Source organism: Lissotriton vulgaris, chromosome 7, assembly GCF_964263255.1.
Source record: "Lissotriton vulgaris chromosome 7, aLisVul1.2, whole genome shotgun sequence".
Lineage (NCBI taxonomy): Eukaryota > Metazoa > Chordata > Amphibia > Caudata > Salamandridae > Lissotriton > Lissotriton vulgaris.
Genome location: NC_141695.1, coordinates 473,216,125 through 474,369,557, shown reverse-complemented (window position 1 = coordinate 474,369,557; position 1,153,433 = coordinate 473,216,125). Strand labels below are relative to the sequence as shown.

The following is a 1,153,433-nucleotide window of genomic DNA, read 5'->3' as shown; positions in this document are numbered from 1 at the left end:
CAACTGTGGCGATGTCCTGAATGCCATGAGAGAACTCACGCTGGGTTTCTATGGTACGCCTGGACAGTGCATTGGTAGATGAGGCCAGGCAGTTTATTGCCCGCGTGTAGCGGTCCATGCGGGCCAGCTCTTTGCGCCTGGCAGAGCGTTCTGCATGCAACTCGGCAGTTAGCTCTTGCACAGCACCCCTAATTTCTTCACGCATACCCCTGAACCCTGCCCTCATCTCACACTGTATTGCCTTCATGTGCTTTGCCTGTAGGCGGTGTACTTGGAGCATGTGCAATTCCAGCCCAGCAAAAAACGATTCGTCATGATGATCAATGGAGCTGTGGCCCGTGCGGGGTCTAAGCCTGCCTGTGACCTGTGGGCCCTGGCTGTGTTGTGGCCTTGACTCCTGCTGCTGTGAACCTGGAGCATCAGACAGCACAATGCTATTGTTGTCCTCATCATCGTCCTCCATGACTGTTATTGGCCTCACGACTCTCCTCCTGTGTCCCTTTGGTGGAATGACAGGACTGTCCTCCACATCTGTGTCCTGTACCTGGCTAGCATCTCCAGAGGCTTGGGGTCATGTGTCTCTTCCACTGCCTGTGGGCTTACTAGTTGCAGGTGCTGTGGATAGAACAGCACACATTAATATTTTTTTGCTAAAGTATGAAGTGAAAATAAATTATTTCACAGTTTTCCCTTACTTTACTTTTGTCATTCCCCTTTCCTGACCTGCACACGTGAAAATTGCATGAGATGGATGCTACTTCTAACGTTACTGTCTATTATGACTACATCTCCCACAATGCCTTGCTGTGACTGTCTGTGTACTTGCTCTAGTGTGACATGTGGCTCTCCTAATCCCTAGGTTGCTGCAGGGGGGTGGGGGGGGGGGGGGTTTAGGGTGGAAAGGCATGCTTTTTACCTGGTCTTGCAGCTGGTTGGTCGGAGCTGTCTAGCACGGACACGCCCGCAACACTCTCTGGAGCCAGTGTGCCCTCTACCAGTTCCTCAAGCGGTGTTGAATCAGGCACATTGGAGGTTTCCCCCATCGGTGAGCTGAGACTGCTCCAGCCTTGCTGTCAGTTTTTCTTTGGAGCGCTGGCGCAGGTCGTACCAGTGCTTGCGCAACACTTCAACACTCCTGTGTGTTACTCCAAGGGCATTGACTTTTGCCTGTATGCCTTCCCAGATGCGTCTTTTTCTTGCTTCAGGCACCTTGTGTGAGCTCCTCCCAAATAACAAGTCATGGTTTGGCACCATCTCAGTGATTAATGTTTCAAGTTCAGCTTCTGAGAACTTTAGCTTTCTCTTCCTAGATGTTTCCCCTTCTTGCTGCTCCTGCTGGGTTGCAGGCAAATCCTTGTTCCCACTGTCAGCCATGGCTCCTCTGTAGCAATCCACACTCTCACACTCTCTCACAATCAATGCTGTTGCACCATGGGTAATCAGTCACTTCCTGGATGGTGATGTCATCAAACTGCATCAGGATTGCGATTGGATGATTCTCGAAAATCGCAAAATTGGGATTTTTTTCCGGCGGGAAATCCCAAAATTGTGATTTTGTCAGGCGGGAAATTGCAAATTTGTGTTTTTTTCCGGTGGGAAATCGCTATTTTGCGAAATTTTACCATTAAGGAATCGCTATTGATTTTCTCGCAATTATTTAGCGATTTTGGTAAAAATCGCAGATTCCGAATTGCAAATCGACTTCTTCATACATATGGCCCTTAGAGGCCAAACGTGACTACACCAACACCCTTAATAAAGGTAATCATCCAAGAAAAAAGTGGACAGACAAAGCATATGTAAACACAGAGCCGTAAATTAAAGCAACGGCCATCATAGTGGACTGGTTTAGCAAATTGCTGTCCAGCAACTTCAAAAGAAGTAAAGGAAACTAGGTAGTGTCAGTGCAAACAATGTCCTATGCACCACAAGTGAGAACAGTGATTGCCAAAACGATTGCAGCCACTGCATCTCCACCATATACTTATGTGGCACTCACACTTTAGCTGTGAAACATCATAAACTAAAGCGCAAGTGCTGCGATTGCTTTAAGAGTCAAGAAAATAGAAAAAACAATTTTTTCAATGTCTTTACTTTTATAGCAATCGAAGCACTCACGCTTTAGCTTAAGCTGTTTACAGCTAAAGTGCGGGAGATGGCATTGTAAAAAAAAAGTAAATTGTTCAGCGATCCCAAGGATCAATCAATCAATCAATCAATCAAAGACATTTATAGAGCGCACTACTTACCCGTAGGGTCTCAAGGCACTTGGGGGGGGGGGGGGGTGCCGTTACTGCTCGAATAGCCAGGTCTTCAGCTTCTTCCTGAAGGAGAGGTGGTCTTGGGTCAGGCGCAGGTCGGTCGGGAGGGAGTTCCAGGTCTTGGCGGCGAGGTAGGAGAAGGACCTTCCTCCTGTTGTCGCTCTTCGGATGCGGGGGACGGCGGCGAGGGCGTGGCTGGCTGATCGGAGGTGGCGTTTCGGAGTGTAGAAGTTGATTCGGTTGTTGAGGTAGCTCGGGCCTTGATCGTGTAAGGCTTTGTGTGCGTGGGTGAGGAGACGGAAGGTGATTCTTTTGTTGACGGGGAGCCAGTGCAGGTCTCTCAGATGTCCGGAGATGTGGTTGTTGCGTGGGATGTCGAGGATGAGTCTGGCTGAGGCGTTCTGGATCCGCTGGAGTCTCTTCTGGAGCTTGGCGGTGGTACCGGCGTAGAGGGCGTTGCCGTAGTCCAGTCGGCTGGTGACGAGGGCCTGGGTGACGGTCTTCCTGGTCTCGGTGGGGATCCACCAGAAGATCTTCCGTAGCATGCGCAGGATGTTGAAGCACGACGAGGAGACGGCGTTGACTTGTCTGGACATGGAGAGCGAGGAGTCCAGGATGAAGCCCAGGTTGCGTGCTTGGTCTGTCGGTTTGGGTGCGGTGCCCAGGGCGGGGGGCCACCAGGAGTCGTCCCATGCGGAGGGCGAGGAGCCCAGGATGAGGACCTCCGTCTTGTCTGAGTTCAGTTTCAGGCGGCTGGTCGTCATCCACTCGGCTACATCTTTCATCCCTTCGTGCATGTTGGCTCTGGCGGCGGCGGGGTCGTTGGTCAGGGACAGGATCAGCTGGGTGTCATCGGCGTAGGAGATTATGTTGAGGTTGTGTTGGCGTGCGATGGCCGCGAGGGGGCTCATGTAGACGTTGAAGAGGGTGGGGCTCAGAGATGATCCTTGGGGGACGCCGCAGATGACTTCGGTGGCCTCTGACTTGTACGGTGGTAGGCGGACTCTCTGCGTTCTTCCGTCGAGGAAGGAGATGATCCAGTCCAGTGCCTTCTCCTGGATTCCGACGTTGCTGAGGCGATGCACTAGGGTGCGGTGGCAGACCGTGTCGAATGCCGCGGAGAGGTCTAGGAGGATGAGGGCCGCTGTGTCTCCGTTGTCCATCAGGGCTCGGATGTCGTCGGTGGCAGCGATGAGGGCGGTCTCAGTGCTGTGGTTGGCTCGGAAGCCAGACTGTGAGGGGTCGAGGGATCCATTCGTCTCGAGGAAGGCGGCCAGCTGTTTGTTGACGGTCTTCTCGATGACTTTTGCTGGAAACGGGAGGAGCGAGATGGGGGGGTAGTTCTTGAGTTCGGTGGGGTCCGCTGTGGGTTTCTTGAGTAGAGCGTTGAGTTTGGCGTGCTTCCAGCTCTCAGGGAAGGTGGCGGAGTCGAAGGAGGTGTTGATAATGTCCCGTAGGTGGGGTGCGATGATAGCGTCGGCTTTGTTGAAGACGTGGCGAGGGCAGGGGTCGGTCGGAGATCCGGAGTGGACTGAGTTCATCATGCGGACCGTGTCTTCAGTGCTGATCGTGGTCCAGGCGCGGAGGGTGGTGGTGGGTGGCGTTGCTGCGGTCGTGGCGTGCGTCGGTTGACTGCTGAAGCTGTTGTGTATGTCCGCGATCTTGTTGTGGAAGTAGGAGGCGAGGGAGTTGCAGAGGTCTTGCGATGGGGTGATGTTGTTGTTTCCTGCGCTGGGGTTGGAGAGCTCTTTCACGATGTTAAAGAGTTCCTTGCAGTTGTGTGCATGTTGTCCAGCCGGTCCTTGAATGTAGTTTTCTTGGCGGTGCGGATCAGTTGGTGGTGCTTCCGGGTGGCGAGCTTGAGGGTGGTCATGTTGTTCGGTGTAGGTTCCCTTCTCCAGACTTTCTCGAGGGCTCAGCAGTTCTTCTTGGAGCTCTTGAGTTCGTTGGTGAACCATGGTGCTTTCTTGCTGCCGGGTCTGCTGGGCGGGGTCCTCAGAGGGGCGAGTTCGTCCGCGCAGTTGCTGATCCACTTCGTGAGGTTGTCGGCGGCCTGGCTGGGGTTCGCTGAGCTGGCAGGTGGGTGCTGGCTCAGGGAGGCGGCGAGTTGGTCGGCTGTGATCTTGTTCCAGCTTCTTCGAGCAACCTGTTGCTGGTGGTGGTGGATCGTCGTTCTTTTGAAGGTGAAGTGGACGCAGCTGTGGTCCGTCCAGTGGAGTCCTGTGGCGTGGCTGAAGGCGATGTCTGTGCTGGATGAGAAGACGGCATCGAGTGTGTGTCCAGCGAGGTGGGTGGGAGTGGACACCAGCTGCTTGAGTCCAAGGTTGGCGAGGTTGTCGAGCAGGGTGCTGGTGTTGCGGTCGTTGTTGTTCTCCAGGTGGAAGTTGAGGTCCCCCAGGAGGATGTAGTCGGCGGAGCGGAGAGCAAAAGGAAAGCGCTGCCGCATTATTAAGGCTGGCAGTGCTAGTTGAATAATAAAAATAAAAACATTGCAGGAGAGTGGGTCCTGACTGCAAAAGCATCCAGGAGAAAGACCAGTAACGAAAGAGTGCTCGGAGGCTGTAATTCAGAGCTGCTGAGTAACAACACATGTAACAGGGGTGGTAACAACAGAAGAGAGGGAGGTACTAAGGAGGGACTAATAAGCCTATGAACAAATCAAAGGCCAACATTTACAAAGGACAGTGACAGGATTCAATTAAAACGATGGGCGGAGAGGAGGCAGAGCTTACAGTACATACCTGAATGCTGCATGTCTTGAAGAGACAGCTCCAGCACTGCCTAGGCGAGATCTAAAAATCATAGCAATATGTTCAGCGAGGGGCGAGGCGAAGATCAAGGAAGAAACTGTTCATGCCCTTGACTGTAAAAGAAATGAGCATGGCACTCCATGTGTTAAATTTCGCTGTTAGGTGGGTGATGGTGCTGATAGGCTGCATCCTGCTAGGCCTAAGTAAAAACAAGCATTATCTCTACGTCTTCATCCCGGTCATCACTCGGGTTTGAACTCACCTCAGGGCTGGAAACAAAATAGAAATGCTAATGACCAGCCCTAGCCACAGCTGGGTACTAGAATAGGTTTGCTTTGCCCCACGTCTGCAGCAGCCCCCGCAATTCTGGGCCAGTAGAGAGGCCCCGTGGGGAGCGGCCCTCGGGGCACACACACCCCTCCTCAAAACAAAGCAGCGGGGCTGTGAAAACACCAGATGCAGGCAGCAGCCCCGCAGCCACATTCAAATGAAAGAAACTACGCCACGGACTCTCCCGGACTTCTTTACTTTTTCTTTTGTCCTGGGCGCCATTTTGCTGCTGCTCTCGGCCGCTTTTCTCTGGACCCTGACCCGCCATCTTGCCCATTCCCTTGTCCTTTAACCCTTTTCCCTTGTTTCCCCCTTGACAAGCCTCAAATGTTTCTTCACTTTTCTGATTTGCCATTTCTCCATACCTGTGTATTCCTCCCACCCTTCCTTGGTGCTGTGACTGCATGCCCCCTCCGACCCCACTTATTGAAACTCTGCTTTTCTGTATGTATCTCTTCCTTGTGTGACTTTACATCTTGTACATTTGCAATTTTTTCTGTTTGTATCTTTTATGTAACGCATGTAATCCTTAGTCCTTATGTTTTGCAACTGGTTCTTATGTAAAGCGCTCTGACACCTTTGGGTAAAGTGTGCGCTATATAAAATTGCATTAAATAAATAAATTAAATAAATAAAACTGTTCAGGACGAGGATGACTGAGTGCTGTCGTGCTAGCTTGGCTTGCATCTTCACCAAAGAAGCAAAGATTTTCCCCTGCCGAGCTTGAAGCAGAACCTTGCTTCCAACTCAGATGAGCAATTGGAATAAAGGGGAAAAATTCCCCAACTCAGAAGATGCATTATTGAATTCAAATCTATATCCCCCTCCCTGGAACAGGCTTTTGATTTTGTCTTAGCAGTAAAGGAAGTGCTTGGGGATTGGTAGCCTATTATCGCACCCAGTTGAGGCTGGGTGGGGATAGTTGTTAGCATTCCTATTTTTTTGCTTGTCCTAAAGTGGGTTCAAACCTCATAAGTGATGACTAGGACAAGCATGAGTAGAACTAAAAGGAATGCCAGGTTACTTACTGGTACTATTCATTAGTCTGAGTCCATGTCTTCCTCATCACAGTCCTTAGTCCCTCCCTCCTCTCCCGGTGTGCCACTGATTTCTGCCTATGCTTGTTTATTTCAGGAAGACCTTCCCAAGAAGTGAAGTACTTGTACTTGGGGTGTAGGGCCATCTTGGAGTGGGGAGGAAAAGTCAAGGTTGGTGCTTAGGTTCTGCATGAAGGAGGATAACTATGACTATGAAAGGAAGACGGACGAGGAGGTAATGAAGATTACAAATCTATACTACTATTATAAAGAGAGAACTGTGTCCTTTGAGCCAGGTAAACTCAAAAAGTACAACACCCAATACAGCGTTGGAAAGGGGAGGTCCAGGAGATGGACATAGGCTATATAAAAAAGAAAAAAAAACATAATAAAAAAATTTACCATAAAAAAAGTAGTCCCTTGAAAGTAGCACCGGCCGCGAGGTGCGTCATGACATCAGGAGCGAGGGAAGGAGCGGCGTACGCTGACGTCCGAGCATTGATTGCAAACAGCAGAGACTGGAGGACTGGTGAGACGTGATTGGAGCAACTGATGCTGACGTCCGAGCATTGATTGCAAAGAGCGGAGACTGGAGGACTGGTGAGACGTGATTGGAGCCACCGAGAGGCGAAGAAAGGGGGACCCGATAAACGAGAGACATGTGGCGAGTAGCAGAGAGGGTCAGGAAAGGGGATCACTCACTTGTGTGATAGTCACAAGGCAACAGCACTAGGAAGGGGGCGGAGTGACGTGATGCTGAGGCAGCCAGGGAGCAGGTATTGAGGTACAAATACCGAGCGCACGGGAAGGGGTGCTGTGACAAGGTGTAGTAGATGCCGCGTGGGAAGGGAACAGGTGACAAGGTGTAGTAGATGCCGCGTGGGAAGGGGTGCTGTGACAAGGTGTAGTAGATGCCGCGTGGGAAGGGAACAGGTATGATGTATACAGCCAGCTGGAGCGCAAGAGATATGGCAGAAGGCTTGAGAGGGCTGGTATGCGTAGAGAGAACCAAATAGCGGCTTTTGCAGTACGATCATCCTTCAGCACAGTCAGAAAGTCAGTGAGCAAACTAACAAGAGTGGATATGATGCAGATGTGTCTACAGAAGTCGAAAGAATGCTGCCCTAGCATCTAAAAAGGTGACAAGGAGGTGGAAAAGTGGGCTCTTATGCAAACCCAAAACATGGCCTGAAAGAAAAGGTTTAAATACACCCAGAGCCTAACCGATCCCTTTTTCTACGTGCAGGCGGGGGTTCTGAAGCCTAATGCTCCCGGACAACGTCGAGACGGGCTGCTAGTAAGTAATAAGGCCATTCCATGGCTGATGTTTGGTTGAACAGTTTGCATTTCTGTTTGGACTGGTGCTGCTGCTTATAGCAATATTTACAAGCCATTCAAGTGGGAAATCCTACTTTCACTTATGCTGTACATAACGTTAAATATTTGTCTAAATACCTCTCAGGTATCTGTCAAGTAGCCTGGATACATTCTTTCGGACCATTTTGAACCATATCTAAAGAATGGTATTAACCCACTCATGGCCTTCTCTCAGTCATTTAGTCAATTACTAATATAATAGTTTAAGGTCTAAATTGCCATGATATACAAGAGAACTGAAAGCAAACTAGAGAGCCATACAAGCAAGACATTCAGATTAAATTGGTTTACAAGTATAGATGTAATAATAGATTAAAGTACATAACAGAATGACAAACAGGAGTCCAGTTATAAATGCACCCCAATTCGGGCATACTAAAATAGGATAACTTTATAAAGATCAGTTTCAAATAGACATAATCTGGTATGCTGGGAAATAGCAACAGTCAAAAAAACAAAGGCCACAACAAAATGAATTTACAGCAGCATTAGCATGAGACATTAACTGATAAAATTTTAATGTGCCCTATGCTCACATTAAAAGCAACATGAAGAGCAGGTGGAAAGCGTCCCAATATCACTTCAGTCTTTAAACCCAAATGCAACAGTAAAATGACAATAAAGTAAAAACAAAATCACTGGTACTGTAGGGAACTATCTTGTGTACAGATGTGCTCCTTGTGAAAGAGCTAAATGCAGTCACTCACAGTGAAGTTAGTCAGTGGCTGAAGTAAACTGATCAAAATATCTATGCTTATCAATATATGCTGTAGTGCGTGGAAGAAAAATGTGAATGACAGACTAATGTCTGAAGAGAGCTGGCTGAATGCACCCTTAATTAAGTACGTTGTACATATTTTACTAGAATCAAAATGTCTATGACAGTGCAAGACTGAAAGACTTACTCACAAAGAAGTTTGTGGAGTGGGTGTCTCAAGGTGGTAATGCCCAGGAAATGTGTGAACATCTTTAAACTTACACCTAAGTGGGTATTTACAATCTCTTTTCCGGGGTCTTGTGCCCTTACAATGATCTGATATTTACTCCTAACAGTGACTAGAGCAAATCCTTTCCACAGTGTGAATGGAAAGTAGATTGGCGGGGAATTATTGGTGGTGTCGCACTGTGATAAACCATGTTTACTTCTCGGAGATAAAAGATTGGAAGTGCAATTGCTCTATTTTGTTGAATCTCACACCAAAAAATAATTCTTAAAAATAAAGTCGTGAGAATTCCAAAATATCAGATCTACTCCCAGGACACTCATAAGACATACTTAATGAAACCTGCAATTCTACATTTACATCTTTTTCTGACAATTAGACTTTTTGAGCTTCACTGACAAGGGAGTCCTTTGATCTTTATTAAACTCTGCTGCCACTCACCGGAGGCCGAATTTGGGTGCTCCACATCTACCTGTAAAGCGGAGAAGCTGTCTTCACGCCGCCCACCGCCAGGTGAGCCATTTGGGCCATCGCTCTGTGGTGCTCGAGACCACAACACCCAGAGTCCCTAGCGGCACCACCGGGGAAATGCCCCCAATGCCATGCCAGCGCGCCGGGAAGCGCTCTTAAGCGGAACAGGGCACCCGCAGCGAAGGTAGCTGGCCGGATTATTTTGGAACGCCTCCTGGATTGGGCTGAAGAAAATTCCATTTTATCTGACCTGCAATATGGATTTCGGGCCTGCCTAGGGACAGTAGAACAAGGCTTAAACCTTTCACTGTTGGTGGGGAAATACACGAGGGCTAAGAAAGGAAGTTTGTTTTTAGCTTTTGTGGACCTCTCTGCTGCTTTTGACTGCGTGGTCCACTCCAAATTATGGAGATTGCTGGGAGATCTGGGGGTTGATATAAATATTATTTATTTTCTTAAGTGTTTTTATTGTGAGGCCTCGGCTTGGCCTGAAGGGTGAACGCACGGCCGCAATCCTGATTAGGAGTGGAGTCAGGCAGGGTTGTGTCCTGGCTCCATTCCTTTTTAGCTTGTGTATAAATGGGGTGGAGGAAGCCTTGTGCAGAGATAACTTAGATTCCCCTTATGTAACTGGCCGTCCAATTCCTGCTCTTTATACGCAGACAATGCCATGTTGATGTCACGCACTCAGGTGGGCCTACGGCGCGTTGTGAATAGTTTTACCCTTTTCATGAAAGATCTTGGATTAAGGGTAAATTCCTCTGAAAACTTTTATTATGCGCTGTGGCAGGGGGTTTAGGGTAAATAGAGCACTTTATATTGCAGGACAGAAGCTTGAGGCTACTAAAAAATTTCTTATTTGGGCATACTGTTTGCACAAAACGACTCTTGGGTACAAGCTGTAGCAGCAAAGAAACTGGCGCTCTTACGCACTACATCTGCCCTCACTATTTTTGCCAAACAATTGGGTAAAAGACCTCTCATGGAATTAATTAAAATTTATAAGGCAAAATGTGCATCCGCAGCCCTTTATGGGAGTGGGGTTTGGGGGTTTGCTGACCCTACACCTATCCAGACAGTTGAACATTCATTTTTAAAATACATCTTATCTGTCCCAAGCAGTACCTCAGGATATATCTGCCATGCAGAATTAGGCCTTCCGTGTATATCTGATTTAATTAGACTTGAGCCTGTGCTACTATGGCACAGGCTATGGACAAAAGAGGAAACAAAATTGAATAGAGATATCCTCTCAGATATTTTGAAACTGGAAGGAGCAATGAGGATCCCCTGGTTGAGTTATGTTTATAAATTCTTTAAAGATCTTGGAAAACCAGAGTCTTTTTTAAATCCTCTTACTATCGTGGCAGTGACTAGAAAGGATCTGAAGAAAGAGGTCTTGATATTGTTGGACACTCTGAGAATGACAACTGAGATTACAAAGCCTACCGTCCAGCATAACCAAATGTTATTAACCACTTGTAGCATTCAGCTCACCCTAATTTTTGTTCCTGGCAATTATGACAGATTTTTTATTAACTCATTTTAGGCTGGGGATCTTTCATAGTCTAGTCAGTTTTCCTGTTATTAATGATTGGTCGCGAGACCACCAGCCTTGTTCCTGCGATAATATTTCTCCCCAAACCACGATTCATGGTATTTTATTTTGTAACTTTTATGCTACTGTTAGGCGGCTGTTGCTGATGCCTTTTTTAAAACAGTTCGGACTTCGTCAATGTCGCCCAGCTCTATTGTTATTACAATCTTTAGATAGTGAAAGTGGTGTTCTAATAACCACAGCCTTCCTGAAAAAAGTTGTTCATTGGAGGAAATGTATGTTTACTTAAATGATCTTTTTGCACATTAATGATGGTTTTATTTTCATCTCAAATTAGGTAATAATGTAATATTCAATAAGTTTTATATTGTGCTTTTTCTGTGATTTTATAATATGAAATTGACTTTGTATTTTATAACTGTGTGCTTTTATGATTGCTATTCAACAATCGAATAAAGCTATTTTTGAATTTTGACAAGGCCACTGGCACACATACATTTTAATCACATATTTAAACAGCTTACTTTACAAGTTCAAACTACGGGGCCCGTTAGGATGGTGGGCGGATCACCCCCGCCGGGCCGGCAGTAGTCACCGCTGGCCCGGCGGGGGCAATCCGCCTGCCATCCACACTTCAAAGACCTCCGCCATATTAGGATGGCTGGAGGGTCCGCGGTGGACGGAAAGACCGTCTGCTGCTTTTCCGCCGGTCAATTCGTCAACCGGGCGGAAAACATGGTTAATATGGTGGCGGTGTCTGCAAGACATGGTCCTCCATATTAGGATTACAGCGGTGATCCCCCCAGGAAGTTAGGGGGGTGGGGGGTGCACATGGGGGATACCTTTAGTATCCCCCTGCATTAGCATGGACAAAGTGGCAGGCACCGCGCGGTGCCTGTCACCTTTTGCATACTAATGCACAACATGCATTCCTAGCTTTGTGGCAGGTGGTGCTGTGAACACCGCCCACCACAATGCTGGGAATAGGGGATGCCACCGCCACCGTGGCGGTGGCATCCTAATTGCAGGTGCGGGACCGCAGCACCTCTGTTACGGTGGCGGGCGGACAAAATGATGCACTATATTTTTAATTCACTATGTGGGTTTTGCACTGATAAATCACTCACACAATGCTTACTATGTGAGTAAATGTGCGAGCAGGGGTACGTGTGGGTATTCCAGTGTGTTGATACCATAGAATGTTGGTCAACACCACAAACAAATGTGTTTTGGGGCATTTACATGTTATTTTTCAATCCTATCCCACCATATAAATGTTTGGATGTGTACTCTTGTGAAAGGCATCAAATTCCTTCCTAGATGGAAGGTGAAGGAAACCCCACCAAAAATGGTGGGGTGGAAGAGAAGGGGTTTCTTCATAGGCTAAATGTTTATTCGTAGAGAGAGAAAGAAGAAAAACATTTGCACATTTTTGGGCCTGTGTGTAGGCAAAACAGAAATTACCAAAACATGTCCAGAAGTACACACACATCTGTGACTTTTATGTTTCTATGTGGAATTCTAAAAGGTGTTGTGAATGCCTGATAGTCGTAAGTATGGTCCAGATGCATCAAAGGGTTTTGCCCATTCTGTGTCTATGGGAAAATGCGTTCATGCACATGGCCCTATTATGTACCTAAGCAAGTGCTGATTTTCAACATTTTGCTGTAAGAATACGTTTTTTTTTTCTTAACCTGGAGTTATTCCAGGGAAAAAGAGCAGAGGGAATGGGAAAATAAACTCAGCAGTGGATTTAGGATGACCGTAATGGAGATTATGAAAGCACAGATCTGAAAAGGAAAAGCAGAGTTCCACACACTAGCAATTTGAAGGTTTAGGAGACCTAGCCACATTTTGACAATGAAAGCCATGAGGCAGTGGCAAAAATAACAAGCAATGGCAAAGTCAACATGTCTTGACTTTGGGACCTATTGGCTTTGCAAACAGTTTTTTTAGCGATGCTGTACAGAATCCTTTAGAATGGCTTAAGAGGAAACCAAAAAAAAAGAGAAGACCTAGGCCAGCACTGTGGGCATGTCATTTTGTAGGAAAGTGCACCGCACATCCACCCTGCTACAATACAACATTGGTGCTTCTTTTCTTTTGATTTACCAATAAGATTTGAATCTGTAAATAAAAAGATAGTGCAAAAGAGAGTTTTTTCCCCCCAGAAGCAGGTGGCGAAGAAGTACATGCCAAAGGCGAGAAAATGCAATGTGGACTGCGGAGGGAAGAAACAGATTGGTGAGAAATACTAGTGATTTAATAGATTTTCATATGATCTGTGCAGTTAGTAAGGCTATCAAATTAAAACAAATGTTAAGCAATTTGAGTTTAGTTGACAAAATAGTGTAACAGCACAATAGCAGCAAAATGTTTTCCTTTATATAACTGTACTATCAACAGTTAATAGATGTGTTATCTGCTTAAGCCAGCCTGTTCTAAACTCAATAATCGTGAATACCTGGGATTGTATACAAATATGTTTTTGCTTACATGTACTCTTCAGCAGTTAAGTAATTCTACTTTGTTATTATATTACATGACTCTATTTGGACGTCTGTTTGTTTCATTGGTTGTATCCGCAAGATCTATAACTTGCGGGGTGAGCAATAACTGAGATTTCATGACTGATTTAAACACTAAATAAGGAAGATGCAACAAAACCAAGGTCTCCTATCGAGGACAAATAATTATTCCAAGGGTTCGCTTTTAATCTATTTTCCAATGTTAGATGTGTCTAGGAACATCAAGCACTTAAGGGTGCTCCCCTCAGGTGCCTTTCTCCTGGTGGCAGTACTTTAGAATTGCAGCTTTTGCTTTTGTAGTTCCTTTTAGCACTTGAGCCATTGGAGGCGGCAATCCGTCAGTCTCTATTTATTCAGGGAGTAGAACTCCTGTTGTTGCTTGCAAGATCTTATTATGCGCGGAAGTTATCTTATTGACTTTGAGTAAGACAGCCTCCTCTGTCCCTCAACTCAAGACTCTAATCGAGGCTTTTTCTCTCTTCTTTGGGTATATGATAAATTGGTCAAAGTGTGAGGCGATGTCACTCACATGTAGGAATCAGAGAACCTTACAAGACGATTTATGTCTCAGGTGGAAGGCCTCAGGTTTAAAGTTTCTAGGTCTGCTGAGACCAAAAAAACGATGGATTTAGGCCCAGATCTCTGTACTGGGAGGAATGTATGACATTGTTCTGCATTCTCTCCATCACCTGTTGTTTTCGCATTTGTCACCCCGACTGTGACGGGTATGGTCAGACGTGAGTCCCGTGCTCTCCATGCCTCTGGAATCAAGCTATCCAGGCTGAAGAGGGCTGAAAGCCTGAAACCGGTCCTTGGATGCTTGTTTCCAGTCCAGGGAGGACCTGGCTTGGCAGTTAAGGCTGGAGTGTTGCCATGGAGTACAGGGTCAAGACTGATTTGCATATGGCTGGGTTCAAACTGGAATGGCATGGTGAGCAAAAAAACGATGGATTTAGGCCCATATCTCTGTACTGGGGTGAATGTATGACATTGTTCTGCATTCTCCCCATCACCTGTTGTTTTTACATTTGTCACCCCGACTGGGACAGGTATGCTCAGATGCGAGTCCCGTGCTCTCCATGCCACTGGAATCAAGCTATTCAGGCTGAAGAGGGCTGAAAGCCTGAAACCGGTCCTTGGATGCTTGTTTCCAGTCCAGGGAGGACCTGGCTTGGCAGTTCAGGCTGGACTGTTCCCATAGGGTACAGGGTCAAGACTGATTTGTATATGGCCGGGTTCAAACTGGAATGGCATGGTGAGCAAAAAAACAATGGATTTAGGCCCAGATCTCTGTACTGGGGTGAATGTATGACATTGTTCTGCATTCTCTCCATCACCTGTTGTTTTTGCTGCTGAGAAATAATGTCTAGAAAATTTGGTGGCTGATAATATCCAGCCATTGATGAATAAGATGGAACAGGACTTTCTGAGATGTACCGCCTCACAGGTCTTGTTTTGGGGTAGGGTGAAGACGATTAAGTTGGTGATGGCTCCCAGATAGAACTATGTTTTTGGTAAGTCGCCCTTGATTATTCCTGCACGTACCCTTCACGCTATAATTCAGAGCATAAAGAGGTTTATCCGGGCAGGAGGGAAACCATGACTTAAATAGTCAAGGTTAAATGCAGATTCCAGATAAGGCTTGCTTCGGCTTCCTAACATACAGCTTTACTCTTTGGCTCAAAATGTATTGCAACTGGCTTATCTGTTGGTTCCTGTTACTGATCAGCCACATTGGATGGCATGGGAGACTCTGTGGGTTTAGGTATCTTGTACAATTCTCATGTTTTAGCAGAACTGCTTTGACCTTCGACCATAAGGGTTGCGTGGGCCACTTGGAGTGATTTGCGTCGACTTTTGAGAGTGGATAGTTCAGTTTATAAAAACTCAGCACTTTGGTGCAATGAGGAAATGACTGAAGATGGAAAGTCGATTAGGTGGGCTCTATGGGAGGAACTGGGAACTAAAACAATTGGATACCTCCTTGAAGGGAACTTGCTTTGTTCCTTGGAGTTGTTAAAATCAAACGTTCTCTTCCCCAGTCAAAGCTCTGCAAGTACTAGCAAGTGTGGCATTGCTGGAGAGGTAAACTAGGGTGAGAATCGATTCAACTATCAGCTTCGCCGATTTTGGGCTACCTTAGCCTACGGGGTTTTTCCAAGAGTGGTGTGGCTAAGTACCAAATACTAATTGACAATTTATACTAGTACTTGCTTTGCAACAACATTCTACTGACAGGAGCTGTTAGGAGTGGAATACTCAGAGGTTGACTGGAAGAAAATCTTAAAGTATCATGACCGCTCGCTCAGAGAAGCTCGCTTAAAGTTTGCTTATTTTAAAATTCTAAATAATTGGTATTGGTCTCCTGGTAGACCTGGAATCATTGGCGTGAGTCTTCCTTCCATTTTGTCGGATTGCCTCCTCTGTTTTTGATATGTTTTTGCTGGTTATATGCTTTGGGCACTATGCCACTGATATTCAGTGCCACAGTGCAAGTGCTCCCTATGTTAAATTGATGTACTAATTAGTGTATCCATGATTGGGCTATTTGATTTACTTGTCAGACCCTAGTACAGTGCACCATGTGTGCCCAGGGCTTGTAAATCAAATGCTGCTGGTAGGCTTGCAGCGCTGGTTGTGCCATCCACAGAAGCAGCTTGTAAAGTGTGTCTCAGGCTTGCCATTGCAAGGCCTGTGTGCAGTCTGTGACAGCAAAGTCGACTTGGCAAGTGCACCCACTTGCCAGTCCCTAAACCTTCCCTTTTCCTCATATCAGACACCCCTAAGGTAGGCCCACAGGCAGGGTGCATTGTAAGTATAAGGTAGGACATGCCCTGGTGTGTGGCATGTCCTAATAGTGAATTACATCCATTTTCGTTTTTCAATATTGCAAGGTTAACTGTTCTCCATAGGCCAGAATGGGCAGTTAGATTATTACATTTTATAATCCTAACTGACTCAGGGAACATGGTAGAAATTCGAATTTTTACAGTTTAAGGGTGTGTAGTGGTTAAGGTACGTTAGGACTAAATTAAAAGAAAATTAAATTAAAATGTGGTAAAGGCAACTGCGTGGTATTGTCATAGAACCGCCAAAATGCAGCTATGCTTCAGGCCTTTATTGATGTGACCTCATCTTGAGACTCTGGTACCATTACCAGCCTTTACCCTTACCTAAATATCTAAGTGAAGGGAGGCGATACCTCTTAAAGTATATGAAATACCCCATGCAGCAAGTTTTCCCTACAAACGAAAATGGTATACACGGTTGTAGGCAGCCGTACAATTTTATATGTACCAGGTGAACAAGTTCACCGTCCCCATCCCCCTCCTCCCAACGTCAGGATACTAGAAAGACAATAAACGCCATGTTTACAACACTCTCCGCTGTGCTAAACGTAGGCCTAAACCCTGTTTTGATAGAAACTTTATTGATTGCTTAGATGCAAAAGCTTTCTAATTCTTTGTCTCAATCTTTAGCAGGGCAATTAACAGATAATTATTAGGGTCACCCTTTTATGAAGGAAGCGAAGCAGAGAGCCTCTGGAGGAATTAGGAACCTGCTGAATATGCAATGTAGGGAAAAAAGCAGGAGTATACCCGTAGACCAGATCGAGATCTGAGTGTATATAAGTATAGGGCAACAATATCTCAATCAGATTCAATTGGACAGCAGATATATTTGCATGTGTAACACATTACAAAGGATCTGGACAAGAAAAGAGAGACTCACAATTATTTTAAAAAAACATTTTAAGTGCATATAGCATCATATATTTGAAAAGGCAATATTGTCAAAACAATCAAAGACAATAAATTAGTGAACAGCACTTATGGCAGGTAATACGGTGGCAACCAAAGGGGGCTTTGTGCACTATATGATAGTGAGACAAACAGTGACGGCGCGAGTGACACAAGGGTGAAAAAACAGCGAACGGCGCAGACAAGAAAATTAGAACACAATATATACAAAATGTAGGTTCCTCCTTGATGAATGGGTAATAGTGGTCAGTTTAGGAACCATGGGGCCGATTAGGATTGCAGTGAATCCGCATCCTCCGGGCCGGCGGAAACCACCGCCGGCCCGGGGGATGCGGACTCACTGCTGCGGTGATTTCAAAGACCCCTCGCCAGATTAGGATGGCAGCGGGGTCATCTGTGGACGGGAAGACCGTCCACCGCCAGCCATATTAGGATGCCTACAGAAACATGCTTTTCCATGGCGGGTTTTCCGCCGTGGAAAAGCATGTGGTCCTTGGTGTTTGGGGGCCCGTTGTGGGCCCCCTGGGTGTCGGGGGTGGGGGGTGCATATGGGGGGTACCTATGGTACCCCCCAGAATTTACATGCACAAAGTGGCAGGCACCGCGCGGTGCCTGCCGCTTTGTGCATGTAAATGTTAAACATGCATTTTTAACCTTGCGTCGGGTGCTGCTTCAAGCAGCACCCGCCGCAAAGTTAAAGATGCAGGATGTGACCGCCAGGGTGGCGGTCACATCCTAATTGCACCGTAGGGACCGCCGCTGCCCCTGCGTACGGTCCCTCCACCTCAGGGTGGCGGACGGACGCAGGTCCGTCCGCCATCCTAATAGGCCCCCAAATTAGGTAATGCGCCATGAGTTGCGCTAAAGTGCGAGTTGACGGCGTTTCGATCCTATTGATTCGGGATCTTAATAGGAAGCGGGGAGTAAAGAATCTGTAGTGGAACAGGGTACGTGTGGTGGGTTGTACGGGGTCAAGGGGGGCGGGAGGGCAATGTGTCATTAAATAACAAATTAAGGGCCATTTGTACAAAAGCATTTTTGCGGTCAAAAACGGCCCTATTCTCAAAATTTGGCTTTTTCCAATGCAAAAATGCCTTTTCATATATACAGAATGGTTCAGTGACTAAATATCAAGGGACAGAATATCCACTGCCCAAAATATCGATTCCAAAATATCGAGGGACAGAATATCGAATGCTTATCTACAAACAGGTAAGTACTAAAATATCGATTCCAAAATATAGAAAGTTAAAATGTAGTAAACTTAAATATCGAATTTTTTAAATGTATTAAAAATAATATAAAAGTAATTAACTAATAAACACAATTAAATAAAACAGTTAAAATAATGTAAAAAAGCATAACATGTAAAAATAATAAATGTAATGTAAAATAAAAAAATGTTTAACATATATATTTACTTAATATTATAAAATGATTATTAATCTTAATTATAAAATATTTAGAACATTATTTAGAATATATTTACATATATAAATAAACATATTATCTAAATGTAAAAATAAATAATATTTAATAATTAAAATAATTAAAGTAATCATTTTTATGTTAATTAATAATTTACACTACATTAAATATAACAATATTAAAAAAATTACATAGCTAAGGGAAACAATTGGAATTCACACTCGAACAAGTACAAACTTTGAGAATTTGTTGGATAGCGGGTGGAAAAAAATTACTATTCCAAGTCCAGTGAGTGCAACAGTAGTGAAAGCGTTGGATAGCGGGAGGGTAAAAATTACTATTCCCACTCCAGTGAGTGTAACAGTAGGGAAAGCGTTGGATAGTGGGTGGGTAAAAATTACTATTCCCACTCCAGTGAGTGCAACAGTAAGTAAAGCATTGGATAGCATTGGGGTAAAAATTACTATTCCCACTCCAGAGAGTGCAACAGTAGGGAACGCGTTGGATAGCGGTAGGGTAAAAATTACTATTCCCACTCCAGAGAGTGCAACAGTAGGGAAAGCGTTGGATAGCGGGAGGGTAAAAATTACTATTCCCACTCCAGTGAGTGTAACAGTAGGGAAAGCGTTGGATAGTGGGTGGGTAAAAATTACTATTCCCACTCCAGTGAGTGCAACAGTAAGTAAAGCATTGGATAGCATTGGGGTAAAAATTACTATTCCCACTCCAGAGAGTGCAACAGTAGGGAACGCGTTGGATAGCGGTAGGGTAAAAATGACTATTCCCACTCCAGAGAGTGCAACAGTAGGGAAAGCGTTGGATAGCGGGAGGGTAAAAATTACTATTACCACTCCAGAGAGTGCAAAAGTATGGAAAGCGTTGGATACCAAAAGCACCGGGGGCATCACTAGAGGACCTTGCCTGCAAGCCCTGTAGCCCGAACATCGCGCTCACCTGCCTGCTCTCCCCCGCCGCCGCACCAGCAACCGCGGCCGCCGAGTGGGGGGAGCACCAGACAAACAGGGACTACATCTCCCAGGATCCCTTGCTGGGACTCGGGGGACGATGCCTACAGCGTTACTTTGCCGCGCCCGGAGGCGCATAAAGCTGCGACGCTCCTGCTGAGGAGCGGGATACCAAAAGCAACGGGGGCATCACTAGAGGACCTTGCCTGCAAGCCCTGTAGCCCGGACATCGCGCTCACCTGCCTGCTCTCCCCCGCCGCCGAACCAGCGACCGCGGCCGCCGAGAGGGGGGAGCACCAGACAAACAGGGACTACATCTCCCAGGATCCCTTGCTGGGACTCTGGGGACGACGCCTGCAGCGTTACTTTGCCGCGCCCGGTGGCGCATAAAGCCGCGACGCTCCTGCTGAGGAGCGGGATACCAAAAGTAACGGGGGCATCACTAGAGGACCTTGCCTGCAAGCCCTGTAGCCCGGACATCGCGCTCACCTGCCTGCTCTCCCCCGCTGCCGCACCAGCAACCGCGGCCGCCGAGAGGGGGGAGCACCAGACAAACAGGGACTACATCTCCCAGGATCCCTTGCTGGGACTCGGGGGACGACGCCTGCAGCGTTACTTTGCCGCGCCCGGAGGCGCATAAAGCCGCGACGCTCCTCCCGCGTCGCGGGAAGCGCGCAGGCGACGCCGGGCGGAGCCCGGGCAGAGGGCGGGCCGTCTGTGGCCGTCCGGGGACGACAGGGAACGGGACGGGCATCCCCCCTAAGACGCTGATATGGGTAAGTGCAAAAATTTGTGTCATGGGTCCCTACAGTCACAGAAGGCTAAAATCCCACGCAAGGCTGACACTATCATTTCCTATTTGACTTCAGCTGTTGGGGTTATTACTAAAGAGATCGCCCAAGCGGAAAAAGAACTAGGATTTACACCAACTCCCCCACAGCAGCAAGTTCCTGTTGTAATAGAAGATACACAAGACAATGTGCTTATAACATTAGATACACAGCCTGACATCCCCCCCGTTTCTGTGCCAGAAGATGACATAGGAGATATCTCGAATGCCGGGATGCCTAGTAGGGGGCAGGGCATTCCATCGGCACAGACTACAATAGAGGCCCCACCTACCAAACAAGCCAATGGGCCCAAATCCTCTAAAAAGTGTCCCAAAAAAACTAAACACTCAACTAATATTACAGAGACAATTGAGGAGGACCTGGTAGACAGACTAAGCAAAAGAATTGAAGGACTTATAAACCTCCATATGGAACCAATACTCACTAACATAGCCAAGGATATCGTTGATGTCCTTAATACATGTGTGGCTGGCTTGTTAAAGAAATGTAATCTTATTGATTCTTTTATGCAGGAACAGCGGGACCTTCTAAAACATAACTTAGCGGTATCACTTCTCCCTGAGGGGGGCCCAATTGTATCTACTGCCAACGATGTTATGAGTGAAAACCATTGTTTATCATCAGGCACAAGGGAGCTAGATGGGACATTATGTGAAAGGCCCATAGGGGCATACCCACTTGACAAGACTGCCACTAAAGTTGGAACCACACTTAGTGTGGATAGAAAGATGAATACAGGGATTACACAGTGTAGCACTAAATTACACCTCCCACCTCAAGCTGCCCCACTGGTAGCAGTGTTGGTGGGTGTCCCGCCTTTACAAATCAACATGAGAGAGAGACCAAGGGATTTGTTGGAAAGAACTAAAAAATGGTGCCAACAATATTGCAGCGGGGAAGAGGATATTGCTTCTGATATAATCACTGCAAGAAGAGTGGGCTGGGTTGGTCCCAGGGAGAAAACTACAAAGGGAGATTGTGTAGTGATTAATTTTAAAACATGCTCTGTAGCGGATCGGCTCTTCTGGGATGGGTCTGATTTATTGCATCCGGGTATCCGACCTCTCCCCCTTGGATACTTTTATCCACCCCCTTATCATAGATTTAGAAGGCCTCAACCAATCATGGTCCACCCAGAGAGAGGGACAAAAACATCAAACACACATATCCCATTGGATATCCATCACGTCCCAAATGAGAGAACATTATTGAGGGAGGGTACTTCCAGTATGGAGACATCTAACCCCTTGGGTTGCACCCTGACTAATCGTTTTGCCCCACTATCGAATCTCTCTGAAATCGATTGACTGAATAAGTTGGGCACACTGTTGATTGACCCCGTGACACGGCATTCCACATGCAAGATGATAAGCTGGAATATTGCTGGCTTAAAGGCCAAAATGGGGTATCAGATATGGAGGGAATACATTTCAGGTTTTGACATCATATCCCTACAAGAAACCTGGGACCCTGATAATTCCTTCTCAATGGATGGTTTCTGCCATTTTCTCGCACCTGCGAGGAAAAGTAATGCAGGCAGAGCCAAGGGCGGACTACTGCTATTTTTCTTATTGGACCTCAAAGGCTCTTTTAAACAGTTGGACACGGGTAGCCAGAACTGCTTACTGTGTCTGATGCATTTAAGTTACTATTTATAAATTTTTATAATGCTGCTGAAACAGATAATAACTTTGACCTGTTAGATCAATTTATTAACAGCTATAGTCGGAAGTCATATTCTTTTGAGATTTTGTTTATGGGGGACCTAAACATCCACCCTTGCATGAACCAATGTGGGAGCAAGGATTATGAGGGTCCACAGGTCTCTGTGCCATCGCACTTCGAACACACTAAAGAGGGGGAGAATTTGGAACGTTTCCTAGCTGCTTTTAGGAAAGCTCTTCCTGAGCTTGTAAGTTCTCTCTCTCTGCTCACCTCCAATCTCACCATTATCGGCGATCTAAACATCCATTTTGACGCCTTGGAAGTACCAGTGGTTAGTGGTCTACTCGACGATCTTGAAGCTGTACAATTGACCCAATTGGTCCGTCATCCGACTCATGAGGGTGGTCATATCTTAGATCCGGTCTTCACTAACCTTCAATTGACTGAGGTCTCCTCCCCTAAACCTATGGGATGGAGTGATCATCACCTCATTGAGCTTTTTATTACTACGGCAGTTCGCCCTACCGGGAAGCCTGATAAAACAACTTTCAGGCGCCCCTGGAAAAAGCTCAAACTGGAGGATTTCCATAGTGCTCTGACCATTACACCCTTAGTTTATTCGGATGACGTTGAAACTGGGTATCACACCTTTTGCGCCTGGATTGTTCGAGTGCTTGACCTACTGATACCAGCTACCTGGAGCAGGAACCGTTCCTCCCAGTCTAACCCTTGGTACTCGGAGGACCTCAGGAGATTAAAAGCTACCTGTCGCCAAGCCGAAAGAGCTTGGAGGAAGAGATATGAGAAAGACCTAAAAGTTTTCTACCTGGCGAAGGTCAAGGTGTACCATAGAGCCGTCTGCCGGGCCCGAGCTGATTATTATGCACGGGAATTTCAGGCAAGCTCCAACCCTTCCAAGCTGGTTTTTAAAGTCCTGAAGGAGTTCACAGTGAACAGACTCCCTAATAACGAGATCTGTTCCCTTGCTCACTGTGAGGGTCTGGCCAGTTTCTTTGTGGAAAAAGTCAGCGCTATCTATCGCTCTTTTCCCAAAGTTGACCTGGATAGTACAATCATAACACCTCGTACTTGTCTAGGCTTGGCAACTCTTCCCATTCCATCAGAATCAGAGTTTAACCTCTTGGTGACCAAGGTTAAATCTGGCTCGCCAGATGACCCTTTAAGACCAGCCCAGTTTGTGGACTCAGCGCCCCTCTGCCTTCCTCCCATTCGTCATCTTGTGGAGCAATCCCTAACTATCGGTTCAGTTCCGCCTGCCTGGAAAGCCGCCTGTGCTATGCCTATTATAAAAAAACCAGGACTGGATCCATTGAAGCCGGAGAGTTATCGACCAATCTCTCTCCTTCCATGGGTGGCAAAGATCACGGAGGCCCATGTGAATAATCTTTTATCGAATCATCTGACTTCAGCTCTACTATTGGATCCCACACAGAATGGCTTTAGACCTGGACACAGTACAGAGACGGCACTCCTATATATGGTTGAACATCTCCGCTCTGTACTAGATGCCGGTCAAACGGCGGCACTGGTCCTTTTGGACCTTAGTGCCGCCTTTGACACTGTATCCCATCCCATTCTTGTCCAAAGGCTTAGGGAGGCTGGCATTTCAGGCAGCGCGTTAGACTGGTTTCAGTCGTTCCTATCGGAACGCTCCTTTCAGGTGGTTGTACCACCATTCAGATCTCAATCCCGTGCCATCACCCAAGGAGTCCCGCAGGGGTCGGCGTTGAGCCCCACTCTCTTCAACCTTTATGTTCAACCATTAGCGGAGGTTGCGAAGAGATGGGGTCTCACAATGGTATCTTACGCCGATGATACCCAGTTGGCGGTGGCCCTTAATGGAGACTCCGACCAACTGGCATCCAACTTTGCGGATGGTTTGAGGGCAGTTGCCAGTTGGCTAACGGCCAACTGCTTACAGCTCAACGCCCTCAAAACCGAGGTGATGGTACTGGGTAAACAGCCAGATCTGTGGGGTGCAAATTGGTGGCCTGGGGAGTTGGGATGCCCCCCAAAACCGGTGTTGGAATTAAAGAACCTTGGCGTTTGGCTGGACTCCAAACTTACCTTCTCATGTCACACCAAGAAGGTGGCATCTATGTGCTTCGGCATATTACGTGGGTTGAGGCCTATCCTCAAATTTTTCGATGCCCCCACTCGCCAGATGGTGGTTCAAGCGAGTGTACTATCTAGACTCGACTACGCAAGCGCACTGCTTCTGGGCGCTAACCAGGCAGAAGTCCTGCGATTTCAACGGGTCCAGAATGCGGCAGCTAGGGCCCTGGTAGGCCTCCCACGGTTCTGTTCAGCCCGCAGCACAATTGCTAAATTACATTGGTTGCCAGTCATCAGACGCATCGAATTTAAAGCATTATGCTTTGCTTTTAAAATTTTGAAATCTGATACTCCTGCCATCCTTCAGCATCTTCTGACTCTTTACACTCCTTCGCGTAGCCTGCGCTCTGCTGGCCAAAGTCTGGCATCTGTTCCCCGATTTCGTAAATGCAGATTGGGTGGTCGATCGTTTATGGTGCTAGCCGCCAAACTGTGGAATGCACTTCCAGTCCACATTCGCTCTCTAGAAAACCTTTTTGCTTTTAGGAAAGCTATGAAAACTTATCTTTTCCCACTGCCCTATTAGCTTCCTACTTTGCTTGCTTGTTATGTTCTTTTTCTGATATAGCGCCAGGACGCCCCTTCGCTGGGGCAGCTGTGCGCTTAAAAAATACATTTAACATAACATAACATAACATAACAACTGGAACCTCTACGAATCAAGTTGTGGGCTGGGAGAAACTAGGAACCCCACGTTTAAGGGGAAGGACAAGGGTACAACCATTGATTATGTTTTTGTTACATCTTATCTGTTACGCTTTGTTTTAAAATACAATGTGGAGGTTTCAACCTTCAGTGACCACAACCCTGTGCTAATGGAGCTGGCAACAGGGGAATCCCTGTCTTTTAGGGACTCACAACACAGGGTACAAAGCGATATTGTCCTTAAAGATCAAGGGAGAAGATTAAAATGGACGAAAGTGGTACCCGATACCTTTATAGCGGACCTATTGGAATCGACCAGGGCAGAGATAACAACATGTTTAGATAATGAGGCAAATGGTTCTGATATTGTTAATGCCTATAATGTTATCTGCTTGTATGTAAAAGATAATCTAACTGCCAAGAGAAACCCAAAAATTGGGTATAGTGAGAGATGGTTTGATAAAAAATGTTCAAATGCACATGCTGCACTTCTTAAAGCACTTAAAGCTACCCCTAGGGACAAGGGTTTAGTAACTAAATGCAGGCTGGCATATAAGTCGGCGACGAATGACAGAAAGCGGGAATTAAGGGATGAAGCTTGGCATAAATTGTTGTCACCTGAAGTTCTGAGAGATAGCTGCAAATTTTGGGCTACAGTCAACCAACCTCTCTTTGCAAACTCAGATAATGCTTCCATGGATTGTAATATCACAGATGAGGCCTGGATTGCACATTTTGAGGAGATTTATAGCCTGCCCCCCAACTGTCAAAATATTGAGGCCCAATTCCCTGAAAACACCTCCTCACCATTGAAATTTGAAACCGCCGAGGTTGCGAAAGCCATTGAGGAAATGTCCAAAAATAAGGCGCCAGGACCGGATGGGGTCCCTGTCGATCTATTCAAAGCTGCCCCTAGTCTGTGGTCCAAAATTTTGGTAAACCTTTTTAATTCTATTAGCAATGATAGTATCCCCCCATCATGGTTAACGTCAACTATCATCCCGGTCTATAAAAAAGGATCTAGGCAGGATCCCTCCTGTTATAGACCAATCTCCTTGATTGATTCTTCTGTAAAGGTTCTGGGAAGGGTGGTCCTGTATAGACTAAGTGAATGGTTGAAGGAGAAAGGGGTCCTGTCTAATATGCAATACGGTTTTAGGTCAAATAGAGGCACCATGGACCAATGTTTAAATTTGCATTTATTGGTCAGCAAGTATACTGTGGCCAAGGAGGGTAACCTATATATGGGTTTTATGGACCTATCCTCAGCGTTCGACCTAGTTAATAGGTCGAAGCTTTGGATAGGACTCCTTGAGCTAGGTCTTGACCCTCCCTTGGTACACTTTCTTGCGAACCTCCATACAAATCTTTCCGCAAAAATTAGAGTGAACATGGATGGGCGATGTACTAGGCCATTTAGATCTGAAAGAGGGGTAAGACAGGGGTGCATTTTGGCGCCCCTGTTGTTTACCCTTTACATTAATGCCCTTGAGGCTGAGCTAGGGGAGGTCTCTCAGGACATTCCGCGAGTAGGGGAACAGGTAATACCTGTTCTCCTATACGCGGACAACGCCGTACTCATGGCCCGCACCGGGGTGAGTCTCCAAAAACTGTTGAACGCCTTTGGCACTTTCATGAGTAACCTTGATCTTAAAGTTAATGGCAAAAAATCCCAGGTCTTAATAGCAGGGAAGGGTAAAAATAAGGGGAAACTAAAAAGCTTTTATTGTAATAACGAAGTGGTATGTAGGGTCTCCTCTTTTCCCTATCTAGGGGTAGTGTTTGATGAAAAGGGTACCTGGGGTCCACAAAACACAAGCCGTAGCCTGGCTTTTAGCAGAAGTGTTTCGGGCCTCATGGGTTTTGCCCAAAAACTGGGAGGTAGACCAGTTGAAGCTATCATTAAGGTCTACAAAGCAAAATGTTTGGCGGTGGCCTCTTATGGATGCCAAATATGGGGTCATACCACACCCAAAAAAATCCAATTGGCGGAAAACAAATTCCTGAGAGGTCTCCTCTCAGTTCCCCAGTCTACCCCCACTTTTACAACACACACTGAAGTGGGGATTGGCTATATCTCAGACCAAATCCAAATAGCACCCCTTTTGTATTGGTTAAAAATCTGGCTCAACAAAGAAATTACTCTAAACCACTCTATTATTAAAGACTGCTTGCATTTAGAGAGGGCGGATAAAATTGTATGGTTGAATTATATTAAAAAGGGTCTTCAAAAGATAGGTTGCTCAGCCATGTTTTACTCCCCCGAAATAATAACCAAAAAAGATATTCTTCTAACAAAAAAGGCCCTAATGGACCTTTTTACATTAGATCGGGAGGAGACGGAGCTGAGAAAACCCCTGGTAAGAGCAAATTATGGGCTGATCAGTTGCCCAGGCCCTGAACCATACCTATCTGTGGTGAATAACCGGCACCACAGATTCCTCCTGACAAGATTCCGCCTAAATCTTATCCACTACTCTTTGGGAGTCTTCCGCACTTGGTGTACACCGGATAAGGCGGATCCCTGTTCTTGTAACTGCTTTTCATTGCAAGATACGCTTCATTTTGTTATGTTTTGCACTCATTATGAACCATGTAGACGGAAATATCTGTTACCACTCCCGAAGAAGGCGGGCTTTATCCAGGTTAGGCCCGCTCTAATATATTTAATGCAACTGGGTAGCCCTTATATTATGTTTTGTATGGCTAGTTTTCTGACGGCAGCCATTCGTATAAGAAAAAATATTAACAGCTTACCGCAGATCCAAAGTTGTTTTTAGTAATACCCCTTTGTTAAAACATGTATTTACTTGCGTAGCAAGGATGCAGTATTAACATTTTTTAAAAGGCATACATTTTTAAATGCTATAAACTCTTTTAATATGTATTGTATTTTTAATAATGATAATGAATGTATTGCATTGAATCTTTTTAATCAAATTGAAATGTTTTATTTAAATATGATTGTACCATGTCTTTTATGATATAAATTTTATCGAATAAAGAATTTTTGACTGACTGACTGGCGTTGGATAGCGTAGGGGTAAAAATTACTATTCCCACTCCAGTGACTGCAACAGTAGGGAAAGCGTTGGATAGCGTAGGGGTAAAAATTACTATTCCCACTCCAGTGAGTGCAACAGTAGGGAAACCGTTGGATAGCGTAGGGGTAAAAATTACTATTCCCACTCCAGAGAGTGCAACAGTAGGGAAAGTAATGATTTAATATTTAAATATGAATAAATTAACTATCAAAAACTATTTAAAATTATTAAAATTAATTACCAACTACACAATATTTAATAATTAATTAATTTAAAATACCAATAAATGTTATTTATCAAAAAGTAATTACCTATGTATAATTTATTAACAACCAATTAATTTTTGATACAAAAAGTAAATAAGCAATACAAAAATCACCAATTAAAAATTAATTACCAATAAATTGTTTATCATTACACAAAAATAATTTAAATAATGATTTAATTACAATTACATTACTTACCACCCTATTCCCCTGCAACCCACAACCCACTCCAAATAATGAATTAAAAGAATTAACATAATTGTCAATTAAACTATTAAAATGAATTACCAATTAATACAAATGAATTACCAATTAATAATTAACAATGAATTAATTATCAATACATATCAATAAAAATACATATTTACTTAATTACAATTAAATTACTTCCCACCCTATTCTCCTATAACCCACAACCCACTCAAATAATAAATTAAAACACTTAACATAAATATCAATTAATCACCTAATTTAAATTGATTACCAATTAATAAAAAATTATTACCAATTAATAATTGATTAACAATCAATTAATTATCAATACATATAATTAAAAATACATATTTACTTAATTACAATTACATTACTTCCCATCCTATTCCCCTATAAACCTACAACTAGCTACAGAACTAAAACACAAAATTAAATTAAAAATAATTCATAATTCATAAAACCTAATATTTAATTCACTATAATGAAAGTACTTCCCACCCTATTCCCCTATAAACCCACAACCCGCTACGGAATTAAATTACGCAAAAATTTAATAACATAACATTCATTACTTTAAAAAAATTAAACATACATTACAAAAAGATTAAATATTTATAACACATATACTAGCATACATAACAGTAAAAAAAAATGATATTATGGAAAACGATATTTTAAATTTGATATTATGGAAATCGATATCTCTTACCTCAATTTCGATATTCTATCCAACTATATTTTGGTAATTCGATATTCTGGGCTCTCTTATTTTTAATTCGATATTCTCGGCAGTCGATATTTTGGATTCGATATTTAGGGTGTTCACCATACAGAACACAAATTGTGATTCAGTAACATGTTACCAAATCACAATTTGTAATTAGCAATTCGGTATTTGGGTGGGTTGTGATGCATTTCTATGAATTCTTTGCAACTGAAATACATTCACAAAACATTCATATTTTACCAAAATCTCCAGGTTGGTGGTAACTATTCACAAATAGGAAGGGATGCCCGGGAGATCCCTCCTTTTCCTGAATGCTGAAACAAATTTTTTTTTTTAAGAGCAGGCAGTGGTCCTTTGCAGGTAGTAGTCCATGGGGCAACTGCCTACTCTTAAAAAAATGAAATTTGAACATTTCATTTTATTTTTTTTAACGCATCTCGTCTCCCTTTAAAGAAAATGGGTTGAATGTAAAAAAATGATAATTTTATTAAAAAGCAATCACAGTCATGGTGGTCAGCTGAACCTAGCAGGCCACTATCCTTGTGTTGGCTGCAAATTGAAATGGTTCACAAATTTCAACCTACCTCATTAATAAACATGGAGGTAGGTCTATTTGAGACCCGAGTAGGAATTGCTATCTGAAGTTTGTACCTTTTCTTACATTAGGAATTGCAAATTCTAATAAGGTTCCTAATGGCGATCAAGTAAAAATCGTAATTAGGAAATCACAATTCCTATGGGCCTTATTTATGAAGGCCTTGCGCCACCGGTGCGTGTCTTTTTCCCATTTTAAAAGTCACGTAAAAGTGGCGCAAGACCTTCATAAATAAGGCCCTATGTTTTGTACATTTGGCCCTAAGCCTGCAAACCCAGTAGTCCAAGTTCGATTTGAACAACATGTCTGGTAGCCTGTTAGGGCCCCGTACTACAATTCATCAATGCCAATTGAGTGCTAAAAAATGTATTATGTCTTCATTACCTCTTGGGGACAGATATAGTTTACATTTTTCGCATCCTGAATGAAATAGAGTTTATTTAATGTACACCTTCCATTCAAGAACACCTATACAATTCCCACAATTTGGCCCATTAATTTCAAACAAGCTGCTGGGAACTGGCAGATCTTGCTCTAGTCTCCTAAACAGGATAGCTTATAACCAAGTTCCTATGGCACATCATTAATTTATATTGTCTCCTTCCAAAAATGCTCATTTCAAACAGCTATTTTATCAGGTTTGTGGCTTTCAGGAGGGATAAGGTACTCAGCAACAACATTAACTCACTGAGCGATGCCACATACAAAAACAAAGCTGCGACCTACATATTAGATGCTGTGCTTTCCAGTATGATAAACCGTACACAAGTGTATATTGGGATTCATTTATAGGCAGACATACAAGGATTGTGCCTGCATAAGCCACACTTCGATGCATACCCAAACTATTAGTAGCATTGATAAAGTGTAGATGCCCCAGTACTCTTACTGGGAAAAATACTAACATATTGCCTTGAAATCAAAATTACTTTAAAGCTGTATAGCCAGTTAATCACCATGGCAATCATGCAGGTTTGGTATGATCCCCGTGTGCTATCTAATCACGATACAAGTGGGGGCGGGGTGGAAATTAATTCGAGTTACATACAAACTAGGCCTGAGCGGTGAATTCTACTCTGCTCACTGAGTTTGCAGAGTTTTCTGCACTCCGCAAAGCACACGGAGTTCCAAAAAACGTGCACAGTTTTTTCCTCCGTCATGCTAGCCAACGTCAAGTTGACAAGCGTGAGCAATATAAATCCTCCTTTTCCAGCAAGATTTCTTAACGCAGGCGGTCAGATTTCTCAACGTGGGCGTTCATGGATGGTCCCCACAGCTCGCATTGAGAAACCTTCCGTTCACGTTGAGAAAGTTGCCACTCGGGTAGAAAATCTACTGGAGTGGCAAGAAAAGAAGCAGGGCCCTCTTGCGCTGAACATCGTGCAGTTTGCACAGATTTTACAGTTTGGGACTGATGAAGCGGGTTTTTGAAATTATTTCGGAAATAAAGCTCCCATAATCGTTAATCAACTAATGAGTGTTGCATGTTTTTGTATTAAACCAACCTAGAATAATGTGCACCGACATAAACATTTGGGTTCAACTATATGTGCTCTTGTCATGTTGGTTGTATCGTTTTAAATAATATATTTACCTTGCCTTTTGTTTTGTCGAACATTAATTGCGGCTGTTTCAAATAATTGCATGTGCTTTCTTTAAATGTGCTTTTTTTTTGTCGTGTCTTTTTATGTGACTGTGTCATGTTCGTCTTTTGTATGCAAAAAAGGTAACATAGACTAATGGGTTAACATAAGCAAAGGGGGTGGGTAACAGAATAATTATCATTTCTTGAATTAATTATTGTCTTGTGTTTCCTTGCATACTAGACTCATGCTAAAAGAGGCCTGTGGCCTATTTCTAAAATGGATGTCCGGAGTCCTGTCAAAGTTGGGCCTTGCACAGCAGTGTTTGAAAATATTTATTTTCAATAATTCTTTGAAAGACGCTTGTAAAGCAGAGCTGTGTGGAGCATTTGAAACTCTGACCTGATTTTCATGGTCAAGGACGGAACAGGATGTTTAGCGGCGGAAAGGCTCGGATGCAGAAAGTAAAAGGACATTCTTTGCTTAAAGTTGCAATTTTCGGAGGAGCCTGTGACACTCTTAGTCAAAGGACAATACTGCTCTTGAGGATGTGTAGTTTTCCTATGCGTGAAGCCACATGACTTCATCTGACGATTTTCTTGGCCAATCATGCTTCATGTTACGTGGATATTTGTATTCTTTTGGTTAGTTTTAGATAGGAAAAAGGTATAAAAACTTCCCCTAAAAAAGAGCACTGTTCGACTCGTTCCCGTGCTCGGGAGATGCTGCCGGATTTTTGATCCACGTAAGACCATTATTAACTTGTGTTTTTCCCTTCAGGTTTCTTTAGCAAGTTAGGGAAATAGGGTCTAGGGAATGAGTTTCTTAAATGATTTAAGCATTTCTCATGCTGATTTTGAATAAACTGACAGTCTAATGTGCCTTTCTAATTAAATAATGCCGCTGAATTAAATGCTAATAAAGATTTAAATACTTTAAATGCTTTTTGCTCTTTGCTCATAAAATAAAGTTAATAAAATAGATTTTGAAATGACAAGCTGGTCTTGTTTGGTTCTTTAAGTTACCATTAGTTGATCCATTGCCAATGTTTCTGATCTATTAAATGTTTATTTGAGTTGTTAAATTAAATAGGTCATATGATTCAGTTGGGCAGTAAAACGTGTCTCAGTCATTTATGGGCCTAGTGAAGATTTTATTAATAATGATGAGTATGGTGATGTAGAATTGTACATATGAGACAGAATTTCCTTTGCCCCGCTGGATCAAATCTTTGGTAGCAGAGTTCGGTTACTATGGTTACTGACATGTCACATTGTAATTACATAGGATACATGTTTAACACATGTTAAGTTTTGTTTAGTTGTTATATGTTGTCGAAAGGTTTTTTCCAGAAGTGAGAAAAATCCTATATGTGCCGGCAGAGTAGTGTGACAGGTGAAGTTACACAGTTCATTTGTTTCGTTTCAAATTAGTGGTACTGAATTATCACTAAGTGTTGTGGACGTACAACACAAGTTTAGGGATTATTTAGGTATGTTAGGTTGTATGTATAGTGAGGTTTGCCTATAAAATTCTAGCTCTGAGTATAGGGACTAGGAGAGCCTGTTTTAAAACTCGTTGCGAAAAGAGTAATAGGATTTTTCCGAGCTTGTGTGAAGGGTGAGGTAGCGTCGTCTATTCTTACTGGCAATTGTGGATTTCTATTGATTGGTTAGAGTCCTGCCGAAGATTTCATGTATGCATGAATAGGTTTTCCGTATGAAAGTCGTAAAACTAGTTTGTGAAAATAGCGTTGTCTATTTCACAAGAGTGTAATCTTGAATGTTTGGTAAAACTATCACTTTATTTAGCGAAACGGACAAATGGTTTGTTTTTCTGTAGTTATTAACTGAAATCCATTGAAAAGAATTGTTTTAAAATGGCGCTGTGAAAATATTTTGCAAAGGAGGGGTGAGTTTACGGAGTGACACTGATACGCGTGCAGCTTCTCTGCAGCGGCAGTATACGTCACAGGGTTCGCGCTGCGATTGTTCGACATACGTCACAGCGAGCGCACTGATTGCTTCATGTGACCAAAACGAGCTGTAAGCTGATTCATCCTTTCTGAAAACAGTATTTTTATTGGTTGAGCAAGGTGGTGACGTAGCTTAACCTGATTGGCTTGTTGGTGAGTTTCGTGTACGGATTGGCTAAGGTAGCGGAACAACAGGAAATACTTACGATCTTTTCTGAATTTAACGGAATAGCTTTAAAAACATGAGTTATTGGTATAAAGAAGAAAAGAAACCTTCATGGTTTCAGAAAATTAAAAATGTATTCAATCCTGACAAGAAAATTGAAGCGCGTGGTGGTAAATTACTTCATAATTACAAGACACCCGCAGCATATATGGAAGGAGAATATGGTTATCATACGGTTCTCTGGTTTGAAAATTGGATGCAATATATCAAAAATGATGGTGTTTTAGCCTGGCCAGAAGATGGATCATTTAATGTTAAAGTTTTAAGAAACTTAAGAGAAAAAATTATGGCTCTTTCAACAAGACCCAGACCCACTCAATTTGAAGCTTTAGTTAATGGGAAGTTGAAATGATGGAACTTGAGCGAGAAAATTGGGGAAATCCAAGGGGTATAGATAGGGAAACCCACCAAGATAAAATACGTCGCTGGAGAAAAGGGGACATGCATGATGGTTTGTATCCGATTTTAGAAATGGTTGTTGAAAAAGCAGGTCAAAAGAATTCCCAGAAAAATGATCATTTTGATCAAGAATTAGATGATGCGGTTTTAGAAGATATTTTAAAAAATCCTCCACCTTATCAGCCAGATTGTTCGCATTCTACCCCAACGAGTTTTCAGGAGTTTCACCTAGTGCACCTAGGGAAGTTAAAGATTCACCCAGATTTATGAGACTTCCCGAAACAGCGAGATCAAGAAGCAGAACAAGTACCCCAAGAGAAAGTTCAAATTCGAGAAATAACTTCCCGAAAATTGATAAAAAGAAAGAATTACCTGGTGATATACCAAATATTACAGAATATTTAAAAGTGAAGGGAGAATTAATTCAGCAATTAACCAAAGGTATGGAAACAGTGACAGTTCCGGTTACAATTGGTCATGTTGTACCAGTTTTTGACCAAAATGAAAATAGACATTCTGTTATAGCTAATCCTTTAAATGTAGAAATTCAGAAAGTGGCTGAAAATTTGTATTCCGAGTTAACAGAAATTCATAAAGATAAAACAAATCCAAATTTAACTTTAAATCAAAGTTTGTCAAATGTCACACCATCAGCTGCAGAATCAGATTCTGGTTCCATAAATAAAACAGATTTAATATTGAGTCCTCAACAAGTTCCTGAGTCTAAACAACTTGATGTTGCAAAATTAAAAGCAGATTTAGAAGAACTAATAATTGGCACAATTGGAACTGACTGTTTGAAGCAATATCAGGATGATGAATTGTTATTCATTTGTAAAAGTATTCAGTGGAAAACTAAAAATAAATATGATCAATTTGAAGAGGTGGCTGCTGAATTGGAAATAGATTTGACTCACCAGAAACAATTGCAAAAGCATTACAGGGTGGATTTTTCTGAGAGGGATATAGAGAATCTAAATACTACAGGCAGAATAACCCATATACAATAATTAATTGTGTTTCTAAAAAGATTAGGTGATTTAAGTAAATAGAGAGTTAAATGGACAAAGAAAAAGGAAGAAGAAAAGAGAGAAAGAGGAGAAGTTTTTGCTGAATTTCCTATGAGGGAAATAGCTGGTGGGGGTTATGTTCATGTTCCATGGACGCGACAGGATATTCTTCTTTTCACAAATGATTTCCCTCGGCTGAGAGAAAAGCCAGTGGAATGGTATCGTCAGGTTGACAGATTTATTAAAGTCTCAAAAGTTCTGCGGATTGATCTTGATGGTTTCTTTGACATTGTTGTCCCGTCAGATCTTTGGACAGAATGTAAAATTTCTGTTATTTGGCCCAAAGAGGAACCGCCTCGACATAAAGTAACAGGCGCTCCTTCAAACATTGTCATGGATTTCTTTGACAAAGTAATTGTTTGGTTAAAGAACAAGATTGCTCCTAAAGAAGTAGATTGGGTTAAAATAGACAGAACAAATCAAGAACCGAAAGAATCAGTTCATTCCTTTTATGAAAGGTTACTCCTGGTTTTCAAACAATACAGTGGCTTTGAAAAATTAAGTGAAAGCGACATGAGCCACTTCATTTACAGGTTCGTTTATGGCCTGAGACCTGAAATTGGTGATATGATTAGAAACGGAATTGTCGGTTGGCAATCACTTTCAGTTGATGACATCCTGAGAAAAGCAAAATACTGCAGCGATGAATTAGATGCAAAACAGAAGAAACTAAAAGAGAAGGCAATGTGGGCACAAGTGAAGGTAGCTGAACAACAGATAGCAACATTAGAAAATAAAAAATTTCAGCAGAATCCAGGGAAGTTCAAAGGGAATTTTACAAATAAGCCGAGATTTAATATAAATATTGAAGAGCTTAAACAAAAGCTACCTTGTTTTAATTGTGGCAAAATTGGACACTGGAAGCGAGAGTGTAAAAATCCACCCAGAAATGGTAAAAATTCATCATTAAATCCACAGATGCAGAGTGAGATAAATCAGCTGCAACAGCTACAGCGACAGTTAAATGAGATAAGTCAGCAGCAACAGCTACAGCGACAGTTAGCGAATCAGCAAAATCAATTGAACCAGCAGAACCAAATTCCACAGCCACCCTTGCCAAATTGCATGAATACACAAAGATTCAGTCCAGAGACGGGTTTCTGCGGAGCTGAACAGGTAAAAAGATCACAAAAAGTAAATGTGTCAAATGTCTCTCAACAATTTTGGCTAAAAGAAAATGAGAGCAGTGACTCAGAGGATTTTTCATGACGGTGCCTGAGAGAGGAGGAAGAGTGTGTGCTTGGAGCCACTCTTGAGGTAGATCAGTCAGGTCCATTTGTAAATGGTAAGGTGAATGACAAAGATATCACTTTTCTTGTGGTGCTACCCGTTCTACTGTTAGGTCAGTGGAAATTAGAAACCTTCCTCTCTCGGGTGATTCTATCCAGGTAGTTGGTGTAGCTAATCAGCAGATTAAAACAAATTTGACAAAGCCAGTTGATGTAGAAATTGGAAATTACAAAGACAAATATAGATTTATTGTCTGTAACAGCAGTCCTGTTAATCTTTTAGGTCGAGACCTGCTATGTAAGATGAATTGTAAGATTTATTGCTCACCAGAGGGTATTGAGCTTCAAACTTTAGAAGAAGATGGTTTGTACAAATTGACACTACTAATGGTTGACGAAGAAAATAAAATGTTTCCTGCTTTTGATAAAAACAATTTACCTGAACAGCTGAAAGAGACAGTTAATCCGAAAATTTGGGATTTAACTGGTGATGAAATGAGTTTAATGAAACATGTGGACCCAGTAAAAATCACTGTGAAACAGGGAATAGATTTTCCAAACATTCCCCAGTATAAAATAAAACCAGAAACCATTGAGGGTGTTATTCCTGTGATTGAAAAATTCATTAAGCAAGGTGTTCTAAGGGAAATTGAAAGCAGCCCATGTAATTCACCATTTATGGGAATTAAAAAGCCAAATGGAACGTACAGAATAGTTCAGGACCTGAGAAAAGTTAATAAGATAGTTGTTCCTTGCTGTCCAGTTGTACCAAACCCAGCAGTAATTCTATATCAGATTCCACATGATGCAGAATGGTACACGGTCATCGACCTGTGTAATGCCTTCTTTACGGTTCCACTGCATCCAGACAGCCAGCAACTTTTTGCGTTCAGGTTCCAGGATCGCATATTAGCATGGTGTCGTATCCCTCAAGGGTATACTGAGAGTCCATCTATCTTTAATCAGTTGTTAAAGAAATCCCTTGAAGATTTAAAGTTGCCTGGAGAGTCAACATTGGTCCACTACATAGACGATTTCCTTGTTGCAGGAAAAACAAAAGAAAATTGTGTAAAAGACACCATTACACTTTTGAATCGATTGGCAGATGAAGAACATAAAGTGTCACCTGCAAAACTACAGTTTTGCAAACAAGAGGTTAAATACCTTGGTCACAGAATTGCAAAAGGAATTAGGCAAGTGACAATTGAAAGGATAAAAATGATTCGAGCAATACAACCACCGACAACACAAAGACAGATCAGAATGTTTCTAGGAATGGTTGGCTATTGTCGACAATGGATTTGTGGGTTTTCAGTAATTGCAAAACCACTGCAGAGACTGACAAAGGCAGACATAAAAGATCTGATTGTTTTAACAAAAACAGAATTAGAGGTTTTTGAAAAGCTAAAAAGAAGTCTCTGTGAAGCACCAGCAATGGGAATGCCTGATTATGACAAAGAATTTGAGCTGTACTGCAGTGAAAGGGAAAGTTGTGCATTATCAGTTCTCATTCAGAAACATGGAAAAATGAGAAAACCTATAGCATACTTTTCAGCTGTCCTTGATCCTGTTGCAAAAGCATTGCTAGGTTGCTTAAAAGCAGTGGCTGCAACAAGTGTAAGTCTTGAGCAAATTGAAGGAATCATAATGGGATTTCCAGTAAAAGTGTATGTACCTCATTCTGTTGAAACACTTCTTACCAGAAGTAAAACACAGCACCTGTCAAGTAACAGATTGACCAAATATGAAAAGGTTATTCTGGGATCAGATAATGTATCAATTGCAAAATGTGTTAATCTCAATCCAGCTACACTTTTACCGGATAGTGTGCTTTCTGAAAATGACAATGAAGCTGATAATGTTGATCATGAGTGTTTGGATGTTTTAGAATACTGTACTAAACCCAGAAAAGACATTAAGGATGTGCCTTTACCAGAGTCTGACATTGTTTACTTTGTCGATGGCTCCTGTTTAAGAACAGATGAAGGCATTTTGAGAGCAGCATATTCAGTTTGTACAGTTTCTGAAATAGTTGAGGGTTCAACTCTTGAAGGAATTCGTTCAGCACAAGTGGCAGAATTAGTTGCTTTAATTCGTGCCTGTGAAAAGGCAGCAGGGAAAAAGGTTACCATAGTGACTGATAGTCAGTATGGATATGGCGTAGTCCATGACTATGGCCAGCTTTGGTCTCAAAGAGGTTATTTGACCTCTGCGGGAACTCTAATCAGAAATGCAAAATTGATCAAGAGGCTGATTGATGGCATTCAGTTACCAGAACAAATAGCTATAGTTAAATGTGGAGCACACAAAAAGGGACAAGATTACATAACTAAAGGAAATGCCTTTGCGGATGAAACTGCACGATATTGTGCGAAAAACAATCTTTCATTTAATCGGGAAAAAGACAATGATCATATAATGTACTCTCTCATGCTAATATCTGTGGTAGAAACGTGGCAGGAGTGAAAGAATTACAAGATGAGGCAGATGATGAGGAGAAAAACACATGGCTCAAGGAAGGTTGCAGACAGCAGGAGGAAGATGGAATTTGGGTTTACAAAGATGACAGACCTGTTATGCCCAATTGCATGATTTCTGACATGGCACGGATGTACCATGAACCAGGTCACTTAGGAAGAGACACTATGATCAGACAGTTCAGGGAGACTTGGTATAATCCAAGATTTAGGGTTATTGCAGAGTCACTTTGCCAGCGTTGTTTGATCTGTCAGCAAATCAATCCAAACAGAAGAACAGTTGTAAGTATGGGAACCATAGGACGGGAGGGTGGTCCTTTTACCAGGTTGCAGATGGATTTCATTGACATGCCACCACATAACAGATTAAGATACGTACTAGTTATTGTCCGTCTGTTTTCAAGATGGGTAGAAGCGTTTCCTACACGTCACAATGATTCAATTACTGTGGCAAAATTACTTTTAAGGGAGATCATACCTAGATATGGGTTCCCAGTAACTATTGAAAGTGATCGTGGCACACATTTTGAAAACAGACTGATTGAATTAATTTGTGAAGCCTTTGGCATTAAACAAAAACTGCATTGTGCTTACAGGCCAGAAGCATCAGGTGTTGTTGAACAGATCAATGGTACAATCAAAAACAGAATTTCAAAAATGTGTCTAGCTACAGGAATTAAATGGACTGATGCACTTCCACTTGTTTTGATGTTTTTGAGAAGCACACCAGATAAAAGAACAGGTCTTTGCCCCCATGATATTCTCATGGGAAGGGTAATGAGACAGGCTTTTGTTCCAGTTGGAAAGTTGTTAGCAATAAATGATAGTGCAATTTTAGATTATTGTAAACAGCTCTCTGACGTGGTAACTTCTGTATTCCATCAGGTGGGAACATATGTGATTTCAAATGAAAAGGAGCAAGCTCATGATCTATTACCAGGAGACTGGGTCAGAACAAAAGCTCATCTGAGGAGAAACTGTTTAGTACCCAGGTGGCAGAAAGCAAGACAGGTGATATTAGTTACAACAAATGCGGTAAAGTGTAGAGGCTTGAAAAGGTGGGTGCATGCAAGTCATACTATTCGTGTACCAGCACCTGATAACCCTGATGAAGATAGTGACGACACTACAGCTGATTCAGAATCGGAAGAAGAACCTGAAGGTCCAGATTCTGAAGATCGACAGGGAAGTCGACATCTGGAAAGCTCAAAGGAAGATCAAAAATCAAAGAGAAAAGGTCTAGAAGTTGTCGTTGATGAATCAGAAAACAATGAAGATGTTCTAGAAAAAAGAACTAAAGAAGCTGTGTCAGAAGAGATTCAAGATCAGGAGAGTATTGAAAAGCAGACTGGAAACTCTGAAAGCAGGAACGGAAAGTCTGAAACTGGGAAGCTAGAAGTATTTCCGGAAGAAGAGGATGAATTACCAAGTACCAGCTACAGAGACGTTGTTCCTAACGGAGTGAAGCTGCCGAGTAAAGAAGTTCCTAGATACAGTATTGAAATCTCTGAAACTGACTCAGATGAAAGTGATGAAAATCTGAAATAAGAAAATTCAGAAAAAGAGCTTGGAAAGCTGAAAACAATGAAATCGAGCCTAAGAAGAAACTCTTAAGAAAAGGTGATATCTTGCCGAAAGAAGACTTGAAATTCAAATTGGTGAACAGATCAAAAGATCAAGTAAATGAGATAACGAGTCAGAAAAGTGATTCAGACAAAAAAGAGCAAGCTGGAAAGAAAATTGAAGTAATCACTAGAAAAAGCAAGAGACCATTGAAGCCAAATCAGAAGAACAAGTCTCCAGACTGGGCCTATATTATTATTCCACCAGTAATTGAGGTCAGCAGTAGCAGCCAGGAAGATCTGGAAGAAAATAGTGACAACGATTAGGTTTAATTTTCTTTAAATTGAGGTTTATTTTTGGCATAAGGCTGAAGAAATTGTGTTAGGTGACACAAGGTCGAAGAAATTGTGTTAGCTGAAAACACTTTTTATGGGCGTAAGGTCGAAGAAAAGCTGTTAGAAGGTTACTAAAAAAAAAAAATTAAAAGAGGAGGGTATTATTTTAAAGAAATATTAATTTAAAATTTTTGTTTTAAGGAAAAACAGTAAAAAAAAAATGCCTAATTCTAACAATTCAAGGTGTGCTATTCTCAGGAGATGTTGTAAAATGTCTTCTATCTGTGTGATTCTAATTATTTTAGTTTGGTTAATCTTAGCAGTTATTTTTCCTCTTGGCATTGATAAAGAGGATTATAAGATAAATATGACAAGCAAAGCTGAATCTAAACAAGCTGCTCATGATGTTGTAGGCAAAACTAACAGGGTTATTGAGCATAAACCTGAGATCCATCAGGATAGATCTGTTGGAGATTTTTCTACTAATTCTTTTTCAAGACTTTTATCAGAGTATGTTAGAGTCATGGATGTTAAAGACTGTTATGTGTGTGTTAAGCTTCCTACATCAGTTTCTGAAGGGGTCAAGTATAATATGCTCCCCCTTACTTATGGAATAACATGTAGTGTTATATCAAGCTTGTTCTATCAAACAGGTCGTCTGGAATACTATTATTCAGACTATGATGAAATATTTGCTAACCTGAAAATTGTACATAGTCCTAACAAAGTTAGGCCTGCCAAGCAGATGAGGGAATTTTTCCTGGTAACTAATGCACTCACCTACGAGTATGCTTACAAAAATAACTTAACCTGTAAAATGAGAGATGAAGAAAGACCTTTTCTCAATTTAGTTGAGGAAAGGAGAGCGATTTACAAAAGAAATGAAATGCTGAAACAGACTAAATCTAAGTTTTGGCAGCTTGAGGATGAGAAGCTTAATGGCGAAAATAGATTTGCTGCAATTCACATTGATGATCCAGTTAGTGGAAAATTCTGCATTAGAAGAGATAATACACTTTATGACAATTATTTTGTTGGAGCAAGCCAGTGTGAGGACACATATCAGATTGTAGGGGGTTGGGGATTTAAAGGTGGAAAAGACCCAATTTTCCCAGGAATTTATTTTGTTTGTGGGAACAAAGCATATTTCAGTCTCCCAGACAATTGGTATGGCACATGTTACCTTGGTCTCGTCTTTCCTAAAATTTTCCATGTTGACAGAAATGGGGAAGGTTCATTTGAAATTGGCAAACACCTGAATAGATACAAAAGAGAAAGCTTTTCTGAAATTATGGGAGATATCTTTGGTGCAATAATTCCAATGGTTGGAATTACCTTGAATGCAATCAAGATCAGAAAGGTTTCCACAATTTTTGATAGGCTGTCCACTGATACAGCAAGTGGTTTCCAAATGGTTAGTACTGAGCTTGTTGCTACCAGAAGCATGGTTATGCAAAACAGGCTTGCTTTAGACATTCTTCTAGCAAAAGAGGGAGGAGTCTGTGGGATTTTGCATGTTCAGCACTGCTGCACATATATCCCAGATAAAAGTCAGAACATAGAGTTACTGATAAAGAATATCACTGAATTTCACTCCGAAATAGAACCTATGGAAAGTGACAATTTTTCAGAACGTCTAGCTAAAAGGTTTGGGTCAATCAAGGAATGGTTTGCTGACATTGGCAGTTCAATCATTGGCAAAGTGCTTTATCCTGTAATAATCATTGTTATAGTGACAATTTTGTTAAAAATCAGTTGCATGATTCACAAGAGAAAGAAGCATGAGAGGGAAAAAAGACGAATTTACAAACTCAGAAAGGCTCAGGAGAAGGAGATAGAAATGGATGAATTTCGCAGATCTCAGAATGAGAGTTCCAGGCAGACTCATGAAACAGGAGTTTAGTTTTACTAATACGGAGAGAGATCATTATATTACTAAAAAATAAAATTTAGTATACATTTTAGATTTGTTTGGTGATTTAAAAATCACCAGAGGAGTGAGTTGACGAAGCGGGTTTCTAAAATTATTTCGGAAATAAAGCTCCCATAATCTTTAATCAACTAATGAGTGTTGCATGTTTTTGTATTAAACCAACCTAGAATAATGTGCACCAACATAAACATTTGGGTTTAACAATATGTGCTCTTGTCATGTTGGTTGTATCGTTTTAAATAATATATTTACCTTGTCTTTTGTTTTGTCGAACATTAATTGCGGCTGTTTCAAATAATTGCATGTGCTTTCTTTAAATGTGCTTTTGTTTTTGTCGTGTCTTTTTATGTGACTGTGTCATGTTCGTCTTTTGTATGCAAAATAGGTAACATAGACTAATGGGTTAACATTAGCAAAGGGGGTGGGTAACAGAATAATTATAATTTCTTGAATTAATTATTGTCTTGTGTTTCCTTGCATACTAGACTCATGCTAAAAGAGGCCTCTGGCCTATTTCTAAAATGGATGTCCGAAGTCCTGTCAAAGTTGGGCCTTGCACAGCAGCGTTTGAAAATATTTCTTTTCAATAATTCTTTGAAACACGCTTGTAAAGCAGAGCTGTGTGGAGCATTTGAAACTCTGACCTGATTTTCATGGTCAAGGACGGAACAGGATGTTTAGCGGCGGAAAGGCTCGGATGCAGAAAGTAAAAGGACATTCTTTGCTTAAAGTTGCAATTTTCGGAGGAGCCTGTGACACTCTTAGTCAAAGGACAATACTGCTCTTGGGGATGTGTAGTTTTCCTATGCGTGAAGCCACATGACTTCATCGGACGATTTTCTTAGCCAATCATGCTTCATGTTGCGTGGATATTTGTATTCTTTTAGTTAGTTTTAGATAGGAAAAGGGTATAAAAACTGCCCCTAAAAAAAGAGCACTGTTCGACTCGTTCCTGTGTTCGGGAGATGCTGCCGGATTTTTGATCCACGTAAGACCATTATTAACTTGTGTTTTTCCCTTCAGGTTTCTTTAGCAAGTTAGGGAATGAGTTTCTTAAATGATTTAAGCATTTCTCATGCTGATTTTGAATAAACTGACAGTCTAATGTGCCTTTCTAATTAAATAATGCCGCTGAATTAAATGCTAAAAAAGATTTATATACTTTAAATGCTTTTTGCTCTTTGCTCATAAAATAAAGTTAATAATATAGATTTTGAAACAACAAGCTGGTCTTGTTTGTTTCTTTAAGTTACCATTAGTTAATCCATTGCCAATGTTTCTGATCTATTAAATGTTTATTTGAGTTGTTAAATTAAATAGGTCATATGATTCAGTTGGGCAGTAAAACGTGTCTCAGTCATTTATGGGCCTAGTGAAGATTTTATTAATAATGATGAGTATGGTGATGTAGAGTTGTACATATGAGACAGAATTTCCTTTGCCCCGCTGGATCAGGACAAACACCCAGCACTGAAAATCAAAGTGAACGACATGACCAAATGAACTTCACCGCTTGCGGAACTCCGCATAGCGTGGTGGATGTTTTTGGGGCACTTTGCGGAGTTCCACATGGCAGAATTCCGCAAACTCTGCTGAGGCCTAATAAAAACTCTGTGAGATTCCACGGACTACCACCAACGGGTGGAAATATACATGTTGCGCTGCAATTTAGCACCAGTAGTGTGAGCAGTGCAAAACTGATCTGCGTAAATGAAGCCATGAGATGCGCAAGAGCACGTTTCCATTTGAGGTGATTTTGCTGCCGCTCAAGTAGAAAATTCACTGGAGCTGCAGCAAATCTTCTTGAGAAGCAGCCCTCTGACCGCAATCGCCCACTTTAGAAATTGGTGTTAGGGGATGCCAAATCTTGCTTGCGCTCACATTTCTGGAGCCTTGCATGAAAATATTCTGACACGCAGCGATGGAAGGAATTTGGCTTCAGCTCCACGCTCTAAGAGTAATGCTGAGTCGCCAAATTCCACTGGCCCACCCTAGACACAATAAAAGATAAAGCGTCAACATTTCGTCCTAGACACATTTGCATGTGTTTCATCAGGAGTAAGCCATCTATCTGTCTTTGTGTTGTTCTATGTTATTTCAAGCTACTCAAAAGGCTTCTTGTATCTTTCTGAAGTGAAAAGTGCCAATCAATGTAGTATCCCAGCTTTGTAAGCTCAACATAATGTTCAATCAACTCAGGGCAAAGAGTCTTGTGTGCTTTAAAAAGCTGCTTTTATATTCGCAGTAGCTCAAATCCAAACACTTCTTTTAAAGGATGGACTCATGATCAGCGTTCCGTTCAGCTGGGAATGCTGATGTATCATCGCTAACCAATCAATTCCACCACATGTTTGAAACAGCATTTCTTAATGTTTTGTGAAAGAACAGGTTGTGCCTGTACTGCCAACTCTGTCCTTTCTGACTTGCATAATTACAGTGGTGCTGGAACAAATTTCAGATTGGGGGTGCTGCAATGTTACATCACTGAAGTCATCAGGATTGTGATACTTTAAGCATCACACTAAGAACAAGTGCAGCGAATGAGCAACGTCCATGCCACAAAAGAGTGGTAAAGGTGTGGTGTGTAGTCTGTGGTGTATTTTAAAGCACAGTCGCACATATGTTACTAAACGACTGTGTGGTAGGATATTGTCATTTACAGACTGCACAGAATTGTCCACTAAATTTGCACAGACGTACAGTTTTACAGACAACTATTTAGCACCAGTGGTAGAAGTGGGCAGGATCGGAAGGGCACAGAGTTCTCCTACTTTTTAAAATTATTTCAGTCCGATCCCCTACTTCTTTCTGTCAAAAAAGCATCCCGGGATGGTAAGAAAAGTCCAATTTAAAAACAATAACTTTTTCTTTCATCTTAAAGCTAGCAGCTTGCACTTCTCTGTTGAACTCCAGAGGCTGCAGTAGCCCTTCCCTGAGCTCTCACAGACTGAGGGCAAGCCCATTGTCATTCCGATTGAAGCCGATTATCCCCTTTTGAATGACAATGCGCCGCCTTCTGCCTTTAGCATATCAAGCTGAGTTAGTGATTACAGAGGAGCTTTCCCCAGACAGAGTACTGTGGGGAACTTGCCACCATGTGAAATTTGTCGATGTTATACACAGAGTCAACTGGGCAGGAGCAGTGGCGGGACAGAAGAGGCAGCAGGAAAGGAGAGGTGAGGGGGCGGAGAGGTTACCGGGCAGGAGAAGTGACAGGGCAGGAGAGGGCAGGAGAAGTGACGGGGCAGGTAGAAGTGACAGGGCAGAAGAGGCAACAGGAATGGAGAGGTGACGGGGCAGGAGAGGTGACGGGGCAGGAGAAGTGATGGGGCAGGAGCAGTGACGAGACAGGAGAGGCGACAGGAAAGTAGAGGTGACGGGGCAGGAGAAGTGATGGGGCAGGAGAAGTGATGGAGCAGGATCGGTCATTAGGCATGTGCAGGAGAGGTAACCGGGCAGGAGCGGTGAACGGACAGGAGCAGTGAACGGATAGGGGCAGTGAACGGATAGGAGCAGTGAACGGGGCAGGAGAAGTGATGGGGCAGGAGAAGTGATGGGGCAGGAGTGGTGATTGGGCTGGAGTGCTGACTGGACAGGAGCAGTGAACAGCAGGAGCAGTGAACAGGCAGGAGTGCTGACCGGGCAGGAGTGCGGACCGGACAGGAGCAGTGAACGTCAGGAGCAGTAAATGGGCAGGAGTGGTGACCGGGCAGGAGTGGTGATGGGGCAGGAGAGGTGATGGGGCAGGAGAAGTGATTAGACATGAGTAGGAGGAGTAACCGGGCTGGAGCAATGAAAGGACAGGAGCAGTGAACGGGGCAGGAGCAGTGAACGAGGCAGGAGCAGTGAACGGGTCAGGAGTGGTGAGCAGGCAGGAGTGCTGACTGGACAGGAGCAGTAAATGGCAGGAGCAGTGAACGGGCAGGAGCGGTGACGGGGCAGGGAAAGTGAAGGGACAGGAGCAGTGACGGGGCAGGAGCAGTGACGGGGCAGGAGCAGTGACGGGGCAGGAGAAGTGAAGGGGCAGGTAGAAGTGACAGGGGAGGAGAGGCAACAGGGATGGAGAGGTGATGGGGCAGGAGAGGTGACGGGGCAGGAGAGGTGACACGACAGGAGAGGTGATGAGGCAGGAGGGGTGACCGGGCAGGAAAAGTAACGGGCAGGAGAAGTGACGGGGCAGGAAAAGTGATGGGACAGGAGAGGTGACGGGTCAGGAGAAGTGACGGGACAGGAGAGGCGACAGGAAAGGAGAGGTGACGGGGCAGTAGAAGTGATGGGGCAGGAGAAGTGATGGGGCAGGAGCGGTGATTAGGCATGTGCAGGAGAGGTAACTGGGCAGGAGCGGTGAACGGACAGAAGCAGTGAACGGATAGGGGCAGTGAATGGATAGGGTCAGTGAACGGATAGGAGCAGTGATCGGGGCAAGAGAAGTGATGGGACAGGAAAAGTGATGGAACAGGAAAAGTGATGGGACAGGGTAAGTGATGGGGCAGGAGAAGTGATGGGGCAGGAGTGCTGACCGGACAAGAGCAGTGAACGGCAGGAGCAGTGAACGGGCAGGAGTAGTGACCGGGCAGGAGTGCTGACTGGGCAGGAGGGCTGACTGGGCAGGAGGGCTGACAGGACAGGAGCAGTGAACGGCAGGAGCAGTGAATGGCAGGAGCAGTGAACGGGCAGGAGTGGTGAATGGGCAGGAGCGGTGAACACACAAGAGTGGTGACGGGGCAGGGGAAATGACAGGAAAGGAGCGGTGACGGGGTAGGAGAAGTGACTTGTACTTATGTTCCAGGCCTATTTATTTATATACTATTGTATGACATCCACTGATGTGTCTGTAAAGCATACCTGTTGCCCCGAATTTTTGTCCTGAATTTTGACCTCCTGTCCTGAATTTTGACCCCTTGTCCTGAATTTTTACACTCACCATCCTGAATTTGTGCCCATGCCATTGTTCCTGCTTATATTTCGCATGCTTTACATAAACCTGTATTCCCTAAGAGTATTTGCTTTTTCCTGAATTAAATCTCAAATAAACATGTTTATCCATTGTTTGAATTAACCTCATGGCTGCTAAGGAGATTTTCCTGGTGTGCTGGATCCTTAGAAATGGGTGTGGTCATGACGGAACGGTTCCGTCATGAGCACAGCTCAACCGATGCTCATGACGGAACTGTTCCGTCATGAGCATCGAAGGGGTTAAATAACGTTATAAGCTGTAACTGGTCAGTGAAATGCTAAACATTCAAAAAATGTGTATGTTTTGTGATTTCTAGCCACACCCCTGACTCCACCCACTGATCCAATCTTCGGTTAATACCGCCCCCTGATTCTCCACCCACAGTTCCCCTACTTTTTATTCCCCACTTCGACCACTGTATAATAGCACACAAATGATGTGTGGAAATCAGATTTCCCAAATATTTATCATTTGTGCTTCACCCAGTAAAGTGTCTCAATTTGTTTTGATCATATTAGAATCTCCATTCCCATCCTACTTTATAATTGCCAAAAACTGTGCTTTTCTAACTGTTGATATATTTTAAATAATTTGTACAACTCCTATACAGGTGTTAACATTGTGTTGTGTTGGCATTCTACAACTTTTCCTCCTACACTCCTTGTACCCCAGCGTGATAGTCCCATAGTTTACTTTACAAATCCTCTTGTTATGTACGTGTTAAAAGAAAAATACAGGCCTAAGCTGTCTTCCGTTGTAGAATAGAAAGCACAAATGGAGTCAGGATCCGGGGGGAGGGAAGTAGACACAAGCTTTAGTAGAATAAAGAACATACAGGTAGATTCATCAATGTCCCGATTTGCGAGTCCTTAATAGCGATTATTAAGGAATCGCTATTAAGGACTTGCAAATCGGGATTCATGTAGAAATCGCTAAATAAATTGCGATTCCTACAGCCTCCTTATTTGCAATAAGCAAATTGCTAATCGCATTGAGGAATAACTCCCCATTCCTTCCTAAAGGCCCATAGGAATGAATGGGGAGTCATTCCTTATTTGCGATTAGCAATTTGCTAATCACAAATAAGGATGCGATGTCAAGGGTGCCAAGGGTGTCCAAAGGACACCCTGTAGCACCCCTGAAATGTTATCTACATTGGTGTTGCGCACACACATGTCCAAAGGACATGTGTGTGTGTAACATGCAACTTAGAAAAATGCATTTAAAAGCATTTTTCTAAGTTTTCGCTATTTACCACGAGGTTTGACCTTGCGGTAAATAGCGGCCCAAAATTGTGATTTCGCAATTTTTAAATGGTTCATGAATTGCATTTAATGAATCTCAAATAGAGGTTCCTTAAATGCAATTCCTCGCAAATGTGCGAATTCTTTAATAGTGAATTTTGCATTTAGGATGATGAATCCCAAATGCAAAAATTGCACTCGCAAAGGGCCAGATTCTCAGAATCTGACCCTTTGTGAGCGCAATTAAGCTTGATGAATCTGGCCGTATATGTACACACAGCAGAAATGGATAGTCACAGGACCACATTGCAAGGATAAATCTCTGGGAAAAAATGTAGATAAGCAGCATAGAGGCACCAGATGTGGGAGCTTAGGCCTTGCAGAGAAGTTGGCGTGTAGGGAGTAGAGCATATCCAGGGTTCAAAGAACAAGATATGCCAAGGACACAGGTAGAGGAGCGGTGGTGTGGAAATGTAAATGTAAATGTCAAGGTATTTGTAGAGTGCACTGTCACCAAACGGTTTCCTGGCCCTATTACTCATACCACTGTGGAACCCTTCCTGGCTTTCCCTGCAAAGTGTCCACTCTTGGGCACCCCCAGGGTGAAGCCAGGCATCCTAGCGCTGTTGGGGCCGGTGTGGAGGTTAAGCAAGCTATTGCCCAGAGTTGCAGCGTGGGGCCCATGATTAGAATAGGCACTGAGGCAAGAATTGTCAGGTCCGAGGAAATTGAGCCCAAGACCTGCCGAGGCGGGAATTGAACCATGGTCCCGGGCCAGAACTCTGCATTAGGGTCTGCCGCAGAGTTCTGCCGCTCTAACCATTGAGCCACACTCCTCCACATAGCAATAACACGTGCACATGAGTCACATTTCATGAACAAGTGATTAGCTGTTTTTGCAGAAAGTATTACCTTTTGATATAATGTGCTTGAGCCAAGTTTTAATATGTAATTGTGTGACAAAATTCCGTTTCCGAAGGTATAAAAGAAACTGTTCTAGTAAGTTGTAGTTCGGATTCCAGTTCCACAGAGTGGACGACCCTCTGTGCGCTCTTTTTATAAACTTTAGACTATACTGCCAACAGAAGTTTCGTGGGACAACATTTTCACTTTGTAGAGAAAGAAAAATAAACACAAATTTCTGTTTTTACATAATAAACAGCAATTTGACAGAACATATAGCCTGAAATTTGACCTCTGTCCATGAATGCACAACAAATGTGACACGATTGAAATCAAAAGGTATGGGCATCTCTATGGCCCATTCACCTTCTATTTTGGGGGTGCTTACAGCACTGCCATACCCCTACTTTGCATATTTATAATCACACGACGTAAACAGGTGTAGGCCCAACCATATGTGTTGTAGACTTTATCATCAGCATTTATTCTCTCCAAAAAAGGCGCCGTAAACTCGTTTTACCTGAATTTTAAATTACAGGGAAAGGGCCAGCCCAGGCCCAGAAGAAGGTTCTTTCCCACACAATCAGAATGTTTGTTTGTCAGACCTGAATACCAGTTCCACTTTATTTCGACACAGCTCTTCACGCATTCGTTTGTAACTGCGTTGTCTTAAAATAATTTACATTAATTTACGAATTACACAGCTCCAGGCACGCAACACCCATTGAACTCACCGGGCTTCAGCCCCCTCCCCCCCCCTCGTGTGTGTCATTCGGGATGAGACAGATCCCGGGCACACACAGAGCCGCACCCGAACGTTTAACAGGTCTTTAAAAGACCATTTGAATGTTAATTAGGCCTTGCAGTTGTTTCACCCCTTCTAAGAGCCCCTGCAGCCCCACTCTGCCTACTGATTAAAGGTTCAGCCCCCCCCCCCCCCCCGAAATTTGGCTCTAGTTGCGCCTCTGCACAGCTCCCACAATGCCACGCTGAATTGGTGGAAAAATAGCATACTCTTCCAGGTGTAATGCTTGATTCTTATTTATTTCTTTTAATTTATTTATACAGATGCAGCGCTAAGTTATCAGAGCTCTTTACATGCGCACCTGCTACGTTACACAGGGTTACCTTTTTTGGTTGGCGCGGGGAGATTAATAATAATAGCCCAGAATCACAGGATGTTGTGCCGAGATTAGAACCTACGACCCCGGGTCCAAAATCGGCACTTCTGGCCGCTACGCCTCATCCTCTCCCCTAATGATAATAGTTTTCGATATTGGTCTTTTCCGGTATTTTGATGTGGACTCACAAATGACCCTCATTTAAAAAGATGAGGCCTCACATTACATTACACCCAAAATGTAGAAAACATCGCTACCCACATCCTTTTATAAGCCCCCAAAATATTCATCGAGTCTTTCAGCATAAAATGAATCGGTTTTGGTCAAAATTACTCTTGGGATGTATATTTTCACCGACATTGAGGCGACATATTAAATAGAGATAACGCACATAACAGTTTGTGAACTATTTCGTCTCAATGCACTACGACCAGGTGTAACTAAGACCTACATAAATTGTGTTTATTTTCTCACCCTCAGAAGGATGGAAGGCTGCGTGGACCGACTAAGGCTGCGAGTTGAGGTATTGTCTGTTTACACCTAGATTTTGCTGAGCAAGCCTGCTCACCTTTCCTCTACGGAAAACCCAACCCTGGACCCCGCCCTCTCCCTCCAATCATACATTTAGAAAATTTGAGAATGAGCGTACACGAACATGAAAGCATCCACAATCCCCGATAAAACAGTCTTCGTTTGAACGGTGAATGAAAACAAATCGTGCATATTCTGAAGCTGCTGCGGTTCTCACAGCCTCGCAAACAACCAAAATACTTTGTAAATGTCCGTACCTTGCTGTCGGGCTGTAATTGCACACCTAAATTCGCGCGTCACACTTGAGCGAAGAAGTCAGCTTTGGCCTTTTTCCTTTTCCCTTTTCTTGATCGATGTGAGCTGTTCTAAGAGGTTTACAGTAGACACTTCCACAGCCTCACCTAGTCATTCACGGGGCGGGGCGGGTGTCAGATGCCGCCTCCCTCTGGGACGAACTTCAGTGAGCACAAAGGAAACAGCTGCTATAAAAAAACATTGGCAAAGCTAATAGGTATCGCCTATGCCAGATCCAATTACTTTGTCATTTGTTTTTTACATGTTGCACAGCAAATAATTAAAATGTGTTATGACGCGGTCAGCGTTGGGCGCATCTTAACGCTTTTCTATTTTTACTTTAAGCCATACTGGCTGTGCAACATGCAGAGACTGGCACTAGGGTGACCAACTGGCATGGGTGCAAATTCAGGACAGTAAGTGTAAAAATTCAGGACAAAAATTCAGGTAAAAATGTCAAAATTTAGGACAAAACTTCGGGACAAAAAGCAAGCTTTACAGACAGAGGAAGTTGCGCGATAATATAAAAGTGTGTAAATAGACAACCACTTAAGTACAAGTCAAACAAGCATTTGCAATGCAATAGGTCTCGCATTAGGAACGTTTGAGCTATTGGTATTGTAAATGACAATTTTTTTATTTATGTGTTGGTTTTGAAAATAGCGAAATTAATAGTTTTGTCATTTACAATGGCAATACTTTTAACTTTCGCAAATGTGACACCTATAGCATTTGTAATGCAATATGTGTTGTATTTACTTGACTTAGATGTATTGATATTACAAATAACAATTGCTTTTATTTCTTTTTAATAATTAATAGTTAAATAAAAGTTATTGTAATTTATAATGGCAATAGCTTAAACTTTTGTAAATAACTTTTGTGAAGATTATGTTCAGTGTATTTTATTGTGACGAAAATCCAAGAACAGAAGTATAATAATAACCTCTTTTTGTGACATTTGTAATAAAGCTTGAAACATTGAGAGAACATATTTGAACCAGTTGTTGTTGAATGGTTGCACAGATTGGTGCTGTGGTGGCGCTGTGTGATGTTGTGGTTGCGATGAGTTTTGCTGTGGCATTCAGTGATGCTGTGGTAGCGCATATTGATTTTGTGGTGCCCCTGAGTGATGCTGTGGTGGTGCTGAGTGATGCTGTGGTGATGAGATAGATAGATAGAGTGTAATTATGTGGCATGTAACTATGTGGCACTGAGTGGTATTTGGAGTGTATGTTGCATTGAGTGCAGTGTAATTATGTGGCGTGTAACTATGTGGCACTGAGTGGTATTTGGAGTGTATGTTGCATTGAGTGCAGTGTAATTATGTGGTGGGTATCTATGTGGCACTGAGTGGTATTTGGAGTGTATGTTGCGTTGAGCGCTGTGTAAATATTTAGCATATAATTATGTGGAACGGAGTGGTATTGTCTGGAGTGTATGTTGCATTGAGTGCAGTGTAATTATGTGGAGTGTAATTATGTGGCACTGAGTGGTATTGTTTGGAGTGTATGTTGCAGTGTAATTATGTAGCATATAATTATGTGGCACTGAGTGGTATTGTTTGGAGTGTATGTTGCATTGTAATTAAGTAGCATATAATTATGTGGTACTGAGTGGTATTGTTTGGAGTGTATGTTGCATTGAGTTCAGTGTAATTATGTAGCATATAATTATGTGGCACTGAGTGGTATTGTTTGGAGTGTATGTTGCATTGTAATTATGTAGCATATAATTATGTGGCACTGAGTGGTATTGTTTGGAGTGTATGTTGCATTGAGTGCAGTGTAATTATGTGGAGTGTAATTATGTGGCACTGAGTGGTATTGTTTGGAGTGTATGTTGCATTGAGTGCAGTGCAATTATGTGGCGTGTAATTATGTGGCACTGAGTGGTTTTGTTTGGAGTGTATGTTACAGTGTAATTATGTAGCATATAATCATGTGGCACTGAGTGGTATTGTTTGGAGTGTCTGTTGCATTGTAATTATGTAGCATACAATTATGTGGAACTGAGTGGTATTGCTTGGAGTGTCTGTTGCATTGTAATTATGTAGCATATAATTATGTGGCACTGAGTGGTATTGTTTGGAGTGTATGTTGCATTGTAATTATGTAGCATATCATTATGTGGCACTGAGTGGTATTGTTTGGAGTGTATGTTGTATTGAGTGCAGTGTAATTATGTGGCGTGTAATTATGTGGCACTAAGTGGTATTGTTTGAAGTGTATGTTGCACTGAGTGCAGTGTAATTATGTGGCGTGTAATTATGTGGCACTGAGTGGTATTGTTTGGAGTGTATGTTGCATAGAGTGCAGTGTAATTATGTGGCGTGTAATGATGTGGCACTGAGTGGTATTGTTTGGAGTGTATGTTGCATTGAGTGCAGTGTAATTATGTGGCGTGTAATTATGTGGCACTGAGTGGTATTGTTTGGAGTGTATGTTGCATTGAGTGCAGTGTAATTATGTGCGAGGGTGCAGAGTGTGCGAGGGTGCAGAGTGTGCGAGGGTGCGGAGTGTGCGAGGGTGCGGAATGTGCGAGGGTGCGGAGTGTGTGAGGGTGCGGAGTGTGTGAAGAGGGAGCTGTTTTGAGGGTACTGTAGAGGAAGAGCAGCAGAGGGAGCTGTTTTGAGGGCACTGGAGAGGAAAAGCAGCAGAGGGAGCTGTTTTGAGGGCACTGGAGAGGAAGTGCAGCAGAGGGAGCTGTTTTGAGGGCACTGGAGAGGAAGAGCATCAGAGGGAGCTGTTTTGAGGGCACTGGAGAGGAAGAGCAGCAGTAGAAGCTGTAGTGAGGGCACTGGAGAGGAAGAGCAGCAGTAGGAGCAGTAGTGAGGGCACTGGAGAGGAAGAGCAGCAGTAGGAGCTGTAGTGAGGGCACTGGAGAGGAAGAGCAATAGTAGGTGTTTCTAGTGGAGATAGTACAGAGGAAAAGGAGAACAGGAGTTTGTACTAAGAGTACATTGTTTAGGGAGTGTATCAAGGAGGGTTGGAGTTTGTAATGAGGGTGCTGAGAAGGGGTAGAATATGTGGCGAGTACTGTAGACAAAGATAGGTAGCAGTTTTCTAGTGATGGTAATGAGGAGGGGTGGACTTTTGTAATGATGGTACTGGAGAGAAAACAGAAGACTTGGAGTTTTTAGGGAGGGTACTTAGGAGGCGTAGGAGTCTGTAAAATTAAAAGGAGGGATAGGAGTGTGTAGTGAGAGTACTCGAAGGTTATGAGTTTGTAATCAGACTACTACAGAGAAAGTAGGGTGTGGGTTGAGGGTTCTAGGGAGAAAACAAAGGCATGGGACACCAGTGAGCGTACTGGAGAGAAAGTGGAGGGGTAGGAGTTTGTAGTGAGGATACCAGAGAGAAAGAGATAGTAGTAAGAATTTGGCAGGAGACATAGCGAATGGGTGTTCACATGAGCTACTTAGGTCCCCTAAACGGTTTATTGTTTTGTAGGCATGGGGAGGTTTCCATAGTATGCCCAATGTGAAGTGAGTGCTTGTATGTGCACAGTCTGTTGTCACCGCACTTAAAGACGGGAGGGGTCACTGTTCACACTAAGCCCGAGAAACACAAGGACCGTCCCGAGTATGTTTGCTTATAGTGCATAGAAGCGCTAGAGATGTAAAGCCATTGTTTTGACACGCTTTCTTTATAGTTTGTTTTCTCTGGAAGCCCCAAAATGCATAGTTTGTATTTCGTACGTTTTAATTGTGTATAATGCAGAGACTCATTTTATAACTCCCTGAGCCTTAGTTCAGTTTTTTCACACAAAAACCCTGCACAGGAATACACAAATACTGATAAGAAACCGTGAACACTTCATTTTAAAGTGTAAAGTGATTCTGACAAAACATTTAGAAATGGTGGCTCTTTCTTGGAAAAGCACCGCAAGAGCTTATTTATTTAAACTTATATTGCGCACAGCTACCCTCAATGGGTTTCCCGGTGCCAGGGATAGATAAAAGAAAGAAAAACAAGCAAAAGGCCCAAAACAAAACAAACAGTGCAGAGGGATTATTTGAACAGAAGGGTCTTCAATTTTTTACGAAAAGGGAGGAGATCAGTCTCAGCTTTCAAGGCCGGCGGAAGAGCATTCCACATCTTTGGGCCAAGATAAGAAAACGAGCGGCCACCCATTTTGGCCAGTTTGATTCTGGGAACAGAAAAATCGCCACTAGTGGAAGATCTTAAAGTGCGACCAGGCTTATAGACTTGAACCAGGTTCTGTAGGTATTTTGGGGGCAGTACCCTGCCTGATTTTAAAGAGAAGGCATAAGGTTTTAAAATGTACACGGTTCGGGACCTTAAGCCAATGAAGGTCACGCAGAGCCTGAGCTGCGGAAGATCTCCGGGGTACATTACATAATAAACTAGCTGACGAGTTTTGCACCACCTGAAGCTTATTTATAGTGGCCTTATCGGCCCCAAGATAACGCACATTCCCATAGTCGATGCGGGAGATCACAAGAGCCTGGACGACAGCTCTCTGAGTAGAGCGAGGCAGCATCCATAGGATATTCTGCAACCATCTTAAGGTGGAAAAACAGATTGCAGCGACCCTTGTTACCTGCTGTCTCTTAGAGATCCTGTCGTCAATGAGGAAGCCGAGGTTGCGGGCTACGGGTGCACTCACTTAGAAAGGAGGCAATCCAGGCCAGCGCAGATCCAGCAACACCAAGGGAGCAGAGAGAGTCAAGAAGAATGGAGTGAGACACGGTATCGAACGCCGCACTCAAATCCAAAAGGATGAGTGCAAAGGTCCCCCCGCGATCGATACCGTGCCGAAGCCTCTCCGTCACCCCGAGGAGTGCGGATTCAGTGGAGTAATGTGCGCGAAACCCAGATTGGGACGGATGTAGATATCCCACGTTCTCGACAAACAAATTAAGCTGAGTGTTCACATGTCGTTCCAAGATTTTAGAACATGCAGGCAGCAGGGATATGGGCCTGAAATTGGCTAAGTTGGTGATGTCCGCGCCGGTCTTCTTCAGCAAGGGAACGACCATGGCATGCTTCCACTCTTGTGCCACCATAGACTTTGTAAGAAATGTATTCAGAAGTCTCATTAGGACTCTCCGTGGTTCGAGGTCCAACAGTTTTAGGATTTTCATAGGAACAGGGTCCCGAGGGGAGCCTGACCTGATACTGTTCAAACACAATGAGAAAGTGATGTCATCAAACAATAGCCAGTCGTAGATGTGCATTGAAGGAGAGGGAAGAGGAGTGCTAAAAGTATCCACCGGTAGAGAATCAGCAGATGGCAGAGGAGTAGTCAAGGATTCATGAATACGCTCCACCTTAGAGATGAAAAAATCTGCGATGGCATCACACTGTGATTTATCCAAAGCCGGAGGAGAAGGTACTGTGTCTGCTCCCGTTAGCTTCTTCACCACTGCAAAAACAGTCCGCGGACAGTTCTGTGCTTGAGTAATCGTGGATGCCGTAAGGGTGGCCTTGGCCAATTTACAGTTAGCATGATAGCTCTTTAATGCTTCTTTATAAGCCACCTTACTAGGGGTTGAATAGGAAAGCCTCCATTTTCTTTCCAGAGCCTTGCACTTGTCTCGTTGTAATTTTAAATCTTCAGAGAACCAAGGTGCAGGAGGATGAAGGGATCTGTGGTTATTAAGTATAGGAGGAAGGAATGCAGTTACAGCATCCGTTAACCACTGGGAAACTACAGCATTAGATTCTGATCCAGAGCTTTCCAGAATCGGAATAGATTCAGTAAGATGTTGATTGAATGCCACCATATTAAGCTTGTCCCACCGATAGAAAGGCTTACTCTTACCGGCACAGGGCTTAGAATTGGGTAAAGGGAGAGGTAACATGAAGTGTACCGCAAAATGGTCTGACCATTCTAATGGGCGGGCCCTTTGGGAGCAGTCGTAGGGTAGATTAGAGATAATTGGGTCTAGCAAATGACCGGCCGAGTGAGTAGCCCCCGAGTTGCGAAGTAGAAGATTAAAAACTTCGATGTCAGATAATAACGACTGACTGAGAGTACCTTCAACATCTTCAAGATGGATGTTAAGGTCACCAAGAATGGTGAAATGGTGAAGCTTATTACTTAGATTTATAGAGTGCAACTTGAGGTCCTCTTCAAGGCGCCATTCTTAGACCCTTGTAACTTAGTTCTTGCAAAACTGTTAATTGCTTAATTGGCTGATACAAGGATTTGCCACTGAGGTCTCATTTATTTTGCCATTCACAGTGTAGCTGTGTTTTTAAGGGAGGTGTGAGGGGCTCTCAGTGGACTGCTGGGGGAAGGGAGGATCCGCTCTCACATAAAAGGGCAGTCCCTTGCTAATTCCTTTTAATGAATCGCCATTTGCAGGAGGTGACAACATGCGCTGGGACAGACATGGGTCATAGTAAGCAAACAATTGTGGTAGCCAACAATCCCCTCTGTGCCCCCGTATCCTAAAAAGACAAGGCTATGATTTAATATGATACATCTCCTGGAGACAGAACAATTGGTCCAGAATGTTAGCTTATTGCCCATGTATTAGAATTTCTAAACAAAACACAATGCATTCTTTCCTTTTTAGCAAATTTTATGATGGGATAAAAAGAGCAATTTATTTATTTATTTATTTATTTGAAAGTTTTATATAGCGCGAACAAGATCTTTGCAGATATCAGAGCGCTTTACAAAGAGAGGGTACATGATCCTAGTCAAACAGGTAAGTCAGTAAAGCTAACAGTACAAATAGATGTAAAGCAATAATACAAATAATACAAATAAACAAAGAGGTCGAACAATTAGTACAGATCTGTGCAGATTCTTTAAAAATCCGAAGTAGTAGTTCAGATGTATTTAGCCATAAGGATAGCCTTTACTTTTTTCTTAAATCGTATAGTGGAGGAGAGGAGCCTGATTTCAGGAGTGAGTTCCAGATTCTGGGTGCCATTCCTGAAAAGGAGCGTTTATAAGTTTTTTCCTTCTGAAATCTTCTAGGCTTCAGCAGAAGATTGTTTGTGCCTCTGGTGTTTCTAGAGCCGCCAGAGATTGTCAACTTCTGAGTGAGGTAGCCGGGTGAGTTAAGGTGTACCGCCTTGTGTGTCATGCAAGCAATTTTCAGGTGTATTCTGTCTTCAAAAGGCAGCCAGTTCAGGGATTTCAGGTCAGGGGAAATATGAGAGTGCTTTTTTGACCCCGTGATGAGTCTCGCTGCAGCGTTTAGGGAAGCTCTTAGGGGTGCCGTAGTGGTAAGGGGGAGACCGCAGAGGGCGATACTGCGATATTCTATTCGAGGGATGACTAGTGCTTGTACTGCAGTTTGGAAGTCTTTGGCTGGGAGGAAGGGTTTGAGTTTCCTGAAGGTATTAATTTGGAAGTTCGCTCCCTTAGTTGCCTTGCTGATATGTTGCTGCATGTTGAGATTGGTGTCAAGTGTTATGCCTAGAGATTTAGCTGAGTCCACGATGGTGGGTTGGACATTGAGCGCGGTTAGGTGTTTAAGCCAGGTTTGAGTGGTAGAGATCTTTGCTGGAGGTGAGATCAACAGGAACTCTGTTTTCAGAGCATTGAGTTTGAGGTGATTATCGGCAAGCCAGGATTGGGTGCTTCTGATCGTTGAGTTCAGGAGCAAAATGTCTTTGGGTGATTGTAGTTTGAGATAAAGTTGGGTGTCGTCGGCGTACATGTGAAAGAGAACATTGGATGCTTGTAGCAACGTGGTGAGAGGTTCCATAACTAGGTTGAACAGAGTCGGGGATAGGGAGGATCCTTGGGGGACTCCTAGCGATACAGGTATTGGCGAGGACATCATGTTGTTGCTCTTGAATTTCTGTGATCTGTTGTGTAGAAAGGAAGTGAACCATTTGAGAACAGTTCCAGATATACCCATTCTTGTGCTTAGTAGTTCGAGTAGCTTCTCATGTTTAACGGTGTCAAATGCTAAAGAGAGATCAAGCAGGATGATGAGGCAGGTGTCGTTTTGGTCTAGGATTTGAAGTGCGTCGTCAATTATGTGAGTCATAGCAGTTTCTGTACTGTGCCCAGCTCGGAAGCCTGATTGATGAGGGTTGAGTAGCTCAAACTGATCAATGTGTTTGGTAAATTGTAGTTGTGCGCATTTTTCCAGCAGTTTAGCGAGAGTGGGAATATTGGTAATGGGACGGTAATTGTTCAAGTCAGAGGGGTCGGCTGTAGGTTTTTTAAGTAAGGGTGTGACTTGTCCAACTTTGAGGGAGTCAGGTATGATTCCTTGTTGAAGTGAGCTGTTGATAATTTTAGTCCAGAGTGGGAGAAGCAAAGGGGTAAAGTCTTTTACAGCACCAGCTGGAAGGGGGTCTGTGAGGTGATTGGATGGTTTCAAGGTGCTGAGTAGTTTGCCAATTTCTTCTTCAGTGTAGGTGTCGAAGGATGACCTTGTAGCATTGTTTTTTGGTTCAGTGGGTGCTATCCATTGGGGTCTGTAGTAGAGGCTTGCGTCAATGAGGAGATCACTCTTTATGCTATCAGTTTTTTGGATAAAGAAGGCGGAGAAGTCTTCACAGGAGGGTGCTTCGCGCACCGTGCTAAGTGGTTGGGGTTGCTCCTTGGCTTGTGTTCTAATTAGCTCAAACAGTTTCCTCGGACGTTTTTTTGCTTGGTCGAGCTGGAGGCTAAAGAGATCTGATTTTGAGCGTTTAATTTTTCTGAAATAGGCGTTTCGCTTTTTCTTCAGAGTTTTTAGGTGTAGTGCAGAGGGAGCTGATCTCCAAGTGCGCTCTGCCATTCGCATGTCTCGTCTATCCTCATTGAGACTCCCGTTGTACCATGGATTGGAGATTTTGGTGGAGACTCTTTTTAGCTGCATCGGTGCAGCCTCATTAATTATTGAGGTCATAGCGTTGAGATAGTGGTCAGTCAAGGATTGGACGTCCGTCGTGCCGTTAGGTGGGAGTAGGCGTTTGCAGCTGTTAGGAGGCAGAGAGCTTGGGTTGAGTTTTTTCAGGTCTCTTTTCCAGACTTTGGGCTTGGAGGATTGAACCGGGTTAAATTTAACTTTTTCATTGATGAAGAATGTGACAATATGATGATCTGACCAGTCACAGGGTAGGATGGACTCGAGTTGGATATAGTCCTCTTTGGAAATGATAAGGTCGAGGATAGAACCTTTCTCGTGGGTCGGGCTGTTGCATATTTGGGTGAGGTCATGGGCATTGAGAAAGTTTTTAAGGCTATTTACTACCGCGTCATTACGGTCGTTCCAATGGAGGTTGAAGTCACCAAGGTATATTTGGGTGAGCTGCCGTCCAGAATTGGTTGAGATCATATCCATGATTTGTTGGGAAAAGGTAAGGTTGTCCCTGGGTGGGTGGTAAATGGCGTGCAGAGAGCATATCGGTTTGCCCTCATTGATAATGTCGAGGCATATGTATTGACAGGATGTAGGGGATGGTAGGGAGGTGGCGTTGACTTTCCGAACAGCGAGGTTGTTCCTGTAGATGCATGCAATTCCACCGCCTAATTTGCCGGACCTGTAAAGTCTAATGATGTGGTAGTTGGGAGGAACCAGAATATCCATTATAGGTGATGAAGATTCAGTTAGCCAGGTTTCAGTCAGAATGATTAGGTCAAGGTCCAGAGATAAGATGAGATCAGCGATGGCGGCGGAGTGTTTCGAGGCCGATCTGCAGTTAAGGAGAGTGCATTTGAGGCAGGGTGTGTTGAGGGTGGTAGAGGGTTCTAGAGATAGAGGGACTTTTCTAAGGTTATTAGGGATGGAGATTCTGCTGTTTAGAGTAGGGGGTCTAAGGGGATTTGAGTGTATGGTGGGTATGGTGAGGTGTGCAGTGGATGTGTGGGGAGCTGTGTCGTCGGAGCGGAGGAGAGTGAGTGTGTCGAGGTCTGACAGTGGATTGCAGGGGCGATGAGGACGGTTGTTGCGATTGCGAACAGGGATTGCAGTCCAGTGTGTGGAGTGTTGGGTGGGAGAGTCCACCGGAAGGGAGGGGGACCTGTTGGGAGGGGAGGTGGAGGTTGGTGAGGGGTTGCAGGGGCGACGAGTGCGGTTGTTGCGATTGCGAACAGTGGTTGAATTCCGGTGTGGGGAGTGTTGAGTGAGAGAGTCAACCGGAAGGGTGGGGGGCATGTTTGGAGGAGAGGTGGAGGTGGGTGAGAGTTGTATGGGGGGTGTGGAGAGTAGTTCTTTGATGATGTGCAAGTCTTCTTTGACCTGGATGAGGGTGGCCATAATCTTGTCCAGCGTGGGGTATGCGATGGAGGTGGGAGCGGAGATCAGAGGTGCATGACTGACCAGTGAATTATCGAGCAGGTGGGGGAGTAGGCTGGTGTTCGTGCAGGGCTCCGTTGTGTCAGTGTCAGTGTACGGGATGGAGTTAGGGAGGAGAGAGGGTTTGGGCGGGAGGGGCGTGGATGGAGTAGAGAGGGGGTTGGTGGTATGGGAGAGGGCATTGGTGGACGGCGGAGAGAGCAGGGTGGAGGATGGGTGTATGTTAGTGGTGGTGGGGGTGCAGTAAGGGTAGTGGGGGCTGAGAATGGGGGGGGGGGTGGTATTGATGGTGGTCCTGTTGTGAGGGGGGGAGTTAAGTTGAGAGAGGAGGTGTGTTCTGCGTATCTAGTCAGAGGGTAGTGGGGACTGAGGATGGGAGGGGATAAAGGGTGGGAGTTGTCGATGTGCGTGTCGTTCCGGAGCTGAACTAGGTTGTGGGTGGGAGCTGAGATGTCAGGGGAGAGAGGAGTGTTAATGGTATGTGTGGAGGTCCGAGAGTTGGTAGGCGGGGAGGGGGTGGGGTTGTGGGTGAGAGCAGTGGAGTCAGGGGTGAAAGGAATGGGGGTGGATTGAGTGGGGGTCTGAGTGTTGATAGGGGGGGTGGGGCTGAAGTAAGCGGGGGAAAGATCTGTGATTGTAATTGAGGAGTGTGGGGTAGCTACAGCAGGTGGGTGAATGACTAAGGTGCTGAGGGTAGGGTTGAAGTGCCTGTCGCTCTGGGCTGGGCTACGTTAGAAGGGTTGAGAGTGGGGGCTGTGGAGTCAAGGGTGTTAGGATTGAGGGTGATATGCGTGGGAGTCCTAGGATTGGAGAGGTGCTCTTTGAAGATGGGGAACAGGTTGTCTAATAGTTCCAGGTTCCTGTCTGTGGATTGGATTAGGACAATCCTGTTATTGTAGATAGTGATGGTGGATCTGCCTGGGAAGAGTTGGGATGGTGTGATGGAGAGTGTTAGACCATGAACGGATTTCCTGGTGGTGGAGACGGTTAGTAGGGTGAGGAACGCTTTTCTCCAGCGAGCTCTGCGTGCGGTGTGGAAGATGATATCAGTGTTCAGGGATCCATTGACCGGTGAGAAGTAGGTGTCTGCAAAGGGGGTTTCAGAGTGGGACCGCAGGAAGTTGTGTTTAAAGCGTTTAGCTGCTTTTTTGGTGATTGCGGGTGGGTAGTTGATTTTATATGTGTGCTTGCGGATGAGATCCATGTTGGAATGGCGGTATAGGTAGGTGCGGTTAGGGGACAGGGTACAGGCGCAGGCAATAAGTTACAAAGAATCCATGTGACTTTAGTGAGAAGCCAAAATACATAGGGTAGTCATTGGTGCATTACAGGAGTAAAAAGTTAAATGGGTGCAGTTTGCCGAAATGTAAAGAATACAAGTAGAAGTATAATGCTGACGGTATACTGGAGCAAAATACAAAAGCAACAGTAAGTTACATGAATCAAAAGTGACATTAGTGAGCAGCCAAAAAATATATGTGGTAGCAAACGTTACATCAAGTGACACTAGTGAGCACCAAAAAATATATGAGGTAGCAGTCGGTGCATTACAGGTTATAAAACCAATACATAAAAAACAAATAGTTGTAGACTGTGAGCACCCAAGAATATATGAGGTAGCAGTCGGTGCATTACAGGTAAAAAACAATTACATAAAAAAACAGGTTATAAAACCAGTACATAAAAAACAGATAGTTGTAAACTGTGAGCACCCAAGAATATATGAGGTAGCAGTCGGTGCATTACAGGTAGCAAACAATTTCATAAAAAAAAAAAATTGATGTAAAAATACTGCAATAGAAGGCAGAAACTATCACAAGAAAGTGTTGATACAGGCTAAGTAAAGTGAAGTGCGCGGTAGTTGAAATTAGTCTATGTGGCCGGTTCTTAGGTCACGCTCCAATAGTGAGATTGACTAGTCCATGATGGCCGCCACTGAGAGAGACCAGTCTAAAATGGCCGCCAAGTAGGGGAGTTAGAGACAGTAGTCCTCTGTTTGTTGTTCTTGCTTTGAGAGCAGGGAAGGGCAGTTTCACATTCAATTAGAGTAAGCCCAGATTCAGTAAGCAATGAAGCTCTTACAGCAGAAATGTACTTTTTAAGCAGTGCAGACAAGCTATGATCTTTCTACAGCAATTATATAAAGTTGAGGTTTTTGCTGTAGTCTTGGTTTTTATTTGGCAGATGAAGCCTATCCGAAAGTGAATAGGAGATTTATGAATAGATATCTCATTTTTTTAATTAGACTGTGGGCATTATTTTAGAGACTTAAAAAAAACGTTAAAGTGAGGAAATAAATTAATTTATTACCACAATGTGCTTTAATGACCGGTTCAAATATGTCGTAGCAACTTGCAACTTTCTAATTATGTTTTTTTAAACCGAATCTAGCAGTCACTGAGTCACTGCTAGAAACACTTTGAAATGACAAAGTGTGGATTTTGAGGTTTATTTATAATTCTATGACTTTTGTAGTTTTCTTTTGTTAATGTACTTGACACTATAGTAATAATTCAACGTCTGCCAAACAGGCACCACCTTACTTTCCACTCAGCCAAGACTCTGATTAGCAATGTTGCTGTTGATGACTTTTGCAAGTCCCATTGAAGGCCTCAACTATTACTGATTCAATCTTCATCAACAATCTGCTCAAACGTTGCTGCTGTGCACATTTAACTCTTACTACTTCCAAATCCCCTTCAAATTCCTGGCAAACTGCTTCATAGTGTCAAAATAGGTAACAATAGGCATTTTTATGTTAATATTCAAATTTCAAATCCATCTTTTTGCCTTGTTTGTCTACCTTGCACAGATTGTATGCCTTCACAATGTAAAACACTCCCTCTGCTTGCAATCCAGCGTTGTCTTCCTGGGGCACCTCACAAATAAGGTGATTTATCCATAAATCACCCCTCCTTTTCAATTTACCATAGTCCTCGAAGAAATGGAGGCCACCACCCTACTGCCTTAACAATTGCTGTTAAAATCCACTCCTCCTAGTCAGCAGTGACATCACAAGCAAAAGGAAGGAAACATGGTTCACATTTATAAAATGCAACAAATTCAAGGCGTGCCAGCATGGAGTCACTGTGCCCTGTGACTGTACAATCTGCTCCAATTTGTCCCATGGAGTCGTTAATTCTGTTTTCACGAAATTAAGGAAAAGCTGTTGGCACCTCACCTTGATTGTTAGCTTTCCTTTCTCTGTGTTTTTTTTATTAACATTCCAAGGTTCGTTTTTTTATCTAAACAGCTTTCACGCTGCAAGCAAACGTTTGGCAAGAGTTTGTGCGGGAGCATCATTAAAGCCTTAATTATCAAAGCGGCAATGTCTGAGCCACCGCGGCAGCAAACCTGTATAGACGGTCTGTCCTTCATATATGTAATAGTAAACACAGAAAAAGTTGCCGGTTTCTGTCATCACTCTACTATAAGCAAAGGGGGAGCATGGAGTTTTGTTTCTGCAGTAAGAAGGGCAGGGAGCATCAGAAAGCCAAGATACCCCAGAGGTGTCAACCCCGCATGCGAAAATTCCAACGGGTGGCGTAGAGTCTCAACAGCATATAAAAGTTTAAAATAAACAAGACGGAGGGCATTGCTGTGGGGAGGAGAAATGCGACACGGCCGCAGCAGGGGGCGGAACGGGGAGAGCGGCGATGAGGGAGAGACATGGCCTGGCGGCCGTGAATAGTGTGAAGCAGCAGGGGCCTTTGAAGTGAAGCCAAGCTTCACTTCAAAGGTGTGGGAGGAAAGCGGCTGAGGCAGAGCGCACGCTGGGGGAAGCTTGTGGGGCGGAGCGGGGAGAGCTGCTGGGGAACAGATGGCTGGCGATTTGATGCTGTGCACGCACATTTTAGGTCAATGCGCTTGCGCATTGACCTAAAAGCGCATGGGCACAGCATCAAATCGGCAGTCTAGTTAAACCTCTGTTTAAGCCCCTATAGTCTCGCTCCACTCAATGCGCATGCGCATTGAGAGGCGAGACCTAAAAAAAATTATATTAAGTTGAGACAATTGTGCACTTCCTGGTTTTTCGGTATGTGTGCAGCTTTGAGCAACTGTGCAGATCTTTTTGTGGCATTTATAATTATCTATTTATATGGTTACTGCACTGGGTTGTCCAGTCTGATATTTTGTTCACAACTCCTGGTCCTACGCAGGCATGTTTGGTGAGAGAAGCGGTCAGGAAGATCTGCTCGGATAGACTTTGTTACTAGTATCTCATATCTGCCTGTCATTGTGAGATGTAAAGCGGCACGCATACGTGAACGAAAGGGAGGATTGCTGTGATGAACCCACTATATGGAATACTTTATGGGTGTTTCAGCATGAGGAACTTAAAATATGGAATCTGACTTTGCTTATGGGGGTTTTGCAAAGAGTTGCACGAGCTTACCGAAGTTACAAAGGCGCTTTTTCCTGCAGCTTTCTTAAAGAAGTCACTGTCGATACACTGTCACATAGTTTATTTTTGTCACCTTTCCCATTGCTAAAAACACATTATACATCTCAAGCACAGCTCATGGCACTATGAGGCTCTCCCTAAAACCTTACACCTAAAAAAAAAACATGCAAACATTTACAATTACGAGTGTAACATTCAAGTAGCAGTTGGGTGTCACTCAAAATGTCATATGGATGATGTATAGATCCCACACGTAAGCACACAGCAAATACAGAATAGTCACACATAGGAAAGGGAGTAGCCAGAAAATGTAAATACCTCCCACTTTGAATTAAAGCTCTTATGGCACCAAGAAAGCAAAGTAAGTCCCCACAACCCTCCCCAGAAGAGCTCTCTTGTCCAAGGATCTAACCATTCATCCTTCCATCAAACCCCTGTTATCCACCATTTCAAATGTACATTCTGTCATCTATTAATTCTTTCATCCATCATTCAGTCTTTATTCTGTCCTTCTGTCTGTGTGCCCATCCATATCAAACCTTTTAAACCATTTGCAAACCTATCCATCATCTATCCTTCCATCCATCATTTCACTCATCTGTACCTCCCTCCACCCTTTTACTCATCCATCCATCATCCATCCACCCTTTCACCCAAGCCATCCTTTCACTCATCCATCCACTCTTCTACCCATCCATCCATTCACTCATCCGTCCAACCCTTTACCCTTTCACCCATCCAGTCATCCTTTCACTTACCCATCCATCCACCCATTCAACCTTTCACTCATCCATCCTTTCTTCAAGCTCTTCACCCTATCTTTCAATCATGTGTGCATTCTTTCACTCATCCATCTTTACTTTCTTCTTTTCACTCATCCATGCACCCATTCGCCCATCCATTCTGCCAATCATTCACAAATGCTTTTACTCATCCATCCATTCTCCCATTCTCTCTCCATTCCCCTTTCACTAAGCCACCCATCCTTCACCCATCCACACACTCATCCGTTTATTCATCCACTCATGAATCCATCCATTTACCCTATCACTCATCCATCCTTTCATTCATCCATCCATCCTTTCTCTCATCCATCCATCCATTCACTCATCCATGCACCCTTTCAATGATCTATCCATCCTTTCGTCCATCTATCCTCCTTTTCAATCACTCATTTATCCTTATATCCACCCCTTACTCATCCATCCATCCATTCACCCTTTCACTTATCAATTCATCAATCCATCCATCATTTCTCTCAACCATCCACCCATTCACTCACCCATCATCCATCCTTTCACTCATCCAAGTTCAAGTTCAAGTTTAAGTTCAAAATATCTTTATTCGGATTCCAAGAATCCATAAAAGCACAATCAAACAGTTTTTACAATAAAATAATAAAATCCATATTAATAAAAAATATTAGACAATTCGTTTGGGACGCCATTAACAAGTAATCAGTTGGTTTAGCAAGGTTTTCATACAGAGTTAAAATTCAGGGGTTGGTCATCATCTTTTGGGCTCTGGTGGTGATTTTCAAGAAAGTGTAAGTGTGAAAAACCAATTCTTCATTTTCTAAAGAGAGCAGCATTTGATGGGCTTTGTCCAAAAGAAAAGGTCTCTGATTTAAAAAAAAAGGAGTAAACGCCACTTCATATATTTTAGATAGTACTTACACAAAAAGAAGAAATGCAGATCAGTTTGTACGCTCACCCCATCACAAGGGCATAGTTTGTATTCAAGATTGAGCTGATAACCAAGAGGGAAACATAACAAAAATTCAACAGTTCCTGCTCTCAAACGAAACAAAAGGCTCCTTTCCCAATAAGTCATAGGCAATGTAAGATATATTGGTACGGGATGCCTATACAGTTCTTTGCTCATATACCTTAACACGGAGGATTTCTTGTATTCCATACTGATCCTTTCTGAGTTCTAAAGTGTATAAAATGCATTTTTCAACTCATTCTTATGAAGTTGGTCAGCTCTACTCGGGTCTAGAAAGAGGCTACCTTTATCGATGCTACATAGACTCCTGTAGACGCCCAAGAGCCAGGGAATATCCATTCCTCTCTCACATTGGAGACAATCACGTATAATTTCTTTCAATAAGGCTACAGATTGATTCCTCCAAACTGAGAACCAAAATAGAGCAGGACGAGCACTAATAAAATCGCTAATGAAATTTAAGTTAAGTTCCCTATGGCAGATATATTGGGAGGTAGAAATTGGGACACCCAGCAGCTTTCTACAAAACCTATTTTCTTCCTGCTGGTTGCAATGACTGTTCGCAAACCCCCATATGTCAGCCCCATACGTAGCTACTGGGACGCATTGTAATTTAAAACATTTTAAGGTGGCTGAAATAGCACCTGTTTTCTTTGGGCGGGGAAGACTTAGGATGGAATTTATGGCCTTTGAGAACTTGCTCGTGGAGTTGGCCAAATGCCCAGTCCAAAAGCCGTTCGCAGCAAAGACAATCCCTAGATAGGGGAAGGTGCCAGTAGACATTAGTTTATCATTCCCTACTGCTATAGAATTAATCTGATTTAGAAAAGGGGGTGGTGATGAACAGAGTGTCTGAGTTAAGCAGACCACTCTTACCCAGTCCAAAGATCAGGGCTTGATCCATCACCGTTATTTATCTCACTGCCCCATCCCAGCTCAGAACCTGGCTATATGCAAATCAGTCTGTCCCTGGCCCAGTGCATCATGGGAACAGGGCAGACTAAACTACCAAGCCAATTCTTCACCAGAAAGGAGACAAATTACCGGGGACCGGTTTCTGGCATTTCAGCCTTCTTCGGCCCGGCTTGCTTGAATCCTGATGGAGCAGTGAGAAAGGGACTCATGTCTGAGTATACCCTGCCACACCTATAGTGGCCAAAAACGATTTAGAAAAGGGGGTGGTGATGAACAGAGTGTCTGAGTTAAGCAGACCACTCTTACCCAGTCCAAAGATCAGGGCTTGATCCATCACCGTTATTTATCTCACTGCCCCATCCCAGCTCAGAACCTGGCTATATGCAAATCAGTCTGTCCCTGGCCCAGTGCATCATGGGAACAGGGCAGACTAAACTACCAAGCCAATTCTTCACCAGAAAGGAGACAAGCTACCGGGGACCGGTTTCTGGCATTTCAGCCTTCTTCGGCCCGGCTTGCTTGAATCCTGATGGAGCAGTGAGAAAGGGACTCATGTCTGAGTATACCCTGCCACACCTATAGTGGCCAAAAACGATTTAGAAAAGGGGGTGGTGATGAACAGAGTGTCTGAGTTAAGCAGACCACTCTTACCCAGTCCAAAGATCAGGGCTTGATCCATCACCGTTATTTATCTCACTGCCCCATCCCAGCTCAGAACCTGGCTATATGCAAATCAGTCTGTCCCTGGCCCAGTGCATCATGGGAACAGGGCAGACTAAACTACCAAGCCAATTCTTCACCAGAAAGGAGACAAGCTACCGGGGACCGGTTTCTGGCATTTCAGCCTTCTTCGGCCCGGCTTGCTTGAATCCTGATGGAGCAGTGAGAAAGGGACTCATGTCTGAGTATACCCTGCCACACCTATAGTGGCCAAAAACGATTTAGAAAAGGGGGTGGTGATGAACAGAGTGTCTGAGTTAAGCAGACCACTCTTACCCAGTCCAAAGATCAGAGCTTGATCCATCACCGTTATTTATCTCACTGCCCCATCCCAGCTCAGAACCTGGCTATATGCAAATCAGTCTGTCCCTGGCCCAGTGCATCATGGGAACAGGGCAGACTAAACTACCAAGCCAATTCTTCACCAGAAAGGAGACAAGCTACCGGGGACCGGTTTCTGGCATTTCAGCCTTCTTCGGCCCGGCTTGCTTGAATCCTGATGGAGCAGTGAGAAAGGGACTCATGTCTGAGTATACCCTGCCACACCTATAGTGGCCAAAAACGATTTAGAAAAGGGGGTGGTGATGAACAGAGTGTCTGAGTTAAGCAGACCACTCTTACCCAGTCCAAAGATCAGGGCTTGATCCATCACCGTTATTTATCTCACTGCCCCATCCCAGCTCAGAACCTGGCTATATGCAAATCAGTCTGTCCCTGGCCCAGTGCATCATGGGAACAGGGCAGACTAAACTACCAAGCCAATTCTTCACCAGAAAGGAGACAAGCTACCGGGGACCGGTTTCTGGCATTTCAGCCTTCTTCGGCCCGGCTTGCTTGAATCCTGATGGAGCAGTGAGAAAGGGACTCATGTCTGAGTATACCCTGCCACACCTATAGTGGCTAAAAACGATTTAGAAAAAGGGGTGATGATGAACAGAGTGTCTGAGTTAAGCAGACCACTCTTACCCAGTCCAAAGATCAGGGCTTGATCCATCACCGTTATTTATCTCACTGCCCCATCCCAGCTCAGAACCTGGCTATATGCAAATCAGTCTGTCCCTGGCCCAGTGCATCATGGGAACAGGGCAGACTAAACTACCAAGCCAATTCTTCACCAGAAAGGAGACAAGCTACCGGGGACCGGTTTCTGGCATTTCAGCCTTCTTCGGTGTTGGATCTAGCCCTGATCTCTTGACTGGGTGAGAGCTTTCTGCTTAATTCAGAGACTCTGTCCCTCACCACCCCTTGTTGTAAATATAGATTTAAGCTGGCCTTTCCCTGGTCCACATGACATAATAAAAGATTTTTTTAAATTAACACAAAAGTCCAGACCGTCCATATACTCGACGAAGGTCGTAACCAAAATACGCAGAGAGTTTGGCGTGCGGCCTATAAGGACCACATCATCTGCGTATAAAAGGACCGGTAGCAGTTTGCCATTGATTATAGGGACGCCTGGAGTTGACAGTTTCAGGGAATTAATCAGTACATTAATGTTAATAATAAAAAGCAGGGGTGCTAAGACGCACCCCTGTTTGACTCCCCTGCCCACTCTGATAGCTCCTGAAACCTCGCAACCCCTGCGAATCCTAACTTGCGCCTTAATATCTGTGTGGAGATATGCCCAAAAATGTACCAGAAGCTCATCCAAGCCATAATTCAATAAAATAGACCAGAGCTTGGACCTATTAACTAAATCGAAAGCAGATGATAGATCCATAAAAGCCAAATAAACTGGAGAAGATCGGGCAATAGTATATTTACTGATGACCAGATTAAGATTTAAACACTGTTCAGTCGTCCCAACCTTGCTACGAAAACCCAGTTGACATGGCTCTAATATACAACTTTCTTCTGTCCATTTTAAGATCCTATTATATATGACTCGACCCAATATCTTTAAAGTGTTGTCAAGCAGAGAAATAGGTCTGTAGTTAATAGGTTCCGATCTGCCCCCTTTTTAAAAATTGGGACGATAATGCGCGTAGGCCAGGTACTTGGCATAGGAGCACAGGGTAAATTATTAAAAACATTCAAGAGGAGTGGGGCCCAGAACTCTGGTTTCCATTTAATTAAATCTATAGGAAGCCCGTCTGGGCCTGGAGCCTTGTTACCAAGGCTCTGTGCAATTGCCTCTTCTACCTCTAACAAGGTAATTTGCAAACAGGATAGGTGCCCAGGCTCATATTGATCTGAACCATATAGCGGGGTGGCGTAAATTTTGGAAAAATGACTCTCCCATAACTCGCTAGAGATGGTACAACTGAACGGTGTTAGTTGCTGACCCATATTGCGCAAATCCCTAACAGCGGACCAAAATATATTGCCCTTCTTTTCACCAGCTGACTCCGCTAATGCTTCCCAGGGATTATTAAGGAGAACGCCCTTCCGCTCACTTATTGCAGTATTATACCTCTTCCTAGCTATTCTTACATCTGCGAAGCACCTTGATTTAGAGGCTAGAGCCTTGTGTAAATTCCTATTGGCCTCCGAACACTCATGGTCAAACTACCTCGGTTCTTTTTTTGACCTGGGAAATTGGTACTGACAAGAGGGATTTTATTATTAAACAAAGTTTAGTAAAATCCTCAATCACCCTTGAATGTAGTCCCTCGGTTGATAAGCAAGAGGCGATTAAAAGCATGTGCCCTCTACCAGTGTCTGATGTAATTTACCACTATCAACCCCCCTCCATTTCAATCTTAGTTTATCGGTTGAAGGTGTTAAGTCCCTTGCCCCGCAGTGGGTAATGTACACAGGGCGGGATGCTAATCTCAGAGCTCCTTTGAGGGGTTGTGGTCCCCGTAATCTGTGGCACAATCCGTCGCAGCCAATAAACGATCTGCAAGGCACGGGGAAACAAAGATAAAATCAATGGAAGAGGAACAATCCCTTCCTCTAAATGTGGGTACCTGCTGATTTGTAGCAGAAGGGATAAAATCAATGCCCACAATATCCATTACATTAGTAAGGATGTGTTGTCTCAAAAAAGTGTCTAGTTTTAATCCTATGCGTACTGCGGGATCCATATGTGGTGTATCCATAGCATACGGTTTATGTGCAAATTTAGCATTAAAATCCCCATCTAGGAGGATCCCAGTAACCCCATCTAGACCTTACTGTCTAAATTAGAGATATTAGTAAAAAGCTTGATAAAATTCCTGTTTGGAATAGAGTGAAAGTCATTATTATAAAAGTTAATCAGATAAAAAGGGACTCTCCTTTTGTAGCTCAATATTTGAATGTTGGGGCTGTTAGTCGGTATAACCTTAATACTCCCTCCAGATGCTATACTAATCCCAATGAACAAACCCCCGGATGCACGGCCGAATTTGAGCTTAGGTGCAATTAAGCTGAAACAATGAAAACCTTCTGTATGTAAATCATGTGTGGCCCATGTTTCTTGAAACATTATAACATCTTGGTCAGATACCATACGCAGCCAATTCGCGTCACCTAGCCTTGATTCAAGACCTGCTACATTCCAACTCAAGACATTAAAGTCAATGTCAGTTTTGCTCTTTTTAGGGATTTGGATGGTATTGTATTTATCGGTACGGGCAGTTGGTACAGGTCCTATATCATTCTCTACCTGTAGTCGGGGATGGATTGATGCTGGTAACTGCATATTCTTTGTTTCCCGGACATCTAACTGCTCCGTCGGGGTGGTTAAAATAATGCCTGATATATCCTCTAATGTATTTCCCACACATTTATTGACGTCAACCAACCTAGATAGTTGTTAATCTTGTGCATCTAGGTTGGAAAGGGCCTGGAACCTGTTACTGCCTAAGAGGGGAGCATGTGCATTGGTAACATGAGAGTTTTGGGGTTTATAAAAATAACCCAACGGGAATGCGCTAATGCTGGTGTTTAGCAGTATAAATTGCTCCTGAGTACCTAATAATCGTTGAACCATTTGAGGTTTGCGAAAGTTGATAACAATGCAATCACCGGTAATGTTCTTGGATAAATGGCCAACCCACCCTAATCATCTCACCATAAGGATTTTGTTCATGTCTGAGGCATGAAATCTTTTATGTTTAACCAACCAGTCCCTGGATTTATTACGTAACTCTGCCCAAGACTCCCTCTGATCCCCAGTAAGATGTGGGACTCCAGCTAACACCAGCACATATGGGCAGGAATTTGGGGGTAGGTTCAAAACATCTTTGTTTGGTTTTGTATGATTGCTTCCCATATAGCTAGTAACAATTGCACCTCTGCTTAAATTAGGTGACTTAGGGTCAGGAATTTTGCCGGGTGACAGGAGCCTGGCGTGGCTATCATTACCTAGATTTACATAATTGACATCAGTGATTCTGGGTATATTTTGTGCCATACTTAAGTCAGAGTAAGCCTGTGGGACATAGGGATTAATACGATCCCCACATGTACGACATAAATTAATCACTGTAGAATTCTTATGTGCCACAAGTCTCGGGGGTAACATGTCAGGCTTGCAATTTATAGGGTTTAATACTGTCGAGCTACCCCTACCCCCATTATCAGAGGGACAATGCACTCTGGAGCCTTTAAGGTTATCCATATTAGAGTCAATCCTTTGAAGTCTTCCCCAGAGAAGGTCGAAGTTCTTATTAATCTTCTCTTTCAGTTGGAGTAAGGCAGAGTCTAAGATTTTCTCTACAGCGTTTGCTAGCATTGTTTCCGCGGTAGAGCTAATATCACTTATAGCCACATGTTGGTTTGGAGATATATCAGTCTGTGTACACCTAGAGTCCAAATTAACATCATCATTAGGGGTAGTAACTGCAGAGTTGGCTGGAATGTTACTAGGAGCAGGACGCTTAGCTTTTGAGGTTTCCTGAATGTGCCCTGTTCTCTTCCTTTTATTGACTGATGCCTTCATCTTAACACTCCCGCTGGATTTGGCCACCTGCGGCCTAGTATTAATACGGGGCACTCCTGTTGCAGAAGTTATAACAGATATATCCTTTGCGGGAGAGACAACCTCTGAGGCTTCTATGGAACTTACAGCGGCATCTTCTCACTGATCCATCCACCCTTTTACCCATCCATCTACCCGTCCACCCATACATCCATCTATTTACCCCATCCATCCTTCCACTTACTCATCCATCCATCCCCTCTCATATCCATCCATTCTTCCATTCACTCATTCATTCATCCTTTCACTAATCCATCCAGCCATTTACTAATTCCTTCACTTACTCACCCACCTTTTCACATTAATTATGAGCTGAGCCTTTGTCTGCAGAATTTCAGACAGAAGAGGCCCATCAAGAACTTCACCCCTGCTGTAGTTACTAAAGCAAGAGGTGCAGTGGAATGGGGGAGGGTTCGCTATGCCCCTGCACATAGACAATCTGAAAACTCGGAAGTCATGAGGCACAGTGCCAGGACGTGAGGCGACTGTGACATGGGGTTGTTTCCAGAGCTTTAAGTGGGATGAAAAAGCTGGGGGTCTCTCCAAGGGGCGTTACTGATGTAATTAAAGGGGTGGCTTAAAACACCCAAGCTAAAAATATGTGCTGAGCATAAGGTGCCGCCCGACTGGTATTTTGCTGTTTCTATCATTGCATCCAGTAACATTAGACCTACAACAGGCCATGACTATTGGCTTTGTCAATGGGTGTTAGTTGTATAAAAGAAATAAAAAAGCAGCAACTATGGCTTTGTTATGTATAATATTAAAAATGCTTCAGCTCTGAAATGAGACTGTGTAAGAACTATAACCTCTTTTTTAACTTCTTTCTCCAGCTTCTTTTCAGTGAAGTGGCACATAGCAGCATGGGCGTTTTTGTGCATTTCTTTTGTACATTTCTTCCATCTGACAGAATGTTCTGCCCTAGACCGAGGCAGGAGGAAGCCCACCACATGCTGTAAGAGCCCAGACTGGCCCATTGTCGGGCTGTATGGGGCAATCAGCCGCAGACAGAAGGCCCCATCAGGGAGCTGAGTCCTCTGGCAGGGGAACAGCTGTGCTCCCTGCAAGGCCCAAAATTACGGACAAAAGGCGTCAGTAAGAGGGATATTCACGGACAACGGGTGTGAGGTCCAAATTACAGACGGTCCGTGAAATTTACGGACGGTTGGTCACCCTATTCTGAATGCCCTTTGACCTCACTGGGCGGAAAGCTCATCACCCATTTGCTTCTAGTCTCCAGACTGATTATAACTTACCATCCCCAATCACACCTTCAATACAAAATGGTGTTCTAGGGTCTGATCGATACATGCAATGAAAAAAGCTTACAGCATTTGTCAGAGATAAGGTCCGGAATTTTGAAACAACATTGCCCCCTTTTCACACCTACATCAAATAACAAGATTTACAGATGTTATCGAAAATTAGGATACATAAATGGTCATGGGAAGTGAAGTTATTTGGATGCATCCATTCTCACCAGTTGGTAAAGACTAGAAAACAATCATTAAAACTATGTCAATATGAAACCTCCATGAAAACACATCAATGCAAAATGATCGGATCGAAGAACGAAAAGAGGCTCAGAAGACGTGTTCCCTGTGTCCAGTTGCGATAAACTTCTTCTAGCCCCTTTAGGGTCTCCGGTGAACTGCTGAAGCTTTATTATAAGACATAACTTGTGATTGGGCAATGTCAATCCCTCCCTCCAATCCACCACGATAACTCTCTGAGTGATTTATAATCAGGTCGAATGTGCTCAATGCACTTCCCCCCTGAAAAACGGAGGGGTATAGTCACAAGAACCTGTGATAACTACCGCAAGAGTAGCGTAACGCAACTTTCAACATGGCAGCCTATCGTGGGAAAAAAAACGGTGACAACGTGGAATTCACAACATAGTGGTAGCATGCAATAGTTTGCTGAAACCACGGAAAATGTCTGCAACACTACCACCGCGACGGAGATAAAAAGACAAACCCCAAAGCGAAAAAACTTGCGATGGGCAAAAGCGCGAGAACAAAAAAGTGACAACTAGTGCAAGGGCAGCAAAACTCACGCGCAATGCGTGGAGAAGCACAAGAACAGCATCAATCAATCAATCAAAGGCATTTGTAGAGCGCACTACTTACCCGTAGGGTCTCAAGGCGCTGGGGGGGAGGGGGGTGCCGCTACTGCTCGAACAGCCAGGTCTTCAGCTTCTTCCTGAAGGAGAGGTGGTCTTGGGTCAGGCGCAGGTCGGTCGGGATGGAGTTCCAGGTCTTGGCGGCCAGGTAGGAGAAGGACCTTCCTCCTGTAGTCGCTCTTCGGATGCGGGGGATGGCGGCGAGGGCGTGGTTGGCTGATCGGAGGTGGCATTTGGGAGCGTAGAAGTTGATTCGTTTGTTGAGGTAGCTCGGGCCTTGGTCGTGTAGAGCTTTGTGTGCGTGGGCGAGGAGCCGGAAGGTGATTCTTTTGTTGACGGGGAGCCAGTGCAGGTCTCTCAGGTGTCCGGAGATGTGGCTGGTTCGTGGGATGTCGAGGATGAGTCTGGCTGAGGCATGCACCATGCAGAAAATGGCACAGAACAAACTCCATCATAGTGGAGTACCACAGATGCAACCTGGACAACTGCAGAGGACAACATGTACACCACAACATCCAAGCTTCGTGGGAGAACAGAACCGACAGGCACACCGTATGAAAGAATCCAGTGGCAGACAAATCAGAGCCGCAGGAGCGACACACCCAACGTGCAGCATACACACAAAAGCAGGAGTGCACCTCGACATCGACAACATCCCGGTACAAACACCATCCCCACCACATTGGAACACAGGACACAACTGGTTCAGCAAATGTGCATAACCTGGCAAATCACATCTGAAATTGCAGGGAAATATAACATGACAATGTACAAGTACAACCTGTAACCTGTAAATATGTTTTATTCACAGATGCATTGCATTTGGACATCTTCTACTGTTGCATGATTGCCATGGACGGTCATAATGTGACTTGCTCATGAGAAGTAAGTGTCAATGATGCTATTCCTATGGGCCATTCCTGCAGCTGCTGCAGTGGGATGTGGGCCACCTGCCCCATCACCACCATCATCGGCCGGTACCGCTGGAACTGGGATCCCTGGGGCCCTGGTGCATGCACAGATGTTATGCAACACACAACATGCAATGATCAGCTTGCACACGATGTCCGGACTGTACAGGAGCTTCCCACCTGTACCATCCAGACACCTGAAACGTGACTTTCACACGCCAAATGTGCGTTCCACGATGCCCCTGGTGCGTATGTGGGCCGCATTGTACTGTCACTGGGCGGGTGTGTTCGGGTCTCGGAGGGGTGTCATCATCCAAGGGCAGAGTGCATATCCTTGATCACCTGTGACAGAGCAGGGAGAAAAGGGTCAATATGTGGTTCAGCAGGATGTGATGGCAGGTCCACCAATCCAATGATGCATGTGCTGGCTGTGTTTGGGGTGAGTATAAGCCAGCACGCAGGGAGTAGCTGATGCTGGCAACAACCCCAACAGTCATCAGGCACTCAGGAATGCAATGTAAGAACTACAAAGAGGGATGACACGAGTCGCACAGGGTGTTAAATACCTGCGGCTAACGCAGCTTATCGCCTCTTTTTGGTTTTCTTCGTGGATCTGTCAGTTCGTTGTGAAAGTGGTGGTGTGTTTTTTTTCTGTGTTTCTGCACGGGAACGTCTACTCTGCATATTATTAGGGTTAGTTGGTGGTGTCCGCCGTGGTGTTAAGTATTGTGAGTGTTATTGCCGGAATTCTGACATTGTCTGATGTTTGCACCAGCTTGTGAATGGGGTGTTAGTTCTATCTCCACTTTTGCTGCATTACGGTGGAGATAAATTGAAGTTAACTCCCTTTCAATATGCCCCGAAGAGTTGTAAAGGGGTGTAGGTCTTCTTGTTTGGATTGGGGTGTCACAGCGAATCTTGAGAGAACTACCTTAACCCTGTAATCCAGTGCTACTTTAGACCAAGTATCTTCAACAGGACCACAATTATTAATTATTAAAGAAACTGTCAGTGTACTTGAGGCAGTGCTTAATATGATCCAGTGGTTTCCATTCAGTGCTGGGCTCCACACTTGTCAACACCAACGATTTGTGACAGTCTGCCACAACGTGGTGCTGTCTGGTTAACCTGGAGATTATCTCAAAAGTAAATTTATATACAATAAAAACAGCTATTACCTGCAGCTCAAGCCCTTCTTATAACTTTGGCGGCCTAAAATATCAAACTTTTCACAGTTGTAGGAGCCTGATGGGTCGTAGATGTGTTGTTATTATCACCGGCAGCATGGCAGGGGCAATGTGGGGTGTAAACTGCAGACGCCTCCTGACGAGCGCCCTGGCACAATTTTTTCTTTTTTTTACAAATTGAGCACTTATGGGTTTCATTTACTTCACTGTTTAAATGCGCTTTTGAAGGCCTTTGATTTCTCATTTTAATAAGCAGGCCGAGTTCCGACAGTGGGAGGGGCAGGAGAGCCCCCAAGCCCACTCACGTTCCTTTCAAGTGGAAATGCCTCTGTTTGTTTGTTTCTCAATGCTTCAAATGGGCCTGAAGTCCCACTCTCTGCTTAAGTTTCATGATAATAAGAAGACTTTGGTGGATTTTGAGATCCTGCAGACAGCTTTGAACTCAGCAGGAATGGAAGGTGATGTTAGCAGCCCAGACTGGCCCATTGTCATTCTGTTTGTGGCAATCAGCCACAGACAGAATGACAATGGGTGGGGTGGGGTGGGGCTGCTCTTGTGCTCAGAGGATGAGTGCAAGGCAGCCCCATCAGGGAGCTGAGGTCTCTCGCAGGGGAACAGCTCCGCTTCCTGCAAGGCCAAAATTACAGACAAAAGGCGTCGGTAAAAGGGATCCTCACGGATAACGGACGCGAGGTCAAAATTACGGATGGTCCGTGAAATTTACAGGTGGTTGGTCACCCTAGCTGGCACAGGTAAACACAGTGGGGTGATGAGGCATGGCGGGCAGGAGGGGGGAAGTCGATAGAGGATGGAATAGGTATAATTAGATAAATAAATAATACCTATTTGTCATCTGTCGGCTTCCCACCATGCTGCACCTTGCCAAAAGATGTTGTATAGGTAAAACCTATTGTCTGTGCCAATGCTTGTGTGCAATGGGCATTCACTGTGGGTCAGGCTATGTCTGAGTAGTACAACCTACATGTGTGCAATAAAGCACATATAGCACCAATAGAATTGGCAGAGAGTAATGTCAGAGCCACGGTATGCCTGTTTTATATATCCAGTGGAGGCCAGCACTGATCAGTGGTGGTGAGGCAGGGGGCAGAGGAGGAGGTAGGGGAATGTAAAAAAAAAACATACTTACCTTGTCGCTGCATCCCTTGTTTCTGCTCTGTCTCTCCTCCGTCGGACTCAAGCTGAACAGCAGCCAGAAAGCACACCCAGGCTTCCCAGACCAATCATAATGCTGCAATGCAGCATTGTGTTTGGTCTGAGCGCCATGGTACCGCGCTCAGACAGAGACTGGGGGCCTGGACATGTTCTCCACGCAGGCTGTAATCCAGCCTGTATGGAGAACATGCAAAGTGCGCATGACTGTATGCCCCGCCATGCATTCATGCGCACTTGGAATGGGCAAAACACTCCTCCCCTGCCCTACTCTGAGAGCAGAGCAGCCCCATCCGCCCTCCAGCAAAGCAGCTGGAAATAAGAAAATGATAATAGCAACAAGTTATCATGTTATTTTTCCTTTCTTCACACTGCTTAAAAGTAGTGGGGTGACGCTTCTCGGAATTAGCGAAGTAGCCGCCACTGTATATACCATGTAACCCGGTGTACCTAGGCACTAGAATCAAGACTGTGATAATACATGTAGATGTAGCACACACTTCTACTTTACATGACACAGTGACAACAGGAATTTATTCAATAATTGACTTTTCACCAAAGTCAGAAAGCTGAAACATAGATCAGACAGGAATTAAACCTACCAACTTCGATCAGATCTTTGCATAGGGCTCATTAAACTTCCTGAGCTATGTAACTGTCTGCTGGGATGCCACACATCAGAGGAGCATGAGGACAGCAGTGCTACTCAAAGCTTTAACATATTGTGGAAGTAGTAGCTTGAATGAGAGGGGGCAGGAAGCATCTTGAGGTGACAGCATTTCATGTTTTGACTTCTTTTCTCACTCTAATGAGACAGATTGCTCATACACAGGGGTGGTACCTCTGGCATAGCGAAGGAACATCGCCCCACTGAAATGCCTCCAGAGATGGTAAACTAAAATGTTAAGGAAGTTAATTATTTACCATTCTCTTTTTTGTCACCCACTCCCAAAAAGAGTATCAGGACGGGATGCGTGGCCGATTTTGAATGGCAGCATCATCAGAGAGTAGGGTGGGCTGCCTTTACACTTGTTTAAAGTGTGCATTTCTTTTTGGCCAGCCTTCTTGCGACAGCCAGCCACACATGTGCACTTTAAACCTCTCTAACCCAGCTGTTTAAAGACAGCTGGGATAAAGAAAGCAAAAGCCTCCAGTGCTCTTGGGAGTGCAGATAAAGCCACTACCCACCAATCCTGGCGCTGCTCTGATGCTGTGAGCAGTGCCAGGATTGGTTAAAATAGTTAGCTGTGGCCCTGGCAGAAGACCAGAGCAAGGACGATGCAGCAACAACCACGGTAAGCAGAAATTAGTTTTATTTACTTAATTGTTTTGATTTTTTGAACCCACTCACCTACCCACCACACATTTGCCCACCACTACACTCACCGAAGTTTTCTGCCACCACTACGTACGAGGGGTGGCAGGGTTGCAATATTGCTGATTTGACGCAGGATTTATTCCTGGGTTCTCTTTGGTGGACAGGTTTTTATTCTATATACAATATGCAAATTACACCATAATAGGTGATTTAATTTTTCATTTGGAAGATCTCCATTACAAAGAAGCAGCAATAATGAACACAAGTCCTGTGCACACGTTTCTATCTAGTGGGTTTTGTTGTCAAAACCAATTTCAAATACATGAGCTCGTGCAAATAATGAAGGTTGAGATCTTGGAAATTTCAGCAAAAGGGATTTATAAGTCAATCCAGATCAGTACAAAGTACATTCTCCCAGCCGACATGTGTTTCGTCACAACGTGTAAAGATTGTGACTCTTCAGGGCTGTATGTAGTAAGGGGGCAAATATATCGGTTCGAGCCGTGATAGACGCATGAAAAGTAGCGGTCTAATAATATATTTGGTGATGTGTGATAAACATCACAAATGTTATGGTAGAGTCGAAGGAGAAATAATGAAGGACGGGTATGTCCCTCACGTGGCAGGAGCTGTGCTGGCTGCAGCACGTCTCGAGGTTCATTCAGTTATGTCCAGCATTACGTTTAGATAACATTGCTGGTTAAACTGAAATCAACTTGTTAACACAGCAACTCACACAGCAGGACATACCTTGGACAGTATTTTTCAAATTATCCTGATCTACAGTTGTTCTTCCAATTACCTGGTCAAACCATATGGCGATCAGTTTCAGTATAAACATACCAGCCATTAAACCACCAGCCAACAAAGTAGGACAGGATAAAAAGGTTCGGGCCTCCAATAAAATGAATTGGATGCAACTAATTGACATGCTCCAGGCTACCCAACCATCCCTCACAGGTGATCCCAATGTAGCATAGACCAAACGCATTGAGAGAAGGGTCCAAGGGCAGGTTTAACGACTAACGCTAGGTACATGCCCCAAAACCGTATATCACAACACACAAAAGGTACCTAGAAGTCAAAACAAATGGGTCATTCACTGTGGGCACCAACCTCGACACCATACAGATAACAAAAAGTGGGAACAAACAGTACGGACTTAGTGTGATAATAGCCGAGTTAAGACTCAAGGGCATAGGGAAAGATTCCCATCAGAAGCCACACTGTACCGCCCTCTTTAGCATCATTTGGGTTTTCCTTGCCCAGGAGACAAAACAGAACGGCCGGTCAGTTGTTACCGTGACAGTTTGTAAATGAGAGAGAGAGACGTGTCATTGGAGGGAGGTATGATTTGAATTATCAGTGTTAATGTGGCGACTGAAAAAAGCAGTGTAAAGTGAGAAAAAGTGAGTTGTGAAGAGTATTAAAATTGAATGAGCTGGATAGATGTAAGTAATTTATTATTATCTCCCAGTCCTCCAAATCTAAAAGACAAGTGCAAACACAGATTTGAAAAAATATCCGTGATCAGTAGTGGTCAACATGTTTCTGCATATCTAAGAAAAGAGTTTCATGCATTCATCAGGACCCGTTGTTAATAAACTACTGCTTTTTTGTGAAAATAGTAAAAAGATATCACCTGAAATGTCCAGGTTGTGTGCTCAACCACATACCATTTGTAGTGGTTGTTGCGCTTCACCCCGATTCACCCCACCTGGCTGCAGCTCAGGTAAAAGTCGTCGCCCCCCCAGACAGTTTGGACGACTGCCGGGAGACACCGACGGAGAGAGCGGTGCTCCTTTTTATATTAAAAATTATAAAAAGAAACAATATTCAAAAAATGAAAAACAAAAACTTACAAATATTATATAAACTAAAATAATACATAAATAAATCTTTTAAACAAGAAAATATTTACAAAAAATAAATTAATCACTACATAAATGTGTTTATTTTACTTCCTATCCTATAGCACCACACCAAAAACAAAACACTTCAACATTTTAAATTAAATTAACTTCCATAATTAACATACCTAATAATCAATTAAAAACTATTGTTAATAAAAAAAATAAACATTAACTGACCACACACACCTAAATTAAACTATAACATAATACAACACAATTAAAAGTTATATTTAAATTAAATACTATTAATATTAACAACTAATGATAAACTAATTAAAATGTATTTCATACCAACCCTTCACACCTTAAAAAAAAACAACAAACAAAAAATAAACAATTGCCCAAAATAAACATCAAATAATTAACATTAATAAACTATATATTCATGAATTAAATAAAAATTACTTCCCATCCTTTACTCCTATAAACTCCACAACACACACCTAACATTAATTACACAACAATAACATTTTAGTAATTTAATTATTATCAATTAACAAAAAAATATATAAGGAAAAATAAATAAATTACTTAAGAACCTTTACCAATAAAAACCCTAAAACACACACCTAAAATTAATTACACAATTACCATAATTAATTACAAATTACCATAATTAATTACGATTAATTAATTAAAATTAATTAACAACCAATTATTAATCCATAAATTAAAAGTAAATTACTTCCCACACTTAACACCTATAAATACCACAATACACACCTAAAATTAATTACAAAATTATCATAAATAATTAAAATTAATTAACAATTATTTATTAATTCATAAATTAAAAATAAATGACTTTCTACCCTTTACACCTATAAACACCACAATGCACACCTAAAATTAATTACACAATTACCATAACTAATTAATTAAAATTAATTAACAACCAATTATTAATACATCACTTAAAAAGAAATTACTTTCCACCCTCTCCACCTATACACACTACAACAAATGCCTAAAATTAACTAACAACCAATTATTACTAAATTACTTTACACAGTTAAAACTATAAAATCTCAGTTAAACAAATATTAATAAATACAAATTAATCAATTAATGTAAATTAATTAAATTACTTCTCACCATATTCCCCTATAAACCAACAACCCGCTACGGAACTAAAAACGCAACATTTAAATACAAAAAAATAATAACTACAAAACACATATAATAAAAATAGAAACAATTCCTATACAAAAAACATACATCACATACATATAAAATATATACTAAAATACATACATTAATTTTAAAAAAACGATGTTTTAAACAACTATATTTTTCAAACGATATTAAACACTTTGATATTTTTAAAGTCGATATTACTTACCTTAAGTCGATATTCTTGACTACGATATTCTTGCTGTCTATCTGTCTGAACCATGATATTTTTTATGCGATATTTGTGCACCTCAATAGTTTTTATTCGATATTCTCTCTGTACGCCATGTGGCTCCCCTAGCAAAGCTGATTAGGTGTACTATTTTTTATGCTGACAAAACATTAATTTGTAGTGTCAATCGCTAGTAATGTTGAGGAGGTTGCACACTCCTTTAACAACTGTATAAGATCAGTTGTTAGCTGAATGAGCAGTCATTGCCCTAAGAAGGTGCTTCTTTTCGGTAAGGACACCTGGCTTTGGAAACGTTCCTGGTGGCCACACACTTTGGGCTCTCTTCCCATGCCAGTATCCAAAGTTAGGAGCTTGGGAGTAACCTATGATTCAATACATAGGTGTATTCATCAGATCAATAAACCCATCTCATCCTGTTTCTTCCTACTAAAAGGCCTGAGAAAATCTTGCCTTTCATTCCATTTGACCTACAGAAGACAGTCATCATCTCCCTAGTTTTGTCAAGGCCAGATTACTGCAATGCTCTCTACTTTGGCATTCAACAAAGACCCTTAAATAAATTACAGAAGATGCAAAATGCAGTGGGTCGGCTCCTGATGAAAATCCGGAAGTTCAAATCAGCTTCAAATGCACTAGAGGAGCTTCACATGCTCCCAATGAAAAAGAAGATGTCTGCGCATTGCAACTTCCAAAAAAGTGCAGAGGGGGTGTACAAGCTCTGTGCACTCCAGTTGCCAACTTTGGAATTGGCTGCCCAGGCATCTTAGATGTTAGTCAAATTTGAGTTTTTTTAATGAAAGATCTCAAATCCTGCCTCTTTTTCTTTCCTCTATAGTTTTCATTAGTATTGCTACAACAATTCAGCTTCTTACACACAACAGCACCAAGAGGCTCTTGGACATTTGTTGCAGTATATAATATATATCAATACAATACAATTCTAGAAAGAATAGTAATTGAGGCAGCTCATAGTTTATGTGAAACCATATTGTATAAAGCACGCTAATCAGTGGTGGTTTGGAGTAATTTATTCTTGAAAACCTGGAGGTACATCAATTCCTCTCCACTTCATACTCCGCCCGTTATACTTTTCCCCAAGTTCCACACCCTAACCTAGAAACTCCTGGATGTCCTCAGGTTCCACAATCTGGAACCTGATGACATCAAGCTACCATCATAACACATCCCCTTATTATACACACAAAATAAAAGCACATATATTTTGGCCAACTAGCTAGGAAAGTTGCAACAGGACACATTGACAAAATATGCATATAGGAAGTAATATTGAATAGAATCTTAGTATGGATATAATCCTTCAACCATGTGGGTGGTTTCCTGGTTCTTTTTTCTTCAGCACTGTCCTCCATCTGAACCGGACAGCATTCACACTCCTTAGCATTGTTAACTACTCATTCCACTCCCCCAGAACTTGTCTCACTACACTCCACTTCCTCCACGACAGAATCAGGAATACTGTCATTATTAAACACAGGTTCTTTGATGACATCATGTCCACATGAACCCTCATAAACCTTGCCATCTCCTTTATGTAGTTTGACTTCAATACACACATCATCTCAGAAACCTGATTTAACATGTGACCTGTGTCCAGATTCCAATCTCTGTGGCTCCTCACCACGCTCCTTCCAAACATCACTGAAACTAATGGCCACTCTTCTCATATTTCGAACCCTACCATCATTCAATCTCACTGAATTACACAAAATTTCAATAACTTTTTTAGGACTTGCCTTTCGGCACATACCCAGCCATCTTAATGCAGACCGAATTGCCCACTTTAATCTTTACAGGTCTGAAACCCTTTTTTGTATCATAACATTCCTAACATCTCATGGTTAACCATCAAATTTATCTGCACATCATCAACCAACCTCTATTGCATACCCCTTGTAATTAACCACCCAGTAGTAAATGTTGTTCTAGGGTTCCTACCCCCTCATCATAATGAATGGTGACTCACTTACAGTTTCATTCACAGTCATCTTGCTTAATTGAACAGTTCAATCCTGCATGCCTTTAATGGCTACTTGTATCACACCCTTGATAACGCGGTTAAACCTTTCCACCATTCCATTTCCAGAAGGATTATAAAGTGAGGTGTTTTTTTGTTTTACTTCAAAGCATTCAAAATACTCCTTGGCCCTATTGGAACAGAATTGGAAGAATGTATCTATCAATATATTGGCTGGTATACCTTCAGAAATAAACACATGGTCCAAAAACTCAAAAACAACATCAGTGTCAGCCTTATCCACCAACTTATTAACGGACCAGTGAGAAAACTAATCAATTAGAACCAAAATACGTTTTGTGAATGATCTACAGGTCCAACGATATACATGGCTACTGACTCTGAGGGATGCTGTTGAATAAAACCTCCACTCATTCGGGTCTTAGTCTGCAGAGATGTATCAGCTGACTGACAATTGGAACATCTTCTAACAGACCTTTCCACCGCAATATCAATGCCCGGCCACCCAAAAAATGTTTTGACTAATTCTTTTGTCCCACTGATACCAAAATGTCCTCCATAAGCGAGATCAATTACCATATCACGTAATGTTTCAGACGGAATTACTCATTGACCCCTCAACAACATGTTACACTCAATGGATAATTCGGATCAAACTTCCAAAAAAGGCCTGATAGACTGTAGTAAAATACATTTATTCAGCCAACCTTCTCTCACGTAAGACTTGATGGATTGTGCTACAGTGTCTTTTTCATATTCACAAAACCATTCTTCACTTTTAACTGCTGGATTACCACTGTCATGCACCAAAACACCTGGAATTCATTCCACTTCTCATCCTCACATTCCTCCATATAGGTAAGCATTCTGGAAAGGAAATCTGCCACCAAATTATCTTTCCCTGAAACATACAACAATTTGTATTGGGAATCTACCATACGCATGGATAAATGGGCTAGACTAGCAGAAGCATTTACCATTCCTTCAGTTGTTAAATTCTTGACCAACGATTTGTGATCACAGTGTAGTGTACAAGGTTTTCCCCAAACAAAAGTTCTGAAATGGTTCAAAGCCCATATGCAAGCTAGAGCCTCCCTTTCAATAATAGGGTACTTTTCCTCAGTGGGAGAAAGTGATCTGGACACATAGGCAATTGCAAATTTTTTGTTGTATTTGTCAAATTGTGTCAAAACAACTTCAAGACCTTTGCCACTTGCATCCGTTGTGATAACATAATCAGAGTTTGGATCAAAACATTTTAAAGCTGTGGTGTTGGCAGTGTTCATCTTAATGTTCTTAAAATCCCCTTCACATTGTGTGGACCAGACAAATTTGTTTTTGTTCTTAAAAAATTGTCTTATATCAAATGTTTCCTCCGCAAACATAGGAACATCCTTTGCACAATATTTGGCCATGCTAAGGAACGATCTCACGTCCTCTTTACATGTGGGTGCAGGCGCATCTACAATAGCACAAATTAGCTAAGCTTTCGGACGAAACCCTTCCACACTAATCATGTATCCCAGAAAGGAAACACTGTTTTTATCGACCTTATATTTAGATGATTCCACAGATACACTCTTGGAATCAAGGATGCTCATAATCTTTATCAACCTTTCATCATGTTCCACTTTGGTGCACTCAAAAACCAAAATGTCATCCTGAAAGAATTTCACACTACACTCCTTCCCAACAACTGAAACATCAATACCTGGAAAACTGCAGCTGCTGACGCAATACCAAACGGCATGCGTTTAAATTGAAAACACCCAAATGGTGTGCTGAATGATGTAAAATTTCTTGAAATCCTTGGCAATAGATAACTGATGGTACACGGATGATGAATCAATGGTTGAAAACCACCTTGCACCGCTGAGATGTGTCACCTTTTCATTTATTTTAGGCTGGGGAAATTGGTCTACAAGTATGTTGTTGTTGAGTTGGCATAAATCAACACACACCCACTTTTTTCCATTGCTACATCTTGCTACGATCAAAGGAGAAATCTAATCGGATGCCTCAATAGGTTCTATGAACCCATTGGCAACCAATTTTTCTAGTTATTTGAAACCTCAGCTCTCACAGAAAAAGGAATGTTTCATATCTTGTGGATTTTTGGAATTGCGCAGTTCTTTAGCACAGTTTTATGCTCAAATCCTTTCAGTTTCTCCAATTTACTTTTCCAAACTCTGGGAAATTGTTTAATAAAGGTTTTTCCATCTGGGAACTTTCATCAATAACTAAAACTTTCTGCAGACTGTTTGGGTCTAAAACAATGTGCTAATTACCCTAAACAAACCATCCTAAAACTGGAAGTCCATTTTTTGCATGACATAATTTGCCTCTTGCATTCCGGTTCCTAAATTTAAAATGTAACTAACAGAATCTGATAATATACATACGTTTTCCACTATACCCTTTAAGGTTGATATCAGCTTTCAGGAGTTTTGTCCCTTCCTTACCCATGAACTTATCATTCCAGAGATCCTCATTTATAATAGTGTAAGGGGACCCAGAATCAGCATGGAATTTTTAGGGAAACACCCCCAATGGACATCCAGCACTCAGGTTTAAATTGAATAGATTTGTCATTTATGGTAAATAAAAAGGGGATCATTATAATGGTGGACAGACTTAAGTCCGTCGCCATCGTTACGGGCCCGACCGCCTATATGGCGGTGGTCCTGCAAGTACAATTACAATGCGACCGCCACTGTAGCGGTTGCGTTGTGCATGTTTACCATTGTAGTGAGTGCTGCTACCTGCAGCACCCGCCACAATGGTAAAAATGCAAGTTTTGCATGTCCCTGCACTATGTGGCAGGCACCACGTGGTGCCTGGCACCTGGTCCAGGGAAATATTGCAAGTGCACAATTGCATTGCCCCTGCACAAGGGGGGCCCGCAACAGGCCCCCAAAGTCAATCTCTGCCAACCTTTCATTGGCAGAGGAACCAGTATTCAAAGGCTGGCGGAATGCAGCACCCTAAAATCGCCGGTGGTGCCTGCTAGGCACCACCACCATTCTAGGTGTTCTGCCTGGGTCGGACAGGCAATCGTAACAATTGCCTGTGTCGGACCTGTGGTGGATGGGCTTTCCGTCCGCCAGCACTCCGCCCACCATCCTTACCTGGCGGGCGGAGAATAGACGGACGATGGCAGTGAATCCGCCCTTGGCTGTCTGCTGTTGGTGGATTCACCGCTATCGTAATGACCCCCAAAGTTACTGCTAACATTAGCAACTTTGTTTGACACATTTTCACCTTCCTCAGAACTTTCATCCTCATCTTTACAATCTGAATCTTGCACACACTTAAGTTGTTTCTTTTTACTTCTGCAAATCTTAGAAAACTGTCCTAATATGCCACAATTACTGCAGCGCTGTTTCATGGCTGTATAATTCTTGCTGTAAGCTAAGTGATCTTTGCTGCTGCATCTACAACACCTAATGGGTTCTTTAGGTTTTATGTCCTTGGTCATACATTTTGTTGTTTTGTACTTGTCCCGAATTTTATCACAATTTCGTGCTCCCCCACATCATGTGTTAATGCACCAGCACACCTACTGGATAAGCTTTGCGAACTATAGCCAATACATCATTCAAATCAGAGTCCCCATTAACCCATAAACTCTCTTGTATACCTGCATTATTGGCATGCATGACAACTTGGTCCCTTATGAAATCACTGTGATGGACTCCAAATTAACAATCTAATGCTAATATCTTCAATTAAGCAACATAGTCATTCACAGTTTCTTTCTTAACCTGCTTCCTTTAAAAAATATGTACCTGGTAATGCCGATACACACTTTTGGCGTATAGTAATCGTCTAAATCAGAAATAGTTGCATCAAAATCATTTACATCTCCCATAACCACATTTTAAATAACTTGGGAATACACTTTCAATCATAAAGGGAGCAAAGAGTGCAGTAAAATTCTCTTTTTTTGCTCAGCTGACATGATATTCCTCTCATCAATCACTGTAACATAGTCTAAAAATAATTTTTCTACTCCAGCCTTTTTAAGAGTGGTTCATTGCTGGATATGCAGAAGGGTGCTGGTGGGCTGATAGTAAAGTTTGATTAGCAACTGTAATGTTAGAGACATTAGATTCCATTGTACTTATGTTTACCAATGAAAATGTGCCAATATAAAATATGTTAAAATTCAGTGTTTTTTTTAATATGCACATCAATGTGAAACTTCCCTCAACTGATGCTACAATGGAAGTGGACCATTATCCATAATTTAGCTCTACAAGCTCTGCACCAGCATAGATGGTGTGCCTCTTCTTCCCAAAGCAAAAGGCACTTGTGCGTGTGCTCCTGTTTCCGTATATGCCCCGCTTGGAAGAGGTAAAAATAACGATGTGGCCCCAATCTAAGGTGGCCCCCAGTACATCTGCCATGGAGTGTAGCCCCAGAAGTTCCATGCAGAAGGTTCTGTGATATGTGCGAGTAGGTTAAGCTCCAGGAACAATGCGGCTGGATGTGCAAGCCTCACCTTGAGACATGGCTTCAAAAGATGCCACCGGACGAACAACGTTCGAGTTAACAGTAACGGATCCCAGTAACGGATCCCACCCTCTCCACCTATACACACTACAACAAACGCCTAAAATTAACTAACAACCAATTATTACTAAATTACTTTACACAGTTAAAACTATAAAATCTCAGTTTAACAAATATTAATAAATACAAATTAATCAATTAATGTAAATTAATTAAATTACTACCCACCATATTCCCCTATAAACCGACAACCCGCTACGGAACTAAAAACGCAACATTTAAATACAAAAAAATAATAACTACAAAACACATGTAATAAAAATAGAAACAATTCCTATACAAAAAACATACATCACATACATATAAAATATATACTAAAATACATACCATTAATTTAAAAAACGATGTTTTAAACAACTATATTTTTGCAAACGATATTAAAAACGTCGATATTTTTAAAGTCAATATTACTTACCTTAAGTCGATATTCTTGACTACGATATTCTTGCTGTCTATCTGTCTGAACCATGAATTTGTTTACGCGATATTAGTGCACCTCAATAGTTTTTATTCGATATTCTCTCTGTACGCCATGTGTCTCCCCTAGCTAAGCTGATTCGGTGAACTATTTCTTATGCTGACAAAAAATTTATTTGTAGTGTCAATCGCTAGTAATGTGAGGAGGTTGCACACTCCTTTAACAACTGTATAAGATCAGTTGTTAGCTGAATGAGCAGTCATTGCCCTAAGAAGGTGCTTCTTTTCGGTAAGGACACCTGGCTTTGGAAACGTTCCTGGTGGCCACACACTTTGGGCTCTCTTCCCATGCCAGTATCCAAAGTTAGGAGTTTGGGAGTAACCTACGATTCAATACATAGGTGTATTCATCAGATCACTAAACTCATCTCATCCTGTTTCTTCTTACTGAAAGGCCTGAGAAAATCTTGCTTTTCATTCCATTTGACCTACAGAAGACAGTCATCATCTCCCTAGTTTTGTCAAGGCCAAATTACTGCAATGCTCTCTACTTTGGCATTCAACAAAGCCCCTTAAATAAATTACAGAAGCTGCAAAATGCAGTGGGTCGGCTCCTGATAAAAATTCGGAAGTTCAAATCAGCTTCAAATGCACTAGAGGAGATTCACATGCTCCCAATAAAAAAGGAGATGTCTGCGCTTTGCAACTTCCAAAAAAGTGCGTAGGGAGTGTACAAGCTCTGTGCACTCCAGTTGCCAACTTTGGAATTGGCTGCCCTGGTTTCTTAGATGTTATTCAAATTTGAGTTTTTTTCATGAAACATCTCAAATCCTGCCTCTTTTTCTTTCCTCTATAGTTTTCATTAGTATTGCTACAACAATTCAGCTTCTTACACACAACAGGACCAAGAGGCTCTTGGACATTCGTTGCGGCATATAATATATATCAATACAATACAATTCTAGAAAGAATAGTAATTGAGGCAGCTCATAGTTTATGTGAAACCATATTGTACAAAGCACGCTAATCAGTGGTGGTTTGGAGTAATTTATTTTTGAAAACCTGGAGGTACATCAATTCCTCTCCACTTCATACTCCGCCCACTATACTTTTCCCCAAGTTCCACATCCTAACCTAGAAACTCCTGGATGTTCTCAGGTTCCACAATCTGGAAACTGATGACATCAAGCTACCATCATAACACATCCCCTTATTATACACACAAAATAAAAGCACATATATTTTTGCCAACTAGCTAGGTAAGTTGCAACAGGACAAATTTACAAAATATGCATATAGGAAGTAATATTGAATACAATCTTAGTATGGATATAATCCTTCAACCACTTGGGTGGTTTCCTGGTTCTTTTTCCTTCAGCACTGTCCTCCATCTGAACCGGACAGCATTCACACTCCTTAGCATTGTTAACTACTCGTTCCACTCTCCCAGAACTTGTCTCACTACACTCCACTTCCTCCACGACAGAATCAGGAATCATGTCATTATTTAACACAGGTTCTTTGATGACATCATGTCCACATGAACCCTCATAAACCTTGCCATCTCCTTTATGTAGGTTGACTTCAATACACAGATCATCTCAGAAACCTGATTTAACATGTGACCTGTGTCCAGATTCCAATCTCTGTGGCTCCTCACCACGCTCCTTCCAAACATCACTGAAACTAATGGCCACTCTTCTCATATTCCGAACCCTACCATCATTCAATCCCACTGAATTACACAAAATTTCAATAACTTCTTTAGGATCATAGAATTGTGACTTGCCTTTTGGCACATACCCAGCCATCTTAATGCAGACCCAATTGCCCACTTTAATCTTTACAGGTCTGAAACCCTTTTTTGTATCATAATATTCCGAACGTCTCATGGTTAACCAACAAATTTATCTGCACATCATCAACCAACTACTCTTGCATACCCCTTGTAATTAACCACTCAGGAGTACATTTTGTTCTAGGGTTCCTACTCCCTCATCATAATGAATGGCGACTCACTTACAGTTTCATTCACAGTCATCTTGCTTAATTGAAGAGTCCAATCTTGCATGCCTTTAATGGCTACTTGTATCACACCCTTGATAACGCGGTTGAACTTTTCCACCATTCCATTTCCAGAAGGATTATAAAGTGAGTTGGTTTTGTGTTTTACTTCAATACGTTCAAAATACTCCTTGGCTCTATTGGAACAGAATTGGAAGAATTTATCTATCAATATATTAGCTGGTATACCTTCAGAAATAAACACATGGTCCAAAAACTCAAAAACAACATCCGTGTCAGCCTTATCCACCAAATTATTAATGGACCAGTGAGAAAACTAATCCATTAGAACCAAAATACGTTTTGTGAATGATCTACAGGTCCAACGATATACATGGCTACTGACTCTGAGGGATGCTGTTGAATAAAACCTCCACTCATTAGGGGTCTTAAAGTCTGCAGAGATGTATCAGCTGACTGACAATTGGAACATCTTCTAACAAACCTTTCCACCGCAATATCAATGCCCGGCCACCAAAAAAATGTTTTGACTAATTCTTTTGTCCCAGTGATACCAAAATGTCCTCCATAAGCGAGATCAATTACCATATCAGGTAATGTTTCAGGCGGAATTACTCATTGACCCCTCAACAACATGTTACACTCAATGGATAATTCGGATCAAACTTCCCAAAAAGGCCTGATAGACTGTAGTAAAATACATTTGCGGACTCCAAGGAACCCTTTGAGGGTCCTCCACGTGAAATGCCTCAAACCCCACTTCGAGAGGTCCGAAGTGAGCCCACTCTTGGCAACAGATGCTGGGGTGGAAGAAGAGAGTGAACCTCTCCCTGACCTTCTGTCTATCAAGGAGCATGGTGGGTCAGTGGAAGGTATGATTCTCTCCTCTACACTGACCCCAGAGTAGCAGAGCAATTGTCACCACTTGTTGGGATGGTTTGCCCCACTGTTCTCTCTGACCCAAAGGGTTACTCACTGGTGTACCCATCACGTAGACACCGGTGATAGCCCTCCCGTGAAACACAAGATTTACAGGTTGACTGACCTGGCAAAGGCCAGCATCAAAGAGGAGGTCTTAAGGCCAGCATCAAAGAAGAGGTCTCTAAGATGTTGGCGCTGAGGGCACCGCACAGCTACACTTCGCACCACAGCACTCGATGCCTGCCGACACCAGCGCTCTTGACTTCAACAGAGAAGAGTTCGATCTGCAACGCATGTGACTTCGAGGACCCTGACGACTCCTGTACCTACCTCTGGAACCGACGCCTGAGGACGCCGTGCTTTTAGAAGCTCAACAAGAGGTCGCCAATGCCCTGCATTTCTAAAAGGTACTGTTTGCAGGCATTCCCGACACCGTAGCAGGCCCGCGACACCACGGTCAGCCAGAACTGTTTGGATTTGTTTGCTCACGATGCCGTGATAGCCCTGGATGGAGCTATCAACATCAAAAAACTGTTTTTCAACCATGTTATGATATCTGAAGATTTTTAAGTACTGTATTGTGGATTTTTATCGTTTTTTGTCTTGTCTTAAGTATATAAAAATATTGGATATTTTTCTAAGCTGGTGTGGTGTCCTTTTGTACTGCTTACACTGTATTACTGTTGGTTATGTGCAAATGCTTTACACACTGCCTCCAGCAGCGGCCCATGAAGGGAGTTGCGGTGGGGTAGGCAGGCGGGGCGGGGGAGGGGCAGGGTGGGGGGTGATTAACACCGGAATATGGATGATTGCAGGTAAGTAAACAATTCAATTAATAAAATGAATTTCGTTCCCTGCCCTGCATTGCATTTTGCGATGCAGGGCAGGGAACGAAATTCATTTTATTAATTGAATTGTTTACTTACCTGCAATCATCCATATTCCGGTGTTTATCACCTCCCACCCTGCCCCACCCCCGCCAGCCTGCCCCACTGCAACTCCCTCCACGGGCCGCGGCTGACTACCTCTAAGATGAGCCTGACTGCTCATGCCAAGCTACCAAGGGGATGAGCAGGGGATATTTAGGAGGTGTAACTACCTTATCCTGACTAGGAAGAAGGTTCTCTATTTGTACAATGGTACCTACCTCTGCCAACTAGAGACCCCCATTTCTAACAACCGCTCAATCCCCTTTGTTGGGAGCCAAAGCACATATGGTGATGGCTGGCTTTCAAGATTGGACGTGGCATTGGGGACTATCAGATCATTGGCTCACTCAGCATGGTCACGAGCGCAATTACTCCTACGTTTCACCTATATTCAAACTACACACCAGCCTTGACATGTTCCTTTGCTCAGAGAGGCTAACTGGCTATGTTACCTTTACTGAATATCTCGGATATACCCTTTCAGACCGCTGCCCCGTCCAACTGGAATTTAAGCCCCTATATAATAGACCTCCCATCCCGACCTGGCAACTCCAGCCGCGACACTGGACGACACCTGTTACAGAGAATCACTCCGAACACAAATCAAAGACTACTTGGCACACAATCAGGACACAACATCATCATCCTTTATCGATTGGGAGGCGCTTAAGGTGGTGGTTTGCAGACATTTCATGAGCCACTCGGTGTAGGTCACTCAGGAACTACATGCGGAGCTGAACACCTTGGATACCACCTTCCATATCGTGGAGGGCACCCTTGGAACTGACCTGGAGGCCAAGAAAAAACGGATTGACACAAAAAAGTGACCCCATACTACCCTAGAGCATCGGTGCTGCCACAACTGCAAACATTACATTCCAAGAATGCACTCGGAGGTGGATGAATCCGGGAATCTGTTGGCATGGCTGATCCACCCAAACAATAGGGGTGCACTGTGCACTCACCTCACTACTCTTACCAGGACACACATATGCACCCCATGGAATATTAATGACAAGTTCCGCAGACACTATGAATCGTTATATGGTAGACCGATGAAACTACCTTACGGTGCACATACCAGATTCTTGGACCGTGTCACCCTTCCAGTACTGCTTCCTGTTACTAGAGAGGAACTGGGGGACTCTGCGACTATTCAGAACGTGTGTGCGGCAATAAAGGACGTGGGCACTGGTAAGACTTCGGTCCTGATGGGATCCCAGTGTTTTACTCTGCCTTTATGCATGTACTGGGCCCTAAATTGGTTGCACTCTACTCTGACTCCTTTTGAAAGGAATGGCTTCACGAGTCCGTGCGGACCGCCATCATGGTCCCCTTGCCAAAGACGGGTACAGTGGGGGCCCCCAACAGAATTTCACCATCTGTCCTTGCTGAACATGGATTTTAAAATCCTCAGCAAAATATTAGTAACCAGATTGCTCCCTTAGATGAAGACCCTTTTAAACAGAGAGCAGAATGGTTTCATCACCAACCACAGTACATCACTCAACCTCCAAAGACTCTTTCACATACTTTACCATCCTTAGGTACAAACCAATCGGGAAGCCTTTCTCATGTCAATAGACCTGGAGAAGGCACTTGACTCTATTAGATGGGACTTCCTCATGGCAACCATGCAAAGGATGGGATTGAAGAGAAGTGGGCCATATAGGTTTCCCTCCTTTATACAGACCCTTTGGCTCAGTTGACGATCGGGTACACCCTTTCCGCCCCATACGGTGTGCTCCGGGGTACTAGACAGGGCTGCCCTTGTCTCCTCTCCATTTTTCCCTGGCCATAAAGCCATTGACAGAACTATTCCAGACAGAAAGCAGGGGTTTTGTGTTAGTGATAGATGGATGGGAACACATTATCTCCCTGTACACTGCTGATTTCCTTTTGTACCTCCGTGGTGGTCCGGCTGGAGTACATAGGGCTTCACACTTCCTGGAAGACTTTGGACACCCATCAGGATTGACGGTTAACTGTACCAAGACCTGTGTATTCCCCTGTTTGGGGGGAACCCCTCCACTGCTGGACTTGCCACTGGGTTTCATCTGGTCCCCCACATCCTTTAAATATTTAGGAGTGAGGGTGTATCATGATCTGGAGGACGTGAGAGAAGGGAATATGGGGCAGGCACTCCGGGCTCTTCGGACCTGTGTGGTCTTTTGTAGGCCACTGCACCTCCCACTCATGGCACGGGTGTTGCTTGCAAAGATGGTGATGCTCACCGCCTATTGTATTTCTTTACAAACCTACCGGTTAAGATACCTGCGACATCATTTAGACTGCTGGATGCCCTTCTCCATGACCAAGTATGGGATGGAAGCCCCCACAGGATATTCCTGGTGATTATGAAGCACTCGTCAGATGTTGGGGGCCTGTGAGTGCCTTATTTTGAACTATACTATCTGGCTGCAAAACTTCTATGGGTGGCTACATGGCTGGATGCAGATTGTACACATTCCGTGGACCTCGTGGGGCTGACCCCTTATCGGGGACTGCTGTTGACATGCTTGTTGAACAGAGGGGTAGCCATCCCACTGCTAGGAGGGTTGCTCTGTGTGGCTTTACACTGCTAGGAGGGTTGCTCTGTGTGGCTTTACAGTGCTGGCGTAGTTGTCTTGTACGAACCCATAGGGCTCCAGTGTATGCATCCGCACTTTCGCTGGTGGGTCTCCCCCACGGAGACCCAGTCCGGTGTTTTACAACCACCAAACTTGCAGACTGGATGGAGGGGGGAATTGTGACAGCAGGAGACTGCTTCCTGCAGGGGGCCCTTGTAAACACCGAAGACTTGGCCGAAACCCATGCTCTACCCAGGGGTCAATTACTAGCATTTGGAGCTTTAGTGTGGTCGTTCCGAGCCCTGTAAGCCAGGTGACGGGAGGAACCACCAACACAGATGGTCTTTCAGCTTCTTCTTTCGATGGGCTCAGCTCATCACTTGGTGACCTGGGTATACACGGTATTGAAAGAGGTGAGGAGGGATACACTGGCATTATTGAAGGCCAAATAGGAAACTATTCTGGGGCATGACATACCAGACAAAGAATGGGGAAGGGTACTGACATATTTCAAAAGGTCTTCCGTAACACTAGGCTGAAATACATACAATCACATTTTTTACATATGCTGTACCTCACCCTTGCATAGATTACAGATCAGATATGCGGGCGAACCTCAGAGCTGTCCACGTTGTTGGGTGCTCAATGCGCACTTCTGTCATATGACTTGGGGATGCCCGGTGCTCTAGGTTTTCTGGACTGCTGTGTTGCTGTGACTCCAAGCCACACTGGGTCGTGCTCTTCCCTGTACGATACAGACTTGCCTCAGGGGGAGTTTTCCAAGGCCTAAAGCGAGGAAGGTGGATGCACGGTTTCTGGACTTGACCTAGGCCTAGCACGACGCAGGATAGCAATGGGGTGGAAGACTGACAGAGGGCTGAATACTGAAACCTAGGAGACAGATGTAATGATCTGGGCAGATGTGAAAGTGCACTAGACATGTGTCTAAGTGACCTAATGCACAGCGCAATTAACTCCTGGGAGTGTAAATCAGAATTCTTTAGTAGTGGATACATTTTTTGCAATTTTGAAAAAGAGTACACTCAGTATTCAAACGTAGATAGAATAAAATAAAACATGTAGTTCGTTTTCTTTTGATTGTGTTTCTTTTATATTGAAACAGACGGTTTATCCGTGGAAAATGTTCAAATTCACAAAATCCAGGTTTTAGGTATACAATTCTTCAAGTACAGTTCAATAATAAATCCCAATGCATTTCGAGCTGTAACAGTGGCCCTTCATCAGGGGAATCTAAGGAAGCAATGTCACATTTTAGTAATGGGGGTTAAGCTGCAGGCTTTATTACAGCACAAACGCGGAGGCGAGGAAGAGAAGTAAGAGATAGGGTAAGTAATGGAGATCAGAGGACCGGAATAGAAATGAATCCGGATTTATTATTGAACTGTACTTGAAGAATTGTATACCTAAAACCTGGATTTTGTGAATTTGAACATTTTCCATGGATAAACCGTCTGTTTCAATATAAAAGAAACACAATCAAAAGAAAACGAACTACATGTTTTATTTTATTCTATCTACGTTTGAATACTGAGTGTACTCTTTTTCAAAATTGCTAAAAATGTATCCACTACTAAAGAATTCTGATTTACACTCCCAGGAGTGAATTGCGCTGTGCATTAGGTCACTTAGACACATGTCTAGTGCACTTTCACATTTAATGACAAAAGGTTTGCAGGACCTTTTTCCTTTTGCACGCAATTGAGCATCAAGTTAAGAATTTGATTCTATGTCACAAGCAGTACAGACTACTTGTTTAAACTGAGTGTATCCAGGTTGCCTCTATCTCCTATGATCTGGGCAGAGGCAGAAAGACAGGTCCTTAGGTGGGAAGATGCCCAGGGACTATGTAGACTCCCACTGGCGGCATTATGGCAAGAGATCTTGAATAACTGGATACACCCGTGGACAGACTCCGACACAGAACCAGAGGGCACGGATAATGGGGAGAGAGGGACCCCGAGAGACATGACACAAACAGACACGAAGAGGTAGATGGTGGTTCCAGTATGATGACACCTGGGAGACGGGTATTGGTTAACCTGCAATCTTTAAGAGGGAGTCCTCATTGATAACACTCATGGCATGAGCTCTGATTATTGAGTCCCCCACGCTGGACCTAGACAGACCGGACACCATTAACGAAAGACCTGAGTCACCTGCCTGATGCCAGATGGCATAGGCGAATGAGCACACACTCCTATAGATAATAAAGACAGGGCCTCCCTCTACTCCAAGCAGCATAGTAGCAGAGACACTCCCTCAGTTTTTCCTATTTTACTCCAGTTTTACAGTTTAAATGGTTATGATTTCCTCCCAGTTCTGCCCCTCCACTAATGGCCTCCAACTGAATGGCTTGTAACATGTACTATTTGGTGACGTTGATTCCCCTTTGAATGACACACCAACGCCCTCTGCCAAAAGACTTGGGGTATGCACTACTAGGTTACACACAATAGAATTAATGACCTGCTAGGAATGATGACTCTGTACCTCAGTGATCTATAAATATGTTTTTTTGTTTAATCTGTTTATAAAATGTTCATATATTTGAAATATATTACAGACATACACAATATTTTTCAGAACCAGTTGGTGCCAAAATACAGGTTATACTTTGCATTGTAATGATGTATAAATGAACAATAATTATCTAAACCATATCCATACAACATGGTAATATACGTTGGGTATGATAATTATATAACAACATTCAGGGGTTGCTACTGATTCGATATCTAAACACAACAAAAGTGCCCATTTCACACCCAGAGGTGTTCCACCTGTATACTTCTAGTGACTCCTACCGGCTATGCCGTGGCGTCATGGCTGATGATCAAGCTATCAGATCCAAAATAATAAAACTACAGACATCCAATCAAGAGGGACAACAGAAAGGAATATTGGAGGCCAGGGAGAGCGGGGAACAAGCCGTATCTACAACCATAGTGCCAGTCACACGGTCCCAATTGTATCAATCTCTCTGTCATATTTCTGCACACTGAACCATTGTATGTTATGTACTATATGTATTTCAGAACACATTAATATAGCCTTATAGCCCGCCGTAGAGGGCTATACCAGCTATTAAAGGCCCTCTCCAGCGTTAAAGGCCCCGAGCCGAAGGCGAGGGCCTTTAACAAGGGAGAGGGACTTTAATAGCGGTATAGCCCATCTACGAAGGGCTATAAGGCTATTAGAACATTCTGTCACTAGAGGACAGAATGTTCTAACAAAAAAAAACAAAGCCTTTTGGGAGCGTGAGGGGATTGGAATCCCCTCAGGTTCCCTGAAGCCTTTGTTCGCAGCCAGAGCTGTGAACAAAGAAACATTGGAATGTTGGAGCTCCAGGCTTATACCAGCCATTATAAGCCCAGAGCACTCCATTGTTTTCAATGGAGCTCCCAACATTCCAATGTTCTAATAACAGTTCACCCTTCGTCTTGTGTGTGGACTGCATTAGTTGATGCCTGGAACCACTGAAGGGTCCTCCAGAGTCAATGCGACCTGAAACTCCTCAGAATCACATTCCAGGCTGCTGAAATGGGATACCTATGAAGCCCCAGAGTGTCTTCTCTCAGCAGTGAGAGCGCCTCAGCTTTGGCCTACTTTTGTATTGAATGAGCCCAGGCTGTGAGTGAAGGGGGTCAATTGCTTTCCATCGGCGTGTGACAAGCCATTTGGCCACCATTAGCCCCAAGTCTAATTATTGGCAGGAGGCCTTTTATTTCTTATTTCTGGGAAATATTCCTGTTATGCAAGCCGCCCATGTATTCGGTAATGTCCTATCTGTACTTGTGCTTAATAATTAAATTACACCAAACCATTAGCTTTTTAGTCTGGGGCATGACCACAACATATGTAAAAGGTCAGCATCTTGCCATCCCTTATGTGCCCAACAGAGCACTTCGCTCTACGGGCATGGGTCTTCTTAAAGTTCCTCGTATAAAGAAGGCCAGAATGGGAGGTCGCTCCTTTTGCGTGTTGGCTGCCAACCACTGGAACTCCCTCCCAACGAACATTAGATTAGCGGAGTCTGAAACAACTTTTAGGAAACTTTTAAAAACCCATCTGTTTACCCTTTAGCTCTTCACTCCATCTTTGCTGCTCTCTCCACAGCGCGGGGACACGCCGGGATGGCGTCACCAGGCGCTCTACAAGCTCCTTTATTATTATTAGCATCTACCATTTTGCAATGCGGACAACAAGAAACATCCACCCTGTTAAAGAACCAATGGATTTTATCTGGGGGTAGATAGGCCCTACGGACTATATAGAATTGAATCAGCCTAAATCTTGCATTTCTGGGAATTTGTCTGGGGCTTTCCAGCAACATACCCCACTCTTTGGGTGTGCAGGGTCGTGCCAGGCCTACCTTCCATTTGTTACGCAATGGTGTTAAATCAATGATAGTGTGCTCCCGAATAGATTCTGCAAACAATTTTATGAGGTGTAGTCCCGTACCCAACACGTGGACATGCTGCATCAGGAGGTGTGTTGGAGGTTCCTGGCGATGTCACCCCAGAGGCGTTGTAGTGTAGCTATCCAGGAAGCGTGATTTAGGAACTGCCCTGGCGGGACGCCCTCCTCTTCCGTCAAAGAGAGGAACAGCTGCATCGTGCCTTCCACATACAGGTCACCAAGTGTGTGTGTATCAGCCTCCTGCTGATCTGTAAGATCTGTCATACTAACTCTGCCCCTTCCTTTCGGCATTCCTAGAATCAGTATCGTGGGCGCATATGGTGTAACATGTCTGGTGAGATATAAAGCTCTACTGAAGCATTTCTGGGCTATCAGTACCAGGAGAGCAAAATACTTATGTAATCTGATACACGGATGAAAGATAAAAAGGAGCCTGTCCAGCATGTACAGAAGTCCACATTCCACCATATCAGTAAGGTGGAGCTCCCCCATCCACTTCGACACCCACTGTATTTGGGACGCCAAGTAACAATGTTCAATGTTGGGCAGAGCCAACCCACCCTGTGTCTGGGGAAAGTACAGTTTAGTAAGCGCTACCCTACAGCACGTGTTGTTCCATTTGAAGTCCCTCATCATCCCTTCCAGTCGGGGCAGCATCACCATTTTAATAAGCGCCACCTTACCTGCAACAGAGAGGTTCAGTGTTTTTTTTTCAGAATTCTATCTGGGGTCTTAAAGCGGCGATTGCCCTGGATACACTGCCATCCAAGAGATCTCAATCCGCGTGGTAGATACGAACACCTAGATATTGAAATACAGCCTGATGCCAAGCCACTAATGCACCATCCACCAGAAGTTGAGGGGCATCTGTGCCAGGAGTGAAGGGAAATAAACATGATTTCCCTCAATTCGCACTGACTCTTTAGCAAATAATTGGAGTGTGTTAGGTATTATCGGGGGTATCGCCCGTAAGTCCCTAATATAAAGATATCATCTCCATATAGGCAAATGGCGTGCGTCTCTTTCTCTAACTGGATGCCCCATTATTCTGCCAGTTGACGCAGAGCTATGGCCAGTGGTTCTATGGCCAAAGAGAATATTAGTGGGGAAAGGGGGCACCCGTGCCTAGTTCCTCTCCCAATCGGTATGGGCTTTGAGAATAAAGTTCGTAACCGTACCCGTACGGTAGGTGTTTCGTACAGCAGTTTAAATAAATTCAAGAAATGAGGCCGGAACCCAAAACGTCACAGCACCACCAACAAATATGGCCCTACCACTGTATCTAAGGCTTTCTCCAGATCCAGAACTAAACAACCCGCTGCTGGCCAAGTCTCTGCAGAGTTGCGCATCACCCAGAAAAGCCTACATAAATTGATTGAGGTGCTGCGGGCCGGGACAAAGCCATTCTGATCCTGATGAACCAGGTATGGAGTGACCAGAGCCAATCAACCCGCCAGGGCACCTGCCAGTATCTTGTAATCTCCATTTAGCAGCGCCAAGGGTCGGTAGGTGCTTGGGCTCATGGGATCCCTGTCTGGTTTCGGAAGGGTAATCAGAGTGGCCTCTGTCAGAGAGGTTGGAAGGGCGGCCCCCTATAGTGCCTCCGTGTATACTCCCAATAGCTGCGGACCTAAAATATCAGCATAAGTCTTATAAAATTCATGGGGGAGGCTTTCTGGGCCTGGAACCTTGCCAAAAGGAAGCGCATGCATTGTGCCCTTTACTTCCTCCAATGTTAGAGGTGTAGTTCCCTGCGCTGCTCCTGTCTGAGTGTAGGAAAGGTGAGACCATCCAGGAAGGAGTGTATGTTCGTGTTGGAGACGCTCAAGGCAGATCTATATCAGTGAGTGAAGTGCGCGAAGTGCAGTAATATGGCTCATTGCCTGGTCCCGCTTGATCTACCAAGCCAATAAGGCCCCAGATCGATCAGTTTAGCGTGTGCTGTCCCATGAGGCACAGGGTCAGACTGATTTGCATATGGCCATGTCTGAACTGGGGTGGCTGAGTGAGCTAAAGAATGGTGATGGATTAAACCCAGATCAGTTGACTGGGGGTGAGTGTTTGATTTGCTCAAACGCTACGTCCATCATCCCCTTTTGTATCGCTTTGTTCGCCCTAAGTTGACAGGGTATGCTCAGAGGTGAGTCCCTTGCTCACTTGGTCACTGGATTCAAGATAGCCTGGCTGCTGAGGATTATGAATCCGAAACCGGTCCCAGGATGCTTGTTTCCTGTCCAGGGAAGACATGGCTTGGCAGTTCGGGCTGGACTGTTCCCATGAGGCACAGGGTCAGACTGATTTGCATTTGGCCATGTCTGAACTGGGATGGCTGAGTGAGCTAAAGAATGGTGATGGATTAAACCCAGATCAGTTGACTGGGGGTGAGTGTTTGATTTGCTCAAACGCTCTGTCCATCATCCCCTTTTGTATTGCTTTGTTCGCCCTAAGTTGGCAGGGTATGCTCAGACGTGAGTCCCTTGCTCACTTGGCCACTGGATTCAAGATAGCCTGGCTGATGAGGATTATGAATCCGAAACCGGTCCCAGGATGCTTGTTTCCGGTCCAGGGAAGACATGGCTTGGCAGTTCGGGCTGGACAGTTTCCATGAGGCACAGGGTCAGACTGATTTGCATATGGCCATGTCTGAACTGTAGTGGCTGAGTGAGCTAACGAATGGTGATGGATTAAACCCAGATCAGTTGACTGGGGGTGAGTGTTTGATTTGCTCAAACGCTCTGTCCATCATCCCCTTTTGTACTGCGTTGCTGAATGCGCATCATAATTGAAACACCTCTAGCATTCTAGGAGTTCTGTGTGTTTTTTACGCGCCTCTAACAGTGGTGCCGAATCGGGGGCGACTTCTATTACTCGAGATTCTAAAATGAGTAAATCCTTTTCCACTGCAAGGAGCTCCAATTCTACTTGTTCGCTTAAAACCACAACCCAGCCCCAAACATTTCTCACGTATTGTAACCTTTATGGCAGCTCATTCCTCTATGCTGGATGAAGCCATCCCGTATTGTGTGTAAAGTACTCACTGAGGGCTTCCCTAATGTGTCTTTAAATAGCGGGTCCTCAAGTGCTGATGGTTGTAACTGCCACGCAGGGATGTTAGGAGGCCCCTTTTCCCATGCCAGTGTAACATAATGTGGGTTGTGGTCAGAAGCAAGAAGCAAGATGTCCGCCATGCTGGTGCTCGCCATAGAAGCGGGGCTAGAGATCACGCTTTCGTGAATATCCCTGTTTATGCCCCCATCCACCCTTTTATTCGACATTCCAGCATTACGAAAAACGTACGTAAGGTAACTACCTGTAGGACACCGCGCAAAGAAGTGAATCTGTCTAAGAAACCTCCCTGAAGACCTGCTGCTTTGACGATGGTCCCCGTGGACCACCTCTGACTTAAGTGGGGATTGGGGCCGAGGCTAGTTTGGAGCGGATGCCGAGTCCTGTCATAGCAGACGCAGGTTCAGTCTCTCTCCTGTTGGGCTCCGCGCCCGAGCTCCCAGTGCTACGGCGGTGATCTATGGACACAACAAGGAAAACACCCCACATCCCCCCACCGACGCCGAGATCCTAGTTGCGTTGTTGGCTTGTGGGTTGAGGGTCCAGGTCCAGGTCCGGTGGAGCGGACTTGAGGGGGCCAAATCGCCACTGTGGGTCCAGGTCCGATGGAGCGGACTTGATGGGGCCAAACCGCCGCTGCCGTGATCCTTGCAGTGGTTTTGGCGTGAAGGTAAAGGGTCCAATCAGACGAGCATAGCTGAGTCTCCCACTACATTGGGGAGCCGAGTGCCCGGGCACTGGAGGTGCTGCCTTAGGAGCTCTACTGCCGGCCCTAGAGATGCTGCCTGAGGAGCTCTGCTGATGACTGAGTTTCCCAAACGTAGTACAGGATGTGGGGAGCTGCCTCAAGGGGGCCAAACTGCCCCGGTGGCATGACACCACCCGGATGCTAAATGCCCATGCCTCCTGAGGTGGAAGAGCCCACTGCCGGCGAAGAGAGCACCGAATGTCGCTTGGGTCTCGGTCAGTGAAGCTGATCACATTGAGGCCCGGTGCTCCCCTTAAGGCCAGCGGTGGCTGGGGTCCCGGATGATCCCTCCTGCTGCCGCTCCTTTTTGCCAGTAGTAAGTGTGAAGAGTGATGGCGTGGGGGGCTACCGACTTAGCGCTGCACTACAGCAAGAGTCACTAAGGCTCTGGCCTGCTTGCAGGCACAGATAGCTCTCCCTGCTGTTGCCGGTATCAGGTTGTGCTGCCATGCAAACCAGGTCTGTTGAGGATTCCGGATGGGCTGTTTTGGTTAAGTGGGCTCATTGTGATGTCCCTGAGAAAAGATGTGTACTTTTGATGGGCGCCCATTTTTCTTCTATCTTTGATGCTGTCTTCTGTCATTCATTTTGTCCCCCTGCTTCGGAACCTGAAGAGTGGCGCCTCCTTCCCTGCTACCTATGCTCTGCAGGCCGCTGAAAGAGAAATGAGCTTGCTCTACCCCCAAAATATTGTGGCCATCTTGGAGTGGTCACCTTACTTATACCCACACATGGGCCTGGTTTAGTCTGCCCCAACAACGCCCTTTGAGGTGGTTACTTCCTTTAAGGGCACGCTTGAAATGCTGGCTTGCACTGCCTACCATAGAAATATGTAAATCCATCCCAGGAACTGCCTTCAAGTCATCTCGGCCCAGCGTCCTATCTTTTAGCCCTTGATAATCTGGCTTTCAGGATACTGGTCTACTCAAAATAACCCAATAGTGCATGGCTAGCTTTGGCAATCCAACTGCCCACACCACCTTCACCCCTTCAAACCTTCCGTCTGCTATCACATTGACCTAGGTCTACACGTCCCCGACCTCTGACTAGTCTCTTGGCCTAACCACGCCTTCTATGGTCGGAGCAAACCTCTGCCAGTCTCTGAACTTACTTATACCTTGCGCGGAGACAAGACGTGTGCTGATATGGATCCTAAACCTTCGAACCTCATCTCTCCCAACCTGGAGCAGGCCGGCCATAACGCTTTCCGAATCATATATACCCCGAACATATCAAAAAAGGCTCCAAAACATTTCAACCACAGACTACTTACAACCCATCTGGAAACCCTTATCTCTGACCCCTTCTTCTCCATCAGAAAGGGTGCTACCATAAATGATCTCATCTTCTACACTAAACGTCATGCTCAAAGGTGGAAGGCCATTTACTCTCTCTGCTCAAGATCTCCAACTCCCTAAAAACTCCACATAGCCTAAGACTGATGATTGTGTCCTCTCCGGCTTACAGAGCTGAAGCCACCATCTCCCTCTACAAAAACGGAACTATCCTTATACAAGCTTCAGATCACAATCTAGTGTTATTTGACAAATTTTTGCCCACCCTCATGAATACAGTAGCTAACTGCAATTCCGCCCACCTCGAAGGTGCTTGCCCCCTAGTGGTCCCCCAGGCTTCGCAGAATTTTTTTCCTACCTCGCCACCAACATCCTCTGACCCCACATCTGCTCCAAGGGCCCTCCTCTAGCTACCCTTATACACAATAACAACTCCCCCTCTATGCCCGGTGTGAATGAGCTGCAACAGCACAAGCATCACGCTAATCCAAAAGCTCCCTCCACCACCACTGTTAGCCAGCTTTAACTCCTCTAGCCCCACGGTCCTCAGCCCTCCCATGTTTCTCTCCATTATCCCTTCCCCCAGCCTAACCTGCATTTCTGTCTTGCTCCCACAGTCCTCCAGGGATCTTTATCCATCTATCCCCTCCTCCCCTATTCTACCCATCCCTATGAGCACTCAGCCCCAGCCCCATTTCCGAGAATCCCTTCCCACAAAGTACCTCCACTTGCCACCTGCCCTACTTTCCCACGCCCCCACTAGCTCTCTACCACGGCTTGATCCCCTGGACCAAGGTTCCCTATCCCATTCAGACACCTCATTGGATGGCCGACTTAACGAGATAGCACTCTGCCTACAACAACTCAAGGCAGAGGTACGTAGCCTTTTACTTATCACTGAAGAACTGTCAGCCAGCTTCAGACTGAGTTGCTCCACTTTGAACAACCACCATCTACGCTCGCTCCCAAATAGCGGGTGTGCCTGGCTCCCCTCCCCCCCTTATACTCAGTGGTCACCATCCCTAATCACCACACACCCCGTAGGTGGGGCTCTGCTCTGCACTCTAATGACCCTTCTCGCCACTCCAGATGTAGAGCCTCCCTGTCGGATCGGGATATTCACTCCCTTCTTCTTTCATATGATCAGGCAGATCCCTCAACCATTCCAAACCTGCAACTGAGTGAATCTATCCCCACTGATCCCTTCAGGGAACCTGGACCCAACAACAGATATTTAAATGAGAACAACCTCACAAGAGTCACCACCACTCTAACTGCACCAACGAACACCAACACAAGTCTCAAATGCGGGCTCCTAAAATGTAGGTCAGCTATTAAATACGCTGCTGACATTGCCGACCTTATCCGTGCCCAGGAGCTCGATCTTGTAATGCTGACAGAAACCTGGCTAAATCACTCAGCTGCTCCCAGCCTCAACCTTTTAATCCCACCCAATTATGATATCATTAGGCTGGACAGTACTATGAGTCAAGGTGGAGGCATTGCTTGTTTACATAGTAGCAGTCTAACAGTGAAAGTACTACATGTCATTCTCCTGCTGTCCTGTGAAAACCTATGCATTGAAGTGACTGGTTACAACAATCATTCATGCAAACTACACACGTTTTCCAACCCCCTCATGCCAACCTTCCTTTCACATAATAGATCATGGATATTATCTCGGCTAATGTTGATTTCCACAGCAGTCAGATCTTCCTGGGAGATTTCAACCTCCACTGGAACAATATAAATGACGTGGTGGTTAATAGCCTTAAATCCTTCCTACTTGACCTCAATCTTATCCAAGTCTTCGACAGCCCTATTCATGTCAAAGGAGCTACCTTAGATCTTGTCATTGGTAAGCCTAACTCCATCCTCCTGGACACGATGTGAGATGTGAGAGGGTGCTCATGCATGAGCAGAGCCCCTCTGCAGCCTGCAGAACCTATTTTCGGGGGTTGTTTGTGATGCCGCCAACCATATATATTTAAGTGCATTATAACCTTGTGGTAAATGCTAACTTTAAAACATCTGCGTAGAAACATGTTGTGTTTGGTGTCAAACACCTTGGAATCATACCTCCACTACAGTAACTGGTGTGGGAGGTATGATTCCTTCCTTGTAGATCCACTACTGTGGATAACCAGGCTACCCGGTACCAGCTTTCTCGACCTGGGCATCGCAAAATGGATGCCGCCAGCCACAGACATGCGTCTGTTCTCCTGCTGCTGAGCTGAGCTCGAGCAGGGGAAGGCTTAACAATAGGTTTCCTGTCACAGGGAGGTGTGACCACCTCCCAGACAGGATTCAGGGCCATATGGAGAAGTGTGTCTCAATGATTAGAGCGGCCGACCCTGAGGCAGAGGTCTAGCCCGGGACCAGGGTTCAATTCCCCGCCTCGGCGGGTCTTGGACTCAAAATTCCACGGACCTGATAATTCTCGCCTCGGTGCCTATTCCAATCATGGAGTCCCACTCTGCAACTCTGGGCAATAGCTTGCTTAATCTCCACAACGGCCCCCACAACGCTAAGGATCCCTGGCCTCCACCTTGGGGGTGCCCAGGAGTGGACGCCTCACAGGGAAAGCCAGGATGGGTTCCACAGCGGTATTCGTACAAGCGCCTTGAGACCCTTGCGGGTGAGTAGTGCGCTATACAAGTATCAATTTCCAATTTATGTAGGTAGCTAAATACCGGTCGGTAACGGAAAAAATTCTGTAAAATAGCCGTTACCGACCAGTATTTAGGCCTTCAAGATGTAGGAGGCCAAAATTAAGAATTCTGTAAATATGAATCGGTAAATACCGATTCATATTTATGGAACCAGAAATACCGAATTGGTAATTACCGAATTCTTATTTACCGAATCGGTAAATGAGAAACGGTAAAGGTGAGATTTGAGATGTAGGTAACTTCTAAAATACCGAATTGCATGAAATTCGGAATTTAAGAGTCAGTAATTACCATGGATTGAAAGCAGGTGGTAACCAGGTGCAGGCCATAAAATAGGCCCCCAAATGCAACAGTGTGACCAGAATGGCGGCATTCTATGTGATAGCAAGGCGGCTACGGCTACAGGCAGCAGGAGAGAGGATCTGGAGACGGGAGGAGCAAGTCTACAGACAGCGGATCACACTATTTCAACTTACTGAGGCAGAGATCCATGAAAGGTACAGGCTACACCCCCAAACCATCCTGGACTTGATAAGGGACCTGCACCCACTCCTGGAGCACCCAGCACCAAGGGCGCACGCCATACCACCACATGTGCAGGTGCTCTGTATCCTATACCTGCTTGCATCTGGCAGTTACCGGGGGTTGTTGGTTGCAGAGGATGGAGTGTCCCAGAGCTGCCTGTTTCTTCCGGAAGTTGCTGGAGGCCATGATGCAGAGAATGCATCATTACATCAGCTTCCCTGACACACATGCGGAACTGTTAAAGACCAAGACTGACTTCTACCAAATGCAAACTACCCACATGTGATCGGCTGCATTGATGGCACACACATCCCAATCTGCCCACCTGCAGCCACAGAATACATTTACAGGAACAGAAAGTCCACCCACTCAATAAATGTGCAGGTAATCTGTGATGCCAACAACATATTCACAGACATCGTGGCCAAATTCCCAGGAAGCACCCACGACTCCTACATCTTTCAGAACAGTGGGATCTACACACCCCTGACAGCGGGGGAATTCAGAGAAGGATACCTGCTAGGCAAAACACTGTGACACACCCAGATAGATATTGCAGATGTAGGTTTTCTTGCACATGTGATTAATGGCTCTCTCATTTCCCCATATGTGATAGTGCATATGCCATCCGCTCGTGCATCCTGACACCCTACCTGAACCCATCAACCCCGAGTGAGAGACGATACAACGTGGCACACAAATCTACTCGCAACGTTGTGGAGCGCACCTTTGGGCTGTTAAAGAGCAGGTTCCGCTGCCTCCAAAATAGTGGAGGTGCACGTCAGTACTCACCCCTCATCTGCTGTAAGATCATCGCAACTTGCACAATGTTGCACAGCCTTGCTACAAAGAAAGGAACCGAAGTGGAATTAAGTGATTATGAGGACCACGATGATAAATGTCCACAGCCTGAGCCCAACACAGCAGGAGTGGTGCCAGCATCAGATGGGAGACAGAGACGGGCAGAGATCACACGCAACTATTTCTAAGTAAGTAAGGAGACACAGCCAGGTGCAGTATGTACACAACGTAGTTTAATTTTTTGGCACTACGCCAGTACACAAAGGAACGTATGTGCAGACCAATTGTATGGCATCCATTCTGGAAGTCCTGGGTTACTTCACCCATTACATGTCAGGGAGTGTGGGCAGCATCAGTTTTTGCGGCCACGCCTACCGGTGCCGGATGACATTGACTGGCTGTCCTCACTGGGTGCGTGGACAGTGGCAGCCCCATCGAGCCTGCTGCTCCTCCCCGTGTGTCAGGAATAGGGGGTTGTCATGCTGCTTCTTCTGGTGCTCTGCTCGCTCTCACCCACATCCAGAGCAACAGTATGTGCTGACTGCGCAGTCAGCAGCACCTCAACAGCACTTGTCACCCTCACAAGCCCCCTGTAGACTTCACTGCTGCTGTGTGCCAGTCCCTCCTGCATGTTTACACATCGCCTACAAAGCAGGGAAGAGGGGGTGGCCAGGCGGTTGACTGCCCCTGTATGTCGTTCTGCCCGCTGCCTCTCCTTCCGCCTTGCTGCCCTGTCCTGGTCAATCTTGCTGCACAAGAGCAGTACAGACTGGGACATGTCCCATATGCCCACAGCCATCTCTTGCATGCCCGCAGCCATATCTCTACTCTCCTCCGCCATTGAGCTGATGCCCTTTACTATGTTTGTCATGTTCTCATTCAGGTGCCTCATCTGGCGTTGCACCGACTGGAGGGCCTTCCCCTGCATGCGCTGTACTTTCGCCATGCTACTCTCCAAGCCACAGAAGACACTGGGACCCTCACCATGTGGCAATTCACTGCTGTCTCTGGCCCTGCGGCGTCTAACACCTGTGCGTGCCCTCTTGGCGCTGGACTGCTGATTGACAGTGCTGTCCTCACTGGCCACGGTTGATGTTTCACCCCCCACCGTGTCTCTAGCTGACGACTCCATTTCTATTAGTGTGGCAACTACATGCCTCTTGCTTTTTTGGACTACAAGTATTGTGACAGCCGGCGACGCAAGCAGTTCAGGTGAGGACAGGAGTAGAGGGGAGCCAAAATGCTCTGGGGAGGCCTGCAGCTGCGGTGATGCTGGAAGGTCTTGGGAGGCTGGCTGTGCTGGTGGTGCAGCAGTTTCCTGGGTGGTATTCCCTGCACTTGTACTCGCCTCCTGTATGTCTTCCCTCTGTGGTGCACTGCCTTCCTTCTCCTTGGTACGCCTGCGAGATGTCTCACCTGTGGACAGAAATCTGTACATTAGCTCTGTGGTCCTGCAGCCCTGCTTATACAATTAAATTCAGATCTCTGAAACACTTTTGCTATTGCCTCAGCTTGCTTATCACTGAGGTGTGTTGCATGCCTTGTTGTTTGGTGGGCTGTCTGACATGGTAGATGTTTCATTGACTACATCTCCCATAATGCATTGCTGGTGTTTGTTTCTACTTGTACTGGAGTCGGGTTAACACTACACATAGGGGAAGGGGAGAGGGAAAGTGATGGGGTAGGGGTGATTGCTGTGCATGCTTCTTACCTTTTCTGGTGGCAGCTCGGGCTGAGCTGTCTGCATCTCCCAGTCCACAGACTCTGTCTGGTTCAATGGTGGACTCCACCAACTCCTCCAGCTCAGTCAGGGCAGGTGCCCTGTTCTTCCCTCCTCCAGTCAGGTTTGCCTGTTTGTGGAGCTCAGCCATCATGCGCTTCCAAAATAGTGGAGTCAAGCTCCGGAGGTCGTACCACCTCTTCTTCAGGTCGTCAGTCTTCCGTGTGGTTACTCCAATGGCATTATCTTTGGGCTGTATTGCCAGCCAAATCTTCCTTTTGGCAGATTCTGCCACCAGCAGGGACTGCTTCCAAAACAATTTATTGTGCTCCTTCACAACCTCCTCCACCAGGACCTGCAGCTTCCTGGTGCTGAATTTGATCTTCCTCTTCCTTTCTGCAACTACTCTCTCTGTGTCTCTGCTTGCCATTTTTTCACTTTCCCAGGAGTAAAATTTTCAAGTGGCTCACAGGCTCTGCTCTGCTCTCACAGCCTCTCCAGCAGCTTCAGATTGCTTGCACCTGCCTGGGTGTGGCCACTTCCTGGTTGGGAGGAGGGGTGGTTGCACCTGATTAGCTGAATCCTGGGTTTTTTCTCATTTGAAATAGCTGATTCAGTATTTACCGATTCGAAATTTACTGATTTGGTATTTACTGATTCGTATTTTCCGATTCGGTATTTACCGATCGGTGTTGGGGATTCGATATTTATTTACCGAATTGTACCGATTCAGTAAATTTTACCGAATTATTACCTGCATCCCAAATACCGATTTCTTAATACTGATTCGGTAAAATTTGTTAAAATTCGGTATTTAAAAAACAGTATTTGGGATTTACCTACATATGGCCCTTAGTGTATTGGGGCTGGGTGGGTGCACTCTGAGAGTGCCTGACAGCCTGCACTGAGGGCACATTTGGTGTCCCTGTGCATAGTGCAGTTCAAACTGGTTGCAGGGGCCATTTGCTCCTGCTCTGGTGAGAAACTGGACAAAGGACATGGGTGTAACCAACCCCCTGTCCTGCCCTCCCATAGGTGGGTCCTCAGAGTTTGTCCAACCCCTTCCTTGGGTAAAAAGTAGGAACCATGACTACAGGACTTTAGATTTTACCTGGACTAAATTCTGCAAGCAGAAACCAAGTACTCCACAACCTACACTACGCTGGATGACTGAAGAATCTCCCTTGGAGTAGAGGAGTTACTCCCCTGCAAGGCCAGCACCTTTAACGCATATGACTGATTTGCATTTCCCGAGCTCCTGAGGACTCCACAGATTTCAGTAACATAGGAGGTGGGTTCCTGAATGTCCCGGAGGTCAATCTGCCCTCTCAGCAATTCTGAGACCAGTATCCCTTGTGGGGACTGAGCAACCCGAACCCCTGTGCACCATGTATTTTTGCAGCAGCATATGCTTTTTGGCAATCCCTGAGGCTGTGCTTTGGTCTATGTGTAGTCCTGGCCCGAACAGTAATTGCACTGAAGGTGCCCGGCCTACGCTCAATAAGTGTTCCGTGGGCTAGTATTTGGTACTCACAAGGGTGCTGGCCTTAGAACCTTCTATGTTCCAAAGAGTTTGCTTGAAGTCCTCTCCGAAGTATCCTTAAACTGTAATTTTCCAACCGTGACTTTCCCATAGAGTTGTGCAGAGCTCGTGTCTGTGTTATCACACTCCACCCGTCTTCCGTGGGTCCCCTGTGTCAATATTTTGGGTGGTTCCTTGGGGTCCCAGCGATTCTACGTGCTCTAGGCACTGTGTCCAGTCAAGTCGTTGTTATTAGACCACTTTCTTAGTATATGGTTCCGTCTCCCCCTGGAGCCCGCTGTGTATTGTGCTATTTACTGTTGTTCTATTGATTAATAAATGTGTGCTTTGTGCTCTAATCTCGCATAGAGGTTAGTAGAGAGTGTTTAGTAATAAATACATATATTTTATATATCTATTGTGTGGTTCTCCTTTCATTTGGTTATTCAGGAGGTTCTAATCTGGTAAAACAAGCTGCTTAACATTCCTTCGAGTCTTAGCCTGAAGGCTGCTCTCCACAGCTACCACTAGGAAAGCTTTCTTTAGAGGTTGTCTTAGACCTAATCATCAATAAGGGTTGTTTGGACTGGTGCAAGGTGCCCACTTTAATTAGTGAACAGCATATACCAGACCAACTTCTCACACCTTGGATAAAGGCATTATATGCAAAATGTTGTTGACTTTGAAACTTTCCAATCACTACAAAGACCCTCTGCCTTCGAACCTTTTCCCAGAAGTTGGATCCTCCTTACTAACATTATGGACTACAATCGTTAATGCATCACTTCAGCAAGCTGCTATTCGGTCCTGCCTAAAATCGGGTCAAGTCACCCCGATTCTAAAGAAACCAACTGCCGATCCCACAGACCTTCACAGCTTTCGCCCAATTTCCAACATCCCCACCTTGGCAAAGCTCCTGGAGAAATGTGTGCTTGCCCAACTCTGCAACCACATCGACCATTTGCAACTCCTTGACCAATCCCAATCTGGTTTCCGCCCAGGCCATAGCACAGAGTCCGCACATTGTTGATGATGTGTTAAGAATGCTGGACCATAATGAGGCGTGCCTTTTGATCCTTCTTGACCTTTCGTCAGCTTTCGATACTGTCAAACTTGATAACCTGATTGACCTCCTGGACCACAGCCTGGGGCTGTCTGGGCTTGTGTTAAATTGGTTCTCTTCGTTCTGTCAGAACAGAACCCAAAGCTTCAAGGTGAACCAATCCCTGTCCCATCCCGCACCGGTCACTCTAGGGTTCCCCAAGGTTTAGCACTTTCTCCCTAGCTCTCTAACCTGTCCATGGAGCCTCTGACAGAAATTCTTAAAGCATCGAGCATTCACTTTCCCATGTATCTGGATGATACCCAACTTTACTTGAAGCTCGCCTCCATGAGGTCATTCAATCCCTCAATGCAGTCCTGATGCAAGCACCAAGTTGGCTGACATGTAATCACCTGAAGGTAAATGCCCTAAAAACTGAATTCCTCCTAATCTCACCTCACAAACAATCTATGGTCATGGAACAATGGCTTAATCAGCTTACTGCTGTTAACTGTAGGCCTCACCTAGTTGATTCGGCATCCTCACTGGGTAATATACTAGACAAAAGCCTGAACATGCAGCAGCACGTCAGTTCCATCACCAAAGGAGCGAAATTCCAGCTCAGCATCCTAAAGAGGCTATAACCCTTTATCTCTGCTCATGACCTGAAGGTAACAGTGCAAGCAATAGTGATCTATAAGCTGGATTATGGTAACACAACACTTTGCGGCCTGCATAGAGTGTAGATGGCTCCTCTTGGAGTGGCCCTGAATTCTGGTGCTAGGCTCATTACTGGCACTAAAAAATACCCTGGACTTGCTGGCCCTGAATTTGCTGCCAAATGAAGCTCGGATTCAGCAAAAAATTGCATACATGGCACATAAAGTCATCCACTTCAAGACACCGGTGTACCTGGCTCAACAACTGGAGCTCTCATGTGGTTAGAGAGCCTCCAGAAGGGCCAGCAACCTATTGCCCAAACCTCAAAAACAGAAAAAAAGACCTATAATCGAGCCTTCTCAAGTATGGCCCGAGGATTTGGAACTCCCTTCCCCTCGAAGTCAGGGTAAACCCTTCCACTGTCCTCTTCAAAAAAGAAGTCAAAGGGCTTCTCATGAAGAAATTTCTGCCTCAATTGGGCCTCACCATTTGATTCTTGGACCATAGACGGTGATCTGTGGCCCAGCTGCCTGGTGCACAAGATTGTTGAACACTAGAAGATTGTGAACTTTTTGCTTTATTGATTCTGTTCTGTTTTGATTGTACCCTCCTTGCTGCATATACTGTAAAGCGCTCTGATAACCTCGGTGGTCATGTTCGCGCTAAATAAAATTTTCTAAATAAATAACTAAGAATGTGTACGACCACGGTAATCTGAGCCCGTTACATATGGGAGTAGTTAAGGTGAGCTGAGGAATCTGTCTAAACAAACGTGTAAGTCATGAGGAACGGAGTAGAAGGAATATATCCTCACATCAGGGTTCCGATGTCTCCAAACATCAATCAGATCTCACCCATTCACCCATCCACCTAATACCACAGAGTTAGCTGTGGTATTAGGATCTATCTAATCCAGTATCCATGACGCTATTGAAATCCCCTCCAATCAGCCACGGTATGTCGCACCATTTAGGTAATATTTGGGAAACTGATCTAAGAAATTGACCTTGGCCTGTATTAGGGGCGTACACATTACCGAGCAGTATATAACCCCTGTCAAGCCTACCCATCAAAAAACATATCTAACGTAATATCGACAAGTACCACCTCCACTGAAAATAGTGTGCCTGGGCGGTCCCAGATTAAGGACCCTTCTACAAATAACGAGTAATCAGTAGCATACACCTTACCCCTCCATTTATCTGTAACCTGACAGTTTCAGCGCTATTTAAATGCATCTCCTGCAAAAGGGCAATGCGCATGTTGTGTCTCTTAAGATATGAATAGACTGCATATCTGCGAGAAGGTGTGCGGACACCCCTCACATTCCAGGTAAGTATTGTGTGATCAGTCATGTCACTGCATTATATGAAAATATGGTGTAGCACAATCTGCGCCTGCAGTTGAGTGTGTGAATCAGCAGAGCGCCGCAGATTCGCCCACTTCCCCCACAGAAACCTCTGTGACTAGAAGGGAAGGTGAATACGTCTACATGGCAATTGGGGCTAAGGTGACTAGGGTGGCCCCCATGAATAAGAGGTGCTGCCCAAACCCTGACGGAAGGAAAAACTTTCTGCAGAGCCAACTGATTCCATATATAATGAAGAACGTAAGGGGGTGTTTGGCCATGCCAGGCATGCCACTGTATGATCCCCAAATATCACACACTTATACGTATAGAATTGCAGACAGCTGTAATAACCTGCAAGCGCCATGTGTTAACCTGAAAGCGAGTTCAGTTACGTAGAACCCCTGCATCATTAAGAATACAAGAGTATCAACACCAAATGTCTCTGGGATGCAGTTCTATAAATAAGATGTGATCACCGAGACCCCAGCCATTATACAATACCACCAGAAGTCTGCGGCGTGACATTGGACATACGCAGCAATACCATATCTGATAATCCAGCTGCCAACAAACCCTCGTCCTCTGAAGATTGAGGCGGAGTCTCTCCAGCCTCCACTATCCACTCCACCTCGCGAACCTCTGCCTGTCTTTCCTGTCTAATTTGATCCTGGCCAGGTGCCGCTGTGAGGCGGGGGCTCCGCCTCTTGGACCTTCAACGATGGTTCCTTATTCCACTCACCTCGTCTCTCCTGGTGGCAGTCATGCTCGTTGACCTGGGGCCCAAGAATTGGCCCATGGTTTCTAGCCAGTCCCAAGTGTCTTATGGGGTGTCAAAGAATGGTGTTCTTCCATCATGGAACACATAAAGCTTTGCTGGATAAAGCAATGAATATACAATGTTCAGTTGGCAAAGCTTCTGTTTAACTTGAAGAAAAGACCCCCATTGGGGCTCGACCCTGAGCATGTAATTCGGGAAGAAGATGACCATAATATTATCGAACATGACTTCCGCTAGCTTCCTGGTCTCACGCAGGATCATGTCTCTATCCTTGAAGTGCAGCAATTTAAAGATAAGTGGGCGCGCCCCAGAGCCAGGTGCTGGCTTTCTGCCTGGAATGCGATGTGCCCGCTGTATGGTGAAAAAGCATTTTGAAGAATGCCCCTAAACATTAAGGAACGTCAATGATCTCATGCAGTAAAGTAGATTAATTGCCCCAGGGCTTAAAAGGCATCAGGGGTGTGATTTTCTCAGAAGGTACATTGATTAGTTGTCTCAGACAGTGAGAGCAGGGGTGGCTCATCCATACTAACGTGGGGGCGTTGACCCCCACTGTGCGCTATTATATCACATACAGTCAGTGCTTAATTTGTAAAATATGAAGTGCAGGTGCTCACAGTTTTTAAAGAGGCCACACCCCCTTCCCCAGCCTCACCCACTTCCTCCAGTGGCTCCACCCATTTCATTTATTGACTCCAACCACACCCACAAGCCTCAACACATCAGAGCTACCTCCTCACTTCTTGAGTTACGCAAGAAGCTGAAGGCCTGGCTCTTCACAAAAGCACCTCAGGCCCCTCACACTTACACACCTGCCCAAGCCCCTGGATACCTTCCAGGGTGATTAGTGCTATATACAAATCAATATAACATAACATAATAGACCATATAGGAAGCCTATGACAAACACTTAAAAGTGAACTCAAATTAGAGAATGTGTGTAAATCTTAAAATGCAGCTTTAGAAAAGGTCATTTGAGGACTTGAGGCAGCTTTACAAAAGGAAGAAAATGTGCTTGTACTGTGCTGTTTGAAAGAAAGGAAAGGATGACGGAAGGAATACATTAAAGAAGGCAGCAACAAATGCAGGCAGGAAGAGGAGCACTATAGTAAGGAAATAAATAAGTAATGGATGAAAGAAGGAGGACATAAGAATTTAATGTGAAAGGAAGGAATGAAGGGAAAGAGGGAGAAAAATACCATTTCTGTTTGTAAAGCCTATATTCACCAAGATGGGCCTTAACACCAAATTAAAAATGTTGTTATCCAGCTCAATTGCATTCATTTTATCTAAAGATGAAAGACTGAGTGGCAATACCAAGATTTCAGTGTATGACCCTGAGATAGACACAGATTCCTGGAGTGGATACAAAAATATGTGCAAGAAGGAAAAAATTAAAAGGGAGAGTGAGGGAGGAAGAGAAACCCGAAGGCAAAGATCGATACAGTAGACAAAGATTGTGAAGAGAAATATGGAAAGCAGAGATTCGGATTGCAAGATTGGAGTGGAACGTGATGAGAAGGAAAAGTGAAAAGAGGAGAAGGTAAAGGGAAGAGCAGACAGCGGGGAGCGTGTGTGAGTAGAGTGGAAGGGAAAGATGGAAATGTGAACAATGTAAAGCATTTAATGAGTCGAGGCGGCGATGTAGGGCAGAAAGTGATAGAAGATTGGAGCGAAGGGAAGGAGTGAGGTGTGAAGGGTAGGAAGAAAAGCAGATACTGAGGGGGAACAAGAGAAGAGTACACCACTGCTTTATTGAATATACAATAATTAATTTTGAAAAGTTGAGTGGTGACAGGAGTGTATCATTCTTGTCTTGTATCATCAATGCATTGCAGTGTTGTCCAAGTCCCACAATCACGATTCTTTCTCTTTTATTAAATCAAAAGATGTTTTGTGCCATCATAGGTATTCTGATAAAACATAATAGTGTCAGTTATACCATTGGGATTATACTTTGATGGAGAACCATGCTCTCATGCTTTAAACAAATAGTTCTATTACATGATCAGGCTATAATTCATGAAATTCCACTGTCAACTATTTTCAAATGAAGTCAGACATTTAACTCCATTCAGAGAGGCTTCCACATACACTTTTTAACTAATAAAGCACACAATTCAACTGAGTCTGCCACCAGTGCTATATTAGGATTGTAATTTATGATCAGAAAGTAACAAAAGGATGTCTGTGACAAAAAAACAGAAACCCACTGATCTCCCTCCAACAGGCACATATGGCTGTACATATGCAGCTGGGGTCTACGGGAAATGGGTCTTTGGCGGTGTAGAGACTGTGTGGGGGATAGATATCAGCTGGCTTGTGGGGGTGGGGAAGGTACAGAGCGCTCAACACAGCCTAGCTCGTCTGATAGCACATTTTGAATCAATGCTATTTTTCTCCAGGTCAAAGCGGAAAAGTTCTCCTTGTATCCTCTCTCTGATTAGGGGTAATTGGGAAAGCCTCCTGGTTTGAGTGTCCAAGACTGAGAAGGGATTTGTGGTTGCACGTGTATACTCTTAAAAATATGGATACTCAGGGCCCAGCACAGGCTTCAATACACAGTGATAATGGGGAGGGGTGCTGTGAGAGAGAGGGCGGGAGCCTAGGAGCACTTTAACAGGAGTGAGCGAGTGCTGTGGCAAGGAGGGTCATTGTAATACGGAGGGGTAGAGGACAGTAAGCAGAGGGGCACTGAGATACAGGTGAGAAAGGCACTGTGGAGGAGCACTGTGATAGTGGGAGAAGGCCACTGTGGAGAGAGGGGTACTGTCAGAGGTAGCGGTGGGGCACAGTCACAGTGGCAAGGAGGAGAGGTGTTCATTAAGGCGCTTGTGGCGGCAACAGTGCCCATTGCAGAAGGGAGAGGACCGGTGTGATAGAGACGAGATGGTACTGGGACAGGTAGGAGCGAGTATGAGTATACAAACGCTTTCCCCACAAGCCTATGCTTTCTGTGTCTTTAAAACTCCGGAAGCCGCATGCGCCCTGCCAGCATCAGCAAATCCTTTGCCTGCGCACACATCATTTCACTGCCCCTTTCGAAAGATTGCTTTATAAATCACTCAGTACCATGCAGTGTACTGTTCACAAACTTCTCGCCTATCATGATTTATTTAAAACAAAACTTTCTCGGTATCAGACAATTCTCAGTGAAACCAGATTTCTCTCTAGTGCTTATTGAAAGCCATCAATACCGTATAATCTAGGTATTAATACACTGACTGGCAGGAAGCAATGTTTTCACTTTCGGACCACCCTCAGCTCCTTCCCGTATTTTGTTATTACGCTGCAAGGCCTTATCTGTGCTTCTGGGGCAGGCAGGTACTGGGCAGTTTGCTGCAGGTGCCACTGTGCTGGAATCTATTGATGGTGTCCCACAGCCAAGCACTGTTCTGTCAGTCTGTTACCTGTAGGATGTCAGTTGTGTGTAAAATAATGCATGTACAACTAACCTAGCCTTGCAGCTTCAGCTACACTTGAAATTGCAGACCGCGGGCTGGAGCAGCTGAAATTATGCTCCCAGTTCATCGTGAGTACAGTTTATACTGCACATGACACAACACACCTGCCCTTCCACCACCCTGAAGACCAGGCACTGGCACACGCCAAAGCAAGCACACTAGCAGCATGCAATAAATCTGAACGTGTGGCTGCACAAACCTCGCTTCGAGACTGGGGAGTTTTAATATCCTGTGCACATTGCTGGCAGTCCATTGGAGAAAAATTCAATAGTCCTGGCCCTGTGAAATAGGTGCAGATGCTCAGTAACGGACAGCACCTGCTCAAATTAAGTACTGCATACAGTCACATTACTCACATGTTATTGTTTAGAATAACTTTCCTCAGTAGTGCCATTAATTTTGCTACCTTTAGATGCGGGGCCATGGAGCTCTCTCTCCAGCCAAAACAAAAGGCAGGTGTCTGCAATTGCTGTGACATGAGGTAGTTGATGTGAGGACCAGCTGAGACTTTGTTAAACGAATTGCGCATGTCAAATTGGCTGGTGTTTTTGCTCTGTCCAGTCTGACATGCACAGCTCTGGTTTTCACAATCAATGGTGCCACGGAGTAAGGGGAGAAGAAACTGAGCCCTAAAGGTCCCAGAGGGAGCGCTGTGGTTGCTTGTAACAGCCAATCATGGCACAGCTCTTATGCTATTTAGTATTTTCAGTGCTTGGAATGGCTGGGATGCTATTGCCCACAATGAATATCTTTTATAGTTAGCCAGAACACGAGGTGGGAGGATTTAATCTCAGGTGAGTTTATTCTGCTAAGATTTGCAGCTGAGTATGTGCTGCTGAAGAGGATTCGAAAGGTAAGATTACGCTTGTTTACTTCCAATAGGCTGCAGTAGTAGACTAATTTTGCAGAGATGATCGGGCACATTCTAATTATATTTAAATTAAGCAAAATACTTTACAGCTATGAGCATATCTAACTTTTATGCGCCTCACCACTTTTTTTATTTTCAGAATGAAGTTACAAGCCTCCAATGGCCTCATTGGGTTAGACAGCAATTGGTGTCCGTGATCTCAGGCAATGATAAGAATCAATGTTGTCCTCGAGCTTAAATGACCATTAATACTGTCCCCAGGCAGTGATGAACATTTTAGTGGGTGCATTAGCAATCGCACATCAGCTCGGGTTCTTGTCTTCAAAAGCTGTTTTGCATCTTAGAGCAAATCTTTTACTTTGTCAGAGACTGCTGGTTAGTGCACTGTATCGGAGAGAATCCTCTTGGAGTAGTGTACATGGAACACTTTCAAATTATCTTTCATGATTTTTGCTTTAGGCATGCTGATGTGCATCACTCAACCAATCTCCCTCGCACCCCTTATGTCAATTTGGACTTAGTCGGAATGAACATCAATAATGCCCCAGCAGTACTGTACGCAAAGTTTTGCTGGCAAGCAGTAATAAATATTAGAACATTGGAATGTTGGGAGCTCCATTGAAGACAATGGAGTGCTCCCACCTTCTACGGGCCGGTAAAGGCCCACAGAGCAACATTCCAATGTTTTACAAAGGCCTCTCGGAGCTCCAGGAGATTTAAATCCCACCAAGCTTCGAGATGTCTTTGTTTTATTTGTGAAAACATTCTGCCCTCTAGTGGCAGAATGTTCTAATAGCCCTACACCCCTACACCCCTTCGTAGCAGGGCTATACCGGCTATTAAAGTCCCGTACCTTGTTAAAGTCCCTCGCCTTCGGCTCGGGCCTTTGACGCGGGAACAGGCCTTTAATATAGCCTTATAGCCTGCCGTAGCGGGCTATACCGGCTATTAAAGGCCCGCTGAATCGTTAAAGGCCCGAGCCGAATAGCCTTATAGCCCTGCTACGAAGGGCTATAAGGCTATTAGAACATTCTGCCACTAGAGGGCAGAATGTTCTAGCAAATTAAACAAAGGGTTCTCGAAGCTCGAGGGGATATAAATCCCCTCAAACTTCAAGAAGCCTTTGTAGAACATTGGAATGTTGCTCTGCGGGCCTTTACCGGCCCATAGAAGCAGGGAGCACTCCATTGTCTGCAATGGAGCTCCCAACATTCCAATGTTCTAATAGCCGGTATAGCCCGTTACGGTGGGCTATAAGGTAGTTTTAGAACATTGTTATGTGGGGAACTCCATTGAAAACAATGGAGTAGCTCTGGGCTTATAATGGCTGGTATAAGCTGGAGCTTCAACATTCCAATGATTGTCTTTGTTCACAGCTGTGACTGTGAACAAAGGCTTCAGGGAGCATGAGGGGATTTCAATCCCCTCGAGTTCCCTGAAGCCTTTGCTTTATTTGTTAGAACATTCTGCCTCTAGTGGCAGAATGTTCTAATAGCCTTATAGCCCTTCATAGTTGGGCTATACCCACTATTAAAGTCCCGCTCCCTTTAACGCTGGAGCGGGCCTTTAATAGCCAGTATAGCCCGCTACGGCAGGCTATAAGGCAATATTAAAGGCTACAAGCAAGAAAGAGTGTCACTAGATCCTGGTGTTAATGAACATCTATAGCCCAGGCAGTAAGGAACATCAATGACTTCAGGCAGCATTTAACATCAGTGGCTTCAGACCATAACTTAATAAACATAATTGGTCAATGCAAGTATTGGACATCATTGACCCCCTGCTGCAATGAAAATCAATGATACAAGCAGTCCAAGGTCATCAGTGGTTACATCAATGCTCCCTAATTAATATCAATGGCTCCAGGCAGTATAAGTCAGCAATGGCTAGTCAACAAAGTATATCTATGGCCCCAGGCAGTAGTGAATGGGCTATGAATGCTGTCTTTGCCACCTTCATGTTAGTCTCAGTCACCTGCACAGTCCAGGTCCCCTAAAAGCAAGATCACCCTCTTACTGACATGGAAGGTGTTGGGAGCCAGTGCCTCTGCAGAGTGAGCACATCTTTATATGCCACCAGTGTCTTAGACTGAATGGCGGGGCCCTGCTAAGGGGAAAAGCAACAACATGTGTTTCACTACTGTGTGCATCAAAAAAGCCAGATTGGTTGTCTCATACATGTTTGTAAAGAGGTAGGCAGCAGTATATGGAAAGGGGATATGGAGCCTGCATTCCTTGAGTAACACTGACAAGAGTGGATGAAAACATGTTCGTGCCTTCCAATGCCGCTGCCATGTTGACCTATTGGCAGCTGGTCTATTTATTGCTCCTTTCAAATTGAGCATATTTGCAAAAACTATTTGTCAATGCTTTGGGCAAAAGATGTTCAATCTCCATGTTTCTTATACATGAACAAAATTGCATAAAGCTCTTTTTAATAGAAGGATAAAGACAGCGGCGTACTGTTTAGGCTGCACCTCACTCACCAGTCAAGACAAGTATTATGTCCTGTGCACAATTCTTCAGCGCCTGCCGCTGTTTGGTGCCACTCTCCAGCAGATCTAAGATTACAGCGTATGGGAAGGTGCACCAGAAAGAATTCAGGTTTCAATATCAATTCCAAAGTATTTCCTTTATTATTTTTCTTCGATGTAAAAAGGTTAAACTCCAGCCAATGCGTTTCGTTCCATATACTCCTGGAGCTTCATCAGGGTTGAAATCAATCACACAAAAACAATAACATAAAAGACCATAATTAAAAACAATATTTAGACATACAAAATACATGCATTATACAAATGACTAATACACATATAGATACATAATTAATACATAACACTAAAAGCATAGGTTCCAGTAACAGAAATCTTATCATGGATCTACCCCCTATTACAATGAGGCCCATTTTCCTTTATGGAAAACGGGCTGAATTAAAAAAACAAACATTGCTTTATTAACAAGCATTGGCCAAACAGTCTCGCCTTTGGGATCTTATAAGTGTTTAGCCATGCAACAGTTGATGTTGTTGCACCAAGGATATTGTGCTGGATAACTAAACTTTTATAAGGTCCCAAAGGCAAGACCTATTGGCTATGCCAATGTTTGTTATAGAAGCTAGCCGCCACTGAGTGTAGTGGCCTCTCACACCCCTAGTCCCTGGTGCCTCTCCACCTGCTGCACTGTTGATGGCAATCCCTGTGGCACTTCGCCCCCCTTGCATAAGTCCTCTGACGCATTCCAGCTGCGTTGGAACCCTGCCCCGTCATCGAGGCACTGCAAATAACAGCCCTAGTACCTTCTGATGAGCAGCTCTCTTTCTCCACCTCTTTGACTTGGACACCTCTAAAGACAGCTCATTTCTGAGCCTGCCATCTTCCTTTAGCTCAGATCATACTCTTATTAGCTGACTGCCCTAAGTGCAAGTCCGCAGATCTCTCTCTGAAGACGACGCTTTGTTTGCTGACCGGTAAAGCAGGGCATGAATGGAGATTAATTACATGCCGCACAGTACAGTTTTCAAACTTGCCATGTTTCTGCCTATCTGCATAATGTGACCTTTCCGTCAGGGAAGGGGGCTTACTAACACTTGGAGTCTGTCTGTGTTTTGAGAGCGCCTATCGTAAAATTGGCGGTGAGATACATTTAGGCAAATGGTATTTTCATTTTGTGACAACCTTTTGTGTAGAGTTTCAAACCAACCTAGGCGCTATGGCAAGCAACGCCAATAGACAGTGAAGGCAGAGCTACAGATATCACGTTTCGTAAGTTAATGCGTAAGTAACCTTTCCAGTTTATTTCTATGGCTTTGCATTCTGGGGCTTGCAGTCCTGATTAGCACTTTAAAAAAATCAAGATTACAAGCTCCAGAGTGCAAAGCTGAAACTTGGACTGAAAGGGCTGCTCGCGCATGAACCTGGGAATCATGAGCGCTCTCTGTACAATTGAGTCGAAAGGTTTCAACATGTAATCACCAGAGATCAACCATCCACCCACACCTCGGATGATTCCAAGAAAAACTTCTGATAATGATGTGACGTAAACACAGTTTATATGTTACCTTGACATTGTTGGTGGGAATCGGACATGTCTCACTGATGCTTAGCAGTCACATTAGTGGTGTGAGAGCAATAGAGACTAGAGTGAGTAGGTCAATAAGAGCGGTGTGGGAGAGATAGAGAGAAGTTAAGAGACAGTGTGGGTGACAACGGAAGAGAGAAAGAGTGAGATACAGGGAAGGCACAGACAGAAAGGGCACAAGAGACTAAACAAGGGTGATAGGAAAAAGAGCGGAAGTATGGTGTGTGTGCGAGAGAGTTGAGAGCGAAAGGCAAAAGATGCGGGAAGAGAGAGAGGAACACACAGACATTGAGCGATTGAGGGGTGGCAACGAAAGAGAGCGTGAGAGACATAGTGCCAATATCGGCCCACTCACCAGCCCGCTCCCAGCAACATGCATTTCGCAGACATAAGCAGACAAGACAACTTTTTGTTGGAGAAAAGTAACTGCAGATTTATTAGCATATACACATGCCAACAGGGTGGGTTATCTTACAGACGATCCAAAGGCAAGCCGTCCCTCGCGGTCACCACCTGATGGGCCAATTTGCAACGTGGCCTTAGCCAATCGTTGCTTAGCAGTTGTGGTGAGGAGATAGCACCTCCCATTTCCGGTGAACCATTGGTTCACCCTCTTGCTCACGCCCCCCCTTACGAGGGCAGAGCGTTCAAGCGACCCTCGGTTGTACAGGTTTCTAACCGCCCGTAGGATAGCGGGGCGCCGTCGCACCCCCAGGGTCCACCGCACAGACTTCCTGGGGATATTAGGCCTCAGCATCCTTTGTGCTCCTGAAGAGGGTACTCCCGGGTACCTTTCCGCCCCTGGATCGCCCTGTAACTCCGCCTGCAACACAAATGAGAAAAAATTAGAAGACATTTCCCCCCACACTGAAGACGCCGGCTATGCGGTAGTGAGGGAAACAGCGTCAGGGTGAGGGGACGGAGGACAAAGAGGCCGCTAGGTGGGCGGGGGAGGAATATATACTTTCCCCCGCCCACAGCAGGCCGGAAGTGACGCGCTGGACCCTCTGGGATCTCGAAGGGCTGGGCTGCCCCGTGTGCCATCTTGTGGCACTAAGGGGGCCGTCCTCTTACTTGTGTCCCCTGCGGGGACGTGTCGGTCGGCCGCATAGTGCCAATATCGGCCCACTCACCAGCCCGCTCCCAGCAACATGCATGTCGCAGAAATAAGCAGAGAAGACAACTTTTTGTTGGAGAAAAGTAGCTGCAGGTTTATTAGCATATACACATGCCAACAAGGTGGGTTATCTTACAGACGATCCAAAGGCAAGCCGGCCCTCGCGGTCACCACCTGATGGGCCAATTTGCAACGTGGCCTTAGCCAATCGTTGCTTAGCGGTTGTGGTGAGGAGATAGCCCCTCCCATTTCCGGTGAACCATTGATCCACCCTCTTGCTCACGCCCCCCCCCCTACGAGGGGCGGAGCGTTCAACGACCCCCGGTTGTACAGGTTTACAACCGCCCGTAGGATAGTGGGGCGCCGTCGCACCCCCAGGGTCCACCGCACAGACTTCCTGGGGATATTAGGCCTCAGCATCCTTTGTGCTCCTAAAGAGGGTACTCCCGGGTACCTTTCCGCATCTGGATCGCCCTGTAACTCCGCCAAAGCCCTGGGTGTGGCAACCGTCGCAGCCAGGGCCCCCCACCAAGGCCGGCATTCCTGCTACTAGTTCTAGCACGTTATTTCTAGGGCCTCTCCCCTAACCAGCCCGAACCAGTCCAAGTTGAAATCGGGCAGGAGTGCCAAAATATCCTCCCCAATCCCCTTGCGCTTGGCGTAAGGTCTCCCAGGTCTAAAGACGTCCTGTCTCCTCTATCCTTTGAAGTATACGCCGCGCAGGACTTCCTGCGCGATGGCTCCAGCGCCTCCCCTGATGAGCGCTTGGACTACAGGGCTGGAGACATGTCTGACCACTGAAAAATATCTGTCCCCCACTGGTGGCAAAACCCACCGCGGGTTCGCTGTGGTCTCAGGTACCATAACCTGCCGGGATGGCCGGCGCACAAATCATAAAAAGATCCTTGGTGTGCACACCCGCTGTCCCGTTCAGGATTGGGGAAAAGAGTATCGGGTCCTGTTCATAAAACACTGCAAAAAAATTTGCAAAGTGTCAACCTACCCTGCTTGCTGAACCAGGGACGGTCGCATATGCCTGTACCCTGCTAACCGCTTGAGACCCTGATACAACACCGGATGGTGTCGACTAGAAAGAAAGTGTGACAACAAGGTTCCCTAAATGTGTGACAGGGAGCATACGCTGGGACCCGTCTGTGAACGTGTAAATACAGTAACACGCACCTCAGTCTAGAATACCCTTGCCTGAAATTCAAAAGGCACCTATAGCCCGCTGCCCCCGCAGCACAATGCAAGGGAAAACTGGCCCAGGATCCCCAGCTGGGTATTAACCACCACTGTCACCACAGGCTCTATTAAAAGATTGGCTACCTCTGACCAGTCGGAGGCCAGCCCCCCCTTCCCCCTTAGTTGACTACCTAGCCCTGTGGAAGAGAACTTGCAGTAATCCGCCGGGGGGTCAAAGACCGAAACAGGCCAGGAAGAGAGCTGAGAGATGCCCCACCAGCGTACTTCCAGTAAGGTGTGCCAAAATACGCTCTCCCCCCATGCTCCCTTCAGCATAATGCACCCCAACTAAGCAAGGCAGTTGGTCGCGTGAGCCGAAACCTGTTTACAAGGCAGGACTTGTAAACTGTCTAGGAAGATCTAGTTGAACCTCTCGTGGTGCATGCCTGCCCTTCCATCAGCCCATCTGTTGACGTAGTCAAAGCTGCTTAGTTGTACAAACTAAAGAAGCCACACTTGAAACTTTCATGCATAGCCAACCCCGAACTGGCCACCCTTAAACCGGGCTACACGGGTAAAAATGCTATGTGTGACAATTCCCTAGTTCAGTGCAGAAAGAGTGGCATCGGTAAATTCCCTGCAGTTTGTATAAGTACTGATATTACCTATCCCTTCTGGGCCCTACAAGTGCGTCAAAATACAAAATACATCAAAAACGAAGTGCCTCATATGGTGCCTGGTGCCCAATAACATTAGTTGGATAACTCACTTCATGGCCGCAAGTTTCTTCATCATGCGTAAAAGGTTGTGAAGAGTTTTGCCTAGGCAACATCGCTTTAACACTGTGTAAAGTATCTCCTAATATTTGTCAATAGTACAACGTCCCCCTTTGCCTGTCCTACGTTGGATCCTTTGAAGCTTTAAACAAGCAGCCTATCCAACTGTGTATACATGTAGTGCAGCTAGGGGAACAACTACTTACTCACTAATACTTCCTGGCCTGCGAAACTGCAAAAGTAAACCCTACTTCGGTACCTGAACCAACTACTAAATGAAATACTGTCATGTAACTGCCTACCCGTGGACATCGCCACGGGCCCTCCCAGTGTCCCTACACATAAAAACAGCTAAAGCAAGCATCTACATGGCCGCAAAGTGCCAACATGTGACCCATGATATAAAACAAGTAGAGGCTATAAAGATCAGCCAGGACCACAGAGGATCCAGAGCAGGGAGGTCTAGGTGGGATCAGTCAGGGGGGAATGTGTGCAAAAGCAGTCCCAAAATTCTATGCACCTTGGCAGTGCATTACCATAGTGCCAATATCCCGGATATAGAAAACTGGCGAAGCTGGGTGCAATTATGCGAGTGTCTCGGTGTGGGACAGAAATTATGAGTAAAACGTGTGGCGATGCCGGCACGACTAATCTGCAGGGCTACACAGCTTTCTCAGGCGAAAGTGCTGAGAGATGCTAGGTAAATGGCCGCCATGCTCATGCCTCCCTAACTTTACTTACAAAAGGAGCGCTCCCATACAACAAGCCCATCTGTTGGTTTAGTCAATGCTTCAAAGTGCATAAGATACAAGCCACAAATGATAGCTTTCGTGCATGGCCAACCGAGAAATAGCCGCCCCCAACTAAAGCTACCAAGGTGTCAACTGCTAAGTGTGACATGTCCACCATTTCAGTGCACTAAAACGACATGAAAGACCTGAATAACACTTTCTTGCCAGCAATCGAACAAAGAAGCAGAGAGAAGCCCACATCAGTGAAGAAACCCAATTGACCAACAAGAGACTGATAAAGTCCAACGAGTGAGGCTGCCTTTGTCAGATAAACCCGAGCTAGAAGCGTGCCTGTGTGAAAAATAACATAATATACGCTAAGTAGGGAGACAAAGTGCCAGGTGTGGTAAGAGACTGCGTGGCTCAGAAGGAGCAGGGTAACACAAACTTACATAGTCAGACTGAACTGCCTGGCACCGTAATACCGGAGAAGGGCAAATGCAAACTATGCCTTGCGTGAAGACACACCTTGCGCTGAAGGGGGGGGAAATGGCGTGCGCCGGCTTCGCCACATCCTGGGCACACCAACCCAGTCTAATCAGAATGACGCAGACCAATTCCAGTCTCTTCATCTTCTTCTCACCTGTGAGAGCGGAACCAACACCAAAGGCGCACTACCGTCCCACCGCGTATGGAAAACAGTGCCTAGTGTGCCTCCCTGCAAAGCTGCCTGCTGCGCCACCAGGGCAAAGTGTTCTACTTCTAAAAACAACACTAAAGGTTTGTTTTTGATCAAATCTGAACCTCCAAAAGCAATTGGAAAGAGTCACCCAATGTTCCCATTACTATAATGGGATGCTGCGTAACGTATTGCAAACACTTAACCATCCCCGAATACTATCTGGAAACACATTCTGAAATAGAAAGAGAATGCCCGGGCACTGCCAGTAACTCTTCCCAACTAAGGCATGAAAGAGCTGGACTGTATCCAAACGGGCAAAATACATAACGGGCCGTAACGCCTCCTGGCGAGAACCTGGGTGTCCCTTACCCTAGCTCACTGGCCACAGTGTGCTAAGACCCTTCTACCTGTTATAGTTCGGGCGGCCCCCGAAAGTGAGGGCGGTTCTCCAGCGCGGTTCCTGTAAATGAGACAAAAACAACCATTATAAGCCCCGCCCCCCTTCAAGTAACATTATGAATTCTTTACCAAGAGACTAGGGCAACTGCCCCCTTGCTATCAAGCCAAGCCTGTCAGTCAGATACAAAGACTGATTAATCCATAACAGTGTCGTAGGAGATGGGCGGGGCAAACCATTGTGAATCTACAGCGACTGAGGCAGTAGTAGGGAGTGTCTTGCTACTATGTCAACGGTTCACATGCTAAGTTGAGAACGGCCCTAGCACATGGCCGAGAGAGTAAGAAATATCTCATGCCTCTTCTCTTCCCCTTCTACACAGGATACCTCCTCATCCTATCATACAAACTGTCCTCACTGTGCTCCTCCTAAAGAGGCACTACCAAATTCCATGAAGCCCTCTTTCTTATCTGAAGGAATACTTGTAGTTATGGCCGGTTCTCATCACCTAGACCGAGGAAGGGTCATCCTATTGTGTACTTGTGTTAGAGTGTGTGCCAAAATTGCAGCATACCTTCTGCCTGTGTGGGTACTCTTATGGAACATGCGCACAACACATAACTCTATAACCCACTGTCTTCTACCTCTACATGAGTTCTGCAAAATTGTCAGTTACGAGAACTGGTTACCTCCAAAATACACACTGGTGGGAGAAGGAAGGGGCAAACGCTTGCGTCGCGCAGGGCGGTGGTGTGGTGCCGTGTCTAGAACCAAGTCAATAAACAGGTGCAAAGTCAGAAGATGACTAGTGCACTAGGAGTGAAGATGAGAGCACATCTAACTCGTACCATGCCATGCTACCTAGGAACACCTCCTCATCCCAGGCCACAAGCCTGAACTAAAAGTTCTCAACCTGAAGAAACACTTCCCACATCCAAACCTAGCCCCACTAGAATCACAGGGGAGCCTAGTAAAGCGCGGTCTATTCTTAATGACAAAGGAAGTGTCCTCCCAGAGGTACCTGAGGTTGAGAGGGGCAAGTAATGCCGTATTATCCTTCTTCCTGATAAATGGTAGTTACGTAACTTGCACACTTCGCTTAAATCCGTAACACACTGTTAGCTATCTCATACATCGCATTTGCGTCCGGTACTCGCACAAGTGCCAAAATTGCCTACTTTACGTGTGTTCTTGTGTATAACTGTCTGCCAAGTCTAGAGGGCCATACCTCTACCTGTGAACTGCGACTACAGTGTGATGCGGAGCGCCAAAACAATGCTCGACCCCGCTTGCCCCACAACAAGGCCTACGTTTATGCGGTACGCCCCCTCATCTGATAACAAAGAGTACCTAAAACGATGCCCTGCCTAGTCCAATTTGCCTCCCGGACATTAGCTTACTGTCTGGAAAACAAAAGGCATGCAGCCAGGCGCCGCTGACACCGCTGATACCTGCCCGGACCAACTCTCGCCGCAGAAAGCAAACCGGGGCCTCCGTGACTGCCTTATCCCAACCTGGCCGCAAACCGCTGCCTTACCAAGAGAAAACACCCCCGTTGTGCTACATCGTGTGCAGATCAAAGCTCGACGGAGCCCCCAGTGCACCCAGGATCATGGTACCTGCGTTTTTCGCCAAGCCTTAGACAACAACGGCACAACCCAAGTGCTCCGAAAATGAGCGAAGCAACTGCACTAATAGTCAGACCTGACGAGGGAAATGGGTGATCGTTGCGCCAATAAGATACATAGCGAGCTCGCCTGCCAGACGACCGCCCTCATTCCCGGCACGCACATGCCTCACCTTATCCTGCTCATGACAATGCCGAAAGTGCATTGACACTAATGGCTACCCGCCATTAAGAACACGTGCGTGTAGCGGGGCACAGCGTGCCACCTTCCTCCCGGACACTGCCATTCCGTGGCACCAATGGGGAGTTGGGCACCTCAGTAATGTGGACTTCCCAACCATGACTCATTGACACGTCCACGGTAGAAGAGTTGGGTCGCAAACACCATAGAGGGCCACTGAGCTAAACATGACTAGATTACCGAGCCAAGAGCCTCGTACGACTTAGCTGGCTAGGCGACACAAGCCAGGCAAATCAATGAAATGGCGGGCGCCGAGCCCAGGAGCAAAACGATCTCGCTAGGGGTTGCACAGGATAGAAACTCGGACATAATGGAAATACGGCTGCCATTCTACATACTAAAAACCACGACCCGTTGACCCCGTGCACAGGGTAGATAGGGGTCACGAACCCCAGTCAGGGAATACCAAGGCAATCGGGACTAGTGTACCGCACCAAGCACGACATGGCTGAAAAAAGGCGAATAACCCGAAATGGCCGGAACTGAAAATCGGAAGCAAAACCAACTCGCTCCGCTCCCGGAGACATGACATAAATAGACTGTTGTCGTGCGACCGGTCCGGTCCCCGCACCAACGTGAAAATTGTCCTAAAGTGAGCACACAAAGAAAAAGGAGGGACACCTAGTGACATCCAGCAACACGGGAGGAAGACGCGAGAGATTGAAACATCCTGATGAAGAAAACCCCCTGAAGAGACTAGGTATGCCCCGATACCCTTCGGTAAATGAGGAGGCAAGATGGCCGGGCCATGGCGCCCTTGGACCAATAGGCAGGAGGATGCTCGGGTCACCAAGATGGCCGCAACCTGCCGCCCCTGCCCACGAGAGCAGTGGACAATAGCTGCCCTGTTCCCTAAAATGGCCGCAACCTTGCGCCCCTGCTTACGTAAGCAGTGCCCCAAGGCTACCCTGAACGCCAAAATGGCCTCTACCTAGCGCCAAAACAGCATGGTATTATTGCAGATACCCCAGGTGTCCAGGCCGCAAAAGACACAGTAATCGCTAAACAAGACTTCCCTCGGACGGTCCCGCAGTGCGACACGGGCAGGGCTGGGGGACCGGCAAAGTACCCCGGGGAAACAGCACGACCTGCCCACAAAGGCTGCTAATGAATAAAACGGACAATCTGTCCCCTGTACCACTGCGTGTCCCGCCAGATGCGACGCCCGGACCCTGGGCAACCATACCCCCCACGAACAACAAGCAACAGCGCCCCCCGCAACACAAGGCCAACCATTGCTCAAAAGCACCCGAACTGGGAGGTACTGCAAGATTGCGAAGAATAACCCACAGGCGTAAAGGGGGTGCCATTTAAAGTTAGCATCGGTCTAAGTAGCCGTAATTCGAGTACATATCAAAAGACGAAAGAAGCGTGCGACCATGGAGAAAAGCTATTCAAATTGCAGTCTACACATGCATCCAGTCACCAGCTTTCAATGTCGAACCACCTCATTGCGCCACAAAGAGAGCTCTCCAGGTCCGAGAATCGAAGCTAGATACCCCTTAACTCCGGCCTGTGGCAGAGTGGCTCTGCCCTAAATACATGCAAAACACTGCAGACACTAGAGGAATTCAACACTGCAGGCAATCATTCAACACTGCAGACCACGGAGCGGAAATTAAAAGCGCGAAATGCCAAAGCTGAGAAATCACAAGGTTACTGTGTAACAGCTCGCTCGATCTCAAGCCCGTTGGACTGAAGGAATATTGGCAAACATACTAGGGGCCTCCTACTCCACTAACTGCGCCCTATACCCCCATCCAATCACACGTTAACCGCATGGTGATAAACACAACATCCATGGAGTAAAAAGCCAGGCAGCAGTCCCACGACCGCCCAGTCCACGAACAATGAAGCAGAGAATGCATAAAAAACCCTCCGGCTGTCCCACATCCTCACTGCGAGAAAAACAAGCTAATGAGAAGGGATCAACCCGAGTGATCCCGAAACCTAAAATGCCGTGGCCGGGCATAGCGCATACTGCTATGCCTAGTCACTCCATAGTCCCCTCACCCAAAAAGAAAAAACACATAACCATCCCGAGGGGGATGACTCACCCCAAGTAAACGAGACAGCGTCGCCAGACAAGGCCTCAGGCAGAAGCACTCGAGTGCACCCAAACAGCGTCAGGGTGAGGAGACGGAGGACAAAGGGCCGCTAGGTGGGCGGGGGAGGAATATATACTCTCCCCCGCCCACAGCAGGCGGGAAGTGACGCGCTGGACCCTTCGGGATCTCAAAGCGCTGGGCAGCCCCGTGTGCCATCTTGTGGCACTAAGGGGGTTGCCCTCTTACTTGTGTCCCCTGCGGGGACATGTTGGTCGGCCGCACAAAGAGGAACAAGGAAGAGCTAATTAGTTCATTCAGGCTGGTTTTCACAGACACTTGTGGTACCACTATTTGCTCACTTATCACACTAATATGCGTGGGACAAAAGTAAGTTAAGAGTTCTCATGTTGCCAATAAGGCAGAGATACAGTTTAGTGAAATTGTCCTAGGGCTTGTGTGAGGAAACCCATTTATTTGACAAAGAAAAGCGACTTAATTACTTCCATGGTGAAGAATACAGGCCTCAGCAAGGCCTGCGAGTGCGAAAAGGGTTCGCCCTACTGTAGGCAAAGTCCTCAGACCACATAAGAAATTGGCACGGAAACTGGAAATACAAAAACAGAGTTTAATAAACCTTTAAAGGTGGTACTACAGCCCACACAACACTCTACAGTATTGTACAAGGTAGCACAAAGAACTCGAACATGCGGTCCCCTTTTATACACAAAGATGGGGCTCATAAGTGGGCGGTTACAGCTCAAAAGCATGATTTACAACCATATATGGACATTTCTCAAACATGATCGATACCTGGGTGGAGTTAACGGTTCATGAAACCCAACAAATGCACATTCCAATTCCCTCTAAGCAGAAACAGATGTTACACGTACTGAGCATGCGCTAGACAAGCTGGAACTATTTGTAGCCTGTTGCTGGGCAAACTCCAGGGGTGACAGTCAGTGAAGTAGGACTTGCCTCGTGGCGAGCACATGGCGAAGTGTAGCATACAAGATGGACGACAGAAAACAAAATAGAGTCCGGACGTATTTTCGAATATGAGCGGGAAAACTAAAATGAAGACAGGATAGCATGTCTTCAGCGAATGCTTAACATTATCGCTGTTTTATTTACAACAATGGGTAGATATCTACTGTATTGCACATTCAATTTTAAATAAAAATCGTACCTAACCTAATGGTGTATTTCCATTACTCCAGTTGAAAAAGCGGTAACTTATCAGCTGTCCCTGCTGGGAGTATGGGGCGGTTTGTGAAGCGGCCCTTTTACAGTAAAAACATTTAATTTTATTTTAAACTTGTATATGCAGTTGAGACTCTTCACTACCTGTTGGAATTTTCACATGCGGGGTTAACACCTCTGCGGGTATCTTGGCTTTGTGATGCTCCCTGCACTTCTGACTGCAGAAACGAGACTCCATGCTCCCCCTTTGCGTGTAGTAGAGTGCCGACAGAAACCGGCGACTTTTTCTGTGTTTACTATTACGTATATGAAGGACAGATAGTCTATACAGCTTTGCTGTCGCGGTGGCTCAGACATTGCTGCTTTGATGATTAAGGTTTTAATGATGCTCCCGCACAAACTCTTCTGAAACGTTTGCTTGCAGCGTGAAAGCTGTTTAGATAAAAAACTAACCTTGGAATGATAATAAAAAAACACAGAGAAAGGAAAGCTAACAATCAAGGTGAGGTGCCAACAGCTTTTCCTTATTTTTGTGAAAACTGAATTAACGACGCCATGGGACAAATTGGTGCTGATTGTACAGCCACAGGGCACAGTGTGCAGCCTGTCTATGCAAAACCATTACTCTCAGAATGTGTCTAAACACCATCCCGAAGACGGGCTTTACTGCAATTTCCCCACCTCCGTGGCAAGCAAGAGCCAGCGGAGTGCTGTCATTTAAAACCAGTGGGTGCATTGGGAGGGAGGAAAGAGGGTCAAGCAACACCGACACCCATTTGTGAGTGTAAACGGCCGCTTTATTGAAACAGGTGCACAACACACTTTATTAACTGGCAATTCGCTTTACAAAACTAAAACCTCTCTAAACATCAAATTACCTAACCACCTTTTACATTTCCTCCCCCACCCCTACGATCCCAACATGATTAAAACCTGCCACCCTGCATCATACAATACATAAATTGAAATACATTAAATAATACACTATCTTCCCACCTACCAATAACTCTTACCCTCCTGAGACCTACAAGCCTATTTGCCTTCCTGCAACTGTAACTAACGACTATCTAATGTAAACTTGCCAACCGCTTAACGTTTCCCCGCTCCCGTTTACCAACTAAAAATGTCAAACTCCAGCCAACCATGGCCAACTTCAACAACAACTCCGCCAGCACCTGTTCCAAGCGACAAACCATACAAAGATTCCCCCCTATGCACCAGTCTCAAGCCAGCCCTAAAAAACTGCTAAACAGAAAAAATTCTCCCCAACAAAACTTTAGCCCAGGGAGGGTGGGCGGGACAAAAACCACAACCCTACTACTGCTCTCCCAGCCACCAGGTCACCAGAACCTAAAATGGTGGCTGGGCAAGCCGAGACCTCCAGATATAAGGCATTGGGCTACTTTTACAAAATTGGGCTGCCTTTGGGCTATCTCCAAAGTAGCCCAAAGCAGCAAAATGGCTGCCATTGTTCCCCCCCTCCCCTCCCAAATCTGCCCGGGGGCAGACCCCGCGTTGCTTGGCTGCCCCCTAAATCCCCCCATGGGAGGGAGGAAAGGGGGGCATGCAACACCGATACCCATTTGTGTGTGTAAACGGCTGCTTTATTGAAACAGGGGCACATCACACTTTATTAAACTGGCATTCGCCTTACAAAACTAAAACCTCTCTAAACATCAAATTACCTAACCACCTTTTACATTTCCTCCCCCCACCCCTACGATCCCCACATGATAAAAACCCACCATGCATCATTCAATACATAAATTGCAATACATTAAATAATACACAATCTTCCCACCTAGCAATACCCTCCTAAGACTTACAATCCTATCTGCCTTCCTGCAACTGTAACTAACGACCCTCTAATGTAAACTTCCAAACCGCTTATCGTTTCCCCGCTCCCGCTCACCAACTCAAACTGCCAAACTCCAGCCAACCTTGGCCAACTTCAACAACAACTCCGCCACCCAGGAAAAGGCGAATGGGTAGGTGATTACACCGCCTTCACCTTTTCCTGCCCCCCAAATCCCCTCCGCAAACAGTGCCCCCAGGGCCACCACCCCGCATTCCTCAATCCCGATGCACCCCCAACAACCCGGATAACACTTCTCGCAATTCTAAGAGATACAAATTCATCCCCAAGCGCGAAAGGTGGACCCCGTCCCCTCTAAACAATTCCGGACGTCGTACCGCAAGTCTCGATTCCATACCCTCGCAAACCCAAGTGCCTACAAAACCGCACCATCTCCACATTGATTTTGCGTCGGGCCTTATCCACTGCCGGAGGTTTGACTGCCCCTCTCCAAACCCGCCGCAGAACAAACTCGGTCCAAACAACCGTACAACCTGCCCAGCTCCTCCGAATCTCCTCCAAATCATTCTTCATGGCTCTCATGAGAACCAAACCCGTTTCCTGCACCATATCATTTTCTCCCAAATGGAGAACCAGCACATCAGGGCACCTGCCCCCCACCATCATCCTGTTCAAAGTCCCCACCAGCTCCTTCCAACGCATCCCCCCCTCCCAAACAAGTGCACCTTCAAAACCTCAGGATTGAAACCCAAATTCTCCCCGAAATAGCTATCCTGAGCCTGTAGCTGGGCTCTTTTGACAAAGGAGTGACCCACTATCAAAATAGACATGTCGCGTGCGAGGGGACCAGCCACCGAACCTAGAACGAGAAAGAAAAGTCACACATGGGCCACCACCATACACCGCTTTAACATTGCTGCCCTTCGCTGCGCACATAGCATTTATTGCAATCGGACGCCCAGCACCCCAGGTGCATGATGTCCTCCCGCCCCCATCTCCGCCTATGCGCTTCAGACACTGCGCCAATGCGAAAAGAGTGCGTCCCGAAATTCCTGCCATCCACCCCCAGTCGCTCCAACGCCTTCCGCAGCACTGCCAACAATTGCGAACCCTTCGCCCCTCTCCCACCTGCCTGGCAAAAAACCAAGCCTTCTAGCGAACCCACCGCCCGCCATCGCAACCCCCAGCAAATCGGGCAAGCCACCTCCCCCTCACTGCTGCCCAACTGCACCCATCTCCCCATTTTCCTCTGGTCCGTCTTGGACTTCCGAAGCCACAAGCGGACTTCCCCTGCCCCAAAATATACCTCTGATCACACCAAACCATCACCCGACCGCCCCCCCCCCCCAGCAATTCTGATACCCGAAAAGCACCTGTAATCATCCATGTTTTCAGCGTGGCGTACAAACAAGCCTCCCTCTCATCCCGGCAGACGCCCGGCAAAACCTTCACGACCTTCACCAACAACGCCCCGATAATGAAAGCCGGGCCCGCCCGCACACCCACACTCGTGGGCCCAACCCTTTAGCATCCTTGACCCAAGCTCCCCTGCCGACGGCGCGTATCCCCACAACAGTTTGCCCATGAAAGCAATGCCGGCCAACTTGCCCGATATAGTGACCTGCGTGAGGCCCTTGGCGATCAGTGACAGTATAAACTGTACCACATCCTCTGTCCTCTCCCGCCCCGGGGTCCGCCAACACGCCCGGACGCTACACACTCCCCCCATGCAGACACATACGTGGTCCGTGTCGATTCCGCCAAGACCCTAGAACCAGCTGCAACATCCTGTGTTGCCGACTTCCTACAGCTGCAGGGGCATGGCCGTTGGTTCCGGGTCCGCCTCCTTGGCTAACCCACGGAATCTCTCCCACTGCGAACAAGATAAAGCATCCGCAATGTCATTATTGAGACCCGGGATGTGCACCGCGTGGAATGCAATGTCATGGTGCAGGCAACCCAACACAAACACCCGCAACAGCTTCAGCACCTGCTCATCTCTGGTGGATTGGCGGTTTACCACCTGTACCACAGCCATGTTGTCCACATTGAAAGTCACTCGCCTGTGGGCCAACACCTCTCCCCACAGCTCAATCGCCAGCACCAGCGGAAAGAGTTACAAGAACGCAATGCTCCTGCCACTCCCCGCAAACTCCGGGGGCCTCTTCTCCGCGCACCAATGCCCCTGTCATTACAGTCCGAAGCCGTCGCTCCCCACCGCATCCGAAAAGATCTGCACCTCCCAGACCATGTCCTTCCCCTCTGCATCTGAACTCCATTAAAGTGCTCCAGAAAAAAATGCCACATCCTCAGATCCTCGCGAACACCCGCGGGCAGTCTCACATGGTGATGCGGCGGCCTCTTCCCGCCAACGCTCTACCCAACCTCCTGCAAAACGTCCGCCCTACTCGCACCACTCTGCAAGCAAAATGCAGGTGCCCCAACTGCACCTGCATCTCCAAAACCGACACCTTTTGCTTTGACAACATGGCCACCAGCAGACCCAACATCTGCTGCTTTTTGTCAACTGGTAATCGTGCCTCCATGGCCCCCGAATCCAGATCAATGCCTAAGAATGACAGCACCGTGCCTGGTTCCACTGTCTTCTCCGGTGCCAATGGGACACCCAAGTAATCCATGAGCTCCTAAAGCCTGACTAGCGCAACTTGGCAGTTCGTGGAGCCTGGTGTCCCCACCAGAAAAAAGTAGGCATCCAGGTAGTGCGTAACTCCCTGGTGACCCGTCCGTTCCGTAAAAAACCACTGCAGCAACGTACTAAAACACTCAAAAAGTGCGCATGACATCGAGCAGCCCATCGGCAATGCCTTGTTCACATACCAGCGGCTGCGAAACTGGACTCCCAGCAGGCCCTAATCGTCTGGGTGAACCGGAAGCAGTCGGAAAGTCGATTTGATGTCGTACTTTGCCATTTGCGCCGTTCCGCCCGCCGCCACCACCAGGGCCAAGTCCGCGTCAATGGACGAGTTTGACACCGCCGCTCCTGCTCATCAATGAAGTCGTTGACCGACCCACCTGCCGGCCATGACAAGTGCTGAATGAGGCAAAACTGCCCCACCTCCTTCTTAGGCACCACCCCGATAGGAGATACAATCCAATCCTCCAACAGCCAGTCGTCAAAGGGCCCTGCCATGCGACCCGCGCTAACTTCTTTTTCCAACTTCTCCTGCACAACCTCCGGGTGCTCCCAGGTGGACCCCAAATTGTCTGCCCATCGCCGCCTCCGTGGCCCCTCATAACCTAACCGAAAACCGTCTCGAAACCCGCCCCATAAACGCTCCGTGGCCCCCTCGTCCGGGTAACCCTGCAGGGCTGCTACCAACCGTTCCACCTTAACTGGAGTACGAGCCCTTGGGCCCAGCCCCCCTACCTCCTCTACTACCTTCAGTTTTCTGAGCGGTCCCCGACCGCACTTCCCCGGTCTGCCCTTGCTGAGATCCCTGCGACTGTCCCGACACTCCCCAGCAACAAAGCACGGGGTGACCGAACTTCCCGCAACCCGATCACTCGTGTTTAAACCAACAGTGTTCCCTAGCGCACGCCCCCTTATTGTAGTCCCAGCACGGCCCCACCGCTCCTGACTGAGATTTCGCCCCTACTCCCACCCCTCCACGGAAAGGGCTGATAAATGATGGGCAGCCTGCTGGCTGTAAATATGGTTTTCCCCGATCCGGCAAAGCCCATCGTATGCTGCCAAAAGTCAAAATCCAACTCGCCCCACTTCGCCTACGGGTCTCACGCCATCCGAGCCTGGAACTCCTCATCATACTGAGCTCAAGCATATCCGCCTCCCGTGATCTGGGCCTTCCGAATTACGTCCATGTACTTAAACAAGGACACTGATCGCTCCGGAAATTTCTCACAATATACACTAGTGAAGATTAAAAATGCCGCCGTCCAGTTTTTAATCGCATGGGGCACTTTAGGCCTCTTCTGGAGCTCGTACTCCTCCTCCTTGTACCCTTCCTTCGCCCGTACCTCGCGATGCAACAGTTTGAGTAATTCAACGTACTCCTCTTTCCAAATTCGCTGCTTAGTCGTTAACATCAAATGCATGCCTAACGGATCCGTAACTCCCATGTAAGGTAGTTGTTTATTCTTCAGCTCCTTACTCTCCAGCTTCGCCGCTGCCCCTTCCGTGGCTGCCCCCTCGCTTACCACTCCCGAACCGCTCACTGCCCCACCTTCCGCTGCGCCAGCCACGCTACTCCCATTCCCAGGCACCACCTTCTTGCCTTCTTCTGATAAACCCCCAACCTCCGGGCCCACACCTTTATCCACCACATACTTCCCCGGCCTCAGCAAACCCCTCATCCCCTGCCTCCCCACCAACGCCTACAGACACCAGGCGTGCCCCACGGTTACCTGGTGCCAAGGACGACGCCCGTCGCTCCTCCATTCTCCGATCCACCAATGTCGCATAAGATGTCCGGGCCGTCCATTCACGTGGGCCCCGTGACACCTGGAAGACACCAACATCATTAGCGGAACCCCCTCCACCCTCGCCATCTCTCAACTCCCCTTCCTCCAAACTCTCATCATCTCTGATCACCTGCACCCTGCCCTGCACATAACCTCTCCCGGCCGGCGGAGCCGACTGCACCCTACTATGCCCGCTCCACCTATCCCTTGCCCTATCCACATCAATAACAAATTGTGAGGTGTTGCTCCTCTTCCTGCTTTGGCCCCCAAGCCGTGGCGGCCCTGTGGGTGGTGGGGTCAGCAAGCCCGTATTGGGCCTTCGTGTGCCAACCGTGCCTGGATCCCTCGTCTACACCGGGCCTGCCGCGGGAGGCCCAACCCTCCCTTCGCCTGGGCGCTGAGGGGCCGTCCCCGGCCCTGCCAAGTCTGGAGCCACTCGCCGAACCTCCTCCTGAAAAAGAAAAGGTAGGTCCGGTGTGCTGGATCCCTCAAACTGTGCCGCGCCAGTCTACACGCTACCCCCACTCAGCCCCCTACTCCCCGTAACCCCCGCTCCACGCCCCACCCTCCATCCTCACTCCCACTCTCCCCCACCTCCCTCCACACCAACCCACCTGCCCCCGCCCCCCCATCATCCGATGAAAAATCCCCCGGAACCTCCCCCCACGCAACAGATCTGCCACCTCTGCCCGAGGACCCCCCAGATCAACAACCTCTGACCCAGAAAGTGCCCCCCGCCCGAGTGTCCACCCCATCCCCACCTCCAACTCTGCCTCACTCCCCCCCGATTCCACCAACAAAGGTGACATGTCCCCACCCCCCACCTCGGTCTCTCCTACCTTGTGCAAACCCTCCCCTTCTTGCTCCCCTTCTGGTACCCCCGCAAAATCCCCCTCGCGTTCTACCATACCCCATCCATCTATGCCCACCCCAGGACTCCACCTGAGCACCCTTCCCCACCCCCCGTCTGGACCCCAGCCTTCCTCGAGCCCCCGCCAACACTTCCCCCTCCCGGGAGGGGAGGGGCTCTCCCTCCTCCGCCTCCTACCAACAGTGCTGCCTTCTCCCTGCTTTCCCCCCTGATCCCCTTTCCCTCACGTTTTTCCCCTGCCCTCCCGCCCTCTCCATGAACCTCCGCCAGTTATAGCCACTGTCCCCGCCGTACCGGGGTGGCCGTCCTGCACTGCCACAGATGCGGGGGGGGCATTCCCCGCGCCCTCACCCGCAGTATTATGCCCACCGCTCGGGCCTTCCAGCACTTCAATAGAGGCCCGAGCAGCGCGCTTCCCACTGCTGCGGCCCGCCGGGCCACCTTGCACAGCCCCGCCCTGATCTACGGGCCGAGCCTCCATCATTACTGAGAGCAGCTGGGAGCCGAGAACAGTGCTCCCAGACCACTCCCCCTCCACCTGCGCCAACCGGCCCCAGGAACCCCCCGCCCGACCCCCGCAAACCTCCGCTCCCGCTAACACCCGCAGGGCCACACCCCCCTCCACAGCGAGGCCCTGCGCCCTTACCTGACTGCGCACCACCTTACGAGGTGGCGAGCAAGCCAAAACGGCAGCCCCACCAACAAGTCTATCCGCCATGCTTCACTAAGCATGCGGATGGCCTCCAAAACACGGACATCTTCTTGCGCCAAAATCCTACGTTAGAAACGACCGCACAAAATGCCAAAACTACTTCACACAAAAACCAGAACCCTACTACTGCGCTCCCAGGCACCAGGTCACCAGAACCTAAAATGGTGACTGGGCAAGCGCGGGACCCCCAGATATAAGGCATTGGGCTACTTTTACCAAATTGGGCTGCCTTTGGGCTATCCCCAAGGCAGCCAAAAGCAGCAAAATGGCTGCCATTGCTCGCCCCCCTCCCCCTCCCAAATCTGCCTCGCGTTGCTCGGCTGCCCCACCAACCCCCCTTGCTGAGATAAAGCACTTAACAGTAAAAATGTAAAAAAAGTTCCTGTAAAATTTAAATCCAGTCATATTTTTAAAAATAAGTAACTTATCACATGGATCCTGTTTAACTCGTCAGACCGTTTTTTGTTTGCTTTCCATAGATGTGTGGCATGGCGGTGTGAGCCCAACAGCTCTAGGCATACCTGACACAGACGAAGAACAGCCGGGCAGAGGTTGGGTGACTGCAACTCTACGAATTCCTGGATGTGCTAGTACTGTAAGTTCTGTTTTGAATGCTTCACCTGAGAGAGACTTTACGATTGCAAAAAATGGTAAACCTGTAAATTAAAGGTGTAATTGTTCCTCATCGTTTTAAAACAAATGCTACTAAAAAACAAGTGCGGGAGGCCGCCGGTAGCAGGGGGAGGAGCGCGCCTCGTGCGCCAGCAGGGGGTAGGAGAGGAGGCTGTGCCATTCCCTTGCGAGAGCGATAATTGCTACCATATGGTGACGCCCGCTCCCGCAAGGAAATCGCCACATGTGCACGCGTTGCCATTGAAGGCAATGGAACGCGTGCACGTTTTTAGCCTGAAAAAGGCAATCGATGGCTACAGGTCTCTTTCCTATGCGACGCATGCGCACTGCGTAGGCGAGAACTAAAAAGCAATCACAGACATGGTGGTCTGCTGACCCCAGCAAACCACCATCCCTGTGATTTTAGTGATTTCCAGTTAGTGGCAAACTGCGACCTACCTCATGAATATTAATAAGGTAGGTCTATTTACAACCCACTGGGTATTGCTAAATGATGTACACATTTGTACATCGCTATTTGCGAATCGCCAACAGCGAATCGCATAAATTCACCATTAGGTATTTGCAAACACAAAGCTATGTACATCTGGCCTCTAGGGGTTTAGGGGTGTCTAACTTATTGCCCCTCTCTCCGTGTGTATTGATAGCAGTGGCATAAAGGAAAAAAAGGTGGGCGCCCCCCGGAAGAATGTGGTAAGGGGTCCCTGAGTCTTCCATGGCACACAGATACGCATTGACCCTGAGCTGAATGGGCCCCTTGAAGGGTTGGAGGGCCCTGCGAGGCAGGAGCTGCAGGGGCCTGCCTTACACTCCTGATTGATGGTGAGAGCTCTAACACACAGCTAAAGCAGTCTCTCGCCACACCTAAAACGCCCAAGTTTTGAATTTTTTTATACCTAGGGGGAAAAAGTTGCTATGCTTCATTTTTTGCAATCTCTTGCACAAAATTGTCTTTCAGTAATCGTGTCATTGAAAGCATAACGCACGTCCTTGGAATGCGGTTAATCTGACCTGACGGGTATAGAAGGGGTCACTGACAGTTTCTTGAAAGGCCTAGATTGTGTTTACTGTAATCAACGAATGGTCGGCTTTTTGTGTGTGTGTGTGTGTGTGTGTTTTCGACACATCGCGAATTTCAAGTTCTTCAGCAACAAATCCTTTAGGAGTTGAATACCTATAAAACAAAAGAGAGGCTGGGCTCGATGTTCTGCCTACCTTTAGGGTGCCAATTCTGCCCCTGCAGGACCACTTTCGGGTTTTGTTCAGGGCGCTGTGAAAGACCGCCCTCTTGCCTGGTAAAAGCTTCCCTCAGACGAGGACAAGCTGACGTTACAGTCAGACGTCGTCGTGTGAGAGGCTCGCTAATGCAGTCAGTCCCGTCTTGCCGGGCTTGGTCTCCGCCATCTGGAAAACAGATTGCCCCTTTAGGTTCGTCACAGTGCCTCCCTCCTTCTGTTCCTGCATGCCATCAATCTACATTCAGAGATGGTGGCGCCCCCTCACGGGGGCCCAAATGTTTACAGTCCTGATTCTTCAGTTCCATTAGTAAATAATACAATATGGTAGAGTCTACACTTGCTCAATTCAGTGAACCAATAGAGCACGTTCCAGGATGCATATGCTCTGTACGTCATAAACGAAGCCTAGGACTGGAACCTTCGTTTTTCGGTGGCAGGGAGCCAGTTAGGAACTCTATCAGAAAGATGTTGTGTAACCATGTTTATTTATTTATAAACTTGTAATGCGTATCTTTTACTACACTGAAAATTATTAAATTCGTTTGTAAAATACGAAATTATTTAAAAGAAAGCACTCTGACTTACAAACATAAAATACATTAAGAGTAAAGCAAGAAACGTTGGCAAGTCGAATAGATTTGACTTGCTTTATGAGTCCTGACTAGAATATTTAACAAGCATTTCCAATGCAATAGGTCTCACATTTGTCAGAGTTAGAGCTATTGGTGTTTATATTGCAATGCCTTTTATCTATGTGTTTTGGTTTGGAGTGTAGTTGATGTATAAACAGAGACACAGCTGCAGGACTGTCTAGAGGACTCAGAATGAGAGGCAGCCCCCACGTCTAGGGGAGGGGTGCCTTTAGCGGCATGTTCGTGCTAGAGGCAAGCTGGATCAGCTTACAGCTGGCCAAGGGGAGTGGGGGGGGTCGCAAGGAAATGTGAGGCTTCAGGCAGGCACTTAGCGCGTCACTAAGGGGCGCAGGCGACCCCTCCTCCAGAAAGAGAGATTAAAAACGCCAGACACGAGGGAGAAGCCCTCTTTGTCCTCTCGCCTCGGGTGCCCAGCGGGTGCAGTTGTAAACGAGTTGCCCACCCACCCAACCCTAATTTTAAAGGTAGAATCGGCGGGGTCCCGGGCAAAGAAATGGCGGGGACTCCTTTTTGGCGGGGACTGTCTGATCCTGGAACAGGGAGGCAGTCAATGGGGCTCCGGGCTGGCGGGAGAGGGGGCCGTCCTGCTGGTGGTCCTGGATTCTCCTGCCCTACCCGAGATGCCGGGGCTTGGTAAGAAGCAACATTGTGAGAACTGGTGCACAAGAAAGCGCACAAAGCAGCGCCAAGGTGGCCGCGTCTAGAGGTAGATGCCTGGCAGAAACTTCAAATTGGAGGCAATGGAGATGGGGTGTGGCCTGCTGGTACAACCCGCAACAAGTGTGGCGTTGTGGCCTGCTGGTACAACCCGCATCAAGTGTGGCTCTGGAGATCGAGATTTGTAAATACAATTGTAACTGTGAACCGTGACTGAAATGGATACTGTAAAACCCTATGCTGATCCTTATCAATGTGTGTCGGTTTGAATAAAAGTTGGTCTAATGATGACAGTTCATCAGCAAATAAAGATGGCATTATCTGAGAATTAATAAAGACTACGCAGTGAAGACCAACTACTTGTATGGTGCTTTTGTGGTGGGAAGAAGGGGGGCAAAGATTTAGGGGCGAATAGCACGTGATATGCCTACTATAAGGAATTACCACTGGGATCACAGCTGCAGCACTACCACAAGGACCACAAGGACCACAGATGCAGCTGCAGCACAGTCTAGAGGACTAAGAATGAGGAATTACCATTGGGCTCACAGAAGGAGCTGTAGCACTGTCTAGAGGACTTGGAATAGGAATTACCAATGAGACCAGTGAAGCAGGTAGCAGCACTGTGTAGAGGACTTAGAATGAGGAATTACCAATGAGACCAGAGAAGCAGCTAGCAGCACTGTCTGGGGGACGTAGAATGATGAATTACTGATGAGACCTGAAAAGCAGCCGCAACACTGTCTAGAGAACTAAGAATGAGGAATTACCACTGTGACCAGAGACACAGCTGTAGCACTGCCTGGGGGGTTTAAAATGGGAGAGTTAGCCACAGGACCAGAGAAGCAGCCAACAGCACTGGCTAGAGGACTAAGAATGAAGAATTACCACTGGGAACAAAGACGCAGCTGCAGCAATACCTTGGGGACTAAGAATGGGGAATCAATCAATTAATAAATTATATTTTAAAGAGCAATTACTCACCCGTAAGGGTCTCAAAGAGCTGGGCGGGGCACTGTTGATCCATCAAGGGCACTGTGGCTCAGTCGAAAAACAAGGTCTTGAGCTCCTTTCTGAATTGAAGCAGTTGCAGTGATTGCCTGAGGTGGAGATCGAAGGGGCCTCATTTATGAAAATTCTCGGAGCAGCTACATACTGGCTCTCGCTAGTTATAAGCAAGCGATTATAGCTAGGAAGGCCGAGTTCTACGAGGAGAGGATTTCTACTGCTACGAACCCACAGAAAGAAGTCTTCCGAGTCCTTACGGAGCTCAGGAAGAATAAGGAACAGTCTCCGGACTTTAGTCAGGAGTATTGTCAGAAATTCCAAGACTTCTTTACCAACAAAATCATCGATTTGGTCACTGAAATTATGGCAACCTCGCAAATTGACTGCCCACCGGTGGCTATTCCAGCTAGAATGCCAGTCACAACTTTGCTCTCTGATCTACCCTTGATTACAAAGGATAGTTTAGTTTCTCTCATGGGACGGGTAAAGTCTGGCTCAAGGTTGGATCCATGTCCGCCTGAAGTGTTTAAACTCGCACTCCCGGGCATAGAGGAAGATGTGCTGAGTCTCTTGAACCTCTCTCTACAGACTGGTCAAGTGCCCTCCTCTTTTAAGGAAGCCCGTCTGATTCCTTTGCTAAAAAAACCGGGGGCAGACTCAAAATGTCTGAAAAACTTCAGACCAATTTCCCAGTTACCATTCCTGGCGAAGGTTCTGGAGCAGCATGTCCTTACCACTCTCTCAGAACACCTGGAAAGCAACATGCTGTTGGAGCCGAATCAAGCAGGCTTCCGTGCGAATCACAGCACGGAGCTGGTTATGCTGTCAATCGTAGATGAGCTTAGGAACAGAGCAGACAAGAAAATCCCGGGGGCCCTGGTGCTGCTGGACCTCTCCGCGGCATTTGATACCGTGTGTCATGAACAACTACTGTCGCGGATGAGGGATTTCGGCATTCAGGGCACAGCAGTGGCATGGTTCACATCCTTCCTTCAACGGAGGATGCTGAGAGTGCAATTAGGTGACATGCTTTCTACCGCAACTTCGATCACTTGCGGAGTCCCACAAGGGTCTGCTCTGTCACCCCTATTGTTCAACATATATCTACAGCCTTTGATTCGAATGCTTAATCAAATGGACTGCCAGGTATATAACTACGCAGATGACACTCAGATCATCATCCAGTTGGAGGATAGCCAGAATGCTTTTGCTAGATTGCAAAACATTCTGAGAAGTACAGCTAACTAGATGTCCGGCAACTCCCTAAAAATCAACCCGGACAAAACCGAGGTGTTGCCAATTACCATCGCTGGCAACCCTTTGTGTGATCGGTTCTGGCCCATGGTGTTGGGCATGCCTCCGGAACCGGCGCAGGTGGTTAAGAGCCTGGGCATCCAGGTGGACAGTAAGCTGTCCATGAAAAAGCAAGTCACCGCTGTGGTGGGCAGCTGTGTCGGCCTCCTTCGACAACTCAGGAAAGTTTCCTCGCTGCTCTCTTTTTCCACTCTAAGGAGTGCGGTCTCTGCAATGATTTTAGCCAGGTTGGACTATGGCAATTCACTGTACATAGGACTTCCACAGGGTCTTCTAAACAGAATGCAGACGGTCATGAATGATGCTGCTAGGCTCATTTTTAAGAAACCGAGGAATACCCAGGCATCCCCCCTCCTGCGGGAACTCCACTGGTTGCCAGTTAGGCAGAGGCTAATGTTCAAAGGGCTCTGCATTGTCCACAAAGCTCTTCATGGCAGGGCACCCACCTATTTGAAATCTCGCCTGACCCTCTATAAACCAGGGAGGGTGCTTAGATCTGCTGATTCCATCTATCTTGTTCAGCCACGCTGTAGACTGACCACTGTGGGTAGGCGTGCTTTTTCACATACTCTGCCAACTATGTGGAATAAATTACCGCTGGAACTTCGCAATGAAAAGAAACTAATGCCCTTCCGCAAGAAACTAAAAACTGTGCTTTTCCAGCAAGCGTGGGGTGGCCGCCAATTGTAATCTGATGCATCCTTTCTATTGTCTAGCTGATCCTAACAAAGCGCTTAGAGACCCCTGGGTTATAGTGCGCTATATAAATCACAATAAATAAATAAATAAATAAATAAAAGTGACGCATTGCTGTGAGAAAACAGCAAAGCGTCACTTTTCATTGCGCCCTCCTTGCGACACCAATGATGCATCATATTTACAGTATGACGCATCACGTAGCAAGGAGTTACAGATACGTCAGTATTTCTGACGTATCTGTAGGCGCAAAAATGACACATTGCTGGAGGGTGTCACAAAAGTAACGCAACACCAGGAATGGGTCATTTCACATGGACAGGTCCCATTTGAAATGTGCCTGCGTCAGTCTTACACCTGCCATGAGGCAGGCATAAGATATTGACGCATTTGCATCCTAGAAGTGGCGCAGTGAAATCTTATAGATTTCACTGCGTCACTTCGACAAGGCTAACTTGCGTCAAAACGCCCACCCTGCATACATTATAACTGGTGCAGGTATAATGTGGCGCAAGGGTTTGTCCCGGGCAACAGGAAAAGGCCGGGGGACCTCTGTATGCGGAAACTGCCCGACCCTGCAACAGGGAGGCAGTCATTGGGGCTCTGGGCAGGCGGGAGAGGGGGCCGTCCTGCCGGTGGTCCTGGACTCTCCGGCTCTACCCCAGTAGCCGGTGCTTGGATGAAGCAACATGTTATCTCCTATGGATGAAGTGGTAAGGGGTTGGGTTGTGTCCTGCTGGTACAACACGCCTCGAGGGTATCTACAGATGAAGAATTGTAAATACATGATAACCTGTGGCACAGATGTATACTGCGCCTCCCTATGTTCGGTAATGGGATTTTGATGGCTAATAAAATTGGTCAAAAGTTGGAGGTTTTTAGCAGGACACAACCCAACCCCTTACCACTTCATATATATGAGATAACATGTTGCTTCATCCAAGCACCGGCTACTGGGGTAGAGCCGGAGAGTCCAGGACCACCGGCAGGACGGCCCCCTCTCCCGCCTGCCCAGAGCCCCAATGACTGCCTCCCTGTTGCAGGGTCGGGCAGTTTCCGCATACAGAGGTCCCCCGGCCTTTTCCTGTTGTCCGGGACCCCGCCAAACCTCCTTTAAAACTTAGTGATGGGTGGGTGGGCAACTGTTCCCGCTGCGCCTTTCCGGCCACTCCGAGCGGTGAGAGGACAAAGAGGGCTACTCCCTAGAGTCCGTCTATTTTATCAGCTACAGGGGAGGGGCCGCCAATGCACCTCCTTCTTACACGCATTTCAGGCGTCCCTCCCCCTGCCCACTTTCAGGGAAACGAAACTGTTCCCTCAGCACTAAATCCCACTAAAGGCACCCCTCCCCTAGACGCGGGGGTTGCCTCTCATAGTGGGGATATCAGTGCCATTCGTCCACCACACTCCCCCCACCACCGGCGGTGCAAACGTGACGCAAGGGCTCATCAATAAGCCCCTGGGTGTTTCAGGTCTTCGCTGTGATGTAGGAGAAGGATCTTTCTTCAGCTGTGGTCTTGAGGTTACGTGGAACATTGTCTAGGGCCAGTTGGGCGGAGCGGAGGTTTCTGGCGTGTGCATTCAATAAGAGATGGTGGTTGAGGTACGCTGGTCCGGTGTCGTGTAGGGCTTTGTAGGCGTGTGTGAGGAGCTTGAAGTGGATTCTTTTGCTGACTGGGAGCTAGCAGAGGCCTCTCAGGTGACCAGTGATATGACTGTGGCATTGGATGTTCAGGATGAGTCTGGCGAAGGCGTTCTGGATGTTCTGCAGTTTCTTGAGGAGTTTCTGGGTGATGCTGGTGTAGAATGGTTTGCCATAGTTGAGTCTGCTGCTGACAAGTGTGTGGGAGACCATCTTTCTGGACTCAGTGCGGATCCACTTGAAGACCCTTCAAACCAGATGTAGTGTGAAGAAGCAGTATGATGAGACAGTGTTGATGTGGCAATTCATGGTGAGCGAGGATTCCAGGGTGAGGCTGAGGTTTCATGTATGGTCTGTGGGTGTGGAGGGGTTCCAAGTGTTGTGGGCCACAAGGAGTCATCCCAGGTGGCGGGCGTGGAGCCCATAATGAGAACTTTGGTCTTCCCTCAGTTGAGGCAGCTGTCCTTCATCCAGGTGGCAACAGCCTTCATCCTACTGTGGAAGTTGCTCTTGGCGACTGTGTGTTCGTTGGTGGAGAGAATCTGCTGGGTGTTGGCGGCATAGGAGATGATGTTGAGTTTGTGGTTCATGATGATGGCTGCAAGCGGGGCCAGTAGATGTGGAAGAGAGTGGGCCTCAGGGAGGAGCTCTATGTCTAGGGCACGCTGTTGGACAGGGCCTCGTGGCGTGGCCCCACTCCTCCCGCATGGCGAGTCCCGGACTACCTCGACCCCTGTTCTACGACCACGAGCGGCACCTTCCACCTTCCACGAGTGTCGCCCCTCCGGGCCGCCCCAGCTCTCCCCCGACGGAACTCGACCTCGTCTCCTCAACTCTCCCGGCTGGCCCGGACCATTTCCCGGACCATCGTCTCCGGCCCAGCCGCCATCTTGGACCCTCCACGACCAGGCCTCGTGGCCTCGGCCCGACCCCAGCCGCAGGCCCAGCAAAGCCCGACATCGAGGCACCACGATCTGACCAGGGGGTAAAGAGACCACTTGGCGAGTCAATAGGGGAAGGAGTTTCGATGGTCCCCCATCCGCCTAGTTTCGATCGCCCACAGCCTGCCTGGGTGCTGGCTCCACCCCCCTGCTGGGTGTCTGGACTCGCACATCCCGGACCCCCCGACCTCCAAGTGCGAGGGTCCGGACATCAAAGACCTATAACTGGGGCAGCTCCAGAGCAGGAAGGCAGTTGTGTCCTGGTGTCGAGAGACACCGAGACAAACTCATCCTTGGAGACCTGCTGGCGCTGCCGCAGCTCATCTTCGTGAACCATCCTTGGAGTCCTGGTGACGCTGCCGCGGCTCATCTTCGTGAACCATCCTTAGAGTCCTGCTGGCGCTGCCGCGGCTCATCTTCGTGAACCATCCTTGGAGTCCTGCTGGCGCTGCCGCGGCTCATCTTCGTGAACCATCCTTGGAGTCCTGCTGGCGCTGCTGCGGCTCATCTTCGTGAACCATCTTGGGGACCTGCTGGCGGATCTATGACAGAATTTCGACAGACAGAATTTCGACCTACACATATATCGACGCAATTATATCGATGGCAAGAATATCGACGCCCTATCTACGACATAGTAAGTACCAAAATATTGATAAAATAATATCGATGTTAAAAATATCGTTGTTAAATATATCGTTTTTTTTTCGGTTTAAAAAAACATGTGAAATAATGTAAATAATACTTATACATTAATTAAACATATTTAAACATATTTAATAATGTTAAAAATAAATAAATAATACATATTTAATAAAAAAAATAAGTACAAATTAACAAAACATATATAATATATACTTAGTTAACAATATTTTTTGTTAATTATTTCCAATATTTATAATTTTAAAAAAAATAATATAAATTACTAATGGATTTACATACATAAATTAATATAATATATACAAAAATATATATTTAAAACATAATAATGAAATAATTCTATATTTTTAAAGTTAATTAAATACAACATTATCTAAATTACTACAAAATATATAAAATACATAAATAAATAAAACTACTATTTAAAGTATAAAAATAACTACAGTAATAAAAACATTGGATGGCGTAGATTGTAACATTTCTATTCCCAATTAAGACAATTAAATAGTAGTGAAAACGTTAAATAGTGTAAGGGTCAAAATTACTATTCCCACTCCAGTGAGTGCAACAGTAGGGAAAGCGTTGGATAGGGGGTGGGTAAAAATTACTATTCCCACTCCAGAGGGTGCAACAGTAGGGAAAGCGTTGGATAGCAAGTGGTTAAAAATTACTATTCTCACTCCAGAGGGTGCAACAGTTGGGAAAGTGTTGGATAGCATAGGGGTCAAAATTACTATTCCAACTCCAGAGGGTGCAACAGTAGTGAAAGTGTTGGATAGCGTAGGGGTAAAAATTACTATTCCCACTTCAGAGGATGCAACAGTAGGGAAAGCGTTGGATAGCGGGTGGGTAAAAATTACTATTCTCACTCCAGAGGGTGCAAGAGTAGGGAAAGTGTTGGATAGCGTAGGGGTATAAATTACTATTCCCACTCCAGAGGGTGCAACAGTAGGGAAAGCGTAGGATAGCGGGTGGGTAAAAATTACTATTCTCACTCCAGAGGGTGCAACAGTAGGGAAAGTGTTGGATAGCGTAGGGGTAAAAATTACTATTCCCACTCCAGAGGGTGCAACAGTAGGGAAAGCGTTGGATAGCAAGTGGGTAAAAAATTACTATTCTCACTCCAGAGGGTGCAACAGTAGGGAAAGTGTTGGATAGCATAGGGGTAAAAATTACTATTCCTACTCCAGAGGGTGCAACAGTAGTGAAAGTGTTGGATAGCGTAGGGGTAAAAATTACTATTCCCACTCCAGAGGGTGCAACAGTAGGGAAAGCGTTGGATAGCGGGTGGGTAAAAATTACTATTCTCACTCCAGAGTGTGCAAGAGTAGGGAAAGTGTTGGATAGCGTAGGGGTATACATTACTATTCCCACTCCAGAGGGTGCAACAGTAGGGAAAGTGTAGGATAGTGGGTGGGTAAAAATTACTATTCTCACTCCAGAGGGTGCAACAGTAGGGAAAGTGTTGGATAGCGTAGGGGTAAAAATTACTATTCCCACTCCAGAGGGTTCAACAGTAGGGAAAGCGTTGGATAGCAAGTGGGTAAAAATTACTATTCTCACTCCAGAGGGTGCAACAGTAGGGAAAGTGTTGGATAGCATAGGGGTAAAAATTACTATCCCAACTCCAGAGGATGCAACAGTAGGGAAAGTGTAGGATAGCGTAGGGGTAAAAATTACTATTCCCACTCCAGAGGGTGCAACAGTAGGGAAAGCGTTGGATAGCGGGTGGGTAAAAATTACTATTCTCACTCCAGAGGGTGCAACAGTAGGGAAAGTGTTGGATAGCATAGGGGTAAAAATTACTATTCCAACTCCAGAGGGTGCAACAGTAGGGAAAGTGTAGGATAGCGTAGGGGTAAAAATTACTATTCCCACTCCAGAGGGTGCAACAGTAGGGAAAGCGTTGGATAGCGGGTGGGTAAAAATTACTATTCTCACTCCAGAGGGTGCAACAGTAGGGAAAGTGTTGGATAGCGTAGGGGTAAAAATTACTATTCCCAATCCAGAGGGTGCAACTGTAGGGAAAGTGTTGGATAGCGTAAGGGTAAAAATTACTATTCCCACCCCACCTATTCCCCTATGAACACACAACCCGCTCCAGTACTAACACATAACATTTAATTGAAAATTAATTATCAATTAAATAATTACTTTATCAATTAAAATAATTAATTGCCAATAATTTTTTTATTAAAAATTAATATATACATAAAAATATAATAAATTATTTGTAATTAAATCAGTTCCCACCCTATTCCCCTATAAACCCACAACCCGCTCCAGTAGTAACACATAACATTTAATTAAAAATTACATTAATTACCAATTAAATAATTAATTTATCAATTAAAATATTAATTACCAATTAATATTTAATTACAAAATTAAATATGCTTAAAAATTATTTAATTAATTACAATTAAATTACTTCCCACCCTATTCCCCTATAAACCCACAACCCGCTCCAGTAGTAAAACATATAATTTACTTATAAATATACATTAATTATCAATTAAATAATTAAATATTCAATTAAAATAATTCATTGCCAATTAATATTTAATTACAAAATAAATTATACATTAAAAAAGATTTAATTAATTACAATTAAATTACTTCCCACCCTATTCCCCTAAAAACCCACAACCCGCTCTGGTAGTAAAACATATAATTTACTTATAAATATACATTAATTATCAATTAAATACTTAATTATTCAATTAAAATAATTCATTGCCAATTAATATTTAATTACAAAATAAATTATACATTAAAAAATATTTAATTAATTACAATTAAATTACTTCCCACCCTATTCCCCTAAAAACCCAAAACCCGCTCTGGTAGTAAAACACATAATTTGCTTTTATATGTATTTATTTATATAAAAAAATTAAACACATATTATAACAATTAATTTAAATACTTAACTAAAATTTATAACACATATTAGTAAATCGAAATTACTTACATCGATATATATGCTATCGATATAAGTAATTTCGATACTACTTACCTTAGGGTCGATATTCTGTCCAACGATATTCTGGACATCGATATTCTGTCCCTTCGATATTAGCAACTCGATATAAGTGTAGGTCGAAATTAAAGATTCGATATTTTGACTGTGTACCCCTGCTGGCGCTGCCGCGGCCCATCCTCTTGAACCATCTTGGGAGTCCTGCTGGCGCTGCCGCGGCCCCTACCGAAGAATCCTCCAGCTCGAGGATTGAGAGCTGTCCGCCAGATATCCCCGTACCAAACCGGTACCAAGACTGTCCCACTACCACCTTCCCACAGAGACCAAATTCAAGGGGATCCTCGAGTCCCGTTTCTACTGTATCATACGATAACCTGCCAAAGAATACTGATAAAAGAGTTAAGAGCCTATCTTTGTGTGGTGTCCATCTGTAGGGGGTGATTGCTCGTCCGTACGATCTAAGGAGCGGACCCTCGCCCGGAGGCCTCTCCCTCTTACTCGGCCGACCCTCAGGGTCCCCGTCTAACATTGGTGGCCAGCGCTATTCGAGCCGACGCAAATCGTACGGAGAGTAACTCGCCCCACTACCAACGAAAAACACACAGCGACCATGACGACGAAAGAAACCGGAACAACCACAAAATTCCAGATGGAATGACTGGAATATTACAGTCACAAAGAATTGAAGCAATTCTGCATAGACTTGGGTATCGCTACCACGGGGCTAAGCACCAAAGACGATCTCAAGCATGCCCTGCAGACTTGGGTGGAGACGGGAGCGTTGCCACCCCAAAACGAAAGCATCGCAACCACGGAAACCATTGCAACCTCCGAGGAGGAGAGAAGCACGGGCCTCTCTCATGAGGAGGCCCGAGAACGAGAGAGGAGCCGGCTCCACGAGTTGGAACTGGCTAGACTCCGCTTAGATGGAGAACTGAAACTAGCGGAAAAGAAGATAGCCCTTGAACACCTACGATTACAGGGAGAACGGGAAGAGATAAAAAGCCAGAGGGAGCTGGAGGAGAAGAAGCTCGCGTACGAACACGAGCGCGGTTTGAAGGAAGTAGAAATTAGGAAACAAAACAGGGACCTCGGCATCTCCGAGAACCAGAGCTCCACTCCCCCTGCGCGCCAAGGTCCACATCCCCAAAGATGTCGTCCAAGAGTACTACAAGAACGACGACATCCAGCAATGGTTTAAGGCCTACGAGGTAGCCATGACCTCTCACCGGGTTCCGCGAAAAGACTGGGGGGCCGGGTTGTGGGGGAGATTCGTCAACGAAGGGAGAGATGCCCTGCTACAGCTCCCCAACGCTGAGATGACCTCCTATGAGCATATGAAAGCCGCCCTCCTCACTCGCTATGGGCTCACCCCCGAGATGTACCGGCAGCGATTCCGAGACTGTAAAAGGATCCCCGGTACCACCTGGGTAGAATATGTGAACTTTTTTAGCCGAGCCTTAGAAGGATGGATCAAGGGCAGCCAGGTCACCACCTACGAGCAATTGCTCGATCTTATCGTATGGGAACACCTCTCCAATAACTGTTTCGTTGAACTAAGGCATCATATCCTCAACAGTAAACTGACCGAGCCCCGGAAACTCGCCATTGAAGCAGATCGATGGGAGAGCACCCGGGCCCCCCGGAACTGGGCGGGAGACCAAGGCCGAACCTCCCAGGGGTCCCACCGTCCGCGAGGAGGAGGTGGATGCCAGGGCCGGGGCCGGGACACCGCCTCTCACCAGCACTCCCCCGTCCCTGGCCGGGAGAGGAAGCCCTCCAGTACGGCCGGGACCCCGCCCCAACATTATCTGCCACAAATGCCAGCGACCCGGTCATTACGCCAACGACCCCAACTGCCCGAGAAACCAACCATCCACCCCCACCGGACCGCTAAACCGCCAGATCACCGCCGTCTCCCTAGGGGAGGAACAAGGCGAAGAAGAGGTCGAATACGATGAACAGTACCAGCCCGAGTGGGAACCCGCAGCCATGTCCCTGGTATGTCTGGGCGAAAGAGACATGGTCCCACGGGCCCCTATCCCAGTCAATACGCAGAAGTACAGCCAGTGGGCCACCAATAATGAACACCGGGCCGAAGCCCTCCACGACACGGGAGCCAGCGTCACAGCCGTCCGTTGCCATCTGGTGACCCGGATTAAATCCTGCCCAATGTGCTATGCCCAGTACGGTCAGCGGATAACTCCGAAAGCCTGTGCCAGATGGCCCGCGTCCCCTTTGAATGGGGGGGGGGTGTCGGGCATGCTGAAAGTGACCGTCCGAGACGACGCCCCCGTAGACTGCCTCCTGGGGAACGACCTCGAGAACTCCCCCTGGACTGCCGTTGAGCAGAGGGAGCACCTGGGGATGCTTGGCATCCCTGAATGGGTCTGTGCAACGACCCGATCCATGGCCGCCCGCACCATCCCCTCCACGGAAGAACCCAAATGGCCCGAACCTCCACCGCCCGTAGTCACTGAAGACACCGACCCTGAACCCGGTCCACCGGGGCCCAACGACGAAGAACCTGACCCACTCCGCGACCTCCCGGAGCTGGCCCAGTGGCAACAAGAAGGTGGCCCCACTCAAGAACAGTTCCGCCAAGAACAAAAAACGTGTCCTTCCCTCGAGGGGATCCGACAGCAAGCCGCAGCCCTGAGCGCAGGGGATGCCTCGGGGGCTCACTGGGTCTATTGGGACAATGAGCTCCTCTACAGTGAGCAGAAGATTGCCGAGCTCAGGGCCAGCCAGGTGCTGGTAGTCCCCCTCCGATTCAGAGACTTCCTCCTGAACCTGGCTCATGATGTACCTCTCTCCGGGCACCTGGGGCAGGACAAAACTTACAGCTGCCTGGTGACCCACTTCTACTGGCCAAAGATGAGGAACGACAAGATCAATCACTGCCGAGCCTGCCCCACCTGCCAGGCCAGCGGGAAGAGCGGCAGAAAAATAAAAGTCCCTCTGCAGCCCTTCCCGGTCGTCAACACTCCCTTTGAGCGGGTAGGGATGGACATTGTGGGGCCCCTGGAGCCCCGGACATCACAAGGTCACCTGTTCATACTCGTCCTGGTGGACCATGCCACCCGCTATCCCGAGGCCATACCTCTCGGGACCGCGACAGCGCCCGTAGTGGGCCGAGCCCTGATGGGGATCTTCTCACGGGTGGGCTTCCCCTGAGAAGTTGTCAGTGATCGGGGCACGAACTTCATCTCCCGATACATGAAGTCCCTCTGGCAACAGCGCGGGGTCACCTACAAATTCACGACCCCCTACCACCCGCAAGGGAACGGACTGGTAGAACGTTTCAATAGCACCCTCAAGGGTATGATCATGGGCTTGGCGGAGCCCTTACGTCGCCAATGGGATGTGTTGCTGCCCTGCCTCCTATTTGCCTACCGGGAGGTCCCACAGAAGTCCCTGGGATTCAGCCCCTTCGAACTATTGTATGGGCACCCCGTCCGGGGTCCCCTGAGTCTGATCAAAGAAGGATGGGAGGTGACCACCCAGAATGCTCCTCCTGATGTGTACCGGTACCTCCTGACCCTCCGGAACCAGACTCGACGGTTCAGAGAGCTTGCCAAGGCCAACCTCGAAGCCAGCCAAGAAGACATGAAGAGGTGGTATGATCAAAACGCCTCGTCCATCGAGTTCGAGCCGGGACAACAGGTCTGGGTCATGTCCCCAGTCGAACCATGCGCCCTCCAGGACAAATGGACGGGGCCCTTCAAAGTGGTGGAGCGCAAGGGGCCTGTCACCTACCTGGTAGACATGGAGTCCCCCAGGAACACCCTCCGGGTCCTCCATGCCAACCGACTCAAGCCTCACTTTGTTCGCTCAGAACTTAGCCTCCTGATGGCTACTGACAGCGGGGCTGAAGAGGACTCTGAGCCACTGCCCGACCTCCTGAAGACCCTCGAGAAAGACGGCTCTGTGGAAGGCGTCAACCTCTCTTCCACCCTGACCCCCGCACAACGCCAAAGCTGCCAAGACCTATTACGACCATTTGCCTATCTATTCTCTCTCACCCCCGGGGTCACCCCATGGGGCCTCCACGATGTCGGCACCGGGGATAGCCCACCTATACGGCACCGGGCCTACCGCGTTCCCGATCGGGTACGCGCCTGCATCCAGTCGGAAGAATCCAAGATGCTGGCTCTTGGAGTGATCGAGCCCTCCGACAGCCCATGGGCCAGCCCGGTCGTGCTTGTCCCCAAGGCCGCCGCCCCTGGTGTCGCCCCCGAACTCAGATTTTGTGTGGACTACCGGGGTTTGAACGCCATCACCCGAACCGACGCTCACCCCATCCCTCGGGCTGATGAACTGATCGACCGCCTGGGGGCCGCCCGCTACCTGAGCACCTTCGACCTAACTGCGGGCTACTGGCAGATCGGCCTCACCCCGGGCGCCCAGGAGCGATCCGCCTTCTCCACCCCGGACGGCCACTATCACTTCAAGGTGATGCCCTTCGGGATGAAAAACGCCCCCGCCACGTTCCAGAGACTAGTGAATAAGGTGCTGGCGGGGCTTGAGGAATTCAGCGCTGCCTACCTAGATGATATTGCGGTGTTCAGTCTCCACTGGGCCGACCACCTCCAACACCTCCATGAGGTCTTGGCCGCCTTCCGACGGGCAGGACTGCTGTTGTTTCCTCTGAGGCGAAAGCCGGAGGTTTGCTCTATGCTTGTTTGCACATCTAGAATCATAAAAGGTGATTGAATTTCGAATCGCTTTTTGTTGTAATCCCCTCTGAGGCGGAAGCCGGAGGATATCTGTGTTTATCGAGTGTTATGTGATTTTGTGACATATCGCTTTTAAACACTGTATATATTTTAATACTTGCTTTTTTAATAACATCTGCCCCTACCTCAAGGCGAGATTAATTCGCCGAGGATCTTGTATTCTGCCTCCCATAGCGCTGCTGTTACCAGCGCTGGGAAGCCTTGAGCACCACTTTGGGCACCATCTTGGAGAGGGAAGGCTGGCCGGCGAGCTCGGCGCCCCTCCCGCCCTCCCATGATATTTAAGGGCGGTACCTTGACTTCCCCGAGGTTCTGCTGTTGTTTCCTCTGAGGCGGAAGCCGAAGGTTTGCTCTATGCTTGTTTGCACATCTAGAATCATAAAAGGTGATTGAATTTCGAATCGCTTTTGGTTGTAATCCCCTCTGAGGCGGAAGCCGGAGGATATCTATGTTTATCGAGTGTTATGTGATTTTGTGACATATCGCTTTTAAACACTGTATATATTTTAATACTTGCTTTTTTAATAACATCTGCCCCCACCACAAGGCGAGATTAATTCGCCGAGGATCTTGTATTCTGCCTCCCATAGCGCTGCTGTTACCAGCGCTGGGATGCCTTGAGCACCACTTTGGGCGCCATCTTGGAGAGGGAAGGCTGGCCGGCGAGCTCGGCGCCCCTCCCACCCTCCTCCCGCCCCCGCTATGATGCATATAAACAATGGATCCGCCCGACCGCGCAGCGGGCGGGCGCAGCGGGCGCGCCGGCGGCGCGCCAAAGGCGCGCCAAAGGCAAGCCCGTCTGCGCCCGTCTGCGCCTGGCCCGGGCCTAGGGCCACCCCCCCTGGCTCCCCACCACTAGCTCAATGCTTCCGTTACTCCACCACCCAACTTCAGCACTTACGTCCCCCGACTCAAGAGGCTTGTCTTATATGCAACCCCCACTCCATGCTCATAAACCCTATCACGCACTGCCCAGGGTGTAATGCCTCGATACCCTTCGTTCATAAACCGCGGCCCGGTAGAAAATACCATCAAAACAAAACCTATTCCATCGCTCTTACGAATGTCCGTTCATTGGGCAAACACAACCAAGACATTTACGAGCTGATTTAGGACCACAAAATAGATCTTCTGTTTATGACTGAAACGTGGTTGGATCAGGCATCTGATCCAGACCTAGCCATCGCTGTTCCCACTGGGTTCACCATACACAGACTTGATAGGCAAATAAAGAAAAAAGGCGGCGGTATTGGCATTATTGCCCGTGACACCTTTGCGGTAAGAACCAAAACCATCACTCTAACTTCTTGTGAAGCTCTAGAATTCGCGATCAAACTGTCCCCATCCCACACTTTTAAAGGGATTCTTCTCTACCGACCTCCTGGTTTCAGGAACGAATTTATTGTTGACCTTAGGTCCACGCTGGAAGCATCTGCTCTTGACAACTCCCTCACCATATTAGGTGATTTTAATTTTCACTTTGATATCCCAGACAATCCTGATACCGTTACTCTTCTAGCTGATATGTCCACATTTGGACTCGTCCCCCTGGTGCACGCTCCCACGCACGACGGGGGCCATACACTGGATGGCATCTTCACTAATGCCCCGGGTCTTCAAGTCACCCAAATACTCCCTCTCACTTGGTCCGATCACCATCTTATCCTAGCCACCCTGTCAGCGCAGGATCCACTGGCTAACAAAACTAGCACTACATCTCGTCAACCTTACCTGGCTTGGGACGATATAGATGCTACAAGGTTACAAACCCTGCTGGATGATACCTCTCCTACCTTATCTGCCGACCCCAACACTGCCACCTCTCAATTTCATAAATGGGTTAGCTCGGCAGCCACAGATCTGGTTCAAACTAAACTACGATCCCGCAACCGGCAAACCCCGTCGGCCCCATGGTACTCAGAGGCACTACGCACTCAAAAGCAACTATGTAGGAATAAAGAGAGACTATGGCGGAAAAATTATATAGATGAAGCCAAACTTAGATACAAGGAATCAGTGGCCATATATAAAACCATGATCTCCGAGGCAAAGAAAAAATACTATTGTGATAGGATAGAAACAGCAAAAAACTCTAACAAATCACTTTATGAAACCACTAAACAACTAGCTGGTCTATCCGTCGACCTCACTCCCCCACCCTCCCAGGCTCTCTGCGACGCATTGTCCAACTTTTTCTTTAGCAAAGTTGATGACATTTATAGGGTCTTCACTAATAATCCCACTACCCCGTTGACACCTTCAACTCACCACCAGGGTCACATTTTCTCTCAGTTCAATGAGGTTACCTGTTTACAGGTACAGAACACAGTGTCATTCATCAAATCTGGTTCAGCTCTAGACCCATGCCCCTTGAAGGTGTTACGACCAATTATGGAAACAGTCATTCCTGCCATGACTGCAATCTGCAACTCTATGTTCAGCACTGGCATTTTCCCAGACACACTGAAAAAGACCTTAATAAAACCTCTCCTTAAGAAACCCAACCTTGACAAGGAAGAACTGAAAAATTATCGTCCTATTTCTAGTCTCCCACTGATGGCAAAAATAGTGGAGAAAATTATGAACCTCCAACTCTCTTCCTTTATTGAGGAGCACAAACTTTTGGACGAATCACAGTTTGGGTTCCGCCAATTTCACGGAACTGAGACTGCATTGATCAAAGCCGCGGACGACATAAGATCCATCCGGGACGCCGGAGGTACAGCTGTTCTCATCCTGTTGGACCTATCGGCAGCCTTCGACACGGTCGACCATATCACTCTGGTCGACCGTGTCGAGAGCATAGGAATTCGAGGCAATGCCAAGAGTCTTCTTGCCTCCTTCCTGGCAAATAGATCCCAGGTCGTTACTGTCGGACCTTTTGAATCCTCCCCTCTGTCACTGCCATGTGGAGTTCCTCAAGGCTCATCCCTAAGTCCGACACTATTTAACATTTATGTGTCGGACCTTGCCAAAGTCATCAGGGCATACGGGCTGAGCCTTACCTCCTATGCAGACGACACTCAACTGGTCCTTGCCGTTAAGAACGACGGTCCCAAAATAGCCAACAACTTTAACCAAGGCATGCTGGCTATTGGAAGTTGGATGGCTCAGAATTGCCTGAAACTGAACTCTGATAAGTCAGAGGTTGTAATTTTTGGCAACTTATCCCCACAGTGGTCCCCCGTCTGGTCGCCATCATCCATGGGCCAACCTCCGGACCCAACCAACAAGGTGAGGAATTTCGGAGTCATTTTTGACAACCACCTAAACTTTCTCCCACATGCCAACCAAATCTCTTCCTCAGCCTTCCATAAATTGCGGCTCATTAGGAAAATCCTGCCTTTCTTACCGGAGAGTGCCGGAAAAACGCTGGTGAGCTCCCTCGTCTTGTCAACCCTAGACTATTGCAATGCTCTGTTTCTAGGTGCCCAGGAGAGAGTGCTATGGAAAATGCAGGCCATTCAGAATGCTGCCGCTAGACTCTTAGGGCGCATTCCCAAACATCAATCGGCCGCACTCACCATAAGACAGCTGCACTGGCTACCAGTGAGAAAGAGAATTATGTTTCAGTCTCGTTGCCTGGTATACAAGGCTCTGCACAGTGTTGGACCTGCATTCTTTGTCCAAAACCTTATCCCTTACTGTCCTTCAAGAATGCTACGATCATCCAATCTGCACGAGTTGGTGGTACCTCGAACCAAATCTGTCACATGGGGGGACAGAAGATTCATGGTAGCCGCACCGAAACTGTGGAACACATTACCACAATCGATCAGAATCAGTACCTCCGTCTGGATGTTCCGCAAGCAACTTAAAACTTGGCTTTTCAACCAATGAACTCCTGCCCGCGTGAGGGTTAAACACTGCAGCAACTCTAGCGCCGAGATGCCCAAGGGCCTTCGTTCGCGCTTTACAAATGCTTTTATAAATAAATAAATAAATAAAAGCCAGCAAGTGCCAAATCGGCCAAGGGTCCGTGACCTACCTGGGGCACCAAGTGGGAAGTGGCCAGGTGGCCCCCCTCCAACCAAAGGTCGCCGCCATCCGGGCCTGGGAACCCCCGGTCACCCAAACAGAGGTCCGAGCCTTCTGGGGGCTCACAGGATATTACCTGCGCTTCGTGAAGGACTACGGCAGCATTGTGGGCCCCCTTACAGAACTCACGTCAAAAACCACCCACCGAAGGTACACTGGACACCGGAGTGTCAGGCCGCCTGTGAGACCCTCAAGACAGCAATGTGCACCGCCCCCGTGCTCCAAGTCCCCGACTACAGCCGGGAATTCATAGTACAGACCGATGCCTCCGATCACGGAGTCGGAGCAGTCCTCTCCCAAATCAACGCAGAGGGCATTGACCAGCCAGTAGCCTTCATTAGCCAACGTCTGCTGGCCCGAGAACAGCGCTGGAGCACCATTGAGCGGGAGGCCTTCGCCGTGGTGTGGGCCCTCAAGAAGCTCCGACCCTATCTCTTCGGCACCCACTTCCGGGTCCAAACCGACCACCGACCTCTGCAATGGCTGATTCAGATGCGAGGAGAGAATCCGAAACTGTTGCGTTGGTCCATCTCCCTGCAAGGGATGGACTTCACTGTGGAGCATCGCCCAGGCAACGACCACGCCAATGCAGACGTCCTGTCCCGCTTCTTCCGCCTCGGCGAGGAGAATAACCAAGAAGATGGGTGACTCTCCCTGCCTTCAGCTGGGGGGGACGCGTGTTGGACAGGGCCTCGTGGCGTGGCCCCACTCCTCCTGCATGGCGAGTCCCGGACTACCTCGACCCCTGTTCTACGACCACGAGCGGCACCTTCCACCTTCCACGAGTGTCGCCCCTCTGGGCTGCCCCCAGCTCTCCCCCGACGGAACTCGACCTCGTCTCCTCAACTCTCCCGGCTGGCCCAGACCATTTCCCGGACCATCGTCTCCGGACCAGCCGCCATCTTGGACCCTCCACGAACAGGCCTCGTGGCCTCGGCCCGACCTCAGCCGCAGGCCTAGCAAAGCCCAACATCAAGGCACCACGATCTGACCAGGGGGTAAAGAGACCTCTTGGCGAGTCAATGGGGGAAGGAGTTTCGATGGTCCCCCATCCGCCTAGTTTCGATCGCCCACAGCCTCCCTGGGCGCTGGCTCCACCCCCCTGCTGGGTGTCTGGACTCGCACATCCCGGACCCCCCGACCTCCAAGTGCGAGGGTCCGGACATCAAAGGGCACCAGACCTATAACTGGGGCAGCTCCAGAGCAGGAAGGCAGTTATATCCTGGAGTCGGGAGACACCGAGACAAACTATTCCTTGGCCGCAGCTCATCTTCGTGAACCATCCTTGGAGACCTGCTGGCGCTGCCGCGGCTCATCTTCGTGAACCATCCTTGGAGTCCTGCTGGCGCTGCCACGGCTCATCTTCGTGAACCATCCTTAGAGTCCTGCTGGCGCTGCCGCGGCTCATCTTCATGAACCATCCTTGGAGTCCTGCTGGCGCTGCCGCGGCTCATCTTCGTGAACCATCCTTGAAGTTCTGCTGGCGCTGCCGCGGCTCATCTTCGTGAACCATCTTGGGGTCCTGCTGGCGCTGCCGTGCCCCCTCCTCTTGAACCATCTTGGGAGTCCTGCTGGCGCTGCCGCGGCCCCTACCGAAGAACCCTCCAGCTCGAGGATTGAGAGCCGTCCGCCAGATATCCCCGTACCAAACCGGTACCAAGACTGTCCCGCTACCCCCTTCCCACAGAGACTAAATTCAAGGGGATCCTCGAGTCCCGTTTCTACTGTATCATACGATAACCTGCCAAAGAATACTGATAAAATAGTTAAGAACCTATCTTTGTGTGGTGTCCATCTGTAGGGGGGTGGTTGCTCGTCCGTACGATCTAAGGAGAGGACCCTCGCCCGGAGGCCTCTCCCTCTTACTCGGCCAACCCTCAGGGTCCCCGTCTAACACACGCCACATCAGATCTCTGTGGGTTCATAGTGGAATAGTGGTAGTCGGACTCTGCGTTTGGCACGTGGGAAAGTAGCGGATCTATTATGGGGCTTTGTCGCTGATACCAGCTTTTTGGAGTCTTTTGCATAGGGTGCAGTGGGAGACAGTTTTGAAGATATCTGAGATGCCCATGAGGTTGAGGGATGCAGTTTCACCTTGATTGAGGAGGATGCGGACGTCCTCTGTGGCAGCGGGGAGTGCGGTCTTTGTGCTGTGTTTGAAACCAGATTGGATGAGGTCCAAGATTTGGTTCACTTTGCCGAACTCGCAAAGTTTGGTTTGGATGGCCTTCTCGATGACCTTGGCAGAGAAGGGGAGCAGAGAGATTGACATGAAGTTCTTGAGGTCCGCCGGGTTGGCAGAGGTTTTCTTCAGCAGGAGGTTGATCTTTGCCTTTTTCCAGTCTTCTGGAAAGGTGGTGAAGTTAAAGGAGGACTTTATGGTGGGCAGAGTTCGGGATCGATGGAGGTGCTGGCTTTGTTGAAGATGTGGTGTGGCAGAGGTCCGAGGGCGCTCCGGAGTGGATGTCCTTCATAATCTTGAGGGTGTTGTCAGCAGTGAGGGGAGTCCAGCTGAGCAGGGTCTGCTGGGTCCGGCGTTGCTGGGAGTGGTGGTTGCAGGTGGGGTGAGAAGGTCTTGGGTATCGAATCTGTCATTGATATCCTTACTCTTGCGGGCTGAAGACGGTGCAGAGGTTGTTGCACAGGTCTTGGGAGGGTGGGATATCTGCTGTCTCTGTACTGGGTTTGGTTGATTCTTTAACCACAGAGAAATGTTCTTTGCTATTTAGTGTGTTGGCATTGATTCCAGCTAGGAACCTTAGATTTAAGTTCGACACACGCCTTTCTTGCAAGGACGAGATCTGCCAAGTCTTGTCTTCCTGCTTCTGGAAACTAAAAGCCTTACGGAGATTTCTTTATCTTATGTCCATGGACTGCAGGAAGACTGTGGTCCATGCTTTGGTCACATCGTAGCTAGATTATGCTAACAGCCTCTATATAGGTCTCACTGCTGGTCTGATTCGTAGACTGCAAATCATCCAAAACACTGCGGCTAGACTCATTAGGTATGTGCCACTTCACCACCACATCTCTCCCCACTTACAGAGCCTCCATTGGTTGCCAGGCCAAAGAAGAATTGAGTTCAAAGCGATGTCCTTGGCATTTAAAGCCACCAGGGACAGAGGACCGGTTGACCTTAGACCTTAGACAGAGACTCCAGAAGTATCGTCAGACTAGGGCCTTGAGATCTAATCATCAATAACTACTTAGGACTGCCCGTTTCTCTAAAGCCAGGATTGGCGGGCAAGCTTTTTCAGTGAGAATGGCATCTATGCCTTAACACCTTCGTAAGGCTGAGACAGAACTAGGATTCAGGAAGGTTGTGAAGACCTTGCTTTTTAGCTGACTTTAAGGTCCCCCTCTCTTACTGTTGAGTCCGCTGCTAGCACCAGGAAACCCCTGTTGGAGGTAGCTGTGCGCTGAATAAATGCCCATTGATTGATCGATTGATTGATTTGTGACTAGACAAAGAACAAGATTTACAGTTCTGTTTACAGAAATAGAACAACAGAGCTCTGAGCGAGTGAAACATAATTAATGCTAAAATGAAAGATTGGGTGAAAGGGAGCTGGCGCGTAAAATCAAATGTCTAACATTCTAACTTTGTGACTGCTCAGCTCGATATACATTGACCTGGACTCTGTAGATCATAAGTGAAAGCTAAGGTGCGAAGGGGGGAACACACGGAAAAACGATGGGTAGGAGGAGAAAGCAGTAACACTGGTCAGCTGTTCGGCTTTGCAACATTTCCAGAACATGAGGCAGGCAATCAGCAAAAATACTGCACAAAATGAACTGAAAAGGACAGAAGTGAAATGAGCCCTGTAACAGGGCCAGTCACTATGGAATGGAATAACAGATCTAAAGGAGAAACAAATGGACACGATTTACCATTTAAAAGAAAGGAATTTAGAAAGGCACCCTGAACAACCAAGGACAAACGATGGGCCAGCTTGAAGCCCATGTTCTGAATACACCATGCTTCGCAGAACAATGCATGCATGCTGTTAGGATCCACCTAAAAAGCATGACACAGGGAAAAAACACAAAACATGCATCTACGAGATAACAAATTTAGGGGCATATTTACAAGGAGCTAGCGCTGTCGCAGCTTTATGTTTTCTTGATGCAGCGGCAGCGCAATCAGTGCTTCACACTGCTCTATATATTCAAACTGACGTATTGGGCCCAATGCATCAGTTTGTAGAGGCCTGCATCACATTATTCCTGCACAAGATATAACATATGCAGGGTAGGTGTTCCCACGTTAAAATGCACTTAGAACTGACACAGTAAAATGTACAAGTTTTCACTACGTCACTCCATGACTTGACTACGACAAAATCCCTACGCCTTCTCAAACAAGCCATAAGGATTGATGCAGGGCTTTTAACATGGGACTTGCCTCTGTGTTTTGACCAATTGCTGGATCTGTATCAGTCGTATGACCAACTCCAGCAATGTGACACTTTAGCACCAAAAGCTGCATCAAAACTTCTCACACATCAATGAATCCTTGCACCATGGAGAACAGTCTTGTAAATACAGCTCATCCTTGGCATCGTTAGGGCATCTGCGGCATGGGAAAGAAATCTGACGTATCGAATAATATAGAAATGAATTATATGTCAAATTAGGAAATGTATAGCACAATATCATAGGTTACAAACATTGAAGTGTACTGAATATTTGTATTACAAAATTATGTTTAAATAAGAAGTGAAGAAAAGGAGAAACATGGGCGGCTCCTCCATGTTGGCAGAGGTGTGTCGCCCCACTGCTTTCTCGCAGTGCGAGAAGCAGAAACATAAAATGGTATTATAAATACCATTTTATGTTTCTGCTTCTCGCACTGTGAGAAAGTAGAAGGGTTTGATTGGTGGAGGGCGTTTAGACAGTCCTGCTCTATGGCAGTTGAGGAGTGGTTTGTCCACTCTGAGAGCGCTGACTGTTTGATAGGCCCCAGCGCCGACCAAAACAGTCACACATCCTCTCCCTTTTCTCCATGTAGGCTGCATGCAGCCTACATAGAGAAAGTGGCCTCCCCCTAGATGCCTGTGTGGTCAGCATCCCAGCCAATCATAATGCTGCCATTGCAGTGTTATGATTGGCTTAAGGGAGGGGAGGAAGGCTGCCTGAGGCTGCTTCCTGTTGCAGAGAGGAGCAGACACGACGCGGGACCGGGCCGGCGAAGGTAAGTAACATTTTAATTTTTTTATTTTAAATCAAGCCACCACCGTGCATGATCCCCCTCTCCACGTGACCCATGCCCCACACCCGCGAGTCATATATGGCTGCGACTGAGGAGAAAGAGACAAAGAAAATAAGATGAACGAGAAAAGTGAAATACTGAAATATTTTTTTCATAATGAATAAATCCACATACATACATACATACATGAGTATATTCCGAAGAGCTGCAAAGCTGCCATGCAGAGTCTGACATTGTAGTCAAGGCTGATATCATCGAGGGCTGTGAGGGCCTGCACAGAAGATGCTCTGCACAATGGCGGTTCAGATGCGGCAAGTGATAACAATGTGAGAGTAATGGAGACGCATCTATTTTGGTGGATACACACAGGCTGGCAGAGCACCTTAGGCTTGCTTTCAAGGGACCAGGACTGGGGTGGCACAACTTGGCAGTGTAGACTTACAGATGGTAGATTCCAGGTGCTGACTTTGAGGTTGTTGCAGCCTTCTGTCCCTAAGGCTCATGTCAGGGGGCCAGGCAGCTAGCCCTTGAAGTCACTCTGGTGGTCCTGGGATCAACATATGTATGTCCAGTCACTCTCACCCAGGCAAGAGGGCAGCAGGTAATAGGTCAGCAAAGCAGGGCTGCAGTCCAGGAGAGTGGCAGTCCTTTCAGCAGCACAGCAGTCTTTCTTCCTGGCAGAGTATCCACAGGTCCAGACGTGTTCTGAAGAGTTGGTGTCTGAGGTCCAATATTTTTATCCAGCTGTGCCTTTGAAGTGGGGAGAAGCTTTCATAAGGCATTCCTTCAAAGTGCATGGGTGCCCTGCCTTCCCTGCCCTGGCTACAGACTAACCACATGGGGTATGCAGTCCTTTGTCCTTTGTGTGGAGGCTGGACAAAGCCATGCAAGTGTGAGTAGGGCTGTATGCCAGCTCCACCCTGCCATCCTCCCAGCGATGGCCTTTCCAGGCACACCTAAGCCCCCTATTGTGTGTGACTGTCTAGGAAGAATTCACAAAACCCAATGTCAACCACACCAAGTCATGTAATCCAGGGACAGGTTGCAGGTGTCAATTGGCTAAGGCAGGAACTATTATATGTAATAAGGTAACACCTGTGCTATTGTATGGGAAAGGTATGCATTGCAGTGGTGAAAACATGAATTTTAAGAGTTTTTCACTGCCAGGACTTCTAAAGACTAAAAGTACATGCCCAACTTAAAAAAAAACATTGCACCCTGCCCTCTGGACTGTCCAAGTCCTACCTTAGGGGTGGTTCATAAGTATCAAAAAGGAAGGTTTGGGCCTGACATTAGGTTTATTTTGTTAGGTTTAAATGGCAGTTTGAAAGTGCACACACAGGCTGCAAAGGCAGGCCTTAGATGTGTTTAATGTGCTACTGAAGTGGGTGGCACAATCAGTGCTGCAGGCCCACGGGTAGTATTTTACCGGCTCTGGGAACAGGTAGTGCCACCTTACTGGGGACTTACAAGTAAATTAAAAATGCTAATTGGTATATTTTTGGTACATGCTAATCCTACCATGTAGTTGTATGGGGTTTTAGGATCCGAGTGAATTTTCCTGATTCTAGCCCTTATATAGGTACAATTCACATTGCCCTAATATAGGCATAGAAATCATTCCCTTATTTAGGCATAGCCCCTGCAGTCTAAATACAGGCATGGCTACATTCACCCGTACCAAAACGTCACAATGATTTCTCGGAAAATCGACTTAAGCAGTCAGGGACCTCCCCTTGCTTGAATATTGACTTGTCCAAGAACTCATGTACCTTACAAAGAACTACTATTCCCTTGGGGTTCTTTACTGACGTTATTATGCCTGACTTTACATCAAACTAGGGACCTTCAAGGCATAAATATGCCCTCACTTGCTCTAGCAAGCCACGGTGGTTTGGAGCAGTCTGACTATCTACTTGCCCGACGCGGCTCGCTACAGCAAGTGCCGAAGTGAGCCAACCCTCCAGCTGACGCACTGATCGAGAGGCTGCATTTCTCCTGGTGAGAGTCCAGCTCCAGTGTTTCCAAGCTCCCCTTGCGGGATGTTGGGAAATCGAGTCCCGTGACAGAGATACCAGACCTCCTTCATTCTAAACTAAAGGTATGGAGCTGATTAGAACCTAAGAGAAGTCTTGGATAGATTCTTGGCAAAGAAAACTAAACCTATACTACACCACGCTTACTTCCTCTCTCGTACTAGACTTAGGTTAGGTACCTTGGGGTAAGCGTATTTTAGAAGCACCGGTTGAGTATTTTTAGTCATTATTTATGTATGTATTTTTATATGATTTAGAAACCATACAATGCTCTTACAGTATTATTTTATAATATTGTTCTCACTGTACGCATTATACTTTGCAGTCTGCATTACGATTGTAGCAGTTCACTTTACATGCATGAGAAAGAAGACTGTTCAATAAACCTTTTTATTGAAAACGCCTGTCTCTCTAATTCTCTGCAGCTCTGTAGAAACGAAGCATGCACAATTGACTTAGTGAAATACTTATCTATTGTTTCCGCTACTATAGAGATACATTTCTTATTCTTGGGAAACAAAGTTGTTATGTTTATGTTTGTCATGTTTATGCAGTTGTCAGAAACTAATCCCTTCTTGTGTATTCAAGAAAGTTTCTAGTGACCTCTGATCTAGCTGACACTCACTATTAAGTGTAATATATTCGATAGAGACCTAGTCGACCTCAGTCCTACGTCTAATCTATAGGATAAATTATTCCAATGCAGAACCTATTGGGATTTTAGTAACTACTCTACAATGTTTTATGTAAAAAGCACATAAATGTTATCACTAGTTAGCAGTGGCAAAGTGTGCAAAGTCCTAAGGCCAGCAAAAGCGAAGTCAGCAAAACAGGAGGTACCAACGCAAATAAGTTGGGTGTAGAATAGGCTAAGGATGCCAGGTCTAACACGAGTCTCCCCCAGCTGGAAGTGGGGAGAACTACCCAAGTCCCTAGGAGTTCTCTTCACTGAAGTGGTAAAACCTGGAGAGACCATCAGTATTGCTATGGTCTGTTCCAAGACAGTGTTCATTCCCTGTAGGTAGATTGACCACCTCAACATTTTCGGATTTTCAAACCTCACCTGCAGACCACTGCAAAAGCTTCCCTCTCTATTTCATTTCACCTCTGTTCCCGGGAAGTAACCTCCTACCAATGAAGACTAAAGGCCCTCTGTGTTTAGCTGTGAGAGTACAGCCTCTTTGCCAAGCTCTGAGACGTCCATCTGAACAATTCATTATTTGTAAAAGTCCGGGCCTTCAGTATGGGCACTATGACTGTGACCTCCTTCAGGAGATCAAAAGAGAGCTCTGGCAAGCTTCTGTCCAGATCACCTGTCTGGGTTGCTTCTTACAAGTCAGCTCTGTCAAGCTGATGAATCTCCTGTCATAGCCAGTGAGGCCTAACAAGGCTCTTACCTATGTCTGGGGGATTCCCGAACCAGGGTAGTTAAAATTTTACCTGGAGAGGCTGCTCCTTGCCTCCTCCCACATGCTGACCCAAGTAGACTACTGAACCCTGTGCTATCTGGCACTTTCTGGCTTGAAAGTCAGACCTGCCCTCTGCAGAGCCTGAAGTTCTTCCCTGAGGTGGCACAGGTAATCCTTCAAGTTAGAGCTGAAGACCAGCATATCATCTAGATAGGCAGCACTGGTCCAACCTCTGGAAGGTGGCACAGTCCGTTCTTCAATCCAAAGTGCATTCTCCGGTAGTGGAAGTGCCCTTTTGTCGTAGAGAATGTAGACATCTCTTTGAACTCCCGGCGAAGGTAATCTGCCACTAATCTGCCAGCACCCAGATGTTAAGTCAAACGCAGCTCCCAACCAGTCTATGAGCTCATCAGTTCTGGGTGTGTAGTGTGCGACAGTATTGGTGTCTGCATCGAGTCTCTGGAAATTCACATAGAACCTAAATTCTCGGGTGGCACCTGGAGGAGCAGTCTTGGTGATGAACATCACTGGGCTGGACCAAGGGCTGTTTAAGGGCTCAGAACCTCTCACTCCAGCATTTTGGAGACTTCCTCCTTAATGCTGGCTCTCACCTTGTCAGACAACCTGTAGCTCTTACATTTCACAGGCATGCTGTCCCCCATATCAATACAATGGGTGCATCATGTAGTGAGTCCTGGGGTAAAGGAGAAGAGTGAGGTAAACTGCCCCAACAACTGGAGGTAGTCTCTCTGTTGTTCTAAGGTCAGGCTAGGGGAGAAGCTGCCACCCTCCACTGACCGATCCTGCTCCTTGGAAGAAAGGAGGTCGGGGAGAGATTCACTCTCCTCCTCCACCTCATCATCCGTGACCAGAAGTACAGCTACTTCTGAATTTTTGAAGATGGGTTTGAGGCAGTTGATGTGCAAATCCATTAAAGGGTTCCTGGGAGTCTTGAGGTAAACCAGGTGCTCTGGTCACTCTTGCGGTCTTTCATCTCATAGGGCTCAGACCTTTGTTTCTTGCATGGCCGTGGGCTCCACAGGCTTCATAACCCAAGCATTATGCCTGGCTAAAACTCGTCCATATTGGTCTTCTGGGCACAGCACTGTTTCTTGACCTACTGGCTGGCTTCTAGATTTTCTCATGTTTTCATTCAAGAGCACTTCATCTGGTTATGGAGTGCCAGCATGTAGCTTACCACATCCTGGATCGTATCTGAGGCCATCCTCATACAGGGACAATAAAAGTGGGCAACAAGCTATTCAAAGGTCTTTCCCTGCCCTAGAAGACCTGCCAGTGGACCATAATTAGCCAGCTCCACTAGGAAAGCCCTGCAGCACTGGAAGACCACCAACACAAGGGTTGCGTCAGTCTCAGGAACATTAGGCTCGCTATACGGGAGACCATTCTCCAAGTAAATCAGGTGATCACCAGAGGTGTCGCCAGCTGCCTAGGTATTGGCCTGCCACTGTAGGCCCTCAAGAATAGTGCACTCCAGCTGCACCTTTGAGAACTCCTCAGTGGTGAGACCCCATCCTGCTGCCAGTTGATCAGCTCTGGTAGGTTCCCAGGTGCGGCAAGGTTTTACCCTGCGGGTTCCGAGGCATCACTCTCCGGCTCAAACTTCTCCCAAACCATTGGAGTGTCATGAGTGGGCTTTGTCTTCTTGTAGGCACCAGGAATATATTATTCCAGGCTCCAGGTCTTCCTGACTACCATTTCTGGCAGCTTTGGAGTTTATGGTCAGGCACACCCACTCAGGCAACCCTAACATCTCCAAGTGCAACCTGAGCTCCACCTTCATCCCAATGGTGTGCTCTAGTTCATTGCCATGCAGACAATACATAGGCATGGATAGACTCACAGCTACCCTCAAGGAACCTGAGACCCCCCACTCGAAGGGAACCAGAGCCACTGTGTAGTGACTGTCATGGTTGCCTGCTGCAATATCCTTGTGGAATGCATTAGGGACAGCTGCTCTGAGGTCACCGGATGACATCTGACAGTTGTCATGCTAGCTCTAGTGCCTCTCAGAGCCTCCCCCCACTGCCCATTGATAGTGAACCCTTGCCTGTATTTCCTAATTGTTGGAATGGCCCTTTCTGCAGGTTCACCCCTCAAATCTTTTACCTTTCCCCTCCCCTTTTTTCTGAATTTGTTTTTATTGACTTTAGGACTCTGAGCACTTTACCACCGCTAACCAGTGCTAAAGTGCATGTGCTCTCTGCTTAAAACATGGTAACGTTGCCTTATCTACAATTGGCATGTTTCATTTACTTAGTCCCTAGTAATGTGTACTACATGTGCTCAGGCCCTGTAAAATAACACTATGGCTGCTAAGGCAATTCCCCTCCTGTGCTGGGAATTGCCATTTTGCTGGTGTCATGACGAGCTCAGCTCGTCATGAGCACAGCTCCAGGCTACCTCATGACGAGCTGAGCTCGTCATGAGCATGGAAGGGGATAAATGACACTAGGGAGCCTGCAGCACTGAATGTGCCTCCAACTTTAGTAGCCCTTTAAACATGTCTCAGGCCTGCCATTGCATAGCCTGTGTGTGCAGTTTACAATGCTATGTCAACTTGTGATGTAATGCTGCTTGCCAAGCTTTAAACGTCCCTTTTTATTATATATTAGACAACCCTAAGGTAGACCCTAGGTAGCCCATAGGGTAGTGTGCTATGTAATTAAAAGGTAGGACATGTTTAAGTTTTACATGTCCTGTTAGTAAAAAACGCCCACATTCGTTTTTCACTACTGTGAGGCCTACCCATCCCATAGGGTAAGTTTGGGGATCCATTATCACATTTAATCATTTGCTATTCTGAATTGGAAGGTTTTGTTGATCTGTCATAATAATACATATTAAATTGTAATGATAAATCTTCTTTAATGCTAAAGTCAAATTTATCATAACAATTTTGAAAACTCTACTTTTAGAAAGTTGGCACTTTCCTGCTCTTAGTCCTGTGTGCCTGCAGCCTGTCTCTGATTGCATGTCTGGATTAGGTGACACCTGGGCTTTGTGAATTCCTCCTACACAGCCAAGCACAAAGGAAACTTTGTAGGTGTGACTTGATGGGCCTTGTTTGGGCATCCTGCTAGGATGTTAGGGAGGTGCTAACACCTGTATAGTCTGTGTCCTGTCCACGCACAAAGGACCTCTGGTCACTTCAAAGTCCTTCTTTGAAGTCTCCTCCACTTTAGAGGCACCACTAGGTATATGAACTAGACATCATACCCTACTAACAAAGTATACTTCTGGACCTGAGAATACCCTGCCTGGGTGAGAAGGACTGGACCTACCTCTTTTGTCCCCTGAAACCATAATGACTCCAAGGGCCTGCTGGATAGCCTCCTGATAGGAAATATCAGGGACATAAAAGACTTCCAACCTCTTGCTCCTACACCTGTACCATTGTAAGTGTGCCTAAGGTGTTTCGCTTCAGCACAGATGCATCCTCGCAGTCCTTTCAGCAGCACAGCAGCCCCTCTTCCTGGCAGTGTATCCACACATCCAGAAGTGCACTGAAGAGTTGGTGTCTGAGGTCAAATATTTAAACCCAGTTGTGCCTTTGAAGTGGGGAGGAGCTTCTAGAGAGGTTTTCCTTTGAAGTGCAAAGGTGCCCTGCCTTCCCTCCCCTGAATCCAGGTTAACTGCAGGGGGCATGCAGCCCTTTGTGTGGAAGAAAGACACAGCCTATTCAAGTGTAAGTGGAGCTTTGCCAGCTCCTCCCTCCCATCCTGCTACTGATGACCAATCTAGGGAAACCTAAGCTCCCTGTTGTATGTGGTTGTCTAGGAGGAATACACAAAGCCCACTGTCAACTACACCCAGGCATGTGACGGAGACAGACTACCGGCACAAAATGGTTAAGGCAGGAAAATGCCATCATTCTAAAGGTTGCATTTAAAAAAATTGTAATTTAAATCCGAATTCACTATAAGTTAGGATTTTTCATTACATTTCCAAAGACACCATACATGAACTGTTCACCTGCTCCCATTTGGACATTACAGCTTATTACATTTAATAAAGTAACTCTAATGCTATTATACAGGAGAGGTATTCCTTGCAGTAGAGAAAAACAAATTGAAGAGCTTTTTACTACTAGTGTTGCAGGGATTCTGCTCAGAAATAGAACTATGACTGGGACCATAGAACATCAATATATCGGGACTGAGTCACCATAACACATTGAAGGAAGAGACCGGCTTGGGGCCACCCGGTCACTAATGACCACCTCTCGGCCTTCCATACCAAACAAAGAGTCGGTCAGTCAGTAGAGAATAAATCCCAATAATTGTTTATTTATATGCACTCAGAGTGGAGCCCCATCGTTACAGTCGCTAGGAGTGCTACAGAGAGGACAACGGTCAACAACCATAAAGATACCTTATGTACGTTTCCTAGCCAGGCAAAAACACGCCCACAGTGGGATTTTCCAGGCAGCTGCAGCAAAACAGTAAAATACAAAAAAAGGGTTCCAACTCTCGTGTCTTACACAAACTATCACAGTCTAAGGTCGTTCCATCCTGGGCCCTCCACCAGACAAGTGGGAGATGGCCTCTATCTAGTGAGAAAGGTATGCGCTAATAAGAACAGTGTATTCATTATTGAAATGAAAACTATTGTTGCAGAAAAGAAACTCAGGGGAGAGCATTTCTCGGAATCAAACATGATCAGTTTCGTAAAGCATAAAATGGTGCCTAAAAAGAAAATGGTGCAGAGAATGCTAGCTTACAAAGGGCACTGCGTAAGCATAAGCGTTTTCCATTCTAACAGATCATCCTTTTAGCATGAGCTAAACATTTATAACCGTAGTTAATAAAGATATATTGCAAGTAGGATATTTATCACATTAGTGTTCAGTTATGAGCACCCCATACCATCAGCATCAAATAGTGAAACAGCAAAGATGGAGGAATTCTCAAATATCCCCTCATCGATATTCATCAGATCCTCATCATCCTTTTGAATCATTATAGCAGCATTTGTGTCATGAATGGATGTCTTCTTTTTAGGAGTAAGAATAGTGGTACAACAGGAATAGCAAAAAGGAAAACACTGGACAAGAACACAGCAGAGCACCACTATCACAATGAGATGAATTGCTTTTTCAAGAATGAGCCCCAGCTTCCGAAAAGAGACCAACTCCAATTCCCACTTTCCATTCCTTTGATGTTTTCAAGGATATCTAGACTGTGTTGGTAATATTCTTTTTCATATTCTTGATCCTGACTTCACACACATATTGCCCTCTCCCGCGCATACACAACCACTCTTAGCTAAAATAAACTCAATTGCATATCTGGTCTGTTTCGAATATATTCGCATACTCTCCAACTGAGAGTGATGTTTTGTAACATGTGCAAAGCAAAGCAGTCTCCAATGTGTATAGTTATGCTTCCATAGGTGAAACTGCAATGGTCTCCATAGCGAACACATAACACTTAAAATAAATGTCCAGCTTTTTGAATACACTAAACCCTACCCTCTGAGCTGTCAAGGGCCTGCCCTAGGGGTGACTGATATGCTATTAAAAAAGAAGGCTTGCCCCTCCAAAATGTTTATTTTGTCTGATTGAAATGACTGTTTAAAAAAGCCCACACAGGCTGCAATGGCGGGTCGTAGACATGTTTGAAGTGCTACTTAGGTGGGTGGCACATTCAGTGCTGCAGGCCTACTCATAGAATGTAATTTACAGGCTCAGGGCACAGGTAGTGCCACCTTACTGGGAATCACTAAGCATGGCAGCAGTGGGTGAGAGGGAAAGTGGCAACTGTACAAGTGAGAGAGCCCACTGTACACTGTTAGACCCACTACTACAATAAGGAACGCCTTACCCAAATTGGTTTAGCTTGGAGTGGAAATAGTAAATGTCATTCCTTTAGGGCCCAACACCTTTCTGAAATATATTTTGTTTGAAGTGGGAATAGTAAATGTCACCCCTTCATAATCCAACAAATTACCCAAATTGGTTTAGATTGGAGTGGGAATAGTAAATACCACCCCTTTAGTGTCCAACGACTTCCTTAAAATGTTTAGATTGGAGTGGGAATGGTAAATGTCATCCCTTTAGTGTCCAACATCTTCTCCAGATGATACAGAAGATCTGACAAAGCCGTTGGGGTGGAGAAGTCTGGATGGAAAAGGGCAGACAGAACGAGGCATCTAACCAGTGTCAGTAGGGGAAGGTCAATTCAATTAGTCACTGCTACTCAGACAACTAGTCTATCCAAATTCCATTGAGAATATGAGTCTCTTCAATGATATACAGAAATTGCTGTATTTACTTTCATGTCTCAGATGGGTAGAGAGACCCATAGGGAGGGGGCTCGCACTGCAGAGAAAGATCTCCAAATTTTATGTATCTGGAACAGTGGGAATCCGCAGACTACGTTTGGCAGTAAGGAGGTTTCAGGGCAGAGGGTAGGGCACAAATAAGTTAGAGATTTTTTTTTGGTCTTATCCGTTACAATGGAAAATGTACCTTTCAACTTAGGGCCTGATTACGATATTGGTGGTTCAACCGCTGGTCCACCGTTTTGACAGTCAGGAGAATGTCGATAAGCCGGCGGCATATCGACCGCCATATTATGAGTACACCACTGGGCTGGTGGTGCTGTGTCAGTGGTGCTACAGCAGTGGCATGCTTCAGCTCATAGAAAGAGCCTCAATCATATGCCACAGACGTGGCAGCACTGCTTGCACTTGGGTGCATGGCCCACAGTGCACACACAACAGTGCAAGCAGAGGGGGGCAAAACATGTGCCTTCGTGCACAACCTCGTATGGGCAAATTCACCCTGGGGCCTTATTTGAGCCCCTTCCTTGCCTTTCTGCCAAACTTTTCGTAGTGAAGTCTTCGCCATAAAAAGGTCGGCAGAAAGGTAGGTCGTGATCAGCATGGTGGTGCCGGCTTCTGCACTTTTACATTTCTACTCATTTGAGTCCTTCAACCATGCTTCTAGCTATTCCCAAACTGAAGTTATGCATTATAAGGTGTTATAATGTAACCCAGTGCTGTTCTATGGGAAATCCAGCCTTGTCATAGGCGTGACCACACGGTCATTCTTAAATTGTTCTCATGCCATAACATCATTAAAGTACTGTGTTCTAACAATACTGTCCGCTAACAATTCCGTGCAGGTGAAGAAAACACAATAACATGTAATGTGGAGGGAAAATAACTTGTAATACGTGTTTTATTCATATGCACATAGACTGCCTTTTGCATGTAACAACCTTTTCAAATATGCACACAGGAATCTTCGAGAATGTGCACAATGTATTGCCTTGAACACATGCATACACGCACACACACACACTTAAGCCTTGCCCTCAGGCACACGTGTCTTCAATGTGCCTCAGTCCCAACCGCCTCCACCGCTTCCAATTTAAAGCCTGTGGTGGCATTGTTTAATGCTTTCCCTCGTCGCTTCTTCTCCCACTTACGTGGTTCATTCAATCTTCTTTTTTGAGGGAGGGCAACTCCACGTCTTCCCCCCCCGAGAGTTGAACAGCTCTTCATGGTATTTCAGCAACCGCTTCTCCTTCAAGCTGACAAAACAAGGAGAAGTATGGGAAGCCGTTCACGTCAAAATTACAGATCCCCATATTCAACACCTTCTGAAATACATATCGTGATGGAAAATGATTATGACACCCACCAGAAGGAATATAATATCTGTCAAGGTAAATATGATACCTGGCAGAGTGAATCTGACTTGAACCAAAACAAATATGAAGCCTGGCAGAGTGAATATACTACTTAGTGATTAATATGAATAACACACACTCTGAATTTAATAAGAGATATATTGAAATATGCATCAATAATACTTTAATGAATATGGCCATCACTATAAACAAGATAGCAATCAGTGAAACAAATACAATATGCATAAAAAAGAATGAGACATTCCTTGACATGACTGACACATGCCAAGAGGAATATGACATACATTAAAAAGAATATGATAGATTGAAATGAATATAAGTTACTGAAATGAATATATTATATTCTGAAAATAATATAATGCAAATTGAAATTGTAATAGCATATACTGAAATGAAGATAACACATGTTGCAATAAATATAAATAGAGTTGAAATGAATATTACCAAGATTGCAATGAATATGAGATATATAGAAAGGTAGAGGAGATGATTTCAAATGAATATGGCTTGTGTTGAAATAAATATAAGCCCCATTGAACTGAATTTGACATGCCTTGAAATGAGTATGAACAAAACTGAAATTCTCATGTCATTTGTCAAAATTAATATGGCATGCATTGAATTTTATAATACATATTATAATGAATATGGTATATGTTAAAATTGATAAGTTGCATCTTAAAATGATTATGACAAATGTTAATATGAATATGACATTGATTGAAATAAATATAACATTGATTGACAAATATCTCACATGTTAAAATAAATATGAAATTAGTTGAAATTAATATGAGGTCCATTGAAATGAATTTGACATGTTTTAAAATGAATACGAATATCATCAAAATGAACATGAAATTTATGAAAATTAATACAACTTGTTTTGAAAGTAATTTGATACCCATTGACATGAATATGATACATGTTGAAATGGATATGATTCAGGTTAAAATTAATATAAGATTTGTTATTTTGAATGAGACATCCATTGAAAGGAATATGTTATATACTAAGATGAATAGGACATACATTGATGCGAATATGAGCCCCATTGAAATTTATTCAAAATGGCCTAAAAAGGCTGAAAATAAAATGAAACTTGTCAAAATGAATATGTTATGCTTTGAAATCAATATGAGATACATCAAAATTAATATTCCATGTATTGGAATGAATATGACCTATGTTGAAATGGATGTGACCCATGTTAAAATTGATATGACAGTCGTTAAGCTAATTATGACTTCCATTGAAATGAATATTACATTTTTTAAAAGGAATATGGCACATATTAAGATGAATATGAACCACTTTGAAATGAATATGACTTCTGTTGAAATTAATATGGCCACATCAAAATGAATATGACATTTATTAAAATAAATATGGCATTTTTAAAAAATGAATATTCAACTATTTGAGATAAATGTAGCATGCTTTGAAATTAATAAGCACATATTGAAGTGAACTAAACCATGTTTAAATGAATATGACCCCTGTTCAAACGAATATGGCTTGCAATGAACTTATGTTGATTTGCTTTAAAATTATTATTACATATTGAAATGAATATTACATATTCTGAAAGGATATGATAAGGACTGCATCTGTTCGATAGCTTTATTCGATTTTTAGGTATAAAATCATAAAAGCACATTGCAAAATATATACACCATTACATTTCAATTCATATCACAGCAAATAACATTATAGCATAAAAACTTTAAGAGAGGTCAGGTACCAAATCGATAGTATATCAAGTCAGAGTCTGGATATTAATGCCCCTCACCCCGGAGCCGTTTCAGCCCAACCAAAACTTACTTCTTTCATTAATCTTGTATGGGGGTGGAGTGATTCTCTGGGATAAAAGTCAAATAGTCCCCAGGTGTGTATAGGTCCATCTCCTATCTGTGGTTTCCAAGTCTGGAGGTATGGGACAGCATTGCTGTTTATAAACTTTATCAGCACCAGATCGCCAGATCTCTCTTTTCGAAGCGGACCTAACCATCCCACCCTTCTAACACATTGTATTCTACCATCGATGTCAGGGGGCAGGGGTCTATTCTTTGTTAACCAAAACAGTGCCTTGTTTCTTAGCTCCTGTTGACTTTCAGTTTTTCCATTTGTGAGCTCAGGCACACCAGAAAGGACACCCACGAACGGGGCAGCCTCCGGTGGTAAATGGATGTGATTTGTTTTTCGTGGCATGTTCCCTATATTGGGAAGTGGCCCTTTGGGTGGTATGGTTACTTTGTTCAGCCCCGTTTCAAGGGAACAACTATGTGTTGTTTTTATTTTAGCGGGAACTTTCTCGATGGGTTGAGTTTGCATACCTGGGACTGCCCGTCGAATTTGATTAATATTACTTTGGGGAGTTGTTAAAGGCATTACAGTGTCGCATAAGGGCTGTAAATGATTGGGGTCTGCCATACTTTTTAGGAGTAGCGAGTTTGTCTTGGTCATTTCCTCTATTGCCACGATCCTATCCCCAAGATTGTTCATTCTTTCTATTAAAGGGTGTATCGCAGCGTTAATCATAGTTTGTAGCTAGGCCAACAGGGTTAGTGAAGTTGGGGGTGCAGGCAATTTTTTCACCTTTGCTTGGGTGCCTGTATGTTTATCCACTGGTCGTTTTCTTTTACCAGAAAGGTCCTGGAGAGACATTATGTGGTTCGTGTTACCTGTTTTAGGTGGACAGAGGGAAGTACCCAGGAGGTTTCCATAGGGTGGGGATAATGTACTGGGCGGGGGGCTTGTGATGACTGTAGGACAAAAGGATGCATTAATGTGCTCTGATGTCGACTTAACAGCAGCATACTTGGATTTGCATAAACTATTAAGTTCCTCCAGAAATGATAGATTTGGTGATGCCGCGTCTGACTGTGGGGGAGTGAAATCACTATAGGAACAGTCAATAGACAATCGTTCTCGTTCTATTCTTACAGGTTGTTGGACAGTAGGTGGTGTTGTCTTGATTAAGTAGTGAACCATCGTCCCCTTAGCCATGTCCCTTGTCACAGTAGGAATTTTCCGGGCCCCCTTAGAAGACATGGCATAAGTAGCAGCAGGCACCTACAGGGACTGGGAATGTCTTAGCACAAGCTATTTTACCTCTTTTAGTTGCACAGCAAGGGTTCGGTGGCCCTTCCCGGCCTCTTCTGGCCTATGATGGCCTTAGATGGTCCCGCCCTTGTCCCGGCCTTAGCCCGGACGCTCCTGCGCGCGACTCGCGGTGCGAGAGGTTCTCCTGCCTTTTACACGCGCCTCCGGGCGCTCCGCTGACGTCACCCGACCGCCGGGGCACCTGGGGGATGTAGTCCCTTGCCCTCGCGGCGGTCAGGATGCTGCCGCTATTGTGTCAACAGCCGTTCCCCTCACGGCAACAGGATTATGTAGCAGGTCCTCCCCAGGGCGTTCACCTCACTGGTGACAGCTTCCCCAACAGCGCTCGCCAACAGCGCTCGGCTCCCCTGCCTTTTACCCGCGCCTCCGGGCGCTCCGCTGAAGTCACCCGCACGCCGGGGCACCTGGGGGATGTAGTCCCTTGCCCTCACGGCGGTCAGGATGCTGGCGCTATTGTGTCAACAGCCGTTCCCCTCACGGCAACAGGATTATGTAGCAGGTCCTCCCCAGGGCGTTCACCTCACTGGTGACAGCTACCCCAACAGCGCTCGCTTGCATTGAATTGCAACTAAAATTAATATAACACACATTTAACAGTATATAAAACAAGGAACCAACCTTTATCATGCATTCAATACATGCATACATTAGCTACGCAGTTAAATATTTCTACATTTGTGACACCGTACTGATCACATGGGTAAGTATTTTTGTAAATAACATAATTTTTTTATGTGCGCGTAGAGATAAAGGGAGGTAAGGATGATTTTAGGGTTTAGAGGTGGTTAGAGGTAAAGGGAGGTAACAATAATTGTTGATTTGTTTACCTCAAAAGTACATTATTCTAGCAAAGTTTTTATACATAGGATTTGTACAGTACCATCCACTCCAAGTTAGAAAGTGACTAAGGTCCTGATTACGAGATTGGCGGTCTTGGAGTGGGCTACCATGCCAGCGCCATGCTCCAAGACCGCCAAACCAGTAGTCTGGCTGCCTGCCGTATTCTGATTGGAATACATGTAAGGCAATAATGTGACGGCTAGCCATCCATGGCGGTGACTATCAATGCCGTGCTGGAACAGGGGGTGCATTCAGACAGGGGTACAAACCATGCGCCACCCTGCATGCATCCCGGGCCTAGAGGCAACAACAGGACCCGCTTAGTTTCCTCACCACCACTCTTTTCATGTTGGGCTTACTGACATGAAAACTGTAGCAGTGAGGAAACTCGTCATTTGCTTGCCAGTGCCGCAGAGGCACCACCGGCATATTGGGGGCCTCAGACTGCTGCAGGACTAACAGGCATCGTGGATCACCATCAAACTTGTAATACCGCAGTCGAACTGCCAATAGACGCACCACCATTGTGGGTTTGGTGGTCCTTTGGACTGCTAAATTCGTCTTTTGTCCTTTTTACAGCAAAGTCTTTAAACATAGGATTAGCTAGTGCCAGCCATGCCAAAATATAAAATAACCAAAGAATTCTACCACTCCAGGCACTATATCACAGCTTTGAATTGAATAAAAGCAACCCTTGACACTTGAGTCTATCAGACAATCATGTGAGGTGTAAAGTTCGACTACTCACCAATAAGGGTCTCAAGGCACTGGTGGGGGGGACCGCTAATCCATCAAAGGCACTGTGGTTCAGTGGAAGAGCCAGGTCTTGAAGTCCTTTCTTAATTCCAGGTATTTGCGGCGAGGTAGGAGAAGGATCTTCCGGCCGTATTCTTGCGGGTAATTGGCCAGGGCAAGTTGGGCAGAGCGGAGGACTCTGATGGGTGAGTGGAGTGCGAGGCGGTAATTGAGGTATGCAGGTTACACGTCATTGTAGGCTCATGTGAGGAGCTTGAAGGTGAATCTTTTGTTGACTGCAAGCCATTAGAGCTCTCTCAGGTGACCGGTGATGTGGCTGCGGCAGGGGTTATTGAAGATTAGTCTGGCGGAGGCGTTCTGAATGTTCTGCAGTTTCTTGAGGAGTTTCTTATAGATGCCGGCATAGAGTGTGCTGCCATAGTCGAGTCTGCTGTGATGAGCGTGGTTGACCATCTTTTATGGACTCAGTGGGGATCCACTTGAAGATCTTTCGGAGCAGATGTGCTTGTGGAAGAAGGATGATGAGACTGCGTTGATCTGGTGGTTCATGGTAAGCGAGGATCCCAGAATGGTGCTGAGGTTTCGTGCATGATCTGTGAGTGTGGGGGGATCAAAGATTTGTGGGTCGGCAGGAGTCGTCCCAGGTGGAGTGGGTGAAGCTCAGGATGAGGATTTCAGTCTTCTCTTCTTCGGAAGCCGTATTGGGAGAGGTCTTGGATGTGGTTAACTTCAATGAACTCAGAAAGTTGGGGGTTAATTACCTTCTCAATGACCTTGGCTGGGTAAGGGAGCAGAGAGATGGGTCTGAAGTTCTTGAGGTCCTTCGGGTTGGCAGAGGGTTTCTTCAGCAAGGGGTTGATCTCTGGGTGTTTCCAGTCTTTCAGAAAGGTGGCAAAGTTGATGGAGCAGCTGATGGTGCAGCAGAGTTCGGGGCAATGTGGGTGGCAGCTCTGTTGAAGATGTGGTTCAAGCAGGGGCTCGAGGGGCTCCAGAAAGAATGCTCTTCATGATCTTGAGAGTGTTGTCAGCGGTGAGGGGAGTCCAACTGAGCAGGGTCTGCTGGAGTTCGCTGTCATTCGGTGCGGTAGTAACAGATAGGGTGAGATCGTCTTGGGTATTGAGGCTGTTGAATGTGTCGTAGATCTCCTTAATCCTGTAGTGGAAGAAGGTGCTGAGGTTGTTGCAGAGGTCTTGGGAGGGTAGGATGTCTGCTGTGTCTGTGCTGGGCTTGGTGAATTATTTGACCATGGCAAAATGTTCTTTGCTATTGAGTGGGTTGCTGTTGATCCTTTCTTGTAGGGCTGCTTTCTTTGTTCTAATGAGGTGGTGGTGTGCAGTGACAGAGGTTTTGAAGGCAAAGTGGTCCTCCGGGATCTTGCTGCTCCTCCATCTCTTCTCAAGCCCTCTACAGTTGAGTCTGGACTCCGGAAGGGCGGGAGAGAACCAGCTGGCTTTTTTGGAATTACTTCTTGCCTGAGTTTTCTTTCAGGGGAGCCAGTGTGTCGGTTCAGTTGGAGAGCCTCATGTGGTGGTTGTGTGCTGAGGTATTAGTGTCCGCAGATGTCGGAGGTAGAGTTTCGCTGAGGGAGGTGGTGAGTGGTTCTTCTGTGACTTTGTTCCAACTTCTGTAAGGGTAGCGATGGGCGCAGTGGTGTACGGTGGGTTTGGATGCAGCGATGGTCGGTCCATAGGAGCTCGGAGGTGTAGCTGAAGGTGATGTTGCTACTGGCATCTGGAATTGAGGGCATGGAGGGTGTTGGTGTCATAGAGGTGGAGGACCAGGGTCCGTTGAGCATGCGTGGTCCAGGTGCATTCAGCATGCAACAGTGTGGCCACGCAGTGGGCGCCATTAATTAGCCTGAGGGGGAGGGCTAGGCATCTGGGAGGTGGGAGAAGCAGGAAAGCAGTCCTGGAGGGGTGTGGGGCCACAGGGGACAAATAGTGGCAGGGACATAGTGAGGAAAAGGCACAAGAGGAAAAAGTGGAAAAGCCAGAAAATGCAGAAAGTGAGAGAAAGTGACAGAAAAGCAGAAAATATGAAAAGAGTAAAAAAGAAATGGTGGCACTCCCAATCAGCGCATCCCAGCAGCGTGTGTCAGCAGTCACTCACAGGAAGTCTCTGGGTGGATTTTCAGGCCCTGCAGGGGGCAGCAAGAGGGGGCCACAACAGCATACCGGGGCCTAAAGATGTCAGCCAGGTTGGGCGTGAATACATTCCAGGTCCACCACAGGCCCCCTCAGAGTGAGAAGTGCTGCCCAACCGCGGTGACCCCGTACCCAAGAAGGCGGCTGCGCCCTAGGCCAGCAACAGGCTCAGAATCCCGACCCGCAGAGCAACACGGGCGAGGCATGGATGGCACACCACACCCCAGGACACCCACAGCAGGTTGCCTCTCAGCCACGCTGCTCAGGCTCCCCACCAGCCCAATCAAGGCAGTGTGTGGCCACAGCAAATCCGGGAGAGAGGTAGGAAAAATGGGGGGAAGGATGCCCCAGGGAAGGCCGGATTAGCAAAGGAAAAGCTCCTCCGGCCGGCTCAACAAATGTTTAGCTTTTATTTGAGCTCTCCAGACAGATATAGCTTTGTCCAGACACAAGACAGCACCCAGTATAGGTGTCTCACACACACTCCCGAAACACATCTACTAGTGTACTTATATAAATATATACACACAGTACATATAGGAGTGTATGCACACACACATTTGGTGGAGGCTCGTCTGTTGTAGTGGGGCGCCCCTTTAGGGTTTCACTTGCCATTCAGCGGTTTTCCGCCTGCTTTTGCTGCACTGTGCCTCGTCAGTAGCGGTCTGTTGTGCGAATAGTCCCAAGGCAGCAGAACGCGCTGAGATCTGGACGGCACCCAGGTGATGTCCAGTAAGTTGCCGCACTGGTTTTGGTATCCTACAATGCTGCTCCGAAAAACGGAGTGGGGCGCCCCGGGGGGGGGGCCGGGGGGGGGGAGGCGGCGTGAACGGGCCTCCCCAGGTGGAGGATCGTCTGCTGTAGTGGGGCGCCCCTTTACCGTTTCAGTTGCCATTCCGCCCGCTTTTGCTACACTGTGCCTCATCCGCCATTCAGCCGTTTACCGCCCGCTCTTGCGGCTACAGCGTCTCGCTCACCATGTAGTTGAGTTGCGCCCACTCTTGCGGTGCAGCGATAGGCTGCTGCCACAGGACTCTTAAAATGGCGGCCGGCTCTTCGGATTTGGGCCTGGTCCACTAAAATGGCCCTGGGACACCTTGGAACTCGGACGCTTGTCTGCTAGGGCTTGGGCTCCATTCTCGAAAGCGTCCCCTCAGCCTTGAAGATTCTACAAAAGTCTTGGGGGCCCCCGACTCCCGCAGGCTTCCGGTGGGGAGCGGCTGCCATGATTGCTTGCGGAATGGCCACGACGGAGCTACGAGATGGTGGTGCTCTCATGCTGACGCCAGGTTCAGTCTGAAACATCCAGAAACACTGTAGACTATCAATTCGATGAGTTCTGGTGGAGCCCCAACGTGACCCGGTAGGGAAGAACTTGCCCTCCCCTTTTTTGAGTGATGGTTCTTGTTGCCTGTCCCCTCTGTTGTCATCTAACGGAACCTTTTTTGATTGCCGAGTGAGAAAAAAAAAGGTGGGTCTTTCATCGTTTAGGAAAAAAAAATGTTTTAATCCAATGAAAAGTGTTATTTTTAGGTCATATGATCAAGCCTTCCATCATTAGGAAACCAAAAGTAAAATGAACCAATGAAAAGTTTTATAAACAAGTCACATGACCTGTTATGCGGCTTTGGGCTATAAAAAGCGTACAAAACCCGTTGGCCCATGAGGCGGCGTCAGTAGCGGACCGATGTGCGAATAGGCCGAAGGCAGCACAACGCACCGAGATCCGGATGGCACCGAGGTGGTGTCCAGCAAGTTGCACTGGTGTGGCCATCCTATAATGCTGCGCCGAAAGACGGCGTGGGGTGCCAGGGGGAGGCGGCGCGAACGGCCCTCTTCCGCCTCCTCAGGTGAAGGCACCTCATCTGCAGTGCGGTGCCCCTTAGCATTTCACACGCCGTCCAGCCGAGTTGCGCCCGCACTTGCTGCTACAGTAGGCCGAAGGCAGCACAACGCGCCGAGATCCGGATGGCACCGAGGTGGTGTCCAGCAAGTTGCACTGGTGTGGCCATCCTAGAATGCTGCGCCGAAAGACGGAGTGGGGTGCCAGGGGGAGGCGGCGCGAACGGCCCTCTTCCGCCTCCCCAGGTGAAGGCACCTCATCTGCAGTGCGGCGCCCCTTAGCATTTCACACGCCGTCCAGCCGAGTTGCGCCCGCACTTGCTGCTACAGTAGGCTGAAGGCAGCACAACGCGCCGAGATCCGGATGGCACCGAGGTGGTATCCAGCAAGTTGCCGCACTGGTGTGGCCATCCTACAATGCTGCGCCGAAAGACGGCATGTCCAGCTGAGTTTCTCCCGCTCTTGCGGTACAGTGACTCGAACGCGCCGAGATCCGGATGGCACCGAGGTGGTGTCCAGCAAGTTGCCGCACTGGTGTGGCCATCCTACAATGCTGCGCCGAAAGACGGCGTGTCCAGCTGAGTTGCGGTCACTCTTGCTGCTACAGTACGCCGAAGGCAGCACAACGCGACGAGATCCGGATCGCACCGAGGTGGTGTCCAGCAAGTTGCCGCACTGGTGTGGCCATCCTACAATGCTGCGCCGAAAGACGGCGTGTCCAGCTGAGTTGCGGTCACTCTTGCTGCTACAGTACGACGAAGGCAGCACAACGCGACGAGATCCGGATGGCACCGAGGTGGTGTCCAGCAAGTTGCCGCACTGGTGTGGCCATCCTACAATGCTGCGCCGAAAGACGGCGTGTCCAGCTGAGTTTCTCCCACTCTTGTGGTACAGTGACTCGAACGCGCCGAGATCCGGATGGCACCGAGGTGGTGTCCAGCAAGTTTCACTGGTGTGGCCATCCTACAATGCTGCGCCGAAAGACGGCGTGGGGTGCCCGGGGGGGGGGGGGGAAGGGCAGCGCAAACGGGCCTCTCCCTCCTCCCCAGGTGGAGGCACCTCATCTGCAGTGGGGTGCCTCTTAGCGTTTCACTCGCCTTTCAGCTGAGTTGCGCCCGCTTTTGCGGTACCGTGACTCACCCGCCGTCTAGCTGAATTGCGGCTATTCTTGTGGTGCAGCGATAGCCGGCTGCAACAAGACTCTCAAAATGGCGGCCAGCTCTTTGGATTTGGGCCTGGTCCACTAAAATGGCTCTGGGACACCTTGGAACTCGAACGCTTGCCTGCTAGGGCATGGGCCCCATTCACGAAAGCGTCCCCTCTTTTGACTGATTGTTCTTGTTGCCTATTTCTTCTGTTGTCATTTAACGGAACATTTTTGGACTGCCGAAAATGGTTCTGGTCCGACCGCTGGTTGGTAGAGACATTTTGACTATATCCTGGACCTGCACGGCCTCGCCCAAAATGGCGCCGGTATAAATGGGACTCGTAACTCCTTGTTGTGTACTGGTTGCCCAACCTTGATATCACGAGATACGTATGCCATTTTGAAGCACATGGCGGGCGGGGACGAGAATTGATTGAACATTTTGACATCCCTATTGATTTTAAATTCTGATGTGTTATTGATTACTGTACTATTGAAAGTTCGAATTAACGTCACCCATGGTACTTGCCCGCAAATGTATATCTAGATAATTTTATTGTAACTGGCCCTGTCGTACTTTAATTATAAAATGTACGTCCACCGATTCCGCAAATGTTAGACACCTTAGTTCTTGCAATCTAATGGGTCGCCCACTACGTTCTTCTACAGTGTAAATGTGCCCTCATCATATACGATTCCAGTTTACTCCGTGGCCGGCCCACGTGGTTATAGGCCCGTATTTGTATACTGACATTTTCACAATAAAGGTTTTTTTAAAAAACATGGTAGTAGTACCTACATTGGTAAAGTTTTGAATAATAGCCACTGTTTTCGAATCAGTAAAAGGCAAGTGAAATAAAGCAGTCCAATTACATGACTGTTTAAAGGTATAATACGCAGGAACGCAGTAAAGAAAAATGGTCAAGGGCTGTTGTGTTTTCTACTCCTGCAACATAAAGTGATCGATAAGAATCTGATATTCATGCCTATCAGCGACTAAGACAGCAGGCCGAGCCTCTTTTGCTCAACGGCTCCCTCATGGGACGAAGAAACGCCCTTTTTCTCGAAAAAGGAATATTTTACTTGCAGGACAGTTGTAAATTTCCCTTGAAAATACATTAGCCTGGAACATTGTTAGTGATAAACTGTAAATGCAACTGGGTCCTTTGCTTTACAAGTCAGAGTGAGAAGAAAAAGGTGGGGCTTTCATCATTTGGGGAAAAAAAATGTTCGAAAGCAATGAAAAGCGTTATTTTTAGGTCATATGACCAAGCCTTTCATCATTAGAATAACAAAAGTAAAATGAACCAATGAAAAGTTTTATTAAAAAGTCACATGACCTGTTATGCTTATGTTGCGCGCTGCGCGCAGCGCTCTGGATCGTTTCCGGGAAGCTGCGCCTTGCGCACCGGAGCACTTCCGGGTGCGCTAACGCGGCGCGTCATATGACGCATTACGCGACAACGCAGGTCCAGAATATAGTCAAAATGTCTCCACCAACCAGCGGTCGGAATACAACCCCTTTCAGCAGTCCAAAAAGTTAAATGACAAGAGAAGGGACAGGCAACAAGAACAATCAGTCAAAGAGGGGAGGGCAAGTTCTTCTCTACCGGGTCACGTTGGGGCTCCACCGGAACTGATCGAATTGGTAGTCTACAGTGTTTCTGGATGTTTCAGATTGAAGTTGGCGTCAGCATGAGAACACCCAATTCTAAAACAGTAAATGCTTGTATAACAATCAATCATATGTAGAGGGAGGCAGGCACGACGGGTTACAACGGGGGCAAAGGCTTACGTTACCTACCCTTCACTATCTGCAAAGAGAGAATACTCCTAAAAGAAAAGAGGAGGGGGGGGGGCAGCGTTCAAAGCACATCAGCGTGCATAAATACGAAAATGTTTTTACTTACCACGTACTTGACATTTTACAGCTTTTGATATTTGCTATTAAAAAACCATTGAAATTCACTGAAAAAAACATAGGTTATAGACCATATATAGTTAGGGATTCGCATTTACAAAACCTTAATTTACTCGCACAAAACCATAGAAATTCGCATATATAGTTAGTTGCAATAACTATATATCGCGCACCCGCAATCCACTGCTAATGATGTCACATATTACATCATTCATGACATGGTCAGTGACATCACTGATGACATCACTGATGACATCTCAAATGACATCACTGATGGCATCTCAAATGACATCACTGATGACATCACTGATGACATCTCAAATGACATCACCGATGACATCACTGATGACATCTCATTTGACATTACTGATCACATCACTGATAATATCATTCATGTGATAATACGATGAACCTCTTCAGACTCTAATATAACCTTAGATACAATCAGTGTAAACAGACACTCACAGATTGTCACTCATCCATGGAGTTACTCATACATCTAGTCAGTCATGAAAAGAATCAATCACTCCTCCATTTCCTCAACTATACAGTTATACACACCTTACTAATTCAAACAAATTCTAACACATATTTACTCTCTTATACAATCCCTGATACAAGTTCACAATGATTCATACAGCCACTCTCACATTCACTGGCTCTTATGCACAGTTATTTATATATGTCAACTCTCACATGTACTGTGTTTTACATATGGACTTACTTTGACATGTAGCACTGAGATATCCATTCACTCACCAATACACTCATGCACACAGTCAACTGCCCATACAGCTGTTTCCACATGCACGTTTGAACCCATACATCTAGTGAATCAACTGCTCACATCTATGCACAGAGTCATACACCTCCCAGCCACCCACACACATACTCAGTCTCCCATACAAATACTTGGGCAACCAATCAATAACCCATATAGTTACTCATATAGCTACTGATTAACACATGCAGCAGTTTACAGAACAACAGGCATAATGATGCACAAATTAAGACAGTTAGTCACTAACCCATGCACTCAGTGAGACACATTTAATCACTCTCTCATACAGTCAGTCATGCACCTACTAAATCCTTAATCCAGACACTTATACATCCACTCATTCTTCAATATGTAAAACATATTTAAACTTTACAGAAACACACAGTCACTGGATGATGTCATCAGTGATGTCATCAGTGATGTCATTTGAGATGTCATCAGTGATGTCATCAGTGATGTCACTGACCATGTCATGAATGATGTAATATGTGACATCATCAGCAGTGGATTGCGGGTGCGCGATATATAGTTATTGCAACTAACTATATATGCGAACTTCTATGGTTTTGTGCGAGTAAATTAAGGTTTTGTAAATGCGAATCCCTAACTATATATGGTCTATAACCTATGGTTTTTTCAGTGAATATATATATATATATATGTATATATGAAGCAGAAAACTCTGGGTAGTTCTCCAGTTTAGGTGGAAAGCAGCTCCTGTATAGCACACTCGCAACACTCTAAACTTGCTCACCTCAAATGTCTGCTTTTCTATCAAAGTCTTTAATCATAGGATTAGCATAGTGCCATAAACGCCGAGATAGAAAGGTGCAAAGTCTTTTGCCATTGCTACAGCAACATTTTTAAGCATAGAGACAATGTCCTCTCAGTGAGGGCTATTTCTGTGGAAATGATCCCCATATCCCTCTGCAACATTTTATCGATGCTGATATTCTTAGAGGGAGAAGGTGCTTTCGCCTCAACCTCCTGGGGTTTGCGTTTGCCCATTGTAATTTGGCATTATCAAAACCTCAAGGTCACCGGAGGCAGCATCCACAGAATAGCAACCAGGGAAGAGCTACACCCAAACACGTTAACAGATCCACACTATGCAGCACTCCAGTACAATAATAGAGAGCACCCACCTCAGGATCATGATGTCAGATGGTGGTCACATCCTCCACCGGGCTCTGACAGGTGTAGGCCATGCCCGTCTGCGGCTCACGCTGCGGGAGTTTGGGGATTGCTTTAAGTGCTAGATAGGCTCCTACCCCTGGCCGCAGATGCAGGTGCACGTCTCCTGGAGCGATGGCAGCTAGGATGGGAAGTCCTGAAAAAGTAAAATGGGGGAGGGATGGAGGCATTATGGGGATGTGTATACACACTGATTCCAGGATAAAAGCTTCAAATGTAATGGTGTCTGAAGTGGCATCTCGGCTCCATTTCAGCTTTGATGAATGCCACTATGCTTTGGAGGTGCCGTCCTGATGTGTGAAAAAAATTTTTCTGAGAAAAGAGGGATAGGGCTGGACTGTTAATCTATTAAAATATATCATGCCCCATGTGTTAAGGTGCTGTCATGTACTGTTGGCAAGTGTACTATTTTTTATAGAGCTGATATAACACAAAGGGTAGTTTAAAAAGAAATACAAAAAATTAATATTACAGAATGGTTTAAATATAGGAACTCTTGGAATGGATTTAAATAACAGTGAGGCAAATAACACTGTTCTTGAAATGAATATGGGCATCACTGAAATTGGATATGAATCACATTGTGTAGCATAGAATACTGAATGAACTGGATAACAATGTGAATGAATTGGATATGGCGAATTGTGTGTATAACACATAGTGAAAAGCACGTGACACTGACAGCCAATCACAGTGGTTTCCTCTGGCGCAGGGAATGTACTTCCGGTGCACGGTTGGGTTTGGGTGAGGCGGATCCTGTTGAAGGCCTTGGACGCTGTGGACCCTGCGCTCACACCATATTACGAGCTCCTCTCTCATTTATGAACGGCAAGGAGAGCCTGGAGTGTCCGTGCCCATTATCGCCACTCAGTGCGGAGCCTTGATGAGCATTGCCTTTAGCGGCGGGAGGAGTGAGGCGTGCCTGGCCAGGCTTGCTCTGTGCCTGACCGAGGCCACCCGATGGCCATCAGGAGGGCGGGCCTTTAGTCGCGGAGGGCTGCCCCGTCCCTTATTGTGGTCAGCCACTCCTCCCCAGGGTAGGCGTTGCCCGGATGGAGGTGGGCAGGTCAGGTGACGCGCGTCCGGGGTGGCAGGCAGGGAGAGGGGGTATATCTCTCCCCCTCACCATTGCTCAGGCCTCTTTGCTGTTCCGGACGTCGCGGTTTGGTACGTGGCGGGGCATTCCCAGCCTCCTCCAGTTGTCCCCTTACCTTGGGTGACATGGGCTTAGTGGCCCGGTTTGCATGGCCTGGCTGGATTGCACGTGGTCCAGGTTTGTCTGCCTTTGCAATGGGGGCAGTGGTTTTCCGGCCGGGTCTACCGTGCTGTGTGCAATAAGAGTATTGTGGAGGGATCTGAGTGGTGAGGATAGTTCTGAGAAACGATTTGTATCCTCATATAGCGTTGCTGGTGCTATGTGAAGCGCGCTGTTGCACTATTTGTGTTGGATTTAGCTGCGTTAGGGTAATCTAAAAGGCGGCAGAAGTTCTTCTTTGAGTGTGTCGGGCATGAGAGTGCTTGTTGGTTGCAGCCAGGCGGGGATACAAATTTTTTCTCTATGGAACTTTTGAAAATTCTATGTCTAATAACTTTGGCGTTTGTGGACGGAATCGGCTGATATTTTCAGGAAAATGGCAGCAGACCCTGAAAATTTGGGGGGGTTTCGTCAAGGGGGGCCAAGAAAAAAGGGGGGTCCCAAAACGCGTTTTTAACATGGAGTTTTCCATAGGGCGTTTGGCCTCACTTTCAGCTCGAACGGCTGAATGGATTTGCACGAAACTTGGCAAAATTGTAGGGACTGTTAGCCCGATGTGCCTTTGCTGGGTCTCAATATATGTGCTCCAGTGGATTTTGAGAAACTAACGTTTAAAAAAACAGATATATCTGTGACAGCGTCCCAGATAGCGCACCAGTTCGCGTACTTTTCGCGTAACGGAGCTTTGCGAAGCGAAGCTGATTGGCTCTCCGGTGTCTGTCAACATTCTAAACAGTCCGGAGCGGCCGCCATCTTGTCTCTCGGTAGGATCGAAAGACAAGAGGAGGAGAAAAACGAAGGGGGAATTTAATGAAAGGGGGCAAGGTAGACCCTTCTTGACCCCCTAGGAATGATGTTGGGGTTATTAAAGGGTCCCGTGGGGCAAATAAAAAAATATTGATTTTTTGCGGTAGAAGCGCTTTCCGGTTCGCGAACCGGGTAGTGAACCGGGACGCGAAACGGGAATTCGCCATTTTGTGTTTCGATTTAATTAAATTACAAGATGGAGGAAAAACAATGTGAGAAATGGGTGTAAGGGGGTACGGGAGACGTATCCTGACCCCCTATGTTTTCTGAGGGTGGCTGAGGAGGCTCATATATGTTGATACTTGTCTTCCAGCGGCTGCGCGTGAGCGTTTTTTTTTTTTTTTTGCTGCGTGACGTCTGTTAACGTTCGATTCGAAGGAAATCAGGAAGTGTTGACCGCCATTTTGACACTGCGAGTAAATATATTGTTAAAAATAATTGTTATAAATTAATCCGTATTGATAAACATTGTCTGCGCCATCTTGCTTTTTTTCCAATGCCACACTTTTGTCGTGCACGGCAGCCATTTTAGATGCCTTGACCACACCCACTCTCTGCACGCCGCCGATCGTGACGTCTGTTAACGTTCGATTCGAAGGAAATCAGGAAGTGTTGACCGCCATTTTGACACTGCGAGTAAATATATTGTTAAAAATAATTGTTATAAATTAATCCGTATTGATAAACATTGTCTGCGCCATCTTGCTTTTTTTCCAATGCCACACTTTTGTCGTGCACGGCAGCCATTTTAGATGCCTTGACCACACCCACTCTCTGCACGCCGCCGATCGTGACGTCTGTTAACGTTCGATTCGAAGGAAATCAGGAAGTGTTGACCGCCATTTTGACACTCCGAGTAAATATATTGTTAAAAATAATTGTTATAAATTAATTCGTATTGATAAACATTGTCTGCGCCATCTTGCTTTTTTCCAATGCCACACTTTTGTCGTGCACAGCAGCCATTTTAGATGCCTTGACCAGACCCATTCTCTGCACGCCGCCGATCCTCAGCATGGCTCCCCACCCTCGCAAGCATCTCCCCCACGCACTGGTCACCCCCGCTCTCTGTCTTATGCATGGGCCACAAACCTCCCCCCATCTGCGCTGCTCTTCCCTGAGAATCACACCCTGTGCCCGCCCGACACCACCCTTTCACCCTATTCACTACCGCACCCTCTGACATTCCTCTTCCTCTGTGTCCGATTGTTCAGGCCGGTCCCAGGCTATCAAGTAGCCCTTCGGATGTAGTTTATGGCCTGAACTGTAAAGAATCACCCCTCTTCAAAGGAGTTACAGTAGATCAAGGCCCCCACCCGATGAGATCCGTCACACCACATGCGTTCCTACTATCTGATAACCATCCTGTATTGTGATTGGGGAGGGGATTCTCACTGTGAGGGTGTGTGGGACCGAGCCTGAAGCGGAAGATTCCAGGGATGCCTTTTTGTACATCAAAGTCTTCACAATTATGTGTCACATAAAAAATATATAGCACTCCAACAAAGTAGTAGGATTATAACACTTTAATAACTTATAAATATATACAACGCAACAAAAACAGTAAACACGTTAAAAAAATGTTTTAAAACAGAAGCAACAATGGTCAGTAGCGGTCTGTTGTGCGAATAGTCCCAAGGCAGCACAACGTGCTGAGTTCTGGACGGCACCCAGGTGATGTCACCTGGGTGCCGCACTGGTTTTGGTATCCTACAATGCTGCTCCGAAAAACGGCGTGGGGCGCCCCAGGGGGGAGGGGGGAGGCGGCGTGAACGGGCCTCCCCAGGTGGAGGCTCGTCTGTTGTAGTGGGGCGCCCCTTTAGCGTTTCACTTGCCATTCAGCGGTTTTCCGCCTGCTTTTGCTGCACTGTGCCTCGTTAGTAGCGGTCTGTTCTGCGAATAGTCCCAAGGCAGCAGAACGCGCTGAGATCTGGACGGCACCCAGGTGATGTCCAGTAGTAGTGGGGCGCCCCTTTACTGTTTCAGTTGCCATTCCGCCCGCTTTTGCTACACTGTGCCTCATCCGCCATTCAGCTGTTTACCGCCCGCTCTTGCGGCTACAGCGTCTCGCTCACCATGTAGTTGAGTTGCGCCCACTCTTGCGGTGCAGCGATAGGCGGCTGCCACAGGACTCTTAAAATGGCGGCCGGCTCTTCGGATTTGGGCCTGGTCCACTAAAATGGCCCTGGGACACCTTGGAACTCGGACGCTTGTCTGCTAGGGCTTGGGCTCCATTCTCGAAAGCGTCTCCTCAGCCTTGAAGATTCTACAAAAGTCTTGGGGGCCCCCGACTCCCGCAGGCTTCCGGTGGGGAGCGGCTGCCATGATTGCTTGCGGAATGGCCACGACGGAGCTACGAGATGGTGGTGCTCTCATGCTGACGCCAGGTTCAGTCTGAAACATCCAGAAACACTGTAGACTATCAATTCGATGAGTTCCGGTGGAGCCCCAACGTGACCCGGTAGGGAAGAACTTGCCCTCCCCTTTTTTGAGTGATGGTTCTTGTTGCCTGTCCCCTCTGTTGTCATCTAACGGAACCTTTTTTGATTGCCGAGTGAGAAAAAAAAGGTGGGTCTTTCATCGTTTGGGAAAAAAAATGTTTTAATCCAATGAAAAGTGTTATTTTTAGGTCATATGATCAAGCCTTCCATCATTAGGAAACCAAAAGTAAAATGAACCAATGAAAAGTTTTATAAACAAGTCACATGACCTGTTATGCGGCTTTGGGCTATAAAAAGCGTACAAAACCCGTTGGCCCATGAGGCGGCGTCAGTAGCGGACCGATGTGCGAATAGGCCGAAGGCAGCACAACTCGCCGAGATCCGGATGGCAACGAGGTGGTGTCCAGCAAGTTGCACTGGTGTGGCCATCCTACAATGCTGCGCCGAAAGACGGCGTGGGGTGCCCGGGGGGAGGCGGCGCGAACGGCCGTCTTCCGCCTCCCCAGGTGGAGGCACCTCATCTGCAGTGCGGCGCCCCTTAGCATTTCACACGCCGTCCAGCCGAGTTGCACCCGCACTTGCTGCTACAGTAGGCCGAAGGCAGCACAACGCGCCGAGATCCGGATGGCACCGAGGTGGTGTCCAGCAAGTTGCCGCACTGGTGTGGCCATCCTACAATGCTGCGCCGAAAGACGGCGTGTCCAGCTGAGGTTCTCCCGCTCTTGCGGTACAGTGACTCGAACGCGCCGAGATCCGGATGGCACCGAGGTGGTGTCCAGCAAGTTGCCGCACTGGTGTTGCCATCCTACAATGCTGCGCCGAAAGACGGCGTGTCCAGCTGAGTTGCGGTCACTCTTGCTGCTACAGTACGCCGAAGGCAGCACAACGCGACGAGATCCGGATGGCACCGAGGTGGTGTCCAGCAAGTTGCCACACTGGTGTGGCCATCCTACAATGCTGCGCCGAAAGACGGCGTGTCCAGCTGAGTTGCGGTCACTCTTGCTGCTACAGTACGACGAAGGCAGCACAACGCGACGAGATCCGGATGGCACCGAGGTGGTGTCCAGCAAGTTGCCGCACTGGTGTGGCCATCCTACAATGCTGCTCCGAAAGACGGCGTGTCCAGCTGAGTTTCTCCCGCTCTTGCGGTACAGTGACTCGAACGCGCCGAGATCCGGATGGCACCGAGGTGGTGTCCAGCAAGTTTCACTGGTGTGGCCATCCTACAATGCTGCGCTGAAAGACGGCGTGGGGTGCCCCGGGAGGGGGGGGGGGAGGCAGCGCAAACGGGCCTCTCCCTCCTCCCCAGGTGGAGGCACCTCATCTGCAGTGGGGTGCCTCTTAGCGTTTCACTCGCCTTTCAGCAGAGTTCCGCCCGCTTTTGCGGTACAGTGACTCACCCGCCATCTAGCTGAATTGCGGCTATTCTTGTGGTGCAGCGATAGCCGGCTGCAACAAGACTCTCAAAATGGCGGCCAGCTCTTTGGATTTGGGCCTGGTCCACTAAAATGGCTCTGGGACACCTTGGAACTCGAACGCTTGCCTGCTAGGGCATGGGCCCCATTCACGAAAGCGTCCCCTCTTTTGACTGATTGTTCTTGTTGCCTATTTCTTCTGTTGTCATTTAACGGAACATTTTTGGACTGCCGAAAATGGTTCTGGTCCGACCGCTGGTTGGTGGAGACATTTTGACTATATCCTGGACCTGCACGGCCTCGCCCAAAATGGCGCCGGTATAAATGAGACTCGTAACTCCTTGTTGTGTACTGGTTGCCCAACCTTGATATCACAAGATACGTATGCCATTTTGAAGCACATGGCGGGCGGGGACGAGAATTGATTGAACATTTTGACATCCCTATTGATTTTAAATTCTGATGTGTTATTGATTACTGTACTATTGAAAGTTCGAATTAACGTCACCCATGGTACTTGCCCGCAAATGTATATCTAGATAATTTTATTGTAACTGGCCCTGTCGTACTTTAATTATAAAATGTACGTCCACCGATTCCGCAAATGTTAGACACCTTAGTTCTTGCAATCTAATGGGTCGCCCACTACGTTCTTCTACAGTGTAAATGTGCCCTCATCATATACGATTCCAGTTTGCTCCGTGGCCGGCCCACGTGGGTATAGGCCCGTATTTGTATACTGACATTTTCACAATAAAGGTTTTTTTAAAAAACATGGTAGTAGTACCTACATTGGTAAAGTTTTGAATAATAGCCACTGTTTTCGAATCAGTAAAAGGCAAGTGAAATAAAGCAGTCCAATTACATGACTGTTTAAAGGTATAATACGCAGGAACGCAGTAAAGAAAAATGGTCAAGGGCTGTTGTGTTTTCTACTCCTGCAACATAAAGTGATCGATAAGAATCTGATATTCATGCCTATCAGCGACTAAGACAGCAGGCCGAGCCTCTTTTGCTCAACGGCTCCCTCATGGGACGAAGAAACGCCCTTTTTCTCGAAAAAGGAATATTTTACTTGCAGGACAGTTGTAAATTTCCCTTGAAAATACATTAGCCTGGAACATTGTTAGTGATAAACTGTAAATGCAACTGGGTCCTTTGCTTTACAAGTCAGAGTGAGAAAAAAAAGGTGGGGCTTTCATCATTTGGGGAAAAAAAAATGTTCGAAAGCAATGAAAAGCGTTATTTTTAGGTCATATGACCAAGCCTTTCATCATTAGAATAACAAAAGTAAAATGAACCAATGAAAAGTTTTATTAAAAAGTCACATGACCTGTTATGCTTATGTTGCGCGCTGCGCGCAGCGCTCTGGATCGTTTCCGGGAAGCTGCGCCTTGCGCACCGGAGCACTTCCGGGTGCGCTAACGCGGCGCGTCATATGACGCATTACGCGACAACGCAGGTCCAGAATATAGTCAAAATGTCTCCACCAACCAGCGGTCGGAATACAACCCCTTTCAGCAGTCCAAAAAGTTAAATGACAAGAGAAGGGACAGGCAACAAGAACAATCAGTCAAAGAGGGGAGGGCAAGTTCTTCTCTACCGGGTCACGTTGGGGCTCCACCGGAACTGATCGAATTGGTAGTCTACAGTGTTTCTGGATGTTTCAGATTGAAGTTGGCGTCAGCATGAGAACACCCAATTCTAAAACAGTAAATGCTTGTATAACAATCAATCATATGTAGAGGGAGGCAGGCACGACGGGTTACAACGGGGGCAAAGGCTTACGTTACCTACCCTTCACTATCTGCAAAGAGAGAATACTCCTAAAAGAAAAGAGGAGGGGGGGGGGCAGCGTTCAAAGCACATCAGCGTGCATAAATACGAAAATGTTTTTACCTACCACGTACTTGACATTTTACAGCTTTTGATATTTGCTATTAAAAAACCATTGAAATTCACTGAAAAAAACATAGGTTATAGACCATATATAGTTAGGGATTCGCATTTACAAAACCTTAATTTACTCGCACAAAACCATAGAAATTCGCATATATAGTTAGTTGCAATAACTATATATCGCGCACCCGCAATCCACTGCTAATGATGTCACATATTACATCATTCATGACATGGTCAGTGACATCACTGATGACATCACTGATGACATCTCAAATGACATCACTGATGGCATCTCAAATGACATCACTGATGACATCACTGATGACATCTCAAATGACATCACTGATGGCATCACTGATGACATCTCATTTGACATTACTGATCACATCACTGATAATATCATTCATGTGATAATACGATGAACCTCTTCAGACTCTAATATAACCTTAGATACAATCAGTGTAAACAGACACTCACAGATTGTCACTCATCCATGGAGTTACTCATACATCTAGTCAGTCATGAAAAGAATCAATCACTCCTCCATTTCCTCAACTATACAGTTATACACACCTTACTAATTCAAACAAATTCTAACACATATTTACTCTCTTATACAATCCCTGATACAAGTTCACAATGATTCATACAGCCACTCTCACATTCACTGGCTCTTATGCACAGTTATTTATATATGTCAACTCTCACATGTACTGTGTTTTACATATGTACTTACTTTGACATGTAGCACTGAGATATCCATTCACTCACCAATACACTCATGCACACAGTCAACTGCCCATACAGCTGTTTCCACATGCACGTTTGAACCCATACATCTAGTGAATCAACTGCTCACATCTATGCACAGAGTCATACACCTCCCAGCCACCCACACACATACTCAGTCTCCCATACAAATACTTGGGCAACCAATCAATAACCCATATAGTTACTCATATAGCTACTGATTAACACATGCAGCAGTTTACAGAACAACAGGCATAATGATGCACAAATTAAGACAGTTAGTCACTAACCCATGCACTCAGTGAGACACATTTAATCACTCTCTCATACAGTCAGTCATGCACCTACTAAATCCTTAATCCAGACACTTATACATCCACTCATTCTTCAATATGTAAAACATATTTAAACTTTACAGAAACACACAGTCACTGGATGATGTCATCAGTGATGTCATCAGTGATGTCATTTGAGATGTAATCAGTGATGTCATCAGTGATGTCACTGACCATGTCATGAATGATGTAATATGTGACATCATCAGCAGTGGATTGCGGGTGCGCGATATATAGTTATTGCAACTAACTATATATGCGAACTTCTATGGTTTTGTGCGAGTAAATTAAGGTTTTGTAAATGCGAATCCCTAACTATATATCGTCTATAACCTATGGTTTTTTCAGTGAATATATATATATATATATGTATATATGAAGCAGAAAACTCTGGGTAGTTCTCCAGTTTAGGTGGAAAGCAGCTCCTGTATAGCACACTCGCAACACTCTAAACTTGCTCACCTCAAATGTCTGCTTTTCTATCAAAGTCTTTAATCATAGGATTAGCATAGTGCCATAAACGCCGAGATAGAAAGGTGCAAAGTCTTTTGCCATTGCTACAGCAACATTTTTAAGCATAGAGACAATGTCCTCTCAGTGAGGGCTATTTCTGTGGAAATGATCCCCATATTCATCTGCAACATTTTATCGATGCTGATATTCTTAGAGAGAGAAGGTGCTTTCGCCTCAACCTCCTGGGGTTTGCGTTTGCCCATTGTAATTTGGCATTATCAAACCCTCAAGGTCACCGGAGGCAGCATCCACAGAATAGCAACCAGGGAAGAGCTATACCCAAACACGTTAACAGATCCACACTATGCAGCACTCCAGTACAATAATAGAGAGCACCCACCCCAGGATCATGATGTCAGATGCTGGTCACAGCCTCCACCGGGCTCTGACAGGTGTAGGCCATGCCCGTCTGCGGCTCACGCTGCGGGAGTTTGGGGATTGCTTTAAGTGCTAGATAGGCTCCTACCCCTGGCCGCAGATGCAGGTGCACGTCTCCTGGAGCGATGGCAGCTAGGATGAGAAGTCCTGAAAAAGTAAAATGGGGGAGGGATGGAGGCATTATGGGGATGTGTATACACACTGATTCCAGGATAAAAGCTTCAAATGTAATGGTGTCTGAAGTGGCATCTCGGCTCCATTTCAGCTTTGATGAATGCCACTATGCTTTGGAGGTGCCGTCCTGATGTGTGAAAAAAAATGTTCTGAGAAAAGAGGGATAGTGCTGGACTGTTAATCTATTAAAATATATCATGCCCCATGTGTTAAGGTGCTGTCATGTACTGTAGGCAAGTGTACTATTTTTTATAGAGCTGATATAACACAAAGGGTAGTTTAAAAAGAAATAAAAAAAATTAATATTACAGAATGGTTTAAATATAGGAACTCTTGGAATGGATTTAAATAACAGTGAGGCAAATAACACTGTTCTTGAAATGAATATGGGCATCACTGAAATTGGATATGAATCACATTGTGTAGCATAGAATACTGAATGAACTGGATAACAATGTGAATGAATTGGATATGGCGAATTGTGTGTATAACACATAGTGAAAAGCACGTGACACTGACAGCCAATCACAGTGGTTTCCTCTGGTGCAGGGAATGTACTTCCGGTGCACGGTTGGGTTTGGGTGAGGCGGATCCTGTTGAAGGCCTTGGACGCTGTGGACCCTGCGCTCACACCATATTACGAGCTCCTCTCTCATTTATGAACGGCAAGGAGAGCCTGGAGTGTCCGTGCCCATTATCGCCACTCAGTGCGGAGCCTTGATGAGCATTGCCTTTAGCGGCGGGAGGAGTGAGGCGTGCCTGGCCAGGCTTGCTCTGTGCCTGACCGAGGCCACCCGATGGCCATCAGGAGGGCGGGCCTTTAGTCGCGGAGTGCTGCCCCGTCCCTTATTGTGGTCAGCCACTCCTCCCCAGGGTAGGCGTTGCCCGGATGGAGGTGGGCAGGTCAGGTGACGCGCGTCCGGGGTGGCAGGCAGGGAGAGGGGGTATATCTCTCCCCCTCACCATTGCTCAGGCCTCTTTGCTGTTCCGGACGTCGCGGTTTGGTACGTGGCGGGGCATTCCCAGCCTCCTCCAGTTGTCCCCTTACCTTGGGTGACATGGGCTTAGTGGCCCGGTTTGCATGGCCTGGCTGGATTGCACGTGGTCCAGGTTTGTCTGCCTTTGCAATGGGGGCAGTGGTTTTCCGGCCGGGTCTACCGTGCTGTGTGCAATAAGAGTATTGTGGAGGGATCTGAGTGGTGAGGATAGTTCTGAGAAACGATTTGTATCCTCATATAGCGTTGCTGGTGCTATGTGAAGCGCGCTGTTGCACTATTTGTGTTGGATTTAGCCGCGTTAGGGTAATCTAAAAGGCGGCAGAAGTTCTTCTTTGAGTGTGTCGGGCATGAGAGTGCTTGTTGGTTGCAGCCAGGCGGGGATACAAATTTTTTCTCTATGGAACTTTTGAAAATTCTATGTCTAATAACTTTGGCGTTTGTGGACGGAATCGGCTGAAATTTTCAGGAAAATGGCAGCAGACCCTGAAAATTTGGGGGGGTTTCGTCAAGGGGGGCCAAGAAAAAAGGGGGGTCCCAAAACGCGTTTTTAACATTGAGTTTTCCATAGGGCGTTTGGCCTCACTTTCAGCTCGAACGGCTGAATGGATTTGCACGAAACTTGGCAAAATTGTAGGGACTGTTAGCCCGATGTGCCTTTGCTGGGTCTCAATATATGTGCTCCAGTGGATTTTGAGAAACTAACGTTTAAAAAAACAGATATATCTGTGACAGCGTCCCAGATAGCACACCAGTTCGCGTACTTTTCGCGTAACGGAGCTTTGCGAAGCGAAGCTGATTGGCTCTCCGGTGTCTGTCAACATTCTAAACAGTCCGGAGCGGCCGCCATCTTGTCTCTCGGTAGGATCGAAAGACAAGAGGAGGAGAAAAACGAAGGGGGAATTTAATGAAAGGGGGCAAGGTAGACCCTTCTTGACCCCCTAGGAATGATGTTGGGGTTATTAAAGGGTCCCGTGGGGCAAATAAAAAAATATTGATTTTTAGCGGTAGAAGCGCTTTCTGGTTTGCGAACCGGGTAGTGAACCGGGACGCGAAACGGGAATTCGCCATTTTGTGTTTCGATTTAATTAAATTACAAGATGGAGGAAAAACAATGTGAGAAATGGGTGTAAGGGGGTACGGGAGACGTATCCTCACCCCCTATGTTTTCTGAGGGTGGCTGAGGAGGCTCATATATGTTGATACTTGTCTTCCAGCGGCTGCGCGTGAGCGTTTTTTTTTTTTTTTTGCTGCGTGACGTCTGTTAACGTTCGATTCGAAGGAAATCAGGAAGTGTTGACCGCCATTTTGACACTGCGAGTAAATATATTGTTAAAAATAATTGTTATAAATTAATCCGTATTGATAAACATTGTCTGCGCCATCTTGCTTTTTTTCCAATGCCACACTTTTGTCGTGCACGGCAGCCATTTTAGATGCCTTGACCACACCCACTCTCTGCACGCCGCCGATCGTGACGTCTGTTAACGTTCGATTCGAAGGAAATCAGGAAGTGTTGACCGCCATTTTGACACTCCGAGTAAATATATTGTTAAAAATAATTGTTATAAATTAATTCGTATTGATAAACATTGTCTGCGCCATCTTGCTTTTTTCCAATGCCACACTTTTGTCGTGCACAGCAGCCATTTTAGATGCCTTGACCAGACCCATTCTCTGCACGCCGCCGATCCTCAGCATGGCTCCCCACCCTCCAAGCATCTCCCCCACGCACTGGTCACCCCCGCTCTCTGTCTTATGCATGGGCCACAAACCTCCCCCCATCTGCGCTGCTCTTCCCTGAGAATCACACCCTGTGCCCGCCCGACACCACCCTTTCACCCTATTCACTACCGCACCCTCTGACATTCCTCTTCCTCTGTGTCCGATTGTTCAGGCCGGTCCCAGGCTATCACGTAGCCCTGCGGATGTAGTTTATGGCCTGAACTGTAAAGAATCACCCCTCTTCAAAGGAGTTACAGTAGATCAAGGCCCCCACCCGATGAGATCCGTCACACCACACGCGTTCCTACTATCTGATAACCATCCTGTATTGTGATTGGGGAGGGGATTCTCACTGTGAGGGTGTGTGGGACCGAGCCTGAAGTGGAAGATTCCAGGGATGCCTTTTTGTACATCAAAGTCTTCACAATTATGTGCCACATTAAAAATATATAGCACTCCAACAAAGTAGTAGGATTATAACACTTTAATAACTTATAAATATATACAACGCAACAAAAACAGTAAACACGTTAAAAAAATGTTTTAAAACAGAAGCAACAATGGTCAGTAGCGGTCTGTTGTGCGAATAGTCCCAAGGCAGCACAACGTGCTGAGTTCTGGACGGCACCCAGGTGATGTCAACTGGGTGCCGCACTGGTTTTGGTATCCTACAATGCTGCTCCGAAAAACGGCGTGGGGCGTCCCAGGGGGGGGGGGGGGCGGCGTGAACGGGCCTCCCCAGGTGGAGGCTCGTCTGTTGTAGTGGGGCGCCCCTTTAGCGTTTCACTTGCCATTCAGCGGTTTTCCGCCTGCTTTTGCTGCACTGTGCCTCGTTAGTAGCGGTCTGTTCTGCGAATAGTCCCAAGGCAGCAGAACGCGCTGAGATCTGGATGGCACCCAGGTGATGTCCAGTAGTAGTGGGGCGCCCCTTTACCATTTCAGTTGCCATTCCGCCCGCTTTTGCTACACTGTGCCTCATCCGCCATTCAGCTGTTTACCGCCCGCTCTTGCGGCTACAGCGTCTCGCTCACCATGTAGTTGAGTTGCGCCCACTCTTGCGGTGCAGCGATAGGCGGCTGCCACAGGACTCTTAAAATGGCGGCCGGCTCTTCGGATTTGGGCCTGGTCCACTAAAATGGCCCTGGGACACCTTGGAACTCGGACGCTTGTCTGCTAGGGCTTGGGCTCCATTCTCGAAAGCGTCTCCTCAGCCTTGAAGATTCTACAAAAGTCTTGGGGGCCCCCGACTCCCGCAGGCTTCCGGTGGGGAGCGGCTGCCATGATTGCTTGCGGAATGGCCACGACGGAGCTACGAGATGGTGGTGCTCTCATGCTGACGCCAGGTTCAGTCTGAAACATCCAGAAACACTGTAGACTATCAATTCGATGAGTTCCGGTGGAGCCCCAACGTGACCCGGTAGGGAAGAACTTGCCCTCCCCTTTTTTGAGTGATGGTTCTTGTTGCCTGTCCCCTCTGTTGTCATCTAACGGAACCTTTTTTGATTGCCGAGTGAGAAAAAAAAAGGTGGGTCTTTCATCGTTTGGGAAAAAAAATGTTTTAATCCAATGAAAAGTGTTATTTTTAGGTCATATGATCAAGCCTTCCATCATTAGGAAACCAAAAGTAAAATGAACCAATGAAAAGTTTTATAAACAAGTCACATGACCTGTTATGCGGCTTTGGGCTATAAAAAGCGTACAAAACCCGTTGGCCCATGATGCGGCGTCAGTAGTGGACCGATGTGCGAATAGGCCGAAGGCAGCACAACTCGCCGAGATCCGGATGGCAACGAGGTGGTGTCCAGCAAGTTGCACTGGTGTGGCCATCCTACAATGCTGCGCCGAAAGACGGCGTGGGGTGCCCGGGGGGAGGCGGCGCGAACGGCCGTCTTCCGCCTCCCCAGGTGGAGGCACCTCATCTGCAGTGCGGCGCCCCTTAGCATTTCACACGCCGTCCAGCCGAGTTGCACCCGCACTTGCTGCTACAGTAGGCCGAAGGCAGCACAACGCGCCGAGATCCGGATGGCACCGAGGTGGTGTCCAGCAAGTTGCCGCACTGGTGTGGCCATCCTACAATGCTGCGCCGAAAGACGGCGTGTCCAGCTGAGGTTCTCCCGCTCTTGCGGTACAGTGACTCGAACGCGCCGAGATCCGGATGGCACCGAGGTGGTGTCCAGCAAGTTGCCGCACTGGTGTTGCCATCCTACAATGCTGCGCCGAAAGACGGCGTGTCCAGCTGAGTTGCGGTCACTCTTGCTGCTACAGTACGCCGAAGGCAGCACAACGCGACGAGATCCGGATGGCACCGAGGTGGTGTCCAGCAAGTTGCCACACTGGTGTGGCCATCCTACAATGCTGCGCCGAAAGACGGCGTGTCCAGCTGAGTTGCGGTCACTCTTGCTGCTACAGTACGACGAAGGCAGCACAACGCGACGAGATCCGGATGGCACCGAGGTGGTGTCCAGCAAGTTGCCGCACTGGTGTGGCCATCCTACAATGCTGCTCGGAAAGACGGCGTGTCCAGCTGAGTTTCTCCCGCTCTTGCGGTACAGTGACTCGAACGCGCCGAGATCCGGATGGCACCGAGGTGGTGTCCAGCAAGTTTCACTGGTGTGGCCATCCTACAATGCTGCGCTGAAAGACGGCGTGGGGTGCCCGTGGGGGGGGGGGGAGGCAGCGCAAACGGGCCTCTCCCTCCTCCCCAGGTGGAGGCACCTCATCTGCAGTGGGGTGCCTCTTAGCGTTTCACTCGCCTTTCAGCAGAGTTCCGCCCGCTTTTGCGGTACAGTGACTCACCCGCCATCTAGCTGAATTGCGGCTATTCTTGTGGTGCAGCGATAGCCGGCTGCAACAAGACTCTCAAAATGGCGGCCAGCTCTTTGGATTTGGGCCTGGTCCACTAAAATGGCTCTGGGACACCTTGGAACTCGAACGCTTGCCTGCTAGGGCATGGGCCCCATTCACGAAAGCGTCCCCTCTTTTGACTGATTGTTCTTGTTGCCTATTTCTTCTGTTGTCATTTAACGGAACATTTTTGGACTGCCGAAAATGGTTCTGGTCCGACCGCTGGTTGGTGGAGACATTTTGACTATATCCTGGACCTGCACGGCCTCGCCCAAAATGGCGCCGGTATAAATGGGACTCGTAACTCCTTGTTGTGTACTGGTTGCCCAACCTTGATATCACGAGATACGTATGCCATTTTGAAGCACATGGCGGGCGGGACGAGAATTGATTGAACATTTTGACATCCCTATTGATATTAAGTTCTGATATGTTATTGATTACTGTACTATTGAAAGTTCGAATTAACGTCACCCATGGTACTTGCCCGCAAATGTATATCTAGATAATTTTATTGTAACTGGCCCTGTCGTACTTTAATTATAAAATGTACGTCCACCGATTCCGCAAATGTTAGACACCTTAGTTCTTGCAATCTAATGGGTCGCCCACTACGTTCTTCTACAGTGTAAATGTGCCCTCATCATATACGATTCCAGTTTGCTCCGTGGCCGGCCCACGTGGGTATAGGCCCGTATTTGTATACTGACATTTTCACAATAAAGGTTTTTTTTAAAAACATGGTAGTAGTACCTACATTGGTAAAGTTTTGAATAATAGCCACTGTTTTCGAATCAGTAAAAGGCAAGTGAAATAAAGCAGTCCAATTACATGACTGTTAAAAGGTATAATACGCAGGAACGCAGTAAAGAAAAATGGTCAAGGGCTGTTGTGTTTTCTACTCCTGCAACATAAAGTGATCGATAAGAATCTGATATTCATGCCTATCAGCGACTAAGACAGCAGGCCGAGCCTCTTTTGCTCAACGGCTCCCTCATGGGACGAAGAAACGCCCTTTTTCTCGAAAAAGGAATATTTTACTTGCAGGACAGTTGTAAATTTCCCTTGAAAATACATTAGCCTGGAACATTGTTAGTGATAAACTGTAAATGCATCTGGGTCCTTTGCTTTACAAGTCAGAGTGAGAAAAAAAAGGTGGGGCTTTCATCATTTGGGGAAAAAAAAATGTTCGAAAGCAATGAAAAGTGTTATTTTTAGGTCATATGACCAAGCCTTTCATCATTAGAATAACAAAAGTAAAATGAACCAATGAAAAGTTTTATTAACAAGTCACATGACCTGTTATGCTTATGTTACGCGCTGCGCGCAGCGCTCTGGATCGTTTCCGGGAAGCTGCGCCTTGCGCACCGGAGCACTTCCGGGTGCGCTAACGCGGCGCGTCATATGACGCATTATGCAACAACGCAGGTCCAGAATATAGTCAAAATGCCTCCACCAACCAGCGGTCGGAATACAACCCCTTTCAGCAGTCCAAAAAGTTCTGTTAAATGACAAGAGAAGGGACAGGCAACAAGAACAATCAGTCAAAGAGGGGAGGGCAAGTTCTTCTCTACCGGGTCACGTTGGGGCTCCACCGGAACTGATCGAATTGGTAGTCTACAGTGTTTCTGGATGTTTCAGATTGAAGTTGGCGTCAGCATGAGAGCACCCAATTCTAAAACAGTAAATGCTTGGATAACAATCAATCATATGTAGAGGGAAGCAGGCACGACGGGTTACAACGGGGGCAAAGGCTTACGTTACCTACCCTTCACTATCTGCAAAGAGAGAATACACCTAAAAGAAAAGAGGAGGGGGGGGCAGCGTTCAAAGCACATCAGCGTGCATAAATACGAAAATGTTTTTACCTACCACGTACTTGACATTTTACAGCTTTTGATATTTGCTATTAAAAAACCATTGAAATTCACTGAAAAAACCATAGATTATAGACCATATATAGTTAGGGATTTGCATTTACAAAACCTTAATTTACTCGCACAAAACCATAGAAATTCGCATATATAGTTAGTTGCAATAACTATATATCGCGCACCCGCAATCCACTGCTGATGATGTCACATATTACATCATTCATGACATGGTCAGTGACATCACTGATGACATTACTGATGACTTCTCAAATGACATCACTGATGACATCTCAAATGACATCACTGATGACATCACTGATGACATCTCAAATGACATCACTGATGACATCTCTTTGACATTACTGATCACATCACTGATAATATCATTCATGTGATAATACGATGAACCTCTTCAGACTCTAATATAACCTTAGATACAATCAGTGTAAACAGACACTCACAGATTGTCACTCATCCATGGAGTTACTCATACATCTAGTCAGTCATGAAAAGAATCAATCACTCCTCCATTTCCTCAACTATACAGTTATACACACCAAAACCAATGAAATTCACAGAAAAAACCATAGGTTATAGTGGATATATAGTTAGGAATTTGCATTTACAAAACCTTGAAAATTCAATGAAAAAACCATTGGTTTTAGGCCATATATAGTTAGGGATTTGCATTTACAAAACCTTATTTTACTCGCATAAAACCATTGAAATTCCATATATAGTTATAAGCGCTAACTATATATCGCGCACCCGCAATCCACTGCTGATGATGTCACATATTACATCATTCATGACATGGTTAGTGACATCACTGATGACATCACTGATGACATCTCAAATGACATCACTGATGACATCACTGAAAACATCTCATTTGACATGACTGATAACATCACTGATGATATCATTCATGTGATAATACGATGAACCTCTTCAGACTCTAATATAACCTTAGATACAATCAGTGTAAACAGACACTCACAGACTGTCACTCATCCATGGAGTTACTCACACACCTAGTCAGTCATGCAAAGAATCAATCACACCTCCATTTCCTCAACTATACAGTTATACAAAATTTACTAATTCAAACATATTCTAACACATATTTTCTCTCTTATACAATCCCTGATACAAGTTCACAATGATTCATACAGCCACTCTCACATTCACTGGCTCTTATGCACAGTTATTTATATATGTCAACTCTCACATGTACTGTGTTTTACATATGTACTTACTTTGACATGTAGCACTGAGATATCCATTCACTCACCAATACACTCATGCACACAGTCAACTGCCCATACAGCTGTTTCCACATGCACGTTTGAACCCATACATCTAGTGAATCAACTGCTCACACATCTATGCACAGAGTCATACACCTCCCAGCCACCCACACACATACTCAGTCTCCCATACAAATACTTGGGCAACCAATCAATAACCCATATAGTTATTATTTATTTATTTATTTATTATGCAACTTATAACGCGCAGACTAAACCCGAAGGTATTAAGGCGCCTATCAAAATCAATAAACAGAATATACAAAGCACCACTACGGGTATGCACGTGTGAAGAGGTGAGTCTTTAGCGCGGACCTAAAAGTTTGCAGAGAGGGACTGGATCTTACTTACTCTTATTCATATAGCTACTGATTAACACATGCAGCAGTTTACAGAACAATAGACATAATGATGCACAAATTAAGACAGTTAGTCACTAACCCATGCACTCAGTGAGACACATTTAATCACTCTCTCATACAGTCAGTCATGCACCTACTTAATCCTTCATCCAGGCACTTATACATCCACTCATTCTTCAATATGTAAAACATATTTAAACTTTACAGAAACACACAGTCACTGGATGATGTCATCAGTGATGTCATTTGAGATGTCATCAGTGATGTCATCAGTGATGTCACTGACCATGTCATGAATGATGTAATATGTGACATCATCAGCAGTGGATTGCGGGTGCGCGATATATAGTTATTGCAACTAACTATATATGCGAATTTCTATGGTTTTGTGCGAGTAAATTAAGGTTTTGTAAATGCGAATCCCTAACTATATATGGTCCATAACCTATGGTTTTTTCAGTGAATATATATATATATATATATATATATATATATATATATATATATATATATATATATATATATATATATATATATATATATATATATATATATATATATATATCTCCAAATGTAATTACAGGCTCTGAACCCCTGCCTCTTGCAGCGGAGGGCCTGGACGGGGCAGCCACTCCCCAAATCTCCAAAATCAATTCCACACGATACAAAACAGGAATGTCCAGGCCAGCTTTGCAGTTATCCAAGAGCTTTTATTTCAGCTCCTACTCAACGCGTTTCGAGGTACAACCTCTTGATCACGAGCCTCGTGATCAAGAGGTTGTACCTCGAAACGCGTTGAGTAGGAGCTGAAATAAAAGCTCTTGGATAACTGCAAAGCTGGCCTGGACATTCCTGTTTTGTATCGTGTGGAATTGATTTTGGATATATATATATATATATATATATATATATATATATGAAGCAGAAAACTCTGGGTAGTTCTCCAGTTTAGGTGGAAAGCAGCTCCTGTATAGCACACTCGCAACACTCTAAACTTGCTCACCTCAAATGTCTGCTTTTCTATCAAAGTCTTTAAGCATAGGATTAGCATAGTGCCATAAACGCCGAGATAGAAAGGTGCAACGTCTTTTGCCATTGCTACAGCAACATTTTTAAGCATAGAGACAATGTCCTCTCAGTGAGGGCTATTTCTGTGGAAATGATCCCCATATCCCTCTGAAACATTTTATCGATGCTGATATTCTAGGAGGGAGAAGGTGCTTTCGCCTCAACCTCCTGGGGTTTGCGTTTGCCCATTGTAATTTGGCATTATCAAAACCTCAAGGTCACCGGAGGCAGCATCCACAGAATAGCAACCAGGGAAGAGCTATACCCAAACACGTTAACAGATCCACACTATGCAGCACTCCAGTACAATAATAGAGAGCACCCACCTCAGGATCATGATGTCAGATGGTGGTCACATCCTCCACCGGGCTCTGACAGGTGTAGGCCATGCCCGTCTGCGGCTCACGCTGCGGGAGTTTGGGGATTGCTTTAAGTGCTAGATAGGCTCCTACCCCTGGCCGCAGATGCAGGTGCACGTCTCCTGGAGCGATGGCAGCTAGGATGGGAAGTCCTGAAAAAGTAAAATGGGGGAGGGATGGAGGCATTATGGGGATGTGTATACACACTGATTCCAGGATAAAAGCTTCAAATGTAATGGTGTCTGAAGTGGCATCTCGGCTCCATTTCAGCTTTGATGAATGCCACTATGCTTTGGAGGTGCCGTCCTGATGTGTGAAAAAAAATTTTCTGAGAAAAGAGGGATAGTGCTGGACTGCTAATCTATTAAAATATATCCTGCCCCATGTATTAAGGTGCTGTCATGTACTGTAGGCAAGTGTACTATTTTTTATAGAGCTGATATAACACAAAGGGTAGTTTAAAAAGAAATAAAAAAAATGTATATTACAGAATGGTTTAAATATAGGAACTCTTGGAATGGATTTAAATAACAGTGAGGCAAATAACACTGTTCTTGAAATGAATATGGGCATCACTGAAATTGGATATGAATCACATTGTGTAGCATAGAATACTGAATGAACTGGATAACAATGTGAATGAATTGGATATGGTGAATTGTGTGTATAACACATAGTGAAAAGCACGTGACACTGACAGCCAATCACAGTGGTTTCCTCTGGCGCAGGGAATGTACTTCCGGTGCACGGTTGGGTTTGGGTGAGGCGGATCCTGTTGAAGGCCTTGGACGCTGTGGACCCTGCGCTCACACCATATTACGAGCTCCTCTCTCATTTATGAACGGCAAGGAGAGCCTGGAGTGTCCGTGCCCATTATCGCCACTCGGTGCGGAGCCTTGATGAGCATTGCCTTTAGCGGCGGGAGGAGTGAGGCGTGCCTGGCCAGGCTTGGTCTGTGCCTGACCGAGGCCACCCGGTGGCCATCAGGAGGGCATGCCTTTAGTCGCGGAGGGCTGCCCCGTCCCTTATTGTGGTCAGCCACTCTTCCCCAGGGTAGGCGTTGCCCGGATGGAGGTGGGCGGGTCAGGTGACGCGCGTCCGGGGCGGCAGGCAGGGAGAGGGGGTGTATCTCTCCCCCTCACCATTGCTCAGGCCTCTTTGCTGTTCCGGACGTCGCGCGCACTACGTCGGGGACACTCTTTTTCCTCGTCTTTTCCGGCCTAGGTGGTCGTGCTGAGGAGCTGCTGCGTTTGTCAGGCGTCGTGTTCCCGGTCCTTCTCTTTTACGTGGTGAGTGGTTTAGGGACACTCTTGTCGTCCTCGTTTAGCTGGCTTAGTGGGATCGTGTCGAGGAGCGGCTGCGGTTGTCTTTCTAGACGTCGTGTCCCTGATCTGCCCTGCTTTTGGTACGTGGCGGGGCATTCCCAGCATCCTCCAGTTGTCCCCTTACCTTGGGTGACATGGGCTTAGTGGCCCCGTTTGCATGGCCTGGCTGGATTACACGTGGGCCAGGTTTGTCTGCCTTGGCGATGGGGGCAGTGGTTTTCCGGCCGGGTCTACCATGCTGTGTGCAATAAGAGTATTGTGGAGGGATCTGAGTGGTGAGGATAGTTCCGAGAAACGATTTGTATCCTCATATAGCGTTGCTGGTGCTATGTGAAGCGCGCTGTTGCACTATTTGTGTTGGATTTAGCCGCGTTAGGGTAATCTAAAGGGCGGCAGAAGTTCTTCTTTGAGTGTGTCGGGGCATGAGAGTGCTTGTTGGTTGCAGCCAGGCGGGGATACTAATTTGTTTGTATTATCCTATCAGTCGGTAGTTGCGGAGTGTGCAGTTCCGGTTTGAACGTGTTTAAAAAAAATTACAGGTGTGCTTAGGCGCCAGCTCTTCATTCCGTGTTCGGAGCAGATCGCGTGCTTTAGTAGCTATATTAAGACTGTTCATTATGCGGATGCGGAGCGCCCGTGCAGCCTAGTGCCTGGCCGGTGAGCTTGAACAGATGATCGTTCTGATGTACCCGGCTATTATTTGATTCATCGTAGGGTTGTGCAGTGAAGCAGTGTACAGAGGATCAGTGGGCACTGCTTTTGCTTTGAGTTTTGACCGCTTTTCTTTAAGCTCAAAAAGCGGACCTCCGAGGCTTACTTCCCCACGTGTCCAGTTCGTAGGTGTAAGGTTCTTGGGGCGATCACGTTAGCTATGCCCCGGTATGAAGCTGTTGTGCACCAAGTGTACGCCTTTTTTAATGTGTCATTGTTCAAGTTGGAATTAAAATGTTTTATAGGGACGACTGGCCGAGTGGGGGGTAGAGCACCGGTAGCGACCTTTTCACGTCGTAGAGCGATGAACTTCCGGGCGCTTTCAGCCAGTGCCGCGAAACAGATCCCCACAGTTATAATTTTAGGTGGGAAGCATTGGTAATTTTCCACATTGCCACGAGTGTTTTGTTTTATGCTTGTGTCCAAATATCGAGCACGGTGGTGGACCCAGCATGTGTGAGCCTCTTGCCGACAGGCCTTTATGTGATAACTGTGTATGGGATGAGAAGTGTATTTTAGCAAATGCTCTTTGGCCACGAAATGGGTGTCTTTTCAATTTCAACACGTGGCATGGAATTTCAGCAGGGTGGATAAGCCTATTCTGTGCGCTAAGTTGTGGAGGGTGTCTGTATTTACTAATGGTGTATAGTATCTTCGGGCCATAGTACATCGGCCCATTTGTGTCACTTATTCATTTAAACACGTGGCATTGCAGTTGTGCGCAATGTGGTGGATGGTGTTCGTATTTACAAAGGGGTATAGTATCTTTGGGCATTAGCATCTCTAGACCCATTCGAGTGACTTGTTCATTTTACCCGTGGCATCGCTTATGTCAGCGCGATGGGTAATCTTTTCGTGCGCAAATGTTCTAAGGTGTCCGTACTTGCAAAAGGTGGATAGTTTCAGTGGGCCTTAGTACCTCGAGGCACTATCGGGTGACGTAATCAGGTTTACACGTGGCATTGCCATTTCGGCGCGAGGGGTAAGCCTATTCCGTGTGCAATCTGGTTGATGGTGTCCATGTTTACAAATGGGGTATAGTATCTTTGGGCCATAGTATCTCGAGGCCCAATCGATTGACTTATGTCTGTTAACACGTGACACCGCATATTAGCGCAATGGTTATGCTTCTACGTGCGCAATATTTGTTCATGGTGTCGTATTTTCATATGGGGTATGGTATCATGGGGCCATGGTATATCGAGGCCCAATCGAGTGATCTATTCAGGTTGCACATGGCTCTGCAGAATTCAGCGCGAGAGGTAAGCCATTCACACGCGTAATTCGTTACCAGTGTCCTTAATTAAAGATAGTGAGGAGTAACATTATGCCATAGTATCTGAGGCCGGTGGAGCGGTTTGTTTGGGCAACTACGCAATCACGTTCAGGTCTTCGGGCTGCTCTTTTGGGGTGCGTTCTGCGTAAAAGATTTATCCTGGCTATTTCAGCAGGCCTGTTGTAGACAATGTGCTAGGCAGCGGGACATGAGCAATCCTTTTAACAACAACTATAATGAGATACGTTTGCGTGTAGGGAGGGGTGTATTATTAAGGAAGGATTGCTTACGGCTCAGACCGGTAAAGACTAACAGATGTTGACATTTGCGAAAAGGTTTCACTTGTCCGGTTTTACGAGGGCCAAGTTACGTGTTATGAGTCATAGCTCTTTCATTCCAGGTTGCCTTGGGTGCCGTAATGCAGGGTTCATCTGCGCAGTTACATGTAGCATGGACAGGAGTCCGTAATGCGAGGTTCATCTGCGCATTTTCAGGTCCTTTGGACACGAGTACTTCCCAGTTATGGCGTTCCATATCCTCGGCCAACTTTCTCTGTGGCACTTCGTGGGTGATGTGTCTCCTTGGCGTCTGCCCCTCCTTACAGGCGGGATACAAGGCCTTCTTGTACAGGTGTTGCCTGACGTTGGCTCAGTCTAATTGCAGTTGTTGGGGTGGGGGCGGGAAGTGAGACATTCCCCGTGGACCCCCCCCTTTTTTGAGTCGGTCTTAGGCCACACGGTTACCGTGTTAGCCCAACGAGAGGCCCCCGCCCACGCTGATCAATAGGCTGTCCTACCTTTGGAGTTCTTTGCACGGCCAGTTTCTTTTATTTCTATTCTAATTTATGCGCCGACTGGCCCAGGGTATCAGAGCGCTTCTCTACGGGTACAGTATTGACACTCGTGGCGGGGAAATAAGTGAAGTGAGCAAGTTACAGAGCAAGCTCAAAGGACACGCTGCAAAGTGTCAGTAGGTAGAGTCCGAGTGACATAGTTAGCAAACGTACTTTACAGAGGGTATCTGTGAGATGTGTCCAGGCTTCAAAAGTGTAGTGTTAGCATTCCCATTTGCCCTTCTGTTTCCCGGTAGCTTCGGTCAGTACAACAGGGCGTCCCCCGATAGTTAGTGCGGGTCAGTATTTTATACTACTACGGGCGCATTACAAGTCGAGGCATGTGCGAGGTCATCGGGGTGCTTCCTACACCCTGCTGTTGGCTGCCGTTGGTCACAGAGGCCGTTTTTTGGCGTCTTTTCATTTTGTCTCCAATATTATCCAGCCTCTCTTCTTTGCTAATGAACGGGTAACGTTCCCGGGAGCTTTTTGCCCTGCCGCATCATCTGGGGTATAGGGCCATGCCTCTCAGCAGGCATGATGCGTTGTGTTACAGTAATGCAAAGGTGATCATTCCAGTGCTGTAGGAGGCGATGGAGACAGGGTGGTAGGATTGGTAGTAACTCCAGTGCGCCTTCTGCCCCCGCACTGCGCTCCTGAAGGCGGCAGAGCGCTTTACCTAGGAACAGTAATGTCACAGGAGGAGATATTTACAAATGTACAGATTACAAAGCTGTGTTGCAGGAGATGAGAGGCGTGTGTAGGTTACACAATCAAACCTAGATCTGGCGCAAACTTTTTCTAGGTCTGAGTGCCGCATATAAGAACCGATCGATTTTCATTATACTAGCCATGGCTATGCTTCCATCAGGTGGCGGGGCAGGAGCTGTAGTCGTTTAGTTAAGGGTGTTGTTTATAGCGCGATCTTTGCACATAGGTGTCAGAGCGCATGTCTGAGAGTCAGTTGCATCACATTTACACTGGGCGAATAATCTTATATTAGACAGAATCATTCACAGATGCCTAGGAAAGGTGGTGAGCGGTAGCTTTTCAATGTTACACAAGCTATGAGGTGCCATTGGGGATTGTGTAGACCTGTATGAAGTGCTTGTGTGAGTGTGAGGCAACGAGGCTAGCAGCAAGCCGACTCTGCATGTATACTCAGTAAGTACATACCCTTGAGTGCCTGCATTAGTTTAGAAGATATACTGAGTATGTATACGGTTTTTGTACCTGCAGTTGGGGTGCGGTACCATCAACGAGTGTACTCCGCGTAAGGCCGCTAGAGGTACGTGTGACTGGGTGCCCCTGTGCAAGAGGTGTGATACATCAGGCAAGCAGCAAGCTAGAACTGTATGATGGGATTAATGTGTATGTGTAACTGAGGACCCATGTTAAGAATTTGGGTTCTTCCAGACAAACAGTTAGCCTACTATGCAGGAGGTCATCAGTATGTGCAGGTGCCCGGTATCCAGTTCTAGGACATATGCGAGACAACAGCCAAGCAAATGCTACTGCATAGTGTGGACAATATTTACACACAACTGTTTGCTGTGGTATAGGAGTTGTGCAGTACTTAGGCCACCAGTGTACAGACACGGGAAGATGTGGCTATACTATATCTGGGTTTGTTTACCCATCTTTAGGGGATGTTGACTGAGCAAGCCGTCCACTGTGTGATAAATGTATACATGTGACTGTGTGCAGGTTTGTAGGAGAGGTGGTCGCACCAAACCCTGCATGCTGTGGTCTGAGGGCACATAAATGTGTGGCCATGCAGAGGAGTTGCATGGAACAAGACACTGTGTGAGGTGTGCTCAGCGTATATGCGAATGTGCGCCTATCACCCACAGGAGAGGTGCCGAGCAACGGGTCATGTGTGCACTGCAGACTTTTGTATGACTGCTCGGTCCGGGAGAGATGCGTAATTGTGCGCTCAGGGTACATATATGTGTTGGACTCCTGCTCTTGGGCTTTGGTAGGGCCATTGGGAGCGTTATGACTGGAATACTTCGAACATTACCTTCAAAACAGGATAGTGCTGCGACTGTCGGTTCAGTATGTACGTAGGCCACAACAGTGTGGCATCTGTGTACCATAGGTTTCAGTCATGTGTTCAGTACTTGGCATCCTTGGGGTCTGTTCAAATACAGTGTAGAGCAGGCCCTTCCTAGAATTATACATCTAAGCGGGGCGTTGTCTCCAGGGCCATTTCCTGCTCGTGCTTGGCGCGCGCCTCCCCCCCCGCCCGCAGTCCGGGGAAGGTGGTAGGCCACTCGATCACCGAGCAAGTGGCATTGCCAGCATTTCAGCTTCCCTCATACCAGCGGCCAGATGTCTCTGCTCTACACCCCTTCACGCTGTCTCCCCCCGGTAGCATGCTATGGCACCTTGTATCAAACATATTTCAGTTTTGCTGCCGGGTCTACCGTGGGGCATTTGGGAGGGGCCCTCATTCCTTTCCCCGCTTAGAGTGCGGGGGCTCACATGATCTATCTGGTATTCCACCCCCCATTGGCTCGTTTCACTATATGGGTGGTGACTTGGTCGTTGGGTCCCTATCAGGATTTGGTCACGCAGCTTCTTTATCACGTTTAGTGTGGTGGGACCCCCCTGGCTGGCGTGTACAGCCTCGTGTATAACCCTGAGTAACCATTAGATCCCATTGGAGCCCCTCCCACGGTACAGAAGTTGGCCGAGGTACTGATGTCCCCATTTCTGGGGGCACCCTGGTTCAGTCGCATATACCCCTTTTGGGGGGGGGTTGTAAGGCAACATTATAGACAAGCTTCTTTGAGGTAGCATGGACTAAGCAGCCGCCAGGCCGAACTAGGGGGCATTTCATGTCAGCTGTTTCTCCTTTGCTTCCTGTGTATCTTATGTAAGGCCACCACGCAAGTGACAGACTATAAATCAATGTATTTCACTTTTGAAGATCTCTCTGTACTCTTCTGGAGCATAGTGGCACAAGCGTTTAAACAAAGCTCAGTTTACAGTTGACTTTTGGAGTACCCCGTTCGGCAGAAGTTGTACATTCTGGGTGTTGCCTGCAGATGCTTGATGTGTAGGTGTGTGGAGGATCTCAGTGGCATGCTCTGGTTCTGCTACTGATAGATATAGGAAGCGTTACCAGCAGGGGAGGCCCCCGCTTCACCTGGTCTTTTACCTAGGGGTATGACCTCACGATACTGGGATAGTTTTCACCATTGCGGTAGAGGTATTAGTACCCTGGGGTACTATACTGATTGTGTCAGAGGCGCATGGGTTTCAGCAGGTATGTCATTGCAGGTCTGTATCTTAAGGGGTACTTGATCCAGGCACAGCAATCCCTTGGTGGTGGTTGTAAGCCTCCCTTACAGACAAGCTCTCCGAGGTAGCATGGCCTAGCTGCTTTCAGATTATAACCCAAGAGGCCAGGTGTAGCCAGTGGTTTTCTCATGGCATTCATGCATCAGCATATGTAGGGACAACGCCCAAGTATTATAGTATTATATGTACGGATCCCTTCGAGGCCCCTGTGATCTTGTGAGTTAGCGGCACAAGCGTTTATGTAACACACTTCCTCTATGATATGCAGAGGACCGCGTTACAGCAGTGTGTAACTCACCGGGGTGGGTCTGCTGACGCTTTGTGTAAGGTGTGTGGTGGAGTTTCAGTGGCATGTGCTGAAGCACCGTCGCACGATACGAATCGCCTTCAGCAGTGGGGGCCCTCCTCTCATTTGTCATTTGCTGTTTGTATGACGTTACGTATCGGGGTTGATTACTCTAATGTGGTAAAGGAATAAGGACTCGGGGTATCTGCTGATTAGTGGCAGAGGGGCCTGGGTTTCTTCAGACAGGCAATGTTCATGTTTGGATCTAAGGTCGCTTTGAGGTGGAAAGGGTCCACCGCTCCCCTGTCATTTTGGCCTTGTTCCGTGGGACTGGCGAGAAGCTCTATATAACTAGGGTTGCAGTTTCCCTAAGAAGCGAAGCGGTGGGGGGCCCGGACGGCGACGGTGGCCGCCGGCCGGGCTGTGGCGGAGTTACAGGGCGATCCGGAAGCAGAGAGGTGCAACGCTGTACTTCAGGGGGCACAAAGGGGTGCCAGAGCCTAACCTAGAACCTCATGGGAGGTCCAGGAATCCGTGTCGGCGCCCCAGTAGTCCTTCGGGCGGTTGTGGGCCTGTGCAACCGGGGTTTTGCCTAGATACGCCCCGCAAGGGGCGTGAGTAGTTTTATTACCATAATGGTGCAGCAGTTGGGTGGTTCGCCACTGTGCTGATTGGTTCAACAGGCGGGCAGGTGGCGAGAATGCGGCCTGCCCTTCGATCGCCAGTAAGATAACCCACCGTGATTACATAATGTTGTATGTAATAATAAACCTGCAGCAACTTTTCCCAATCTTAACACTTGTGTCTGTGTGTTATTTGCGGGATGTTGTATATGTTGGGGGGGGGGGGGTCCTGTGGCCCTGAAGTGACTATGTGCCTGCCCGAGGCCACCCGGGGGCCATCAGGAGGGCGGGCCTTTAGTAGCGGAGGGCTGCCCCCGTCCCTTATTGTGGTCAGCCACTCCTCCCCAGGGTAGGCGTTGCCCGGATGGAGGTGGGCGGGTCAGGTGACGCGCGTCCGGGGCGGCAGGCAGGGAGAGGGGGTATATCTCTCCCCCTCGCCATTGCTCAGGCCTCTTTGCTGCTCCGGACGTCGCGCGCACTAAGTCGGGGACACTCATTTCCCTCCCTACCTCTAACCCAGAGTGTCAGCTGGGGGGGGGCTCCTAAGGGAGTTTTTAATGTGTTCCTTTTTTTGTTGCAGGCGGAGTTACAGGGCGATCCGGAAGCAGAGAGGTGCAACACTGTACTTCAGCGGGCACATAGGGGTGCCAGAGCCTAACCTAGAACCTCATGGGAGGCCCAGGAATCCGTGTTGGCGTCCCAGTAGTCCTTCGGGCGGTTGTGGGCCTGTGCAACTGGGGGTTTGCCTAGATACGCCCCGCAAGGGGCGTGAGTAGTTTTATTACCATAATGGTGCAGCAGTTGGGTGGTTCGCCACTGTGCTGATTGGCTCAACAGGCGGGCAAGTGGCGAGAATGCGGCCTGCCCTTGGATCGCCCGTAAGATAACCCACCGTGATTACATAATGTTGTATGTAATAACAAACCTGCAGCAACTTTTCCCAATCTTAACACTTGTGTCTGTGTGTTATTTGCGGGATGTTGTATATGTTGGGGCGGGAGGGTCCTGTGGCCCTAAAGTGACTATGTGTTTGATGCCTCTTTGTGCCCATTATCCTGATGGTGTGCCTTTTACTGCCCCTTTGAAAGGGCACACATGTCCTATAAAATATACTGAGACCTACACTGCAGCAGCGCTCTCAGATGTCCATCAGCACCACCCACCAGAGAGCTAACTGAGTGTCCCTGCTGCGTCATAGTGAGGAGCCACTGCTGCCTCCCAGAGATAGACGCCTCGGCATCAGATCAGCGCTCTACAACATTTTGGTGCAATTTACATTGGGCCTTCATCCTGTCTAAACACGGGCTGCGCCCTGAATCAGCATCCTGTCAAGTGCTAATCCTCCCGATTCAGGCGGGAGACCACCGATTTCAAGGCTGGTCTCCCGTCTGCAGAGAAAACCCCGATTCCTCTGTGGGCTTCTCGGACAGGCACAATCTATGTGTAACTCAAAGTAACCACTCCCAGCGCCACTAACCTCTTTCTGCAGGCCAGCGCACATTGTTGTCACGCTCTCTGCTTACCATGCAACTTTCTCCGTGCAATGGGCAAACCAAATAGGTCTTGCCTACTGTGTACAAGTGAGTGGATTTTGCAAAGGGGAGCTAAGCAGTGTAGTCAGTCAGGGAGCGGAGATTCTTGAAGAAACACTAATAAGGGTGAAAGTTGGAGAAGCAAATTATTAGCTCTTTGGTGCTCAATGGCAACGAGGGCAAGCAGTTCTTTCAAAAATGCTCACTAGCCCAGTTAAACAAATAAGATGCGCCTTCGCAACCACTTAGTATGAACAATTACTTTCAATAGAAATAAACGCAAATTAATCCGTTATTCCTAGCCTCAAAGTTAGGCTGCTTTAGTATTTAATCATTTCAACATTTTTGAAAAGAAAAAGGACATGTAATCAACTCAACAGAGAATACATTTTGATGATGACATGCTAACAAAACACAAAGTAACTGAACAGATACAAAATCAATTTGGACATTTGGAGAAAAAATATACACAAAAATCACAATATTTATCAAAAACAGCAACTGTAGCGAGTAGTGATCTAATCAACTACCTAACAAAAACAGTTGAAACCTGATGAAACCATTCTTGCATGTTTACACAATTCATGACACAAAAACTTGCAACTGTTATGATTACAATTACAAAATTGATGCAAAAGGTTTTTTCTTATCACTCGGGATTCATAATAAGATAAGAAAAAACCTTTTGCATCAATTTTGTAATTGTAATCATAACAGTTGCAAGTTTTTGTGTCATGAATTGTGTAAACATGCAAGAATGGTTTCATCAGGTTCTGAAGAAAATAAAAGTAGATGCTTCGGCATCAAACCTAATAAAACCTTTATTGACATGATGCCCGAGAACTATATTTGCGGTCTGGTAGTGGAATCTTTTATAATGGTCTGTGGACTGAAAAACGTTCAATGAGCACCTAATCAACTGTTGTCCTTATTTTAGTATGTGAAATGTGTACCGCGGCTCTGTGTTCAGAAAAGTGGTCTTTTTAAACATTACTGCTTACGTTTTTAATGATATAAACAATGGACATTGAAACAGGTCCCTTCCTGGCAAAAACACTTATTAATTTCTGAATAATGAGTGTAAAAGCGTAAAGGTTACCATGTTGTTCCTTCTTACATTTCACATGCTTTACTTAATCTTCCATTCCCTGTGTGTGCTTTTTTTCAGGGTGTTGGTACTTCTTTTTTCTTCAGGCAGCATATTACTCTTGTCTAGTGCATAATTTAAATTGAGTCACATCTAGGTGTTTATAGCAGGTCACAATCGGGTTGTAGTTGAAGGTAGTGCAAGATTTTCTGTGGGGCAGTATGATGCTCAGTGGGGGAGAGGAAGTGGCACTATTGCCAGAGCTGCTGAATTCGGAACTGGGGAACCAGGTTCAGCCTTTATGACCAGTCCACCCGACCACTCTCCTAAGGGAGCACATTCCTGTGCTAGACCTTAGAAGCCCTGGTGTCTTAGCACCAGCAGGGTTAACTTAGTGGTGGCAAGTGTGGGTTAACCTTGAAGGATCGTCCACCACTATCCATACTGTTGTTCACCTCCAGTCTTACGGGCAGGCCGAAGCAGCACACACTAGAGCAACAGTGGCTCTGTCACTGAGGTCACAGGACCCTTGAGGCCAGTCCTCCTCACCCATTGGTACTTCCATTGGCCTTGTTTTATCGGTATTAGTGCAACTCACCAGGGATCAGCAATGCAGGATTTGCACGCACACCAAACTATGGGGCATATTTACAAGCACCTATCGCCACCACAGCGTCACTTTCAGTGATGTTGTGATGGCGATAGTGGCCGCGCCTTATTTACAAGGCAGCGTTATCCCACTTAATCTGGTTTAACGCTGCCTTGTAAATAATGCACCCTTTCACGCTGTATTTAGCGTGAAAGGGGAGGGCAGTGGGTGTTGCGGTGGATGTTCCACCGCAACACCCATTGATTTTGATAATTCCCCCTGTTTACAAGGGTGGCATAAATAGGATGCAGTGCCAAAATTAAGACCAGGGAATACCTTGTCTTAAATAGGCAAAACGAGGCAACTGCTTTATTTCTTCTTGTTTTTGCTGTTTCATTGTGTGCTGCCTTGTGCAGCAAACATAGGAACAGCAAATTGCCTATGATTGTTTATGTGCAGGAAGGTACCCCTTCCTGCACATAAACAATCATAAAAAAAAAAAGACATTTTATAACTTCTATGTGTGCAGCATTAAGTCCACACATAGAAGTTACAACATGGCATTCAAAGACTGTTTATGTGCAGGTCCCCCTTCCTGCACATAAACAATCTTCCCCTCAACACAGGCACCCTTTCATTATGGTGTAAGGGTGCCTGCGTTGGCGCTAGGCAGCTAAAGTTGGCACCAGCGCAAGGAGAAATGCAAGGCTGCACCATGTGCCACCTCTCCTCCCTCCCCTTCCTTCTGTGTGACCTGCAAGCAGGAAGCACCCAGGCTCCCCTAAGCCAATCACAATGCTACTGTCACAATGACAGTAGCATCAAGATTGGTCTGAGTAGCATGACTTGGTGCTCAGACAGGGACCAAGTCTCCACCCAGGCTGTACAATACAGCCAGTCGAGAACATGTAAAGTGGGCATAACTGTTTGGCTGTCCCAAGACGGCCTCCCAAACCATCATGCTCACTTGGAGAGGGCCAACACTCCCCCTGCCTTGCCCCCCTCAAAACTGCCACAGCACGGAAAAATAAAATGATATTAACATTGCGCTGTTATCATTTTATTTTTCCTTTTTTGCAGTGCTGAAATGCAGTGGGGCGACGCTCCTCCGCTTGAGCGGAGGAGTCGCCCCTGTCGGAACTTCCACAGGCCTGGGATTTTAAAAGAAATGGCCAAAAGTGGTGGTGCTTTTCTTGTCAGTTGGAAAGACATTTGCAGTGCTAAGTAAGGGCATTTGAGTCTGTTCATAATGCAATCTCGATTACACAGTCAGGTGATCAGCGCACACCTACCCTGAAAAAGAACTGGATGTAGACAGATCACAGCAATCCTCCTTCTGCATCTGCAAACACAAATTGTGATGCTGATTTGTCCAGTGTATTAGTACACGAAGCAGAAGTTGCAGGATCGCCCTGTTCTGTTCCTGCCTCAGTAAATTAACTGCTTCCGGGTACTAAAGATTCTTCAGCTTCTTTTTCGGAGAAGGAAAAAAATGAAGAAACACAACAAAGCTCTTGTGATGAACACTCAGTGGCAACAACTCCATGGGAAGCACAACAGTCACATTTAGGATGTTTCACTTTCACCATTAGATAAAGATGAATCCTCTGCCCTGAAAGCTCAGCCAACAGCTGATAATGAACATATTCCTGCTGATGCTAACGCTGTGCAGCTAGATGCTCTGCGGGCGTCTACTGTATTAAACAAGTTAACAATCTATAGTCCAATGAGAGCAAGTAGGCAGGAGCCCACAGGCAATCCCATGTCATGAGGGGAGAAAATTATACGAGAGAATACAGACCTAAGCATTAAAGCTGTGAGAAATATACAATGACTCAGAAATGTAACACGCAAACATGCAGGAGCTCCCTATATTATGCACTATAACAAAAGCATGTAGCAAGTGAAACACCCGTAAATATACAAAACGGGATGCTAACACCTCGAATGAGCAAAGAGTATGGAGATCTTTCAAATCCCATGCGCTTATTAAGGAAATGCACAGTAATTATGATTGCAGTCCATTATTCAAAGCTGATTCTGGGCCAGGATCACATATAAAGGAAATATACCAACAGTGATACATCATTCCTAGGCTACGTGCCTGGCCTTGGACATACTTCCCCTCTCTCGACAGATCCCAGGATTGGAGGAGGTGCAAGGGAACAAGTAGTGGCAGGAGGGAGGTGCTGGAAATGGCAAGGGCAACAAAGGGAAAAGCAGTGATGGGGTTGGGTGAGGGGCTGATCAGTGACGAGGGCATGAGGGCGGGTGGGAGGAGATGGAGCATGTAAAAGTATGAGCTCTATGTAGAGTGCTGTAAAAGAATTATAAAAATTATGTCCAAAAGTGCTCTTAACCCCTTCGCTGCGGCGGCTATTCCGCCGCAGCGCTAAGGGGGTGGGGGGGGGGCCGAGCAGCGCTCACGCGCTGGTGACGGAACCGCTCTGTCACCAGCCTCGAGTGAGCTGTGCTGATGAAGGAGCGGTTCCGTCATGGCCCCGTCCGCTCAATAGAACGCCCAGCGCAGGCGCGGAAACCGCGCAGGTGTGTCGGGCGGGCCATGACGGAACCGCTCCGTCATCAGCACAGCGCCATCGCGGCTGATGACGAAGCGGTTCCATCATCAGCATCGATGCAGTTAAAAGCAGGAGCAGTGGGTGTTTTTAAGTACTTGATCCATGCACTGGGGGTAGGGCTAAACACTAAAAGAGGCATTACCATGCATGCCAGGGATACATGGTGACAAATAATATGAGACAGGCAATAGAGTGAGCAAATGGGAAGCATATGGGTGGGCTGAGGCCCACATATTCAATACAGCAATCTCTTCGAGACAGTACATGCACTGCCTAACCAAGACCTCAAAAAACCTGCCGTGTGAGCCTCAGTCGCACCAGCGATCCCTTGCCTATCCAGAGCGGAAATGAATATACTTTACCTATTGCAGTTCCTGCACCGGGTGAGTGCCGCTCACATCAGAGGAAGGACCTGTCTGTGCTGGCTCCCAAGACTGATGAGATGCACATAAGAAATACCCTCCAAATAATAGAAGAGATGAGGGTTTACTACTCTAGAGTAGTCCTCAAATACTTGATGAGTGTTTGCCAACCTCGCAGTACTTTTGACAAATGGGGAGAGTAAAAGTACGGGCATGTTACATACATGCAAACATTTTAGAACAGCAAAGAGGGAGATTTTGAAAACAAAAATCGAGCAAGAGTTTTTTCCCCATTGACTTATAATGAAGCAGGGGCAATTTAAAAATGGAGACACCTAAAATAAAGCCATTTGTGTCTTCAGAATTGGGAGTCTCCAAGTCTATCGGCATGAATGTGTCAGTGCAGATTAGGAGCTTGAATGTGTCCCTATCTGTAACCATTTCCGTCTTGGGCACAGAGGAAATGTCAACTGTACTCGAGCGAGCGATATAGTACCATGATGCCCCACTGCCTGGTATCTAAATTTTGAAAAAATCTGCCATGTGGTCCCATCTCATGTGCAACTCCTACAGCCAGCCCTGACTGTTTATCACACTATACATTGTGAGTATTGTAGTTTCATTTTTAGAATTAAAGTATGCCCTTAGATATCACAGCATGCTCAGCGCCGATGCCCAAAAAGCCAGGACTTGGGGATTCTGCCGACAGGGACTGCTCTTGCTCATGTTTGCCACGTTTTCTCTGCCTTTCATAGTGATTTCTCTGTGCGCCTGACAGGTACAAAAAAAAGTATATTTACATTTCTGATATCTGATCCTGCGGCAGCACACTTACAAGTCCCACACATGACAATAGATCCGATTCAGGCCTCATTAGAAGTCAATTGGAGAAAAACATTCTTCCGATTTTTTTATTTAAAACCTCCCACTTTCCTCTTCTAAAATATTGGCATTTATGTGAGTGCTTTGATGGTATGCACTCCTCGTCATTTGTTCACCTTATCTACTGGACTATTAGCGCTGGATTGTCTGTGCAGCCACCATGACTCCTACCTCTGGATAGGGGTTAATTGCTTTTCACTGCTGACCGAAGGGCTGAGACATACCTGCTGCCTACACTCTCCCTGCAAAACTGTTTACTCTCCCTCTCTAACCTTGCTATAATTTCCTGAACCTCCAAAGGATCAGTAGTTTATTCTTAGGAGGCACACTGGGCGTATGAGTACCTCTTAGACTACTGTCTGGCACCGCTGGGGTGTCACTGGCCTTCCATCCCCTTATAATCGCCAGTGGAGGCCTTGTTTCTACTAAGTTGCTTCTGAAGAAAGATATCACTAGAGGACCCTTGATGAGTGTACACTACTTTCCACAGTGCTCTCTATTAATTATATGCATCCAGCAGGGGGTCCCTTTAAGGCTCCAGGGCTATGGCCCCCCTTGTTATAACAAGAGTGAATAATAACCTTTTATTCACTTTTGTATAAAAATAAAATGCTGTCTAGCAGCAGCTTAAGGCAGAGCTGTAAGAGACTGTTGGAAAATGAGACAGTATTTGTGAGGCCTGCACAAAAAACATGTCGACATTTGTCCTTCACAGGGAACCAAACACCCCATTGTAGTGCTTGAATCTCAGAGGGTAGCGTTGCAGAGCAGTCTTAGGCTTACTCATGGGAGGTGGTGTGGGCTAATAATCACCATTTACTAGTACGCAGAACTGACACTTAATAATTCATTGTCCAGTCTGTACTATGCTTTATAAAAGAAAGAGTACATTTATTAAACACACACACTACTCAATACCATGCAACAATTTACAAATATACATACGCTGTTGGAATTACTTTGGGACATTGCAGGGTGGGTTCTAATAATACCACTTCCATGTATACACATCACCTTGCCCCCAAATGCAGTAGGTTGACCATAACCTAGAGTAAGGGCCCTGCCCACTGGCACTATCCAAGTGGCGTCCCACCCCATTATCTCAACAAGCAATAGTAATGGGAACACATGCCATAGTGACACATAACCCTGAACATCTCATACTGACCATACAGTATACACCCCTGAATCATACTTATTAACAATCTGGGTTGTTCATCATTTAATGCAGTAGCAAAAATATATGTGTAGGCATCCCTTATAAGGACAGTAGTTATCATATCTGGTCACATTGAAAATGCAATGAAATTAAAGCCCCTAAAATGCTTCACAGTTATAATCCTAGGATTAAGCATGTACAACCAGACACCCTAGCAGGAATGCCTAGCAACCTAACCAACTTTGCTTATGTCTTCACATTACACATGTGACTTCCAGTCCCCAAAAGAATTGCTATTCGTGAATGCACTACCTGTGCAAGTACACCTTCCCATATCTAGGGGGATCACCTCAGTGGCAATCCATATTTGACTTTGCACACTTCAGTGCAACCCTAAGCATCAGCTCCTAACTGCAAAACAAAGATCCAGCACGAGGTAGGTTTTAAAATACAGATGAACCCTTGAGAGGTAGTCTAATTTGTGTGCCCCAGAGTCTGAGGGTGGGGACGTTCCATTTATGTGCTGGGGGAATCTGCATTGCTCCTGCAGCTCCCCCTGCACCTTTGCATGCATTTTGCGGTTAGCCCATCTTCCTGGGGTCACCCCATGCCACCAAGCAGCCGGTTTTCTCTGCAGGCCTTCCTGGGCCCTGCAGGGCATTATGAGGCATTTTCTTCATGCACAGTGAATAACAGAGCAGCGGCACCCCGCTGCCATCGTTGGTGGCCTCACACTGCTTCTGCACCTCGTTGTCGGCCTGGTCCCATCTGTGCCCCTTTCTTCACATGTGAGGTGATTACAGCTCGGGGAGCCAACCCCCTGCTGCTCCTACCAGCTCCCTTCTGGCCCGCACCCTTGTGTGCAGCCTTGGGAGCCAGTGTCGGCCTGCACCCTTGTGTGTAGCCGTGGGAGCCAGTGTGTCCTTTCTGGCCTGCCTGCTGCTGCGGGCAGACACAGAGGCTGCTGCTGGTCTGGTGGGACCTTGGGTGAGTGCGACGGCACTTACCCCCCTTCCTCCTACCACAGTGGGGGAGTGCTGCAGCACTCTCCCCTCCTTTCGGCATCACGGAGGCCTGAAGTTGGGGGTCCCGGGCCCCTAGGAGGTCTTCACGAGGACTTTACTTATGGCAGGGCCCAGAGTTGGGGGTCCCGGGCTCCTGCGGATCACTTCATGCAGAGCAAGACGGTGCTCCCCAACTTCTGCTTCTTCGGGGCCAGGGTAGGCTCCTGGCATCCCCTGGGCACCTTCACGGGGAGCGTGTCGGTGCTCCCCATCTTCTTTGTCGGTGGCAGGGTAGTCTCCTGGGCACCTTCACGGGGAGCGTGATGGCACTTCCAGACTTTCTCTTCTTCTGGGGGCAGCCCCCGGGCCCTGACCAACCCCGGGGGCACATCTAAACCGTTGGCGGAGCCTAATGCGCTTCGTCACAGGTAAGCTCGGAGGCCAAAGGTAGCCTACTTTCTGGGGGGCATATCTCAGCCCCCAGGGGACCGTTATCCACCATTCTGGCCTCTTTGTGCACCGGATCGCCAGCCCTAGCCACTTGGAGCACTCTTCACCCCTCCTGGCCACCCAGGATGGTGGAATTGGCAGGGGGCTGTCTTCACTGGCTCTCTGTGCCAGCTTTTCTGGACCTCTCTTCTCCTTGCACAGAGGCCCAGTATTCTCCTCACTGGGCTTGTACCACCTCAACGGTGCAGTCCAGGGTCCTGGGACAGTCAGGATGTTCTTCCTTCCAACTGCCCATGGCGCCAAGCTGCAGCACCAGTCTTCCTCAGCAAGACCACACCTCAAGAGAGAGCTCCTCTTCCTATGCAAGACCTTTCAAAATAATTTTGAGGGAGCTGGCAGGAAGGCCCTTCTGCACTATCCTGCAGCAACACATCACCTTTCTGCCCCTTCTCCCTCCTTCCTGCACAGGCCTCTGAGGTACTTAGAAATGGCATCGTCCAGGGGTCTCATGCCACATGGTCTCTGAAAAGCCCCCTTCCCCCCTTGCTGCTTTCATGGCCCGGAGCAGGCCTGGTGACAGCTGCTGATAGATAACCTGCAGCTCCACCCCCATCTCTCCTTTCTGGCCTTTTCCCTTAGGAATGTTTCCGGTGAAGGGATAGGTCTCTGATGCTACAGCTTTGGGAGGAAGGTCATTAATCCACCCTGGCAGGGTCACACCCAGCCAGGCTCTGGTTATGAGGTGAGTCAGAAGAATATGACATTTCTGGATAACCCATAAGCAGTACAGATATGGCATTGGACTCAGCAGAATAGTTTTTTTCACATATCTTACAGTGTACTTTGGGGCGTGACTGGAGTTTGCAGGCCCTAGGGAAGTGAAACTAACACATGTGGTCCACATTTTCCTAGGAGAGTAATGGAGTGTTCCGACAGTGAAAACAGTACAGCACACTGATTTTCCCTTCCATGTGTCTTCCCAAATGATAAAGCCCATTCCATGTCACCTCCCAACTCTGCATGATTCCTGCCACACAATTTAATCTGTACCTGCTCCTGGGCTGCCTATGACAGCAATCTCCCCCCGTTGAGCCCTTACATGTGTGCACACGTATGTACGCACGTGTCTCTGTGTAACCAGTCCAGTGCCCCTTACTCCGGCTGCAGCTCAGCATCCTTCTCTCATTAGGGGACACCGGTAAAATCCACATGCAGTCTCTTTCATCATGAGTTCACTGTGGGTGACTCCCAGCTTATGAGGATCTCCCACAGTAAAAGCTCAAAAATTAGCAAAAAATCTGGGTGGCTCAGATGGGCAGAACCACCTTCTAACAGAGACAATGTCTGATGTCTTGTTCAGACGCATAAGGAGCCTGCACCACCCATCAGAGATTATCTGCGGCTGTTGAAACCCCCAGCTCTGGCCTCTAGCTCCTGGCATTCCTCAGTGCCTCCCAATCTGTGATGTGGTAAAGCTTCTCAGATAAAGTCAGACACGGGCATTGCAGGCTAAAACCCTGCAGTGCCCGAGACCACACATCAATCCGCAAGTCATCCCACCCTTTCCGAGCTTGTCATAGAGTTGGGAAAGGGTGGGGTGAATGAGCAGATACTGAAAACTCGAATCTGTGACTGCGTAGATTTTCTGAAGCTGAAAGGTTTAGCAGCATACGGGACCAGCATAGACAGCAAGGTAAGTAAAACATGGTTTTAAATAATGTGTATGTATATGTGAGAGTGTGTCCGTGAGAGTGTGTATATGTGAGCATGTATGTGTGAGTAAAAGAGAGTGTCAATATAGGAGTGAGTCAAAGTGAGGACTGTGAGTGATAAGAAGAATGAGAATGAATGAGTGAGGGAGACAGACAGGGAGTGTAACTGAATGTTACTGATTGTTAGACTGAGTGTGTCAAGTTTGAGTCAAGTCTGAGTCAGTCTTAGTGAGTCAGAAGGAGTAGGACAGTGAGTCAGCGTGAAAGAGCGTGATACCGAATGAGTCCGAGTGAGCAAGAATGATTGTGTCTGAGTGAGGTTGAGTCCGAATGGCTAAAAGACCTTGGGGGTTTGTAGAGGTTTCTCAGCAGTAGGATGAGACAGTCTTTACTGATTGTCAAGTTTGGCAGTGGCGGTTAAGGTTTTGCGTCCAAACATCCACAGCAGATTCTCTGTTCTTGGGGTTAACAGCTCTTCTTTGTCTTTCTCCTCTTAGGTCCATCAAATCTGAAGTCCAGGACTTTGGGATGCTGCTTAAATGCTAAATTTAGGGGCATTAAATATAGTGCCAGGTTATGGCCATTGGGCCATCTACCTTAGATTGACTACACCCTCTGCATGACCCCTCCCACTGGGGAATGGGCAAACCCCTAACATGACGATTTCCCTCCAAATCAAGACGGAGGGGACTGAAAAATATGTTTCACCTCGCCTGCTACACCTTAGGGGAGGTGCAAGCGGAAGTTGGGCACACCTCCTATTCTTTCTAGTTTTCCCACCTGTCCTCCTCCCAAGAGGAATGTCATGACAGGAGGGTTAGCATCCTCCACTAGTTGGAGCTACCTGGGTTACATTTCCAAGATTGCAAAGCCTTTGAAGCTTCCCACCCAGAAGGCTGTTCCTGCCCTGGGGGAGATGTGAAACACCACGACCCGGGAGAGACTTTTTTCCCAGCCTCTGAGAGCGCAGGCTCTCACACCATGAGGTCAGGTACACATCTAGTGGTGGCAGCTGGCTGGGAATGGCGAGTTACCACACAAGTAGTCTGTAGGTTTTCAGGGGGCACTTGATGTTTGGTACCAAACATCCGTGGGTACTGTGAAACCATCATGGAGCTAGGAAACTCGTAATGATGAGTGTCCTGCCCATGTACTCGTTATGGCTTTCCTGTGCACTTACAGTTTCCAAGAATGGACTTAGATACTGTAGTAGCATATCTGCTCCTGCAGCTATGTTCACACCTGAGGTATAGTGTACCCTGCCTAAGGGCTGGTACAGTCTGCTGTAGAGATGACTTACTTGTATCACAGGCAGTGTCTGTAGGTATGGCACACAGAGGTGTGTGCCATGTTGATTTGTCTAGTTTTGCTTGCATCAAGGCATGCATTCTGCAGTGGTAGTTTGCATAGCCTTGGTGAGTGGACCCTAGGGTGGCACAATTGGTGCTGCTGCCCCAGTGGTCCCTCTTCAGTTTCTATACCCTTGGTACCAGACATATCCTTTAGTAGGGACTTATAAAGTGGTCTGAAGCTGTGCCATTTGTGGTACAGTTTAAGGAAATAGAGATGTGGCACTGGGGACATGGTTGGCAGACACCCAGTACATTTACAGTCGAAACCATAATCCCCTTAGGTTTGACCCACCCTACACAAATCAAAATAAAGAAAAAAACTGGAAGAATTAAAAAGAAAAAAACAGAAACCCCTCAACCACCACCTCCACCCCCCCTCTTTTCCAACTTTCCCAACTTCCCCAACTGGAAAATGCAATGAAAAATATGCACCAACTATCTTTACATATTCAAGGCCTAGCAGTCCAAACGGAGTTCTAAAAGTATAAAACAGAATTTACTACTTAAAAAAAAAAAAAACTTACCACCCCTGTTTATGGTCAGCTAGCTGACAAGTGTGTTTCCTGAATGCCTCATTTGCTATGGTGGTGTGTAGGATGGCTGAGGTTTTGGCCCCTTAAAGGCAGCCAAGATGAATGTGTCGACAGAGGTGCTTCAGTCGTGAGTCACCCTATCTGAACCCTTCTTTACTGAAGCCCTGACTGATGTCCTACTCATGCCTGGTCCGAGCCCTGCACAGGGCCTGCTGTGCATAATGTCATTGTCTTCCACCATTGTTCTGCGCCTGAGGACCCCAGTTTCCTTACCCAGCACTCCACCCTGGAGAACTTTGCCGCCAGGCCTCCAACTCTGGAGTAAATCCTGAAGTGTTCCATACCACTTCACCGGATTGGGGATACAAGTGTTTCAATACCTTTGGGATGACTGGTTGTGTGAAGGAACCCCACACGCATTTACCACACATGCCTTTATGAAGCAGTCACTACCCAACTGCGATGTTACAACACGTTACTTTACCACGCAATTCATAACTACGACTTGATTTAGGTGGCGCTGGACTTTGTAATGGTATAAATCACTATTCCAACTCCAGTTAATGCATCAGTAGGGAAGAGCAGGAACCTCTATCCAAATATCCTCTCAAGCGAAAACTGCAGCACCAGTGGTTGGCTCAGAGGAGTCATGCGATCGTGTGGCTGATTTTTTCACAGAGAAGGTAGCGAAAATCTACTCCACCTTCCCTGTCTCTGTTTGAGTAGGCTACGGGACTTCGGTGGAATCGGTTTACATTCTAGAGACAGAATGTATTAATAAGTTCACCGTTCCCCCCCCCCCCCCTCCCACCCCAGAGACTCTAACCAAAATAATCATCAGTGTTAAGTCAGGCTCACCCAGAGATCCTGCCTCCCCTGAGATGCTTAGAGGGTATATTGAGACTCTTGCATTAGACATCTCTTGGAGCTGTCCTTTATGTCGGGAACGGTGCCAAAAAGATGGTAGGAAGCAGTTGTTCTTCCATTACCTAAGAAACCTCACATTAGTCTAGACCAACTAGATAATCTGCGTCCAATTTCCTTGCTTCCTTACTTCGCAAAAGTTGCAGAGAAGGTAGTAAATATTCACCTTACAGCGCATATCTGTAAACACAATCTCCTTCACCCCACCCAGTCCGGTTTACAGGCCCTCTATTCTACCTAATCAGCTTTGCTATTTTCAGTAGAGACCATTAGAAAATATGTGGATGCGGGACAGACAGCGACCTTTATTCTTTTAGATTTAAGTGCCGCTTTCGATAATGTTGTCCATCAAACCCTGCTGCATTGTTTGAGGAAAGGAGGTGTATCAGGTAGTGCCCTGAGTTGGATGGAATCCTTCTTGTCTGAGCACCGCTTACAGGTGACGCAGGGATCGCACTACTCCAAAGTTATCAAACTGAAACAGGGGTGCCTCAGGGGTCTATCCTGAGCCCCACCCTGTTCAATCTCTACGTCATGCCTATAGCTGAGATCGCAGAAAATTTTGATTTCACGGTTGTGTCCTATGCCGATGACACTAAACTAGTGGTTTCCCTTATACAGGCACGGGATATGGCAGCCTTCAATTTCATGTGGTGCCTGCAAGAACTGGCATCTTGGATGGCAAATAACTGCCTGAAATTGAACTGTAACAAGACCGAGGTGCTTGTGATAGGGAAAGCTCCATCAGTGTGGTCATCAGCATGGTGGCCCTAGACTCTGGGACCCACCCCCACGCCCGGTGTACAGGCTAAGAACCTTGGGGAATGGCTGGATACCAAGCTCTCTTTTGAGCACCATACCATGCCGGTGGCAGGTGCCTGTTTTGGAGTCCTGCGGAGCCTACGAAAAACCCTGGATGTGCTGCCTACTGCAGCCAGGAAAACCATGGTGCATGCCCTGGTGACATCGCGCCTGGATTATGGGAACATACTGTACCTGGGTGCTACCGCTATATGCGTGCAGAGACTTCAAGGTATCCAGAATGCTTGTTTCATTCTTATGCTTCTGAGGAGAGCCTCTTTCAAGAGGGCGATTGCCTCCCTCCATTGGTTACCAGTTGGGGGAGAGTTCTGTTCAAGGCCCTGTGCGTTTGCCACCGGATCATACAGAGGACAGGCCCCTCCTACTTGTTTGATTTACTTACTCTCTACTCACCGACCCGGCAACTCAGATCTAGCGTGACGGGTCAGTTGTGTTCCCACCATCAAGAGAGCAAGGATGGGTCGCCCCTCCTTTCGCTATGTGGCAGCACAGCAGTGGAACAAATTCCCCCATAGCCTCCGGCTGGAGGGCTCTAAGGTCGCTTTCCGGAAAAAACTGAAAACTTATTTTTTCCCCTCCGCATAGTCTCCACACTTAGGATAGGGTTTTAGCTGCTGAGTGCAGTTTGTACCGCAGCACGGGGACACACTAGCCTAGTGTAACCAGGCGCTTTATAAATGTGATTTTTATTATTAATATTTCAATAAGCTTTATATTCACTTTAGTGCTTGTTGTATTCTTTTCATCAACAGTCACATTCCTTTCAGCATAGTTGCTATATGTCTCGGTTTATCTTATATTCAATTCAATGTGTATTATTCATATTGTCCAATAGATAGTATGTTTATTCAGCCATGTTTCATTAATTCTAATGCATGTTGTATTCAGTTTATAGTTTCTCATATTTATTTCAGTGTGGGCCATATTCATTTAAATTGTAAACCAAATGTATTTCAACTGGAATCATACTTATATGAACATGTCATATTCAGTTCAGTGTTAGTCATATTCATTCTGACACTAGTCATAATTATTTTGCATTATCTTGTATTCATTTGAGCGTGTCATATTAATTTGAACATGGCTTGTATTCATTGCTGATTGTCTTACATTCATTTCATGTGTGTCACAGTCATTTGAAAAAGTGTGATATTCAATGTAATATGTGCCATATCGATTCTAAAAGATGTTGTATTCAGTTCAAAGCTTCTCATATTCATATCAGTCTTGGCCATATTCATTTTAATGCACATCAAATTCATTTCAACTGCAATCATATTTATATTAACATGTGTCATATTCAGTTCAGTGATATTCATTTTCACACTAGTCATATTTATTTCAAATAATCTTTTATTCATTTGAACATGTGTCATATTCATTTGAACATGGCGTGTATTCATTGCTGTATGTCTGACATTCACTTCATGTGTTACACAGTCATTTTAAAGAGTATCAAATTCAATTTAATATGTGCCATATTTGTTCCAGTGTGTATCAAATTCATTTCAGCACCGGTGTATATCATTTCAATAAGATTTATATTCACTTTAATTCTTGTAGTCTTTTCACCAATAGTCAAATTCCTTTCAGTGCAGTTGCTATACATCTCAGTTTATCTTATATCCAATTCAAAGTATATTATTCATATTGTGCAATGGATAGTATGTTTATTATTCCATGTTTCATTAATTCGAATGCATGTTGTATTCAGTGTAAAGCTTCTCATATTCATTTCAGTGGGGGCCATATTCATGTAAATGGTACACCAAATGTATTTCAGCTGGAATCATATTTATATTAACGTGTCATATTTAGTTCAGTGTTAGTCATATTCATTCTGACTTTAGTCATAATTATTTCACCTTATCTTGTATTCATTTGAACATGTGTCTTATTCATTTGAACATGGCTTGTATTCATTGCTGTGTGTCTGACATTCATTTCATGTGTGCCACAGTCATTTTAAAGAGTGTCAAATTCAATTTATTATGTGCCATGTTCATTCTGATGTGGGTCATATTTATTTCATCACCAGTCTATATCATTTCATTAAGGTTTATATTCACTTGAGATCTTGTTGTCATCTTTTCAGCAACAGTCATATTAATTTCAGTGTAGTTGCTATACATCTTAGTATACCTTTTATCCAATTCAGAGTGTGTATTATTCCAATTGTCTACTAAGTAGTATATTAACTCTACCATGTTTCATATTTGTTTAGAAACATGTTACATTCATTCTGGTGTGTGTCATATTTATTTTGGAGCACTCCATGCATTTCAGGAGGTGCCTTATATAGGGATCTGTAATTTTGACATGAATGGCTTCCCATAGTGAAGAGCATCAGGAAGAATAATTCTTTTTCATTTCCTGGCTGGTGCATTGCAGGTACAATGTAACTTTAATGTTGTGTTATATTTAAAAGAACTAAGCAAGAATACGTTGAGAACTGATTTTGAAAGAAGAAAGACACGGAGTTAACACACATTGTTTACTTTATTTAATCCCCTGATTTCAAGTCTGAAACACAAAAAGACACGGAGATAAGAAGCAGTGTTTATTTGTTTATAAACCCCTGAATTCAAGTCGTCAAGAACATGTTCTTTTCTATTTTTTTTTAATTATAAATGTCTAAAAACGGAGAGGCATTATTGTTCCTTTGAGACATTATTTTTCTTTTCTTTGTCCATTTAAAACGAACCAAGAGGCATTCCCTGAAACCAAGCGACTTAGTGTGACAATTTAAACCTCCCAAGAAAAAGAAGAGATTTCATTTGGAGCTAATTCCTGTTTGTTCCTAATTATATAGCTAATTCCTGTTTGTTCCTAATTATATGCATGTGACTCAGCTGAGTAATATTCCTTTCCAAAGGATGTTCAAAATCCAGTAAGTGCTGTGCACAGGTTGTAAGAAGCCTATCTACTACGAACATGCCTGAGACATAATTACTTAAATATTGATGTGATTCTGCACCCCTGAGAAATTCTTTGTTGAGGTGCATTACAAAAAGTGTACATCGTGGCACATTGCATATTGAATCCTATATTATTCTAGTTGTACGTTTCTAGTATTGGCCGTTTTCTATTTTATTTTGTCACTGCGCATTGATATAGGCCATTTCAATCTAATAAGGGTGTTCTCTTTCAACACAGTACTAAAGCTGATTATACCTAGAATTAGAAGCAACCACGAACAAGAGCTGTGAAAATAGTGCACTAATGGTCCAACGCCAAGTAGTTCCTTCAACAATCAGTTTCTTTCTTTTGTTTATTTTTTGTTGTTCGTTGTCCCATCCCCTTATCCCCCCGGGTAATCTTCGGTTGGCAGTTTTCCATTCATTACACCCTGGTGAGTCTTTGTAGGGAATTAGGGATTCTCATTCAGGAGCACCTCATCCAACAGGAACTTTTGGACCGCGGGTGAGTGGTCTGATAAGCCTTGCCACAGTAAGTAAGGACTTTGGATATTTGTTACTGCCAGGACATGTAAAACCTAAAAACACTTGTCCTTTTTTTTGTGCATGCACCCTGCTCAATGGACATTTAAGGCCTAGCTTAGGGGTGACTTCCCGGTATTAAAAAGGAAGGTTTAGGCCTGGAAAAAGTTTTTCATTTTAAATTGCACACTCAGGCTGCAGGAGTATGCCTAAAGAAGTGATTTTACTTTGTCCCTTTAGGGGTTGCATATTAGGTGCTGTAGTCCACTAGTGACATTTACATTTCAGGCCCTGAGTACACAACGTACACTCAAACCTGTGTGGGGCTCAGTAATCTTTTTCAATCCACTGCTAATCTTAGACTTTGCTTGAGAATGTCTGACCCACAGAATTGGGTGGAATGAAGTTATTTCTCAACACTGGGATACTTTGACCTACCTGACACATTTAAACAATAGTACATCCTTTTGGAGAGCAGTCTTGCGTATTCGTTCCCTGAATCAAACATCGACATCTATTAGCTGTAAATAGTTCAGCTTGGGAGGCTCATTCTCTTTGATTTATCAAGCTTCAGATTCTTCTCCCATGATCATGGTACCATTGGATTCTTCCCCATCACTATGAGTTTCATTGCACAAAATGATTATTGCCATACAGCATAGCAAGGGAGGATCTCCGAGGTCTGCAGCTGTTTTTTATTTTTAAAAAATATATATATTTTTTTAAAGGATAAAAGGTATTTAAATATTTTTTATGACTTTTAAGTTTATATTATACTTTTATATCTCATTTTATGGTTTAAACATAATGAATGGCAGCAAATATTGTTTATATAATAATTATTAATTCTAACAATTTTTTATATTTTAATATTTAAATGTGTATATATAGGATTGTAGTTTTGGTTAGTTTGTTTTTAAATACAATTTTATTTAATTTTATGGTAAAAAAGTGTGTGATTATGGAGTATTGATTGTGTATTTTACTTTCTATTATCTTGTCAGATTTTTATGCTGCTGTTGTACGTTGCAACCCTTTATTTTCCAAAACCTTTCCCCAATATGATTTAGATTGCAGTGGGAACAGTAAATCTCAGGCCTTTAGTGTCCAACCTCTTCCCCGAATTGTTTTACACTGGAGTGGTAGTAGTAAATGTAAGCCCTTTAGGGTTCAAAACCTTCCCCAAATTGGCTTAGATTGGAGTGGGAAGAGTAAATGTTAACGCTTTGGTGTCCAACGCCTTCACCAAATTGGTTTAGAATGGAGAGGGACAAGTAAATATCACCCCTTTACGGTCCAACACCTTCCTGAAATAGGTGTTGTTTTAAGTGGGAATAATACATGTTACCCCTTCAGTATCCTACATATTCCCCAAAGTGGTTTAGATTGTAGTGGAAACAGAAAATGCTGCCCATTAGGGTCCAACACCTTCCCCAAATTAGTTTAGATTGGAGTGGGAATAGTAAATGTCACCCCTTTAGTGTGCAACACCTTTCTCAAATTGGTTTACATTTAAGTAGGAATAGCAAATGTCACCTTTAGTGTCTAACATTTAAAAAAAAACTTTTATGTTGGATTGTGTTTATTTAAGTTTAGATTTTAATTCTAAAATACTTTATTTTACTTTTATTTGTATGTTGTAGAAATAGTTTGTGTTATTTCAGTAGCATTGTTGGGGATTAGAAATGTAATAGAAAACTAGTTTGTTGCACATTTGTGGCCAATAATATTATTATTCACAATTCTTTGTATAATTAAGACATTTGACACATTTCTCTAATTATATTTATGTTTTCAAAATTTATTTGATGTATATTTTGAATTTTGTACTTCAAATTAAAAAGAAACATTTATTATAAAGTCAAGTAAATGCACTTTTTTAGATTTGTTATTAATAAACAAACATGTAGGGGGGCGTGGCTTGACCGCTGAAGAGACATGGCGGACCCGAGTGAGCTTCGTTTTCACACGGAATTCGTTGCTGTTTTCGGAACCTCTTTCGATGGCACATTGTCTCTCAACCGGTACCTGCAGGCATGCGAAGGCGGGGTGAGTTTACCGGAGTGCTTTGAAGGGCACCTCTTCGGTGTCACGCTGAGTTCTTCATCGCGGCATTGTTCCCTCAGCGCAATGCGAGCGGCCGCCATTTCGTACCGCAGCGCTCGCGCTCACATTTGTTTATTCTTGTCGCTTTTCTGTGCCGTTTATGCACTGCTGATCCTTCTGGTGCATTTTTGCCCTGCTAGATGTCTCGGAATTCTTTTTCTTTTTTAATGAACTTTGCCTGCACATTATTGTTGGTATTATTATGGCATTTTTACCGAGGACAACGTACTGACACCCCCTCCAGTTGTTTTCATAAATGACAAAAGGAAGTTCTGAAGTCATACTCGTGGGAAACTTTAATAGCACAGAGAGAAGATACTGAGAATTCAAGCTGCACTGTATTATTTGGGACAGTGAGTACGCAGACCAATTATTTACATGTTTCCACTGGTGCATGGGCTGAAAAGAATAGCAGAAGAGTGGAAGCTAGTACCTGTATCCCATGTGGTTGGGTGTTGTATGCTTTCTTCATGTTTTATGAGGAGGCAGTGCCCTCTGACTTAAGGTCTTTTCACTTTCGAATGGCTTCTTTTGTTCCACCGGTTGTGAGGTGTTGATGTCAGTGCTCAATGCGGTCTTTGTGAGGGGGAATCCGGTAATACCGGTCCTCAAGCTATCCAGTCAATATTTCTGTGGGCTCTTTTTCTCACTTATGAGACGATGTGAGCTTCTAATCCTTATGCATGCTACTTTTGCTTTAACATCGTCTGTACCAGCATTTGCAAGGTAATTTCCTGCTACCTTCTATCAATTGCCTTTTCAGTTCCCTTGTTTCTCTCTAGCGTTCATTATGGCTAATGAACTTCACTCTGCAAGATCCTTCTCCACTGGTACTAATCCGAAAAGACATAAGAATGACCTACCCTCTTCATCCTCTCCTCACAAAATCCTGTTTTGGACTCTATATTGGATGAGGTACATGGTCTGCAGCCATTTATGACTACTACTAATGAAAAACTAAAACAAATTGAGGAAATATGGATTGTCATGGAGGGTAAGGTACTGAATTTGGAGCAAAAAGTTAGTGATATCCAAGATGTTTCTGTGAAAATTCCACTACTTGAACTAGAAATTCACTAATTAAAACTTCACACTGAGGATCTTGAAAATCGTAATAGAAGAAACAACCTGCGCCTTTTTGGTCTTCCAGAAAAATATGGAAAGGGACTGACTTGGTTGCATATCTACAGAAGTTTCTTCCAGAATTATTGGATCTTCAAGCCACGTCATCTCCTCTCAACATTCAAAGGGCACATCGCCTGGGCCATCTCAATCCCACGTCACATAAGCCGAGTGGCATCATAATGCTTTTTTTGGAATTTACAGAACTTATGCATGTCTTGAAGGCAGTGAGACTTAAATGTCATCTATCTTGGAAAGGCCACAACATCTTTATTTCCCAGGACGTTACTAACGCTACCAATGCATGTCGCAAAGAATTTCTTGCCCTACGCCCACAAATGAGGTAACTCAACATTACATATGGAATTCTTCACCCCTGCCTGTGTAAAATCACACATGATGATCGGTCTTGTTCCTTTGATGATCCTACAAAGCTGAAGCTCTTCCTCGATACAATCTCATCGCATGGCATGGAGACTAATAACTAATGCTTTCTTTTCTTTCAGGATCATTTCGTTGTCCTCTGATTGTATAATCTACGGTTCCTTTCCAGGATTGTTACCTTATCTTCAATATCATTGACTTGCATAATATTTTTCTAGTTGCTGCTTATCTTTGTTTTTCTTGAGGTTATTTTTTCTGTAACTATTCTCTTATAAGTGTCCGTGTTCTTCGCTGTCACCATGCTTCTCTCACCTTCTTTTTCTCTCTTTACTCAGATCTGGATTTTCCTCATTGATCTGTCAACCTGCTTACTCCATTTATCTTCCTGAGAACTGAACCCAATCTCCTCCAGTTCAGGAAATCACTAAAGACCCTTCTCTTTCCTCACCCATAATTCCCTCCATTGCTGAACCCCCCTTGAGATTCAGGTCTAGCGCTGGGATGCTCTAGGGTTACTACGCGCTCTACAAAACCTTTAAATAATAATAAATAATATCCTCGTTCCTCTTTCTATTTTCCCTTTTTTTCTATTTTTCTTTTATTGGCGGTTTTGATGTTCATTACATGTTTTATCCTTTACAATATTCCCTTTTCATCATTGTATAATTGGTGTTTTTCTTGTCTTTGTGATTGGTCCCACAGTCTTCTCTTTATTGAATATGCAGTTTTGTGTTCCTGTTTCCTTCCATATTCTCTAATCCAACTCCATGCTTAATGTTGTCTCGTGGAATGTACGTGGTCTAGGTCATCCTGTCAAACGTCAAAAGGTATTGTCTCACTTAGCTAAACGTAATGCTCAAGTTGCTTTTTTGCAGGAAACCCTCTGTAATGATTTTGAATCTTTAAAACTTAAGTGCAATTGGTTTAGTCAAGTTGTTCTCTCGCCAGCTATTGATCGTCAGGGTAGTGTTGCTATATTATTTCACAAATCCATTCAGGCTCAAATTGTATCATCTGACAGTAATTCTAATGGTCGTTGGGTGATAGTTGACGCTACCATCAACAAAACATTTATTACTTTTTTCAATATCTATGGTCCTGTGAAACCAGACCCTGAATTTTGACATACTATAAAAATGAAATTGATGTCTATCTCTAACCCTAATGCGATGATTGGTGGCGATTTTAATAATTGGTTAGATCCCTTCTCAGGTAGAGTATCAAATTATAATTTAAACCTGGCAAGACCCATAAATCATTCCAATCAGCCATTTCCTCCCGTTCCATGTTTGACTCTTGGAAAACATGAAACCCTGATGCCTCTGAATTTACCTTTTTCTCTCCTGTTCACCACATGAGATCTCGTATTGATTATATTTTAATTTCCAAATCAGTGTTGCCTTGTCTCCAATCATCTGAAATTGGCTCTATTTTAATTTCTGACCATGCTCATGTTTCTACCCTTATTGATAAATCTCTATCTCCTCTCAAACAAGGTTGTTGGCATATTGAATATTATCTTTTATCTTACCGTACCTTTATCTCAGAAGCGACCTCTTTTATTAAAGAATTTTTTTAACTCAACAACTCTCTTGATACCTCAATACACAACAACTGGGATGCTTTTAAAGCTTCATTCAGAGCCTTTGCTATTGCTTATTCAGCTAAAAAGAAAAAGTTATTGAGTAAAGAATGTACAGATACACTTATTTTAATCAAAACTTTGGAACATACCTACTTCTCATCTAATTCTCCCTCTTCGTTACAAGAACTAATTAAAGCTAAATCTATGTTAAATTAAATTGTCACTGTTGATGCATTCAAAGCCCTTCTTAAAATCAAATCAAAATATCATGGGGGTCAAAATAAAGCTGGGAGAATGTTGTCAAACTATTTAGAAATTAAATCTGAACGCAAAAATATTGGCCCTATTCATTCAGAATTAAACAATCAACTTCTCTCTTCTGACTCTGACATTATTAGTATTTTTCAATCATATTATAATAATTTATATACAGAAACAACTAACCCAACTGAAGGGGATTTCACATCTTTTTCCAATGCATTTCCAAACCTGCTACCCCTCCTGACGTCTTTACTTCCCTTGAGGAAGTTATCTCTCTTCAGGAAATCAATGATGCCCTTAAGTCCTTGAAATGGTCCAAAGCCCCTGGCCCGATGGTTTTTCAGTAGAATTATTTTCTACTTTTTCTTCCATTTTTGCTCCTAAATTATTGGAACTTTTTAATTCCTTTTTATCCAATTGGAAAGCTTCTGGGTATTTTTTAGAAGCACTTATTATAGTTATTTCCAAACCCATTAAAGATCCCTCAATATGTAAGAATTTTCGCCCTATATCTTTAATCAATTGTGATTGTAAAATTTTTGCTAAAATTTTAGCCATCAGATTGGAGAATGTTATCCCTACTTTTACTAGTCCAGATCAGTTTGGTTTTGTCAAAGGTCGTTTAGCCTCTGATAATGCTAGAATGTTTTCTAATATTTTCACTCTCAGCAAAAAATACCCTTCCCGGTTAGCAGCTCTATCATTAGATGCTGAAAAAGCTTTTGACCGGATTAATTGGGATTTTATGATACATACTTTGCAATGGTTTGGTTTTGTTCCCAAGTTTATTTCATATGTTAGATTGTTATATACAAATCCAAAATCAAGTGTATTTGTCAATAGTCTGTTTTTCCCATATTTTTGCCTGCAAAGAGGTACACGCCAAGGTTGTCCCCTTTCCCCTTTACTCTTTTTGTTATGTGTGGAACCTTTTCTTCAACGAATCAGGAATAATTCACAGATTTCTGGTTTTAAGCTAAAATCCCATCATATTAAATTATCTGCATATGTAGATGATATTCCTATGTATATGTCTGACCTTGCAACCTCTCTCTCACATTTCTTACAAGAAATTTCCTCATTTTCTCAAGTCTCTGGATACAAATTAAACTTCTCCAAAACAGAGATTTTTGCCATTAAATGACTCCTGTTATCAACATATGTTTGATTCTTCTAATTTTACATGGTGTCCCCCCAAAAAAATATTTAGGAATTTGGTTTTCCTCTAAAATCCGTAACACTCTATCCCATAAATTTACAGCCCTGAAACTTAAAGTTACCAATTTTCTATCCTCTGGGTCTCCCTTATTTTTGTCCTGGTGGGGTAGACTTGATACAATTAAAATGATGATTGTACCTCAGATATTTTTTATTTTGTCAATGTTACCTTTTAAAATTCCTAATTATTATTTTTGACAGATTAATTCTATTCTATTCTAATTCTACTAAGTTCCTTTGGAACAATAAGCGTGCCCGTATTGCACTATCCAAATTGTCCCATCCAAAATCTGAAGGAGGTGTCCGACTTCCTGATTTTAGATTGTATCACAATGCATTTTTAATTCGCCAATGTTATGCTTTATCTAAAGATTATCAAGACGTCTCTGAACCTTCGTGAGTTTCCGTTGAAAAGTCACTGTCAAATGTTTTTTCCTTTCAGAATGTGATATTTATGTCCAATTGTACTGTTATTTCTCAATATCCAATTTTGAAATACTCTCGTCACATATTACGAACACTTTTCTTTACACCTTTTGACGATTATCAATCTTTCCTGGCTTCCTCATTATGGTTTAACAGACTCATTAGATTTCGTTACAAATCCTTCTATTACAAACATTGGGAAAAAATGGTATTTTTTATGTTCATCAACTGTTTGCCAATTATGTGATTTTGCCTATCCATAAACTGCGAGAGAATTATAACCTACCTGATTCGTGTATTCAACAATATAATGTTCTAATTACATCTCTCCAAAATTCTCTACAGAAGTTCAATTCTCAACCTTTCCCACTCGCACTTTCACCCAATACTCCTCTGTATGATTTTTCTTCTACCATTATTCCCAATGCCTCATTTATATATGAAGTCGATCTACTGTATCCTGTCCTCGTAGTAAGTCTAAGGTTGAACTTGAATAGGAACACGACTTATCCCTAACTTTGTCTATTCCTCAATGGGACACACTATGGCAGAAACGATTTAAAATCTACAAGGCTGCCAACATAACACAATCCCTATATTTTATCTATAATAGAGTTGTTATTACTCCTTCTCTCCTTCATAAATTCAATCACTCAATTTCTGCATCTTGGTCATGCTTTACTGTTGAAGGTTCTTTAATACATCTACTCTCCCACTGTCCTAAGGTTAATTCTTTTTGAAAAAATATCGGGTCAAAATGTTTATTGATTTTTTCATATAATATTCCTTTTAATATCCATAGTGTATTTTTAGGCACTATGTCTCCAGATTTTTATCAGGTTTTTCCCAAATCTATTGCTTTTGATTTGTTTCTTGCTCTTGCTTTTAATTTTATATTAACTTATTGGAAGGACAATTCTAAACTGTATTTTTTACATTGGTGGAATCCCATTTGTAGTGAACACAGAATTGCTTCAATTTCTTATGCCTCAATACACTTAAAGATCAAATCTGATTTAATATGGTTACCGTTTACTAATTATTTATCTTCGAATTTGCCTTTTCCATAATTACCTTCTTACCTGTCATCTCTCTTTTCCTCGCCTACTTTTCTTCTCTTTTTCTATCTATTCTCCTCATTTTCTTCTTCTTACCCATCTTTCTTTTTCTCCACACCCCTTTTTTATAACAAAATGTATTACGATAGTTATTTTACCAACTAATTGTGCCACAGATATGCTCTTTTTAATTTACTCACTGTTCATTTTCCCTTACCATTAGGTGTTTTATTATGACTATTTTTGCACAAGTTCATGTAATCGTTTATTATTATTATATCCTTACTTTCACTATTTTTCCATATATAGTTATGATATTGTTATCTATTTACTGCATTACTTGAACATACTAGCTGTTTTGATGTATTTTCCGTCGATCTTTCCTTAATAAAAATCAGTTAACAAAAAAAAACATGCAAATTATATTTCAATATTAATATATGTTGTATATTTTTTACTTTTATTTTTGATTGTTAACAGATTTGTAACACTTCTTAACTTTTGTATATACATTTAAAAAAACTTATTTTAACATATGTTTTTTCAGTATATATTAAATATTTGTATGTATTTTACACTGGTATTAAATTTACACTTTATAATTATTTAACATTTTATCACATGTTTTTACATGTTTTACATGTTTAATAATTATTTAACTTTGTTTTACATGTATTTAACATTTGTACAATATTTCTCATTCATTGCTGTGGGGAAGTAGCCTTTTATTGGATGACTGTACTCAACCTGTTATCTTTTTACTGCTACTTTCTATTTTGTGACATATTGTGTTATTTTTAATCTATTTTCCAGGGAGAGGTCGTCCTTTTTTAAGGATTTTCAAAGGATGTTGTGGGGGGGGGGGGGTGGTTAGGGGAGAGGTCTACAAAATATGTATTGTGTTTGTGTTTTTTTTATATTTAGATGTATTAGTGTTACTGTTTTTCACTAGTTTATCATATACTATTTTAGAATTGTATAGCTATATTATGTTAATTATGTTATGTTAGTTATATTTTGATGATTAACTTTCGATTAAGTATTTTTGGAAATGTAATGTGTTTTTGCATTGGGTTTTTTATTTACTTTACAGGTTTTGTCTGAAAGCATTTCCTTTAGGTATTGGGAGTTTACTTTGTTTTTAAGAAAATCATTTTTGGTTCATAATAGAGCGTTTCTTTTTTTAAAACACTATTTAAAGTTTTTATTATGGTTTCTAGGTACATCGAATTGCTTTGACGGATTTAAATTGGATTGGATTGATTTTTGGGGGGGCTTTTTGCATTTTCCTTCACATTTCTGTGAGGAAAACTTTTTGAATAATGGGGGAGCCACAAATGTTCTACTACCCATAATTCCCCAAGTATCCCAATAAAAATTATTCTTCACTTGTGTGGGTAGGCCTAGTGCCCGCAAAAGGAAGCGGGCCAAAACGCAAAGTGGACACATCACTTTTTCCACAGAAAACAAAAACTTTTTTTGCAATGTGTGTAGTTGTTGATTTTGGGCTCTAACTCAGCCTGCATTTAGATAAAACTTGCAAACCTGTATATTTTTTGAAAACTAAACAGTTGGGGTAATCAAAGGTGGGGTGACGTTTGTGGCTCTCAACAGCTTTACTTACCCAGTAGCCCTTGTAACCTCAAAAGATGGCTAAAAGACACATTTCCCTCACATTTCTGTGAGGTAATCTTCTGAAACTATAAGGAGCCACAAATGTCCTACCACTTAGAATTCCCTAAATCTTCTTATAAAAATGGTTCCTCACGTGTGTGGTTAGGCTTAGGGGAGTGCCTGTGACAGGGAATGGCCCAAATAACAACATGGATACATCAAATTGTTCCACTGAAAACTGACCCTTTTTTGCAACGTGTGTAGCTGTGGAATGTGGCCTTAGCTTAGCAGGCACCCAAGGAAACCTTGCAAATCTGCATGTTTAAAAAGTACACACCTAAGTGGTTCCAGGGTGTGGTTACGTCTGTGACTCTCACAAGGTTACCTCAAACTTTGTCCAACAACACATTTTCATCATATTCCTGTGAACTAAACTTCTGACATTAAAGGGAAACCACAAAATTCCTACCACATAGCATTTCTCCAAGTCTCCGAATAAAAATGTCTCCCCACTTGTGTGGGTAGGCCTAGTGCTTGCGACAGGATGCAACCCAAAACGCAACATGACCATATCACATTTTTCCAAAGAAAATCAACTCTTTTTTTGCAATGTGGAAAGCTGGGGATTTTTGGCCCTAACTCAGCAAGCACCTAGATAAAATTTGAAACCTCTGTATTTTGGAACACTAGGCACCTACGTTAATACAAGATTGAGTGAGCTGTGTGGCTCACAACAGCTTTTTTTACGCAGAAGACCTTGCAAACATCAAAAAGTGGCTAAAATGTAAAAAAATCACATTTCTGTGAAAAATGTCTGGAATTTAAAGTGAAATACAAATGTCCTACCACCTAGCCTTTTTCATGTCTCCTGATAAAAATGGTACACCACTTGTATGGGTAGGCCTAGAGCTCATGACAGTAAACAGCTCAAATGTCAACATGGACCCATCAAGTTTTTCAACTCAGACCTGACCCTTTTTTGCAAAGTGGGTTGCTGCGGATTTCGGATGCTAGTTCGGCCAGTGCCTAGAGAAACTGTGCAAATCTGTACATGTTTGAAAACTAGACACCTAGGGGAATCCAGAGTGGGTGACGTGAGTTACTCACAAGCTTTTCTTGCCCAGAAGCCATTTCAAACCTCAAAGGTTGACTTAAAAACATTTCTGTGAAGAAAACCTCTAGAGTGCTTGTGGAGCCACAAATTTCCTATCACCTAGCATTCCCCCAAGTCTCCTAATAAAAATGATACTTCACTTGTGTGGGTAGTTCTACTACCCATGACAGAAAGCGTTTCAAAAGGCAAAACGGACACATCACATTTTTCCACAGAAAACCCACCCTTTTTTGCAGTGCAGGTAGCTGTGGAATGTGGGCCCTAACTCAGCGGGCTCCTTGAGAAAACTTGAAAACCTGTACATTTTTCAAAACTATACACCCAGGGTAGTTCAAGGTAGGGTGACGTGTGGCTCTCAACATTTTCCCAGAAGCCCTAGAAAATATCAAAATGTGAATAAAATACATATTTTCCTCATATATCTCTGAAGAAAACTTTTGGAATATATGGGAACCACATAAGTCTTACCCCTCAGCATTCTCCCAACTCTCCTGTTAAAAATTATACCTCACTTGTGTTAGTGCCCTGACAGTAAACATCCCAAAAAGCAACATGGATACATCACATTTTTCCACTGAAAACTGACACTTTTATTTGCAATGTGAGTAGCTGAAGATTTTTGGCCCTAGCTCAGCTGGCAGTAAGAGAAATATAACAAACCTGTAAATTTGTAAAATTTAGACACCAAAGGGATTCTAGGGCGTGGCCACATATGTGGCTTTCACCAGGTTTCCTTACTCATAAGCCGTTGCACACCTAAAACGTTGGCTAAAAATACAAATTGTACTCATATTTTTGTGAGGTAAACCTCAGGAATTTATGGGGAACCAAAAACTTCCTGCCACCTAGCCTACCCCAAGTCTCCTGATAAAAACAGTCCCTAACTAGTGTGGGTACACTTAATTCCCGCAGCTGGAAGCAACAAAAATGCAATACGAACACATCAAATATTTCCACAGAAAACCAACCCTTTTTTGCAAAGTGGGTAGCTTTGGATTTTTTACCCCAACTTAGCCGGCACCTAGATAAAACTAGCAAACCTGTATATTTTTTAAAACTAGATGCCTAGGGTAGTCTAAGGTTGGTGACCTGTGGGGCTCCCAAGAGCTTTTCCTAGTCAGCAGCCCGTGCAAACCTCAAAAATTGGCTAAAATGCACATTTTCCCCACCTTTCTGTAAGGAAAACATCTGGAATCTATAGGGAGTCTAACTGGCCTACCACCCAGCATTCCCACAAATCTCTTGATAAAAATGTGACTTTATTCTGTGGGTAGGCATAGTGTCCGTAACAGGAAACAACCCAAAACTTAAAATGGACACATCATATTTTTCCACTGAAAATTGACTCTTTTTTGCAATGTGAGAAACTGTAGATTTTGGGCCCTAGCTCAGCCAGCACCTAGCGAAACCAAAGAAACCTGTAGATGTTTTAAAACTATAAACTTAAGGGATTTCAAGATGGAGTGACATGCATAGCTCTCAAGAGGTTTCCTCACTCATAAGCCTTTGCAAACCTCAAATGTAGGCTAGCAACACATATATTCCTCACACTTTTGTGAGGAAAGCTTCTGGCATCTACTGGCCTCCAGAGACTTTTTACCAACTAGCATTCCCCCAAGTCTCACAATAAAACTGTCACCTCACGTGTGGATAGGCCTAGTGCCTTGACAGGAAACTGCCCAAAATGCAACATGGATGTATCACATTTTGCCACTGAAAACTGACCTTTTTTCCCAATGTGGGTGGGTGTGGATTTTGAGCCATAGCTCAACGGGCACCTATGGAAACCTAGCAAGTCTGCACATTTTTGATAACTAAACACCCAGAGGAATTATGGAAGCTGACTCCCCTCAGGACTCCCATTGACCTTTGTTTGATTAATTCCTGTTGTGGACACTAGGCCCAGCTAAGCTAATGGGGCAACGTTTTATCAACACAAGTGGGTTGATGCTGGTGGTAGGAATATTTTGGATTCCTACTGATTCCAGAAGTTTTAATCACAGAAATGTAAGGAAAATGTGTAATTTAAGGCAAAGTTAGAGATTTGCAGGGCATCCTGGGTAAGAAAACATCATGGGATCCACATAAGGCACACCACTCCCTGGTTGGCAAGTTTTCAAAAATGTCTGGGGTTGATAAGTTTGAATGTGTGATGCCACCACACGACCTCAAATACCTATTACTTATCTCTCAATGCATCGCTTTAGGGCCTTTTGTTTTGTGGTCTCTTGGCCTACCCCCACAAATGGGGTAAAATTCTTATCGGGAGGAGTGTGGAAACTCAGGGTATTAGGAAATGTGTGGTTCTGAAACAGATATTAGAACTTTCGGTTACATAAATGTGAGGAAAATGTATGTTTATAACAAAGTATGACATTTGCAAAGGCCTCTCTGTAAATCTACCTAAGTGAAAGCAACACAACTCATGCCGCTTGGACTCCCATGATTACTTAGTTTTCAGAAATGTGCCGGCTTGGTAGGTTTCTCTGGGTGGCGGTACAGACAAGCCCCAAACTCCACAGCTACTCACTTTGCGATTTCAATGGAAAAATGTAATTTGCCAATTATACATTTTTTCCATTTTCCAACCATGGGTGCTAGGGCCACTCACAAAAATTGAGTTCTATTTTTATGTGGACACTTATGGGAACACTGAGTGGTTGTGCGATGTGTTGATCGCAAAAGATTTGAGAAATATTTATCAAAAAAGTAAATAGAAGAGTGATGTTAGCCATTTATGCAAACTTTCAAGTTTTGCAGGGCATTGTGGGAAGCTGAGTGGCACCAATGCAAGGTATACCAATCAATCAATCAAGAAATTTGTATAGCGCGCTACTCACCCGGAGGGTCTCAAGGCGCTTGAGGGGTGGGGGTCCGCTACTGCTCGAACAGCCAGATCTTCAGTTGCTTCCTGAAGGAGAGGTGGTCTTGGGTAAGACGGAGGTGGATGGGGAGGGAGTTCCAAGTCTTGGCCGCTAGGTAGGGGAAGGATCTTCCTCCCATGGTGGCTCTTTGGATGTGCGGAATGATGGCGAGGGCGTGGTTGGTCGATCGTAGCTGGCGGGTGGAAGTGTAGAAGGTCAGGCAGTTGTTGAGGTACCTGGGGCCCAGGTCGTGGAGGGCCTTGTGTGCGTGGGTGAGTAGTCGGAAGATGATTCTCTTGCTGATGGGGAGCCAGTGCAGGTCTCTCAGGTGTCCGGAGATGTGGCTGTGACGGGGGATGTCCAGGATGAGTCGTGCGGAGGCGTTCTGGATGCGTTGGAGTCTTTTCTGTAGTTTGGCTGTGGTTCCGGTGTAGAGGGTGTTTCCTTAGTCCAGTCAGCTGGTGACGAGTGCCTGGGTGACAGTCTTCCTGGTTTCGGTGGGGATCCAGTGGAAGATCTTTCGGAGCATGCGTAGGATGTTGAAAAACGATGATGAGACGGCGTTGACTTGTCTGGTCATCGAGAGGGAGGAGTCCAGGATGAAGCCCAGGTTGCGTGCGTGGTCCATTGGTTTGGGTGCGCTGCCCAGGGCAGGGGGCCACCAGGAGTCATCCCAGGCAGAGAGTGATGATCCAAGGAGGAGAACTTCCGTCTTGTCTGAGTTCAGTTTCAGGTGGCTGTTCATCATCCACTCGGCTACGTCTTTCATCCCTTCGTGTAGGTTTGTTCTGGCGGTGGCTGGGTCATTGGTGAGGGAGAGGATCAGCTGAGTGTCGTCGGCATAGGAGATGATGTTGAGGTTGTGTTGGCGTGCGATGGTTGCGAGGGGGCTCATGTAGACGTTGAAGAGGGTGGGGCTGTGTGATGATCCTTGTGGTACGCCGCAGATGACTCCGGTGGCCTCGGATCTGAATGGGGGAGGTGGACTCTCTGGGTTCCTCTGGTGAGGAACGAGATGTTCCACTCCAGTGCCTTCTCTTGGATTCCGGTGTTGCTGAGGCGTTGTACTAGGGTGCGGTGGCAGACAGTGTCGAACGCTGCAGAGAGATCCAGGAGGATGAGGGCCGCTGTTTCCCCGTTGTCGAGCAGGGCTCTGATGTCGTCAGTGGCTGCGATGAGGACGGTCACGGTGCTGTGGTTGGCTCGGAAGCCGGACTGCAAGTGGTCGAGGGATCCGTTCGTCTCAAGGAAGGCGGCAAGCTGTCTGTTGACGGTCTTCTCGATGACTTGGCAGGAAACGGGAGGAGCGAGATGGGGGCGGTAGTTCTTGAGGTCGGTGGGGTCTGCTGATGGTTTCTTCAGGAGGGCGCTGAGTTTGGCATGCTTCCAGCTCTCCGGGAAGGTAGCGGTGTTGAAGGAGCAGTTGATGATTTCTCGGAGTTGGGGTGCGATGACGGAGTCGGCCTTGTTGAAGACGTGATGGGGGCATGGGTCGGATGGTGATCCGGAGTGGATGGTGTTCATCGTGTGGATGGTGTCTTCGGTGCTGACCGGGGTCCAGGCGCGGAGGGTGGTGGTGGGGGGCGTAGGTTCTGTGGTTGGGTGCGTGGTTTGTGTGCCAAAGCTGTTGTGTAAGTCTGCGATCTTGCTGTGGAAGAACAAGGCGAGTGCGTCGCAGAGGTCTTGTGAGGGAGTGATATCGTTGCTTCCGGCGCTGGGGTTGGAGAGCTCTTTGACGATGCTGAAGAGTTCCTTGTTGTTGTGTGCGTTCTTGTCTAGTCGACCCTTGAATGCTGTCTTCTTGGTGGAGTAGATCAGCTGGTGGTGTTTGCGGGTGGCGTGCTTGAGGGCGGTCATAGTGTCTTTAATCGGGTTATTTCGCCAGGTTTTCTCGAGGGTGCGGCAGTCCTTCTTGGAGTTCTTGAGGTCGTCGTTGAGTCAGGGGGCTTTCTTGCTTCCGGGCCTGCTGGGATGTTTTTCAGGGGTGCGAGGTCGTCAGCGCAGTTGGTGATCCACTGTGTGAGGTCGTTGGCTGCTTGGTTGGGGTCCGTTGATCTGGCAGGGGGGTTCTGGTTGAGTGATGTGGTGAGCTGGTCGGTGGTGATCTTGTTCCAGCTCCTACGGGGAGCCTGTTGCGGGTGGTGGTGAGTGGTGGTCCTTCTGAAGCTGAAGTGGACGCAGCTGTGGTCTGTCCAGTGGAGTCCGGTGGAGTGGCTGAAGGAGATGTACTTGCTGGAGGAGAAGACTGGGTCAAGCGTGTGGTCGGCGTAGTGGGTGGGGGTGTTCACCAGTTGCTTGAGTCCGAGGTTGGCGAGGTTGTCCAGCAGGGTGGTGGTGTTGTTGTCGTTGTTGTTCTCCAGGTGGAAGTTGAGGTCACCTAGAAGGATATAGTCGGAGGGCGTTTGGGCTGAAGAAATCTGCGATGTCTTCGCTGAATTGTGTGCGGGGTCCTGGGCGTCTGTAGATGAGGGTGCCTCTGAGAGAAGTCTTGGGATCGGTGTGTATCTGGAAGTGAAGATGTTCGGCGGCTGTGAGGGTGTCGTCCGAGTTGGTCGTGATGTGGATGGTGTTCTTGTGGATGATGGTGATGCCTCCTCCTGTCTGGTTGATGCAGTCCCTCCGGGTGATCTTGTATCCGTCTGGGATGGTGATGTCGGGCGCTAAGGAGGCGTTCATCCAGGTTTCCGTGAGGAAGGCGACATCTGGAGATGTGGTGTCGAGTAGGTTCCATAGTTCCACAGCGTGTCTGTGGACGGAGCGGGTGTTGAGCAGGATGCACTTCAGGTGGTTGCTGCTGGTGCTCGGCTTGGCGGGTGCGGTGCAGGTCCGGATGCAGGAGAACTTGCAGGATTGGCACGTGAAGGGTCTGTGGGTGCGTCCTTGGGTGGCTCGGTGGCAGCCAGGGATGCGGCCGGTGTTGAGTGCGTTCAGGATGGCGGCGTCGTACTTCCGGCGGGTAGGTTGGCCTCTGCGGGGGCCAGGGGGTCTGGCACTGGGCGCGGTCTAGGCGCGGACGGGCGCAGATGGGCTTGCCTTTGGTGCGCCTTTGGCGCACATGCGGCGCACCCACTGCGTGTGAACGCTGCGCATACGCGCGGACTCTGCCATAAATGGGGGGTGGAGCAAGGGAGGAGCAGCTGGGAGGCGGGAGCGGGGTGACGAGTGAGGAGGGGAGCGATGCGATGTGTGACCCAGAAACTAGCTGGCATTCCGATTTCCAATAAATAAGGGGTTGTTGCTGAACTTTCAAAGTAAAACCACCAGTCATACAGGTTGGTGTTGGCACCTCCAGCAGTGCTAGCTTCAAAGAACAAATACTAATCCTGATGTCAACATATTGAAACCAAGCCTACTAAAGGTGAGCTATCAAGCCTCAACAAGGCACCAACCACTTTATAGGCCTTTGATGAACCACACACACAACTTTCATACTGCCATCACCATGTCCAATCCAATCCATCTGAGTACTTGCATTATTACTGCCGCCATTCAAGGGCCCATCATATTCAGACGCCACATGACAGAATCCTCAATCAAACCAACTCTTACCCAGTCATCAACCAACGAACATGCAAACATACCACAAGGAAACCTCTATGAAAACATATGGCCAGAAATGTTGATGGTTGGTGCCTAAGCAACCTTCACAAATGAAATAAAAAATTACTACGTTTTTACTAGCTGTCAAGTAGCCTCCTCCGTCCACATTCTGAGCATTACCAAATTCATGCCTAGTGAACCTTTACTAACATCTCCCATGATAGCGGCATGAAGCTCAGGAAGAAGTGTCTTTCATGTGTCTTTTGAGTACTCATTGGTAGCTGCTGGGTCAATCTCTTTCCTGCCTCTCATTGCACCCGAGCTCCCACTCCTGCGGCGATGATCTTCGGGCAAAGTAAGGAGCACGCACCACCTCCCCCTCCCCTCTGCCGAGATACTGGAGGTGCTGCTGACACGAAGGTCCGTTCTGGCCTGGGGCATTACTTTGTCACACAGCTCTGTTGGAGCCGAGTGCCTGGGTCCCTGTGGTGCTGTTTTAGGAGCCCTAAAGGAACCGGTATCATTGAGATGCCAGAAGCCCACGGAGGGGTTAAACCTGCACTATAATGCAGTTCTGCATCACGAGTCAGCCTGAGCAGTGGAAAACTGCAAGTCATTGGGTGAGCTGATAATGTTTGGGCTCTCCCTCCCCCTCCCAGGAGGAATGACGAGAGTGCAGCCTTCATAGGAGAGGTGAGGAGTGTTGGGCTGCGGACCCAGATAGCTCAAGATAAAAAATTGGCCCAATAGATTACCGAATGGCTGGCTGCAGCACCACATGAATCGTGGAGATCTCAACTGGTACGGTGAAAAGCTATGGGGACGCATGTGGGGCCGATGCTTGATTTCAACATGGCAGCCGTTTGAACCATGAACGATCCACTGTAGAGCAGGTCGCTGTGGGGCTGGTGGTATCTGCAATGACACCAAAGGGGCTCACAGAGGGTTTATATGCAGTTCTGTCTTTTCAATGGAGGCATCTGGGGACATCGCAGGAGGGAAACCTTTGCATCTGTGCGCCTGACTTCAACATGGCGGCCGCACCGGTGAATAAAATAACCACAGGCACACTGAAACCTACCTTCAGTCGCCAACCTCCACTTAACCATCTGAGAGCGCCCGCCTTTGAGGCACCTAGGGGCGCCCCCTCCCTTAGTCGTTATGTACTGCCGGCCATAGAAAGGGAAATGGGCCTGCTTCACTCCCAGCATTTGGTGACCTTTTTGGAGTGGGCATTTTTACATTTCTATCCCACACTTGGGCCTTGCTTAGCTTGCCCCAATAGTAATACCACACAGTTGAAGATGGCTACTTCCTCATGGTGCGAGCTGGCGGATGGCATTTCCCAGTGTCACCGGGACCGTTGCCTTCTATGGAACTATGACTATGCCCCATGGGCGAAAACCGAAGCGGCTTGTACTGAAGTTCGAATACCCTTGGCTGTGGCCCGGTGGAGCTGTCCCATGCAGCTATGGAGGAGTCTGGCTCTGGTTCACCCTCTCGGCTTTCTCCTTCCCAGCCAGACATCGGACATTGTTTATCACGGTTCTGCATGGTTTGATCTGTATTTCTCTTTGACTGCTTTGTTCTCCCTGAAGTACTTTCCCCCTTCCTGTCTACCTGACTCTATCGTCATTCCTCTCCCCTGTTAACTTCCCCCCCTACCTTCCATTCCCCATAAGACGTGTGTCTTGGCTATGCTACGCACTAATAAACTAAATTATTGTGTAATCTCATGTTTTTCTCCTAAGCGTATACTCGTAACTGCAACTATAACTGATGTAATTTTCGTATCCTGTAACCCGTTGATCCTCATGTAAAGCACCCTGATACCTCCGGTTCTAGCCAGTGCTATAAAAAACTCTGCATATAAAAATAAAAATAAAATAAAAACTGTGCTAAGTCTAACTCCCTCCATTTTGTGGATGCACGTTGGGGTGTTTCGAGACCCACATTCCTCGAACTGAGGATGCACATCTACAATGGAAACTAGGAAAACATTCTGGGGATACCTGTCCTAAGTTCACTAAAGAGCAAATCCTAAAGTACAAAGAACATTAACTTTTTACATAGCGGGTAGCCAGGGAGAACATAGCATATGTCAAGTCAACCATTATGTGCAGTGCTGTGACAGTAATGCACTTGTCATATGGCAAACTGAACATCTACTGTGTTCTGACAGAGTAAAACAAAATATATTCAATACGTGTAGCATTGGGTGCAGAGATCTCTGTAATGTTATGATTTTTTGTAGAGCGCACTATCACCTGGCAGGATATCTTGCCACTGTACCAGGAGCAGTCACGGATGATACATGGACTCACCGAGTTGAAGAGCCAAGTCTTCAGCTTTGTGCATAATGCCATGATTTTTGAGGCATATGAAATAGAAATGTTTGCCTATGCCTCCGGATTAGTTAAAGTACACCTGATTCATGTACAAGTAAACCACAATTTGTTAATTTACCCAAAACAGTTTATGTTTGAAAACATAAACTGTTTTGGGTAAACTAACAAATTGTGGTTTACTTGTACATGAATCAGGTGTACTTTAACTAATCCGGAGGCATAGGCAAACATTTCTATTTCATATTAGTGTGGCCCTGCCTACCCTCCTTCCCATTGGGCCCAGCCACCCCTGTTTCTTCTGATGATTTTAGAGGCAGCGCAGATGTGCAGGAGCAGGTCAGTCCAGCCTTTTGGAGGAGGCTAGGAGAAGAACTTCTGCCTGTTCTGGGGCTGTGTATGCATGGAATGTGTACGAGTCCACCTGAGCAAAGGTGTCTGCAAGATTTTGAAGTCTGAGGTGGTTTTGGAGCTATGCTGGGCCAGCATTGTGTAAGGCTTTGAATGTGTTTGTCAGGAGTTTCAAGAGAGCTGTGGATGGGGAGCCAGTGAAGTTCTTTAAGGCGGAGGGTGTGTGCATGGTGGGAGGTTGGGGAGGAGGGTGGCTGCTGTGTTCTCTATGGTTTGGAGTAATCTGCTTAGTTGAGAGGGGGACTAATTGAGTACTATTATTATTTGGATTTGTAAAGCGCATGGCTACTCCAAGGGGGTTTCCCAATGCTAAGGGGTAGTAATTTCAGCGCCTATGGGGCTGAGTCCTTTGGTGAAGATGGAGTGACTACCTGGATATCTCTAGTATCTGCCTTCTACCTATGTGATATTTCTGTGAAAGCACACCTCGCCTAAGCTTTTCCTACAGGTTCCTGTCACTGTCTACTTAAAGTTCTTGCTAATCCTTTATACTTGCCAAGTACATCTTTACTGAAGCCTTCTGGTGCTAGCTCACTGAAGCTCAACAAAACATTTCTTTAATGAGCCTTTAGCACACTCACTGTGCTAAATCCAACTCCTTCCAGTTTGTGGATGCAAAATGGGGGTGTCCAGAGTTGCCTTTCAAGGCCCATATTCCTCAAACTGAGTGAGCTTATCTACCTTTGAAACTAAGGCAAACTTGTTGGGGAAGACTGCCTAAGTTCCCTAAAGAGAACTTTAAAAACTACTAAAGACTGCAGGTTTTTGTCACACAGGGTACTCCGTGACAAAGTGGCTCATGTTCTGCCCACTGTCATGTGCAGTGTGGTGACTGAAATGCATTTGTCATATGGCGAACACCTACCACATTCTGGTGGTGGATGAAGGTGTTGAGCAGGTCATAAGCAAGTCCATGGTTTCCTCAAGTAGAGGAAGTCAATTTGTACAGCTGGCTACCTAGTGAAGTAGTGCCCCACACAGCCATTGAAAGGTAAAGGTTACAGCAGTTCCATCTCAGTCAGATTCCCAATACTTCACTTTTGTATGGTACAAGATAAGGCAAGTAGGAAAACATGGGACTGGCTGGATGGGCACTGGGGAACAACGAGTCTCCTGCTTTTTTGCCTTGCTTACTGTAAAAACAACAAGGTGACGGATGGAATGCATTAATTAATCTCTGCCACTGGCAATTGTTTGGGCTGCATGTCAAATACATCATTTTTGCCCACCATGTCAGTGTTGACCCTGCTCCTGAACTGCCAGGCCAGGCCCTCCCTGAACCGGAAAACAGAACGGGGAGGAGGAGGGTCATAGGGGATGTTTACTGACCATGCGTTGCTATAGCCCCAAACAACTATAAGTACCAAAAAAAAAATAGCAATGTATATATGCCATTTTACTTTATCTTCGTGATACCTGGCCGGTGAGGTGGGGCAGACATTCCCTACAAATTCGGTGAGTGAATACCTTTATCACGAAGATAAAGTAAAATGGCATATACTGAGTTACTTCAACAGAACTTATGAGTTTTGCCTGTAATCACCAGCATGATGAGTTGGCATTCTAATGACAACATAATACATAAATAACTGGTATATGTTTGTACTTTTCTCTTTCTGTGTGTCTGTCTATGTTTTTGTCTGCCGCAATTGGGTGCCATTCGGACCACAACAACAGGCGAATTCAGGTGATATAGGATATCTTCTTTATACTTTTCACCATTTCTCTTATATTAAGCAGTAGCATAAGTCAAGGTCCTGAGGAAGCAGTAGGAGACCAATAGGCTCCGTCTTTACTACGGAAACATGTTGACCATACATCTATCTTAGTAGTCATTTGCTTATACTACTATGCACTGGTTTTAATTTTGGGAGTGGATAGGTACTTATTAAAATTATTCAATTTTCCACTTTCACTACCCAATTTTTGAGGATTTTCACATTATGGATTTAATTTTTGTCACATTTAGCACTGCTAGTCAGATTACCATTTGATGCCACATTACACCATACTCACTCTTGGGACATACTCATTAGAATAGGCTACAATCTGCCAAATCTACTGTGGGACAAAGAATATAGTGTCTATTCAGCCTATATTTATTTGATTGTCAATTTGTGACTTGTCTAGGGACCACTGTTCTGGTTATAGAGTTAGGGCCCCGGCAGCTGTCATCCAACTAGACACCATCTCTGCTGACTGTCTAAAACCTTCCTTCAAAAACACTTTATCCTACGTAGAAGGCAGAATTATGGTTCTTAACATGTGGGTGGATGTGTGCGTCTGTGAGATGTGTGAGAAAGTGTAAAGCCAAAAAGCAAAAGTAGGTTCGCTTTTGGATGCTGCTGCAGCTTCACCAAGAATACTAAATTAAAACCAGAAAAAAACTAAAATATTACTTCATCATGTCACATACACAGTACTACACCATACTTAATAGGACAATCGGTGCAAAGGAACGAGCAAGGTTGTTGCACTGCGTCACCTTGGGAGAGCTGCTTCGCACAATATCTTCTAAGACCACAAGATCACAAGCTAGGAACCACTTCCCTAGGGGATAATTGTTAGTAGTCTACTCATCTAGTTGATTGATGATGCATCTATGCAGAGACTTGGAGAGGGTGACTGGGACTTTTGTGGACCTGCACTTGTCCAGCACTTCCTTGTCATAATTAGGGGCCAGATTTACTATTTACTGGTTGCAATTTCCAACAGTATTTTTTCAATCACTAAGAATTTTAAGAACCGGAATCAACCTACGTAATATTAGATTGGTTCTTAAATTCTGAAACTTAGTGGGTAGGAGTCTTACATACCGCAAGAATATTAATCTCTTAGGTTGCAAATAGGCACTTCGATTGGAGTCCCTCACAGGCATGGTGACTGCTTTTTAATAAAGTAAACTTTTTTTGTTAAATGCAGCCCATTTTCCTCTGCCTACTCTAAAGGTGTTAACATTCACAAAGGGCAAAGGGTCCCAAAGGTGCCCATTTCCTTTTGATAATGCAGTAAAACCTCCTTTGAGGTGTTAATGAAATATGAAGGTTTTGCGACCGAAAGTGACTATTTACCTTCCCACTAGCCAAATAGTACATAATATCTGCTATTTATCCGGCAGCCAGCAAACGAGTTAATAATCTCTCCTTTTTTTCCGGCTACATGCTTCATTTTAGACAGATAATGTACAATGAGACTATCAGCCTGGTAGTGTGAAATAGAACTTTAATTAGCTGGTCATGAATAAAAAAGGGACTCCATGCAATGATAGGGTGATGGTCATCTTGCAATGGGGATGCAACATGTTTGAAGAATGTGAAAGTGACTACATATATAAATGTAAAATATTTTGCACAAATGTAAGTACATGGATTAAGCAAAGCTCCTTATAGATGAAAAACGGGAATACCAATTTTGAATAAAAGCACATAATTTTCATATTCAAATAAGAAATTCAGGAATCAAACTCCTATTTAAGAAGTTTCAGGATATGGCACACAGATATTTTGTGGTACAGTCTAGGAGTATTTGGCTCTCAGAATTCAGACTACTGCTGCTGCCCTTCTGCACTTTTCCCTGCTCCCTGACCCCTGGTGGATAGAGGCAGGGTCACGATGGACTATGAGCACATGAGAGATATAAAGCCGTCGGAGGCTTTCCGCAGTACGGGCCCGTCAGAACTCACTGCTGCTGCACTTCTGCACTTTTCCCTGCTCTCTGACCCCGACTGTTTAGGAGATTTAAGAGATCAAAGAAAAACTATTGACTTAGTGTGTTCGGCTCCTGAATTTGTCTGTCCCTGTCTGTCCAGTAAAGCCTCTGTGGTGATATTGAGATCTGTCTATCTCAATCACGATGGGAAAAGAAAGGCAACAACTAAGCAAACATCATTAACTACAAAGACTGCAGGGGTATTTCGCTTGACACTAATGAACTACCTCACAGGAGCCATGGGGGCGATTGAAAAACAGATTACTTCTGTAGAGGAGACGTTGAACTCACAAAAATCAGGCAGGACAATTTTGGTTGATAAAGATGGAGTTGTCGATCAGGCAGGCTATCTCAACCCCTAAATGGTAAAGAATCTCAGAACGGTTGTATTCAAAATGTGTCAGATCATATTTCAGTTAGTGATCAGGAGACTGACACACAACCACCATCAAAATGCCCAAGGAATACGGGCGTGATTAGAAACCCAGAGGACGCCCCTAGAGACATGGAAAACACTCCCAGAGAATCCAGGCCTCTACCTACACCTAGACTAGTAAATGCATTAAAGTACAAGCCTCCTCTGAGTTAGTTTCAAAGGGCAGGTCTCATCTCAAAACTAAACCAGCTCATCCGTCAAGTGATCTTGGGAACTTAACTAAGCCCGGGCGGATAACTACGCTCTGCCAGTGGAGTTTACGTAGTTTTGCCTACTCTGCATTTCGTTGCGAACGCCGAGTTCAGGCAACACGAGGACTCCATGGCAGAGTGTAATTAGCCGGGCCCTCCACCCTCCCAAAGTGATTAAAAGTAATTAAAAAGGCACTTGCCTGCCTTGTGGCTGCCTCCTCCTCACCGTCCTTCTTCACTGATAAGTCGATAACCCCTATGTTGTACATCTTGCAAGTGCGCTTGCTCGCACGCAAGACGTACATCGTAGGGGTTATTAGTGAAGAAGGATGGTGAGGAGGAGGCAGGAGAATGGCCATATCGAGGAGTAGGCAGCAACGGGGCAGGTAAGTACCTGTTTAATTAGTTTTCATTACTTTGGGAGGGGGGAGGGTGCAGAGCGAAGTTCCACAGAGTTGCTTTCAAACTCCGTAGAACTTCGCGTAGAGGCACTATGGCTGCTCCACCCAGGGTTAAACTTAACCAGCTTGGTGGTGGAACTGGTTACTGTTAGAACTGGGGGTCTCTAGTTGGCAGAGGCAAGTACCTTTGACCAAATAAAGACCCTTGCTTCAGTCATGGTAAGGGGGTACACTTCCAAAATAACCCCTGCTCACCCCTTGGTAGCCTTGCACAAACAGACAGGCTTATCTCAGAGGGAGTGTGTAAAGAATTTGTGAACACATACAGTAATGCAGTGAAAATACTACATATGGACACCACACCAGTTTAGAAAAATAAGTAATCTTTGCTAGACTTATACAAGACCAAACGACAAAAATCCACAATACTGTAATCCAAAAAAGGACTTTAAAATGGTAGAAATAGCTTAGTTCAATGTAGACGGTAAATGCAACACTTTACTTTCAAAGTAACTTGGATGCGTCACGCAATACAAACAAAATGGTCGCAGGGAAGGTGATGCGTTGGTTCCTTGCTTCAGGGTAGGTGATGCGTTGGTTCCTTACTGCAGCGCAGGGAAGATGATGCGTCGGTTCCTCACCGGAGAGGAGGTGATGCGTCAGTTTCTTACTGTGATTCGGTGCAATGCGACAAGATGGCACCTCGATGCAATGCACCGATCCAGTGCGATGTGAGAAAATGGCGTCTTGATGCGATGCGACAACGTTGGATGCGATGCATGCGTGCCCGACGGCCGTGAGGCGAACTCTGTTACTTCTGAGCCTTGACAGGCCCTGCTGCACGCTTCTCCGGTGATGCAACGGTGACCTCTGTGGTGGCAACACGCTTCTCCGGTGATGTGACACGCTTCACCGATGATGCGAAAGCGAACAGCTGCAGCGGCGACACGCTTCTTCAGCGATGTGACAGCAACTGCTGCAGCGTTACGCTTCTCCTTGTTGCGTTGTGCTTTCAGCTCCCAGCGACTCGCAGTCTTCTAAGAGGGCCCAAACAACAGTAGGCACCGCTCTGCAGACAGAATTCCACAGCAAGGGAATTCAGGGGAGCTGGTGGTGAAGTCTTGTATCCCTGGGACTTCAGGCAGTAGGCAAGCCCAGTTCAAGCCCTTGGAGATTCTTCTTCAAGATTGCAAAAGTACACACAAAGTTCCTTTTCTCCTTTCCTTGGCAAATAAAGTAACCATTGCAGGCCAACCCCAACAGCCCACCACAGGGGCAGTCTCCTCCCTCAGCTTCCTTGGTTCCTCTCCGTGGCAAAGGGTCGTCTTGATTCCCAGAAGTGATCTAAAGTTCTGGGGTCTTGGTCCCCCCTTTTATACACCAAAATACTTTGTCTCTAAAAGCAGAGTGTCTGTACCTAGTCCAAACCAATTCTGTGCAGTCTTGAAGCACAGTGTTTACAGGATTCCCTCTTTCCTTTGACAGTTTGGGTCAGGGTCATCAGCCACACCACAGGGGGTGGAGCCAGCATTGAGGAAGGCAGGCACAGCCCTATTATACTGTACTAGGGTCTGACAAGTAAATCAAATGAACAAATCATGGAGTCAATAATCCAATACAATACTTTACAATAGGGAGCACTAGCACTTTGGCACTGAATAGCAGTGGCAAAGTGCCCAAAGCTTCTAGACCGGCAAAACACATAACAAAAACACAGGAGGCAACATCAAAAAATGGAAGGAGACCCACGCCAATGGTGCCAGGTCTAACAGTTACTTTTCTCAGAGACACCCTTGCCAGACTAACTGACAGATCTTGGTCCCCCCTTTTATACACCAAAATACTTTGTCTCTAAAAGCAGAGTGTCTGTACCTAGTCCAAACCAATTCTGTGCAGTCTTGAAGCACAGTGTTTACAGGATTCCCTCTTTCCTTTGACAGTTTGGGTCAGGGTCATCAGCCACACCACAGGGGGTGGAGCCAGCATTGAGGAAGGCAGGCACAGCCCTATTATACTGTACTAGGGTCTGACAAGTAAATCAAATGAACAAATCATGGAGTCAATAATCCAATACAATACTTTACAATAGGGAGCACTAGCACTTTGGCACTGAATAGCAGTGGCAAAGTGCCCAAAGCTTCTAGACCGGCAAAACACATAACAAAAACACAGGAGGCAACATCAAAAAATGGAAGGAGACCCACGCCAATGGTGCCAGGTCTAACAGTTACTTTTCTCAGAGACACCCTTGCCAGACTAACTGACAGATCTTGGTCCCCCCTTTTATACACCAAAATACTTTGTCTCTAAAAGCGGAGTGTCTGTACCTAGTCCAAACCAATTCTGTGCAGTCTTGAAGCACAGTGTTTACAGGATTCCCTCTTTCCTTTGACAGTTTGGGTCAGGGTCATCAGCCACACCGCAGGGGGTGGAGCCAGCATTGAGGAAGGCAGGCACAGCCCTATTATACTGTACTAGGGTCTGACAAGTAAATCAAATGAACAAATCATGGAGTCAATAATCCAATACAATACTTTACAATAGGGAGCACTAGCACTTTGGCACTGAATAGCAGTGGCAAAGTGCCCAAAGCTTCTAGACCGGCAAAACACATAACAAAAACACAGGAGGCAACATCAAAAAATGGAAGGAGACCCACGCCAATGGTGCCAGGTCTAACAGTTACTTTTCTCAGAGACACCCTTGCCAGACTAACTGACAGATCTTGGTCCCCCCTTTTATACACCAAAATACTTTGTCTCTAAAAGCAGAGTGTCTGTACCTAGTCCAAACCAATTCTGTGCAGTCTTGAAGCACAGTGTTTACAGGATTCCCTCTTTCCTTTGACAGTTTGGGTCAGGGTCATCAGCCACACCACAGGGGGTGGAGCCAGCATTGAGGAAGGCAGGCACAGCCCTATTATACTGTACTAGGGTCTGACAAGTAAATCAAATGAACAAATCATGGAGTCAATAATCCAATACAATACTTTACAATAGGGAGCACTAGCACTTTGGCACTGAATAGCAGTGGCAAAGTGCCCAAAGCTTCTAGACCGGCAAAACACATAACAAAAACACAGGAGGCAACATCAAAAAATGGAAGGAGACCCACGCCAATGGTGCCAGGTCTAACAGTTACTTTTCTCAGAGACACCCTTGCCAGACTAACTGACAGATTGGCTCTGATTGAAGAGAGGTTGAACAATCACCAGGGAGGCGAGAGGATGGACAAACAGAATGCCATATCCGGTAATCAAGAGAATATTGGAGCGGGAGGAGTTGACCACCCTGATACAATAAATAATTAAACTAGACAGCTGATTCCCGCTTCAGTTAGTAATTACTCAAGGATGCAATGTAAAATGTGGTATACAAAGAAAAGACCAGAGTAGAACCAGATACGACATGTCAGCCCTCTAACCCACCAGATCCTAGAAGAGATACAGCCACAAAAGGCATTAATCCACATGCCCCTAGTAACACCCAGTCAAATAGTAAACATTTTAATATGTATCCGCCCAATTGCTCTATTCTGTCAGACCTGATTCGTTTGGATTTCCTGCCAGCAGCAACCCCATATATGATAGTTTTAGCTAACGTCCCAAGATTAAGGGTCGATGAACCAGAACCTTGGGATGCATTGAGAAATAAGGCTCTGCATTGGCTTGGCACTAAAACAGGTCTGACAGACCAGCTCTTCATGGAGTTGAAAATGGCAAGAAGAGTAACCTACCTTGGCAAAAAACCTTACAAGGTGATTGTGTGATATTAACGTGTAAAACCCCATATTTAGTGGAAAGTATCTTTAGGAGAGCAGGAAATCATCCTTTAACTACTAATGGCATTATTGTTACACCATTGGTTTATTTTTACCAGCCACAATTCAGTGTGGGTTTAAGACCTAATAGGAGTGATATACAAGTAAAGGTCACTATAGGTATAATGTGCTGGTTGATAACCCGTTTGACTTACTTCCAACACTGGACTAGGTAGAATGACTAAATAGGACAGTTATTATGGACACAACCCTAATTAGGGATAGTATTCATTCCTTCGCAGCTCGACATGGGTTTAGTTCTAACTGCAGATTATAACCAGAAAAATATTTAAATGCAAACTGTTCTGGTAGCCTATTACGGAGTACTTGCCCGAAGGATGACATCCCACATTTCGTCCGGGGCACCAGTGTGAGTAAAGATAGGATCGGTAGGAGTAGTGAGCAAAAGATAAGGTCACTACTTTCTGTGCATTATTCTGGAATATCTAAAAATACCAAAGGTGGGGGAGTGTAGACGTTGATAGATAGAATCTTCCTCCTTAGTATGTATGTATAAACAAAAGGATTCTATCTCGTTTATAGGTTTTTTGGTTTTTATTTGCCTCAACGGAGCAACACGGAGGCACCAGATGGGTGAGGAACTACCGACAATGATTGAACATGATTAAGGAGTCCTCCCGCCGTTGTTAAGCTCATGAGGCTTGATCATCAAGCATGAAATATACCGATTTGTTTAAGGTTCTATTGAGGGGCCTTTCACCCCAGATTAATAGAATTGCCTATTTTTGCAGTCTGTACTGAGAAGAATAGGCATATCACATATTAAAAGAATTATTTTGAGTGTAGTAGGGATCATATTAGGTCCTGATGAGTAAAGCAGTGGGGACTGCTTATGAAACATGTCGACCAAGTAGGGTGGAATCTCTAACCCCCTAAATACAATTCCCCATTTTAACATTTCCAGCTAGGGAAGCGCATACATTTTTTTTTTCATTAGCCAGGAAATTTTTAAATAACCCACACCTTTACCTAGTTTTACATACTCCCTACCACTCCCACTACCCACATCACACATAGCTTATTCACACAAAATCAAGTGCTCCCGCGTATTTGTTGGTCGAAGCATGCTCCGCCCCGTAGAGGGACGGGAAGACTCCTATGATGAAGCATGATATGGGATTATTAGTGTGCGAGGGGTATTTGAAAAACACATAATGCTTCTCCCTGACATTTCAAGGGACTAGCATCACGCACTCACTTATTCTGGAATATGGCAGGTTTACCGACAAAGCTTGGAAACCCTCTATGGCAGGAGTTTGTAGAAATGTTTTAATATACTCTATCTCCAAGAATTTGGGTGGTAAATGGAACCCATATTAAAGGGTTTAAAACCTTCCACACTGCCGCAGTACCATCCGTACATGGGAGATCGAAGGGAGGCCTTTGTACAGAAATATCAAACAAGCTGAATGTTACCAAAATAATGCTGACAATCTCTGAAACACATTATCAATTGATCAGTATATACATTTTTCACTGTATTATATTGGTAAACTTTTACAACAATGCTTCACTTGATCAACATGTGGGGATATTGAAAAAATTAAACCATGACCGTAACAATCTGCAAAAGGATAACGCAAAAGATGTGTTTTTCATTTGGGGCGGGGATTTTAACACTGCTTTGTTTCTGCTCGTTGGTGGCGTTAACTGTGGTCTATTATCCACTGATGATAATATATATTCACATTTCGCACATTTACTCTACGGGGATCATTTTAAATGAGATCTTCTTTTCATTTGACTTAGGTTTTGCAAATGATTTATGTATCCAATCAGTACCTTTTAGTCCGACGTTCAATGGGAGAGGTATGGAATCAATCATTGACTTTGTATCTAGCAGATATGCAAGCACTCAAAAGTTTTGGAACACATAAGAATGCCTACTAAAGGTTCATGATAATTCAGACCATCTGGTTCGGGATATAGTCTTGAACAAAACAAATGAATATTCCTTACAGTGGTCTAAGATAGAACCTTTGGAATGTACAAATAGAATACTAGCAAATTGTCAAACACACTTTTTAACCTTTCTCGAGGAAACAATCTCTCACGCTGATATTCTAGATTCTTATTCACAGTTCTCCCATAAAATAAAAAACAACCTACTGGTGGAGAATAAACAAGTAAATAAGAATACGCAAGGGTGATTCGATTCTAGATGCACAAAAGCCTATACCAAACAAACTAGCCCTACACAAAACGCCCAGTAGTAGTCAAGAAATAAAAGTGAGTAGAGAAGATTATAAAAAGGCCCCTAATGTTTGCAAAAGAGAACTAAAAGACAAGTCCTGGGCTGCTACCCATGAAGCCACATTAACAAGCGATAATACAGAATTTTGGCGAGCTGTCAACGCACCATTCCTCATAGCTCAAGACAGGCCGACTATAGAGATCGTCATCGACGAAGGCCAATGGGTGGGACATTTTTCAAACACATATACACAGACACTAGATGAGAGCAACATGAATGCATCTAGGATGTTGCAATGAACAAATATTCCAGGGAACTACCTTATAGACCTCTTCTTTACTTTAGAGGATGTCAATTGTGCAATTAAGGCAAGCAAGGGAGGGAAGGCACCTGGTCGTGGTGGGGTTCCTGTAGACCTCTTCAAATAAAATGTATCTCTATAGGGACCCCTTTTAACATGGGTACTAGCTGCATGCTGTTCCACAGGTTTCATAGAGTCCTGGTCAGAATCAATATTGGTTCCTATTTTTAAGAAAGACGACCGCCAAGATCCTGCATGCTACTGCCCAATATCATTGCTAGATTCCTTAGTTAAGATCGTAGGGCACATAGTTCTTAATCGGCTACAAGATTGGGCGGAAGATAACAACATCCTATCTGAGCAACAATTTGGTTTTAGATAAGGTCTAGGTACTGTGGAACAAGTACTCAACCTGAATATATTATTGGGGAGGAATATTCGGGCTTAACAGGGGAGACTATATCTGGCCTTTGTCGACCTAACAGCAGCCTTTCACTGCGTGGTTCAAGTCAAACTCTGGAAGATATTGACAGATATAGGTGTGGAAGCTCCATTAGTACAGTGTTTGAGGCAGCTCTATAGTCAGACGAAAGCAAGGGTTTAATATGGGGCCACGGGTGAATGCACTAAGTCGTTCAAAGTGGAGCAGGGGGTTAGACAGGCCTGTGTTCTAGCACCATTTTAATTCACATTTTACACCAATGGACTGGGCAAAGTCCTCGTGGATCAGAGCCAGGACCTGCCCCAGATAAACAATTGTCCTATTCTCTACACAGATGATGCAGTGCTGATGGTCCGAATCTAATTGGGGCTCCAATGGGCATTACCAAACTACACCTTGTATATGGATCACCTGGGTCTTAGGGTGAATTTATCGAAACGTTTTATAATGAAATGTGGGAGTAGCAGTAGAAAATGTAGGGACATATACATTGATAAGAAAAAGGTGGAATTTATCAAGGCATTTCAGTACTTAAGTATCCTTTTTTTTAAAATGTTTTTTTATTTTATTCAACTGAACAATCAGCACAAAAGATTACTTGCATGGCACATTAATGAAATTGGATCTTAAGCCATTCCAGATATGATCACTAGCAGCAAGGCCACCTCCCCTTCCCATTCCCTTGAGCAATACAATATAAAACCGGGTGTGCCAGAGGTAATTCTCGTCGTGATTTTGTGATTGCATCTTAAGCCAGGGAACGGTTTCTGATATGTGTTATTTCTTGATGTGGTATGAGCTCGGGCCCCTATGTCTGGGTCTACTGTGTGGTGTGTCTGATGGACTATTGCCTGTCATCACCCACATCCAACCCAAAGTGTTTTCTCCAGGGGGGCCAGATTTAGTGGAATTTTTTGGGGCACCCTCTGCTACAATACGTGACCTGTTCAGCCGTCATGTACATGTCCATTCCTCTTGTCCACTCCACCCCCCCTCTCCTAGCAATATCCCTCTTAGCCAACAAAAACCCCAAAGAGGCAAAAGTCAACTGCGTTCTGGTTATGTCTACCTCACTAGGGATCTCCAGTATTAGGAATTCAGGCTCCATCAGCAACATTACCCGTAGGACCGTACCCATTAGTCCAGTCACTTGCGTCCAGTATGATAGGAGTGTGGGACTCTGCCAAATCATATGGTAGAAGTCACTTTTAGTGGCGGTTCACATCAGGCAAAGTGGCGACTCTGCCCTTCCCCTCCTATGCAGTCTATCCCTATTGTAGTACGTTCGGTGCAGTATTTTAAGTTGGATGAGTCAAAGTCTTACCTTTATGGCCACCTCTCTTGGGTGCATTATTGCCGCCTCCCAGTCAATATCCTCAATGGACCCCACATCCTTCTCCCACCTTGCTCGGAAGCCTAGCAGCACATCAGGGATATTCTTTTTAATGGTGTTATATGTGAGGGAAACCGCTTTGCCAATCAGCTCCTCCTGCAGAAGCCTGCATTCCAGGGGAGTGTATTCCGGAAGTTCCTCACTGGAGATGTTTTCCTCCTGCCACACATGTCACAATTGTGCATATTTAAGGAATTGGGAGTTGTTCATATTGTAATCTTGCTTAAATTTCATCCATGTTTTAACCTCCCTCTTTTTTATAATGTCCCCTATCATGGAAATCCTGAGAAGGTCCCAGGTATCGAATCCTGTGAGCTTTCGTAGTTCTCTAAGCCAATTCCCCTCCCAGATCGGTGTGGTCTGCGTAATCCGTTTCATCCAGCCCAAGGTCTTGCTAGCTCTCTTCCATGCCAACAAGGTCTCTTGAGTCGGGGGAAGCAGATGCGAGCTACCCGTCCCCCATAAAGGAAATGTAGTTGTGTATGGGGTTCCATAGCCTCTCTCTCAAGACGGTATGTGGGGTGGTCTCTGTGTTTATGTGTCCATTCATCTGTGACCATTTTTTAATTCATTTTAAAATTTGTAGAGACGTCGGAAGGCACCAAGTACCAGACACAATCAAGGTTAGTCACTGTTTGAGGCTTTTTCACCTGATGACACCTGAGGCCATCCAATGTGCGCTGCGACAGCAGCTAATTCCCTTAAGTGGTGTACTGGAACAAGATGTGATGACCTTAGAGGGATGGTTACAGCAACAAGCCAATGAGTTGGCTCCTCCTTCGAAAAAAACGGATACTACAACATCTCGAAAGAGAGTGGCGGAGGAGCTATCATCCTTCAGATAAACTGACTTTCAAATTGGCCTTGAAAACTCACTATAAAAAAGTCTGTGAGGAAAAGAAATTCTTCCTATCCACAAAAATGGACTTGGCGGCTAATGAAAGTAAAACTTTGTTTGACGTCGTAAAAAGCTTTACCTCCCCAGCGGCTTTAAGTCAACCATTTAGATCTACAAGTGATTGGACTGAACGAATGGCCCACTTTTTAGATGAAAAAATTAAATTGATTCAGGGTTCTTTTGAAGTTCTTTCTACAGGTTGGGAGGGCTTTCACCTAGCGGTGGGCCCCAGCTCTAGTGTACTTCACAAAGATATGGCTTGGCAGTTCGGGCTGGACTGTTCCCATGAGGCACAGGGTCAAGGCTGATTTGCATATGGTCATGTCTGAACTGGGGTGGTGTGGAGTGCAAAAAAATGGATTTAGGCCCAGATCTCTGTACTGGGGTGAATGTATGACATTGTTCTGCATTCTGTCCATCAGCTGTTGGTTTTGCATTTGTCACCCCGAGTGGGAAGGGTATGCTCAGACGTGAGTCCCGTGCTCTCCACACCACTTGAGTCAAGCTATCCTGGCTGAAAACGGCTGATAGCCAGAAACCGGTCCTAGGATGCTTGATTCAGGTCCAGGAAATACATGGCTTGGCAGTTCGGGCTGGACTGTTCCCATGAGGCACAGGGTCAAGGCTGATTTGCATATGGTCATGTCTGAACTGGGGTGGTGTGGAGTGCAAAAAAAAATAGATTTAGGCCCAGATCTCTGTACTGGGGTGAATGTATGACATTGTTCTGCATTCTGTCCATCAACTGTTGGTTTTGGCGTTCAACTTGCAGCACACAGTTTATTCGAGTTACCGTCCTAGGATGGAACATCATTTCTTGGTTCATCATCTCCCCCGCTCTGTTCAAGCACCAGAATTGCCTTCTCTAGTGGGTGCCTCGAAACTGGCTGAGAGGACCTGTTGGTATCTTCTGAGTCCAAGTGATTGACAGGGGAACTGGTCCTCTATACCGTGTCAGTTTCAGATTGAATTTAGTCTCCTTTGTGACCACACTGGCTCCTCTAGGTCGTATTCAAGAGTAAAGCGTGCCTTTGCAGATTCTCCACAGCCGCCCCGTATTCATGGAAGTCCGTGTCCGGGAAAACCCGCTTCTCACAACTCCAATTCCCTGCCCTTGGGCTTCTGGAGATGCCCCTCTGCGATTGGGGCATGGACCTCTCCTACACCCAGGCCCATGACTCCTCCGGGGTCTGAAAGAAGGCCTTTCACCGGAACAGTACCTTTAACTTTGCCCGGAACAAAAGCATATACTGGACCTGGAGGGCACATAGCTTGACCTTGACTGGGTCAAAGGTGTGGCGTTGTTTCTGCACCTCACAACTGTAGTCCGGAAAAGTCATGATTTTGGAATTGTCGAAGCGAACTTCTCCCTTGCGGCACATCTCTCTAAGTATCATGTCTCTTTCAAGAAAGTTCAACAGTTTCGCAAATATGGGCCTCAGCGGGGCAGCAGGAGGGGGTTTAGCGCTCAGAGTGCGATGTGCACGTTCTATGATGAAACATTGAGAAAACTGATCCACTGGGATGCGATCCATTAACCATTTTGTCAAAAATACTGCTACAGTGGTGACCTCCACTCCTTCCGGAAAGCTCATGAAGCAGAAGTTGTGTCTCCGGGCCCAGTTTTCTGCATCATCAATCCTCCATAGCATGTCTGTGGTGGAGCTACGCATTTCTCTCATTCCCTTCTGGAGATGTTTGACTGCATCTTCCACTCCCGATACTTGGGTCTTGGCCTCCGTCATCCGTTCCGACACCTTGCGAAGATCTTGGCAAAGCAAGGAGACCCTTGAGCAAACCTCGCCAATTTTCCCCTCCAATGCATCTCTGGAGCTCTGGATGGCCTGAAGGAGCAGGGCTGTGTTCGAGGGAGGCTGGGCTGCCCCCGCCACCTCAGACTACTTGGGGAGCACTTTAGTGTATTTGTCCATCTTGCCCTGTCTCAGGGCCTTCGGGTCTTTGTCTTTGGCCATGACCTCAGTCCACCTCAACCCCGAAAATGTGTCAGGAACCCTGCTACCGGAGTTGCGGGCCACCCGGGTGCTCCACAATGCTCCTAGATTACATGACCCAATCGCTGACACAGTGGTAGGGTATCTATGCCTCTCTCCAAGAGCAGGCAGAGGGGGTGACCCCTCTGTTACTGGTGCCCGGTATGGGATATCCAATACGGTTTCTACTCAAGAAGAAGTTGTGGTTCTCTGTTGGATTTCACAGTATCAAGACTGGGCCGGCCTCCTGTTTAGTAGTTTCAGGCCATCACGACTTAGGATGTGTCAGTACATACCAACCCCTCTACACATAGATAACTGATTGTCTGGCTCCCTCCTACTCTACGCCAGCAGCAGATATACAGGGTCCATGATGACTTTAGGACTCACCCAGAGCCTCATGTAGGCCGTCGGATCAACACTCAAGGGGAGGGGGCGGAAAGGTACGTATTCGGGACCCCAGTGGTACCACCTCCACAGGTACTCACTGTGCACACTGGGTCACGCTGCAGCTGCCCCTTGGATGACCTCGATGCCCCTCCCGGGGGATCTAGAGTTGGGGGGTCATCAAGGACCCCACTCTGTGGTCACTCAGCAACAGCAGCCAGGCCAGGTCTTGAGCCTAGGGCCTAGAGACCGGATCTCTCGCCATCTTAAGAATTTGCATTGGCTACCGGTACGCAGTAGAATCCGCTTTAAAGCTTTGGTCCTCGCTTTTAAGGCCCTGCATGGTATAGGTGCACATTATATCTCTAGGAGAGTCTCTTTTTATGTACCTGGCAGATCTCTCAGATATGCCCATCAACATCTTATGGTCACTCCTAAACATCTTAGAGCCCGCAAAGTTGGTTGTTCCTTTCAAGTGCTAGTGGCTGGACTGTGGAATAAGCTGCCTCTCTCACTTAGACAGGTCACTAATCTGCTTGCTTTCTGTAAACAACTGAAAACATGGCTGTTTCAACAAATAAACTAATATTTATGTTGTCTATCTGGTCTTCTTTTTTTCTCTCTTCCTTGTCTCCACCTGCTCTGAGTCTTCCTCTGTCTTAAGCGCCGGGACAATCTTTTGAGTAGCTGCACACTTTAGAAATCCTTTTTAACATAGCATAACTCCCAGTCCACGGTAGAGCCGGGGCCTCGTTTTTCGCTGCCTCAGATCTCGCAGCACTTCGCCGCTACTCCAGGGCCAGTCGGGCATGGCGGCAGGTATCTCGCCTGGTGAAGTTGGTCGCGTCTCAGCAGCGCCACAAAGTTCAGGACGGAGCCCTCTAACTCGATCTCCCCTCCGACGTCTGGGTCTCTCCTCGGGCCGCTTGGAGGGATAGGGGAAGATCTCCATTCAATTCTCACTTCACCGCAGCACACCCGTCGCTTCTCAGAGCAAAGGGGCGGAAGGGATCGGTCTCCAGCGGCCAGTCACTGCGTATTCCAATGGTGTTTTAATCACAGAGAAAGTCCCTCAAGGCCCCTTCAGCTCAGCGAGCCACCATCTTGCCGGAGCCTCTCTTGGTCGGCCGCAGTCCCGATGTAGGCACGAGACCGTTTCAGGCACTAAAGGGGCCCCCACCAGGCTACAACTTGGGGGGGTGCTGCTTGGGGTGTCTTTTAGAAGCAAAAGTAGTGTTGGATGCGGGAGGATTGGGTCAGGATTAAGAATTCTGGCAGGAGCTCGCGTCTCAGCACGTCTCACCCTGCCATGAGCTTGGCCTCACCCCTTAGGTATCCTTTATGACCAGAAGGGGACATGGACTCAGGCAGTCAATGCCAGAAAGTCATTATTCATGAAAGCCACAGCAGCCTTGGCATATTTCGTGCGGAAGTTGGGAAGAAGACCACCAGTGAAGATGTTGCACATTTATAAGGCAAAGTGTGTTACAACAGCCATTTATGGTGTGGATGTGTGGAGTTACTGTGATTCTAAACCCATACAACTAGTTAGAAATGCCTTTTTAAACATTTTATTGGCCGTCCCGGGTAGTGCTTCTTATTATTTATGTCATGCAGAATTGGGGTTACCATACATTTCGGACTTAATAAAAGTCCAACTGGGCCTTCTTTGGCCCAGCATTTGGACCTCACCAAAAACTATTTTTAAATGTGAGAATCTAAAAGAAAGTCTTAAGTTACACGGGCACTTGAGCTTCCCTGGTTATAATATGTAAAAGACTTTATGAAGGATCTGGGACACTTGGAATAATTTGATGATCCGGGGTACATAATTTCAGTCTCCAGAAGAGACCTTAAGGAAATATGCATGACACATTTGGGAACAATCAGGTTCTCAGTAGAGGCTATAAAGCCAATGTTACAGTCTAATCAAATGATATTGACCACCTATGGGATTGAAACGTACCTAAAAATAATACTAAGTGGTTATGACAGATTTGTACTGACCCTCTTAAGATTTGGGATTTTTTTCATTGCTTAACAAGCTTCCCTATAAGAATTGATTGGTCCAAGATACTGATTAACTGCCCGTGTGACCATACCTCCCAGCAATCGACAATACATGTATTTTTATTTTGTAGATTTTATGAAACTCAGAGAAGGAGATGGATACTACCGATCCAAAAACTGTTAGGTCTGAGATAATCTGATCGTCCAGATTTTTTAATGCTACAATTTTTAGACAATGAATATTTTACCAGATTTCTTTCTTGAAAAATGTATTTAATTGGACAAAATCTATGAAGTTGAAGAAGTAACGATTGGAAATTCGGCACAGTTTCCTTTTTAATTTAAACTGGTAAATTCATCGGACCATGTAACTAAATTTTGCCCTTTTACCATGTATACTTTTATGATTTTCGTGAAGAAAATGTAATAAAGCTTTTATTGAATTGAGTATTTGGCTATCTGTAAAGAGTAATGAGTATGGTTTTCAAGCATGTTACATAATTACTTTTACTCACTCATTCAAATACAGTGTTTCCTTTGTTTGTTATCCTTGATGATTTTATTTGGGCTTCTTATGGATGCACCTGGCAACACAGCAGCAGTCCTTAAGTAGCAGTAAAAAGGGAATGCAGACAGATAGGTTGCATCTAGGCCACACAGAGAGGGATACATACAATAAACAATTAGTGCATGGGAGCACAGCACTTTAGGACACTTGCAGGAGGTCTAAGTAAGACACAATAATGAGACTTCTGTGGAATGGGGAAGTGAAAGCAAGAGGCGGGTATCTGGACATTTCACTCAGCTTCCTGGTAAATAACCACACTTTTTCATTCTATTCACCCAGCAGAGTGGGTTTCAGGCGTAGATACTTATTGGTCCCATGTCATTCGGCCACACTGACATTTTAGTCACCTGCTCAATGTATCTTGGGAATAGCAATTTTGATTTTTAACATGCTAAGCAGTGTTTTACATAGGCAAAGTTAGGTCCTGCTTGAGGCCTCACATCTGTCCTTAACAGTGCCTTCTAAATGAAACCCCCCCAAAAATCTGAGTTTAAGCTTGGAGCCTGTACCTGTGTAAAGACTTTGTGGAGGTGTCTGTGAGAAGCAGGCAGTAGGACCAGTAGGATGAAGATGATGACCAGTAGGAGAATAAGTGCCAGAGGTTGAAACACCATGAGGGCTAGGATGTCGAGAGGACCAGGACAAGAACAACCAGGTCCAGTGAGACCTAATCCATAAAGACCAGTGTTACAAATCCCAGAGGGGACCAGAAACAAATAGAGGAGGAACAAGACAAGGAAAAACAGAAATAAGGGTACAGTAACCAGGGTGTGAAGGATCAGGAGAAGCACAAGGAATGTGAACAGGGGAATCTGGAACCAGTGGACAAAGGTCAGAATGAAAAGAAGAACCAGGGGTAGGAAGAAAAGAAGGCCCTGGACCATAACAACCAGGAGAGTTCGAGTGCACTGACCAGGACCAGCAGGACAAGGAAGACCAGTACCAGGAGACCAATGGAAAGAAGAATCAGACACAGAAAGGTCAAAACCATAGAGATCAGATCAGGGAGGATGAAGAGGCCAGCAGCGGATGGAGCAGGATCTAGAAGACCACAGCTGGAAAGAACTATGGGCCATATGTAGGGAAAAGTGAAATTCCACCACTGCCAGCATCACCACCACTGCCAGCATCACCAGCAGCATCACCACCGGCAGTAACAAGACCCAGGAGGCTTGAAATTGCCAGACTCCAAGAGATGGAGTTGTCCTTGGAAGACAGCAGGGGTGGAGAAAAGTCAACAGTGCCAGTGGATGGCAATAATGCAGGATCGCAGTCCCCCACAGTGCGATCACACACAGGTGCCAGACGCCGCAGGGCTAAGGAACCCAGTCCACCTTTTGCAAGGTGAGGAGCATGGTATGTTTGCGGGGCTGGAGGCAAACATGGTAAAGTTTCAGCGCCTGCAAGGGAAAGCAATACAATCAGTACAGCGGCAGATGAGACACGTGACTGCACACATGCAGAACATAGAGAAGGGCATCAGCTCAATAAACTCAACACTGGCTGAGGGCATGAAGGAAATGGCTGAGGGCATGAGGGACATGTCCCAGTCAGAGATGCTGCTGTGCAGCAATCTTGATGAGGACAGGATGGCACGGCGCAGGGAGAGGCAGAAGATGGAGAATCATACAAAGGCGGTGAACCGCCTCTCCACTGCCACTTCTCTGCTTTGCAGGTGCTCCGTGGCCATGCAGGAAGGGATGGCAAACTGCAGCTGTGATGTTTCAAGGGGGCTTGTTAAAGTTGCAACTGCACTTGAAGTGCTCCTAACTACTCAGGCTGCCAATACTGGTGCAAGTGATGTGGGGGACAGTGAGAAGACGACAAGTCACATCAGTATAACACCCCCTGCAACTGAGACAAGGAGGAGCAGCAGACGTTATGGGGCTGGCACTGGATCGATTGCCAGTGACGACAGTCTGCAAAGGGAATCCAGCAGTGCTGTGCGTGACCGAAGGCGTTAAAGCACGCCACACTTTGTCTACTGAACTGGGTGACTTAACCCATGACATCCTCGTAGGGTGGTTACAAATAGGACTGGCAAGTTGAGCCCTTCATGTAGTGGCATAAATGCAACAACTGGCTCTGTCTCCTTACTCAAAAATAGTTGTGTGATCTCTGCCCGTCTTTGTCTCCCATCTGGTGATGGAGCCACTCCTGCTGCGTTGGGCTCTGGCTGTGCAAATTCATCATCATCGTCCTCAGAGTCAGTTAATTCAACTTCTGTACCTTTCTTAGTGGCAAGGTTATGCAGCATAGCACAAGTTGCGCTGATCTTGCAGCAGATGATGGGTGTGTACTGACGTGCACCTCCGCTTTTGTGGAGGCAGCGGAACCTACTTTTCAATAGTCCAAACGTGCGCTCCACAACGTTGCGTGTGGATTTGTGCTCCACATTGTATCATCTCTCACTTGGGGTCGATGGGTTTAGGTAAGGAGTGAGGATGAATGACCGCACAGCATAAGCGCTATCACATAGGTGGGGAAGAGAGTGCCATATATGACAGTCACTAACACATTAATCTGCAGTATACATCAGGGAGCGTCACAGTGATTTACCTAGCAGGTATCCTTCCCCAAATTCTCCCGCAGCCAGGCATTTGTAGATCCCGCTGTTCTGGAAAATGTATGAGTCGGCGGTGCTCCCAGGAAATTTGGCCACAATTTCGGTGATTCAGTTGACTGCATCGCAGATTACCTGCACATTAATGGAGTGGGTGGATTTTCTGTTTTGGTAGATGTACTCAGTGGCTGCAGGTGGTAAAAGTCTGTCTTGGTTTTCAGCAGTTCCGCCTGTGTGGTTGGGTAGCTTATGTAGTGCATTCTCTGAATCATGGCAACCAGGAACTTGTTAAAGAAACGGGACAGGCAACTCTGTGACACCCCACCTACCGCAGCTATATCCCCCTGATAACTGCAAGATACAAGTAGGTGTAGGCTACAGAGCACCTGCACATGTGGTGGTATAGCGTGCGCCCTTGGTGTTGGATGCTCCAGGAGTGGGTGCAGGTCCCTTATCAGGTCCAGTATGGTTTGGAGGTGTAGCCTGTACCTTTCATGGATCTCAGCCTCAGTCAGTTGGAAGAGAGTGATGCGCTGTCTGTAAACGAGCTCCTCCCGTCTCCAGATCCTCACTCCTGCTGCCTGTAGCCGTAGCCGCCTTGCAATCACCTGATCACACTATTGCATTTTGGGACTGTTTAAATACACTGCACCTGATTACCACCTGCTTTCAGTCAGTGGTAATTACCAACTCTTATTACCGAATTTTTCGACATCTCTTTTCTCGTTTTTACCATTTCTTATTTAGCGATTCGGTATTTGGGTGTTCGGTAAATCTGAATCGGTAAATAAGAAATCAGTAATAAGGAATCGGTATTTACCAATTCATTATTACCGATTCCCTTCCTACATTGGAGATTGCTATATACCAGTCGGTAATGCAGAAATCTACTGATTTTCGGAATTACCGACCGGTATTTGGGCCACCTACATCGGGCCCTAAGGCTAGCAGGACCAGGAGACCCTAGATCAGAATGCCCCAGTAGATCCATTACTAAGAGGCCCGTGATAGAGGGGACCATATTCAGACGGCAAAGGACAAGGAAGAACAGGCAAACCAGGAGAATGCAAAAAGTTCCACCAAGCACTCAAATTATACTATCAAAGTCCACAATTTTAAGTTCAATTTCTTCAAATATTCTTCTCTTTATTCCATCATCCAATGTAACTGTAATTCTCAAAACACAGCCAACACGTGTTTCGTCTTGTCAGTCTCTGACAATTAGACTTCTTCAGGGCTGTAAACAATTACAATAACCTTTGTTTAGACCTCAACTCAAAATGATCGTATACATCAACAACAAAATCCACAAATACAGTATCCACTATTGTAAAAAATTAAACAATATTGAGAGTCACTGAATTTTAAATGAGAAAAGAAAAGTAAAGCGAGAGACAGTACCTATCACCAAGAGAAAACCTAAATCACCCAAGTGTGACAGAATAAAGTTGCCTAGTAGGCAGTACCACAGTCTGAATCCCATAGTCGAACAAAATAGTCAGTTTAAGGCGGAGTAAAAAACATACCCCTAGAACTTCAGTTCTTCTTAAAAACCACAGTATATATGTCTTCGAATCTCTCTAAAATAAAAATTAGAACACCCCGATCACAAGCCATTCTTTCGGGTCGAGTACATAACAAAAACCAAGCAAAATTAGAACTCACCAACAAGAGAAACTATAAGTCACGTAGCACGAATCTAAAGGTTTCTTCCTCATTAACTCAACGTATAACTTGGTAAGCTCAAAATCACGTACTACTCAGCGAGTAACTGCAAAGATAAAGTAATTCAACAATAAGTACAAATAGTTCACTAAAGTAGCCAAAATATCTCGACACTCCACAATACTCCAACCGCGACCACTGTCTTACCTGTCAGTTTCTCTTACGTGTATTTTCCCGTATTCAGGATATCTATTATTAATCTCGGTCCATTAACTGAAAAATAATAAAATAACTACATCTCAGTATACGTCCACGTACTGAAAAGAATAACTAAAAACAAGTATTACGTGTTAATTCTATAACTAACTCCGCTTGAATCCAGGGCGAAGCTTACCGCGTGTCAGCAAGGACCTGCCATCAGTTGTTCCGCGTGCTAAGCGGGCGCCATCTTGTAGTGGCTTTATATAGTATTGTTTGAACGCGCCATCTTGGAGTGGTTAAATTCGTCCCAAAATATCTAAATCCTAAAGTCAGTATTGGCCACTAAAGCAATACTAATAATACAACAGGAATAGGATAATATAAAAGAATAAGTAATTATGAAGTGACAGCCATACATCGGCGAATACGCCACCTGCGTTTGAGTAATATCAGAATCATTTCTCTGTTAATTGCTAACGTAAGCAAACAGCTTATGTTATTATAAATCGTCTCATGTGTATCGTATCAGTACCAAATACGCCTCTTATACTAATATTTACAGTACGTATTCAAAGCTAAACATTACATCAGATTCTCAATGTAATATCCGATGTGCCCAAAAATACGGGCTAGTTTCGGGGTGAAAGTCATCGCTAGTATTAACGATCTGTATAACTTACTAATAACAAAAACCTTTGATAGGGGAAAAGATAGGCAAAAGGACATAGGGTAAGGGAGAAAATAAAGTAATCAGACGAGGGTTACATCTATCATTATAAAACAGTGTACATCTTACAGATTACTATATCTAAATAACATTCTGTTAAAGCAGATAACCAGAGAACAGATACAATAACAGTAAATATTATTAATCATGTCCTAAATAATATTCAAATTCATGGTCAATGTTTAAACCTAGTTCCACAGCTTTCAATTTCATTAACCACATTACCTCTCTGCGTCGCAGTTGTAACTGTCTATTTCCACCTCTGGGATCACGTTTAACATGATCAATCCCGTGGTAACTAAACACATGTTTATTTTTTTCTTTGTAATTCCTGACCGTGTGAGAAGCGATGGGATAGCGGGTATCTCCTGTTTTTAAAGCTCTAAAGTGCTCCATCATCCTTTCTTTCAGTTTCCTGATAGTGCTCCCAACATATATCTGTTTACAAGAACACACTATAACATACACTACAAAAGTAGTATCACAGTTAATAAACATGTCAATGCAGTAATCTCCAGTATCATTGTAGTTAAAAGTCTTTACTCTTGTTTTAGCCCATCTGCATGAACTGCATTTACCACATTTATAATAAGCCTTTTGATCTTTCAGTTAGCCAATTGGGCTCTGTTTTTTTCACAGGGTAACTAGGACTAATACAATTAGGACAAAGTACGGCCTTTTCTAAAGGTCAGTCCTGGTCTTTTTCCAATAAAAGATAGTAAATCTTTATCCATACTCAATAAGTGCCAATGTCTATTCATTATACTGTACAGTTTGGCACTATCAGTACTGAAGTTAGTAATCAAACGAATCTTCATATCCCTAGTAGTATTCTCACATGGTCTTTTGTCTAAAGTTTTAGATCTCTTTAGTTTCTTTGCCCTTACTATGGCATTCTCAACCACTTTACTCTGGTAACCACGCTTTATAAACCTCCGTGATAAATCTGTAAGGTTAAATTCAAAGTCTCTGTCATTTGAACAATTACGTCTCGCCCTCACCATTTCGCCATATGGTATGGCATTTATTTGACTCGTAGGATGACAGCTTTGGGCATGTAGAACAGCATTACAACTGGTAGGCTTATGGTACATGCGACTACACAGTTTACCATATTCTATAAACAGCTCAATGTCTAAAAAAGTAATGCTGTGGGTATCATAGTGAGTTGTAAATTCCAAATTCAGCCTGTTATCATTCAAATAGTCAAAAAAAACATTGAGTTCATCAACTGAACCAGTCCATATTAACAGGCAATCATCTATGTAACGCCCCCAGTAATGAATATGTTGCATCCATTTTTTACCTGACGGGCCCCAGATTCTCTCCGCCTTGAACCACCCCATAAAGAGGTTCGCAAAGGACGGAGCGAATCTGGAACCCATCGCAGTCCCGAGGCGTTGCCTGAACCATTTGCCATCAAAAAGAAACACATTATTTTGGAGAACCATTTTTGTCATCATTAGAATCATCTGATTGTGATCATAAAATTCTGCTGATCTATTACTCAGAAAAAAGTCTAATGCACGGATTCCTAACTCATGGTCAATATTGGTATACAATGATACAACGTCTAACGTTACTAGTATCATCCTATCATCCCATGCAAGGTCACACATCAAGTTAAGCACATGTTTCGTATCCTCTATGAACGATGGTAAATTTTTGACATACATCTGCAAAAAAGTATCAACATACTGGGAGAGACGTTCAGTGGGCCCTTCAATGCCTGAAATTATGGGTCTACCAGATGGGTTGACCCTAGACTTGTGAATTTTTGGCAGTGTATACATGCACGGTGCCTTGGGTGTCACAACCTGTAAGTACAAATACTCATCATGATCTAAAAGCGTAAGGTCATACCAAACCTTAAGTTGATCATTAATAGTCTTAGTCAAAGCCTGCATGGGATTACAATGTAGTTTTTCATAATACGTAACATTATTCAGTTGTGAATAAACCTCTTCATTTTAGTCAGCAGTGTTAAGAATCACCACATTTCCACCTTTGTCTGCTTTACGTATGGTTAGCTCTGAATGACTCATAAGTTCCTTAAGTGCCAACCTTTCACCAGATGTTAGATTATCCTTATATCTCTTGAGCCTATCAGAGCATTTTGCATCAATAATTCTATCTATATCTAGATTATATGAAAAACTACATTGTAATCCCATGCAGGCTTTGACTAAGACTATTAATGATCAACTTAAGGTTTGGTATGACCTTACGCTTTTAGATCATGATGAGTATACACTGCCAAAAATTCACAAGTCTAGGGTCAACCCACCTGGTAGACCCATAATTTCAGGCATGGGAGGGCCCACTGAACGTCTCTCCCAGTATGTTGATACTTTTTTACAGATGTATGTCAAAAATTTACCATCGTTCATAGAGGATACGAAACATGTGCTTAACTTGATGTGTGACCTTGCATGGGATGATAGGATGGTACTAGTAACGTTAGACATTGTATCATTGTATACCAATATTGACCATGAGTTAGGAATCCGTGCATTAGACTTTTTTCTGAGTAATAGATCAGCAGAATTTTATGATCACAATCAGATGATTCTAATGCTGACAAAAATGGTTCTCCAAAATAATGTGTTTCTTTCTGATGGCAAATGGTTCAGGCAACGCCTCGGGACTGTGATGGGTTCCAGATTCGCTCCGTCCTTTGCGAACCTCTTTATGGGGTGGTTCGAGGTGGAGAGAATCTGGGGGCCGTCAGGTAAAAAATGGATGCAACATATTCATTACTGGGGGTGTTACATAGATGATTGCCTGTTAATATGGACTGGTTCAGTTGATGAACTCAAGGTTTTTTTTGACTATTTGAATGATAACAGGCTGAATCTGGAATTTACAACTCACTATGATACCCACAGCATTACTTTTTTAGACATTGATCTGTTTATAGAAGATGGTAAACTGTGTAGTTTTTTTTTTTTTTAATCTCTTTATTTGCATCAGATTGGTTCACATAAGCATACAGTCACATGGCGTGTGAATAAAATCAAAAATGTCATTAGCAATGATACAAAACAAACATCTGCTAGGCGTGACCAATAATATGACGAACGGTGTTACACATTCTAGAAACTCCGTTTTCCGTTTTCTAGTTCTATCAGTGATACGCACACATACGAGGATGATGCAAAGAGATTAAACATAATGCAAAACACATCAAAAAGAAAAATGCCAACAAGAGAGAGAGAGCGACAAGCAACACATCAATCATGACAAGGTGGTAATAGTGGTTGCATGGGTGACCTCGGGACACCGGTGTAACATGTAAGTGAATGCTAGTAGAACAGTCTCGGCACTCGGGGACCAGCGAGCAAAGAGACAGGGGACCACACGGCCCGTCGCTAGGCATCTTCAACAGTGGTAACTGCAGCACCTCTCCACATTCCTGCCGCAGCGCGGAAGAACAACTAGACAATCCCGACTCAGTAGACAATGCACCCTTGCCGGGTGAGCAGCATCTATCCCACCCCCTCTGGAACAATAGAGCTCGCAGCCTGAGACTGCGCAGCCTGTGTTAACTTGCTGATGTACTGTCTGTATGGGCCCCAGATATCGACAGGGCGCGAGGCCGTTGGGATCTGCGCGGAGTATTCCACATTGTTAATATTACACTGGGCCAGGCTGCGGAGCCATGCTTTTGAGGTGGGAAGTCGTCTAGAATCCCAGAGTATAGCAATTTCCCGTTTTGCGAGCAGAAAACCAATGACAGCAAGTTTCCTCGTGGTGCGGGGAAATTCAACAACATATCCCAACAGCGCAATCTCAGGTATGGGAGGTAGGACGCAGTCTAGAATGTCACCCAATATGCGGTGTACCTGCAGCCAGTAGTCCTGTAGTTTGGGACACGTCCAGGTAAGGTGTGCAAAGTCGGCATGTGGGGCTCTGCATTTGGGACAGCAATGTGGTCTCGACGGGTCAAGCCTGTGAGCCAAGGCCGGTGTGAAGTACAGCCGCCGCAAGAACTTGAAGTGTATTAATTTGTGTCTGCTGTTGACAGAGACGTTCTTGGTGGCCTGGCAGCAAGCGGACCATTGTTCATCAGTGATAGCGCCGCCCAGATCAGCCTCCCATGCTGCTCGAACTCGCGCGTCCGAAGCAGGAAGTGCCGCCACACATAATCTGTACAACCTAGAAACAGCATGCGCACCATTTGGGGACTGTATCAAGAAAGTCAGGGCCTCCACCTCGTCAGGAGGAAGCGGGAGAGAGGGGAACTGTGCTCTGAGCATGGACCGCAACCGGGTCAGAACGAAGGAGTCCATGAACGTCCGATCGGTAAATCGGTGGTCTTCCGATACCGAAAAGACGTGCCCTTCCGGGAACAAATCCCCTATTGTGTTAAGCTGGTATTTGGATAGGGTGTTACAGACCACCTTTTCAGCAGTGATAGGGAGCCAGTGGGGGTTTGGCAGTGGGAGAGCCGGTGAATATAACACGTCCCTCCGGAGCAATCTACGCAGCTGCATCCAAGCCCAGGACGTAGTGGAGGCGGTCTGAATATCCTGAGGGTCGCGTGGCAGGTCTCTAGGTAGCAACATCCTGAGGGCAACAGGCCACGCTAAGTCTGCCTCTGGTCTCAGATGAGGTATCCGAGCGTCAGGGTGGAACCAGGGGTGCCCGTAAGCGCACTGAGCGACGAGGTAGTAAAGATAAAAATCTGGCACACCAAAACCGCCCCGTTCATAGGGCAGAGTCAGGGTTCGCCAGGAAACTCGCGGGTTCTTGTCCCCCCACACCAACCGCAGCAACAACGAGCGCAGCTGGGTGAAGAAAACCTTAGTGAGTGGAATCGGCATATTGTTAAACAAGTACAGGAAACGGGGAAGCACTATCATTTTTATGATAGCGATGTGTCCGGCCATTGAAAGAGGAAGACGAAGCCAGTGGGTGAGGTTATCTTCCAGAAAGTCCAATGCCCGGCCGTAGTTCAGACGGACCATGGAGACTGTATCCAAGTGTATGTGTATACCTAGATATTTCACCGAGTCTGTGTTCCATTCGAGTGGAAATGGACAGTCCCAGTGTACGGTGGCGGGCGTGAGAGGGAAAATATCAGACTTGCGCCAGTTAATTCGAAGGCCCGAGTATTCCCCAAACCGGGCTATCTCGAGAAGGAGGGGTTCCAGATTGGTCTCAGGGGACCGGACATAGAGAATGGTATCGTCCGCATATAGAGAGATTAGGAGCGGGCCAGTGCGAAACTGGAGGCCCCGATGCATATGACGCTCTTGAAAGTGACGAACCAATGGGTCCATGGCTAGGATATACAACAGAGGGGAAAGAGGGCATCCCTGTCGGGTGCCCCTCGAGAGTGGGAAGCTATCAGAGATGGTGCCATTAAGGCGCAGCCGCGCCCTAGGGGCGGAGTAGAGAAGTTCTACAGTGGCGACGAACATTGCGGGCATGCCCATCCGTCGCATGACGGACAGAAAGAAAGGCCACTCTAGAGAGTCAAACGCCTTTTCGGCGTCCAAAAACACCGCTGCCGCCGGGGTGTCCAGGTCTATTCTGTGTATGACAGAAAAAAGAGTCCTGAGATTAAAGGAGGTGGAGCGGTGGGGGACAAATCCGGACTGGGCAAGAGAAATAATCTGTTCCACTAGAAGTGATAAACGGATTGCGAGGACCTTGGCCAAGATCTTGTAGTCGAGGTTGAGTAGCGATAGGGGCCTGTAAGAGCCACAGAGGGATGGGTCACAACCAGGCTTGGGAAGCAGCACAATCACCGCCTCTCGGAGTGTGGGAGGCAAAACTCCATTCTCTAGTGCCTCTGCGTACACCTCCATCAGGCGGGGCACCAGCTGGTCTTTATACTCCTTATAGAAGTCGGCCGAGAAGCCGTCAAGCCCCGGAGCCGAGGAGCCCCTCAATGCGTCAATTGCCTCAATAACATACTCGGTGTGATAGGATCGGCAAGGAAATCCTGCATACCTTTCTCCAGAAATACCATAGCTACCTCATTGATGTAGGGGCCAGGGTCACGACGATCTTCGGGCAGGGAGGAGGTGTATAGTGTCTTATAATAAGATAGAAAGGCAGCGCATATGGCAGGGGTGGTCTGGTGGCGAACGCCAGAATCGTCAACTAAGTCAGTAATATATGAGGCCTGACGGGGCGGGCGCAGTAGCTGTGCTAGGAGCCTACAAGGTCTGTCACCCTGTCCGTGCTGTCTAGCTGCATGTTGCGTGTGAAAATAGTTCAATTCCCTGTCTGCGGCGTCCCTGAATTCCTGTAACAATCCCAGACGTTTCGCCTCTAAAGCGCCATCGGGGTCAGGGAGCCTGGCATTATCCAACACGACAATGTCATTCTCAATACGTGTCATTGTGGCTCGGATCTCGCGTAAGGCCCCAATATATTTCGTGATGCACACCCCTCGGATGGTGGCCTTGAAACCCTCCCACAATGTGGCCCAAGTGTCAACAGTGCCCGTGTTAAGTTCAAAATAGTCTTCTATTGCCATGCGAATGTCCTCCTTAAAAACTGGATCAGCTAACGCCTTGCCAGGGAAACGCCACTGCCTCTCGTACCCTCCCAGCCTAGGGACCAGTAGAGTCAGAAGTATAGGAGAGTGGTCTGAAAATATACGTGGGAGTGTAGAATGTGCATCCACCCAACCAACCACTCCCGGGGAAAGAAGCCAATAGTCGATCCTGGTGCTTGTATTATGATACCCAGAGTGATGTGTGTAAGCCGGCGAGTGGGGGTGAAGCCGAGGTTCGATATCAATAAGGGGGTAGTGTGCGCACATGGCTGCAAGCACAGCACGAGAGCGAGGTTTGCAATCTGGGGACGTAGAGGTGCTGTCCCGTGCAGGGTCCATCAACAGATTAAAATCCCCACCCATCACCAACATGTCAGTGTCAATGCGTAGTAAAACGTCATGGAGACCTTGGAACAAGGCGGGGGAATCGGTATTGGGCCCATACACCCCAACAAATGTAATCTTAAAGCCAAGAAGCGCCCCAGTGATCACCACATATCTACCCTCCTCATCAAGTACGCTATCCGAAAACACAAAAGGGACCTGCCGGTGCACCAAAATAGCCACCCCTCGCGCATACCTACTGTAGTTAGAGAAGTACCTATGCGCGCCCCAGCCCTTGGCAACCGAGGTGGAATCAGCCCGCCCCAGGTGTGTCTCCTGGAGGAACAACACATCAACCCCGTGTCGAGCTGCATAATTCAGGACCTGTCTCCTCTTTCTAGTGTCGTTTAGCCCCGAACATTCCACGACATCAGAGTCAGTCTGGAAGGACCGGGTTGCTGACCTACCCTAGCCATTCAAAACCGCATAAAACATAGGTGAACAATCGTGTGTGTATCCGCCGCCGCCCTCCCGCAAAATAGGCATCTCTCAAAATGAAAAACAATGCATTTACAGGAACATTCGAACTAATGTATAAAACAATCCCCCCCACCCACCCACCACCCAGCCTCAGGTTAGCTGCCCGGAGGCACCACCCAACCCAAAGAACAATACCAACATTAGCAAAGAGGAGCAAGTGTCCAATGCAAGTCCTGTAAAAGAAAAATACTCTCAGGAAAAGGCACCAAGCGGCTCGTGCCATGGGGAGAGGCAGCGCTCCGCCGTGCAGACGTCACATTCAGGTCGACATTCAAATCGTATCAACTTATAAGAGCACTGCAAGGAGATCCAAGTAGTTAGCTGCGTAATGTGAAAGTGAGTGGCCTAAAGAAAAGGAGACACGAGTCAGCCTTGTCCGCTCTCGGCAAAAAGGTCAGCGCTAGCCTCTGAGTCCATGTTCGATGGGGACTGTTGTGCTTTGTCCGAGGCCCGTGGCGACCCTCTGTTTTTATAGGCTTGGCAGAATTCTTGTGCTTCAGAGGGGGAGTCAAAAATGCGAAACCTGCCATCGACGTCTACTCTCAGTCTGGCAGGGTACAGCATTCCATAGCGCAATCCCAGTTTACGCAGCAAGGCCTTGACGCCTGCGTATTTACGGTGGGCGTCCTGCACCATCATCGTGAAGTCTGGAAAGAAAGATAACACCCCGCCCTGCCATTTCACTTCGCCCGCCTCACGAGCGGCCTTCAGGGCAGCGTCCCTGTCCCTAAAGTTCATGAGTCTGGCAATGATGGGTCGGGCGGCAACCCCGGGGCGGGTCGAGGTCCCAAGGATCTATGCGCTCGTTCCACCACGAAGCCAGCTGTGAAAGTGTCCCTGCCGAATAAGTCAATCAGGAGCTGTTCCACAAACGTGTCATACCATCCGAGAGCACTCAGAGATAATCTCCCTGTGGGGCAATTTTTAAGATACAGGCGAAATTGTTCCTCTACGGAATTATATAAAGAACAAGCGGAGGTGTTGAGTGAGAAATTGGAAGCCAGAGATTACCCACGCAGAGTCATCAAACAGGCGCAAAAGAGAGCCTTGAACACACCTAGATCGGTTCTGTTAGAAACACAAATAAAAGAAAGAACAGATTGTCTACCTGTGGTCATGACTTTTGACCCTATGGCCACCAAGATCCGCCAATCTATCAGAAAGCACTGGTCTTTATTATCTACAGCGGACTTCAAGATGCCTCCACCTCACTTTGCTTTCCGAAGAGCTAATAATTTGAAAGACAAATTAGTCCATACCAGGACTAATGTAAGAGTAGAGACAGAGACTACAACCATCCCCAGAGGACATTTTCCGTGTGGAAACTGCTCAGTGTGCCCCTTGACGAAAAAAGCTACAACAGTGACTTTACAATCTGGCAAGACCTGGTCATTGAATCACTTTAGTAACTGCAACACTTCCAATGTTGTGTACAGACTAAGGTGTGAATGCGGGTTGGAGTACATTGGGCTCACCACACGGAAGATCAAACTCCGCATTCAGGAGCATGTCAGTACAATCAGGATCGGGAAACTAACTACTAAGCTAGTGCAGCACTGCCACCGCAATAAACATACCTTCACGTGGGTAGTGTTGGAAAGAGTGATGGGCGATATCCAGACTACAGAGAGACGCTTGATTACCAAGGAGGCACGATGGATATACCAAGAACAAAGTGAACAGAAGGGATTAAATGAGCTTTTGGAGTGGAACAAGCTACGTTAAGATATACATGTGGATGCTCTTTGGCTCAGTATGCTGCTGTCCCTCCTTCCAGGCATAGCTCTACCTTAAATACAATGAGGTCTTTATACCTAGTTATTTCGTCTAACAAACAATTATAGGTTATATCGCATCTCGTGTTGAATGTATTGAGGGAATTTTAGGTGATGATATATCCTCGTCCTGATAAGGTTTCCAACCCCACAAACCCCCGCATGGGCAAATTTCTGAAGATGTGTAGGTGCATATCCCTGCATTTCATGTAGTTGGAGATATATAATTAATGGATAATTATAGCTCAAACTATACCCCCTTGGATTTAAGGGCATGATATATATCTTCCCTCACAAGTTAAACAGCCCTTCCTTCCTTTTTTAGAGGTCGATGTTTAAACATCAGTAACTGTTTTGGCCTCCACATACTACACATACCGAGATAAATTAAAAATCAATTGCACTTATGGATACTGCCCATCTGTTTGAGCGCTTTTGGTAGTTATACATCCCATACTATGTGCACTGCCTACACACCTTTCTAAGAGGGCCCCCACTCATAATGTATAGACATCTGTCTAAGATAGCAACTTCTTTGCTATCGTTGTACCTGAACAAAAAACAAGTGGATGGGGGTACCCTATCGAGGGTGTGTCTCTCTCACGTTTTTGCGCCTATTAGATTGGCAAATTGGGAAACGTGACGGGGTTTCTCCGAAAAAAAATTTATATAAAAAAAGATTGCCTGAAAATATAACGTTTTATTCACTTATTGGGGAATTGGTAATGGTGACAATATGCGAATACGAATGTAACAAACGCTTTGAATGTGTGTATTTGACCGCGCGAGCCATCAGAAATGTGACCAATCAGAGCCCTCGAAAATCGGCACAGGGATACATGAAATAAGCACTGTGCTATTGTAATCTGACCGTTCACAAATGGCCACGCTAGTCACCTGATCACGTGAACCAATCAGCATTATTGCTTACCGGCCAATGAGATTGCCCGAAAACCGGCACTGCTGTATACAAATGGAACAGTGTAAACACTCGTTCGGCGTTCGAGTGATGAGAAGAAGCCGAACGAGTATTCTCCACGGGTAATGTTTTAGGGACCTAGTCGGTTGGGGAGAGGCTCTACAAGCGGGGCTGGCGCTTTAAAGGGGGCTAATCTCTTTTGTCTGATATTTCCTTATAGTAATCCAACTGAAGGGAGATAGGACTACGCTCACCTTTGGAGGCTGATTTCCTACTTTTAGTTCCTCTCGGCTGGTATGAGAGGTTAAGCCACGTGAAGGGTAATTACCACAACCTTTACTTGATACAGCATGAATGTTAGACTGCGCAAGTTTAATGTATATTATATAGGTGGACAACAGGTAACCCCATATATGTTTGTCTGTTTTTATTACAGCACTTGAAGCACAGTGTCTCTTGCAGTGGCATTCAAATTGAGTTGCCCTGAGGAAATTGCCTGATTTAAACCATGGCAATGAAACATGTCGGCTGTAAGTAGGGTGTGAAGTGATAGGTAGTCTTCACACTCTCTTTTTTATGTTTAAGTATTTACTGTTTGCAACAAAGAAGGGAACATAGGTAAAGTTTAACGTCCCGGTTGCACAGTAGCTTGTATGTTTAAATGTTTAATGTCGTGAGTTTTTGTTACATATAAGTTGTGTTCACTGCACCATTCACTGTCTTTTTACTTTGGGTCTGAGACACGTTTCCGTTAAAGCTTGATGGCACCAATGATGATAACAGGGCCATCCTGGTGAGTACCAGCCAGGGGTTCCATTGGTGGTGCGCCCGTGAGGTGCCATCTCGCTCTTCACACATTTTTTTGTCCTTTCAAAGTGTATGTGAGTCTTGTGTTGTTTTCAATGACTAGATCAGAGCTAGGTTGCATCTCATTTAAGCAATAGATTGAGACATCTTGAGTATCCCGAGACTAAGGAACTCCCTGGGGTGATTTATTAGTAACCAATGATGTCTATATATCAACAGATAAATATTGCCTTGAGAACTAGGACTTGTGTTGTTTGATGGCCTAAAGTTCATGAGTCTGGCAATGATGGGTCGGGGCGGCAACCCCCGACCCATCATTGCCAGACTCATGAACGAGGTCAGGGTCCCAAGGATCTATGCACTCGTTCCACCACGAAGCCAGCTGTGAAAGTGTCCCTGCCGAATAAGTCAATCAGGAGCTGTTCCACAAATGTGTCAAAGCGGCCAGTGGCCGTCGTCTCCACCACACCAATTATACGAATGTTATTGCGCCTACTGCGCGCTTCCAAATCCTCGTTTTTAATAGCCACATCCTTAACCCCTTAAGTGCTGCGTCGGTGCGTTGGCCGACGGCAGCACTACCTCCCCAGTGCTGCGCACGTCCATTGAACGTTCATTCAGCACTAGTTCCAATGGACAGCGCAGCACTGGGGAGGTTTGTTTACGAGCATCTATGAGGTTAAGGATCTTCTCCACCCGCTCCAGTCTTTTCAGCATGGATGCAGCGCCATCCTCCAGATCAGAGACTCGGGATTCAGCCACATCCAGACGCCTATCATGAGTCTGGATTTTCGCGCCCATCTCGGCCATTTTCTGATCAAGGGCGCCTAAGCGGGAGTCGATGGCCTTGAACCCCGCTCGCATCTCGCCCAGCATTTCAGCCACCATACCAGCCATATCTGCCGATGGCGCAGGGCTAACTGATGTAGCAGGCTGGGCAGGCAGGCCGTCGGTCGAGCGGAGGGGAGGTTTGTCAAAGCTGAGCTTCTTCTGATAGTGAAGGCGAGGGATCGATATTGGCACCCTTGTTGCAGACAATTCTGGGGACAGGCGTGCGCCGAAATTGTAATGCAGTGGTGGGGGCGAAGATGTAGTGCCCCCACCCGACGCAGATACGCGGGGCCACCTAAAAGACTCCAGAGAGTCCCCCCCGGCGCACCCCCGCCTCCCCCCGAGCGCACCCAGGGCCAGCCGTCCGCCGTCCCCGCCCGCCACCACCCAGCCCAGGCAGGCCCAAAAAATTGAGGCCCCGGCTCCCGAGGCCGGACCAGGCCCGGAGGTCCGGATTAGCACCGGGGGCCAAAACCCCCACCAAAGGAGCCCACCCGGGACAAGCAACGGACCGGGGAGGGCACAACAGCGACCCCAAACCCAAGGGGGGGGACGCGGGGGCCCCGAGGGAGACTCACCAGGCGCTCAGGCGCCACAGGGCTCACGTCCGGCGAGTCCCGATAGGCCTCACCGCCCCTCCGCGATCTCCAACGTCCACGCCGTCCCCTGGTCTCAGACTGCAGCCATCAGCACACCGTGGCCTCCGGGGACGGAGGCAGGCATTTTCGGACTCCAGGCAGCGTCGGATCACATGGGAATGTCTTCCGTTTTAGCCCGTCCGGCGGAGCTCTACAATCAGGCGGCCATTGCGTTCGCCTGCGTAGCCACACCCCCCTGGTAAACTGTGTAGTTGCATGTACCGTAAGCCTACCAGTTGTAATGCTGTTCTACATGCCCAAAGCTGTCATCCTACGAGTCAAATAAATGCCATACCATATGGCGAAATGGTGAGGGCGAGACGTAATTGTTCAAATGACAGAGACTTTGAATTTAACCTTACAGATTTATCACGGAGGTTTATAAAGCGTGGTTACCAGAGTAAAGTGGGTGAGAATGCCATAGTAAGGGTAAATAAACTAAAGAGATCTAAAACTTTAGACAAAAGACCATGTGAGAATACTACTAGGGATATGAAGATTCGTTTGATTACTAACTTCAGTACTGATAGTGCCAAACTGTACAGTATAATGAATAGACATTGGCACTTATTGAGTATGGATAAAGATTTACTACCTTTTATTGGAAACAGACCAGGACTGACCTTTAGAAAGGGCCGTACTTTGTCTAATTGTATTAGTCGTAGTTACCCTCTGAAAAAAACAGAGCCCAATTGGCTAGCTGAAAGATCAAAAGGTTGGGGGCGTGGCTACGCAGGCGATCGTAATGGCCGCCTGATTGTAGAGCTCCGCCGGACGGGCTGGAAGAAGGCGACATTCCCATGTGATCCGGCGCTGCCAGGGGTCTGCAAATGCCCGCCTCTGTCCCCGGGGGCCGTGGGATGCTGATGGTCGCTGCCTGAGACTGGGGGACGGCGTGGACGTTGAGGATTGCGGAGGGGTGGTGGGGCCTGTCGGGTCCCGCCGGACGTGCACCCTAACGCGCCGGAGCGCCTGGTGAGTCTCCCTCGGGCATCCGGGTCGCTGTTGTGCCCCCCCCGGTCCGTTGCTGGTCCCGGGCGGGCTCCTTTGGTGGGGGGTTTTGGCCCCCGGTGCTGCTTCAGACCTTCAGGCCTGGTCCGGCCTCGGGAGCCGGGGCCTCGATTTCTGGGCCTGCCTGGGCTGGGTGGTGACGGGCGGGGGGCGGCGGGCGGCTGGTCCGGGGTGCGTTCGGGGGGAGGCGGGGGGCGCGCGGGGGGGGGTCTCTCGGGGGTCTGTCGGGCGGCCCCCCATATCTCCGTCTGGTGGGGGCTCTACATTCTCGTCCCCACCGTTGTCTTTTGCCATCGACACACGCCTGTTCCCAGCGCTGCCCATACCTTTGCTCCTGTTGCTGCTCCCTCATCCTCACGAACGGCTAGAGGCGTGATGGGCCCACCAGCTACAACGCGACGGAAGGACCCCACTCAGAAGAAGCTCAGCTTCGATAAACCACCCATCTGCTCGGCCGACAATCAGACTGCCAGACCTGCTGCTTCGGCTAGCCCTGCGCCACCGGACATGGCGGGGATGGTGGCTGAAATGCTTGGTGAGATGCGAGCGGGGTTCAAGGCCATTGACTCCCGCTTTGACGCACTCGATCAGAAGATGGCCGAGATGGGCGCGAAAATTCAGTCTCACGACAGGCGTCTGGATGTGGCTGAGTCCCGAGTCTCTGATCTTGAAGATGGCGCTACTTCCACGCTGAAACGACTGGAGCGAGTAGAGAAGATCCTCAAGGAGGTGGCCATTAAGAACGAGGATTTGGAGGCGCGCAGTAGGCGCAATAACATTCAAATTCTTGGTGTGGCGGAGACGACGGCCACTGGCCGCTTTGACACTTTTGTGGAACAGCTCCTGATCGAATTGTTTGGCAGGGACACCTTTACAGCTGGCTTCGTGGTGGAGCGGGCGCATAGGTCATTGGGCCCTCGTCCTGCCCCGGGCCTGCCACCTCGCCCCATCATTGCCAGACTCATGAATTTTAGAGATAGGGATGCTGCCCTGAGGGCCGCTCGTGAGGCGGGCGAGGTGAAATGGCAGGGTGGGGTACTTTCTTTCTTTCCTGACTTCACGATGATGGTACAGGACGCCCGTCGCAAATACACTGGTGTTAAGGCCTCGCTGCGCAAGCTGGGACTGCGCTATGGCATGCTGTACCCTGCCAGACTGAGGGTAGACGTCGATGGCAAGTTTCGCATCTTTGACTCCCCCACCGAAGCACAGGAGTTCTGCCTAGCCTATAAAAATAGAGGGTCTCCGCGGTCCTCGGACAGGGCGCAGCAATCCCCTACGAACATGGACTCGAAGGCTAGCGCTGACCTTTTTGCTGAGAGCGGGCAGGGCTGACTTTTGTCTATTCTTCGCTAGGCCTCTCATTAATACACTGCACTGCTAACTGCTCGACTGCCCTGGCAGGGCTCTTACACGTTGATACGATTTGAATGTCGACCTGATTGTTGTGTCTGCCCGGCGGGGCGTTGCCTCCGCCCATGGCGCGAGCCGTATGGTGCTCATTTCTGAGAATGTTTTTCTTTTGCAGGATTTGCATTGGACTCTTGCTTCTTTCTGCTACTCTTGGTATTGTTTTTTGGGCCGGGTGGTGCCTCCGTGGGGTTTACGTGAGGCTGAGTGGGTAGGGGGGGGGGGGGTGTTTCACGCATTAGTTGGAATGTTTCTGTGCATGCTTTGTTTTTTGTTTCGAGAGATGTCTGTTTTGCGGGAGGGTGGCGGCGGGTACGCACAAGATTGTTCACTGATATCCTGTACGGTTTTGCATGGCTAGGGTAGGTCAGCAACCTGGTCCTTCCAAACTGGTTCTGATGTTGTGGAATGTTCGGGGACTCAGCGACACTAGAAAACGGAAGCAAATCCTGAACTATGCAGCTCGACATGGGGTGGATGTGTTGTTCCTCCAGGAAACACACCTGGGACAGGCTGATTCCGCTATGGTTGCCAGGGGTTGGGGCGCGCACAGGTTCTTCGCCAACTACAGCAGGTATGCGAGAGGGGTGGCCATTTTAGTACACCGGCGGGTCCCTTACGTGCACTCTGATAGCATTCTTGATAAAGAAGGTAGATATGTGGTGGCCACTGGGACTCTTCTCGGCTTTAAGATTACTTTTGTTGGAGTGTATGGGCCCAATACTGACTCCCCTGCCACGCTCCAGTGTCTTCATGACGATTTGCTACGCATCGACACTGACATGTTGGTGGTGGGTGGAGATTTTAATTTGTTGACGGACCCTGCACGGGATAGCACCTCTACATCACCGGACTGCAAACCTCACTCCCGTGCTGTACTCTCAACCATGTGTGCACACTATCCCCTAATTGATATCGAGGCCCGGCTTCATCCCCACTCGCCCGCTTACACACATCATTCTGGGTATCATAATACTAGCACCAGGATCGACTATTGGCTCCTCTCCCCGGGTGTGGTTGGTTGGGTGGACACACACTCTACGCTCCCACGTACCTTTTCAGACCACTCTCCTCTACTTTTGACTTTACTGGTTCCTAGACTGGGAGGGTACGAGAGACAGTGGCGCTTCCCTGGCAAGGCATTGGCTGACCCGGTTTTTAAAGAGGACATTCGCAAGGCGATTGAGGACTATTTTGAGCTTAACTCAGGCACTGTCGACACATGGGCCACACCGTGGGAGGGTTTCAAGGTCACCATCCGGGGGGTATGCATCACGAAATACGTTGGGTCATTGCGCGAGATCCGCGCCACGATGTCTCGTATCGAAGATGACATTGCGGCGTTGGATAGTTCTGGCCTTCCGGACCCTGATGGCGCCTTGGAGACCAAACGTCTGGGATTGCTGCAGGATTTCAGGGACGCCGCAGACAGGGAATTGCACTACTTGCATACTCAACACGCAGCTAGACAACACGGAGAGGGTGACAGACCTGGTAGACTCCTAGCACAGCTACTACGCCCCCCCCGGCAGGCCTCCTATATTACCGACTTGCTCGATGACTCTGGCGTTCGCCACCAGACCACTCCTTCCATATGTGCTACTTTCCTGTCCTACTATAAAACGTTATACACCTCCTCCTTGCCTGATGACCGTCGTGATCCTGGCCCGTACATTGATGAGATCGCCATGGTGTTTTTGGAGAAGGGCATGCAGGATTTTCTTGCCGATCCCATCACGCCCGAGTACATTGTTGAGGCTATCGACGCCTTGAAGGGCTCCTCGGCTCCTGGGCTGGACGGCTTTTCGGCCGACTTCTATAAGGAGTTCAAAGACGAACTGGTGCCCCACCTTGTGGAAATGTACTCAGAGGCATTAGAGACCGGCGTCTTGCCTCCCACACTTCGAGAGGCGGTGATCGTGCTGCTGCCCAAGCCTGGTCGTGACCCGTCCCTCTGTGGCTCTTACAGGCCCCTATCGCTGCTCAACCTTGACTACAAGATCTTGGCCAAGGTTCTCGCAATTCGCTTGTCGCTCCTGATGGAACAGATTATTTCCCCTGCCCAGTCCGGGTTCGTCCCCCACCGCTCCACCTCCCTTAACCTTAGAACTCTCTTTTCTGTCCTGCACAGAATAGACCCTGACACCCCGGCGGTGGCTGTGTTTTTGGACGCCGAGAAGGCCTTTGACTCCCTGGAGTGGCCTTTCTTTCTGTCCGTCATGCGGTGGATGGGCATGCCCGCAATGTTCATTGCCACTGTAGAACTGCTCTACACCGCCCCTCGGGCGAGACTACGCCTTAATGGCACCATCTCCGATAGCTTCCCCCTCTCGAGGGGCACCCGACAGGGCTGCCCTCTCTCCCCGCTGTTGTATATCCTAGCCATGGACCCCTTGGTTAGGCACCTTCAGGAGCGGCATTTACATCGTGGCCTCCAGTTTCGTACTGGTCCGCTCCTCGTCTCTTTATATGCGGACGATACCATACTTTATGTCCGGTTCCCTGAGACGAACCTGGAACCCCTTCTCCTCGAGATAACCCGGTTTGGGGAGTACTCTGGCCTTCGTATCAACTGGCGCAAGTCTGATATCTTCCCCCTTACGCCCGCCACAGTTCGTTGGGACAGTCCATTCCCACTCAACTGGAACACGGACTCGGTGAAGTATCTCGGTATCCACATACACCTGGATACAGTCTCCATGGTCCGCCTGAACTACGGTCGGGCTTTGGACTTTCTGGAAGATAGCCTCGCCCACTGGCTTCGCCTTCCTCTTTCCATGGCAGGACGCGTAGCTATCATTAAGATGGTGGTGCTTCCCCGTTTCCTATACCTGTTCCACAATTTGCCGATCCCACTGACCAAGATTTTCTTCACCCAGCTGCGCTCATTGTTGCTGCGGCTAGTTTGGGGGGACAAGAACCCGAGAGTCTCCTGGCGAACCCTGACTCTGCCCTATGAACGGGGCGGTTTTGGAGTCCCGGACTTTCACCTTTACTATCTTATTGCCCAGTGCGCTTACGCACACCCTTGGTTTCACCCGGATGCCCGGATACCCCATTTGCGTCCGGAGGCGGACATGGCGTGGCCTGTTGCCCTCGGGATGCTATTGCCTAAGGGTCTGCCCCATGACCCTCAGGATATTCAGACTGCCTCCACTACTTCCTGGGCTTGGATGCAGCTGCGTCTACTGCTCCGGAAGGATGTGTTATACTCGCCGGCCCTCCCACTCCCGAACCCCCACTATCTCCCTATCACTTCTGAAGCGGTGGTCTGTCGTACTCTTTCCAAGTACCAGCTTAACACCGTAGGAGATTTGTTCCCAGGTGGACACGTCTTTTCGGTCTCAGAGGACCACCGTTTTACCGATCGAACGTTCATGGATTCATTCGTTCTTACCCGGTTGAGGTCCATGCTCAGAACACAGTTTCCTTCTTTCCCGCTCCCTCCCGACGACTTGGAGGCCCTGACCTTCTTGATACAGTCCCCCAGTAGTGCGCACGTTGTGTCAAAATTGTACAAAATATGTGTGGCCGCACTTCCTGCCCCAGACACACGGGTACGTGCAGCGTGGGAGGCGGATCTGGGCGGACCCATTACTGACGACCAATGGTCCGCTTGCTGCCGGGCCACCAAAGACGTCTCCATCAACACCAGACACAAACTAATTCACTTCAAGTTTTTACGGAGGCTGTACTTCACACCTGCCTTGTCTCACAGACTCGACCCGTCAAGGCCGCATCACTGTCCCAAATGCAATGCCCCACACGCCAACTTTGCCCACCTTGCATGGACGTGTCCCAAACTGCAGGACTACTGGTTGCAGGTACACCACATACTGGGTAACATTTTAGAGTGTGTCCTGAGTCCCCTGCCCGAGATTGCATTGATGGGGTATGTTGTTGAGTTTCCCCGCTCCACGAGGAAACTGGCTGCCATTGGTTTTCTGCTCGCAAAGAGGGAAATTGCTATGCTCTGGGGTTCTAAGCGCATTCCCACCTCGAAGACATGGCTCCGCAGTCTGGCCCAGTGTAACATAAATAATGCAGAATACTCCGCACAGCTTCCAACCGCTTCGCGCCCAGTCGACATATGGGGCCCCTACAGACAGTACATTAGCAAGCTAACACAGGTGGCACAGTGCCAGGCGGCGAGCTCTCTGGTTCCGGAGGGGGTGGGTTAGCTGTTCTTCCCCCGGCTAGTCTGCATTGTCTACTGTGCTGCAATTGGCTACTGTTTGCCGTGCCTGTTCTGCTTGCACTCAATTCTTGGTTACCCCGACATCCTATGGTCACCCATGCAACCGATATTACCATCTTGTCATGATCGATGTGTTGTTGTCTGCTTTCTCTCCCTTGTAGGCATCTCTCTAGTTGTTGTTTTTTTTTTTTTTTGCATCTTATTTATCTCTTTGCATCGCATGTGTACATGTACGTATTATTGGCAAACTAGAAAACGGAAAAATTGAGTTTCTAGAATGTGTTGCTCCGCTCATCATATTGTTGGTCACATCTAAACATGTTTCATTTTGCATTCCTGTTAAGTGTCGCTGATTTTCTCTACACGCTAAGTGACTGTTTGCTCCTATGTACCAACCTGATGCGAATAAAGAGATTTAAAAAAAAAAAAAAAGATCAAAAGGTTTTTATAAATGTGGTAAATGCAGTTCGTGCAGATGGGCTAAAACAAGAGTAAAGACTTTTAACTACAATGATACTGGAGATTACTGCATTGACATGTTTAATAACTGTGATACTACTTTTGTAGTGTATGTTATAGTGTGTTCTTGTAAACAGATATATGTTGGGAACACTATCAGGAAACTGAAAGAAAGGATGGCGGAGCACTTTAGAGCTTTAAAAACAGGAGATACCCGCTATCCCATCGCTTCTCACATGGTCAGGAATTGCGAAGAAAAAGATAAACATGTGTTTAGTTACCACAGGATTGATCATGTTAAACGTGATCCCAGAGGTGGAAATAGACAGTTACAACTGCGACGCTGAGAGGTAATGTGGTTAATGAAATTGAAAGCTGTGGAACTAGGTTTAAACATTGACCATGAATTTGAATATTATTTAGGACATGATTAATAATATTTACTGTTATTGTATCTGTTCTCTGGTTATCTGCTTTAACAGAATGTTATTTAGATATAGTAATCTGTAAGATGTACACTGTTTTATAATGATAGATGTAACCCTCGTCTGATTACTTTATTTTCTCCCTTACCCTATGTCCTTTTGCCTATCTTTTCCCCTATCAAAGGTTTTTGTTATTAGTAAGTTATACAGATCGTTAATACTAGCTATGACTTTCACCCCAAAACTAGCCCGTATTTTTGGGCACATCGGATATTACATGGAGAATCTGATGTAATGTTTAGCTTTGAATACGTACTGTAAATATTAGTATAAGAGGCGTATTTGGTACTGATACGATACACATGAGACAATTTATAATAATATAAGCTGTTTGCTTACGTTAGCAATTAACAGAGAAATGATTCTGATATTACTCAAACGCAGGTGGCGTATTCGCCGATGTATGGCTGTCACTTCATAATTACTTATTCTTTTATATTATCCTATTCCTGTTGTATTATTAGTATTGCTTTAGTGGCCAATACTGACTTTAGGATTTAGATATTTTGGGACGAATTTAACCACTCCAAGATGGCGCGTTCAAACAATACTATATAAAGCCACTACAAGATGGCGCCCGCTTAGCACGCGGAACAACTGATGGCAGGTCCTTGCTGACACGCGGTAAGCTTCGCCCTGGATTCAAGCGGAGTTAGTTATAGAATTAACACGTAATACTTGTTTTTAGTTATTCTTTTCAGTACGTGGACGTATACTGAGATGTAGTTATTTTATTATTTTTCAGTTAATGGACCGAGATTCATAATAGATATCCTGAATACGGGAAAATACACGTAATCATACTGACAGGTAAGACAGTGGTCGCGGTTGGAGTATTGTGGAGTGTCGAGATATTTTGGCTACTTTAGTGAACTACTGTACTTATGGTTGAATTACTTTATATTTGCAGTTACTCGCTGAGTAGTACGTGATTTTGAGCTCATACGTTGAGTTAATGAGGAAGAAACCTTTAGATTCGTGCTACGTGACTTATAGTTTCTCTTGTTGGTGAGTTCTAATTTTGCTTGGTTTTTGTTATTTACTCGACCCGAAAGAATGGCTTGTGATCGGGGTGTTCTAATTTTTATTTTAGACAGATTCGAAGACATATATACTGTGGTTTTTAAGAAGAACTGAAGTTCTAGGGGTATGTTTTTTACTCCGCCTTAAACGGACTATTTTGTTCGACTATGGGATTCAGACTGTGGTACTGCCTACTAGACAACTTTATTCTGTCACACTTGGGTGATTTAGGTTTTCTCTTGGTGATAGGTACTGTCTCTCGCTTTACTTTTCTTTTCTCATTTAAAATTCGGTGACTCTCAATATTGTTTAATTTTTTAGAATAGGGGATACTGTATTTGTGGATTTTGTTGTTGATGTATACGATCATTTTGAGTTGAGGTCTAAACAAAGGTTATTGTAATTGTTTACAACCCTGAAGAAGTCTAATTGTCAGAGACTGACAAGACGAAACACTTGTTGGCTGTGTTTTGAGAATTACAGTTACATTGGATGATGGAATAAAGAGAAGAATATTTGAAGAAATTGACCATAAAATTGTGGACTTTGATTGCATAATTTGAGTGCTTGGTGGAACTTTTTGCATTGTTCTTAGCCACTTGTTGGCTTCTTATGAGAGTCGTGGTAACAGACTCTTGCCCACCTTGAGCACCAACTGGACTTGCATATGAGACTTACTTATACACGCTGTGCGCTCCTGTGAAACTGTTACCTTTGTTTGTTAGGCAAACCAGGAGACCAGGAGGTCTAGTAGGACTAGGATGGGGCAGGAGGACTGGGGATCTAGGAGGTATGGGAAACCGGAGCCAGTGGTACCAACACCAGAAGACCCAAAACATGAGGACCAGACAAAGACGTTCCAGTACTATCAGGACTACAGGAGCCAGGGGGGCCAGGATCAAAAGGATTAGGGACAAGCAAACTATGGAATTAGATAAATCAGAGGAGCAGGACCAGGAGGTGGATGAAAACATCCAGGACTGTGAGCATGTGAAATAGGAGACCTAGATTTCTAAGGACTAATGGCATGAGTACATGGGAATGCCACCCAGACAGACCAGGACAAAGCAGTACAGGAAGTTCTTAGCCCAGCCTGAAGGTCAAGAAACATCAGCACTAGAAAAGGCTAGGATGCTCTATCAAAGAGCAAGTTATTTCAGAACCATGCAGGCAAGAAGCAGGGGGATGAGGGCCAGGAGGATCAGGACCAGATTAAAGAGGACTACGAAGATCAGGTCTTAGAGTGCAATGGCCAGCAGGACTGGGACGGGGGAGGACCGTGTGGCAGTATCAAGGTAACCCAGAAGATCAGAGCAAAATGTCTAGCTAAACTAAATGGATCATGACCAAGAAGACCGGAAATAGGTCTAAGGGAGTCATGATGATCACGACCTTTTGGAGCAAGGCTCAGATTACCAAGTGGGGCAGAGCAATTATTACAAGTAGTAGGACCAGGATGAGGAGGATCCGATGTAAGAAGGCCAACCAGATTTTTGGAAGACTAAGTGAACTGGCCAGCAGAGACCAAGAGAACCTCGATCAATGGCTGTAATGCCAGTAGGACTATATGGACAAGGAAAAGATCCAGGAGAACTAGGATAACCCAAACCAGGAGACAAAGACTAAGGGGCATATTTATGAGCCCCTTTATGTCGCTCTTGTACCATTCAACATGGTGCAAGAGCGACACAAATCAAAAATTAGATTTATAAGGCATTGCAAGGCTCACTGTGTTGCATTACTCTGCGTCAGGAAGGCGTTTCCATGGTCGTTGCATGCATATTCCCATGCAACATCCATGGACTTTGACGCATTCCCAGATTTAACCCCTTCGCTGCTGATGACGAGCTCAGCTCGTCATCAGCCACGGTGGTCGTGTGGGAATGATGAGCTGAGCTCGTCATCTAACTCGGCTTTTGGAAAAAAGCCGCACAGCGCAAAAATAACCGCCGCAGCGATGCGGTTAAAAGAAGAGGTGAACCTGGGAATGCACCAAAAAGAAACGCCACCCAGAGAGGAGTAACAGGGAGAAATCTCTTAATTTCTCCTTGGTTTTTCCTCTGCCTATGTGTGCTACGTTCTGCAGCACATATAGAAAGAGGAAAAAGCCTCTCAGGATTGTTTTTATGCAGAAAGGTACCCCTTCCTGCAAAAAAACAATTGTGCATTCATCTCAAGCATAGAATCTCGAGATGGTCAATGAGTATGAAAACCAAGAATGGCATGATCCTCGCCAGGAGTGGCAGGTAGCTGAGACCAGGTACAGAGACTACCATCGCCAGAAGGACAAGTTTCAAGAGGACTAGAAGGACCAAGAAGATCAGGGCAAAGGGGATCAGGACTTTGAGTAACAGGACAAGGATAAGGAGGATCAAGACCAGGACCATTAGGACCAGGATGATCACAGCATAAAGAGCCAGGCCACAGAGCTATGAATAGGATGGCCAGGAAGATGTCCTCCCAGTGTAGTTCAAATTCATCCAGAAAATGTCATCATGAGAGTAGATGAGCTGATCAGAGCTATTATCAGGAAAACCACCAATAAAACTTGTTTGTTGCCAAGTGGGTGGCTTACAATTTTCTGTCTCAATAGTGTCATGTTCGTAATTGCCACAGTGAGGTACTGGTGTGACAATGTGTTTTTTGTAATCATTTTGAATTTAAGGCTTTCCTTGAGGATACAGTTCACCATGGTTCTTACCAGTAAAGTTTGCTCTGTTGAAATGGAGGATGTTTTATCCTAGTGACTGGCTAGATGGGACAGCTCAAATGTAAATTCTAATGTAAGGTTTGAACTTATATCAGACAACCTAGATGTTGTTTGTACCCACCCAGTTGCTGGCAAATTGGATGTACACTGATGTTCAAATACATAGTAGAACACTATCTGGTACTGTCAATGGTGGAAACATCCAACCTGAATATATTAGATAATAATAAAATTAATAATAGATTTGCTCCGAATCTTGAGGCGCTTCCTGGAAACATGAAAATGATTTCTTGGAAAGTAGCCGGTCTTAAGCACAAAGGTTTTGAGCCAGGCTGGCCGGACTACATTTGGAATCATGATCTTTGTCTATTCCAGGAAACCTGTATAGTAGTTTCTACTCTGGTCTATTAAGAATGCTTGCTCGGCTTGGAATCTCACTGTGTGAGAATTCTGGAGAGAGCATTGAAGGTTGCGACAGTTAGTTTTTAGACGTTGTTGAAGCTCTGCCTGAGATGGTTCCGCTGTAACAATAAACCTTGTGTTGGAGCTTGCCTGGCTTCTGTGCTCATCTCACAACATATTTTTGTGGCGACGAGTGCTGAGCCATCTACTTGGACCCATGTGCCAAGCCTGGGGGAAACTCTGTTTTGGATTATCCATCCATATTCCTGCTGAGCCGTTTCCACAACAGCTGGCATTGACGGAGGTTGTTCTGGTTGCTGGTGAGTCATGCAGAGTTTTGCAGGCATGCTGAGAGGAGCTGGTGAACTGTAGGTGGAGCATTTATTTTGAGGAGTTGACCCGTAATTGGTGAAATGCAAGGAGGGTGCTGCGTTTGATCTCAACCCAAGACGACGTGACGACGGCATGACAGAGTGTGTTCTATCTTCTATAACTCAGCTTACACTGGAACACAGATCATGTGGTGCATTCCAGGCCTCTGAGGAGCGTAGTGGTGACTGAGTCATCATCACAAAGGTAAAGCACATAGTAGCATCTTGTAGGACATTGTGGATCAGCTGCTTTCACTCACACTCAGAACACCACGAAGTCCATGTGTGAAAGCACTGTTCTTTGAGCGGTATTCAGATGTTTTAGAGTGAACAGAGTCACAATGTCAGAATGGCTCTGATGATATGGTAAGTGCACTCTTTATTTGCGCTACGCTCATTTCTGCTTTGTGATTTCTGCTGGATGTTTTCAATTTTTTTCTTATCCTCATTGCGACTTTTGGATTGCATATTTTCAAAAGACTTCTTGAAGAAATCCACATTTTGGGATGTTGTGCTAAAGACAAAATTACTTTTCAAATTTTGCTTTGCGAGCAGGGCGATTGCTATACCTTGTATATTTTCACACTAATTTTTTCTGGCACCTGACCGTTCCCTGTCTGGGCATTTTTATACTACTCTACGTAAGTGTGTACGTAAGTGTGTGATAGTCAGTTTCTGCAATTGCTTGTACATTACTTTCCTTTTGTGCATCTTGCGCAGCTCACTTCTTGGGGACATATTGTGTATAAACATGCAAGCAGTTGCACCTCCACCTCCATTTTTAGAAACACCGGGTGAGCCTCCCATCAAGAGGAAACAATGGTTTGATAGGTTTGAGATGTATTTAGGTGCAATTGGGGCTATTTGCTTCAGGGCAGAGAGGAACAAATATCTTCTGCTCCATTTGTTAGGATGTGAAGGCAGGGTGAATTTGAAGCATTGGCCCCCACCGGTTGCTGAAGGGGAAGATATTCTTGATGACCATCAAGACACTTTGAAAAGACTCCAAGCTAGGTTTGATGTTCTACCAAGTTTGATGTTCTACCAAGTTTGGTTGTGCTACGGCATAAGTTGATTTTGCGGGTTCAGAATGCTTACATAACTGCTTTGGGAAGGTTAATTTCTGATTGTCAATTTGAAAATTCTGCAGACCAATTAGTTAGAGATCAATGTATCTGTCATTGCACAGATAAGATTATCAAGCAGAAGCTGCTGTCCAAGGGCAATCCTACATTGGAGGTCACTATTAAGATGACCAAGGGAATTGAAATGTCACAGCTGTCGGCCAAGGAACTAGAAACCAAGAACAGTGAGCCTTTTTTGATCGTCAAAGTCAAAGATCCAAAGGAGACTAGAGGGAGAAAATCATTTGACAAGTAACGCTCTGGCAATGTTGACAGACACAATTCATTCTTTTCTCAACAAAACATTTGTTTCAGGTGTTGGATACAAGACAATTGTGAAGGGTGATAAGTGCCCAGGTAAGTTTGTGACCTGTAGAATTTGTAATAGACCAGGTCATTTTTCTAATGTTTGTCAAGCTGGAAAAAGCAAACCGTCCTCCTCTGTGCAATGTGTCATGGATGATAATTTTTCTGGTGAAGGTGATGACTCTATTAACAATGATCTCAGGGACATGATCATGGTGGTGCAGAATGAGAAGTTCAAAGTGGGTAATCCTTAGCTATGTGTGGATTTGTATGTTGAGGTTTTGGTTGGAGATAACATTATGAAATTATTGGTGGATTCCGGTGCACACATCTCAATGATCACACAAGAACTTTATGATAAAACTTGGCCGACCAGACCACGTTTACCCCCTGATCACAAGCCAGTCTCCTATGAAGGACGTGAGATAAACTTGTCTGGGTATATAGAAGACATTATGAAGTTTAGGGGTAGAAAGATTGCTGGAAAGGTGTATGTTGCTCTTAAAGGCTTGAACATACTAGGCTGGTTTTACCAAGTGTTGTTTGGCATGGTACTCAGACCTGGGACCAGGGAACAAGTACTGGTGGTGAGTGATAATTTGGATCTGGAGTGCATGATCAACACATTTCCTCATGTGTTTTCAGGTGAGTTAGAGAGATTCAAAGATTTCCAGGACACATTCATTATGAAGGATGGTGCGAAGCCTTTCAAGCACAAGATTAGGAATGTTCGTTTTAGTATAAGGCAGGATTTGGAAAAAGAACGTAATGCTTTGTGCATGAAGTGAATATTTGAACCTGTGGACTTGTCTTTGTGGCTCTCTCCTTTGGTGGTTGCCCGCTAATAGAATGGAGAATTCAGGGTTTGTGTTGACCTCCGCTGCCTGAATAAAGAGATATGGGTAGATTTCCATCCACTCCCTAATACCAATGAACTAGTAGCTGGGTTGAAGGATGACAAGTTTTTCTAAAAATTTGATTTAGCCTCCCCTTACCACCAAGTAGAGTTAGCTCCTGAGTCTAAGCCTCTCACTGCTTTTGTCTCTACCTTTGGTACTTACCAATATGTTCATATGCCACTTAGCCTTGTGTCTGCGGCATCGGTCTTCCAGAGCTTAATAAATAACATGCTCAAGGGCATCAAAGGGTTGTCTATCTTCCAGGTTGACATTTTGGTCTTTGTTCCAGATATGGCTTCCCAAAATGCCACTCTTAAAGAGGTGTTGTCCAGTTTCCAATCCAATGAAGTAGTATTTTGAAGAGACAAGTATGTTTTTCTTACCAAAGAAGTTGAGTATTTGGGGCATTTGGTTACCAGCCAGGGTATTTTCCAAAGTCCAGTTTGGTGGATTCGATTTCCAACACAAAAGCTCCTTCAGACAAGGGCAGCCTCAAATCTTTCTAGGGTCTTTGTGAGTTTTATTTGCGCTTTGCACAAGACTTTTCTACCATGTTAAGGCCTCTGTCGCGGATGCTTATGAAGGTGGTTGCGTTTGAATGTAGTGCTGCATGCCAAGAGGTGTTTGATTGGGTAAAGTAACAACTTATCTCACCCTGAGTGCTAAAACACTATGATCCGGAATTTCAATGCATCTTGACTGTTGATGCTAGCAATGTTGAGGTGGGTGCTGTGTTCACTCAAACTAAAGGTGGGGAGGTTAGAACCATTAGTTTTGCTTTCAGAGTTCTGTCAGTGACAGAAAAAAATATTCTGTCATTGAAAAGGAGCTATTAGCCTGTTGGTGGGTTGTGATGAAGTTTCACAATTATACATGGGGCAGGAAATTTCTACTCCAAATGGATCACAAGCCTTTGATTTTCATTTTGAGTGGGAAGAATGTTAGAGGTTTTACAACACGCATTGCTCAATTATCCTAAAAATTGTTGCAGTTTGGTTTTGTACCTGAATCCATTCCTGGTAGTAAGAATGGATGTGCAGACTACCTTTGATGGTCTGCTGTGGCTGTTGAGCATGACACTAATGTGGGAGAGAAAGACAAGGAAGAATTCATTGTAGCGGCTGTTGATCTTCCACAGTTGTGTGCAATTTCTGAGATTGAGTGGCACCAGGCTCTTAACAATGATGTTTCCTTACTGACTGTCATGAAGTATGTGGAGATGAGTTGGCCAAGGGAGAGAAGCCTTAGTTTTGAATTCAAAACATATGTTAAAATGGTGGATGATTTATCCTTTGAGGATGGTTTATTAATGAGAGCTGTCAAGTTGGTACCTCTTGTGAGTTTGAGATCTGGGATTAATGTACGTGCCCATGAGGGGCACTTGGGAGTGTCTCCGACTAAAAAAAGGGTCAGACTGTCTTTTTGGTGGCCTTCAATGGATAGGGAGGTGGATGAGATGGTTAAAGTGTGTGTCATATGCTCTAGCTGTGGTAATTCTATCAAATTGCTCACTCAACCACTTTCTCCCATTGAGCTGCCATCTGCACCATGTGTGTAGTTAGGTCTCGATATAGTTGGACCTTTCTATGCACTTGATGAGTCTTCAAGGTTTGGGTTGGTCATGATGGAGTACTATACTAAATGGCCAGAAGTAAAGTTTGTGAGAGAGGTAACCTCCAAGACTGTTGTTGAATTTATGAAGGATGTCTTCATGAAGCAGGCTTTCCCGGAAACTCTTGTGACCGACAATGGCACATAATTTGTCGCCAGTGAGGTTGAACTGTTTTTACAAACAGTGGTATTAAACACCTTAAGTATTCACTGTATCACCCTCAAACCAATGGATTGGTTGAATGCATAAACAGGGTAGTGGGGGAATGTATACAGTGGGCTCTTGCAAATAACTGTTTGGTTGCCAATGCTGTCAAGACCATGCTGTGGTTCTATTGTACTACTCATCACACAACCACTGGTGTTGTCTCCGTTTGAGTGTTACGTGGTAATAAAGCTGCAGTCAGTTTCCGTACCAGTTGGATGAATAAATGGGTCAAAGGTGGACAGTGGTCTGATGTTAGTATAAGAAGCTGTATGAGTTTGACTCAGAAGAACAGAAGAAATACTTTGATTTGAGGAAGAATGTCAAGGAAATTAAGGTGTTCATGGGAGATTCGGTCTGTGTTAAAATACCTGTTCATGTGAGGAAGGGGTGTTCTAAATTTGGACCACCTACCAAGGTTTTGGAAGTAAATTGTGGTTCTGTGAAGCTTGAGAATGATCAGTGGTGGAACAAGTGTTGGTTGGTTAAGTCTGGTAATGTTGATGAAGGTTTTGGTAGACAAAGCGTGGATGGTGAAAGGATATCAATCAATGGGGCATGATACATAGTTCTAGGGAAAGGAAGGTGCCCTTCTGTTACAGGGACTGAAGTGTTTTTTTAGAATATTGTCTTTGATTATGAGATGTTTAAGGTAATGTTTTATTTGTTTGTTGTTTTATCTTCCTGCTTTGCTTCCTGTTTGTTTTCTTTCCTGTTAACCTGTTTTTCTCATGGTTTGTTTTTTATTTAAGGAAAGGCCCATTTAACAGTTCCTACTGTGTTCTAGTAAGAATGCTTGCTTGGTTCGGAATCTCACTGCGTGAGAGTTCAGGAGCGAGCATTGAAGGTTGCGACAGTAGGTTTTTGAGATGTTGTTTTAAGCTCTGCCTGAGATGGTTCAGCTGTAACAATAAACCTTGTGTTAGAGCTTCCCTGGCTTCTGTGTTCATCTCACGACAATCTGGCTAGCAGAAGCCCCCAACATAATTAGGGTATAGCCCATTTAGTGTTGAGGCAATTCCTCCAAAGAAAGGGAGACCATCTGGTGGGCTTGTAATATGGGTTAAAATGAACATAAACATAACCATAGAAACTATTAGAACCACGTCTCCAGACATACTAGGGCTGAAGCTGACACTACCAAATAGGACACACATATATGTTTTTAATATTTATATAAGACCAAGATCGCCTTCGACAGAATCGCTAGTAATATGCCTGTTAAAAGAGCCTTTTGAATCTATAAAGCGAGATAAAGCCTTCTTCGTTGGGGGTGATTTTAATTGCTGTTACGAACTATAGTGGGACTAGAAACTATTTTTGAGGATGAAGACATGGCTTGGTTTTTGTTATTTACTCGACCCGAAAGAATGGCTTGTGATCGGGGTGTTCTAATTTTTATTTTAGACAGATTCGAAGACATATATACTGTGGTTTTTAAGAAGAACTGAAGTTCTAGGGGTATGTTTTTTACTCCGCCTTAAACGGACTATTTTGTTCGACTATGGGATTCAGACTGTGGTACTGCCTACTAGACAACTTTATTCTGTCACACTTGGGTGATTTAGGTTTTCTCTTGGTGATAGGTACTGTCTCTCGCTTTACTTTTCTTTTCTCATTTAAAATTCGGTGACTCTCAATATTGTTTAATTTTTTAGAATAGTGGATACTGTATTTGTGGATTTTGTTGTTGATGTATACGATCATTTTGAGTTGAGGTCTAAACAAAGGTTATTGTAATTGTTTACAACCCTGAAGAAGTCTAATTGTCAGAGACTGACAAGACGAAACACGTGTTGGCTGTGTTTTGAGAATTACAGTTACATTGGATGATGGAATAAAGAGAAGAATATTTGAAGAAATTGACCATAAAATTGTGGACTTTGATTGCATAATTTGAGTGCTTGGTGGAACTTTTTGCATTGTTCTTAGCCACTTGTTGGCTTCTTATGAGAGTCGTGGTAACAGACTCTTGCCCACCTTGAGCACCAACTGGACTTGCATATGAGACTTACTTATACACGCTGTGCGCTCCTGTGAAACTGTTACCTTTGTTTGTTAGGCAAACCAGGAGACCAGGAGGTCTAGTAGGACTAGGATGGGGCAGGAGGACTGGGGATCTAGGAGGTATGGGAAACCGGAGCCAGTGGTACCAACACCAGAAGACCCAAAACATGAGGACCAGACAAAGACGTTCCAGTACTATCAGGACTACAGGAGCCAGGGGGGCCAGGATCAAAAGGATTAGGGACAAGCAAACTATGGAATTAGATAAATCAGAGGAGCAGGACCAGGAGGTGGATGAAAACATCCAGGACTGTGAGCATGTGAAATAGGAGACCTAGAATTCTAAGGACTAATGGCATGAGTACATGGGAATGCCACCCAGACAGACCAGGACAAAGCAGTACAGGAAGTTCTTAGCCCAGCCTGAAGGTCAAGAAACATCAGCACTAGAAAAGGCTAGGATGCTCTATCAAAGAGCAAGTTATTTCAGAACCATGCAGGCAAGAAGCAGGGGGATGAGGGCCAGGAGGATCAGGACCAGATTAAAGAGGACTACGAAGATCAGGTCTTAGAGTGCAATGGCCAGCAGGACTGGGACGGGGGAGGACCGTGTGGCAGTATCAAGGTAACCCAGAAGATCAGAGCAAAATGTCTAGCTAAACTAAATGGATCATGACCAAGAAGACCGGAAATAGGTCTAAGGGAGTCATGATGATCACGACCTTTTGGAGCAAGGCTCAGATTACCAAGTGGGGCAGAGCAATTATTACAAGTAGTAGGACCAGGATGAGGAGGATCCGATGTAAGAAGGCCAACCAGATTTTTGGAAGACTAAGTGAACTGGCCAGCAGAGACCAAGAGAACCTCGATCAATGGCTGTAATGCCAGTAGGACTATATGGACAAGGAAAAGATCCAGGAGAACTAGGATAACCCAAACCAGGAGACAAAGACTAAGGGGCATATTTATGAGCCCCTTTATGTCGCTCTTGTACCATTCAACATGGTGCAAGAGCGACACAAATCAAAAATTAGATTTATAAGGCATTGCAAGGCTCACTGTGTTGCATTACTCTGCGTCAGGAAGGCGTTTCCATGGTCGTTGCATGCATATTCCCATGCAACATCCATGGACTTTGACGCATTCCCAGATTTAACCCCTTCGCTGCTGATGACGAGCTCAGCTCGTCATCAGCCACGGTGGTCGTGTGGGAATGATGAGCTGAGCTCGTCATCTAACTCGGCTTTTGGAAAAAAGCCGCACAGCGCAAAAATAACCGCCGCAGCGATGCGGTTAAAAGAAGAGGTGAACCTGGGAATGCACCAAAAAGAAACGCCACCCAGAGAGGAGTAACAGGGAGAAATCTCTTAATTTCTCCTTGGTTTTTCCTCTGCCTATGTGTGCTACGTTCTGCAGCACATATAGAAAGAGGAAAAAGCCTCTCAGGATTGTTTTTATGCAGAAAGGTACCCCTTCCTGCAAAAAAACAATTGTGCATTCATCTCAAGCATAGAATCTCGAGATGGTCAATGAGTATGAAAACCAAGAATGGCATGATCCTCGCCAGGAGTGGCAGGTAGCTGAGACCAGGTACAGAGACTACCATCGCCAGAAGGACAAGTTTCAAGAGGACTAGAAGGACCAAGAAGATCAGGGCAAAGGGGATCAGGACTTTGAGTAACAGGACAAGGATAAGGAGGATCAAGACCAGGACCATTAGGACCAGGATGATCACAGCATAAAGAGCCAGGCCACAGAGCTATGAATAGGATGGCCAGGAAGATGTCCTCCCAGTGTAGTTCAAATTCATCCAGAAAATGTCATCATGAGAGTAGATGAGCTGATCAGAGCTATTATCAGGAAAACCACCAATAAAACTTGTTTGTTGCCAAGTGGGTGGCTTACAATTTTCTGTCTCAATAGTGTCATGTTCGTAATTGCCACAGTGAGGTACTGGTGTGACAATGTGTTTTTTGTAATCATTTTGAATTTAAGGCTTTCCTTGAGGATACAGTTCACCATGTTTCTTACCAGTAAAGTTTGCTCTGTTGAAATGGAGGATGTTTTATCCTAGTGACTGGCTAGATGGGACAGCTCAAATGTAAATTCTAATGTAAGGTTTGAACTTATATCAGACAACCTAGATGTTGTTTGTACCCACCCAGTTGCTGGCAAATTGGATGTACACTGATGTTCAAATACATAGTAGAACACTATCTGGTACTGTCAATGGTGGAAACATCCAACCTGAATATATTAGATAATAATAAAATTAATAATAGATTTGCTCCGAATCTTGAGGCGCTTCCTGGAAACATGAAAATGATTTCTTGGAAAGTAGCCGGTCTTAAGCACAAAGGTTTTGAGCCAGGCTGGCCGGACTACATTTGGAATCATGATCTTTGTCTATTCCAGGAAACCTGTATAGTAGTTTCTACTCTGGTCTATTAAGAATGCTTGCTCGGCTTGGAATCTCACTGTGTGAGAATTCTGGAGAGAGCATTGAAGGTTGCGACAGTTAGTTTTTAGACGTTGTTGAAGCTCTGCCTGAGATGGTTCCGCTGTAACAATAAACCTTGTGTTGGAGCTTGCCTGGCTTCTGTGCTCATCTCACAACATATTTTTGTGGCGACGAGTGCTGAGCCATCTACTTGGACCCATGTGCCAAGCCTGGGGGAAACTCTGTTTTGGATTATCCATCCATATTCCTGCTGAGCCGTTTCCACAACAGCTGGCATTGACGGAGGTTGTTCTGGTTGCTGGTGAGTCATGCAGAGTTTTGCAGGCATGCTGAGAGGAGCTGGTGAACTGTAGGTGGAGCATTTATTTTGAGGAGTTGACCCGTAATTGGTGAAATGCAAGGAGGGTGCTGCGTTTGATCTCAACCCAAGACGACGTGACGACGGCATGACAGAGTGTGTTCTATCTTCTATAACTCAGCTTACACTGGAACACAGATCATGTGGTGCATTCCAGGCCTCTGAGGAGCGTAGTGGTGACTGAGTCATCATCACAAAGGTAAAGCACATAGTAGCATCTTGTAGGACATTGTGGATCAGCTGCTTTCACTCACACTCAGAACACCACGAAGTCCATGTGTGAAAGCACTGTTCTTTGAGCGGTATTCAGATGTTTTAGAGTGAACAGAGTCACAATGTCAGAATGGCTCTGATGATATGGTAAGTGCACTCTTTATTTGCGCTACGCTCATTTCTGCTTTGTGATTTCTGCTGGATGTTTTCAATTTTTTTCTTATCCTCATTGCGACTTTTGGATTGCATATTTTCAAAAGACTTCTTGAAGAAATCCACATTTTGGGATGTTGTGCTAAAGACAAAATTACTTTTCAAATTTTGCTTTGCGAGCAGGGCGATTGCTATACCTTGTATATTTTCACACTAATTTTTTCTGGCACCTGACCGTTCCCTGTCTGGGCATTTTTATACTACTCTACGTAAGTGTGTACGTAAGTGTGTGATAGTCAGTTTCTGCAATTGCTTGTACATTACTTTCCTTTTGTGCATCTTGCGCAGCTCACTTCTTGGGGACATATTGTGTATAAACATGCAAGCAGTTGCACCTCCACCTCCATTTTTAGAAACACCGGGTGAGCCTCCCATCAAGAGGAAACAATGGTTTGATAGGTTTGAGATGTATTTAGGTGCAATTGGGGCTATTTGCTTCAGGGCAGAGAGGAACAAATATCTTCTGCTCCATTTGTTAGGATGTGAAGGCAGGGTGAATTTGAAGCATTGGCCCCCACCGGTTGCTGAAGGGGAAGATATTCTTGATGACCATCAAGACACTTTGAAAAGACTCCAAGCTAGGTTTGATGTTCTACCAAGTTTGATGTTCTACCAAGTTTGGTTGTGCTACGGCATAAGTTGATTTTGCGGGTTCAGAATGCTTACATAACTGCTTTGGGAAGGTTCATTTCTGATTGTCAATTTGAAAATTCTGCAGACCAATTAGTTAGAGATCAATGTATCTGTCATTGCACAGATAAGATTATCAAGCAGAAGCTGCTGTCCAAGGGCAATCCTACATTGGAGGTCACTATTAAGATGACCAAGGGAATTGAAATGTCACAGCTGTCGGCCAAGGAACTAGAAACCAAGAACAGTGAGCCTTTTTTGATCGTCAAAGTCAAAGATCCAAAGGAGACTAGAGGGAGAAAATCATTTGACAAGTAACGCTCTGGCAATGTTGACAGACACAATTCATTCTTTTCTCAACAAAACATTTGTTTCAGGTGTTGGATACAAGACAATTGTGAAGGGTGATAAGTGCCCAGGTAAGTTTGTGACCTGTAGAATTTGTAATAGACCAGGTCATTTTTCTAATGTTTGTCAAGCTGGAAAAAGCAAACCGTCCTCCTCTGTGCAATGTGTCATGGATGATAATTTTTCTGGTGAAGGTGATGACTCTATTAACAATGATCTCAGGGACATGATCATGGTGGTGCAGAATGAGAAGTTCAAAGTGGGTAATCCTTAGCTATGTGTGGATTTGTATGTTGAGGTTTTGGTTGGAGATAACATTATGAAATTATTGGTGCATTCCGGTGCACACATCTCAATGATCACACAAGAACTTTATGATAAAACTTGGCCGACCAGACCACGTTTACCCCCTGATCACAAGCCAGTCTCCTATGAAGGACGTGAGATAAACTTGTCTGGGTATATAGAAGACATTATGAAGTTTAGGGGTAGAAAGATTGCTGGAAAGGTGTATGTTGCTCTTAAAGGCTTGAACATACTAGGCTGGTTTTACCAAGTGTTGTTTGGCATGGTACTCAGACCTGGGACCAGGGAACAAGTACTGGTGGTGAGTGATAATTTGGATCTGGAGTGCATGATCAACACATTTCCTCATGTGTTTTCAGGTGAGTTAGAGAGATTCAAAGATTTCCAGGATACATTCATTATGAAGGATGGTGCGAAGCCTTTCAAGCACAAGATTAGGAATGTTCGTTTTAGTATAAGGCAGGATTTGGAAAAAGAACGTAATGCTTTGTGCATGAAGTGAATATTTGAACCTGTGGACTTGTCTTTGTGGCTCTCTCCTTTGGTGGTTGCCCGCTAATAGAATGGAGAATTCAGGGTTTGTGTTGACCTCCGCTGCCTGAATAAAGAGATATGGGTAGATTTCCATCCACTCCCTAATACCAATGAACTAGTAGCTGGGTTGAAGGATGACAAGTTTTTCTAAAAATTTGATTTAGCCTCCCCTTACCACCAAGTAGAGTTAGCTCCTGAGTCTAAGCCTCTCACTGCTTTTGTCTCTACCTTTGGTACTTACCAATATGTTCATATGCCACTTAGCCTTGTGTCTGCGGCATCGGTCTTCCAGAGCTTAATAAATAACATGCTCAAGGGCATCAAAGGGTTGTCTATCTTCCAGGTTGACATTTTGGTCTTTGTTCCAGATATGGCTTCCCAAAATGCCACTCTTAAAGAGGTGTTGTCCAGTTTCCAATCCAATGAAGTAGTATTTTGAAGAGACAAGTATGTTTTTCTTACCAAAGAAGTTGAGTATTTGGGGCATTTGGTTACCAGCCAGGGTATTTTCCAAAGTCCAGTTTGGTGGATTCGATTTCCAACACAAAAGCTCCTTCAGACAAGGGCAGCCTCAAATCTTTCTAGGGTCTTTGTGAGTTTTATTTGCGCTTTGCACAAGACTTTTCTACCATGTTAAGGCCTCTGTCGCGGATGCTTATGAAGGTGGTTGCGTTTGAATGTAGTGCTGCATGCCAAGAGGTGTTTGATTGGGTAAAGTAACAACTTATCTCACCCTGAGTGCTAAAACACTATGATCCGGAATTTCAATGCATCTTGACTGTTGATGCTAGCAATGTTGAGGTGGGTGCTGTGTTCACTCAAACTAAAGGTGGGGAGGTTAGAACCATTAGTTTTGCTTTCAGAGTTCTGTCAGTGACAGAAAAAAATATTCTGTCATTGAAAAGGAGCTATTAGCCTGTTGGTGGGTTGTGATGAAGTTTCACAATTATACATGGGGCAGGAAATTTCTACTCCAAATGGATCACAAGCCTTTGATTTTCATTTTGAGTGGGAAGAATGTTAGAGGTTTTACAACACGCATTGCTCAATTATCCTAAAAATTGTTGCAGTTTGGTTTTGTACCTGAATCCATTCCTGGTAGTAAGAATGGATGTGCAGACTACCTTTGATGGTCTGCTGTGGCTGTTGAGCATGACACTAATGTGGGAGAGAAAGACAAGGAAGAATTCATTGTAGCGGCTGTTGATCTTCCACAGTTGTGTGCAATTTCTGAGATTGAGTGGCACCAGGCTCTTAACAATGATGTTTCCTTACTGACTGTCATGAAGTATGTGGAGATGAGTTGGCCAAGGGAGATAAGCCTTAGTTTTGAATTCAAAACATATGTTAAAATGGTGGATGATTTATCCTTTGAGGATGGTTTATTAATGAGAGCTGTCAAGTTGTTACCTCTTGTGAGTTTGAGATCTGGGATTAATGTACGTGCCCATGAGGGGCACTTGGGAGTGTCTCCGACTAAAAAAAGGGTCAGACTGTCTTTTTGGTGGCCTTCAATGGATAGGGAGGTGGATGAGATGGTTAAAGTGTGTGTCATATGCTCTAGCTGTGGTAATTCTATCAAATTGCTCACTCAACCACTTTCTCCCATTGAGCTGCCATCTGCACCATGTGTGTAGTTAGGTCTCGATATAGTTGGACCTTTCTATGCACTTGATGAGTCTTCAAGGTTTGGGTTGGTCATGATGGAGTACTATACTAAATGGCCAGAAGTAAAGTTTGTGAGAGAGGTAACCTCCAAGACTGTTGTTGAATTTATGAAGGATGTCTTCATGAAGCAGGCTTTCCCGGAAACTCTTGTGACCGACAATGGCACATAATTTGTCGCCAGTGAGGTTGAACTGTTTTTACAAACAGTGGTATTAAACACCTTAAGTATTCACTGTATCACCCTCAAACCAATGGATTGGTTGAATGCATAAACAGGGTAGTGGGGGAATGTATACAGTGGGCTCTTGCAAATAACTGTTTGGTTGCCAATGCTGTCAAGACCATGCTGTGGTTCTATTGTACTACTCATCACACAACCACTGGTGTTGTCTCCGTTTGAGTGTTACGTGGTAATAAAGCTGCAGTCAGTTTCCGTACCAGTTGGATGAATAAATGGGTCAAAGGTGGACAGTGGTCTGATGTTAGTATAAGAAGCTGTGTGAGTTTGACTCAGAAGAACAGAAGAAATACTTTGATTTGAGGAAGAATGTCAAGGAAATTAAGGTGTTCATGGGAGATTCGGTCTGTGTTAAAATACCTGTTCATGTGAGGAAGGGGTGTTCTAAATTTGGACCACCTACCAAGGTTTTGGAAGTAAATTGTGGTTCTGTGAAGCTTGAGAATGATCAGTGGTGGAACAAGTGTTGGTTGGTTAAGTCTGGTAATGTTGATGAAGGTTTTGGTAGACAAAGCGTGGATGGTGAAAGGATATCAATCAATGGGGCATGATACATAGTTCTAGGGAAAGGAAGGTGCCCTTCTGTTACAGGGACTGAAGTGTTTTTTTAGAATATTGTCTTTGATTATGAGATGTTTAAGGTAATGTTTTATTTGTTTGTTGTTTTATCTTCCTGCTTTGCTTCCTGTTTGTTTTCTTTCCTGTTAACCTGTTTTTCTCATGGTTTGTTTTTTATTTAAGGAAAGGCCCATTTAACAGTTCCTACTGTGTTCTAGTAAGAATGCTTGCTTGGTTCGGAATCTCACTGCGTGAGAGTTCAGGAGCGAGCATTGAAGGTTGCGACAGTAGGTTTTTGAGATGTTGTTTTAAGCTCTGCCTGAGATGGTTCAGCTGTAACAATAAACCTTGTGTTAGAGCTTCCCTGGCTTCTGTGTTCATCTCACGACAATCTGGCTAGCAGAAGCCCCCAACATAATTAGGGTATAGCCCATTTAGTGTTGAGGCAATTCCTCCAAAGAAAGGGAGACCATCTGGTGGGCTTGTAATATGGGTTAAAATGAACATAAACATAACCATAGAAACTATTAGAACCACGTCTCCAGACATACTAGGGCTGAAGCTGACACTACCAAATAGGACACACATATATGTCTTTAATATTTATATAAGACCAAGATTGCCTTCGACAGAATCGCTAGTAATATGCCTGTTAAAAGAGCCTTTTGAATCTATAAAGCGAGATAAAGCCTTCTTCGTTGGGGGTGATTTTAATTGCTGTTACGAACTATAGTGGGACTAGAAACTATTTTTGAGGATGAAGACATGGCCAGAGGAGTTCCCCTTCTATCTACAAATTCTTAATGGCTGTGTTCTATAGCAGCCATGCAAGTAGTTCATTTTACTATTGAAAGAGGGCTGAGGGCTTGCAATGGTCGGCTTCCTTCAGATAGCCGATGTTCAAACAATTGTAATAGGAGTATATCCAAAAACATAATAGATTACATTATGGTAACCATATCCCACTGGGGGTATATACAATATTTTAATATGGACAACAGAGAAGGTAGCAACCATCTTCCATTATGTCTAACCTTGTCAGGTAGACTGATTGGTACTCATACCACCCATTCCATAAATATGGGGTACATGCCACCGCAATTGATGGTTAGTAATACTCGCAGATCAGCTAAATGGTCATCTATCATTGACCAAACTGAGCCTCTTACGTGCATTCATAATGCCTTGTCTGATGCACTCTCTCCGTACACTGACACACATCCAGATTCTATGCCTATAACACAAATTTATTCTCATTTAACTGAGAGTATAAAAACCCTTTTAACAAAGCCACAAAATACAGGTTCAAAATTAAGAAGAGTTAAGAAGTGACCCACAATGCTTCGGTACAATAAAGAGTGCACCTTAGCTAAACAAAGATTATTAGTGGCCCTTAAACCCAATAATATCACATAAATTAGACAACTAAGGTTGGAATTTAAAAGAGTACAGAAAGTAGCACTAAGGAGTTGGGAAGACGCCATCTGGAATGATTTAATCATTGCAGCTAGAACAAACAACCAAACGAACAAACAACCAAACGAACAAACGACCAGTCCTCCTGAGACAGATCACTTTTTGGACCCAAGTACCTGGCATAGACACTTTTTAACTTGTATACAAGTTCCATTGAAACTGGCCCAAACTTTACTGTTTCTCTAGTGGGTCCCTCTCAAAAATCATCTAAATTGACTGTCCAATTTACCAAGGAAGAGACTAGACTAACCTTAGAAGCCATTAAACTAAGCAACTGCTCCTGAACCGGATAAAATACTGGGGGACTCTTGAAACATGCCCCAAATATATGGGTATCTTATGTAAAACTGCTTTGCAATGCAGTGGCTTTCGGGGGGCCATTCCAGAATCATGGAAAGGTGCAGAAATTGTCCCATCCATAAGAAGGGCATTAAAGATGGCCGGAGAACTATAGGCCTATAATTCAGATAGATATCCTCCAAAATGTCTCTGCGAAGCAAGTCCTGGATAAACTAAATAATTGGATACTAGACAACGACATCCTTTCACCATAACAGGCAGGATTCAGATCAAAGACAAGTATGATCGAACAAGTCTTTAGACTCTCATGCATAGCCTGGAAGTATACTAAATTGAAGTCAGGCCATTTGTATGTTGCACTTATTGATTTGAAAGCAGCATTTGATTCCATACTAAGAGTTCTTCTGTGGGAAACCCTACACCACTAGAAAGTGCCTGAGGAGATCTTAGTACAAATAGTCAGGCTTCAGCAAGATAATTTTGCCAAAGTGCGCTGAGGCAGAGGGGGGGCACTCACAGAGGCCATTCCCATCAGAAGCGGCGTCAGTGTTGGCCCCCACCTTATTTTGTTATATGTGAATGATCTAGTTCAACATCTATAAAAGTTCACCCACAATTCACCAAAGATAGGGGGGCGCACACATGTGCTCTGATGTTTACAGACTATACAATTGTATTGTCTCAGACCCCTAGAGGCTTACAAAGATTACTCGATAGCTTTATCTCCTACTGCAAGCAAAAGGTTCTAGAAATAAACCCCTCCAAGATTAAACGCATGGCCATCAAACTCCATAAATCCTTTAAAAACAAGGTAGTCCTAGATCATACTTCATTAGAGTGTGTAACTCATTTTATTTATCTTGGTGAGATGATTGACTCAAAATTGTCCTGGAAACCACATATAAATAAAGCCAGGACAATCCTATTGCAAAATTCTATCCCAATTGTGAGGAAACAAAAGGCCACTGAATCTAAGGCAACTTTCCCAGCACTGGAGATCTACAGGTATAGTGCCCAATCAGCTGCTCTTTATGGATCTGAATTATGGGGTGTAGAAAATGTTAACTCATTAATATTAGTGGAAAATAAAGTTTTGTAATTGCTTACGTCTCTTCCCCAAAACACTCCACTGATCCCCTTGTCCTGTGACATCGGCATCAAGAAACTTTAGCACTTAGCTACACTGAGACCTCTACTCTATTGGACCAGAATTTGGACCGCAGAAGAATTAAAATCATTTAGACTGAGTCTGAAAGAATTACTGGAACTAGATGATCCTCTCTCAATTCCCTTGTTCAATCATGTGCGAAATTGTATTTATAACTTGGGTCTCTATATGTTTTGGGTAGATCCTAGTTTGCTATTATATATTCCAAGAAGGAAATTAAGCATACTTACTGGAACTATATCTTGATTAAGGTTCCATTAAACTTGTCAAAAGGAAGACTCACCACACCATTTTTATCTTTTAAACTGACTTCAAGTTTTAAACCATTCTTGGATGAATTTAAACCACAGTTGGGCAAGTCCATCTTCTTGAAATTCAGATATGGAACACTCCAAATTAGTTCTTTCCCAGCTAAGTGGTCATCTCAACAAGAGGAAGACATTACACATATTTAACTTTTTTGTCCCGCTTATGTTAGCCCGAGAAAAAAAAGATAAAGCCGCTGTGTTTGAGCTTGGTGACTAGAAAATATCTGGAGGCCCTAAGAATATTAAAATCAGATAACTCACGACTCATAGTATTTTGTGTTAGCAGATTATTACTCACTGTGAGCCTTCTACGGAGAAGGAGAGACCTAAAATTGTAATGTTGAATTTTAAATGTTTGTATATCGTATGCCTTATTTATTGGATCATAATTGATCACGATTAATTGCTGCTAAGTTACAATGTATTTTTAGATTAACTCAATTTATACCAAGCACTTTGACTATGATATTCATTATGCATCTTGCACTTTACATAGCTTAAATGCAAGACGCATCTAGTGATGAGAGCCCCATGGCTTAATTGCAAATATTCCATCATGAAATGTATGCTGCATTTTATTTTGTACATATCCTAGTCTTTTAAATAACAACATATGTAAAAAGTGTGTTTCTTGTTTCAAATGAAACGCTCTTGTTATGTTCTTTTATGGCTCTTTTGAATCGAAATATAGACAAAGAACGAGGACAAGTTCCAAGAGGACCAGGAAACAAATGACTAGGGGGTCCAAGAAGATCAGGGAAAAGGGAGACAGGACCTTGAGTAAGAGGACCAGGATAAGGAGGATCATGACCAGGACCTTGAGGACCAGGATGATCACAAAATGGAGAGCCAGGCCATAGGGCTATGAACAGGATCGTCAGGAAGAAGTCCTCCCAGTGTAGTTCAAAATGATCCAGAAAAATTTGATCACAAGAGTACATGAGCTGATCAGAGCTATTATCAAGAAAACCACCAATAACACTTGTTTTTTCCCAGGTGAGTGGCTTACAATTTTCAGTCTCAATAGTGTCATGTTTGTAATTTGCACAGTGAGGTACTGGCGTGGTGATGTGTTTTTTGTAATCATTTTGCATGTAATGCGTTCCTTAGAGAAGATCTACCATGTTTCTGACCAGTTAATTTTGCTCTGTTGAAATGGAGGATGTTTTATCCGATTGGTAGAAAAAGATCAAACTGTGGTATAGAGGATGAGCACAACAAGGTTTTTATGAGTGCAACAGGGTACCTAACAGCCTGTTGTTCCTGCACTGTGGGGGATAAGCTGTGCGTTGGAGTTCCTGGTAGCACCACTGGGTAGACTACAGCTCCCATCAAACCCTGCCTCCGCTCCTGAAAATCACGCTTAAAAGCACGCCATACTCCTGCGTTGCTAGAAGTGTACGTAAGCGCCCGGGGTGCACCCTGGCCAAGGGCGGGCCCATCCATGCCCATCACAGCCCAGAGTAGGCTGGGCTGGACCCCCCTCTCACAGCGATAACTCAACTAACTGGAGTGAAATGGGCAAGAACAGGGTGGCCCAAGCAGCTACTGAGAAGGCAATCATTACTTCTTTAGATAACTTTCTGGCTAATGTGACCACTGTATTGGCAAAAGAGATTGCCCTAACGGAATTCAGGCTTTCTATGTCACATGTTCTGGGTTAACTAGTCATTGGTGTTTTTGCTCTAGGGCGAAGAACCAATGAGTCACTGATTGCTAGTTTGGCAGGGGGTTTGTGTAGTAAGGTAGGTTTGGTACACCGTAATTTACTGAGGTCCTAAGGCTTTATTGCACAGTTCTGTGTATGAGCAGAATTCCTGGAACAGTAGTTACAACAAAAAGGCTTGATAAAGGGCTTGCACTTTGAATATGAATATAAAATAGAAGAATAGTTGATAATCACAGCTAAGGAATGCAGCAATTAGATGTGTGTATGTATGGATGATGTGTAGATTGAGAACATGAAAAACGTGAAAAATAAGAAAGGTTGGAGAGACGCAAACTACCCACTGCATTGTCAGTGAAGTGGATCTTTGGATTTCCAGGTCATTACACAGATAGGGTGTTGGATTCCGCAGTGGGAGCAAGAGAAACTAGTACAACAACTAAGGAAGAAAGCTAGTGCATAAAGTACACACAGTTGGGCAGACATACAAGGTCGTGAGAAATATGATGCAAAAGTGGCACAAGGAGCTTGTAAACCTGCCACGGTGTGTTATAGAAAAGACGCAAGAAAGGACAGAAGTGTGCAAATTACCCACTGCTATTCACGGGTAGTAGTTACCAAGAAGTCTGAATAAAGGGCCTGCACTTTGAATTTGAATTAAAGAAGAATAATTGATAAACTTAGGCAAGAATGGTAGCAAGTAGGTGTGTGTATTTGTGGTTGTTGTGTTGATTGAGTGGAAGATGACTAAGGTGAAAAATTAGAGAGGTTGCAGAGATGCAAACTTTCCATTTCTTTGTAAAGGAAGTGGGTGTTTAGTTTTCCAGTGCATATATATATTCACTGAAAAAACCATAGGTTTCAGCCACGTTATAGTTAGGAATTAGCATTTAAAAAAACCTTAGAAATTCACTGAAAAAACCATAGGTTTTACCCCTATTATAGTTATCTGGACATTTCTCTCATACAAAAACATTGAAATTGCCCCGTTATAGTTAGTTCAGCTAACTATAACTCGCGCGCCCCGCAATCCACTGCTGATGACGTCACATATTACATCACTCATGACATGGTCAATGACATCACTCATCACATCACTGATGACATCTCAAATGACATCACTGATGAATGGGGGTGGGGTCGCACACTACTCACACACCGGCGGTGTCGCCCCTAAGGACTCTGGTCAATGTAGTAAAGTGTTCGCGATGCATCATCTTTCGATCTTCTGCTATCTTTGCTGTCTTCGCCATCCCTGGACACGTGTTTCAGGGTTTCACCCCTCGTCAGCAGGGATAGGCAGTGTTCTGGGGTTGCCGATGGCTGCCAATATCTGCCAGGTATAGTACCACTCCGGCGCATAGCTGCGGGATCTCAGGCTCGTCAGCCCGCTGCTCAAGGGAGCTTTAAAGTTACAAATGGGGGTGGGGTCGCACACTACTCACACACCGGCGGTGTCGCCCCTAAGGACTCTGGTCAATGTAGTAAAGTGTTCGCGATTCATCATCTTTCGATCTTCTGCTACCTTCGCTGTCTTCGCCATCCCTGGACACGTGTTTCGGGGTTTCACCCCTCGACAGCAGGGATAGGCAGTGTTCTGGGGTTGCCGATGGCTGCCAATATCTGCCAGGTATAGTACCACTCCGGCGCGTAGGTGCGGGATCCCAGGCTCGTCAGCCCGCTGCTCAAGGGAGCTTTGAAGTTACAAATGGGGGTGGGGTCGCACACTACTCACACACCGGCGGTGTCGCCCCTAAGGACTCTGGTCAATGTAGTAAAGTGTTCGCAATGCATCAACTTTCTATCTTCTGCAATCTTCGCTGTCTTCGCCATCCCTGGACACGTGTTTCGGGGTTTCACCCCTCGTCAGCAGGGATAGGCAGTGTTCTGGGGTTGCCGATGGCTGCCAATATCTGCCAGGTATAGTACCACTCCGGCGCGTAGGTGCGGGATCCCAGGCTCGTCAGCCCTCTGCTCAAGGGAGCTTTAAAATTACAAATGGGGGTGGGGTCGCACACTACTCACACACCGGCGGTGTCGCCCCTAAGGACTCTGGTCAATGTAGTAAAGTGTTTGCGATGCATCATCTTTCGATCTTCTGCTATCTTCGCTGTCTTCGCTATCCCTGGACACGTGTTTTGGGGTTTCACCCCTCGTCAGAAGGGATAGGCAGTGTTCTGGGGTTGCCGATGGCTGCCAATATCTGCCAGGTATAGTACCACTCCGGCCCATAGGTGCGGGATCCCAGGCTCGTCAGCCCGCTGCTCAAGGGAGCTTTAAAGTTACAAATGGGGGTGGGGTCGCACACTACTCACACACCGGCGGTGTCGCCCCTAAGGACTCTGGTCAATGTAGTAAAGTGTTCGCGATGCATCATCTTTTGATCTTCTGCTATGTTCGCTGTCTTCGCCATCCCTGGACACATGTTTCGGGGTTTCACCCCTCGTCAGCAGGGATAGGCAGTGTTCTGGGGTTGCCGATGGCTGCCAATATCTGCCAGCTATAGTACCACTCCGGCGCGTAGATGCGGGATCCCAGGCTCGTCAGCCCGCTGCTCAAAGGAGCTTTAAAGTTACAAATGGGGGTGGGGTCGCACACTACTCACACACTGGCGGTGTCGCCCCTAAGGACTCTGGTCAATGTAGTAAAGTGTTCGCGATGCATCATCTTTCGATCTTCTGCTATCTTCGCTGTCTTCGCCATCCCTGAACACGTGTTTCGGAGTTTCACCCCTCGTCAGCAGGGATTGGCACTGTTCTGGGGTGGCCGATGGCTGCCAATATCTGCCAGGTATAGTACCACTCCGTCGCGTAGGTGCGGGATCCCAGGCTCGTCAGCCCGCTGCTCAAGGGAGCTTTAAAGTTACAAATGGGGGTGGGGTCGCACACTACTCACACACCGGCGGTGTCGCCCCTAAGGACTCTGGTCAATGTAGTAAAGTGTTCACGATGCATCATCTTTCGATCTTCTGCTATCTTCGCTGTCTTCGCCATCCCTGGACACGTGTTTCAGGGTTTCACCCCTCGTCAGCAGGGATAGGCAGTGTTCTGGGGTTGCAGATGGCTGCCAATATCTGCCAGGTATAGTACCTCTCCCGCGCTTAGGTGCAGGATCCCAGGCTCATCAGCCCGCTGCTCAAGGGAGCTTTAAAGTTACAAATGGGGGTGGGGTCGCACACTACTCACACACCGGCGGTGTCGCCCCTAAGGACTCTGGTCAATGTAGTAAAGTGTTTGCAATGCATCATCTTTCGATCTTCTGCTATCTTCGCTGTCTTCGCCATCCCTGGACACGTGTTTCGGGGTTTCACCCCTCGTCAGCAGGGATAGGCAGTGTTCTGGGGTTGCCGATGGCTGCCAATATCTGTCAGGTATAGTACCACTCCGGCGCGTAGGTGCGGGATCCCAGGCTCGTCAGCCCGCTGCTCAAGGGAGCTTTAAAGTTACAAATGGGGGTGGGGTCGCACACTACTCACACACCAGCGGTGTCGCCCCTAAGGACTCTGGTCAATGTAGTAAAGTGTTCGCGATGCATCATCTTTCGATCTTCAGCTATCTTCGCTGTATTCGCCATGCCTGGACACGTGTTTCGGGGTTTCACCCCTCGTCAGCTGGGATAGGCAGTGTTCTGGGGTTGCCGATGGCTGCCGATGTCTGCCAGGTATAGTACCACTCCCGCGCGTAGGTGCGGGATCCCAGGCTCGTCAGCCCGCTGCTCAAGGGAGCTTTAAAGTTACAAATGGGGGTGGGGTCGCACACTACTCACACACCAGCGGTGTCGCCCCTAAGGACTCTGGTCAATGTAATAAAGTGTTCGCGATGCATCATCTTTGGATCTTCTGCTATCTTCGCTGTCTTCGCCATCCCTGGACACGTGTTTCGGGGTTTCACCCCTCGTCAGCAGGGATAGGCAGTGTTCTGGGGTTGCCGATGGCTGCCAATATCTGCCAGGTATAGTACCACTCCGGCGCGTAGGTGTGGGATCCCAGGCTCGTCAGCCCGCTGCTCAAGGGAGCTTTAAAGTTACAAATGGGGGTGGGGTCGCACACTACTCACACACTGGCGGCGTCGCCCCTAAGGACTCTGGTCAATGTAGTAAAGTGTTCGCGATGCATCATCTTTCGATCTTCTGCTATCTTCACTGTTTTCGTCATCCCTGGACACGTGGTTCGGGGTTTCACCCCTTGTCAGCAGGGATAGGCAGTGTTCTGGGGTGGCCGATGGCTGTCAATATCTGCCAGGTATAGTACCACTCTGGCGCGTAGGTGCGGGATCCCAGGCTCGTCAGCCCGCTGCTCAAGGGAGCTTTAAAGTTACAAATGGGGGTGGGGTCGCACACTACTCACACACGGGCGGTGTCGCCCCTAAGAACTCTGGTCAATGTAGTAAAGTTTTTGTGATGCATCATCTTTCGATCTTCTGCTATCTTCCCTGTCTTCGCCATCCCTGGACAAGTGTTTTGGGCTTTCACCCCTCGTCAGCAGGGATAGGCAGTGTTCTGGGGTTGCCGATGGCTGCCAATATCTGGCAGGTATAGTACCACTCCGGCGCGTAGGTGCGGGGTCCCAGGCTCGTCAGCCCGCTGCTCAAGGGAGCTTTAAAGTTACAAATGGGGGTGGGGTCGCACACTACTCACACACCGGCGGTGTCGCCCCTAAGGACGGCGAAGGATGGCGAAGACAGCGAAGATAGCAAAAGATCGAAAGATGATGCATCGCGAACACTTTACTACATTGACCAGAGTCCTTAGGGGCGACACCGCCGGTGTGTAAGTAGTGTGTGACCCCACCCCCATTTGTGACATCACTGATGACCTCACTGATGACATCATCCTTGTGAAAGAGTGGCAGACCTCCTCTCACCCTAATATAACCTTTGATACACACATTCAAAAATAGAAACTAACATTTTCAAAAAAATGGAGCTACCAATACGAGTTACAACAACCTATTAGGTAATTCCAACATCTACCTACACATCCACTCATTCACCAACAGTTCTATATAGGCACTCATACATGTATTCACTCATCATATGTACTCATACACCTATACACCCTGTTACTCACCAGTACTCATCCATAGAGTTACTCACACGCATACTCACACATGCAAATAAACTACCAAACAACCATTTACTCGCTGCTTATACAGCTATACACACACCACTACACTTACTTCTACAGAAACGTACACATACTTACTCTCTTAAACAATCACTTATAGAAACACATACTTATTTATACAGGAACTCCTCCGATCTCTCACTCTCACATATTCTCACTTATATACATCAATATTCACATATACTAGTTTTGTAGTTAATCATAAAGATACTATTGAGACAGTGATTCTCAAACTAACACACCCATACACACACTCATCCACCCATACAGTCCTGCACACATTCTGTCTTCAAAACACATACAAACAGTGAGTCAGTCATTCATGCATCTGTGCGCTAAGTAATACCCTCACCAAACCATACAGACACTCATTCTGATACTCAAAAAACCAACTAATAACCCATATAGACACTCATGTAACTACTCACCAACCCATGCAGTCACTTATATACAAAGTGAGACACTGAAACAGATATTTACATATTTAAACATTACTCGCTAATACATGTATTCACTAAGGTATGCTAATAAGTTAGTTATACAATCAATTTTACAAAAAAACATCCATTTAGACACTTATTTACCCATTTATTCTTCCATCAACCTTTAGACATACATATATAAAAAATATTTATTTTTCAGAAAGACACACATTCACTGCATGATGTCATCAATGAGGTCATCAGTGATGTCATTTGAAATGTCATCAGTGATGTGATGAGTGATGTCACTGACCATGTCATGAGTGATGTATTATGTGGCATCATCAGTAGTGCATTGCGGGCGCACGAGTTATAGTTAGCTGAACTAACTATAACGGAGGAATTTCAATGGTTTTGTATGACAGAAATGTCCAGCTAACTATAACATAGGTGAAACCTATGGTTTTTTTCAGTGAATTTCTAAGGTTTTTTAAATGCTAAGTCCTAACTATAACGTGCCTGAAACCTATGGTTTTTTCAGTGAATTTCTAAGGTTTTTTAAATGCTAATTCCTAACTATAACATGCCTGAATCCTATGTATTTTCAGTGAATTTCTAAGGTTTTGTAAATGATAATTTTAAAATGTACTCATTATTATATTTCTTTCTTTGTATATTAATTTCCTACATTTTTATTATAAATACTTATATTTATTTTATTTTTAAAGTTACATTTCATATTTTTAATGTAAAATATTAACAAAAGTAAATTCAAAAAGCATACACTGCTAGTGAAACTGCCTAGGTGAATTTGTAAGTGTTTGTTAGAGGCAGATTTACAACACCCTTGTTCCTCTTTTACACCGCCGTTGCATCACTTTTCTGATGAAGCAGTGGTGCAAAACATGCGCCATGGTATGTGGTATTTAGAATGTGACGTATCTGGAAGGTGCGTCACATTGAAAAATGCTGGTACCAGAAAGCGAAATTCCTACATAGAGGGGGGGGGGGGCGTTCCGGCACAGGAACACCTCCTAAAAGTGGCTGACTGAAATCTACAAGATTTCACTTTGTCACTTTTGGGCTGATGCTGTGTTAAAACCCTACACTACCTTGAAGCAGGTGTAAGGATTGACACAGCAGTTTGAGAATAGGGCCCCCAGAGCATTGCTGGAGATGCGTTGCACTTGCAACATAACTCAAACAATGCACCACCTTTACAGCACAGATACATCACATATATGTGCCATTTTTGTCCCATGGTACACCACATTGTATATACGGCGCATCCATGGTGGTGGTGCCACGTAGCACAATAACTGACATATTCCTGGGGATATGCCAGTTATTGTATATCTGCCCATTCGTGTTTTATTGTAGTGATAGGATTACTACATATGGATGAATGAGTCACTATAAAACTAAAAAACAGTGACAGAGTGTTTGCGGGAAGTGTAACGATACAAACTAGTAAATTGAACGTATAAAACACAAATTTGCAAGTACATAGAAGACTACATACATCGTCTATAAGGGTTTTGAAGCAGTCTATGCCCAAGGCCTATTTTAATGCATGAGTACTTAGATAGTGAGTTGATGATTACAAGACTGCAAGGAAAGAACCTGATTGAATTTATAACTGCCTCAGTTGTACCACAGTATATAGATAAACACATACTGCTGAATAGCTCACTACATATTGAAAGAGTAGTGTGAGAATGTTTGCTAGAAGTATTAGGATACACATTGAGGAATTGAACGTATAAAACATAAGTTTTCTGGTGCATAGAACAGTGCATGCACAGTCTATAAAGGTTTGAAACAGCCTATGCACTAAGACCTCTTTTAATCCATTAGTATCTAAATACTGACTAGATCATTACACTTCTGCAAAAAAAGTTACTCACTAAATTTATTACAGCTTCAGTTTTACCACGGTACAATGAAAAAGAACATACTGCTGACTGGCTCACTACAATTCTAAAACAGCAGTGTCACGGTGTTTGAAGGAAGTCTAAGGTTACAGACTGGGCAATTGAAAGCATAGAACACAAGTTTGCAGCTGCATACAAGACTGCATGTATACTCCATAGGGATTTTAAGCAATCGATACCCTCAAACCCACTTTGCATATTTTAAATCAATACAAACATTTAAAGAATATATAACTGAATATATAACTGCTTCACTTTTAGTACAATAAATACATTAGTAGATAGTGCTCAAACTTTTATTATTTTTCAACGATAAAAGTATTCTTGTAACATCTCATAATTTAACAGACATTCCAATGTAACTTAATCAGATATGTCATTTAGATCATTTTCCTCGTCAGCAGGTTCTGATTTAATTTGTATTAAAATTTCAACATAATTTAAAACTTCCAGAAAATCTCCATCAAAGCTTTCGTCTTCAAAATCACAATTAAAGTCTGCAGAACAAATTTCTCCTTCTTCACTCTCATTGCCTGTGACAGATACAATTAGTTCTTCATTATACTCAAAGTAATATCCAAAATCTCCTCAGTATGAGGCTGTTCACTTTCCATAATTTTTCCTTTATGTTCTTGCTCCTTGTATAAAAATATAAACAGTTCATTTTAACACTTTTCGTAATATATAATACAAAACTACCGTTTTCACCTATTTTGGCCTACAAAAAATACTGTATAAATACTATTATCTAATAACTAAGTATGGGCGAAATTTGCAAATTCGCGGTCCACGAATTCGTGCGAAATGGCAAAAAAATCAGCGAGTTCGCAAATTTTTCCGCGAACTCGTGGATTTTTGTGCCATTTGCACAAATATGTGACCACGTGTGCCTGTAACTTTGCCAGCGTGCCAAAAGGCCCCGAGGTCTCTTCAGTGAGCTGGCCATTACAGTGGAGACGGGCGGGAAGACGTTTCATACCGCTAGTGTGTGGTGGACGGGGCCAAACGGGCGGGGCTTCTATGCAAGTTTACATGCATCTTGTTTATAAGGGGTCAGCGACCGAGCAGAGCAGCAGATGAGGAGAAAGCAGCCTCCTGGTCACAGGAGCTACACGGGGATGGCGCTAGGGAAACTCATGGATGCAAAAATAAGTTTGGCACAGGACCCCAGAATCCTTCAGATGTCCAAGATAGCTCTGCTGCGCATGTTGGTACAAAGCCAATCTGATCCTGTTCAGTGGGTTCAGGCGCATGCCGCTGCTGCTGCTGGACAATGTCCCATCTCATATCAAACTGTCCCGTACAGGCATATGCTGGCGCTGGGCAGTAGGATGCAGTGGCATGGGGGTGCTCCACGCCTGGTACATGCGTATACCGGTACCAGGGGGGACACGTGTTTATTGGTGCTGTGTAGCAAGTTATGACTTTACATTTTGACTGCACCAGACGGTGGTACCACCTACATGGATCAGGAGCATCCAGGCACCAGACTGCATGGTGCAAGAGCATAATGGTGCTGTGCGGTACGGGTATATATGTACTGGGGGCAGGGGGGCACTTAGCACAATGTGTGCTCACACCCAGAGGGCTCCCAGGCAACTGAGCACAAATGATTTTCACACTGAGAGGGCTCCGGGGCAGTTCAGCAGCACGGGGCTCACACCCACTGGGCCCCGGGGCAGTTCAGTAGCACGTGGGCTCACAACCCCTGGGCAGCTCAGCAGCGCGAGGGCTCACACCCACAGGGCTCCCAGGCAGTTTAGCAGCACCACCCTCTGGTTCATCACTGCCACCCTCTGGTTCACCACTGCCACCCTCTGGTTCATCACTGCCACCCTCTGGTTCACCACTGCCACCCTCTGGTTCACCACTTTCACCCTCTGGTTCATTACTGTCACCCTCCGGTTCATCACTGCCACCCTCTGGTTCATCACTGCCACCCTCTGGTTCACCACTGCCACCCTCTGGTTCATCACTGCCACCCTCTGGTTCACCACTGCCACCCTCTGGTTCATCACTGTCACCCTCTGGTTCATCACTGCCACCCTCTGGTACATCACAGCACCCTCTGGTTCACCACTGCCACCCTCTGGTTCACCACTGCCACCCTCTGGTTCATCACTGCCACCCTCTAGTTCATCACTGCCACCCTCTGGTTCGCCACTGCCACCCTCTGGATCATCACTGTCACCCTCTGGTTCATCACTGCCACCCTCTGGTTCATCACAGCACCCTATGTTTCACCAGTGCCACCCTCTGGTTCATCACTGCCACCCTCTGGTTCACCACTGCCACCCTCTGGATCATCACTGTCACCCTCTGGTTCATCACTGCCACCCTCTGGTTCACCCCTGCCACCCTCTGGTTCACCACTGCCACCCTCTGGTTCATCACTGCCACCCTCTGGTTCATAAATGCCACCTTCTGGTTCACCACTGCCACCCTCTGGTTTACCACTGCCACCCTCTGGTTCACACCTGCCACCATCTGCTTCATCACAGCATCCTCTGGTTCACCACTGTCACCCTCTGGTTCACCACTGTCACCCTCTGGTTCATCACTGCCACCCTCTGGTTCATCACTGCCACCCTCTGGTTCACCACTGCCACCCTCTAGTTCACCACTGCCACCCTCTGGCTCTTCACTGCCACCCTCTGGTTCACCACTGCCACCCTCTGGTTCACCACTGCCACCCTCAGGTTCATCACAGCACCCTCTGGTTCACCACTGCCACCCTCTGGTTCACCCCTGCCACCATCTGGTTCATCAATGCCACCCTCTGGTTCATCACTGCCACCCTCTGGTTCATCACTGCCACCCTCTGGTTCATCAGAGGACCCTCTGGTTCACCACTGCCACCCTCTGGTTCATCACATCACCCTCTGGTTCACAACTGCACCTTGTGGTTCATCACAGCACCCTCTGGTTCACCACTGTAGATTATGGGGAGAAAGCACACCTGCCCAGCCTCAACCGGGGGCTGGTTAATGTGTTACTGAATTTGAGCTTCAAGTCCGGCACCTGCTTCCTTATCTGTAAGTGCTTCCTGTTGTGGTTTAATTTTTGTGACAGCCTAGAGCATTGTGCCATACTTGTAACTATTCTCTGACCCTGCTTCGAGGGTCAGAGCAGGGTCAGAGAATAGTTGCAAGTAGGCAACAACTCTGGAGGCGCCGCTAAGGAAGCACTTACAGGGTTACAGCAGGTGCCCAAGTTGAAGTTAATTTATTTGTAACCATTTTGTAAATGGTTACAAAGAAATTATCTTCAACTTGGGCACCTGCTGTAACCCTGTAAGTGCTTCATGCACTTCAGTTTTTGAAAACCCGTCCCGCATGCGATTTCGCAGATTTTTCTGCAATTTCGCGAGATTCGCGGACCGCAAAATTGCAGAAAATCCGCAAATTCCGCGAACGGAACGGATTTTACGCCCATGCTTACTAATAACATTCTATTAGTAGAGTTTTAGCCGTTTCCAAAATTATACAACTATAATTACATAATATTCATTAACCTAGGCCTCTCAGTTTATTGTCTAATTTTTATGTTATTAATTTGCTCGTGTTCTTCTACTAACTTTTCTTTATGCAGTTGCTCGTTATCTATTCTCTCAATCCTTCAATATCTTATGTTTTTCAATAATGTCCCTTCTTAATTCAAAAGTCTTCCTACTATTCCTACCTCAATGTGTTCTTTTCCCTTAAGACCTTCCTTACATGAATTTTATTGTTTCTTGTTTTAAGTTAAATAAAATACATTGACTGAGTACATTCAATATTGTCAATAATGTCAGGTAAGTTTACTTACTCACTAACTTGTCAAACAACGTTCTTTAACTCTCACAGAAATATTTCCAATTTCTCTTCAGGAATGTCTAAGGACCAATTGAAAATGGGTCTGAACACTGGAAAGTCTTAGGTGAAATGCGCACTGGTTAGTGAGCGCGCGCCTCACCAACGATTCCCCACAACTCTGTGGTAAATGACCAGATCGCAACCGCGTCTTTCAGCCGCGGCCCGTGCAGGGACTTGCGATGGGGCAGGCAGGAAGGGCGTGGGAGGGGCAGGGTGAGGGGTGATAAACAACGGAATCTGCATAATTGCAGGTAACTAAACAATTACATTAATAAAACACATTTCGGGCCATATTGTCAACAAAACGCGATATCAACAAAAGGCGACACATAATCCCCGCTTTTATCAGCAGGAAAGTGCCGATAAAGCAGGGATAATCCATCTCGTTTTGTTGATAATATGACCTGAAATGCATGCTAATGGCTTCGTGGTGACGATCACGCGTGGTTAGGGGGTCGTACATGTATGTTTAGGCTCTATTTGTTTTTTCTTTTTTTAAAGAAAAATCGCAGCGTACTCGTACCGAAATATGTACAATTACGAGCAGGAGCTGCATGCTGATTGGCTGTCAATACTTAAAACCAGGAAGTGTTGCAAGCCATCTTATTTGTCACGGAAGCTGAGTCACAAGGAAACAGTAAAACAAAGTTGACAAATAAGGAAAGGGGGCACAATAGAAACATTCTGAACCTATAGTATACGCGTACCGACAAAGTTCAGCTGTAATGTTGAAAGTCGTCACGTAAGCGTACGAAAGCAAGAAAACTAAAAATAATTTTAGATATTTATGAAGTGTATTTGTTTATGTGTTGTGTGTCTCTAAAAGAGCTGTTGTGTTTATTGTGAGATTTTAGTACCTACAAGTAAGTACCGATGCAGAGTCTTAAGTTTATGAGGAACCTCTGTTCCCCTCATCTGTAAAATGTACACCATCTCTCCTGTAGATGCCATGCATATTGAAACACAGATTATTGTTGTAAATGGATCCCATTTGGTAGTCTCGGAGAAAGGCAGAAACAGATTTATTCACATGTTTCCTAGCTTTTTCAAACTGTGGACAATAGTGGTTGGACCGCTTCCATCTCTGCCTTTGGCATATATTAGAATATACAAAGACAGTTTTCGGGAACAGTGTAATCAATTGGGCAAAGGTGTCCTTCATGAGCATTCCCAGAGCTACCCCAGTCAAAGTGCCTAGGTCATTGCCACCAGAGTGCACAATTATGAGGTCAGGGTGTTGGAGATGCATAAAGGATTTCACCAATGGCATCAATTGGTACTACTTTAATCCTCTCTGTCCAATCCATTTAATGTCTACATTTGGTAAAACTAGGTCCTTGTGAATTCTTTTCTGTTGTGCATACTTTTGACTCCAGAAAATATAGCTGTGTCCCACAATCCACACTATAAGCATTTTCAAGAGAGGTCTGGATGCACTCTGATGGTGCCTGTAAATGAAATGCTAGTTTCAAAAGTAAGATTTTTCTAAAATGGTGCACAACATGCAGTTTTTAAAAAAAGAAAAGAAATCATTGGTCGTTTGACAACATTTTACCAAAAACTAGGTTCCATGTTTCTGTTTTTTAAAAGCCTTATTTTTATTGGTTAAGAAAAAGTGATAAAAAGAACGTTACATAAAATAAGCTGGTATATTCTCTAGTCAAGCACACTTGCTGTTTTAATTTGCAACAATGTATGATGAAATTTTTACCTGTGTGCTGAGTTAGGTGTTCCCTGAAGTGTTTCTATGGTAACTGGCAGATTCTGGAACGGGGAAGGGTTCAAAGTTCTAATAGTTTGAAAGCTTTGGAATGTTAAACCAATAGAAATGTGTGTTTTCTTTTGAATTAATGTGAACAGGATTTTAATTGGTTATTTATATGTATGTATGTGTAAAATGAGAGGGAAAATGTTCAATTTGACGGTTGTGCTGCAAACACTGTCCTCTAGAGACTTTGTAGAAGAATATCCACTATGTGAGTGGTATTCTTGTTAATCTAGAATTCAATTTGAAAGGTGAGTTGAAAAGTTGTATGGGAGTGCGTCTGTGCGCTGTATCTTTGTACATTAACGAATTATGGGGTATATTATCTAGACTCGGCGATACAATTATCGCCACTTTATCGGCAGGAAACTGCTGATAAAGTGTTGATAATGTTATCGCCTGTATTGATAATATGCTACTATATTCATACGTTGTTAAACGTTTTATAGTAGTAAATGTGTTTTGCTATAATGCTTGCTGTTATGTTTTTTTCCTTAATATCATTTTGTGCCTCTGTACATTAAGGGATTATGGGCCATATTATCAATAAAGGACGATACATTATCGCCGCTTTTATCAACAGGAAACTGCCGGTAAACCAGTGATAATGCTCTCGATAATATATCCTTATGAATTCCCATAGAAACCCAGGTTATGGTGTTAACCTGGGCTTCTATGGAAATTCACAAGGATATATTATCGAGACCATTATCGCCGCTTTGGTGGCAGTTTCCTGCCGGTAAAAGCGGCGATAATGTATGGCTCTTTACTGATAATATGGCACTGACGGGCATATTATTAAGGACCAGTGTGAAAATTATTGACGTTTTATGGACAGGAAACTGCTGATAAAACGGCGAAAATGGGCTTAATAATAGCTTCTTGTAAATTGCTATAGAAGCCCAAGTTCTAGTGTTAACATGGGCTGGTATGGGAATTCTCAAGAGCATATTATGAAGCTCATTATCGTCGCTTTATCGGCATTTTCCTACCGATAAAAATGACAATAATATATCGACTTTTGTTCATAATATGTCCCGAAATTCATTTTATTAATTTAATTGTTTACTTACCTGCAATGATCCAAGGGGCATATTACCAAGGGGGGCGATAGCCAAGTATCACCGATTTAGCGTCCGTTTTTGGCCACTAATCGCCGATAATTCTATAGCCCTATTAGCAACCTGTCGCTATCTGAAGTTAGCGACAGCTTTTAGATGATAGCGAGCAGTTTGGGACCCGCTTTGCATGTCAGCGATGTTTATCGCTAATGACGATCAAAGTGGGCGTACCCAACCAGTTAGCCACTGAAAGCAGTCGCTAATGTCGCTATCGCCTATTAGCAAGGCAGGCATAGCATTGGAAATATTGCGCTAAGCGCGAATATCTCCAAATACTAACACCTACCCAGACCAGTTCTTAGCCATTTTATCCAATGGGAGGTGGGTAACATGGCTAAGACCATTTCGTCTCTAATGCGTGAATATTGCTGTATTCTCAACGATATTCACGCATTTCGCCACTATCGCTGGATATTTTAGCACAATGGGGAAAAACGTTGCTAATAGCATGTTTTCTCTGCTAACATATCCAGCGATAGGCAGCAATAAAAAAATCGTCGCTAACGCTATTTAGCGATAAATATCGCTACTTGTTGGTAATATGCCCCCAGATTCCCTTCTTTATCACTCCTCACCCTGCCCCTTCTCCACCCCACCTCCCTGCCCATCGCAACTCCCTCCACGGGCCACGGCTGTTTCTATATTCCGTTATTTTGTACTGTCTATTTATACTCTATTTTTTTATAAAATTTTCCTTGCTTCATACTCCTTGTTCTTTTGCTGTAAGTCATCTTATTTTTATACTCTGAGGTTTGTCCTCATACTCCTCCCTCTGTTCTTGTAAGTAATATAATAGAATATATATATATATTTTTTTGTAATGTTATATATATTTTTTTATTATAGATTGTGTTTATCGATACTAGAAATACTGCATCATGCCAACAAAGGACCAAAAGAGAAAGCAACGAAAGAAAAGTGTGTATTTAAACAGAACTCACCAAGTAGATTTACATGAAGAGAGATGTCTTAACAAACAGAAAGAAAGTCCTGGTAAGAGCAGGAGCACTTTTTTGAGGAAAATACTAAAGACTAAGAGTAGTGTTCAGAAACAGAAAAAAATCTTTAGTGTATCAGCAACGAAAAAAAACTACTAATAAAGAAAAGAATAATGCAAAATCAAGTGCAGACAAACTGTGTATAGTACAAGGAGAAAAAAGCAATTCATGGAAATAAGGAAAAAAATGTTTTATAATAGATTGGTATCAAATTTAATGAAAGAAATTAAGGTATATAAGAAAAAAACTGTATTTTATAAGAAGAAGAAAGCTATAAAAAATGTAGTTGAGAAAGCTTTGGATTTAAAAAGAAAACTCTTTATTTTAGTAATCAATAGGGTTAGATCAGTAGATAAGCGAATCCTATTAATGAAGTCCAAAAGTAAGTGGAGAAGACTAATTAACAGAAGTAATTTTTGTGAGTTTTTTTGGGTGAATGGAAACATAGTTCAAGTTCTGAGCCTTTTCTTAATGAAGAAAGTTATCTTCAGAGTAATGATTTGTTGCATGCAGTTGACACCAGTGGTCGTGCTTATGAGGTTAGAAATGGTTGTCCTATTGAGAAAGAAAAAAATTGTGCCTAGATGCAGAAGAGGTGTTAGCTGATGAACGTTTAGGAAGACGTCCTAAAGCTCCAGTGTACACTTGGAATTGTAGTAGTATTTGCAGTGTGCGGCAAGAATCTATTGATTTTTTACGCAATTTCTTACGTAATTATACCAAGAAAAGTGTTAAACAAAAGATTAGGATGTTACAAGGACTAGAACCTTGCAGAGTGAGAGAAAAATACTGGTTTGCAAGGGCATTCTCTGCCTTGTATTTCTAAAAAAGTATGTCGAAGTGTTTTCCACCATTTCAGGATGTTAGCAGTTCATCAGACTCAGATGAGGAAATTAGTCAGAACATTGTATTACTCGAAAAGTCCAGCACTAATGTTAAAAAAGTTGAACAGTGCTCTTTTGCATGGAACTGTATCAGATGTAACAAATGTTTGTGATGAAATTGAGATTAGTTACTTTGGTCCTCAGGAAGACAGTGCAGAAAGTAAGAGATTAATAGAGAACATGTGGAAGAGAATGTCGGACAGTGCAGTGTAGAAAATTTTGAGCAAGAAATTATAGAGTTTAAGGTGATTTCAGGTGAAAGGCCAAATTTTTCTTGTATCTGTTGTCGACAAATTCATTATAAAAATCAGACCAGGACTGTTGATCTGTAGTTAAGAAGTGAAAAGGAAAATAATAATGAGTGGAAGGATTTTGCAACCTATTTGTTGGTAGAGAATTGTTTTAATTTGGGTTCTGATCAGCGTATTTTTAAATATTGTTATAACAAATTAGAAGAGAACAAAATGCCTGCTAGAGCTCTGCATAATAATCTTGAGTTGGTAAATATTCCTTCTGAACTGATGGATTTAAATACCTATGAGTCTGTTCTTATTCAATGTGTGCATCCATTTCAGGCTATTGTTCGTATGGAGCCTAAGACCGGAAAATTGCCTCCTTTTGATTTACAAAGAGGATTAAAGGGAAGAGTTGTATATTTGCCTCTAGATTTAAAGAAAAATATTGAAACTATTGGTGTAGAAAATGTAGAGGATGAACCTTCAGTTATTCTTGTTAATGCTGTTCCTACTAAGAGTAAGAAAATCTGGCAAGAATTAGTGGATGTTAGGAAAGTGAAAAAGGCAACATTGTATCTGGTAAAAAATAATCAATATTACAAAAATGTGTATGTGGGAGAAGAAGAAATAACTGTACAAGAAGATACTGACTTGCCATCTGGTCAAACTGAAAAAGTGGATGTGTCCTGAACTGAAGAAATCTACGAACATTACAGTGTTCATCCATTGCATTCTAAAGAAATGATGGGGAATACTATAGAGTTATTTCAAATGAAAGAAGCAAAAAGAAGTCCGATTAGTGTTTGGGAAAAAAGCTTGGAAGCTCCTTGTTTCCCTCAGTTGTTTACTACAGGAAAAGGTGGACGATATGATGAACGACCTGTGCAGATTCCTGCATCTGAATACTGGACATCAAGATTATATGCAGAAGATGCAAGATTTCGACAATGTATTCCATATTTGTTTAATCTTTTGTTTGAAAGTGATTTGTCTGGACTTTCTTATGCAGTAAACCACATATTGAAAACAGGTGTACATCTGCAAAATGTTTCGGCAAAGGAATTTATGGATAAAGTACAGCAGAAAGATAATGTTTTGGAAACTCAGCTGATTAATCTGATGGCATGTCAGCGTGGTACTAATGAGTACTGGTACCGTCGTCATGGAGAACTTAAATGTATGCTAAGGAACTTAGGAACTCCTACATGGTTCCTTACTCTAAGCTGTTTTTTGGGATGATTTACTTCAATTTCTTCAAGAGGCAAATCCAAATATACCAAATATCGAATACAAAACACCTGGATAATTGTGCTCTTTGGATCCTGTTAATGTATGCAGGTATTTCAATCATAGATTCGAAGCTATGATGTCTTTTATCACCAATAAAAAAAATCCTCCTCTTGGAGAGGTTCTGGATTTCTTTTGGAGAAAGGAGTATCAAGCGAGAGGTGCTCCTCACATACATATGCTATTGTGGATCAAAGATGCTCCCAAATTTGGAACAGAGTCAGATGATACTGTGTTGTCTTTTATTGAAGAATATGCTACATGTGAAGTACCCAAAAGTACACAAGTTAAGGGCTTAAGACAACAAGTCTTACGATTCCAAAGCCATCGTTGTGGCAAATACTGTCTTTGAAAGTACAAATCTAAGGACAAATTCTACAGCAAATGCCGTTTTGCATTTCCTCGACCTGTAATATCAAAAGGAAGAGTGAACAGTTTTATGTCATCTTTGCGACATAATATCACAAGAAAGTATCCCAAAAATACCTACAACTTAAGAAGAAATGTCAAAATACATAAATGACTACAACCCAGTCATTTTGTCCATGTGGAATGCTTATATGGATATTCAATATGTTGCAGACAATTCCATTGCTGTTGCTCGATATGTGACATCATACATAACAGAGTCAGAAAAGACGGAATTGAAGGAAATGTGGGAAGAGATTTTACATGAGAAGAGTCTAAGTAAGAAATTATACAGTTACAGTTTGAAGATGGTATCTCATCGATAAATTAGAGCGTATGAATGCTCGGATCGCGGGGCGTGACTGAGCACGCAGCAATGGCGGATGTGTCTGGGTAGAGCTCCGTAAGAAGCTCCCCTACCACAGGGGATTTCTCCGATACAGTTATCCGAATTAGCCCGGAATTGTCAGCGAGAGAGCCCGCCGCACCTGCCTCCTAGCTGCTGAACTTTGGAGACTTTTGCCCCAAGCGCACAGCCCCCGGCGACGCGTGGCCCTGAGTGGCCGGCCGGCGTCTGCTTTCTGCCGGCGAGCGGTGGCAATCGAGACCGGAGTCTCTGCTGGCCGGACGGGCCCAGCGGAGGCGGGCGAGGACCACTCAGTACCATCGAGCCCTGCTCGCCCCTTCTGCGGGAACCCGGGGAGAGGTGGTGGGCCTGTGGATACCGAGGTGATGGTGCTCCCCCCCTCCGCTGCCTGCCGCGTGGTCGGGGAGAGGACCGGGGGTCCTGGGCCGCGCTTCACTGAGACGTAAGAGCCATTGGACTTTGCCTACTGTGAGCGGCGGCTGGTGCGGAGGTGGGCTGCCCTCTCTTCGCGGGGAGCGACGCCCGGCTGCTTGTCCCGCCCGGCCCCGCAGAGCTGTTCCTGAGCTGCCCCAGACTGGGGCTGCTTCCGGTGGGCAGAGACTCACCTGAGGCCGGGGACGCGGCCTACTGCGGCAGAGAGGCGCGAAAGCAATCGTTGCTGCATGAGGAGCGCGCTTGGAGCCCCGTTGATCCCAGCACCTGGAGGTGGGTGCCCACGCTGTCCCCCCCACACCTCTCTGGTGGGACGCGGCCCCGGGCCGCCTGTGCCTCGCGCTGGAGAGGCGCTGTAGCTGGCTCCCCCTCGCTGGCTGCCAATTGCGGGGTATTGGTTCTACAATCCAGGGCCCCACAGCGTGATACACCGGGACACCATAGCGGGAGTGAGGCGGTGGCCCTCTACAAACTTTGCTTAGCCGCCTGCCCGTCCCTGCTGCCGTTGCCACTGTACGGCACCACAACCCGAGTACTCGACTAAAGGCCTGGCTTCAAGCTGAGGAGCTACCTGACCTGAGAGAGGGGGAGACGGCCCCTGAGTGGTGCCTGATATTACTGTGGTATTGCTGCGCAACTGGCCCCCCCCTATGAGTCGATCCCCCCCGCGGGTGGGGAGCAACTATCCTCTCTTGTGTGAACACCTACGGGATGCGTGGGGAGGCCGATCTGAAGACCGAGACGAGGGAGAACGAGTGTGCACATTGACGGCCCCCATTGCTGCAGCGTGGACACGTCTGGTGCGACCCAAATGTGCGCAACTTCCAAGTGCGCCTATCCTGCTTAGATTGTACTTCCTGCAACGCCACGACTTTCCATAAGTTGTTTTTGCTTGCAAAAACTACACCCCTTGTCTTCTCCTCGCGCTTGAAGCCTGCAGCACTGCTTTGTACTTACTGTTCCTATTTGGGTTGCCCGTCACCGCTCTGAGTACAACAAAGATTGCCTGAATCCTGTGGCTCTGGACACCTGGAGTGGTCCATGTGGTGTCCCACTGAGAGGCCTCGCCCTGAAGGCGACATAGGGAGATCCCCTGGGGTACACCTGCACCTGGATACTCCGACGCCTCCCATGTATGTGGGACCTAAAACGAGGGCCGTGACCAGGGGCAGGCAAGTAAAAGGAAAAATGGCGAAACAGGCTGATGTGGACCACACCACTTCTAAGCTGGACACGATATTGGCGGCTATGGAAAGACTGGAGGGTTCGCTGCAGCTGACCCGCACCTCCTTAGAGACTAAAATTGATAGCGTAGCCATAGATATGACGCATCTCCGAGCTGATCACATGAAGCTGGCTGAGCGGACGACCGCATTGGAGACTTCGGCGACAGAGATGTCCCCCAAGATCGCCCAGATGGACAAGCACGTACAAAATCTCCTTAACAGGGTGGAGTTTTTGGAAGATCGTGCGGAGGATGCGGAAGGGAGAGCGAGACGCAACAACATCCACATAGTGGGCCTGCCGGAGAGATGGGAACCAAGGGAGGCACCGGAACATGTGGAGCGCTGGCTTAGAGACATCCTGCCGGAGGGTCCCCTTTCGCAACATTTTGTGGTGGAGCGTGCCCACCCGACCTCCCCTTGAGGGCTCAAATCCGAGACCCATGCTCATCCGCGTATTGAACTACCGTGATCGTGACACCATTTTACGCGAAGTCCTCAAATTACCTGAGGTCAGGATTGCTAATGCTACCATCATGTTCTTTCCGGACTATACAATACAAGTGCAGCTTCAGCGCCACTCCTTTTTGGAGGTGAAGCAGCGACTCCGCCCCCTGGCTCTCAAATATTTGTTACTATTCCCTGCACGTCTGCGGGTTGCGGCTCAGGATAAGACTCACTTTTTCAATACCCCAGAGTCTGTGGAGACCTGGCTTGACTCGGGTATTGACACGGAGACCGGTGGAATGCCCCCGAGGATGCGTCGCGGCAGAGGTGCTCGAAGGCGAAGACGCAGGAGACTCTCGGTGGCCGGCTCGATGTGACAGGAGGCGACTGTGGGCCCTACACCTGAACACCAACAGGAAGAGCAGCAGGAAGCTGTTCGCAGAGTGGCGGAGATCAGTGGCTCGTTGGCAGAGCTCCCTGCCCCTGGAGCAAGTCCTGAGGGTCAAGTGAGCGATGACGAATACATATATAGACTGCCAGACTCCCAGGGGTCAACGGATCTTCCAGAGGTTACACCACAGACGGCTGATTTGATCCACTAAATTCGCCACAGAGTTGTTGATTACCAGTACTGTGCAGCGCGAATTTCCGCCAGTGATGTGCGGACCCTTCGGTGTGGGAATGACCCGAACATTGTGTGGCTGGTTGCCGGGCTTTCCATCGATGCCCTGCGGTGACCAATCCTACCGAGGGTGAGTCCAGACTTTGGTAAGTGCTTACTTGTGACTCGCTCAGTATGATTGCTGGTCGCCTACCCCTCGACCTCTTCAAGCGCTCTGCCTCAGCCATTGGCAACTCTTGCTGGCGGTGGACTATAAGACGTTTACAACCTGTGGTTGGGGGAGTATGCCCACACCCTACCTGCATGAACCTTTTGTATACATAACATAATAACTCAGTGAACCCCCTTGAATTTCAGAATAGTTAGAGCTCACTAGAGCGTTTGGATGACAGCATGTTCTACAGTCGACCTTTTGGCATTGTAATTTTGTTTTCTTTAGTTACGGGACTGGGGCCTGTTTTTCTTCATTCCGATGTGTGCTGGTGGGGTGGTGGGATGATGGGATCCGAATACAAGCCGCTTTATGTTCCCATGCTTTCTTGTGCTACTGGTGATGGTGTGATGGGCGGTGGGTGGGCCTGGAGGGTGGGGGAGACTAAACGAAATGTCTGCGACTAAATTTTTCACCTGGAATGTCCGAGGGATACATAGCCCTTCACGCCGTTACCAGGTGTACTCATATCTCAAGCGGCACCAGGTGCAAGTCGCACTGTTACAAGAGACACACTTGACAGACACAGAGACACGCGCTCTACGCCGTAGGTGGAGGGGACAGTTATATGCCACGGGTTTTTCAGCATATGCACGTGGGACTCTGATATGGATTCGCCCTGGGGTCAGAGAGTTCACAGCCGGTGCAAGAAACAGGATGCTACAGGATGAGTAATTCATACTGTAAGCATAACACTCGGGGTGGGTGTCTAGCAAGTATTCGCTTAATAAGCCCTCAAATTAAGCAATGATCAAAAAGCGTCGCAATTATTATAAACGAGCCCTCAATAGGGCTCGTTTATAAGCCTCGCCATTCCCGCCAATCGCGACAGCCCCCCCGCCCCATAAGACGCGCTAATGGTAATTATTGTTTTACCATGCAGCAACCGGACTACCGAACCGGCAGGAACCATTTCCCTTCCGGTGAAATCAACAATCCTTGAACTGAATGCGTCTACATTCCAGTAGCGCTAGGTAAGCCTTCACCCCCACCCCTAATACTTGCTAGACACCCACCCCGAGTGTTATGCTTACAGTATGAATTACTCATCCTGTAGCATCCTGTTTCTTGCACCGGCTGTGAACTCTCTCGACCGGTAGAAACACCCCCGACCCCATGCAGCAACGCAAGGTAAGCTCACTTAATCACACCCCACAAAGCCCTAATTCCCACTGATGGCTGGTTTATTAACGTCAACTCCCCCTTCCTTACCAAACAGCATCAAGGCACGTATATCTGTTAAAAAGTCGCAAGCCAATTCCCGAATACTCTGGGCTCGAAAATATTCCAAAAAGGTAATGCCTGACCTTCTTGCCCCGGAACCCCCTCACAATTTTCACCATCTCACTGCACAATCAGCACAAAACACGCACCGTGAAATCCATTTTCCCGATCCTTTCGAACACAGCGCCACCATAAACCACTATTGTTTGCATTTTTTGTTCATGTCACAGCGCCGTTATTTTCACTTAGACTTGAGCAACACGGTCGTGAATGGCACAATTTTTTGGATTCCACTGCGCCGTTAGTCTCACTTCAACCTATTGTTAAAATTCTTATAAATATCACCACCACACTAGCTATAGATCAGCGAGTCAAAATGTGAGAGTGGCCTGTTTTAAAACCTGCACCGTTGCCTTGACGTAATACTCACTCTTGTGTATGATTCCATGTTCTAGGCGTATGCCTCAAAACCTGTTTCTATTTTTTCCCCCCTCTTTTTTACAGGCTTTCGCATTTGTAATGCAGGTATTAATTGTAAAACTGTCCTGATGATGGTCCCAGTTTATCATGAGCCTTTAGGGATTGAAACGTCGACGCGCTATGCAGTGTAACATATGATATAATATGTATACTTGTATTTGTTTACACTGTAGGGTGAATTTGTTGAGAAAACTTTCTATTGTATTTGCAAGTCACCCTTTGGCTCAAAAATTGTTTCCTGCCTGAAAAACCTCCTTCCTTCTTCTATCCTATGCCTTGTTCTGTTCTTTCTAACCTTTTGGGATAGGTACAGGACTGTACCCTATCTCACCGCTGACTTTGGTCCTTCTTGGATCAACAAGATTTTATATCATTCCTTAAATAAACTCACGCCCGGCTGGGCGCTGAAATCATATAGTACTGATTGAAGTCTATATTATTATTCTATTGCTATATTGAAATCCTTAGGACCCTTGTTCTTTGAAATAAGTTACTTAACCCACGGTCCGAAGGCCTTTATTGGGTTCCCTTGTCTTCTAAAAACGAGCTATTACTAGGCCCATTTCCTCTAGAGTCGCTGTTTCAACACCATTTGCACACCCGATGAACAAGTTTGCGATGCCATAAGGAAACAGTTTCAACTTTCTCTGTCACCGAGTGCTGCACTTTTAGATTAATATTCTGTTGCATGTAAACCAGCCTTTATTGACTTAACCATGGTGCTTCATTTACACTGTCTTTATCCTGCTCCTTATTATTGGGCTCTTTTATGTATAATGTTGTCGGCACAGAGCTAGGACGAACAATTTTCATTGCGGCACTGTGTGTTCTTTACGTCTGCTTATGTGTAATGTTGAACGGTAACTGAAAATTTGCAATAAACGTATTCAAACAAAAGAAATGAATGCTCGGATCGCTTATCATCTGAAAGTCTATACTCCAAATCTAGAAGAATCATTTGGGTGAGTCTAGGTCTTGCTGCAACATGAAACCGAGTTCTTAAATCTGTACGAGAAATTTAATATTTAGCTGAAAAAGAGCCAGAAAGTACTAATATTGTGAAAACAAATATGTTGAATACATATTATCCATATAGAAGTCATCATCTTGAGAACATTTGTCTCTATGAAGTGCTGCAAAACTATATTTTTAAATGGAATATTACCGAAAACATTAATAATGGTATATATGCCGTTATTGGTTCTGAAGGATGTCTGGTAAAACAAAGAAAAAGACATTTGATTAATCACCGTAAACTGAGTTGCGAAACACCTGACAAAAGGGAATTTTACTATTTAGCTCTTCTGCAACTTTTCAAGCCATAACTTTCAGAATTGGAATAACTTGGAGATTTTGACAGCTATGAAGATTCCTTCAATGCAACTAAAGGTACTATAGAATGTCCTGTTTTTTTGCTAATTATGTCAAAATGTTGAATGACGAAATTGAGCAAGAAGCTACAATTGCAGCTGAGATTGCTAGAGACAGTTCTCAAGACAGTCAAACTTCTGCTCCGTTAAGTCAGGACCCACTGGGGGAACCAATTGTTCTGAATGAAGCAGCAACTGCTATGGAAGAGGTGGAAACAGTAATGCATCAAGGTCAAGAACATCTAACAAACTCAGGAAACTTGGAACAGCAACTAAATCTTGAGCAGAAAGAAATATATGAGCAAGTGAGAGAACAGATTAACCATGGATTTCTTCATGAGAAGAAAGAGTGCTCTTGCTCATCATTTGAACCTATCCGTATGTATGCGAGTGGACAAGCTGGAACAGGAAAACGTTTTTTATTAAAGTAATCACACGTTTTCTACAGAAAAGAACAGACTCGCATTTGTCTTGTGTTGTCACTGCTCAAACTGGGTTGGCGGCACACAATATTAAAGGAATTACTTTACATCGTTTATTAATGCTACCAGTAGAGCATGACAACGAATTACAATACCACAAGCTATCTGGAGAAGCTTCTTATGAAGTTTCAAGAGTGTTGAAGAAAATGAAGCTTCTCATTATTGATGAGGTAAGCATGGTCTCAAACTTAATGCTTACCTTTGTGCATTTAAGAATGCAGCAAATTCTTAAAACAGAGTATGACGTATTATTCGGAGGAAAACACATCATAGTTTTTGGAGATCTTCTGCAACTTACTCCTGTAAAAGGACAGCCAGTCTTTAAAACACTGGTACATGAAGATACTACAAAGTCTTTGGGGAGTATTGGCAATGTAAACATTTGGTCATATTTTCAGTATAAGGAACTTACTACAAATATGCGATAAGCAAATGATGATGATTATGGAACTATTCTTCAAGATATAAAAATTGGAAAATTGACCGAACATGGCAAACAAGCTTTACAGACACGATTACTTTCCAATTTGTTTCCAAATGCAAATATAGTCCCAGAGAAAATATTCATGAGAATTGCAAAAAACAAATCTGTAATCTGCTTAATGCCAACACTGCGTGAATGTTCTATATTCAATGAAGAAATGTTAAAGTTGGAAAATGAAGAAATTATAAAATTGGAAGCAATTGATGAAATAGAACATGAAGGAATCAGTATTATTTTGAGTGAAAACTTGAAGAGGAAATTGGATTCTTTAGAGAAATCAATAAGTAAAACTGCTGCTTTCGAAAAGAATTTGTATGCAAGTGTAAATTGTAGGGTAATTTTGCGACGTAATTTGAATGTGCAAAAAGGTTTAGTAAATGGAGCAATGGGTAAAATTGTTGATTTTGTTAACTATGTAAACAGAGTTGGCATTGAATTTTTGAAAATCAGATTTGATGAAATTGCTGAAGTACAACAAGTTAGTCATTGCGCAGCTCGTTTTTTGCTTGTAAAAGATTTGTATGTCTGCAGAAAACAGTTTCCTCTTTGTTTGGCATATTCGGTGACCATTCATAAATCTCAAGGTTTAAGTGTAGATTGTGCTTTAGTAAATATTGGAAGTACCGTGTTTAAAGAAGGTATGTCATATGTTGCTTTGTCTCGAGTCAAAACTTTATCTGGATTGTACTTGATTGATTTTGATGAGACAAAAGTTTCTGCAGATACAAACTGTGTGAAAGAGTATAATAGGTTAAGAAGATAATATGCACCCAATTTAGGTCAATATTCAGTGATTGAAAAGCGTGTGGTAGGTAGAAAAAGAAGACTTGAGAATATCTGTTCTGAAACTGTAGAGAAAGAAAAAAAACTAAATGAAGTTTCACCTCCAAGCAAAAAAACAAAGGACAGTGTTGAAGAGAATGTTGGTTATTGGTTTGAAAATAGTTCTGGTGTCAACTGCTATGCTAATGTAGTTGTTAATGTTGTTTTTTTTATTTAAAGTTTCCAACAGCAAATTGTAGAAAATCTGGACAAAAGAATCTGTTCATTGTTGAATTCTGTTTATGAGAAATGTACTAGTGATAAAAGTAAAACACAAAGTGTTTCCGATATTCGAAATGTTTTGGACATATATTCTGGTTCTAGTCAATTTACACAGAATATTCAGCAAGATTGCCAAGAATTTATAATGTTTATGCTTGGTGTACTGGAAGATGAAGGTATAAAACCTTTTTGGCCTTTCTTATAAATGGCATCATGACTGTCGAAATTATTTGTTTACATGTAGCACTGACATAGACACTGAGAGATTCATATATTTGACTTTACCTGACTGTGAATCAGTGTCTTTTAACAATCTAATTAGAGGAGCAAGTCAAAACATGGAGTGTAGCCAATGTAAATCAGAAATGTCTTTAACATTATTTATACAAAGATATGAACAGTATGTTATTTTAATGCTGCAACGTCGTAGAACTGATGAAACAAAATTGAAAAATGTTGTAGCTGCTCAATGTTCAATATCAGGAAGAACTTTTAAAGCTGTTGCTATTATTTTTCATGATGGACCTTCTACCACATCTGGACATTACATTGTTTACTTAAAATGTCTGAAAGGTTTGATACAGTGTAATGATACTCAGTGAATCCGGCAGAGAATCCGGTCCATGTTTTCCAGGTCGAGCCGGTCAGTCAGTCAACCACCCGTTTTGCGGTAGGAGCCAGGAGCCAGGAGAACGGAGAACGCCGCTCCGTTACCTCTGCCCATTACCTCTGCCCCCGCAGCAGCTGACAGCCAGCTAGGAGAGGGAGAGAGCGGGGGAGAGGTGAGCCATGACCACGCTTCGGCTGGAGGAGGAAAGCCGCGTGTTAGGCGCTGGGAGCGAACGGCTACGGTTCCGTCCTGCAAAACACTTCTATCACTTAGTGCAGCGCACACCGCCACCAAGGCACACCGTAGTGCGGGGGTTCCGGCGGACACAGCCGGCAATTATTACCCCCCTCCCTCCCTCGTGAGACACAGCCTGGCAGCGGTAACGGCAAATGGCAAGCAGCGGCGGCACCAGCTGCAGCGGAACGAGCCACGACCAACCAGAGTCTGAAGCATGAGCAAGCCGCTACCTACAAGGAGCCGCGCCCGAGAGTGGAGAGAGGTGAGGTGGGGGCCACAAGGGGGTATTCTGAGCCGCGAGTGGCACCAATGGCACCTGTGGCCTGAACATTCATCTCTACCCCCACTGAATCCACCTACACCGCCCCCCGACTAACCTGAACGTCAGAAGTTAGCGCCGCCACAGCTGGCGGTGGAGCGCCCCCTGTGAGCTCCTACGTGCCCCCCGGCCGGGCCCTACAATCCCCACAAAGGAGCTGCAAACCTCCTTCAATGTGAAAAACCCCCAGGCACGACTGAGTGCGGCGGAGAGCCGCAGGAAGCTCCGAGCCACCTCACAGCTCGGAGGAGAGCTGCAACTTGTCCCACAGAGCGGCGGAAGATCTGCCCAACAGTACACCTGACACGCCTGACCACGGCGGAGAGCCGCGAGCTGACCTGCAGCATGGCAGAGATCTGCGTGCCGACCCAAAGCGCAGCGGGAGCTACAAACTGCCTTCCAGTGCACCCTGGTGCGGCAGGAGCCGCGAGCTCGCTCCCAGCGCCGTGGGAAGAGCGAGCTGAGGAGCAACAGGGGCACTAGAGCAAGCAGCAGCAGGAACACTGGGGCACAACAAGCGAACTCGAACTGGACCCCTACTCCTTGTGAACCCACGACTCAAGGCCTCCTAAAGCCTGCTCCACCATCGTAGGCTCAACCAAACACCAACTAAGCTGCACCTACAATAAGATGTCAACAAGGATCCCAGTTACAAGATCAAAATAGGCCACAGAGGCCCACAGCGGCGAAGCTTCAGCAGGACCTATAATGAACAGCTCAAGTACACACCGTATAAATGCCCCGAATCCAGGCACTCTTCCCGGGGCCCCTAAGGTATCGAACAATCAAAAATCCACCAACCCAGGCCTCATAACCAATTAACTGCTTCCGAGGTCTCTAAACAATCTATCAGTAAATGACAGGACAGACCACTTAGGTAACAGCTCAAGCATCTGGGACGACTCTTTTCCTCCACCAACAATTACTCAGGGACCCTGCCAAATGGAAACTAACAGCCAATCGCCCCTTCACTATAACATGGCCACCACCAACAGTCCCACCACACTGCGGTCGGGCCCCGACTTGGCTTCCCAAACCACCACAGGATCTGCCCCAGGAGTCTCGCAACAACTACTGGACACTGACAACTCCAAATCAGCCTCAAGCGGGAACACAACAGAACTACAACAACCGAGGCACTAATACATCAACCCCATTCACCTATCAGGCGACCCTCTTCACCGAAAGTAGTTACACGTTCCCCGGCTGCCTCAAAAAACAAGATCTGGGAGAACTTTCAGCATCCTTTTTACAGCAACTCGAAATTAAAATCGAGCAAACCCTGGAGTCCACTCCACAGCTGTACAGACTATCTAGCGGGACAAATTATCAACACCACACACCTGTAAACACAGAGAACTCCAGCTTCATGGGTGCCCCAGAATCACCAAAAATCTCCAACCCACAATATCTGACAGCTAAAGCCTTACTCTGGCAATCCTCTAAGATGGAGCAACAAATGGACCTGCTACAGACAACAGCAACACGCCTATCTGAGCTGAAAGAAAAAATGGACTATATTCTAAACCAGATTTCCAACTCACAAACTACCTGCTCATGCTCATGCGCGGCTATTGTGGACCAATGGGCAAATCTAACTGCTGTTCTGACCCCCTTAACTGACTCAGCACGCTCTTCAAGATTCCCTACTGGACCTTCCTTGTCATCGGCGTCAACTAACTTGCACAAGGAATCAACTAACAACTTAGTCAATCGATCTATAGACCTCACCGTTAGTCCAACAAAAAATCCGCAGCTGATCCTACTTGCAGTTCCTAGCCCAACACTCTCAACGCAGACTACATCCACCGTACCACAACCATCGAATAGCTGCCAACCATTAGACGAACTTGATGTAGCTATAGTGCTCAACCAAAAGGCAGTCCTACTTTCTAGGAAAACAAAGAAAAAGCTTAAGAAAGCACAAAAGAGGGAAAAATCTAAAAACCGAGCTGCATCTTTCACCACCTGCAAACATACAACTACCCCAGTCACCAGCTCAGATAAACTGTTCCCAATCTTCATGAAAAAAACATCAAGTAAGAAATACGAAGAAGCGGCACCAATTAACTTACAACCAAAATCAATAAAGAGTCTCGCTGAAGATCCAACCAGAAAAGCGCCTCTTCCCACCACCTCTCTGATTCGCTCCCACAACAAATCAAAAGGCGAGGTCTGTTCTACGCCTACTGGCCCTGAACCTGCAGTAGCCTTAGGCGCAGGGAAAAGCCCTGCTCCCGGACTGCCAACATCAACTACCCTCTTAAGGCCTCATCCGGAGGTCATTGAGCAATCACCCTCTACTATTACACATAATACAAATATGGAGAACCAACAGATGGCAACATCTCCTCTCGGACCCACGGCTATCAGTACTCTTTCAATACACAGACCAACACCCGTGCCCGACAGCCAAGCTACATCTGGCACTCCAAGGATCAGCAGATGCCTAAAACCAGAAGAGGTAACTGCCGTACTCACTCCAAGATACCATGCTAAAGGCAACTACGACGTCTTGAACAGAGGAAATATTCTGCGTCTGTTTAACCACATCCCATCCCTGAACCATATACGATCTGTTGACATCGCCTGGGTGAAATTTTTAAGTCTGCCAGGCGATTCCCACGACGAGTCAACTGTGGTAGGGCTAAATCAACAGATTCACCTGACAGCAATGCTACGACAAGCAAATCAACTTGCAGACTGGGGCATAGAGATCAGGCCCCAACCTCAACTTAGATACCCTCATGTCCTAGCTGAAAATCCTCAAAACACTTATTCCATTCTAAAGTGCGGAGAAGACCCGGGCCCCGGACACTATCTGGCCACCATTCCTCATCAGCAAGAACAATTGAGGATCACTCGCACCAGTAACCAAAGAAGGGTCCTTTCCAGCTCTCAGGCCTTCAACCATCAATTAGGACACCAGGTCGAAAATGGTCGACAGTCAGCTCAACGGTATCTTTGACTCCCTCATAGACAAAACAGACAACACTTGGAACAATCAAATCAATGGCCTTACAATTATATCCTGGAATGTGGCCGGGCTCCAGAAATTGATCAAGAACACCCCGGCCGTAGAGTACCTTCAAAGTGGCGATCTAATCTGCCTTCAAGAAACATGGGCAACCACCACCACCGCCCTTACTGGATACTATGAACTCCATGTCCCAGCCACGAGACGGAACATTTTTGGGCGGCCAATGGGCGGACTCTCGGTTTATATCAAACACTCTTGCAGACTGGAAGCAACTATGATAGGATCTGATTCATCCGGAACACAAGTAGTATGCATTAACGGACTAAAAAACTACAACAACCTGTTCCGTTTGCTTCTCTTTAACTGCTATGTCAATCCTGCCCTACATCCCAGAAACCAAGCTCTGGACGCCCTGGATGCCACAATCTTTCTCATTAAATACCCCAACCACAACCCTCTCACAGCCGGGGACTTCAACAACAGATTGCTTGATATATCAGCAAATGAAAACAACCCCGCCAAAGAGGTCGCGCACCCACAAGCTCTATTTAAAGCCAGCTCTATATCATCTGCTTCTAGCCTAAGAAAAGCAAATGACTACACATGGGCACCCCCTCCAACTTATAGAAACATCTCCACTATTGACTATCTGTTCATCAGAAACACGCTTGCCCATCACTTAACGGATTTTAACATTGATCATCGAACCAAGAGCGATCACAGGCCTTTAAGAGCTTCCTTTAGTCTTTCCCTCACTGCATCCTGCAGATTCACACCAACAGGTGAACCCACAGGCGAGCAAAACGAGCAATTTTCACGCAGGATTAAATGGTCCATCAACCTAGATTCAAAACTGGCCGATTGGGTAACGAAAAACGCCCAACTAATAAGCGTTATCGGCCCAGAAGCCATTTTGTATCACTGGCCCACTCTTCTGAGTGACTTGCATCAGGTTCTGGGGGGCTCATCCGCCGTTCGAAAAAAAACGGATGACAAAGGCTCTTAACCAACCCTCTAACGAGGAAATATCTGAAAATAAACGAAAGAGGCAAAATGGCCTAAACAGCAGGAAAAAAGCAGAAAGAGCTGCCCAGCTATCCATAAAAGGGCCATACAGAGCAGCTCGCAAGAAACGCGCATGGGCCCAACAGAACAAACGTATGGAGGAAGCCTGGTTAAAATTTTTCTTACTCTTAAAGGAAAGAAATCCGGCCCATTTCTGGAGGTATATCAACCAGCTTAGTAACAACGGCCACACTGGAGAAAACGGAGTCCCTGAAAACGTATGGGTGGAGCACATTAATCAACTTTATAACGGCGGGGCACTGGAGCGTTCATCTACCCCTATGCCTCTAGCCCCACTCAACGGAAATACTTCTGGTCTGGCCTTACCTGATAACGCAGTAGGTAAGATCATCAGCCGCATGAAGAACGACGGAGCACCAGGCCCAAACGGAATACCTGCAGCAGTCTTTAAAAAATTTCGGCAGTTGCACATGCTTTTCTCACAGCCAAAATCCCACCTTCTTGGCAGGGCTCAATCCTACATCCAATCCACAAAAAGGGCAACTTCTCAAATCTGGCCAGTTATAGACTAATAGCCCTGCTGGACATCGAAGCCAAAGCATACGCCCGGGTTTTATTGGCGGAACTTGAAAACTGGGCCAGTGAAAACAACATCCTTCCTCACTCCCAGTCAGGCTTTAGAGCAGGCTGCTCTACGATGGACAACATAATGGCACTGTCCTACTTGTCGCGGAAAGCTACCCTGGCTCGCCAACTACCTTTATTCTGCTGCTTTGTGGACTACAGCGCATCCTTCGACCGGGTCAACCGAGGGACGCTGTGGAATAAACTAAATTCCTGGGGAATACCATCTCCTCTTCTCTCAGCCTTGATATCCTTGCACCACAAAACCTGGGTTAGGATTAAAACTAGCGCACAAACATTATCCCAAAAAATTGCAACTGCAAACGGCCTAAAACAAGGCTGTGTACTTTCCCCGCTAATATTTAACCTCTACACCGCTGATCTACCAAAGGAACTGGCAGACGCAGCCCTGGCTGCCCCAAAACAGGACGGGCTGCGCCTGCAGACAATGCAATATGCCGACGACATCATCATCATGGACCATACGAAAATAGGATTGCAAAGGTCGCTCACTGCTCTCAATACATACAATACAAAGAATCATCTTGTGATGAATGAATCAAAAACCAAAATTTTGATCTTTGGGAGCTACAAAAAGAAAAATCTTACTTGGAGAGCAGAGGGATCACAAATAGCGACCTGTACTAGCTACAACAACCTAGGAGTTTGGTTCAACGCTAGGGCAAACCAAGCAGCACACCTTAGACACTTAAGGCCTAAGGGTATGGGGATCATTCATAGCCTGAGGTGCCTGAATCGTCATCTGCACAGCCCTTCAGCCGAACCAATCCTAAGGGTGCTACGGGCCAAACTACTACCTGCAGTGACCTACGGCCACTTGGCCTTTACCGGGAAAATGGACGTATTTCTGGGAAACCTACAAACAAAAGTTTATAAGAAAATCTTCTCCGTTCCGCAGCACATGAGGAGGTCAAGGATGAGACTCGAGCTGGGCCTGACATGTGCAAACCTCTACTGCCTGGGAGACCTAATCAAATACTATATACACACCTTACGAGCACCAGGACAATCTTTGAAAGAGCAACTACAAGCTGTGTTTAAGGACGAACACTCCCCTTGGCATAAACAGTTGCACCTTGCCATCTCTACATTAAAGATTGAAACAACCTCTCTCACTAACCCAACTATCCCTCTGCTAATGTGGAAAAAAACAATGACAAAACAAATCATCTCAGTTTCATTTCAGACTGACGTCGCCGGGCTATCTAAAAACGAACTTTTCACCGCTTTGAAAGAATCATATATCAAGGGGAAACCCCAATCATACTTTAACTACTCCCTCAACCCCCAGACTCGCAACAAAATATTATACATGAGGCTGCTAGCCCTACCAATCTTTGATTTTAACCCACAGTGGGCTTGGTGGAATGAGCAGCCCATTTGCAGGTTTTGCAATTACATACATGAGTCCTGGCTCCACCTGCTTTGCTGTTGCCCATTCTTTGCCACCGATCGACGTCGCCTACTGATCCCCGTCTTTCGGGAACAATCGCGGAGACACTGCAGCGAAGCATCGACTTTGTGTTTTAGTAACAATTCAGCCCAGGCCTTAGCACGTTAATATCATTCTAACTGCACTGCATAAACGCTCAGTTTTAAGAACCTGATCACGATTTTATACATTTTAAAATTTTAATCTAACATATGTCGCTCTGTTTATACACTACGGTTTTTTTACTAACTGTATAATAAAGATAAGATAAGATACTCAATTAGTTTCTAAGCAATGTTTGCCCAAAGAGTTACCAAATTCTTACCTAATATTTTTAAAGACAAAATTTTAAGATCAAAATTTGCCCTTTAGGACTACTGCTGTTAAGTTACATTAGTCTCGTGTTGTAGAGTATTTTGAAAGTGAGAGTGAGGAGCTTGAAGATGATCGTTTTGTTGATATTGAGGCAGTGTAGGTGTATCAGGTGGTGGGTGATGTGGATGCAGCCAGGGACATTGATGATCAGTCACATAGTGGTCTTTTGGATTTGTTGTAGTTGTTGTAGGTGTTTGGCTAGAATTCATGTGTAGAGTGTTTTACCACAATGTAGTCTGCTGCTGATGAGGGCCTGTGTCACTGTTGTTCTTCTTTTGGTTACGATTCACTTGTAAATGTGGCGGAGCATGTGGAGGGTGTTATAGCAGTACAAGGACACGGTGTAGTCTTGCTTACACAGGGAGAAAGAGCAGTTGAGGTTGAATCCTATGTTGTGCACATGGTTGGTAGGTATGGGTACTCTTCATACTGTAGTCAAGTAGCAGGAGTTGTCTGAGGCTGATGGAGTGGGATGGAGGATGAGTACCTTCATCTTCTGCCAGTTTGCGTTTACAGTGCTGCTCATTATGTACTTAGTGACGTCCTTCATTCTGTCGTGGAGGTTGCTTTTGGTGGTATGTGGCTTCTTGGTGAGGAAGAGAATGAGCTGGGTGTTCTTTGTGTAGGAGATGTTGTTGAAGTTGTGATGGCGGCTACTTGTGTTAGGGTGGCCATGTAGATGTTGAACAGCGTCGGACTGATGGATGAGTCCTGGGGGACCCGTAGATTAAGGACTTTTTGCTGTGTATTTGTCAGCATCTATTTGTAAGTAACATTATTTACAGTGTAAGAAAATTAATCAGAATGTATTGTTATTTTATGATTGTTTGAGATATGTTATAATTACGTAAGAAATTGCTCTTAGAAAAAAACATTAACATTTAAGATATGTTTTATTTCTATTTTTTATATTGTTATTGAGAATGTTGCCTGTTTTTTTTAAAGATATCCTTATGTAATGTCTTTTTTTTCCCGCTGTTATGTGATGAGTACTATTGAACTCACTGTTTGTAGTGAAATTCAATATATTCTGAGAACAGCAAAAAAGGCAAATGAAATGTTTTACAAATTATTTTGTGTTGTAAAATATATCTAGTAACTGTGTTTTTTTGTATCTTCCACAGGTGACAATTTTATAATATATACTTTTTTTAAAATGTATTATCCTTAAGGTAAGTACAAGTAACTGACTCAGCCGCGGCCCGTGGAGGGAGTTGTGGTGAGGTAGGCAAGTGGGTCGGAGAGGGGCAGGATGGGGTGTTATAAACAGCGGAATGTGGATGATTGCAGGTAAGCCCAGCGCCAATCCGGGAAACAGAGGTGAGGCGTGGGCAGCCGGAACTAGTGTGGGAGGCAACTCGGGGGGCGGCCATCAAGCCCCCGGAGCAGACAAGACCCGACCGCCAATCCCGGCGCTCGGCGGGGCCTAGAGGTGGAGGGCCGGACGGCGAGCCAAGGGCGGGCGGCAAGAGGCGGCGGAGGCCCCGGCGGCCGGAGACTGCAACGGCCGAGCGGTAACGAGGGAAACACCGTGGCTATATTAGCGGCAGGCCCACACACTCGGCGACTATTCGCAGAAGGCACACACCTAGCCCCATGCGGGGGGCAAAGTGGCGGCACCGCCCTTGTGGTACTGAAAATTCTGGACCCGTGTCAGATACATGGTCGTATCATGACGATTTTGGTATCAGCAGACCGGTAATGGTTCGAATACTATGCACAAGCATTTCCGTCATGTTCGAGTGACGGAACCACCCTGAAATCGGATTTCTCGTCCGGAACCCACGGGTTCCATTTTGTGATCGGCAGCCATTTTGTGATTGCCCTCACATAAGGCAATGACTTAAGGCCGAAACCGACCTGAAGGACACGTACACCTTTGCTGACTCCGCTGTGACCTGGGAAAGCTAACTCCACTGCCTAAAGCCAAACCTGTCCGGGCAGTTCTTTTCCCAGTGGCCGAGCGAGATCAGAATCAAGGCACAACATGTCATAAACCTTTCATCGCATACAAACCATGCCTAATCTTACACACACCTGTCCCTGTTTCTTGCTTTATGACTTGCTTTACGAGGAGGAGGTGCCCGATTTTATTGGGGGTCCGTCGATATCTGATGAAAATACTGGGCCTTGCCGGGTAATCAATTATGAGCTGGACGAACAGAAATGTGGGCTTGTCATCATGACTTTGCTTTTCCTTTGTAGTAGAAATATTTGGATGGTCAACTGTAAAATAAGGAATGCTTGCCTAAAGCACATTATTTTGTATAAAAGAAGAAGGCTGGCTTCGTAAAAGAGAGCAGTCTCCTGAGAACATACATGCGCTTCATGCTGTTGTACTTCTAGGATATCTGTTACTGGCTGCAGCCAATAAATACGATCTTTGATTTCACCTAGAAGACTCTGTGTTTCTGTAGTCTGAAACAGGAAGGACTCAGGAGTTTTCAGGTGTATTCCCTGGCACCGCCGGGTCCACAAAAACCCGGTACTCCAGTTGGCGCCCAAGGTAGGGCGGTATCAGCGGTACGGGTCCAAGCCAGAGGTTCGTGAGGAGCTTCGTGTGAAAATTCCGGAGGACGGCCAACCACTTCAGCGACCTCTGCATGTCGACGTGGTCCGAAGGTCTTTGCTGCGAGGTTCCCCGCGTCCTGACGGCTACGAAGGACTGCTGCCCTGACTATCGCCCTGTTTTGGACCCTTGATGATTTGTAGAGCGAAACGATAAACGAGTCTTCTGGTGATGTCATCGATACCTCAGTTAAGTATAAGTGAAGCGTCTCCCAGTCCTTAGTTTGGTTCTTAGTTTTTGGGTATCCTTCGGGATCGTTTTGTTTGGAACTTGCAAGTGCCAAAACCGAAGGACTCGTGTATTCACGAGACTATCGTATTCGATAATCCTTCGAAGTTTGAAGCTAGACTAAAGAGCAAAGATGCCTGGTATTAGCAGACTTGGAAATTTGTTTTGCCTTGGTTGTAATAGGGATTCCCGGTTGGAGGATTCGTGTCCGGTTCCTCCGATTGGAACTCCAACATATGAGCTCTATGTGAAACACGGCGTAGGCCCCATCACATATAATGAAGTATGGATCCGATACACCAGAAACGATAGTGTTCTAAAATGGCCCCAATATGGTAGTTTTGACACAGAGATTTTAGATAATCTAAAGGTAAAACTTTTCAAGAAGAAAGCCCGGCCGGCAATGTTTGACTCTTTTCGCCTATGGCGCAAAGAAGCAAAACAGAAAGAAATGAAATTAGCAAAGAAAAATAAACGAGGTATGTCAATGGTGCAAGCTGCCGTTGCGTTCCGAGATAATTAGGAAGAGCGAGAGAGTGAACAAATTCTTAGAAGTAGGAAGTTAGCGGTAGATAAGTGCTACCCAGTTTTGCCACTTAAAGGACAAGAATCAGAGGAAAGACTTGATAAAGATCCTTTAATGTCTCATTTACTGAGTTCACCACCTCCTTATGCACAGAATGCTACAGCGCCTCAGCAACGTTTGGTTGTGCAACCCCCCATTGTTGGGCCACAGGTTCTACCGCAACCACCAGCTCCTCTTCAGCTGGTCCCTACTACTCCGGCGCAGCCCCCTCAAGGGCCGCCACCTTTGCTACCTACTCTATCTATGTTCCCTACGACTTCACCTACTGCTCCGACTACTTATCCTAACACTACCTCTGCTACTGCCTTCACCCCTGCTTTACCTCAACACGTCTTTCCTGGTGTTTCTTTCCTTCCGTCAGTTTCTCCTTCTGTTCGACAGAGAATGGCCAACACTGTTGCTGGTCTTTTCTCACCTCTCTTTGGGTCTCCTAATACGACCCCTAGCATAGAACAGAGACAGTTGCGGAGCCAACTGCCTGACTATCAAGAGAGAGAATTACTGAATAGGTTAGCGCGTAAATGGGTTGTGGATACTGTGAGATATGATGTACAGTCTGTCGTGGAAGTCTTCCGTCAATGGGAAGCATCGAAGCAAAGATATGTTTTTGAGCAAATGTGTGTATTTCTCTGTGAAGATTTGGAGGGAAATGATCCGGAACACGATATGCCCGAATTATGCCGTGTGCGGTTCGAGTTCTCGGAGGGCATGATCGTAGGCGCCGATGTTGAGAGAGCAGTTGCGATATTGCTGTCGTATCGAAGTAAAGGGGGCACTTCTCGATCACTATTTGAGTGTGACACACCCGGTAGGAAAAAGGCGCGACAATATCCCATGAGGTGAAGTAGTGTGGCTCACTGGTTAGAGGCGGCAGACCCGAGAGCAGAGGACGGCCCGGGACCAGGGTTCGATTCCCGGCGCGGCAGGTTTCTGGACCAGGGTCAGCGGACTCGATAATTCTCTCGCCTCGGTGCCCACTCTGATCAGCGATCACACTCGGCAACTCTGGGCATTAGCTTGCCTCATCTTCACCAACGGCCCCACCAGACCGCCGGGGATGCCTGGTCTCACCCTGGAGATACCCATTAAGGGACCATCTCTCAGGGAAACCAGGAAGGGTTTCGCAGCGGTCGAAGCGCCTTGGGACCCTACGGGTAAGTAGTGCGCTATATAAATGCCTATACATTTACATTTACATTCACATGAGAGAGGTTCCGCCGGTATGGAGGGAAGGGGACGCAAATGCCAATCCAGCCATTCCGCCGCATTTTCAGCGTGTATGGGTGCATGTTCCTTGGAAGAGATCTGAAGTTTTGGCTCTCAAACAGACATTACCTGACCCCCGTAAAAACCCTGCAGGGTACTATAAGGAGTTATCACAGACTGTAAGCTCATGCATTATGAACTTAGCCGATATAGACATGTTGTTTGGGAACGTGGTTCCACAGCCTTTATGGGGAAAGATTCACCACGCCGATCACGATCAAGAGTTAGGTGATACATGGGTTAACATTGCCGCTGTAGACAGCAGACAAATTGGTGGTGCTAAACCCGAACCTTTAATTGCGGAACTCCCTGGTAGAATAATAACTTATATGAAGACTCTAATGCCTGAATTACGTATCAACTGGGACAAGTTGTCTGCGTGTAAGCAGAAGACGGACGAGACTGTGTCTGACTTTTTCACGCGGTTTGAAGAGACTTTTGTAGATCATAGCGGTCAGGATATGGCTACTGAAGGTGGCCAGAGATTGTTCGTCGACAAATTTGTGCATAATTTACTTCCCGAGTTGTGTGCTAAATTGAAGGATTCCGAGAGTGCTTGGGCTGTTTCCACGTCAGCACAGATTTTAGCGACGGCCCAGTACTATGAGAATAGGCGCAAAGATGAATTGGAGAAAGCGGATAAAAAGACTAAGGAATTGAAAACTAAAGTCCTCCTGCAGCAAGCTTATCCACCCCGTACTAATAGTCAGCGCGATTATCAGCAGCCTCAGCAATATTCGAGAAACTCGCAAAGAAACGAGTCTTCTCAACAGCGTTTACCGTATGGACCCAATCAGTGTGCGTATTGTAAAGAGGAGGTTCATTTTAAGAGTAGCTGTCCGATTTTGTTACAGCGCACGAATGGTACTTCTGGTGCGCGAGATCGAGGTGTTCAACAAGCCACCCAGAGGAAGGGGACGTGGACATATTCCCCAGAACGCACGTGCCTTCCCGCCTCAGAATTCAATGAATAGTTTTGACCAGCAGAATAACGCGTCTGGTAGAACAGCTCAGTACTATGCTGATGACTACTATGCAGAAGATGAGAATATGGTAGGTAATGGTTGCTAGGACAGCCATGGACAGAGAGAGGGAGTTGTTTCAGTTCCAATGGATCAGAGTGGACCCTATGTTGAGGTGATTACATCAGGTGTGTCAGAACCTTTTCTGTTGGATACTGGTGCTACAAAGAGTTCTATTATGCACTCAAAACTCCCTGGCGCACCTTTGTCTGGCGAAATGAATGTTTCTGTAGGTTTTTCTGGCGCCCCGGTTAGGAACCCGATTTCTAGTCCTATGTCACTTTCTATTGGACCTTGTGAATTGGAAGCACCCCTCATTCTGACGACAGGTTGTGGTGAAAATTTGATTGGATTGGATCTGTTGAAAAGATTGTATGCGACTTTGTACTGTTCTTCTACGGGAGTACAACTTACACTGGGTAAGAAAGTGGTTTCTCCGATGTATTTGTCAAAGGATAAACTCCCAACAGAATTGTCTTCTCTCCCGGATATTCTTTGGGCTACTGGTCCCAATGATGTGGGTCTTTTGGAAATATCACCATACGTTGTGACATTGAAAGCCAATGTTAGAATGCCGCGCATTCCCCAGTACAAAATCTCTAGCGAAGGTGAAAAGGCATTGTTAGCAATCATATATGACCTGATTGATTAAGATGTAATTGAAGAGACGAAAGGCAATGTTTTTAACACTCCTGTTCTGCCTGTTCTGAAGCGCACTGATCCTTCCCAGCCACCTGTTTACAGGTTCGTGATTGATCTTAGAGAAGTGAATAAGATCGTTGTGCAACAGTTCCCGGTTGTCCCTGATATAACTGCCCTTTTGACTATGATTCCAGCTTCAGCGGCTTGGTTCTCAGTGATTGACTTGAACAACGCTTTCTTCAGCATCCCAATTGCCGAGGAGAGCAGGGATATTTTTGGCTTCAGTTTAGGAGGCCGAAGCTTCCGCTTCAAACGCGCTCCTCAAGGCTACTGCGAAAGTCCATCAATATACAGCCAGGCTTTGAAAACACAGCTTGATACAATCGTTTTTACTGATGGCGCTACCCTTATTCAGTACGTCGATGATTTGTTAGTTGCCGCAGATACTGAGGAGGGTTGTAAAGAAGCCACCTTGTCGTTGTTGCGTCATTTGTCTGATTTGCATCACAAGGTGTCTCTCTCGAAACTGCAATATTGCCGACAAGAAGTGACCTACCTAGGTCACCTCTTATCGAAGGAGGGAAGGAAACTGACCCCAAAAAGAATTCAGGCAATTGCAAAGTTGAGTGTGCCAAGAACACAGAGAGAAGTGCGTGCTTTCTTAGGTATTACATCCTATTGTAGGCAATGGTTACCGAATTTTTCCTTATTGGCCAAACCATTGGTGGCATTAACTTGTAAAGATACACCGAATCCCATCCCATGGTCTAAAGAGTGTCAGAAACGTTTTTTAGAATTGCGTGATGCATTGTGTTCGGCTCCTGTATTGGGTACCCCCGACTACAGTAAGACTTTTACATTGTACGTCCATGAGAAAGAAGGTTGTGCATTGTCAGTGTTGACACAGTCTTTTGGGGACAAGCAACGTCCATGCGCGTATTTCTCGTCGACTCTGGATCCAGTAGCTAAAGCGCTGCCAAGTTGTCTAAGAGCCACAGCCGCAGCAGCTGTTTCTATTCGACAGTCTGCTGGGATAGTAATGAATAACATGTTAACCGTGATGGTCCCGCATGCAGTGGACACTTTGTTAAACAGAACCAAGACACAGCACTTAACTAGTGCTCGATTGTCAGGTTATGAATTAACACTCCTAGTGAGTCATGTGCACATCAAAAGGTGTAATACATTAAACCCAGCTAAGTTGTTGCCGATCCCAACCGAGACAGAGAATGTTGAAGAGTCACATGATTGTTTCCTCAGAACTGAGGAAGAAACGAAAGGGAGAACAGACCTTAGGGACACTCCCCTAGCAGAATGTGATGGCACTTTGTGGGTCGATGGTTCAGGTTTCAAGTTGCCGAATGGCGATACGACCACGGCATATGCTGTTATGACCTTGCATACGATTGTTGAAACTGTACGTATCCCACATAGCTCAGTGCAAGCAGCAGAGTTGATTGCATTAACAAGAGCGTGGGTGTTGGCAAAAGGAAAACGAGTGAATGTGTACACTGACAGTCAGTATGCCTTTGGTGTTGCCCATAGTTTTGGACGTTTGTGGCGGGATGTACCATGTTACTCCGCATACTTTTACTCCGCATACCGTTACAACGCGACTTTTACAACGCATACCATTACAACGCATAGCGCTTTGGGGTGCTGGATAGTGGTAAGTATAATTTACTATTCTAACTCCAGTCCCCGTGGACCCTAGGGAAGGTGTTGGATAGTAAATTATACTTATTCCCTATCCTAGAGCGCCCCCCAGCGCAATGCGTTGTAATGGTATGCGGAGTAAAAGTCGCGTTGTAATGGTAGTGCGGAGTAAAAGATGCGTTGTAACGGGTGTATACCTTTGTGGCGTGAACGAGGTTTCTTGACTTTGCATGGTGCTAAGATCCAGCACGGTCAGTTGGTGAATGAGCTTCTTGAGTCACTGACTTTGCCGTTGCAAGTGGCGATTGTGAAATGCAGTGCACACAAAAAGATTACAGATGATGTTGGTCGTGGAAATGCGTTTGCGGATGAGGTTGCGAAAGAAACCGCAAGGAATATAATGAGTCGAATGTATGTTGCAGGCCCTGCACGATGGGTGGGTGACGTTGGGATGTGTGAAGATACGATTGAGAGTGTGAAGTCCATCCAAGCTGAAGCTACAGAGAGAGAACTGAAGACATGGAGAGAAAGCACGGGTAAACTGGACGCAAATGGTTGTTGGGTTGAATTGTCGGAACATCAGCGTTGGTTGCTACCCAATGCGTATGTGCCTGCAGTGGTTACAATGGCTCATGGAATGGCGCACATCAGTGTGAAAGGAAATTGCAAGTTACTGGCTCCAGTATGGCAGAACACCAGAATCCCTAAGTATGCAGAGAATATAGTCAAGAACTGTATGGTGTGTCTGAAATACAATCCTGGTAAGGGAACCCCAACTCCAGCTGGTCATTTCGCTCCTCCTACGTACCCGTTCGAGGTTTTACAGCTAGATTTCATCCACATGGAGAGGTGCAACAATCTGAAATACGTACTCGTTGTTGTTTGTGCCTTTTCAAGATGGATAGAAGCATACCCCCTGAAAGACAATAGTGCCTTATCAACAGCTAAAGCCCTTATCAAGGAGTTCTTCCCCAGATTCGGAATGCCGAGAATGGTTTGGAGTGATAATGGGAGTGAATTTGTGGGTCGAGTGATGAAGAAAGTGTGTGAAGGGTTAGGTATCCATCAAAAATTCCACGCTGCAAATCACCCCCAATCAGCTGGATTAGTAGAGTGCTATAACGGCACGCTAAAACTAAAACTGGCCAAAATTCATGCGAGTTCTGGTCTTACTTGGCCTGACGCACTGCCCTTGGCACTCCTATCCACAAGAATGACTGTGCACTCGAGAGTGGGACTTAGTCCCTACGAAATAGTGTTCGGCTGTCCGGCCAACATATGGGGAGTGCCAAGGCCAGCCAGGTTCAGCGACTTAGAGCACCCTGTACTGCTTGATTATTTGTACGAATTGACGGCTAAATTGCGTGTTTTACACCAACAGGTACATGATACTCTACCCCAAGCTACTGAAGCTCCAGGACATCCTATCGACCCTGGAACCTATGTACTCGTGAAGAATTTTCAGCGGACAAAGAATGATGAGCCCCGCTGGACCGGTCCCCACCTAGTACTTCTCTCCACGAGATTGGCCGTTCGCGTAGAAGGAAAGAAACACTGGATCCACGGGGCCCATTGCAAAAGGGTTCCTCTACCCCTGCCTCACGACCGGTGGGTCCAGGAGGGGATTGCTGATTCTGAGACTGAAACTTTGCCGCGCTTCCTGCTCTTCAGTGATGCACAGGTAAAAGGAACAAACTCTGTACGCGAGAGCGACGACATTCTGCTAGGATCCGTACCAGCGTCAATGCGATTGAATATTGCAGAACCTTAACTGTTGTTTGAAAACCATACAATCCCCGGAAAAACACGCTACAATTTGAGGCCAAGAACTAAGACTATGGACAAATAAAAATTTACTTTTTGACTATTTTTGATTGTGCAGCTCTCTCATTTGAGAAACTTGCTCATTTTTGTTTTTCGAACCGCCATCCGGTTCTGCTGCTAGGGTCGCGGTTGCCCAAGTCTCTGGAGTGCAGCTGAAGACGTTAGGTCGACAGTTCTGTTGGCTTAAGGGAGTCACCCTGGACTGACAGAAGCACTCTTTAGCAGAAACACCCTACCACCGCGGGCAGCAACTTAGAAAGGATGGAGTTTTCTAAGATGGAGAGACCTGCCGGACGAATGAACTTTAAAGCCAGAACGTGTACATTAATGACGGGAACACGATTTCTGATATTATGTATTTGTATGTTGCTTAGCGTGATGACATTTTTTATAGGATATGTTTTATTCACTTTTCAAGTGACATTTACACCCACTACACAGCCCATGCCTCCTCCTACTGTTTCCTAACATTCTTTTCACCCTCTGCCTGAACACGAGACCGCTAGAAGATCCGAATTTGCAAATAACTCTTTCGTTCAGCTTTTACACCAACACCAGTTAGTAATGAACACGACTAATTGTTGGGTGTGCAGTCTTATGCCACATACGACGGATAAAGGTATGCCATATTTTGTCTTGCCATTCAGCTACTATGGTTCTTTGTGGGCGTTTCAGACGATGTTCCTATTTGCCATCGAACCATATCCACCACGTCCCACGAGAAGTAACTCGAACAACAAGGCATTAGTGGTAGGAATCACGAATATGAGTAGAGACATTGACTCGTATAGAACCATTCCTGGAGATGAGTTGCAAGCGTACACTAGATGGAACATGACCGTGTATAGAGTTGCTCTGAATAAGAACAAACTAGCAAAGAGATCCTCCCCGATTTGGATTGTACCCCATAAGGGTCACCTTTGTCTGCAAGGTAATGGCAGGAATCCCGGAGCCCAGTTATGGAAGAGTGTCTGTACTGAAACGTATGTCTTTTCGTCTCAGACCTCCCCTTCATTCCTAGCAGCTAAGGGCACCTACTTCATCTGCCATGATAGAGCGTATACATGGCTACCCCCCGACTTCTCTGGCACATGTTTTATTTCGTTCCTGCTGCCTCCCACCTACACGGCCGCGGCAGATTACCATAGGACAAGGACAGTTAGAGGTGTCGTGAGTAAAGACGACGCTACGGGGCAAGAATTTGGAGACTTCGTAAAAGGTTTTCTGCCGTTCTCGGGGCCTATGGAGAACAGCAGGAACATTCGCCAATTGAAGAGGGTAGTTGAATCGACCATAGTCGAAACTGCCGGTGCCCTTAGTAACTTGACTGCGGAGATCCAGTCGGACCGCCTTATGACTCTTCAGAACAGGGTCGCCTTAGACGTCATACCAGCCCATCTCCAAACTGCATAAGATCTCCGAATCCATTCACGTGGATAAGGGAGACTGGTCTTTGATGGGGTGGTTCTGGGAACTGATATCTGCCTGGGGATGGAAGATTCCGATAGTCGTTGGGATGATCTTAGCCATTCTTTTCCTGTTCTGTCTGTGTATACAATGTGCTCCTGCAATATGTGGCCTCTGTGCTACATCGTGTGTAAGGAAACATATATCAAGAAACAAACTAAGTAGTAGGATGATGCTAAAGCAACATCTCAATGACTTCGCGAATATAGACCTGGACTCAGATTAGCATGAGTATAGGTTATTGCCTATGTAAGGGCAAAAGGAGGTTCTGTGGTACTGAAAATTCTGGACCCGTGTCAGATACATGGTCGTATCATGACGCTTTTGGTATCAGCAGACCGGTAATGGTTCGAATACTATGCACAATCATTTCCGTCATGTTCGAGTGACGGAACCACCCTGAAATCGGATTTCTCGTCCGGAACCCACGGGTTCCATTTTGTGATCGGCAGCCATTTTGTGATTGCCCTCACATAAGGCAATGACTTAAGGCCGAAACCGACCTGAAGGACACGTACACCTTTGCTGACTCCGCTGTGACCTGGGCAAGCTAACTCCACTGCCTAAAGCCAAACTTGTCCGGGCAGTTCTTTTCCCAGTGGCCGAGCGAGATCAGAATCAAGGCACAACATGTCATAAACATTTCATCGCATACAAACCATGCCTAATCTTACACACACCTGTCCCTGTTTCTTGCTTTATGACTTGCTTTACGAGGAGGAGGTGCCTGATTTTATTGGGGGTCCGTCGATATCTGATGAAAATACTGGGCCTTGCCGGGTAATCAATTATGAGCTGGGAGAACAGAAATGTGGGCTTGTCATCATGACTTTGCTTTTCCTTTGTAGTAGAAATATTTGGATGGTCAACTGTAAAATAAGGAATGCTTGCCTAAAGCACATTATTTTGTATAAAAGAAGAAGGCTGGCTTCGTAAAAGAGAGCAGTCTCCTGAGAACATACATGCGCTTCATGCTGTTGTACTTCTAGGATATCTGTTACTGGCTGCAGCCAATAAATGCGATCTTTGATTTCACCTAGAAGACTCTGTGTTTCTGTAGTCTGAAACAGGAAGGACTCAGGAGTTTTCAGGTGTATTCCCTGGCACCGCCGGGTCCACAAAAACCCGGTACTCCACCCTCCCGGGGGGAGAAGCTGACGGCGAGGCGCGTAAAAGGCCTAGGCCGCATTCCAAGCAGAGAACAAGATTGTAGGCCGCGGCGGCCCTCCCAGCGCTGCCGGACAGCGGACCAACAGGGGAAAACAAAGCGACAAGGCCGGGTGAACTGAGCGAAGCGAAGCCAACCTCGGGGGCACACTTCGGGCCCCCGGCGGCAAACACTGAAGCGGCAGGGACCCGAGAGAGGCCGAACAAGACATGTGCAGGGACATAGTGGGGCGCGCTAGAAGCCAGCAGGCCAGTGACGCCACGTGTGATTGAAGCGGCACAGACGGACAAGAGAGCCCCCACTCAGATTCCCGAGACAACACGGAATACATCACTGGGGCCGAGGCCATCGCAGAGTCAAGGCAGGGACAAGACTGAGAGGTGGTAGCCGGACCCCAGTGGACCTAACCAGCTGGGACTTAGCGCTCGGACACGGGACCCGGCTGTGGAGCGCACGATAGGAAAAGGAAGGTCCAGAGCCACGTTTCCAACGAGCGGCCGACACCTGTGAGGATACCACTGCTCAATTGCAGACCAACTGAAGGTCTACGCAGACGGCGGAGCTCCTCTACAACAGAGGAACACCAAACATGGCCTCCACGAACCGCAGGGGAGGGCGCACCATCCATGAGATGCTCTCCAAAGGATCACAAAAAGGGGAGAAAAGCCCCGACAAGCCAGCACCACAGGCTCAACCACAAGACAAAGACAAGGACGAAGGAGAGGCTCCCGCAACGAAATCGTTCATGGAAAGCCTGTTCTCATCTCTGAGGGAGGACATTCAAACCCTGAGGCAGGATATGGCGGGAGGCTATAAAGAACTACGGCGAGACATAGATGACATAGGAGAAAGGGTGGCGGCAGTCGAAAACTCGGAGCAGTCCAGGAGCAGGGAGGTGGAACTCCTGCAACAGGAAATCATCAGGCTCCATGAACAGCAAATGGACCTTCAGGCACACACAGAGGACCTGGAGAACCGCTCCAGACGCAACAACATACGAGTCCGCAATGTGCCACCCAAAGCGGAAGGGGGAGACATAATGGCGTACTTGCAAGATCTGTTCAGCGAGATACTGGGAGAAGGCGAGGATTTTGACGTTCGTATAGATAGAGCCCATAGGGTGGGCCTAGCGCGCCGATCACCTGCCCCTCCGCCGGACATTCTGGCTTTCCTGCCAGACTACTCCCTCAAGGAACGTATCTTGAAGGCGGCTCGTCAACAGAAGCCCATCACCCTCAGAGGTCACACACCGGAGCTTTTCCAGGACCTGTCTGCGATAACCCTGCAAAAGAGGCGGGCGTTCAAGGGGGCGACTACCTTTCTAAGAGACAACGGGGTCCCATACTCCGGGGGCCACCCTTTTGGACTGATTTTCAAGTGGAAAGGGTCCCTCCACCAGCTCAGATCACTTAAGGACACGTGCAAAGTTCTGGGCATTCCGTATGAGGAGAACGCTCCGGAGGACGACTCTGGCCGACGGTCCTCCCAACCGAGCTCCTCGCAATGGATGAGCGACGAATGGCAACAAGTGAGAAGCAGACGCTCACCCAGGAAGGGGTTCCGGCCGGATCCCGAGATTGTGGCGCACGAACACGAAGCAGCTATATTGGAGGTTTCTAAGGACACCAACGCCGGACTTTGAGCACAAAAGAGAGGAAGTGCACTATAGCCTCTCGGTAGCACTGCCGGGGGGGGGCGGGACGGGGGGCTTCAGGCTCGCCATGGACAAGCTTTCCCACTACCAGACAATGAACCACAGGCCTGGACTGCTGCCGGAGAGGCCTGGGACCATGTTCACCTGTAGGGGTTTCACAGTTGGGGTTGGGGCACGGGGGTGGGGTGGGTGGAAGGGAGACCAGGGTCTCGGTGTGTTCGATTTGTTCGGGCGTTACACAAGAAGATATGGGGCGGCGCTAGGTCAAGACATCAGCAGGTAGCGCACCCATTACCCAATGGTTGAGGGGCTCATCCAAATTCTCACCCTTAACGTAAAGGGGCTCAACAACCCAGTTAAAAGGAGGGCACTCATCTCTTTCTTGGAAAATTCAGGGGCGGACATATGTCTTCTCCAAGAGACTCATTTGCTGGCCAAAGACTGGCATCGTATGAAATCTAGGGCCTTTCCGCACCAATACTACTCCTCCACAAATGAGAAAAAGGCAGGGGTGGCCATTCTAGTGGCGAAGCATTTTAAGGGGCGACTAGGGGACAAAGTGACAGAAATCAAGGGCAGACTACTGGTACACACAGTGCAGATTGGCGCTAAGGCGTTCACACTGGGTTCACTCTATGCACCTAACTCCAAGCAAGAGGCCTTTCTTAAGGGGGCGCTCTCCGAGGCACTAACCGGGGACACCAGACACATACTGATAGGGAGAGACCTGAACTTGGTCATGGACAATGAGGTGGATAGATCGGGCGGTGATTTGGTGACACAGGGGCCCTCTCCACAGCCGGGACCACAATGGCTTGCCGATAGGGGGTTGGTTGATGTATGGCGCGTGAAACATCGCATGGCTTCAGGGTACACTTTTTACTCCCACGTGCACCGCACATATGCCAGAATAGACCACTTTATCGGATCCACAGACCTGACTCCCATGGTGAAGGATGTGGAAGTCACTTCGGCGGCACTGTCAGACCATGACGCAGTAGTCTTCCGACTGAAGGTCCCACACACGCGTCCCCACAGGGGCAGATGGCGCCTTAGAGAAAACATACTCACCCGCAAAGAGGTCACGAAGCAATTGTCCCAGTGTATCACTGAGTACTTGCGGTACAAAAGGGGGTGGTGATGGACGGAGCATCTGAATCAATCAAACACTCACACCCAGTCAAAAGATCTGGGTTTAATCCATCACCGTTCTTTAGCCCACTCTGCCACCCCAGTTCAGACATAGCTATATGCAAATCAGTCTGACCCTGTGCCTCATGGGAACAGTCCAGCCCGAACTGCCAAGCCATGTCTTCCCTGGACCGGAAACAAGCTTCCGAGGACCAGTTTCTGGCATTCCAGCCGTCTTCAGCCCAGCTTGCTTGAATCCAGTGGTAAAGTGAGCAAGGGACTCACGTCTGAGCATACCCTGCCACACTTATGGCGGCCAAAAGCGGTACAAAAGGGTGTCGTGATGGACGGAGCATCTGAATCAATCAAACACTCACACCCAGTCAAAAGATCTGGGTTTAATCCATCACCGTTCTTTAGCCCACTCTGCCACCCCAGTTCAGACATAGCTATATGCAAATCAGTCTGACCCTGTGCCTCATGGGAACAGTCCAGCCCGACGAACACTCCCCTTGGCATAAACAGTTGCACCTTGCCATCTCTACATTAAAGATTGAACCAACCTCTCTCACTAACCCAACTATCCCTCTGCTAACGTGGAAAAAAACAATAACAAAACAAATCATCTCAGTTTCCTTTCAGACTGACGTCGCCGGGCTATCTAAAAACGAACTTTTCACCGCTTTGAATGAATCATATATCAAGGGGAAACCTCAATCATACTTTAACTACTCCCTCAACCCCCAGACTCGCAACAAAATATTATACATGAGGCTGCTAGCCCTACCAATCTTTGATTTTAACCCACAGTGGGCTTGGTGGAATGAGCAGCCCATTTGCAGGTTTTGCAATTACATACATGAGTCCTGGCTCCACCTGCTTTGCTGTTGCCCATTCTTTGCCACCGATCGATGTCGCGTACTGATCCCCGTCTTTCGGGAACAATCGCTGAGACACTGCAGCGAAGCATCGACTTTGTGTTTTAGTAACAATTCAGCCCAGACCTTAGCAAGAGCTGGGAAGTTCGTTAATATCATTCTAACTGCACTGCATAAACGCTCAGTTTTAAGAACCTGATCACGATTTTATACATTTTAAAATTTTAATCTAACATATGTCGCTCTGTTTCTACACTACGGTTTTTATTAACTGTATAATAAAGATAAGATAAGATAAGATACTCAATTAGTTTTTAAGCAATGTTTGCCCAAAGAGTTACCAAATTCTTACCAAATATTTTTAAAGACAAAATTTTAAGATCAAAATATGCCCTTTAGGACTACTGCTGTTAACTTACATTAGTCTCGTGTTGTAGAGCATTTTGAAAGTGAGAGTGAGGAGCTTGAAGATGATCATTTTGTTGATATTGAGGCAGTGTAGGTGTATCAGGTGGTGGGTGATGTGGATGCAGCCAGGGACATTGATGATCAGTCACATAGTTGTCTTTTGGATTTGTTGTAGTTGTTGTAGGTGTTTGGCTAGAATTCATGTGTAGAGTGTTTTACCACAATGTAGTCTGCTGCTGATGAGGGCCTGTGTCACTGTTGTTCTTCTTTTGGTTACGATCCACTTGTAAATGTGGCGGAGCATGTGGAGGGTGTTATAGCAGTACAAGGACACGGTGTAGTCTTGCTTACACAGGGAGAAACAGCAGTTGAGGTTGAATCCTATGTTGTGCACATGGTTGGTAGGTATTGGTACTCTTCATACTGTAGTCAAGTAGCAGTTGTCTGAGGCTGATGGAGTGGGATGGAGGATGAGTACCTTCATCTTCTGCCAGTTTGTGTTTACAGTGCTGCTCATTATGTACTTAGTGACGTCCTTCATTCTGTCGTGGAGGTTGCTTTTGGTGGTATGTGGCTTCTTGGTGAGGAAGAGAATGAGCTGGGTGTTCTTTGTGTAGGAGATGTTTTTGAAGTTGTGATGGTGGCTACTTGTGTTAGGGTGGCCATGTATATGTTGAACAGCGTCGGACTGATGGATGAGTCCTGGGGGACCCGTAGATGATGTCCGAGGTTTTGGATCAGAAGGCTGGGAGGCGGACGTTCAGGATTACTATGGAACAACTTCCAAACAAAGGACTTGATGCATACTATTTGGCTGTAAGGAAAAGTGTGCAAAACCATTAAGGACTTTTTGCTGTGTATTTGTCAGCATCTATTTGTAAGTAACATTATTTACAGTGTAAGAAAATTAATCAGAATGTATTGTTATTTTATGATTGTTTGAGATATGTTATAATTACGTAAGAAATTGCTCTTAGAAAAAAACATTTAAGATATGTTTTATTTCTATTTTTTATATTGTTATTGAGAATGTTGCCTGTTTTTTTTTTAAAGATATCCTTATGTAATGTCTTTTTTTGCCCGCTGTTAGGTGATGAGTACTATTGAACTCACTGTTTGTAGTGAAATTCAATATATTCTGAGAACAGCAAAAAAGGCAAATGAAATGTTTTACAAATTATTTTGTGTTGTAAAATATATCTAGTAACTGTGTTTTTTTGTATCTTCCACAGGTGACAATTTTATAATATATACTTTTTTTTAAATGTATTATCCTTAAGGTAAGTACAAGTAACTGACTCAGCCGCGGCCCGTGGAGGGAGTTGTGGTGAGGTAGGCAAGTGGGTCGGGGAGGGGCAGGATGGGGGGTTATAAACAGCGGAATTTGGATGATTGCAGGTAAGCCCAGCGCCAATCCGGGAAACAGAGGTGAGGCGTGGGCAGCCGGAACTAGTGTGGGAGGCAACTCGGGGGGCGGCCATCGAGCCCCCGGAGCAGACAAGACCCGACCGCCAATCGCGGCGCTCGGCGGGGCCTAGAGGTGGAGGGCCGGACGGCGAGCCAAGGGCGGGCGGCAAGAGGCGGCGGAGGCCCCGGCGGCCGGAGACTGCAACGGCCGAGCGGGAACGAGGGAAACACCGCGGCTATATTAGCGGCAGGTCCACACACTCTGCGACTATTCGCAGAAGGCACACACCTAGCACCAGGCGGGGGCGAAGTGGCGGCGCGGCCCTCCCGGGGGGAGAAGCTGACGGCGAGGCGCGTAAAAGGCCTAGGCCGCATAACAAGCAGAGGACAAGATTGTAGGCCGCGGCGGCCCTCCCAGCGCTGCCGGACAGCGGACCAACAGGGGAAAACAAAACGACAAGGCCGGGTAAACTGAGCGAAGCAAAGCCAACCTCGGGGGGCACACTTCGGTGCCCCGGCGGCAAACGCTGAAGCGGCAGGGACCCGAGAGAGGCCGAACAAGACATGTGCAGGGACATAGTGGGGCGCGCTAGAAGCCAGCAGGCCAGTGACGCCACGTGTGAGTGAAGCGGCACAGACGGACAAGAGAGCCCCCACTCAGATTCCCGAGACAACACGGAATACATCACTGGGGCCGAGGCCATCGCAGAGTCAAGGCAGGGACAAGACGGAGAGGCGGTAGCCGAACCCCAGTGGACCTAACCAGCTGGGACTTAGCGCTCGGACACGGGACCCGGCTGCGGAGCGCACAATAGGAAAAGGAAGGTCCAGAGCCACGTTTCCAATGAGCGGCCGACGCCTGTGAGGATACCACTGCTCAATTGCAGACCAACTGAAGGTCTACGCAGACGGCGGAGCTGCTCTACAACAGAGGAACACCAAACATGGCCTCCACGAACCGCAGGGGAGGGCGCACCATCAATGAGATGCTCTCCAAAGGATCACAAAAAGGGGAGAAAAGCCCCGACAAGCCAGCACCACAGGCTCAACCACAAGACAAAGACAAGGACGAAGGAGAGGCTCCCGCAACGAAATCGTTCATGGAAAGCCTGCTCGCATCTCTGAGGGAGGACATTCAAACCCTGAGGCAGGATATGGCGGGAGGCTATAAAGAACTACGGCGAGACATAGATGACTTAGGGGAAAGGGTGGCGGCAGTCGAAAACTCGGAGCAGTCCAGGAGCGGGGAGGTGGAACTCCTGCAACAGGAAATCATCAGGCTCCATGAACAGCAAATGGACCTTCAGGCACACACAGAGGACCTGGAGAACCGCTCCAGACGCAACAACATACAAGTCCGCAATGTGCGACCCAAAGCGGAAGGGGGAGACATAACGGCGTACTTGCAAGATCTGTTCCGCGAGATAGTGGGAGAAGGCGAAGATTTTGACGTTCATATAGATAGAGCCCATAGGGTGGGCCTAGCGCGCCGATCACCTGCCCCTCCGCCGGACATTCTGGCTTTCCTGCCAGACTACCCCCTCAAGGAATGTATCTTGAAGGCGGCTCGTCAACAGAAGCCCATCACCTTCAGAGATCACACACCGGAGCTTTTCCAGGACCTGTCTGCGATACCCCTGCAAAAGAGGTGGGCGTTCAAGGGGGCGACTCCCTTCCTAAGAGACAAGGGGGTCCCATACTCCTGGGGCCACCCTTTTGGACTGATTTTCAAGTGGAAAGGTTCCCTCCACCAGCTCAGATCACTTAAGGACACGTGTAAAGTTCTTGGCATCCCGTATGAGGAGGACGCTCCGGAGGATGACACGGGCCGACGGTCCTCCCAACCGATCTCGTCGCAACGGATGAGCGACGAATGGCAACAAGTGAGAAGCAGACGCTCACCCAGGAAGGGGTTCAGGCCGGATCCCGAGATTGTGGCGCACGAACACGAAGCAGCTATATTGGAGGTTTCTAAGGACACCAACGCCGGACTTTGAGCACAAAAGAGAGGAAGTGCACTATAGCCTCTCGGTAGCACTGCCGGGGGGGGCAGCACGGGGGGCCTCATGCTCGCCATGGACACGCTTTCCCACTACCAGACAATGAACCACAGGCCTGGACTGCTGCCGGAGAGGCCTGGGACAATGTTCACCAGTTGGGGTTTCACAGTTCTGGTTGGGGCACGGGGGTGGGGTGGGTGGAAAGGAGACCGGGGTCTCGGTGTGTTCGATTTGTTCGGGCGTTACACAAGAAGATATGGCGCGGCGCTAGGTCAAGACATCAGCAGGTAGCGCACCCATTACCCAATGGTTGAGGGGCTCATCCAAATTCTCACCCTTAACGTAAAGGGGCTCAACAACCCAGTTAAAAGGAGGGCACTCATCTCTTTCTTGGAAAATTCATGGGCGGACATATGTCTTCTCCAAGAGACTCATTTGCTGGCCAAAGACTGGCATCGTATGAAATCTAGGGCCTTTCCCCACCAATACTACTCCTCCACAAATGAGAAAAAGACAGGGGTGGCCATCCTAGTGGCGAAGCATTTTAAGGGGCGACTAGGGGACAAAGTGACAGAAATCAAGGGTAGACTACTGGTCCACACAGTGCAGTTTGGCGCTATGGCGTTCACAGTGGGTTCATTCTACGCACCTAACTCCAAGCAAGAGGCCTTTCTTAAGGGGGCGCTCTCCGAGGCACTAACCGGGGACACCAGACACATACTGATAGGGGGAGACCTGAAGTTGGTCATGGACAATGAGGTGGATAGATCGGGCGGTGATTTGGTGATACAGGGGCCCTCTCCACAGCCGGGACCACAATGGCTTGCTGATAGGGGGTTGGTTGATGTATGGCGCGTGAAACATCGCATGGCTTCAGGGTACACTTTCTACTCCCACGTGCACCACACATATGCCAGAATAGACCACTTTATCGGATCCACAGACCTGACTCCCATGGTGGAGGATGTGGAAGTCACTCCGGCGGCACTGTCAGACCATGACGCAGTAGTCTTCCGACTGAAGGTCCTGCACACGCGTGCCAACAGGGGCAGATGGCGCCTTAGAGAAAACATACTCACCCGCAAAGAGGTCACCAAGCAATTGTCCCAGTGTATCACTGAGTACTTGCGGTACAAAAGGGGGTGGTGATGGACGGAGCATCTGAATCAATCAAACACTCACACCCAGTCAAAAGATCTGGGTTTAATCCATCACCGTTCTTTAGCCCACTCTGCCACCCCAGTTCAGACATAGCTATATGCAAATCAGTCTGACCCTTTGCCTCATGGGAACAGTCCAGCCCGAACTGCCAAGCCATGTCTTCCCTGGACCGGAAACAAGCTTCCGAGGACCGGTTTCTGGCATTCCAGCCGTCTTCAGCCCGGCTTGCTTGAATCCAGTGGTAAAGTGAGCAAGGGACTCACGTCTGAGCATACCCTGCCACACTTATGGCGGCCAAAAGCGGTACAAAAGGGGGTGGTGATGGACGGAGCATCTAAATCAATCAAACACTCACACCCAGTCAAAAGATCTGGGTTTAATCCATCACCGCTCTTTAGCCCACTCTGCCACCCCAGTTCAGACATAGCTATATGCAAATCAGTCTGACCCTGTGCCTCATGGGAACAGTCCAGCCCGAACTGCCAAGCCATGTCTTCCCTGGACCGGAAACAAGCTTCCGAGGACCGGTTTCTGGCATTCCAGCCGTCTTCAGCCCGGCTTGCTTGAATCCAGTGGTAAAGTGAGCAAGGGACTCATGTCAGAGCATACCCTGCCACACTTATGGCGGCCAAAAGCGGTACAAAAGGGGGTGGTGGTGGACGGAGCATCTGAATCAATCAAACACTCACACCCAGTCAAAAGATCTGGGTTTAATCCATCACCGTTCTTTAGCCCACTCTGCCACCCCAGTTCAGACATAGCTATATGCAAATCAGTCCGACCCTGTGCCTCATGGGTACAGTCCAGCCCGAACTGCCAAGCCATGTCTTCCCTGGACCGGAAACAAGCTTCCGAGGACCGGTTTCTGGCATTCCAGCCGTCTTCAGCCCGGCTTGCTTGAATCCAGTGGTAGAGTGAGCAAGGGACTCACGTCTGAGCATACCCTGCCACACTTATGGCACTAAAAGCACCCGGGCCGGGCCAGTCTCTACAAAACATTCTGCCCTCTACTGGCACCGGTTTTGACGAAACTTTTTAACTCCTTTTAGGGTCTGGGTTCGATCCCGAGGGAGATGCTGGAGGTCGACATTATTGTTTTGCCGAAACCAGGTAAAGATCGAACTAAGTGTGCGGCATACAGGCCGATATCACTCCTTAACGTGGACCTGAAGTTGTTCACCGGGATCTTGGCGGCACGACTTGGCCTCTGCTTACCAGGAGTCATAGAACCGGATCAAGCGGGCTTTGTACCCACCAGGCAGGGCGCGGACAACACTAAACGCCTGATGCATATCATAGATGAGGCACACTTCAACGCCTCCGACACGGCTTTATTGTCAGTTGACGCTAAAAAAGCGTTCGACAGGGTAGATTGGCAATACATGAATAACACCCTGGCGAGATTTGGCCTAGGAGATAGGTTCCGAGCCTGGGTGGCCAGCTGTTATGAGTCTCCCCGGGCAACAATCAAAGTCAATGGGACTAGCTCCAAATCATTTGAAATTCAGCGGGGCACACGCCAGGGCTGCCCGCTATCCCCTCTACTGTTCGCCCTCTATATCGAGCCGTTTGCCCAGCACGTTCGGAATAATAGAAATATCTTGGGCGTCAAGTTCGGAGGGGAGGAGCAGACCATTAGTCTCTATGCAGATGACATCTTGGTGGCGGTGGACAACCCCAGGGTGTCTATTCCGGCATTCCTGACGGAGATGGAACGGTTCGGGGCGGTCTCTTGCTTTAAGATGAATGTGGGTAAATCTGTCATTCTCCCCTTGGGCAATAACACCCGCCAGGCACACAGAGGAACACTCCACATAGGGGGATTGGCCGTGCACACTACAATGCCTTACCTGGGAATTGAGCTAACTCCCTCCACAGCCCAGACGGTTGAACTCAATTACTCCAAACTCCTCACACGCATACAGGGAGACATATCGAGATGGCGGCAACAACCGCTCTCATGGCTGGGCCCCGTTGCCGCTGTCAAGATGCCTCTGCTGCCGGAGGTGCTCTACCTGTTTCAGACCAATCCGGTCACCCCCCCCCCCCCCCCCCTTGGGCATGCTTAAAAAATTGCAGGATACCATACTACGGGTCATCTGGACAAACAAACGCCCTACACTTCGACGCGATTTGGTCACTAGAACGACAGAGGAGGGGGGCCTGGGGGTACCTGACCTGAAGCGCTATTTTCAAGCAGCACAGATGAGATATCTCCTGGAATGGTCCCGGCCACTCTCAGAAAAGCGTTGGCTTTTTCAAGACAGAGCAATGGCGGGTATGCCGCTGTAGAGGGTCCCCTTCCTGTCACGGGCGGACAGACCAGCCTATCTTAAGAAGTCGCCCATCACGAAAACACTTCTCCAGGTATGGGACGCAGTAGCGGCCCCTAAGGGTCTAACATCCTTTCCGTCACCAATGACACCCCTGCTAGATAAACCGGCATTTCCCCCTGGGACGGTCCCCGGCTCCTTTCCCCAGTGGCGGCAAATAGAACACTGTTCCACAGGACACTTATTCGATTTGAAAGGCTTCATGACGTTAGATACAATGAAGGAGCAGTATGGACTTGACAAGCCACATCGCTTCCAGTACTTTCAGCTGAGGCACTGGCTCACACATAAGGACGTAGAACCTCTAGTAGGCCGGGCCCTCACCCCGTTTCAGAAATGGCTCCTCACTAAATCCAATGACACAAAGGCCATCTCAGAACTATACAAACTCCTAGCCCCCGCCCGCCTACAATGAGATCAGCAGGTCAGAAGAGGTGGGAGAAGGAATTAGGATGGACACTTTCCCACAAAGAGTGGCAGGACATATATTACCGGGCACACCACACTGCTAGAAACACAGCCAGCAAGGATTCGGCGGTGAAAGTGGCCTATTACTGGCATCTGACACCAGAACGCCTACACCAAGGTAATCCACGGCGAGACCCAACATGTTGGAGGGGGTGCGGACAAAAGGGGACCATGATGCACATACTATGGGAATGCGCGGAAGTGCAGGAATACTGGGAGGGGGTACTCAAGGACGTAGATACACATTTTGAGACGGAACTTCCCCGCTTCCCGGCATACACAATCCTCGGCCTTCCCAACAAACTCATGTTCCCACTCAAATCCATCAGGGGAAAACAGATGGGTCTGGCACTGGGAGCTGCAACACAACACATCCTTTCTTTATGGGACACGTCGAGGAAACCCACACAAACGGGGTGGCTGCACCGACTATGGTACATAATGGGGATGGAAAGGATTCAAGCATCACTCACACAAACATCTGACACATGCAAGGAAATATGGCATCCACTACTCACCCTGCTTACCCAAGAATTCACGGAGCTCACATGCCCTAAATACCTAAGGGTTCTCAGACTCTCGGACGAATTCCACAACAGGACGAGCGAGGAGACACATTAGGCCTTGACGAGGCCCCCTCAGACTCTGGCTAATTTGAACACACCGAGGGGAGGGGGGTGGCTGGGACTGGGAGGGGAGGGTCAGTTGGGGTTAGGGTGGGCCAGGGGAAGGACAAGGATAAAGAGGTTCTAGCTCACAATAATTATTCGGGTTCCCCGTACACACGCTTACATGGACGCAGGACGGCCGTCCCCGGAGCCCAGGACTCTGGGGTATCCGAGCCGCTACAAGAGGGGGATGTAATGTGAAGTCTTATTGAATTGCATATTGTATTGCATTGCTTGTTTGAACCCAATAAAAACAAATTTGATCAAAAAAAAAAAAAATTGAGCCTAAAGATCCATGTACCACCCCCTGACCAAGACTATAGGGTCAGAATGTTTCTACCCTGCCCCCTTTCCTTATTTCTCAACTTTCTTTTACTGTTGTCTTGTGACTCTGCTCTCCCGACAAACAAGATGGCTGCAAACATTTCCTGGTTTGGAGTATTGACAGCCAATCAGCATCCAGCTCCTAATTCTACGTATTTCCATACGCGTACGCTGCGATTTTTCTTTAAAAAATAAAAAATAGAGCCTAAACATCGATATACGGCCCCCTGAGCAAGGCTAGAGGGTCAGAATGTCTCTAGCCTACCCCCTTCCCTTATTTCTCAACTTTGTTTTACTGTTTTCGTGTGACTCAGTTCTAGCCAATCAGCATGCAGCTCACGCTCGTAATTAAACAGATTTCCGTACACGTGCTGAACTCCGTCTCTAGATATCGCTATGATTCTACTTGCAATTTTCTCAGAAACTACTGAACGGATTGACACCATTTAACAAAAAGCACAATCTGCGAACAGAACTCTACCTCTCTGCCAAATTTGGTCTAATTCCGTTCAGCCGTTAAAGGTCAATATGGAAAATTGCTTGGGGAAAACATGTTTTGGGACCCCCCTTTTTTCTCGGCCCCCGCTTGACGAATTACCCCCAAACTTTCAGGGAAGGAGCGGAACCAAGGAGGCCATTTTCTTGGATAAATTCACAAAGATTCGTCCACCGGCGTCAAAGTTATTCCAAATAGAATGTTGTGGATATCCTATGGAAACTAGGTCCTAACTATAACTACCTACTGGCGACCGCCAGTAGATCATATATATATATATATATATATATATATATATATATATCACATGGCGTACCGGGTGCTCCCCCCGCGTAAATCGAATTTTTTTTTTTTTGCCCAGCGGGACCCTATTATAGCCCCCACATCAAACCTAGGGGGAATCAGGGGGGTCTACCCTGCCCCCTTATGGTCAATTCCCCCTTTGTTTTGGCCACCTCTTGTGTCTCGATCCTACCGAGACACAAGATGGCGGCCGCTCCGGGCTGTTTCGAATGTTTACAGACACCCAAGAACCAATCAGCTTTCTGCGCTCAAGTCGCGTGGCGCGCCCGGAGCACTCCCTGGAGCGCGTACCGGGGCGCGCTTATAGATATATATATATTTTTGAACCTAAATTACTCAAAATCCACTGTAGCACATATCTTCAGACATAGCAAAGGCACATCGGGCTACCAGTCCCTACAATTTTGCCAAATTTGGTGTAAATCCATTCAGCCGTTCGGGCTAAAAGTGAGGTCGACCGCCCTATGGAAATTAACATGGGGAAAACCCGTTTTGGGACCCCCGTTTTATCTCGGCCCCTGCTTGACGCATCCCCCCCAAACTTTCAGGGAAGGACCGGAGCTCGACGAGGCCATTTTGAGGAAATTTTCAGGCAGATTCGTCAACCGCGCCAAAGTTATTCCAAATAGAATTTTGAGATTTAACATTGAAAAAAATCCTAACTATAACTACCTTCTGGCGACCGCCAGTAGGTAATATATATATATATATATATATATATATATATATATATATATATATATATATATATATATATATATATATATATATATATATATATATCAATGAAAAAACCATTGGTTTTAGGCCATATATAGTTAGGGATTTGCATTTACAAAACCTTATTTTACTCGCATAAAACCATTGAAATTCCATATATAGTTATAAGCGCTAACTATATATCGCGCACCCGCAATCCACTGCTGATGATGTCACATATTACATCATTCATGACATGGTTAGTGACATCACTGATGACATCACTGATGACATCTCAAATGACATCACTGATGACATCACTGATGACAACATGCAGTGACTGTATGTTTCTATAAAGTTAAAATATCTCTTACATATTGAAGAATGAGTGGATATATAAGTGTCTGGATGAAGGATTTAGTAGGTGCATGACTGACTGTATGAGTGAGTGATTAAATGTGTCTCACTGAGTGCATGGGTTAGTGACTAAACTGTCTTAATTTGTGCATCATTATGTCTGTTGTTCTGTGAACTGTTGCATGTGTTGATAAGTAGCTATATGAGTAACTATATGGGTTATTGATTGGTTGCCCAAGTATTTGTATGGGATACTGAGTGTGTGTGTAGGTGGCTGGGCGGTGTATGACTCTGTGCATAGATGTGTGAGCAGTTGATTCACTAGATGTATGGTTTCAAAAGTGCATGTGGAAACAGCTGTATGGGCGGTTGACTGTGTGCATGAGTGCATTGGAGAGTGAATGGATATCTCAGTGCTACATGTCAAAGTAAGTACATATGTAAAACACAGTACATGTGAGAGTTGACATATATAAATAACTGTGCATAAGAGCCAGTGAATGTGTGAGTGGCTGTATGGATCATTGTGAACTTGTATCAGGGATTGCATAATAGAGTAAATATGTGTTAGTATATGTTTGAATAAGTAAATTTTGTATAACTGTATAGTTGAGGAAATGGAGGTGTGATTGATTCTTTGCATGACTGACTAGGTGTGTGAGTAACTCCATGGATGAGTGACAGTCTGTGAGTGTCTGTTTACACTGATTGTATCTAAGGTTATATTAGAGTCTGAAGAGGTTCATCGTATTATCACATGAATGATATCATCAGTGATGTTATCAGTCATGTCAAATGAGATGTTTTCAGTGATGTCATCAGTGATGTCATTTGAGATGTCATCAGTGATGTCATCAGTGATGTCACTAACCATGTCATGAATGATGTAATATGTGACATCATCAGCAGTGGATTGCGGGTGCGCGATATATAGTTAGCGCTTATAACTATATATGGAATTTCAATGGTTTTATGCGAGTAAAATAAGGTTTTGTAAATGCAAATCCCTAACTATATATGGCCTAAAACCAATGGTTTTTTCATTGAATTTTCAAGGTTTTGTAAATGCAAATTCCTAACTATATATCCACTATAACCTATGGTTTTTTCTGTGAATTTCATTGGTTTTTTAATAGCAAATATGAAAAGCTTCAAAATGTCAAGTACGTGATAGATGAAAACATTTTCGTATTTATGCACGCTGATGTGCTTTGAACGCTGCACCCCCCCCCTCCCCTCTTTTGTCTTAGTAGTACTCTCTCTTTGCAGATAGTGAACAGTAGTTAACGCAAGCCTTTCCCCCCTTTTTAATCCGTCGTGCCTGCTTGTCTCTCCATTTGATTGATTGTTGTCCAAGCATTTACTGTTTTAGAATTGGTTCTCTTTGGATCATTCTCTATTTACAAACAAGCACAAAGTCGCAATACTCTGTTTAGTCTTTGCAGATAGTGAAAAATCGTGTAAAAAAAATAAAAGTAATCGAGCAAAATCAGTAGGCCACTAATTGGATCTCTTTTTGACCTCGCTAAAATAGAAATATTAGGAACAACCATACATGAGAAATACGAAAATAGTGAGATGAACTGAGCTCCACACCATGAGGGCTGCAAGACAGCTCGGCTCCATCACCCATCCCGCACAAAATAACGACAAACCCTATGCAAATATTAAAAATATAGACAACACACCAGCAAAGAAACAGGGTAAAACATTTTATTAAAAAACTATTTACATAACGTTGGTTTATAAGATGATATCAGTAGTGGACCGATGTGTGAATAGATCGAAAGCAGCACAAGGCTCCAAGATCCGGATGGCAAGCTCCTGGATGTTGGGTGCCATAGTTTAGAGTTCTGAATTTGAGCCTTTTTCAATGCCTGTGCTTTGTTGAATCAAAATGGCGGCTTGACACAAAGCTGACTCAAGCGTTGCTACTGATGCTATGCAGACCAAAACTGGTTTTCAGTTTGTACATTTTTCTAGATTTTTCAATCCAAGTTTGGTTGACTTTGTAGAACGATGGCTTCAAATTTTCAACATACGGTGTGGTGGCGCTGACTGGGAGGGGGCGCTTCGCTCCTGCCCCCTCCCCAAGTAAGATTTTCATACGTGAAAGTACGTTAATGGTTTTGGTCCCTGAGATGCTTCGATGTCACTGCCATTCTCAAATAGCATAAGTTCTGGATGTTGGGTGCCATAGTTCAGAGTTCTGAGCAGCGCTTGTAACACTGTCTGAAGCTTATTTCCACCTACTGCAGCTTCACTATTCTCAAAGTATGTGAGTGTCGTTTGTGGACCTGACTGCATTAGAAAACTTGGGCGGTGTGATGGCCATGGACTCGGAGAAGACGCTTGGCTCCGACACCCTCCCCAAGTCTTATAGCACTGGTGTAGCCTGAGATCGCCCCCGACATAGGCGGCCGGCTCCCGGGGTCCGGCGGAACTTTTTGCCTTTTGATGACTCTTCAATTCTGGACCTTGTCCCACAATCCGTTTCACCTGAAGACAAGCTGTAGTGGGGCGCCCCTTTACCGTTTTAGTTGCCATTCCGCCCGCTTTTGCTACACTGTGCCTCTTCCGCCATTCAGCTGTTTACCGCCCGCTCTTGCGACTACAGCGTCTCGCTCATCATGTAGTTGAGTTGCTCCCGCTCTTGCGGTGCAGCGATAGGCGGCTGCCACAGGACTCTCAAAATGGCGGCCGGCTCTTCGGTTTTGGGCCTGGTCCACTAAAATGGCCCTGGGACACCTTGGAACTCGGACGCTTCCCTGATAGGGCTTGGGTCCCATTCTCGAAAAGCGTCCCCTCAGCCGTGAAGATTCTACAAAAGTCTTGGGAGCCTCCGACTCCCGCAGGCTTCTGGTGGGGAGCGGCTGCCATGATTGCTCGTGGAATGGCCACGACGGAGCTACGAGATGGTAGTGGTCTCATGCTGACGCCAGCTTTAGTCTGAAACATCCAGAAACACTGTAGACTACCAATTCGATCAGTTCCGGTAGCGCCCCAACATGACCCGGAAGAGAAGAACTTGCCCTCCCCTCTTTGACTGATGGTTCTTGTTGCCTGTCACCTCTGTTGTCATTTAACAGAACTTTTTGGACTGCTGAAAGGGGTTGTGTTCTGAACGCTGGTTGGTGGAGACATTTTGACTATATTCTTGACCTACGTTGTCGCGTAATGCGTTATATGACACGCCGCGTTAGCGCACCCGGAAGTGATCCGAGGCGCGGCGCGCAGCGCGTAACGTAAGCATAACAGGTCATATGACTTGTTAATAAAACTTTTCATTGGTTCATTTTACTTTTGTTAATTTAATGATGAAAAGCTTGGTCATATGACCTAAAAATTACGCTTTTTATTGTTTTCGAACAATATTTTTTTTTCAAACATATGTTATAATATTCCAGGCTAATGTACTTTCCCGGAAAATTTACAACTGACTTGCAAGTAAAATATATTCCTTTTTCGAGAAAAAGGGCGTTTCTTCCTTCCATGACGGAACCGTTAAGTAAAAGAGATTCGGCCTGCTGTCTTAGTCGCCGATACGCCTGATTATCAGATTCTTATCGATCACTTTATGTTGCAGACATGAAAAACACAACTGCCCTTGACCATTTATCTTTACTGCGTTCCTACATATTATACCTTTTATCCGTCATGTAATTGGACTGCTTTATTTCACTTGCCTTTTACTGATTCGAAAACAGTGACTAAAAGTAAAAACTTTACCAATGTAAATACTACTACCGTGTTTTGTTTTAAAAACCTTTATTGTGAAAATGTCAGTATACAAATACGGGCCTATAACCACGTGGGCCGGCCACGGAGCAAACTGAAATCGTATATGATGAGGAGACATTTACACTGTAGAGGAACGTAACGAGCGGGCCATTAGGTTGCAAGAACTAAGGTGTCTAACAGTTGCGGAATCGGTGGACATACATTTTGTAATTAAAATAGGACAGGGCCACTTACAATAACATTTTCTAGATATACATTTGCGGGCAAGGAGTTACGAGTCCCATTTATACCGGCGCCATTTTGGGCGAGGCCGGGCAGGTCCAAGATATAGTCAAAATGTCTCCACCAACCATCGGCCAGACCAGAACCCCTTTCGGCCCTTTATGCTACAAGATGGTGTCTTCCATTCAGAAAATATTGTTGGCAGCATTTTGAAAGGAAACAGAAACAGCCGTTCTCCTAGTGAGTTTCACATTTTTTCATTTTTCACCTTTTTTCTCAGCCCCCCCTTGACGAAACCCCACCAAATTTTCAGGGGCTGCTCAGAAACAAAATGTGCCATTTTCCTGAAAATTTCAGCCGATTCCGTCCACAAACGCAAAAGTTATTAGACATAGAATTTTCAGAAATCCCATAGGGAATTAATCCTAACTATATATACCTACTGGCGATAGCCAGTAGGTAATATATATATATATATATATATATACCAAACTGTATTGAAGATTGAGTGGATATATAACTGTCTGGATGGAGGATTTAGTAGCTCTCTGACTGTTTGTTTAAGTGAGTAATTAAATGTGTCTTACTAAATATATGGGTTAGTAACCAAACTATGTGAATGTGTGTATCACTGTCTCTGTTGTTGTATAACCTGCTGCATCAATTTGTCACTAATTACATGAGTGTCTATATTAGTTATTGATTAGTTGGCTTAGTATTTGTAAGGGAGACTGGGTGTATCTGTGGTTGGGTGGGGGAGTTCCAACTCTATGCATAGATGTGTGAGTGGTTGATTGTCTAGGCATATGTGTTTAGGAGTGTTTATGGAAACAGTTGTTTGGGTGTCTGAGTGTGTTTATTTGTGTGTTGGTAAGTGAATATATGTGTCAGTGGTACATCTCCAATAAAGTACAAAATTAAAAGGCATTGTATATGAGAGTTGGTGTATATAATTAAGTATACGTAAGAGTCAGTGATTGTGAGAGTAACTCTATGAATGAGTGTATAATTGTAATAGTGATTTTTTAACATAGTAACTATGAGTTACTATGTGTATGTATAAATCAGGTGTTGTGTGTATAACTGTGTAGGTGAGTAAATGTGTGATTGATTCTTTTCAAGAGTGAGAAGCATCACTGTGTAACCGATTAGGATGACTGCTGATGTGTCAATGTCTATATAAGTGTATGAGTACATTTGATAATGTTACCATTGATCAGTGACTGCATGTGTAAGTGATTATGTGGGTGAATGGACAGTTGTGTGTGTAGACTTAGGAATCCGTGAGTGCATATGTTGTAACTGGTATGTGTGTGTGTCAATGCTTTCAAATATGGTACTCTGTATTTTACAGTGAGTGATCAAAGGTTATACTAGTTTGTGATGAGGTGTATCAGATTGTCACATGGATGATGTCATCATTGATGCCATCAGTGATGTCATTCGAGATGTCGTCGGTGATGTCATCAGTCACTGACCATGTCATGAATGATGCAATATGTGACATCACCAACAGTGCATTGCGGGCGCGCGAGTTATAGTTAGCACAACTAACTATAACGGAGGAATTTCTATGGTTTTGTATGAGTGAAATGTCCAGCTAACTATAACACTCGTGAAACCTATGTTTTTTTCAGTGAATTTCAAAGGTTTTTTAAATGCTAATTCCTAACTATAAAGTCTCTGAAACTTATGGTTTTTTCAATGAATTTCAAAGGTTTTTTAAATGCTAATTTCTAACTATAACGTCTTTGAAACCTATGTTTTTTCAGAGATTTTCAAACGTTTTTTAAATGCTAACTTTTAAGTGCCATAGTAGTTATACCTATTTTTTGTACTGAATTTCTACAGTCTTTTAACTTTTAATTTATAAATATTTTATTTATTAAACAACATTATATATTTTTATGAAAATTGCAACAAAAAAAATTAGTATTTGAATATATTTATATTATTTCCTTTTTACATTTTTTTCACATTTTTGGGGGGAGTTGCGCACCCAAAGCGTACCTACTGCAGTGGGTCCATGTATTCTAGCTGCCATTTTGGAAAAGTTGTGAAGGATCCGCTTATGGTGAGTGATGAGTGCATGTTACATTTCAGAGTATTTATCAAAAAACAGGGAGAAGGGCTGATCGTTTGATCAACGGACACCAATTACCACTCAGGGTGGTGGAAGGTCCAGTATCAGCTTGTGTCCGTATCTGGTACAAGGAATGCAAGAGGGGGAATGCTGTACTGTTCCTATGTAGGATCAAGGGAGGTTTAGCTGGCATGACCAAAGGTGTACACGTGGCACCTTGGGGCATCCATTGTGTTGGATGTATTTGCCTCACACACCCCGAGGGGTGTCATGCTTCATCATCGGCGTTTGCTCCTCGTCGGGGAGGCGGTGCAATCCCCGACGGGCTCACCTCAAGAGGGGCTCTTTGGCGGAGATCTTTTATCCAACAGCCTTATGGTGAAGTGGGGGTGTGTGGGCAAGAAGATGTAAAGTGATAAGCTGAGAGCTAAAATATAACTAAGGGTACCGGAATTCACTTTATTCTGGGGGTCCCCTAGTTACAATTAAAAGGTGGAACTAGCTTACTAGGTGTCAACCCAATTAAGTTGAGTGACGCTGGTAAAGGCTAGAGGTCATAAGTGGTCGACATGTTTCTCGCAAGGGGTAGATTACCCGCGATTCTTCAGGACCATATAACAAGTGAAATGTGTGTCAAAAAAGAGGGAACATGCTTGTGTCATGTATGTAAAGTGTGTTACCTCTGTGGAGTATCCTATGCCTAAACATAGGGAAAAGGAACAACACTGATTAAAACATTATTGCAACAGTCATAAATGAATATCAAGTCAATGCCAGTAGGTGGGAAATGAGTGGCATGCAGGCGGTGTTGTAAACTATTGAGCACAACATTAGCATGCCTGAGGACATTGAGTGAGTAGCGTGTATTTGCCAGGTACACTCAAAGTCTGTGTGAAGGGGGAGAAAATAGTGTTTCAAGGTGAAGTTTAAAAGCAGTAATTAAAAACAGCAAAACATGAGGACAGTGGTTACAACAGCACAAAATAAAGGAGGGGTGTAATGCCCTGTCAAACTTCATGCATTTTGTAGGCACCCTTAAGAACCTGTGAGTGCTGTAAAAACGTTTCCTATGGTGAGTAACAGACAGGGAATAATACATCAACTCAATAATAAACACTGGTGTCTTTCTAGCGCTGTGCACACAGAAATTATTATGCTCCCAACTCACCATTAGGTTGGGGACTACTAGCCACATGAGGGTCGGCGGGAAAAGATATCAGGGAGGGCCTTTAGATGAGGCTAGAGGGAGATATTGAAGGTAAATACAGGTAAATAGAGTGGTGGCGCCGTTTTTCTGAAAGCGCTATCGCGCTAATGCTGCCTCGTTAAAAGAATGTAAACGCGGGAACTGGGATCGTTCCGCTCGTTGTATCACTCACCTCATCCTGCCTGTATCCAAGTCAATTGACCTACCCGTCCCCGCCGAGCTCGAGTAGATGATGGAGCTCGGCGGTCGGGATTATTTAACCAAACGCGATGATCGGCGAGTATGCCGCGTCATCGCCCAGGGGGTAGGTCACATGATAATCGCCGAAAGGGTGGCGGCCATTTTGTAATGGTAAAATCCCTGCTTACGCGCTGTTAGGGAGCAGAGATGTTGTGGCTTATGTCGTGTGGTGACAGTTCACCACACGACATAAGCCACAACATCTCTGCTCCCTAACAGCGCGTAAATAATCCCGACCGCCGAGCTCCATCATCTACTCGAGCTCGGCGGGGACGGGTAGGTCAATTGACTTGGATACAGGCAGGATGAGGTGAGTGATACAACGAGCGGAACGATCCCAGTTCCCGCGTTTACATTCTTTTAACGAGGCAGCATTAGCGCGATAGCGCTTTCAGAAAAACGGCGCCACCACTCTATTTACCTGTATTTACCTTCAATATCTCCCTCTAGCCTCATCTAAAGGCCCTCCCTGATATCTTTTCCCGCCGACCCTCATGTGGCTAGTAGTCCCCAACCTAATGGTGAGTTGGGAGCATAATAATTTCTGTGTGCACAGCGCTAGAAAGACACCAGTGTTTATTATTGAGTTGATGTATTATTCCCTGTCTGTTACTCACCATAGGAAACGTTTTTACAGCACTCACAGGTTCTTAAGGGTGCCTACAAAATGCATGAAGTTTGACAGGGCATTACACCCCTCCTTTATTTTGTGCTGTTGTAACCACTGTCCTCATGTTTTGCTGTTTTTAATTACTGCTTTTAAACTTCACCTTGAAACACTATTTTCTCCCCCTTCACACAGACTTTGAGTGTACCTGGCAAATACACGCTACTCACTCAATGTCCTCAGGCATGCTAATGTTGTGCTCAATAGTTTACAACACCGCCTGCATGCCACTCATTTCCCACCTACTGGCATTGACTTGATATTCATTTATGACTGTTGCAATAATGTTTTAATCAGTGTTGTTCCTTTTCCCTATGTTTAGGCATAGGATACTCCACAGAGGTAACACACTTTACATACATGACACAAGCATGTTCCCTCTTTTTTGACACACATTTCACTTGTTATATGGTCCTGAAGAATCGCGGGTAATCTACCCCTTGCGAGAAACATGTCGACCACTTATGACCTCTAGCCTTTACCAGCGTCACTCAACTTAATTGGGTTGACACCTAGTAAGCTAGTTCCACCTTTTAATTGTAACTAGGGGACCCCCAGAATAAAGTGAATTCCGGTACCCTTAGTTATATTTTAGCTCTCAGCTTATCACTTTACATCTTCTTGCCCACACACCCCCACTTCACCATAAGGCTGTTGGATAAAAGATCTCCGCCAAAGAGCCCCTCTTGAGGTGAGCCCGTCGGGGATTGCACCGCCTCCCCGACGAGGAGCAAACGCCGATGATGAAGCATGACACCCCTCGGGGTGTGTGAGGCAAATACATCCAACACAATGGATGCCCCAAGGTGCCACGTGTACACCTTTGGTCATGCCAGCTAAACCTCCCTTGATCCTACATAGGAACAGTACAGCATTCCCCCTCTTACATTTCAGAGTATGTCATATACGTACAATGTTACATCGTGTGCGCGACCGGTTTGCAACCGGTCCATGACTCCTGCTCCTGTGCATTCCTGACACATGTGTATTACGGTATGCGACACTTGCACGGTGGTGGGCCCCACGTGACGTCATATACGTGCTGGGGGGCGCTCAGTGCGTGACTCCTGTTAAATGTTTTATGTTCTAAAATGATACGTACGTGTCTTTAATGTACATGTTAGGGCAAAAGATTATTTACGGTATTCATAAAAATAATATATTTCTACTTGTAATAAACGTATATTATTTTTAAATATATTTTCGCGAAGTCGCATAGGGTGCGGGCTTCGTGAGCGCACGGTGCGTGGATCCCATGAGACCTAAAAAAAAAGATTTGATTGGTCCATAACATTTCCCACTGTAACTATTGAAGGACCTCACCCATTTTAATTATTCTGTTTGGAGCAGTTGATGATAGACATCTCTTCTTCCAGAGCTGGTTTTGGAATTTTTGGGGTGTTTTAAAAAAACTTGCATTTGAGAAATGGCATCTGGTTAGCAAGCTCCGCATCATTCTTCAGATGAAGATATCTTGGAGGAAGATCCACCCAAGCAGAGGCCTGAATCAGTGGAATGGAAATGTTTCACCTTTCCTGCCGGAGAAAAAAAGTCAACGCAAGAAAAGTCACATGCTTGCTGTGTGACAGGGTCCTGTCGCGAGGCAGTGACAAGAAATACTCCTGCAGAACAGCGAGTATGTATAAACATCTGCAGACCATACACCCAAAAACTCTGGCACAAGAAGAAATGAGGCGTGCAGCAAACAATCCACCACCAGGCACTGCTAGCACCTCCGCAGCACCCACTTCAGCACCATCATTAGACATTCACACAGAATTTGCTTTTCTGCAGCAGCACTGCACTAAGTGCAAAATCATCATCTGTTATGGTGAACAGTCAGTGGACGCTATTTGTGCAGCTCAACGAAACCACAAAGGCATTTTATTTTTTGTTTTTTGTTTTTGGAATGATGTTGAATTCCAAAAGCTAACTGTTTACTTAGTTCCGTTTTTGTTCAATTTGTAAAAAACACCAAAAAAAGTACAAAATTGTTAAAAAACTACAAAAAAATAGAAAACAAATAACAGAAGAAAAAAAAATCTGGTTCAACACCTTGGCTGCTTTGACTTTTCCCCTCCTGTGCTGAGGGATCTGTAAATCCCATTTTTCATGACGAGCTCAGCTCGTCATGAGCACACGAGCAGTGTACTGCATGACGAGCTGAGCTTGTCATGAGCATGGAAGGGGTTAAAAAAAGAACTATGATTGCATGGTAATGTCTGAAAGTTTGGTTGAATGTATGTTCAGAGCATGATTGACTGAAAGAATGCATTAGTACTGTATGGTGAATTTATAGGGGCAGATCCATGAGGAAGTGCTGCAGCGTGACACTGCAAGCCCTTTAGCTGCACTGCGCTGCAGCACTTAATTGACACAGGGATGTGACATATTTACATGAATATGTCGCAATTCTGTGCTCCCTCTGCACTAGCACACAAACTTCAGCCATGCAGTGACGTAGGCACCCTTGCACCATGGTGCAAGGATATCTGTGTCGTGGGGAGATTGTTTTTGTGCAGGAAGAGACTACTTCCTGCACAAAAACAATCACTAAAGGCATTTTCCTCCTTCAATGTGTGCTGTGGAATGCAGCATGCATTGAAAGAGGAAAGAATGGGGAGAAATGAAAACATTTCTCCTTGTTTTGCCCCGCTAAACCATCTCTAAGGTGGCACACCATTCACAAGTACCTACAGATTTACACTTTCTCGTAAGTCTGGAGATGTGTTATTCCATGGGTGTTGTGTGGGAACAGACACAGCAACACCCATGGAACGCTCCTTCTATGCGAAGTGCTGCATTTGAATGGGTCGTATTTTCAAGGAGAGGAAAACCCATGCAGGGTTGCTTTTCCTCTCCTTGTAAATATGGAGGAGTCCCCAGCGCCATCACTACGTTACAAAAAGTGACGTACTGGTGGCGCAGGGGGCTTGTAAATCTGCCCAATAAGTGCTTAGGTATTAGCAGAGTGATACAATAAGAACATAGTGCTGGATGGCTGATTGATGAACTGCATGAGACTGACAGGAGGTATCCTAGGCTGCATGAGTACTACTTCAGTATTTAGTGTATCAATAGTATGTATCTGCTTAGAGGTTTCTAGGGATTGTGCACAGAATATTGTACGTGTACTTGTGTCGGTGCCTAGTTCATTCTATAAGAACATCACTATTAACTAAAACGATGACATTGCTGCAAACAGAGTGCTCAGGTAATTTATAAGTGGCTAGGTATTGTCTCAATGCCTGAGTCATTCTGCAAGTGCATAGACAGTGACTGGGTTCCTAGAGTGCTAATAGTTGACAGCAGGATAAGTTTATAAGCAGGTATGTTAGCAGAGTGATTAGATAAGTACATGCTTCTGTCAGGATGATTGTAGGAGCGGACACAGACTCACAGTGTGATTCCAGACAAGCATGACTATTACCTGGACTTTTGCAGGACTGACTCAGTAGTCTGCAAGGGTTTAAGGGACTGCATACATTTGGCACATTTGACTAACACTTCTTGTCCAAATACCTGATTCATTATGTAAGTGCATAGACAGTCAATAGGTTTCTAGAGTGATAGTAGTTGACAGCAGGATACGTTTATAAGGACTTATGTTTTCAGCAGAGTGATTAGATAAGGACATACTTCTGTCAGGATGGTTGTAGGAGTGGAAACAGACTCAAAGAGTGATTCCAGACAAGCATGACTATTACCTGGACTTTTGCAGGACTGACTCAGTAGTCTGCAAGGAGCTAAGGGACTGCATATATTGTGCACATTTGACTGTACCACTGCTTGGTTCAATGCATGAGTCATTCTGCAAGTGCATAGACAGTGACTATGTTCCTAGAGTGCTAGTAGTTGACAGCAGGATACGTTTATACGCGCTTATGTTTCAGCAGAGTTATTAGATAAGAACATGCTTCCATCAGGATGATTGTAGGAGTGGACAGAGCTGCTTGAGAGCCATAGAACAGATCAGCAGAGTTGCTTTAGAGCCAGAGAACCAGGTCAGCAGAGCCGTTGTAGAGCCAGAGACCCAGGTCAGCAGAGCTGCTGTAGAGTCAGAGAACCAGGTCAGCAGAGTTGCTTTAGAGCCATAGAACCAGGTCAGCAGAGCTGCTCTAGAGCCTAAGACGGAGGTTAGCAGAGCTGCTTTAGAGCCACAGAACCAGGTCAGCAGAGCTCCTTTAGAGCCAGAGACCCAGATCAGCAGAGGGGCTCTAGAGCCTAAGAACCAGGTCAGCAGAGCTGCTCTAGATCCCGAGAACCAGGTCAGCAGAGCTGCTATAGAGCCTGAGAAACCAGGTCAGTAGAGCTGCTTTAGAGGGAGAGAACCAGTTCAGCAGAGCTGCCCTATAGGGAGAGAACCAGGTCAGCAGAGCTGCTCTTGAGCCAGAGAACCATATCAGAAGAACTGCTTTAGATCCATAGAACCGGGTCAGCAGAACTGCTTCAGAGCCAGAGAACCAGGTCAGCAGAGCTGTTGTAGAGCCAGAGAACCAGATCAGCAGAGCTGCTCTATAGCCTAAGAACTAGGTTAGCAGAGCTGCTCCAGAGCCAGAGAACCAGGTCAGCAGACCTGCCGTAGAGCCAGAGAAACCAGGTCAGCAGAGCTGCTTTAGAGGGAGAGAACGAAGTCAGCAGAGCTGCTTTAGAGCCAGAGAACCAGGTTATTAGAGGTGCTTTAGAGCCAGAGAACCAGGTCAGCAGAGCTGGTCTAGCTGACACTGACTGACTGACATTGACTGATTGACACTGATTGACTGACACTGACTGACTGACACCAACTGACAATGATTGACTGACACTGACTGAGTGACACTGATCGACTGTCACTGACTGACACTGACTACTCTACTACGTTCTCTCTACTGCTCTCTACTACTCACACTCCACTTCTCTACTACTCTCTACTACTCACTCCCTACTTCTCTACTACTTTCTACTACTCACTCTCTACTAATACTCTTTACTACTATCTTTCTACTACTCACTCTCTACTGCTCTCTACTATTCAGTCTCTACTACTCACTCTCTACTACTCTCTCTCTACTACTCACTTGCTACTACTCTTTACTACTCACTCTCTACTGCTCACTCTCTACTACTCTCTACTACTACTCATTCTACTACGCTCTACTACTCTCTACCACTCACTCTCTACTACTCTACTACTCACTCTCTACTACTCTCTCTACTACTCACTCCACTACACTCTACTACTCACTCTCTACTACTCACTCTCCAGTACTCTCTACTACTCACTCTCTACTACTCTCTCTTCTCTCTCTGCTACTCACTCTCTACTACTCACTCTCTACTACTCTACTACTCACTCTACTACTCACTCTCTACTACACTCTACTACTCTCTACTACTCACTCTCTACTACTAACTCTCTACTACTCACTCTACTACTCTTTACTACTCACTCTCTGCTACTCTCTACTACTCACTCTACTACTCACTCTCTACTACACTCTAATACTCTCTACTAGTCACTATCACTACTCACTCTACTACTCTCTACTACTCACTCTCTACTACTCTCTACTACTCACTCTCTGCTACTCTCTCTACTACTCTACTACTCACTCTCTACTCTCTATTACTCATTCTCTACTCTCTACCTCTTTACCTCTTTACCTCTCTCTACCTCTCTCTCTACTACTCTCTACCTCTCTACCTCTTTACCTCTACCTCTCTACCTCTACACCGCTACCTCTACACCTCTAGCCTCTCTACCTCTCTTTACACGCACACATATGCACATATATATGCATATATATGCATTTATATATATATATATGTATTTGTATATATATACATACGTATATAAACATATATATAATCTTCATATCTATAGAAATACAAAAAGAAATGCATGCATACATATTCATATACATATATGAATACATATGCATGTTATGTACATGAAAGTTTGAAAAACACTAATAAAAGCAAAGCTAAAAAGCCACCTAATTACAGACAGAATTGCTTTAACAAACGAGGGCGAGACCTATTGCATTTTCAATGCTTGTGTACTTTGGTTCCATTTAGAGGGCATTCAGATGTGTCACACTTTTGCCATAAATTCTGAATGTTAGCACTCTAGTTGCTCGTTAGATCACTATATTAAAGCTACTGCTCACCAGGGAAGTCTGCTGCTGGTATTCAAAGTGCATGTTTCACTCTGCATGTTAGAATTTGTTAATGAAATAGAAGAGGATTTGAGAAGTCAAAATGTGCCCTAATTTTTCTTTCTGCTGCACTAAACATAATTTATCTGGCAAAATGAAGCCCCTCATTTTGTTCCTTTGCAAATTAAATGTTTTAAGTGTTACCACTTGATTCCAATCAAGATGGATTCAGGTGTTCCATACTTTTGTCATAAGGAAGACTGTTAGCGCTCTAGTTGTTCTTTAGAATACTCTCGGACATTCTATCATTGGGCTATACTTGGGCTACATCTGGGTGATATTTGTGCTACATTTGGGCTCTTTTGTCTCTGGGGGCCATCTTGGGAGACTTATTTGTTATGAAGTTTCCTAACTTCCTCATTTACTACAGTCTCCTCAGTAGGAAATACTTTCAGTGTTTTACTTTGGTTCCATCAAGAAGGCATTCAGATGTGGCACACATTTGCCATGAATTCTGAATGTTAGCACTCTAGTTGCTTATTAGATCACTGTAGTAAAGCTACTGCTCACCAGGGAATAAGTGCTGGTCCTATATATTCTTTAGGGAGAAGGTGAATAGGAACCGCAAATGAGAAGAATTGAAATTAGAAAATAACATTCAGAAATGTAGGGTTTATCAAATATTTAAGTAACAAAGTATGTATGAAAGCTATATATTTTTTTTTTAGGCAAGATGGTGGCCGCACTGATGGCTGAGTGAGCTGCCTACCCCGCTCTCCACCACGGACCCGACCCGACAATGAGGAACCTTACCTGAGAGCCTGCCCTTCCATGCACATAACAGCAGCAGTTTCCAAAGTTCTATACTTTACGTGGAAGGAAAGAACAAAACATATAAACAAATGTGCTGGAGCTCGTGGATTCCACTGAGTCGACCTCCACTCCTGTTCTACTTGGCTTCCTGCTGGCGCCTGTCCTGTCAGCATCTTCTCTGCCTGCGGCAGGCTGCTTTGGAAATATGCCACCGAAGGGCTCTATTAAAAGGGGCCGTGGCATGACAGTGTCAGCTGCAGGGGCCGCCTCAAAGACTGTTGCGGCAGCCCTGATCACGATAAACAGGACATTCAGGATGATGAGAATACGACTCAGACCGGCAAAACCAGCACGGCCGGCCGCAGTAATAACAAACAGACGCTTCCTGCTCTGTTTAAAGCCCAGTCTTCTAAAAGCAGATCCTCAGTTATCAATCCTACGGTGACAAAAGGCTCCTCTGCAGTTAAAACGCCGCCTTCTCCTATGAACATGCCAGCAGCCTGCTCCAGCAAGGGGGGCCCCCTCCACTTCTCCTTCGCTGCTAGCTGTGCCTGAAGCAGTACCAGCTACCCCCAGAGGAGGTAACGAATTTGATTGCAATCTTGGCCATCAACCTGTTGCATGCTGGTCAATGAAGTCCTGTCAGAGGAGAAATCGGATTTAAGCACAAGGAACATTGAAGCTGTATTACTACCTATTGGGGGCATCAATTGGCAGCTTTAGAGCCTATTAAAGAGGACTACACACCAGATAAATTCTTTTCATTGTCAAATGCCTCTAACTCTTCAGAAGAAGATACCCAAGACAGGGACTGGGCTGCTGATGGTAGCGATACCAGTAGCTTTCACTGGGATGGAGATGGAGATCAATCTCAATCAAGGTCCGAGACAGTTAGGAAAATCAACCTACTCCCCAGCTGTTCTACTACTAAAGAGCCAAACATAGGAGCCATGTCTTGGAACTATTCATTTTCATCCGGATTGGTCGATAAAGGGGGCGCTGCTTCCAACTCTGCACCCGGTATGAATGGTACTGCCTGTCTCTCTCCTGAGGAAATTACACTCTCCACTATCTATCAGGTGAGGATGGCACATAGAGAGGAGTCCAGGGTGGAAAGCTCCAGGATGCAAGGGGCCTGCAGGAAGCTGCAAAACTCTGTTCACAGGATTGCGAAAACATGCTCAGATTTCTCTTCTAGAATAACGGAGGCAGAAAACCATATTTCCCAACTTGAAGACGATTTTGCCACACAGCATTCGAAGGCTAAACATATGGAGTCAATTAGGGATGATACAGTGCTCAAGCTGATTGATTTGAAAAATTGCGCAAGGCGCAACAACTTGCGAATTCTGGGCATCACGGAGGGCCAAGAGGGGACTAAAATTCAGAGGGCTCATCGCTTTCCTTTCCATCAATGGAGCAATGGGGCGCAATCCGATAACCCTTTACGCGCCATTCTGATCTCTTTAAACAATTTTCTTACCCGTGAATCTCTATATGATCTTGCAAGACCTGACTGCAAAAGGACTGGTAAGGGCCACCGTTATTTTGTGCACCCGGATTTTTGTCAGAAGACTGTCGAACTACGCTGGCACTTAAGACAATTGATCCCTGAGTTCCAGGCAAAGGGGGCTCAGGTTTTTCTTCTGAACCCGGCTAAATTAAAGGTGATCTGCAAGGGTCAGACGGAATTTTTCCACACAGAGGGCAAGGTTAAGGAATACTTATCAATTTTGAAGGCAGGGTAGGGGATCATTACTGATACTGATCTGGATGGTGGTCTTTTTCTAAATGTATTTGCATGTTGTGGACAACATTTTTTTGTGTGTCTCTCTCTGTTGGACCATGATTGGATTTTTGGACTCGTTGCTCCCCCTTCATCTCTTTTTTTTTCTTTTGCTTATGACTTATTTTTTTACTTGGTTCGGCTCCTCATTGCTCCTGATAATCTGTCCTTGAAAAAAAATCTATGGGTTTAGTGGTGGTCTGAGTCGGGATCCCGCAGCTCAACATCACCAGGGATTGTATTCCCTATGCCTCTGATAATGGGAAGGGGTAGTGGGTGGGCTAGTTGAGGGGGCAAGCAGTGGGGGGAGGTAGGGAAGGTAGGGCACGGTGGTGGGGGGGCACAGCTTAATTATTCACAAGGCAGTTGAGGTAATATGAATTTTTATGGTCAAGAAATGTCCCCTAACGTGAACCCCACTGTCTCCATGTACGTGCTTCTAGTACATGTAACTTCCCTCCATGACCAGATGTGAAGACGCAAATACATTTGCGTCCAACGTTAACTTGTCCTCTTTCAGATACACCATGAATGGATTGAATGTTCAGTTCCTAAGTATGCCATGCCAACGTCTTTACATGGTGCACCTTCACGTTTTCCTGGCTCTGTTGAGATAGGCCCTGATTTCTGCCATCGAGCCTTTCTGCCTTCTGCCTCCTGTGAGCTGCAGCCTGGACCTGCATCCCTGACCTTTACCTTACTCCCTGCGCGGCGAGCGGTACCCGGCTCGGCCTGCTTGCCTGCCTGCCAAAGATCCTTTAGCCTTCAAGTTATCTGCTCCGCTCCTCGAAAATACATTCCTGTCTAGGGATTTAGGTAAACATTCCCCCAGCTGCAGAGCAAAGGGCCTGGCCTTCCTGTCTCCGTGCAAGTAATTCACTGCTCCAGTTACCATGGCAGGCCCATGGCCCCTCGCATTACACGCAGACACGTAGACGCATGTGCACACACTAGCAGTCAGTATAGAATAGCCTTTACCCAGAGAGACCTTTTCTTCTAGATAATGCAGTTCCTCAAACACTAGATACCAGATATGATTGGGATTAGGTTGTTCTGACATGCCAGACTTCTGTCTCCCCTTGCAATGCTAAAAGTCAAGTCCCCTTCACCCTCCAGTTCCACGTCAATCACACGTCATGTTGCCTGCGCGCGCATCCTTGCCATATATTTCTGCTGACACTGCAGGATTCCTCTAGGGATCCACCCACCTGTGACACTTTCATGTGACGTTTCTAGCACACACCTCCGTGTACGCCCTCGTACACGCCTTTTGTTACGCACATGTGTTCTTATCTCGTTTCCTCTCAGCTGTTACGCCTTCTGTATCCATCACCATTGTATGCATTTACTATATATATTGTGCACTGTTAATAAAGTATGCTCTATCCCTTCCTGAACCTTCGTGGTGATGGAACACGATACCCTGGTTCGAACCATTCCATTACATGGAATAAAACCCTTATAACTCAGACTCCACGGACTTTGCCTCTTATTTCCGAGTGAGTTATTTTATTGAACTTTACCGCATAGAAATTCCGCATAGGTAAATCTTTATTTACCACATAATTTGGCGCCCGAATAGGGACCCCTCCCCCACCTTACACGCCGGCGGTGCGTTGCAGGCCTAGCCCCCTGCCACAGCCGTGACGGACAACTACGCGTACCCGCAGGATTTCCTGTATCTCCCTCAGGCCAACGGAGGTGACTGAGACTGCGATCGACACCCAGACGAGGCGGTGAGGAGTGCGGAGGATCCCGACCAGAGCCCAGCCGAGAGAGCAAGGTCCGAGGTGTTCAGAGGCCCACCAGTTCCGAAGTATCTACGTCACGTGTTGAGTCGAGTCCAGTCCGGTCCAGTCCAGTGTCGAGTTTTCCGAGGCCTTCCGTTCCGTGCTTCCCGGTGAGTACCGTTGCTGGGGATGCATCAAGACGGGTGCATTAATTTGTGTCCGGTCAAGATGGGTTTGGGTACACAGACCCGGTCTGCACTGTTGTAGCAGTGTATCTGTACTGTTTCGCAGTATATCCAGTATACAGTTATCGAGTTATCCTAGTTATTTTTGTTCGTTTTCAAAATGTTTAAATGTGTTCTAATGTCGTGGTATGAGTGATTGTTTGATCTTCATTACTGTGTTTATTGTATTAGTTGCGTTCAAGTTCGAGTAAGTATCAAGTATCAAGGTTCAGAATGCCTCTATTCTCCAAACTGAGACAGATAGGAACTAGAAAAGGGATACTCGAGGAAGCTGTTCCCATCCCACCCAGGGACACTCCCGGATATTTTATGTACCACAAGCACGGCTTAGATGCCGTATTGTATCTCGACTTGTGGGTGGATTACACTAAAGACTTAGCAGAGAATCAGAAATGGCCTGTTACAGGGACATGGGATGCCGAGTGCATCATGAGAGTAGAGGAAGCATTATGGAGAAAGAAAGCCAGACAGTCACAGAAAGATGCCATTGAATTATGGCGTAAAGAATCACATAGACGAACAGAGAAGGCACTCAGAAAAGCAGAGAAAAGTAAAGAGGATTCTGAAAAAGCCAATGAAAAGGAACTACTAGAAGAAGGAGAACGAGTCAGAATGGAACAACACGATAGACAGAGTAATGCCATTATGACAGGATTGTATCCCGTCCTGGCCGAGGGCCTGCCCAAGGCGAACCCGGAAACACCGAAAAATCTGCCCCCTCCATTGGTTCCGACTAAATTACATCACTAGACCGCAGCAGACATTTTTCTTTCTTCCTATTTAGACGATGTAGCTCCTGCTTACACTAATGTACCTACCCATGTCCCACCTGCTGACGTTAACCTACCCCATGATCGTCTGCCCCCGGGTCCCCAACAGCAGATCCCTCCCGCACCGCTTCCTGCACCCGTACCCGCTGTTCCTCCTGGTATTCAACAACCGCATCCACTTAATCCTTTTGGGGCTGGCACAGTTCAGGTCCCAACCCAGTTACAGCAGGTACCGACCCTACAGCCAGGTTATGATCAAGCCTCAGCTTCAGGAGGTGCTACAGGAGGTTATCAAACACCCCCACCGTTACACCGAGTGACAATGAGAGATTTAGCAAAGGCTCGGACACCCAAGGGTGCACCGGCCGAACAGCTTAGACGAGAACTTACGGATTGCAGATATGATGCAGTACCCGGTACAACAGGACCCATGTTATTAGCGTCCCTACGTTTGAGACGTGTTACAGATTATTTGATATTACTACCAGGAATGCCAGAACATCTAGATAAATTGTATTATTTTATTAGAACAGGAGAAGGACCAGAATGTGTTGCCGAAGCCATGTCACATCAGAAGGTAGAGAACAAAGGTTTAATAATGCGATTTATGGTTAATTGTTTAATAAGAGAACAAGATCAGGCAGGTTTTCCACAAAGTGAGATGAATAGACTGACTAGATGGAGCCAGAATATGGCGGAGGGTAAACATGATAAGGAGAATAGTGTACATCATATGGTTAGAAAGATCCGTAAAGAAATAATAGAAATACATGCCCGCAGAGAACGTGAAGAGCAACTAGAGTCAGATGACGGGAAAACCTCAGAGGAGGACGAACAACCAGAGACCACAGCAGAAACGTCACAATCAACTAGCGACCTGATAGCATATGTAGGTAAGGGAAGATACCTTAAGAAAACAATATGTCCAGAAAGCAAGAGACTTTTTCATTCTGCCATGTCAAACCCAAGGACTCCTGAACATCTATTTCAGGCTACCGATAAAGTACTTCAAGAACGATTGGGGTACCATGTACTCAATTCCATGGATGAACAAGAATTAGCCAGGTCAGCAGTACAATGGGCTGACAATTCCGATAAATATAATGATAACGCGGTAGCGCAAACATTTTTGAATCTTTCCCCAGACGAACAGCGACTAGCTGGTATGTACATGATACAACACCTCCTTTTGTTGTATAAGAGCCAACATTCTGATCCAGGTCCCTTACCGGATATATTAATAGAACTACTCTCAAATAGATGGAGAGGCCTAGGTACCGATTTAATTAAAGTAATTTTAGAACATCGACACAGATATAGTGCTTTCCTGAATCCACAGTTTGTTCCAGCTCCACCCCCAGAAAGAAAAATGTTTTACATAGACAGACAGAATCCCTTGCGAGAAGTGCATCCAGTCAGGAATGATGATAATACCCTTACACGTGTGTATGTATGCACACCCATAACTAAAATGGAATTATTGGAAATGAAGAAAATAGTGCCTAGTCATGATTAAGACCCAGCAGGTTTTCACCGTGAAATTAAAGACATGTTACTCATGGGAGATTATACCTATCCTGACATTATGAAAATATTGAAAGTATTACTGCCGGCTGGTATTTACGAGAAACTCAAGGAAAAAGAATGGGAGGTGGGAGACCAAAAGATAGATTGGGCTGCATTAGAAACTGAAGAAACAGGTCGAACCCCAGGGTTGGGTCTTGGGGATAAAGCTAAAGCATTACCAGGACTGTTAGTACAAGTTTTGCCACGATTGTTAGCAACCAAAAAGGAAGACTGGGATGCAATCTCAGCATGCAAACAGAAACCCGATGAAGACACTAGTGATTTTTATTCCCGATTTGAGAAATGTTTTACCATTAATAGTGGCCTGAAACCAAGTAGCGAGTCATACCCGCATCTTTTTGTATCCAAATTAGTCGAGAATTCCTTGCCCCAGGTTAAGAACCGTGTACTGAAAGTCGAGAGCACATAGCAAGCTAATTCGCCTTCACAAATGTTACAGATGTTACAGTACCACCAGAACAGAATTAGGGAAGAACATGATCACGAACAGAGACGTATGAAAGATACGAAAATGAAAATGCTAGTTGCTCAGTCAGTTCCATCAGACGGACATAAAAAGGGTACGGCGCAATCACAATCCAATACCTCAGCAGCTCCTGTTAAAGGGACCTGTAACTATTGTAAACAGCCAGGCCACTATGTAAACGATTGTACCGTTTTGAAACATAATATAGCCACAGGTAAAACTAAAGAGAGACCACGACAACCTAGACAAGACCAAGTACAACAACAAGTACCACAGAATGTACAGCCTATGCATGCTTCACAACAGACAGTACAGACAGTAGCGGTATCACAACCACAACCGATTGCCGCAACACAACATGCAACACAGCAGATGTACCAAAATGCACAAACTGATTATCCCGATTATCAGCGATACACATGAAACAGCCTAGAGAGGGAGGTTGGCTTGCCTCTTATTGAGGTTCCTGTAGATCAAGAGGGTCCTTATGTACATAGTCAAGTATTAGGGAAAGATAGAAAGTTTTTGATTGATACAGGGGCAAGCAGGACAACAATCAGTCACGACGAGGTTCCAGGGGCACCCCTCTCAGGCTCACAGAATGTTTCCCTTGGTTTTTCAGGAAAGCCTATTGTTAATGAAGTATCGAAACCTGTTCCCCTTGCAGTTGGTCCATTGTCACGTACTACAGATTTATTGCTCACGAAATCATGTCCAGAAAACTTGCTAGGTATTAAGACACTGAAAGCTCTAGGAGCTGTAATTTGTTGTTCTCCGGAAGGAGTAAGACTGTTCTTGCGTGATTTTAAAGGTCACTATGTGTTGAGAGATATTGATTCCAGATTACAGTATGTTCCTGCACATTTATGGGCACAAGGCCCCACTGATGTAGGTTGTATGCACATCACTCCATATCGTGTCACACTCAAGCCAGGAGTAGTACTACCCCGCATTCGACAATACAAGTTACCGCCTGATGCTGTAGTGGCTTTACTGAAAATCATTAAAGAGCTCATTACACAAGGAGTGGTTGTAGAAACCGACTCCAATGTTTGTAATTCCCCTATCATTCCAATTCTTAAACGTACTGACCCAAATGCTCCCCCAGTTTATCGATTAGTTATCGATTTACGAGAACTGAATAAATGAATTGTTCCACAATATCCTGTGGTCCCAGATATTTCGTCTTTATTGACGGCTATTGATTCTGAGGCAACGTTCTTTACTGTAATAGACCTCAAGAACGCCTTCTTTAGTGTCCCCATTGATCCGGAAAGCCAATATCTTTTCGGATTCTGTTTAAATGGCCGAAGCTTCAAATTTGCACGCGCACCTCAAGGATTCACAGAAAGCCCCAGCATCTATAGCCAAGCATTGAAAAGACAACTTGACAGTATTCACATGCCACCCGACACCGCCCTACTTCAGTACGTCGATGATCTATTGATCACTGCCCGTAGCGAGCCTGAATGTGAACAAGCATCACTGACGGTTTTGCATTTCCTGGTGGACAAGGGACACAAGGTGTCTCCTTCAAAGCTGCAATTCTGTGTTCAGCAAGTGGTGTACCTTGGGCACTTGCTGTCCAAGGGGGGGAGACAGCTCACACCTGACCGTATCCAGTTAATTGTAAACATGTCACAACCCAAGACACAAAAGGAGGTACGGGCCTTTATAGGCCTCACTTCTTACTGTAGACAATGGATCCCGCAGTACGCATTTCTAGCCAAGCCACTTATACAGTTGACAACCCAGGAGGCAGCGTCTTCGACTGTCCTCCCTTGGACTCAGGAACATACACAAGCTTTTGATGACTTAAAGAAAGCCTTATGCCAAGCTCCAGTTTTAGCGACACCATGTTACAGCAAACCTTTTACTCTTTTTGTCACTGAACGTGATGGTACTGCATTGTCAGTACTCACTCAGGATCAAGCAGGTTCACACAAACCGTGTGCTTATTTTTCTAGTACTTTAGATCCAGTAGCCCAGGCTCTGCCTGCGTGCATGAAATCTGTAGCAGCAACAGCTCTAGCAATTAGACAAAGCGATTCCATAGTGTTAGGACATCAATTGACAGTACAAGTTCCACACTCCGTGGAAGTCCTTTTAAACAGAACACAGACTCAGCATTTGACTATAGTACGACTGACAGGTTATGAATTGACATTGTTTCAGCCACACATAGAAATCAGACGCTGCAATACACTGAATCCTGCTACACTTTTACCATTAGGTGAGACAGACCCTTTGGCACATGATTGTGTTGAAGTCATTACCATTACGACGAAACCCCGACAAGACTTGACAGATACCGCATTACCCGATCCAGACCTGACACTTTATGTGGATGGTTCATGTATGAGAACAAGTACAGGAGAGTTAGTGGCCGCATATGCAGTCACGACAGAAACTGAAGTCATAGAAACACACCGCATTGACACCCTGTCAGCTCAAGCAGCGGAGCTCATCGCTCTGACCCAAGCCTGCATTCAAGCAAAGAACAAGAAAGTTAACATATACACAGATTCCCGTTATGCCTTCGGAGTTGTACACGACTTCGGAGTTCTTTGGCAAGAGAGAGGTTTCTTAACCTCTCACGGAGCTAAAATCCAGCATGGTCCCCTCATTCAAGCACTGTTAGAGGCAATACATTTGCCAACAGCCGTAGCCATCATGAAGTGTAAGGCACATATTAAAGTCACAGATACCATTTCCCAGGGTAACGACCTGGCAGATCGGACAGCGAAACATACAGCTCTGACTCATACTCACACAACTGACATGACAAAGACAATAGTTCCGACACCGACACATTGCATGACAATTAAGGATCCCGCACTAGATGTAATTGACATACAGACACATGCTCCTCCAGACGAAATAAAGAAATGGACTGAACTAGGAGGGATCCAGACAGACCAGGGATGGATGACGAAGGGAAAAGCCACATGGTTTCTCCCCGACTCTATGGTTCAAGTTATGATTAACACCGCACATAGTCCAGCACACTTAGGAGAAAAGGCTATGTTAGATAGTTTACAGAATCTTTGGTACAATAAACATTTACGAGCAGCAGCAAAACAGAAAGTGCGTACTTGCATGATCTGTTGTCAGTTCAACCCAGGTAAAGGCATTCCCGTAGAGCAAGGTGGATTTCATCCTCCCGATCATCCTTTTGAAGTCCTCCAGATGGATTATATCCAGATGGAACGTTGTCGAGGATTTAAGTATGTCCTCGTAGTTGTGTGTGTGCTTTCCCGATGGACAGAAGCATATCCAGTCCCAGATTACACTGCCCCGACCACTGCCAAACAGCTGGTACGTGAATTCTTCCCGCGATATGGTTTGCCCCGTGTCGTGTACTCAGATAATGGTCAGCCATTCTCGTCCGAGCTTATGAAGCAGGTATCACTCCTGCTAGGTTATCAGTGGAAATTCCATTGCGTCCGACATCCCGAAGCAACAGGTCTCGTAGAGAGACACAATCAGACACTGAAAACACGCCTTGCTAAGATTTGTGCCGAGAAAGGCGTAGACTGGATAGTTGCATTGCCAGTTGCATTGTTTTACATGAGAATGGTAGCACACTCTAGAACAGGGCTATCCCCGTATGAGGTGGTCTTTGGTAGGCCACCGAATATGTGGGGGACGCCTCTGCCTCGTAAGATCACAGATGTTGACTGTAATATGCTGACAGATTACCTTGCTTCCTTGATGTCTGCACTACAATCATGTCGTTCACAGGTAGCTGCAGCCTTTCCCGACAACACCGAGGTAAAGCCACACGAGATCGTTCCTGGAAACCTGGTATACGTCCGGAATTTCGACAGGAGGAGTCCGCTGGAGCCCCGCTGGCAGGAGCCGAAGCTTGTTTTATTAACCACAAGGACAGCAGTGAAGGTGGAGGGCCGCAAGGGCTGGCTCCACTCGAGCCACGTCAAGAAATACTATGGACTGCCGCCAGAAATAAACTCTCAGCCCTGCCCCATTTCAGAGAATGATACTAAACTCCCCCTGGTAGAGAAAACTCCTCAGCAGGAGTTCCGAATGAAATTGAGATCTAGCAAGTCAGACAGTTTAATTGTTTAAGTCCTCCCCTAGGTGAAGCGGTTAGACAGGTTCCTGACATGTACAAGTTAGATCCCAATAGAGAGAGAGATAGACAGAAACAGATCAAGAAAAAGAAATATTGTAAATCTCTCAAAAGCTATTGCATTGTCGCTTTATTGATTATGTTTTTTCTGAGTATTGCGATTATTGTCACAGGTCTATTGTTACACATGTACTTTCCTATTCCTACACGTGCACATTCTTCTTCAAATGACACTGTCGAGCATACCTTCAGTGAACTGCCCCCTCACGAGTTATCTTACAGATTTGCGCTGCGCAACAATACTTTTATCAGTATGTTACACCATTCCCATCAGACCAGCAATGCTACAAATTGTTGGATATGTGGCCGACTCCCTCCCTATCAGAAATACAAGGGAGTTCTGCCCCTCTTTCCGTATCCGTTCACACATAATGGTTCCTGTGGTGCATGGTTTAGTTTAATGAACTCTTTAGATTCAGAATCTATAGTTTACCAAGGCAATTGGGTATGGGGAAATTTGAACACAGTTATGCACAAAGTATGTTTCTCTGACAAGGAGGGTCTACCCAAAAGGACAGGGACCGATCTAGAAAACGAAGTATATGGATTAGGTAATTATACACTTAACCTCATGATTCTGAATGTCCAGTCCGAAACGAAGCCAGACTTGCCCTCTATGTCAGTGTTACCGGTTAAAGGTGAATTATGTGTCAGAAAGAATGGTTCAGTACACCTAGGCCATAGTGAATGTATTACTGTGATCGAATTCAGTGATAAAGGCAAGTCTACATTCAAAGCTACCCGCCATTCCTATTTCATTTGTGGTCAGACAGCCTATATCCGTTTGCCACTAGATTGGGATGGGACATGTTACATTGCATTCCTTCTACCACCTGTTTTTCTAGCTCCACCTGATTATCATAGGAACTCCCGTCTAATACCTAATAGACCCAAGAGAGAACTCCCGATTGTCGACTATACTGAAACGGCATGGGAACGATACACAGATTTCAATAAAGGTTTCTTTCCCTATTTAGGGGCTGTCTTCAATAGTAAATCAATACGTCACTTGACCAGAACCCTCGAAGCAGTAGTGAATGAAACTACTTCCGCCCTAGGCAACTTAACAGAGGAACAGTCTGCTATGAGACTTGTTGTCCTTCAAAATCGTCTTGTCCTTGACGTCATCCTGGCCGATAGGGGCGGAGCCTGTAAAGTCCTCGGATCGAGTTGCTGTGTTTTCATTACAAATAACGCACCATCAGTATATAAAGCTATTACCCGTCTTCATAAGATAGCTAATCAGATACATCAGAATCCAGGCACCTGGACTTGGTCCGGTTGGCTCTGGAGTACCATATCCGCTTGGGGATGGAAAATACTGTCATTCCTAGGAGTCATGCTACTCATAGTGTTCAGTTGCTGTCTCTGTTTACAATGTGGGCCAGCGATTTGCGGCTTGTGCGCCACATCATGTATTTCCCATTCGAGTTCACGTTCCAAGTCCCATCTGAGAAAAGATGAGCAAATGATGTTGTATGAACAGATAGATGGATTAATGAAGATCGATATATCATGAAGGGTCCGTAGGGGACAAGGAGGGAATGAGGTAATATGAATTTTTATGGTCAAGAAATGTCCCCTAACGTGAACCCCACTGTCTCCATGTACGTGCTTCTAGTACATGTAACTTCCCTCCATGACCAGATGTGAAGACGCAAATACATTTGCGTCCAACGTTAACTTGTCCTCTTTCAGATACACCATGAATGGATTGAATATTCAGTTCCTAAGAATGCCATGCCAACGTCTTTACATGGTGCACCTTCACGTTTTCCTGGCTCTGTTGAGTTAGGCCCTGATTTCTGCCATCGAGCCTTTCTGCCTTCTGCCTCCTGTGAGCTGCAGCCTGGACCTGCATCCCTGACCTTTACCTTACTCCCTGCGCGGCGAGCGGTACCCGGCTCGGCCTGCTTGCCTGCCTGCCAAAGATCCTTTAGCCTTCAAGTTATCTGCTCCGCTCCTCGAAAATACATTCCTGTCTAGGGATTTAGGTAAACATTCCCCCAGCTGCAGAGCAAAGGGCCTGGCCTTCCTGTCTCCGTGCAAGTAATTCACTGCTCCAGTTACCATGGCAGGCCCATGGCCCCTCGCATTACACGCAGACACGTAGACGCATGTGCACACACTAGCAGTCAGTATAGAATAGCCTTTACCCAGAGAGACCTTTTCTTCTAGATAATGCAGTTCCTCAAACACTAGATACCAGATATGATTGGGATTAGGTTGTTCTGACATGCCAGACTTCTGTCTCCCCTTGCAATGCTAAAAGTCAAGTCCCCTTCACCCTCCAGTTCCACGTCAATCACACGTCATGTTGCCTGCGCGCGCATCCTTGCCATATATTTCTGCTGACACTGCAGGATTCCTCTAGGGATCCACCCACCTGTGACACTTTCATGTGACGTTTCTAGCACACACCTCCGTGTACGCCCTCGTACACGCCTTTTGTTACGCACATGTGTTCTTATCTCGTTTCCTCTCAGCTGTTACGCCTTCTGTATCCATCACCATTGTATGCATTTACTATATATATTGTGCACTGTTAATAAAGTATGCTCTATCCCTTCCTGAACCTTCGTGGTGATGGAACACGATACCCTGGTTCGAACCATTCCATTACATGGAATAAAACCCTTATAACTCAGACTCCACGGACTTTGCCTCTTATTTCCGAGTGAGTTATTTTATTGAACTTTACCGCATAGAAATTCCGCATAGGTAAATCTTTATTTACCACACAGTAATGGCAATTTACATAAAAATTTCTTTAAGGCTTTTTGCTCAATTCTTATTCCAGGAGCTATCTTAGTTGGTGCTATTGACGATTGGTGCCGGAAGTGTTTTTTGGTTGTCAGTATGATATTCAAGAATGGGGGTAGACATGATCTGATTGGGATTTGCTCTCTAAACTGCTGCAGCCTAAATGATAGAAGGAAAAGGGGGGTGCTTGTGAAGCTGATTAGACACTGGGATATTTACGTTAAATGCTAACAGGAGACACCTGTCCCTTGGAATAACCGTGCCTGGTTAAAGGAACTTGGACTGGAACTGATTTCCTGTTCACAGCAAACTACCACTACTAGAGCTATAATGGCCAGGCGGGGAGTTAGTACTGTTAAGCAGGTTAAGGTAGATAACTTTGGCAGAAGGGTTTTGGCTGACATAACTATCAGGGGATCAGCACATACTGTTTGCTCACTGTACGGCTCTAATTTGGATGATCCCTCTGTTTTGCACTTTTTAAAAGTTGAATTTGCCCTTTGGCAATCCCCCAAAATTGTATGTGGAGATTTGAATTTACACTTGAATTCAAATTTTGATTTATATTCTAATATTCCATACCCTGGGAGGAAAGGCAAGACATTTAAGGGAGTACAGGCGCTCTGCCTTGAACACGCCTTGGTAGAAGTCTGGCAGAAGCTGTACCTGACTGATCCTGGTTACACTTTCTATTCAGCCCCCATAGCAAATTTGTCCGTTTAGATTATTTTTTGATTTCCGACTTGATTCTCGAAGGGGTCACTTGTGAGCTGTATCCCCGAGTCATCTCGGATCATAACCCATTGATTTTACAACTTCCAGTCAAAGGGACAAGGTCTCCTGGGTCAGCGTGGTCATTCGAGCGGAAAGTGCCGCTCGACCAGGATTATTGCAGCCATATCTCAGTATGGATAAAAGCTTTTTTTTGGCGGAATAATGGTTCGGCTCCGGTGGCTGTTTAAGGCAGCAGCAAGGGGCGAGACTCTTAGCTTTTTGGTACATCGTCAAAAGAAAATCAAAGAGAGGGTTAAAGATTGGAATAATCAGCTACAAGAGGCAGAGAAATCACTAATTAAGTTTATCTTCGATCAGGCAAAAAAGGAGGAATGTCTTAAACAGGTAGCTATTTGTAGGAATGATATCTATCAGTAATTTGCTGAAGAGCTTGCGGCCAACTTTGTTCAGTACAGAACAGAGATTTAAGAGTACGGTGAAAACACCGGGAGACTATTGGCCAAGCGACTGCAGCAAAAGGGGGTCCTGAATAGGATTAGTCGGATCAAGAACAGCGCTGGTCGGATACAAGATCAACTGGACAAGGTCCTTGAAGTGTTTCAGGAATATTATAAATCTCTTTATTCTCCCGACGAGACTGAGGTGCCGGACTCAGTGGAAAAGTACTTATCTTAGTATCCAACGCCGACGGTGACACCGGAACAGGCATTGTCTCTCTCTTCTCCGTTTTCTAGGGAGGAGCTCGAACTAGCTTTAACATCATTGGCTGCTGGTAAGGCAGCAGGCCCTGACCTGCTACCCTTACAATTCTATCACACATTCAGGCATATTCTACTAAGGGAGCTAGAAACTTTATTCACATTGGTCCATAAGGAACAGACTCCTGATTCCTGGTGCAAGACCACAATTGTTATCTTTAGGAAGGACAGTAAAATTTATGCTAAGATCGTTGCACTTAGATTAGGCAAGGTGATAGCCTCCCTAGTTTCGAATCGCCAACATGGCTTTATACCTGGCCGTGACACCACAGATCACATTAGGCGAGCAAAAACCTTATTCGATTGGGCGCAGTCATCCAAACAACCCCTGGCCATTATCCATCCTGTTGGATGCCGAAAAGGCGTTCGACAGGGTCTCCTGGAGTTTTTTATGGAAACTACTCAAAGCTAAGGGTTTTTCACAGGATTTCCTCCGGTCCATACAAACTTTATATGCTCTTCCAGTAGCCTCAGTCCGTATCTCCGGTCAAGATTCATGTCTTTTACCCATCAGCAGGAGCACCCGCCAGGTTTGCCCCTGCTCCCCACTCTTATTTTTCATCTATATTGATCCCTTTCTGAACAAACAAGACAATACCTTAAGGATTAAGGCAGCATTGGTCAATGGCATAGCCTATAAAACACTGGCATAAGCCGATGACGTTGCCATTTTTACGACAGAAGTAGGACCGCCCTTTCAGCAATCTACGATCTAGCTGAATGATTCCGGGCAGTTTCTGGTTACTGACTTAATGATGATAAAGCTCAAATAATTCACTCGGATTTCTCAAAACCTGTGGGGGTTCCAATGACTTTGGTTGCTCCCAATCTTGGAGGTAAGATCACGGCAAAGGTGGAGGAGATACCTGAAATCAATGTGTCACCGATTGTCAAAGAGGTTAACCACTCACTGGAGAGGCTGGACCATCTTCATCTCACTCCACGGGCGTTCCAACGTAATCAAAATGACTATATTCCCAAAATGTTTATACTTATTTCATTCTATTCCCATTGAATTCCCAACACACTGTATTTTAAGCGCCGAAAGGGTCTGTTCAAGGTTTTTGTGGGGCTACCACAAAGCATGGAGGGCGATGAAGTGGATGATACTCCCTAGACTAAGAGCTGGCTGGGGCATTCCCTCTCTGCTCCTGTACCACTGGGCTGCACCACTACAGCATATGGGCCCATTAATATCTGCTGGGAAGACTTCGGTGCCAGAACACCAAGACCCTCAATCTTTGAGTTACTTCTCGGAGAGACTGCTTGTAAACGCTTGGTTAGTAACATTGAACCAAGCTACTACAAGAAAGTTAGATTTAAGGTTATACATTCGGCCTTCTCGGTTTGTAAAAAAATCCACAGGCGATTTGGCATTTCACATGTCAATGCATATACTCCTTTTACTTCAAGCGGCCTTTTGCTCACTATTTTTCAGGATGCAATTACTTTTGCTTGGGGCATTTTGGGGATTAAAGTCTTGGGGGACCTCTTTGTGGGGGGTCAACTTGCTTCATTTTCTGACCTTCAAATCAAGTTTAGTCTTCCCACAAGGCATTTTTTAAATATTTACAACTCAGGAGTTATTTGATGCAGCACGTGACAACCAGAGCAGATATGTTCAAAAGCATTCCACTAGTGGGGCTGGTGGAGAGAAGATCTAGGATTGGGGCCTTATAGCAAATTCTTATTTCTGAGATGCCCGATGATTTAACGGATCTGAATGATAAATGGGACAGACAATTCGCCCAAGAAGCGACAGATTTGGGTGTTCCCTTGGAGCTGGCTGATCAGATGTTAATTACTGGTAGTTTGCACTCCCAATTTTTTATGTCTGCTTTTGATTTGTATTATACGCCATCTAAAGTTGCTAAATGGCCTAATCACTGAGGGAATTCATGCAGTAGGTGTGATGTCCAGGCTGCGGACACAATGCATATGTACTTTTCTTGCTCTAAACTAGTCAAGTATATAGAAGACATTGAGTGATTTCTGGCTCAAATCACTGGCAAAGCCTTAATTCTTACACCAGCTTTGGTGATCTTAGGTTATGATCAATTTCAAAAAGACTCCTCACGTAGTAAACATAAGCAAGGCTTCCTGTTCATTGCAATGTCTATTTTTAGAGCATGTTTTACTTTAAATTGGATTAGTCCGGATTCTCCTACTTTTTGTAACTGGAGGGCTCGCTTGCTGGCAAAGTACAATTTGGAGTCTGCTGTATATAGAGCCAAAGGGCGGAAAAGACAAGAATTTGGCAGGAGAATTTGGGCTCCTGTCTCGGCCTGGATAGGTTAAGATGAATGTCGTGCCCTATTTTTTTTATTTTACTGCTCTCTTTCTGGATAGCTCCTTGTGTGCCTTTTTTGATTCTGTATTCTTCTTTCTACATTGTGTTTTATTCTACATCAATCATATGTTTAATTTCTTGACTATGTATTGCCATAATTTCTCGGTTTAAAGACTTAATAAAGTTTTAAAAAAAGAAAAAAATAAGAAAAAAAATGAAAGCTATATTTTTTATTTTGCAATTACGTAAAAATATGCTCCCTGAAACAAATATCCGATCAAGTACGTTCTAATGTTTCATAAGCTGTATTACAGATGGCGCCGAAAAATCTCCTAGTTCCCTTCTGTCACAATAGGATAATTTATTACAATATAACGATTGATACTATTGTTACAGTAAAAAGAAAAGGAAAATAAAGTTATCTATTTAACAGAACATCCATAATGAAATACTTTTGAGCGTTAATTATTTTCTGACATTCTTTTCTCCGGGAGGTCAAAAAGTTTGATCTTTGTGGCGACAGGTCATAAACTCCTCTGAGATCATGACTGTGAAAATTATAATATATATACTCACAGTATATGATCAAAAGGGGGGGACAGACTAAAAACCAGAAGCTGGTGACGTGCTTATATATCTTTACTCTTTGTGCTGACGGATCATAAACTCCACTGAGATCAGCATAACTGTTAATATTATAATATACATATTAACAGTATATGATCCCTAGGGGAAAACACACTAACAACTGGAAGGTGGTGACGTTGATTGTAAATGTTTAGGGTTTGCGCCGACGGGTCATCAACACCTCTGATGTGAAGTAGTGTCAATAATATAATATATAAAGTCCCAATATATAAGCTGAAAGGAGCCAGAAGAGGAGCAATGTTTGTTGTAATCTATCTGTTTCTGATAACAAGGTGCTGACGTTACAGAGAAAAAGGGAAAAACATGTAATAACACTTTTTTCTAGATATACATGTTTAAAAATTGACAAATAGCCACAAATTATAACTATCTACTATGCCATATTGAAACAACTTACAACTCCGGAATATGTTTGTTGACGCAAAAGAAGAATCCAATGCTAGAAAAGGGAACCTGCATCACAGATTGGCGCCTCAGAAATAACTTGCGAAAACTAAATTAATCGCACAATAGGTGTGGTATATATAGTTTTTGGTTGTTTAGTAATCTATGGAAGGAAGATTTGGCTCCGCCTATGTAGATGTCACATTTTACAGATTACACGTGCTCACGTTTTAACTGTTTTACTTGTGCGTGTGTTGGGAAAAGTTACAAACTGTGAAGCTGTAAAGGTTTCGATTTCCATAGTAACACGTATAAGGTCCTTATTATCTACATACTTTGGAGTGTTTAAAAAGTGTTACCCGGTAAACTGTGTCCTTTGCATTCTCATGATTAAAAACATCTAAATAGAAGACATAAAAAAAATGTTCGTTTACAATAGAAGAAAAAAAAAGTATTCATATTTGTTATCACTATGCTTTTTTAATTAAAAACTGCCAGCATTTGTAAAGCGTAAAGCTACCCCCGGAAAGGTGTGCCGGCGCTTGGGGCGTTGGGAAGATTAGGCAAGGTGTTACCTACATTGAGATAGTGGTGGGCTAAGATGCTGATGGACTTCGGAATCAAACTGTGAATGCTGTTCTTGAAGAATCGTTTTGTCCACCACAAGCGTGGAAGGGTATGCTCAGACATGAGTCCCTTGCTCACTGCACCATCAGGATTCAAGCAAGCCGGGCCGAAGACAGCTGTAATGCCAGAAACCGGTCCCCGGAAGCTTGTTTCCTTTCCAGTAAAAGAATTGGCTTGGTAGTTTGGTCTGCCCTGTTCCCATGATGCATTGGGCCAGGGACAGACTAATTTGCATGTAGCCAGGTTCTGAGCTGGGATGGTGCAGTGAGCTAAAAAACGGTGATGGATCAAGCCCTGATCTGTTGACTGGGTATGAGTGTTCTGTTTAATTCAGATACTCTGTCCATCACCACCCCCTTTTCTGAATCGTTTTGTCCACCACAAGCGTGGAAGGGTATGCTCAGACATGAGTCCCTTGCTCACTGCACCATCAGGATTCAAGCAAGCCAGGCCGAAGACGGCTGTAATGCCAGAAACCGGTCCCCGGAACCTTGTTTCCTTTCCAGTAAAAGAATTGGCTTGGTAGTTTGGTCTGCCCTGTTCCCATGATGCATTGGGCCAGGGACAGACTAATTTGCATGTAGCCAGGTTCTGAGCAGGGATGGTGCAGTGAGCTAAAAAAGGGTGATGGATCAAGCCCTGATCTGTTGACTGGGTATGAGTGTTCTGTTTAATTCAGATACTCTGTCCATCACCACCCCCTTTTCTGAATCGTTTTGTCCACCACAAGCGTGGAAGGGTATGCTCAGACATGGGTCCCTTGCTCACTGCACCATCAGGATTCAAGCAAGTCGAGGCCGAAGACGGCTGTAATGCCAGAAACCGGTCCCCGGAAGCTTGTTTCCTTTCCAGTAAAATAATTGGCTTGGTAGTTTGGTCTGCCCTGTTCCCATGATGCATTGGGCCAGGGACAGACTAATTTGCATGTAGCCAGGTTGCTGAGCTGGGATGGTGCAGTGAGCTAAAAAACGGTAATGGATCAAGCCCTGATCTGTTGACTGGGTATGAGTGTTCTGTTTAATTCAGATACTCTGTCCATCACCACCCCCTTTTCTGAATAGGTATTATAGGTGCTTCATCATATTTTTACCACACTTATTTGTTAATTACTGCTAATTAATTTGAAAATATTCTTAAATTATAAGTAGGGCTCCTTGATTTATGTTTTTACTGATTTTTACAAATAGATACAGACAGAAAAGTATTTATTTTCTTCTCTGTATTTATTTTAAAGTGTGGATAAATACGGAAATTGGGTTATTTTTTTAGCGATTGTAAATGCTGTCAATGATGAGTAGTAGACCACTAGGTCTGTCGTTCTAAAAGTAAAAGGGTAAAAACAATAAAAGACTTTTAGTAAAGAACCTTGCCACCTTGGCTGCTTGACTTATTCCCCTGCTGTGCTGGACCATAATGGAAATGGGTGTGGTCATGACGAGCTCAGGTCGTCATCAGCACACGAGCACTGTGCCTCATGACGAGCTGATATTGCTCTTTACCACCGAAGGGGGTTAAGAGCAATATATATCCTCGTATAAGAAAACTTGAACATTCGGTTATGAAGGTTGTATATAGTTTATCATCTAAGAGGGTTTACATGACTGAAAACGGTCAGTCTTTCAGCCATGAGTGCATATTTATCAGTAAAATAAATGTGGAAATATACTAATTTCAGATTCATTTTTTTACAAAACCCAAAATATATATGGGAAAATACATATACAATTATTTTTAAAAAAATATGGATAAATACAGATGGAAATGACCAAAAGATAAATAGCATAAAACCAGGAGGAATAATTATAAGTTATAAAACACTACTGTTAAGTTTTTTTTACTTTAACAAGTATACACATGTTTTTAAATTTTACTTAACAAACATTATTGGTCATAGGGATATTGTAGTTCGATATTGACATTTGAATAAAACTTTGAAATTCACTGAAAAAAACAATAGGTTTCAGGTAGGTTATAGTTAGGAATTATCATTTAAAAAACCTGAGAAATTCACTGAAAAAACCATAGGTTTCAGGCAGGTTATAGTTAGGAATTATCATTTAAAATCCTTAAAAATTCTCTGAAAAAAACATAGGTTTCATGGGTGTTATAGTTAGTTGGACATTTCACTCGTACAAAACCATTGAAATTCCTCCGTTATAGTTAGTTGTACTAAGTATAACTTGCGCACCCGCAATCCACTGCTGATGATGTCACATATTACATCATTCATGACATGGTCAGTGACATCACTGATGACATCACTGATGACATCTTAAATGACATCACTGATGGCATCATCCAGTGAATGTGGTATGGTTCGATATTTAAATAAGTATTATATATATTGCAATCTGTATTGAAGACTGAGTGGATGTATAGTTGTCTGGATGGAGGATTTAATATTAATTTGATTGACGGTCAAAGTGACTAATTTAAAGTGTCTCACTTAATATATGGGTGACTGACTACGTGTGTGAGTTTCTCTGTAGGTGAGTGGTGGTATGTGAGTGTCTGTATGGATATATGAGTGCTTATATCAGTGGCTGTATTGATGAGTGACAGCGTGTATGAGTGACTATGGTTGAGTGAATGGATATGTGTAGAACTATGAAACAGTGATTGGGTATGTACTAACTGGTATTGGTGTGTATATGGTTTCATGTACGATAGTCTGTATTTTAGAGTGGGTGTATGAAAGGTTTATTAGGGTGTAAGGAGGTGCATCAGATATTAGGTGGATGATGTAATCAGTGATGTCATCAGTGATGTTATGCGTGATGTCACTGACCATGTCATGAGTGATGTAATATGTGACATCATGTAAATGTAAATGTAAATGTAGGTATACTTATATAGCGCAACCTGTCACCACAAGGGTATCCTGGCGCTTGCCTAGGGAACCCGTCCTGATATTCCCCTGTGAGAAGCCCCGACAGGGTGTCCACAGGGTGAAAGTCAGGCATCCCGCCGCGAGGGGCCGTTGTGGAGATTAAGCAAGCTATTGCCCAGAGTCGCAGAGTGTGAACCCGGGAGTTGAGGAGGCACCGGGACGAGAATTATCGAGTCCGTGGAATTTTAGCCCAAGATCCGCCGGGGCGGGGAATTGAACCCTGGTCCAGGACCGATCTCAGATTCCGGGTCTGCCGCCTCTAACCCCCGAGCCACACTTCTCCACTCATCATCAGCAGTGCATTGTGGGGGCGCGAGTTACAGTTAGCTCAGCTAACTATTAGGGCCTAATTTCACTGGTTGTGTATGAGTGAAATGACAGCCTAACTATAACATCCCTGAAACCTGTGTTATTTTCAGTGAATTTCTAAGGTTTTTTACTTGCTAATTACTAAGTATAAAGTCCCTGAAATCTCTGGGTTTTTTCAGTGAATTTCTAAGGTTTTTTAAATGCTAATTCCTAACTATCACATCCCTGAAACCTATGGTTTTTTCAGTGATAATTTCAGCTTGTTAGAACTGGGGGTCTCTAGTTGGCAGAGGTAGGTGCCACTGTCAAAACAGGGACCCTTGCTTCGAGTCAGGGCAAGGAGGAGACACTCTTCAGATAACCCCTGCTCACCACCTTGGTAGCTTGGCACGAGCAGTCAGGCTTATTGAAGGCAATGTGCAGAGTATTTGTACCAACACTCACAGTAACACAGTGAAAACACCACAAACGGACTCCACAACAGTTTAGAAAAATAAAGGTATTTAATCTAAACTACACAAGACCAAAACGACAAAAATCCAACATACACAGTTCAAGAATATGGTTTCAAATGAGTTCTTAAGGTTGCGTTAAAATAAACCAGTTGTGTCACGTTTTAGCCAACAGTACCTTTAGATGCGACAAAACTTTCAAGTGAAAGCTGTAGCGTTGAAAAGCAAGTGATGTGTCACTCCTGGGACCCTGGGGAGGCGATGCGACAACCCCACTGGATGCAGCGGGTGTGTTGCGGTGACTCCGGTCTGTATGGTTGGGATGTGATCCCTTGTGTGGATTCCGGCGCACAGGTTTCGGTGGAAACGGATCGCAAAAGGTACGAAGCTGCGATCTTCGGGACAGCGACGATCTCCGGTGCAGTGACGATGCGCGGCTCAGCGTCGATCTTCTCCTCTCGTGGCCCCTCGATGCGGTCCGCAAGCAGGCGGTGCAATGATCTCACCCAGTGACGACAGGCTCTGCGACGATACTCGCAGCGATGAAAATCTTCCCGCATCGGCCTGGTGCGTCCAGCAAGCGAAGGATGCGAATACTCTGGCAGCGGCACCGGGCGCTGCGACGATCTCGGCCTTTGCAGCGGCGGGAATTGCCTCGCACTGACGGGGATGTGCTCCGCAAGCGAGCGATGCGTTAAAACTTGCAGAAAGTCTTGAAAATCTTGGTTTTCAGCTTCCCAACACAGGTACAACTTCCAGAGGCACCACAACTGGCCCAAGCACTATAGGAAGGACAGAACTCTCTCAGTAGAGTTCAGGGAAGCTGGGGGTGAAGTCCTTTTGTTCCTGGGACTTCTTAACAGGGAGCCAGCTCTTCTTCAGGCCCTTGGAGATTCCTTCAAGCAAGGGGACACAGCACAGAGCAAAGTCCTTCCCCTCTCCTTGCCAGCAAAGCAACTGCAGGTCAGTCCAGCAAAGCAACAGCAGGACAGTCTTCCTTCTTCAGTCTTCCAGCTTTCTCCTTGGCAGAGGTTCCTTCTTGACTCCAGGATGATCTAATTTTCTGTAGCCCGGTGTCCTATACTTATACCCCTAAAAGTCTTTTTCCCCTTTGTTCAGGAGGGCTCTGAGCCCGGTGTGAACCAGTTTTGGGTGTTCCTTGAGCACTTTGTTTTCCTGGCCTCTCATTTCCTTTCAGAGAGAGGGGCAGGGCCGTCAGGCACCCAGCAGGAGGTGGAGCCAGCATTGTAGAAGTCAGGCACTGCCCTATTCAGGCCCAGGTGTTACCCCCTCCCACCACTCTAGATGCAGATAGAGCTATTCAGCCCAGGGATGGCCCACTCAGCCTCTGGGAGCCACCCAGCCCCTGCCATTCAGAAACCAGACAGTCAATTCACAAACAGGCCAAGGCACACAGAAAGGTCAGACAAGAGAACAGCAACTTTCTAAAAGTGCTGTTCTCAAACACAGGATTTAAAAACCACCTTTCCTAAAAGATGTGTTATTAAATTCTGAGTTCAGGGTTACCAGACTTTTATGTCCTATCTTGCTCCTATGGGAAGATATGCAGGTAACCACTGTAACCAGCATTCCCCATGATAGCCTATAGGCAAGATAGCTTTACAATAGTGAAAAACGAAAATGGCGGTAATTCACTACCAAAGCACGTCACCTGCACTAGTATATACTCTACCTTTCACATACACTGCACCCTGCCCAAGGGCGTACCTTGGGCCTTCCATAGGGGTGACCAATGTGTGCAGAAAGGGAAGGGTTAGGCCTGGCCAGTGGGGGCACTGTCTAGGTGGACATGGCAGTTCACAGACTGCACATAGGGGCTGCAGTGGCAGGCCTGAGACACCATTTTAGGGCTACTCATGTGGGTGGCACAATTAGTGCTGCAGGCCCACTAGTAACATTTGGATCACCAGCTCTGGCACACTCCGTGTGCTGTACTAGTGACTTCTTGGTGAGACAAATATGCCAATCATGGATAACCAATTACAATCACAATTAACACAGGGAACACTTGCACTTTGACACTCATCAGCAGTGGCAAAGTGCCCAAAGCATCTAAACCAGCAAAAACGAAATCCAGCACAACTTCAAAAATACAGGAGGCAGAGGAGGAGCTTCGCGTGCATCCGAGATGGCCGCGTGAGCACAGGGCTCCCGAGACCCTCGCCGCCTTCCGCATATATCCTGAACGATATCCTGATTATGAAGATGGGTTATTGGAGATGAAACTCAGCTGATACACTAGCTGCTTTCAAAAATTGATTCGGACTTCGGGAACCGCTACTACGACAACCTGAACTTTTGAAGCCCACCCCATGGCGACGCCTGGGGCTCTAGTTGTTGAGACACCCAGGCAGTAGTTGAACAACAACGGCCCGCGGGGCTCTGCTCATTGCCTTGGAGTCGGCTTTCGGTTTCGCTTTCGGGTCTTTGGCCTTATCCTATCCCAAGATTGATCTGGTTGCCCGAGGTCTAGCCGAACTCTGTGAATCCACCGTGTGCCTGTGGTCGTGAGCGTCTGGTCCTAGCTACAGCTGCTGGCGGCTGCTTTTGAAGACTCAGGTGGGTTGACCGCGAAGGGCCATTTTCATCAGGTCTCACAGGCCCCTCGGGGGCACATTGCCCAACATGGCGGGCAGGCCCGACAACGAGAAGCGGAAAACCAAGACGCCTCTCCGGGGGGGAACTATTCAAACAAATGTCATGGATCGATACACCCAGCCCAAGGGATCCCCCGGTGGTACGAATAAGACTCTGGAAGAGGCAAGGGAAAACCAGGCTGCGTCGATCGAGTAGACTCTACAGGATGTCATGGGCGCCATTGCTGGTGTTAAGTCTTCCATTGGCCAGCAATATGAGGCTCACGCCCTTAAGCTCGACACTGTAGCCATTGACGTCAATTTGATTAGGGTGGACTTATCAAAGACTAATGAGAAGGTCAAATCATTAGATCTAAAGACCTCCAGCCTTACGACCGATGTGTCCGACTTACAGACGGAGGTCGGCAATCTGCGATCCTCCAATGATCTCATGGCTCGTCGACTTGAGGATTTTGAAAACAGGGCCAGACGCAATAATGTCCGTATTATTGGGGTCCCTGAAAAATCGGAGAATCCTGCTGCAGATCTTCTTGTGGAGGACCTCATCCTAAATCACCTCGCCCCCAAAGGCCTAAGTAAATTCTTTGCCGTGGAGCGTGCGCACCGTGTACCGGGTGGGAAGCCGAGGCCGGGTCCCCCTCTGAGGCAGATTATCGCCAGAATTTTCAACTTCAGAGACAGAGACGCTATCCTGCAAGCATCGCGGGTGGGTGGCCCCGTTAAGTTTGAAAACACAACGTTGAGCTTCTACCCAGACTTTTCCCAGTTCGTTCAGAAGCAGAGGATGGGGTTTCAGGGGGTGAAGCGACGGTTGAGAGACATGGACTTGAAATACGCGATGCTATTTCCAACCAGGCTCCGTGTCGAATATGAGGACCAGACGTTTTCTTTGATCATCCCGAGAGCATGAGTGACTGGCTGGATACATTACCAAAGCGGAGCAATTGAACGGAACACTCGGGTGGAGCAGATGGTGGCGTGCCGGAGCAAGAATGACAATGTGGTTCCTGATTTCCGAACAATTAACATACCATACAGCTCGGTTTGATGTCTTTCATACTTATGTGATTTATGGTGGCATACGCGAGGGTGGCGGGGGGAGTGGGACTCTTTCCTCCACTGGGTTTCTTTTTCTAGACTAGTTTAATGTTAGGGCGACAGGCACAATGCAAGTTGGGGATACTTTTGAGTCTAACACAGGGGTGCAGGGTGGGGGGTATTGTAACGGGATCATGTTGGGGGGGTGGAAGGGGGAGTTTGGGTATGTATCACTTTTTCTCAAGGCAACGTATTGTTTTATTCTTGTATCAGGGTACTGTGTTCGCTATGGGGTGGATTCTGCATTCATTTCCGGGATGGGGGGTAGTGGGTTGAAACTACTGTGTTGGAATGTAAATGGGTTGGGGGATAGGATAAAGCGGGGAGTAGTGTTGCAACTGTTGAGACGCCTCTCCCCTGATGTTGTGTTGTTGCAGGAGACGCACTTGATTGGAAACACTTGTCACGCCATGAATCGGCGAGGATATCGTCTTGCAGTACACTCCGGGTTCACTACTGGTTCTAGGGGCGTGGGCATCCTAGTCAAGAACTCTCTCCCTTTGGAAATAGACAACATGATCCTTGATGACAGGGGGCGCTATGCTGCTCTCACAAGGAGGTTGGAGGGGAGAACTGTCTCGCTGATTTCTGTATATGTCCCGCCTGGTCTACAGACCTTGACTTTTGCTGATCTTGGGCGTGTGGTACTGGGGCTCCCAGATGTATCCTGGTGATGGGCGGAGATTTCGATTCAGTTGTCTCCGGTAGTGTAGATCGCTACCCCCCCAGAGACCTCACTAGATCACAGTCTTGGTTAAGTGGGTTTTTGGAGACACTGGGTTTGGTAGACTGTTGGAGGCCCACAGCAGTCTCTCCAGACTTGACTATGTTTTGATGCCGGCGGTGCAGGCCTCCTCTGTCAGGGAGATTAGACATCTGGCCCGGGGTATATCAGATCACTCCCCACTGTGGCTCCAGATCGGCACTGGTATGCGTGTCGAGGGACGGGTTGCCCCGATCAACCCCTGGTATCTTCGCAACCCCAAAACTCGTGCTGAGTTGATTAAGTCCCTGGATCAGTACTTTGCTGAGAACAAGGGGTCCGTGTCCTCCTCTGTGTCACTGTGGGAGGCATTTAAGATGGTCATCCGAGGACAGGCATTATTGTTAATCGCTGGTGCTAAGAAAAGTAAGAATGAGGAGGTGGTCCGTTTGAGACTGAAATAACTGATCTAGAAAGGGATTTGGAACTGGGTGTGACTCATAACAAGCTTCATGCCCTCAGCCTCAAACAACTGGATTATAGTGCCCTAGTGACATATGCCGCTAAAGTCATGAGTAGAGAGCAGCAGGGCAGACTGTACGATGTGGGTGATAAGGCTGAGAAACTGATTGCTTGGCTGGATAAAAAGGAAAGGGCGAGTCGTGTGGTTCCTGTGATTGAGAAACTTGATGGAGTGTGTGTGACTGATCCGACTGAGATTGTCGAGTGTTTCGCAGACCATTTCTGAAATGTGTATTCCCCAGTCTCTGATAGACCGGAGGAAGACTCCCACCTGTTGCTGCGTGACATTGCCTTGCCTCGCCTGTCGGATTCGGATAGGGACTTAATGGACGCTGTATTTTCAGCTGACGAGGTGGCCCTCGCTATTCGCTATTCGCTCGGTGCGCTCGGGGAAAGCTATGGGCCCTAATGGTCTACCCATCGAACTCTACAAGTTGCGTCTTGACAAAATGGCGCCGTATCTCCGTGATATGTTTCTAGAGTCGCGAGACATCAGCTCCCTTCCTCATGATCAGCGTCTTGCTACCATCGTGGTGATTCATAAGGAAGGGAAACAGCAAGATCGCTGTGCGTCCTACAGGCCCATTTCGCTCTTAAACGCCGAACCTAAGATTCTCACTAAGTTGCTGGCAAACCGCTTGATAAAAGTAATTAGTGACTTGATTCATCCGGATCAGTCCGGTTTCATCCCACACCGCAATACAGCACTTAACATGAGGCGCTTGCACGGTGTTCTCGCGAGGGCGGCGTCGCTGCGTGATCCGGCCATTTTAGTTTCCTTGGACGCTACGATGGCTTTTGATACGGTGGAGTGGCCGTACCTCTGGGCCGCCCTTGCGAAATTTGGTTTTGGTCCTGGTTTCATTGGCTGGGTGAAACATTTGTATGAGGAGCCATTGGCACAGGTGGTAGTGAATGGTCGAGTCTCTAAGCCTTTTGTTCTTGGGAGGGGTACGCGGAAGGGCTGTCCATTGTCGCCACTTCTTTTCGCCCTTGCCCTTGAGCCCCTGGCTGCCTGGCTGCGATGGGAGCCTTCGATGAAGGGTATTCAGTGGACCCCGGAATTCGAGGATCGCATATCGCTCTATGCTGACGACATCTTGTTGTACCTCATGTCCCCTCGCAAGTCATTGAATGTATTTTTTGATGTTCTCACCTTGTTTGGAAGGAACTCCGGCCTTGTGATCAATTGGACCAAGTCTTGTGTGTATGTTCTTTCGGGTGATACCCCCCCTTTGCCGCGCCGTTGCCCCATCCAGGTGTCGCAGTCGGGATTTAAGTACTTGGGGATTTTTATAACTTTAGATCCCGCGGCTCGTTATGATCGTAATCTGCTCCCTCCTCTTCAGAGGTTAAAATCTGACGTTGTGGGCTGGCTCAGGCTACCACTTTCACCACTAGGGTGCGCAGCTCTTTTTAAAATGATGCCCTTACCGCGATTTCTATGTGCGCTCCAGAATACCTTTGATGTTATTCCGGCGAGCTATTTTCGGGAGGTGGAGAGTTTGCAGAGACGATTGATCTGGGATTGCTAAGAGAGACATTGCGCAGTTGTGGGGTTCCCAGCGGCCGCCCACGGTCTTGGCATGGAAGGAGACCATGGACTGGTGTATGTTCAAGGAGAAGACGGTGTATGTGGCACGGGGTAGGCCCAGGAAATGGAATAAAATTTGGAGCCAATGGAACTCCTACCGTGGAAATATATGCACGCCTCCATTCGTGGAGACCCCAGAGGTTCCCCTTTTCCCCCGACCCGACATTCCAAGTCTTGTGCAGCTTTTTGATCACTGATCTTGTTTCCTTACTGCCCCCCCTTGCATCAATGATGTTTGTATTACATTGTACTGCAGTTTCCTTCCTCCTTGAACACATGTCCGAATGTATTATCTTATTGCCTGTGTATAAGTTCTTTTTCTTTAATAAAATAAAAATTATACCCAAAAAAAAAATACAGGAGGCAGAAGCAAAAAGACAAGGTAAACCCTGGCGAGGATGCCAGGTATAACACCACCTATAACTTAGTAGTCGCGTTTGCAGAGTGGTGCAGAAAGGGGCCTGGGCCTCCGATCAGCGCTCAGGAATTCTGCTGCGTAGGACTTACAGGAGGTACCAGGAGGGTTTCCTGGCCCCCAAAGTCCTTCAGGAGAAAAGTGGACTTCATCCCTGACCCATAGTGTGCCAAGAGGCACGTTTGCAGACTGGGGGAGAAAGGGGGCATGGCTTCTGAGGATCTCTCAGCCTTATACTTACCTGCAAAATACTTACATTTTTGTTGTAAAGGCATGCGTGGTACAGGTATATATATGTGGAAAAGACATGAGTTGTATAACATGTAGTTAAGAATGCAGGGTAATGGTATTGCACGGTAACACCAGTTTTGTAAAGGCTGTTTCCCCAATTTAGCATCCCTTGTCAACAGTACTGTCAAATGAATCCACTTCCTGTTATGCCTTGAACCAGGTAAAAATGCCCATTTTAGCAAGCATTTACTTTGCATTCTGGTTGAGTAACTTTACACTTGTATGTATACTTGTCCAAACCCTAACATGCAGTGAATGTTCTTGATTGAAAATCCAGGACTGGCCCAAAGTATAACAAATGGAGCCAGATTCTAACTTTATTAAATCAACATCTACAACCTGCAAATCACTGCTTTTTTGTACATTTATCATTTTACATTTACAGTACTCAAGCATTTGTTAGCCCACCAGTGCCCAAGCATTTTTCCACCCACTGACACCCCATAATTGCTTCTTTAACTATACAATCACCCCATTTGCCTTCTTACGAATTGGTCACTGCAAGCATGCACAACGCCGCAACCAGCATTACATAAATGTACACACCCACACAGTCATCAATCCACTCATGTAGCCATCCTATATGTACATGTCTGCATGTATAAATTAATGCACAGTTGGTACATCACAGGATGCTACATCACAGCTAAGTGCATGAGGAGATTATACTTCAAGCGTAAGATTTCAGCATTTACTTCGCAGTACTTTACATTAAAGATAAGTTACTTTTTAAATGTCTAAAAGTGACTCCATAATAATATACATTTTTGTACAGCTAATATGATATACACTTAAGTTTTTAAGGTTATTTATTACATTATTAAAAGCAATTCATATTTAATTTAATTTAAGCAATTAGGAAAAAAGAATTTACAGTGAATGCCAAATAAGTAAATAATCAAATAAAGTGCACACAAGCTACTATGTTTGACATTTTTTAAGTATTTAGAGGGGTAGTTAAACATTTTTGAGTCTTAGAGCTTGGTAGTGCTTAGAGGTAGTAAGCAGTTTTTTAGGGCTCAGGGATAGGTATTGCCTAGAGTAGTAAGGCGTTTTTAGGGCTCAGGAGTGGGTAGTGCACAAGGGTAGTCATTTTCGTCTTAGGGCTCAAGGGTAGATAGTTTAAAAAAATGAAAAAAACATTTTTAAAATACGATCAACCTATTTTTATAATAAAATTAAAACATAATCCAATTAATAATCATCCATTTGTATTTTTTTTATTATTTTGAATTTAAATACATATTAGACACCCTTACCTGTGAAGTAAAGAATTAGTGATATAAAGTACTGCAAGGTAAGGGTACTTAAGATGTATGGACATGATGTGCTGACTAACAATGTAATAACATGCAATGCAACAACTGACATCCACCTGCTGCTTGGCTGCATGTATATCTGTAGTATGTATTTGTGCTGCTGGCTAAAATATGCGCTGTTGGCTTAAAACAATGGACTGAGATGTAGCTTAAGTAATTACCTGTGGCTGAAATTATTTCAAGCATTATTATAATTAAGTTTGTAAAGCGCTCAGCTACCCGTAGGTTTCCCGGCGCTAGTAGGTTTCCCGGCATCCCATCCATCACTTGTTTACTTCAGGCTAAAATAAGCCAGTTGTATTGGATTCACCATTTTTTTACTTCTATAGCCTTGACTTAAACTTATCTATCAGCATTAAAATTAGAAAAGTATGTTTTGGTGCCCCATTATTAACCCTCCAAGTGTAACTCCCTGATTTGACTGAAAGCAGAATCTGCATTGTTGGCTGACGTTTAACGTTTGGTGCAGTTTTATTCAACTTGGCTTACTTCTAATGCTAAACATAAATATCTATTCCCTACAACCTATGCCATCTCCTGTTTAACTGCAGATACATACTTTCCTATGCCCTATGTACGATTTCCTTGTGCAGGAAGGCGTGGGTCTGTTTCTTAAAAATACATTCTGGCATTTTTGTCTTTGGGCCTTCATGCAGACGGAAATGTTTGATTGCTGATTCGAAGATTGAAATGTTGATCACTCCATCTAAGGCAATGGAGTGCGCCAGGGCAGAATGTTCTAATAGCCTTAAAGCCTTCAGCTTAGGCCTTTAACACTGAAGCAGTTCCTTGATGGCTGGTATAGCCTGCTATGTTGGGCTTTAAGGCTATATTCAATCAACTTAAAAATCTTACTCCTTCAGTAAAATCAGTGCTTTGGTACAACGCAAAATGAAAGTTGTAGAAGCCATTTTTATATGTTCTTTTCACCATGAATAATTCTTATACTTTGTATGTCTGATGTACGCTTAATGGTCCAGCTCCAGATATATTCTGGAGAAAGTACCTTTGTAGGTTTATGGTGGAGTAAATACTTATTGAAATGGCTCTCATCATGGAACACTGCCATTATGCCTTTGGAATCATCTATTTTAATGGCTTCGTCACAACTTTTGGTCAAACTATACATTTCCTGCACTTTGCCTGCAAATAAATTAGCTTGGTAATAGAAATCTCCTTCATTGCTTGGGATATAGGCCTGGGACGTTGGGCGCCACTCATACGTGAAGGCACTGCGACTGGCTTGGAAGAATCCAGGATGTAACGTGGCAACGAGGTCACTCAAAATTTCCACCCCTACGTGATCGTGGAACACAATGTCAACATCAGCACATACTAAATACTGCGCATCGATGGTCTTTGACTTGATGTGCATGTGCAGAATTTCCATTCTCTTCATGAAAACTCTTGCCTTGGAATCATATAATGAGGTTTTGTAAACCTTACACTCTCGATCATTAAGAATTGTGGTGCACTTGACTTTGTCAGGTTGATCTGTGTAAACGTAGTATTTCACCTTGTGCCCCATCATGAAGAACTTATCAGCAGATTCCAAGAAGGGTTTTAAAAGCTTCCAATAGCTGAGGATAAATGAGATGCAACAACATTAGACAATGAAACAAAGAAACAATGGTCACTTAATTTTTAGGTCAGTACTTATTGTTTCCGATACATTACATATACTTAAAGTGGACTTTTGGTCAGTCCCTTTCTTGTGACTGGATGTTGTCTGTCTCACTTCCCAGTTACTGATTGAATGTTATGTTTACCTTGCCAAGGGCCATTTCAGTCTCACAGTGTTATAGAAGATGTATCCTTCCACTACTGACATCAGAACTGACTTTGCAGTGCCTGATTGTTTCCTTTCCCTTCCTCTCTCTGCTCCCCATAACCAGCTCTTAAAGAGGATTTATTCAAATAAACCAAACCACATTTGAAAACGGTGAATGAACACACATCCAAGGAGGACACCTGTAAGTGGCATTTACAACTTCATTTAGTGATGACTTTAAACCCATTCCAAGATGGCCACTGCCGATGTGCATGTTTTCACTGCTTTTAGCTGAACTAAAAAATAAAAATGATTTAATGACTGAAAATGCTCATTTACATATTTTTATAGCCTTTTATTGGCTTGGGTTACCAGTTGAATTCACACAAAAGAAAATTCTTAACATAGTTTCAAAGAGATTATGCTTCTATGAAAATAGATGTTAATACATTCTTAATTAGTAATACACGCTAATAACTCTTTTTCTGTCATTCAAACCACTTACGTAGCCTTTGAACATAAATATTTTAAAATGTATCCTATTTGTAAAAGAGGACATGTGCAGATGTTGATGACTGCACAATAAGTATTGGGAAGTATATGTTTTTGATGATGGGAACGCTATGGAATGAACTTTACACTCCTCTATTATTGCAATTTCCCAGCCTGCTGCCCCATTCACTGTAAGCCTACAGTAGACCATAAACTATGCCCAAATCCAGAACAGTCTAGATAATAGGGCAGTACTATGGAAAAATAAAATAAAAAACGCATGGTAAAAGTGGAGAGAGGAAGCAAAAACTAGAGTATACCTTCCTAACCTATTCAACATATTCACCTTTAAGTACTCTGGACACAAGCAGTTACATCTGACCTACTCTAAATATATGCTTTAAAAAAACCTTTTGTTACCAGAACGAAAGTCCTCACCTACCCATTGGGTGGCATGCTTAATCACAGGGTTCCTCTGGCATGCTTTCTAATCGGGCCCCTCCTCGCACTGGAGAGATTTGAGCCAGTATAGGCATCACCTCTTCTTTAATGGGGCTCTTTCTGACCCTCTATGTATGCATGTCAATGCGAATACCATAAAGAACCAGAAGCGATGTGAGTGACAGAATTAGATCTGCCCACTGGTAGACAATCACCTTTATCGATGTTTCCAGTGTGAAGTATTGCAATTTTGGTGTAAGGGAATAATTTGCTCCAAAATAGAAGTTAGGCATGGTTAAACCCTACTGAAATAGCCCAACGAGTGGTTCTAAGGGCTTTCTTCATGACCAAACGTCTGTGTTTGTTGACACCTATTAGGCAGTATACCATTCCATGAGCGCTCCCATGGGACTGTTGGCAGATTATTATCGAATGGCCTGCCCTGGACTAAATCAGTTACACTAAAGTGATAAGGCTCACATATGAACAATGTCTGCGCCCAAAGGCATGCTCAAGAATGTACTTATTAAGATATGGACTGCCTTCCCATCCTCTACATGCTTTGAGCTGTTCAGCTATTGGTGGCCCGAGGTAGGTTGAAGCCAATACAAATATGAGAGTGGTAGTTCCCCTAAATGGTGTTAAATGTTGTTACCATAGACCTTTGGCTCTCCTGAAAGGTAAACACACTTTATCATTATCCTCTCCCTTTGAAGATTGGGCCTCCCTTTGAATGTGATTGTAGAGCTAATCAGAGGCCACTCACTACTGCCTTGGATATGTACTTGGACCTCTCAAGACTTCGCCTGCCATGAGGCATGGAGTTTCGCAACTCACAAATAATAATTGTGCTATTGGCAAGAGGCAAATACTTATATTTAAAAAGACTGTTGCAATCAGATATTTTCTGAAATGTATGAAATTTGTTTTACATAATTTATAAATACAAATGGCAAAAGAAAACTCTGTAAAGTATTTGCCACTTTATAAGACATTTTCCAAGCACACTGTTTTGAAAAAAAAAGGTATTTAAGTCAACTCGGATTCAAATGGTTACAATATATATATATAATCATCTCTATAAATTGGGGAGAATGCCATTATGATATCATTTGTGTATCAATATTGTTAGAAATAGGGCTGTTGGTTGATTGGGGTGGGAGCTATGGTCAAGCAACAGCTACAATTCCTTGCAGGGTGAACCACAAAAAGTCACTAAATTAACCTGTACTTAATACTGGGTAGTTTATCACAAAAAACATTCAGGCTTTATTTAGAGGGAATGTGTAAGGAAAGCATTTATGTAGCACACAAACAGTAACAAAGTGAAAACACAACACAAGAAAAATCGTAAACCAATTTAGAAAATCGAGTTACTTTAATAAATTATTTGACACCAAAAATGAAAAAGAAACACAATCCATAGAACCGGAGTTATGAATTTTTACAGTTTTAGTGAAAAACTAGCACCTAAAAGTTAAAAGCGCCCATAGCAGGTATATAGTTGCGAAAGACCTGGTCAAAGTCGAAAAATATGGCCAACCGCAATTGAGCACAGTTAGAAAACAAGAAGTGGATTGGGCCCTTTTACTGTTTACCTTCAGAATTTGAAACATTCTGAGAAAAAGGTTCTGGGAAGATAAAGGGCACTGGGGCAAGCCTGCAGGAGGTGTCCGATGAGAGAGCATTGTCGGAAGATAGCCTTAGGTCTATGCCATGGTGAAGTTTTGTACGTTCGGACGCGGCCTCTGAAATAGAAGTCACAAGTCTTCAGCAGGACGAGGCAGAGGGCTGTAGCCAAAGACAATTCCACAAGGTTGCATACCCCTTTTGTGTAAATCCAATGACACAAAGACCATCTCAGAACTATACAAACTCCTAGCCCCCGCCCCGCCTACAACGAGATCAGCAGGTCAGAAGAGGTGGGAGAAGGAATTAGGACGGATACTTTCCGACAAAGAGTGGCAGGACATATATTACCGGGCACACCACACTGCTAGATACACAGCCAGCAAGGAATCGGCGGTGAAAGTGGCCTATTACTGGCATCTGACACCAGAACGCCTACACCAAGGTAATCCACGGCGAGACCCAACATGTTTGAGGGGGTGCGGACAAAAGGGGACCATGATACACATACTATGGGAATGCGCGGAAGTGCAGGAATACTGGGAGGGAGTACTCAAGGACGTAGATACACATTTTGAGACGGAACTTCCCCGCTTCCCGGCATACACAATCCTCGGCCTTCCCAACAAACTCATGTTCCCACTCAAATCCATCAGGGAAAAACAGATGGGCCTGGCACTGGGAGCTGCAACACAACACATCCTTTCTTTATGGGGCACGTCGAGGAAACCCACACATGCGGGGTGGCTGCACCGACTATGGTACATAATGGGGATGGAAAGGATTCAACCATCACTCACACAAATATCTGACACATTCAAGGAAATATGGCATCCACTACTCACCCTGCTTACCCAAGAATTCACGGAGCTCACATGCCCTAAATACCTAAGGGTTCTCAGACTCTTGGACGAATTCCACAACAGGACGAGCGAGGAGACACATTAGGCCTAGCCGAGGCCCCCTCAGACTCTGGCTAATTTGAACACACCGAGGGGAGGGGTGGGGGTGGCTGGGACTGGGAGGGGAGGGTCAGTTGGGGTTAGGGTGGTCCAGGGGAAGGACAAGGATAAAGAGGTTCTAGCTCACAATGATTATTCGGGTTCCCCGTACACACGCTTACATGGACGCAGGACAGCCGTCCCCGGAGCCCGGGACTCTGGGGTATCCGAGCCGCTACAAGAGGGGGATGTAATGTGAAGTCTTATTGAATTGCATATTGTATTGCATTGCTTGTTTGAACCCAATAATGAATGTTTCTACCCTGCCCCCTTTCCTTATTTCTCAACTTTCTTTTACTGTTTTCTTGTGACTCTGCTCTCCCGACAAACAAGATGGCTGCCAACATTTCCTGGTTTGGAGTATTGACAGCCAATCAGCATCCAGCTCCTAATTCTACGTATTTCCATACGCGTTCGCTGCGATTTTTCTTTAAAAAATAAAAAATAGAGCCTAAACATCGATATACGGCCCCCTGAGCAAGGCTAGAGGGTCAGAATGTCTCTAGCCTACCCCCTTCCCTTATTTCTCAACTTTGTTTTACTGTTTTCGTATGACTCAGTTCTAGCCAATCAGCATGCAGCTCACGCTCGTAATTAAACAGATTTCCGTACGCGTGCTGAACTCCGTCTCTAGATATTGCTATGATTCTACTTGCAATTTTCTCAGAAACTACTGAATGGATTGACACCATTTAACAAAAAGCACAATCTGCGAACAGAACTCTACCTCTCTGCCAAATTTGGTCTAATTCCGTTCAGCCGTTCGGGCTATAGCCCTGGCTAAAGGTCAATATGGAAAATTGCTTGGGGAAAACACGTTTTGGGATCCCCTTTTTTATCGGCCCCCGCTTGACGAATTACCCTCAAACTTTTAAGGAAGGAGCGGAAACGAGGAGGCCATTTTCTTGGATAAATTCACAAAGATTCGTCCACCGGCGTCAAAGTTATTCCAAATAGAATGTTGTGGATTTCCTATGGAAACTAGGTCCTAACTATAACTACCTACTGGCAACCGCCAGTAGGATATATATATATATATATATATATATATATATATATATATATATATATATATATATATATATATATATATACCATACCAAACTGTATTGAAGATTGAGTGCCCAATAGATTATGCATTCATTCAGGCGTGGAACTTCTATCTAATTAAACAATTTGAAATCCTTAGGCTTGAGGGTAGTGATCACTACCCTCTACAGGTAGAACTCCAGGTACGCAGTTCCCCTCATAGACAAAAAGTGCTTCCAGTAGAGGTGGAATACCCTAAACGACTAACCACGAGAATTACCGATGAATATATAAATAAACTGAGTGCACACCAGTTGTCCGTGAATTTAGATAGCCTAGCACCAGTGGAGGGCATAATATGGTATGAGGACACAATAAGGGATATGGTGGAATGCCTCAGGATAAAAATAAAACACGGTAACCGTAAAGTAGTAAATAATGTGAAACCATACCCCAGTAGCAGCTCTCATTGGTTCGATGATGAATGTCGGAAGGTCAAGGCCAGCATCAGAAAACAGGAGAGACACCTAAGAGCATATTATAGTGATGAAGCGGTAATAGAACTTAAGAAACTAAAAATAAAATATAAGGTCACTATTAGAGATAAAAAAGGGACATTTAAGGACAAATGTTGGGGGAATTTACTTGAGACAATTGAAGAAAAGAATGTGAGAGGCTTTTGGAAGTTAATTGAGGAATGTACGGGGAAAGCCTCAGGAACCCTACACTGCTCGGTGCCAGAGGTCAAGTGGGTGACATATCTGAAAGAAATCTATGGAACATGGCCAGATAGGGAGGGGACAACGACCAAGGATTGGCCTAGAATAAGGGAAGAAATTAAAGCACACTTCTCCCCAGATGCCATTAGAGGTATAATAAAAAGACTAAATCTAACACGGGCTGCTGGACCTGATAATCTACCTGCAATTATAATAAAAACAAATATAGATTGGTGGGCGGAGTTTTTTTCTAATATGTTTCAAGAGATCCTAAATTCAGGCAAGTTCCCAGATAATTGGAAAGGGGCAATTGTCAGGCCAATACATAAGAAAGGTGATGTAAACTCCACAAAAAATTATCGCCTAATAAACCTATTGGATATAGGCGAAAAGGTCTTTTCAAAAGTAATTTTGGGTATACTAAAGGACTGGGTGGACAACAAACAAATAGTACCGCCAGAACAAGGAGGGTTCAAAGAAGGCCACTCAACTGTTGACCACTGTTTTGCCCTTTGGTCCATTGCACGGAAGTCGATCGATCAGGGGGGAAAATTATTCACCTGTTTCGTGGATTTCCGTGCAGCTTTCGACCTGGTGGACCGGGATCAGCTGTGGTCATCATTGGTTGGTTATGAAATACAGGGTGACCTGCTAGCACTAATCCAAGAACTGCATACAGGAAACTGGGCACAGATAATCCTGGATAAGGAGGGAGGATTGACGAAGAGAATCCCAATTGGGAACGGATTAAGGCAGGGTTGTGTACTTGCCCCCCTATTATTCTCCCTGTTCTTAGCAGACCTGCCTCAAAAGTTGAGAGAGGTTAGAGGGGCTAACCCAAAACTGGGAGGAAACCAGATTTCATGCCTTCTCTATGCTGATGATCTGGTAATCATGGATCAGACGGAGATTGGGCTCCAAAGAAAATTAAATCGATTCAAAGAATACTGTACTACCAAAAAACTAGTAGTAAATATGGAGAAAACAAAAATTGTCTGTTTTGGCAGGAAGAAAACAAAGTTCTCTTGGTACCTGGGCACAGTATTGCTCGAGAGGGTAGCGGACTATAGATATCTGGGAATGTGGTTCTCTGGTACCCTGAAATGGCATACTCATGTACAAGCACTAAAAATGAGGGCATTGGCTTCTGTGAAAGGTTTAAAAAGATTTAACAATACATACGGAGAAATGTCAGACAGACCGGTCCTGAAAGCCTATCAAGCAATGGTGCCCCCTCAATTCTTGTATGGAGCCGAAGTTATTTACTTAAGCTGTAAGACCTCCTGGGATAGCGAGGAGGGAAATATATTAAAAAGCCTATTTGGACTGCCCAAATCTTCTATGGTACAGGCGGCCAGACTTGAGTTGGGAATTACCTCGTGGGCGATAACCTCCTGTATGGCCCTTGTACGATTCTGGCAGCGATTGGGAACTGATGAGCTCCTCAAAATCTCTCAGTGGGCCAAAGAGGAAATTACAAAGAGCGACCTACCCTGGGCAAAAGAGGCTAGAGCATCAATAAGGAATGCATACAGGGTGCTCGATCTGAAGGTCTGCCCACTACAAGATCATATAATAATAGGTAAGAGAGAACTAAGGCTCCAAGGCACCGAGATGTCCGGCACTTATGACCGGGAGTACCTCTTACAAAAAAGCTCGGTAGCCCACATGACATCTGCCTGGGAGCTTGACCAGCACTTTCCATATGTGGACCGGCTACCAAGTCATAACTTAAGGCGGGAAGTCCTAAAAATGAGAATCGGAATAAACCCATGTTACGCGAATAATGGAGCCCGAAATCAAATGATAAGTTGTAACGGGTTCTGCACTTGCACTTTAGGCACTACCTGTAATATTATACACATTTTATTAGATTGTATGTGGTTTTTAGATTTGCGGAAGGAGATTTTATGTCCGATTTTTAAAAATTATAATATTACAAATAGGATGCAAGCCGCAAAATTGTTGATGGAAATGGAGAACTTAGACATAGCCTGTGCCTTGGGGAAATATATGAAAAAAGTTCTGGTATTCCTCAGTTGCACAGAGAAAGATCTAATAATATAGGTCCCTGACATCAAATAATGTGAAACAATTAGTGTTTAAAATAGCACTGTATGATTAAGAAGATGATGTATAGATGTGAATTAAGTGTTTTTTAAATTAATTGTGATAACATCTCGATTTTAAAAATGATAGTTATGTATATGTATATTAAGATGTAATATGTTTATCGATACCGCCGTGCTATGTATTTTCTGTTGCTTTTACTTTCCCTGTTTAGTAAGATAAGATGCAAATTGTACTTTTATGGTTGTAACAAACCAAATAAAGTTTGTTTTGACTGACTGACTGAGTGGATATATAACTGTCTGGATTGAGGATTTAGTAGCTCTCTAACTGTTTGTTTAAGTGAGTAATTAAATGTGTCTTACTAAATATATGGGTTAGTAACCAAACTATGTGAATGTGTGTATCACTGTCTCTGTTGTTGTATAACCTGCTGCATCAATTGGTCACTAATTACATGAGTGTCTATATTAGTTATTGATTAGTTGGCTTAGTATTTGTAAGGGAGACTGAGTGTATCTGTGGTTGGGTGGGGGAGTTCCAACTCTATGCATAGATGTGTTAGTGGTTGGATTGACACCATTTAACAAAAAGCACAATCTGCGAACAGAACTCTACCTCTCTGCCAAATTTGGTCTAATTCCGTTCAGCCGTTCGGGCTATAGCCCTGGCTAAAGGTCAATATGGAAAATTGCTTGGAGAAAACACGTTTTGGGATCCCCTTTTTTATCGGCCCCCGCTTGACGAATTACCCTCAAACTTTTAGGGAAGGAGCGGAACCGAGGAGGCCATTTTCTTGGAGAAATTCACAAAGATTCGTCCACCGGCGTTAAAGTTATTCCAAATAGAATGTTGTGGATTTCCTATGGAAACTAGGTCCTAACTAGGAGTGTTTATGGAAACAGTTGTTTGGGTGTCTGAGTGTGTTTATTTGTGTGTTGGTAAGTGAATATATGTGTCAGTGGTACATCTCCAATAAAGTACAAAATTAAAAGGCATTGTATATGAGAGTTGGTGTATATAAATAAGTATACGTAAGAGTCAGTGATTGTGAGAGTAACTTTATGAATGAGTGTATAATTGTAATAGTGAATTTTTAACATAGTAACTATGAGTTACTATGTGTATGTATAAATCAGGTGTTGTGTGTATAACTGTGTAGGTGAGTAAATGTGTGATTGATTCTTTTCAAGAGTGAGAAGCATCACTGTGTAACCGATTAGGATGACTGCTGATGTGTCAATGTCTATATAGGTGTATGAGTACATTTGATAATGTTACCATTGATCAGTGACTGCATGTATAAGTGATTCTGTGGGTGAATGGACAGTTGTGTGTGTGGACTTAGGAATCCGTGAGTGCATATGTAGTAACTGGTATGTGTGTGTGTCAATGCTTTCAAATATGGTACTCTGTATTTTACAGTGAGTGATCAAAGGTTATACTAGTTTGTGATGAGGTGTATCAGATTGTCACATGGATGATGTCATCATTGATGTCATCAGTGATGTCATTCGAGATGTCGTCAGTGATGTCATCAGTCACTGACCATGTCATGAATTTTGCAATATGTGACATCACCAACAGTGCATTGCGGGCGCGCGAGTTATAGTTAGCACAACTAACTATAACGGAGGAATTTCTATGGTTTTGTATGAGTGAAATGTCCAGCTAACTATAACAATCATGAAACCTATGTTTTTTTCAGTGAATTTCAAAGGTTTTTTAAATGCTAATTTCTAACTATAATGTCTTTGAAACTGTTTTTTCAGAGATTTTCAAACGTTTTTTAAATGCTAACTTTTAAGTGCCATAGTAGTTATACCTATTTCTTGTACTGAATTTCTACAGTCTTTTAACTTTTAATTTATAAATATTTTTTGTTTATTAAACAACATTATATATTTTTATGAAAATTGCAACAAAAAAAAATAGTATTTGAATATATTTATATTATTTTCTTTTTACATTTTTTTCACATTTTTTGGGGGAGTTGCGCACCCAAAGCGTACCTACTGCAGTGGGTCCATGTATTCTAGCTGCCATTTTGGAAAAGTTGTGAAGGATCCGCTTATGGTGAGTGATGAGTGCATGTTATATTTCAGAGTATGTCATATACGTACAATGTTACGTCGCGTGCGCGACCGGTTTGCAACCGGTCCATGACTCCTGCTTCTGTGCATTCCTGACACATGTGTATTACGGTACGCGACACTTGCACGGTGGCGGGCCCCACGTGACATCATATACGTGCTGGGGAGCGCTCAGTGCGTGACTCCTGTTAAATGTTTTATGTTCTAAAATGATACGTCCGTGTCTTTAATGTACATGTTAGGGCAAAAGATTATCTACGGTATTCATAAAAATAATATATTTCTACTTGTAATAAACTTATATTATTTTTAAATATATTTTCGCGAAGTCGCATAGGGTGCGGGTTTCGTGAGCGCACGGTGCGTGGATCCCATGAGACCTAAAAAAAAAGATTTGATTGGTTCATAACATTTCCCACTGTAACTATTGAAGGACCCCACCCATTTTAATTATTCTGTTTGGAGCAGTTGATGATAGACATCTCTTCTTCCAGAGCTGGTTTTGGAATTTTTGGGGTGTTTTTAAAAAACTTGCATTTGAGAAATGGCATCTGGTTAGCAAGCTCCTCATCATTCTTCAGATGAAGATATCTTGGAGGAAGATCCACCCAAGCAGAGGCCTGAATCAGTGGAATGGAAATGTTTCACCTTTCCTGCCGGAGAAAAAAAGTCAACGCAAGAAAAGTCACATGCTTGCTGTGTGACAGGGTCCTGTCGCGAGGCAGTGACAAGAAATACTCCTGCAGAACAGCGAGTATGTATAAACATCTGCAGACCATACACCCAAAAACTCTGGCACAAGAAGAAATGAGGCGTGCAGCATAAAATCCACCACCAGGCACTGCTAGCACCTCCGCAGCACCCACTTCAGCACCATCAGTAGACATTCACCCAGAATTTGCTTTTCTGCAGCAGCACTGCACTAAGTGCAAAACCATCATCTGTTATGGTGAACAGTCAGTGGACGCTATTTGTGCAGCTCAACGGAACCACAAAGGCATTTTATTTTTTGTTTTTTGTTTTTGGAATGATGTTGAATTCCAAAAGCTAACTGTTTACTTAATTCCGTTTTTGTTCAATTTGTAAAAAACACCAAAAAAAGTACAAAATTGTTAAAAAACTAAAAAAAAATAGAAAACAAATAACAGAAGAAAAAAAAATCTGGTTTAACACCTTGGCTGCTTTGACTTTTCCCCTCCTGTGCTGAGGGATCTGTAAATCCCATTGTTCATGACGAGCTCAGCTCGTCATGAGCACACAAGCAGTGTACTGCATGACGAGCTGAGCTCGTCATGAGCATGGAAGGGGTTAAAAAAAGAAATATGATTGCATGGTAATGTCTGAAAGTTTGGTTGAATGTATGTTCAGAGCATGATTGACTGAAAGAATGCATTAGTACTGTATGGTGAATTTATAGGGGCAGATCTATGAGGAAGTGCTGCAGCGTGACACTGCAAGCCTTTTAGCTTCACTGCGCTGCAGCACTTAATTGGCACAGGGATGTGACATATTTACATAAATGTCGCAATTCTGTGCTCCCTCTGCACTAGCACACAAACTTCAGCCATGCAGTGACGTAGGCACCCTTGCACCATGGTGCAAGGATATCTGTGTCGTGGGGAGATTGTTTTTGTGCAGGAAGAGACTACTTCCTGCACAAAAACAATCACTAAAGGCATTTTCCTCCTTCAGTGTGTGCTGTGGAATGCAGCATGCACTGAAAGAGGAAAAATGGGGAGAAATGAAAACATTTCTCCTTGTTTTGCCTCGCTACACCACCTCTAAGGTGGCACACCATTCACAAGTATCTACAGATTTACACTTTCTCGTAAGTCTGGAGATGTGTTATTCCATGGGTGTTGTGTGGGAACAGACACAGCAACACCCATGGAACGCTCCTTCTATGCGAAGTGCTGCATTTGAATGGGTCGTATTTTCAAGGAGAGGAAAACCCATGCAGGGTTGCTTTTCCTCTCCTTGTAAATATGGAGGAGTCCCCAGCGCCATCACTACGTTACAAAAAGTGACGTACTGGTGGCGCAGGGGGCTTGTAAATCTGCCCCATAAGTGCTTAGGTATTAGCAGAGTGATACAATAAGAACATAGTGCTGGATGGCTGATTGATGAACTGCATGAGACTGACAGGAGGTATCCTAGGCTGCATGAGTACTACTTCAGTATTTAGTGTGTCAATAGTATGTATCTGCTTAGAGGTTTCTAGGGATTGTGCACAGAATATCGTACGTGTACTTGTGTCGGTGCCTAGTTCATTCTATAAGATCATCACTAGTAACTAAAACGATGACAGTGCTGCAAACATTGTGCTCAGGTAATTTATAAGTGGCTAGGTATTGTCTCAATGCCTGAGTCATTCTGCAAGTGCATAGACAGTGACTGGGTTCCTAGAGTGCTAATAGTTGACAGCAGGATAAGTTTATAAGCAGGTATGTTAGCAGAGTGATTAGATAAGTACATGCTTCTGTCAGGATGATTGTAGGAGTGGACACAGACTCACAGTGTGATTCCAGACAAGCATGACTATTAGTTGGTCTTTTGCAGGACTGACTCAGTAGTCTGCAAGGGTTTAAGGGACTGCATACATTTGGCACATTTGACTAACACTTCTTGTTTCCATACCTGATTCATTATGTAAGTGCATAGACAGTCAATAGGTTTCTAGAGTGATAGTAGTTGACAGCAGGATACGTTTATAAGGACTTATGTTTTCAGCAGAGTGATTAGATAAGGACATACATACTTCTGTCAGGATGGTTGTAGGAGTGGACACAGACTCACAGAGTGATTCCAGACAAGCATGACTATTACCTGGACTTTTGCAGGACTGACTCAGTAGTCTGCAAGGAGCTAAGGGACTGCATATATTGTGCACATTTGACTGTACCACTGCTTTGTTCAATGCATGAGTCATTCTGCAAGTGCATAGACAGTGACTATGTTCCTAGAGTGCTAGTAGTTGACAGCAGGATACGTTTATACGCGCTTATGTTTCAGCGGAGTTATGAGATAAGAACATGCTTCCATCAGGATGATTGTAGGAGTGGACAGAGCTGCTTGAGAGCCATAGAACAGATCAGCAGAGTTGCTTTAGAGCCAGAGAACCAGGTCAGCAGAGCCGTTGTAGAGCCAGAGACCCAGGTCAGCAGAGCTGCTGTAGAGCCAGAGAACCAGGTCAGCAGAGTTGCTTTAGAGCCATAGAACCAGGTCAGCAGAGCTGCTCTAGAGCCTAAGAAGCAGGTTAGCAGAGCTGCTTTAGAGCCACAGAACCAGGTCAGCAGAGCTCCTTTAGAGCCAGAGACCCGGATCAGCAGAGGGGCTCTAGAGCCTAAGAACCAGGTCAGCAGAGCTGCTCTAGATCCAGAGAACCAGGTCAGCAGAGCTGCTGTAGAGCCTGAGAAACCAGGTCAGTAGAGCTGCTTTAGAGGGAGAGAACCAGTTCAGCAGAGCTGCCCTATAGGGAGAGAACCAGGTCAGCAGAGCTGCTCTTGAGCCAGAGAATCATTTCAGCAGAACTGCTTTAGATCCATAGAACCGGGTCAGCAGAACTGCTTTAGAGCCAGAGAACCAGGTCAGCAGAGCTGTTGTAGAGCCAGAGAACCAGATCAGAAGAGCTGCTCTATAGCCTAAGAACTAGGTTAGCAGAGCTGCTCCAGAGCCGGAGAACCAGGACAGCAGACCTGCTGTAGAGCCAGAGAAACCAGGTCAGCAGAGCTGCTTTAGAGGGAGAGAACGAAGTCAGCAGAGCTGCTTTAGAGCCAGAGAACCAGGTCATTAGAGGTGCTTTAGAGCCAGAGAACCAGGTCAGCAGAGCTGGTCTAGCTGACACTGACTGACTGACATTGACTGATTGACACTGATTGACTGACACTGACTGACTGACACCAACTGACAATGATTGACTGACACTGACTGACTGACACTGATTGACTGTCACTGACTGACACTGACTACTCTACTACGTTCTCTCTACTGCTCTCTACTACTCACTCTCCACTTCTCTACTACTCTCTACTACTCACTCCCTACTTCTCTACTACTTTCTACTGCTCACTCTCTACTAATACTCTCTACTACTATCTCTCTACTACTCACTCTCTACTGCTCTCTCTCTACTACTCACTTGCTACTACTCTTTACTACTCACTCTCTACTACTCTCTACTACTACGCTCTACTACTCTCTACCACTCACTCTCTACTACTCTACTACTCACTCTCTACTACTCTCTCTACTACTCACTCCACTACACTCTACTACTCACTCTCTACTACTCACTCTCCAGTACTCTCTACTACTCACTCTCTACTACTCTCTCTTCTCTCTCTGCTACTCACTCTACTACTCACTCTCTACTACTCACTCTACTACTCACTCTCTACTACACTCTACTACTCTCTACTACTCACTCTCTACTACTTACTCTACTACTCTTTACTACTCACTCTCTGCTACTCTCTACTACTCACTCTACTACTCACTCTCTACTACACTCTAGTACTCTCTACTACTCACTATCACTACTCACTCTACTACTCTCTACTACTCACTCTCTACTACTCTCTACTACTCTCTACTACTCACTCTCTGTTACTCTCTCTACTACTCTCTACTACTCACTCTCTACTCTCTATTACTCATTCTCTACTCTCTACCTCTTTACCTCTTCACCTCTCTCTACCTCTCTCTCTACTACTCTCTACCTCTCTACCTCTTTACCTCTACCTCTCTACCTCTACACCGCTACCTCCACACCTCTAGCCTCTCTACCTCTCTTTACACGCACACATATGCACATATATGCATTTATATATATATATATGTATGTGTATATATATATACATACGTATATAAACATATATATAATCTTCATATCTATATAAATACAAAAAGAAATGCATGCATACATATACATATTCATATACATATATGAATACATATGCATGTTATGTACATGAAAGTTTGAAAAACACTAATAAAAGCAAAGCTAAAAAGCCACCTAATTACAGACAGAATTGCTTTAACTTAAACGAGGGCGAGACCTATTGCATTTTCAATGCTTGTTTACTTTGGTTCCATCTAGAGGGCATTCAGATGTGTCACACTTTTGCCATAAATTCTGAATGTTAGCACTCTAGTTGCTCGTTAGATCACTATAATAAAGCTACTGCTCACCAGGGAAGTCTGCTGCTGGTATTCAAAGTGCATGTTTCACTCTGCATGTTAGAATTTGTTAATGAAATAGAAGAGGATTTGAGAAGTCAAAATGTGCCCTAATTTTTCTTTCTGCTGCACTAAACATAATTTATCTGGCAAAATGAAGCCCCTCATTTTGTTCCTTTGCAAATTAAATGTTTTAAGTGTTACCACTTGATTCCAATCAAGATGGCTTCAGGTGTTCCATACTTTTGTCATAAGGAAGACTGTTAGCGCTCTAGTTGTTCTTTAGAATACTCTGGGACATTCTATCATTGGGCTATACTTGGGCTACATCTGTGTGATATTTGCGCTACATTTGGGCTCTTTTGTCTCTGGCGGCCATCTTGGGAGACTTATTTGTTATGAAGTTTCCTAACTTCCTCATTTACTACAGTCTCCTCAGTAGGAAATACTTTCAGTGTTTTACTTTGGTTCCATCAAGAAGGCATTCAGATGTGGCACACATTTGCCATGAATTCTGAATGTTAGCACTCTAGTTGCTCATTAGATCACTGTAGTAAAGCTACTGCTCACCAGGGAATAAGTGCTGGTCCTATATATTCTTTAGGGAGAAGGTGAATAGGAACCGCAAAGGAGAAGAATTGAAATTAGAAAATAACATTCAGAAATGTAGGGTTTATCAAATATTTAAGTAACAAAGTATGTATGAAAGCTATATATTTTTTTTGAGGCAAGATGGTGGCCGCACTGATGGCTGAGTGAGCTGCCTACCCCGCTCTCCACCACGGACCCGACCCGACAATGAGGAACCTTACCTGAGAGCCTGCCCTTCCATGCACATAACAGCAGCAGTTTCCAAAGTTCTATACTTTACGTGGGAGGAAAGAACAAAACATATAAACAAATGTGCTGGAGCTCGTGGATTCCACTGAGCCGACCTCCACTCCTGTTCTACTTGGCGTCCTGCTTTAAGCTCAAGCTGGCGCCCGTCCTGTCAGCATCTTCTCTGCCTGCGGCGGGCTGCTTTGGAAATATGCCACCGAAGGGCTCTATTAAAAGGGTCCGTGGCGTGACAGTGTCAGCTGCAGGGGCCGCCTCAAAGACTTTTGCGGCAGCCCTGATCACCGATAAACAGGACATTCAGGATGATGAGAATACGACTCAGACCGGCAAAACCAGCACGGCCGGCCGCAGTAATAACAAACAGACGCTTCCTGCTCTGTTTAAAGCCCAGTCTTCTAAAAGCAGATCCTCAGTTATCAATCCTACGGTGACAAAAGGCTCCTCTGCAGTTAAAACGCTGCCTTCTCCTATGAACATGCCAGCAGCCTGCTCCAACAAGGGGGGCCCCCTCCACTTCTCCTTCGCTGCTAGCTGTGCTTGAAGCAGTACCAGCTACCCCCAGAGGAGGTAACGAATTTGATTGCAATCTTGGCCATCAACCTGTTGCATGCTGGTCAATGAAGTCCTGTCAGAGGAGAAATCGGATTTAAGCACAAGGAACATTGAAGCTGTATTACTACCTATTGGGGGCATCAATTGGCAGCTTTAGAGCCTATTAAAGAGGACTACACACCAGATAAATTCTTTTCATTGTCAAATGCCTCTAACTCTTCAGAAGAAGATACCCAAGACAGGGACTGGGCTGCTGATGGTAGTGATACCAGTAGCTTTCACTGGGATGGAGATGGAGATCAATCTCAATCAAGGTCCGAGACAGTTAGGAAAATCAACCTACTCCCCAGCTGTTCTACTACTAAAGACATAGAAGCCATGTCTTGGGACCATTCATTTTCATCCGGATTGGTCGATAAAGGGGGCGCTGCTTCCAACTCTGCACCCGGTATGAATGGTACTGCCTGTCTCTCTCCTGAGTAAATTACACTCTCCACTATCTATCAGGTGATGATGGCACATAGAGAGGAGTCCAGGGTGGAAAGCTCCAGGATGCAAGGGGCCTGCAAAAACATGCTCAGATTTCTCTTCTAGAATAACGGAGGCAGAAAACCATATTTCCCAACTTGAAGACGATTTTGCCACACAACATTCGAAGGTTAAACATATGGAGTCAATTAGGGATGATACAGTGCTCAAGCTGATTGATTTGAAAAATCGCGCAAGGCGCAACAACTTGCGAATTCTGGGCATCACGGAGGGCCAAGAGGGGACTAAAATTCAGAGGGCTCATCGCTTTCCTTTCCATCAATGGAGCAATGGGACGCAATCTGATAACCCTTTACGCGCCATTCTGATCTCTTTAAACAATTTTCTTACCCGTGAATCTCAATATGATCTTGCAAGACCTGACTGCAAAAGGACTGGTAAGGGCCACAGTTATTTTGTGCACCCAGATTTTTGCCAGAAGACTGTCGAACTACGCTGGCACTTAAGACAACTGATCCCTGAGTTCCAGGCAAAGGAGGCTCAGGTTTTTCTTCTGAACCCGGCGAAATTAAAGGTGATCTGCAAGGGTCAGACGGAATTTTTCCAGACAGAGGGCAAGGCCAAGGAATACTTATCAATTTTGAAGGCAGGGTAGGGGATCATTACTGATACTGATCTGGATGGTGGTCTTTTTCTAAATGTATTTGCATGTTGTGGACAACATTTTTTGTGTGTCTCTCTGTTGGACCATGATTGGATTTTTGGACTCGTTGCTCCCCCTTCATCTCTTTTTTTTTATTTTGCTTATGACTTATTTTTTTACTTGGTTTGGCTCCTCATTGCTCCTGATAATCTGTTCTTGAAAAAAAAACTATGGGTTTAGTGGTGGTCTGAGTCGGGATCCCGCAGCTCAACATCACCAGGGATTGTATTCCCTATGCCTCTGATAATGGGAAGGGGTAGTGGGTGGGCAAGTTGGGGGGGGCAAGCAGTGGGGGGAGGTAGGGAAGGTAGGGCACGGTGGTGGGGGGCACAGCTTAATTATTCACAAGGCAGTAATGGCAATTTACATAAAAATTTCTTTAAGGCTTTTTGCTCAATTCCTATTCCAGGAGCTATCTTAGTTGGTGCTATTGACAATTGGTGCCGGAAGTGTTTTTTGGTTGTCAGTATGATATTCAAGAATGGGGGTAGACATGATCTGATTGGGATTTGCTCTCTAAACTGCTGCAGCCTAAATGATAAAAGGAAAAGGGGGGTGCTTGTGAAGCTGATTAGACACTGGGATATTTACGTTATATGCTAACAGGAGACACCTGTCCCTTGGAATAACCGTGCCTGGTTAAAGGAACTTGGACTGGACCTGATTGCCTGTTCACAGCAAACTACCACTACTAGAGCTATAATGGCCAGGCGGGGAGTTAGTACTGTTAAGCAGGTTAAGGTAGATAACTTTGGCAGATGGGTTTTGGCTGACATAACTATCAGGGGATCAGCATATACTGTTTGCTCACTGTACGGCTCTAATTTTGGATGATCCCTCTGTTTTGCACTTTTTAAAAGTTGAATTTGCCCTTTGGCAATCCCCAAAAATTGTATGTGGAGATTTGAATGTACACTTGAATTCAAATTTTGATTTATATTCTAATATTCCATACCCTGGGAGGAAAGGCAAAACATTTAAGGGTGTACAGGCGCTCTGCCTTGAACACGCCTCGGTAGAAGTCTGGCAGAAGCTGTACCTGACTGATCCTGGTTACACTTTCTATTCAGCCCCCATAGCAAATTTGTCCGTTTAGATAATTTTTTGATTTCTGACTTGATTCTCGAAGGGGTCACTTGTGAGCTGTATCCCCGAGTCATCTCGGATCATAACCCATTGATTTTACAACTTCCAGTCAAAGGGACAAGGTCTCCTGGGTCAGCGTGGTCTTTCGAGCGGAAATTGCCGCTCGACCAGGATTATTGCAGCCATATGTCAGTATGGATAAAAGCTTTTTTTTTGCGGAATAATGGTTCGGCTCCGGTGGCTGTTTAAGGCAGCAGCAAGGGGCGAGACTCTTAGCTTTTTGGTACATCGTCAAAAGAAAATCAAAGAGAGGGTTAAAGATTGGAATAATCAGCTACAAGAGGCAGAGAAATCACTAATTAAGTTTATCTTCGATCAGGCAAAAAAGGAGGAATGTCTTAAACAGGTAGCTATTTGTAGGAATGATATCTATCAGTAATTTGCTGAAGAGCTTGCGGCCAACTTTGTTCAGTACAGCACAGAGATTTATGAGTACGGTGAAAACACCGGAGACTATTGGCCAAGCAACTGCAGCACAAGGGGGTCCTGAATAGGATTAGTCGGATCAAGAACAGCGCTGGTCGGATATAAGATCAACTGGACAAGGTCCTTGAAGTGTTTCAGGAATATTATAAATCTCTTTATTCTCCCGACGAGACTGAGGTGCCGGACTCAGTGGAAAAGTACTTATCTTAGTATCCAACGCCGACGGTGACACCGAAACAGGCATCGTCTCTCTCCTCCCCGTTTTCTAGGGAGGAGCTCGAACTAGCTTTAACATCATTGGCTGCTGGTAAGGCAGCAGGCCCTGACCTGCTACCCTTAGAATTCTATCACACATTCAGGCATATTCTACTAAGGGAGCTAGAAACTTTATTCACATTGGTCCATAAGGAACAGACTCCTGATTCCTGGTGCAAGACCACAATTGTTATCTTTAGGAAGAAGGACAGTAAAATTTATGCTAAGATCGTTGCACTTAGATTAGGCAAGGTGATAGCCTCCCTAGTTTCGAATCGCCAACATGGCTTTATACCTGGCCGTGACACCACAGATCACATTAGGCGAGCAAAAACCTTATTCGATTGGGCGCAGTCATCCAAACAACCCCTGGCCATTATCCATCCTGTTGGATGCCGAAAAGGCGTTCGACAGGGTCTCCTGGAGTTTTTTATGGAAACTACTCAAAGCTAAGGGTTTTTCACAGGATTTCCTCCGGTCCATACAAACTTTATATGCTCTTCCAGTAGCCTCAGTCCGTATCTCCGGTCAAGATTCATGTATTTTACCTATCAGCAGGAGCACCCGCCAGGGTTGCCCCTGCTCCCCACTTTTATTTTTGATCTACATTGATCTCTTTCTGAACAAACAAGACAATACCTTAAGGATTAAGGCAGCATTGGTCAATGGTATAGCCTATAAAACACTGGCATAAGCCGATGTCGTTGCCATTTTTACGACAGAAGTAGGCCCGCCCTTTCAGCAATCTACGATCTAGCTGAAGGATTCCGGGCAGTTTCTGGTTACCGACTTAATGCTGATAAAGCTCAAATAATTCACTCGGATTTCTCAAAACCTGTGGGGGTTCCAATGACTTCGGTTGCTACCAATCTTGGAGGTAAGATCACGGCAAAGGTGGAGGAGATACCTGAAATCAATGTGTCACTGATTGTCAAAGAGGTTAACCACTCACTGGAGAGGCTGGACCATCTTCATCTCACTCCACGGGCGTTCCAACGTAATCAAAATGACTATATTCCCGAAATGTTTATACTTATTTCGTTCTATTCCCATTGAATTCCCAACACACTGTATTTTAAGCGCTGAAAGGGTCTGTTCAAGGTTTTTGTGGGGCTACCACAAAGCATGGAGGGCGATGAAGTGGATGATACTCCCTAGACTAAGGGCTGGCTGGGGCATTCCCTCTCTGCTCCTGTACCACTGGGCTGCACCACTACAGCATATGGGTCCATTAATATCTGCTGGGAAGACTTCGGTGCCAGAACACTCAAGACCCTCAATCTTTGAGTTACTTCTCGGAGAGACTGCTTGTAAACGCTTGGTTAGTAACATTGAACCAAGCTACTACAAGAAAGTTAGATTTAAGGTTATACATTCGGCCTTCTCGGTTTGGAAAAAAATCCACAGGCGATTTGGCATTTCACATGTCAATGCATATACTCCTTTTACTTCAAGCAGCCTTTTGCTCACTATTTTTCAGGATGCAATTACTTTTGCTTGGGGCATTTTGGGGATTAAGGTCTTGGGGGACCTCTTTGTGGGGGGTCAACTTGCTTCATTTTCTGACCTTCAAATCAAGTTTAGTCTTCCCACAAGCCATTTTTTAAATATTTACAACTCAGGAATTATTTGATGCAGCACGTGACAACCAGAGCAGATATGTTCAAAAGCATTCCACTAGTGGGGCTCGTGGAGAGAAGATCTAGGATTGGGGCCTTATAGCAAATTCCTATTTCCGAGATGCCCGATGAATTAATGGATCTGAATGATAAATGGGACAGACAATTCGCCCAAGAAGGGACAGATTTGGGTGTTCCCTTGGAGCTGGCTGATCAGATGTTAATTACTGGTAGTTTGCGCTCCCAATTTTTTATGTCTGCTTTTGATTTGTATTATACACCATCTAAAGTTGCTAAATGGCCTAATCACCGAGGGAATTCATGCAGTAGGTGTGATGTCCAGGCTGCGGACACAATGCATATGTTCTTTTCATGCTCTAAACTAGTCAAGTATATAGAAGACATTGAGTGATTTCTGGCTCAAATCACTGGCAAAGCCTTAATTCTTACACCAGCTTTGGTGATCTTAGGTTATGATCAATTTCAAAAAGACTCCTCATGTAGTAAACATAAGCAAGGCTTCCTTTTCATTGCAATGTCTATTTTTAGAGCATGTTTTACTTTAAATTGGATTAGTCCGGATTCTCCTACTTTTTATAACTGGAGGGCTCGCTTGCTGGCAAAGTACAATTTGGAGTCTGCTGTATATAGAGCCAAAGGGCGGAAAAGACAATAATTTGGCAGGAGAATTTGGGCTCCTGTCTCGTCCTGGATAGGTTGAGATGAATGTCGTGCCCTATTTTTTTTATTTTACTGCTCTCTTTCTGGATAGCTCCTTGTGTGCCTTTTTTGATTCTGTATTCTTCTTTCTACATTGTGTTTCATTCTACATCAATCATATGTTTAATTTCTTGACTATGTATTGCCATAATTTCTCGGTTTAAAGACTTAATAAAGTTTTAAAAAAAGAAAAAAAGAAGAAAAAAAATGAAAGCTATATTTTTTATTCTGCAATTACGTAAAAATATGCTCCCTGAAACAAATATCCGATCAAGTACGTTCTAATGTTTCATAAGCTGTATTACAGATGGCGCCAAAAAATCTCCTAGTTCCCTTCTGTCACAATAGGATAATTTATTACAATATAACGATTGATACTATTGTTACAGTAAAAAGAAAAGGAAAATAAAGTTATCTATTTAACAGAACATCCATAATGAAATACTTTTGAGCGTTAATTATTTTCTGACCTTCTTTTCTCCGGGAGGTCAAAAAGTTTGATCTTTGTGGCGACAGGTCATAAACTCCTCTGAGATCATGACTGTGAAAATTATAATATATATATTCACAGTATATGATCAAAAGGGGGGGGACAGACTAAAAACCAGAAGCTGGTGACGTGCTTATATATCTTTACTCTTTGTGCTGACGGATCATAAACTCCACTGAGATCAGCATAACTGTTAATATTATAATATACATATTAACAGTATATGATCCCTAGGGGAAAACACACTAACAACTGGAAGGTGGTGACGTTGATTGTAAATGTTTAGGGTTTGCGCCGACGGGTCATCAACACCTCTGATGTGAAGTAGTATCAATAATATAATATATAAAGTCCCAATATATAAGCTGAAAGGAGCCAGAAGAGGAGCAATGTTTGTTGTAATCTATCTGTTTCTGATAACAAGGTGCTGACGTTACAGAGAAAAAGGGAAAAACATGTAATAACACTTTTTTCTAGATATACATGTTTAAAAATTGACAAATAGCCACAAATTATAACTATCTACTATGCCATATTGAAACAACTTACAACTCCGGAATATGTTTGTTGACGCAAAAGAAGAATCCAATGCTAGAAAAGGGAACCTGCATCACAGATTGGCGCCTCAGAAATAACTTTCGAAAACTACATTAATCGCACAATAGGTGTGGTATATATAGTTTTTGGTTGTTTAGTAATCTATGGAAGGAAGATTTGGCTCCGCCTATGTAGATGTCACATTTTACAGTTTACACGTGCTCACGTTTTAACTGTTTTACTTGTGCACGTGTTGGGAAAAGTTACAAACTGTGAAGCGGTAAAGGTTTCGATTTCCATAGTAACACGTATAAGGTCCTTATTATCTACATACTTTGGAGTGTTTAAAAAGTGTTACCCGGTAAACTGTGTCCTTTGCATTCTCATGATTAAAAACATCTAAATAGAAGACATAAAAAAAATGTTCGGCGCTTTGGCAAAGAGAGATAGAAGAAAAGTACACAACACAACGCCCTCCGCAGGCCGGCACAAAGTTACTGGGAGAAGAGCCAAGTCTTCAATTTTTTTCGAAAAACAAGCAGGTTAGAGGCTGTTCTCAAAGCAAAAGGGAGCTCGTTCCAGCAACGAGGTGCCAGATACCGGAAGGAGCGGCCTCCAGTACGAGCGCGTCTAATAGTGGGAACAGCGGCTTTGGCCTGCAGAGCGGACCTTAAAGTCCTCCTGGGAGCATAGAAGGCCATCCGCTTCCCAAGGTAATTTGGGCCAATCGAGTGGAGAGCTTTAAAGGCCAGAGTCAAGATCTTGAAAGTGACTCTCTTGGTGATCGGAAGCCAATGAAGTCTCTCAAGCAACTCCGACGCTCGAGCCCTTCGCGGTAATCCAAAGATGGCTCTAGCAGCCGAGTTCTGCACGACCTGCAAGCGTGTCATCAGATATTTAGGAAGGCCTAGATAGAGAGCGTTCGCGCAATCAAGACGCAAGCCTATCAAGGCCTAAACAATAATTTTTTTGTGTTGAAGGGATATTAGGGGAAGAAACTTCCGCAACATTTTCAGAACGCTGAAGCACTTTCCTGTCAGCCCTACAATCTGAGGTCTAAAAGAAAGATCAACATCGGGCGGAAACATATCACGAGGCCACCAAGTCTTCCAGCCGGGATCCGGTGGACATCCAAAGAAAAGCAGCTCCGACTTGTCTGAATTACACTTCAGACTATGCCTCTGAAACCAATCAAACATGGCTTCCAGACATTCCCTGATCCGACCGCTGTCAAAATCCTCACCCTTGTTACACGTAAAAAGAAGCTGGGTGTCATCAGCATAGGATATGATCTGGGCATCAAAAGATTAGGCTACCGCCGCCAGAGGGGCCATATAGATATTGAAAAGGGTGGGGCTCAGGATGGACCCCTGAGGTACCCCCACTTCTAGCGGCGGCATTTCAGCGGAAAACGGAGGTGCCCAGACCACTTGTCGGCGGTTGGTCAGAAATGACTTAAACCATTTCCACACCGTCCCACGGAGACCGATCTCCCAGAGTCTTAAAAGGAGACCGTCGTGGGGCACGGTGTCGAAAGCCGCCGACAAATCCAACATGACCAAGATGGCTTTACCCCCACCGTCCAAAGTCTCTCGGATGGCATCGGTAATCTCAAGAAGAGCTGTCTCCGTGCTGAAATTCGCACGGAAACCCAATTGAGAGTCGTGCAAGATGTTGTTATTCTCTATGAAGCTGGAAATAGAGAGGTGCACATGCTTCTCAATCACCTTAGCCAGAGAGGGAAGGAGGGAGATTGGTCTATAATTTGCGTGAACAAGGGGATCTAAAGATGTTTTTTTCAGCAGCGGCAGAATCAGGGCGTGCTTCCAGGCCATGGGGACCTCTCCAGATGTCAGGGAGGCGTTGAGCAGTGGGTTGAGCAAGATGTTAACTGCCGGCGCCACTCTCCCAAGGCATTTGGCAGGGCAAGGATCAAGCGGCGAGCCTGATTTAAGCCGAGTCAGGAAGACGAGAGAAGAAGCAAAAGAGATGGGAGGAAAATCCGAAAGCAGAGGCCCTTACTCCTTCAAGAATGGTAGCGTAGGTGTCAGATGACAGACACCTGAAAAGAGCCTTGAATAAGTCTGATTTTATTAAAAAAAAACTCACTGAGTTGGCTAATCCAAACTTCGGTGTGAGAATGGATAGGAGAACTCGAGGAAGGAGAAATAAACTCTTGTACAATTCTAAAAATTTCTTTACTCGTACTTTCTGCTGCGTCAATTCTGTGCTCCAGATAGACTTTTTTTGCATCCAAAATATGCTTATCTTCTGGGTCATACATACGCCTCCAGACTCTTTCTGCCCTCTTGCAGTCTTGGCGCATCCTACCAAGAAGAGGTAGGATGCGTGCATCAGCAGGTAGGATGCGTGCATCAGCAGTGCATTGTGGGGGCACGTGTTACAGTTAGCTCAGCTAACTATTAGGGCCTAATTTCACTGGTTGTGTATGAGTGAAATGACAGCCTAACTAACATCCCTGAAACCTGTGTTTTTTTCAGTGAATTTCGAAGGTTTTTTACTTGCTAATTACTAAGTATAAAGTCCCTGAAATCTCTGGGTTTTTTCAGTGAATTTCTATGGTTTTTTAAATGCTAATTCCTAACTATCACGTCCCTGAAACCTATGGTTTTTTCAGTGAATTTCGAAGGAAATTAATAATTTCAGCTTGTTAGAACTGGGGGTCTCTAGTTGGCAGAGGTAGGCGCCACTGTCAAAACAGGGACCCTTGCTTCGAGTCAGGGCAAGGAGGAGACACTCTTCAGATAACCCCTGCTCACCACCTTGGTAGCTTGGCACGAGCAGTCAGGCTTATTGAAGGCAATGTGGAGAGTATTTGTACCAACACTCACAGTAACACAGTGAAAACACCACAAACTGACTCCACAACAGTTTAGAAAAATAAAGGTATTTAATCTAAACTACACAAGACCAAAACGACAAAAATCCAACATACACAGTTCAAGAATATGGTTTCAAATGAGTTCTTAAGGTTGCGTTAAAATAAACCAGTTGCGTCACGTTTTAGCCAACAGTACCTTTAGATGCGACAAAACTTCCAAGTGAAAGCTGTAGCGTTGAAAAGCAAGTGATGTGTCACTCCTGAGACCCTGGAGAGGCGATGCGACAACCCCACTGGATGCAGCGGGTGTGTTGCGGTGACTCCGGTCTTTATGGGGAGGGATGTGATACCTTGTGTGGATTCCGGTGCACAGCTTTCGGTGGAAGCGGCTCGCAAAAGGTACGAAGCTGCGATCTTCGGGACAGCGACGATCTCCGGTGCAGTGACGATGCGCGGCTCAGCATCGACCTTCTCCTCTCGTGGCCCCTCGATGGGGTCCGCAAGCAGGCGGTGCGATGATCTCACCCAGTGGCTCTGCGACAATACTCGCAGCGATGAAAATCTTCCCGCATCGGCCTGGTGCGTCCAGCAAGCGAAGGATGCGAATACTCTGGCAGCGGCACCGGGCGCTGCGACGATCTCGGCCTTTGCAGCGGTGGGAATTGCCTCGCACTGACGGGGATGTGCTCCGCAAGCGAGCGATGCGTTAAAACTTGCAGAAAGTCTTGAAAATCTTGGTGTCCAGCTTCCCAACACAGGTACAACTTCCAGAGGCACCACAACTGGCCCAAGCACTATAGGAAGGACAGAACTCTCTCAGTAGAGTTCAGGGAAGCTGGGGGTGAAGTCCTTTTGCTCCTGGGACTTCTTAACAGGGAGCCAGCTCTTCTTCAGGCCCTTGGAGATTCCTTCAAGCAAGGGGACACAGCACAGAGCAAAGTCCTTCCCCTCTCCTTGCCAGCAAAGCAACTGCATGTCAGTCCAGCAAAGCAACAGCAGGACAGTCTTCCTTCTTCAGTCTTCCAGCTTTTTCCTTGGCAGAGGTTCCTTCTTGATTCCAGGATGATCTAATTTTCTGTAGCCCGGTGTCCTATACTTATACCCCTAAAAGTCTTTGTTCCCTTTGTTCAGGAGGGCTCTGAGCCCGGTCTGAACCAGTTTTGGGTGTTCCTTGAGCACTTTATTTTCCTGGCCTCTCATTTCCTTTCAGAGAGAGGGGCAGGGCCGTCAGGCACCCAGCAGGAGGTGGAGCCAGCATTGTAGAAGTCAGGCACTGCCCTATTCAGGCCCAGGTGTTACCCCCTCCCACCACTCTAGATGCAGATAGAGCTATTCAGCCCAGGGATGGCCCACTCAGCCTCTGGGAGCCACCCAGCCCCTGCCATTCAGAAACCAGACAGTCAATTCACAAACAGGCCAAGGCACACAGAAAGGTCAGACAAGAGAACAGCAACTTTCTAAAAGTGCTGTTCTCAAACACAGGATTTAAAAACCACCTTTCCTAAAAGATGTGTTATTAAATTCTGAGTTCAGGGTTACCAGACTTTTATGTCCTATCTTGCTCCTATGGGAAGATATGCAGGTAACCACTGTAACCAGCATTCCCCATGATTTCCTATAGGCAAGATAGCCTTACAATAGTGAAAAACGAAAATGGCAGTAATTCACTACCAGAGCATGTCACCTGCACTAGTACATACTCTACCTTTCAAATACACTGCACCCTGCCCAAGGGGGTACCTTGGGCCTTCCATAGGGGTGACCAATGTGTGCAGAAAGGGAAGGGTTAGGCCTGGCCAGTGGGGGCATGTCTAGGTGGACATGGCAGTTCACAGACTGCACACAGGGGCTGCAGTGGCAGGCCTGAGACACCATTTTAGGGCTACTCATGTGGGTGGCACAATCAGTGCTGCAGGCCCACTAGTAACATTTGGATCACCAGCTCTGGCACACTCCGTGTGCTTTACTAGTGACTTCTTGGTGAGACAAATATGCCAATCATGGATAACCAATTACAATCACAATTAACACAGGGAACACTTGCACTTTGACACTCATCAGCAGTGGCAAAGTGCCCAAAGCATCTAAACCTGCAAAAACGAAATCCAGCACAACGTCAAAAATACAGGAGGCGGAGGAGGAGCTTCACGTGCATTCGAGATGGCCGCGTGAGCACAGGGCTCCCGAGACCCTCGCCGCCTTCCGCATATATCCTGAACGATATCCTGATTATGAAGATGGGTTATTGGAGATGAAGCTCAGCTGATACACTAGCTGCTTTCAAAAATTGATTCGGACTTCGGGAACCGCTACTACGACAACCTGAACTTTTGAGGCCCACCCCATGGCGACGCCTGGGGCTCTAGTTGTTAAGACACCCAGGCAGATGTTGAACAACAACGGCCCGCGGGGCTCTGCTCATTGCCTTAGAGTCGGCTTTCGGTTTTGCTTTCGGGTCTTTGGCCTTATCCTATCCCAAGATTGATCTGGTTGCCCGAGGTCTAGCCGAACTCTGTGAATCCACTGTGTGCCTGTGGTCGTGAGCGTCTGGGTCCTAGCTACAGCTGCTGGCGGCTGCTTTTGAAGACTCCTGTGGGTTGACCGCGAAGGGCCATTTTCATCAGGTATCACAGGCCCCTCGGGGGCACATTGCCCAACATGGCGGGCAGGCCCGACAACGAGAAGCGGAAAACCAAGACGCCTCTCCGGGGGGGAACTATTCAAACTAATGTCATGGATCGATACACCCAGCCCAAGGGATCCCCCAGTGGTACGAATAAGACTCTGGAAGAGGCAAGGGAATACCCGGCTGCGTCGATCGAATAGACTCTACAGGATGTCCTGGGCGCCATTGCTTGTATTAAGTCTTCTATTGGCCAGCAATATGAGGCTCACGCCCTTAAGCTCGACACTGTAGCCATTGACGTCAATTTGATTAGGGCGGACTTATCGAAGACTAATGAGAAGGTCAAATCCTTAGATCTAAAGACCTCCAGCCTTATGACCGATGTGTCCGACTTACAGACGGAGGTCGGCAATCTGCGATCCTCCAATGATCTCATGGCTCGTCGACTTGAGGATTTTGAAAACAGGGCCAGACGCAATAATGTACGTATTATTGGGGTCCCTGAAAAATTGGAGAATCCTGCTGCAGATCTTCTTGTGGAGGACCTCATCCTAAATCACCTCGCCCCCGAAGGCCTAAGTAAATTCTTTGCCGTGGAGCGTGCGCACCGTGTACCGGGTGGGAAGCCGAGGCCGGGTCCCCCTCTGAGGCAGATTATCGCCAGAATTTTCAACTTCAGAGACAGAGACGCTATCCTGCAAGCATCGCGGGTGGGTGGCCCCGCTAAGTTTGAAAACACAACGTTGAGCTTCTACCCAGACTTTTCCCAGTTCGTTCAGAAGCAGAGGATGGGGTTTCAGGGGGTGAAGCAACGGTTGAGAGACATGGACTTGAAATACGCGATGCTATTTCCAACCAGGCTCCGTGTCGAATATGAGGACCGGACGTTTTTCTTTGATCGTCCCGAGAGCATGAGTGACTGGCTGGATACATTACCAAAGCGGAGCAACTGAACGGAACACTCGGGTGGAGCAGATGGTGGCGTGCCGGAGCAAGAATGACAATGTGGTTCCTGATTTCCGAACAATTAACATACCATACAGCTCGGTTTGATGTCTTTCATACTTATGTGATTTATGGTGGCATACCCGAGGGTGGCGGGGGGCATGGGACTCTTTCCTCCTCTGGGTTTCTTTTTGTAGACTAGTTTAATGTTAGGGCGACAGGAACAATGCAAGTTGGGGATGCTTTTGAGTCTAACACAGGGGTGCAGGGTGGGGGTATTGTAACGGGATCATGTTGGGGGGGTGGAAGGGGGAGTTTGGGTATGTTTCACTTTTTCTCAAGGCAACATATTGTTTTATTCTTGTATCGGGGTACTGTGTTCGCTATGGGGTGGATTCTGCATTCATTTCCGGGATGGGGGGTAGTGGGTTGAAACTACTGTGTTGGAATGTCAATGGGTTGGGGGATAGGATAAAGCGGTGAGTAGTGTTGCAGCTGTTGAGAAGCCTCTCCCCTGATGTTGTGTTGTTGCAGGAGACGCACTTGATTGGAAACACTTGTCACGCCATGAATCGGCGAGGATATCGTCTTGCAGTACACTCCGGGTTCACTACTGTTTCTAGGGGCATGGGCATCCTAGTCAAGAACTCTCTCCCTTTGGAAATAGACAACATGATCCTTGATGATAGGGGGCGCTATGCTGCTCTCACAAGGAGGTTGGAGGGGAGAACTGTCTTGCTGATTTCTGTATATGTCCCGCCTGGTCTACAGACCTTGACTTTTGCTGATCTTGGGCGTGTGGTACTGGGGCTCCCAGATGGTATCCTGGTGATGGGCGGAGATTTCAATTCAGTTGTCTCCGGTAGTGTAGATCGCTACCCCCCCCAGAGACCTCACTAGATCACAGTTTTGGTTAAGTGGGTTTTTGGAGACACTGGGTTTGGTAGACTGTTGGAGGCCCACGGCAGTCTCTCCAGACTTGACTATGTTTTGATGCCGGCGGTGCAGGCCTCCTCTGTCAGAGAGATTAGACATCTGGCCCGGGGTATATCAGATCACTCCCCACTGTGGCTCCAGATCGGCACTGATATGAATGTCGAGGGACGGGTTGCCCCGATCAACCCCTGGTATCTTCGCAACCCCAAAACTCGTGCTGAGTTGATTAAGTCCCTGGATCAGTACTTTCCTGAGAACGAGGGGTCCGTGTCCTCCTCTGTGTCACTGTGGGAGGCATTTAAGATGGTCATCCGAGGACAGGCATTATTGTTAATCGCTGGTGCTAAGAAAAGTAAGAATGAGGAGGTGGTCCGTTTAGAGACTGAAATAACTGATCTAGAAAGGGATTTGAAACTGGGTGTGACTCGTAACAAGCTTCATGCCCTCAGCCTCAAACAACTGGATTATAGTGCCCTGGTGACATATGCCGCTAAAGTCATGAGTAGAGAGCAGCAGGGCAGACTGTACAATGTGGGTGATAAGGCTGGGAAACTGATTGCTTGGCTGGATAAAAAGGAAAGGGCGAGTCGTGTGGTTCCTGTGATTGAGGAACTTGATGGAGTGTGTGTGACTGATCCGACTGAGATTGTCGAGTGTTTCGCAGAACATTTCTGAAATGTGTATTCCCCAGTCTCTGATAGACCGGAGGAAGACTCCCACCTGTTGCTGCGTGACATTGCGTTGCCTCGCCTGTCGGATTCGGATAGGGACTTAATGGACGCTGTATTTTCAGCTGACGAGGTGGCCCTCGCTATTCGCTATTCGCTCCGTGCGCTCGGGGAAAGCTATGGGCCCTAATGGTCTGCCCATCGAACTCTACAAGTAGGGTCCTGACAAAATGGCGCCGTATCTCCGTGATATGTATCTAGAGTCGCGAGACATCGGCTCCCTTCCTCGTGATCAGTGTCTTGCTACCATCCTGATGATTCATAAGGAAGGGAAACCGCGAGATCGCTGTGCGTCTTACAGGCCCATTTTGCTCTTAAACGCCGAACCTAAGATTCTCGCTAAGTTGCTGGGAAACCGCTTGATAAAAGTAATTAGTGACTTGATTCATCCGGATCAGTCCGGTTTCATCCCACACCGCAATACAGCACTTAACATGAGGCGCTTGCACGGTGTTCTCGCGAGGGCGGCGTCGCTGCGTGAGCCGGCCATTTTGGTTTCCTTGGAAGCTACGATGGCTTTTGATACGGTGGAGTGGCCGTACCTCTGGGCCGCCCTTGCGAAATTTGGTTTTGGTCCTGGTTTCATTGGCTGGGTGAAACTTTTGTATGAGGAGCCATTGGCAAAGGTGGTAGTGAATAGTCGAGTCTCTAAGCCTTTTGTTCTTGGGAGGGGTACGCGGCGGGGCTGTCCATTGTCCCCGCTTCTTTTCGCCCTTGCCCTTGAGCCCCTGGCTGCCTGGCTGCGATGGGAGCCTTCGATGAAGGGTATTCAGTGGACCCCGGAATTCGAGGATCGCATATCGCTCTATGCTGACGACATCTTGTTGTACCTCACGTCCCCTCGCAAGTCGTTGAATGTATTTTTTGATGTTCTCACCTTGTTTGGAAGGAACTCCGGCCTTGTGATCAATTGGACCAAGTCTTGTGTGTATGTGCTTTTTGGTGATACCCCCCCTTTGCCGCGCCATTGCCCCATCCAGGTGTCGCAGTCGGGATTTAAGTACTTGGGGATTTTTATAACTTTAGATCCCGTGGCTCATTATGATCGTAATCTGCTCCCTCCTCTTCAGAGGTTAAAATCTGACGTTGTGGGCTGTCTGAGGCTACCACTTTCACCACTAGGGCGCGCAGCTCTTTTTAAAATGATGCCCTTACCGCGATTTCTATATGCGCTCCAGAATACCTTTGATGTTATTCCGGCGAGCTATTTTCGGGAGGTGGAGAGTTTGCAGAGACGATTGATCTGGGATTGCTAAGAGAGACATCGCGCAGTTGTGGGGTTCCCAGCGGCCGCCCACGGTCTTGGCATGGAAGGAGAACATGGACTGGTGTATGTTCATGGAGAAGACGGTGTATGTGGCACGGGGTAGGCCCAGGAAATGGAATAAAATTTGGAGCCAATGGAACTCCTACCGTGGAAATATATCCACGCCTCCATTCGTGGAGACCCCAGAGGTTCCCCTTTCCCCCCGACCCGGCATTCCAAGTCTTGTGCAGCTTTTATGATCACTGATCTTGTTTCCTGACTGCCCCCCCTTGCATCAATGATGTTTGTATTACATTGTACTGCAGTTTCCTTCCTCCTTGAACACATGTCCGAATGTATTATCTTATTGCCTGTGTATAAGTTCTTTTTCTTTAATAAAATAAAAATTATACCAAAAAAAAAAATACAGGAGGCAGAAGCAAAAAGACAAGGTAAACCCGCCGAGGATGCCAGGTATAACACCACCTATAACTTAGTAGTCGCGTTTGCAGAGTGGTGCAGAAAGGGGCCTGGGCCTCCGATCAGCGCTCAGGAATTCTGCTGCATAGGACTTACAGGAGGTACCAGGAGGGCTTCCTGGCCCCCAAAGTCCCTCAGGAGTAAAGTGGACTTCATCCCCGACCCATAGTGTGCCAAGAGGCACGTGTGCAGACTGGGGGAGAAAGGGGGCATGGCTTCTGAGGATCTCTCAGCCTTATACTTACCTGCAAAATACTTACATTTTTGTTGTAAAGGCATGCGTGGTACAGGTATATATATGTGGAAAAGACATGAGTTGTATGACATGTAGTTAAGAATGCAGGGTAATGGTATTGCACGGTAACACCAATTTTGTAAAGGCTGTTTCCCCAATTTAGCATCCCTTGTCAACAGTACTGTCAAATGAATCCACTTCCTGTGGTGCCTTGAACCAGGTAAAAATGCCCATTTTAGCAAGCATTTACTTTGCATTTTGGTTGAGTAACTTTACACTTGTATGTATACTTGTCCAAACCCTAACATGCAGTGAATGTTCTTGATTGAAAATCCAGGACTGGCCCAAAGTATCACAAATGGAGCAAGATTCTAACTTTATTAAATCAACATCTACAACCTGCAAATCACTGCTTTTTTGTACATTTATCATTTTACATTTACAGTACTCAAGCATTTGTTAGCCCACCAGTGCCCAAGCATTTTTCCACCCACTGACACCCCATAATTGCTTCTTTAACTATACAATCACCCCATTTGCCTTCTTACTAATTGGTCACTGCAAGCATGCACAACGCCGCAACCAGCATTACATAAATGTACACAGTCATCAATCCACTCATGTAGCCATCCTATATGTACATGTCTGCATGTATAAATTAATGCACAGTTGGTACATCACAGGATGCTACATCACAGCTAAGTGCATGAGGAGATTATACTTCAAGCGTAAGATTTCAGCATTTAATTCGCAGTACTTTACATTAAAGATAAGTTACTTTTTAAATGTCTAAAAGTGACTCCATAATAATATACATTTTTGTACAGCTAATATGATATACACCTAAGTTTTTAAGGTTATTTATTACATTATTAAAAGCAATTCATATTTCATTTAATTTAAGCAATTAGGAAAAAAGAATTTACAGTGAATGCCAAATAAGTAAATAATCAAATAAAGTGCACACAAGCTACTATGTTTGACATTTTTTAAGTATTTAGAGGGGTAGTTAAACATTTTTGAGTCTTAGAGCTTGGTAGTGCTTAGAGGTAGTAAGCAGTTTTTTAGGGCTCAGGGATAGGTATTGCCTAGAGTAGTAAGGCGTTTTTAGGGCTCAGGAGTGGGTAGTGCATAAGGGTAGTAATTTTCGTCTTAGGGCTCAAGGGTAGATAGTTTAAAAAAATGAAAAAACATTTTTAAAATACGATCAACCTATTTTTATAATAAAATTAAAACATAATCCAATTAATAATCATCCATTTGTATTTTTTAATATTTTGAATTTAAATACATATTAGACACCCTTACCTGTGAAGTAAAGAATTAGTGATATAAAGTACTGCAAGGTACTTAAGATGTATGGACATGATGTGCTGACTAACAATGTAATAACATGCAATGCAACAACTGACATCCACCTGCTGCTTGGCTGCATGTATATCTGTAGTATGTATTTGTGCTGCTGGCTAAAATATGCGCTGTTGGCTTAAAACAATGGACTGGGATGTAGCTTAAGTAATTACCTGTGGCTGAAATTATTTCAAGCATCCCATCCATCACTTGTTTACTTCAGGCTAAAATAAGCCAGTTGTATTGGATTTACCAATTTTTTTACTTCTATAGCCTTGACTTAAACTTATCTATCAGCATTAAAATTAGAAAAGTATGTTTTGGTGCCCCATTATTAACCCTCCAAGTGTAACTCCCTGATTTGACTGAAAGTAGAATCTGCATTGTTGGCTGACGTTTAAAGTTTGGTGCAGTTTTATTCAACTTGGCTAACTTCTAATGCTAAACATAAATATCTATTCCCTATAACCTATGCCATCTCCTGTTTAACTGCAGATACATACTTTCCTATGCCCTATGTACGATTTCCTTGTGCAGGAAGGCGTGGGTCTGTTTCTTAAAAATACATTCTGGCATTTTTGTCTTTGGGCCTTCATGCAGACGGAAATGTTTGATTGCTGATTCGAAGATTGAAATGTTGATCACTCCATCTAAGGCAATGGAGTGCTCCAGGCTTCTAATGGCTGGCTGAAGCCCGGAGAGCAACATTCCAATTTTTTTTCATTTCACAGTTGTTGCTGTGAACAAAGGCATCTCGGAGCCCGAGGGCATTTAAACCCCCTCGGGCTCCGTGAGACCTTTGTTTTACTAAGTAGAACATTCTGCCCTATAGGGCAGAATGTTCTAATAGCCTTAAAGCCTTCAGCTTAGACCTTTAACACTGAAGCAGTTCTTTGAAGGCTGGTATAGCCTGCTATGTTGGGCTTTAAGGCAATATTCAATCACTTTAAAAATCTTACTCCTTCAGTAAAGTCAGTGCTTTGGTACAACGCAAAATGAAAGTTGTAGAAGCCATTTTTATATGTTCTTTTCACCATGAATAATTCTTATACTTTGTATGTCTGATGTCCGCTTAATGGTCCAGCTCCAGATATATTCTGGAGAAAGTACCTTTGTAGGTTTATGGTGGAGTAAATACTTATTGAAATGGCTCTCATCATGGAACACTGCCATTATGCCTTTGGAATCATCTATTTTAATGGCTTCGTCACAACTTTTGGTCAAACTATAAATTTCCTCCACTTTGCCTGCAAATAAATTAGCTTGGTAATAGAAATCTCCTTCATTGCTTGGGATATAGGCCTGGGACGTTGGGCGCCGCTCATAAGTGAAGGCACTGCGACTGGCTTGGAAGAATCCAGGATGTAACGTGGCAACGAGGTCACTCAAAATTTCCACCCCTACGTGATCGTGGAACACAATGTCAACATCAGCACATACTAAATACTGCACATCGATGGTCTTTGACTTGATGTCCATGTGCAGAATTTCCATTCTCTTCATGAAAACTCTTGCCTTGGAATCATATGATGAGGTTTTGTAAACCTTACACTCTCGATCATTAAGAATTGTGGTGCACTTGACTTTGTCAGGTTGATCTGTGTAAACGTAGTATTTCACCTTGTGCCCCATCATGAAGAACTTATCAGCAGATTCCAAGAAGGGTTTTAAAAGCTTCCAATAGCTGAGGATAAATGAGATGCAACAACATTAGACAATGAAACAAAGAAACAGTGGTCACTTAATTTTTAGGTCAGTACTTATTGTTTCCGATACATTACAAATACTTAAAGTGGACTTTTGGTCAGTCCCTTTCTTGTGACTGGATGTTGTCTGTCTCACTTCCCAGTTACTGATTCAATGGCTTTCATCCCCATTCTTATGTTTACCTTGCCAAGGGCCATTTCAGTCTCACAGTGTTCTGTATAGATGATGTATCCTTCCACTACTGACATCAGAACTGACTTTGCAGTGCCTGATTTTTTCCTTTCCCTTCCTCTCTCTGCTCCCCATCACCAGCTCTTAAAGAGGATTTATTCAAATAAACCAAACCACATTTGAAAACGGTGAATGAACACACATCCAAAGAGGACACCTGTAAGTGGCATTTACAACTTCATTTAGTGATGACTTTAAACCCATTCCAAGATGGCCACTGCCGATGTGCATGTTTTCACTGCTTTTAGCTGAGCTAAAAAATAAAAATGATTTAATGACTGAAAATGCTCATTTACATATTTTTATAGCCTTTTATTGGCTTGGATTACCAGTTGAATTCACACAAAAGAAAATTCTTAACATAGTTTCAAAGAGATTATGCTTCTATGAAAATAGATGTTAATACATTCTTAATTAGTAATACACGCTAATAACTCTTTTTCTGTCATTCAAACCACTTACGTAGCCTTTGAACAGAAATATTTTAAAATGTATCCTATTTGTAAAAGAGGACATGTGCAGATGTTGATGACTGCACAAGAATTATTGGGAAGTATATGTTTTTGATGATGGGAACGCTATGGAATGAACTTTACATTCCTCTATTATTGCAATTTCCCAGCCTGCTGCCCAATTCACTGTAAGCCTACAGTAGACCATAAACTATGCCCAACAGTCTAGATAATAGGGCAGTACTATGGAAAAATAAAATAAAAAACGCATAGTAAAAGTGGAGAGAGGAAGCAAAAACTAGAGTATACCTTCCTAACCTATTCAACATATTCACCTTCAAGTACTCTGGGCACAAGCAGTTACATCTGACCTACTCTAAATATATCCTTTAAAAAGACATTTTGTTACCAGAACGAAAGTCCTCACCTACCCATTGGGTGGCATGCTTAATCACAGGGTTCCTCTGGCATGCTTTCTAATCGGGCCCCTCCTCGCACTGGAGAGATTTGAGCCAGTATAGGCATCACCTCTTCTTTAATGGGGCTCTTTCTGACCCTCTATGTATGCATGTCAATGCGGATTCCATAAAGAACCAGAAGCGATGTGAGAGACAGAATTAAATCTGCCCACTGGTAGACAATCACCTTTATCGATGTTTCCAGTGTGAAGTATTACAATTTTGGTGCAAGGGAATAATTTGCCCCAAAATAGAAGTTAGGCATGGTTAAACCCTACTGAAATAGCCCAACGAGTGGTTCTAAGGGCTTTCTTCATGACCAAACTTCTGTATTTGTTGACACCTATTAGGCAGTATACCATTCCATGAGCGCTCCCATGGGACTGTTGGCAGATTATTATCGAATGGCCTGGCCTGGACTAAATCAGTTACACTAAAGTGATAAGGCTCACATATGAACAATGTCTGCGCCCAAAGGCATGCTCAAGAATGTACTTATTAAGATATGGACTGCCTTCCCATCCTCTACATGCTTTGAGCTGTTCAGCTATTGGTGGCCCGAGGTAGGTTGAAACCAATACAAATATGAGAGTGGTAGTTCCCCTAAATGGTGTTAAATGTTGTTACCATAGACCTTTGGCTCTCCTGAAAGGTAAACACACTTTATCATTATCCTTTCCCTTTGAAGATTGGGCCTCCCTTTGAATGTGATTGTAGAGCTAATCAGAGGCCACTCACTGCTGCCTTGGATATGTACTTGGACCTCTCAAGACTTCGCCTGCCATGAGGCATGGAGTTTCACAACTCACAAATAATAATTGTGCTATTGGCAAGAGGCAAATACTTATATTTAAAAAGACTGTTGCAATCAGATATTTTCTGAAATGTATGAAATTTGTTTTACATAATTTATAAATACAAATGGCAAAAGAAAACTCCGTAAAGTCTTTGCCACTTCATAAGACATTTTCCAAGCACACTGTTTTGAAAAAAAAAAGGTATTTAAACCAACTCGGATTCAAATGGTTACAATATATATATATATATATATATATAATCATCTCTATATATTGGGGAGAATGGCATTATGATATCATTTGTGTATCAATATTGTTAGAAATTGGGCTGTTGGTTGATTGGGGTGGGAGCTATGGTCAAGCAACAGCTACAATTCCTTGCAGGGTGAACCACAAAAAGTCACTAAATTAACCTGTACTTAATACTGGGTAGTTTATCACAAAAAACATTCAGGCTTTATTTAGAGGGAATGTGTAAGGAAAGCATTTATGTAGCACACAAACAGTAACAAAGTGAAAACACAACACAAGAAAAATCCTAAACCAATTTAGAAAATCGAGTTAATTTAATAAATGATTTGACACCAAAAATGAAAAAAAAATACAATCCTTAGAATCGAAGTTATGAATTTTTATAGTTTTAGTGAAAAACTAGCACCTAAAAGTTAAAAGCGCCCATAGCAGATATATAGTTGTGAAAGACCTGGTCAAAGTCGAAAAATATGGCCAACCGCAATTGAGCACAGTTAGAAAACAAGAAGTGGAAGGGGCCCTTTTACTGTTTACCTTCAGAATTTGAATCATTCTTGGGAAAAAGGTTCTGGGAAGATAAAGGGCACTGGGGCAAGCCTGTAGGAGGTGTCCGATGAGAGAGCATTGTTGGAAGATAGCCTTAGGTCTATGCCATGGTGAAGTTTTGTACGTTCGGACGCGGCCTCTGAAATAGAAGTCACAAGTCTTCAGCAGGATGAGGCAGAGGGCTGTAGCCAAAGACAATTCCACAAGGTTGCATACCCCTCTGTGTAAGGACCGCTGAAAAGGATTTACTGCTGAGGAGAAAAACATAGTGGGAGAAGAGGTAAAGTCAATAGGACCGGCGATGCATCTTGGGCGGATAGGTGAGCAGGTTGGTCCTTGTCTCCTCCTGGTTCTCAGAGCAATTTTTAGTAAAAAAATGTCTAATACCCACTTTTGGATTTTGGCTATCTAGGCACCTTTAGCACCACTTTCAAGGGTCCAGGACTGGAGGTGCACCATACGCTGGGTTAGGACTCAGTCAGCCTGGGTCCAGGTGCGGGTTCAAAATGGAGGAAGACTTTTGTGCCACTGTGGCTCTGAACAGAAGACCGGAAAACTATCCCTTGTGAGTCACTCACAAGGGATAGTTTGCTTATATTTGAAGATCCAGTCCTTGCCCCAGGCAGAAGGTAGCAGAGCAGCAGGATGGCTAGAGCGGCTGACTTTGAAGCTGGGGAACCAGGTCCAAGTCTGGTGGGAGGCTAGCAGAAGCAAAAGCATTGTGTGATTCCGGGCAAATCACTTAATCTCCCCATGCCTAAAAATGATTGTGCCCATCTGTAATAAAACTGGTTCTCGTGTAAAGCACTCTGATGCCTACAGGTCGAGTACATGCTATACAAAACTACAACAACAACAACAAAAACTCCTGGCAGGTCAGCAATCTTGTAGAGCAGCAGCCCAGTAGGGTGCTAGTCCTTCCAAAAGCACATTAGTCCTTCTTCCTGGCAGAGTAATTTAATGAGAATTTACAAAGGTCAACATATACCCTGAAGTGTCTAGGCGCTCCCTTCTGAAAAAGACTGTATTGGAACAGTTGTGGCGAAGAGGATGGGTCCATTATCTAAACAGCCAAGTTTTCAGGCCCTTTCTAAATCTTAAGAGATTGGAGCCCTTATTAAGGATTAATGGGATGGAGTTCACGAGCTTGGCAGTCATGGCGGTGAAACTCCTACCACCCCATCTCACCTTTATGATCCACAGACCCAAAAGGGTACTGAAGAGTTGGTGTGTGAGGTCCTAATTTTATACCCTTTTGCCCTGGTTCTGGAAGGTAGAAAAAGCTTCTAGACAGTGGCTTTGGTGCACATGGAATCACCTGCCTCCCCTGCTCTGGCTCCAAGTTGGGTGAAGTGACAATGCAATGTTGTTAGGCCCTGTGTGTGAAGGTAGAGCCCCTGATTTTCAGTTGTAAATGGGGCAGTGTTCTAATCTGCCACCCCATCCTGCAACACAGAGCCCATTCAGACATACCAAATCCCACTATTGTGTGACTGTCTGGGAGGAACTCAAAAAGTCTAACTGTCAGTTATACCCAGTCATGTGACCCAAGGCAGGCTACAGGAACAAAGGGGCTAAGGTCAGAAAAATGCAGAAAAATTCCAACATTATAAAAGTGCCATTTTTTAAAATGTGATCGAAAACCCGACTGTACCATTAAATAGGGCTCTTCACCACAATTCCAAAGACACCAAACATGACATAGCTACCGCTCCCGAATTGGGAATTAAGTATTATTATTAAACTGTATTTTCCAAAGTTATCCAATGGGAGGGACAGGCCTCACAGTGGTAAAAAACAAACTGAGGTGTTCTTCACTACCATTGCATGTAAAACCTAAAAGTATATGTCCAAGCTTTTCATTAAACAAAACCCATCCTATGGGCTGCCTAGGGCCAACCTCAGGGGTGGCATATGTAATAAATGACAGTTTAAAGCTAGTGATGGAGCAAGGTTTCATAAGTACAGAAACGTGCTTGTATTCCATCCTCTCGAAATAACATGTAACTTATTAATCAACATGTTTTCTTTTACTAAAAAATTGCATTTCACATTTTTAGTACCAAGAGGAAGCTTGCATATGTGTTTTTACTAACAGTAACCTGAGTGTCTTAAAATGGCAGCCAAAAACGCGGGAACCTTTCTGAGCATGAGCCTGCCACATCTAAGTGGTGTGACGTATCTTTCGCTTTTGGTGGGAATTTCTTGCGCCTGCGCACTAGTGCCAAAGATGGCCGCTTCAGACTTCACATGCTAACGCATCCGCCTTGCTTGAACTAAACCTTGTGTGTTCTGCTTAACTATTAATGCTATAGTTAAAATAAAGTAATGGGTTTAGAGTAGAAATAAGTGGTATACAGTGCATTAATTTATTTTTGTATTCTAATGTATCTCTCTTTGACTTTATTAATAGCTCGTATTTGGGCCTGAAGGGTGCCGTAAACCTCCATCTTGAATCTGCTGTACATGCGCACTAACACACCATGAACCTTGAAGCTGCTGACATTGACAAGCTGCCAAACCCCTGACTTATTCACAATATTCGTGGGAACCTGGCCGTATGACCCCAGGAGAGGAAGAAATTGAATAATTTCGAATACAATGTATCTGAAATTGAAACTTATATTGCTGGGTTGAATAAAATTCATTGAAAAATAAATTATGGGCAGGAACATTGATCAACTTTATTGAATTGAAATTATCTCATCGTAGTATGGTGTGATGACCTCTCCTCTTCTTTCTGACCAATCAAAGGAAGGGAACAGATAGAATCTGCAACATTAAGGGGTGGTACACACACTGAAATGGCTTCCAAAATAATTCAGAACCTCCATTCCTCCATCCTCGATCTTACAAACCTCCTCCACCTTGCCGAACTCTCCTTCGCAACCTCATGCCTCAGCCGGCCTCCTTTCCAATCCCAGAGCTCCCCAAACGCCCACTACCGACAACCTCAAGGCATCTTCGCCCTCGCAAGCACACTAGCTGCCTATCTGAGGAGGAAACCTTTGACCTCGCCCTCTCCTACAACCTCTCCCTAACCACAACAAATCCACTAGATCTCACTGAAAAGGAAATCCAGGATTTTCTTCTGGACCATAATACAGCCCCTACTTCTCCTTGTCTACCTGACGTGAGTGACGTGAGTGCCGCACACCTCATCTGCACGGTAGCTATCGACCCATACAGATCAGCCCCCCCAGTAATAGAAGGGTGCTCAGAAGCAACCTTGCTCCAGTGCCCCTGTCCGTCCCTACCCCGGCAACAACTCCTCTCCCTGCTCTGACGGCTCTCTTAATCAACTGCCGTTCTGCAGTGAAGCATGAGGCCGATGTCGCTGCACTCATTCTGAACAACAACACCGTCATAGCCATTCTAACAGAATCATGGCTTAATGTTGCTTCATCCCCATGCCTCGACCTCTTAATCCTCCCCAACTTCAACATAGCCAGGCTCGACAGACCACATAACAAAAAAGGAGGCGGAATTGCCTGCATCCATTGCTCTAACCTCCTTGTCACTGAGCTTTTAACGGATACCACTGATTCCTGCGAATATCTAGCCCTCTCAGTCTACAGCAGCACCATCCACTTATGTAACCTATACATCTTTTACCACCCCCCAGGCACTAACAAACCTTTCACTGACTACCTCATGGAAGTTATTACGGCTAAGAACTCCCCAAACACCAAGGACATTTTCCTCGGTGACTTCAACCTGCACTGGAATGACCTTAAGGATCTCCATATCAACGCCATTAAAGACCTCTTGGTCGATCTAGCCCTGACCCAAGTTTGCCCTCTCCCAGCCCACTCGAAAGGAGCCACTCTAGACTGGATCATCTCCAAGGAGACCACCGTCAAGCTCACATCGATTAACCCCTGCGACTGGTCTGACCACCATGCCATCGCCTTTTTGCTACCTAGCACCCACAAGACAAGGACGCCACAACAGGTACTCCCAAAACGCTGGGTCAGAGACACCAAAAACCTAGACATCAACAAACTTGAGATCCGCTGCAAAACCAACCTACCCCCCCCCCCACATCACCTCGGTTAGTGACCTTAATAATCACTACTCTGCTACAATGTCAAGCATCTTGGATGACCTAGCCCCTCTTAAACTAAAAAGAACTCAAGTCAAAGATAGAAACCCGTGGTTCACTGGTTCCCTCAACGACGAGAGAAGATCCCTCCGGCAATATGAAAGAGTCTGGAGACAGCACCCATCGGCAGATCACCTAAAACTTCTTCGCCAGGCCAGGAATACCTACAACAAGAACATCGTCAACTCAAAAAAAAGAATTCTTCAGAGCGGAACTAGGAAATGCCCAGAACAGACCTCGCAAACTCTTTGAGATGGTCAACCTCCAATCGAACAAACTGTCCAAAACAGCGAAAGAAAACCCCAAGTCTCTCATCTCCGCTGAGGATTTCTCCTCATTTTACGCAAACATAATCAAAAGCTTAGATACTGAACTCAAGGCCGCCTCCCTCCCCCCTCTGAACTTTGACCCTCCGCCTCCTCACCCTTTGCCGCCATGGTCCTTACCGAAGAATTTAGCACACTGGTCTGAATTTGCACCCTATGATGAAGTCGCTGTTGCGAAAATCCTTTCCTCCCTGAACCCCAACAACCACTTCAATGACCCGCTCCCTTCAAACTGTCTCGCGACCGTTGCCAAATCCATCATTCTTAGCTGAACTGCAATAATCAATGCCTCCCTACGACAGGGATCAATACCGACCTCGCTGAAAGCAGGCCAAGTCCTACCCATTCTGAAAAAGCTGTCGCTGGACCCAGCCTCCCCAGACAACTTTAGACCAATTTGCAACATTCCGCTCCTGGCTAAAGTGCTGGAAAACCTATGTCACCACATCAACAACTTCCATCTACTCGATGACTGCAAATCAGGCTTCCGACCGGGGCACAGCACCGAAACCACCATGCTTCACATCGTTGATGACGCTCTTCAAGCCCTTGACCAAGACAAAACCTGTCTCCTGATCCTCCTTGATCTATCATCGGCCTTCGACACGGTCAACCATGAGATGCTACTCGAACGCCTCAAATTTAGAATGGGATTAGAGGGCACAGTCCTCGACTGGTTTAGTTCCTACCTCCAAAACCGATCTCAGAGATTCCTAATCAATGGCGAACTGTCTTCTCCCTCCGTGTACATGGTAGGAGTCCCTCAGGGATCAACATTGTCCCCCACCCTTTTCAATCTCTATCTGGAACCCCTTGCCGAAGTCCTGCGCACTGCAAATATCTCCTTACATATGTACGCTGATGACACTCAAATCTACATAAAAATCTCATCTCTTGCAGAGATCCGCACCCTGAATGAGGCCCTGAAGCTGACCGTCAGATGGCTCTCCTCCAATCAACTCAAACTCAATGCTAAGAAAACTGAGTTCCTTCTAATCTCCCCGCCCAAGAGCAACCCTGAGATCTAGACATGGATTAAAGCTATCACAGCCTTAAACTGTTCCCCGACCATTGTGAATTCGGCCAAATCTCTGGGAATTACCTTGGATTATAACCTAAATATGCGAGACCACATCAACGCAATGGCGAAATCTGCCAGATTCCACCTGAGCTACCTATGGAAATTGAAACCCTTTCTAGACGCTCCTGACCTAAAACTCGTAGTCCAATCATTAGTCATCTCTCGACTGGAATAAGGTACTCCACCCTCTCTGGCTTACACAAGATCTCGCTGGCACCCTTAAAAGCCTGCCTCAACGCAGCCGCCAGACTACTTACAGGCTCAAAAAAATTCGATCACATCACTCCTCACTTGAAAGCGTTAAACTGGCTGCCCTTGGAGGCTAGGATTCACCTCAAGCAGGCATGCATCACGCACAAGGCCCTACACTCTAACTCTCCTGCGCATCTTGCACAGAAGCTTGTGTTATCCAGAGGAAACAGAAATTCACGATCGGCCAAGGCTCTCCTACTCTGGCCTGCACGCTTTAGGAAAACAAAAACCTACAATCGGGCTTTCGCCCGGACTGCACCAAGAATATGGAACTCCCTCCCTCCCGACATCAGAAAAATCCCCTCCTTACCACGCTTCAAAAAAGAGGCCAAGTCCTTCCTCATGGGTAAATTCCTTGGCTCAACTCATTCCCACAGCCACCTGGGAGACTATTGCCTTATCCAGCGACATTGCACTTTACTCTTGTGATTAGTGTAATATTTTTGTCCTGCTGTATAGCTTATCATATCCCTTAATGTACAGTACCTGTATGATATCCCACCTCCCTACAACCCCTTGACTCTGTATGCTCTCCGATTTACTAATCTCCTGTGTTTTTTATTGTTATGACCTGCCTTGACCTTGTATTACTTCTATGAATCTGTAAAGCACTCTGATACCCTCACGGGTCATGTTCGCGCTCTATAAAACCTTAAAATAAAATAAATAAATAAATAATAAACTAAGGTAGGCTTAGTTAGTTAGATTGTCCGATTTGTCACAGTCAGGGCCAGACTGGCTACCGGGCATTTTGGCATGCTGCCGAGCTGGGGGCTGATGTCACTGTGGTGGGGGCTAATTTTGTTGATGGAGACCTGCGTGTGCTTCGAAATAAACAAAGCAAAACGAATTTTGTTCAGCACATGCAGGTCCCCATCAACAAAATCAGCCCCAGTTCGGCAGCATGCCAAAACGCCCTGTAGCCAGTCCGGCCCTGGTCACAGACCTGTCACTGACCCAACGTATGCTGAAGGAGAATCGAGAGCAGAGTGCTGGTCGAGCGCTCTGACAGAAGTATCAAGAGTTTGCTGAGGAAGACTCAGGGTCCAAGAATTAGCCGTAGAGAGGGGTATGACGCTGGCTGTATACTTAGCGGAGGTTACCTGTCCTGTTCTGCACCTGTCCTGTCCAGTTGGCACCTGATTAGTCAGGAGCCCACATCTTTGTCCAAGCCCATGGCCAGGGATGGTCTTCACACCATTCTAGGTAAAAATAATCCATGTGGTACTTCCTTGTGCTGTTTCCCTTTCTCACCCTTCCTAGGTATCAATGTGTAGAGGCATCTTTCTAAAATCCTGCAAAATATATGTTTTAATAGTTATTTTCTTACTTGCAAAGTTTCTGGTCACTCTATTGTGGCCTCTGACTCATGGAATATTGCATAGATAAAGTGTTTAAAACTTCTCCTGAGTCTGTGGTTATTTCCATGTAGGTAAATGCCACATCGCTACCTATTATTCTAACTCCCTTGATCCTTAGGACTTAGAGCACAGGTGACAAGAATTTGGAAAGTCATGGTGTACAGGTATCAGTCCTAAAAGTGAATAAAATTCTGATAGGCAGGATGTTGAAGCAGGATTACCGGTTCAAAGTGTGAATGTTTATGGGCCCAGGTGAGTAAGATTAACTGGACTTGAAATTCCATGACATTAGTATTTCTTTGGTAGCAGCAAGATGGTTAGGGTTTAGTTAAGATAGGTAGTTAGCTGTTTTATTGATCTATATTGATTTTATTGAGTTTATGTATTAACCAAAACCTGTTTGTATTGTTATTTGTTGTCTGGAAATACCCGTGGATATTGAATAGCAGGTGGTAAATGGAAGCCGCATTGCAGTGAGGTTACTGCCTGATGAAGTAAGTGCAGATAGTTAGGTAAAACTTGAAGCACTAGATAGGATTTATATTTTCGTATAAAAGTGAGAGTAATTGATAGCAAGGGAGTTCGCTGGAGAACCTTTGGTCTTATATCACCTAGAAAGGGTAAGTCTGAAGGAGTAGCTGGTTCTTTTTGCTTGAGTGAAGAGTAAACGGAAAAGGTTTTACTCGTAGTGTTTGAGGGGTAAACGGAAAAGTTTTACTCGTTGTGAGAGAAATTGTCTTTTCTTTGAATTTAGTCCATCAGGCACAGTAGCTTATATTTTATGTTGTTAATTAATAAAATGTGCATTTAAATTGAAAAATAAAATTGAATTGTCGTATTACCTTGTCAAGGAGGGGTTAGTCGCGGGTGCTGCACTGACGCCATTTGAGCAGCGCTGGGATTGGTTGAAACAGCGGGTGAGTAGTCATGAGAAAATTGTAAAGGAGGGGATGAGTGCAGAGAGTGAAAACTCACTTCACAGAAAAGCTGCGCAAGCATTGGTTAGCTGGCCTTGTAAAACAAATATTGATTGATCACTTAAAATAAAAGACATGCAGGTATTGGAAAAGCATTTCTGAAAAGTAAACAATTAATAAAATTGCAATTATTGAAAATGTTCAGTGTCAATAGACAGCGGTAAATATATGTGGCATCTAGATCCAGCATTTATAGGAAAATACTTGGGTTTTGCTCGAGAACAGACTATCAGAGGGAGACCATGTATCATGTAAAGAGGAAAGAGAAAAATGTAATTCATGCAGAAAATAGAGAATTATTTCAAAAAGATAAACCTGTAAAAACAAGAGAATGAATTATTATTCCACCACCAAAAATGCCTGCATCATACATCATGATAGAAAGAGGCTACCACACTTGGGTATGGCCAGAAAGTTGGATAGAGTACACGAAAGATGATGGTATATTGGCATTTCGAGAGTATGGTACATTTAATGGCAGAATTTTACATAATACCACTTCGCATGAATGAATTAGACCCTAGACCAAGATTAACACAGTATGAAGCTTTAGAAGAGTGAGAGACTGAGGCTTTTGAACGAGATAGACCTCGCTGTTACAGGAGTTTTACTAAATTTTACCCTAGATTTCCCAAAGAGACAAGAGATAAGCAGATGAAACAATGGAGACAGTCTATGTTAGTAGAAGGATTATATCCTATATTTACCACTGAAGAACCAACCGGAAGTAAAAGTACTGAAAAAACAAAACATTTACTGACTAGTATTGGTGATTCAGAAGATAAGTATTTTGAGGATTTTTTAATGAAAAATCCACCGCCTGATTAGGAAGAAAGAAATAGAGTTACCCCTAGTGCTCCATTCTTAAAACCACCCTTGGTTCCACAGATTGTACATGAGCCCTCATTGGAAAGGGTATTACAAGAAAGGGAAAGAGAAACAATAAACAAACACCGTAATTAATTGATTCAGAAAATAACTCAACTGAATACAAGAACTGTAACCCTAACGATACCAGTAACTATTGGTCCCGTTGTTCCCTTAGATGGAGAAAAGCAACTGAGTCCTAAAACTCCCATTCTGACTACGCCCATAGTACAGCCCAAAAAAGAAAACATTATAATTGATGACCGGGCAAGTGAATGTGAGTCAGTAATTTCCTTGATGGATTTACCTATAAGACAACCAGTAGCTGACTCGATCAGGAAAAAGACTCCTGGATGCTCAAAGGAAGTACAGATTGAAACCTCCACAGGAACGGGAAGTGCTATCGTAGTAACTCCTGAAGAAATAGAAAGATGGACACGAGATTTAGAAAAGCCAAAATCACAGTCAAAGGTATTAGACATTTTCAAATTAAGGGTAGAATTGGAGGAAATGGTAGCTGGAAATGTAGGATTAGAGACATTGAATTATTTTAATGAAGAAGAGTTATTGTTCATATGCAGAAGCATTAATCTAAATACAAAAATATTCCATGAGAAATTATGAAGTTGGCCTCAGAAATGGGAATTGACATAGGTAAATCTAAAGTACTGCAGAAAGCTTACAGAGCTGAATTTTCTGACAAAGATTTGGAAAACAGGAATGTGTCAGGATAAAAAAAACTGCAGATAAAGGAATTATTGTCATTATTACAAAAATGGGGAGACTTAGACAGATGGAAAGCTAGATGGACAAAGAAAAAGGAAGAAGCCCAAGCAAATCGAACTGCATCTGAGTATCTAATGAAAGAAATAGACAAAGTTGAATGGTTGTGTCCGATGAGGGAAGTGCCAGGAGGAGGTTATGTACATGTCCCATGGTCCCGGCAGGATATTTTATCATTTATTAATGACTTCCCAAAACTCTGAGAAAAACCAGTAGAATGGCACAGGCAAGTCGAAAGGTTTGTGAAAGTTTCAAAAGTACTGTTAAAGGATTTAGATGATTTATTCGATATAATTGTCCCTGTTGATTTATGGACAGAATGTAAAATTACAGTAGATTGGCCAAATAATGAATACCCTAGAGATCCAAAAAACAGGAGCCCCGTCAGATGAAGTAATGAAGAAATATAATCAGGTAATAACCTATTTGAAAGGAAAAGTACCTCCAAAAGAGACACATTGGACCAAAGTAGACAAAACAACCCAAAACAAGGATAAATCAGTACACGCCTATTATGAGCATCTTTTACAGGTGTTCAAGCTGTATAGTGGGTTGGAAAATATCGATAATAAGGACATGACACATTTGATATATCGTTTTGTATCTGGACTAAAGCCCAAAATATCTCAGATGATTAAAGAGCATGAATTGTATTAGCTGGCAAAGCATATTGATGAGATTCTCAAGAATGCAAAATACTGTGGGGATGAAATTGATAATAGGCGAAAGAAATTAGAATAAAAAGTAATGTGGGCTCAAGAAAAATTGGCAGAACAGCAGGAACTCCAGTTAAGTCAGCATACAAAAAGGGAAGGTCAAGGTGAAGGTAAGGAGGGCAAGCCTAGAAGCAGAATAAGAAAAGAAGAGGCAAAGAAAAAGTTTCCCTGTCACGGGTGAGAAAATTGGGGCATTGGTAAAACGAGTGTAAATTAATACAGAATAATAATGTCCAAAATCAAAATTTAAATCCGCAGACGCAGAATGAAATGTCAACGAGGCAACCACAACAGGTAATACAAAATCAGTTACCACCTGCCCCTATGCCAGATTTTGTGAGTCAAGCCAAATACAGTGTGGACACTGGATTTCGGGAGGGAAGTGGTAAGAAAAATATGGTAACACCAAAGTTTCTTTTGCAGGACACATTTTTTGGGGATGCATATTGAAGGTGCCTGAGAGGGGGTGAAGAGGAATGAGTACTTGGCGCATCCTTACCAGTAGATCAGTCAGGTCCTTACATTGAGGGAAAAGTTGAGGGAAATTATGCAACTTTTTTGTTGGACACTGGTGCTACCCGTTCTACTGTGAGAACAGCAAACATCCCAAACCTACCCCTCTCGGGTGAAGTGATCCAAGTAGTGGGCATTTATAATAAGCAGATTAGGACCCCTATTAGAGAACAAATGGAAGTGCAAATTGGAAATTGGAAAGAAATGCACAAGTTCGTAGTCTTTGACTTGAGCCCTGTGAATCTGTTAGGCAGGGATTTACTGTGCACAATTAATTGCACACTCTTTTGCACACCAAATGGTGTTGAAATTCAGACTCCTGATGAAGATGGAATATACAAAATTATGTTAGCTAAACAGGAATCAGGTGTTAAAAATAAGACCCTAAAAGATTTACCAGAAGAACTCCAAACCTATGTAAATCTTGAGGTGTGGGATTTTTCTGGAAAGGAAGTGGGATTAATGGCAAATGTCGACCTTATCAAAGTGACAGTAAAGGAAGGTGCAGTTTACCCAAATACTCAACAGTACAAAATGAGTACAGAGATAAAAGCAGGTGTTGCAGCCGAAACCGAGCGATTGGTTGAGAAAGGTATTCTAAAAGAAATAATGAGCAGTCCATGTAATTCACCTATAATTGGCTTAAAGAAACCAAGCAGAAAATATAGGGTAGTTCAGGATCTGCGACAATAAATAAAACTGTTGTGCCATGTTGCCCAGTAGTACCAAATCTAGCCGTAATTCTGTATCAGATACCATGGAGTGCAGGATGGTTTACTGTAATTGATTTATGCCATGCCTTCTTCTCCATTCCATTGCACCCAGACAGCAAATTTTTATTTTCGTTCAAATTTGATGAAAATGTTTATGTTTGGAATCGTGTTCCACAGGGGTACACGGAAAGTCCATTGATCTTTAATCAGATTTTGAAAAAGTGTCTTGAATCATTGGTACTGCCCTGACAGTCTGTTTTAGTGCAGTACATCGATGATTTATTAGTAGCATTTAAAACCAGAAATGACTGCATTATCGATTCAATTGCATTATTGAATCATTTGGCTAAAGGCAGACATAAAGTGTCTTTTCCAAAAGTATGCTGGGCTGTTCCTATAGTTAGTGGAATGTACGTGTCCCTGTGGAGTGCAGGATGTTGTAGGGTTCCAGGAGATCCTACAGTTGGGCATCCATTATGTTGGATGTATTGCCCTCACACACCCTTTCAGGTGTCATGCTTCATCATCTGGGCTTGCTCCTCGTTGGGTTGGCGGTGCAATACCCAACGGGCAACACCTCAAAGAGGGGCTCTTTGGCAAAGATCTTCTATCCAACTGCCGTTTAAATGAAGTGCGGGTGTGGGGGCCTGAGGTACGTAGACGTGATGGTGTGAGTTAAAATAAAGCTCGGAGTACCAGGAATGACTTTATTCTGGCAGTCCCCTGCTCTAATTAAAATGAAAACTATCCGGTAATTGTTGGAACATTATGCTTCCAGATTACGAGTCGCTGCTTAGTGTGTGCTTCGGTCGGTCGACATGTTTCTTGCTTTAAGGCTAATTGCTAGCAATTCTTCAGGACCTATCAGTAGAAAGTGCATCTATGATGTTTACTGTCTACGTCAGTGTGATGTATTTCTTGTATTCAGACTAACGTTCAAAAGTGTGTAGCTCACTGGAAAATGTTTTTTTTACTGCGTGTTGTCTCTGTTGGACTGCATCTACCTGGTTTGGGAGAAAAGGAGCAAATCACATCAGGAACAGATAAAACCTTAGGGCAAAAAATGTACATTCCTTGTGCCATGCTAGATCAGGTGCTGCTAGCATGTGAAATAAACTGTAACGAAAATTGGTGTTCGTGCAAATCCTTAATGAGCATTTCCGTGGGCATGCTCATGTGGGCAATCAAAAACAAACTGTAAAATTCGAGGAGGTGTGGCATTGATCTCACCTATTAGGTTATGTTAGAGCTTTTTTACATAGTCTGTAGATACCGGGCACTTTAAGGGCTGCACGTAGCTTGAACGCTGAACTACGAGCGGATATAGCACAAGGTGGCTCAAACTAAAATAACAGGAGCTGAGACTGGAGCAACCACAAGCAATATTCATCATGCTTGGGCCCTGGTTACCCTGTTTTTCGAACCCACCCAACCCGCGCTTGTCAACTGTGTTAAGCCCACACTCTCTTGAGCCAGATACAATATTCTGCCACTTCACAATAGCAACAGCGCCAGTAACTGTTAATTAACTCCCGGGGAGCACTGCAGCCACGACCGGGTTAAATGTATCCACATCCCAGTTTAATGATAAACGTGCTAATGAAGCAGGCCCCCAAAACTCCTGGGCCTGAACTGATTATAGGCTCCCAATAAATTTAAAAGGGCATTTGGATACCATGCCAGCATTGTAATTTTACCCATTACCTATGCTTCACACCACGAGCCACATACCCTTACATTATGATTTCCTCCTGTGACCCGCCAGATACTTGAAGGTTCTACGTGCCATACAACCCGCCGGACACTGTTGGGGTCTGTATACATAATCTAATAGGTGAGATCAATGCCACACCACCTCGAATGGTTTACGCTGTGTATATATGTATTGTATTATTTTTAACAATTTAACCAACAAGGTTTTTTACAGTTTGTTTTTTATTGCCCACATGAGCATGCCCACGGAAATGCTCACTAAGGATTTGCACGAACACCAATTTTCGTTACAGTTTATTTCACATGCTAACAGCACCTGATCTAGCATGGCACAAGGAATGTACATTTTTTGCCCTAAGGTTTTATCTGTTCCTGTTGTGATTTGCTCCTTTTCTCCCAATCCAGGTAGATGCAGTCCAACAGAGACAACACGCAGGAAACACTAATTTTCCTGTGAGCTACACACTTTAATTGTTAGTCTGAATACAAGACATACATCACACTGACATAGACAGTAAACATCATAGATGCACTTTCTACTGATAGGTCCTGAAGAATCTCTAGCAATTAGCCTTAAAGCGAGAAACATGTCGACCGACCGAAGCACACACTAAGCCGCGACTCGTAATCTGGAAGCATAATATTCCAACGAGTACCGGATAGTTTTCATTTTAATTAGAGCAGGGGACCGCCAGAATAAAGTGATTCCTGGTACTCCGAGCTTTATTTTAACTCACACCATCACGTCTACGTACCTCAGGCCCCCACACCCGCACTTCATCTAAACGGCAGTTGGATAGAAGATCTCCGCCAAAGAGCCTCTCTTTGAGGTGTTTCCCGTTGGGTATTGCACCGCCGACCCAACGAGGAGCAAGCCCAGATGATGAAGCATGACACCTGAAAGGGTGTGTGAGGGCATTACATCCAACATAATGGATAACCAACTGTAGGATCCCCTGGAACCCTACAACATCCTGCACTCCATAGGGACACGTACAGTCCGCTAACTCTAGGAACAGCCCAGCATACTTTTGGTAAATACTCCTCATTGAGGGTACTACTGAGGCTGGACCTACCGCTCACTAGGAGCGGTGACTGCCCTTCTTCGAACAGAAATTTCTCCCTTGTTTTGTAAAACTAGACATAAAGTGTCCCCTGAAAAATTGCTCTATTGTACATCCTCAGTTAAATATCTGGGACACCAGATAAAGAGTGGGGTCAGAAGAGTGATTTCAGAAAGAATCAAAATAATTAGAAACATGAAACTACTTCAGACACAGAAAGAAATCCGGATGTTTCTCGGAGTTGTTGGTTACTGCAGGCAGTGGATAGTTGGATTTGCAGTACTAGCAAAACATTTGATTCAACTGACAAAGAAACGGAAAAAGGACCCAGTCGAATGGGATGATGAAAGCATGATTGCTTTCCTAAAATTACACAACTGCCTGTGTGAAGCACCAGCATTAGGGATGCCTCATTATTCAAAAGAATTTGCACTGTTTTGTGATACAAGAGACAATTGTGCTCTCTCAGTCCTAACCCAGACCCATAGCATAATGCGACGTCCTGTGGCATATTTTTCTGCCACGTTTGACCCAGTGGCATCAGCACTGCCAGGGTGCCTAAAATCTGTAGCTGCAACCTCCATGAGTCTTGAATAAAGCAAATCCATTGTCATGGGACACCCTGTAACTGTGTATGTCCCACATGCAGTCGTGATTCTGTTAACTTGCAAACACACTCAGAACCTAACTCCTAGTCGGCTGACTAAGTATGAGTTGTTCTAGGTGCAAAGAATGTGACAATAGTTAGGTGTATTGTCTTAAATCCTGCAACACTGCTACCAAACTCCCATTTTGAAGAAGTGAAAAATGAAGTCGAACATGATTGTATCGACCTTACTGAATACAGTACTAAACCACGTTCAGACATACAGGAAGAAACATTGAAAAATCCAGAACATGAGCTATTTGTAGATGGCTCATGCATGCGTCATGAGGAAGGAGGATTGAGTGCTGCTTATGCTGTATGTACTTTGTCTGGTATAGTCGAAGCATCCTATTTACCCGGAGTCAAGTCTGCACAAGTAGCTGAATTAATTGCTTTATAATAAAAGCGTGCAAAATTGGGGAAAACTGGAAAGTAACCATATACACTGATATTCACTATGGGTACGGGGTTGTGCATGACTTTGGCCAGCTTTGGATGCAAAGGGAGTTCATGACTTCTTCAGGAACTCCTATTAAAAATTGACATTTTGTAAAAGAATTACTTGAAGCAATTCAATTGCCAAAAGAAGTGGCCGTGGTCATGTGTGCTGCTCACCAATCTGTAAATGACAAAATGACAGCCGGTAATCGTTATGCTGACCAGGTGGCCCAACATTGTGTCAAATACAAAATGGCAGTTAAAAAGAAAATGGATGCATGTGGAATCAGCTGCCAACTTATGCTGCTAGGGGTTGTAAGAACATGGGAGGAAGTGAGAGATCTCCAAAACGAAGCAGAACCCAAAGAAAAGGAAGAATGGGAGCAAACAGGTTGTCAGAGAAGAGCTGAAGATGGTGTGATAATTTACTTAGATGGGAGGCCAATGTTACCTGACTGTATGCTTGCACCCATCGCCAGGAAGCACCATGGGGACACACACATTGGCAGAGATGCAATGATAAGACTATTTAGACAGGATTGGTTTAGCCCAAGGTTCAGAAATATAGCAGAGAGTCTTTGCCAGAGATGCTTAATTTGTCAAAAGATGAAACCTGGTAGGAAAACTGTGGTTTGCCCGGGGAACATTGGAAAGGCAGAAGGTCCATTCATTAGACTCCAACTTGATTTTATTCAGTTACCTGCTTGTCGAAGATTAAAACATGTCCTTGTCATTGATTGTCTATTCCCCAAATGGGTAGAAGCGTACCCGAACAGAAGGAATGACAGCTTAACTGTAGCTAAACTCCTTTTGAGAGAGCTCATTCCTATGTTCGGTTTTCCAGTAACGATTGAATCAGATCGAGGGTCTCATTTTAATAATGAAATAATTAAATTAATTTGTGAAGCATTCAAAATTGAGTAAAAGCTGCACTGTGCATACCGCCCAGAGGCTTCTGGATTGGTAGAACAACTGAATGGCACAATCAAATCGAGATTGGGAAAGATGTGTGAATGTACCTGATTGGAATGGCCAGATGCTTTACCTCTTGTCCTGATAGGACTCACAAGTATAGCAGACAAGAAAACAGGCTTGAGTCCCCATGAAATACTCATGGGAAGGGTAATGAGGCAGGTATGTGTGCCAGGACACAAGCTGTTTACTATATCTGATGATTTGGTATTGGAGAACTGCAACAAGTTGGCTGGCCAAGTGCGTTCTATCTCTCACCAGGTTCGGAAGACGATGTGGCCAGACAATCAACTCCAGCACATGACTTGAATCCAGGCGATTGGGTAGTGATAAAAGAGTATACCCGAGAGTCGTCTCTAGCACCACGATGGGGAGAACCACATCAAGTAATATTGGTTACCACAGCTGTGAAGTGCAAAGGAATTCCAAACTGGATTCCTGCCAGCCATACTCAAAGAGTAACTGAACCTGACGAAGTAGAGGCTAAAGGTTGCGCAGCTGAAGGGCCTTAAGTAGTAGATCCTGAAGTAGCTTTTGAAGAACAACCGAGCACCAGTCAGGATGAATGGATTCCAGTAGTGACATGCCTGAAGTGATAATAAGAACAAGAAGCCAAACGTATTTAGATAGCCAGACTAATAGTGAGGATGAGACAGGAATAGAAGAACACACTCAGATTACAGAAATCAAAGCTAATAGTAATTCTGAGGAGGACCAGACAAGGAGAGAGCAATACACTCAGACTGACAAAACCCCTACCAGAAACCCTGAGTCTGAGGAGGGACAGATAGGTACTAAAGAAAAGGCTCAGACAGACGACAATCAAGAAATTACAAGACCTGATCAGGACCCGACAGGTATAGCAAAACGTGTTCAGGAAGAAGAAGGAGAACAAAGACAAAATCAACAAAGCTAATGTCAAGGTCAAACCCAACAAAATCCTGAACAGGGGCAGACTAGTATAGAAGAACCCATCCAGGCAGAAACAACAGAGGTAAGAAGACCTGGACTAGGTCAGATAGAGAGGAATTCAGAAGACGAAAATAATCAAATTGTACCACAACTCAATGAAAACAAAAGACCATCTGAAGAATCTGAAAGCACAGTGCCAGCTAAGAGACTCAGAAAAGGTCATGGTTGGCCTAGATTTTTCAAGAGATTGAAATATCGCCTTAAGACAACAAATGAAGTACCAGACTAAGTAGATGAAATTACAAGTCAGTCTGGACCGTCTACAGAGAAACCTAGAAGGAGAAGTCCTTGCTTGAAAAGACTGAATAATAAATTCAAAGGTCCTGAATGGACCTATACAATTCTCGAGGACTTTGAGAATCAGGAAATCAGTGATAACAGTGATGAAGAATTAATTGCTGATCAAATTGTTGAAGAAGTGAGACCAACTTGAGATAAAGTGACAGTTTATATTCTGTGTAAAAGTTACAAAGAGGGGTTGAATCTCCTTATTCAGAAATGGCTGATAATAGAGTTACTGGAAACTCAAAAAGAAATTGTATAAAGACATGCTGTAGAATATGAATATGTAGTGCATTGATAGTGCTCATAGCATGGCTAGGACTGACAATAGCAATACCTTATTTAATGGCTGTTAATAAACAGAATGACACTAGTACACATGGAAAGATAGCTAACCTTAAACGAGACAGAGTAGATTTAGAAGCACCAGAGAAGATAGAATTACTCCATAATAGAAATAGAAATGAGACGGATTTGAATTTATTTGCTAACCTGTTAGTGCATTATGTAGAAACAATGAAAGTTAGTGATTGCTACATCTGTATGAAATTACTGACATCAGTAGCAGAAGGAGTGACATATCATCATTTACCACTGTAATATGGTATTTCATGTAGTATGTTAGCTAGTTTGTTTTATAGAACTGGAAAGTTACAATATTATTATTCTAACATAGATGTGATTTTTCCTTAAATTCCCTTACGCAGAAACATGAACACTGTCCTTAGCAGTAGAGATTCACAGTTTATGGGTGAATGTTTTCTAACAATGAAAACAATAGATATAGCTGAAGCACATAAAGGCAATTTAACATGAGGGTTACATGAAGAAGAAAATATATTTTTGAATTTAGGAGAGAAAAGGGGACAGGATTTCCATAAAAGGGCTACTGAACCGGAACCCCAGATACCCAAATGGGCCGAAAGGGAAGAATTTATTGCAACTGGCAAAACCCATGCTGCTATGTCTCTGGACTTTGAAAAGAAGGGGAAAATCTGTCTCCATAGTATAACAATGTATTCATCGGTTCCAGTCAATATGAACACAATTTCCTGAGAATTGGGGGTTGGGGACTAAAAGGGGGAACTGATCCAGTATTTCCTGGAGTCTATTATATTTGTGGGAACAAAGTTTATTTTAAGCTGCCTGATCATTGGTATGGGAGCTGCTATTTCGTAATTGTATTCCCAAAGGTATACCAGGTAAAAAGAATCACTGGAAGCAATGAAGACAATAATGAACTAACACGACACTAAAGAGCCAATTTTTCAGGAATTGTAGGTGATATATTTGGTGCATTGATACCTTCAGTGGGAGTAATTCTGAACACACAAAGAATTTGTAAATTGTCTACAGTGGTGGATCGCTTATCGACTGACACTACTGGAGGATTCTTATTGATCAATACTGAATTAGTTGCGATACGATCAATGGTTTTACAAAATAGACTTGCTCTTGACATATTATTGGCAAAAGAGGGCGGAGTCTAAAAAATGCTGAAGGCGCAACATTGTTGCACTTACATACCTGATAAAAGTATTGAAATTGGAAGGTATGTCAGAAATAATACTCATTTGAAAGAAGATTTGAAACCACTAGAGGTTTATAGTGCATGGAAAAAGACTAACTGATGGTCTCTTCTCTGTAGGTAGTTCGCTTTCTAATGCAGGAAACAGTATTGTAGGTAAAGTACTGATGCCAATAATGGGAATATCACTACTGATTTTTTTGATAATGATTTGGTGGAAATGCTGCAGAAACAGAAAGTGGTATGCAGTAAATGAAAAAAGAAAAAAGCGAAAGTATGATGAAATTCAACTTGAGGAGATGAAAGGGGATATTTACAAAAGAATGAAGGGTTTCCAAAAGAAGAGAGAAAAAGGAAATCCTAAATCAATAGAAGAAATTGAATTGGGAGAATGCTAAAGTTGGCATCTGGTTTCGTAATTAGTGATGGTATAGAATACCATCAAAGAGGAGATTGATGGAGCAAGGTTTCATAAGTAGAGAAACTTGCTTATATTCCATCCTCTCGATTTAACATGTAACTTATTAATCGACATGTTTTGTTTTACTAAACAATTTCATTTCACAACATTTTTTGTATCAAGGGGAAGCTTGCATATGTGTTTTTACGAACAGTAACCCGAGTGTCTTAAAATGGCCACCAAAAACGTGGGAATCTTTCTGCGCATGCGTCTGCCACATCTACGTGGTGTGACATATCTTTCGCTTTTGGTGGGAATTACTTGCGGCTGCGCAGTAGTGCCAAAGATGGCCGCTTCAGACTTCCCATGCTAACACATCTGCTTTGCTCGAACTAAACCTTGTATGTTCTGCTTAACTATTAATGCTATAGTTAAAATAAAGTAATGGGGTTAGAGTAGAAATAAGTGGTATACAGTGCATTCATTTATTTTTTGTATTCTAATGTGTCTCTCTTTGACTTTATCATTAGCTCGTATTTGGGCCTGAAGGGTGCCGCAAACTTCCATCTTGAATCTGCTGTGCATGAGCACTAACACACCATGAACATTGAAGCCACTGACATTGACAAGCTGCCAAAGCCTTGACTTATTCACAATATTCGTGGGGACCTGGCCATATGACCCCAGGAGAGGAAGAAATTAAACAATTTTGAATACAATTTATCTGAAATTGAAACTAATATTGCTGGGTGGAATAAAATTCATGGAAAAGTAAATTATGGGCGGGAACATTGGTCAACTATATTGAATTGAAATGATCTCATCTTAGTATGGTGTGATGACCTCTCCTCCTCTTCACACCAATCAAATGAAGGGAACAATCAAATGAAGGGAACACATAGAATCTGCAACATTAAGGGGGTGGTACACACACTGAAATGGTATAACTAAGGTAGGCTTAGTTAATTAGATTGTCCAACTTGTCACAGACCTGACACTGACTCAACGTATGCTGAAGGAGAATCAAGAGCAGAATGCTGGTTGAGCACTCTGACAGAAGAATCAAGAGTTTGCTGAGGAAGAGTCGGGGTCCGAGAATTAGCCGTAGAAAGGGGTGTGACGCTGGCATTACACTTAGCGGAGGTTACCTGTCCAGTTCTGCACCTGTCCTGTCCTGTTGGCACCTGATTAGTCGGGAGCCCACATCTTTGTCCCAGCCCGAGGCCAGGGTTGGTCTTCACACCATTCTCTGTAATATTAATCCATGTGGTACATCCTTGTGCTGTTTCCCTTTCTCACCCTTCCCAGGTACCAATGTTTAGAGGCATCTTCTAAAACCCTGCAAAATGTATGTTTTAATAGTTATTTTCTTACTTGCAAAGTTTCTGATCCCTCTATTGTGGCCTCTGACTCAGAGTATTGCATAGATAAAGTGTTTAAAACTTCTCCAGAGTCTGTGGTTATTTCCATGAAGGTAAATGTCAAATCGCTACCTATTATTCTAACTCCCTTGATCCTTAGGACTTAGAGCACAGGTGACAAGGATTTGGTAAGTCATGGTGTACAGGTATTAGTCCTAAAAGTGAATAAAATTTTGATTGGCAAGAAGTTAAAGCAGGATTACGAGTTCAAAGTGTGAATGTTTATGGGCCCGGTGAGTAAGATTAACTGGACTTGTAATTCCACGCCATCATTAGGCAAGGGATTTTAAATGCCATGTTGACATGGCAACTTAAAACTGCATTTAGGCTGCAATGGCAGGCAGGGGACATGTTTTAAAGTGTTTTTTAAGAGGGTGACCAAATAAATGCTGCAAACCCACTAGTTGCTAGAAGAGGGCAACCCAATATTCCCCAAGGAACTGGGTAATGAATATACATAGAAAAATTGTGCCTTGAGGTATTATTTTATCTTATTAAATCTTTTTAACATGTCATATCTATGTACCATGACTCCAAGAAACATCAGAAAACGTGGTATTTCAATTCAGAAGTTTTATATCATATCTGAAACCAATATATTCATTTAGGTACTTCACAAGTAAGGCAACACAAAGACACTACTACATTCAGTGAATTTCCCGTAGTGTGTTACACCGTTGGTATAATATGTACAAACAATATATACATATAGAATGCTACTGAAAGTACAGTCAGCTCAGTCCATCCCTTTCTTTTTTTATCAATCCTGTTGTTGGTGATTCTTAACCCAAAACGGTGCCTGGGCGTCGACGTTTCGGTCTCTACTGTATAAATCACACCAAGACCATCATCAGGACTACTGTTGCACAAAACATCTACAAAGAAATATATACAATATATACAATCAGTCTCATTATATCCACATTCCAATGTCCAATATGCTTAATCGTCTGCTAACATTAAACCATCACCTCACCCGGTGTGACAAACCACTACCTGGCTTAATACTCACTGAAAACGTATATCCTCTCAAGAATATTCTCTCTGAAGTACTTAAGTTCCACTGTGGTTAACCACTCTTGTAAATTAATCCAACTTTCGCCCTAAAACCGGTGCAATAAGAACATGAAACAACTAATCAATAAGGCCATATGCCACATCCATTCCACTTATATGGCATCCACCTCGACTCCCAGCTTACCTTGATTAAATCTAAGAGCGTGCGTGTAAACGCGAGTCCTAAATTCGACTCCGTGTGCAAGAGATATTACCTAAAAGACACAAGCAAGGAGGGCTACCATCATACTTCTGTCTCCTTTACTCTGAGCATCTTCAGTTAGCCGAAAGGCAGCTAGAAGATAGCGTTTGTACTCACTCGTATGCACCGCCATGGACGGGACCCATCCTCGTCACTTTCACTCCGCGTCTGCTCCTAAACTCGCAAACCAGGAAGACATTCTTTCCGTGAAGTGCACGCATGCGCATACGCTCAAAAAATGCTCGAAACTGCAGTGGCCATCTTGGAAGGGGCAAATATGACCTACTGTATCCTACGTTTTTACATGTATGTAGTGTTCCATCACCACACCAAAACTAAAACAGCAATTATTAAAAACATATAGGGAGTTCTCTCAGCTATATTTCATAAACATACTGATCACAAGCTAATAGGCAAGCGTTCCTCACCTAAAAGGACCACTGTTGCACACTCTTGTACAAAACACTGAAATGTGTTATATCACGTACTTGAGCTATACAACTGAAGCTCAGATAGTTGCAAGATTGTGCCATTCCACAAACTGATTCAGTCCATACTCCACAGTTCTACTCATCCATATCCATTTGTTCTCTTTTAATGTCAACAGACGATCCACATTGGTCCTTCTTTTTGAACCTTTTACCACTTCCAGTACAAACCACTTCATGTCTTTGGGACCATGTGACTTCTCAATGTAATGTTCTACTAATGGTGCCGTTAACACCTTACACCTAATTCTCGATTGGTGTTGTGATATTCTCTTCCTGATCTCCTGTGTGGTCTTACCAATATACATCAGGCTACACGGGCATTCTATACAGTAAATGACATTCCTTGTCATACAATTTGAATGATGTTGCAACATTACTTGTTTGCCATTTAGAGTACAGGATTTTATCCTGGCCGTGGTGTCACAGACAGCACATTGTCCACATGGGTAATGTCCCACAATGGGGGCCAAACCCCATTGGTTCTGGATAGTGTTCACACACGGTTCCCTGTATGTTTTAACCAAGTGATCCCGTAAATTCCTGCCTCTCTTAAAAGCAAAGCGGGGAAAACTCAATTGTGGTTCCACTTTCTGTATTAGATGCCAGTTCTTGGATATAATTCTTTTGATCTGGCTAGACTCTGTCCCAAAGGTAGTAACACAGGCTATTATGTTTTCAGCCTTCTCTTTGGTTCTATTTTCAGTCAATAATGCTCCACGGTCATAATACCAAGCCCGCTTAAGGGCAAACCCACTAGTGGCACTTAATTTACATGCCCTGGGTATATGATATAAGACACTACAAGTGACCTACAAGTAAATTAAATATGCCAATTGGATATAAACTAATTAAACAATTTTAAAGGAGAGAGCACAAGCCCTTTATCACTGGTTAGGCGCGGTGAAGTGCACAGAGTCCTATGGCTAACAAAAACAAATTCAGCAAAAAAGTGGAGGGTAAAGGCAAAAGGTTTAGGGTCACCATGGAGATAGGGCCAGGTCCAAAAAGTATCCTTAAATGTATTCAGTTTTGTCTTTTACATGAATAACAGATTTTTATGAGAACCTATTCCTGCCACAATCATAAGAAAACAGGATAAGATGAGGCCTGGGTGGTAAACTCTGCTCCGCTGATGAAGTTCACTGAGTTTTGCTTCTCCGCACTCCGCAGATTTTTCCCAAAAAACTCCACCAACCGCAGGCGGAGCAGTGCTTACCTTTACCAACACACTCAGCCAGTCACCCCACCCTATAGAGTTATAATGGTATGCGTGCATGTGTAAGGGTCGTGGGCATAGCAACCAGAGTCAGCGTGTACACCATGCACTCCACCTACCAAGGACTGAACAGCTGGAGCTGAATTTATGCAAGGTGCTGGGACTGCAGCATGAGTGGCCAGTGGGGAGAATGCCAGAGCAGCACTGCTTGATGGGCAGCAGCTCTGCTAGGCAGTCGGGGTAAATTGGGATGCCGCTGGTGATGTGTGGAGCTTGTGGACGGAGGTGGGAGGGGGCTCAATGGAGGACTGCTTATGTTATATGGGGCTAGTGAAGGCACCACTAGTTGCTGCACTTGCTTGCTTATATGTGGGCCAGATCTTGAGCCTAATGTGCTCTGTCCGCATCGTGTTATATCTGGTAACAGGCAGCGCTACAGGATGGAGCAGCCCTGCTCCTTGGCTCCCTATCACCTAGGCTCTGCGTTCCAGCCTGGTAGGTGTAGGTGGTACCACCGCAGCAGAGTGCCCAGAACTCAGGCTAGCTTCTGCTGCTGCTGCCTGGATCGGTTTCTCATTCATTCACAAACTTGGCCTGCAAGGAGGACAGTGAGTGTTACTTACTTTCACCTGGAGTTGGAAAAGTTAAACTTAGTTAAAGTTAAAGTTAAACTTTTCTTTTTGAACTCAGTGAAGACTAGAATTTAGTGGCAGCCTACTTGGTTCAATTGGCTGCTGCTTACAGCAGTGCAGGCTCTGATTGGTTGACAGCCTGTTGGATCCCATTGGTTGATGCTGAAGATGCAAGTAGCCTCTCAATCATGCGTGTAATTTATTCCTTCACGTTGCTTGGCAGCCTCCCATAAAAGTACAAGTTAAAAACAGCTTGATAAAATCTGGTGAGAATAAAAATAATACATAAAAAATATATACTGCCTGCTTTATTATAAACCCTGCTTGATGAGCTTTATTACAACATAACATCACAATTAATGCACATATCATGCTAAAAAGAATGGTATACTGTTCGCCTCATTCAAGTATGGTGCTGTTTTCTTTAAAAGAGTGATGATCTATAGGAACACACTGCCTCACTAGTGTCTGTGCTGGCTAGCTGGGAGCTCACCTTTTGCCTCACCATCCACATTAGTAACAGGTACAGCGAGACAGCAAGAATTATACATTGCCTTGTGTCAGATTTCAGGATTCATAGTGTCTCTTTATATTTCCTGACACCTAAATTCCGGCACACTGAAATTAACTATTTTTTCCTACCATTCATGTATGAAAGACAGAAGAAAAGGCATGCTGCACTGTTTCCTCAGGGATTCCACAAGATGGCATACCCACTTTGCGGACCCAGAAGTACATGCCCATTTAGCAGAAAAGGAGAGAAGCAGCAGTGTCCCAAATTGGAGAAAGAGCTTCCTAGCTGCTACAGGTTTGATCTCATCTAGGTACTGCTCCATTTTAAATTCATCCTTCCTCAGGATAAAAATATTAGTCAGTAGACCCATTATTGACTGAGCCTGCAATAGGCTCTTTTTATACTGCCCACAGCTTCTCTTGATGGCTAATTTGTTAATCGAGGGGGCCACCAAATGATCAACCCACAGACTTTTATTCCCCATATTTGTGAGGGTTTCGCTGACATACTTAATCCATTGGATGCTCCCTGATCCTGGGATACCAAGCACCTCTTCTAGACCCTGTTGGTAAGAGTAAAGCTCAGGGGTGACACAGATACTTCCCCAATAAAGGATTGGTCTCACTCCAATCCTGTTGGAGATGGGCCAGAGCCCCATATCTAGCGTAAGAGCGAGAAATTTGGTACTAACGGGTAATCTGGTCCACTGGCACAGGAATCGACTTTTTACTGCCACCATAGAGACCGCATCACTGTGTTTCCATAATTCCACACCTTAAAACACAGCACTCAGGACCAGATGTTTGTATATTTGAATCACTAGTGAAATAGGATGAGATTGGGTGCTCAATGCACTATCACAGGCACCCCATGTATTGTTCAAGTTTGACCCTGCTCCTTGCAATGTAGCAACGCCATTCTACCTGCTCTGTAAGGGCTAGCCCAAGAAAATCACAGGTATGCACATGCTCCAGGGGGGCCAGTTAAAGGTGCAGTTGGATCTTGTAGTGTGGCAAGGATTTAGGACCATACAGTTGTTTTTCGCTACATAGATTTACTGGCCCCTCTATCTGCAGAAATTGTCAAATCATTCTAGGATTTTTTGCAGACCCATTGGAGATGTCAATAGTAGGAGCGTGTCATCTGCAAACATTAAAGCTGAGCCCTTTAAATTTGCCAGACATGGGGCATCACCCTGACATTGATTCAAATGCGTTACAAGATCATTAACATATAATGCAAAAAGAGTGGGGGCAAAGCTGCAACCCCGTCTAACCCCTTGGTTTACATCAAATGGCTCAGTCAATTGTCCCAATTGTTTGCATATAACCTGGGCATAATTGAGCTCATGGAGCATATTAATGGTAGCCAGAAGATAGTTGGGGACTCACAAATCAACTAGCACCTGTAAGAGTGTGGATCTGGGCATCAGGTCGAACGCAGACCGTAGGTCTGCGAACACAACATAGAGTTGGCCACCCTCGAGGACCACTGTTTTGCAGAATATTATTTGGAGCTGAAACACCTAAAAGTGTTATATCTCAATATCTGCTAGCCATTCCTGTAACCTATTCAGAATAATAATACTGAACAGTTTTTGAGAGCTGTATATAAAGCTTATTAGCCTGTAGTTTATCAGATGTGATGGGGAACCCTTTTTCAATGTCAGTATAATTTCAGCCCGGGCTCAGGATGGGGGAATAAATGTCCCTTTCATGATGACATTAAAGTAGGGACTCTAAATATCAATCTTGCCTAAGTATATGTCTCCCGGAATCTTGTCAAGCCTGGGTGCTCTATTGGGGACAATCTTTTTGATTACTGTATTTACTCCTTGAGTCAGGATGAGAGGAATCTCCTCACAGTCACCCTCAGGTCTTATTTCTGCTATCCTTTGGCCCAAACATCAGCTGGGGGAAATTAGCGTCTCCTGTCACAGAATACATGCTGGAGAAATGTGCAACCCATTCTGCAGCGGCAACACTGTTTTCAATGAGCGGTGTCCCTCTGGACTCCCTGTGAACACTATGGGCCTTATTATGATTATGGTCGGTTGGACTGATGTTGCGGTGGTCACAAGACTGCCCAACAAGCAGTTGATGGTACGACTGCCACATTATGATGGGACCGCCGGGCAAGCGGTCGCAAAGTGCTCCATTACACAGTGGCTTGTGCTGCAGCCCAAGAAAAGGGCTGCAGCACAAGCAGCTATGTAAAGGAGAACTTCTTGCACCTCAATGCACCATGCACCATGTGGTGCACAGTGAGGGGAACAACCTTTACAACGTGGTTGTTACATCACGTTCCATTACAACGCGGTCATTACACCAACCACGTTGTTTGACCGCGATACATTTACAATGCAAGTCATTCGATCGACTTGCTGTAGATGACGCTTCAACCGAAGGAATAGTATGATTTGCTATTCCAACACCTTCCCTACTGTTTCGCAGGGTGGAGTTGGAATAGTATATTATACTATTCCTAATGTTGGAGTGCGATCTAGTGCGAGTCGATCTAATGACTTGCGTTGTAAAGGTATTGCGTTCTAACAACGCTATTGTTGTAATGACTGCGTTGTAATGAAACGCATAGTAAAAGCATGCGTTGTAGCATGCTCTATTCGCACAGTGAATGGAGGTGCATGGGGGCACTACATGTGCCCCCTGGCAAAAGGGGGCCCTGTTTTGGACCCCCAAAATCATTTTCCGTCAGTCATTTCATGGCGGTCTTTCCAACATGAAAAGGCTGTCGGAAAGAGATATCTAATCCCGATGGCAGTGCCTACCTCGGCACCGCCTCCATTCAAGATTGTGATTTCAACAGCCACCCTGGCAGGATCACTGAACCGATCGGAGGCGTCCTTCTTCCCCTGACCGTTTAGACTCCTCCCACCTGGATTGTAATCCAGCAATCGGACCAAAGGTCGGTCGGTCGGTCCATCACCGACGGCTGCTGGTGGCGGCTGACTGACATCATCATAAGGCCCATGGTTCCAGAAGGAGCAATAGTCTTCTTCTTTGACCCTATCCAGCAATCCTTCCCACTTCCCAAGTTCCCTGACCCTTTTTTACTTTTCCAGCGTTTTTACAAGTCTCCCTCAGATGTTGTATCAGTCTCCTGTCTAGCTGCTCGATAGCAGCAGTAACTGCTGTCTTAGAGTTTCTTCGGGCTTGATTGAACAAGGACGGGGGGCTTTCCCGACTTACAGCCCATTCTGTTTACACATTGAAATAGTTCTTTAATCCCCTATGCGTTATTGTTTATATTGCCAGTCTTTTCAAGTGTCTAGGGTCCAAGAGGAGCTATTTCTCATAGTTTGTATTATGCCCCAATCAGCTCTTGGGAATGTACCATGGCATTCCACTTAACTCAGTGCCAATTATTAGTTAATATCAACCTTCGATCAAAGGGTTCAGGACAACTAACCTGCCTGCAACAGACAGGGAGGTCTAGGGCAAGAGTTGTGGCATTGTGGTCACTATCCTTTATTGATGTTATGACCATATCTATCAAAAGGCTAGTACTTAGGATGAGATTAAAAGTGTGCTTCCCTTCTGTGTCAGAAGCAGTTCTGCCTTTGCAGGCTCAAATGCCCTGGTTTATGGTTAATTCATTTATTTGGAGCACAAAGGAGACTATTTTTTAATGGGAGGGATTATTAATTTAGGTATGGACCATACTCTATCTTCCTCTTGGGTGATGGCTTCTATATTGTCATCAAGCGCATCAAATTAGCAATTAAAATCCCCGCCCACAGTTTTTATCACTCTGACTGATGTGGTTGCCATGTGTGAATTCAGTAGGTCTACTGTTGGGGATTCACTTTTATTCCCCTTAGCTCTTAAATACTCATTATAGATATAAAAAGCTTTTTGTAGGAATGTGAGACAACACGCAAAATATCGGGGAATGTTATCATAACTTCCTTTGTCATGCATGTAAGCATAGTACTAACCCCTCTCATTAGTGCCCCGGGGGTCTGCCCTTTATTAATTTTGATGCTTCCTTGTTAAAATTGAAATAGCCCACGTGATAGACCAGCTTTGTGGACCAAGTCACCTGGAAAAGGCAGAATTCATGCATGTCTATAAATTATTTATTTATTTTATTTATTTATTTATGCAATTTTATATAGCGCGGACTTTACCCGAAGGTGTCAGAGCGCTTCACAATAGGAACAGAAAAGATACAAACTGAGAACGTTACACGAGCAACAGATTGCAGAGGCATTCGTTATGTTACATACGGTAAAGTGATAATTGTGAGCAACCAAGAATACATGAGGTAGTAAAAATTGTGAGAAACCAAAAATACATGAGGTAGACAAGGTAATTGTGACACTTGTGAGCAAACAAAATACATGAGGTAGTAAAAATGTGGGCTACCAAAAATACATGAGGTAGTAAAAAGTGCTCAGGAGGGAAAAGTGACAAGTGTGCAGGCTACAAGAGAAAATAGAGTATAATTTGTGGTATGATACTGCAGTATATGTTACACACTCAAGCACAAGAACAAACGATTACGTAGGCAAAAGTGGCACTTGTGCAAGTATCAAAGGTAAAAAACCTGTGAGAGGAAGCAAACCGTGTGTTACAGGGGCAAAGTGGTGAGTGCAAGTTGCAAGAGGGTACCAAACACAAGTACATGGATAATACTGCAATAAAAGGCAAACACTCTAACCGCAAGAACACACTGGGAAGGCACTTCCATGGACATGAGAAGTAGAAATTATCAGTAGTGGGAGATCTTCCTACAGACAGAAGAGAGTTACTTTTGGAGGTGTCTCTGGAGGAGGAGAGCTTTGAGGTCCCTTTTAAAGGCCTGGGAGGAGGCTGTGGTCCGGAGCTGAGGCGGCAATGAGTTCCAGATTCTCACTGCGTTGCCTGAAAATGATTGGGCCATCGTTCTTTCCTTCTTGAAAGTGGGAGGTTCAAGCAGTAGATTCTCCGCATTGCGTGAAGGTCTAGAACCTCCAGAGAGTTTCAGTTTATTCGCCAGGTAGAGAGGAGAAGAGGAGTGCAGGGCTTTGTGGGTGATACAAGCGGTCTTGTAGATAGCTCTAGCCTCCAAGGGAAGCCAGCGGAGGGTAGATAACATCGGTGTGATGTGATCGCTTCTTTTGGCCCCATAAATGAAACGAGTTGCTGAGTGGAAAACAGACTTAAGTGGGGACACGTGGGATTTGGGGAGGCCAGTAAGAAGAGAATTGCAGTAGTCGAGTCTGGAGAGGACCAGTGCTTGCACCAGGGTTATAAGGTCCCGCTCCGCGAAGAAGCGACGGATTCCCCAAAGAAGGCGCAGTTGGTATCGAGCTGATTTCGCAATGGAATTGATGTGGGGAATTAGATTAAGTTTTTTGTCTAGTATGACACCAAGGGATTTGGCGCTGTCGACAATGATGGGTTTATTGTTTAGTAGATTCATCTGATCCATCCATGATTGAACCGGGGGAGGAGAAAGTGAGGAGGAGAAGAGGAGGAATTCAGTTTTGGAGGGATTCAGAATCAGTTGATGAGTTGACATCCAGTTTTGAATGGAGTCGAGAGTGGAGCTTAGGATGGAAAGATCGTGAGTAGAGGCAATCTTGAGGTAGAGTTGAGTGTCGTCAGCATAAAGATGATAGTGAATCCCGGATTTACTTAGGAGATTTCCCAGTGGTTCTAAATAGAGATTGAACAGTGTGGGAGCAAGTATCGAGCCTTGGGGAACACCTTGACCTACCGCCACAGGAGGTGAAAGACTGTTCGCTATTTTGATCAATTGGGATCTGCCAGAAAGGAAGGATGCAAACCATTTAAGCACAGTGCCCTCCATGCCCATTCTCTGTTGAAGAATATTGAGGAGGGTATTGTGATTGACAGTGTCAAAGGCTGCGGAAAGGTCAAGGAGAATTAGCAGACAGGACCCCCCTGAATCGAGTATCCTCAACGCGTCATCAACCACTTGCAGTAGGGCTGTTTCAGTGCTGCAGTTTTGGATGAAGCCGGACTGACAGTGGTCTAGAAGGTCATTGTCCTTGATATGACAGGAGAGTTGTTTTGCTACACATCTTTCTGTGATCTTCGCCAGAAAGGGAAGGTTAGTGATGGGGCGGAAGTTGTTGAGGTCATTCGCATCTGCAGTGGGTTTTTTCAGAAGAGGGGTGACCTGCCCAGTTTTGAAGGAGGCAGGAAGGGAGCCTTGCCAGAGGGAGAGGTTGATCAGAGTGGTCCAATAGGAGAGGGAATGGGTATAGAAGTCAATGGCAATGGCACTGGGGATAGGGTCAAGAGAATGGTTGGATGGCTTCGTTTCTCGTATGCACTTGAGAAGGGCATCTTCAGATATAGGGTCAAAGCTCTGCCAAATGGCTAAGGATTTGCGCTCCTCTGGAGGGGTAGGATGAGCGACCTGATCCACAAGTGATTTCACTTTTTCATCAAAGAAAATAGCAAAATCTGCAGCTCTCTTTGTAGAATCATCCACCTTGGAGGTTGGGGGAGAGCCGTTAGGCATTTTGTTGAGATCAAATAGTTTTTTGGGTCTATTTTTGGCGGAATCAAGGAGGGTTTTGAAGTGTGTCGCTTTCCCAAGGAAGATGTGCTTGTGGTACTTGGATCTTGCTGAGCGAAGCTTGGCCAGATTGTCGGAGGAGGGCACTTGCCTCCATTGTTTCTCCAGGGATCTTAGCTGCTTCCTTTCCTCATAAAGGGATTTGTTGAACCAAGGTGCTGAGGGAGTGGGCCTTAACCTTTTGCTTTTGAGTGGAGCGACTTTATTAATTTCAGCTGCAAGAACTGTGAGGCTTTGAGAGGTGAGTTCGTCAACATCTAGGTTCGGGTCGAGCCTTGGAAGGGATAGCAAGGCTGATTCACAGAGGGGACCGACATCAATATTTTTTGCATCCCGGAACCATGAGATGGCCCTCTTGGGTTGGCCAAGAGTTATAGAGTGTGAAAGTTGAAGAGAGAATGGGATGAGGAGGTGGTCAGACCAATCTACATGAATTGGGGTAGTGGTAGAAAGCATGCCTGCTTTAGATATAACAAGGTCCAGGATTGCGCCCTTAGAATGGGTTGATTCCGTGAAGTGTTGGATAAGATCGTTAGTAGATAGGAAAGTGGCCAGTGAGTTCGCAGAGGAGTCTTGCGGTACTCCCCAGTGGAGATTGAAGTCACCCACGAAGGTCTGATTGTCACTTCGCGAGTATTGGTCGCGAAGTGACAAATAAAGTGATCCCATTCTGGACACTTAAGTGTGGAAGGCCCTGCTAAATTCCACAAATTCAACTTGAGAGGGGGGTGGTTGTCTTGAGTCAGAATCATCATAACTTGCAATCCTAATCATCTCCCCTGGTCTTTAGATGGTTTGGTTTGATCAGATAAAACAGCACTTACCCATGTGTAACGATCCCTCCCGCTGCTATCAAAGCCAGGTTGTGTCTGTACTGGTGTCTTATGTGTATGGAGTTCAGGATGATTAATGTTGTTTAGCCCAATAGGGGCTAGTGTAGATTCAGACCCGGGTAGCTTGGTGAACATGTTGCTAACTAGTGGCCTTATTTGTTCAATTTCTAGCTTGTCATCGCGGTCTATTGTAGCCTGGATCCCAGTTTTATTTGCACATTGGTTTCTGCACCCTCTATGTTTATGGTATCATTGTGCTGCCCCCTCTCAACACCCTGCTGGCTAGTAGCTCCCACATAGCCCCCTTCTGTGGTTGCGACAAACGAGACAGTCTGAGTAGCACACATATTATGGGTAAGTCAATCTACTTCAACTAAAACGTCAAAACGATTGGTGGTGGGACTACATAATAATAACTCTGCATGCAACATGATCTCTTGTTAGGTCACTAAAGGCAGGAGCCAATACACATAATGAATGAGATCTGTGTGAAGAAATCTTGACCGGAATGGTAGCTCAGTTTATAAAAGTATCCTAGCTGCAGCTGATGGATACTTTTCCCGGCTACCTGTTTACTTAAAAGACCATAGAGCAAACTCTGCACCACCTGTGGTGTCCTAAATAAAGGTGAAAATTAATAAATTTCATTTAGTATATGTGAGCAGTTTGTGAGCTGCCTCTATATCTGATGGGTTACCGATTGGTTTGTACTAATTGGAAGTGAGATTAAGTGTGTACTGGACAGGTATCGGCTCCATTTTGGGCTTGTGACTGCTTCACCTTATCTATTTTTAAGATATATTAGTTCTAGAAAGGAATAACGTCATTAATCATCAATACTTTAGTTGTAACCACTCTCCTCTATGAGTAATATGAGCACACCGTGAGCATATTGAAGCATAATTAGTTGCTAAATTTTGTGACCTAAAAATATATAAAATAAACTAAAACTGGTTTACCTGGACTTGAGCAGAGGTCTAAAGAATTGTGGTACCGCTGTGCTAGAGGATAGTTGGGATAAGAGGAAGGATCCCTTGCTGCCAAGTGAAAACGTACTTTCCGGCTCCTGCATTTCAAAAAGAGAAGCAGTGTAGAGGACCTCCCTTCTTTAGCTCAGAGAATAAGTCCAACATTCCAAATCATGGTCTTGAAAGTTCAGGACAACAATCTTGAACCTGTGATTTCCTGTTGCAGAGTATGGCCTGTGATTAGCACACAACGCAAGGCTAAGGTCAGTGCACCAGCTGACTTATCTTGCCATGCGCCCTTTATTTAGTGAGGGTGATATGTGCATGAGGCAATTGTGCCTCCACTCCTGAATTGCCATCTGCCTGCTGTGTTAAGCTGGCTCTGTATATACTATACCAAGCAATGTAGAGTGTGCACAGCTCCTGCGCACGCGTAGTTCCAAGAAGAAGGCGCGATGATCTAGGATGCGCCCGCGATAAGGTAAGTTTTATTTAAATCTTATTTTAGGCTTTTTAATGTCATTTAATACGGCGGGAGGGAGGAGGGCGGGGGCGGGCGGCCAACTTGCGTTATGCCCCCGAGTGTGCGGAGATTTGCCTTGTTTCTCCACCTTCATTGCGAAAGGCGGAAGGGGCGAATCTCCGCACATTCCGTGGGCAGAACGGAGATGTCCGCCCACCCCTAATGGAAATTGTCTCAGGATACCCGGCAGGACGATCCACTACTGCCAGTATGAATTTGTTTAGCCATGGATAACCCTACTTATCATGTATTAACTCCTGCCTTTGCAAACTGTTTAAATTGTCAATTTGTTCTGCCCTATCCTGTTCATAATATTATCTAAGAACAGGAATAAAAGCTTATTTATTCAACATAGGAAAGATAAACATGAGTCAGACGATGAGCTTAAATCATCAGTCGCATTTTATAAGCCTCTGGATAAGGAGGAGGGAGATAACAACTACCTGGTCTTTGTAACCACTATGAAGCACAGATTTGTCCTGACCAGGTTGAGATATGGCATAACGCATCACCTTGTTGCCTTCCCCCTCATGAGATCCTGCCCCCAACTCATATCTCTGTCCTTGCAATGGACAGAGTAAAGAGAGCACTTTGCACTTTCTATTATTCTGCAAAGTGTTCCTGGATCTCAGGGTATTGTATCTGAAACCTTTATTTGTAACCCATAATATTAGATCTTATAAAGTGGCAATGTAGTATCTGGCGTCATTGGGCAATCCCTTTCTGTGTTATGACATTGTACTTTTTATACTGAATGCAATGATAATTAGAAAAGCTTATTGTAATGACTAAGGCACCGAATTCTGATTCTATTTTTAACTACATTACTTTTTTGAATGGGGTAAAAATATTAATGATTATTGTATTTATGAATTTTAGATTACTTTTTTTACTCTGCCTTTTCCCATACTAAAATGACTTGGGATTTATGGTAATGTGATCACACTTTTTATTGTTTCTATTTTATATTGGTATGAGTATTTTTACTGATGTACTTTTATTTTCAACCAAATAAAGATTATGAATCAAATTTGTTTCCTGGTACTGTCGGAGGTTCCAGTGGACCCACTATGTCCACACCTACGGCTTCAAAGGAAACCCCAACCACTGGCAGTGGAATTAAGGGGGTCCTTTGGGGTTCCACTTATTTTGCCATTGGCTTGACAGGTGACACAGGAGCTGACAAACTCCCTTACTTTCTGGCACATGTTTACCCAGTAGAAATTGCTGACAAGCCTATTCCAGGTTTTTGTCAGGCCACGAGGCCCAGCTAGTGGGATGTCATAGGCCAATGTGAGGAGGAATTCCCTGAATGCCTGAGGTACTACCACTCTCCGAGTGGCATCAGGTTTAGGTTCTCCGGCCTCAGTGTACAGGAGTCCTTCCTTACAACAGGTCCTATGTGAGCCACTGACATCTCCCTTTTCCTGTGCAGCAGATTGCTGTTGCAGGCTCTCAAGAGTTGGACCGGTCCTGTGTCCATGGCACAGCTGTTCCCTGGAGGGTGTTTTCTAGATTGTCCCCCTGGAACCAGGAACTCAACCTGGTAAGGTTCAAGTTCCATGGGCTCAATTCCCTCTGGGGTTGACAAGTCTTCTCCCTGAGGAGAGGGGTCCTGAGCTTGTTGCTGCACAGAAGTTCGTTTCCAACATTTCTTTTTCTCCCTGTGCTGAACTCTGTGCTCTTATTTTCACACACACCATATCAGGGATTTCCAGCACGGCTCCATGGGTTCTTAGCTCTACCTCAGCCCATGCTGAGGTCTTCAGATTTTTCCCTAGCAGACATTCAAATAGGAGTTTTGGTGAGACCACTGCATGTTTCAGGCCAATAACCCATCCCCAATCTAATGTTACCATTGCCTTGGGGTAGACTATGGTGGCATTTTCAGCAATGGTGACTGGATAGGTTTTTCTAGTCAGATATTGTCCTGGGGAAACCTGTGTAGCTTTCACCATGGTGACACTGGCACCTGTATACCTCAGGGATTCTATTCTAGCCCCATGAATCAAGAGGAACTGTTGGTGCTTTTTCGGATTAGGGAGCCAGACAGCTAAACGGACAATTCCACCTCACCATCAGAGACTAAAACAGCTTCAGAGTGAACCCTGATTTGCTCTGGGAACAACAACGATCCCATCTGGGGACTTGCCACACCAGTGCTAACGTGTGTGCCTGGAGCATGATGGAGCCGGGTTCAACGTTTTAGACCTGCTCTGGAACCTTAGGTCGATGGTACTTTTTATCAACATGAAATGGAGAGAAATTGTTAGCAGGCTAATCATTTCAGTTCCAATTTACTATGACTCCTAAAAATCACATACTCCCAATTAGGTTTAGTTAGTTTATTACAAAGCCAAGAACAACTGGGCAAACAGGCACCTCAAAGTGAGGGAATAGAAATACATTGGAACTAATAAAAGCCAAACCTATGGATACAGTTGAGGCAGTGCAAGATGCATTATATAATTAGTGTGAGAATCAGGATATATTAGACAACATCAAGAAGACATTCATATTCCCCTTCATTGGGAGTTCGTAGGTATAAAGCATAAGCCTGTCCCTACACTACCAGTAATGCGAAATCCCTACATAGTATTTCCCAAGGCAAGATCAATTAAGGTGTCAGCGTGTGAAGCCTTTCTGAGAAGTCTCTTCACATCAGTTCTGTCAAGTAGCATAAAGCTACAGAGCTCGTTCTAAGATGCTCTCTCTCTCAAGGCAAGGCAGAAGTCCCCAGGACACTTTCCCTAGTTACAATACATCAATACCACTAGTAGTGTGTCAGGATGATTTGCAGATCACGCCATCCAGTCAAGCCACCTCCTCATAGGTAAATTTCCATTGGGCAGCGGTGTTTCCAAGACTCTGTGAGATGGCCGTGATTCCCAGGCTCACTCCGATGAGAAAGTACAACAGTTCTCCAATATCAGTATCAGCTCAATGTATCCTTTTCTACCTAAGACTAACTCCTAAAACAAAGACATTATTCTAGCTAACAAGAATAATTCTTCCACCTGCAACAGAAATGTGAGAAAGAACAAATCCAACATGCACATGAAATTCAACTACTAAATCTAACGTGAGAGCTTCCAGGGAAAATGCATTTCAGGCCTACAGAAATCGTCCAACATAAGAAATAGCACACAGGCCTTACGAAATTACATATAAATGAACGCTATTTACTGAGCACTTCTAAAATAAAATGTTATATAAGCACATCAAATATGTGAATAATTGTCAGCTCCATGTACAAATTCTACACTCTAATGTTTTCAGCTAAACACGTGTATTCAACGTCAATCTTTGTATGTTTACTTGAAAATATCCCCAACACACCACAGTTCACATTATTACAGCTCACATTCTAATGTCACACATTATTACAACAAAGGGATATATGCATGTGCGGACTACTCATTATTATGATGCACCCCTACAACCAAAAAAAGAATTTTGCGCTACATTAGTCTGAAGTGGCCACCAGACGTGAACAGACTAACAGATACATGTACAACATATATGAAAGTAGAATAAAATAAATTAACATCATTTGGATGCGTATTGGCATATCATGTCATAAACATTTGGTTTCCCGTTTTATCTTGTAATGTTGTATAATCCCAAGTTGTGCCAGCCTTAATCGTTCAGCTATATCACTGTGCAGTTTCACAAATATTGCCCAGTGAAGCATGAACTGATGGTGATCGCCACATGCCACCTTAAGAAGTGAAAAAGTAAGTAGAAATGGTTGCAGAGTGCTTAAATAGGGAGATTGATCAAATTTCCCATTTGGCATGGTAGTAATACGAGAGCAGAGAATTTGATAATTTGTTTCATGACTATACTAGAACAGCTGCTCCGGCAGCTTACCGTCCTTACGCATTACTTGAAGTTCTGTTCACGGCCTTGAAGCATACCATTTGGTTTATTGGAGCCCTTCCTCACCCTGTTACTGCTGTTTGTTTGGGCCCCTTATCTATTGACGGGGCCACTTGGCCGGTTTTAGGTAGTTTTACACCACATCCAAACTATCTTAATGTTACACTCGCGGAGCTACGTCAGCTACATGCAACATTGATTCACATACACAGAAGTGTCATACAATTTATTTTATGTGCTAATCAACTGCTCCCTCGCGAAGGCCTCCTTCCCCAATGACCAGAAGCATGCCAAGATCAACCCCCTCCTGAAGAAGCCCTCAGCAGACCCCACCAACCTCAAAAACTTCAGACCTATCTCCCTGCCCCCGTTCCAAGTGAAGGTCATCAAGAAAGCCATCCAGAGCCAACTCGCCACCTTTGTCGAAGAGCACAACATACTCGACCCCTTCAAATCTGGCTTCAGAAAAAACCACAGCACAGAAACCACCCTCCTTGCTGCTACAGAAGACATCCACTCCTTCTTGGACGAGGAGAACCAGTAGCCCTTATCCTCCTTGACCTCTCAACGGCCTTCAACACAGTCTCTCACATCAACCTAACACGCAGACTTCCCGACGCAGGGATCCGGGGCAAAGCCCTAGACTGGATCCACTCTTTCCGCTCCAGTAGAACGCAACGAGTCAGACTCCCTCCTTTCCTCTCGGACCCTACATCAACCACCTGCGGAGTCCCAAGGGTTCCTCACTCAGCCCCACGCTGTTCAACGTCTACACGGCTCCGCTCGCACCCATCATCAGAACACACAGACTCAACATTGTCTCATATGCAGACGACACCCAACTCATCCTCTCCCTACCCAACTAAACCAACGCAGCCAAGCACAACTTTCAAGAAGGTATGGAAGCAGTCGCCAAATGGATGAAAATCAGCTGCCTACAACTCAACATTGACAAAACAGAAGTACTCATCATGGACCCACACCCAGATGCCTGGAATTACAACTGGTGGCCCCCCGCTCTCGGAAAATCACCCACCCCAACGTACCACGCATGCAACCTCGAAATCATCCTGGACTCCGAACTCAAAATGGGCTGCCAGATCAACTCCATCACATCCTCTTGCTTCCCTACCCTCCGCCTCCTACGCAAGACTTTCAAATGGATCTCCCTCCAGCACAGAAAGACTGTCACTCACACCCTAGTCACCAGCAGACTTGACTATGGCAACACACTCTCAGAATAAACAGAAAACTCACCCGCAAGCTACAAAACATTGAGAACGCTGCCTCAAGACTGGTCCTCAACCTGCCAAGACACTGCCACATCTCCCAGCACCTGGGCACACTCCATTGGCTCCCCATCAAGGCTAGAACCATCTTCAAGATTCTCACCCACGCACACAAAGTCCTACATAACACCGGACCTGCATGCTTGAACAGCCGACTTGAATTCCAGGCACCTCAAATGACCCTACGATCAGCCCAGCTCTCCTACATCATGGTTCCCCACACCAGGAAGTCCAGATGAGGAGGCCGCTCCGTCCTCGTGGCCAGAGCCTCGAAGACCTTACCGCTCCACCTCAGACAGACAACATCACTCCCCATCTTCACGAAAAACCTCAAAACATGCCTCTTTGACAGACCTCCTCCTTGATGGACAGGAACCTGCACTTCCCCCCTCCACAGCACTTTGAGACCCTCACGGGTGAGTAGTTGCACTCAACAAACCCATGATTGATTGATTCATGTGGCTCCGGCTGGTACTGCTCCTCAGCCACCAGGACATGGTGGTGGTCTTGTCATTAGTCCCTTCATGATTAATTCAGTGATGGGTAAAGGTCCTCAGAATTTAGATGAATTACCATTTTGGCTTGCACAAAAATGTGAGCAGCTTGAGGCTGTTTTTTCACATACCACTCCTGTAGAAAAACACAGGATCCTTACAATGAGCTTGCTGAGTAGTCCGATTCCCGCTTTAGCCAACTGCACCACCTGGGGGACAATGTTTGCTTCAGTGTATACACTGTGTTTTGGAACTCCCTCCATGAGCATTCTACTGAACGTTCTGAAGACGATAAAGTATGAATATGAGGCTGATCCAGCCCTGCATTTGAGGATGAAGTTAGTGGGAATGTTCCCTATCGTCTCCGATATGATTCTGGCCAATATTAAAGGTGAAGCAGTTTGCTTACAAGTACGTCAACACCTAGTGGCGGTGGCGGCAGTGGGTCGGCACCTACAGGGGCTGTTTATCATAGCAAATGTATATACATCTTTGGGTCAAAATAGCTTAGGTGTTTGGCCGTTTAGTCAACCACCCATTAAACCACCTCCTGACAAGGAGGGTCATCCAGTCTTTCCTAAAAAGGCTTGGAACAGAAATCAGAGGCAGCATAAACAGAAGCCTGGTTCACGTGCAGGCTTGCCTTCACCTGACACTTCTGAGCATAGATATTATCCGCTCTAAAATTAAAAGACCTGAGAGGTTCCAGGTTCCTGATCCCCATTCTCCACATTCATTTCAGGAATCATCGGATCGACATTTTGGATGGGGAGGGCGTCAGAATCGCAGACAAGGCAATTCTACACAATCAAGACGTGACCTGCAGCGCAAGTTTGATGTAAAAGTCAAGCCGGAGGAACCACCTCAATATCGATCCTAATTCCAGAAAATAAAAGTTGCCGCTTTGACTGCAAAGTATGCCTCAGACAGTAAGGACTCTGCTCCTCAACAGGATTTGGGCGGTAACCCTCATCGACAGCACAGCGGAAGTTATCATAGTGTAGCCGACACTCCACCAGCATCTAGAGGTGAAAGCAACTGACACATTTATTTAGGCCTGGGCAGTGAACTTCGCTCAGTTTGCGGAATTTCCTGCACTCCGCGTAGCTCACGGAGTGCAGAAAACTCCACGGAGCGATATGCAGCAGAGTTTTTTCCATGGTCTCAAATGGTAAGTTCGCGATCGCAGAGGGTAAGTTCGTGAGTGCAAGTGGCAGGAATACCAGCACAAACTACAGTTCGCACTGCACTCGTCCACCCGTGGAACTTCACAGAGTTCTTTTGTAACTTCGCGGAGTTCCACGTAGCAAAACTCCGCAAACTACTCCCAGGCCTTCATTTATCACAGTAGAGATAGCTGATAACCAAATTGACCCTCCTGATAGGCTTTATGAAGAAAGGCTCCAAATTGAAGGTGACATTAAACGCCCAATTAAGGCAGGGTTTTGTAAAATCCTCACTTCTTCTTATGACATTTTGTTGACAGAGGTTAATTGGCCTCCCCCTTTTGTCCTCGCTTCCTCTAAAGGGAAAGATGTGATTCTGCTTAGTTTTTCACAATACGTTTCTGTTGATGATAAAATGGCTCATGCCTCAAAGTGGGCTTTGTCCTTAGCTCCAGCATTATATCACAATCAGGCAGGTTGGGAGGAGGGTTCCCCAGTACATGTGATTTCTTTGCATTATACAGCTCAGCCCCAACCACATTATCCTATTAACCGTGACGCAAAATCGCCCGTAAGTAAAAGGTTGATCCAATTGGAATATCAGGGTGTGAGTGAACTCTGTGTTTTGTCAATCAATAATCCTTTTTTTCTGATAATTAAACCGGACGGTTCATATTGCATTGTTTTAGACTAAAGGCATTTGAACAGTCATGTTCGAACCTTTGCGATTCAGAACACACATAGCACTGCGTTGGTGAATAACATTGTTCGCACAAAATATAAAACCACTTTGGATATTTCCAACGGCTTCTTAAGTCATTCTTTGGCTCCTGGGAGTTGTGATTTGACCGTATTCAGTGCGCTAGGCAATCAGCGCCGATATGCGAGATTGCCTACGGAATATAACAATGGCCCTGGTGTGTTTGCAGCAAGTATAGTGTCCCTTTTGCATGACATTGACCCCGATGCCTTCTCGTACGTCGATGACATATACTTGACGGATAATAAATTACAGCTGCATCTCTTGCGTGCAGACCGCATTATCACACATTTTGCAAACTGTGGTTACAAATTCAATTTGTCTCACATCACCTTTTTGGCGGTTCTTTTTCTTGGTTAAGAACTGAATAATGAAGGTAGGGGCTTGGGCCCCCACTTCCTGGAGAAATGTGCTCAATTGCAACCTCCTTCTACACTTAAAAAATAGCAATCTTTGCTGTTCTTTATTTATTTTGGGAGGACATGTATTCCTGTTTATACCCAGCGTATCAAACCTCTTTACTCACTTATACAACCTTCTTTTTCTTCTTACAGTTCCGGAACACAGAACAATTCTTCGGTCTCTGCAGTCTGATCTGCTCATGACCAACTTCTTGTTAACAATTATACAAATTTGGTCATAAGGATTGTACCAGGAGCGCTAGGTTTTACTCACTTAACTTTTAATGAAGGGGGCACGGTCCCCATTGCTTATAAATTGCATTTGCACACTCCTGCTGAGATGTGTTTCTCCTCTGTAGAAAAGATTTTGACCGCTTTCCAGATGGCAATCCTTAAGTAATGCTCTATGGTTCAGGGCAAACGCATTTTTATAGTTTCACCGGTACCAGCTTTGGAAGCGGTTACCAAGGCTAGTGTCCCGAATTCTAAAGCCTTGCATCCACGTTGGATACAATGGGCTAGTTCTTTGATGTTGGGTGATGTCAAATCCTAAATGGCCACATATTTACATGTTGCCGAAGATTCACAAACACAGCACCAATCCACCATTCAGACCAATAGTATCGGGGTGTGGCTCACTTTTCGAACCATTGGGGGCATACATCTATCATTTTCTTCAACCTATTGTACGCAACTGGAAAACACACATAAGAGACACTACTAACTTCTTAAGTCAACTCAGTCAGTTAGATCTATTTCCTTCTATGCACCATAGATGTGACAATATTGTACACCTCTATCCCATTACAGGAGGGACTTGAGGCCATCGAATGGGCTCTTCTCAACCAACCAGAAATAAAAGCACATAAGGTCTTTCTCATTGAATTGCTACAATTTTGCCTCCAGCACAGCTACTTTCATTATAAGGAGGACTTCTTTTTGCTAATAAGTGGCACATCTATGGGTGTCAGGGGGCGCCCACATACGCCAATATTTACATGACCACAATGGAAGACAGACACATCTTGAATAATCCAGATTTGATCAGTCACTTAAAGACCTATTGTCGCTACATAGATGACATCTTTTTAATTTGGACTGACACTGAGGAATCACTTCTTGAACAGATTGAAATTCTTAACACCCGTAATAACCATATTCAATTTATTTTCAACATTAGCACCACCAGCTCATTATTTCTGGATGTACTGATGGAGAAATCAGAAGAGGGTATCAACACCAGCGTGTTTATCAAACCCACAGACCGGAATAACACTTTGCTGTTCCAAAGCTTCCATTCGCCCAAACTCATTCAAAACTTACCGTACTCTCACATGATCATCCACCACTGAGTCCTTTCAAACCGATCTCAAAAGGATCAGGACTAGATTCTTACAACAGGGTTATCCCATAACAACTATTCAACATGCAGAGGACCAGATCACTGGAGTTGATCGGAATACTCTTCTTGCTATCAAACAAAAAATTCCGACGAATCACACTGTCTTTGTATCTACATTCTCCACTAAGTCACCTAACATCAAACAAATTATTCTTAAAAGATGGGAACTACTTTCACAAGAACCGGATTTTGGGTCTTCATTCGTGCAACCTCCATTATTTTCATACACCAGGAGTCAAAACCTCAAAGAATTATTGGCCAGATAGCAGTCTGTCATTGAAACAAACCACGCAGGCATGAAGAAATGCTACAACTGTGTACATTGCAACAACGTCATGCAACAAACTTCCATTATTCATCCCAGGAGAGGAACCAAAATCCATCTCAACCATTCCTCTGATTGCAACACCACAAACATAATATATTGCATCAAATGTCCGTGTGGCCTGCTATATGTAGGCAAACCAGAAAGAAAGATTAAAATTCGAATCGGCGAACACAAAAGCATGATTAGAAACTAAAACACCAACTCCAATTTGGTGGTCCATTGGCTTGAACTGGGTCACAATATCAGCCAGATTCGCTTCACAGTCATAGAGAAGGTGCCAATCAAAGAAGGAATGGATAGCATCAAAAAAGTTTCCCAAAGAGAAGTATTGGATCCGCAAATTGCAGACAATGTAGCCAGATGGCTTGAACAACATACATACAGACATACAGAAACCCATCCACATTCTCCCTCTCATTTTTCACATTTTATCAACACACATGCCATACATCCATTCAGATGAGTTTAACTCAGTCTTGCAGGTCAGGTACATAATCAGTAATTTGTCATGACATTTCATTGTATGTTTCATCTATGTTTACATACACATTGATAATGTAAACTTTTCTCAGTTTTTGTCTTCAACTTTCTCACTTTCTTCCACACTTTCCGCTGGATGGTGGTATTTTTTCCTCTGACTCTGAATCACAGCTTTTTATTTTCAGTCCAGCCAAGTATCACGCATCATGTGGGACACTAACGCATTTCAGTGTGGTGTTCCGCATCACCGCACTGAAATGCTTTGTCACGCATTAATGCCACTGAAACTGGCTCCTGTGCTGGAGCTAGCACGACAACTCTGCTGCTCCAGACTTGCGGTCAGCAGCTCTGGCAGGCAGGCAGTGTGGCTTATAAACAGTTAAGTGCGTGTGCTCTCAGCGTGAGTCACCGAGTGCTGGCGCGGCAGCTGTACAATGTTACAATTGCGGCCTCAGTCCCCTGCCAGCCTTCCTCATTAATTAATTATAATTCCCGGGCCGCCCGCCGTGGCGCCGATCGCCAGGCTTTCTTACAGCTTGCCCACCCTCTGCCGATTAAACGACTTCCTGCACTGCAGGAAGTGAGGTCACCAGAGGTTGACGAATCGACGGCGGGGGACTTGTACTGTGCGCTAGATGCGGCTCTACAGCAATGTGCTGCCTCAGATGCTGCTGGCTGCTGGCAGCGCACATAAATGATTAATTATACACCCCTCAGTCGGCCGCAGCAGCGGCGTTCTGGGCAGCCCGGGGCATTTGTCACACACTACTGTCAGCACGATGGCCACCTGGGCCGCAGCGCTGCATGATGGCTGGCATGATCGGCGCAGGGAGTGCCAGCAGTGGTGCAGCTCATCGTGTGCCAGTGGGGCCGTGACCCCGTCACCAGGGTGACCTCGTGCGGCTCACCATCGCGGCCGCCGAACGACTGTATAGTCAGGCTTGACTGAGAAGACCTGCGTTGTTCCAGTAAGTTTTTACTGTTAGTTTTAATTACTGAAGTTTCCGCCACTGCTGGGCAGGCGCTGCTGACATGGCCGGGCAGAGTACAACTTCTTTAATTGCAGCTCCTCTGAAGCAAAGCAGGCATGCTTTTGTTTTCGCTATGGGGGCACCGCAGAGAAGTCAGACGAGGGCATATCTTTATCATGGCTCTCGTGCTCCTGACCTCTCCTGCCCCCAAGACAACATAATGACTGTGTCTCTGATGTCCCTTCAATTTCACACCCAAGGAGCCGAAAGAGGCCCCTCTGTACCACGTCGTTATAAGCAAAACAGAGCCCCACTGCAGCTCCGAACAGCTGCCATCCTGGGACCGTAATAATTAGGGGGTCATTAAAAAAATAATCAAGAGCAGCGCTGTGCATTTCTTAGAGGTATATTTTTTGTTATTTTACTAAATATTTGCCTCTAATGACCTCATTATCCGAATTGAGTTACATTCTAACTTGTTCTTAATGAGTGTCACTGCGTTAAATTGGTAACTACTTCGACAGCCATCAAGAATGTAAACACATTTTAGGTCTGTAAAGGAGAAGAAATATTGGTAAAAGCTATTGTCAAAAGCGTTCTTAATTTGCAATGCAGTCAATAGGTTATAAGAAGGGCTGGTTCTTATAAGAAATTTTGAAAAAATGAAAATTGCCCGATAAAAAGCTATTGATAGCTGTCTTTAATTCATCACAAAGTGTCAAACATAAACCAGTGCAATGTTACTCATAAATACCCTGAAAGTCTATAAATGTCACACATGGGAAAACAGAAAACCTGGCTTCTATGCATATATACCATCCAGACACCAAAGCACCCACCCCCTAACTAAAACAATTTACTAAAACTACAGAAGATGAGTTATCTGGCTAGTGAGATCCATGCTGGGAGAGACACAGCAGAGTAATCACAGGGCTCTATGATGCAGTTAAACAAAATCCTGTTACTTCCTCCAGCAGCAATTGCTCCAACGAACTGCCATCACAAGTCAGCCTTGTGTATTCAATGTCAATATCAATATCAATATCGCATAATCTGGATGGTGCGCCAGAGATTATCTTCTGAGCAGCTGCAGTGCCTGCTTGCCCCCGGTTGCTGAGCACTGCTGTCATGCAGTCTATGTCCCGTTAGTGTCCTTCCATTTCTAGTGCTTCTAAGCAATTTAAAGATATAATTAGAGCTTTTTGTTGCTCAGTGGATAGTAATTTCTAATAGGTGTATGTTTCCTTCATCTTCATAGCTTGATTTTGCTCGTGAGAAAATGTCACTCATATTCGTTGAAATGTCACTCATAATTACACTAAAATTATGAAAATGTCACACATAGCAGTCTGAAACCTTGGCAGCTATGTATTTTTAGTATTCTTTTAGCTGCACCTGTTATCGTGCTATGGTTTGTTCTTATACGTTTTTGTATTTACACGTTTTGCTTTTTAAGGAGTTCTTTCAAATATGGTGGCCATCTTTCTACGACCGCATCAGCATCTCTTCTGTAGCATCGTGCTACAATAAATACAGACACTAGTATTATGTTAACTGGAGCTTTATTCACCACTTCTTGCTCATGCCCTGTCCCTACTCTAACTGTCCTCATCCTGTACTGACCCCTCCTCTTCCCCTCAGCCCACCTAGCTCCGCCCACCCCAGCTACTAGACTGTCAACTATATTACATCTCCCCCTTTCTTAACAAAATGAGCTTAATGTCTTCAGTGTTCGCAATTCTTCAATCCACCACACTGGTCGGCGGACAGTCTGTTCTTCAAACCTCAGTAGTGTCGAATCAGTGGTGGGCTTGGCTTTGGTCAGTCTTTCTGTTGTCTGGATAAGGGCATTCTTGACCACGTTGCGTTTGAACTGTTTACTCTCACACTCCGCAGTCATCATGTTTCCTTCCTGCGGTGTAACTGTTGGTTCAGATGCTCGATCTCTTTCATGAGTGGATAATGTTCTGGTCCTCTTCTGAGCACCAGCATCTACTTTTACTTCCTTTTGTCTTGTCCGGTCGAGGGCAACACTGCTCTCCAATCCAGGGTCATGCATACCAGACAGTACGGTGCTATCTGATGAGACTGTCTTGGTTTGGTTCGGTAACTCATTCGCCGCATTTACTTTTACTTTCTTTTGTCTAGTCTGGTCGAGGGCAACATTGCCCTCCAATTCAGGGTCATGTATACCAGACAGTACTGTGTGGCTCGATAACTCATTCACGGCCCCGGGTTGTCTGGCGAGCTCGTGGGCTATCTGTGCATAGGCATGTTTCTCTCTCATCTGATGATCTCTCTCTGCTGACATGTCCGGTTTTCCTTGCGGAGTGGATGGCTGGTCCCTTCCCGTCTGGTGATTAAGGTCCACTGTCTCTGTTTTCCTTTTGTAGGTCCTTTGAGTCAGCCTCGCGGACCCCTTCAGGGGTGACGGTGTCTGATCTATGTCCAGATATACTTGTGACTGACATGACAGGTTGTCTTGTGGCGTGACTGAGTATTCAGAGTCCTTAGTGTGTGACGTGTTGCTCTTGACGTGAAGGATGTCCTTTGGTTCCATGGTGCGTTCGGGTGGTTGACGCCATGACTGTTGTCGGGACCATGACTCGGTCAACTCACGGGATTGAACAGACGAGCCCTCTGGGTCAGAGAAGTCTCTTGTCGACTTCCAGAATCGGACAGACGTGCTCTCTGAACCAGAGGAGTTCCTGGCCATAGACGTGCTTTCTGGGTCAGAGAAGTCTTTTGTCAACTTCCAGGATCGAACGGACGCGCTCTCTGAATCAGAGGAGTTCCTGGCCATACTCCTTTTGAAGCGTTCCTTTGAGGGTGTATCGGGTAATGGATGTCTGAAATGAGTGGGCCGTGACACGTTGTTCGTTGACTCAGGGTTGTCTTTAAAACGCTTCTCCAGGCGCCTTCGTCGACTTGTCTTTGGCATTGTTTCATTTGAGAAGTTGCTCAACAACCACGTGCTTGTTCTTTGTGTTTGCTCTTGAGATTTTCCATCTTTGCCTTTCTCACATGTCAACGACGTCTTCTCAGTTTCTTCGTTGTCCCCGGTGTCATTGATGCGTTGGTCTTTTCCTGTTCGTTGTTGGGGAGGGTCAGTTCGTCTTATGCGACCTATTTCTTCTTCCCACTTATTTGGTGCTCGGATACCCATGATGTGGGTGTGATGTGTTCTCCTGCTGGATGATGTTCCTTCAGACTCATCTTCACAACTTGGTGAAGAATGTTCCTGCGCCAACTTCCAGTTTTGACCATTTTGATTTCTTCTTCTATGGTTTGTCTTCCTTACTCTCTTGTTGTGCAGGTTGCCTTCTTGTCCAGGAGTGCGGTCTGTCCCACTTGACGCTCCCTCCTCGTCAGACTTTGAATGACACCTTGAGGGTGAAGAACTCCTTGAGGTTGTCCTTTGACTGATTGACTCGGAGTATTCCTTGTCACTGTGTCTTTCCCGTTGGTCAGACTTTGAATGACACCTTGAGGGTGAAGAACTCCTTGAGGTTGTCCTTTGACTGATTGACTCGGAGTACTCCTTGTCACTGTGTCTCTCCCGTTGTCTTTTCATTGGTCTGCCTTCCCTCTCTCTCTTTTTTGTTTTGTCTGTTTTCCGAGTTTCATCTGTCCAGGCATCTTGACAATTTGCCTTCAGATTCGGGTCCTTTGATCTGTCTCTTGCCTTGACGTGCATTCCTATTTCAGCCTTCCTGATGATTTCTTCTAACGACCACTTTCCTCGCAAGATCTTGAGCTTTGTGTCGGGGTTTGCGCAGCCTTCAATTATCTGGAGTCGAACTGCGTCCTCATTCGTAAAGGTGTTGAAATGGCAGCCTTGTACCAGGTTTTGCAACCGAATGATGAAAGTTGGCAATGGTTCGCCTGGTTCCTGCCGAGCTGTGTTGAAAACGATGCGATCATGATCCACCTCTGCTTGTGCGGAGAGACGGGCACATAGCTTCTCTTGAAGTCTTTCATAGATTTCTGTGTCTTCTTTGGAGAATGTTCTGATTGGGCATGGGCCTTCAGGACCCACCAGATGGAGGAGTAGCATCAGACATTTTCTCTCTCTTTGTTCACCATTGGCGTCCAGGAAGTCACCCAATGTCGCCAGCCATTGGTTCCGTTCAAGACACAGACTCCAGGTATCATACTGCATTCCTGGGGGTGGTGCTCTGATGCAAGGGTTGCGTAGTTGTGCTACTTCTTCCCTCGCCATGAGAAGAGGATTCTGATTGATTGTATTCGGGCGGGTTGTTCACTCGGCTTCTCGTAGTTTTAGTTAATCCTCTTTGGTCGAGGCCTTGGGTCTGGTCATCTGCTGGGGCGTTACTAATCCTTGCAACCACCACCGTATGCGCCAGTGACTAGAACTTGGATTTCCTGCGTTCCAAAATGTCCACTATCCAGCCGCACTGTGCTAGTCACAGGGCTCCTTCTCTTTCGAATCGCATACTAGTGGCAGGTGGTTATTGACTCTTCCGCGGTGAGGCTAGTGCAAGTCCTTTAGTCACCTTGTTGGTTTCTACTCGCCAGTGATTGTTGGTTTCTACTCGCCACTGCTTGTTGGTTTCTACTCGCCACTGCTTGTTGGTTTCTACTCGCCAATGCTTGTTTATACGCTCTTATCAATGCTTGGTTGTTCTTCGCCAATGCTTGTTTGGTCTTTGCCAATGCTTGTTTGGTCTTCGCCAACGCCTGCTTGGTCTTTGCCAACGCTTGTTTGGTCTTCGCCAACGCTTGCTTGGTCTTCGCCAACGCTTGCTTGGTCTTCGCCAACGCTTGTTTGGTCTTCGCCAACGCTTGTTTGGTCTTCGCCAACGCTTGTTTGGTCTTCGCCAATGCTTGTTTGGTCTTCGCCAGTGCTTGTTTGACTTCCGGTGTCAATGCTTGTTTATTTGCCAATGCTTGTTTCTTTGCCAGTGCTTGTTTTATTTCTATCGCCAATGCTTGTTTGTTTACCAGTGCTTGTTTATTTCTGCTGCCAATGCTTGTTCATTTGCTCGATGCCTGACTTCAAGATGGCCGCCTGCAGCTTGCACAGGGAGGGTGTCTTGAGAGTTGCCTGATTCAAAGATGGCCGCGGTGGTTATTTGCAGACACTACTTTCTCTCTCTGCATTCAGCCCTTTTCTTCATCCAAGACTCACCGGCCGTCGTCTCCAGGAGCAGTATCTTCCCAATTCAACTCCCTCTGGTCGCCACTGCAGTCAGGTGAGGTTGGGGTGGGCTCTCGCCTTCCGTTGCAGAGTCCTCAGCTGCGGCAGGCCAATCCTCACGCATCCGGCGTGAGATTCTCCGACATCGGAGCTCAGGCTCCAATTATTTCGCGCTCAGCAGCGCGCGACAGCAGGCCTTCGTGGGGCGATCTACCCCAGTATTTACTCGTCTCTTGGTCACCACAGTCGCCAGAATGGGTTGGGGTGGGCTCCCAACTCGATTCCTGAATTCCCGCTCTTCGGTGCGGATAGCGTGCCAAAGCTCACGCATCAGGCGGGACTCTCGTTTTCAGCGCGAAACTTTTCCTTTTCTCGAGCGCTTCAACGTTCGTGGTAGCGGCTCCCTCTGGGCTCCCTCAATCACAGGAGGGGCAGGGTCACCTACTGTTGGCCTCTCCTCTGGCTGGCAGCATTACACAGCAGCGGGCTTTTCTTTTCCAACGCTGCAAGGGACAGGGTGCTCTCACACAATGCTGTGGGCTGCAGTCTTGATCAATCCCACCCTCGTCGCCAGTTGTAGCATCGTGCTACAATAAATACAGACACTAGTATTATGTTAACTGGAGCTTTATTCACCACTTCTTGCTCATGCCCTGTCCCTACTCTAACTGTCCTCATCCTGTACTGACCCCTTCCTCTTCCCCTCAGCCCACCTAGCTCCGCCCACCCCAGCTACTAGACTGTCAACTATATTACATCTTCCTTGTGTAGATTCAGCTTCCCTTCGCTTTTCAGCTTTCTCCTTCAGCATTATCAGGTGTCACTCTTTTCTTTTGCGTTAATTTTTCACCACCTATTATGTGTTCGAGATCGTCGCGTTCTCCATTATAGCCCTTTGTTTTCATGCAATTGATGCAGTCTTTCAGTCCAGTTCCAACATGGCGGCCCTGCTTTAGTTTATTTTTACTTTTACATGCTGCAGACCATGTGATCGCGCCGGTGTCCTTCTTTTGCGGCTCACCAGCGCGTTCTTCACTTTGAACTCTGGACTTCACCTATGCTTCCAGCGGTCTTCGGTAAGAGACTGTCTTTGTTTGTGACGCAATGTTCTTTGGCCGGTCAGGATGGCTTTCACCCAGTAACGTAGCTTTTTTATGTTTGTTTTTTAGATGTATGTTAAGCGTCTGTGCAACCTGATCAGTCCCTACCAGGTACGTGGTTCACCACTTAGTTCTTGCGGGCATGTGCTCAGTTACCAGCACCCTGTACTTTATCGTTCTGTATTTTTCCCTTTAGAACTCGTGATCACTGACTCCGTTCAAGTATTCAGGCTTCCCCACTTTTTTGCACGTTTTTAGGTATAGCGATGTCCATACTCACCATCCACTTCCTTTTATTATGTTTCACAGTGCTTTTGTACTCGCGCATTTCAGTCCTTTATTTACTTGCTGTACCGTGAATTAGGTAATTTTTTTATTTGAATGCTGTTTGTCACTTGGGGTGTGCACAGCTTTTCAGCTCTCTGTTTCACTCATCCTCCGTTCTACATTGGTGATGGCATATTACTTCCTGAAAGGAGGGATTATGTTTTGTTCGGACCTTGTGTTGTCTAATAATTTTGGTATCATTACATGTATGGGACTAGATAGCATGCTAGATCTTCCTGTATATAAGTTGAACATATACATATTTCTCTTTTTTCTCTTTATTTTAGTGGCCCGTGAAGAAGGGACGTGGTGTCCCGAAATGCATTGTTCCACCTTGGAATGCAATGCTTTGCGTTTTTGTACAAACTTTGAATCATAATGTCAGTTCATTGATACAATGAAAAAATGTTTGCCATACTATTGTATGATGTACACAGAGTTTGTTTTTATTACGATATGTGAATTGTGCAATAACAACCAATATCCTATTTGACAATAATCTTGTGTTGAAATTGTTTTTGTTTAACCAGGCTCAATAGGAGCAGATTCATGTAAACCAGTACAAATTGTGTACTTTTGTGAAAACTGTATATGGTAGTGCACACAGTTACTCAAGTGAGAGATCTCTTGATTTTTGATGAATACAGCACACGTGGGACAGGCAGCCCACAAACACTGTGTAGCACACAGAAAACAAACACAGAAATCAAATCACTTGTCCAATCGTTTTTTAACAGTGGTTGAAGTAATTAAGCTAGGTGTACACTGCATACTTCTTTTTTTGCATTAAAATGTTTGTGCCAGACCTTGATGGTCTAGACGTTGTGGGGGCTGCTACAACTTTGGAGGTAGATAACTATTGTGCTGTATTACAGATCTACAGAAAGCTTGTGAATCACAAGCAAAAGCACATTTGCCCTTCTCCACGATGCAGCGTTGCTTATTACAGTTTCTGGCTGGCTTCCTAAAGTTGGAGATCTGGTGTGAGAGAAAGTGGAGAACAAAAAAGAATTTGGTCCGTCACACCGTATAACAGTCAGAGCCCTTGGTTTGAAAGGAACCTTTACTGTGATTCTGCCTCCACTGCCTGTTCGTAAGGAGAACCGTTACACTTCCATTGAACATATCAAGCTTCATCTTATGGCCGTATCTGAATAGTAGGATGACAAGCATTGCACTTCGGGATGTTTCACTGAATCTGATGGGTTCCGTTTCTTCAAATACTCCCCAGCAAATGGAGAGGGAGATGGAATCTTCAATTGTTGTGGTGCCTGTTTTACTGAGTAGGATTCTCCCGCAGTTGACATTATGATTGACATTCCTAAAAATACAATTCATTCAATCTCCAATGAAGAACAACCACATTGTTTTAGTGGGGTTCCAGTGGTTACTACATGGACCATAATAGCTTTTCCTCTAAATCATTGTCTTCATCTGTGGCAGAGACCCCTACCTGTACCAGTCTTTTCATCTTCTGGTTTATTACATGGTCCCGCCCTGGACATATGTCTGGGTAGTGCTGACGATGATATTCCTCTTCATGTTGTGACTGTGCTTTTCCTCTTGATTAATGGCCATTACACCCCTGAAGGCTTTGATGTGAACTTGGTTAACAGAGTTTTTGCCCCTCACACTTCATCTCATATAATGAAATGAGATCAAGCCCTTGTTGATATTTCAGCATTCCCAGTTGTTGATGGCATTGTCTGGGATAAAGTATCATACGATATCCATGACCCAACAGAAACTTTGAACATACCACACGTATTTCCCATCTCTCTAAGAGATGTGATTTTGCCTGGTATACACTCTGATGACTGGGATGTTCACGCTGTCCATTAATTGTTCTCAGATTTGAAATATTATTCTGCTTTTGACAATGAAGATTTGTATTCAAACTATGCAAATTATGCCGATTGATTTTGCTATCAACATTATGGCCATCATTCTTTACACAAGACCAATACACAAAGACCAGTTTTTAAATAAACTAAATGGGAGCATTGCCCGACACCGTTAAAGGGAAACTCCAAGACCCAATGCAGTAAATTTATGTATCTTACTGGTTATAATCTTTCTGACCCATTGTCCTATTTTTTAAATTAAAGTTACCCAACCACACCAAATTTATGTTGACACACACTCAATTAGTTTACTCCTTGTCCTTCATAACTGATTTGGTGGTGAAAGGTTATGAGTACTGAAAGAACACAGATGATTAAAAACCCATTTGGGGTACCAAATCTTAACAAATGCAGGGCGCAGTCATTGCATCACGCATGTCTCATACTATCTTAGCTCATATTTTTAAATGCCACAGTACAACAAACTACATATTTTGGATTAGCCACTGCCAAAAATCTCAATACTCCCATTATTCGCCATGACACATGGAAAACACACACTAACAACACAATTGAGGACTTAACTGTGATGTTTCTGAGTGGCACACTCAACTCTTCCGAAATTGACCCCTTGGGATGGTTATTGTGGCCTACAAATTCAAATGCAAGTCAATTACGCTTTTTGAATTCTACGACAGGTTTTACACAAATCAGACCTGATCCTTGTTTCCCACATTCCCATACAGATACCACATATTCTGTGGGTAAATTATGTCAACAATGGTTGGAACATTCTACATTTTCATCTGTCAAACAGCATCTTTCCCTTTTGTTGGGCGACAAAGATCTTGCCATTTTCTTTTAGGTCCAAAGTCCTCCCGAACAAAATGTTTTATTTATTCGGCATATAATAAATTTGGAAGCTATCACAGATGGAAGCTGCGCCAAATTGACCAAGCTAATTTAGAAAAAGTTCTTGCAGTAGTCGATAACAGCATTAATGCACTGTCTTCCGATATATATATACTTTGGATAGGATTGTATCATCAGTCATTGACATTGTTCAGAGTGAGGTGTCAGTTTTGTATCATGGTGAAAATCAATTACGTTCTGTAATGCAATTTGCTTGGACCTTGCAAACATTCAAAAGTGGAAAAGTACAGTGGGATTACATGAATGCTTCAGCACTGTTTTTGCCATTTAATGTGACTGATAAACTGAAACTAATGTCCATGAAAGATGCAACCTACACTTTGTTACACATTGAACAATTGGAACAGTTACCATTTTCTGTAGCAGATTCAGCTGTGTGGTTAGTACATGCGTTTATATCACTGCCTATATCACTGTTTCAATCTAGGGCCTGCATGAAACACTTTCCGGTTGGTAGATATAATCCCCTCTGTAGTAGCTATATTCATGAATTATGGTCGTTTGCTTTCACCTTCCATGTCAACATGCGGAGAAAGAGGTTTTCCTTACAGGGGAGGATTGCAATTCCACAGTAGTACAGTCCCTAGTCTGTAAACAGGTTAAGCTTCATGGAGCCTGTAACGTTTTGGCTCCTAAACTGGCTTGTTTTTTTAAAAGGTACCCCTGTCCTAGCTATTATCCCCACACTGACTTTGCTTTCTAATGGCAGTTATCTTATTCTAAATAACCACAACTGCTGCGGCTTACGGGCAGGCATCCCGTATATAGTAAAGCTTTCCCAACATGTCACATGTTTCCACCCCTGCATGGGATCGTAGATAATTCGCTTCTGGCTTCCATTCCAACTTTGAAAACAGATTTCAATAAGCTAAGCAGACTCAAAGCGCTATTGTTTCAACAAGAAGTGGCTCTCACATCAGCTAAAGAGACCTTCAAATTGCAGGTGGCAAGAACTGCAAGTCAGATTCACTCACTATTACACACAAATCTCCCACTTCATTTTGGAGAATCAATTCACCAAATCTTTAATGTGTGTGATACAGTGGGCCTTGCCCACTGTTTTAAAGTTGTGGGATCTGGCCTTGTCACCTCCTTTCAGACTATTTTTGGATTAATACCGCCTTTTATTCATTTTACTTTTTCCAGTAACTTCGGAGGGAATCCCCTGGTTCTTCAGGTAATTTGCAGCGTGTTAAAAATGCTCCTATTGCATTTGCAATGGCTGCTCGATTTGTGGAGCTGCCAATCCCGGTCCAGTTGCTGCTGTACCATGAGCCGCTCTGTCAGCTTTTTGGTGCCATGCAATTGACAGCTCTTGACATCGGTTATTTCCTGACCTTCTGTTATGCCTAGTTCACCTGTGTGCAACCTGTGTTCCACTGTCTCCGGTGCCCTTTTCAATGGGCCCTGGATGTCTGCCTTTCCAATACAACACACGCTGGTTAGGGACTGTTATTGGATCCCCTGAAGGCCCATGACAAGGAATGTTCCATGGGTCTGCGCTTGGTGTGCGATCCTCTACTTGGACCTACGGCAGATTTGAGTATCTGTGCTTGGACACAGCACCTCTTGGATTGGAGCTTCATCAAAATTAATGCAGTACAGGCTCCTAACGCCCTATGGATATGATGAGCATGTGTGCTCATTCGACTTACTTAATTGGATGGCATACCTTTGTACTATGGAAGGATCAGACAATGCCCTGAAGTTCTGATTTCCCACAACATTTCTGACTCTGAAGATTCGGTGTGAATGGAGGTGTTTTGGTTACCAAGTTGTCTATTTTTTAAATTTGAAATATATTTTTTTTTGGTCCGCAAATATTCTAATTTGGACATCACTGAGATGCCTTGCCTCTGCTTACCTCTGATTTTTGTTTTAACACAGTGCTACCAACCTGGCCAAGGGAAGGGTGTCATGTGGCCCACAGGGACATTGTCATCTTCACTGTTAGTATAAGCATGTTGCAGCCTGCCTGCTGCTTTGTACACTTTACTACATGTCTTTATTTTTTGCAATCATTTCTATGGCTGTTTTCAGATGAGAACTCATCGCAGTGTTCACTCTCTGTAAGTTCATGGAATTTGCAGCGGAGGTATTTCAAAATACTATCAAAGGACTTCTGGCTGACCTCCCAGGAACAGTTAATGTCAGTGATGACATTCTGGTTCACTCCAAGTCTGTACAGGAGCACAACAGCTGTCTATGACATCTGCTACAGAGGATACACAACTCTGGCCTCGCGCTCCATGAAGATAAATGTGAGTTCCTTCAACATAGGCTGCAGTTCTTTGGATACATATTCTCAGAGGAAGGAGTAGCTCCTGACCCCAAAAAAATAAGGGACATCAAGGAGGCCCAGCTCCCACCAATGTGACAGAGATGCACAACTTCTTGGGGACGATCAACTACTGCGGTAGATTTATCAAGGACTTATCCTCATTGACCACACCTTTGAGAGAGCTGACCAACGCGTCTGTTCCATGGGTATGGGGTGAGGAACCGGAGACATGGCAAAAAAACAGAAGAGGGACCCTGAGAACACAAGTTCTGGGGGGAAACCCAATCCAGGGAAAATACAATAAAAAAACACAAGGAAGACCCCCACTACAATTTATATGAATGGGTAATAACTCCAGATATAAAAGTGTCACCGACAGAAAAGACTCAAAATTCATTTCTTTTTTTGTATAAATATTTTTCAGTACATTGATGTGGACAAATAATAAATAACAACATTCATATATACATTAGGCAAATAGTCACAAAATAGTATATATAATAGAGCGCAGAAACATAAGAGCCCTGAGATAAAGAGAACAAACACTGTCAAAACTATAAAAAAGACCAACTCACCTACACATAGAAAAATACAATGTGAGCATCAATACATCATAAAGAGAAAAGAATACATAATAAACAATATGCATTATACAAAAAAATACATAAAATGTGCACCACATGTAACAAACACAACAACGAAGGTGAAAGCGCCGACGCGCGTTTTGGAAATGCCACTGTTTGAGACTTCCTTCATCAGGGCGCAGACTTCCTCAATCTTATTGGTGGACATACCATAACCATCCATATTCATAGTACACATTGTATAGTGAATGACAGGGCTCTAAAAACCGTCTATGTAGAGGTGAAAAACGGGGACCATGAGGTAAATGCAGTGTGTTGATTCATGGGCAAATTAAATATTTCCGCACCAGGAAATCAAAATTTGTCTAAAATAGGGAATCCAAGAGCCTTAAAACAGGACTGCTTTTAGAACACGTAGCAGGAGAAAAGAGTAGGTCCAGTCAGGAGTAAATATTATCATTGAAAATGGGATAGAAATCACTTAAACATACTGTCTTAGCTGAATGTGTTGAGGTTAAAAGGTCTCCCTATTGCAACTGTGGTCCAGGGATAGTCGATTATTCGTTCTGCTCTTCCCCAGAAACCCACTTGCGAGATATTCCGGGTGTAGTTAAGAAATGAGGATACGATGTTAATGAAATGGGCCGTCTGTCTGCTCCTCCGTAGATCCTGCCAGAACAGGAGACTGCCTTCCAAGTGACCAAAGACGCACTGTCAAATACCACCACACTGAGGTACTTTGATCCCAGGCAGCAGACACATGTTGCAGTTAATGTTGGACCAAAAGGTCTTTGTGCTGTTCTCTTACAACAGCCAACGAATGAAGATGAGTGGGCCCCAGTGGCCTTCGCAAGCAGATCACTGACTGTTACCGAACAAAGATATTCTCAAATTGAAAAAGAAGCAATTGCAGTACAGTGGGGGTGCCGGCTCTTCCATTTATATGTGTACGGACAACCAGTCCTGGTCACCATTGACCATAAGCCTCTGGTTCCTCTGTTCACAGGAACAATGTCCAAACCTCCACCTCGCAATCGAGGAATGGATGCTACAGTTACAGGAATACAATTGGGAAATTGAATATCACCCTGGCACCAGCAATCCCTCAGAATATTTGTCTTGTCACCCCAGAGAAGCTACCCTCAAAGAGATGGAGGATGCCGAGGAGACTGAAGAATACGTTCGGTACATAGTGGACAGATCACGCCAGTCAGATCACCCCCATTGCCCATATCGCTGGGAGAGCTGTGCCCAGCAACTGGGCAGGATGAATGCTTACAAAAAGCATTAGAAGCAGTGAAAAATAACAAATGGCATTCTAATGTAAATGTAAATGTAAATGTCATGGTACTTATAGAGCGCACTGTCACCAGTCGTCACCTTGCGGTGTCGCCTATGCGGCTTCCTGGCGCTGATACTCATACCGCTGTGGAACCCCTCCTGGCTTTCCCTGTGAATTGTCCACTCCTGGGCACCCGCAGGGTGAAGCCAGGCATTCTTAGCGCTGTTGGGGCCGGTGTGGAGGCTAAGCAAGCTATTGCCCAGAGTTGCAGCGTGGGGCCCGTGATTAGAATAGGCACTGAGGCAAGAATTAACAGGTCCGAGGAAATTGAGCCCAAGACCCCGCCGAGGCGGGAATCGAACCCTGGTCTCTGGCCAGAACTCTGCATCAGGGTCTGCCGCTCTAACCATTGAGCCACACTCCTCCACACTCCTCGCATTCTCTCAGAAGTCAAGGGCCAACCTTCACTCCTGGGGCCAGAAAGGTAATAGAGAGCCTATACCAAGTGAGGAATGAACTCAGCACAGATCCAAGCGGATGCCTGCTGCAAAGTCACTGGCTGGTGATCCCGTCAACGCTAGTGGATTGAGTGATATGTTTAGTCGATGCCCGGCACCAGGGAATGGTGAAAACCAAAGGCCGGCTCAGAACGAAAGTCTGGTTCCCTCTGATGGATGACAAAGTGGAAGAGGTTGTGCGATCCAGTCAGTGGTGCCAAGTGACAGGCGAACCGAATCCCCCAGCACCTACTGTGACAGAAAGGCAACCTGAAGGCTCATGGCTGAGCGCGAGTATGGCCTTTGGGAGTCTACCGGATGGGACACATTTCATGGTGGTAATAGACGATTACTCAAAGTATCCGGAGGTAAAGGTCCTATCCTACCTGAGCGCAGGGGAAGTAATTCCAATGTTGGAAAAAGTGATGGCCACCCATGGTCTAATTAAAGAAATTAAGACGGACAATGGTCCACCCTTTTAGGGGCAGGAATTCACATCGTACCTGACGTCTCTTGGAATTGTGAACAGGACGATAACCCCAAATGGCCCCAAGCAAATGGAGAAGCTGAGCACTTCATGAGAACATTGCACAAGGTTATCCGCATAGCAGTGGCCAATGGTTATTCTGTGGAACAGTCTATATATTCCTTCCTTAGGGATTACCGTCAGAGCCCTCATGGCACCACCGGTCGAGCTCCAGGACACTTATCTACGGCGCGAGTGGTGAATGATTTCATTCCCCATCACCCACAATGGGTCCCGCAGAAGTAAATGAGAGAGCAGTGGAATGCCAGAGAAAAAGGGCTAATGAGCAAGCCAGTAAGTGGCGCAGAGCTGAATCCTCTCGACTTAAAGAAGGAGACCTAGGGCTGGTCTAAGACCGACACCCCAGCTGCAAATTCCGACTGCCGTTCGAGAGGGACCCTTGGTGCATTGTCAAAATTTGTGGTAAGCAAGTCATAGTCAAGAGAGGTTTGGAACTGCTCAACAGGAATGTGTCATTATTCAAGAAGCATCATAGATGTCCTCGCCAGGAGAATGATACTCTGGATGAAAGTTTCTGTGACCGGCTCTGGGAAGAATGATCAGAAGGTGATCAGAGATGCTGGGAGCAGAGGGTGTAGAGTTATCTATCCGATCCACAGACGTCAGGCATGAGTCGTCGGAGTCTCCATTGGTCGCTGAAGAGAATAGTGAAGGAAAAGAAAGTCATACTAAATACAGACTGAGAACAAACGCTGAACCATCAAGCAGACTAAGGGACTATAACTGTTGAACTATCACCTGCTTGTGCACAGTGATCTGCATGTTTCCAGTGTCCACCTAGACAGCAGGACTGTTTTTGTATTTAAAGACATTGTTGCTTATATTTGTTGGGGGAGGAATGTTGTTTCGCGCATCGCAATACTTGATTTTGAGGGCGTGCCTAATATGATGCGCGTACGCGGGGGTGAGCTGAGAACGCTCTGCGTACATCCCTGAATATGGTTTAGCTGGCGTAGCGCAGGCTTGAGTTAATAAATGGTTGTGCGCATGCGTCCGGCATCAGAGACGAGACACAAGAGCACTACAGAACATCACGCTCGGTGTGTGCCTGTCTTTTTGCGGCCTTAGCCATGCGGCCAGTGCGATGCTCACTGCGCACACAGCACGATTGGCAACCCTGTCTGGGCAAGTGAAAATAGAAACCCAGACACAACAGTGCGATTTGCAAAGCGCAGCGTGTAGGTAGTGGTAAGTGCAGCTATTACTTTCACAACAGAAATGCTATCGGGGGCAAAGGGGGGGATTCACACACTTCTCGCACTTTCTCTTGACAGGAGGAGGGTCGGTTCCGTGCCTGGAGGATGGGATCCAGGAGACGAGTGCTGCTACTCGTCTCTAACTCCTTTCTGCAGAGGCACCACCACCGGCTACATTCCTATTCCAATAACCAAATTAATTATTGACTTTAAAGAAAGCTTTCTATGTTATACCAAAGAAGCTGTTTAAACTAGCGCCAAACCTGCTTTCTGTAGATGTTTCCCGGGTTGCGTCAGGTCCCACTTGGACACACTGTTGGTTGGGGAGGAGCAGGGCTTTAAGTGGGCCGGGTCTGTCCGGGTCTGAGCACCGGCAGTTATTTTCAGGGGGCCTGGAACCGGGTCTCTATCGGGCTCTGTTTTCAGGCCTCCAAACGTAGGTAGTCCGTTTTCTTTTTCTTTTTCCTCGACTGCAGTGAGAGCATGCACATGATGTGCCCATGCTCACCGACAACTTCAGAAGCACTGACTTCTTACTTTTTAACAGGGCCCCTTACAGCGCTTTCACTTTTACAGTAGCTGTCGCGCTGTCCCCGAATTCACAACACTCCCTCTCCAGTCTCCTCGCCCCCAGGGCCGGCGCAAGGCATGGGCAGTGTGGGCAGCTGCCCAGGGCCCCCTGCACACCCGACCAACGGGGGGGGGGGGGGGGGGGGGGGGAGGTGGGGGCCGCACATCTAAGACTGATGTAGCGCTGCGAGGCCCAAGACATCGCAATCATGTGCAGGTCTGGAAATAATAAGAGCAGGGACGCACTTCCCCGGGAATCGCCAGTCGCCACACTGCCATTACTGCGAGGTACAGGGAAGGAGCGCCTCATCCCATGGGCCTCGCAGCGCTACACCATCACTGCGATGCTCAGGGAACAAAGGGCCTCTCCCAGGGCTAATCACTGCCTGTACCTGGGGATCTAGTCTCCCGCTGCCCACTCAGAGGCACCGCAGGACACCCCACATCCCGCACGTTTAAGCCTTCAAATGATAAACAACTTTCTTTCAGCTCTTGAGGAGCTGTGGACGACATGCTTGTGGTAGGCATACAGGGAGGCGTTGCAGCACACCAGGGGTCCTGCATAAAGCAGCTTGAGAGCCTTCAGCTACTAACATGCACGACCTGCTCTGAAAGTATGCCCTGTAAGCCTATTTCAAAGTGCAGGGCCTGAATGTAACATGTCTGTGCAATTTAGAGGGGCCTCGCACATCCCCTTTCTGCCCGGGCCCCAAAAATCCTAGAACCGGCCCTGCTCGCCCCCACTACTCAGCAGCAGAAGCCAGGAGTAGCAGTGTCACAGGGTCACAACTCCATCTTGCAGGAAGACGAGCAGTAGGCAACTGCGTGGTAACGGGCACGGGATCATCTAAAAGCCCTTGGAATTAATTTTGTCCATGTGAAGAAGCGTTTCTTAGCCTTGCATTCCAATCTCCATAACTGATCACAAAACTACCCCAAAGGCAGTGTGTCCAAATGGAACAGCGTTTTCATTTAATTACTGTGTTTTTTGTCTCGGATCAGAAAGGCACAACAACATACCCTCAACTATTATTCAAACATACGAATGTGCTTCCTTCGCCATATTTTTTTTATATAAAGTGATGAGCATAATTTGGGCAGACACTCGAAAAACAATGTGCAGGCACATTCATACCGTCAGCCGAAAAACCAAAGTCACCCCTCCCTCTGCCCCCACCTGCTGCAACTGCTTCGCACTTCCGTACCGGCTGCAACGAAAATGAAAAGTACATTTGGGTGGTTCCTTTCACCAAGTGTATTTCTGCCTAGGTTTAGACAGTTTCACAATTATTTCGGATCTAGTCACTTAGCACCCTTCCAACTGTGCCTGCGATCCTTTCATTAACAGCGCACCCATTTTTAAAAGGATTGACAGCGTATGAGGAAATGCAAAGATGTGCACCTGCCCGTTGGGACAGGAGTGGGGTGGTGACAGGAGTTTTGTTGTGCTAGGGGACTCCATTTGATTTCATGGAAATAGGAAAGTTCACCTACCTACTACCTACAGAACGGATGTTTGCTGCGAAGTGCTGGTACTCTAGCATAAAAAATATTGCAGCACTGCTGAGAAGTGCAGGTACTCTTTCTCTCCCCTTCAACTTACAAAAGTGTGGGCACTCTGTGTGGGAGAGCACATGCCAGTTTGAAGCACTGGATAGTAAATGAAACTTTCCCTGCCAAGGACACACAAAAAAGCCCCCCGCATCTAGGCACTCAAACAAAGCTAATGTGTGCTATATTACTTTGACATATGTCATTGGTATTTTAGGCTTAGTGCATTTGTTTCATGTACTTTGTGCAACACGTTATTGCTGATATAAGGTGTTTAATGTAACTGCTCACTCTCAGCTTTGGTTGGCAGAGCACGGTTTGTGTTGCATGTTTAGTACAGGGCTTTAAGTGGGCCGGGTCTGTCCGGGTCTGAGCACTGGCAGTGATTTTCAGGGGGCCTCGAAACGGGTCTCTATCAGGCACTATTTTCAGTCCTCCAAAGGTAGTTCATTTTCTTTTTTTCTTTTCCCTCGACTGCAGTGAGAGCATGCACATCGATGAGCGCATGCTCATTTTGCTCACTACTGAGCGGGGGAGGTAGTGAGCATGCCAGGTGAGCCGCGTTGTAGGAGGAACGCGGCTTTAAAGAGAGCCATTTTCTCTCAGGATTTCCCTTCCTGCAGCGCAGGTGCAAAGTCTTCGTGGTGCCAGCCTTCACATCATGGGATGATTAGGAGAGAGACTACCACAGGCAGCCTGCTCCAGCACAACCCTGCTCTGACTTTTCACACTGAGCGTCAAGGCTGCAGTGTAATCAAGCAACAATTAAAACGCAGAGAGAGGAACTAGTCGGCGTGATCCTGCCCCAGCCCTAACGCAATGCTAGTTATCTTGATTTAGACCACGCCCCTACTTGGATTGGCCACGCCCCTTTGCGTGGTTTGCCCCGCCCATTTTAGAGCACCCCCAGTTTTTTTCTCCCACTTAAAGCCCTGGGGAGGAGCCATGTCCGGTGGGCCCAGGCTGTAGGTGGATATTCAATTTCCTGCCCACCAGCCGGGCCCCAAGGCACCCAGGAATTACTTGCTGTTCTGCCGCGGGCCCTACTGCATGTCCAAGAAAAAGAGAAAGCCGGTGTTAGAGAACCAATCACCTGCTCACCTCCTCTTCACCTCGCCATGTGCTGTTGCTGTGCAGTAGAGCCCAACTTGTTACCCGGACTCACCACTAACAGGATGAGTCTCAGCATGTTGAGCAGGTGGCACAGGCTGAGCCAGTGCAGCACGGCCCGCTCTGACTGAGGAAGAGACAGGCAAGCAATCTCCACAGTGCCACAGCAGCTCCACTTGGTGGATGATTCTATTAAGAGACTTAGTAAGTCACATTTTAATATAATTTACTCCTGCCATTTAAAAGTTTTGTTACAAGAATGGGGAGTGGGCTCCAGCACAGCATAGCGCAGTGCAAATGGCACACTAAAGTTGCCTGTGCTGTAAATACAGGGCCATCTAAGGCGAGAGTTTTGTCTAATTAAACTAGCAGTTATTTTGCTGATTTATTAGTTCAAAGGGTTTAATATTTTTGCTTGACAGCACGAAGCAACTGGGGTTATTTTCACAACACTAAGAGACTTGCTAAGTGGAAGTCACAGATAAGTAGGATAGAGGTCCTACTAATCTCTACTGGCAGTTTTCACTCTCACCATAAAGTAGTGCAGAAGGTTAAAATGCTTGCTATAAAGAAAGTCTACCAGCATATTACAGAACTGTATTGAACGTAGATTGCTGCTTTTGTCACAGTGTTCCCTTTGGTACTTTTGGTGCAGCCGCACCTGGAACTGTGGTTGAGGTTGAGGGTGCTGATTATTTAGAAATTTTAAAAAATGTTTTAAAAGCACTTGCTGCAGAGTGTCTTTCATGTTGTACAAATGAGTGTGTTTTCTGATATTTGTCTGTTTCTGTGGACTTCATTGCGTGATTTTGGTTGCTAGAAAGTATCACTTTAAGCGTCACAGATTTAGTCACTGAATGTCTGTCATAAATTCACTGAATCTATGAAAATGTCACACATAAGCAATCTGAAACATTAGCAGCTGTTCTATAATGGGTGTAATTTCTGATGTTTATATGTTTCCCTTGTCTTCTTTGCTTGATTTACTTGCGAGAACGTGTCACTCATAATTACACAGAAATTATGAAAGTGTCACACATAGCAATCTGAAACCTTGGCAGCTATGAACTTCTACCTTCTCAAAGACTATTTGCTAAAAGAAATCTGAGTCCTGATGTATGTGCAACTGGGAACAAACCACTTTTTGTATCTAACCTTCGCTCCATTGCGGTTGGACATTTTTTTCAACTTTGAGCCGATCTCGAGAGACTAGATGTCCACAGTTGGTGCTTTGATCTTTCAGGTGCCATTGATTACCTTACATTTTAAAATTCATAACTTAGGTTCCACTAACTGGATTTTTGTTCTTTTGGCGTCAAATAATTTATTAAAACTCGCTCTATTTTTCTAAATTGGCAAGGAATTTTTCTTGTGTCGTGTTTCACTTTATTTTGTGTGCTGCATAAATACTTTACACATAACCTCTAATTTCAGCATGACTGCCTGACTGTGTTTTTGTCAAGCTACCAGATGGTTAAGCACAGGTTAATTTATTGACCTTTGTGGTTCACCTGACAAAGATTGTGACTGTTGGTTCAGCAGGCTTAACAGCCTACTTAACAAACAACCCAGTTTCTCACACAAGGCAACATTGTAAAAGAAAAAAACAAAATGCCTACAGTAAATGACATGAAAATAAGATCATTAACCGACTCGAAACATTTCATTGAAAAATGATTTGGAAATCAGTATGACCCTGTTTAATGTACCGCAGGTGCACCTAGCACAATGTAGTTACTGAAAAAGGAATTAAATTCATCAGATCATTGGGGTGGCTAGATGTTGCATGTAGAACTGAGTTTACGGAAACGTCCCTATGAGCAAGACTTTGTTACAATGTCATAGATGCCTTCCAGTGTTTTATTTGAGATGGTAGTTTCTGATGCTCAGCATCGGCACTTAATTGCCAAAACTGGCACTTGTGACAGTCTGCCACAAGGTGGTGCTGTCTGGCTAATTTGGTGATGACTACTGCAACAGTTAATTATTAATTCAACATACATAAAAGATTACTATTACCTGTCGTACCAGCCATCCTTGTAGCTTTGAGGGCCTGACATTGCCCCAAATATCACACTTGTAGGAGTTTGATGGTTAGTAGTTGTGATGTAACTATCATTGGCAGCCAGGCAGGGGCAATGTGTGATAAATGCTGCAGTGGCCTCCTGACGAGAGCCATGGCACGTATGTTTTTACAGCTTAAGCCGGGATTCTAGTTTCAAATCTGCCTACACAATGTATCCTTCACTGGCATGCGTTGTTGGCTGTATAATTAATTTATTCTAACCCTTCATTGTTTCTTTTCAAATAACCAACATAGCTTCAAGGAAAGCAATCCAAAGCAAAAGTTTCTCCATCAAGGTATAGCCTTCATTATTGTACGCATACCCCATTTTTCTTTACACAAATGAAAACATATGTGAATGATGGTGCAAATTTGTAGCCCATAGTAAGATTAAATCACAACACAGACATTGTTAATAAGTCTAAAATAGGACCCAGCCAATGATTGAAGAGGGAGGGGAGCACGCAGTCCTCCTTCCCGGGCCCTTGGATGCTTAGGGTCCTTGAGGGCCAAGAACCCCTTCTGTTTCCACCAGTAAGTCGTACACAATGGGATTGTTGAGAGCTGGTCAGAGGCGCCGCCCTGTTTCTCCACTACTCTGCAAACATGCCTCCTTGTGCACTACTTGTTGGGGTATGAAGTCCCCTTGAATGCTGAGGGTCCTTGGGGGCAAGTACTCCTCTTGTTACCACCAGTTAGTCCCAAACAGTGGGATTGCAGAGAGGTCGTACGAGGTTCCACCACCTTTGTCCAGCCCTCTTCAAACACACCTCCAGGCCCTCTACTATTTGGGGGATGAAGTGCCCTTGGATGCTGAGAATCATTGGGGCCAAGAACCCCAACTGTTACCATCAGTAAGTCCTACACAGCATGATTGCTGAGAGCTCATCGGAGACCCTGTCCCTTTTATCTACCCACTGTACAGACCCATACCGCCTCTCACACACCCACTCACAGACCCATAAAAGCCACTCACAAACCCACTCACACAGCTACTGACACAATCAATCAATCAATCAACAAAATTTGTATAGCGCGCTACTCACCCGCAAGGGTCACAAGGGGCTGAGGGGGGGGTCGCTATTGCTCGAACAGCCAGGTCTTGAGTTGTTTCCTAAAGGAGAGATGGTTCAGGGTCAGCCGTAGGTGAGTGGAGAGGGAGTTTCATGTCTTGGCTGCCAGGTAGGAGAAGGATCTTCCTCCGACGGTGGACTTCCGAAAGCGTGGGACGGAGGCGAGCGCGAGGCTGCTGGATCGGAGCTGGCGGGTGGGTGTGTAGAATGTGAGGCGGTTGTTGAGGTACTTCGGGCCCGTGTCGTGGAGAGCCTTGTGTGCGTGGGTGAGGAGTCTGAACGTGATCCTTTTGTTGACGGGGAGCCAGTGCAGTTCTTTCAGGTGGGCAGAGATGTGGCTGCGGCGAGGGATGTCCAGGATGAGTCGTGCTGAGGCGTTCTGAATGCGCTGGAGTCTTTTCTGGAGATTGGCTGTGGTTCCAGCATAGATGGTGTTCCCGTAGTCCAGACGGCTGGTGACGAGGGCCTGGGTGACCTCTTCTTGGTTTCGGTGGGGATCCATCGAAAGATCTTTCAGAGCATGCGCAGGGTGTTAAAGCAGGATGACGAAACGGCGTTCACTTGCTTGGTCATCGTGAGGGAGGAGTCCAGGAAGAAGCCTAGGTTACGGGCGTGGTCTGTTGGTTTGGGTGCGATGCCCAGGGCAGGGGGCCACCAGGAGTCGTCCCAGGCAGAGGGAGATGGTCCGAGGATGGGGACTTCCGTCTTGTCTGAGTTCAGTTTCAGACGGCTGATCTTCATCCATTCTGCGATGTCTTTCATTCCTTCTTGGAGGTTGGCTTTGGCGGTGGCGGGGTCGTTGGTGAGGGAGAGGATCAGCTGGGTGTCGTCGGCGTAGGAGATGATGTTGAGGTTGTGTTGGCGAGCAATGTCTGCGAGAGGGCTCATGTAGACGTTGAAGAGGGTGGGGCTGAGGGAGGATCCTTGTGGAATGCCGCAGATGACTTTGGTGGCCGCGGATCGGAACGGGGGGAGGCGGGCTCTCTGGGTTCTTCCGGCGAGGAACAAGATGATCCACTCCAGTGCCGCTCCTTGGATACCGGTGTTGCTGAGGCGCTGTATCAGGGTGCGGTGGCATACGGTGTCGAAGGCTGCTGAGAGGTCCAGGAGGATGAGGGCAGCAGTTTCCCCGTTGTCAAGCAGGGACCTGATGTTGTCGGTGACTGCGATGAGGGCGGTCTCGGTGCTGTGGTTTGCTCGGAAACCGGACTGTGAGGGGTCGAGGGATCCTTTGGTCTCGAGGAAGGCAGAGAGTTGTCTGTTGACGGTCTTCTCAATGACTTTGGCTGGAAAGGGGAGGAGCGAGATGGGGCGGAAGTTCTTGAGGTCTTTGGGGTCCGCGGTGGGTTTCTTCAGGAGGGCGCTCAGCTCGGCGTGTCTCCAGCTCTCCGGGAAGGTGGCGAATGCGAAGGAGCTGTTGATGATGTTCCGGAGCTGGGGTGCGATGATGGAGTCAGCTTTGTTGAAGATGTGGTGTGGGCTGGGGTCTGTAGGGGAGCCTGAGTGGATGGTGTTCATCAGGCGGGTGGTGTCTTTGGTGCTGACAGGGGTCCAGGTGCAGAGGGTGGTGGTGGGGGCGTTGGTTCGGTGGTTGGGTGCGTGGTCTGTGCGCCAAAGCTGTTGTGTATGTCGCCGATCTTGGGGTGGAAGAACGAGGCGAGTGAATCGCAGAGGTCTTGCGAGGGTGTGATGTCGTTATTGCTGGGGTTGGAGAGTTCTTTAACGATGCTGAAGAGTTCCTTGCTGTTGTGGGTGTTGTTGTCCAGTTGTTCTTTGAGTGCTGTCTTCTTGGTGGTGCGGATCAGCTGGTGGTGTTTGCGGGTGGCGTTCTTGAGGGCTGTCATGTGTTCCGCTGTCTGGTCGTGGCGCCAGGTTTTTTCGATGGTGCAGCAGGTTTTCTTGGAGATTTTGAGGTTGTTGGTGAACCACGAGGCTTTCTTGCTGCCGGGTCTGCTGGGGGGATTCTTCAGTGGTATTCAGGTTGCCGGCGCAGTTGGTGATCCACTGTGTGAGGTTGCGGGCTGCTTCGTTGGGGTCCGCCGTGTTGGTGGGAGGGTTCTGGCTGAGGGAGGTGGTGAGCTGGTCGGTGGTGATCTTGCTCCAGCTTCTGCAGGGAACCTGTTGCAGGTGGTGGTGGGTCGTGGTTCTCCTGAAGTTGAAGTGAACGCAGCTGTGATCTGTCCAGTGTAGTCCGGTGGAGTGGCTGAAGGAGATGTGCTTGCTGGAGGAGGAGACGGGGTCAAGCGTGTGGCCGGCGTAGTGGGTGGGGGTGTTCACCAGTTGCTTGAGTCCGAGGTTGGTGAGGTTGTCCAGCAGGTCAGCGGTGTTGCATTCCTTGTTGTTCTCCAGGTGGAAGTTGAGGTCCCCTAGGAGGATGTAGTCGGTGGAGGTGAGGGCGTGTGGGCTGATGAAGTCTGGGATGTCTTCGCTGAATTGTGTGCGTGGTCCCGGGGGTCCGTAGATGAGAGTGCCTCTGAAGGTGGTCTTGGGGTCGGTGTGTATCTGGATGTGAAGGTGCTCGGCGGCGGTGAGGGTGTCGTCGGAGTTGGCGGTGATGCGGATGGTGTTTCTGTGGACGATGGCGATGCCTCCTCCAGTTTGGTTGACGCGGTCCCTCCGGGTGATCTTGTAGCCATCCGGGATGGCTATGGCAATGTTGGGGGCTGAGGAGGCGTTCATCCAGGTTTCTGTGAGGAAGGCGACGTCTGGTTATGTTGTGTCGAGGAGGTTCCAGAGTTCGACGGCGTGCCTGTGGACGGAGCGATGTTGAGCAGGATGCACTTGAGGTGGTTGTTGCTGGTGCTTGGCTTGGCGGTGCGGTGCAGGTTCGGAGGCAGGAGAATTTGCAGGCTTGGCAGGAGAAGGGTCCGTGGGGGCATTTTGAGGGGGCTCGGTAGCAGGCGGGGTTCCGGCCGGCGTTGAGTGCGTGGAGGGTGGCGGCGCCGTAGGTTCATCGGGTGCGCTAGAATCGTTGAGGACCAGGTGTCCTGGTGCTGGGCACGGTCCAGGCACGGACGGGCCTATGCAGGCTTGCCTTTGGCGCGCAATCGGCGCGCCCGCTGCGCGTACGCGTGGCCTCCGCCATAAATGGCGAAGTGGGAGGGAGGAGCAGCTGGGAGGCGGGAGCGGGGCGGCGAATGGGAAGGGAGGGGAGGATACAGAAAGAAGAAGGGGGCGGGCCACAGGGGAGCAGCGGCGGGGATCGGGGAGCGTGGGCGTGCACAGGTGGGAAAACGGTCTCAAGGGGCGGCGAGGGTAAGGAAAGGCACAATCACGGTCACAGAGGCAAAAAATAGCAGTTACAATTGCAGGACACAAAATACAAACGCAGAATACAAATACCAAGTCCCAGTACAGGAGGCACAAAAATGCAGGAAGCAGAGGGCGCGAACTCGCGGCAGTAGCGGGGAAGCCTGAGCGCACTCACGAGGAGCCGTGCGGTGCGAGGAGCGACCGGCCCTTCGACAGGGTCAAAGGTCACAGCTCGCTACCGCACGGACTCTGCAATAAATGGCCCAGTGGGAGGGAGGAGCAGCTGGGAGGCGGGAGCGGGGTGGCGAATGGGAAGGGAGGGGAGGATACAGAAAGAAGAAGGGGCGGGGCCGCAGGGAAGCAGCGGCGGGGATCATGGAGCGGGGGGTGCACAGGCGGGAAAACGGTCTCAAGGGGCGGTGAGGGTGAGGAAAGGCACAATCACGGTCACAGAGGCAAAAAATAGCAGTTACAATTGCAGGACACAAATTACAAACGCAGAATACAAATACCAAGTCCCAGTACAGGAGGCACAGAAATTCAGGAAGCAGAGGGCGCGAACTCGCGGCAGTAGAGGTGAAGCCTGAGCACACTCAGGAGGAGCTGTGCGGTGCGAGGAGCGACCGGCCCTTCGACAGGGTCAAAGGTCACACAGCCACTCACAGACCCATACAGCCACTCACACTCACTCAGACACCAACATAACCACTCACATACCCACTCAGCGACCTATACAGCCACTCACTACTCTAAAAGGTTAGAGGTTACAGTTAGGAAATAAAATGTTAAAAACCTTCAAACTTCTCCAAAAAAAAAACAAAGGTAACAAAGACGTTATAGTTAAGGAATATAATTTTAAAAACCTTAGAAATTCACTGACAAAACTAAAGGTTACAGGGACAATTATAGTTAGGCTCAGATTTCACTCATACAAAACCATTGAAATTCAGCAGTTTTAGTTAACTGAGCTAACTACAACTTAGGCCCCACAATGCACTGCTTAGGAACTCATGTATTACATCATTCATGACATGATCAGTGACATCACTGATGATATTACTCATGACATCTCAAATGATATGACTGATGACATCTTCCACTAATTGTGAATTTTAAACATATATACTAAGGGTCTACAACATTTAAATAATTATACTTAGTGTACTAATGAGTAATAATATTTTTTTAATATATATTATGTGAGTGGCTGTGTGACTGTGTGTGGCCATGTGTGAGTGGATGTCTAACTGGATGTATAGGTGTGTGAGTGATTGTGTGAGTGGCTCTATGAATGAATGTAAAATAATCTGCATTTGTAAGGCACAAACTACTCACCCTTTTGGGTCTCAAGGTGCTGGGGGCCGTTGTGGAAATTAAGTGAGCTATTGCCCAGAGTCTGAGCTGCTGCCTGAGCCGGGGATTGAACCATGAACCCTGTGCTCCGAAGTCAGCTGCCCTGGCCGCTGCACCACACCTCTCCAGTGTGGGTAATAGTATAGGTGAATAAGTGGGTGTGTGAGTAACCTTCAGCTCTCTCCAATTCACTACCCTATGTCTCATTCTGTGCCTCTTTAAATCTTTTCCCATACCTCATTGTATCACTATGATCACCCAAATAACACTTTCTAGACTCTTCTCTCTTTTATCCCTTCTTTCACTCATCCCAAACTGCATCCAAGTAAAATGATCTCCCAAATACTAATATCTAGACCCGTCCCTCCTTTATGCTATTCAATACAACTAACAAACCAACATGTCCACCGCTCGAATTAACAACTTAGATTTCCCTATACTATTCCACTTTGTGTTGAGGAGTAGCGGCTACTTGCTGGAAAGTGCTTCAGTGCCTCATCAGGAGTAGTGCGACCTATAAAAATACAAAACAATTGCATGCATGGTGCTCACCAAGGGTTTTCCCTCAGCCAACAGTGCACGTTGGTGACAATCAGAGCATCAAACCTCATAGCCACTTAACTCCAATCTCAATGCTGATTGGCTAGGAAGGAATCTACCCTGGGAGATTGAACGGCTTGGGCTGGGCAGCTTACATGCGTAGACCCAAGAAGCATTTAGTCATCAGCAGCATGGCCACCATCTAGTGGAGGTGGCAAGGGCATTTAGATTTAAAAAAACATTTTTCTTTAACAGTAACAGCAAGTGTGCCATGCCATGGCTATCTTGCCTGGGGCTTATGCCATCTGAGGCTGCTATGGTTTACTCAATGGATGGGGAAAGGAAAAAAGATTGTAGGTGAAAATGACATCAAAGGTGTGTCCCTAAATCAGGACAAGGCTCCGAACACCACTGGAGTTCTTGGGTATACCGAATGGCAAAGCTGGCAGAGTCTTTGCTATCCAAAATGTACCACCCCTCATGCAAAATAAGAGAAGGGATGAGAAATGTGGAAAGACCCAAACATTTTGATGATTGTCTCATCATGGCCCACCTCTAAATGAGGCCCTGATATATCCACTGATGCCACTCTGTAGATGAGCAGCCATTACAAATTTAGATGCCAGTACTGCTATCTGATTTGACACATTTAAATGCACAATGACTTAAACAATTGTATCATTATGACACAACAAATTGTGGCTGGATTAGTCTAATCCAGCCACAATTTGTTGTGTCATAATGCTACAATTGTTTAAGTCATTGTGCATTTAAATGTGTCAAATCAGATAGCAGTACTGGCATCTTGTTTTGTTGAGAATCATATACGGCGCGGCCTTACTGCGCTTTAGCCAAACCCTTTGTTGTTTCATTACAAATTTAGGGCAACTCCAGGGTACAAGTCCTAAAAAAAAAGTGGGGAGGACTAACCAAGTTTAACAGTATGCAAATGACATCATGGCAGGTGACATCGCAGTGCGTGACAGTAAAGCTCGTGACATCGCAACCATCACAAGAAGTGGCATAACAACCCATGACCTCATAAGAAGTGAAATCAGATCTTACAACCTCACACATATTTATCAGGTCTATTATGAGTACATGATTTGGGTGCATTATAGTTAGGGCTCCCGGTTTTAGGGTATTTCTTTTTTTAATGATTCCGTCTGTATTTATCCTTATTTATTTGTGGGCCAACTCATTGGTATTTATTCATATTTATTTTGTGTTTTGAGACTAAATGGAGCTGTAAAGTGGTATATTTCCACGTTCATCTAACTCTTGGACGTGCTCTCATACATGTATGCCTGTCATATTTTTAGTAAATTAAGCAGACACTTACAACAAAAGACTACACTCACAGATACATTTTAGTGTTATACTACAAATATGAGTTAGCATATGCCTGTTTTTAAGGAAATCTCATCCTGTTTTTCAACTCTCCATTCAGTCTATCTGCTCAGCTGGTGTCTGGGATTTATGAAAGACAGTATGGAGAGACTCTCAAAAGAAGCACCATTTTCAGTATTTTTCTGCTTTTAAAAACAAATACAGATAGGAAACACATTGTTTTCTGTCTGTATTTATCTGTAAACATCTTTAAAAACGGAAAACCAGAAGCCTTAACTATATTATTTAACAAATTAGATTTTGCTTTGTGGTTTGCCAAAAAGGAGACTCAACCCTGACACAAAATCTGAGCTTCAACTTATTCATTTTAGTTTTTTAAAACCCTGCCTCAAAAAAAATTGACAAGGATAATTGTAGCAGTAAACCTGTTCAGCTTCATTGGTTGAAAAGTCTGCATTTTAAAATATCTTATGGGGTTAAGGCACCTGCTGCAGAGGTCTTTGTGTGCCAAGCAAATCTCAGGGAATAATAATAACTGTAAAAAACCTTTGGAGGTTAATGTATTTGCTGGAGAGCAACATGTTTTGTCTAGTCCCAGTTTTGAATCAGAGTAGCATGGAGGGTTAATATTGTCTTGTGTCTGAGGTAAATTTTATCAAATAGGAATTGCCTCTGACACCATAGATTTAACACATACATTTTGTCCAATGTCCTATTTATTGACATTGTCTGCATTTATAATTGTGCATTTTCTTCAAAACTGTTCAATGGTACACATGTGGGTGTTAGCACATTATTTATAATCATCTCCTTTGATAAAAAACATTCAACATATATCCAAATGAAGAAAAAAAGGGGGGTTACTTACATAAACATTTATTTACACAAAATTTAACAATACTATACATAAGTGCAAAGCAATAGAAAGACCAATGGTACTGCATTTTTTGCTCCTACACAAAAAATCTCTATCAAATTTGCTACTCTTCCAAGTTTGCTAAAGAAGAGAGGGGTCCTACTTGAAATCAATAGTTTAACTCACTTCGGGGTATAAATACTTTTCCCACAAAGTCAATGATTGTAGTCCTGTATGAGGTCGGAGAGTTCCTTTTTAGAGTTTTTGCCGTAGTGTGAGATCCGTCTCTCACTGTATGTCCTGTTGATTCACTAGGTCATAAGGCATACACTTCTCCTGGCCTGAATAATAAGCCTACGTGTTTCGACCTTCTATGAGATGACAGGAAAAGGTTTGAGAAAGGTCTTCATCAGGGCTCGCTGCTGGTGCTGTAGGACATCATGCTACACCCATAAGTAGAAATAGAGGTTCCTCTTGTCTTATCATCAATTTGATCACTGAGCTCCGGGTAGTGACGTTTATTTGATGTGTCTAGCGCGATGGGGTCTTTACATCGATTGGTCTGGAATACACTGTTGGTCTGATGGGAGCCGTTTTACTGCTTTTCCTTTTTAGCTCCGATATGTTCGGAATGGCGTCTCCTCTATGGACTGCGTCTCCGCAGTACCGAGCTCGTCTGTAACTTAGTTACAGACGAGCTTGTCTGTAACTAAGTTACAGACGAGCTCGGTACTACGGAGACTGCGGAGACTGCAACAGGACATACAGTGAGAGACGGATCTCACACTACGGCAAAAACCCTACAAAGGAACTCTCCGACCTCATACAGGACTACAATCATTGACTCTTTGTGGGAAAAGTATTTATACCCCGAAGTTAGTTAAACTATTGATTTCAAGTAGGACCCCTCTCTTCTTTAGCAAACTTGGAAGAGTAGCAAATTCTATAGAGATTGTTTGTATAGGAGCAAAAAATTCTGTACCATAGGTCTTTCTATTGCTTTGCACTTATGTATAGTATTGTTAAAATTTGTGTAGAAACATGTTTATGTAAGTAACCCCCCTTTTTTTCTTCATTTGGATATATGTTGAATGTTTTTTATCAAAGGAGATGATTATAAATAATGTGCTAACACCCACATGTGTACCATTGAACAGTTTTGAAGAAAATGCACAATTATAAATGCAGACAATGTCAATAAATAGGACATTGGTCAAAATGTATGTGTTAAATCTATGGTGTCAGAGGCAATTCCTATTTGATAGAATTTACCCTGATTCCAGCCTCTGATTACCTTAACTGAATCAATCCCCTGTGATTGCTTGTGTCTGAGGTAGGCCTGTATAGAACCGAAGCCAACTGTCATCAGGGACACATTTTCTTAAGTTGCCTACCCCTTACACAATAACCTTTTACACACATTTGCGTGTGTGACAATGTTGGATCAGTTGCTCTGAAACTGCTATGCTTACAGATTCTGCGTCACTTAGTATTATCACGATTCTTTGAACACCATGTACAAGGTCTTGACACAAATTGTGTAAATTTTGTTCTATTTTTCATCCTCGGGCAGCATGGATATCTGTAGACTAAAACAATGCTGGCTTGCACAAGAATCGCAAGCACGCTTTTTTTTATAAATAAACAAGCATTTCCGGGTTTAGGCAGAGGAGCCCTCGGCAGATATTGGTGAGGTCTCTACACACTGAAGCTATGGCCCAGCATCTTGCTGACTTCTTCTAGCGAGGGTGTCCAGCTTGTGACCAAGCCAGGGAGTTACATTTTTCCCATCAGGTATCCGGGGTTGGATCATACAGTACACAGAGTCTTCACTATACACACACACATGCACAGTGTCCCTTGACACTTAGGTTAGGGACTGCATAGAAGTACGATCAATTTCCTATATTGTAATTTATGCCTGCAAATATACATTGTTTTATCACCATGGTGGAGGGTTTTATTCTGCTCACCGTCAAGCGCCCGCCAGTGAGATGCGCACACCTTGCTTCGTGCTGTGCGTTTACCTTCACGGTGATGCACACACCCTACCCTGCCACCTCAGACTTCTTTGTCAGCAGTCAGTAATTCTACGGTTGTGCTTACCCCCTTGCCATCCTGTTGCCAGTTGTCAATATTTCTACTTTTTGGTCAAGTTTTTCCCTGTTCAGTGCTCCCGCGACGGTGATACGCATACCTTACTATCATACTGTGCATTACCTTCACGGTGATGCGCACACCTTACAGTTCTATGGTGTGGTTACATTCACGGTTATACGCACACTATTCTGACAACTTGACCCACGTGCGTACTCACCGCTCTTCTAAAGCTGGTACTGTCACCACTATACTACACACTCCTATACAAAAAGGGTAGTTTTTATCATCACATGGTGGACATCTCTCAAGTCCTCACGGTCATCGTTTCCCCTTATCCTTATTCTTTCCGTATCTACCAGTATGGGTACTCCAGGCATCAGTCAAACACCGTCCTTCTTGAATGAAAGTGGTGAACTAGAGATCCATTGGAAGGAATGGACCAAGTTATTTGAATCGTACTTGATTGCCATGGGTGGGGAAAGATTCTCAGTGGTACACAAGCAAAACATTCTATTACATAATTTGGGAGTGTATGGCCACAAGGTGCATGAAACACTACCCAAACCGGAGGTAGAAGAAGTCGATGACCTAGATGTGTATGACATTACCCTTATAAAACTGGAAAAACATTTTGGGTACAAAAATAAATGTAATGCTTGAACGGCATACATTTTTCAACCGTGTGCAAGGTAAGAGTAAATCGGTCAAGAGCTACATTGCTGTGTTAAGATGCCTCACTCAATTGTGGGTTCTTGGCAAACTGAATGACTCCTTAATAAGGGATCAGCTAGTCAGATGCACGAGCACCAATCGTATACAGGAAAGGTTACTAGCCAAAAATCCCACACTGGAAGAAGCTATCTTCATAGCTCAGGCTGTTGAGCACACAGCTAAGTGCATGAAAGAAATAAAAGTAACTGGAGACGTAGTGGCTTCTGTACATGTAGAAGAGCACAGTGGTGATGTCCTGAAAATAAAAAATAAAGGGAATTATTACAACAAGCCTATGTGAGAACACTTGGGTTTGAAATGGTATCGATGCGGAGGTAATAACCATTGGGCAACAGTCTTCACTGTTCTGCCCGTAACGTTACATGCAATAAATGCAATAGGAGAGGCCATTTAGCCAGAGTTTGTAGGGACAGAGACAACAGTCAAATCAAAGTTGTTAATGCTGAGAGTGTACAACAACGACCAAAATTTGTATTTCAAGTAAAAAGTGTAAGCAGTGGTACCAGACCGGAATACCCTAAGTGTAAGGTGCTACTCAATAACAGACCCGTAGAAATGTTTGCAGATTCCTGTTCACTTTAGCTTGTTAAACATTGACTATTTCAAAAGATTTTTGGGAGATCACAGTACTGACATATTAGAACCGGACATTACTCCTGAAGGCTATACCAAAGATCCCATTCTTCTGGTAGGTATGATGGAAACTCAAATATTCTTTAAAGGAAGATCCACTGTGGGCAAAGTATACCTGGTAAAGGAAAGGTCTAATCTCCTAGGCTGGCAACACCAGAAGGAGTTAGGCATTCTACTGGACCCCAACATTAGGGATCAAGTAATCCCAGTGGAAGAGTCTGAATGGGGTAAATCACTATGTGAGGAGTTTCCTAATCTTTTCTCTGATGAACTGGGACTTTTTAGAAACTTTCAACATAAAATAAAAGTCAAACAAGGAGCAAAGCCGGTGGTTCATAAAACCTGCCCGTGCCTCTTCTCATGAGGCAACCTCTTAAGAAGGAGCTGGACCAGCTGTGTCAAATGGGCGTCATACAACCTATTGACTCTTCTGAATGGTTGGTGTCCATAGTCATAGCTTCTAAGGCTAATGGGGAAGGTATCCGCCTCAGTATTGATTTCCGCAGCCTTAACGACAGTATCTGGGTTGACAGATTTCCTCTCCCCAATATAAACAAAATGTTGAGTACCATTGGAAAAGCCAAATTTTTCTCTGTCTTCGATTTGTCCATGGCATACCACCAAGTAGAATTACACCCTGAATCTAGGCCTTTAACTGCATTCTCTTCACATTTTGGAGCATATATGTTCGTTAGGATGCCATTTGGACTTGCTTCGGCTGCCGCAGTTTTCCAAAAGATGATGCAGCAAGTACTGAGTGGCATCCCTAACACTATGTGTTTTCAAGATGACATATTGATTTATGGTTCCTCCGCCGAAGAACATGATAACATCTTTAAAATGGTATGCAAAAGTCTGACAGATGCAGGGTTGATAGATAAACTTGACAAATGCAGGATCAAAGTAGGATCAGTAGATTATCTGGGACACACCATCTCACAAGAAGGCCTGAGACCTAAACACAGTTTAATTCAAGCTGTGAGAGATGCCCCGTGCCCAAAGAAGAACTTAAGTCTTTATTACGCCTCATTGAGTACATGGCCAAGTCCGTTCCCCATTGTTCTGGCGATGGTTTAAGAGACTTGTTAAAAAAAAAACAAGAATTCAAATCGGAGGACAAGCAAAGTGAGATGGTAAACAAGTTGAAGCAGGAAATCATAGAGTCACCAGCCCTGGGATCGTTCGACCATAGGTAAATAACCATTTTGAGCAGGGATGCTTCCAACAAAGGTTTAGGGGCAACCTTATTCCAAAAAGGGGATAAAGGTGAGACAATCATAGCGTTCGCATCTCGGACCTTGCGTCAAAAAAAGCGTAACTACTCTATAATTGAGAGGGAGGCCTTAGCGTGCTACTGGGCCATAAGCCACTTCAAATTCTTTCTGTGGGATACCAAATTCACCATCTGCACTGACCACAAACCATTGACATACATGTTTTCCCACAGACAAGTACATTGTGACTCCCCAAGAATAGCTAAGTGGGTTCTGGGTCTAGAGAACTTGTATTTCACAATTGAGTACTTGCCAGGGCAGGAAAACATGGTAGCGGATTATCTATCAAGGTCTCCCTTAGACACTAACACCAAAGAAGATACCTTGGATAATCCCTTCCTTGCCAGCCCTTACCAAGGAGGAATGGGAGGAGGGGATGGAAAAGAATAAAAAAACTAATAGTAAACGGCTGGCCAGAAAAGTGTAATGAGGTTGATGAAGAAAGGAAAGAGTTTTGGGAAGTAAGACATGAACTAACCTTTATTGACAATAAAGTGTACAGCAACATGAAGATTGTGCCGCCTTACACTTAGGAAGAAGCCTCACAGAAATCGAAGTGAGGAACAATTTCTGGTTTCTCAAAATAGACTAAATGGTAGAGATACAAAGTCAAAGAATGCATAAGCTGCGCAAAGAGCGACAAAACAAAGATCTTACGTAAAGTTCCTTTGTCTCCGGTTGCGGGATCCTCAGTACCATGGACAAAACTTGCAATGGACATAATTGGCCCAATGGAAACATTGGGATCCCAAAAAAAATTCATGTTCGTCTTGGTGGATTACACCTCCCACTGGGTAAATGTCTGATTCACTTCCACCACAACCACCAGCAGTCTCATAATGTTTTTAAAATCTGTCTTTTCAAATGAAGGAATACCAGCTGTCCTCATAACTGACAACAGAGTATAGTTTACATCCGAAGAAATTAAAAAAATTCTTGAGGAACTCAATATTAAGCACAAGAAGACTGCTCTATACTGCCCAAAACCTAATGGCCCAGTGAAAAGAACAAACCGTATGATAAAAGAACACATACAACTAGAAATCCTAAACGGCCACAATTTAAAGGATTCCCTCAGAGAATGCATATGGGTTTACCACATTGTGTCTAATCTTATCACAAGAATTTCCCCTTTCAACACCCTAAGGAGAAGATAACCAGGCACAAAAATGAATCCTCTATGGTTAGAAGGTGGAAAGAAAGTGGAAAGCAACCATAGAGAAAGTCAAAAGTAGAGCACACATCATAAAACCAAGTACAAAAATTGGTATGACCTAAGACATGGAATAAAAGAACAGAACCTACGAATCAACAACTCCGTTATTGTAAAGAAACCTACTCATGTCCAAGTAGGTCAGAGCAAATTCTTTCCCTCTCAACGATTGGAAAATATAGGCAGAAACGTGGTACACCTGGAGAATGGACAGACATGGAGTGGGGACAGATTTGTAAAAACTGATTAAGATTCATTTGTTTTCAGCTCTCCACCTTTGCATTTTAGGTTCACCCTTCCATATGAAGGGAGATGTGTTATAATCTTGTCCTTTTCCTGCACTCCATTCCCTCTCTCCTTGACATGTTCTGCCCTACAACCCTCTTCCCATCCTAATGGAATGCTTCATGAGTTCATGATAGAATGTTGGGAGTACATGTCGGTTGTGGAGAGTGGATGACCTGAACAAAGACATTTCCTACCTTTTCAGCGTACTCGTCTGTTACTTGATAATTTTCTACAATATCATATCCCTTCTCTGGTATTTTTTGCCTGAGGTGCTAAAACATCTTTAGAATGTGTGCTGGGCAGAACCTGCCCTGAACTTGGGGAAGAAACTGATTTGCCAACACCTACGGGATTTGAATCTTGCACAGCATGAGCATGAATTACGTAAAATGATTGAAGAAACCTATGCTACATTAGGTAGACCTTTTTTGGGAGTCAGACCTGGTAAACCATAACTAAAGGGTAACTTCTGAAAGGAAAACTCTAAGCAAGCACCCGACTCTTCAACAAAGAAGAAGTTGGATAGTAAAGAAAAATAGAATAAAGACAAGATAAAAATACAGGATGGGTCTCCTCAACAGGAAACCACTGAAAAACTTTATAATTTTGAAACATTAGACCGCCTGACATGTATCAGGATAATGATACACGTTTGTCTTGTTTCTTTCAGGAATCATCTGATAATTGATCAGAGAGTGGTGGGCAGTTAGAGCGCAGATCAGAGGAGCATGTGAAACCAAAGGATTCACACCGCTCATCTGAATATATATTCAAAAATGAAGATAACCTTCAAAACTTCAATTTAAAAAGAAGAAGGTGTTCGCACTGAAGGTCAGGCCTGCCCCGGATATTGAGGACTAGGCTTCTGAGCCTGTAATGGGCTCTGATAAAGTTAGAAAAGATGGCAGAATTTACAATAGTTCACCAGAACCTGAGGGATTGTCTGGTGGGAGGAGCACTGAGTGAGTATATCACGTGGGAACACCTGATACAAAGGTAAGTGTTCCCCATCGTTTACACAAAATACAGCTCAAACTGGAGGTGGACATACACCTCAGAAATATCAAAGTTTTCTTTTGTGGGAACTTGACTTACAGTTACGATATTTACTGGCTGAAAAAGATTTGCCACCTGATTTCGTGATGGATTGTCCAAGTGGGGAAACAGTAATTTTACCTGCTTTCTCTGAACTCGTTCCAGAATCAGTGAAACATTCATACGCCAAGGATTGGGTGCTGGTGCTAGCTCCTGCATTATACCGATATCATGTGGGGTGGGATGACAGTTCTCCATATCATGAAATACCATTGAGGGCAACTCCACAACCTCAAAGACAAAACCCAAAAAAACATGAAGCTAAAAAAAGTTAGGGAAATCCTAGAACAACTTGAATATCAAGGTGTAATAGAAAATTGCACCTCAACTATGAACAATCCTTTGCTTCCAGTAATAAAACCGGACCATTCATTTCATCTAGAAATAGATTACAGACATTTAAACAAAGCTACTTGCACATCTGCAGTACAAATTGCACACAGTGCCGCACTAATGAACAATATTGTGCAGAAGAAATTTCTGTTATTTGCCTCAGGGGTATAAGAATAGTCCTGGGCTGTTTTCAGCCAGAGTAACATAGCTGTTGCAAAACTTTGGTGACATTCATTTGACGGATTATGACCGTATGGAACACTTGACAAGAATGGATTGCATAATAATGGGATTTGCGGGGGTCCACCACAGCCTCTCTAATCGACTAAATATATACTCAATTTATTGAAGTCATGAGGCTTTACATGTCTCACTTGCTGGGTGTCCCACCCTACAGTCGGCACACAAAATTTTAAAGCAATGTACTTGCTGCTCTGTCTCTGTTGTTTGAAAATGAAATAAAAAGATTCTTTAAAATATACAGCAAAGTTAGGTAGTAGTGTTCACAAAGGAAACGTCCGCACCATTCATTCAGAAACAATATTATGATATAGACAATTAGAAGCATGACATATTAGGCAAAATAGAACAAAACTTACAAAAAATGGGTGCTAAAGAACCTTAAGGCACCTACTACCTCAAGGTGCTATAAGTACACACAAATGTGAAACCAAAATAGAACTGTTGAGGAATGAGGTTCTGATTACAGCACACCTAACAATCAAGAGTTTTTTAGTCTTGGCTTAAGTAATGCGCCCTCAGAAAAAAACTCTATCTATCATAGAGAGCAGAGTTAAGAACATAGCACAATGATGAAGTGGGATTGGATCGCCTATTTAAGGCGGATTCACTTTGCATTCAGCCTTGACAGGTACTAGCACTGCTGCGCACGCGCTGCTGCCGGCGCTTCTGCATTTTAAATCGCCCTGGTTTTGTATTTAATTTGATTGTTTATTTCTTCACTTTTCCCCTGCTTTCAGTGGGATTTGGCTGGGTTTCGCCCCCCTCCCTCTCACCGCATTTAAAAGGTTGTTTCACCGCCGCTTTGGCGGGTCCGGGTCCCGAGGGTGGTCCTGTGTGGGCGCCATCTTGCTTTGGGCTCAGAATTTCATCTACGGGCGCCATCTTGGAGCGTCCTCGCGCTGGGATTGGATCGCCTATTTAAGGCGGATTCACTTTGCATTCAGCCTTGACAGGTACTAGCACTGCTGCGCACGCGCTGCTGCTGGCGCTTCTGCATTTTAAATCGCCCTGGTTTTGTATTTAATTTGATTGTTTATTTCTTCACTTTTCCCCTGCTTTTAGCGGGATTTGGCTGGGTTTCGCCCCCCTCCCTCTCACCGCATTTAAAAGGTTGTCTCACCGCCGCTTTGGCGGGTCCGGGTCCCGAGGGTGGTCCTGTGTGGGCGCCATCTTGCTTTGGGCTCAGAATTTCATCTACGGGCGCCATCTTGGAGCGTCCTCGCGCTCGCGCTGGGATTGGATCGCCTATTTAAGGCGGATTCACTTTGCATTCAGCCTTGACAGGTACTAGCACTGCTGCGCACGCGCTGCTGCTGGCGCTTCTGCATTTTAAATCGCCCTGGTTTTGTATTTAATTTGATTGTTTATTTCTTCACTTTTCCCCTGCTTTTAGCGGGATTTGGCTGGGTTTCGCCCCCCTCCCTCTCACCGCATTTAAAAAGTTGTCTCACTGCCGCTTTGGCGGGTCCGGGTCCCGAGGGTGGTCCTGTGTGGGCGCCATCTTGCTTTGGGCTCAGAATTTCATCTACGGGCGCCATCTTGGAGCGTCCTCGCGCTCGCGCTGGGATTGGATCGCCTATTTAAGGCGGATTCACTTTGCATTCAGCCTTGACAGGTACTAGCACTGCTGCGCACGCGCTGCTGCTGGCGCTTCTGCATTTTAAATCGCCCTGGTTTTGTATTTAATTTGATTGTTTATTTCTTCACTTTTCCCCTGCTTTTAGCGGGATTTGGCTGGGTTTCGCCCCCCTCCCTCTCACCGCATTTAAAAGGTTGTTTCACCGCCGCTTTGGCGGGTCCGGGTCCCGAGGGTGGTCCTGTGTGGGCGCCATCTTGCTTTGGGCTCAGAATTTCATCTACGGGCGCCATCTTGGAGCGTCCTTGCGCTCACGCTGGGATTGGATCGCCTATTTAAGGCGGATTCACTTTGCATTCAGCCTTGACAGGTACTAGCACTGCTGCGCACGCGCTGCTGCTGGCGCTTCTGTATTTTAAATCGCCCTGGTTTTGTATTTAATTTGATTGTTTATTTCTTCACTTTTCCCCTGCTTTTAGCGGGATTTGGCTGGGTTTCGCCCCCCCTCCCTCTCACCGCATTTAAAAGGTTGTTTCACCGCCGCTTTGGCGGGTCCGGGTCCCGAGGGTGTTCCTGTGTGGGCGCCATCTTGCTTTGGGCTCAGAACTTCATCTACGGGCGCCATCTTGGAGCGCCTTCGCACTGGGATTGGATCGCCTATTTAAGGCGGATTCACTTTGCATTCAGCCTTGACAGGTACTAGCACTGCTGCGCACGCGCTGCTGCTGGCGCTTCTGCATTTTAAATCGCCCTGGTTTTGTATTTAATTTGATTGTTTATTTCTTCACTTTTCCCCTGCTTTCAGCGGGATTTGGCTGGGTTTCGCCCCCCTCCCTCTCACCGCATTTAAAAGGTTGTTTCACCGCCGCTTTGGCGGGTCCGGGTCCCGAGGGTGGTCCTGTGTGGGCGCCATCTTGCTTTGGGCTCAGAATTTCATCTACGGGCGCCATCTTGGAGCGTCCGCGAGCCCGCTGGGATTGGATCGCCTATTTAAGGCAGATTCACTTTGCATTCAGCCTTGACAGGTACTAGCACTGCTGCGCACGCGCTGCTGCTGGCGCTTCTGCATTTTAAATCGCCCTGGTTTTGTATTTAATTTGATTGTTTATTTCTTCACTTTTCCCCTGCTTTCAGCGGTATTTGGCTGGGTTTCGCCCCCCTCCCTCTCACCGCATTTAAAAGGTTGTTTCACCGCCGCTTTGGCGGGTCCGGGTCCCGAGGGTGGTCCTGTGTGGGCGCCATCTTGCTTTGGGCTCAGAATTTCATCTACGGGCGCCATCTTGGAGCGTCCTTGCGCTCACGCTGGGATTGGATCGCCTATTTAAGGCGGATTCACTTTGCATTCAGCCTTGACAGGTACTAGCACTGCTGCGCACGCGCTGCTGCTGGCGCTTCTGCATTTTAAATCGCCCTGGTTTTGTATTTAATTTGATTGTTTATTTCTTCACTTTTCCCCTGCTTTTAGCGGGATTTGGCTGGGTTTCCCCCCCCCTCCCTCTCACCGCATTTAAAAGGTTGTTTCACCGCCGCTTTGGCGGGTCTGGGTCCCGAGGGTGGTCCTGTGTGGGCGCCATCTTGCTTTGGACTCAGAACTTCATCTACGGGCGCCATCTTGGAGCGTCCTCGCGCTCGCGCTGGGATTGGATCGCCTATTTAAGGCGGATTCACTTTGCATTCAGCCTTGACAGGTACTAGCACTGCTGCGCACGCGCTGCTGCTGGCGCTTCTGCATTTTAAATCGCCCTGGTTTTGTATTTAATTTGATTGTTTATTTCTTCACTTTTCCCCTGCTTTCAGCAGGATTTGGCTGGGTTTCGCCCCCCTCCCTCTCACCGCATTTAAAAGGTTGTCTCACCGCCGCTTTGGCGGGTCCGGGTCCCGAGGGTGGTCCTGTGTGGGCGTCATCTTGCTTTGGGCTCAGAATTTCATCTACGGGCGCCATCTTGGAGCGTCCTCGCGCTCGCGCTGGGATTGGATCGCCTATTTAAGGCAGATTCACTTTGCATTCAGCCTTGACAGGTACTAGCACTGCTGCGCACACGCTGCTGCTGGCGCTTCTGCATTTTAAATCGCCCTGGTTTTGTATTTAATTTGATTGTTTATTTCTTCACTTTTCCCCTGCTTTCAGCAGGATTTGGCTGGGTTTCGCCCCCCTCCCTCTCACCGCATTTAAAAGGTTGTCTCACCGCCGCTTTGGGGGGTCCGGGTCCCGAGGGTGGTCCTGTGTGGGCGTCATCTTGCTTTGGGCTCAGAATTTCATCTACGGGCGCCATCTTGGAGCGTCCTCGCGCTCGCGCTGGGATTGGATCGCCTATTTAAAGCTTTCCTCTCCCGCGCTGGTGGGGCGTCCTCGCTTAGCCTGAGTCGTGCCAGAGTCCTGCCCGTCTGCGCCCGTCAGCGACGAGGAAGCGCGAGACGTGGTAGGGCTCTGTTCTTTTGCTGTTACTACTATCTGGCGCGTCTAATCAATGCCTAATTACACTCGGGCAGATTTGCTATCTATTGGGAACAGGGTTAGGGTCTGCTTATGTGACCCTGTGGACCCCTTATCTGGCCCATATGTCTGCGCCTGTAAGGGCTGGTCTCTAGATAGCCCGATTAAGATCCGATCTCTGGAAGATGTCACCCCGATCAAGCGCAATATTAACGCAGACTGGGGCCTCCGGATCTGGAGTTTGAATGTGAGGTCACTGGTCAAACATCACCAGGTTATATATGACCTCATTGAAAAAGACGATCCGGATCTTTTTCTTCTTACCGAAACCTGGCTTCAGGACTCGGATACCGCTATCCTGAATCTTACTTTTCCATCGAATTATACGATCTTTACGTTGAATCGGACTACGAGAGGAGGCGGCATCGCCATGGCAGTTAAATCCTGTTTTCCTGCTGAATGGAAAGTTCTCGGGCTGCCTGCTTGTAAAAGCGCCCTCTTCAGAGTTGCTTTTAGTCATCATTTTACGTTCAGCGGTATGCTCATCTACCGCCCACCTGGCAATGACTTAGTCTTCATGTCCGCTCTTGCCGATATGAAATGAAATGAAATGAAATGAAATTTGATTTGTAGAGCGCATGGCTGCCCGAAAGCGTCCCAGCGCTTGCTTAGGGAACCCGTCCTGGTATTCCCCTGCGAGATAACCCATTACTGGTCATCCCCAAGGTGAAAGCCAGGCATCCCGCTGCGAGGGGCCGTTGTGGAGATTAAGCAAGCTATTGCCCAGAGTTACAGAGTGGGACTCCATGATTGGAATAGGCACCGAGGCGAGAGTTGTCAGGTCCGGGGAAATTTTGAGCCCAAGACCCGCCGAGGCGGGGAATTGAACCCTGGTCCGGGCCAGACCTCTGCATCAGGGTCTGCCGCTCCAACCACTTGAGCCACACTTCTCCACTGGTAATATGGTAAGCTCCCTAGCGCTCGGTTGTGCGAATTTTAACATCATGGGTGACCTTAATATTCATTTTGACAACAGGTCGTCCACAGCCGTTAACACCTTGCTCGCGGATCTTGAAGCTCTTCAACTTGTCCAGCTTGTTACTCTTCCCACTCACACTGGAGGTCATATTCTTGATCCCTTTTTTTCCACTCTTGTGAGGGTGAAGGTGTCTGACCCGATGTTGATGGGATGGACGGATCACTCGCTGGTGGAAGTCTTTTGCCCTATTCACGTTAAGCCATTTAAACCTGTGGATAGGCCAATTTTGAAAAGACATTGGCACAAGCTCAAACTTGAAGAGTTCTATAGGCTACTGGAGCAGAAACCCCTGAGTGCTTTTTCGAATGTGGATCATGGTTACCAGCTGTTTTGCACATGGATTTCAGACGCTCTTGACTCCCTTATACCCATGCGCTGGTCGAAAGGTCATTCGAAGGTACCCAGCCCGTGGTATAATGATTCCCTTGCCGAGCTTAAAAAAACTTGCCGGAAAGCGGAGAGGGACTGGAGAAGATCTTATGATCCCGCCCTGAAAACCCTGTACTTTGCCAAACTTAAGTTCTATCATAGGGCAATCTGCAGAACACGGGCCGCATTCTATGCTCAGGAATTTCTAGCCAGCACTAACCCATCTAAATTGATATTCAAGGTCTTGAAAGACCTTATGAATAAAAGAGCTACCTCGGCAGAGATCTGCACTGACTCCCATTGCGAGAATTTGGCAACTTTCTTTCTGGAGAAAGTGCAGAAAATATACCGAGGATTTGACCCGTGTCGACCGGATCCAGAGTTAGTTGACCCTAATTTTTTGGGGTATGAGACTTTGACCTTCTTACCTGATCTGTTTACTGAGGCTTTCGACAAACTTAGCCTCAGCGTTAAATCAGGCTCTCCTCTGGACCCGTTGAAGCCAGCTCTTATTAGTACACTTTCCCCGCTGTGTCGAACTCCTATATTAACTTTAATCAACATGTCGTTGTCAACTGGGACGGTTCCTTCTTCGTGGAAGCAGGCGGTAGTTACCCCAATCTTAAAAAAGGCAAATTCCGACCCCCTTTTGCCTGAGAACTACCGCCCCATATCTCTTTTACCTTGGATGGCTAAAGGTACCGAAGCCCATGTTAACTCGATCCTGTCTGATCACCTGGCCCGTAATCAGATATTGGACTCCAGCCAGAATGGCTTCCGGCCAGGACACAGTACCGAGACCGCCTTGCTCTACATTATCGAGCATCTACGCCTGGTGCTTGACTCCAGGCGTACAGCAGCGCTCCTGCTATTAGATCTGAGCGCTGCTTTCGATACTGTGTCCCACCATATACTGATCCAACGCCTAAAGGAAGCTGGAGTAGCAGGCACCGCTCTTCAGTGGTTTCGATCCTTTCTTTCAGACCGAACCTTCAAAGTGGCAATACCACCCTGCCAATCCACTATTCATCCCTTGGACCTGGGGGTCCCACAGGGCTCCTCGTTGAGCCCCACCTTGTTCAACCTATATGTGAAACCGCTAGCTGCAGTCGTCAAACAGTGGGGTCTGACGATGACCTCATATGCTGACGATACGCAGCTGGCGGTGACACTAAGTGGAGACCCTGAAGTGGAGGCCCCCAGATTCCGAGCTGGACTTGTGGCAGTAGCGTGCTGGCTTCGTACCAATTGCTTACAGTTGAATGCCACCAAAACTGAAGTGTTGGTCTTGGGGAAACATGTTGAGCTATGGGGAGACCAGTGGTGGCCTCCAGAGCTGGGCATTATTCCTATCCCAGCCTCCGAAGTGAAAAACCTAGGAATTTGGCTGGATCCCGCGCTTACCTTCACAGGCCACACGAAGAAGGTTGCAGCCACCTGTTACGGTATCTTGCGTGGCATAAGGCCGGTTTTGAAATATTTTGACCCCCCCCCACCCGGCAGCTCGTGGTCCAGGCCTCAATTCTATCTCGGCTGGACTATGGAAGTGCGCTGATGCTAGGGGTAAACCAGGCTGAGGCATCCAGGCTCCAAAGGGTTCAAAATGCCGCGGCGCGGGCCATTGTGGGTCTTCCCAGACATTGTTCTGTTTCGGGCACCATCTCGGCCCTACATTGGTTACCGGTCAGACAGCGGATCAAGTTTAAGGCGCTCTGTCTGGCCTTTAAAATCATGAAACTTTCTTCGCCGCCGGCTCTTGCCAACTTGATTGTTCCCTACATCCCTTCGAGATCTCTAAGATCAGAGGCTCTTCACTTGGCAGTCTGCCCCCGTTTCAAACTTAGCAGAAAGGGTGGCCGCTCCTACCGGGTGCTTGCTGCGGGGCTGTGGAACTCGCTCCCGGTGCACATTCGAGCTTTGAATGATCTGTCCATCTTCAGGCGTGCTATTAAAACTTTTTTGTTCTCTGCTTCCAAGTAGCCGCCCCCCCTTCTTTCTCCTTTTGTGTGTTATGTTATAGTACCTGTCTAAGCGCCAGGACGCCCCTTTGCTGGGGCAGCTGTGCGCTATAAAAATAATATTAACATAACATAACATATTAACATAACAGCAATCCAAGCAGTCCAAAGTAAATTCAGAGTCCTCTTCAGATTTCATCAATTCTTTATTTATTAATGTTCATAATTTCATAAAAAGATCTCCCAGCACGTAAATCGCCAACACGTGTTTCGTCTCACACAGACACTCGCAAGGTTGCTGTGGGTGACGGAGCACTTACGGAGCTCGTTCGTAACTTTGCGGCACGCAACTTATCATGGTTGCTAACTCGGATAGCCTTTAACTAGTGGGCAGTCATTGTAACAAGACGGACCTTTGACACACTGGCTATTTATCATATGGAGCCTGTAAACTATCTTTTTTGTTAAGTCAGATCATCTTATACATGGTTGATGCTGCGGCTTCCTTATAATATATACTTCGGCCAACCAGTGATGTTTTGATATACTCTCTATGCTCATCCACTTACACATATTGTGCCTTGATGAAGCCTCTGTGTGAGACGAAACACGTGTTGGTGATTTACGTGCTGGGAGATCTTTTTATGAAATTATGAACATTAATAAAGAAAGAATTGATGAAATCTGAAGAGGACTCTCTCTGAATTTACTTTGGACTGCTTGGATCCCTGTTCACTTAATCATTGTGCTATGTTCTTAACTCTGCTCTCTATGATAGATAGAGTTTTTTTCTGAGGGCGCATTACTTAAGCCAAGACTAAAATACGCTCGATTGTTAGGTGTGCTGTAATCAGAACCTCATTCCTTAACAATTCTTTAAAATATATTGGGATTTGCTCACATGGATTGCAAATTTGACTTAAAAAAATCTAAAATTGCCAACCTCAATGTCCTTTTTCTGGCATATGAGTCGTCAAGTGAAGGCAAAAGCCTTGTGACACACTTTATAGAGAAATGTGCGCTTCTTCAACCAGGACAACAATGAAAAGACTTTAATCCATTTTGGGATTTCTGAATTTTGCCAGAACATGCATTCTAGATTACGCAGAATGGGTTAAGCCAATATATGACTTAATATGTCCTGACTTTTCGAGTACATATTGAACACAGGAAAATACAAACATGTTACGTTCTGTACAATCTGACATGATAGCTTCAGAGCATTTACACACAAGTGTGAACACAACGAACCTGGTAAACCGCATCTTCGCAGGGACATCAGGATACACATGTCACGTTCCATGAAAGTAACACTGTACCGATTGCATATAAATCGCATCTATACACCAATGCCAAAATGCGTTTCGCACCTACTAAATAGATACTGACAGTCGTGCAGACTGGTGTAGTGAGATATATCGGTGTTGATATTAGTGGCCGTCACCAAGCAAGATTTCCCAATACTTAGGCTTTATATCCATGTTCGATACAATGGGCTTACTCTCTCACTGCATCAGACGTAGATTACAGATTTGATTCTACACTTCAAACACAAGCCTTTTTGCAGTATGAACAAGAATATCTTCTGGCCAATTAAATAATGCGTCTATATCGCTATGCCTGTATAATATATACTGATGGATCTGCCCAGCCTTCCTTAGGGAAAAAAGAGATACCAAAGGGGATGATGGACGGAGCGTTTGAGCAAATCAAACACCCCCTTGAGGCACAGGGTCAGACTGATTTGCATATGGCCATGTCTGAACTGGGGTGGTGGAGTGAGCTAAAGAACGGTGATGGATTAAACCCAGATCAGTTGACTGAGGGTGAGTGTTTGATTTGCTCAAATGCTCTGTCCATCATCCCGTTTGGTATTGCTTTGTTCGCCCTAAGTTGGCAGGGTATGCCCAGACTTGGGTCCCTTCCTCACTCTACCACTGGATTCAAGATAGCATGGCTGATGAGGATTATGAATCTAAAACCGGTCCCAGGATGCTTGTATCCGGTCCAGGGAAGACATGGGGTGGCAGTTCAGACTGGACTTTTCCCATGAGGTACAGGGTCAGACTGATTTGCATATCTGAACTGGGGTGGTGGAGTGAGCTATAGAATGGTGATGGATTTGCTCAAACGCTCCGTCCATCAACCCCTTTGGTATTGCTTTGTTCCGTAGGGAAAAAGCATCAATACTCAGCTGTGTGCGCAATCACAAAGGGGTGAGTGCATGTTGGAGAATTCCATCCTGAGAAAACCTACATACAGTCACTATGTGACTGCACTGCGCAGCTGGTGGAATTAAAGGCTATAATACTGGCACTGGAAAATAAAGATCGTGGATTCCCCACTCTCATAGTGTGTGATTCGTATTACTGTGGCCAGTCCTATAATAAATACTTACATCACTGGAGCAAGAATGTATTCAGAGACTCAAAGGTGAGCACAATTAGGGACTAGCTGCTTCAGGAGAGGTGGCAAAGCTGAACGACTGTTTGCCATGGACTCATGTTATTCATACATTGAGTCATCGACATGTTGGTGTTCACGTTGCAGGGAATTCCATGGCTGATAAAGCTGCAAAAGCAACAGTTTGCACTGCTGCAGTTGCTGCAATCACCTATTTTAGTATGAGGATAGACAGATACATCATGGTGGCTGTCAATGCCGAATGCAAGTACCCCTACAAGTTAGATGCACAAAACATACCATATGCTCACATTCCTGGAGTGGGGGATAGGGTGACACCAAAAACAGATCACATACTGGGTTTGAGACCAGCTGCACATAAGGGTCTGGCTTCTGCACATGTGTGGGTGACAGTTACAATTTCATTACTACAGCAATGCTGTTGGTGGCCCGGTCTCTACAAACAGACCAAGGGCTGTGTAGCAGATGAAGATCTCAACCTTAGCGCGTAAACCACAGACACCTCTACTGATTTTAAACAAGCCATTGGCGTGTGTCTATTTGGATCAATTAATTCCTCTACAATCAGATGGGGCTTACAAGTACATCTTGGTGGAAGTGGATTTCTGCTCTAGATTCCTGAAGGCATGGCCACTGAGGTTGGCTGATACTTTAACTGTTAAAAAGGATCTGCGAGTCTCTATGGACATATGCAATTGGCAGTTTACCCTCTGACCAGGGTCCGGGGTTTAGCTCTCGGGCTAACAAAGAGGCCATGGGAAGTTTGGGTGTGACCGTGCGCTATTCCTCACCCTAACATCCTGAGGGAAATTCGATAGTGGAGAGGAAAAACTGTGACTTAAAGCTGTCTTTAACAGCAAGGGCCCTAGGCTCAGGTCAAAGTTGGGTCCATCACCTATATGGGGTCCAGAAGGCTTTAAAAAACATGCTCAGAAAATCCATGGGTGGTCGTACCCCCTAATAGATCCTGTTTGAGGTTAAGATGTGGGTGCCAGACTTTGACAATCCCAGTACAGTGGTGGCGGAAACACCATCAATGAACGTTTGGCTGCTTTACAGGAACTGAACGATTTCCAGGATGAAGAGAGCGCCATCCAAGTAAAGCACACTGTTGCTGGAGAAGTGAAGGTAGTGCTGGCAATAACTGTCTGGGTCCTGAACATAGGAGACCTGGTCAGGGAGAAAATTGAGGGTAAAAGAGACTTTTGCCCATCTTGCCTGTGCCTGTGCCTGTCCTGGCTGTGGTAGGTATGAGAACTGTGTTTCTTCCGCCCTATGCTGGTTGCAAAACCAAGCTATTTGTTTCCATTGAGATGATCAAACCACACTATGTGGCCAATTCTCAACAGTAAGTCATGTGGGCTCCTAGTTAGCTACCTGCATCCTCTCACTACTGTACGGGAAGTTCAGATGGAAGCCTTGATATCTCAAGCTACACCTTTTCTTGTACAAAAGACACCAACAAACAACAATGAAGTTTATCTTCTGCCTGTTGTAACTGTACAGTCAACTTATACAGAAACACAGATTTTGAACTAGAAACATGAAAAAAATAGTCTACATAAACATACCACAGATCGAGTCATCTCCCATTTTTACAAATCCTGCTGAGCTGCCAAATATAGATTGGATGGCCTCTGGCTAGTTCATCGACATTAATGACTTTTCATCAGATTCAACTGAACCACCACCTCTGCCACCACCTGGCTGAAAGTGTTTTTTATTTTCGGCCGAAAAATAAATATTTTGTTACTCTTTGTATAAATCTTTTACAATTGGATTACAATTTGGTTACTTTTCCTGGTCCTCTGGATTGGTTTGGTAACTGTCTTTCTCCTGCTTTAAAATGGACATTATCTTCTGGAATGTTCTGCAGTACAACTGGTGAACTTGGTACTCACACCACATGCATCATCACATTGTGAACAAAGAGACTTTTCTCTGGTGAACATTACAGCAGTCCCACTTACCGAGAAAATTGTATGGGATAGGGTATCATATGATGCATATGGCCCCACTGAACTGCTAAAAATTCCACAATTGTTCAAAATTTCTCTAAATGATGTCAGTAATACAGTGCACGTATTGCTAGTAGATCTAGAGCATTCAACTTTGTTTTCCTCTGATGAATTGCATGATGGTACATCGAAGTATTATCACATGTTCTGTTTTCAACATTTTGCTGATCGTTTCCTACATAAAGCCAGTGTTCCATGTGCTGTTTATAATCACACTCAATGAGAACATTGCCCTACACCACCTCGGGGTAGTTAAAAATCGTTTGCACAGATATTGGCCAAAATTCTAGTCATTCGCCTCCCCCCTGTCTCCATGAATTGATCCATGCAGATCAATCTGGCTTTATGCCAACCAGAAACACTGCGCTTAACCTCCGGCATTTTTTCGGCGTCTTGGTCCGGGCCTCCACTATCCAGGAAGACTCTGTGATCATGTCTTTAGATGCAAAGATGGCTTTTGATATGATTGAGTGGCTTTCCCGTTCGCTGTTTTGGAGAGATATGGATTTGGTGGTTGGTTCTTGGCCTGGGTATGATTGCTTTACTCACACCCCTTGGCCCAGATCACGGTAAACGGTGGCTGATCGGCAATTTTTGAACTTGGTAAAGGCACAAGGCAGGGTTGTGCCCTGTCACCTCTTCTCTTCACCCTGGCTCTTTAACCTCTGGCTATATGGATTAGAGGTGACCCCTTGAGTTGTGAACTCAACTAGTCCATGGATTGGTCGGATAAAATCTCCCTGTATGCCGATGACATTTTACTTTACTTGGCCCGACCCTGGTTTTCGATTCACAGAGTGCTCCATATTTTCACCCACTTCCAAAAATACTCTGGGTACATTATCAATTGGGACAAATCCCTCAGCTACATTCTGAGTGGGGAACACCCAACCCTTCCCTTGGGATGTCAGGCCCAAATAGTCACAGATGGTTTTTGGTACCTTGGCATGTATATCACTAGAGACGCCGGGGTCTTCTATCAAAAGAACCTCTTCCCTCCTCTCCATCGATTCCGAGCTGATGTGCAGCACTGGAAATCATTACCTCTAACACTCCTGGGGAGAGCAGCCCTCTATGAAATGATGGCACTTACCCGATTTCTTTATGTCTTGCAAAATGCGCCTTTTTTAGTCCCACCTCAATATTTTTTATCTATTGACTCCGAGGTCTGCTCCCTACTATGGAATAATGGTACACCCCGAATCCCCATGGCCAAACTCACGAAAAGCTGGTACGATTGGGGAATTGCTTTGCCGGCCATCAAGTGCTATTATTGGGCTTCACAACTGGTGGTTCTCAACCACTAGATTCACCACCCACTCATTGAACCGGCATATAGAATGGATAGACAAAATATGTCCCCTGGTAATTACCTCAGGGCACTGTCTGGTGGGAAAAAATACACACCCAAATATACCCCATCTTTCACCACAGTTTCTATATGGCATACAGTGACTGCTGTGCTTGGTTGGAAAGGCAAGATTACCCAGGCTACTCCACTGTTCCAGTCCTGTCAGCTAGGTATGCTCTCACGCCAGCTATGGTTCGACAAATTGGATCTAATTGGCCTCCTAAAAGTAGGCGATTTATGGACAAAGGGGGGGTTGTCCCATTTGGTGACCTACAAACTCAATACCAACTTCAGGTGGGGGAAACTATTCGATATCTCCAGGTGCAAATTGCATTACTTAAAGCACTACCTAAAGGCTCCGATTTGCCCGCCTTCTCCCCATTAGAGGATACATTACTGGATGGCTATCTCCCAGAAAAAGTGATTTAATTATAGTATCGTAAAATTCTTAATAACTTGCCAGAAATCCATGGCCAAATACGTGCAAAATGGGCTGAGGAGGTGGGAGACCTTGACGATGAGGATTGGAGGAAGGCCTTAGCATCACCCCGGGAGGTGGCTGTCCATTCTCGCCTCAGGCTCATACAACTCAAACTACTCCACAGAACATATTATACCATCTCAGCTCTCATTAAGATGGGCCTTTTGAACTCCCCGGCCTGTCCCCGTGGCTGTGGGCACAAGGGAACCTTCTTACATCAATGGTGGGAGTGCCCCAGCCTCTTAGTATATTGGGGTAGTGTTGTTCTAGCTATGTCTCAAATATGTGACAAAACAATTGAAGCCTCTCCACGTTTTTGTCTATTCAATATCTGGGAAGCCACAGACTTAACAAGGTTTGAAAAACTCTGGGTCACACTGGCGCAATATTGCCAGAATGTGGAGGGGTGGCGGTGACCTGCGACACACTGATTGACAATCATACATGGATTGGTGTATGTAAGCAGAGAGAGCGGTGTATGAAAGCAGGGGGTGCCCCAGTAAATGGACTAAAATATGGGGCCCGTGAGATGAGAGTAGAGGTTTTATTTGTACCCCGTTTGACGAAGTGCTTACTGTTACCGTGGAGAATGAAACACTATAAGTCTTTCTTTGTCACATGGGAAGCTGATACAATGGATTTGCTGTTGAACCAAAGTATTGTTTTGCTCGAATTATATATATATATATATATATATATCACTCCACAATTCCAGTCTTCTGTACCAGAAAAAACGGCCAGCACTCGGGTGAGGTGTTATTCTTTTTTATTTTGTTTCCGAACCCCCTACACCCCCGACAGACGCGTTTCGCTCAAGGCTTCGTCAGTGTCGTTTGTGAACAGACATATTCGCCATTTTAAACAGTCCGCCTTTGCTGTTAATAGACATAGAAGATGGTACATGGTTTATCTACATGGCGGCCATTACTGAGTGTGCATTTGTTCATTTTTCTCTTCCTGTTCCAAAATGGCGACAAATAAAGTGCACCGTGCAAAATAGAAAAAGTGTGTTCGACAGTTGACTGTGGTAATTTCTAAGACTACCATATATACATTTATCACTTAAAATGTTTGATACCATTGAACTTCATTATTTACATTTTTGTGTACATCATTTACAGTGGTTATGTGAGGGTGTATCCCCAATCTCATTTTCATCATGAATGAGTGCAGAACCGATATTTACAAGAAAATCATTATCGCTTTTGTCCCATATTTACAAGTATTTCATTATTCCTAAATTCAGCAATACTTATGTTACTACTGCGTCTTGGCTCTTGTATGGGTATTAAGTGCTGTTGGGCAAAGCTAGTTTTTCCCTTATACGGCCCTGTATGGGCTATCAGTTTGCCACACTCATCCTTCTCGTTCTCATGTTCTTGGTACCACTTTACATTTAAAGTTTCTCACAACATGTGCTACAGTCTAGGCATTCAACAAGTTCAAATAAACTCGATTCTCAGTCTTTCTTGTTAAGGTAGTTGGGTGTTACACCCCATGCACCCATGCTTTTGCTAGAATACTCTATCAGGTTTCTGTCACAGGTGCACCCACATCTCGGCATCGTTATTGAGACCCCAAGGTATCATAGTCTTAAGGTCTAGGATGTACTTAGATTCCATTACTCTGAGGGCCTTCTCCCTATTTCCCCCTCTTTCAGATTTCGGAACCTGATCTATACAGTAGTACATCAGAAGGTCTCTATTGCTTTGGTGTTTTTCCGCAAAGTGCCGGGCTATTGGATAGTTTTTATCTCGGTTTACAATAGCCCTCATGTGTTCCAGGACCCTCATCTTTGCCGGTTTTATGGTGCTTCCTATGTACCTTTTTTCACACGGACATACCAAACAGTAGACCGTGTATTCTGAGTTACAATTTAGGTGTTTCAAGATCTTTCTGTTCGGTCTGTCTTCCCCTGATCTACATGGGTACTCCTTTACCTTTTTACTAAACTTGCATGCCTTGCATCGCAAACAGGGATAAAAGCCCACCACTTGGCTCACCGGTTTAGTTGTTATCTCAGGGGAGTAGTGGCTGTGAACCAAATAGTCCGACAGGGACTGGCACTTTCTGTAGGTTACTAATGGTTTATCTTGTAACGCATGTTTTAAGATGTTGTCGGTCTGCAGAATGTGCCAGTTTCTCCTGAAGGACTGGACCAATTCTCTCGACTTGTTGTTATAAGTCGTGATCATTCTGACTTGTTCATCACATTTCTTGGACTCATTTATCACTAGGAGATCCCTCCTGTTGATGGTTTCTGCTTTTGCACTGGCTTGGTCTAGGACATTGCGAGAATATCCCCTCGCCTGGAATCTTCCCCTAGCTTCTACCTGTGCTTTCCTGAAATCCTTGTTCTCAGAGCAGTTCCTCTTGAGTCTTAGAAATTCACCATAGGGTACATTTTTCACTAGACTCCTAGGGTGATAGCTTTCTGCATGCAGTATAGCATTGCCAGCAGTTGGCTTCCTGTATAGTCTTGTGTGGAGATGATCCCCTTCCACAAATACCTCTAGGTCTAGATAAAATACACTTTGGTTGCTGATGACACTGGTGAATTTTAGGTTCTTGTTGTTCATGTTAAGAGTCGAAACATACTCCTCAGCCGAGGTTCTGTCCCCCCTCCAAACTATGAACAAATCGTCAATATAACGGGTCCACATGAGTATGTTTTGGTTCCATTTTTCATTTTCACCTCCCCAGGCCTCGTGCTTCTCCCACCCGCCCACGAAAAGATTCGCGTAGCTGGGGGAGAAGCACGATCCCATAGAGGTCCCTCTTATTTGTTTGTATATCTGGCCTGCAAACAAAAAGAAATTATTGAACAGACAGAATCTTATCATGCTGAGGAGCATGTTGCTGTGTGTCTGAAACTTAGAATGTTTCTGTTCTAAAAACCATTTGATGGCACACAGTCCCTGTTCGTGATCTATACAAGTGTATAGATTCACGACATCCATGGTTATTAATAACATGTCCTCTCCCCACGTGATGTTATCCATGATTCGTAAAAAATCCTGTGTGTCTCTTACATAAGACGGCAAGTCCTTCACAATTGGTGCTAAAAAGATGTCAATAAAGCGTGAGGTATTCTCCAAAAGGCTACCGATTGCCGACACAATCGGTCTCCCTGGTGGTCTTTTGGTGTTTTTGTGGATTTTGGGCAAGTGGTAGAAGGAGGGCAACATGGGCGCGTCACAGTGCAGGAATGTAAATTCATCATGGCTGATCATGCCTTCATCCTTCCATTGTTTCAGTAGATTTTCATATACAATGGTACTTTTGACAAATTCCTCTCGCTTGACTGTGACGTAACAGTCCTTATCTTTCAGTTGCCTGTGGGCCTCCTGTTCATAGTGTTCTTTATTAAAGATGACAATATTACCGCCCTTGTCGGAGGGCTTGATCTCGATTGTCTTGTCATCTCTTAAAGATTTGGTTGCTGCCCACTCTTTTCTTGTGATATTAGACTCCTTCATGTTCATTTTCTTACTTGCCATCCTTTCCAAATCTGTTGTTACAGCTTCATTAAAAACATCTATAGCGTCATGTGGCGTATTTGGCAGTTTTCTTGATTTTACTTTTAGATGGCTAGGATCTCTTACTTGTTGTCCGGAAGTACCTAGTTCTTCATTGCCTCCTTGTTCTCCCTCCTGTAAGTCTTGAGTTGGTGTGAGTAAGATTTCCAGGAGATTGTCATTTTCTGTTGCATTTGATGTTGTTGCATGAGCCGTGGTGGTTTTATCCGGATTTAACAAAAAGATTTTCTTGAACTTTAGCTTCCTGATATACTTAAACAAGTCAATTTTGGCGTCTACCAGGTTAAACTCGCTTGTTGGACAGAAGCTTAGGCCTTTTTTCAGTATGCTTATCTCATCCGTTGTTAGTGTTCTCCTAGATAGATTTATGACATTGTTTTCTTCCTCGGTACCAGTTACATTTTGCGGTTGGAGGCACTCCGTGTCTGCATTGGGGTTGTTACATTTTGTGAATTTCCCCTTGTGCCTCTTCCCCCGCCTCGTCCTCCTCTTTGTTTTTGTTGCGGAGGGTGTTTTCTCTGCTGAGGTCTCTGGCGGGTCTCCTTCATCACATGGTACTCGTCGAAAAAAGGCTCTTCCCCCTCTCCGTTTTTTGTCGCTGAGGCACCATTTTGTTCCCCATCCGAGGTTTCCACTTCTGATTCCTCTGTATCTAAGCCTGTTGCCTGGGTCGTCCCTTGTGCCAATCTTTTTCGCGTGGCGTCAAATTTTCGCGCGTACGTGAGAATCCTGCCAGATGCATAGTCCTGCTCATCTCGCTGAAATTTTGTTTGCTTCCTCTTTCGTATCCCCATTTCGTAGTCCTTAATTCTTTTGCTCATTGCAGCACGTAGATCATCACAGGCTTTTGTGTCTTTCTCTTTCGCAATTTCAGCCTCTAGGTCTGCAATCTCTTTCAAGCATTTTTCACGGTCACTCCATGCGTACTTCACAAGAAGTCTGACCATCCCTTTCGAGGACTCCGCCGTGTATTCTGCCCAGTCTTTCAGGAGGGCAGGGTCCGGGTTCTCATATGATGGGATCGTGTAAATGCGCAGACCTCTTGGCACTCCGTTGCACTCCAAGTATTTCTCCAGGGAGGTGGCTTCCCACCACTTTCTCACTTCTCTCTCTTGAAGTCTTTCTAGTTTCACAAAAAGACTTTTGAGGTTGGTGGTGCCTTCCGTTGGGACATTTTTTTCTTTGCTTGCCCCCGGTTTCCCTTTCCCCGACATGAACATCACGTTCGCCGCCGCCTCCCTCTCGCCTGTGATGTCTGCCATCGTAGCCATGTGTGGGAAACAATTGCGTAGTCTGTAGTCTTAATATTAGGTAAACAGTTCTAGGGGCGGTGGTGATACCACACTTTGCTTTTCAGGGGTTCGGAAACTCGAGTGTTCACCCTACGGGACAGAGGATACAACGTTGATCAATGTCAGTTCGGGCGATTACCGCCGCTGTCACTCACCGCGGGCTTCGGAGGCTTCCGTCGATCACCCACACTCGTCGGCTTTCTCCGGTCGTCCTCACTCCCTCCGCGGGAAGACAGCAGCTCCCTCGTCCGTTCGATTCTTCTTTCCACACAGAGTTTCTTGCTCAGCACTCCGTGGTTGATGTGTATCCGTATCCTCGGGGCAAGCGGCCAAAATCAATTGCTCCACCGTTACACCACCGCCGCCGCTCCGCAAAGTCCCAGGTGCTCGCAACCAGCGCTGGTGAGGCGCTTAAGACATCACTCCACAATTCCAGTCTTCTGTACCAGAAAAAACGGCCAGCACTCGGGTGAGGTGTTATTCTTTTTTATTTTGTTTCCGAACCCCCTACACCCCCGACAGACGCGTTTCGCTCAAGGCTTCGTCAGTGTCGTTTGTGAACAGACATATTCGCCATTTTAAACAGTCCGCCTTTGCTGTTAATAGACATAGAAGATGGTACATGGTTTATCTACATGGCGGCCATTACTGAGTGTGCATTTGTTCATTTTTCTCTTCCTGTTCCAAAATGGCGACAAATAAAGTGCACCGTGCAAAATAGAAAAAGTGTGTTCGACAGTTGACTGTGGTAATTTCTAAGACTACCATATATACATTTATCACTTAAAATGTTTGATACCATTGAACTTCATTATTTACATTTTTGTGTACATCATATATATATATATATATATATATATATATATATATATATATATACATATATATATATATATATATATATATATATATATATATATATATATATATATATATATATATATATATATATATATATATATATTCACTGAAAAAACCATAGGTTTCACACCAGTTATAGTTAGGAATTAGCATTTAAAAAACCTATTAAATTCACTGAAAAAACCAGAGGTTTCACACCAGTTATAGTTAGCTGGAAATTTTACTGACATAAAACCAATCAAATTCCATGTTATAGTTAGTTGGACTCACTATAACTTGCGCGCCTGCAATGCACTGCTGATGACGTCACATATTACATCACTCATGACATGGTCAGTGACATCACTCATGACATCACTGATGACACCATCCAGTGAATGTGTGTCTTTCTGTAAAATAAATATGTTTTCTATATGTATATGAAAAAGGTCGATGGAAGAATACATTTTTAAATAAGTGTCTAAATGGATGTTGTTTTAAAAAAAAAATTGATTGGTTAACTGGCTTATTAAGTGTATCTTAGTGAATACATATATTAGCGAGTAATGTTTAAATATTTAAATATATGTATCAGTGTTTCACTTTGTGTATAAGTGGCTGCATGGGTTGGTGAGTAGCTACATGTGTGTGTGTATGGGTTAATAGATGTTTTTTTAGTATCAGTATGAGTGTATGTATGGTTTGGTTGGGGTATTACTTAGCACATAGATGCATTAATGACTGACTCACTGTTTGTATGTGTTTTGACGGTAGCATATGTGTTGGATTGTAAGGGTGGATGAGTGTGTATATGTGTGTGTTAGTGAGTGAATGACTGTCTCACTAGTGTCTTTATCAGTAACTAAATATGTTTTATTCTAGTATATGTGAGCATTGATGTATATAAGTGAGTATATGTGAGAGTGAGAGATTGTAAGACTTCCTGTTTAAATAAGTATGTGTTTCTATAAGTGATTGTTTAAGAGATTAAGTATGTGTAAGTTTCCTTAGAAATAAGGTGGTAGTGTGTGTATAGCTGTATATGAAAAAAAAATGGATGTTCAATAGTTTATTTGCATGTGGGAGTATGTGTGTGAGTAACTTTTGGATGACTGTCGGTGTGCAACAGGACGTATAGGTGTATCACTACATATGATGAGTGAGTATATGTATGAGTGACTATATAGAACTGTTGGTGAATGAGTGGATGTGAATATAGATGGTGGAATTACTGAATTGGTTGTTGTAACTGGTATGGTATCTCCATTTTTTGGAAAATGTTAGTTTCTATTTTTGAATATGTGTTTCAAGAGTTACATTACACTGAAAGGAGGTCTGTCACTCTGTCACAAGGATGGTGTCATCAGTGATGTCATGAGTGATGTCACTGACCATGTCATGAGTGATGTAATATGTGACGTCATCAGCAGTGCATTGCAGGCGCGCAAGTTATAGTGAGTCCAACTAACTATAAGATGGAATTTCATTGGTTTTATGTCAGTAAAATTTCCAGCTAACTATAACTCGTGTGAAACCTCTGGTTTTTTCAGTGAATTTAATAGGTTTTTTAAATGCTAATTCCTAACTATAACTGGTGTGAAACCTATGGTTTTTTCAGTGAATTTCAAAGGTTTTTTAAATGATAATTCCTAACTATAAGTCTCACTTTATAAGTAAGACTGTTAGCGCTCTAGTTGTTCTTTAGAAGACTCTGGTTCATTCTGTCTTTGGGCTATAGTTGGGCTACATCTGGCTGATATTTGGGCGACATTTGGGCTACTTTTTTTTTTGTCTCTGGTGGCCATCTTTGGGCTACATTAGGCTACATTGGGCTACATTTGGGCTACATTTGGGCTCTAACATATATATAGCCCAATGTAGCCCAATATATATTTTATCAAAGTTAATGTTCGTAAAAACCACTTGAGCATATATCTTGAGACATAGCAAAGGCACATCGGGCTACCAGTCCCTACAATTTTGCAAAATGTTTTTTTTGTATATTGTTTTTTTTTTTTTGCCTTGGTGCGCTCCTGGGGCGCGTACCGGGTAGCGCCCCGGAAAGCGTAGTATTATGAAGCGCCCCAGGGCGCGTACCGGGGAGCGTCCCGTTCGCGCCAATATCGCAAACGAAAACATGATCGTGACGTATCGCGTAGCCGCATCCGCGTGATACGCACGGCGTAAGCGCACCCGGAAGCACTCGAGCGAGTACGATCGTGCAACGTAGGCGTTTGACGCGCTTATGCGACGCGCCCCGGGGCGCGTAGCGTAAGCGCGTCGGGTCATGTGACCTGAAAATAACACTTTTCATTGGTTCATAACAGTTTTGGTTTCATAATGATGAAGCCCCTGGTCATGTGACCTAAAAATAACACTTTTCATTGGTTCAATAAATTTTTTTTTTCAAAAGGATGAAAGACCCCACCTTTTTACCTTATTCTGACTTTGTCCTTTGACTTAGGAAGACCTGTTTGTACCTCTCTGAACCTTTTTGATCAATATAATGGCTTCAGTAGTAGCAGCAGCTGGTGCATCTGCACCACCACCACCACCACAACCACCAAGAGGACCACCTCAAGATATCATTGGTGGTCAACAAGAGGAGGAAGAGGAGGAGGAGGAGGAGGAGGAGGGGAGTACAAGATGGCTTGAAGAACAAAATACACCTTACCAGCCAAGACCACACATTATTTGGGAGTTTTTTACTATCCCACAGGGGAAGAAAAAAGTAAATGCAGCCAAGGTGACTTGCCGAATCTGTAAGGTGGAACTTTCCAGGGGAAACCCGAATAAGAAATATTCGTTCGGGAACAACACGATGATACGCCACATGCAGCGCAAGCATCCAATAAATTATTCTGCTGCAGAGATGAGGGAACTGGCCAGTAACCCTCCCCAATCCACAAGCACCACCTCAAAAAGGAAGCAACCCACTCCGTCGGCACCAGAGGAAAGTGAGACGATGCCTTGCATTCAGCCACGATTTGCAGATTTCAGAATTATCTGTAAATATTGTGGGAAAACCATCTCCTACGGAGAACAGAGCGTAAAGCTCATCGTCCTTGCTGGGGACAACCACAAATGCCCCAAGAAACCCTAATTTTTTCATATTATTTTTTTTGCTCCAGTTGAGCCATTTTCAATTCCCTGTTTTTTCGTTTCTCCCCATAAAAATACCAAAAAAAATACAAAATAGTTCATAAAAGCCAGAAAAAGTACAAAATGTTCAAAAAACAATAAAAAAAATATAAAACAACAAAAAGAAGAAAAAAACAGTTCTTTTTAGAACTACCTCCAATTTATAAAAAAAGGCTTCATTTTTGGAAAAGTCTGTCATTCTTTTTTCCCCATGGTACGCTCCCCAGTCCGCTCCCCGGTGCGGGTACCAGGCGCTCCCCCCGCGCAAATCAAAAAAAAAATGTTTTTTTGCCCCGCTGGGCCCTTTTATGGCCCCCACATCAAACCTAGGGGTTCAGGGGGGGGTCTATCCCTGCCCCCTTATGGTCATTTCCCCCTTTGATTTTTCCACCTCTTATGTCCCGATTTTACCGAGACACAAGATGGCGGCCGCTCCGGACTGTTTCGAATGTTTACAGACACCCGAGAGCCAATCAGCTTTCTGTGCGCAAGTCGCGTGGCGCGCCAGGAGCGCTCCCCGGTGCGCGTACCGGGGCGCTGCCATAGATATATACATTTTTTGGAACCTAAATTACTCAAAATCCACTGGAGCACATATCTTGAGACATAGCAAAGGCACATCAGGCTACCAGTCCCTACAATTTTGCCAAGTTTGGTGGAAATCCATTCAGCCGTTCGGGCTTAAAGTGAAGTCGACCGCCCTAAGGAAATTAACATGGGGAAAACATGTTTTGGGACCCCCCCTTTTATCTCGGCCCCCGCTTGACGAATCCCCCCCAAACTTTCAGGGAAGGAGCGGAGCGGGCCATTTTCTTGGAGAAATTCGCGAAGATTCGTCCTTCGGCGCCAAAGTTATTCCCAATAGAATGTTGCGGATTTCCTATGGAAAGTAGATCCTAACTATAACTACCTACTGGCGACTGCCAGTAGGATATAGATATATATATATATATATATATATATGTATATATATATATATATATATATATATATATATATGTATATATATATATATATATATATATATATATATATATATATATATATATATATATATATATATATATATATATATATATGAAGCTCCAGGGGAGTGTCCAAAATTGAATCGCACTCGCACACAGAGAAGCTTTCCCCAATGCTTGTTTATTGGTAAAACATTAGCGCTTGCCAGTCAATCAGCAACCGACTGCAGCCCTGACGCGTTTCGAATAATCTTTTTCAAAGGGTGGTTGCAGTCCCAAAGAGCATGTGCGGACACACCTTCCAATTAATGCCATATCGTGCGTCTTAATTGGACAACTCTGGATGAGAGAACACGTTGCATGCTGGTTGGTGAAGTCCGATTTTAATCCCCAAATGGATGCGCTTTGAATTCAGTGCAAGTTCAAGGCTCTCCATGAGCCCCGGGAAGCGCCGCTGTATTTATCCATACTCTGTGCCCCACAGCCGAAGCCCCATCACTTCAGAGGCTCCGTGACCATCGTTGTGATGTGGTGCAATTCGGCAGCAGGACAGCCGCCAAAATATGAAGCTCCAGGGGAGTGTCCAAAATTGAATCGCACTCGCACACAGAGAAGCTTTCCCCAATGCTTGTTTATTGGTAAAACATTAGCGCTTGCCAGTCAATCAGCAACCGACTGCAGCCCTGACGCGTTTCGAATAATCTTTTTCAAAGGGTGGTTGCAGTCCCAAAGAGCATGTGCGGACACACCTTCCAATTAATGCCATATCGTGCGTCTTAATTGGACAACTCTGGATGAGAGAACACGTTGCATGCTGGTTGGTGAAGTCCGATTTTAATCCCCAAATGGATGCGCTTTGAATTCAGTGCAAGTTCAAGGCTCTCCATGAGCCCCGGGAAGCGCCGCTGTATTTATCCATACTCTGTGCCCCACAGCCGAAGCCCCGTCACTTCAGAGGCTCCGTGACCATCGTTGTGATGTGGTGCAATTCAGCAGCAGGACAGCCGCCAAAATATGAAGCTCCAGGGGAGTGTCCAAAATTGAATCGCACTCGCACACAGAGAAGCTTTCCCCAATGCTTGTTTATTGGTAAAACATTAGCGCTTGCCAGGCAATCAGCAACCGACTGCAGCCCTGACGCGTTTCGAATAATCTTTTTCAAAGGGTGGTTGCAGTCCCAAAGAGCATGTGCGGACACACCTTCCAATTAATGCCATATCGTGCGTCTTAATTGGACAACTCTGGATGAGAGAACACGTTGCATGCTGGTTGGTGAAGTCCGATTTTAATCCCCAAATGGATGCGCTTTGAATTCAGTGCAAGTTCAAGGCTCTACATGAGCCCCGGGAAGCGCCGCTGTATTTATCCATACTCTGTGCCCCACAGCCGAAGCCCCGTCACTTCAGAGGCTCCGTGACCATCGTTGTGATGTGGTGCAATTCGGCAGCAGGACAGCCGCCAAAATATGAAGCTCCAGGGGAGTGTCCAAAATTGAATCGCACTCGCACACAGAGAAGCTTTCCCCAATGCTTGTTTATTGGTAAAACATTAGCGCTTGCCAGTCAATCAGCAACCGACTGCAGCCCTGACGCGTTTCGAATAATCTTTTTCAAAGGGTGGTTGCAGTCCCAAAGAGCATGTGCGGACACACCTTCCAATTAATGCCATATCGTGCGTCTTAATTGGACAACTCTGGATGAGAGAACACGTTGCATGCTGGCTGGTGAAGTCCGATTTTAATCCCCAAATGGATGCGCTTTGAATTCAGTGCAAGTTCAAGGCTCTCCATGAGCCCCGGGAAGCGCCGCTGTATTTATCCATACTCTGTGCCCCACAGCCGAAGCCCCGTCACTTCAGAGGCTCCGTGACCATCGTTGTGATGTGGTGCAATTCGGCAGCAGGACAGCCGCCAAAATATGAAGCTCCAGGGGAGTGTCCAAAATTGAATCGCACTCGCACACAGAGAAGCTTTCCCCAATGCTTGTTTATTGGTAAAACATTAGCGCTTGCCAGTCAATCAGCAACTGACTGCAGCCCTGACGCGTTTCGAATAATCTTTTTCAAAGGGTGGTTGCAGTCCCAAAGAGCATGTGCGGACACACCTTCCAATTAATGCCATATCGTGCGTCTTAATTGGACAACTCTGGATGAGAGAACACGTTGCATGCTGGTTGGTGAAGTCCCCAAATGGATGCGCTTTGAATTCAGTGCAAGTTCAAGGCTGCACTGAATTCAAAGCGCATCCATTTGGGGATTAAAATCGGACTTCACCAACCAGCATGCAACGTGTTCTCTCATCCAGAGTTGTCCAATTAAGACGCACGATATGGCATTAATTGGAAGGTGTGTCCGCACATGCTCTTTGGGACTGCAACCACCCTTTGAAAAAGATTATTCGAAACGCGTCAGGGCTGCAGTCGGTTGCTGATTGACTGGCAAGCGCTAATGTTTTACCAATAAACAAGCATTGGGGAAAGCTTCTCTGTGTGCGAGTGCGATTCAATTTTGGACACTCCCCTGGAGCTTCATATATATATATATATATATATATATATATATATATATAACTTCCAATAGGTAACTTCACTTCAAGAAACCCAGAAGGACACAGCGGGGATTGCAGGGAAAAACGCTTTATTACTGTTGAATGCGGCATAATGCATTTCGACGTGAGTCTTCATCAGATGCCTTCGCAAATGGAAACTAGGCAGCACTTTGATTTAAACCTTCATGGCTCCTCCCGAAACGCTGGAGTACAGCTGGCCCCAATTCACAACACAGAGTTTCTGTTGCGTAGTCCGATGTCAGAGACTACCAATCCCAGAAGACCTCAGATTGAACGCTGTCTTCTGTGGAGCTCTTTAGCCTGTTTGCGCTGTCAGTGCCATTTTAGAGGTAAGGTGTGCTGCCGAATTAATGTCCTTGTTTAAAAGTCGATCTCCCTTGGGTCCCCTGACCCTCTGCCTCAAAGTGCTTTCCCCAGCAGGGTCACGGAACAGCAGCTCAGTACCCGTGCTCCCCCGTCAGATCCGGGTTGCTTCCTTGCAATAACCTATTGCTGGGGTAATCTGTGAGGCGGTCCGAGGTTAAGACCAAGTTCTTTGGGAAACCAATGTTGCCAGGCATACCTCGGACTCTTGCAAGCGGGTCCTTCCATGCGTGACTGGCTTCCGCGTTAAAACAACTTCCAATAGGTAACTTCACTTCAAGAAACCCAGAAGGACACAGCAGGGATTGCAGGGAAAATCGCTTTATTGCTGTTGAATGCGGCATAATGCATTTCGACGTGAGTCTTCATCAGATGCCTTCGCAAATGGAAACTAGGCAGCACCTTGATTTAAACCTTCATGGCTCCTCCCAAAACGTTGGAGTACAGATGGCCCCAATTCACAACACAGAGTTTCTGTTGCGTAATCTGATGTCAGAGACTACCAATCCCAGAAGACCTCAGATTGAACGCTGTCTTCTGTGGAGCTCTTTAGCCTGTTCGCGCTGTCAGTGCCATTTTAGAGGTAAGGTGTGCTGTATATACGTGTGATCAAGAGCACTCTGATGCTTGAAACGCGTCGCCCGTGAAAGGTATAAAAATAAATTATTGCCTTGCCTGAAGCCGTGGGGTCCATCTCTTTTTTTCGCCGCAGCAGTGGAGGTTTTGAAGATTTGTGCTATATGTATATATATATATATATATGTTCCTTACAAATCGTTACTTTTCAACGAAAAATGACGGCACTCCAAAAGTCTCTCATCCAATTGTGAATTTTATTAGGCAGACCCCCTGCCCCCTTGACAAACGCGTTTCACCTCTTGGGCTTCGTCAGTGTCAACCAGAATAGAGTGTAAAACGCCATTTTATCCCCACCATTTCCTCAGCATAGAAAGAGGACTGAAAAGTTACTCAGCGCTATACAGCAGCCATCTTACAATAGATAACAATACATTGCATATCATTGATAAAAATGTCATCAGGTGGGAATATTGGCGTATATAAAGTGCTCGTGCAATTAAAAACATGGAAATAACTAAAATTGTAATACAACAATCGAATTAATCGCAAATATACATTGTTTTGTATGTATATATATATGTACAGGGGAACCACTGAGGGGAAAAGTTTATATATGATTGCTATATTTATCCCCTTTCAAATATATTCATGTGTATATATTTATATATATATATATATATATATATATATATATATATATATATATATATATATATATATATATATATATATATATTTGTTGTTTACTTCAGTAATTCTCTTCAGCTCGCAACTGTACTGTTTTTGTTTTATATTATTTTATGTTTATTTCTTCAATAAAATTATTTTTTTAATCATTTGCATAGAAGTTTGCTTATTTTTCTGGTTGCGACTCATCTGACCTCATCTTATTATAGGCTTGCACCAACACCTGCAAAGAAAAATATGCTAACTGATCCCAAGCTGATATATTCTACATCTTTTCTTTCACAGCTGCCTGTACAGGGTTTCGACTTCTGGAGGGACACAATAAATGTAAAATCTAGTTGAGAGACAAGAGACTTGCAGGTTCAGGCCATTGAGGCCTCATGGCACAACAAATGATTTTCCTGAATAAGACTGTGCAACAAACATTGTAAATTGTGAATTGATACTTGTATAGCGCACTACTCACCCGCAAGGGTCTCAAGGCACTTGTACGAATACCGCTGTGGAACCCATCCTGGCTTTCCCTGTGAGGCCTCCACTCCTGGGCACCCCCAAGGTGGAGGCCAGGCATCCTTAGCGATGTGGGGGCCGTTGTGGAGATTAAGCAAGCTATTGCCCAGAGTTGCAGAGTGGGACTCCATGATTGGAATAGGCACCGAGGCGAGAATTATCGAGTCAGTGGAATTTTGAGGCCAAGACCCACCGAGGTGGGGAATTGAACCCTGGTCCCGGGCTAGACCTCTGCATCAGGGTCTGCCCCTCTAACCATTGAGCCACACTTCTCCACCCAACATTGTGTCTTGGAATAGCTAAAATGAAAGACTTGAACATACCACAGATTTCCACTTTTGAACATTTTGATAATTGGCAACAGTTTACACACTACAGCTAAGATACATTAGATGCCATGCCACGTAATGGCTCATACAATTCATATGACTCCTATTGTAAGGGAGATTTAGTTTGGCCACTGGACACTAATGGGTGTCAGTCACAATTCGTAGTTAACACCAAGGGTTTCAAGGCTAATAGACCTGACTTGCATTATGTACAATCTGAACACTTGGGGGATGTGACAATCTATAGTTTTGGGAAGTTGTGCCTTGATTGGCTAAAAACCTCAACACTGTCTCTGGTGAAACAACACTGTGCCTTTTGTCTGATGATGGGGATCTGGGAGACTTTTTATTAGGTCCCTTGAAGCCACCTCAAAAGTTCTTCTTGTAAGCAATATACAGTACAAAATAGAAGGTTTCTCAGCAGGATGCTCTGAAAGACTGCACAAAATTGACAGGATTAATTTAGTAAAGGCTTTGGCAGTGGTAGACAATGGTATGACCACCTTATCTTCTAGGATATACTCTTTGGTCAACATAGTGTCATCTGCAATAGACATTATATAGCAGGACATTCCTGCATTACAACATGGACAGTCACAGCTTAGGTCTATTATGCTATTGAGCTTGACTCTTCAAACAATAAATTATGCGCCCAAACAGTAATTGTATTTTTAGGAAGGGGTATATCCCGGACACTTCAGCAGAGTGCCTATCCCTCGTTCCGCTTCCCGAATGTATCGCGGTCCGGTCATTCGATCCCGGGCTATTATTTCCAAATAGCGTGATATGTACAACCACATATAAGAAGTGGTTCAGCGTCGCGGTTGTTGGTGATTTAAAGAATTCACAACCAGATTGACAATTAGAGAGTTTACGGTCCTGATGAGAACTCCGTACCAAAGAGAGTTCGAAACGCGTAGACCTTGTTATGTTTGAACCATAAGAAAAAGAAATTATACCTGCATTATATTGATTTATTTCACAAATTGTACTCTATGGTTTTTTCAGAAATTGTATATAATGTGTACATACAAAACATATTTTTGCTACTAGAATGTTAGAGTGTGAGTACGTGTGGAGTGTGATAGATAAAGATCTTTAGAGATAGTGTGTATGAATGATATAAAGGGGTATAATAGTGATTAAGTACATGTATGTCGATATTATGTTTGTTTGAAATGTTCTTTCTTTTGTTAAATGTGTAAAATCCGCTAAAAACAAATTAAAAAATGGCAACTTGAAAGAAAAAGAAAAATCAAAAAGATTGACTCATGAAAAATAGACCTCGCCCACATAGTGTTTAATTCGTATGTGTGGAATACAAATAGAGAAGTTGACTTGTATTAGCAGCATTGGCAGTTTTGTGTAGTATACATAAGGCAGGGTTTGGCCTTGCTGCTTGGAGCCCATACCCAGTGGCGTGTAATCAGAAATCATTTGAAGCCCGACTAGGTTTAGGGGGGCTTATGGTGGCACTGTGAGCTAGCTGGTCTATAGGACAACAAATCCTGAGGAGGTGCATAGAATCAATCTAGCAGCATCCCACAGATTATGCTGTCCACAAACGCATAGTTCCTACTGTAAGGTGAAAACTACATCACAATATGTCTCCTGCAAAGCACATTGTGTAACATGAAGATGACAGATTGTTATTCTATATAAATGGGTGAGGGGGTTATTATTTTTAACACAAAGATCCTTATTAGGTCGAGCCTGTACAGTTCTTGCGCTTTTAGTCAATCTGTTGTATGTGCTTTGTGGTTTCTGACTCCTCCCACGCATTGGATTAGCTTTGTTATGAGTCAATAAACAACTGTAGCCTCCAAATAGCTAATGGTTGGTGATCTTGACCTTTTTTTTTTTTAAAGTTGACTCCCCTGGAGTATAGAAGTGGCAATGAGCAGCAACCCGCACGCAATCCCTGCCTTTCCATTTCCAGGATAATGCATGTATTTGACATTGATCTCATGTAGCGTGCACTTTCCAGTGCCCATGGGGCGCAAGTAGGACCCTACTAGAGTGCCCCTTATCAGCACACACTCTACAATCCCCCTGGGGCACCAGCAGGCATCCACTTCAGTGCGCCATTCTTGGTGTGAAAGTCTGTGTGCTCAGGGGTTTTCCAAAGACCGCCATCTTTTCGAAGGACTCATGCTGCATGAATGGTGCACGCTGAGTCCGCAAGCCGCCTTCTGACATCACTGCCACATTGGGTAAAAGGTAATTTTTGTTCTAGTTTTCTTTACTTCCACATTGTGCTGCTCGTCTTGTTTTACAAAAGGTGAACAGCAAGCTGAAGGAAATGCTCTAGGTATTATAGTTTTGATTACATCAAGATGACATCAGGCGATCCACACTGCAGCAATAAATATAGAATGTTAGCAATCTAGTTGTTTACTAGGATACTGTTGAAAGGCAGAGAGAGGCCAGGGGCACGGACTATGAAAATTGAAGGCAGGTAGCAGTGTGAAGAGGCAACAATTTGAACACACTGGGCAGGCAGGAAGGGCAGTGACAGCACAACAGACTATGGAGGGCAGTGGAAAGGAGGGCAGGGGCAACAAACCAACAATACAGGACTGGCAAGAGAGGCTGTGGCAATATATTAGACCAATGTGGGCAGAAGGAAGGGGCAGTGGTAGTACAACCATACATGCCAACAGACCGATTCAGCCAGAAAACGTCCAATGTTTTTAAGCCCAAATGGGCTTTATTTGATCTGTCTTCTGTCTTTTTCAATGTAAGTCGAAGGGGAAAATCAATACCCCAGTTTTTTTCCAAAATCTCCCTCTTACCAAGTTCAAAATGTTAGCAACTATGGTACATTGGATCATGTAAGGCAGGAGAAATTGGGGTAGGGACATGGACTCAGATAACAGAGGACAGGAGGGAGAGGTGCACCAAACTGACCCTACAGGGCAGGCATCAGGGCTTGCAGCAGCACAATACACCACACAGGGCATGCAGGACTGAGGTTCCGTGACGATTTGAACCCGTGTTTTCAATATTGTCGGAAATACATAATATTAGTATCGGCGAACCGCAAATGATCCATTTAGCATATCCTGGTGTTTTCGCTACGATACGAGCAAGAGCACTCCTGTTATGAACACATTTCTGATCTACCCACGGCATCCATCTTAGATCATGTCCGCCATTTTGTGTTTCTTGCCCTCACATACGCAATAACCTCTGATCACTTCATTTCGATTAAGGACACGTAGCCTTAGCCGGAGATTCACCTCTTTCATGACACGTGTACCTTAAACCAGATCACGCTGTAGCTGCATGACTTGACAAAGGCTGCCTCCTCTGCCCGAGGCTAGCCCACCTAAACTGGTTCTCATGTCCATTGTCCTGATCATGATTAGGCGGCCGAAGCCGGTAGCCTTGCCCATTTACAACCCACAAACATCTCTTATCCCGCTTTCCTATCTTCTGCACCTGGCTCTGCTCCTTTCCTTCTGGGCCTTTATTAGGGGGAGGTAACGAACTTTACGATGAGGCGGTCCGGCTCTTGAATGCAATATTGACAAGGGATTGTGATGGACTAGTGGGAACCCCTCTTCGTGATGTTTGGCATCAGATATTATCGACAGTTCCTGTGTAACGCCAAATATTTATTGTTTAAGACACAAAGGTTTGGGAATGTACTGACATGTGAAATATTTGCCTGAAGCACAATTTTTAGTATATAAGGAGCAACCCTCAATGTACAAATCGAACAGGCTCCTAGACACTGCCCATGCGTAGTTTCTGTGACTTCTGTGTCCCTGCAGTAATAAACCGTTGGTCTTTGACGCCACCACCGAGAAGCCCGTGTTTCTGTTCATTTGCGCACCAAGGCAGGTGGAACTCCGGGGTCTTTGGGTGTTGTTCCCTGACACCTCTGGACGGAACCAAAAAGTCCAGAACTCCAATTGGCGCCCAACGTGGGGCGACGTCGTTCGGTACCGGTCCAAAAGCCTGAAGAGTTCGAGAAGCTTCGTGTGAAGATTTCCGAGGGAGGCGCCCCACTTCATCGATCCCGGCATATCGCAAAAGTGACCCGAAGTTCTCTTCCACGAGGGTTCCCGTTCAGGACGGCTGCAGTGGGCCGTTGCCTTGACCGTCGCCCTGTCTTGGACCCGAGGCGCAGCCCTTAGTACAGCGAAACGTGACGGGTTTCTCCTTGGTGACGTCTTCAGTGCCTCAGTTAAGTATTTAGTGATAGCTAGCTGGTTACTTTGTGAGGATTGTTAAAATCCTTGATCGGTTCTTGGTTTGGTTTGGTTTCGTAAGATTATCACTAGTTGTTCTGGTTACGATAATCTATTTGGTTCAGTTTGGGTATCGATACATTAGTTTGGTTTTGGTAGGCCTAAGTTCTTGGTTCGAGTGCACATATTTGTTCCGTGTTTTGTTTGTTTTGTGTTCCGGATTGAAAATGGTAAGTCGGAAAATGTTGTCTTGTTTCGGTTGCAACCATGACTCACGATTGGAGGATTCCTGTCTGGTTCCTCCGATTGGGACTCCCCTTTATGACTTATATTGTAAACATGGTGTGGGTCCTATATCCTATAATGAGGTGTGGGTCCGCTATACTAAGAAGGATGGTGTCCTTAGTTGGCCACTACATGGTAGTTTTGAACCCGAGATTCTTGATAATTTAGAAGCGAAATTGTTTAGTAAGAAAGCCCGGCCGGCAATGTTTGATTCTTTCCGTTATTGGCGAAAAGAGTCCAAACAGAGAGAAATAAAAAGGTTGAAGAGAGAACAGAAAGAGAAAGAAGAGCTAACTCTAGAGCAAGCAACTAAACAGTTGCAAGATAATGAGTGCGAAAAGGCTATAGATGTAGCAATTAGAGAGCATAATTTAGCGATTGACAAGTGCTACCCTGCCTTGCCATCGAAAACAGCTAAGATACTGGAGGATCCCGAAAACGATCCTCTGTTGTCTTATCTGTTACGGTCACCTCCACCGTATGCACAAGGTGCTACGGCCCAATTTGTGCCAAATGTTCAATTGCCGGTTGCTGGACAACCTGGTGTTCTTGTTCCTCAGAATCAAGTTCCTGTACCTCCTGTGGTTAATGTGAATATTCCTACGGCTCCTCCTCTTCCTGGGTTGCCGTCTTCTATACCTGTATCTGTCTCGCTTATACCTACTACTTCACAAACTATTTTTCTCGATACTCCTACTGCCTCGCTATCTGTTCCTACCTCTACTGTGTTCTCTACGTCTGCAAGTGTATTAACTCCACTTTCTGTACGTCGAAAAATAACTGATTCTGTTGCTAATATACTGTCTCCTTTATATAAATCTTTAATTAAGACTCCTACTCCTGATTCAGTTCAGAGACGTAGTCAGCTACCAAGTACTGAAGAACGGGGAATTTTAGATTCCACGGCTCTCAGATGGATTACGAAAGGTAGAAGATATAGTACGAGAGATGTGTTAGACACGTTTATGCAGTGGAAGGAACCAACGCAACGGTACGTCTTTGATGAGATGTGCTCGTTGTTACGTGAGGAAATAGAGGAAGATGATGTTGAATCAGACTTGGAAGATTTAATTAAAATTCAAAAAGAGTTTGCTGCAGGAATGATAGTGGGCGATAATATAAAAGAAGCGATGGAACTTATTTTAAGTTTTAGGAATGATCCATCTCTTCGTTCGCCGAGAGATTTAGAGAAAGGTAAAATGAAGCTAAGTCGCCAATATCCTATGAGGGAGGTTCCTCCAATCTGGCGCGAAGCAATACAACGTGATGATAATGCGGGTATTGCAGCTGCTCCAGCACAGTTCCAACGAGTGTGGATACACATTCCATGGAAGCGAGCTGAAGTGCTAGCGGTGAAACAGGCCTTGCCAGATCCGCGTAAAAATCCTGCTTGATATTACAAGGAATTAACACAGACAGTTGAGGCTTGTATAATGAACTTAGCGGACATCGATATGTTATTTGGAAATGTAGTTCCACAACCAGTGTGGGCTAAAATTCGTAGGGAGGATCATCAAGCAGCCTTAGGTGGTGATTGGGCAGCTATCACTGCAGCGGATGGTCAGCAAACGGGTGGTGCAAAACCCGAACCCCTAATTGCTAATCTTCCAGGTAGAATAATTGACTTAATGAAGACTCTGATGCCTGCGTTGCGTGTTAATTGGGATAAATTATCCGCATGCAAGCAAAAGAAAGATGAAAGTGTCTCCGACTTCTTCACGAGGTTCGAAGAGACTTTTGTAGATCATAGTGGTCAGGATATGAGCACTGAAGGAGGACAGAGACTGTTTGTCGATAAATTTGTGCATAATTTGTTACCTGAGTTATGCAATAAATTAAAGGATTCAGAAAGTGCGTGGGCTGTTTCTACAACTGCGCAAATACTTGCAACTGCACAGTACTACGAAAATAGGGATAAAGAGGAAAAGGAAAAATCAGAGAAGAAAACGAAAGATTTAAAGACTAAAGTTCTTTTACAGCAGGCGTATCCGCCTCGCACGAATCAGACTAATATGCAACAGAATTCGTATCAGAGGACAGATTATAGTTCAACCAGGCCTCAATATCAGTGGAACCAGTGTGCGTACTGTAAGAAAGAGGGTCACTACAAAAATGAATGTCCGATCTTAGCGCAAAATAATGCTGCAGCAGCTCAGAGAGGTCGTGGTGGTTTTGTGCAGAATTCTAGAGGTCGAGGGCGAGGTGCTATGCCTCCGCAAACAAATGATCGTCCCTCCAATCACTTTGATCAACGAAATGGACAGTCAGCTCAACAAAATAGATCTCAGCAATATCTTGTTGAAGATTATTGTGAAGTGGATGAGGGATTTCAGCAAAATGGGTACTAGGACAGCCATGGACAGAGAGAGGGAGTAGTATCAGTTCCAGTGGATCAGAGTGGGCCTTATGTCGCAGTAGCAACATCAGGTGTAGTCGAACCGTTTCTGTTGGATACTGGTGCCGCAAAAAGTTCTATCATTCATGCGAAACTCCCTGGCGCACCTTTGTCTGGCTCAACAAATGTTTCTGTAGGTTTTTCAGGCGCCCCTGTTTACAACCCGATATCTGGTCCTTTGTCTATTTCTGTTGGACCATGTCAATTGAAAGCACCCTTGATTTTGACGACAGGTTGTAATGAAAATCTGCTTGGTTTAGATTTGTTAAAACGACTATATGCGACATTGTACTGTTCTCCGGAAGGGGTACAGCTTACGTTGGGTAAAAGAATCACTTCTCCGATGTACTTGTCAATGGATGCACTCCCGCCAGAGCTGCGCTCACTCCCTGATTCTCTTTGGGCGACTGGTCCTAATGATGTAGGCCTTTTAGAAATACCACCGTATGTAGTAACTTTGAAAGCAAATGTAAAATTTCCAAGAATTCCCCAATATAAAATATCTAGTGAAGGAGAACGTGCACTTTTATTGATTGTGCAAGATTTGATTAAGAAAGATGTGGTTGAAGAAACTCGAGGAAATGTTTGTAATAGTCCTGTATTGCCGATTCTGAAACGAACTGATCCTACGAAACCTCCAGTGTACAGGTTTGTCATAGACCTTAGAGAAGTTAATAAGATTGTGGTTCCGCAATTTCCTGTGGTTCCAGACATTACTGCATTGTTAACATTGATTCCTGCTACAGCCACTTGGTTCTCAGTCATCGACTTGAAGAATGCCTTTTTCAGCATTCCGATAGCCGAGGAAAGCAGAGATATTTTCGGCTTCTGTCTAGGAGGTCGAAGTTTCAGATTTAAACGCGCTCCACAGGGCTACTGTGAAAGTCCGTCTATTTATAGTCAAGCATTAAAAAGCCAGTTAGATTCTTTTGTCCTTCCTCCAAGTTCTGCCTTAGTACAGTACGTAGACGATCTTTTAGTGGCTGCCGATGACAAGGAAACTTGCAAAGCAGCTACAGTATCGTTATTGCATCATTTGTCTGATTTGAATCACAAGGTGTCACCTTCCAAGATGCAATACTGCTGCCAAGAAGTGACCTACCTAGGTCATCTCTTGTCAAAGGAGGGAAGGAAGTTGACCCCAGAAAGAATAAAAGCAATTACGCAAATGAGTGTTCCACGCACACAGAGAGAAGTACGTGCCTTTTTAGGTATTACCTCCTACTGTAGGCAGTGGATTCCAAATTTTTCTCTTTTAGCGAAACCATTGGTAGCTTTGACTGGGAAAAGTGTTCCGAGTCCGGTGCCATGGTCTGATGAATGTCAAGAGAGTTTTACTGAATTACGAAAAGCCTTGTGTTCAGCTCCTGTATTGGGTACACCTGATTACAGTAAGCCATTCACGCTCTACGTTCACGAGAGAGAAGGTTGCGCGTTGAGTGTCCTGACACAGAAATTTGGTGATAAACAACGCCCTTGTGCGTATTTCTCATCAACATTAGATCCGGTAGCTAGAGCGTTACCTAGTTGTTTGAGGGCTACAGCGGCAGCTGCGGCTTCCATTCGACAATCTGCTGGTCTGGTAATGAACAACATGCTAGTGGTCATGGTTCCTCATGCAGTGGACACACTCATGAACCGAACTAAGACACAACACCTTACTAGTGCAAGATTATCTGGTTACGAGCTGACATTACTAGCGAGTCATATTCAGATCAAAAGATGTAATGTATTGAATCCAGCAACGTTGTTGCCGGCTAATCAAGAGTCGAGTGATTCCGAGCCACATGATTGCTGTTTCAAAACGGAGGAAGAGACAAAAGGACGCATTGATTTGAGGGATACTCCATTATCAGATCCAGATGGTACGCTGTATGTGGACGGGTCATGTTTTAAATTGGAGAATGGTGATGTGACTGCTGCTTATGGAGTAACGACTTTGAAGACGATTGTGGAGACTGCAAGAGTGAATCAGAATTCTGCCCAGGCTGCAGAATTAATAGCCTTAACGAGAGCATGTGTTTTAGCTAAGGGCAAGAGAGTGAATGTCTTTACAGATAGTCAGTACGCATTTGGCGTGGCCCATAGTTTTGGCCGCTTGTGGAGAGAAAGAGGTTTCATTACGTCCCATGGGACTAAGATTCAACATGGTCAGCTAGTTAACGACTTGTTGGAATCTCTAACCTTGCCGACTGAAGTTGCAATTGTAAAGTGCAGTGCTCATAAAGCAATCACGGATGATGTTGGTCGTGGGAATGCTTTTGCTGATGAAATTGCTAAACAGACAGCTAGAGACATGATGAGTAGAATGTATGTTGCAACGTCTGCAAGATGGATCGCTGAGTCTGGAATGTGTGAGGACACAATGGAAAGTGTGAAAGAGATTCAGAAAGAAGCAACTGAGGAAGAGAAACGTGTATGGAGAGAGAGTACGGGCAAGTTGGACTCGAATGGATGTTGGATTGATTTGACAGAGCAGCAGCGTTGGATGTTGCCCGATGCGTATGTGCTTGCAGTAGTGACAATGGCGCATGGAGTAGCACATATAAGTTCTAAAGGTATCTGTAAGATGTTGGCTCCAATCTGGAAAAATGAGGGAATCAGTAAGTGTGCAGAAAGAGTGGTGAAAAACTGTATGGTATGCCTGATGCATAATCCTGGCAAGGGAACTCCAACTCCTGCTGGTCATTTCGCTCCTCCTTCCTGCCCTTTCGAAGTGATACAGTTAGACTTCATTCACATGGACCGCTGTAATAATTTAAAATATGTCCTAGTGGTGGTTTGTGCTTTTTCCAGGTGGATAGAAGCATATCCACTGAAGGACAATACTGCCTTATCAACTGCCAAAATTCTTCTCAAAGAATATTTCCCTAGATTTGGAATGCCACGGATTGTATGGTCAGATAACGGAAGTGAGTTTATAGGGAAAGTTATGCAGAGTGTATGTGCAGGCCTAGGTTTGAAACAGAAATTCCACAGTGCGAACCATCCCCAGTCAGCTGGTTTAGTGGAGGGTTACAATGGTACCCTCAAACTGAAGATAGCTAAAATACAAGCATCCACAGGTTTAGCCTGGCCAGACGCACTTCCTTTGGCTTTGTTATCAACGAGAGCAACCGTACATTCTAGAGTGGGGCTTAGCCCTTACGAGATAGTCTTTGGCCGCCCAGCAAATATCTGGGGTGTGCCAAGGCCTAAGGAATTTAATTCTCTAGAATATCCTATGTTGATAGACTACCTTTACGACTTGACTGCTAAATTGAGTCTTATTCATCAACAGGTTTTCGATGCTTTGCCAAAACCTCCGGAGAGTCCAGGGCATCAGCTGAAACCAGGAGAATTTGTTGTCATCAAGAACTTCGCGAGGACGAAGAACCTTCAACCGAGATTTGTGGGGCCCTTCCAGATCTTACTGGCAACGAGAACAGCAGTTCGTGTAGCTGGCCGCAAGCACTGGGTACACGCATCACATGTAAAGCGTGTACCCCTGCCGCTCCCTTACGACGACTGGGTAAAGAAAGGAATTGGTGCCTCCGAATCTGAAAGCACACCGAGGTTCATCTCTTTCAGCGATGCCGAATTGATTACTGACACTTCAAAACCTGACTCTCCTCCTGAAAAGACTCCTTTGAACACTGAACATTTGTCTCCAGCATCAGAAGAAACTTTGCTATCTGCGAACTTAAACACTGCAACAGCTGCTAGTGATACACTATTTTCCGATCAGACAGTACCTGCAAAACAGAGATATAACTTGAGAAAACGTAACATGGACAAATAAAGCAGGCAACTGCATATTGTGATTTTGATACATTGAACATTTGCCTTCAGCCAGGAAGTTTGCTATTGTTTATTGTTTTTTAAATTGCCTTGCCGTCTGGGTAGCCGTAGGGTCGTGGCTGTGTGCCTAGTTTGAATCTGCAGGGGTCTGACACAAGGTCGATCTTTCTGTTGGTTCTGGGAACTCCCAGGGCTGATAGAGGCATTTTCATCTACGTACACATCATCAGTGGTCGCGAGCGGATTGTAGAAGATGGAGCTTCCTGCGCTGCAACGAGAAAATGTGATTTATATTCGCAGAAACAGACTTTACAGAATTCTTCGTAGCAAATGCTTTTTGATGCAATGTGCCATTACATTTTTGATTATTTTAGCAACATTGGTGGGTGGAATCGTCTTTAGTATAAATCTGATTTTTGTGCCAGTTACTACAGTACCTCCCCTTGATCCTGTCACTTCTACTGTTTCTTCTATACATTCTTTCCACTCGTTTCCTGAACATGAGCAAGCCCGACGTTCAGAATTCATTAACAACACTTTTGTACAGCTTTTGCACCAACACCAACTGGTAGTTAACACTACAGACTGCTGGGTGTGTGGCTTGATACCCCACACTATGGATAAAGGTATTCCCTATCTGGTTTTGCCTTTCAGCTACAATGGATCATTTCAGGCCCTTCAAACCATCTTTGCTTATGCCCTTGAGACCTATCCTCCACGTCCACCACGTTCCACTAGATATAACTCTGCCAACAAAGCTTTAGTCCAGGGAATTATTGACATGATCAAGGATGTCAATAATACTCCATCATACCCTAGAGACGAACTGCGAGTGTATTTAAGTTGGAATACTTCAGAGTATCGCCTTAGTTTAGGGGAAAGCAAGCGTAAAAGCTCAACTCCAATCTGGGTCGTACCCCACCGAGGTCAGGTCTGTTTGCAAGGGAATGGGAGAAATCCGAAAGCTCAGCTAGGGAGGAGTGAGTGCGTTGAGACTTATGTGTTTCCGGCTAACTCTTCCCCTGCCTTCCTTACTGCTAGGGGTACCTACTTCATTTGTCGAGACCGGGCATATACATGGTTACCTGCTGACTTTTCAGGTTCATGCTATATTGCTCGATTGTTGCCTCCAACATACACTGCTTCATCTGATTACCACAGAACCAGAATAGCGAGAGGTGTCTTCAGCAAGGAAGATACTGCTGGTCAGGAAGCTGGAGACTTCTTCAAAGGCTTCCTTCCGTTCTGGGGGCCTATGGCCAATAGTAGAAACATACGTCAGCTAACACGGGTAGTTGAATCTACTATTACTGAAACTGCTGGTGCCCTTAGCAATTTGACAGCTGAGCTTCAGGCGGATAGACTCATGACGTTGCAGAACCGTATGGTTCTAGATGTCATACTTGCAGATCGAGGTGGGGTATGCAGAATGATCCAATCGAGCTGCTGTGTCTTTATTCCTAATAATGCTCCAACAGTCTATGAGGCGATCTCTAAGCTACACAAGATTTCCGACTCTATACATGTAGACAAGGGAAACTGGTCCTTTATGGAGTGGTTTTGGACTCTGATCTCAGCGTGGGGGTGGAAGGTTCTAATGGTCATCGGTGTCATCTTAGTATTCCTATTCTCATGCTGCCTAATTATCCAGTGTGGTCCCGCTTTGTGTAGTCTTTGTGCTGCAACTTGTTTTAGGAAACCACCTGCAATTGGAGAAAAGGCACGAGAAAGGATGATGATACAACAACATGTCACTGACCTGATGAGTATAGAACTAGACTCTGATATAGACTGAGTAATTGCCTATGTAAGGGCAAAAGGAGGGTCTGAGGTTCCGTGACGATTTGAACCTGTGTTTTCAATATTGTCGGAAATACATAATATTAGTATCGGCGAACCGCAAATGATCCATTTAGCATATCCTGGTGTTTTCGCTACGATACGAGCAAGAGCACTCCTGTTATGAACACATTTCTGATCTACCCACGGCATCCATCTTAGATCATGTCCGCCATTTTGTGTTTCTTGCCCTCACATACGCAATAACCTCTGATCACTTCATTTCGATTAAGGACACGTAGCCTTAGCCGGAGATTCACCTCTTTCATGACACGTGTACCTTAAACCAGATCACGCTGTAGCTGCATGACTTGACAAAGGCTGCCTCCTCTGCCCGAGGCTAGCCCACCTAAACTGGTTCTCATGTCCATTGTCCTGATCATGATTAGGCGGCCGAAGCCGGTAGCCTTGCCCATTTACAACCCACAAACATCTCTTATCCCGCTTTCCTATCTTCTGCACCTGGCTCTGCTCCTTTCCTTCTGGGCCTTTATTAGGGGGAGGTAACGAACTTTACGATGAGGCGGTCCGGCTCTTGAATGCAATATTGACAAGGGATTGTGATGGACTAGTGGGAACCCCTCTTCGTGATGTTTGGCATCAGATATTATCGACAGTTCCTGTGTAACGCCAAATATTTATTGTTTAAGACACAAAGGTTTGGGAATGTACTGACATGTGAAATATTTGCCTGAAGCACAATTTTTAGTATATAAGGAGCAACCCTCAATGTACAAATCGAACAGGCTCCTAGACACTGCCCATGCGTAGTTTCTGTGACTTCTGTGTCCCTGCAGTAATAAACCGTTGGTCTTTGACGCCACCACCGAGAAGCCCGTGTTTCTGTTCATTTGCGCACCAAGGCAGGTGGAACTCCGGGGTCTTTGGGTGTTGTTCCCTGACACCTCTGGACGGAACCAAAAAGTCCAGAACTCCAGGACGGGAGTGCAGCACAACAATCCATAGAAAGCAATAGGGAGGGGACAGAACCATGCACATGGACAACAGAGAACAGAGGGGAAAGAGGCAATGGTAGCTAGCTGACCATAATGGACAGACAGAAGAGAAAGCTGCAGCATAATGGACCATAAAGGGCAGAGGGACGGATCAGGGGCATTACAATTGAACAGACAAGCCAGAAGGGAGGGAATAGGGGTCTGCACATGGAAACAGAGGGCTGGGGGCAGGGCAGGAGCAGCAAGATGATCAAGGAGGTCAGGCAGGATGGGCACTAGAAGCAAGACACACCATGGAGAGCAACAGTGAGACTATAATGGCATACACACAGACCATGGAGGGAAGGTGGGAGGGGGTCAGGGGCAGCTAGCTGACCACACAGGGAAGGTAGGAGGGGTCGTGGCAGCACAGAAGACCATGCATGGCAAGGGGGAGAGTTAGTGGAAGCACAAAGGCTATGATGGTCAAGAAGGAGGGTGCAGGGGCATGCACAAATGGCCATGGAGGATAGAAGGGAGGGTCAGGACCTGGGCACAGACAAGAGAGTTAAGGGGAAGGGGCCTCACAACAGACCACGCGGGGCAGGCAGGAGGAGCAGTTGCAGCACAACAGACCAGGGAGGGCAGAAGGGTGTGGCAGTAAAATGGACCATGGAGGACAGGAGGAAGGGAATAGGGGCATAGAATGTGGACAGGCAGGGTGGAGGTGGTAGGGACAGGTTACAGTCATCTGACAATGCTAGGTAGGTGGAAAGGAAGTGGCAGCTCAACAGAACACTCTGAATAGATAGGAGTGGCAGGTCCATGGAACATGGTGGGCAAAAAGGATGGAGCAGGGGCATGCACACAGACATCGTAGGGCAGGGGGAAGGAGAATAGGGGCGGCAAGCTAAGCACAGAGGCTAAGCAGGAGGTCAATGTAGGGGCATAGAATTGGGCAATGGAGGGCAGGAGGAGTGGGCTGGTACATCATGCTAAATGGAGGGCAGTGGCAGCACATCAGACCATGCATGGCAGGAGGGAGGATGCTAGTCCATGGATTCAGACAACAGAGAATAGGGAGGAGGTGGATGTGGCAGCAAGCTAACTGTTCATAGAAGGCAGGAAGGCCAGTGGCAGAACAACGGCCACACAGGGCTGTAATAAGGGAGCAGGGATATGGACTTGGACAATGGTTGACTAGGAGGAGGGAAGGCAGGAGCAGCAAGCTTGGGTGGGTGCAGCACAATGCCAGGCCCTGCTTTCAACCCCCCACCATCCATTGTGATATGCATCTTAAATAACTTTTTAAAAAAACTAGAAACTTGCTGAAAAAAACAAAGATTACAGGGAAAGTATAGTTAGACTCAGATTTCACTCATACACAACCAGTGAAATTCAACAATTATAGTTACCTAAGCTAACTATAACTTACGCCCCCGCAATGTACTGCTAATGACCTCAGACATTACATCATTCATTACATGGTCAGTTACATCACTCATGACATCACTCATGACATCTGAAATGAGCTGTGAATGGAATGGAACTATAATCGCTAGAACTTTATTTAGGGATAGTGTGTGTATATTAACACCCCTTTTTTTTCTTTTCTTTCGTATAAGAACCATTACAATACGCAACGTGCCCATATTAATATGGCTGATAGCCTTTCACTTTAAAGTAATGTGTAGTCCATTGTTTATGTTGATGTTTGCAATCCTAAGTATGTTTATTATGAATAAGTCACATTGACAGACATACACATATGGCGGTCAAGGGACAAGATATGCTGAAATGACATTGTGTGCATATTAACACTTGTTTTCTTTTCTTTATTGTAATAATTCCTGAATTTTCACATCGAGATCAGGCCAAAATGGCCGCCAGCTTTTTGGATAAAAGTAATATGTAGTCCTTTGGTAATGTTGGCAACTTTAGGCATTTGTACATTTAAATAAGGATGCTACAATGACGTCTTGTATCGTTATCAAGGTTCGGACGAGCCGAAACATGTGCATCACAACCTTTATTATTATTATTAATACATTTTATAGAGCGCGTAGTCACCCGTGAGTATCCCAGCGCTAGGAACAGTAAACCTGAGGGGGGTGAGGGGCAAAGGGGTGTGGTAAGGAATTATGGAAATAGGAGGGTTTTCAGCCGCTTTCTGAAACGTAGATAGTTGGGTTCTGTTCTTATCTCGCGGGGTAGGGCGTTCCAGAGACGTGCTGTATGAACCGAGAAGCGTCTTCCGCCCGTGCGGGCCTTCTTGACTCTGGGGATGGTGATGAGATGTTCCTGATCGGAACGGAGAGATCTTGGGGCTTTGTAAGGTTTAATGAATTTAGCTAGGATCAGAGGTCCTTTGTTTTGCAGCGATTTATGGGCCAGGCAAAGGGCTTTGAACTGCACTCGTTCCCTAACCGGGAGCCAGTGGAGGAGCCTCAAAGCTGGTTTGGCTGAGGCTCTGGCAGGGGTGTTGGTGACGATCCGGGCAGCCGCATTTTGGATCCTCTGTAGCCGGTTCAGGGTGGCCTCAGGAGCGCCCGGATAGATGGAATTACTGTAGTCGATCCTGGAGAGTATTAGGCCTTGGATCAGTAATTTTTTTGCGGTAGGAGGGAGTAGGGGCAGGATCTTTCGGATAGATTTGAGAAGCCCAAAGCATGTCCCGGCTACTTTTTTTGCCTGTGTTGCAAACGATAGGTCTTTTTCGAGCCAAACGCCTAAGCTCTTAACCTCGGGTTTTGGGTCTGGGGGCAGGCCTAAAAAGGGTGGCCAGATGTTCTGTGACCAGATGTTCTGTGACAGGGAGAGTCCCTTCTGACCCAGGAGGAGGATGTCGGTCTTAGAACCGTTAAGTTTGAGATGGGATCGGTTCATCCATCCTTGTATCTGCGTCAGACAGTTGTAGAGGTCCGCAGGTTGTTGGCTTGGGTGAGATAGGGAAACCACTAATTGTGTGTCGTCAGCGTAGCTGACGATGCTCACTCCGAAAGGGATGACGACCTCCTCCAGTGGGGACATGTAGATGTTAAACAATGTGGGGCTCAGGGAGGAGCCCTGAGGTACCCCACATTGGAGGGGTTTTTCGGAGGAGCGGGTGTTGTTCTCCCAGATCTGAAAGGACCGATGACCCAGAAAGGACGATAGCCAGGACAGTGCTTTTCCTTCCACGCCGACACTCCTGAGACGATGAATCAGGAGTTGGTGGTTGACGGTGTCGAAGGCGCACTGAGGTCGAGGAGGATCACTGCCACTGATCCTCCAACGTCGAGCAGTGCTCTGGCCTCTTCCACCGCCACCAGGAGGGCGATGTTGGTGCCCTGCCCTGGGCGGAATCCTGTCTGCGATCTTTTCAGCCGATCATTGGTTTCCAGAAATTGTGAGAGTTTTCTGTTTACCAGCTTTTCGGCGACCTTGCTAGTTCCCGGGAGGAGGGAGATTGGCCTGTAATTGGCCAATCCGCGGGGTCAAGGGATGGTTTTTTCAATAGCGCCTTGACAACTGCCGCTTTCCAGTTGGGGGGGACGACTCCCTGTTCCAGCGAAGCATTGATGAGCTGGGTGAGGGGGGGGGACGATCGTGGGTGCTACTCTCTTAAGGAAGCGTAACGGCGCAGGGTCCCTGGGGGAGCCGCTTTTGATGTTATTGAGCGTGCTTGCGACCTCCTCGTCGGTCACTTGTCCCCAAGAGGTGAGACAGGGGGCGATAGGAGTGTTACTGGTCTCTTTTTCCTCGCGCGAGTTGGTGGTTGGAATTGAATCGAGGATTTTCTGGATCTTATCTGTGAAGAAATTGGCTAGTTTATAGCATTTTTCCTCATCAGCCTTGGGGTCTGGTGGGATTCTGGGTCCGGAGTCGGGGACTTTGAGGAGTTCTTTTAGAATAGTGAAAGATTCCTTGCTGGAGCACGCGGAGTGTTCTATCCTTTTTTGGAAGAATAGACTTTTGGTTTTTCGGAGGGAGGTTTTATAAGTTTGTAAAGCGGTTTGGTAAGCGTCCTTTTTGTCCTTAGCCTTATCCTTCCTCCAGGAACGTTCCGTTTTCTTACATTCCTGTTGTAGGGCTTTAAGCTCCGGAGTGTACCAGGGAGCAGGGGTGACTCGTTTGGAATGTTTGAGAGTAGTCGTTTTGGGGAGGAGTTGATCCAGTGAGGATGTGATCCAGAAATTGAACTGGTCATCGGAGATGATAGGGTCACCGGAGAGAGTCGGTATAGAATTAGCAAGGGTGTTGGCCCATTCCTCTGGGACAAGCTTGTGCCATCGTCGATCGATGACTCGGGTTTTGGAGGGTTGTGGGGGAGCTGTGAAAAGACGGCAGGAGAAAGGGATTAGGAAATGATCTGTCCATGGGAGAGGAAGGGGGGAACCAGTGGTAATGTCCGTGATATTGGTCAGGACGGGGTCCAGGAGATGTCCCTTGTCGTGGGTGGGTCCATTATTGACCAACCGAATGTTAAATGACCGCAGGTCATGCAATAAATCGAATGCTATGGAGTCTGTCGGATCTGCGAGGTGGAGGTTAAGGTCGCCCACTAGGAGGAAGTTGGGGGCGGAGGAAGATAGTTGTGCCACCGTCTCCGTAAGGGCGTTGATGAATTTTCCTGGTAAACCCGGAGGTCGATATATCAGCAGTCCCGTTATGGAGTGAGCTGGGGAAATTTGGAGAGTGAAGTGGCAGCTTTCGCAGTCTTCGATGTTTGCATTGCTGGTTCTGCAGATTAAATACTTCCAAACTACAACCTGAGTGCTAATTCCTTACTTGTAAGAGTGAGAGGAGATTAAATACATAGATATATATAAAATTTACTGGAAAAAAACACAAGTTTCAGGGACAATATAGTTAGAAATTAGCATTTAAAAAACCTCAGAAATTCACTGAAAAAACCACAGACGTCAAAGTTAGTTGGACATTTCACTCGTACAAAACAAGAGAAATTCAGCCGTTATAGTTAGTTGTGCCTACTGTAACTCACGCCCCCGCAATGCACTGCTGATGACGTCACATATTACATCACTCATGAATCATCCACGTGGTCATCTGATGCACCTCCTCACACCCTAAAATACAGACTACCATTCTTGAAACCATAGACACACCAATACTAGTTAAGCGTGGGTGTAAAATCCGTTTCGCGGGCGAATTTGCGGATTTTTGACGATTCGCGATCCGCGATTCGCTCAAATTTACCCAATTATCCGCAAATTCGCAAGCTACGAATTATTTTGCTTGGTCGCGCTTGAAACATACAATATCACGCGCACGGCGTTGTCTTAACGTGATTCTGAGTCCGCCGAGTTGTTTTTCGTGTGTGGCGCCATTTTCGATCTTGCTGCGTGATCGCGCGAGAGTTTTTCGAACGCAATTACGTTATCGCAGCTTGCCATTTTGCATGACGAGAGTTTGACAACGCGAGTACGTCATAAAAGCCCGCGACGGGACGCAGCTGACTTCCGGCGGGAGATTCGAACAGCTTGCGTACCCGAAATTGCAAACATTGCAATTCTGCACAAGAAATCCACTGCAGGAAGCATGAATCTTGTGAAAATGATGATTTTGTTCAGAATAACTCCTCAGATTGACATTTGACTGCACTTTTTGGTGCAGGAGTCCATTTTTTGGGGTGGGGTGGGGTGGGAGGAAGGAAGTGTCTCAGAGTCTCCAACTTCCTGTTCCTGTCCAGCAGGCTCCTCCCAGTGCTTTGTGCATGTACTGGTCACTTTTCATTTGGTTGTTGAGCTGGAAGGATTACTTTCTGAGACTGCTGCTGGATTTGTATTTGAGGACTTTTTGGACTTTGGAGTTTGGATCACTTTTGGACTTGAGATTTTACGAGTAAGTTGGTGTTGTTTGTTTGGGGCATTGCAGTTGAGGCAACTACAGTTCTAAAACTTTTTTCACAACTTTAACAAAATATATATTGTGGTGGGTAGCCACAGTATCCAGTAGGCCCAGGGTTAGTCATGGGTGCATGATACAACTGTTTCTGGGATTTGTTTTTTTTAACTTAATTCTCATTTATGTCATGGAATTTAGCTCACTACTTATATGTTGGCTGTAAAGCCTCACTAGCCAGTAGGCCCAGGTGTAGTGAGTGGTGCATGGGCCTAGTCTTTCTGTGGGGTGTCTTGAATTTAAATATCATTGAGGGCATGGATGGCATGGGATTGTGGTGGTTTTTGAGTGTTTTTTGACTTTTTGGGGTGGTGTTGGGGCCTGGCCATGTGGATGGGGGACATTTGGAGGCCTGGTACAGGCAGGGGCTGGCCATGTGGTGGGGGTCAAGGGGCCAATTTTAAGCCAGGCAGTGTGCTCAGGCCTGCACCCACTTTGCCTTGCTGTCAACCATTATGCCCAGGGTTACTCAGTGGTGCATGGGCCTAGTCTTTCTCTGGGGTGTTTTGAATTTGAACATCATTGAGGGCATGGATGGCATAGGAGTGTGGTGATTTTTGAATGTTTTTCGACTTTTTGGGGTGGTGTTGGGGCCTGGCCATGTGGGTGGGGGCCATTTTGAGGCCTGGGACAGGCAGGGCCTGGCCATGTGGTGGGGGCCAAGGGGCCATTTTTAATCCAGGCAGTGTGCTCAGGCCTGCACCCACTTTGCCTTACTTTCAACCATTATGCCCAGGGGTACTCAGTGGTGCATGGGCCTAGTCTTTCTCTGGGGTGTCTTGAATTTAAACATCATTGAGGGCATGGATGGCATGGGATTGTGGTGATTTTTGAGTGTTTTTTGACTTTTTGGGGTGGTGTTGGGGCCTGGCCATGTGGGTGGGGGCCATTTTGAGGCCTGGGACAGGCAGGGCCTGACCATGTGGTGGGGGTCAAGGGGCCATTTTTAAGCCAGGCAGTGTGCTCAGGCCTGCACCCACTTTGTCTTGCTTTCAACCATTATGCCCAGGGGTACTCAGTGGTGCATGGGCCTAGTCTTTATGTGGGGTGTCTTGAATTTAAACATCATTGAGGGCATGGATGGCATGGGATTGTGGTGATTTTTGAGTGCTTTTCGACTTTTTGGGGTGGTGTTGGGGCCTGGCCATGTGGGTGGGTGGCCATTTTGAGGCCTGTAACAGGCAGGGCCTGGCCATGTGGTGGGGGTCAATGGGCCATTTTTAAGCCAGGCAGTGTGCTCAGACCTGCGCCCACTTTGCCTTGCTTTCAACCATTATGCCCAGGGGTACTCAGTGGTGCATGGGCCTAGTCTTTCTCTGGGGTGTCTTGAATTTAAACATCATTGAGGGCATGGATGGCATGGGATTGTGGTGATTTCTGAGTGTTTTTCGACTTTTTGGGGTGGTGTTGGGGCCTGCCCATGTGGGTGGGGGCCATTTTGAGGCCTGGGACAGGCAGGGCCCGGCCATGTGGTGGGGGTCAAGGGGCCATTTTTAAGCCAGGCAGTGTGCTCAGGCCTGCACCCACTTTGCCTTGCTTTCAACCATTATGCCCAGGGGTACTCAGTGGTGCATGGGCCTAGTCTCTCTCTGGGGTGTCTTGAATTTAAACATCATTGAGGGCATGGATGGCATGGGATTGTGGTGATATTTGAGTGTTTTTTGACTTTTGGGGTGGTGTTGGGGCCTGGCCATGTGGGTGGGGGCCATTTTGAGGCCTGGTACAGGTAGGGCCTGGCCATGTGGTGGGGGTCAAGGGCCATTTTTAAGCCAGGCAGTGTGCTCAGGCCTGCACCCAGTTTTCCTTGCTTTCAACCATTGGGTACTCAGTGGTGCACGGGCCTAGTCTTTGTCTGGGGTGTCTTGAATTTAAACATCATTGAGGGCATCGATGGCATGGGATTGTGGGGATTTCTGAGTGTTTTTTTTACTTTTTGGGGTGGTGTTGGGGCCTGGCCATGTGGGTGGGGGCCATTTTGAGGCCTGGGACAGGCAGGGCCTGGCCATGTGGTGGGGTCAAGGGGCCATTCTTAAGCCAGGCAGTGTGCTCAGGCCTGCACCCACTTTGCCTTGCTTTAAACCATTATGCCCAGGGGTACTCAGTAGTGCATGGGCCTAGTCTTTCTCTGGGGTGTCTTGAATTTAAACATCATTGAGGGCATGGATGGCATGGGATTGTGGGGATTGTTGAGTGTTTTACGACTTTTTGCAGTGTATAACTGATGTTCCTCTGGCTTCCATTGCTTTGAGGTGCACAAGAGAACCAGCAGTGCCAGGAGGAAGTCCTGCAGCGGTGTGTGCAGCACAACGTCACGTGACGTCACGTGTGGCCACAGAAAAGACAACTCTGCAACTCGTGCAACTGCGGCCTGCTGTTCTGACATCTCAAGAAGATGGCCCCAAAGAAAGTTGGCCGTAGCGCCTCAGCTAAAAAAGTCGCCAGTGCCACTGCCAGTAAGAAGGAGCAGAAGAAGCAAGTGGCATCACCTACCAAGGAGACTGGTGTGCCCACCGACACCTTTTTTGGGGAAAAAAACTACGCCTGCAGCAGCAGTGGTGTCCGCCGGGGACCAAGCTGGAAGCAGCACTTCCGCTTCATTGGGCTCAGTGCCACCACGCCAAGTTAGGTCCAAGACCACCATGAGTGCTGCTGCTGCAGCCACTTTGGTTGTTGAATCACCATCGACCAGTGATCTTGGCTCATCACAAGAAAGTACCATCCAATCAACGACGGGTGTGACTCAGCTGACGAGTGTTCAACAACCACAGCCACAAACGCAGGTGCAAGTAGTACAAGCGCAAGTACATGGGCAAGGAGAGGCGCAAGTACAGCCGCAAGGAGAGCGGCAAGGAGAGGCGCATGTACAGGTGCATGGAGAGGTACAACTAGAGGTTCATGGAGCGGCACAACTGCCTACAACGCTTGTTCTTCCAGAAGGAGGGGCACATCAGGAAATTGCTATTCAAGAGGAGGTATCACCCGAGGAAGCCACTCCTCCTGATGATGATTCATTGTCTTCCAGATCCCCAGCAAGAAAAAGGTCAAGGAGGGCTACTACTACTACAAGTTCTTCTTCAAGCCCCCTTCTTTCTGATGACCTTGATCCTGATGGAAGCCACAAATGCAGTCTGAGAGTGAGGCACGCCATGATGAGTCGACAAAGGTAGCTAAGCCTAAAAGGAAGGCCCCCGCAAAGCTTCGACTTATGGCTGATGACGACGAACAAGAAGTGGTGTCTTCTGCTGATGAACAGTCTGACGATGACCCAATCATCCCAGTCGTCACTCCAGCCCCAGCAGGCATGCAGCAGATAGACATTTTAACCCTAGCCTGAATGGCTGCTGAGCGGGATATGGGCGGCGTGGCACTGGTACCACCAGCGTTAACTACAACACCAACACGAACTACAGCTTCCATCTTTTTTAGTCAGAAGGGCTGGCATGGACCTCCATCCAGCTCGACCTCAAGTAGTGGTGCTGTAAGTGAACAACAGAAACTAATTCAGCCACGCCCATCCTCCACTTCATCTGGCATTGAAAGTCAAAGTAGCACCTCCACCTTCAGCAGACATCACCAGTCCCTAGTTTGGGACTTCTTTACTGTTAGCGCAAAGGCGGAAAACATGGTCGTTTGTTCAATTTGTAAAGCATGCGTTAGTCTGGGTAAGCTTGGTTCCAACTATGGCACCGGAGGCCAGAGAGGTCATCTCAAAAAACACCACACTATCGAGTGGGAAGCACACATGAGGAAGTACGAGGAAGGCAAAAGAAAAACAAATCCAAATGTATCCCTTGATATTGCATCTGATGACGAGAATCTGATCGTGCAGGGGGGAAGTGAAGAGGCGACAGAAATTTTCTCTGGTACACCCAGTACCCCTGGCAGCAGCACTGCAGTGGTATCGCCCACACCCTCTACCCCTGCAACATCTATGAGGCACACTAAGAGTGTTGGAACGACACCAATGCGAAAAACTACATCAATGGGCCTAACTGGTTTGAAGACATCATCATCATCATCACGGAAAATGATCCAGCCCACCATTTGCGCAATGTTGTGGTCGGAGGCGCCATTTAAACGCAACCACCCAACGGTACGTCTGTATAACGCAAAGCTGGCTAAAATGCTAGTGCTGGACCTTCTCCCCTTTTCTTTTGTGAAAGGGGTGGGGTTTCTAGAATTAGTGGCAACAGTCTGCCCTAAATGGAAGGTTCCTAGCTGGTCCTATTTTGCCAGAGTTGCGGTTCCAGCACTACATCAAGATGTGCTGGAGGTGATTGGGGCAGCTTTGCAGAAGAGTGCTGTTCACACTATCCACTTGACAACAGACATGTGGACCAGTTGCCAGGCCCTTGATTACATGTGCATCACTGTACACTGGGTCTCTTTTGCAGGGTCTTTTGCAGGGGTTAAAGACAAGTCAAGTGCAGTTGTTGACCTGGACACAGTTTTTCTCGGAAACATGCAACATTTGCCATGTTTGCCATGGAGAAAAGTCATACTGCAAAAAACATTTTGGATGAGTTTAACAGTAAGGTCTCTGAATGGCTGGAACCAAGAAATCGCATAGTTGGTTATGTTTCCACGGATAATGACAGTAATATAGTTAGGGCCATGCAGGACGGTGACTATTTCAGAGTGCCGTGTTTGGCGCACTGTATAAACCTGGTTGTTCAAGATTTCTTGAAAACTGAAACCCAAGTCAAGAAGTTACTGTCTATGTGCGGAAGAATCTGCACACATTTCAGCCATTCTTTTAAGGCCCGGAAGCAGCTGAGGAGCATTCAACATGTACATAAAGTGCCAGTCAAAGGACTCATCCAGGAGGTGGCAACACGTTGGAATTCAACCTTTTACATGCTTGAGTGTCTGTTTGAGCAGTGCATGGTAATCAATGGCTATATCTTTACAGTAGGTTCTATTGACCTGAGGCTAGAGTTGGAGGAATGGCAGCTAGTTAAAAGCCTGACAGACATGCTTCGTCCTTTTGAGGTCTTCACGCGTGAAGTCAGCAGGGAGGACTGTTCTTTGAGCAAAGCTATCCCATTGTTGAGCATGCTAGAGCACCAACTGAAGGCGGTGTCTTCAACGTTGAGAGATGATGGTGGAAAGCAAGCTGCATATCTGTTGGCGGAGAACTTATTAAGCCACCTAGTTGCCAATGAAAGGCTTCAAAAGATACATACAGAACAACATTACATTTGTGCCACTATTCTGGATCCACGGTAAAAAAAGGCAGTGGCCAGCAAAGCATTCATTCCTTTTCATGAGGCAGATGTTTCAAAGTACAAACATTGGATAGCTGTGTCAGACAGACGGTTCGAAAAAGATAGGCAGACAATTCAAGGAGCCGTTAGAAGTCCAACTGAATCAGCAGGCAATCCAGTGTCAAGTTTAACTTCTGAATCTGTGGCCGAAGGGAGTCACTTTCCCTCACAGCCGTTAACGACACCAGCAGCAACCCTATCATCATCCTCACCTGCACCAGGCCCAGCCATAATATTGTCGGAAGCTGATTGGCTAACTCATCAAGGGTTTGTTCGTTCCAGTGCTGAGAAGGCCACAGATAGTACGCAAAGTGGAGCAACCGTGGAAAACCTTGAGTTGATGGTGCAGGCCTATCTGGATGAGCCAACACAGGTCTTTGTTCATACGAACCCATTGCTTTATTGGTACAGGAAAATGGCTCTATGGCCACTGATCGCCAACCTGGCTCTAAATTATTTGTCTTGCCCACTCGCAAGCCTGTCTTCTGAACGTGTTTTCAGTCCTGCTTGTGCCATTGTAACTTCAAAAAGGTCCCGCCTCTCGGCCAAAAATGTGGAGAGGTTAACACTGATCAAGATGAATCAGCACTTGATACCACCAGATTACAAAGTACGTGAATGCACGCAGGAAGAAGAGGACACCGACTTAGGTGACAGAAGTTCTTCTCTGTTACATGACCTACCCCCGTCTCAAATCATGGAGTTGGAGGACGAGCTCTACTTCCCTGACACCGAACCCTGAAAATGACTTCCTTTTTTTCGTCCTTATTCACTTTTATTCCCGTGTGTCTTTCTTTGTTTTGCAACTTTTACCACAACAAAACTCTAATCACATAATCACAAGTCCATCAGCAGCACTGTCTTCATCTTATATTCCTGAGGTTCACAAGTTCACAACTCAATCATGCTCCTTTATACTCCTCCTCCAGACTCCCCGTATCCATTTCCCTCAAGGCAGATGGATGGATTATGATGAGTCCCCTCAAGTGGGACTGGAATTACTGACTGACTACATGCTTGCTGATTGCTGACAGAGTTACTTTTGATATTGACAGGAAAGGCTGTCCTGTGGGCCCTCACTTTCCGAAGAAGATGCGGACAAAAAGTAGAACAGGTAATGAATAATTGAGAAGATGGCATGCACTGTACAGCAATGACTGTCTGGCTCTGATGAAACCAATTGCTGTTTGTTTTTTGTGCATAAAATGATGATTCATATGTCTTGTCTTAGTTATTATCTAATCTTTCACACAGTAATTGTAACTCATGTCAATCAACAACTCTTTTTTTTTTACCTTGTTTAATTAAAATTGTACTTCAAATTCAGGGGCCACTATATTGCATTCCACAAAATATGCAAAATTTCCTTGAAGCGGACTCACTTGCCAATATACCATGATGATTGATTAAATAATATATCTTTTTTCTTTACAGTCCCTCACTGGGATGGATGGATCATCAGCGTCGATTTACAGAAGAACTATGGCCAATTCGTGAGTGGCAAACAGGTAAACCAGTCTACAACAACTACTACAGCAGGACTACATGTCTGTCTATTCGTGGTATGTATTGGTCGAGGGCGAGGCAGTGTACTGTTGTTGTTATGCCAGGCAGAGTCCACTCCAGACAGCTGTTCATGTAAAATTGGGGCTATGTGGCTTGCTGCATACAATTAGATATGCTTTGTCTGTCTGAGAAAGAGCCTAGGTATGCTACACCAGGTTGCTTCACTCAGTGGTGCCTGCCTTGACCCTCTGCATGGCACTGCCTCAAGCTTGGGCCAAGCATCTGTTATGTTTGCAAAATTTGCTGTTTTTCGGTATTTCGCAAATCTCGCGAAAGTACCGAAAAATCGCAAATTCTTGAGCGGAACGGATTTTTGGCCCATGCTTGTGGCAGGGCCATGCAGACGGTTAAGGCAGGCACCACTGAAGGGAAGCATCCTGCTGATGTAGCATACCTAGGTTCTTTAACACAGACAGACAAAGCATATCTACGGTTTACGGTTCAGTGCGTTTTACTAGGCTTTTTGGGTTTAAGTTGGTATGGTTCACGCTGATTCTAGGGCTCGGGCCCGATGCAGGCTCGTTCATAATGATGTTGGTAATGTTTTAGGGGAATTTGGTGTTCTTTGGTCCAGAATTGGCAGAATGTTGGCCTTTTCGGGTGTTTTGTGGGCGCGTGTGTTTGGGTGAAAACTAGTCGTAGACCTTCTTCTTCTTCTTCTTCTTCTTCAAAGAGCGCAGTGGTTCGATTTTGTTCTGCCTTGCTGAAATTCTTGTGAATCGCTGGAACAAGTGACTGTCCAGGTGAGTTTCAAGAGGATCAAAGTAGTGGAAGTGCTGAAAACAGCAATGTTTTGTGAACAGCGCAATTTGCCATGTTTTGAATATACCAGTATTGCTTGTATTTGGGGGGCTGTTTGGTGGTGTTCTAGATTTGTGGGGGAGGGTGTGGGGGTCTGGGAGCACTGCTGGGATAGCATAATTTTTATTGGAAGTGATTTGAAGAAAATCCATGATGGGAAAGAGGAGTTAGGGCCTAGCTGCAGAGCGCCTTTGGACCGATGTTGACTGGTTGGCTGAAAACGTTCTAAGTATGAGTTATTGCATTTTTGCTTTTTGCCTGTTTAGGGGTATTCTGCTTTTTTGCGGGTGGCTGCAGGGTTCTGGGGGCATAGCTCGGAAGGTCTAATATCAGAATCAAGTGTTTTGGACCAAATCCATGGTGAAAACGTTTTTGCGTTTTTGCTCACTTGCCTGTCTTTGGGGTGCTGTTTGGGGGGCTTCCAGGTTTTTGTGGGTGGGTTTTGGTGTCTGGGAACCCTGCTGGCACAGTCTAATGTTGATTGCATTTATTTTTAAGGAAATCCATTGTGGAAAAAGGCAGTTAGGGCCTAGCTCCACAGCGTATTTGGACTGAATTGAAGATAGTAGGCCCATTTTTGCTTTTTGCCTGTTTGGGGGTGTTCTGCTTTTTTGCGGGTGGCTGCAGGGGTCTGGGGGCATAGCTCGGAAGCTCTAATATCAGAATCAAGTGTTTTGGACCAAATCCATGGTGACATTTTTTTTGCGTTTTTGCTCACTTGCCTGTCTTTGGGGTGCTGTTTGGGGGGCTTCCAGGTTTTTGTGGGTGGGTTTTGGGGTCTGGGAGCACTGCTGGCACAGTCTAATGTTGATTGCATTTGTTTTTCAGGAAATCCATGGTGGAAAAGGGGAGTTAGGGCCTAGCTGCACAGCGTATTTGTACTGAATTGAAGGTAGTAGGCCCATTTTTGATTTTTGGCTGTTTGGGGGGGTTAAACTTGTTTCCGCCTGGGTTGACGGGTCTGGATACATTGCTGTGAAGGTCTAATACCGGAGAAAAGTGTTTTGGATAAAATCGGAGGTGAAAACGTTTTTAACTTTTCAGAGTTTTCGCTCACTTTCGTGTTTTGGGGGGCCTGTTTGGGGGGGTTCCTGGTGTTTGTGGGTGGGTTTTGGGGTCTTGGAGCAATGCTGGGTATGGATACTTTTGATTGCAAGAGGTTTGAAGAAAATCCATGGTGGCAAAGGGGATTTAGGGCCTAGCTGCAGAGTGCGCACGGAGTGATCTGGGAAATATGCAGAAATATGTCAAAGTGCCCATTTTTCCATTTTTGCGTTTTGGCTGTTTGGGGGGGTTAAACTTATTTTCGCCCGGGTTGACGGGTCTGGGGGCATTGCTGTCAAGGTCTAATACCGGATAAAAGTGGTGTGGAGAAAATCGGAGGTGAAAAAGTTTTTCCATTTTCAGGAATTTCGCTCACTTTAGCGTTTTCGGGGGGCTGTTTGGGGGGTTCCTGGTGTTTGTGGATGGGTTTTGGGGTCTTGGAGCAACGCTGGGTATGGATACTTTTGATTGCAAGAAGTTTGACGGAAATCCATGGTGGCAAAGGGGAGTTAGGGCCCAGCTGCAGAGCGAGCACGGAGTGATTTTAGAAGTAGGGCAAAATATTTCTAAGTCCCTGTTTTTGTACTTTTGCTTTTTGCCTGTTTGGGGGTGTTAAACTTGTTTCCGCCTTGGTTGACGGGTCTGGGGGCATTGCTGTGAAGGTCTAATACCAGATAAAAGTGTTTTGGATAAGAATCGGAGGTGAAAATGTTTTTAACTTTTCAGAGTTTTCGCTCACTTTCGTGTTTTTGGGGGCCTGCTTGGGGGGTTCCTGGTGTTTGTGGGTGGGTTTTGGTGTCTTGGAGCAATGCTGGGTATGGATACTTTTGATTGCAAGAGGTTTGAAGAAAATCCATGGTGGCAAAGGGGAGGTAGGGCCTAGCTGCAGAGCGCGCACGGAGTGATCTGGGAAATATGCAGAAATATGTCAAAGTGCCCATTTTTCCATTTTTGCTTTTTGGTTGTTTGGGGGGTTAAACTTGTTTTCGCCTGGGTTGACGGGTCTGGGTGCATTGCTGTCAAGGTCTAATACCGGATGAAAGTGGTTTGGAGTAAATCGGAGGTGAAAATGTGTTTCCATTTTCAGGCATTTTGCTCACGTTAGCGTTTTCGGGGGGCTGTTTGGGGGGGTTCCTGGAGTTTGTGGGTGGGTTTTGGGGTCTTGGACCAACGCTGGGTATGGATACTTTTGATTGCAAGAGGTTTGAAGAAAATCCATGGTGGCAAAGTGGAGTTAGGGCCTAGTAGAAGAAAGCCTTTGACACTATTTGTAACTTAGGGCTTGTTAGGGTTAGCAGTATTGCATGTGTTTGAGGGAGTTCGAGATTTTGGCAACTGGGTTCTGTGGTCTACTCTTTGAGCACTTGTCGAGAAATGTCTAATTTTGGTTGCAAGTTGTTTGAAGAAAATTCATGGTGGGAAAGGGGGGATTTGGGCCTACTTTACTTTCAAAGTACGTTTTGTCACCATTTTCCACTAGGCCTCAGACAGGTAGCAGTATCGCACATTTTTTGTGGTGTGATTGGGGGTAATCTACATTTTAGCGTCGGTGTTTAAGGGTCTGGGAGCACTGCTGGGAAGGTCTCATTTTGTTCTAAAATCGTAGTTTACACTACACCTAGCTTGAGGGGAAAGATCCGCAAAATTCGCCCATACTTATTTATCCTTCAAAAGGAGACTTAGAGTACGCCCTTTCAAAACTATTGTACTGTCGATTCTGAAACTGAAAGTGTGACATTTTGCACTACACAGCGTACGTACCTTATATTTTTTTCTATTTGGTGTTTTAAGATCACTTCCTGTTTTTGCATCAACATTTACAAGGCGGCTTTCACCCTGTGCAATGGAAAAAAGGATGAAGTCAGTCTTCACATTAGCGACACGCAATTCAGCATCCGCCAGGCAGGCAATGGACAGGGTGTCTTCTGGTCACCAACATTGATCGACGAGGCATCAGATGGAACGGAGGAGTACCGCAAATAACTTGGAATGGCTTGATGCATGCAACTTCCCAAATTCAACAGGACAATTACAACAACATACAGTAACAGTATCCATTCATTTCTACTTATCTTTTAAGTAATGTTATTGCTGTGAACTTCTATGAGTGTGAATCTGCATTTCTTTTCTCTCTGCTTCTAAATTTGCTATGTTTTTGCTATGTTTAACAGTAATTTAATGTTCTAAGTGTTTATTCTCTCTGAGGGCAGAGAGGCAAGTGAAGTTGCGTAATGACTGCAGCCCTGTACTCTCAACTTGTTTCTTCGTAGTTCAAATCCAAAAATTTGTTTCTCTTCATTTGTTGTTTGACTGTCCATGCTGTGTTTTTTTCCTCTCTACCAAACTTTCCCAAAAAACCCCATTCCCATCCAATTTTCAAACCCTAACCCTCTTCCCCCGGGCTGTGTGGTATTTCATTGTGGTGTGACTGACAACAACAATAAATTCCACACACTTGCTGGGGAGGATAAGGTCAAAGCAGCCAAAATCATCACAATCAGAAGTTCATGTGCGCCATCGTGGATTGATAAGAACATCCTCCTCCTACACGATGTGAACAATCAAATGCTTAATGCTTAAGTTACGTTGATGAAGTGTCCTTTGCCTTCATTTCTTACAGCAGTCCAACTACATGCAACTACTTCTTATATTTACATTAATTTAACACTGCGTAGGCTACAATTTAGGGCACTGTTCTCTACCATACTATCTAATGTACTGTTTCTAATGCTACGCTCAGCCCACTCAATGTTTCATTTCCTTTTTTTTCATATGGTGATACTGCCAGTGTGTACCACTACTGCTACCAGCACACATTGCATCCGTCGAGGATTCAAGTCAACAACCAACCTTATTCACCAACCGTGATTCAAAAATCACAGGTAAGATAAGCATATTGGAGAGGTAGTAGAATAATGGGCTAGGACTAAGTTGGGAGGAGAGCAGAGACTGACAGTACTACTAGTAAAGTACAGTAGTAGGGCTACTGAATTGACTAACTCGGTTACTTGCATTTTGGTACATTTCAGGACAAGATGTTTAATTCATGCTGGTAAGTTTGAAAAACCAAACGTCCAGTAACCACCGCCAACCCCCACACAAAATAATATGAGCGCGTATACTGTGTTTTGGAATGAAAAATATAATTATTAAGAAATATAAATTATGGATGTTGTCACAAAAATAAAAGAAATTACCCTAACTCACCCCCCCTCCCTAACCAAACCAATGTCCAAAAATCAAAAAGTCCCCTTTCCCAAAAATCCAATTCCCACCCCCCCAACAGTCTTTAAAAAAGGGGCAAGGGGCAGTCACTTCCTCTGGTGGCGTAGTGTGGACAGCTGGTGCTGCACGTCCCGCAGCTCTTTGCTGAGGTCCCGGAGCTGGCGCTGATGTTTTTCGCCTAACCGCCCCAAGTAGTCCACTCGCTTTCCGAGGCGGCGCTGACGTACCAATCGGGCTCTGGGGGGGGCAGCTGTTGTTTTTGCTGCTGTGCGGCGGCGGCGGGAGGCTGTCGGGCCACGGCTCCGTTTGGCTGGAGGCTTGTGGCTGGTGGACCTGCGGGCAGGGGAGGAGGATGTACTGGTTGTTGTAATGTCCTCATGCTCCCGAGCCCACGACCGGCGATACTCAGCACAAATAGCCTCCAGCTCACAGGCCCTGGCCTGGACAGCCATCTCCTTACGGGTGAGCTTTTTTGGAGTAGCATCTATGAAGAAAGAAAGAAAAATACTGTAGCCAAGTCTTTAACATAAAGTCAAACAAATTCAACTGTAAGTTGACACTCAGTAACACCAGCATCAGTAACACCAGAAAGTAGCAAACACTGTATAACATTTTGAAGATAACGGACCAGGTTTTTTTTGATTGTCGATCCACAACTGGCGCCTCCCGTGTGTGACGTTATTTATAATTTCTAACCACTATTTTGAGGGTGCCCCAGATAGGAGGAAGAACCTAAACCTCCAATTAGGACCAAGATCCAAACATAATTGATACAACAGGTATCTGTGCCCACGTCGCCTTTTACAGAGTAAATGCTGTAGGTAATCAAACAACACAACCAATAGGCAAACAATGTGGAAGTAGTCTTGATGGTAATTTTTCTTCAATTCAGATTTTATTCACCAAGCCCAGCAAACACGTGTTTCGTCAGGGCTAGTAGCCCACGACTTCATCAGGGCTCCCGCGGGCAGCGGTTCCAAAGCTATTGCCACAATGGCTATGTGCTCTCAGCCGGTTCTAATGCCGACCCGGCTACCGGGTACTGTGGAGGTTCTCGCTGATTCGTCTCAGCCGTCTCAGCTTTCCAGCGTCTCCGCGTGTAAATGACTTCCACATTTACACACGGAGACGCTGGAAAGCAGTACGGCTTAACCTGCCGCGCACCCGGATACTCCTATGGTGTGTCGCATCTTTGGTATTAACCATCACATGGACGGCTGAGACGAATCATCGAGAACCTCCACAGTACCCGGTAGCCAGGTCGGAATTAGAACCGGCTGAGAGCACATAGCCATTGTGGCAATAGCTTTGGAACCGCTGCCCGTGGGAGCGCTGATGAAGTCGTGGGCTACTAGCCCTGACGAAACACGTGGTGGCTGGGCGTGGTGAATAAAATCTGAATTGAAGAAAAACTTCTATCAAGACTACTTCCACATTGTTTGTCTATTGGTTGTGTTGTTTGATTACCTACAGCATTTACTCTGTAAAAGGCGACGTGTGCACAGATACCTGTTGTAACAGTATAACTTTATGGCATGTATCTTTCCGCCATCTTTGTAAGCCTGTGACATTACTGGGAGTTTCAGGAATTCCACTAGCAGCACTATGGGTGGACTCACTACTACATACATAGTCAGAGAGTACTAAAAAAAGGCCGTTATTTACTTTTTTTCTCTTGTGTTGCAAAAGAAATTACTGGTACGTGAACTTGTGGTAGCCGCCATAATGGCAGCTCACTCAGCTTTCACCCAAGAAATACAGACACAGGCCATGATGATGCAGACTCGCAGTACTTTAAGCAGTACATGCAGATGGGATATGAATGTCTTACTTTTCTATAGGGGTGGCACTGCCACTGGCCATACTTCATCCACTCAGCGTCTGCTCTTCTACATCATACACCTCTGCTATCGATGAGGATAAAGAAGATAACATCCAGGCTTCCAAAGTACGTCTATGATTCTTCTTAATGTCTCAAATGTACCAAAATGTCTTTTTGTCAACAACCAACTAACACCTGTTTCATTATATTTTGGAAACCGCTGTCTTCTTATCTTGAATTGCATTCAACAAAAGCATTATTTACAGTCATAAATATTAAGACTCGCTCATCCTTCGTTTCACCCTTCTTTAACTTTTCGTTCTTCACATCCCTAAACTACATCTGATATGACTTGGCTTCACAATAAAAATTTGCCAGCTGAGTTTAAGTGAAATAGAGGGGGCCATTGGTTACCCGAGAAGTACAGCATCTAATACTATTACAAGTCAAGGTTGACTGTCTTCTCCGTGATAGTAGCCCAAAAAGTAGTTCTAAATTAGTAACTGTTCTTAACAGTCCAGTCTACTTATACTATTGTACTGTGTACTACTGTACAGTACATCATACACTCCTTTGCGAGCCTACTCAAAAACATTTCAATGAGTAAGGAGTATAATAACTTACCACCGTTCGCAGCCGCTGAGTCTTCCCCCCCAGCTCCTCCTGTTGGCGCCGCCGCATCCAGAGTGGACCCCTCCGCACTGCTGGCCCCGGCACTGGTGGTCATCTGTGCCGCATCAGATGTTGTGACGTCTAGGAAAGACATGTCATATTTTCAGATGCCATACACAACCCCTATTTTATCTCGTAATGGAAGAAAATGTTACATAACACATTTTTTATTACTCGGATTGAAAAAAGTAACGGTTTTGGGAAGGAAGTGTTAACCTTTTATATGCTTATTCCATTAAATGCTACACTTCTTTTTATCACAACTGATGAATGCTTGCTTAACGTGCACCATTTTTCTCATTACAGAAAGAAGATTCCATTGCCCTTCTGCCAGACGATTCACCAACTACTAGTAAGTCATTACCAGCAGTACTTTAAGTACTTTAAAGAAGGTGGGGGCTCCCGCACAGTTATTCTAATAATTTCATGTGTCTGTTAACTATTATTAAGTTTGAGTCATAGTGATTTAATTCATGGTAATGTTGTTTAAACTTTAACGTTGTCTTCATCCATCACCATTGCTCACTCCGAATACTACGCTATTAAAAATAAAGAAATAATGTTTTCATTTCTCAATTGAAAATAAAACTTTAAAACTAACAAACACTGTGTGGTTTTTGTTCACGAGTGAATGAGCGGAAGGGTTTGAACTACTGCACTTGGCAGTCATGTTTCAGTGACTCAGATAGCCCGGGACTCGGCGGTAGTCTTCTTCTGTTCTTCTGGGTCGTAAAATCATTGGTCAGGCACACTAGATAGTCGGTCAGGGGATTGGGGGTTCAACTTCTGTTCGGACTGAGCTATGTCGAAAGTCGAACTGCACCTATCATCAACAATGTCCTATTTCTCTTGTCCATACTTCTTTGTGTGCAGAATAGTCCCTGAAACACTAGCGGTATGGGACGTGCTCCTCTCAAATCAAAAAGGCAACTGCTACCTTTTACTTGGTGTAAACAATGACATTTTGTTGTTGGAAATTGTCAAAGCACTTGCATTAAGAAGACTGGAATAGACAGCAAGGGCAACCCAGAGGACTGCACTCAGTGCCTAGAGCTATTGCTGGATCAGAGTTTTGTTTCACACCGTTTGCCGACTGGGCAAGCTTAGCTACCTACACAGACCGACTCATAATCATAAATAGTAGTAGCACAGAGAGTGATGGTAGAGGCAGGATAAGAATGTAGAAAGTAGTCTACATTAGAAGAAGATCAAAGACTATTTTGTAAAACATAGAATTATTAGGAAACAGTTTGTAATGAATAGGAGCTGTAAAAGTTAGGGAAGTATAAGTATTAATATAACAATAGAACAACTTACTGGGGCCAGCAGAAGAGCCTGCAAGGGACTGATGCTGTCCACCTTCTTCCACCGGAGTCTCAGTCGCCGTCGCTGCCTTGCCCCTGGGAGCTTCTGGTGAACATAATGTAAATTGATACTTGTATAGCGCACTACTCACCCGCAAGGGTCTCAAGGCGCTTGTACGAATACCACTGTGGAACCCATCCTGGCTTTCCCTGTGATGCGTCCACTCCTGGGCACCCCCAAGGTGGAGGCCAGGCATCCTTAGCGTTGTGGGGGCCGTTGTGGAGATTAAGCAAGCTATTGCCCAGAGTTGCAGAGTGGGACTCCATGATTGAAATAGGCACGAGGCGAGAATGATCAGGTCTGTGGAATTTTGAGCCCAAGACCCGCCGAGGCGGGGAATTGAACCCTGGTCCCGGGCCAGACCTCTGCATCAGGGTCAGCCGCTCTAACCATGAAATAAAGAAACACAACATGGATGATTGTTTTTTGGGAAATATTTGATTTCTTTGAACACAATCTAAAATTATGTCAGGGAAACAAATTAACAACAATTGCATCTGATCTGGTCAAGTAGGAGGATAGTAGTACAGTATTGCAGGATTCGCAGACCGTCTAATAGGAAAGTTATGTAATTCACTAACTACACCAACAACAAAAAGGTTCTAGTACGACTGCCATCACTCAGCAGCACGGGATGTCGCGTGACAGACACAGTCCGTCATCATGATTGCAGACCACTAACAAATGTCCTATAACAAGTAATAAATAATATACTCAATGTATCAATCCACCACTATCTCTTCAAAGTGGCAGCAGCAGGAGTAAAAAGAAGGACTAGACTTGAGTCTACTGTCTCTACCATTACTCAGTAATGCTCTCAAATGAGTAAAAAGTTGCAAACAAGTAAGCATAGTAGCAACGCCAATAACCAGGCGAGCACCTGCAATGAGAGAAGCTATTTAAAGATTAATTTACCTGCAATGTAATCGAATCAGCAGCATTCGTACTCTTCAGGAAAGAAATAGATTAGCAATATATCAGAGCAAAAGAAAAAAAAGTAGTTATTAAATAGCTACTTACCAAGGCCAGGGATCTCCAATCCTAGCAGGTCGAGCAGGTCGAGCAGGTCATGCTCCCGGTCCAGGATGTCACTCCACCGGTGCGTCGCTTGCTGGTAGGTGCGCCGGACCCCAGACTCCTTCCGCATGCGCCGGCACACCTTCTCCCACAGCTGGCGACGCTCCCGGAGGCCGTAACTGGAAGCAATCCACCCACCTGCTGCCATGGTCTTAGGGAGGTGGACTTGGACTAAAACCAGCAAGGCGGGCACCTCCACCGCAGAGAAGATCTCCCTGGCCTGGACTAGCTCCCTCCTCAAACGCCCGCAAGGGAGCCGGGTACGGGGTGCTGGGCCCTTCCCGATGCCCTTGTCGGCTCCCTTTGCCATGGTTCTTGGCACAAGAAAAAGGAAAGAAGAATAGGTGTGAAAAAAATAAGAGAGAGAGCGAAATAAATAAAGTAGGTAATAAAGTAACAAAAAGTAAAAAAAAACACAAAATATAGATGTAGGAAATTGTAGAGATAGATAATAAGCAAAGAAAACAAAAAAAGTTCAGAAAAACAGAGGATTACAAAGATGTAAGATGGATAGAAAGGTAGCATGCCCAAAAACCATAGCAATGAGTGAAAAACAAGATGGCCCGCCCATAGAGGACCGCGTGGGTAAGTTTGCGCGATATTTTCCCCGCGAGAACGCAAAAACACAGGCGAACTCGTAATAGCGCGCCGCACACAACGTGAGATTGCCAATAGCGCCCGGAACCAGAAATACGCAACGCGCACAAGATGGCCGTGCCCATGTACGACCGCATGGGTAACTTCGCGGTCGGTGCGCTGCAAGCGGCTTGCGAAGACACAAAAAAACCCGCGAACACGCAAAAAAAAAAATCCGCTATTTTGCACAAATTCGTGGATTGCGAGTTCGATTTAGCGTGAATTTGCGCCCCGCGAATCTCGCGAAATTGCAGAAAAACGAATTTTGCAAAACTGAAAGCACTTAGCAGGTACAAATGTTCAAGCTAATTTGTAACCATTCCCTGTAGTGCTTCCTGAGGGGCCCCTCCAAAGTTCAGTTGCCTACTTGCAGCTATTCTCTGACCCTGATCTGACCCTCAAAGCAGGGTCAGAGAATAGTGACAAGTATGGCACAATGCTCCTGTAAAAAAACATTAAACTGCAACAGGAAGCACTTACAGCTAAGGAAGCAGGTGCCAGACTTGAAGCTCAAATTCAGTGACACATTAACCAGCCCCAAATGAATTCATCTCAGTTGAGGCTGGGAAGGTGTGCTTTGCTTTCCCCCCATAATCTACAGTGGTAAACAAGAGGGTGGTAGTGATGAACTAGAGGGTGCTGTGATAAACCAGAGGAGGGCAGTGAGGATCCAGAGGGTGGCAGTGGCAAACCAGAGGGTGGCAGTGATGAACCAGAGGGTGGCAGGGGTGAACCAGAGGATGGCAGTGATCAACCAGAGGGTGGCAGTGATGAACCAGAGGGTGGCAGGGATGAACCAGAGGATGGCAGTGATCAACCAGAGGGTGGCAGCCTTGAACCAGAGGGTGGCAGTGATCAACCAGAGGGTGGCAGTAATGAACCAGAGGGTGCTGTGATAAACCATAGGGGGACAGTGATGATCCAGAGGGTGGTAGTGGCGATCCAGAGGGTGGCAGTGATGAACCAGAGGGTGGCAGGGATGAACCAGAGGATGGCAGTGATCAACCAGAGGGTGGCAGTGATGAACCAGAGGGTGCTGTGATAAACCAGAGGGGGACAGTGATGATCCAGAGGGTGGCAGTGGCAAACCAGAGGGTGGCAGTGATGAACCAGAGGGTGGTCGCGGCAAACCAGAGGGTGGCAGTGATGAACCAGAGGGTGGCAGTGATGAACCAGAGGGTGGCAGTGGTGAACCACAAGGTGATGAACCAGAGGATAGCAGTGATGAACCAGAGGGTGCTTTAAACAAGGTCAAGGTGCACCACTTCAAAGTTTGTAGAAACTGATAACTTTGATAGGGTCAACAGCAATAATCACATTAGTTGTTACTTGTGTCCTCTAAGAGTTCTTTTATTAAATTCAGTTGAGAGTGAAAAACACACACAGGAGCTACAGCCAACGCGTTTCGTCCTCTTGGGACTTCTTCAGGGCAAGATCAAAGATAAGAAAGTGTTCTTAGGTCTTCTCCCGTGGTTATTTGAGTACGTGGATATATCCGTAACGTTCTACTATGCTGAAAGGGGCATCCTGTTCAACAAATAGTTCTCTGTGGAGGAATCTGGTCTGTCAGAGCCATTCTTGTTATTAGGCGGTATGTATCTGTTTGTAGTTACGTTCTGCCAATACACTCATACAATGAAAGGTATTACAATATTGTGCATATAATTCTCATCAAAATTCTCATCAAAATGTGGATGAAAATCCAAATAGAGCTGGAACCAGGGTAGTAAGCATGGGATGAAGGTTCTGTCTGTCTATCTATTATTATTAGATTGTTGTAGGGGAGATATATGTTTATCCTCCTGCTTGGGCACTCTTAATAAAGTGAGCTAAAGCATCCCCTGGTTCCTAGATCAGCATGCAATACAACGTCCTCCTCCGTCAGGTAGCAGCAGGTGGCAGTGGTGAACCAGAGGGTGGCAGTGATGATCCAGAGGGTGGCAGTGGCACACAGGCTGGACACGTAGAAACAACATGGTCGCGACCGTTGCGAACGCACAAGTAAGTTCGCGTTCCCGAACTTGTACAAAACCATCGCAAACTGGCAAAAACAGCAAATTCGCAAATTTGCACGAATTCGTGAATTTTGCGAATTGCGAGTTTGCTTTCGCACGAATTCGCGGATCGCGAATTTGCAAATTTTGCCCATACTACTAGTACAGTCACAATATTCTGTGCACTATGCATGCAGACCTCTAACCAGCTACATACTATTGATACGCTCTTCTAAATACCCAGTTAGCACCTATGCAGTCTAGGAATCCTTCTGTCTGTCCCATGCACTTCTCCATTCACCCATCCAGCACTATCTACGTATCCTATCACTCCACCAATACCTAAGCACTTATAAATTCAGCAAGCACTTTCTTCGCAACACTGAAATAAATTCAGTTATTAGTTGTATACTTACGGAATGGCGTAGTCACTAACACAAGTACAGGTACAATATTTTGTACACTATGCATGCACACCTCTAACCAGCTACAAACTATTGATACGCTCTTCTAAATAGCCAGTTAGTACCTATGCAGTGTAGGGATCCTCCTGTCTGTCCCATGCATTTCTCCAAACACCCATCCAACACTATCTACTTATGCTATTACTCCACCAATACCTAAGCACTTATAAATTCACTATACACTCTGTTTGTAATACTGTAATTATTCTAGTTACTAGTCATGAACGTATGGAATCGCCTAGCTACTAACACAAGTACAGCTATAAAATGTTGTGCACTATCCAAGCAGACCTCTAACTAGCTACATACTATTGATACACTCTTCAAAATACCCAGGTAGTACTCATGCAGTGTAGAAATCATCCAGTCTGTCTCATGCACTTCTTTAATCACTTATCTACTTATCCTATCACTCCACCATTATGTAAGCACTTATAAATTAAGTGTTCCCAGCACTGTCATCATTCCAGTTACTAGTGGTATTCTTATAAAATGACCTAGGCACCAACACAAGTACACATAAAATATTCTGTGCGTAATCCCTACACATCTATACACATTATATACTGAAGTAGTACCCATGCAATGTAGGATACATCCTGTCAGTCTCATGCAATTCTTCAATCACCCATCCAGCACTATGTTCTTATTGTATCAGTCTGCCAATACCGAATCACTTATGGGCAGATTTACAAGCACCCTCCGCCACCAGTATGTCACTTTTTGTAATGTAGTGATGGCGCCAGGCACTCCTTCATATTTACAAGGAGAGGAAAAGCCACCCTGCATGGTTTTTTCTCTCCTTGTAAATATGACCCCTTCATACACAGAACTTTGCGTTGAAGGGGCGTTCCATAGATGTTGCTGTGGGTGTTCCCACACAACAATCATTGAACAAGACACATCTCCATATTTATGAGAAATCGTAAAACTGGAGATGTGTGTGAATGCTGTGCCATCCTAGAGTTGGTGTAACAAGGCGCAATGAGGAGAATTGTTTTCATTTCTCCTTATTTTTTCCTCTTTCACTGCATGCTACATTCCACAGCATATATTGAAAGAAGAAAATGCTTTTACTGATTGTTTTTGTGCACAAAAACCATCTTCGCATGACACAGACATCCTTGCACCATGGTACAAGGGTGCCTGTGTCACCGCATGCCTGCAGTTTGTGAGGCAGTGCAGAGGGTAGCACAGAGTTGCAACATATTCATGTACATATGTCACATCCCTATGCTTCGGAAGTGCTACAGTGTAGTGTAGCTAAAGGGCTTGCAGTGTCACGCTGCAGTACTTCCTCATAAATCTTCACCTATAAATTCACCATACACTACTAATGCATTCTTTCAGTCAATAATGTTGTATACATATATTCAACCAAACTTTCACACATTACCTTGCAATTATAGTTCTTTCTTTAACCAGATAAAGTAGTTCTGATAAGAACTTTTTTTTCTTTTGTATTTTTTTTATTTTTTTGAACAATTTTGTATTTTTGTGGGTGTTTTTGCAAAACATGAACAAAAAAAAGAACAGGAAACTTTCGGAATTACTTTGCATTCTAAAAACAACAACAAAATTAACAATGAAGGTTGCATTACACAGCACAAACTGAATCTACCGACTGCTCATCAAAGCATATACATTTCTTACAGTCGAGAAAGGCGAATTCTGGCCTAATGTCCATTGCAGGTGTTCCAGACGTACTTGTCAAAGCAGCTTGCCATTTTCTCCTGCTGCTGCTGCTGTCCAGATGCCATTTTGAAAGATATTTTTTGAAAAACACCAAAAAAACTAAGCAAAAAGGGTTCTTTTAGGAAAAGAGATTTCTCGCTAAAGATGCTCCAACAAGAATGATTAAAATGGGCGGGGTCCTTCAATAGTTACAGTCGGAAATGTTATTAACCAATGAAATCTTTTTTTTTTTTTAGGTCTCATGGGATCCGCGCACTCTGCGTTCACAAAGCATACACCAGTCGCGACTTCGCAAAAATATATTTTAAAATAATATACGTTTATTAGAAGTACAAATATATTATTTTTATGAATATCTTAGATAATCTCTTGCCCTAATATGTATATTAAAGACACATCAATATCATTTTAGAACATTCATTTTTTTTGCAGGGAGTCGCGCACCCAGCATGCCCCAGCACGTATATGACGTCACGCGGGACCCACCACAGCGCAAGCATTGCATACCGTAATGCGCATGTGTTGCGAAGTAAATGTAAGTGTGATTATTCTTTTTCATGAGTGGGTAGGATGACTGCATAATCAATTAAGATGATTGCTGATGTGTCAATTTCTATATATGTATATAAGTGCATTTGTAGTGTCCTATTAATTAGTGACTGCATGTATTAGTGATTCTGTTGTTGAATAGGTAGTTGTGTGTGTAGACTAAGGAATCAATGAGTGGGTATGTAGTAACTGGTAATGATTACAAATATGGTACTCTGTATTTTACAGTGAGTGATGGAAGGTTATACTAGTGTATGATGAGGTGTATCAGATTGTCACGTGGAAGATGTCATCAGTGATGTCATCAGTGATATCATTTGAGATGTCATCAGTGATGTCATCAGTGATGTTACTGACCATGTCATGAATGATGTAATATGTGATCATCAGCAGTGCATTGCGGGTGAGCAAGTTATAGTAAGCAGAACTAACTATAACAGAGGAATTTCTATGGTTTTGTACAAGTGAAATGTCCAGCTAACTATAACACCCCTGAAACTTATGTTTTTTTTCTGTGAATATATATATATATAAATATATATATATATATATATATTTCAATACCACGCTCCCCACCTTCGCTGAGGCAAAAGAACACACAAGGAACCCCAGATGAGCTGCAAAACTTCCTTTATTTAGCGTACAGCATGACGCTATTCGTTTTCTTTCAAAACGTCTTCAGATGCCGCAAGGAATTGACAAATGCTTCTCCTGCCTTGTTATTTAAGCAATATGCCCCGTTAAGATTGGACAGAGCATAGCTCGCATACTTGCACTTGGTAAACGCAAACACCAGGACTGGATTTGCATGGAGAGGACACCCAAACGTAAGTAATGCCCCCAGTGGGTGGAGTCGGCTTCCTTCACCCCAATGCTTGCCTTTGATCTTCATTACGGGCGGTGTTGCAGCTCACTGTGTCCCTCACCCCGCCGCTGGATATATTTAAATATATATACACAGCACAACACCCTAATGAAACTGGACATGCTCAGATGCCCCTTCCAGTATTTTGCCAAAGGTGCTTATTAACAAGCAAGGCTTCTTAGCCTCAGTCACGAGTTAATGGTCATTACACAATTCGCAATTTGCAACCCCCTGCAATTGGTCACAGTCACAGGAATGGTGTCCTGCAAGAAATTGCCGACCACCATGTCTATGATTGTGTTTAAATATAGATTTGCAATGCAGACCACTTCCTTAAAGGAAACAGGACTGTATTTAAAACTAAAAGTGCAGACCACTTCCTTAAAGGAGCAGTAAAGAAATGGTCAAGTAGCACTGACTGCTTAGAACAAAAATCAAACAAATCAACGCATTCACAATACCTAGTTTTAGATATCACATTTGCAAATCCATGCAGTTTATTTGTATTAAAGTAATGATTTGTAAACTTGGCAACACAGTTGCTCTATCATCTCAATTGAAACCAAAAACATTAGCAAAAATTGGTGCTCAGGTTTAAGGGTAATAGGGACTGGAATGTGGTAATGATTAAAGTGAAAATGTGGGGGTAATGGACAAGAATAAGGTGGTATGACATATACATATCATCATCATATTGTGGTGCTGGTCCGGTCTTATTGAAAGGTCAATTGTTCCACAGGAAACGCATAGAACTATATGAACACTGTCACATTGATTACAGTAGTCCTGGCTAGTGTTCGGATTGAAGTTGACGATTTGACCCCTAGTGGGTATGCTAGGTAAGTTCAGCCTTAGGGTGGGGTCTTCATCAGGACTAGTGGGGTAGGGAGCACCTAAAGGTTAATAGATAACTGGTTTTTGGGTAAGCTTAGGGTCACAGGAATAATGAATGCGTATGAAGTGGGGTAAGAAAGTTATGTAATCAGACATCTGATGTGTTCCTTAAGGGCTTATTAGTTAGTGGTGTTGGGTGGGGCTCAGCTGAGTTCCTAAAGACAGAGAAGACACCTATGTAGTCCTACACAGTAATGATTAAAGTGTTATGAAGATAAACACCCAGAACTGAGTTGTCACTTACTTATAAACAAAATAAATGTACGGCCGTCAGTGCACGTACTTTCAAAGGGGAATTGCTGGTCAATCGATCACTATCAATTTCAGATCAATCTAAAGAAACATAGAAACAAACTGGTTAAAAGGGAAGTCCAGAGTATTAGCTGGATATAAAAAACACAAAAGATCGCCCCTAAATGGCCAAACTTCCATGGAAGGTACCTTAGATAGGGAGCATTTCGCTTAAATGGCCGTTATGGCTTTCTGGTAAAACATTCACGTAGGTGCGGTGCGGATGCACTTGAGGTAGAAGGCTTGTTCTCACCATGTGTTATCGGTCTACAAACAAAAAGCCCAGGTAAATAAATAAACACTATTGATGGCACTAATGCCAAAATGTCTATCCTTGTCATTGAGTAATGGTTTCTCTTTCCAACCAACGGTTTGCCACTAGCCCACATGTTGGTAGGTAGTGGTCTAACAATATGGGTAGACAAGCATGCACAAAATCATGATGTTAGGTTATTTACTGCAGCGACTAGGCTAGTATCTCCACATTGAATGCTCATTCCCTGTGAAGTATTTCCTAAATCTCCCATCCTAACTGCGCTCCATAGGTTCATATGCATGCATGTACTTCTGCATAACATGCCTCTTCAAATGTTAAGTATGATATGTTCAGTCTACAGATTTTTCTTGTCATGCTGTTACGACTCTGCACACTACATTGACAGCCATTCATTGAATTGAGGTTTCAAATGTGCTCCTGATGCGAAACTGTACCCTGCAACCCCATCTCCATCCCGTTACGATTTACAGTATGTTAAGAATAGGTGACACTCAAGTCAGACTAACGCACAGTATATGTGGAATAACAATACCTTTAATTATACATTTTACCATAATATCTGATTGGCTTATACACTCGAAATGTCACATATCTCCCAGAGGTTGCCTAACATCTATGAGTCATGACTGATTGCCCCGTATTTTTTCCATTCACATGACACCAGGCAGCGTTATGATGTTCGGGACTCACGCTGCCTGACTTGCACTAATTTAGCTGCTGCACATAACGTGCACATCTTCATTGACGTTATAAAACAACGCGCTCAACCCCAAGCTCACTCCTTTTGTAGTTACGGAGCCGGTTGTTTAATGAAAAGGTGAAAACTTGTTTGCGCGTGTGGGATTTTTTCCGCCCCCAGGTTTTCTTTATTAATTACGTACCCTTGAAGTTTCTGCCATATGCTTGCGAAGTATTTAGTCACAGTTTTGCCATGATGAAAAGTAGGCACCGATCGGCCCTGAAACACCTCTCCCATCCCATTGTCTTGACTATTAGCATAGTCTTCCCCGTAAGCGCGAACATCCACACCGGGACTCGGCGCTGGCCAAAGGTCTTACTTGACTTAGAATATTCTTGATTACTGTTCAGGCGGGTTGACAATTAAGCTCAGAGTCACCCTCTGTCTTTGTATCTATTTTGATTGTGAACTCGGCAGCTGCCAAAGTTTCCCAATATTTCCTTTTTTGGCATGGGTCGCTACTAATTTCACAGTCACCCGGTGTTTATTTATTTACCTAGGCTTTTTGTGTGTAGACCGATAACACACAGTGAGAACAAGCCTTCTACCTCAAGTGAGTCCGCAACGCACATACGTGGATGTTTTACCAGAAAGCCTTAACGGCCGTTTAAGCGTGATGCTCTCTATCTAAGGTACCTTCCATGGAAGTTTGGCCATTTAGGGGCGATCTTTTGTGTATTTATACCCATCTAATACTCTAGACTTCCCTTTTAACCAGTTTGTTTCTACGTTTATTTAGATTGATCTAGAAATTGACAGTGATCGATTGACCTACGATTCCCCTTTGAAAGTACGTGCACTGACGGCCGTATATCTATTTTGTTTATAAGTAAGTGACAACTCAGTACTGGGTGTTTTTCTTCACAACACTTTAATCATTACTGTGTAAAACTGCATAGGTGTCTTCTCTGTCTTTAGGATCTCAGCTGATCCCCACCCAACACTACTAAACAGCCCTTAAGGAACACATCAGATGTCTAATTAGGTAACTTTCTTACCCCACTTCATACAAATTCATTATTCCTGTGACCCTAAGCTTACCCTAATGCCAGTTATCTATTAACTTTTAGGTGCTTCTTACCCCACTAGTCCTGATGAAGACCCCACCCTAAGGCTGAACGTACCTAGCAACACCCACAAGGGGGCGAAACATCGACTTAAATCTGAACACATGCCAGGACAACTGTAAATAATGTCACAGTGTTCATGTTGTGCTATACGTTTTCTGGGGAACAATTGAACTTTCAATAAGGCCGGATCAGCACCACCATATGATGGAGATGTTTATATGTCACACCACCATGTCCTTGTCCACTACCCCCACATTTTCACTTTAATCACTACCACATTCCATTTCCTATTCCCCTTAAACCTGAGCATTAATTTTGGCTAATGTTTTAGGTTTCAATTGAGATGATAGAGCAACTGCGTTGCCATGTTTACGAATCATTACTTTAATACAAATAAACTGCATACATTTTCAAATGTGATATCTAAAATTAGGTATTGTGAATGCTTTCATTTGTTTGATTTTTGTTCTAAGCAGTCAATGTTACTTGACCATTTCTTTACTGTACCGCACTTGTAACCCAGGTCTAGAAGCCTATTGGGTATCCCCACTGATATATATCACTTCCTTAAAGTAAGCAGGGCTATATTTAAAACTGTAAGTTTTCTTTTCTAAAACCTCTCACTGAGACCCGACAGTGGTCCTGCCGTTCACTGCCTACTTTCTCGTACACTTTGTCAATATTAACAAAGGGTTCCAAAGCAGATCCTCTCCCCCTTTGTGAACCAGTAACTACCTCAACCTGGGCTCAGGGTAGTAATCTGCTCTCAATATATTCATACATCATTATAAGAATCGCTATATGGAAGAGAGGCCCAAACCACCCCCCTTCCAAACAAACAAACAAACAATTTCGCCTCTGATACAATTTGTAAGCCCATTTCGCTATTTGGAAATTCGTTTTACATTTGAAAGCATTTTAGCATTCGCAAATCCTAAGTATTACTGTATCTTAGGGTTTGCAAATGCCTTTCTTCATGAGGTTCAGTGCAAATTATTGCTGTCCTTAAATTGTAAAATCAGTAAACACGCGGTGCCATGAAAAGGTGAAGTTGTGTGACTTTACTTCTCGAAATTTAGCATCTTACTATCCTAGTATATGCTACTTAAGGGCAATTGAAATGCTCTCTGACAAAAAAAAACTTAGAGACACATGTACAAAGCATTTATGCTGACATAAACAGCCCAATTCACAGAACCCGGCCGTTTAGGACCTCAAATTTGTTTTCTTTTTTTTAAATGTACTAAGTCACAAGTTGCTATCATTACCAAATTGCGATTTTTGTTAGTGATTCAGTATTTGGAAGGGCCATGTCTGGGGTGTCCCTTCCAAATACCAAATCAGTATTGCATTTATTACCGTTTTGCGACCAAATTCTGGTCGCAAAACTGTAATCATTACTGGAAGTTTAAAACAGGTGGTAACCCATTCACAATAAAGAAGGGGTACCCTTGCATTCCATTTACCTTTCAGAAGGGTCAAGAAAATATTTTAAGAGCAATCACAAGATAGTGGTCCCTCTGGCTGCAGCAGGCCACTATCCCTGTGATAGCATTGATTCCTAATAAGTCACAAACTGCGACCTATCTCATTAATATTCATGAGACATGATTCTTTTTGACCCAATAGGACTTGTCAATTCAAAATAAAAGTTTCATACAACAGGATTGCAAATTCCTAACTGCGATCTGGTATTAATCGCAATAAGGAACTCACAATACCTAATGTTAGTACACCCGGCCCTTAGCTCTGTATTTGCGTGCTGCAGAAATAATGAAGAAGCCATCCCAGGCATCACTAAATTAATGGAGTTGCAAAGCAGTGAAAGAGAAGAGATTGATGACTGCAGCATCATTATCCAGTGTCTTTACTGCGAATAAATCAGCTTCCAACATTTTTCAGGAATAATAATCCCAAAATATTTACGGTTTGAAAAAAAAAAGGAAAAAAAAATGATCTGTGTTTATGTGCAAGTTTGAGAGGTGGTTGTATGTCAGCATTTGCTTGTTCTACCATTCATTCAATTCAGCACCCAAGCCCATGTGCGCCCACCCACGCATGGACTTTGCCTAGTGCCTGGAACCCTTCCCCCCCATACTACCCATATATATTCTGCCGCAGAGCTCCGATCCCTGGACACCACAACAACAACTGCTGCATCTCATTGCCACGATCAACGGCAGGACCTTTCACCTTCCCCGCTGCCTCTTCTCCTGCAACAGTGGAGCAACCAACAATGGCAGAGACACCACTAACACCACCACATCCACCTCGCCAACCGAAACCGCCACAGCACAACTCCAGTGCATCTTATTCAATGCACGATCACTCATCAAACACGCCATGGAGATCTGGGACACAATCTCATCCCTCACGCATCTTCCTCACAGAGACTTGGCTAAACCCTGCTTCCTCACTGTACATCGCCATTGCCACCCTTAAGACTATAAGATAACACACTGGGACTGAACCAGGAAACAAGGACGTGGAATTTATTTATTTGTTGGTTTATAAAGCGCCTGAATCACCCTCCAAGAGGTATCTCTGTGCTAATGAACAGCTTTTGTTGGCCAGAGAAGAGGAACAGATCAAAACAATGCAGTCTTAAGGGACCTACAAATCTGTAGGTGATCAGAGCACTGCCGCAGATAGATAGGTAACTGGTTCCAATAGATAGTGGCTAAGTTGAAGAAGGCGTTACCACCCAGACAAGATTTTTTACAGCATGGAACTATGAGTAGAGATTTGGTTCCTGAACGAAGCACCCTGAGTGGTGGATATTCAGTGAATTTTTCTGCCAGATAACTGGGACCCTTGCCGTTCAAAGATTTGTGCACAATGCAGCAGATCTTGAATCGGATCAGCTTCCGTATTGGAAGCCAATGCAATCGCTGCAAGAGGCCATCATCTACAAGGACACTATTCGCTGCACGACCTCAGCAGACAGATCGACCCCGATATTGGACCATGTCATCCTTCAACTCCTGTGGAATTCTAGTTTGCGAACTGAACATCATCTGCGCCATCTTGTCCATTTCTCAGACTCACGTACGAATATGCACGGCAGCCATTTTAGGTACCATGGTCTCCCTGTTCACGATCGATCGCCAGCGCACTCCCCTGACCCTGCTAACATCCCCCGCGCACCCTGGCTGCCCCCGCTCTCACATGCACAAGTCATAAAACCTCTTCTCCTACGTGACTCTGCCCCTGGGAATCACACCCCGCGCCTGACCAACACCCCCCCTTCCTTTCATGAACACCTTTCTATTGATAAACCACACGGAACCATTCCTTGCATGAATACCTCTCCTTTGATGACCCCTTCCTTCGAGCCTGATTGTTCTCACGGGTCCTCGGTCATCACCTAGCCTGAGGATCCTCTTCAAAGGAGCTACGATTGGTCCTGCCCCCCCCCCCCCCCACCCCCCTTTTGAGACCCGATCAGGCGCACACATTCTAAGAATCGACGAAATGTCCGGCTGTGTAATAACCATCTCCTATTGTATAGGAGGGGGGGGGGGGAATTCCGGGGATGTCTCTTCCATACTTCACAGTGTCTTTATTGTCATAAGGAATGGTCACATGTCATAAACCAGTGTATAAGAGGCCAGGCCTCAGAGAGGCTGTGAGAGCACCTCGAAACGATACCTTTTTGTCCGATCTGATGTGTTCTGCTCCGTCGGAATAAAACTTGTTTCCTGTCTTCCTGTCTCCAGCGCCTGCCTCTTTGTTTGATAACCCTTGCATGGTATTAGAGGCGTTTAACGCCAGGCAAATACTTGAGAGACATCGACCCAATTGCCTGACCATTTTTTTACCTTCCACAATTGGGGCCCAACGTGGGGCCCATCAGCGACACGTGGATCCAGTGGGAGAGGTCCCGACGACAGAGTGAACGACTGCAACGATCGGAAGTGCACCTGCCCGATAGACCCTCGTCTGGCAGCCGGTCATCTGAACTTCACTGATTCCGAGCAGACCTCTCTCGAGTGATCTACGGTCCTGACTGGGAACCATCAGGAGTGCCGCAGTAACAACAGAAAATAGAGGATGATCGGGCGCTGGAAACGGAAGACGAGAAACTGTCCATGCGGTCCGGGTAAGGTCGTGAAACACGACAAATTACGAATTGATTGATTGTATGCCTAATTGAAATACTAGTATTTTGTTTCGTCACCCTTTGAGATATTCGCTACCTACAAACGGGGAGGAATAGAAATATTCTGTCTCCCTTTGCAGATAGTGAAGGGTAGGTAACGCGGACCTTTGTCCCCCGTTGTAACCCGTCGTGCCTATCTCTTCTCCCCACTGATTGATTGTTGGACCAATGGGTTCTTTGGTTCGTTGGATCCAATACCTGAGATACCTGGTTGCTCCTTGAGACATTCGCTGACTACAAACGGGGAGGAATAGAAATATTCGGTCTCCCTTTGCAGATAGTGAAGGGTAGGTAACGCAGACTTTTGTCCCCCGTTGTAATCTGTCGTACCTATTTTTCTCCCCACTGATTGATTGTCCGGACATAGATTGTTTGCAGTATAATTCTTTGAGATATTCTCTGCTTACAAATAACGGAGAATAGAAATATTCTGTCTAGTCTTTGCAAGCAGTGATAAGATAGGTAGTGCAGACTTTTGTCCCCGTTGTAATCCGTCATGCCTGTCTTCTCCCCACTGATTGGTAGTTGGTATAGCCCGGACCGCTTATTAGAGATGAACCATCCAGCTCCATTGGAAGGCACCCCTAATAAGGACATGTTCACTAAGCATGGACTAGTCGCTGTAGCTTATAGTAAGTTATGGCATAAATATACAAAGAAGGACCCCGAAAGTCAGTGGCCACTGATAGGTTCCTTTGATGATCATAAAATAAAAACGTTAGAAGCAGCCCTTCGGAAAAATAAGACAACGTCCACCATGCTCGATAGTGTCGGCATGTGGCGCAAAGAAGCAGAACAACGAAAGAAAAGAGAAGAAGCAAAAATAGGGAAAGAGTTACGAAACGCAGCCCACCTGGCCGCTAAGAAACTAGAAGAAGAAATAAAAGGGAGAGAGGAAGCTAGACAAAAGCAAGAATCAGGGTCGGCAGGCCAATGCCCTGTTAGGACCCCCTCGACGCTCTACCCTGAGCTGCCCTCCAAACAACGGGCGAACGACGAGTTACTACTAGGTCCTCCGATTATCTACATGCCCCCCCCATATGCCCCCTGCCAGCCTCTAGTACAGCACCTGCCAGTTTCGAGTGCGGGCGAGAGTGACCTTAGCGCTAGTGCCCCGGCCCTCGCGGCCTCCGCACCGACCGCATTAGTAACAACATCAGACGAACTCGAGACTAACAAGCAGCCACCAGCCAGACCAAATAGGTTGAGCAAAGATGAGCGGGATGGGATTGACAAGATAGCAAAGACACTGGTAGAACGGAAGGAGAGCTAAGAATATACGATGGATATGCACAATTCACATGCCGGTAGCCACAGGCGGCATTTCATTTTACGATTCAGCTACCACACCCTGAACGCATATGAGGATAGGTATCAGAATAAGGGTCCTGCTAAACTGACAACTCTATATAGAAAGGTCGATGTCGGAGATGGGACTGAGCACGATGTGACGGACCTCTTCAGGCAAACGCTTGAAGTCTTCCGCCACCTCACGGAACAGAAACCAGAGGTTAAGATTACAGTCCCTGAAACGGCTGGGTCCTCATCAGAAGTAGCCAACACTATGATGCCTATCGGAGAAGCTGCCCCCTACTGGGTTCCCCCAAGAGGTCAGGGAACAAACGACGATATCAACCACGCAGATGCAAAAGGGAGGGTTGTGTACAATTGGGTTTATCAACCATGGGATCGACAGGATATTTTAACTTTTCGACAAACCCTGCCCGATTTAAGAAAGAACCCGACAGCATTTTATACCGAATTAGGCACCGCCTTGGGTTCAACGATAATGACTCTAGCGGACATTGACTTGTTTTTCGGATTATGTCTGCCGGCTGACGTGTGGAAGCAAATCCGGAAAGCCGACCACACAGATCTGTTCGGGCATACCTGGAATCAACTCAGTGAACTAGATAGACGGCGAGAGCCCGGAAAGAAACCTGTAAAAGACATACTGGAACTCCCGGACAAAATAGTCCTGAAGCTAAAAACATTGATCCCAGAGAAAAAGGTAGATTGGTCGATAGTCACGGCTTGCCGCCAGAAACCCCAGGAAGACGTATCAGAATACTTCTCCCGATTTGAGACGGTGTTCTCCGACTACAGTGGCCAGGACATGACCTCCGCAACCGGACAACACCTATTCGTGCAAAATTACGTGAAGGGTCTATCACCAGAGGTCTCCCAAAAATTACAGACGAGCGAGAGTAGTTGGGGGGCCTCCAAACCCGCAGCTATCCTTCAGATGGCTCAGTACTACGAGCCCCAAAAGAATGAGAATGATAGGGCATCCGAGAGAAAGAAGAAGGATTTGAAAGTAAGGGTGATGATAGCCCAGATACAAGGGGTGGCGGTCGGAAGAGAACCTCACAGGGGAGCTACCAATCCGCTGCTCCTAGAAATCCACCCCCGAAGGATCGCACACCTACTCCCTACTCTGGACGTAGGGACATAGAGGATAATCAATGCGCATTTTGCAGAGGATTCGGGCATTGGAAGTCTCAATGTCCTGTTCTTATGGAAATAATTAAAAATAAAGAGACAAGGGACATGACGAATGGCCCCAGGACTAGAGGGCAGGGGCGAGGATACACAAATGGCACCAACAGCGACAGATCAGGAAGACCGAACACGTTTGACCGTCCCCGACAGAACCAGTACCAACTATCTGACAGTGAGAACGCCCCCGACTTTGCATAGGACTGCCAGGGGCAAGGGAGGGATCCAGTCGAGCTCTGTGTTGACCAGCAAGGTCCTTACGTCACCGCTAAGGTCCTGGGTACAAAGTCTCCATTCTTGGTAGACACTGGGGCGACACGTAGTGTGTTATCAAAACGACTGATTCCAAGGGCACCCTTGTCTGGCTCACACATTACATCGATAGGTTTCGATGGAACGCCCTCCACTAACCCCCTGTCTGTACCTATCCCCTTTGACCTAGGAAACAACCCAACGGACACCACATTTTTGCTCTCTTCCAACTCCCCCGACGCCATTATGGGTATTATTTTACTAAAACATTTCCGGGCTACCATTAGGTGTTCCCCAGATGGAGTCCGAGTCATCCTGTACGACAACCCGAGCATGTCCAGATCCTGCCCCACACGACATATGTACTCTATAACTGATGCTGACCTGTCCTTGCTCGACACCCTGCCCCCGTACCTATGGGCCAAAAACAACTCTGATGTAGGACGAATGATGATTGACCCTGTGCACATAACTGTTCGACAAGACGCAACGCTCCCGAAACTCCCACAGTACCGAATATCACCCGAAGGCGAGAAGGCATTGGTAGCGATTATTCAGTCCCTGGTAGATGCAGGAGTGGTAGAGGAAGTGGTTAGCAATGTCTGTAACAGCCCTATCCTACCTATTGTTAAGAAGCAAGGTGAGGGAGATGAGAAAGCGTACCGCTTCATCATTGACCTACGAGAGGTCAACAAAGTGGTTGTGCCTCAGTATCCCGTAGTCTCAGACATCACCACCATTCTGACCCTCATCCCATCCACTGCCACCACCTTCACTGTTATTGATCTTAAGAATGCATTTTTCTCTATCCCCATCCACTCAGACAGCCGTTATCTCTTCGGCTTCACCCTAAAGAACCGTTCGTACCGATTCTGTAGAGCTCCCCAGGGCTACACTGAGAGTCCCAGCATTTACAGCCAGGCCCTCAAAAGACAGCTGGACGCGTCCAGCTACCAGATGGAGTGGTGTTGATCCAGTATGTCGATGATATCCTTTTGGCGGCCGACACCACTCCACTTGCCATCACGGCCACTATCCAACTCCTGCACTTTCTTGCGGAAAATGGCCACAAAGTCTCCAAAAAGAAACTGCAGTTCTGCCAGTCTCAAGTGACATACCTAGGCCATCTCCTGTCCAAAGAAGGGAGGAAACTTACGCCCGACCGAATCCAAACCATCCTAGATACCCCCGTCCCAAAAACCCAGAAGCAAGTCCGTTCTTTAGTGGGTCTTACCTCTTTCTGCCGACAATGGTTACCAAATTTCAGCCTCATTATCAGACCCCTACTTTCCCTGTTGGCCAAAGACGTCCCCTTCCCACTCCCCTGGACCTCTGAATGTCAGGCGTCCTTTAAAGAGTTGTGGGATGCCCTTTGCTCAGCACCTGTCCTGGGAACACCAGATTACTCCAAGCCTTTCTCCCTCTTCACTCACGAAAGGGAGGGATGTGCGTTGTCCGTTCTAACTCAGCCCATCGGCTCTAAGCAGCTCCCTTGTGCCTACTTCTCTGCCACTCTTGACCCTGTCGCCAGAGCTTTGCCTGCCTGCCTTCGAGCAGTAGCCGCCGCTGCTGTCTCTATCCGTCAGAGTGAGGGAATCGTACTTTCGAACTCCCTCACGGTGTTAGTACCCCACGCGGTCGACACCCTTTTGAACCAGACCAAGACACAACACCTGACTAGTGCACGACTGACGGGGTACGAATTGACCCTACTTGCACCCCACATCACTCTGAAGAGATGCACGACTTTGAATCCTGCCACACTGTTGCCCTTGCCTGAAAATGACCCCGATGTGCCCCCTATACACGACTGTGTGACCCGCACGGACGAACAGACCAGGAGTAGAGTTGACCTCCGAGACACTGCTTTTACAGACCCTGATGGAGAGCTATGGGTAGACGGCTCTTGCATCAAACTCCCAGACGGCACCACTTCAGCTGCCTATGCGGTAACGACAGCCCGAACAGTAGTTGAGACAGCCAGCATCACACAACGATCCGCACAGGCGGCAGAGCTAATTGCCCTCACACGAGCATGTATCATAGCGGCAGGGACCACGACGAACATTTACACGGACAGCCAGTATGCCTTCGGGGTGGTTCATCATTTTGGGCTCTTGTGGAGGGAAAGGGGATTCCTGACGTCCCACGGCACGCCCATCCTCCACGGAGATCTAGTCTCCGCCCTGATTGAAGCAGTTCTCCTCCCCAAACGATTAGCAGTGATCAAATGTCAGGCACACAAGAAGGTGACGGACTAAGTCGGACAGGGAAATGCGCTGGCCGACATCACTGCCCGAACCACTGCTGAGAATAGGACGATGACACGCATGTATGTGACCAGGTCACAAGCAGAAAAATGGACTGACGCTAGGGAGACGATTAGGGACATCCAGTCGGCCAGCACCCCTCAAGAACTGACGGAGTGGGCACGGGTGGGTTTAAAGGACGATGAAGGCTGCTGGTGGACAAAAGATGCAAACAAATGGTTGCTGCCCGACTCATACTTGATTCCCATACTGACTATGACACACTCTCCCGCACACATAGGATCTGCACCCATGACTGAACTCATTTCCAAAGTCTGGCACAACGACAAAATCCCTGACTCAGCCAAACGTCTGGTCCAACAGTGCCTTATCTGCCTGCAGCACAACCCCGGGAAAGGAACTGTGGTACCCCGGGGAGGGTTTGGGATCCCCGACCATCCCTTTGAGGTCCTCCAGATGGATTACATCCAACTAGAAAGATGCCAAAGCTTGAAATATGTATTAGTCATTGTATGTGCCTTTAGCAAATGGGTAGAAGCCTATCCAACCCGTGATAACACTGCCATGACTACTGCCAAGGTACTACTGAAAGAGTTTTTCCCTCGCTACGGCCTTTGTCGAATTTTATGGAGCGACAACGGCCCCCACTTCATAGCTGAAGTTATCCAACTAATCTTGAAGGGGTTGGGAGTAAAACAGAGGTTTCATGCGGTCTTCCACCCCCAATCCGCTGGCTTAGTCGAGCGACACAATGCTACATTGAAACTAAAACTGTCAAAAATAGTGGCCACCACAGGACTTAAGTGGCCAGATGCCCTCCCACTGGCGTTGCTGTCAATGCGCTCCACTCCCACTAAGCACCATTTGACCCCCTACGAGGTTGTATTTGGGCGACCGATGAACCTCTGGACTGCCCCCAAACCGACCTCCATCCACGACGTCCCCGACGTCCTGCTGTCAGATTACTTGTACAAATTAACTAAAACGTTGTCTGTCATTCATCAGCAGGTGCAGCAGGCCATCCCCGATGCTTCCAGGGGTCCGGGTCACGGCATCCAACCGGGGGATTATGTGCTAGTCTGGAATTTTCAACGGGCAAAGAGTCTGGAACCCCGGTGGACGGGCCCCTGGCAAGTACTGATCACCACCCGGATGGCCCTTCGAGTGGAGGGGAAACGGCACTGGCTGCACGCACACCACTGTAAGAAGGTCTCCTCGACCCTGGCCACAGCCGAAAACGTCGACATCCAAGAAGAGCTCCTGAACAAAGATCGGCCATCACTGAACTGTTACCCTGATACGGAGGCACTTGAACTTGCAAAATTCTCTGACCCCACTGTGCCATCCAGGGAAGGGTATTTCCTGCGTCGAAAGGAGGGAGCTTCGGCTAAGTAGACCACGGACTAAGTTAAATCTCAGAACGGTGGCCTAAACACAACCAAAGGTTACCCGGAGAGAAGCTAAACGAAGTCTGTGGTTCTGCCCACTACCGAGCACCTCGAAGATGATGGAAGCGCCAGATAAGAAGATGATGGAAGCGCCAGATAAGAAGATGATGGAAGCAACCGGAAATACCCACTACAGGAACCCAAAGACTGACAGTCTGCACAAATCAAAGACAATCGCCCTCTTCATTGTCCTCCTCTTTTGCCTCCTCCTCATGACTTCCTTTTGGATCTTGGAGGAAAGCGCACCCGCTCATCAGATATTGCTGACCACTGCGCAGCCAACCACTATGAAAGAGCATCACCTGATCTCCCTTTCGCCTCAGCTCCGAGAAAGGCGTAAGGAGTTCTGGAACAATTCCTTCGTGCAATTGTTGCACCAGCACAACCTTGCTGCCAACACCACCAACTGCTGGATCTGCGGGTTGCTCCCACATGCCACCGGACACTCCATCCCTTTCATCCCTTCACCATTCTCAGTTCACGGCTCCTGCCTTGCCTGGTTGATCCTCTTGCAAGAGAGCCACAGGGACAATGCTGCTTCTGGTCAAACAGTGTCACACTTCTACTATGGGTTCTGGCTGAACAAAACCGGAAGGACTTCTGCTCCCTTTTGTCCTGTAATCTCCGGTTCCTCCCTCCATATGAACATCCCTGCCAAAGAACGAGTTGAGATGCAGGTGCTCCATAACCCAGCTAGACCCACCTTCTCCTACCTACGGAAACGAACTGCTGCCACTCTGACTGTAGCTCTGTCTGTTATCAATGTCACGGGCCATGTGTGCATCAAAGGCTTGGGAACACAGCTGGTGGGTCACAGTTCCTGCCGCATCACCAGGACATTGGACTCAATTGATCCCCCCTCCTTTGTTGCTTCTCTGAATATGTACTTTGTGTGTGGCACCAAAGCTTACACTTGGCTCCCGAAAGGTTGGGGAGGTACTTGTTACATCGCCTTCATCCTCCCCCCCACGTATGTGGCCCCAGCCAACCATCACCGGCAGAAGCGCGCCGGAGACATTGGACAAGCCGACTCCACCGGAGCACAGTTCCTGGATGCAGTGAAGGGACTTGTTCCTCTGTGGGGCCCGATGGCAAACAGCCGCGCCATCCGACATCTGACCCAGGCAGTAGAAACGACCATCAACATCACGGCTGGCATCCTCGCTAACAACACGGCTGAGCTTCAGGCAGTCCGCCTGGTGGCTCTCCAAAACCGCCTTGTTCTAGATGTGGTTCTAGCCGACCGTGGAGGAGCATGCCGCATCATCGGATCCAGCTGTTGCACCTACGTGCCAGATAACTCGCCTTCAGTCTACAAAGCAATCGAACACCTCCACAGACTTTCCTCAGAGGTTCACCAGGAGCAAGAAGGATGGTCGCTTGGAAGCTGGTTTTGGGATACTTTGAAGGATTGGGGATGGAGATTGTTCACATTTATATTGATCCCAGTTATGGTACTATGTGGGTGTTGCCTAGGAATTCAATGTTTGCCACCTTTGTGTTCGCTCATTTCTAACTGCATGTGCCCTAAGACTTTGGACTTCAGAACTGAGCACATGAGTCCCCTCAATGAGGTAGAAATACGTGGTGTTATGGGGATAGATCCGAATTGACAAGCTGGCGAGACATGTTAAAAGGGGGGACTGTGGAATTCTAGTTTGCGAACGGAACATCATCTGCGCCATCTTGTCCATTCCTCAGACTCACGTACGAATATGCACGGCAGCCATTTTAGGTACCATGGTCTCCCTGTTCACGATCGATCGCCAGCGCACTCCCCTGACCCTGCAAACATCCCCCACGCACCCTGGCTGCCCCGCTCTCACATGCACAAGTCATAAAACCTCTTCTCCTACGTGACTCTGCCCCTGGGAATCACACCCCGCGCCTGACCAACACCCCCCCTTCCTTTCATGAACACCCCTCTATTGATAAACCACACGGAACCATTCCTTGCATGAATACCTCTCCTTTGATGACCCCTTCCTTCGAGCCCGATTGTTCTCACGGGTCCTCGGTCATCACCTAGCCTGAGGATCCTCTTCAAAGGAGCTACGATTGGTCCTGGCCCCACCCCCCTTTTGAGACCCGATCAGGCGCACACATTCTAAGAATCGACGAAACGTCCGGCTGTGTAATAACAATCTCCTATTGTATAGGAGAGGGGGGGGGAATTCCGGGGATGTCTCTTCCATACTTCACAGTGTCTTTATTGTCATAAGGAATGGTCACATGTCATAAACCAGTGTATAAGAGGCCAGGCCTCAGAGAGGCTGTGAGAGCACCTCGAAACGATACCTTGTTGTCTGATCTGATGTGTTCTGCTCCGTCGGAATAAAACTTGTTTCCTGTCTTCCTGTCTCCAGCGCCTGCCTCTTTGTTTGATAACCCTTGCATGGTATTAGAGGCGTTTAACGCCAGGCAAATACTTGAGAGACATCGACCCAATTGCCTGACCATTTTTTTACCTTCCACAATCCACACAGACGGAAAAATCGTCATCAGAAGCACGCTGCAATACAGACCACCAGGAGAATGTCCCAGCTTCTGTAATGCCATCCCTGACCTCATCTCCTCAATCGCCATCAACTCCGAGCACATCTTCCTATGAGATCTTAACTTTCACCTCAACGACCCCAGCAATACCAACACAGCTGACCTCCTGGAAAGCATGAGCAACATCGGCCTCAAGCAACTTTTGACCGACCCCACCCACATTGAAAGGCCCACGCTCAACCCTATTTTCAAGTCCAGCAACAGAGTCAAGTAGAACCACATCTCTCAGCTCATCTGCACTGACCATTTCAGCGTCCACTTCACCATCTCAGGACCTACCAACACCGGCACCTTACTCTGCAGCTTCAAGGGCAGAAACTGAAAAAAGATATCATAAGACCTGTCAACTCCCACCTCCCAGGCCCAACATTAATCCCTGATCAGGTTGTGAAGAATTTCTCCCTGTGGATCACCGAATGTGTTGACACAATTGCCACAGCAAAATCCAAAAGATCTGCCAGAAGAGCCAGCTGGTTTACCATAGAGCTAAAATCCACAAAACGCAACTGCCAGCAACTAGAAAAAAGTGGCACTCCAGCAAAAAGGTTGAAGACCACACTATCTTCAAGATAGCACGCAATCAATAGTATTGCCTCTTGAATGAAACAAAGAAGAAAGCCCTAGCAGACCGCATAGAGCCAGCACAAACCACAGCAAGGAGCTCTTAGCCAGTGTGAAAGAGTTCTCCAACCCCTAAGCCACAGGGAATGAAATCACCCCCTCCAAAGAACTATATGACAACCTAATGAACTTCTTCCACAACAAGATCTCAGTCATCTAGAAAAACCTCAATCCCCAACCCTCAACCACCTACAGTATTAGCCTGCTTACACACCCACGGACACAATCCCCAAACACCTGCTCACTCATTGGGACCCTCTCATGACTCAAGCCACAATCTCAATCATGAACTCTGTGCTCTCTCCCTGCCCCCACCACATCCTCAACCTCAGGAGCAAGACAATTGGGGATGAGCTCAAGAAAGTCTTGAATATTTCCATTACCTCAGCCTCCTTCCCTGAGGACTGGAAACATATTGAAGAGAGGCCTCACCTGAAGAAGCCTGCCACCGACCTAGCAGAACAAAAGAACTACCAGCCCATCTCTCTGCTCCCCTTTCCAGCAAAGGTTCTTGGGAAGGCAATCAACCTAACACCTGGAACGCAAGAACCTTCTCAACCTCTTGCAATCTGGATTCCAAGCCAACTATAGCACTGAGACAGCCCTGATCGCAGCCACCAATGACATCATGGCCCTCCTGGACCACAGCGAAGTGGCACTGGCAACCCTCATCCTCCTGGACCTGTCTCCCATCACATCTTGATCAGCAGACTCCACCACATTGGAATCCAGGGAGGCGCCCTCTAATGGATCACCTCATACCTTACCGGAAGAGCCCAGAGAATCAGTCTCCCACTGTTCACCTCGGAACACAAGAAGATCATATGCGGTGTCCCCAATGATCATCCCTCAGCACCACCCTCTTCAACAAGTAACTGGCCAGAACCATCAAATCACACAGTCTCAACATCATCTCCTACCCCAATGACACTCAGCTCATCATCTTGCTGTCAAAACAAACCCTCCACCACCAGAGCAAACTACCATGGATGCATGATGAATGTCGCCGACTGGAAGAAGGACAACTTTCTCTAACTCAACACGGACAGGATGGAAATCCTCACCTTTGGGAACAACACCTCTTCATGGAACGATGCATGGTGACCTGCTGAACTCGGCCCATCTCCCTCCCCAACAGACCACGCCCGCAACCTCAGCGTCATCCTGGAAAGCAAGTTCCCCATAGGGAAACCGGTAAAGGCAGTACCATCCACCTGCTTCCACACCCTACGGATGCTCCGTAAGATACCCACATCACATCCCACCTTAAGAAGCTACACTGGCTGCCAATCCAGAAGAGATGCATTTTCAAGATGCGCACAAAGCACTGCACAATGAAGAACCAACTTACATCAACAAAGGCCTGACTTTCCACCAACCACACAGACACCTACAATCGCCACCTTCTTCCTCACAGACATCCCCTGGAGCCGCTGAAGCAACAGCGGAGGATGCTCCTTCTTACACCTGGCAGACAACGTATGGAATAACTTCACACTGCACCTCAGGACCACTCCATCGTTCCAGCAATTCAGGAAAGAACTCAAGACCTAGCTGTTCGAATGAACAGATCACCAAAAAGCAAGCGGCAACTATAGTGCTTTGAGACCCTCATGGGTGATTTGAGGTGCTTTACAAATCTTGATCGATTGATTGATTGGCAATAGCAACCTCAATAAGTGTTTCCAGGCATTCAGCAGGAGTATAATCTAAGAGATAATTCATATGTGATGGTAAAGTCAGTGCTCACTCAAAAAACAGATTCTCACTTGTAATGTTGTCATGATTAAAGGGACACTGCTGTTGCAGATTTTCTGGAAGCTTACAGAGTAAGCCATATTCCTGGGTTTTTTCTCCAGTGCTATGGAGCACAATGTGTATGAGTATGCAACGGAAGTGCCTAAGTTCGCAAACACTTTAAGTAAAGCACAGTCTGTAAAACTATGTTTAAACCGCTGTTACCACTGAACTGTTTCTTGCTTATTATTGCATCAGTCACATGGTGCAAAACATATCAAAAAGTTGATTGTGATATTCTTGCTGTTATTGCAACTGACCCATAGAAAAAGACTGTAGTTCAATAATGTAGCACAGCCAGAATTTGACAAGGGGTGTTTGATGTTCTATCACTACTACCTTCTTCCTAAGCAGTGTAAGGATGACCTGCTCACTTAGACAAGCCAGGTATTATTCTAAGCTGAAGTTATATGAATTTGCACACTTCCTGTATATCCTTCCTTCTTTTTAGACCAAACTGGCAACAGCATATGCGCTGCATGCTCTTGCGCTTGCGAGACACTATTGTATACAATAAAGGGCATGGAGACCGGGTGTTGGTTACCATTTGTTGCCTTCAGTGTTACTGTTCTTTGCAGCCTCCTAATTGGCCAGTGGAGGCCAATTAGGAGGCTGCCCAAAACTGCCGGCCAAACCGTCATGCTCACCACTACTCCCTCTGCTCCTCTGTAACAGCCCTGTCCCTAACCAGTTGAGCCTCGGAAAAATAATATGATCATAACAATGCGTTATTATGATTTTATGTTTATCTTTTGAACTGCTCAGTGACAGTGCGCAGTGGGGCGATGCTCCTCCGCCTTAGCAGAGGAGCTGCTGCTGTGTATAGTCTCTTTCCTCCGATGATCTCATTTTTATTAATATCTTTAAGTGGATATGAAATGTTTTGTAATGCAGTATACGCTTATGTTTTTATATCTATTGTTTTGGTATTGCTCTATTTGTAAGGTGCTTAATCCATCTCTTAAATAAGATAAGAGAACAGTGATGATCCTTTTATGATTAATTTGGAGTGTGCTACAGTAAGTTTCATCAAAACATAACATTTATTTCCAGTCATTCACTTTTACCAATTCCATGTGAAAGTGAACGCAAATTTGACAACCCTAATAAGCTAATACTGCTGGGCTGACAAGTGCCTTCAGAACCGTGGCTGCTGGGTGCTGCAGCCCATTGGAGTACACGTATATTAATTGCCCCTGTGAACAGAGCTGTGGTGGAGCTTTTGACAAGTCAACAGGAGGTCAAGAAACACACGAGTGATCAATTCTACTAGTAAGTAAGTAAGTAAGTAAAAAAGCGTTATTCGGTATTCAGTGCACAACCATATAAGCAGTTAGAAGATACACATGTTAAAAATCATCACAAATATATAATTATTAGTAATATTGCCATGTTCATAATAAAAAGATTATGTTAAAAAGCAAATCCTCTGTGTATTGTGGCCTGGGCGAGATATTAGCTCTGTATAAAACGAGTCTAAAAAATAAGTTGCATAAATGATGGATATTTTTAGCAAGAAAGACATCAGCCAAAATGGAACAGAAAGGACTATTGGTCTCGGCTCAACAATGTGCAAAGTTCGCAATGACATACCTCAGAGAGGCGCAATTTAAGGGTCTAATACAGTTTGGAATTCAGATAAATTACTAAAATAGCAAATATTCTTAGCAAAGAACGTCATGTGCAAAATATGGCTGAAAAGTACATTAGTTTCTAGTAGCAATGTGCAATCTTTCGGTTATAAAATAACTTAAAGTGAGGCAGGTTTCACAAATTTCTTAATAAGTGTACTGCATGATTATAAAATCTGCAATTTAAAAATGTATCTGGGTACTCTTTTCAGTGACCAAATAAAGTGCATTAGAAGTTTTCCAACTACTTCGTATATAACAGTCCAATACACAAAGTGTGTCCTTTCTAAGTTCAAATCATCATGCACAGATGTTAATAAAATATAACAGAACCTAGCTCTGGCTACAAATTAGTTCGATGCCGAATACAACATTTTAAAAATCTTGCCATATTTATCGCCATATAGTCTGATTCCAATGATTGGAGAGCCAGAAATGCGGGGCGGCATTGACGAAAACCCAGCAGTTTCAGTATTGGGATGAGCCAGCGCTTTCTAGGTTCTGAATAAAATTTACAAAAAAGGGTTACGTGGAGGAGAGACTGCGCTGAGATACCATCACACAGGCAATAAGGTAGGTGCTTAGACCAATCGTTTGGTATTGGGATGAAAAATGTTTAATCTAAATCTAATCAGTAAAAAGATGTCAAAATTATATAGCTTCAGAGTTAAATAGGGCTTGATTGCGTTAGTTGTTTGGATTGACAATGAGCGCTGTACAGAGATTTTATGCGCCTCAGCACACGGTCAGAGGCCAGCCAGATGTTTTAAGCACTCATTCCTTAAGGATTTTCGTGAAATCGTAGCCATTTCCTGAGGATTGTGGTAGTAATTCTGCAATCCCAAATCACAAAAGAACTTTTCAACAAATTTTAGCCATGGAATCTTTTGAGCGTGTTCTAGCTTTAAACAATCAGTAACAATTTCTTGTGTGAACATTAATTTATTAGATGTCCAGATACGATGTCAAAGCAGGACTGGTTGCATCCGAATGAAGTCTGAGATGTAGGGTACACCCAGTTCTAAGTGGCAGCAGTATGTGGACATGGATTGCGGCACAGCAAGTAAGAATCTTAAGAAACTGTTTTCTACTTTTTGTTTTGATTCAGGTTGCACATGTCTCCATACCCAAGCCCCATAGATAGTTGTACTAACACATTTAGCACGGTAGATTTGGAGCATCTCCTTAAGCGGTCTTTTCCCAAGCCTCTGTCTTAATGCGACTAGGGCCATTGTGATTTTTAGGAACTGCAGCTTTCTGACCTCAATTGTTCTTTTCCATGTGCCCTTTTCATCTATGACCACGCCCAGATATGGGTAAGTTGGAATGTGATCAATCTTAGAGCTCCTTAGGTAGATGTTGTTTCCCTTCCTTAGTTTCTTACCAGAGGTCATTATAAAGGTCTTTTTTGTATTAATTTTTAAGTCCAACTGTGACATGAATGCGTTATATCGATTTAGGGAGGGTTGCAGTTCTAGCGGGGTGTGGGCGATGATAACCGCGTCATCAGCGTAGAGAAGTGCGGGGATTGGGTGGTTCTGGACTAGTGGAAGATCCTGGCATCCCTCCAGCATGGCGGACTCCAAGCCATTTGTATATAATGTGAAGAGGAAGGGAGCCAGGACACAGCCCTGTCTTACTCCCCGCTCCACCTTAAAAGGTGAGGATAACTGGCCTCCCAGGCCATATCTTACTGTTGCTGTTGCGTTTGAGTAGATTTCTCTGAGATAATTAACCAAAAGCCCATCAACCCCCATTTTTATCAGAATGTTCCAGAGTTTTGCATGGCCCACGCAGTCGAACGCTGCTGTAAGATCAACGTATGCCATGCATTATCTGCCCCCCTTAAAATCCACGTACTTGCCTCTGAGTAGCACCAGGTTTAAGACCTGATCGATGGTACAGAGACCCTCCCTGAAGCCGTACTGGAGGTCAGATATGATGTTGTTATCTTCCGTCCAGCACTGCAATCGGTCTAGAAGAATTCGGCCCACCACCTTTCCCAATGAATCAAGTAAAGAGATGGGGCTGTAACACATTGGGCTGTTACGGTTTCCCTTTTCAAAAACCGGGACCAATATGGACTCTGACCAAGAGTCCAGGAGTCCAACCTTACCGGTGGCTTCCAGGACCCTAAGTAATAGGGGTGCCCATAGATCCATTTTAAATTTATATAGATACACGGGAACCCCGTCCGGTCCCGGGGCCTTCCCTCCTTTGCTTGCCTTCAAAGCTAGCTCAACTTCAGCCAAATTGAAGTCTAAAGCTAGGGAGCTAGGGGGGCGCTTATGTCTTCAGGCCTTTGCCCACAATTACCAGGGGTTAATATATCAGGGTTCGTAAGACTGAACATTTGGGAGAAATAGGCTATCCATTCACTTTCAGTAATTGTAATCTCAATGTTACCACTTTCTCTTGGGCCTGAAAGAAATGTTGAATTGATAACCTCCCAAAAGGCTATGCTATATCTAGCTTTACAGCTATTATGCAAGGCGACCCAGTGTTCATCTTTTAATTTTTTCCTTCGCTGAGCGAGCGTTTTGTGATATAATTTCCTTAGGTGGGTAACTTCAACCCTGTCTCTAGGGGATTTTTTGAGGGCTGCATTAAAAGCAGAGTAAGCCTTGGAACAAGATGAGATAAACCAGCTAGATGTAAGTTTTCTTTTCCCTTTTGGAATGATCGTAAGGGCTTCATTTACAGTTTTGGTTATTCTTTTGAAGTTGTCTATGATCTCCTGAGGAGACGAATTCTCGGCCAGGCAATAATTAAGAGCTTTCTTGGACGTTTTAACAATCTTTTCTGTTATTATTTTAGGGTCAATACGAGTCCATTTTATTGCATAACCATTTAGCCTGATCATGGTAAGATTTTCATCCTGGTAGAGCATTTTCTCTTTTGTCCTGCCCCCTAGCATTTGCATGCTGATCGAAATAGGGAAATGGTCACTATATACGCACTTGTGGGTGGTAAAATCAGTAATAAGGTTAATTGCGCTAGTTGCCATAAGGATGAAATCAATGCAGGTTGACGCTCCTCTTCCATTATAGGTAGGACGTAGGCTAACGGTAGGTGTTAGCAGCTCATTTGCAGAGGTCAGTTGGAGGAGTGACATTGTCTCATTCATATACCCCCCTATTAAGGAGTGAGGAAAATGAGTGATGGTATACTCCTCAGGGTCCAAATAACCACAGGTAATATTATTGTTTTTTTCACAGAGTGATAGATTAAAATCACCTCCCCAAATAATTGAGGGATCTTTCCCCTGGTTGCTGTTAATATAGTCTAGGAGGAAATGGCGAATTTCTTTCAGGGTATCGACAAGTTTTGATTCCTGTAGGTTGTTAACAAAATGTACTACCAGAATGTGAGCTTGTTTATTTGCTTTTATTGTGAATATTTGGTAGTTCTCCTCCTTTTTTAGGGAGCTGGTTTCTAGATCTTGAATTAGGTTAGAAACATAGACTACTAAACCACCCTTTGCTTGCCCGGAGGATGAGGTAAGTGCCGGGGAAAAGAATGTTTTGTAGCCGTTTAGATGGATAGATTAAACTGCCCATGTCTCCTGAAGACAGAGGATGTCATACCATCGCACAAATGTTATCCACCCTTCATGATTCGTGTTTGATCGGAGACCGGCAATGTTCTAAAATATTACACTAATAGCAGACCCTCCCGGGGGTTCAACCACAGTGTGAGAGGAAGGATTAGAATGAATTCTCTCTTTAAGGGGAGAGGTTTTACTTGAGGAGACCACAACTATTTCTAAATGGTTTGTATTATAAACTCTTGGGTGAATTGTGTTGTGATCATAGTTAAATGGTAACGATTCCTGAGCCTGTGATCTAGGGAAGGTAGCTAGGTGAAAAGGGGGTGGGGGGAGGTTACCTGGGGTGTGTTATCTTAGGAGAGGTCTGAGTCTAATGGCCGTTTAACTCCACTACTTGCTTTCTCACCGTTAGAGCAGGGAGAGCTTATTGGGAGTGTTAGTTTCCAGTCCACCTCCTCTATTAGTGACAAAAGTTCGAATCTGTTCTGCGTTATAATAGAACCGTTAAATTTGGTGGTAAGATTGGTGGCCGGTCTATAAAAAAAGCCAAGTGAAACAAAGAGGATTGCAGTAGATGGCGTCAATTTTTCCTCCTTGTAGGCTAAAGGAGAGCAAACAGTTCTTGGGGAGTTAAAATTGATGGCTATACAATCGCTCTGGATGCTTTTTTGGGAAGACCCAACCCATCCCACCCTCCGTACCATAAGAATTTAGTTAGTGTTTTGAGGATGGAAACGTTTGAATTTTACTAACCAATCCACAACTTTATTCCTAAGAGACAGCCAGGATTCGGAGACTCCTTGTTTTAAAGGTGGGACACCTGTAAGGACCATGACATAAGGGCATGACGCAGGTGGAAGATTTAAACAATCTGCATTTTGTTGAGCCTTGATGTTTGAAGCGTTAAGCGTGGCTTTTATCTGTCCCTGGTCAGTGGCGATCTGCTCGCTGTTAATAGCCTTTGGAATAGTACACCTGGCAGTTGGATTTTGCTTCTCTAGTTGTGTTACCCTATGAGGACCGGGCCAAACTGCTTTGTTAATTTGGTCAGGGGGGTCCCTTAATGATGGAGCAATGTTATTTACAGATGGGGCGGAATGGACGCTACTAGTCGAACTTTAATTAAGCCAACATCTGCTTTCATTTCAGCCATCTTTTTCTCTATGGGAACAATTTTATCATGGAAGGAGGAAGACAATAAAGATACAATTTCCCCTATTTTTTGTTCTAAGATATTTATTACGATAGTTTCCATGTGTTTCCCTAGCTTAAGTAGGGTTGCTTCGGGGTTATCAGTAGATGAGCCCAACTGGTCTTCGTCTGTTTGGGTTCCCAGAGTACGAGAACCAGGCTCTTACACTCTTTGAGCAACTTGCCCCCCTTTTGTTTTGGGCCCAAGACTCGAGTGTGTTTTTGTTTGGTTTGGCCCCGAGTTTGGGGGCCCTTCCCTCTTGGTGTGAGATTATTGGTCTGACTTGCTATTAATTCAGGTGATTTAATTAGAGGAGATTTCACAGGCGAAGGAGAGAAAATTAGGGAGGGAGTGTTGGACATTGATAGAGAACTGTTAGGATCATCCTCCCTGGCAGATGGAAGTTGTGAGGGATCGATCGAGAGCCTGCGTTCAGTTAATTGAATCTCCTGGTTTATTAGAGATTCGGCTCTCAGAAAGTATGCGTCAAGGTGCCCGCGGTGCTCTTGCGTTTCTCCATAGTTGATAGGGCGCGTTACTTGTCTTAGCAACCAGTCAAAATTTGGCTTTAGACAGCAAAAAAAAAAAAAGCCATTATACTTCTATATAAAAATAGAAGTCCATTGTTAAGTCCAGATCTTATGGGGTCTTACCCAAGTTCCTGATGAAATCACGGGTCTTGGTTCGCCGTGGAACCGGGCCCTGCCCGGCCTCGGTCAGCCCCGGACGGCCACAGACGGCCCGCCTTTGCCCGGGCTTAGCCCGGCTCCGCCCACGCGCGTCCCGCGATGCGTGGGGGTGGGCGCGCTTTCAGTGCTGGAGCCGGCGCAGGACTGACGTAACTCCCCTGAAGGCTGCTGGGAGTTGTAGGTGAAAATGCTGATGGTCGCGATGCCGTTCCCCTCACGGCGCTGGTGCTGTAGAGGGAGACGTTCCCCTCATGGCGTGGCAGAGCGAGGCCCAAGGTCAGCCGTTCCCCTCACGGCGTTGCGGTGAGTCTGCAAGCGCATCCCGGGATGCTTGCGGTCGGGCGCGCTTTCGGTGCTGGAGCCGGCGCAGGACTGACGTAACTCCCCTGGAGGCTGCTGGGAGTTGTAGGCGAAAATGCTGATGGTGGCGGTACCGTTCCCCTCACGGCGCTGATGCTGTAGAGAGAGACGTTCCCCTCACGGTGTGGCAGAGCGAGGCGGAAGGACAGCCGATCCCCTCACAGCGTTGCGGTGAGTCTGCAAGCGCGTCTACTAGGGACCAAGTGTGAATTCACAGAGAATCGCATGGAGATAGCAGTCAATACTACTAAGAACATAGGTCTCGCATCTGTCAAAGTTAGAGCTATTGGTGTTGTAAATTACAATGTTTTTTACCCATGTGTTTTGGTTTTGAGTGGAGTGTATGTATGAGGTGTGCAAATATGTGTGTTGGATTGGAATTGTTAGTTCTGGAATTGTGTGGTGTGGAGTGGATTTCTGTAGTGGAATTTTGTGGCATGGTGTGCAGTGGAAATATGTGGATGGTAATTATGTGCTATTGAGTGTACTGGAATTGTGTAGAGTGTGATTGTGTGTGATGGAGTGTAATTACGTGGAATGCTATTTTGTGTTGTGGAGTGGTATGTAGTGGAGTTTAATTATGTAATGTGTTGAATTTTGTGGCATGATGTGGAATTTGGTGGTGTAGATTGAATGTATGTGGTGTGTTGTGTAATTCTGTTGTTGAGTTGAATTATGTGGTTTGTTATTGAATTAAGTGGTGTGAACTAGAAAAATGCAGAGTTGAATTGTATGGCGTGTAAGTGTGTTGCATTGAGTGAAATTATGTGAATTGGAATTGCATTGAAATGTACGAACACGTAGTCAGCATGCATTGCAATGCTACAACATGCATTGCTTATAAAAGGGAATAGTAATTACGTACAATTTCATATGGAACAGGCAGCCTCCCCTGATGTTACTCAATCGCTGTTGTCTTTCGATGAAGCAATTGTGATCTCTGTATGATGGAATTCACAATCTCAAAGCCAATATGGCAGCTACTACCATAATTAAAATCCAGGGATTTTATGTAAGTGCTCAGTGCTAATTGGTACTTTCCCTTAAATAGGCCATTTAAATGGCAGACGGACAGAGATGCTTCACTAACAGCACAGTGAACACACAAGTTGGGTGACGACAGAAACCTTGCTGCTTGTCACGCAATTCTAGACTGTGGGGGTAGGACGCTGAAGGAAGGGAGGTGTGTGGGTTGAATAAAGAAAGGCACAGGACATCGGACCTGATATTGCACAAAAACAGATGATAGTTGTGTCCATGAGCTGCCAAATAAATAATGCCCGGTTACTCACCGGTAATAACCATTACTCCGAGTCCTGGTCTCCCCGTCCCATTCCTGATGAAGTGAGCGCTAGTCTGCTCTACAGAACCCCTACCTAGCTGAGCTGTTGGCACTTCCCCCTAGGATGACGTCACCATCATGTGACTACAAAGGGGGAAGTGCCGGAAGAACCATCCTGAAAATACCAAAGACAACAGAACGAAACACATACAATCACCCACAGACACCCCAAACCAGGGAGGGAGGGAAGGGCTCAGGAATGGGACAGGGAGACCAGGACGCGGAGTAATGGTTATTACTGGTGAGTAACCGGGCATTACCTCCTCGTCCTGTCTCCCCGTCCCATTCCTGATGAAGTGAGCCCATACCCAAGCACACAATGATTGTAAGAAAAAAACAGACCAGAATAATGCAGAAAATAGGTCCATTTTAATCCACAAAAAGAAGTACAAATCACAAATCATGTACAGCAGACAGGACAGAAGGCCCAAAGGCAGCAGAGGCTGCCATCCCCAATTCCAGACGATAATGGGCAACAAAAGTGTGGGGAGAAGCCCACGTGGCAGCATTGCAAATGTCCCTCAACGAGGCCCCTTTGAACATGGCCCAGGAGGAAGAAACACTCCGAGTCGACCGACCTTGAACAGAAGAAGGCAGGGGACAGTGGGCAGAATCGTAAGCAGAAACCACAGCGCCCCTGACCCAACGAGACAAGGTGGACAGAGAAGGGCGAAGCCCCAGACCCGACAGGCCATAGGTGACGAACAGGGAATCCACTTTACAAAAACCAGCCGTACGCTCCAAGTAGATGCTGAGAGCCCTCAGCACATCCAACGAATGGAGGAGCACCTCCTCAGGAGAAGAAGGAACCGGAAAAAACACCGGTAGAGCAATATCCTCCCGACAGTGAAAGGAAGAAACCACCTTAGGAAGAAAGAACTGACTCGGACGGAGAATGACCTTGTCAGCGCAGAAGCGCAGGAAGGGAGGAGAAGCCATCAGCGCACCAATCTCACCAACCCTCCGCCCAGAAGTAATGGCCACCAGGAAAATAACCTTCGCAGAAAGAACTTCAGGGCCACGGAGTCCAACGGCTCGAAAGGAGGACCCGTCAAAGCCCGCAGAACCAAGGGAAGATCCCAAGGAGGCACAGGCGAACGGGAAACAGGACGCTGAAGCAAGAAACTCTGCAGAAGGCGAGCCACCAACGGGGAGACAGAGGAAACGGAGGAACCCTGAAAGGCAAGAATGGCAGCCCACTGCGCCCGCAGGGAAGAAACCGCAAGCCCCAGGACGAAACCATCCCGTAAGAAGTCCAGCACCTTCACGGCCACACAGGAGGCAGAAGAGAGACCCTTCCCCAGACACCAAGTGGAAAACCCTTCCAGTGGCGGGCAAAAGATTTCAAGGTGGAAGGACGCCTGGAAAGCTGAAGACATTGGGCAACCTCCATCGAGCAACCCAAATCCAGCAAACTCAACCTCTCAAGTGCCAAACCCCCAGCCGGAGGCGTCGCAGGGAGGCAAGACTGAGAAGAGGAGCCCGCAGGGGGGAGGGAGACAGGGGAAACCTCCAATGAGGGCAAACAGAAAAGGCCAAGAGAAGGGGGTACCAAGACTGCCGTGACCACTCCGGAACCACCAGGAGAACCTCCGCCCGATCCCAACGAATTTTCCTGAGGACCCTCGGGATCAAGGCAAACGGAGGGAAGGCAAACAGCAGACCCCTCGACCAAGGAATCGAGAAAGCATCGGAGGCCCACGCCATCGGAGAGGGAATGATGCTGCAAAACTGGGGAAGAAGGGCGGACTCCTCCGAGGCGAAGAGATCCAGCCAAGGAAGGCGGAACCTGAGGACAATCAGATCGAACAGATCCGGGGACAGACAGAGGGACACCGAGGAGGGGAACACCCTGCTCAAAGAATCCGCAGGCCCATTCTCGTTCCCCGGAAGATAGACCGCCGTCAGAGACAACAGAGTCGATTCGGCCCAAAGGCTGAGCTCCCGGGACAGGAGAAACAGACCACGACACATGCCGCCCTGGTGATTCACATAGGAACGAACCACTTGATTGTCGGTCTGAACCGAAACCGCCCGACCCCGAAATAGAGGAGAGAACCAAAGAAGAGCCAACCAAACCGCCCTCAATTCCTTCCAGTTCGAGGACTGGAGGGACTCTGAACTGGACCACCGACCCTGAGCCTTTGACACACTGAGAACAGCACCCCAAAGCACTCGCATCTGTGGACAACACAACCACAGACTGAGGGGGAAGGAGATCGAAACCCCCGGAAAGGGAGAGAGGGGACAACCACCACTGGAGATCCGCCCGAATCCCCGGAGTGACAGGGATCAGAGTCTCGTAGTCCAAGGAGGTGGGATCCCAGTGCGACAGGACATGATGTAACAGGAGGTACAGATGTAGCCTGGCCCAAGGAAGGAGATGCAGAGTGGACGCCATCTGTTATTAGATTTTTTTATGTTATTAGATTTATTAAGCGCAACAGCTGCCCCAGCAAAGGGGCGTCCCGGCGCTGGGGCAACCAGAGACGGGCAGACACCTGCGACTGGGAAAGAAGCCAAGAAAGGTGACGAAATAAAGTCAACTGGTGCTCCTGGGAGAGGAACACCATGCCCAGGTCCATCCGGAAGAGAGCCCCCAGGAACTTCAGGGACTGAGAGGGCACCAGGGAAGACTTCCGGTAGTTGATAAGGAACCCAAAGGAACCCAGCAGAAGACACACCTGTTCCAAATCCGACAGAGCCTGTGAAAAAGAGGGAGAGACAATCAACCAGTCGTCCAAATATGGAAAAACTAGCAGCCCCCTGGAATGAAGAATACCCACCAGAGGGGCCAGGAGCTTGGTGAACACCCTGGGCGCCGATGACAGGCCGAAAGGCAGCACACAGAACTGATAGTGAAGGGTCCCCACAGCAAATCGCAGAAAACGCTGGTCGCCCGGATGGACAGGAACGTGCAGATATGCATCCATCAAATCCAGGGACGCCAGGAAGCCACCCGGAAGGACCAGAGGCAGGATGGACTGGAGGGTCACCATTTTGAACGGACGATGGATGACGAAGCGATTGACCCGCTTCAGATCCAGAACAGGACGAAGATCCGAAGTGTCCTTCTTGGAAACCAGAAAAAGGATCGAGTAGCACCCCAAGCCCCTTTCCAGCGGAGGAACCTCCACAATAGCTCTCTTCTCCAACAGGAGTCGCACACCCGCCAACAAAGCATCTCTTCGTCGAGGAAGACGGGGCAGGGGAGTCTGAACAAAACCCGGGGGAGGAGGAGAGGAAAACTCCATCCGGCAACCCTCCGAAACAGTCTGAACTGCCCAGGCATCCAGGACCGACAACCACTGGGCGCGGAAGTACTGGAGGCGACCACCAACGGGCAAAGGCAGACAGTCATTGAGAAGAGGAGGAAGCGGTGGCGGCAACACCGGCAGCGGCCCAGGGCTTGGCAATTCCAGGGGCCCCCCGGCCACGACCCCTGCCACGAAAGGGCTGAGAAGCGCCACGAGCAGGAGGCCCAAAAGCGCGACGATAACCAAATCCACGCCCCCGAGAAGGAGGATGGACCGGGGCCACCAGCTTACGGTTCTCCGCCGATTGCTTGACCATGCCCTCCAGCTGAGGACCGAACACCTTTGAACCCTCAAAAGGCCACTTAAGGAGAACTGACTTCTGGGAAGAGTCCGCCTTCCAGGAACGCATCCAAATATGACGACGGGCAGCAAAGGACGCACCAGAAGCAGCGGCCGCTGCCCCCAAATTGTCGAAGGAAATGTCCGACAGGTAACGCACCTGCAACTCCATCAAAGACAGAAGAGGTGTGGCATCCTCGCCGTCATTCAGCAGAACAGACAGAGACTGGAAGTCCTTAAGGAGCGACTGAACCAAATAGTTGGAATACGCAGTCGCCCGGACAGAGAAATTAGAAGCAGCATAGGAACGCTTCACCGCCCCTTCAACACGCTTATCCACAGCGTCCGCAGGAAGGGCGTCCTCAGAAACAACCAAACCCTGAGAGGAAAGGCCAGCCATTAAATTGTCCACTTTCACAGCCTGAGGGAACTCATCAGCAAAACCCTCAAGAGGGTAACGTTTGGACAGGAAACGAGGAAAAGAAGACTTGTCCACCTCCTTCCATTCGTGAGACAGCACATTGCGCACTGAACCTTGCAAAGGCAAAGAATCCGGAGCAGGCTGGACATACTGCGTAAAAAGGTAATCCTCAACAACAGCATCCGCAGGAGGAGAAAACCCCAAGTTGGACCTCACGTGGGCAAATAGTTCAGTGAGCTCAGCACCCTGAACAAAACAACCACCGTCACCCTCATCCTCATCAGGACCCAAGTCTTCCACAGGATCAGCCTGCGCATCCAAAGAAACACGAGGCACCTTGGGAGGAGGCCCAGCCGCGTCCCTAGCCCGGAAAGCAGCAGCCACAGCCTCATTAATAATGAGGCGCAGGGCATCCAGAGGGGCCGCAGAAGAAGAAGCATCCGAATCCATTGCGAAAGCAAAAAGTCCAAACAACACTCCCAACAGGCATAAACAAGGACAAAAAACATCCCAACAAGGACCCCAGATATAGCCGAGGACCCGAACACCTGTGGGAGGAGAAAAAAACTGGGCCGGTATAAGAAGCCCAGCCAGCCGCCAAAATCGCCCCCTTAAAGGATGCAGGACACCAAACTCCTTAGAAAAGCCTCTGCCCGCTAGAGCAGGGCGAAAAACGGACCGGAGAATGCCTAGGAACGGCCGCCGGAGCAGGCCAACCCAAGCCAGGTGAGCACCAGCAAGCACAATCAACAGAAACGGCTGCTAACGCGAGCCGTGTGTAAAATAGTGCCCCCAAAACAGAGACGGCCGCTAACGCAAGCCGCGTGAAACAAAGAAGCCCCAAAACGGAGCCAGCGCGGGGGAAACGGCAGCGCATAAAGCACAGGCGGCCGCTAGAGCAGGCCACCGCAAATACAAAAATAAAACATCAGGGAGATTCACCAGAACACAGGAAGACTCCAAACAGCACAGCCAGGAACGCGGTCGTAGACTGCAGTGTCGTGTTCTATCTAGGACCCCGATCAATATGTGACCTTATGCCCCTATTTGGCTATATTCCATTCATACCCCTATAATGGCATAAGCGATCAGAGCCATATTTCAGCCATATTTCAAACATATTTCAGAACGTCGCCTCTGCAGCTCATTACAGTACATGACACAGCAGAAGCCACTATCTTAGACTCCTAGATTACACTCCGAGTTCTTCAACAGATAAAACTTCCAGCAACCTGGGAAATCCCCGCTTGTTTTGTGTTTATTAGTAATAGAACTCTAATGAGCACTGGAAGAACGACTGCTTCCTAGTGACATCTTTATTGACGTCTTATGTCCAAAAACTTACGTCAAACAAGGCACCTTACAGGTATAAATAATACCAGCATTGCATTACGCAAATGAGTCTACGATGGTGTGGTGAATACAGGAGCAGACCAGCTGTCCCTTGCAGAGCCCAGCATATGCGAGAAGCCCACGGACGCTGCCCCTCCTCCTCCTCTTTGACGCGCTGAGAAAGACGCTGTCTTTTCTCCTGCCGAGAAAATCCAGCTCCGGCGTTTCCAGCCTACTCTTGCGAGTGGCTGGGATATTGAGTCCTGAGAGGAGATACCAGCCCTCCAACATTCTATTCCCGAGGTATGGTGTTGACTAAACCCTTAGAGAGAATTCTTGAAGCAAATCCTTGGCAAAACCAACTTAACTTAAACTGCTACTTACTCCCTCCCACGTATTAGGCTTAGGTCAGGTACACCGGGGTAGGCGTAGTTAGAAGCACCAGTTGAGGACGTTAGCCTAATGTATATATGAATGTATATATTTTACTCCTTTTAAACTAGCATATGGCTCAGAAACCATATCGATGCTTTTACAGTATTATTTCGCAATACTCATTTTACTGTACGCACTTTATGTAATAACAAGTCTTGCAATTGTGGCAATTCATTTCTCTTGCACGAGAAGAAAGACTGTTCAATAAATAATACCTTTTATTGAAAACGCCCGTCTCTCTATTCTCTGCATCTTGGTGAAAGTAATTCTTGCACGAACTGACTGAGTGAAATAGCTGTCTATTGTTTCACACGACTCTAGAGATCGACTCTTATTCTAAGGAGCAAAGTTGTCATGTTCATGCAGTTGTTGGAAAACTGAATCCCTTCTTGTCTGAGCCAGGGAAGCTGATCACTTCCTATTCAGTCAAGAAAGTTTCCAGTGACCTCTGAGCTAGTTGGTAACAAACCCAATTAAGTCTAATATAGTCAGTAGAGACCTGGAAGACCGCACTTCTACGTCTACACTGCTGTTTATGTTATTCCAATGCGCAGGGCCTATAGGGAAAATAGGAACTACACTACATGGCGCCCAACGTTTGGTAAGGCGATAAAACTAACGCAAGACGTTAGAGTAACTCAGTCGTGCTTTTTCACACAGACCCTTTTTCCCGTAAGTACTCCAATAGACGTCTGGAGTGGGTGAAAGGCTAAAATCCGCCCGAACTTAGTAGGAAGAGATTCCTATGTAAAGCTCTGGTTTATTCAACGTTGAAGGAAACAGTGTTCCAAAATATTGTGCACCTAATCTTTGTTTCCTTGGAACAAAAAACGTTTCTGGCAGTAAATGCTGGAAAGTGATGATGAATGGGATGCTACCATATTAGCAATACAACTAATGATGGACGACGCAAGTATCCTACATAATGAACCGGATGCAATTATCATCCCGGTACGCTTAAGAAAAACTATAACGTTAAAACTTATAGAAAATGGACTGACAGCTCAAGGCGGTACAGTCGTCTTCGTGATAGAGGCACACGAATATCGGTAGACAGAGGTATTCTATTCATGGATAAAATTTCCAGCGGCAAACGCTGCAACACAAGAGTTCCACTATTACAAAATAGAGGAACCACCGGATGAGTACGCTCCTTTCGAGGAGATTGAAATCCCATTAAAATACCAAGAGCACCTGCTCTGGTTTAAAGGCGCCCTAAAACATAATGGTACACAAAAGTTAGCAACCCAATATACCCTTGAGGGTTTGGGCAATAGATATGGTATGGTAATTGAACCTTCAAGGGTTTTAATTGTCTTAATGTTTCAAATATTATTTTAAATATCTACAATTGTACGACCGGATATATTTGATGCCGTTAATGCACAACAACTGTGACAAATGTCTTTTTAAGTTAATTTCTGTTTGTCACTGAACAGTGATCTTTTTGAGACAAAAGAGAGCAAAAGAAAGGGTGTATATGAAAGAGTATTCGGATTTAATATTTGTTACAAGGGTACATGATAGATATACAACGTTGTAAGAGAACATACAAATAAATTGATCTACAAAAATTCTCTATACAACAATTGCAGAAGCTTTTCTACCTATTTACAATCTAATTTATTATCCGGTAGAAAAAGCAATCGTCGACGTTTCGGTCTCTATTCTTGCGTTTCCGAGACCATCCTCAGGACATAAAAAATCATATCTTGGGAGACCCTCAATCACGAAAACTCTGAATATAGTGGTAATGTGCGACACAGCATAAATCAAAATGGTTGTATCTCTCTTAGTAGAATAACCTGTTTGAAGTCCTTATTCGCCTGACTTCATAGATGTATAGAAAAGGAATTGGGCAGATGAGATATCTAAAAAAAATTCGGAAATCTCCTATCGTATTATTCTGGCGTTTGTAGTTACAACGTTGAGTCTATCGCAGTCAGCTCTCAACAACTGAAATTAATTTGCTGCAGCCCATCACTTCCAAGTCAGTTCAGGAGCCAAACATAATGATCACATCACCAGGCTCGGTCCACTAGGTAGACCAGGAGCAACGTGGCCGGTTCTAGCCAGCTACACACCACATCCGGACATTGCAAAAATGTCTCGCGAAGAACTTTTAGCACAGCTAAAAACATTAATTAAAATACATAGACAGTTAGTCCAATATGTAATGCGAACTGCAACAGTCCAAACAGCTGTTAATGTTCCACAGCTGACCCCTCATCAGGGGAACACAAATAAAATTACACCACAGAACATACAATCATGTCTTGGTAAAACACCCATAAAACGGGAACAAATTCCTTTCTGGTTAGCGCAGAAAATTACTCAAATAGAGGCAGTATTTCCGAATACTACCCCTATTGAGAAACATAGAATCTTGACCATCTGTCTTCCAATGGGGGTCGCACCACACGTGGATGACTGTAACACTTGGGGTACAGTTTCTGCTTCCATTTACACAAAAACACATGGTGTTCCGTCTCTGGCCGTAATACCAGATGTGCTAAAACAGATTCAGAATGAATACGGTCCAGAACCCGCTTTAACTCTTGGTATGAAATTACTGAAAGACTTCAAGCAGGTCTCGGCTATATTATTAGCCAACATAAAAGGAGAAGCAGCATCTGTGGCGATCCGCCAAAAATTGAAGGAAACAGATATAACAGATCAACCAATTGAGCTTGCCAGAATCATAGAAAAATGTTATGAAGAATTAGGTAGAGATAGCTTAGGTGGCAAACCAGTAAAACCCCAACTACTCGAAAATCCAGAAAAATTATTTATTAAAAATAATTTAAACACTCCTAAAAAGAACTGGGATGAAAATAAACAATCCACTCCCAAAGAAAAAGTTTTCCAGTCCAGAGGAAGGTCTCCTCGACGGAGGGAAAGGACTCCGACTCGAGAACACCAGTCTCCCCAGGGGGAGCCCTCTGAGAAAAGATATAACCTTAGAAATAGGGATAATTTGAAGAAGCCTGATAGATATCAAAGTATTGATACACGTCCCTCTCGATCTTTTTCGCAGAAATCGGAAAGAAGAGGACGGTCAGACCCAGGAGAGCACACCAAGTCCAAAGACAAGGAACCTGCTCAAAGTAAAAAGTTACAATTTCCAAAAAAGAAGGTAGCCAGTATTAGAGTAATCAACCATGCCGAGAATACTGAGGACACAGCTGAAAAACGGGGAGTGGGCACAGACAATGCTAGACAGTGCAGCAGAAATCAGCATAGATCGCAAGATCCTGATGAGTCATCTGGAGACAGTGGACACGAATGAATACATTCAAGTAGAAACTGCCAACACCAGAGTTAGCGAACCTCATAAGATATACGAAATAACACTGCGTATATAGGGAGATAAGACTAGGAAAATAAGGGGTCTATTTTGGGATAACCTCTCAAAAGGCTATGACATCCTGTTAGCTGAAAAAGATTGACCCCCAGAGTTTGTCAGGGAGTGCCCTCGTGGCGAAGAAATGATTATGCCTGCCTTCTCGAATCATATTCCGATTCACACTAAATATGTATATGCGAGGAAATGGGCAGTACCCCAGGCACCAGCATTATACAAAAATCATGTAGGATGGGATGAGGACTCTCTTCCTCACAAAATCCAGTTAAAAAGCCAACCGACTGCACAAAGGCAGTATCCAATTAAGCAAGAAGCTAAAAAACAAGTCAGGGAGATTTTAGATCAACTTGAATACACGGGGGTGATTAAAACATGCACCTCTCAAATGAACAATCCTTTGTTTCCTGTCTCCAAACAGGACGATTCATATCGTCTAGTCTTAGACTACAGACACCTTAACTCATGTTGCAAAACATTTGCAGTACAAAATTCGCATAGTGCTGCACTAATGAATAACATAGTTCGGAAAAAATATAAAACAACATTAGATATATCTAATGGTTTCTTTTGTCAAAATATTGCACCAGAAAGCAGGTACTTGACCGCTTTCTCAATAATGGGGTCACAGAAAAATTTCTGTAGGCTCCCACAGGGATTCAAGAACAGCCCAGGACTATTCTCAGCAAGAGTAACAGAGTTACTACAAATATATGATGATGAGGCATTATCTTATGTCGATGACATCTATCTAACAGATGACGACTTGGATACTCACTTGAAAAGAGTGAACACCATAATACTTGGGTTCGCGGCAGAGGGTTACAAATTCAACTTTAAAAAGTCATGAATTGCCCATCTGACAGTACTATTCTTAGGATACGAATTATCAAGTGAAGGAAAAAGCCTAGCGGACAACTTCTTAGAGAAGTGCGCTGTACTCCAAGCACCAAAAACACTGAAGAACTTACAATCGATTCTAGGCTTCCTGAATTTCGGAAGAACTTACATTCTAAACTACGCAGAGAGGGTTAAACCTCTCTACGAATTAATTAAACCTGATTTTAAACCAATCAACTGGACTCAAAAACACACAGAAATTTTGAGATCACTGCAAACAGACATGTTAGCAAAAACAAAATTAGAAACACGTGACAATAAACGCAACCTTGTAATCCGAGTCATCCCAGGGAGATCCGGATTCACGTACCTGACTTCTAATGAGGGAGAAACGGTACCAATAGCTTACCAATCTCACTTGTTACCACAAGCAGAAAAGACATTCAGTATCACAGAAAATACTGTGAAAGCAGTGCTAACTGCTATAGCAAAAGAACGAGAACTAGCACACGGCAGAAGGATGACCGTCGTCACAGCAGAATCCGCCTTCGAGGCACTATTCAGCCCAGTAAACCTGCCTACAGTGTCACTGGATCCGAAATGGATACAGTGGGAAAATTCTCTTGCTGCGGAAGACGTGAAATTCTATCACGGCCCGCTCATGAAAAAACTGAATGATTTAACTTATGAAAAAGAATATCCTCTGCCAATCGAAATTCTTCCTCTACAACAATACTCCTGTATAATCTACACAGACAGATTCGTACAGCATTACAACGTAGAAAATAAATCCTACGACGCAGCCTGCGCGATTGTTAAAGGTCGCTGGCTGTGCGGTAAATTCAGACCGAAAATAACAAAAACTGAATCAGTGAGAAACTGTTCGGCTCAGCGAGCTGAAATCAGATCTTTAAAGATGGCGCTTGAAAATGCGGAACGTGAATTCCCGACACTAATCGTGTGCGATTCGCATTTTTGCGTCAACTCTTACAATAATAAGTTGCAGAGCTGGGTTCAAAATGATTACAAAGATGACACAGGTGGCACAATTAAGCATAAAATGCTTTGGGAACAAGTAGTTCTTTTACAGAAGGAACTACAAAAGACTCACGTGATACACACTCTGAGTCATCAACGTGATGGCGTTCACGTTGCAGGGAATTCATTGGCTGATGAAGCCGAGAAGGCAGCTGTGCAAACGGCTTCCGTAGCTGCGATAACTCGGTCACAAACAAAAATAGACAGCGATATACTACAAGCTGTCAGTGCGTCAGTAAAGGAGAATAAAGAAACACTCCCTAGAGGCTTTCCAGAAAAGTACTCATATTTAACAGATACGAATAATGTTCCTTTTGCTCGAATCCCTGGAGTGGGGGATAGAGTAATTCCAAACATGGAACACAGGTTAGGACTAATTACAGCGGCACACGAAGGGCTTGCTTCTGCACACGCTGGCGTTTCTGCAACAATATCATTACTAAAACAGAGATATTGGTGGCCTCGTATGAGTATACATACTAAGAAATATGTACTAGGATGCGAAATTTGTCAAAAAATGAAAGTATCAACAGTGAAACGACCAGTGCAGACACCTCTTCTCATCTCGGATAAACCATTAGCATGTGTTTACCTGGACCACTGTGGTCCCTTACAAAGGGATGGCAACTATAAATATATCATGTTCGCAGTGGATTCCTGTACGAGATTCATATGGATGTGGCCCCAGCGCTCGGCTGACGCCAAAACGGTTATAAAAGATCTGCGAGTCTTTATCGGCACATACGCAATTGCCATGTTCCATTCTGACCAGGGTCCTGCTTTCAGCTCTCGAGCTTATAAGGAGGCCATGGCCAGTATGGGCGTTGGGTTGCAATACTCTTGTCCATTCCACCCCGAAGGGAACAGTGTAGTGGAAAGAAAAAACCGAGACATAAAGCAATCTATAACGGCGAAGGTATTAGGTTCGGGTGATGGGTGGGTCAAACATTTAATAAGTGTCCAACTTAGTCTAAATAATTTGCCAAGAAATTCTCTAAAAGGTTTCAGCCCGTACGAACTATTGTTCGGAACTAGAATGCATATTCAGGACCTCGATAGTCAGATATCAGTGGTAGAAGATAAGAATAAAGACTTTGACATCAAAGATCGTTTGGCTGTTTTACAGGACTTGAATGAAACAAGAAAATCCTTAAGCAACATAAAAATAAAGCAACAGCCAACTACCACTGAAGAGGCACCATCAGCCCCAGCAAGGCCTGTCTGGATTCCAAAGATTGGGGATCTAGTCAGAGAGAAAATAGAGGTGAAGAAGGAATTTGGGCCTTCTTACAGAAAAGCAGTACCTGTCTTAGCAATCAACGGAACAAGATCAGTAGTACTACCGCCCCTTGCTGGTAAAAAGGAGAACCGAGTTGTATCAATCGACCTGGTAAAACCACAATCATGTGGCCTATAATCAATAGTAGGCCAAGTGGACTCCCAAGAAATAACAGAATACCCAAATTTGCAACAATCCAAGAGGTTCAAACTGAAAGACTAATCACATTTGATAAACCTGCAGTGCACAGAGAGGGACTATGCAATAATGCCATGGAACTCGTGCCTCTTGAAACACAGATTGAAACAGTTCGTCAAGAAACACCAGTCTACAATGATGTGGCATCAGAGTGTGCTAATGAAAGACAAATGGAGAAAAAAATTCCAAAAATTTACAGAACTGCCTCTGGCTACTTCATCAACTTCGATAACTTTTCTGAAGATCAAAACGACCCTGAAGTGACGCCAGAAACAAAGACTTTTAAAGAAAAAGCAACACTGTTCGAGCATTGGATTATATCAGGGGTACTCATACTCCTACTATGCCTAATTTTGGTTTTAATTTTAGGAAAATTTGTTACAGTTCAATGGACACAGCAAGTCAGAACATCAACTTAGTCCTGAAACCACACAAATCATCTCACGTCGAGAAAAGAGAACTTTCATCAGTGAATGTCACAGCCATTCCAATACCCGGTGGGGTAGTATGGGACAAGACTGACTAATAAATATATGGCCCGGTCGAGATCTTGAAATATCCTCACCAGTTCAAGGTTTCATTAAGTGACTTTGTAAAACCTAGTACATTTTCTGATGATTGGGATTTTGAAAGTATAAATAATATGATGTCGGATTTAGTGATGTCAGCAAAATTTACAGAACATGATTATTTACAAGGTTCGTCTAACTATGAACAAATGTACTGTTTCTCACATTACGGTGATCATTACTTGCATAAATCTGCACAACCTAGAAATGTTTTAAAGTATAACCAATGGGAACATTGTGCTACTCCACCAAAAAGCAGTTCGAAAACATTCTATGAGAGATTCCAATACTTCTCAGGGTTTAACACCAGTGATGCAGAAACTGTTAGATAAAACAGGGTTGAAAACAATGTTGACAAATACTAAATTGATATATTCAGAAACATTTTATGAAAAAATGATGACATTTGGTTTTGATTTTTGGAAAAATAACATTGAAACAAAAACCATCTGGGGTACAAAAGAGTGGCAGGTACAAGGTCTAGAAGCATTATTTCGAGCCTGTATGATCCCAGAACAAATGATGTTTTTAAATGACACAATTCACCAAACATCCTGGCTTGGCCTAGCTAAGATCAAAGACCTGAACAAACCGTCTATTCCAAAGCCAATACCTGATAATGTAACCACAGATATTGAAATAGACGTATCAAACATTTTACATCTAAACAGAACACATCCTGATTGGAAAAAGTGGTTAATCTGGCCTACTGACACGAATAACTGTCAAGATAGATTCCTGAACATAACACAGGGAATAAAAATGACCAGACCAGACCCTAGATACTCCCAGAGACAACTTCCAGGGATAGTAACAACATACAGTGTAGGGAAGCTGTGCCTTGAATGGCTAGAATCATCCACACTGGCAGAAATTAAGCAACACTTATCTTTACTTAAAGATGGTGCTGATTTGCGCGATTTCATTTTGGGACCGCGCAAACATCGTCAAAAACGTTTCATAGCGGCAAGTGTATATGCGGCATACAACGAGGCGTGGAAAGTTATGCAAATTGAAACAGCAGAGAAAATACGAGAAATTGATCGTATTAATTTGGAAAAATCACTTTCTGTTGTGGACAATGGGTTAATGACTCTGTCTTCCAGAATATATTCACTGGACAGTATTGTATCATCTGCCATTGATATAATAGACAAAGACTTGCTAATGTTACAGCATGGCCAGTCGCAATTGCGTTCATTGTACAGCTAGGCTGGATGCTGCAAAATCTCCGTTCAGGCTATGTGCCATGGCGTTTAATCAACACAACGTCATTGTTTTCTAACTTTAACCTTACTGATAAACAAATCAGCTTGGCACAGAAAGGAGCAGACTATACAATTCTGAGCATTGAAAAACTTGAGAGATTACCATTGACAATGTCAGAAAGACCTGTCATTGAATGGATAATACACGGGATTATCACAATTTCGATAACAACTTTCCGGTTTAAAAATTGCCTTGAGTATATACCGACTGGCCAGTATGAACAATTGGGTAAAGGGTACATTAAGTCAGCATGGAAGTTACCATATACACACACATGCTATAGTGACAACAACAAAAATGTATTTCTTAGTGGTGAGAATTGCAAACATTCACTAAGCGGTATACTTTTGTGCCAGGGTATTAATTTAGACGGAGCCTGTGAAGGAACTTCAAGCAACCTTTCATGCCACCAACATGTCACACCTGCAACACAGATAGAGCCCTTCTTTAGACAACTCGCAAATGGGAGTTACATTATAACAACGGATCACAGCTGTTGTGGCCTAGTGCCAGGAAAAGCCTATCTCGTAAGCGTAACATCCATGGTCACTTGCTGTATGCAAACATTGTTTCCAAACGGCCCTGGAGACTCCGAGACTCCGATATGGCCTCGTTTGAATGTCTCTTCTATACGAATTGATACTTTAAGCAGAATGAAGTTTGTGCTTTTACAGACAACAGTGCCCATCACGTCATCAAAAGAGACGTATGATCTCCAAGGTGCAAGGACAACATCAGAGATACATGGCCTTTTATCAACAAATTGCCCCGTGCATTTCACAGAAATGCTTAGCCAAATTCTAAATATGTCAAGTGCCATAGGCATCCCAGGCGTATTTAAGACCATTTTTTCGGGACTGTTAACACCATTCAAAGCAATCCTAGGAATTATTCCTAATTTTGTCCATTCAGTCTTTGGCGGCATACCCCTGATTTTGGGACTTGTAGCAGGCATTTTATTTTTGACCCTCCTGCTCCGATATGGCAAGCCAAAACACAGACATGACTCCGGCATGGATGGAAGAAACGATCCTAGCATTACGCTACCGGGACCGAATAACTAGAGTCCTTGGATTGGCCAGGCTGAGAGATCTGAACATGACATGGTTTCTTTCATTCAGACCTATATGGCAGACCTGCATCTTACCTGTGCTTCGATGTATGCTATGCGGAGAAGAATGCGTGTTAGACACCTGTCTTGCACTCCCATCAGCAGTACCAATGGATATCGATACTTTGCTAAGTCCTGTAACGGCTCACGCATTGTGTTGTCCCCAGCGGCTACCAATCCTGATGACGGCATTCGTGGAAACTCCTGTGCTACGACTAGGTGGCGACAGTAGAGCAAGAAAAGAAAGCAACATCACCCAGGTACGACCTTCTGTGAGCATTGCTGATCCAGACACCGATGTTAGCAATCATTCTCACACCTGCCAAGTTACAGCACTATCAAATTTGGTCGAACTGTCACCTGATTTTGTAGACCAATTTTTTGAGAGCTTGTCTGATATGATGTTCTCCCCTGAACAGAAACAATGACTTTTTGAAAAGCATTCCAACACACAGCGTTCCCATGAACTCTGTATTCGGCCTTCAGTTTTGATCAACAAAAACTACTGAAAAAGCGTTGGAACACCATGAAAAAGTTTTTTTTTTAATTTGATCCTTTTTTCTGGCACAAATTCTTTGCTTAAAGTAGAACTATTCATAAAGAACAGAACTTCTATTTTTAGTACATCTAGAGACAGAGAACTTTACCTCACCCTCTAGCACATTTACAACAAATGCATTTCTATGTGATGAAATAGTCTCGACCTTCTTTTCTGTATTAAGAGACTTTTCATGTGTAATTTTTTTTTCCCGCAAAATCGTTCAGCTGATTACCTATGCAATAATTTTGAATGATTTCTATGCTTAAAACGTACAGTACTATACTATCATGTATTTCGAATACTCCATTTCAAATGCAATATGTATTTTGGGGTGGGTAATGTTACACACACATCTTATTGCTTTAGTTTTTAGTAATTTGATGGGCATAAATTCGTGGAGTGGGTGTCGTGTTCTATCTAGGACCCTGATCAATATGTGACCTTATGCCCCTATTCGGCTATATTCCAATCATACCCCTATAATGGCATAAACGATCAGAGCCATATTTCAGCCATATTTCAAACATATTTCAGAACGTCGCCTCTGCAGCTCATTACAGTACATGACACAGCAGAAGCCACTATCTTAGATTCCTAGATTACACTCCGAGTTCTTCAACAGATAAAACTTCCAGCAACCTGGGAAATCCCCGCTTGCTTTGTTTTTATTAGTAATAGAACTCTAATGAGCACTGGAAGAACGACTGCTTCCTAGTGACATCTTTATTGACGTCTTATGTCCAAAAACTTACGTCAAACAAGGCACCTTTCAGGTATAAATAATACCAGCATTGCCTTACGCAAATGCGACTACGATGGTGTGGTAAATACAGGAGCAGACCAGCTGTCCCTTGCAGAGCCCAGCAGATGCGAGAAGCCCATGGACGCTGCCCCTCCTCCTCCTCTTTGACGCGCTGAGAAAGACGCTGTCTTTTCTCCTGCCGAGAAAATCCAGCTCCGGCGTTTCCAGCCTACTCTTGCGAGTGACTGGGATATCGAGTCCTGAGAGGAGATACCAGCCCTCCAACATTCTATTCCCGAGGTATGGTGTTGACTAAACCCTTAGAGAGAATTCTTGAAGCAAACCCTTGGCAAAACCAACTTAACAAACTGCTACTTACTCCCTCCCACGTATTAGGCTTAGGTCAGGTACACCGGGGTAGGCGTAGTTAGAAGCACCAGTTGAGGACGTTAGCCTAATGTATATATGAATGTATATATTTGTTCAACTATTGTCTGCGTTTTCCCTCATGAAGCGCCGCTGCCTCTCACTCCTCGTCGCCTGATACTTCCACTCACACGTGTCGTCACTGCGGCTGACGGTGTAAAGTATCTGGGTAGAATCCTTCACTGCTCTGCCCCGGGGACACATTACAGTGACGGGGGTGGGAGGGAGGGGGCCTGAAGCGGTCCACAGTAGGTGCGAGTGTCGAGAGAAACCAGGCAGACAATGTGCAGGTTTTTCCATCACCTCCAGGCTAGCTTTTGTCAGTACGCAGCCTGACAGCAGCAGGGGCGAGATGATACACGTCTGGCGATGGCCTTTGGGGGAGTTCTTGAATCTTGAAGGAGCTGAGCCGGTCACGTACACCCAGGATGAAGGACGACTCAACGCCACTGCATTTGTTACCAAACGGAAACCCGTGCCTTTCGAAAACGTTTGCCCCCTTGGCACTTAGGTTCTTCTGAAAATGAAACACAGAAGCATCATTTAAACACAGAGAAACGGGTGGTCACACTCTGTACAGGCATGCAAACACTACCAACAGCTTTGGGAATGCGCAGACGGTCCTGCGCAATACGAGGCAGTTTTATGTATTGGTCGCTATGCGCACAAGGGCACACACTACCTTTATAATCAATAAATGTAAATCAGATGCCAAGGGGGTCTCCTCCCTTAGATCGGAAAGAATTTGTGGTAAACATTTTAATTTGGCATTGGGAGAGGAGAGAAAGTGCCTACAATTGTTAGACTGTGTGTTATTTCGAGATGTCTACACTGCTGCGACCATGGTGCCTATGACTTCAAGGCACAAACACAGACAGGTTTATAAGTATGTTATCTCTGAGGTCCTAGGAGCAATCTCCGTTGGGGGCGAGGCTAAGAGCGTGTGTCCTCGAGGTGAACACTGGGGTACTTCGTGCGCAAGGGTAAGGATAGTATCCTTTAGGGCTGGGGTGGGCGACAGGAAACTGTGGGGGCGGGGCTAGGTTAGGCCGGACTCGTGTTCCTATGGGATTTGTTTGACCAAGCCAGCCGGTACCCCTCTCTCCCACGTGGTAAACATGCAGCTCGTTTGTCTCATGGACACCGGTCTCTTCCCTGATTCAACTGCAAACATTTCGCTATCCTGGGCAGATGTGCATATCTGTACAAAATTGCTGCAGCACGTGTCCTTTCCTGGTCTATGCCTTTAGAACGGAATGCACAGCACCTGCCACCCCAGATCACGACTGCTCTCACTTCTGATCTCTCCTCTAGGACGGCTCTACTTGAGTGATTCTCACCCGGTTCTACAGAAAGTAAGTTCTTTTTGCATTCAAAAGACACTGCACAGATCACAGCAGAGGAAATACCGGAAACTGCATGACGAGCTTGCTCTGTGCCTAGCGCAGCGCCGAGCTCAGCGCTGCCTCTACCATGATTTACCTGGTGGAAAACCTGACTCACCTGGATGGAATTTACACCTGCGGAACTCTGGTCAAAACAGACGGCACAGGCGCCTCAAGCATTTACAGTCTTGTTATTAAAAATACTTACGGGAAACTGTTGCTAAGAAAAGGAGATGAGAAATGAAAGCGATCAAAAGCGATCACGAACTACAAAAAAAAAAAGCCCGTGAGTGGTGCGTACGCGCGCCACTGCGAGAATATGTTTTGAATTATCGCAGCTGTCAAGCCACGATAATTCAAAACATATGGGCTCTGGTGCGCATAACAGTCACCAATAGGCCATGGGCGGAGCTACGTGACTGCCCATGGCCTATTGCGTGTTCTGTTAAAAAACAGCACACACGCGAAGGCCATTGAAAATGGACCTTGGAAATAACACGCACGAACTGCGTGGAATTTCCAGGTCCATTCTCAAATCCCCGGGAAAAGGACTCTCGCTTTGCGACACTGCATGCACAGTGTACGGCAGGCCAGAGCCCTAAAAAGTGGGTGGGGAAGAAACAAAATGGAGTGGGAGGAAGCAGCAATACCAGGTAGTGGGAAGAATAGTGGCATCCTGAAAACAAAACAAGGGAGGTACAGAGGAGAAAGGAAGGCGCACCGGATGGGGCAGGGGGAATAGTCAGACACTGAACTGAGTAAATATGTGGGTGTGAGTGAGGGAGTGAACGCAGTTAGTGAGACTAGTATGGAGAGTGGTGGACACACATATAGAGGCTACAACAAGTCTTAAAGGTGCAGGTCAGTGCCACTATAAGAGGCACTGCAATTATTAGGGAGTGTTTTGAGGGGAGTAAAAGCTTGGTACCCTTCTGCTACGATTATTGTTACTTTCGTTTTGTGATCTTTTGTATACGTGCTTTTCTGTTTCTTTTGATTAAAGAGTGCTCATAAACCTTTGGATACCTTCTATAAAAACAAATTAAACAGCGAAAGTTTGAAACCTGAAAAGAAGGATGGTTATCTGTTTGTTTGGCTTTGCAGAGTGTTTGGGAATTATAAACTGGTAGCAGGTGTTTACGCCAGAATAGTTTTGAAAACAAATATTTTTTAAATAAATCCAGAAGGAGTAGGCTATTCTTTGTGAACAAAGCCAATCTGAGCCAATAGCTGGCGTTGGGGGACCAGTTGATGACATCTGGTGTCAATGGCTTCACAGCTTGCCCTGTAAAAATGAAATACTGCAGCCTCAATGACCTTCCTGGCCTGACTAAGCATCTTTTCTTGAATGCCACTTGTCTGAACAATAACAATAAACATAAAGAAAACTGCAGATCTGACAAAAAGGCTGCAGAGAACTTATGGACCAAGGCTTGTCACCAATCACCTTGGAGATTACCGAACACAAGAATCCATTTTCAAGGGTGAGATTCCCATAACAGAAACCATATTTGTTAACTGTGAATCTGCCACATACACTAAGGCCAGTGGTGGTCAGTGGCTTCTGTGGGGGGGCCTATAACTGCCCATGCAGGAAGCCCCACATACAGCCTGCCCTGTAAACCTTAAACATCAACAGGTACGCCCTGTGTACACCGTCCTTGCATTTCAAGCCATATACAGTGTGAGAAGTTAGCCTGGCATATGATGTCCACTAGTTCTAGTGGGCACCTTGCACCAGTCTAATCTACCCTTATTGATGGTGGTTGTAAAGTCAACCTTATAGAAAGCTATCCTGGTGGTAGCATGGACCAGCAGTCATCAGGCAAAGACTTCAGAGAGCGCATTAAGCAAGTTGTTTTACCATTTATAATCCCTGGAGTACCAAATGATAGGACACCACACAAGGTATATATCAAATATATATGTATTTATTCTAAACACAATCCCTCTGCACTCTTTATGAGGTCAGAGGTAAAAATACAATACAAGTCACTAAGTTAATATACGATAAGTTGCACCGTATACGTTATGCCCTAGGTGCCTCACAAACCATATACTAAAATAGTAGTTAGGTTAGGAAGTAGGAGGCCCACGGGAGACGCGGCAGGGTCTAAACACAGGCATGGATTACCATTGACTTTCTGTGGGAAATGTAGAAGTTACAAATATACAATTTAAGGATACTTCTGGATGGACTACGATGAAACCATTTAGACTTAGACACTAGGAGGGCCAATACCCTCGCGACTACGAGAGTACTCGTGTTACCTCACCCACGGAAGCCGGGTGCATAGGTGTCTTTTGATGTCGGGTTTCGTCGTTGATTTCAATGGAGAGCTGCAAAGAAGTGCTGCAGGCGACCAGAGGAAAAGTGTCCAGGTGGATCCAAGGGTGGATCAAAGAACTGAAGAACCTGAAAGCAGAAGGGACAGAGTCTGGGTCACTTGCCAGTGACCAGGATGGAACGAGGAAGGAACCAGGCGATGTCGGGTGATTTCAGGTGAAGATGTGAAGTTTGTCTCTTCAGCCATGAGGACCAAGAGGTGTCCATGACAACCAGAAGCTGGATTCAAACTGTCCCATAAATGATCTAGTTGACTGCGGTATTGGTATCCGGATTGGACCTCACAAGCCTTGGCAAACGCAATCCATGCAGAATATCAAGATTGACTTTGGAGCAGACCAGCAAGATTTGTGGCGCTTCTTCTTTGTAGGGAAGCTGGAGCAACACTGGAGCAACTAGGAAAGCAAGTTAGATTCAAAATGGAGTCTTCCAGGGGCTCACTAGCCAACGAACTAGAAACCAAGAAGACGCATCAAGCTGAAATGCAAGAGCGAGCCCCACGGGACACTCGTGGAGTGTGGAGACCTGAGCTTAGGTGCAAATGGTGCTCGAAGCTCGTGCTTGTTGTACCCCAATGCACAACTGCGAGATACCTCGGGAGTCGATGCAGTTAGCAAAATGCAGGATGTCCAGGAGTTCCGGTTCCACATCTCTCGTGTCCGCCTTGGGTCTCAGCTTTGCTGGGAACGTCAAGCAGCGTTAGAGATGTCTGGAAGTCTATGTCCTGTGTCACAGATTCTTTGGGATCCGGTGGGAGCCTCGAAAATGCAGACCGGCAAAGTTGCTGTTGGTGCCTGTTTGAACAGGGTGGTCACTCCTTGACCACAAGGGAGATGTCTTCCGTCTTCCAGTCGAAATGGAATGTCGAAGGTCCAGGATTTGTGTTTCAAAGATTCGTCCAGGGTAATATGAATTCCTAGGGACACAGCTCCTATACTTATACTATATTTTGGGGTTGGACTACCTGTAAGGTCCCTCCTATGGGTGGACCTGGGAAGGGGGTTGTTACTCCCCTTTCCCTTTGTCCAGTTTCATGCCAGAGCTGGGGCAGGGTGCCCCAGCAACCGGTTTGAACTGGGAAATGCACAGAGCACCTAGTGTGCCCAAGGCAGTGTCTGGAAAGCCTTCACTGAATGCAGCCCTCCCTGCCCCAATACACAAAAGCCTGTCTGGGGAGGTGCCAGCAACTCCTTGGACAGGAAACCTATTGTCCAGGCCTTTCCTGCCGGAGTTTCGTCCAGCAACAGGAGGTCCGACTCGTGTTTGTGGCAGCAGCATCGATTTTGTGATTCTGAGGCTCTGTTTAACTTTAACCGGGTAAACCAATAACTACATGTCTTCTCCCTCTAGAAGGGTGGATTGCTACCCCCGCTGCCAGGACTGGTGGGAGGGTAGTATTCCAAAGTGTTTGACACCTTACACAACATGTTTTGATAAAGCCAAACCAAAGTTATCATTAACCGCGAGGATTATAATGCACTTAAGAGTATATGGTATGGCTATATCATAGAACAGCTATAAGGAGATGGTTCTGAAAGCTTCAGAGGGGCTCAGCTCATGCTAGGGCACCCTCTCACATAAAACCAAGCACAACATCTCCGGGATTGTCGAGGTCTGCCTTAGGAGTGGCTTATGGTTGCATATGTGTCTATATGTATATATAGATTTAGGTACACTATATCTAAGTAAGGGGTGATTACACCACCTTACCTAGGTTGTGGGAACAGACCTGTGGTGTCAGCTTCCGTTTGGAAGGCAAACCAGGGGTGGCACAATACATGCTGCAGCCCCTGGTAGGCCTAGGGTGCACCTATGCCCTGGGTACCTATGGTACACTATACAGGGGCTCACAAGGGTGACCCAGTAACCAATCTGGTATGTACCTAAAGTACATGGTATCAATTTAGAGAGAGAACAGCTGGGCTGTGGGCCTGATTAGCAGGTCCACAGCCACACTAAAGTTGAAAAACCAAAGAATCACAGCAAAAAGTGGGGGTAACCATAGGAAGCAGACCCTACTCTCCTACACACGGTTTATGTCATATAAGGGACAATTCCTGTTCCTGCATTGCTGTTTACAAAACGTCAGCTCTAAGGGCAAGGCAGAGCCAATATCATAAGGTTACATGACATCACCTGATGCTGACATGCATGGGCCTAGCTTCCCTATTATTAATGTCCACAAATACCCTATGCGCTACAAGGTTTGCGACAGCAGCACTCTTGCAGGTTCAAAGGTTTGGAGTACCTGCCGGATACGTGGGATTAAGTGAAAAGACATAAGTGCTGTAAAGAGATTATTGCTAATTGCTTCTCAATTGAGGGCAGTGTGAGGAGGAACAAAGCAATGTATTCGCTGAAGGTGAATTCTAGTAACAGGGGAAACAAGTATGAGGGGAGTGGATGTGGCACAGCGGCCAGAACTGCTGACTAGGAAACTGGGGAAACCGGTTCTAGTCTCAGGTGCGCAACATCCTGTATTTGTGGGAAAATCACCTAATCTCTCGAGTGATACACTGGGCAATATAAATCTGCTAATTTAATTTAAAGTATCACAGCAAGCCGAAAAAGCAGAAAGATGCAAAACGTGCATTTTTAAATCACTCTGATCATTGATCTCCGTCCGAGCACTGCTGAATACCGAACACATGTTCGAGTGCCACACTCTTTTAATCCACTGCGCCGAATTGATTTTAAGAAACTGCACCGTGTGATTGAAATTGTGTAACCCACCTTCGAAATAGCTTTATAAAATACCTGTGTCCCCTGTAGCCCCGGTCCTCCGCAAGCGCTAGGCTTGTTTGTGGGGAGGGCGCAGGGCGGTACCTGCATCCGGCCTCCTGGCGGGAGCAGGCACTGATTGGGACAACAGACTTGGAGAGGCGGAGCTGACCAATAGCCCGTCCTCTACATAAATCAGTCTCACCAGATGACGCGCAGCGAATACGCGCAGCAACCGCGCCAAATACCGCGCCAAAGACTAGCCTAAGACATGCCCGTCTGGGCCCGTCCGGGACAGGACGGGGCATGGGGCCGAAAATTTTCCTCCACAGACAAGTTCCCAGGTATGAACGCCTCGCAACTAAAAGCTTTACGTCCCGCCCCACACCATGATTGCATTGTACTCTCACTACTGGGCGAAACTTTCTGCCCAAATTGTCAAATGCAACTTACTAATATCCAACCTTACCCGGACCCAGTAAGACATACCCTAACCCCATCCAAACGCCCCAAACGCTCGAGCTGCAACTACTCCTTTTTCTCTGTTAATTGCAGATCCTTACCTCAGCACAAGCTAGATATTTTCACCCTTCTAATGGAAGAAGCACCCAGTGCTCTCTTCCTTACGGAAACTTGGCTACATGATAGCTCCGGCCCAGATGTAGCAACTGCTCTCCCTGCAAACTATGCCATAGCAAGAAAAGACCGACAAGGTCAAGTGGGTGGGGGTATCGCGATCATATACTGCAAAGATTTCATCTGCAACATGCTCCCAGTAAACATCCCAGACTGCGAAGCTGCCTCTTTTCAAATTACTTTGAACCCGAACTTTACGCTCTCCGGCCTCCTAATATATAGACCTCCTGGGAACGCTTCTTCCTGGACGGCCAGTTTAGCAAATTACATTTCGCCATTTCTGCTAGACTATAAGAATTTTACACTACTAGGGGATCTAAATCTGCATCTTGAGGACCCAACCAATATAGCCTGCCGCAATCTACTAGACGACCTAATAGCTCTTAACTTATCACTCCTCAACTCCGGCCCCACGCACAAAGCAGGACATCTTCTTGATCCCATAATTACAAATCTCCCAGAATTAAAATGGTCCCGAACCAGTCCCATATGCTGGTCAGACCATCACCTTGTCAGTTTCAGTCTAGCCAGGACTCCCTCCCCCAGTAATACTGTACAATCTTCAAACTCCATGAGAAACTGGAAGCTACTTGACAGTAAAAAAATGAATCAAGTGCTGACATCTAGCACACCCGCCCAGGACCAGAACGTAGAAATTCTCGCTGTAACCACTAACCAATGGCTAGAATCCGCAGTCAACCATTGCCTCCCCCTGCCGAAGGCTAATAAAAACTTCCACCGCCCCCCAGCCCCCTGGTTCAACGAACTTCTCAAAGTTGAAAAATCGAAATGTAAAGCACTAGAAAGAAATTGGCGTAAAGATTACTGCCCTGAAAAAAAGATTACATACAATAAGGCGAGAAACGCATATCACTCCTCTTGCATTAAAGCACGGGCCAAACATGTGGCAAACTCCATCAATAATGCCACAAACAAAGCAAAGACTCTGTTCAACACAGTAAAGGACCTAGCGGGGGCCCAAACAACGGCTACTGCCCATCCCCTCACAAAAAAACAATGTCAGGACCTTGCGACATTTTTCAATGATAAGATTGAGAACATTATCATCAACATCACGACCAGGCCCCTCAGCAACTGCTCACACCAGGATATCCCCTCGACATCAGACAAAGTAAACACCTTGGAAAAGTGGCCCCTGGTAACTATGGACTCCCTAAAAACCGCCCTAAAATCCATCTCATCAGGCTCCCCCTGTGACCCCCTCCCTGTGAGTATTTTAAAACAACTTGATCCTACCCCCTTGACTGCCATAATGAACGTGCTTAATGCTTCCCTCCAAGCATCCACCGTTCCATCATGCTGGAAGCATGCAGTGGTAACCCCACTACTGAAAAAACCGTCATCCGACCCCACAGTTCTCTCGAACTACCGACCTATATCTCTCCTGCCCGCCTTTTCCAAACTCATGGAAAGGCACATACACTCCGCTATCACTAATTTCTCAGAGGACAACAATCTCCTCCACCCCTCACAGTCGGGTTTCAGAGCAGGATACTCCACAGAAACTGCCCTACTGGGTGTGACGGAAAAAATTCGACAACTGCTGGACAAGGGTCAAACGGTCGCACTCATTCTTTTAGATTTGAGTGCGACGTTTGACACCATATCACATAATATTCTTCTGGCCACCCTAGAGAAAAACGGCATTCGCAAGGACGCCTTACAGTGGATCAAGTCCTTTCTCTCCGAAAGAACCTTTCAGATTAAATCCAGTATCGCAAGCTCTGACATCTTCCCTGCTCCACATGGAGTACCACAAGGTTCTATCCTGAGCCCACTGTTTTTTAATCTGTACCTCAGACCACTGGCAGATCTGGCAGATGGCGCAGGCCTAACGTTAATGACCTACGCTGACGATTCCCAAATCATTTTCTCCCTCTCCGAAGCAAACCTGTTAGCTCCTTCCATACTCAAAACCGGACTTCAAAATATTTTCAACTGGATGACTACCAACCAGTTAAAATTAAATGGGGACAAAACTGAGGTACTCCTACTAGGACGAAACAAAGAACTCTGGAACCCCTCCCATTGGCCACCGGAGCTGGGTAACATTCCCCCGCCAGCTACCCAGGTTAGAAACCTAGGGGTCATCATAGACGATACTCTGTCTATGAAACAGCAGGCAAATAAAGTCGCAGGACTATGCTTCACCATAATAAAATGGTTAAAGAAAATCGTTTGGATGCTGCCCCCGGACACGCAAAAAAACGTAGTAAACGCTCTAGTAACATCGCGTATTGACTACGGTAATATCCTCTATCTTAGCTCTAACTTAGCAGTAATCAAGAGACTCCAAATGATTCAAAACTCCGCTGCAAGACTCTTGAGAAGGATTCCAAAGGCTGAAAGAGTCTCAAAACACCTGAACGAACTACACTGGCTCAGGGTTGAACATCGGATCAGCTTCAAAACCCTGAGCTACATGTTCAAAATTAAACATAAAACGGCTCCCTCCTATCTTCAAGCCTTAGCCTCCCCCTACTTGCCAACAAGAAACCTCCGCTCCCAAACGGCCTCAAACTTCGCCGTGCCTAGATTTAAACTTCAAAGAACTGGCGGGAGATCCTTCACTGTTAGAGGTCCAATTCTGTGGAACTCACTCCCCCTGCATATCCGGAAAGAAGATAGCTACACTAAATTCCGGAGATACGTAAAAACCTGGCTGTTTCAGAAACAACTGTGCTAATCAACAAACTCAGCATTTCCTTTATCCAACTCACTGTCACAGGCGCCGGGAAACCCTTGTTGGGTAGCTGAGCGCCATACAAATGCAAAATAAATAAATAAATAAATAAACGTAATGAAAAGATAATTCCAACAAAAAGGATGTTAATAGTATTTCGGCTACAGGAAATTGATATGAGAAGCAGACAGGGAACAAGCATTGGTAAGTGCAGGAAACTTGCTAGAGCCAATAGAAATAGAGAACAAACATTGGCATAGCCAATAGGTCTCGCCTTTGGGACCTTATAAGTGTTTAGCCATGCAACAGTTGATGTTGTTGCACCAAGGATATTGTGCTGGATAACTAAACACTTATAAGGTCCCAGAGGCGAGACCTATTGCTATGGCAATGCTTGTTTTCAAGGAAATTACGACATGAGGCCTGTTGGAAAGCTAAAGCTACCAGTAGAAAATACCTACAATTAACATTCTTTTCATTTTACTGTTCCTAACTGGTTGTGGGCTATTTTGGTTTTACAAATAGATGCATAACAAAACAGTGACATGCCTTTTCTCCAGCATGCACGCTCGGCAAGTAGCAACTAGCACGATTTTAATAGTTGGCCTGAAGCCCCATAATATCTAATGCGGCGTTTTACATCATTGGTGAAGCCTGAAGCAGAATAATTATGCCCACGCCCATCATTTAATGTGGCTCCGTTCACGTGTATGGCGGCAATGCCTCAAACTGGTTTTAAACCTCTCCAAAAGATAACATCCACAGTAATATAATCCTAGTAGTTAACTCTTTAATACATTAAACGTTATGTTAGCGCAAAGTTAAAAATGTACATTTAAATTCACCTCGAAATATAATTGTGTTTTTTCTTTGGCAATAAACCATTACGCATCATTTTAAATATTGAATTCCAAAGAATATCTGTGCATCACTGTAAACGCTGGCTGGTTTGCCAAATCTCATTATGCAAGCATGGAATACAATTTGAGTAATTTATTCCGAAAATAGAAATACATGCAAATGCGTACAATTGTTAATATACAATCAGCCATGGAGGCCCGATTTGGTCGAGAAGAGTAGAGCAGCTTTCGGTATGATAAAAATATTTTTGCCGACCTCAGTGAATTTCCAAGAGCTGCCAGGAGTACATTCCTCTTAAGTGCTACAAAAGAAATGGACCATCTTCGAAACCCGCGAGGCTATCAACAGACCCAGGGATGGATTTAGTAACGTTCTGTCTGCATGGCACAACGGGAAACCAAACGGAGCGCCTCTTAACTTAACAATGTTGCACCAGAACAAACGTTAACTTTCCTCAAGGTGGTAATAGGTGGAATTACCTTGTCAGATATTCAGCGAATAGAGCACAGTTTTGGTTTTATGTAGGATTCAGCACAAAGGACGGCCAACAAGTTATTTTTGCATACTTTGTAAACTAAGGGAGAGGGAGGAGTTTGCTTTGGGTGAGGTTGTCTGCCAAGGTACAATATTTTGTGTGCGCCGTGTCTTGTGTACAACAGTCAGTAGTCTGCGGGAAAGGTTAGAAAGCCTTCCGGCGGAGCCACAGGAGTACAAAATATTCATCGTGACACAGGTAGATTGTAGTGGGAAATACACCAGTTCAATCGGAGAGATAAAATCAAGAGCAGAATGGCCCATGACAAATGCACCTGGGTCAACAGAGATGAACACATTTTGAAGGAAAATGGAACCAAGTGTGGATACAAGCTAAAAATATGAGAGAAGAGTAATCATCTACATGCCTATTTTGCACAACAAGTAAAGCACTAATCTAAATTCTTGCCATCAACAGCAATACATTCAACAATCATCAAGGCAGTGCAATGCAGATCTACCGTTTTCTCTGCATTATTCTTGCAATAGTGTCAAATATCACATCTATTTCCTGAGATGGCAGCCATGCTGGCCGTAGTAAAATTTTAGTGGAAGCCATCAAGCAGCCAACCAAAAGCATATATGCCCTTGACCACCATCATTATGCCAGCAGACACTAAGTCCAGGTGTACTGGCCACCATTCTGGGATTGATGTACAATGCAACAGGAAACTGTGGCAACTGCACCTAGCACAGGCACTTACAAGCACACCATAGCTTGGGAGGGAAGTAAGCTAAAATACACCCCTTAGAGGCAGGCCAACCCAATGCAGACATGTGAAAGCTAAATAGGAAGGTCACTCTGAAAGACTGGTAGGAATGAGTCATAGCCACACATGCCGTAACCAGACATTTGGGGGCAGATGTATCAAGCGTTTTTTTTGTCCGAAACACTGCGAATCGCAAAATAGCAGCGTTTGCGACAAAAAAACAGGAAATGCGATGTATGAAAAAAAACGCATGGCAAAAATAAGGAATCGCAAAATTTGCGATTCCTTACTTTTGCACTACCATTGAAGGAATCGCAAAAAGCTATTCCTTAAATGGTATGTAACAAACAAGAAAGTTTTGCGAATTCACACTAAGAAATCGCAAATTACCTTTAACTTGTAGTTGGTGGTAATTTGTGAATTCTTTTACAAATGCACTTTTTGCAATTTGTAAAGGTGGCATATGACGATCATACATGCCCTTAGGGCATGTATGTACACCATATGTGCACACATGTCAATTTCAGGGGGTGCAGCAGGGTGTCCTTAAGACACCCTTGCACCCTTGAAATTATTCTCAATTTGCTATTAGCAAATTGCGAATCGCAAATTGAGAATAATTTCCCATTCCTTCCTATGGGCCTCCTGGCCCTTAGAAATGAATGGGAAGTTATTCCTCAATTGCGATTAGAAATTTGCTAATCGCAATTAAGGAATTTTAAGAAATCGCAAAAAAATAGCGAATTTCTACATACATACCATTTTGCAATTCTCAAATAGCGATTCTTTAAAAATCGCTATTTGAGATTCGCAAAAGGGTATCTTGATACATCTGGCCCTTGGACTGTTATCTGGTCTTTTCTGTTCTGCAAGGCACCAGTATGTGGTCTCTTTGCAGTCAGCCATAGCTATTTTATAAGCCATGTCCCTTCGCCTTTTATTTGTGCTAGTACTATTCATTCTACATTGCACTATCTTCCTGCACTCCTCCCTCCCCCCCCCCCCCCCCCCGACCCCCCCCGGAGTATTATAGAGCACCTGATAATCAGTATAGGCATTAATTATTCTTTTGTTAACAAATGTTGTGTAAGGAAAGGATGACTAAATAGTTGACATAAGAGCACAGTACATTTTGCTGTTAGGTCGCCATATATAAAGTAATGAACTTTAACCAAAATAGGCTTCCATGTGCATGAAATGGATACCTCTCAGTTTAGTCTCCAGGGGAGGCGGTTCTCAGCACTGAAAACTGCTCTCTTTGTCGGTCATCGCTCTTTTCAGACTTCAGGGGCCCCATTTCGAGTTCCTCATAATCTCTGATGGACCTGGTAACAGGAGTGACCACCCCACCAGGACTCCAGGATTCGTCATAAAACTCCCAGTGACACCAGCTGCTGAAAGCAGCCGAAATCTTTAAGGGGAACCCATTGAGGGGAGGGGGCTGATGGGGTAACAGGCAGGGGAATTGTAGCCAGAATTACCAACTCCCCTAGTTCTATTCCATTCCTCACTGGTACCAGGGTTCCATCTGTAATCCCCTAGCATGAGGGAGGAGAGGCCAAGTGCTGAGTATTCATTGTGAGAACTAATCAATGCCCCACCTCCCAGGATGGATGCCTTACACTGGGAGTAAAGAAACTGCTCAAAAGACACTGAGAAAAATCAGGTATTAAACCAATCTGGTTTCAAATCAGTGGTCCTACTGAATACAGTGCTAGCAATAACTCCGGCTGTGCCCAAACCCGGTTTATGCCACACTTGACCGTGACACTACCCGTGGTCCCAGAAGTATCAGAAAGTAGGGTGTCCAGTATGTGGTTTCGTTAGGGAAGAAACTCTTGGATAGGGTAATTTGTAACTTTTTCAGAAACAAGATGTTCAGTGCTTATGATCTGAACCTTTCCACAAACTCAAGGCTCGCCATTTTCCTCCAGGTGCTCACAGTTGCATATGCGGTGTGTATCCTGTGAATGCACTCACCTTCTCCCTGAAAGATTTCGATTGCCCGTGAATCATGTTAAAACAATGCAAAAGGAATAGTTTCACATCTGATCGTACCTGCCAAGGGCAAACACGCTCAGGCCTATGGCGCAATTCTTGTCCTTAAACTGCTGGTTCAGAATGTCTCTGTTGAAAGTCCCATTCCACACCACAGGAGCCAGCCAAGGCGTGACGATCATCACCTTTGTGTTTCTGAAACAAAGAAGAAGGGCAGTTAGAACGGCAAGTGCAGTACATTCCCAGCCCCTGCCTGGCACACAGCCTCCTGCTTGCAAGTTTATCAGAGCAGGGTAGCTAACAGAGTCTTCCCTCTGGCCTACAATAAGCCACCCACTTCCGACCACTGGGAAACGCTGGTACACAGGTGTACATGTAACACTTTTTGAAACCTCCAGTAACCCCTGAAAGCCACAGCAGCAGTCAATGCCTTCTGGGCATAACACTGGGAATGGCATGTGACATCTGCATTTTCCACAAGGTTTACGTGGGTGTACTCAGGGAATAACATTCACATTTAGGAATAGTAGCCCAGAGCTTAAATTCACGTTTTCCTGTGGCGAGACTTCTGCTCTAGTCCCCCAGGAATTCATTGAGCTTTCTGTTCCCCTTCTAACTATAACAAGCATTTGCAATGCAATAGGTCTCGCATTAGGAAAGTTTGAGCTATTGGTCTTGTAAATGACAATTTTTTTATTAATGTGTTGGTTTTAGAAAATAGCGAAATTAATAGCTTTGTCTTTGACAATGCCAATAGTTTTAACTTTCGCAAATGTGACACCTTTAGCCTTTGTACTGCAATATGTGTTGTATTTATGTGACTTAGATGTATTGATATTACAAATAACAATGGCTTTTAATTTTTTTAAATAATTATTACTTAAATGAAAGTAATTGCAATTTATAATGGCAATAGCTTAAACTTTTGTAAATGACTTTTGTGAAGATTTTCAGTGTATTTTATTGTGACGTAAATCTAAGAACAGAAGTGAAATATTAACATCTTTTTGTGACATTTGTAATAAAGCTTGAAACATTGAGAGAGCATATTTGAACCAATTGTTGTTATGGAGAGGGAGGGGGGTGGGCTGCCTACTAATGCGTGTGGCAACAGAGAGAGAATGGGGCGCGCGCTGGAGAGGGAGGGGGTGGGTTGCCTGGTTAGGCCAAGACCTAAAAAGATGGATTTATGCCCAGATCTCTGTACTGGGGTGAATATATGACATTGTCCTGCATTCTGTCCATCAACTGTTCTTTTCGCGATAGACATTCTATGACATCGCTCACCTTACACAAACTGAATGTATCACCAGGGAGAGTAATTGGATGCTGCCTGCCAAGAGTTCTGGAAAACATTAAATGCGAAATGAATTCACAAGGGTGAGAGAGGGTGGAGCGTTCAAGGTTCCATGTTACAATTCTACTCAAGGTTACAAGCAGGCAGTTAGGATGAAAGTTTCTCTCCAGAAGATGCAAATAAACGTAGCTAGTATTTTCAGAGTTTCAAATGCGGGGGGTGGGGTGGAGGGATGGAGAGGAGGGGGGGTGGAGGGATGGAGAGGAGGGGGGGATTAACACCAAAGCAGGCCAACGCGGCAACACGTTTTATGTTTGTAGACACTCTCCGTCATACCTCCAATGGGCTGAATGAGCCAGTTTCCACCTTAAATATGATGAAGCCTTGTCGTATTTGTTTGGGTAAATGCTACGGGAGAGCGGCGATTACTGTACGGGATATTCCCAAAAAGAAGTTTGGGCGGCAGGCAATTTAAATGCAGCTAGCTGTAAGGAGGCTAGCTGTTGAGCAATTGCGCGCCAAAATGGAAAGCCTTTAGCTGTGGGTCCAAGATAAACTGATCAAGGATCCATGAGAGGTTTACAAGTGAACCTATGTTTCAAAGGAGCAGCTGCTGACACCCGAAATCTCTGACGACAATTTACAAGGGAATCGGACGCCATCCCGAGAAACGTAAACAGCTTGCTGCCTTCGATGCGAGACCAGGGGGGAGTAGAGATGCGAGTCACGGCCTGGGGCCATGAAGTGTGAACCAGTGGGCGAGATGCAAGTCACGGCCTGCGGCCGTGAAGTGTGAATGAACCAGTGGGCGGGGAGGCAGGAGCAAATGGTAAGGGGAGCCTTTGAAGAGCAAGGCAGGGGGATAGAAGCGCGGTCACGAGCACGTGCACTTCTACAAATCCGGATCATAAAAGTTGGATTTCTGGATCGGCGGCATTAGGTCTCTCTGCCAGACCTAAAAAGAGAGTTACTCCAGTTCTTTTCTAGAGTACAATTCCAATCACATCCAGGATGGGAAAGGAACAGAGTGGAATATGTGCATGTCCACTGGGCCGGCTTTAGCGCTGGAGGCGCCCTGTGCAACAATGTTTGTTGGCGCCCCCCACGGGCGCCCCCACACAGGCTCCCTCAATGCCACCCTTTAACAGTGCCCCCTCCAGTCTCCATAACCACTCTCTCAGATGTATTTAATTAGTTATATACCGCCACCTATACCAGTCTAGGGTGTCAAAGTTACATCACACACACATTATACAGAGACAATCAATCATACGTCTGTAAATCAGGTTATAGGGAATGTTACATACGCCACAAGGTGAGTCACATGTCATCCATACTGGTAGACAGTATGGTTTAAGAGAGCTTAGTTTGGAGAAGCACAGACTCAGAATTTCAAACATAACCCCATGGTCGGGGTTTACCTTTAATAATAAGGATTTGTTTTACCGAAAGGAACCCTTTTTGAAACATTAGAATAATGAAAGAGGGAGGAAAAAATCATAGTGCTCCAATCTATACCTTACAGTTTGCATGCAGCACTTTGATGACAGTTATTAGTTCACTGTTCCATCTTAGGATTTCAACATCAACACTGCTAGTAAGAAAAGGATCTTTCTGACAAAAGCACTGACCGATTTAAACCATATGCACATTGTGATCTGCATTGTACACATTCTTTGCAGCAGGCACATTAACTCCCTGTGCTATCATAAAACCAGTTAAAACTTCCACTTGAAAAAACTCCTTCTTTCTCCAAGAAGAACATTAATCACCAAGTTATCTTGACATTTTTATTTTTGGATGAAAATTGAGGCGGCCAGCAATGCAGCAGCAGGTGCTTTTAAAGCCATAAAATACTTCCAAACATGGCGCCCCCTGGAAGAGTCAGCACCTGGTGCGGTGGGACCGGTCGCACCGCCCTAGAGCCGGCCCTGCATGCCCACAATCTTATGAATTTGTGTGCGTTCACAAACCCTCCACGGGATCCCCTCACGTACCATCCCTTGTTGCAGTTTACTTCTACATATTTAGATGCAGTTGCGGCACACAATTACACAACAGTATATCCAGGGCAACAAGCACCTTATTTTTTGTTTCGCTACGCTTGTGAAAGTATTCTTTTTATTATAAATCTTAAAAGCCTCTCTGCTTTCCTCTCTTTTCTATAGATCCTTTCCTTTCCACTTACTTTTCCTCATTTTCTAATGGTCTGTAGCATACAGTTTCCTGTTGTTCCTCGTGTTTTTTTCCTGTGCTTCTCTTATCAGTTTCCTGGCAACCAAGTACTATTATCATCCACTTTTGTGGAACTCCTTTTTTCACTTTCGTTTCTTGACCCCCTGTCCCACATGGTTTGTTGCTTGTTTGTTCAGGTTCTTGCAATTATTCCACCTCTTTAATTAAAAAGAGATGAAGGGAGCTTGTCTCAGCAAACAGGCATATGGCTTCCTCCAATGCCTGGATATGTTTTTTTCTTTAAAGCATTCAAGCCGCTTCGGTCAGAGTTGCTCTGCAGAATAAATTGGACAGCTGAGCTCCAGCTGCTCGGAGGTGAGAAGTTATCTGTGTTTTGTCTCCGCGTGCAGCTTCTTGGCATGTTGCTGTCACACAGAGAGCTATATTGTCCATCATGCATTCTGCATGAGCCACATTGCGGTGTGTGACTAAACGAGACTGAGAGCTCCACAGATCATCCTTGCCCATGTAGTCGCTACATCAGTTCTTTTTTAAGCGGCCAGCCATTCACTGAAATTTTCTCCTCTTTCTTGCTTTGCTGTTTCTTGTACAGATCTGGATGATTATACATGTTTAGTCTGGAAATTCTTCTGATTCCTATGTATTTACTCTCTCAAGTGTTGCACTGCAAGGGCTAATCTGGTAAAATCGACTGAGCATAAAAAACACACTTTTTCTTGTTTTGGCGTGTCAAACATTTGTCATGCGCACAAGGTCAAAAGTGTCCTTTAGTGGTGGAAAGACTACTTGTTTGGTGCTATAGAAGTCTTATGCAGTGCTGCTCCCCGGATTGGGAGTTCGGGCTGGACTGTTCCCATGAGGAACAGGATCAAGACTGATTTGCATATGGCTGGGTCCAAACAGGGGTGGCGGGTGAGCTAAAGAACAATGGATTAAACCCAGATTTTTGTGACTAGGGGTGAATGTTTGCATTGTTCAGCATTCCGTCAATCATTTGTTCCTTTTGCAGGTGCAGCTCCCTCTGCCCATCAAGTGCGCGTCACATAATAGAAAAGCATAGCATGAGGTAAAATACCTAAACTGCATCTATACTTGCCAAACCAGCCCATTTCTGCTCAAGCAAACATCCCGGGGAGACAGTGTTGCAGAGCAAGGGCGAAATCAGACCTGAGCAAAGTGTGCTCTCTACCTCATGTGCAGCAGCATGGGGTGCTTCTCCATCGCCATTGCTCTACAGCTCCTTTCTTGCTGCCCGTGTTAAGGCTGCCAGTTAATTTGTTTATTTCTAAGTCTCCTTAGTGACCTCGGTTTTTCATTGGTTTTTAGCTCTGTGTAACTGCGTTGACTTTTAGATTTGGTATCTCTGGTATTCGCTTACAACTAAACAAACGTGCACAAGTTCCTTTACATGTTTATCGCTGCTCCTCTGTTTCTTGCTCCCACTCACACATACCACAGCGCTTTCATACCCCATCCATATCCTGCTCCTCCGTTTGGTTGAAGCCCACATGGTTACCCTATCTGTTCATTTACAACTAAAAACTAAGCCTCCCATAACTGATTTGAATTGTAAAGGTCAACCTTACAGGCGTTCACATAGAGGTATTTATTGGACATTCACACTGTTTTCAATTGTTATTATGATATAAACTCCCTTTCACAGTGTCCTTCATGCTCTATTCCATAACACATTCATATTCTCATTTGCTTAACTTGCCCGCCACTCCTTCTTTGTAATTTGTCTTTGCTTCTTACTTGTAATTTGCTTTACTGGAATTTACATTCACACTCACAGTCGAGTTACATTTAACTTCACCCGTTTCTTGCACATTCATTCCTTTCAAGGCAACAGGGCCTTTGTTTTTACTTTATTTCTGTGTTTTTTTTAGAACTTCTGGATTTGTGATTGCAATGATGTTTCAGCTCTGTATCCACTACTATTGCGTTTATTTTGAACCCCAATTACACATTTAATTTTTTTTCGTTAATGTTCTGCAGTCCTTTTTAAGTTTCGATCACCCCACAAATAACACTTTACTCTCTTTCCTTTGCACCATAAATACATAGCAAAAAAGTGTGTGTCCCACAATTTTGACCTTTTTGCATACAACACGTTACGTTAAACAAAATGTGAAAGGGAGGATATCCTTTTAGGTCTCGGTCCGGGAATGCTGGCTTTCCAGCTTCCGGTAGGAGATCTTATGTTTCTTAGTAGGGTCGTTTAACCCTCCTCTCTCCTCCATTGGCTGGCTTCCTAAACGGAGGCCAGCCATTGGAGGAGGGAGCCGTCCCTCCAAAGAAGCTCCGTCTTTTTCGGATTTGGGGGCGTAAGTTTTGCTGTTCTTTAGACAGTGACGTCGTCCGTCACTCAGGACAGCAAAACACGCCCCCCGAATCCGAAAATGGCGGCGCTTTTATTATGCCATTTCGCGCCGACGGCCGCCCCAAGAAGTCGCCGAGTCCTCGCCCCTGCTGCTGCATTACTGCAAGGGAGCTCGTGATGGCCGGGGAGTTAGGCGGAGGCAGCCCGGCCCAGACAGGAGGCACGCACAGGATCACAGGTACGGAGCGGGAGCGCACTAGCAGCAGCCCCACCACACCCCGAAGCCAACCCTCGCGTCCTCTATATAAAGCCCATAGAGCCGTTTCATCGTGCTGCATTGTCCGCAAAGGAGTTTTGTCTAACTCTTTCAACCACCCCCTGGCAAAGTGCCCTCCCGACTTCGGCATCAGAGCGCTCTGGGGTAGCCTCGGGATGTGGGGCGATGCGCTCCGGCGCTTTGCATAGCAGGGTTCGGTTCCCGACTTAGCATGATTCAAATCGTGTTCTAATAACCCGTTCTGCCGACACCTTTGCTGTTGGCCTGGTGAAACATCCAGTGTTTTCACTACCTAGTGCCCCAACGATCTCCCCAGTACGGCCTCCCCGAATCCCCCTAGTTTCGGGGCAGTGGATGCACGCTATTACACGTGCAGGCGGTTTGGTGGTTTAGGGCGGGTGATATGGGGTGGTCTCTACCTGTGAGCTGGCCATCATATTTCTCCGGTCCCCCATAGCGCTGGGCCGGAGTTGGAAGTGAGATTGCTCATGCCCACACCAACTTGCCATACCACCAACCCCCCCCCTCCCTCCCTTCCCTACAGCGAGATATGGGGCCCTAGGTGGCGCGGGCCCGGGAGTGCCGGCCGGCTCACGAGCCACTGCTTGGCACACTGGTTGGGGACGGCGGGATTCAGCTGTTTAGTTCACTCCTCCCACCGCTCCCATTTCCACACATTGGTCTTGCTGCTCCCCGCGGTCCGGCTCAGAGCAGCTAAATTAACTATCGCTCCTAATCCGGAGGCACACTTGGACGACGGCGATAGCAGGGAGTTTGCCTGGTTTCGGAGCCATGCTCTCTCCTCTGGCAAGGCATCCGCCCGTTTGTCAATGTGGGGGCAGAAGGCGGCAACTCCATCACTGGGGCATCCTGGCGCTGTGGGGCACACTAGTTTCGGGGCAGTGGATGCACGCTATTACACGCGCAGGCGGTTTGGTGGTTTAGGGCAGGTGATATGGGGTGGTCTCTACCTGTGAGCTGGCCATCATATTTCTCCGGTCCCCCATAGCGCTGGGCCGGAGTTGGAAGTGAGATTGCTCATGCCCACACCAACTTGCCATACCACCAACCCCCCCCTCCCTCCCTTCCCTACAGCGAGATATGGGGCCCTAGGTGGCGCGGGCCCGGGAGTGCCGGCCGGCTCACGAGCCACTGCTTGGCACACTGGTTGGGGACGGCGGGATTCAGCTGTTTAGTTCACTCCTCCCACCGCTCCCATTTCCACACATTGGTCTTGCTGCTCCCCGCGGTCCGGCTCAGAGCAGCTAAATTAACTATCGCTCCTAATCCGGAGGCACACTTGGACGACGGCGATAGCAGGGAGTTTGCCTGGTTTCGGAGCCATGCTCTCTCCTCTGACAAGGCATCCGCCCGTTTGTCAATGTGGGGGCAGAAGGCGGCAACTCCATCACTGGGGCATCCTGGCGCTGTGGGGCACACTAGTGTCGGGGCAGTGGATGCACGCTATTACACGCGCAGGCGGTTTGGTGGTTTAGGGCAGGTGATATGGGGTGGTCTCTACCTGTGAGCCGGCCATCATATTTCTCCGGTCCCCCATAGCGCTAGGCCGGAGTTGGAAGTGAGATTGCTCATGCCCACACCAACTTGCCATACCACCACCCCCCCTCCCTTCCTTCCCTACAGCGAGATATGGGGCCCTGGGTGGCGCGGGCCCGGGAGTGCCGGCCGGCTCGTGAGCCACTGGTTGGCACACCGGTTGGGGACGGCGGGATTCAGCTGTTTAGTTCACTCCTCCCTCCGCTCCCATTTCCACACATTGGTCTTGCTGCTCCCCGCGGTCCGGCTCAGAGCAGCTAAATTAACTATCGCTCCTAATCCGGCGGCACACTTCGACGACGGCGATAGCAGGGAGTTTGCCTGGTTTGGGAGCCATGCTCTCTCCTCCGGCAAGGCATCCGCCCGTTTGTCAATGTGGGGGCAGAAGGCGGCAACTCCATCACTGGGGCATCCTGGCGCTGCGGGGCGCACACACGTGTGTTCCCAGCGCCACCCTCCCTGGAGCTCTGGTGAGTTTCAGAGGGCCACCATATTAGAGAACAGCGCGTTTTATGAATCTTCACAAAACTTTCTAAAAATAAAGTTCATCCACCTCGGCTCCTTTCTGTAACGTTTCGATGTGGTCCATCAAGCAGGGGCCAAGAAAATGAGGTGGGTGTCCCAAAATGCAAATTTCCCATTCTGCAACCCCCTGTAAACAAAACCCCGGAATTCTGCGCGCGCACGCAGGTCACTAAGGAGCCCTTTCTGCACTGAGCGGAAATTGAAGGGTCTGCTGGACACACATCGATCTGTCCGAAAATGGACTTTGCAGGAGCCTACTGTAGTCTGTATTTCTACATCTTTTTTTAAACATTGGTGATCTACTTTTTTCAGTTTAAAAAAACACACAGTTTCGTGGTCCCCTCATAGCTTTCAGGCAGTTAGATTTTTTTTCTAACTTTTTGTTTCGCCTGGAGTCTGTAGCTTTTCCACCGTGTCTTATTAATATCTATCCTGGCGCGATCTGCGAGTAAACAATGTTGTGAGCAACGGGGTGAGGTGTAAGTGAGAGGAGGCCCACGTGTGAGTAGGCACAGTCATGAGCCAGAGGATGCTGTGAGCAGGTGAGAAGGGATATTGATTGACTGAGTACTGTGATGAGTGATGTGGAGCCCATTACAACTGAGAGGGGGCCACGTGCGTGCAAACTGTGTCGGATGCAAGAGAGTGACGTGTGATCTAGAGCAGGCCCATTTGTCAAAGTGATTCCTTTCACAAAGGAGTCAGAGTGCTGATTGCACCCTTCAGTAGCATAGCATAGTGCTGTACGTGAGCGAGTAGAGACCATGTACAGGTGTGTTGCCATAAGGAACTATATTAGAACTCTGTGTGAGAATCCATGTGCAAGGGTGAACTGGCGGTCCCAGGGCAGCGGCGGCCAGGGGCTCCTCCCTGCTCCGCCCGATGCTGTGACTGTTGCTCTCCCGGGGGCGGGGAGTGCGGAGGAGGGTCAGGAGGCAGCGAGAGGAGAGGAGCATCCTGGAGCAAGTGCAGGCGAGGGGCTGCGAGGAGGGACAGCACGGAGGTAAGGAGGGACAGCACGGAGGTAAGGAGGTATAGCACGGAGGTACAACACGGAGGTAAGGAGGGACAGCACAGAGGTAAGGAGGGACAGCACGGAGGTAAGGAGGGACAGCACAGAGGTAAGGAGGGACAGCACGGAGGTAAGGAGGTACAGCACGGAGGTAAGGAGAGACAGCACGGAGGTAAGGAGGTACAGCAGGGAGGTAAGGAGGGGCAGCAGGGAGGTAAGGAGGGACAGCAGGGAGGTAAGGAGGGTCGGTAAGGAGGGACAGCAGGGAGGTAAGGAGGGACAGCAGGGAGGTAAGGAGGTACAGCAGGGAGGTAAGGAGGGACAGCAGTGGCTGTGCTTGCTCCCCTGGCTGTGCTTGCTCCCCTGCTCCCTGGCTGTGCTTGCTCCCCTGCCCCCTGGTTCCCCTGCCCCCTCGCTGTGCTTGCTTCCCTGCACCCTGGCTGTGCTTGCTCCCCTGCCCCGTGGCTGTCCTTGCTCCCCTGCCCCCTGGCTGTGCTTGCTTCCCTGCCCCCTGGCTGTGCTTGCTTCCCTGCCCCCTGGCTGTGCTTGCTTCCCTGTCCCCTCGCTGTGCTTGGTCTCCAGTGTGTGTGTGTGGCTCTGGGTCTGTGTGTGTGGCTCTGGGTGTGTGTGTGTGGCTCTGTGTGTGTGTGTGTGTGGCTCTGAGTGTGTGTGTGTGTGTGGCTCTGGGTGTGTGTGTGGCTCTGGGTGTGTGTGTGTGGCTCTGGGTGTGTGTGTGCGGCTCTGGGTGTGTGTGTGTGTGGCTCTGGGTGTGTGTGTGTGGCTCTGGGTGTGTGTGTGTGTGGCTCTGGGTGTGTGTGTGTTTGGCTCTGGGTGTGTGTGTGTGTGGCTCTGGGTGTGTGTGTGTGTGGCTCTTGGTGTGTGTGTGTGGCTCTGGGTGTGTGTGTGTGTGTGTGGCTCTGGGACTGTGTGTGTGTGTGGCTCTGGGTGTGTGTGTGTGGGACTCTGTGTGTGTGTGTGGGGCTCTGTGTGTGTGTGTGTGGGGCTCTGTGTGTGTGTGGGGGGGGGGCTCTGTGTGTGTGGCTCTGTGTGTGTGTGTGGGTGGCTTTGTGTGTGTGGCTCTGTGTGAGTGTAAATGCAATCGGTTATGCATTTGCGAGCGATTAAGCTATTGGCATTGTAAATGACAATGCCGTTTATTTAACAATTAAGCTATTGGCAATGCAAATGACTATGCCATTTATTTATGATTTAAAAAAAAAATAAGTCATGAGCAATGCCAATAGCTCTACCTTTAATAATGCTGAGACCATTGCATTGTAAATGCTTGTTATACTTCCAAACATTTAAATGCAAGGTTGCCCTACTTATGCTGCTAAAAGGTAGGTGTGAAGTACAACTTCCATGAACATATATTTCGCATTTCAGGGGCACCACTGTGACTGAATGTGAAAGGTAGAGTGCTACTTTACAATGTAAATACAACACCACTACTGTAACAAATGCAGTCATTAGCTGCAAAACTGATATATGCTCTAACACATGGTATTTTACAGCCCATTCTTTACCACACGTCAAATGTAATGTTCATTTGTTAAAACATGTCTTAAACAATAGACATTTGTTCCTCTTTGCAGTACATACATTCACTCCCACACAGATTCACTCACACATTCTTTACATGCCATATTAATAAATAGAAACACTAATTCATACTTCACACTGGCTAACATGTAATAAGATCATTACATATGCAAAGAGAACATTTTATTTAAGGCGAAACATATTGGCTTTGCCAATGCTTGATTATATTCCAATCAGCCCTAAATAGAAGCATGTTTAGCTGTAAATGTAAACTTATGCCAAAAATGCTTTGGTGATCGAAGCTCTCTCTATGCATAAACAAAACAAGCCATCCATTGTGGCGCCACTCGCCTGGCATCAATGCCAGGCCTCATCAAGGTAACACCAGGCATTCAAACTTCAGTGCTACCCTATACACCAACTTCATCCTCCAGTACAACCGGTTCACGTGCAGAAAATAAGACTATTCTAAAAACCTTTTGTCATTTATACCACTGACCTGACCTCCCTCTGACCCCATTTTTCCCACCCTAATTGTGTTGCTATGCTGTGTGTGTAATCTTTACAAGTGAACTTGACAGTCCAAAAACATTGCTGAGTTACAGGTGAAAGACACATTAATACTTTCCAAATAATTCAATATTGACACTTTAATCAAAAAATACAAATCTTAATCATTATGGATTTCTGCTCATGTCCTTGCATACTAAAGCTTTAAAGTATCAGTTTTTGTTTAAATCACACATTCCATCATATGGGTTGCAAAACGCTTCTGAATACAGATTTTATTCTAGAAAAACAAGTATTACCAAAAACTGTACATAAATTTAAAAGTAACAGAAGGAGATATGACAGTGTCTAAACGGCTTATCAGAAAACCTGGGCGGCATTCACAGCTTCACGCGTCCAAATTGTGTATTCCTCAACAAATGCAAGGCGCCACCCCCCTTTGGGGAGTGGCGTCGTTAGTGGCAGCCAAAGGGCCGACCCAGCAGAGATTCACTTCCGGGTCATCCGACCCGGAAGTGAAAGTAGGCGAAGACCAATGGAAGCGGGGCTTATTGACGCCCCCGGAAGTAGTTGAAGGGCACGAGGCTTAAAAGCCTGCGTCCATCTTAGTGACCCCCTCTTTGTCCGCTGACCGCCCAGGAGTCGGACGTCGCGTGAAGAAGGCAGCGCGCGACCGTCGCGTGGAAGTGGGGCAGCGAGGGTCAATCCGACTCGTAATCTAGGTTAGCGGGCCTTGCAGTGTGTTGCGTGGTGGTCGAAGTGGTATGCATGCGTTAAAGGCGTGCGAGTGGTTTAATTGGAGAGAGCGTGTGAAACGGAGGTGGGGAAGCGTTCGGCTCGGGTGCGCGTTTAAATGTGAAGAGGGGTTGCGGGTTGCAAGCATCGTGAGTCGCGCGCACACGGGAAGACATCGGAGCGGGTGTGTGGCAGACGCGGTGCGCGATTAGGATCCCTTAGCGCCCCCATCCCCCTACCTAACTCCTTTATTCTCAAAATTGTATTGAACGGTAATGAAGCGCTGTGATCGGGGGACCAGCGCGTTAATTTAAAATACAATGAGGACTCCGCAAGATACCCGTCATTGCAGCATTAACATGACCGTTAGGGTCAGCGGAGGTCCGTGGGTAAAGCGTTTTTTGCATTAGCGCGAACGAGGTGGATGAGATGCATCCCCCCTCCCCCTTCAAGGAATTCCAGGAATGGCGCTCGCAAGAGGATTTCAGCGCGGCGACAGCAAGATATTTATGTGCTTTTAAAGGTAGAGGCTCCTTGATGACGAATTTGGACATCGTTTAGGAGATGGTCATGTTTAATAATAATTTTGTTATAATTGGCACATGGGGGCTTTTGTAGGGGACAACTGCACTATGTTTATACAAGGGTTATTATCAAATATCAAGCACAAAACCCATTTTATTTATTGTGAGGCAGGGGTGAATGGCACTCTAGGAAGGATTGCATTTAGCATTTGGGGCTATTGAGAGAAGGGCAGTAAACTAGCAGTCAGGTTACTTTTTGTCATCATACTCTGTGGGGCAGGCGCAAGCATCTGAAGCACAACCTGGTTCATCTTGGGCAAGCTTCAAGCTAAGGCAAGGTGGCTTATGCCTGGGTAGAATAGGGCCCGGGTAAAAGAGAGTGCGGATAATCCAATTGCATGTAATGTCATTTAAAGAGTTCTAACGCTTGTTTTCATCAAGTGCAGGATGCCGCCAAAAAGGGCACGGAAGGGCAAAGAGCCCTCAGCCAAAAAAGATGAGTAACTTGCTCTTACGGAGCTTCTGGAGTTCACGAAAGAAAAAGGCGTGAATTGGGCACTAAAGACCATGCGAGAAGGGGCTAGAGCAGACACGAATTCACAGGAAGAAAGAGGGAGAGGCAAGAGAGCGAGGCGTACGCCGGAAAGGTTTAAAGAGGCGGCAAAAGACAAGCGGCCCAGGGCGGCTGAGCCCCAACCAGCATCACCAGGTGAGGAGGAGGTGCTAGAGACAATTGATTTGAGTTCAGTCGCAGATAAGGACAAGGACGGCGTGGAGGGACAGCATGTTACTGCTAAGTCTACACAAATAGGAGGGATCCCTGTCGCTCATGCGGGGGTGTCCTGTTCACAGGGTACGTTACCGCCAGTAGTGGCGCAACCAGGTAGCGGAGTGTCGCAAGTGTGGGTACAATCCGGAGGGGTGGCACAGTTACCAGGGATGCAATTATATGGTTCACATGGGCAAGCAATTGGTAATGGCCCTATAAGCTCGATGATCCCCACCACGACATACCCGGCAAGTGGGGGGCCCGTAATGATGAATGCTTACTCGAATTTAGGGTGTCCACCACAGGCCCCATTAGCTAACACCGCTGTTGATTTGGCTGTGTCTCCTAATAGCCAGATACAAGGGGGTGCTGGGGGGCAGCCGGCAGGCCACCCGATGTTGGCATTCAGCCCGTTAATGTTTGGTTCAACCTCAATGACCCTATCGCCATCTACGGGGATCACCTGGCACGTTCCAGCAGATATAAAAGAAAAGATACTTAGAGGTGAATATGTGGATGTGTTTGACCTCATTAATGCAGGGGTGGCGTCAGGGAAGTCCAGAGGAGGGAAAGAGGGCAAATACAATCAAAAGAAGACATGGGTAGATTGGTCCATGAAGAATTGGATCACAGGATTTGCCATTTATGCCGCAGTTATGCTGGAAAAATATCCCGTGTTGGGTCCTCAAATGATGAGTTACATATCCCTGATACATGGTGCTGCAGCTGAGTTTCCAGGCCTGGGGTGGTTAAAATATGATAAAATGTTCAGACAAATGAAAGCAGTCCACCCAGGGATAGCATGGGACCAACGGGAGATCAATCTATGGCACACAGTGTTTTATTCTTCGCCTTCAACGCCTAAGACTAGTTCCCCTGCTCAGAGTCAGTCCTTTCGGAGTGACAAAGGAGTCGGTGATAAAAAACAGGCCTGCTGGCAGTTTAACAGAAATGAGTGTACTAGGGGGATCGCGTGCAGGTTCAAACGCTGCTGTTCGTACTGCGGGGTAACATCCCATCCAGAAATCAGATGTTTCAAGAAAACAGGAAATCCCAAAGAACAGTCCACCCATACCACCCCAAAAGGAAAACCACCTAAAACATCCGACAAGGCTCCCAACTCCCATTAAACGTCATGTGTTGACACACCTCCTTAGTAAGTATGACAAACTTGAGGAGGCTCAGTTCCTGCTTCACGGCTTTACATTTGGTTTCGTATCCCAAATCTACCTAACCCTGATCTGGTCTGCTCACCGTTGGGTTTAGTTCCTAAAAAAGAGGAGGGCAAATTCCGCCTGATACATAATCTATCAAGCCCCCCAGGGTTATCTGTCAATGATAAGCTAGACCCAGAACTGTGCACGGTGCGCTATACAACGTTCTACACAGCAATTGAAAAATTGCAGGCTCTGGGTGAGGGAGCCTTAATGGCCAAGGCTGATATTGAGTCCGCGTTTAGGTTACTTCCTGTTCACCCAGAGGATACCAAGTTCTTGGGTTTCACTTTTGATGGCAATTACTTCATAGACTTGTGCATGCCCATGGGATGTTCCATTGCTTGTGCAGTTTTCGAGACTTTTGCCAGGTTCCTAGAATGGGCGGTGGAGCAATTCCTGACCTCAGACAAATCCCATGCATTGGTACACTACTTGGATGATTTTCTATTCATGGGCCCTAAGTGTTCTCAGTCATGCAGGAAGGCCCTGCTGGGCTTCCAGCACCTGACTGAAGCTCTGGGGGTGCCATTGGCAGCGGAAAAAACAGAAGGCCCAACTACATGTCTGACATTTTTGGGCATTGAAATCGATACCAGAACAGGTGTGTGCAGGTTGCCAAAGTCAAAAGTAGATGCCTTCAAGGCCGCAATTGATAATTGCTTAGGAGCAAAGAAAGTAACTTTACACCAGTTACAAGTCCTCTTAGGGCAACTGAACTTTGCCTTGCGGGTCATACCAATGGGCAGGGCTTTCTCCAGGAGTATAGCAAGGGCAATGTCTGGGCTGCGTGCAAAGCACCACAGAGTGAGACTCTCAGCTGATGTGAGAAAGGACTTATTGATTTGGAAGTGCTTCTTGCAGGAATTCAATGGCACGGTGTTGTGGCGGTCAGCCAGCACCTCAAATGCCGACCTCGAGCTGTTCACTGATGCTGCAGGAAGTATTGGTTTTGGAGCGATTTTGGGTCCTAAGTGGTGCATGCAGCATTGGCCAGATGAATGGGTAAAACGAGGTCTGACCCGTAACGTTACTTTCCTAGAGTTGTTCCCCATCGTGGTGGCGTTGCACTTGTGGGGGGATATGCTCTCAAACAGGCACATTGTATTTTGGTCAGACAGCATGTCAGTAGTGATGGTGATCAATAACCAGAGAGCAACCTGCTCATGGGTGCTCCGTCTGTTAAAAGAGTTAATATTGCAATGCTTGAGCCACAATGTACATTTCACTGCTAGGCATGTTCCTGGGGTTGAGAACCAAGCGGCTGATGCGTTATCTCGTTTTAAGTTGACAGAATTCCGTGTACATTGGCCTCAAGCAGAGAAGACAATGACAGCTTTCCCAGCGGAGCTATGGAAGTTTGGTGCCCCGCTGCCTCCGAGTTGATAGCAGCATCCTTGGCCCCCAAGACTAAGTGTATGTATCAAAAGTCTTGGGAATGTTATACGACATACTTAAGGGGAGCGGGCCTAGTAGATGCTTTTGTGCCTCAGAGCGTGTTAGGATTCATAGTACAGCAGAAAGAGAAGGGGAAATCAGTGGCATTTATGAAGAGACAATTATCAGCATTGGCATTCTATGCAGGGTTAAAGGGAGTTACAGACCCAACGAAGGACCAGAGGGTGAGAAGAGCTGTGAAGGGTTGGGAGCGCTTGACGCCTGGGGTAAAGGACTCCAGAAGGCCCATAGATGTAGGGAAGTTGGTTAAAATCTTGGAGACGTTGCCGCTTGTTTGTTTTTCCCCATACGAGACCCAATTATTTAGGGTGGCCTACGTGTTAGCCTTTTGTGGAGCACTACGGATCTCTGAATTACTCCCGGCATCTAAAACAGATAGGGAGGGAGGCTTAAGGTGTTCAGACATAATAGAGTCAGAAGATGTCCTGAGACTCAGGGTTTGAAGGTCGAAAACGGACCCTTTAGGTAAAGGGGCTTGGTTACAATTGGGTAGAGTAGAGGGGGAGTCTTACTGCCCAGTTAACTTGATGAGAGGGTTCATGCAAGCCAGGCCTCAAGGGGCCGATGATAGAGTACTGGTTCACAAGAATGGTCTACCCCTCACCAGGTTCCAGTTTACAAGGGTAGTAAAAATGACCTTGGCAAAGATCGGTGTTGACCCGACCGACTTTACATCCCATTCTTTTCGTATTGGTGCAGCAACCACAGCTGCTGGCCTGGGGCTGCCCGAACAGGCGATTAAGAGATTAGGTTGTTGGAAATCAACATGCTATGAACGTTATGTACGTCCGCAATTAGTTTAACAGTCTTTAACATTACTTTTCCCGCCCTTCTGCCTAAGACCGTTCTTACCGTGTCTCTTAATGTTTACTATAGGTACCTCCCCTAAGAGAATCCAAATATGTTGGTGCGGCCACTCCTTCATTCGCAGGGCGGGGGTGATCTTTAAAGAGACACTTGAAAAAAGGGTGCACATGGCGCAAGGATGGGATCATCATTAGGTGGGGATAGGCGGGCAGCTCCTAGCTGACGTCCCGAAGGATTTAAAGGCGGCTTTGGCCAGAGGCATGCCTTATCCAGATGTATTCGTGTTGCACTGTGGAGGCAACGATATGATTCCGGCAGGAAGGAGAGGAGTGAAGGAGTTCTTGTTTACTACTCTAGCAGCTGTCAAAAATATTTTACCTAAGGCTGTATTAATAAGGTCTGAAGTCATCCCGAGGCAGGTATGGTCGCGGGGCGCACCCACGAGAGCAGTGAATAAATCGATAAAAAGGTTAAATCAGTCAGTGGCAGAAATCCTACAGAAATCCAGCATTAGAACTATTCGTCACAAGTTGATACAAACGTCCAGGCCGGAACTATATGCGAAAGATGAAGTGCACCTTTCAGAGGCGGGCACTGAGATATTTATACAAACAGTCTTAGGAGCCATCTCCGAAGCTCTCGAGTGCGGGGGGGAGGTCGAGTCCGCCAGTAAGCGCCTCGCCCTGTGGCGGGGTTCCGGACAAGAATACCACGGGAACTTCTTGTCCAGTGACAGTTCTACCTCTGAACAGGTTTTCTAAATCATCATGGACTCCGGGCTGGCGGGAGAGTTGGGGCTGACCTGCTGGTGGCCTTGGCTTCTCCAGCCCTACCCCAGAAGCCGCTGGTTGCCCAAGTGGTGGCACATTATTCACCTGCGGCTCTGTTGACCGGAAGGGGGTTAACTTAAAGAGAGCAGGCTATCTGGGTTGTGGCCTGCTGGCGCAACCCAAAGTTAAACCAAATGCCCATTGGAGAATGGGCGGTTAAAGAGTGTATATGTATATAAGTGTGAGTTTCTTAATTCTGTGATTTAAAAATAATTTGGACTTTAAATAAAGAACTGGAGGTCAATGAAGTAATTGACCTGTGAACTTGTTTTTAATAAACATGCACACTGCAGAAAATCAAGCAAGACTCCCGAGTTTTAATTGTTGAAGGGGCCCTTTTTAATGCATGCATTGGGGGGAGAGTGCACTTTGTATGCCATCTATACCTTTAACCATCCGTAACTCTTTTCCTTAACTGGCAAAACTCAATAAGAAGTGATTCACTTCACAGAATGTGCAGTAGAAAAAAAGTTGTACTCATATAGGTTCAATAAATAATTGGTACTACTGATTACTTTCATTTTGGATACCACCAACTAAACCATCTATTGACTGACTCCTAGCAGGATCACGTTTGTGTACTGATTCAGATCGGATTTAGATTATGTTTATAAAAATTCCTCCAGAGCATGAAATGCGTACATCAAATAAATCAATCCCTCCTGCTTGTCTCTGCATTACAGGGTGCAATTTAGACGGCAGAAGTGTGGTGGTGGAGGCTGCAGGAGTGTGGAGGCTGCAGGAGTGTGGTGGTGGAGGAGGCGGCAGGAGTGTGGTGGTAGAGGAGGCGGCAGGAGTGCGATGGTGGAGGCGGCAGGAGTGCGATGGTGGAGGCAGCTGGAGCGCGGTGGTGGAGGTGACAGGAGTGTGGTGGTGGAGGAGGCGGCAGGATTGCGGTGGTGGAGGCAGCAGTAGTGAGGTGGTGGAGGTGGCAAGAATGTGGTGGTGGCCGGAGTGTGGTGGTGGAGGAGGCGGCAGGAGTGCAGTGGTGCCTCGTAGAGCGGTCTCTCCCCCTGTTGTCTCATTGCCTTTTCCCGTCCCTTCTCTTTCTGCTTCTGTGCACTTCATCCTACCACTCTGATGCCGTCCACCGTTGTCAATGTTCTGCAAAGCTTGCTCCTTGGGCCTGTGCAGGTAATGGAGGGCTGCAACTTAAACCATGACTTCACCACCGGGAACCACAACAGCACGAGAAAGTTGAACTTTATTGATGGTGTTTGGCGCCAGACGAGCATCTTTGGCGCCCTAAGCATAAACAATATCTATTGCTGATGGGGGCTCTATAGAATCATCCGAGAAGCTTTCCGTGAGCATCACCATCCCCTTCCAGGCATCGATTGCATAGTGCCCTTTAGATGCAGCTACTCTCCTTCTGCACAATCCGCTATGAGGCTTGTTCAACACTTAAAATATGTAGCTTAACCTCCCGCTTCACAGCTCCCCTCAAGCCCCCATCCTGTGTCCATGAGCCATTTCTGCTCTCTTCCATCACCATGTTTCACTCCAGGTCCGGAGCACCCCTACTCCACTCTCTACATCATTTCCTCCAGGAGTCATGCCGCTCTCTCCCAGTCTATTTCCAGTGATTACTTCCCCAGGTCCTGCCTCTACCTATCCTTTTCTCTGCCCTGGCTCCTGCCTCTCCGTTCATCCACCCCCTTCCCATTATTTTCCCCGCACCATTCCTCCTGCCCATATGTGTCTATTTTTTGTGTGCTAGCTCAAGGCAAAATTGAGGCTGTTTTACTCTGTGAATACTTATTTTATATTTTCGAACTTACAGTTTGGATGCTGTTATTGTAACTACGAACCAACAGCAAAAACGACCCCAACTGGTCAAGTACCACGCATTAAGGTTAGCCTAACACATTTTCGTGCTTGTGTATACATCACTGCATTGGAGCATACTGCACACGATTAGAGCACCTCTCTGCATTTCACATTGCTCAAGGCACTGAGCACAGGGTCGTTTATTTGTTGCCAGTACAAGGTGCCTTATCATGAACAGCTGCGCTGGCTCAAAGCAAAGCTGAGCACCTGTTTTTAGGGCTCGGCTCTAGATGGCGCGCATGCACTGTCTCGAACCCAAACACGCTGTATCGGCTTTGTGGGCGTACAGCCCGCCCATAGGCTTCCCATTTGCTGGGACCATCGTTACTCCATTTTGCCTTCTCCCCATTTGTCGAGGGCATGCATATGTCATGCCTCTATTGATGTTTAACCCTCCCTGAGAGCATCGGCCAACTACTTTTAAACATACGCAGGTGCCATGTATATGTATTGTTTTGGGACTACTTGTGATGGGTGACTGGTCCCGCCAACAATTGGGAACCCTGGTGTTTTAATTAGCACAAGCGCCTTTAATTTAAAAAAATCCAGTGCAGCTGCAGATAAGCCACAGTTTTTTATGTGCTTGCATTGTGTAAGGTACATACATGCAACGCTAAATTTCTCCAAGTTGTGGTATAGCCTACATACAGGACAAGTCGGAAACACCTCTGTTTTCAAGGCTTGCTGTCTGCGCATGCATAGCTGTGTGAAATTCTGTAACATAATGCGCATGAGACTTTGTAAATGCATAAAAAGGTGCTCAGCTCTGTGTCGAACTGCGCAAGACTCTAGATCTGAAATGGGGATCTGTAAAAATACCAGGGGAGACTCTACGAAATTCATCAAAACTACCATAGTTTCTGTAAAGACTAAATTCTCGCTATAGTGTTATTAAAACATGTGTGCCAAATCTTTAATTTCCTTTAAAGTTCAAAAAGACTTCAAATTTAAAATGCATTTACTAGAATTTTTTTTTTTTTTTAAAAGGCAGAGTCAATCTTCTTAAGAGATCACAAAGGAAGTGTGCCCAGAAATAGCTTTTGAAAGTATTACACATGATAACTTGCAGTTTAGGTCATTTGTTAGTAAGCAATAAACAACGAAAATATACAACCATGTTACGTTGTTGCTTGTGAAACTGAATTTTTTTCCCCTGGGTTCAGTTGGACACAGTGACTGCTTTTTCATCCAAGGTTATATTTGGGTTCTCTCTATTGCTTCAAGCATAATACAAACGCAAGTATCGCGTTTGTTTTGCACACCAACACAAATTATATTGCTTGGAAATGGACAGCGATGTGGAAAATGCACAGGCACTAATTGGAGCACTTCCTTCAATTGCTCATGTTCTGCTTGACTTGATCAGCACAACACGCTACCGATATTTTTTAATATAACGAAAAATGTTAAACTCCTCTATTCACTGTTTCAATTGTAATGGTCTGCAGGATAGAAATACAATTATTAGCAAGCGTTCTCGATTGCTCTTCAAAGCGAATAACATTTTTGTATTTCATTAAAAGTAATATGTGTATAAAAACTGCAAAACAAAACTACCTTTCAACACTTAAAAAAATTAGGTAAAAGCTTTTAAATATACATACACTCATTATATGGTGTTAATAAAATAAAATGCATCACTGTGCTTTTCACTGATATAAATACATTTGGGGTAAGCACACAGTGCTATCTTTTACTTACAAACAAAAAACTGTCACTGCAAACACACTTGCATTCAAACAAATTGAATGATGTTAAGCAACCTGCTGCATTGTGCATGCCACTGTAATTTTACAATACCACAATCGTTTTAGAAACAAGATTACTGATGTGCTTTTCCATTTTACAAAACATAAGGTACGGCTGCAAACATTACATCTGGTGATACAGGTCCCTGTAAACACATCTGTTAGCATCTGTGAACGTTTGACTTAAGTTACACAAAAGGACTTCTCGACCCTGCTGCAACACTGTTCACCCCTTCCATATTCACACCATGTCTGTGTCCATCCTGTCACCATATTTAATTAATGTCTTGGCTTTCTTGGTAGTTTACAATAAAAAACAAGCATTTGCAATGCAATAGGTCTCGTATTTGCGGGTGTTCAAGCTATAGGCATTGTAAATTACAATGTCTTTTATTTATCCATTTTGATAATTAACACATAAATAAAATGTATTTCATTTAAAATGCCAATAGCTTAAACTCTTGTAAATGCGAGACCTATTTCATTTGAAAGAATCAGCTGCCAATGTCCCGGGCTGCTTGGTGCGCTGAATGTTGCAGGAAAGTATATTGTACCTGCAGTAGGAGAACTCATTAAAGAAAATAGTGCATTCAGACTAAGTAAGACATACAGTGTAATAAAAGAAGTCAGAGGGCCAATGCTCATGGGAGGTTACAAATGAAGACAAGGCAGTACTAAGGAGGGACTAACAAGCCCATTAACGAATCAGAAGACAGCATTTACAAATAACAATGTCACAAACCAATGAAAAATATGGACAGAGTAGTAGGGGGATCTTCAAGTCCATACTCTAATACAGGATGCATCGCAGAGCAGTGCATGCAATGCCCTGGTTCGACCTAAAAATTGGTTGCCATTTCTTTACAACAACAACTTTTCATTTGAAAAAATATATAAACTTCCAATATAACTTTAATAGAACTGTACAGATGCAGGCACATGTACGTAGATGAGGCATAAACACAAGTCTTGAAAAATTATAAAGATGTTACCAGACCTGCAAATCTAGTAACCTGAAAAATCTACCAGACATAACATAACACAACAAGTGTATTTGAAAAGCGCACGTTCACCCCAGCAACAGGGCATCTTGGCGCTGAAATAACAGATGTATATTGTTACCCAACTCAATGGTACTCATTTTATCGACCTCAAAAGGATGAAAGTCTGAGTGGACCCACCGGGATTTGTACCTGTGACCATGAGGTCAAACACAGGCCCCTGCAGTGGATGCATTAGTCCACTGAGTCACCAGACCTGGTAAACTAATTGTTACTGGCTTGCCTCAAAATAGTCTCAGATTGTGTGATCCCAGGCCAATTTTTTATTACACTGAGTCTTTTTCTCCTTTGTCACGTGACAGCACCTTCCAATATGTGAAAACAGCATGTCTGCCGCATAAAAAAGAGAAAACCTTTCTGTTTGATTTATTAGACCACATTTTTGCTCCATATCTATATATATCTATCTATATATATATATATATATATATATATATATATATATATATATATATATATATATATATATATATATATATATATATATATGTATATATATATATATTCACTGAAAAAACCATAGGTTAGAGACCATATATAGTTAGCTGGACATTTTATTGACATAAAACCAATGAAATTCCATATATAGTTAGTTGCACTAACTATATATCGCGCACCCGCAATCCACTGCTGATGATGTCACATATTACATCATTCATGACATGGTCAGTGACATCACTGATGACATCACTGATGACATCTCAAATGACATCACTGATGACATCACTGATGACATCTCAAATGACATCACTGATGACATCATCTAGTGTCTGTGTGTTTTTGTAAAGTTTAAATATGTTTTACATATTGAAGAATGAGTGGATGTATGGAAGACTGAGTGTGTGTGTGGCTGGCTGGGAGGTGTGTGACTCTGTGCATATCAATGTGTACTTGTATCAGTGATTGTATAAGAGAGTAAGTATGTGTTAGTATATGTGTGAAAAGTATGGTGTTCTGTGTTTAACTGTATAGATGAGGAAATCGAAGTGTGATTGATTCTTCACAGGACTGACTAGGTGTATGAGTGCATATGATAGTGTTGTAATAATGAGTGACTGTATGTATGAGTGATTGTATGGGTGAATGAGTGAATGTGTGTGTAGACGTAGGAATCAGTGAGTGCGTATGTAGTAACTGGTATTGGTGTGTCATGATGTCATCAGTGATGTCATTTGAGATGTCATCAGTGATGTCATTTGAGATGTCATCAGTGATGTCATCAGTGATGTCACTGAAGTATGGTGTTCTGTGTTTAACTGTATAGATGAGGAAATGGAAGTGTGATTGATTCTTTACAGGACTGACTAGGTGTGTGAGTAACTCCATGGATGAGTGGCAGTGTGTGAGTGTCTGCATAGGTGTATGAGTGCATATGATAGTGTTGTAATAATGAGTGACTGTATGTATGAGTGATTGTATGGGTGAATGAGTGAATGTGTGTGTAGACGTAGAAATCAGTGAGTGCGTATGTAGTAACTGGTATTGGTGTGTCATGATGTCATCACTGATGTCATTTGAGATGTCATCAGTGATGTCATCAGTGATGTCATTTGAGATGTCATCAGTGATGTCATCAGTGATGTCACTGACCATGTCATGAATGATGTAATATGTGACATCATCAGCAGTGGATTGCGGGTGCGCGATATATAGTTAGTGCAACTAACTATATATGGAATTTCATTGGTTTTATGTCAATAAAATGTCCAGCTAACTATATATGGTCTCTAACCTATGGTTTTTTCAGTGAATTTTCAAGGTTTTGTAAATGCAAATTCCTAACTATATATGGTCTATAACCTATGGTTTTTTCAGTGAATTTCATTGGTTTTTTAAAAGCTAATATCTATTGCTGTAAAATATATTCTTTATTACGTGACGTATCACGTAGCCACGTGAGACACCTCATGACGCGTCGCATAACCGTGACGTATCGGTTCTGCAGCGCAAACAAAACCCGTAACGTAAGCGTGCCGGAGCACGCTTACAGATATATATATTTTTTTTAACCTTAATTAGACAAAATCCACACGTGCACATATCTTGAGGCCTTGCAAAGGCACATCAAACAAACAGTCCCTACAATTTTGCCAAGTTTGCTGGAAATCTATTCCCTTAATTTTTTTTTTACTGTTTCTCTTGGTTTTCCCCTTGTTACGCTTACCGGGACGCTACCCGGTACGCGAACCGGACGCTCCAAAAACACAAGATGGCGGACTCCCGTTACGCTGCCGGTTAGCTGCCCGGTTCGCGTACCGGGAAGCGCCTCTACCGCGAAAATTCGCGGGGGACTTTAATATCCCCCTCATCAATCCTAGGGGGTCAGGAGGGGTTTACCTTGCCCCCTTTCCTTCATTTCCCCCTTCTTTTTTCACCACATCTTGTCTCTCGAACCTACTGAGAGACAAGATGGCGGCCGCTCCGGACTGTTTACAATGTTGACAGCTACGCTGCCGGTTAGCTGCCCGGTTAGCTGCCCGGTGAGCTGCCCGGTTCGCGTACCGGGACGCGCCTCTATGGCGTAAAATCGCAAAATGTTTTGCCCCGCGGGGCACTTTAATATCCCCCTCATCAATCCTAGGGGGTCAGGAGTGGTCTACCTTGCCCACTTTCCTTCATTTCCCCCTTCGTTTTTCACCACATCTTGTCTCTCGATCGTACCGAGAGACAAGATGGCGGCCGCTCCGGTTTGTTTAGAATGTTGACAGACACCGGAGAGCCAATCAGATTCGCTTCGCAAAGTTCCGTTACGCGTCAGGTACGCGAACCGGGGCGCTAACCGGAGCGCTGTCACAGATATATATATTTTTTTTAACGTTAATTTCTCAAAATCCACTGGAGCACATATATTGAGACATAGCAAAGGCACGTCGGGAAAACCATATCTACAATTTTGCCAAGTTTCATGTAAATCTATTCAGCCGTTCGAGCTAAAAGTGAGTCCAACCGCCCTATGGAAAAATGAATGGGAAAAACGCGTTTTGGGACCCCCCTTTGTTCTCGGCCCCCCCTTGACGAAACCCCACCAAATTTTCAGGGGCTGCTCAGACAAAAAAATGTGCCATTTTCCTGAAAATTTCAGCCAATTCCGTCCACAAACGCCAAAGTTATTAGACATAGAATTTTCAGAAATCCCATAGAGAAAAAATCCTAACTATATATACCCACTGGCTATCGCCAGTAGGTAATATACATATATAAACATATGTAATCTGCATATCTATATAAATATAAATGCATGCATACGTATACATATATGCATACATATGCATGTTATTTACATGAAAGTTTTAAAAACACTAATAAAAGCAAAGCTAAAAAGCCACCTCATTACAAACAGAATGGCTTTAACTTAAACGAGGGCGAGATCTATTGCATTTTCAATGCTTGTTTACTTTGGTTCTATCAAGAAGGCATTCAGATGTGTCACACATTTGCCATAAATTCTGAATGTTAGCACTCTAGTTGCTCATTAGATCACTGTAGTAAAGCTAGTGCTCACCAGGGAAGTCTGCTGCTAATCATGGTTTGCAGCCATTTTCCCGCATTTTTTATCCAGCAGACTTTCAGTCCGCATACCATTATCCCGCAAGGTCATTGAGCTCGCATACCATTATCCCGCATTTTTTCAAAACGCATGTGCATTTATCGCGCATGCCTTTACAAAGAATTACGTTTTAAAGGCATGTATGGTAAATCCATTTGCGTTGTGAAAACCACGATGACGAGAGAGGTAAGTGGGTTTGTGTTAATTTTTTCGTGGGTTAGTGATTGTGTAGTGTAGTGTAGTGTTGTGTAGTGTAGTGTTGTGTTAGTGTAGTGTAGAGTTGTGGTGGTTGTTTAGTGTAGGGTCATGCTGGGGGTAGTGTTTTAGGGTTTAGGGTTGTGTTGTAGTGTTTGCGTAGTGTAGGGTCATGCTGGGGGTAGTGTTTTAGGGTTCAGGGTAGTGTTGTAGTGTTTGCGTAGTGTAGGGTCATGCTGGGGGTAGTGTTTTAGGGTTTAGGGTTGTGTTGTAGTGTTTGCGTAGTGTAGGGTCATGCTGGGGCTAGTGTTTTAGGGTTTAGGGTAGTGTTGTAGTGTTTGCGTAGTGTAGGGTCATGCTGGGCGTAGTGTTTTAGGGTTTAGGATAGTGTTGTAGTGTTTGCGTAGTGTAGGGTCATGCTGGGGGTAGTGTTTTAGGGTTTTGGGTAGTGTTGTAGTGTTTGCGTAGTGTAGGGTCATGCTGGGGTGTAGTATTTTAGGGTTTTGGGTAGTGTTGTAGTGTTTGCGTAGTGTAGGGTCATGCTGGGGGTAGTGTTTTAGGGTTTTGGGTAGTGTTGTAGTGTTTGCGTAGTGTAGGGTCATGCTGGGGGTAGTGTTTTAGGGTTTTGGGTAGTGTTGTAGTGTTTGCGTAGTGTAGGGTCATGCTGGGGGGTAGTGTTTTAGGGTTTTGGGTAGTGTTGTAGTGTTTGCGTAGTGTAGGGTCATGCTGGGGGTAGTGTTTTAGGGTTTTGGGTAGTGTTGTAGTGTTTGCGTAGTGTAGGGTCATGCTGAGGGTAGTGTTTTAGGGTTTAGGGTAGTGTTGTAGTGTTTGCGTAGTGTAGGGTCATGCTGGGGGCAGTGTTTTAGGGTTTAGGGTAGTGTTGTAGTGTTTGCGTAGTGTAGGGTCATGCTGGGGGTAGTGTTTTAGGGTTTAGGGTAGTGTTTGCGTAGTGTAGGGTCATGCTGGGGGGAGTGTTTTAGGCGTTTAGGGTAGTGTTGTAGTGTTTGCGTAGTGTAGGGTCATGCTGGGGTGTAGTGTTTTAGGGTTTTGGGTAGTGTTGTAGTGTTTGCGTAGTGTAGGGTCATGCTGGGGTGTAGTGTTTTAGGGTTTTGGGTAGTGTTGTAGTGTTTGCGTAGTGTAGGGTCATGCTGGGGGTAGTGTTTTAGGATTTAGGGTAGTGTTGTAGTGTTTGCGTAGTGTAGGGTCATGCTGGGGGTAGTGTTTTAGGGTTTTGGGTAGTGTTGTAGTGTTTGCGTAGTGTAGGGTCATGCTGGGGGGTAGTGTTTTAGGGTTTTGGGTAGTGTTGTAGTGTTTGCGTAGTGTAGGGTCATGCTGGGGGTAGTGTTTTAGGGTTTTGGGTAGTGTTGTAGTGTTTGCGTAGTGTAGGGTCATGCTGGGGGTAGTGTTTTAGGGTTTAGGGTAGTGTTGTAGTGTTTGCGTAGTGTAGGGTCATGCTGGGGGTAGTGTTTTAGGGTTTAGGGTAGTGTTGTAGTGTTTGCGTAGTGTAGGGTCATGCTGGGGGTAGTGTTTTAGGGTTTAGGGTAGTGTTGTAGTGTTTGCGTAGTGTAGGGTCATGCTGGGGTGTAGTGTTTTAGGGTTTTGGGTAGTGTTGTAGTGTTTGCGTAGTGTAGGGTCATGCTGGGGGTAGTGTTTTAGGGTTTAGGGTAGTGTTGTAGTGTTTGCGTAGTGTAGGGTCATGCTGGGGTGTAGTGTTTTAGGGTTTTGGGTAGTGTTGTAGTGTTTGCGTAGTGTAGGGTCATGCTGGGGGTAGTGTTTTAGGATTTAGGGTAGTGTTGTAGTGTTTGCGTAGTGTAGGGTCATGCTGGGGGTAGTGTTTTAGGGTTTTGGGTAGTGTTGTAGTGTTTGCGTAGTGTAGGGTCATGCTGGGGGGTAGTGTTTTAGGGTTTTGGGTAGTGTTGTAGTGTTTGCGTAGTGTAGGGTCATGCTGGGGGTAGTGTTTTAGGGTTTTGGGTAGTGTTGTAGTGTTTGCGTAGTGTAGGGTCATGCTGGGGGTAGTGTTTTAGGGTTTAGGGTAGTGTTGTAGTGTTTGCGTAGTGTAGGGTCATGCTGGGGGTAGTGTTTTAGGGTTTAGGGTAGTGTTGTAGTGTTTGCGTAGTGTAGGGTCATGCTGGGGGTAGTGTTTTAGGGTTTAGGGTAGTGTTGTAGTGTTTGCGTAGTGTAGGGTCATGCTGGGGTGTAGTGTTTTAGGGTTTTGGGTAGTGTTGTAGTGTTTGCGTAGTGTAGGGTCATGCTGGGGGTAGTGTTTTAGGGTTTAGGGTAGTGTTGTAGTGTTTGCGTAGTGTAGGGTCATGCTGGGGTGTAGTGTTTTAGGGTTTTGGGTAGTGTTGTAGTGTTTGCGTAGTGTAGGGTCATGCTGGGGGTAGTGTTTTAGGATTTAGGTTAGTGTTGTAGTGTTTGCGTAGTGTAGGGTCATGCTGGGGGTAGTGTTTTAGGGTTTAGGGTTGTGTTGTAGTGTTTGCGTAGTGTAGGGTCATGCTGGGGGTAGTGTTTTAGGGTTTAGGGTTGTGTTGTAGTGTTTGTGTAGTGTAGGGTCATGCTGGGGGTAGTGTTTTAGGGTTTAGGGTAGTGTTGTAGTGTTTGCGTAGTGTAGGGTCATGCTGGGGTGTAGTGTTTTAGGGTTTTGGGTAGTGTTGTAGTGTTTGCGTAGTGTAGGGTCATGCTGGGGGTAGTGTTTTAGGGTTTAGGGTAGTGTTGTAGTGTTTTTGTAGTGTAGGGTCATGCTGGGGGTAGTGTTTTAGGGTTTAGGGTAGTGTTGTAGTGTTTGTGTAGTGTAGGGTCATGCTGGGGGTAGTGTTTTAGGGTTTAGGGTAGTGTTGTAGTGTTTGTGTAGTGTAGGGTCATGCTGGGGGTAGTGTTTTAGGGTTTAGGGTAGTGTTGTACTGTTTGTGTAGTGTAGGGTCATGCTGGGGGTAGTGTTTTAGGGTTTAGGGTAGTTTAGTTGTTTAGTGTATGCTAAAGGCATATTCGTTTTAAAAGTTTTCGTTATTTTAATTTGCGGCCTAATAGTACATGCGGGATTTTTTTTGCGGACTGATGGTATGCGGGATTTCGTCATATATTCGCTAATCATACTTTCTATGGCAAAATGAACCCCCTCATTTTGTTCCTTTTTAAATTAAATGTTTTAAGAGTTACCACTTTATTCCAATCAAGATGGCTTCAGGTGTGCCATACCTTTGTAATAAGTAGGACTGTTAGCACTCTAGTTGTTCTTTAGAACACTCTGGGACAATCTGTCATTGGGCTATAGTTGGGCTACATCTGGCTGATATTTGGGCTACATTTGGTTTTTTTTGTCTCTGGCGGCCATCTTTGGGCTACATTGGGCTACATTGGGCTACATTGGGCTACATTTGGGCTCCAACATATATATAGCCCAATGTAGCCCAATATATATTTTTCAAAGTTAATTTTCGTAAAAACCACTGGAGCCTATATCTTGAGACATAGCAAAGGCACATCGGGCTACCAGTCCCTACAATTTTGCCAAGTTTGGTGTAAATCCATTCAGCCGTTCAGGCTAAAAGTGAGGCCAACCGCCCTATGGAAAATTGCATGGGAAAAACACGTTTTGGGACCCCCCTTTTTTCTCGGCCCCCCCTTGACGAAACCCCCCCAAATTTTCAGGGGCTGCTCAGAAACAAAATGTTCCATTTTCCTGAAAATTTCAGCCAATTCTGTCCTCATAAGCCAAAGTTATTCGACATAGAATTTTCAAAAATCCCATAGGAAAAAAATCCTAACTATATATACCTACTGGCTATCGCCAGTAGGTAATATATATATATATATATCTATAGCAATATCTATATCTATATTCACCAGTTGGTTGCCGCCAGACACTTCCACGGCCGACACCTTCTTGGAGGATCTGCCGATCCCCACGTTAGAGGAAGAACAGGCAAATGACCTAGGTCGAGATGTGGAGCTGGGGGAGATCAGGAGCGCGATAAAAAACATGGCACGTAATAAAACACCGGGCCTTGACGGACTACCTGTAGAGTTTTATTCCACATACATAGATATCCTGGCCCCCAAACTCGTGAGGGTTTACAAAGAGGCGAAGACCTTTGGTCGGCTACCGGGCTCGATGCGCGAGGCCCTGGTGGTTCCTTTACTTAAGCCAGATCGGGAGGAAGTGGAACCAGCATCCTATAGACCGCTCCCAATGCTCACAGTCGATTATAAGATTCTGAGCAGCATATTGGCCACACGATTGCTAGACCACATGAGCTCGCTGGTGCATATCGATCAGGCGGGCTTTATCCCGAAACGCAACACCACGATGAACATCCAACGCTTATTTCGACTCCTGGAGGGCGATCACGCAGATGCTCCCGATCCTATGATTCTCTCGATAGACCTGGAGAAAGCCTTTGACAGCCTGGAATGGAGGTATCTTCACAGGGTCCTTGAGAGATTTGGTTTGGGAGAGGGATTCCTGAGATGGACCACGGTGTTGTACGCCTCGGCGGTGGCTCGGGTGAAATCGGGTCCGCTGATATCCCCGCAATACCCAGTGGAGCGAGGCACGAGACAAGGCTGCTCACTGTCCCCGCTGCTCTTCGCCCTGGCGGTGGAGCCGCTGGCTATCTCGATTCGGACGGGGGCCCACTACAGAGGGCTACAATCTCCAACGGGTTACCAACACATCTCCCTGTATGCTGACGACCTACTGCTTTTCCTCGAAGACGCTGGAACGGCCTTGACCGGAGCAGATACGGTACTCACGACTTTTGGTGAGGTATCGGGACTCCGGGTGAATTGAGCTAAAACCTGCCTATTTCTGCTCCGCAGGGGTTGCCCCCAGCCTGATACTCATAGGGAGATTAGATGGGAGCCGGCCTGTTTTAAATACCTGGGGGTGTATGTCTACCATCGCCCTGCTGATATACTAGAGGGTAACATCTCCAGGGCCATCCGGGCGCTCAGGGGTAGCATGTCCTTTTGGTCCACCCTCCCCTTATCGGTGGCAGGGCGGATAGCATTGTTAAAAATGGTGGCACTGCCCCGACTACTGTACTACTTCCGAACACTCCCGATATGGATCCCCAGATCCATCTTCCAAAGCCTGGATTCTATGATAGTGTCGTTTTTGTGGGGCTCGGGCCGCCGCAGAGTGGCGCTTAGGACCTTGATGAGGCCGAGAGCGGAGGGGGGATTAGCGGCGCCTGACTTCGAGAAGTACTACTTGGCGGCCCAACTACAGTTCTACACCCAGGAGGTGGCGCGGGAGTTTCGAGGTCCGGAGGAATCCCGAGGCAATGGCATACCCAGACATATCTTATCGTTCATGGCGATGCAACAAAAGCTCGAGCTGAGAAGCCTCACTCAGGAGGAAAGTACCATACGTTCATGCTGGAACTGAGTGCACCGCAAATTGGGCAGACCGAGACCTTATGCCCAGGAGATTCCTCTGGGAATGCTCACTGCATTGCCCCACGGCGGAGATTGGTCCCGGCTGGGGGTCTGGGAGGAAATGGGTGTGCAGACCGTAGGCGACCTCTACGAAGAGGGAACACTACTGCCCTTCCAGGAGCTTCGAGATCGCTACGACGTCCCTAGTGGTGACTTTTTGCTACACGCGGCGATCACGAGAGCACTTCAAGCACACTGGAGGACTGGACATGAGGAACCACAGACATCGGTAACCTGCCAGTATACTATGATGTCTGCAGGGACAATCAAGGCAGTGTCGTGCTTGTACTCTAGAATGATCGATGAGGGACTAACCCCCCTAACGGCTCTTAAAACCCGATGGGAGGCGGATTTGGGGAAGGAAATTCCAGAGACCACGTGGCCCCAGCTATTGCAACGGGCATGGAAGGGAACGCGAAGCGCCCGGTTTCAACTGGTCCACTTCTATGTATTGCATAGAGCCTATCTGACCCCGGAGAAGCTGCAGAAATATTTCGGCCTGGAGACGGCAGAGTGTCCTAGATGCAGGACAGCCACGGCGGACCTTCTCCACATGCTTTGGTCCTGTCCAAGGCTGACCCCATTTTGGTCAATTGTAGGAGACACACTGACAGAGGTGACCGACAGATCATTGCAGATAGATGCGGCGGCAGGGTTACTACACTGGTTCCCACACACCCCTAAAAAAAAACTTACTAGTAAGTTCATCGATTTGGGTTTACTTTTGGCCAAACGGGATATTACCAGAAACTGGAAGGCGCGAGTTGGTCCAACGGGCACTAAATGGCACAATGAACTTCTCAAGTGGGCGGGAAGCGAAAGCACATTGAGATTCCAGCAGGCGGGACGGCGACGAGATGAGCGGGCCTTAGAGGCGGCACAGGCTTGGGAAACGATAGTGCAGGCCCTGCGCGACATTGACACACTCACCGATTCAGACAGCACTGATGGGGGGCAGCCTGATTCCCAACAAGATGCTATTGCTGGAGTGCCCCCGACATAGACAATCACAGCTTACAGCACACGACATGCAACCTCGAGATAGACTACCGATGACGAGGGGGGAGGAGGGTGGGGGATAGGGGGGGAGGAGCGACGATCACCTCCGTTAAACGTTAGAATCCTGTACCATGATGAAGGATACTTTTCTTCCTCTGGGGGGCAAGGCGATAGAAGGGAGGGGGGATATGTTGGGTTGGGGTGTTTGAAAAAGCAGAAGTGATTTATTCTATCACCTATGAAAACCGGCGAGGACGGAGACAAATAAACAACAGAAGAACGGCACACGCCGCCCGGCCCCCGGGTTGTGGGCTGAATGGCCGTGTATAGACGTAATGTTACTGTAACCAACACGAACCCAGATTACATTTCAGGTGCCAATGTTGTACTCATACGTGTTTCCTGCAATAAAAATATATTTATAAAAAAAAAAAAAATCTATATCTATATTCACTGAAAAAACCATAGGTTTCAGGCACAATATAGTTAGGAATTAGCATTTAAAAAACCTTAGAAATTAACTGAAAAAACCATAGGTTTCAGGGGCGTTATAGATAGCTCGACATTTCTCTTATACAAAAACATTGAAATTCCCCCGTTATAGTTAGTTCGGCTGACTATAACTGGTGCGCCCGCAATGCACTGCTGATTTTTTTAAATTTTTTATTTAAAAAGATTTTATATAGCGCCACTGGACCCAAGAGTATCAGAGCGTTTTACAAGGTAGTTATGTTATGTTATGTTATGTAAAGGTGTTTATATAGCGCACGGCTGCCCCAGCCAAGGGACGTTTCGGCGCTAGCTGCCAATGTCCAGGGGACAGCTGTAGATGTAAATTAGAGGGGGGTTGTCCTGAAGTGCACATAACATAACTAATTAAAAAGGTACGTTTTGATGGCTTTCCTAAAGGATAAAAGATCGTTCATCTCACGGATCTGGGCTGGGAGTCCATTCCAGAGTTTGGCAGCTAAGTATCCAAATGAGCGACCGCCCATTCGGTTTAGCTTGATGCGGGGGATGGTGACCAGGTTCTGTCCTTCCGACCGAAGGGTGCGTCGAGGAACGTAGGGGGAGAGGAGTGGACAGAGCATGGGGGGGGAGGCGAGTTTCAGAATTTTGAAAGCCAGGCATAGAGATTTAAAGTGGATCCTCTTTTCAACTGGGAGCCAATGTAGGCTCTTGAGGGTAGAGGAAACCGCTTTGTGCCGGGGTAGACCTGTTAGGGCTCTCGCGGCAGCGTTTTGGACTCTCTGCAATCTAACTTTCTCGGCTACGTTAGTTCCCAACAGTAAGGAGCTAGCGTAGTCCAGTCGCAACAGGATTACTGATTGTACCACCACTTGGCAGGTCTGATGGTCAAAATATTTTAAAATAGGCCGAAGGTTTCGTAACATTCTGAAACATGTGGCAGCAACTTTTTTAGTATAGTGGGTAAAGTTCAAGGCAGAGTCCACTCATACTCCTAGGTTTTTTACCACATTCTTGGGTACAGGCGGTTGGTCCGTAGTTTCAGGCCACCAGTTGATTCCCCAGGCCGTTGTGTCTTTACCTAGCAACAGAACCTCCGTTTTGCCAGCATTAAGTTGGAGGTAGTTTGCTGACATCCAGCTGGTGATGTCTGTGAGGGTTTGTTTGAAGTTCAGAGCACTCAAGCCACTCTCGTCTTTTAGTGCTACCACCAGTTGGGTGTCGTCGGCGTAGGATACCAGTATGAGCCCACGCTTCCTGGCTACCTCTGCCAACGGAAGGACATACACGTTGAACAGGGTGGGGCTGAGAGCCGACCCCCTGGGGAACTCCCTGTTCAACGAGACATTCTTTAGAGAGGAAAGGCGGAATGGAGACCCTGAAAGATCTGTCTGACAGGAAAGCCTTAAACCAACTAAGAGCCTGGCCGACAACTCCTACTTCCTCAAGTCTGGACAACAGCACCTTGTGGGAAACCGTGTCGAAGGCAGCACTGAGATCTAAAAGAATCAGTGCTGCTGTTCCTCCTGCGTCCAGTATGGTCCGAAGATGTTCAATGACGCTCAGGAGGGCAGTTTCGGTGCTGTGCCCGGCTCGGAATCCATGTTGAGACCTGTCTAGAATGTAATTAGACACCAAGAAGTTGGTCAGGGTGGAATTAACATGGGCTTCTGCCACTTTGGCTGGCCAGGGGAGCAGGGATATTGGCCTGAAGTTCTCAGGAAGGTAAGGGTCAAGTGAGGGTTTTTTTATGATGGGAGAGACCCATGCTTGCTTCCAGGTGGCGGGAATGTTGGCCGTAAGGAAGGAGGAGTTAGATATATCTCTGAGTGGGCCTAGTATTAGATCACCGGCTTCTCTAAAAAATTCGGGTTTCAAGGGATCTGCGGGGGAGCTGGATTTAATTTTGGCGCATAGTGTCAAGTAATTTTCATGGCTAATGGCTGGAATGATGGAAAGTTTGGGTCCATGAGAGTCGGTTATGGAGATGGGTTGGGACGTGGCCGTAAACGAATTGTAGATTTTTTAAATTTTGTCCAAGAAAAAAGTGGCCAGATTTTCACAAAGAGCAGGAGAGGTGTTAGGGTTATTTACAGTTTTTTTGGTGCTAAGTTCTTTCAGGATTCTAAAAATAGTTTTAGAAGCGTTTTGGCTATTGTGAATTTCAGTGGCGTAATATGCAGCTCTGGTCCTACATATATTGCGGTGGTAGCTTTTTTGTAGCTGGATATATAGGCTCTTGGACGTGGGATCATAGTCCTTTCTCCATCTGCGCTCTGCTATTTTTAACTCTATTCTGAGTAAAGTAAGCTCATTGTTGAACCAAGGACAGGATTCATGGGTTCGTGGTTTTGTCCATTTAGCTGGAATCAGCGAATCTAAAGCTTTTTTTATCCGGTCACGGAGACTGTCATACTCTAGGTTAGGGTCTTCAATAGGCATGGGGAGTCTGCTGTAAGAAGGGCGTGGAATTCCTCCAAACAAAGTTTTTTCCACGGTCTTTTCATAACCTGGTGTGTAGGATTAAGGTATGAATCATTGCCAGAGGGTAAATCCATGGTCACTAGGTAGTGATCTGTCCAAGTCATGGGGATGGCTGAATTAACTGTCATGTTGGCCAAATTGGAGAAGATCAGGTCAAGGAGGTGCATACCACTGTGCGTGGGACCACTCACAAGTTGACAGAGCTGTAAAGCAGCTAAATCAGCGATTAAGGAGTTGATCTTATTATCTGTGGTGGAATCAAAATGAATGTTTAGTTCCCCAATAATAGAGAAATTGGCGGTTTTAATAACCAAGGAGCAGGTATTATCCAGGAGAGATTTTATAAAGTTTGCATCAGCACCCGGAGGTCTGTAGATCAAAAGACCTGTGAGGGTAAGTTGGGGGTTAATCTTAATATTAAATCGAGCGCATTCACAGTCCTCAATCTCTAGTCTAGTGAAGGTACATGTAAGGTGGGTTTTAGCTATCATCGCTATCCCACCACCTCTAGTGTGTCTGTTTAGGGTATACGTAGTGTAGCCCGTTGGGGTTGCTAGATTTATAACAGAGTCCATATCATCCTTCAGCCACGTTTCTGTTAGAAATAAGATGTCAAAGGTCTGATTAGACAGTACTTCGTATATTTCCAGGTGGTGCTTTGGTAGGGACCTGACATTCAGTAGTCCTAGACTGAGGTTTTGAAAGGGGGTTTTGATGCAGGACGGTGGAAATGAGAGGGTGGGCAAGGGGAAACCACAGGGACACACATCGAGGGTGTTGCTGTGAGAAAGGCAGTAGTTAATACAGTTGTCATGCCTACAATTGAGAGATAATAGCTCGTGTTTAGAGTATTTAAAGTCACTTTTCTTAGTTACTCCTGGTGCCTGGGGGAGGGGCGACGTACTGGCGCGGACGGACGCAGACTGGCAGGACTCTGGCACGACTCCGGCGCAGGTCCGGCACGTCCGCTGCACGCGTCCGCTACGCGGAGGCATGACCGTTTCTTTTATATGCTGTGGACTAGAGCGCTGGGATCGTCGGACTTCCCCCAAGATGGCGGCCGCAGTGCTCTGGGTCCGTGTGACTCAGCGCCAAAATCGGCCGAGCACCGGGATAGCCAGCAACAGGTGCGGGGCATGTGCTCAGCTACTGTCTAAGCAGGTAGGTAGAGTTAAAGCGATAATCCCTCGAAGTAGGTGCAATTTAAGTATTCTAAAGTGCAGCGGTATTACTAGGAGGATAAGAGTGCAATAATTCCTCAAAGGTGCAAAATAAGTAATCTGAAATGCGGCGAGTTAAAGGAGGAATAAAGCAAATTTAAACACTTAGTCACGCAAGTACACAAACACAACCTCCCGGCTTCCGCCTCAGGAGGGAATAGCAAGCAGCAACACACAGGTTTAGCTGGGGCTCTTTTATATGCTGTGGACTAGAGCGCTGGGATCGTCGGACTTCCCCCAAGATGGCGGCCGCAGTGCTCTGGGTCCGTGTGACTCAGCGCCAAAATCGATCGAGCACCGGGATAGCCAGCAACAGGTGCGGGGCACGGGGTCAGCTACTGTCTAATCAGGTAGGTATAGTTAAAGCGATAATCCCTTGAAGTAGGTGCAATTTAAGTATTCTAAAGTGCAGCGGTATTACTAGGAGGATAAGAGTGCAATAATTCCTCAAAGGTGCAAAATAAGTAATCTAAAATGCGGCGAGTTAAAAGAGGAATAAAGCAAATTTAAACACTCAGTTACGCAAGTACACAAACACAACCTCCCGGCTTTCGCCTCAGGAGGGAATAGCAAGCAGTTAAACAATATCATGATAGAGTAAACAATGTGCAGTTTCCTATCATAAGTTAAGAAATAACAATCAAATGAGAGACGGAGGCCAAGAAACAGAGAGATCAATAAGGGGACGAGGAGTTTTGAGATTTAAGTGATAGATGAGAGTGTAGAGAGGGGGAGAGAGAAAAGAAAAGTGGGAAAGGGGGTGGGTTGAGAAGAGAACTAGAAGAAAAGAGTCAGCAGATTCTGATACAGTGACATTAATTACCCCAATATTTGTTGAGAAGAAGAACTTTAAGTCTTTTTTTGAAGAGAGGGTAGGAGGGGTTGCAGTGAAGATCCTTGGGGAGAGAGTTCCAAATCGTGGAAGCATTACCAGAGAATGCACGAGCTTGGGTCTTTTTACATTTGAGTCTAGGAGGGATTAGGACAAGGGAGTTAGTGCTCCTCAGGAATCTGGAGCCACTTGCTTTTTGTAGTTCGTCAGAAAGGTAAGAGGGGATATTTTGGTGAAGAGCTTTGTGAGTAATACATGCAATCTTCTAAGTGGATCTTCCTTCTATTGGGAGCCAATTGAGATTTTGGAGGACAGGAGAGATGTGGTCAAATCTTTTACAGTCGAGATAAGTCTGGCAGCTAGTTTGAGAACCGATTTGATCGGTGCAAGGTGGACTTTAGGGGCGCCAGCAAGTGTGGCGTTACCGTAGTCAATCCTAGACAGGACAAGCGATTGGACAACGGTTTTGAAGTCATCAGCTGGAATAAAAGGTTTCACATTTCTGAGGTGGTGTAGGGTGAAGGAAGCACCTTTAGCTGCATTTTTAATGTGGGGGATAAGATTAAGATTCTGATTGATGCTGATGCCTAGGGATTTGACAGAATTAGAGATAGAGAGGGAGCAATTAAGTGCTTTGATGTCAGTGATCCAGAGTTGGATAGGAAGGGAATTGTTTCTAGGAGTGAAAAGGATGATTTCCGTTTTTTTAGGATTCAATTTGAGATGATTAAGATGGAACCAGGTTTGGACTATGTTCAGGGTATCATTGCGGTGAAGAATGTCATTGTGGGATTTGATCTTGTAGTAAAGTTGGGTATCGTCAGCATATAGGTGGTAACTGATTTTTGCATGTTTGAGAATGAGCGTGAGTGGTTCCATGAATAGATTGAATAGGGTTGCGGAAAGGATAGAACCTTGTGGGAGCCCAAGTGAGACCGGTTGAGGTTTGGAGAGGCAGTGATTGAGCTTAATTTGTTGGGATCGGTTTTGAAGGAACAAGGAAAACCATTTGAGTACAGTGCCCTCAAAACCAAAGCGATGTTTGAGAGTATTAAGAAGGGTGGGATGGTGGACAGTATCAAATGCAGCCGAGAGGTCCAGGAGGATAAGTAGTGAGGATTCACCTTTGTCTAACGAGCGATGAATGTCATCTGTAATATTGAGCATTGCAGTTTCAGTACTGCATCCCTTTCTAAAACCAGATTGAAAGATGTCAAGGAGGTATACACCTGTTACAACGCATTTGTTACAACGCACTACCGTTACAACGCGACTTTTACAACGCATACCATTACAACGCATTGCGCTGGGGGGCGCTCTAGGATAGGGAATAAGTATAATTTACTATCCAACACCTTCCCTAGGGTCCACGGTGACTGGAGTTAGAATAGTAAATTATACTTACCACTATCCAGCACCTCAAAGCGCTATGCGTTGTAATGGTATGCGTTGTAATGGTCGCGTTGTAACGGTAGGTAGTTGTAATAGTATGCGGAGTAACATGGTACATCCGTCAAGGATATTGAAGGAGACAATATGGTTATCTAATTGAGATACAACACATTTTCTAGGGCTTTAGAAAGGAAGGGGAAGGTTTGAGATAGGGCGTAGATTGTTAAGGTCATTAGGGTCAGCAGAGGTGTTTTTGAGAATGGAGGAGATTTGGCCTAGCTGAAGGGAGGCAGGAACACAGCCAGTGGAAAAAGAGGAGTTGATGATATTGGTCCATATTGGGGCAATGATGTATTTGAGTTCTTGAACCAAATGGGCGGGCAGAGGATCTTTGGTATGAGAGGATGGTTTTAGTTTAGAAATTATGTTGATGACAGTGATTTTCTGAATCTGGACAGAATTCACTCGAGGAAGCATTGTTTTTAGCAAGGTGGTCAATGTGTGTGGAGTCAGGTTGGCTGAGAGCAGGGAGGGGTTGAGCGGGATCATGATAAGGGGGAAAGGAGGAAAGAAGTGAAGTCGGAATGTTCGGGGGGGGTGTTGGCAGAGGGGAGATTGGAGTGAGAGGAAGAGAAGGATAATTTGATTGTGTTGACTTATTTGAAAAGAAGCTGGCGATTTCTTCGCATCTTTCCACTGTGGCTAATAGTTCCGGAGGGCCAGAGGAAGTTTGTTTTTTAACGATGCTAAAGAGTTCTCTGGGACAGTTTATAGCCTGGTCGAGTTGTGAACGGAGGAAGGAGGCTTTTTCATTAAAACATTTTTTTTTCTATTTAGCTCTTCTAAGGAGAATCAGATTATCTGCAGTGGGATGATTCCTCCAGGCACATTCGATTGCCTGAGGGCTCGTCTTTCATTGTTAAGGTCGGAGTTGAACCAGGATTTGGGAGGGATGTTTTTGTTGTTGCTTGAGTTTGATTGGGGCAATTAAGTCGAGGGCTTCAAGAATGGAATTATTATAATGTTCGGTTAGGTCATTGGTGTTAAGAGAGAGAGGGGGCAGAAGTAAGCGTGTTTTAATTGAGGATTCCAATTCGCCATGGAGGAATAAGGTGGAGATTACGAGTAGGTTTCATTAGTAAACTGCCGCTGGGGGAGGGGCGAGTAATGGAGCTATTCATGGTGAAGAGATTAACGGGAAGGATCTTTGAGATCACCTACCCTATTCTCAGTTACTCAGAGCTAAACGCATTGCATCCACAGAGCATCTGTACAAAGAAAACAGCTCCAAAATTATTAACAAATTCCACCAGCGTGGTTATCCCAAAAAAATCACACTTATTGCGGAAGACAGAGCAAAACTCAAAAATCGCGAAGAATTACTAAAACCTGCATGTAAAGTTCAACATCAAGACACTCGACCAGTCTTTGTATCTAAATACTCTACTCATTCACGTCAAATCAAAGAGGTGATTTGCAAACACTGGACACTACTGCAATCAGAAATGGACTTCAATCACATCTTTGAGAGGCCTCCTATTTTTGCGTATCAACGCACCAGGACCATACAAGCCTTAATCAAACAACCAACAACCACAATCAATACTACTTTTAAAGGAACAATTCCGTGCCACAACTGCAGCCACTGCAGTAGCATAATACTTGGACCCACAGTGGCCCATCCTACCCAAGGGACTCCATTTAATCTTCAAGTGAATGCTACTTGCGACACAAGTAATGTTGTGTACATGATTAAATGATCATGCGGCCTTCCGTATGTTGGCAAAACCGAGTGAAAAATTAAAGTAAGGTTGAATGAGCACCGGAGCAATATCCGTACAAAGAATTTAAAGTCAAACATTGCTGCACACTTCATACAACAGTCACACAATCCCAGCCAAATCCGGTTCTTGATCTTGGAAACAGTAGAAAAAAAGCATCACAAAGATAATAGCAAACACCTCCTACAACGTGAACTTTATTGGATATATCGTTTGCAGGCTTCACAGCCAAAACGACTAAATGAAAGAGTAGAATTTAGTTGCCACTTATGAAGTATTGATATTTGAACTTATATCCATTCCGTGTTTATTGATCTCTCTATAAGCTGTGACCAGTATGATTTTGCCTATTATTTTGCCTTTTTCTTTGACCATCATGTACTGTTTTTATACCGTATTCTTTTACTGCTGCTTACTGCTGCTTTTTTTACTATTGTATGCATCGTTTATCCTATTTACTCCACATGTATTCCTTTGATATATTTAGACCTCTGGCAGGATCACTCTATTCCCCTGGTACCACACTCCACCATGTTCTTTATTCATTTTCTCCTTTTTATTTACCTTCACGTTATAGTGCGCACACACCATTCTTAAGCAGCCACGTTACTGCCCTCGGGCTCAAAGTATGCTGTCTTCTTTCACGAAGCTCGAGGTTGTTTACACACGGAGGGTCTTTCTTCTAGGTTTGGTTTCGTTTCGGAATATCTCTATGCACTGCACATGCGCAGCGTCTTCCGGGTTTGCGGTCAGCCGGGACCTGGCTTTCTCCGCACCACTGTATTACCGGTGTATACTTCTTCAACATTTATCGGGTGAGGATCATTTCAGTTCGTTTAAACTGCACGTTTATTTTACATTTGCACTTCGGGTTACAGATCCGGTCAGTTTGCATGCTACCACAGCCTCTGCTACGGCTTCCGTTTTTTCTGTGCTCACACTTGAGTTAACTATTGGGATGTCATGTGTTATTGCTACCTCCATTACTATTCCTGATTTCACCCTCTAATTTATGTAAACCTTATTACCTTTGCACTTGTATTATCCTTTGCACTTTCGTTTGCTTTCTAACCGGCACGAGTAAACCTAGACACTGTTTTCACGGTTGTTCTTTGAAGGTCAATTTTACTCCTGATTTTTATCCTGGATATGCACTTTTGGCTAGCCACGTCATTACCTCACGCATGTTATCACTTTCATCACGAACATCCTTTGCATTTTCCCGCTCCTGAGTATCAGTATTGTTACAAATACTTCCTGTTTAACTTTCAGACCCCCTGAAGAAGCGCTTTCCAGCGCGAAATGCATCGGGGATTTAACATATTGTGGATGTTGATTCATATACCTACTATGGATAATTAATGATGGATATGCCTTCATGATTTCATCATATGAAGTTAATATGATGGAATATTGGAAAATTATTGAAGAACTTACGGAATTCATTTGAGTAAAAAATTAATTCTACTTTGGACTACTTGTGTTTACTGACATATAGCACTGGTTTGCCCAAGAGTGCCCCGGGTCTTTCTTACTAGTTGTAAGATTCTTGAGACATTTGGTCTTTAAATAGGATGACAGCAGGGTCGTCGTTTTTATTCCAATGGATGTTGTAGTCCCCAAAAAAGAGATTCTTGGAGTGGGAGAGCGATGCTTGAATAATAAGATCAGACATCTCCTCAGTAAAAGAGATACAATTACCAGGGGGGTGGCAGATAGTGTGTAACCGAATGGTGGGGGAGCCAGGAATATTGTGATCAGCACAAAGGTACTCGAAGGAGGAAGGGTCTTGTAGATGGACTAGTGAGAGATTAAGTTCATCTTTAAAAATTAGGGCAAGGCCACCTCCTATTTGATCGATTCTATCTTTCTTAATGATGGAATAACCTGGGGGAATGAGCAAGTCGAGGATAGTAGTGGAGTGGGCTTTGAGCCAAGTTTCGGTTAGGAATGCAATGTCTATATTTTCAGTGAGAATGGTTTCTGCAATTTCGATTGCGTGGCAAGAGGCAGATCGCCAGTTAATCAACATGCAACAGAGTGGAGTGGGGTCAGGCAATTGGGTGGGTGGACAGGCGGGAATAGGTCTAAGTTGCTGGGGGGGTCTAGGTGATGCCGGAAGAAGGGGGAGTCTGCTTATTCCTAAGAGAGTTGGGATAGCCGACTGATGGTTAGGGGGAGTAGTGGACGAGGATGGTGAGGGAGAGACCAGGGAGTTCGTAGAGAAGTTAACTCCCAAGGTCATTAGGCAAGGGTCATGTATTGGAGGGGAGGACAAGGTGGCAGTGCAAGGTGGGACGTTGTTGGTAAGTTCAGCAGGTTTTGATGGGGTTGTGTAGTTAGTAGGGAGGTGTGAGCAAGGTGAAGTGTTGATGTTGGTAACAACGTTAGGCGGGCTGCTTGTAGGAGAAGTGAGAGGAGTGTTGATGTGATATGATAAGATGTATTGAGAGGGGACTGAAGTATGGGCGTGATCAGAGGAGAGGGCTTTTGTAAGTAGTGAGGCATCAGTTCTGAGGGAGGTGAGTTCTAAAACAAGGGAAGAAAGGAGAAGTTCAACGTTCAGGAGTGATTGTGTGAGAAGTGAGGAGTGGAGTGGATTAGTATTTTTTTGGAAGTTGGAAGAGTTAGAGTTATCTAGGAGAGTTGGATAGTGGGAAGGGAGGGGGGACAACCTGGGGGGTAGGAGGGGGGATTTATAATATGGGGGATGATCATTTTTGGGGAGAGGGGGGACAAACGGGGTAGACATAGTTAAGGTATTCAATTTAGGCAGACAGTTAGGTAATTGTGGTGGAGAGATAGTAAGCGTTGGCGTATCTGGTATATTGTTGGTTGCAAGAGAGAAGACGGGAGTGTGAGAAAGAGGAATTGGTGGCGGATATGTGGGGGCTGCTGAGGCAATTGGTGGCGGAGATGTGGGGGCTGTTGAGGAGGTATGGGGGGCGGTTACTGGAGGAAGGAGAGGATAGAGTGCATTAGAGGGCGAAGTGTAATGGAAGTCAGAGGGAGAGAGATGAATAGAAGAAGGTGTATTATTGGTATGGGGGACATAAGAGGGTGAGTGGGAGGGACTAGAGGAGTAGTTGAGGGATTTTTCAGGTGGTGAACATAAGGAGAAGAGCGTACAGCGGAGCACACAGAATTCAGGGTTAAAGAGGAAGCAAGAGTAGATGTGCGGGAAACAGGAGTATTAGATAGTTTCGAAGAATCACGAGAGGGGGTGGGAGAGTCATTGGAGGAGGAGGAGGGGAGCGAGGCCTGTACAATAGGAGACTGGTGCCGCTCGCAGGAGCTTTTTGAATCATCCTAGTCTGAGGGAGAGACCTGTTTGTTACCTGGGACGCCCTCTGTCCATTGCTGGATCCATACGCTGTGGGAGGTAGCGTTGCGGGACTGCGAGGACCATCAGCCCGAGCACGAGAGTACTGGGGCCAGCTGTGACTCTTCCCGCCCCCTCCTCCCTGTAAGCCTTAAACTCCTGGCAGCCCCCGATTCGCGGGGCCGCTCGCAGGAGCATTTTGAATCATCATAGTCTGAGCGAGAGACCTGTTTGTTACCTGGGACGCCCTTTGACCATTGCCGGATCCATACGCTGTGGGAGGTAGCGCTGCAGGACTGCGAGGACCAGCAGCCTGAGCGCGAGAGAACTGGGGCCAGCTGTGACTCTTCCCGCCCCCTCTTCCCTGAAAGCCCTAAACTCCTTGTGGCCCCCGCTTCGTGGGAGCCGCTCGCAGGAGCATTTTGAATTATCGTAGTCTGAGCGAGAGACCTGTTTGTTACCTGGGATGCCCTCTGACCATTGCCGGATCCATACGCTGTGGGAGGTAGCGCTGCGGGACTGCGAGGACCAGCAGCCCGAGCGCGGGAGAACTGGGGCCAGCTGTGACTCTTCCCGCCCATTCCTTCCCTTTATAGTTACACACCTGCTCGCGCACCGCGGGAAGCGCGCCGGATGCGTGCGGGCGGGCGCCGGCGTTCAAGACCGATTAATACCAGACCGGGCAATCCTTCTTTGTTTTGACTTTGGGGAGCTGTATGTATGCTGTTATTATTATATAGCAATTGTGGGTAGAAACTTTGCATTTTACTATGTCCACCCGCGAGAGCAGGAGTAAGGCTAGAATGGGAGGGTCTCTTTTAACAGGCGCCTTAGATAATTTTATAATCAGAGCAAACTCAGTAATAGATCAAGGTATCACCTTAATGGAACGTAGGGTATTTCAGGATTTAGCTATGGCCAAAAGATCCTCTATGGGTCATTTTGCGACTGCCCGCACTCCTGAGCATAATAACAGAGCAAATACCATAGAAACACAAGCTGCTGTGCATAGTATGCCCAGCGCATTGGAGCAGCCACATACCCAGCCTTTAACTGACTTGTAACCCTCCTTGGCATTAGAGATTTCTCCAGAAACGACATTGGTTAGCTCCCCGGAACAAATAAACACCAGGCAATTGCGGGAGAGACGGGAGGGCGCTATACCTAAAAGGAAACGGGCTAACACTACCGACATGGGAGGCAGAAAACCGAAAGTAGCTAAGGCTAGGGGTACTAATGATGTATCTAATAAGCAGGGGGAAGACCATGAGCAAGTTATACAGATCAGGCAGGACCCACTACAGCTGGACCCACAGAGGGAAGCCTCGCTTCCTGTAGCCTTAGAAAATAATGCAGGTACCAATGAGGGAGCTGATAGTCTACCATTAAAAAAGCTGGGGGAATTGTTTTAACCTCTTCTTACACCCTGGCAATTAGACTATCATGCATTGAAAATAAGCTCTCTGAGTTGGAAAAAATTACAAGGAGCTTGTCAAGCCCCATGAAAGAAAAAATGTTACTTAAAAAGTACCGTTAGGTACTGCTTCTGGGGGACAAAAAATCAATAAGCCCCCGCCTTCCGTTCAACAACCAAACCTAAATCATACAAAGGTACCACTGAGGAACTCACCGAAAAAAACACCTGGTCCCAAACAGCCTCTCACACAACAACTGACCTCATCTAACCCTCTTACTTTGGACCCCAGGGAGGGACCTACAGGGGGTTCACCTCAGGGGGGACTTACCATTAATTTACCCCCAGAAGCTAGTCCATACTTAGTCGTTTTGACTGGGGTCCCGGAATAGGGTAAATCAACCGAGGAATCTTTCATGTTGTTAAAGAATAAACAGCCTGATTCATGAAAAACGGGATTTGCGATTCTCAAATAGCGAAAAATTGCGATTCGCTATTGAGAAATCGCAAATCTGAATTCATGAAGATTAGCGATAAAAAAATGCGATTCGCACGCGGGCGCAAATTCCGTTTGCGATTAACGATAATCACAGAAAAATCGCTATTTCCAGCTACCCGCGTCGGGATTGCGATATCGCAAATAGCAATATTGCTATTTGCGATATCGCTAATTGCGAGATCGCAAAATCGCGAGATCGGGAAAACGGGAAGTCGCATTTCGAGCACAATGATGACATCACAACCAGGAAGCAGCCAGTTCCCACCCCCATTCACCACAGTGAGGCAGACCTCGAGTGAGCAAGTGGGAGAGCTGCTGCTATTCTACTGGTGATTTGTACTCTGCAACAACATTGCTGCCATGTCAGAGGAACCTGTTCCTGGACCCAGCAACACCACAGGGCGGAAGAGGAAGCTCAAATTTTCAGAGCAGGAGCTCGAACATTTGATTGAAGGGGTGGTGGCCAACCACGCCAAACTGTTTGGCAAAGACTCCAGGAGGGTCCCGGAGCAGGAAAAAAGGAGGATCTGGCAGGGAATAGCCTCCACCGTCAACTCCGTGGGTGTGGCCGATAGGTCACTAGACGAACTTAAAAAAAGATGGTACGACCTCCGAGGTCGTGCCAAAGAGAAGGTGGAGGAGTGCCTTGGAGAGGCATCGGGCACTGGAGGTGGCGGACCTACAGTCCCTCCTAACACAGCCTTGGAGGACCAGGTGGAAGACACCCTTGAGAGGGAGGCCTGCATTGGCTTCACACGTCTGGACTCATCCCGCCCCACCCAAGACACCCAAGGTAAGTGGCATGCGACTGCGACCCTGTCCCCTATGAATGTCCATGACCATATAGGCTCCCATAATGTTCCATAGTCATGCCATTGTTGCACATCAGGGAATGCCCTGAAGCATTGTGGGAGATGTAGTGTGGCCACAATGTAGTAGTACCACAATGCAGCCAGACAGGTTCCAAAGTACGCAAAGCCACAGCCAGTCAGGGAATGTCACCCAGCATGCATGTAGCAACTGCACGTCTGACAGATACATGCAACTAATGATCGTCCACTTCCCCTCACAGGTGGCGCTGAAAGCAGCGACAGCGAAAGGCTGCTAATTGATGAGGAGGCCCAGGAGGAGGAGGTGCCACCACAAACACAGGCACCAGCCCCTGCCACTGCAACAACACCAGCAGCCAGGTCCACCAGCAGTGTGCCCCCTGCGTCTGGCGCACTACCTACAGCCACAGCCAAGCCCGTGACTATTGTGCCCCCTGCGTCTGGCGCACCAACTACAGCCGCAGCCAGGCCCGTGACTATTGTGCCCCCTGCATCTGGCGCACCAACTACAGCCGCAGCCAGGCCCGCGACTAGTGTGCCTCCAGTCCCTGCCGCACCAGCAACGCCTGCTGTGACACCACCAGCAGCTGGTGCTACAACATCTGGGCCCGCGACAGCGGCAACACAGCGGCCAGCCACAGTGTCAGGCCAGCAGAGCAGGCGTGGCAGGTCTCGCCAGCACACCACTGCAGTAATCAGCAGGAGGGGCAATGGACAGGGGCTGGCGCGTATGAGCGTCGAAAGACGCATGTTGCGTATCCATCAACGCCAGGCACGGCAGCAAGGTGCCATACAGCTCCAGCTCTACAAGATTGGGCACAATGTGGCCGGAGTGGGTGACCGCATGGACCGCATGACGGCAGCCATGGCAGGTGTGGGGGACCGCATGGACACCATGACTGCAGCCATGGCAGGTGTGGGGGAGGGAATGGCCCGCATGACTGCAGCCATGGAGGCCAACACTGCAGCGATGACTACTCAGCGCAGTGCAGCACGCCGGCACCACCATCAGCTCATGATCCGGCTGGCCGCCTACAGCAGGTCCAATTATGTTGCAGCCAATGCAACTTCACAGTTGTCGCGGCGGTCCCTAGCACAGCAGCACCAACTCATCCAGTGCTGTGAGGATATGACCAGGGTCCTGGAGCACCTGACCACGGCGGTTAAAGCACTACACCCTCCTGCTCTACCTGCCACTGTTGGGGGTGATGATGTCAGTGAGGGCGCATCCAGCATCAGCAGCCACTCTGCCTCACAAGTCCCGCCACTCAGGCGCAGCACCAGGCCCACGGCGGGTACAGGTGCCCCGGAAGAGGATGAGCCTCAGAGGCGCTTGGGTGGAACGCGCAGGAGGCGCAATTGACTACATTTGACAATTACAGGCACAGGCTGACTATAAGCCTGCCCTGTCCTTTGACACAGCAGTATGCAGTAATACTGTTAGTAGAAGATAGTTGAACTGGTACCATTTTTGTGATTGAAACAATTATATTTATTTTTGCAGCACACATTAGTGTTGTGTCATTATTACATTTTGCATGCATTAGTGATTTGTGGGGTGAGGGAAGAGGGTGCACTAGAAACTGTTCACTGTGATGTGGTTGCGACGTCTGTGGCCTTCAGCTGGGTTCTCCCCGCGTGCATGGCGCGCATGTGCAGGTGGCCGGTTGCCCCCTTCAGATTCACTGCCAGAGATGTCGACAGGTATCCGGCGCTTGGTTGCAATGTTATGTAGTATTGCGCAGACAGCCACAATGCGGCAGCACACTGCAGGACTGTAATACATGGCCCCACCTGTCTTGTGCAGTATGCGGAACCTGCTCTTGAGCAGGCCAAATGTTCTTTCTATGCAATTCCTTGTCCGTATGTGTGCAATATTGTAGCGCCGTTGCTGGGGTGTAGCAGGGTTGAGGTATGGGGTGAGGAGGTATTCACGGAGGGCGTAGCCACTGTCACCTGAATGAGAGGAGCAGAGGGTGATTGCCTGTGCTGCGCTGCTACCTAATTGCAATGTGACATTGTCGACAAAGTGTACTTACCAAGTAGGTGTCCTTCCCCGAAGTCTCCCCTGGCCAGTCGTGTGTGGAGGCCGCTGTGCCGGAATATGAAGGAGTCATGGCTACTCCCTGGGTACTGGGCCACAATGTCAGTGATGTATGTCTTAGCATTGCAGACCATCTGTATGTTGAGGGAGTGGTAGGACTTGCGATTGCGGAACATATACTCCGTGGCAGCTGGTGGGCAGATGGCGATGTGGGTACAGTCTATGCATCCGGGTACATGTGGAAATTGGGCTACATTGTAGAATTGGAGCTTGGTGAAGTCCAAATCCTGTTGGCTGGTGGGAAATGTGATGTGACGGTGTAGCTGGGTGAGCATGGCGTCAGCAAAAGTCTGGAGGCAGCGTGAGATGGTGGGCTGGGATATCCCCCCAGCAGCCGCTACTATCCCCTGGAAGCTCCCGGAGGCAAGGAGGTGCAGGCTACACAATACCTGCACATGTGTAGGCACCGCATTGGTACGCCTTGTTGGGTGCTGCATCAGGGGGTCAAGGTCCTGTATTAGCTGCATTATCATTTCCCCATTCATCCTGTATTTTGCATATATCTGCTCTCTGGTTTGGCCCAGCAAGGTGACCCGCTGGCGGAAAATCCTGTCCTGGATCCTGCGTCTCCTCCGTGCTGCTCGCTGTAGCCTTTGACGCCTGACCACCATGTACATTCCTGGCATTGTGGAACTCCTAATGCTGCTGCTGATTGTCCTTATGTGTGATTGGTCAGGCCTGTACCTCTTACTGATTGGCCAACGGTTTTTTAAAAGGAAATTTTTGATGGCTTTTATGGTTACCACCTGCTTTGAGTTGTCCTTAATTTGCGCCGCGCAAACTGCGATTTTTGGGTTTTTCGCTATTTGCGATTTTTCATGAATGCCGATTGCGATAGTATTGCGAATTTGCAATTTATTTAGCAGAATCCGTGGATTGTCGCATTTTCCGATTCGCTAATGCTCTCCTACCGGGATTCTGCGAATTTAATTGCGAATTCGCAATTATGGGTTTGCGAAGTCGCTATTTTCTTGTTGAATCCCGATTACGGATATTGCGCCCGCAATTGCATTTTCGCAGCGATTGCGGGCGCAATTTAGCTTCATGAATCAGGCGGAAAGTTTCCCACTGGCCTAACATCAACCGACCCTCACCACCCCATATGAGGAGTAAAATCCTAATGGTACGTAGGGTTGCGTGGGTGGGAAATAACATGAAAACAACGCGTGGCGATTGTGTGTTAGTTAATTTCGGGTACCCATGTACGGTGGAGTAGATATATACATGGAGAACCCAAAATACTAGACCAGCCATAGAAACCAGACCGTTTGCATATTTTTATCCGCAGGAAGATCCTTCCGAATGTGGAGGAAACTGGACTAGGGTTATGCACCACACCCGGGGTGGGATGGAATACGGGGGGTATGCAGAAAAATAAAGGAGGTCCCCTAATTATCCAATCTGGATACAGGGGGTATGGACATACAATTAGATGGAGAGGGGAACCCACTGTAAATAGGTTTAGTTGCTTAGATATGGTAGACTGACTACAGTTGACCAAAGAGAACATAACAGGACGCCGACTGGTATCAGTGCGCTCTATAAGTGTTAAAAAAATAAATAACTGGTATTAACGAGGGGAAATGTAATCAAAAAAATGTTGTTAGAAATCATGATCTGCAAGTGGGAAGTGATGTAGTGTATAACTGTGGTGAGGACCATTGTAATTCAGGTATTGCATCAGATAAAGGGGGAGAAACTAATGCTGACATTATTATGTACATTGCAGGGAAGCGCACCCCGGGGGGTACAGCATCTGGTGTCGACCAAGATCATGCTATACTAGATAAGTTAGGGGACCCAGAGGTATGCCTTTCCCTTACGCCCTGCAAAGACTGTATAGCCGCCCCTAACATGGGAGATCCGTCAAGAGAGATAGCACTAAATGGCGAAAATATCGTACTGCTGTCCTGGAATATAGCTGGCCTATCAAATAAACTTAAGGATCCTGCTTTCCTGTCATTTATAGATAATTACAATATAATATGTCTACAGGAATGTTGGGAGCGGGATGAAATTCATATTAATGGTTTTCGCACTTTTTTCTCACCTGCTAAGCACTCAAGGAGGGGTAGAAATTCAGGAGGTCTATGTACCTTTATATCTAACACTGTAAATGTAATGGGTAGGAGATTTAATTCGGAGTCCGATTATTATCAGATACTATTACTCAAAATGGGAGGTAAACAATATGTTACCCTGATTAATTTTTATAATAATATCCCGAAGGTTGAAACAAGCAAGGTATTTGATGAACTTACACATACTTTAAGGAATCCCACAGAAATGAGTCAGGCGGATAACTGTGTTATACTGATGGGTGACTTAAATTGTCATTTATGTCCTCATAGCAACTCAGGTATTTGCTGGTTGGTTAACCTTAAGGGGGATCCTTGCACTCATTTTGAGCACTCCATCATTGGGAATCTTTTTAATAATTGTTTGTTTCAGTTCGACCTGGGGTTTGCAAATGAGATATGCACCCCACAGGCTGTTCTCCAACCAACTTTCATTGGCAGGGGTTGCCAGTCAGTGATAGATTTTGCCTTGTTCTCTAATAGTCACTTGTTGGATAGTAAATTAAATCTATTCCCTATCCTAGAGCGCCCCCCAGCGCAATGCGTTGTAATGGCATGCGTTGTAAGGCTTGCGATGTAAAGGCATGCGTTGTAAAAGTTGCGTTGAAAAGGATGTTCCCCCCTGTATGGTTCAGTGGGGTGGGGGGGGTCTTACGTAGTGCATAGTTCCATGAATGAGTGACTCACTGCTTGTATGTTCTGAAGACAGCATGTGTGCAGGACTGTATGGATGGATGAATGTGTGTATGGGTGTGTTAGTGAATGAAGGACTGGCTCGATAGTGTCTTTATGAATAATTACATATGTTTAAAACTAGTATATGAAAGTATAGGTGTATATAAGTGAGTATATATGAGAGTGAGAGATTGGAAGAGTTCCTGTATAAATAAGTATGGGTTTCTATAAGTGATTGTTTAAGATAGTAAGTATGTGTAAGTTTCTGTAGAAGTGAGTATAGTGGTGTGTGTATAACTGTACATGCAAGTAAGTTCAAGTTCAAGTGCGGGGATTTATATAGCGCACTACTCACTCAGAGGGTCTCAAGGCGCTTGGGAAGGGGGTTCATTTTTTGTCGAACAGCCAGGTTTTAAGTTCTTTTCTGAAGGAGATGTGGTTTTGAGTAAGGCGGAGGTGGGTGGGGAGTGAGTTCCAGGTCTTGGCCGCCAGGAAGGAGAAGGATCTGCCACCCATGGTGGATTTACGGATGCGCGGGACTGCAGCGAGGCCTTGATTGGACTATCTTAGTTGGCGGTGGGTGTGTAGAAGGACAGTCGAGTGTTGAGGCATTCGGGTCCTAGTTTGTAGAGTGCCTTGTGTGCATGGGTGAGAAGACGGAACGTAATTCTCTTGTTGACGGGAAGCCAGTGGAGGTCTTTTAGGTGCCCGGTGATGTGATCTTGGTGAGGGATGTCCAATATGAGTCTCGCTGATGCGTTTTGGATGCGTTGGAGTTTTTTCGGTAATTTTGCTGTGATTCCGGCGTATAGTGTGTTACCATAATCCAGTCGACTCGTGACCAGTGCGTGGGGGCCAGTCTTTCTTGTCTCGAGGGGGATCCAGTGGAAGATCTTTTTGAGAATACGAAGTACGTTGAAGCAGGAGGATGAGACTGCATTGACTTGTCTGGACATCGAGAGAGAGGAGTCTAGGATGAAGCCGAGGTTACGTGCGTGGTCTGTGGGTGTGGGTGCTGTGCCCAGAGCGGAAGGCCACCAAGAGTCGTCCCAGGCAGCAGGGGGAAGGTCCTAGGATGAGCACCTCCGTTTTGTCTGAGTTGAGTTTTAGGAGCCTATGTTTCATCCATCTGGCTACTTCTTTCATGCCTTCGTGAAGATTGGTTTTGGGGGTGTTAGGGTTTTTGGTGAGGGAAAGGATTACCTGGGTGTCGTCGGCTTTAGAGATGATGTTAAGGTTGTGTTGGCGCGCGATGGATGCGAGTGGGCTCATGTAAACGTTGAAGAGGGTGGGACTGAGTGATGATCCTTGTGGTACACCGCAGATGACTTCAGTGGCCTCTGAGATGAATGGGGGAAGTCGGACTCTTTGAGTTCTCCCGGCGAGGAATGAGATGATCCAGTCCAAGGCTTTTCCTTGTATGCCGATGTTGCTGACGCGTTATAAAAGGGTGCTGTGGCAGACTGTGTCGTAAGCGGCGGAGAGGTCGAGTAGAACGAGGGCCACTGTTTCTCCGTTATCCAGTAGTGTTCGGATGTCGTCTGTTGCTGCAATGAGGGCGGTTTCGGTGCTGTGTTTGGCTCGAAATCCGGATTGAGAGGGATCGAGGGAGTTGTTGGATTCAAGGAAGGCGGCGAGCTGGTTGTTGACGGCTTTCTCAATGACCTTGGCGGGGAAAGGGAGGAGGGATATGGGTCGGTAGTTTTTAAGTTCAGAGGGGTCTGCTGTGGGTTTCTTCAAGAGGGCGCTGAGTTTGGCGTGTTTCCAGCTTTCTGGGAAGGTGGCAGAGTTGAACGAGCAGTTGATGACATCACGGAGATGGGGTGCGATGATGGAGTCGGCTTTGTTGAAGATGTGGTGGGGGCAGGGGTCGGTTGGCGAGCCAGAGTGGATGGAGTTCATTAGGCGGATGGTGTCTTCAGTGGTGATTGGATTCCAGGCGCTGAGGTTGTTAGTTGGGGGTGTAGGATCTGAGGGGGGTGGGGAGGGTTGTTCGCTGGGAGTGTTCTCGAAGCTGTTGTGAATTATTTATTAGCATGAGTGACTATGTGTGTAAGTAACTATGGATGAGTGGTGGTGTGTAACAGGATGTATAGGTGTATGAGTACATGTATTGAATGAATACATATATGAGTGACTATATAGGACTGTTGGTGAGTTAGTGGATGTGTATTTTGATCTTGGAATTACTGATTAGGTTGTTTTAACTGGTGTTGGTATGTCCATTTTTTTGGAAATGTTAGTTTCTGCTTTTGAATGTGTGTATCAAAGGTTATATTAGGGTAAGAGGAGGTCTGCAAATTTATCACACGGATGATGTCATCAGTGAAGTCATCAGTGATGTAATTTGAGATGTCATCAGTGATGTCATGAGTGATGTCACTGACCATGTCATGAGTGATATAATATGTGACGTCATCAGCAGTGCATTGCGGGCGTGCGAGTTATAGTTAGGTGAACTAACTATAACGGGGGAATTTCAACGGTTTTGTATGAGAGAATTGTCCAGCTAACTATAACGCCCCTGAAACCTATGTTTTTTTTAGTGAATTTCTAAGGTTTTTTAAATGCTAATTCCTAACTATAACGTGCCTGAAACCTATGGTTTTTTCAGTGAATTTCAAAGGTTTTTTAAAAGATAATTGCTTAGTATAACCAGCTTGAAACCTATGTTTTATTCAGTGAATTTGGAGGTTTTTAAATGACAATTCCTATTTATAATGTTCAATAAGCATATCTGTTTTTTCTATCTTTTTAATTATCATCCCATTCTCAACGTAGTAAAAACTGCAAATATTACCACTCTTCAATTTATTCCTTCCTCTTAGAAAATCGCTACAAAACAGAACCACAACTAATGTTAATAATATAAAAACTAGGCGTTCCCGTAGAAAAATAAAAACACCACTTCCCAAACTTTCAAAAAACAAACCAAATCTACAATGCTATCCAAAAAAAAGGTGATAGTTCCATTTACCACTAACAAATTATTATCAACATTTAACTAGTGTAAGGACGTCAACTATGTACTGTGTAAATTACATCCAACTCACACCCATATCTAAAGACAAATATGTTATAGAGGTACTAATTATACGCTTCCAACACTACGGACAGCATTGAATTAAGCCTTGCTTTATTTAAGGTAGAGACAATTGTACTCCATGTCTTCCGATTTTGTAAAAGGATGTGACAAAAAGCATTTGTCTATAACTGTACGGACTACAGCCTTCGATATACACTGCGGGCAGCAGGGTTCACAACTTGAATTCAGCTTTGCATCAACACTACAGACAGCATTGAAATTAGCCGTGATTTATATAAGACAGAGACAATTTTTTTAAATGATGCAACAAAAAACATGCCTCAATATCTGTACTGAGTACTGCCTTCAAATGTTCACTGCGATCAACAGAGTTCACCACTTGACACCAGAAGCACAGAAGCACTACAGACAATATTGAATTCAGTCTCGATTTATTTAAGCAGAGACAATTGTACTATGTCCTCAGTTTTTCTTAAAAAGAGTGACAAAAAGCATTCCTCGATGTCTGTGTCAACTACTGCCTTCGATCCTTACTGCGGACAGCACAGTTCACAACTTGGAATCAGCTTTCCATCTACATTACCGACAGCATTCAAGTTAGCCTTGATTTATATAAGGCAAATACAATTTTCTTAAATGATGCAACAAAAAACATTCCTCAATGTCTGTACTGAGTACTGCCTTCAAATGTACACTGCGATCAAGAGAGTTCTCCACTTCATACCAGAAGTGCTTAAGCAGAACAGACAACATTAAATTAATTCTAGATTTATTTAAGGCAGACAATTGTACTGTATCCTCACATTTTGTTAACGTATGTGACAAAAAAGCTTTCCTCGATGTTTGTGTCACTTCTGCCTTCGATCTACACTGTGTACAGCAGGGTTCACAACTTGAATTCAGCTTTCCATCTACATTACCAACAGCATTCAAGTTAGCCTTGATTTATGTAAGGCAGAGACAATTTTGTTAAATGATACGACAAAAAACATTCCTCAATGTCTGTACTGAGTACTGCTTTCAAATGTACACTGCGATCAACAGAGTTCACCACTTGATACCAGAAGTGCTTAAGCAGTACAGACAACATTAAATTAATTCTAGATTTATTTAAGGCAGAGACAATTGTACTGTATGCTTACATTTTGTTAACGTATGTGACAAAAAAGCTTTCCTCTGTTCCTGTCACTACTGCCTTCGATCTACACTGTGTACAGCAGGGTTCACAACTTGAATTCAGCTTTCCATCTACAGTACGGACAGCATTCAAGGTATCTTTGATTATGTAAGACAGAGACCATTTTGTTAAAGGATGCCACAAAAACATTCGCCAATTAGTGTACTCAGTGCACCATAAATCATCACAAAGAAAGTGAACAGTTTTATGTCACAGTGAGACATACTGTCCATTTTAAATGGAATCCATGCAAAATTCAATCAACAAAACACATTAGTCCAATTACCATACTCCCACCAACCACTTATCATCTCAGGATACATACACGCTAAGCGCCAAAGGTACTACTAACTCAGTGCGCCAAAAATCATTATCACGTGGCCTTACTAAGGCAGAATTCACAAGACAAAAAACATTACTATCAGTTTGGATGCCTGGACCGCGCATCATTGCAGGCTCCACAGAACCTTGTTGTTTCAGATACCACTAACTCAGTCCAAACCAAACTAAGTATAACACCTATCAAACCCTACACAATATCCCTTTATTATGCTTCCTTCAAAAACTTATTTTATATCACTAATAGATTTAGTTGAATCACAAAATGTACGCTTATATATGTTCTATCTTCTACTTCAATCATGATTGCATATGATGCAGTCCACCCTAAGATCCACACTGAGGGCAACAGGGTCTCTAACTTCAATTCAGCTTTGTATCTACACTACAGACAGTAGAGAATTTAGCCTTGATTTATGAAGGGCACACACAAAAAATACTCCTGTACAACACAGCGCCAAAATGTCCCTCCACCACCGGTAATACCAAGTACCTCTGGGGTATCACCTTTCACATCGCAACCAGACATACGTCCCGATTTTGAGAAAGTTAGAATGCACTGCGTGAAATGCAATCGTTTAATTTTTTATGGAGACCAATCAGTAGACATAGTTTGCAGATCAACGGATAACCATTGATGATAGTTTTTTTTTAACCTCAAAATTCATACAGACCAGTATGCAACACTCAATATTTTGAGTACAGACTGCTTGAACCATGCATCATCGCAGGGTGAGCACACGCTGAGCACCACACATACCACTAACTCAGTACACCACAAATAATCACCAGGTGGCATTATTAAGGCAAAATTTAGTTGCCAAAATACATTCTTACCAGTTTGTTCTGTTTGAACCACGCATCATTGCAGGCTCTACATAAACCACCCCTACCTCAGTGTACCACAACTCTTGAACACTTAACGATAGAATCTTCTGTCTATTATTTCTACTATTGCTCCAACCTTAGTACAGAAGAAGTCATAAACTGTTTACAATTGAATATCTGTGTATGATATCATGATTACTATTCTACTTGTTACCAACAGCAAAGTAATAAAATAGAGTTGATCGCATGTGCCCGTACCCACTTCAACAATCTATATGTGTCTGTGTATTTATTATGTTTCCACAACGCTACTCCTGCGCCCTACTACATTATATTGTGCTATAAATAGCGTGTGCAACCATCTTACCTCTTACAGTAACTGTGGACTATTCCTCCTTTTTTTTTAGCCTATTTATATAGCGCAAAATGAACCCAAAACTATATCAGCAATTTACATGAGCACCGTATTTACAGTACATTTTCAGGCACGAGTAGATAAAATCATTACTCTACAATACCAGGATGCGGACGCAATTCCAAGCCACAAACACTGATTTCCAGCACCAAGTTCGACAGTGTACCTGAACTTTTGCTTTGGATTGCTTTCCTTGAAGCTATGTTGGTTATTTGAAAAGAAACAATGAAGGGTTAGAATAAATTAATTATACAGCCAACAACGCATGCCAGTGAAGGATACATTGTGTAGGCAGATTTGAAACTAGAATCCCGGCTTAAGCTGTAAAAACATACGTGCCATGGCTCTCGTCAGGAGGCCACTGCAGCATTTATCACACATTGCCCCTGCCTGGCTGCCAATGATAGTTACATCACAACTACTAACCATCAAACTCCTACAAGTGTGATATTTGGGGCAATGTCAGGCCCTCAAAGCTACAAGGATGGCTGGTACGACAGGTAATAGTAATCTTTTATGTATGTTGAATTAATAATTAACTGTTGCAGTAGTCATCACCAAATTAGCCAGACAGCACCACCTTGTGGCAGACTGTCACAAGTGCCAGTTTTGGCAATTAAGTGCCGATGCTGAGCATCAGAAACTACCATCTCAAATAAAACACTGGAAGGCATCTATGACATTGTAACAAAGTCTTGCTCATAGGGACGTTTCCGTAAACTCAGTTCTACATGCAACATCTAGCCACCCCAATGATCTGATGAATTTAATTCCTTTTTCAGTAACTACATTGTGCTAGGTGCACCTGCGGTACATTAAACAGGGTCATACTGATTTCCAAATCATTTTTCAATGAAATGTTTCGAGTCGGTTAATGATCTTATTTTCATGTCATTTACTGTAGGCATTTTGTTTTTTTCTTTTACAATGTTGCCTTGTGTGAGAAACTGGGTTGTTTGTTAAGTAGGCTGTTAAGCCTGCTGAACCAACAGTCACAATCTTTGTCAGGTGAACCACAAAGGTCAATAAATTAACCTGTGCTTAACCATCTGGTAGCTTGACAAAAACACAGTCAGGCAGTCATGCTGAAATTAGAGGTTATGTGTAAAGTATTTATGCAGCACACAAAATAAAGTGAAACACGACACAAGAAAAATTCCTTGCCAATTTAGAAAAATAGAGCGAGTTTTAATAAATTATTTGACGCCAAAAGAACAAAAATCCAGTTAGTGGAACCTAAGTTATGAATTTTAAAATGTAAGGTAATCAATGGCACCTGAAAGATCAAAGCACCAACTGTGGACATCTAGTCTCTCGAGATCGGCTCAAAGTTGAAAAAAATGTCCAACCGCAATGGAGCGAAGGTTAGATACAAAAAGTGGTTTGTTCCCAGTTGCACATACATCAGGACTCAGATTTCTTTTAGCAAATAGTCTTTGAGAAGGTAGAAGTTCATAGCTGCCAAGGTTTCAGATTGCTATGTGTGACACTTTCATAATTTCTGTGTAATTATGAGTGACACGTTCTCGCAAGCAAATCAAGCAAAGAAGACAAGGGAAACATATAAACATCAGAAATTACACCCATTATAGAACAGCTGCTAATGTTTCAGATTGCTTATGTGTGACATTTTCATAGATTCAGTGAATTTATGACAGACATTCAGTGACTAAATCTGTGACGCTTAAAGTGATACTTTCTAGCAACCAAAATCACGCAATGAAGTCCACAGAAACAGACAAATATCAGAAAACACACTCATTTGTACAACATGAAAGACACTCTGCAGCAAGTGCTTTTAAAACATTTTTTAAAATTTCTAAATAATCAGCACCCTCAACCTCAACCACAGTTCCAGGTGCGGCTGCACCAAAAGTACCAAAGGGAACACTGTGACAAAAGCAGCAATCTACGTTCAATACAGTTCTGTAATATGCTGGTAGACTTTCTTTATAGCAAGCATTTTAACCTTCTGCACTACTTTATGGTGAGAGTGAAAACTGCCAGTAGAGATTAGTAGGACCTCTATCCTACTTATCTGTGACTTCCACTTAGCAAGTCTCTTAGTGTTGTGAAAATAACCCCAGTTGCTTCGTGCTGTCAAGCAAAAATATTAAACCCTTTGAACTAATAAATCAGCAAAATAACTGCTAGTTTAATTAGACAAAACTCTCGCCTTAGATGGCCCTGTATTTACAGCACAGGCAACTTTAGTGTGCCATTTGCACTGCGCTATGCTGTGCTGGAGCCCACTCCCCATTCTTGTAACAAAACTTTTAAATGGCAGGAGTAAATTATATTAAAATGTGACTTACTAAGTCTCTTAATAGAATCATCCACCAAGTGGAGCTGCTGTGGCACTGTGGAGATTGCTTGCCTGTCTCTTCCTCAGTCAGAGCGGGCCGTGCTGCACTGGCTCAGCCTGTGCCACCTGCTCAACATGCTGAGACTCATCCTGTTAGTGGTGAGTCCGGGTAACAAGTTGGGCTCTACTGCACAGCAACAGCACATGGCGAGGTGAAGAGGAGGTGAGCAGGTGATTGGTTCTCTAACACCGGCTTTCTCTTTTTCTTGGACATGCAGTAGGGCCCGCGGCAGAACAGCAAGTAATTCCTGGGTGCCTTGGGGCCCGGCTGGTGGGCAGGAAATTGAATATCCACCTACAGCCTGGGCCCACCGGACATGGCTCCTCCCCAGGGCTTTAAGTGGGAGAAAAAAACTGGGGGTGCTCTAAAATGGGCGGGGCAAACCACGCAAAGGGGCGTGGCCAATCCAAGTAGGGGCGTGGTCTAAATCAAGATAACTAGCATTGCGTTAGGGCTGGGGCAGGATCACGCCGACTAGTTCCTCTCTCTGCGTTTTAATTGTTGCTTGATTACACTGCAGCCTTGACGCTCAGTGTGAAAAGTCAGAGCAGGGTTGTGCTGGAGCAGGCTGCCTGTGGTAGTCTCTCTCCTAATCATCCCATGATGTGAAGGCTGGCACCACGAAGACTTTGCACCTGCGCTGCAGGAAGGGAAATCCTGAGAGAAAATGGCTCTCTTTAAAGCCGCGTTCCTCCTACAACGCGGCTCACCTGGCATGCTCACTACCTCCCCCGCTCAGTAGTGAGCAAAATGAGCATGCGCTCATCGATGTGCATGCTCTCACTGCAGTCGAGGGAAAAGAAAAAAAGAAAATGAACTACCTTTGGAGGACTGAAAATAGTGCCTGATAGAGACCCGTTTCGAGGCCCCCTGAAAATCACTGCCAGTGCTCAGACCCGGACAGACCCGGCCCACTTAAAGCCCTGTACTAAACATGCAACACAAACCGTGCTCTGCCAACCAAAGCTGAGAGTGAGCAGTTACATTAAACACCTTATATCAGCAATAACGTGTTGCACAAAGTACATGAAACAAATGCACTAAGCCTAAAATACCAATGACATATGTCAAAGTAATATAGCACACATTAGCTTTGTTTGAGTGCCTAGATGCGGGGGGCTTTTTTGTGTGTCCTTGGCAGGGAAAGTTTCATTTACTATCCAGTGCTTCAAACTGGCATGTGCTCTCCCGCACAGAGTGCCCACACTTTTGTAAGTTGAAGGGGAGAGAAAGAGTACCTGCACTTCTCAGCAGTGCTGCAATATTTTTTATGCTAGAGTACCAGCACTTCGCAGCAAACATCCGTTCTGTAGGTAGTAGGTAGGTGAACTTTCCTATTTCCATGAAATCAAATGGAGTCCCCTAGCACAACAAAACTCCTGTCACCACCCCACTCCTGTCCCAACGGGCAGGTGCACATCTTTGCATTTCCTCATACGCTGTCAATCCTTTTAAAAATGGGTGCGCTGTTAATGAAAGGATCGCAGGCACAGTTGGAAGGGTGCTAAGTGACTAGATCCGAAATAATTGTGAAACTGTCTAAACCTAGGCAGAAATACACTTGGTGAAAGGAACCACCCAAATGTACTTTTCATTTTCGTTGCAGCCGGTACGGAAGTGCGAAGCAGTTGCAGCAGGTGGGGGCAGAGGGAGGGGTGACTTTGGTTTTTCGGCTGACGGTATGAATGTGCCTGCACATTGTTTTTCGAGTGTCTGCCCAAATTATGCTCATCACTTTATATAAAAAAAATATGGCGAAGGAAGCACATTCGTATGTTTGAATAATAGTTGAGGGTATGTTGTTGTGCCTTTCTGATCCGAGACAAAAAACACAGTAATTAAATGAAAACGCTGTTCCATTTGGACACACTGCCTTTGGGGTAGTTTTGTGATCAGTTATGGAGATTGGAATGCAAGGCTAAGAAACGCTTCTTCACATGGACAAAATTAATTCCAAGGGCTTTTAGATGATCCCGTGCCCGTTACCACGCAGTTGCCTACTGCTCGTCTTCCTGCAAGATGGAGTTGTGACCCTGTGACACTGCTACTCCTGGCTTCTGCTGCTGAGTAGTGGGGGCGAGCAGGGCCGGTTCTAGGATTTTTGGGGCCCGGGCAGAAAGGGGATGTGCGAGGCCCCTCTAAATTGCACAGACATGTTACATTCAGGCCCTGCACTTTGAAATAGGCTTACAGGGCATACTTTCAGAGCAGGTCGTGCATGTTAGTAGCTGAAGGCTCTCAAGCTGCTTTATGCAGGACCCCTGGTGTGCTGCAACGCCTCCCTGTATGCCTACCACAAGCATGTCGTCCACAGCTCCTCAAGAGCTGAAAGAAAGTTGTTTATCATTTGAAGGCTTAAACGTGCGGGATGTGGGGTGTCCTGCGGTGCCTCTGAGTGGGCAGCGGGAGACTAGATCCCCAGGTACAGGCAGTGATTAGCCCTGGGAGAGGCCCTTTGTTCCCTGAGCATCGCAGTGATGGTGTAGCGCTGCGAGGCCCATGGGATGAGGCGCTCCTTCCCTGTACCTCGCAGTAATGGCAGTGTGGCGACTGGCGATTCCCGGGGAAGTGCGTCCCTGCTCTTATTATTTCCAGACCTGCACATGATTGCGATGTCTTGGGCCTCGCAGCGCTACATCAGTCTTAGATGTGCGGCCCCCACCTCCCCCCCCCCCCCCCGTTGGTCGGGTGTGCAGGGGGCCCTGGGCAGCTGCCCACACTGCCCATGCCTTGCGCCGGCCCTGGGGGCGAGGAGACTGGAGAGGGAGTGTTGTGAATTCGGGGACAGCGCGACAGCTACTGTAAAAGTGAAAGCGCTGTAAGGGGCCCTGTTAAAAAGTAAGAAGTCAGTGCTTCTGAAGTTGTCGGTGAGCATGGGCACATCATGTGCATGCTCTCACTGCAGTCGAGGAAAAAGAAAAAGAAAACGGACTACCTACGTTTGGAGGCCTGAAAACAGAGCCCGATAGAGACCCGGTTCCAGGCCCCCTGAAAATAACTGCCGGTGCTCAGACCCGGACAGACCCGGCCCACTTAAAGCCCTGCCCGTACACATTTATACCAAATGGGAGTTCCATGGTGACTCATAGTGACGTGGATTTCGCAGTAAAGAAAGGGAAGAAATACAAAGGTTCTAATCTATACTAATATAATAAAGAGAGAGCCCAAACCTTTGAGGCGGGTAATCTCAGGAACCACAGAACCAATCACAACACCCAATACAGCGTTGGAAAGGGCAGTTGCAGCAGAAGGACATAGGCTATGCAGACGCCCACCATATACATTTAAAAGGTTAAAGAACTGTGCCAGCAAAATAGTCCCTTGTGGGCTTGTCTGCGTTGTGCTGTGGGCGTGTGCTGGGGGCGTGACAAACGCTGGGGGTGTGTGGTACGTTCCGCCCCTTCATGCTATGTCTCATATTGTGTGCTAATCCCACCCTGCTCCCTTCAAATACCCCTGCACCCCATAATCATAACCCACCCTTACTCCTTAAAATACCCCAACACCCTTAAACACTAACCCATCTTAACCCTATAAATATACTCTGTACCCCAAAACCCAAACCTATCCCTAAACCCTAAAATTCCACTGTACCCCCAAACCCAAACCTACCCCTGAACCCTAAAATACCCCTGTACCCCAAAACCCAAACCTAGTCCTGAACCCTAAAAATAACCCTGTACCCCAAAACCCAAACCTAGCCCTGAACCCTTAAAATACCCCTGTACCCCAAAACCCAAACCTACCCCTGAACCCTAAAAATACCCCTATACCCCAAAACCCAAACCTAGCCCTGAACCCTAAAAATACCCCTGAACCCCAAAACCCATACCTATCCCTAAACCCTAAAACTACCCCTGTAACCCATCACCCAAAACTATAACTGAACCCTTAAAATACTTAAACACCCCAAAACATATACCTCAGTACACCAAAACATATACCCCGATACCCATACTTACCTTATCTAAACATAAAAAAAACATGTTTTTACCATTCATGCATTTAATATGAATTTCGTTGTAAACGTATGCGTGGTAAAAGCATATAAAATGTAATGCCATGCATTATAATGGCATTGCTGAGTCATGGTACTTTCGTAATGAAAGTATGCGGAGTGATGGTATGCGGAAAGAAAGTTGCGGAATAATGGGTGTTATACCCTCCCAAGGTAAGTACATTGGTGGCATGGCGGCCCACATCTCTAGCAACATACTCATATTTTTTCACCACCCATTTGAAAAATGCACAGGTCTCTCTCATTGATGGCCAGCACCGACATACACTTTTGGACACACCTCCCGCCACAAGTTCTAGAATTAGGAACTTTAGAGCTGGGGAGCTACGTTTGAATCTCAGCATCCTGCGATTCCAGGCAAATCGCTTTGTCTCCCCGTGCCTACCACAAATGAATGTGTTCTTCTGTAATGTAAATTGTGCTCATGCCATGATGTCGAGTTTGCGCTATATAACATTGCAAGGAAAAATAAAGTAGGGAAACTCGAGTTCACACACTACTGAACGCGCACTCTTAAGTGCATCAGCAGTGCACTGTGAATCGGAGCGTTTCACAGGCCTATCACAGATAAGAAATGCTATCAAAACGAAATCCTACAAAACAATATACTACTGGCCGGCAGCAATTCATACCCGGACAACGTAGGGACGGGCTGCTAGTACAACAATAAAGGCAATAAGGTAAAAGATATGGGAGAGTAATATAACAGAAGGTACAACACAGTGATACCCCATACCTGTTTGGCGTGTCGTGTACATTTACAGACATAATGATACATTTGCGTTTAAGACCTGGGTGACGTCAGTACATGTCTGGACAAGGAAGTGACTAATGCATGTGTTCCCATTCTAGTGTTAACGGCACCAGAAACACAATAAGCTATGTAGAATACTGTGACTGGCATTGCATTAGGTGAGCATCATTGACATAAGGTGAATCACTGTCTCTACATTCTTCCACACATTCATACCCCACTCCGCCTCCCAGCTGCTCGTCCCTCCCTCTCCCCATCTTAAGGAGGCCACGCAGTGGCGTAGGAGCGACCTCTGACCCTGCCCGTTGGCAGGTTGCTCCCCACGCCACCACAAGGCCGCCAGCTGCCTCGTACCTGCTCCTTGCCGCCCACCTGTTTTCCCGCCGTTTCTCGCTTCTTCCCGCCACTGCATCCCTGCGGCCCCACCCCCTGCTCCCCATTGGACACCCTGCTCCCACCTCCCAGCTGCTCCTCTCTCCCTCTCCCCCTCTTAAGGAGGCCGCGCAGTGGCGTAGTGGCGACCTCTGACCCTACTCGCAAGCAGGGCGCTCCCCACGCCACCACACGGCCACCAGCTGCCTTGTACCTGCTCCCTGCCGCCCGCCTGTTTTCCCGCTCCTTCCCGCTGCTGCGTCCCTGCGTCCCTGCCCCCTGCTCCCCATTGGACACCCTGCTCCCACCTCCCAGCTGCTCCTCCCTCCCTATCCCCCTCTTATGGAGGCCGCGCAGCGCAGCGGGCACGCTGTTGGCATGCGAAGGCGTGCCAAAGGCAAGCCCGTCTGCTCAGGTCCGCATCTGGACCACACCCAACGCCAGAACGCCTGGACCCCACGAACGCCACAACATCAGACTCTGCTACGACGCCAGCACCCTCTACGCACACAACGCCCGTGAAACGACTCCTCGGCGCCCGACATCGCCATAGCCATCCCGGACGGCTACAAGATCACCCGCAGGGATCGCGCCAATGGAATCGGAGGAGGAATAGAAATCGTCCACAAGTCCACCCTCAAAGTCGCCACCCACGCATACGACACTCTCAACACCGCCGAACACCTGCACTTCCGGATCTACACCGACCCCAACATCACCCTCAGAGGAACACTCATCGCTGACCTCGCCAGCACCCACGCACTTGCCTCCACAGACTACATCCTCCTCGGGGACCTGAATTTCCACCTTGAGAACAACAACAATGCCAACTCCACAACCCTGATCGACAAACTCGCCAACCTCAGCCTCAGACAACTCATAACCGCACCAACTCACGCTGCTGGCCACACGCTGGACCCCATCTTCTCCACAGACACCCACGTCACCTTCGACCACACCACCGAACTCCACTGGACCGACCACCTTCAATAAACCAATCACGCACCACCGCACCCAACAGCTACCTCGCTGCTGCTGGAGCAAAGTCACCAAAGACCAGCTGATCACCACCCTCACCCGAAACCCACCCACCGACCCCACCAACCCAGACACCGCAGCCCGCAACCTCAGACAGTGGATCAACGATGGTGCCAACACCCTCGCCCCACTCAAGAAACCCTCTAACAACCACACCAGCAAGAGAGCCACCTGGTTCACCGATGAGCTGCAGACCTCCATACACGATACCCGAAACTGGAGAAGATATGGCTCAACGATCGCACTCTGGACAACCACGCAGTCCACAAGGACGCATCCAGCAGACATCACCACCTAATCAGATTAGCTAAGAGATCCTCTTTCAAAGACCGCCTGGATGACAACGCACACGACAGCAAAGAGCTTTTCAGCATCATAAAGGAACTCTTCAACTCCAGCGCCAACACCAACGGCATACCGCCCTCACAAGAACTGTGCAACTCACCGGCCATCTTTTTCCATCGCAACATCGCTGACATCCATGACAGCTTCAAGACCATGACCTTCCCGACTACGCCAGACCCCACCTCCCCTGTGAACACCACCAGCGCCAACTGCCTGATCTCCTGCTCCAACATCAACAACGACAATACACGCAAGGTCATGAACTTCATCCACTCAGGATCTCCGTCAGACCCGTGCCCACACCACATATTCAACAAAGCAGACGCTGTCATCGCACCCCAACTACGGAAGGTCATCAATATCTCTTTCGAAACAGCGACATTCCTGGAAAGCTGGAAACACGCCGAAATCAACGCCCTCCTCAAGAAGCCCAAGGCGGACCCCAAGGACCTCAAGAATTTCCGGCCCATCTCCCTGCTCCCGTTCCCAGCAAAGGTCATCGAGAAAATCGTCAACATGCAGCTGGCCCGCCACCTGGAAGACAACATCTTGGACCCGTCCCAGTCCGGGTTCAGACGAAACCACAGCACAGAGACAGCCCTCATAGCCACCACAGACGACATCAGGCGCCAACTAGACAACAGCGAAACATCAGCCCTCTTCATCCTGGAACTGTCAGCTGACTTTGACACGGTCTGCCATCGCACTCTAAAGACACGCCTCCTAGAGAAGGCCCTTGGCTGGACCACGTCCTTCCATTCCGACAGAACCCAGAGCGTCCACCTCCCGCCCTTCCGATCAGAGGCCACCAACATCATCTGTGGTGTCCCCCAGGGCTCATCCCTCAGCCCGACGCTGTTCAACATCTACATGGCCCCCCTCGCACAAGTGGCCCACCAACACGAGCTCAATATCATCTCCTACGCTGACGGCACCCAGCTTAACCTCTCCCTCACCAAGGACCCGCACACCATCAAAACCAACCTCCACGAGGGAATGAAGACCGTCACAGACTGGATGAGGAACAGCCGTCTGAAGCAAACTCGGACAAGACGGAGGTACTCATCCTCAGAACCACCCTCTCAGCCTGGGCCGACTTCTGGTGGCCGACCACACTGGGAACAGCACCGACACCCACCGTCCATGCATGCAACCTAGGATTCCTCCTCGACTCCTCCCTCTCTAATTCTAAACAGGTCAACGACGTTCCTCCTCCTGCTACAACACCCTCCGCATGCTCCGCAGGATCTACAAGTGGATCCCGAATGAAACAAGAAGAACGGTGACACAGGCCCTTGTCAGCAGCAGACTCGACTACGGCAACGCACTCTACGCAGGAATCCCAGCCAAACACCTACGACGACTACAACACATCCAAAACACCTCCGCCCAATTGATCGTGAACGTCCTCCGCCACAGCCACATTACCACCCACCTGAGAGTCCTACACTGGCTCCCAGTCGACAAGAAGATCACCTTCAAACTTCTCACCCACGCACACAAAGCACCCCACAACGCCGGACCAGCCTACCTGAACAGGAGACTCAGCTTCTACACCCCCACCCGCCAGCTCGGTTCCGCCAGCCTCGCCCTCATCGCTGTTCCCCACAACCAACGAACAACCTCCGGTGGCAGATCCTTCTCTTACCTCACCGTCAAGACCTGGAAGACCCTCCCTTCCCACCTACAGCAGACTCAAGACCTACTTGCTTTCAGAAGACTCCTCAAGTCCTGGCTCTTCGAGCAGTAGCGGCAGCCCCTCCCCTCAGTGCCTTGAGACCCTCACGGGTAAGTATCGCACTTTACAAGTACTCAGATTGATTGATTGATTGATTGATTGGGTTAGTGGAGGGCGAACCGAAGTCCATCCGGGGATGACAGGTACCGCGGACAGTGATGGACAGTCCTCTGCATTGTGTGCCACTGACACTTCTGGGGCACAGTGGATATAAATGCCGCACTGTGAGGCACTATCACACCAGGGGGCAGAGACGTGAAGGGTGTGGGGGCAGCAGCATTCATTTGCACCATGCCTTGTGGCAGCAATGACATGATGAGAATCTGAAGGGCATGGTAGATCCCGGCTACATTTCATGTTCAGCGGTGGGTGTCATCCTTTACGCCTCCTTCCACAAGATGTCGACCATGAGTCACTACATTTGTGGCAGGTCATGGCATTTAAAAAAACTTTGAAATTCACTGAAAATCTATAGGTTTGAGAAATGGTTTAGTTAGAAATTAGCATTTAACAAACCTTAAAAATTCACTGAAAAAAACACAGGTTTCAGACATGTTATAGTTAAGTTAGTTGGACATTTCTTTCGTACAAAACCATAGAAATTCCCCTGTTATAGTTAGTTCAGCTAACTATAACTCGCGCACCCGCAATGCACTGCTGATGATGTCACATATTACATCATTCATGACATGGTCAGTGACATCACTGATGACATCACTGATGACATCTCAAACGACATCACTGATGACATCATTCACATGAAAATCTCATATACCTCCTCACAATCTAATATAACCTTTGATACATCCACTCTAAAATATAGAGTATCATTTACAAAATTATCGACACACCAATACCAGTTACTACATATGCACTCACTGATTCCTAGGTCTAGACACACCTACAATCATTCACCCATACAGTCCCTCATACATGCAGTCCTTCATAAATAACACACTATCATATGCACTCATACATCTATACAGACACTCACACACTGCCACTCACCCATGGAGTTATTCACACACCTAGTCAGTCATACAAAGAATCAATCACACTCCCATTTAGTCAACTATACAGTTATACACACACACCACCTTATGTATTTATGCAGAGACTAACACATACTTAGTCTCTTATGTAATCACTGATACAAGTACACACTCATCCATACAGCCGCTCTCACAATCACTGACTCATGTATAGTTATTTATATACTTCCACTCTCACATACCCTGTATTTTACATATGTAGTTACTTGCCGATGTACCACTGAGACATCATTCAGTTACCAACAGATTCATACACACACTCACCTGCCCGTACAGCTGTTTCCACATGCACTTTTGAACCCATACACCCAGTGAATCAACCACTCACACATCTATGCACAGAGTCAGACATTTATCACCTACCCACATACTCACTCACTCTCCCATACAAATACTCAGGCAACCAATCAATAACCCACAGAGACACTTATGTAGCTACTGAGCAACCCATGTAGCAGGTTACACAACAGACAGACTGATACAGACATTCACACAGTTTAGCAACTAACCCATGCATTCAGTAAGACACATGTAATCCCTCATTTATACAGTCAGTCACGTACCTACTAAATCCTTTAAACAGACACTTATACACCCACTCCTTCTTCAATACAGCTTGGCATATATATTTAAAACAAATTTAAACATTACAGAAACACACAGTCACTGGATGATGTCATCAGTGATGTCATTTGAGATGTCATCAGTGATGTCATCAGTGATGTCACTGACCATGTCATGAATGGTGTAATATGTGACGTCATCAGCAGTGCATTGCGGGTGCGCGAGTTATAGTTAGCTGACCTAACTATAACAGAGGAATTTCTATGGTTTTGTATGAGTGAAATGTCAAACTAACTATAACATGTCCGAAACCTATGTTTTTTTCAGTGAATTTCCAAGGCTTTTTAAATGCTAATTTCTAACTATAACGTGTCTGAAACCTATGGCTTTTTCAGTGAATTTTTAAGGTATTTTATATGCAAATTTCTAACCATAATGTGTCTGAAACCTAGTTTTTTTTCAGTGAATATATAGATATGTATTTTATGTATTTTATTCCAAATCAATGTCTCCTTTCACCAACGCATTTCGGAGCCTCGCGCTCCTTCTTCATAGGCATTCAGAATTCACAGGCAAATACTGGGTGACTGCAATCCTTCACATTGCTAATAATTTATTAGGCCTCCGGTGTGCCTCCCTGATGGCTTAATGTTGCAATGCACGTTGGGATCTGTAGTCTGTTTCATGCCCTATTTCCCCCTCCAGTGGGTCAATGTGAATTCTGAAAAATTAAAAGGATACGTAATGTACAAACCCTCCAAGTTTCTCAATAGTTTGCCTACTGTGCTGCTAACGGAATGTGAACAGTTTATATTCCAGAGGACCCACCTCAGTTCTCCGGGCGGTGCAGTCCTCCACAGCAGAGACCGCAGTGAGTTATATTTTCCAAGTTTGCCCTGTAATTGAAGACGCACTCTACAGCAGGTGACAGTCAAAATCATTTATTTCAACAAGAACTTGTGTTTTATTCCAAATCAATGTCTCCTTTCTCCGACGCGTTTTGGAGCATCGCGCTCCTTCATACGCATTCAGAATTCACAGGCAAATGCTGGCTGACCACAATGCTTCACGTTGCTAATAATTGTTTAGGCCTCCAATGTGCCTCCCTGATGGGTTAATGTTGCAATGCACATTGGGATCTGTAGTCCGTTTTGCTATACATTGCATGCTGGCTTAATTGGATCCGCAATGCCCATAGTGTATGAGATGAGAACATGTTGCTGACCTCATAATCTAGCCCTGCAAGAAGAGCCTTGGCATTGAGACCTTGCCCTCCAAGGTGGGACTGTGTTTCCAGTGCATCGTGTACAGCAACACTTGAAAATTCTATGTCGCAGAACTACAGCACTCTCTTTTTAATATAGTTAACATCAGCGAAGGCGCCTGCACCTTCGGACTGGAAGGCATCATTTATTGGGCTCACCCTCCTACTAAATATATCCCTTATATTCCCTTGCTATTGTCCTGTCCTTGGTATCAAGAAAATTTTACAAGGGATACCAAATCATCCTACACCTCATACTGTGTTGTGATTTCAAATTAGTGTTATATTGCACATATGTAGGCATATTGTATGGGTGTGGGGCTGGTCTTCTTTTTATGTATTACTGATTTAGGAGTAGGCCCTATTTGACTTGGGGCATATTGTACTGCTTTACCAAGGATCCGAGGGTAGTGAAGTTGTTTCACATATTATTCAACAGTTTTTTTTACCTCTATAAACCTATTGCTTGTATAAAAAAAAGCTTGTTCAAAGGGGGGGTGGGGTAACCATTACTGCATGGTCCTATGATGCAACAACCAATTTATGCAAAATCATTTCACAATTGCAAAATGAAGTGGCAATATTAAAACTAGTAGTAGAATCTTCAGAATGCTGTAGTAACACAAGCAAACACTATTATATGCATATGCCCGTCCCTCTATTAAATTCAGCACCCCTCAATTGAGCAGTCATAGAAATCACAGTACCTCTGGGAAATACCCTTCTCACACATTTCAACAGGGCAGATCACAAACACAAAACATGAGGTTAGGCATAGAATTGGACCACAGGAGAGGTCCCAAACATGCTGATTCCCATTGGGTAGAACATCATTTTGGTAACGCCGCCCCTGGGTTCTGTAGTGTCACCACCAATGAGAGGGAAGAAGATGGTATCCAGACAAGGGCAGCTCACGGTCATATGCATGAAGATACGTGCAGGGCCGTCCTAGAGAGGGGATTTTGGGCTTTAAACTGATCAACGTCCCAAAGCTCATGAACTAGGGCTATGAGAGTAGCGAGTCTTCATTCAACAAAACATTGCACTGGTGTTGTAATTTGGCAGCAATTAGGTTAAGCATTAGCAGAAGACATCCTGTATTTAGAGACTATCTTGTCCGTTTTGTGGAATCCATTTTGTATTTCTGTCAGCCATTTTGTTTGCCATGTGCTCTGTCCTACCTTTCTGTTAACTGCTCTTGAAATCTGCCTAGAGGCGAGATATATTTAGCATCTTCCACCTTCGCACATGCTCAGTTGAGCTTGCAGCTGCTGTAGTCTGTAACTGTCAGGATGTGTCCACCAGAATTAGCAAACTGTTAGCTCCTCCCACTTGTTGCCTGTAATCTATCTGTCTGACCCTATATGTACCTACCACCAGCATTTTGTACTTGTACCGTCTTCATTTGAGCCCCTGTGTGGATATAAAAGGACCAAGCTCCTTCCATTCAGTGTGCTACTTCATACATTACCGAAGGGTGCTGTGTGAATGTAGTTCCACCTCATGAGGTTTAGTAAACACTGTCTTTTCTATTCCAGTTTCTGTGCCAACTTCTTCCTATTGGTCTGAGGAGAGAAGGGCGAATCCCTTGCACTGGTAGACCTTGCTGAGGCTCACCACCACAAATTGGCGCTTCCAACGCGGGGCTCATCGGCGACTCGGATGCCTGAAGGACTGATCGAGACGAAGGATTTGAATCTCGGTATGGATACGATCGCTGCCTGAGGAGACCCGAGTCTTGGCACCCACAGCGTTTTTCCTTTCTTTCTGATCTGACCATCCAGGTAGCACCGGTCCTCGACTGAGATCTCTTCTGTTGATTCGCCGTGCAGTGACCATTTGGTCAATTTGAGAACTTGGCAGTTGGAACCTAGACCCCATTTGATTGGTAAGAGCCGTTCTGCAGCACTTGCTGTTGGTTTTTTGATCCCTTTGATTGGTAAGGTAGTTTAGTAACACTTACTGTAGTTTTTGTTTGTAAGATTGGCCAATATTCGTATTTGTTTGATAATTATATATGCATTGCAATTCATATAGGCAGGTAATGAGGAGATTTTTCTCTATTTTAATTTGTTTGAACGGCGCAAAGTACGAAGAGTACCTTAAGCTCTACTTTGATTATAATACTGCATATTCTGCACTATTTTTGGCATGCCTGTTTCCAGCACACTTCGTAGGATGTGTTGCTTTTGTAGTGGTACCAGTTTGATACTCGACATAGCACAACCGCCCCCCCCCCCGGAGGGGAGGCCTAATAGGGACATGTATATTAAGTATGGTATTTCTTCCATAATGTACAGCACGTTATGGAATAAATACACTCGTATGGATCCTGAGTTGCATTGGCCTATGCATGAGTCATTTGATTTGCGAAAGATTCAGTATGTGGTGCAATGAATGTTAAAGCGAAAGGCTAGGCAAGTTTGACTGTGTGCGAATGTGGGAGAAAGAAGTGCGTGAGCGAATGAAGCGCGACCAAGCCTTGATTGAAAAAGAACAACGTTAGACCATTTATGCGAAAGCATTGGAAATGAAAATTAGGGAAATTAAAGAAATAAAGAGAGGGAAGATAGGGAGCATCATTTACAGGTAAATGATCAATACGCTGTTCATAGACCTCTTTATCCTATTCTTAACAAACCCCAAGATGATTCTCTCTTATTAGATTGTTGTCTACCTCCGTATACTCTTCCTTCTGCTCCTTTTGAGTCAGATGAGAACTTTCCTACAGACCAGGACAAAGCTAGAGAAACTCGCTCGATGTTATCTGCTGAACGTGCATCTCATATTAGATCTGCTGCGTGTAAAGCCGTTCGTGGTACTGCCACTGCTTCTGAACTTTTAGATAGTATAAAAGATTGTCAGGAAAGGGAGGAAATATATTTTACCGATACATTTGCCGCAGAGGTTATTGAACGGTTTAGAAAAAATTCGGTAGAATTGGAGCCCGATGATGTAGCAGCTGATTGTAAACAACTACGTGAAGGTCTTTTTGTCTTCTCCCAGGTGGCTGACACGATCAGACGCTTGGTTAAAGTGCTTGTTGAAGCAGCCCGTTTGCGAGAGGAGAAAAAGGCAGCAGATGCAGCTGCACAAACATCCCAAATCAGCATGGCACGAACTTCTACTCCTGAAACAGATAAGAATGTTGTAATTAATGTGAAACCCATGCGGGGAGCCGAGCCTTTATATGTTCCTCCTAAAGGAACGGGTACAAGTCATGATAAGACTTCTATTGATGCAAAAGGGTATTTTATTTATAATTGGGTTTACACTCCTTGGAATAGAGCAGATGTTATGGCCCTTACAAATGCATTGCCTGATCAGCGAAAGAATCCAGCAGCCTTTTATGAGGAAGTTCAGGGTGCCATTAGCTCTTGTACTATGACTTTGCCTGATATTGATTTGTTTTTTGGACTAATATTACCGCCTGATTTGTGGAGAACTGTGCGTAAAATTGATGACCGTGCAACATTTGGAGTATTGTGGAAAGATTTAGAGCTGTTAGATGAAGATAGAGAACCTACACAGAAACCGGCAGCTATATTAGTTAAGTTAAAGACGATCATTCCCCCTAAAAAAATATATTGGACAGTGTTAGCGTCTTGCAAGCAAAAGGTAGATGAATCCGTTTCTGACTTCTTCACACGCTTTGAAGAAGCATTCCACGATTTTAGTGGTCAGTCATTGACAGATGACACGGGTAGGCATCTGTTTGTCGATAAACATGTCACAAACCTTTTGCCAGGAATAGCTAGTCGCCTAAAAGCGAGTGAAAGTTCATGGACTACCTCTTCTCCGGTTTCCTGCTAACTATGGCTTAGTATTATGAGCGACAAGAATTAGAAGCTAAAAGTAATGAGGATAAAAAGTCTAAAGAGTTGAAAACAAAGGTTATGTTGGATCAAGCTTATGGCGCGCCTTCTAGAGGTAATGATAGAGGTGAACGTGGATCTTATGGCTCGTCCTTTCCTTCCTATACTCGTTCAAATCTGTCTGTTGATCAGTATGCGTACTGCCAGAAATTTGGACATTGGCTTTCTGATTGTCCAGTACTGCGTGCTCAGCAGTGTCCACGTGGTCGGGGGCAAATGAGAAATCGCTCAGGATATTCAGGACCTAGAGTAAGCATGAATGATCGTGCTAGGTTTGATGCTATTACATGTGGGCAGGATGGGTTTAACACTTTTGATAGAAGGAACCAATATCAAATTTCTGGCTATGTGCCATCTGATTTTCAGGATTCTGCTTATGCATAGGATTGACTAGGATGGGGTAAGGAATCAGTTGAAGTTCCTGTAGATCAGAGGGGTCCCTATGTTACAGCACATGTTTTGGGTTCTACTGATCAGTTTCTGGTTGATACAGGAGCTACTCGTAGTGCCTTGTCTAAACACTTGGTTCCTAGGGCTTCCCTGTCTGGCTTAACTATTACATCGATAGGTTTCGATGGAACACCTTCCCTTAGCCCACTGTCGCAACCACTTGCTTTGGATGTATGACGGTACGACGCGTACTGTCACAAATCATGCTTTTACAACGCGTCCCTTACAACGCAAGTCGTTACCACGACTTGCGTTGGGGGCGTGGATTGAGAATAGTATAATTTACTATTCTAACACCAGTCCCCGTGGACACTAGGGAAGGTGTTGGAATAGTAAATATACTATTCTTAATCCTCTAGCGCCCTCCAGCGCAAGTCGTAAAAACGAAGCACTCCTCCTTTATGTCTCTCGAGGCAGAAGCCCATTGCCGCACACCGCACAGCCGATTTGAACGCTGTTGCGCTGATAGTTACTCTAGCGGCTGCCATCGCCGCCGAGCTTGCTGGCCACGCCCCCCCCCGAGGCCACGCCCCCCATCCTGCTTAAAAGGCGCTGACAACAAGCGTCCTTAGAAACCTTTGATCCCACTCCTGAGGCGGATGCCGGGAGCTGGTGGTACGCATTTCATTTACATTTTAAAACTTTGATTGTCACCTTTACTCTTTGTACTTTTAAAAACGAAGCACTCCTCCTTTATTGTCTCTCGAGGCAGAAGCCCATTGCCGCACACCGCACAGCCGATTTGAACGCTGTTGTGTTGATTGTTACTCTAGTGGCCGCCATTGCCGCCGGGCTCGCTGGCCACGCCCCCCGAGGCCAAGCCCCCCCCGCCCTGCTTAAAAGGCGCTGACAACACGCGTCCTTAGAAACCTTTGATCCCACTCCTGAGGCGGAAGCCGGGAGCTGGTGGTACGCATTTCATTTACATTTTAAAACTTTGATTGTCACCTTTACTCTTTGTACTTTTAAAAACGAAGCACTCCTCCTTTATTGTCTCTCGAGGCAGAAGCCCATTGCCGCACACCGCACAGCCGATTTGAACGCTGTTGCTCTGATAATTACTCTAGCGGCCACCATCGCCGCCGGGCTCGCTGGCCACGCCCCCCCCCCGAGGCCACGCCCCCCGCCCTCCTTAAAAGGCGCTGACAACAAGCGTCCTTAGAAACCTTTGATCCCACTCCTGAGGCGGAAGCCGGGAGCTGGTGGTACGCATTTCATTTACATTTTAAAACTATGATTGTCACCTTTACTCGAAGCACTCCTCCTTTATTGTCTCTCGAGGCAGAAGCCCATTGCCGCACACCGCACAGCCGATTTGAATGCTGTTGCTCTGATAATTACTCGAGCGGCCACCATCGCCGCCGGGCTCGCTGGCCACGCCCCCCCCGAGGCCATGCCCCCCCGCCCTGCTTAAAAGGCGCTGACAACAAGCGTCCTTAGAAACCTTTGATCCCACTCCTGAGGCGGAAGCCGGGAGCTGGTGGTACGCATTTCATTTACATTTTAAAACTATGATTGTCACTTTTACTCTTTGTACTTTTAAAAACGAAGCACTCCTCCTTTATTGTCTCTCGAGGCAGAAGCCCATTGCCGCACACCGCACAGCCGATTTGAACGCTGTTGCGCTGATAGTTACTCTAGCGGCCGCCATCGCCGCCGGGCTCGCTAGCCACGCCCCCCCCGAGGCCACGCCCCCCGCCCTTAAATATGTGTATCGGCAGGAAGCGCAGCGGACGAGCACAGCGGGAGCGCCTAAGGCAAGCCCGTCTGCTCCCGTCCGTGCCAAGATCGCGACAGGCGCAGGAAGCTCTGGACAAGAACCCTCCACTATAAGGTACCAGCCCGACTTTCTTCAAAGTCTATGCATAGAAAACAGTTGTACTTGTAAGGTCGAAATGAGCAACATCAAAGGGCCATTTAGCTGTAAGCTCTGCAGGTGGAGCTCATCTTGGTCCCCAGCCACGACTGAGGCCCCCCTAATCGACTTGGTCGATAATATGTCACACTTTAAAGGAGGGCTGATCAACGCTCGATCCATGTGCAACCACAGCCAAGATATCAAAGATCTTATCCTTGAATTAGACCTTGATTGCCTCCTCATTACCGAAACATGGCTTAAACCTATCATCCAGACTCAGACCCCTAGTCTGACGGGCAACGTAGAACACGACTCAGAACTCTTCCAAAGCTGGATACAACACGAGATTAAAGTACGTGCACCACCCAAACTTTCCCGAAGAAGGGAGGAAAGATGCAAGACAAATGCCCCCTGGTTTACTCCAGACTTAGCTAAAACCCATCTATTATGCAAAAAAGGCGAACGCAATTGGCATAAAACTTATAATATGGCAGATAGAAACTCCTACATCCAGCTGAGGAAGATATATCATACCAACATAAAAACTGCCAAGAAAGATTTCTATAACAACACCATCAAAGAATCCAAACAAAAACAAAAAACGTTGTTTTCAATAGTTAAGACCTTTACCCATCCCAGAGCGTTACAGCCCGAAATACCTCCATCCCAAGAATTCTGCAACCAAATAGCGGACTTCTTGAGGAGAAAATTTACTCAATACAGAAAAACTTTCCTATACATCAAGTCTCTCATGCTTCTACCCTCTCTAATCTGGAAGAAAACACCATTGGAAGTCTGAAAATCTTCACTCCGGTCAGTTTATCCCAAACTCGTGAAGTAATCCTAGCCTGTAAATCAGGAGCACCCTCGGACCCCTGCCCCCCAAGAATCCTCCATCAGCTGATTGATGTGGTGAATCCAATTATAAATAAGATCGTAAACTCTTCCCTCAATACAGGCATTGTTCCACGAGAATGGAAACAAGGAATTGTAAAACCTCTGATGAAAAAACATAATAAATCACCCTCAGACCTCTCCAACCTACGCCCAATATCACTCCTCCCAGTTTTGGGAAAAATCACTGAACAGCTGGTCTACAGAGAACTAAAAAGCCACATAGAAACATACAACGTACTCCACCCCCAACAATCAGGATTTCGCCCTCACCATTCCAGAGAAACAGCACTAATTGAACTGACAGACTCCATAAAGCTGCTTCAGGATCAAAGAAAGAACACTGTGCTGATTCTACTGGACCTCACAGCGGCGTTCGATACCATCTCGCACTCTATACTGTTGGGCAGATTAAAAGACATTGGTATCTCAGACGTGGCTCTCGCGTGGATAACATCCTTCCTAACAGACAGATCCCAAACCATTGCCTTGGGCCCTTTTCTTTCCAAAGAGAAGAAAGTTCGCTCTGGAGTCCATCAGGGATCCATTCTGAGTCCTCTACTTTTTAACGTCTACCTAATCCCACTCATCTCCCTGATTGAATCATTCGGCATACTCGTAACTTCGTATGCCGATGACACTCAACTCAGCGTGCCATTAGAGGAAAATTCCACTAATGCCGAACTAAATCTTAAAAATTGTCTGAAGGAAGTTTTCCGCTGGATGGAAGTAAACCACCTTAAATGTAACGCCAGCAAGACTGAAATCCTCCCAATGGTAAAAAACGTCAATTTCTGTCCCAGCCTTTGGTGGCCAGAGGGCTCCACCGCTCCCCCCAGACCGTAACGACAGCAAGAAATCTCGGAGTCCTGTTCGACACCGAACTATCCTTTGACCAACACGTCAGGAAGGTGGCTGGATGCTGCTTTGGCATCATTAAATCTCTTAAAAAATTCTTCGACTTCTTGCCCACTGACGCAAGAAAGACGGTAGCAGTGGCTCTAATCCTTGCCCGCCTAGACTACTGCAATAGTCTGATGGCAGGAGTTAAAAAATCTACACTAAAAAAACTTCAAAGTGTACAATACTCAGCAGCCAGATTAGTTCCAAAACTGCCCAGGAAATCCTCAGCATCTGCTGCCTTAAAAACTCTTCATTGGCTGCCTCTGCATAAAAGAATACTTTTTAAAATTCTAATCATCGCATTTCGGACATTCCACTGCACAGGCCGTAAATATCTCACCAGGTGCTACCCCCACCACAACCCTTCCAGGACTCTACGATCCTCTAACGACAATCAAATAAAGATAGCTAGGTTCAACCTCAAAACTAAAGGGGGCAAAACCCTGACCTATCTGTCCTCCAGAGCCTGGAACTCCATGCCTAAAATCCTCAGGTCCCAAACTCAAGAATTCCAGTTCAGGAAGCAACTGAAAACCTGGATTTTTAATCTCTCAGACGAATATGTCATGGCCGCAATCTAACTCTGCTTATGTAACTGACTGCATACCATCAGACCAGCGCCACGATGCTCCTTCCGGAGCGACCGTTGCGCTCTACAAATACAATCACAAATCTACAAATACAATCACAAATCGTAGTTACGACTTGCGTTGTAACGGACGCGTTGTAAAAGCACTGCAGAGTAAAATCTGCGTCGTAAAGGATGTTCCCCGCTTGCTTTCCATGTTGATAAGTTTATTGCTTCATGTCCGTTTTTTCTCTTTCCAAACAAACCAGATAATATTGTGGGTCTTGATATGCTCAAATATTTCAGGGCAACAATACGATGTTCTCCGGAAGGAGCACGGGACAACTACCCTGTGATTGAGAGATACTGTATTATTAAAGAGGACATTGCATTAGTTTCACTCCCTAGTACTTTGTGGGCTACTTCAGACACTGATGTAGGACAAATGGTTATTACGCCAGTGCATATTAGTGTCAAGTAGGGTGCTTCATTGCCAAGACTGCCTCGGAATAATTTTCTGGAGAAGGAGAAGAAGCACTCACACGCATTGTACATGATTTGATTAAAGTGGGGTTTGTGGAAGAAGTTTATTTCAATGTTTGCAATAGTCCTATTCTTCCCATTCTGAAAAAAAATACAGACACTAGGATTTACAGATTCATCATTGATTTGGGAGAATTATCATTGATTTGGGAGAAATCAACAAGATTGTAGTACCGCAGTACCCTGCGGTTTCTGACATAACGACAGATAACTGGACTCACTGGCAGCCAGGTTTGATGTCATCAGGGGCGGATGGATGCAAATGAGAATGTCTTTGCCAAGGATGTGGCACACTGAGGGTTAAGTCTGGTTATTTTCGCTGGCCCTGTCCTTGCTGTATTCCTGTCCAGAGCAGAGGGTTTCGGAGGAGAGATTGCTGCCCAGTGCCTGGATACTCTTGGGTATAAGGCACTAAACAAGTAGTAATAGTCCAGTAACCAAGTACACAGTGGCACTTCCTGTGAAGATCCGGACCACGTGTTGTAGCTTAGTCACCAGTTCATCTTAAAACAGCATCTTGCTGTCTGCTAAACTCAAAGTGTAATATACAGTGCATCGGTTTGTATTTTATGCAAACAGCTCAGTGGGCTACTGCTTTTGCTGTAGAGAGAGCCTTGTGTAAACTGCACTTTTAATTTAGCCTACGAGTCCCCATCAAGAAGGTTCGTGGGCGGGGGACAGCAAGGCCGAACTAGTGTAGAACCTTACTGTTTTTTTCTCGGTCTTTGGTTGGTTGCTAGGATTGCTAAAAACTGCTTCCTGGGTAGTAATGAAGACTAGGTGATGTAAAAACAACCATTTGCATGTAATAGGTCTCGCATTTAAGCAAGTTTAAGCTATTGGCATTGTAAACGACACTGCCTTTTATATTTTAAAAACAAAAATAAAAGGCACCATTGTTATTTGCAATGTCAATTATAGCTCTAATGTGCGTTAATGCGAGACCTATTGCATTGCAAATTCTTATAGTTTTCTTTCCTCTTATCCTGGCGCTTTTTCTGCTAAGATCTATAGAACTCCACCACTGGGGGTACAGATCTCCGGGGAGAAAAAATAGGACAGTTGAATGAGGTGTTATTCTGTCTGTGGTAGCTCTAGGGGTGAGGTGTAGGGAGACACATATTTGCTTATTCTAGTCTGCCCAGCACAGCAAGATTTAATCTAAGTGATGTTGTGGTGACTGTCTCCTTCAACTATTTTGCTTCTTTTATCACATTGCTAGTGTTCTTTTGTGACCGGCCAGTTCGAGAATGTCTGTTTGGCATTGTGTTGAGAGTTGCATTCGCTTTTGGTGTGGGACCTTTGTGTACCTGCATTTTCAGTTGGTAATATTGCTTGGTGTGCCAAGCCCTAGCGGTGTGTGTTTTTGTGTGTGTGCGTATGTATTCACGCACTTGTGCACACATTCTTCCTGCTGCTGATGCAGGGTAGTCTTTGCCTTTCTCCCTCCAAGGTTGATAACAGTCATGGGTACCATTGATTTGTGTGATGATCCAAGAAGTGATTTGTGTTTTATGCGATGCAACTACTTAATACAGTAATTTATTAGCTTAGTACGCTGCACTGAATTTTTTCCTTTGGTCTTAATAAGATTCAATATATTTTATTGTGCATTGTGAGTTGAAAATTAATATCCATGTTGTAATGCATCTGTAAAGTGTTATGTGCACATTGGCATTATATGCCGCAATGCAAATTTGTTTAAAGGTCGGACTGTCTGTGCTGTGCCCATATAAACTCACTGTTTAAAAAAGGTTTGCTTGCCTTTTCCCGGATGAAGCGCAATGTGGAGAGTTTGATTTGGCTGTGTTGCACCGTAGGTCGCACTTTTATAAACGTCCGAACATCTGTCAGTTATTATCTGAAGGTAATGGAAATTAAATGTCTTCCCAGAGTTTATACTGCTATGCAAGTTGCATTAGAACATGTTTACTATGCTGTGTTGTTTATTTGTATGTTTCCTCACCTTCATTGCTTGATTTTGCTCGCAAGACAGTGTCCCCATCACCTAAGGTGCGGATTGTGCAGATTGTGTGACCACTTGACTAATTACCACCCAGTTTCCCCCAAAAAGTAGTTTAGGCCCAGAGTTAGGCTTTGGGAGGGGGAAGCGTCAGGCAGACCTTTTAGTTTTACTGACCAGGTATAAGCCTCCCCCATATTAGAACCCGCAATACTCAAGAGCAGACTAGTCTCAATAGTGAGTTATTTCAGAAGCTGCACTGGTGTTGCACATCGTTCAGTACCATTGATTAGAGCGCATTTCCAAATTGTGCGAACCTGAGAGTGCCACACTGAGTTACAGATCTGATGCAGTTAAAAATTTATATTGGAACCATCATATATTTTATTAATAATTATTGAAAGCAAATGTTATAAGCCAGTATTGTAGTTTGTACAAACTTCATGTTAAATTTTTAAATTAGTTACAGTGAGTTATTATTTTTGATTCTTGCTCAAAGCGGACGGAAGCAGTGAGTCAGTGCTGGCTAACTAATGAGGACAAGGCAGACAACAGGCAGAGAGTGCAGCTGCAATGGCAGACATCAGGTTGTGGTTGGCCAGAAACACCACTGGAGCTAAAACTCTAATTAATAATGCAGGAGAGAGTTCAGCAGTTGGGAAAAGGAGATGAGAAGAAATCCACCAAAAGCAAAGGGAGTATGATAAAAAAAGACAGAGATTTGTACAACATAAATGGCTTGAAGATTTCAAGTGGGCAGTGATTGAAGAACAGGAAAGTAACGGAGCTGCTGCTGACCTAGTTGAGCCCAGTTTTAAAAAATCTCAAGTTTTGTATTGTGGAGTTTGCAGGAAATTTCCTCATCTCGCAGAAACTAAGTCTTCCCTATATGTTGGTGTGACAGAAATATTCAAAAGGGAGACACCACAACAAGAGCAAATTGCATGAAAAATGCATATTACATGAAGCTGCAATTCAAAAGCCACAGGAGACCTGCATAGCCAAATCGATCACAAAAATGCATGAAAAAAATATCCGGCACTTAAACATTTTATTTAATACAGCCTATTGTATTGCAAAACAAGGTGAGGCTTTTATTAAATTTCCAAAACTCTGCTCACTGCAGAAAAAGAACAATCCTGATTGGAATTTCGAAAAATATATGACTGATCATGCATGCCGTATCTTTGTAATAGGAATTTCCGAGACCCTAAAAATGACAATTCGATCCCAAATAGAAAATGCTAGGTTCCTCAGTGTTCTGTCAGATGGGTCAACTGACAAAGGAATTCAGGAACAGGAACTGATTTATGTACGATTCGTTTGTGAAGGCACCCTTGGTACCCATCTGTGTGACATTGTCAGCATGAAAAACTCCACTGCGTTCGGAGTGAAAAATGCTATTATGGTTGGCCTGGAAAGCATGGGCATATCTCTGGATATTCTGAGCCAGAAATGCATTGGTCTGAATACATATGGAGCTGCTATGAACCTCAGTACTAAATCTGGTGCTGTGAAGCAGCTACTGGACGAAGTCTCCAAGCATCAAGGATGGGACAATTGTAATCACATTGCAGTTGTGCACTGTGTAGCTCACAATCTAGAGTTTGCTGTGTGTGATGTTAAAAAAAGAGTTCATACATATCCAAATTTGAAGAGGTGCTCAAAGGATGTTTCAAACTATATTATTATTCACCTAAGCGGAGAAGGGAACTTAAAGAGATAGCTGATAATCTGGAAGAGCAGTTACAACATTTTGGTGGCTTGCAGCAAATCAGATGGGTAGCAAGTCAGCACAGGGCAGTAACAGCGCTTAAGACAAACTGGTAATCTACAGTACTTCATCTTGAGCACCTTGCTACTGGTAGTGATGAATATTCAAACAAAGCCAAAGGATTGCTTCATGACATGAAATCGGAGAAGTTTCTTTATTTATTGCACTTCATGATAGACTTCACAGAGCTGCTTCAGCAAGTGTCTAAGGCATTTCAACAAGAAGACACTCTTATTTCTGAAGTTGCAAGAAGAATCGAGGTGCTTCAACAGAAGCTAATACTGCTGAAAACAAAGCCAGGAAAAGCACTAACACAATTTCAATTGGTTTTTAAAGATGAAAATTTTGCAGGGGTCCCGTTACTAACACAGGCAAAGCCTGCTAGAAAAGGCACCTCTAATGAAACTAGTGTCATCAAGGAAGACACTATTGAGTTAATAAAGAATGCTCTTTCTTTTATGAGTTACCGCTTTCTGACGCACATCTCAGGCAAGCCGCATTCTTTGTTTAACATTTTTGATTTCACTTTGTGGCCAGACTCTGTTGAAAAGATTAGAGTTTTTGGGGATCAGGAATTTTCAGACCTTGTTATGTACTACAAAAAGGTACTTACTGATGAAGAAATTCAGTCTGCCCCTGGAGAGTGGCTAGATTTTAAACTGTACGTCTTTCATCGGAGGACGTCGTATAAGCCTGTATCCCTCTTCACTCAGCTATTGAAAAAACGCCCAGAAGAAGTTAAACATGTCCTTCCAATTTTAGAAATCATGCTTTCCATCAGTCCAACAACAGCAATATGTGAACGGGGGTTTCGCAGCATAAACCGAATAAAAAATTAGCTCCGTACGTCCCTTAAAAGTGACACCATGTCTGCTTTAATGCGAATCCAAATAGATGGGCCGGAGTTAGACACATTTCATCCAAACCCAGCCGTTTTGCATTGGCTTTCAGCAAGTCCAGGAACAAGACGTATTATGGGCCACAAACATCCGTGTCAAAACAACACTGTTGTTACTGACTCCGAAGATAGCGACTCAGTTTAATGCTGCTCTCTTGTTCAAATCAGCACCATTTTCCTTAACAAGTGTGCATTTCGTGTTTTACCTTTCACTGTGGTGTCTGTCAATACTTTTGACAATTTGCCATGGTGGCAGCTGTTTGTCTCCTTTCGAGACACTGACTCCCAGTCACAGACCTGGTTTGAATCCATCATCGTTCTTTAGTTCACTGTTCGCCACCCCAGTTCAGGACTGGCTATGCAAATCAGTCTTGACCAATTTATTAAATGCTTCTGACAATTTGCCATGGAGCAGCTTTTTGTCTCCTTTGGAGACACTCACCCTCAGACCTGGGTTGAATCCATCATCCTTCTTTAGCTCACTGTTCACCACCCCAGTTCAGGACTGGCTATATGGAAATTAAGTCTTGATGACCCCTGTGCCTCATGGGAACAGTCCAGCCCGAACTGCCAAGCTATGGACTCCTGACACGGCCCTTGGCACTTTTTTTTATACAAATTAAGCACTGCCACAGCTACAGCAACATAAATGAAACTTTGAGGACTTGTCAGCATTAAACGGATTAAAAAATGCCTACATTTATCTGCCTCAAAGCTGACGGAGCGCTAATGCAATACAAGACTTGGCAGCTGAGCAGCTCGAAAGTTGACACTTTCATCGAACCCCAACAGTAGTGCTTTCACTCAGAGGAAACACTGGACAATGACAATCTTGACACAGCCTTCCCAGTCCATGAATATGCAAAACTGTCCCTAATATTTTGAAAGAACAAGCACTTGACTCTGGCCATAAAGTTATTTCAAGACATATTAAAAGGGAAGGACAGAAGGCAGCGATCTGAAGAATGCAAACCTTAGCTGAGTATCAGCTTCCTCACTACAAGTAAGTGCCAGCCTGATATGTTGTCTACATGCTAAAGTTTATAAAGTATTTTTTTGCCATGTATGTTCACAGAAACCTTCACCACGGCACTTTGATACACACATAGGGAGGTAAATGGGTAAAATTTGACGTTAATTTGGATGGCCAACATTTTCCTGGGTTGTTGGCGCTGTAAATGTTTTGAAAAAAGTCCATTATGCGATCAATTGTGGGTCGAGTGCATTGCTGTTAGGTCGAGTAGAAAAGTCTACTCACTCGACCTGCAGGTCAAGTGAGAATTTTTAGATTTGTCGAGCCCTGACTTACCCTGGTCCCTCCAACAGCAACTACATTTTCTGTAATCGATTTGAAGAATGCTTTCTTCTCGATTCCTATTGATCATGATAGCCAATATTTGTTCGGTTTCACTTTGAATAATCGATCATACAGATTTTGTAGAGTTCCTCAAGGGTACACTGAGAGTCCGAGTATTTATAGTCAAGCATTAAAAAGACAACTCGATTCCTTTACCTTGTCTGAAGGAGTGGCTCTCATACAATATGTTGATGACATCTTGTTGGCTGCTGATACGCCTGAGCAGTGTGAAAAATGTACTTTGTCTTTACTTTCTTTTCTTGCTACACACCATCATAAAGTATCACAAAAGAAATTGCAATATTGTAGACCGAAGGTAACCTACTTAGGTCACCTTCTGTCTAAGGAGGGCCGTGCATTGACACCAGATCACATTCAAGCAATTTTAGACACCCCAGTACCTTCCACACAGAAAGATGTCCGTCCTTTCATTGGTTTGACTTCGTTTTGTAAGCAATGGCTATTGGGCTTTTCACACATTGTTAAACCCCTTTCAGCGCTTTTGACTAAAAACACACCGATCCCCCTTCCATGGACAGATGAATGCCAAAAACTCTTTTCGTCATTTAAGACAAGCTCTTTGCTCTGCACCAATGTTAGGCACACCAGATTACACGAAGGCTTTTACACTCCATGTACACGAGAAAGATGGGTGTGCATTGTCAGTTTTAGTACAGACACACGGTGACAAGCAGCGTCCCTGTATTTTTCTGCAGTTCTAGATCCTGTTGCTCGTGCGTTGCCTGGGTATTCCGTTCAGTTGCAGCGACAGCTGTGTCCATACATCAGAGTGAAGGGATAGTTTTGTCACACAAACTGTTGGTGCTAGTATCTCATGCAGTAGATGCCCTTTTGAATCAGACTAAGACACAATACTTAACTAGTGCTCACTTGACAGGATACAAATTGACACTGTTAGCACCTCATATTACCTTGAAGAGGTGTGCGACACTGAACCCAGCCACTTTGTTGCCGTATCCTGCGACTCACTCTCAGTCAAAGGAGCCTCACGATTGTATATTCCTTACTGAGGAACAGACAAAGGGTTGCATCGATTTGCAAGATACACCCCTTTTAAATGTAGATGGGGAACTGTGGGTTGATGGGTCCTGTTTGAAGTTACCAAATGGCACGACTTCAGCTGCTTATGCAATTACCACACTTGAGACAGTAGTGGAAACAGCTCGCATACCTCAAAAGTCGGCTCAAGCAGCTGAACTAATAGCTTTGAGACAAGCGTGTGAACTTAGCACTGACTTGTGTGTGAACATTTACACGGATAGCCGCAATGCTTTTGGAGTGGTTCCTGATTTTGGACTACTCTGGAAGGAAAGAGGCTTTGTTACATCCCACAGGATGCAGATAATGCACAGAGTATTAGTACATAATTTCTTGACTGTACTTACATACCCAAAGAAAGTTGCTATTATGAAGTGTAGCGCACACAAGAAAATCATTGACAAAATAGGACAAGGCAATGCCTTTGCAGATCGCGTAGCTCTTGAGACTGCGATGCAGCGAAGCACTACATCCATGTACGTAGTAAAATCACAAGCTGAGCATTGGCATGACACTAGTGAAGAAGTATTGGATATACAGAGATCTCCTTCTGTAGCAGAACTTGAGCAATGTTCTAAAGAAGGAATATTGGACGATGAGGGCTGTTCGCGTAACTAAGAAATGAATAAGTGGAAATTGCCTGCAGCCTATTTACAACCTATGGTTCAAATGGCACATGGGCTGTCACATGTTGGAGCTCTAGCAATAACTAAATTGCTTACACAAGTTTGGGAGCATCCTGAAATTGCCAGCGCAGCTAAAAGAGTAGTACAGTCCTGTTTGATCTATTGGTAGTATAGTCCTGGAAAAGGGACACAGACTCCAACAGGAGGGTTTGCTACACCAACTGCACCTTTTGAAGTTTTGCAGGTGGATTACATCCAACTCGAATGCTGCAATAATCTGAAATATGTCCTAGTGGTGGTATTGAACTGCCGCTCCCTCCCCAAACATACAGCCGAAATAACGCTTTTAATAGAAGAACACTCACCTGATATTCTGTTCTTAACAGAAACCTGGCTCTCCCCGGAAGCCGACCCAGCCGTCATAGCTGCGCTTCCATCAGGTTTCCAAATCTCGCGTCAGGACCGGTCTAAAGGGAGAGGAGGAGGCCTGGCTATAATCCACAAAGAACAGTTCCACTGCCGAGTGGTCTCTTAAACCATCCCGGACTGTGAAAGCCTAACTTTTAACATCGAACTGTCACCTAATAAGTGCCTCTCTGGCACCCTGATCTACCGACCTCCGGGACCCCCAAGGCAGTTCCACGTCAGTCTACCCTCAAATGTATCTGAACGCATCAATTTAACATCCAACTTCATCTTGCTAGGTGATTTTAACTTTCACTTTGACTCAGCCTCTGACCTCATTGCCTTGACTTTAGCAGACGACCTAGCAGCCGTGCTACTTTCACAACGGGTCACCTCGTCCACCCACGTGAAGGGCCATTTGCTTGACCCAGTCTTCAGCAACTGCACTGACCTTTTTACCAGCCCACCCATTCCCTTACCCTGGACGGGCCACTTCTTGATCCCTATCAACTGGACTATCTCTAAACCCCCTGAACCCACCCCTACCACAAGACTCACGAGAGCCTGGTCCCATCTAATAGTTGACAATTGGATTAACACACTTGCGGAGAATCCACCCCTGATCACAGACAATACCGGTCTAGCTAATCAGGCATACGTTAAATGGATCTCCCAATGTCTCGACACTGTTCTTCCGAAAAAGGAAATCACGCTTAAACGCCTCCATAAAACGGCCCCGTGGTATACGGAGACTCTGAGAGACAAAAAAAGTCTTTGCAGGAAATCAGAAAGACGATGGCGAACCGACTATTCAACGGAGAATAAAAAACTCTATCGAGAATCTATCAGCGATTACAAAAGTCTGATAAAAGAAGCCCAGGCCTCTTACTTCTCTGAGAAAATCGTGCTCGCAAAATCCAAACCCAAGGAAATTTTCAAAATCATAAAAGAATTAACAAAACAACCGCCCAGCCTATTGACGGACAAATCCACCTCCCACTGTAATAATGTTGCCGAATTTTTTCACCAGAAAATCAGCTCCATCTACTCGGCCTTTCCCCTGAACAATATCACCCCTCCAATTCCTCCCCTACACTCCACCGAACCACCCCCCAGCCAACAGCTACCTATGCTGTCTCATTTTCCTCCATTGGAACTGGCCTCGCTTGAACCTTTGGCACGCAAAGTCAAATCAGGATCCCCCAATGATCCAGCCCCACCGGAGATAATAATGGCAGCCTCACAGACCACCCTACCCATGTTAAGCGAGGTTCTAAAAACCTCCATCTCCACGGGTACGGTCCCCACAGTTTGGAAGCAGGCTATGGTGAGAGCCCTGCTAAAGAAGCCTAACCTGGACCCCACGGATCTAAGCAACTACCGCCCCATATCCCTGCTCCCCTGGGCAAGCAAGATCCTGGAGAAATACATAAATCACCAGTTAATAAACTTCCTAGAAGACCACCATCTACTGGACCCCACCCAAACCGGCTTCAGACCCAAACATGGGACCGAGACCGCCCTCCTCATGGTCACCGAGGAGGCTAGAAAAATCCTAGATCAGGGAGGATCAGTGGCAGTGATCCTCCTTGATCTCAGTGCGGCCTTCGATACGGTCAGCCATGAAACCTTGCTGCACCGCATGTCCCAGGTCGGGATCAAGGGTAAAGCGTGGTCCTGGTTTCGGTCATTCTTAGAAGACAGATCCTTCCAGGTGTTCGAAGGCGAGTCGGTCTCTACCAGCAGACCTTTGAAATGCGGTGTTCCCCAAGGCTCCTCTCTAAGCCCTGCACTTTTCAACCTGTACATGAGGCCACTGGCCGATGTCGTCCGCCTGTTCTGGATTAAGATCATTTCCTACGCGGACGACACGCAGCTGGTGGTCTCCCTGACTCAGGAAACCAATCTACCTGTACAGGGCGGGCTTAGAGAGTGTCTGGAGGAGGTGAAGACCTGGATGTCCTAATCGTCCTTAAAATTAAATGGAGACAAAACCGAGCTTATGGTCCTCGGCAACTCGGTCCCTAGCTTCCCTGTCGCCCTCTGGCCGCCCAGCATGGGTCCTCCACCAACCCCCAAAAACAGCATTAAAAGTCTTGGAATATGGATGGACAGATCCCTCTCCTTCAACGTACAAGCTACGAAACTCTCGGCTACCTGCTTTGGCATCATGAGGATGCTTAGGAAAATTTTCCCTCTCCTCCCCATGGAAGCCAGACAAGCAGCTATACAAGGCCTGATCCAATCCTGCTTTGATTTTAATAATGTACTTTACCTCGGCGCTCCAGAATCCACCTTGAGAAGGCTCCAGATTGTTCAGAACTGTGCTGCACGCATGTTACTCGACCTCCCCCGCAGACAGTCAGTAAGGTCTGGTTTGGTTACCCTCCACTGGCTACCGGTGCGCCAGAGAGTTATGTTCAAAGCCATGTGCATAGCTCACCAGTCATTCTGGAACTCTGGCCCCAGGATCACACAGGATCTAATCAATCACTACAGGCCCAATAGGAATCTAAGATCTAACCAGACCTTTCTAGCAGTAACCCCGAGAGTTAAAAGATCCAGATCTGGAGGTAGGACGTTCTCCTACAATGCTGCTAGGGCCTGGAATGCCCTTCCATTGTACTTAAGAGCTACTCCCAACCTTACGGCCTTCCGTAAACAATTGAAAACCTTCCTATTTCACCCAGTCTAACTATCTCCACTCTCTCCCCTGAGTTCCTTATGGATGGATTTTCGGTATTCCTAGCGCTTGGACGTCTCCGGGCAGCAATTCGCGCTCTATAAATTCACATCCTATCCTATCCTATCCTATCCTATGTGCCTTCAGCAAATGGATAGAGGCATACCCTACAAAGGATAATACTGCTCTCACCAGAGCAAAGGTGCTTCTAAAGGAGTTTTTCTCTAGATATGGTGTTTGTAAGCTTTTGTGGAGTGACAATGGACCTCATTTTATTGGGCAAGTTGTTGAGCATGTCCTGAAAGGATTAGGGATCAAACAGAAATTCCATGCAGTTTTCCACCCGCAATCAGCAGGATTAGTGGAGAGGTACAATGCTACTTTGAAATTGAAATTAGCGGAAATACTTGCTTCCACGTCTTTGAAGTGGCCAGACACACTACCCTTGGCATTGTTATCCATAAGATCGGTGCCACATTCACGATCTGGCCTTACCCCATATGAAATTGTATTTGGGAGACCAATGAATATTTGGGGAGTTCCTAAGTGATGTTCCATGTGTTCTGATGAATGATTATTTGGCAAAGTTAACCGACAGTTTGATCTCTATTCATCAACAGGTTCGAGAAGCGGTTCCTGACAGATCTACAGGTGAGGCCCATGAACTCCGTCCTGGCGACCATGTGATGGTCAAGGTCTTCGACAGATCGAACAGTTTGGAACCGAGGTGGCGAGGACCAGAGCACGTGCTCCTAGCAACAAGGACAGCAGTTCGAGTGACGAACAAGAAGAACTGGGTCCATAGCACACATTGCAAACGTGTGTCGCCTGCCTTGGTGGAACCTGCTGTATTGACCGGCCATCGAGAGATTCTGGAGACGGAGAAAGGTCAAGCTATCTCACCTGACAAATCAGCGGAAGGCTTCCCGGACCACTTGATCGCTGGAGAATCCCGATACCAGTTGAGATTAAGGAAAGAATCTGCTTTGCCGAAAAAGACTGGTTGAGCTACCGCCCTGGGTTAGTGAAACGGAGAGCCGATGTGGCAAGGGGGGGGATCAGTCCTGCGCAGTGTAGTGACACCCGTCTTGGCCTGTGGTGAAGAAATCAGTGGCTACCCAGGGATAAGAGCTCCAACGATTGTTTCAACGAGTTTGTAGAAAGATCAATTATCACTGTTGCTAAAATGCATAACAAAAGAATGATTTGTGCTGTAGGGTTTGTTGTTGCTCTGGTGGTTATGGCAATAATCACCTGGTTTGTTGAGGAAGGGGCTCCTGCTCGACAGCTTTTAGTTGCCACTACTACAGTACAAATGGAACACCACTACTTCACGCTTCCCTAACATGAGCAGAAGCATCGACAATCCTACCTAAATAATACATTCATCCAGATGCAGCATCATACTCATAATGCCACGAACACCACCAACTGTTGGGTGTGTGGGATGATACCTGCTCACCAGAAAAAGTGAGGAACACCTTTTATTCCTCTGCCGTTTTCCCATAATGGTTCATGTCAAGCTTGGTATGCACTTTTGTTTGCTTCCGGAAAGCCTTCAGTAGGTGGGATTAACTTTCATCTGAATAAAGTATGCTATCAAGATAAAAAAGGTTATCCGCAAGCTAAAGGAACTAAATGGGAATGGGAAGAGAATAAACCTGACAATATTTCGACCCCATATGTCTTCACGAATAAGAGAAATACCAAGAGCAATGGACCTTTTGTAATTTCTGTGACAAGAGCCAAAGCAGATTTATGTTTTAGTAGTGATGGGAGAATTCCAGTGGGGAGGAGTGAATGTACTGTAATTCTAACCATTGAAGGTGCCAACAACAGCACTTTTACAGCCTCGCATAATACTTACTTTGTATGCGGTAATAAGGGATATTATCAACTCCCCATTCGATGGTCTGGGGTATGTTATGTATCATTCTTGTTACCCCCTGTGTTCTTGGCCCCTCCATCATATCACCAGGACTTGAAACTATAAATGATATCTCCAAGAACAGATACAAAAGAACAATAAGTACAGATGAGGTTTATCAGACTGATACCATTCTGCAACAATATGTCGATTTTAATTTAGGTTTATTTTTCTTTGTGGGCGCTGCATTGAACAGTAGGAAAATAAGGAGATTGACTCGTGTTGTGGAAGCCGTTACCAATCAGACAGCAATGGCACTTGGGAACATTACAGAGGAACTGCAAATAGGAAGGATTGTAGCACTCCAAAACAGAAAGGTGCTTGATGTGATTTTGACTGATCAAGGTGGTGCACGTCGCATCATCGGTAGCAGCTGTTGCATGTTCATACCAGAACACTCACCTTCAGCATACGACGCAATATCAAAACTGCATAAGATTGCTGCAGAGATTCACCCAGAGACTGGTACATGGACTTTTTCGACCTGGTTCTGTACACTATTTGCCACTTGGGGCTGGAAATTACTGACTATTATATGTATACTGTTGGCGATATTATTTACATGCTGTACTTGTATACAATGTGGTCCTATGCTTTGCTCCATGTGTATCACTGCTTGTACACCTGCCAAAAGAAATATTGCAGAAATAAAAGCACAACAAATGTTAAATAAAGAAATCACTGAGATGATGAGCATCAATGTACAGGATGCGTATCTAGATTACCCCAGATAACCGAATGTCTTCAGCTAATGATGAAAGGGTTGTCTGTTGTAATTTGACAGCAATTAGGTTAAGCATTAGCAGAAGACATCCTGTATTTAGAGACTATCTTGTCCGTTTTGTGGAATCCATTTTGTTTTTCTGTCAGCCATTTTGTTTGCCATGTGCTCGCCATGTACTCTGTCCTACCTTTCTGTTAACTGCTCTTGAAATCCGCCTAGAGACAAGATATATTTAGCATCTTCCACCTTCGCACATGCTCAGTTGAGCTTGCAGCTGCTGTAGTCTGTAACTGTCAGGTTGTGTCCACCAGAATTAGCAAACTGTTAGCTCCTCCCATTTCTTGCCTGTACACTTTCTGTATGACCTTATATGTACCTACAACCAGCATTTTGTACTTGTACCACCTTCATTTGAGCCCCTGTGTGGGTATAAAAGGACTTATTTACATAGGTGATCCTGCCCCACCTTTACTTGAGTAAATTGAAGTTAAAAGTGATGTGCAAGTAGGCCTGTCAGATGTTCCATCAGGGGGCAAAGATCCCCGGTCATGTCACGCTGCCAGACAAACTGAACCTCATGGCCAGCTACAGATTCTCTTGGAATCTTGCAGGAATATGCAGTAAATTGGCCGAACAGGAATGGGGTGATTGAATTGTCTCCTTCCATCTTTGCCTTTTTCAAGAGACTTGAGCAGTTATATAGGTTGGGTATTGCTAAATACTCAGTTGAAGCGATTTCCTCTTCATCTAGCCGTCCAACAGGGGGGTTTTTAATTTGGATTAAAATCTCACTCAATTGAGCAATCAACAGGCTAATCATCAAATCACCTGAAGTTATTGAAATAGCAATAAGGGCTACAAAAGGGTTTACAATTAATATCTACAACATCTATATTTGTAGTATGGCCATAAAAAATGTTGCCCAAACACTAAACATCCTACATAGCCACCTTGCCCGATAATTCCAGGATCATTCATGCTGACGATTTTAATAATACTATACTGATTTAGCCATCGAACTGGAAGATGAGGCTCGATTTGTGTTCATCTGCAGCCAGGCACTTAGACTTACTTACCATTGTTTATAGGCTACGTGCATGCAGTGACAAGTCAGATTCTGAGATGGGAAGGGCATATACGTTCTCTAGGGTATGCTTGAAAAGTAGAATTGACTATATAATATTTAACCTAAACCTATGAAATTGTCTGGTGGATTCAAAGTAACTATTAGAACCAAAAATGATCATAATGCCTTGTATTTAACGCTGAACGAGGGGTTACTTTAGCCTATCCTTCCAATTTGCGTAATTATAGGGAATACTAGGAGGGTCCTTAGGTACCAAAAATACAATCCTGTCCTAAGCAGATAGCATCAATTTATTATCTCTTTAATTCAGCCCTTTCACTATTTTTGAGGATGTTGACATGAATTCAATTACTATAGCAAACATTCAATGTCACTGTTTTGATTTATTAAAACATCTCTTCGAGGCAGAACCAAGAAAGACTAAAAAGATGCCCCTAAATCTTCACCTTGGTACACCAAGGAACGTAAACAGGCTAAATATGACTGTTAAGTGCCATGAGATATTTGATTCCACTAAAGATCCATGATGGAAGACAATACTATAAAGGGGTGTTAGTAATGAGTAAAAAGGGCTGGGAAAATACAAATTGGAAGAACATGCTAGAGACTTTCAAGAGAAAAGAAATGTCTTCATTTTGGCAAATAATTTCCCACAGCAGTCTAAAAGCTCGTACTCAGACCATACATCACATCACATCCATCAGCAGGCATGGGCTCAGCACTTTACCGACCTCTATTCTACACCCCTCATTGACCAGAAGCCATGTAGCCTGACCAGTTTAGAAACACCTGGGGAGGAGTTATTTTCATTAAACAACACTAGAGAGGCATTACCGTCCACAAAAGCCAGGAAAAGCATCAAGTCTGGATTGTATTCCTTGTAACTAGGAATGATCAGAAAATAAGATCTGGGCCCCGTATATTGTCAAATGCCATTATGTCAGGTGCACCTTACCCTGACTCCTGGAGAGGGGGTTGTAATTCTGATCTATAAAAGGAGTCCAAGATCCGATCCCAACAATTATAGACCCATTAGCCTAATAGATATTCTCCATAAAGTGTTATGTCGCCAGATCCTAACCAAAATTCAGCAGTGAGAATTAGAAGAAAACATCTTATCCCCATTCCGGGCGGGGTTTAGATCTAAAGTAGCTATGACAGATCAAGTTTTAAGGCTCATGTTGGTCCTTTGGAAATAAATTAAGATCCAGAACGAATCTCTTTATGTGGTCCTCATTGACCTAAGAGCGGTGTTTAATCTGGTTCCTAGGGCTTGTCTCGGAGACTACCTCAGGTCAACGGGGCCCAATCTGCACTGGTAGAAATTCTAATGAGGCTTCGCAAGATAAATTATGCTCATGTTCAGTGGAGTAAAGTCTGAGACCTAACAGAGAAGATTCCTGTTACTCCAAGAGAGCATCAAGGATGCGTTCCTGCTGCAAGGCTCTTCTCAATGTATATAAACTATGCATTCAAATAAATTGCCTTTGTTTGTGACCTCATAAGTGTTTAACCAGAGCTATTGGCTTTGCCAACGCCTTTAAGCTATGTTGTAAAGCATGGCTGCTGTGCAGTATGTTGAAAAGTATTAATAAAAAGTGTGATAAGCACTTTTGTTACCTTATATACAAGCAAGAAAACATTATGTACAAATGAACAACCCTATTAAACAAAAAATCAACACAAAACATGTCTTCTAGTTTATCATCCTTGAAATACTGGCAACTTCTTCCTGCCTGTACTAATGCTTGTTTTTTCTAGTGCTTGTTTGCTATAGCTTTTTTTGATTGTTATTGGAGGTGGGGGTGTCATTAACAATGGGAGGATGGAGGTTGGGAAATAGCCCCTGCAAAATACAATACAGGCAAGAGAATCAACAGATGCCAGATTCCAAGGGCAGATCGCTCTTATGGCAATAGGGCACTTTAGAATGTGTGCAGACAGAGTCTGAAATCAATATAATATAATATATATATATAAATGCATTGAGGCCAGAGACAGAGAATTAAACACTGAGGTAAGAGGGTGTGTGTAGGGGAAAGAAAAACTGTGTGAGAAAGACAGATTGAGTTAGTATGAGAGGAGGGCAATAGAATAGAAAGATTGATATCCACAGGAAGGACAAAGGGTGACAGAAAAAGAGAAACAAGAGAGAGAGAGAGAGAGAAAGAGAAAGAGCAAGAAATTGTGTGTGCGTATGTGCTTGGGAGAGATAGAGGAACGAGAGAGGGAGTGAGTGAAACTTAGAGAATGAATGAGTATTAAATATATAAAGCGCCAACTTAGCCCAAGGGCGTCCAGGCGCTACAGAGGGATTAAAGCACAGACATAAGATGACATACTCAGACTGAGTGAATTCCCAGGTCTTCAAGGCCTTGCGAAAGAGAGAGTGTAACACCTGACCAGAAAGATCTGCAGGGAAGGAGTTCCACAGCTTAGCAGCGGCTGTGGAGAAGGTCCTTTCTCCCCCTCTCGCCTTTTTAAACCTTGGTACTGTCAGTAGATTCTTATTGGCAGATCTGAGCTGCCTAGTTGGTATATAGCGCTGGAATAGTGCTTTGATGGCCTCAGGGCCTAGGCTATAGTAGGCATTATGGGTCAGGCATTCTGCACAAGCTGCAAGCATCGCACCAGACCCTTGTTAAGGCAAAAATAGAGGGCATTACCATAGTCAAGTCTGGACATTACAAGTGCAATAACAGCCTGTTTTCTTGAGGCAAACGAAAGGAACTGGGACATTTTTCTAAGGATCCTGATTATCCCAAAGCAGGTGGACACTGTCCTACTAATCTGCAAATGCAAGAAAGGGAATTGTCCACTATGACCCCTAGATTTTCCCCTTGGGGTACAGGGCAGGGACAGCTACTGAGCGTGCCAGGCCACCAATCATTGGGCCAGATGTCAAGTTGGTTCCCAAATATCAAGATCTCCATTTTTTCTCCATTGAATTTCAGAAAGTTTTCCACCATCCAGGTAGAGACTACCTGCATGCTATTTTTGAAATTAGTGGCGGATTCCCTGACACTGTGAGTAATGGACACCATTATTTGAGTGTCGTTGGCATAAGACAACACTCCCAGCCCAAAGAATCTCACAACCTTAGCCTGTGGGGCAACATAGATATTAAAAATTGTCTGCCTCAGGAGAGGAGCTCTGCAGAATTCCACATGACAAGGAATTTGAAGCCGAAAAGAATTGGCCCATTTTCACTGTCTGTGCTCGATCACTAAGAAAGGATGCGAGCGGCCCAAGGGCCGTGACCCCGATCCCTATCTCCTTGAAACGTTCAACCAGCCTCAAAGGAGATAGGGTATCAAAGGCTGCAGTATCAAAGGCTGCAGTAAGATCAAGTAGAACCAGCAGTGTGGTGTGCCCTGCATCAACTTGAGTACGGATGTTGTTGAATACAGCTGTTAATGCTGTCTCCATACTATAAAGGCTTCTAAAGCCATGCTGTGAAACATCCAGTATCTGGTGATCCTTTGAGTAGGTACTAAGGTGAGGGTTTAAAAAAGTTTCCAAAATCTTGGCTGGGACTGGTTGCAAAGAAATAGGGTAATAGTTTTTCAATTCTGTGGGTTCCAATTAATTTTTTTTTAGGAGTGGCGTAACCACTGCAGTCTTCCATAAGGTAGCATACTGTACCCCTTGGAGATCGCCACGTTCAGTACAGTGGTGAGGTGGGGAACAATAACTTCTCTACCTAGTTTAAGTACCTTCAAAGGGCAAGCAACCAGAGGAGAACCAGATTTAACACCTTCTAGCAGCCTGTCCGTAACATATGGGACATGCACGGCAAAGTGAGTAGCCTGGGTTCCTCCTCCATGTTTGCACCCTCATTAAAGTAACATGTGGACGGAGCAGAGAGCTTCGTCTTAGAGTTGGAAGCTTCCAACAGGGAGTATATATCCGTTATTTAATTACGGAAGAAATCAGCTATTCTATCACAGAGTTCCTGCGAAACCTCCAAAGGTTCTGTGACAGGAGGGGATATGAGAGAGTTGATAACATTAAAAAGCTCTCTAGAGAACATTTAATCGACTCTGAGATCTTTGCATAGTACATTCCCTTCTCTTCCATAATAGCCACTTTATATTCCTTCAAACATTGCTTGTGTAACTCTCTACCTATCGGAGCCAAATCTATGCGCCATAACCTTTCCTGTTGGTGACACACTTGCCTCAGCTTTCTGAGTCTGTCAGAAAAGCAGGGCGCGGAAAGCTTCTTTCTTGCTGCATAGTGTCTTTTTTAACAGGCGCTAAAGTATCCATGGCTGATGGCAGCCTATTACATAAGTCAGCTGCTGCCAGATTTGCGTCCAGATCCCCAGAAAGCGGAAAGTTCATGAAGAGGTTAGTGAGGTTAGTGAGTGATATTTCTCGTATCCTCCAATTTTCGCTTTTCAGCTCGAACAGGCCCAAATTCAGAGGTCTGTAAACTAAAAGGAATGGCAAAATGATCTGACCAAGCAAGAGGTATATGTTCTCCCACCTTGATTTGTAGATCATTAGAAAAGATGCCATCTAATATATGCCCCGCATCATGGGTGGGACTCATAACCAACTGCGGGAAGCCGCAGAAGCTCATGGTTTCCGAGAGAGTTTGTGTGTCTTTGCACAACATTTTATCTAAATGGAAGTTAAAAATCCCCCAACAGTGTGAAATTAGATCTTTCTAAGTAGGGCTCTAAAAGACTACTAAAGTCTTGACTGAAGGATGCACTAGATCCTGGTTGCTGATAAGATAAAACACCAGAGAAGCTTTCATTGGGATGAGTATTTATCGTAAAATATAAAGCCTGGTACTGATTCGAGGGTGAGGTGAGTGGCTCTGTACGACAAGAAAAGGCCTCCTTATGGTGAATACCCAGCCCCCCACCCCACCGGCCTACCCTATCTAATCTGATCAGACTATATCCAGTAGGGATTGCTTCCACAAGGTCTGGGGCAGAGCAGTCCCTTGCCCAAGTTCCTGTAATGAACACCCAATCCGACCTCCGGAATGAGACAAAGTCACGAAAGGCCACCTTGTTCCTAATCATGGATCTGGCATTGTTCAAATAACCCAGAAATGTGTGATCATTGGAAGGGGGTCTAGTGACACTGTTACCAGTGAGGGTACTACCAACTCCTGCCTGAGTCAGATAAAAGCTACAGGAGGGGCAGGCAGAAGACTGCTTCCTAGCTAGGACCTCAGGGACCATAGTATGTTGGCAAAAAGCTCCTACCTTCCGAAGGTCTAGCAGTTCCATCCCAGTATAGTTAGTCCTTACTGTCCGATCTGACAGAAATAGACCAGCATCCCTGGCGCAAGGCGCAAGGCGCGGTCTTGGCGGAAACATATGTGCATTTCAGAATGAGAGTAACTACAGGAGAGATTAAAATAAATAGAGGATGAGGGCCTGGATGATGGTCAGACAGAGAAAGAAAGAAGGCAGAAGAGTAGAGGCAGAGAGAAAAAAGAGTAGTAAAGAGGAAAAGAAAAACAAGAGAGGGGAATAGTGAGAGGAAGAGTGGGAAGAGAAACAGAGGAGAGAAAGAGGAAGAAGAGACAGGGGAACCGAACAGTGCAGAATGGGAGAGAAATGTATTTATGAGAAATGAAAGGTAAAGACATGAAAATCAGGGAGAAAAAGCAAATGAGTGAAGGAGAAAAAGTGTAAACGGACTTAGAAACAAAATGTGAAATGTTGTTTGTCAAAGTAAAAAATAGACAACGCTTGAGAACTAAAAGGTTAGCTAATGTTAGAAATAAAAAATAGAAAGACAAGAGAAGAAAGATGGAAGCTATGAAAGAGGGAATGTTAAAAAAGGGGACACATAGATATTAGCAAAATTAGAGAAATCCATATAAAGAGTTAGAAGACCTCGGGCAAGAAAGAAAGTGGGAAAATAAACAAGAGTATTAGACCCAGAAAGAGAGAGTTGAAGAAATAAGACAGGAAAAAAAGAAAAAAGAAAAGAATGTGCGCAAGAGCTATCTTAGTAACTTAAGAGACAGCCCAAGTACCTGATTGTTTATTTAAACATTTCTCTCGCTTTTTTTTCTGAGACTTGCTGGTTTGCGAAGAAATGGGGCGATTGTGCAGATTTGTCTGTAAATGTTTTCTTTTGTACTTCCTGCTTTTATGGCTATATTAGCCGAAATAAAGTTGAAACAAACAAACAAGCATACGATTAGTGTGTGTGAGCAGTATGCATTATTTGTGTAGGCATGTGAATTGCCACTTGTGTAGCCAAATGTAAATGTTTGTATAATATCATGGGTGCCAATGAGTGGAGAGCTAAGGTTTAGAATGCCTTGGAGTTAAAGGCTCCCAACTCGGAAAGCAGGACTGTCCCTCGCATTACTCAGATTATTCCGTCTGTGCCAATGAGAAGAGAGCTGTGCTTTAGGATGCAAAGGAATTAAAGGCTTGCACCTTAGGCTGCAGGGCTGTCTCTCCGGTTACATTGATGATACAGTGTAAAAGAGATGTGAGCTGCCTCTCAGGATGCTTCAGAGTTATAGGCTTGCACCCCAGGTTGTAGGGTTGTCTCTCAGGTTACAGAAATTATATACAAGCTGTAAATTATAGATTAGCCAGTTCTCAGTATATACTTGAGTTAAAGGCTTGCACGTAAATTGAAACAGAACAAAAGGTGAACCAGATTTAAAGTCTCTTTTTGCCGATATTCTGCGCAGCGGTAAGGATGCCTCGAGCTGGGCCAATTTCTGAAAAGAAGCAGTCGGTAGGCGTAGCCCAATTGTTATGTCTAAGGAACAAGACTACCGAAAAATCTATTGGCAGCAAATAAAAGTGAATGCTAAAAATCGTATATATTTATGTAGGAGCTCTGTAAAGCGCTTCGTGTACCTTTCAACACTAACATCAGTTATAAAAGTACGTAAACGAAAGTAGGTGCATGGCCTAAGTATCGAGAGGAGGTCCTGATCTCCTGTCAGAGACGGAGTAGTGATTCTAATAGTTACAAATGTGAAGGTAATGGGCTACAGACCGGCTGGCTTGAATTTACTTTCTTTGCCCATCAATCTTTTAAAAAGAGCCAGCCCACCCAAGTAAGCTGCACCACACGTGCACTCATCCATGATGCGCATTTCTTATCTGATTTATTGCACTGTTGCATTTTATAATCTGATATTTGTTTTCTGACATTCCGTCTGCTTACAGTGCCTCAACCCTCAAAAGAGGATAAAGAGCAACACGTCAGCACAGTGGCGTAGCTAGAGCTTCTGGCGCCCGGGGCCATGGCAGGTATGGGAGGAGGGGGGGGGGGGGGAGGGGGAAGGTCGGCGACCCAATAAAAATATACATTGAAAAATGGAACGATGCGTGGGTCAGTGCACACACACCCACACCCCTCTGTGGCGTGAATCGTAACCTAGAGAAGTTCCTAATGTATAGGTAGGCTGGAGGGAGAGGTAAAAATTAAATGTCACATACTTAGATAAGGGCAGAATACAGTCAGTCAACCGAACCATCCTGGTCCACTGGTGGCGTCGTCCTGAAGTTGAAGAAGGTAGCTACTAACTCAAGGACAGTCACAGGATTGAAGGCTGGGGCCGGGACCGCAAAACGACTTGTGGCAGCAGACAGTGAAGTAAGTGCACACAGAGTGACACAGGCCAGGCAGCCCAGGACAGGCAGCCCAGTGCACGTGAGCAGATTAACTAACCAGTGCCAGATAGCAGCAGAGGCGCAATTAGAGGCAAATTTCGGGGTGGGGGGGGGGGGGCGGGGATGGGGTGGGAGAGGGAGGGAGGGTCTAAAAAAAAATTCTAATTCTTCAAGCAATAGGCAGAGTGGAGATGCAGGGGCTCTAAGAAGGGGTAAAAAAACAACAAAGCCTCATTAGCAAGCAATGGTCTTTTAAAGACCTGTGAAGTACTCAGGTGCAACTGTGTGTGCCCGAAAAGTTGTCACAGCCTGGGCTGCCACGCACGACAGGGGCTAAAGCCCTTTGAGCCCAATGGAACTTGTGCGCCTGGGACAGTCAGCAGTAGACAGACACTCAGACTGCCTACCAGTAGTGCACAACACACAACACTGCACACTAGTCACTCAAGTGTGGAGGAGTCTCCTAGTCTCCACTCTCCAAACCTGATGATGACCCTCACATCACTTTGTGTGAATGGGACTGTGGGGGGGGGGGCACTCAGAGGGAGCAGGCTGCGGGCTGCGGGCTGCGGCCTGGCTCAGACAGCAGGAAACACACTCACCAACCAAGCTCTAGTCATTGGGCAGGCAGCAGCCAACAGCACTGACTGCTGAGCACGCAAGGCAACTCAAGAAGCCTTATGCACAGGAGGCAGCCAGGTTGCAGGCAGGGGCCCGGCCCGGCGTTGAGGATGAGGTGCGCAGCCTATGATGAACTCTCGAGTCGAGTGATGTCACAGTGTGAGTGAGAGCGACTGGAGTGTGAGACTGGGCGGGCACGGGTACTCAGAGGGAGCGGGCTGCGCCGGGAGTGACACTCACCGAAAACACCAAGCTCTTCTACTCTACATCATCGTTGGGCAGACAGGAAGCGGTGCTGAGAGCGCAAGCAACTCAGCAAGCCTTATCCTGCCTGGCAGCACAGGCACCAGGGACTGGCATGGGCCAGGCCCAGCATTGAGGTGAGCACGTGCGCAGTACAACTATGCTGAGACGGTCGGTGCTGCAGTACTGTACAGTGCACTGACTGGAGGACGGCTCCAGACCAACCCCAGAAAGCGTTTGCTAGCAGCAGGCGTAGCACCTAACGAACTGCAACTGACCCTAGATTTGCACGCGCCGGAGGCGGCAGGACGTCCCACAGGCCTATTAATGATTGGCGGTCAAATTGCTATTGTAGCAACTAGAGCTGCGTGCGAGCAGTTTCACCCAACCGCCAAGCCTGCTGGAAGCAGCCCGCCTCGACTCTCCAGGAGACTCCAGGCCGGGTTGGAAACATGCGTTCGGCACGCCTCCCAACAATAGTGCTGCCTGGGGCGGACCGCCCCTACCGCCCGCCCCAGCTACGCCTCTGCTTCAGCAGCCACTAAAACTAGATAAACAACTTATAAATCTACCTAAACGCACTAGCATCATTATTGCTTCACAGTAAATACAACTTGAATGCTTAAAATACCTACAGGGAAGGGGAGCAAAGAGAATGAGAAAGAGCTCCAATAAAACAACACTTCACCGCTTCTTAGAAAGGGGTGGAAGGAGAGAGAAGAGGAGCAGCCTGTAGGGAATTTGTCTCTCACTTTCCTTTCTTGGAGATGACTCGGACTGTTTCAGCAGTGCTACAGCATTTATTTAGGTGGCTTTTACGCACTCACATAAATTGACAGCCCGTAAGCATGACAAAACTTGTGGAGAAGCGTGGATCAATGGTTAGAGCAGCAGATCCTGATGCAGAGGTCTGGCCTGGGACCAGGGTTCAATTCCAGCCTCGGCGGCTCTTGGACTCAATCTCCCTGGACCTGATAATTCTCGCCTCGGTGCCTAGTCTAATCATGGGTCCCACTCTGTCACTCTGGGCAGTAGCTTGCTTAAACTCCACAACGGCCCCCGCAGCACTTGGATGCCTGGATTCACCTTGGGGGTGCCCAGGAGTGGACATTTCACAGGAAAGCCAGGAAGGGTTCCACAGCGGTATGAATACAGCGCTACATGACCTCAAGGTAGAAGTGCGCTATATAAATGCAAACACATTTACATTTAGTAATACACAAAAATAAACACCTAAAACACATACCTAATATGATGTTTCCACTGGATGTATGACGTGACAATGCATACTGTTACCACGCATACCTTTACAACGCGGTATTTACAACGAATACCTTTACAACGCATAGCGCTTAGAGGTGCTGGATAGTGGTAAGTATAATTTTATATTCCAACTCCAGTCCCCGTGGACACTAGGGAAGGTGTTGGATATAAAATGATACTTACCACTATCCAGCACCTCTAAGCGCTATGCGTTGTAACGGTATTCGTTGTAAATATCGCGTTGTAAAGGTATGCGTGGTAACAGTATGCATTGTCACGTCATACATCCAGTGGAAACATCATATTAGGTATGTGTTTTAGGTGTTTATTTTTGTGTATTACTAAATGTAAATGTGTTTGCATTTATATAGCGCACTTCTACCTTGAGGTCATGTAGCGCTGTATTCATACCGCTGTGGAACCCTTCCTGGCTTTCCTGTGAAATGTCCACTCCTGGGCACCCCCAAGGTGAATCCAGGGGATGTATGACGTGACAACGCATACTGTTACCACGCATACCTTTACAACGCGGTATTTACAACGAATACCGTTACAACGCATAGCGCTTAGAGGTGCTGGATAGTGGTAAGTATAATTTTATATTCCAACTCCAGTCCCCGTGGACACTAGGGAAGGTGTTGGATATAAAATTATACTTATTCCCTATCCTAGAGCGCCACCCAGCGCAATGCGTTGTAATGGTATGCGTTGTAATGCCTGCGTTCTAATGGTAGTGCGTTGTAAAAATTCCGTTGTAAACGTTGCATACCGTTTCCACTTCATAGTCCTAACTCAAGTGCTTTGCATTGTTTGAATCCTGCATTACCAATTATTTTACTATTTCATGTACTAAAATGGTAGCCTGTGTGTTAATACGTGGCAATATACCCACATAAAGAAGCCACATTTTACAAATTTTCAGTAGAATTATTAGTTTATGGTGTATTCACAATAATCAAAATGGTTTTCTAACATAGACCTAACTGTGAGTGAGCCTAAGTGGTCCAAAGTTTTATATTATGCGTAATGTTGATAATAGAGCAGGGTTTTAAGTACAAAACGTGCTCAAATTAAGGCTCCGGTAACACTTATTATTAGTGCGACGAAGGGGTCGCACTCCGACTCCACCCACCAGCAGGTGTACCCCAGGAGCATCATGGTAGATGCAGTCTTTGATAGCGTGTGCGCTAATTCGATGAAAAGTGTGTTAGGTGACTAATGTGCACCAACACGGACACAAGGGGAAAAACGATTTTCGCATGCGTGCACTAATGTCGAGACTAATGCATGAAAGACAAGGCCACATTTTCATTTTGCTTTTAAAGATTTACAAAAATAAGGCTGCTTTTGCACATTAATACTCTTGCTAGGGTAATTAACATTGGTGGGAGGTTAACAGTGAAAAATATATTTTTGAAATTAATAATGTTTGTGTTCTATTTACTTTAGAAATCATGCAGGCCTATATTTCCAGATGAAGGTTAAAGGGTTAATTTGATGGAAAAACGAAATAATACACTGAAAATCGAGCACTGACAGAGAGTGGAGAGAAAGGCAGTAGCTGACCTTCGCTAAGGAATGTTGTGTGTCTGCGATGAAGCGGAAGAGATAGCTTTGGGTTAAAAAAGGAGATGTTTAAAATTCTTCAGTCAAAAGCGGCAATTCTGAATAGAAAATGTGAAAAACAGATACATGTTACAGACTTGAGGAAATGTGTGGATAGTGAAATGAGAATGAATAGAAAACAAAGAGGGCACTAGAAAATGTGATTGTGACTATGGTGGTGTGACAGAACATCCCCGAATCAACCAATGAGAGACCGAAGTTTAGTAAATGTTTCAACTACTGTGGGTTGGACATGCAGGTTTTAGGGTGTAACTGGGGTGCCTTTAGGAGTGTAGTTAGGTCGGCGTCGGGAGAAGCTTAGAGGGAGATCGTCGCTGTCCATCGGTTTGCTGAGGCCTACAGGTTTCCTGTTCCTGTCCTATTGACAAGTATCCAGATGATCTTTGTTCCTTGAAATCTATCTCAAGGGACCCCCTACTGTCCCTGTGGCCAAGAAGTGGTAATATTTATTTCTTTAGGTTAGTATTAGCTAAATGATTCATACTTTGCATTATCATTTGCATATGTATTTTTGTCTCTGAAACGTTTGTCTCTTCACCTATCCACTCCTTCATGTGCATTTTTTCATTTTGAAATGAGTTTGATACTGTTTGCATTGTTATGTTTTCTCTCATCTTGTGAATAATACATTGCTTGTCTTGTGATTTCTGTACATCTACGAGCTTTTATTCTTACATTTTTGGTGATAAACAGAAATAACTTTACACCAAGTTTGTGGTTATTTAGATAATTATAAATAGATAAATAGTTAATATTATTACCAGCAACTTCTCAACTTTAGGTCCATCGACCAGAGGAAAGATGTTGATATGCAGGCTCAGTTAGTTATTTAGAGTGTTAGATATAAGCTTGTATAACAAATCACTGATGTATTTAGTCTTGAAACTAGATTTACAGTGCCATTCAGCGGATCTTTGTGTTGTGGGGTGACTTTTTGTAATGGGCCCATTGGATGCTGTTGTGAGGTTATTGATTATCGATTGTTGATTGGCGATGGATCCGTTTTTGGTAGCAGAGGATGGTTAATTATTGATTCGTTTGGTAATAGTTATTGATTATTGATTATTTGCTTCTTAACATGAAGAGTTAGTGTTTTGTTCTATGTTGTCTAGAATTGCGGTTACAGAGTTACCTGAGATTCTGGGATAATGTATTTAGCCTGAAGTCGGCAGAAGAATAGTGTGGATAAGTTATCACAATGAAGAAGTACTTTGTCTGTTGTCATGATGCTGAACAGGCTGTAGGTGTATTATTAGGGACTATTCATATGTGAGTAGATTTTCGTGAGTTATAGTGACAGGTCCACTTCCGAAACTCTGGCCATATCACCAGGGGAGTAACAAGACCTCTTTAAATGAAGTCCTCTTGTGACACTTTGGCCTTATCCTTAGAGGAGTACCAAGTGCGCCTCTAGCTTGTTTGGGTGTAGAATAGCGCTGGTCGTTGTTTTACTCGAAGTGTAAGAATCTTTTGTTTGAAGTTAAGACTATCTCTTTATTTAGTGGAATGGACAAGGTAGCAATGTTTTATGTTGTTATTAACATGATTTTGGTGAAGAAAACCTAGCAAAATACATTGCTGTATTATTTAGCAAAAAAGGAGGGTCAGTAGAAGGAGTAATACTGACGTCTGAAAAAGCCACGCTGACATTGGTCAGATAGCGGGAGCTTAGAGAGTTGTGATTGGTTGACTTTCATGAGCTGGGTTGGTATTGGTTTAGAGATTGCTTAAGTAGGAGTGCTCTGATTAGCTGATTGGTGTGAGTCTCGCTGGTAATGGAGTACCGTTAACAAATAGAAATCACAGAAGTGTGAAGAAATGTTTGTTTATTGAGTTTTATTTTAGCGTAAAGAGTTGGGGAAAATGATACAAGATAAAGGGTTTCTTTAAAAAGACAAACCAATTGTGACTAGAGAGGGGGTTCTCATCCCACTTCCGAATACGCCTGCTTCTTTTATGATGTTAGAATGTGGTTATCATAGGTGTACCTGGTTAGGAAATTAGAGGTGTTAGAGAAATCGTATAGAATGGATTTCTCTGATAAGGACTTAGAGAGTTTGAATGCGTCTGGTAAAAGAGTGCAGATAAAAGAGTTGATGATTACCTTGAAGAAATAGGGAGATGTAGAATGATGGAAAGGTAGATGGGCAAAAAAGAAAGAAGCGAATACTGATAAAAATGTGTCATTGTTTCTACTTAAGGAGGCAGAACAAGCGGAAAGGGTGTGTCAGATGAGAGAAGTTCCATGTGGTGGATATGTTCACGTCCCTTCGTTACAAATGACTTTCCTAGATTGAGGGAGAAATCAGTTGAGTAGTACAAACACGTTAAGAGATTTGTGAAAGTTTCAAAGGCTTTGTTGAAAGATTTAGATGATTTATTTGAGATTGTTGTTCCAACTGATTTGTGGAGTGTAAGATCACGGTAGATTGGCCCAAAGACGAATATATAAAATATCCAAAGTCAGGAGCGCCTTCTGATGAGGTGATGTAAAAGTACAATCAGGTAATAACTTACTTGAAGAGTAAAAATTCCCCAAAAGAAACAGATTTGATTAAAATAAACAGAACGACACAAGAACCGAAAGAATCGGTACATGCATACTATGAGAGTTTGTTACAGGTGTTCAAACAGTTCAGTAGGTTTGAGAATATCGGAGATAAGTATATGGGACAGTTTGTATATCATTTTATGTTTGAATTAAAACCAGAGATTAGTAGCATGATTCAGCAATATTTAATTTGCTGGCATAGCAAGACGATTGATGAAATACTAAGGTATGATAAATATTCTAGTGATGATATTGAGTCGAGACATAAAAAGTTGAAATAGAAAAGGATGTGGGCACAAGTGAAAGTAGCGGTACAGCATGAAGTGAATAGTGACTCAACAGATTATCAGATGAAGGGTGTAAATCAGAATGGTCAGGTATCTGGTGCTGGTGGCAGAGGTAGAGGTAAAATGAAAAAAGAGGATTTGAAAAGGAAATATCCTTGTCATGCGTGCGGAAAGTTTCGACATTGAGTAATCAGTGTAGATCTGTACAGAAGACTAATAGGGTGAATCAAAATTTAAATCCACAGATGCAGAATGAGGTGGTTGTGACTCAGCAACAGCAGCAGCTGCAGCTATTTACTCCACAGTTGCAGGTGCCACAAGCTCCTATGCCAAATAATGTGAATGCTCAAGTACAGAGATACAGTGTGAACACTGGATTTCATGCAGGTTAACTAGTTGGTAGGAATAAAAATGTGCAAATGGTTTCACAATACTTGTTGCAATGTGTAACGTAGAGGACCGGAGGGTGGAAGAACTCACCCCCTCTGATGAAAGGTGGGTCACTGATCATCCCTCCCCTCCTTCCCTCCAGGGCGACTGCTCGTCATGGCCTTTGCTAGCCAACACGGAGGAAAACAAAGAAGGCGCCTTTAATTGGGCGTGTGCAGAAACCAAGGACACGCCCCTACATGACTTCAGGACAACGGGAGTGGAGAAAACCCCGGAAGTGCATCTGCCGGCGTGTGATGACACCCAGGAGGTAGAAGCAGGAGAGTGGCGGAGAGTTGGTGGTGACAGGAGCAGAGCGCGGAATCAAGGAAGAGAGAATTAAGGCGAGCCAGGAGGCCAACGACTCTGCGGAGCGCCGTGCCACACTCCCGAGGGAAGAGTTTGGCTGAGACAGGTACGGCAGCGGTTTGCAGGCTGGGTTGGGAGGCGGGGAGACTCTCCTCCTTAGCGCTGCAGACAACTACTGTCCACCCTGTAAATACTCCCTTACCCGATCTTCCCGCATCCTTCCCCCCTACCCTGCACCTTATTCTCACCACGCGACCCTCGATACAACCTATACTGTATAGCACACTACTGTGCGGTTCCCCCTGGGTCCCTAGGTGAAAACCTTGAGCCCTGACGGGCTCTCTACTGTTCTTTTTGTCTTCAACCACCGGTGGGGAGCCAAAGCGAATACCCGACTCAAAGGAAGACGGAAGACGGACATCCCGGTCGACCCTACGAAAGGAATAAAGCCACCACGGACCCAGCAGAGTTTGCTCAGGAAAGTCTAACTTTGTGCACCAGAAAGTCCTTAACAAAAATAAAGCCCTATCTAACAAGAAAGAGTTTCCGGTCCCTTACTGCACCCACTTCACACTTCATGCAGTGAGAGTAATTCATATTCATCTCAAACGGTGACTTAGGGGGGAGGAAGAGTGTGTGCTGGGAGCAACTCTAGGGGTAGATCAGCCAGGTCCATTTGTTGATGGAAATGTGGAAGGTAATGACATTACATTCCTAGTGGATACTGGGGCTACCTGTTTTACTGTTAGAGCAGCAGCAATTACCTACCTCTCGGGAGAAACTATCCAAGTTAAAGGAGTCTCAAATAAGCACATTAGAACTCTAATAACAACGCTAATTTAAGTGCATATTGGAAGATACAGAGACATGCATCAGTTCGTATTATGTAATACCAGTCCGGTGAACTTGTTAGGGAGGAATTTACTCTGTAAGATGAACTACACCATCTATTGTACGCCAGATGGTATTGCATTCCAAACCCCAGATGGGAATGTTGCATTCAAGATGATTATAGCGAAGCAAGGGACAGAAGTGGATGAGTTGTTTTCACTTCTCACAGAAAAAGATTTACCTACAGAGCTGAGCGATTCAGTGAGGTCTGATGTCTGGGACTTCACAGGAAAATAAATTGGATTGATGAAAGGTGTGGATCCTATTCAGGTTACAGTGAAACCTGGTGCAACATATCCAAATACACCTCAGTTCAAAATGAGTCCTGAGATAATAGCAGGAGTTTTTCCTGTGATTGATTAAATGATTAAGCAAGGTTTACTGAGAGAAATACTGAGCAGTCCTTGTAATTCGCCTATTATGGGACTTAAAAAGCCAAGCAGAAAATATGGAATAGTGCAAGATTTGAGGAAAATTAATACAATAGTTGTACCTTGTTGCCCAATAGTGCCAAATCCAACAGTGATTCTTTATCAAATTCCCTGTGACACAGAATGGTACACAGTAATTGATCTGTGCCAAGCGTTCTTTTTGATTCCTTTACATCTGGATAGCTAATATTTATTTGCATTCAGGTTTGAAGACTGTGTTTTGGCATGGTGCCGAGTTCCTCAAGGGTATACAGTGAGTCCCTCAATTTTTAATCACATTTTTAAAAAGTGTCTAAAGATTTTGGTCATGCTAGAAAAATCAGCATTGGTTCTGTTGCGGGGATTCTGTGTGTGCAAAGAACTGTGCATAGAAAACTAGGACCTCAGTGACTTGTGGTGTACCAGAAACTCACCTCAGTACCCAGAACCCCTATCTAACTAGGAACAGTGTCGCATCCGTTCTCCGTCCTACCGCGAAGCTAGCAATGATTAGACAAACCAGAACAAGCGGCTTAGAATACTCTCAGGAATGGTGGGAATCAAGAACACGCGTTAGTTTATATTTCTCATACAAGTCCACAACGTGAGTAATCAGAGACACAGTAAAGTTTAAAATGTTTATTTTAACGACGTGGTCTAAGATGTATTATTTTGGCTAACATAAGCTGGCATATGATTAGAAGTAAAACTATCAGCATTGTTACAATTCCATAAAACACAAAGGGAGAAAGCATATTATACTAATAGTGGAAGCAGGTCATATAGCGCCTTGTGTACCACCCTCCCCTTGCTCAAAGCTAAGTTTTATAATAATAGAAGGACTCTTAGGCTTAAATGGGGAACCCTGTACCTCAAAGATCAGCTTAAGTGAATCACATCAAGGGATCAGCCAGCTCTCTTGTAGAAGGAAACATTGCTGCAGTGTAATATTAAAGGCACTCGAATTTGAGCTTGTTGCAGCTGGATGCATGCTATGTCTAGAGCGAGGGCCGATCACATTGAATCAACAGTATACATTGTTATTTTACCTTGACACTGTGAGCACAACCTGTACAGACAGAGGCTACCGTGTAAGTCTAGGGATGTGGAACACAGACCGTTGTCAGGTGAAGAAAATCAAACAAGTTAACGTACAACAACAGATACATATAGTGTTGTGTGCAAAAGCGGCAAAGCAGCAAAATGGCGTTTAAACTATTAATGTGGTTATGCTAACATAGCAATGTATGCAGGCAGACATCGGGCTTCCCTACAGTTCAGTACATTGATGACCTACTGGTGGCATCAAAGACACAAGAGACATGTGTGACAGATACAATTGCCTTATTAAACCATTTGGCAGAAGGTGGACATAAAGTATCACCAACAAAATTATAATTTTTTAAGCAAGATGTCCAATATTTGGGACACAAGATAGTGAAAGGAGTCAGGAAAGTGACACCAGAAAGGTTAGTGTAATTCAGCAAATGAGTCCTACTAAAACTAAGAAAGAAATACGAATGTTCTTGGAAATGGTTGAATACTGTCGACAATGGATCAATGGTTTTTAATTGATGGCTAAACCTCTACAGAGGTTGACACACAAAGATGTGACTGATCCGATTGAGCGGCTGATTAGGATGGCGGACGGATGCATGACCGCTGGGCTAGAGGTGGCGGAAAATGCACCTCATCGTCCGCCAGCAGCGGGCCTTCCGTCTGCCATATTAGGAAGGGGAACTGGGGACATTTACTGTCCACCCGGTAAAAACGTGAACCGCTGCGGGAACACAACAGACACCACGGCGGACGGAGCCAATCCTGGCTCCCTGCCGTGCGGAATGACGTCCCGACCGTCCGCAATATTACGATGTCGCAAACAAACCAGAACACCGCAGAGGAAACACCTCCATCTCATAGACCGCGGAAGCACCACAACGGAGAGGGAAAGCATTGCCACGAGACCCACCGCACGGACCCGAACACCATAGACCCAGCCCTTGTGGGTGTGGACCCTTGCCTGCCAGGTTTCCACCATGGGGGTGTGTTTTTGATGTGGGTTATTGGTGGAGGGGTGTGCTCATGGTAGCTTGGGGTCCTGATTTGCTGCATTGCATGGTACCTTGCGGTCGCCATTTGTTTTGCGGTCACACCGCCGCGGTGGATTAGCTTTGTGTTATATCCTTTTCTTTTCTTTTATTTGGGTTATTGTTTTATTTAAAATATTTAGAAATGTCTGTGTGTCTTTTAAGCAGTGTTGCTTAATGCATTTTTCAACTTAGTTCTAGTTGCTTAGCAATGTTAGAATGTTGGGGTTCCTGTTCTTCATTTGAGGACTGGAGCTTGACAGGTTAACACTCTGGCATATCTGAGTGCTGTACTTGTTCTTATAAATAAATCTTCTTTCAACCTATTCTTCTGCAATTGTCTTCACTGGATATAACATAAATTTGGCAACAAGGTGGTCAACACAGCACTACTTGAACCCACTTGCTACAATTTTGAAGACTTAATGAGGACTTCATGAAGATTTTGCCAGACTGCAGTGTTTTCTGATGAACTGTCTTCTTGAAATTCGCTGATGAACTACTTTCTTGAAATCTTTGCTTCAGATTAATCCTAACTTGATACTAAATCTGCCTATTAAGATAAGTTCTTTTTATTTATATCTATTATCTATTGGGAGCTTCGCTGCATGTACATTTATAATTATTCTAAAGTACCTTGATGCAGGTTCATAGAAATTGCATTTATTTTCAAGATAAACTCAAATTACTACTCAGAATTTCATATTTATTGTCGTTTTGGTCTTTCAATATTTTACTCGTCATTTTATTCAGCTGCTTTGACTTCTGCATTTTGAATTCTATTTTTAGATATTACTTGATGTTGGAATAAGCTATTTCTGCTGTTTAATAACGAGAAATGTTTTAATCTTAAAGATGACCTAATGCGACATTTGGAAAATTCTGAAACCATGGTTCAGTGTTGCCAGTACTTCAACGCGACATTTAAATAACCTAGAAACGCTTACCTGCATTTGCTTGGAACCCTCTGCACTTCATTCGTTGGTTGCTTCTTCATTTTCAGTGACATCCGTTCGATTTCAATGCTGACTCTCAAATTTAACTTCTTCTTCTTCAGTCCTTCAGCCTGTCTCGTCACTACGCAATAGCGTCTCTCATCATCACGACATCCTACGTCTCCACGTCACTACATCCTTAACGTAGCTGCCATTTTCCAGTTTCCTAGCAACGATTAGACGCTGGAGTTTCTTGTGCGTCTAAGCAATACGCTGACACGCACAGCTTAAAAACTTTCTGATTGCGTTTAATTCATGCTGATGCGCACAGCCTTACCAAGATGATATTTTTATGCTGCACTTCATTTTCGCTGATGCGCACAGCAAAGTAAGACTTCTGATTGCGCTTCATTCACGCTGATGCGCACAGCCTTATCAAGATGGTATTTCTATGCTGCGATTCATTTTCGCTGATGCACACAGCTAAGTAAGACTTTCTTAATTATTTTCATTTTTAGTTAGGCACTGCTAAAATAAGTTTTTCATAGTATATAAACTTAGTTTATACTTATACTTGATATTATACATTGAAAGGTTTTGATACACTTGGTACACTTGTACTTTCACATAATTATTCTTTGTTATACACAATTTTAACAGTACAGAGTGTTTTGGTTGATTACATTTTCCTTTATACTTAGTCTTAAGTATTTATTTGTTTGATTTTTGCATAATGGCACTCCAAACAGCTGTTCTTTCGGCCCCATTTCCTCCAGAACCTGGAACACCAAAGATAAAATGGGCTCAATGGTTTAAGTCTTTCAACAGTTACATCATTGCCATTGATGGTGTTAAATGTTCTCCTATCCGGAAAAATGCTATGTTATATAATGCCTTAGGTGCAGAAGGTCAAAGGATTTTTGATCATCAACCCCAGATCATTCGTCCACCCTCTGATGACTAGAATGAATATGCTGAGGCATTACTTAGACTAGAAAAACACTTCGAGGATGAACCAAGTATTATCATTGAAAGACACAAGTTTTATACTCAAAAACAAAGAGAGCATGAGCCTATTGATACTTTCTTAGCAGAGTTAAGAATTCTTGCTGCTTCTTGTGAATTTGAAGGTCCTATTTAACAATATTTAAGAGACCAATTAGTTGTTAATTGTCACTCTAATGAAGTTCAAAAAAGAATCCCATGCTGTAGGAATCCTTCTTTCATTGAGACTTTAGAAATAGCAAGAGGTATTGAAAGGTCTGTTTCAGCTTCTAAAGAACTTGGCAATCTTAGACCTTCCACTTCAGAAACTGTAAATAAGGTGTCACAACAAACATCACAATCTGTAGTACATCGAGATAATTTTATATTCCAACTCCAGTCCCCGTGGACACTAGGGAAGGTGTTGGATATAAAATGATACTTACCACTATCCAGCACCTCTAAGCGCTATGCGTTGTAACGGTATTCGTTGTAAATATCGCGTTGTAAAGGTATGCGTGGTAACAGTATGCATTGTCACGTCATACATCCAGTGGAAACATCATATTAGGTATGTGTTTTAGGTGTTTATTTTTGTGTATTACTAAATGTAAATGTGTTTGCATTTATATAGCGCACTTCTACCTTGAGGTCATGTAGCGCTGTATTCATACCGCTGTGGAACCCTTCCTGGCTTTCCTGTGAAATGTCCACTCCTGGGCACCCCCAAGGTGAATCCAGGGGATGTATGACGTGACAACGCATACTGTTACCACGCATACCTTTACAACGCGGTATTTACAACGAATACCGTTACAACGCATAGCGCTTAGAGGTGCTGGATAGTGGTAAGTATAATTTTATATTCCAACTCCAGTCCCCGTGGACACTAGGGAAGGTGTTGGATATAAAATTATACTTATTCCCTATCCTAGAGCGCCCCCCAGCGCAATGCGTTGTAATGGTATGCGTTGTAATGCCTGCGTTCTAATGGTAGTGCGTTGTAAAAATTCCGTTGTAAACGTTGCATACCGTTTCCACTTCATAGTCCTAACTCAAGTGCTTTGCATTGTTTGAATCCTGCATTACCAATTATTTTACTATTTCATGTACTAAAATGGTAGCCTGTGTGTTAATACGTGGCAATATACCCACATAAAGAAGCCACATTTTACAAATTTTCAGTAGAATTATTAGTTTATGGTGTATTCACAATAATCAAAATGGTTTTCTAACATAGACCTAACTGTGAGTGAGCCTAAGTGGTCCAAAGTTTTATATTATGCGTAATGTTGATAATAGAGCAGGGTTTTAAGTACAAAACGTGCTCAAATTAAGGCTCCGGTAACACTTATTATTAGTGCGACGAAGGGGTCGCACTCCGACTCCACCCACCAGCAGGTGTACCCCAGGAGCATCATGGTAGATGCAGTCTTTGATAGCGTGTGCGCTAATTCGATGAAAAGTGTGTTAGGTGACTAATGTGCACCAACACGGACACAAGGGGAAAAACGATTTTCGCATGCGTGCACTAATGTCGAGACTAATGCATGAAAGACAAGGCCACATTTTCATTTTGCTTTTAAAGATTTACAAAAATAAGGCTGCTTTTGCACATTAATACTCTTGCTAGGGTAATTAACATTGGTGGGAGGTTAACAGTGAAAAATATATTTTTGAAATTAATAATGTTTGTGTTCTATTTACTTTAGAAATCATGCAGGCCTATATTTCCAGATGAAGGTTAAAGGGTTAATTTGATGGAAAAACGAAATAATACACTGAAAATCGAGCACTGACAGAGAGTGGAGAGAAAGGCAGTAGCTGACCTTCGCTAAGGAATGTTGTGTGTCTGCGATGAAGCGGAAGAGATAGCTTTGGGTTAAAAAAGGAGATGTTTAAAATTCTTCAGTCAAAAGCGGCAATTCTGAATAGAAAATGTGAAAAACAGATACATGTTACAGACTTGAGGAAATGTGTGGATAGTGAAATGAGAATGAATAGAAAACAAAGAGGGCACTAGAAAATGTGATTGTGACTATGGTGGTGTGACAGAACATCCCCGAATCAACCAATGAGAGACCGAAGTTTAGTAAATGTTTCAACTACTGTGGGTTGGACATGCAGGTTTTAGGGTGTAACTGGGGTGCCTTTAGGAGTGTAGTTAGGTCGGCGTCGGGAGAAGCTTAGAGGGAGATCGTCGCTGTCCATCGGTTTGCTGAGGCCTACAGGTTTCCTGTTCCTGTCCTATTGACAAGTATCCAGATGATCTTTGTTCCTTGAAATCTATCTCAAGGGACCCCCTACTGTCCCTGTGGCCAAGAAGTGGTAATATTTATTTCTTTAGGTTAGTATTAGCTAAATGATTCATACTTTGCATTATCATTTGCATATGTATTTTTGTCTCTGAAACGTTTGTCTCTTCACCTATCCACTCCTTCATGTGCATTTTTTCATTTTGAAATGAGTTTGATACTGTTTGCATTGTTATGTTTTCTCTCATCTTGTGAATAATACATTGCTTGTCTTGTGATTTCTGTACATCTACGAGCTTTTATTCTTACATTTTTGGTGATAAACAGAAATAACTTTACACCAAGTTTGTGGTTATTTAGATAATTATAAATAGATAAATAGTTAATATTATTACCAGCAACTTCTCAACTTTAGGTCCATCGACCAGAGGAAAGATGTTGATATGCAGGCTCAGTTAGTTATTTAGAGTGTTAGATATAAGCTTGTATAACAAATCACTGATGTATTTAGTCTTGAAACTAGATTTACAGTGCCATTCAGCGGATCTTTGTGTTGTGGGGTGACTTTTTGTAATGGGCCCATTGGATGCTGTTGTGAGGTTATTGATTATCGATTGTTGATTGGCGATGGATCCGTTTTTGGTAGCAGAGGATGGTTAATTATTGATTCGTTTGGTAATAGTTATTGATTATTGATTATTTGCTTCTTAACATGAAGAGTTAGTGTTTTGTTCTATGTTGTCTAGAATTGCGGTTACAGAGTTACCTGAGATTCTGGGATAATGTATTTAGCCTGAAGTCGGCAGAAGAATAGTGTGGATAAGTTATCACAATGAAGAAGTACTTTGTCTGTTGTCATGATGCTGAACAGGCTGTAGGTGTATTATTAGGGACTATTCATATGTGAGTAGATTTTCGTGAGTTATAGTGACAGGTCCACTTCCGAAACTCTGGCCATATCACCAGGGGAGTAACAAGACCTCTTTAAATGAAGTCCTCTTGTGACACTTTGGCCTTATCCTTAGAGGAGTACCAAGTGCGCCTCTAGCTTGTTTGGGTGTAGAATAGCGCTGGTCGTTGTTTTACTCGAAGTGTAAGAATCTTTTGTTTGAAGTTAAGACTATCTCTTTATTTAGTGGAATGGACAAGGTAGCAATGTTTTATGTTGTTATTAACATGATTTTGGTGAAGAAAACCTAGCAAAATACATTGCTGTATTATTTAGCAAAAAAGGAGGGTCAGTAGAAGGAGTAATACTGACGTCTGAAAAAGCCACGCTGACATTGGTCAGATAGCGGGAGCTTAGAGAGTTGTGATTGGTTGACTTTCATGAGCTGGGTTGGTATTGGTTTAGAGATTGCTTAAGTAGGAGTGCTCTGATTAGCTGATTGGTGTGAGTCTCGCTGGTAATGGAGTACCGTTAACAAATAGAAATCACAGAAGTGTGAAGAAATGTTTGTTTATTGAGTTTTATTTTAGCGTAAAGAGTTGGGGAAAATGATACAAGATAAAGGGTTTCTTTAAAAAGACAAACCAATTGTGACTAGAGAGGGGGTTCTCATCCCACTTCCGAATACGCCTGCTTCTTTTATGATGTTAGAATGTGGTTATCATAGGTGTACCTGGTTAGGAAATTAGAGGTGTTAGAGAAATCGTATAGAATGGATTTCTCTGATAAGGACTTAGAGAGTTTGAATGCGTCTGGTAAAAGAGTGCAGATAAAAGAGTTGATGATTACCTTGAAGAAATAGGGAGATGTAGAATGATGGAAAGGTAGATGGGCAAAAAAGAAAGAAGCGAATACTGATAAAAATGTGTCATTGTTTCTACTTAAGGAGGCAGAACAAGCGGAAAGGGTGTGTCAGATGAGAGAAGTTCCATGTGGTGGATATGTTCACGTCCCTTCGTTACAAATGACTTTCCTAGATTGAGGGAGAAATCAGTTGAGTAGTACAAACACGTTAAGAGATTTGTGAAAGTTTCAAAGGCTTTGTTGAAAGATTTAGATGATTTATTTGAGATTGTTGTTCCAACTGATTTGTGGAGTGTAAGATCACGGTAGATTGGCCCAAAGACGAATATATAAAATATCCAAAGTCAGGAGCGCCTTCTGATGAGGTGATGTAAAAGTACAATCAGGTAATAACTTACTTGAAGAGTAAAAATTCCCCAAAAGAAACAGATTTGATTAAAATAAACAGAACGACACAAGAACCGAAAGAATCGGTACATGCATACTATGAGAGTTTGTTACAGGTGTTCAAACAGTTCAGTAGGTTTGAGAATATCGGAGATAAGTATATGGGACAGTTTGTATATCATTTTATGTTTGAATTAAAACCAGAGATTAGTAGCATGATTCAGCAATATTTAATTTGCTGGCATAGCAAGACGATTGATGAAATACTAAGGTATGATAAATATTCTAGTGATGATATTGAGTCGAGACATAAAAAGTTGAAATAGAAAAGGATGTGGGCACAAGTGAAAGTAGCGGTACAGCATGAAGTGAATAGTGACTCAACAGATTATCAGATGAAGGGTGTAAATCAGAATGGTCAGGTATCTGGTGCTGGTGGCAGAGGTAGAGGTAAAATGAAAAAAGAGGATTTGAAAAGGAAATATCCTTGTCATGCGTGCGGAAAGTTTCGACATTGAGTAATCAGTGTAGATCTGTACAGAAGACTAATAGGGTGAATCAAAATTTAAATCCACAGATGCAGAATGAGGTGGTTGTGACTCAGCAACAGCAGCAGCTGCAGCTATTTACTCCACAGTTGCAGGTGCCACAAGCTCCTATGCCAAATAATGTGAATGCTCAAGTACAGAGATACAGTGTGAACACTGGATTTCATGCAGGTTAACTAGTTGGTAGGAATAAAAATGTGCAAATGGTTTCACAATACTTGTTGCAATGTGTAACGTAGAGGACCGGAGGGTGGAAGAACTCACCCCCTCTGATGAAAGGTGGGTCACTGATCATCCCTCCCCTCCTTCCCTCCAGGGCGACTGCTCGTCATGGCCTTTGCTAGCCAACACGGAGGAAAACAAAGAAGGCGCCTTTAATTGGGCGTGTGCAGAAACCAAGGACACGCCCCTACATGACTTCAGGACAACGGGAGTGGAGAAAACCCCGGAAGTGCATCTGCCGGCGTGTGATGACACCCAGGAGGTAGAAGCAGGAGAGTGGCGGAGAGTTGGTGGTGACAGGAGCAGAGCGCGGAATCAAGGAAGAGAGAATTAAGGCGAGCCAGGAGGCCAACGACTCTGCGGAGCGCCGTGCCACACTCCCGAGGGAAGAGTTTGGCTGAGACAGGTACGGCAGCGGTTTGCAGGCTGGGTTGGGAGGCGGGGAGACTCTCCTCCTTAGCGCTGCAGACAACTACTGTCCACCCTGTAAATACTCCCTTACCCGATCTTCCCGCATCCTTCCCCCCTACCCTGCACCTTATTCTCACCACGCGACCCTCGATACAACCTATACTGTATAGCACACTACTGTGCGGTTCCCCCTGGGTCCCTAGGTGAAAACCTTGAGCCCTGACGGGCTCTCTACTGTTCTTTTTGTCTTCAACCACCGGTGGGGAGCCAAAGCGAATACCCGACTCAAAGGAAGACGGAAGACGGACATCCCGGTCGACCCTACGAAAGGAATAAAGCCACCACGGACCCAGCAGAGTTTGCTCAGGAAAGTCTAACTTTGTGCACCAGAAAGTCCTTAACAAAAATAAAGCCCTATCTAACAAGAAAGAGTTTCCGGTCCCTTACTGCACCCACTTCACACTTCATGCAGTGAGAGTAATTCATATTCATCTCAAACGGTGACTTAGGGGGGAGGAAGAGTGTGTGCTGGGAGCAACTCTAGGGGTAGATCAGCCAGGTCCATTTGTTGATGGAAATGTGGAAGGTAATGACATTACATTCCTAGTGGATACTGGGGCTACCTGTTTTACTGTTAGAGCAGCAGCAATTACCTACCTCTCAGGAGAAACTATCCAAGTTAAAGGAGTCTCAAATAAGCACATTAGAACTCTAATAACAACGCTAATTTAAGTGCATATTGGAAGATACAGAGACATGCATCAGTTCGTATTATGTAATACCAGTCCGGTGAACTTGTTAGGGAGGAATTTACTCTGTAAGATGAACTACACCATCTATTGTACGCCAGATGGTATTGCATTCCAAACCCCAGATGGGAATGTTGCATTCAAGATGATTATAGCGAAGCAAGGGACAGAAGTGGATGAGTTGTTTTCACTTCTCACAGAAAAAGATTTACCTACAGAGCTGAGCGATTCAGTGAGGTCTGATGTCTGGGACTTCACAGGAAAATAAATTGGATTGATGAAAGGTGTGGATCCTATTCAGGTTACAGTGAAACCTGGTGCAACATATCCAAATACACCTCAGTTCAAAATGAGTCCTGAGATAATAGCAGGAGTTTTTCCTGTGATTGATTAAATGATTAAGCAAGGTTTACTGAGAGAAATACTGAGCAGTCCTTGTAATTCGCCTATTATGGGAATTAAAAAGCCAAGCAGAAAATATAGAATAGTGCAAGATTTGAGGAAAATTAATACAATAGTTGTACCTTGTTGCCCAATAGTGCCAAATCCAACAGTGATTCTTTATCAAATTCCCTGTGACACAGAATGGTACACAGTAATTGATCTGTGCCAAGCGTTCTTTTTGATTCCTTTACATCTGGATAGCTAATATTTATTTGCATTCAGGTTTGAAGACTGTGTTTTGGCATGGTGCCGAGTTCCTCAAGGGTATACAGTGAGTCCCTCAATTTTTAATCACATTTTTAAAAAGTGTCTAAAGATTTTGGTCATGCTAGAAAAATCAGCATTGGTTCTGTTGCGGGGATTCTGTGTGTGCAAAGAACTGTGCATAGAAAACTAGGACCTCAGTGACTTGTGGTGTACCAGAAACTCACCTCAGTACCCAGAACCCCTATCTAACTAGGAACAGTGTCGCATCCGTTCTCCGTCCTACCGCGAAGCTAGCAATGATTAGACAAACCAGAACAAGCGGCTTAGAATACTCTCAGGAATGGTGGGAATCAAGAACACGCGTTAGTTTATATTTCTCATACAAGTCCACAACGTGAGTAATCAGAGACACAGTAAAGTTTAAAATGTTTATTTTAACGACGTGGTCTAAGATGTATTATTTTGGCTAACATAAGCTGGCATATGATTAGAAGTAAAACTATCAGCATTGTTACAATTCCATAAAACACAAAGGGAGAAAGCATATTATACTAATAGTGGAAGCAGGTCATATAGCGCCTTGTGTACCACCCTCCCCTTGCTCAAAGCTAAGTTTTATAATAATAGAAGGACTCTTAGGCTTAAATGGGGAACCCTGTACCTCAAAGATCAGCTTAAGTGAATCACATCAAGGGATCAGCCAGCTCTCTTGTAGAAGGAAACATTGCTGCAGTGTAATATTAAAGGCACTCGAATTTGAGCTTGTTGCAGCTGGATGCATGCTATGTCTAGAGCGAGGGCCGATCACATTGAATCAACAGTATACATTGTTATTTTACCTTGACACTGTGAGCACAACCTGTACAGACAGAGGCTACCGTGTAAGTCTAGGGATGTGGAACACAGACCGTTGTCAGGTGAAGAAAATCAAACAAGTTAACGTACAACAACAGATACATATAGTGTTGTGTGCAAAAGCGGCAAAGCAGCAAAATGGCGTTTAAACTATTAATGTGGTTATGCTAACATAGCAATGTATGCAGGCAGACATCGGGCTTCCCTACAGTTCAGTACATTGATGACCTACTGGTGGCATCAAAGACACAAGAGACATGTGTGACAGATACAATTGCCTTATTAAACCATTTGGCAGAAGGTGGACATAAAGTATCACCAACAAAATTACAATTTTTTAAGCAAGATGTCCAATATTTGGGACACAAGATAGTGAAAGGAGTCAGGAAAGTGACACCAGAAAGGTTAGTGTAATTCAGCAAATGAGTCCTACTAAAACTAAGAAAGAAATACGAATGTTCTTGGAAATGGTTGAATACTGTCGACAATGGATCAATGGTTTTTAATTGATGGCTAAACCTCTACAGAGGTTGACACACAAAGATGTGACTGATCCGATTGAGCGGCTGATTAGGATGGCGGACGGATGCATGACCGCTGGGCTAGAGGTGGCGGAAAATGCACCTCATCGTCCGCCAGCAGCGGGCCTTCCGTCTGCCATATTAGGAAGGGGAACTGGGGACATTTACTGTCCACCCGGTAAAAACGTGAACCGCTGCGGGAACACAACAGACACCACGGCGGACGGAGCCAATCCTGGCTCCCTGCCGTGCGGAATGACGTCCCGACCGTCCGCAATATTACGATGTCGCAAACAAACCAGAACACCGCAGAGGAAACACCTCCATCTCATAGACCGCGGAAGCACCACAACGGAGAGGGAAAGCATTGCCACGAGACCCACCGCACGGACCCGAACACCATAGACCCAGCCCTTGTGGGTGTGGACCCTTGCCTGCCAGGTTTCCACCATGGGGGTGTGTTTTTGATGTGGGTTATTGGTGGAGGGGTGTGCTCATGGTAGCTTGGGGTCCTGATTTGCTGCATTGCATGGTACCTTGCGGTCGCCATTTGTTTTGCGGTCAGACCGCCGCGGTGGATTAGCTTTGTGTTATATCCTTTTCTTTTCTTTTATTTGGGTTATTGTTTTATTTAAAATATTTAGAAATGTCTGTGTGTCTTTTAAGCAGTGTTGCTTAATGCATTTTTCAACTTAGTTCTAGTTGCTTAGCAATGTTAGAATGTTGGGGTTCCTGTTCTTCATTTGAGGACTGGAGCTTGACAGGTTAACACTCTGGCATATCTGAGTGCTGTACTTGTTCTTATAAATAAATCTTCTTTCAACCTATTCTTCTGCAATTGTCTTCACTGGATATAACATAAATTTGGCAACAAGGTGGTCAACACAGCACTACTTGAACCCACTTGCTACAATTTTGAAGACTTAATGAGGACTTCATGAAGATTTTGCCAGACTGCAGTGTTTTCTGATGAACTGTCTTCTTGAAATTCGCTGATGAACTACTTTCTTGAAATCTTTGCTTCAGATTACTCCTAACTTGATACTAAATCTGCCTATTAAGATAAGTTCTTTTTATTTATATCTATTATCTATTGGGAGCTTCGCTGCATGTACATTTATAATTATTCTAAAGTACCTTGATGCAGGTTCATAGAAATTGCATTTATTTTCAAGATAAACTCAAATTACTACTCAGAATTTCATATTTATTGTCGTTTTGGTCTTTCAATATTTTACTCGTCATTTTATTCAGCTGCTTTGACTTCTGCATTTTGAATTCTATTTTTAGATATTACTTGATGTTGGAATAAGCTATTTCTGCTGTTTAATAACGAGAAATGTTTTAATCTTAAAGATGACCTAATGCGACATTTGGAAAATTCTGAAACCATGGTTCAGTGTTGCCAGTACTTCAACGCGACATTTAAATAACCTAGAAACGCTTACCTGCATTTGCTTGGAACCCTCTGCACTTCATTCGTTGGTTGCTTCTTCATTTTCAGTGACATCCGTTCGATTTCAATGCTGACTCTCAAATTTAACTTCTTCTTCTTCAGTCCTTCAGCCTGTCTCGTCACTACGCAATAGCGTCTCTCATCATCACGACATCCTACGTCTCCACGTCACTACATCCTTAACGTAGCTGCCATTTTCCAGTTTCCTAGCAACGATTAGACGCTGGAGTTTCTTGTGCGTCTAAGCAATACGCTGACACGCACAGCTTAAAAACTTTCTGATTGCGTTTAATTCACGCTGATGCGCACAGCCTTACCAAGATGATATTTTTATGCTGCACTTCATTTTCGCTGATGCGCACAGCAAAGTAAGACTTCTGATTGCGCTTCATTCACGCTGATGCGCACAGCCTTATCAAGATGGTATTTCTATGCTGCGATTCATTTTCGCTGATGCACACAGCTAAGTAAGACTTTCTTAATTATTTTCATTTTTAGTTAGGCACTGCTAAAATAAGTTTTTCATAGTATATAAACTTAGTTTATACTTATACTTGATATTATACATTGAAAGGTTTTGATACACTTGGTACACTTGTACTTTCACATAATTATTCTTTGTTATACACAATTTTAACAGTACAGAGTGTTTTGGTTGATTACATTTTCCTTTATACTTAGTCTTAAGTATTTATTTGTTTGATTTTTGCATAATGGCACTCCAAACAGCTGTTCTTTCGGCCCCATTTCCTTCAGAACCTGGAACACCAAAGATAAAATGGGCTCAATGGTTTAAGTCTTTCAACAGTTACATCATTGCCATTGATGGTGTTAAATGTTCTCCTATCCGGAAAAATGCTATGTTATATAATGCCTTAGGTGCAGAAGGTCAAAGGATTTTTGATCATCAACCCCAGATCATTCGTCCACCCTCTGATGACTAGAATGAATATGCTGAGGCATTACTTAGACTAGAAAAACACTTCGAGGATGAACCAAGTATTATCATTGAAAGACACAAGTTTTATACTCAAAAACAAAGAGAGCATGAGCCTATTGATACTTTCTTAGCAGAGTTAAGAATTCTTGCTGCTTCTTGTGAATTTGAAGGTCCTATTTAACAATATTTAAGAGACCAATTAGTTGTTAATTGTCACTCTAATGAAGTTCAAAAAAGAATCCCATGCTGTAGGAATCCTTCTTTCATTGAGACTTTAGAAATAGCAAGAGGTATTGAAAGGTCTGTTTCAGCTTCTAAAGAACTTGGCAATCTTAGACCTTCCACTTCAGAAACTGTAAATAAGGTGTCACAACAAACATCACAATCTGTAGTACATCGAGAAAAGGAAAAACCGTTTAACAAAAGTGAATGGAAAAAGTTTTAGATGTGGCTCAAAATCTCATCTTGCTAATTCTCCTACATGTCCAGCTTTAAAGAAGCAGTGTACCAATTGTAAGAAAATTTGACATTTTACTTCAGTTTGTAAGTTCAAAACGAAAACAATGTATGTCGAAACTGAGAATTTCAATGAAGTAAGTTTGATAAGAGGAGAAAATTCTGTAAAGAAAATATTGTTATCTGTTGACATGGTAAGTTCACAACAAGATTCTGATAGTGCTGATCCAGTATGTGATGTAAAAATTCGTAATGTTCCAGGGAAGGTTCCAGTTGATTCTGGATCTCTGGTTACCATTCTTTAAGATGTATTTTTTTTTTAAAGAATGGCGGGGAGTTGACTTAATATCACCTGATATACATACAGTGGCCTTCAATGGGCAAGAAATTGAAATGATGGGGTATTTTGTTGACAATCTCACTTTTGAAGATAGAACAATGAATTCTAAGGTTTATATTTCTAAAAAAGGTTATAATATCTTAGGCTGGAAGGACCAAGGGAAATTTAAAATGATATTAAGACCAGGTACTGATAATCCTATTTCTTTAGATCGTTCTGAGAGTATTAATTCTATAACTATTGATCCTTCTTCGTTGGACACCATTATTAATAAACATCAAGCTGTTTTTTTCAGACAAATTGGGCTCAATCAAGGGATTTGAACCTAAAATAATATTAAAACCGGATACTATTCCTATAATTCATACGGTCAGACATGTCCCGCTAAGTATTAAAGATAAACTGAAAAATCATCTTGATCAGTTATGCAACGAAGGTGTAATTGAACGGATCAATTCTTCCTTATGGATTTCTCCAATTGTCATCGCACTTCAAAAAAATTGTGACGAACTCAGATTGTGTATTGATCTCAGATCGTTAAACAAGAATATCCAGGTTGACTGTTTTACCTTGCCTCGTATTCAAGACATGCTTGCTCAACTTAAAAGGCACAAAGGTTTTCTCCACGATAGATTTAAGAGCCGCGCACCATCAAATTGAGCTGAATGATGAGTCTAGGGATTTAACCGCTTTTAACACTTCATTTGGTCCTTTTAGATTTTTGAGACTACCATTTGGTTTGGCCTCAGCGGCCTTGGTCTTTCAAAAATTAATGTCTCAACTTTTTGGTAATGTTAAGGATGTGCTGGCATACCAAGATGATATATTAATTTCCACTAATACTTTCAAGAACATCTTGTCAAGTTAGATCAGGTATTAGGCATTCTAAAGCATGACAGGACCGGAAAGGGTGTGTTTTGCAATGCGTAAAGAAATCTAGAGAGTGCTAGCATCTTGAATAGTGCGACCCTCCCCAGCAATGTAAGTGGTAAAGAGCGCCAGTGTGTGACATCGGACTTTAGCCTCTGTAATGGTTTCATTAAGTTTTCTTCCATGAATAAGGGTTCCTGTGGTGTGACATAGATTCCCAAGTATTTGAATCCCCTAGTGACCGTCTGTAGGGTGCAGTCAGGGGGCAACGTCGGTGTGTGGCCTCGTAGGACATAAAGAAGCGATTTGGTCCAGTTAATGGTGTAACCCGACACCTCGCCGTAGGCCCGGAGTAGGTCCATCAAAGCTGCCAGTGACTGGGTGGGGGACATTAAATACACCAATACATCGTCTGCGTAAAGGGAGATGCGATCCTCCCATCCAGTCCCCCAAGTAATCCCTCTAATTTGCTACTACCTGTGCCAGTGGCTCAGTGTAGAGAAGTGGTCTGATATCCCTCTTGGGAGGTGCTCCAAGGTCGTGACCTTTTCTGGGGGGATCGCCAAGGTTAGCATGTAGTCTATTCTAGAGAGACTATTATGGGCCCCTGAATGAAACGTATAATGACGGTCATGGGGATGTGTAAGTCTCCACATATCCACCAATCCCATTGCTTCCATGAAGTCGTTAAACATTTGGTTAGGTCTAGTGGTGGCACGAGGAGGCTGTCGGTCAATCGCTGCACTTGAGACTGCATTGAAGTCTCCTCCCATGATTAGTTCGCCTTCAGGGAGTTCAAGCAGTAGTTTACCCAGGTCTTGGAATGCCCCTTGGTGTAGCGTAGGGGGATGTATACTAAGAGTATATTATATGGCCTTCCCTCCCATTGACAATGTATGGCCGCAAATCGCCCTTGTTCATCAGCCCACGTGCGTTTGATGAGGAGTGGAGTGTTTTTTTGGGCCAGGATTCCAATCCCACGGGAGCCCGCCGAAAATTCGGCGTGTGTGACCATCTTGAAGCCCCAGCGGGTAAGAGCCTTGGAGGCAGTCCCCACCAAACGTGTTTCTTGTAGCAGGGCCAATGTGGGTGCCTTTCTCTTGAGATATTGGAGGACTAGGCTCCGCTTGATTTTATGGCCTAGGCCATTGACATTCCACGACATGATCGTTAGCTTGGGGGCAACTAGAGGTTGTGATTGGGGACCTGGGGATAAGACATCATGATTAGCCATGATCATCGGTAAGTAGGTGCATCAGTGTCATCGGATGTAGGATGTGGACCGAGGTCCAAGGTGCGGGGGAGTATAGAACGTGTTCCCGTGTGATTAGCAGTGTGCCTGTGATGTGTGTGTCACGTCGGAGAGTTCGTGACCGGATGCTCCCAGATGGTCGCTCCGGTCCGACCACCGTGTCTAAGTGTGTGAGGAAGAAACGGTGCTTGTGCTGCGTGTGTCTGCAAAGAGCCAGCCATATTGGAAAGGTATAATTAAAATAGTAACTAAACAAGGTGAAAACGTAAAGAACCCCTACCCCCCTCCCTGCCCGGCGGACAATGAACCTTCTACCTCCCCAACTGAGCAGAGTGCTTACAGTCCCAAAACATGACCATTGTTCGTGGGGGTGAGACTTCTGTGTCCGTTGCCGTTCCCCCCCCTTTGTAGATACTAGTGCAGAGCTAGTCTCAATCGTTTAGTCATACCTGCGTAGGTCTTGCCGTGTCGAACCATAGTCTCATCATAATTGGCCCCTTGTAAGTGGTTCACTGTCTCTCCTTTTCACTGCATGTCCGGAAACCTCCGTCATGTTGATGAGTGAATTAGTGCCCGTTAGGAATTCAAAGGGTACAAGATTTTCGGTGACCATGACGGAGATTGTTGTGTGACGATTTCTGTTCATTCTGCATCGCTGCTAGGTTGAGTGCTGCCACCTCCTTGGTTACGGTGCGGATTCCGGTTCTTCGGATCTCTCGCCGGTCTCCATCCCTCCAACCACTCCTGAGTCGCTTGTGGCGTGTCGAAAAACCACGTTTTACCTTCTGATTCCACACGCAGCTTCACCGGGAAAATCATTGAGTATTTTAGCTCTCGAACACGTAATTCCTTCTTTACCTCCGTGAAGCTCCGGCGTTGTTGAGCCACTGCCGCTGTGTAGTCCGGGTAGAAGTGGATCTCTGAGTTGTCAATTTGGATGGGAGGTCGAGTGCGCGCTGCCTGTAAAATGGCGTCTCGGTCCCTGAAGTTAAAGATTTGTGCCAGTTTAGGCCGAGGCAGTGCTCCAGGCTTCGGCTGTCCTCCAGGGACTCGATGGGCACGTTCTACCGAGAAATACCTTGATAGTCCTTTGGGTTGGAGCTGCTTAGTTACAAGGTCTTCCACGTAGAGGTCCAGGGCCGGGCCGCGGTCTGATTCTGGAACGCCAGTCAGGCGTACATTATTCCGCCTCGAGCGGCCTTCCTGATCATCCAGTTTTGTTTTCAGAATGAGGTTATCTTCTTCTAGCCGTTGGACTTTACGCTTTAGTTCCGACGTGTCTCTCACAAGTTCAGTTGTTGTCTTCTCAACCGTTACCAGGTGGTCAGACATTTTTGCAAGGTCAACTCATATCAGGGAGACGTCAGTCGAGATTGTGCCCATTGAGGATTGCATAGTCTTTAGGGTCACCATGACGTCGTGGAGAGTTATCTTGTCTGCGTTGTTCCCATCTCCCCCGGTGTGGGGTGGCGTTCGAGCGGGGTCTCCCTTCGCAGCGTCCGGTGGGTCTCTATTATAGGCGTATTTCTCCAGTTTCGAGGTCTGCTGGCCCCTCGTCCCCCTGCCACTCATTTCCGCCGACGTCGTTTATGGTACGCAAGAAGGTGTGTGGAGTGGTTCTAGCGGGAGGCGCGCTGTCGTGTTCCCTGCCGTGTTACATGGTCTCGTTGCAGCCTCTGCCTTTCACAGCTTCCGTCCCCAGGCTAGGCCCGTGTGGCGGTGACTGGGAGTACCCGGGGTGAGCCAGGGCCAATTAGAATGTCCAGAAATCAGTCCCCTGCCTTGCCACGGGCAGTGGGGGTCCTCAAAATCATCTGCTGGCGTGGGCCCGCTGTGCTGTGTTATAGCACTCTCCTTCTGCAGTCCTTGTTGTTAAAATCACCTTCTGAGCGTCTCGGCAAGCGGCCCGCGAGATGTGTGGGTAATGGCAGGCTGGTTGCGCACAGGCGCGGGCGCAAGACGCTTCACCCCCCAGCGGCCTCGGGAGCAGGAGCCGCCAGCGCAGGCTTACCGCTGCGGGGCAGTGGGCTGTCCTGTCTCCAGGGCCCGCTGGTCTTCTCTGCTCCCCAGTCCTTCCCGCAAGAGCACTTGCCTGCAGTCTAGTGGGGTCCCGGGTCCGGCGTGGGGGATAGGCTTCGCTAGAGACGTTGGCAGGTTCCGTTGGTTAGGCGGGAGTGCGTCCAGTCGGCTGGTCCCGGTCCGGAATTGAAGCAGGGTGCAGCGGGTGTCCCGTGCGCGGGCTACTCCAGGTCCGTTGTTTATGCAAGACCCCGGTTTTGGCGCCAGAACAGGCCGCAGGCTTCTAATCGGTGCAGCGGCTCCGGAGGACCTCGGATTTTGACGCTGATTGAAGCCAGGTGCACCGGAGGACAAGGGGCTTGTGATTCCGCCGTGTAGCAGCTGCCAAAGGTACGAATAGCTGGACGGATTTCAAGGGGAGGGCTCGTCAGTTACAGAGCTCCTTCAGAGTGTGGCCATCTTGGCTGGTGGTTAGCCACGCCCCCCTTTAAGACTTTTAACAAGAAACAAAGTTAAGTTTGTGTGGGCAAATGAACAAAATACAGCCTTTGAAAAATTAAAAGATTTAATCATAGGTGCTCCTGCACTTAAACCATTTATTGAAGCTCTTACTTCTTATATTACTGTAGATGCCAGTAATACTGGACTAGGTGCGATACTTAGTCAAATGGCTGATTGCAATGAAAATATTGTTGCTTTTGCATCTAGGCAACTTTCTTCTTCGGAAAAAAACTACGGTACTATAGAAAAAGAAGCTCTAGCTTGTGTCTGGGGTGTTAAACACTTTTCTACCTATTTATGGGAAAGAGAGTTTATACTTATTTCTGATCACAAGCCTCTTATTTTCATTTGGAATGATAAAGGATTAAGAAATGCTAGTCCTAGATTGGTTCGCCTAGTTTCAAAACTCTATGACTTCAATTTTCTAATGAGGCATATTCCTGGGGGAAAAAACTTTAAAGCAGATTTTTTATCGAGGTGTCCTTTGAATGTTTCAGAAAGTGATCCAATTCTTGATGATAAAGAAGTCGTAGTAAGCTTGGTTGAAGGTCTAAGATTAACTGAAGGAGTTATCTCTAAATCATATTGGATAAAAGCTTCAGCAAATATTAATTCTCAAATACTTTTGAAGAAATTTGTATCTGATGGGTGGCCAAAAGAAGGTCAAATTGACAAGGAAATGATTCCTTTTTCTAAAATTAAGGACGAATTGAGTCTTAAAGAAAATTTTGTAATGAGAGGATCATTACTCATCTCTCCTATCTCCATCAGAAATAAAGTTATTGGTTTGGCTCACAAGGGGCATAGAGGAATTACTAGTACAAAGAAGAGACTAAGGTTGCATTACTGCTGGCCTTGCATGGACATTTGTATTGAAACATTATTGAACAATTGCGTTGAGTGTTCTCATGCTGAAAAGTCATTACGTACAGTCAATTCTCCTTTATCTCAGTTACATTTCCTGAAAATCCTTGAAAGAAACTTGGAATAGACTTTTTAGACCCGGTTGGAGGATTGAAGCAAGGTTTTAGGTTTATCTTAACAGTTGTGGATTACCACTCAAAATGGATGTCATTTAAATTTATGAGGGATCCCAACACTGAAAATGTAATCACATTTTTGACAAAACTTTTTAGGTCTGAAGGTGTCCCTGGTTACCTTATTTCAGACATTGCTGTGCAATTTGTTTCACACAACATGAATATTTTTTAAGTAATCTTGGAATTAAACATCTCACTACTGCTTTGTATAGTCCAGAGGGTAATGGTTTAGTGGAAAGAGTAAATTGCATTCTAAAAGATTCTGTACAGTTGGCCATATCTTCAGGTCAACAAGTACAAGAGGTAGTAAGTGATAGAGTGTGGTCATATAATAACACTCCTCACTCCACAACTGGAGTCACTCCGTTTGGAATGTTGCGAAGGAGGAAATCTTTCAATGAATTGTCTCCTGAATGGGTGGTGAGTAAAACCAGGTGTGAGGGAAATAAGCTTAATTTGGATAAAGTGAGAAGTAAAGTGATAAAATCCCAAATTGTTTCAAAAATTAGATATGATGAGAGTAAACCTGTTAAAAAGGAATGGTTTAATGTTGGAGATAAAGTCAGAATAAGGAGACCATATAAAGTCAAAGGTTCAAAGTTTTATCCTGAAACAACTATAGTCAAAGTGGGGATACATGGTGTCATGATTTCAGGTGGAAAATGGTGGCGTAACAGACATGTTGCTAAAGGGGCGAATTCTAAAGTGGGAAATTCAGAACAATCTAATCTAATGTTGCACTCTGATGAAAGTTTTTATGGTGTAAACGAATTTGTCAGCTCTACAGGGGGTGCGGTTTTAGGAAATTATGATTTATTGATTTCTAATGAGGTTTCTGATTGTTCTGAATTGACCTCGACTGACTCTTCCATCAGAGTTAGTTCTAGGTTGAAATCTACTCCTAAGTATTTAAATGATTATGTAACTTAATTTTAATTTTGTCTTACAGGAGAGGAGGTGTGTTATGTCCTTTTCTTTATTTTATTTGGGTTATTGTTTTATTTAAGACTAGCAGCCTGTCCCGACGTTGTCCGGGGATGAAATGTAATGTGTGCAGTGTTTGTAATAGTAAATCCTAATTTATGTGGCGCCAAGTGAATTCCGCGGTTCTGAAAGCCACGCCCCTTTTTATAGGCCTGCCCCCTCTGACAACGCTGAGGCTCACAAATGAGTAAAGGTTTGTTTTTGTTATCACCGCAAGTAATGGATCGTGAATGGGCGCGCACATTGAAATCCAAGACCATTCATTTTGTGTTTTTTGTTTTGGCCCAGGCCCCTCTGACAACGGTGACGGCCACAAAGGCGTGAATGTTGCGCCGAGTGAATTCCGCGCTTCTGAAAGCTGCGCCCCTTTTTTTAGGTCAGCCCCCTCTGACAACGCCGAGGCTCACAAATGAGTAAAGCTTTATTTTTGTTAGCGTGGTAAGTCGCCAGTTAGCGCGGCAAGTCGGCAAGTACTGTGAGTGTTATCAGTAATGGAGCGTGAATAGGCACGCACAGTGGTATCCGCGCCCATTTTTTATTTGTTTTTTGTTTTGGGCCATGCCCCTTTGACAACGGTGACGCCCACAAAGGAGTAATGTGAAGTGTAGTTTGAGACGCCCATCGCTACTTTGACACGCCCATCGCTGACAGCAGAACGCCAACGCCCACAAGGGACTACTTTACCCCTAAGGTTCTTCGACCTTTCTAATGTATATGGTGGCCAGCTGTATAACCTATGTCCATTTGCTGCAACTCCCCTTTACAATGCTGTATTGGGTGTTGTGATTGGCGCTGTACTTCTTGAGATTACCCGCCTCAAAGGTTTCAGCTCTCTCTTTATAATAGTAGCATAGATATTTAGAAATGTTTGTGTGTCTTTTAAGCATTTTTCAACTTAGTTCTAGTTGCTTAGCAATGTTAGAATGTTGGGGTTCCTGTTCTTCATTTGAGGACTGGAGCTTGACAGGTTAACACTCTGGCATATCTGAGTGCTGTACTTGTTCTTATAAATAAATCTTCTTTCAACCTATTCTTCTACAATTGTCTTCACTGGATACAACACTTTGGCCCTTCGCTGATACTTACATTTGTCGATGACATTTTCCGCTACGGTCATGGAGGGTGATTCTTTACGTTACGCTGGCGGTGTTATCCTAATCGTGCGGCCGGTCACTCCGCTGTATTGTTGGCGGTTGGGCCTGTTACCGCGGCCACTTCGTCCGCGGCGGTCGGTTTTTCTATGGTTCCGTCCGTGGTCGGCGGTCTTTGGAGACATCCGTCCGCCACGGTCGGGTTTTGCTGGAGGGGAATCCTAATAGCACCACTGGTTTCCCCACTGTGCGGTTGGACGGTCATTTCCCATGAGATTGGCGGTCCGGACACTTTTCGGCCGCCATCCTAATCGGCCTCTGAGTCAGGTGATAAAAGCATGAGAGCTTTTATTGAATTACAAGACAGTCTTTGTTGAGCACCTGCATTGGGTATACCAGATTACGGAAATGAATATTAAATGCATTGGGAGAGAAAGGTACAGCATCAAGGCTCCAACTTTTTTGAAACTTTCATCCCTCAGCCTCCTAATTGAAGTTCAGAAAATAATTTAAAACATATTTATTTCTTAAGACTTTTGCCTAAAACACCTCTTTATATACTGTACATTTGGGAACATAAGATGAATCTCTGTCCAGCCCAATCTTATTCCTTCCCCTTCTGTCCTTGCTTATCAATTTGAAATGATTGCCGTAATACATAAACAGATAAATAATAGGCTCCTTTAATCGGATTTCAAAATCAAGAAGAGGGATACTACCATTTAGGAAGAATGAAATGAGATAAAAACAAACATGGGTGATAATCGATTATGTGTCTGTAGAGAAAAATCCTGTACCTAAAAATGGAATTCAATAGACTGTATCAATTAAGAACTATAGTATGAATAATCCACTAAAAAGGGGAACAGTCGGAACACCTGCAGTCTGAACCAGGAGTGTTCCGATGGCACTACAATTCAGCTCGTAAGACAGAAACCACCGGCTTACCTTGTGAGCGGCAAGAAGCCGCCATTCTATACCTACGCATGCCCATCAGGCTCTAATCGTACCCCACCCCAGGTGCCTCATATTACCTGCGTTATTCATCCAACAACGCCGACTTGGTTCCAACCGATCCCCACTTCACTGTACGGACACTGTACCTCTATAAACCCTTGGATTCCTTTAATCCTGCGCTTGCTAATCAGGCAGCGTAATTTCAGGCTTGCTATACTCTCGTCCTGATGATGATCCATGTATCTAGTTATGGATCGAAGCGTCGTCGACTCTTTAAACAGCATGCACGTTAAACTCATTTGTTAAAACAAGTGCATCACTGTTTAGGCCTAGAAGCTTGCCCCATTATCTGTATTGGCGAAAAGCTTTCAGTTTTGTCTGAAATTGTTTTGTTTATTTGTGATTGTCTTTATGTTTGCTCTTGAGGATACAGGACTGTGTCCCACTCGTTTACTTTCCGAATTATCTTTAACAATCACTTCTTGAATATTATTAAATCATATGTCCGGCTGGACATCCTAAAGTCAATATAGTACTAATTCTGGTCTATATTCATTGTTTTTTCCTATGACTGTTTGTTAACCATGCATATGCCATAATCACACACATGCATGGTTAAGTCACTGCACGTAGAGCTTGCGGATGGACAGATGCAGGAAACAGGATGAGATCCGCGGTGAGATAAGTGGGGCTGGGGGTGAGTCGGGGTCCTTTTGTGAGGCTGGGGGGGGGGTCAGGTTGTTTTGTGGGCTGTGGGCTGTGGGGTCGGGTTGTTTTGTGGGCTGAGGCTAGGTTGTGAATGTTTTGTGGGAAGGGGGTTGGTCAGGGTAGGATTGTGGGCTTGGGGTGGGTTGGGGGCAGTCTACCTTCAGACGGACTGAAGATGGAAGCTGGGAGAGATTCCCTGTGAGGTAAGTGGAGCTGTGGTGGTGGGTTGAGGTACTTTTGTGGGCTTGGGGTTTTGGGTGTTGTTTTGTGGGCTGGGGTGGATAGGGGTTGTTTTAAGTTGGGCTTGGGATGGGTTATGTGTAGTTTTGTGGGCAGGGTGTGGGTTGAGGGTAGTTTGGTGTACTGTGGGATTGGTCGTGGGTAGTTTTGTGTGCTGGGGGTTGGTTGGGGGTAATTTTGTGGACTGGGGGTCGGGGTAGTTGTCTGAGCTGCGGGTGGGTCGGCGTAGTTTTCTGGGCTGGGGTGGGTCAGGCAGTTTGGGGCGGAGTAGTTTTTAGGTCTGGAGGAGTGTTGGAGTTGTTTGTTCAATTCGGGGTTAGGGTATCAGGACTCACGGCAGGCAAAATGGGTAGTCGGGTAGTTTTTAGGGCTTGGGGAAAGGCGGGGAAGTTCTTAGGGCTGGGTCAGGGCTGGGCAGGGTCAGGTTAAGGGACAGGGTTTTAGGCATCAGGGCAGGGGGAGAGCACAGTGCTGGGGTTGGGAGGGGGCAGGGGTATTTGCACCTCAGGGGCGGCGGGGGAAGTTTATACCTTAAGGGGGAGGGTGGCAATCTTAGCCATGCATACCCCTTTACCACGAAAATATGTGGTAAAGGCATGCATGGTAAAGCAATGCATGGTTAAGACACTGTCATTATTCAGACGCGTTGTTAAGGCATGCAGGGTTAGGGATATCGTAGTTCCATCGTACAACCCACTAAAAATATTGACACGAGAAAATAAGGAGGGCAAGACTTCTCTCAGGAGGCAGTGTGCAACAGAAAAAGAGCTGTTAGAAGTATCACTGAGTGAGGGGCTCAAGATGTTCATACAAGTTGGGTCCCTCGAGTATAGCATTTGATTTAGGTGTGTTCTTCCAGTGAAAGTGTGTGCTTTTATTGCCCCTTGTGCATTGTGGAAAGGCTCATGCTCAGTACAACAGGGCTGAGTTAATTATGGAGACAAGTCAAGGATCAAGGTGATGGAGCAGAGATGTTATCTTTTATCTATTTACGACAATGTGTACATGGAAGTGATTTGCAACACCTTTGCACGATAATGACAAAAATGTGTGTTAGGCTCCATGTATGAAGAGACACACCAATGAAGTTGTGATTTAGATACTGCATTGTAAAAGCAAGCAGAATGTTAGAATTAGTTTTCTGATAACACAATAGAGTTAATAGGTTGACTTTAAATCTGACTTTGTAGTAACATGATCTTATGCTTAGATAAACGTGGTGAATAAAACAATAACACAGAATTTTTTTATGTAAGAATAAAATTGCTTAATATCTTAGAAAACTGAGAATAATCCTAGCATGTGAGCACAGACATTGACAAGAAAAGTAGGTGTTAGGCAAGATTATGTTATGAATTGCACTTTGTAAAAGTTTATTTCTGATGTACTGTAAATAAATCCTGTATGATGTATTACCATACATAGCGCTAAAAAGACTTACAAAAATTTTAAGTGAAGTAATAGTGAATGATGAAAAAATTGATGTGCACCCTATACTAAATAGATTGATTGCAAGCCTATGGGAACCTTTTTTAAAGTTTAAACTTGTGTCCTAACACTCAATTGCCTTCTTTCACGTTTGTATCTTACTTACCTAGACTTGCAACAAAAGTGATACTTCCTAGAGCAAATGCTTGAGAATGGACAGACAAGGAATGAGAGCATGAAATTGTCTACTTTCCAAATGCTACAAACGATCATACAACTAAATTACAGTGGTCCTAAGGAAATTGCGAGTAATGGGTTACTTAATTCTTCTGGGTTTGGATACTTTTACCTACTACATCATCTCATCCCATAATGGGCAACCAATGGGACAGAGTGGTCTGACAAATTTGGTGATGTCAAGTGGTGTACACCTTGAATCAATGGAGTATAATTGCCTAAATTTTGTACTAGCGGCGTCACCCCTTCACCCATCTTGCAGTACAGAGACTGACAATTCAGACTTCCAGAAACAATACGAAATCTGACCTAATACTGCGTTCTTCTGCCGGCTGGCATGCTAACATAGCGGAACATTTTTAGCCGAATGAGTTTGTGTAAGAGCAGCTGTGGCACTGACGCAACAGTGCGGACAGAGGCTGCTGAATCTGTCTATCATCTGGAACTGGTCATTTCGATTTTACTTTACTTTCCGAAAAGGGTTGGTATGAGACACAAATTATATTCCTTGAAATTGACTTCATTTCCGATAAGATTTACCTCGGCTGAGGTTCTTATTTCCTTCATATTTGAATCACGCACAGAATTTATAAATGCATATTAAATCTGCAAATTATTTTAAATCTAAAAAGGAATACCAGATAAGATAAATTACTCTGCTGATTCTGCCTCATTAATTGTTCGGGGCTAAATTTAATTTGATTTGATGGTTACGTAAACTAGAGGTGGGATTACTTGGGAGTTTATACGTTAACAATTATCTTATTCCATCCCCTAAATATTCCGGTCTCTTTATATACAGAACAAAATCCATCGGAGGACCTAGGTGGATTTGACAGGGTAGATGAGGTTAATCTAGATTAAGAGAAAGACTATTAAATAAGATCATTATTAAGGCCCAACACATTGATGCTACAACAAAAAGCTATTTGTCTGATCTACTAATTATGAAAAATGATGAGTTAGGCAGTAGGCCTGAGGTTTGTGTTGTGAAAGCCCATTTTAAAGTGAACAGGCATTATTGGGTAATTTGTTATCACTCTGTATTAAAGCTTCCAGAGAGGTATTTTTATACATGGAATCTCACAGACTACTGTTGTAAGCAAGGGTTTTGGCGGTGGATAGCCACTTGACTAAGCTTGAGCACAGAAGGTATGCACTTTAATATTCAGTAAGACCCTCTTTGGTAATACATTATTTTGCTTTGCCACCTGTAATTTTGAATACATTCCTCATTTTATGATTGGAAACTTGACAATGAAGAACATCCACTCTGGAGCACCGTCTGACCCCTGCTCGCCACACATCTTCCACAGAGCCGCCACTGCCATCACACCCGAGCTTCGCCAAACTATCAACTGCTCCCCCAAGACCACCACATTCCCTGACAACTGGAAGCGCACTGAAGTCAACCCCCTCCTAAAGAAGCCCTCTGCAAACTGGATGAACCTCAAGCCCATCTCACTGCTTCCTTTAGCTGCCAAAGTCATCGAAAAGGCAGTCAATACCCAGCGTGCACATTACATAGAAACCAACACCATTTTGGACACCTCTTAATCCAGATTCTACAGCGACCACAGCACCGAGACCGCCCTCCTCACCGCCACCGATGACATCCGTGCCCTCCACGACCAAGGCCACATCCTCGTAGGCCTATCGGCAGCCTTCGACACCGTCTCCCGCCGCACACTAGCCACCAGACACTACGATGCTGGCATCCAAGGAAAAGTTTTAGACTGGATATGATCTTTCCTCTCAGGCAGAACACAGAGAACAAGACTCCCGCTCTTCCTCTAAGAACTGATAAAGCTCAGATGTGTAGTACCCCAAGGATCCTGTCTCAGTCCCGCACTCTTCAATGTTTACATGGCCCTCCTCGCAACCATCGGCAGAAACTACAGGCTCAACAACATCTCCTATGCCGATGACACCCAGATCATCCTCTCCCTCACCAAGGACCCCGACATCACCAGGTACAACTTTCAAGAAGGGATGAAAGCCATTGCAAACTGGATGAGCAACAGCTGCCTGAAGCTCAAATCGCAGAAAACAGAAGTCCTCCTCCTCAGCTCCACCTCCTCCACATGGGACAACACCTGGTTGCCCCCCACCCTTGGAAACCCACCCAGCCCGACGGACCATGCATGTTACCTCTGCATCATACTTGACTCTTCACTCACTATGAATTGACAGACCAACACTGTATCCATCGCATGCTTCAACACCCTCTGCATACTTCACAACATGTTCAAGTGGTTCCCTACTGACTCCAGGAAAACCGTGACCCACCCACTCCTCACCAGCAGACTGGACTACGGCAACACTCTCTATGCTAGAATCAATGAAAAAAACTCCTCCACAAACTCCAGACCGTCCAGAACATCACAGCCAGACTTATCCTCGACATCCCATGATACAACCACATCACCCAACACCTCTGCGACCTCCCAGGCTTCCCATCAAAAGAAGAATAACCTTCAAGCTGCTCACACACGCCTAAAAAGCCTTTCAGAACACCAGACCCCAACATCTCATTGACCAAATCTCCTTCCACACCCACAAGAGAAACCTTTGCTCAGCTGACTTCGTCCTAGCCACCATCCCTTGTTTCTACAGGACCAGAGCAGGTGGACGCTGCTCTCTGCCTCCCATCAGACGCTTTGCTCTTTGCTGCCTGCTTGCCCTAACTGAGCGCACTTGAAACACACGCAGCGCCTGCTATTGGTATCGTTGTGCATTTTTATTGTTGTGCATTATTTTATTTACCTGCCGCCTGCATTATTTCATTTGCCTGCTGCCTGCTTGCCCTGTAGAACGCATTCAGCGCCTGGTATCAGTCACCTGAGGTAATTTATATTTGCGCATACTTTCTACACTGTGGGGAAGTTATCTTGCCTGAATAGTCTTTCCGACTTCTGCTGTACCCTGACTCGCACTCCGGATTTGCCTGAGTTTCGATTCAGCTTCCGGGCTACCATTTTGTGGAGTGTTTACTTGTGTGAGCCCTCCCAGATCCCGCCTCCCTGCTGCCCCTCCCACGCTCCGCCCCCTCCACTATCCTTTTAAAGCACATGCCCCCACGCGCAGCGTCCACGCGTTACGGCTGCGCCGAAGGTGCGCCAAAGGTAAGCCCGTCTACGCCCGTCCGCGCCTGGACCGCGCCCAGCGCCAGTCCCCCTGGCCCTCGCAATGCCCAGCCCTCCCGCATTACCTACGATGCCACCACCCTCCTGGCCCTTAACCCCGGCCGTCCCCCCAACTGCGTCCAAGCCGCTCCTGGACACACCCATGGACCTTTCTCATGCTACTCCTGCTAATTCATCAGCACCGTCAACAACTCCTCTACGATCACACCTCAGATTCCCGACACCAACCACCTACAATGCATCTTGCTCAACACCCGATCGGTCCACAGGCACGCCATTGACCTACGGAATCTACTAGACACCATCTCTCCGGACGTCGCCTTCCTTACAGAAACATGGATGAACGCCTCCTCCGCCCCAGACATCACCATTGCCATCAAAGAAGATTATAAGATCATACGCAAGGACCGCACCGGCCACACAGGAGGAGGAATCGCTATCGTCCATAAGAAATCCATCCACATCTCAACCAGCTCTGACGTCAATCTCGCCAACTCTGAACACCTTCACTTCCAGATCCACGTCGACCCCAAGACCACACTCAGAGGCACCCTCCTTTACAGGCCACCAGGACCCCGCGCACAATTTAGTGAGGACATCACGGACTTCATCACTCCACACGCGCTCCCCTCCAAAGATTACATCCTTCTGGGAGACCTCAACTTTCACCTTGAAAAGAACAACGACCGCAACTCCACCACCCTTCTGGACAACCTCGCCAACCTCGGACTTAAACAACTGGTCACTTCCCCCACCCACATCGCAGGTCACACTCTCGACCCTATCTTCACCTCCAGCAATCATGTCTCCTTCAGCCACACTACGGCTCTCCTCTGGACTGACCACAACTGCGTTCACTTTACCTACAACAAGCCCAAACCCAACAACCACCCCCAACCAACTTTGCAAAGAAACTGGAACAAAATCACCATCGACCAGATCTCCTCATCGCTTCTTCTAAACGCCCCAGCCCACTCCTCAAACCCCGACCAAGCCGCCACCAACCTCACCCTATGGCTATCCAACAGCGCCGACATCCTAGCACCACTGAAAAAACGACAAAGCAAACTTGGCAGCAAGAAGGGTCATGGTTCAACGATGATCTTAAGAAATCCAAGAAACTCTGCCGCTCCCTTGAGAAAGTAGTGAGTTTGGAAGGGTAGCTGCACTCTTGTTAGATGAGTTTAGTAAAACGTTAATCCGGTATGTGTGCTGTGCTGGTATATAGCCTGCAAACTATGGAATATAGAGTGAATTTGGCCTGGTTGAGAACCAGGACACCAGTACGCACTACTTGATTAGTATTTAGACGTTAGTACATTTGTTTATTTTTCATCAAAAAATCAACTTAGATCAGCAAAACAATCATATTCATGTTATATTTGTTAAGGCACATATTAAATTACAACATATACATAGATATCATCAGTCTTATATCGTACACCGTAATATCAATACATTTAGTGTCAACCCAATGCATTTCGGGGCGCGAGCCCCTTCGTCAGGGGTCTGTATGTGGATGCCAAGGAGAGAAAAGAAAGAAAAAAGAATCTAGTTACTATTGATGCACTATAGAAAATGAAATGGAAGCTCTATATAATTAATGTTTCTTACCGCAAACTAGGTGAGGTCTATTAGAAGTTATATTCTTGGATGAATGTTGGTATAATCTACATGACAACAAGAAATACTTATGAGTATGTGGAGAATAATAAATAAATAAACCGGTGCCCGATATAAATGGAGCGTAATGTTACCTGTGCGTTTGTATTTGTTAAAGTCTGTGGGGGTAGATAAAAGGTAAAAAGGCAGGGTCAGGGTTGAAAGAGGTTTTCAATGCTTACGTTACATGAACCTCAAAAAGGGTAAATTGCAAAAAGAAGTAATCGTATCTACATCAATTCTCACCTCATATGTGCTTCTTTAAGTCAAAGAGCCTGTGCAGAAAAATAAAAGAGATTTCTAATAAATGCTGTGAGATAGCAGCAATCGCAGTGAATAAAGACTCCACAAGTGTAGGAGTTTACCTGAGGGTTCTACCCTGTAAACATCGAACTCTGCAGGGGCTCGATGAAAAGGTAAGACGATCTGCCAAAAGAAAAAAATGAAAACAACGACCGGTAAATTGCTGGCCAGCGTGCAATTCATTCAGATCACAAAGCTGAAGGAGAGCTTAGTGAATAGATAAAAGAGACGTCTTACCGGAGCAAAAAGTATACTGATCCCGTCTCGGCGTTTTTCCGAATGCAAACGTGAAGGCAGCTAGTCCTTCCCTTATTCGATGATTATTATCGCGGCTATCGAGAACGGACTAAGGTAGTTCCGAAGCAGACGTGAAGGCGCCTGGTCCTTCTTTTGTTATCGAGATTGATTTTGCCAATACCGATCTCGGGATAGTTTTTATTTTAACTGCTTAACAAAGGCACATCTTTTGTAACCACGTATCATACGAATGCTCTGGAAATAGAGGTGGCACTCTTCAAATTCATGAGAATTCTAAGGCTAAAATATTTCTTCACAACCCTCAATACAATCACAGACGACATGGCAACAGACAGACGGTTCAAACCAAAGAGCAACTTCATGCCTCCGACATCTCACAAGACTCTCGATACATTTGAAACCCTAGTAAAAGCGGATATGAATAGGATCCAACTCAAAAGGAAAAACAGAAATCTCACTAGAGCAGAATACAGTGCCCTTCAAAGACTAGCTAACAATAAAGATCTGACATTCCAAAGAGCGGATAAAGGTGGTGCGCTAGTTCTAATGGACTCAATCTTCTATACACAGAAAGGAGACGAACACGTAAACGACAACCAAACATATACTAGACTGGAGCAAGACCCCACAAAGAACATGACACAGAATCTAAATAACATTCTAGACAAAGCGGAGGAGTACAATTGGATTGACAACTCTACGAAACGTTACCTTCAGCAATCTTTTCCACGCAGACCAAAAATATACTTTTTACCTAAAGTCCATAAGAGTCTTAGCAACCCCCCCTTCAGGCCAATTGTATCAGGATGTTCCTCAATATTCGAAAACCTCGGCATCTTTATAGATGCACACATGCAACCATTCATGCAAAAATGGATCACATACATAGAAGATACATCAGATTTTCTGAGGAGCCTAACAGAAATCACAAAAGTAGACAATGAAAACTGGACATTATGCACCATAGATGTAACCTCGCTTTACACATCTATTCCCCATAAGCAAGGGTTAGAAGCGATGGAATGGGCATTACTTAGATCAGAAATACCGGAAGAACTGAAATACTTCATACTGCAACTACTTGAATTCTGCCTCTTGAACAGCTACTTTTTATGGAAGGAAAATTTCTACATTCAACAAACAGGCACAGCTATGGGATTCCCAGGAGCCTGCGTCTACGCGAACATCTTTATGGCGAAATTTGAGTTAGACTTTATACTAGAAGATCCAACATGGCAAGCTGGATTAGTCTATTATAAGCGCTATATTGATGACATTTTCATCATATGGAGACGCACACCTACAGAACTACTACAGAATATCAAGAGTCTAAACCTGGCCAATCCACGAATACAATTTACCCACAGTATCAGTGACACGGCGCTCCCTTTCCTGGATGTTCTTGTAGAACTTCAAAATGGAATAATCCAAACCAAACTATTTAAGAAAGAAACAGACAGAAACACGGCACTCCTCTACAAGAGCTTTCACCCAATTAACCTCATAAACAATCTCCCAATTTCTCAATTCATGAGGATCAAAAGAATATCATCCAATGAAACAGATTGCAATAAAAGTCTGGAACAGCAAAGACAGAGATACTTGGACAGGGGCTACCCAGAGAAGTTGCTAGAAGGCCATTTAGAAAGAGTCAAAAATATACCCAGGAAGAATTTACTGCAAAAAAAGACCAAAACTGACAACAAAAGGATGGTATTTGTGTCAAAATACTCATCTGTGTCAAAAGACATACAAAGAATAATCTCCAAAAGATGGGAAATCATAACAGCTGATAAAGATTTTGAAACACTCTTCCACGACAAACCACTGTTCGCGTACAAAAGGTCTCAGAATCTCAAAGAATTATTGAATAAAGCTACCAATGACGGCATGACATCTAAAAGAACACATAAGGGAACCCAGAAATGCTACAATTGTAAAAACTGTAACAATGCCATTTTAGGAGACATCTTGCTTCATCCACGCACGGGTGAAAAGATAAAACTAAGGCACACAACAAACTGCAATTCAGAGCATGTGGTTTATTCCATAAAATGTCCATGTGGACTTTTATACGTTGGAAAAACAGACAGAAAATTGAAAATCAGGCTGTCGGAACATAAAAGCCGTATTCGCAACAAGAACATCACTGCACCCCTGGCAAAGCACTGGAACGAAGCAGGGCACTCCATCGCCCAACTAAGATTCCAAATCATTGAAATAGTTCCCCAAAGATTGGGTATAGACAATGCCAAAGTGCTAATCCAAAGAGAAACATTCTGGATTCGAAAGCTTCAGACCCTCATCCCAAATGGATTGAATGATAAGTTAGATCTTATATGTTTCCTATAGACATCCAAATCTGAGAAGACCGCATATTATCACTACCCTCATTGTGACATCCCCTTAATACACATTGGGTATGGTCTACCATACAGTTACACCCACTTGACACTCTATCATTAGTCTCTCACAAAACGCATTTTTCAACGCACTTGACCACCCACATTTATCTTCATCTCATTCTGCATAGCAAGTCCTTCTTGACATACTCAGGTTTAGTAGGACACCATTCATAGAATGTAAATAGGCAGGACTATTCATTATAATTCATTTTAATTCATTATATTCATTATATTTTATTTTGCATGATACAAAAGGAATAGTAATTGTTGATTGAAAGCTATATGATGTAAAATACCATAGGTGCAGAGACCTGACACTTTTGAACAACCAAAACTCTGCCACACGTTGCATCATTCACTTTTCTCTTATCTTCTGTGTACCTTGATAGCTGTTTTCTCTACATGTTTTGTTTCCCATTATCTTCAACCTATAACTGGTGCTTCTGGCGCCTATATACTGAGCCTACCCACCACTTCAAGATGGCGACCTTAGCCATCTACTTTACTGCACTAACAGTAGACTCGCAAATTTAAGGTTTTTATAAACACCTAATTTCGTGGTGAATCTGTTCACTCGCCTATAACCTCTTAACCACAACTTTGCAGTTAAAATAAAAACTATCCCGAGATCGGTATTGGCAAAATCAATCTCGATAACAAAAGAAGGACCAGGCGCCTTCACGTCTGCTTCGGAACTACCTTAGTCCGTTCTCGATAGCCGCGATAATAATCATCGAATAAGGGAAGGACTAGCTGCCTTCACGTTTGCATTCGGAAAAACGCCGAGACGGGATCAATATACTTTTTGCTCCGGTAAGACGTCTCTTTTATCTATTCACTAAGCTCTCCTTCAGCTTTGTGATCTGAATGAATTGCACGCTGGCCAGCAATTTACCGGTCGTTGTTTTCATTTTTTTCTTTTGGCAGATCGTCTTACCTTTTCATCGAGCCCCTGCAGAGTTCGATGTTTACAGGGTAGAACCCTCAGGTAAACTCCTACACTTGTGGAGTCTTTATTCACTGCGATTGCTGCTATCTCACAGCATTTATTAGAAATCTCTTTTATTTTTCTGCACAGGCTCTTTGACTTAAAGAAGCACATATGAGGTGAGAATTGATGTAGATACGATTACTTCTTTTTGCAATTTACCCTTTTTGAGGTTCATGTAACGTAAGCATTGAAAACCTCTTTCAACCCTGACCCTGCCTTTTTACCTTTTATCTACCCCCACAGACTTTAACAAATACAAACGCACAGGTAACATTACGCTCCATTTATATCGGGCACCGGTTTATTTATTTATTATTCTCCACATACTCATAAGTATTTCTTGTTGTCATGTAGATTATACCAACATTCATCCAAGAATATAACTTCTAATAGACCTCACCTAGTTTGCGGTAAGAAACATTAATTATATAGAGCTTCCATTTCATTTTCTATAGTGCATCAATAGTAACTAGATTCTTTTTTCTTTCTTTTCTCTCCTTGGCATCCACATACAGACCCCTGACGAAGCGGCTCGCGCCCCGAAATGCATTGGGTTGACACTAAATGTATTGATATTACGGTGTACGATATAAGACTGATGATATCTATGTATATGTTGTAATTTAATATGTGCCTTAACAAATATAACATGAATATGATTGTTTTGCTGATCTAAGTTGATTTTTTGATGAAAAATAAACAAATGTACTAACGTCTAAATACTAATCAAGTAGTGCGTACTGGTGTCCTGGTTCTCAACCAGGCCAAATTCGCTCCCTTGAGAAAGCCTGGAAAAAAGACCCAACCATCAGCACCAAGGACGCCTTCAAAAACGCCACCTGCATACACCACCAACTGATCCGAAAGGCCAAGAAAACCGCCTTCAAGGAACGACTAAATAACAACGCCCACAACAGCAAGGAACTTTTCAACATCGTCAAGGAATTTACCAATCCCTCGGCCAACTCTAACGACATCACCCCCTCTCAAGCCCTCTGCGACTCCCTAGCCTCATTCTTCCACAACAAAATTGCAGACATCCACAACAGCTTCGACAACCGACCCGAAGACCAACCCACCCAACCCCCTGCAGGACCCCCACCCCCCTTGAACATCCTCAAAGACTGGAAGCCAATCTCCACTGAGGACACCATCCGCCTGATGAACTCCATCCACTCAGGATCCCCCACAGACCCATGCCCTCACCACATCTTCAACAAAGCAGACTCCATCATAGCACCGCACCTCCGAGACGTCATCAACTGCTCCTTCAAATCTGCCACCTTCCCGGAAAGCTGGAAACACGCTGAACTCAGCGCCCTTCTGAAAAAACCCACAGCGGACCCCACCGAACTCAAAAATTACCGCCCCATCTCGCTCCTTCCATTCCCGGCCAAAGTCATCGAGAAAGCCGTCAACAACCAGCTCGCCGCCTTCCTCGAAGCCAACAAATCCCTCGACTCCTCACAGTCCGGCTTCCGAGCAAAACACAGCACTGAGACCGCCCTCATCGCAGCAACAGACGACATTCGAACTCTCCTGGACAATGGAGACACAGTCGCCCTCATCCTCCTTGACCTCTCTGCAGCCTTCGACACAGTCTGCCATAGCACCCTTCTACAGCGCCTCAGAAACATCGGAATCCAAGGAAAAGCACTGGAATGGATCACCTCGTTCCTTACCGGAAGAACCCAGAGAGTCCGCCTTCCACCATTCAAGTCAGAGGCCACGGAAGTCATCTGCGGCGTACCACAAGGATCCTCACTCAGCCCCACCCTTTTCAACGTATACATGAGCCCCCTCGCGGCCATCGCCCGCCAACACAACCTCAACATCATCTCCTACGCGGATGACACTCAACTGATCCTATCACTCACCAATGACCCTAGCACCGCCAAAACTAACCTACACGAAGGAATGAAAGAAGTAGCCAAATGGATGAAACACAGCCATCTGAAACTGAACTCAGATAAAACAGAAGTCCTCATCTTGGGTACCTCCCCCTCCGCATGGGACGACTCTTGGTGGCCAGAAGCCCTTGGAAAAGCACCCATCCCGACAGACCACGCACGGAACCTGGGCGTCATCCTGGACTCCTCACTTTCAATGAACAGACAAGTCAACGCCGTCTCCTCATCCTGCTTCAACATTCTTCGCATGCTCAAAAAAACATTTCGTTGGATCCCCACCGAAACTAGGAAAACGGTCACCCACGCTCTGGTCACGAGCCGACTGGACTATGGAAACACCCTCTACGCCGGGACTACCGCTAAACTCCAGAAAAAACTCCAACGAATCCAAAACGCCTCAGCCAGGCTCATATTAGACATCCCGCGTAAAGAACATATCTCTGGTCACCTGAAAAACCTCCACTGGCTTCCCGTCAATAAGAGGATCACTTTCCGGCTCCTAACCCACGCACACAAAGCACTCTACGAAATCGGACCAGAATGCCTCAACACACGACTGTCCTTCTACACCCCCTCCCGCCAGCTTCGATCTTCCAACCAAGCCCTTGCCACTGTACCTCGCATCAACAAGACCACCATGGGAGGTAGATCCTTCTCCTACCTAGCAGCTAAAACCTGGAACTCACTTCCCACTTACCTTCGCCTTACCCAGAACCACCTAACATTCAGAAAGCAACTTAAAACGTGGATATTTGACAAGTAATTCCCAACCCCTCCTTAAGCGCCTTGAGACCCTCTGGGTATGTAGTGCGCTATATAAATTCTCTGACTTGACTTGACTTGACTACCTCGCAGCCAAGAACTGGAAAGAACTCCCCCTTTACCTCTGACGAAGCCAGACACTGCACCAATTCAGAAAGGACCTCAAGACCTGGCATTTTCGAATGCCCACACCCACCCCGCCTCGGCCTTGAGACCCTTACAGGTGAGTAGTGCACTCTACAAAATCCTGATTGATTGATTGATGTTTGCCTTGTGGAAAGCTTATGTTTAATTCTATAGGTCTGATTAGATTTTGGTGACAAACCAATGTTACAGGCTACAGGCTTAATTGGTTCACTGTGAAAATGTATATATGTTTGATGCCTTTATTAATGTGGATTGGAATGCCGGAGACTAACTCAGCAACACTGTTTAATAATGTTATTGAATACACAGGCTGCTTACAGATTGTGCTCATTTTGATACACTCGTTTGTATCACTGTAGCCTGAGCACTGAGCATGTTATTTTGCACCCCACTGTCACTTATGCACCTGAAAATAACTTCTTTAATTTATTTTATTAAAACATTGTTTTTAAAATACATTTTGTTAACCATGAGCTGCTGTTTAACTATTATATATTAGTGACAAATGTTTCTTTAAAACAATGCTAATTTAACCAGGTCCCTATTGCTCCCAGGGACACCCTTGTGTTATGAAACATGGAATGTAGAGGCAGCAGAGTTGGGTCCCTGAGTTTATCTATGCAGTGGTTTGGACTCAGCCCACCACAGAAAAAGTTGCATGAAACTGAAAGATGATGGCCTATTGAATTCCTCTATACTGCAACATTACAGAGAGGGGTGGTTCCAAGGACAGCAAACAAGACAAACCGTAGAGGGATAAAACCATTAAGGCCCTGAAGGGTGACTAGCCAAGGCCACTGTGCTTACAATTGATGTTATCAGAAGGTCCATCCGATATTGATCGAGAAGCTCTGTTGGATGGTGCAATTCGGCATTATAGAATGAGCATGGTAAGCAGATACATTGTATGGCATGGCAGGTTTGATCGAAATTCTAGTGGCAATAGAAAATGATTAAGTGCTGTGTCAAAGCCAGGATTGAGTCCACTGCAGGGCAGAAGGTGCAGGGCGATGGAACTATGTAAATGTTTTGTAACTTTATTGGACAGTGAAAGTCTTGAAATTGTTCAACAGGAAACAAGTGGAGAAATAGATGTCTGAAGAATGCGCTAGGAATATAAGAGGTAGCTAAAAACCTGCAGGAGTGTATATAAGGGCACAACAATTAAATCTGAGAAGGTCCATAAGAGAAGAGATGAAGAAGGGAAGCAGCTGTGCAATATGCAGAGAGATAGCATTGCCTATTGAAGGTAGGACTTTAAAAAGAAACAAGACATGTAGGGGAATCTCTAGGAAAGGAAGAGATGGAGATCATCCATTGATGAAGAAACTATCTGGCTCATTCTAACATTTGAAAACAGATCCACATAGCTCTTACTACGTATTTGTATTTGGCTTGCCACTCAATCAGTAGCATGTATGGTGTCCATCTCTACAAAAGTTATCTGCCTGTATAATACTCTCTAAGTTTGAAATGAAGCCTGTGTAAAGCTATTTTCTTAAACTCTCTGAACCAAGCTATACTCGGCTGGTGAGCCCATAACTTGTTCTCTGCGTAACTGAGCCAAAGAAGCCAATGTGTTAAACCAAGGCAGCTTTGCTTTGCAATGATAGGTGTATCCTTCAAGTTTACCCAGAAGTATCTATTGCCACCCTGCAGCTTTAATATTTATAGGTAGAGTCGTGTGGCCTTCATAGGATTATAAAATCTGCAAAATTACTCCTTCACAGACAGCACTCAGCTTCTTGTCAAGCTAAAGGGTAACTGGAAGACCCTTGCTGGCTGACTTAAAGAAAAATGAAGGATAGCTTGTTGGTTTCACCTCTACATTGCCTAAATGCAACAACATTTCTTCCCTTTAGGTGCCAGATTACCCCTGACCACTTTAGTCTACAAAACTGAGGTCAAAAATGTTGGCCAGTAAAATGTCCAAGGAATCCCAAGTTAACAATGTAGAGAAAACACGCATGTTCCACCTGTTGTCTCTTGGATTATTGCAATGGACTCTACAAAGGTAGAACTCCTAAAACCCAGAAGGCACTAACTGCAGGGTCTGGTTGCCCTGAGGCTTTCTGAAGCCATGCCACTTCCACAGATGATCTTTGCATTGTTTGCATTTAACTGTTGACTGGGTTCTTTGTCGCCCACCATGGAACTAGTTTCTTTACACTCTCTGACTTGATTGTAAACTAAAATGCCTACTCTTTTGAGCTACAGGAAATGTCCATTCTCGGGTCAGCGCCTAGTATGTAATTGTTAGGGCTCCCGGTTTTCCATTTTTATGGATTTTTACATATAAATACAGGTGGAAAACAAGCTTTCCTTTATCTGTATTTATATATTAAACCAGGAAAATACTAGTACAATTTGCTGTGCTGCTGTGCTCCAGCAGACCTGTCTACAGTAACACAAAATGCTTTTATTGATGTCCCAGCCATTTCCCGGTGCTCCGCCCCTCGAGTGAGGTCTTCTTCATTGACATCAATAGATTCACACCCACAACCATCTGCTTTCTCTCCTCCTTAGATTCAGCTTCACGGGCACACATAGTGCTGCCAGCTGCACCCGAGTACTTCACAGGTCTTTGAAAGACCATTTACTTGTTAATGAGGCTTCGTTGTTCTTTCACTCCTTCTTAGAGCCCCTGCCTCTTCACTCTTTTTTTTCTTTTTGTTAGGCCAGTTCTAAGAGCACTCCAAGAAATTCTAAGAGGTAGTGGTCCCTTGCTTGCATAAAGCTCTCCCCCTTGCCACTGTGGTCGAGGAAAGGAGTACAGAGCCTGGGTCTATCAGTTACAATAGCATCTTCTGTTTTAAAGTGCATTTATTTTTTGCTGGTGGACAGCAGCAAGCTGTCATTTGCTTACTTGAGTGACTGCACCTGTCAGGCATCTTTTAAACGTATTCAAAGATTGGACTGTATCCAGTTCTGCAAATGTTTGCTATAGTGGTGCTCCTGTTACTGGAGAAGGACTTTCAATCTTAAACTAAAAAGTCTGCCATTATCTCTACGGCACCACAAAACACTTCCTAAAGGAACACCTGCCTGTGTCCCCAGCACCCTGCAGCTTCGAGTCAGACCTGATCCCCCAGAATCACTGCACTAGAATACTAAAAGTAAAGTTTGCATACAACATCCCAAGCAGCTATGATTCTAGGGGGCGCTCCCACCCTTCACCGATGAAGGGACTGAGCACCTCCTTCTGTGATAAAGGACTCACGCCCAGCACTCTTCATGTCGGTGTAACAAAAGCACCCGATGGAGACAGTGCACAAGTGGACCCAGGCTGAAGTATATCTCGGAGGCCGAGCAGAGGGCATCGGAAGGGACACTCACCTAATGCTGGGATGAGTGGCACCTACACAACGTTAAGACAGGGCCACCCACTGGTCCAGAAAGAAAAATCTCAGGGGCAAGGTGGAAGCAAGGACCGCTTGCATGTTCTAGGGAGGGGGTACCGATACTATGAAGGGCAGGAGGGATCGTAGTACAGGTTGCCGGGGGCCTTTGTCAGCAGTACCCTTACACTTGCATGCACTGTACAGAGCCTGGATTGGGCAGGGACCACCTGCATAGTGCATTTGGTCCAAGGGGGTAAACTCCCTCACAGTGATGCCACTACTAGGGGAGAGGGAGATATGGCATGGGTAGTAAGTATTGCAAGTACCCCCACAAGGGGGGTCCCCTGGTGAGGACAGTACTCCCCCACCATAGAGGAGGTTGCAATACCCCCGGGTCCATGCACGGTGCAGTCACACAGCCCCCGGCTTGTGGTGCTCCCCAGGCCGCAGCCCCCTGGGCCACTCGCTGCTGGCCGAGCAGATGAGCATCATCGGCAGCTGCAAAAAGAGCGTCAATATGACTGAGTGCGTGCCGGTGCCCAGCTCTCCGAGCACGTCGTCGAGATCGTAGGCCGGCAAGGCTAGTACGGGGAGCTGGGCCTGCCTCTTCACTCTGCCGATTGCTGAAAAATTAGCCCCCCCCTGAAACTTTTATTAGCCCCCCCACCCCCCAAAATTTCACTCTAGTTGCGCCTCTGAATGTGGGTCCCTTCCAAACTGTTTGACTTTGATTTTAAATAAACCCAGAGCTTCGACAAAGACTGGCAAGGGTGCAGATCAGTTTTTGTTTATTGCAGGTTTGAAGCTACCACCAACATCAGGGCCTTAGACCCGGCCAAATTATCTGTTTTCTGCTCATTTGTAATTTGCAAACACAGTGAACGCTTTTGGAAAGTCCTTCATATGTGTCATCGTACACTTACGCCCTCATTAAGAGTGTCCCAGTAAGTTCCAGTGTCTGTGGTAACTCCTGTTACTGCACATATCAGATTATAAGTTTTGCATTTTTTATTGTATCCAGTAAATACGGGTGGGATAGAAACCCATAAGCTGGATACATTTCTGCATGCCAAACAGCAGACATTTCTCAATGGAAAAATGGCAGGTGAATAATGGTACATGTAGATTTTGGTGTGTACGCTCCAAACTTCCAATATGCGCCCCATTTTAGGGGCAAAACTCAGAATAAATGATCATTATTGCACGCAATAACTTCCGTTCACCTCTGTGTCGGTTTTAATCTTCTGCACACACAAAACATCAATCCTCATAGTGATGGCTAGGGACAGCTTTAGTTCTGGTGGGGCACAATTGGGTTGCAGCTGAAGGCAGTGTGAGTTTCTCTCAGCGGGGCAGTATGGTGTTCAGTGGGGGAGAGGATGTGGCACTCTGCCGATGACAGAAACTGCAAGGCTCTGAGAAAAATGGCTTGTGATAGCAATTTTAAGCATATTTGGGACATCCTGCAAATGACAAAGTTTTCAGATGAATGTATAGTGTTGACAAATAACAACAGAGCGCATGTGTGCATTGTCAATTTAAATAAATGTTGAAAAATACTAGCTGTAGCGTCGTCTTTTGCTTGTGGCAAAAATAAATGTGGATAAATACAGGAAAAATGCCTAAAAAATAAATATGCATAAATATAGACGGAAATGGCAAACAAATAAATACCATAAAACCGGGAGCCCTAGTAATAGTGTGCTGCAGAAGTGTCATTACATTTGATTAGATGAGATTATCTCTGGATATTGTTACAATTGGCCAGTGGCAGTGAGAGTGTGGAAATGTATCTAAAAAGGGACTGATATCTTTGAGAAAAAAAAGCCGAAGTCCTGAAGAATCAAGCCAACTGCCTAAAAACTGCCTGAAAACGCATGCCTTCAGGTTTTCTTAATAAGAATAAAATGAGCTCAATACAAAAACCAATATGTTCCAGAATCTTGATCCCAGTTGACCTAAGGACCATCCTCACTGCATCTTTCTTTAAAGCCCATATGAGCAGGTCAGAAAGGCACAGTTGGAGTTAAGGAACTTGCAAGTAGCTGGCATATTCATCCTTGTTCACCCTTGAAGCAGTGAAGAGTTTTGGAGTTTACATAGGAGATACATTTTTGTATTTGTTTCAGGTTTTAGGCACATCATTGGCCACCTTACAGTTTCTAAGTCTGAAATTTCAATGAATACAATATGCCTTCATACACAAAATATTTGAAACAATTGTAAAGAAAGGTCCAAAAACACTCACGGAGGTTTGAGGATGTTTGGCTTCTCATAGATTAAGCTGGAAAGACAGTAAAAGAAATTATTAAAGTTTTGATACTAAATAGAACAGTGTATTTATTGACATTATAAAAGTTTACAACTCATCAGCATGTGACTATGATATATGACACTTGAAATCTTTTAAATAGCTTTGGACAACCACAATATTATTTTGCTTGAAGCGTTGGTATGTCATCGGTTTCAGAAAATGTAGGATCAAAATTGGCACCGCATATATTCACCTTCATTATTTTCACTGATGGTTACTTGAGGGAGGCCAGGATATTTACGTGCTAATCCTTCTGCTAGGAGCATATGAGAGCAACCCACTCTTCTACAAAATTACTAGGTCTAGAGTGAATTGCAGTAGTTGGGTTAACCATGTAGGGATGAACGTAGACAAATGTGTGAAGAAACCCTTTCTACCTCCAGTAGTGAGTGTACTTAACATGTACCACAAAATAGGCAGTCATCTTTGTGGGGAGAATTGAGCGACACACAAATGGACCATAAGAAGGATAAGACATTTTGTAACAATTAAAGACGTGGCTTCCAAAAATGTAGGCACATTATACCACACATTCCCTACCACTCTGAACATGTCAACGCCAACAAAACTAAATTTAGAAGATATACAGTAAACAATAATTACATTTTGTAACCCCCTTTACCCGGTTTTTTCCTTTATGAGAGGGCCTTACATTATAGATCAGTTGAGCACCCATTTTCCCATAGTAGACGAAATAGACTAATAATTAGTTAAGCACCAGCTTGATACAATCGTGGATGGCAGCATTACCAAATATTTACAAAACCTGAAGGCTTAAAACACATAACATTGACAACAAAATCCATTCAGTTCACACTGTGCAAATGGAATTTGGGATACAGCCATTTCTTTGCAATTTATGTCTTTAATAAGCCCTAAATATCTCTGGAGTGTGCCGCGGACGGAAGTAGAGGTACATGGATTGCTACAAGCACGTTGAGAACTCTGCCATCCAGTATTCTATTTTGGTAGGACTGCTCCGTCCCAAAATCAGAACCAATCTGTGTTTTTCCAAAGAGAAGGCTAGAGCGACATAGTTACAATATCCTTTCAGAACATCATTTTCATAACCTAGAAATGCCATCAATGGGGTGATCACTAGCTGGGAGTCGTCATTTTCTGTAACAAGGTTGCAACATTATAAAAAAATGACTGAGATGGCCATGTTTGAGCCGGACTTTCTTGTCTATGTTTTCAGGTGGAGGTCAGGAAGATGAGCAGCTGTTGAAAGGAGTGTGTGCATGCGGTAGAGCTGGGAGAGTCGCGGCCTGAAGTTTGTGCTGGAGAAGAGTCTGTGCCGGAGTGAGCTGAGAGGTCACACAGACGCTGCCTGTCCAGCCATCAAGATGTCTGTAACCTGCCAGAGCAGGGGATGAAAAGATTGGGAGAGCCATGTTGGGGCTGAGTTGGAGCGGAGGGCTCCAGTGCATGGGGTTGGCCTCCAGTTTTGAAGCAGCAAGAGCATGGTAATGAAAAAAGGACAATGCAGTGAACAATGATGACAGAGACATGTGGTACTCTGGTTTATTATACACATGAATCAGTTTTGTATCTGATATGTAATTCATGTACTCTAAAGTCCTTATGTGATGTATCTGGCTCTATTGTAAAGCGCTCTGACACCTTCGGGTAAAGTGCGCTTGTTGGACTTGGCCCTTTTTGCAGGGTTATCCCTAAACTTTTTGCATCTACCTCCTATTTTTTCCTGACCTGTTGTTGTGGGCTATACGACTCAGTGCACTTTACTGCTGCTAATTAGTGCTAAAGTGCATATCCTCTCTGTGTAAATTGTGAACGTGATTGGTTATCCATGATTGGCATATTTGATTTACTGGTAAGCCCCTAGTAAAGTGTAAGGAGTGTCCCAGGGGCTGTAAATCAAATGCTACTAGTGGGCCTGGCCTGCAGCACTGATTGTGCCACCGACACGAGTAGCCTTGAAAAGGTATCTCAGACCTGCTGCTGCAGTGTCTGTGCGCAGTTGTTAACTGTAATGTCGACCTGGCAAGTGCACCCACTTTTCCAGGCCCTAAACCTCCCTTTTCTTACATGTGAGTCACCCCTAAAGTAGGCCCAAGGTACCCCTGTGGGCAGGGTGCAGTGTATATGAAAGGTAGGGCATGCCCTGATGTGTATGGCATGTCCTGATAGTGAAATACTGCCAATTTCATTTTTTACTATTGAAAGGCTATCTGTCCCAAAAGATAGAATGGGATTTTATTTATAACATCTTATAAATATAACTTCCAATTGGGACGAGATAGAAAGTGGAGTTTAGTATGCTTGAACTCAGAATATAAAAATGCATCTTTTAGTACAGATTATTTTTATTTTGTGTGTTTGAAAATACTACTTTTAGAAAGTGGGTGTTTTCTTGCTTAGCCATCCTGTGTGCCTCTGCTGGTTTGTGGATTGACTGTCTGGCTTTTGAACGACAGGGGCTGGGGATGTGCATTCTCTCTGACAGCACGGGGGAGTTGATGTGTGTCCTGCCTTTCCTGGATGAGTCAGGGCTGGGCTGAATAGAACTGGGCTGTATTTAGAGTAGAGGGAGTAGATTTCTTTCACACCTGAATGGGCCTGGTCTGCCTTGGATAATGCTGTCTCCACCTCCTGCCAGACAGCTGCACCAGAGAGGACAGAACTGGTTTTGGCTGGGCAAAGAGCTTCTCAGCCACTAGAGAACAAAGAAATTTGTTCGATAAAAAGTGGGGCCCGATCCCCTGAACTTAAGATTACTTCTGGACCTAAGAGGAACCTGTGCCAAGGAGAAAAGCTGAGAGGAGGAGTACTGCCCCTTTTACTGTGTGCTGTGTGGGGTTGGCCTGCAGTTGCTGTTTCTGCCACAGGAACTTTGCTTTGAACCTGCTTGAAGAAGATCTCCAAGGGCCTGAAGTGTGCTGGCCTCCCGTTCGGAAGTCTCAGGGACACCAAGACTTCACCCCAGATCCCCTGAACCCTCTTGCAAATATATGTGCAAATATATCTGACAACTAAGGTTGCCTGCCCCGCACGCTGTCCTGATGAAGACCCCACATCAAGGGCACCACTAATCCCTGCAAACTTCCGAGGGTCGAAACATCGACAATAACCTGTTTGATTGTCAACTTCACGCCAATATTTTTACATTTAATGTATTTTGTGGAGTATGATATATTTTTTGATTTATGCATCGAACCAACGGTCTTATGTTTTGTGTATAGAAATTAACTCACCAATGCATTTTTGTTAATTGGCTGATTTTACTGTCACTAATTCCCTTCCATCACACCATCCTCACCCAATCACTTCCTCCTCCCCCCTGGGGCACTGTACAACCGATTATGATATGTAATCAATGTTGAGTATATTTAGTATACCTAGTGCCATTGTGAATAAAACAATGTGGATGCCTTCATTGTCTCTGCAAAAATCTTTTTGAATTGCATATACTTTGTTACACTCACGCTAGGCCCCCTTCTTCTCAGTACCTATATAACCCAGGTCCCAGTGACTATGTTTGGGTAAACCCCCCTATATATACACATCAACCTCAGTACCGGCATCGTGCATCGTCATAGACTTTGTTTCCAAGGTACTGTTTGTTTAGGGGTCCATGTGACCTGATGCCGCGCTCCTCACGTTTGGCGTCATGCTTTAGATTTGGAATGAAATGAAAAAAATATATTTATAAAGCGCATAGCTACCCTAAGGCATCCCAGCACTATCAGCAGCAGTGGACAGAGAAGACATCTTTACTGGACAGTGATTTTGAAAAGCCAAGTTTTAAGGAGTTTTCGGAAAGGCAAATGGCTGGATTCCAGATGTATGTAGGGAAGGAGGGCATTCCAAAGCCAATCAGCATTATAAGAGAAAGAGTGGCCGTCGCTTCTTGCTCTCTTTATTTTTGAAACGGTGAGCAAGAGGTTTGCCGAGCAGAGACTTCTGCTAGAGTGACGATTGATTGATTAATCACCAGTCGGTTTACTGCTGTCACGGCGTTGCAATAGCCCCATAGGGAGCTATTTGTTTTCTACCTGCTTTTTTTTTGCAATAACTGTTTTAAAGTCGTATTTTATTACCTGTATGTTGGATTTTTGTCGTTTTGGTCTAGTTGATTTTAGATAAAGATACTTTATTTTTCTAAACTGGTGTGGTGTCCATTTGTTGTGTTATCACTGTATTATTTGGTGTTTTGAGTACAAATGCTTTACACATTGCCTTTGGGATAAGTCTGCCTGCTGGTGCTAAGCAACCCAGGGGGTGAGCAAGGGTTATCTAAAGTGTGTATCCTCCTTACCCTGACTAGAAGGAAGGGTCCCTATTTGGACAAAGGTACCTACCTCTGCCAACTAGAGACCACCATTTCTAACAGCACACTATATAAAAATGCATAAATAAATACATAGTATTTCGGAACACACTCATGCAAGGTGCAGAAAAAAAGCTACCTGGCTTCCAACAGTTCAAATCAATTGCCTGCTGACTGGCCTGTAATATGTCTGGTGGGTGTATTTTACTTACATTAACTGGAATTTACCATTTGTAGAGACAACCTTTATTTCTGGAAGCAGAAAGACCATTGTGTCTCTGTTATGTCATGTTCCTATTTGCGCACCCATTTTCTTTTAATGTATACTTCTTCAGCAGCTGGTAGGTCAATAATTAAAGTGATATACAACTTCCCGATTATTTTATTAGGCAGTGATCAATGTGAGTGCCTTCCAATCTGCATGCTCCTCAGGCATGGTATTATATATCCGAGTAACAGAACTGCAATTTATGGGACATAAATACATCCACTGATATGCCCTCACCACCATTCACATATTTCAAGAAAGTTTTAAATGTCTTTGTTAGCAAAGAGGTGACCATTGTCTTCCAGTTCTTCCCCTGTGACAGTTTATTGCACCCCTTTTTGGTGTCTTTTGTATACTGGGATTATCTGCTAACGACTAAATGGGGAGTATGTCTCTGTGGTTCCAGTCATTGCCTCCAGCCTTGCCCATGCCCAAATAGTGCAGTGCAGTGTACATATTTTTTTACTTGGACTATAACGTTTCTGGAACAAGGCCCTGTCTAGTGGAATGGGAGTCGCCAGGCCTGCCTCTAAGTTTTGATGTGGGACCTCACTATCCTTATAAAACTAAAAATGTGTAACCCGTGCTTCTGCAACATAAAAGTATATTTCAGAATTTGGGGTAGCCTGCTCCCTTTTTTCATAGGGAAGTTGAACTTTAGTCGATGCTATTCTGGGTTGATACTATGACCATGAAAGTCTAAGCATCAGGGTCTTAAACTGGCCACAAAATGATCTAGTTCTAGTGAGCGGAATAAGCATTATGTCTTGGTAACAGCACCATTTTGAAAAGCCATTTGCTGCCAGTTATCATCAGTGGTAATAGAATCCACCTCTCAACTAACTCTGTAATCCCAATCACACATTTCCCATAACTTTCCCGCATCGCCACCAATTCTATATCCAACTGATATTGAATACCTAAATATAGCATTTGTTCCAGTTGCCATGTGATTGGAAAGTCCATGGCTAAAGGGTAGGTTTTCTCAGTTAGGGGCATTAATGCAGATTTAGAACAGTTTATTATCTCTTGAATAATCTGAGAAATGTTTGTGCTGAACCTTTGAATAATAATAAAAGAGTGCATTCATAGTGAGGATTTTGAAGTACCAAATTTCTTACCTTTATGATGATATTATTCCCTCTATATGTTCGCAAGCGGTTCCACTGCCAGAGCACATAAAATGGGTAACAAGTGGCAACCCTGTTGTGTTCCTCTACTAATTGTGATTGGGATGGGTAATTGAACATTGACCATAATCCTGCCACTGGGCTGAGTTTAAAGTAAGATCCATTTCAGAATAGCTTTACCCATACCCATTCTTTCTAGAATTGTCTTTGGGAATGGCCATTCAATAGAATCAAAGGCTTTGGCAGTGTCTAAACGCGCCACCACTGCCAACAGCCCTGGGTCAATCTGATGAGTCACTGCAAAAAGCATATGCAAGTTGTTGGCTGTTGACCTGTCCAGTAAAAAGCCAGACTGATCTGGCCCAATCCACCTATGTAGCAGTGAGGGCAGTGTATTGGCCAAAATCTTAGCCAGAATTTTTTGTCAACTTATATCAGAGACAGCAGACAATATAATTCACAGTAATTAGGGGTTTACCCAGCTTGAGCAGGGTTATCACAATAGCCCCTCCAAGGGATCAGGTCAATACTCCCAGCTCTAAAGCTTGATTGAAAAAGTTATTTATCTTTGGTAATGCCTTATTTGGAAGAGACTAGATCTATATAAACATATAGGGTCTGCGGTGCACACCTTTGTTTGTTTGTTTGTTTAAACCCCAGTTAAAAAAATGTTTAAGCAAATGGTTAAGTAGTCATGTATATTTGCTGTGTGCTACACAGTGTTTGTGGGCTGCCTGTCCCATGTCTGTATCAGTCATCAATAATCAAGCGAGCTTGCACTTGAGTAACTGTGTGCACTACCATGTGCAGTTTACGTGAAGATAAACAACCTGTACTAACTACTATTGAAATTATTCCTGTTCAGCCTAGTTAAACAATAACAATTTTTAACACAGGATTATTGCTGAGTCAATATTGTTTGTTATTGCACAATTTACATGTGAGAAAAACCTCTATTTACGTCAAAAATGTATAAGTACATCATGAGATTATAAGACAAACATTTTTGTCATGTATCCAAAAACTGACAATACAATTTGACATGTGTACAAATCTACGAAGCATTCCATTCCAGGGTGGCCTGTTGCATTTCGGGACACGACGTCCCTTCTTCAGGGGCCACTGTACTGAAAAAACAACAAAATGAAGATTTGTATGTATACAAGTCAAGAATCAAAAATTATATCATGCTGTTTTATCACATGCATAAAATTTTAAAGAGACACCATCGATTACCGTCTCAATGAAGTTTACACATGGGCAGAAATGTACGCTCAACGCAGACCTTATAAAAATCTGAAAACTTCCTCTGAGGAAAGCGTTGTGTCCGATCGTGAGACACAAATAAGTAGACCACCATTGCAAATTGTTACCACAAGCAGTGACGTGGCCAGCACTAGTACCAGCATCCAGCAGGAAGTTTCAACTTTAAGCTCCATTAGTGACCCTCTTTTTTGTCCAAAGGCCAATTACCTCTGGGACCACCGGATTTAACATCGAGCAAAACAAGCATATCAAAACCAGGAGAGGAAAAAGAAAAGACAAAGAAGAAACCTTGTCAAAACTTAAGGAGCCAGAAACAATAATCATTAACATCTCCTCCCAGTCTCTCGACGCCAAACAAATTTGTCTTTTAAACAAAGGCTCTTCCTTCGTTCCTACGTATAAAACCACCTTTCATGAAACTGGAATTGCTGTCTATTGCTTTATGCGTACGCTCCGACTTAGGTACTTCTTTGATAACGTGGTAATCCATCCGATCACCAAAGAGGAACATGAGTTCTTGGAATTCAACCCAAAAGCTTTTTCACGGCACCCGTGTCTCATAAGATCCTTGATTGCTTCAAATAATCGATCAAACAGGATTTAAGCAAACTTAATTACCAGCAACCAAAAAAGCTCCAATTTATCTGTTAAGGAGAGAAACATCTTAAGAGACTAACATTCCAACCTGTGGATAAAGGAGGGGCACTGGTGATGATGGATGCATCGATTTACCTCCAAAAAGTGCTTGAACATCTCTCTGATGAAAACAGCTATCTGAAATTAGATCACGATCCAACTTCAGAAATAATGCAGGTCTTAAAGAGCATCTTTGAAAAAGCGCAAAACATGGATTGTATAAAAAAAAAAAACAAGTATAATTCTGTTGCAACAATATCCCAAACGGCCTCATATCTATACGTTGCCGAAGATTCATAAACACAGGATCAATCCTCCTTTCAGACCAATAGTATCTGGGTGTGGTTCACTTTTCGAACCATTGGGGGCATACATTGATCATTTTCGCCAACCGATTGTACGGAACTGGAAAACATATATCAGGGCTACTACTGATTTACTTAGCCAGTTAGATCTTTCCAATACCCCAGATTTCTTGCTATGTACCATAGACGTGACATCGCTGTATACTTCCATCCCACTACAGGAAGGCCTGGAGGCCATCAAATGGGCTCTTCTTAACCAACCCGAAATAAGAGCACACAAGGTTTTCCTCATGAAATTGTTACAATTCTGCCTCCAACACAGCTATTTCCATTATAAGGAAGACTTCTTTTTACAAATAAGCGGCACATCTATGGGCTTTGGGGGGGCACCCACATACGCCAACATCTATATGGCTGCATTCGAGGATAGATACATCTTGAATAATCTAGAGTGGAACAGTCACCTAAACATCTATCTTAGCTACATCGATGATAGCTTTCTAATTTGGTCTCACACCGAGGAAACATTACGCGAACAGATTGAAATTCTCTACACCCGCAAAAATGTATTCAATTTACCTTCAACATCAGCGCCACAAGCTTATCATTCCTGGATGTATTGTTGGAGAAATTAGAAGAAGGGATCAACACCAGCGTGTTTATTAAACCCACAGACCGGAAGAACACCTTGCTGTTTCAAAGCTTTCATTCGCCCAAATTTATTCAAAATTTACAATATTCTCACATGATCAGGTCTAAAAGAATTTCATCTACCACTGAGTCATTCCAAACTGATCTTGAAAGGATTAGGACCAGATTCCTGCAACGTGGTTATCCCACCACAATTAAACAAATCGCAGAGGACCGGATCACTAAAAATGATCGTAAAACTCTCCTGGCTACCAAACAGAAATTGCCTACTAACCGTATAGTTTTCGTATCCAAATTTTCCAAAAAGTCAAACAACATAAAAAAAAAGAATTCTCAAGAGATGGGAATGACTTACACAAGAGCCGGATTTTGGGTCTTCATTCTCACAACCTCCACTATTTGTATACAACAGGAGTCTAAATCTCAAAGAACTACTGACCAGAAAGCAGGCTGTCATTGAAACAACCCACACAGGTATGAAAAAATGCCATAATTGCATACATTGCAACAGCGTCATACAACAAACTTCCATTATTCATCCAACAACAGGAGCCAAAATTCAGCTCAAACACTCCTCTGACTTCAATACCACCAAAGTAATATACTGCATCAAATGTCAATGTGGCCTGCTATACATAGGAAAAACAAAAAGAAAGATTAAGACTCGAATTCGCGAGCACAAAAGCATGATTATAGACAAAAATTCAAACTCCAACTTGGTGGTTCATTGGCTTGAACTGGGGCACAACATCTCTCAGGTTCACTTCACAGTAATAGAGAAGGTGTGAATTAAAGAAGGAATGGATAACAGTAAGAACCTCTTTCAAAGAGAAGTAGTTTGGATCCGCAAGTTGCAGTCAATGATGCCAGATGGCCTCAACAATAAAATTGACTTTAGTTGTTTCTTGTAAAAAACAGACTTTTGATTCCTTCCCAATTCAATTCAATTCAATTCTTTATTCGGTTATTAAAACACAATAACCATAAAAGATCAGATAAAATCACAGTTTATAAATATAACAAATTCATCCACTGCACCAGGGTCAATTAATCATAATTCAGGATACAATTGATTTCCGTGATTTAAGAACATTTTTTAATAACGAGGAAATTGATACAACTGTTAAAATATTGTCAAGTTTCTGTAAAGCTAAAAAGGCAGGGCGACAGCGATTTATTTCCATGGTCTTTAGTAAAGGAACAACCTCCTTCCCATTATAACCCCTCCTTAGACACATCTTCACAACATACGCTCACTACTTAAACACACATTAGTGTCAGATTGTTCTGCTAATTTTTCATGTGTCTATTGATTTTGTAACTAGCAGTATGTGCATTTAACTTTGTCAGATAATTCAACTAAACATATCTTTGTCCCCTTTTTTGTTGCTCACTTTAGTCACACCTTTTTCTGTCTGGGTGGTGGTGTCTTGTCACTGAGTTTCATGCCATGGTTATCTAATTCTATGTGTCTGCTTGCTGTAGTTGTTTCTTTTCTGACTCTTTTTGTCTGGATTTTCCCACATTCTGAGGAGCCAACTTTCCATGACAGTTTGCATCGTGTTAGTATACCGATGCGTTTTTTTTCGTTTCTCAATTTTAATTTCTCAGTTTTTCTTTAAACATATTTGTATTTGTTCTTTTTTACATCCTCCCCTTTCTTCCTTGCTCCTTGTCCCTTCAGTTCCTTTCCCCAGGGTTTCTATTCCATTATCTCAGCCCGCTTTCCTCGCTTTCACGAGTCTGTGAGTGGTATCACTCAGTTTTTTTCTATTCCAATATTGCGGCGATTTTTGTGCATCCGATCATGTGTACTCGCCGGCGTCCTCGTATTGCGGTTCACCGGCGCGTCACGAAGTACCAACCTCGGGACTCCATTCAGCGTATACCGGCATACGGTAAGCCTTTTGCTTCTTCCAGTGTGCTTTGCTCTTCTTACAGTCTGTGTTTGCAGCCGTGTGTAACTCGCCGCTTTCTTATTGTCTTCCAATGCGGCCCCCAGGGGAAGTGAGGTCGACAGACCAGTCTTCCCCTGGGGTGTTGGCGCGAGGCCTGGACAGGAGAGTTAGGATAGGCTGGGGGGTGGCCTTAGGGGTAGGGATCTGGGGAGGGTACCTAAGGGGACAGGGGAGGAAGTTCTTCCTCTTTCTGTCCCCAGTGCCGCAGGGATAGAGGTTAGTTTGTCCGCCCTCCCACCCAACAGGTTTCAGGAGTGGGGTACGGGCTTGCTTGTTGGTTTGCTAAAATTGTTTGGCGTGCCAGTTTAGGACAGTTTGACACAAGGGGGGTGTGTGCAGGACTTGGGAGGGGTGAGAAGTCCATGACGGGCAGAATCACCCTTCTGGGGAGGGGGTTACGGGTGCAGGATGGGGGTGTGGTAGACGGGGGTGAGATGGCAGGAGATGCTGGAGGAGTATGAAGGTGAAAGGGGAAAGTGAATGGTATGTGTGAAGAGGTCGTGGTGTGAATTGGAGTGAGTAGTGGAGTATGTGAATGGACGAGGTTTGGAGATCATGATGTTGGGGGGATTGTTAAATGTTATCAAGGTTATGTTTAAATCTGGTTGTCATACCTGTCCTAATAAATGGCCTTTTACGCTAAGCTAAAGGCGTGGAGTGGTTATTGCGCGAATTCGCCACAAGCGTTTTATGTTGTTCTTATAGTCTAGCAGGTATGTGGCTGCATCGCCTGGCCCATGCGATTATCGTTCAGCTTTTGGCACCCCGAACTTCATTGTGTCGTTTTTTGTCTGTTTCCTTTCAGATATTTCCTTCTCTGACATTTAACTGGTATTCAGGTTTTTCCTTTCTCTGTAAGTTTGGCGGTTTTGTGAGATTCTTATCACTTCTTTTGTTTACGTTTTACAGTGTTGTGTACCAGTGCATTTCAGTCCCCAGTTACCTGTTTCTTCTACATTTAGGTATTTTCCCTTGTTTTACGCTCTCGATCACCACTTGGGTTGCGCACAACTTGTCAGTTTCCTGTTTTCACCCTTCCACGATTCACAATCATTATGAAACCTTTCTATTTTTAAGAGGGGTTACGTCTTGTTTACAACCCTTGCTGTCCCTCATTTATGGTAGCTATCTATGCATGTGATAAAACAGCATGATATAATTTTTGTTTCTTAAGTTGTATACATACAAATTTTCATTTTTTTTTTTTCAGTACAGTGGCCCCTGAAGAAGCGACGTTGTATCCCGAAATGCATCGGGCCACCCTGTAATGGAACTGAATGCTTCGTAGTTTTGTACACATGTCAAAATGTAATATCAGTTTTTGGATACATGATAAAAATGTTTGTCTTAAAATCTCATGATGTACTTATAATTTTTTGATGTACATAGAGGTTTTTCTCACATGTAAATTGTGCAATTACAAACAATTTTGACTCAACAATAATCTTGTGTTGAAAATTGTTATTGTTTAACTAGGCTAAACAGGAATAATTTCAATGGTAGTCAGTACAGGTTGTTTATCTTCAAGCAAACTGCACATGGTAGTGCACACAGTTACTCAAGTGCAAGCTTGCTTGATTATTGATGATTAGAGACTAGATCTAGCCACAGATTCCTTCCATTAGATTTATCCCCAGTCGCCAGAGGGCTTCGAGCAACTCCCTAACCACTGCAAAAGAACAATTGACAGACAGAATGCAGAACAATGTCATGCATTTACCCCAGTACAGAGATCTGGGCCTAAATCCATTGTTTTTTTACTCACCATGCCATTCCAGTTTGGACCCAGCCATATGCAAATCAGTCTTTACCCTGTGCCCAATGGAAACAGTCCAGCCCAAACTGCCAGGCCAGGTCCTGCCTAGACTGGAAACAAGCATCCTAGGACCGATTTCGGGCTTTCAGCCCTCATCAGCCAAGATAGCTTGACTGCAGTGGCATGCACTGGACGAAGTTGTTACGGAGTCGCTCGACACCCTCTTCCGATGTGCATTGGTACGGCTGTAGAACAATTTCTAGATCCAGTTTGGGGCCTGGATATAATTCCTAGGTAAGGAATCTGCAGCTAGACGTCTCTATCAGATATATACTGTGAATAGGAACGGAGAGATTTATTTTACATACGTCTTGCAAAAGGTAGTAGAGAGTTCATCACTCTCTGGTGCTTTTATCTTCTCTAGCATAATTGGGGAGCACAGTGGTTCATGTTTGTTCTGCTCTAAAGATGCATAATACATGTGATTCTTCTAAGTGTCTAAATCTGCTGCAACTGTGTAGAACTCAGAATAGTAACTAGTCAACTCTTGCAATATCTCATGTGTGCCATATAGAGTGCTCCTGTCACCAGACTATTTTGATTATATCAGAAGCTACTGATGCAGGCCAAACCATTCCCACCCAGGTACACCCTGGGCATTCCCTTTCACCATATCTCCATGCTGCTGTGTAATTCCCAAGAACTTTCACTTCCCTTTCCACTGCATCTCTGAATTCTACATGCTCTACACAGGGAATGCTTTCATTACTGGTTCTGTGTCAATCGTCTGTTTCCATTCAAAGGCACTGCTTTCTGACTCAAGTCTGCCAAGGCGCATTTGAAGTGCCTTGAGGATGCCATTTCTCTTTGCTATACATTCACTTCTAATGCCTTGAATTCGTCCCATAGACACTGTAGAGGCTTGTATAAACCCCCATTGGAGGTCTTGAGACCGGAGGGCATTATGTTGTGCTGCCACTCAATGAAATCCTTGAAGAAAGTCTTACCAGATCGAACATTAGATCCCCTATTACAGGTAATTCGAGCAAGTCTGATGCCAATGCTCACATATAGGAGTGAACCAATACAAGGAAAATATGTGACTGTTTTAGACAAAAATTTGGTAGGTCATATAGAACAATCTTTTGGCTACCAAATTATGTGTCACCTACCCAAATATGCCTGGAATTCAGCCTTCAGAAGCAATCGGTGGAAAGAAGGGGTGCCCACATAAAAAGCTGGCACAAGATCAGAGGCTCGGAGCAGGGATCCCTAAATGCACATCTGTTGGTTGAACTGCTACATTGTGAGAACTCACCCGCCTGAGAGTACTTGCTAGAATCATTGGAAAGGCTTGAATTGATTAGCCTCTGAGAAACCCCCATAGATCATAAGAGCTTCAAAAAGGACGTAAATAAAGTAACAAAAATGATATCCTCAATAGATAAGGACATTGTGGCCAAACTGGCTCATGGATTGACTGTACTTAATGATTATGTAGCTCTGATGCCACACACATATTTAAAAATGGCGGTTAAATAAGAGATAAAACTAAAATTCTTAAAATTGCTCTTGGGTATTATACCAATTCTCCCTCACTTGCTGCCATGGAAAAGGAGATTGGAGGAACAGGGCTGTCGTCTTTGATGATCAGGAAAAGAGGATCTAATACATATATCCTGCATCTGCCCAAGCTTGTTAGATATAAGGCAGACCTTGCTTCGACCAACATTTTACCAGAAGGGCAACAGGTCCTGCAGGTAGGCAGTAAAATTAAGTTTTAACCCAGAGGAGATCCAATTAAAATGCCAATTCACAAAGTATTTTGATAAAGTGGCAGAAAGACTTAAGCTCTTGATACAAGTGACAGCAGAATAGAAGACATCTGGCTCACTCTGATTGAGCATTTTAATAGTCAATAATAACTGCACTTTTTGCACAAGCACTTTATTCACGATTTTCTAAATATGTTATAAGGCTTGATCAGAAACTGTGAATCATTGGCATTTTGTTCATATTTTCATACATTCAAAAAGGCTGAACAGACAAAAATATTGAGACTCATTTCGACCTCTACCTAACGCACAATAGTTGAAAGACTAGATTTTAAAGGTTATAGTGTGAACTGTGATAATGGTTTTTATCTTCCTTTGTTATCTTTTAACTTGTACTGTCTCAATGGGTCCTTTTTTATCTTTTTTTAAATTGTGAGTTTTAGTTAACTGTTTCAATAAAATGACCTAATTACCTAGAGTGGGGGGGTGAATCAACTGATCCCGAATTGTTTGAAAAGTAGTTAGGGATTGCCCCCTGATCCCAGATTGTTTGAAAAGTAGTTAAGGATTGTCCGCTTGATGTCATTTTTGAATACTGGGTCAAGCAGGGCAGTCGGTCTTAAGTGACACAGTCTGTGTACGCATGTAATAGAGGAAATACTGAGAGGCAAATGGACAATGAAGTCTACCCAGCCAGTAACACCTCATGTACCCAACAACTAATCCAAGTTTGTGGAAGTCCCTTGTAGAGATGAGTAAAAGGTAAATATGAAGGAGTTTGGTTCCTAATTGTGCAATAATTTGAGCAAATCAAATTCTGCCACTGTCATTAAGTGTTGCCTGCATTTGTGAATGCCTAACTATCCTTCTTCTAATAATGTCAAGTTCTAGTTGCAGCATCAAGATATATTTACCACCCCGATTTATAAAATGTGGTGCACAATCAGTGAGGCTTTGCTACTGTTGCAATAAAATGCAGGATCAAAATTGGGACCGTTTATATTCACTACCATAATTGTTTGCAGTCCACTCCAGTCCTGTAGTATGACACAGCGTCCCTCATCATCTGATACTGTATATGAATAAGCAGGGAAATAGGGTAAGCCACTCAACTTCTGACGTACTGTGTGGGGCAGGTGGAGGCAAAATGAGTCTTCAATAACACAATGTCATTGTTATATCCGTCCAGGTAGGCTGACACTGGATACGCTTTATAATAGTTATTAAAACCTCTAACCCCCACATTGTGAGTTTTACTGTGCTGCCCCCTGTATCTCTAAATGTGCTTTCCAGCATACTCATGAGCCATATCATCTCTAACTAGTGTCTGCCAAGTGTGTGTAAACATATCTTCTGGTGGATTCTAAAATGCCAGTAAGTCATGAGGTATGCCAACAAAACTCCAAACTCCCTCCATCTCCCAAGCCACCTCCCAGATTGAGACCCAACTTCTTGATATAACTTCCTGTTAAAAAGTCCTGAAACAGAAATACATATGAGTACTATAATGCTTACCAAAACTAGACATTGCATTCTTGCAAAAATTATACAACTAGTTATACATACATAAGATCATATTGTACATGCTAATCTTAAAATCAGATACTTTTATATTACTGGGCAAGCAGCATATACAGGGACATCTTAAGGATTTAAGGGGCAAAGCATATTTTGGGGGTCCCTGTTTGGAACAGCTTTGAGCTTATGATCCAATCTCGGTGTTGTCACGCTGTCTTTGGCTAGCTCACTGACACTGCACAGGCACACTAGTCCAAATGCTAAATGTGTTTCCATCGAACAGTCAGGGATAGTGATGTGTGTTTTCAATATTTCGATATAGCAGAAGCGCACTAATAGTGTTGCAAATAATATCTGTGAGCCACTGCCATGTTTCAAATGTGAGCTCCTGTTTTGAACTTAATAGAATTTGTTTTATGGGTGTGGCACGGTGTTGAAAACCATAACGACAACATGTCTCCGCATAATGTCTGTAAATTACTCCCACACATCACCCATACTAAAAATAAACTAAGAGAAAGTGGTATTTAAAACAATCTATGTTTAAGAATCATTCAATGTCATTAGGGCAGGTAAGTGTGTAGTACAGAGCCAGATCTATTAGGGGTTGGTGTCCTGGGCCAGAGCCCACTTTGCCCATGCCTTAACATGTCTCTGAGCATGTATCTGCTTCACTGCAGTATAGTATGACTACGTTAGAGGCACATAATCAATTCTACCTAAGAGCTTAAATAATCTTTGGGTCTGTTCTTAGGCTACAAAAAACATTTCAACCAGCACTTTAATAGCATGCTAACAAGTAGATAACGATGAGTTATTCTTGCCTCAACTTATCCTTGTGGCATCATCTAGCTGGGTCTGTAATTAAATGGAGGTTTTTTACTGCCCCACACCCCATTACAGACAACAATGTCTTTACACTAAGGATTTTGTTCCACAAGCAAAGCCAGTCAGTGGCATCTAATAGCATATTGACTGATAGGGATATTTTTGGAATTGTCTTAACTTGTCACGGAACTTAAACTTCAGCTTGCCAGGATACAACATAGCATATGTCAAGCTCATGCAGTTTATTTCTTGATTGGTGCAAACTTCCCTTCTTGCATACTGCGCTGAACTGTATGAAATCCAGAAAGAAAGAGGTTAGAGCCTTCATGTTGCATAGCCGTTATTTCTCCGAGCCCTGTTCAAAATTGCACCACGGTCTCTGTTACTGAGCAGGGTCTAGGCCGCAGTGTACGATGTGCTCGAACTAACACCAATGTTGAAGTCTGGTTATCCTAGCCAAAGTTGTCATCAGTAATTGTTCAATTGTTGTAGATTCCGGTATGCCATCTATTCATAGGCTGCTTTTTCTAGAGCACGTCTCGAGGTCTTGGGTGCAGCCTGATTTCCTAGAGGCTGTTTGTGTGATGTGTGTGCGTTGTCGTGTGCTTTAGGCAGTACCAGTTAGTCAGATGGCCTATGTTGTGACCATGGTGGCACTCTACAAGGCCAGTTTGGGCCCAGCCTCCTGGACCTCGCCACTAGGTCTGGGCGGATACCCTCTTGGGTCCATAACTGGAACTCCCCTTGAGAAGGGTGCCGTCTGGACTTTTGCTGCTAATTCAGCCCCCTCAATGGTAGTCTTTTTCTAATTACGTTGGACTAGCTTGGCAGTGTCTCTCTGGGCCTGCTTCTGCTTTTCCGTCCTTCTCCTGTCTCTGCCAATAAAAGTGTAGCATGTGGGTTTGTATTTCCTGCCAATGTTTGATGTCTAACCCTACTACACTATCTAAATTGGTCTGGATCTCAGTGAGTAGTCCCCTCTTGAAGATGTTGTAGAAGACTGCAACCTGGGGATCTGTATCAGTCCAGGGCTGTTATGTCTCCTGCCCACATCATTCTCTTATTTTGTCTAGGAACTCAGTCATGGTCTCCCCAGACTCCATGCTCTGTGCCATCAGTCCTCCTATTTCTGGGTAGTCAGGGACAAGCTCCATCAGGGCCAATCAGATCTGGAGTCTGAATGAATTAAATGTGTCCCGTCCTACTTAGTGTTGATCAGAGTGACTGCAGGGATGTGGGCTGGGAAGAACACCATGGCAGTCTTCCCCAAAAAGGCTGCTGAGCAGACTTTTGATGTCGCCTACAGCTAGCTTTATGCCTGTGGTGTTCTTTTCAAACCAGGAGATCCATTTTCCTGCCCTGTCCATCAATGGGGACAGTTTTTTTCCTGAGCCTTTCTTTGTCTATCTGTGCCTAAGGCAAGTTGATGGTTCCTGCTGCACCTTTCTAGAGTAGCGGACAAATCCTGGCTCAGGGCAGTTATGTCAGTTGCTCCCCTATGTAGCGCTCCCAACGCCTCAGGCATTCCTGCATGTAGGGGTGTAGTAATAAACCACTGCACATAGAGGGTTCCAAGAACATTTATTAGGTCCTTAAGTAAACAGGTGCTCCCAGCTTGACGGATAAGTCTCGACGAACATTCTAATGCAGGCTCTAGGAGTCAGCACGGACCGTACCAAGGGGGAAGGAGGGAGAGGGGTGAGAATAAGGGAAGAGACCAACATGTGCTAAGTTACAACACACCTTTCCCCCTAGGGAGAACAGAAAAGAGGTAAAGGGCAAGGCCCAACCAAGGGAGGAGAAAACTAGCCAGATGAGAAGCAAAAACAGAACGAGGGGTAGAGAAGGCGAGAGAAGTGAGGCAGGGAAAGGGAAAAATGAGAGAGAGAGAGAGAGAGAGAGAGAGAGAGAGAGAGAGGGAGAAAGAGAGAGAAGGAGAGAGAGGGAGAGAATAAAGGAAAGGTGGGAGCAGGGGGCGGGTGATACTGAACGGGGAAGATGACGCAACAAGGATAAATAGAGTCTTACGCAGAAGACCCCAATTAAGTTTCAAAAACAGAACACCCTGAATGAGAATGTTAATGTCCCCCTTCCAAGGGGAAGAACAACCTTCCTTCATCCTAAGGAAAAGGAAGAAAAATAGATAATAAACACTCCTGCCCATGAGGATACCGGGTTCAAGTATTACAAACGACTATTCCCAAAAAATGACTGGGAAATCCCATATAAGAATGAAGGTGCAATTCGTCAAAACAGGAGTTAAGGTAAAACACATTACTCGTTATTTTTTCCTAATTCCCCACTGAATAAAAATGTGATACAACCGTAAACATGGTGGGGAGGGGGAAGCAAGGGGACCAATACAAAATGTCTTTTCCCCAACATTAAAGAAAAATCTTGAAAAAGTATGCTGTGTCACTAGTCATTACGAACCAGGGCACTCTAGTTTTTTATTGCCCAAATACTTGCTCCATTTCTCCACCCAGGTGAGTTGCCACAGTCACAGACTTCTTTTTCTTGGGGAATTTCCTGAACCACGTTGCACTGCAACTACCCCTACTCCTACGACAGTTTACCTTCTCATCACAATGATCAGCGTCAGGTCCAACAAAACTCCCCTTGTTGTCCTTTGAATCCATGCCATATGTAAATCCTGCTGTACCAGCCTCCTCAAAGACCCGTCTGTCAGCTGATTCCTTGAAACTAGTACAGTTGAAGAACAAGGTTGAGTCTTCCCTGTCTTTGTACACAAATACTCTCCTGTCTTCTTTGCGTGACCAGATCATATCTAGTTGAACTTTGCGGTGTGAACTTCGAGCATTGTGATGCGCCTCCTCCATTTTATTATCAGACACTTCGCTATTTATCCTGACCCAGTACTCTCCTTGCTTGCTTCCCTTATATTTACTTAGGCTCTGACTATTAACTCCAGCATGGTCAAAATCATTTGCACATTTCACCCTTGTCCAACGGCTAGAGTCGGCCTGTGCAGTAGAGCGCCACACTTTCTCATCTTTGTGGCTGGAAGATTTACACATATCCTTCTTTACTCTTGTGAATACAGTTTCCATATCAGTTCCCCTATTAGTCATTTCTTTTTTTCTCACCCCAACATCAGCACAGGCCTTTTCTCCAAATTTTTTGTCTATTCTTTCTTCCTCTACTTTCCCCAAGGATGTTTTTTTGTGAATTTTGAATTCCCCCATTTCTACTTCTCTTGTCTTCTCTTTCTTCTTCACCACCCTTGTCTCTCCAACATCAATCACTGTCTGTGGTGTTCTCTCCTTTAACATCTCCCATTTTACAAAATCCCGACTGTTGTCAAGTGTCATCTTACTCACGGGGTCTGTTTTTGTGGGGGTTTTTGTAAATCCTAATTTCTTTTGATCATCCCACCCTAGAACAGATATCTCTTCTTCTAAAATGTAAACTTGGACCTAAGTGCTTCTCTTCATGTAACCTAGTTTCATCCTTCTTCTACCAACCAAGCTAATGTTGAATCCAGAGTATGTTACCAGGGACGTGTCTGCTTCTTCCAATGTACTCCCTAGTTTTACTTCCAATTTCTTTCTCCATATACTTTTGCTTATTACAGTGTGAGGTGACCCAGAGTCAACTTTAATGTCAATTTCCACACCACCCATGTTGATCGTATACTCAAGTGCCGTTCCCTTTACTTGCCCTATTTTTTTGAAAACTCCTTCTTCCTTGAATATTGTGTTCCTATGTGTATGCCCATTCATTAATTGCTTGCAATGTTCATCTAAAACTTTCATGACTTTTCCAAATACATTCCTGTCTTTTCCCTTACAGATTTCCTTTTCCATATTGTTGTTCACTCTCCATCCAACGGCTCCTAAACAGTGTAGCAACATTTCTACTTTCTCCTCTGGTGTAAAAGGCTCTTTCTCTTCCTCAAGAATGGACAAGTAATTGTTAAAATATTCCTTCAATTCCACCCATTCTGCCCAATTAACATCGTATTTTTTATTAAATGACTCAGGTGGTGTCAATTTATACATCATGTACTTATCCATTAAAATATAGCAATAAGTAGCCTCTTAACTATGGGATTTAACAGTGCTGCTTTGATTATTGTGCTCAGAAAAGTTGAAGGAGAAGCGTTAAGTTATGTTATGCTTTCACGAAAAATGAATCAACCAACATGTGATTCTAAATGGACTGTAAAATATATATATATTTTTTTTTTAAATCTCTATATGAGTGCAAATTAATGCTATGAACAAGACTAGGTTGAATTAATAATTGCCTTAAAATACCCTGTGAGTCTTCTTCTATTTAATTAGTATATCTTCCTCATAATCACCATAGTGCTTTTCTCATTGACCTGTATATTCCTCCCAGACCTTTTTTTTGGGATGCAACTTCCATGCTGTACAAGTAGAACCTGTTATTGCCAGGAATACTTAAGTGAAGATGCGAATGCAGTGTCCAACAGTAAGATGGCGTCACTACGTGTGGTGCGTCACACACCGTGCGCGCTAAAACACTAAAGAAAGTAGTACGCTGGAAGGGCGCCGTTGGAAACTGCCAGTGAGAAATACCTCACCTACCTGACTTGTCAACTCAGTATAAGCTAATTAATACTTTAAAATGGTTAAGCAAGATAGTTCCGAAGACGACTGGCACTCACTGATGCTGATTTCCACAATGGTGTATGAAACATTTCAAGTATAGTATAATCACACTCTTTAATTGATGATGGTACCAATATTAGGGTGACTACGTCGTTTCCAAATCACTGCTCAAAATTTTCATTTGCAGAATTATACCACACCACACTGCCCCATATTTTCCCTCAGCTTTCCATTTAGATTAACTACGTATTATATCACTTTTAAATGGGGTATATTATTATTAGGTGCGTGGGCTGGACGGCCACAGGTTGGCAGCACCTACGAACATCAGCTCTATGATGCGCGCTGTAGAAATAAGGAGGTTAACTCTTCACAAGCTTAACACTAAGCTAAAATCAATATCCAATGCGGTAACAAAGAATAAACTTTGCTCTCAGCTCCGCTCAAATCTCCTTCTCACAGCGAACGAAGCTATCTCAAATATTCACACAGAAAGTAATGAAGGCTGCGAAGTCCTCTTTCTTTTTCACAATTACAGGGCGGGAACTTCCTGTCGAAGACTCTGCGGTTCCTCGGAGTAAGACCTGCTATGTCTTCTCCCTCACGAGTGTTCACTGCTTCTCACGCCCCGCACACCAGTCCTCACAAACCACGGAGGAGACAAAGCAAGGTGCTTACAAGGCGCCCACTCAGTGACAGGAACGAAACAATGCCTCCAGAAGTCGTTCGCTGCGTCACATTAACTTTGACAGCTTCTCACTTAGCCCCAAGCTCCCTAACGGCAACCCGTCGGGCTGAAGACTCCCCGAATACTTGTCATGAAGTAGGGTGAAATGGGTTACACTGCTTCTGACGAATCCTGTAATCTACACAACGGAGACTGAGAAGAACGCGCTCCACTCCGGCACTGCACCGACGGCTAAGCTCCTCTGCATCACAAGCACTAACTGCAGCCGTTCCTCTTCACACGCTCACCCTCGGCCTCTTCTCCCTCTGAGGTAGCTGCTCACCGCCACAGGTATTAGAACAGCTCTCACACGGTCACGCTGTGCTCACTCCGCCGGCGCTGCCTGCTGCTGTCTCACTTCACCTGTAGCAGACAATGCCGCTGGGCTCACCACAGAGATATCAGCTAGAAGATCCACCAACGCCAGTCAGACTTGATACGGAAAAACAAGGTTCCTCTGCTCCACACGGCACAAGCTCACCTTCACCGAGACCACACACCCTGCTTCCTTTTGCGTTCCGGATGTGAGCACCTCACGTCCCCAAAGGGAACACCTCGATGAGTACAGCTTATTTCACCAATATGCTCGCTGTTCCCGTGATCTTCCTTCATCGACTGGGTAAGTCATCAGTTTCAATAATTTTCTCCGCTCAAGCATCAAATTGCTCCAGGGGGAAGGCACCACGCTGACCCTGGCTCAGCTCCTCGTCCTCGTCGCCAAAATGTAGTAATAAACCACTGCACATAGAGGGTTCCAAGAACATTTATTAGGTCCTTAAGTAAACAGGTGCTCCCAGCTTGACGGATAAGTCTCGACGAACATTCTAACGCAGGCTCTAGGAGTCAGCACGGACCGTACCAAGGGGGAAGGAGGGAGAGGGTTGAGAATAAGGGAAGAGACCAACATGTGCTAAGTTACAACAAGGGGTCATTACATTTTGGATCTTCCCCTCTATGCTGAATGCAATACTCTGCAATGGCCATGTTCTCTGGTTCAAATGATCCCTCCTCTGGCTTGGGACGATCATACTGGCCCTTCCCTTTGGTCCAGCAGATGACAAAAAGGCCATGTGAAAACCTCGCCCTCTTCTCAGGATACCGGAAATTAGGGTCTTTAACAGCACGCGTTTGAAACACAGCACCCAGATAGAACTAACAATCACCCCATAGACTGTTACTGACTATATGAGCGATCACTTTTGATATAGCTCGCAGACCGCCCCTTTTCTTTTCACTACGTTAATTACTTTAAACACACGTTTTTTAGCATTGGAAAGGCATGATCATTCACTGCACAACGAAATACAGAGTAACACTCTAGGTTACTCCATATCACTACTTGACTTCACTTGAAATTACTTGTTTTGAAGTATCTTACGATTACCTCATACTTTTTTCAATGGTTGACAGGACCATTTTTGTTGAGTACCAACAGTAACTGCCTTTAAATAATTTGAATATACATGTGCATAAATCATAGCTATGTGAATTTAAACATAGATTATTTTTCCTCATGATATTATTGCTTGTTCAAAGGATTGGTCCCTGACAAAGGGTGAAAAACCCAAAATGCATTGGACACTCCAGTCCAGGCATCTTAATTGAATGTTCACATGAAATGAAGTTACATCACATGAATACCTACAACGAATAAATATATATGGATTAAACTTGTGTATTATCGAGTTTACACTTTGAGAAATCCTCAACAAGAGGTAGCGAGTTGTGCCCAGGGGGACACACCCTATGTAGGAGGTGCTATATTCATACTGACCGTGTTTTTCTAGGCAACATCTTGTCCTCAACATCACTTCCTGATGCTTCCTCTGTGTCACTAGGCCTGCCCGGTAGGAATGTAGCCCGCAGCCCTCCCTTTGAAGTTGGATCTTGCAGCAATGGTACTCTTTTATTCGCCTCCATTGGTGGCATCACCTGCCAGGAGGGCCATAAACCTCCCTCTGACATTATCACACACATAAGTGCATTCAGAAGTATGTGCTTCCTGTTCAGCTTGGGTCCGGTGGGTTGCTGCCGATGGGTGAGGTGTTGAACCCTGAGAGGGCTTGGTACTGAATTGAGCCGGGGCCGACTGTGCGCGGGCTGGTGTGACCTGGGATCATCTTCCCCTCCTGGCGACTTGCCGGGGTGGTCCAGCAGACTCCTTGACCAGTGGATTGGAGTAATTCACTGCGGCATTCACTGGGATGGCTGGCATCATTGAGAGCAAACCGACGGACCACGCACGCAACCTGGGGTTCATCCTGGACTCCTCCCTCTCCATGACCAGGCAAGTCAACGCCGTCTCCTCGTCGTGCTTCAACATCCTGCGCATGCTGCGGAAGATCTTCTGGTGGATCCCCACTGAGACCAGGAAGACCGTCACCCAGGCCCTCGTCACCAGCCGACTGGACTACGGCAACGCACTCTACGCCGGAACCACCGCCAAAATCCAGAAGAGACTCCAGCGCATCCAGAACGCCTCAGCCAGACTCATCCTCGACATCCCACGACACAGCCACATCTCCGGACACCTTAGAGACCTACACTGGCTCCCGGTCAACAAGAGAATCACCTTCCGCCTCCTTACCCACGCACACAAAGCTCTCCACGAGCAAGGCCCGAGCTACCTCAACAACCGCATCAACTTCTACGCTCCCAAACGCCACCTCCGATCTGCCAGCCACGCCCTCGCCGCCGTCCCACGCATCCGCAGAGCCACCACAGGAGGAAGGTCCTTCTCCTACCTGGCCGCCAAGACCTGGAACTCCCTCCCGGCCGACCTGCGCCTGACCCAAGACCACCTCTCCTTCAGGAAGAAGCTCAAGACCTGGCTGTTCGAGCAGTAGCGGCACCCCCCACCCCCCAAGCGCCTCGTGACCCTACGGGTAGGTAGCGCGCTCTATAAATGTCTTTGATTGATTGAGAGCACATCCCTAACGGTGTATGGTGGGGAAGGTGCAGATGCCTTCCTTACTGGCTTATAGGCTGGGGCCACCTCAGAGATGGCCCTCAGTTCTAGCTAGGCCTACTGCTTATCCTTTTCATGTCCCACATACTTGGTCTGTATGTGAGTCCTTTTGTTTTCTGTGGTGTTGGTGTCGAATGTTTCCACCTCAGGGAAATCCATGGTCTTTGGTATGGATGTGCCACTCATGGCAATATTTTTCTAGTTTCCTTGCCGGGGTGGGGAACCTTGATTGCATGTTGTTTAGTGGAGTCTCGATAATGGATTAGGGAACTTGTTTGTTTAATGCTTTTGCTAAATATCGATTGTCTTCATATTTTTAACTCATTACAAATTCTACTCTAAATTTGGGGAACTGTGTACACCGGGTGCTACCAAAAACCAATCTACTGGTTACGAACTCGATAACTACTGATGCATCAACAGAAAGAAACATTAAATAAATACAAAACCACAATGAAATAATAACAACCTGTGACAAAAGTGCAATAGATTATGACATACATTGCATTGTATTTATGAGCATTGACATTGTCCTTTTGAGCACAGTTTAAGCCATACGTTGGTATTGCATTTATTGGTATTGCCGTTGTCCGTCCTGCACATATCATGGTACTCATTGACATTGTATTTACCAATTTCAACACCTCTTGGAGTGTTGCTTGAGGCGGTTCGCGTGCAGCCCCCTCAATGGGTTCCTAGGAGTCTGCACGTCCGCATGTAGGTGATGTCACTCTTGCGCATCTTCAACTCAAATGGGCCAGACCAATGGTCTTGCAGAGCACAGGGCTCCAAGAAATGCCATTACCCACAACTTTTGACAAGGCTGAAACTCAACCAGAGTGGTATTATGGTCATACAGTGTTTCAGGTCCTCCTGGCTAGCTTCCAGATTCTTTTGGAATAGTTTCTGAAAGTGGGCTGTTTAGTTGCGGAAGGCCATAATATAACTGAAGACATGTTGGGGTGGCTTCCTGAATGCTTGCTCCTAGTGCCCCTTCACCAAATAGATCAGGTGAGTCCCAGAGGCTTAACCCCCTGCCTGGTCCTCGGCCTGCTTCCATAAATCCATAAGAGCTGGGCACTCCTTCTATGCTTCACAGAGCATGTCCCTGGAGGGACCTCCTACCTGCATCTTCTTGGCAGGGACTTGGGCCCCTTTTCAGGCTCCAGGATCTTCTGACTTCATGTGCTGCCATGGACTATGTGGTCAGGCACACCCACTCAGGTAATCACAACATCTCCAAGTGTGACCTGCGCTCCACCTCCTTCAAGCCGTTATGCTCCAGGCTGCTACCAAGCAGACAATCCACAAGCATGGATTGTCTCACAGTTACCCTTAAGGAACCTGAGAACCCCCAGCCCCACTCAAAGGGAACCTGAGACACCCAACATTTGTGTTCACTGCTGTCTACAGCAACTACATGTTGGACCACATTAGGCACTACCTTCTCTAAGAACACCAGATGGCACCGGACAGGCGTCATAATGGCTCCTGTGTCTCTCAGAGCCTCCACACTCTTCCCATTGATGGTCACCCACTGCCAGTATTGCCTATTGTTGTCCGGCTTAAGGGTTCTCTGGAACTCCTCACTGTCACCAAGGGAAACAAGGGTCCACTCAGCTGGCTCCCCCACCAACTGGGACCAACTCGTCCCCAAGTGCTACAAAAGCCATCTGCCCACTAGTGAGAGGCTGTACCAGCTTGAGACACATATGGTCCCCCTTGAAGAGCACTTCCTGATTACACACAAAACACTTCAGGGGTCCCTTCCCTTCAGGCATTCCTGAAGGGAACCAACTCATCTTCTCAACAGGGGGTTGGGAATCCTTAGCCTGGGAACGAGTTTGGAAACCTTTAGAGAGCTCCTTACTGTTATTTTTGTCTCAACCCTTCTGTTGGGGACCTTGCCTTCCTTTGGCTGAGTCTCCCACATACAAATTGTTTTGGACTCTGGTGCTGAGCCAGAGATCCACCTCCCTTGCAAGCTTCCAGGGATTAGTGAGCCTACTATCAATCAAGTGCTGGCGCAGCTCTGGAAAACAAAGACTAAACATGTGCTCATGTGTAATTAAATTGTACAGCCTCTGATAGTCTGTTACCTCACTGCCCTTCACCCAACCATTCAGTGATCTACAGAAAGAATCAACCTACTCTTCTAATGTCTGAGGACCAAGTTTTTCACTTCCCCTAGACTTCTCCCTGTCTTTCTCTGGGGTCATTCCATATCTTCTAATCAGGGCCTCCTTCATGGCAGGGTATCTTGTTTGGTCTTCTTCCCCTAGGGCCAATAAGGTGTCCCTCTCCTCCACTGAGAAATACTTCCACAAAGCTGCACCCCAATTCCTCTCACAAACTTGTGCAATCTCATACGCCTGAAACCCCCAATCTAAGCATCTCCCACTATATAATCAGGCATCAGACTTTAGGCATGTGTGCCTTTCCCTCTGAGTATACTGAAGAAATACTGCCAGCATCTGTGCTGGACTTGCCCACTTGACTTTCAAATCCAGCTCCTTCAAGCTCAGCTCTTGAGCCAATAGCATCTTCTTTTTCTCCATGGCCAATCTATCTTTCTCCATTGCCACTTTCTTTTTCTCCACATCCACATTGAGTGTTGTCAATTCCAACTGGAGCTTTTTTTCTTCCTGCCTGTCATGCAACTCTGTTGCAGACAGACTTTTAGAGGATATAAGTATAAATTGGTTGCGCATATAGAGTTAGGCCATGACCCAACAACTAAATTTCGAGATCAACTTCAGCAAATCTTACAGAAAGCATATGATGATGACATTATAACAGACAAGACAAAGAAATATCTCCACCAAGAACATCCCAAGACACTCACGTTATATATGCTTCCAAAAATTCATAAGCATCCAACACACCCTCCTTTCCGACCTATTGTGAACACCAAAGGAAGCATACATGAACCGGTAGGCACATTTTTGGACAGTCATCTACAGAGTTTCATAAGAACCATGAATACATTTGTAAAAGACACAACTGATTTCATCAACAAAATAGAATCAATCCAATTAACAGAAGATCAAGAAATCTGGATGTGCACTATAGATAGCAAATCTCTCTACACTTCCATTCCCCACAACCTTGGTACAGAAGCAGTAGAAGAGATACTCCTGTCCTCAGATCTGGATCATAATTTTCAAATATTTCTCATGGAACTTTTGACATTCACCTTTTATCAAAGCTATTTCAAATGGAACAACAAACATTACTTACAGCTCACTGGTACATCAATGGGCAATTGTGCCGCCCCAGTATACGCTAATACCTTTATGAATATCTTTGAGAACAAATACATCCTCAATCAAGAATCTTGGAAGAAAAATGCGTTTGTATTTCTCAGATATATAGATGACATCTTTGTACTGTGGCAGGGTACCCATCAAGAACTTCAATCAGCACTCACTAACCTCAATACCATCAATGAACGGATCCAATTTACATACCAGATTGATAACTCAACAATTGCTTATTTGGATGTACTACTTACACGCAAGAACACTAATATTGAAACAACTATATATAAGAAAACAACTGACCGCAATAACTTACTCCATTATAAAAAGCTTCCACCAACTTCCCTTAAAAAATAATTTGCCAGTATCTTAACTGTACAGAGTCAAACGGATTGTGTCAGAATCAAGTGAATTACAAATTCAAACTGCTAATATGCTTTCCAGATTTGAGGAACGAGGATATCCCAAACGAATCCTAGAACAAGCCGGACAGAGATGTATCTTGAAAACATGGAAAGAATTATTACAACAGACACAAAAAAAACAAAATTTTGAAAACTGTCATTTTGTCTAAATACTTAACTTACAGACAAAAATACAAACAGATTATAAAAACACACTGGCCGTAATTACCAATGAACCCGACTTCGCAACGATAATTGCAAAAGAACCCACATTCGGGTACACCAGGAGTAAAAATATTCAAGACATACTAAAAACGTCCGTGAAGAGTACTAAGGTAGACCATAAGGGTATGACCCCTGTCATAATTGCAGCAATTGCCACAATGTTATCAAAGGGAATATCATTACTCACCCCATGAAAGGTACACCGATAAAATTGAAAATGACAGCTACATGTGATACTACCAATGTGATCTATTTATTGAAATGCCCATGTGGATTAGCATATGTTGGCAAGACATCTAGAAAAGTCAAGACAAGAATGTCAGAACACAAAAGCAATATTAGAACACAAAAAACAAACTGAACAGTGGCCACACATTTTAATGAAAGACATCACAATATTTCCCAATTGAAATTTATCGTTTTGAAAGTGATAGAGAAAATACCCGGAAGTGATATGAACAGAACTTTGTTACAATGAGATAACCATTGGATTTATTTATTAGACTCGATGAAACCTAATGGGCTCAATGACCGACTGGAATTTGCCTGTTACCTATGATTACTTTATGAACTAAGGAACTACACAGATCACCGAGAGAATTGCCCAAAAATTATTCATTTTGATTTTTATCTTTTCAATTTTTCAACTTTTAATTTGCTAATGTATATAATGGGTTGTACATTGTAGTATACATCCAACTGATCGATATTGATTTAACCTAAGATCATCAGACTATATACCATCTAGATTTTCCATATTACACACCCATACTGATATTTTTATACCTTTTTAAGATGGCACTCACACACGGCTTCTAGCGAGAAATATACTTCTCTCTCTTACCCTTGCAACATCAAACGTTTTTCCATCTCGAGTGTTGAACATATTGACCCATAACAATATACTTCAATGGAAGTTAATTCATTATACTAACCATTAATAAACGGGAGCTCGCCCTATTTAGATTTACACCACTTTAAGATGGCGACCGCGCACAGCTCCACGAGAATAGTCCTCTTTTCATGCCCAAACTTTTCATTAAAATGCGAGTAAGACGCACTAACTACTAACCACACGAACGGAGCACGAGTATGAACACGCATAACTAATCGGCAGGTAAGATACGGAGACAATCTTCTTTACCTTTTCACAAATAACTACTAATACTCATAGAATGTATTCACATCACCTCGATAATTAAAGAGCCGCGAGCGATTTGATTTCACCTAACTTTCACTGGATAGATCCGTTGGAGATACCTAGAATGCAAACACCCGTTATTTTACCACTTTCTCGAATATATTTACCCTTCACAGTGAACATCTGTTTTTTCAGATACCTTGAAACTAACCCCGTAATAGAGTCGACTTATAAACTTCTAACAATCACCAGAACACCGACTACCTGATTATTATTGTCATATACACCAGCATGTAACATACACCTACTAATAATCCATTAAAAATTGAAATTGTATCCTCATGTGAGTCATTATATATTTTTGTTAAGAGATTCCCCTGAAGAAGTGCACGTTTGTGCACAAAATGCATTGGGAATGCCACTTTGAACTACATTTAACTTGTGAAGAAAAAAACTTTAATACATCATAAAGAATATGTGATTTATGATTAACCTCTGAATTAAATTCATATTTGAATTCACAAAATATGGAGAAACTTTATTGAACAAAATACTACTATTTAATCGCCATCCAGCGATTCCTGTTGTTCCTAGAGGGTCATCCCCTAATTGCAGAGGATGCTTGCTTAGACTTTTAGAGGAATCACTGCTGCTAGCTCTGGAGGTAGCACTTCAAATATTCAGGCTGGCCCCCCACCCCACAGGCACTCTGGATTCGCCAGCCATTCCATATTCAATCTTGGTTCATCTTCATCCACAATAACATTCTCATCCTCTGGGTGCACAGCTGCATCTCTGGCTGCTAACCACCCTCTCTGTGCCTTTTGCAGTGCCTCCATTTTAGTGACTCCTTTAAAAATATTTGAGCTGCCTGAAGAAACCTTTGAGCTTGGACACCAGGTTTCCGACTTCTCCTGCTCAAACTCCACTACTGCTGGTAGTGGCTCTCCAGATTGAGACATGACTGGACAGTATATTGGTACTGTAGGAAAGTGCCTCTTTTTGACATGTTACCCCCACTTTCTGAATGGTATTTGATGTGATTTTGACTAAAAGGGTACTGGGTCCCTGCTAACTATGTCCCCAGTGCCAGAGCTCTTACCCTAAACTGTACCATTTCTCCACGATTGGCACACCTTCAGTCTCCCTGTAAGTCTCTAGTAGCTAGTACCCCTGGTGCCTAGGACATTGGGACTGAAGAGGGTCCACTAGGGCTGCAGCCTGAATTCTGCCAACCTCGGGACCCTCACCAAGATCATGCAAAATGCCATTGCAGGCTACGTGTCTTGGTTCGGACAAAAACGAAGAGTCGACATGACAGACATCTCTGTGTGCCATGCCTATGGACACTGAGTGAGATATAGGTAAGTCACCCTTACAGCAAGCCTAAAAGCCCTAAGGCAGGGTGTACCATATACCAGGTTTGGTCATATCTGCATGAGCTGATATGATTCTGTAATATCTAAGTCCATTCTTGGATATTGTAAGTGCGCAAGAAAGCCATACAGATTACATGAACTAGACACTCATCTTTAAGAGTTCCCCAGCTCCATGACTTCACTGTACCCCAAGATGTTTGGGATCAAACCTCTCATCTTTATAAACCCACACTGACGGCAGTTATCCTATCAGGGTCAGGGTTGTTCCTGCTTCCCACAAGAAGTGGTGACAAAGAGGGTGTAGATACCCTAGAGGTACATAACCCTATTGTCTACTATCTGCCATTTCCTTTAGCACTCCTAATTTTAGTACTGAGGTGGTACCCCTCGAACCATAACTTATAATTTGACAGTGAATTGTCTTGTACTTCTGCTGTATGCCCTCTACAACCCCCAGAGCACCTCCAGCCCTTTGCAGATTGCCCAAGAACTCCCTTTGAGGTGAGGAGCTACTCCCCTGCAGTCCGCAGGCACCGAACCCACAGAGTCCGGTTTACCGACTTGCAGCTCCCTGGTCCGACTGACGTAGTCACAACACAGGAAGAAGTACTTGTGCTCTAGAAGGTCAGATCTGTCTCTCCACCGAATGTGGAGACACCAGGACCAACCGGAGCAGCGCTGTACTAATTCCCAGGGTACCAGACTCTTTGCACCAAGATCGACAACAAGGAATCCAATCGGGACTCTAACTGCCCAGGAAGCAAGCACTCATTAAGGGACATCAGAACCCCAGACACCTACTCCATGAGTGTCCCAGCCACCATCCTGAAATCACCCATGCAAGCTTTTTGCCCCTGAATGCAAAGAGCACCTTTGTGCTCAGAGCCCGGTCAACCTACCTGCTCGGCACCCAACCCGTCCGGCTTAGGTAACATTGGACCGGCTGTGCTCCCATGCTCTAGATGCCCCTGCAACCTGAGCCCCATCTGGGAGCCCTCAGACTTGCACACAAGTCCCCATATGCAGCCTGCTTTTATGTGGCCCTCCTTCATAGCACACCAGCTACCAACACTATCAGCACCCTCCTCCCAGCCAAATTCGGGACAACCACCAAAGAAGCGACGGTGGAATTTTGGACCTCGGCTTGCTACTACTCTAAACTCAGAAGGTGAACCCCTAGAACCAACTGCAAAATTTTCTATGCATTTATGCTTTTTTCCTCCTATAGGAATACATTATGCGTAATTGCGCATAAATGTGAACTGTTTTTGGAACTTTGATAATGTCTAAGAAAAACAGTATTTACCTTTGAATGACGTTCTTGGTTTGAAAATATATATACAAATCTGTGTTATTTTTCTAAATAGGTCTTGGATTTATTCTTTGAGTGTGTGTCCCACTTATTGCCGTTGTGAGTGCAATCAATGATTTGCTCTACCTTCTGATAAGCATAACTGGCTCACCCACACCACCACAAAAGAAAGCGTTAGTAGTATCTACTTTTGTCTCTGTAAACCAATCTGGGACTCACTGGACTCTGCACTTCTTTTTACTGCACTATATGGAAAGCCAGCTTCCTACATACACGTAATGGTCTGAGATATGGAAGTATTGTGCACCAATCACTGTATGCAATGCACAATTACAAGTCCTATCCTCACCGCTGATCACCAATGTTAGAAATGGGGTCTCTAGTTGGCAGAGGTATTCACCCTGTCCAAGTAGGGACACACACTCTAGTCAGGGTAAGTGTAGTACACACTAAACGTTTACCTGTTCTCACCCCCTGGTAGCTTGGTAGAGAGCAATCAGGCTAAACTAAAGAGCAATTTGTAAAGCATTTGTACACACGCACAAAGTAACTCAGGGAATACACCACAAAAGTACTCCACACCAGTTTGAAAAAATTGCCATAATTTATCAGTCAAACAAGACCAAAACGACAAACATCCAACATACAAAAGTCAAAATATGACTTTTTAAAGATTAAATTAAAAAGCAGTGCTTATAAGTATATAGCTCCAACCTGGTCGTGCTTGAGCAAGACAAATCCAAAAATTCAGTCTAACCACGATGGAGCATGGGCCAGGGAAAGGAGTAAGAGGAGGTGAGGCATTGTGGATGCAGGTGAGATGTCAGTTCCTTAAGGCGGTGGAAGGTCTATGAAGCCTTGATTGTTTGGGACGATGCGTGGAGCAGTAGTGGTGTGTCGGATGCTTTTGCAAGACTTCGGTTCCTGAAGGGGACAAGGTGTCAATGATGCGTCGATGTCGAAAGCGCAGTGCATCGATTCTTTGGCGTCTAAGTTGAACCACTGGCTGAAGGTGATGCACTGGTTGAAATCCACACAGGGTCAGGGATGTGTTGGGACGGTACACCACAGTCATCGGTGGTGCAGTATCCAAGACTCAGGCAGCAGCTGTTTTTCATAGGTGCTGCAGAAAAGTCAGGCTGTGTTAAAATTCGAGAACAATGTGTCACACACTCAGCCATTGGTGTCCACAGCTTTAGTGTAGGCAGCAGCGATGTATCAATTTCACAGGGATGTGCCAGTTCCGTACTAAATCTTGGAGTTGATGTGCCGATTTCTTGGTTGCAGCACCAGAATCACCTCCAAGGGCCCAGCACTGGATTTGGCACCACTTGGCAGGTCAGGACTCACAGCAGAGGAGCCAAGCTGATGTTAACAAGATGCAGGTCAAATCTTTAATATTCCTGAGACTTCAGCAAAAGGAGGGAAGCTCAGTCAAGCCCTTGGAGAAGCTTAGAAAGCCGGATGTAGAGACTAAAGTCCAGTCCTCTCACTCCCAGGCAAGAAGTAGCAGTCAGAAGACCAACACAGCAAAGCAAGCAGAAAAATCTGTCAGTCTCTCCTGGCACCACAACAGCTCTTGTTCCTGGCAGAATGTCCTAAGTCTAGAAGTGTTACAAGTATATGGTGTCAGAAGTCCAGTACTTATATCCATTTTAGCCTTTGAAGTAGGGAGTGTCAGAGCCCCACTCACCTGAAAACCAGGAACCGCAGAAACGAAGAGAGCCCCACCTCTGGCCTTCAGACCAATCCTCCACACTGATTACCACAGTATGGGCGATTGATCCCAAGGGGAAAGAGACGAGAAATTCGCCACACCCGATGTTCTGGGACTCGAAGAAAAGGAACTAGGTGTGACGTTCGGACGTGGCGTGAGCAGGGTGAAGGGAAGTACAGACAGTGTCTGTAGGGTAGCAGTGTAGAAGGAAGGATCAGCTTAAGGTCTGTAAAACAGAAACAATAGAGGGATTTTAGATGAAGGAAAAGGAGTGGTGAACACACATTTGTCAAGGTTGTTTCTCCTATGGCGGTAGGGGGATAAGCAGAATACACTCACCACGGTTGCATAGTGTTATGGAGTATTAGTTTGTGTCCTTGAACTAGGTAGACAAGCCCAGTGGGTAAAGCATTCTTCTCCAAGATGGGGTATCAGGGAAATTAGGCAGTTGAGGAACTGTTCCTTATTAAAATGAACTTCAGAAGAAGGGGGCTGTAGACTGTTGCTTAAAGTTGAAAATGGAAAGAAAACAAAATAAACTGCTCGCTTCCTGACTCAAGGTGCAAAGTACAGGGTATGGTGCTCAGGTTAAAAGTAAATAGATAACCATGCCCGCAGTTATCCAAGAGCGAAGCACTGTCATCTCCTGTCATGTGCTTCTAAGTAACACTGACCAAAAAACAATCCACAGCCAAAAAAGGAAAGACTGGATTAGCGGTGGAGGCGATGCCGCTGGCTCCTGTTGTGCGCCTTGAGGGAGATCCGAACTTAAAAACTACTTCCTTGGTGAGAGAAACAATGCTGGTGCTAATGGCTACAGCCATTCCCCTGTGGGAAATGTCTGAAACGATGAACCGTGTTTGCGGTGGATAATCAAGAAGGGCGCTGACGGCTCCTGCCGAGTGCCACTGGGACCAAGTAAATGCCACGTATAAACGTAAGCTGTGGGGAAAATAAACTGCTCCAGAAGAGCGGTCTCGCCCAGGGAAACAATGTTGGGAGTAGGCTGCGAACACGGGCAGGGAGACCAAACAGGGCCAAAGGCTTCGGCCGCACACCTGGGAGGTTTAAAGGGCCACAGATCGCACTGGCGGTCAAGAAAAAAGAAATCACTTGCTCCTCCTGCCGTGTAAGCGCTGCCTACGTAGAAATAGAGAGTCATGCTCCAGTGTACTCTCGGGACAAGAATCACAGGGGAACACGAAGTAGCCGTTATAAAATCCAAGAATAGTCACAGAGAGGCACGCTCCAGTGTACTCTCAAAAGCCGGTAATATAGATAGAACTATAAAGCCAAGCACATGTGTCGGGTAAGGGTGGCTCTTTAATAGTAACCACCCATACCACCTGACTTGCAACAGCCAATGCAGGGGGAAAGGAAAAAACAGAAGACTTTTAGATAGAAAGTTGGCAAACCACAGGGCTTGATAATGGAAAGTGATAACAGGGAGGCTTCAAGTAAAGGTCTTTGTAGTGCACAAGGCCCTGCCCTTCCTGGCGCTTAGTCCAGACACACCAGAGTGGGTTATACAGCTCTTTGTGTGGGGACAAGCACAAACCTATTCAGCAGCAAGTGTCAGCTCCTCCCACCACTCTGGCTCAGGAAGACCCATCAGCCTGGTGATGGGCCATCAGGGTATGCAGGGCACACCTCGGCTCCCTTTGTGTGTGACTGTCTACACTGAATTCACACAACCCAGCTGTCACCCTGCTCAGGCATGCATTCTAGGGGCAGGCAGAGGCACATACATGTGGTATTTTAAGACCTACAATTTAAAAACCAACTTTACTAAAAGATGTGTTTTTTATTTTGAGTCCAGAGGCACCAAACTCCAATTTTCCATCTGCTCACAATTTGAAGTTTAAAGTGTTACAAGGCAGCTTCAATGCTAGCCTGTGGGAGAGATAGGCCTTGCTGTAGTGAAAACCTTATTTAGCAGTTTTTACTACCAGGACATGTAAAACTCAACAGCACATGTCCTACCTTTTGAAAATCTGCATCCAGCTCTTGGGGCTACCTGTGGCCTTCCTTGGGGTGCCTTACATGCAATAAAAGGAAGGTTTGGGCCTAGCATGTAGGTAACCTTGCCAGGTTGATATGGCGGTTTACAAATGCACACACAAGCTCTGCAGGGGCAGGCCTAAGACAGGTTTGAAGGGCTACTCATGTGGGTGGCACAATCAGTGTTGCAGACCCACTAGTAGCACTGTACTAGGGATTTAACAAATCAAAATGCTGATCACGGAGTAACCAAATGTCATTACATTTTAGACAGAGCACATGCATGTTACCACTGGTTTAGCAGTGGTAAAGTGTCCACAGCCCTAAACCTAGCAATTCTGAAGCCACAGTCAAAAGCAGGAGGCTGAAGCAAAAAGGCAGAGGAACCACACAAAAAGATACCAGACCCAACAACATCCACAATCCTCCATTTTAATGTAAAGTGGGAGGAGGTGAAGGGGGCTAGTTAACAGCTCCCTGCAGCAGCATGTATTTCATGCTGGTCTGAGCATGAGGCTGATGCAGGGAAGGGAGGGGGCAGGGAGACTATGAAAAGGTCGCAAGAGATGACAGGAAAGAGAAAACTGAAGGTGTGGCTGGGGTGGGGGCAGCTGGAAAAAGGTGACACGGTAAGGGTGAGTGCAGGTTTGTTTTCTTTTCTGCTTCTCAGAGGCTGTCTCTGCCTCCAGGAAGCTTGTAGTGCTGTTGCCACGCACAGCAGGAAGGTGAATGAAAACACCTCTCTCCTGTCTCGTACTCACCTGCCTTTTACTGACCTAGCTTTTTTAAGGATTTGTGGGGACTTCTGTAAAATTTGTTGGACTTTTACATAAGTCCCAATTTTTCATTTTTTTTGCAAGTTGCAAAATCATAAAATCCTGGAGGATTTGAGTTTTAGACGCATCCCCCATTTCCAGATACAGCCTTTGTACAAAGCATTCTTCTCACAGCAGGGAGTGCTGGTGCTGGCTCCACGCAGTAGCAATCTAATCAAAAACAAGGGAGGAAAAAACGGTTCTCATGTTCCAAGTTAAAGGAAAAAGCTCCAGTGGAGCAAGTGCCCTCACACACCCCGAGAGATGTCATGCTTCATTCATCATTTGGCATGCTCCTCATCGCGCCAGCGCTGCAATGCCCTACAGGCACCCAATAGGTGGCTCTTTGCTGGAGATCTTTTAAATGCCGTACGGTGAAGTGTGGGTGTGCGGGTTGTGTTGTGTATGTAGTATGCAGGAGCACCTACAACAGAGGCACAAGCGGGTATGAGGTCTCATCACTCCAAACTTTCTGACATAGCAATTAGAGAAAGAAACAGAACACGCCTGGCCAATAAAGTTTCTGACCTTGAATAACAGGAACTACAGCCTCACCCTCACTCCTATAATCTGTCAAAGAACAGTGTTGCTGAAGAACGAATCCACAACAAATTTCTAAAGATAATCCTGTCGCCCCCACTCCCCGATCCTTTTAACACTCTGACTGTGAGCCAAACTTTAAGGGCGAACATCAAAAGAAGTCTGCTTGAGCATGTGCCGAACTTCAATGTTTGCATCATTTACCCTCATACTTTACCACAGTATACTGCTTCTTTCAATTGCTGCATAAATCACTTAATGCTCATGAATCTCAACTCATGCATCCAATCATGACTTTACTCTTCCAGCCCTGCGCAGATCAGCTCTTCGTGCTGAAATGGTGGTCTAGTCACTCAATTCAATAAGGGATCTATCTGGCAATAGCTTCTGCCCCTCCATTAATTAAGGACCAGTGCGATACAGTGGAAAACTGGAAAGCTTTTTTTTACTAAAACATTTTCTATTTTCAGATATTTAAATCTAGCTCAAGCATTGAAAGAATGAATGCATATTCTGAGGAAGCCGATGTGGAAAGGATTGGAAAGCAATTCTTAATAACGGTATCATACTTTTTTACTGTTGACTTTAACAACTATATAATGTCATAAAGCACAATCATTCAGACCTCATTTCCGTTTAAAAACATATAATTTTAGAACCAGCAGTATGTTTTTCAGCTTTCATGTATGGCTGGATTGCTTGAATGCGGATCGATCATTCATGTCAAAGAATTAAGAGCATGAGCCCTGTGACATGCCAAGAGAAAGCTCTGGTGTTTTTATTTTTTGTGAGAAAGAGGTGTAAGCGTCGTGCTTCAATAAGGAAAATTTACCAACTTGCGCCAGCTGAATGACAAATCACCTGAGTGTATTCGCACGTCATGTCACACCATTGTTTCCCATTTTTCTCAGAGCTGCAGTGTGTTTGTTTTACACGCACAACTGGAGGAGGAGAATGACAAAATGACGAAAGTATTCCTTCCTGGGGGAAGTCACCGAAGGGGCCAATTATTATTATTTTTTCTCGAGTTTTATATAGCGGGAACTTGACCAGAAGGTATCGGGTATCAGAGCGCTTTACTCGAGCACCAGTTGCGTTACACAAGAACACATCCATTTTTGTAAGGCACGGGGAGATTAAGTGATTTGCCATAATTCCAGGATGTTGAGCGTCGTTGCCGAGATTCGAACACGGTTCCCCAGAGGATTAAATGGGTGCTTGCACTGCATTCTTCTATAAGACTCACATTTGATTTGCTCCATCCACCTATGTCTCTTCTACATGCTTGTGTGCTACTTGGCTTTGTGTTCTTTGTGTGGGAATGAATCTTTGTATGTTGGTCTTCGTCCAGGGGGAATGGTTTGTCTGCTGGTCGGTGTGCGTGGGTCACTGCTGGAGTACTTGCATCGGGGCCTCTAAGGCTGATGGTTTATGAGCATGGGCTCCTCTGTGCCTGGTGGTGTGCTGCAATGCATGCCCACCGCACTGGTCTGTGTGCACATGGATACCTGTAAAGATAATGCTCTTTACGCGTGTATGTGATTTTATTCAATGCGTTCATGTGCTATGGAAAAGACAAACCTTTGTCAGTGCTTGGTTACATTTGGCTTCCACAGCACAGTTTAAGCAGAGTCCATGGCTATTCATGGCTATGCAAGGAAGGAACTTTGCTGCTTAAGACAGCATTCAGCAGTGCTAGAAGATTTTTGGTTGCTCTTTGAAGAGTAAATGAAACAATATTCATGCCACATGGAGATCAGTTGTACCTCTATGAGCATTCTACTGCTTTGTCCTTTGAGTGTTCTATAAATCATTCTTCCTTAGCCCACAGACCGAATCCCTAGCAGACAGAGAGTTTCAGACAGGGACTTGGACTAACATTGACTGAAACTCGAACACAGACAGAGTCTCACACATCCAGAGCCTGACATAAGCCTAACTTTTCTCTCATGCATGCACACACACACACTGATATTTACCCTTACGCACAGCCTCTCCCATTTTTTTGGATTAAATATCTTTATTGGTCTTTTCTTATTTTTTCTTTTCTTATATTTACATAACAGTTCAGGAGTATCTGAGACATTATCCAGACATATAAAAAGAAACACAATAAGAACACTGTGTATATCAACAATGTGTTACAGAAGTGGAATTCCAATACACAGTGATGCATACATGTTTCTCTGCAAAAGTCTAACAACATAATAAAATCACTGCCACCGAGAAAGAATAAACATAGCATGGCTGGGTAATAGAAATGTGCATCCTGTTCATGACAATATGGTGGCTCGCCAAGGTGGGACTCAGACCCATGTGAGTGTTAAAAGTCATTGCTATGTAAGTGGATGGTCAAGAGCCAGGGAAGTCTCCCATTGCGGGCTTGGGCTATATGTGGTTTCACAACGGTTTGCGCTGCTAACTACAAATACCACAACTCTTTTAGCTCAGGATCCCTAGTGTACAAGTTACATATCGACAGGCTGGACATCATCATCCTCCCGGTCTCCTTCGTTCTTGAAGGCTGTGAGTAATGTGTCCCAGTGTTGCATTATGGGGTGTTTGCGGAGCCCCTCTGTTTCCTCCCTGTGCAATATTGTATTTTCCACCTGCACCCATATCATGAGTGATCTCTTCCAGCTTATTGTCTATGGGGGGTCGGTTCGCTTCCACCTCTTTGAAATTAAGTGCTTCACGACTATCAACCCCAGGTCACAAAATCGTGACGTGACTCTGTTCTTCTTGGACCTGTCATAGATCCATACTCGAGCCAACTCCCATATGAGTAGAGCATCACACATGCAGTGAGTTATACCTGCAGACCTTCACATGCCTAACACGTGTAAACTAAAGTTCCTTCCCGTCATGCTTGTGCATTTTGAAAATTTAAGTAGATAGACACATATTCATATGCTAGGCAAGTGCCTTTTTAAATACTAGTAAGTTGCATAAGTAGCCTGCGCCGTTGTGCAACATCTTAAAACAAGCATTTGCAATGCAAGTGTCTCACATAAGATTGAGTTATTGCTATTGGCGTTGTAAAAATTGATACTTGTATAGCGCACTACTCACCCGCAAGGGTCTCAAGGCGCTTGTACGAATACCGCTGTGGAACCCATCCTGGCTTTCCCTGTGAGGTGTCCACTTCTGGGCACCCCCAAGGTGGAGGCCAGGCATCCTTAGCGTTGTGGGGGCCGTTGTGGGGTTTAAGCAAGCTATTGCCCAGAGTTGCAGAGTGGGACTCCATGATTGGAATAGGCACAGAGGAGAGAATTATCAGGTCCGTGGAATTTTGAGCCCGAGACTCGCCAAGGCTGGGAATTGAACCCTGGTCCCGGTCTAGACCTCTGCATCAGGGTCTGCCGCTCTAACCATTGAGCCACACTTCTCCACGTTGTAAGTGACAATATCGTTTACCCATGTGTTATGGTGTGTATGTATGTGGTGTGTAGTGGAATTATGTTGCTTGCATTGGAATTGTTAGTTGTTGAACTGTGTGGTGTGGAGTGGATTTGAGTAGTGGAAATATGTGGCACAGCACCTTATGCCTGCAGCGCCCGCGAACATCTCGTTCATTTTATTCATCACTCACAAGGTAGTGTTAGGAAACTAATACAGCATATTGTGGGATTTGCACACTCGAAAAATTAATTATTTTATCAGGAGAAAAGCAAGTATATGCTTTGCCAGCCAGTAGAAGAAGCAAAGGTTTTATAGGGACTAGTTTTTGTGTAAGGTATTGCTTTTCCCAGTTCACAGAAGGAATAAAAAACAAGGGAATGAAGAAAGTAGGAAAACTAAATTGTTAGAAGTGCTGGAAATTCCTTATGGAGTGTCCTTAATTTTCTGATAAACAAACTATTTTTCCAAAAGGAAATTACAACAGCAATTGACAGCAGACAGGAACTGCTGTAGGGTGGAATGTGGCCTGTGATGACATCTGGTATGCTGACATCTGGTATAAAGAGTTCTGCTGTCACAGACTCTAAACGCAAAGGTGGCATCAAATTAATCAATTAAAAACAAAAACATAGACACAGAAGGGAACAAGATTATGTGGAGATGTGCTCCTTGTGAAAGAGCAAACTGAAGTCACTCCAGTGGCTGAAGCGGGCTGATCCCCTGCCTCATGCAGTAAGCAGTCAAGGGCAGTAACAAAATGTGAATGACACACCAACAGACCAATGGATGAAGAAAGCTGTCTGAAAGCCCCTTTAAATAAGAATGTGGAAATAAATGTGGTTTTAAACTCAAAAGGTCTTGGGTAACACCAGACCTAAAACGCTCTGAATCGTGAAAGTTGGGCCACCAGTTTTTCTCACTGGGAACAAAGAGTAGAAAAATAGATGAGATTGTCTAATAAAGTTGCTGATGAGCCCAGTGCTAGTATTAAATTGTTAATGTTTTCAGATGAGAGTACATTTTTATTGCTTATAGTTACATAGTGCACTAACAACCTACAATCAACGTGCAAATGTATCATTTAAATAAACGAGGAAATAAAATGTTGCTAACTTTAAATCAACCCAAAGAATAAATACCACAAATAATGAAAAACTGTGGGTACATGTCAAAAACAAATATCATAAAATTTGGATTCATATGTGTAATATGTCAAACGAATGCACACCATTTCAGCATCAGTTACATAAACTCAGAGGAGCACAAGACTGTAGTAAACCGGCAATTACTAATTAACTGAACTAACAATTACATTTCTTTGCGAAGAGGTTCCCTGTGTGTACCTAAATAGGTTGTGTATAAAAGGCAGGAGGAATTCAAACTTTGCCAAGAGGCCCCGAAGAGAAGTTTTCTCACCAAGATCTAAACCCTTCCTAAAAAGGTTGCCTATTCGGATTCCACCAATATTTTAATTATTGCACCTACGTGAGACAGACTTGGTCTGCAGAGGGAAAATAAAAATCTACAATTAATCAATCAGTTCAAAGTCTGCAATTCCTTACATGAGTAGTAGACCGCATCCTGGCACAACATGAACGCTGCAGTTTAGGAAATCCACATCTTGCTTACTTTTTTGAGCAACTTTAAAAAGAGAAATCCATGTTTTCTCACGGTTTTGCTAATTTAAGAACAATAGCCCACAATCATATGAGCGGCGTTACTGTGCACATCAAATAAGCATTTAATAGAATGAATATTTATGCTTTATGAAATATCCTTAAAAAACATATCTTCTCAAAAAGATTGTTCACCCATAGCTCTCTTTAGTATGTCACATCGAGCACAACCAATATTGTACAGCATAGCCCAAGTTTTACGTAAATCCGGGCTCAGTACAATTTTGGTGAACTATCCCAGTAAGGAAATGTTTACATAAGACGTCTCATTCAAGCACACCACCTCAGTAGCTTGTCAGTCCTGTACAGCTGCCAGGAATAGGGTGTGCAGTACACTGGCTTCACTGTGCTAGGGGAAAAATATAAAAGCGGGCGCTGTGCTAAAACAAAGCGTGGCGCCCTTAACTCTCTTATGTATTCAAATATTGTAAAGAATTGCCCACGTTTTACTTTGTAAATCCGACCTCATTGCAATTTTGGTGACACTCTCCCAATAAGGAAATGTTTACATAAGATGTGTCATTCAAGTACACCACCTCAGCAGCACGTATGTTGCGTACAGCCGCCAGGAACAGGATGTGGGCTACACTGTGCCATGGGAAAAAATATAAAAGCGGGTGCTGTGCTAAAACAAAAAACGGTGCCCATGTATCGTCATTAAAAAATAATGCTGAAAGCAGGGCATCGTGCTAAAATATAAAATAAAACATAAAGTGCTTCGCACGTTCATATTTAACTAATGTGCACTGCAGCCCATTGAAGTGGGCTCCATGGTTATTAAAAAACCTGGTGCCGTGCTAGGTGCCATGCTGACAAGCTATTAGTAGCACACAACAACAAAACAAGTAGTTTCTAAACTGAACAGATGACTATTTACAGCGTAATAAAACTGTATTTGTTTGGTGTTCCTTCAGATAAAACAGAAATGATGTATCAGAGCACCAATTAATAAGGAGCCAGGATAGAAGAGCCTTCAGTTACGTTTTCACTCTTTGAAAAAGCGAATGAAGTTTTAAAGCCACTCTTACGTGCTGGCTATTGGTTCATACTCCGTGAGATCAGAGAAATAATGGTCAACATTGATGAAACTGTATTAATCCATAATAATGAAATTAAGATTGTTACGAGTATGTACAATGTCAGAAATCGATTTTTCTAAGTTTAAAAAAAGAATGATCTCTGCAGATTCGACTTCTGAAGTTCTTGCTGCCCAAAAAAATGACAGTGTGCATTGAAATCAGCAGGAACCATTTTAAGAAATGTCCTGATAGATTTAGATTTTGGACTTAATGAAAAATGTTGTGATGCCCCAGAGCTCCATAAATTTTGGGAGTCAACAAGATTGCCTGATGTTGTAATAACGAGTTTTTGAGTTTGAAAAAGTATCCAACAACATTGATGATGACTTTGAAGATATAGGCGAAGAGGTGGATGACTATCCCATGAACCGACAGGTTTATGCTATGCAAATGTAGTCTTTTTCAAAATACATTTTATGAATTACATCATAGCAAAAAGAAAACTCTGCTATACATGATGATTGCCCATACAATCTATGACAAGCGCAAAAGTAGAGAGCCAGTCATTGCAATGAACAGGATTGGTGTATCAACAAGTTATAATGATATAGTACGGAGCAGGAATTTGTTAGTAGCTCATGCTGTAAAATCTTGTGAATCCGACAGCACAACACTTCCATGTCACTTTACCAGGAAAGGATTTACATTTTCTGCTCTTGATAATTTTGATTTTGAAGACAGCTCTTCTTTGTCTGAAACATCCAGCACACGATAGTGCCATGGTGCTTTTTCAAGACTGTACCAATGAAGTAGCTGCTGGACAACAAACTGTGTCAGCTGTAGGCATAAACAAACAAAGCTGAAAACGTATACCCCAACTGCCTTGCCAACGTGTGGAAAAATCAGTACAAGCCATCAACACATCCCAGTCTATCAGAAAGTTTCAAAGTGGCTGAGGAAATGGATCTTCTTCTACCTGATGCTGCAGTCTGCAAAACTGATTTAACTGAATTTACCATATAGCTTATTCAGTGCAGACTGAAGGATGAAGAAAAGCCAGTTCCTCCGTGAGCTGGAATTCATGCTCTGATCTCCCAGAATAATGTTCCACTGAAGAAGGTTGGGTGTGTACCAGTAATACCATCTCCAGTCACAAACTACACAACAGCATACACAACTCTAAAAAATGTCCACAATGTGAGCAAACCAGTAGAATTTGACTATCTTTATCCAATGATGGGAATTATCCACATGATAAATGTTACATTGTGGTGTGCAGGAAGTTATCTCAGTGGATGTAGAATAGACAATGCACTTATTGAGGCTGAGATCTTTGAAAGGAAAACTGTCCAGTTAGAATTGATCAGAACTCATTATGTTCATTTGCTACAAGGTATGCTTATCATTTCTGAGGCTATAGAAACATTGCATTTAAATGTTTTCTGAAACAAGAATGATGAATTAGGTATTGCATATTTTATCTCAGAAGTCAACAAGGCCCAGGGTGCACTTCATTCCAAAGACATAATGTAAAGCCAGGCACTGTTCAATTCACTCATTTCAAAATAAGAAAAACAAGTTCATAGAGTGTGTCAAAGAATGTAAAGAAAATTCGGAACTTTGCACGTACTAGGGCAATATTTTACACATGATAGCTCTAGTGAAAAACTTGGTACGTGCTGATTGGAAAGGTGATTGGGAGCTGTATGTAAATATTGTGGAGTCACTGATTATTGTGTTTCATGAATTTGCTTGCATAAACTACTCGAGATATTGGTCCTTGTATTTGGAAAGAGTAAAGAAGCTAGAGGTGAAAAAACCATACCTCTATAGAAAATGTATCCAAAGACATTTTGGGGTGAAAGACGGAGAGGGAAGTTTTAATGCTGCGGCTCCAGATATGAAACAAACAGACGTTGCAGAGATCACATCAAAGCTCCAAGGGAACTGTTGATCAAGCACGTAAAAGTGAATATGTTGCTCAATGGCAGATAGTTTTCCATAAAGTCCTTTCTATTTGCAATGTTTTCAGAGAGATGACATATTCGAAATTAATGGACCACCGTGAAACTGTTCCTCACCACGAACATGTTGACAGCCTTCTTCATTCCATTAAGCAGCAAGGAAACCCCTTTGAAATGACCGAGCCTGTGCGACTACACAGCTTTGTGACCACACAATATGTGAATAACAATATAAAGACACTTCTACTAGATTTCCTGGAACATGGATTGAAACTATACGCAGAACTGAAGCAGGAGTGATTTGTATTGGAAGAGAAAAAGCTGCTGTTTCGTCCAACCAGCCATTACAAAACAGGTTACAAAACACAATTTTTGCAAGCACATGGAGAGATGGATGTAGCAAAAGAGAGGCGTGAATTTATCAAAGACATTCTGTTGCATGATCGTCTTCCAACAAATGCATTATTTGATGGAGATGCTGCTACCAAACCAGTGAAGCATAAACTCATACAAGAGCTCGAAAAAAGCTTTCACCTGAAAAATCTCAATTAAAAAAGTAGCCTTATTGAAAACTGCTGCTGTTATGTCACAATTGTAAATGGTCAAGGTTTCATCTATGCAAAACTTCGGAGAGGTCGTTCAGGTTGATCTACAGATATCAAAGTCGATGCGCAACTTGCAGGAACTGCACATTGTCTTTGGCACTTATCTTGAACTATCGATCAAAGAACGTGAGAGAATCAGACTAATGTCTACAAGTGGAACAATTGACCTTGCCTCCATCAAAATTCAACACCTATACCAGTGCAACTTGATCAATTCCGATCATCAACATCGAACTAAATGAACTTGGAGATGTTGACTCACCAAAATATTGCGGATGCTTCAGTGAACACTGAATTTCCAATTATTGCAAGTGGAATGACTGTCAATGAGGAGTTGGTGCTGCAGAGAAATATTTAAAAGGTAAAAGCCATATTGTGCAAGAACTTAACAGCAAGTTGGAGGTAGCTGGTCTTCTTGTTGTGCCACAAGTTGATTGAGCTGTTCAAAATGGTTCCAATCGAGTCATTGTACTGTCAAATGACATTGATGTTATTATTGTGCTACTTAGATTTGTTGCAATTTTCATAAATCAAGGATTGTCAGAGTTATGGATAAATTATGAAACAGGCGAGAAAAGACACTTAATCCTGCTTCATATTCTGTACAAGAAACTTGACCTAGAGATGCCCAGTGTTCTTACCAAGCCAAATATTCTTATGGCTGATAACACTATGAACAAATTGGAACAAAGCTTGGAACTTTAACTGCTAAACCTACAAAGTTTCTAAAAGGATTTGCTGACACAGGAGAGGACTGTGACTATAAAGACATAGAAAAATGCCTTGTGCATGTGTGGAAACGAGTTCTGACTGTCACACATTTGAGGATTTTCGGTACAGTGAGATCAAGAGATCAGTCCACCCATGTCATGTTATGTCTGTGGCAACAATAAAAGAGCATTCTACTTGTTAGGAAGATGTATAAATGTTTTGGATCATGCATTTATAGAGAAAGATCTGTGTGAATTTGGTTGGGAAGATATTGATGGGGTGCTAAAACCTACGGTATTTCAAAAACATTGTTTGGTATATACTTCTATATATGTCTCTTCTTTTTCCTATTATAGCAGCCAACAAGTACTTTCACTTATAAACATCACACTGGCCTAGCCACTGATATTATTTGCTGCCTTTATGTAGGCTATGTGAGCAGCATTAGAGGGCATGGGAAAGACGGAAACGAAACTCAGGAAAGGAGAGAGAGTGTAGAATATAGGCCTGTTTTTAGAAGGGCAGTATTTTAAAAAGATAAACACCAAAAGTGTATAGCATAAAGGTATATAAAAAGTAAATATGATGAGTGTGTTATTGGGAGTGTGATGGGGAAATGTATGTTGAAATTTCAGATACTGCTCCACCTTAAAATAGAGCAAATATTTCTAAAGGATATATTTGAACTTCTAATACTGTATGTTTCAAAGGGAATTCTTACCTTGCAGAGCTCCGATTGAAAATCTTAAACACTTCAGTATTCGTCACCCGATGATCTTCTGTGTTGCATTGTCTTAAAAAAAAGAAGATTAATCGATCTGATTAACAGAGAGCCTGTACCATTTTTCAACTGAAATCTGCCTGGTTAATTTTTATTTTTATTTCATGATACATTGAACTGGTAGATAAGTGCATCATTATGGAACTGGTTATTAGATGGTGCAACAGGAAATATATCAGCTTTCTCTTGAGCATCAATACACACTACATCTTGGGTCTGCCTATCAAATAGGATTAGGACTTGGCCTAAATAGTATTTCTCACATGTATCAGTTGTAAAATGATGGGTTCTGTACCTCCAAAGGATGTGAGTCAATGTCCAACCATTTTTCAGATGTAGCCTCATCTCTATGCTGCCCTAAAGAGAAAATGATGCTATCTTCCACTAGGCTGGAGGCTTGTCCTTATCGCAATCTATTGTCACATACAAGTTTGTTTGTAATACCAAATCCCTTCTTCCCGTCTTAAGAAAGATGTTAGCCTCAATAGGAATTACAAACCAACAACTCATTTGAATAGCTGGAAGCTGCCACTGACGTATGATTATATATGTACAAAAGATTACTGAAACGAAACAGAGTTCTGTGGTTCTGGAGAATTCGCTATAAAGAAATTCTTTATAGCAAAATTTAAATGCATAAAAATAGTAATAATACAAATTGTATAGTCGCAATAAATAAATAATAAACTGCATTTTTTTTCATCATTATTCAACATTAATAAGGGTGTAAATGTATGGTGATGCACAGAGTTAGCATTCGGGCCATGCAAACTGCTATAGTGAGCACTATATTTCCACTTTGGTTTAGTGTTAGGGTAATCGCCATTGTTAGGGCTAGGATTATAGTTAGGATTAGGTTTAAATTGAGTGTTATAGTTAGGCAAACTTCAATCATATAATCTAAGGTTAGAGCCACTGTTAGGATTAGAGTTAAATTGATCTTTAGGGTTAGGCAAGGTTTAGCATTTACTGCAGGGTTAGGGCCAGGATTAAGGCTAAACAGAGCTTTAGAGTTAGTCAACGTTAAGCACTTTAGGGTGAGGACAAAGAACACCCTTTTTCTCCATAAAGAAATTCAATCTAACAGATTTACTGTAGCGGAACATGTAACATTCAGTAAAACTTGTGTTATTTAGGTATCTTTATAGTAGGTTTTCCATAACAGTTTGTTTATGGTGGCCTTCTTCCTAAACACATAGATCCAAGTGAAACACGATCAACTGCATGTTGCGTATGACACAATGCACAAATAGTGTTTATCTAATTTTTCTGCACCAGATCAAAAAATCACCAGAATAGAAACAAATATGGAAGGATCAGAGCCTTCCATCATTCATAATGAGAAGCAATATTTCATGTGGAATAGAAGATTTGACAGCAGTAATAGTAAGACCCTCTCCTCTATGCAAATCATTTCTTAGTGGCACTTGGCAGACATGAGAAGGGGCCTAACTGGAGTTCAGAAACTGCCCCCACCTACCCAAATGAACAGCATATCCAGTGAAAGTAATGTGAGATGTTGTTGATGATAGAAACTAGTATATGCTGGTTTGATTCTATCTCTGATTCAGTCTGCAAAGTTTCCAAGGGCACAGGATATGGTGGCAGCCCTCTTGAATAGGTGTGACCTGGAACATTGTGTCTACCATTGTATGAAGTGTTGCTTACTGCCCCAGCAGCGCTTAGTCGAGGACCATACCAACACAGCAAAAAGGGTATAAAGAGTGGAACCTGGGTAAGGGGGCATGTACACAACTCACTTCCATTAGCAGGGTCACCTGACTGGTGACACCAACACAGAGATGGGAGTATGTGTAAGAAAGCCCTTATGCAGAGGCAGCGTATAAGTCCTAATGCTCGCCAAGGGGCACAGGAACCTCTGCATGCACAGGGGGGCAGTGGGATACCTTTCTCAGCCTGTGTCTCTTCTGGTGTCCATGCAAGGCTTAAGCTGTACCTAGGACATCTTCACTGGGTTGCAGTTTCTCCATGCAGTGTACACTCCCTCAAGGGCATGCTTGCTGGCACGCTTAGTACAGAGCTATGGTGGAGTCTCTCCTTCCACTGCAAACCTGCTCCTGAAGTAAACTCCCCGCTGCACACCTATCCTCATGATCCACAATACATCCCTGTGTAGGTGTACAGAGTTAAATAATATCTATGTGTTCATAAGCAACAGGATCAGGGCTTTTGAGCAGCCGCAAATGAGCCCAGTATTCAGTTCATGTTCTTCAAAGACAGTCAACCAATACCCTCCTACTGTGAAAATCGTCTCTCTATACCCTTATGATTAATGGTTTGGTGCAGATTTTTATTTAGATCCTTGGCCCTGAATAAATACTTTTTCTCATGTCTAGGATGTTGATTACTCTAAATGTAGCACACTACACAAACTGGCTAGTCCAACAAGCATGCATCATTTATTTGTTTATTTTAACTTACAAATACTGTTCAACCATAGGCAAATAAGAATTTTCCAGTGAACAAGAACAATGTGATGAAATGGCTAGCACAATAAAAACTGCATACAACACAGCCATAAGTGTCAAATGTGGTACAGAGATGCGTGATGTGCATGGCTTTATTATAAGAGACAGATTCTGAGAAAAAAGGTTGTTGTTCGACTGGAGTGTGAGCCCTGGTGAAGCAGCAACCACAATCCTTGTCAGGATGAGAAACAAGCCAATCCTAAAATAAACTGTGCTCAACTCCGTGGTAGCTTGGCACAGAGCAGTCAGGCTCATCTTAGACGCAATGTGTGAAGAATCTGTGCAACACTTCAAACAGTAATAAAGTAAACACCACACGAAAAGAATGCCACACTAGCTCAGAAAAACAGGTCTTATTCTGAAACATAAACCAAGACCAAAATGACAAATCCAATCAATAGAACCGGAGTGATGCATTTTGAAAGATTATAGTGAAAATAGTGCGAAAAGCAGAAAGCGCCAACTGTGGCTATCTGGTCATGCCAGATCGAGCCAAAGGCACAAGTTCAAGTTGATTGAGATGGAGGGCGGGCTGGCTATTGGGACCCAGTTAGGTCCTTCTCACCCAGGCAAGACAGTAGTAGGTCAGCCCATTAATATCAGTGCAGTGGGTGAATGTAACTGTGGTTTTAAATTGTGGAGGGCTAAGCATTTAAAGGGTATATGAGCAAGGTTTGCGGTTTAATATGTTCACTAATCTTCTTCCACATGTTGTATTTACCGCGTACCATTTACTTTTGGTTTGGGCAAGGAAATAACGTGGGAGGGTGGAGATTTGCTATAGGTTCAAATTGTAGTGAGTTTTAAACATGTGGACTCATGCTACACCAGGGACATCATTTTCTTTTCTTTTACTGTAGAGAGTTTGCATTGTACAAAACGTTGAGAAGTCTTTTATTATCCATTTCAGTGACCCCTCATGAAGGGCCCTTGCGGCCTGAAATGCATTGGGTGAAAAGAAATAAACATCTTCTGAGCTAAATGAGTTTCCAATGATTCTTTTCAACGTGTCGCTGCTGAAGGCCTGGAAGGCATGCAGAAGATATGTGAAAATTTTAAATGAATCATGCTGGAATTTCGCTGCTATCAAAGTGATGTTGAAAGTATGGATGAAGTTTTGAAAAAGCATTGGATTACAGATTGGTTTACTGTGAAAAAATGAGTACCATAACTAAAAGGAATAATGAAGTTGTTGCTGGCTAGGATACATTCCTAAATCCGCAGTGCGACATATGGGTACGTAATATCGTACCCTTCTGGAGAATCTTTTCTGAAATTGCGATTGTTGGGACAGACCGCATTATGTTCGCACACAATCACAATGAGTAATTTTTCCACCGATTTAGATAAACTTTTGAATTAAAGAGGGAAGGAGTGCATTCTGTCTTTCCAATTCTTGTAAAATATTTCTAAAAGTGGCATTTTTAAAAGGGTAATGATACATTCAACTTTACTAGTAAACAGGATTTATCATTACCATTCCAATGATATGAAATATGACAGATCTACTCCTTCTCCATCAGAAATTACAGGTTAAAAGTGTAATGAGGACTTCCCAATGTTAAAATTGGAGAGGGGTAGGCCTCCCAGTAGTGAGAAACAAATATGGGAGTTTTTCACTACAAGGACATGTAAAACTTTAAAGTACATGTACTACCTTTTAACTTCACACCTCCCTGCTCTATGGGCTATGGAGGGCATATCTTAGGAGTGACTTATATGCCATAAAAGGGGAGTTTTTAGGTTTGGCAATGGGTTTCAAAAGCCAAGTTGACATGGCAGTTTAAACTGCACAAACAGGCTCTGCAGTGGAAGGCCTGAGAAATCTTTAAAGTGCTACTTGTGTGGGTGGCACAATCAGTGCTGCAAGCCCACTAATAGCAATTGATTTTCAGGCCCTGTGCACATGCAATGTACTCTACTAGGGACTTATAGGTAGATTACATATTCCAATTGTGGATAAGTCAATCAAACCAGGTTTAAGGGGGGAAAGCAAAAGCACTTTAGCACTGGTTAGCAGTGATAAAGTCTCCAGAGTACTAAAGCCAACATAAGCGAGGTCAGGAAAAGAAGGGGGTGGGCAAAGGCAGAAAGTTTGTGGGGTGACCCTGTAAAAAGGACTATTTCCAAAAATTACCTTGCACCCTTCGCAATGGACTATCTAGGGCCTGCTCTAGGGGTGATTTATACTTTTGTTTTAATAAGGAAGGTGTGGGCCTGGCACTACTTGAAGGGGTGTCACAATCCGTGCTGCAGGTCCACTACTAGTATTTAACTTGCAGGTCCTGGGCACAGGTAATACCCCCTTATTAGAGATCTACAAGTACATTAATTATGCAAATTGAGTATAAGCCAATCTAACATGTTTTGAGGAGAAAGCGCAAGTACTTTAGCACCAGTTAGCAGTGGTAAAGTGCACAGTCGTAAGGCCAGAAAAAACAAATTGAGCAATAATTAGAGAGAAGGCAAAAGTATGTGGCTGACTCTGCAGAATGAGCGAAGTCCAACAAAAATGTCTCTGAAATGTGATGGAAATTGATAGGATAGATGTCCTATATCCTGCCTAACTTCACTGTTTAGCTCAGGTATGTCCAACCTGTTTGAGAGAAAAAACTCGGCTACATTTTCATTATAACCTCAATCCAAATGTGTTTAATTTTGGTCACATGTATATGTATATGGGCATCCTAAACATCTGGCAAATGACAGTTCCTCGTAGGTTTGAGCCGGAGACTCCCAATTGAACTTCATTTAGTATTTTTAAGAAAACACATCCATATGGAGGTTGGTCAGGCCATGTCCGAAACATAATAGACGTATCTACAGTGGCTAGCTAGTTTGTGCAGGTATAATGTGGTTTAGTAGTTTTGCTGAATTATTCACTGCAATGCCATTAGTCAAGGCAAAGTTACAACTCCAAGGTCCCTAAATTGACAATTTTTAGAGTACGAGGAGCATCCGGACAGCAATATTACATTTTGACCGATATGATTAACATCCTAACACCATAATTTCGGAGTAGATTTGAAACATAGGCTTCAACATTGATATCTAAAAAGGGTTATACAAGCCTAAATTGAACATGGGCAGATAACATAGACCAATGTCCTTTATGGTAAATAAAAGGACAGAGTAATGGAAATACCACTACAAATAAAGTTTTAGATAAGGCATGCTCTTCCCATCTGTCTTGCCAAAGTAAGAGACTCTGACCCAGTTGGTAGCCAATACATGATTCCAGGTCAAAGCACAGTAGCTCCATTAAAGCAAGGAAGGTGGAAAAAATACTAACTGAAGCAGGTACCCACAGACCAAAGTGCCTGGAAGCCACTAAGGAGGAGGCAAGCGGTACTTTGCGAGTCATTACAACGCAAGTTATACATCAGGTCATTATTTCACAGACAGGTTTTGATTTATTTACATCAAAAATCACTCTTCAAATGTCCTTAACTCTATTCTTTTATGTTCAGTCAGTCCAAAAAGCTTTATTCAGGGAAATAGGCCATGAAAGACATGTGCACATAACAATACAAAAGCAGGCAATAAATGAATATATTACACATAGTTAAGTAGACAAACCCCGCCAATCTGTGCTAAAACCAGTGACAGCCGGCAGGGAATGGGGGTGGTGCGGTGATTTAGAAATTAAAATAATTATTAAAAAACATAATTTTTAAAATGCCGTCACTCCGTCGCGGTGCCGCTCTTCTTGTTGAGGTCTGAACCCAGACACGCCCATGATTCCCATAGCAACTCACAATGCTGCAATACAGCATTGTGATTGGTCTGAGCACCAGGGTTCAGCACCTAGACAGGGACAGGGAGCCTGTGCATGTTCCTCAGGAGGCTGTGCATTACAACCTATCGGGGAAAATGCAAAGTGCGCATGACTGTTTGACCGACTGAGACGGCCGACTAAGCAGTCATGCACACTTGGAGTGTGCAAACCAATCCTCCTCCTCGTTGACCCCAGCCTGCCCGCCCTAATTCAGACTTATAGCATAGAAAAATCAAATGATAATAACAAGGTTATTATCATTTTCTTTTTATTTGTGTATGCTCTGCGAGCAGTGGGGTGAGACTCCTCTACCTTTGCGGAGGAGTTGCCCCTGGCTAAAAACATGTTAAATACAATGACCAAGTTAAAATCGTTATAAATGCATCATTCTTGCTCAGCAGACTACAGGTGGTGCAGAACACGGCAGCACAGTTGGTCCTCAATGTTCCACCCAGGACCCATTAACTTCGCCTTCTTGTGAAATTGCATTGGCTCCCTATCCGTCAACGGATTAATTTCAAAACACGCTGTATCATCTATAAGGCTCTGGTTAATTTGGGCCCTTCCTATCTTGCCCAAACATTCCTGCCTTATGCTCTGTTATGTTTATTATGTTCCTCCTAGATCCCTACGTTCAGGTGCTAAACACCTTTTGGTGGTACCGCGAGTAATTAGGGCCAGATTAGTAGGTAGAGCTCTCTCATATCGCGGACCACACCTCTGGAATGAACTTCCGCTTCCCTCAAGACAGTGCTCTGAACATCTGCAGTTCAGGAAAATGCTTAAGACCTTCCTTTTCTGCCGCTGCTGATCCTGTAGGAATATGCTGCCATTCCCTCACAGTCGTGCTGAAGCACAGAGATACCCCTTCGGGAGTCGATTCCAGCGCTATACAAACAATTACAAATTACAATTACAAAATTACAAATTCCTAAAATACATCAAAGTCAACGTTTGGGTTAACTTCTGAGGAGCCCAAGTTTTTCCTACGTTTGATTGCACTTTGGATAAAATTCACTGGTGTCAGGCAGACTCTCAAAGAAGACCGCGATTGTAAGTAAAACAAAGGTGGCCTGTGCTCTCTAAAATCTGTCTTCTTTAAGTAGCGGTAATAAAATAAGTTTCCTTATATCTATATATTATTTACAAAACAACATAAGGTGCAAATTAAATTGTGCAGAGTGACCATTGCAAGGGCGAAGATCCAGGTTTGTTGCATAGCTAACTGTCTCTGGACAGGCGGCCATAACGTGCAAAGCGCTTAGTCTGTCTACGCAGCCATGTAACGCTCCCTGGGAGAGATTAAAAGGGTTAGTGATTCTCCTCCTTTGAGACCTATCTCAAGCTGGCGGACACCTCATCATGTAATTGCCTTAAATAGCTAATTATATTTGCCTCAACTCTCATGCCTGTCATTATGTCCTAGAACGTTGAGCGGTTCAAAGGCGGATTTTGATTCATTGAGGCAAGGTAAACATCCAACAGTTTTTCTATAATGTAGTTATTAATTCAATGTAAACTAACGCAAAGTTTAACTGTATGTAATCCTTCCTGAAACCCAACCCTCTAGACAGTGTAAAACAAAAATTCTACTCATGATCTTGGTGGTAGAGATAAACAGTGAGATAGGGCAGTAAAATTTTGGGTCACTTCTATCGCTCTTCTTGAGTATAACGACCAAGTCTTGGAAGGCCCTACCTTACAAAAAAGCATTCAAGACGTTGGTCAAAAGAGGTGCTCAAAATTCAGAGTTTGGTTTGAATAGGTCTGTGGGGACCCCGGTGGGACTCGTGTTCTCCCTATCAGGCATCTTTTTTTCAAATTATGACTTCTTGTAGCTTGATCTTCATTCCTGCTGCGTGTTCCATTAAACCATCCTCTCCTATGGCACAATCATTTTTTTGGGGCAAGCCAGATTTACCGCACACCTCATCAGAATGACTGACCCAGGTCTCAGTTGCAATAACGGTCACAATCTCGATCTCGGTAGATTTAAAAATAAAAAGGGTGATTGATAACTTTCCAAAATGCCCAGCATTCTTTCAGGGTATTGGCCACTAACAGACTCAGAGGCCTCATCTCTGATTTCTTTTTTCCTAGTTGCTATATCCAGTTTATAGGCCCCTCGACACTTCCAACCGTGGTCAGCAAATTTTAGCAACTCTGCATGTGTTTTAGAGCAATCTGAATCAAACCAGCTTAAAGGTTTCTAGATGCTATTCAAAACTGGCCGAGACACCGGCTCTCCAGTGGAGCTGCACTGTGAGCTGCAGCATGTGGCGATATCTGGTGGACCACCGGATGTATGACGGTACAACGCGTGGTATTACCACAAGTACGGTTACATCGCAGGTTTTACAACGCAAGTCATTACAATGACTTGCTTTGGGGGACGCTGGATAGTGAATAGTTTAATTTACTATTCCAACTCCAGTCCCAGTGGATAGTAGGGAAGGTGTTGGATAGTAAATTAAACTATTGCCTATCCTAGAGCGCCCTCCAGCAAAAGTCGTTGTAACGACTTTCGTTGTAAAACCTGCGTTGTAATGTACCGCGTTGTTAGAGTTTCTTTGTAAAGGATGTTCCCCGGACCACCGCTGTCATTAAACAAACAGAGAAGGCCTCCTTATTACATGTAACAATACTACTAAATATTTTAATTTGTCAACTCTTTCACATGTCTGCAGTACACCTTCATTTTTTGTGGCAACTAAAGGTACAGGCAGCCTATGAGTCTCCACTGGTGATTCACTTTAGTAAAAGAAAAGTGAGAGCAAGTTATGATCACAGAAAACATTATCTAAAACTTCATATCCAGAACAAAACTAAACAGGCGGCCATAACGTGCAATGTGCTTAGTCTGTCTAAGAAGCCATGTAACGCTCCCTGGGAGAGATTAAAAGGGTTAGTGATTCTCCTCCTTTGAGACCTATCTCAAGCTGGCGGACACCTCATCATGTAATTGCCTTAAATAGCTAATTATATTTGCCTCAACTCTCATGCCTGTCATTATGTCCTAGAACGTTGAGCGGTTCAAAGGCGGATTTTGATTCATTGAGGCAAGGTAAACATCCAACAATTTTTCTATAATGTATTTATTAATTCAATGTAAACAAACGCAAAGTTTAACTGTATGTAATCCTTCCTGAAACCCAACCCTCTAGACAATGTAAAACAAAAATTCTACTCATGATCTTGGTGGTAGGGATAAACAGTGAGATAGGGCAGTAAAATTTTGGGTCACTTCTATCGCTCTTCTTGAGTATAACGACCAAGTCTTGGAAGGCCCTACCTTACAAAAAAGCATTCAAGACGTTGGTCAAAAGAGGTGCTCAAAATTCAGAGTTTGGTTTGAATAGGTCTGTGGGGACCCCGGTGGGACTCGTGTTCTCCCTATCAGGCATCTTTTTTTCAAATTATGACTTCTTGTAGCTCGATCTTCATTCCTGCTGCGTGTTCCATTAAACCATCCTCTCCTATGGCACAATCATTTTTTTGGGGCAAGCCAGATTTACCGCACACCTCATCAGAATGACTGACCCAGGTCTCAGTTGCAATAACGGTCACAATCTCGATCTCGGTAGATTTAAAAATAAAAAGGGTGATTGATAACTTTCCAAAATGCCCAGCATTCTTTCAGGGTATTGGCCACTAACAGACTCAGAGGCCTCATCTCTGATTTCTTTTTTCCTAGTTGCTATATCCAGTTTATAGGCCCCTCGACACTTCCAACCGTGGTCAGCAAATTTTAGCAACTCTGCATGTGTTTTAGAGCAATCTGAATCAAACCAGCTTAAAGGTTTCTAGATGCTATTCAAAACTGGCCAAGACACCGGCTCTCCAGTGGAGCTGCACTGTGAGCTGCAGCATGTGATGATCTCTGGTGGACCACCGGATGTATGACGGTACAACGCGTGGTATTACCACATGTACCGTTACAACGCAGGTTTTACAACGCAAGTCATTACAATGACTTGCTTTGGGGGGCGCTGGATAGTGAATAGTTTAATTTACTATTCCAACTCCAGTCCCAGTGGATAGTAGGGAAGGTGTTGGATAGTAAATTAAACTATTGCCTATCCTAGAGCGCCCTCCAGCGAAAGTCGTTGTAACGACTTTCGTTGTAAAACCTGCGTTGTAATGTACCGCGTTGTTAGAGTTTCCTTGTAAAGGATGTTCCCCGGACCACCGCTGTCATTAAACAAACAGAGAAGGCCTCCTTATAACATGTAACAATACTACTAAATATTTTAATGTGTCAAATCTTTCCCATGTCTGCAGTACACCTTCATTTTTTGTGGCAACTAAAGGTACAGGCAGCCTATGAGTCTCCACTGGTGATTCACTTTACCACTGGTGATTCACTTTAGTAAAAGGAAAGTGAGAGTAAGTTATGATCACAGAAAACATTATCTAAAACTTCATATCCAGAACACAACTAAACAGAACACCAGCGAACAAAATAAAATAGAAGATGCTAAAGTGTTCCCTAACCGTATGTGATGGCTTTAGACCCAGCATTTTAGTAAATGAGTCAAAAGTAAACTGAAGATGGTATTTAGCAATAAGCTTGTTGAGGGCCTCACCATATGGGTCATGGTTAAAACGTGTAATCGACTCTCCCTGAATGTCAATCAAGCTACAAATGACCCTGCCTGACCACTCACATCGAGTATTGAAATTACTCATCCATAATAGTGAGGAGGGTTCTCCAGAACTAGTGCAAGATCTCTCTAACTTACAGCTCGCAGCACTGGCACAACACGATCATTGAAATCAAAACAAGTATAATAATGAATGAAAGTGTGGGAAGCTAGGTTTGTTCCACTAACTCGACTGGGAAAGGTGGTGGATTTCATGGTTATTAATCCACCAAAGGCCCTCCCTTAGAACCCTGGGGAAGCTGGTGTAAAATACGACGTGTAACTCTGAATATAACACAGGTTAGTGGCCCATGTCTCCTGTAATGAAATAATATTGTAGCTCCCTAATAGGGCGAGCCATTGTGGGTTGCACATTTTTTAATGCAACCCGGCCAGATTCCAATTTCTGAGTTTCCCCAGTAACTTGGGTGGAGGTGATCCTGCAGTTAATATTAATTGTACCATCTGCTCCAGGGCTGATACCATGTGTTACTCCAATATTACCTTGAAAGCTGAGTAAATACGTAGTAGCTTTTTAAGTGTGGCCTACCCCATTCCCATATGGGGTTGAACATGGTGCACATGTTGTTGTTTGTCAATCCACGTTCTCACACTGGGCAAGGAGAGCGTATTTATTGTGTGATGGTATTTGAAATGCTACGTAACAAGCACTCCCCTGATTTGAACATGGCTGGGTTCAAACTGCGGTGGCGTGGAGTGTTATGGAGACTTGAGGAGCACCAATAAAGGTTGGTAATGAGAGTATCCGTGGTGGAGGTGGTCATTGGGGCACCAACAAACATTGTCACACCAGGCGTCACCAGCACTAAAGCCGGCGCAGTTCAAAAAGCACTAAAATTACAGTGAAATTGTGAAAACGTCCCACCTTGCAATTTGAAACCTTGGCAGCTACGTTGCTGTATTTCTTTTCTTAATAGGGTTGGGCTGCGGGGTAATTGTGTTCATTTATTAAATTGTTCGTGTAAATTGCAGTTCATGATGGGTGCTGCGATTAACATGAAAACTTTAACAAATGCACAGGAACATCTTAAAGATTTTGAGTGCCCTAGGCCAAACTTATTTCTGAGGGCCCTGATTAGACCAGCTTTGGATTTATGATCCAATTTCAGCTTTTTCATGTCCTTATTGGCAAGGTCACCAACACTGCAGAGGCACACTGGTTCAAATTCTAAAGGTATTTCCATCTAATATTCAGGAATAGTGGTATGCGTTTTCAAAATTGTAACATAGACTGAAGGAAAAGGAGAGTAGGCTAGTGAGAAATAGGATTTAGTGGCAGAGAAAGGGGGAGAGAGGAATAAAGTAGAAAAAAAGTCAGGACGCAACGTCGAGAAATGGGGAAGGGGTAATGGAGAAATTGGTAAGAGAGGGACGGAAAGAGAAAGGCAGTCAGAGGCTTTGGAGAACTGGGAGGGAGAACGGGTAATGGAAAACCGGTAAGAGAGAAAGCAAAGAACAGGCAGTGAGAGGGAAATGGAGAAAGAATGGGATGGGGAGAAGGGGAAAGTGGGTAAAAGTGTAGAGGGACTGATATGAGGAAGAAGAAAAAGAAGATAAGCAGATGGCGAGAGCAGCTGGGGAGTGGAAGAAAAAGGACAAAAAGATATGTCAGAAAAGACAGCCAGTGTGGTGTGGCAATGCTTCAGAAGTAGCGTCTCTGCATATCGACGTTGGGGGGTTCTATAAGGAGCCTTTTTCGCCATTGTGTCATTTCTAAACTCTTGCTCTATGTAACCGTGCTCACCTGAATGAACTAAGAAGGGTGGAAGTCTGGTTAGGCCTTGGCAAGATTTTGAATCTTGCCAAGATGCAGGTATGAGCAGAGGACAGCTGCAAGTGTGTAAATGACTGGTCCATATGTCGGGAGTATTCTCTTCACTATCACTTGCTTCCCTTCTCTTTTTGAAACTCAAGGGCAGCAACATTGTCGTGGTGTCACCAGGGCTTTAAGTATAAGCTTTTTCAATATTATATACAAGCCATAGTTGCTGCTTATTTATCTAATGCAACCAACAAGCACTGACAAATCCAATAGTCTGACTTGTTGTAGGTATGATGTTACCTGTTGTATCATATATCTGGATGCAATGACAGAAACAAGAAAATACAAGTTGGGAGGCACACTATGCCAAGCACATAAAAGTTTAAAAAGTCACACAATCACCCCGCAGCCCCGCTCTATTAAGAAGAGAAATACAGCAAGGCTACAAACACAGTGTGTGCTTTACACGCCATGTTTGTGGAGTTGATGCATTTCTTTTCTTAATAGAGCGCAGCTGCAAGGTGATTGTGTGCCTTTGTTAAAGTTTTAAGGTTAATTGCAACACCCAAGGTACAATCAACAGTGATGGCCTACCACTTGTGCGCTCTATGGCTAGACACATTTCTTTATTTTAGTAAGACAGAGGGTATGATTTAGTCTTCTGTCTATATGATTTGCACTCTGTTACAGTTTTGAACGGCGCATGCGCCTATATATGTGTGTCTCAGTGGTCCACCACCTATCTACCAATTCCCTCTATTTTCCAACTGTGAAAAAAAGGGGAGGGGAGGTTGACAGTGCCTCACGGAAGCAACACCAAGGGGAGGATCTGACAGACTGGTACTCGCCTGATTCCTCACTTCTCATCATCAGCTACTGTCAACCCGAAAATAAAATGGGAGAAAAAGATAGTGCAATCAAACCAAAAAACCATCATGTGTTACACGTGTTACATAACCCATTGTGATGTTCCCATATCCCTAAAAAGTGGAATACAGATATATCACCATTAAAAAGAGCAAAGCAAACTGGCAACTATATCTTTATTCTGTGCTGTTAGCTCACTCTATTAAAAATCAACCGACATGTTTCATCACTGTTTTTTACTTTACCAGTGATTTCTTCAGGGTTTTGGGTCAGCATATAAATTGCACATTTTGAATTCTTCCCTTATTGTACCAGGTGGCCTCCACTGGCGTGCCTACCCGGCCCCCGTGGAAGAATGTATAGCTGTTCGGTGCCCCTATCTCTGTAGTGGGTCCCGTCGACCGCCAATAGGTCGGTATCGTTACCGCGCACTGGTGTGGTCTCTGCTCACCCCCTTTCTCCCTAATATATGCAAGTATAGAAAAAGGGAATCTCATAAACAGTCAAACTGCTTCTTGTTAAAATGTCACATTTTGTCTAAAGGGGTTGTTAAAACTATACTACCAGCATGACCATAACAGACACTCAAGCAAGTCTCTGTCATTGGCAGCCTCATCACAACTAGATAGATGGCTGGAGAGTTTCGCTGTTTTTAAATTCAGATGGATTTAATTTATACAAGCTATTGTTTCTGTGTATTTATCTTCTGCAACTAGCAACCACTTACAAAGTCAATAGTCTGACTTGAAGGTATGCTCAGGGCTTTAAGTGGGCCGGGTCTCACCGGTGCTGGGAACTGGCAGTTTTTTAAAGGGGGCCTTGAAACTGGTCTCTACCGGGCTCTGTTTTATGCCCTGGCACAGGAGGCCCGTTTTATTTTACAGATTGCAGTGAAAGTAGGCACATTGATGTGTGGGTACTCACACTGCTCACTACTCACTTATAGTCAAGTTAGGGCAGGACGTCATACCAGGTGAGCCTTGTAGGGAAAGGGAAATCCTTCAAAGAGAGTCATTTTCTCTATTGATTTCCCTTCTCTTTTTGAAACTCAGGAGCAGCAACATTGTCGTGGTGTCACCAGGGCTATAAGTTGAAGCTTTTTCAAAATTACATACAAGCCATACTTGCTGCTTATTTATCTTATGCAACTAACAACCATTGACAAACCCAATAGTCCTGACTTGTAGGTATGATGTTACTTGTTGTATCATAATATCTGGAGGCGATGACAGAAACAGCAAAATACAAGTAGGCGGTAAAGTATGCTAAGTACAGAATTTTAGCTTATATGTCTTTAGTCACAGCCTTAATTACACTGCCCTCGCCCCTTTGCAAGACCCCCCAGTTTTTTCAGCCCTGGGTATAATGTTACTTGTGGTATCATATATCTGGATGCAATGACAGAAACAGGAAATTACGTCAGGTGGCACACTATGCCAAGCACAGGAAAGTGTAAATCACCCCACAGCGGTGCTCCATTAAGAAGAGAAATTCAGCAAGTCTACAAACACGACGTGTGCATTTCACACTGTGTTTGTATAGTTGCTGCATTTCTTTTCTTTTCTGCACAACTTTAGCCAAAGGCAGCTTAATTTGTAAATGTGTTCCGTTCACTTGTCTGTTTCACAAAGCTCCACGGCTTAGGAAGAGATGAATGGAAGGGGGACACTTAGAGAGATTCAAGGGCATTTCCTAGGGCCACTGCATTTCTACTAAAACCTTCCTCTTCAGCCACGAGCTCTTAACCTAAAGTACAAACCGACAAGATGAGTAATACTGACCTAAGGGCAACTATTGTTGACTTGGCAATCGCTGAAAATAGGCAGTGTCCAGGAAAGGCTGTAAACCAGGCATGACAATGCATAACGCTCTCCTCCATCCCTTAGTGCACAACACTGATAGGCCAGTGAGGTACTTACGCCACCAGGATAACTAGCAGGAAAATGTAGAAATTAAAACAGCTGCCTTATAGTCCTCCCAGCACCAAGGAACACACTGCACATGTATTGATGCAGAAAACAAGCTGGTGGCTCTCTGGCAACATCGAGTACAGTTGTTTCTTGACAGGAAGTGATTATATTTCTCACCACCTCTTACTAAGATATCAGGTTACAAAAATATTGCACCTATACTTTGAGGATCCCATGTCTATATTTTGGCCAGGACCACAATGGCCTCTTGCTCGGTCATTTTACACGTTATCCTCTACTCTATCTGCCGTATGTTGCCCATTGCTTGAGGAATCACCTTTAGAGGACACATCCTATTAAGACCAAATCTTCGGATCAATTTCCGATCTCCTATCAGAGACAACACATTCCAGTCTTGTCAACCCTTGCTTGCTGGTTCCACAAGTCAGGTTTTAAAAGGGTTGCTGTGGTCATTTTGGCTCACTCCGTTGGATGTGCAATGAGCACACGTTACACAATGAAATGGGGGAATGCAGAGTTTAAAAAAATGTTACATTTGTTACTATGTAAATAAAAAAGTTGCAGTAAAAATGGTTTCTGCTCCCACAATTAAGCTTATGTCACCTGACCTGGAAGTAAATGGCGTGTTTGTAGAGTTGCTGCATTTCTTCTCTTAATAGAGCACAGCTGTGTGGTGATTATGCACCTTTGTTAACGCTTTCATGTTAATGGCAGCGCCCTTCAAGAGCTGCAAATGACTTGAAAACTTTCAAAAAGGCCCACATTCACCCCGCAGCCCAGCTCTATCAAGAGAAGAAATGCAGCAGGTCCACAGAGTGTGTGCTTTTAAGTGATTCTAAAAGCACACGCTGTGTTTGGTGCTGCATTTCTTTTGTTTTCTAGAGTGTGGCTGCGGGCAGATTGTGTGCTTTTGTTTAAAGCATTCATGTTAATCGCAGCTCGTGATGGGCTCTGCAATTAACATGAATACTTAAACAAACAAAAGCAAACAATGAGCCCCATAAGCCACGTTCTAGAGAACAAACGAAATTTAGGAAGTGCTCCTGAGGGAGCACTTGCTAAATGGCTCCTTCTCTGCAAGGTGGAAAGGCCCATTTTTCAGGCTGCAACGGCGGTGCGAATGCTCTGGGGGATGTGTGTGCGCGCCACACACACTGCACTACGTGCTCAGGGGCACTGAGGTGCGCGCCTGCACAGGTGCGCACCTTCGAGGGAACACTGCATGCAGGTAGGTGTTGACTTGGAGTTAAGTTTTAAATTGCCCCCCATCGTTTTTCCATTGTAGGGATTTCAGCCGCTCCTCCAGGTTCTCTAATATACTGCGGCGGCCCCCCAATTGGGCAGAGGAGCGTCGCCTCCCTGCTGCCAGTGCAGCAAAAGTGAAAAATAAAACCGTAATTGAATGAATTACCATTTAATTTTCACAGCCCCCAGCCCAAGCAGTGTTTGGGGGTGGGACATTGCTGCTGACTGGCAGCAGGGGAGTAGTTAGTGCTCACTCAACCAGGTTACACTGTGCAAGTCACTGTAGCCGGCGCCGTCCTTCGATGGCGGGTCTGACATGCGCAGTGTAAAAAACTCCAACTAGCTGTCTCAGACAGCGTGGTTGAGAGCAGGCACAGGCCTCCTGGCACATGGCTGAGTGTGTCTTTGTGTCGCTGTGGACATGTCAATATGTCTTTATTTAATTTTACTACTGGGAAAGATTCAGGAAGCAATGTTGTGATGGGCTCTTGCCTGGCCCCTTGCTTTCCTACACTCATCATGATAATGAACTCCAATGATCTTGGGTAACGCAACAAAGTCTGGGTAGTCTGCTGACACTTGGGCCTCATTATGATGGAGGATTTTCCGCCTCCTCCGGGCCGGGGGAAGCAACCTCTGGCCCGGAGGAGGCGGAAAATCCTCTGTGGACTCACCAAAGACCCACCGCCGCATTACGATGGCTGGTGGGTCTTGGTTACTGTCCGCTGCTTTTCCGCCGCGGCGAAAAAGCTCTCATTTGGCTGGCAGTGTCTATCAGTCACCGCCAGCCAAATTAGGAAGCATTTGTAAACATGCTTTTCCGCGGCGGTTTTTCCCCCGTGGAAAAGCATGTGTACTTTTGATTTTGGGGGCCCGTTGCGGGCCCCCAGGGTGTTGGCGGGTGGGGGGTGCACATGGGGGGTACCTATGGTACCCCCCAGCATTTACTTGCACAAAGCGGCAGGCACCGTGCGGTGCCTGCCGCTTTGTGCATTTAAATGTTAAACATGCACTTTTAACATTGCGGCGGGTGCTGCTTGAAGCAGCACCCGCCGCAATGTTAAATATCCAGGATGTGGTCACATCCTAATCGCACATGAGGGAACGCCGCAGCCCATGCGGACGTTCCCGTCCGCGATCCTAATGAGGCCCTTGATCTTTACTGTTAATTCAAGTGGAATGAAATGGTGGTGGAGGATGCACTTGAGGTGCCTGTAGCTTTTATCAGAGTAGGCGGCGGTGCTATGGACAAGGAACATGGTGACAAAAAGGATACATTAACAGGCTAAACTGGATCGGCCCCTGATTACTGGCATCTTTGTCCTCCTAGATCACATTTCTGAGTGAAGGAGTCTCTTCCTTTTTTGAGCACACCTCAGAGAGTAAGTGCCGACTCAAGTAAGATTCAAAGCAAGATTAAGAGCCAATAACCCCAGATCTACACATGTGTACCACTGAACCAAATTACAGACCAACTGAAGTATTCAATCTTTCAGTCACTCAGTCATACCAATGATTTTATCTGAAACTGTTCAGCATCAATAAAATTCGGGCAAAGGTAGAGTAAAAAAAATAAAGCAGATATAATTTAAAACTCTACTATTGCTTACCTGTAAAAGTATATGTCAATAAACATAACTGCAAGTGCCAGAGAGAAGAAGATAAGCGTTAGAGAACATCGTACGTAGCTTTCTGTATATCTGTAGAATGAAAAAAAAACACCAGTAAGCCTCTAGTGAACAGGAGATGAGCTACAAATACATGCAAATAATAAAGGCGTGTATCCTAATAGTATAGCTGGTGCCACCAAGGCTTCCATCGATAAGAATAAATCACAGTTGATGAAGTTTAAGCCCATTCACACAATTTTCTTCAGAGGGGACAGGTCTTTCTAGCAGAGTGAGTGGTGAAAGGAAACAGATCACTATTTATCATGTCAATGCAGTACAACCAATGGTACTACAAATGAATCCACTCGACTCTCTGACCTGAGTTTAGTGGAGTTTAATTATTAATTTAGATACAAGCCGATGTACACCAATCTCAGTATAATTGTATAAAAGTACAAAAAGATCAGAATAAGTGCAAATCTCCTTAAGATACATGCCCTATATAGTACAAAGCAATGAATAACTTTAAGATGACACAGACAATCAGTAAAAATAAATGAAGGTTAAATTGCATCTGCTTATTATGGTTAGCCCCACTTTTTGCGTGATATTACACTGTTTTTGACTAGTCTGACTCGGATCCTGTTCATCAGGACCCCAATCTATCTGCTTTCTCCTTAAAATGTTATGCCATGTACGTAGGTACACTTCAGATTGGATACTGGGTTACCCTTTTCAGTCCCTAGTATATGGCACACATGTACCCAGGGCATAGGTACCACAAAGGCCTCCCATGGGCTGAAGAATGTATTATGCCACCCATGAGATGCCATGCAAAACGGAACTACAGGCCTGCCATTGCAGCCTGTATAAGATGATGCATGCACCACTTACTTTAGATATAGGTTTACTGTATCAATAGGTCACTACACTTAAAACCTATCAGTCACCTACTCTAGAAGGCCTTGACAATCCTAACGTCAGGGTGCTCGGTTTTAAGTGAAATGGTGCCCCTGCATGAGCAGTATATTTACAACAAGGGGTGGTGAGGGACAGAGTCTCTGAATTAAACAGAATACTCTCACCCAGTCAAGAGATCAGGGCTAGATCCAACACCGTTTTTTAGCTCACTGCACCATCCCAGTTTCAGAACCTGGCTGTATGCAAATTAGTCTGTTCCTGTCCCAGTGCATGATGGGAACAGGGCAAACCAAACTACAAAAGCCAATTCTTACACTGGGAAGGAAACAAGCTACCGGGGACCGGTTTCTGGCATTTCAGCCTCTTCGGCCCGGCTTGCTTGAATCCTGATGGTGCAATGAGCAAGGGACTCACATCTGAGTATACCCTTCCACGCTTAGGGTGGACAAAAATATTTACAACAAGGGGTGGTGAGGGACAGAGTCTCTGAATTAAACAGAATACTCTCACCCAGTCAAGAGATCAGGGCTAGATCCAACACCGTTTTTTAGCTCACTGCACCATCCCAGTTTCAGAACCTGGCTGTATGCAAATTAGTCTGTTCCTGTCCTAGTGCATGATGGGAACAGGGCAAACCAAACTACAAAAGCCAATTCTTACACTGGGAAGGAAACAAGCTACCGGGGACCGGTTTCTGGCATTTCAGCCTCTTCGGCCCGGCTTGCTTGAATCCTGATGGTGCAATGAGCAAGGGACTCACATCTGAGTATACCCTTCCACGCTTAGGGTGGACAAAAATATTTACAACAAGGGGTGGTGAGGGACAGAATCTCTGAATTAAACAGAATACTCTCACCCAGTCAAGAGATCAGGGCTAGATCCAACACCGTTTTTTAGCTCACTGCACCATCCCAGTTTCAGAACCTGGCTGTATGCAAATTAGTCTGTTCCTGTCCCAGTGCATGATGGGAACAGGGCAAACCAAACTACAAAAGCCAATTCTTACACTGGGAAGGAAACAAGCTACCGGGGACCGGTTTCTGGCATTTCAGCCTCTTCGGCCCGGCTTGCTTGAATCCTGATGGTGCAATGAGCAAGGGACTCACATCTGAGTATACCCTTCCACGCTTAGGGTGGAAAAAAATATTTACAACAAGGGGTGGTGAGGGACAGAGTCTCTGAATTAAACAGAATACTCTCACCCAGTCAAGAGATCAGGGCTAGATCCAACACCGTTTTTTAGCTCACTGCACCATCCCAGTTTCAGAACCTGGCTGTATGCAAATTAGTCTGTTCCTGTCCCAGTGCATGATGGGAACAGGGCAAACCAAACTACAAAAGCCAATTCTTACACTGGGAAGGAAACAAGCTACCGGGGACCGGTTTCTGGCATTTCAGCCTCTTCGGCCTGGCTTGCTTGAATCCTGATGGTGCAATGAGCAAGGGACTCACATCTGAGTATACCCTTCCACGCTTAGGGTGGACAAAAATATTTACAACAAGGGGTGGTGAGGGACAGAGTCTCTGAATTAAACAGAATACTCTCACCCAGTCAAGAGATCAGGGCTAGATCCAACACCGTTTTTTAGCTCACTGCACCATCCCAGTTTCAGAACCTGGCTGTATGCAAATTAGTCTGTTCCTGTCCCAGTGCATGATGGGAACAGGGCAAACCAAACTACAAAAGCCAATTCTTACACTGGGAAGCAAACAAGCTACCGGGGACCGGTTTCTGGCATTTCAGCCTCTTCGGCCCGGCTTGCTTGAATCCTGATGGTGCAATGAGCAAGGGACTCACATCTGAGTATACCCTTCCACGCTTAGGGTGGACAAAAATATTTACAACAAGGGGTGGTGAGGGACAGAGTCTCTGAATTAAACAGAATACTCTCACCCAGTCAAGAGATCAGGGCTAGATCCAACACCGTTTTTTAGCTCACTGCACCATCCCAGTTTCAGAACCTGGCTGTATGCAAATTAGTCTGTTCCTGTCCCAGTGCATGATGGGAACAGGGCAAACCAAACTACAAAAGCCAATTCTTACACTGGGAAGGAAACAAGCTACCGGGGACCGGTTTCTGGCATTTCAGCCTCTTCGGCCCGGCTTGCTTGAATCCTGATGGTGCAATGAGCAAGGGACTCACATCTGAGTATACCCTTCCACGCTTAGGGTGGACAAAAATATTTACAACAAGGGGTGGTGAGGGACAGAGTCTCTGAATTAAACAGAATACTCTCACCCAGTCAAGAGATCAGGGCTAGATCCAACACCGTTTTTTAGCTCACTGCACCATCCCAGTTTCAGAACCTGGCTGTATGCAAATTAGTCTGTTCCTGTCCCAGTGCATGATGGGAACAGGGCAAACCAAACTACAAAAGCCAATTCTTACACTGGGAAGGAAACAAGCTACCGGGGACCGGTTTCTGGCATTTCAGCCTCTTCGGCCCGGCTTGCTTGAATCCTGATGGTGCAATGAGCAAGGGACTCACATCTGAGTATACCCTTCCACGCTTAGGGTGGACAAAAATATTTACAACAAGGGGTGGTGAGGGACAGAGTCTCTGAATTAAACAGAATACTCTCACCCAGTCAAGAGATCAGGGCTAGATCCAACACCGTTTTTTAGCTCACTGCACCATCCCAGTTTCAGAACCTGGCTGTATGCAAATTAGTCTGTTCCTGTCCCAGTGCATGATGGGAACAGGGCAAACCAAACTACAAAAGCCAATTCTTACACTGGGAAGGAAACAAGCTACCGGGGACCGGTTTCTGGCATTTCAGCCTCTTCGGCCCGGCTTGCTTGAATCCTGATGGTGCAATGAGCAAGGGACTCACATCTGAGTATACCCTTCCACGCTTAGGGTGGACAAAAATATTTACAACAAGGGGTGGTGAGGGACAGAGTCTCTGAATTAAACAGAATACTCTCACCCAGTCAAGAGATCAGGGCTAGATCCAACACCGTTTTTTAGCTCACTGCACCATCCCAGTTTCAGAACCTGGCTGTATGCAAATTAGTCTGTTCCTGTCCCAGTGCATGATGGGAACAGGGCAAACCAAACTACAAAAGCCAATTCTTACACTGGGAAGGAAACAAGCTACCGGGGACCGGTTTCTGGCATTTCAGCCTCTTCGGCCCGGCTTGCTTGAATCCTGATGGTGCAATGAGCAAGGGACTCACATCTGAGTATACCCTTCCACGCTTAGGGTGGACAAAAATATTTACAACAAGGGGTGGTGAGGGACAGAGTCTCTGAATTAAACAGAATACTCATAATGCATGAGCAGAGCATCCCTGCAGCCTTCGGACACCATTCTCCTGGGTTGTCATGACGGAGCCAGACATATAGGTAGAGTGCATTATATGCTCGCGTAAAATGCTACCTCGAAAACGGCTGCAACAAAACTTGTCATGTTTGGTATCAAACACCTTGGAATCATACCTTCACTCTGCTAATGGGTGTGGTCGGTATGATTCCACGCTTCTGAACTAAGCTTCGTGTCGTCCCTGGTCTTCCCGGTACTAGCCTTCTCAACCCGGACAGCACAAAATGGTTGCTGCGACCAGAGACACATTTCTGCCCTCCTGCTGCTGAGCTATGCTCAAGCAGGGGAAGGCAGGACAATAGGCATCCTGTCACAAAGAGGTGTAGCCACCTCCCAGACAGGATTTAGTGTACTGGGGCTCGGTGGGTGCACTTCTATCTGGCGCACACTTCGTGTCCTTGTGCATAGTCCAGTTCAAACCAGTCCCGGGAGCCGTTGGCGCCTGCTTTGGTGTGAAACTGGACAAAGGACATGAAAGTATCCTCCCCCACTGTCCTGACCCTCCCCTGGGAGTGTCCCATTAATCTGTTTAACCCACTCCTGTGGGTACAGACGGGATTACCTGGCTGTAGGACCCTAGATTCGACGTGCCTTCAGCCTGTGGGTCCATTTGAGGGACAGTACTGCTTTTCTTGGGCTCCCCTGGTTGCTCTAGGCCTGCCCTGACTCCCCTTGCTGTCTCCTGGTCCTTGCTGGGCCCGATCGTAACCCTACTCAACCTTCCTCGTGGGTTGGCGCTGCCAAGGCTCGTTGGTGTTCCCGCCGGACATCGCCCCCTCAGCACTCAACATCCTTTGTGGGACAGCTCATATGCGGCTCCTGGTTGTCCACAATGTCTCCTGGTCCCCGTGGCTGCAGAGTCAAGGTCTCCTTCTTCACACCTGCAGCACCCGACATCGGTGGGCATTCGTCTACCAAACCCCTGGTCACTCCTGAGTGACCCAGACTCTGTCCCGTCCGCTTTCAGGTTCCTTCCATCATGAATCCACCTGCAGGTTCCACCAGACACTTTTGTTCTTTCCAGCAGTGGCATTTCTTTGAAGTCTCCCATTGAGATCGAATACAGTTTCCAAAGCTACATGAGCCCAATGCACCTGGTTTCCCTGGGATCGGTAACTCTGGTACTTCGGTATCCACTGATGGGGTGACTCTCCAACCTTCTATGTTCTAAAGGGTTTCTTCGTAATCCACTGGGAAGGGTCCTTAAACTTTAAAATGGCAACCGCGACTCTTAAATTGAATTGTACGTAGTTGTTCTCACACTGCACCCATCCTCCTTGGGGTCCCACCTTACTCAGCTTGGGTGGTTCCTTGGAGGACCCAGCGGTTCTACAACCTCTAGACACTGTCTTGACTCGAGTCGTGGTTCTTATACCACTTTTTTTTATATATGGTTTGGTCTCCCCCTGAAGCCCACTGTGTATTAGTGCTACTTGCGATTGTTTCTGTGCTACAGTATTGTGTGCTTTGTGTTTATCTGCGTGTAGCAGAAACTGTGAGGTATTTAAGGTGGGTATGAGTGTTTGATTGGTTCAGATGCTCCGTCCATCACCACCCCCTTTTGTACCGCTTTGTTCGCCATAAGTTGGCAGGGTATGCTCAGACGTGAGTCCCTTGCTCACTTTGCCACTGGATTCAAACAAGCCTGGCTGAAGACGGCTGAAATGCCAGAAACCGGTCCTAGGAAGCTTGATTCCAGTCCAGGGAAGGCATGGCTTGGCAGTTCAGGCTGGACTGTTCCCATGAGGCACAGGGTCAGACTGATTTGCATATGGCCATGTCTGAACTGGGGTGGCAGAGTGGGCTGAAGAATGGTGATGGATTAAACCCAGATCTGTTGACTGGGTGTGAGTGTTTGATTGGTTCAGATGCTCCGTCCATCACCACTCCCTTTTGTACTGCGTTGTTCGCCATAAATTGGCAGGGTATGCTCAGACATGAGTCCCTTGCTCACTTTGCCACTGGATTCAAACAAGCCTGGCTGAAGACGGCTGAAATGCCAAAAACCGGTCCCAGGAAGCTTGATTCCGGACCAGGGAAGGCATGGCTTGGCAGTTCGGGCTGGACTGTACCCATGAGGCACAGGGTCAGACTGATTTGCATATGGCCATGTCTGAACTGGGGAGGCAGAGTGGGCTAAAGAACAGTGATGGATTAAACCTAGATCTGTTTACTGGGTGTGAGTATTTGATTTGTTCAGATGCTCCGTCCATCACCACCCCCTTTGGTACCACTTCAACTAGTGGACATCATATACCAGGCAAACTTCTCACAATTATCTTTAATGAGCATGAGCAAACTATCTTTCCTTGCACTACCTTAACAACGGCAACCCCAATCTGAAAGAATTTGAGTAAGGACATAATCAAGTAAGAAAGATGTCATCCGTCAGAGTCTTCAGTAGAAACTCTCCAACCATTGGTCAAGTAGCTTAAAGCCACAAAAGCAGAAACATAGGCCTGCTCTATGAGAAAACCTAAAATGGACTCTCTCCCTCACTAAACAAAGCACATAGTAGCAACTGCAGTTGGCTTGACACTAGTACATTACTTCTTTTTGGGAAATTTCTATAGCTCTAGAACAACTGGATACTTTCAGCATATTTCCAGCTAGAGAGAATATTATCTCTTCTCATCCCTGGTCATTCCTCGCCATTGAGAACTCCTCTCCTAATTTGTTACTGCCATTTTCTCGGCAGACTCCTTCTCATGCTTTAATATCTACTAGGACAAAACCAATTAATCCCACCTGATGAAGCTCCACCACACCAGCAGTGGAACAAAATGAGACAAAACATTCGATCTCGAAGGTTGAACACAGACTAACATGAGATCACAACATGAGTTTGCACTGAAAAAGAGAATGTTAGGCTAAGATGAAATGGCATACAAAGTTAGACTAACTTATGAGTTACGCCCCAATTTAACTAGCTACTTTGGCTAGTGCACTTGATTACCAATATGTAGCCATTTCTACAAAATTAAATAAAAGCAACTTCTCATACTCATGAATATAATACAATGAACTATGAAAGTGTCATGACCATTATACCTACACATGATTAATTCGGGTTATATGTATGAATTGTCAAACAATAATTTCACACATCCTAATTAAGTATCTCATTCTAAGACATTTCACGTTAATTTCTCCAGTCATATTAATATGTGAATTGTCACGTAATATTATTAATCAAGCTCTAAAGACGTACATCCAATAGAGTGCTTTCAGTATGCTATACCCCACTTGTTTCAGTACAATTAGATAAAACTGAGTTATTTTGAGTTGGGCTATGCTTGAGTATGATGCACTCCTACTTTATCTCAGATGGGATCAAGATTACACTTCTTCCCAGATTATCCGTATATAATGCCATCTGTCTGCAACAAACAGAAGAGAACAAACCAATACACAGAAACATTGCTTATAAATCTTTAATGCAAAAAGCATCTCTAAACATTATTCGACAATCAATTATAAAGCACAATTATTTATAAGTATGTTATATTTAACTTCTACGCTATCCAACACTTTCCCTACTGTTGCACTCTCTGGAGTTGGAATAGTAATTTTTACCCCTAACCCCTACGCTATCCAACGCTTTCCCTACTGTTGCACTCTCTGGAGTTAGAAAAATAATTTTTACCCCTACGCTATCCAACGCTTTCCCTACTGTTGCACTCCCTGGAGTGAGAATAGTAATTTTTACCCCTACGCTATCCAACGCTTTCCCTACTGTTGCACTCACTGGAGTTTGAATAGTAGTTTTTACCCCTACGCTATCCAACGCTTTCCCTACTGTTGCACTCATTGGAGTAGGAATAGTAATTTTTACCCCTATGCTTTCCAATGCTTTCCCTAATGTTGCACTCACTGGAGTTGGAATAGTAATTTTTACCCCTACGCTATCCAACGCTTTCCCTACTGTTGTACTCATTGGAGTGGGAATAGTAATTTTTACCCCTACGCTATCCAACGCTTTCCCTACTGTTGCACTCTCTGGAGTTAGAATAGTAATTTTTACCCCTACTCTATCCAAAGCTTTCCCTACTGTTGCACTCTCTGGAGCGGGAATAGTAATTTTTACCCCTACTCTATCCAACGCTTTCCCTACTGTTGCACTCTCTGGAGTGGGAATTGTAATTTTTACCCCTAAGCTATCCAACGCTTTCCCTACTGTTGCACTCTCTGGAGTTAGAATAGTAATTTTTACCCCTACGCTATCCAACGCTTTCCCTACTGCTGCACTCTCTGGAGTGGGAATAGTAATTTTCACCACTACACTATCCAACGCTTTCCCTACTGTTGCACTCTCTGGAGTTGGAATAGTAATGTTTACCTCTACGCTATGCAATGGTTTCTCTACTGTTGCACTCTCTGGAGTGGGAATGGTAATTTTAAGTTCTATGCTATACAACATTTTTATTACTATATTTTTTTTAGTTATGATTTTTGAATAGTATTTTTATTTATTTAGCTATTTAATATGTTTTGTATAATTTTATATTATGTAGTATATAATTCGTTTTAAAAATATTAAAAGTATATTTAATTTTTTCATAAGTATTTACTTTTCATTATGTTTAAAATAAATATTAAACCTTATTAAGTAAGTATATATTATATATTGTCTGTATATGTTTAATTATTGTATTATTATTATTATATATGTATTATTTATTAATTTTAAACATTATTAGATATTTTTAACTATTTTTATTTTATTTATTAGTGTTATTTACTTTATTTTACATTTATATTTTTACGGGAAAAAAACAATATTTTTAACATCGATATTTTTAACATCTATATTTTTATTTCGATATTTTTGTACATACCAAGTTGTAGATGGGATGTCGATATTCTTGTCTTCGATATTTCAGCATCGATGTTTCTGTAGGTCGATATTTTCTAGGTCGATATTTTGTCAGTGATTCATTTTAAAGCATGTTTTGAAAACCCAATTTGCTAAATTAATATTAAGGTGTCCCCATACAATAAGCGGCAGAGGCCATTGCGCTAATTAACCAGTTAAATACGGTCGGGTCATCCAATACTGGCCCATATATAGAGCAGAGTGTAAAAGAGCCTGAGGAGAGCAGCATTCTGTGATGGCCCCGTGACCAAACATATCTGTGCTCAATGGAGGAAAGTGTTAAACTCCTTTTCTTGTCAAGATAGCAGCCCCCAAGTGCGTGTCCTTTGAGTAGTACAACAAACAATTTGGAAGCACAAACTACCTAGAACGTTTCTCTGTGCATTCTCTGTATGTGTCTTATGCATACAAACTGTAACCACCTTTAACAATGCGTAAATCGATGGGCACCCTTTGCCTTTTTAACCGATCATTAACCCCACAAATTTTGATTGAAGCGATATGTAGATTACGCATAGAAAAAAGAAAACAACACCCACAAAATATCAAATAAGTATTTCACAAATTCAAACCCCAGCTGCTTTAACATGCTCGTAACGCTGTCTGCTTGACCCATACCCCCTCAAACCCAGTTCACCCCGACCCCTTTCACACTCCCCAATCTCTCCCAGGACCCCCTCCCTCTGCCTCCAACCCTCAAACAATCATCAAGCAACAGGTCACTTCTGACCCTAATGGTGACACCCACTGTGGCACTACTCCCACACCCCGTTGGCTCCAGTTAATCTAAAGAACACAGTCTATCCAGTGACCTGCAAAGGAACAAGAAATGACGATGGTACCCAGCTAGAAGCCAACTAAAAGAACAAAACCCCTCTCTGTGCCCCCTATCTATCAAGTGGGTAATGCATCATGTCCCCTTGTACAGTTAGCAAAAGGACCTTCTCGCCCCTGCCCAACTCTTCTGACTCCAGAACAGTTAGAATCAGCTGAGATCCATTAGTCTGGGAGGGTTTAGCAAAAACACTTGGTACCTAGCCTCCTGGAGAGGGGCAAACATCTGATGCAATCGCCACCTCCTCTCAACCAATGCATGGGAGAAATCAGGCCAAACAAAAAATGTATGGCCTTCAAATGAGCGATTAGCTTCTGGCTTAGCTTTTTCAAATATTGCTTGTATCGCTGTACTTCTGCATCCCAATTCCAACTGGGAAGATCTGGGAAGACTACCTTAAGCAGACCCACATTAAATGCCCTGATGTCACTACCCTCAACGCTTTCAGGGAGACCCAAAATTTGCAAGTTAATACACTTCTGGTAATGTAAAAATCCACTAGCTTCGAATGGACATCTACTATTTGAGCATCATGCCCATCTCCATGTGCTTGTAGCTTACCAGCAGCTTCTTCCGCCACCACTGTCTGTGATTCCACCGGTGATACATCGTCAACCATATCTGAGCACATTTTGCTAGCTTTGAGTATTGCCCCCGGTTTTTTGGTAGCCAGATGGTCCCTCCAATTCTCATCTCGAGCCTCCCCTTCCACTTGCTTTATGTGCTATAAATGAGTTGCATAGAGGGAGGGTCTGTAGGTCCTGGACCTGTAGGGGTCCCATCCGGGGACTGACACCCGATTTCAACATAAACTTGCTGGGTCACGGAGTAGTCCCATATCAGCTGCTGGGAGACACCTGAGGCTAGGTTGACACCAGAGGTTGGATTGGCTCCCTTGCTGATGAATCTTTTCCTTACTTGCCGCCTCTTCAAAGTCACTGGTCGTTTCTGCATTGTAGGCTGCTTGAAGCTACTACAACTACTTTCCCCTGAGGTCCCTGAGCCCGATTCATCATCAGATAACTCTTCAGTTAGACTAGACAGCTCCAATTAAACTGCCAATGAGAAAAACTTACCGCATGGAACTGCGGAAGCAGGCAGCGTACCACACCTTGCCCGGGTTCCTCTGAGTTTTCTAAAGTCCATGGATAGATATATCTGAGGGCACCACCTGTTTTTGATCCCCCTTTCCATACTTGCGGAACGTTTTCTCCTATCAGGCTAATCAAACTGGGTAATCCTTTGCCAGGAGTAACTTCCGATATTATAGAGCCATGCGGCAAGTCCACAATACTACTCACAGCCTCATCTGGACATCGGCCATCATACTCTTCCACCTGTGTTCCATTCAATTCAGAGGCTGTTGTGAGCCTGCAGCAGAGAAAATCACTGGGAATATTGGCTGATTTTGGCCTGTGTGCCCTGGTTGGCTAGTAGTACCCCTGCGTTCCTTCTGCATTCTCGGCTTCTCTGTTGCGGTACCCAGTTTTGCTTTCTGCTTGCTCGCAGCGTCCATTTACTCTGCTACTTTCATCCCCGCAACTCGACATGGAAGGGGCAGTGCCATTTTGCTCTCTGACGGCATGCCTCCTTGCTCTTTCTCCTTCACTTTCCCCACTTTACTCAGCCTCTGCAGCATCCTTCGAACAGGGTGTCTGAACCACCTTGCCACGGCAACGCCAGTCAGACTTGCCAACGCCGGCACAACCAGCAGTTGAGGTTTTTCCAAACAAACAACTGGGCCAAAAAGGAAGTATAAGCGCCAAACGTAGCCACCCGCATCTCATGGTGTCGTAAGGTCATGTAAATTCTTCACCATTTGTCTCAGATCAGCATCTTTCCATACTGCATCAACTGGAGCCTCGGAGAGTGGTTAGCACGGCATCCTAGGTGTTATGCTCATGGCTCCCTAACGTGAAAATGCACTGCATAATCGCAAGTAAAGACGGGACCCTCGGGATACTCTTCTCACCTCTCGTGTGATTACCGAGCCACTTTATTCAAAACCCATCACGCCGTTACAGCACAGACGTGACTATCGAGACATACTCCCAGAAGGGGAGGTTACACAAACACCCCTCAGGCGACTGAATCCATGGTATCACCAGTAACACATCACACTCCTCCACAACCTGCAAAACAAAACAACCCAAAAATACCACCAGTATTGTGCCAAAACAAAACACCAAACTTTAGACAAAAAGTGTCAGTTTGAAAAAGATAGTCCAACCTCGAAGACCTGGTGGGGCAAGGCCGTAGCTGGTACCTCTCAGTGCACCCTCGCTGCAGGCCAACCTCAGGCCCCTGGGGTTCATCAGAGTGGAGCAACAGGTCACACTCATGCGTCCCACTTGGCGACTTCCCCGGTCAATGGGCAACACCCTGTACCGACAGAGACAGACTCCGACCAGGAGGTCCATCATTTTTAGGTTCCCCACCGTCTCCAAAATCATCGGAAACCGGATCCAAAGTACATGGAAGCACACTGTTCCCCACTCGACCGCTGCCAGGATCCCGGTGAGCCTTGAAGAAGACACATTCCTCGAGATGGTCGCTCCGTTCCTCATCGCCGTAAACTTGGCCCCATGTACTGACTGAACAATCCATGTCTCAATCTCAAAAGGCAGGCTAAACTTCCCTTTAGGGTGCCGATTCTGCACCATAACAGCATCCCCAATTTTAAATGAGATAGATCTTGAGCCAGGCCTCACAGATACCTGGTCATTCTTCAGATTACATTCCTGCAGTTCGTCCGCTACCAGCTAATGTTTGGTGGATGCAGTCTCAAGATGAGGAATTACATCACCCATTGGTCGATTCATGCACAGAGACATTGGGCTTACTTTGGTGGTAGAGTAAGGGGTCATCCGATACTCTCTCAGAAAACCATATTAAGCCCAATCCAACTCCTGCCGTTCTGCCACTGCCAACCTGGTAGCCTTATTAGGAGTGTGCAGAAAATGCTCTGCCTCTCCATTGGCCTGAGGCCATAGGGGAGTGATCTTCCAGAGATGGATCCCGCTAGACTTGAGGTACTCAGCAAATTCCTGTCTGGAAAAAGGGGGGTCATTATCAGTACGAAGTTCATTAAACAAACCATGGGTAGCCATCATCTTTTCAAAATGAGGAATAGTCTGGCTGGCAGTGGTGGATTCCATGAGTTCAATCTCAGGATACTTGGAAAAATCGTCCATTGGGGAGACTCCCAATCTCTGCCACAGAAACAATGGAATTTCTCCCATACGGATTGGTGCTGGTGGATCGTCAGGCCCGGCAGCTTGACAAAAGCAAAGACAACAGTTGATGGACAGAATGCAGAACAATGTCATACATTAACCCCAGTATAGAGATCTGGGCCTAAATCCACTGTTTCTTTGCTCACCATGCCATTCCAGTTTGAACCTAGCCATATGCAAATCAGTCTTGACCCTGTGCCCCATCGGAACAGTCCAACCTGAACTACCAAGCTAGGTCCTCACTGGACTGTAAACAAGTATCTTAGGACCGGTTTCGGGCTGTCAGCCCTCTTCAGCCAGGATAGCTTGATTCCAGTGGCATGGAGAGCACGGGACTCACGTCTGAGCATATAGGGAGAACTAGTCAAATGAGATGACTCTAGAGTCATCAGAGAAACTACTCCAGGATGGTTTCCTGATTACTCCAGTGGAAAACATTGAGATCTTTTACTACTACAGGATGACTCCATGATTATTTCAGGATTAGGCTGGATTACTCAAGGATGATTTTAGAACCGTTTCATGATGGGACTGTATTACTACAAAATGATCTTGTGATGACTAGAGAATGAAGCTGATTACTCAAGGACGATCCCAAAATATCTTTAGAATGGGTCTGTACTAGTCGATGATGACTTCATGATGGGGATGTATTACCCTAGGATAGGTTCTGGCTGTATTATTGCATGGCGATTTCAGTATGTGGACGTAAATTCTGTGATGATCTTGACTAGTAATGCGTAAAACTGACATACAGGAAATGAAGAAATATGCAGTTTTATCAGTTCGTTGGCAGAGCTGACTGCTGCTACAAAAAAAAATTTGCTTCAGGTAATCTACCAAAAAGAGAAAATTTCTTTTTTGAACACAAAAAAACCTTTCACCTTTTTAGGTCCACAAAAAAACAGAAGAGTGAACCCTAAAGGGCATACCTGACTTGGGATATACTTTAGTTTGCCACAGAACATATACCTAGCCCTACCTGTAAGGACTTCAGGATATTCTCCAAGATAATTCCACTATGACTTCTTTACGAGCTTTCCATGATTGCCACGTACAGCTGCAACTTGAATAAACTGGTGTGTTAAGTAAGCTATTGCAATAGGCAGAGAGACACCAATATGATTGCACTTCTTTTAATTCTGCCACACCCTTATTCTTTCATTTTGATCACTGTCATTCTAATCAAGTAATTTTGTTGATTGTAGATGTGAAACAATAACTGTAAGTATAGAGGTTAGTACTCCCAGTGCAGAACTGGTATTGAGTTGTTGTGCATCTAAGAGACTGCTCAAGAAGTATGTTGTTGTTCAGTGACTAAGGAAGCCTTTCAGTGGTCAAGTGGGTGCTGCAGTTCAGTGCTGATGAGAAGGAGGGCTGTTATAGCAGACTGTGGAGAATAGCAGTATTGGGTGACTGTTCTTGTGTTGTGAGCTGTATAAGTAGCTGATGGAGTGTGGTTTGATGAAATGATGTGAGTGGCCATTATTTCTGTGTGTGAAGAAATACATTTTTTGTGTGGCTCAGAGGCACTTTGAGTGGTTTTACTTACTGTGTAGTGTCAGGTAGGTCTAATACATGAACATGTGGGGTATGTGCATGATTGAGAGCATGGGCACAACAGGATGGGAATGATTATATGATAGATGTGGGTGAAGGCAAACATTTTTGGTGGTCATTGATGTTCTGAGGAGTGCTACGAGTGACTAGTGTGACTAGGTTGTATTAAGAATATGAATGCATTGTGAGTGTGGGTGCAGTGTGAGTGTGCGGTGAATGAATGCAAGCATGCTGCAAGGACAATTGCAGCTGGCTGTGATGTATAATGCTGGTTGGGGTGTGAGTGGACCAGTGTTGCTGAATGACTGCGGGTTAGTGCAGCAAATTGCTGGTGATGAATTATGAGTCCTGTTGTAGAAGGCATTGGTAAGTAATAGGTGGTATGGACTGCAAATGATGTGAATGAGTTGCAAATTGTTGAGTTTTGAGTGGTGGTAGGTTTAGATATCAGATGTGAAAGAAAGGCTGAAAGGCTAGGTCTTGGTGGTATTGTGAATGGTCAAGGGATCCAAATGCAAGAATAGGTGATGAGTGGTGAAGTTAATGGCTGAGAGGAGAGGTAGTTGTGTGGGCAAGTTATCATTCATTTGTGTGATAGTGTGACTGGTTGGTGCTGAAAGTAAGTAGTGTCGTACATCTGAGATACTAACTCAGCTGTTTGAAATACAGTAAACGAGTTCCCACTATGGACTCTGTTAGACCTGGCATCTTTGGCGTGGTTTTCCCATATCATTTTGCCTCTACCTCCTGTATTTTTGATGCTGTGCTGGATTTCGTTTTTGCTGGTTTAGATGATGTGGACACTCTGCCACTGCTGATCAGTGCCAGAGTGTAAGTGCTCCCTATGTAAATTGTTATCATGATTGGATATACATGATTGGCATATTTGTATCACCACGAAGTCCCTAGTAAAGTGCATTGGGTTTGCCAGGGCTGGTGATGACAAATGCTATTAGTGGGCCTGCAGCACTGATTGTGCCACCCACTTGAGTAGCCCTAAAATGGTGTCTCGGGCCTGCCACTGCAGTGCCTGTGTGCAGTCTAGGAACTGCCATGTCCTCCTTGTCAGTGTCCCCACTGACCAGGCCTAACCCTTACCTTTTTGTGCACATTAGACACCCCTATGGAAGGCCCAAGGTACCCCCCTGGGCAGGGTGCAGTGTATGTAAAATGTAGAGCATGTACTAGTGCAGGTGACATGCTCTGATAGTGAATGGCAGCCATTTTAGTTTTTCACTATTGTAAGGCTATCTTGCTCCATAGATTAACATGGGGGATGCTGGCTACAGAGTGTGACGGGGTGGCGAGTCAGGGGGATGACAGTGATGTTGTACACGCAGACGGATGGTCTGCTCTACCGTTGACCCCCCTTTCTGTCGTCCTCATCCAGACTGATGCCTCTGCTGCGGTACCCGAGGATTGGTGGTCGGCTGTCCCGCGGACCCCCCCTGCCATCCCTGCACTGTTTGATGATGCCGGTCTGCAGGACTGGGGCACGAAGGAGACCGATAGTGTATGGCACTTTGCTCCGATAGAAGAACACGGTCCCTTTAACTATGGACTGCAAGCCGGCGTGACCACGCCCCCTGCAAGCGTCGAGGAGTCAAATGCCGGAAGAGAGAAGGAGACGACGGACGGCGTTTCCCTGGAGGCGGTAGGAGTGTTGGAGTGGAGACGGAGAGAAGCGGAGTCGAGTTTCGAAGGAGTAGGAGGAGCGCGTGGAAGGAGCCCAGCTGAGAGCGACAAGCCAGGAGGCCACCGATTTGGCGCTTCGCCCTGCCACGGTCCCACGGGAGGAACGTGGCTGGACAAGGTACGGGGTTCTGTGGCTGGCTGGGTGGGGAGGAGCGACCCGAGAAAGCCGAGAGACCCAGTGTAAATAGTGTACAGTCTGTAGACACCCCCCCCCTCACAAGCACTTCGAACGGCTGTTGATAAATGAGCACTTGGTTTCCCTCACTCCCCGGGCCCTGGCAAGTCGTGTACGGACGTCCCAGTGATTGTGCCTTTTCTTCTCTTTCTTTTCTGGGACGCCTCCGGACGAGTCCACGCTTCCTTGACGACACCTCCTGCCCTCCCTACCAACGCGAGTGTCGAGATAAAGTACATCATTCTGGAGTACTCCGGATTTACAAGAGGTGTCAGGACGGAGACCTCGGACTTTGCCAAATTACGAGTGACTTCTAAAAGGCGTAAAGCTTACTTAAAAATAAAGCCTTCCTTAAGAGCACTTTTCCCTGACTCTGCCTCGTTGGATTCTACCCCCCTGATTCCTGAACCCTCTTCCTCGGGGTTGCACGCACCTGCCCCTTTACAACTGGAGTCAGAAGTGGGATTACCATCCCAGTCCACCTGTGATTCCGAGATGGACGCCCTATTGCAGCATCTTATAAAGGGACAGGAAAAACTGGAATGGGCTGTCGAACGCCAGATGACCTCGGCCCAAGCTGACAGAGACCTCTTTAAGAACACTATAGCGGCTCAGATGGATAGTATGCAGAAAACGATGATCCCTCCCACCGGGGCGGTAACCCTGGAGAGCAGAGGCCATGGGCCAAGCCCGTCCGGTATCTCACTACAAAAATACGTACATGGTGAAGATCCGGACGCCTTTTTGATGAATTTCGAGCGGGCTGCCAGAGCGCTGGGGTGGCCAGAGGAGAAGTGGCCCTTCTTCCTGGCCCCGCTCTTAACTGGGGAATCCCAGTTCGCCTATCAGGTGGCGAATCCGGCTGGGAACGCTACGTATGCTGTGATAAAGAACGTGATTCTTGATCACTTGGGGCTTGATTCCGAAGCCTACCGCCTCCGGTTCCGCAAGGAAAAAGGGGTTCCGGGAGAAAATCCAAAAACCCTCTTCTTCCGCTTGAAGATGATGGCGGATAAGTGGTTGAAGGCGGGTACCAGCACCAAAGAAGAGATCTTGGCACAAATATACCTGGAGCAGTTTATGGAGGCGCTCCCCTACGGTTCCCAGAGGTGGTTGAGGCAACACTCCGGGCTTACAGTAGAACAGGCCATCGAGATGGCCGCCAACTATGCCCGAGCGCAACCACGGGGCATGGGGTGGGAACCGGAGAAGTCCTCTAAACAACAGTCCGTAATAAAAAGCGACAAGAAGACAAAACCGGCTCTTGAGCCCTTCCGGCCTCGGCCTCTTCGGATGGAGCCTCCAGTACCCCGGGGTCCCCAATGTTTCGAGTGGGGGCACATTGCTCGCCTGTGCCCCAGGAGAAGACCTCCCAAGGAACCTATGGAGGTGGGGTACCTACCAAAGGCTGTCCTATATTCCGCGGAGCTGGGGACCTCATTTCATGTAAGTATGAGGGTAAACGGGTTTAGTATTAAAGCCCTCCTGGACTCCGGGTGTAGGCAGTCAGTGGTACAAGAGAAATATGTCCTGCCCCACCAATATGACCAGGATGCCCTAGTACACATACGGTGTGTACACGGGGACGTCAAACCGTATCCGGTGGCCCAGGTGCCCGTTGCCGCTGACAACCAACCAGAATGCACCGTAAGGGTGGGAGTTTTAAAAACGCTACCAGAGGAAATGATTTTGGGAGTGGATAACCCGGGCTTCTTAGAACTCTTCAGAAGAACCGTATATGACTTACCCCTGTCGAAACAGACAGCACAATCGACTCTACTCACAGAGGAACCCTGGGTCCTAGACCGTAGCTTCCGCTTCGCACAAGCAGAAGACCGGACCCTCTTCAATGCATGGGAAGCGGCACAGGCATCCCAGGATGATTCCAACGTATCGTACCCTAGATTTGTTATAAAACGGGATCTCCTGTACAGAGAGGCAGCGAGTGGAAAGGAGTTACAACTCTTGGTTCCAACATCCTTCCGAGAACAAGTGCTTTTCTTTGCACACGCTCATTTGACGGCAGGTCATGCGGGCAAAGAGAAGACGACAGAGAGCATTATCCGGCATTTCTACTGGCCTGGGATATACAGGGACGTGCAAGAGTATTGTCGTAAATGCGAGATCTGCCAGAAGAAGAACTCACACAAACCCCCGGCAGCCCCCCTACAACCAATGCCAATCATCGGGGTACCCTTCGAGCGTGTAGGGATGGATCTCATAGGGCCCCTCCCGAAGACCCCCCGAGGACAGTTGTACGCCCTTGTAATAGTGGACTACGCGACCAGATACATCGAGGCCTTTCCCCTGAAATCCCCCACTACAGCCAATGTGGCGGAAAAGTTCGTGGAACTGTTTTCTAGGGTGGGATTCCCGAAGGAGGTAGTTACCGACCAGGGAACCCCTTTCACATCCCGCCTCATGAAAGAAATCTGTAAATCATTGGGTATCCATCATCTAAAGACATCCGTCTACCACCCTCAGACCGATGGCCTAGTAGAGAGGTATAATCAGAGCCTCAAAAACACTCTAAAGAAAATGCTGACCTCCGAAGGCCCGGCCTGGGACCGGTTACTCCCGTTAGCCCTGTATGTACTCAGAGCCCAAAAACAGAGCAGCCTGGGTCATTCAGCTTTCGAGCTGCTATATGGAAGAATACCCAGAACCTTGCTGGAGATCACGAAAGATGCCTGGGAAGAGCAAGAGGATATGGAAAAAAACACCCCCCTGGAATACACCGCACAACAGAGGTCCAAGCTGGGGAAACTACGCAGTCTGGCCTATACAAACCTCGAACAAACACAGAAACAACAAAAGAAGACATATGACCGAAGGACCCGGCTCCGTAAGATGAGAGTAGGTGATTGGGCTCTAGTACTTTTACCCTCTGTCACAAAGAAAACCGAGTGGGAAGGCCCTTACGAAGTAGTAGACACCATAGGTGAGACCACCTATCGGTTACGACTCTCTCCCGCAAAAACCCAGACCTACCACATAAACATCCTTAAAAAGTGGATTGGTCCTCCTCCTCAGAGGGTTCACTTGACGATCCCGAACAAACAAACGGAGGAAAACACCATACGTCACCTAATCATCAATCCAGAACTGTCGAATAATCAACAACGAGAGCTACATGCCACCTTGACGCCCTTCATGACTATCTTTTCGGATTTACCGGGGAAAACTTCCTTAGTAGAACATAGGATTGAGACGGTTCCAGGGAAGATAGTACGACAGCGGCCCTACAGAATCCCCGCTGCCAGGAGGGAGGCAGTAAGACAGGAAGTAAGAGACATGTTGGACTTAGGGGTAATACAACGTCAACCAGCAACTGGGCCTCCCCAATAGTCATGGTGCCCAAGCCGGATGGCACTAAGCGCTTTTGCATGGACTTCCGGGCCTTGAATACGATATCCTCTTTTGACGCTTACCCCATCCCCCGGGTTGATGAATTAATCGAGAAGCTTGGTGAAGCTGTATACATCACGACCATCGACCTGACCAAGGGGTACTGGCAGGTACCCCTTAGAATGGAAGACCGGAAGAAGACCGCCTTCATCACGGACGAAGGGCTTTTTGAGTTCACGGTTCTCCCCTTTGGGCTTCATGGCGCCCCCGCCACATTTCAGCGGCTCATGAACCGCATCCTAAAACCCTTCCCGACCTTTTGCTCTGCCTACCTAGACGATATAGTCGTCCACAGCAAAACATGGGAAGAACATCTACGACGCCTACAGGCCATCCTCCGGGCCCTGCAGGAAGCCGGCCTCCATATCAACGCAAGGAAGTCCCGGGCGGCTTTCACCAGAGTCAAATACCTGGGGTATGTGCTGGGCGAAGGCACCATCGCTCCACAAGATGAGAAAGTCCGAGCCATTAGGGACACAGGTTTCCCCTCCAATAAAAGGGAGCTGCGCGCATTTTTGGGACTGATCGGTTATTACCGGAGATTCATCCCCAGATTTGCAGAAGCGGCCACCCCTTTGACGAACCTCCTACGCAAAGACGTGAAGGCCAGGGAGATCCAGAACGCCCCCAAGGAGGCCTTGGAGGCCTTTAAGTTATTAAAGGAAGCAATCACATCAGCCCCCGTTCTGATATCCCCGGACTTTAACAAGGACTTCATACTCGCCACAGATGCCTCAGAAACCGGCATCGGTGCTGTTCTGTCGCAGACGGACGAGGACGGAGTGGAGCACCCTATCCTGTTTACTAGTAGGAAACTATACCCGAGAGAACAGAAGTACTCCACTGTGGAACGTGAATGCCTTGCCATTAAGTGGGCGGTGGAGAAGCTGCAATATTATCTGGAGGGCCGTCCCTTTGTCCTTCAAACAGACCATGCCCCGCTGAGTTGGATGTATCGCAACCGATCTCTCAATCCTAGGGTCCTCAGGTGGTTTTTGTCCCTCCAACCGTTTTCCTTTACTGTGGTGCACAAGAAAGGATCTGACAATGGGAACGCGGACTACCTGTCCAGGGTCCACCCTCTCCCCGATCGGGAGAGTCCAGGGGGGGAGGTGTGTGACGGGGTGGCGAGTCAGGGGGATGACAGTGATGTTGTACACGCAGACGGATGGTCTGCTCTACCGTTGACCCCCCTTTCTGTCGTCCTCATCCAGACTGATGCCTCTGCTGCGGTACCCGAGGATTGGGGGTCGGCTGTCCCGCGGACCCCCCCTGCCATCCCTGCACTGTCTGATGACGCCGGTCTGCAGGACTGGGGCACGAAGGAGACCGATAGTGTATGGCACTTTGCTCCGATAGAAGAACACGGTCCCTTTAACTATGGACTGCAAGCCGGCGTGACCACGCCCCCTGCAAGCGTCGAGGAGTCAAATGCCGGAAGAGAGAAGGAGACGACGGACGGCGTTTCCCTGGAGGCGGTAGGAGTGTTGGAGTGGAGACGGAGAGAAGCGGAGTCGAGTTTCGAAGGAGTAGGAGGAGCGCGTGGAAGGAGCCCAGCTGAGAGCGACAAGCCAGGAGGCCACCGATTTGGCGCTTCGCCCTGCCACGGTCCCACAGGAGGAACGTGGCTGGACAAGGTACGGGGTTCTGTGGCTGGCTGGGTGGGGAGGAGCGACCCGAGAAAGCCGAGAGACCCAGTGTAAATAGTGTACAGTCTGTAGACACCCCCCCTCACAAGCACTTCGAACGGCTGTTGATAAATGAGCACTTGGTTTCCCTCACTCCCCGGGCCCTGGCAAGTCGTGTACGGACGTCCCAGTGATTGTGCCTTTTCTTCTCTTTCTTTTCTGGGACGCCTCCGGACGAGTCCACGCTTCCTTGACGACACCTCCTGCCCTCCCTACCAACGCGAGTGTCGAGATAAAGTACATCATTCTGGAGTACTCCGGATTTACAAGAGGTGTCAGGACGGAGACCTCGGACTTTGCCAAATTACGAGTGACTTCTAAAAGGCGTAAAGCTTACTTAAAAATAAAGCCTTCCTTAAGAGCACTTTTCCCTGACTCTGCCTCGTTGGATTCTACCCCCCTGATTCCTGAACCCTCTTCCTCGGGGTTGCACGCACCTGCCCCTTTACACAGAGGTTCCAGGATTTCTTCCCATAGGAACAAGATAGGACATAAGTATCTAGTATTCTTGAACTCAGAATTTAATAACACATCTTTTAGGAAAGGTTGTTTTTAAATCCTGTCTTTGAGAACAGCACTTTTAGAAAGTTGCTGTTCTCTTGTCTGACCCTTCTGTGTGCCTTGGCCTGTTTGTGTATTGACTGTCTGGTTTGAGAGTGACAGGGGCCGGGGATTCCCCAGGAGGCTGGCTGAGTCAGCCATAGGCTGAATGACTGCATTTGTAACCTGAGTGGTGGGAGCAGTTAGCACCTGGGCCGGAATAGGGCTGTGCCTGCCTGCCATAATGCTGGCTCCACCTCCTGCTGGGCGGCAGACGACCCTGCCCCTCACTCTGAAAGGAAAGGAGAAGCCAGGAAAACAAAGCACTCAGGAAACAACCAGAACTGGTTCAGACCGGCTCAGGGCCCACATGCACAAAGAGAACAAAGACTTTAAGGGGTATAAGTACAGGACCCCTGACAACAGAAAATTAGATCATCCTGGAGCTGTTGCTCTGCTGGACTGACCTGTTGCTTTGCTGCCAAGGAGAGGGGAAGGACTTTGCTGTTGTGCTGTGTCCCCTGTCTTGAAGGAATCTCCAAGGGCTTGAGAAGAGCTGGCTCCCTGTTCTGAAGTCCCAGGAACAAAAGGACTTTACCCCCCAGCTTCCTGAACTCTGCTGAGAGAGTTCTGTCCTTCCTAGAGTGCTTGATCCAGTTGTGGGGCCTCTGGAAGTTGTACCTGGGCTGGGAAGCTTGAAACTAAGCTTGAGAGACTTTTGCAATTGAAAAGTGTTGCATCGCTCGCTTGCGTAGCGTATCCCTGACAGTGCGAGAAGTTTCCCGCTGCTACAAAGGTCGAGATCATCGCAGCGTCTGACGACGCTGCCAGAGCCGTCGCATCCTTTGTTTGCAGGACGCACCAGACCGGTGTGGGAAAGTCGAACATCGCTGCGAGTGTCGTTGCAGAGCCTGTCGTCGCTGGGTGAGATCGCCGCACCGCTTGTTTGCGGACCGCATCACACCGCTGCGAGCATCGTCGCAGAACCATCGTATCGAGGAGCTGCGAGAGAGAGAATCACAGCTGGACCGCGCATCGTCGCCCCGGAGATCGTCGCAGCCCCTACGAGATCGTCGCATCGTGCCTTTGCGAGAACAAACTTCCTACGGAACCTACGCACCGGAATCCATACAAGTGGCCTTCCTCCCCATACAGACCGGATTGGTCGCAACACGCCCGCTGCTGCAGCGGGGCTGTCGCATCGCCTCCCCAGGGTCGCAGGAGCAATGCATCGCTTGTTTTCCACCGCACCAGCTTCTGCTTTTGGAACTTTGTCGCAACTGAAAGGTACTGTGAGTAAACGTGACGCAACTGTGAACTTTTCACGCATCTGTGGATTATTTTATCGCAACCTAAAGAACTTACATTACAACCTTACGAACTCTTTTGAAACCATAATCTTGAACTGTGTATGTTGGATTTTTGTCGTTTTGGTCTTGTGTAGTTTAGATTAGATACCTTTATTTTTCTAAACTGTTGTGAAGTCAGTTTGTGGTGTTTTCACTGTGTTACTGTGAGTGTTCGTACAAATACTTTACACATTGCCTTCTGAATAGCCTTGACTGCTATAACCAAGCTACCTAGAGGGTGGTAATTGCAAACAAAACAGGTGATGGACAGAATGTGGATCAATGTCACACATTCACCCCAGTCCAAAGATCTGGGCCCAAATCCATCGTTTTTTTGCACTCCACACCACCCTGGGTTAGACAATGGCGATATGCAAATCAGCTCTGACCCTGTGCCCCATGGGAACAGTCCAGTCCGAACTACAAAAGCCATGTCCTTCCCAGAACGGAATCAAGCATCCGAGGACCGGACCGGTTTCGAGGTAACACCTCTCATCAGCCCGGCTAGCTTGACTTCAGTGGTGTGGAGTGCCTGGGACCCACGTCTGAGCATCCCCAGCGCACTTATGGCGGTAATTGCAAACAAAACAGGTGATGGACAGAATGTGGATCAATGTCACACATTCACCCCAGTCCAACGATCTGGGCCCAAATCCATTGTTTTTTTGCACTCCACACCACCCTGGGTTAGACAATGGCGATATGCAAATCAGCTCTGACCCTGTGCCCCGTTGGAACAGTCCAGTCCGAACTACAAAAGCCATGTCCTTCCCAGAACGGAATCAAGCATCCGAGGACCGGACCGGTTTCGAGGTAACACCTCTCATCAGCCCGGATGCTTGATTCCGGTCTGGGAAAGATATGGCTGTGTAGTTCGGACTGGACTGTTCCCATGGGGCACAGGGTCAGAGCTGATTTGCATAAATCTAACCCAGGGTGGTAAGGATTTCAAAAAACGATGGATTTAGGCCCAGATCATTGTACTGGGGTGAATGTAAGACATTGGTCTACATTCTGTCCATCAAATTGTTTTTTGTAATTTTCTACCTAGAGGGTGAGCAGGGGTTATCTCAGAGGGTTCCCTCCTTACCCTGACTAGAATCAAGGGTCCCTATTTGGACAGTGGTACCTACCTCTGCCAACTAGAGACCCCAAGTTCTAACATTGGTGGTCAGCAGTGCGGATTGAACTTGTATTTGTACTAAACCCACAGTAATTGGTGTACATCACTAGTGAGTGCAGACCACTACGCCACCACATACCACTGGTTTTTGATTTTTAATTCGATTTTTGAGTAACTCTTCAAAGCATCATGTCTGTGAGAGGAAAGGCACTCAGTGAGGGGGCAGAAGTAGAATTGGAGTTTTCCATTGTAGATCTGTATTCATACAAAGTTGAGCAACTTAGGAAATTCTGCCTTGAGTTTGAGTGCCCCATAAATGCGCCTACAAAACGGAGGAGTTGCAGAGAGTCTTGAAGGCCCATTGGGAGGCACAAGAGGGAAATGATGATGTGAATGGAGAGAATAGTTTTCAAGTCACAGATCTGCCAGTGGGCAGAGTAGGCTCAGGAGCTGGCAGCAACCACTCCGGTAGGGGCCTCACCCCAGAAGAGTTACAAGAGAATCAGAGAGTGAGAGAATATGACTTGGAAGTCATGAAAATGAAAATTAGGCAATTGGAGTTGGAGAAAGAAAGGGCAGCGGAAGACAAGAAAGGGGCCCGTGCCCTAGAGGAAAAGAAATTGCTTTTGGCTCATGAGCTGAGCATGAGAGAACTGGATCTTAAAGCCAAGGAGGTGGATGCCAGTTCAAATGGTGGCAGCGCGCAGCCAGTGCATGGGGGTAAAGTATATATTCCAAAAGACCTGGTTCAGAATTACCATAGGAGTGAGGATATTTATGCCTGGTTCACTTCGTATGAAATTGCATTGAAGATGAATGGTGTGCCTGCTCAGCATTGGGGGGCGGGCCTGTGGAAACATTTTGAGGCTTCTGGGAGGAGTGCTCTAGAGCCCTTAGAGATGGCAGGTGCCATGACCTACCCCAATATGAAGGAGGCCTTATGCCTCAGGTATGGCTTTACTCCAGAGCAGTACAGGCTGCAGTTTAGAAACTCCAAGAAGAGAGAGTCTGAGACTTGGACGGAATGTGTGAATCATTACTCAAGTGCACTGGAAGGTTGGATGAAGGGCAGTAAAGTAACTGATTTTAAGGGGTTGTTGCATTTAATCAGTTGGGAGCACTTGAGTAATCTTGTGTTCCAGAGCTGCGCCAGCATCTTTTAGACAGTAAGCTGACAGACCCCATTGAGCTTGCTAAGGAGGCGGACCGCTGGACCAGTACCAGGATCCACAGAGGAATTGTGTGTACCACAGCCAAAGGTGGGCAGGGTCCCCAGCAGAAGAGTGGGGGGGGCAAGGGTAACCAAAAGGAGTTCTCACAAGGGCCCCAAAATAGTTCCCAGGGAAAGGAATCCCAATCCCCTAAACCTAGACAGCCTTGGCCCCCTAAGGGCAGGCGGGACAATAGAGACAGAAGAGATAACCAAGGTCCCCCTACCTGCTATCACTGCAATGAGGTGGGCCACATTGCTCCAAAATGTCCCAAGAAAAAGCCAGCACCCACTGGTGCTCCTGCCTCAGCGTTAGCAAGTGTAGCTTTGGGAGGGGATTTGGTTTCTTGTGACTGGGGGGAGCTAGCAGTTATGACCCTTGTCTCTCTAGGAGACCAAGAGATGGTCCAGGAAACCTAACTGCCCTTTAACACTAAGAAGTATGGGCCGAAGGTGACCATCAATGGGATTGAGGTTGAGGCTCTGAGAGACACAGGAGCCAGCGTGACATCCGTGAGGTGTCAGTGGTTGTCTGAAGAGCAAATCATCCCTGATGTACTCCGCCCTGTAGTGGCAGCTGACAGCTTAGTGCGCCTCTGCAAGCTGGAGCGTGTTCCCTTTGAATGGGGGGGGGGGGGAGTCTCTGGTCTTTTGGAAGTAGTTGTCAGTGATGCCTTGCCTGAAGACTGTCTGTTAGGTAACGACCTGGAGAGTTCGCCATGGAAAGATGTAGAGCACAGAACTCATTTGGAGATGTTGGGTTTGCCTGCGTGGATCTGTGTGACCACGCGTGCTATGGCAGCCAGTAAGGGTGATTCAGCGGAGCTGGAGCCTGAAACAGTGGATCAGAGAACTGCCAGGAGAGGAAGAGGCAAGGGGCACGGGAAACCCGCCACAGCAGTTCCCACGGTCCAGGAAGGAGCAGAACCTGAGGGGGATGCCCTGGAACCTACAGGGAACAAGTGGCCGAACTGGGAGACCTACCTGAGCTGACCCATTGGCAGCAAAAAGATGGTCCCTCCAGGGAGGAATTCTGCCGGGCGCAGAAAGAATGCCCTTCCCTCATTGGTCTGTGGCAACAGGCGGCAGACCAGGCAGCAGGTGGAGCGTCCAGAGATCACTTTATCTACTGGGAAGATGACCTACTATATAGCGAGCCTAAGTTTGCTGAGCCCGGTGCAGCCCGTGTGCTGGTGGTACCCGAGCGCTTCAGAAACTTCCTAATGGGTCTGGCTCATGACCAGCCTCTTGCAGGACATCTGGGGCAAGACAAGACCCTGAACCGGTTTGTCACCCATTTGGACCTGTCACACGCATCAAAATATTGTGTGAGTCACACCTTGTTTGTCACTAGAAGTTAGTAATTTGAGCTCTATTTGCTGGTAACTTGTGTTGTTTTGAGGATTATTGCCAAGCCTGGCAATGGCTAAGGTTAAGCCCAATTAACCCGTTATTGGGGCAGGGTCTATCGAAAACTATCTTGTACAAAAGGTTAATCAAATTAATAATACCCGCAGAGCGTCTCTGGGGAGAGGTAATGATCCTGTCTTACTAGTAGAGTTTCCTCCCCCTCCGGCGAATCCAGCTGTTACAGATAGACAGGAAGAGGGTAATAGGGCCATCACAATTACCGAGGCACAGGTACATGTAGACCATTCTGAAGACCATCTAGAAACAGTACCTGACACGTCAGAGGAAGAGCCATCACCCCCACTACCCCCCGTTAGGCCAGTAAGATTGTGCAGAAAGGTACAATCCAAACGTGGGGGGACGAACTGTAAATCTAGAACAGAAAGTGTAATTCTGCCCCAAGTAGTGTGGCAGCCCTAAAGGATGCAGAGGATGGTAGTGGTATGGGTGGCACCAGCACTAATATAGATATGGAGCCATTTGCTCTTCTAATTCATTCTTTAGAAGAAAAGATAGAGGCAAAAATTACTGAGTTGATGCAACCACTGTTATCTAAATTAGACATAATGACCCTGGAAGTGGAAAGATTAGGTGGGCTGTTATCATCACATTTGGCCTTATCACCAAGAAATCCTAATGTAGAGAGTAATAAACCAATCGCTGAAGGCTCGGAAGTAGGCAGAGGTAATATAACAAATACTAGGCAGTCCATATCTGCCGCTGAGCCTGGCCCATCTGTTCCAATCCCACCAGAAACGCAGAACTTAAGGACTATGAGAGTTTCTGAGGGCATGCAAGTTCACAGTCAAGTAAAGAAAACTTGTTATGTCAATCTTCCACCAGATTGTGCACCTTATGTGGCCGTACTTACTAATGTTCGTCCTATTGAGTGTCATGCATATCGGGCCCAAAAGGAATCTCATGAATCTTTAAAGAATAGAACGGTCTCTTGGCTCAATAAAAACTGTGTGTTCCCTGCCAAATTTGCTGATCAGATAATAACAACAAGAAGGGTGAATTGGATTGGTCCATCTAGTAAGTCATCGAATGGTGAATGTATCATTGTCCACTTCAGGCACCCCCAACATGTTGCCACAGTTTTATTAAGAGCAGCATCAATGGTCTATACTCGTAATAGTATCTGTGTACGACCTCTGGGGTATTTCTATTCTCATCTGATTAAGAATCCACCGATCCCTGTGCCCCTTAGATCATGTATATCTTTACAGCCATTGACCTCTAATGGAGCCTATCTGTATAATATTGATAGCCAGAGTTGGAATGGACCCAAAATTGCAACACATAATAGATTTGAAGCTCTGTCAGGATTGGAGTCATGTGACTGACATGAGGCATCTGTTGGGCAGGTAAATCAAAGAATAGAGGACTTGGGATGTTTGAAGAGTACCTTAGCAGCAACAAACTCAAATAACGTAATCTCCTGGAATATTGCAGGTTTAGGTACAAAAATGATGGACTGCAACTGCATTGGGTACATTAAGAAGTACCAAATTATCTGTGTGCAGGAAACCTGGTCGATTGACTTCAATTACTTTCTGGAAGGGTATAAGGCCTATTATGTCCCTGCAGTAGCAACTACTAGGGGCAGCCCCAAAGGGGGAATGGTTGTGTTAATTTCTATAGTACTCTGCTGTAATGTGCGGAGGATCACAACAAACCGTACTGGTATTGTTGGGTTAGTTTTAACAGGGGGTAACTGTAGGGCCGGGTTGGTCAATTTCTATAATGCTATTAATTTAACTACTACTTCCTGTCAGATAGTAACACTGAACACCTTTATAAGTAACTCTATGAAGGACTGCGTTCACAACCTCATGGTGATGGGGGATTTTAACGTGCATCCTTGTGGAGATCCCCTTTTTAAAACAATTACAGAGCTTAACTGTTCACGCTGTAAGGACTTTCACTTTGAGCAAGCAACTGAGGGGGAACACTTAAATGACATGCTTAATGAGCTGGACCTAACAACTACGATGGCTCTGATGGCCCCTATCAAGTGTTTTGATACCCCGACCTTTCAGGGGAATGGGAAAGGAACTTTTATAGATTTTGTACTGTTATCATCATCAATGCAGTCTTTTGTGGGTTCCTATTCCAATGAAGATAATGAATTCAGTGACCACAATCCACTTACTGTTTTCATGAGGGGTCCGTTGATAGCTAAAGAAAGAGAAGATCCCTCTATTGGTAGGGTGATTACCACAGACGGCAGACGCCACCTGAGATGGTCCATGGTTAACCCTGATCTGCTGTTTAATGAGATTAAAGTCTCATGTGTAGATGAAATAATGGTCTGTACGCAAGAGGATGCACTTCCAAATACTGTTTTAAATGCTTTCCAATGTCTAGCGGATAAGGCTTTCCAACTATTATCAGCACCTGTTAAGAAGTTGGATTTTAAAGGTCCTAGGTGGTTTAATCACGAGTGCTCAAAAGCTGCCAGAAATCTAAGAGCAGCACTAGGGACAAAACCCAGGATCAAAGCTGACGTCCAGCTGTGTAGAAAGACGTATAAAAATATTATTGCTAGTCACAAGGAATCCCTTAGGGAAGCTGCGTGGTCAGAGATTTTAGATCCTGCCACCCTTCAGAGTAGCTCCAGATTTTGGGCCTTGGTGAGGAAACCATTCCTGGCTCAGGAGCCGGGTGATGGCCTAGAAAGCCCTATATTCAAGGAGAATTGGGAAGCACATTTTAAGATGTTATACTGTTGTACTTTGGAGGTGACTACAATATCTGCCTGTAATGATACTGGTGAACAAATTGTCTTTAATAGAGGTGAAGTTCTTGAGGGGATCTTGGGGCTAACAGCTGGGAAAGCCCCTGGGCCTGACGGGATCCCCCTGACCTATTCAAGTCTGAACCGAATTTTTGGGCGCCTATCTTAGAGTCTGTCTTTAATGCTGCTGTGAAAGAAGGATGCCCACAATCGTGGGGTGTTTCGACAATTTCCCGGTTTTTAAAAAGGGGGACAAGGGCAGCCCACATTGTTATCGACCCATTGCCCTTATAGACTCTATGGTTAAGATTGCAGGAAGAATTGTACTGCAACGGCTTACGGATTGGGCTAAGGAAAAGAATATTATGTCCCTCTCGCAATATGGTTTCTGTAAAGGTCGTTCCACAATAACCCAATGCCTCAACCTCTTTTTGATATTAAGTAAATACACCGTAATACAAAAAGGTAACATCCATCTCGCCTTCATGGACCTGTCCTCCGCTTTCGACTGTGTAAACAGGGAAAAGCTGTGGCAGTCCATGAGGGCGAAGGGGGTAGATAGCGGCCTGGTTGACTTTCTGGTTGACTTACATTGTAATACCAGAGCCGACGTGAGATATTCCAAAGACTTGAGAGTAACAGATAATTTTAGTATTGGAAAGGGTGTCCAGCAGGGCTGTATTTTGACCCCCTTTCTTTTTAACTTTTATATTAACGAGTTAGATGGTGTGCTACAGGATGTCTGTGCTGACTGCCCAAGAGTAGGCAGGCGTGGAATTCCAATACTTCTTTATGCAGATGATGCAGTTTTAATTTCAAGAACAGAGAAGGGGCTTCAATCCCTGTTAAAGGCTTTTAACTTGTTTATGACTGACAGAGACCTTCTGGTTAATAACATAAAGTCATTTGTTCTACAAGTTGGTCACCAACCAAAAAGGTCCTTCTCATTTAAGATTGGCGAAGATGTAATTCCCTTATCTAAAACTTTCTCCTATTTAGGAGTTCTTTTCAATACAAAGCTAAATTGGGAACCTCATCTTGTAAAAAAGAATGGTGAAATGGTGAGAGTTAATGCATCTATTTTCAACTTTGCTGCCAAATTGGGAAAAAAACCACTTGTGCTATGCTGAAACTGTATAATACTAAGTCTGTGGCAACTGCATCCTATGGCAGTGAAATTTGGGGGTACGTTGGCGGGGAGCAATTACAGGTTGTGGAAAATTCAATTCTGAAGCGCTTATTGTGTGTCCCCACTGGTACATCTAACTTTGTTGTACATGAGGAGTTGGGGACGCAATATCTATGTGATTTGTTCTCTCTACCTCCCCTGACCTGTTGGCTTAAATTATGGCTAAATGAAGACATACCCTTAACGCATCTAATTGTGAAGGACTTTTTGGGTTTGGATAAGGCAATGTGCTCCCCTTGGCTAAAATATTTAAAGTCAAACTTTGCAAAACTTGGACGACCTAAACTTTATGACAATCCATGCCAAATTTTAAAGGGAGATTTGGAGCTCGTCAAACAGGCCTTCCTGATGGATAGGAAGACCCTGAGAGAAGAAGCTGAACTTCAGAAACATAGTGTGAGGAACTTTGTTATGCTAAAGACCACTGAGACCCTTGAACCATACTTGGCAGGTTCACTGACCACACATGAAAAATATTTATTGACCAGATTCAGGCTTAATCTGTTCCATCACCTGCTAATTAGACCTAAGACTGATATTTTTAATAAAATAGCAGCTCCTTGCGGCTGCAACGGAAAGTCTCCGCAGGATATGCTGCATTTTATTTTTTTATGTAAATTTTATGAATTTCCACGCAAACTTGGTTTTAAACAAATCAGGCCGGCACTTCTGTACTTGCAGCTTTTGCACAGTGATTGTATCCTCCAAATTTTTAAAATTATCTGTCAGATTGAGAAACTGTCTGGACCAGTAATGTTTAATTTGTAAAACTCTGTTCTCCTATGTGACTATTTCATCAAAGTATTTCTTCCTTGCATTTGCACTTTTGTGACAAGAATGTTTCTTTTGTGACAATGTACTGTATTTTGTATATGCACTTTTATGGTTTGTAAAAGAACCAAAATAAAGTATTTAATTGATTGATTGATACTGGGAAGATGACCTACTATATAGCGAGCCTAAGTTTGCTGAGCCCGGTGCAGCTCCTGTGCTGGTGGTACCCGAGAGCTTCAGAAACTTCCTAATGGGTCTGGCTCATGACGTGCCTCTTGCAGGACATCTGGGGCAAGACAAGACCCTGAACCGGCTTGTCACCCACTTCCACTGGCCCCAGATGAGAAATCACGTTGGTTCCTTTTGCAGATCTTGACAAACCCGTCAAGCCAGTGGCAAGACTGGGATGAAGTTGAAGGCACCCCTTCAACCCTTCCCAGTGGTGAGCACCCCTTTCGAGCGGGTTGGCATAGACATAGTAGGGCCCCTGGACCCCAAGACAGCCTTGGGAAACAGGTTCATCCTGGTCTTGGTGGACCATGCCACCCGGTACCCGGAAGCAGTCCCTCTCAGGACAATCACAGCACCCATGGTGGGCCGTGCATTGATGGGGATCTTTTCCCGTGTGGGGTTCCCCAGAGAGGTGGTCTCCGACCGGGGTACCAACTTCATCTCTAAGTACATGAAGTCTCTGTGGGAGGAGTGTGGGTAACTTATAAGTTAACCACTTCTTACCACATGCAAGATAATGGGTTGGTTGAAAGGTTCAACCGGACCCTAAAAGGTATGATTATGGGCCTAGCGGAGCCCATGAGATGGAAGTGGGACGTCTTGTTACCATGCCTGTTATTTGCCTACAGGGAGGTGCCTCAGAAGTCCTTAGGGTTCAGTCCCTTTGAGCTCCTGTATGGCCACCCTGTTAGAGGACCTCTCACACTGGTGAAGGAGGGGTGGGAGAAATCCCGTGGGAAAACCCCCAGGATGTGTTCAGCTATGTGCTGGCCATTCGCAACCAGACACAACGCTTCAGGAAGCTCGCTCAGGAGAACCTGGAAGCTAGCCAGGAAGAAATGAAGAGATGGTACGACCAGAATACCACTCTGGCCGAATTTCAACCTGGGCAGAAAGTGTGGGTGATGGCGCCAGTGGAGCCTTGTGCGCTCCAAGACAAGTGGACTGGGCCATATGAGGTGGTGGAAAGGAAAAGTGAGATAACCTACCTGATTAACCTGAGGACCCCCAGGCAACCCCTGAGAGTCTTGCATGTGAACTGCCTCAAACCACACTTTGAGAGGTCTGAAGTGACAATGCTCATGGTTACAGATGCAGAAAGGGAAGAGGATAGTGATCCTCTCCCTGACCTCCTGGAAGTTAAGGAGCGAGATGGGTCAGTGGATGGTGTGGATCTCTCGCCCACCCTGACCCCAGAACAGCAAAGAGACTGTCGCCAGGTGTTGGGTCAGTTCTCCTCTCTGTTCTCCCTGATCCCAGGTGTCACCAATTGGTGCGTCCATGATGTGGACACTGGAGATAGTCTGCCTGTGAAACAGAAATTTTACAGGGTAGCTGACAAGGTCAGGGCCAGCATCAAGGAATAAGTTTCCAAGATGTTGGCGCTAGGGGTGATTGAGCCCTCCAGCAGCCCCTGGGCTAGCCCAGTGGTCTTGGTACCCAAAGCTGCTGCGCCAGGTGCCACTCCAGAACTCAGGTTTTGCGTGGACTACCGTGGGCTCAATGCGGTCACGAAGACTGACACACACCCCATCCCCAGAGCTGATGAGCTTGTGGATCGGTTGGGAGCTGCCCAGTACCTCAGTACATTTGATTTGACTTCTGGGTACTGGCAGATTGCCTTAACTGATGGGGCCAAAGAGAGGTCTGCATTCTCAACGCCAGAGGGGCACTTCCAGTTCCGAGTCATGCCCTTTGGGTTGAAGAATGCCCCAGCCACGTTCCAGAGACAGGTACTGTCCGGGCTGGAGGAATTCAGCGCCGCATACCTGGATGACATTGCTGTATTCCGCTCCACGTGGGAGGAACACTTGCAACACCTCTGTGAAGTGTTGAAGGCTCTGCAAAAGGCAGGCCTCACTATCAAGGCCAGCAAGTGCCAGATAGGGCAGGGATCTGTGGTGTATTTGGGACACCAGGTGGGAAACGGCCAGGTGGCGCCCCTACAGGCAAAGATTGATACCATTCAGGCTTGGGAGCCCCCCAAGACCCAGATGGAGGTGAGAGCCTTTTTAGGACTCACCGGGTATTACAGACGGTTTGTCAAGGGATACAGCACCATCGTTGCCCCCTTGACAGAGCTGAGTTCTAGAAAGCAGCCCAAGAAAGTGAACTGAACCGAAGCCTGCCAAACTGCTTTTGAAACCCGAAAAACTGCCATGTGCACAGCACCAGTGCTCAAGGCACCTGACTTTTCCAATGAGTTCATAGTACAGACAGAAGCTTCAGAGCATGGTGTGGCAGCAGTACTCTCACAAGTCTCTGAGAAGAATGGAGACCAGCCCGTAGCTTTCATTAGTAGGAGGCTACTCCCAAGGGAACGGAGGTGGAGTGCGATTGAAAGGGAAGCTTTGCTGTGGTCTGGGCTCTTAAGAAGTTAAGGCCCTACCTGTTTGGGACTCACTTCCGTGTTCAGACTGACCACAGGCCCCTCAGGTGGTTAATGCAGATGAGGGGTGAGAACCCAAAACTGTTGAGGTGGTCCATCTCCCTACAGGGAATGGACTTTACGGTGGAACACCGCCCTGTTACAGAGCACGCCAACGCTGATGGTCTGACCAGGTTTTTCCGAATAGTGTGAGGAGAACACCAAAGAGGTTGGGTAGCTCTCCCCACTTTCAGCTGGAGGGGGCACGTGTTAGACCTGGCATCTTTGGCGTGGTTTTCCCCTATCTTTTTGCCTCTACCTCCTGTATTTTTGATGCTGTGCTGGATTTCGTTTTTGCTGGTTTAGATGCTTTGGACACTCTGCCACTGCTGATCAGTGCCAGAGTGTAAGTGCACCCTATGTAAATTGTTATCATGATTGGATGTACATGATTGGCATATTTGTATCACCACGAAGTCCCTAGTAAAGTGCACTGGGTGTGCCATGGCTGGTGATGACAAATGCTACTAGTGGGCCTGCAGCACTGATTGTGTCACCCACATGAGTAGCGATAAAATGGTGTCTCGGGCCTGCAACTGCAGTGCCTGTGTGCAGTCTAGGAACTGCCATGTACTCCTGGTCAGTGTCCCCACTGACCAGGCCTAACCCTTCCCTTTTTATGCACATTAGTCACCCCTATGGAAGGCCCAAGGTACCCCCTGGGCAGGGTGCAGTGTATGTAAAAGGTAGAGAATGTACTAGTGCAGGTGACATACTCTGATAGTGAATGGCAACCATTTTCATTTTTCACTATTGTAAGGCTATCTTGCTCCATATATTAACATGGGGGATGCTGGCTACTGTGGTTTCCAGCATTTCTTCCCATAGGAACAAGATAGCACATAAGTATCTAGTATCCCTGAACTCAGAATTTAATAACACATCTTTTAGGAAAGGTTGTTTTTAAATCCTGTGTTTGAGAACAGCACTTTTAGAAAGTTGCTGTTCTCTTGTCTGACCCTTCTGTGTGCCTTGGCCTGTTTGTGTATTGACTGTCTGGTTTGAGAGTGACAGGGGCTGGGGATTCCCCAGGAGGCTGGCTGAGTCAGCCCTAGGCTGAATGACTGCATTTGCAACCTGAGTGGTGGGAGGAGTTAGCACCTGGGCCTGAATAGGGCTGTGCCTGCCTGCCACAATGCTGGCTCCACCTCCTGCTGGGCGGCTGACGACCCTGCCCCTCACTCTGAAAGGAAAGGAGAAGCCAGGGAAACAAAGTACTCAGGAAACGCCCAAAACTGGTTCAGACGGGGCTCGGGCCCACATGCACAAAGAGTAAAAAAGACTTTAAGGGGTATAAGTACAGGACCCCTGACAACAGAAAATTAGATCATCCTGGAATCAAGAAGGAACCTCTGCCAAGGAGAAAGCTGAATCTGAAGAATGAAGACTGTCCTGCTATTGCTCTGCTGGACTGACCTGTTGTTTTGCTGCCAAGGAGAGGGGAAGGACTTTGCTGTTGTGCTGTGTCCCCTGTCTTGAAGGAATCTCTAAGGGCCTGAGAAGAGCTGGCTCCCTGTTCTGAAGTCCCAGGAACAAAAGGACTTCACCCCCCAGCTTCCCTGAACTCTGCTGAGAGAGTTCTGTCCTTCCAAGAGTGCTTGGTCCAGTTGTGGAGCCTCTGGAAGTTGTACCTGGGCTGGGAAGCTTGAAACTAAGCTTGAGAGACTTTTGCAATTGAAAAGTGTCGCATCGCTCGCTTGCAGAGCGCATCCCCAACAGTGCGAGAAGTTTCCCGCCGCTACAAAGGTCGAGATTGTCGCAGCGCCTGCCACCGCTGCCAGAGCTGTCGCATCCTTCGTTTGCGGGACGCACCAGACCGGTGCGGGAAAGTCGCACATCGCTGCGAGTGTCGTCGCAGAGCCTGTCGTCGCTGGGTGAGATCGCCGCACCGCTTGCTTGTGGACCACAACACGCCGCTGCGAGCATCATTTCAGAACCATCGCATTGAGAAGCTGCGAGAGAGAGGATCACCGCTGGACCGCGCATCGTCGCCCTGGAGATAGTCGCAGCCCCTACGAGATCGTCGCATCGTGCCTTTGAGAGAACAAACTTCCTACGGAACCTACGCACCGGAATCCATGAAGTGGCCTTCCTCCCCATACAGACCGGATTCGTCGCAACACGCCCGCTGCTGTCTCATCGCCTCCCCAGGGTCCCAGGAGCAACACATCGCTTGTTTTCCACCGCACCAGCTTCTGCTTTTGGAACTTTGTCGCAACTGAGAGGTACTGTGAGTAAACGTGACGCAACTGTGAACTTTTCACGCATCTGTGGATTATTTTATCGCAACCTAAAGAACTTACATTACAACCTTACGAACTCTTTTGAAACCATATTCATGAACTGTGTATGTTGGATATTTGTCATTTTGGTCTTTTGTAGTTTAGATTAAATACCTTTATTTTTCTAAACTGCTGTGGAGTCAGTTTGTGGTGTTTTCACTGTGGTACTGTGAGTGTTGGTACAAATACTTTACACATTGCCTCCTGAATAGCCTTGACTGCTTGTGCCAAGCTACCTAGAGGGTGAGCAGGGGTTATCTCAGAGGGTTTCCTCCTTACCCTGACTAGAATCAAGGGTCTCTATTTGGACAGTGGTACCTACCTCTAACAGTCTCCCTACACAGCCATGTGTCTTTGATCATCTGTAACAATGGTAACTTGAAAACTGCTTGATCAGGACAGAGTATTCTATTGTGTGAAAAAATATGGCTGCCTCCCGGTAAACCTCTGTGAAGTCTGATTTATCGCTGAGTAATTATCTGGTGAGCTTTCCTACTTGGTTCTACATGTGAGAGCTTTGTGTTGCTGGTGCTTTGTGCTGGAGTCGTCACTTGCTCGCTTTTGACATTTTAACAGGTGTTTCTCTTCTTTAGATTTCATCGCTCACACAAGTAGGTTGCTGCCGAAGTTTCTGTCACAAGAGTGGAGTTACTATAAGGAAAGGGTGCGGCTGAGGCCTAAGTCGCACCCACAGCTGGTTTTAGCTACTGCACAGTCTCTTTTTATAGAGCTATTTATTGCTCCTACATCTTTATTTTAAGCAGTGTTTGTCCTTATTGCATTTATATTATCAGAATGAAGGGAAAAAATGTGCACATTGTGCTTAACACATGAAAACAAAATATCTCTCCTCCACCAGTCAAGTAAAAATTGTGGAGACTGAGGAACCTTTTTTATCAACTTTATTAGAGGAATTGCAAGCAGTTCAGGTTCAGGTTTTAAAGTCTTTATTTCGATTTAAAAAAAAAATCATAAAAGACAAGTAATAACAGCATTAACTGACAATAAATACACATTCATTAAAAAAAAGCATTAAACAATGTGAAGACAGTCCTGAAGCAAGTTTTCCTTAAAGGAAAAGAGAATTACAAATAAATTCCAAACGGTAAGATATAATACATCAAAAGTAATCAGTAACAGGAGCAGATGAGCAAACTTACAGAAAAGAAAATGCACAAGCCACCGGTATGTTAAAACAATCCAAGGTTGGACTATTGTTTTGCCCTGAGTATCCAGGCCCAGCCCAGGTATTTGGCCATGCACACTGTAATAATTTCTAGTGTATTAGTTTTTAATACATGAATGGCTTCTTCAGATTTTCTAATGGGCAGACGCTGAAACAGTGGTTTTAGCCATTTGGCCCTTGGTGCATGGTATCTCGGGCAAGCAAACAAAAAGTGACCCACTGTTTCCTTATGGCCTGGGCACCATTTACAATGATCCGTGGTGCTTGACGGCCAATTTTTCGTAAAGGTGTTCAGTGGCAGTGAGCCCACCCGGAACTGGTGAAAGAGTTTCCTGTCTAAGGATTTTGAAACCGTATCCCAATATTGCTCACGAGATGGGTCCAACTTAAAGGAGAGGAACCTACCTGTGAGGTTAGTAGAACTAGAGGCTTTGATTCTGTTCAGACGGAGCGTAGTCCAATACAATTCTTTAAGTGCCAATTTAGTTGGGAAGGTACTGGTGGCGGGGGATGTCCAGAGCTGCTCTAAACCCATATCCATCAGGATGGATTTTACCATTTGGAACCAGGGGATTTTTCCCGATCCCCTGATTGACCTAACTTCTGCTACCCCATTTGCAAATAAGGTAAGATCAGGGGAGGTCCATAGGCGCCTCCAGAAGGCAACCAGTCTAAATCTGGCCATCTCATTAATAGGAGGGCATCCTAGGTCCAGACAAAGGGGAATGGAGGGCGACGACTGAGGCAAACCTACCAAATTACGCAGGAATTTACACTGTATTTTAAACAGACCCGTAAGATCCATATGGCCCCACAGATCTGCACCATATAAAATCGCTGGATTGATTTTTGCATCATAGATTTTAAGTGCTGGGGTAACCCGCTTGGTGATCGATTTTCTTTGCTCACTGAGGAGGCAGCCAGTAAGTCGAGCAAGCTTAAGATGTTGGGCATCTACTTGGGCTTTCCATTTCAAGCGACTATCTAGCGTGACCCCCAGATAGATCATATTCTCTACTTGGTCCAATTTGACTCCACCCATACTAACTGAGCTCCGGACAGGGCAGTTCTTAGTTAACACCATGAATTTGGTTTTCCCCACGTTCACCTTAAGGTCGCTGATGACACAGAACTCCTCAAAGCGGTCCAAGGCCCGCTGTAATCCGCTGCGTGTTCTAGAGTAGAGTAAGGTGTCATCAGCAAAGATGAGCATTGGGAAACGCTGTCCTGCCAGCATAGGGGCATCTGTCGGGGTCGATTCAAAGAATTTGACCACTTGGTCAATGAACAATAAAAAAAGGGTGGGTGCCAATACGCACCCCTGGCGGACACCTCGGGTGACTGGGAAGGGTTCTGTCACTTGGCCCTGTCCTCCCCACCTTACCCTCGCAAAATTCTCCTCATGCAATTTAATTATCAGATCGAGCAGTTCTACAGGCATTCCTAGATTCCTCAAGACTCCCCATAGTTTGTCCCTCGGGACTAGATCGAAGGCGGACTTCAGATCAATGAATGCTGCGAAGATGGTACCGCCGCCAAGCTGCACCACCTTCCAGTAGATCAGACAGAATCTGAACACCTGGTCGATGGTGCTTGTTCCCGATCTGAAGCCCGCCTGCATTGGAGATAGAATGTCCTCCATTTCGATCCAGCCTTGGACCCTGCCCAGAACCATGCGAGCGATTAGTTTTTGCATGGAGTCTATAAGACTAATCGGGCGGTAGTTACCTGGATTAGACCTACTGCCCTTTTTATAAATCGGTAAAATCTCCGCCCCCTTCCAGGATTTGGGTATTCTTGCACCTGCGGCTATAGAATTTGCCACCTTGATGATATAAGGTATCCACAGGGCGGGGTTTGCTTTAAACAGATCAGCGGGTATGAGATCCATACCCGGCGCTTTCCCTCGCATGGTAAGATTTAGCGCCAGCTCAACCTCACCTTCCGTGAAGATGATAGTCTCGCTTTGGGTGGTGGGGTGGGATGTCATTTCCACAGTGCTGGATGGCGTGGAATTCACAGCACAAAACTGGGTTGAGTAGAAAGTCCGTAGGGGGCACATAATTTGCAGGAATGCGTGCGTCCGGATCTTTCCCCCACTTAACTATTTCCCAAAATTTAATGGGGTTATTGGACAGGGAAGCTTCCAATAGGTCTAACCAGTACTTGTCCTCCCACTCCCGTTTGGCTTCCCCCTGTATTTTCCTATAGGTTAGTCTAGCCGCTTTCACTAAGCCCATATTCCGGGACTTAACTGCTTTAACCAAGTCAGTGTGGGCTTCCCTACATTTTTTGTTGTACCATTTCTGGGGGCGAATAGGTGCTTTATTGTTTCCCTGCCGGCGGGGTTGCGAAAGCAAAGATTTTAAATCCTCAAAACAACGATTATGAAGATTTATGGTAAGGTCAGCTGTTTCGGGGTTATCCCCCAACTCAGCGTGGGTCAACATTTCGTTATATGTATTATTAACCACGCTAATAACCTTATTCCTCAGTATTACATCCTCCTCAATTTTTGACCATTTTAACCTCCTCCTATCGTTTGTTAGATAAGTGTCCCCCATCTGTGAGGTACCGGGTGCCGCTAGTCTCACAAGTCCTGGCAACCTTAGTTGCAAGGTCAGAGGGTTATGGTCACTTTCTGGACGGGAAGATACCTCCATATCCACCAACAGGGACCAGTCTCCTACTTTCAACAGGATATAATCGATGCGGCTTCTTCTTAACCCATTATCAAATGTGCAGTTGGCTTCCTGGTCTGATTTTGTTCGACCATTACAGGCCCGGAAGCCACTGTTTAAACAAAAGGCCATCCAATTCACCGCTGCCTCTGTGGCGGGTACCGGTTTGACGGGCAGCAGATCGGGTATGCCCCATACTGCGTCCTCCGCGGAACCCCAACAGTCCCCTGGGTCAAGTAAAGGTTCGAAGCAGCAATTTAGGTCCCCAGCAAGAAGAATAACATTATTGCTGTCTAGGGCTGCCAGGATGGGATCCAATACCTCCAGCAAGGGTGGCATACGGCCACCCGGCAAACCTCGTGCATATATGTTAAACAGGATCAGGTCCCGGAAGCCAGTCCTGCTCAACTTAACTATAAGGAGGTCCGGGTTTTGTACACATATCTCCGTAGTATAATATCCCAGGGATTGTTTCACCCAGATCAATAACCCCCCTGAGGCTCGCCCTTTGGCATTTCCAGTGGCACTTCGGGTGGCGGCTTTATGGAAATTTACATAACCCTGCCTAAATATTGGATAAACAGCCCAAGTTTCCTGGAGTAAGATAATATCAAATTTGTCAATGAACTCCAGCCAGTCATCAGAATGGATACGACCTTTAACCCCAGCAATATTCCAGGACACTAGGGCAAGAGTTTCAGGTGTGGGTGCCACATTGGGGGCCACCACCTCAGAAACTACAAAGTTGTCCTGACCAGCCCCAACATCCCGCCCATTTTCAGATCTCCCAACGGTAGTCTGACTATTTTCAGTCATCAAGGGGGTTCCCCCTACCCTCAAAATGACATGTCCATCTCTGTTGGTACTGAGACCCTCTTACACTCCTCTGCCAAAATAATGGGCTGTGGGGACTCCTGACCCTGCCTCTCGCTCCCTGCCCCGAGGTCAGCATTTTCTACGGATTCAGGAGTATGGGAAGGTTTTTGAAGTCAATCAATGGCCTCGAGATCAGACAGGGGGCCAAAGTGATTGAATAGGGGTGGGAATAGCGGTAGTTGCGGTGTCCTTATCATGGGGTAGCTCCTATTAGTGGGTCGTCCCTGTTTAGGGGCCTTCAGGGTATAAGCCTGTCTTTGTGGATAGAAATATGAAAGATCTAGGGTCTGGACGTCCCCCTGCCTGGCAAACCTAGCTTCTCTACAAATTGTGTCCACCACCCAGGGATCCCTGAATGATATTAGGATGCAATCACCCTCCAGATCTTTGATACCCTGGCCCACCCAGTCAACCCTTCTTACAAATAAGATTTCTGTTGGCGAGGAAGGAGGTAGAGGTCTGTTTTTATTCAACCAAAAAATGACCTTGTTACGCAGGTCACCATGAGTCTCCCTTTTGCCAGATTGAAGGCGGGCTACACCGGTCAGTACCATAGTGTATGGTGTAGCCTCTATAGGGATGTCGACCCGGGGTGTTGTGTGCCTAGGGAGTTTTCCTACCATTGGATTTAGGGTACTATGATGGTTCTTTACCGGGGGCCCATGGGAGGGGAGGTTATGGGTGACTGTACTGGGTTTTGCCAGGGAGGGTGGTTTGGTTGTATGGCGTCTAGCGGGGGTTGATCTATCCGATTTATTCATGGGCTTCGTCAAGTGAGTACGTTGGGGCGGAGCCTCTGGTATCTTGCTTGGAATATTTTTAGGAACGCCACCCCTGTTTGATCTATCTATTGCTGGCCCTGGGGGTTTGTGATTGCTGGGATTACCAATGAGTGTATTTGAAATATTAGATGTTTTTGGGGCCGGAAGTGGGGGTTTGACCCCCCCTGAATTTATACCAGGTATGGACAATAGTATGGCAGAATTGGCATTAACTACAGCCTCCAGTGAGTCTATTTTCAATGTCATTAATCGAGTCCGCTCCAAGACAGGTAATAAGAGGTTTTTCATCAAAGCCTCAATCTTTACCAACAGGGAGTCATCACTACTTAGGCATGTTGGGCATGGGTTCGAGGAACCTAGTGAGATGAGGGAGGGGCATAAGACATTAGGCAATGTGTTAATACATTGTTTTCCGCTGGGACGGCCTAGTGCCGATGTAGAATTACCAGCGGTGTCTTTTAGTTTAGGCATCTTACATTCTCTCCCTCCCTTGTAGCTCGTGTCTTGTTTTCTCTTCCTAGAAACCTTGTCCATGCCTAAGGTATCTATATGGACTGGGTCATTAGAAACTGTTTTGGGTGGGTCTGGGGAAGAATCAACAGATTCCGAAGTATATTCGGAATTTTGACTATCCTGTATTTCAGTTTCCCCACTTGCTTCATGATCATCCAATGGGTGTTCAGGATGAGGTGAGGTATATACAGGAGGATCAATCCCCTCACTATCCATATGAACTATAGCTTCCGTAGTGTCTAAATGTATACAGTTAAAAGCTGCGTGTGTTTGTGCGTGAGACACGGGGCTAGGAATCTTGGCCAGCCTACCCAGTGAAGAACGTTTTCCGCTGACTAAGTCAATGGAAAGTCGTTTTTCCACCATTGCTATTTCCTTTTCCAGGATGCCCGTGGCCCGTGTAATAAAAGCGTCCAGTGGCCCCGATACCACTCCTGAGGGTGTTTGGATTTGGACATTGCGTGTTTTACCAGATCTTAAAACCATGATTACTGTTTAGCACCGACTACTGTACTCAGAACTAGGCACGCTCTTTACACAAATAGGGTAATAACTTAATAGTCCTCACAGTCTGTACAAAGTCTCTTGTAGCCAATCACGCTCTGGATCACAAGATCGCCTACCTTACTTAGATCACAACTAGCCAAGGGTTATGGGCCGGGGCCGTCCTCTGCCGTCCTCGAACGGCCTCAAACGGCCCGCTCTTAGCCCGGTCTTTGCTCCGGGCTGCGTCCCGCGCTGCGGGTTTGATTGCCCCAGATATAGAAGTGGCAATGTCTGAGGGCGGTGGGCGGGCCGGCAGGGAGAGCGGACCGGATGTTGTCAGCGGTCTATCAGGGACTCCTGGGATTTGGAGTCCCTGGTACGCTCGCAGCCCTGCAGCCCTCTGCCGAGAGTGGTTTCTTGCCCCTGGAAGGACTCTCGCTCAGCTCCTCCTCCACTCAATGGCCGGCGATGCGGCACCCGCGGAGCGGGTGCGGCGAGGTTCCAAAGTGCTCCTCACGATCCTCACGGTTTCAGACAAGGTAAGCGCGACCCAGCAATGCGCTTCTGCTGATGTATTAGTAATGTCCCAATGAGGGTAGCTATGCACAGGATTTAAAAAGCCCTCCGGTGGGCGGTGGGCGGGCCGGCAGGGAGAGCGTACCGGATGTTGTCAGCGGTCTATCAGGGACTCCTGGGATTTGGAGTCCCTGGTACGCTCGCAGCCCTGCAGCCCTCTGCCGAGAGTGGTTTCTTGCCCCTGGAAGGACTCTCGCTCAGCTCCTCCTCCACTCAATGGCCGGCGATGCGGCACCCGCGGAGCGGGTGCGGCGAGGTTCCAAAGTGCTCCTCACGATCCTCACGGTTTCAGACAAGGTAAGCGCGACCCAGCAATGCGCTTCTGCTGATGTGTTAGTAATGTCCCCAGCAAGCAGTTCATTCAAATACAGAAAATATTGCATCAGAAACTAAAAATATACGCTAACACAAGGTCTTTTATATGGCTCATAAGTAGTTTATTGCCTGATTTATAAAATTGCAATCAACAGTACAAGTTGCATATTTTTATTTTACCAGAAGATGCTGATGGCCGTAACTGTAGAGAATATTTAGAAAAACTTTTACCTGGTCTTCTACACCTCACTTTCCCAGAAAATATTTAAATTGATAAGGAACATCACATTTTTTCACATCATAATCCGAGCCATACCAAGCAAGGTCAAATGATTTTCAAGGATTTGCATCATTATCATTTGATGATGATTAGGAAAGCAGCAACAGAGATCCCATCTTTGATGGTCAACGGTCAAAATATTTTCATTCACCAAATCAGTTAAAATACGCAAATCATATTCAGACCTCAAACCACTACTAGGAAGCTGTGGTTTTTAGTATGGTCTCATTAACCCATCTACTATGAGAGTATGGAAAGATGCTTTTTTCCATGTCCTTTAAACGCCCTGAGGATCTCCGTCTCCTTTTGGAGGAGCAGTTACTGCTCTGAATGGATACAAATGTGTCTAGCACTTGATTTATATGTAAGAATTAAAAAATATATATTTTTATTAACTATACAAACAATACAACAGCAGTGCACGGGCAACATCAATTAAAACAAGTCAATTGATTATAGCTGTCAGGACCCCTTATAGTCTCAAACTTTAAAAATCCCATCACATACCTTCATCTTGGACCTCCATGATGTTACTGATGTTACCTTCCCCACCTATTCTGTTCCCACAGGCGAAGGGTGATTGTAGATACTGCCTCTGTACGTGTTCCATTCCTCCCACAGCCGGTCCCACTTCCGGGGGCATCCTCTGTTTTTGTAGACTTCTATTTCTGCAATCATACACCAATCCATGTCCCTCTCCCACTCCACTAGAGTTGGTGTCTCCACCACTCCCCACCTCCGAGATATACTACATTTTGCAATCATGAGTCCCATAGTGGTTCAGAACTGTTCAGCACGGTTCATGTTGGTTGCCCCCCATATATTTAGCAGGCACAGTTCAGGGGATAAACGAATGACCCCACCACTGGCTTCTTTCATACACATGATTATTGCTTTCCAGTATACCCTGACCACTGGACATTCCCAAATAATATGATAAAACGTGGCAACCCCCCACATAACCTCCTGCACACTGCCTCCTTGGTCTTACCCATCTTGACCAGCGTGGTGCAAGCAATGTATGATCTATGGAGTATTTTTAATTGAATTAGTCTCAGTCGCAATGATATTGCGACTTCTAGTGGTGATGCCAGCACATCCGCCAAACCTCTTCCTCTAAGTACCAGATATTAGCCTGCCAACACTCACGGAGACTTAGAAGCGGGTCAGGCAAGTTATTAATAATTTTTTGTTAAGTCAAGGAGATGGCCTTAATGTTCATATGTTCGGTCAGGAGCCTGTCTTCCAATGGTGAAGCCTCAGGTATTTCCTCCCCAGCTGGACCTGCAGCCCTGAGAGCATGCCCTATTTGTAAGTATCTAAAAGTTTCTCCTTCAGATAACTCATATCCTTTCTGTAGTTCCGCAAATGGGATTATTTTCCTCCTTGTCCACAAATCACCCACTTTTGAGATGCTGATGATATATCATTTATCGAAGCGCTAGTAGCGGCCCAATTTCCCCTGGAGATTGGTCCACAAAAGGGGCTTGGCAAGTGTCACTCTTTTATTCCACCCGAGATGTTTTGTAACCATGTGACAGAGGGCAATCGTTTGGGCCAATGGCCCTATGAGTTTTTGCATTTTTGGATTGGTGTATAGTGCTTTGTTATACCCCCCTATCCCATCAACCCCTTAACCATACGACTGGACGGGTCATCCTGTGTGTGATGTACCTATTTGTTTATGACCGCTAATTGAGCTGCCCAATAGTATGCCCAAATGTTGGGTAAAGCGATTCCCCCATTGTACCATCCTATGATCTGTTTGTGGACTGCAATATGGGGTGCCTTGCCATCCTACAATAGGTTCCTGACTTTTTCATCTATTGATTGAAAGAATGCTTCGGGAACTTCATAGGGTGTATTCTGCAGAGCATAGAGAAACTGCAGCAGAGCCATCATTTTAAATAATGCTACTCTTCCCAGCAGGGAGGCAAAGCTCCCCATAAACGAGATGGTGGCGTAAGAAGATTGCATTAATGACAGAGTTCCTCGCTGGTACTGACATAAATTCCTAGATAAATGAATCTCTCTGTCGCAATCTTCGATTCACTGCGGGTAGGCAGGACTGGGGCTGGACATCATAGGAGATACACCACTAACTTGGACCAATTGATAGTATATCTTGAGTACCTCCTGAAATTGCAACATATCTAAAGTACCCTGCCAATGGCGGACCGAGGTGACGCCACATGCAAGAGCATTTCGTCTGCATAGAGCAAAATCCTATCTTCCCACCCTGCAGTCCATCTCAGCTCCCAGATAATTGGATCTCCCTGTATCCAACTCGCTAAGGGCTCCAATATTAAAGCAAAAAAAAGTGGAGATAGTGGACAGCCATGTTGTGTTCCATGGTTTAAAGTAAAAATATTTTTTGTGTGTCTGTTTACTACCACTTGGCCCAGTGGTTCGGTATATAGCAGTTTAATCCAAGTGATATATTTTTTGCCTATTCCCATGCACTCTAGGACGGCAAACATATAAGGCAATTTAACACTGTAGAAAGCCATGCGAGCTTCCAATGACAGTACTGCAGCGTCCTATTGAATGATGTCTCTTCCCCCCAACACACCATTCACCCGCCTCAAGTTGAGAGGAGTATTATGACCCGGCATGAATACGGACTGATTCAGATGTATTCGTTTGGTCACTACTGAGATCAGGCTCGTCGCTAAGACCTTAGCCAGAATTTTGACCTCTGCATTAAGGAGAGAAATAGGTCGATGGGAGGTACAGTCCTCCGCAGGCTTACCCTTCTGATGCATCACCACAATAGAGGCCAATCTCTGGGTAATATACCCACTTGTTTGCTTTCTTTTTTACATATCGAATAGTTGTGGTGCCACTTTGGACGCGGTTATCTTAAGAATTTCTATTGGGAGGCCATTTGGTCCTATAGCCTTCCCTGACTGTATGCTATTTATAGCTGAAATTATTTTCTCCTTTATATTGTCTTCTTCAAGCATTTGCCTGTCTTTGCGTGACCGGGTCGGAATCAGGATATCCCCTAATTACTCCCTGGATTTACCTGCCGTGACTGATGCCACTGATGATTAGGAGTGTGTGAAGTGAGTCGCAAAGGCTCCGTTTTTTTCTGCGTAGCCACATCCCCTTCTCTCCCCTTATGGTCATTACCCATCTATCTGCCCTCTCCCTCTTATCCAGCCAAGCGAGTAATTTACCTGCCTGGTCTCCAAATTCGCAGACTCTATGCTGCATCGCCCTAAGTTTACTCCTTGCTGTTTCCGTTATTAGATTCCTGAACCCTTGCTGCTTTACTTCAAGTGTATGTCTGGAATCCTCATTCGTTATAGAGGTTTTGTACTGCTCTGTAGCCAATATGTCCCGTTCCAATGTGTCCAATTTTTCCCCCTTCTCTTTCCAGTGCCCCACCGTGAGGGAGAGCGCCTGTCCCTTTAGGACCGTTCTATAAGCTTCCAAAATAGTTTGAGGAGACTGGACTGATCCCACATTTCATTAAAGTAATCATCTGTGGATTTGATAAGGCTGGCTCTAATATGTAGTATTCTAAATTATCATGGACTGATCGATCTGGATCTACAAATTGATGATTCTGGTGTGTGGTTTGAAATCTGTCAGGTTAAGTGTGTACCATCTGTGAAATATTGCTTATCTTCTGACACAGTCAGGATGTGTTGATTCAAGACAGGCTATTGTGTGCTCCCAAGTGGAATATAAATTGCATTGTTTCAGGGTGATCTTCCTGCCACATTTCTACTAGCCGAAGGACACTCATGAAATCCCCCATAGTGTTTCAGGTGTGGGGGTCCTTCTTGGCAGGAATCTATGTATCTGGTCACATAGTATCATATTTAGATCCCATCCTATCACTAGAATCCCCACAGGAAAATATAGAATTATTTTACTCATCTGGTAATGCCATGTTGTGCAGTCCAGGGGGTATGTAGGCTGACATGATATTGGCACATCTGCCTTCCCAGGATCTGGTCACTGTGTAAATCCGCCCTACTTATCCATGTGTGTGTGTGTCACTGTGAAGGGGAATTGTTTGTACATCAATATCCCCACCACTCTGGATCCTGAGGTAAAGCCTGAATGCACAATAAGCTTCCATCCCCATCTGTTGAGCGCCTAACAGGTATTCCCGGCCAGGTGGGTTTCCTGAAGCAGGACCACGTCTGGGACCTGCTATCAATGTATTGGAGCACTATACTCCTTTTGAGTTTGGCCCCTTGTCCATTAATGTTCCAAGAGAGCATCATAAATGATGTTTCCGCCCTCCTGCCCAATGTGGACTTGTCCATCAACGATGTGTTTTCAGTTACCGATAGTGTGGTCCCTGCGGTGGAAGCGATAAATATATCTGGATGTTATCTGGGTTTGGCTGACTTCTGTTATAAGTTACATGAGCTGTATTATTAGTTATGGTAATGGGTGTGGTCTATTGAGTGTCTTTAAAGAGATATTTTACTGTTTCCACTGAAAAATATAACATAAACTACAACTAACATCCCTCCTGAAAAGGTACCCTTCCTCCCTTCCTCCATGCATGACGGTTCAAGAACTGCCCACCTCCCCAACTTTGCAGAGTGCCCGGCACCTACCCTTTCCTCTCATGAAGGAGCCATGAGCCAGGCCTCTCCTCCCCCGCCCGATTACTACTGGACATTTTACTACTGTAACTACATAGGTACAGTTATTAATATACGCAGCCATAATTCCTTCCATGGTGAGTTCACAGCTACACCAGTCCTTGTCATATTACTGCTCTGGATGCCACGTTAACAGCTTGACTATTGTCTTTGAGATGATCACGGTGATCCAGAGAACCATGATCCTTAACTTTTGTGAGCATCTCGGTGCACTTGGGCCCACGTGAACTAAACAAATGAGTTGTTTGATAGTGTTATGTCTCCTGGACAGCTAGTCTTCATTGGCGGGGTTCCTCTCTTCTTGCCCGGGATCTGTTTGTTTCTGCATCTTCCCCATTGGCTGCCCTCGTCTATCTGGATTGTCCGGATCTCCTACTCTCCGCCATTCATCCAGCCACTCCTAGAAGTCCCCGGCTTGGTGGAAAAACAGCTTTTACCCTCCGCCTCGACACTCAGCTTGGCTGGAAACAGCATTGCGTACTTCAGCTCCTTCTCTCTGAGGGCCTTTTTTACCTCCAAGAAGCTGTGCCTTTGCCTCTGCACCTTCATGGTGAAGTCGGGAAAGAATGTTATGGTACTGTTTTCCAACTTGTGAGGCGCTGCGCTGCAAGCAGTTGGCTAAATAATCTCTCTGTCTCTATAATTGAACACACGAGCCAGGAAGGGCCTGGGCGGTGCACCAGGCTTGGGTCTGCCTCCCGGCACACTATGTGCCTATTCAATAGAGAAGTAATTGGAGAGATTCCAAGGCTGTATATGCTTCGTAATTAAATCCTCCACAAAAAGGTCAGTTGCTGGTCCCTCTGTTCTTTTTTGGCACATCCATGATTCTGACATTGTTTTGTCTGGACCTGCCCTCATAATCATCCAGTTGTGCTGTTAGGATTTTCCTAGTGGTTTGCAGGCCGCAATCTCCCAAATTAGTCCCTCAGCTCGGGAAGTGCTTCTTTTTCCGCCGGTGTGATAATGTACTGCACCCGCGCTCGAGTGCCTGCCCAGAATTTGCGGATTAATGCCGGATATTAGGGGGAAAAGTGAAGAAGGAGGCCGGAGCCGCACTAGTGTGCGCCATCTTCTCCGGCTGCTGGCCACGCTCCCTTCATTTTAGAATTGTTGCTTGACAACTAGCCTATTTGTCTAATCTCATCTATGAGGGCTTTAATTAGGCTGGTCACACTTGCAAATGCCTTTGTGCAATTCCATGCTACTATTTATGTTTTTATGTGGTCTTCTTTATGTTTGTCTTTGCTGACTTTTTAGTGTTTGTCTGCATCTCACCCTTTCCTCCTTTCATTCCATGTTAGAGATACTTTTTAATATTTTACTCTGCTTGTCTTTTTCTCCTTTACTGTCCTCACTCTTCTGTAAAAATGGAAAATATTAAAGGTATTAAAATTGTTTCTTTTATTGTTAAAGGTTTGCGACACCCTTGTAAACGTACAACACTTCTAGATTATTTAGCAAGACTAAAAGATGATATTTGTCTAATTCAGGATACTCATATAGATGATACAGTTTTGTTTTGTATCAACAAATAATGGATTGGTAGTATTATTTCTTCTCCTGCCCTTCAAAATCTAAACAAAGTTCTGACTCAGAAGGTCGTTACCTTATTGTTAAAATTACCATTGATAATACCATTTTGCATCCGATGAATGCGTATGGTCCAACAACTGATGACACAAATGTTTGGTCTCTTTTCAAGCCAGAAATACAAAAATGAGGTAATGTTCTGCTTCTTATTGGAGGCAATTTTTAATCTCATATGTGACCCCCTATTGGTTAGAACCTCTCATACCAAATATCGTCCTCCGAAGGCTTTCTTCACTCTAAAATCCTTTTTCAGAACCACCAAATTAGTGGACAGTTGGTGCCTTCATTATCCAACAGAGAAATAATTTACTTTTCTATCTAATCCTAATTCCTACTTCCGAATAGATTTTTTAATAATATCCCGTCAATTAATCCCTGCCATTTTTGCTCCTGCTTATGACATAGCTCCTGTCACCTATCTCAAGGTCAATGGTGCATGAATACCAATGTTGTCCTTAATGAAAAAAATAAACCAAAGCTTTTGTCCATAGTATGTGATTATTTTACTTTTAGCCCTGAAGGTTCTACTCCACTTGTTAATAGATGGGATGCATTTAATGCATATATCAAAGGGCTAACAATTTCTATTATGGCACATAGCAACATATGGTTGAATTCCAGAGTTGAGTAATTAGATGAACAGATAGCAATGTATGAATGCCTTTTTTATCACATCTAATGACATCAAATATAAATTGCAACTACAAAAACGTTGTTATGAATGTTAATGTTAATGTTATCCGTACTTACAGAGCACACTGTTACCCAACGGGGATCCTGGCGCAGAGAAACGTGTGTCCTACCAACATAAATACAGAAGAGAACAGCCACGCTGCATTAGAGGCAAATAAAGGACTGATATTATACTCTTGGGTAGAGCCAAGTCTTTATTTTCTGTCTCAGGTCCATGGGAAGGCTATTCCACAGCCATGCTGCTGCGGTGTTAAAAGCTCTTCTCCCCAATTTTGCTCTTCTAGTCCTCGGCACTTTAACCAATTTCCGAGGACGAGCGGAGACTACGGATGAGAACGTACCATCCAAATTTGCTCTGCAACGGTTTGGGCCCAAGACAGTGCAGAGCCTTATAAACAATAAATAGTGATTTAGATTGAATCCTTTGTAATACTGGGAGCCAGTGAAGTTCCACAAGGGTCAGAGATGAGGAGCATTGTGGTCTCATTAGAGCAAGCTTGGCCGCCACAGTCTGGATTCTCTGGAGTCTCCCAAACAGATACTTGAGGGACTCCAGCAGCAGCGCATTTCAGTAATTTAACCTGCTCATAATGACATTCCTTACCACCCGTGCTCGTGCCTGGGTTGGTAACATCGGGAGAATCTTTCGGAGTACTATAATAAGGAAGAAACTACTCATGGCAATCTTATTGACTTGAGTTTCTAGGCTCAGCTTGTCATAGAAACAGAACTACAGGTTGCGCACCGTCTCCGCGGGTACCAATGGTGTATCTGTGGGAATAGGCCAGAAGTCAGTTGGGAGTGAGAATGGCACTTTCCCAGCGGCACAGTATAGGATCTCTGTTTTGTCAGCATTAAATTGCTCTGAGTTATTTTTCAGCCAATGTACTGTGTCTTGCATACAGGTATCGAATTTTCCTAAAAAGATGGACTGATCTCCCTCCAGTGACAAGATAAGCTGTGTATCTTCAGCGTAGTTCACAAGGCTGATATTATGTGACTTAATGACAATCAGAGGGCTCATGTAAATGTTGAATAAAATTGGGCTAATCGCAGACCCCTGAGGAACCCCATGCTGAATATCTACAAACTCTTGAGTGATAGGGGGGCAGAGCTACTGCCTGTCGTCTGTTGGTCAGATAGGATTGGAGCCATTTCAGCACCATGCCCACCACCTCAGCTTCCTCCAGCCTTACCAGAAGGACCGTATGGTTGACCATGTCAGATGCGGCACGCAGGTCCAGCAGAATCAATATAGCCGATTGCCCCCTGTCTGCTCGCATTCAAAGATCATCCAAACCAGTCACCAAAGCAGTCTCTTTCCCATGTCTTGGGCGGAAGCCAAATTGCGCCTCCTCCAGCTTACTGCTGACCTCCAGAAACTGGTAGAGTGCTTTGCTCACCAAACGCTCTGTGATCTTCATTGGATAGGGTAGCAGAGAAATTGGCCTATAACTTTTGGGGCAGGCTGAATCAAGTGTAGATTTTTTCAAAAGTGGAGTTATAATTGCTTGTTTCAAGCAGGTCGGCATCAATCCGCTACTTAAGGATTGACTGCACAATTATTGAAGCGGTGAAAAGAGTTCTGACCCTAACTCTTTCCATATTTTATGAGGAAGAGTGTCCATAGGTGACCCTGAGGAGACACCTAGAGTTGTATTATCTCAAAATTATCTAAAAAAGCCAACAGCTCCAATGGCTTAGTCACACCAACCCAACCTTCCAGCTTATCTCAGAGTGGCCTGCTATCCACACCATCAGAGTTGTCCATTTCCAACCCTTCAATTATTTTGCTAATCTTGTCCTCAAAAAAAGGTGCTAAGCTGTCACACAGCTCTTGTGTGGGAAGAACCTTGGGGCATATTATCAATCAGGGCGATAGGCAATTATCGCTGTTTTAGCGATAATTCTATTGCCCTATTAGCAAGCTGATGTTAGCAACTGCTTTTAGGCGATAGCGAGCGTTTTGGGGCCTGCTTTGCATGTCAGCGATGTTTATCGCTAATGACATGCACAGTGGGCATACCCAACCAGTTAGCAACTTTAAGCAGTTGCTAACGTCGCTATCGCCTATTAGCAAGGCAGGCGTAGCGATGGAAATATTCACGCTAAGCGTAAATATCTCCAAATACTAACACCTGCCCAGATCAGTTCTTAGCCATGTTATCCAACGGGACGTGGATAATATGGCTAAGAGCATTTCATCGCTAATGCGTGAATATCGCTGTATTCTCAGCGATATTCACGCATTTCGCCGCTATCGTGGATATTTTAGCACAATGGAGAAAAACTTTGCTAATAGCATGTTTTTTCCGCTAACATATCCAGCGATAGGCAGCGATAAAAAAAATGCGCTAAGCGCATTTTGCGATAAATATCGCTATTCCTTGGTAATATGCCTCCTTATTTTTTGTGCATTCTGGACTGGCATTGATTTTAAAAATACTCTTTGCACTATTAGGTACTTCAGATTGATATCTGCGAAGTGTTCTGCTTTTGCAGTAGCAATTTCTTATAGCTTAATATTTTCTCCTTCCAGGCGGCCTTATCCTTGTCTGCCTACGCCTTTCTCCACTTCCGTTCTGCCTGTTTACAGCCCATTTTCAGACTTCTCAGTTTTTCACTGTACCACGGGGCTGAAGGTCTGCCTAATTTTTTAACAATTTTTAAAGGGGCAATCAGATCAAGTTGTTCCTTTATGGGTCCACAAAAAGCCGCATAATTCTCATCCACCTTTTTTCCAGAGTCAAAGGCCCTTTAATATGGAATACAGGGGATACTGATGCCGTCTTAAAAAATCTATTCCAATCATTGCTGAGAAAACTTCTAACCACCCTAGTGGTTGGACCACTCTGCCTGGGATTGTACAATCGAAATTTAAGCAAGCGTTTCAGTTCAACATTAAGCAATCAAGTTTGCATTAAAATTTCTAACAGCAAAGCTAAATTTTGTTTCAGTGCTAATGGAGCTGGAAAACTTTTGGCTAATTATCTTTGTATTAAGAAAGATAAAAATAAAATAAATGCAATCCCTAATTTCAATGGTCAAACTGCTTTATCTCGTTAATCAGTCAGTTAAGAATAAATTAGATTTACTGATTACATTAGTTCAATCAGATATTAAATCCCTTAAACTGCTTAAATCTCCCGGTGCAGATGGTATTCTTGCTGAGTTTAATTTAAAAAAATCTCAAATTGTTTACTAATTGTGGTACTACTGGATCAACTTTTGGGACTTGTACTGAGGCTTTATTTATATTTCTTCCGAAACATAACAAGGATCCAACGATTGTCTCAAATTATCGACCTATTTCTTTAATCAAGATTGTAAACTTTATGCAACTAGGCTGGGCTCTGTGCTTGATACTATGATTCATATTGATCAATCTGGTTTCATGAAAAATAGGCATTCAGTAAATAATGTAAGATTGCTATTCCATGCCACTCAAACTGGGACATCTCTTCAGATACCATCTAGTTGTTTAGCATTAGATGCAGAAAAAGCAATTGATAAAGTCCACTGGAAATATCTTTTGCATACCTTATCTCATTCAATCAATCAATCAGGGGTTTGTGTAGCGCGCTACTCACCCGTGAGAGTCTCAAGGTGCTGGGGGGGAGTGGCCGTGGAACAGTTGAAGAGCCAGTCTTGAGGTCCTTCCTGAACGTGTGCAGGGTCGGGGAGTGTCTGATGTTCACTAGGAGCATGTTCCAGGTCTTGGCTGTGATGTAGGAGAAAGCTCTCCCACCTGTTCTGTCTCTGTGGATACGGGGGACCTCGGCCAGGGCAAGGTCGGCGGAGCAGAGGTTTCTCTTGGGTATGTGGAAGGATAGTCTTTCGTTGAGGTATTTGGGTCCGATGTTGTTGAGGGATTTATAGGCGTGGTAGAGAAGTTTGAAGGTGACACTTTTCTCGATGGGGAGCCAGTGGAGGCCTCGTGGGTGTTGGGTCATGTGCTCTTGACCAGGGCCGGACTGGGAGCTAAAAGCAGCCCTGGCAAATTTTGCCAGACCAGCCCCCATCCGGAACGCAGCAAGCCAGCCCCCGTCCGGCGTGTAGCGAGCGAGCGCAGCGAGCGAGCCTGATGGCTACTAGGGGGGTTTGAGGGGGTTCTCTCCCCAAGAAATTTTTGAAAAACGACAGACCAAAATGGTGAATTTTTACAGCAAATTTTCATTACATATTCATATTGTATCAACCTTCAAAGCACAGTAAACAGTAGATGATGACCTTCAAGAACATCAGGTTACCCATAGGTATTCTTTCAGAGAGCACCAAAAATAGACACAAGTAGTGAATCAGAGAGAACAAAGTAAAAGTGAGACCAGCCCCCACATGGTGTGTAGCAAGCAAGCGCCGTGAGCAACCACTAGGGGGAGTTTGGGGGGTTGAACTTCTCCCCCCAAGAAAATTTGGGAGACAGAAAGGTCAAAACAAAGCATTTTTCAACACATTTTTCATTACATATTAGATTGTATTAACTTTTAACTAGCAGTAGCACCTAGGGCACAGAGGCCAGTAACTATTGAAACATCACACCCATGCAGTGTAACTCTTAATAATGATTACAATTATTCCTCTGAATTTAAGCAGTTTGTGCAATATCAGTTGTTTAGGGTACACATATTCTGAATAGTGATGAGGCTCCCTGCCCCCTCTACCCCAACCCCCAGGCGGATCCGCCAAGAGGTCTGAACACTCATGAAAAACAAATGAAGACATCTGCATAATACATTCATTGACAAAACATCTTGTATAGAAACGCTGGGAGCGTTAACAAGCACTGACTCCGGGAATAGGTCTGGCTATGTTTTTATGTGGGGAGGAGAGAGAGGGGAGAAGTTAGGGGGAGAGAAAGGGAGACAGAAGAAGAGAAAGGGAGAAGTAGAGGGAGAAAAAGAGGAAGAGAGTGATAGAGAGGAAGGAGGGGAATGAGAAAGATGGGGAGAGGGATGGAAAGAGAGAGAGGGGCGAGAGAAAGAAATTGGGAGGGAGGGAAAGGGAGAGACAGAGAAAGGAGAGAATAGAAATAGAGAGAGGGGAGAAAGAGAGGGTAGAGAGAGGGGGTGAGAAATACAGGGATAGAAAACTGAGAGAGGAAGGGATAGAGAGAGGGAGAGGGAGAGGGATCACACAGTTCCCTTTTCTGTCCCCATTTGTCTTTTCTTCTACCTTTCATCTCTACACCCCCGACTGGCTCCGCTTCAGCCACCTATGGGGCAACATGCATTCCAGACAGAGCACGACTGTGGTACCTGTACGTCTCAATATTGGCAGCAGGCAACACTTAAACCAAAAGGTCCATAGTCATACAGACGTTTTAAGGTTATGGACATGAGATAAATAAACATCCACCGAGTCTGAAAGTGAAATGGAACACAATACACAGTCTGTGCTCATCCCAACACCAGCCAAGGAGCCAGCCCTCCTGGACCAACATTGGACACCTCTGAGTCAGCATTTCAAAACTTGTTGTAAGCTGCAGCAGATCCAAAGGAAGAGATAGCTTTTTTGACATTACGTTTGTCAGCCTCGCTTTCCTTTGCTCCTCAAAGTTCAAACAAATGTGTGATCACACGATTACCTCCAAGATTTAAACACAACTGGATTTTTAGTCAAAAATATGTAGATTTCACTGTTAGGAGTTATCACTAAGGCACATGATATGGCAATTTCAATGTACACCATGGGGTCAGGTTTGCAGGATACACCGCTGTGTACAGTTGTACTACAATGAGGGCCTTTCTGGCTCTGCCAGTGATTTACAACAATAAAGTCGGTCTGCATCTCACTGAATAGTTTCTCAAACTAAGAGCAAAAAAGCTTGGCGCAGCCTACAGATTCCATGCCCAATTCCTCAAAGTTGCTGATCACTAATATTAATCCAACCCATGCCTAGGCCGTGATTAAAGTAGGAGAACGAACAAAGCAGCCTGCCAGCCTGCTGCATTAGCTTAGTTCAGATCTCCTACTTACATCGCGGCCTGCCGCCCTGGCCGCCCGCACCATGCGCACCAATCAAAAATTGTAATTATGATGATGATTGATTCATCATCATAATTACACATTTCTGATGTATTGTCTGCACCAGCGACGGTCCTGTCATCAGCATGTACACGCAGAGATGTGCATATACGGAGGGGGCCCCGAGCCCCTCAGCCTGAGTTGTGCGCTCAGCTCAGCCTCTCACAGAGTGCTGGACTGCAAGACAAGGAGTGCAGTGTGCTACTAAACAGATCATACTGGATGGTGGATCGCCACTAATAAGTGAGATAGCTCCTTATCTGGCAGACAACTAGCCTGGGAGTAGTGCCCTGGATGGTCAAATTGCAAGGGGGAATAGTTGACAGGCACTCCAGAAAAGTAGAGAGTTTCCCTTTGTTCTTGAAGCCAAGGAAAGTGCGATCATACTAATAATAGGCTGGTATAAATTGAGACTGAAGTAGCTGTGGGATTGTGCATTATCAAATGTTTTTGACAAGGGTATTTGGGAAAGTGGTGGCGAAATTCGGAAAGGCCACAGTGAACAGAGCCTGTATTCCAAACATCTACCGATTTGAACATTCAGGAGGAGAATCAGCAGACAAGCAGAATGGTGGTGCAGGCAAATGGTATGCTCGCGGTAGACCCAATGCAAAGTGACTAACAATCTGAAAATGTTTGAACGAAGGGCTCTAGCCTACATTCTAGTGCAGGAAAGAGTAAGGTGCATACAAACATAAAGTTCATGAGGTCTTTCTTAGGGGATTGCTCACAATGGGACTACTTTGTATGCACTATTGTTGACATGCTGTTATCCTACTCAATCCAACTAACAGACTCTCATGTCCACCATTCGCCTTAACAAATTATATTTTCCACTACTAATCCAGCAAATCCTTGTTGGGTTCAGGAGTAGCGTGCTACTCGCTGAAAAGCACTTCAATGCCTCGCCAGAGGCAGTAAGCGCTATATAAATACAATTACAATATCTCTAGACGTATATACGCGTACTATCACAATGCAAATATGGCAGTCGAAGCTGCATCATTATTTTACCATAACATGGCCGCCATAAACTGGCATGGATGCGAGCCGACGTGGAAGGCGGGTTCAGCTGGGGGGCGTGCGCCCCCTGCCCACAGCCTGGCACTCGGCTCGACGTTATTGGTTTGTTCGACAACAAAGCGCGCACCACCGGCCTAAAAGGTATTAATCTTTGATGCGACTGACTGACCATGCATTAATAATGGAGGGAGCCACTTTCTCTGTGAGCTGTGAGTGAGTGAGCGGTGGCCATCAGATGCCCGCGCGCTCTCTCTGCTCGCGCAGATTCAGAACACTAAAGCCGGGCATTTATATTTCACATTATGAAAAGATTAAGAACCCGTTGAAAATTGGCGGCTCGGGGCTGGATGCCACATCCAGGCGCACGCTGGCCACTTGAGGGGGGAATGGTGTGGAATTTGGAAAGTGTAGCCGGCGATTGCTTAAAAGTGTCCAGGCGTCGACCCGAAGCACGAGCCAGGGGCATCTTTTCCTGGCTACTGACCACGCCCCGGTTCTGCAACACCCCCACCCAGGGCGTCCTTGCCTCGCTGCAGCCACCTTGCAAGCGTGCCGTCTGTTCACCAGTCAATCTATAGGAAGTGACCTGGAAATAACCGTGTGAGTAGGGTGACCAACTGGCATGGGTACAAATTCAGGACTGTGAGTGTAAAAATTCAGGACAAAGGGTCAAAATTCAGGACAGAAATTCAGGACGGGAGTTCGAAATTCAGGACAAAAGGTAAGTTTTAAAGACACATCAGAGGAGGTTGCTCAATAGTATATAAGTAAGTAAATAGACAACCACTTAAGTACAAGTGAAAATAAGTTTATATTAGGTTGAGAAAATCGTGCACTTCATGGTTTTTGAGTATGCATGCAGCTTTGAGCAAATGTGCAAGTCTTTTTGTGCTAACAAAACAGCCCCCACCCTACTTTTCCAGGCTCCCAGGAAAACGCCTGATATCCAGTCATGCCAGTTCGGCCTTGCAACCACCCTCCAATGGTGCCCCTCATCTTCACAAAGACCCTCTCTCATGTTTTTTTAATTTCTTTTATAGTGCTACTCATCCCAAGTAAGTAGGACAGGGTGTTGGAGAGCGTTACATCACGCACATCTTATATAGAGACAATGACCCATATACTTGTGAAAGTCAATGTATAGGAAATGTTACTTAAGATCATGGGGGTTACAAGGTGTAATCACCATTCATTCTGTCCTTCTATCTGTGTACCATCCATAACAATATTCAACCATTTGCAAACCTATCCATCATCTATCCTTCCATCCATCCATCATTCCACTCATCTATCCCTCCATCCACCCTTTCACTCATCCATCCCTCCATTCATTCTTTCACCCTACCCATTCATCCACTCATCCATCTACTCTTCCACTCATCCATCCATTCACTCATCCATCCAGCCATTTAACCTTTCACCGATCCAGCCAGCCTTTCACTTACTCATTCATCCACCCAGACACTCATCCTTCCACCCTTTCAGTCATCCACCCTCCCTTTCACTCTCTATCCCCTTACACTTAGTCATCCATCCTTCCATCCACCCATATACTCATCCACTCATGAATCCATCTATTGACCCTATCACTCATCCATCCTTTCACTTATCCGTCTATCCTTTCTCTCATCCATCCACCCTTTCACTCTGTCACTCAACCCTCCATCCTTTCTCTCATCCATCTACCCTTTTACTCCTTCATTCATCTATTCACCCTTTTGTCCATTTAACCTCCCTTTCACTCACTCATCCAGCCTTACATCCACCCTTTCACTCATCCATCCATACATTCATCCTTTCACTTATCAATTCATCAATCCTCCCATAAGTTCAACCATCCACGCATCCCCCATTCACTCACGTATCATCCACCTTTTCACTCATCCACTCATCCTTCCATCCATCCATCCATCCACTCACCCATCCATTTACAACTGGCAGCAGCAAAGCTCCGAAGGTCGGCTGGGCCTTATTTTACAGCTAAAGATGGAACAACGACAATCAAATGAACAGACAAACAAAAAAAACAATGTTTAAAATGGCCCAGGTCCAACTTGCATTCAGCCCCTGCAAAGCCGAGACATGGGGTTAACATCACCCCCCCTGCCTCCCAGGCAGAAGGACACCCCCCATGACTCCTACAGGCCACCGAAGTCCGTATCTGCATTTTTTCCCTACCTTCGCTTCAGAGGAGTTTGAACATGAACCTATTTTCCAGCAATTCTGTATTAATGTTTTAATCACGAAATCATCACTGATTAAAAAGGACCTGCTTTAAGAGTTGAAAGGAAGACGTGTGTGCATTTCCACAAGGTCGTGTCCTGTCTCGAATGCATTTCTCACACAGGCCTGATTTCTCAGCGGGCAGTGCTTCCAGTTTTTTTATGCTTAATGCCCAGGCAGCTTGTGTGTGATTTTGTCTGCGAGTGCGTGCGTTGGTGTGAAATTATGGAATGATCAGCTAATTGCAATGAAAGAAGCAAGCTGAAGCAGCATGACGTGAGTGACCAGGTGTACCTCTACCACCTGATAAGTTATAACCTCAGTCGCGGGCCGAGACTCGTTTATAAGTCGCGGGCCGAGGCTCGTTTATAACTTATCAGGTACATTACATAGTCAGTGTCACGTCCCCTCGACGGTCCAGAGTCCAGACCAGGGCCAGGCCTAGTCACGTCGCGCTGCTTGCTTCTTTCGGTGGGGGGGGGGGGCAGAAAAACGGACTCACCTCAATCAGGCCTGTTGTCTGACTACTATTGGTGGTGGGGTGGCACTCTGACTGTTGCAGACACACTACACAGGGGGTCGGTCCGGCGGCGCTAGCCACTGCCTGGCTATAAAATTATGGCCGCTTCAAGTGCGCACCTGACCTCTGCTTTTCAGTTAGATGCCCAATGCGCATGCGGGGACAGGAGGAGACAGGGCATAATTTTGCGCGCTGCGCACAGGCACCTCCTCCTCCGTTTGTTTACGTTAGGTTGCACCAGCACCACTTGCTGCAGTGCTGTTGTGTCAATCAAGCTTGCTGGCGGCGGCGCTAGACTTATTCGGGGGCAGGGGCAGGGAACTCTAAATGATGTGCAAAGAGTGAACTCTTAGACATGATGTGACGCACGCTGTCGAGGCTAAAACCTGCCCCACCCCCTCCAGCCTACCGGGGGATTGCCCGGTGCCCAGACTCACCAGTCCGGGCCTGCTCTTGACGCAGAGTTCCGAGGATGAGTCTGGCTGTGGCGTTGTGGATGGTTTGGTGTTTGCATGGAAAAGTTCTGTTGATTCCGGCAGAGAGGGCTTTGCCGTAGTCCAGTCTCCTGGTTATTAGTGCGTGGGTGATGGTCTTTCTGCAGTCGAGGGGATCCATTTGAAGGTCTTACGGAGGATGCAAAGGAAGTTGAAGCTAGTTGAAGTGATGGCGTTGATCTGCCGGCTCATGGAGAGGGAGGAGTAAAGGATGATGTAGAGGTTCCATGCGTGGTCTGTCGGGATGGGTGGGTTCCCGAGGGCGGAGGGCACCAGGTGTTCTCCCAGGCGAAGGGGCAGAGTCCGAGGAGGAGGGCCTTGGTATTCTCTGTGTTGAGCTTCAAGCAGCTGTCTTGCATCCACGTTCTTTATTCCTTCCTGGAAGCAGAGGCTGGTGTCTTCGGAATTCTTTGTGAGTGATAGGATGAGCTGGGTGTCATCGGCGTAGGATACGATGCTGAGCCCATGCTGTCTGACAATGGGGGTGAGGGGGCCATGTTGATGTTGAAGAGCGTGGGGCTGAGTAATGATCCCTGGGGTAGTCTGCAGTTGATTTCCGTTGGTTCGGAGAGGAAGAGATGGAGTCCAACGCTCTAGGTTCTGCCGGAGAGGAAGGATTGGATCCAGTTGAGGGCGACTCCTTGTATCCCGCGTTGTGAAGTCTGGCTGCGAGCGTGCGATGTGAGACGGTGTCGAAGGCTGCAGAGAGGTCTAGAAGGATGAGGGCCGCAGTGTGTCCCTGGTCTAGTAGCATGCGGATGTCATCATTGGCTGTGAGGAGGGTGGTCTCGGAGCTGTGGTTGCTGCGGAATCAGGATTGGAATGCGTCTTGGACAGAGTTCTCTTCAATGAAGGTGATCAGCTGGGCGTTCACGAGTCTCCCTGTGACTTTGGCCACGAAGGGGAGGAGGGAGATGGGCTGGTAGTTTTTCAGGTCTGTTGGGTCGGCCACAGGTTTCTTGAGGAGGGGTTTCACCTCCTCCCTTTTCCAGTCATCTGGGCAGATGCCAGATCTGAGGGAGGCGTTGATCTTATGTCCTAGTTTGGGTGCGTTGACCGTGGTGGCCCTGTGGAAGATGTGCCATGGGCAGGGGTCCGTTGGGGCTCCTGAGTGAGTTTTCTTCATGGTCACGGTGATGAGTTCTATGGTAGCGGGATCCCAGGATGTGATGGTTGGCTTATCAGCGGCGGTGGGTAGGGGGGTAGTGTTCGGTGCTGGTACGCTGAAGTTGTCGTAGAGGGCCTTTATCTTCAGATGGAAGTAGGAGCTGAGCTTGTCGCAGAGTTCCTGGGAAGGTGTGACGTCCGTGGCATCGCATGTGCGTTTAGCGAACTGCTGTATTACGTTGAACAGCTCCTTGACATTGGTTGCATTGGTCTGGACTTTGTACCCTATGAAGGTCCGTTTGGTGTCTCTTATGCGCTGGTGGTATTCCTTCAGGGAGCTCTTGTGGTTGTTCCGTGCTTCCATGGTTTTCTGGTTTCTGCAGGTGCGTCCGGCTTCTTGGAGTTCAGTGGTGAACCAGGCTGCCTTCAGAGGGCATTGTTTGGCGAGGTGGTGGAGGGGTGCCAGCTTGTCGATGCAGCAGAAGACCCAGCGGTGAAATTCCCTCTCTGCAGAGTTGGTGTCGGTCATGGCTCGGGGGGGTTTTGACGGAGGGTGGTGTTGAGATGTTCCTCTGTGATCTTGCTCCAGTTTCGTCGTGATGGGCGCAGGCTTGTTTATTTATTTATTTGAAAAATGTTATATGGCACTGGCTAGAACCAGAGGTATCAGAGCGCTTTCCATGAGAATCAGCGAGTTACAGGTTACATAGTTACATCAATTAAATCAAAGAATCATGGAGGGAGGAGGAGGGGAAAGGAGGGAAGGAGAATACAATGGGGAAACAATGAAAACAATGTCAGATGTCCGTCTGGGTAGGTGATGGTCGAGGGGGTGAAACCAGGGCCACACTCCCCTATAGCTGCATATGACAGTTCCATCGGGCAGCGGCCACGGTTGCTCGTGCACCAAGGTAAGTACCAACAGTTTTGCTTCTGTCTAGGGGGCATCGTCAAAGGACTATCGAAAGTTCCATCAGGAATGGGCCATGTAGATTCTGGCTCCGTGGAATGTACTATGATCAAGGGGTTCGACCGGGGGGGCATCGTCATGGACAAATTGGCAGCACCTATCCCAGAGTTACTGGGAAGCTAAGAATTGCTGTTGGGATAATATGCACTCATAGCAGTGCTAAATGCCATCTTGAGGTCAGGCATGGGTAGTTGCCTTGGATTGTTCCCACATTAGTTCTACTTGCCGCTTCTCCTAAAGGGTCCCAGGGGGGCCGCGCATATTCCGGACGCTTCATCAGGCACTTCACTGGGCGCATCATGTGGAGATTCCCTTGCTAGACATTTCGAGTGCCATCTTGGGGTCAGGCGGCATAGAGAGGGGTAACCTCGCCACACGCAGTGCAACCCCTCTTCTCGCTATGAAACTCCACTTGTTTTGGGGAATGTAGGAGATTGCACCCCTAGTGCCACAGTTGCATATACCCCCTCCGTCGCACTCAGGTTCCACGCTGATGTTGGTTGCTGACTTCCCTGGTACGCTTGTGTCTGGTCCCGATAGCGGTCATACATCCATGTGAGCCGGCACTTGTTTCTGATCTCCAGTTAATCACGATCGTTCACTACCCCATCACCGGTAGCTTGCAGCCTGTCTTCTCCACCGGGGCACTCTCAGTCCCACTCTATGCCACTGCCTGCACGTCAGCCCGTATGCGTGTCTCCCATGACCGTGCACTCCCACGGGTGAAACCTGTGCTCAACATGCACTGGATGTTGATAACTGTGCCATTCCTGAATACGCTGGTTCTCCGTGGGGCCGCCATGGACTCGGAATCTTCCCTGCTGCTTTATTTTACGTCGCTCCGGGCAGCAACCAAGTCAGTCTTAAATCTGCTCCCCCAACATCCACACTCATAAGTTTATATCGGAGCTCCGTTGTTCTTATCGATGACGGGGAGTCAAGCGCCCCTCCCCCACTTCAGGAACATTACTGCTGAATCAGGAAGCCTCACTGTGAAGCTGATCTTCGTTTCACCTTGTCCGATTTCTCAACAAGGGGCTCCCCAGTGTGTTCTGCTGCCGCAATAAACTACTTTGGTCACCAGTTTCACCAGATTATATGCAGATTTTCCCCATTACAGGTGAGCTTGGTCAGAGCTGCTTTACGATGCAACCATCTCCTTACCGTGGTTAAAGGCAAGGTTGGCATGAGGCTGTCAAAAATCAGGTGAATTATGGATTGATCTTGCTGTAAATCTCCTCCCAAGGTGGGCTGCGGTGGTGTTGTTGAAGCTGAAGTGGACGCAGTGGTGGTCCGTCCAAATGGGCTGGGTGGTGTGGCTGAACCGGATGTTAGTTCCTCCAGCGAAGATGGGGTCGAGGGTGTGACCCGCTCTGTGGGTGGTCGTGTTGACGAGCTGCTTCAGTCCTAGGTTGGTGAGGTTGTCAAGGAGAGTGGTGAATATCTGCTTTTAACTTTCGCAGCCCGTTTATTCATATGATCTCAGCTGTGGAAAGGTCACATTTATAATAAAGTTTTCCTTTTTAAAGGTACCAGGCAAAAATTACATTGCAACCATCAGATATTTATAAAACTCAGCTCTCTTGTAATCGAATGGTGGATTCATTCCCAAATAATTTTCCTCTAAAGAATGTTTCAGATGTAGAAATGTACATCCAAACAATTAATTCATCATCACATACACTATCATTGTTTTAAAAAAAAATACTTTAAAGGGGGTCAATGTTAACATTCTCTCATTGTTTTGGAATACAGAATTAGATTTATCAATATCCCAAGACACATAGAAGAAAATTTGGATGAAAGATGTCTTTGGATGGTTGCCTGACTCTCTATATCAAACTAATTTCTTTATATTATTCAACTATGCATGGACACCTTTAAGGTTATTTGATTCAAAACTTTCAGATTCTTCTAATTGTTGGAATTGTAGTCAGACTAGAGGCTTGGTGCAACATATGCCTTAGGAGTGTGTTATTGTTGACAAATTTTAATATGAGGTTTGGAGGTTCATTACAAAAATATTTCATATCACAGATAATCTGTCATAAGACAGTCATTTTTTAATATCTTTTATCTGTCATAAATAGCAAACTCTTGATTTATTTAATTTCTGCAGGTTTAAAAGCAATTACTACTAACTGGAAAAAGGTGTAATTGTTATCTGTACATACATGGTAGTCCTGGATAATATTTACCAGAAGAGGAGCTAAATTGACTTTGTTGGGTGTCACTCACAATAACATTTATAATAGTTTCATGTTTACATCAAATGGTTTCAATTTAGTAGCTTTATTAAGGACTACTTTAATGTTGTTTCACTTTATTCCTATTACCTTTATTAGCATTATCGCATTTGAGAATGTATAATTACTTTATTGGCTAAACTCTTATATTATCTTAGAATTCGTTTTGTTGTAGCTTAATTATTATATTGATGTACAATTGCATGTACTCTATTTTGTTTGGTCTTTTGATTCAACCTAAAATTCCATTAAATATTTTGAACTAGGAAAGTTAATTCAATGACAGTGCAGAGTTGTTTAGAATTGTTTTGCTGTCCCTTGGTCTGCTGTGCATTAGTTAACAGGTCAAGTAAACAAAAGAATGAAGAGGACATGTTCTGTCCACAGGTGATCCATTCAATGCTAAGAGAGAGGATGTTCCTCCCAACAAACTGAAGAAGGTGCCAGAACACAGGATGAGAGGGCTTTATTGAGATCTATTACTGCCTTGTATGGTCATTTTAAAGTATATTGACACAAATAGTGGCTCATTATGATCGCAGACGGACTTGAGTCCGTCCGCGACCATAGAGGAGGAGGGTACCACCGCATTACCTGCGGAGTTCCCTCCTGTCAAATTAGGATGTGACCCCCACCCTGGCAGTCACATCCTCTATTTTTACCATTGCTGCGAGTGCGGCTTCAAGCGGCACCCGCCGCAATGGTAAAAATGCATACATTGCATTTGTATGCAGAAAGCGGCATACACCGTGCGGTGCCTGCCGATTTCTGCATACAAATGCAGGGGGTACCATAGGTACCCCCCATGTGCACCCCCACACCCCCTTCACCCAGGGGGCCCGCAACGGGCCCCCGCAGTGAAGTTACACATGCTTTTCTACGGCGGAAAAGCCGCTGTGGAAAGGCATCTCTTTTACACCATCCTAATGTGGCTGGCGGTGTCTGATAGACACCGCCAGCCATGTTACAGTTTTCCACCGCGGTTGTAAGTCAACCGTGGCGGAAAAGCGGCGGACTGAAACCAGGACCCACCAGCCATCCTAATTTGGCGGTGGGTCTTTGGTGGGTCCGCAGAGGATTTTCCGCATCCTCCGGGCCGGCCGTGGTTTCCGCCGGCCCGGAGTATGCGGAAAATCCTCCATCATAATCAGCCCCTTAATGTAGTGCAGAAAAGTCTGGAAGCAAAACTGGGAGGACTGTCTTGCAAAGTATTCATGGCGAACAAAAAATGTTGGGGTGAAAAAAGATATAGGCCCTAGAACATCAGACAAATGGCATAGATGCTGGACCTTAGAAGACAAAAACCTTTGTACCAAGTGCAGTGGGAGCCCTGGCAAACCTTGAGGAGAGAGGAGATGCTAGATAACCTTTGCAAAGATATTTGGGTCCTTAAAGTTCCTGTTGAGATGGCTGTGAATGGTATCATGGCTGGTATCAGAAGAACATTGGTTGTGTTGCTAAATTTACAACGTGAAGACAATAAGGATATTGTGGAGAAAATATATTGACTTTCACAAAGCTTGAGTCAGCCCTGGGGCAATTCTGGCACCATAGTAATAGGAATGGTGAAAGATCAGAACTAGGAGACATGAGTGCAGCAGTACCAAAGAAAGTGATGAAACAAGGAGACTCAAGATTTACTGATCTCAGACATGAGCCTACAAACATTGGACAGGAAGAAGGCACTGATAAGTATTCAACAAGACTTAAAAAATAGATAGCTTGCAGTAACAGTAAGATACCAAGTGAAGTTGAGGGTGCAGGACCAGGAGAGGGGTTGTTTGTTCTTTCACACAGATATGGCTAAAATCTTCCTGTAAAGTTTCGGTTCAGCTGTGAGAAGGGGGCCGTTGAGGTTACCTCTATTGTGCAGGTTAGAGGGAGATTATTTTAGATGGAATGGTGAAGCCACCTGACCAAGCATTTTGTAACATTTTTATTTTGCCAGTCTGCAAATAGTATAACAATGTGATGACTTTACAGAATGGCAATGAGTGGGAGCTAAATCTACCTACTACATAATCTTCTGCACATAATTTCAGCATTTTGGAATTTGCTGTGTGACAAACAATAAATTTTGATGACCCCGTTTTGCAAGGCTACACAGCAACAGTTCACCTGAGAGTGCTCAGGCTGCTCATCTGTAAGTAAACGCACTCACAGTCTTCCCATACTGTGTTCCAGCGTCCCCCTTAGGGGCTGATCCCGATCTTGCTTGGAAGGGCTCCAAACGTGATCCGGCCGGAAAAAGTCCGAGCCGTAAGCGTGTTCTCTGCCCGACTCATACAGCTGTATGAGCGAGCAAGTATGATGCGAGAAACGCAAAATCACCAGCCAAATCGTTTCTGGGTCCGAACCGTTCCGTACGCCTCATCCGTAAGCAAACCATGCTGTGCAATGGAGGCGATTTCCAACCAAGCCAGTACACTGCACGCGTCAAACATCCAGATTGAGCTGAAGTTTCCGGCTCGCAAAACATCAGAGAAGCTGCCTTTGGGGTCTCCATGTCAGGCCCCCGTCACCCACAGCCTTACGACTCGGACACAGGGGGAGACCCAAGGGTCTCCCCAACACAGGCATGTGCGGTGCAGATGTCACCATCGTGTACCCACTGTAGGGGGGTCCTTGTGCAAGACTGACCCATTCAGTCAATGGGAGCCCATGTACGCGTCGTACGACTGGCTCCAATTGACTTCTATGGGAGTCCGACGGAACCATCCAGCTCGGTTGGAGAGCTTTCCTACCCAGATTGGAATCGGCCACTTAGTGTTTTGCCACTGGATTCTAAGCATGGTGTTCTGACCCACAAATCCTAGTGCAATGTCTCATGCAAGGTCTGGCTGTGTGAACATAACGAACCACCATCTTGGAAGAAAGACTCAAGATTACATTGACATTGCACCATTTCTTCTAAATTGCATTGGAACTGTACATCATAGTTACTCAGTGCAAACACAGTACATTGCCTCTTATTAGCATTGCACTGCAATGGCACTAAACAGAGTGTATATTCTTCTATTTCATGGTGAGTGGATCCTATGTGATATGTTTTGACTGGAATTTTATTTGTCTCTATCTTAAAAATGTGTGCATAAATCTTTACATTAACTCCTGCTCAGGCCTTCCAAGAAGCTCCAGGTGACGTGGTTCTGAAGTTGCCGCAATGGAAGGCCTATTTTCTAAATTACATTTCCACAATTGAGGAAGACTTAAGGGAGAATTAGCATCCCACCGAGAAAAAAAGGAAACAAGTTTACTGAGACAGATTTCCATAAAACGTTCTAAAACACTTAAAACAGTTCATATCAATGATTTAACCCCATCTTGGCTGCCGACACCCCGCTTCTACTACACTTCATCATTACAACTCTGTTTAACAAACCGTAATAATTGAGCACCTCCTATTGCCACATTTAAATAGCGCATTTCTGATTAAAAGCTCCAAGGCTTTCCTCCTTTGAACAGTTTCATATTTAAAAAACAGAGGTCTTAAGAAGTGATCCTGGACCCTTGCAAAACATAAACGGGATGAATGGATTGCATTACAACCCACTCTAGGCCTTAGTATTTTATTATGCAGGCCAGGTTCTGGTAACTTTATAGAGTATGGGAAGATAGTGTCCTTGCCTAGATTAGAAATTGAGAAGCTAATAGAGGGTTTCTTGCTCAAATAGTCCAGGTCATTAGTCTCAGTCACCAATACTGCGGACTCTTTCAATGCTTGTTTGTCTGGCAGGGGGGCAGGATGTAACTGCACCACTGTCTGAAAGGAGGTTCTTGATAAAGATCAATCTACTTCTTACTTCCTTTGCCCACCTTCTTTCACTACCTTGAATCTCACCCCAGCAGAGATTAGATACTTTAATGACTTTATCGTCCTCTGCGAGGCTATTGAAATATCCCAATGGAAATTGTTTGAGCTAGTCGGCCCGATATATCTAACAGCACCTGAGCCTTGTGATCAGAGTGCAAGGATTGGATTACACTAAGGAGGTTTGAAGGGAGCTCCCAGGCAGCAGGTGTTCCCCATAAAATGTCCCTGTCCACAGAATAAAAGACTGTGCTAGAGACGACAAAACAGCAGCATAGCCCGTGATTTATTCCAGGGCCTTCTGGATAATGGCCCCTAATGCAAAGCCATGATTAGTGGTGGAGTGGTCCACTCTGAAGCCCCCCTGCTCTATTGGGAAAATCTTGGGTTCAGTTGCCAGTCTTCCACCATACATAAAATAATTTTGGGGAAGACTTGTATTTTAGAGAGAAATCCAGAAGGTTAATAGGCATATAATGTGTGGTGTTTGAGTTGTTCCCTTTTTTTTAAAAAGGGTTTTACTTTGGACCCTTAACATGATAAGCATGTGGGAATGAAAGCCTGATGAAGCAATCCAACTGAACTAAGATGAATAAACCGTAGCCCACCAACCCCTGTTTGATTTAGTTATAACTGCGGGTATGTTATCGGGCCTGCAGCTCAGGAGAGCTATATTCTCTCAAAGACTGCTCTTACCTCCTTTATTAACAAGCATTTGAAATGCAATAGGTATCAAATTCACGCAAGTTTGAGCTATTGGAATTGTAAATGACAATGCCTTTTTATTTATGTTTTGGGTTTTATAACATAAATTAAAGGCATTGTCATTTACAATGTTAATAGCTTAAACTCTAGCAAATGTGAGACCTATTTCATTGCAATCAAGGGCCTTCTCGACCGCTTGTTAGATTGTAAATATGAGAGGAAGGGACCCGCCTGCGACGTCTTCAAAGTAGTGATAAATAGTGCAGTGAAGAAGATGTGTAAGTGTTGTAAATTACACAGACACAATGTGTGAAGTGAGAGTTACATATGATCTGAGCTATAAACACTAACAAAGCTATCCAAGACCTTTCGCTCTGTGATTACACTGTCGCAGCTCAGAAGGAAGAGTGAGGGGGTCTATTTCCTTCCCTCTCTATGATTTGAGTGTGCAGTGTAGCATTGCGTAATGTCATTACTATCTTTGGCCTAATACTTCAGCTATAGTAGGCCCTAGCTTCACCTACTGGTGCAGAGCAGGCTGTGCTTTATGGCAGGCATGGAGGGATGGAGGAATGGTTTCGGCTGCAGCTCCAGCCTTGTACAGTGTCCCTGCTATTACTAGTGAGCGAGAGGCACTGAGGTGGTGGTATTGGTGGTGGTGGTATTGGAATTGGTGGTGGTGGTATTGTTGGTTTTAGTGGTATTGGTGGTGGCATTAGTATTGGTGGTGGTGGTATTGGTTTTGTTGGTGGTGGTGCTGGTATTGGTCATGGTATTGGTGGTGGTGGTATTGGTGGTGGTAGTATTGGTGTTAGTATTGGTATTGGTGGTGTTATTAGTATTGATGGTGGTATTAGTAGTGATATTGGTGGTATTATTGGAATTTGTGGTGGTGGTGGTAATCGTGGTGGTGGTGGTAATGGTGGTGGTGGTAATAGTGGTAGTGGTATTGGTGGTGGTGGTTTTGGTGCTGGTGGTGGTATTGGTTGTGGTGATATTCGTGGTGGTGGTATTGGTGGTGATGGTGGTATTGGTGGTATTGGTGGTATTGCTGGTGGTGGTGGTATTGGTGCTGGTGGCATTGGTAGTGGTGGTATTGGTGGTGGTATTGGCGGAGGTGGTATTGAATTGGTGGTGATGGTGGAGGTATTGGTGGTTTTGGTATTGATGGTGGTGGTGGTATTCGTGGTGGTATTGGTGGTGGTAGTATTGGTGGTGGTGGTACTGGTCATGGTGGTATTGGTGGTGGTGGTAGTGGTGGTATTGGTGGTGCTGGTATTGGTGGTGGTATTTGTGGTGGTGGTATTGGGGGTGGTTGTATTGGTGGTGGTATTGGTGGTGGTATTGATGGTGGTGGTGGTGATTGTATCGTATTGGGGGTGGTATTGGTGGTGATGATGGTGTTGGTGGTATTGGTTGTGGTGTTGATGTTGTTAATAAAACAGGATTTTGAAAAAAAATAAACTCAGGTGGCTTAGTGCACTTGACCTAGATGTGCTTCAGCCCATTAGCACACGGTTATGTGCTACCTGGAATTCACATGACTTAATTTGCTCATCATTTCTAAATCCATTTTACTTGGGGGGGTTCAAAACAGACACAAGATAATGACAGGTTGAAGTGATTGAAAGCGGGAGCTCTTGTTACGGGGCAGGTGGGCTGCTTAAAAAAACACAAGGGGTCCAGCCTGCTGTAAGAGAAACACAATAAAGTAAATAGTGCTTACAGACTAAATACCAGGTCCAGTGTAACAACTGAAGTAAGGGGGCCAGTAGCCCTGGGAGGTTACAAATGAAGACAAGGCTATACTAAGGAGGGACTAACAAGCCTATTAATGAATCCAAAAGCAGCATTCACGAAAGACAATGACACAAGCCGATGAAAAATATGGGAGGACAGTGGGCGCGGCTTCTCTCTCATACTCTACTACAGCAGGCTCGCAGAGCGAGCAGCGCATGTGAGCTGCCGCTATGCTCCACCTAAAAACCAGATGGGGGGAGTTGTTGTCCAAGAGTTCCTTGGGGTTTATCAAATAGGTAGCCCACTGATCATCCAGAATCATACATATAAGGGTACTCCTGTTAAGATCACTGGGCTCATTGGCCTTCATGCAGAATGTTTGTTGATCCTTGGAGAGGATTTCCAGCATTTCATCCAACTTACTGTGGTAGAAGGAGGCTTTTTTGTGCCTCCACTAGGGATTTGTATTGTATCTTAAGCGTATTCAGCTTCTGAGAGGCTACAATACCTGGGTGTCACCTGTCACTCCAGACTCTCCATCTCACCATTCGCTTAAGCTCTTGACAAGCAGAATTATCGATCAATCAATCAATCCAGCCCCCCCTTAATACGAGGATCTACTCAAGGTCCTTTCTCACTAACATTTATTGTTATGCAGCCCAGAACTTGATGTACAATGTTGTTGTACCACTCAATAGTGTTTTCAAAACAAATAGAAAGGATATTGATATTCTCATTTAACTGAAAGGTGTTAAAATGTTGGAGATGAATGGGATCTAGGCATGTTGAAAGTCTCCGCGGTTAAGATATCCCTAGTGGCTCTTAGGGGTCACCGGCTTATACAGGCTAAGACCCGCATTGGTCACTTCCCTCATATTTTGCCACTTCAAAGTCCAGGAAGAGACTGAAGTGCCAAAGGGACGTGCACATATAGTCAATCGAGCCTGGGGATTGGCCCTGATGGAAGGTTGCAGCTGCAGGCATATCACTTTCATATCAACCATTTGAATAGATCAGACCATTGTTGACCCGCCATTAGCTCAGCACTCTTGCCTCCTTTTTCAATTACTCAAGATGATTTCATTCACAGAAAGCTGCAGACCACTTGACAAGTTTATGACCTCCAATGATTTCCTAATTACCTTAGTGGATATTAAGGTTCGGACACCTGCGGATACTCTCCTCTTACTCCGTCTCTGGCCTTTACTGTTCAATACCATAAAACCTGTCTGATCCTCTTTCAACCAGGACTCCTGTAGGAACACCAAATGAAAGGGTTTCTAACTTTCTTCAAGTTCACCACAGAGGGTTTAAGAGTGTAATAACAGAAGGGAAAAAACCTACAAAAAACATGATCAGCATCAGAAAATGATGTGTTTTCAAGCATCATGGATGAGCTTGATAATCATTTCACACCATCCATTTGTATTTCAAAAGACCATTTCTTTTTTTTCTAATTCACGGAGGATACACAAGAATTCACTGAGGATTGTGTGGCAGAGATTAAAAAAACTGCTATTTCATGTAAATTTGGTAGCCTCCATGATGATCTCATCAGAAATCAAATTGAAAAGAACACTAAGGATTCAGGTGTCCAAGGAACACTTTGGGCAAAAGGAGATACCACTTTGAAAGGCATGAAAGCTTTCGAAATGTTGTTCCAAGAAAGTATTATATAATATTGAAAAGAAAGAAAAATGTATAGAAGATTTCAATGCCCACAACTTTTCACTTGAAGAAGTACAGAAAGTTAGATCGTCTTCAAAGACCAATCGCAAGGATTTTCCCAAAACAACCGCAATGGGTTTTACAGATGTTGCTACAGGGAATATTTTTCAATGCACCAATACCAATATCTACTGTTGAATTAACTGCTAACCCTTCTGATTCCTCATCAGATCAAAAAGATGATCGGAACAACATAGGCCCTAATTACGAGGTCGGTCGGAGTTGCTCTGACCAACGTCGCTGAGTATTGGGAACCGACCAACCTCAGATTCCACCATTTTTCAATTGGAGCTTGTTCAGCGGGCCGAAACCGCCCTCAGCACACGCTCCCATTGAAAAATTGAAGTTTTAAAACATCCCTGCACCTTGGGGTAAGGGATGTTAAGGTGGCATTTCAATGACTTCGAGAAATTTTTGCTTGTTCGTGCTCTCAAAATGTGTGTTGTTGCGAGATATTTTCCCCCGAGCACGCAAACAGCGATTGTGAACAGTAAAAAAGCATCGCGAACAAGCAACCTCTGCGTGTTTGTGGAATTTCTGCTTGTTCATGGAGATTTTTTACAGTTTCACGGAGATTTGCGTAACCCGATTACGCAAATTTCACCCACCCCTACATTATAGGCGCCCCCAGGGCCATATGCAGAGGGCCAGGGGGAGAGGGCCCTGCGATTGGCCCGCAATGTCACTTTCCGACAGACTTCCCATGTTAGAAAGGCCGTCGCAAACCAACATCATAATTCTGACAACTGAAACACCTTTCCTAGGGAGTATGAGGCCTTTCCGACTGACCGACGGGCTCCATGAGCCTGTCAGATTGTGTCAGTTGGACCTTCGGACTGCAGCCTCCGACTGCACACATCAGAATGCGTCAGTCAAACCACAGAAGTAGATGAGGTTCGGAAAGCAACTGACAAGTCTTCTGTTGTGGTCCAAACCTTATCGTAATCAGGCCTATAGTATATTAAGCCTAGAATCTGATATGCAAAGCTGATATTTGCATAATACATACAAACCAGTATGCTCTATTACATTAGGTGGTGTCCTAGTTGGCATCACAGCTAATTGTGTGGGTAGAGAAGCTTATAGACACCTTAGGGGAGGATTTGCCTCCCACAGATATGAACCCTAAAGGTTTTACAGGTGAACCTGTATCAATCGTGTTGTTAAATTTGAATTCAAAGACAGAGAATAAGAAGGGAGACTATATGTTGCAGAGAAAGGACAACCTCTATTGGAGTGGCTGGATCACTGGAATTTGGGCATCACCCTGAACCCTAATAGGCCTGAAAAGGTGATGTCATTAACCCTTTCCATGCTCATGACGAGCTCAGCTCGTCATGAGGCACAGTGGAGCTGTGCTGATGACGAGCTGAGCTCGTCATAAAACAATGTAAATCTGAAGTCTTCAGCACCGGAGGGGAAAATGTGCAGCAGCGATGTGGTTAAATGATGAGGTCTAGTTCTCATAATAGCTATATAAGGAGTTGCACAGGATATTTTCAGGCAAGGTTGGAGAACTATAAGGATGTCAGCATTAAATTATTGTATTAGATAATCATACCACAAATATAGTGAGAAGCATACTATTTTTTATCAGGGAGAAAGTTGAGGATTAATTGTATAAGCTGGCCAAGGAAGGTATTATTGAAGGTAATGAGACTAGTGAGTGGTTAGTCCTTTTGGTGGTGGCACAATGTGCCGAAGGCAAATTTAGACTTTGCATTGACTTCCTTGATAATCATTAACAAGTTTCCGCTTCCCAAAATTAGTGAAATGTTAGCCATAACAAGGGGTGTTACGTGGTTTACGTCCCTTAACTGGACTTTAGCATACCACCAGGTGATACTGCATCCCAACATTTGGATGTTTCCAGTGCATGCACATGCCATGTGGGTTGGCACCAGATGCCACTGTTTTTAAGCGTATGATGTATGCATTTTTAAAGACCATGAATATGTCATATTTTTCCCGAGACAATATCTTTATTGGGGGTAAGGACTGGGCTGAACGCGTCCGTAGGGTATGGAGTGTGGTATCAGTCTTCCAGCAAGTTTATTAACTCCCAGAATTATCTTAACATTATTATTACCTGACATTTATTGGGCACACAAAGATATTTGCAGCAGGTGCCTTTTCCCCTAAAGATAATTTTAAAAGCAGCCTTTGTGATCAATTAAGACAGAACAGATTTACAGTCACGTTTCTCCATGCAGCAGAGTTTAAAATATTTTTATAAATGGACTCTCAGGCTACTTTTCATGACTATGCTCTACATGACTTAATTTCCTTTTTTTCGGGTCATAGAGTTAAGTTTTTCCCAATGCTGTAAAGATAACAGACAAGGCAGTAGCAAGGGCGGAAAATCAGCCCGAGACTCCCTAACATTCATCCTGTTATTTTTCACTGCATGTGTACCAGAAGCCAAGAAGAAATCAGCAGGAAGAATGTTAACAAATGGACACCCTGTGAATCTCCCAGAATGCAGTGCACCAGGAACCCAGATGATCAACATTTGTTGCACATCATTTCAAAAGGTAAGCAGAAGCTGTACACCTGCTTTACCCCCTACTCCTTGCCTTCTATTGGAACTGGAGCACATGCGGCACATGGACAGAAAGAGGAATTAAGAAGCAAGACGGGACTGCTGGCAGATAGAAGTCAGCTGGATCCAGGCCTTCATTTCAGAACTTGATAAGTATGGCTACACACAGACAGGAGATGCGTTGGTTCGACTGGAGCAAACAACTTGGTCCATTTCCAATGCACCAGGCACAGGAGCTGGGGGTGAGACTTTGATATCCCTGAGTCTCAGAAACAGGAAGCAAGTCAGCAAGCCTTTGGTGATGACCCTCGATTCAAGCAGAGTCCAGTTCTTGGTCCGTGGGGTCAGAGGGTAGAAGGCAGCAGAACAGCACAGCAGAAATACAGTTCTTCGGGAGCAGCAATTGAGCAGAGTGACAGTCTTTGTAGGAGCACAGCAGTCCTTCCTCTCCACAGAGTTTCTTACATGTCCAGAAGTGTCTGATTTGGTGGTGTCAAAGACCCAGTACTTATACCCAGTTGCGCTTCTAAAGTGTTTGAAGTAGGGGTGACTTCAAAGAAGAGTATTTGAAGTGCATAGAAGTCCTTTCTTCGTAGCTCTGGCTCCAGACTCACTAGAGGGGTGTAATCAGCCCTTTATGTGTGGACAAGACACTGTCTTTTCAGGTGTGGTCAGACCCTCCCTCCCATACTGCCCAGGATTAGCCATGAGGATTGAGATGGGCACTCAGACTCACCTAACCTTCCTTTATGTGTGGCTGTCTCAATCAATCAATCTGGATTTGTATCCGGTGGCTAATCACTCGTGAGGGTATCCAGGTGCTGTCTAGAGGTAAGGCACAAAGTCAAACTGTGTCCCACCCCAGATGTGTATTAGAGACAGGCTGCAGGCACACAGAGCTTTAAGAGCGGAGAAATGCCAACTTTCAAAAAGTTGCATTTCTTAAACTAGTAATGTTATATCCAACTTTACCAGTAAGGAGGATGTATCATTACCATTCCAATGATATACAACATGACATACCTACTCAATCAGGCATTGCAGTCTAATAAGGAATTCCCAATGTTAACCTATTAGAGGAGCAGGCCTCACAGTAGTGAAAAACAAATGTAAAAGTACATGTCTTACCTTTTACTTACACAACACCCTCCCCTATGGGCTACCTAGGGCCTTTCTTAAGGGTGACTTGCTTGTAATAAAAGGGAAGTTTAAGGCTTGGCAAGCGTTTTAAATGCCAAGTCGACATGATAGTAAAACTGCACACACAGGTTCTGCAGTGGCAGGCCTGAGACATGTTTAACCCCTTTGATGCTCATGACGGTATGGTTCTGTCTTGAGCATTGGTGCCCCTGTGCCCCTGTGCTTATGACGGAACCATTCTGTCTTGAGGACAGGGGCAGGAAATCCCTCTGCTGTAGACAGTAGAGAGATTTCCTTCTCTCTCCTGAAGCCCCGGGAGCTGGGGAAGAGATTCCCAAGCTCCCCAGGCCCCTTCCCTGGTTTCTGTGCAATGAAGATCAGAGTCATTGCACAGAATCCGGAACTGAAATGAGCCTCACTTTCTTGCGCTCAAGAGGCTATCTCAGCCCTGGGGCACATTGAAAGACGGGAGAGGTATCATTGGAAAAGGGAGAATCACCTCTGTCCAATGGTACCCCTCAACAGTGGATCCCTGCTAGGGGAGCACCCCAGGAGGGCAATCCCCAAGCAGGGATCCACCAACTAGACACCATGGAGGGGGAAGAGGCAAGGGCAAGGGCTTTTGCTCCTCCCAAATGTATTTGGTGTGATTTAGTCTTTTTGGCCCCCGGGGGGGGGGGGGGGGGGGGGGGCAGGCAAACGGCTCACTAGACGCCAGGGATTTTTTTTTGGGTCCATAATTTATTAGGGTGGGGGCTGCCCATAAAGGGCATGTCCATCCCCCACCCCTGCAAAATTTACAGCCTTTTTGCCCCCCCTGGCTGGCAGTTTGGGGCAGTAGCCCCAAATCTGCCCCCAGAGGGGCAAAAAGCACAGTAGACAGCAGCGATTTTTTTGGCAAATATTAATTAGGGTTGGGGCATTGGTAAGCCCGTTTTGGGCAGCCCCAACCCTAATTATAATCTGCCCAAAAAACTCCCTGGCGTCTAGTGGACTTTCTGCCCCTAGGGATTCTTTTGGGTATATTTGAATTTGGGTGGGGGCTCCCAAAACGGGCATGCCCCTGCTCCTACCCGTCTGCAAAAATTACTGCCTTCCTGCCCCCCCCCAGAGGCAAATTGGGCAGTAACTCCCAATCTGCCCCCTCGGGGGGAAAAAGCCCACTAGACGCCAGGGATTTTTTGGGCAAATTTTAATTAGGGTAGGGGCCCCCAAAACGGGCATGCCCATTTCCTCACCCCTTTCCCAGCAAAAATTACAGACATTCCTGACCTCCCTGGGGGGCAGATGGGGCAGTAGCACCCAATATGCCCCCCGGGGGGGGGCAAAAAGCCCACTAGACGTCAGGGACTTTTTTTGCCAAATTTTAATTAGGGTGGGGCATTGGCAGGCCCATTTTGGGCAGCCCACACCCTAATTGAAATTTGCCCCAAAAAATCCCTGGTATCTAGTAGATTTTCTGCCACCCCTGGGAGGAAGATGGGGACCTTAGCCCCGAATCTGCACCCCGGGGAGGCAAAAAGCTCACTAGTCGCCAGGAATGTTTTTTTGGGCAAATTTGAATTAGGGTGGGGTCTTCCCAAAATGGGCATGCCCATGCCCCACCCCCTCCCTGCATAAATGACATCCTCCCTCCCCCCCTTGGGGGGCAGATGGGGCAGGAGCCTCCAATCTGCCCCCACGGGGGGCAAAATGCCCACTAGACGCCAGAGATTTTTTGGGCACATTTTAATTAGGGTGGGGGCTGTCCAAAACGGGCATGTCAATGCCCCCAACCCTCCCACTCACAACAATTACAGCCTTTATGCCCACCCTTGGGGGTAGAAGCCCCCAATATGCCCCCCCACGGGGACAACAATCCCACCAGACGCCAACAAATACACTGGCTTTTTATGTGTGGGGGTGGGGGCTGCCCAGAATGGGCATACCAATGCCCCTACTCCCCCCCAAAAAATCCACAGGGTTTCTGCCCCCATTGGGGGCTTATTGGGGCAACCCCCCCCTGATATTCCCGCCAGGGTGGCAGAAAGCCGACTAGGCACAGAATTGTTTTTTACAATATGCCTAACTGTGGATTTTGGGCCCTAGTGCAGCAGGTACATAGGGAAACCTAGCAAACCTGTACATTGTGGGGAATCCAGAATGGGGTGACTTTACTGCCTCTCACCAGGCTCTGTTACCCACAATCCCTTGCAAACCTAAAAATGTGTAAAAAGAAAAAACACATTTTCCTAACATTTCTGTGGTGGAAAGTTCTGGAACCTGCGTGGATTCACAAAATTCCACCCACCCCGCGTTCTCCAAAGTCTTCCAAGAAAAATGGCAAGTCACTTGTGTGGGTAGGCCTAGTGCCCGCAACAGGAAACGTCCCAAAACGCAACATGGACAGACCACATTTTCACAGTGAAAACTGACCCTTTTCTTGCAAAGTGCCTAGCTGTAGATTTTGAACCATAGCTCTGCTGGCACCTAGTGAAACCTAGCAAACCTACACATTTTTTAAACCTAGATACCCACGGGAGTCCAGGATGGGGTGACTTGACTGCCTCTCACCAGGTTCAGTTACCCAGAATCCCTTGCAGACCTAAAAAATTGTCAAACAAACCACATTTTCCTCACATTTCTGTGGTGGAAAGTTCTGGAATCTGCGTGGATCCACAAATTTCCAGCCACCCTGCATTCCCCAAAGTCTACAGAGAACAATGGTACCTCACTTGCAGGGGTAGGCCTAGTACCTACGACAGGCAAGGGCCCAAAACCTATTGAGGCAACATCAAAATTACCTATCACAAAACAACCTGGTTTTGCAAGGGGGGTCCTATGAGTTTTTGGCCCCAGCAGCCATCTAGGGAACCCTACCAAACCCACACATTTCTGAAAACTGGACACCCGGAGGAGTCTGATGAGGTATGGCTTGCGTGGGTCCCCTAACATTTCCCTACCCACAATCCCCTTGCAAACCTCAAATTTAGCTGAAAAATTCCCTTTTTTTCTTAAATTTCTCTGCGGGAAAGTTCTGGAATCTATGTGGATCCGCAAATTTCCTCACACCCAGCGTTCCCCCAGGTCTCCCTATAAAAATTATACCTCACCGGTGTGGGTGGGTCAAGTACCTGTGATAGGCAAGGGCCCAAAACCTATTGAAGCGACATCAAAACAACCTGGATTTGCAAGGGGGGTCCCATGAGTTTTTGGCCCCAGGCCCGGCGGCCATCTAGGGAAACCTACCAAGCCCACACATTTCTGAAAACTAGACAACCGGGGTAGTACAGTGAGGTATGGCTTGCGCGGGTTCTCTAAAGTTTTCCTACCCAGAATCTCCTGCAAACACTCAAATTTAGCTGAAAAAAATCACTTTTTCTCAAATTTCTGTGTGGGAAAGTTCTGGCATCTACATGGATCCACAAATTTCCTCCCACCCAGTGTTCCACCAGGTCTCCCGATAAAAATGATACCTCACTCGCGTTGGTGGGTCAAGTACCCGTGACAGGCAAGGGCCCAAAACCTATTGAGGCGACATCAAAATGACCTATCACAAAACAACCTGGTTTTGCAAGGGTAGCTCCCCTGGGTTTTTGTCCCTGGGCTCGGCGGCCACCTTGGAAAACTACCAAACCAAACATTTCTGAAAACTAGACACCCAGGGGAGTCCAGCAAGGCATGGCTTGTGTGGGTACCCCAACATTTTCCTACCCAGAATCCCCAGCAAACTTCAAAGGGAGAAGCAAAGCGAGAAGTGCTGCACGGGGCCTAGGGTGAGACTAGGAGATTATGGATAGCATATCTGAGGTTCCCAGTTGGAATGCAGCAGTACACAATGTTAGAGAGGAAGTTTGGGTTACAGTCTTCTTCATATTTGTGACTGTATGATGAGGTGGCTGCATAACAAGTTAGAATGTGTATGGTTCTTGTGCAAAAGAATATTGGGTTGGTCCACTAAACAAATGTGTAATTCGAGTGAGTTTAAGTGTTGTGGATATGTTGAATAAAGTATAGGAATGGCTTCTGCGTGTGGTAACCATTTGATACAGGACTGCAGAGTCAGCTATGGCTGTGAAGGAGTCCATTTTCATAGACTGGCTGAAATGAACCTCCAGTTTTCTAGAAGTGGAGGCAAAGTTAAGAGCATCAGGGTCCCAATGAAGTGAAGCAGAAAAATGGGTGGTGAAGAAGAGCGAAAACGTAGCATGTCAGTTTTAGAAGAGTTTACTATGAAGGACCACAGAGACATGCATTGATGTTTGACTGAAAGACAGAAATTCAGGTCTGAAGGAGGGCTTGAAAAGAAGAAACTGAGAAACGATTTGGGTGTTGTGAGGGTGGAGGTAGTACAGGCTGCCAAATGAGGAGCTGGTGGTTTAGAGGGAAAAAGCGTTTAGTGAGAAAAAGAGGGGTCCTTGAGTGGAGGTTTGAGGCACGCCCATGGTAAATGAGTGTGATGTGGAGAACTTGAACTGCCAGGCACTGGAGTTAGGGTGGTTGGCGATGGAAGATACAAGCCATTGATGTGGTATGTCTGTGATGCTCAACAAGTAGAGAGAGGGTGGTAGAGTCTAAAGCAGTAGACGGTTCGGAGTATGAGGGTGAAAAAATGTTTATAGTGGTGAACAGTGTTTACTAGGAGTATGTAAACTGACGTTTCTAACAACTGAAGTTAAATTGAACCTGCATCACTGGTCTGTCCCCGCAGTACTGTGAAATTGTTGGGAGATGTAATTGTTTCCGGAGGGCTCACAATAAATTACAAATACATTGTTTACGAATAAATCCAATTGAAGTATTATCCTCTATCATCTAACTCTCTCGGATGTAATGTGCAGCCCTCCCAGCTATTCCACTCCAGAATTCCAGACAAGTCCTTCCAGTGTAACAAAGTTTAACCAGTGATGGTCAACAATCTCCTTCATCCCAGCCTATAAATACCAACCAGGTATAGTCAGTGTATCAAGGTATACAGCTTGTAATCTACAGTATATGGTGCTAATACAGCCAGTGAATTCACCCACACAGTTCTGTCCAGGGGCTTTGACTGATCTTTCCCATGAAAAACAAGGGAAAGACAAGCGAGCATGTCTCTTTACGCATGAGGACCAATACTTGAGCTGATTTTTCCACAATGACTTGTACAGCAATGGCTTAGTGGTGGATACAGTATTTATTTTCAATTGTAGTGAGTCACAAATATGTCTTCTCATCCAAGAAACCACTGAAGAGATAACTATGACATACTTGTAGATGTAGAAGATGGCGGCAACTGAAACAATGGAGCGGAAAATAAAGATATCCATCACATATGGGTCTGCGTCCCAGGACATGGTGCAACCTAGCAGGGCGAGAAGACCAGAACAGATCAAACCTTGAACCGTCAAAATGGTACAATTAATCCAGTGTATCTTTTAAAGTGAAAGACATAAATAAAATAACCAGGGGACACAGTGTTGAGGTTCAGAAACTCATTCTCCTAATCTGCTCAAGCACAAATAGGCAAAAGGTTGCATTTTGCTTGCATGGAAGTTCATACATTTGCTCATGTAAAAAATACATTGCAGGTGCACATTTTGTTACAACCAATTGAATGTTAACAAAGGATGCATTGAGAATTCTGCCTTACACACATACCAGTTCCTTACGCATCTGTGATGTTGCACTGTGCTGTTAGAGAACAGAAATATCCCCTGAAGCGTGCCGTCCCTTAACTCCATAAGTACGCAATTATACTTCACTATACCTCAAACTAAGAGTGCAAAGAAATTCGACAGCAATGACCCTTTAAACACTGTACATTCCAGTGCTCTCCCTCACCACATGGCTGAAGTGAAGTGATACCTAGTGAATAAACTAAGCTCCCCCCCCCCCCCCCCCCACTCAACCGTCTTTTCTCAGGTGGCTCCTGGAGAGCAATGCATATTAGATCAGTGGACATGAAGAGTAGGGATGCAAACATAAGCTTCGCTCGTTATGTGGCTCACACTCCTCCACGGTTTACTAGTGTTAATCAGGACTGCAAACTCTGAAAAATGAAGCGGTACATTTTCGAGTTTTATATTGCCTCTTTCTAATGAGCAGCTAAACATCAAGATTATAACCTTTATTCTTGAGTGTCAGGTATAAATCCACATGGGCCGGATACATAGCAGGTTTACAGGATAACTACGGATTATGTAAACAGGTTTCATATTGATTCATTGTATGTAAAAGTATTTTACATAGCTATTCTGAAAGTCTGAAATGAATCTCACCCTCCTGTAGCTAGCACTACACCCAAATTCTGAGAGCCAGATCACAAAACATTTTTGGCTAGCTCTATTAAATGTAATTGGTGGTAAGGTAATGTAGTGCTTGGACAAGCATCTTTTTAATACTGTGTTATGAAAGCAGATGTGTGGCGGTGGTAATGTGTGACAAGAATATGGATGTGTATTTAAGAAGGCAAATTGTGTTTAGGCATATCAGCATCATAATAACAACACCATATTCCAATAACACACACCATTCAACAATACCAGCAATAGAGCAAAGAATAAAAACACAATATTAAACAATTACACAGCAACAAGTAGAAAAAACAGCCCCACAATAAAACACATCACCAAAACAACACAATAACAAGTCAAAAAGAGTACAACACAAATACAAAACAGCTGACCAATACAAAAACACCTGTACAAAACATCACGGTAGCAAACGTTTGCAGTTCTATTGTGTTAGATTGTGTAGTTTTTTTCTCTTGTTGTTCTGCTATGTGTTGCTGGGTGGATTGTTTTACTGTTGTAGAAATGTACTACTGTGCTGTGGTGTATTGTACCGGTGTATTTATTGTGCCGTTATTTTGTAGTTTCATTGTTACAGTGCTTCTTCGTGACATTCTACTGCGGTGTTGTGATATATTGCAAGTTATTTTACTGTGGAGTGGAAGTGTATTTAATTGTATTGTGTAACATTTTCTCGTGGCTGCGATGTGTTCTATTCTGGTGTGTGTTGTTGCATTTTATGTTCCGTTATTGCATTGTGTTGTGTTTCCGTTTTAATTGTTTTTTACCCGGTTATGTTTTTCTTGTGCTATTTTACTTTGTGTTAGATTATTGTACGGTGTTATGTTTTTGAGGCCTGTTGTGTTCTGTAGTTACATAACAAATGTCATCTGACACTGTCTAAAGTGGTAAAAAATATTCTGTTTTAGCTCTCCGTCTACTTAAGAGACTAGTCAGCAGAGTCCATACTTCAAATTAGTACTTCTGATGCTTTGTTTATGTCATCTGGCCACAAAGTTTTGTGTGTCAGCACTGCATTGAAGCAGCAGGACTGTCCAGCACAGCTTTGCTTTGCAAAACCAGATAATTCCTGTTGGAATAACAACTGAATATCTGATTTTGTACACTAACTGATTAATTTCTTTATTTGATTATAAATATATAGTCATAAAAGAACAGGTATAAAACCATGTTAAAAAGCAATAAATATTTGTCATAAAGCATTAAACCATTTAACTAATAACAAATTAGGAGCTTGCATGCAATGTGTGTGCCCAATAGAAAAATAGGGGATCAGCCTTAAAAAAGATCTGGAAAAAACAGGATTTACAAATGCGAAGATCACTTTTTAAGAAAGCTCTCACAGAATAGCAAACTTATGATCCGGGAGAATGCGGCGGAAATAAAGTACTGGCTAATACTGAGAAAAAACCTGTTTTTTAAGGATCGGGACTAAGAATTTGCATGTGGGCATTTAATAAAAACTACAGAAGAATAAAAAATGATCCAGGGTTTATTGAGAAGATTCATCGCAAGGGCAAAGTAAGCTAGACCTAGAGTCAAACTGACCAATAGGGAAGAATAGTTAACATTTTATGATCCTCAGGACAAAATGTCATCAGGATTCCACTGTCCGACACATTATGTACCTGCGTCAGGTATGGCTCGACACCTTTAACGGTTTGACTACAAACCAGCTCTCTCACATTGGAATTCATGATCTCCCTACCCTTTCTATTGGTCACTTCCCTGCTAAAATAAAGCTCCTTGATCTTCCCTAGTTCTCCCATTCGTGGATGGCATGGTGTACAGTTTTGCCCTACCCAGGGCTTCTGCTAATTACTTTATGTAGTTGAGCCATTAGATCCCGAGCCCACAGTCACATGCCAGACAGTCATAATTAACTTCTTGATCAAAGGCTGCTTTCTGGTTGCTCCATATAGAGACCCAAAGAAGAAGTGGGGCAAAAACCCACCAAGTCGGACACATTATCCCACACAAAGAATGCTCAGAACAACCTGAGCTTAAGCATAGCAAGTGCCTTTCCTCTAAAGCAACGTACAATCTCGGAATCCCCATATTTCAGCCCCATAGGGAAGCCCCAGTAGGCATTTGAGCTTGTAGGTTTCCGACATGGACAGTATCGGTTTGCTGCTGACTTTTGTGGATCCATCAAACAAGGCCCTAATAACATGGCTGAAGCTGAGACAGCAAATAGAAAGACATGGTGAAAAGCTGTTATGGATGTCATTAGACCTGTCATCCTAAGGGTGGGCTTCCCCAAACTCTTTTCCTGCTTACCTCTTTTTGCTGATTCTTTTTGTTGGCCTTAGGACTCTGAGCACTTTACCACTGCTGACCAGTGCTAAAGTGCATGTGCTTCTCCCCTAAACATGGTAACATTGTTGTACACACAATTGGCATATTTAGTTTACTTGTAAGTCCCTTGTAAAGTGATAGGCCATATACCCACGGGGTGTAACTTAAATGCTACAGGCAGCCTGCAGAACTGATTGCGCCACACGCACAAGTAGTTTTCAAACCTGTCCTAGGCCCGCCACTGCAGTTTACTGCCACTTCGACTTGGAATTTAAAACTACTTGCCAAGCCTCAAACTCCCCTTTGTTTCCACATATGTCACCCCTAAAACAGGCCAGAGGCAGCTCACAGGGCAGGGTGATGTGTAAGTAAGAGGTGTGAACTGTACTGGTATTATTTGCATGTACTAGCATTGACCAACAGCCAACATTGTTTTTCACTACTGTGAGGCCTAATTCCTTAAACACTTTTAAACTGTGATTCCTAATTAGAAAGGAGTAGCTGCATCATGTTTTATATATTTGTACTGGTAACGATAAATCCTCTTTACTGGTAAAGTTGGATTTAACATTGCTGTTTGTCTTGCTTCACCTTTCAAATAATACAGAATCTCCCCCAGGGTGGCTCAACACTCGGTGAAGCAGGAGACATGAAACACAACTGACACCTTTAGAAAAGGGTTTTATTTTACAAAATGCAAATACTCTCTTTTTAGAATAAGGCTTGGGGTTTTATTTTATACAATGTTCTCTAACAGAAAGGCTTTCCCAGATGCCAAAGGCACAAAATTCAAATACACATAGAGATATATATGCAAGCAACATTAACACACTTGGTAAATGCAACAAGTGGCGGCTGGTGACATTTGAAAGTGGTGTGGCGTAAAATGATTTTCAAACTGCACTGTGGCGAGTGAGCCCGAACAACCTAAGGGGGGTTCAGGGAGATTCTTTCCCGTGAAAATGAAAAAAAAGAGTGGACAAATGGTGCATTTTCAAGCAAATTTGAGAAAGCAGGAAGGTTAGTAAAGCAATTGTGAAAGTGGAGTAATTACATTAATAAAGAAATGTCATATAACATAGGTAGCTGCTTATTCAGTATATCCACAGAGCTTCATAACAGACTTAGAGACTCACTGACCTATTTACATCATGTGCATTTTGTGATCTGCTTCAGGTACATGTTGTTTGCAGGAGGCACATTAACCTTCCGTGCTACCTTTACATGAGTCAAAACTTCCACTAGACAAAACTTTGATCTCTCTCTGAGAAAAACATTAATCATCAACGTTATCAAGACATTTTTATTGTTTCTAAAAATTGCCAGAGGCCAGTGGTAGTGAGTGCTTTTAGAACCATAATATACTTGCAACTCCATTCAAATTACGCACTAGACAAGCAAGCAATATTGTGCCTAAATAAAAAGTACCAGCATCCTGGGAAAAGCAAAGTAAAGCATGTGAAATGTAAGCAGGAAGAACATGGTTACCAATCCACCCATCAATCAGTTATTGCAGTACCCCAGGATTGGTGCAGTTCCCCACTCGGGAAAACAATGCTGTTCAAAAAAAGACAAGAAAACAAAAGTACTGCTTCACTGACAAACTCTGCAAAGTAGCGCTGATATGTTTGGGTGTGAATAATATCTATCTAGCCACTTTGCAAACACTCTGACTTGCTTTATTTCATTTTTTAAATTTATTTTTCATAGTTTGAACCTTTTATTCTCAAAGTGCACTGTGAAAACAAAAATCTTGACCTCCCCCCGTCCTTACTACTACAAGGAGACTGAGGCCTGTTGCTATATGACAGTGTCTGCAAGGTTTAGCACTGCATAGTCAGTGCTTCATGCTAGAATAATTAATTACAGTGACAGCAAAGTATGCTTGGATATGGTTTGCAAGCACTGGTGCAGCAGTCTGTGAGCTCAAACGTGGCAGAGCTGCAGCTGATTGGTGTAACACTGTACAGTAAAGCACAGACTGCTGGCCATTGCTGTACACATCAATAGTGTGCAGTATAGTAAAACACCACAAAGTATAGTGTAGCAAAGCACAGCACAGTCCAGCACGCCTCATAACTGTGCAGCAAACACAATACTGGTATAAAAAGCACAGTGCACAACGTTACCGCACAATACAGACCAGAAACCAAAGCATTTATTACACAATGAAACCACTGCACTATGGTGCAAATAGAGCCTGGATTTGGTTCCCACACTAGACACTGCGTAACCAGCCGCACTGGGAACCAAAAATAGTGGTGCAGCAGTCTGTGAGTATAGAGAGCAATGGCACTGCTGCCCTGTTTGCACATGCGGTGCCTGCCTGGGAGAGACAGGAGGTATTAGCATTGAGGACACACACACGCACACACAAACACAACACAAAAGTGCACACACACACACAACAAACACACACACACACACGGAGGCAGATACAACACACATAACACACACGCACACACAGCACACAGGCACGTCTCGTGCCATGAATCAGGCATTTATTTATTTTTGGCTCCATCCAGGGAGCGCGGGAAGAAATGCAAACTAATTACTCAGCAGTCCAGAATTCATACTGAAGATGCAGAGAGGGGGCCGTTCTGAGGACACAGTGTTCGCTGGCAGAATTGTAAATGAGCAGACCTAAGTGTACACACAAGGACAGTGCTTCTGTGTATTCCTGACTTTCTCACAAATAGAAGTGCACTATGATGCAATCAGCCTGGCCTTCCCACTTCAATTCATAGTCTGACCAGGTGCAAGCATGGTGAAGGAGAATATGTAAGGCAGATAGGAGATCATTCCTCGCTGTACTGCACGTTTTTCAATTGTCGCTCTTTGTTAAGCAAAAGAAAGAGAAAAACTGTTCAGATGACAGATCCTCTGGGCACCATCTTCTAAAAGTAAGCTTCCATGATCCACGTTAGTGAATTTGAATTTGAATTTAAAACATTTGTAAAGCGCGGCGTTCACCCTACGGTTTCTTGGCGCTATTGAGACAGGTCCAGCAAATCAGGGCCGTGGAAGCCTGGCGCAGAGAAGTAACAGGGACAAATTACAAGGTAAAGGCCTGTTTAAACAAAAAAGTTTTAAGGTCTTTGCGGAAGGAGGAATAATGTGAAGCAGATCGTAAGTGGTCGGGGAGGGAGTTCCAAAAGGTAGGAGCCAGAGTTGAAAAGTTGGCCCCTCCCCACTTTTTATGTTTGAAGTGTGGGATTTGCAGAAGGGATTTGGACGATGAACGAAGCTCTCTGGCAGGAACATACTCGTTAATCAGGGAAGAAATGAAAGCGGGGGCAGAGCCCTGGCGAGCCTGAAAAACCATGCAGCTGGTTTTGAAAAGGGAACGTTCCTTGATAGGAAGCCAATGAAGCTCCTTAAGGAGGGGTGTTGAATGATGAAAGCGCTGGAGACCGTACACCAATCGTGCCGCTTGGTTCTGAACCATCTGGAGCTTCCGCAGGCTCTACGCTGGGATGCCGTTGTACAGGGCATTGGCGTAATCCAGCCGCGAAATCACCAGAGCGGACATGATCAGTTTGAGTGCTAGGGGGGGAAAAAAACGGGAAACAGTGCGAATGGTACGGAGAGTGAGGAAGCAGGAAGAAACAACAGAACTGATTTGTGAGTGTAAAGTGAGTTGGTTGTTCATTTTGACGCCCAGGGTTTTAACTGTGGAGGAAGGAGTGGGGGAAGGACCAAAAGAAGAGGGCCAGAAAAGAGAACTCCAGCGACTGGAAGAACCACCTGTGAGAACCAACTCGGTTTTGTCCGGGTTCAACTTGAGATGGTTTTGGTTCATCCAGTCCCTGATGAAAATCATAGTAGACTGGAAATTAGAGACAGAGAGGGGAGAGGAGGAGAGGCTGAAGATGAGCTGGAGGTCGTCCGCATAATTATATACGGTGACCTCCAGCTGCTGAAGTGCAAAGATTAAAGGAAAGATGTAAAGATTGAGCAATAAGGGAGAAAGTGAGGAGCCCTGGGGAACACCACAAGTGACTTGAAGTGGGGTAGTCGTGAAATCCCCCAACCGGACCGCCTGGGTTCGGTCCCTTAGGAAGGACGATAGCCAGACCAGGGCTGAGCCCTCGATTCCCGCCGCTCTGACACGTGAAAGCAAGATGGTATGGTCCACCGTGTCAAAAGCGGCGGAGAGGTCGAGGAGCACCAGAGCCTGATGTTTGTTGTGGTCCATGCCCTCCCTGAGGTTGTCCAGGACCGACACCACGACGGATTCGGTGGAGTGCCTGGGGCGGAAGCCGGCCTGACGAGATGCCAAGCCACCATTTGCTTCTACATGGGCGCTGAGTACCGAGGTGACATAGCACTCAAGCACCTTGCCCAAGTAGGGCAGTAGGGAAATGGGGCGATAGTTGGCTGGGGTGGACGGGTCAGCGCCGGACTTCTTCAAAATGGGCACTATTGTGGCTGATTTAAGTGCGGGGATCACAACTCCCTGGGTAAGGGAACTATTAAGGAAAGTAATTGGGGGCTGGGGACAAGCAGAGTAAATCTGTTGTAGGATTCGTGCCGGACAGATGTCTGCCGGAGAGCCGGATTTGACCTCAGGAAGTATCTCTAAGAATACTTCCTCAGTAAGGGGGGGAATTGAGGTAAGATGGCACTGGACAGTAGGGGGGGAAGGATCAACAAAAGTAGAAGAGGGGGGGGATATTAGCCTTGATAGTTGCAATCTTATCCAGAAAGTAAGAGTTTAATTGGTCACACAGGGGCTGGGTAGGAGGGAGTTGGGGTGAAGCTCTGTCAGAATAAGCTAGATCATTGACTATACCGAAAATCTCCCTAGATTTATTTTCTGCTGTCAGAATTTTAGTGGAAAAATAGATGGTTTTGGCAGCTAGAATGGCTTTTTTGTACTCAGTTAATAATGAGGAATAATGATTTTTTAATAAGGGGCAGTAATTTCTTCTCCACTGCCTCTCAGCTTGCCGTACGGCCAGTTTTTGTTCCTTTAGGTCGTCATTGAACCACCTATTAGAGTCCTTGGGTCGTCGAGTAGAGATACGACGTAATGGGGCGACCAAGTCTCAGCCTCCAGCAAGCCAGGTATTGATAGCGGTGGCTTGTGAATTAGATGATAGACCAGTGAGGATCGGAGAGGAGTTCAGAAGCAGGGAGGTCAGTGAAGGAAGATCAACTAGATTCCAATTCCGCGCCCAGGTGTTTTTGGCATGCGGAACCTTAGTGACAGAGTTGAGAAGGATGGAAAAGGAGATGAGGGCATGGTCAGACCAGGGACAGGGAGATACAGACACAGGGGAAACAGAAAGGTTAAGAGACCAAACCTGGTCTGGTATATGACCATGAGAATGTGTAGGGACGAATATGTGAGGGACAAAGTTCAAGGATTGGAGAGATTCAGTGAATTGTTGCGATGAAGTGCACTCTAAAGGGTCCGAGGGCCAGTAATTAAAGTCGCCTAGCACCAAGACAGAGGCGTAGTTGACCGCCAGGGTGGCCAATAGGTCTTGAAATGCTGGTAGGAACGAAGGCGAAGGCTGGGGTGGGCGATACATCAAAAGACAAGTAATTGGAGGAGAAAAGGAAAGAGAAGGAACTACAAGGAATTCAGTGGGAGAAATGGGGGGGGGAGGGAAGAAGTTGAAAATTATATTCGGACCGAGCAATTAAAGCCACACCACCACCTATCCTACCAGCTGGGCGGTCGGCGCTTATTGCAACGTAGGAAGGGGGGAGAGCAGCCAAAAGTGCGGGTAAGGAAGAGTCACAAAACCAGGTTTCGGTCAGGAGCAGTAAGTCGGGCTTCTCAGAATCAAGCAGGACAAACAGCTCATGATGGTGTTTAACCGCTGACCTGGTGCTGAGCAGAATGATAGATAACGAAGGAGTGGGAGGGGGGGAATCAGGCAAAGAAGGGGGCAGCGGCGAGGATGCCGGCGGGCAAGCCGATGTTGACAAAGATGGGGGGGTAAGCCCTAGTGTGGCGATGTGGCTACGGACTGACTCCGATAGCGGCCAGTGGCCCTGTAGAGTAGTAAGCTCCTCAGCAGAGTACGGTGAAAATTTGGCATTAGGACGTGCCCCTAGCCCCGTCCGGCCGTTGACGGGCGCAGACGGGCTTGCCTTAGGCGCGCCCGCTGCGCTCGTCCGCTGCGCGTTCTGAAGTTACACATTGAAGTAAGAATCCGTAGGGGGGGGAGGGGGGCGTGGCCTAAAAGTGGGTGTGGCCAGCGGCCTGTGCGACGGCAATGGGAGCCGATTGAAAGGTGGGTCACGTGACAGCGCTAGCTCCGCTGCACAGCGCCCTACAGTGCAAGATGCAAAGATTAAAAGCAAGGTTTAAAACACAAAGTAAAATACAAAAGCTACTTCTCCCGGCTTTCTGCCTCAGGAGATAAGGACCAAGCAGAGCGCTCGCAGTCAGCGCTTATGAGAGCAGAAAGGGCGGGAGGGGGGCGTGGCCTAAAAGTGGGCATGGCCAGCGGCCTGTGCGACGGCGATGGGAGCCGATTGAAAGGTGGGTCACGTGACAGCGCTAGCTCCGCTGCACGGCGCCCTACAGTGCAAGATGCAAAGATTAAAAGCAAGGTTTAAAACACAAAGTAAAATACAAAAGCTACTTCTCCCGGCTTTCCGCCTCAGGAGATAAGGACAGCCATACTGAACCGAGCAAGCTCAGTGCCCTTCATAAAAGTTGGTAGTACTGTGATCCAGTGGCTGACTAAGTATCTGGCACACAGTTACAGATTGAACTTTACAATTACTGTGGAATCTGGAATGCATATATATTGAAGCTTTATTTTCGCGTGCCTGCTCCCCTGCTTGTACAGAGCTTAGTCGTAGTGAGCCATGCATGGTGGCAATCCCCTGGGAGACATCAGCCTGTAATACTAACTAATGTGAAGCTCTGTGGATGACGGCGGTTGTGCAGGAAGGGCCCACCAACTGCGAACTCGGAACATTAGATATGAGGGACTGAAATAGGGGGATTGGAGAAGAAGAGCCTGGAGAAACATGTAAGAAAGAATATGGATATGCAAGCAACTGAAAGACAAACCCTGATGCTGCCGCAGCGCCACCCCCTTAGTGTCCTGATTGACTCAGGCGTGGCCCGGTGATCCGCAGGCACCGGCAGGAATTTATGAGTTAAGAATGATTTCATTTTGAAGTTCCAGCAACTTGTAAACGACGATGTTGGGGACATGTGGCATTAGAGGGCAACGCCCCAGCACCCCAATGGACGCACTGCTAATGAATGCAACAGTTAAATGCATGAATAATACCATGAATAAACAAGCAGCAAATAATATGAGATAAGACTCAAGCAAATATAATGGGACGTCCTGCAAGAGATCAGAAAGACATATATATATATATATATATATATATTCACTGAAAAAACCATAGGTTATAGACCATATATAGTTAGGAATTCGCATTTACAAAACCTTATTTTACTCACACAAAACCATTGAAATTCCATATATAGTTAGTTGCACTAACTATATATCGCGCACCCGCAATCCACTGCTGATGATGTCACATATTACATCATTCATGACATGGTCAGTGACATCACTGATGACATCACTGATGACATCTCAAATGACATCACTGATGACATCTCAAATGACATCACTGATGGCATCACTGATGACATCACTGATGACATCACTGATGACATCTCATTTGACATTACTGATCAGATCACTGATGATATCATTCATGTGATAATACGATGAACCTCTTCAGACTCTAATATAACCTTAGATACAATCAGTGTAAACAGACACTCACAGACTGTCACTCATCCATGGAGTTACTCACACACCTAGTCAGTCATGCAAAGAATCAATCACACCTCCATTTCCTCAACTATACAGTTATACGAACTTTACTTATTCAAACATATACTAACACATATTTACTCTCTTATACAATCCCTGATACAAGTTCACACTGATCCATACAGCCACTCACACATTCACTGGCTCTTATGCACAGTTATTTATATATGTCAACTCTCACATGTACTGTGTTTTACATATGTACTTACTTTGACATGTAGCACTGAGATATCCATTCACTCACTAATACACTCATGCACACAGTCAACCGCCCATACAGCTGTTTCCACATGCACTTTTGAAACCATACATCTAGTGAATCAACTGCTCACACATCTATGCACAGAGTCCTACACCTCCCAGCCACCCACACACACACTCAGTCTCCCATACAAATACTTGGGCAACCAATCAATAACCCATATAGTTACTCATATAGCTACTTATCAACACATGCAACAGTTTACAGAACAACAGACATAATGATGCACAAATTAAGACAGTTTAGTCACTAACCCATGCACTCAGTGAGACACATTTAATCCTTCATCCAGACACTTATACATCCACTCATTCTTCAATATGTAAGACATATTTTAACTTTACAGAAACATACAGTCACTGGATGTTGTCATCAGTGATGTCATCAGTGATGTCATTTGAGATGTCATCAGTGATGTCATCAGTGATGTCACTGACCATGTCATGAATGATGTAATATGTGACATCATCAGCAGTGGATTGCGGGTGCGCGATATATAGTTAGTGCAACTAACTATATATGGAATTTCAATGGTTTTGTGTGAGTAAAATAAGGTTTTGTAAATGCGAATTCCTAACTATATATGGTCTATAACCTATGTTTTTTTCAGTGAATTTTCAAGGTTTTGTAAATGCTAATTCCTAACTATATATGGTCTATAACCTATGGTTTTTTCAGTGAATTTTCAAGGTTTTGTAAATGCTAATTCCTAACTATATATGGTCTATAGCCTATGGTTTTTTCAGTGAATATATATCGCCAGTAGGTATATATAGTTAGGACCTAGTTTCCATAGGAAATCACCAACATTCTATTGGGAATAACTTTGGCGCTGGCTGATGAATCTTCGTAAATTTCTCAAAGAAGATGGCTCGCTCCGCTCCTCTCCTTCCCTGAAAAGTTTGGGGGGGATTAGTCAAATGGGGGCTGAGAAAAAAGGGGGGTCCCAAAACGTGTTTTCCCCATGTTAATTTCCATAGGACCTTTAGACTCGGCTACAGCTTGAACCACTGAAGGGAATTACACCAAACTTTTCAAAATGGTAGTGTCTGGTACGCAGATCATGCTTTAGGATAAATAATTTAAATCCTCCAGTAGTCCCTGAGAAAATCAGAAGAGAATCAAATTATATATCTGGGCGGAGCCTAACCACATATCTCTGATCGTGAGATCTGATTGGCTGTCAGCATCTCATCGTGAGATCTGATTGGCTGTCAGCAGTTCATCGAAGAAGTGTTGGCACCCCGCGATTTTTCGTTAAAAATTTTTTTGGGGGGGGTCTTGGGGGGCTTCTGTCTTTTATTTTATAATGTTTTTATTTTAATTTCGAGGGTGCCCACCCCTCGTTTTACCCCCAAGATCACCGCCGCGGCCCGAGCCGCCTCAAGATGGCCGCCGCCTGGTTGTGGGCGGGGCCCAGGAGGCTCGCCGTGATTGGCTGCTCAAAGCAGGAAGTGCAGAAATCAGGAAGCGGTCGGGATGCCACCCCGCGCTCCTGCAGAGAGAAGAATGAAACACTGTCCTCCTGTGAGGCTCCCCCGAGGAGGGAGCCCCGCCGCCCAGAAGAGCAGAGCCCGGCCGTGAGAACCGCGAGGCTCCGCCGCCCAAGAGAGAGAGGAGCCTCCGCCTGAGAGCCCCTGGTGAGTGTACTCTTGATTTGCTCTTGCCCCGTCGGCGGGGGTGGGCGAGGGGACCGGCATGGTGGTCGGTGCTGGAGCCCGCAGTCTGGAGACTTGCCCTTGCCATGCCGGACCAAGGTCCCGGTAATGTGTGACAAGCCTTTTTGAGGTAACCCAGTGCTCAGGTTTGCGGGCGCTGCCCAGCAGTGGCGTCACTAGGGTGGTACGGGGGTGCGGACCGCACTGGGTGACACCAGCAAATGGGGTCACACCGTCAGCCCCCGTCCACACTTTAGAGGCTCCTTACCTGTTTCCCATGTCTGAAAGGGGGCTCTTGGCGGCCACAAATTATACAGCCTTACCTTACGCAAATCTGCACTGCTGAGTTTCGTGTGGCTTTGTGAAAAGTTTGAAACATTTCCAGTGTGGTGTTATTCGCCACTAAAACCCGACAGGACCTCGGCTAAGCAGGAGTGGGGCGCCTCCTGAGTAAAACTGAGAGTTCAGGGCTGACAAGAGTATTCACGTCGTGTTATCACGCCTGTCACTCCAGGCATGTCATCCCCATTGCTTTAAATGCAGCGTTTTTACACACATGCCTTTCATTAGTAACTACGCTGTCTATAATGCAAGGCGCTGCACAGGTAAGGGACGTCCAGGAATGGCTTAGTATGTTACGATTGGCAACTAAATGTATGTATGTATAGGCATTTATATAGCGCACTACTTACCCGTAGGGTCCCAAGGCGCTCCGACCGCTGCGAAACACTTCCTGGCTTTCCCTGAGAGATGGTCCCTTAATGGGTATCTCCAGGGTGAGACCAGGCATCCCCGGCGGTCTGGTGGGGCCGTTAGTGAAGATGAGGCAAGCTAATGCCCAGAGTTGCCGAGTGTGATCGCTGATCAGAGTGGGCACCGAGGCGAGAGAATTATCGAGTCCGCTGACCCTGGTCCAGAAACCTGCCGCGTCGGGAATCGAACCCTGGTCCCGGGCCGTCCTCTGCTCTCGTGTCTGCCGCCTCTAACCAGTGAGCCACACTACTTCACTGCCGCCTCTAACACAGTGTATTCTCTTTTAGAGAAGTGCCACTGAAAAGGCGGCAAACAATGCACGACAGACATCACATTCTGCATTGAAGAAGAAATACTTGCGCACGCATGACAACGTGCACTGCCATTTGTCACTAACACAGCCCTCACTCACATTCACTTACACACATTGGTCAGAGGAATTTAGTTGCATTCAAGAGAAAAGAACCACTTTTTTTTTATTTTACCTTACGCCAAATATTTTGTGTTGTCTTCCTGCTCTCCTTCTGTTCATTTTATAACAGCAGCAAGCGTTCTTAGGATGGACTTAAAACCAAGGAACCATTACTCTATAACTTTTGCTGTGTAACCGCAGCCTCTCCCCATTGTGCGATCTTGGGCACATGCAGTTACCTGTCTCAGACAGTCATGAGGGGGTGACACCATGAGTTTCCTGCACTGGGTGACACCAACCATAGTGACACCGCTGCTGCCCAGTTAAACGGGCAGTGCCCAGCGCTAAATTCAGGCCGGCGGTCGGCATTGGCTGCCAGTGGTACCAGGGACACATGTGTCCCAATAAAAGTGAGGGAAAAGGGACGCTAAAAGAAAGCCATAATATGGGCGGGGTGGACGGCCCGGTGTCACCAGACCTGCTGAATGAATCTTTGCTGAAAACTCCCAGGAGACACTCATTTTTCGGGACTAGGACTTACTTTTCATCAACAAACTTTGAACCAGAGTAAGAGGGAGAAAGGCGTAAAATATGAGAAGGATAGACGAAGAAAGACATGTAACAGTGACACCGGGAGAAGGGAGGATTGGAGCCACCGGCAAGTGTGAGCAGTATATGTAGGCGAGGAAGAGAGAGGCGAGGGTGACCAAGGCCACGCAGATTTTGGTTTCAGCAGTGGCGGCAGTGGCGCCTAAGGAAAATCACTGCACCTGTCGCATTTCTTATTTTTCATTTATTTTACAAATGCAGCACTGCGGCGCTCTTACCCAGGAGACCCAAGCAGCTTGCGCCTTGGTGGTGCCATCGCTCCGAAAGTAATCCCGCAGAGCTCGAAATGGAGGCATGGGAGTGCAGCAGGCGCTCAGAGAGAACCTGCTTGCTGTAGAGGAGTGTCACCACCCTCCCGTTAATATATATATATATATATATATATATATATATATATATATATATATATATATATATATATATATTCATTCCACAAAGGTTGCCCTGTTGGAAACGCCACACACGAAGGGTTGAAAGCACAAATGCCGCCGGTAGCAGCACTCCAGCCTGCCAAACACACCAATCCATGTCATGCCATACGCGTTTCGGGCGTCCTCGCGCCCTTGTTCACTGGCTGCACAAACGGAAAACAAAGGCTTTAGTTCCAGGCACATGGTTTATTTAAATATACAAGTCCCGCCCATGTGGGGGTGTGGCAAAGAAGCATTGTGGTTATTGCAGTACATTGCCCTACTCAATTGTGCCAAAGCCCAAGTGGGTGCCATTGTCCCTCCATTTTCAAAAATGTTATTCCACAGTGGGCGGAATGGGATGTAAACAGCGCTGTTGTGCTGCCAATATCTGCCGACAGCTCAGGCCCCCTTCGTTCTTGTCACTGCTCGAGTACCTGAGCAATGTGGATCCGCTTGTGTCAACGGCGGGGCATTTCCGCGACTGGACCAGCCGCATAAGATTCATTCCACAAAGGTTGCCCTGTTGGAAACGCCACACACGAAGGGTTGAAAGCACAAATGCCGCCGGTAGCAGCACTCCAGCCTGCCAAACACACCAATCCATGTCATGCCATACTCGTTTCGGGCGTCCTCGCGCCCTTGTTCACTGGCTGCACAAACGGAAAACAAAGGCTTTAGTTCCAGGCACATGGTTTATTTAAATATACAAGTCCCGCCCATGTGGGGGTGTGGCAAAGAAGCATTGTTGTTATTGCAGTACATTGCCCTACTCAATTGTGCCAAAGCCCAAGTGGGTGCCTTTGTCCCTCCGTTTTCAAAAATGTTATTCCACAGTGGGCGGAATGGGATGTAAACAGCGCTGTTGTGCTGCCAATATCTTCCGACAGCTCAGGCCCCCTTCGTTCTTGTCACTGCTCGAGTACCTGAGCAATGTGGATCCGCCTGTGTCAACGGCGGGGCATTTCCGCGACTGGACCAGCCGCATAAGATTCATTCCACAAAGGTTGCCCTGTTGGAAACGCCACACACGAAGGGTTGAAAGCACAAATGCCGCCGGTAGCAGCACTCCAGCCTGCCAAACACACCAATCCATGTCATGCCATACGCGTTTCGGGCGTCCTCGCGCCCTTGTTCACTGGCTGCACAAACGGAAAACAAAGGCTTTAGTTCCAGGCACATGGTTTATTTAAATATACAAGTCCCGCCCATGTGGGGGTGTGGCAAAGAAGCACTGTTGTTATTGCAGTACATTGCCCTACTCAATTGTGCCAAAGCCCAAGTGGGTGCCTTTGTCCCTCCGTTTTCAAAAATGTTATTCCACAGTGGGCGGAATGGGATGTAAACAGCGCTGTTGTGCTGCCAATATCTGCCGACAGCTCAGGCCCCCTTCGTTCTTGTCACTGCTCGAGTACCTGAGCAATGTGGATCTGCTTGTGTCAACGGCGGGGCATTTCCGCGACTGGACCAGCCGCATAAGATTCATTCCACAAAGGTTGCCCTGTTGGAAACGCCACACACGAAGGGTTGAAAGCACAAATGCCGCCGGTAGCAGCACTCCAGCCTGCCAAACACACCAATCCATGTCATGCCACACGCGTTTCGGGCGTCCTCGCGCCCTTGTTCACTGGCTGCACAAACGGAAAACAAAGGCTTTAGTTCCAGGCACATGGTTTATTTAAATATACAAGTCCCGCCCATGTGGGGGTGTGGCAAAGAAGCATTGTGGTTATTGCAGTACATTGCCCTACTCAATTGTGCCAAAGCCCAAGTGGGTGCCTTTGTCCCTCCGTTTTCAAAAATGTTATTCCACAGTGGGCGGAATGGGATGTAAACAGCGCTGTTGTGCTGCCAATATCTGCCGACAGCTCAGGCCCCCTTCGTTCTTGTCACTGCTCGAGTACCTGAGCAATGTGGATCCGCTTGTGTCAACGGCGGGGCATTTCCGCGACTGGACCAGCAGCATAAGATTCATTCCACAAAGGTTGCCCTGTTGGAAACGCCACACACGAAGGGTTGAAAGCACAAATGCCGCCGGTAGCAGCACTCCAGCCTGCCAAACACACCAATCCATGTCATGCCATACGCGTTTCGGGCGTCCTCGCGCCCTTGTTCACTGGCTGCACAAACGGAAAACAAAGGCTTTAGTTCCAGGCACATGGTTTATTTAAATATACAAGTCCCGCCCATGTGGGGGTGTGGCAAAGAAGCATTGTGGTTATTGCAGTACATTGCCCTACTCAATTGTGCCAAAGCCCAAGTGGGTGCCTTTGTCCCTCCGTTTTCAAAAATGTTATTCCACAGTGGGCGGAATGGGATGTAAACAGCGCTGTTGTGCTGCCAATATCTGCCGACAGCTCAGGCCCCCTTTGTTCTTGTCACTGCTCGAGTACCTGAGCAATGTGGATCCACTTGTGTCAACGGCGGGGCATTTCCGCGACTGGACCAGCCGCATAAGATTCATTCCACAAAGGTTGCCTTGTTGGAAACGCCACACACGAAGGGTTGAAAGCACAAATGCCGCCGGTAGCAGCACTCCAGCCTGCCAAACACACCAATCCATGTCATGCCATACGCGTTTCGGGCGTCCTCGCGCCCTTGTTCACTGGCTGCACAAACGGAAAACAAAGGCTTTAGTTCCAGGCACATGGTTTATTTAAATATACAAGTCCCGCCCATGTGGGGGTGTGGCAAAGAAGCATTGTGGTTATTGCAGTACATTGCCCTACTCAATTGTGCCAAAGCCCAAGTGGGTGCCTTTGTCCCTCCGTTTTCAAAAATGTTATTCCACAGTGGGCGGAATGGGATGTAAACAGCGCTGTTGTGCTGCCAATATCTGCCGACTTGTATATTTAAATAAACCATGTGCCTGGAACTAAAGCCTTTGTTTTCCGTTTGTGCAGCCAGTGAACAAGGGCGCGAGGACGCCCGAAACGCGTATGGCATGACATGGATTGGTGTGTTTGGCAGGCTGGAGTGCTGCTACCGGCGGCATTTGTGCTTTCAACCCTTCGTGTGTGGCGTTTCCAACAGGGCAACCTTTGTGGAATGAATCTTATGCGGCTGGTCCAGTCGCGGAAATGCCCCGCCGTTGACACAAGCGGATCCACATTGCTCAGGTACTCGAGCAGTGACAAGAACAAAGGGGGCCTGAGCTGTCGGCAGATATTGGCAGCACAACAGCGCTGTTTACATCCCATTCCGCCCACTGTGGAATAACATTTTTGAAAACGGAGGGACAAAGGCACCCACTTGGGCTTTGGCACAATTGAGTAGGGCAATGTACTGCAATAACCACAATGCTTCTTTGCCACACCCCCACATGGGCGGGACTTGTATATTTAAATAAACCATGTGCCTGGAACTAAAGCCTTTGTTTTCCGTTTGTGCAGCCAGTGAACAAGGGCGCGAGGACGCCCGAAACGCGTATGGCATGACATGGATTGGTGTGTTTGGCAGGCTGGAGTGCTGCTACCAGCGGCATTTGTGCTTTCAACCCTTCGTGTGTGGCGTTTCCAACAGGGCAACCTTTGTGGAATGAATCTTATGCGGCTGGTCCAGTCGCGGAAATGCCCCGGCGTTGACACAAGCGGATCCACATTGCTCAGGTACTCGAGCAGTGACAAGAACGAAGGGGGCCTGAGCTGTCGGCAGATATTGGCAGCACAACAGCGCTGTTTACATCCCATTCCGCCCACTGTGGAATAACATTTTTGAAAACGGAGGGACAAAGGCACCCACTTGGGCTTTGGCACAATTGAGTAGGGCAATGTACTGCAATAACCACAATGCTTCTTTGCCACACCCCCACATGGGCGGGACTTGTATATTTAAATAAACCATGTGCCTGGAACTAAAGCCTTTGTTTTCCGTTTGTGCAGCCAGTGAACAAGGGCGCGAGGACGCCCGAAACGCGTATGGCATGACATGGATTGGTGTGTTTGGCAGGCTGGAGTGCTGCTACCGGCGGCATTTGTGCTTTCAACCCTTCGTGTGTGGCGTTTCCAACAGGGCAACCTTTGTGGAATGAATCTTATGCGGCTGGTCCAGTCGCGGAAATGCCCCGCCGTTGACACAAGCGGATCCACATTGCTCAGGTACTCGAGCAGTGACAAGAACGAAGGGGGCCTGAGCTGTCGGCAGATATTGGCAGCACAACAGCGCTGTTTACATCCCATTCCGCCCACTGTGGAATAACATTTTTGAAAACGGAGGGACAAAGGCACCCACTTGGGCTTTGGCACAATTGAGTAGGGCAATGTACTGCAATAACCACAATGCTTCTTTGCCACACCCCCACATGGGCGGGACTTGTATATTTAAATAAACCATGTGCCTGGAACTAAAGCCTTTGTTTTCCGTTTGTGCAGCCAGTGAACAAGGGCGCGAGGACGCCCGAAACGCGTATGGCATGACATGGATTGGTGTGTTTGGCAGGCTGGAGTGCTGCTACCGGCGGCATTTGTGCTTTCAACCCTTCGTGTGTGGCGTTTCCAACAGGGCAACCTTTGTGGAATGAATATATATATATATATATATATATATATATATATATATATATATATATATATATATATATATATATATATATATATATATATATAGCTTTTAAAAAACCAATGAAATTCACTGAAAAAACCATAGGTTTTAGCCCTTATATAGTTAGGAATTAACATATAAAAAACCATTGAAATTCTTCCTATATAGTTAGCTGGACATTTTATTGATATAAAACCAATGAAATTCCACATATAGTTAGTTGCACTAACTATATATTTCGCGCATCCGCAATCCAATGCTGATGATGTCACATATTACATCATTCATGACATGGTCAGTGACATCACTGATGACATCACTGATGACATCTCAAATGACATCACTGATGACATCATCCAGTGTCTGTGTGTTTTTGTAAAGTTTAAATATGTTTTACATATTGAAGAATGAGTGGATGTATAAGAGTATGGATGAAGGATTTGATTGTATAAGTGAGTAAGTATTTGTTAGTATATATGTGAAAATGTAAGCTGTTCTGTGTTTAACTGTATAGATTAAGAAATCAAAGTGTGATTGATTCTTTACAGGACTGACTAGGTGTGTGAGTAACTCCATGGATGAGTGGCAGTGTGTGAGTGTCTGCATAGGTGTATGAGTGCATATGATAGTGTTGTAATGACGAGTGACTGTATGTACGAGTGACCTTATGGGTGAATGAATTAATGTGTGTGTAGATGTAGGAATCAGTGAGTGCGTATGTAGTAAATGGTATTGGTGTCAATAGTTTAAAAAATGATACTCTGTATTTTACACTAGGTGTAACAAAAGTTATATTAGAGTGTAAGGAGGTGCATTGTATTATCACATGAAGTATATCGTCAGTGGTGTGATCATTGATATTAAATGAGATGTCATCAGTGATGTCACTGGCCATGTCATGAATGATGTAATATGTGACATCATCAGCATTGGATTGCGGATGCGCAAAATATATAGTTAGTGCAACTAACTATATGTGGAATTTCATTGGTTTTATATCAATAAAATGTCCAGCTAACTATATAGGAGGAATTTCAATGGTTTTTTATATGTTAATTCCTAACTATAGAGGGGTTAAGGCTATGGTTTTTTCAGTGAATTTCCAAGGTTTTTTAAAGGCTAATTCCTAACTATATATAGTCTATAACCTATGGTTTTTTCAGTGAATTATATATATATATATATATATATATATATATATATATATATATATATATATATATATATATATATATACTCACACTTGATACATCAAATGATTACTTTGGATGTGCACCTCACTCAGTCACACATCACAAAGACAACACCTCAAATGATCAAAAGCCACTGGCCACACCTCACAATGGCAATAATCAAAACTCAGCACTTCACCTGGTGCAAACACTGCATCTTAGCCCACTCCTCACTTGCGGATTAAAAGCTGTGAGAAGAACTTCAGCAACCAGGGTTCCACTGTACCAAAGTAGACGCGTCCTTCCCCATTCGGATTCCAAAAGTCAACAACCCTCAGCTTTATAACCTCAAAAAACAGACTAGAAGGTTCGAGAAACCTTCCCCCTGCGGAAGAGGCATCTTACCAGGTCTGGCCAGCTTCCAAGCAGGCATTCCATGGCAGGAAAAGAGTTCCGACGTTCCCTCTACAGTCTCGCATGTTCCAGCCTTTATCTTGTCGAAGCTCACGAAAGCCTTTCAGGGTACATTAAACAATCTCTCACCAAAACAATCCTTGAACGTGATTAACCCAAACAACTTGCAAGTGCAGCTGTGCACGCAGATAAAGCTCAAGCCAAGAAGAGTCAGAATTCAGGAGGGCATGAGGCCATGTCAAAGCCAATAGTAAGAACTTTATTTGTGCAGCACTGCTTATAGCATCCCATACTTCATCTCTCAATGTACAACACAGTGCATACTTGTGCACCACTGCTTATAGCATCACTTACTTCATCTCTCAATGTACAACACAGTGCACACTTGTGCACCACTGCTAATAGCATCACATACTTCATTTCTGAATGTACAACACTGAGCAAATTTGTGCACCACTGCTTATATCATCACATACCTCATCACACAATGTACAACACAGTGCACATTTGTGCACCACTGCTCATAACACTGCATTTCGAGACCAAAACAGGTCATTCCACACCTCACTATCTCTCATGCTTTCAAATGCACATCACTTACGTTCTGTTCTTGGCAAGGCTGTTCTACTTAGTGACCGCTCCCACTGAAAGACTGCAAGATTACAAGAAATAAACCTTTAAGAGAAGCAAGGCATATGCAGGATGTTGTACATTCAAGCTACGATAAACTAACACACCAATGTCAATTAAAATAATGGTAGTCAAAGGTCATCACAGGGTGTCAGACCACAAGAGTGCCTCTAGCACTACACTGTTTTAGAAATGCCACTTTTAGAAAGAGGACTTTTCTTTGCTCTTACTGCTCTGTGTGCCTGTAGCCTGTCTCAAATACGGGTCTGGGTGAGTGACAGCTACACTTTGGGCATTCCCTCTAGACAGCCACAAACACAGGAAGGCGATCTGTGACAGATAACTCATCTGCATTCTGTTGACTCTGCCTGGGCAGAAACAGAGGTGGGAGCTGACACTTAAACCTGAATAGGAAGCGTCCTGTTTCTCACACAACTAGCCAATTGCACCTACTGAATGTCTAGAGCTAGAGCTTGAAAGAAAGGTCCTGTGTGCACTACAAAGACCCCTCTTTGAAGTTACACCCACTTCAAAGGCACAGCTGGGTACACTAACTGGGGCTCTGACCCTACCAAGACACTTCACTACTGGACCTATGAAGAACTCTGCTAGGAGTAAAGCTTGCTGTGTTATCAGGTTTGCCACTCTGCTTGACTGCTGCTCTGGAAAAACTGTTTTTGTTTGGCTGTGCTGCCCCGCTGACATCTGATTTCTGCCCTGATGAGGAAAAAGACTGGACACATCTCACTTGAACCAGAGTGACTCCAAAGACTTGTGTCTCACCCACTGTTATGAAGTCACAGGGCAATCAAAGACTTCCTTCAACCCTGCAACAGTACTTAGACAATGCCATCTGTGATTCCTGCCCTGCCAAGTGGTGCCAATCTAGTCCTGGGTCCTTGAAAGGTGGTTTCTGCAATGCTGATCCTTCAAAACGGATGCATCAACAACTTTGGGCTGACTGGAACCGACGCATCGCCCTTTGATGCTGCTCGTCAACATCACTTCGACAGACTGTGAAGCTCGACAATGACCGACTGTGTGGCTCATTGATGGCACATCACCTGCTTTGTAAAGGGATTCGTCGACGAAGACCTCATCGACTGTGTGAATCGGAGCCGATGCATCCCCTGCATCCACAAAGTCGTCGCCTCCTCTGCTCCCGGCATCAAGTCCTTGGCGGCGACACTGCCTCCATTCATGGTACTTTTTCAGTAGGACGTGCATAAGTCCTGTAAACAGCCTCCATCACGGTCGGTCTGAAATTTGGATATATCCCGATTTTGCACAACCAGATGTCTCTGGTTGACACTTTATGATACCAAGCACTATCATTTTATTTTATCTTTACACATCCATAACTTTGGCTCTACTTACTGGATTTTTGGTGTTTTGGTATTCTTTTACATATGAAAATATAATCTAGTTTGCTAACATTTTGTGGAGTATTTTTATAGTGTTATCGTTGTGTTAGTGTGTGTGTGTGTGTGTGTGTGTGTGGCACCAATAAGCGTGGTGTGACAGAGCCACCTCCTAAACTGTCGAATTTTGTAAAATGTTTCAACTAATGTGGGTTGGACATGTAGGTTTTAGGGTTTAAATGGGGTGCCTTTAGGGGTGTGGTTTAGACTTGCAGGGAGGAAGAGAAGAAGGATGAATGCATTGCTGCTCGTCGGTTTGCAGAGAGGCCTAGCTGTTCCTGTCCCTATCCTGCTCCTGGGTTTTGAAATCTTTGTTCCCTGATTCTATTTCAGGGAACCTCCGCCATCACTTTGGCCAGGGGGGTGGTTTTCCATAGACCTTTAGGTTTGTATTATTCTGACTCGCTCTTGCAAAATTACTTGCAAATGTCTCTGAAACTTTTGCCTCTTCACCTATCAACTCCGTCAAAGGTACATTGACACATATTATTTTAGATGATACAATTGTCTCTTCATCTATACCCTACGTTAGATATATTTTGTTTCGCATTTAATTTTTCTGAAACTTTTGTCTCTTAATCTATCCACTCTTCATGCACAATGTCATTATTTGTATTATGAGTTTGTATCTAATTGAAATTGCTGATGATTTCTCTCCCTTTGTGAATTTCATTGTTTGCATTTGTGACCGTATGCAATGAGCATTTATTAATTTAATTTGAGATAAAGCTTTCTTAAATTTACCGAAAATCTGTGATTATTTAGCTGACTGAATAGTTACTTAGATATTATTATCATTACATCAACTATTCAACTAATTGGTTCATCGACCAAATAGAAGGAAAGTTGATGTATAAGCTAGATGAGTATTTTATGATGTCACACATGGATAATTAGAAGGAAAGAATTGAACGTATATAAATCGACCCCAGCGCATCAGGGATTTGGTTGAATGTGTATGGGCCATTGTTCAGTGAAATTGTCAAGTATTGATCCCTGATCAGGTATTGGCCTTGCTCTGGATTAGTTTCTTGGTCGAAGATGATGGTTTAATTATTGATTAGTTTGGTAATGATTATTGATTATATGTTCCTAACATGAAAACTTAGTGTCCTGTTCTATGAAGTCTAGAGGTACAGGTATGGAGATACCTAAGGAATCCCAGGAATAGAATTTAGCCTGAAGTAGGCAGAGGAAGAGTGCGATAAAGATATCACCCTGCAGAAGTAATTTATCTGGTGTAATAATACCGAAGCTACGGAGGGCCGTAGGGGTTACATTAGGGACATTTTGTATATAAGTAGAGTGTCTGAAATAGCGAATGGTCCACTTCTGAAAATCTATCCCCAGGAGAGTAACAAGACCTCTTTTCACACCAAAAAGTCATCTTGTGATATTTTGGCCTTATCCCTAGGGAAGAACCAGGTTCTCCTGGAGCTTGTTGTTGCAAAGTCATTCTGTGCCTGGGCACCCCCTATCTTTTTTCTGACTGATACTGGTGGCAACTGCCTCGGGCTGACCCTGGGCTCTGCCTAACCAGGCCCAGGGCCTGTGCTATGCTGAAAACAACACATTAGAATACAGTTAAAACATCTACATACACTAGGGTACACAATGGAATGGTGGGGTACCCCTGTGATTGGCATGAACTACCCTAGAGGCCCCTAGTATATAATAGGGCAGGGGGATGGAAACTACCTAGAAGTCCCCAGTACCCCGGGGCATGGCAGTTTAGAGACAGGCAGCTATTTCTGCACTTGCATGTGCCCACTGCTGAAGCCTGGTGACAGGCTTCAGCAGTGGGCACATGACAGGTGACAGGGAGCAACCGTGAAAGCCAAGCTGCCTGCCTTCCACCCCGTGCCGGCCTGGTCTCCAGGGTTGCCGTGCTGAAGCAATCTTGAGAATTTTTCTACATCCGCTCCAGGGAAGATGACCGGGACCTCATCACAAGTCAACCCTCACTGAATCCGGACTGGCTGGGAGATTCGTGGGGTCTCGAGAAGAAAAGCCCCAGAAAAGTGTCTAAGTGTGAAGGTAGAAATTGATACCGGGACCTGCTGCGAGCTGTAGCTGCTCAGGGATCTATCACGCCCGACCTGAAACTTTGACTTTGCCCCGGTTCAACGCAAGCAGGTATCACAATATGGTGCGATAATCTTTTAAGTGCTATATTTTATCAAATCTTTGAAAATTTATATCTCCGGTTCCCTACATTGGATTTTTGTCATTTTGGTGTTATTTAAACATAAAAGCATTTCCTGTTTTTATAAATTGGTGTTGGATTTGTATTATGTGTTGTATATTAATTATTTACAGAAATTGTGTTTTTAAATGCTTTACATACTGGTCTTTGAAGTTAAGCCTGTCTTCTCACAGTCACGTTACCAAGGGTTGAGCATAGGATTAATTTTCTGAGACCTATGCTGACTACCATGTGTTAGTGGCTTTATTGCCAGTGGCAGACCTACATTTGCTCCTACCAATAACACACTTTCCAACATTTGTAGTTATTGGGGTCCAAGGCCGCCCCCCCACGACCACTTATTGCGCGGGTCTTCAACTACAGGGACCGGGACGTGATACATCACACCCCACGGGCCAACCCTCCGCTCAAACTCAGACGAGCTTTGATATGTAAGGTGCTGGTGGTCAATACTTAAATATATTGAAACAAAATGTAATGTTCATGTAGTGCGAGGGAGGAACAGCTGCCTGCAACCATCTGAGAAGTACTCAGGGGGAATAGGCACTCTGCCTGGTTGGGGTGAGTGTAGTTCAAAACCCACTGGCAGGGGCGCCGAGAGTGGGAGGCATGGGTGTTGTGGGATGGGGGTTTGGGGTTACAGATTTATCTGGATTACAATTCACAGAAATTCTGGAGTCCTATCTGATTTCAGACATTGATGCTTACCTTAAAGGGGAAACAGTCACAAATTTTGATGTTGGCTACATATAAACCAGTTTTAGCCAGAGTGAGCATGAGATGCCTGGTCTGCAAGGCATAATGGTTTAGCCTTGGGGAGACGATGAAGGCTCCTGTCCTTTTATCCACTACACCTATGACAGAGGCTAAGACAGAAACGTCCCTCTCTGTGCTCACCTGGAATGTGAATGGGGACAAAATCAAGCGGGGTATAATACAGCAATGTCTTAAAAGACGGGCCCCCAACTTAGTGATGCTGCAGGAGACAAACTTAGTCTGTAACAAATGCGAAGCCCTCTCAAGGTGGGGACACAAGCTACTGGTACACTCTGAATACACTTCTGGCTCCCGTGGGATAGGTATCCTAGTTAACAAACATCTGGCACTCACACCGACGCGCACTTGGGCAGATCTGAGGGATATGCAGTACAAACTTTATTGTTTGATTAATTATAATCATTACAATATAAATCGAGTAACATAAATAAATACATTCAATAAAAGTGATAAAACGTCCTAGCCAGGTGGGGAGCAAGATATGATCAGTGTCCAAGTCTGTCGGCTAAGATAATGGAGTCCTTCTTGGTGCAGGGGGCAATGGGCTATTTAGTAAAAGAATGAGATGGATTGTCATTTTCCCTCCTGGGGCCCAAGTAGGGAAAATGCTTTGTGCAGGAAGGAGGACTGCAAATGGTTGTTTTTACTCAGCGAGAAGGCGTGATTTGCTTTAATCCAGGACTGTAGTTGGTATGACTTGAAGGTAGCTACAAATAGTTCATGAGGCCCGAGTAGGGAAAGTGCTTTGTGCAAGAAGAAGGACTTGTGCAATTGGTTGTTTTACTCAGTGGGAAGGCCTGGTTTGGCTTGATCCAGGGCTGTGGTTGGTCTGACTTGGAATTAGCTTCAGCCTCATCGCCATGGGAGACAGATGTTCAAGGCTGACACGTTTCTTCTGGCTAGAAGAATGACTTAATAATGAACTTTATTGTTGATAAATTAAAAACCTTACAATATAAAAACATGCCTCCTGATCATAAAATAATGAGTTTTTTTTGTTGAAAAAACGTATTAATAAAAATTCTACTTAGTTTCTTAACAGGTGTTGTAAGTATTGCGTTCCGAGTTTAAGTCAGCAATTTGTTGATAGCTAACAAGGCATTGGTGTATCCAGTAATAAGGTTTCGCTCAGCTCTAACAGGACGGGAGTGGCAGCCCTGATGGCTTCCAACTGGCTTAGTGCTTTGGTTACTAATTTTATTAACCCGATATTCAGCTTTATGTTATCCGGGTTGAAGGCTGCTATTATGGTTTGTCGGCAGGATCGAATTCCAAGTCGTATCCATTCTTCTCGCAATAATAAGTGTCTAGAGATGAGCATTGTTGGACATAAGCAGACTATGTGTTCCAACCCTTCGGTGTGGTAACCAAACAGCCTGCATTGGATGTTGTTGTCTTTCCGGCGCCATTCTAGATCTGAGGGGTAGATTTCCGGTCTTGGAGGCACAATGGGAGGGAAGGGCACTCAATGTAGTCTTGGTATTCCACACGCAGACACTCGGTAAAAAAGCATTGATCGACCTGGGGAAGATACTGGCAGACCTCTCCATGGGCACCCTGATATTGGGGGGTAACCTACCATGACAATGGATGACCAAAGGGACAGACTTCCACAACGACCATTGACTCGACCCCACACAAGAAAGGAGGAGTTTGCCACAGCTCTTGGACTAACTGACATCTGGCGTTTGTTGCAGCCTACTATTCTAAAGCACACAAGAGCTCAACCTGTATTGACCATTTTCTGACATATTTGGCAACAATCGGCCACTTCCGGAACCCTCATGCTCTACCAAGGGGGATATCGGACCAATCCCAGGTGTGGGTTGACCTTACATATTGTAATCGCCAACAGTGAACCACCATAGTGCTCAACCCTTGGTTGTTAAAAATCCTGGATATCAAGGAGGAGCTACTCACACAGACGGCTAACTACTTTAAGGAAAACATGGGGTCGGTGGACTCAGCGCAGACCATATGGGAAGCCTTTAAAACAGTACTAAAGGGGTAGGCCTTGGTACTAAAGTGGGATACATTAAAAAAAGGCAGCAACAGATCACACAACTAGAAAGTGAACTCCAGCTGGTGGAGGAAGAAAGTATCCATACCCCCTCGAAGGTGGCTATGCATCGCCTGACCCTCAAGCAGTCGGAATATCAGATCTTGGTGAGGGAACATATGAAAACAAAACTTCTCCACACCCAACACAAGCTCTATGAACTAGGGATAGAGCGGGTAAATTATTGGCATGGTTAGAGAAAAAGGAACAGGGTGAAATATGGGTGCCTAAACTGACTCACAAAGATGGGTCGCAGGTCTCCCACCCAAAAGATATAGCCGACGCATTTGCTAACCATCTGGAACACATTTACATCCCCTCCACCACATACAAGATGGAAGACTCCAGCCAGCTGTTATTAGATAGTAATCTGTCTACAGTCTCCGAAGCCAATAAAGATGTACTAGACGAGGTACTGACAGACAATGAAATCCAAAACCAAAAGGCAATCACTAATTTTCAATCAGGGAAAGCAATGGGGCCTAATGGCATACCCATAGAAATTCAGAAAACGGTTTCTTCCCAGGCTGCACCTCACTTGTGGAGAAGTGTGGCTCAGGGGTTAGAGTGGAGAAGTGTGGCTCAGGGGTTAGAGGCGGCAGACCCGGAAGCTGAGATCGGCCCTGGACCAGGGTTCAATTCCCCGCCTCGACGGGGCTTGGGCTCAATAATTCCACGGACTCGATAATTCTCGCTCCGGTGCCTACTTGACTCACGGGTTCACACTCTGCGACTCTGGGCAATAGCTTGCTTAATCTCCACAACAGCCCCTCGCGGCGGGATGCCTGGCTTTCACCTTGTGGATACCCTGCCGGGGTTATCTCACAGGGGAATACCAGGACGGGTTCCCTAAGCAAGCGCTTAGATGCCTGCGATGTGGGTGGTTTGCGCTATATAAATACATGTACATTTACATTTACATTTACTTGTGGGCTAAGTATGATGAAAGCTATGAGAGGGGAACTCTGCTTTATAACCATCAGTTAGTGTTGATAGTCGTTATTTGTAAGTTACGGAAACCTGCTGACGACTGGGGTTCCAATCAGCCAATTTCTTTATTTAACGCAGAAGAAGAATTCTAGCAAAATTGCTGGCCTTACGCTTGGCCTCAGTAATGCCATCACTGGTCCATCCAGATCCATCTGGCTTCTTGCCAGGGAGGAATACAGCGCTAACCATCCAGTACCTCCATAACATGCTCGTGCGTTGGGAGTTTATAGAGGAAGATGCAGTGATACTCTCCCTCGACGCCTATTTGTAGTCCTAAAATGCATGGGATTCGGCCTGAAGTTTCTGGGCTGGGTATGTTTGCTATATACGGGCCTGCGGGGTCAAGTACGAGTCAACAACCACACGTCTCATATTTTCTCACTAAAAAGGGGCACACTGCAGGTTTGTCCCCTGTTCCCCCTAATGTTCTTATTGATATTGGAACCACTAGTCTCGTGGGTGAGAAGAGATGTCATGCTGAGAGAGCAGAGGGGCATGCTCACCGCATAACATTATATGTGGACAATATCCTGTTGTAACTCGCCTCCCCATACAAATCTCTACATGGGTTTTTAAATATATTCACAAACTTTGGGAAGTATTTGGGTTATGCGATTAACTGGTGTAAGTCGGTGTTATTTGTCCTTTGGGGAACGGTTCCCCTGCTCCCCACTGGATGCAAGGTGGAGGTGGCCCTTGAGGTCTTTCACTACTTGGGAGTCTTCATGACTTCAGACCCCCAACTCTTCTATGAACGTAACCTAGCCGCTTCCCCAGACAGACTGCGCAATGATGTTAAACACTGGCGGTCCTTGCCCCTATCGCTAATGGGCCGCGCCGAGCTATTTAAGATGTTGGCCCTCCCACTTGTTCTCTATATTTTGCAGAACTGTCCCAATAAGGTCCCGGGTGCCTATTTTGCGGGGTGGAGAGCGAGGTTAGGACATTACTATGGGATGTTGGATCCCCCGTTAAGCAAAGAGCAAGTTAACCAAGGGGTGGTATGATGGGGGCATTACCCTCCCTGACATTAGACTTTACTATTGGGCATCACAGCTAATGGTTCTAAACCACTGGGTATAGGGCTCCCCTTTGGATCCGGCTTATCAAATGGGCAGAGAAAGGTATATTGGGGCGTTATATTAGAAGGCCTGGAAAGGAAAGTATTTTGGGCCCACAGCGCACACAGTTGCAATCTGGCACCAGGCGAACTCCCGTCTGGGCTGGTCGAATGTACTGACCAAAACCTCATCACAGTGGTCTACCCAGCGAATCGGACTACAGTGTCACCAGCCTGGGTTTGATAAGTCGGACACTATCGGGATCTCCGTAATTGGGGACCTAGTGAGGAAGGGCGCTACCCTTACATTTGGGGAATTAAGAGAGCACTATGGAATGGCTCCAGGGAAGGTGTTTAGGTACCTACATATTCGGGATGCCTCTACCACAGCCATTCCTGACCTGAGTGACATACCAGAGTCGTCCACCTTGGAAGAATGCCTGCTAGGTGGGCCATTGCTCAATAAACCCATGTCACTCACCTATAAAAAACTGTGCAACAACCTACCAGACATGTTTCACAAACTCGGAGGGAAATGGCAGATAGATCTTGGACCCACTGATGATGAGGAATGGCAGGAAGCACTGGTTTCCCAGAGGGAGGCGGTCATCACCATTTGTTTCTGTTTAATCCAACTTAAGATCCTTCATAGGTCATACCTCACCGAGTAGCATTGTCAAAGATATGCTTGAGACCTGATGAGCTCTGCTTGCGGGGCTGCCTTCAAGCTGCATCTTTTTATCACATGATTTGGGAATGCCCAACAGTACGACCCATATGGGAGGGGCCATGAGACACATACAAGATGCACTGGGGAAGAGGCATACCCTCACACCACGACTGGGCCTTCTCAATTTATGGGAGCAGACTGATCTCACAGAGGTTGAACAGCAACTAACCACACTGGGCTACACTTTAGTTAAGCGGGAAATTACAAAAATGTGGGGGGTGGCAGATAAGCCCTCCCATCAAATGTGGATGAGGGAGGTCGACAAATGTATGATAGCTGAAAAGGAGGTATTTAAATCAAGAGGGTGTCCAAAGAAGTGAGACAGAAAATGGGGCAAATGGAATGTATGTAGAGGTGACCTCTGTGTTTCCCAAATGGTGGAAATGGAATTGTAGCACTGTGGAGAGAGATCTTTGGAGTTACCATGACTGCACCTGGTCATTCTCTCTAATGGTTCGATGTACTGAATAACCTGCCAAAATGTTGATCAAGTTAAGTATGTGACTCTTAATAGCGTGAAATGAATGAAAATATATTTTAAAAAAAATAAATAATAGAGCGGGTCCAGAAATTGAATCAGTTGAGTCTGAATGCAGAAGCATTGACGACACCGGTAACAATTGGTCCGATAGTTCCATTGAGAATTTATCACAAGTGCTTACGTTGACAGTTCCGAGTTGTGGTGTCAGGAGTGAAATGATGACGGTAACAAATGAGAATAGACAGGCTGGTCCGAATAACACATTGTTAGGTCTTTCAGTTGGTGAAATGATAACAGAAACCCCTAGAAGATGTATCCAAATAGACCCAAGAAAAATAGGGCCCAATGTCACTATAGTAGCGGGAGTTCAGCAGGTCCTTCACCAGAACAATTAAATAATTGGATAAAAGAAATGGCCAAGCCAAAAAACTCAACCACAGAGAATAAATGTTAGTCAATTGAAAGTTGATTTGGAAAAGATGATTATTGGCACAATGAAGTCCAGACAGATTAGGAACTTACAGAGTTGAAGAACTATTGTTTTTGTGTATAAGTATTACTTGGAGAGCAAAGAATCTTCATGAGAAAATATCAGAAGCTGCTAGTGAGTTAGGAGTAGACATAGAAAAATCGAGAGTGTTGCAGAAATCATACAGAATGGCCTTTACTGACAAGGATCTAGAGAGTTTAAATGCATATAGAAAAAGATTGCAAATAAAAGAATTGATGAATATTTTGAAGAAATTGGTGGATGTAGATCAATGGGAAAATAGATGGATGAGAAAGAAAGAAGAAGCAACTGGTAAAGGAGCATCTATGTTTTTGTTAAAGGAGACGGAGCAAGTTGAAAGGGCGTGTCCAATGTAAGAAGTTTCAGGTGGTGGATATGTTCACGTACCTTGGACTAGATAGGATATATTGTCTTTCACGAATGATTTTCCCATATTAAGAGAAAAATATGTTGAATGGTACAAACAGGTAGAGATGTCTGTGAAGGTTTCAAAGGTCTTGTTAAAGGATCTAGATGGATTGTTTGAGATTGTTGTTCCCACAGATTTATGGACAGAGTGTAAGATCACTGTCGATTGGCCAAAAGAAGACTAGCCTATGGACCCTAAAACAGGTGCACCATCGGATGAAGTAATACAAAAGTATAATCACGTAATGACTTATTTGAAAGGGAAGATTTCTCCAAAGGAAACAGATTAAGTTAAAATTGACAGGACGACCCAAGAACCAAAAGATTCAGTGCATGCCTATTATGAAAGGTTGTTGCAGGTTTTCAAGCAGTACAGTGGGTTTGAGAATATTGGTGACAAAGATATGGGACATTTTGTGTACCATTTTGTGTTTGGACTAAGACCAAAGTTTAGCAATATGATACAGTAGCATTTTATTTTAAGGCAGAGCAAAACAGTTGATAAAATCCTAAGGTATGAAAAGTATTGTAGTGATAAAATTGATCCTGAACATAAAAAGTTGAAAGAGAAAATGATGTGTGTGCAAGTGAAGGTAGCAGAGCAGCAAGAAAACAATAATACTCAAACAGGATAACAGATGAATGGTCAGAATCAAAATGGTCAGGTACCCAGTGGAGGTAGAGGTAGAGGTAGAGGTAAAATGAGCAGAGAGGAAGCTATGAAGAAATTTCCTTGTCATGTGTGCGGAAAGTATGGACACCTAAAGAACGAGTGTAGATCTACTAAAAAGAATAATGGGGGTAAATCAAAATGTATTTCCACAAATGCAGAATGAGGTCAGGTGCCACAAGCTCCCATGCCAAATAATGTGAATGCTCAAGTGTAGAGGTACAATGTGAATACTGGATTAAACCAAGGTGATCAAGTTGGTAAGAATCAAAGTGTGCAAATGGTTCCGCAATACTGGGTGCAATGCAATGAGAAAGATTCAGACTCATCTCAATGATGTTGCCTGAAGGGGAGGAAGAGTGCATATCTGGCGCATCCTTGGTGGTAGATCAGTCAGGTCCTTTTGTTTACGGAAAAGTGGAAGGTAATGATATTACTTTCCTAGTGGATACTGGTGCTACCCGTTCTACTGTGAGCGCAGCAGAAATTCCAAACCTACCCCTCTTGGGAGAAACTATCCAAGTTGTAGGAGTCTCAAATAAGCATATTAGAACACCAGTCACAAATCCAATAGAAGTTCATATTGCAAACTTCAGAGACATACATCGGTTTGTGGTATGTGATTCGAATCCAGTAAATCTCTTAGGTAGAGATTTATTATGCAAGATGAACTGCACCATCTATTGTACGCCGCGTCACAGCGGTACCTGCCAATGCTTTTAAAACTCAAAAACATTCTCACTCAACCTTTATTTCTTCTATTTATATAAATAGTGCTATATCTTCTGAACATAAGGAACATCAGACAATAAGCATACATAACATATTGTTTCCATTTTATTGAACATTTTTCATATATGTTTTGTTTTCAAATCAGCTCAATTTCATCATTAAATGCGTTACTTTAACCCCTTCCGTGCTTCGAACGTCCAACGGTCGTCGCGTGCACTAGCTCGCTGGTGCTGCGCACGACCGTTGGATGTCCGAATCCCGTTAGCAGGATCGAACGTCCGCACTGGGGCGGAATGTTCGACGCGCTAAACGGGTTAATATATTTATTGCTTTTTCAAAGTTGATCATACTTTTATCTCAACATAGAACATTTGTTTAGCATAAACTATACAATACAAATCCAAACATGTACAAGAATATGACCTCCACCCTATGCTCACTCATCCAGGCGAAAAGCAAACCTATCATACCGTCCTTACATACCATATCTCAGCACAACCACACTGCTAAGAAACAAAATAACAATGGGAAAGGAATTATATTTCGACCGTTGAAATGATGTGGGCTGAGACCACTTAAAGTTTGTTAAACGTATGTTGTGGTGTGGAAAATTTCTGTTATCCGGACACCTTCTTCAGGACACCACAGAATGAAAACATTTCTAAGGGTGGCCAGGGGGGTAATGCTATAATTTAAGTTCTTTAGGGCACAAGCCAATAGAAAAATATCCTGATGTTGATCACTGTGATATCTGCTATCTTCTTGTGGTAGTCATCTGAGCCAGCCAGGTAGAGGTACTATAGGCTTCTCTTAAATTGTATAATTCCATTCACCCCTCATCAGCCAGGATAGCTTGACTGCAGTAGCATGGAGAGCACAAGACTTACCATCTGGGCATACCTGTCCCACTTGGGGTGACAAATGCAAAAAGAAAAATTGATGGACAGTTTGACACGGTCTCCCACCGGATCCTTTTACATTGTATGCTTTGGCTTACTCTGGGGATTAAGGCCCTTGTTGGCGTTTTTTCAATCCGTCTACCCACCAGATGATAGTTCAGGTGGCTATTTTGTCTAGACAGGACTATGCAAATGTGTTCCTTTTAGGGGCAAATATGGCAGAGGTGATTTCAGTGCAGCGAGTTGAGAATACAGCAGCCCGAATCCTGCTGAGGCTTCCCAGAAGCTGTTCTCCAATGGGGGCATTCGACGTCTACATTGGTTGCCTATGACCAAAAAGATCAAATTTAAAACCCTGTGTCTGACTTTTAAAATGTTTAAACTTTCATCCCCTGAGATTTGAGATTCTGTCTAATTTGTTGGTACCATACGTACCTACACGCCAGTTCCGCTCTGCCTGGCAATATCTGTTTACGGTCCCTCGAGCGAAGCATCTCCGAGCTGTGGGATGGTCTTTTCGCTGCTTAGCGGCTAAATTGTGGAACTCTGTGCCTTTTCAGATTCGCTGTCTGGATAGCCTGTGGACATTTCGAAAGGCTACCAAAACAAAGTTTTTCGTGTGGCTTAGTCCCTAGTTTCTTTATTTAGACTACTACCAGCGCTGGGACGCCTCTTTGCTGAGGCAGCTGTCACTATATAAAAAGAGTTAACATAACAGAATGCAGAACAATGTCATACATTCACCCCAGTACAGAGATATGGGTCTAAATTAATGTTTGTCTTGCTGCCCATGCCATTCCAGTTGGAACATAGCCATATGCAAATCAGTCTTGACCCTGCGCCCAGTGGGAACAGTCCAGCCCGAACTGCCAGGCAATGTCCTCCCTGGACTAGAAAGAAGCATCCTAGAACCAGTTTCGGGGTTTCACCCCTCATCAGCCTGGATAGCTTGACTCCAGTGGCATGGAAAGCACCGGACCCACGTCTGGGCATACCTGTACCACTCGGGGAGAGAAATGCGAAAACAACAATTGATGGGCAGAATGCAGAACAATGTCATACATTCACCCCCGTACAGAGATCTGGGCCTAAATCAATTGTTTTTTTACTCCCCATGCCATTCCAGTTTAAACCCAGCCAAATGCAAATCAGGCTTGACCCTGCGCCAAATGGGAACAATTCAGTCTGACCTGCCAGGCCAGGTCCTCCCTGGACTGGAAGCAAGCATCCTAGGACTTAGGATAACATGTGATCTGTAAATACAGGGCATGACAAAAGGGTGGTGGATAGTGGTGGGGGAATGGGATTGCAATGAAATAATGGCAACTGTTCTGTCTTTGGCGAGAACATGAAGAAAAAATTACTGTATTGTTCAATGGAAGAGGATCATGAAAACCAATGACATGTGTTAAAAAATAAATAAAGGCAGTGCCAAGAATAACAAGCAATGGCAAAGTCAACATTTCTCGCCTTTGGGACCTATTGGTTTTGCAAACGGTTTTTAGCAATGCTGTACAGCATCCTCTATGCTGTCCAGCATGGATAAAGAGAATAAAGAGGAGACATAAAAAAGACCTACGACAGCTGCTGTGGGCATGTCATTTTGTAATAGTGTGCACCTCACATGCACCCAGCTACAATATAAAGTGGGTGCTTTCTTTTTTTTATCAATAAGATTTGAATACCAAAAGTAGTTGGGGGAAAGAAGTATATGACAAAGATGAGAAAATGCAAAGTGGAATGTGGAGGGAAAGAAACACACATGGGTGAGGAATACTAGTGACTAAATAGTATTTCCCATGACCTGGGCAGTTGGTAAGGCAATCACATAAAAAAAGTTTTAAAAGCAATATCTGTTTATTTAACACTGCAGTGCAACAGTACAATAGAAGCTAAAAAGATTTGTTTGCATAACTGAACAATCTACTGTTGGTAGGAGTATTATATGCTTACGCCAGCCTGCTCTATATTCAATATAATGAATGAGTTTTAAGTAAAACTGTTTTGGAAATACATTACATGAATCTATCATGAAGCCTGCATGCTTCTTTTGATTATATTCACAAGATCTATAGTCTGAGCGGAGGGGTCAGCAATAACTGACATTTCACGACTGATTTAAACACTAAATAAGCACAATGTTCTGCCCATGATGCAACAATGCCATGGTCTTTTATCGAGGACAAATAATTATTCAAAGGATAGGTTTTTCAATCCATTTTCCAATATTAGATGTGCCTGAGAACATCAAGCTTTAAGGGTGCCTCCCGGCAAGTGCCTTTCCACCTGATGGCAGTACTCCAGCAATGCAGCCTTACCTTCTAGGGTCTTGTCTGGTAAGCCCAAGCGTGTTTGTTAACTGGGCGCCCATTGGTAAACAAAAAGAAAACTGTAATGCCTTACTTTTTTTTCTTAAGGTGCGAACCATTAGCCACCATAAAACCTCCTAGTTGCAAGAAAGAAATGGCATTCATTTGGTCTTCGGGCCCTATTCACAGAATTAACTTAAGACAAAATCCAAAACTTACTACCATGTTGGTATTCACAGAAGGCACTTACTCATTTAGGTATTCACATAAGTTAGTCTTAAAGTTAGGATTTTTCTCAGTTTGGGGGTCCTTAAGTTAGTAGTCCTAACTTTACTACTCCTAATCTGAGAAAAATCCTAACTTTAAGACTTTCGGTATTCACAGAAGGCATTAGGAGTACTAAAGGTAGGACTCCTAGCTTCTGTGAATACCGAAATGAGAATAGGGCATATGTAGGTAATTCACACTTTGCGATTCTCAAATAGCGATTTTTAAGGAATCGCTATTTGAGAATTGCAAAATGGAATGTAGGTAAAAAAATCACAATTTTTTTGCGAATCTCAAAAATTCCTTAATTGCGATTCGCAATTATTAAGGAATGAGTGTCCCATTCATTCCTATGGGCCAAGAGGCCCATAGGAATGAATGGGGATACATTCTCAAATTGCGATTTTCTATGAGAAAATCGCAATTTGAGACTCGCAATTCTAAGGGTGCCAGGGTGTCCAAAGGACACCTGTTGCACCCCTGGAATGTGCCTGTAAGTACATGTGGAGCACATACATGCCCTAAGGGCATGTCTGTGCACCACATGGCTCTTTGAATTAAAAACAAATTCCTTAAATGCTTGAGCAAAATAAGGAATCGCAATTTTTGAGATTCCTTATTTTGATATGAGGCACCAAAAGGTACCAAAAGGACGTTTGCGATTTGCAAATGCCGGAATTCAGCGAATTCCTGCATTTGCGAATCACAAAGACCTACCTACATATGCCCCTAAGTGCCTTCTTTGAATACCAAAATGGTAGTAAGTTTAGGATTTTGTCTTAAGTTAGTTCTGTGAATCGGGCCCTTAATGACTAAGGCCCCCATTAGGATGGCAGGCGGACTTCAGTCCGCCCTCCACCCTAGCGGTGCTTGGACCGGCCGCAAGTGGTGAGGCAGTCCTGCACTGCCAATTAGGAGGCGACCGCCACCCTGGGGGTTGCATCCTGCATATTCAACATTGTGGCGGGCGCTGCTGTAAGCAGCACCCGCCACAATGTTGAAAATGCATGTTGTGCATTGGCATGGCCACCGTGACAGGCACCGCGCGGTGCCTGCCACCTTTTGAATGCCCCAGGGGGCCCGCAAAGTAAACACTGCATGCCTTTCCATGGCGGTGTCTCCGCCATGGGAAGGCACTTCTCCGAGCCCATCATAATATGGATGGCGGTGCCTGCAAGGCCTTGCCACCATATTATGGGCCTTTTCCGCCCGGTGGGCAATCATGACAATTGCCTACTGGCGTAAAAGCGGTGGACGGTCTTTCTGTCCGCTGCAATACCCCCGCCATGTTAATGTGGTGGGGGTAAATGGCCGTCCTGCGGGGTGTTTTGGCAGGGGGATCGCCACTGCCAGTCGGGCGGTGGCGATCCGCCCGCCATGCTACTTGGCCCCTTTGTATGGATCCAGCAGACGGACTAAGGATGTATAAATGCATCCTCCATAAGTACAAGATTTTAGTGGTGCACTTATTCTTTAATGAAAACTGATGAGATCTAGGGGAGACTATGACTGTCTCCTGATCTAGTGGGACCCAGGTACCATGTCTTAGTTATTATATTTCTTGTAAACCAAACACCAGGATCTTTTTTTTTAGTTTATGCACGCAGTTTATTATCTTTATTATATAAACGTAACCCTTTGATGGACCGCTCAAGACAGATACTAGTTTCATTCAAAATAAACCTAACCTTCCATCGAAGGAGATGTAAAATTTGTGAGACTGTTATTGAGGAGGAATAATCTTCACTTTTCCCAGGCTCGGTAAAGATTGGCAGGTGAAAGGCTAAGCAATAGAGGAGCCATAATGGGGAAGCGAATGAAACCTTTAACATTCATATAGGTATTTGTGCCGTTACCACATATGCCTTTTCCATGCATGGTACGGTAACAATATGTATACCGGTAAGGCTAAATTTAGCATTTAGCAGTGGATAGTTCTAAAGGGTGGTAATAGTTATTTTCTGGGGTTAAGGGTTTGGTAAAGAGCAGTAAGGGTAATTTTAGGGCCTGAGGTTGGATATTGTTAGGCTTTCCTGTTTTCAGTTTCTATTTTTGGTAAATTCTGGTGGTGTTTTTTCAGTGTTTTCCAGTGATTTCAATACCTTAAAAAAACAGTGGTTATCAGTGGTTACCCGTTTTCGCTCCATTAAAAACAACAGAAACAGTGTTTTTCCGGTGTTTATGGAACGTTTTGCTTTTATTATTGCTTCCTTTCTGCACTGATAATGCATGACATATAGAAAGTGTACCACAGTGTATGAGAGGTCCAAATACATTTTTACAAATCAAACTTATTGTAGTACACCATAAAATACCTTCTTCAATGAGTCTTTCATAATGCTCGCTCACTCTTTCCTTCCCATGTATCTGTGAAAAGTCCCTCTCAACAATGACGGATGCACGACTGTTTCACAGGAAGGAGCCTGTGCTCCAAACCATCAAACCAGGGCTGCAGCAGGCTGTGGCCAGGTGATGGCTCAGACCAGGGCAAATGGGAAGGGTTCGTCCACAGCAGAGGCAAGGAGAGGCCCTCAGTGAGGACCATACGGCTGCCCCACTCTAGTGACAGCTCTTGCGCATGTTTTACCAAATGTATTTGCTCCCGAATTCTCAATTCACCTCTTGATTGCAGTAACATTATTACTGCTGGGGGCCCTATACCCCAAAGTTAACGCCCAACTGTAGATGAGGGCCTCAGTAGGGTCTGTCTACAGCATGCGCCTCTACCAATCCTGCGGTCAAACACAACAGAGTAGCTTCTTACTCGACCAACCAGAAAGCACCTTGAGGCCTCTACAAGAGGTAGGAGAGCACTATGGCAGCACGATTGCAGTGACATTCTGAATTTGAAAGAGCAATATCAGCATATGCCTCTTAATGTTCAGTGGGAATTGGCATTTTGTGCTCACTTTGTGACTGCATTAACTTTGTAGAGCTGCTGCCAGACTGGTAAGATCACAGCATAGTGCTACCTGAATGAATGAATGAATGAATGAATGAATGAATGAATGAAATAAGATTTGTCTACGCGCTACTATGCCCAATGGGCGTCAAGGCGCCTAACTCAAAAATTAGCTGCGGGCAAACCTGATTCTGAATACCAGTCCTAGGCAGCTCAGGGAGTGCAGTAGACAAAAAGACCAATCAGCAAATTATGCCTGATGGTGCTGACCGAGTAGCTACACCAAACAAGGCCTAGTTGGATCCCTAGTCTGTCTGCTTTTCTGACACATTCCAGCTGGAGACCACTTCCCCAATGTAGGGCCTGAGGGTACGCCAAGTGTCAAAGTACTGTGCAGAGTGACATTATATGATCTCTCCATTACTGGGTTGGTACGATCACAATCTAGTACCACCTGACTTAAAATCCTTGTTCCTCATAGAGCTGAGACAGGAGTGTAGTCAGCATAAAAACACCCACTCTATGCACAGGCCCACAAGTGAGGCATCAACTATCTTGTTCAAACATCTAGTCTAATAGGTTTTCTGTTGTCGCCAGAAAGGCTGCTTGTTCCAGGAATGGGCCCTGATAGAGGCTGGTCAAGGAAGAGGGTTGACAAAGATCTGACCCTAGTTGCCAGGAGTGTGCATGAGCTGAAAATGAATAATAAATTCAGAGTTGTTCAGTGCAGGGAGCTCCAAAGAGATGCAAGGCACTGTGCCAACAGATATAGATGTAAGGTACACCATTAGTGGATATACGCACTCTGCCAACATATAAAAAGTGTAGCATGTGAAAGGTGCATCGTTACGACACCTCGTTTGTTGATGACAGATGATGGAGTGGTTTAACTTCTGTAGCAGCCACCCCGTCCTCTCAAGGAACGAGTCAAGTACTGCCTTCTGCGGTCTTGGTGGTGACTACTGGAGGGTGGACAGCATCACTCATACACTTTATCACTGTGACCTTGTGAGAACCACTTGATGGGGATTCTGAAAGGCTACTTTGGGCAAGAAAGTGACAAGTGCTCTTTCAAAAAACTAGCCCGCTTTGCCCATAACCAGCTCACCCACCGAGCCTTCCTTCTTCCCCTCTCCTATTTATGCAGCTTTCTGGAGAGATTTGCCTTCGGTAATTGAAAGTGCAGTTAAAGGAAATGTAAATGTATGGGGGAGGGGCTGTGGCCTTTCTTCCTAAGTTGTGCTAAGCAACCATGCAGTTAATTTTAAAATTATTAAAAGGCACTGACCCACCTTTCTGTTAAAGGAAGATGGAAGCGAAGGTTTGTGCTCCCTGCCCCCCAGCGCTACTCAGGGATAGCATGGGAGACAGAATTTTAAAACCAAACTGTGTACATAAAGGCAAAATGAGCATGTGAAATTGGTTCACCGTTGTGGCTTGACAGCCACCTGCCCCATAATGCCCTTCCTGTAAGCAATAAAGCAACCCTTTTGTGACTTTGCCTATATTTGAATGTACCTCTTTTCTGTGCCTTTACATAGAATGTGCTGCTTTTGAGGTTTTCTCTTGAGCTATGCATCAGTTAGCTTTGTGCTCTGCTTTTATAAAGATCTTCTTTTGGGGTTGCCAGCATATTGTCTAGCACTCCTCTTAAGACCTGGCCAAATTTTACAACTAACCCCCAATTGTTATTTACATGGATATTGTGAGGTACTCCCTTTTGTGACGTGCCTCGATGCTACAATGCTCCCTAGCTTCACTTCTCTGCTGTGCTTGTATGTTTGGCTTGTGTCTATACTCTGAGGCCAATGTGGCTACCTGCTTAATATGGCCCTGAGGACGGCTCAAGGTACTGTAGAATGTACAGATGTCAACTGAAATGTACCCAAGCTCTGCCTGCACATGTCATTAAGGTTTCCTAACCTCAGGTTTTTATTCACGCGGGAAAAACAGGAAATGTTTATATTGAATTGTATTTATATGCGAGGCAGGGAATAAAAACAAAATACATAGAATGTTGAAATACTGAACCAACCAGTATTAACAAACACGTTAAACCATCCTTCTTGTAAAACGTAAATAAGATTGATGAAATGCTGAGCTAACCGTTACTAACTAAAACATGCTTTGCCTTCCTGGAAGATGTAGATATACTGCTGAAATGTTTATCCCACAACGCATAACTAAAAGGACCGATCCATACCGCAAGACAAGCATAAGCACTGCAGCTGAAATGTTGAGCCAGTTTTAACCATTGAATTACGTTGCACCTCCCACAAGACGCACTAGTGCTTCAGCTGTCTTTGCCTTGAGCCAACAGTCCAAAGAAGTATCCTGGCCAGTGAGGCGACTGCTTTCTTAAATTATCTGAATAATTTAATGACCTGGTCACCTTCACATAAGGTTGCATTCCTCTGTGTAACTTGAGCCCCAGTTTCAGTAAATGATTCAGAAAAGGGGGTGGTAATGAACAGAGTGTCTGAATTAAGCAGACCACTCTTACCCAGTCCAAAGATCAGGGCTTGATCCATCACCGTTTTTTAGCTCACTGCACCATCCCAGCTCAGAACTTGGCTATATGCAAATTAGTCTGACCCTGGCCCAGTGCATCATGGGAACAGGGCCAGGGACAGACTGATTTGCATATAGCCAGGTTCTGAGCTGGGATGGTGCAGTGAGATAAATAACGCTGATGGATCAAGCCCTGATCTTTGGACTGGGTAAGAGTGGTCTGCTTAATTCAGACACTCTGTTCATCACCACCCCCTTTTCTGAATCTTTTTTGGTCACTATAGGTGTGGCAGGGTATACTCAGACATGAGTCCCTTTCTCACTGCACCATCAGGATTCAAGCAAGCCGGGCCGAAGAAGGCTGAAATGCCAGAAACCGGTCCCCGGTAGCTTGTCTCCTTTCTGGTGAAGAATTGGCTTGGTAGTTTAGTCTGCCCTGTTTCCATGATGCACTGGGCCACTGACAGACTGATTTGCATATAGCCAGGTTCTGAGCTGGGATGGTGCAGTGAGATAAATAACGGTGATGGATCAAGCCCTGATCTTTGGACTGGGTAAGAGTGGTCTGCTTAATTCAGACACTCTGTTCATCACCACCCCCTTTTCTGAACCAGTTTCAGTAAATGTCCCAAGGGATTAACTGAACCGAAGCCATCGTACTCTGTACGGTCCCTTTCCTAACACCAACACAAAGCCAGCCGCAGCGATTTCAAATTAATAATAATTTGAGAAATAACCAAAGAGATTAAATGCTGCACAAAAACAAAAAAGAGTAGTGAATACCATTGTTGCACCAACAAATAAATCGAGTGGTTTTCATTTGTAACAGAGCCAGCAGTCGGGGGTTCAATTAAGTACTTTTTCTCAGATGTGAAAGTTGAAGACTTTTCTCCCAGCAGCGAATGGACCCCCGGAGGGCTAAAGGCGCCTCTCATAAAAGAAACCGGGGCAGGAGAGGTGGAGAGTCAACTGCACAGCTAGAAGCACTCCAATTAAGTGACAAGAAAGCAGAGCTGAATTGTGATGAAGGCGCCTGCTGCAGTGATCTGTGTGCATCCGGCCCGATTCGAGTTAGGCGAAAGCAGATTTTCTTTTGCCAAAGGTGACTAATCAGCATAGGACGGGAGCGGGATGGTGAGCAGGAAAGCTACGGACACTGGGAGGGGGGCGGGATGAGAGCAAGCATGGCCACGGCTAGCAGGAGGAGTAGGGAAGAGAGCATAGAACACCATTAACAGCGGGAGGAGGGTGAGATCATATATTGGAATTACCGATGCTGTTTTGTACTGCTTTGGCTCCCCCGAGTGGCCAAGCAGTGCAACAAATGTAAAAAATCAGTGACACTCTGTTTAAACCAGGTCAGCTGATTTTGACTCGGTAGTGTACTTTCGGTCAAACACGGTTTAAACCGAAATCCGGACAGCCTAGATATTGGTAAAAGGAGATTAGGAGTAAATTTAGAAAATAAAGCGGGGGTTCCATTTCCCCACAAAACAAATAAATATATATCATTAAATTCAAGGGTGCAAAATGTTAAAGGCAGGTTAGAAGTAAATTAAACAACATTAATTTAAAATATGGTAAAGGCATGCCTGATAAAGGCATCTGGATAGTACCGTTATACATCCTCCAAAATGTAGCATCAGGCCTTTTTTTGTGTTGCCTCATCTTGAGACTCTAGTACACTAACCAGCCTTTACCCTGACCCAAATGTCTGAGTGAAGAGAGGTGAAACTTCTTCAAGCATCTGAAATACCCCAAGCAGCAAGTTTTCACCACAAACGAACAAGGGTCCACACCATCAAAGGAAGCAGTACAATATAATAAGTGCCACATGAAAAAAGTTCTCCATCCCCATCTCCCTCCTTCCAACGTCAAGATGTTAGAAAGACCACAAACGTCATGGCTACAACACTGACTCCTGTGCTAAATGTAAGCCTAAGCTCTGTTTGATAGAAAGGTTATTAAATTGCTTAGATTAAATAAAAATCTAATTCACCCGAAGGGATAATAGTGTAGGCTTTTGCTTTGATGTCTAGCAGCGAAATTAATAGATAATTAGTTGGGGGCACCTGTTTATGAAGAAGTGAAGTAGAGTGCCTCTGGAGGAATTAGAAATCTGAGGCATATGAAAGGTGACTGTAAATTGCAGAATAAGGGCCATTTGTACAAAAGCATTTTTACTGTCAGAAATGACCCTATTTGCAGGATGGAGCCGTTTCCGACTGCAAAAATGTGTTTTCATATGTACAAAACACAAACTGTGATTTGGTAAAATGTTACCAAATAGCAATTTGGGTTTAGCGATTCGTTATGTCAAAGAGCCGTGTTTAGGGCGTACCTTCCAAATTCCAAATTGCAGTGCTATGCATCAATGTTTTTCAACTGCAAACGGTCATAAAACATTCATTTTTTAATCAACACCTATAGGGTTGTGGTAGCCATTTGCAAAGGAGATAGGGTCTCCAGGGGACATCTTCCCCCATCTGAATGTTGAAACAAATATTTTTAAGATCAGGCAGTGGTCCATGGCACCTAAAAAAAACTCAAATTAAAACATTTTATTTTATTTTTTGAAACACTCTGTTTTCCTTTAAGGATAATGGTCTGCGTTTAAAAAAAAGGATTACTTTATTAAAAAGACACTACAGACATGGTGGTCTGCGGAACCCAGTGGGCCATCTTCCCTATGATGGCTGCAATTCCTAATGAGTTGCAAATTGCAGCCATGCTCATTAATAATTATGAGGTAGGTCTATTTGAGACCCCATTGGGAATCAATATTTGAAGTATGTACGTTTTCTTACATTAGGAATTGTGTTTTTCTAATTGTGTTTCGGTAGAAATCGCAATCAGGAAATCGCAATCCCTGTTTTTTGGGGGTTTTTTTTGCATTTGGCCCTATGACTGGATATCCAGTACTCTCGGTCTGATTTGAACATGCTTGGTAATCCATTAGGGCCCATCTCCACATTTCATCAGCGCCGTTTTAGTACAACATTTTTTTATTTTGTCTTCATTACCTCTTAGAAACATATTGTCTATATTTTTTGCATCCTCAATAAAATAGAGTATAGTTACTATACACCTCCCATTTAAACAGGCCTACACAATTCTCATAGATTAGTCGATTGATATCATCCAAGCTGCTGGAAACTGGCAGATCTTGGTCTGGTCTCTTAAACAGAATAGCTCATAACCAAGTTCTTACCACACATCATAAAACTCTATTTTAACCCAGTATTGGATCTTTCATTGATTCACATGCTTGAATCATCCCTGCCATTGAGGTGGGAGTCTCAGAGTAAAATTTAATTAGTAGTAATTCATATCATCATAGGCAACAATGCATTGCACAGCCACTGCAGTAGCCCATCCATATCATTTTGTAAACAGAACCAAAGCTGAAACACAGCCAATCAGACATCAGCACCCTCTAGAATACTCCAAAGAGAGGCATAACCCTCAGCTTTTTCTATTCATTGTGACAGGCAGTCTCCCTGAGCTCTGCTTAGTTTTTTCCTCTTCAACTTGGATTTCTGTGATTTCATGATATCCGAATCTTCTATGTAATGACTTTTTAGGCCTTTTGGGTCATGTGATTAGAAAAGGCTGCATACTGAAGATCCCCATAGGATTGTATTTACTGCCTGTACCCTCATCACAAGGTAAAGGACTGAAGAATCTGCAGAACTTTTTGTTCTAAGCCTTTGAAAGACAGGAAAGGCAGATTTCTTATCTGGTTGGAAAGGCTAAAATCTAAAACCTCTATACTATCTGATGAGGAAGTCAGTGTTAGTTCCCAGGTGCCCGTCAAGCTTTCTAAGAAAAGGGACGATCTGTGGAATCCCTTGAGGGAAGTAAAAAAGCATCAAAAAAGACCCATCAGGAGTCTGAACATGCAACCTCTAAAAAAGGGAAGATTCCATTCCCTGCTGATGAAAAATCGACCTAAAAAACTGTCAATAAGCAACCTGTCAGAGTCTGGCAAGACGTCTTCGACGTCAAAAAAGACCTAGTCAATGTCAAAACTGTCGTTGGATTTCATCTCTCAGCAGTCGATGCTTGCACCATCGACGGAAGTTTCGACGAAGGTTTTGCCGTAGTCGACAACACCCATTACACCGTCTACGCCAATCTCACCATCTGCACCTGCACTGTGCTGCCAAGAAAGGTCTCCGCCACCTGTTTTGGATTATGGAACAGTAACAGTGTCCCCTGCTGAGTCACAAATAATCGGTACCTGTGCCACACGATCAGGATCCACAGGATGACGATGATGCTGAAGAAGGCAAAATTCTGAAAACTCCAACTATTACCGATGAGTGGGAAGATTATCTAATTTCTATGCCTTCTCTGCCACCTCCTCAAGTGATTGACTCGCCACTTGAAGATATATTGGGGATTTCAAAGCATACCTTTTTTCTCTGGCGACAAAGCTAATAGGAAAAAAGTTCCCTTCTGTGCGACTGATAAAATCACTGCTCGTCATGAAGTCCTCAGCAATTCTAATGGTACCTTATGTACGTCTCAGAATGAGACCATTACAGGAGCAGCTGGACAATCAATGGCTCCTAGTAACCGGATTGTTCAACGACCAAGTGCAGATAACTCCAGTCATTAAAAAAAAGCACTTCTTAGGTGGCAGTTCTCCTGGAGTCACTCAACAGGGCCAACTTTCCGTTCTCTGATACCGGAGTTCGTCCTCCCTAGTATGGACGCTTCTCTAGATGGCTGGGGGGAATACAATCAAGACCTTCGGATAAGAGTCAAGTGGTCCTAGGTACTTGCAAGGATGCACCTCAATTTCCTGGAATTACAAGCCATTATCTTAACCTTACAGGAATTCCCTCCCAGAATACAAGGTTCTTCGTGCATGCATTACCTCACCAAACAAGGAGGCATACACTCCCATATCCTATCGCTGGAACACAGGAAATTTGGAAATGGGTTCTCTCACACCACATCTCTATCAAGGTGGAACATCTTCCAGGGGTGAACAACAGTCTGGCAGATACTCTAAGCAGAACTTCTGTTGTGTAGTTTCTATGAATCTATATAGGATCTGAGCATTTAGACAGCATAAACTGTGGGATCGGTGTCAAAACTGATTCCAGACACCCCTACTGAGGTGCACGTACAGAATATATAGTCCTGAATATCGAAGTGCCAGAATATCGAGTTGTGAATATCGAAGTGGCATAATATCGACTGCAAGAATATCATTGACCAGAATATCGACTTGAAGGTAAGAAATATCGTTTTCTTTAATATCAAAGTCAGTAATATTGTTTGTAAAGATATCGTTGTTAATAATATCGATATTTAGTGTTCTGTATTTTCGTATGTTTGTTAAAAGTATGTGATCTAATTTTTTTGTATAAGTATAGCTGTTTTTTATGTATATGTGAAATATTTAGACGTGATTAATTTTATGTTCATTAACTTTTGGGTATTTTAGTTCTGTAGCGGGTTGTGGGTTTAAAGGGGAATAGAATGGAAAGTAATTTAATTATAATAAAGTAATTAATAATTTGCATTTATTAGCATTTATAATAACATTTTTATTAATAATTGGTTATCAAATTGCATTACTTAATTAATTGATAATTATGTTAATTGTGTTATTTTTGTTAGGAGCTCGTTGTGGGTTTATAGGGGAATAGGGCGGGCAGTAATTTAATTTGAATAAAGTAATTAATAAAAGAATTTTATTAGTATTTATTTTATATTTTGGTTTTATAGTGCTGTTTGTGGTAATTAATTTATTATTAATTAATTATTGTTTGTCTGTTAATTATGATTAATTAATTGGTAAATATGCTAATTGTGTCAATTATCAATCAATCAATCAATCATTTGTAGAGCGCAATAAGCACCTGTGAAGGTCTCAAGGTGCTGAGGGGGGCGTGCAGCTACTGCTCGAACAGCCAGGTTTTGAGAAGTCTCCTGAAGGTCAACAGGTCCTGGGTTTGTCACAGCTGAGTGGGTAGTGTGTTCCATGTCTTGGCCGCAAAGTAGGAGAAGGATCTGCCTCTGGTGGAGGTAATGTGGGTGCATGGGACGGTGGCAAGGGCGCGGTCAGCGGAACAAAGCTGGCTGTTCAGCGTATAGAAGGTGACATGTTTGTTGAGGTATGCTGGTCCGGCGTTGTGGAGTGCTTTGTGAGCGTGGGTGAGGAGCTTGAAGGTGATCCTCTTGTTGACTGGGAGCCAGTTCAGGTCTTTCAGGTGGGCGGTGATGTAGGTGTAGTGGGGTATGTCGAGTGCGGAAGTATTCTGTATTCATTGGAGTCTTTTCTGCAGTTATGTAAGAGTTGTTTGTGCGTTTATAGGGGAATATGGTGTGAAGTAAATTAATTAAAAAACATTAATAATTAATTTTTTTATTATATATATTTATATTAAATATAGTTATTTGTTTGTAAAATGTTTTTAAAACTTCTATAAATTATTGTTGTAGTTAATTTTTAGTATTTAACATATATTTTTCAAGCTTTTGTAATTTTTCATATTTTTATATGTTTTTTAATTTTTTGTTTTATTATCAATTTTGTATTGTAGTTGGTATTTTGTTTTTTATTTTCATTTGAATTTTTGGGAAAATAAATTTTAACCCTAAGCTATTCAACACACTCCCTACTGTTGCACTCTCTGGAGTGGGAATAGTAATTCTTTCCCCTCTGCTATCCAACACTTTCCCTACTGTAGCACTCTCTGGAGTGGAAATAGTCATTTTTAGGTCTCGCCTCTCAATGCGCATGCGTATTGAGCGGAGCGAGACTATAGGGGCTTAAACAAGGTTTAACTACACTGGCGATTTGATGGTGTGCCAAAGCGCTTTTAGGTCAATGCGCAAGCGCATTGACCTAAAATGCTCGTGCACATCATCAAATCGCCATCTGCTCCCCAGCAGCTTTTCCCGCTCCGCCCCACAAGCTTCCCCCACCGTGTCTTTCCCTCATCGCCGCCCTCCCCGCTCTGCCCCCTGCTGCGGCCGTGTCGTATTTCTCCTCACCCCTCCCCACAGCAATGCCCTCCGTCTTGTCTCATTTGTAGCCCTTTGTCTGCGTGTTAACATTTCACACGATTGGTATTTTATGCTCAACCGACACGTGATCTTCAAAATGCTTCTCCAAAAACTTTTGGTAATCTGCATCAACTCATCAGATCAATGCGGTTTGCATCACAGAGCACTATACTTACAATTTTGGGAACTCCTTGCACTACTCTTCGTTTCCAATGAATGATGCCCCCACCATATGCCAACAGTCCCTACGGCCTCATAATATGGGTTATCATTATTGTGTCTTAGTACGCTCTTACGATTAACCCACACCGTCCCTTTAAAACTTTTCTACCAAAGACAGCTAGGTGGGCACTCACGTGACGAAGTTGGGAGGTCCCCTTTTTTCCACTCTAAAGCTCACACGGAAGTGATGAGCCTTCACCAGGTGTACTAACACGTTCGCCATTGCCCGGGGCTAGCCCTGAAGTTAAGCACAAGCCTTTTCTGTCAACTTTGCCACTACAAGCCGGAGATGCACCCCTCACATTTTTGTCACGCAGTAACACTTGAATTAGCACTGTACCTGCAACTTCGCTGGGGCTCCTTGTGTCACTAGCTCCATCTCCGCCACGCAAGTATGTCAGCACTAATCTGCCACAATTTACCGGTACGGTAGCATTGCTCAAAAGTCAAGGCTGCCCTTACGGACTGTACCTGAAGGCTTTTACGATGCCGCACAACTAATGGACTGCGTTTACTCATGGGCCCACGTTCACACAACTCTACAGAGGCGATTATTCCCAACGCGCTTTCGCATCTCATTTACACACTGTCTCTCTCCCGGGAGCACACTGAAACAATTCTCCAGCGTTAAAAGCTACAATTGTTCATTTTTATAAAAATCATTCGATACTTCATGAATTAATTTTTGAAACAGCTCTTTTTTCCTTCTTACAGCGTTAATTAATTGAATTTGCCTTCATCACATGTACAAAATTAATCAAGGTATGTCTTTGCCGACACCTCTCATTTTGCCTCAAAACACAGTAATTCAAAGCTCTTTACAGAGACCTTCATTTTGTCTCGCTTGCGGTTCTATAGTGCCTCAAAGACTGGCCCTTCATTCCTTCAAATTATCAGAAATAATTTGCTGTTTCCTTTTAATTGGGATAGTTAACTCTCAGACATGATTGGTTACAAATGAGGCAGACTTTTTGTTGCATTTGTTTTAAGGAAAATCGAAAATCACCGCCAGCAATATGCCTACATGTACCACTATACTATGTGTTCCTCTACCCTTAGAGAGCCTTCCAGATACATTGGCTATTATTTAATAATATTAGGTTGCTCTACCATACTATGCCACACAACAGTTTATAAAATAATTTTACCATAGGCACACCGAATGGTGCAAGACTAATTTAGGATAATCTTATTAGGAGTAGCTGCTTATGAAATGTCTGAGAAGCGGCCCCCATTGTTGTTAATCATCTAACACAGGTTGTGATATCGCCCACTCCGGTCTCCTCTCTGCTCTGCCCCTGCTGCCTCCTCCTTTTTAGATTTTAGTATTACTTTTACTGTTAACACCCACCCCTCCCATCACCTCAAACAGCATACATTTTCTTAAACACACGTCGCGATATCCTGCAGAGCGATTGCAAGTGGCGCCACCAACATTGACATATTCAAATGGATGAAAGGACGCAGCAATTCACTGGATCAACTGTCGCTGCCTTCCCCTCGCCTGCAGCCACATGCAACATCCGCCCAGTGACTGGCACGTGCAGGTTTTGTGATCACAAAATCTGTACGAGGGAAGTGTGCAGTGCTGCGAGCCCCTTCACTTCACTATGTGTGTGGCCTCACTTAGCGCTCCTGCCAGCGCTCACAGTTATTCCGGGGCTTTCTTTGTACTAGTGCCACACCGTTTCAAATAAATGAAGACTCACATTTTTAAATCAGTACTTTAAATAAATGCATTGCCATGAGAATTGGTAAATATTCGGATGTTAGGGGTTGGGGCCTTTTAGAAATACCTTTATAGATAAATCTTGAAATCATGCAACTGTTTATAATGTACAGCATGTTAAAGTCGTCATAAAATACACTGAACATATTCTTCACAAAAGTTATTTACAATACTTTAAGCTATTGCTATTATAAATTACAAGAACTTTTATTTAAGTATTAATTATTTAAAAAAATTAAAAGCCATTTCGATTTGTAATATGAATACATCTAAGTCACGTACATACAAAACATGTTGCATTACAAATGCTATAGGTGTCACATTTGCAAAAGTTAAAAGTATTGGCATTGTACAAAGCTATTAATTTTGCTATTTTCAAGACTAACACACAAAAAAAATTGTCATTTACAAAACCAATAGATCCAACTTTTCTAATGCGAGACCTGATGCATTTCCAATTCTTGTTACACCTACGCTATCCAACACTTTCCCTACTGTTGCACTCACTGGAGGGGATCCCCCCATTCATTTAGGCAACAGAACGCAAAGGCATACCTGTGAAGGTGAGAGGCCTACCCCTGTAAACGTGCAGCAGGACACGCCACAGTGATAACCAGCGTTGAAGCTTCTGGGCAAGATCTGGGCAAAATCAGCTGTAGGACCAGCGGAGCAGCGAAGCATTACTACAACTTCGGCAGTAGGCAGAGAGCAGAGAATGCTGGGACTGCCAAACTATGACAGCAACAGCGGCTAAGCGAGGTAAAGTGAAGCAAGGTGCAGGGCCGGGGAGTTAATGAGCACAGTAGCCATAGGGGAATGCAGCAGAGAGTGAGCCCAAGTCCCTGCAGTGGTGGCTTAACTAGGGCTGAGTGCGGCTTGCAGGAGAGCCTTGTGAGCTTCCTCTCGGATCGCTGCTCCCACTCTGCCGGTGGTCCTCTTCGCATCTGTTCAGCTGTCTTGATTTGCTCTTCTTTCAAATTACACAACTGCTAATTGAGATCAGCCATCAACCATTGGAGTGTGCTGTAACTAACCATTGCTGCCTATCACCGGTCACGTCTCTTGTGCCCATCTATTAACTCCAGGTGTGTGCCACTAGTAACTGGCCTCTAGCCATCAGCTCCAGGTACATGCCTTTGTAGAGAGGCTGTGAGACAGCTTATAACTCCCAAACAGCAGCTTCCCATCCTCGCCACCCAAACACATTATGAGAAACAGTGTACAGCATAAAACCTAGGGGCAGTAGAGGATCCACTGAGCGCTAAGTACAGTGGTCCAACCAGACTGACTCAACTAACTCAGTTCACCAATAGAGGTGCAGAGCAGCACAGCCCCAAGTAAATAAGCAGTAACTCATATAAGTACATAAGGAGGAACGAATACAAAGGGGAGAAACAATATGAGATCTGGGAAGGAAACTCATCCAGCCAACTCGATAATCAATAAAAGGAAAAGGAAGAGCAAAGGGCTTAATGAAACCGTCAACAACAAAAAAATCCAATGGCTCAAGAAAACAACACACCCCATCACTTTACTTTGGTGGATGTAGGTCTCACCTCACCCACCAAAGCAACAAAAACAGCCAAAGATCTATACAAAATTCTCATTTGTGAGGGACACGGGGGCTGTATTGTGCTCAAGTAACAAAAGGCTTAATTGCCTCCCCTCCCCTCCCAATTACTCCCAGTGGCTGCAGACCACCCAATCTCTGCATATGACTAGTCATAACCAGAAACTGAAGTGAACACAAAAATGGCCAAAGAACAGAAGCACCCATGGCAAACTTGACAATATCAAGCAATAACCACAAAGGGAATACACGCTTCGCCCTGAAGGGGGCTGGGAGGTGTTCAGGTTTTTTGCTCAAAACAACAATTATAATGTTGCCAAGTACAAGCCCAACCCCCAAAATGATGTCTTTAACTAGAACTCATAGGAAGGCATTTAACACGAACCCAGTAAGCCCTGTCCATGGCTTTGCACAAATATACAACAAGGGCTCTTATAAAGGGGAACAAAAACCACTGACGAAGCTCCCCACCCACAGGAAATAAAGGAAGCATTAGATAGATGCGTACCGATAGAACAGGAAATGCTGCATACCTTAATCTGCTCCGATCTACCTTTGCGACTACAAACCAATAGCAATACGGACCAACAGAATGACAAATCAGGCATAGCCAATTTTCCCAGTTCAAGTGACCTGGACACAGCTTTGTATCAACTTATAAATCGCCCCGCAATCATCAACAGCAACAAAGAAATGAAATGCTCAAAAGATTCAAATGGCGAAGCAATTAATACTTCGTTCCTCAACAAGCAAGATTGGGAATGGTTGGTAGCCTCACACCCCCCCCCCCCCGATTCAGCGCAGGAGGATGCCAACAATACTCATCATAATCGTAGCAATAAGGAGAATCAAATGGGCCAGTAAAATGATGGTCATCTTTTTTAAACAGTATGCAACAATCAATAAAAGCATTGCAGTGCCATACTGACAAAATGGATATTCAATTATCCATCCTCAACTTCCTGGCTACTCAAGTCTCAAACATTGGACATGAACAACCTGATTAAAAGAGCCAGGACAGAAACACAATTCATACAAGCACATTGCACTTGCATCACCATATTCGATAAGCTCCCAACCCTTCCAGCCACAATGGGGGATCTCCTAGCAGATATAAAGAAGGTAACGAATACAGCAAGGATTGCCGAACAAGACAACCAAGGAAAGGGCCACACAGAGGCAACAACTATCATCACAAGGGCGACGACCAACACAGGTTCACCGAAAGGACCCACAATGGAGCCCCTCGAAGCTACATCGGCACTGTTCCATTCTAATTCCAGGATGACAAATACAGCCAAGTTGATAGTGAAACATAATCAGCAAAAACGCTCAAAATGAGAGGGACTGCGCAGAAGGGGGATTGGGACAAAATTATCATTATAAGGTCATCATACACACCAGAGATCTACCACTACAATCAGAGCAGTCTGAAGATGCAGGAAATAAAACATAGCCGGAAAAAGAAGAGGAAGGGAAGAAAAAGGAGGAAGGACATAACAGCTTACTTTCAAAGATAAGTAGAACAGCACAGAGGGCAATCTGTAGACCTTTAACCACAATTTCAGCCAACCAAATACAATGACCACAGCGGGCATAGAACCCGGAAGGAAAAGGGATGACAATGTTTTGAGGGATGTTAAACCCATAGTAACAGAAGGTGATCTATAGATTGCAAACAGCAGCACCTCTGCTATTTTAGCCAATACAAGTAACACAGAGCTAGTTTTTACAGTGAAGAAAATGTCCACCATTACAGATGGGCAGGCAGCTCAAGGTAACTCTCAAAATCCCCATGCCCAGGGGGTACAGGCCTCCCAAGCAAATTTCCCAAGTGACAATCACAAGCCACAGCTTAAAACCTGCACTATTGTGTTCATTCCTGGGTACAGGTCCAGAGGCCAGGGGATATCCTCAACAGAGGGAATATCCTATCATTACTTACATCAATCAGAAGCCTGACAGATTTAAGATCTCATGACCTGGAACAATTGAGTTTAAAGAATTCAAACAGTTCTCAGATCATGGTGTAACAAAGGCAGCATGGTCCTCACACAAAATAGCAAGGAGGATCTTAGAAGAGAAAACCCAACTAAAAAACTGGGGAATCAAAATTAAGTGCTACCAAAATCCTGGCTATCTGGATCCCCTGTAACCGGCCAAACATGAGCAGGTAACACCATGTACCTCACCTTCCAGGAGAAAGACACAATCTGTGCTCAAAGGGGCACGCAGCATGGATGCATTGCGGACAGATCTTAAAGACTGGATTCCAGTCACCAGGCCAGAGGATTGGTCCTGGCTAGCTAGGACAATAGACTCGCAGGGTAAAAATACTCGACGTACAGCAAAACAATTGTCAGCAGATAACCTCCAGCTACGACTCTGCTCTTGGAATATAAATGGACTAGGAAACAAAAGAACGGATAGAGAGCTCCTGGCTCATTCCATAACTTAAATCTCATTTCCTACAAGAAACCTGCCTAGATCAACCTTTCCATTTACATGGACTCAAAACATATCATCTACCAACAGTAAAAAGCACCAAATTTGGGCACCGCAAGGCAGGACTAACAATCTATGACTCAATTAAGAGTATAAAGGCGACTAAGGATATAGACGCCAAGACAACTCCAACAAATGCAATAGAAACAATCAGAGTGGATTTAGGTATTGGTGTCAATAAACAAATACTAATATTGTTAAACCTATACCTTCCCCCACGCAATAAAATGAATGGAGCCAAACTATTGGGATCTGAAATAACAAGACTGCTTTCAGAAGAATCGAAATCCAACTTTCTGCTAAAAGGCGATTTAAATTTGTACCTACTGGGGCACGAGAAAGGGAAGAATCACCGGAAGATCAATTCACAGCATGGAACATCCCTCAACAGGAAGAATGTAACTGGAGAAATCAATCTAGACTAGATAAGAAATTGATAAGGGATATGGAACATTTGAGCTTTTGTGCACTAACTGGGCACTTTCTGGGAGATCAGCCCATGACGGAGACATTCCACAGTGCAACAGTCAGTACGTTAATAGATTATACATTTGTACCTCTACCTCTGATCAGCAAAATTGCAGAGTTTCGAATAGTTACACATGATCAAAGTAACCATTTACCACAAGAATTCATTATGAACATATAAGTTTCAACTCTAAGCCAGTGGAGGACCCTAGCTCTATTCATGCAGTGAATTACAGAAGGATAAAATGCAAAACTCACCAACTAGAAAAACTGTTGGCCCTGGCTAAGTCACTTTGAGATGTGTCGATGGGTGCAGATACAGTGTGCTTACATGCTGGGAACATTTTACTAACAAGCATTTACAATGCAATGGTCTCGGCATTATTAAAGGTAGAGCTATTGGCATTGCTCCTGACTTTTTTTTTAAATCATAAATAAATGGCATTGTCATTTACATTGCCAATAGCTTAATCGTTTGCATATGCGAGACCTATTGCATTAGCACCCACACACAGAGTAAGTAGTAGAGTGAGTAGTTGATAGTGAGTAGGAGAGAGTTATTAGTAAAAAGAGTATTAGAGAGCGAGTAGTAAAAAGTGAAAGAGTGAGTATTATATAGTGAGAGAGTGAGGCAGGATATAAGTCCCTTGTAGGCATAATCGTTTTCTCAAGCACAGTGCAAGTGCTGTACAGGTGAAACCTAAAATGAGTACCAGGCAATAGCAAACGATCACCTGAATAGAAATGTACGGATTTGTTTAATCCTGCACTTTGGCCCTGACAAATTTGGTGGAAACCGGATACTGTAAAATATTCTACATATATATGTTCACAAACAGACGCACTTACTGCCCTCAACACTCTGCCCTCAACACTCTGCCCTCAACACTCTGCCCTCTGCCCTCAACACTCTGCCCCCTGCCCTCAACACTCTGCCCTCTGCGCTCAACACTCTGCCCTCTGCCCTCAACACTCTGCCCTCTGCCCTCAACACTCTGCCCTCAACACTCTGTCCCCTGCCCTCAACACTCTGCCCTCAACACTCTGCCCTCTGCCCTCAACACTCTTCCCTCAACACTCTGCCCTCTGCCATCAACACTCTGCCCTCTGCCCTCAACACTCTGCCCTCAACACTCTGCCTTCTGCTCTCAATACTCTGCCCTCTGGCCTCAACACTCTGCCCTCTGCCCTCAACACTCTGCCCTCAACACTCTGTCCTCTGCCCTCAACACTCTGCCCTCAACAATCTGCCCTCTGCCCTCAACAATCTGCCCTCTGCCCTCAACACTCTGCCCTCAAAACTCTGCCCTCTGCCCTCAACACTCTGCCCTCTGCCCTCAACACTCTGCCCTCTACCCTCAACACTCTGCCCTCAACACTCTGCCCTAAACTCTCTGCCCTCTGCCCTCAACACTCTGCCCTCAACACTCCGCCCCCTGCCCTCAACACTCTGCCCTCAACACTCTTGCCTCAACACTCTGTCCTCAACACTCTGCCCTCTGCCCTCAACACTTTGCCCTCTACCCTCAACACTCTGCCTTCTGCCCTCAACACTCTGCCCTCAACACTCTGCCCGCTGCCCTCAACACTCTGCCCTCTGCCCTCAACACTCTGCCCTCTGCCCTCAACACTCTGCCCTCAACACTCTGCCCTCTGCCCTCAACACTCTGCCCTCAACACTCTGCCCTCAACACTCTGCCCTCAACACTAAACAACAATAAATCTCTGAGTTCCGATTCTGCCTTCTAACTTGGTTATATGTCCATTTGCTAGTGGTGCAGCTCCGATCTTTGTTCTGTTGTCTTTTATCCCACTGTTAAGGGAGGCCTCACTGGACAAGGGGAGTTTACGGAGATTTGCAAACAAGATTTCTTTGCAGAGTTAATATTTTGGTGATTAACGTTACCAGTGACGCACAGTTGTTTTCGGGTCCATTGTCCAAAATTTTGAAGTTGCGATCTACACACAGCTCTGTCAACGCACCTCAATTCTGCTTCGCCCCTTACTATTTCAGCACCAACATACAGTTAGCTGTGCTGGGTGCACCACGGACGTAACCTGCAGCAAGCCTTGCTTTCCCAACACAGAGACTTGCACACAGATCTGTCAATGCACTTCAACCTTGTTCAGCTGTTGGTTCCCAGACTGAAGCTCTCAAGTCTGGGACGCTGCCTGCTGTGGTTTGTTGTTTTCTTCCACCTGAGCCGGGGCAAAGATTCTTCCAAAGTCCGCCGGGGCTGGCCCAGAGTGAGGCACGAGCCGTCCCCCTCCAGCTCCAGGCTTAGTTGTGTTGTCAGATAAGATCGGGGCAAAGTGCAGGACGGTGGCACAGCGGACGGTGTGTGTCAGTGTGTGCCAGCGCACCAACCCAGCCGCCAGATTGCAAACATACCTGCGAGACCCCGTCTGCCCTCTCTGCGACTGACACAATGGGCCGGGGCTCTGGGCGCACAGCCAAGGGCCCAGCTTAGGTGTCCGCTGGGGCCCACCCAAACACTGCTGAGAAGCATCCGAGCTCGGTATCACGGGATGGCACCGTCCGCTACAACGCTGCGCATCACCGTCCCAAGGGGCGCAGGTGGACGGCGCACGCTGCGTCTCAACATCCCACGCAGAGGCAGCGTCACTGGGTTCACATGTTGGTTTCTCCCCTCTTGACCACATGTGGCAGTCTGGGCATTACTGTCCACCTCGGGTACACAACCCCCAGCTCCCACCAGGGTTGCTTTCTCGTCAGGGGGGGATTTCTGTATAGGTCGTGTGCGTGTGGATGTTTTACAACAACCGAGAACCAACCGTGTATTGCGTGCCCTCCCTCCCCACAGCCTGATTACTGTGTGCACTGCTTGCCTCATGCCCATCTCGTGTTTACAGGCTGGAGGCATCAGCGAGCACCGGCTCAACTATCCTGACTGGGGAATTCAAATAAGCGCATGTTTTTACATCAGGAGTGCCTTTACTTCGCAGGTTTATATTACTTACTACATAGAGGTGTTTAAATATCGTATACAACATAATATACACATATATATTGAACACACGGCCAGTTTCGGATTCGGGGGCTTGGTTTTGCTGTCCTGAGTGACGGACGACGTCACAGGGCTAAAGAACGCAAAAAATCACGCCCCCGATTCCGAAAAAGACGGGGCTTCTTTGGAGGGACGGCTCTCTCCTCCAATGGCTGGCCTCCGTTTAGGAAGCCAGCCAATGGTGGAGAGACAGGGCAGGGAGGCGGGTTCTGAAGCCTTACTAAACAAAATTAAATCTCGGACTTCCGGTCTGCCGACCGGATATTACCGAGACCTAAAAAGGTAGGAGAAAAGCATTGAGCAATGGAAGGGCCTTGTTCTTCATCAAGGGAAACTCTTTAAAAAAGCATCCCTCCTCAACCACTAAATAAGCCACCCAATTATCTAACTCCAATTTAAGGGAGCTCAAGAAAGCAATACATAGAATGCTACGGAGGTTCCGGCTAACAGGCCCCAACTCCATTGTTCGGAAGGAGCTAATGCAACTAAAACTAAAGAAGAAGAAGATAATCTAGCAAGCAAAAAGGGAAGCTGTGGGCCAAGCTATTGTATGATTCAAAGACCAAGAATAGCGCAAGATTATGGTGCATTATAAACAGCTAACAGAATCCAAATACACACAGAGAGTAATTCACATTTAGAAACCTGGGGATCCCACCTTTGGCAACACCTTAACACAGAATCTGAATGATCTATATTTGGGAAGTCAAAGCCCAAGTATATATCTGGGGGCACATAGCCTGACCAAACTAAATCTCTAGCAACTGCTTCCTTCTCATTTTCAGTCAAAAAGATTAATATCAGGATAGCAAAAGGCAGGCTGGAGGGTGTGCCGAGTCCCAACGGGATCCCACCGATCCTGATTAAGACCTGGACTAGTAGGCGGCTGCCCTATTACCACTTTTCTGACAGATCTCAGGAGGAGAAAGCATACCAGCTACTTGGAGGGGGTCCATCATATCCCCAATATACAAGAGAGGCAATAAGAATGAAGCAAAAAGATTCAGGTTGGTAAACTTAATAGACAACAATGCTAAACACTATGCTGGCCTTGTCTTGGATGACCTCACAGATTGGGCATTTGAAAAATCAGCCATCCCCATTAACCAGACAGGTTTCCTCAAGGGCATTGGAACTGCTACAAATATATTGGCCCTGTCCCTTCTAATAGATGCTGTAAAAGCAAAAAACTTACCACTCTTCATGTGTTTTATGGAATACTAGTCAGCTTTCGATAACATAGGCAGGAGGAAACTGTGGGATACACTCAATAAAAGAAATATACCACCTGCTCTCTTAAACTAGCTGATCTTCTTACACACTGACACCTGGGTCAAAGGGAAGCTTCGAGCTTGTGACTGTATGTCCAGAAAAAAACCAACAACAAAGGGACTGAAACAAGGGTGCGTATTGGCCCAAACTCTGTTCAACCTTTTTATGGCAGACTTATCCACAGAGTTGCACAGCTGTAAACCACAGACCCCATGGATGGGACGGCTTTCACTTTTCAATCTACTCTATGCTGACAATCTTGTATTGATCAGACATACTCCTATTGGACTTCAACATCTACTAGACACAACCCAAAGTTTCTCGGCTAATGAAGGTCTAAGCATCAACCTAGACAAATTTAAAGTGATGACTATAAACCAAAAAAAGATTGCATCTAATCATCATTGGCATCACCACTCTGAGCATTAGAACCATCCATCTGGTTCCGGAGCTAAAGACTAAGCAGCCCTCTGACTGTGAGTGCCCGCTTCAGAAAGTGGTGCTGGTGGTCGCCAAATCTCTCTTGCATTTCTGAAGATAGGAGGGAGAAAATCCAGATCACAGAAATTTGGGCTGAACTCTGTGTTACAAAAATAATGTGGAGTAGCCAAATTCTGCAGTCCCACCTCTAAATACAATGAAAAATGTAGCCTCGACATTTCGACCGAGCCACATTTACATGTGTTTCATCGGGAGTAAGCCATCTGTCTTTGTATTGTTCTATGTTATTTCCAGGTATTCAAAAGGTTTCTTGTTTTTTTCTGAAGTGGCAAAGTGCCAATCAAGTAATGTAATATCCCAGCGTTGTAAACTCAACATAATGTTCAATTAACTCATTGCAACCCGATCTTGCAAGCTTCAAAAGCTGTTTTTAGTTCCGCAGTAGCTCGAATCCACATACTTCTTTCAAGAATGGATTGATGACCAGCGTTCCGTTTGGCAGGGAACTCTGATCTATCATCACTAATCAATCAATTCCAATTCTCGTTTCCTAACATTTTGTGAAACAATAGGGTTGTGCCTGTGCTGCCACCTCCGTCCATTCTGACTGCCTTATTTACAGTGGTGCTGGAATAATTATCAGATTGGGGGTGCTACCAGGTTACATCACTGAATTCATAGGGATTGTGAAAAAGCAATGCTTCACACTAAGAACAAGTGAAGTAGATGAGCCACGTCCATGCCACATGAGAGTGGTAAAGATGTGGTGTGTAGCCTGCGGTGTATTTTAAAGCACAGTTGCACATATGCAACTAAAGCACTGTGTGATAGGACACAGACATTTACAGACAGCACTATTTCCACAGATATGGCTACTAAATTTGCACAGACATACAGTTTTAACAACTGAACAATTTGTAATGTTCTCTGGCGAGGTAGCGGTTCAGTTTACCCACGCCTGAAGATTATGTGTTAGCACTGGCACATGACGCCATGCGCTGGTATAAAATAAAGAGGCGTAGCATGGCTTCAGCAGTCGGGACCACGTGATAAAACTAAGCACCTGAGACGTGTCCTAATTGCGGCCACTGCAGCACGCACTAATTACCCCACGTAGCGGCCCCTTCACACTGGCGACGAGGCAGTGAAGCGCTCACACTGCTTTCTTGATCAGCTGGTGACCGTGAGTGGCCTGTGCCATGAAATAAGGCCCTGCAGCCACACTGTGAGCCAGCCTACTGCCTATCATCAAGACCCAGTAGCCTTGCGAGGAGCCATTCAGACAGTGCAAGCCTGCTGCCACTAGAAGAGGTACTACATCCATTGTGAGTACCTGCGCTTGGGCAAGTTGTCCACCCTTAGCCCCTCATCCAGTCCAGGCACGCGGTTGACCCCTAGCGCTCCCTTGAGGAAGTCGAGGAAGAGGACAAGCTAAGTACCCACTACATGCGGTGACAAGACCCAACTGCGCCACAGTCGATCTCGGCCAGGTGGATGCCACCCCAGTCCAGTAGAAAGCCAGTGCACGTGCCGCGAGGTGTGGCCACGAATGCGTCAGGATGGCATCGATCCCGAGGATCGAGCTTTTCGTAGTGGACGGTGCCCCCTCCTCCCTCACCCCTAGATGGTGGGACTGGACTGATCTTCTCCAAATCTATTTTGAAGGGGCAGGTATAGCTTGCGACAGGCGCAGGTTGATGCTCCTCCACCTAGGGGGCAATGACATACACCGTTTCTACAAAACGCTGGTAGAGGCTACCCCCAAAACGTATGTGACTCTGCTCAATGCTCTTTATGCGCACTTTGTGCTGATGCCGAACAAAGACTATGAAAGATTCATTTTTCACCAGGCCAAACAGGAAGTGGAAGAGTCGTTAGACACATTCCATGGGCGTCTGAAAGAGCTCGCCAGCACGTGCGGCTTCCAGGATGAACAAGGGAGATCAGGACCTATCTAGCACAAGGTTGCTACTCATCAAAACTCAGAGAGAACATCCTCCAAGAATCTGACAAGTCCTTGGTTGATATCCTCACCTTGGGACAGTCAAAAGAACATGGAGGCCGCCCTCCACCCCTCCATCAAGACGGAACAGGTGCCGGAGAAGGTGAACATTGTGAAAGCCAAGTCGCGCCAAAGCCCGAGAAAGCGTCCGCAAGACAGAAAGAAAGAATGTGGCTACTGCGGGGGCACGCCCCACCACATGCAAGACTGCCCAGCAAAAGGAAAGAGGTTCACGGCCTGTGGATGGATGAACCATTTTGCGGCAGTGTGCAGATTGTTGAAGCCCCAGAAAGAGATGCTCAGACTGTAGCTGAATCGCAAGACAGCAAAGACATGGACGACGATGACACAGGAGTTTACCCCGTCCTTTATGTATTCGTAGTGAATCAACTGCCACCGAAAAGACGCCATCTCCCAAAGTGCCGGATCCAGATTCACCACCAAGACCTGCAGGCCACCATAGACACAGGAGCCTCAATCGAACTGATGGCCGCCAAACTATACAACCAATCCGCGCCCACCATTACGCAAAGCAAAGATTCGAGTATTTTCCTACGGACAAAAGACCCCCATCCCACTCTCGGGATGCTTCAAAACAGAAATTAGGCACAGTATACCTGACCAAAGAAGGAAGAAGAATGCTGGTAAGCAGTCAGACAGCAGAAGATCTCATTTGCTCTTGCGGTCCAGGAAGCGGAACTAGCGACATCATGCAGGAATTGGATGCCTGAAAGGGAAGGAAGTCTCTCTCCACATTGACCAGTCAGTTCAACCGGTAGCACTGAGGCATAGGTGCATATCGTTCCACCTACGACAAAAAGTCAAGGAATGTGAGTGACGACCTGTTGGTATATGCCTCGTCAGTGGAGGATCACTACCAAAGACTCCGCAGCGTGCTTCAGTGGATCAAAGAGTCCAGCCTCACCCTGCAAAAAGAAAAGTGCCCATTCTTGAAGAACAAAATTAGCTTCTTTGGCTACACGCTCTCGGACAAAAGATAGGCCCCATACTCGGACAAGGTGCAAGACATTCAGGAAGCCCCGGCGCCCTCCAAAATCTCGGAGGTACGGAGCTTCTGTGTGATAGGACAAAGACATTTACAGACAGCACTATTTCCACAGAAATGACTACTAAATTTGCACAGACATACAGTTTTAACAACTGTGCAATTTGTAATGTTCTCCGGCGAGGTAGCGGTTCAGTCTAACCACGCCTGAAGATTATGTGTTAGCGCTGGCGCATGACGCCATGTGCTGGTATAAAATAAAGAGGCGTAGCACGGCTTCAGCAGTCGGGACCACGTGATAAAACTAATCACCTGAGACGTGTCCTAATTGCGGCCACTGCAGCGCGCACTAATTACCCCTCGTAGCGGCCCCTTCACACTGGCGGCGAGGCAGTGAAGCGCTCACACTGCTTTCTTGATCAGCTGGTGACTGTGAGTGGCCTGTGGTAAACTCCTGCGGGCGTTTCATCCCGGATCCAACCCCCATCGCGAAGCCCCTCAGGGAGCTGATGAAGTCCAACACCCAGTGGCAGTTGGGCCCCGACCAAGAACAAGCTTTCAAAGACACTAAAGCGCCCTTCTTGGCTGACACCACACTGTCGTACTTTGACCCGGCCCAGCCCACCAGCGTCTCCTTTGATGCCAACCCCTTTGGGCTAGGGGCAATGCTAACGCAACAACAAAGCAATGACGAGTGGGCTCCGATTGACTATGCGGGCCGTTCCCTGACAGAAACTGAGCAACACTACTCTCAGATAGAATTGCCATCCACTGGGCCTGTCGGCATTTCCATATTTATGTATATGGCCACCCATTTACAGTTTCCACCAACCACAAGCCCCTCATACCCCTGTTTCAAGGATCAGCATCAAAGCCCCCTTCCGAGGATAGAAAAATGGATTCTTCAACTGCAAGGATTTGACTATCGTGTAGAGTACAAACCTGGCTCATATAACCTAGCAGACTACGTCTCGAGACACACGAGGACCGCAACCAAAGCAGAGGAAGGGGATGCCGAAGACACTGAGGAATACGTCTGTTTCATAACGGAAAGGTCCCTATCACTTCCAATAAGCCTTGAAGCCAGAGTGGAAGCCACTCAGAAGGATGAGTGTCTGCAACTATCCATTTTCGCAGTTCGGACGAATGACTGGTGCTCCATTCAGACCACGATGATCCGACAAACATCCCAAGCGAAGACCATGCTTCAGTCAATCATGCGAATCAAGGACGAACTCTCTGTTGACGGCGGTGGGTGCCTGCTTAGAGGTCCAAGGTTAGTGATCCCGTCAAGCCTTGCTCAACAGGCGGTGAATCTTGCACATCGAGGGTACCATGGTGTGGTGAAGTTGAAAGGTCGGCTGAGAGCGAAAGTGTGGTTCCAGGGGATGGACCCGATGGTCGAGCAGACGGTCAAAACGTGCCAATGGTGCCAGTTGTCAGGCCAACTGGATCGTCCTCACTCTGTCATCACTGTAGACAACCCCCAATGACCATGGGAGTGCATCGGTATAGACTTTGGGCATCTTCCAGATGGGCGCTATGCCCTCGTGGTCATAGATGACTACACGAAATACCCCGATATAGAAATCGTCGGAGACCCAACAGCCACTGAAGTAATCACCAAAGTAGAGAAGATCATTGCAACTCACATTATCTTTGAGGTGGTGAAGACGGACAATGGCCCACCCTTTCAGGGACAAGAGTTTGCCGACTATCTCAAATCTTGGGGCATTCAACATCGGAAAGTAACACTGCGCTGGCCCCAAGCAAATGGGGAAGTAGAGAGGCTCATGAGCACTCTCAACAAAGTTATTCGCATTGTGCATGCCGAGGAAGCGTGCCTGGATAGAGACATCTATAGCTTCCTGAGGGAATACAGATTGATGCCTCATCTCACGACGGAGAGGGCACCGGGACCAGCAAGCATGGGTAGAGTGGTGCGAGACACTATCTCCCATCATCCAAACTGGTCCCCTTCCCAGATCGACACTACAAGGGTCCTAGCCAAAAGGACCAGTGCCAACATCCAGGCCAGTGTCAACCGGAGAGCAAAAGCATCGACCATCCAAGAAAGGGACAGGGTCTATGTCAAAGACAGACACCAAGGGAGCAAATTCCGTCTCCCGTTTGAGCAGCGTCCGTGGACAGTGACTCACCGAACAGGCACGATGGTAACAGCCCAGAGAGGAACAGAAGAACTCACACGGAATGCATCGTTCTTCAAAAAGGTCCATGCTAGAACTCCCAAACTTCCAATACTGGAAAGTATGGAGGCTGGTCCAAGTCAGCAGAGAGTGGCTGAGGAGGTAGAAGATGGCCAAGGAACTATCCTCATGGATGGGCCGGACAGATCTGACCGCGGAACACCATCACCGCTCGGAACTGTGGACGGGGGACTGTCCAACTCCCCACCGAGATCCCTGGAGGGCAAGGTCTTGCAGGAAATGCGTCATCCCTATCGTCATCACGGGTAGGGCATTCCAGATACGGCCTGAGGAGCAATCCGGCTCTCTCCTCCTGTCTGGCAGGATTCATGCTGTGCAGAACCAAAGACTTGCAGCGGACTGTGACCTGTGACTGGGTAGGAGCTGAGAGCAGACGGCCCACTCGGAACTGGTAAAAGATCAACCTGTTGATGTTTTGTTTATGTTTAAGAAAGGTTGAAAGGAATGTAATGTTCTCCGATGGGGTAGCGGTTCAGTCTACCCATGCCCGAAGATTACGTGTTAGCGCTGTGACATGTGCTGGTATAAAATAAGGAGCCGTGGCCCAACTTTAGCAGTCGGGACCATGCGATAAAACTAACACCCGAGTCGCGTACTAATTACGGCTGACACAGCATGCACTAATTACGCCGCGCTGCAGCCCCTTTACACAATTTAATACACAAACAATGTGTGAAAATCAGATTTAACAAATAATTATAATTTGTCCTTCATCAGGTACAGTGCCTCAATTTGATCAGATCGGATTAAAATATTTGTTTCCATCTTATTTTAGACTTGCCAAAAATCATACTTTATTTGTGCTTTTTCAACTGCTGATATATTTTACAGTTCATGTTCAGATATTAAACTTTTGTTGTGTTGACATTTTACAGCCTTTCCTTCTACACTCCGTGAACCCCACCGAGATTGTACAATGTCACCGTACAAAATCCTCTCCCTGTGTCTCCACTCTACACCCTCCGCTCCCCTCGCTTTCTGCTGGAGGAGTTGCGGTTCCTAGTGGGAGTGTGAAGCAATCAAAGCAAGGCAAGAGGCAGCTGTGTCCAAACTTCTGCAAGGGGGAGCGAGAAGGCAGCGTAGCTGCTCCAACCAGTGTGGAAGTAATACCAGGACAGCAGCGCTTCCTCCATGGGTGGAGGTGGCCGGCATTGGGACGGTGCATCTTGCACTGATGAGGAGCCCGCTTTTCATCCTACGCGCCACACCCACAGCTCCCCAGCTCGCCCAGCCCCCACTGCATGCTGCCAGCTCGCTCACCTGCTTACCAGCTCCCGAACTCTTTGCCAATGGCCCCCAGGACTGTCACCGATATTTTATGCAGTCCTATGTAGCTTAAAGGAGCCTCCTAAAATTGACTAATAAAAGGTGAAGTATCCACAGGCTTTCTTTAAATGTGGACCCCTGCCAAACCCTGACCGAATGGGCAAACCTGCTCCTTGCAGGTCGGAGGGGCAATGTGTTTTCAATCTCCATGGATCCAAAGACCTGTGTGCATTAGGAAGCCCAGCTTAACATACAATCTTCAATCCACAATCTACAACTCACGTACCACTACAGAGGGTGAGCGTGGTGACCAGTAGGTGACCACTGCAGAGTGAGCGCACTGTAATTTCCCCATACAAGTGGCCCAGGTACATCTGGGTGCAGCTTGTGGTGCACCTCCGAGAGTCTCTACTCACCCCCACAGCCAGTTCCTTTGCGCCGATCCATGATGTCATCCGATATCCAGCTAAAACATAAGGCTATATAGACTTTAGAGGAGATCCACCATTCACCCCCGCAGACATTTACCCCTCTGCCAACTAGGCATCGCACTGCACCGCAACAAAGTGCAGTTAAGTGCAAAAGTGCTTCATCTTTTCATCACAAACCCTGCGAGGGAAGTAACTAAGTGCTTTCATCCTAGTGATACCGAAACTTGAAAATTCTCCCCAAAACAATGAGGTCGGGCAGAACAAGAGAAACCACCCACCTTTCACAGCGCTAAAAGATCCAATGCGCCCCAAAGTGTGCCCCACAGTCACTAAAGTCAGAGAACAAACCCCGAACTATTAAAAGCCAACCCATTGGTATCACCGCTTACAGAGCAAGCATCTAGAAATTTTGACCTATGGCCCAAGCTTTGGAAAAATAAGATATAAAAATTGACTTACATGACAAATGATAGTGCCTTTCTTTATCCATCAGCGGAGGAGGGCAGAGAAGTCCTTCCCACTCTTCAATCACTGATGATCCCACAACTCGGGCAGTGGAAAAAGCAACTAATCAACTCACCAATACAACACCACAGTCAATATCACGGACTCATATAATAAACCCACCAAACGCAACAGAACTGCAAACCCCACCCCCAATCTAGTCAAGCAATTTTGAATGAATCAACAAAGCAACAAATACCCAGGTCCTCTTCAATTTTTCAATCACATGCACAAATTGTTCACCAAACTGCTCAGGTAGTTAAGCCACCCTTGAATTTAAGTGCTGACCCGATGCCTCTCAAAACTCCTGAGGCTCCAAAAAAACTGCATTAATATTGGTACATCCAATGTCGCTTCATCAACTAAACCCCTTTTTCTGCAATCTAAAAGAGCCTGTTTTCAACAAATCACAGACAATTTTGCAAATTCAAAGCCGTCTAGAAGGATTCCATCTCCGCTTCTTCAGCCTCTGTCTCTCACATGAATTATAATTTGTTAGCAGCTTTCGCGTTGAATCGCCAACCCAAAATGGCAGCCTAACCTTACCTTTTGACGTAAGGACCTGGCAACAACTGATAAGCACCTTAGAATCCACAGTCATAGCACTGGAGTATCAATCAAATAAATTTGACATTGAAATCACTCTGTTAGAAGCACTAGCTCAGTAGACATCATCCATTGTTTTTCGTTTTGAGTGTCTGAACACCACCATCAGCAGTTTGATATCTAACCCTCACAACTTTAGCAACCCCACACCTTCACATATCAATAAACAAAGTCCTCAAGACTGTGGCTGCGCAATTCTGTCAGACAAATTATTTGTCCTACCAACGATAGTCAGTGATCTACTCCAGGAAGTCAAACTGATTGACAAGCATAAGGCAGGTCAACCTAGCTCTAAACTGCCCACAACACCAACAATATTTTCACAATGCCATTGAGTATTCCACCAAAGTAGCTTCACTTCAAGTCACTGTTAAGAAACACCCATCGGACACCACAGAAACTTTAACTCAAATCTCCATCATTCCACTAGACCCACCATTTCAGGAGCCCCAGCTTATTAATGATAAATCACCAAACAAGGTCCTGGCTGCTCTCACTCTGGGAAATAAATCTAGCAAAGCTCTACAGTGGAGCAAGTCTAGGCAAGACTTCAAAGGGATCAGCCAGCTGCCTGAATGTTTGCATCGACACTCAAGTCAACAACAGAACAACAGGATAACAAGTATGCATCAGGTGACCTCAATAACATCGGTGCCTAAAGTAACCATGGCTCAAAACCAAAACATCTCATTATGACTAACTGCCCGTTTAAGTACAATAGCACATCCGGAGTGGATCTCCAAAGGATCTAGCTTCTCACCTGAAATTCCAAAACTTAAACTCCACTGATATCAATTGTGTCCAGTATATCTCCTTAACCTTATTCCCCCATAAAGAAGCAACAGATGTGATGTGGACAACTCTTTTAGCAGCCAACTATCATATATGAAATTCACACTCTTCTAGAGGAATGGGGGAATTTGATCACTCTGCCTTTGAAGGTTCGAACTCCTCACCCCCTCTTTCAGCAAGATCCAGAATGCCATTTAAAACAGGATCCTCCCTATCCAACGAATAATACAAACCATAGCAGGCGGAAACAAATGCCACGTACTTCAACACTTCTTAGAAACGCAACAGGTCCTCTTCATTAAATTGTGGTCAACCACAAACAAGGTTTGATCGTTTCCACCAATGCCTAAGAAGGAAGATTCTGCAAGTTCATCTCACCAGCACCGCACAATCAGCAAGAGGAGTGGGGCTGGTTCGCAGCAACTTTGGCAGGTCCTTCGTCAAAATGACTTAAGTACAAAATACATGTACCTCCAGCCTTGAAAACGCAGAGTGAATCCAAACCCATGAGCTTACAGTCCTTGAAAGTGGCTGGGCTTGGATTTTTTTTTTTTTAACAGACCCAAATGCAAAATCTTTTTTTTAACATCACTTGATATCATATGCATTAAGGAATCATGATGCACAAAGGTTACCGCAAACTCTATTGAGGGTCACAACATGGGCGGCTTACCCATCTATCTATCATTAAGCTGGTATTTCGATGCTTCCATTTATCCCACCGTCCATCACAACTTTCTAGGCGTCTTAATCAAAAATTGGAGCCAACATCCCTTAGCAGTAAGCCAAATACTACTAAATGTGTACATTCACCCAGCAGAACCAGGAAAAGAAGCAAAACATCAAATCTTTGGAGCTCTAATTGCAGAGATCCGACTAACTCATCCAAATGACCATTCATTGTTAAACGGTGATTGTAACCTACATTTAATTGATAATCCCTCTCAAAACCCTTCTTCTGCATTAGTGGACTCACAGGGGCAATACCCTCGCAGATCAAGCCACTTCAAAGAACTCATTTTACAGGGCAAGCTCTATTAGCTGTCCTTGAGGACATGTATCTGCATGCCTTAAATTGTCGCTATTCTGAGGATCAGCCAGCCACAGTGAGGCGATCATAGGCTGCACGTTTTGTTCAAATCCACTGATAAGTCATGTAAAATCCTTCGCAATCCAAATACGCTGTGAAAGCAACAAACTTCCCCAGCAGTTGTCCTTAGAGCATCTTACTGAGGCCCTCGTGACATTAGAGATGATTGGCTCAGGAAGCCCGCATTAAAACTGAAAGGGTATCAAATGGTTGATGGACACTTCCTCGAAATATTCGATGTGGAAAACTACACTTCACAATCATATTTCCCCACCATGTCACACAACTGAAGACTGGGAACCATTTCTGAACAGTTTCCTTCTAGTCCTTACCTACACTCAGCAGCCCGGCTGGGGCTCTGGCCACGCAAGAGCTATTCTAATGTAGCCACGGTTCACATGTGATCTCAAAATCTTGAAACACGCCTTAAAAAAAAGAAAAAGTTCAGACTGCTAAAAACCGGATCAAACACTGTCTCTCTGGAAGAAATCAAAAATCTTCAGGGGATATACAAACGTTCCATCTGGCAGCAAAAACGAGCCATCAGGAAGCATTAAAGCTGGTATTATTATTGGTTTGTCAAACAAAAAAATCTAAAGCCTTCTGGATTACAATAAAACGACAAAAGAGTGAAAGCGCCCATCCTCGACATAAAGGAAACAACGTAAATGCAGAAAGTTGTTCTCACCACATCAGCATCCTGTACAAAACTAAATCCAGCTCCTCAAACATCCAAGACTTGCAGACTCAAATTGGCCAAACTCCTAGAAACCCGGAGAATGTTAAAAAGCATACGCACCACTTAGCAAGGCTAAAAGGATCGCCATCCTAATTTTAAAAAGCAGAGGTGATGGTACCCCGGACCAAATGGAATCCCTGCTTCAGTTTGTAAACTGGATATCAAATTTTGGTCATAACCATTTGAAAGGCTGCACTCAGACCCTGTGCAAGTTAATTTCCAAACTATATGCCTCAGCCCTGGTCACTAAGACTCCCTCCCTTAGCAGGGTTAGACAGGCCTGGCAGCTAGATATTGGCGTTCTTATTACGGATGAAGTATGGTTCTAATGTTGTGAGGTTACCCGTAAGATCTCTAATAATGGTTGTCATTGGCTTGTCCATTTTACATTTTTAAACAGAGTTTATCACTCCCCTTTGAGTCTTTTTGGTTATGGATTGAGGGACACTGCACTGTGAGTGCTGTCACATGCCGCATGCTGGGTTTTTTCATCAGGCATGGCAGTGTCCACAGGTAGAACATTATTGGGAAACAATTTTTCAGAAGCTGAATGACATACTTGGGCTATCCCTCACTCCGGATCCCCTGTAGGCGCTCCTAGGTTATACTAAACCCTTTAAGAAAAATGTACGTAAGTTGGTAGCAATCGGTCTTCTCCTTGCCAAGCGTCGGCTGGCAATGCGATGGATGAGGGGCCCTGTGCCCACTGTGGCAGAGTGGGAACACAATATGGTTTACTGCAATAATCTGATGTTTATAACGATATGCTCCCTCCTTGTAATCGTACAAAGAGTTTTTGGGGTAGGTTTGCTCAAAATCAAGCTGCGCAACGAGCCTCTGCAGCTGCTCCAGAAGACTAATATATGATTGTGGTTAATCTCTGTAAAATCCATGCCATAGAATGTTACTGCAGAAGATTTTGTATTATCCTGTGATGTTCTTATGTCCATTTGCATTCCTCATAACAGTATTGTACCCGCCTTATCATTCAATTGTGTTTGTTTTCTCTCCAGCTGTCATGTCACTCATGTCTCATCTGCTCTCCGTCTACTCGCCGCCATGATCTGTATCGACACTGTTAAGTTTCATATTTGCTTTCGATTTAAGTGATCCACATTTGTGTTATTTCCTTTTCTTTTGTATTATTGTATGTGTGTTGTTTTTCTCTGCGGCTTAAAATGCAATACAATACAATAATAAAAAAACTATTTGTAAGGCTGCTTGAAACTTGTCTCATCACAGACACTGTCCCCTCTTCTTGGCAAAGATCAATCCTGCACCCCATTTATGAAAAAATGACCTAGTGGTAAACCCCGAGAGCTATCGCCTCATCGCTCTTCTAAATGTCGAAGCTAAATATTTTGCTTCTCTATTATTAGAAGACCTAGAAGCTTGGGCCAGCTCAAAACACCTGATATAATTCAACCAAACTGGATTCAAACCCATGCTGGGCACCACTCATAACCTAGTAGCAATCAAGATGAAAGTGTCAAAACAGATCTGGAAAAAACAACTGTTTTGTAGATTACAACAAGGTCTTTGTTCACGTCCAACGGGAGCTTCTCTGGTCAAAATTAAAAAATTGGGACATCCCCGAACTGATGCTCGGAGGCATCCAATTACTCTACTCCAAAACATGGGCCAGAGTCAATCTCGACAATACCTCAACAGTCTCCAATAGGATCAGGATAGAGTAAGGAGTCAAACAAGGGTGTGTTTTGGCCCCAGCCTTCTTTAACCTATTGATGAGCGACTTGGTCCCTGCTATTGATGTGGTTGTTAGTGGCGTGCCAAAACTTGCACATCGTCACATCACTTCTCTGATCACATTGTTCAGCTGAGCCAAACAGCGAGGGGATTACAAAGGCTGCTAGACATCTTATTTTCACATAGAACCATATAACAATATGACAATGAACTTCAAGAAGACTAACCTTGTAATCTTGGGATGGAAACAAAAAACAAACTCGGAACATGCCATTTAAACAAACACCGTTTTTCCAGACCCTTTAGATTCAAGTACTTTGGATGCTGGCTAGATGATAAGGAAGGGCATTTAACCCATGAAAATACTCTTAAGCCAAAGACTGCATCGCTACTGTTTGCATTTCAATCCATGTTTAAACACATCAAGCAATCTACTTAAGAACCTTTGCTGAAAATAGTAAAAGCCAAATTAATCCCCATGTTGGCATACAGCTCGGAAGCCTCCCCAGGAAACTGGGAACTTTTCCGAATAAATCTCAGAGCCAAGTGTTTAGAGCATTATTTAAACTCACAAGCCATTCTGCAGCAGCTCAGATCAGATTGGAATTCATGTTATGTGATAATGTCCTGGCACAAAAGGCCTTCACTCCTAAATACTTACATGCTACACTGAAAAATCTAATTTCGCAGGAGGCATCTATAACAAACTATATAGCATTTCAAAATCTTTGGACTGTCGCCTTTCATGATGCACTGAATCATAAAGCATCTATGGCTCTTTGGAACTAAAATCTTCCACACTAAAAGTTTAAAAAGGCATTAAAGCAATTCAAAAAGCTCATTTGTAATAGACAGCTGGGCCCTTATGGTCTGAAAGCATGCTCATCACATACAGAGAAGCTACAATGAAAGAAAGCTTCAAAAATATCTTACAGACACGTTTGCTGTGCATTACAAAATTAATTATTGCCTTATTAGGATGGGAAACTTTTCATAGCTGGATTTCATACCGCCATAGTCGACCCACCCAGTGTCTAATGAGTGTCAGCTATGTGGTCAATCTCAGGAGCAAAGAAGTTATGTGGGTGGATGCACAGCAGCTTTTATTCAATGTTTGTTGTTTTTTCGGTTCTCCGCAGGTGGCGTTGTTGCCCCTAGAAACGCCCTATGTGAACAATTGAAAGTGGTACCAGTGGATCACTGGGACCATCCCTGGGGGAACTCCGTTTTTCCTCTCACTGAAATAAGAGGATTCCACACAAATTTTCTCCGTGGTGTAAACACAAATGAATTTATTCTTGTTGTTATTTCTCAACAAAGTTCATATTGTAGTAATCAATACTACTCAATTAGTGAGACATCATTGTTTTTTCATAATATCCAATGCATTTCGGGCCGTTATATAGCCCGTCATCAGGGAAAAACACTATAAAGGAACGAAATAATAAATCATAATGTCATTTGTTGTCAAGTCATGATATCATTTGCAGTGATCTAAATAGTATAACTGACATAGCGTGTGCTGGCTCACAACATAGTATTACTGTTTGGCTTAGACATGGTCAGCATTCAGTACAACATTAATCATAAGCAGCCTAAACAACGAAAAAAAGAGCGCTCTACAGCGTATAACTTACATATCTGCCTTTACTCGTGGTTGTCTGTGTGCTGTGGGTAGAGATAGGGAAGATGTCAGTGGTGATCGTTCTAATTTTAGGCTTTATATCGATCGGGGTTTGGCAATAAACTAACCTGTTTGCGGATGTTAGCGTTTATCGCTTGCAGCATCATACGTTCTTCCTCGTGTGTGGACGCCACATAGTAGAGCGTTCGCCATTGCTTATACTCGGTCAGTGTTGTTCGCGATCACGTGGTGCATAACCACTGTGAAAAGACTAAATTGTCGGCATGCGTGCAAATTAAGACTGGACGTTAGTAATCACTGAACAAGTTGTTAAAACTAGCTTGAAGTTCTAATCATATAATAAGTGTGATGTGAAAATAAATGAAAAAAATAAACGGAGTTGAAAAAATATTTGTGGTTGTAAAGGGTCAAATCGAACCCCATATTGGGAATAATATGGTAGACATGGTGTATGTCCCTTAGTGTGGTGAGCCGTTAGGTCAGTGAATGTTGCAATGACAATGTTACATAAGTACAGACCAAAAGCTGAAATCATCATGACTTTTAAATTATCACAGTCATACCAAGTAGCATCAAGAGAGCAAGTTCATAGGTAACAAGAAAGCTCAATTCTATTATTGAGACCATTCGGTCTCTGGGTGCAAAGTTTATATATCCAAAAGTTCTCTCTTTGAAGGAGATGTTTGGTGTTGTCTCTTCCCTCCATTTTTTTCACATTTTCCAGAACCAGATATTTTAGTTGTGCAATGTTGTGTTTTTCTTCAGCAAAGTGTAGTGCTAGCATAGATTTAGTGTTTTTCAGTCGAATGTTGGATTTGTGTTCCGTTATTCTTACTTTGATGTGACGTTCCGTCTTTCCTATGTATAGTTTGCCACATGGGCATTTGACCCCATATTTTACATTGGAAGTATCGCAGGTGGCATTTACTTTCAGTTTTATTTGGTTTCCTTGAATTGGGTGATTGATGGGTAACTAGGCAGAATATCGACTCCATAATATCGATAGGAGAAAATATCGTATCAAAAATATCGATAGTAATAAAATATCGGAAAAAAAATATCGTTGGACAAAATATCGAAAAAAATAATGATAAAAAGATATTGAGTAAAAAAATATCGAGTCAAAAATATCGACTACACAAAATATCATTATATAGTAAAAGGAAAAAATATCGACAACATCGAGAAAAATTGTAAAAAAAAAAAAGAAAGAAATAATTAAAAAAAAATATATAAATGAATGTTAATTATTAGGAGCGGGATGTTGGGTTAATAGGGGATAAGGGTGGGGAGTAATTTAAAATAAAAAGTAAAACATTTTTATATATGGTACAATTTATAAATAAGTCACAAAATTATTTTAATATAAAAAATATATTGTAAAAGTTTAGGAGCGGGATGTAGGGTTAATAGGGGATAAGGGTGGGGAGTAATTTAAAATAATTGTTGTAAAAAATTATGAAATTTTACAAATATTGCCAAAATATAAAAATAGTGAAAGGGATCAAAATATAAATTGCAAAAAAATAATTGCAAAAAAATTTTTTGCAAATAATTTAGCAAAATAATAAATTTACCACTAGTTTGCAAATAACTTATAAAATCTAGTAGTAATTTAGTTTTGTGTAAGGAATAAAAAGAGTGCAAAATAATTTTTTATAAAAAATTTGCAAATAATAATGTAATTAAAAAATTGCATTAAATAAATAGATATGAAATATCATTATTAATGTTATTATACTCATATAAAAATTGTACAAACTATAAATTAATGATCAAAAAATAATATCTATCAAACAAACATTAGTATTTATGTACTTTAGAAATGTTATTTCATGTACAAATAATTGTTTTTAAAAACCATTATTGAGAATAAATTATTAGTAAATAATTATATAATATAAAACATTTTAATAACATTGGAAAATTAGAAGAGATATTAATTATTAACATAATTTTATATAATAGGTATACTTTAATATTACATTAACTGGTGTAGGATTAGTAACTTTGGATAGGTTAGTGTACAGGACATTTTACAATAATTGGTACACTGAATTAGGAATACAAATTTATAATTGGACAGTGTCCTGCACCTTCTCTGATATTAGCTAGACTGGAGTAGGAATAGTAAATTACACTTGGTTAGTGTCCAGCACTTTCCCTGATATTAGCATGACTGGAGTTAGAATAGTAATTTGTAATTGGTCAGTGTCCAGCACCTTCTCTGATATTAGCTTGATTGGAGTTGGAATAGTTATTTATTATTGGTGTGTGTCCAGCACCTTCCCTGATATTAGCTAGACTGGAGTAGGAATAGTAAATTATACTTGGTCAGTGTCCAGCACTTTCCCTGATATTAGCATGACTGAAGTTAGAATAGTAATTTGTAATTGGTCAGTGTCCAGCACCTTCTCTGAAATTAGCTTGACTGGAGTTGGAATAGTAAATTATACTTGGTCAGTGTCCAGCACTTTCCCTGATATTAGCAAGACTGGAGTAGGAATAGTAAATTATACTTGGTCAGTGTCCAGCACTTTCCCTGATATTAGCATGACTGGAGTTAGAATAGTAATTTGTAATTGGTCAGTGTCCAGCACCTTCTCTGAAATTAGCTTGGCTGGAGTTGGAATAGTAAATTATACTTGGTCAGTGTCCAGCACTTTCCCTGATATTAGCAAGACTGGAGTAGGAATAGTAAATTATACTTGGTCAGTGTCCAGCACTTTCCCTGATATTAGCATGACTGAAGTTAGAATAGTAATTTGTAATTGGTCAGTGTCCAGCACCTTCTCTGAAATTAGCTTGACTGGAGTTGGAATAGTAAATTATACTTGGTCAGTGTCCAGCACTTTCCCTGATATTAGCAAGACTGGAGTAGGAATAGTAAATTATACTTGGTCAGTGTCCAGCACTTTCCCTGATATTAGCATGACTGAAGTTAGAATAGTAATTTGTAATTGGTCAGTGTCCAGCACCTTCTCTGAAATTAGCTTGACTGGAGTTGGAATAGTAAATTATACTTGGTCAGTGTCCAGCACTTTCCCTGATATTAGCAAGACTGGAGTAGGAATAGTAAATTATACTTGGTCAGTGTCCAGCACTTTCCTGATATTAGCATGACTGGAGTTAGAATAGTAATTTGTAATTGGTCAGTGTCCAGCACCCTCTCTGATATTAGCTTGACTGGAGTTGGAATAGTTATTTATTATTGGTATGTGTCCAGCACCTTCCCTGATATTAGCTAGACTGGAGTAGGAATAGTAAATTATACTTGGTCAGTGTCCAGCACTTTCCCTGATATTAGCATGACTGGAGTTAGAATAGTAATTTGTAATTGGTCAGTGTACAGCACCTTCTCTGATATTAGCTTGACTGGAGCTGGAATAGGTGTTTATTATTGGTGTGTGTCCAGTACCTTCCCTGATATTAGCTAGACTGGAGTAGGAATAGTAAATTATACTTGGTCAGTGTCCAGCACTTTCCCTGATATTAGCATGACTGGAGTTAGAATAGTAATTTGTAATTGGTCAGTGTCCAGCACCTTCTCTGAAATTAGCTTGACTGGAGTTGGAATAGTAAATTATACTTGGTCAGTGTCCAGCACTTTCCCTGATATTAGCAAGACTGGAGTAGGAATAGTAAATTATACTTGGTCAGTGTCCAGCACTTTCCCTGATATTAGCATGACTGGAGTTAGAATAGTAATTTGTAATTGGTCAGTGTCCAGCACCTTCTCTGATATTAGCTTGACTGGAGTTGGAAAAGTAATTTATTATTGGTATGCGTCCAGCACCTTCCCTGATATTAGCTAGACTGGAGTAGGAATAGTAAATTATACTTGGTCAGTGTCCAGCACTTTCCCTGATATTAGCATGACTGGAGTTAGAATAGTAATTTGTAATTGGTCAGTGTCCAGCACCTACTCTGATTTTAGCTTGACTGGAGTTGGAATAGTTATGTATTATTGGTATGTGTCCAGCACCTTCCCTGATATTAGCTAGACTGGAGTAGGAATAGTAAATTATACTTGGTCAGTGTCCAGCACTTTCCCTGATATTAGCATGATTGGAGTTAGAATAGTAATTTGTAATTGGTCAGTGTCCAGCACCTTCTCTGATCTTTGTTTCACTGGAGTTGGAATAGTAAATTATAATTGCTCATTGTCCTGCACCTTTATTTATATTAGCTTTACTGCAGTAGGGATAGTACATTGTAATTGGTTAGTGTCCTGCACATTTGCATAAAATTTTACATTACTGTGTTATTATCTTAGAAAATAATGCAACATGGATGTTTACACAAAAGTTTATTCAGAATTTTTATTTTTATTTATGTACAGTACAATACAATGAAAATCAATATTATAATAAAAGTAGTTTGCAAAGTAGTATTAGCAGAATAACACTTTATCATTTATGTACATGTTGTAAATTGTCACAAAGAAATATTTCCGAATATTTATTCAGAAAAAATTATATTTTAAATTCTTTGTTTGGGAAACAAGCAATTATATTTCATAAAATAAATATACAATTCTTTAACAGCTTCTTCAATTTATATTTAATAATGTTAATATTTTATATATTAATATTATTAAATATATATTTAGAATATATACATTTTTATAAAGTAACAACAAATGTATTATATTTGTTCAATATATGAAAATACAAACTAAGACATTTATTTTGTACATATTAAATACAATGTTCATATTAAATAATACATATACATATATTATGTTGTAAAGTTTGTAACAGTATAGGGAAAAAAGATGCCTAATAATAATATGTGCTATTGGCAAATAATGACTTTGGTAATTAGCTTAATTTATAATGCTTAATAATTAATAAAAATAAATGTTATAATTAATAACAATAATTACTAATATATATGTATTATTATTATTAATTAATAAACATAATTAATTATAAATTATTTTCTCAAACACATACATTCAGCAAATACAATAAACTTTTTATTTAGGTCATTGTTTATATTTCAAATGGATATATAGAATTTATATTAATAAAAATAAATAATATATATTATTTATTATTATTAATAATCTGCATAAAAAATAATAATGTATAGTCAATTAAATAAAGGAAAAAGTGATTGCAATAAATGTACATGATTATTAAATATTTACATATATTATTTCCCTTTTGTTAATAATGTTTTAATATTAATAATATATTATATTTATGATATATTATTTAATATTAAAAATATATATATATTTAAACACATTAAATTATCATGAGTCTAGCCTATTATTTTTATATATTAAGTATGGGTATGTATTATATTTTGTATTACAACATTGTATTTAGTATGAATCGTTTTCTAATATGGTTAAAGGGGACTACTTTTTTCCCGCGTAAGGTTATTGAGCTTCATTCAGGACTGGAGAAGCTCGCGGTTGGGATTTGCTTCGCGTAGAGAGAGGTAAGGTTCTTTTTACATATAATTTTTAATAGATTGGTATTGTTTGAGGGTATATTCTAACTGTGTAGTGTTTTTGTGTGTATGTAGTACTTGTTTAGGTATCTTTTAGGTGAAATGTCGTAGTTATGGATGCGTCATGTATGTTTCAGTTCTAGTGTTCTTTTAAGGGTTAGGAAATGTCTTCTTACATGTTGAATGTTAATTGTGAGTGTATTTACAAATGTTATGGGTTATTTGTGGGTGGGTTACTTTATGTATGCTTTTTTACAGGTTCCGGTTCCTCGGATGAGAAGTACATGGAAGAAAGCGTCTTTTTGGGGGAAAAAGTACTGTATAACTTATTATAGTTATATTTTAACATCTATCTCCTATTTCTCATGATTGCCTGGAGCGGTTTTTAAAATGTTTCACTATTTTTCGGGTTTTTGGAGGGGCTCGTATTGGATTGAGAAAGTAATATGCGTTACCGTGTTTTTTAAAGGTGTGTGTATATCACTTTAAATACTAAAGTGTCCACACTTGTGTTTTCGGGATTTCCTGGAGCGTTTATTTTACTTTTACATAACTTTCGGGTTTTTGAGGGTTTCCGATATTGGATTAGTTCTGGATTGTAATGGATTGTATGGATTATATTTGGCTGGATTACGTCTTTCTCTGCTACATAAATTGTAAGTATTTTAACGTTATTTTATTTGGGTGGGAAATGTCGATTTTTATGTGATGTGTATGTCTGATGGTATTATAAATATTGCATATATGTTCAGAAAAAATGTACCAAAATGTTCTTCATATGTAAAACAAATATGTATTATTTATAATTATTAGTAAATGTTTATGTTTTTTATATTTTGCATTATTGTAAGAAGACATTTCAATTTAATGGTTAATTATTTATAGTAGGCTTTTAGCTATTAGTGACAGGTATTCAATTCCTCCGGTTGTAGGATATAGTGTGACTTGACTTTGCAGGAGTCTGAACATTTGTTTAGTTTGTTTAGTTAGTTTCCGACCAATTTGGGTCACAGATTGTTCGATTCTTAGTTCTTGGTAGCTTTGTTCTTTTTTTAAAGCTTCTAGTAGGATTTGGAATGTGGGTTTGGCTCGGCTAGTGGTAGATTGGAATGCATTGTGCCACCCTTCAACACTGTTGTTAGTTTTTGCCTCTTGGTTTAATGTACTTAGATATACATTCCACCAAGGTATGTGGAATTTGAGTTGGCGTCGGTGCCCAGATCTTTGTATTCTTCCCACCCAAGTATCTTTGAAATAGTCCAGTAATGGGGCCAGTTTATCTTCATTCTTTTTGTAATATGTGCTGTCAATTAGTAAATTATAGTGTTCCGCTACATCTGTAACAGGAACATAGGCTAGTGCTATCAATTTTTTAATATGATATGCAAAGGTGCTATCTGTTGAGTATAGAATACTTAAGGTGGATTTTTGGAGATGTCTCCATATACTCTGATTGAAATGATAGTAGCAACCCTGGATTGCTGTGTGGGGAAATGTTTTCAAAATGCTAATAATCATAGCTAGCTCGAAATCAATAATAATTTTTTGTGGAAAATAATTATTTATTTCGTTTTTGATAACATTTAATATTTCTGTATATGTATTTTGCTGTTTGTTAGGTAACAAACAGTAAATGAAAGGGATGTTATAGTGATGGTATAAACCATGTATGGAATATAGTTGATAAAAAGGTTTTGGATATGGTTTAAAAGTTCCATTCATCATCCATTGGTCACATTGTTGGATTTTTCCTAAATTACTTGCAGTTGCAAACATTATTATTCGGTTTGTACTGCTTTCATTGTCAAAAAGGATAAATTTGTCATTATTGTGTGTTACACTCATTTCTGGGGAAATGATAATGTGTTTTCAAATATAATCTTGTATGTTCTTCTTTAATTGCTGTTGGTATGAAAACATATAAATGATAAGTAAATGTTTACATATGACATACGATTTTCCTAGGATAAAGCTGTTTTATATTTAGCTTAGTAGTAAATTTGATCAGAACATTAGACATACTTACTTGTTTAAACAGTAGAGTTTTTGTATTTGGTGGAGTAGATCAAGGTTGTACAGTTGAGATCTGTAGAGAAGATAGAATAAATATTGGTAAATTATTAGTAAAAATATTAATAATGGTTGGGAAAATTCGTAAAAAATATAAATACTTACTTGTAAAAAAGTCGTTTTGTTTGCTGTAGGTAGAGTAGATGTATGATGTATTCTGAATATCTGTAGAGGACATATAAAATATATAACATGGTGTTTAGAACATAGCTTTAGTATTTTTTGGGACTTTAAGAAGATTTACAAGTATACTTACATTATTTACAAGGGTAGTCTTGTCTTTTGGTATAGTTGATGTAGGATGTTTTTACAGGATCTGTAGGGAAGATGTAATATGCAAGATATGGTGTTAAGAAAATAGTATAAGTATTTTTCAGTTTTTAATAACAAATACATATATACTTACATGTTTTATTTGTGTAGTTTTAGACATTTGTGGAGTCAATTTTGGAAATTATCTGATTATCTGTTAAGAACATAGAGAAAATACAGTATGGATCTTGTAAAATAGTGTTTAAGAACTGCAGTTTGTGTATAACAGAGTATTAACATATACTTACACTCATAAATTCCTGGTGAACAAATAGGAGCAGGTATATAGAAATATTTAGGAGTAGTCTCTATGAGAAATGTAGGAGGAGATGAAAAAAAATGAGTGAAAGAGTTAGTAGATATAGGGAAAATAGTACACTACAAATTCTGATTTCTAAATAATTAAGTGTAACTTACTTGAGTATTGTGGTAATAAGCTGGATTCTTTAAGATGTTTGTTCAGGAACAAGATCCGCAGAGTGTTGGCTTCTTCTTTCTATAGAGGTAGCAGCAACAAATGGTAGTATGCATGTATTCCTTTTATAGTATGTGTATTTTGTGTCCTTTGATCTGATTGGGTGTAGGAAGAAAAGAAGCATTATATAGGTTAGTTTGAATTTTTTTTAAGATAATTGGTGTGTTTGTTGATGTGGGAATGATGATATGTGCTGATTTCTGCATTAAAGCAGGTGAGTTGTTTATGAAATTAGATGTATAAGTGAAAATAAAGAAAAACAATCTTAGTTACATGTAATAAATATTTATAAAACATTAGCACGCATGTCATATAATGTATGGAAAATGTAGATTAAGAGGGATGTAATAAAATTAGCTAACATTATATGTAATATGTACTTACTATAGTGGCATGCATTTTTTAGATAATAAATATAGTATTTTAGACATGAAAGGGTAATAAATCAAAGTCGATATTTTTCAATAGACGATATATTTGTACTCTATATTTTTGTAGTCGATATTTTTGTAGTGTTAGATGTAATTGGAAGAAAAACTATATATTTGTAGTCGATATATAGTAGGTCTATATTTATGTACTCGATATTTTAAAGACTCAATATATTTTACTCGATATTTTTGTAGTTTGTTAAATAAGTATAGAAAGTCGATATTTTTGTTGTCGATAATTTATCAACGATATTTTTACAAGTCGATATTTTGACCGTTGATAATATTTCATGGATCCTGATTGATGATGTTGCCTTTAAGGACATTATTGCAGTGCCCACAGTTCAGGCATGGTCTGGTGCCTTTAAACGTTTCCATGATCTCAGTTCTCTGTTGAATCATTTCTCCTAAGTTCCTGGTTCTCGTGTAGGCAAATAAAGGTGGATCCTTAAAACAATCATTGAAGTCTGGTTCCAAGATGAGCATACTCCAGTGCTTAAGTATAGTTCTCTTAAATTGTGTGCTTGCTGTAGGGAATTTAGAAATGGCCACAATTCTGGTTTGTTCTTTTTTGGTCTTGGGTTGTGATAATGTTCTCCTGTTTATCTGACCAAGTTTAATTTTAGATTCCTCAATGATATGTGTGGGGTATCCTCTCTGTTTAAATTTGTTCGCTATTTCCAATGTTCTCTGTTCCAATGTGGATTGTTCTGAAATGATCCTCTTAATTCTCGCCATTTGAGAAAAGGGTAAGTATTTTTTAAGGTTGTGTTCATGGAAGCTAGTATAGTGTAGCATATTGTTTCTGTCCGTGCTTTTGACATGTAGGTCAGTCACTAGACCTTCCTTCATACGAGTGATCTCAGGAGAGCATATCTCATCTTCTCTGTATTCATCCAGCCCTAATCGACTACCGCAGGAAATTCCTTTGTCAATCGTGAAATAAACAAGGGTCCCAAACAATTCAAGCATCAGTAGAATTCCTGCTCAACAACTCTCACCCTCAAGCTATTTGTGGCTTGGTAAATTTCCTAAGCTAAGACGACAAATTGCTAAGAGCTTTTATTTTTCCAGTTTCTCTTGGAACATAAACTCTTACTCACTATCCCTTTCCTATGTACACCTCTATGTATAAAAACTGTTGCATGCAAACTATCAACTCTCATAAGCACCTTTGATTAAGCTCAAATGCACGAAGCACTGATCCACTGGTAATTAAACATGAAGACTTACCAAAAGCGCACACCACCATCGGAATGCTAGGATCTTGACACCAAACTAAATAAATGCTAATACTGTTACCATAATTTTTCCATATTTATCACAGCACATTGGAGTTAACCAAACATGGGTCCTAGACTTCTAGTTCAGTCTGAATAAATCAATTTTTATTTTGTTCACTTTAAATACATTAATTAAATCATTTGTGCAATGTTTTACACCTTTACAAACAATATGCAAAAACAACGATTTATACAATAAATATACAAGCCAGAATATACACATTCCAGAATATTCACAAACTCCCAATCAATCAATACATTCCACATTCAACACATTCACTCTCACACCACAAAAGAATGGGCTATTTACATTCAAATTTCCTTAACCAAATACACAAAACCATAGAAAATACGTTTTTGATACTTCTTGTACTTATGGCGTATAAACTTGTACAGTCTATACGCCATAAGATCTATAAAGACATATTATAATTTTTTTTTAAAACACACAAGTATCAAAAACGTATTTTCTATGGTTTTGTGTATTTGGTTGGGAGCCCAGGCCAAGTAGTGTTTTCTAGGATCTTGACACCAGCACTTTTGACTAAAACCTCAAAGAAGAACTGGGCAAAATTGCTTGTCCTCATGGAATGTGCTTATTTTTAATGATGCACTGACATTCTAAGTTACACCACAAAGGGGGCAACAGCAGTGACTGAGGTTTTATTTAAACACGGATTTCTATTAACCTGCTTACTAGATTCAATTGCCAGCTTTATATACTAATATCATTAAGCTGACCAGGGCAAGACTTTGATACAGTGCATGATCAAATCTCTTTTTAATCAATGATGTATCTACATTTTAAATGATCTTACAACTTGTGCTATTGCAGTGTCCGACACTTTTTTATTGCAGTCACGCAATTTCAAACGTGATATTTATTTGTAATATTAATTTAAAAATTCACTGAACTCAACGTTACAAAAGAGTCTGACACTACTCTTGACTGTGTTTGTTTTATATGGTTTATCAATTTGCAATGGCTTTAATTAAAAGAGCATAATCAAATAAACTTGAAATTTGAAATGTAAAAAGCCATTTTCTAAGTTTAAAAAATAAGCAACAATTTGACAGAACACAGAGCCTGAAATTTGGCCTGTCTTTGAATGCACATCAACTGTTACAAGTTTAGAATCCAAATTTATAATAGTCTTTATTGCTCATTCACATTCTTAACTCAGCATGGTTATTTTGAGGATACTTACAGCACCCCTAACACGCCTATCTCAAGTGCCATTGCATATTTATAATCACAAAACAGCAACAGAAGTAGGCTCATTTCCATAGGTGGTGTAGAATTTCCTATCAGCAGTCCCTGAAAAAAAAGCGTGCCATAAAATTGTTTAACTTGATTTTCGAACACGGCAAAGGGCCATCCTAGGGCCAAAAGAATGTTCTTTCTCACACAAGCAGAATATTTGTTTCATCAACCTCGAATAAGAGTTTCATTTTATTTCATCATAGAACTTCAGGCATTAGTTTTTGATTCACTTTGTTTTCTTAAAACAAAATACAATTCACTCAAATACACAGTCCCTACAAAAATGTCACACTGAATTTGTGAGAAAAGAACACGCTCTGTCAGATGTAATGCTAGTTATTATTTTTACAGTTTTATAAAGCGCTAACTGGTCCTAAAGTTATCACAGCACTTTACCTTATACCTGGTCCCTTTTTAGTTTTCGCCTGTGCTGTGCTTGTGAAATCTATTGTATTCAATATAAATCTTAAAAGGGGGTTACATCTCGCCCTCACTTTTCATTGGTTGGTGTGTTTGCCACTTACCTTTCCTCCATTTCTATTGGCTTTAGCATACTACTTCCTGTTGTTCCTCTCCAGTCTTTTTCTTATCAGTGTCCCCAAGGCTCAAATACTCCTCTTCATCCGCCAAACATCTATGTTATTGTGAGCAAGTGTAGTGCTTACAGACTTTTCTCGAACTTCTTTGTTAATGTGAGCAATCTCCAGTTGATCTCTGGGCTGCTGTGTGAATAGAGCATGACTGGGGGAATGAATTATTGTGGATCTTTGTTGTTCCATGAAGCAGGAGGTGCAATTGTGGAGGCTGCTCTCTAGTTGCTGATGTTTTTAATTATGCAACCGCACTGGGCCCTCCTACGATTAGAGTGAACTTTGTATCCCAACATTAATACAGAACTTCTAAGCTCACTGTCCATAACCCAGAGCCATGACCTCATATACTTTCTTCCTGATTAATCTTTTTATGACTTTAAGAGAGTGGTTTCTAGAAATTCTCAATAATTTCCAACAGTTTCTCAATTAGGACTATATCCCACCCAAGGCATGGTTTCAATTAAAAAACAGAGACACAAGTCTCAATCTCTTGTTAAAGTTAAATCATTGGATTGCAGAATTAAAATTCAATAATATAAACAATTTCTTCAACATTTCAGTTAGAAAGGTAACTAATTTAATAAGAGCACTTAGCATGTGTGCAAAGAATAGTTAAGATCCACTTACAGAGCTACAATGTCCTCCTACCCATAGGAGAGGAGGTTGGTTCACCTGTGAACAGTAATAAACCACTCTTATCCAGGAAAAAGGACAGTTTCAAGTCTCTAGGGGCACTGTCCATGAAACTAAGAAAAGGAAAAGTTATAATTCACGTTCGGCAAGAAAAGTTGTCAGTCCGTCTGCTACTGACTATAGCATCAAACCATAGAATCCAAAGGAAAATATAGAAAATCCTCAACAAGCAGTAGAGACGCATAAGTGCTTCAAAAGCAAAATAAAGGAGTGTACTGTGGGTAAGAAAAATAACTTGAGTGCGGTTCAGAACCAAAATAAATTGAGTGCCTTGCCCCTCTCCCGGGATTTCTTCTTTTATAAGTGTATAGTGAAATGTTCAAGTTAGGTGGTGTCACACCGCCATCAAAAAACCATAGTCAATCCATGATGCACATTGTGTCATTTACAGAATCGAAACATCAGCAAAGTTTCCCATGCATTCCATAAGAATGGAAAGATTCACAAGTCCACATCAGTTGTCAAAAAAGGAACATTAGCAACATACAGGATAGTAAAAGGTACAGTTCATGATGCTACCATTCCCATGGGAATAGGCTTTTTAACCAAAGTAAAGAATGCACGATTTGCAATTAAAGATGCAGCTTATTCATATTCACTAAGCCATTGTTTAAAAATCTGAGATAAAAGGTTAACACTAAGAATGTCCTAACTCGAAGTCTTTCACTTGACTTCTCATTTACTTCTTTTAATATATTTACGAACAATACGAATAGATATAAATTCATAATAGCTTTCATAAATCAATATTAATATTCATGTATTATCATTATATCACATTACTAATGCCTAGGCATGTTAGATTTCTGCAAAAGGTATCAATTCTGCAAATCCACACGTTTTTCTAAGATCAAGACATAAAATCGTTTACGTATTTTCACAACCTACATAATTTCTAATATCCTTCTGTATAAAATCTAGCTTCTAATTCATTATTTACTACTAATATCACCACATTTTTCACTGCATGTTACTTTTCGTAGCACTCTTTGAAGACACAAGGTAGCATTTTTATATTTTCAAGTGTTATATGTAGATGTATACATTTGCAGTTATCTCTTATGTTTTAAAGCACTCTTTTATGGTGCTTCTACTACTCTCATTTCTCTTTCCCAAGACGTTTTCTATCTAATATGTGTAACATGTAATTTCCAAATTCGTGTTTGTTCATGTAAATGTGTTTGAAAATGTACACTAGACTCTATCACCAACAAAGGTCAGCCTTCTAGACCTCTTTCGCTCCAGTATGCACCTCAGCTCACTTCCTGTTTGTTCAGCCCTTCATTTTGAATTCACACATACCGGGCTGCTTGTGACACCACATACTTTGTTAGTCAATTACGGTTTGCAGGACTGATTGTGTACATGGTTTTAGTGGATGTATGACGTTAAAACGCATACTTTTACCACGCATACCATTACAAAGCAATATTTACAAGGCAGGATATTTTACTATGAATACCTTTACAACGCATGACATTACATCGCAGATACTATTACAACGCATGCCATTACAACGTAAGTATAGGTAAGTATATTATTTTTTATATTATTATATTAATATTTTTTTTAATGTAATTAATAAATATTTAATTGATTTTATTTATTACATTCAATTTTTATTAATGTCATTGTAATTTTAACATTATATATATATATACTTTTTTAATAAATATTAAATTTACTAAAATAAATTTATTTAATTTAATTTATGTATTTTTATAAAACTGAACCCTTAAAATACCCCTGTACCCCATAACCCAAACCTAGCCCTGAACCCTTAAAATACCCCTGTACCACATAACCCAAACCTAGCCCTGAACCCTAAAAATACCCCTGTACCCCAAAACCCAAACCCAACCCTGAACCCTAAAAATACCCCTGTACCCCAAAACCCAAACCCAGCCCTGAATCCTAAAAATACCCCTGTACCCCAAAACCCCAACCCAGCCCTGAACTCTAAAAATACCCTTGTACCCCAAAACCCCAACCCAGCCCTGAACCCTAAAAATACCCCTGTACCCCAAAACCCAAACCCAGCCCTGAACCCTAAAAATACCCCTGTACCCCAAAACCCAAACCCAGCCCTGAACCCTAAAAATACCCCTGTACCCCAAAACCCAAACCCAACCCTGAACCCTAAAAATACCCCTGTACCCCAAAACCCAAACCCAACCCTGAACCCTAAAATTACCCCTGTACCCCAAAACCCAAACTATGTATAAAATTACTTTAATTAATTTATTTAATGTATTTTTAATATTTTGGTAATTTAAAAAAAGGTTAAATAAAATGATATACTTACCTATACTTACGTTGTAATGGCATGCGTTGTAATAGTATCTGCTATGTAATGTCATGCGTTGTAAAGGTATGCGTTGTAAAGGACCCTGCATTGTAATGGTGTGCGTTGTAACAGTATGCGTGGTCAAAGTTGCGTGGTAACGATTGCATACCGGTTTTAGTATGATGACTACATTTATCTTGGAGTATAGACACACACAGCTGACATTGAGGGGCAATGTGGCATTTCACCAAATTAGTCCACCTTCCACCCAGGAAGGGGACAATTTCGTGTTCACCTAAGTGCTCAACACACTAGGCTTCAGATGAGTTTTTATTACACAGGCTAGATTGACATTCATAGTACCTTAAAACACATTCTTGCCAAATGGGACCATTTTATAATGGCTCATGCAGAAAACACTACATTCTTCAGGACACTATCAGGTACATGCATCAATGGATTTTGCGATCGCAAACGGTGCGAATCGCAAAAATCTGCCGTTTGCTATCGCAATATCTGCTTTTGGAATGCATGAAGGGTGAAGGCCCTCGCAATTTGAGAATTCGCAAATATTTGCGAATTCTCAAATTGCGATTGCATTTAAGGAATCGCATTTTGCGATTCCTTAAAGGCAATGCATGAAACTTTTAAAAATTGCGGATTCGCTATTAGGGGGAGCAAATTACCATGAGGTTGAACCTCATGGTAATTTGCGAAAACTTTGAAAAATGCACTTTTGTGCAAGTTTCATGTTGTGCACACAAGTGCCCTAAGGGCATGTGTGTGCACAAAATATGTGCACAGATTGATTTCAGGGGTGCAACACCCCTACACCCTTGAAATCGCATTCTCAATTTGCGTTTCGCTAATTGCTAATCGCAATTTGAGAATGTCTTCCCATTCATTCCTATGGGCCTCTAGGCCCATAGGAATGAATGGGGAGGTATTCCTTAATTGCGACTCTCAAATTGCGAGTCGCAATTAAAGAATATTAAGAAATTGCATTTTTTTTGCAATTTTTTGATGCATTGCATTTTGCAATTCCTTAATTGCGATTCCTTATTTTTCGCAATTAAGGAATCGCAAAATGCAATATTGATGCATGTGCCTGTTAGTCCTATCTTTTATGTCACTTGTGGCACTGTTTCCAAACAGATGAGTACCAAACATGAAACCGTAGGGGCACATCACTCACCAGCACAAATATCTTTCGGCACACCAGGTAAGCTTCACCAGACTTTTAAGGGAATTTCTCAAGTAACATGAGGCACTTTATGACTTTTGCGAAACGCGCTCAAAGTTTAGTGGGCACCTTTTGAAACCAGGGGATGGAAGCTTTATGTTCATGTTAATATGTGAGACACAGACGAAATTTCAATTACGGATACTTTTTTCTATTTCATTTAGCATGATTCATTTGTGAATTTATATAGTGCCTCTTATGTGCCCAATAGCAGCAATCGAAAATATTTTCAAGGTCAAAAATATGAATACTCTGGTAATATTTCATCTGTAGCTCAAGAAACAACAAAAATGGGGACAGTGAATGAGTTACTAATTTTTAATTGAGACGTGTCCATGTCCTGGAAGACAAATAGGGCAGTGTATGAATAGGGTCCACGCACCGTGCAGCCAAGCTCAACACAGAGCCTAAAGGAATGTATTTATCTTTTACGGCATAGAGAAAAAAGCCTTGATTTCACTCAAGCGTCATAGAAGTATTGTGTTAAAATTCTACCAATGGCTAAATCAGACATCTGCATAAAATCCCTTTATAAATATCCCAATCCATGTTGAAATCTACATATGCCACACCAAATGTGAATCAATGATGCAAGGAAGGTTTGGAATTTGCCATGTAGGCAGCATGATTCAAGAAGACCAGATACCGTCTAATCAATTTTGTATTTATGTGCCTTTACATATAGTAATAAATAACCGGGGAGCGTCTGCTTACCACCATCAGTTGGCACAGTTACTCAGTGAGTCAACACTCCCCACCAACATCAGAGACGATATTAAGATCATAAGTTTGAATTCTTGGAGGACGACTCAAACTACCATTCCGATGATGTTAGCAAGTTGAGCATCAATAAACAGTTTATTAGTAACACCTGTTTTTTAAAGTGCTTAGACATTTAAAAAGTGCTGTCTAAGGAAACGTATAAATACAAGCAATGTTTGCGTACAGAATGAAGACTGCACAAGCGACAAGCATTACTATACAATGTGTGCTTTGGATGCAACTTCTGCTCTATTCCACCCCCTTGGAAGCCACTGTGGCCAGACCTGCTTAACAAGACATCGAGCTAGTATAATGCGTTATTTTCGTTGATGCCAGATGATTTTTTGACATGTATTCCTAGAAGTGCACTTCCATATTAAAATCTCTTTTGTGCTGGTGCTTCATTGTCAATTGACTAATTTCCCAATCGAAATGTCAAAGGTTACAATAGGAATACTCCATTGTGAAGCTAAAACAACAGTCCACCAGGTGACAACATTAAGCACTTCACCCTTGGCATACCTCAGTCTAAAAATGGCGGCTGGGTAACTTCAGTATCAGATATTCCAATCACAAATAATATAGATCATATCAAATAAATCTATTGGGTGCACAAAAGATGGAGAAAAGCCACCAATTTTTCTTCAAAAAGACAAATTCCATAAACAAAGAATGCAATCTTGAGCACTCCAGCAATAAACATCAATCCACTCCTTTGCGAAATGTCTTCTTGTTTTCTTTATTTGTAAGTCAAGGTCAGTGTATCTTTCTAGTAATTTCTACACTACACTAGCCAATACGTGTTTTGTCTCTAAACATTTGCATCTCAGTTGAGTTCATCAAGGCTAGAATAGTAATTTACATTATACATTACATCACAATCTTATGTAAGAGTCATATGCAGAATTCTTATGCCATATTCCAAGGGCTTCGGAGAACAAGCTACCACCTCTGGAAAACAATGGTTTATGAGAGTTGTCACTGTCTGCAGAGAGCCCTAGCTGTTCATGACCTGTCCTGTTCCTGTCCTTATATCCTTAGTTCCGAGATTCTTTTCTGGGGAACCCCCACCATTTCCTAGGCCGAGGAGGTGGTTTTTCTACAGACCGATAGGTTTGTATTTAGCCTAAATCGTTCTCAGAATCTAAATATTAATGTATTTTTGTCTATGAAACTTTTGTCTCTTCACCTATCCACTCCGTCAATGATGTATTGATATGTATTTTTAGATGAACTATTGTCTCTTCATCTATCCCCTCTATTAGGTGAATTATGTTTGGCAATATATATTGTTGATGAAACTTTATTCTTTTACTCTATCTACTCCATCATTGCTTAATTTGGATGAGTTTGTATTTTATATACAATTTCCCCTTCGTGAGATTCAGTGTTTGTAATTTGTGACCAAATGCAATTGAGCATCATCCTTAATATTTGAGATAAATTCATTATTAACCCTACCGAGAGACTGTGATTAATTTTAAATTAACTAAATGGTTGGTGAATTAGTGGTTATCATTGCCATCAACTGTTCAACTAATTGGTCCATTGACCAAATAGAAGGAAAGTGGATATTAAAAGATTAGTTATTAAAAGATGTCTCATTTGAAACTGTAAAAAGGGAAGAATTTGTTTGAATGTATTGATTATTGATCCATGATCAATTTTTGGTATTGGCGCTGGATCACCTGGGTAATAAGAAAGAAAAGGCCCATTACCATTTTGACTATTAAAAAGACATTAAAAAGCCAATCATAAGTTTAGACAAGAGATATGATAGAGAGGATAGATAAAATGGTTTGTAATTGTACTCACCACTCTGAGGAACATGTAAAATTATTTTATTGTATTGGGGCTCCCACAGTGATGGTATCCATTTTGTTTCCAAATCTCCTACCACTCAACTTTAAAAGAATCCAGAAAGGGTGGTCCTGATGAAGGTGGATATAACTAACAATCTCCACTGAAACCTGTGTTGACCTGATTGCATTGGTTCCCAGCTGGAAACACAATCACGGACATTAATGAAGGGTTTTCTCTATGATTTCACAAGTGTGTGCTGATTATGGCTGGGAAGTGTATGTATGTGATGTGTGTGTGTTAGTGTGCCGTGGTGTGAAAGGTTAGGATGTGAGTGTGGTAATACTATGTGGATTTATTGTTTGTTTTTCATGTGCACACAAACTTTAATGAGATGATATACCTCAAATATGTTATGTATGTAGTAACTGTTTCTCTGTGTTTCCCATATTTTGTGCCGGAAAGATCTAGGTTGTAACATATTTTTGGGAATGCCCTCCAGTTTCACAGTATTATGTATGATATATTGAGATGTAGATCCTGTGAAAGTAAATGCACGTCTACAATGTAACTCTAAGAAGTAACCAGCAGAGCCAACCATGTCGCTGCCGGGGGTGGGAGCCACCGAGAAAAGGAAGAGAGTACATAATAGTAATTGCATTTATATAGCTCTTACTACCCCTGATGAGGCATCAGAGCGATTTTCGGCTAGTAGCACGCTCCTCCGGAACCCAAAAAGGATTAGTGGTGAGATAATGAGGTTAAAAGATGACTCAATATCCTGAAGGAAATTATTTACAGTCCTGGGCTTTCCTTCACCAACCCAATGCTTTCTGGTAGTTGTCGTCTTGGCTATTTGCAGCTGAAACGATTTCTACACACCCACACCTGATAGCAAGAATTTTCTCATTCATCTCCGGTTTAGGGGCTGGTGTTCCTGCTGACATGGAATAATCTGGTACATTAATCTTTCGATAGTGAACACATAACCAGAGGACAAGAAAAGTTATTTCTAGACTAATGGGGTTTTTGAGAACGGAAGTCAACAGATCAACTGGTGATCCTAGACTGGCGTAATATTTGTCCTGATTAAAGGGCATCATCAATAATAAAGATCTGTACATGATAAAGGTGCAACCCAACGTGAAACCTTATCCTTCTAAACCCCACTCAAAGGGTTAACTTTACATTTCTGCTCTGGTGAGAACAGATCCAGGTTTCAATGGAGGCCAGGCAGCAATCAATGCACCAAAAAGCTCAGAACATCGGAACATCAGTGCACGAAGTGGGCAGGTACTGTCTGGTACTGAGCACCAATATTTCATTAAATTTGAAGGGAGAGTAGCTGTACTCCTCTGCACTGCTGCAATAGATTTATTGGGAAAGTACTAGTACTCCTCCGGTTGATGAGTACCAGAACTTCTCTATTTCCATTTAAAGCTCTGCCAAAAATACAAAGAAGTTCAATGTGTGAGCCCGTCAGGATCCTCGGACTCTGTGTACACATCTGAACAAGCACAGACCACGAAATAAACCAACAATAAATACAAAAATGAAAGCCAGAAAACAAAGGCACCCAAAAGCCACAAGCCCAAAGGGATGCCCTTCAAGTTAATCGGTGCTAGGGTGGCCACCTGACGTTCCTGGTGACATCGGGACATCATGGCTGCAGTCCTGAAAGCTGCTTTCACGGTGCACTGTTGTAGGGTAAACAAGCAGAACAACAACACTGCAACAGGACAACTTGCTGGAAGGAAGCCCTCGGGTATTTTGGAGAACCCCAAGAGTGGAAACCATGATGCTCCGGGTGACAAGAGATCATACGCTTCACTTTATCCAACTCATCCCGCTAGTGTTCAAAGTGGGCGCCATCCGCAGGGCACAGCATACCCCTACTTTTTAAATTTAATATAATCTGTTAAGAAGTAACAAGATTGTTCCAAAGTCTGTTAGAATGCTTGCTAAGTATGTGGACTTAGCAAGAAGTGCATCTGTGCGCTCTGGTACATTTTATTTTCTGTGACCTCATATGGAAATTCGAAATAAAAATATTATACAAAACAAAACCTGTTTCTCTGTGTAGATCTGCACTTTAGAAAAAGATTTGTTATTTTACTTTCATGTCCTCTAACTTTTTTATAATTTATTAGATTTTTTTTATATATATAAAAACAATGAATTGAACAATAAAATGAATCAAACACAAATGGATATTCAATTGATTTGTATAGCAGTGGGCAGCCCATAGAGCTATTGGTAGCTGCCAGTGAAAATCTGTAGGTCGGTGCTACTTCTTTCTAATTATATAGTTTGGTTAATTCCCCCTGCTCCCAGACCTACAAATGAAAACTGGGGTGGTGTACCTTTTTCTTTGGAACTAAACAATGATTAATGAACAGAGGCAGAATCTGAAATCCACTTCGACTCTGCTTGTTATTGTGCTCTCCAGTTTAAATATTCTAGTGGTCTGCTGTAGTATGAGACAGGAAACTGGCATGTCTAGTGCTGTGTCTCCTCTGCATAATATCACGCGTTACTGACATCTGGGTATACCAAAAAAGGAAAAGTGAAGACATTAAAGACATAATCTAGAATATGGTAGGCCGTTTGAAGGCATGCTACAATGTCATGCTAGTTCAAGTTTCATTCCAGCTGGGGGTTCTGTTTGGCAGACCTTTGCTACTTAAACATCCAAACTCCTACCCATTACAAAAAGCAGAACCCAGTGAGGCCACACGAGACATTATTGACTGACAGCAGCATGATAGTCCACCAATGGTGGATGACACACAACTCTAACTAAAACTCTCCTCAGTGGTGGCATTCAATGATCATCATCTGAAAAAGACAGAATGCCTCCTGATCTCCATGTCTGCCAAACATCTGATTCACGCCTGGTTAATACACCTGAGACTAGATGGCTTCAACCCCCAGCTAAAAGTAAATGTTAAATTACTTGGATTCACCCTTGCCACAAACATGTCCTTCAAAGAACACATAATTAAGAAAATCAAGACAGCAACGTACCTGCTGTCCCACCTGAAAAAAGTGAAACTTTGCCTGCCCTCTTTAGAATTACTGTGCAGTCATTGGTCCACTATGACCAAGACCGCGCTCTGATCAAATGTCTTACTCTGCTTTGATTCATACTACACACTGCAGCTTGTTTCATCAAAGGTGTGAAGAAAGTCAGGAATTGTGAATCAACAATGAAGGAACTTTGATGGCTCTCCATTAAGGCCATTTCAAGCGTGCTTGCTGGGTGCATGTTTTTAGGTTGAGACTGGGCAGTGAAAGCACTGATCTTCGAGGTATGCTGTTATCTAGACTGTGGCTGGAAGCATCTCCTATCTTTCCCTTTAGCTCCTTTCGTGCCCTTCATAAATGCATGATTTTGTTTGGTCACTACCCTCCTAACAGACTGCCCCTGCTGCATGCCATCTTACACTGTTTTTGATTTACGTTCCTTAGGGTCTTCCTCAGGCTTATTCCAGCTCGTCAGCCATATAAAGCCTGCCATGTTCGTTGCCTGCGTCTTTTCTTGATTCACTTGGAAACGTCATCTTGGTGCTTCAGGTCAGTCTATTCCCAACCAGGATTGATTTTTCAATATGCCCAGGGCTCGGTTGATGAAAGAAGCATAGGCTTGGCTCTCTGATTTCGTTTCGCTTGGGAAGCTCTGCAAACACCTCACCGCATACCTAGAACTCTATTTCTATATTACAAGTCTGTCATAGCATGGAAACAGCTATACTCAACGTCGATGACGACATTCACAAGGCTTTAGACGAAGGGGATGCCTGCCTTCTCATCCTTATTGACCTATCTGCGGCATTGGACACAGTAAACCATCCAGCCCTTTTGGAGACCCTGTCAAAACGGTCGGGCATTAATGGCACAGTACTAAAATGGTTCACCTCCTTCCTTCAACACCGCTCGAAACCAATTAAAATTAACTCCTGTCTCTCAAAGCCAACTAAAGTCACACTTGGGGTCCCGCAAGGCTCAATCCTCTCCCCGTCCCTATTCAATCTCTTCATGGAGCCCCTCACAATCATATTGGAAAAAGCCGGAGTGAATTACCACCTTTACGCGGATGACACCCAAATCTATTTCAGGATCAAGTCTCCCAGCGACATCCAACTCCTCAATACCACCCTAACCGAGATACAAACTTGGTTCTACGTTAACCACTTAAAGCTCAACCCAGACAAAACTGAACTAATCCTATTCTCTCCAAAAAAGTAACCCTCGTCCAATCCAAGAGTGGCTCAAGAATCTGGTTGCCCTAAACTGCCCCCTTACCCTATCCGACTCAGTTAAGTCTCTAGGCATCACTCTTGACAAGAACTTATCAATGGAGGCTCACATCAAAAACTCTGCAAAAAGTGCTCTCTTCTCTCTAAAACACCTCAAGAAATTGAAACCTTTTCTACCCCACGATGACCTCAAGACAGTAATTCAATCCCTAGTTCTCTCTAAAATCGACTACGGGAATGCCATTCTTACAGGGACTCCAAAAGCTCACCTAGCCCCTCTAAGAGCAGTGCTAAACATGTCCGCTTGACTCGTATCTGGAGTTAAAAGATTTGAACACATCACTCCAGCTCTCAACTGCCTCAATTGGCTTCCCATGGAAGGGAGATGTATCTATAAATTGGCCTGCATCACACACAAAACCCTTCACTCTCCTGACTCCAACTACTTAAATAACAAACTGAGTAGAGCAGGTCAATCCAGAACACTAAGAAGCTCCAACTCACTCCTTCTTATTCCTCCGAAATTGAAAAAGAAAACCACCCAATCGTTTTCTGGCAACGCGCCCAGGATATGGAGCGCTCTCCCTTGAATCCTCAGATTCAACCCCTCATTCTCCTGTTTCAAAAGGGACCTGAAACTCAATCTCCTAAACAAATACATTAATGACCAACTTCAACTGTAAATGTAAATGTAAATGTATAGGCATTTATATAGCGCACTACTTACCCGTAGGCTTCGACCGCTGCGAAACCCTTCCCGGCTTCCCTGAGAGATGGTCCCTTAATGAGTATCTCCAGGGTGAGACCAGGCATCCCCGGCGGTCTGGTGGGGCCGTTAGTGAAGATGAGGCAAGCTAATGCCCAGAGTTGCCGAGTGTGATCGCTGATCAGAGTGGGCACCGAGGCGAGAGAATTATCGAGTCCGCTGACCCTGGTCCAGAAACCTGCCGCGCCGGGAATCGAACCCTGGTCCCGGGCCGTCCTCTGCTCTCGGGTCTGCCGCCTCTAACCAGTGAGCCACACTACTTCACTAACCTAGTCTTCCTTATCCGAGTTGTCTCCTCTCTCTCTGGACATTCAAGAATAGTGGTGACCGGACTATGTCACTCTCGCCTTTTTCTTTTATTGCTCTCTCCTCCTCCGCTCCACTGCATATTTATTTCCCATGCTGTATTTTTTCTCTCCGTGGTTTGCTTCCTTACTGCCGACTATGTAATATAATATCCTTCTGCTGTTTACTGTGTGTATGTAAAGCGCTCTGATACTTACGGATCAAGCTAGCTATATAAAACTTAAATAATATAATAAATAAATATTGTTCTGGTAGCATTTCCTTTTCCTTTTCAATAAAGTGGCCAGCTGTGCCCCCACCCCTGCAGTTCAAGCGGACTAGCTGAGGGGGTCTCTCTCCACTGTTTTTCCAGTCAGCCTCTGCAACCGGGAAACGGAGAAGCTCTCACATACCTTAAGCACGTCTAATTAAAGCGTCTGTATTTATGAATAGGCAATCACACACCATTGTGAGGCTGCACTAAACAACCAGTGATGAACAGATGCTTGAATTCATCACTGACACTGGTGCCTCAGTCGCAGCCTCATTCCAGCCGATCATTTTTTAACCACCATGCCACTATATACAGATTCCTGCCAACAGACTCAGAAGTACACCAAAAGAAGGTATTTGTGTTCTCCATCAAGGATGGAACGCGGGGGTCTTATTCTTCCAGCAATAGGCAGAGTGGAGATGCAGGGGCTCCAAAAAGGAGTGAAAAACAACAAAGCCTGGGTAACACGCAAATGGTCTTTTAAAGACCTGTGCAGCACTCGGGTGAGGCTGCAATTAGGGGTCTGTGTAAGGTAACTGCTCAAGTAGAGCGCTCCAATTCCTTGAAGTCGAGTTTGCGCTTATAACACCTCAACAAAAGAAGTGGTGCTTGTTTTCTCAGCCTCAGAAGCCTGGAAGGCTGCGTGGACCGACAAAGGTTGTGAGTGACGCAATTCAGTTTAACGGTAGATGTTGCTGAGCGAGCCTGCTCACCTTTCCTTTACGCAAAAAGTCTGCCCCCTCTCTCTATTCAACAGTGAAGTACATTTGAGAGCGAGTGTCTGAGAATTGCCAATTGAAATCTGAAGGCATTCAGTTAACCCCGAAAAAACAGACTTAATAGCCAATGACAAAGTCGTACATATGCTGAGCAACCCCTCTCGCGGTGTTAAAAGTCGTTCGTTGCGGTTCTCAGTTTCCGAAAATGGCAAAATAGTTTGGAAATGGCTTACCTTGCTATCGGACTATAATTGCACCTATACTGCTGCTCGGAATCAGAATTGGCGTTTTCCCTCTAGCCCATCGATGTAAGTCCGCTCAGAGCTTTTGAAGTGAAATTCTCAAAGTCACACATAGGCATTAATGGGGCGGGGCGGGGCGGGGCGGGGCAGGGCCGTTGTCAGGGGCCTCCCACCTCCAAGAGGAGCTTCGGGGAACACAATGATGACAGCTGCTATAACAAGCATTGGCAAAGCCAATAGACATGTCGTTGCCAGATCTATTGACTTTGTCATTGTTTGTGTTTTTTTTACATGTTGCACAGCATCGCAAGCTGCTTTTTAAATGGTTTAAAGTTAAAAAAAAAAGAAAAGTGGTATTGCACTGGCCACATCATAGCATGTTTTATTTTTACTTTAAGCCATATTGTAACAAGCATTTGCAGGATTGTAAAGGACTATGTCTTTTATTTATGTGCTTTAAAAAACTTGCATGCTGTGCGTAAATTATGGTCCTTGCTTACCAGAAGCAAGGCTGGCAATAAAAGAGGCGCTGCTACTGTCAGCCCTGCCTCCTGTAAGCAAGGACTATAAGCACAACGTGTGTGTTTACGCCCCGCTTGCAGGTTTTCAAAACATATAAATAAAAGGCATTGTCATTTACAATGCCAATAGCTCAAACTCTTGCAAATGTTTGTTCTGTACTGAGACCTGCATGCCAGCATCTGCCACTCTGAAGAAGTCATGGTGTGTTTCAAATAATATACCATCACTACGCTCAGGATGTGCTTTAATGTTTAACTTTCTCCTATGTCTTGCTTCTCCCATGTCTTGCAGTATTATAACAAAACTACAAGTAATGTGGGTTTCTGTTGCCCACTCATTTTCTCAACCACGGACAGATAAACAAGGCTGATTGCTGCATCCAGACATCTGACACAGTTATTTATCGATAGCAGGTTCTTTTTCCCACCCCGCTTTCCTAGTATATTCAGTGGCAGCTGCTATTTACCAGGGGTGGAGGGGTAGGGGAGATGAAGGGTGGGTTGCAAATTAAAAAATAACCCAAAAAACACTTACCTTCCGGCCGGCCACCCAGCCTCTCGGTCAGTTACCACTGCCTCTCACTCCTGGGAAGCAGGAAGCACCCAGGCTCCTGGCTCCCCTGTCCAATCACAACGCTGCACTGCAGCATTGTGATTGGTCTGAGCACCATGGATCAGCGCTCAGACGGATAATGGGGGCCTGGGCATGTTGTGCACCCAAGCTATAATGCAGCCTGCGTGCAAAACATGCAAAGTGCGCATTACTGTTATGGTCGGGTCGAAAGGGCCGGCCAAACAGTTTTGCGCACTTTAGAGTGGAGCAACCACTCCTCCTCCTGGCCCTCTGGCAGCTTAGCCCAGCCCCACACCACAAAACTAAAATGATAACACTGGTTGTTATCATTTTAGTTTTGTTTTAACTACTGCCATAGCAGAGGAGCCACAGCTGATCACGCTAAGTTGCTCTTTTTTTAAGTGTGTCATTTTTATAGATCACTTTTAATTGTGATGTATATGCTGCTTTTCCTGCTGCAGTCTAACAGGTCCATGCTGCTGTAAACAACGAGTGCTGCTTTTACATAATTAACGGTACTCACGTTATTGGCTTAAGACACGAGGGCCAAGTGTAAGTACTGGCAATTTGTAATCATACTTACAGCTTACACACAAACTGTTACTTTAAAGTTACCCAAAGATCGCAAAAGCGGTGCAATAACTCACCAATACACTTAGCTTAAGTATTTTACGTTGATCAAAGTTACTTATGACAGAGTTGCAAACAGGAAAGAAAAGATGGCACGCAGACAGTGCTAAGGACAGAGTCAGATGCTTTTAGCAAGTACACCATACAGAATTTTGAAAGAGCTCCAGACCGAAAGGTCTTTGCACGGTGCTGTTGCTTCGAGGCATTCTTCCATTTTCTCTGAGATGTCTTCTACCTAAAGATATATGCTGTCCCCTTGTGCACTTTGTGAAAATCTATTAATGTAGGTGTTATGTCAAACTTCGAACATGAATCAGTGGTACTAACCCTCCCGCAGTACACATTATCATATCAACATGATATCGCCATTCTAGGTACAGTGAGGTCAGGGGTCTAGAGAGCCACCAGCCTCTCAGGAAGTGCACCTGATAGCGAGGAGAAAGGAGGTGACAAGCAAAGAGAAGGGGCATTTGGGGACATGCACATTTGGAAGACTAGCTTCTGCATTGGCAGGCCAAATGTTTGCAGTGTTAGGAGTCTCCAGCAGAGCCAACCATGACGCTGCTGGGGGTGGGAGCCACCGAGAAAAGGAAGAGAGTACATAATAGTAATTGCATTTATATAGCGCTTACTACCCCTGACGAGGCTTCAACTCCATTTTCAGCCAGTAGCACGCTCCTCCGAAACCCAAAAAGGATTAGTGGTGAGATAATAAGGTTAAAAGATGACTCAATATCCTCAAGGAAACCATTTATAGTCCTGGGCTTTCCTTCACCAACCTAATGCTTTCTGGTAGTTGTCGCCTTGGCTATTTGCAGCTGAAACAATTTTTACACACCCACACCTGATAGCAAAGATTTTCTCATTCATCTCCGGTTCAGGGGCTGGTGTTCCTGCTGACATGGAATAATCTGGTACATTAATCTTTAGATACTGAACACATAACCAGAGGACAAGAAAAGTTATTTCCAGATTATTGGGGCTTTTGAGAACTGAAGTCAGCAGATCAACTGGTGATCCTAGACCATAGGTCTTCAAACTTTTAGATGTCGAGACCCCCATGTCAACATTTTCAGGTGAAAGGACCCCTTCCTGACAAAAATGTCTAAACCTATAGGCAGGGCTTTGTATTCATCGTGTTAAGTTTTGTCAGCGCTTTAGGATACAAGTTAAGAAAACAAAGTTCTTTACCGTTTTTAATCCTGTTGTCAGCGCGTTACAGCTCGCACCGTATTTTAAAAAGAATCGCCTGCAATATTCCATCACTGACGGACCTCTCGAGAGCTAATCGTCTCCCGGTTCCATCTTCGAAGGACTTCTTGGAACTTTCCTGAGTCTCCTGGATTCGGCGCTCCGACGTCCTGAAGTGTATTGTGGGTACGCTGGTTACACTTGCGTGTGACGTCACACGCATCGGCGGCCATTTTGGTAAAGTGTGAAGGTTTTGCAACGAGCATTTTTCACCAACAATCTTCAACGGTGATTCGCACACCTTGTGCGATATCTTCATCTGTGATTACTCATCTCTTTTGGATTACTTCATCGGTGATACGCTCACCAGTTGTGAATTGGCATTAGTTTTATTATTATTATTTTATCGATTTTAACATTATTATTTAAGGTATTTATACAACTTTGATTCTACTGTATTGATGTTACTTTGATTATTCCTGCATAAGTCATCCAGTTTTGTTCTCAGTTTTAATTCATTATGTCTCAGCCCAATTATAATATAAGTGCACCTCAGGCTTTTTGGGTTTCAGGCAGCGAACCTCCACTTAAATGGTTGGAGTGGAAACCTTATTTCTGTAATTATATTGATGCATTGGATGAGGATGGTAAAATGTCCCATGCTCAAAAGAAAAGATTACTTTTACATTCTTTAGGTCCTGTTGGATTGAAAGTGTATGAGACTATGACTAAATCTTCTTTTCCTGGTGATTTAAATGTGTATATGCTGGCGCTACTGCATTTAGACACGTATTTTGAGCCTAAAGTTTGTATAGGTGTAACTAGGTACAAATTCTTTTCAAGGAAACAAGCTAAAGATGAAAATATTGATCACTATCTTTCTGACCTTAAGAAATTGTCATTAGACTGCAAATTTGGTGTGTTACAAGAAGAACATATTAGAGACCAAATTGTTGTGCATTCTTATAATGCTTCTATTCAAGATAGATTGTGGATTAATGGAGATTCTCCTTTAGATGACATTCTAGCAATCGCACGTAAAGCGGAAATGTCTGGCAGATGTGCTAATGTGATCAAACTTCAGTGTGAGTGCATGGTGATCAGTGTGAGTGCAATGTGATCGCTCTGAGTGCATGGCGATCGCTGTGAGTGTATGGCGATCGCTGTGAGTGCATGGCAATCGCTGTGAGTGCATGGCGATCAGTGTGAGTGCATTGTGATCACTGTGAGTGCAGGATGAGCGTGAAAGTGAATGCGAGAATGAGTAGTGAGTTGTCTGAATGCAGGGTTGTTGTGTTTGCATTCTTAATGTACTATTTCTTTAATTGTACTTGTTCCAGTTATGTCATTTTCAGAATATGGAATGTTACATATGTCATGTACTGTGCATCTTTTGTAAGGGACAGTTGTTCCTGTGATGCTGAACTTACTGGATGACATGTACTGAGCTCTTCGTCTTATTAAAGGATTTACTTCACTTCAATCCTGAATTTATTCATCATTTCACTGGCGACAGGATTCGAAGAGCAGAACCTACGTGGGCAACTTATTTGAACTTTATTTTGGAATTCATCATTTTTTTTTCTCTTCAAATTCGAGTTAAAGTGGACTGGAAAAGACTTTGGTAACTATTCTGAATACCGACTTTGGTAAATATAATGATTACCTCATTGGCGATTTTTTTAATCACCTTAAGATTAATTTATGTGTGCTTGAGCTGATTTAAGCTGATTTCTATTGTTGACTTTCAAACTTAGACTATTAAACGTATTGAATTTGATGCACTTTTGGATATATACTCGTGATTGCATCAAGTTAACATCGTAATGACTTTGTATTCATCGTGTTAAGTTTTGTCAGCGCTTTAGGATACAAGTTAAGAAAACGAAGTTCTTTACCGTTTTTAATCCTGTTGTCAGCGCGTTACAGCTCGCACCATATTTGAAAAATAATCGCCTGCAATATTCCATCGCTGACGGACCTCTCGAGAGCTAATCGTCTCCCGGTTCCATCTTCGAAGGACTTCTTGGAACTTTCCTGAGTCTCCTGGATTCGGCGCTCCGACGTCCTGAAGTGTATTGTGGGTACACTGGTTACGCTTGCGTGTGACGTCACACGCATCGGTGGCCATTTTGGTAAAGTGTGAAGGTTTTGCAACAAGCATTTTTCACCAACGATCTTCAACGGTGATTCGCACACCTTGTGCGATATCTTCATCTGTGATTACTCATCTCTTTTGGATTACTTCATCGGTGATACGCTCACCAGTTGTGAATTGGCATTAGTTTTATTATTATTATTTTATCGATTTTAACATTATTATTTAAGGTATTTATACAACTTTGATTCTACTGTATTGATGTTACTTTGATTATTCCTGCATAAGTCATCCAGTTTTGTTCTCAGTTTTAATTCATTATGTCTCAGCGCAATTATAATATAAGTGCACCTCAGGCTTTTTGGGTTTCAGGCAGCGAACCTCCACTTAAATGGTTGGAGTGGAAACCTTATTTCTGTAATTATATTGATGCATTGGATGAGGATGGTAAAATGTCCCATGCTCAAAAGAAAAGATTACTTTTACATTCTTTAGGTCCTGTTGGATTGAAAGTGTATGAGACTATGACTAAATCTTCTTTTCCTGGTGATTTAAATGTGTATATGCTGGCGCTACTGCTTTTAGACACGTATTTTGCGCCTAAAGTTTGTATAGGTGTAACTAGGTACAAATTTTTTTCAAGGAAACAAGCTAAAGATGAAAATATTGATCACTATCTTTCTGACCTTAAGAAATTGTCATTAGACTGCAAATTTGGTGTGTTACAAGAAGAACATATTAGAGACCAAATTGTTATGCATTCTTATAATGCTTCTATTCAAGATAGATTGTGGATTAATGGAGATTCTCCTTTAGATGACATTCTAGCAATCGCACGTAAAGCGGAAATGTCTGGCAGATGTGCTAATGTGATCAAACTTGATAATACTTCTATTAATAGTGAAGTTGTAAGCAAAGTTAATGCTGTTGACAGAAAGAAATTTAACTATAGCTCAAAGAATAATTTGAGTACTAGTAACAGACCATTTTTTGCAAAACAGTTTCAGGGTTCTAAACTTAAGTGTTACAGATGTAATAGTTCTGAACATTTAGCAGACTTTAAAGGATGCCCTGGCCTCAAAATTAAATGCGCTAATTGTGGATTAAAAGGTCATTTAACAAAAGCTTGTAACAGGAAGAAGAAAAACAAAGTTAATTTTGTGAATGATATTGATGAGGATGAAGTTCTGGAGAATGATCCAGAAGACAATTTGGTTATGGATTTGCATGACAAATTGGTTTTAAAAATCTGTGATGAAGATGTGGTTAACAAACCAATTTGTTCGATGAGTATTGGTGGGGTGGATATCAAGATTTACGCTGACTCTGGTTCGCCCTATACAATTATTAACGAAGAAATGTGGAAATCTTCTTTTGTCCAACAAGTAGGAGACAAAATATTGGCTCCAGACATTCACCCTGAAGGCTATATGGGGGAACCTATTAATATCCTTGGTTTCCGTTGGTTTGTATTTAGATTTAAGGGTGGAGAATGTAGAGGGAAATTATATATTGCAAAAAAGGGTCCACCAGTCTTAGGGTGGTTTGACCAAAAACAATTGCACATCATTCTAGACCCAAATAGTCGTGAACAAGTTTTGGTGGTGGATGACAGTATTACTGTGACTAAGGAAATTTTACATAAGTTTCCGAAAGTGTTTAGTAAAACTTTGGGGAATTTAGTTGGATTCGAGCACAAAATCATAATTAAGGACAATGCTTGCCCTAAAGTGCATAAATGTAGAAATGTTCCCATCCTTGTGAGAGAGGAAGTAAGTAAAGAATTGGATAAATTAGTTTCTACTGATATAATTGAACCTATTGAAGCTAGCGAATGGGTTTCTCCGATCGTCGTTGCGAGACGGAGCAATGGAAAAATTAGGCTATGTGTAGATCTAAGGTATTTAAACAACAACATTGTGGTTGACAAGTTCCCACTGCCTAAAATCAATAAAATGGTCTCTAGTCTGGGAAATGCACAATGGTTCTCGACCATAGATCTATCATCGGCATATCATCAAATTGCCTTGTGTCCTGAATCAATGAAATTTACATCTTTTATAACCCCTTTTGGGTGCTTCCGTTATAAGCGGATGCCTTTCGGCTTAGCCTCGGCGGCCGCTGTCTTCCGGCGTTTAATGTATCAGATTTTTAAGGAAGAAAAAGGTGTCAGATTTTTTCAGGATGATATACTTGTGTTTGGGGATGATGAAAGTGAGCATTTGTCTAGATTGGAGAGAGTTTTGAGCATTCTTGAGAGCAAAGGCCTTACGGTAGAACATTCCAAATGTAAATTTGCACAAAGGAGTGTGACTTACCATGGTCATATTATTGATAAGGAGGGTGTTAGACCTAAACCTACTCTGGTTTCAGCTATTTCTGATGCTCCTGTTCCTACGTGTAAGGATGACATTAAGTCATTTTTAGGCATGGCTGAATTTTGTTCAAAATATGTTCCTAATTTTGCCAATGTCACTTATAATATTCGGCAGCTGTTAAAAAAAATGTAAAATTTGAATGGTCTAGTTCTTGTGATGAAGATTTTAAGAATATCAAGTTAGCTATTGCTAAAGCCACTTCCCTGCGAAATTTCGATCCATCTCTGGAAAGCATAATTACAACTGTTGCTAGCAACAGAGGTCTTGGAGCTGTATTAGCTCAAGTGGATGAAAAGGGCAGGGAGAAAGTTATTGCTTATGCTTCAAGATCCTTGTCTCCTTGCGAAGAGAAGTACCCTATAATAGAAAGGGAAGCCTTAGCGTGTGCTTGGGCATTAGAACATTTTAAATCTTTTGTTTGGGGGAAAATGTGTTTATTACGTAGTGATCACAAGCCATTGCTAAAAATTTCTGACAACGGAAGGTGTGATCAATGCGTCTGCGAGGTTGGCTAGGATTTCAATGAGGTTGCAGAATTTCATTTACAGGATTGCATACGTTCCAGGCAAGAGTAATATCCTGGCGGATTTTTTGTCAAGGATGTCAAGGATGCCTGTCATGTTAGAAGAGTGTGACAATAATGAGTGGAATGGTTTGCAAGTTGCTTTTGTCCATGATGAAGGTCTTTCAGCCTTCAGCCTTCAGTAAGGAGGAGTGGAATAAGGAGTATTCAACTGATGTTGTTTTGCAGAAGGTAATTTCTTTTACTGTGGATAGTTGGCCTAGTATTTGTTGGATGAGGCTATCAGACCTTTTTGGGAGATTAGGTCTGAACTTTCTGTTGTGCAGGAAACACTTTTAAGAGGTGAAAGGATAATTCCTCCAGTGACCTTGCGTGAGGGGATTATTGAACTTTTCCACGAAGGACATCCAGGTATTGTGCGATCAAAGTCATTGATTAAGCATTTGTTTTGGTGGCCGGGTTGTGATTCTCAGACAGAAAAAGTGGTTAGAAATTGTGTTATTTGTGCTTCTGCAGATAAGACCTTGCATACTTTTCGTCCTCCTATGTTAGAGTGTTCCTTTCCTGAACATCCTTGGGAGTGTGTAGCAGTTGATATTATGGGTCCTATTCAAAGGGGAGATGATTACCATCAATTTTTAATTGTTATTATGGACCTTTTCTCGAAATGGCCTGTGGTTAAGGTGGCTGAGAAAGCTGACACGGATTCTGTACTTTCCTTTCTTGATGAGACTTTTGTTACCGAGGGAATTCCTTCTTGCATCCTCACGGATAATGGGGTTCAATTCTTGTCCATTAGGGCAAAAACATACTTTAAAAAATTAGGTATTAGACACAGGACTACATCGCTTTATAATCCTATTGGGAATGGTGTTGTTGAGCGTTTTAACAGGGTTTTGAAGAATACCATTCAGTTGTCTTTGAGTAATAATTTAGATTGGCCTACGCAAGTGGGAAAGGTAGTTTGGAATTACCGCATCACTAATAATGACTCTACTGGAGTTTCACCATTTGTGTTAATGAAAGGTAGGAATCCATGTTCAAAGAGCATTCCTGCTTGGCTGTTTACTAGTGATGTGGATCCTTGGTCTAGAGAAGTAGTGAAAGCACGTATGGAACTCAGGCATGATAAAAGTAAAAAATATCATGACTTAAAGCATGGTTCTAAGGAAGTTCAGATTAAGGTTGGGGATTGGATTAGAGTCAAGAAACCTTTAAAGGTGCGGAAAGGTGATTCACAATTCTCTGAGCCCTTTAAAGAAGCGGAGGTTTTGAGAAACTCTGTAAAACTTAATGATGGGAAGGTTTGGAATTTGAGTAGGATTGCAAAATGTAAGCCTGGTAATTCTCAGGTTCTTTGGAAACCAGAGGATTTGGATGTTAATAGTTCTTCTGAGAATGATGAGTCTCAAGTTGATTCTGATGTGGTTAATAGCCCTAGTATTAGTGAGGTTCCTTCTACGAGTGATGTTGTTGTTTCTTCTGGTGAGGTTTCAGGAGAAAATGTTGTTCCTGAAGAAGGGAGTTCTCTTTCTGTGGATGAGGATTCTTCATTGTGTCATCATTCCTCAAGGAGGAGGATGGTTCCTCTTTGGCTTAAGGATTATATTATGTGTAATAAGTAGTTTTCAGAATCTATTTTCTTTCCTGTATTTATATGTTGCGGTATCAATTATATTCTTTATGTTATTTTTGTTTCTTGTTTTTTTTAATTATTATTAAGAAAGGGGGATGTGTTGTGTTTGCATTCTTAATGTACTATTTCTTTAATTGCACTTGTTCCAGTTATGTCATTTTCAGAATATGAAATGTTACATATGTCATGCACTGTGCATCTTTTGTAAGGGACAGTTGTTCCTGTGATGCTGAACTTACTGGATGACATGTACTGAGCTCTTCGTCTTATTAAAGGATTTACTTCACTTCAATCCTGAATTTATTCATCATTTCAAAGTTGCATTCACAGAAACTTGAAGCGTAGGGTTTCAGATATAAGTTAAACTATTGCTATAATGGCATTAATCAGAAATAGAGGGTGGAGGAAATTAATAATGTGCTGATCCTGCAACTAACTTCCAGTCTTATGAATAGGGTTTCCAGCTCATTATTTTGATGGCCCAGAAAAATGAGGAGTCACTTAAAGCTGTACTTGTAGCACTTATCTGCGAATACTTAGAACAGCAAATATAAATAGAAAGCACTTTTAATTGTGTTCTAGGGCTGCCTTAATGATTCATGACTGATAATTAAAGAGAACAAAGACAGAAAAGTCGCATAACTAATTAATACATACTTTTTTATTTATAACTCTATTTAGTGTCAAGAGCAGGTCTCTGCAGGCTCTTTAAACAACACACGGCAGGCGTTTTTCTTTTGGCAACCCAACTTTATATTTCTTTTCATTAAATGCATTCCCACACTACAGCAGTAAGTGCAAAAATACAAATGTAAGGAATAGGCAGAGTGGGGGCCCAGGGGGTACTGGAACCATAAAAAAAAGAAGCCTTGGTAACCAGTTAACAAAGTTATGTAAATATGCAAATGGTCTTTAAAGACCTCTGAAAAACTCGGCTATGCTGGAGATAAGACTCCAGACAGCAGCCCGGGCTGAGACACAGGACGGGGGAGGAGGGAAGCTGAAGCCCTATAGTCCATGGAAGAAGTGTGACTGTGAATGCGCGACCCCCTTCACATCACTCCACGGCCCCCGTGGGGATCTCACCCACGGGGGCCTTGTTTGCTCACCACTTGCAGGTTTTTAAAACACATAAATAAAAGGCATTGTCATTTACAAAGCCAATAGCTCAAACTCTCGCAAATGCGTGACATATCACATTGGGATTGGTTTTCTGAGAAAAAGGATTTTGATGTGAACTTCTACTCTGTGCAAGCAAATAAGAGAAATAGCACATGCTGAAATGCAGTGAAATCTTCCGAAGCTTTTTTCTTGATGCCTCACCAGTAACTGGGAAATCCATCAATTTACAATTAAACACACACCTCTCTTAATTATAATGTCAGTGCTTTGCTAGTGTCTGAAGCGGGTTCACTGGTAAAGCGTGGTAGAATAACAGTACAAGTACCAGAATGCAGCATTTGCACAGTGCTAGATTTCAGCATCAAGTTTGGAATGGTCCGCATTGCCTGGCCAGAGCTTTGAAGTTAAGCTGTTGCATCTGTGAAGAGCTCACCCAGTCCGATATTTCATTTGAAATCTGGAATTTTTATTGCAAATGTTTTAGTGTATTAAACAGAATTACAAATCACAGTGTGCAACAAACAAATATCGGGCCTGGCTGCAGCGGTCGAAACACATTAAAAAATAAGTACCGACTCAAGGGTTGTTGAATTTTTAACTATTGAAAAGCCCTACGATGCTCTCCGAGTCCTCTGGGTTTATATGACCGAACCTGCGTGCCTTTGACGATCAGTGTCTGACATTTTAGATGGATCCGGGAGGGGCTGATGAGAGCTCGTTGACCCCCTAGGGCAGGAGACATTTGTTGTTCTTCTACCCTAAAGATAGGCCACTTGTGCAGTTTGTATAACCTGTTTGGTGCCACCTGTTGGTGATCTAGGTGGAAGTTGCCTAAAATTGGCCCACCTACAAACAGTGCTTCTACATCAGGATAATGGGGATGCGATTCAGCCTTTCGCACAAAGACAGAGCATTAATATGGATCCAGCACAACATGAGATGCAGAAGAGAGGGCGCGCTCTAGGGCAAGGCCAAGGTGGATGGTTCGGACACCACCAGCAGGAGGGCACCAGATTGCCACTCCAACTAGAGAATGTGGGCTCAGTGGCTGTAATGGGGCAACAAAATCCAACTTTGCTAAGAAGATAAATAATACTGAATAAGCCCAGCTGATTTTACACACTACTGTCGGTGATTAGGCACCAAGAAGCCAATGAAAGAATGTGCGCTTAATCGCTGAAATAGGGTAATACTGCCCAGAGGGGAGCAAATAGCTGAGAATAAGTTCCGCTGATGCCACACACTGATGCAAGTGATTAAGCACTAAGTAATTGGCGGATGTTGCTCTAAAAAGATACGCTGTGACATAACACAGCATTGGATTCGGCTACGCCAATCCATTGGCCGACGCACTTGCATCATGCATGGGAAGGCGCAGTCTGCACGAGAGACCGTGTGTAAGCTACACTTCCAGAGTCTGCGAGCATTCACTGCCAAGCTTCCTTTGCTTAGAGTAAGCAACGAGAAGAGATGCTAGCTGAGAAAATTGTGGCAAACTTTTAAGGGTTCGTAGTTTGTGAAACCTCTATATAGAAGAAACAGACATTTTAAAGTGAGAGAAACTGTGTTTTAAAAGCTGGACACAAACTCTCCCTCCACATGCAATGGCTGGCTTTCGTGCTAGAGCTCATGTTCCAGTTGCTTTAAGTTCAATTTATAGTAAATTTAACAATTCAGTACAGTAAAATCTAAATATCAGCAAAACTTACCCCCAAAAGCGTTCTTGGAGATATGTTCACAATGGGTGTCCGCTGGGCTGCCACTGTGATCAGAGACTCAAACTGCAGCTTTTCTCTATACCCTTACAGCTGCGTTTACAGAACCCCAGAGAGCGTTCATTCACATGGCACCCGGTACCCAAGAATGTAGGAGTCAGAAGTGCTCAAATGCATTTTCTGCGTTTACAGACACTTAAGAAACGCTTTAAATATCCCTGCAACAAGAAGTGGCGATCGCAAGCTTTGTGGATGCCTTCGTTGAGTAAACAGGAAGTAGGATGGGTATTTTAAATGTGATTTCGTTTAACTGCCCAATCTCGCCTCACAAAGAGAACATGAGTGATTGGAGAGCAATAGCCAGGTGAGAGGGGCGCCTGCCGTTTAGATCCTATTTGTTAGACCCAGGGGTTTCTAGTTGGATGAGGTAGGTACCTTAGGCCAAATAGGGATGTTACAGATTAGACTGAAACAGATAGGTTAAGATATTTATTCAATGAAATGTGGCACAGCAACAAACTGCAACAAGCTGGCAGGCAGGAACAGTGCAACTGACCTGGTGCCTAGCAGCAGTGTACATTCTAAATAGAATAGGAATACAAGTGAATGATGCAGGGAATTTAAAGGGGCATAAAAGTAATGAATATGTACAAGGCAGAATGTAACAAGGGACCCTTCCTTCCAACCCGGAAAAAGGAAGGACTGTAGTGTAGTTCCTAGTTTCCCACTAGGCCCTGCGCATTGGAATAACATAAACAGTAGTATCGACGTGGAACTGCGGATATTCCAGGCCTCCACTGACTATGCTAAACTTAATTGGGTTGTGTTATCAACTAGCTCAGAGGTCACTGGAAACTTTCTTCTCTGCATAGGAAGTGATCAGCTTCCCTGGCACAGACAAGAAGGGATTCAGTTTTCCAACAACCGTGCAACATGACAACTTTGCTCCTCAGATCAAGAGTCGATCTCTAGGGTCGTGTGAAACAATAGACATAGATTTCACTCAGTCAGTCTAGTGCAGTTTACTTTCACAGTATGTAGAGAATAGAGAGACGGGCGTTTGTCAATAAAGGGTTAACATTTATTGAACAGTCTTTCTTCTCGTACAAGAGAAATGTATTGCCACAATTGCAATAATTGTTATTATAAAAAAATAATTGTTATTATAAAAAGTACGTACAGTAAGATAAGAATTGCGAAATAGAACTGTAAAAGCATTGATATGGTTTCTTAGCCATACAATGGTTTAAAAGTAATAAAACATATATACAGTCATATATACATTAGGCTAACATACTCAACTGGTGCTTCTAACTACGCCTACCCCAGTGTGCCTGACCTAAGCCTAACACGTGAAAAGGGGAGTAAGTAAGTAGCTTAAGTTAAGTTGGTTTTGCCAAGGTTTGTTTCAAGAATTCTCGTCTAAGGGTTTAGTCAACACCATACCTCTGAATAGAATGATGGAGGATTGGTATCTCCTTCAGGGGTCTCTCTCAATATCCCAGTCTCCCGCGAGGGTAAACCGGAAGCGCCGGGACTGGATTTCTCTGCACGAGAAAGGCAGCGGCTTTCTTCAGCGCATCGAGGAAGGAGGGGGGACAGCGTCCGCGGGCAGCTGGAATCTGCTGGATGTCTTCGCAGAGGGACAGCTGTTCAGCTCCTTAAGCGTACTGCACCATAGTTCGCGCTGTAGCGGCGATAATGGTAATCAGCAGCTTCACCACCACAGGATAGCAGGCTGCAGCGACAGAGTGCTAGATTTACCAACACAGGGTCATGCAGGCAGCTGGCATCAGCAACAGGCAATGAACAACGAGCCTTGCTTAAGGCAACGTTGGTAATATTTATACCTGACAGGTGCCGGGTTTGACGCAAGTTTGCTGGACATAAGACATCAATTAAAGATGTCACTAGGAAGTGATAGTTATCAGTTGCTCATTAGAGTTCCATTACTAATCAAAACATAGCAAGCGGGGATTTCCAGGTTTGCTAAGTTTTTATCTTGTTGAAGAACTCGGAGTGTTAATCTAGGAATATCAGATAGTGACTGCTGCTCTGTCATTGCACTAATTGGTCGCAAAGGAAGTAGCAGAGAGTCATGCTGGAATGTGGCTCTGTTCGTGTGAGGCCAGAGATGACTTTTCAGAAAATCGCACTTGAACGGTTATGCCAATATAGGGAATAAATGGATTTATAGCCGAATAGGGGCATAAGGTCACAGTATCGATCAGGAACCTAGATAAACACGCAACACCCACTCCACGGGTTAATGTCCATCAAAATTACTAAAACTAAGCAATTAGATGCATGTGTAACATTGCCCACCCCAAAATACATAAATGCATTCGAAATAGGCGTACTTGTAATACATGGAATTTAGGTACTGTACGTTTTTTAAAGCATAGTAATCATTCAAAAAATTATCGCATATGAAATCAATGAACGATTATGCAAAAGGAATTACACATGAAGTATCTCTGACAGAAGAAATGCGAGATAAATCATCACATATAAATGCATTGTAATAACATGTGTGCTAGAGGCTGGTGTCATGTTGTTATGTCTCTAGATGTGTTTAGAAATAGAAGTGTGAAGCTTCTGTTCTCTAAGAATAGTTTTTACGTTAAGCAAAGAATTGTTCATGCCAAAAAAGGGGTCAATATTAAAAAAATTGTCCAATTCAAAGAATTATTGCTTGAACGGGGAAAATAGATTTCCAAAGCTCTTGGCAGTTTTTTGTTGATCAAAACTGAAGGCCGAATTCAGAGTTCATGGGAACACTGTGTGTCGGAAAGCTTCTAAAAAGTTATTGTTTCTCTGTGGGTGAGAACATCGTATCAGACAGGCTCTCAAAGAATTGGTCTACAAATTCAGGTGATAGTTCAACCAAATTAGATAGCGCTGTAACTTGGCAGGTGTGAGAATGATTGCTGTCATCGAAGGCAGGACCAGCAATGCTCACAGAACGTTGTACCTGGATGATGTTGCTTTTGTCACTCGCTCCACTGTTACCACTTGGTTGTAGCACCGGAGTCTCCACGAATGCCGTCATCAGGATTGGTAGCCGCTGGGGACAACACAATGCGTGAGCCGTTATTGGACTGAGCAAAGTATCGACGTCCATTGGTACTGCTGATGGAAGTGAAAGACAGATGTCCAACACGCATTCATCGCCGCAAAGCATACACCGTAGCACAGGTAAAATGCAATTTTGCCATATCGGTCTGAATGAAAGGAACCAGGTCATGTTTAGATCTCTCAGCCTGGCCAATCCAAGGACGTTAGTTATCCTGTCCCGGTAGCGCATTGCTAGGATTGTCTCTTCCATTCCCATGGGAGCTATGTCTGAGCCGAGGCTTGCCATAACGTAGCAGGAGGGTCAAAAATAGAATCCCTGCAACGAGTCCCAAAAATAATGGTATGCCGCCAAAAATGGAGTGCACAAAATTAGGAAAGATTCCCAAAATTTCCTGGAAGGGTGTTAGCAGTCCCGTAAAGACTGTCTTAAATATGCCTGGGATGCTTGTTGCACTAGACATGTTAAGGAGTTGGCTGAACATTTCTACGAAATGCACGGGGCAATTTGTTGATAAAAGGTCATGAACTTCAGTAGCTGTCCTTGCAACTAGAAGATCATACGTCTCTTTAGATGACGTTATAGGCACTGTTGTCTGTAAAAGTACAGATTTAACTTTGCTTAAAGTATCAATTCGTATAGAATAGAGATTCAGACGAGGCCAGATGGGAGTCACTATGTCTGGAGGCCCACTCGGAAACAATGCTTGCATACAACATTTGACCATGGACGTTACTTCTATTAGATAACTTTTCCCTGGCGTGAGGCCACAACATCTGTGATCCGTTCTAAGAATGTAACTCCCGTTTGCGAGTTGCATAAAGAAGGGCTCTATCTGAGTTGCAGGTGTGACTAGCTGGTGGCATGAAAGGTTGTTTGAATTTCCATCACATGCTCCGTGTAAATTAATACCATGACACAAAAGTATACCGCTTAGTGAATGTTTACAGTTATCACCACTAAGAAATACATTTTTGTCACTGTCACTATAGCAAGAATGAGTGTATGGTAATTTCCATATAGATTTTACATATCCTTTACCCAATTGTTCATATTGGCCAGCAGGTATGTACTCAAGGCACTTTTTAAATCGGAAAGTTGTTATCGGAATTGTGATAATTCCGTGTATTATCCATTCAATGACAGGACTCTCTGACATTATCAATGGTAATCTCTCGAGTTTTTCGATGCTCAGGATTGTATAGTCTGCTCCTTTCTGTGCCAAACTGATCTGTTTATCAGTAAGGTTAAAACTGGAAAATAATGACGTTGTGTTTATCAAACGCCAAGGCACATAGCCTGAACGAAGATTTTGCAGCGTCCAGCCTAATTCTATATTAGAGCGTAATTGAGACTGGCCCTGTTGTAACATAAGCAAATCTCTGTCTATCACATCAAAGGCAGAGGATACAATATTGTCCAACGAATATATTCTGGAAGACATTAACCCATTGTCTACCACAGAAAGTGATTTTTCCAAATTAATACGATCAATTTCTCGTATTTTTTCAGCAGTTTCAATTTGCTTTACTTTCCAAGCCTCGTTGTATGCGGCATAGATGCTGGTCGCTATGAAACGCTTTTGACGCTGTTTGCGTGGTCCAAGAATGAAATCGCGCAAATCAGCACCATCTTTTAGTAAAGACAAGTGTTGCTTAATTTCAGCCAGTGTGGACGAAGTTAGCCATTCAAGGCAGAGTTTCCCTACACTGTATGTTGTTATAATCCCTGGATGTTGTCTCTGGGAGTATCTAGGGTCTAATCTGGTCATTTTTAACCCCTGTGTTTTATTCAGGAATCTATCTTGACAGCTATTTGTTTCTGTAGGCCAGAATAACCACTTTTTCCAATCAGGATGTGTTCTGTTGAAATGTAAAATTTTTGACACGTCTAACTCAATATCTGTGGTTGTATTCTCAGGTATTGGCTTTGGTATAAACGGTGTTTTAAGTCCTTTGTTCTTAGCTAGGCCAAGACAAGATGTTTGGTGTATTGTGTCATTTAAAAACAACATTTGTTCAGGTATCATGCAGGTTCTAAATAGTGCTTCTATGCCTTGCACCTGCCAATCTTTTGTACCCCAAATTGTTTTCGTTTCAATATTATTTTTCCAATAATCAAAACCAAATGTCATCATTTTGTCATAAAATGCTTCTGAATATATCAATTTAGAATTTGTCAGCATTGTTTTCATTCCTGTTTTATCTAACAGTTTATAATAAAACGTTTCTGCATCACTGGTGTTAAACCCTGAGAAGTATTTGAATTTCTCAAAAAATGCTTTAGAACTGCTTTTAGGTGGTGTAGAACAATGTTCCCATTGATTATACATAAAAACATTTCTAGGCTGTGCAGATTTATGCAGGTAATGATCCCCATAGTGGGTGTAACAGAATAACTGCTCATAACTAGATGAACCCTGTAAATAATCATGATCTGTGAATCTAGCTGACATTACTAAATCAGACATCATGTCATTAATACTGTTAAAGTCCCAATCATCAGAGAATGTACTCGGTTTTACAAAGTCACTTAAGGAAACCTTTAGTTGATGAGGATACTTCAGGATTTCGACCGGACCATAGATCTCATAGTCTGTTTTCTCCCATACTACCCCACCAGGTATTGGAATTGCTGTGACATTTACTGTTGACAGTTCTCTTTTCTTCACGTGGGATGATCTGTGTGGTTTCAGGACTAGGTTGATGTTCTGACTTGCTGTGTCCATTCAATTGTAATGAACTTCCCTAAAATTAAAACTAAAATTAGGCATAGTAGGAGTATGAATACCCCTGAGATAATCCAATGCTCAATCAACGGTGAATCCAGATATAGTTCTTTGATTTGTTGAAGGAGTCCTGTTGTATTTTCTTTAGAATACTTCTTTGTTTCTGGCATTTCTTCGGGGTCGTTTAAATCTTCAGAGAAGTTGTCGAAGTTGATGAAATAACCAGAGGCAGTTCTGTCAATTGATGGGATTGTTCTTTCAATCTGTCTCTCGGTAGCACTTTCTGATGCCACATCATTGTAGACTGGTGTTGTTTCTTGACGAACTGTTTCAATCTGTGTTTCAAGAGGCACGAGTTCCATGGCATTATTGCATAGTCCTTCATTGTGCACTGCAGGCTGATCGAATGTGATTAGTCTTTCAGTTTGAACCTCTTGGATTGTTGCAAGTTTGGGTATTCTGTTGTTTCTTGGGAGTCCACTGGGCCTACTGTTGATTATAGGCCACATGCTTGGGGTTTTACCAGATCGATAGACACGACTCTGTTCTCCTTTTTACCAGCAAGGGGCGGTAGCACAACTGATCTTGTTCCGGTGACTGCCAAGACAGGTACTGCTTTTCTGTAAGAAGGCCCAAATTCCTTCTTAACCGCGATCTTTTCTCTGACTAGATCCCCAATCTTTGGAATCCAGACAGGCCTTGCTGGGGCTGTTGCGGGTGGTGCCTCGTCAGTGGTACTTTGCTGTTGCTTTAACTTTATGTTGCTTAATGATTTTCTTGTTTCATTCAGTTCCTGTAAAACAGCCAAATGATCCTTTACATCAAAGTGCTTTGTTTCTTCTTGTACCACTGACATCTGACTATCGAGGTCCTGAACTCGCATTCTAATTCCGAACAATAGTTTGTATGGGCTGAAACCTTTTAGAGAATTTCTTGGCATGTTGTTAAGACTAGTCTGGACACTTATTAAATGTTTGACCCACCCAGCGCCTGAACCTAATACCTTCGCTGTTATAGATTGCTTTATGTCCCGTTTTTTTCTTTCTACCACACTATTCCCTTCCGGGGTATGACGGACAAGAATACCGCAACCCAATTCCCATGCTGGCCATGGCCTCCTTATAGGCTCGAGAGCTGAAAGCAGGACCCTGGTCAGAATGGAACGTGGTAATTGCGTATATGCCGATATGGACTCGCAAATCTTTTATAACCGTTCTAGCGTCAGCCGAGCGCTGGAGGCCTCATTTTTTAAGTGCTTTTCGTCTTAACTATTAATAGGACGCAGGATGGGGTGTAGGCAGCGTTACGCTCTTTCTGACTGGTAGCCGGTAGCAAGGTTCGCTACTGCGATCCCTATTACAGTTTTCACAGTTGTTTGCATATATTTGGTGTTCTACACTCATTCCCGGCCACCAGAATACTGATTGTAATTCAGTCAGTGATTCCTTGATCTCTCTGTGCCTTAGACCCAAACCCATGTGTGCGTCTGCTATTAAAAATATTCTCCTGTTCATGTTTGGAATTACTCTGTCCCCCACTCCAGGGATTCGAGCAAAAGGAACGGAGTTTGCATCGATTATGTATGCATAATTGAGTGGATAGTTCACGGGTAATGCTGCACAGTCGCCTTTTACGGTCGTTTTTACTGCCAGCATGGTTTCCCCGTCTATGTACTTATCTGTACGCTTTTTTGTGGCTACGGAAGCCGGTTTAGTTGCTTCCGCGGTGGCTGTATTAGCCAATGAATTCCCTGCAACGTGAACGCCATCACGTTGAAGACTCTGTGCGTGAATCACGTGAGTCTTTTGTAGTTCTTTACTTAAAAGAGCTACTTCGTTCCAGAGCAGTTTATGCTTTATTGTGGCACCTGTGTCATCTTTGTAGTCGTTTTCGATCCAACTCTGCAGTTTATTGTTGTAAGAATTGACGCAAAAATGAGAATCGCACACTATAAGTGTGGGGAATTCGCGTTCTGCATTTTCGAGCGCCATCTTTAAACATCTGATTTCAGTTCTCTGAACCGAACAGTACTTTACTGATTCAGTTTTTGTTATTTTCGGTCTAATTTTACCGCACAGCCAACGACATTTAATAATCGCACATGCTGCATCGTAGGATTTTCTCTCTACGTTGAAATGCTGTACAGAGCTATCTGTATAGATTATACAGGCATATTGTGGGAGAGGTAGAATTTCGATTGGCAGAGGATATTCTTCTTCATATTCTAAATCATTCAGTTCTTTGTATTGCGGGGCGAAATAGTATTTCACGTCTTCCGCTCCTAGAGAATCTATACACTGTATCCATTTCGGATCCAGTGACACTGTAGGCAAGTTTACTGGGCTGAATAGCGCCTCGAAGGCGGATTCCGCTGTAAGGATATTAATCCGTTTGCCGTGTGCTAGTTCTCGTTCATTTGCTAATGCGATTTGCACTGCGTTCACAGTTCTTTCTGTGTGACTGAATGCTTTTTCTGCTTGTGTGTACAAGTGAGATTTAATTGAAATTGGTACCTTTTCTCCCTCATTAGAGGTTAGGTACGTGAATCCGCATCTTCCTGGGATGACTCGGATTACAAGATCGATCGTGTTGTCACGTGTATCTAATTTTGTTTTTGCTAACATGTCTGTTTGCAGTGATCTCAAAATTTCTGTGTGTTTTTGAGTCCAATTGATTTGTTTAAAATCAGGTTTAATTAGTTCGTAGAGAGGTTTAACCCTCTCTGCGTAATTTAAGATGTAAGTTCTTCCGAAATTCAGAAAACCTAGAATGGATTGTAAATTCTTCAGCGTTTTTGGAGCTTGGAGTACAGCGCACTTCTCTAAGAAGTTGTCCGCTAGGCTTTTCCCTTCACTTGATAATTCGTACCCTAAAAACAGTACTGTCAGATGGGCAATTCGGGACTTTTTAAAGTTGAATTTGTAACCCTCTGCTGCGAACCCAAGTATAATGGTGTTCACTCTTGTCAAGTGAGTATCCAAGTCGTCGTCTGTGAGATAAATATCATCTACGTAAGATAATGCTTCATCATCATAGATTTGTAGTAACTCTGTTACCCTAGCTGAGAATAGTCCTGGGCTGTTCTTGAACCCCTGTGGGAGTCGACAGAATTTTTTCTGTGACCCAAATGCAGAGAAAGCGGTCAAATATCTGCTTTCTGGTGCAATGTTTTGACAAAAGAAACCATTAGATATGTCTAATGTCGTTTTATATTTTTTCCTAACTATATTATTCATTAGGGCTGCACTATGCGAGTTTTGTACTGCAAAGGTTTTGCAACATGTGTTAAGATGTCTGTAGTCCAAAACTAGACGATATGAATTGTCTGGCTTGGAGACAGGAAACAAAGGATTGTTCATTTGAGAGGTGCATGTTTCAATCACCCCCTGGTACTCAAGTTGATCTAAGATCTCCCTGACCTGTTTTTTAGCTTCTTGCTTAATGGGATACTGCCGTTGGGCAGTTGGTTCACTTTTTAGTTGGATTTTGTGAGGAGGTGAATCCTCATCCCATCCTACATGATTTTTATACAATGCAGGTGCCTGGGCTACTGCCCATTTCCTTGCATATGTATATTTTTTGTGAATCGGAATGTGATTCGAGAAGGCAGGCATAATCACCTCTTCGCCACGAGGGCACTCCCTGACAAACTCTGGGGGCCAATCTTTTTCAGCTAACAGAATATCATAGCCTTTTGAGAGCTTATCCCAAAATAGACCCTTAATTTTCCTAGTCTTATCACCCTCTATACGCAATGTTATTTTGTATATTTTATGGGGCTCGCTAAGTCTGGTGTCGGCAGTTTCAACCTGAATGTATTCATTTGTGTCCACTGTCTCCAGATGACTCATCAAGTTCTTGCGCGCTATACTGATCTCTGCTGCACTGTCCAACATTGTCAATGCCCACTCCCCGTTTTTCAACTGTGTCCTCAGTATTCTCGGCATGGTTGATTACTCTAATACTGGCTACCTTCTTTTTCTGAAATTGAGATTTTTTACTCTGAGCAGGTTCCTTGTCTTTGGACTTGGTGTGCTCTCCTGGGTCTGACCGTCCTCTTCTTTCCGAATTCTGTGGAAGAGATCGAGAGGGACGTGTATCAATACTTTGATATCTATCAGGTTTTTTCAGATTATCCCTATTTCTAAGGTTATATCTTTTCTCAGAGGGCTCCCGTTGGGGAGACTGGCGTTCTCGAGTCGGAGTTCTTTCCCTCCGTCAAGGAGACCTTCCTCTGGACTGGAAAACTTTTTCCTTGGGAGTGGATTGTTTATTTCCATCCCAGCTCTTTTTAGGAGTGTTTAAATTATTTTTAATAAATAATTTTTCAGGATTTTCGAGCAGTTGGGGCTTTACTGGTTTCCCACCCAAGCTGTCTCTACCTAATTCTTCATAGCACTTTTCTATGATTTTTGCAAGCTCCACAGGATCTTTTATATCTGTTTCCCTCACCATCTGGCGAATCGCCACAGATGCTGCTTCTCCTTTTATGTTGGCTAATAATATAGCCGAGACCTGCTTGAAGTCTTTCAGTAATTTCATACCTAGATTTAAAGCGGGCTCTGGACCGAATTCATTTTGAATCTGTTTTAGCACTTCTGGTATTACCGCCATAGACGGAACACCGTGTGTTTTTGTGTAAATGGAAGCAAAGACTGTACCCCAAGTGTCACAGTCCTCCACGTGTGGTGCGATTCCCATAGGAAGGCAGATGGTCAAGATTCTGTGTTTCTCAATAGGGGTAGTATCAGGAAATACTGCCTCTATTTGAGTGATTTTCTGCGCTAACCAGAAAGGAATTTGTTCCCGTTTTACGGGTGTTTTACCAAGACATGACTGTATGTTCTGTGGTGTAATTTTATTTGTGTTCCCCTGGTGAGGGGTCAGCTGGTGTGAATTAACAGCTGGCTGGACTGTTGCAGTCCGCATTACATATTGGACTAATTGCCTATGTATTTTTATTAATGTGTTTAGCTGTGCTAACAGCTCTTCCTTCGACATTCTTGCAATGTCAGGATGTGGTGTGTAGCTGGCTAGAACCGGCCACGTGGCTCCTGGTCTACCTAGTGGACCGAGCCTAGTTATGTGATCATTGTGTTTTAGGGCGCCATTAAACCAGAGCAGGTGCTCTTGAAATTTAAGTGGAATTTCAATCTCCTCGAAAGGAGCGTACTCTTCCGGAGGTTTCTCTATTTTGTAATAGTGAAACTCTTTTGTTGTAGCGTTTACCGCTGGAAAGTTTATCCATGAATAGAATACCTCTGTCTGCCGATACTCGTGAGCCTCTATCACGAAAATTACTGTTCCACCTTGAGGTGTCAGTCCGTTTACTATAAGTTTTGAAGTTATAGATTTTCTTAACTATGCCGGGATGATTATTGCACCCGGTACCATATCGTCGGAATCCTGCTGAGTCGCATTTACTGCGGCCCCAGTGGTTCCGTTATTTTCTACTGACATTGTATAAATGCAGCGTTTGCAGAGTAGGTCTCCAAGGAGACAAAGATTAGGTGCACAATATTTTGGAACACTGTATCCTTCAACGTTGAATAAACCAGAGCCTTACATAGGAATCTCTTCCTACTGAGGTCGGGCGGATTTTAACCTTTCACCCACTCCAGACGTCTATTGGAGTTTTTACGGGAGAAAGGGGTGTGAAATATGCACGACTGAGTTACTCTACAAGTCTTGCGTTAGTTTATCGCCTTACCAAACGTTTGGGCGCCATGTAGTGTAGTTCCTAGTTTCCCACTAGGCCCTGCGCATTGGAATAACATAAACAGTAGTATCGACGTGGAACTGCGGATATTCCAGGCCTCCACTGACTATGCTAAACTTAATTGGGTTGTGTTACCAACTAGCTCAGAGGTCACTGGAAACTTTCTTCTCTGCATAGGAAGTGATCAGCTTCCCTGGCACAGACAAGAAGGGATTCAGTTTTCCAACAACCGTGCAACATGACAACTTTTCTCCTCAGATCAAGAGTCGATCTCTAGGGTCGTGTGAAACAATAGACATAGATTTCACTCAGTCAGTCTAGTGCAGTTTACTTTCACAGTATGTAGAGAATAGAGAGACGGGCGTTTGTCAATAAAGGGTTAACATTTATTGAACAGTCTTTCTTCTCGTACAAGAGAAATGTATTGCCACAATTGCAATAATTGTTATTATAAAAAGTATGTACAGTAAGATAAGAATTGCGAAATAGAACTGTAAAAGCATTGATATGGTTTCTTAGCCATACAATGGTTTAAAAGTAATAAAACATATATACAGTCATATATACATTAGGCTAACATACTCAACTGGTGCTTCTAACTACGCCTACCCCAGTGTGCCTGACCTAAGCCTAACACGTGAAAAGGGGAGTAAGTAAGTAGCTTAAGTTAAGTTGGTTTTGCCATGGTTTGTTTCAAGAATTCTCGTCTAAGGGTTTAGTCAACACCATACCTCTGAATAGAATGATGGAGGATTGGTATCTCCTTCAGGGGTCTCTCTCGATATCCCAGTCACCCGCGAGGGTAAACCGGAAGCGCCGGGACTGGATTTCTCTGCACGAGAAAAGCAGCGGCTTTCTTCAGCGCGTCGAGGAAGGAGGGGGGACAGCGTCCGCGGGCAGCTGGAATCTGCTGGATGTCTTCGCAGAGGGACGGCTGTTCAGCTCCTTAAGCATACTGCACCATAGTTCGCGCTGTAGCGGCGATAATGGTAATCAGCAGCTTCACCACCACAGGATAGCAGGCTGCAGCGACAGAGTGCTAGATTTACCAACACAGGGTCATGCAGGCAGCTGGCATCAGCAACAGGCAATGAACAACGAGCCTTGCTTAAGGCAACGTTGGTAATATTTATACCTGACAGGTGCCGGGTTTGACGCAAGTTTGCTGGACATAAGACGTCAATTAAAGATGTCACTAGGAAGTGATAGTTATCAGTTGCTCATTAGAGTTCCATTACTAATCAAAACATAGCAAGCGGGGATTTCCAGGTTTGCTAAGTTTTTATCTTGTTGAAGAACTCGGAGTGTTAATCTAGGAATATCAGATAGTGACTGCTGCTCTGTCATTGCACTAATTGGTCGCAAAGGAAGTAGCAGAGAGTCATGCTGGAATGTGGCTCTGTTCGTGTGAGGCCAGAGATGACTTTTCAGAAAATCGCACTTGAACGGTTATGCCAATATAGGGAATAAATGGATTTATAGCCGAATAGGGGCATAAGGTCACAGTATCGATCAGGAACCTAGATAAACACGCAACAGGACACCTTCTCAGATAGCCCCTGCTCACCCCTCGGTAGCTTGGCATGAGCAGCCAGGCGTATCTTCAAGGTAAGTGTGTAAAGTGTTTGCAAACACGCTCTCAGTAACCCAATGATTTTTTTTTTAAATATTTTTTTATTTTTCACCATACACTACTAGCGTTCAAGCTGACCAATCCAATTTACACAGGAGCGTGGCCATGTCAAGGCACGTGCAACAAAATATGACATGTGATGTTACATTCAAAGCAGAATATTCAAGTAAAAAACCAAAGGAAAAAATAAACCATCTGTCATCAACTTGCCCAAGCTGCGAATAACTCCATATTACCACCAGGACCTTCATGCAAACATTGAACGTTGCCGGACAAGGTCTTATCATAACTAGGTCAGCTTGTACTGCTCTCCCTCAGCCCTCCAGCCTCCCACCCCCTCTCACCGGCGTGTCAATTAAACCAGCATATTTATCAAATCAGTAAGTTATGATGATGGATCATGTACATGGTACCAAATACACGGCAATATGAAGTATGTGACTATAAAAGAAGGGGGGGGAAACAACCCTTCCGTGCACTTCCAAATCATTACCAGAGGGCAGCTGTCTTATAAGTCACCATCCCCAGTAGGTGCGCTCATTTCCGAGTCAGAGTCCGCATCTGTTACCCTCAGCTCTCTGACCAGGGCCTCCCATGCTTGTGCTGCTTCGAGCACCTTATCGTTGTGGGACCTTTGGGCCTGCTGCAGACGAACCATACTCTCAATCCCCGCCCATGTTAGTAATGCAGCCCTCCATCTGCTGAAGCTGGGGCCTCCCGTAGCCTTCCAGTGGGACGTAATTTCTCTTTTGGCCAGCACCAACCCTAAGTCCAAGAACTTACTTGTCAATTTTGTCTTACTACTATGAGGGAACCAATGTAATAGGCAGGTTCCTTTGTCTGGATTAATCTGTCGTTCCGTTACATTACTTAGTAATGTAATTACATCCTCCCAATAAGTACCCAGTTGTGGACAATCCCATAACATATGCAAAAGGCCCGCATCTCTCAACTTGCAGCGGGGGCATTGTGCAGTGTCTACATGGAAATACTGATTTATCTTCGCTGAGTAAGGTACGCCCTGTGCAATATGAAGAAATGAACTAATTGAAATTTAGCATTTCTAGTACCCTTCCATGCCCTCTTAACTATTTGCGTCCAGGCCGAGTCAGGTATTTCTTTATCCATATCTGCATCCCAGTGGGAGCGTAGTCTCTGCAGTGGCGACAACCCTTCCTCAAGCATTCGTCTATATAAGCAGGTGACAGCCTTATAGGTGCCCACCGACATCGCTACATACTGGCATGCAGCATTCACCAGTGGTTCTACTAGGCCCGCTCCCCAGTATTTTTGGATGGCAGCAATTAGGGCTGTGTGGATTAAGTAATGACCCCGTGAAAGTCCAAATCTCTCCTCCAGCTCATTATAAGGCAATAAGACACCATCGCTGTATAAGTCTCCCACAACCTACAGTCTGAGAGTCTCCCACTACGCAATGGCCGACCAAATCTCCGCCATGCGGAAGTGCTGTACACATGCCCAACGGTATCTCTGGGGCGTAAGGGCGCTGCACCCCCACTCTGTTGTGGTATTGCTTCCAACAAAGCCTCGGAGTGCGTTCCTCTACAGATAATGAATCCGCATGCAACTTTTGCTGTAATACCACAAATGACAGGACATGCCGTGGCACGTCTGGCTCAAATTCCCGTTCGGGTCCCCTAAATTCCTGAGCTACCGCCTGGGTGTGGCCCTGGAACTGTGCAGCCAGGTAATAGAGTTCGAAATCAGGGACAACGAGTCCCCCCTCCGCTCTTGGACGCATCAGTGTGTCCAACGCCACCCTTCCCCTTCCACTCCCCCAGATAAAGCCACTAACCATAGAACGAAGCTGCCGGAAAAGAGCGACCGGTATCCACACTGGCAATGTACGGAAAAAATAAAGTAGTCAGGGGAGTGCCACCATCTTCAACAGTGCCACTCGACCTGCTACCGATAATGGTAATGTTCCCCAGAATTGCATGCTGCTCTTAAGACCTCTCATTGCCCTCCCAATGTTCCCATCGAGTAAATCATCTTAGCTATGATAAATATGCGTCCCTAAGTGAGGGGGGCAATGGGGTTCCCACTTGATGTTGTGAACAGACATAGGCGGATCACATGCCTGAGCCACCGGATAATCGCAAGTTTTCCCCCAGTTCACTCTCAAACCAGAGATGTCTCCGAACCTTCTGATGCCTCCCCGGCGTTTTTTAAGAACATCAAGAGGTCATCCGCATACAGTGAGATAAAATGCTTCCGGCCTCGGAAACGCAGGCCCTAAAATGCTCTTCCCATTCGGGCGCAAGCAGCCACTGGCTCAATGGCAAGGGCAAATAATAATGGGGAGAGCGGGCAACCCTGCCGGGTGTCGCGCCCAGGGTCGGATTGGCAAGGCGCACATTCGGGCATGGGCCGAAGGGCCAGTGCCTCAGTGCCCTCTGTGGGCCGTTTTTTTCTCCCCTGTCCCAGCCCACAGAGAGTGGACTAGGAAAAGGGGAGAAAAAAAACGGCCCACAGAAGGCACAGAGACAGAGAAAATGAAAGCAGCCTCGCTGTGCGACGGACGATTGTCAGCTGTGTGGCCTCTCCTTCACCCCTGCCCTGCCAAGCAATCAAGCTGAGGCTGGGCTGGGGAGGGGTGATTGCAAGAATCGGCCTTCCTGGGGGGGCAGGTGTTTCTCAGGCCTTTGAGCCATTTTCACCTCGGCCCCCCTGGGGCCCATGCAGCCCAGAAACGGTGTTAGTCTTAACACCTCGCCCACAGCCCTTCACATTCAGGGCATAGTGGACGAGGAAGAATGGGTCTTGCTGTGGGGGCCAGGTGATGTTTGGAATTTTTTTATTTTATTTATTTATTTATGCGATTTTATATAGCGTGAACCTTACCCGAAGGTGTCAGAGGCTTCACACTAGGAACAGCAATAATACATGAGGAGAAAAATTACAAGTGGACAAATTACAAAAGCAAACGTTAAGTTACATGAATCAAAAGTGACAATAGTGAGCAAACAAAATACATGAGGTAGCAATCGGTACATTACAGGAGGAAAAAGTGATATGTGTGCAGGTTACAAAAGCGTACAAAGTACAAGTAGAGGTATAATACTGCAATAAATGGCAGACACTCCAGCACAAGAACAAACGTTACGTAGGCAATGGTGGCACTTGTGCAAGTATGTAAATCAAACAAAAGTCAGAAGTAGCATACACTGTGATACCAGAGAAAAGAGAGAAAAGTGACGTGTGCAAGTTACAAAAGGGTACCATACACAGGTACAAGGGTAATACTATAGTAAATGGTAAACACTCAAACTGCCAGAACACACTGGGAAGGCACTTCCCCTGCTCCAGCTTCACCTCAGCCTCCCCCTGGCTACCTTGGATGACCCAGAAAGCTGTGTTTTGTGCTCCCCTGCCAGGACATTTTCCCGAGGCCTGGAGGGCTGATTAATTTAATAATTGCAGGGGCCTTACCTCTGTTCATGTGCTCCTGAGCTGAAGGTCTGGGGAGGGCTAAGTAGGTTAGTAATAGCAGGGGCTATGCTGCTTTTCAGGTGCTCCTGTGCTGGAGGGCTGGAATAATTTTGTGACAGAAAGGGGCCTTGCTGTTTTTTTTAGTTGCTCAGCATGTAGGCCATTGTCACCTTGGCCCTGTGTCCTGTGCAAGAACAGTATCCTCCCACTTTCATTCCTTGTCTGTGCAAATGGTGTTTCATGAAAGGGCACGCCCCTGGAATGTGGGCCACACCCCTTAAATATGGGCCACGCCCCTTAAATATGGGCCACGCCTCTTGAATGTGGGCCACTTTTTTCATCAGTGCCCGGGCCGAATTGTGATCCCAATCCGACCCTGGTCGCGCCCCTCATGGTATGAGGAGGAGATGACCGTTCCCACCTTTACCCTAGCACTTACCGACGAGTACAGAATTTCAGTCCAGCGGACATATCCCTCTCCAAGCCCAAAGGCTCTCATAACAGAAAATAAGTAAGGCCACTCCAAGCTATCAAACGCTTTTGCAATGTCCACCGAGAGGACCACTACTTGGCAGTCCTCACCATGGTCTCCGGCAATATATGCGTATCAGCCTGCGTATACTATCGGCGGTGTTGCGAGTAGGAATTGAAGCCGGCCTGATCAGGATGAACCAGGTGTAACATGTGTGGGTGTAGTCGAGTGGCCAGTACACGACTCAAACTTTTATAGTCAATTGTGAGCATGGATAGGGGTCAGTACGCAGAGGGGTCCTTTGGGGCCTTCCCTGGTTTAAGTAGAGGGATGATAATGGCTTCTCTAGTCGAGGACGGCAGTACCCCCAAGTGCCTGGCTTCCTTAAATACCGATAGCAATCTAGGGGCAAGGATGTCGACATAAGCCGAATAAAACTCGATGGGTAGACCATCAATTCCCTGAGCTTTTTTACGCGCCAGCTGTTTAATAACACAGCGAGCATAATATCGTGACCGAGAGAATCCGCTTGCTCCGCCTCAATGGTGGGTAGCTCCAGATCTTTCAAGAAAGACTGCACGTCTGCTTCCCCGGCCTGTAACTGGCTATTACATAAGTCAGCATAGTAGTTTCGAAAACAGGTATTTATTTGAAGTTGGGTGTACTCTAATCGTCCCGACGAGGATGCCAACGCCAAAATAGGAGCACATTTAGAGAGGGGGTTGACCAGCCATGCCAGCAAAGTGCCCACTTTGTCTCTTTCAGCATGTGCGCGAGCCAAATAGGCTCTGTGGTCGAAGCATCTCAATCGCTCCACGACCACTGCCACTGTTTCTCTCAAGTTCAGAACCATCTCCCGTGCCTCTGAATTAGTGGAGTGGGTTCGTTCGGCCCTCCTAAGGTTCTCCTCTGCTGCGCCTATATCCCACAGCAGCGTCTTTCACACTCCCACCCAATTAGCTATGCAAAATCCTCGGATCACCACCTTGAAAGCATCCCATTCAAAGCCGTTTGACGTAGCAGTGCCCTCATTTTCTCTAAAGTATCGCTCTATCCCCATCTCCAACTCAGCTCAGAAAGCTGGGTCTTCCAGCAGCTCCGAGCGCAATCGCCAGGTCGGAATCGCCGGGCATTCCAGGGTCCAGCAGAAACTCACCAGCAACAGATTATGATCTGAGATGGTACGAGATAAGTATTCACTATTAATTACCATAGGAGCAAGGCCAGCGCTACACAAAACCGCTTCAAGCCTCACATGCAAATCATGCAGAGCCGAGAAATTGGAGTAATCTCGTTCACCGGGGTGCTGCGCGTGCCATATATCAATAAGGCCCCAGCTATCCTGCCACTGGGCTCTAATCTTTGATAGTTTATGAATTGGGGCAGTGGGTAACGGGGCTGCAATGGAGTTGAAGTCCCTTCCCAGCAATATCGGGTTTGTGAAATAAACTGCCAGAGTATCAGACATGTGAGCAAAGAAAGTCGCCTGTTCAACGTTAGGTGCATAAGCGCTGCAGAGGGTTACATCTCTCCCATTTAGACGTCCCCGAACAGCTACATAGCGGCCCTCAGGGTCTATCAACTGGTCTGTCATCTGGAAGGGGACCCCGGCCCTGACCCAAATCAATACCCCCCTCGCAAAAGCTGAGTAGGTAGTATAATAGAGCTGTCCTCGCCATCTGCGCTGCAATGCTACCCCCTCGGGCTTAGTCAGGTGTGTTTCCTGCAAGAATTCTATCTGCGCGCCCCTACGTACTAGATATGAGTGAACTTTATACCTTCGCTGCATAGTGTGTAACCCCCGCACATTCCAAGTCATACACTTTACATCAGGTAATGGACTTTTTGTTCAGTTGTATGAAGCACAAAAAAATCACTGTTCTTCCCTAGACACGCCGGTGAGTCCCGTTGCCCAAATAGGATACCCCCTGCCCCAACAATCCCAAACCACCCTCCACATCGCCCTCTCACCCTAGAACAGGTACTAACATAGCGAATCCCATCCAAACTAACCCAACAATCGCCCCTAAAAGTGTTAAAGGCGTACTAACTGGGAACCATCCGGTGGGGGCTGGAGAGAGCCTAGCAATCAAACAACGATCAGGTAAAGCGACACCCAGTTATCGCCGTGAAGGCCCCATAGGAGCATAGCATTTCCAGTTTCCCCCCTACTTGTTACAAGAGCCCCGTAACATTTAGCCCGTATCCAAGTGCGTTATTTGGGAAGCCGGCTTGGAGTTCCTCCCATCTGCAGCCCCAAGTATTAGCACATTTAGTCCGCAGCAACGTCTGCCCGCTCATTCCCAGTTTCAACCAACCCTCCACCTCCACATAAAATTTAAAAGTTACTCATCCAGGAGTCCATCCGCGGTTCCAGGTGTGACCAGCGGAAAATGTACACTATCGGACCCCAATGATTCAGCCTCCGAGTGCTCCTTGTCCGTCACCAAGTCTGATTCCTGCAGCGGTGTTGCCTTCAAGTCACCAGATATGTCCGACACCGCTTTCAGTGCACCCTTGCGCTCACTTCTGTCTGTGAATTAGATGGCTTCTGCAGTCCCCGTCGCCGGCTCCGTATCCACTGTGACTTGCGGAGCTGATGGTTCTCAGCAAGGTTCTGGGATTGTTGTTCCGATCCATCTTTACCAGCTCCATAAGATTCCAGCCATGTCCACGTATCTTCTGGTATTTCATGGAAGCAAGTTCTCCCATCTAGGATTAAGCGGAGTTTAGCAGGAAACAGAAGGGAGTATTGGAGCACTTCCGTCCGTACCTCCTTTTTGACAGCTAGGAAGGACGCGCAGCGCCGCTGAGTCTCGAAGGTGTAGTCTGAGAACAGAGTGATCCGACTATTACCCACATGGAATGGGCCATCAGTACGGGCCTTCTGGAGCAGCAAGTCTCTGTGTCTAAAGTGTAACAGGCATGCCACCACCGGCCGGGGAGGACGTCCTTGTTGCGGTGGTTTCGCAGGGACTCTGTGCATGTTCCAGGGTGTAAAAGGGTGACAGACCTTCAGAAGCCACCACCGTTCTCAGCTAGTCCTCCAAATAGCGCACCATATCCGGCCCCTCTGCTTTTTCAGGCAGGCCCACTACGCGAATGTTGTTTTGTCTGTTTCTCCCTTCCGCATCCTCGGCACGCCTCTTCAGCGCCGCAATCCGATCTAAGGCATTTGTCACAGTCACAGCCTAAGCAGTCTGTGCAGGTTCCACCTCTTGAATTACTCCTTCTACGTGCTTCACCCTGTCCGCCAACTTAGAGTGGTCTGCCCGCAGGAGGCCAAGGCCTGTCGCCATCTGCGCAATGTCCTGTTGCAGGGCAGTACGAGAGTCCGCGATGGCCACCAAGATCTTAGCCAGTTGTTGCTGCAACCCAGAGTCCTGCTGTAGTTCACGTGCATCCTGCTCTGGTTGAGGCGGGGATTCAGTGTCTGATAATTGTTGCACCCCATCCTTCTTCCCTCTAGTTTTGCCCGTGCTGAAGACCCCCAGGCAGCACCCATAGGGTTTGAGGTCATGATCTCCCTTGTCTTTTACCCAGCTGTAGCTGCAGCGCTTCCGCAAGGAGACCTGTAACTTCCGAGTCACTAGTGGCCCAGCGCTTCGCAGCCAGTGTTTCCCAGAGCTAGGCCACCAAAGAGATCCGCGCAGCAACCTCGCAAGCAGTGCGGGTCAGGGCAGAACAAGGTCGTTAGTGCTGCGCAATCCAGCATGCACTTATGCATAGGTCTCATGCCCCCTCCCGCAGTAATCGCCTATCCTCACGGTCCACTGGCAATTCCTGTCCGTCGCGGCAGTCCCCACTCAAGCATAAGCAGTTTCAGGTATTATCACCGCTCCATTCTCCAACAGTGTTTATTGTGCCCCATAAGTGCCCATAAGTGCACCAGGCACTCAGGATCGCGCTGGTTCATCGTTCAATCCGGGTCAGGAGGTAACCAGCTTTCTGCTGCTCTCAGGCTTCTCAGTGTGATAAAGCACCCCCAGAGTATGCTCACGGATCTTCAGTGTTAAGCCTCTGCACTTTGGTCCCCTCATCTCAGGGATCAATAGCCAATTTGTTGCCCGTCACTCCTCAGTTGACAACCTAAGTCTCGGGGTGCCCGCCTCCGCCCGTGCCCTGGCTCGCAGTGCACAGTGGTCCCAGGGTCACGCGCGCGCCTCCGCAGCCGGTAGACCCAGTTCCCACCGTGCCCCACTCACCAGTATAGGGTCAGCCAGCACAGTCTTTTTTTTGAGGGGCAGCTTCTACTCCTCAAAGTTGCCCTTTCTGTTGTCTGCCTGCCGTGCAATCTCCTTGGGGGAGAGAGGGAGGGTTCTCGGGTCGAGCTCGCCTCAGGTCCGAGTTCACGCCCTCCGCAGCACCAGGCAGAGTCCCGATGAGTCCTCCAGGCATCGGCCGGGTTGGGCCGCCTTCCCCTCTGCAGCCGCGCCCGTCAGCCTCCGATTAGGGCCACGCTCCTCTCAAGTGCAATCCACCTTCTCACCAGCACCCGTAGCGGCAGCCCGTCTCTCTACCAGTGCGGTCAGGGTGCCGCCGATCAATGGAGCACTGCCAATTTGCGAGCGCTGCCAGTTGTTCCGGTGCGGTGCCCCAGCACCTTCAGATCGCCGGGTGCCGCTAGGGGGGTCAAGAGGTTGTTTGTTCAGGATGTTTGTGGGGCGTTTCGCAGCGGAGCTGCATTCTCACGCTGCTGATCTCATCGGCCTCCAAGCCTCGCCCCCCTCAGTACCCCAATGATGACACCACAAATGGACTCCACACGAGTTTCATAGAAAAACAAGTATATGTTTATATAAAAAGATATACAATGAGACCACACAACATAAATCCAACATATGTGTATTTGTAATATGTCTCCTGGCCGGTTATTAGGCCAACCAGCCCTTGTAGGTTCTGGCGGTATTAATGAGCAATTCTAGATAATCCAATGCAGTCCTAATGCAATGCTATGCGGTTCGTAATGCAAAAATCTGGCACTTCACAATGTAAAAATAATGCAGTTCGTTATGCAACAATTAAGCAGTTCATAATGCCAAAATAATGCAATGCGTAATGCAACACCCACTACTCGTTATTGGAACTACTTATCTAATTGTTTAAGCACTCCATACCAGTGCTTGTGTTCTCACTTGCTTTCCCCTCTCACCCACTCCCCATTCGGTTTGCTTCTTTTCCCCTACTACCCGCCCCCATCCCTGTTGCTTCTTTTATGTCTCATCACTCCTTCCCAGTCTCTTTTTTCTTCACTTCCCGACCCCATCCCCACTACTGCCCCACTCTCCGAGTGGTCAACATCCTACATTGCTGAATTGCCGATGGGGCTTAACCAGTTCAAGCTGAGCCATCTTCAGTGCTGAATGCCTTGTGTGGACAAGAACGTGATTCTCTGAAAGAAATTCACTTCTCCCCAATCCTTATACATAACCTAGCTCCCAGCTTACCCTATTCTACTGACGAAGCCTGGCTACTGCAGCGGCAGATGGTGAGTGGGCCGGGCATGTGTTACCAGTGTCAGAGAGATCTGTAGCTTGAGCTACAAGGTAATCCCTGTAACCTTTTGAAATAGTAGAGAAAGGTTCTGATGGCCATCACACTGGAATACAATCCACAGCTCTAGCAGGAGCCGATATGGCTCAGTTTGAAAGCGTTCCCAATCTGTGCACCGCAGAACCCTGGTGTGCAGTCAGAACTTGCCTGGGGCGCCCCTAACACCAAGCACACAGCTTGGGAACCACTGCATGATTGATTGGACTAAGGGCACTGAGGATAGAGTCCTGGCCTGGTCTCTGTAGTCTTTTCTGAGTTTGTCCTCATAAAATAAGTAAATAACTTGTATATGTAATGTCACACACGCTTGCATACAGTAAGGAGTACATAGCTAGACTGATTCAAGGGCAGGAGGACAGCTCCTTTCTGGGTACTGCTGCTATCCCATTTGACAATACACTCAACAAGAAGTTGAATAAACTTGAGAAACTAGAACCAGATTGCATGGTCACCTACTTACCAAATATCTCCAAGTTAACATTATCCCTGTCGGACTTCAGGTGAAAAATGAGCCAACGATTTTTATATATATCCCGAAATTTAGCGAGAACTTTAGGTTTGTGGCCAATATAACTGCTCCCAGCACTGGATGGTGCTGGGAGTGGAGAATGCCCTGGAATACATTAAGTAACAAAGGAAATAGAGGAATTAAGGAAGGAAATCCAAGATGATAGGGCCTTAACCAATGCTAAAGAGGCCTTTCAGAGATTAGAAAAAACCATCATTGAATTTAATATGGTCGCTCAAACTAGGAACCTAGATAAGCTGGCCAGGGACATCAGGACATATGATAAGACATTCACTTAACCGTACACGACAGAAGAGTACTACCAGCAAGACAAATAAGGTCACTACATAAATAGAGGCAGACAGGCTGGTTGTAAATTCAAAACATTTTCAGAATCCTCATACTCTAGTGGCAGGGACAGTGACTATGAACAAGCTATTTCTCGTTCTACTAGACAACAAGGCTACAAAGGACCTAGTTTTCAGGGATCCAGCCATCAAGGGCCCAACTATCAAGGCACTAGCTACCAAGACCTAACCTTGGGACCTCCTCAGGGCTGGCAGGAGGACAGAGGTCAGAACCAAGGATGGAGCAGGGGCGGGGGAAGAGGCAGGAATGCGGTGAGATTTTACTCACAGGTGACACATTGGGAAATACAAACAAGTAGATAAACCTACAGGTAGTAACCGATAATATAGTGGTACCTACCAGTATCAATCAGGTGTTTGTTAAGCGCGACTACTCACCGGTAAAGTTCTCAAGGCGCTGGGGGGTGGGGCTATAATTACTTTGGCTATAATAACTCATCAGAGCAACCAACCCGGAGTGTCTGATGGCGTGAAAGACACTGAGCTGGGCAACTCCATTATTAACCTTTCTAAACACCAGTTGTCATCCGCTGAAATATCTGTCCTCTCTAAAGGCGTAAGTTTTGTACCCACGGCCCCAGCCAATAGTTTTAACACAAAGATTTAGTTACATCATTTTTTCAGAAAAATACAATTGCGACACTACTTTTACAAAAACCCTTGCCCTTCTGACAGGATTACCAAGTCAGCTACATCACTCCGCACACCATCTATATTTGCACCTCCACTACATCTAATGTCAAGCAAAATGCTTGCTTTTGAACAAATAGTTTTGAGGGTAGTTCTTAAGCTTTTTGAAGAAGAGAAGTACATCAAACATAACGTCACTAAAGACGAAAAGGTCAGTCTTGAATCTTTAAGGCAGAATGCTTACATAGTTATCAAACAGGCAGAAAGAAAATGTACCTTTTGACAAAGAAAAGCAACTGTTGGTCACCTTAGATGTGTCCTCCCTGTACACCAGCATTCTGCAACATGAGCCTTTAGGGGTAGCCCATTCCACACTGGAACAAAGGGATACACCTCACATTGTACCCTAAGACTTTATTTTAAGTCTCCTTGAAAAAGCTATGACTAAAAATGTCTTCATGTTTCAGAAAGATTTCTTTTTTCAAACTAAAGTAGCCATTAGGGGGGCTATGTGCCAGACATAGCAAATCTCTACATATATAAATATGAGGATAAGTTCATCTCTAGTCTTGATAATACTTTCATAGAGAATATTTCTCTGTAGAAGAGATATATTGACGATGTCCTGATGATACGGTCTGGCAGTTAACAGACTCTACAAGATTTTTATGTATGTCTTAATGACTGGTTAAGTGACATACAATTCACTATGATTCTTAGTTCTGATCATATTGATTTCCTAGACCTAACCATTAGAACTGAGGCAAATGTCCTATATACCACACAATTTAGGAAACCTCTGGAGCGCAGAAAACATTTGGGATATTCTAATCATCACCCAAGGAATTTGAGAGATAATATTCCCTATGGGCAGTTTCTCAGGCTATGCAAGAACTGTGCATGTAGGGAAGATTTCTTTACTGAATCAGACTCACTTATAAACAGACTAAGAGAGCGTTTATACCCAAGGGGCCTATTGGGAAAAGCATGCAAGAGTGCATGGTATTGCCACAGGAAACACTCTTACAGGATAAAAATAACACTACTGATCGAGTAGTTTGCATCTCCACATTTGGGAACAGGAGTAATGAAATCAAGAAAATCATTAATCGAAACTGGTCACTCATATCAGATGACATAGGTATCTCAGAACCGCCGCTTTTTGTATTTAAAATAGGAAAAAACATCACAGACCAAGTGGTTAGCTCATATCTCAAGGCAAAACCCACCACTAATATCCATACACAATTGATGCTACCACCCCTACAGGGCCATTTTATGTGCAGACATTGCAATGCATGTGACATGGTGGTAGAGCAAAACCATTTCTTGTATGCTGGAAAACAATTTCTCCTCCGGCACCACACAAACTGTAATACTAAAGACATGATATACATCAACTCAAATCAAATACACTTTATTAGGTTTTACATAGATAAATTGCATAAAACCCATCATACATTAAAACATGAATTTATTAAAAATCACTGTTTGTAAATATGAAGTGAACCCATTGCACAACCACTCAATTTAATCAATAACAATAAAATACAAGGTACCATAAAAGCATCTCCCTTGTGTTGTTTTTTCCTTCTAAAGTGAGCTGGTCGTCCTCAACCGCTAAGATATAGGTGATTCATCAACCAAATGGCTACATATCAAGGCAGGCCCTGGTTTTAGCAATAGATTTTAGGTAGTCCACAATAAAAAATTGAAAAATCCTCCTTCAACAGTTGAAGATATAGGAGGGCAGGGCAAGCCTGGGTAAAATTCATCTTCTATAAAGTGGGGACTAAAAAATCCCTTCGCGGGATCGCCAAAAATTTACAGAGAAGCATAAAGTGTAGCAGATCCTGTGGAGACTGTCCGTCGCAGCCACAGGGTGCTAACACTTGACCTCTACTGCACCCTTTGGGCCTATCTAGCAGGAGGTGAAAGAGATTCATGTGAAACCTTGTCAAAAAGCGCTCAAATGTGGATAAAGACCCCAGGGGATAAGGCTCGGTAGAAGAAGCTGTTTTGAGCGTTAAAAAGATACAAGCACTCGGTTTCCGAAGTTCCCGCTCATCCCTCTCCAGTTTCCTTAGGGTAAGAAAGGTTTCCCTGACTATATCCACGTCCTTTTTTAAAATGGTTTCAGGCTTAAAATATAAATTAGCATGCCCTACCCCTTCAAGGCTATTTTTAATGTAATTAAGCCAGGGCATTCGAGATACATTGTCAAGGGACATACACTCTCTTAAAATCAAATGATTAAGTGTTAATGCTTGGTTCAACCAACACTTCAGCCAAAACACAAGTGTAGGTAGAGCCAGGGGGTCACTTAAAAAGGGGACCCCCAGTTCCTAATGGGCTGCCAAATTCGACAGACCACGCAGAACAAACAACAGGTGCTTAAAAAAGTTATCCTCTGCCACCTGAAGGGAATCCACAGCAATATGTCCCCATATTTCACTTCCATAACTAGCTATAGCCACACTTTTCGGTTGGTACACTTTCAACAGAGCTGCGATTGGTCTCCTCCCTAGTTTAGAGGCAAAATCAAAAATAGCCGCAATCACCCGGGTCAAAAACCTTCTTTTCCTAGAAATTAGTGGCCCCCATTTTAGTTGATCATCCAAGAGGACCCCAAGATAAGAAAAAAATCGGTGCGGGGGACTTTAGCTGACCGACTCTGAATTAAAAACCTTTTTTGGGTCGAGACCTCACCTGCAATATATAAGATTACAAGTTGTAAATTGATATGTCCCGGTCCGCCTTGAAGTTGAAAAATGCATCTAACAAGGATTGCAGGCCTATAGCAGTCCTAGATAAAAGGACAGCATTGTCTGCATAAAGTGGGATGGGGAGGCCACGCCGCCCTACACACGGATAATCTACCCTGGTAGCTCTTAATGCTCTGTCTAAATCATAAATCTAAAAGTTAAACAGAAATGGGGCCAATATGCAGCCTTGCCATACTCCCCTCTTAATCTCAAAGTCCCTTGTAACACGGAGATCCTGGGGGAACCTAACATTGGCCTTAGTTGACTTATGAAGGTCCTGTAAAAAATGTATAATACTATTCCCTAACCCCATTACCCTTATGGACTGCCATAGTTTATCTCTATTCACGCAATCAAATGCGGAAGACAAGTCCATGAAGGCAAGGTGGACAGTACCTGGGCGCGCAACTGTATATTTGCTTAATAACATAGTTAAATTAAGACATTGGGCCACGGTTGATTGTCCAGGACGTAATCCAAATTGGATGTCCGACATGATCTTGTGCTCCTCCACCCAGATGGATAATATTTCTAGAAGTATATGGCCTACAACCTTGACCACTGAGTCAAGAAGGGAGATTGGCCTGTAGCAATAAATGCTATTCCTATCACCCTTCTTGAAAATGAGGACTATGGTGGAAGTGGCCCAGGACTCTGGGCAACCATTCGAAGCAGCTGCATTAAACACAGCCAGTAGGATTGGTGCACAAAAGGATGGATCAGACTTAAACAAATCCAGGGGGATACCGTCTGGACCCGGAGCTTTATTACTGGTTAACCCTGCAATGCCATCTTCCACCTCACCCTGTTCAAAAATGACTATAGTGGCATTCGTACCACGGCATGGCTGGCCAAAGTGCTCCATAGGGCTATCAAACATTGATTTAAAGTGGAGCACCCATTTCTCCTCGGTAATATGCAAATCTAAAGTCGCCCCAACTTCATATTCAAAAAGTGGTCTATTAATAATGCTCCAAAACCTGGAGCTATTCCTGAGGGTACTTGACTCAATCAACTTCCTCCAAGCCTCCTCTTTCAGAATGCCCTTCCATTTAGCCAGAGTTGTTTTATATTCTTTGCGGCATACGCAAACCTGGGATTGATTTCTCGGCTTAGCTGACAGGGCTTCCCTCAGCTTTTTCGCAGCCTGGGAGCAAGAAGAATCAAACCATCTGGGGATAGAAGTCGCTACTCTGCGGGACGGAGTACTTAAAAGTTCACCTGCTTTGGTGGAGACAGATTTATAGGCACTAATAACCTCACCTGTGGGGGTACCTGCAGAAATGCACAGCGCTAACTCAGAAGCACAGGATTCTCTTACTGAATAATAGAAGTTATTTGGAGAAATCTGGGACCATTTGAGCTGACGTGTGCCATCAGTTGATCTAAACGTACCCCTAATTACTTCACTACTAATTTGTGCTAAAAGCAGGCCATACATTTGGACACAACGTGGGGTTTGGTCACTATAGACACTCTTCATGATGCTAAAACCGCAGAACAAAGTTTTTAAAGAAGAGGAAATTAGAATGTAGTCTATAAAAAAACCCTGCCTCTCCCTATGGTGGGAACGGGAAATATGTTGTGCGGATTGGATAAGGACATCAGGGACAACATATCAAATTCATTCATTAGATTCTTTAGTAGTTCCCCCTGAGTAAGATGTTCAAAGTGAATCCCCCTCTTCCGCGGCCAGCCTAACTCAGAAATGCAGGTTGTCACTGGGTCTCCACAAGAATGGATGTCAAAATCACTGAGAAACCAGGAGGTTATGTAGAATAGAGCCAAAGGACTGCTTTATAAATGTACCAGGGCAGTAATGTTACAGTCACCTGAAGGAAATGCCACTGAATTACAAAAATAAATGACGCCCAATCTTGTAGCCTCCCTTTTTAATATCAACACCACTATTCCTGGTCTTGGAGGGGGCATGACCTGAATCTGGAAGTCAACTGCCGGAGATGGTGGAAATAAGGAGATCTGGTCAGACGACTGGTGGCCCCAAACACTGGGAACTTGTCCTCAGCCCTCTTCCGTCGCCCGTAACCTGGGAGTAATATTTGACACCTCACTTGCTTTTGATAGGCAAGTAAACAGACGGTCTCAACCTGCTGCGGGGTCCTAAGGGTATTAAGAAAACTTACCCACTACCTCTCTCCTGATGGCCTGAAACTGGTTGCAGTTGCCCTCTTATCTTCGCGACTGGACTATTGCAATGCCTTATACCATGGCATGAGTAATAAACTACTCCATCGTTTGCAGGTCGTCCAGAACGCAGCAGCGAGATTTGTCGTTAATGCCCCCAGACGCTCTTCAGGTACCAGGATTAGGAGAAATCTCCACTGGCTCCCGGTACATGCCAGGATAAATTAAAAATTTTGACCATCAATCACAAGGCTCTTCATGGTGCGGGAGCTGAAGGCATCAGGACCCTAGTGTCGACCTATGTCCCCGGCAGAGCCCTGCGCTCTGCCGGCCAGAACTTGTTGACCGTCCCCCGAGTCGCTAAGGCGAGATGGGGAGGTAAGGCCTTTTCCTCTCTAGCCCCTAGACTCTGGAACGAGCTCCCTTCGGAACTCAGGGGCCAGGAATCTCTTCTGCTCTTCCGAAAGGGCCTTAAAACTCTACTCTTTACTGAAGCTTACTCCTAGGCCTCTACACCTTGTGTCTTTTTATCTGTACCTGGCTTTATTCCATCATTTGCGCCTTGACGCCTACATGGTAAAGTAGCGCTTTTACAAATCTCTATTCAATTTAATTCAATTCATATAAGTGACTAGACCACCCTTAGGTCTTCCACCCACCGATGGGGAGGCTGGCACAAAGAAAGCCTTATATCCTTCCAGAAATAGGTCACATTCCACCAACCATGTTTCTTGTAAACAAATCACAGGGAATTGCTTCACAAATTGCAACCATATTGGGTCCTGAAACTTGTTAGCTAGGCCTGCAGTATTCCATTTTAGAATGTTTTTTTTAAAATATACTTTATTGATTACCAACATGGGATTGCAACGTGACATAGTTAATACAATTAACATTTTGTTTTGTTATTCCCCCTTCCATGTACAAATTACATCTTAATACTGAAACAGTATGGTTGTAAATGATCATGGTTATACCTCCGCCAGTGCGGTCAGGAGTTAGAGGTATGTTTACGTGAGATGCAACATTTCTCCAGTAGTAATGTCACATAGTATGTTTAAACATTTCAGAAACATAACATATGGAACTTCCCCCCTCCCACCACCCTCCCTCCTGGTCTGTCCTTATTTACTTAAGTTGCTGTCTATAAGTTCTGTCCTATATCTTGACTTGTCCACCACTGCCTGTGTACTGTTGCAAAGTGTCTGGTGCCTATAGAACCTTCCCTGATGTACAGTCCTAAGCTATTTGGATGTGTTATTGGGAGACAGACTCCAGCCTCTGTCCAGTCATGTAGCCCGGCCCTGGTAAGCGTACCCCCGAGATTGGAATGCCCACTAATGGAATATTATTCACGCAGGTGATTGCACCTGAAGTGTATTGTAAGGCCCTTCACCAACAATGCAGTGCCATCTTAAGTAGTGGGGGCCCATCGGAGGGGATTTTGGCTTTTGGCAGGAATAGGGTATGTATGGCACCCCTCTCCAGGTCCCTGGGCGTATAACCTATTTCTTGATGGTTCCTAGTCCCTGCCATCCAGTAGGATAGCCACTGGAGTTGACATGCATAATAATAGGCCCCGAAATCTAGAACCCCCTAGACCTCCCCTGTGGGTCTCCAGTTGTAGTCTCTGGAAGTAAAAGGCATTCGACTTCCGTGGGTTGATAGCTAGGCTCGAAATATTTTCAAAGGTGGAAAATATAGTGGGAGGGGTTCAGTTCCAGCAGTCAAGTTGTGAGGATAAAGGAGGATATCGTCGCCATATATTGAGATTTGGTGGGCATTTCCGCCAATTGGAATCCCTAGCTGTTCAACTGATCTTCTCGGGGCTATCGCCAGGGGTTCCAGTGCAAGCACAAACAACAGAGGGAACAAAGGGCACCCCTGTTGTGTAACCCTGTGTATAGTGTACTCATGTGAGATATGGCGACCGGTTCTCGCTCTAGCGGTGTGGGAGGTATATAACAGGCGCACTCACCTGAGATAGGCATCTAGGAAACCAACGCGTTGTAGGGTAGCAAACATATATTCCCATGTTATGGAATCAAAGGCCTGGCGTAAGTCCAATGCCAGATAACCCGCCTCCTGATATTTCGCAGGGGTTGCCGTCATAATAGAATGTAAGCGTCTGGTATTCAGGGATGTACTGCGAGCTGATAAGAACACGCATTGATCCCTATGTATGAGGGTATTTAAATATGGCTGTATGCAGTTTGCAAGACCTGTGCTCAGGATTTTACATTCGGTTGCTAAAAGGGATAGAGTCCGATAATTGGATATATCAGTGCCGTCTCGTCCTGGCTTAAGGAATAAGACGACCAGTTCCTGCATGGTGGAATTTGGTAAATGGCCAATATCCAGGGCTGCCCTATACACGTCCTCCAATTTAGGGACCAGGCTGTCCAAGAATTCTATGGGTAGGCCAGCTAGGCCAGGTGCTTTGTTATGGTTCAGGCCTTTGATCACAGCTTGGATTTCATGCTGGGTGATAGGGCGGATAATGCCTTCTGTGTGTCCACCGATAAAGAGGAAATTGTTAAATCCTGGAAGAATTCTTCCATTAATGTGCCATTGTGTACTGGGGCAGCACAGAGTTCGGTAAAATAATTGCAAAAGGACTCATTTATCTCGAGTTATGTGTGGACTAGTCCTTTGTGCGGTATATTTACATGTGTGAAGATTGGCGGTTCCGGTGTGTCTCTTACTATGCTGGCCAGCAATGTCCCAGACTTGTCTGCCTCAGTCTGCTTCCATTGTGCGAAAGCCCTGTAATCAATGATCTGAAGGGATTCTGAAGTCTCAGCATGGCTGATGCGGGCTTCCTACAAGGATTCCTGTTATTCTGTGTCCGACACCGGCTCCGGTTCTCAGGCAGTCATGATATTTTCAATACTAACCAGGCATTAATGTACCTCTTGTCTGATGGAATGAATGAATGAATGAATGAATGAATGAATGAATGAATGAATGTTGGATGTATAGAGCGCATGGTTACCCTGGAGCGTCCCAGCGCTGTACCACTGGGGAACCCGTCCTGACTTTCCCTGTGAGATGATCCCTTTACTGGGCATCCCCAAGGTGCAGCCAGGCATCCCCGGCGGTGATGGGGCTGGAGTGGAGATTAAGCAAGCTATTGCCCAGAGTTGCAGCGTTGGACCCCATGGTTAGAGTGGCACTGAGGCGAGATTTATCGGGCCCGCTGAGTTTGGTCCTGCACCCGGCCGCATCGGGAATTGAACCCTGGTCCCGGGCTGACCTCTGCCTCCGGGTCTGCCGCCTCTAACCATTGAGCCACACTTCTCTCTGGCCCCCACCACCTGTCCAATTGCAGAACACCTCACCACTTCAAGTGCGTCCCAATCTATTAGGTTGGAGGAAGCTGTATTACAATTTTCAGACATGTAATTATTAATGGTAGTGGAGGGAGCAGTGCGGAACGGGGCGTCCTCCAATAACTGGTGCCACATCCTCCAGGTGGGCACCGGGGTCGGTACTCATCCCCAAGTAAGTGTAAGTTCCAGTGGGTTGTGGTCAGAGAAGGTCTTTGCTAGGTAAGTAGAGTGGCTGATATGTGTAACAATGGTGTTTGAGCATAAAAAACGGTCTATTCTGATGTGGAGACAATGGATAGGTGAGTAAAAGGAATATTCTCTGTGTGTTGGGTACATCAATCTCCATACATCAGACAGTCCCCATCCATCCAGCCATGTGTTCAGGAGGTCAGCTTGCCAGCAGGCACCAGTGCCATGCAATGGGGGGTGGGATCTATCCAGATCTACCTCCAACACAGTGTTACAGTCCTCTCCTAGGATCCGGTAGAAAAATTTGTCATGTTCGAAGTTTGGTGCCTATTTACAACCCAAAACCACAGGGAAACAGTCAAGGGTCCCCTTCAGCAAAATATATCTACCCTGATCATTTATGAGATGATTTAATTCAGTAAAGGGAACCCCATGCTGAATTCAGATGGTCGCTCCTCTGGCGAAAGCTGAGTAATTAGTGGAGTAAATAAAGACTCTCCATTTTCAAAGCCCCCGAATCAGCAAGGTAAAATTCTTGGAGGAAGACAATATGGGCTTTACGCCTAAACAGGTGAGCGTCAATTTGGTGTCTTTTCTGTACAGCCCCCATCCACCGTACATTCCAGGACAGCAGACTGTAGGAGCCTACTGTGGTGCAATTACTAGGCATAAGTTGGTATGGTAGTGGGAGCTCCTCATAACTCGGGCCAATTAACTGTCCCTGACCAGGAGTCCGTATTGAATATTAGCAATTGTATTTGTTATCCACTAGGCAATCCGCGGTCTGAGGCGTTACTGAGGGGAACAAGGTAATGCAGTGGTCGGAGTACGAGTGAATAGAGTTGCCCTCTGAGTCCGACTGTGTCTTGCTGTGAGTATCCCTGAAGGATCCGGCCAGAGCCAGGGCCTCCGCCCTGTCTGCCCACTGTTAGTCTCGGGTCGGACCAGTGCTGGCAATGTTTTGTGTGCTCTTTTGGATACACAGTACTAGTGTCTCTGAGGTTTGGTGGGGTCCTGGCTTGTTGAGTCTGATAATCCACTCTGACTTATTTCCAAGTTCATTACTTCCAGCCATTCTTCTGCTTCATTCGGGCTATCGAAGAAGTAGGTTTTTCCTGTCACGAATAATCTTCAGTCTAGCTGAGAAAAGTAGTGAATATTTGAGTTGGGCCTCCCGTAAATTTTTCTTGTTGGCTTGGTAGTAGGACCTTTGACGTTGTACTAGGCTTGTGTAGTCCGGGTACAGTGATATGCGGTGGTTTTCAAATTGGATCTGTACTTCTTCCCTAGCTTTTTGTAAGAGAACATCCCGGTCCCTGTACTTCAGGATTTCAAATATGAGGGGGCGTGGGGTCGCTCCTGCCTCAGTGCCCCCGTTGGAGTCTGATGCGCTTGTTCTAAACAGAAGTATGGCGAAAGTCCCTCCTGTGCTACGTATTCTCGGAACCAGGTTTCTATAAAATCCGCAGCCTTGGCGCCGTCGCTATGCTCTGGAAGACAAATGTCGCGTATGTTATTGCGCCTATTTCTGTGTCCTCCACCCTGTCTTGGAGGCCACTGACCTGCTGTTGTAATTGCTTTATATGCGTGGCGTTTTTAGTGACTTGGGGATCCACACTTGTTAGAGTTCTTCTATGTTCCTGGACTGTCCCAACCAACTTTCCATGATCTGCTCTGAGCAGCGTAAGACCTGACATAAGAGTTCAGATTTGCTGTTGAATAGTTTGTCGGGAGTGCTCTTTGTGGTCTCAGAGGAGGAAGCCCCTGGCGGCGTAGGTCTGCTAAGGGTTGCGGACGTTCCAACACCACCCCCTGTATTTAGATGGCCATCCAGTACTTTCCCCTTAACTCTTCCCTGTCTGTGTTTGGGGAGGTCTTTCGCCTGCACAGCGCTCGCCGCAGGTGATCCCACCCTCACTCGTTGTGCTCCCTGCAGTTTGTGCCCTAGTATAACTCCTCTGCTATGCCATTGGCTCAAGCCTAGCTCTGGATAATGTCTGAAACCCTATGACCCCTCATGTACAGCAAAGTGCAGGATGTTATCATTGAGGTGTTCATTAGTCATATTCAGTGTTACTCCCTGTAGACTATGAGCAGCTTGCATTTATTGTGGGGGAACAACTGTCTCACAGAATGTGTCTCTTGTTGTTCCTGCCCCCACTGCGATCGCCATCAGGATCCAGTGCCAGCCACTGTAGGCCTGCGGTTGGTAGCGACTGCCAGACCAGCGGGGGATGTGTGCAACAGAAGCGTCACAAGTAGGCCGTACTGCCCGCGGCTGCGGATGGGCTCCACAGCTGCCGCGTCGCTGCAGATTTCAGGTCGGGAATCGGCTGTCTACCACCGCATACAGTCGTTTATGTGCTGGTAGGTGCAGGCAGCGATTACAGTGCAAATTCGGGCAATGTATCAGGATTTTCCCCCCGGCGGGTCCGGAGCTTCACCAGAACGCATCCGCCATCTTAGATGGCTAGCCACGTCCCCCTTCCATGTTAGAATGTTATTAGCAAACTCATGGGAGTCCCCCTCAACTACCACTGATGAGTACTGCTTGTTTAAGCCTGTCAGAGATGATGCATAAACCGTGGGTATAGGCAGTGCGCAGATGCAGGTGGAAATCTATGTGACCACACACTTCGGGGAGCTTCCATAAAGGTGTTAGTGTAAATATTCTCTGGGGGGTCGGGTTTGTAAAAAAAGCCCAATGGTAAGGCCCTAACTACAGATCCTGGCTTGAGGAAATCTGGGTGTGTGTCCCTACCTTGCCGTGGATTCTGAATGGGCCTACATGCACACGGAGGGCGGCTGCGCATCAACTGCTTTTATCTCGGCATAGAGGCACAGCGGCCACTTGCTCTCTGCCTAATACTCTGAGCAGTCATGCCAGAGTTAAGTCTCTTTTAATTTTTTTAATTTTATGACTCTAACAAAGCGTATGGATACTTCGAGCGGGATTTATTTGATTTGATAATTTATCCTTGCTTACTTTCCACAGAATTGAATGCATAACCTGACAAGTTGGGTGTATACAGACCTTGGGATGGACCAAGCTTTTAGATAATTTCGGAGTAATAGCGACTACTACCAAGCTTGCATGCGGAGATAAGTGTGATCATCAACTTTTTACAATCCTGAACACTCAAGCACTTGGTGGTGGTTTGGTGAATAATGTCTCACCTGTAGTATTAGGAGTGACATCCTCTACTTCTCTCATAATTGTGCGTGCTGGATGAGAATCACTTTCTCTTTTTTAAAACTCAGAAGCACACAGTGGTGGTGTGTTTAATCATGATTGTAATAGTGTGAGTGATATCCCCTACTTCTATCAGTACAGGAAGCCCCGGAAGAGAGTATGTTTTTCCAGCCATCACAAGCACTCTGTGGTGGTGTGTTTACTCATGATTTACCGTCATAGTTTTTATACATGAATTATTTTTCAATACAGATTCAATAGGAGCCTATGTGCCCCTGAATATTGGCATAGCCATTTGGACACTTTATTTTGACCCCACAAAACTAATAATATGGCCGGCAGGATTTATGTCCTCATAACGATTACCCTTGAGCCCATTTTTTGAACAGGCCACTAACAGGTACTCATATTCATTATTATAATAGGATCAAGATACCCCAAATACTATTGGAAACATTCTAGGCTAATTGACAGAATAAACCTTGCAATCCATTGTGCCTCTTGATTTATTCTTGAAGGTGAGCTCATTGTCAAGGCATCCTCATTTCCTTTTTTCATAACGCACACACTGATATCTAAAACTAGCCATTTTCCTTTTATTCTGAACAAGGCATACAAAACAGTTTATTGTCCTGAAGAAGACCCCACTGTGGTGTTCTTGACACGCACACGTTATTAGGGGTTGAAACGTTGACGCTCCAGATATAGCATTTTTTTGGCCAACAAGACCCAGACAATAGAAGAGGTCTTGCTAGGGTGCTTTTTGGTTGCTAGTATCATAACGAAGAAAATTGATGTTTCATGTTGTTTTTTTTGTAAAAATTGTGTAGTATCGTAATGTGTACTGTCAAAATTGGTAACCTTTTTATGTCACTATTATAAATACTCACATGTATTTGTTGTGTATGTTGTATAATGTCATTTGGTTATTGTCTCTAACTTATGAAATCATTTTTTCAAATACAAATTATTTTTTCAATTTAATTAGTCATTTATTTTCAGTGGTGTGTGGTTAAACATATGTTGAAAGTCCCACCTGTAGGGGGACATACATGATAAGTTATTAAGTGGAACAACCATTATTCCTATACTGTGTGGGGCATATTATCAAGCCTGTGCGCTAAAATTATCGCTGCTTTATCGGCCGAAAAAGGCCGATAAAGCGGCGATAATGGGCTTGATAATATGCTCTGTGGAATTCCAATCGAAGCCCATGTTAGATGTCTTCACATCTAACATGTGCTTCGATTGGAATTCGATAGAGCATATTATCAAGCCCATTATCGCCGCTTTATCGGCCGTTTTCGGCCGATAAAGCGGCGATAATTTTAGCGCACAGGCTTGATAATATGCCCCTGTGTCTTTTATGAGCTAGCAGTGTAGTGCCATCTTCCGGGGCATGTCAACTTTTTCTCTAAAGCACTGGAGAGATATGAATGTTTTATATTGAACGTTAAATTTGTGAAGTAAGCGTACAAGGTGTGTGTTGTGATGGGTTTTTTTTGCCTGCTGCTCTTTAGCTGCTGTGTCTCGTGGGCTGTCGTAGCGTTCTTGGAATTCCTCCTGAAATTCCAGGGATGGGCGGCATTCTTGGAGAGGCAGTTGCTGGAGGCAGCAGGCTGGGATTCCCGTCTTGCGAAGACAACTAATAAACTTACTTTATTGGAGCTGATTCCTCGTACTACTCCTTCATTTCTACTTGAACATTTTGGTGACGATTGTCTGTGGGAAGCAATTCATGTTGTCCTCGTCCACTTGGCATACAGTCAGGGACCTTGCCATGGATCTTCTATTTGGCTCCAGATTAAAATGCACTTGATCATCAAAAGGTACTTTTCATTTTTGTAAAAAGATTTTCCGCCGACATGTCGTTGTCTGCTCACGCACGTCCTCTGCTTCTGCGAGTGTCGACTAGCAACTTCACTGACTCGGCTGATTACGCATGCCAGTTGCATTTCTTTTCGTTACTTGGCAACTCCTATTCCCGCTCATCTGCATCAACGTCAGCACGTCAGCGTCCACTCCATTTTGGTTTGGGCATAATTACGTGCGTGCAGCCATTTTGTGCCTCCCATCAGCTCCACGCCGCCCTTCTCTCCGTATTGAAGATACATTGTTGCAGTCAGCTGTTTTCTTTTGTCTCGCTATTACACAGCTGATTTACCTCGCCTGCACTGTCCAAAGTTTACTATTTTTCTCCATTTTCAAAGTTCTTGGCAGATTTACACGGTGATCTGCACACCGCATTGTCAATGTGTTTTTCTTTGTTGTTTGTTGAAACGTCCTCTAGCACTCTTCTTTATGCTTGCACGCTTCTTAGTATTACACCAGCACCGGGCAGATTAACACTGCGATCTGCACACCACATCTTTACATTATACTCATTTTGCTGGTGAACATGGTGACCCGCATACCATATTTTTGAAGATTTGTACGGCAATATGCACACATTTATCTTGTGGTAAAAATTGATTTCTTCTGCAGTGATTTTCACACCTTGTTTGTGCTGATCACATTTAGAGTTTTATTTATTTATCTATCTATCTATTTATTTATTTTCTTCTCATTATGGCTGCTAGTCAAATGATTTCTCGACCCCCTGTATTTTTACCTGAAGGTGGTACTCCATCCATTGCATGGGAGGAGTGGATTGGCATCTTTGCAGGCGGCCATTACAGTGCCAATTCGGGCAAGCGTGGAGAAGCGTGGCTCAGTGGTTAGAGGCGGCAGACCCAGAAGCTGAGATCGGCCGTGGACCAGGGTTCGATTCCCCGCCTCGGCGGGTCTCGGGCTCAAAAATTCTACAGCGTCGACAATTCTACGCCCCTCGCGGCGGGATGCCTGGCTTTCACCTTCTGGATACCCGGCTGGGGTATCTCACAGGGGAATACCAGGACGGGTTCCCTAAGCAAGCGCCTTGAGGCCCCTGGGTTAAAGTGCGCTATATAAATCGAAACACATTCACACATTTACATTTACAATGCATCAGGATTTTCCCCCCGGCGGGTCGGGAGCTTCACCAGAACACATCCGCCAAATTAGATGGCTAGCCACGTCCCCCTTCCATGTTAGAATGTTATTAGCAAACTCATGGGAGTCCCCCTCAACTACCACTGATGAGTACTGCTTGTTTAAACCGGATTCAATGCCAGAAAATGAAAAGCTCCTTAGTCAGTCACACTCCTCCAACCCTGCTAGTGGGGAAAATCTGTTATTTAACTCAAACATGGGTGGGGCAATATACTGACAGCCTGTCAGAGATGATGCATAAACCGTGGGTGTAGGCAGTGCGCAGATGCAGGTGGAAATCTATGTGACCACACACTTCGGGGAGCTTCCATAAAGGTATTAGTGTAAATATCCCCTGGGGGGTCGGGTTTGTAAAAAAAGCCCAATGGTAAGGCCCTAACTACAGATCCTGGCTTGAGAAAAGCTGGGTGTGTGTCCCTACCTTGCCATGGATTCTGAATGTGCCTACGTGCACACGGAGGGCGGCTGCGCATCAACTGCTTTTATCTCGGCATAGAGGCACAGCCGCCACTTGCTCTCTGCCTAATACTGCGAGCAGTAATGCCAGAGTTAAGTCTCTTTTAATTTTTTTAATTTTATGACAATAACAAAGCGTATGGATACTTCGAGCGGGATTTATTTGATTTGATCAACCTGACAAGTTGGGTGTATACAGACCTTGGGATGGACCAGGCTTTTAGATAATTTCGGAGTAATAGCCACTACTACCGAGCTTGCATGCGGAGATAAGTGTGATCATCAACTTTTTACAATCCTGAACACTCAAGCACTTGGTGGTGGTTTGGTGAATAATGTCTCACCTGTAGTATTAGGAGTGACATCCTCTACTTCTCTCATAATTGTGCGTGCTGGATGAGAATCTCTTTCTCTTTTTTAAAACTCAGAAGCACACAGTGGTGGTGTGTTTAATCATGATTGTAATAGTGTGAGTGATATCCCCTACTTCTATCAGTACAGGAAGCCCCGGAAGAGAGTATGTTTTTCCAGCCATCACAAGCACTCTGTGGTGGTGTGTTTACTCATGATTTACCGTCATAGTTTTTATACATGAATTATTTTTCAATACAGATTCAATAGGAGCCTATGTGCCCCTGAATATTGGCATAGCCATTTGGACACTTTATTTTGACCCCACAAAACTAATAATATGGCCGGCAGGATTTATGTCCTCATAACGATTACCTTTGAGCCCATTTTTTGAACAGGCCACTAACAGGTACTCATATTCATTACTATAATAGGATCAAGATACCTCAAATACGGGGGAGGAGCTACGCTGCGAACCAAGATGGCCACATAAGCTCCCGGCTCCGCCGACATCCACCGGCGACCCGTCTATCCTGTCGTTTATCCTCTACCCACGCCCTGTGCCTGGATGTATGAAGGTTGCCTGATGCCAACGGTGCTTTCCCGGATTTCTTACCTTATTCAGCGACAAAGTTATGTTGTGTCCCATTTTTGGCCTACTCCCGGGCTGCCGCTGGGACCTCGATTTTTTAATCACCCGAGAGGGACCTCATCAACATCGGCTGTGAGACCGCGATTGTGGCCGGTCTTCCAGGTCTGAATAATTCTTTCCGCCCTTGACTCTTATCCTTGTTGGTGGATGGTGCCGGAGAAGAGACACTGTGACGTGCTGCGATCCTCCTGCTCCGCCGCTGTCGGTTGTGTGCCTGACCCTCGTTTCCCGTTCCGGGGGCTGACGGGCTGCACCCAAGGCCGGTGTCTGTCTTGAGTGTGCCAGTTCGGGCGCCCTTGTTGTTGCGATCGCCAAATGTGTGCCTGGAGCCCGGTGATGTGGGCTGGAGATTGTGTCCCCCTCCTTCCTCTGGGCCCCGGGATGGAGGGGATGGATGGCGCACATTCATTGAGGTCCGTAATGGCGGCGATTGGGGCGCTCCGCTCGCAATTCACCAGCGCATGTGTCTCCCTGGCGGCGAAACTGGATGATGTCTGCTCTCGACCGGCCACGGATGCTGCAGCGCCTGCACAGAACTCTGCAATCCAGACGAGCGATTTGACCCTCCATCTGCAGGGGCCCGAGCGGCAGCCCGACTTTGCTCCTTTGAGAGTCGGCCTCACATTTCCTTTGTCTGCTACAGTACATGATCTTCCCTCTACGTCTCCTATCCGATGGTGTATCATCGTTGGATGTCCTGTTCTTCATTGCCGAGTCTCAGGGTCCCGTCGAAGGGGATCGCCATTTTCCTTTGTTCCGGCCCGTCTGCATAACGGATGCCGCCATTTTGAGACCGGACTTTGCTTCACCTTCGTTGCCTTGGCCCGCCATGGATGCTTTGACTGCCTCTGGTCCGATGTGGCTTGGTCGAGATGTGCTCCGGAACGGATTCGCACTGGTCAGGGCTGACTTCGACTTTGAGGTTTTCTTGCTCCTCGCCACTGCTTTGGACCTTCTGAGACGCTCCCATGGTTTGCAACTGTTATGACTTTGGCGATGGATCTCCTCGTGAGGCTTGCAGGGCTGACATCTATTTCCCTGGGGTTGCTCCGTTTATCTTTACCGGGACTGCACCGAATACTTCACCGGGCCGGGGGTAGGAGGGGGGGTTTCCTGGTGACTGTCCTCCCCGTGATAATGCTGACTGTTTTGCCTTTATTGATGATGATTGTGCTATGGGGGAATCACCGCCGGCCGGGGGTATCAGGTGTCCGGGGGCTTGTTTGAATTTCTCCTCCTCCACTTCTTCTTATATTTTCCCTTCTGTGGGGCAGTTCCGGGGCGACAGGCACGCTGTTAGTGGGTTAGGCCGTAGTCATTACAGGGGTGCAGGGTGGCGGGTGCGAGGGGGGGTTTGTTATTTTAGTTTGTTTTGTTCTATGGTTCCTATCGCTCTTTACCGGCTTTGGGAGGGTTCTTTCCTCTTTCGTAGGGTTAGCTGTCTCTTGGTCGTGCACCTTTCTTTTTTCTTTTTTCGGCTTCTTGACAAGCCTCTGTTTTTCTGTTCTTGTGGGGTAGGCTCTCTGGGGTGATTCTTAGAAATGTGGATTATTGTAATGTGGTTTATTGTCCAGTATTATCGCCGTGGCTGCCCGGATTGCATAGTCGCTTTGGTTATAGCCTATCTCCGACTGTAATTGGGGTAAGTCCCAATCGTCTCCTTTGTGCTCCTATCCTGTGAGGTGCGATGTCCTTGTTGTTGCAGCCCCTGCTCTTTTTCTAAAATTTAAAAATGAAAACCTCAACCACAACCGTATCTGGTATACCTTGATGTATCCTGTTTACTGATTGCCTTCAGTTTCTCCTGTTTTCATTGATTGTCTTTGCGGCCGGCCATGATGGTTGTGGGCCTGCGCATGTATCTCCTTCTTTTTTGAATAAAGGTTTTTAAAAAAAAAAGATACCTCAAATACTATTGGAAACATTCTAGGCTAATTGACAGAATAAACCTTGCAATCCATTGTGCCTCTTGATTTATTCTTGAAGGTGAGCTCACTGTCAAGGCATCCTCATTTCCTTTTTTCATAACGCACACACTGATATCTAAAACTAGCCATTTTTCCTTTTATTCTGAACAAGGCATACAAAACAGTTTATTGTCCTGAAGAAGACCCCACTGTGGTGTTCTTGACACGCACACGTTATTAGGGGTCGAAACGTTGATGCTCCAGATATAGCATTTTTTGGGCCAACAAGACCCAGACAATAGAAGAGGTCTTGCTAGGGTGCTTTTTGGTTGCTAGTATCATAACGAAGAAAATTGATGTTTCATGTTGTTTTTTTTGTAAAAATTGTGTAGTATCGTAATGTGTACTGTCAAAATTGGTCACCTTTTATTGTCACTATTGTAAATACTCACATGTATTTGTTGTGTATGTTGTATAATGTCATTTGGTTATTGTCTCTAACTTACGAAATCATTTTTTCAAATACAAATTATTTTTTCAATTTAATTAGTCATTTATTTTCAGTGGTGTGTGGTTAAACATATGTTGAAAGTCCCACCTGTAGGGGGACATACATGATAAGTTATTAAGTGGAACAACCATTATTGCTATACTGTGTCTTTTATGAGCTAGCAGTGTAGTGCTATCTTTCGGGGCATGTCAACTTTTTCTCTAAAGCACTGGAGAGATATGAATGTTTTATATTGAACCTTAAATTTGTGAAGTAAGTGTACAAGGTGTGTGTTGTGATGTTTTTTTTTTGCCTGGTGCTCTTTCGCTGCTGTGTCTCGTGGGCTGTAGTAGCGTTCTTGGAATTCCTCCTGAAATTCCAGGGATAGGCGGCATTCTTGGAGAGGCAGTTGCTGGAGGCAGCAGGCTGGGATTCCCGTCTTGCGAAGACAACTAATAAACTTACTTTATTTGAGCTGATTCCTTGTACTACTCCTTCATTTCTACTTGAACATTTTGGTGATGATTGCCTGTGGGAAGCAATTCATGTTGTCCTCATCCACTTGGCATACAGTCGGGGACCTTGCCATGGATCTTCTGTTTGGCTCCAGATTAAAATGCACTTGATCATCAAAAGGTACTTTTCATTTTTTTTTAAAGATTTTCCGCCAACATGTCGTTGTCTGCTCGCGCACGTCCTCTGCTTCTGCGAGTGTCGACTAGCAACCTCACTGACTCGGCTGATTACGCATGCCAGTTGCATTTCTTTTCGTTACTTGGCAACTCCTATTCCCGCTCATCTGCTTCAACGTCAGCACGTCAACGTCCACTCCATTTTGGTTTGGGCCTAATTACGTGCGTGCAGCCATTTTGTGCCTCCTATCAGCTCCACGCCGCCCTTCTCTTCGTATTGAAGATACATTGTTGCAGTCAGCTGTTTTCTTTTGTCTCGCTATTACACAGCTGATTTACCTCGCCTGCACTGTCCACAGTTTATTATTTTTCTCCATTTTCAAAGTTCTTGGCAGATTTACACGGTGATCTGCACACCGCACTGTCAATGTGTTTTTCTTTGTTGTTTGTTGAAACGTCCTCTAGCACCCTTCTTTATGCTTGCACGCTTTTTAGTATTACACCAGCACCGGGCAGATTAACACTGCGATCTGCACACCACATCTTTACGTTATACTCATTTTGCTGGTGAACATGGTGACCCGCATACCATATTTTTGAAGATTTGTACGGCGATATGCACACATTTATCTTGTTGTGGTAAAAATTGATTTCTTCTGCAGTGATTTTCACACCTTGTTTGTGCTGATCACATTTAGCGTTTTATTTATCTATCTATCTATCTATCTATCTATCTATCTATCTATCTATCTATCTATCTATCTATCTATTTATTTATTTATTTATGTTCTTCTCATTATGGCTGCTAGTCAAATGATTTCTCCACCCCCTGTATTTTTACCTGAAGGTGGTACTCCATCTATTGAATGGGAGGAGTGGATTGGTATCTTTGAAAACTATGTTGAAGCCAACGATGGCCTAAGATTCCAAGCGTCCAGGAAGGAAGCACTCCTGCTTAACTATTTAGGCAAGGCAGGTCAACATGCATTCACATTCTTACCTGAGTCCTTGGGTGCTGATGGCAAACCCATCGAGAACCCCTAAATTGAAGCAAACAAAGACTTCCAAATACTCTGGCAAACAAGTTAACATAGTTATGCAACGCCATAAGTTCTATACTTTATCTCAAAAGGAAAAAGAGTCTGTTGATCAAATGGTCACTCACCTATGTGAACTTGCCGTTAAATGTGACTTTGGTGCCATGACCGATCAACTCGTCAGGGATCAGTTAATTGTGCAGTGCAAGAACAAGAGGATGCAGGAGAAGCTCTGGGCTGCCAAGAATCCCACTCTACTTGAGGCCATTGGGATTGCTAAGGTTGTGGAGGAGTCTGACAAATATATGCAAGAATGCATACCCTAGAGTTATAAAAAGAGGATACTATAAATTTAGTTACAAAAAAAGATGTTTCTGTGGACAATGACTGTAAAAGCAAGCAAACTACACCCAGCTCTTCCAGATATAAGTCTAGGTTGCCTAGCGACAACAAGAGCAAATTGTATTGTTGTTATAGATGTGGCAGCATGGGTCACACTGCAGACTTTGTCGGTTGTTTTACAAGAGACAAAATGTGGAAAAAATTGGAAAAAAGGCCACCTGAGCAAAGATTGTAAAAACCTTTAAGAAACAGGGTTGCTTTCATTGATGAGGAATGTGTTGCTCCTGATATATCTTTGCGTGTTGAAGACAAATGCTTATCCTTTACAGTGGCCCAGAGCTATCTTTACTTTGAATGGTGTTACTGTGGCATTATTGGTTGATCCTTGCTCTATGTTCACCACTGTTCCCCTCTGCATTTTTAATGAATGCTGGCCTAATACTCCTCTTACCAATAGTGATGTTTCTCCTAAAGGGTAAAATGGTGAAACCCTTTCCATCAAGGGTGTCATGGAAACCAAGTTCAAATTCAAGGGTAGAACTGCCTCTGGAAAGGTGTATATCTCTAATTATGGGCCGGCCATCCTTGGTTTGACACAACAACATGACCTACATATCATAATGGACCCAACGTCATCTGAACCAGGTTTGGTTGTAGATGAATTACCCACTATTGATTCTGTCTTGACAAAATACAATGAAGTTTTTCAAGTGGATTTAGGAAGATTAGTAGGGTGTGTTCATGAAATTTAGCTCAAGGATGATACTCATCTTGTAAAAGCATGCCCATATCCATTCGCAAAGAAGTCAGGGAAATGTTGGACGACATGCAAAAACAAGATGTCATCGAACCTGTAGAAGTCTCATTATGGCTTTCTCCAGTCATCGCCACAAAGAAAAAGGATGACAAACTCCGCTACCGTGTGGACCTTAGGTCCCTTAACCAAAACATTATTGTTGATAGTTTTCCCCTGCCCAACATTTCTAAAATGGTGTTTTTGACGGACAAGGCAAAATCTTTCTCTAAACTTGATCTTAGGTTAGCTTACCATCAAGTAGCTTTACACCCAGATTCTCACAAATTAACAGTGTTTCTGACCATGGAGGGGGTTTTTCAGTTCAAGAGGATCCCTTTCATCCTTGCCTCTGTGGCTAGTGTTTTCCAGTGCATGATGCACATGCTTCTTAAGAACATAAGGAATACACACTACTTTCAGGACGATATCCTTATTACTGGTAAGGATGAAGCCGAACACAACCTACCTGAGGATGGGGAATTAGCAATATACAAGCTCATATCATCAAAAACACCACTAAATCTATAGGATTACTAGAAATACTCACTGATTATTCCACACCACACTCATACCTTATAGTCTCACGGCAACTCAGGCCCAGACTAGGCTACCCTCCTACTCTTAATGAAGGGGGCAGTACCGATTACTTACCATTACACACTGACCACAATCAGGGCTCACTCAAGCCACAATCCTGTGGGTATACACATTGACCTCAATCAATGTTCTCATTAATGCCACTCTCTCTAGCAGCAATCTCACTACAAACTGTGTCCCTCCGGTGCTCTCACAAGCCACAATCCTGTGGGTATTTACTCAAGACACAATCCTGTGGGTATACACATTGACCATAATCAATGCTCTAACTAATGCCACTCTCTCTAGTGGCAATCTCTGTCTTGTGAATACCTTTAACTCTCTCTCTCTCTCTCTCTCTGTTGGGAAGTTTCTCTATATATCTAATATCTACTGGGGATGTAATATTATAGGTTATGTGATAGATAGACAGTTCAATCCTCTCACACAAGAATGGCCAAATTACAATATGCAAAGGTTATTCTCTAATTCAAGTGCCCCCTGCTCCCTTGCTCAGTTACCATTTACCCGGACGGGAGACACATCCGTCCACATAACAGCATCTGACTAGAAGAAAGGTTAACTTTATTATAAGAAAACAACAGTTGCACAATGGTTCACTAAGAACTGGGGTTCCTTTATTACACAAGATCAAATTATAACATCACAATAACTAGCAATCTAGACATAGCCTGAAAAATAAAGGGGAATAGACACATCTAAGGAATACACAGATCTGTGGGGTCTCTTTATTAACAAGAAAGCTCAGATTACTAACACATCCACATATAGCTGACAGGAACTGTAGATAGCTAAAAAGGGAAATGGATTATAACAGACTGCACACCGCTGAAAGAAAAGGGATTAATCAGTGCAACAATACAGTAGGGAATATAGCTTAGGAAATAAAGGACAAGATTAATGTATGTATATATATATATGGACACTAATATAACAGGAAAGATATCACCTGATTATTATGAAGTCTTGTTCTAGCTGTCATCTGGGTTCCTCTCTCGTCTGTGCCTTGGCTCATCTCAGATTCTCCCCTGCACTCTTGGACACACATCTGCACCGATCACTCTGCACTGGATTCCTCTCTCCCACGAACTGTCTTCACCTTCCAACTTCAGTCTAATGATATAGTTTCTGCCACTCTGATAACCGTTCGCTCCACTAGTTTCTACACTCTATCTGATTGTTCCAGCTCCAATGTCCAACTCACTCCAGCTGCTCCCACAGACTAATCCACGATATAACTTCAGT

At 44.8% G+C, this 1,153,433-nt stretch overlaps 2 protein-coding genes and 1 pseudogene across 2 annotated transcripts; 1 reads left to right on the top strand and 2 right to left on the bottom strand.

Moving 5' to 3' along the window:
- Positions 1-437,939: 437,939 nt before the first annotated feature.
- Positions 437,940-438,752, bottom strand: LOC147701900 (histo-blood group ABO system transferase pseudogene; annotated as a pseudogene).
- A 33,070-nt stretch (positions 438,753-471,822) lies between these two features.
- Positions 471,823-1,093,811, bottom strand: LOC147701898 (histo-blood group ABO system transferase-like). The gene is made up of 7 exons (XM_086930527.1): positions 1,093,738-1,093,811; positions 993,277-993,370; positions 910,162-910,251; positions 891,756-891,827; positions 844,123-844,158; positions 689,481-689,615; positions 471,823-474,451 (listed from the first exon to the last, which is right to left on the bottom strand). Exons 2-7 carry the CDS (start codon positions 993,360-993,362, stop codon positions 473,785-473,787), a joined length of 1,086 nt encoding a protein of 361 aa, XP_086786653.1. The 5' UTR covers positions 993,363-993,370; positions 1,093,738-1,093,811; the 3' UTR covers positions 471,823-473,784.
- Positions 644,688-646,241, top strand: LOC147701899 (uncharacterized). The gene has a single exon (XM_086930528.1). The coding sequence runs from the start codon at positions 644,688-644,690 to the stop codon at positions 646,239-646,241; it is 1,554 nt and encodes a 517-aa protein (XP_086786654.1).
- Positions 1,093,812-1,153,433: the final 59,622 nt, after the last annotated feature.

Coding starts and splice junctions, on each gene's coding strand:
- LOC147701899 (XM_086930528.1), top strand. CDS start 644,688: ATGGAAGCGCCAGATAAGAAGATGATGGAAGCGCCAGATAAGAAGATG.
- LOC147701898 (XM_086930527.1), bottom strand. CDS start 993,362: ATGTCCTGGGACGCAGACCCATATGTGATGGATATCTTTATTTTCCGC. Junction 910,252..993,276: donor GCCATCTTCTACATCTACAA/GTATGTCATAGT, acceptor TTCATTCTACAG/ATATACAGAAAGCTACGTAC. Junction 891,828..910,161: donor ATTGACATATACTTTTACAG/GTAAGCAATAGT, acceptor CTTTTTTTTAAG/ACAATGCAACACAGAAGATC.